Source organism: Lithobates pipiens, unplaced genomic scaffold (assembly GCF_037356315.1).
Source record: "Lithobates pipiens isolate NorthernLeopardFrog02 unplaced genomic scaffold, aLitPip1_a1.2 Scaffold_8, whole genome shotgun sequence".
Taxonomy (NCBI): domain Eukaryota; kingdom Metazoa; phylum Chordata; class Amphibia; order Anura; family Ranidae; genus Lithobates; species Lithobates pipiens.
This window is the reverse complement of record NW_027507903.1, coordinates 661687862-662841294: the sequence shown is the minus strand read 5'-3', so window position 1 is coordinate 662841294 and position 1153433 is coordinate 661687862. Positions and strand designations below refer to the sequence as shown.

The window sequence follows — 1153433 nt, the reverse complement described above, 5'->3', positions numbered from 1 at the left end:
GGATCTGTTTGTTTAAACACACAAATCCCCGTTCTGGCTCTGTCAGGTGCGATCGTGGGTGCCTGGCAGACATTGCGGCCGCCAGGTATGCACATCGGCTCCTCGGTGATACGGCAGGTGTGCGCACGCTCCCTGTATCCCTTAAAGCACCCGCCGTACAGCTATGGAGATTCGCGTATAATGACGGTGGACGGTCGGCAAGTGGTTAAGGGGAACCAGTTACCTAAAAAAACATCACATTGCCTCCATGTGATGAAAAAAAGTTTAGTAAAACAGTAATGTAAAAATATTACTATACCGACCAACATTATGAGATGGGAATGAGGGACACCTACCAGCAAATGTATGTAGGCATAGGACACGCCCCCTGCCACACCCCGTTAAAGGAGAAATAACCCAAAAAAAAGGTTAATTAAATACCCAAGGGCTTTTTTTTTACCACGACTCCTCCTTTATATTAGCTTTTAATATTTACAAATGTAGCAATTTAGAAATTTGATGAAAGTGGGAAACACTTTTGATAAATAAAAAGTGCATTTTATATACATCTATATAGATCAGACCAAAATGAGGGACAAATGAGCAGGAAAGAGGGACAGAGGGACTTTGCTCCAAATCAGGGACAATTGGGAGCGATGATATTACACATAAATTGCCCCTAAAGTCCCCCCTACCCCAACATTTTTGAGTGCCCCACCCCCCAATACACGTATGAATGTAAATGCATGTTTCAGGGACACCTACACACAAGGCCATTGCTTGCACTGCACATTACATATCACCACACACACCGGAGTGAGAGAAGAAATTCTCAGCCCAAAAGTGCTGTCTATGAAAATATAGTGCACCAAAAATTGTGGAAAATTTCAGGGGCACACACAATTTCAAGGTTTGCCATGTTGGGTATTTATTTACTCGGTACAACCTCATCTTATTTTGCAAAAAAATGTGGATAATCTATTGTGTCTTTGTGCCCTATAATTTATATTAGTGTCTGTAGGAGGGGCCGGGGGAGCTGGACAAAGAGTTTCCAGAGCTCTCCAAGGTAAGCTTGGTTCCACAAGCCCCCCGCCCAAAGTGACTCCCGTCACACTCAGCTTAACCACTTTCCATTTTGCTGGCTTAAGACCGGATCACTTTTTGCGATTCGGCACTGCGTCGCTTTAATTGACAATTGCGCGGTCGTGCGACGTGGCCCCCAAACAAAATTGACGTCCTTTTTTTCCCACAAATAGAGCTTTCTTTTGGTGGTATTTGATTGCCGCAGTTTTTATTTTTTGCGTTATAAACAAAAAAACAGTGACAATTTTGAAAAAATTTAATTAATTTTTACTTTTTGCTATAATAAATACCCCCCACATTATATAAAAAAAACACTTTTTTCCTCACTTTAGGCCGATACGTATTCTTCTACATATTTTTGGTAACAATAAGCGTTTATTGATTGGTTTGCGCAAAAGTTATAGCGTTTACAAAATAGGGGATAGTTTTATAGCATTTTTATTAACATTTTTTTTACTAGTAATGGCGGCGATCAGCCATTTTTATTGTGACTGCGACATTATGGCAGACACATCAGACATTTTTGACACATTTTTGGGACCATTGTCATTTATACAGCAATCAGTGCTATACAAATGCAGTGATTCCTGTGTAAATGACACTGGCAGTGAAGGGGTTAACCAGGGGGTGGTAGTGTAGGGGTTAAGTGTTCCTAGGGGCGTGTTACTAACTGTGGGGGGTGTGGCTGTGTGTTAGTGAACACTGATTTCTGCTCCAATCACAGGGACACTTGTTGCTAGGCAGAATGGGGAGATGCTGTTTACTTCTGCATCTCCCCGTTCAACCTTCCCGTGAGATGATCACGGGTATCCCTGCGGCGATCGAGTTCACAGGACCCGCAGCCGGACTCACGGGGGTTTCGACTGGCGCGTGCGTGCTGCTGGTGACGCGCACATGATGGCACAGCGGCATTCTTAAAGGGACGTACAGGTACGCCCTTATGCCTGTCTGTGCCATTCTGCAAACGTACATCGTTGTACGCCTGGCGGGAACCAGTTAATAAACTATTTAGCTAATATCGTGTGACATACAAAATTGGAACTAACACTATTTTATTCTCTAGGGCAGGGATATGCAATTAGCGGAGCTCCAGCTGTTGCAAAACTAAAAGTCCCATCATGCCTCTGCCTCTGGGCGCCATGCTTGCGGCTGTCAGAGTCTTGCTGTGCCTCATGGGACTTGTAGTTCTGCAACAGCTGGAGGTCCGCTAACAGCATATCCCTGCTCTAGGGCTTCTGCTGTCAGGAAATATATCTTATTTTGGGGTTTTATCTTCAAGCCTGAAATGATTTTTTTTTAAACATGTGTGCAAAAATGCTAAAACAGTTTCTGGAAGAGAAAGGGTTAAAGGGCCCCTGTCATGAGAGAATCATGGGGGCCGCCATTTCTACCATTACTCTCCTTGTGAGAATGCTAGTTCCCTGGCTGTCATGCTGATGCTTTGCCTTCATTACTGTCTCAGTCTGTGACCCGGAACAAGTATAGAGATAAGGAATTCTGACTCTTTTCTGATTCTTATTCCCCCCATGCTTGTTCCGGGTCGGAGACTTAAAGTGGTAATAAATCCCAAAAACAAAAAATGACAATTATTGGAGCTTACCAATCCTTAGATGTGGTGGCTGCATTCCTTTTCTGTTTTTACCTTTATTTTCCCCTGGTGATCCTGCCAGTAACACACTTCCTGTCTTAGGGTGGCTCCTCTATCTATGGAGGGGCGGTGGAGACCCCCTTGGACAGCAGCCTTGTCTGGAGAGGGGGGTGTTGGACGGACTAGTAGATTTAGATGGACTTTACATAAGTGACTAACAAATTAAAGGAGAACTCCAGATAACACTTTATAAGCCGTTACACCAACATTTGTGTCTCCTTTCGGGATAAAGGTTTTACATCAATGAATAAAAGCTGAACATTGTAAGCACCCCTGTCAGTGGTGAATGGTTTGTCCCAACCCTATAACTGCCACTTTTGCTGGACAGATTGGTCTGTTATAGGAAGTTGGGAAATAACAGCAGAACCAACAGGTAAAAGAACAAAATTCCAGGAGGACTCCGAAAAAACAAAGACTGCTGTGTTCATGTCAGTGACAGACGCCGTCATATCCGTCATTTTATATTTTGTCTTTACTACCACTTTATAAGTTCTTACATTACACACAACCAGGGAACTAGTATTTTCAGAAGGAGGCCCTCAGACTTCTCCCAGTAGCCACCACTTCCTCCAATCATTGGCTGATCAATGAACCAATCCCACCACCCGTCCACTGTGATGTCACCAGACTGTGGGCGGACTTCTCACATCTCCCGCCTCCCCCCACATATCTTTATATAACCTCCCCATACACGTATCCCAGCATGGAGGGGCTCAGTGAAGGTGGTGGTGAAGGTGTGGAGGTGTCGGATCGGGTCACACAGATCATAAAAGGAGATCCGCCCGGCCTCATAATCCAGATATATCCTGACTCTGTTACTGGAGGGATTGGTGGGTAAGAGGATCTTATTCCTGTCATGTCTCACATAATACTGATTATTATACCTGCACAATCCCCAGGACTTCTTATTCCTTCCAATCACTGACTCCTCCCCTCTCCTCTCTATACTGGGGTAACACATCCCGACTCTCCAGCTCTTTGACCCCCCGACATCCACTTCCCAGTAATGTCTCCCTGAGGAGAAACTCCGACTGCTCAACACCTGAGAATACTGGAATCTCTCTGGTGTTTCTGGGTGATTCTGGTTTCTATCTGACCAGGATACAGTTTTCCTGTCATCTGATATCTGTAGATATTTATTAGCTGTGTTTCCATCCAGTAATATGTCTGCAGCTCCCTGTATATAGAAGTATACATTTACCTCTGTTATTATATCAGATAAACCTGTGTGTAAGACCCCCGCCACATCCAGACCCCCTCCATCATGGAGGAGCTCCTCATGTCTCTCTCTGTCCTCATTATCTCCATCCTCAGTATCACACAAGTCACCTGTGTCTGATTCCTGTAAGACAGTCAGTGGATCCGTCACGTTACACAGCTCCTCAATGTGACGCAACTTCCTGGACAGCTCCTCCTTCTTTATTTCCAGATCCCGGATGGAGATGGAGATCCGCTCTGCCCTCCCGGAGATGTCCCTCAGGACTCCCTTCTCCAGGTCTTCCAGACGTCTCCTGAGATTACACATGTGCAAATCATTTAGTTCCAAATTAGTTTTTTTTTAACGAATTTTGACAAATTTGTCAATTCTGAAATTTTTGATTTTCTGAACTTTTGAATTTCTGAAGTTTAGAATTTCCAAGTTTCCGAATTTCCGAGTTTTGGATTTTCAAATTTTCCAAAATTTAAAATTTTCAGAAATATGGAATTCAGAAATTGGAAAATTCAAAATTGCAGAAATTCAAAATTTTGGAAAAGTGAGATCTCGGAAAATTTAGATTTCAAAATTTGAATTTGGAAATTCAAAATTTTGGAAAATTCAGAAATTCAAATTTTCGGAAAATTCCAAAATTCAAATTTTTGGAAAATTCAGAAATTCTAAAATTCTAAATTAAGAAATTTGAAAATGTTAAATTTGGAAATTCAAAAATTCTATATTTCATAAATTTGAAAATTCAAAAATTTGTAAATTTGAAAATTCAAAAATTTGTAAATTTGAAAATTCAAAAATTTGTAAATTTGAAAATTCAAAAATTTGTAAATTTGAAAATTTTTAATTTAGAAAATTCAAAAATAAGAATGAAAATTCAAAAATGTGTAAATTTGAAAATTCAAAAATAAAAATGAAAATCAGAAAATTAAAAAAATTTTAATCTGAAAATTCCAAAATTTGTAAATTTAAAAATGCCAAAATTTGTAAATTTGAAAATTCAAAAATTTGTAAATTTGAAAATTCAAAAATTTGTAAATTTGAAAATTCAAGAATAAAAATGAAAATCTGAAAATTCAAAAATGTGCAAATTTGAAAATTCAAAAATAAGGATGAAAATCTGAAAATTCCAAAATTTGTAAATTTGAAAATTCAAAAATAAGAATGAAAATCTGAAAATTCAAAAATTTGCAAATTTGAAAATTCAAAAATAAAAATGAAAATCAAAAAAATCTAAAATTTGTAAATGCTAAAATTCCAAAATTTGTAAATTCTAAAACTCCAAAATTTGTAAATTTGAAAATTCAAGAATAAGAATACTTACTCAGATTTTCATTCTTATTTTTGAATTTTCAGATATACACATTTTTGAATTTTCAGATTTCATTCTTATTCTTACTTAATGTGATTGTAGCCGTATTAGTGCAATTGTGACAAAGAAAATTGAGTACTGTCCATGATACTTTTTTTATTTGCACTAACATACAATTTTTCAGGACAAGCTTTCGGGGCATGTCCCCTTCTTCAAGGTCCAAGCAGTACTGATTTAAAATTTTTTAAGCAGAATGTAAAAACAAAGCAAAAAAAAAACACCTCTGAAGAAAAGAAGAGAAAAAAAAGGGAAAAAAAACAAAAAAACACATACAAATCAATGGCAATAAAGATAAGAGAAGAGTTAGTGAGATAAGACAGAGGGAGAGCTATGGAATGGAGGGAGGGGGGGTAGCTAGTCACAGAGGGGGTTGTAAAACTTTAGTATAATGAGTAAGGAAACCTATATCTAAATTCAGGCCAATATTTTTTGTGTCAAAAAGAATTATCATTCTTAGTTCAAAGGTTTTCCTTTCCTGGATAGTTCTGAAATTCCCTTTAAGAACTAAAACATTGAGGTCTTCTATAGTGTGGTCCGGTTGTGAGAAGTGATGTCCCCCAGGTGTCCATAAACTGTCTTCTTTATGTTCCTTGATGGTGTGTCGGTGTAAATTCATCCTCGTTTGCAACTTCTGTCCTGTCTCACCAACATAAGATCCTTTGCTGCACCTCTTGCATTGGATGGAGGTCCACCACATTGCTGGAGGTCCAGTTGTAAGATCCCATGATATTGAAGGTCCCGTTTGTGTGTGTGACACTTTTGGATAGATTGATCTGGTTGCATAGTTTGCAGCATTTTTTATTGCAGGGTTTGCTTCCATTATTTGTGACTTCATAATCAGAGTGAAGTTTCCTGCTGATTGGTTTAGGTCTGAGGTCAGGTGGTTGTCTGAAAGCCAGTAATGGGGGTTGTTGGAATATTCCTTTCAGAGTTTCATCCTCTGTTATAATGGGTTGTAAATCTTTGATTATCTTTTTGATCCCTTCTAGTGTTGGGTTGTATGTGGTGACTAGAGGTACTCGGTTATTTGTTTTTTATCTCTGTGTATTGGAGGAGATTTTCTCTTTGGGTTTTCAAGGCTGTGTCTGTGCCGTTGTTGATGGTTTTGTCTTTGTAACCTTTCTTCTAGAAGGGGTCTGCCAGTGTTCTGAGATGTTTATCTCTGTCTTCTGGGTCTGAACAAATTCGGTGGTATCTGATGGCCTGGCTGTGTATGATGGCCTGGCTGTGTATGATGGCCTGGCTGTGTATGATGGCCTGGCTGTGTATGATGGCCTGGCTGTGTACGGTGGCCTGGCTGTGTACGGTGGCCTGGCTGTGTATGATGGCCTGGCTGTGTATGATGGCCTGGCTGTGTATGATGGCCTGGCTGTGTATGGTGGCCTGGCTGTGTATGATGGCCTGGCTGTGTATGGTGGCCTGGCTGTGTATGGTGGTCTGGCTGTGTATGATGGCCTGGCTGTGTATGGTGGCCTGGCTGTGTATGATGGCCTGGCTGTGTATGATGGCCTGGCTGTGTATGATGGCCTGGCTGTGTATGATGGCCTGGCTGTGTACGGTGGCCTGGCTGTGTATGATGGGCCTGGCTGTGTATGATGGCCTGGTTGTGTATGATGGCCTGGCTGTGTATGATGGCCTGGCTGTGTATGATGGCCTGGCTGTGTATGATGGCCTGGCTGTGTACGGTGGCCTGGCTGTGTATGATGGGCCTGGCTGTGTATGATGGCCTGGTTGTGTATGATGGCCTGGCTGTGTATGATGGGCCTGGCTGTGTATGATGGCCTGGCTGTGTATGATGGGCCTGGCTGTGTATGATGGCCTGGCTGTGTACGGTGGCCTGGCTGTGTATGATGGCCTGGCTGTGTATGATGGCCTGGCTGTGTATGATGGCCTGGCTGTGTATGATGGCCTGGCTGTGTATGATGCCCGTTTAGTGTGTTGCGGGTGAAAACTGGAACTGTGAAGATAGCTGCATCGGTCAGTCGGTTTTCTGTATATCGACGTGTGAAGCTTGTGACCCCTGATGTATACTGTAGTGTCTAGGAAATTCACATGTGTGTTTGAATAATCCATTTTTAGTTTAATAGATGGGTGAAAAGTGTTGATCAATGAGAAGAATTGGTTGAGATTTTCTTCACCTTCAGTCCATGTCATGAAGATATCATCAATATAGCGATAATATCTGTATGGCTTTTGTTGTATGCTGTTCAGGAATTTGTCCTCCAGGTCAGCCATAAATAAGTTTGCATATTGGGGTGCCATCTTGCTACCCATAGCAGTACCCATACACTGGAGATAGATGTCATTATTGAAAGTGAAGTAGTTGTGTGTAAGAATGAATTCGATGAGCCGTGTCACATCCTCAGCAGTGTATTTCTGGTTTGGTGAGGATGATAAGAATCTGTGACATGCCGACAACCCATCCTTGTGAAGGATGTTACTGTACAGAGATTCTACATCCATGGTGACTAGAAGTGTATTTGGTGGTAATTGTTGTATATTGTTAAGCTTGTTCAGAAAATCAGTGGTGTCTTGTAGGAAACTCGCAGTGTTCATGACGAAAGGTTTTAACATGTTTTCTACAAGGCCTGAGATATGTTCGGTAAGTGTATTCATACCTGTTATAATGGGTCTGCCTGGATTTCCTGGCTTGTGAATCTTGGGCAGCATGTAGAAGTCTCCAATTTCTGGATTATCCGGAATTGCATTGATGAGTTCTGAATGTAGGTGGCTCGGTATTGTCACAATGAGATCTTTTAATTGCTTAGTAAAATCCTGGGTCGGATCATAATCCAGTTTTTTGTAGTAAGTAGTATTTGCCAGCTGCCTCTGGCCCTCTTGTATATATTTGTGTGTATCCATCACAACGACTGCTCCCCCTTTATCTGCTGGTGTTGATGGTTATGGCCTGATTATTGGGCAGATCGTGTACAGCTCTTCGCTCCAGTGGTGAAAGGTTGTATAATATTTTCTTTTGCTGGGTGGATAGCAGGGATGTAACTCGTAGCCTGAAGCTGTCAATATAGGTATCCAGTTTGGGGTTGCGTCCTTGTGGGGGTGTAAAATTGCTGTTCTTTTTGTCACTTTTGTCACATTGTCTTAGGATTCCTTTCATTACTGTGAAAATATTCTTTGAGCTTTACCAGATCAATCTATCCAAAAGTGTCACACACACAAACAGGACCTTCAATATCATGGGATCTTACAACTGGACCTCCAGTAATGTGGTGGACCTCCATCCAATGCAAAAGGTGCAGCAAAGGATCTTATGTTGGTGAAACAGGACAGAAGTTGCAAACGAGGATGAATTTACACAGACACACCATCAAGGAACATAAAGAAGACAGTTTATGGACACCTGTGGGACATCACTTCTCACAACCGGACCACACTATAGAAGACCTCAATGTTTTAGTTCTTAAAGGGAATTTCAGAACTACCCTGGAAAGGAAAACCTTTGAACTAAGAATGATAATTCTTTTTGACACAAAAAATAATGGCCTGAATTTAGATATAGGTTTCCTTACCCATTATACTAAAGTTTTACAACCCCCTCTGTGACCAGCACCCCCCCCCCCCCCCATTCCATAGCTCTCCCTCTGTCTTATCTCACTAACTCTTCTGTTATCTTTATTGCCATTGATTTGTATGTGTTTTTTTTTTCTCTTTTTTTTCTTTTCTTTTCCTCAGAGGTGTTTTTTTTTGCTTTGTTTTTACATTCTGCTTAAAAAAATGTAAATCAGTACTGCTTGGACCTTGAAGAAGGGGACATACCCCAAAAGCTTGTCCTGAAAAATTGTATGTTAGCGCAAATAAAAAAAGTATCACGGACAGTACTCAAGAATAAGAATGAAATCTGAAAATTCAAAAATGTGTAAATTTGAAAATTCAAGAATAAGAATGAAAATCTGAAAATTCAAAAATGTGTAAATTTGAAAATTCAAAAATAATAATGAAAATCTGAAAATTCTAAAGAATGAAAATCTGAAAGTTTGAAAACCCGTAAATCTGAAATAAAAATGAAACAATAATAAATATTAAATTATAGGTATTGGATTTTTTTTTTCAAATTTGGTTGTTAGTGAACGTAATGAATATGAATTAATCCAAAGTTACAAATTATCTCAAATAACGGATCTAAACAAAAGGAAAGTAATGATCTAAAAATAATAATTAACAATAATAATAATAACAAAACCTTTTTTATAATTAATTATGAATTTGATCAATTCCATTTGTTTAGATGCGGCATTCATTATTTTGGATAATTCATAACTTCAGATACATTTCTATTTGTTACATTTACTAACAGCCAAATTTGAAAAGAAATTTCAATACCTATGATTTAATGCTTCGTTATTATTTCAATTTTACAGATTTTTTTGTTTTTTTCATATTTTGAAATTTTTGAATTTTCTCATTTTTGAATTCCAAAAATTCGGAAACTGGAAAATTTGGAAATTGGACAACTCAAAATTCAGAAATTGGAAAATTCGGAAATTGGAAAATTCAGGTATTGGAATATTCGAATATTCGGAAATTTGAAATTCGGAGATTTCTGAATTTCCAAATTTTCTCATTTCTGAATTTCTAAAAAAAGCAAAACAAGAATGAAAAGAAAACAAATGATTTTTTTGTCAGTGCACATGTCTACCTGAGATCTCTAAACAGGGCAGTGACTCTCTCTGTGTCACCGGCTGCTTCTTCTTCTACTTTCCTCCGGTGTTCCTGCAGACTCTGGACTCTTTCCTCCGTCTTCTCTCTCTTTGTCAGAAGTTTCTGCAGAACATTCCTCAGTGTCTTCTTCTTCTTCACAGAAGCCTCATTCAGTGACTCCATCTTATGTCCTGTGTGTTCTCCAATCACATAACAAGACATACAGACACAGCTACCATCGTTAGTGCAGAAATACTTCAAAACCTCCTTATGGACGGAGCATTTCCTGCTCTCCATGGACAAGGTGGGGTCACATAAGACGTGTTCTGGGGACTTTTTGTGGACTTTCAGGTGTATATCACACAGAGAAACCTCACAGTGCAGACAGGATCTAACAGCAGGTACAGAAGAGTACACACAGTGAGTACAGAAGACCCCGGACTTCTCTTGATCTGGCTGAGGAGACAGGAAAGTCTCTGCTATGTTACGTAGTGTTATGTTCTTCTGCAGTTCAGGCCGATCCGGAAACTTCTCTCTGCATACAGGACAGGAATATCTTCCAGGCTCCTCCTGTGTATCCAGCGCACCATCAATACAGACCCGGCAGAAGTTGTGACCACATCTCAGCATTACAGGATCGGTATAAATGTTCAGACAGATGGAACATTCCAACTCAGCTCTCAGATCACCAGACGCCATCGCTGACAGCAGAAGAGAAACGAAACTAAAAGTCTCTGACACCGGAGAGGAATGTGGATGGGGGAGGGGTGACGTCCTCCTACACAGGGTGAGGCTGAGCTCAGCTCTCTGCTGACTTAGAAACCTTTCTATGTCAGATTAGGACACGCCCCATGACTGTGTACATTTACACTTATAAACATCTATTTAACCCCTTGAGAGCCACCATGACATACTTTTCTTCCAGCATTTGTATCCACAGACCACATCGGGGTGCTGCACCTAGGGGTGGGGCACATTTTTCTGGCAGCAAGCCTGTTATACACCCAGAGCTGAAGAGAAGACGGTGGAGTCTAATCAAGTCTTCATCCTCCTCCTCCTCTGTCTTCCAGGAACAGAATAGATTGAAGTCACCAGTAGCTGCTAAAGCTCCCTGTTCTTCCTCCTCATCCACAGATACTCCTGTCATTGCCCCACCAATTGGCATGGAGAAGTCATCTGAGATATTTCAGCACAGTGTCAGTCACTTGCTCCATGAGGATGCACAGCAATTAATGAACGGCGAGGTTGGGGAGGAGACCAATGGGAGCATAGAGGGGGGTGACATAAGGCAGGATCAACCAATTGGCACCAATGTTCCTGCAGCTGAGACCTACTGCCACGTTGGCTCCAGTTCTGAGTAACGGGGAAGTGATAATAAGGTCTAAGTAAGTGCAGAGCAGAAAAATTTTAAGTTACTAGTTTTATTTTGTTATTGGTTATTAGAATTTGTTCAGTTTAGTTTATTTTATTCATTTTCAAACAAATTGCACATTTTTGGAGCAATTCAATTTCAAATTGGTTGAAAATGTATCAAATTCTGTGTAAAGAATAGTTGTTAAGTAACGGGCCGGCAAGCTGGCCACGGCGTCCTTTACAACCAGAACTCATCTGCTGCCAGCTGGACACCGACCGCAGAATATAAACAAACAATTGCCGACATTAACCACTTCAGCCCCGGAGGATTTGGCTGCTCAATGACCGGAGCACTTTTTACAATTTGGCACTGTGCTGCTTTATCTGGTAATTGTGCGGTCATGCAATGTTCTACCCAAACAAAATTTGCATCCTTTTTTCCCACAAATAGAGCTTGCTTTTGATGCCATTTGTTTGCTTCTGCGTTTTATATTTTTTGTGATATAAATGGAAAAAGACTGAAAATTTTGCAAAAAAAAATTATATTTTCTACTTTTTGTTAGAATTTTTTTTTTTAATAAACTCAATTTTAGTCATACATTTAGGCCAAAATTTATTCAGCCACATGTCTTTGGTAAAAAAAAAAATGTCAATAATTGTATATTTATTGGTTTGCACAAAAGTTATAGCGTCTACAAACTAGGGAACATTTTCTGGAATTTACGCAGGTTTTATGTATGACTGCCTATCTCATTTCTTGAGGTGATAAAATAGCAGGGCAGTACAACCCCCCCAAATGACCCCATTTTGGAAAGTAGACACCCCAAGGAAATTGCTGAGAGGCATGTTGAGCCCATTGAATATTTTATTTTTTTTGTCACAAGATATTGAATAATGACAAAAAAATTACACAAAGTTGCCACTAAATGATATATTGTTCACTCATGCCATGGTTATATGTGGAATTAAACCCCAAAATATATTCTGTTGCTTCTCCTGAGTACAGGGATACCGCATGTGTGAGACTTTTTGGGAGCCTAGCCGCGTACAGGACACCAAAAACCAATCACTGCCTTCAGGATTTCTAAGGGTGTAAATTTGTGATTTCACTCCTCACTACCTATAACAGTTTGAAAGCCATAAAATACCAAGATAGCATAAAACCACCCCAAATGACCCCATTTTGGAAATTAGACACCCCAAGCTATTTTCTGAGAGGCATGTTGAGTCCCTGGAATATTTTTTCACAAGTTGCGGGAAAATTACATTTTTTTTGCACAAAATTTTCACTAAATGATATATTGCTAAAACATGCCATGGGCATATGTGAAATTACAACTGTCATAGGTAGTGAGGAGTAAAATCTGAATTTTACGCCTTTAGAAATCCTGAAGGCGGTGATTGGTTTTTTCAGATCCTGTACGCAGCTAGGCTCCCAAAAAGTCTCACACATGAGTTATCCTCGTACTCAGGAGAAGCAGAATGTATTTTTGGGTGTCATTCCACATATAACCATGGCATGTTTGAAAAATATATCATTTTGTGACAACTTTGTGTAAAAAAGAAACAAAAATTGTATTTTTTTCTGAAACTTATAAAAAAATATCAAATATTTCATGGACTCAACATACCTTTCAACAAAAAGCTTGAAGTGTCTTCTTTCCAAAATGGGGTCATTTGGGGGGGTTGTGCCATCTTGGCATTTCAGGGCCTTGATTGGTTTTTGGGGTCCTGTACGCGGGTAGGCTCCAAAAAGTCTCACACATGTGGTATCCCCATACTCAGGAGAAGCAGCAGAATTTATTTTTGGGTGTAATTTCACATATGCCCATGGCATGTTTGAACAATATATCATTTTATGACAACTTTGTGTAAAAAAGAAAAATTTATTTTTCCGAAACTTGTGGAAAAATATCAAATATTCCATGGACTCAACATGCCTCTCACCAAAAAGCTTGACATGTCTCCTTTCCAAAATGGGGTCATTTGGGGGGGGTTGTGCCATCTTGGCATTTCAGGGCCTCCAAAACTGTGATAGGTAGTGAGGAAGTGAAATCACCATTTTACCCCCTTAGAAAGCCTGAAGGTGGTGATTGGATTTTGGGGTCCTGTATGCGGCTAGGCTCCAAAAAAGTCTCACACATGTGGTATCCCCATACTCAGGAGAAGCAGCAGAATGTATTTTGGCGTCTCATTCCACATATGCCCATGACATGTTTGAGAAATAGATCATTTATTGACAACTTTGTGCAAAAAAAAAAGAAAAGAAAGTGTAATTTTCCCGAAAATTGTAACAAAATATAAAATATTCCATGGACTCAACATTCCTATCAGCAAATAGCTTGTGGTGTCTACTTTCCAAAAATGAGTCATGGGGGGGTTAAAATGTCATTTTATGAACAACATTTAGAAGATTATGTCACACATCACCCACTCTTCTAACCATTTGAAGACAAAGTTCTTTCTGACACTTTTTGTTTACATGAAAAAATATAATTTTTCCGCTAAGAAAATGATGGTTAACAATAAAACAAAGTAACTGCAAAGCAAATACAATAAAAATAAAACGATTTTTAACACAATCTGTGCCTAAAAAATATATGCCGAAGCATGGGAGCAATCCACCCCTAATGTTAGGAGCAAATCGCTCCTCCACTCCTGCCCCCATGCTTCGGCATATATGCTCTTTTTTTTTTAACTGCGGTGGTGAAATCACCTCCTACAGCGCTGGAGTCTTGGCTTTACATATCGTGGGAGCAAACGCTGTTGCTGTCAAGATAAATAAACACGTGCTGCAGCTAAATGACGTACCGAAAAACAAGAAAATGGTTAACAATAAAATACAGTAAACACTAAATTATGAAAGAATTAAATACCTGAAAAGCAAACATGATAAAACATAATAACAATAAAACATTGCATTGTAGAATACAGTATAAAAGAGAACAACAATAGAGAAAAAATAGAGAGAGGGAGAGAACAATAAAACGACAACTGTTTTTTTGTTTTTTTACTTTATATATATATATATATATATATATATATATATATATATATATATATATATATATATATATATATATATATATGTTTTTTTTTCACTTATTTATTTATTTATTACACTTTTTTTGTAACGGTTGTAAGGGTTCAGTTCCAGGTTCGGGTCTCCCAAAATGCGATGGCATCTTTGGAGACCCTGTGAATGTGTGTCCTAGCCTGTACAGTGCTGTACCCTATGATAATACTCCACTAGTGTGTGGTAGCGTTCAAAACATTCACCAATGCAAAGACCAGGATTGTCAGGACAGCAGGGACAATAATAACGGGTGTCCTGTCTATATCCGCGCTTTCTACAGATAGGACATCTTCTTTGGGGGGCTCGTTGGGTAGGGATACCAGGGAGGACATAAGGAAAATGCCTCTCATGCAGCCGGCTTACTGCATTTGGATTGGGAAGTTGGGCCGCAGCACCGTCTGGAAACATAAGGGCTGTGATGATCTCTTCCTGGAATTTAAGGAAGGATCCAGTTTGTCCTGAAGCTTTGTATAGCACATAAACATTCAGCAGAGGCAATTTGACTAAATATACAGACACTTTTTTATACCAGCGTCTGACCTTACGGCAATTAGGTACGGTGCTATCAACTGGTCATTGAGGTCCACCCCTCCCATATTAAGGTTATATTCGTGGACACAGAGGGGTTTCTCCACAACACCAGTCGCTGCAGGAATTTGGACCGTGAAGGGAGGACAGAACAAAAACTTTCTTATTATCCCTCCACTTCATAGCAAGCAAATTATTACACTTCAAGCAGGCTCTCTCCCTAGTCTAAGATGGGAATCTACAAGCCACTGGGGTAAGCCCCAGTGATTTGATCGCACGGTGCCACATATACGAATTCCATGATTAAACAAGCGACTAAAAAGTGGCACGCTCGTGTAAAAATTGTCCACATACAAATGGTACCCCTTTCCGAATAAGGGTGACACTAAGTCCCACACAATCTTGCCAGCGCTCCCTATGTAATCTGGGCAGTTCTCCGGCTCTACATGACTATCTCTTCCCTCGTAAATGATAAAACTACATGTATAGCCTGTGGCCGTGTCACAGAGCTTATACATCTTGACCCCATATCTGGTACGCTTGCTGGGAAGATACTTTTTGAAAGACAAGTGGCCAGAACACTTAATTAGGGACTCATCAATGTAGACAACTTGATTGGGAGTAAACAAGGCTTTAAACCGTTGGTTGAAGTGGTTTATAAGGGGCCAAATTTTGTAGAGCCAATCGAATCCAGGGTCACCCCGTGGACTACAGAGTTCATTATCATTAAAGTGTATGAACCGCAACATCTGGTAGTATCTAGCCCTGGTCATGGAGGCAGAGAACACGGGAATATGGTGCATTGGGTCAGTGGACCAATATGACTGCAACTCACTCCTTTTAGCTATGCCCATGAGGAGGAAAAGGGCCAGAAAGGTCTCAAATTCGGAAACCGTAATTGATTTTCATTCTCTGGTAAGGGTCAAATGGGGATTAGCGGCGATGAATTGACCAACATACAAATTGGTCCACTACAGATCTATAAAGATCTTCTGTGAAAAACAGAGAATAAAAATAAAGTGACATAAAATCAACTGTTTCCACCTAAATTCCAGGTTGGCCAGTGAATGGGGGAATTATGGGTGCTGCAGAAGTGGTGGACTCCCAATTCAGATTGGCAATTCAGCAGGAAGGGCACTATGGGCTCGAAGGGCCTGTGTTTGTTTTCTTCTTGGTGGCTGTGGGACATTACTTGTGCTAGCAACCTCACCAGCTTGAACTGCGCTTACGTGGTTCACCACGTCACCACGTGATACTGCAGTGCTGGATGTATGACCAGGTGATGTACGACCGCTGGTGCTTGCCAGTTCACCAGAAGGATGAGCGGCTCTAGTACTTCTCTGCTCCATACAAGGGACCTGCGGTTCTTGCACCTCAACAACAGCAGAAGAATGGGGTCGGGTACGCCTGACCTTGGCAGGGACCACAACTCCGTCATCAGAGCTATCTGTCAGGGTGCCGCTGCTGTCTACAGGATCATATTCTGAGCCTGAATCTGACAGATTAAAAGTACATACATAAAATGTGCATACATACATGTAAACACACACACACCCATAATACACATAATACACACACATATATTGTATATATACACACACCCACACACATATTAACCAATGACTGCTGGTGATAAAAAAATGTTGGGGGGTGCAAACAAACTGAAAAATTCTGAAAAATAACATAAATTGCAGCCTCACTGTGCCCATCAAACGCAGCCACTGTGCCCATCAAATGCAGTCACTGTGCCCATCAAATGCAGCAACTGTGGCCATCAAACGTAGCCACTGTGCCATCAAATGCAGCCACTGTGCCCAAACGCAGCCACTGATCTCATCAAACACTGCCACTGTGCCCATCAAACAAAGCCACTTTGCTCATCAAACGCAGCCACTGTGCCCATCAAATGCAGTCACTGTGCCCATCAAATGCAGCAACTGTGGCCATCAAACGTAGCCACTGTGCCATCAAATGCAGCCACTGTGCCCAAACGCAGCCACTGATCTCATCAAACGCTGCCACTGTGCCCATCAAACAAAGCCACTTTGCTCATCAAACGCAGCCACTGTGCCATCAAATGCTGCCAGTGTGCCTTCAAATGCTGCAACTGCTCCATTGAATGCTGCAACTGTGACCCCACTCGCCCGCTCGCAGTCTGCCTGGCACTTACTTAATCAGGTGGCAGGTAACAGACCCGAGTACCTAATTTGCAGAGAGGCGGTTCAGTGTTAGGAAAGCGAATATTCATTTGCTTTTCTAACACACCTGGGTGGTCTGTGAGTGCCAAGCATGGTGCTCGGAGTTCAGCTATTTTAAAGCCTATTAGAGTCTATGGCGCTAATTAGGTGCTTCAAAAATACCCCCCTGCCGCTGTAATTCAGGTACCCGGTGCCCAAAAAGGGGCCGGGCTCCTGAATAGGGGGTGGCAGAGGCAGCCATGGATAGATTCATGCAATGCATGAATATATCTATTAGTCATAGAGGGGGGTGGCTGGAGAGAGGGGGCAGCGCCCGTGTGCCCTTGTGGACGCACCGCCACTGATATAAACACATGCACATACACATACATACATATGCACATGTACACACTAGGGTTGCCACCTGTCCAGGATTCACCCGGACAGTTCAGGTTTTGAATCATGTGTTCGGGTTTCAGTCCACCTGAAACCCGGACAAATTATACAGACGAGGCTGTGGCTGAGTGATTGGCCACAGCCACTGTGTGCCAAGGCACACTCTGTGCATTACATTACTACTCACCTTGGGGCACCCAAATGTATCCCAGGTCTTTTATAATCCTATAGTGTTTACAGCAAAAAAAAAAAAAAATTCCCTGTGTTGTAAAAGTGTTCGGGTTTAACTTGAAGAAAAGGTGGCAACCCTAGTACACACACATGCACATATACATACATGCACATAGACACGCACACATATACATACATACATGCACACATACATGCACACACACACACACACACACACATAAATACACATACAGTAGATAGATAGTCTTATAAAAATCTTCAGTCCTTTACCTTACCTCTTCCTGCCATGTACTGCACTGTAGGGGGAGACAAAGAGCACGGCACACGCTGTGCTTTACTGGAATAAAGCCAAGTTGTGCTCCTAAGTAGAATGCAAAGAAGCAAACTCCCCCCTCCTCCGGGTGGTCAGTTTGAAACAGGAAACCAAGGGGACTGGCAGGATCACCAGATATTTCACATGATAGAAGTGATGTATATGGAATATGGAATTAGCGTACATGTTTTTTAATCCAAAGAAATGTGAGAAGCAGGAGAAGTTGTATGTCAGCCGGAAGTAATGAGACTGTTATTTATCACAGACTCTATTTTATAATGTTACTGATGTGCTGCACCGAATCACTTTTTTTTTTATATAAGAAAGAATATTCCTAATAACATCATTGCAATAAAATGACACCATTATTCATTTTTAGAGTATACAATGTAAACAAAATAAATAAACCTTGCATTCAGTGTAAATACTTACGAAAAGCAGCACTAAAAACATCTATAAAATAGTGACATACAGTATAAAGCAAAAGGGACTAATAAACTAATAGTGAATAATAAAAAAGATATATATTTGTGTTGGGAAGGGGAATATGGGGGGCTATTTGTGTTGGGGTGGCCTTTGGGGGGGGGGGGGGTATTTGTGCTAGAAGGGTGGATGTAGAGTGGGAATTAGATCTGGGAAGGAAATATGGACACTGGGATGGGATTTTTACTGCAGAAGAAATTTAGGTGGGGGTTAAAGATTTGTGTTGGGAGGTGGGTTTTGAGTGTTGGAGAGGGTTTGTGCTGGGAGGGGGGATTTGGGTGTTGCAGAGGGTTTGTGCTGGGAGGGGGGATTTGGGTGTTGCAGAGGGTTTGCGCTGGGAGGGGGGATTTGGGTGTTGGAGAAGATTTGTGCTGGGAGGGGGGATTTGGGTGTTGGAGAACATTTGTGCTGGGAGGGGGGATTTGGGTATTGGAGAGGGTTAGTGTTGGAAGGAGGGATTTGGGTGTTGGAGAACATTTGTGTTGGGAGGGGGGGATTTGGGTGTTGGAGAGGGTTTGTGCTGGGAGGATGGATTTTGGTGTTGGAGAGGGTTTGTGCTGGGAGGGGGGATTTGGGTGTTGCAGAGGGTCTGTGCTGGGAGGGGGGATTTGGGTGTTGGAGAAGATTTGTGCTGGGAGGGGGGATTTGGGTGTTGGAGAGTGTTTGTGCTGGGAGGGGGGATTTGGGTATTGGAGAGGGTTAGTGCTGGAAGGAGGGATTTGGGTGTTGGAGAAGGTTTGTGCTGGGAGGGGGGATTTGGGTGTTGGAGAGGGTTTGTGCTGGGAGGGGGGATTTGGGTGTTGGAGAGGGTTTGTGCTGGAAGGAGGGATTTGGGTGTTGGAGAGGGTTTGTGCTGGGAGGGGGGATTTGGGTCGGGGAGAGGATTTGTGGTAAGAGGGGGATTTTATGGTGAGGATTTGTGCTTTTTGGGGAGAGGGTTTGTGGTGGGAGGGGGGGTTTGAGGTAAGGTTTTGTGCTGGTAGGAGGGATTTGGAGAAAGATAATGTGTGCTGGGAGGGGATATGCTGAGGATTTGTGCTGGGAGGGGGGATATGGGGAAGGATTTGTGTTGGGAGGGATTTGGGGGAAGTACAAAGAGGTGGTATTTGGGGAGAGGATTTTCATGGAAGTGGGGATTTTGTGGGGAAAAATATGTGCTTGGAGGGGGATTTTGTTAGAGGATAAGGATTTGTGCTGGGATGGGTGAATTTGGTTAAGGAAAGGATATGTGCTGGTTGGGGGTACTTAGGGGAGAATGGATTTGTGCTGGGAGGAGAGATTTGGGTGAGCGACAAAGATTTTGCCTGGAAGGGGGGATTTGGGGGGTTGGACTTGTACTGAGAGAAGAGATTTGGGTGGGAGATAAAACTTGTTGCTGGGGGGGCATGGCCTGCATCAGAGCTGAATGGCAGCATAATTCCAGAGCTCCGTGGATACAACGGCTAAAAACGGCACAAAAATCACTCCATCTCGACCATCCCAGCTGCCGATCTGACCCGGGCACCTCTGGAGGCCATGACCAGCAAAAGAAAAGGGTCATCCAAACCACAACGGAAAACGGACTATTTCACATAGGCAAAATGGCGCCGGATCTTCATCCAACTTGGCCCACAAACACCAGCCCAAACCTTACACAATAATCTCATCACCTCGAAAGAGCCCCATAGCAGCCAACATTACCTTCCTCCCTCCTCGCCGTCAGGGAGCCCGGCCAAAGCCAAATTAAGGCTGGATGGCGCTGTATGCAGCCCACCAAGGAGTCCTGTAACAGACTCAGGGGATGACACCAGAGATTTACCTGACTCAATCACTACATTCCCTACTATGAACCAGCCTGTGATGGACACTGGCCTTAAGGACATGCTTGTGTCACTGAGAAGCAACTACAAACATATATGATGAACTGTATGCACAGATTCAGCGGGGAATTGAGTGCAGTGGAGACCAGGGTAGTACATATTATAAGCAATATGAGGGAGTATGCCTCCACCATAAATGAGTTGGTGGACGCTAATGAGGAGCAAGAAGAGGAATCAACATAGATAAAAAACAAGTTAGCGGACATTGAAGACAGGTCTAGAAGGAACAACCTAAAAATAAGGGGGATCCCGAAATTGGTGCAACCATCAGACCTGTGATCGTATGTGATCGATTTATTCATCTCCCTCCTACCTGACCTTTCTGACATGGAAGTCACCATTGATAGAATACACTGCTTACCTAAACCATTGTATCTCCCTGATAAAGTCCCCAGAGATGTGATTCTGCGCCTGCACTTTTTTCACGTGAATCCCATCCCAATATCAAAATCTGCAATTCTACGCTGATCTTTCTCAGCACACGCTGCAAAAAAGAAGAAATCTGAACACTATCACAAAAGTGCTCAGGAGCCATAGCATGCCCTACAGATGGGGTTATCCTACTAAAATCACCATCACTAAACAGGATCAAACATATCTTGTAGATTCTCTAGACAAGGGTATTTCCCTGCTGAAAGATTGGAAAATTCTTCCAGACCCCAGTGATGACAACAACGATACGACAAACAGACGAACACCCACCCCAGACCGGAAAACAGTTGCACACTGGAATGCCAAATCACATAATTAATACTCTTTAGTGAATAGGAGTTACTATGTGTCCATACAAGGTGACCTGGGATAGCCATTACGCTTGAACTTACCCCCCAATTCAATTGAGCAGCAGTTAGCTGCACACGGGAAAAACCCACCAGAACCATATGGAGGAGTTTCTCCATATGGGATAACTTTAAGGTTTATGAAAAGTTTAAATGTTACCTAACAGACCATCTTTTCTGTTTTTGGATTCTTCTTCTTGTTTTTCCTTTTTATTTCTGGAACTACACAGATCAGTGTCAAGTCTCAAGTACAGCATATCACAGATTCTACAAATCGCGGAAATCAGACCGAACCAAGATCTGGAGGAAACGATATATGTCCAGAGGTAATCCTAGAACCACAGTGAGTAATCTTAACACACGACTGGCAATGCCTTTCTCCCAAAGCCCACAAGAGGGAGCTCTTGCCCTATATATGTTCACACAAAGATCAATTCTAATGCCGCGTACACATGACCGGTTTTCCCATCGGAATAAACTCTGAAGGTTTTTCCGACGGAGTTCCACTGAAACTGTCTACACACGATCACACCGTCTAGAACGCAGTGACGTACAACATATACGACGGGACTAGAAAAATTAAGTTTAATAGGCAGTAGCCAATACTCTCGTCTCGTACTTGCTTCAGAGCATGCAGTATTTTTGGTCCGTCAGAACAGCTTACAAACGAGCAGTTTTCCCAATAGGAATTGGTTCCGTCGGAAATATTTAAAACATGTTCTATTTCTAGGTCCATCAGAATTAAAAAAAAAATGTCAGATGAGGCACACACATGATCGGAATATCCGATGAAAAGATTCCGTCGGAAAGTCCGACCGTGTACACGGCATAACACTTCTGCAACCACTATCACCATGGCTATCCAGTTCTTATCTATAAATACCGAAGGTCTTAACCACCCTATAAAAAGGAAATCCTTGTGGAAAGAAGCCCTGACAAATAGATGTCACATACTGTGTGTCCAGGAAACTCACTTTTGCAATGTGTCCACTCCGGTATGCAAATACAGGAACTTTCCATACACTTTCTTTATCAATGCAGATTCAAAGTCTAGAGGTGTGATGACTGAAATACAAGATACTGTAAAGTTTGTTTTGCATACAGAATATACAAATCCTCAAGGACGCTACCTAATCCTAGTATGTGACATCAACCTAGTAATGTACACAATTGTGAATGTGTTCGCTCCAAACAAGCACCAGATTCGCTTCTTTCACAAACTTATGAAAAAAATAAAAACTCACAAGAAAGTTTTTTTTTTTTGTGATCTGTGGAGACTTTAACATACTGTACTGCCAGACCCAACCATAGACACAACAACAGCGGTGAAACGTCCAACTGCATCCCTTCAAGAAACCCTTTATAAAGAGGGCCTATATGATGTGTGGCGGTGCTTGCATTCCGGAGAAAAAGACTTTACGTTCTTCCCCGCCCCACATTGTATATACACAAGAATTGACCTATTCCTGGTAGACCAACAGACTCTAATTAGAACTGTTTCTTCATCCATTAACAACATCACATGGTCTGATCACGCCTCTATAAGCCCATGTACACACAGTCGGAGAATCTGTCGGAATGAGTCAGATAATCCGACTGTGTGTGGTATGCATCGGACTGATTCCATCCGAATCTCCGTCCGACCCAATTTTCCAACATGTTGGAAAGATTTCCCGAACAACTGGGCCGGACGGACCTAATCCGATCATGTGTAGAGCATTTTCATCGGACCAAGTGCCACGCATGCTCACATTCAAATTCCAACACAGAAGCGCTCGTTCAGGTAAAACTACTGCTCGTAATCGATATAGCACATTCGTCATGCTGCAATGTTAAAAAATCATTCATCAAGCGCATTCTCTTGTTCTTTACAATGCTGCAAGAACCAACTTCTTTTGATGCTTCTAGTCACACACACTTCTCCCGAATGGATTTCATGACTCTTTTTTAACCATTTCAGTAATACAATTTTAGTTTGCGTCACATCTACACAATGTTTGATTTGTTTTTTTTTGTTTTTTTTGGATGTTTTTTGAGGGGGGGGATTCCCTAAAAATCTCCTTTAAAGACACTTTGCTCATTTATCCTTTTTTTTTTGTGTAAACTTACAACATTATTTGATTTTTGAGATTTTGTTTTTCTTTTTTAATCTACAGGAGGTTTAGTGTTAACACCCCTTGTTATTTATTTCACTTTATTTTTTGGAAATGTACCTGCCTGCTCACAAATAAACTGGCCTTTTGGGAGGAAAACACATACGCAAGTATTTCATCCAAACAAAAAAAACCTTTATTCCGGTGTCAGTAACAGATAAAGAGGGAAGCAGCAATGTTGAAACTGGGGAGATTTGTGAAGCCTTTGGCCCCCAGGTCACACATCAAATATTTCAAAGCAAAAATTGGTGGCCTGAGGAGTACATGTCTGAGGGAGAGAAGTCTGGTCCTGAAGTCCATGAAACCCGGAACAGCAGCAGATGACATCTATGTTCCCAGGCTGTGGTACTACAACAGGCTGCATCTTCTGTCAGACCAGACTGAACCCAGGTCATCACACTCTGGTCTTCCTTCCACGCTTCCTTCCAGGCTGTGGCCGTGGTGCTGGAGGTGTGGCAGAAGGAGGAGGAGGAGCAGGGGCATGGGCCAAATGACACAAGTGTGATTCTCATGTCATTTGGCCCAACAGACCCGTGTTGAGGGTTTGGAGAATAACCTGCTCACACCAGATCTGTTGCCCCTGCTCCATTTTCTCCAGCTTGCACACAATCAAGGCAGCCAAAGCCTCTTGGTGTGTTGGTTTTGCTTGTAGTGCCGCAGAAGCCTCACCAATCAGCCTCAGGGCCGACACCTCCACTAGGGAGGAGCTTCGTGTTCGAGTCGAACATACGTTCGACTCGAACATTGGCTGTTCGCCCGTTCGGCGAATTCCGAACGTTATGGGCCGTTCGCACCAAATTCGTGTGGCGCTCACGGACCACAATGCACTGCGTCATCGCAGTGCATTGCTGGCTCATGATTGGCCAAGCATGCACTGTGACCCCGCATGCTTGGCCAATCACAGCGCCAGCAGCGAGGGGAGCCATGATTGGCCACAGGCAGGATTCCTGTGGCCAATCATAGCTCAGGCTGTGTAGTACACGCCCCACACTATATAAGGCCACCAGCGCGGCGGCCTAGTGTAGTGTATTGGCGTCTGAAGCAGTTAGTGGGTGTTCTGTGTACCTTCAACACAGTACACACCGATCGTTTTCGGCCGATTTTCGATCTTGCTGTTGTGTAGTGGTTGTTGTCTCTGTGCCCTGACCGCAGTATACACCGCTATATTCACCTCACCTATATAGCTAGTGATCTATCTTTTATAATAGAGCTTGTAGTCAGTAGTGTTAGGAGCTTATGCGTGCTGTCTGCGTGCTCTGTACCCAATACACACCGCTATATCCACCTACATAGCTCTTCTCTATTTGAGCCCACTTGCCATCTGCAGGAGTTATTGGAAGTTGTGTGTGCCTCCAGCACAGCACAGTATACATCTGTATATACCCCTTTATCTCTGGTGTTCTATAAAAAAGGCATCTGCAGGAGTTAGTGGGTTTTTTGTGCCTCCAGCACAATATACACCTGTATCTACCCTTTATTGCTGTTCTCTAATAGAGGCATCTGCAGGGCTTAGTGGGTGTTGTGTGACTCAATTACAGTATACCCCTTTATCTCTGGTGTTCTATAATAAAGGCATCTGCAGGAGTTAGTGGGTGTTGTGTGACTCCAGCACAATATACACCTGTATCTACCGTTTATTGCTGTTCTCTAATAGAGCCATCTGCAGGGCTTAGTGGGTGTTGTGTGACTCCATTACACTGCTGTTTTACCCAACTCCCTTCAGGCCATTACCATGTCTTGAAGGCCAGCAAGGAGAGGCAGACAGGCGCGAGCCGATAAAAGAGGGCAAGCAGGCTCTGTGTCTAGAGACAACAGTGCTGGTCGTGGACACGGTGCATTGTCATCAGCACGTGGCCATGGGACACGCTTGTGCTTTTTTTTGGCAGCTGGACATGTTGAACCGCAACATGCCAACGACTTGGTAGAGTGGATGACCAAGCCCTCTTCATCCTCCTCATCCTCTCTCACCCAGTCTCAGGGTACTAGCAAAGCAGCTGCCAACGCATCATCTTCCCTCCTCTCAATGTCATCATCAGTGACCCCTTCCCAACACACACCACGTCCTCCTGAGGAGTCTCATGAACTCTTTGAGCACAGTGTTGGGTACATGCTCCAGGAGGATGCCCAGTGTTTTGTGGGCTCTGATGATGACACTCAGCTAGAGGAAGGCAGTAGCGTGAGCGCAGAAAGAGGGGATGCTCAAGAAGGACAGCAATCTGGCAGTCATGTTCCACAAGCTGCAGCATACTGCCAGGTTTGCTACAGCGATGAAGAGGGAGGGGATGATAAGGGGAAATAACTCCATGTGGGTGCCTGGTAGGAGAGAGGAGGAGGAGGAGGAGGAGGAGGCACATGTCCAACGAGGCAGGATGCCCTCCGGGGGCCAGTTTAGGGGCAGCACACCGACTGAATCACACCGCAGAGCTCCGCCTGTGCAGGGCGCTGCCTCTGAAGGTTATTATAAAAGTTCTTTGGTGTGGGCCTTTTTTGAGACGAGTGCATCAGATTGCACCGCTGCTATTTGCAACATATGTCTCAAGCGTATCTCGCGTGGCCAAAACATCAGCCGCTTGGGCACCACATGCTTGACCAGACATATGTTGACCTGCCATGCAGCTCGTTGGCAAGCATACCTCAACGACCCACACCAAAGAACAAAGCGGACCTCTCCTTGCTCGTCATCAGCTGGCATCTCTAAACCCCACTAGACCTTCAGTCCTCTCTGAAACCTGCTCTGAGAGGAATGAAGGTGTAAAATTAGGTGTGTCACAGCCAAGTGCTTCCGGGAACTCTGCTAGCGGTACACCCACATCCGATTATAGCAGGCAAATGTCCCTGCCCCAGCTGCTGGACCGGCGAAAGAAGTTCACTCCCAGCCATCCACATGCCCAGCGGTTGAATGCTAGCTTGGCTAAATTGCTAGCACTTCAACTGCTGCCTTTTCAGTTGGTAGACTCGGCCCCCTTCCGTGAGTTTGTACAATGTGCGGTTCCTCAGTGACAGGTCCCCAAACGCCACTTTTACTCACGGAAGGCGATTCCGGCTCTCTACCGGCATGTGGAAGGCAATGTCCTTGCCTTGCTGGGCAGGGCGGCCAGCGGTAAGGTGCATATTACCGCTGACTCATGGTCCAGCAGGCATGGACAGGGATGTTACCTGTCTTTCACGGCCCATTGGGTCACTCTTCTGGCAGCTGGGAAGGATGCAGGACAAGGTGCAGTAGTGTTGGAGGTTGTTCCGCCACCACGCCTACAAAATGCTACTATTGGCTGTGACACACCTCTCTCCTCCACCACCTCCTCTTTTTCTTCCTCCATGGCCTCTTCCAGTGCTCTGTCCTCAGAACCAGTGCTCCGTAGGCGTTCCAGGGGCTACGCAAGTACGCAGGCAAAACTATGCCATGCCGTGCTTGCGCTGGTTTGTTTGGGGGACAGGAGCCACACTGGGGCGGATGTTTTGTCAGCTCTGCAGGGGCAGGCCGAGAAGTGGTTGACGCCACACCAGCTTAAGCCAGGAATGGTGGTTTGTGACAATGGCACCAACCTCCTCTCCGCTCTCCGACAGGGACAACTGACCCATGTGCCCTGTGTAGCTCATGTCCTTAACCTGGTGGTGCAGCGGTTCTTGGGCAGGTACCCCGGCTTACAGGATGTACTGAAGCAGGCCAGGAAAGTCTGCGTGCATTTCCGCCGATCATTTAATGCCCGTGCTCGGCTGGCTGAGCTCCAAAAGGAGTTGAACCTGCCCAAGAACCGCCTTATATGTGACATGCCCACCAGGTGGAACTCAACGTTGGCCATGCTGCAGCGGCTGCACACGCAGCAGAGGGCCATCAATGAGTACCTGTGCGACTACTGCACCAGGACAGGGTCAGGGGAGCTCGTTTTTTCTCACCACAACAGTGGGGCATGATCAGGGATGCATGCACTGTCCTGTCACCGTTTGAGGAGGCCACAAGGATGGTGAGCAGTGACAGTGCATGCATCAGTGACACTGTACCTCTTGTCCACCTCTTGGAGCATACGCTGCATGGAATAATGGACAGGGCACTTGAGGCAGAACAGAGGCAGGAAGAGGAGGACTTCCTTGCCTCTCAAGGCCCCCTTTATCCAGACAGTGTTCCTGCTGTGCCACCCATCACACAGGAAGAGAATGAGGAGGAGGAAGAGGAGGAGGAGGATGATTGTGTCAGCATGGAGGTGGAGGCTGGCACTCAGCATCAGCAGCAGCAGCAGCAGCAGTCTTGTAGGGATGATTTACAGTCCCAAGAAACACGTGGACTTGTACGTGGCTGGGAGGAGGTAGCTGCAGATCATGTTGTCCTTAGTGACCCAGAGGACTCCGGACCGAATGCCTCAGCTAACCTACGCTGCATGGCCTCCCTGATCCTGCAAAGCCTGCGGAAGGATCCTCATATTCTTCGGATCAAGGAGAGGGACCATTACTGGCTGGCCACTCTCCTTGATCCACGGTACAACGGTAAGGTTGCCGACCTTATCTTGCCATCGCAGAGGGAGCAGAGGATGAGACATTTCCGGGAGGCCTTGCAGAAAGGTCTGTGCAATGCGTTCCCAGAGACTGGGAGGTTATAAACTCCTGGTCCTGGACAATGTGTTGCTGAGGCATCGGTCAGAAGGAGCGCCGAGGTGGCCGTCTGACTGATGCTTTCAGACAATTTTTCAGTCCGCAGCCCCAAGGTATGATCGGTTCCAGCAACCATCGCCAGCGTCTGATTTACATGGTGCAGGAATACCTAGGGGCAAGGTCAGACTTGGACACCTTTCCCACCGAAAATCCTCTGGCTTACTGGGTCTTGAGGATGGATCACTGGCCAGAGCTTGCACAATATGTAATTGAGCTACTGGCCTGTCCTGCATCCAGCGTTCTTTCGGAACGCACCTTCAGTGCTGCTGGTGGCTTTGTTACCGATCACAGGGTGTGCCTGTCCACTGAATCAGTTGATCGACTGACCTTCATCAAGATGAATCAGTCTTGGATCACCACCAGCTACCAAGCACCTGAAGCTGATGTAACCGAATAATGTTTTTTGAAATATCACATCCCTTCAAGACTGCCTATGCTGATGCTGAGTGACTGTCCTGTTATGTTGATTGTCTATCCTCTTCCTCCTCCGCTGATATGTTGGAAGAACATTTCTGGTTCTGGGTGATGCCATTAGCCCAATTTTTCTGCCCCTGTTTAACAGGGGCGTTTAAGTACAATTTTTGATGCAATGCTTTGCAGCAGGGCTAATTCCTGCAATAAAACTAGAGTATATGGGAGAGGTTGCAGTGTCGTGGCACCAGCACCAGTGCCTAAGGCCCAATTTTTCTGCCCCTGTTTAACAGGGACATGTAATTACAATTCTTGATATAATATTTCACAGGAGGGCCCCTTCCTGTGCCCACCCAGAGTAACTGTGAGGACTTATAGTGTTGTGGCACCAGCACCACAACCACCAAAGGTCAATTTTTCTACCACTGTTCAACAATGGCATGTAATTACAATTCTTGATATAATCGTTCACAGCAGGGCGCTCCAGCGCCCAGTAAGAGTCACTTTGAGGGCTTACAATGTTGTGGCAAAACCAACACCTTGTTCCGCCATTTCTGCAGAGCATATAGGGCAGGCCCCTACTTTCAAACATCCAACTTACAAACATCTCCTACTTGCAAATGGAAGGAGACAACAGGAAGTGAGATGAAAAAAGATGGACGACAAAACAAATTATACAGGGGTGATAACCCTTCCCTATGTTTTCCAAAAAGCTTAAAAATAGTTTTTTTGACTGGAGCTACACTTTAAAAATGTACCAGTTGAAAATTACAAACAGATTCAACTTAACACAACAAACCTAAACAGTCCCTGTCTTGTTTGCACCGCCTGTATACTGCTGTTCTGAGTATATAGGGCCTGGGGGCCATACGCATTTCCTTTTTTTAATATGGGTTCTCCTTGATATACGTACAAGACCCAAAGGGGCTGGTAATGGGCAGAGAGGGCTACCCATGCCATTTTTCTCAATGGTTTTCAACCATATTGCAGGAACCAGATATAACATTAAAACCGTAAGCAGTTTTCAATGATGTTATTTCTGTTTAATGTCATTTTGTGCAGGGACTGTTCTAAACACGGGAAACACGTGGCACTTCACAGGCATACTACAGACACCCCACAGGCACCATATTTAAAGGAATATTTCACTTTTTTTTTTTCACTTTAATCATCATTAAAATCAGTGCTCCCGCCAAAATGGCCATTTTTAAAAACATTTTAGGCATTGACCCATTGAGCCAGGTCCCCAAACCCTTTTTAGGACAGTATCTTGCATATTAGCCGTTAAAATTAGCACTTTTAATTTTGAACGTTCGAGTCCCATAGACGTCAATGGGGTTCTAAAGTTTGTACGAATTTGGGGTCCGTTCGAAAGTTCTGGTGCGAACCGAACCGGGGGGTGTTCGGATCATCCCTATCCTCCACATTCCCCCCCTTTCTCGCCCTTTTGCATGGAAGGCGGAGGGGAGGGACCTGGCATTCAGTGAGGCTCCTTTGGCTGCCCACCGCCTGGCTGCCACTTACCCCCGCCTCCTCCTGGCTGCCACTTTCCACAGCCACCTCCTGGCTGCTGCATTCCACACCCTCCTGGTCCTGGCTGAGTTCTTCCTGTGTATGAAAAAGGGACATCGTTTGAGTTTTTGGTTCATCAAACACACACAATTTTTACATCAACACTGTTGCAAATTGTTAACCAATAGAAAAGACTATCATTCTGAGCCCAGCATTTTTATTTATTGTCCCAAAGGTTTTGGCCACTACTGTCTATTGATATGTGAAACACTTTCAAAACTCACTAATTAGGGAGCAGAAATCAAGTTAACATCATTCATTTTGACTCCACAAATATGTACAACAATACTATACCTGGCTCAAGCTGGGCTCCTCCAGTTCATCCTGAGTGGAAGGCCCAGGTTGGGCGTCGGAAGACTCAGCGGGTGTGGAATGGAGCCTTAAATGCGTGGAAGGAAGAGTAGAGACTGATTGTCTGGCCTCAGCCTGGTCTGACAGAAAATTCATCCTGTCATAATACCACAGGGTGGGAACATAAACCTCAGCTGCTGAAGTTCCTGATTTCATGGACTTCAATCCTCTCCTTCAGATATGTACTCCTGAGGTTCCCCATTTTCTTTTTGATATATTTCTCATCTGCCCTGGGGACCACCGGCTTCACAAACTCAACCAGTTCCATTATTGCTGCCTGCCTCTTTGCTCTGCTACTGTAAAAAGGATGGGTGTTTTGCCACAGGACTGGCAGGTCTCGATATTTATCGATGAATAGAGGGAGGAAGCTGTAGTCATTAAAGCCGTCCATGTCTGCAAGACACAACACAAGACAAACCCTAATGTCAGGCTAAACTCCACTAATGCAGGCCTCAATCTAGAAGCAGTGTAGCCTAGTGATGTGCCAAGTTCAAAATTGTACCTTTGTTTGCGCGTTCGTTGCCTCAGCTTCTCCCTCTGTTCACAGATCGTACGGATGACACACGCGTGTTACATTTTATATACAGTGCGCATACGTGCAACTCCGCCCGCTCCTGACGTTCTTTCCAGACTATTCCCCGCCCCTTCGCTTCCGGCGCAGTGGGAAGAGCACACAGGTGCGCAATAATAATTACACTAAACGAGGAGGAGGGTGAGGAAAGGCCGGAGCTTGAAACTTCCCGATCCAGGAAGACAAGATTTAAGGCCGCAAATATGTCTTTTGGAGAGATGTTGGAGATGGTCGACATATTGAACAGGACCGACTATGATGGGAAATATGGACCTTACCCAAACCCAAATATCAGAAAGGCCAAGATCATGAATAAAGTTGTGAAGTGTCTACTGCGTAATTTTGGGGTACACCGATCCATGGATCAACTGAGAAAACGCTGGTCAGACCTGAAACTGAGGGAGCACGAGCAGTACATAAGAATCAAGCGTGTTCTGGACAAAAGTAAGTAGTTGTGTGTTCATATCATTATTCTTGCTTGCATACTGCTCCATGTGCTTTGAGTTCATGTTGTGCATTTTAAAATGGCCACTTTCAAGTTCATGGTTTCATTCGTTCGTAGGAAACATCGTTATGCAGATAAATATTCTAGCTGAACACAGTGTCCCCAATAATGTTATGACCTTGAAGCTCGGCCAAAATAAACAATTGAACAACACTTCCAAACAATGTTTCATATTGTTAATTATGCCCTCTGTGTGATAATTATTTAATTTTTACAAATCTCATAGGTGAGAGAAGATTCGGCAAGTATGAGGACACCAGGAACCCCACCCCTCACAAAGAAGGACAACTTCCAAAAGAACAAACAGAGGAGCAGGAGGAGGAGGAAGGAGAGATTGTGCAGGATGTGCAAATTGTCACCACAACAGGTGAGTGTCGGAGAACACAGCTTCCGGTAAGCTCATCAATGTATGTCACCATATTTAAATTACATGTTTTTTTCTTTTGTTTTATAGGTGATGTGGAAGAAGATTTCCGTTTTACCAGTCAAAGTGCCCAGATCAGGGAGATAATGGGGTGCAATGGGTATTGGGAACATATCCTGCAAAACATCAATGATGTTAATTTAAATTGGAAAAACATCATTGATGTTTTGGGGAGAGTGTGAAACACCCCAAACTAGATATGGTCTTATTTTATGAATTTTAAAACCAAAATGTTGTAGTTCTCCAAATTCGACATTTGGAAGATGCACAGAGTGTGGAAACATGCATTATCTCCCATCATGGGGGATCAATGTATGTGTTTTGTGTTTAGTGTCTGAGATGAAGGGGTTGCAGCCCCAAAGCATGTACATTGATCCCCCATGATGGGAGCTAGCACATTTTTCAGGGGTGACACTCCATGTGATGAAGGCAAGATCAGGCCAGTTTGTACATACTCATGTCTGATATTGTCTTCACTTTTCAAAGTGGAACTTTGTATGTTCCTGTGTTCTGTATTTTACAGTTAGATATATGCCTGTTTAAACCAAAACAATAATTAAACCAAATTTAAAAAAAAAACTCTTTTTTGAAAAAACACAATTTCTAGGTTGGTTGTACAAACCTTTTCAAAACGCACGTGAATGTGGTTGGATTAAACAGTTCAATTAGCAACAATGTGTGGCTTTTTTTTTCATGGCACCAAAAATGTATTTGGACTCAGAGTACAATTTAAGTTTGTGCTGAGAAGGAGTGTGATTTGCTAAAGGCAACTCCACTTTGCACTCCCAGGGCAGTTTCAGGTGTACTTTTGCAGTGCACTTGTAGTGCATAGTGGATGTGCCTTTACTAAAAAAACACCCACAGTGATGTGTAAATTTGGTCAATCATGCCATTTTCCTGCCATGGTGCTGAAAATTAGCACGATTTGGGTCACTAATGCACTACATACATTATTTAACAAAAAAGAAGGTGTGTGTGTAGCAGACCCACAACATAATAACATTATCTGAAGAAGAGACTGTCCCCTCATCTCACACAGAACTTTGGTTTGCACTGTTGGTGAAAAAGGCACAGCTTTATCAAACATAATTATACCTAGGAGACACATAAAACCAAGCCAAGCAGTAAATGAAGGAGTTTCATATAAAAATGTAATTAAATTAAAAATGAAATGCTGCTCAGACATTGTCTGGCATATCAATGGCCCCCCTACCCACAAAGTAGTCCATGTATTGGGTTCTAACCTCAAGGGCGCTTTGGGGGGGCAAGCAGGGATGAGCATGTTGAAGGCCCGTGAGGTTATCTGCATTGTCCATCAAGTCTGCTTCTTGTTGGCCAACTGAGACCGCATAGTTTGCAGAAACTTTTTTCAAATAATTGTGCAGAACACAACACGCCAGCACTATATGATTGAGTTTGTATTCCGCCATGTGAATAGTCGTAAGAAAAAAGCGGAACCGGCTGGCCAGTATACCAAAAGTGTTCTCCACCACTCTTCGGGCTCTGGACAGGCGGAAATTAAAAATCCTCTGGTCTGGGGTGAGGGTCCTCATGGGGAAAGGCCGCATCAGATGGTTTGCCAGGGCAAACGCCTCATCCGCGACGAAGACGAACGGGAGTCCTTCCTGATTCTCCTCTGGGGGTGGCAAGCCCAGACTGCCACTCTGGAGACGCCAGTAGAACTCCGTCCATGAGAACACTCCACCATTCGACATCTGTCCATTTTGCCCCACGTCCACATACAAAAACTCATATGTCGCAGACACCACCGCCAACATCACGATAATATGAAACCCCTTATAGTTAAAATAGTATGACCCCGAGTTGGGTGGTGGGATGATGCGGACATGCTTCCCATCTATTGCTCCTCCACAATTGGGAAAGTCCCAAGGACTGGCAAAGTGGGAGGCCACAGTCTGCCATTCCTGTGGCATGGGAGGACACTGTGCATTGAAACAAGAACAAAAATTATTAGTTTGACCAATCAACATTCCAAGCAGATTACACACAAACATTTTGGGACAAAATTTGTTAAACATTTTGTGAACTGAGTATTTAAAGCCTAAAGTCTAATGTCCCCTTATGAGAGTCATCACCCCCCCCCCCCCCCCATCTGATGGGCCCTTGCTAAAAAATGAGGGGGGGATGTTTAGGACAGGTAACCCTCTCCACTTGATTGAGAGCTGAATGGCTAAATAATGTGTGATACTTTGGGAAGCCCTCCTTAGTTACACTATTGGCAGCCCACCGGACAGGTAAGAAGTGTCAGAATACAAAAAATTTATCAAAATGTAAGCACTTTTTGACATTCTGCTATTACATATCCAGATAATTAATAGGTTAAAAGCCCAAAAAAAAAAAAAGGTTAAAGTATTAAGGCAGGCCCTTACACTACATGCTTAGGTGAATTCATCCATAAATGTGAGCATCAAAAAGGTAGGTATAGTGTGTATTGGGTTTGGTAAAGTCATCAGATAGAGGATTGCTATCAGCTGGCCTAGCAGTTGGGGGGAGGGGGTTCCTAATGAGTTTGGCACAACCCCCCTCCAAAAAAAGAAAAAAAAAAACACTCTGCATGAATTGAAGCACACACATCACATTTGTAGACATTTTAGGGGGTGTTTAGGGGAAAGCAATACTATGGAGCTGACAAAAGACATTGTTAAGTGATTAGACTATAGTTTTAGGGTCCAAGAAGAGCATGGTGGGGAAGTTAGTGAGGCAAATATGCCTGAGGACAAAGGGGCACAGCATATAAATTAGAGCATATTGCAATGATGGTAATTAGGGAATGAGGAAAGAAATTCAAGACATTAGCAATTATGAAATACATAGAATGTGATGTTAAAGGATAAAACTTACCTTCATATAGTCCTTCTGCAGGACCTGAATGATGGCAGAACAGGTCTCTGGAATAATGATCCCCAGAGCCTGGGGGGAGATGCCTGTAGAGAACTTGAGGTCCTGAAGGCTTCTCCCTGTAGCGCAACGTGGCGATGAGCCTCTGCTCCGGAGTGATGGCTTGCCGCATGCAGGTATCCTGCCTGGTGATATAAGGGGTCAGCAAAGCCAACAGATGGTGAAAAACGGGGTCCGTCATCCGGAGATAATTCCTGAAATCATCAGGATTATTCTCCTGGATCTCACGGAGCAAAGGCATGTGCGAGAACTGGTCACGCTGGCGCAACCAATTCTTGGTCCACAAACGCCTCCCCTCCCTGTTCATGGACCGGGCTTGTGTCAAAGTAACAACCCCAACACGAAGCCCCTGCACAGCAGAAACTCTACGACGAGTATGTAGAGGAAACATGGTTAGAAAACGGTCGGCTGGTCAGAGCGGACACCAGAAAGCACCAATAAACAGCGAAGCCTGAAAGAACGACCTGAATAGCAGAAGCAAGCAGACAATAAGAATTGTCTTTCAAAGCGTACTATACTAAGATATAGTCCACAATGATCAACAAATACTTACTGACTGCACGCACTGATTATCAGATACGCAAAGACAAGCACAAACTGAAGAGCAGTAGCGATCTGAATCACAAATCTGAAAAGCGCAAATCATCTCTCGCCAAACTTCTACTAACACGCGATGCACACGAGATCAGCAGAAGGAGCCCAAAGGGTGCTGGATGTGGAGCTGAACTTCCTTTTTCTAGTCCCGCCGTACATGGCTTACGTCACCGCGTTCTTGGCCACCTGCGAAATCAGACAACTTGGCCCGACCGTGTGTATGCAACAGTTTCGGACACAATCCGTCGGACTAAATTCAATGGGCAAAATCCGACGGATTTGGTTGCCAAAATCTCCGACCGTGTGTACGTGGGCTAACACTTTCTAGAACTGATGCCTCAACAGTCAGCTTAGTCCCATTGTGGAGAGTTAACTCATTTCTCATGCAACAACCAGAAACCAAACAAATTATTGAGGACCATCTAAAAGAATTTTTCTCTATAAACGAATCCTCTGTGCAAAACCAATTTACTTTATGGAATGCCCATAAGACATATGTTAGAGGGATTTTCATAAAACTAGAGGCCAGGGAGAAGAGGCAGCGGCAAAAAAATAATTACGAGACATTATAGACTAAATTTTTAAATTTGAATCCGAAAACAAAAAACAGTCATCCCCATTCACTATCCAACAGACTAAATCAGTTGAGATATGACCTCAGACTCCTTTTATTAGAGGCGTTTGAAAAAAACAAAACACAAAAAGACTTAAAATGACTCATTTTGCACATGGAAATAGGGCTGGGAAGCTATTGGCTCATCAGCTCAAGGGCCATAGAAGTAAGACCAAGATCCCCTAAATCTTACACCCTGTAAACAAAAACAAAATGCATCATCCACAAGATATAGCGGACGCATTCAGCCATTATTATGGAACCCTCTATAATCTTAAAGATGATAGAGAAACAACTCAACCCAATACTGAAATGATAACCAAACTCTTAAAGCAAATATCCCTACTGACGCTATCCCCACAACAAATAATGTCTCTAAACCTACCGTTCACTATAGAAGAAATCCACAAAGCAATAAAATCACTACTTGCTAACAAATCTCCTGGTCCAGATGGTTTTATAGGGGAAAACTATCAAAAATACAAACTCCTCTTATCGCATTATCTAGGCAAGCTATTTAATACAGCCACGCCTCTTCCTCCTTTCCACCAGAAAGGCTTAATGCTCTGAAAGTGATGTTACCCAAGCCAGGAAAAGAACCAAACACTCCAGCTAATTTCAGACCCATTTTACTATTAAATACCAATCTAAAATTGTACACTAAACTTATAGCAAATCGCTTGATAGATATTCTAACACATCTAATACATTTGGGCCAGACTGGGTTTACCAGGGAGCGTTAGACCTCCGACGCCACTAGAAGGCTGACAAACATCATTCACTTAGCCAAAATTCAGCGAAGGCCTTCTCTGCTGCTAGCACTGGACGAAGCGAAGACCTTTTTATAGAGTCCACTGGGAATACCGAGATCTGGTCCTAAAGAAATTTGGGTTCTCTGGAATCATCCTAACAGCAATAATGGCCCTTTACTCAGAACCCTCAGCCCGAGTATATACATCAGGGGTACTTTTCAAACCATTCAACATAACAAATGGAAGATGGTGATACTACCACAACTAATCTACATGTTCAGGGCACTTCCTATTCAAGTTCCCAATTCTTTTCATTTCAATAGATTTTTATTGTTTTATAAAGGATATACAAAGGCAAGTGGTACAGGACATGTTGACTTTTACAGTTGTAATGAACAGTCGATGCAATAGAGGGAGGGAAGAGGAGAGAGGGAAAGAAAAGGAGAGAAAGAAATGGATAATTAGGTGGTTACACAAACAGTAATGCAAGTACTGGTTACTACACAGAATATATCTTATCAGGATTACGATCTAGTTCACAGAATTCTTATATTTGTTGGTCCAAATTTTCCATTGCTTATCAAATAGATCGCATTTCAATGAATTTATAGCAAGAGCACGCTCTATAGTATGGTGTTGGTTTACTCTTCTAATTAGGTCAGAGATGTTTACCGTCATGGCAGTTTTCCAATGTTGTAATATCATGGATCTAGCAGAAAGAAGGATGTTGGAAATAACAATCCGCATATTATGTGGAAATTGTTCAATACCCATATGTAAAATCCCTAGGGATGGATTGGGGCGAGTGACAATACCCGTGAGCGATGTTATTAGTTGGAATACTTGGTTCCAGAAACTAACCAAATTGGGACACTCCCAAAACATGTGCAGTAGATGTCCTAGCTGTCCACAATTTCTCCAACATGTATTTTGGGCAGATGGAGAAAATGTTGCCAGTCTACACGGTGTGTATTGCCACCTGTTAATAATTCTAATGGTCATTGCCCAATGATTAATAGAACGGGAGGCTTTTTGGATTTCCCGAAATGTAGATGTCCACTGATCATCCGTAAATGTTTTCCCTAAATCCACCTCCCATTTATCAATCGATTTTGTTTTCACAAAGGATTGTTTATCATGTAGAAGGGAGTAGAAAAGCGAAATGCCTTTCCTGGTGGGGCGTTCACGAGTTAAGAAGTTCCATGCACTGGATGGCATCGTTATAGTAGGGGGAGGGTTACGTTTTAGAAAATGTGACACTTGGATACATGTAAACTGGTACTTGTTGGGGAGATCGTATTGAGCCATAATCTGTGTGCTGGAAAGAGCTGTACCATTAGACAATAGGTCTTGGATGGTATGGATACCGTGGTTGGGGAACTGTTTTAGGGACAGCATAGGGATTTTATGCTCGAGCAGGCTAAGCGGAAATTTGTAGTCCACAGCATTTTGAGATTTATGGGTATGATGTAGGAAGAACCTCCATGCTTGTAGGGAGGCTATAAGGGTGGGAGCCATGGAATGGAGAGCCCAGGGTTTCCAGACATCACTCACGAGCAATGCCACTAGATCTGGCATTGGGGCCATGTGCCTTTCCAGCTCAACCCAAGGTGGTGAATCTATAGTTTTGAACCAGTGTTGGAGTTGGTCCAGTCTAGATGCCCACAAATAATCAGAAACATCATTTAGTCCTACTCCACCTACTCGGTTATTCGGGATCAGGTTACTAGGAGAGCAACAAGCTTTTTTACCATTCCATATGAATTTCCACAGAGTAGTAGACAAGGTCTTAAGGAAATGGGTTGGGATAGGTATAGGTATGGATCTGAACATATACAACATGAGAGGAAGAACTAACATTTTACACGCTGCCAGTCTACCCATCCAGGAAAGTTCAGTCTTGGCTATGCATTTAAGCATTTCATCTATCTTTAGAAGCAGTGGCTTAATGTTGACAGAGACTAGAGTTTTCGTGGAATTGGTGATTTTTATACCTAAGTAGGGTATGCCATCCTCTTTCCATACATACGGAAGGGTGGTTTGAAGTTTGAGTTTGATACGTGTGTCAATTCCTAAATCTAGAATCAATGATTTAGCGAAATTAACTTTATAATACGAAATCTCACCAAAGTTTTTTAAAGTTTCATGGACTAAGGAGAGAGATCTGGACGGGTTTGTCAGCATCAGTACAACGTCATCGGCAAACAAGTTGATAACGTGGTTACGAGATCCTAACACGTGTCCAGTAATATCGGCCTGGGATCTGATGGCCTCCGCCAGAGGTTCTATCATAAGATTAAAAATGGTTGGGGATAGTGGACACCCCTGATGGGTGCCATTAGAAATAGGGAACGGTGTGGAAAGCATTCCAGCTGTTAAGACTTGGGCGGATGGGTTGGAATATAAAGCCAACATTGCGTTGAAGATGAGACCTTGAAAGCCAAATTTTTGGAGAACTTCTTTCATATAACACCACTCCACCCTATCAAACGCCTTCTCTGCGTCTATGGAGAGCAGCAGAGAAGGAGTTTTAGTTAAATTAGCATAATGAACAATGTTAATAATACGTCTTGTAGGATCAGAAGTTTGTCTCCCCCTGATGAAGCCCATCTGGTCGCTTTTAATTAAGGAAGGCATAAACTCTGACAGTCTAAGGGCGATAAGTTTGGCGTAGATCTTTATATCCGTGTTTAGGAGAGAAATAGGTCTAAAATTACTAGGGGTAGTGGGATCTTTTCCAGGTTTGGGTATGGTGGTCACGTATGCTTTTAACATTTCATTTGGAAAGGATGCTGAGTGCGCTGCCCGTGTGAACATCTTTTGGAGATATGGGGAAAGAATAGTGGAAAAGGTTTTAAAATATTCATTATTTAGTCCATCAGGACCTGGGGATTTCCCATGAGGAAGTGAAGTAATGACTGATGATATTTCATGGCTTGTGAACGGTGAATTCAACAATTCAAGCTGTGATTCGGAGAGTTTAGGGAGATCTAAATCTTTGAGGAAATGCTGTATTTTGGGAACAGTGGGTTGAGGAGTGTGGGGGTCGGTGCTAAGGTTGTAAAGCTCACTGTAATATAGTGCAAAGTGGTTTGCGATTTCTTGAGGATTGATGATTTTATGGAGGGATGTAGGGTGTATCAGGTGGGAAATCCTAGTTTTGGTGCGTATTGCTCTAATCCTATTGGCAAGATATTTACCCGCTCTATTTGCACAGGCATAGGTACGTAACCTCAAGCGTCTAAGGTGGAAATCATAGTTTTGGGCCAAGTGATCTCTCAATTTTTCTCTAAGAGAGGTTATTTGGGTAGTCCGCTGGTGAGAGGGAGATGCTTTATTGAGGGTTTCTAAGTTGTGGATATCAGAAGTAATGGAGTCTATGGTTGCAGTATACTTCTTTTTAGCTCTAACTCCTAGCTGGATAAGGATGCCTCTAATAAACGCTTTGTGGGCGTTCCAGAGTGTGAAAGGACTCTCAACTGAATGTTCATTTTGTTGGAAATATGTTTTAAGGTTTTGAGAAATCAGTTCTTTGGTACCGGGGTCTTGTAGTACTCTAACACTGCAGCGCCAGATGGGTGACGAGGGAGAGACACCCTTCTCATGAATAGAAAGTGATATGGCAGAATGGTCAGACCACGTAATATCATATATCTCAGAGGATGAAACATTTTGTAAGGTCCATTGATCTGATAAAAAGAAGTCTATTCTGGAATAAGACCCATGTACATGGGAGAAGAAGGTAAAGTCTTTCTCGTTGCCATGTGTGCATCTCCATACGTCGTACAGTTTTTCAGACTGCAGGACCGTATTTAGGCAGGTGTTGTTGTTACGTTTAACATTAGAAGTGTCAAGTCGTGGGTCGACAATGAGGTTAAAATCGCCACCAATAATGAGACTACCGTATTGGATAGGTTGGATTTTACGGATTAGTCTATTCAAAAACCTAATCTGTCTGGTGTTTGGGGCGTATAAGGATACAATGGTGTATGGTTTCGAATTAATATCACCCTGGAGAATAATATAGCGACCATTTTCGGCTGTGATGGATTTCTTGAGATGGAAGGAGACCGTGTCACGGATGGCAAGAAGGACACCTCCGCTTTTTTTATTCGGGTTATTTGCCAGGAATATATGTGGGTAGTTTTTATGTGTACATTTGGGATGGTTGTCCTGTTGAAAATGAGTTTCCTGTACACATAAAAAATCCGCCTTTAATTTCTGAGCTTCGGTCCACAGCGAGTAGCGTTTCACGGGGTGGTTGAGGCCTCTGGCATTAATGGAAACAAAAGTAATGGTCATATTTCAGGAAGGAAAAAAAAAATGTGTAAGTGTACTCACAGAATCCTTCGAGAATTATTAGAGTCATCTGATCTCCATGAGATTGACAGAAGAGATGCTGCCATGGTATTTAGAAATGTAGTAGAACAGGGGATGAAGGGTCCATCACGTGTAGGTCCAGTGCTAATGGAACAAGGGGTGTAACCACAAAAATAAACAATAACGTATAGAATAATAAAAATAGAATCATATAAGCGATCCATATGCAAACAAAGCTGAAAAAATGACAAACGTCAGGGGTAAGAACAAGGAGAGATGAAGAAATCCTTGTGCCCAGGGAGAGAACATATTTGTCAACGGTGTGTGATTATTTACTGCCATCAGTGACATTTTTGGGGGCTCGTCTGCGCGAAACTACTTGCCACTCATCCGGAATAGGGCGTAGTTGTGTTGCAGTTGGTTCCAGAGGGCTTTGTTGTGGAAGTATGCCCCATTGACGCAAGAGTGCGATACCTTCAGCTAAAGTGGTAACTGTGTGTGTGGTACCATCATGTGAGATGGACAATTTTGCTGGGTAACGCCATTTGTGTGGTATATTGTGGTTGCGCAGGGCCTTAGTGATAGTCGCTAAGTTTCGGCGCAATTGCAGAGTATGCCTTGATAGGTCAGGAAGGAGGATCAATTCAGCATATTGAGATAGGTTGTTGCCCCGAGTACGAAACGCAGTCATAATTTGTTCCTTGATATGATAGTAATGCATCTTGAGCAAAACATCCCGAGGGGTACCTTTAGGGAGAAATGCTGGCTTGGGGATTCTGTGAATCCTGTCAATGGTCAGTTCTTGGGGAGATAATGTAGGAATAATGGTGGAGAATAGCGTGTGTACATACTGCAGTAATTGGTTTGGAGGTATGGCTTCAGGAATACCTCTGATTTTAATATTGCACCTCCTAGAGCGGTCCTCGAGGTCTGCAACTTTACTCTTTAGCCAAGCTATCTCTTCATCATGGGACTTGTGGGCCTCTACTAAAGTATTGAAGGAAGTTGTGCATTCCCCCATGTTGCGCTCCACTTGATCCACTCTATTACCTAGGGCCAATACTTCCCTATGGCAGTTAGTGATTTCTACAGTGAGGTCAGCTTGTATGGAGGCTTTGAGTGACATCAGCATCTCTTTAAGGACTGTATCTGAGACCGGTCGATCGGATGTGGGGTAGGCCGCAATCAGGTCGGATGCCGGTGGATGTATAGCATGGCCTACAGGAGCAGATCCGCTTACCTCCATGTCACGGTCCGCTCGGTTTACTTCTGGAGAAGATATCCGTTGCCTTTGTTTGGCTGGGCTTCTAGTCGTTGGGCTATTCGTCCCCGAGGAGGAATCGCTGAGGGAAGTCATTCGGAGGTGAGATTGTTGCGAGGCCTGCTCTTGAGTTTCAGTCACGCATGAACCGGCGCCATTTTGTGTGATTCCGCGCGCTTTGAAAAGGTTCGGAAGTTTCCGCGGTGGTTGTTGATTCTTTCTATTTTTTGGCATCTTTGTTAGAAGCGAGGGTGTCTACACTGCGTTATAGATAGGTTTATGTGGAAATATGTCACCAATGGAGTTGCTATAGGGTCGTTCTCTCCGGTGGCCGAACGGAGCTCTCAGCTCAAGCGTCCATCTTAGCGCTCGGTCGCCACGCCCCCTCCAGTTCCCAATTCTTATTTCTACAAAGTTCAATACATAGTTGACAGGTTTCTATGGAAAGGGAAGAAAGCGCGATGGGCCTTCAAAAAATCAATAACATCAAGAAAGGTGGGAGGAATGGGAAATGTATTGATTAAATATTACTACATTGCCTCGATTCTTGCGCCATTGATAACATGGTTCCCCGTGTCATCTAGACCAAGATGACAAGAATTAGGCCGCGTACACACGGGCGGACTGTTCGCCCAACTTAGTTTGTCAAACAATCCGACAAACAGTCCGCTCAAAATTTGCATGAGCGGACTTGACCACACACGATGAACGAACAGTCCGCTGAAAGCGTGCGCGATGACGTGAATGGCACGTACGACGGGACTAGAAAAACGACGTCCTATACACTGCAATGCAACCTTCGGCGTGTAAATCCTTTCTGAGCATGCGCGGAACTTAGTTTGACGAACAAGCCTACACACGAGCGGACTGTCCGCTCAAACCAAGTTTCAGCGGACTGTCTTACGGGAATTCCGAAAAACTTTGTTCGTCAGACTGTCCGCTGAAACTGTCCGCTGAAGCCCACACACGAGCGGACTGTCCGCTGAAACACTGTTCAGCGGACAAAGTTGGGCGAACAGTCCGCCCGTGTGTACGCGGCCTTAGAGGAAAATCGAATTCCAAATAATAACCTCTATGACTACTTAATGGCATCACTTCTCTAGCTTCCTCGATGAAAGCTTCACTCCAGGCATGCAAAACACTGACAGAAACACAAAAAAACAAATTCCCCTACATCATCACTACCAATTCCTATCACCAGTCTATCTGGAATTATACCAGATCTCCACATAATACACCGGGTAGAAAAAGGAATCACACCCATTACAGACCTTATGATAGGACCCACCATGAAAACGTTCAGAGCAATACAAATTTAATTTAATTTGGAGTCTGAATATTACAGATACCTCCAGATCAACCCCTTCCTCCGAACCAGTCCTCCACTCTCCGTCCAACTACCTTGGAGAATAACACTACACCTTACCAAACACTCCACTAATATCAAAGGAATTTCTCTATTCTACAACACCCTAAACAACAAACTAACATTTACTAAGCTCTCCAACATGGAAGCCTGGGACAGGAGTTGGGAGCCTTCTACACCCCAGACCAATGGCAACATGCACTCCAAACAACATATTCCACCAATAATCGCCCCAATCTATGGGAACTAAAACAAAAAATATTATTGCGCTGATATCTAACCCCATATAGAATTTCTAGATTCGATATTCATGCTTCTCCGCTATGCTGGAGGGAATGTAACAATATAGGTACTTTATACCATATACTTTGGGGATGTCCAAATACACGTAAGCTTCAGGACAAAGTATTTGACATGATTGCACAAACATTGAAACTCCGTTTCCCCAAAACTCCAGGATTGGCTATTCTATCCTCAGGTATAAACTCGCTTCCAGAAGATACCAGAGCAATAACGAGCCGCATCTTACTAAGCACCAGACTAGTGATTACCAGACATTGCAAAGACCAGGAAGCACCTACAATGAAGGAAATAATAATAACGACTAACACACACGCCACATACACAATTATGTTCTCTTCATCCCGGGGCAAATTTCAATCATCACACAAACAATGGAAACCGGACTGACTGGTATCAGACAAAAAGTTCTGAATACTACTTATGACTTCCATACAATCAAAAGACACTTGAAGCTGTGTACACGCACGTTTTACTTCATTTCAGTTATTAATTTTCTCTTTTCTTTTCATTATTTGTTTATTGTACATTGTAATCTGTTTCAAACATTTTTTTTATTTTCTTGCTCAAAGCAATAACCAAAACCAACTAAGATGGGTAAATCAGTGAGCACTACAAATGTCTGATAGTAACACATGTGCATCAGGAGGGATAGAGAATCCCCCCTCCCAGGACACGGTGTGACCCCAGAAGGGGTGTCGGAGGGGGGGATTCACCCTCTTACAATAAAAAGACAGCGGACATTGTCTCAAATCCTTCTAATAAGAATCTCACCAATATATGCATTGTATAAGTGTCTACAAATTGCTCGGTTAAATATAAGAGCAGATGATACTTTTTTTTTATTATCTTGTTATTGTGTTATACTATATTCACGGTATAATTTGTACCTTATCTAAAAAAATTCAATAAAAACTTATTGGAATAAAAAAAAAATGTTGCTGGGAAGGGGGATATAGATGGGGGCAAAGATTTTTTTGGTGGGAGAGAATTTGTGATGGGAGGGGGATTTGTGGGAAGATTATTTGTGATGGGAGGGGAGATAAGGGAAGAAGATTTGTGCTGGGAGGGGTGATTTGAAGGATAGAGGATTTGTGTTGGGAGGTTATATTTGGGGGAAATATGATTTGTGCTGAGAGGGGCACGATGGAGGGGGAGGTTGTGTATAGAGGAGAGACTTTAGGTGGTATTGGGAGGGGGGATTTGCGCAAAAGAGAAAGATTTGTGTTGGAAAGAGGATTTGAGGAAAGGATTTGGACTGGGAAGGATAATTTACTTAGTGGACAATGATTTCCGTGGGGAGAAGGGATTTTGAGGGGGAAAAGATTTGTGTTGGCAGTTGGGATTTTGAGGGGTAGATTATTTGAGCTGATATGAGAGATTTGGGTGTGGGACAAAGATTTGTGCTGGGATGGGGAATTTCAGAGGGCGGTATTAATGCTTGGAGGGAGGAGAGGATTTGTGCTGAAGAAGGGATTTGGGGGATCGATGCTGGGAGGGGGGATTTGGGTGGGGTATAAATATTTGTGCTGGGAAGGAATATGGACAGAGGGTGAGGATGTTTTTGGGGGGGGGGGGGGTTTGGTTGGGGGAGAGAATTTCTGCTGGAAGGTGGGATTTGGTCAGAGGAAATAATTTGTGATTGGAGGGGAGGATTTGGGAAAGAAGGGATTGATGTTTTAAGGAGGGATTTGGATGGGGAAGAGAGGAGAATATTAGATGGAAAATATTGATGATGAGGAGTATTCATGTCTGTCAGACTCTTGCTGATGGCCCAGCAATTAAAGTATAACTTCTGAGTACCAGGAGACTCGGGTTTTATTTATGTCCTTGTATTCTCTCCCATTGGTTTCTCTACAACCACTAGTGGCTGTGTCACATTTTTAACCCCAGATCTTTTACATCTTTAACACCCCCGGATCCAGAGCATACAATGAAAAAAATGTAAGGAGCCCGCACTTCTCCGGTGTCACCTGCTGGGGGCGCTCTGCTCAGGGCTTGTTACCATTCACTCTTCACCAGAGGAAGTCTCACTGAAGCTCCAACTCCCCTCATTCTCCCCCTGCATTGCTTGTTTGCTGTGTATTGATTTGTCGCATTCCTCTCAGTATCTCATTAATCTTTCAGGGTGTGTCTGTCCTGTATGACCGGTTCTCCGTATCCTGAAGGCTTCTCACTTCTTTTTTCTGCAGGTACTTTTCTAAGTTTCTATGGAACAGGCAGCAGTGTGCTCTCCTCTAATGCCTCGTACACACGATCAAACAATCTGCCCGTGTGTGGGCTCCGGTGGACTTTTTTTACCCAAAAGTCCGGCGGACTAAAAAAGTATTTTTGCACTCCAATCTGTCCGCCAGACTCGCATTGCGGACAGTATGGCCATGTGTGTGCCAGTCCGCCGTACTTTCGAAATGAGTGGACTTTTCCCACCCGGAGAAAAGGGGTCTCCAGGTAGCCGGGGCCAGCGAAGGAGGCGTCGCTGGCCCCGTCACCTGGTATGGACTTAAAGGGGAATTCCTACGCCGAAAGATCAGCGTGGGGGCCCCCCCCAGGTCCATATCAGACCCTTATCCGAGCACGCGACCCGGCCGGTCAGGAAAGGGGGTGGGGACGAGCGAGCGCCCCCCTCCCCCTCCTGAGCTGTACCAGGCCACGTGCCCTCAACAAGGGGGATGCCTTGGGGAAGGGGGGGCCGCGCGGCCCCCCCACCTCAAAGCACCTTGTCCCCATGTTGATGAGGACAAGGGCTTCTTCCCGGCAACCCTGGCCGTTGGATGTCGGGGTCTGCGGGCGGGGGGCTTGTCGGAATCCATGAGCCCCCTTTAATAAGGGGGCCCCCGGATCCCGGCTCCCCACCCTATGTGAATGAGTATGGGGTACAATATACCCCTACCCATTCACCCACAAAGTAAAAAAAACACAACACACAAGGGTTAAAATAGTTTATTGCACAGCTCCGGGGGTTCTTCTTCCGTCTTCGGGGGTCTTCTCGCCGGATTCCTCCGCCATCTTCTGCTAGCTCTTTAACTAGCGGAGGAGTCTGGCTTACTTCTTCGCCACCGCCGCCCTCTTCTTCCGACTTTGGGGTGTCTTGTCCCCCTCTTCGGTTCTTCTTGCCGGGCCTCCGCGCCTTCTTCTAGCTCTTTTACAAGCGGTGGCCCGATCTTCTGTCGTCGCTGCCGCCGCCGCCGTCTTCTGTTCTTCTCTTCTGGAGATATTGCCTCGTTGCTGTCTCCGGTCACTATGACAGGACATGCGGTGTGCAGCGACTTATATAGGGACATCACCGGATGATGTCCCCGCCCATTATGATGTCACAGTCCCAGCATCCTCTGGCACTGGTCTGGTGACACTGGTACTGGTGTGGTGGTATATGGTAACACTGTTGAGGGCTACACTGGTTTGATGACACTGAGACTGGTGCGGTGGTATATGGTAATACTGTTGAAATAGTAATAAGAAGGCGCAAATATCAAACACCGTCCAAAAACCTCTATACTAACAGGGGGGGGGAGGGAGGGAAGGGGGAAAGACGGGGGGGGAGAGGGGGGAAAAGGGGGGGAAAGAAAATGGGATCAAGGGAAATAAAAAAAAATATATATATGTATATATATATATATATATGTAAGAAGGCCAGTATGGTGGCCTGAATTTATGGGAGGAGCCCGGGGGGTATTTAACCAGCCCGTTCGCCTGTGGTAGTTGTCGGTTTCCGGTGCGCAATACCACGTCACTAGGCCGACAGCTCGTGTTGATCACCATTTGATTACCGTTCAGACAAACGTCTCCCTTCTTGGAAGTCTCGTAGTTCTCGTGTTCCGTCCGGTTTTGTACAATCTCGCCGGCTCGACTGCCGCAGGTAGGGGTCTCGATTGACCTTCATTTCTATTTTGTTTGAGTGTCGTAAAACCCTAAAATGTCATATCGTTCGTGATGATACCGGGTTGTTATGACTCATGTCGCACATGCCCGCACACGCCCTTCATTTCACGGGCGTCGTTCGGTAGATTGTCTGTGATACCTTGTTAGCTGCTGGTTGCATAATCTTGTTCGTCGTGTTCTGCAGTCATATCGTTGCCAGTCGTATCTTACGGCACAATGACCCATGCCTCTGCCACAAGCTGGCTCACGTAGGCCATTTCTTCATTTCACCTGTCACTTACTACGCTCCGATTCGAATCCAGTTGCATCACCTAAATGCGCCGATTCGTCCCGGTGTGCCCCTAGGTACTCGGCCTCATTTCGGTACATGCTCCAGAGCCCGCTCGTTCCAACCGTCCGGGTCTCTGTCATGGGGTTCATTTCACGTCACCTACTACGTTCGAATCGATACCAGTCGTTTGCCAAAAAAAAAAAAAAAAAAAAAACGCACAGGTTCGATTAACGTGTCCCAAATAGCTTGGCCTCATTTCAGTACATGCTCCAGAGCCCGTTCGTTACCATTTCAACCCGGGCCCTGTCATGGGAATCATTTCACGTCACCTACTACATTCGAATCAATACCAGTCGTTTTTTTCGAAACACACAGATTTGATCGACGTGTCCCAGTTGTCGTTGGCCTCATTTCAGTACATGCGCTAGAGCCCGTTCATTGACGGTCGCGAAGTCGCGTCCTCTCCGAGTCGCAGCTCTACCATGGGAAACATTTTCATCCTCATCTAGTTCGCCCGGGTCGAATCCGGTCGCATTTCGTTTGCATCGATTCGTCCGGACGGTCCCACATTTTGTAGCTTTTTCGGCCTCATTTCAGTGCATGCTCCAGAAATCCGGGTTGGTTCCAGCCTCAGTTTGTGGCCGGCCATCCCAGGCCTCTGTCATGACAGTAGTCCTTCAATTCATTTCACTATCACATTCCGCGCTCCGGTTCGAATCCAGTCGCACGATCGTATGCACCGATTCGTTCCGGTTCGCCCCAGGTTATTTCCCACATTTCAGTACGTGCTCCAGAGTCCGTTCTGTTGTCAGTTGTACTAGCGACACGACCAGTTTGTGCCTCTGTCACGGCAATCGTGCTTCATTTCATGGTCACTTATAGCGCTCCGATCCGAATCCAGTAGCATCTATGATGCATCGATACGGTTCGGCGTGCCCCAGAGGGAACAGCCACATTTCATTCGTTTTTTCCACAGGTTGTCTGGCGTTGGGCCAAAAAAAAACAAAAAAAAAAAAAACGAGGGAGAAATACGGAAATCCCAAAAGGAAAACAGAAACAATGAGGGAATAGCGGCGTGATGATTTAGGAATCGTGGCGGAGAAATATCTACTCACCGGTGCACTTCAGTTGTGTTAGCCAGCTGCCTACGTCACATGCCAGTTTCCTTGTTAGGCTCCTTCAACAATTGTCATCTGTTGTTTCTCTCTCCAGGTCAGTCAAAGCTTAGTAGGTCCACCCTGCACCAACTTGGACGTCGTCTCCCAGGTAAAAAAAAAAAAAAAAAATAAGAAGGGCTAGGAGTGGAAAAGGCGACAGCGAGACGGACTGGTACACATATGTATGTAGGCGAAGGCACGTCAGTATATATGTGTATTCACGTTCGCTTCCGCCTTAGTACCCAAGCAACAGGTGGGCTCACTTGGGGAAATAGAGAAACAGTCTTGACTTTGTCATCCTCTATAGGTTCCGGTCGTCCATCTATCTTCCCCAAAGAGATAGGACATCACTCCCGGGGCACGATCCATCAGGAACCATGTCCCAGATCAGCAGTGAAGACCTTACTGCCCCCCTGTCACCTCGCCCGCCTTCAGTGGGCGACAGCGTACAGTCTTTCAGGGGCTGGACTATCCCTAGGCTGTCAGCGGAGCTCAGACGCAGGGGCATTCCCTTCCCAGCCACAGCCAGGAAGGCAGAGCTGTTTAGGCTCCTCTCTACCCCCCCAGCTACCGCCGGGCCTAGTACCCCGCCTCAGGCTACGCTGCAGTCCATCTCTACGGCTATAGGCCAACTGCATGCCATGGTGTCGTCTCTGTCCAGCTCGGTCACGGATGTTCAAACCAGAGTGACCCTCTTAGAAACACCTCCAGCTACAGCCACCCCTGTTCCGGACTCAGTCCCGTCTCCACTACCAACAGGTACCGAAGGCACATGTCCCGTGGTCTGTCCAGCACATCTGGTGCCGGCCAGCATTAGGAAGGACATCTTGGACGGCAAGGATGTTAACCTTGCCTCCTTGCTCATTTCGGTACACGACCTGGCAGAGAACAAGGCTTACACCTGGGGGGATGTATCCGTAGTTCTCAAAGCTAAGGACCCCAGGCTAAACCGGAAGCTATCCATCCCCAAGTTTACCCTAGCCTTTGGCATGCTGAGAGATGTCGTTTGCTCAGCCTCTCCTGCCAGGAGGGTTGAACTAGATTTGTATCTCCACACGGTGGTGGACCTGGGGTACAAATATGGTGGCTTTGCTTTCTACGACTACCATCGTTCCTTCTCAGTGAAAGCAGCCGCCAAACTGGCACAGTTCCAGTCTCTCACAGACTGGAGCCTTATGGATACGGAACTATTCTGCCGGCATTTTGCCGGCCTTCGTTCACCCCTGTGTGCCATCTGCCAGTCCTCCACCCATACCGCTCCCTGGTGCGCCAACATACCGGCCACTCGCCCGGTAGAGTTCCCCTCCACCTCTGCCGCAGCCTCAGGCCCATCAGGCTCGGCACCTAAAAACCAGGTGGACAAGTTTGGACGCACGGTCCGAACCGTTGGGGGTGCGGCCATCTGCAATAATTTTAACTACGGTTCTTGCAATTACAGCCAATGCCGTCTACTGCATATCTGCGTTATATGCCACAGGGCGCACCCCAGAAATTTGTGCGAGGTCAAAGCGCACAAAGGTTCATGACTGAGCCGTATAGACGTACTTTGCCTGGGCTTCTATCTCAACACGCACCCCACTCCTTCACTAGCCACCTTCCTCATAGGCGGCTTCACCTCAGGTTTCCACACCGGCCTCATCTCCCTACCTCACCAAACCCACGAGTGCAGAAACCTCCGCTCAGCAGCCTCTGACGAACAGGCCATCGACCTACTGCTGCAGAACGAGGTGGATCGAGGCTTCGTCATAGGCCCCTTCACTCAGCCCCCCTTCAATATGTGGAGAGTTAGCCCTATTGGGCTTGTCAAGGGCAAGTTTTCCAACAAAAATCGTTTAGTGTATGACCTGTCTGCGCCTCGTTCTTCTCACATTCCCAGCTTAAACTCATTGATCCCTTCTGAAGAGTTCTCCTTAAAATATTCCTCAGTGGACATGGCAATTCAGGCCATCCTTAAAGTAGGCACAGGCGCGTGGCTGGCCAAAGCGGACATATCCGACGCCTTTAAACTGTTGCCTATCCACCCGTCCCTCTGGTGCTGGCACGGGATTAAGTGGAAGGATCAATACTACTTCGCTACGAAGTTGACGTTCGGCTCCAAAAGCAGCCCGTGGCTGTTCGACATATTTGCCCAATCTCTCGAGTGGATTCTCTTACACAAGGTCGGCTGTCAGCAAATTATCCACTACCTAGATGACTTTTTGTTGATAGAACGGCCAGGCGCACCTCCTAGAGATCTCGACAAGTTAAGGACCGTTTTTGGGAACCTCAATGTTCCCATCGCTGAACATAAGGTGGACGGACCCGCACATTCAATCACCTTCCTTGGTGTTATTTTAGACGCCGGCTCCATGAAAGCCAGCCTGCCCCTTGACAAACTAACCCGCATCAGGGCGGCACTCCACGAGTTCACTCGGACTAGGGGATGTACAAGGAGACAGCTGCAGTCACTGTTGGGCATGCTCAACTATGCCATGCGCATTATCCCACAAGGCCGTTCCTTTGTCTCACGACTGTTGGTCTACCTGTCTCAGGCTCAAGACCCGGATCATATCCTCTGCCTAGATACCGCAGCCTTAGCAGACCTGGCAATGTGGGACGAGTTCCTGTCCAACTGGAATGGCATCTCCCTCTTCATCCCGTGCATCTCACCTCTCTCACCACAGGTAGTCACAGACGCCGCAGCCTCTACAGGGTTTGCAGCAATTTTTGGCCACCATTGGTTCGCCGGACCCTGGCCTTCTCAAATACTTAGCATCCCGGGGTTTAGTCAATCCTCTTCACTCTTCGAGCTCTACCCCATGGTTGCAGCCGCCCAGCTCTGGGGCCCTACCTGGTCCGGACAAACGGTAGGCTTCACCACCGACAATCAGGCCACAGCCGAAATTGTCAATAAAGGCAGGTCTAAATCTCCCTCCGTGATGTCCTTCCTACGCAGGCTGGTGCAGCTGTCACTACAGCACCAATTTAACGTCATCTGCATGTTTATCCCAGGGAAATATAACCGGGCAGCTGACGCCCTGTCCCGCTTTAATTTCCGGTCCTTCTTTTTACAGGTTCCCAGTGCAGATGCCGCATCAGCCCCTATCCCGCATTGGTCGCAGTTGACCCTGGACTAGAGCCGCATTTACTAGGAGCCATGCAGATTATCAACCGTTCGTTATCGGACAATACTCTCAAAGCCTACCAGGTAGCCTGGAAAGCCTTCAACACATTTCTGGTCACCTCCACAGTAGGCACCCCCACAGATGCTAGACACATACTAGCCTTCATCTCGTACTGCCACAACCAACTGGCCTTGTCTTTTAACACCATTCGCTTATACTTAGCTGGTGTTCAGCACTTCCTCTCAATCCAGGATCCTACCAAACCCTCTGTTTTCTCGTCCCACGCTGTCCGAGCCATACTACGCGGCATCCAAAAGCAACAGCCGCCAGTAAAAGTCAAACGGCTCCCCATCACCAGTGCCATCTTCAGGGACATGTCCACCATACTCAACAGCTACCCCTTTGGTGTTCTCCCCAGTCTGGTCATACAGGCAGCCATTTACCTAGCCTTCTATGGCTTCCTTCGGCCCGGTGAGTTCACTCACAACAGCCTACACGGCCCAGTCTTCCGCAGACGTCATCTGCTCCGTCACCAGGACCATTTCATCCTCCACCTCCCGGTAACCAAGACCCAGCAGACAGGCACCGGCGTAGATATCCACCTCTACAAAACCAACAATGCCTGGTGCCCGGTCGCGATGCTTACACAGTTTCTCGCTCGGCTACCCGAGCTCCCGGACTCTAGCCCGCTTTTTCCCTTCCCGGTCAAACCACTAACTAACCAACAATTTATTAAGCATGTCAGGATTCTCCTCCGCAACTTGCTCCTCAATCCCAGTGAGTATTCCGGCCACTCCTTCCGCATTGGAGCAGCTTCATCCGCATCCCGGCATGGGGTCCCGGACCACGTCATCAAAAGGTTGGGCAGGTGGAAGTCGGCCTGCTTCACTCGGTACATCCCTAACCCACAGGTGGAGATGTCTCGAGCATTCACTCAACTGGCTCAATAAAGATTAACCAGGAAACAATAAAACTCTCTTATCCCTACCTGACTGTTTTGCCCCCTTATTTTGGTATACCGTCCATTAGACCAGGGCACACTTTCAGGTCCATTTCATATAAGGTGTCTCATGATAAGCTTGTTTTGTTCAGATACGTATCGGCCATAGGGCTCCAGCCATAAGTAAGAAGGCCAGTATGGTGGCCTGAATTTATGGGAGGAGCCCGGGGGGTATTTAACCAGCCCGTTCGCCTGTGGTAGTTGTCGGTTTCCGGTGCGCAATACCCTCCCTCCCATCCCCTTTTTAGGGCATTTATCAAAAACATTTCTCTTCAATCATATTCATTCTAATTACTGGGTATGCCCCCTTATTTTGGTATACCGTCCATTAGACCAGGGCACACTTTCAGGTCCATTTCATATAAGGTGTCTCATGATAAGCTTGTTTTGTTCAGATACGTATCGGCCATAGGGCTCCAGCCATAAATATATATATATATATATATATATATATATATATATATATATATATATACACACATGCACATATATATATGTACACACATGCACATATATATATGTACACATGCAAAAAAAAAAAATAAAAAACACAGATAATGTCCACAGAGTTCCTTAACCACTTCAATACAGGGCACTTAAACACCTTCCTGCCCAGACCAATTTTGAGCTTTCAGCTCTGTCGCACTTTGAATGACAATTGTGCGGTCATGCTACACTGTACCCAAATGAAATTTTTATCATTTTTTTCCCACAAATAGAGCTTTCTTTTGGTGGTATTTGATCACCTCTACGGTTTTTATTTTTTGCGCTACAAATAAAAAAATACCGAAAATTTTGAAAAAAAAAAGTTTTTTGTTTCAGTTTCAAAACTTTGTAAATAAGTATGTTTTCTCCATCACTGATGGGGCTACACTGATGGGCACTGATAAGGCGGCACTGATAGGCACCAGTGAAGTGGCACTGATAAGGCGGCACTGATGGGCACCAATGAAGTGGCACTGATGAGGTGGCATTAATGGACACTGATAGGCGGCACTGATAGGCGGCACTGATAGGCGACACGGATGGACACTGATAGGTGGCACAAATTGGCACTGATAGCTGGCACGGATTGGCATGGATGGGCGGCAGAGATGGGCATGGATAGGCGGCACAGATGGGCATGGGTGGGCACTGATAGGCGGCACAGGTGGGCACTCATAGGCGGCACAGGTGGGCATTCATAGGCGGCACAGGTGGGCACTCATAGGCGGCATTGGTGTTATACTGTACTAATGGATGCCAATCAGTGCCAAACAATCAGTGCCAAACAATAATGCATGCCAATCAGTGATGCCCATTGTGGGCACTGATTGGCATCCATTATGGGCACTGATTGGCATCTATTGTGCTGACTGGCATCCCTGGTGGTCTAGGGAGGATTACCTTTTCCCTGGTGGTCTGGTGGCGTCCCTGGTGGTCCAGTGTGGGCATCCTCGGGGGGGCCGTGCTGATAATCGATCAGCACAGACCCCCCCCTGTCAGAGGAGCAGCCGATCGGCTCTCTTCTACTCGAGTCTGACAGACGCAAGTGAGGAAAAGCCGATCACCGGCTCGTCCCATTTACACTGTGATCAGCCGTGATTGGACACAGCTGATCACGTGGTAGAGACTCTTTACCGAGATCATAGTTGACGGGTGTCAGACTGACACCCCGCAACAACGATCGCCGCGATGCGCTCCCCCGGGGGCGCACGGCGGCTCATAATCCTGAGGACGTCATATGACATCCGAGAACCCGGAACCGGAAGTGCGTTCCAGCGTGGAACGCAAGCTCCGTATACCGGAAGTGGCGTGTCGGCCAATCAGAAGACGCGTTTCACAATATCCATTGTTTCCTCAGTTCTAAAGGCCAGAGCAGCAGGGGAAGCATTTATTTATTTATTTATTTATTTATTTATTTATTTATTTTGAGGCAATTGCATGCTCATATACTTTATTATATGTTTGTTTGTTTTTTTTGTTTTTTTGGAAAATCTATTTATTGAATAGATCATAACATACAGCAGAAACAGCAGATACATAGTATGTGTTACAAACAAGCCAATACAATCTCAGTAGAAATTCTAATAAAAGAACCATACAAATTATTAAGAAATTCTAGCATATTTCTTCTCTTTGGAGATACAAAGGTTTCCACATCTCACTCCGTTTTATCTGTGACCAGATCCAAGAAGGTAGCGACCGGAGTGTTCCATACAGTGTTATATGAATGCATTGGTAGAATACCCTAACTGTTCTACTAATTGGTTGCTGTACCTCTAGATTGCGCTACCGTAAGTGTCTGGAATGCTACGTCTAATATATGATGTCCAGCATCAAAATATAGGGGGAAGGAGGGGGGGGTGGAAAAGAAAAAGGGAGGGTAGGTGCACATTAGTATGCTAAGAATATTGCCTGAACCGATCATGACCTGTGGTGACCATGAAAGCGTCAAATGGGAACGACCTTCCGATTAATTCTTTAATCAGCCATATACCGTTTATAGTCATCTGTTGTTTGGAAGTATTTCCAACATGCCCAGGTGTTAGTGAACTTAGGTGATGTGTCAAGGATTCAAGGATTCGATGCGTGAGTTCTTCCATGTCCATTATTCTGTTTACTCTACGTAGCCAATCCTTGACACAGGGGGTCGTAGTTGATTTCCAATAGACTGGAATGCACATCCTGGCTGCATTGACTAAGTGTATTATAACTGACTTCCTGTAATGGCGCTGAGACAAGGTCGTATGATGAAGTAAGTATTGGGCCGGTGTGAAATCTAGTGTGAAAGTCGTTATGGTAAAGATAAATTGGTGGATCGTCTGCCAGTATAAACGAAGTGCTGAGCATTCCCACCAGATGTGCAGGAAGGTTCCATTAGCTGTACCACATCTCCAGCATGCTGAAGGAACCGAAGGGTAGAAGGAATGCAGGATATCAGGGGTCCTATACCATCGGGGATAGAGCTTAAAACCATTTTCCTGTACTGATACATTCCTAGAACCTTTGTGAACATTTATTAGTATCCGTTCCCAATCGTCGTGTGTTAGGTCTATACCCATGTCTGTCACCCATTTAGTGCGTAGTGATGTCACGGAGTCGTTCGTAGTAGGAAAGAAAGCAGTGTAGAGTTCAGAAACCAGATGTCTCTGTGGAGTTGTTTTAGTGCAAAGTTGTTCAAACGGGGTCAGGTCCCTGCACCACGTAGTGGCTGGAGACTTCTGGAGTAAAAAATGTCGTATTTGTAAGAAATTAAAGAAAGGTATCTTTCTGTCGGGGAATCTAGTCAGTAGAGATTGGAATGTAATCATTCTACCGTTGTCGAAGAAGGATCCTGCTCGAACGTAATCTCTGGTTATATCGTCAGTGGAAAATGGTGCTTGAAAACCAGGGGTGAAGTCCGGATTGTGCTCTAAGGAGGTGAGCGGGCCATGTGTGGGGGATATTTTGGTACTCCGTCAAACTGTTTTCCATGTATTAAGTGTGGTGCTAATCAAAGGGTGATCTGAGATCGCTGTCTGTATTGGGGCTGTGCCTGTCCAAGGAAGTAAATGTATCGGTGCTTGTACAAATGCCTCTTCGATCGTCACCCAAGCTTTGTTTCGTCTATGTATGTGCCAATCCACGATTCTGGTCAGTTGACATGCCCAGTGATATTTGCGTATGTCCGGGATTCCCAGACCCCCCGTAATTTGGAGAGAGTCAGGGTCTCCCATTTAATGCGAGCTTTTTTGTTAGCCCATACGAATTGGGAGCAGAGAGTTTTGAACGTCGCGAAAAAAGTGGGGGGAAGTGTGATTGGAATCGTTTGTAGAAGATATAAGAACCGTGGGAGAATGTTCATTTTAAGAATCGCTGCTCTCCCAAACCACGAAATAGTAGGTATTTTCCAATTTAGCAAATCAGTCCGAACGGAATTAAGTAGTGGTAAATAGTTGCGAGGATAAAGGTCTGTTAGTTTGGTCGGTAATTGAATTCCCAAATATGTGATAGCATGCTTTTCCCAGCTAAAGGGGAAGTTTGTCTGGCAGTGTGTCAGTACATCGTCGGGTAGAGTGATGTTGAGGGCCTTCGATTTATGGAAGTTAATTTGCAGGTTCGCTATTGTCTTAAATTGAGCAAAGTCCTTGAGTAAATTGGGTAAGGTGATAAGTGGGTCTGTGAGAAATAAAAGGATATCGTCCGTGTATGCAGCTATTTTATAAGTCTCATCCCGAATTCGGATTCCCTTAACATTGATGTTCGTGCGGAGTTTGTGGAGTAATGGTTCAATCGTTAAAATGAACAGAATCGGGGATAGTGGGCAACCCTGCCTCGTGCCGTTGGACAGGGAGAAGGCGTCCGACATATGCCCATTAACTTTAATTCTGGCTGTGGGGGAAGAGTACAGTGCCGTAATATATTGTAAGGTACGTTCTTTAAAACCCATTTTCCTAAGGGTGGACAGCATGTAATCCCAAGCCACTCGGTCGAACGCCTTCTCCGCGTCCAACGATAAAAAGAAGCCCGGACTGTGGGAAGCCGATAGCCATTTATGGACATTGATCGCTTTCAGCGTGTTGTCGCGCGCTTCACGGCCCGGAACGAAACCTACTTGGTCCAGGGAAACCAGGGAGGGCAAGAAGGGGAGAATACGATTCGCAATGACTTTCGCGTAGAGCTTCATGTCTACATTCATCAGCGAAATCGGTCTATAATTAGGGACTAAAGCGCCGTCTTTCCCTGGTTTCGGGATCATTGTAATGTGTGCCTCATGGAGATCTACATGAAGCGACGGGGAGTCAGGAAGTTTATTAAATAGTTCAGTAACGTGCGGTATAAGTAAGTCCGAAAAGGTTTTGTAATATACAGTGGGGAAGCCATCTGGGCCGGGGCTTTTGCCCGGTTTTAGTTGTTTAAGGGCGGTCAGTATTTCTGCGGGCGAAATTGGCTTCTCCAAGTCTGTGGCAAGATCGTCGGAGATATTCCCCGGGCAGTTCTCGGCTAGAAAGTCCGTTATCTGTTGAGTTCTGTCGTGTTGTGTGGCAGTCGAGGAATGACTAGGGAGATTGTAAAGATTTGAGTAGAATTTTTTAAATTGTTCCACTATGCCAGATGGGGAAGAAATCTTTAGACCTTGCGGATCTAGGATGTGATGAATCGTGGACATTTCTTTTCGTAGTTGGATTGCTCTGGCTAAAAATTTCCCTGATTTGTTGCCAAATTCGTAATAATTGCGTTGCATAAGGGTATACTTCCTCCTGATTGGAATGTTAAGTTCCTCCAGGAGATCTAGTCTGGCCTGTTGTAATGTGTGGAGCGTGTTTTCCGCTAGTGTTCGTTTGTGTGACAATTCTAACGAGTGGATGGTCTTCGACAATTTATCGAGTCTGGCTTCCCTATCCTTCCGTCTCTTAGCTGCAAGGGAGATCAGTTCTCCCCAAATCACGCATTTATGAGCTGCCCATCTTGTTATAGGATGGATTTCAGTGGAGGCGTTATCTGTAAAGTAGTTCGTTAGGCTAGTAGAGATAGAACGCACTACTTCCGAATCGCTGAGCAAAGAACCGTCCAACCGCCAAATATATGGTTTGACTGTTCCGATCGGGAAGGACAGGGTGATCGAGACTGGATTATGGTCAGAGAGCACCATAGGTTCGATGGAAGCAACAAGTAAACAGTCTAAGTCTGCCTGAGAGAGGAAAAAGTAGTCGATCCTCGAATATTTGTTATGAGGGGGTGAATAATAGGTGAAGTCCCTGGCGGTCGGATATAACGTTCGCCACGTATCGTGAAGTGTCAGTACGGTCAGTTGGGATTTTATAGCCCTCAGCGCACTGTATTTTCAAGGAGGAGGTACCGTTCGAGGAATCTAAGGTGGGGGTCAAGGCTGCATTGAAGTCTCCTCCGACCACCAGGGTGCCCTGATAAAAGGCGGTGAGTTGCAGCATCGTGGAGTTGAAGAACGGGACATGATGCTGGTTGGGGGCGTAAATGTTGGCTAAAGTAATAGTTTTGCAATATAATTCTCCTCTCAGAAAAACATAGCGTGCTTCCGTATCCAACAACGAGTCTTGCACCTGAAAGGGGCAATTCTTAGATATAAGAATCGATACTCCCTTAGATTTTGCTAATGGGTTAGTAGCATGAAACACTGTTGGATAAAGGGAGGACTGCAAGTTAGGTATTTTGTCAGATCTAAAATGGGTTTCCTGAAGAAACACTATATCCGCCTTAGTTTTACGTAAAAGTCGAAACAATTGCGATCTTTTTTCCGGCGTGTTAAGGCCTTTTACATTAAGCGAATACAGTTTAACCTGAGAATTTGGGATAAGAGATTGTTGTTTGTGCATGGTGCAAGGTCACCCTCGTGCCGTAGTGCAAATGGTCGTATAACAGGTCGTGCAAATTAGAAGTGTCCTAGAAGAAGGGAGGGAGAGGGGAGGGGAAGAGTGAGGTATGTAAATAGGGATAACGGGAAACAGGGATAAACCCTTAGGTGTTCGCCGTGAGGATAGAGGACCAGCCTCTCCCTCAGAGTGAAAACGTCCGGGAAGTGTACAGTGATCGCGCGGACAGTGTCCGGTATATAACAGGACACCTCCGTACAATCAGCCGCAGCGGGATTGTACCAAGTCTCTCGGTAAGGGTGGATACGTTAGATTTCAGATGTGACCGCGATCCGGTCCATTGATAAAAGACATACAAAGGCCCTATCAAAGGAAGCGGACTGGCGCAACCTCTTTTTCGTTCAAGCAAAGGCTGTCTAGTTTATATAGCCTATATCTCCCAGCTAGCTGAAAGGAAGTACCACATGCTTACAATGCAGGGAGGACAGACCTATTAGTTGTAGGCCATAGTCACTACATAAAGTGTATACAAAGGAATAGAGGTGGACAGGAGGATCCTATAATACTCATACACATCACTCGTATTAGCGCCCTGTTGTCAATAATTATCTAGTGCAAAGACCCCATCTTCGGATCTTAGTAAAGGAGAATCGGGCCCGCGCATGGTGTGGAGTAAAGAGTCCCTCGAGGTACACGAGAGGTACGAGCACATTTCAGCGTAGGCCCGTCCCGTCTCCCCGAGCGTGTCCCTCGATGGAGTTGGCAAGCACGGGGGGACGAGCAGGACAAGGCCACCCACGTCTGCAATCTAAAACCCTCATTGGTCCCTAAAATTGGGGTCAACATCAACTAGACGTACGGGCGTCTGTTCAACATTAGGATAACTACAAAGAATGTGACAGTGTGAGCGGCAACCCTCCCACCTTATATCATGCAATATAAACCTTGCAATCAGCATAAACACAACATTTCACGAATATAAGGTAGGGTTCAGCAGTTCAGTTCATCCAATTGTATCTTAACTGTGGGGAGGTAGTAAGTCTAACATCATCGTATTTCTAACTACATGTAAAAACATACGGTCTGAGGTGACTTTTCCGTGAACTCGTGGCTAACAAAGAAACCTGTCTATACTAAACTTTAAACCTATAGGCTACGGGGGCCATTTCCAGATCCGACGTTGGCTACCTTGGAAAGAGTCAGGCCGGTTCTGGATTGGTATAAACTAACTAGGCAGCCCGTAGAGGCATACAACCGAAGGCTTAAGTCTCCGAAGAGGGGGTATTTCACCCAACAGAACTGGACTTAGCTGAAGAGTCTCACTCCTGGGGAACGATCCCGGTGATGATCAGCCTCTCGCCTGGCGCGGCCAGATCGCGGGGAATCCATAGGACTGCGTTCGGGACGGGAGTCTCTTCTGGAGCGATAGGATCGACTTCTTGACTCCGATCTACGCCGTCGGTGCATACTGCGCTGAGTATCCATTGGTTCGGTGCGGTCCCTTTCCCTGCTGGGTTGTCGGTAAGTGCGAAAAGCGGCGTACCAGTTGGGGACATCAACCAAGGGAATCTCCAGGGCGTCGCAGAAAGAAGGAAGTTCCTCCGGGACTCGTAGCAGGGCAGTTCGGCCATGATAGGTGGCCGCTAGACCGAACAGGAACTTCCACTTGTATGGAATGCCTTTCGCCCGTAGTACATCGAGAAGTGGTCGCAGGTCCCTGCGGTGTTGTAGGGTAATGCCCGATAAGTCTTGATAGATGTGGATCGTAGCGCTCCCTAGAGAGATTTGAATCCTGTTTCTGGCCTTTCGTAGTATTTCTTCTTTCAGCCTATAATCTACCAGGCAACAGACAACATCCCGTGGGGGATCTGTATCTCGACCTTTGGGTCGTAGAGCTCTGTGAATTCTTTCGAAGGCCACCGGAGTACGAGCCGGTCTGTCCAAAAGATCGTTGAATAGATCCATGACTGTCGTCTCCAGTTGATCCGAGTCCACCGACTCGGGGAGGCCGCGTACCCGAATATTGTGCCTTCTCCCTCTATTGTCCAGATCTTCCTGGTGACGTTGGAGGTCTCTCAATTGTAGCGTGTGAGTGTCTATTTTGTGGGTGACTTTGCGAAGGACCGTTTCATGGTGTGTCGTGCGGTGCTCCACTTCCACTACTCTGTCAGCAATGGCGCGCAAATCCAGCCGGAGATCCGCTATAGCAGCAGTAAGGGTCTCCTTAATGTCCGTCGCCACCGATCTTAGATCCATGAGACTCGGGTGTTGTTGGAGGGCGTGTAGTGAGACCTCCTGGCCCGGAACGGCTTCACTGGGTGGCGCGGGTGGTTGTGCGGAGGCTGGGGCCTGCGATGAAGTGTGGCGGGAAGACGCCATATTGTCTCTCTGTGAGCGGAACAGCTCCGGAAGAGTTTGGCTAATGTTGCCACGCTGTCGCCTCGGGGATCGGGATCGGGAGGCAGATGATGTTCTCGAGGCGGTTCCCATAATCTTCGAGGTATTTAAGAGTATAGATAAGCTTCCTTAACGGCTATAGGACCGGATCGCGGCAGGAGCTCAGCTCTCAAGCGTCCATTCCGTCCCGAGGTTAGGCCACGCCCCCTAGGGGAAGCATTTATATAGAGAGCAGGATTGTTTCACACAGCAGATTGATAAATAGACATAATTGCATGGCAAATTAGCTGAATTAATAGCCAGAATACAGAATAGGGGGATTAGATAGAAAAAATTAAGAAAAGATGAATAGAAGGGGAAACAGATTCAATTGAAATGAACAAACAGGGAATAGGTAAAAAATATAGAATGTAAAAAAATAATGTAAAAAATAATAATAATGAGAAATGATAGAAATAATAATAATAATAAAGATAATAATAAAGAAGAAAAAATAATAATAATAAAAAATGAAAAGAGTATATATGAATAAAAAAGTAAAACAAGGGGAAATGTTTAGATGGATAAAAGATAATATAATATAATGATGATAGTGAATTATATATATGAAATGTATTGCTAAAAGAGACTGATAATTATGCGGGCCCATATTATTTGTTAGAAGAAATACATTGGAGATACCACAAGCACCATAAATTTTGAAAAAAATAAATTTGTATGTTATTAGTAAAAAAATCTAAAAAATCTGAATAATTGACTACTTTTGATGTATCAAATCAAAAAAGGAAAATTTAAATAAAAATAATAATAATGTATTTCAATGTATTTCTGGGGGACAGGGTATGGAGTCATACGAGTGTACATATATATATATATATATATATATATATATATATATATATATATATATATATATATATATATATATATATATATACACATACACACATACACACATATATATATATATATATATATATATATATATATATATATATATATATATATATATACACATATATACAGTACATATACACATACAAATAAGGAAAATGAGGAAAAAATAATGGTGATAAATTAATAGTAAGAACAGAAATATAGCAAATGAATAGTAATAATAATAATAGATACTAAACCACTGAAAAATAATAAATAGTATGAGTAATAATAAGCAATATATACACACATGCTGAACTCAAAAAATATATATATGAATCTATATGCACATGCGACAAGCCCATAATATGTAGAAAGAGTAAAACACTGAAAAAGATGAGAATATTATGAATATTATAACAATATAGAGGGGCTTTGGGGGGCTTTGGGGGTGTGCCAGCAGGTACACTCCGAATGGATCTATAGTTCATAGGGACGTGTATATATGGGAAATATGTGAAGGAAAAGTTATATAGATATCGATAGGAATCTACCATCTAAAAATACCTCAGAATCTAGATTACCGTATTAATTTCTATCTCTTCGTTTAGGCCATGGGGGGACATCGTATTCAAAGAATATATCCAATATGTCTCCTGTTGGCAAAGACGCTTAAACCTCTCAGCTGGGGTGAATTTGTCTGGAATTGATTCAATTATCCAGACATTGAGGTCGGTGATGTTCTTATGATGGTATGCAGCAAAGTGTCGGGCGACACTGTACTTAGGGTTACCTGTTTGAACGGCGCTGCGATGATCGCCGAACCTGGCCCTTAGGGCCCTGATGGTTCTGCCTACATACAGGAGGCCACACGGGCACGAAATGCAGTACACCACAAATGAAGTGGAACAATTAAAGAAGGAGCTTAAGGTGTAGGTTTTGCCATTAGTCGTGAATGATTTTTTACCATGGGAAACATGCGCACACGTAAGGCAGAGTGGTTTTCTACACTGAAACATGCCTAAGAGTGGAATTAATGTGAGCTGTTTCAGAATGCCATCTTTGTGAGAGATAAAAGGTTTAATTTTACTAGGCGCGATCTTGCTCTTAATGTTTGAGGCTCTGCGGTAGGCGAACTTGGGGTTATCAGATATGCACTGAGACAGGTGTGGGTCTTGTTTAAGAATAGACCAATGTTTTTTGAAGATTGACTCCATTTTTCTGTAGCTTGAATTGTATTGTGTAATGAATCTAGTGATAGGTGCTGTACTCTGTTTTTTGGGGGAAGATAAATTTTCATTTTTGTACATAGTACAGGCCTCATTTATAAGTTTGGGTGGGTAGCCCTTCTCCAGAAATTTTTTCTTGTAGTGTAGTACTTAGAGAAATATAATCGTCCAGTCTGGTGCAGTTGCATCTTAGTCTGTAAAATTGGCTTTTTGGCACATTGTTTATCCATCTCGGGTGGTGACAGCTAGAATAATGCAGGAATGAATTTCCTGCTGTCGGTTTTGTGTAATTTTTGGCTATGATGGTGTTGTCGGAATAAGATAATTCCAGGTCTAGGAAGGATAACGGGTTGGGATCCGTAACAGAGGTAAAAGATAAACCAAAATCATTATTATTGCAATAGGCCACGAACTTGTTAACCGAGCTTTCGGGGCCATCCCAAATGATGATAATATCATCAATATATCGGCCATAAAAGACCAGGTGTGCAGCAAAGGGGTTGTCCTTCCCTACAAACCTGGCCTCCCACAGCCCCATGGTCAAGTTGGCATAGCTAGGGGCAAAATTTGCCCCCATTGCTGTGCCTTGTTTTTGCAAGTAAAAAACACCATCGAATGTAAAATAATTATGCTCTAGACAGAAGCGGGTAGCCGAAAGGATAAATTCAATTTGTTGTGCATTAAGAGAGGGGTCCTTGTCTAGAAAATAGGCTACTGCCTGGAGGCCCACCGTATGGGGTATCGAGGTGTATAGGGAGCATACATCTAGAGACACCCACCTGTATGTCGGTTCCCAAGTGTATGGTTTTAATAAATCTATCAACTGGGTCCCATCTCGGATGAAGGATGGGAGGCCCTGAGCCAGGGGTTGAAGAAAATGGTCTATATAGAGAGAATAACTAGTAGTAATGCTATCCATGGAGGCTACTATAGGACGACCTGGCGGGTTATTGGTGTCTTTGTGTATTTTTGGTAGATGGTATAGATATGGTATTTGAAAAAAAGGTTTCTGAAAGAAGGCAGCCTCAGTTTTATTAAGTATGCCTTCGGCAAGGACGCGTGCAATTAGGATATTAGATTCCTCTATGAATCTAGGCAAGGGGTCTGATTTCAATTTTTCGTAGGTATTACTATCAGAGAGTAGGCGGAGTGCTTCCATCATATAGTCAGCCTTATTTTGTATTACTATACCACCGCCTTTATCCGCTGGTTTTATAATAATGTCTTGGTTATCACTCAGCGACCTTAGAGCTTGATATTCCAGAGGACTGAGATTATTACTGAAATGAGTGGGCCTGGATGATTCAGATTTACAGAGATTTTGAGATACTTGGTAAAAAGTAGATAAATACGGACCTTTTGATTGGGTGGGGTTAAAAATCAATTTGGGCTTGAAAGTGGTATGCATTATGGGAGGAGTAGGTTGGGAGTATTGAGACCATACGAGAAGTTATGTAATTTTTATAGTTTCCGAAGTTTGTCCGGGCGGGATGGGTCAGGATTTTTGTTTCCCCCTCTCCTTCCTCTTCTACGTGTTTTCTTTTTTATGTCATTGATGAGGGGCTGTATCATTGTGAAGACACAATGATATAAGGAAAACTAGGAAAATTCAGACGTGATATTGATGACTATACCAACAATAGAGTTTTTAAATGGAAGGGGAAAACCACTCATACTTCCCCTCCCCCCCTCATTCCCAACTTACAACACTGTAAGCCCACTAGAAATAATTACACTGATAATAACCCCCCTGAACTCAATTCTACTAAAACTCCTCCCCCCCTACAGCACCAGCACTGCCCTTATCCACTTCCCTCCCCAGGCTCCTAAAACCTGGGGGTCCTACCCACAAAGGGATCAAAAATGGTCCATCCTCTGGTGGGTGTCTCTAGATGTATGCTTCCTATACACCTCGATACCCCATACGGTGGGCCTCCAGGCAGTAGCTTATTTTCTAGACAAGGACCCCTCTCTTAATGCACAACAAATTGAATTTATCCTTTCGGCTACCCGCTTCTGTCTAGAGCATAATTATTTTACATTCGATGGTGTTTTTTACTTGCAAAAACAAGGCACAGCAATGGGGGCAAATTTTGCCCCTAGCTATGCCAACTTGACCATGGGGCTGTGGGAGGCCAGGTTTGTAGGGAAGGACAACCCCTTTGCTGCACACCTGGTCTTTTATGGCCGATATATTGATGACAATATCATGATTTGGGATGGCCCCGAAAGCTTGGTTAACGAGTTTGTGGCCTATTGCAATAATAATGATTTTGGTTTATCTTTTACCTCTGTTACGGATCCCAACTCGTTATCCTTCCTAGACCTGGAATTATCTTATTCCGACAACACCATCATAGCCAAAAATTACACAAAACCGACAGCAGGAAATTCATTCCTGCATTATTCTAGCTGTCACCACCCAAGATGGATAAACAATGTGCCAAAAAGCCAATTTTACAGACTAAGATGCAACTGCACCAGACTGGACGATTATATTTCTCTAAGTACTACACTACAAGAAAAATGTCTGGAGAAGGGCTACCCACCCAAACTTATAAATGAGGCCTGTACTATGTACAAAAATGAAAATTTATCTTCCCCCAAAAAACAGAGTACAGCACCTATCACTAGATTCATTACACAATACAATTCAAGCTACAGAAAAATGGAGTCAATCTTCAAAAAACATTGGTCTATTCTTAAACAAGACCCACACCTGTCTCAGTGCATATCTGATAACCCCAAGTTCGCCTACCGCAGAGCCCCAAACAATAAGAGCAAGATCGCACCTAGTAAAATTAAACCTTCTATCTCTCACAAAGATGGCATCCTGAAACAGCTCACATTAATTCCACTCTTAGGCATGTTTCAGTGTAGAAAACCACTCTGCCTTACGTGTGCGCATGTTACCCATGGTAAAAAATCGTTCACGACTAATGGCAAAACCTACACCTTAAGCTCCTTCTTTAATTGTTCCACTTCATTTGTGGTGTACTGTATTTCGTGCCCGTGTGGCCTCCTGTATGTAGGCAGAACCATCAGGGCCCTAAGGGCCAGGTTCGGCGATCATCGCCGCGCCGTTCAAACAGGTAACCCTAAGTACAGTGTCGCCCGACACTTTGCTACATACCATCATAAGAACATCACCGACCTCAATGTCTGGATAATTGAATCAATTCCGGACAAATTCACCCCAGCTGAGAGGTTTAAGCGTCTTTGCCAACAGGAGACATATTGGATATATTCTTTGAATACGATGTCCCCCCATGGCCTAAACGAAGAGATAGAAATTAATACGGTAATCTAGATTCTGAGGTACTTCTAGATGGTAGATTCCTATCGATATCTATATAACTTTTCCTTCACACATTTCCCATATATACACGTCCCTATGAACTATAGATACATTCGGAGTGTACCTGCTGGCACACCCCCAAAGCCCCTCTATATTGTTATAATATTCATAATATTCTCATCTTTTTTCAGTGTTTTACTCTTTCTACATATTATGGGCTTGTCGCATGTGCATATAGATTCATATATATATTTTTTGAGTTCAGCATGTGTGTATATATTGCTTATTATTACTCATACTATGTATTATTTTTCAATGGTTTGGTATCTATTATTATTATTACTATTCATTTGCTATATTTCTGTTCTTACTATTAATTTATCACTATTATTTTTTCCTCATTTTCCTTATTTGTATGTGTGTATGTGTATATGTGTGTATATGTGTATATGTATGTATATATGTGTATATATATATTTATATATATATATATATATATATATATATATATATATATATATATATATATATATATATATATATATATATATGTATGTGTGTGTGTATGTGTGTATATATATATATATATATATATATATATATATATATATATATATATATATATATGTACACTCGTATGACTCCATACCATGTCCCCCAGAAATATATTGAAATATGTTATTATTATTTTTATTTAAATTTTCCTTTTTTGATTTGATACATCAAAAGTAGTCAATTATCCAGATTTTTTAGATTTTTTTACTAATAACTTATAAATTTATTTTTTTCAAAATTTATGGTGCTTGTGGTATCTCCAATGTATTTCTTCTAACAAATAATATGGGCCCGCATAATTATCAGTCTCTTTTAGCAATACATTTCATATATATAATTCACTATCATCATTATATTATATTATCTTTTATCCATCTAAACATTTCCCCTTGTTTTACTTTTTTTTTTATATATGTATTTTTTTTTATATATATATATTTTTTCATATATACTCTTTTCATTCTATTTTTATTATTATTATTTTTTCTTCTTTATTATTATCTTTATTATTATTATTATTATTATTTCTATCATTTCTCATTATTATTATTTTTTACATTATTTTTTTACATTCTATATTTTTTACCTATTCCCTGTTTGTTCATTTCAATTGAATCTGTTTCCCCTTCTATTCATCTTTTCTTAATTTTTTCTATCCAATCCCTATTCTGTATTCTGGCTATTAATTCAGCTAATTTGCCATGCAATTATGTCTATTTATCAATCTGCTGTGTGAAACAATCCTGCTCTCTATATAAATGCTTCCCCTGCTGCTCTGGCCTTTAGAACTGAGGAAACAATGGATATTGTGAAACGCGTCTTCTGATTGGCCGACACGACACTTCCGGTATACGAAGCTTGCGTTCCACGCTGGAACGCACTTCCGATTCCGGGTTCTCTGACTCTCCGGACGTTAGAAGGCACTGATACTGCCTATTGCCATCATCTGGACATCCACGAGGCGGCGTTTTCTACAAAACCTAGGCTGCTACACTGCAGCCTCTGCTGCTGAACATCTTGAATGGCCGTTCCAGCTGTTTATCATCTCCGCTCCTCCAGATAGAAGTGGCTGTGATTACCCTCCCTCCTTAACATTTTATGCCTGACTACAATGTCCTTTTGTGAGTAGCCAATTGGCTGTGTGATTTTATCAGATTAAATGTAATCTACCTTATATACTACACTTAGTTTGGCGCACTTCTTGTCTTTTCTACATTATGGTAATACTGTTGATGGCTGCACTGGTCTGATGAAACTGGGACTGGTGTTATGGTGATCGGGAACACTGTTGACGGCTAAACTGGCCTGGTGACACTGGGACTGGTGTTATGGTGATTAGGGACACTGTTGATGGCTTCACTGGTCTGATGACACTGGGGCTGGTGTTATGGTGATCAGGGACACTGTTGATGGCTACACTGGTCTGATGACACTGGGACTGGTGTTATGGTGATCAGGGACACTGTTGATGGCTACACTGGTCTGATGACGCTGGGACTGGTGTTATGGTGATCAGGGACACTGTTGATAGCTGCACTGGTCTGATGACACTGGGACTGGTGTTATGGTGATCAGGGACACTGTTGATGGCTATACTGGCCTGGTGACACTGGGACTGGTGTTATGGTGATCAGAACCCCTGCTGACGGCTACACAGGTCTGATGACACTGGGACTGGTGTTATGGTGATCAGGGACACTGTTGATGGCTACACTGGTCTGATGACACCGGGACTGGTGTTATGGTGATCAGGGACACTGTTGATAGCTGCACTGGTCTGATGACACTAGGACAGGTTTTATGGTGATCAGGGACACTGTTGATGGCTTCACTGGTCTGATGACACTGGGGCTGGTGTTATGGTGATCAGGGACACTGTTGATGGCTTCACTGGTCTGATGACACTGGGACTGGTGTTATGGTGATCGGGGACACTGTTGACGGCTACACTGGTCTGGTGACACTGGGACTGGTGTTATGGTGATCAGGAACCCTGTTGACGGCTACACTGGTCTGATGACACCGGGACTGGTGTTATGGTGATCAGGGACACTGTTGATGGCTACACTGGTCTGATGACACTAGGACAGGTGTTATGGTGATCAGGGACACTGCTGATGGCTTCACTGGTCTGATGACACTGGGGCTGGTGTTATGGTGATCAGGGACACTGTTGATGGCTACACTGGTCTGATGACACTAGGACTGGTGTTATGGTGATCAGGGACACTGTTGATAGCTGCACTGGTCTGATGACACTGGGACTGGTGTTATAGTGATCAGGGACACTGTTGATGGCTATACTGGCCTGGTGACACTGGGACTGGTGTTATGGTGATCAGTACCCCTGTTGACGGCTACACAGGTCTGATGACACTGGGACTGGTGTTATGGTGATCAGGGACACTGTTGATGGCTACACTGGTCTGATGACACCGGGACTGGTGTTATGGTGATCAGGGACACTGTTGATGGCTTCACTGGTCTGATGACACTGGGACTGGTGTTATGGTGATCGGGGACACTGTTGACGGCTACACTGGCCTGGTGACACTGGGACTGGTGTTATGGTGATCAGGAACCCTGTTGACGGCTACACTGGTCTGATGACACCGGGACTGGTGTTATGGTGATCAGGGACACTGTTGATGGCTACACTGGTCTGATGACACTAGGACAGGTGTTATGGTGATCAGGGACACTGTTGATGGCTTCACTGGTCTGATGACACTGGGGCTGGTGTTATGGTGATCAGGGACACTGTTGATGGCTACACTGGTCTGATGACTGATGACACTGGGACTGGTGTTATGGTGATCAGGGACACTGTTGATGGCTACACTGGTCTGATGACTGATGACACTGGGACTGGTGTTATGGTGATCAGGGACACTGTTGATGGCTACACTGGTCTGATGACACTAGGACTGGTGTTATGGTGATCAGGGACACTGTTGATAGCTGCACTGGTCTGATGACACTGGGACTGGTGTTATAGTGATCAGGGACACTGTTGATGGCTATACTGGCCTGGTGACACTGGGACTGGTGTTATGGTGATCAGAACCCCTGTTGATGGCTACACAGGTCTGATGACACTGGGACTGGTGTTATGGTGATCAGGGACACTGTTGATGGCTACACTGGCATACAATGATATCTGGACAATATCTGGACAACCTGGCAAATTATTTGACATTTCTTGTGAAAAAATTGTAGGACTTTCACAACACCCTTGTGGTAATCTTGTGTATGTGTATTTTATTTATTTTTTTGTAGGTAAATGCGAACCAAAACTGGCTATCCTTATTCACAGGTATTTAAAAGAAAGCATTACTTATATCAATGACAGAAAATACCTTGTTTTCAGGCTGGAGGTCGTTCAGGAGGACATGGGGGGTCAGGCACTACTGGGGCCCGCGACACCACAGCTTTATTTATTGCTTGTAAATCCTGAACGAGTCTCCAGCCTCCTTGTGGCTTCTTAACAGGAAACAATGGTGTATTAGAGAGTGAATCTGGACATTCTATGATTATACCCTTATCCTGCAGTTCCCTGATTACAGGATCTATTCCAACCTCTGCATCTTATCTCAAAGGGTACTGATTTTGATGCGGTCTCATAGTACTTTTGGGGGTGATATGCACTTCACTTGCTGTTTTAATTAGTCCTACATCACCTTTTCCTTCTTGACCAAAGGTGGTCGGGGATGTCTTTAAGTGCATCCTCTTCCTTCCGGGTCAAGAGGACCAGTCATTCTTCGTCATAATGTCCCCCTGAAAGGTGCACCCCTGGTGTACTTTGTGTGACCCAATTGAAGCTACAGGACTGGATTCCCTTTGATTTTCGTTGTTCTGGTGTCATGTGTGCCCAATCATTTAACAAATCTCCCAACTCATACCATTCTACTGTAATGTTTCCAGTGATTGACACATGGGGTGGAAACTCTTTCTCTGTGTAGCTTGAATACCTCATCAGGAAGGAGACAGGTGGCCATTCTGTTTCCCTCCCAATCCCAATACAGGGTTTTCAAGGTGATTATGACCCCTTTTAATTTAGTTTCTTTTCATAATTCATATCAGGTCCTGAAGAACGTTTGAAATACATTGTACAATGTGAATGATGCTGGACCTTGCAGTTCCTCACTTTATCCTTTTCTTCCACCTTGCTCAGTAGGGGTTGCTGCATGCACCCAGGACCTGCATTACATAGATCCAGGCTATACCAGTAATAAGGCTCGCTTTGAGCCTCCACTACATGTGTTTTGCAAGTGCGGTGGGCTCTCAAGCCCCCTTCAGCTGGTATAACCGAAATATCAAGTGTATGAAACAAGTCCCTGCCCAGCAGGTTAACCGGACATTGTTTAGATATCACAATTTTACATTCAACTTGTTTGCCTGTTAGTGGGTCCTCTATAGGAAGATTTTCTGATATATCCTCCTCACACATTAACCCGTTTGCTGATTTTACAAAAATTGTACCTTTTTTCTTAACTCCTCCAGGCATGTCCTGGGGATGAATCAGGGTCCTGCATGCCCCTGTGTCTCACAAAAATGTGACTTCCCTTCCTTTTACAACAAGTGTTATTTCAGGTTTAATCTCACTCTGTAAATACATTTCCACATTACATATCTCCAAATCTTCAGACCCTTCTGAATTCCTTTCATTGTCCATACATTCTGTCTCATACATTTCTTCTCCCTCTAGTCATGCCTCCTCGTCCTTTTTCAACTTGCAATCCATGGCCAAGTGGCCTTTCCTGCCACACAAAAAACATTCATCCCTCTCTTTCCTTCCCTCGTAATCCTTAATGCCAGGTCTACGCTGGGAGTTTGACTTTTCTGTACCTCTTTCGGCAACATGAGTTTTCCATCTTCTACAGCAAACGCCTTTCCTTTTTTTCCTTTCTTTTATGATTGGAAATGTCTTTCAGCGTGGCCTGTATATGCAATAAAATCCTGGAGCCTGCAGGTTCTATGCTTTATTATGTGTTTAGTGAGCTGCAGAAGTCCCTGTGTAGGCGTGTCATCCTCCAGCCCCTCCCCCTATCAGCCTCTATACTGATCCCTATTGGTGGATGTGGGCGGGGCTTCTTCTGGCTCGGATCCCGCAGTGTGCAGTGGCGGCGCTCATCCTGAATATACACAGTAAGCCCGGTGTCACGGGTCTTTGGGGTTCTAGAACTTCTGATATCATAGTGAGCACAACCCAATCTGAGGAAATGCTTCATCTCCATTTATTATAAAGAAATCACTTCCAATACAATACGATTCCTGACAATCACTTCTAATTACTGGACATGATTGGGACATAAAAGATCCGAATAATGATTGACAGAACTGATCACATGACTCCGGTGATAGAAATAGAACATGACCAATAGAAACATGAACATTCCTGGGGGCGTGGCCACCGCGTGACTGAAATGGCTGCCTGAGCTCACAGCTCTCCACATCCACGGCGACTTACAGCGGCTACGAGCGGACCCCAGCCTTCTTAACCACTTCGTTCGGCAGTGCGAACACCCGCTGTACCCCGGGATCATGTCGTTGAAACGAAAGGAGACCAGGCTTCCCTGCAAACTGACGGCCTTTATGTATCAGCCGTCCGCGCGGCGAGGCCAAGATGGCGCCGCGGCGGGCGAACGTGTTACCTCGGCGGAACATCCCAGTCGTCTTCAAGGGAGAAATGACCGCTCTGACACAAACGACACGCGGGTAAGTCCCTGCGCATCAGGGAACGATTTACGTTCTCCTCCCGGGTCTCCTTCCTCACACAGCCCTGCTAAAAGTAAAATGAGGATGGATGCCTCAGAAACGAACCAGGAGGGAGTCAATAGAATAGGGCAGTCCTGTGGCCTACCATTACAGAGCCCTCAAACGGATGCCATTGCTTCCTTTCCCACAGTAGGCCAGGCTGTTATGGACACTACCCTCAAGGAAATGCTTATGTCCCTCCGCAGCTCCTTACAGTCAGACATAATGTCGGTCATGCAGGGTTTTGGCAATAATCTGGCAATATTGGATAACAGAGTCACCCATTTAGAATCTAATGCTGACGCCATGACTGCCACCATAAACGACATAATTGATTCACAAGAAGCACAGGCCCAGGAAACAAAATGGTTAACTGATAAACTGGCAAATTTGGAGGACAGAGCCCGCCGCAATAATTTTAAAATCCGTGGGGTCCCGGAATCAGTACAAAATACTGAACTTCCTGCCTTTGCGAAAGGCCTAATCAAATCGGTACTCCCAGAAGCTAAAAATATGGAACTGCTTGTGGACCGTATTCATAGATTACCAAAACCTGCTTTTTTGCCTGATATCACTCCCAGAGATGTCATTCTCAGAGTGCACTTTTTTCATATTAAGGAGCAATTTATGCAGAAAGTGAGGGCTATGCCAACGTTACCTGAACCCTATACTCACCTCCAAATCTTCGCCGACCTCTCCCAGCACACCCTGAGCAGACGTAGGCAACTGAACAATATTACTAAAACCTTACGGAACAACCAAATCCAATACCAATGGATTGCTCCTGCCAAAATATCCATCAATCATGCTGGATCAAAGCATGTGGTCTCCTCAGTCGAACAAGGGCTGCATATGTTGCTAGCGTGGGCCATTATCCCATCCAATACTGATCTGGTTTCAATGGATCAAAGCAACACGGGTTCCATAATAACCCATCCTCTTCCACAGAGAGGAAATAGGAGCGCACTGCCTCATTAATTGGCTGCGGTACCATATCTTATTAGGGCCGATTGGATGTGACTCCTGATCACACTCGGTCGTATTAGACTGTTACCCCCTTCCAGGGTCCTTTTTTTTTCCGGACACCGGAGTGTCGTTCCAGTACCCTGAGAACAGTTTTTTGTTCTGATCTCACTTTTTTATACCCCAAGTATCACTCTCTCCCTGTTGTTCTAATAACCAACCCCTGGGGAGCTCCTCAGTCTCGTTCCCTATTTTTTTTTTTTTTCTTTTTCTTTGTTTCTCTCTTTTTTGTTTGCTTTTCTTCTCCCTCATCCCCTACAGGTATTCAAGTTCCACTGCTGGTTTCTCATCTTAAGGACTACCTCTGCAACCCTACTCGGAACTGCACACGCAGATTGATAGACGATCTCCCCTCAACGACATATATTGACGAATTTCTTGCGCACGAAGCGGGCATCGTCCTCATCTCTGAAGTAAGCGACGATATTCCTACTCTCAGGTATAACAGCTATCCCTCAAGCTCACACCATGACAATAACCATTGTTACAATTAATGCTAAGGGTCTGAACCATCCTGCCAAAAGAGCCTCCTTATGGGCTCTAGCTAAACAAACCAAATGCGACATATTATGTGCACAAGAGACACACTTCCTAGCCAGTAACCCCCCCTCCTGCACCAACAGAAACTTTGCTACCATCTACACAGCCAACGCGGATCAAAAAAAAAAGGGAGTGCTCATAGCTATTAACAACTCCTTGACTTTCCGACAAGACCAATGTTTTCTTGACTCAGGAGGACGGTATATTATTCTGAAATGTTATATTAATGATGCCCCTTACACTATAGTCAATGTATATGTCCCCAATACACATCAATTTCGTTTCCTACGAAAGTTACATAAAAAAGTTAAAGAAATTCAACATGGCGCTATTGTATGGTGTGGTGACTTCAACTGCACCCCGGACCCTATCCTAGATGCATCATCTCACACCACAAGGAAATGTCCTGAACTAAACTCGCTTCTACATGAACTGGAACTCTATGATGCATGGCGATGTATCCACGCAGACGAAAAAGACTTCACATTTTTCTCTCCTTGTCACAATTCATATTCCCGTATAGACCTTTTTCTCACAGATCAATGGACTCTGCAGAAAATATCTGCTTCAAATATACATCTGACCACCTGGTCTGACCACTCCCCTGTAAGCTTGACCATTGAGGATACCACTAAATGTAATCCAACTTATTTATGGAAATTGAACACCAGGATACTGCAATCCCCACAACATGCACAGGTTCTACAAGATAATCTAATGTCATTCTTTGAAAACAACACTGGCTCAGTGACTGACCCTCATATTCTTTGGTTAGCGCATAAAGCATATATGCGCGGTCTTTTTATTCAACTAGGGGCTAGAGATAAGAGGCAAAGGAGGCAGCGAATGAACACCCTATTGACAGACATCCAAACTACTGATCTCCTTAACAAGCACACTCCCACACAAGCACTTAAGGCGAAACTCATTGCCCTCAGATTAGAACTCAGAGCCTTATTGATTGAAACTCATGACAAACACCAAAAAAGATTAAAAATGAGATTTTATGCGGAAAGTAATAAGCCAGGCAAATTGCTCTCCCATCAAATTAAGGGGTACTGTACTAAATCCCGTATTCCTTACGTCCATCACCCACATACTAATGTCAAATTAACTGATCCACAAGCCATCGCAAACGCCTTTAGTACCTACTATAGTGCTCTTTATAACTTGAAAGATAACCAAGATCAACCCCAACCAACATCCCTACAAATCAAAGCATTTTTAGATACAACTTGTTTGCCCAGCCTATCTCCCTCCCAACTAACTGAACTAAATGCACCCTTCACGATAGCAGAAATTACTCATGCCATCCAATCCTTACCTAACAACAAAGCACCCGGGCCCGATGGCTTTGTGGGTGAATACTTTAAACAATTTCACCATATTCTCACCAAACACATTACTCCAGTGTTTAATTCGGCTGCCTCCTCGGCCTCTCTTCCACATGAAATGTTGAAAGCTTTAATCATAACAATTCCGAAGCCAGGGAAGGAACCCACCTCCACGCAAAATTTTCGTCCTATATCCCTACTAAACCATGATGTAAAACTCTTTGCTAAAGTAATAGCTAATAGATTGAATGATATTATGCCACAACTGATACACCCTGACCAGTCAGGATTTATTAAAGGCCGCCAAACGTCTGACGCAACCCGTCGTATGATCAACATAATTCATCATGCGGTGGCCCATCGGATGCCTTCTCTGCTTCTATCCTTGGATGCGGAGAAGGCATTCGATTGGGTCCACTGGCAATACCTAAAACAAGCATTGGAAAAATTTGGCTTCCAGGGTCATATATTAATGGCTATTTTGGCCTTGTACTCTACACCATCAGCACAAGTTTATTGCTCATCCATGCTATCCACTGAGTTTAACATATCCAATGGCACCCGTCAAGGATGCCCCCTTTCACCACTAATCTTCGATTTGTTAATTGAACCCCTCGTGGCTAAAGTGCGATCCCACACACTTATATCGGGAGTTCCAATTGCCGATGAAGAACACAAGATTAGCCTATTTGCTGACGACGTGATCTTCACGTTGACTAATCCCTCCTCTTCCCTGGCTTCTGTACAAAGCTTATTAGATGATTTTAGTTGTGTATCGTACTATAAGGTGAACGTAACAAAATCTTTCATATTACCTTTAGCCTTGCCTCAACCAATCCAACAACACTTGCGCAACAAATATCAGTATGCATGGTCTTCCAACTCCCTCACTTATCTGGGTACTGCCCTTACGTCCAACCCTACTGCCTTGTATAAAGCAAATTTTGTTCCATTCTTAGCTAAACTTCCCGCAGACCTTGCCAACATTTCTAAGCTCTCCCTCTCACCCTCTCCGCATCAGGCAGACTCGCAGCATTTAAGATGCTCAAACTCCCCCAGCTACTCTATCTATTTCGGGCTCTACCCATACCTCTACCATCCTCCTTTTTCAAACAAATACAATCCTTGCTCCGTAAATATGTTTGGCAAGATAAAAAACCTCGCATAGCGCGACATCTTCTTACAAAACACAGAAGGATAGGGGGCATGGGTTACATAGATATTAAACACTACTACTACGCAGCAATTTTAGCTCAACTCAAAGCTTGGTTCATCTCTGACCCAAACAATCACTGGAGCAATATGGAAGCTTCTCAAATCCTGGGCAAACACTTAGGAAATTGGCTTCTATCCGCACCTAAAATTAAGAACACGGATCACCGTTTATCCCCAACCATTAAGGCATCCTTGGCAGCATTTAATTATCTATTCGATCACTTACCTTCCTCAGCCCCTACCTGTGAAATTCCTCTCCCTATAGAAACGCTACAATTACTGATAGCGGATTTACGGACCTCCACTTGGCGGGACAAAGGTATATCCCACATCTCTGACTTATACGACACTGATAACGGATATTTACTCCCATTCACCTTTTTACAAGAAAAATTCTCATTGCCAACCACGGACTATTTCAAATATGTCCAAATATCACTTTGCCTTCTAAATACTCCCTCTCTCCGACGTACCCTACTGACAGTGGCTTGGCACTACCTATCAAAAAAATCCACACCGACCAAAGGTATCTCTCTCTTTTATGCTCTTTTGGATGATAAAAATAGCTTTGAGAAATTACCCCTATGCTAAATTGGGAAAAAGATCTAAACTCCACATACTCTGCACAACAATGGCACAACGCTCTACGCGCTACCTTCGCAGCGACTAAATCAGCTAACCTTTGGGATCTCTCCCTCAAATGTAATCTTCGGTGGTACCTCACCCCTACACAAATTCACAGATTTAGTCCTTCCACCGATCCTAAATGTTGGAGACTATGCGGTTCCCTAGGTACCTTATATCACATCCTGTGGGAATGCCCTAAATTGACTCAATTCTGGACAAACACTTTCCACCTCATATCAGAAATCACACACATTGCCTCCCCCCCAACTCCTGACTTGGCACTCCTTAACTTAGGAATTGATAAATATCCACGTAACCTTCAAAACATAATCACTCATATATGCCTGGCAGCAAAACTGATCATTGTACGCAACTGGAAATCCCCTGAACATTTATCTCATACAGAAGTCATCAAACTAACGCATATACACGGCATGTATGAACGCATGTATGCATCGGCAGAAGGTTCCTTATCTAAACTGGCACACAGATGGTCAGTCTGGTTAGAATGGTATAACACAACCAAACCTTTACTTCACTGAGAGACTCATCTTACTCAGATCCTTGCTTACCTGTACATTCCCTCCCCCCCCCCCCCTCTCGTTTTTTTCTTTTTTTTTTTTTTTTTCTCTTCCCTTCTTCTCTCTTCTCTTTCTCTTCCTTTCCTCCCCGCTATGTAATCTATTCATTACTATTGATTACTGCCAACAGGTTACCTCGAGTTACTTCCTAAGTTATTATTACTGTTCTGGATATTCCTTGGTTGAATCTATTTTATACTTACAGTTAGTAAAGATTGCTGAAGCAACGTTCAAGGAAAATGTTTGTATTGCACATTGTCCGTTCACATCAAAACTTTGATCGAGGTAGCGGATCCTCGCTCTTGGTCACAGTGTGATCCCATATGGGGTGCCGGGAACGAGGGACCGTTCCCCCTATATTTCAGTCTTTGTGCTGTTATAGACCTACCCTTTCTCCACCAGTTTGTATTCCCTTTGTTATGTATGTATTCTGATTGTATCAATATTGTACTATCTATTGTCAACGACTCATTGTCAAGTATAATTCCTTACCTTGTATGCTACATACTTCTTGCTTAATAAAAATATATTGAAAGTAATTTTATTTTTTTTCATAATATTTCTATTACTTTCTCTTTCCCATCTCTCTACTACTGAGGCATATTTCTTAATTACAGTTGATTCCTCAAACAATTTCAAGTGTTATCTTACCTTCTTACTGCATTACTACATACTTACCTTATTGTGCCACTTATATTGCAATGGCCCTGGAACATAAACATTGTATTACGCCTCATAAACTTTGTATTCTGTCTTAAAAACTGTCAATAAAAACATATATAACACTAAAAAAAAAAAAAAAAAAAAAAAAAAAGAAACATGAACATTCCTAATCGGGTCCTCTGGTGGACGGCAGGATGACTATAACAGATGATAGATGTCTCTGGGGTTATTATAAGGGAAATCTGATGTGGATTATCAGCTCTTCTGCCAAGTACAATCCAGACCCTGATCTGCAGATCTATTTCTGGATTCTTTTCTATGAAATAAAGATTTCCCCGGGACCCCTTTAGACATGGACAATACTAGTTCTAGCAGCTCCTCAGTCCCGCCGTTCCCCTATAACACTAAGGCCCCATTCACACTTGTGCAACTTAAATATCATGTGATTTCCACTGTGACTTTACTGTGCGTCATAGTGGGACATAGTGGAACATTGATGTAATTTTAATGTGACTTTGGATGAGTGTGACTTGTGCAGAATGGAAAAAAATGTGTTAGGTTTATTTATTTTCTAACGAATTACAAATTTTCAGAAGGACTGGAATTCAAATTGGTCAAAAATTGATAGACTGATTTGAATTGTGTGTGAAGAATAGCTGGTTGTTAAGTAGCGGGCCTGTCACCCAAATTTCGGCGTTCTTAACAACCGATAACTCATCAGCTGTCAGCAGGTTTCCCCACTGACAGCTGAATGTGAAAAAAATAATGGCGGTAATAAAAAAAAATTAAAACAAAATTAAACGGCATGGGGTCTCCCTCAAAATCCACACCAGACTTTTATCTGAGCAGGCAGCCGGGCAGGTTAGGAACCATACCAGGCCTCATGCCCTCAACATGGGGGGGGTGCTTTGGGGCAGGGAGGGCACCAGTTTTTGACAATTTCTTTAATAAAAAAACAATGTCCCCCGAAGTAAATCCATCACGCAGCCTGCCGCATTGCCAACCCAAACAAAGAAGGAAAAAAAACCTCTGCCCCGATGAAGGCTCCCATCATCTGCCTGCTCCGCCATGTGACAGCTCTTAAATAACTAAAGGGCGGGGCCACCTGGTGACATCTCTGGGTGGCACCGCCCCTTATGACATTGTCAACCAAGGGCATTCTGGGTCAGTGAAGTCAAAAGGGGGACGTTCCATGCCCCTTAGGTATTTGTCACATAACAAAGCTGGCAGACGACAGGAGTGTTTGTCAGGGTTGGAGATTTTTTTTTCTTTTTTCAGATATGGGGGTGGCAGCGGGCGGCGTGATTAACAATGGATCTACACCCGGGGACATTGTTTTTTAATATTTAATAAAGGAATTGTCAAAATCTGGTGTAGTGTCTTTACTAAATTTTTACACTTTTTTGGTGTATGTGCGGGGGTATAATGTACCCCATACTGATTCACATGGGGGGGTTGGGATCTGGGGGTCCTCTTGTTCAAGGGTCCTTTAAGATTCCGATAAGCTCCCCGCCTGCAGACCCCCACAACCACCGCCCAGGGTTGTGGGAAAGAGGCCTTTGTCCCCATCAACATGGGGACAAGGTGCTTTGAGAAGCACCCCCCATGTTAATGGCATATGGCCTGGCATGGTTCAGCGAGGGCACTCGCTTGTCCCCCCGTTTCCTGACCTGCTGGGATACATGCTCAGATAAGGGTCTGGTATGGATTTTGGGGAGGACCCAATGCCATTTTATTTACATTTTTTGCATGGGGTTCCCTTTAAAATCCATACCAGACCCGAGAGACAAAGTATTCATTGGGGGGGACGCCAAGTCTTTTTTTTTTGCCGGCATTCTTTTTTTCTCATTCAGCTGTCAGTGGGAAAACCCGCTGACAGCTGATGAATCATCAGTTGCTAAGGACGCTGCGGCCGTCTTCCCAACCCACTCCTTAACAACCATCTATTCTTCACATAGAATTAGAATTGCGATCGATTTAAAAATGTGTAATTCATTAGAAAATAAAGAAACCTAACAAATCTTTCTGTTCTGCACTTATCACACTTATCCAGAGTCACATCAAAATGGATTCTATATTATGCAGGTGTGACTTTCATGCGACTTTTGAGGGTTTACATTGAGGTCTATACATGAAAGTCGGACCAAAGTAGTGCAGGAACTACTTTGAAGTTGCACAGATATGATCAGTACTCATAGGGGAATATGGGATGCGACTTGTGCGACTTTGGGGTCCAAAGTCACATGACAAGTCGCACAAGTGTGAATGGGGCCTAAATCCTCATCACTTCCTATTACTATATGATAAAAGAACATTTCTCTATATAAATGGAGACTTTGGGAAAAAAAAAAATCAGAGAAAAAATCTAACAAAATCTTAGGAAAGCAATGAGGAGGAGAATGTCGGGGTGTCTTCTCTAATGTAAAGCTGAACTCTGGGCAGATAGAAGAGAGAAATGAATGCGGCTCTGTATACATGAATACAGCCCGGAGTTCTGCTTTACCAGGGAGTGAGACAACCTCATTATTCCTCAAATATTGTTTGATGGGCACACTGGCAGTGTTGGGCAAAGTGGCAGTGTTTGGCACAGTAGCTGCATTTGATGGGTACAGTGGCAGTATTTGATGGCATAGTGGCAGCGTTTGATGGGCACAGTGGCTGTAATTGATGGACACAATGGTTGTGTTTGATGGGCACAGTGGCTGCAATTGATGGGCACTGTGGTTGTGTTTGATGGTCATATTGGCTGCAATTGATGGGCACAGTGGCTGCAATTGATGTTTTTTTTTTTTTTTTAAATTGCGCCGTCCCCCAAAAAAATTTGAGCACCAGCTGCCACTGATTTCCAGGACTGAAAGTTGCCAACATTGATAGAAACAGGAAAAGGAGGAATAAAATAACTGTAATTGTGAAAAAAATATATATAATCAGCGCAATAAACAATGTGATTGTGAAAATAAAATAAATGATTAAAACCTTTTGTCTATATAAGAATCAACCAATGCGGTTGCAGCTATTATGGATAGAATAAAAAAAAATGAATGATAACTGAAAAACGAAAAGAATAACAATCCAATTTTATTTATAGAGAAAAGAAACATTAGAATAATCAGATATCACCAAATATAACGTAGTGATGTTACACATACAGTGTTGCCAGTGGACAAAGATAATTAATACAAAAAGATATATTGTTACAATGAACATATAAATGCTATCAGTGTATTAAGGCAAATCCTAGGAGAGAAAAAAGAAAAGAGAAATAAGATAATACGGATACGTTCCACAGACAGATCTTACGTGACCATGCTTGTGGAGACCATGAGGCTAAGAGAGGCCCATCAATGGGAGCTTTGATTTTTATGTCCCCTCTCTACCCTCCCCCACCAATTACACAAATGGACTACTTTCATTGGTTCAGAGATGTATCAAATTCTGATTGGCTGTACCTGAAGCCTAGTCGGCCATCATGCTTCTCACATAAGCATTAGACTCTCTTCGGTGCCTCTCTGTCTACCATGTTTCTGGTTGTTGGGTAAGAAACCCTCTTTGATCCGAGTATAACCAGTTCCTCTGATATGTCCATCTCTATAAACAATCGGGGGACTTAGTTATCACCTGACTATTGAGGACATCAAACTGCTTGTGAGAAACATGAAGAAGTCTTGTGAGCCGGACCCAAATCTCATCATAATATCATAAAATATATTATGTACATCATCTTCCTGTAAAAATACACACATATATATATATATACCCATCTAACGGGGCATGGTCATTTAATTAGAAAGTCCTCACAATGGTTCCCTTGAAGCCTCTTGATATAAATATGAAGCTCAATATTTCCACATCATCGATAATAAACAAAATATATCAGACATTCCAGCGAGAGTCTGAAGTCACCGGATATCAATGAACTGTCACTGAAAGTTGCACTGCGGTGGAATTTTGTCAATATTTGGACTTGATTTATGAGTTTTTGGTTGCACTGCACTATATATTTTGTTTAATAAAATACCCGTCACCGTCCCCTTTTCCCCCACAAATAGAGCTTTCTATTGGTGGTATATGATCACCTCTGCATTTTTTTTATTTTTTGCTCTATAAACAAAAATGTATTTTTTTTAACTTTTTGCGATAATAAATATTTCATTTTTATTTTATTTTATATTTTTCCATCAGTTTAGACCGATATATATCTTCTCCATATTTTTGGTAACAAAAAATCGCAATAAGCGTATATTGATTGGTTTGTGCAAAACTTATCACATCTAGAAAATAGGGGATAGATTTATGGCATTTTTATTTTTTTCTACTAGTAATGGCGGTTATCAGCGATTTTTAGCGGGACTGCAACATTGCGGCGGACAGATTGGACACTTTTGACACTATTTTGGGACCACTAATATTTATACAGCGATCAGAGCTATAAAAATGCACTGATTACTTTATTATCGGGTGGCACAGTGGTGTAGTGGTTAGCACTCTCGTCTAGCATTAAAAAGGGTCGCTGGTTTGAATCCCAACCATGACACTACCTGCCTGGAGCTTGCATGTTCTCCCTGTGCCTGTGTGGGTTTCCTCCCACACACCAAAGACATGCTGGTAGGTTAATTGGCTTCTCTCCAAAATTGGCCCTAGTATATGAATGGGGGACTTGGATTGTGGGCTCATTGAGGGTAGGAATGGAAGTGAGTGTGTAATGTACAGGGATAGGGGCAATTGTAGACACTCACTCAGGTTTAATTGGATGGACGGGTGTCTTTATTCAACCTTACTAACTATGTATAAATGTCACTGGCAGGGAAAAGGGTTAAAATGTCACTGGCAGGCAAAGGGGTTTACACTAGGGGGCGATAAAGGGTTTAAATGTGTTCCCTAGGAGGTGTTTCTTGATGTGGGGGGATGGGACTGACTGTGGGAGGAGAGAGATCACTGCTCCTAAACATTAGGAATACAAGATCTGTCTCCTCACCCCTAACAGAACCGGGATCTGTTTGTTTACACACACAAATCCCCATTCTGGCTCTGTCAGGTGCGATCGTGGGTGCCTGGCAGATATTGCGGCTGCCGGGCATGCACATTGGCTCCTCGGTGATGTGGCAGGCGTGCCCACGCTCCCTTTACCCCTTAAAGCACCCGCCGTACAGCTATGGAGATTCGCGCAGGGGAGTCATTACCCAAAAAAGCATCACATTGTCTCCATGTGATGAAAAAAAAGTTTAGTAAAATAGAAATGTAAAAATATTACTATACCGACCAACATTATGAGATGGGAATGAGGGACACCTACCAGCAAATGTATGTAGGCATAGGACACGCCCCCTGCCACACCCCGTTAAAGGAGAAATAAGCAAAAAAAAGGTTAATTAAATCCACAAGGGCTTTTTTTTTACCACTACTCTTCCTTTATATTGGCTTTTAATATTTACAAATGTAGCAATTTAGAAAATTGGTTGAAAGTGGGAAACACTTTTGATAAATAAAAAGTGCATTTTATATACATCTATATAGATCAGACCAAAAATGAGGGACAAATGAGCAGGAAAGAGGGACAGAGGGACTTTGCTCCAAATCAGGGACAGTTGGGAGCGATGATATTACACATAAATTGCCCCTAAAGTCCCCCCCACCCCAACATTTTTGAGTGTCCCACCCCCCAATACACGTATGAATGTAAATGCATGTTTCAGGGACACCTACACACAAGGCCATTGCTTGCACTGCACATTACATATCACCACACACACCGGAGTGAGAGAAGAAATTCTCAGCCCAAAAGTGCTGTCTATGAAAATATAGTGCACCAAAAATTGTGGAAAATTTCAGGGGCACACACAATTTCAAGGTTTGCCATGCTGGGTATTTATTTACTCGGTACAACCTCATCTTATTTTGCAAAAAAATGTGGATAATCTATTGTGTCTTTGTGCCCTATAATTTATATTAGTGTCTGTAGGAGGGGCCGAGGGAGCTGGACAAAGAGTTTCCAGAGCTCTCCAAGGTAAGCTTGGTTCCACAAGCCCCCCGCCCAAAGTGACTCCCGTCACACTCAGCTTAACCACTTTCCATTTTGCTGGCTTAAGACCGGATCACTTTTTGCGATTCGGCACTGCGTCGCTTTAATTGACAATTGCGCGGTCGTGCGACGTGGCCCCCAAACAAAATTGACGTCCTTTTTTTCCCACAAATAGAGCTTTCTTTTGGTGGTATTTGATTGCCGCAGTTTTTATTTTTTGCGTTATAAACAAAAAAACAGTGACAATTTTGAAAAAAATTAATAAATTTTTACTTTTTGCTATAATACATACCCCACACATTATATAAAAAAACACTTTTTTCCTCACTTTAGGCCGATACGTATTCTTCTACATATTTTTGGTAATAATAAGCGTTTATTGATTGGTTTGCGCAAAAGTTATAGCGTTTACAAAATAGGGGATAATTTTATAGCATTTTTATTAACATTTTTTTACTAGTAATGGCGGCGATCAGCCATTTTTATTGTGACTGCGACATTATGGCAGACACATCGGACATTTTTGACACATTTTTGGGACCATTGTCATTTATACAGCAATCAGTGCTATACAAATGCAGTGATTCCTGTGTAAATGACACTGGCATTGAAGGGGTTAACCAGGGGGTAGGAGTGTAGGGTTTAAGTGTTCCTAGGGGCGTGTTACTAACTGTGGGGGGTGTGGCTGTGTGTTAGTGAACACTGATTTCTGCTCCAATCACAGGGACACTTGTTGCTAGGCAGAATGGGGAGATGCTGTTTACTTCTGCATCTCCCCGTTCAACCTTCCCGTGAGATGATCACAGGTATCCCCGCGGCGATCGAGTCCGCGGGACCCGCAGCCGGACTCACGGGGGTTTCGACTGGCGCGTGCGTGCTGCTGGTGACATGCACATGATGGCACAGCGGCATTCTTAAAGGGACGTACAGGTACGCCCTTATGCCTGTCTGTGCCATTCTGCAAATGTACATCGTTGTGTGCCTGACGGGAACCAGTTAATAAAGTATTTAGCTAATATCATGTGACATACAAAATTGGAACTAACACTATTTTATTCTCTAGGGCAGGGATATGCAATTAGCGGAGCTCCAGCTGTTGCAAAACTACAAGTCCCATCATGCCTCTGCCTCTGGGTGCCAGCTTATGGCTGTCAGAGTCTTGCTGTGCCTCATGGGACTTGTAGTTCTGCAACAGCTGGAGATCCGCTAATAGCATATCCCTGCTCTAGGGCTTCTGCTGTCAGGAAATAAATCTTATTTTGGGGTTTTATCTTCAAGCCTGAAATGATTGTTTTTAAACATGTGTGCAAAAATGCTAAAACGGTTGTGGAAGAGAAAGGGTTAAAGGGCCCCTGTCATGAGAGAATCATGGGGGCCGCCATTTCTACCATTACTCTCCTTGTGAGAATGCTAGTTCCCTGGCTGTCATGCTGATGCTTTGCCTTCATTACTGTCTCAGTCTGTGACCCGGAACAAGTATAGAGATAAGGAATTCTGACTCTTTTCTGATTCTTATTCCCCCCATGCTTGTTCCGGGTCGGAGACTTAAAGTGGTAATAAATCCCAAAAACAAAAATGACAATTATTGGAGCTTACCAATCCTTAGATGTGGTGGCTGCATTCCTTTTCTGTTTTTACCTTTATTTTCCCCTGGTGATCCTGCCAGTAACACACTTCCTGTCTTAGGACGGCTCCTCTATCTATGGAGGGGCAGTGGAGACCCCCTTGGACAGCAGCCTTGTCTGGAGGGGGGGGTGTTGGACGGACTAGTAGATTTAGATGGACTTTACATAAGTGACTAATAAATTAAAGGAGAACTCCAGGTGACACTTTATAAGCAGTTACACCAACATTTGTGTCTCCTTTTGGGATAAAAGTTTTACATCAATGAATAAAAGCTGACCATTGTAAGCACCCCTGTCAGTGGTGAATGGTTTGTCCCAATCCTCTAACTGCCACTTTTGCTGGACAGATTGGTCTGTTATAGGAAGTTGGGAAATAACAGCAGAACCAACAGGTAAAAGAACAAAATTCCAGGAGGACTCCGAAAAAACAAAGACCGCTGTGTTCATGTCAGTGACAGACGCCGTCATATCCGTCATTTTATATTTTGTCTTTACTACCACTTTATAAGTTCTTACATTACACACAGCCAGGGAACTAGTATTTTCAGAAGGAGGCCCTCAGACTTCTCCCAGGAGCCACCACTTCCTCCAATCATTGGCTGATCAATGAACCAATCCCACCACCCGTCCACTGTGATGTCACCAGACTGTGGGCGGAGTTCTCACATCTCCCGCCTCCCACCACATATCTTTATACAACCTCCATATACAGCTATCCCAGCATGGAGGGGCTCAGTGAAGGTGGTGGTGAAGGTGTGAAGGTGTCGGATCGGGTCACACAGATCATAAAAGGAGATCCGCCCGGCCTCATAATCCAGATATATCCTGACTCTGTTACTGGAGGGATTGGTGGGTAAGAGGATCTTATTCCTGTCATGTCTCACATAATACTGATTATTATACCTGACCAATCCCCAGGACTTCTTATTATTTCCAATCACTGACTCCCCCCCTCTCCTCTTTATACTGGGGTAACACATCCCGACTCTCCAGCTCTCTGACCCCCCGACATCCACTTCCCAGTAATGTCTCCCTGAGGAGAAACTCCGACTGCTCAACACCTGAGAATACTGGAATCTCTCTGGTGTTTCTGGGTGATTCTGGTTTCTATCTGACCTGGATACAGTTTTCCTGTCATCTGATATCTGTAGATAATTATTAGCTGTGTTTCTATCCAGTAATATGTCTGCAGCTCCCTGTATATAGAAGTATACATTTACCTCTGTTATTATGTCAGATAAACCTGTGTGTAAGACCCCCGCCACATCCAGACCCCCTCCATCATGGAGGAGCTCCTCATGTCTCTCTCTGTCCTCATTATCTCCATCCTCAGTATCACACAAGTCACCTGTGTCTGATTCCTGTAAGACAGTCAGTGGATCCGTGACGTTACACAGCTCCTCAATGTGACGCAACTTCCTGGACAGCTCCTCCTTCTTTATTTCCAGATCCCGGATGGAGATGGAGATCCGCTCTGCCCTCCCGGAGATGTCCCTCAGGACTCTCTTCTCCAGGTCTTCCAGACGTCTCCTGAGATTACACATGTGCAATTCATTTAGTTCCAAATTCGTTTTTTTAACAAATTTTGACAAATTTGTCAATTCTGAAATTTCCAATATTCTGAACTTTTAAATTTCTGAGTTTCTGAAATTTAGAATTTCCGAATTTCTGAGTTTTGAATTTCCAAATTTTCGGAAATTTTAAATTTTCGGAAATATGGAATTCAGAAATTGGAAAATTCAAAATTTCAGAAATTCTAAAATTTGGAAATGGGAGATTTGAAAATTTTCAATTTGGAAATTCAAAAATTCTATATTTCATATATTTGAAAATTCTAAAATTTTTGTTAGTGAATGTAATGAATATGAATTCATCCAAAGTTACAAATTATCTCAAATAACAGATCTAAACAAAAGGAATGTATTGATCTAATAATAATAAATAACAATAATAATAACAAAACCTTTTTATTATTATTTTTGTTTAGATGCGGCATTCATTATTTCGGATAATTCATAACTTCAGATACATTTGTATTTGTTACATTCACTGAATCACTAACAGCCAAATTTGAAAAGAAATTCCAATACCTATAATTTAATACTTAGTTATTATTTCAAATTTTACAGATTTTTTTGCTTTTTTTCATATTTTCAAATTTTTGGATTTTCTAATTTTTGAATTCCAAAAATTTGGAAATTGGAAAATTCAAAATTCGGAAATTGGAAAATTCGGAATTTGGAAATTTCGGAATTTGGAAAATTTGGAAATTAGAAAATTTGAATATTCAGAAATTTGAAATTCAAAATTCGGAAAGTTGAAAATTCAAAAATTTGAAAATCAGAATTTTCTCATTTCCAAATTTCCAAAAATAGCAAAAAAATGAATGAAAAGAAAACAAATAAATTTTTTGTCAGTACACATGTCTACCTGAGATCTGTAAACAGGGCAGTGACTCTCTCGGTGTCACCGGCTGCTTCTTCTTCTACTTTCCTCTGGTGTTCTTGCAGACTCTGGACTCTTTCCTCCGTCTCCTCTCTCTTAGTCAGAAGTTTCTGCAGAACATTCCTCAGTGTCTTCTTCTTCTCAGAAGCCTCATCCAGTGTCTCCACCTGGTGTCCCCGATGTTCTCCAGCCAAACTGCAGGACACACAGATACAGGTCTCATCCTCAGTGCAGTAATACTCCAGAATCTTCTTATGGACAGAGCATTTCCTGCTCTCCATGGACAAGGTGGGGTCACATAAGACGTGTTCTGGGGAATTTTTGTGGACTCTCAGGTGTTTATCACACAGAGAAACCTCACAGAGCAGGCAGGATCTAACAGCAGGTACAGGAGAGTCCACACAGTAAGTACAGAAGACCCCGGACTTCTCCTGATCTGGCTGAGTAGACAGGAAAGTCTCTGCTATGTTACGTAGTTTCATGTTCTTCTGCAGTGCAGGCCGATCCTGAAACTTCTCTCTACATTCAGGACAGGAATATCCTCCAGACCCCTCCTGTGTATCCAGCACACGATCAATACAGACCCGACAGAAGTTGTGACCACATCTCAGCATTACAGGATCGGTATAAATGTTCAGACAGACGGAACATTCCAACTCAGCTCTCAGATCACCAGACGCCATCGCTGACAGCAGAAGAGAAACGAAACTGAAACTCTCTGACACCGGAGAGGAATGTGGATGGGGGAGGGGTGACGTCCTCCTACACAGAGTGAGGCTGAGCTCAGCTCTCTGTTGACTTAGAAACCTTTCTATGTCAGATTAGGACACTCCCCATGACTGTGTACATTTACACTTATAAACATCTATTTAACCCCTTGAGGGCCACCATGACATACTTTTCTTCCAGCATTTGTACCCACAGACCACATCGGGGTGCAGCACCTGGGGGTGGGCACATTTTTCTGGCAGCAAGCCTGTTATACACCCAGAGCTGAAGAGAAGACCGTTGAGTCTAATCAAGTCTTCATCCTCCTCCTCCTCTGTCTTCCAGGATCAGGATAGCTTGAAGTCATCAGTAGCTGCTAAATCTCCCTGTTCTTCCTCCTCATCCACAGATACTCCTGTCATTGCCCCACCAATTGGCATGGAGAAGTCATCTGAGATATTTCAGCACAGTGTCAGTCACTTGCTCCATGAGGATGCACCGCAATTAATGAACGGCGAGGTTGGAAAGGAGACCAATGGGAGCATAGAGGGGGGTGACATAAGGCAGGATCAACCAATTGGCACCAATGTTCCTGCAGCTGAGACCTACTGCCACGTTGGCTCCAGTTCTGAGTAACGGGGAAGTGATAATAAAGGTCTAAGCAAGTGCAGAGCAGAAAAATGTTACGTTACTAGTTTTGTTTTGTTATTCGCTTTTGGAATTTGTTTAGTTTAATTTATAAATTTTCACACAAATTCCAAATTTTTGGATCGATTACTATTCAAATTGGTCGAAAATTGATCGACTGACCTGAATTCTTTGTAAAGCATAGATGGTTGTTAAGTAACGGGCCGACAAGCTGGCCACGGCGTCCTTTACAACCATAACTCATCTGCTGCCAACTGGACACTGACCGCAGAATATAAACAATTGCCGACATTAACCACTTCAGCCCCGGAGAGGATTTGGCTACACAATGACCGGAGCACTTTTTACAATTTGGCACTGCGCTGCTTTAACTGGAAATTGCTAGGGATGCACCAAAATTTCAGCCGCCGAAACATATCGGGTGAAAATGGCCCTTTTGGCAATTTGCCAAAAGAAAATTCTTGCCGATAATGGTGCCGAAAATGGGGGCAGGGCCCCGTCCCTAGTGCCGCCCATTACGGGGGTATCGTTTTGTGTTTAAATATTGTTTATTTCGTTTTCCACATTTACAAAAAGAACAGTACAAAATATTCCTTATACATACTTTTAAAAATCACTTTGGCTAACATTCATGTTATTTCAGTATTTTCAACATTCACATAAAAACAGACAGTAAAAAAAAGTACACATTGGGTGCCCGACTGGATCGATCTTAAAGATCCCAAGAGGGAAGAAGAAGAAGAAGAGAGAGAGAGGGAGAAAAAAAAAAAAAAAAAAAAACACACCCCCTCCCCCTCTCTTCATGTGTTTAAAATTATCCTTTTGTGATTTTATCTTACCCATATTTATTACCCCTCCCACGTGTCGCTTTTTCTTAATTCCAATTTGTGATTTGTGTAAGGTGGGGATTCCTCTCCTTCCATCCCCACTCCCTTCTACAAAAAAAAAAAAAAAAAAAAAAAAGGGGGGGAAAAAAAAAGGGGGGGGGGGAAAAAAAAAAAAGGAAAAGAGACAAAAAACACACCAAACCAACAAAAAAAAAACCCAGACAAACCCCCTAAACGGCCCCAGAACAAGGGGTCCCCCCATCTCCTCCCCCACACAAAAAAAAAAAAAACAAGGGGGGGAAAGGGATCCTTTCCCCTTCTCCTCCCTTCCTCCCTCCTCTCCTCCTCCCTCCTTTATAAAAAAAAATAAGAAATTTATAAGGGGTTATGAAGTATATGCATCCTACCTCCCTCCCCTAGACGCCCTCTCCATCCCCCATAATTCCAAGATATATTGAGGATTTTCTAAATTCCATCCAGTTCCTCCAAGTCGCCTGGAATCTAATTTCGGCTCCCCGTTGAAGGTATATTAGTTCTTCCATAATCCTCAATCTATCTATTTCCCTAAACCAATCTCTTATCCCTGGTGTTTCCTTTACTTTCCAGTATCTCGGGATCAGTACTTTCGCTGCGTTTAGCAAAAATGGAGTTAATGCTCTTCTATATTTTTCCCTAGGGCCCTCGGCCGCGTGAAACAAACATTTCCAGGGATCCAGTTCTATTTCCTTCCCGTCGATCTCTTTAATTAAACCCACCACCTTTTCCCAGTATAACTGGATTGCACTGCATTGCCACCATATATGGGCGTGGGTTCCCTCCCTCCCACACTCTCTCCAACAGAGGGGTGATAAGTCTTTGTTAATCTTATGCATTTTCGATGGAACATAATACCATCTAACCAATAATTTATAGTTCATTTCTTGGATCTTCGTATCTATTGAAGTGGAGTGGGTATAGTCTATAACTTTCCCTTTCAGTTTTTCTGGGATTGATTGATTCAATTCCCCTTCCCACCTCCCTAAAGCAGGTATCGCCTCATCCTCCATTAAAGATATTAAGGTCCTATATATCTTAGAGATCCCCTGTCTGCCCACTCCTCCTCGGTCAATCAATTTCTCCCAAGGGTTTAAATTGTCACCAGAGCGGAGAGGTTTTGGAAGGGACTCAACAAAATGTTGGAGTTGTCTGTATCTCCATCCATCCCATGGTGTTCTTCCGTATTTCTCTCGTATCTCCTCTAATGAGCATAAGCTATTTACTTTTAACACATCCCTTAACCTTAATATGTCCCTATGCGTCCACTTCTGGAACATTTTGTTTTCTTTCCCCGGAGGAAAATAGTTATTTCCTGACAGGGGCATTAGAGGGCTATTGTTATTTTGTCCTTCTGTACCTTTAAGTACCCCATCCCATGTTCTTAATGTTTCCATTGTAATCGGGGGTATTCTTCTAGAGAGACCCCTAAACTTCATTGGAATCCAAATGGTCTGACTCAGGGCAACATTACTCATATTATCTTCCAGTGATACCCACTTTTTATATGGAGCGTTGTAAACCCAATCCAAAATCCTCCTCATTACCGCTGCTGAATGATATTTTTGAAAATCTGGGAGAGATACCCCTCCCTTATCCTTAGGCCTATTCATTACCTTATAAGAAACGCGACTTCCTCTTTTGTTCCATATAAATTTCTGAATCAGGGATTTAATAATTTTAAAATAGGCCCCTGGGACATTTATCGGGAGACTCTGAAAGATATATAGAGCCTTTGGCAGAATCATCATTTTAATTACGTTTATCCTGCCAAACCATGACAGTCTGTGTGCAGGGTAACCTTTAAGATCTTGTTTAATTTTATTTAAAAGAGGGAGATAATTATCTTGATATAAATCTGTAACTGATGTCGATAAGTATATTCCTAAGTATTTCAGGCCCTTCTCTTTCCACACAAAGGGGAAAAGAGCTCTAAGTTCTCTTCTCTCCTCTGGGGGAGAATAGACATTTAATATCTCAGTTTTCTCTCTATTGATCTTAAAGTTCGAGACATTCCCGTATTCCTCCAGCTCCTGCAGAATCCTAGGAAGGGACTGTTTGGGATTCGTTATATAGAGCATAATATCATCTGCAAATGCAGATATCTTATGCTCATTCTCTGATACTTTTATTCCCTCAATACCTTGGTTCGCTCTTATAGAAACCAAAAGAGGTTCTAAGGAGAATACAAAAAGTAAGGGAGATAGTGGGCATCCCTGACGTGTACCATTATAAAGCCCAAAAGAGTTTGATAGGGTCCCATTCACCTGAATCTGAGCTGTAGGGTTAGAGTATAAGGCCTCTATCCACCGCAGCATTCTTGGGCCTAAACCAAATTTATATAATGTCTGCAGCATGTATTCCCATTCTAACCTATCAAATGCCTTTTCCGCATCAACCGATAGGAAAAGGGAAGACTGCTTCTTCTTCTTCTTAACTTCCTGCATTAAGAGGGTTGTCCTCAGTATATTGTCCCTCGCCTCCCTTCCAGGTACAAAACCTGCCTGATCTCCTTCTATACAATCTGGCATATGTTGTTTCAGCCTCTCGGCTAAAATCCTTGCATAAATTTTTACATCCTCATTAATCAGAGAAATAGGTCTAAAACTAGAGCACAATGTTGGATCTTTCCCTTCCTTTGCTAATATAGTTATAAAGGCCCCCAAAGCTTCCTTCCGTATTTCCCTTCCTTCCCCTATTGAGTTCATGTACTGATGAAAATAAGGTGTTAAAGGTCCCAAAAACTTTTTTTTTTTTTTTTCCAATATTTTTATTCAAATTTTCGGCAAGAGAAAATGACAAGTTCAGTATCTGACAATAAAGATACTTAAAAGTACAAGAAAACAATACGAAACAATTCAAGTAGAGAGACGGAAAAGGATAAACTGGCATTACATGTGTAAAGTTGCGAGGGCACTTCAAATAGTTACTGGCCCACCCCCTCCAGGTAATCGCCCTGGATCTTGCTTCATTTAGGGGTCAAGAGGCACACATCTGAGCGCTGATTATCCAACCCTCCCTTTTGACTTCAGTACTAAAATAAATCCTAAATGAATGATAATAAAAAGGTACTGGCGCATTTGTTTTCAGGTGTACTCCAATAAAGAAGGAAAAGAAGAAAAGTAACTCTAGTAAGATGGGATAAAGAAATAGAGGATAAAAAGCAAAGAAAGAGGAAAAGAAGAAGAAGGAGAAGAAGAGGAAGAAAAAGGGGGATGCACTCCAGATCCCGGGGACCACCCCCCAGCCACTCACCAGAAAAACCCCTCTTACCCAGTTACGAGATCTTTAATCCAAGGTTCCCACACTCTGTTGAACCAAGCCATTCTATCAGCAAGTATTGCCGATAAACGTTCATTCACCATTATCCAGGACAATTTTGTTTTAAGTAAATAAAACGGGACAATTGGTGATCTCCACGATTTGGCTATGGAAATCCTTGCTGCCACAAAGATAAAAGCTATAAGCTTGCTCATTGGCTTTGAAGCCCCTTCTACGGGGCGACCCAGAAGCGCATGCAGGGGCGATTTGCGGAGGTTCACACGGGTCAAAGAATATATAAAGTTGTACGTACGGATCCAAAACCGTCGCACCTTCGGGCACGACCACCATATATGATACATGGTACCATCCGCATTACAGCCCCTAAAACACCTCGGGGACGCCCCAGGGGCGAAGGTGGCCAATCGAGCTGGAACCATATACCACCTCATCAGTACCTTATAGTTTGCTTCAATCAAGGAAGTGTTAATAAAAGATTTAGAGGCACCTTGTATTATTTTGTTCCACTCTTCCATCTTCAAAGTGGTATGCATATCCCCTTCCCATTTCTCCATATAAGGCAATTTCTGAGAAGGAGGGAATAAAATATTGTATAGCAGAGATATGTGGCCCGTGAGGTTGTCGTGTGTCTTACAAATAGTTTCCATCGGGGTGTATGTAGTGAGTGCAGAAATGCGACTTAATGTCGCCAAAAAGTGCGCTATTTGAGTGTAGCGGTAGAGTTCCGACCTCGGGAGCTGATACCTTTCTTGTAGGGATGTTCGCGACAGAGCCCCCCTATGGTCACATAAGTCTGCTATACGTAGTAAACCTTTGTTGGTCCACCATGAAAAATCTTGGGGGCGGAGACCCGGGGCGAACATGGGATTGTTAAGCAAAGGGGCTAGTGGAACATGTCCGGATCTGAAGTTGTGGGTAGCAGCTAGCCTATCCCACAAATTTAGAGAGAGGGACAAAGTCGGGCACATCACCTTAGGCCTATCTTTTGCCCTCAACCACATTAAGTGACTAATTTCTTTTCCTGGAAATTGAGAGGATTCCAACAGCATCCAGAGCGGCCTGTCGCGATAGGTATGGAACCGAATTAATTGGGAAATTAGTGCCGCCTGGTGGTATTTAAGCAAATCCGGCATGCCCAGGCCACCCCTCGCCTTTGGAGTAAACATCGTCTGTCTATTCACCCTGGGTCTTCCGTGCTCCCATATATAGTCCAACAGTTTACTCTGGAACCTCTGGAGTTCTCGCCTATCAATAGAGATCGGTAGAGACCTGAATAGGTAGAGCACCTTAGGCAAGACTGTCATCTTGATTGAACACAACCTGCCAAACCATGACGGAGGGTTATTCGACCATCTTTTGAGATCTGCAGAGATTTTCTTAAACAGTGGGGGGAAATTATGTTTATACAATGATGTAAGAGTAGGGGTCAGTGTGATACCTAAGTATTGTAAGGCCTTGTCTTGCCATTGGAAGGGAAAAGAGCTCCGTAATGCTCGGACTATGTGTGGTTGTAGGGATACATTAAGTGCCTGGGATTTGGAATGGTTTACCTTTAACCCTGAGAATGTTGTAAAATGTTGCAATACCCCGTGCAAAGTAGGTAAAGAGGTGACTGGGGAGGAGAGGAGCAGTAAGATATCGTCTGCGAACAATGCGCATTTATGTTCCCGTCCGCCGCTTTGAATACCCAGTATATCTGGATGTTCACGAATTTTAATTGCCAATGGCTCCAAAGCTAGTATAAACAATAGGGGGGACAGGGGGCACCCTTGACGGGTCCCCCTGCGTATGTAGATGTTCGGTGATTGGTAACCTTTGATCATTAAATTCGCCGTGGGGGTGTCATAAATCATTTTAAGCGTGGCCAAGAAACTCGGTCCGAATCCATATTTACCCAAAATAAAGAATAAATAATTCCAGGACAAAGAATCGAACGCTTTATGTAGGTCGAGAGAGACCAGTAGTGCTCCTCTCTGTCCCCCGCCATCCCAGCCTGAATTTAATGCAGAGATAAGATCAATGACGCGTCTGGTCTGATCCGGGGCCTGTCTAGCAGGGACAAACCCCGACTGGTCCGGATGAATATAGTGTGCTAGGAACCCATTCAAACGCGTAGCCAATATCTTGGTCATTAATTTAAGGTCCACGTTGATTAGAGAAATGGGCCTATAGTTTGTGCAATCACCGTGGTCTTTGTTTGGCTTGGGAATTACGTGTATGTAAGCCCTGTTCTCGTGTGGAGGCAAAGGGCAGCCCCTGCGTAGCTCATTGTTCCCAAAAACTTTTTAAAGTATAATGACGTGTATCCATCGGGCCCTGGGCTCTTCCCATTCTTACTATCCTTGATTGCTCTCTCTATTTCCTCCTTAGAGATATCCCTATCGAGCATACCAGCATCCTCCTCTGCTATCCTCGGTAGATCTATCCTCCGGAGATATTGTTCAATTTTTTCCCTTCTCTTTTGTTTATCCTTGGGGTCCTGGTTACCATTTACCTTATACAGTAGTTGGTAGTATTCTGAGAAGGTGTTACTAATATCTCTTGTTTCCTTTTTCCATTCTCCCTTCTTATCTTTAATTTTTGCAATATAATTAAAATTTCTTCTAGGTTTAATTACCCCTGCCAGGATTCTCCCCGGTTTATTACCAAATTCATATTGTCTTTTAGCGGACTTTAAAAAGGCCTGCCTGGTTTCCTGTTCCAATATGTCTCTCAGTGCCTCCCTTTTTCCCATAAGTTCGTCCATTATTTTATGGTCATTTAACCCTTTATGTAACTGTTCCAACTCCTGGATTTCCTGTAAGATTAGTGATTTTTGCGTTGACCTTATTTTCCTCCTCTTAGCTGCTTCTGCTATCAATCTCCCTCTCATATATACCTTATGGGTCTCCCACAACACAGTTGGTGCAATATTTTCTACATTATTTTCTTTAAAAAATAAGTTCATATCTCTTTCCAAAGCTTCAAATATTTTATGGTCATGCAAGAGGGATTCATCCAACCTCCATACTCTTTGCCTAATCGGTATATCCTCCAGGTCCAAAACAGCCATAACTGGGGCATGGTCGGAGAGAGTTATTGATTTTACTTCTACTTTCTTTAACCCCTCCAAAAGCTGATGGTCCAAGAGGATATAATCGATTCTTGAGTAAGAGTGATGTACCTGGGAGTAATATGTAAAATCCTTTCCCCCCGGATGCGCAATTCTCCACACCTCCACTAGTTGCTGTCGATGTAATTTTTGTTTAATTATCTTTAGGTATTTACCTTCTGAGCGTAGGGATGGGGGTTGGGCATCCCGGGTTGGATCAAATACAAAGTTAAAATCCCCTGCCATAATCACCCCCCCTTCCTTAAAACATTCTAATTTATTCAACACTTTCCCCAAGAAGGGACAGGGGAGATAATTAGGGCAGTAGATACAAGCCAACGTATACATTTTATTAAAAATCAAGCCTTTGATAAATAGATATCTCCCTTCAGAATCCAATTCCATAGCCTTTAAAGTAAAGGGGGTATTTCTGTCAAACCCAATAGCAATTCCTCTTGCCCTTTTGCTAGAGGAATATCCGTGAAACCAAGTTGGATAATTTTTAGACTTCAGACCACTATTATGGGACCATTTAAAATGAGTTTCCTGTAGGAAAGCAATATTTGATGACCATTTTTTCAACTCCTGCAAAATCGGATATCTCTTATTGGGACTATTTAACCCTCTAACATTATATGTAACAATCTTCAACGGGGCCATCTTTCATGGAGATTGGTTATAGCCCACCATAAACATTCCATCATGAAGTCAAAAACAAAAATAAACGTATATTTTTTACCTAGATCGATCCAGTCGGTATACCCTTCATTGATAAATGTGAAACAACAACATATTCTCCCCCCCCAATATTTTCCTCCCTCCCTTCCCACCCCCCCACCCTTTACACATTGAATATCAATGTTATCGTCCTCCAGGCTAGTGCCTATTTACTAGACCCCAGCCCTGGTTGGACCTTCCTTGAGGGAGTATAAGTGCCCGCGTGAGCCCCCGAGCCTCACCCCTCCTTGGGGGTGGTCTCAGGGGGGCCCGCGGGCACCGCCCCGCCCCTGGCGCATACTTCCCCCCCATGCGAGCCTACTCAAAGTCATCCTTGCCTAGAACCTCTCTTTATTTTTTCCTTTTCTTTCCCTTTTCTTTCTCCTCTCTTTCCTTCTCTTCCCCCTCTCCCCTTCTTCCCCTCCCCTTTCCCCTCTCTTCCCCTTTTCTTCCCTTTTACTATTCTTCCCCTAATCCTTCCCATTAACCTGTTATTATTTATTTACCCCACTATTTGCCTCTTCCACCCCCCTCTCCTCTCCCCTAATCCAGCGGAGGAGAAAGGGAGAGGAAAAAGAGGAAGAGAGGCCCTACACTCTATTCCAGGGTTGTTCTCTTAATTTCGTCCAATCTAGGGGTTTTTTTCTCCCAGTTTTCTAGATTAACACATGGTATATTCAGTTTATTGCAAAATTCTTTCAGGTCCTCTGGGAATCTTAAAATGGCTGATATCCCTTGGTTTTTAGCTATCAGACATGCGGGGAAACCCCATCTGTAAGTGATCTTCTTCTCTTGTAGTTGATTTATTAGGGGTTTCAATGCCCTTCTCCGGCTCAGTGTCTCTTGTGAGAGGTCAGAAAAGAAAAGCAACGTAGCTCCCTCATATTTAATAGTATCAGAGCTTCTTGCATCTTGCTGAATTTGTTGTTTTGTTTCGTATTGAGTAAACCTCACAATCACATCTCTCTCTATCTCAGGTCTTGGCTTCTCTTTTGTTTGAATTCTATGTATTCTATCAAAAGCTATATGGGATGTTACTTCTTTTTTCATTATTTTATTAAAGACTTCTCGAAGCACAGTCTCCAACTCAGTGTTTTTCACGGATTCTGGTAGGCCACGAATTCTTAAGTTATTGCGCCTGTTTCTGTTTTCCTGGTCTTCTAATTTATATCTAATATTTCTCATTTCTATCCAGTCCATATCCGCTCTTTTTTGTAATTCCGAAATAGCTTTTTTATGCTCTTCTAATTGTATTTCCGATTCTTCTACCCTTTTTAATACGTTTTGAATATCTGCCCGGGTTGCCTTTAATTCTCCCTTGATCATCCCTTCCAGATGTGACATCATTTCTGCCATGTCCTGTTTAGTAGGGAGTGATTGGGGATTAATTCCTTCTTTTTCTGGTTCCCACATTTTTCCTGATTCTTTTTGTTGATGTCGTTCTTTCAAGCTTTTCTGTGGAGTTGTACCTTCCTCTGTATTAGGTTTTTTATTCATCTGTTTTTCACAGGAAGGTGATGTTCCTTCTCCCCTTTCAGCCTCCCTTTCTTCCCTCTGATCTACTCTGCCCTGGGCCATATAAGTTTTTATAGAGTTCCCTTTCCCGCTTTCTGTTTGTCCTGCTTTGGCTCCCCTCCTTACCATGATCCTTTCTTACCCCCTTCCCCTTCGGTTTAATCTTTCAAGTTTATGCAACTAAGCATTAATATTATTTAACTCTATTACCGGCCTAATCTTCCCCAGATTATAGCTCCTCCTGGGGAGCAGACACTCTTTCCTTGTTTATTCCCTTCTTCTTTTCCTTTTCCCCTTCCCTCTTCACTTCCCCCAATCTATTTGTGTACAAATCCGTCTTCAATTACAATACAATTACAATACATCCTCATTATTATGCAATTTTTATATAATTTTTCCAAAACTATATAATATATATATTATGTATCCAAAAAGGGGGATATAGAAGGGCTTTCCTTCCCCCTTTTCTTTTCTCCTTTTGAGTTAAATGCAAAAAGTGCATAAAGTGCAAAAAAAAAAAAAAAAAAAAAAAGAAAAGATGCACACAGTGCAAAAAGTGTTAAAGGTAGTGAAGTTTGCCAAAAAAGTGCAAAAAACGAAAAGTGTAGAGGTGCTAAAAAAAAAAAAAGAAAAGGAGAAAAAAAAAATTTTAATGAATAAATAAGTGCAATTAATGCAGCAGGTGCCAAAAAAAAAAAAAAAAGATAAAAAAAAAAGGGAGGAAAAGGGGGGGGGAGGGGGGAGTCCAACTGCAAAAAGTGCAAAAAAGTGCAAAATTGTCAGAAAGTGCATAGAGTGCCAAAATTACAAAGGAAGGGGAATGAAGGGGAAATGGAATACTCCCGAGAGCAGGGATGGGGGGGGGGAGGGGGGTACTTATTATTTCTTAGTTTGTCTATTTTTATTTTTTTTTCCAAGATATTTTTTAGTCCAAACCCTATATCCTTTTTATTTACCCTCCATCAAAAAAAAAAAAAAAAAAAAAAAAGGGGGGTTAGAAAAAAAAAGGGGGGGGTGCAAATAACAATGTGGGAGGGGGGAAAAGAGGCAAGTTGTTGTGTTAGGTATACTAAATGTATAAATGTATGCTCTAGTCCTAGTCTCTTAATCTTTGCACAGGAGGAGAAGTGATGTCCAGTAACTTTTGATTTCAGCTATATCAGAAGGAGAAAGGGAATTCCAGCACATATATCTTGATATCCATTCAACTTAATATCCAAAGTAAAATATCCAAAAAAAGACAAAAGAAAGAAAAAATGGGGGGGGGGGAAAGGGGGAATTACAAAATACAGTCCAATAACTCCTCCAGGGTCACACTTTCTCTATTTATGGTTAATTTGATGGTATTAATTTTTTTTTCAAATAGGGTCCATATTTCAGGTTCCCCCAAAACTCTATCGTGTTTTCTCAAGTATCATATCGTCCAAAACCTTCGTTCAGTCTATTGAGATAAATATTTTGTCTGGGGCAGTCCACTCCACTTCAACCATACGATCGGATTCTCCTCTCAGCCCCCGTGCATCAGCCAGATCATAGGTCTTTCATCCAGTTCGATATTTAAAGGGGCTAGTTATATAAACCTAGGCATAAACTGGTCTCTATATCCGTCAAAGACCCAAGGCAGTTCCTGAAGGGAAAATCCAATATAACAGTCCTCTCAAAGCAGCCCGCAAGACATGGGGGGACAGGGGGGAGAGAAATTTCAGTTTAACAGTCTATCACTCTGCATAGCCATGAGATTACAGCCGCTCTCTCTTTCTTACCCCCTCCAGAGCCCCCTCGCCGTCAGCCGCATCAGCGTCCTCTCGGTGTCTCGGGATCTCCACACTCCGCTCTCTCTCTAGGAGGAGGTCTCTGCAAACAATCGCCTCCGCAGTCAGTGAACCACGTCCTGGGTCTAAGGCTCCAGGAGCGGACTTCCGCTGATCTCCTTCACTCCTTCACTCCTTCTCCCCACTCGTCCGGGTCTAACAAGCTCCTTATCGTGAGGGGGTACGTAGATTTCTGTATCTGGCTCCACCGACGGCAGGATACTTGAGCTCCCCGCGATCGTTGCTTCAGTTACTCAATGGCTAAGCATATGTATAGGCTTAGGCATAGGCATAGGCATAGGTAGTATCGGTAGTTAAGACAGCATGCTTTTCAGCTCGCCGGGGAGGTGCGCCTTCGGCTGCGGCGTTCAGCTAGTAAGTGGCGCCATCTTCTGTAGCTCCACCTCCCTCCGCCACCGGGGGTATCGTTTTGGAGTGCTGCCGTGCTTTGTGGGGGAAACTGTGCAGAGAAGCTTTCCCTCCCAGCTCTGCCTCCTGACATCTCGCTCTGAGTTTCTCCTGCACAGTATGTTAAGTGCAGCCGGTATACAGATAGATCGGAGGCACATGCTGTGGAGCTTTCTCCCCCCCTCCCACTCAACACTGTGTGATATATGTCCCTCCATGTGGGAGGATTCTGACATCTGACCCCATCCCCGCTCCTGTTTTCTGTCCCTGTGCCGTGCCATGTGATCCTCTCCTGTCTTCTGTCCCTGTGCCGTGCCATGTGATCCTCTCCTGTCTTCTGTTCCTGTGCCGTGCCATGTGATCCTCTCCTGTCTTCTGTTCCTGTGCAGTGCCATGTGATCCTCTCCTGTCTTCTGTTCCTGTGCCGTGCCATGTGATCCTCTCCTGTCTTCTGTTCCTGTGCCGTGCCATGTGATCCTCTCCTGTCTGAGTTCCACTGCCCAGTGCCTCTGTATGACCGCAATGTGCTTTGTAAAAGGTAAATAAAGTACAGTTATCTTCCCAGCATCACTTTTCTTCTCTCTCCTTGCTTGTCCACCTCTCCCTACACTCGCAGCCCCCCTCTCCCCCTTCATCCTCAGCATTTCCCACAATCATTTCATCTCAAGGTCTTCTTAACCCCCTGTATGCTCTGCAACTGTCTCTGCCTCAGAATCCTGCCAGCTTTCCATTCATTCCTCATTGCTCCTTCATTCTGACACAACTTTTTTATTCTTTACTTCACTGCAGAGACTAGGGAGAAGCTTCATGTTTGAGTCGAACATACGTTCCAGGGGCTACGCAAGTACGCAGGCAAAACAATGCCATGCCGTGCTTGCGCTGGTTTGTTTGGGGGACAGGAGCCACACTGGGGCAGATATTTTGTCAGCTCTGCAGGGGCAGGCCGAGAGGTGGTTGACGCCATGCCAGCTTAAGCCAGGAATGGTGGTTTGCAACAATGGCACCAACCTCCTCTCCGCCCTCCGACAGGGACAACTGACCCATGTGCCCTGTGTGGCTCACGTCCTTAACCTGGTGGTGCAGCGGTTCTTGGGCAGGTACCCGGGCTTACAGGATGTCCTGAAGCAGGCCAGGAAAGTCTGTGTGCATTTCCACCGATCATTTAATGCCTGTGCTCGGCTGGCTGAGCTCCAAAAGGAGTTGAACCTGCCCAAGAACCGCCTTATATGTGACATGCCCACCAGATAGAACTCAACGTTGGCCATGCTGCAGCGGCTGCAAACGCAGCAGAGGGTCATCAATGGGTACCTGTGCGACTACGGCACCAGGACAGGGTCAGGGGAGCTCAGTTTTTTCTCACCACGCCAGTGGGGCATGATCAGGGATGCATGCACTGTCCTGTCACTGTTTGAGGAGGCCACAAGGATGGTGAGCAGTGACAGTGCATGCATCAGTGACACTGTACCTCTTGTCCACCTCTTGCAGCATACGCTGCATGGAATAATGGACAGGGCACTTGAGGCAGAACAGAGGTAGGAAGAGGAGGACTTCCTTGCCTCTCAAGGCCCCCTTTATCCAGACAGTGTTCCTACTGTGCCACCCATCACACAGGAAGAGGATGAGGAGGAGGAGGATGATTGTGTCAGCATGGAGGTGGAGGCTGGCACTCAGCATCAGCAGCAGCAGTCTTGTAGGGATGATTTACCGTCCCAAGAAACCCATGGACTTGTACGTGGCTGGGAGGAGGTAGCTGTGGATCATGTTGTCCTTAGTGACCCAGAGGACTCCGGACCGAATACCTCAGCTAACCTACGCTGCATGGCCTCCTTGATCCTGCAAAGCCTGCGGAAGGATCCTCGTATTCTTCGGATCAAGGAGAGGGACCATTACTGGCTGGCCACTCTCCTTGATCCACGATACAAGGGTAAGGTTGCTGACCTTATCTTGCCGTCGCAGAGGGAGCAGAGGATGAGACATCTCCGGAAGGCCTTGCAGAAAGGTCTGTGCAATGCGTTCCCAGAGACTGGGAGGTTACAAACTCCTGGTCCTGGACAACGTGTTGCTGAGGCATCGGTCAGAAGGAGCGGTGGAGAAGGTGGCCATCTGACCGATGCGTTCAGACAATTTTTAGTCCGCAGCCCCAAGGTATGATCGGTTCCAGCAACCATCACCAGCGTCTGATTTACATGGTACAGGAATACCTAGGGGCAAGGTCAGACTTGGACACCTTTCCCACTGAAAATCCTCTGGCTTACTGGGTCTTGAGGATGGATCACTGGCCAGAGCTTGCACAGTATGCAATTGAGCTATTGGCCTGTCCTGCATCCAGCGTTCTTTCGGAACGCACCTTCAGTGCTGCTGGTGGCTTTGTTACTGATCACCAGGGTGCGCCTGTCCACCGACTCAGTTGATCGGCTGACCTTCGTCAAGATGAATCAGTCTTGGATCACCCACAGCTACCAAGCACCTAAAGCTGAAGTAACCGAATAATTTTTTTTGAAATATCACATCCCTTCAAGACTGCCTATGCTGATGCTGAGTGACTGTCCTGTTATGTTGATTGTCTATCCTCTTCCTCCTCCGCTGATATGTTGGAAGAACATTTTTGGTTCTGGGTGATGCCACCAGCCCAATTTTTCAGCCCCTGTTTAACAGGGGCGTTTAATTACAGTTTTTGATGCAATGCTTTGCAGCAGGGCTCATTCCTGCACCACAAATAGAGTATATGGGAGAGGTTTCAGTGTCGTGGAACCAGCACCAGTGCCAGCAGCCCAATTTTTCAGCCCCTGTTTAACTGGGTTTTTAATTACAATTTTTTATGCAATGCTTTGCAGCAGGGCTCATTCCTGCACCACAACTAGAGTATATGGGAGAGGTTGCAGTGTCGTGGCACCAGCACCAGTACCTAAGGCCCAATTTTTCAGCCCCTTTTTAACAGGGGCGTTTAATTACAATTCTTGAAATAATAGTTCACAGGAGGGCCCGTTCCTGTGCCCACCCAGAGTAACTGTGAGGACTAATAGTGTTGTGGCACCAGCACCACAACCACCAAAGATCAATTTTTCTACCACTGTTCAACAATGGCATGTAATTACAATTCTTGATATAATCGTTCACAGCAAGGCGCTCCAGCGCCCACCAAGAGTCACTTTGAGGGCTTTCAATGTTATGGCAACAACAACACCTTGTTCCGCCATTTCTGCAGAGCATATAGGGCAGGCCCCTACTTTCAAACATCCAACTTACAAACGTCTCCTACTTGCAAACGGAAGGAGACAACAGCAAGTGAGATGAAAAAAGACGGACGGCAAAACAAATCATACAGGGGTGATAACCCTTCCCTATGTTTTCCAAAAAGCTTAAAAATAGATTTTTTGACTGGAGCTACACTTTAAAAATGTACCAGTTCAAAATTACAAACAGATTCAACGTAACACAACAAACCTACACAGTCCCTGTCTTGTTTGTACCGCCTGTATACTGCTGTTCTGAGTAGATAGGGCCTGGGGGCCACATGTATTTCCTTTTTTTAATATGGGTACGGGGTTCCCCTTAATATCCATACAAGACCCAAAGGGGCTGGTAATGGGCAGGGGGGCTACCCATGCCATTTTTCTCAATGATTTTCATCCATATTGCCGGAACCAGATATAACATTAAAACCGCAAGCAGTTTTAAATGACGTTATTTCCGTTAAATGTCATTTTGTGCAGGGACTGTTCTAAATACGGGAAACACGTGGCACTTCACAGGCATACTACAGACACCCCCCAGGCACCATATTTAAAGGAATATTTCACTTTTTTTTTTACTTTAATCGTCATTAAGATCAGTGCTCCCGCCAAAATAGGCATTTTTAAAAACATTTTAGGCATTGACCCATGTCCCCTGGGGCAGGAGCCAGGTCCCCAAACCCTTTTCAGGACAGTATCTTGCATATTAGCCATTAAAATTAGCACTTTTAATTTCGAACGTTCGAGTCCTATAGACTTCAATAGGGTTCCAAAGTTCGTACAAATTTTGGGTCCGTTCGAAAGTTCTAGTGCGAACCGAACCGGGGGGGTGTTCGGCTCATCCCTAGCAGAGACATAACTACAGCGGTCACCATTGCGATCCAGCCTGAGAGGAGGGGCAGCATACAGAGGAACCAATGCCTTCCATGTTTTTCCTGCAGGAGGGAGAGGAGGAAAAGTGGGCATTCCGCAGCTGCAGGAAGAACATGGAGGGCATTGGTTTCTCTGTATGCCGCCCCTCCTCTCCAGCTTTTTTCTGCTGCCTGTGGGCCCCTCAGGTCCCTCCTGGCCCTTCTGTGATCTTGCCCAATAACTTCTCTACCCCCCTACTGTTATCTGGCCCCTCCCCCTGTGCTCTTTTCCAGTCCCCCCTGTGCTCTTCGCTGATCCCCCCGTGCTCTTCTCCGATCCCCCCCTGTGCTCTTATCCGATCCCCCCTGTGCTCTTCTCCATTCCCCCCTGTGCTCTTCTCCGATCCCCCGTGTGCTCTTATTCGATCCCCCCTGTGCTCTTCTCCGTTCCCCCCCTGTGCTCTTCTCCGATCCCCCATGTGCTCTTCTCTTCTCTGATCCCCCCCTGTGCTCTGCTCTTCCCGACCCCCCCTTGCTCTACTCTTCTCTGATCCCCCCTGTGCTCTACTCTTCTCTGATCCCCCTTGCTCTTCTCTGGTCCCTGTGCTGTTCTTTACCCTGCCATTCTCCTGTTATCCTGTTACGCTATACTGTCTCCTGCCCACCCCCCAGCTCTGCCAGGTCCCCCCACCCCATCTCCCATGTCTTCTGTGGAGAATATGCCAGGATGGAGAGCAGGGAAGGCTTTCCTGCCTGAAATGAAACAGTAACTTATCTATACAAATCACTTACTCTGTCCATTCCTAACTGTAACATAATAAACTGTGTTTACGGACAACACAGTTTACTATGTTACCACCCACTTTTTGCCGTGGTGCACTACGCTTGTCATAGTTCAATCTCCCCTATAAATATCCCTCATTCTCACCTTCAAACGTTGGGAGGTATGCACTGGTAGGCTGATGGGCACTGGTGAGGCCCAGGCAGGCTGCAAATGATGGGCACTGGTAGGCTGCTGGGCACTGGCAGGCTGCATATGATGGGCACTGGTGAGACTTCATTGATCTCCTGTACCACCTCCCCAGTCTCTGACCATCTCCTGTACCACATCCCCAGTCTCTGACCATCTCCTGTACCACGTCCCCAGTCTCTGACCATCTCCTGTTCCACGTCCCCAGTCTCTGACCATCTCCTGTACCACGTCCCCAGTCTCTGACCATCTCCTGTACCACTTCTACAGTCTCTGACCATCTCCTGTACTACGTCCCCAGTCTCTGACCATCCCCTGTACCACTTCCACAGTCTCTGACCATCTCCTGTACTACGTCCCCAGTCTCTGACCATCTCCTGTACCACATCCCCAGTCTCTGACCATCTCCTGTACCACATCCCCAGTCTCTTACCATCTCCTGTACTATGTCCCCGGTCTCTGACCATCTCCTGTACCACGTCCACAGTCTCTGACCATCTCCTGTACCACTTCCCCAGTCTCTGACCATCTACTGTACCACGTCCCCAGTCTCTGACCATCTACTGTACCACTTCCCCAGTCTCTGACCATCTCCTGTACTACGTCCCCAGTCTCTGACCATCTCCTGTACCACTTCCCCAGTCTCTGACCATCACCTGTACCCCGTCCCCAGTTTCTGACCATCTCCTGTACCACGTCCCCAGTCTCTGACCATCTCCTGTACCACGTCCCCAGTCTCTGACCATCTCCCGTATAAAAATATTTTTTTAAAGTAGTCATTTTCGGTATCGGTCATTTTCGGTATTGGTTTCGGTTTTCGGCCTAGTATATTTTTAATTTTCGGTATCGGTTTCGGCACAAAAAAAAAACATTTGGTGCACCCCTAGAAATTGCACAGTCAAAGACTGGGAAAAGACCGAAAATTTGGAAAAAAAAATGATATTTTCTACTTTTTATTAGAAAAAAAAATTAATAAACTCAATTTTAGTCATACATTTAGGCCAAAATGTATTCAGCCACATGTCTTTGGTAAAAAAAAAAGTCAATAATCGTATATTTATTGGTTTGCACTAGGGATGAGCTTCGTGTTCAAATAAAACATACGTTCGACTCGAACATCGGCTGTTCGCCTGTTCGGCGAATTCCGAACGTTATGGGCCGTTCGCGCCAAATTCATGTGGCGCTCACGGCCCACAATGCACTGCGAAGGCGCAGTGCATTGCTGGCTCATGATTGGCCAAGCATGCACTGTGACCCCGCATGCTTGGCCAATCACAGTGCCGGCAGCGAGGAGAGCCATGATTGTCCACGGCAGGATGCCTGTGGCCAATCATAGCTCAGGCTGTGTAGTACACGCTCCACACTATATAAGGGGTGTGTTCGGCTCATTCCTAGTTTGCACAAATGTTATAGTGTCTACAAACTAGGGTACATTTTCTGGAATTTACACAGCTTTTAGTTTATGACTGCCTATCTCATTTCTTGAGGTGCTAAAATGTAGAGATGGACGAACTTCCGACGGGGCGCTTTGCAAACGCGAACACGGCCAAAAGTTTGCAAACCCGCAAAGTTTGCGGCGGGCTCCATTGACTATAGTGGCAGGTGAACCTTAAAAACCTACAGGTCATATTTTCAGCCACAAAATACTTACTAGCTGTGCACACATAGTCCCACCATATGGACACTGACATAACACATGTATGAAGTGAATCTGGGATCGACAACGACAAGCATTCTTTTTTATCTGTGAAATTTTGACAATTCAGGACTCAGGAGCGCATGAAGGCAATGGAGGAGAGGAAAGGTCAGGGTAGGCTATGAAGAGGGTGCAGGAGATGATCACTAGCACCATGAAAGCACTGACACCAGCACCGTGATAGAGGGCACTGACACCAGCACCGTGATAGAGAGCACTGACACCAGCACCGAGATAGAGAGCACTGACACCAGCACCGTGAGAGCACTGACACCAGAACCGTGACAGAGAGCACTGACACCAGCACCGTGATATAGAGCACTGACACCGGCACCGAGATAGAGAGCACTGATACCAGCACCATGATAGAGTGCACTGACACCAGCACCGTGATATAGAGCACTGGCACCAGCACTGTGATATAGAGCACTGACACCAGCACTGTGATAGAGAGCACTGACACCAGCACCATGATAAAGAGCACTGACACCAGCACCGTGAGAGCACTGACACCAGCACTGTGATAGAGAGCACTGAGACCACACCAGCACCGAGATAGAGAGCACTGACACCAGGACCAAGATAGAGAGCACTGACACCAGCACCGTGATAGAGTGCACTGACACCAGCATCGTGATAGAGAGCACTGACACCAGCACCGTGATAGAGTGCACTGACACCAGCATCGTGATAGAGAGCACTGACACCAGCATCGTGATAGTGTGCACTGACACCAGCAGTGATATACAGCACTGACACCAGCACCAACATAGAGAGCGCTGACACCAGCACCGTGATAGAGAGCACTGACACCAGCACCGAGATAGAGAACACTGACACCAGCACCGTGAGAGAGTGCACTGACACCAGCACCGTGATAGAGAGCACTGACACCAGCACCGTGATAGAGTGCACTGACACCAGCACCGTGATAGAGAGCACTGACACCAGCACCGTGATAGAGAGCACTGACACCAGAACCGTGATATAGAGCACTGACACCAGCACCGCGATAGAGAGCACTGACACCAGCACCGTGATAGAGTGCACTGACACCAGCACTGAGATAGAGAGCACTGACACCAGCACCGTGAGATAGAGCACTGACACCAGAACCAAGATAGAGAGCACTGACACCAGCACCGTGATATAGAGCACTGACAACAGCACCGAGATAGAGAGCACTGACACCAGCATCAAGATAGAGTGCACTGACACCAGCACCATGATATAGAGCACTGACACCAGCACCGTGATAGAGAGCACTGACACCAGCACCGTGATAGAGTGCACTGACACCAGCACCATGATATAGAGCACTGACACCAGCACCGTGATATAGAGCACTGACACCAGCACCGTGATAGAGTGCACTGACACCAGCACCTTGATAGAGAGCACTGACACCAGCACCTTGATAGAGAGCACTGACACCAGCACCGTGATAGAGTGCACTGACGCCAGCACCGTGATATAGAGCACTGACACCAGCACCGTGATATAGAGCACTGACACCAGCACCATGATATAGAACACTGACACCAGCACTGTGATAGAGTGCACTGACACCAGCACTGTGATATAGAGCACTGACACCAGCACCGTGATTGAGTGCACTGACACCAGCACCGTGATAGAGAGCACTGACTGTTGCTACCTCCTCTTCCTGATCCAATGCCAAGAGTGGCTGTGCATCGGAAATGTCTTGATATGGATCGGAAAATAATTCCTGTGACTCAATCGGAGGGTATATGGTGGTGGTGGTGGTGTTGGTGGTAGTGTCTTTGGGGGTGCACACAGCGTGAAGAGGGTGCAGATCGAGGGGATTAGGAGGGTGCAGAAGAGTAAGGCTGAGTGAGCCACTCAACCAAGTCTGGTGCTTCCTTTGACATAATCACACGCACCTTCTGCAATTTACCACTATGGCTCAAGCGTGTTTCTCCTGCCCTACCCCTACCACCCCTGCGGAAGGGCCTGCCTCTTCCTCTGCCTGTCATTTTCTTTAAATGACCCTGTGACAAAAGTCTCTAGAGAAGTGCAGTATGTATGTGGAAGAAGGTATATAACACCCCGCTTTAATCTATCGTTTTTGGGGGCCACTGGTCTATCACCCCAGTTATAATACTTTTTTTTTATTGCATTTGTCACTCTTTGTAGTATCGCTGCAGAGCCGCTCAGCAGTCACAATGCTGCACAGTGGAAATGCACTATACTATGCTTTCTGTATGTGCAAGTATTTTATACGTGTATTACACCCCTATATACTGCACACCAAATAGTACACCTATACCAGTCCTTAAAATGACATTTGTGGACCTAGTAGCTAGTGATTTGCAGACTGTCCCTCAGTCCCTACACTGATAAAAGACAGCTGCAGAAATGAGCATTAATCTGTAGCACAGCGGTGCACCACAACCCTATATATTGTACACCTATACCAGTCCTTAAAAGGACCTTTGTGGACCTAGTAGCTTGTGATTTGCAGACTGTCCCTCAGCCCCTACACTGATAAAAGACTGCTGCAGAAACGAGCAGTAATCTGCAGCACAGCAGTGCACCAGCACCCTATATACTGTACACCTATACCAGTCCTTAAAAGGACCTTTGTGGACATAGTAGCTAGTGATTTGCAGACTGTCTCTCAGTCCCTACACTGATAAAAGACTGCTGCAGAATAAGGCAGCAGTCCGCAGCAGTGCACCAGCACCCTATGTACTGTACACCTATACCAGTCCTTAAAAGGACCTTTGTGGACCTAGTAGTAATAGCTAGCTAGTGATTAAACTGACTGTCCCTGCTCCACACAGCGTCCTGTCCCTACACTAACAAAAGACAGCTGCAATCACCAGCACAGTAATGTACTGAACCCTATATACTGTACTACACCTATACCAGTCCTTAAAAGGACTTTTGTGGACCTAATAGCTAGTGATTTGTGTCACTACAGTCTCTCCCTGCTGCACACAGCAACCTCTCCCTACACTGACATAAGACAGAATGTAAAATGGCTGCCAGATCAGGTCTATTTATAAGGTAGGGGGTATGTACAATTGTCCAAGTGCTGAAATGTCTCAATTGGCTGTCCTGTACCCCATGATGGATGTGTCATCATGGGTCAAAGTTCTTTCACACTGTAAACACGCAAAATTCACCGCAAACCGACCGCCAAGCTAACCGTTCGGCCATCTCTACTAAAATGGCAGGGAAGTACAACCCCCTCTAATGACCCCATTTTGGAAAGTAGACAGCCCAAGGAAATTGCTGAGAGGCATGTTGAGCCCATTAAATATTTTATTTTTTTGTCACAAGTTATTGAATAATGACAAAAAAATTACACAAAGTTGCCAGGATTTACACGTCGGAAAGTTGCATTGCAGTGTATTGGACGTCAAATTTCTAGTCCCGTCGTACGTGTTGTACACGTCATCACGCAAGTTTTCAGCGGACAGTTCGTTCATCGTGTGTGGTCAAGTCCGTTCATTCAAAATTACGATGGACTGTCTGTCAGACTGTCTGACGAACTAAGTTGGGCGCACAATCCGCCCGTGTGTACGTGGCCTAAGGGTGTAAATTTGTGATTTCACTCCTCACTACCTATCACAGTTTTGAAGGCCATAAAATGCCAAAATAACACAAACCCCCCCTCCCCCATTTTGGAAATTAGACACCCCAAGCTATTTTCTGAGAGGCATGTTGAGTCCATGGAATATTTTTCCACAAGTTGCGGGAAAATTACATTTTTTTTTGCACAACGTTGTCACTAAATGATATATTGCTAAAACATGCCATGGGCATATGTGAAATTACACCCCAAAATACATTCTGCTTCTCCTGAGTACAGAGGTACCACATGTGTGAGATTGTTTGTGAGCCTAGCCGTGTACAGAACCCCAAAAACCAATCACCGCCTTCGTGCTTTCTAAGGGTGTACATTTTTGATTTCACTCCTCACTGCCTATCACAGTTTTGGATGCTATGAAATGCCCAGATAGCACAACCCCCACCCCCAAATTACCCAATTTTGGAAAGTAGACACCCCAAGCTATCTGTTGAGAGGAATATTGAGTATTTTGCAGATCTGGCTTTGTGTCACAAAGTTTTGAAAATTGAAAAAAATTAAAAAATAATAATTTTTTTCTTTACTTTCTTCATTTTCAAAAACAAATGAGATCTGCAAAATACTCACCATGCCTCTTAGCAAATACCTTGGGGTGTCTAGTTTCCAAAATGGGGTCATTTTTGGGGGGGTTGTGCTATCTGGACATTTCAGGACCTAACTGTGATAGGTAGTGAGGAATAAAATCTGAATTTTAAAACGCCTTTAGAAATCCTGAAGGCGGTGATTTTTTTTTTCAGATCCTGTACGCAGCTAGGCTCCCAAAAAGTCTCACACATGTGGTATCCCCGTACTCAGGAGAAGCAGAATTTATTTTGGGGTGTAATTCCACATAAACCCATGGCATGCTTGAACAATATAACATTTTGTGACAACTTTGTGTAAAAAAGAAAAAAAGAATTGTAATTTTTAACTGGTGCATAGGCGTGCGCACAGGGTTTGCCAGGTGTGTCTGGGCCCAGTGGCGTATCCAGGGTATGGCACATATGGAAAGTGCCATGGGAGCCATATGAAGGGGGCGCTCCTGAGCAGGGACTAGCATTACAGTATTTTACTTTAAAAAGTCCAGTTTTCTAAACTTCTCCCTACTCCTACTTGCTTTTTGGGGGGGTATAATTACATTTTCCTGGACCCCATCAGGTCAACATAGGGGCCTAGGAGTGGAGCGTAAAGAAGGAAATTCTTTTTAATTTTTGGGGCGCATGTACATGTGGCCGTCCTGCTACTCAGTTAGTCCCGGCTGGCGGAGTGATTCTCTGCCCTGCTCCTGTCCTCAGGTGCTGAGCTGTGAGGCGGAGTGCTTCTTACAAGGAACATCCGGAGGAGAGCTATACAGCTTAGCATTGGAGAGACTGTCAGTCTGCAGTCGTGTCCTGGCTCAGGGCTGCTCTGCAAAGTTGTGGTAACTGAGAGTGCAGGGAGGCTGGGATCGGAGGAAGGGGGGGTAATAAAGCCGGGGTCTGGTATCCTACCACAAATCATGGTGACAACACTCACTGCCCAGATACAGCTGTACAGCTTGGCATCCCCCGGGATCCCTGTAGACATGCCTGCTTATCACCCCCCTCCACGGCTGTGCATCTGTGAGAATCACAGTCCTGTGTGTACAGAGACAGATCCCCCCCCCACAGATATGACTGACCCAGGTATAGACCCGCTAGAGGTCCTGAACTGAGGGCAGAGAGGGATAGAGAGTCATGTAGGCAGTAATAGGGTCAGAGCAGGGGAGTAAAACTTCCATTCTACCTCCCAGTCACCATACACGCCTGTATAAATGCATCCCTGTTTTGTCACGATATTAACAGTATCATTTTCCAGAGAAGCCCCTTCCTCTCCGGCTGATGTCAGGTGGGAGACTCCGTTGCTTCAGTGGCAGAGAACCTTCCACCTACCTCGATGGAATTGATTCCTCTCTGAATACTACAGAATCGTCATCACTAGCGGTGGGCGTGATTCCAGAGGGACCAACTGACAGCCTTGTTGTGATCCTGGTGCTGGCAGTTAATTCTGACTGGCATAAAGGCGTGTGCACAAGGGGGGAGGACAGCGATGGGGAGCTCCAGTGAGGGCCCATGCTCACCGAGCAGCAATTGTTAGGCCCCTTTCACACTGAGGGTCGGCGGTAAAGTAAGGTAATTTATATCTATTGTACATCAGCAACATGTAATTGGTTCCCACCCAGCCTATGGTACAATGACAGGCGGGAGGGACGGCTCTTGTTCTTGGAAGATGTCATATGACGTCCTCCCATTCATGACGTGCAGCACGGCAATCGGTGGTGAGCTGTGTCCCTTGGAGACAGGGCATTATAGATCACGGTAAAGAGCCAATGACGAAGGTTCTTTACTATGTGATCAGCTGTGTCCAATCACATCTGATCACATGTAAACATATGTCGGGTATCGGCATTTCCTTTCCTCAGCGCTGTCACTGTCTGAGAAAAGGGAAGCCAAAAAGCGGCTTTTCTGTGATGGCTTTACGTTGATCAGTGCAGCCTCATCAGCATTTCTGTGTAAATCAGTGCAGAATATCAGTGCCCATCAATGCCATCTTATCAGTGCAGCCTCATCAGTGCAACCCATCAGTGTCACCTCATCAGTGCAGCCTCATTAGTGCAATTTCATCAATGCAGCCTCATCAGTGCCCATCAGTGCAGTTTCATCTGTTCCGTCTAATCAGTGCCCATTAGTCCAGCCTCATCAGTGCCCATCAGTGCAGTCCCATTACTGCAGCCTCATCAGTGAAGTCCATCAGTACCAATTAATGTAAATAAGTGCCCACCAGTGCAGACCATCAGTGTCCATATAAGCCACCTCATCAGTGCCCATCAGTGCAGCCCATCAGTGTCCATCAATTCAGCCTATCAGTGCCCATCAATGTGCTTCAGTGCCACCTCATTGGTGCCCACCAGCACAGCCTATCAGTGCCCATCAGTGCCACCTCTTAAGTGCCACCTCATCAGTGCCCACCAGTGCAGCCTCATCAGTGCCAACCAGTGCAGCCTATAAGTGCCCATCAGTGTCCATCAGTGCCCACCAGTGCAGCCTAGGCCCCTGTACACACGGTCGGACATCCCGACCACAAAATCCATCCGATTTTTTCCGAGGGATTTTGTCCGAAACTGGTGTTGCATACACACTGTCAGACAAAGTTGTCGGAAAATCTGATCATTCAGAACGTGATGACGTTTCTTTGTTACGACGGGACAACGTTCAGGCTGGTAGCCAATAGCTTTCGTCTTCTAATTTGATCTGAGCATGTGTGGTACTTTGTCTGATCGGAAATTCTCTAAAAAACGATCGGACTTTGTCCGATCGGATCATGTTGCTGGAAAATTTTATATCCAGCTCTCAAACTTTGTTGGTCCGACATTCCGATGGAAAAAGTCAGATGGAGCCCACACACGGTCGGATTATCTGACAACACGGTCCGATCGGACATTTTCCGTTGGAATGTCCAACCTTGTGTACAAGGGCTTACAGTGTTATTCAGTGCCACCTCATCAGTGCCCACTAGTGCAGCCTATAAGTGCCCATCAGTGCCACCTCATCAGTTCCCACCAGTGCAACCCCTCACTGACCATGTGCCACCTCATCAGTGTCCACCAGTGCAGCCTATCAGTGCCAATCAGTGTTCATCAGTTCCCACAAGTGCAGCCCATCAGTGTCCATCAGTTCCACCTCATCAGTGCCCACCAGTGCAACCTATCAGTCCCATTCAGTGTCCATCAGTGCCCCCTCATCAGTGCAGCCTATCAGTGTCCATCAGTACAGCCTATCAGTGTCCATCAGTGCCCAGAGTGGGGATCTCAGCGCTGTGGCTCCTTCTCCAAACTCGACCCGTCTCTTAGCTGCACCTGCAGCCTCAGCCTTCTCCCGACCACACATACTGCATCGAGACAGGGTCTGAGAGTCAGTAGTGCTCCCGTCCCGCCCCCTCCCCTGCTCTCTGCGGACTACTGCTGCCTCAAAGACAGTGGCATCGAGGGGTGTGGGGCAGCCCCTAATATTCAGGCAGTGTGGGCTCCAGGGGCATCTGTTTTGGGCCCGAAAACAGTGACTGGGCTTGGGGCAGTTTCCCCATTTGCCTCACGATAAAAACAGCCCGGTTGGTCTCAGTGATCACATGGTACAGGCTCAATGTTTCTGAAGGACACAGCATGCACTGCTGCCTGCATTAGAGGGTGTGAACAAGCAGCAAGAGCTCTCCCACCCCTAGGAGTGAACCATCTGGCCGTTTATAAAAAGTATCCGGGAGGAAGGTGGTTAATTAGGTAAGATGCAGTGGCCACCCCTTCAATTATATTGGAGAGGCTGGGAGGGTGGCAACTTCATTGCAATCTCTAAAGTATAAAATTGAGATCTGTGAACAAATTGTTGTCATATCTGAGGGGTCCTGTCTATGTTGGGGGTACGCACCACTGTGCCTTTAAGGAGGGGTGGGCTTCCTCCAGGCTCACCTGCCCTCTGCCTATTTATTATAATACATGTGCTCCCACAGTGGAGGCTCATCATTAGATGAGTTATGACTACAGAAAATATTGAGGTGCTTTGATGGAACTCTGTAGATTACTCATGTATTTGCAAATGTGTGTAAACTAAACCCCTCTCTTTCCATGACCCCTCTACTCCACTCTGCAGCCTGTATATAGTTTCATAGTTTCATAGTTAGTAAGGTTGAATAAATAAAACCAGTCCATCCAGTTCAACCTGAGTGAGTGTCTACCCCTATCCCTGTACATTGCACACTCACATTGGTCCCTATCCTCAAGGAGCCCACAATCTAAGGTCCCCATTCATATACTAGGGCCAATTTTGGACAAAAGCCAATTAACCTACCTGCATGTCTTTGGAGCGTGGGAGTAAACCGGAGTACCCGGAGGAAACCCACGCAGGCACAGGGAGAACGCGCAAACTCCAGGCAGATAGTGTTGTGGTTGGGATATGAACCTGATAAGGTTCTATCCTATATAACATACATGAATAGTCATCAAGCAATCAATGCCACAATCCCAAAGAAGTATTAAAACACAACACAGAATGTAGAGATCATCTTATATGATCTAAGAGGGGATTGAAGGGATATTTAGCGTAACCGCTTTCATTCTTTAACCACTTGAGACCCGTGCTATAGCCGAATGACGGCTACAGTGCGGATCTCCTTTGCCGGGACTACGTCTATCGACGTAGTCCCGTGCACGAGCGGCGCACTCTGTGATCGGCGAGTCTATGAGACTCGCCTGATCACCGATCCGAGCAAGAGGTCGATCCCGACCCCTTATCACGTGATCAGCTGTCAGCCAATGACAGCTGATCATGTGATATAACGGAGCCGGTAATCGGCTATTATTCCTCCTCGCGCTGTCAGCGCAAGGAGAAAAAAAAAGACCCAATCACCGGCGGCCGTGATCAGGACATCAGTCCCGATCACGGCCAGCCCTGCCAGTGCCACCTGCCCCCTCATCACTAAGCATAATAAAAAAAATAAGTGCCCCCGTCAGTGCCACCCAGCAGTGCCCACAGTGCCACCCAGCAGTGCCCACAGTGCCAATCAGCAGTGCCTCAACAAAGGTGCTGCACTCCAGTGCCACATATCCGTGCCCATCAGTGTCATCTACCAGTGCCCATCAGTGCCCAGCAGTGCCGCCCATCAGTGCCCAGCAGTGCCACCTATCAGAAGCACCTATCAGTGCCACCAATCAGTGCCCATCAGTTCCATCTATCAGTGGTACCTATCAGTGCCCCTTAGTGCCACCCATCCATGCCACCCATCTGTGCCACCCATCCATGCCATCTTATCTGTGCCCATCTTTGCCCATCAGTGCCGCCTTATCTGTGCCTATTAGTGCCACCTTAACTATGCCTATCAGTGCCCACCAGTGCAGCCTATCAGTGCCCACCAATGCAGCCTATTAGTGCCCACCAATGCAGCCTATCAGTGCCGCCTCATCAGCGCACTTCAATGAAGGAGAAAAATGACCTGTTTGCAAAATTTTATAACAAACTATTAAACATGATTTTTTTTTTTTTTTTGCATCTTTTTTTGTTTGTTTAGCAAAAAATAAAACTCCGAGCTGTACTTAAATACCATCAAAAGAAAGCTCTATTTGTGGGAAAAAAATGATAAAAATTTCATTTGGGTACAGTGTTGTATGGCCGCGCAATTGTCATTCAAAGTGCATCAGCGCTGAAAGCTGAAAATTGGTCTGGGCAGGAGGGGGGTTTAAGTGCCCAGTAAGCAAGTGGTTAAGAAATTTGGTTTCCATTTTGTGTCTCTCTAACATCCACTTCACAAATAGACATGCTCAAGTTTTGCTAATCTAGTTTCGTTTCTCATGTTGCTGGTATCTTCTTTCAGTTGTTTCATTTCTTGGAAAGCACATGATTTTGAGGAATCACTAGTTACACTTTTATTGTAGGCTGTACTTGTATATGATTGGATAATCTGTATGACACGTTCCAAGGGCGATACTTTCTGAAAGCCCCCTTTACCCCCCCAGCACATGTCTGCTCAGAGGTTGAGTGGCTATGAGGTGATCGTGCTGTCTAATTCAAAATTGCACATCAAATATGCTTCTCCCACTGCAGGACTAGCACCAATCTTAAATGCCCTTTAGGATTAAAATGAGACCAGGATGGGGTTGTGCCACAACATGATTGCATAAACCTCATTCACCAAGACACATCACCCAGGTCTGATTTATCTTTCACAGCACTGCAGAGCACACACAGGCCAACAAACAGATAGCCAAGGGAAATGCTCTGCCTGATTTAGCTGCTAAACAAGCTGCTATTTCACAAAATGCACAGATCCAAATGCCCATGCTAGCCCCAGAATTGCCCTTTTTGGATCAGGTTCTTTCAGATTTGCAGGGATGTGCAGACGAAGCTGCAAAGAGGGGAAGCCATGTATACCAGCAGCTAATGCATCACTTTTTATTTCCCAGTACCTTGGAATAGGTCACAGAGGCTGGAAGGCCACTTGTGAACTATTGGAGAAAGATTTTTATTTTCCAGAACTTTTCTGGAGGGTTAAAGATTATGTATCAAGATGCATCACATGTAGGGATGAGCCAAACACCCCCCGGTTCGAACTTTCGAACGGACCCCAAATTCGTATGAACGTTAGAACCCCATTGAAGTCTATGGGACTCGAACGTTCGAAATGAAAAGTGCTAATTTTAACGGCTAATATGCAAGATACTGTCCTAAAAAGGGTTTGGGGACCTGGCTCCTGCCCCAGGGGACATGGGTCAATGCCTAAAATGTTTTTAAAAATGTCCGTTTTGGCGAGAGCACTGATTTTAATGATGATTAAAGTGAAAGAAAAAGTGAAATATTCCTTTAAATATGGTGCCTGGGGGGTGTCTGTAGTATGCCTGTGAAGTGCCACGTGTTTCCCGTATTTAGAACAGTCCCTGCACAAAATGACATTAAACGGAAATAACGTCATTTAAAACTGCTTGCGGTTTTAATGTTATATCTGGTTCCTGCAATATGGTTGAAAATCATTGAGAAAAATGGCATGGGTAGCCCTCCCTGCCCATTACCAGCCCCTTTAGGTCTTGTACGCATATTAAGTGGAACCCCGTACCCATATTAAAAAAAGGAAATGCGTGTGGCCCCCAGGCCCTATATACTCAGAACAGCAGTATACAGGCGGTGCAAACAAGACAGGGACTGTGTAGGTTTGTTGTGTTAAGTTGAATCTGTTTGTAATTTTCAACTGGTACATTTTTAAAGTGTAGCTCCAGTCAAAAAAACAATTTTTAAGCTTTTTGGAAAACATAGGGAAGGGTTATCACCCCTGTATAATTTGTTTTGTCGTACATCTTTTTTCATCTCACTTGCTGTTGTCTCCTTTTGTTTGCAAGTAGGAGATGTTTGTAAATTGGATGTTTGAAAGTAGGGGCCTGCCCTATATGCTCTGCAGAAATGGCGGAACAAGGTGTTGGTTTTGCCACAACATTGTAAGCCCTCAAAGTGACTGTTGGTGGGCGCTGGAGCGCCCTGCTGTGAACGATTATATCAAGAATTTTAATTACATGCCATTGTTGAACAGTGGTAGAAAAATTGATCTTTGGTGGTTGTGGTGCTGGTGCCACAACACTATAAGTCCTCACTGTTACTCTGGGTGGGCACAGGAAGGGGCCCTCCTGTGAAATATTATATCAAGAATTGTAATTACATGTCCCTGTTAAACAGGGGCAGAAAAATTTGGCCTTAGGCACTGCTGCTGGTGCCACCACACTGCAACTTCTTCCATATACTCTAGTTTTATTGCAGGAATTAGCCCTGCTGCAAAGCATTGCATCAAAAATTGTACTTAAACGCCCCTGTTAAACAGGGGCAGACAAATTGGGCCTTAGGCACTGGTGCTGGTGCCACCACACTGCAACCTCTGCCATATACTCTAGTTTTATTGCAGGAATTAGCCCTGCTGCAAAGCATTGCATCAAAAATTGTACTTAAACGCCCCTGTTAAACAGGGGCAGACAAATTGGGCCTTAGGCACTGGTGCTGGTGCCACCACACTGCAACCTCTGCCATATACTCTAGTTTTATTGCAGGAATTAGCCCTGCTGCAAAGCATTGCATCAAAAATTGTACTTAAACGCCCCTGTTAAACAGGGGCAGAAAAATTGGGCCTTAGGCACTGGTGCTGGTGCCACCACACTGCGACCTCTGCCATATACTCTAGTTTTATTGCAGGAATTAGCCCTGCTGCAAAGCATTGCATCAAAAATTGTAATTAAACGCCCCTGTTAAACAGGGGCAGACAAATTGGGCCTTAGGCACTGTTGCTGGTGCCACCACACTGCAACCTCTCCCATATACTCTTGTTTGATTGCAGGAATTAGCCCTGCTGCAAAGCATTGCATCAAAAATTGTACTTAAACGCCAGTGTTAAACAGGGGCAGAAAAATTGGGCTGATGGCATCAACCAGAACCAGAAATGTTCTTCCAACATATCAGCGGAGGAGGAAGAGGATAGACAATCAACATAACAGGACAGTCACTCAGCATCAGCATAGGCAGTCTTGAAGGGATGTGATATTTCAAAAAAAAATATTCTGTTACATCAGCTTCAGGTGCTTGGTAGCTGTGGGTGATCCAAGACTGATTCATCTTGATGAAGGTCAGTCGATCAACTGATTCGGTGGACAGGCGCACCCTGTGATCGGTAACAAAGCCACCAGCAGCACTGAAGGTGCGTTCCGAAAGAATGCTGGATGCAGGACAGGCCAGTAGCTCAATTGCATACTGTGCAAGCTCTGGCCAGTGATCCATCCTCAAGACCCAGTAAGCCAGAGGATTTTCGGTGGGAAAGGTGTCCAAGTCTGACCTTGCCCCTAGGTATTCCTGCACCATGTAAATCAGACGCTGGCGATGGGTGCTGGAACCGATTATACCTTGGGGCTGCGGACTAAAAAATTGTCTGAAAGCATCAGTCAGACGGCCACCCTCTCCACCGCTCCTTCTGACCGATGCCTCAGCAACATGTTGTCCAGGACCAGGAGTTTGTAACCTCCCAGTCTCTGGGAACGCGTTGCACAGACCTTTCTGCAAGGCCTCCCGGAGATGTCTCATCCTCTGCTCCCTCTGCGATGGCAAGATAAGGTCGGCAACCTTACCCTTGTACCGTGGATCAAGGAGAGTGGCCAGCCAGTAATGGTCCCTCTCCTTGATCCGAAGAATACAAGGATCCTTTCGCAGGCTTTGCAGGATCAGGGAGGCCATGCAGCGTAGGTTAGCTGAGGCATTCGGTCCGGAGTCCTCTGGGTCACTAAGGACAACATGATCCGCAGCTACCTCCTCCCAGCCACGTACAAGTCCACGTGTTTCTTGGGACTGTAAATCATCCCTACAAGACTACTGCTGCTGCTGCTGATGCTGATGCTGAGTGCCAGCCTCCACCTCCATGCTGACACAATCATCCTCCTCCTCCTCTTCCTCCTCCTCATCCTCTTCCTGTGTGATGGGTGGCACAGCAGGAACACTGTCTGGATAAAGGGGGCCTTGAGAGGCAAGGAAGTCCTCCTCTTCCTGCCTCTGTTCTGCCTCAAGTGCCCTGTCCATTATTCCACGCAGCGTATGGTCCAAGAGGTGGACAAGAGGTACAATGTCACTGATGCATGCACTGTCACTGCTCACCATCCTTGTGGCCTCCTCAAACGGTGACAGGACAGTGCATGCATCCCTGATCATGCCCCACTGGCGTGGTGAGAAAAAACCGAGCTCCCCTGACCCTGTCCTGGTGCCGTAGTCGCACAGGTACTCATTGATGGCCCTCTGCTGCGTGTGCAGCCGCTGCAGCATGGCCAATGTTGAGTTCCATCTGGTGGGCATGTCACATATAAGGCGGTTCTTGGGCAGGTTCAACTCCTTTCGGAGCTCAGCCAGCCGAGCACAGGCATTAAATGGTCGGCGGAAATGCACACAGACTTTCCTGGCCTGCTTCAGGACATCCTGTAAGCCAGGGTACCTGCCCAAGAACCGCTGCACCACCAGGTTAAGGACGTGAGCTACACAGGGCACATGGGTCAGTTGTCCCTGTCGGAGGGCGGAGAGGAGGTTGGTGCCATTGTCGCAAACCACCATTCCTGGCTTAAGCTGGTGTGGCGTCAACCACCTCTCGGCCTGCCCCTTCAGAGCTGACAAAACATCCGCCCCAGTGTGGCTCCTGTCCCCCAAACAAACCAGCGCAAGCACGGCATGGCATCGTTTTGCCTGCGTACTCGCGTAGCCCCTGGAACGCCTACGGAGCACCGCTGGTTCTGAGGACAGAGCACTGGAAGAGGCCATGGAGGAAGAAGAAGAGGAGGGGGTGGAGGAGAGAGGTGTGTCACAACCAATAGTAGCATTTTGGAGGCGTGGTGGCGGAACAACCTCCAACACTACTGCACCTTGTCCTGCATCCTTCCCAGCTGCCAGAAGAGTGACCCAATGGGCCGTGAAAGACAGGTAACGTCCCTGTCCATGCCTGCTGGACCATGAGTCAGCGGTAATATGCACCTTACCGCTGACCACCCTGTCCAGCGAAGCAAGGACATTGCCTTCCACATGCCGGTAGAGAGCCGGAATCGCCTTCCGTGAGAAAAAGTGGCGTTTGGGGACCTGCCACTGAGGAACCGCACATTGTACAAACTCACGGAAGGGGGCCGAGTCTACCAACTGAAAAGGCAGCAGTTGAAGTGCTAGCAATTTAGCCAAGCTAGCATTCAACCGCTGGGCATGTGGATGGCTGGGAGTGAACTTCTTCCGCCGGTCCAGCAACTGGGGCAGGGACATTTGCCTGCTATAATCGGACGTGGGTGTACCGCTAGCAGAGTTTCCGGAAGCACTTGGCTGTGACACACCTAATTCTACACCTTCATTCCTCTCAGAGCAGGTTTCAGAGAGGACTGAAGGTCTAGTGGGGTTGGAGATGCCAGCTGATGAGCAGCAAGGAGAGGTCCACTTTGTTCTTTGGTGTGGGTCTTTGAGGTACGCTTGCCAACGAGCTGCATGGCAGGTCAACATATGTCTGGTCAAGCACGTGGTGCCCAAGCGGCTGATGTTTTGGCCACGTGAGATACGCTTGAGACATATGTTGCAAATAGCAGCGGTGCGATCTGATGCACTCATTTCAAAAAAGGCCCACACCAAAGAACTTTTAGAATAACGCGCAGAGGCAGCGCTCTGCACAGGCGGAGCTCTGCGGTGTGATTCAGTCGGTGTGCTGCCCCTAAGCTGGCCCCCGGAGGGCATCCTGCCTCGTTGGACATGTGCTTCCTCCTCCTCCTCCTCCTCTCTCCTTCCAGGCACCCACGTGGAGTCAGTGCCCTCATCATCCTCTCCCTCTTCATCGCTGTAGCAAACCTGGCAGTATGCTGCAGCTTGTGGAACATGACTGCCAGATTGCTGTCCTTCTTGAGCATCCCCTCTCTCTGCGCTCACGCTACTGCCTTCCTCTAGCTGAGTGTCATCATCAGAGCCCACAAAACACTGGGCATCCTCCTGGAGCATGTACCCAACACTGTGCTCAAAGAGTTCAGGAGACTCCTCAGGAGGACCTGGTGGGTCTAGGGAAGGAGTCACTGATGATGACATTGAGAGGAGGGAAGACGATGCGTTGGCAGCTGCTTTGCTAGTACCCTGAGACTGGGTGAGAGAGGATGAGGTAATCAGATAATAACCACTACACAACAGCAAGATCGAAAATCGGCCAAAAACGATCGGTGTGTATTGTGTTGAAGGTACACAGAACACCCACTGCTTCAGACGCCAACACACTACACGAGGCCGCCGCACTGGCGGCCTTATATAGTGTGGGGCGTGCACTACACAGCCTGAGCTATGATTGGCCACAGGCATCCTGCCTGTGGCCAATCATGGCTCTCCTCACTGCTGGCGCTGCGATTGGCCAAGCATGCAGGGTCACAGTGCATGCTTGGCCAATCATGAGCCAGCAATGCACTGCGCCATCGCAGTGCATTGTGGGCCATGAGTGCCACATGAATTTGACGCGAACGGACCAAAATGTTCGGACTTCGCCGAACGGACGAACAGCCAATGTTCGAGTCGAACGTACGTTCGACTCGAACACGAAGCTCATCCCTAATCACATGTATCAGGCCAAACACTCCTTTTACACATTTGCAGATTGACTTCACACACACACAGGCATGTACTGGCCATTGGGACTACCGGGAGTTTCCCGGTGGGCCGATGGCTAAGTGGGCCACTCTGATGTAAGGGGGCTGGTGAGGGGCAACTCTGATGAAAGGGGGTGCTGATGGGACACTCTGATGTAAGTGGGTGGTGATGGGACACTCTGATGTAATGGGGGCAGATGATGGGACACTCTGATGTAGAGGGGCTGGTGACGGGACACTCTGTTGTAAGGGGGCTGGTGATGGGACACTCTATTGTAAGGGGGCTGGTGATGGGACACTGTTGAAAGGGGGCTGGTCATGGGAAACTCTGATGTAAGGGGACTGGTGATGGGACACTCTGATGTAGAGGGGCTGGTTATGGGACACTCTGTTGTAAGGGGGCTGGTGATGGGACACTCTGTTGTAAGGGGGCTGGTGATGGGACACTCTGATGTAGAGGGGCTGGTGATGGGACACTATGTTGTAAGGGGGCTGGTGATGGGACACTCTGATGTAGAGGGGCTGGTGATGGGACACTGTTGTAAGGGGGCTGGTGATGGGACACTCTGATGTAAGGGGGCTGGTGATGGGACACTCTGATGTAAGGGGGCTGGTGATGGGACACTCTGTTGTAAGGGGGCTGGTGATGGGACACTCTGATGTAAGGGGGCTGGTGATGGGACACTCTGTTGTAAGGGGGCTGGTGATGGCACACTCTGTTGTAAGGGGGCTGCTGATGGGACATTCAAAATGTATCTGGGCCGGTCTGGATGAAGTCCAGGGCCAAATTTCGGTCCCAGTCCAGCCCTGCACACACATTCCCAAACTAGGCAAAAGACAGGAATATCTTTTGGTAATTGTGAACACGTTCTCAAGATGAGTTGAACTTTTTGTAAACACAAAAGAAGATGCACAAACAGTAGTGAGGATCCTCATTCAGGAAATCATTCCTCGATGGGGATGCCCACTTCAAATAAACTCAGACAATGGACCTACATTTGTATCAAGGGTCTGCCAGGACTTGGTAAAAACTCTCAAGATAGAATGGAAGTTTCAAATTCCCTCAGGGATAATAGAAAGAATAAACAGAACAATTAAAAGACAAAATAAGAAAGGCCACAGGAGGAACCTTTGCCAACTGGAAGAAGGTCCTCCCAGCAGTCCTGGCAGAAATAAGAATGACCCTTCCAAGACAACAGGGTATTCACCTTCTGAAGTCTTGATGGGTCGACCTTTCCCCACCCCATGGGCCAGGGCACCTTTAATGATAGAAAAGGAAGATTTAGACTTAATACAAGAAGAATATGTAAGGAAATTGGTTGAAACATTGGATACAGTTGAGAGAAATGTTGCTCGCACTTCTTCTATTTCTTCACAAGAAGCTACTCACCTCTTCAAGGTGGGAGACACCGAGGTGGTCCAATAGCTGAACAGAAGTAAGAAGCAAGAGTATCCCTTTGGACCTCCTACCACAGTGGTTGCAGTGACCAGAACATCCATCCTAGTGGAAAATTGCCAGTCCTGGATCCATGCCAACAGAGTGAAAAAGGTAAATCCATCACGCATCCCGCCGCATTGCCAACCCAAAAAAAGAAGAAAAAAGTCCCTCCGCCCCGATGAAGGCTCCCATCATCTGCCTGATCCGCCGTGTGTCAGTTCTTAAATAACTAAAGGGCGGGGCCACCTGGTGACATCTCTGGGTGGCACCGCCCCTTATGACGTTTTTAACCAAGGGCATGCTGGGTCAGTGAAGTCAAAAGGGGGCCGTTCCATGCCCTTTAGGTATTTGTCACATAACAAAGCTGGCAGACGGCAGGAGTGTTTGTCAGGGCCGGAGATTTTTTTTTCTTTTTTCAGATCCGGGGGTGGAGGCGGCGGGCGGCATGATTGACAATGGATCTACACCTGGGGACATTGTTTTTTAATTTTTAATAAATGAAATCTCAAAATCTGGTGTAGTGTCTTTACTCAATTTTTGCACTTTTTTGATGTATATGCAGGGCTATAATGTACCCCATACTGATTCACATGGGGGGGAGGGATCTGGGGGTCCTCTTGTTCAAGGGTCCTTTAAGATTCTGATAAGCTCCCCGCCTGCAGACCCCCACAATCACCACCCAGGGTTGTGGGAAAGAGGCCTTTGTCCCCATCAACATGGAGACAAGGTGCTTTGGGAAGCACCCCCCATGTTAATTGCATGTGGACTGGCATGGTTCAGGGGGGGCACTCGCTTGTCCCCCCTTTCCTGACCTGCTGGGCTGCATGCTCGGATAAGGGTCTGGTATGGATTGGGGGGGATCCAATGCCATTTTATCTACATTTTTTGCATGGGGTTCCCTTTCAAATCCATACCAGACACGAGAGACAAAGCATTCATTGGGGGGACTCCAAGCCTTTTTTTTTATTGCCAGCATTCTTTTTTTCTCATTCAGCTGCCAGTGGGGAATCCCGCTGACAGCTGATGAATTATCAGTTGCTAAGGACGCTGCAGCCGTCTTCCCGACCCACTCCTTAACAACCATCTATTCTTCACATAGAATTAGAATTGCAATCGATTTGAAAATTTGTAATTCATTAGAAAATAAAGAAACCTAACAAATCTTTCTGTTCTGCACTTATCACACTTATCCAGAGTCACATCAAAATGGATTCTATATTATGCAGGTGTGACTTTCATGCGACTTTTGAGGGTTTACATTGAGGTCTATACATGAAAGTTGGACCAAAGTAGTGCAGGAACTACTTTGAAGTCGCACAGATATGATCAGTACTCATAGGGAAACATGGGGAGCGACTTGTGCGACTTTGGGGTCCAAAGTCACATGACAAGTCACACAAGTGTGAACGAGGCCTAAATCCTCATCACTTCCTATCACTATATGATAAAAGAACATTTCTCTATATAAATGAAGACTTTAGGAAAAAACATTCAGAGAAAAAAATGTAACAAAATCTTAGGAAAGCAATGAGGAGGAGAATGTCGGGGTGTCTTCTCTAATGTAAAGCTGAACTCCGGGCAGATAGAAGAGAGAAATGAAGGCGGCTCTGTATACATGAATACAGCCCGGAGTTCTGCTTTACCAGGAAGTGAGACCACCTCATTATTCCTCAAATATTGTTTGATGGGCACACTGGCAGTGTTGGGCAAAGTGGCAGTGTTTGGCACAGTAGCTGCATTTGATCGGTACGGTGGCAGCGTTTGAAGACACAGTGGCAGCATTTGATGGGCTCAGTTGCAGCGTTTTATGGCCACAATGGCTGCAATTGATGTTTTTTTTTTTTTAATTGCACCCTCCCCAAAAATAATTTGAGCACCAGCTGCCACTGATTTCCAGGACTGAAAGTTGCCAACATGGATAGAAACAGGAAAAGGAGGAATAAAATAACTGTAATTGTGAAAAATATATATATAATCAGCGCAATAAACAATGTGATTGTGAAAATAAAATAAATGATTAAACCCTTTTGTCTATATAAGAATCAACCAATGCGGTTGCAGCTATTACTGATAGAATTAATAACGAATGATAACTGTGCGGAAAGAATAACAATCAATTTATTTATAGAGAAAAGAAACATTAGAATAATCAGATATCACCAAATATAACGTAGTGATGTTACACATACAATGTTGCTAGTGGACAAAGATAATTAATACAAAAAGGATATATTGTTACAATGAACATATAAATGCTATCAGTGTATTAAGGCAAATCCTAGGAGAGAAAAAAGAAAAGAGAAATAAGATAATACGGATACGTTCCACAGACAGATCTTACGTGACCATGCTTGTGGAGACCATGAGGCTAAGAGAGGCCCATCAATGGGAGCTTTGATTTTTATGTTCCCTCTCTACCCTCCCCCACCAATTACACAAATGGACTACTTTCATTGGTTCAGAGCTGCATCAAATTCTGATTGGCTGTACCTGAAGCCTAGTCGGCTATCATGCTTCTCACATAAGCATTAGACTCTCTTCGGTGCCTCTCTGTCTACCATGTTTCTGGTTGTTGGGTAAGAAACCCTCTTTGATCCGAGTATAACCAGTTCCTCTGATATGTCCATCTCTATAAACAATCGGGGGACTTAGTTATCACCCGACTATTGAAGACATCAAACGGCTTTTGAGAAACATGAAGAAGTCTTGTGAGCCGGACCCAAATCTCATCATATATATATATATATACCCATCTAACGGGGGATGGTCATTTAATTATAAAGTCCTCACAATGGTTCCCTTGAAGCCTCTTGATATAAATATGAAGCTCAATATTTCCACATCATCGATAATAAACAAAATATATCAGACATTCCAGCGAGAGTCTGAAGTCACCGGATATCAATGAACTGTCACTGAAAGTTGCACTGCGGTGGAATTTTGTCAATATTTGGACTTGATTTATGAGTTTTTGGTTGCACTGCACTATATATTTTGTTTAATAAAATCCCCGTCACCGATTTTTATTACCATGAAGGTGAACTGACTCTGTAATACAAATCATAATAGAGAAATTATATAAAAAATATTAAAATCTGCAACATTTCCAGGGACAAACCTCCAAATCCCGGGACTGTCCCTGGAATCCAGACACACCTGGCAGTTTATGAATGACATTTATTATATGTAATTATTTTCCCATTACCACCACCATACATAGTACAGCTGTCATATGGAAGCAATCAGGTGGTGGCACCACAATCACTTCCACCCACCCACAAAGTGCGGTCCTCCCTGGGTGTGCTCCCGCCCATTTCCTTGGCTCATCGGTGGTCCTGTGACCGGCATGGTGGGGCCACCAAGTAGGGGGAATGGAGATCAGTAAATGTCCATTCTCTGATCTCCTCTTCCGGCTAATGACCCGGAAGTGATGTATAAAATGTCACTTCTGGGTATTGCTGGCACTTTCACCAGCCGGTATGGCCGGGGACTGCGATCTGTGCTCCATTAGCTTCAATATGGAAGAGGTGGGACGTCAGGGGTCTTTTATACCTCTGATGTCTCATTAACCACTTCAGCCCCGGAAGGATTTACCCCCTTCCTGACCAGGCCATTTTTTTGCGATACGACACTGCAACACTTTAACTGACAATTGAGGGATACGTGTGACGTTGTACCCAAACAAAATGTATGTTCTTTTTTTCCCCCCACAAATAGAGCTTTCTATTGGTGGTATTTGATCACCTCTGCATTTTTTTTAAATTTTTTTGCGCTATAAACAAAAGAAGAACAACAATTTAGAAAAAAAAATTTTTTTTTTTTTTTGCTTTTCTATATTTTTTTATATATTTCCCCATCAGTTTAGGCCGATATATATCTTCTACATATTTTTGGTAAAAAAAAAAAATTATAAAAATCACAATAAGCATATATTGATCGGTTTGCACAAAAGTTATCACATCTACAAAATAGGGGATAGATTTATGGCATTTTTATTATTATTATTATTTTTTTACTAGTAATGGCGGTGATCAGCGATTTTTAGTGGAATGGCGAAATTGCGGCAAACAGATCGGACAATTTTGACACTATTTTAAGACCATTGACATTTATACAGCGATCAGTGCTATAAAAATGCACTGATTACTGTATTAATGTCACCAGCATGGAATGGGTTAACACTAAGGGGTAATCAAGGGGTTAAACATGTTCCCTGGGAGGTGTTTCTTACTGTGGGGGGGATCGGACTGACTGGGGAAGGAGAGAGATCGCTGTTCCTAAGCATTAGGAACACAAGATCTGTCTCCTCACCCCTTACAGAACACAGATATATGTATTTACACACACAAATCCCCGTCCTGGCTCTGTCAGGTGTGATCTCGGCTGGCCAGTGGACATTGCGGGCACCGAGCACATGCATCGGCTCCTAAGTGACGCGTCGGGTGTGCGCGTGCTCCCTGTACCCCTTAAAGCACCCGCCATACAGCTACATCGATTTACGCAGGGGAGTCATTCTGCCGCCGTATAATGACGGCAGACGGTCGGCAAGTGGTTAAGGAGAACCAGTTACCCAAAAAAGCATCACATTGTCTCCATGTGACGAAAAAAAAAGTTTAGTAAATTAGAAATGTAAAGATATTACTATACTGACCAACATTATAAGATGGGAATGAGGGACACCTACCAGCAAATGTATGTAGGCATAGGACACGCCCCCTGTCACACCCCGTTAAAGGAGAAATAACCCAAAAAAATGTTAATTAAATCCACAAGGGATTTCTTTACCACGACTCTTCCTTTATATTGGCTTTTAACATTTACAAATGTAGCAATTTAGAAATTGGATGAAAGTGGGAAACACTTTTTTGATAGATAAAAAGTGCATTTTATATACATCTATATAGATCAGACCAAAATGAGGGACAGATGAGGAGGAAAGAGGGACAGAGGGACTTTGCTCCAAATCAGGGACAGTTGAGAGCGATGATATTACACATAAATTGCCCCTAAAGTCCCCCCCACCCCAACATTTTTGAGTGCCCCACCCCCCAATACACGTATGAATGTAAATGCATGTTTCAGGGACACCTACACACAAGGCCATTGCTTGCACTGCACATTACATATCACCACACACACCGGAGTGAGAGAAGAAATTCTCAGCCCATTACTCACAGTTATCTCTAAACTGATGACCTGTAGGGGCTTGTAAAGTGTCATCTATGAAAATAAAGCGCACCAAAGATTGTTGTCATTTCAGGGGCGCACACAATTTTAACCACTTGCCGACCGGCTCACACCGATATATGTCGTCAAAGGGGCACGGGTGCGCAAAACGACGTAACCGTATGTCACTGCGTCACCGGCGGCAAGCGGGTGCGCGCATTTTTATAGCACTGATCACTGTATAAATGTCAATGGTCCCAAAATGGTGTCAAAAGTTTCCGATGTGTCCGCCGCAATGTCACAGTCATGATAAAAAAATCGCAGATTCACCGCCATTACTAATAAAAAACAAATTATAATCAGGGGCTCTTTACCAAGATTGGTGTGACGGTGTGCTAGACTGATACACCGCACCACCGATCACCGTGATGCGCACCCCAACGGGCGCATGAGATCGGTCATTCTGGGAGGCCATCATATGACGTCCACCCAGAACGAGAGCCACGCCGCCCCCAGCTGTCATATGACGGCCGACGGGCAGCAAGAGGTTAAACATGTGTACAAAATAATGCTAAAACGGTTGTGGAAGAGAAAGGGTTAAAGGGCCCCTGTCATGAGAGAATCATGGGGGCCGCCATTTCTACCGTTACTCTCCTTGTGAGAATGCTAGTTCCCTGGCTGTCATGCTGATGCTTTGCCTTCATTACTGTCTCAGTCTGTGACCCGGAACAAGTATAGAGATAAGGAATTCTGACTCTTTTCTGATTCTTATTCCCCCCATGCTTGTTCCGGGTCGGAGACTTAAAGGGGTAATAAATCCCAAAAACAGAAATGACAATTATTGGAGCTTACCAATCCTTAGATGTGGTGGCTGCATTCCTTTTCTGTTTTTACCTTTATTTTCCCCTGGTGATCCTGCCAGTAACACACTTCCTGTCTTAGGGCGGCTCCTCTATCTATGGAGGGGCAGTGGAGACCTCCTTGGACAGCAGCCTTGTCTGGAGAGAGGGGTGTTGGACGGACTAGTAGATTTAGATGGACTTTACATAAGTGACTAATAAATTAAAGGAGAACTCCAGATAACACTTTATAAGCCGTTACACCAACATTTGTGTCTCCATTTGGGATAAATGTTTTACATCAATGAATAAAAGCTGAACATTGTAAGCACCCCTGTCAGTGGTGAATGGTTTGTCCCAACCCTCTAACTGCCACTTTTGCTGGACAGATTGGTCTGTTATAGGAAGTTGGGAAATAACAGCAGAACCAACAGGTAAAAGAAGAAAATTCCAGGAGGACTCCGAAAAACAAAGACTGCTGTGTTCATGTCAGTGACAGACGCCGTCATATCCGTCATTTTATATTTTGTCTTTACTACCACTTTATAAGTTCTTACATTACACACAGCCAGGGAACTAGTATTTTCAGAAGGAGGCCCTCAGACTTCTCCCAGGAGCCACCACTTCCTCCAATCATTGGCTGATCAATGAACCAATCCCACCACCTGTCACTGTGATGTCACCAGACTGTGGGCGGAGTTCTCACACCTCCCGCCTCCCCCCACATATCTTTATACAACCTCTCACTACCCATATCACAGCATGGAGGGGCTCAGTGAAGGTGGTGGTGAAGGTGTGGAGGTGTCGGATCGGGTCACACAGATCATAAAAGGAGATCCGCCCGGCCTCATAATCCAGATATATCCTGACTCTGTTACTGGAGGGATTGGTGGGTAAGGGGATATCTTTACTGTCATGTCTCACCTTATACTGATTATTATTATACCTGACCAATCCCCAGGACTTATTATTATCTCCAATCACTGACTCCCCCCCTCTCCTCTCTATACTGGGGTAACACATCCCGACTCTCCATCCATCTGACCCCCCGACATCCACTTCCCAGTAATGTCTCCCTGAGGAGAAACTCCGACTGCTCAACACCTGATAATAATCCTGGAATCTCTCTGGTGTTTTTGGGCGATTCTGGTTTCTATCTGACCTGGATACAGTTTTCCTGTGACCTGTCATCTGATATCTGTAGAATATTATGAGCTGTGTTTCCATCCAGTAATATGTCTGCAGCCCCCTGTATAGGGAAGTATACATTTACCTCTGTTATTATATCAGATAAACCTGTGTGTAAGACCCCCGCCACATCCAGACCCCCTCCATCATGGAGGAGCTCCTCATGTCTCTCTCTGTCCTCATTATCTCCATCCTCAGTATCACACAAGTCACCTGTGTCTGATTCCTGTAAGACAGTCAGTGGATCCGTCACGTTACACAGCTCCTCAATGTGACGCAACTTCCTGGACAGCTCCTCCTTCTTTATTTCCAGATCCCGGATGGAGATGGAGATCCGCTCTGCCCTCCCGGAGATGTCCCTCAGGACTCTCTTCTCCAGGTCTTCCAGACGTCTCCTGAGATTACACATGTGCAATTCATTTAATTCTGAATTAGTTTTTTTAACGAATTTTGAAAAATTTGTAAATTCTGAAGTTTCCAATTTTCCAAAACTTTTGCATTTCTGAGTTTCTGAAATTTAGAATTTCCAAGTTTCCGAATTTCCGAGTTTTGAATTTCCAAATTTTTTAATTTTTTAATTTTTGGAAATTTGGAATTCAGAAATGGGAAAATTCAAAATTTCAGAAATTCAAAATTTTGGAAAAGTGAGATCTCGGAAAATTTCGATTTCAAAATTCGAATTTGGAAATTCAAAATTTAGCAAAATTCAGAAATTCGAATTTTCGGAAAATTCAGAAATTCAAAAATTCTAAATTAAGAAATTTGAAAATGTTAAATTTGGAAATTCAAAAATTCTATATTTCATAAATTTGAAAATTCAAAAATTAGTAAATTTGAAAATTCTAAAATTTGTAAATTTGAAAATTCTAAAATTTGTAAATTTGAAAATTCTAAAATTTGTAAATTTGAAAATTCAAGAATAAGAATGAAATCTGAAAATTGTGTAAATCTGAAAATTCAAAAATAAGAAAATCTGAAAAGTCAAAAATTTGTAAATTTGAATATTCAAAAATAAAAATTAAAATCAGAAAATTTGAAAATTTGTAAATTTGAAAATTCAAGAATAAGAAAGAAAATCTGAAAATTCAAAAATGTGTAAATTTGAAAATTCAAAAATAAGAATGAAAATCTGAAAATTCAAAAATGTGTAAATTTGAAAGTTTGAAAACCCGTAAATCTGAAATAAAAATGAAACAATAATAAATATTAAATTATAAGTATTGGAATTTTCTTTCAAATTTGGATATTAGTGAACGTAATGAATATGAATTTATCCAAAGTTACAAATTATCTGAAATAACGAATCTAAACAAAAGGAAAGTAATGATCTAATGATAATAAATAACAATAATAATAACAAAACCTTTTTATTATTAATTTGTTCCATTCCATTTGTTTTAAATTCGGATAATTCATAACTCCAGATACAATTGTATTTGTTACATTCACTAACAGCAAAATTTGAAAATAAATTCTAATACCTATAATTTAATGCTTAGTTATTATTTCGAATTTTACAGATTTTTTTGATTTTTTTCATATTTTCAAATTTTTGGATTTTCTAATTTTTGAATTCCAAAAATTTGGTAATTGGAAAACTCAAAATTCAGAAATTGGAAAATTTGGAAATTGGAAAATGCAGGTGTTGGAAAATTCGAATATTCGGAAATTTGAATTTCGAAATTTCGAAATTTGAATTTCGAAATTCAGAAATGTGAATTTCGAAATTTGGAAATTTGGAAATTTGAAAATCCAAATTTTCGGATTTCTGAATTTCCGGATTTTATAATTTCCTAATTTCCAAAAAAAGCAAAAAAGAATGAGAAGAAAACAAATTAATTTTTTGTCAGTGCACATGTCTACCTGAGATCTCTAAACAGGGCAGTGACTCTCTTGGTGTCACCAGCGGCTTCTTCTTCTACTTTCCTCCGGTGTTCCTGCAGACTCTGGACTTTTTCCTCCGTCTTCTCTCTCTTTGTCAGAAGTTTCTGCAGAACATTCCTCAGTGTCTTCTTCTTCTTCTCAGAAGCCTCATCCAGTGACTTCATCTCATGTCCTTTATGTCCTCCAATCACATAACAAGACATACAGACACAGCTACCATCCTCAGTGCAGAAATACTTCAAAACTTCCTTATGGACGGAGCATTTCCTGCTCTCCATGGACAAGGTGGGGTCACATAAGACGTGTTCTGGGGACTTTTTGTGGACTCTCAGGTGTTTATCACACAGAGAAACCTCACAGAGCAGACAGGATCTAACAGCAGGTACAGGAGAGTCCACACAGTAAGTACAGAAGACCCCGGACTCCTCTTGATCTTGATGAGTAGACAGGAAAGTCTCTGCTATGTTACGTAGTTTCATGTTCTTCTGCAGTGCAGGCCGATCCGGAAACTTCTCTCTACATTCAGGACAGGAATATCCTCCAGACCCCTCCTGTGTATCCAGCACACCATCAATACAGACCCGGCAGAAGTTGTGACCACATCTCAGGGTTACAGGATCCGTATAAATGTTCAGACAGACGGAACATTCCAACTCAGCTCTCAGATCACCAGACGCCATCGCTGACAGCAGAAGAGAAACTAAACTGAAAGTCTCTGACACCGGAGAGGAATGTGGATGGGGGAGGGGTGACATCCTCCTACACCGGGTGAGGCTGAGCTCAGCTCTCTGTTGACTTAGAAACCTTTCTATGTCAGATTAGGACACGCCCCATGAGCTGAAGAGAAGACCGTGGAGTCTAATCAAGTCTTCATCCTCCTCCTCCTCTGTCTTCCAGGAACAGAATAGATTGAAGTCATCAGTAGCTGCTAAAGCTCCCTGTTCTTCCTCCTCACCCACAGATACTCCTGTCATTGCCCCACCAATTGGCATGGAGAAGTCATCTGAGATATTTCAGCACAGTGTCAGTCACTTGCTCCATGAGGATGCACAGCAATTAATGAACATCGAGGTTGGGGAGGAGACCAATGGGAGCATAGAGGGGGGTGACATAAGGCAGGATCAACCAATTGGCACCAATGTTCCTGCAGATGAGACCTACTGCCACGTTGGCTCCAGTTCTGAGTATCGGGGAAGTGATAATAAGGTCTAAGCAAGTGCAGAGCAGAAAAATGGTACGTTACTGGTTTTGTTTTGCTATTCGCTTTTGGAATTTGATTAGTTTAATTTATAAATTTTCACACAAATTCCAAATTTTTGGATCGATTAGAATTCAAATTGGTCGAAAATTGATTGACTGCCCTGAATTCTGTGTAAAGAATAGATGGTTGTTAAGTAACGGGCCGGCAAGCTGACCACGGCGTCCTTTACAACCAGAACTCATATGCTGCCAGCTGGACACTGACCGCAGAATATAAACAAATAGTGATGGCCGAACGGTTCGCCCGGCCGTCGTTTTGCAGCGATTTTTTGGCTGTTCGCGGGCCGCCCGATCGGTGGACTATTGCCGCCGTTCGCCCGGCAGACTTCCGTGTTTTCTGTGTAAAAGAACTTTGACCTGATGACACATCCATCATGGGGTACAGGACAGCCAATTGAGACATTACAGCACAATCAGTAGCTGTTACTATATTAGGTCCACCAAGGTTCTTTTCAGGACTGGTATGGTAATAGGCTTGTACACGTATAATATTATTTCTTCCAAATATAGAAAGAATATTATACTTGACTGCTGCCCTTCTACTGCAGTCTGCTAATCACTCACACACAACCTAATTGTTCCACAAAGGTCCTTATAAGGATTGGTAATAACCTGGTGTAGGGTGCTATAGTACATAGGGTTGAGTGAGGTACAGTCTGCTATTCTATAAGGACTGGTATCGGTCCACAATACATAGAGTTGAGGTGCACTACTGCTGACCGCTGCCCTATACTGCAGCAGTCCTTCATCAGTATAGTGACTGACGTACAGTCTGCTAATCACTCACACACAACCTACTTGTTCCACAAAGGTCCTTATAAGGACTGGTAACCTGGTGTAGGGTGCTACAGTACATAGGGTTGAGTGAGGTACAGTCTGCTATTCTATAAGGACTGGTATAGGTCCACAATACATAGGGTTGAGGTGCACTACTGCTGACCGCTGCCTTATACTGCAGCAGTCCTTCATCAGTATAGGGACTAACGTACAGTCTGCTAATCAGTCACACTCAACCTATTAGTTCCACAAATGTCCTTATAAGGACTGGTAACCTGGTGTAGGGTGCTACAGTACATAGGGTTGAGTGAGGTACAGTCTGCTATTCTGTAAGGACTGGTATAGGTCCACAATACATAGGGTTGAGGTGCACTACTGCTGACCGCTGCCCTATACTGCAACAGTCCTTCATCAGTACAGGGACTGATGTACAGTCGGCTAATCAGTCACACACAACCTACTTGTTCCACAAAGGTCATAATAAGGACTGGTAAGGTATAGGGTACTACAGTACATAGGGTTGAGTGAGGTACAGTCTGCTATTCTATAAGGACTGGTATAGGTCCACAATACATAGGGTTGAGGTGCACTTCTGCTGACCGCTGCCCTATACTGCAGCAGTCCTTCATCAGTATAGGGACTGATGTACAGTCTGCTAATCAGTCACACACAACCTACTTGTTCCACAAAGGTCCTTATATGGACTGGTAACCTGGTGTAGGGTGCTACAGTACATAGGGTTGAGTGAGGTACAGTCTGCTATTCTATAAGGACTGGTATGGGTCCACAATACATAGGGTTGAGGTGCACTACTGCTGACCGCTGCCCTATACTGCAGCAGTCCTTCATTAGTATAGGGACTGACGTACAGTCTGCTAATCAGTCACACACAACCTACTTGTTCCACAAAGGTCCTTATAAGGACTGGTAACCTGGTGTAGGGTGCTACAGCACATAGGGTTGAGTGAGGTACAGTCTGCTATTCCTTAAGGACTGTTATAGGTCCACAATATATAGGGTTGAGGTTATCCTGGCTGACATTATCCTGGATGATGAGCAGGAGCCAGGCCACCACACCGCTTCCAGTTTAGTGCAAATGGGGGCCTTCATGCTCCAGTGTTTTAATAGGGACACCCGTATAAAAAGCATAAGGGTCAAGGACCAGTACTGGATGGCAGGATGGCAACGTACTTAGACCCCCGGTACAAACACAAAATAGCAGAAATGTTACCGCCGTCACAGAGGGCTGTCAGAATGGAGCACTTCCAGGCCTTGCTTCGAGAAATGCTGCATTCTGCTTTTGCGTGCGCTGGCAGAGGAGCAATTCCCATTCCCAGAGAAGGAGTTGCGGGTACCAATCCAACAGCGCCTGCAAGAAGAGGCCGGTTTGAAGATGTGTTGGTGACTTCGGATATGAGGTCATTCTTTCAGCTGACCCATCGACAGGTGTCATCCGGATCCAGCATCAGGGAACGCCTAGACCGCCAGGTGTCCGACTACATTGGGTTAACGGCCGATGTGGACGCTCTGAGGAGTGATGAACCCCTGGACTACTGGGTGGGCAGGCTTGACCTCTGGCCAGAGCTTGCCCAATTTGCAATCGAACTGTTGGCTTGCCCCTCGCCCAGTGTCCTGTCCGAAAGGACGTTCAGCGCAGCAGGGGGGATCGTGACCGATAAGCGTACTCGCCTAGCTCACGACAATGTTAACTACCTCACATTTCTAAAAATGAATGAGGCATGGATCTCTGAGGAATACAACATGTGACCAGTAGACCATGTATATGTCTATAAACAATTTTTTAAATCGAGCACACAGACCTTCTTTCTTCATTTGGCTCACTTCCTTGTCCAAAAAAAGCACACCGTACTATATGCCCGTACCCTCCTGTTTGAAGAGGTTGAGCGGTGTCATATTTCTACTGGGGCTGCTTATTATGAGGGGCTCCCACCATCCCTGTGCTGTGCTGACTTCCTCCTGGGGCTGCTTATTATGAGGGGCTCCCACCATCCCTGTGCTGTGCTGACTTCCTCCTGGGGCTGTACCTCTGCTGTGCATATTATGAGGGGCTCCCGCCATCCCTGTGCTATGCTTATTATGAGGGGCTCCCACCATCCCTGTACTGTGCTGACTTCCTCCTGGGGCTGCTTATTATGAGGGGCTCCCACCATCCTTGTGCTATGCTGACATCCTCCTGGGGCTGCTTATTATGAGGGGCTCCCACCATCCCTGTGCTATGCTGACATCCTCCTGGGGCTGCTTATTATGAGGGGCTCCCACCATCCCTGTGCTATGCTGACTTCCTCCTGGGGCTGTACCTCTGCTGTGCATATTATGAGGGGCTCCCACCATCCCTGTGCTATGCTCATTATGAGGGGCTCCCACCATCCCTGTGCTATGCTCATTATGAGGGGCTCCCACCATCCCTGTGCTATGCTCATTATGAGGGGCTCCCACCATCCCTGTGCTATGCTGACTTCCTCCTGGGGCTGCTTACGGTGCTGCTGTCAGTGCTGTATATCACGGTGCTGGTGTTAGTGCTTTATGTCACGCTGCTGATGTCAGTGCTCTCTATCACGGTGCTGGTGTCAGATGACTCTATCACAGTGCAGGTGTCATTGCTGTATGTCACGCTGCTGATGTCAGGGCTCTCTATCACGGTGCAGGTGTCATTGCTGTATGTCACGCTGCTGATGTCAGTACTCTCTATCACGGTGCTGCTGTCAGTGCTGTATATCACGGTGCTGGTGTTAGTGCTTTATGTCACGCTGCTGATGTCAGTGCTCTCTATCAGGGTGCAGTTGTCAGATGACTCTATCACGGTGCAGGTTTCATTGCTGTATGTCACGCTGCTGATGTCAGTGCTCTCTATCACGGTTCTGCTGTCAGTGCTGTATATCATGGTGCTGGTGTTAGTGCTTTATGTGACGCTGCTGATGTCAGTGCTCTCTATCAGGGTGCTGGTGTCAGATGACTCTATCACGGTGCAGGTGTCATTGCTGTATGTCACACTGCTGATGTCAGTGCTCTCTATCACGGTGCTGCTGTCAGTGATGTATATCATAGTGCTAGTGTTAGTGCTTTATGTCACGCTGCTGATGTCAGTGCTCTCTATCATGGTGCTGCTGTCAGATGACTCTATCACGGTGCAGGTGTCATTGCTGTATGTCACGCTGCTGGTGATCATCTCCTGCACCCTCTTCTTTGCCTACCCTGGTCCCTGACCTTCCCTCTCCTCCATTGCCTTCATGCGCTCCACAGTCCTGAATTGTCACAACAATTTCCCATATAAAAAAAGAATGCTTGTAGTTGTCGATCCCAAATTCACCTCATACATGTGTTATGTCATTGGCCATGTGGTGGGACTATGTTTGCACAGCTATTAATTATTTTGTGGCTGCAAATTTGACCTGTAGGTTTGCAAAGTTCGCCTCCCATTGAAGTCAATGGGGCCCGCCGCGAACGTTCCGGTTCGCAAACTATCGGCCACGTTCGCGGTCCGCGTTCGCGAAACGTCCCGTCAGAAGTTCGTCCATCACTATAAACAAACAATTGCCGACATTAACCACTTCAGCCCCGGAGGATTTGGATGCTCAATGACAGGAGCACTTTTTACAATTTGGTACTGCGCTGCTTTAACTGGTAATTGTGCGGTCATGCAATGTTCTACCCAAACAAAATTTGCATCCTTTTTTTCCCACAAATAGAGCCTTCATTTAAAGGTATTTTATTGCCTCCACGATTTTTATATTTTTGCAAAATAAATGGAAAAAGACCAAAAATTTTGAAAAGAAAATGATATTTTCTACCTTTTGTTAGAATTTTTTTTTAATAAACTCAATTTTAGTCATACATTGAGGCCAAAATGTATTCAGCCACGTGTCTTTGGTAAAAAAAAAAAAAAATGTCAATAATCGTATATTTATTGGTTTGCACAAAAGTTATAGCGTCTACAAACTAGGGAACATTTTCTGGAATTTATGTAGGTTTTATGTATGACTGCCTATCTCATTTCTTGAGGTGCTAAAATGGCAGGGCAGTACAACCCCCCCCCCCCCCCCCCCCAAATGACCCCATTTTGGAAAGTAGACACCCCAAGGAAATTGCTGAGGGGCATGTTGAGCCCATTGAATATTTTATTTTTTTGTCACAAGTTATTGAATAATGAAAAAAAAATACACCAAGTTGCCACTAAATTATATATTGTTCACACATGACATGGTTATATGTGGAATTATACCCCAAAATACATTCTGCTGCTTTTCCTGAGTATGGGGATACCTCATGTGTAGGACTTTTTGGGAGCCTAGCCGCGTACTGGACCCCAAAAACCAATCAGCGCCTTCAGGATTTCTAAGGGTGTAAATTTGTGATTTCACTCCTCACTACCTATCACAGTTTCGGATGCCATGAAATGCCGAGATAACACAACCCCCACCCCCAAATTACCAAATTTTGGAAAGTAGACACCCAAAGCTATCTGCTCAGGGGAATATTGAGTATTTTGAAGATCTTGATTTTTGTCACAAAGTTTTGAAAATTTAAAAAATAAAAAATAAAACATTTTCTTTTCTTTCATCATTTTCAAAAATAAATGAGATCTGCAAAATACTCACCATGCCTCTTAGGAAATATCTTGGGGTGTCTACTTTCCAAAATGGGGTATTTTATTGGAGTAGTTGTGCTATCTGGACATTTCAGGACCTAACTGTCATAGGTAGTGAGGAGTAAAATCTGAATTTTACACCTTTAGAAATCCTGAAGGCGGTGATTGGTTTTTTCAGATCCTGTACGCAGCTAGGCTCCCAAAAAGTCTCACACATGTGGTATCCCCGTACTCAGGAGAAGCAGCAGAATGTATTTTGGGGTGTAATTTCACATATAACTGTGGCATGTTTGAACAATATATCATTTTGTGACAACTTTGTGTAAAAAAGAAGAAACAATTGTAATTTTTTCCGAAACTTGTGGAAAAATATCAAATATTCCATGGACTCAACATGCCTCTTACCAAAAAGCTTGAAGTGTCTTCTTTCCAAAATGGGGTCATTTGGGGGGGTTGTGCCATCTTGACATTTCAGGGCCTCCAAAACTGTGATAGTCAGTGAGGAAGTGAAATCACAAATTTACACCCTTAGAAATCATGAAAGTGGTGATTGGATTTCGGGGTCCTGTATGTGGCTAGGCTCCAAAAAAGTCTCACACATGTGGTATCCCCGTACTCAGGAGAAGCAGCAGAATGTATTTTGGGGTGTCATTCCACATTTGCCCATGACATGTTTGAGCAATAGATCATTTAGTGACAACTTTGTGCAAAAAAAAAAATAAAGAAAGTGTAATTTTCCTGAAAACTGTGACAAAATATAAAATATTCCATGGACTCAACATTCCTATCAGTTTATAGCTTGTGGTGTCTACTTTCCAAAAATGAGTCATGGGGGCGGTTAAATTGTCATTTTATGCACAATATTTAGAAGATTATGTCACACATCACCCACTCTTCTAACCACTTGAAGACAAAGCTCTTTCTGACACTTTTTGTTTACATGAAAAAATATAATTTTTTTTGCAAGAAAATTACTTTGAACCCTCAAACATTATATATATATATTCTTAAAGCAAAGGTCCTACAGATTAAAATCATGGGTGTTGCAATTTTTTTTTTTTCACACAGTATTTACGCAGAAATTTTCCAAACACATTTTTTTGGAAAAAAACACAATTTTTTTTTTTAATTTGAATGCACTAAAACACAATATATTGCCCAAATGTTTGATGAAATAAAAAAGGTGATCTTATGCCGAGTACATGGATACCAAACACAACGCTTTTAAATTGTGCACAAACGTGCAGCGGCAACCAACTACATACATTTTTAAAAGCCTTCACAGGTTACCATTTTAGATTTACAGAGGAGGTCTATTGCTAAAGGACGGGGGGGAAAGGGTGATTTTTCTTTTTTTTGCTTTTTTATTATATTTTTAAACTGTTCCTTTCTTTTTTTATAATTTTTATTGTTATATCAGGGATTAAAAATATTCCCTATGATAGCAATAGGTAGTTGCAGGTACTCTTTTTTTTTAAATGGGGTCTATTAGACCCTAGATCTTTTCTCAGCCCTCAAAACATCTGACCACACCAAGATTGGTGTGATAAAATGCTTTGCCAATTTGCCAATGGCGCAGTTTATATCCGGCAAAACCTAATTCATTAAATGGTTGGGTCTTCCAGTTTCTTAGGCCATAGAGATGATTGGAGCTGTTCTGGTCTGTGATCAGCTCTACGGTCAGCTTGCAGAACCACCAGCTGAATTCTCGGGTTCCCTGTTGGGACAGAAGAGCCAGAGAAATCCATGAAAGATGGAGGGAGGGTTTAAGAGAACCAGTTGCTCCCGTCCATTGTGCACTTGCGTGCACGCGCGCATGTGCGAGGACGTCCGCACATGCCTGTGCGCATCAATGCACATGCGTGTGTGCGGCGGATTGCTTGCACACGCAGGCATGGCGCAAATTGGCCCAAGACAGCCTATTTAAAGGAGTGTTCTGACCTCTGATGGTTGCTGACTTAACTTCAGTTGTTCCTGTTACCCTGCACCAGCTATTATTCTGCCTGATACCACCTGATGAACCTTGGCTTGCTCTGATCCTGCTTCTGGATCCTGTTCTGGCTCTGATCCCTGGCTCCTGACCCTGGCTATTCTTGTGACCTCGCTTCTGCCTGCTGACCTGTACCACGTTGCCCGCCTTCTGCCGAACCTGGCTTCCTACAAGACCCTGCTTTCGCTGCTGTTTGTCCTGCCGTGCCTGCTACCTTGATCCAGCGACTTTCTGCTGTAAGCCTATCAAGGACCTAACCACACCGCATGTTCCAGTTCCACTGTTCCTGTGGAGTTCCCCTATAAGTGCAGCTGATCCTTGGTACCAGACAAACCATCCTGTCCTGACAGCTCACCTGCCTGCCCAAGTTCGCTTCCTATACTGCAAAGCTCCGGGTCCACAGTAGCAGGCACTCGTGTTCCTTATGGACCTCAGTTCCCTCTTAACCACTCCCAGTGGGTCCTGGGCAGAAGATACAAGAGAGGCCGACCTCGTCAATTCCGTCTCCTCCAAGGTACGTGACAGAGGGGGGATGTTCTCTCCCACTGCTTTATAAAAGCAGTCTAGAGGCTAATTAGCCGCTAGGATTGCTTTTACATGAAAGCCGACTGCTGTCTGAAAAGAATGATACCAAGATGATACCTATACCTGCAGGCATCATTCTGGTATAACCGCTCAAAGTCCAGCAACATACCAGTATGTTTCTGGTCCTTGGTGGCCATACATTTGTAAAAAGAGATTGATCGGTGGGTATGCCCGCCATTAGAATACCGCCCTTCATCCACCCACTTCTAATGATGGGCATACATTCACCATTTTTTTTTTAACTGTGGTGGTGAAATCACCTCCTACAGTGCTGGAGTCGCTGATTTACGTATTGTGGGAGGGAACACTGTTGCTGTCTAGATAAATAAATCAGTGCTGCAGCTGAATGGCATACCTGCTAAGAAAATGATGGTTAACAATAAAAGAAAGTAACTGCAAAGCAAATACAATAAAAATAAAACAATTTTTAATGTAATCTGTGCCTAAAAAAATATATGCCGAAGCATGGGGGCAATCTGCCCCTAAATTTAGGAGCAAATCTCTCCTCCACCCCTGCCCCCATGCTTCAGCATATATGCTCTTTTTTTTTAACTGTGGTGGTGAAATCACCTCCTACAGCGCTGGAGTCACATCTTTACATATCGTGGGAGCAAATGTTGTTGCTGTAAAGATAAATAAACCCGTGCTGCAGCTGAATGACGTACCTAAATACAAAAAATGGTTAACAATAAAACACAGTAAACACTAAATTAAGAAAGAATGACATACCTGAAAAGCAAACATGATAAAAAATAATAACAATAAAACATTGGATTGTAGAATACAGTAAAAAGGAGCAGAACAATAGAGAGAGAAGAGAGAGAGAGAGAGAGAGAGAGTGTGAGAGAGAGAACAATAAAACGACAACTACTTTTTGTTTTTTTATTTAATTTTTTTTGTGTTTTTTTACATTTTTATTTTTATTTTTTTACTTTTTTTACACTTTTTTTTGTAACTGTAATGGCTGTAAGGGTTCTGTACTAGGTTCAATGGCATCTTTGGAGACCCTGTGAATGTGTGTCCTAGTCTGTGCAGTGCTGTACCCTATGCTAAAACTCCAGTAGTGTGTGATAGCTTTCAAAACATTCACCAATGCAAAGACCAGGATGGTCAGGACAGGAGGGACAATAATAGCGGGTGTCACGTCTATATCCACACTTTCTACAGACACAACATTTTCTGTGGGGGGCTCGTTGGGTAGGGGTACCAGGGAGGACATAAGGAAAATGCCTCTCATGCAGCCGGCTTACAGCATATGGCTTGGGAAGCTGGGCCACAGCACCGTCTGGAAACAGAAGGGCTCTGATGATCTCTTCCTGGAATTTAAAGAAGGATCCAGTTCATCCTGAAGCTTTGTATAACACATAAGCATTCAGCAGAGGCAATTGGAATAAATATACAGGTACTTTCTTGTACCAGCGTCTGGCCTTATGGGCAATTAAGTATGGTGCTATCAACTGGTCGTTGAGGTCCACCATTGCCATATTAAGGTTATCTTTGTGGACACAGAGGGGTTTATCCACAACACCAGTCGCTGTAGGAATTTGGACCGCCCTGTCTGCGTGAAGGGAGGACAGAACGAAAACATTCTTAGCCCTTGTACACACGGTCGGACATTCCGACAACAAAATCCGTCAGATTTTTCAGACCGATTTTGTCCGAAACTGGTATTGCATACACATGGTCTGACAAAGTTGTCGGAAAATCCGATCGTTCGGAATGTGATGACGTTTTTTCGTTGTGACAGGACTATGTTGCGGCTAGTAGCCAATAGCTTTGGTCTCGTAATTTGATCTGAGCATGCGTGGCACTTTGTTCGACTGGAACTCTCTACAACTGATCGGACAAAGTCCGATCGGATCATGTTGTCGGAAAATTTTATATCCTGCTCTCAAACTTTGTTGGTCGGACATTCCGATGGAAAAAGTCCGATGTAGCCCACACATGATCGGATTATCCGACAACATGGTCCGATCGGACCTTTTCCATCTGAATTTCCGTGTGTACAGGGGCTTATTATCCTTCCACTTCACAGCAAGCAAATTATTATATCACAAGCAGGCTCTCTCTCCCAGCCTAAGATGGGAATCCACAAGCCGCTGGGGTAAGCCCTGGTGATTAGATCGCACAGTGCCACATGAGCCAATTCCATGATTAAACAAGTGACTAAAATGTGGCACGCTCGTGTAATAATTGTCCACATACAAATGGTACCCCTTTCCGAATAAGGGTGACATCAAGTCCCACACAATCTTGCCAGCGCTCCCTATGTAATCTGGGCAGTTCTCTGGCTCTACATGACTATATCTTCCCTCGTAAACCATAAAACTACATGTATAGCCTGTTGCCTTGTCACAGAGCTTATACATTTTGACCCCATATCTGCCACGCTTGCTGGGAAGATACTCTTTGAAAGACAATCGGCCAGGAAACTTAATTAGGGACTCATCAATGCAGACAACTTGATCGGGAGTAAACAAGGCTGCAAACCATTGGTTGAAGTGGTTTACGAGGGGCTACATTTTGTAGAGATGATCGTATCCAGGGTCACCCCGAGGACGACAGAGTTCATTATCATTAAAATGCATAAACCGAAATATCTGCTCGTATCGTGCCCTGGTCATGGAGGCAGAGAACACGGGAATATGGTGAATTGGGTCAGTGGACAATATGACCGCAACTCACTCTTTTTAGCTATGCCCATGAGGAGGGAAAGGCCTAGAAATGTCTCAAATTTGGAAACCGTAATTGATTTCCATTCTCTGGCAAGGGTCAAATGGGAATTAGCAGTGATGAATTGACCAACATACAAATTGGTCCACTACAGATGTATAGAGATCTTCTGTGAAAAACAGAGAATAAAAATAAAGTGACATAAAATCAACTATTTCCACCTGAATTCCGGGTTGGCCAGTGAATGGGGGAAGTACAGATGCTGTAAAAGTGGTGGACTCCCAATTCGGATTGGCAAATGGGCACTATGGGCTTGATGGACCTGTGTTTGTCTTCTTCTTGGTGGCTGCGGGACACTAATCATGCTTGACACCTCACCAGCTTGAATTTCACTTATGGGGCTCACCATGTCACCATGTGATACTGCAGTGCTGGATGTACGACCAGGGTGTACTAGACCGCTGGTGCTTGCCAGTTCACCAGAAGGATGAGCGGCACTAGTACTTCTCTGCTCCAAACGAGAGCCCTGCAGTTCTTGCACCTCAACAACAGCAGAAGAATGGGGTCGGGTACGCCTGACCTTGACAGGGACCACAACTCCGTCATCAGAGCTATCTGTCAGGGTGCTGCTGCTGTCTACAGGATTGTATTCTGAGCCTGAATCTGACAGATGGGGGACTTCCTCTTCACTCTCATTTGTCATGCTCAGAAACGTGTAGGCCTCTTCACTACTGTACCTTTGATGATGAGTTCCTCTATGTTGGTGTTTCCCAATATTTTTCCAGTCAGGGCACCCTTGAAGTATATACACACAATAACACTGCACAGTACCAAATGTATAGGAAAAAGCTGCCAACACGCTAAAACTAGGATTTTTTAGCCACAGAAATGTTAAATATAAAGTGTAAGCGCTAAATATATGATGCCACAATAATCAAATGAAAAGTGAAAACAGAGAAAATTCATAAATATAAAAAAGTGAACAACATATATGTTAAAAAGGGTGTAAGAAACCCTATACAGTGTATTCATATATCCATGAATATTTTGTGAAATGTAAACACAAATAGTAATTAAGTGGAGTCCATATCTTGTAATAATGGATGCATAATTATAAGTCCCAACAAAGTATGATAAAAAAAAGGAAATCCAAATCAGAAAAGGAATCCAAATCAGATGTGATCATAAAAATTCCCCGCGGTGCGAATCCCACCACCATAAAAAGCGCAGGCTTACCAGATGAAAATGACCTGATTAGACGTATATCTAAGGGGTCACAAATCGCTTATAATTTCAAATACTGAGGCACTGGTTCAGCGTTCTATGGTTGTATGGATCCCAAGAAGGATGGCTCTTTCATTGTATTGGACTATATATGGTAACAGCTTTTAAAGAGACAGCTCCGACATCAACCCAGACATGTAATGGAAGGATAAAGCCAGGATGGTGTAATAACGTTTTTAATTTTTTTTTTTTAATAAAAATAAAATATCAAACTCACATTCCAGTAGTTAATAGCAAACATGTCAGATAAAATAGGCAGTGGTAGAGTCTTCCCGACGTGTTTCGTTCTATGGGACATCATCTGGGGTGAACTACTACCACTGCTGCACTGCCTTATATAGGTTACATACCATAGTACAATGAGGTTCAATTGGAATCAACCCATCTGTGTCACAGGTGTCCACTTCCGGTTTGAAGGAAAATGGCGGCCGGGCGTGCGTTCCACACCTCTATTTCGTAAAGTAAGCTGCGTTCCACCTAGGACACTCATATGGTCGAACCTTGTATTTAACCTAAATAATGTATCTCAGATCGATATAGCGACCTAGAATATGACAAAAGAGTGATGTGTCCGAAATGTGCCAAACCGCAAGTATATATAATCTAATTTATGTATCAGGCCTCAAAATAGACCTGTGTAGTAATAACACTACGTCTTTTCCGGTGGGGCCGAAACCGGAAGTAAACAAACGTCACTTCCGGTACGGCGAAAACGAGGCATAGATGTCAAACATCGTCATGACATCGCCTCTAATACAGCCTAAACCGGAAGTAGAAAAGCTCCGAAGTGGTAAAAAGGAATCCTAGATACAAAAACATCTTCAGATCTATGGCGTGGAGAGGGCTAAAAATGCCACATCAATATTTAACGCCACGTAACTGAAGGGAATCAATATATGTGGGGATGGGCAAACGTCCATCACTCCCAAAACTCAAAATTTAAACATCCCGTTTCTACATGGTGATTATCCTATGCTGGCTAAACTATAAGAGGAAATGTCTATACTAGATAAAGGTCTCAAATTTGCACCTCCAAATAAGTTAGATAAATGTAATACTTTTATAGATGTGCAAAAATACATACGCAAAATCAAAATCCAAACATATTTAATATCTAATCCATATCGAACAGATTACCGTGCTACTACATCAGGTACTGTTCACTCAGGATTATCAAACCCCTCCCTTTTTTCCCCTCCAGTACCAACCGCACCTGCGGTAAAAATTTTCAAAGATTTGGTACTCAAAGATTTGGCTAATCTGTCGGTGAAGAAACACTGCCCCTCCTCTCTGCCAAAAATTGCGTAGCAGTCATTATGTGACCAAAAACAAGTCATCATACGTTCGGCAGACAAGGGAGGTGGCATTGTTATTCTCGACAGAGATAAGTATGAGGATGAAATGGCCAATATTCTTAGTGAACCCAGTACATATCGAAAATTGCCTAACAATCCCACCAACGTGTACAAGAAACAATTGAATGACCTTATAGATAAAGGCCATGAACAAAAAATTCTGATTAAAAAGGAAACAGCGTTTTTAGTTCCCATACCCCCACGAATACCCACCATTTATTATTTGCCCTCAGTTTACACAAAAATTTAGTTAACCCCCCTGGAAGGACCGATTGTTAGCGGCATTAATTCAGTGACATTGCACATAGGCCGCTATGTGGACTTCTATCTCCAGCCTTTAGTCAGAAAGACACCATCCTATCTCAAAGATACAGGTGACACTATTAGGAGACTAGAAGGGTTACAAGTCCATGGGCAGTGCATCATTGCTACTGCCGATGTTGCATCCTTGTACACATGCATACCACAAGAGAGGGGCATTGAAGCAGTGCGCCACTTCTTGGATCAGGAGCAGTCTCTTGTTTCCTGTCAACGTGATTATATTATTGAGTTGTGGGAATTTGCAACAAGTCACAGTTATTTTTGGTTTAACGGCCAATATTATCTACAGCAAAGGGGTGTGGCCATGGGGGCCAAGTTCGCCCCCAGTTTGGCCAACCTCTTTATGGCCAAATGGGAGGAGGATGTCGTCTATGCTCAACAGAGCCCATCATTGATTTTGTGGGTCCGGTACTTAGACGACATCCTCCTCCTATGGGGTGGTACCCCTGAAACACTCTCGGAATTCTTTTCTGGTTTGAATTCCAATGATAGGGGCATTTCATTGACCCATCAGATGAGTACCGAGAAAATACAGTTCCTAGATCTGGAGATAGGGATTGTGTCAGGTGGATTCAGTTTTAAGACGCATTTCAAGTCCACAGATCGCAACAGCTATATCTCTATGGATAGCTGTCATCACAAAACTTGGCTCTCCTCGGTTCCACGCAGATGGTATACCTTCTTGATGTTGAAATACCCGATTCTGATAATTAGAAGATGTTGACTCTCTGGGAGGGGGAATATTAGGGAGAGTTGGTATATTCCCTATGAGCCAAGGTATTGGTTTGATATGGATGGCCTCTTGAATTGTTATATACACTTGAGGGAGAACAGCAAAGGAATGTTGGGCAATATTCCCTTTTTTTACTTTTTTGGTCCATCTAAAATTTTAGTTATGACATAGTATAGATTTTTTAATTGAACCAAATTTTTTAATGAATGAGAAGGAAGTCTATAGTATTATAGTTTAGCCAGCATAGGATAATCACCATGTAGAAACGGGATGTTTAAATTTTGAGTTTTGGGAGTGATGGACATTTGCCCATCCCCACATATATTGATTCCCTTCAGTTACGTGGCGTTAAATATTGATGTGGCATTTTTAGCCCTCTCCACGCCATAGATCTGAAGATGTTTTTGTATCTAAGATTCCTTTTTACCACTTCGGAGCTTTTCTACTTCCGGTTTCGGCTGTATTAGAGGCGATGTCATGACGATGTTTATTTCCGGTTTTGACTATTTATGTCTCGTTTTCGCCGCACTGGAAGTGACGTTTGTTTACTTCCGGTTTCGGCCCCACCGGAAAAGACGTAGTGTTATTACTACACAGGTCTATTTTGAGGCCTGATACGTAAATTAGATTAGATATACTTGCAGTTTGGCACATTTCGGACGCATCACTCTTTTGTCATATTCTAGGTCGCTATATCGATCTGAGATACATTATTTAGGTTTGTAGTTTTAAATACAAGGTTCGACCATATGAGTGTCCTAGGTAGAACGCAGCTTACTTTACGAAATAGAGGTGTGGAACGCACGCCCGGCCGCCATTTTCCTTCAAACCGGAAGTGGACACCTGTGACACAGATGGGTTGATTCCAATTGAACCTCATTGTACTATGGTATGTAACCTATATAAGGCAGTGCAGCAGTGGTAGTAGTTCACCCCAGATGATGTCCCATAGGACGAAATGCGTCGGGAAGACTATACCACTGCCTATTTATCTGACATGTTCGCTATTAACTACTGGAATGTGAGTTTAATATTTTATTTTTATTAAAAAAAAAAAAAAAAATTAATGTTATTACACCATCCTGGCTTTATCCTTCCATTACATGTCTGGGTTGATGTCGGAGCTGTCTCTTTAAAATATATCAAACAGATGGTACAGCGCTCTAACTAAAATAAAATGATTACTAACATATTAAAATTAATAAAAAGTCCAAAGATAGCTTTTGAGTCAAAAAGTCCACGTGAGGAATCTTCAGTGGTATACAGTCAGTTCATGCATAAAGTGACTTAGTGCCAAGGGGGGGACCACCACCAATGGTAAAATTGGCTGCTCACCTCATCGTATGGACCCTTTAAATTACAGAGGGTCATATGCACTTAAATATCAACTCGTCCAATCACTGTTCTCCTCTCCGACAATATCCGACCAATTCACAAACGAAACACAGCTTTCTCCCATTCAGAGTCAAATGAACTGACACGTTCGTGGAATAGCCACACTGGATCGGTATATAGCAGTATTCACAATTCCTCAGACCATGTGGATAGAAAGACAGGCCATAGTGCTCTCCTTAGAAAAACGTTTTAATGATGAATATACATAAAAAACACACTTACAATAACGAAGCCTCATACGATCGTTAAAATGATCAATGACTGCGGGTGACGTCACGTGATCTCCGTCCGTACGTTACGTCCCTATGGGCAGGACTTCATCAGCGTACACGGCTCCAACTTCACTCCAGGCATGCAAAACACTGACAGAAACCCAAAAAAAAACTAATTCCCTACATCATCACTACCAATTCCTATGACCAGTCTATCTGGAATTATAACAGATCTCCACATAATACACCGGGTAGAAAAAGGAATCACACACATTACAGACCTTATGATAGGAAATACCATGAAAACGTTCAGAGCATTACAAATTGAATTTAATTTGGGGGAGTCTGAATATTACAGATACCTCCAGATCAACCCCTTCCTCCGAACCAGTCCTCCACTCTCCGTCCAACTACCTTGGAGAATAACACTACACCTTACCAAACACTCCACTAATATCAAAGGAATTTCTCTATTCTACAACACCCTAAACAACAAACTAACATTGACTAAGCTCTCCAACATGGAAGCCTGGGAGCAGGAGTTGGGAGCCTTCTACACCCCAGACCAATGGCAACATGCACTCCAAACAACATATTCCACCACTAAATGCATCAATCTATGGGAAATAACACAAAAAAATATTATTGCACTGGTATCTAACCCCATATAGAATTTCTAGATTCGATATTCATGCTTCTCCACTATGCTGGAGGGAATGTAACAATCTAGGTACTTCATACCATATATTTTGGGGATGTCCAAAAATACGTAAGCTTCGGGACAAAGTATTTGACATGATTGCACAAACATTGAAACTCCATTTCCCCAAAACTCCAGGATTGGCTATTCTATCCTCAGGTATAGACTGGCTTCCAAAAGATACCAGGGCAATAACGACCCGCATCTTACTAAGCACCAGACTAGTGATTACCAGACATTGCAAAGACCAGGAAGCATCTACAATGAAGGAAATAATAATAACGACTAATGCTGCGTACACACGTAGCGGACTAACTGGTGGACTTAGTCTGGCGAACTTCCCACCGGACTGTCTGCCGGACTTTCCGAACGGGCTACTTGCCCACACACAGCACTTTTTCAGCAGACTAATACTGCGTACTAAGTCCCCCGGACTATCCGCCGTACTTTTGAAATGAACGGACTCGCCCACACACGTGGAGGAAAGTCTGCTCATTTTGAGCACGTCTCCAGGTAGGCAGGGCCCGTGAACGATGCGTCGCTGGCCCCACCACCTGGTATGGACTTAAAGGGGAACCCCAACACTGAAAAAATCGGCGTGGGGGTCCCCCCCAGGTCCATATCAGACCCTTGTCCGAACACGCTACCCGGCCGGCCAGGAAAGGGGGGGACAAGCGAGCGCCCCCCCCTGGGCCATACCAGGCCGCGTGCCCTCAACATGGGGGGTGCCTTGGGGAAGGGGGGCCGTGCGGCCCCCCCACCCCAAAGCACCTTGTCCCCATGTTGATGAGGACAAGGGCCTCTTCCCGACAACCCTGGCCGTTGGTTGTCGGGGTCTGCAGGTGGGGGGCTTATAGGAATCCAGGAGCCTCCTTTAATAAGGGGGCCCCCGGATACTGGCCCCCCACCCTATGTGAATGAGTATGGGGTACAATGTATCCCTACCCATTCACCTGTAAAATAAAGTAAAAAAAAACACAACACACAAGGGTTAAAATAGTTTATTGCACAGCTCCGGAGGTCTTCCGTCTTCGGGGGTCTTCTCGCCGGACTCCTCCGCTATTTTCTGCTAGCTCTTTTACTAGCGGAGGAGCCCGGCTTTCTTCATCACCGCTGCCCTCTTCTTCCGACTTCGGGGGTCTTGTCCCGCTCTTCGGTTCTTCTGCTGGGCCACCGCGCCTTCTTCTAGCTCTTTTACAGGCAGTGGCCCGGTCTTCTGTCGCCGCCTTCTGTTCTTCTCTTTTTCTCTTCAGATATTGCCTCGTCGCTCTCTCTGCTCACAATGACGGGGACAAGGCACGCGCGACTTATATAGGGACATCACCGGATGATGTCCCCGCCTATTATGATGTCACAGTCCCAGCATCCTCTGGGACTGTGACACCATAATGGGCGGGGACATCATCCGGTGATGTCCCTATATAAGTCGCTGTGTGTCGCGTGCGTGCCATTGTGAGCGGAGGATGCGACGAGGCAACATCTGAAGAGAAGAAGAGAAGAACAGAAGAACAGCAGGTGGCGACAGAAGACCGGGCCACCGCCTGTAAAAGAGCTAGAAGAAGGCGCGGTGGCCCGGCAGAAGAACCGAAGAGGGGGACAAGACCCCTGAAGTCGGAAGAAGAGGGCGGCGGCGAGGAAGAAAGCCGGGCTCCTCCGCTAGTAAAAGAGCTAGCAGGAGATAGCGGAGGAGACCGGCGAGAAGACCCCCAAAGGCGAAAGACCCCCGTAGCTGGTGATCGGGGTCGCGGAACCAGCGGCGCCTGCCGCTTTGGTGGCAGGGGTGGCTGAACAGGGGATGGATAAGCCGTTCGCGGGGGGGAGACCACTGTGCCCGCAAAGAAACAGGATTTGGTTCGCTTAGCAGATGCAGAGAAGTGTGAAGTTTATGTCTGCTTCGAGGGGCCCCTGGGAGCCCATCTGAAGCCGGAAGTTAAGGAGAAGATATGGAAAGGCGAATACGTAGAGATTTTCGCCCTCCTACCATTGGAGAAGTTTAATCTAGATAGGGTGAGGCCAGAGGATCACAAGAAGGAGAACGAGGAGAAGAGGCGATACAGGCTCATTCCTCGGACATTTACGAATTTGTTACAGGCGTTCGCCATTTTGGCTAGCGTGATAGGGGAACGGAACCCGCAACACTGCTCGCGCTGTTTTGCTACCTTGACGCCGTGGGAGAGGCCTACAGAGTCTACGGGGGAACGTCATGGTTGCGTTATGACGAGCAATTTCATCAGCAGAGGGCCATTCGCCCGTCCTTGAGATGGGATCATAAGGACATCAGCTTGTGGATGCGCCTTATGACCTCGGCGAGGTCACCTAGCCAGTTTTTTCACAGGGGGGGCCGATGGGTCCACTAACCCCAGACAATCGGCCACAAGGAAAAAAAGGGTGTGCTGGCAGTTTAATGAGGGCTCCTGCAAGTTCGGAGGGTCATGCAAGTACAAGCATGAGTGCTCTGGATGTGGTGGGGTGGGGCACCCCTTGTCCCACTGCTTTAAGCAGGGAAAAGGCAAGCCCGGCGATGCTGTTGGAAAGGGGGACCACGTAGATGAGAGTGGCAAAGATGCTGCCTTTCCTCACTAGGTACCCAGATCGGGAAGCCGCACAGTTGCTGGCCCGGGGTTTTGAAGAGGGTTTTCGGATTCCGGTGCAGCTGGGTGCAGCGCCCCCCGTGGCATGCAATTTGCGGTCGGCATTGCAACATGCCGGGGTGGTATTGGAAAAGTTAAAAAAGGAGGGGTCTTTGGGGCGCATGGGGGGCCCCTTTTCCGTTGCTCCCATTCCGGATTTGGTGGTGTCGCCTTTGGGTGTGGTGCCCAAAAAGGAGCCTAACAAATTCAGGCTCATTCATCACTTGTCGTATCCGAAAGGGGGATAGGTGAACGACGCCATTGATCCAGCAATTTGCGCGGTGTCGTATACGTAGTTCGATGCTGCGGTTTTCTGGGTAAGGAAGTATGGGAAAGGGGCTCTAATGGCGAAGACTGATATCGAATCGGCTTTTCGCCTGCTTCCCGTGCATCCTGAAAGCTTCCGGCTATTAGGCTGTCAGTGGCAGGATGAATTCTATGTCGATCGCTGTTTGTCTATGGACTGTTCCATCTCTTGTGCGCTGTTCAAACAATTTAGTTCTTTCCTGGAGTGGGTGGTGTGGGATGTCGCCCGACTGAATTCAGTGATACATTACCTGGACAACTTCCTCTGTGTGGGCCCGCCTGCTTCGGAGGTCTGCGCGGTGCTGCTGGCTACGTTGGAACATGTTGAAGAGAAGTTCGGAGTTCCCCTGGCGCCGGACAAGACATACAGTGTTGAGTTTCTTGGGCATTATTTTGGATTCGGAGAAGATGGAATGTAGGCTGCCGGAGGACAAGTTGAGGGCGCTTCAGGCGGAGGTTTGTGGGATGTTGGGGTTGCGCAAGGTTCAGCTTTGACCATTGCAATCGCTGTTGGGTAAGTTGAATTTTGCGTGTCGCATCCTGCCAATGGGGAGGGTGTTTTGCCGACGGCTGTCGGCCAGCACCGCGGGGGCCACCTCGCCCAAGCACTATGTGCGTCTTGGGGAAGGCACATAGTGAGGATTTGGTGACATGGCACACGTTCCTGGCTAATTTCAGTGGCAGGGCGCTATGGATGTCGGGCCCAGTTAGTCATTTTGACCTGGAGTTGTACACGGATTCAGCAGGGGCGGCTGGCTTTGGTGCTTTTTTCCAAGGGCGCTGAAGTGCGGGGCCATGGCCTGAGTCGTGGAAGGCGGCAGGCCTGATTAAAAACATGTTACTACTGGAGCTGTTTCCAGTGGTTCTGGCGGTGGAACTGTGGGGTGAATCGGAATCGGAATCTGAAAGTTCGCTTTCATGGGGATAACTTGGGGGTGGTGCAGGTGATCAACAAGGTATCAGAGGTGTCTCCGCCGGTGATCAAGTTGCTCAGGCACCTCGTGTTGCGCTGTTTACAGTTAAACGTGTTTATTTATGCTGTACATCTTCCGGGGGTGGAGAACGTTATCGTTGATGCTTTGTCTCGCTTCCAGTGGAACAAGTTTCGGGAGTTGGCACCAGGGACGGAGGAACGCGGGGTTCCTTGTCCGGAATGGCTGTGGAGGATTGCTTTGGAAGAGTAGCCGGCTGGATCAGACGGTCAGTGAGTGAGGCTACGTGGTCAGCATATAGCAAAGTGTGGGCAGAGTGGGCCGACCTCGTACAGCAGGTTACGGCGGGGCAGGAGGATCAGGACTTACGTTTGCTGGTGATTTATTTTGTTTCCAGGAATTTTGAGTTAGGAGTGTCCGTGTCCGGCCTTAATCGAAAGTTGGCTGGGCTGGTGTTTTGGTTCAAGTTGAGGGGTTTACCTGATGGGACAAGGGATTTTTAGGTCAGACAGGCCATGAGGGGTTATAGTCGCTCTCATCCCAGTAGGGATACCAGGCGCCCGGTTTCGTTTGAACTTTTGGGGAAGTTGTTGGTGCAGTTCCCTGGTATTTGTTCTTCGCCCTATGAGGTGGCCTTGTTCAGGGCAGCGTTTGCGTTGGCATTTTTCGGGGTGTTGAGGGTTAGCGAATTGGTGAGCCCATCGCGGACGTGACAGGGGGGTCTGGGGATGGCTGAAGTGGTATGTGAGGGGGACCGGCTATCCACTGTGGTGAGCCGGTCAAAAACTGATCGGCAGGGGACAATCAGTGCAGGTGTTTGCGCTGCCCGGATCTCCCTTGTGCCCTATTGCGTTAGTGCGCAGCTTCCTGAGCGTGCGCCCGACAGTTGGTGGCTCTTTTTTGGTGCATCGGAATGGACTGTCCCTCTCGAAGTTTTTAATTTACGGCTGTTTTTAAGCGGTGCTTAGTAGCGTTGGGTTTGGGGATCAAAGATTTTCCTCACATTCCTTCCGCATAGGGGCGGCGACGGAGGCAGTCAGGTGGGGATTGGACGAGGCGGCGGTTAAGCGGATTGGGAGATGGGAATCCAAACGTTTTCTGTCGTACTTCCGCCCGCATTTATTGTTTGTGTAACTTCGTCAGGGTATGTACGGGTACTTCTGTTGTACTGTTTAAGTATTGACGTTTGGGTTGTGTTTTCTTCTCTTCCTTTCTCATAGGCGGACGACAGGGATTGGTGTGGATAGTTGGCCACTCGTATGTTTGTTGGGGGGCCAGAAGGGGTGATGCTCGCCCAGACGGCCGTCAACTCGGTTTTTCCCGCCAGGATGCAGTTATCCGGTGGTTAGGTGTGCCGGGCATGCTGTGGGGTCGGGCGGTGCCCGATGTACAAAGGTTTGCACGCTTAGACAGGCCACAGGATGTGCTGGTTTTGCACGTGGGGGGCAACGATTTGGGTGTGAAGACTATGCTGGATTTGGTAAAGGAAATAATACTTGATTTTTGGTAGCTCCGCTTTGTTTTTCCACACATGATCATTGTGTGGTCAGACATGGTGGGTAGGACGTCCTGGAGGTTCGCGAGGTCGGTGGACAAAATTAACAGGGCCAGGAAGAAAGTTTATAAGGAGGTCAGTGGCTTTGTGGTCAGGAATGGGGGGTTGGCGGTAAGGCACTTAGAATTGGAGGTGGATACGTGGCACTATCTCAAAAGGGATGGGGTGCACCTTAATGACGTGGGGATGGATTTATGGTTCCTTGGTATTCAGGATGGGATTCAGAGAGTGTTGAGGGTGTGGCTGGGCGCGCAAGGGTAAGGCTTTGCCCTAGCATGCTGTGGCATGGTGTTGGTCTGTGCAGATGAAATATTTACCCCAGTGATGGAAGAGTGCGGGACCTATCGGTGGTATAGTACCCGTCGGTGGTGATACAGCTAATAGTGGTTTTAGCTGAAGTTGGTATCGGGTGCACTGAGGTCAGGGTTTGACCTCTAAGCTAGTTTGTCAGCTTGAGGTCTATTAGAGTTGGGTACCGCAGTGCCGGAAGGTTTTATGATGGTGGTTGGTGGGTTTATCTTAGCACAGACCAACAGGGGGAGTTCAATGGAGGAAGTGCCTTAATACCTGAGTTTAGATTTGTTAATTATGTTATTTATGTTATTTATGGTAATTATTTTGAATAATTTTATAATAAAGATAATTGGCTGCTACGGCCATGTTTTACTCCAGATTGGTGTGGTCTCAGTTTCTGGGGTATATAAGCATAAGGGGGTGTAGCAGTGGAAAAAAAAACGTTAAAATGGAAGTAAGTCACAGTATGTTGTACCCTAGTCATGTACTCTTCACCCCGGGGCAAATTTCAATCATCACACAAACAATGGAAACCGGACTGACTGGTATCAGACAAAAAGTTCTGAATACTACTTATGACTTCCACACAATCAAAAGACACTTGAAGCTGTGTACACGCACCTTTTACTTCATTTCAGTTATTATTTTTCTCTTTTCTTTTCATTATTTGTTTATTGTACATTGTAATCTGTTTCAAACATTTTTTTTATTTTCTTGCTCAAAGCAATAACCAAAACCAACTAAGATGGGTAAATCAGTGATCACTACAAAAGTCTGATAGTAACACATGTGCATCAGGAGGGATAGAGAATCCCCCCTCCCAGGACACGGTGTGACCCCAGAAGGGGTGTCGGAGGGGGGGATTCACCCTCTTACAATAAAAAGACAGTGGACATTGTCTTGAATCCTTCTAATAAGTGCCTACAAATTGCTCGGTTAAATATAAGAGTAGATGATACTTTTTTTTTTATTATCTCGTTATTGTGTTATACTATATTCACGGTATACTTTGTACCTTTTCTGAAAAAATTCAATAAAAACTTATTGGAATTAAAAAAAATGTTGCTGGGAAGGGGGATATAGATGGGGGCAAAGATTTTGGTGGGAGAGAATTTGTGATGGGAGGGGGATTTGTGGGAAGATTATTTGTGATGGGAGGGGAGATAAGGGAAGAAGATTTGTGCTGGGAGGGGTGATTTGAAGGATAGAGGATTTGTGTTGAGAGGTGATATTTGGGGGAAATATGATTTGTGCTGAGAGGGGCACGATGGAGGGAGGGGTGTGTATAGAGGAGAGACTATAGGTGGTATTGGGAGGGGGGATTTGCGCAAAAGAGAAAGGTTTGTGCTGGAAAGAGGATTTGAGGAAAGGATTTGTACTGGGAAGGATCATTTAGTTAGTGGACAATGATTTCCACAGGGAGAAGGGATTTCGAGGGGGAAAAGATTTGTGCTAGGAGTTGGATTTTGAGGGGTAGATTATTTGTGCTGGCATGAGAGATTTGGGTGTGGGACAAAGTTTTTTGCTGGGATGGGGAATTTCAGAGGGCAGTATTAATGCTTGGAGGGAGGAGAGGATTTGTGCTGAAGAAGGGATTTGGGAGATCGATGCTGGGAGGGGGGATTTGGGTGGGGGATAAAGATTTGTGCTGGGAAGGAATATGGACAGAGGGTGAGGATGTTTTCTGTGGGGGGGGGGGTTGGTTGGGGGAGAGGATTTCTACTGGAAGGTGGGATTTGGTCAGAGGAAATAATTTGTGATTGGAGGGGAGGATTTGGGAAAGAGGGGATTGATGTTTTAAGGAGGGATTTGGATGGGGAAGAGAGGAGAATATTAGATAGAAAATATTGATGATGAGGAGTATTCATGTCTGTCAGACTCTTTCTGATGGCCCAGCAATTAAAGTATAACTTCTGAGTACCAGGAGACTCGGGTTTTATTTATGTCTCTGTATTCTCTCCCATTGGTTTGTCTACAACCACTAGTGGCTGTGTCACATTTTTAACCCCAGGTCTTTTAAATCTTTAACACCTCCGGATCCAGAGCATACAATGAGACAAATGTAAGGAGCCCACACTTCTCCAGTGTCACCTGCTGGGGGCGCTCTGCTCAGGGCTTGTTACCATTCACTCCTCACCAGAGGAAGTCTCGCTGAAGCTCCAACTCCCCTCATTCTCCCCCTGCATTGCTTGTTTGCTGTGTATTGATTTGTCGCATTCCTCTCAGTATCTCGTTAATCTTTCAGGGTGTGTCTGTCCTGTATGACCGCTTCTCCGTATCCTGAAGGCTTCTCACTTCTTTTTTCTGCAGGTACTTTTCTAAGTTTCTATAGAAAAACAGGCAGCAGTGTGCTCTCCTCTAATGCCTCGTACACACGATCAAACAATCTGCCCGTGTGTGGGTTCCGGTGGACTTTTTTTACCCAAAAGTCCGGCAGACTAAGAAAGTATTTTTGCACTCCAATCTCTTTGCCGGACTCGCATTTCGGCGGACAGTACAGCCGAGTGTGTGCCAGTCCGCCGTACTTTTGAAATGAGTGGACTTTTTCCCGTCCGGAGAAAAGTCCACTCATTTTGAGCACGTCTCCAGGTAGCCGGGGCCAGCGAAGGAGGCGTCGCTGGCCCCGTCACCTGGTATGGACTTAAAGGGGAATGCCTACGCTGAAAGATCAGCGTGGGGGTCCCCCCCAGGTCCATATCAGACCCTTATCCGAGCATGCTACCCGGCCGGCCAGGAAAGGGGGTGAGGACGAGCGAGCCCCCCCCTCCTGAGCCATAGCAGGCCACGTGCCCTCAACATGGGGGGTGCCTTGGGGAAGGGGGGCTGTGCGGCCCCCCACCTCAAAGCACCTTGTCCCCATGTGGATGAGGACAAGGGCCTCTTCCCGTCAACCCTGGCCGTTGGATGTCGGGGTCTGCGGGCGGGGGGGTTTTATCGGAATCCGTGAGCCCCCTTTAATAAAGGGGCCCCCGGATCCCGGCCCCCCACCCTATGTGAATGAGTATGGGGTACAATGTACCCCTACCCATTCACCCACAAAGTAAAAAAAAAACACAACACACGAGGGTTAAAAAAGTTTATTGCACAGCTTCTTCCATCTTCGGGGGTCTTCTCGCCGGACTCCTATCTTCTGCTAGCTCTTTTACTAGCGGAGGAGCCCGGCTTTCTTCTTCGCCACCGCCGCCCTCTTCTTCCGACTTCGAGGGTCTTGTCCCCCTCTTCGGGGGTCTTGCCCCCCTCTTCGGTTCTTCTTGCCGGGCCTCTGCGCCTTCTTCTAGCTCTTTTACAAGCGGTGGCCCGGTCTTCTGTCGCCGCTGCCGCCGCCGTCTTCTGTTCTTCTCTTCTCCTCTTCTGGAGATGTTGCCTCGTTGCTGTTTCCGGTCACTATGACAGGACATGCGGCGTGCGGCAACTTATATAGGGACATAACCGGATGATGTCCCCGCCCATTAAGATGTCACAGTCCCAGCATCCTCTGGCACTGGTCTGGTGACACTGGTACTGGTGTGGTGGTATATGGTAACACTGTTGAGGGCTACACTGATTTGATGACACTGAGACTGGTGCGGTGGTATATGGTAATACTGTTGATGGTCACACTGGTCTGATGACACTGGGACTGGTGTTATGGTGATCGGGAACACTGTTGATGGCTGCACTGGTCTGCTGAAACTGGGACTGGTGTTATGGTGATTAGGAACACTGTTTATGGCTATACTGGCCTGGTGACACTGGGACTGGTGTTGTGGTGATCAGGAACCCTGTTGACGGCTACACTGTTCTGATGACACCGGGACTGGTGTTATGGTGATCAGGGACACTGTTGATGGCTGCACTGGTCTGATGACACTAGGACTGGTGTTATGGTGATCAGGGACACTGTTGATGGCTGCACTGGTCTGATGACACTGGGACTGGTGTTATGGTGATCAGGGACACTGTTGATGGCTGCACTGGTCTGATGACACTGGGACTGGTGTTATGGTGATCGGGGACACTGTTGATGGCTGCACTGGTCTGATGACACTAGGACTGGTGTTATGGTGATCAGGGACACTGTTTATGGCCGCACTGGTCTGATGACACTGGGACTGGTGTTATGGTGATCAGGGACACTGTTGATGGCTGCACTGGTGTGGTGACATTGTACTGCTGTGGCGAGTGATTGGAGACACTGGCTGGCTGTACTGGCATACAATGATATCAAAGCAACCAGTCTGATATCTCTAGCCACAGCAGTACAATGTGTGAAGGAAATTCACCTTAGACCGCACTCAGGATCAAGTTAAGAAGTTTATTCTCGTACGAGGAGACAAGTTATAACAAAAAGACAGATATTTGCCTATTGGTTCTGACCTCTATGACCCGTGCGGTGGGGCAACATACATAAAGGTCAGCCTGATCGGCACATATCTGACTTGTCCTATTGACAATTGAAAAACTTGCAATAATATACCTTTACAAGCCTGACTAGGCACCTCCCCTAGATATGATTGGTTGACGTATATGTCTGGGCTTGACCTTTATTTTCATATCTTAGAAGTGTTGGTTATAGTAGATGTAGTTTATCCAATCGACATTCTTGTTAGGTTGAATCCACAAAAAGATGGAGGTGAATCCGGCGGATATCTGATCCTGTGCTTTGAATTCATTAGGGACACCTTGCGGTACTCCAATGGAATCAATGTAAATTCGATTGTCAAACGATCCTCACGGTGCATTCCTTTTCATTCGGAAATTTTGTTTCTTCAACTGTGGCAACTTTCTCTCATCACCTACAGGTATCATATAAAAGGGGAGAAGCAAATGGGTTAAAGCACAGCTCCCTTTCCATTTAGGAGGGAGATTGGTCCTAAGTTTCATATCCCCGCACATCCACCACACATCAGCTCATTTCTTTTTGGTTTTGAAACCAATTCTGCTGGTATGGTGGCTCACTAGTTGATATATTTTGTATGCAGTACATCGGGGGTAAGTCTCCTACCTGCTGCCCATTATCCTCAGTGCTGACAAAGCAGGTGACATTCCCTGGGACCGCTCTAACAGAAGGGGGTATACTCCTCATCTTGGTGGTTGAGTATAATTTCTGCTCTTTTGTAGATTCAGTATTTGTGACATTTTCCTTGAACATTTTTATTATAAATGTCAAGTTTGATTCATCAGTTAGGAAAGGAACAGTACCTAGTTGGGGTTGTGAGTTGGCACATGAGATACAATTCCCCAGCCCCTTGGTTTTGGTTGTCCATCTTACCCATTCTATCCACTCATTTTTATCTCCAAACCCCGTTTCTATATTTAACTGCTCTTTATTGGGGGAAGTCAGCTTTGAACAGGTCTGGACGTGGCTTTATTAGTGGCATGCTGGTGACTAGTGATGGACAAACTTCCGGCGGGATGTTTCGCGAACGCGGACCGCGAACGCGGCCGATAGTTCGCGAACCAGAACGTTCACGGCGGGCCCCATTGACTTCAATGGGAGGCGAACTTTGCAAACCTACAGGTCAAATTTGCAGCCACAAAATAATTAATAGCTGTGCAAACATAGTCCCACCACATGGCCAATGACATAACACATGTATGAGGTGAATCTGGGATCGACAACTACAAGCATTCTTTTTTATATGGGAAATTGTTGTGACAATTCAGGACTGTGGAGCGCATGAAGGCAATGGAGGAGAGGGAAGGTCAGGGACCAGGGTAGGCAAAGAAGAGGGTGCAGGAGATGATCACCAGCAGTGTGACATACAGCAATGACACCTGCACCGTGATAGAGTCATCTGACACCAGCACCGTGATAGAGAGCACTGACATCAGCAGCGTGACATAAAGCACTAACACCAGCACCGTGATATACAGCACTGACAGCAGCACCATGATAAAGAGAACTGACATCAGCAGCGTGACATACAGCAATGACACCTGCACCGTGATAGAGTCATCTGGCACCAGCACCGGGATAGAGAGCACTGACAGCAGCACCGTGATATACAGCACTGGCAGCAGCACCGTGATAGAGAGTACTGACATCAGCACTGTGATATACAGCACTGACACCTGCACCGTAAGCAGCCCCAGGAGGAAGTCAGCATAGCACAGGGATGGTGGGGGCCCCTCATAATGAGCATAGCACAGGGATGGTGGGAGTTCCTCATAATGAGCATAGCACAGGGATGGTGGGAGCCCCTCATAATGAGCATATCACAGGGATAGTGGGAGCCCCTCATAATATGCACAGCAGAGGTACAGCCCCAGGAGGAAGTTAGCATAGCACAGGGATGGTGGGAGCCCCTCGTAATAAGCAGCCCCAGGAGGAAGTCAGCACAGCACAGAGATGGTAGGAGCCCCTCATAATAAGCAGCCCCAGTAGAAATATGACACCGCTCAACCTCTTCAAACAGGAGGGTACGGGCATATAGTACGGTGTGCTTTTTTTGGACAAGGAAGGGAGCCAAATGAAGAAAGAAGGTCAGTGTGCTCGATTAAAAAAATAGTTTATAGACATATACATGGTCTACTGGTCACATGTGTTGAATTCCTCTGAGATCCATGCCTCATTCATTTTTAGAAATGTGAGGTAGTTAACACTGTCGTGAGCTAGGCAAGTACGCTTATCGGTCACGATCCCCCCCTGCTGTGCTGAACGTCCTTTCGGACAGGACACTGGACGAGGGGCAAGCCAACAGTTCGAGTGCAAATTGGGCAAGCTCTGGCCAGAGGTCAAGCCTGCCCACCCAGTAGTCCAGGGGTTCATCACTCCTCAGAGTGTCCACATCAGCCGTTAACCCGATGTAGTCGGACACCTGACGGTCTAGGCGTTCCCTGATGCTGGATCCGGATGACACCTGTCGATGGGTCAGCTGAAAGAATGACCTCATATCAGAAGTCACCAACACATCTTCAAACCAGCCTCTTCTTGCAGGCGCTGTTGGATTGGTACCCGCAACTCCTTCTCTGGGAGTGGGAATTGCTCCTCTGCCAGCGCACGCAAGAGCAGAATGCAGCATTTCTCGAAGCAAGGCCTGGAAGTGCTCCATTCTGACAGCCCTCTATGACGGCGGTAACATTTCCGCTATTTTGTGTTTGTACCGGGGGTCTAAGTACGTTGCCACCCAGTACTTGTCCTCGACCCTTATGCTTTTTATACGGGGGTCCCTATTAAAACACTGGAGCATGAAGGCCCCCATTTGCACTAAACTGGAAGCGGTGTGGTGGCCTGGCTCCTGCTCATCATCCAGGATAATGCCGTCCTCTTCATTCTCCTCTCCCCATCCACGCACAACAACAGGGATCCCAGAAATGTTTAAAGCATGCTCTTCTTGCTCCTCCTCATCCCCCGTCACCATCCTCCTCTGACTCCTCTTCAGACTCCTGTTGTGCACTTGTCAAAGATAGAGTAGCCCCCCCTGGGAATTCATCCAGCATTGCGACTTCCTCCCGCTCCTGCTCCTCCACAGCCTGATCAATGACACGACGCAATGCACGCTCCATAAAGAAGGCATAAGGTACCATGTCACTGATGGCGCCATGGCTGCGACTGACCAGTTTGGTGATCTCCTCAAATGGCCGCAGAAGTCTGCATGCGTCGCGCATGAGCAGCCACTGGCGCGGTGAAAAAACCCCCAGCTCCCCAGAAACTGTTCTGCCGCAGAGCTCATACAGGTAGACGTTAACTGCACGTTTCTGCTGGAGCAGCCTATCAAGCATATAGAAGGTTGAGTTCCATCGCGTCGGGCAATCGGAAATAAGACGTCTGACCAGCAGATTGTGTCGCTGCTGAATGTCAGCAAGGCAAGCTATGGCCGTGCAAGATCTTCTGAAATGGGCCAAGATTTTCCTTGCCTGCCGCAAGATGTCCTGGACCCCAGGGTATTTGACAACGAATCGCTGCACGACCAAGTTTAAGACATGTGCCATGCATGGCACGTGCGTGATTTTGCCCTGTTTCAATGCGCTAAGCAGATTGGCACTGTTGTCACACACCACTTTACCAACTGTCAAATTGAGCGGTGTTACCCACTGATCTGCCTGTGAATGCAAAGCTGAAAGGAGTGCCGGGCCAGTGTGGCTCTTGGCTTCCAGGCACAACAGACGCAGCATGGCATGGCAACGTCTCACCTGGCATGTCGAATAGGTTCTGGGGAGCTTGGGAGGCGGAGCAGAAGAGACGCTAGCAGCGGAAAAAGAGGAGTCAGCCAAGGAGGACAGGGAGGAGGATGGAGTAGGAGGAGGAGGAGAAGAAGAGCCAGGCCTGCATGCAATCCGTGGTGGTAAAACCAAATCTACACGGGTGCCACGGGTTACATGCTTGACGGCCGTCAGAAGTTTCACCCAGTGGGCACTAAAAGTGATATACCTTCCCTGCCCGTGTTTGCTAGACCACGTGTCTGTGGTCAGATGTATCTTGGCACCGACACTGTGTGCCAGAGATACATTCACTTGCCGCTGAACATGGCCATATAGCTCTGGGATGCCCTTCTCAGAAAAATACTTCCTTCCTGGGACCTTCCATTGTGGTGTTCCAATGGCCACAAATTTTCGAAAGGCCTCCGAGTCCACCAGTTTATATGGCAGTAGTTGGCGGGCTATGAGTTCTGACAAGCCAGCCTTCAACCGTTGGGCAAGAGGGTTATCCGGCGTCATCATTTTTTTACTCTCGAACATTAGGCCCATGGAAGCCTGCCTTTTTGCAGAAAAACGTGAGCTTGGCGTGATGGAATGTGGAGTGGAGGACAATTGTGAGGAGGAGGAGAAGGAGAAGTAGAAGACGAGGCTGGACGGTGAGAGCCTGGAGTGTGGCTTTGTGTGTTCCATTGCTCCCACTGGTCTCGGTGATGGCTGCCAATGTGCCTTCTTAAGGCGGTTGTCCCTAGGTGAGTGTTGGGCTTACCGCGACGAATGCGTTGACTGCAAAGATTGCAGATGGCAACACTATTGTCAGCAGCGGACACGTTAAAAAAAGCCCACACTGCGGAGCCATGTGCCGGCGTCCTGGGAGCGACAGATGTGACCGTACATGGTCGATGACTCGCTCCTGATACATTAGCAGTCTGCTTTGTCCCTCCTGTGCAAAGTAAGTTATTCCTGCTTCTCCTCCCTATCTGCTGGTCCATATCTCCCTCTGAACTCCCCTCCTCTTCCTCTCTTGTGAGCACCCATGTGACATCACTAGACATGTCATCATCGACGTCACCTTCCCCACCACTGTAAGTAGAGATCTCGGAGTAGGCAGCAACACTGGGGACCAACCTCCTCCTTGGGCTTATCTGGGTAATGTCGTCAGACTGCTGAGTGGCAGTTGTTGCTACCTCCTCTTCCTGATCCAATGCCCAGAGTGGCTGCTCATCACAAATGTCTTGATATGGATTGGAAAATAATTCCTGTGACTCAAGCGGGAGGTATGTGGTGGTGGTGGTGGTGTTGTTGGTGGTAGTGTCTTTGTGTCATAGCAGAGAGTGAAGAAGAGGGTGCAGATCGAGAGGATGAGGAGGGTGCAGAAGAGTAAGGCTGAGTGAGCCACTCAACCAATTCTGGTGCTTCCTTTGACGTAATCACACGCACCTTCTGCAATTTCCCACATTTGCTCCAGCCTGTTGCTCCTGCCCTACCCCTACCACCCCTGCGGAAGGGCCTGCCTCTTCCTCTGCCTGTCCTTTTTTAAATGACCCTGTGACAAAACTCTCAGTCCCTATACTGATAAAGGACTGCTGCAGAATTGGGCAGCAGTCAGCAGTAGGGCACCTCAATCCTATATATTGTGGACCTATACCAGTCCTTAAGGATTAGCAGACTGTACCTCACTCAACCCTATATACTCTAGTACGCTATACCTTACCAGTAGTTAGAAGGACCTTTGTGCAACTAGTAGGTTGTGATTAGCAGACTGTACCTCAGTCCCTATACTGATAAAGGACTGCTGCAGAATAGGGCAGCAGTCAGCAGTAGTACACTTCAACCCTATATATTGTGGACCTATACCAGTCCTTAAGGATTAGCAGACTGTACCTCACTCAACCCTATATACTCTAGTACGCTATACCTTACCAGTCCTTAGAAGGACCTTTGTGCAACTAGTAGGTTGTGATTAGCAGACTGTACCTCAGTCCCTATACTGATAAAGGACTGCTGCAGAATAGGGCAGCAGTCAGCAGTAGTGCCCCTCAACCCTATATATTGTGGACCTATACCAGTCCTTAAGGATTAGCAGACTGTACCTCACTCACCCCTACATACTCTAGTACGCTATACCTTACCAGTCCTTAGAAGGACCTTTGTGAAACTAGTAGGTTGTGATTAGCAGACTGTACCTCAGTCCCTATACTGATAAAGGACTGCTGCAGAATTGGGCAGCAGTCAGCAGTAGTGCAGCTCAACCCTATATATTGTGGACCTATACCAGTCCTTAAGGATTAGCAGACTGTACCTCACTCAACCCTATACTGTATACTCTAGTACGCTATACCTTTCCAGTCCTTAGAAGGACCTTTGTGCAACTAGTAGGTTGTGATAAGCAAACTGTACCTCAGTCCCTATACTGATAAAGGACTGCTGCAGAATAGGGCAGCAGTCAGCAGTAGTGCACCTCAACCCTATATATTGTTGACCTATACCAGTCCTTAAGGATTAGCAGGCTTCCTGCCTGTCCCTATTTAAACTGACAAAACACAGGCTGCTGCAACAATAACTTGAATAGCACTCAAAACTATATCCTGTACTACTTTACCATACCAGTCCTGAAAAGGACTTTTGTGGACCTAATAGTAACAGCTAATGATTAAACTGACTGTCCCTGCTGCACACAGCGTCCTGTCCCTCTCTACACTGACAAAAGACAGGCTGCTGCAACAATGACTTGAATAGCAGTGCCTCAAACCTATATCCTGAACTACACCTAACACCTATACCATACCAGTCCTTAAAAGAACTTTTGTGGACCTAATAGCTAGCGATTTGGGTCACTGCAGTCTCTCCCTGCTCCACACAGCAACCTCTCCCTATAGTGACATACGAAAGAATGTAAAATGGCCGCCGGATCGGGTCTATTTATAAGTTAGGGGGAATGTCCAAGTGTCCATGTGCTGTAATGTCTCAATTTGCTGTCCTGTACCACATGATGGATGTGTCATCATAGGTCAAGATTCTTTTACACAATAAACACGGAAGTCCGCCGGGTGAACAGCGGCAATAGTCCGCAGATCGGGCGGACCGCAAACAGCCGAAATTCACCGCGAACCGACCGCCGGGCGAAACGTTCGGCCATCCCTAGTGGTCAAAGGAAGAGGGGGCTGGGTCCAGTGGAGGGAGTCAGGTGGACGGGGAGTTTGACGCAGCATTCCAGGGATTAGGAGGACAAGACAGCTCCCCACCCTCCCACCCTGGGAATGGGGGTTAGTGCACTGTACAGGTGGGGGGAGGTATAGATGGACAAGTAGGGTTTGTTGATTTTGTATTGTTGATGTGTCTCGTTCAAAAAAAAAAAATATATATATATATGAAAAGAAAAAAAAAAAAATTATAAATAAATAAATGACTAAATAAATAAATTGCATAGCAAACGTGTTCGATTTGGGTATATTTGCTTGAATAATGTATGGTGTTCATTTGTCACAGCAGGTGGCGGTTTAAGGGGTCTTTGGGGGGTCAGTGAGGAATTACGTGGTTACAGGATTAGTGGGGCCCATCTAAGGTATGCCGCTTACACTTGGTTAGCGGTGGTTCTCCCAGGAGCTGGGTCCCCTGGGGGAAGGTAATATGGAATTATGGGTGACGTCAGAGAGTCCTCGAGCCGGTCAGGGCACAGCTGAGGACATAGACCATTACAGTTAAAATTTTGCCTTAGCCCTTGTACACACGGTCGGACATTCCAACGGTAAATGTCCGATCGGACTGCGTTGTCGGATAATCTGACTGTGTGTGGGCTCCATCGGACTGTTTGAGTCGGAATATCCGACGGACAAAGTTTTAGAGCTGGGCTATAAAACTTTCCGACAACATGATCCGATCGGACTTTGTCTGATTGTGTGAAGAGAATTCCGATCGGACAAAGTGCCACGCATGCTCAGATCAAATTCCTAGACCAAAGCTATTGGCTACTAGCCTGAACGTTGTCCCATCGTAACGAAATAACGTCATCACGTTGCATACGATTGGATTTTCCGACAACTTTGTCCGACCGTGTGTATGCAACACCAGTTTCGGACAAAATCCATCAGACAAAATCCGACGGATTTTGTTGTCAGAAAATTCGACCGTGTGTACAAGGGCTTAAAGACACCCAAAGACCTCTTGTTGTTACGGGTATTGTTTTACATGTTTTAAGTGATGTTATTTTATTCTTTGGTTAATAAAATTTGGCTGCTGTGGCCATTTAATACCCATGTCACGCAGTTTGTGTCTTTAATTTAATGGTAAGTCCCAAGGTTGACGAATCCTATAGTCATGCATTTCCTAGTGTAATCGGATCTGTACCTTTCTTGTGTGCTGTACATTTGCATATATCTGGCTTTTGTACACTGTCTAGCAAGGCTAAAATGAGATCTCTGTGTAGGATGGTTTTGCCTGTTGATGTGACCATGACTAGTGTAGTATGAATGTTCCCCTTATACTATATCTTACCTATTAGGAACGAGACCACACCATAGCTTGGAGTAAAACTGGCCACAACAGCCTTTATTAAACATAACTCAAAATTCACTCCAATAACTTATAAATATGAAAATATATAAATATATAAATATATATAAATATATAAGTATAAATAACTTTATTAACATTGAACCACATTAACATAACATTAACTGCCCATTCTGGTGATCTCTGACGGTGACCCCACTTAAGCCAATACCAAATCACTGCGGTACACCTGACCAACTTCCCAAAGGCCTCCACCTGTGACCGGTCGGAGACAACTTCCGCCAGTGAACATAACCGTATTCCCTCCAACGTTCAGGAATACCCAGAGGGGCCCATCGTTAGATGAGCCCCCCACACCCTCAGATCCCTTCTGAGTACCTGTCTACCGTCAGAAACCACCAGAAAACACACCGCCAACACGAAACAAAAACTTCCAGCTGCCGTGACAACCGAGGAAACCTGAAAAAGAAGAAGAAAAACAGCCAAAACACCAAAACACACAAACAATAGGGCGGGAGGGTGGGAAAAACTGCCTCCTCTGTATCACACTGAACACTGAATGATCCTTAAAGCCACGCCTCCCCTTTTTATATGACCCCTCCCCTACCCTGAGATTTGTTTCCTGAAAACTTCTTTCTCCACTCCACCCCCTGAAGCTTAACCCTCTGTGTCCCTCATCCACACTGTCATGTCCAGCACTCCTTATATCATTGCATTCTTAATCCGTGCTTCTCTTGACTAGTGTAGTATGAATGTTCCCCTTATACTATATCTTACCTATTAGGAACGAGACCACACCATAGCTTGGAGTAAAACTGGCCACAACAGCCTTTATTAAACATAACTCAAAATTCACTCCAATAACTTATAAATATGAAAATATATAAATATATAAATATATATAAATATATAAGTATAAATAACTTTATTAACATTGAACCACATTAACATAACATTAACTGCCCATTCTGGTGATCTCTGACGGTGACCCCACTTAAGCCAATACCAAATCACTGCGGTACACCTGACCAACTTCCCAAAGGCCTCCACCTGTGACCGGTCGGAGACAACTTCCGCCAGTGAACATAACCGTATTCCCTCCAACGTTCAGGAATACCCAGAGGGGCCGATCGTTAGATGAGCCCCCCACACCCTCAGATCCCTTCTGAGTACCTGTCTACCGTCAGAAACCACCAGAAAACACACCGCCACAGACCGAAAGGGAGACCCCCTCAACCTTGAGGGCCACCCCACACCCGAAGAGCTTTTTGAATACCCTCCTGCAAGCCAAAGGACCAGAGGTCAATCCCCACATCCGATAAGTGAACGCCATCCCGCCGAAGATAAAGCCCCACATTCACCTCCAATTCCCTATGTCTCACCACAATACCCCCGTTCTGCGCCACAAACCGCCCAACCACCTTATTAACCCTAATCCTGGTCTTTTCAAGGCTGACTAAAGACCTAGCCCCCCGCCAAACCGTCCTAGCCACAATGTCCGACCACACCAAAATGGTGCCCGGGAAAAGGACTCGCATGCGCAACACATCAGCCTTAATATCCGCCAAGATGTCCTTCACCTTCCGCACACCCAGGTCATTGCCCCCCGCATGAACAACCAGCACATCCGGGGGCCTATCCCTCAAAGCAAAGCGCTCCACCTCCCGCATGACACGCTCCCACCTCATGCCCGGGAAACCCAACCACATCACCCTTGCCACCCGCCTGGGGATACCCAATTGCCTGCCTGCTGGTAGAGAATCACCTCTCCGGGCCCCCCAGCAGACGTACGAATGCCCCAGGATCCAAACGAGGCGTTGAGAACCTCCATCTGGAACGAAAACAAGAAAATTACCAAAACAACCAAAAGGAATGTAACCAGCACAGTCCTCCCCCCATCACCCCAGCAAACATCACCTCCAGCCGCACATCTCACCCCAGTAGCAGCTGCGGCCGGACATAGGACCGGAACCTCCGGGACTCCCACCTACCAATCCGGCGAACCACCGCCTCCTCCAGCCCACAGCGAGCCGCTTCAGTAGCCGCCCCAATCCGAAAAGAGTGGGACGCGTATTCCCTCTCATCCAAACCCAACGCCCTCAGGCAGCGCCGAAAGACCGACACAAACTGAAACCGGGATAAAAAAGAACCCTCCGCGTGCACCAGGAAAGGGCCCGCCCCCGCAGGCCGCACCGCCCGGAAAGCCCGTACCGCCGCCACCGGGCACACCACTGAGCCCGGAAGGGCGAGCAGCGTAATAGCCACCCCCTTGCCCAATTGATCAGTCTTGGACCTACGCAACCGTATACTCACCCGATCCGAAACCACCTGCACATCCCGATCCAACAGACCACCAGCAACCCGCTTGGAGCGACACACCAACTCCCCTATACGAAACGCCCCATAAAACGCCAACGAAAACGCTGCCGTAAACAGAACGGTCTCGTAAGGAGACGAGCAAACGTCCACCAAACAAGAACAAATAGCCACCAAATTGTCAAAAGACACCGGCCGGCGCGCATCCCGACCCTTCCAACCCCTACGGTACCCCTTCAACGTTTGCCGTACCCAAAAATCCTTAGTCCCATCCGGATCCCCCCGCAGTTTGAACAAAAAAGCCAACCCCGCCAGCTTCCGCTCGATCGACGCGGGGGAAAGGCCCGTCTCAATGTACCTGGCCACCCAGTACAGTACCACCCAGCGCCGGTCGGGTCCCCGACCAGCCACACCAATCTCCCGCAGAAACGCCCACCATTCCGCCCACACTTTAGAATAAGCCGACCACGTAGCCTCACTCAATGACCTCTTTAACCAACCTGCGGCGATTCCAAGGGAAGCTCCCACATCCACCCGGGGCAGGGCGCCCCCGACTCCTCCGCTCCCGGCGCCAGCTGCCGGAACTTGTCCCACTGAAAACGAGAAAGCGAGTCAGCCAAAGAATTCTCCACCCCAGGTATATGTACAGCATAAATGTAAACATTGGGCCGCAGACAGCGAAAGACCAGCTGCCGCAGCAGCCGGATGACCGGGGGGGAGGAAGCAGTCATCCGATTGATAACCTGAACCACCCCCATGTTATCGCAATTGATGCGCAACTTCAAATTGCGAAACTCCACCCCCCACAGCTCCAATGCCAACACTATCGGGAACAATTCTAGTAAAACCAAATTGCCCAACAACCCTGCCACCTCCCAGGCGCGTGGCCAAGGTTCCGCACTCCACCGGCCCCGGAAAAAAGCCCCGTAACCCGTAGAGCCAGCCGCGTCAGTAACCAACTCGACATCGAAGTTGCTCACCGGCCCCGACATCCACATCGCCCGCCCATTGTACGACTCCAAAAATTCATGCCAAGCCCGCAGGTCCTCCCGGTGTTCCCTACGCAAACGCACAAAGTGGGTAGGGACGGTCACCCCGGCGGTGGCCCCCGACAGCCGTCGGCAGAACACACGGCCCATAGGGATGATCCGGCAAGCGAAATTCAGCTTGCCCAACAGCGACTGCAGGGATCGAAGCTGAACCTTCGGCCGGCCCTGCATACCCGCCAACTCCGCCTGCAGGTCCCGTAACTTATTCTCTGGCAAGCGACAATCCATAGCCAGAGAATCAATCACGATCCCCAAAAAACTCAACTCCGTAACCGGGCCTTCCGTCTTATCCTCCGCCAACGGCACCCCGAACCTGTCCGTAATGTGCTGCAACGTGGACAAAAGAATCGCACACACATTGGAGGCAGGCGGGCCCACGCACAGAAAATCATCCAAGTAGTGGATGACCGACTCCAGGCCCGAAACATCTCTCACCACCCACTCCAAAAACGAGCTAAAAGCCTCAAAATAGGCGCAGGAAATGGAACAACCCATGGGCAAGCACAAGTCAACGTAAAACTTGCCCCGCCAATGGCAGCCCAACAACCGGAAGCTGTCCGGGTGGACCGGCAGAAGACGAAACGCCGATTCCACATCCGCCTTGGCCATGAGGGCCCCACGCCCGTACCGCCTGACCCACCGCACCGCCGCGTCAAAAGACGTGTAGGAAACCGTACACGCCTCCGGGTCAATGAAATCATTGACCGACCCCCCTTTCGGAAAAGACAGGTGATGAATCAAGCGAAACTTCCCCGGTTCCTTCTTAGGAACCACACCCAACGGGGAGACCACCAGGTCCCCCCACGGCCGCATGTCGAAAGGCCCGCCCATCCGGCCCAGCGCCACCTCCTTACCCAATTTGTCATCCACAACCCCCGGGTGATCCAAGGCCGAGCGCAAATTCTTGGCCAACGGCGGCACCCCCACCAAAGAACAGGGAATCCTGAAACCGTCCCGAAAACCCAAAATCAACCCACGCGCCGCCTCCCCATCCGGATACCTATTTAGGAATGGAAGCATCCTTCCCAGGTTCACCGGAGTCATCCCTTTTGTGACCGGCAGCACCGGCGCGCTGACCCTTTTTGAAACATCGAGACAAGGGGTGGGTGCCGCCGCAACCGGAGCACTCATGCTTGAAACGGCACGCGCCCCCGAACTTACAAGCCCCTTCGTTAAAGGGCCAACAAACCCCCCACTTTTTTCCGGCCGGCAGCCCCGAGGAAGACGCACTCCCGGCCCCCCCCTGAAGAAACGGAGTGGGCGTCCGCGGAGCAGACATGAGCCTCATCCATAGGCTTATGTCCTTGTGATCCCAGCGCAGGTCAGCCCGCACCGCCTTACGCTGACGGAACTGCTCATCATAGCGCAGCCACGCCAGCCCTCCGTATACCCGATGAGCCTCACCAATCGCATCCAGGTAACAAAATAAGGCTGAGCAATGCTCGGGGTTCTTTTCCCCGATCACGCTAGCCAAGATAGCGAACGCCTGGAGCCAATTCGCAAAAGTGCGCGGGATCAGCCGATACCTACGCTTTTCCTCGTCGTCCTTCTTGGAACTGTCCGGCTTGACCCTGTCCAAATTAAATTTCTCCAGGGGGAGCAAAGAGAAAATCTCCACATACTCACCCTTGCAAATCTTGTCCCGCACCTCCTGCTTCAAATGCGCCCCCAACGGGCCCTCAAAGCAAACATAGACCTCGCACCGGGCCGCATCCGCAATCCTAACCAGGTCAGACCGCGCCCCCGGTTCCGCGGGCACTGGGGGGACCCCAGATCCCACAGCCGCCGAATCCAGGCCCCCCAACACCACAGCCGGTGGTGCATCCCGCGCAGGCACAGCCCCCGCCCCCCCGGTCCCCCCCCCCGGTACTCAACCAGGGGGCCACTTGAGGCGACCCCGAACCCCCAGCAAACTTACCGACAAGGGCCTGGAGCCCCACCAACAGCTCCTGCAAAGGACCGGACGGCCCCTCCGGGGCCCCTGGCCCCGCCCCCTGCGAAGAACTGGCCGCAACCCCCCCCAAACCATCCCGGGATCCCGTGGGCACTGAACCCCCCTGCGCCACCCCCATCAGATCCCGCAAAGCATCCGCCAGTAAAGCAGACTCCCGCAACTTACCCGGCCCCACAGGGGCCTCAGCGACCGGTACCGGTCCGGGTGCAGAAAAAGCCACTTCTTCCTCCTGGGACAGCTCGCTCTCCGAACCGACCTCACCTGCCTGCACCGGGAACGCAGCCATCCCCCTGTGCACCGAGCGATCCATCCGGTCCCTGCGATCCGGGACAGCAGGCAATGTCCTCCGCCCCCCACCGCCCCCGGCATGCCGGCGTCCGACACCAGCCCTGCCAGGCACCTTGGTGGCTCCCTGCGATCCCCCATCCCCCCCTCCAGCAGGTGACCCCCCCGGTGAGCCCCCCTCCCCCCCACCGCGTGGATGCCAGCCCCAGACCCAGCATGTAGCCCATGACCCACACCATGCACCCCCCCCTGGTCAGCAAACCCAGCTCCAACCGAACCCCCCCTCACCTCCACCGGGCCCTGAGCAGTCCCGGCGCCATTGCCACGCGGCCGCGAAGCCCCGCCCCCCTCCGGTCGGCGGCGCAACAACCGCCCGGACCGGGGGGAGCCGACGACCTGCCGTTTCGCCGGGGGGACCGATCGGTCCTCCCCCGGGCTCCGGGAGTCACGAGGCGGCCGAGGAGAAGGCCCAGGAGAAAAACGCGCCGGAGGCCGAGACCTCCGCGCGCGCAAAGGAGCCTCACCTGTCCCGCTGCCGTCCGCATCACCGTCCGCCAGGTCCCCCATCCGATCCCGCAGCCAGTCCGCTCCATGTACCTCCGCCGCCCGTCGCAGCCGCACGAAGAGGCCCTCGAGGTCCGCCATAGCAGAGGAGCAGCGAAAAACTGCCTCCTCTGTATCACACTGAACACTGAATGATCCTTAAAGCCACGCCTCCCCTTTTTATATGACCCCTCCCCTACCCTGAGATTTGTTTCCTGAAAACTTCTTTCTCCACTCCACCCCCTGAAGCTTAACCCTCTGTGTCCCTCATCCACACTGTCATGTCCAGCACTCCTTATATCATTGCATTCTTAATCCGTGCTTCTCTTTCATCTATTTTTCCATTGTTGTGCAAATACATGCACGGTGGAAAAGGCATATTGGCTATCCGTGTATATATTCACCTTGTTCCCTTTACTTAAGTCACATGCCTTTGTCAGAGATATGATTTCTGCCTGTTGGGCTGAGTAAGAATCAGGTAGTTTATCTGCCTCAATTACCTGGTCATGTGTTACAACAGCATATCCTGTCTTATTTGTATCTGTATCACTTTTTTTTGCATGATCCATCAACAAAATAAGTAATATCGGCATTATCAAATGGCACATCCGTGCGATCTTTTCTGGGAAGTATTCTTTCATCAATTTGATCTATACAGTGATGTGGGTCCCCTTCAGTGGGTGCGGACATGAGTGTGGAAGGATTTAGGGTAGTACACCTCTCCAATGGTTATGTGAGGTTGCCCTAAAAGAGTAGTCATGCATGACAGATGTCTTGCCGGGGACAAATAGGAGATTTTGTCCTGCAGCAAGATTACTGAAATGGCATGTGGGACCCTCAGGACAAGAGGGTGAAAGAGAACTATCATGGCTGAGGACTTAATGGCAATTGAAGCAGCTACAATGGCTTGAACACAATTGGGTAGACCGTGTTCTACTGAGTCCAATCTGGTGGAATAAAATGCAACTGGTTTGTGTTTGCTACCATATATCTGGTTGAGGACAGATGTCATGTACCCGTTCTTGCAATCTACCGTTTGATAAAAACTGATCCCACAATCAATTGCTTAACCCTCACAAAGGCCACCTCAGAATTAGATGCCCATTGTACTTTGTCTCTGGCTACCATGGGGGTGTCATAAATTAGTTCTGCTAGTGGAGCTGTTTCTGCTGCATAATTTGCTATCCAGGGCCGGTGTCCTGTCAAGAAATGTCCCCCATCGGATAGTGTCCGCCCTATACTGCTCTTGCGCAGTACGGATGACAAAGGAGACGAGATGAACAGCTGATTGCCAGCTCTATATGGCGCCTGCGCAATTAACACTACATTCTGCCCTGAGTCCAGGTTCTAGACCCACCATCCAAGTGGACATAGAGTTAGATTATAATTATGGCGAGCGAAGCAAAGGCCTTGCCCGAAGCGTGGCGAGTGAAGCGAGCCCGCGAGGGGCCCTGTTATCTGGAGCGGGTGACAGAATGCACTATTAAGTGTGCAGGCGGCGTATAGAGCTGATGATCACCTGTTCATCTTTGGAGACTTTCGCCGTCTCCTTTGTCCTCTGTACTGCGCAAGCGCTGTGCCTGCACAGTACAGGGTGGACACTATCCGATGGGGGGGGGGGGGGGGGCTTTCTCATCAGAACATCGTCAGAAATGAGCCATTCCGAGAAAAGACATCATTTATTTTTTTGTACGTGGTTTTGGGGCCCGAAGTATAGCTGTCTTATGGCCCTCATCCAAGTGTCTGCCTTCCTGTGACAGGGTATACCCCGGGTATTTTACCTGATCTTTCCATAGCTGTAGGTAAATGAGAATCAAAACTGGCTATCCTTATTCACAGGTATTGAAAAAAAAGCATTACTGGGGCGTGGCAGACAGGAGACAGAGATAGACGCTTAACAGCACAGCTCGTCAGACAGGGGATAGAATCCATCATGACCATCATGAACCCGTCTAGGAAGCGATTCACAATGCAATCGCCTAAAAAATTTACGGAGTTCACTTACAAGCCGGCGGGGAGAGACACAGGCCTTCAAGATGGCGCCGGCTGTCCGCACAGCGCGAGGCATACATGGACCTCCCGGACGATGATCCGGAGCCCCTGCATACTACAGGTACCTTAGATGGACCCCCCAGCCCCTGGGAGGATGACCCTCTCCTCGGCAGCCCAGCCAAAGCCAAAATGCGGCTAGATATGCCTCCGCAGCGGCCGCTGCACTCCCAAATTGAGGCCCAGGCTCTAAATCCCTTCCTCTCCAACCAGGCCTTACAATCTTCCATGGCATCCTTCCTCACCTTAGGCCAGCCAGTCATGGACACGACCCTGAAAGACCTGCTGCTCTCCCTCCAGACCTCCCTCATGACAGATCTCTCCTCACTATTCTCAAAAATCACCTCTGACATCCGCACAATAGATAACAGGGTAACACATACTGAGAAATGCCTGTCAGATTGTACCCACACAGTAAACTACCTCATTGACACCTGTGATGATATCAAAGAGGAACAAGTATGGATGAGGGCCAAGCTGGCCGATTTAGAGGACAGGTCTCGCAGGAACAATATCAAACTAAGGGGAGTCCCTGAAAGTGTACCCCCCGTGGACTTACCATGATAAGCTGCAGACCTGATCCGCCTAATTATTCCTGAAGCATCTCCAAGAGATGTTATCATTGACAGGATCCAGAGGATTGCTAAGCCACCACACCTAGCAACCTCAGTCCCCAGAGATGTTTTAATGAGGGTCCACTTCTACCACATCAAAGAAAAGCTCCCGATGGGGATGAAAGCCAATACACCCTTACCAGCTCCTTACACTGGGCTTCAACTCCTCCCATACCTATCCAAATACACCCTCCAACTGAGACGTCTACTGAATCCAAAAACAAAAGGCCTACAAAACCACAAAATGCCATATAAATTGAGGTACCCCGCCACTCTTCTCATCACTAAGAACGGGCAGACCCACACCATAGGAGACCTTGAGAAGGGCCTGAGACTACTCCACACCTGGGGAATCCTGATATTCCCCCACACCTCCGCTTCACCAAAAGGGTCCACATTCACCCCACAGAAGCCTGGACCGCACCAACGCCTAAAGGATGCAGAAATAAAATACTAACATGGCCGAACTGCAACCACAAGTTGCCCCAAGCTCCGATGCTCTGAGACCTTTGCTTACACTCTCCGGTATTACTGACTCTCTGTACCCTCCCCTGAGAGGCTATTGTGGTGCTCTGCACCCCTCTGCAAACTTTTAAGTTTTTTTCGTTTTGGTTTCTCCTTTTAACCTTTTTGTTGTGAACACGGCACTTCGCAGGGATACATCAAACCTTCCCAGCATCAGCCTGCTTGACTGACTCTCCTATCCCATCCCAATTTTCCCCTTGGCTCCCGTTCTTGATAGTTCCCCCTCTTTCCTCCCCCTCATCCTTTTCTACGCAAATAACCTGAGAATATAGTGTTGCTCTATCCGCAGCTTTGACTCCACCAGAACTCCAACACTTGGATTGCTGCACCTCTGCATCCCGTCGCCTGAAGACCCCGGAACCACCATCAACTAACTGTAAGTCTTGCTTTGCAACCCTACTGAACCTACACACTCGAGATGCCAATCAATATCCTTTCCTTAAACACCAACGGGCTGAATCACCCCGCCAAATACCACTCACTGTGGAGGACTGTCCAAGAGCTCCACAATGATGTCACCTGCATCCAGGAAACCCACCTACTGCCAGACAATACTCACCTTTGTAAAAACCGCCAATTCCCACACATTTTCCATGCGATCTACTCCACTAAGACCAGAGGGGTTATAATTGCAATCAAAGAGACAGCTACAAATCGTATCAGACCCTGAGGGCCGCTTTATAATTCTCATATGTAACATAAACCGAGCGACATACACCATCATCACCGTCTATGCCCCCAATTTCCACCAAATTAAATTTCTATGCAAGGTTCTTCGCACTGCTCACCCTATCCAGAAGGGCCATCTGATTATATGTGGCGACTTTAACCTAGCTCCCGACTTCAACCTAGACTCCACTTTCACTGCGAAACAACAATCTTCACACCTGAAAAGTTTTATCTCCTCTCAAGCTTTATATGATGTCTGGAGGTGCCACCATGGATCCGAACGAGACTTTACATTCTTCTCCTCCAGACACCGCACATATTCCAGAATAGATCTCTTCTTATCGGACAAATGTATCTTGCAGAGGAATTGAAGTAACCACAAAGCCTTCATGAGAGGGATGTTGATTAAATTAAGCTTGCATCATAAAAAGAAGAGGACACAGCGTCTAGACGAACTAACAGCTCAAATAGCACCCCTGGAACTCGATCACTAACAGACTCCCACAGACACGCAGACTGACCAGTTACTGACTTTAAGAAAAGAACTTAGAACCCTTCTACTAAATTCCTACAAATTCCTCCATAAGAAACTGAAAGCGACCACTTACTCCACCTCCAATAAAGCAGGGAGATATCTTGCACAACGCCTTAAAGGCAGAAGAGCTAAAACCAAGATTGCCCCACCTTCTCCACCCCCACATGAAAATACCCCTACAAAATCCGCAAGACATAGCGGACACTTTAACGCCTACTATGGGGACCTCTACAATCTGAGTAGAGACCCCCTCACCCCACAGCCCACACAGCACAACATTGACAAGTTCCTCCAAACTCTTAACCTACCCACATTGACTAAAGAACAACTCCAAGCCCTCAACACCCCATTCACAGAGCAGGAAATCAAGGGTACCATAGACTCCCTACCAAAAGGTAAAGCCCCAGGCCCAGATGGGCTTTCCAGAGAATACTATAAACAATATGCCTGCAACTGCTCCAAAACCTGACTGAACTCTTTAACGCTGCCTCGTCTTCTGGTTTCTCTACAGAATACTTAAAAGCTCTCGTAATAACCATACCAAAGCCAGGGAGGGAGTCCAATGCTCCCCAAAATTTACGCCCAATATCACTACTCAACCTGGACCTCAAAATTTATGCCAAAACTATTGCCACAAGATTACTACAAATCATGCCCACGATTATACATAGTGACCAGACGGGATTCACAAAGGGCAGACAGGCCTCTGACGCCACCAGAAGGATGGTAAACCTCATTCACCACGCTGAATCCACAGGAAATCCTTCTCTGCTTCTATCTTTAGACGCAGAGAAAGTGTTCGACAGAGTCCACTGGTCATACCGAAAAACTGTTCTCCAAAAATTTGGCTTTGAGGGCCATATTTTAAGTGCCATCATGGCATTATACTCTAGCCCTGAAGCCCAAGTCTTTACTGAAGGCATGCTCTCTCGCCCTTTCCCCATTACTAATGGCACGCACCAAGGCTGCCCCCTATCCCCCCTCATATTAAACTTGCTCGTGGAACCCTTGGCTGAGCACGTCCGCTCTAACCCTGCAATTTCTGGGATACAAGTTGGTCCAGTTTCCCATAAAATCAGTCTATTTGCTGATGACGTTATTCTAATTCTTACCGACCCGACTTCCTCCCTGGCAGAAATGCAAAAATTGTTAACCTGGTTCAGTTCTGTCTCGTACTATAAGGTAAACACCACCAAGTCATCCATTCTTGACATCCATATTGACGCTACCACAAGGAATCTTTTACAAATGCAATACCCATTTGCATGGGCAGACACGGACATTTCTTAATTAGGGGTCAAACTACCCAGGACGCTCCGACACTTGTACTCATGTAATTTCCCACCCCTCCTACATAACATCCAAATGACATCCCAAAAGATAACGAAACATGAACTTTCTTGGTCTGGTAGGCTAGCAGCCTTCAAAATGACTTGTCTCCCCCAAATCCTATACTTTGTCAGGACACTCCCCGCCCCACTCCCCTCCTCATTCTTCAGATCCCTTCAAACCATCTACAGTCATTACCTGTGTAATGGCAAGAGACCTAGATGTGCCCATCTAAAATTAAACAAGCATAAACTTGCAGCGGGTGTGGGTTCTATACTATTTGAAGACTACCACATGGCCGCTTTCCTAGTCCAACTACCTAGCTGGTTCCAACCATCCCCGTGCGCACCCTGTGCACAAATAGAAAGCTCCATGCTCCCTCGACCCAACCTAAAAGACTGGTTACCGAGCACACCTCTAAATACCCCAATTCCGGCCTCCATCTCCCCAACTATGAAAGCCTCTGCCTTTGCTTGGGGGAAAATGACTTCCCATGGATCCCAACTCCCAGCCTCCCCCCACTTCAATATCCCATTGGGAACCCTTTACTTTTTGACACCAGACCTACCAACCACAAACTGGTCCCTCAAAGGGATCCAATCCCTACAGGATCTTCTACACATAAACCATTTAAAATGGCTATAACATGCAGCCTTTGTTTACAAGTGTTATCGTTGTGATTGGTCACCAGGGCCGTCTTTAATATTGACTGGACCCTGGGCAAACATTTTCTCTGTACCCCCACCAAGGGGACATACAGAGTATGGCTCAGTCTCGCCCCCGCTCCCTCCTCACTGGCTGTGATTGACCGCAGTGACAGCCAATGGCAAAGGGAGAGACATGGGAGATCCAGGTAGCATGGGCTCCAGGGACAACTGTTTTTGGCCCGAAAAAGGTTACTGGGCCCGGGGCAGCTTCCCCATTTGCCTCATGATAAAGACAGCCCTGTTGGTCTCAGTGATCACATGGTACAGGCTCATTGTTTCTGAAGCACACACCATGCACTGCTGCCTGCCTTAGAGGGTGTGCACAAGCAGCAAAAGCTCTCCTGCCCCTAGGAGTGAACCATCTGGCCATTTATCCTGTCCTGTCTATGTTGGGGGTATGCACCCCTGTGCCTTTGAGGGGTGGGCTCCCTCCAGGCTCACCTGCCCTCTGCCTATTTATTATCATGCATGTGCTTCCACTGTGGAGGCTCTTAAATTAGATGAGTTATGACTACAGAAAATATTGCGGTGCCTTAATGGAACTCTGTAGATTACTCATGTATTTGCAAATGTGTGCAAAATAAACACCTCTCTTTCCATCACCCCTCTTCTCCACTCTGTATAAATCACCCTCCTTCCTGTCCTCTCCCCAATACTGCTCCAACCAACTCTTTCACTCCCTCATCCTTCTACTTCTCCTAACCTCTGGAGATATATCCCCAAACCCTGGGCCTCCATCATTTAACTGTGCCCAATGCTCCCATCACCCTACACCCTCTGGCAGCAGCCGCAATCCACACAACTTAGTTTCCATTCCTCTTCCTCCTAAAACCACCCTTCCCTTCTCCTGTGCCCTCTGAAATGCCCGCTCTGTCTGCAACAAACTCACCTCTGTTCATGACCTCTTTTATCAGAAATTCCTTTAACCTACTTGCAGGGGCGCACTGACCATTCGAGCACTCGGGCACTGACCAAGGGCCCCATGCCACTAGGGCCAGCCTCAGTAAAACGGTGTATTTTTACATCTGTCCCTGAAATGTCCGACACCGACATCATTTTTGTGTGAAAATCCTCAGATTATACCTACTCCGCCTCTGCACTGCCCCCTTGCAGTGTGGGAAGGGCTGCTGCCTGATAAGGTAAACTGGCTGAGCTTTACAAAAAGGATTCTGGTCAGTGGATTATCCTGGTGAGCAGAGAGGGGGAGGGGGGATGTGTTTTCCTCTAGCGGAGCTCCTCCTGTCTCTGAGGCTATTAGATTGCTTTTATGTGTGAGAAGTGCAATGCTCCTGGAGGAAGAACATGTCCTGAATGTCTCCCCCAATCTCTACTACACCTCCCTACTCATTAGCTGCCCACCACAACACAGGCACAGCCCCCTCCTCTCCTGTATTACCAACTAATGTGTCTGTGACCTGCTGGGGCACCACAAGTCCCAGCATGCAAGGAGATGGGGGCAGCAGTGTGTTCAATCAGGCCGATTTTTGGGTGAAATGTGGTGGTGTGTAATTGTGTGTATACTGTATGTATTCTGTACAGTGGCAGTTGGTGCTCACAATTTTTGGGGGGGCTCAAACAAACTGAAAAAAAAAAACATCAAATGCGGCCACTTTGCCCATCAAACGCAGCCACTGAACCAATAAATTGCCGCCACTGTGCTATCAAACACAGCCACTGTGCCCATCAATTGCTGCCACTGTGCCATCAAATGCAGCCACTGTTCCCATAAATTACCACCACTGTGCCATCAAACGCAGCCACTGTGCCATCAAATGCAGCCACTGTGCCCATCAAACGCAGCCACTGTGCCATCAAATGCAGCCACTGTGCCCATCAAACGCAGCCACTGTACCAATAAATTGCTGCTACTGTGCTCATCAATTTCCGCCACTGTGCTATCAAACACAGCCACTGTGCCCATCAATTGCTGCCACTGTGCCTATCAAACGCAGCCACTGTACCCATAAATTACCACCACTGTGCCATCAAACGCAGCCACTGTGCCATCAAATGCAGCCACTGTGCCCATCAAACGCAGCCACTGTGTCATCAAATGCAGCCACTGTGCCCATCAAACGCAGCCACTGTACCAATAAATTGCTGCTACTGTGCTCATCAATTTCCGCCACTGTGCCATCAAACAAAGCCACTGTGCCATCAAACACAGCCACTGTGCCTATCAATTGCTGCCACTGTGCCATCAAATGCAGCCACTGTGCCCATCAAACGCAGCCACTGTACCCATAAATTACTGCCACTGTGCCATCAAACGCAGCCACTGTGCCATCAAATTCAGCCCATGTGCCCATCGAACACAACAACTATGCCCATCAAATGCATCCACTGTGCCCATCAAACACAGCCACTGTACCAATAAATTGCTGCTACTGTGCTCATCAATTGCCGCCACTGTGCCATCAAGCACAGCCACTGTGCCCATCAATTGCCACCACTGTGCCATCAATTGCCGCCACTGTGCCATCAAACACAGCCACTGTGCCCATCAATTGCCACCACTGTGCCATCAAATGCAGCCACTGTGCCATCAAACGCAGCCACTGTGCCATCAAATGCAGCCCATGTGCCCATCAAACACTGCCACTATGTCCATCAAACGCAGCCACTGTGCCCATCAAACGCAGCCACTGAGCTATCAAACACAGCCACTGCACCATCAATTGCCACCACTGTGCCATCAAATGCAGCCACTGTGCCCATCAAACGCAGCCACTGTACCCATAAATTGCCACTACAGCGCCCATCAATTACCGCCACTGTGCCATCAAACGCAGCCACTGTGCCCATCAATTACCACCACGTGCCCATCCATTGCCGCCACTGTGCCATCAAATTCAGCCACTGTGCCATCAATTGCCACCATTGTGCCATCAAATGCAGCCACTGTGCCCATCAAAATGTAGCCACTGTGACCATAAATTGCCGCTACTGTGCCCTTTAATTGCTGACACTGTGCTCATCAATTTCTGCCAGTGTGCCCATCAATTGCCGCTACTGTGCCAATCAATTGCTACCAGTGTGCCCATCAATTGCCGCTACTGTGCCCACCAAATGCTGCCAGCATGCATCCCCCACCCGGAACTTACTTTGTCTTGGTGGGGCAGTGAGTCACGGCAGCAGGCGGCGAGCGGTGTCCGGTGTCCTCCACGCCCCTCGATATCTTCTCCTGTCGTCCCTTCCCGTCCTCTGAGATAGGCATCCAACCACAGTCATTTTAGCCAATCAGCTGACGGGTAACAGATCCGAGCACCTGATTGGCTGAGAGTCAGTTCAGTGTTAGGAAAGTGAATATTCATTCTCTTTGTTAACACAACGATTAGCGAACAGCGACGCCCAGCATGGTGTCAGCTGTTCACCTTTTTGGATGCCTGTTAGAGCCTATGGCTCTAATCAGATGCTTACAAAAAATACCCCACTGCTGTAATTCAGGTGCCTGGTGCCCAAAAACAGGCCGGGAGCCTGAACAGGGGGTGGCAGCAGCGACCATAGGTAGATTCATGCAATGCACTAATCTATCTACGGTGATAGAGAGGTGACAGGAGAGAGGGGGTGGTGCTCGTGTGCCCTTTATGGATGTACAGCCACTGATACTGTATGTGTGTATACTGTATGTATACTGTGTATGTGTACTGTATGTGTACTCTATGTGTGTGTATACTGTATGTGTGTATGTATACTGCATGTGTGTGAATACTGTATGTATACTGTATGTGTATACTGTATGAACGAGGTGTGCCCACTGCTGCTCAACAGAAGTTGATCTAACAATCCCATGTCTGTGAAAAATGCACTTGTTGCCATTTGGAGCCATCTGATTGGTGCACTGCAGAGCTCGGCCTCGGATCAGGCAGCGGGTCTGGGTACACACCTGTGCAGTGATATCATGGCACACATCAAGCATGGCCTTTATTCACATGCCCCACTGCCCGATCTGAGGCCAGCCACAGCAGTTCACTATTCAGCTGGCTCTACAACTCACTTGGGTAGTTCAGAGGCTGCAACAAGTGGATTTTTTCTAATTAAAAACCTTTTCCCGACAGCTGCCTGCCACAGCAAGCACTAAGGTGCAAACGTGTGTGTAAGGGGACACTGATGGAAGGTGACACTCTTGGGGGCTCTGCCATAGGGTTGCACACTGGGGGGCTCTGTCATAAGGTGGCACTCTGTGGACTGTGATATATAGGGAGAATGTTGGGACTCTGATGTAAGGGAGGACTCTGATGTGAGCGTGGCACTCATCCTGATGGCTGTACTCGATATGTTGTTTTGTTTGTTACTTACTCCTGGCGTGACATCCATCAGTAAGACCGTGGGCCCCATAATCTTCTATTGCCCCAGGGCCCCATGCCTACTTGCCGTTACCAAAACCTGGCTTCAAGAATCTGACACTGCTTCTCCTGCTTCCCTCTCCCATGGTGGCTTTATTGGGACTCACTCCCCCAGACCCAGTGGATGGAAGGGAGGCAGAGTGGGAATCCTTCTAGCCCAACACGGCACTTATCAGGTACTTCACCAACCTCCCTCTCTGACACTCCTCATTTGAGGCACATTGTATTTGTCCCGTTTCTCTAAGAATTGATGTGATCTACTGACCCCCTGGACCGGTATTAATCTTCCTTGATGACTTCTCAGCCTGGCTACATTACTTTCTTCTGAAATTCCCATAAACATTCTCGGGGACTTTAATATCCCGGTTAATGCTAATACTACTGCTCCTTCTAAACTGCTCAGTCTGACCTCCTCCTTTGACCTGAAGCAATGGATACAGGCAGGGCCGGACTGAGAATAAAAACCAGCCCTGGAAAAAAATTCATACCAGCCCCACAGCATAACGTCATTATTTTCTTGTTCATGAAAGGGAAAAACCATAAATTTTAGAGAGTATTATATATAGATATGAAATCACATAGGGATATATATATATATATATATATATATATATATATATATATATATATATATATATATATATATATATATATATATATATATATATATATATATATATATATATATATATACCTCACTGTGCCCACCATTGCAGCCTCACTGTGTCCATCAAATGCAGCTTTACTGTGCCGTGAATGCAGTCTCACTGTGCCCATCATTGCAGCCCCTCCTGTGCCCCATGTCCCAATCTGCAGTACCTGTCTGTGGGAAGATGTGTTGTTGATGCTCGGTACGGTACCTTACATGCCAGCAGGATATCCATTATGGCCAGCAGCAGGCAGGGTCTGTTCTCGTTTTGGTGCGGACGGTGCTCCTTCCAGAGGATCTGTTTGCTGTGAGATGGAGTGGTCCCTGGCCATCTGCACCTTCAGCCGTCCCCAAAGAGCAGGGGGGAGTGGAGATCACAGGGGTGGGGAGTGGAGAGCACTGGGGGGGAGAACAGGGGGGAGGGGAGAGCACTGGGAGGAGTGTAGAGCAATGGGGGAGAGCACTGGGGGGAACAGGGGGGGCACTGGGTGGGACAGGGGGGAACAGGGGGGAGAGCACGGGGGGAAGAGCACTGGGGAGAGCACTGGGGGGAGTGGAGAGCACTTGCGGGAGAACGAGGGGCACTGGCAGGGGGAACGGGGGAAGAGCACTGGGGGGAGTGAAGCGCACTGGGGGGGGGCAGGGGGAAGAGCACTGGGGGGGAGAACAGGGGGGAGATCATTGGGGGAGTGGAGAGCACTGGAGGGGAACAGGGGGGAGAGCACGGGGGGAGAACACTGGGGGGAGTGGAGAGCACTGGGGGGATGGGGGGAGAGCACTGGGGGGTGAACAGGGGGGGAGAGCACTGGGGGGAAAACAGGGGGGAGAGCACTGGGGGGGAGAACAGGAGGGAGAACACTGGGGGAGTGGAGATCACTGGGGGGGAGAACAGGGGGGAGTGCACTGGGGGAGGGGAGAGCACTGGGAGGAGTGTAGAGCAATGGGGGGATAGCACTGGGGGGAACAGGGGGGAGCACTGGGGGGGACAGGGGGGACCAATGGGGAGAGCACGGGAGGGAAGAGCACTGGGGAGAGCACTGGGGGGAGTGGAGAGCACTTGGGGGAGAACGGGGGGCACTGGCAGGGGAACGGGGGGAGAGCACTGGGGGGAGTGGAGGGCACTGGGGGGAAGAGCACTGGGGGGAAGAACAGGGGGGAGATCACTGGGGGAGTGGAGAGCACTGGGGGGGAACAGGGGGAGAGCACGGGGGGGAACACTGGGGGGAGTGGAGAGCACTGGGGGGATGGGGGAGAGCACTGGGGGTGAACAGGGGGAAGAGCACTGGGGGCAAAACAGGGGGGAGAGCACTGGGGGGGAGAACCGGAGGGAGAACACTGGGGGGAGTGGAGAGCACTGGGGGAGGAGATCACGGGGGGGAACAGGGGGAGAGCACGGGGGGGGAATAGCACTGGGGAGAGCACTGGGGGGAGTGGAGAGCACTTGGGGGAGAACGGGGGGGCACTGGCAGGGGGAACGGGGGGAGAGCACAGGGGGAGTGGAGAGCACTGGGGGGGGACAGGGGGAAGAGCACTGGGGGGAGAACAGGGGGGAGATCACTGCGGGAGTGGAGAGCACTGGGGGGGAACAGGAGGGAGAGCATGAGGGGAGAACACTGGGGGGAGTGGAGAGCACTGGGGGGATGGGGGAGAGCACTGGGGGGTGAACAGGGGGGAGAGCACTGGGGGGAAAACAGGGGGGAGATCACTGGGGGAGTGGAGAGCACTGGGGGGGAACAGGGGGGAGAGCACGGGGGGAGAACACTGGGGGGAGTGGAGAGCACTGGGGGGATGGGGGAGAGCACTGGGGGGTGAACAGGGGGGAGAGCACTGGGGGGGAAAACAGGGGGGAGAGCACTGGGGGGGGGAGAACAGGAGGGAGAACACTGGGGGGAGTGGAGAGCACTGGGGGGATGGGGGGAGAGCACTGGGGGGTGAACAGGGGGGGAGAGCACTGGGGGGAAAACAGGGGGGAGAGCACTGGGGGGGGAGAACAGGAGGGAGAACACTGGGGGGAGTGGAGAGCACTGGGGGGGAAACGGGGGGGAGTGCACTGGGGGAGGGGAGAGCACTGGGAGGAGTGTAGAGCACTGGGGGGGGGGCAGGGGGGGGGCAATAGAGGGACAGGGGGGAACGGGGGGAGAGCACGGGGGAAGAGCACTGGGGAGAGCACTGGCGGGAGTGGAGAGCACTTGCGGGAGAACGGGGGGCACTGGCAGGGGGAACGGGGGGAGAGCACTGGGGGGAGTGGAGAGCACTGGGGGGGGACAGGGGGAAGATCACTGGGGGGAGAACAGGGGGGAGATCACTGGGGGGAGTGGAGAGCACTGGGGGGGAACAGGGGGGAGAGCACGGGGGAAGAACACTGGGGGGAGTGGAGAGCACTGGGGGGATGGGGGAGAGCACTGGGGGGTGAACAGGGGGGGAGAGCACTGGGGGGAAAACAGGGGGGAGAGCACTGGGGGGAAAACAGGGGGGAGAGCACTGGGGGGGGGACAGGGGTGAACAGGGGGGAGAGCACGGGAGGGAAGAGCACTGGAGAGAGCACTGGGAGGAGTGGAGAGCACTTGGGGGAGAACAGGGGGCACTGGCAGGGGGAACGGGGGAAGAGCACTGGGGGGAGTGGAGAGCACTGGGGGGGGCAGGGGGAAGAGCACTGGGGGGGAGAACAGGGGGGAGATCACTGGGGGAGTGGAGAGCACTGGGGGGGAACAGGGGGAGAGCACGGGGGGAGAACACTGGGGGGAGTGGAGAGCACTGGGGGGATGGGGGGAGAGCACTGGGGTTTAACAGGGGGGGGGGGGCACTGGGGGGAAAACAGGGGGGAGAGCACTGGGGGGGAGAACAGGAGGGAGAACACTGGGGGGAGTGGAGAGCACTGGGGGGACAGGGGGGAGAGTACGGGGGGAACAGGGGGGGGGGAGCACTGGGGGAGTAGAGAGCACTGGGGGAGCTCACTGGGGGGGAGAACAGGGGGGAGAGCACTGGGAGGAGTGGAGAGCAATGGGGGGGAGAACAGCAGGGAGAGCACTGGGGGAAACAGGGGGGAGAGCACTGGCGAGGGACAGGGGGGGTACAGGGGGGAACAGGGGGGAGATCACTGGGGGGGACAGGGGGATAGCACTGGGGGGGGTGGACGGGGGGAGAGCACTGGGGGGACGGGGGAGAGCACTGGGGGGAACAGGGGGGAGAGCACGGGAGGGAAGAGCACTGGAGAGAGCACTGGGAGGAGTGGAGAGCACTTGGGGGAGAACAGGGGGCACTGGCAGGGGGAACGGGGGAAGAGCACTGGGGGGAGTGGAGAGCACTGGGGGGGGCAGGGGGAAGAGCACTGGGGGGGAGAACAGGGGGGAGATCACTGGGGGAGTGGAGAGCACTGGGGGGGAACAGGGGGAGAGCACGGGGGGAGAACACTGGGGGGAGTGGAGAGCACTGGGGGGATGGGGGGAGAGCACTGGGGTTTAACAGGGGGGGGGGGGGCACTGGGGGGAAAACAGGGGGGAGAGCACTGGGGGGGAGAACAGGAGGGAGAACACTGGGGGGAGTGGAGAGCACTGGGGGGACAGGGGGGAGAGTACGGGGGGAACAGGGGGGGGGAGCACTGGGGGAGTAGAGAGCACTGGGGGAGCTCACTGGGGGGGAGAACAGGGGGGAGAGCACTGGGAGGAGTGGAGAGCAATGGGGGGGAGAACAGCAGGGAGAGCACTGGGGGAAACAGGGGGGAGAGCACTGGCGAGGGACAGGGGGGGTACAGGGGGGAACAGGGGGGAGATCACTGGGGGGGACAGGGGGATAGCACTGGGGGGGGTGGACGGGGGGAGAGCACTGGGGGGACGGGGGAGAGCACTGGGGGGAACAGGGGGGAGAGCACTGGGGGGGAAGAGCTGTGGGGGGAGTGGAGAGCACGGGGAGAGCACGGGGGGAATGGAGAGCACTTGGGGGGAGAACAGGGGGAGAGCACTGGCAGAGGGAATGAAGGGGAGAGCACTGGGGGAGTGGAGAGTACTGGGGGGAGAACAGGGGGGAGATCACAGGGGGGAGAGCATGGGGGAGAGCATGGGGGAGAACAGGGGGATCACTGGGGGGCGAGCACTTGGGGTGGAGAACAGGAGGGAGAACAGGAGGGGGAGTGGAGAGCACTGAGGGGACAGGGGGGAAAGCATGGGGGAACAGGGGGGAGAGCACTGGGGGGAGTGGAGAGCACGGGGGGAGATCACTCGGGGGGAGAACAGGGGGGAGAGCATTGGGGGGTGGGGAGAGCACTGGGAGGAGTGGAGAGCAATGGGGGGAGAACAGGGGGGAGAGCACTGGGGAACAGAGGGGAGAGCACTGGGGGGCAGGTTGGACAGGAGGGGAGAGCACTGGGGGGGGAACATGGGGGAGAGCACGGGGGGAACAGGGGGAGATTACTGGGGGGGAGAACAGGGGGGAGAGCAGTTGGGGAGAACAGGAGGGAGAAAACTGGGGTAGTGGAGAGCACTGGGGGGGACAGGGGGGAGAGCACTGGGAGGAGTGGAGAAAACTGGGGGGAGATCACTGGGGGGGGCAGGGGGGAGAGCACTGGGGGGAGGGGAGAGCACTGGGAGGATGGAGAGCAATGGGGAGAACAGGGGGGAGAGCACGGAGGGAACAGGGGGAGATCACGGGGGGGAGAACAGGGGGATGGCACTGGGGGAGAACAGGAGGGAGAACACTGGGGGGAGTGGAGAGCACTGGGGGAGGAGATCACGGGGGGGAACAGGGGGGAGAGCACTGGGGGGGGGGGGGCGGGGGGAACAGGGGGGGAGCATGGGGGGGAAGAGCACGGGGGAGAGCACTGGAGGGAGTGGAGAGCACTTGGGGGAGAACGGGGGGAGCACTGGTAGGGGGAATGGGGGGAGAGCACTGGGTGGAGTGGAGAGCACTGGGGGGGCAGGGGGAAGAGCACTGGTGGGGGGAAACAGGGGGGAGATCACTGGGGGAGTGGAGCGCACTGGGGGGAACAGGGGGGAGAGCACGGGGGGAACACTGGCGGGAGTGGAGAGCACTGGGGGGATGGGGGGAGAGCACTGGGGGGTGAACAGGGGGGAGAGCACTGGGGGGTGAACAGGGGGGAGAGCACTTGGGGAGACGAGCACTGGGGGTGGAGAACAGGAGGGAGAACACTTGGGGGAGTGGAGAGCACTGGGGGGACAAGGGGGAGAGCATGGGGGGAACAGGGGGGAGAGCACTGGGGAGAGTGGAGAGCACGGCGGGGATCACTGGGGGGGAGAACAGGGGGGAGAGCACTGGGGGGGGGAGAACTGGAGGGATAACACTGGGGGGAGTGGAGAGCACTGGGGGACAGGGGAGAGTACAGGGGGACAGGGGGGAGAGCACTGGGGGAGTAGAGAGCACTGGGGGGGAGATCACGGGGGAGAACAGGGGGGAGAGCACTGGGAAGAGTGGAGAGCAATGGGGGGGAGAACAGGGGGAGAGCACTGGGGGGAACAGGGGGAGAGCACTGGGGTGGGACAGGGTTAGAGAGCACTGGGGGGAACAGGGGGGAGAGCACTGGGGGGGACGGGGGAGAGCAATGGGGGGGAACAGGGGGGAGAGCACTGGGGGGAGTGGATAGCACGGGGGAGAGCACTGGGGGGGAGTGGAGAGCACTTGGGGGAGAACAGGGGGGGGAGAGCACTGGCAGGGGGAACGGGGGGAGATCACTGGGGGAGTGGAGAGCACTTGGGGGAGAACAGGGGGAGAGCACTGGCAGGGGGAATGGGGGGAGAGCACTGGGGGGAGTGGAGAGCACTGGGGGGAGAACAGGGGGGAGAGCACTGGGGGAGTGGAGAGCACTGTGGGGGAACAGGAGGGAGAGCACGGGGAAGAACACTGGGGGGAGTGGAGAGCACTGGGGGGGACAGGGGGAGAGCAGTGAGGGGAGAACAGGGGGGGAGAGCATGGGGGAGAACAGGGGGGAGAGCACTTGGGGGGACGAGCACTGGGGGTGGAGAACACTCGGGGGAGTGGAGAGCACTGGGGGGGACAGGGGGGAGAGCATGGGGGGAACAGGTGGGAGAGCACTGGGGGGAGTGGAGAGCACGGGGGGAGATCACTGGGGGGAGAACAGGGGGAAGAGCATTGGGGGAGGGGAGAGCACTGGGAGGAGTGGAGAGCAATGGGGGGAGAACAGGGGGGAGAGCACTGGGGAACAGAGGGGAGAGCACTGGGGGGGCAGGTTGGACAGGAGGGGAGAGCACTGGGGGGGGGGCAGGGGGGAGAGCACTGGGGGAACAGGGGGGAGATCACTGGGGGAGAGAACAGGTGGGAGAGCACTGGGGGAGAACAGGAGGGAGAAAACTGGGGGAGTGTAGAGCACTGGGGGGGACAGGGGGGAGAGCACTGGGGGAGTGGAGAGAACTGGGGGGGGATCACTGAGGGGGCTGGGGGGAGAGCACTGGGGGGGCAGGGGGGAGAGCACTGGGGGGAGGGGAGAGCACTGGAAGGAGTGGAGAGCAATGGGTTGGATAACAAGGGGGAGATCACTGGGGGGGAACGGGGGGGAGAGCACTGGGGGGGAACAGGGGGAGAGCACGGGGGAACAGGGGAAGATCACTGGGGGGGACAGGAGGAGAGCAATGGGGGGAGTGGAGAGCACTGGGGGGAGTGGAGAGCACTGGGGGGAGATCACTGGGAGGGGCAGGAGGGAGAGCAAGGGGGGAACAGGGGGGAGATCACTGGGGGGGAGAACAGGGGGAGAGCACTGGGGGAGAACAGGAGGGAGAAAACTGGGGGAGTGTAGAGCACTGGGGGGACAGGGGGGAGAGCACTGGGGGGAGTGGAGAGAACTGGGGGGAGATCACTGGGGGGAGAACAGGGGAGGAGCACTGGGGGGAGGGGAGAGCACTGGGAGCAGTGGAGAGCAATGGGTTGGAGAACAGGGGGGAGATCACTGGGGGGGGAAGGGGGGAGAGCACTGGGGGGGCAGGGGGGAGAGCACTGGGGAGAACAGGGGGGAGATCACTGGGGGAACAGGGGGGATATCACTGGGGGGGACATGGGGAGAGCACAGGGGGGAGAGCACTGGGGGGAGTGGAGAGCACTGGGGGGGGGAGATCACTGGGGGAGAACAGGAGGGAGAGCACTGGGGGGAGGGGGGAGCACCGGGAGGAGTGGAGAGCAATGGGGGGAACAGGGGGGAGAGCACCAAGTGGGAACAGGGGGGAGAGCACTGGGGGGAGTGGAGAGCACGGCGGGGATCACTGGGGGGAGAACAGGGGGGAGAGCACTGGGGGGGAGAACAGGAGGGAGAGCACTGGGGGGAGGGGGGAGCACCGGGAGGAGTGGAGAGCAATGGGGGGAACAGGGGGGAGAGCACCAAGTGGGAACAGGGGGGAGAGCACTGGGGGGAGTGGAGAGCACTGGGGGGATGGGGGGAGAGCACTGGGGGGTGAACAGGGGGGAGAGCACTGGGGGGTGAACAGGGGGGAGAGCACTTGGGGAGACGAGCACTGGGGGTGGAGAACAGGAGGGAGAACACTTGGGGGAGTGGAGAGCACTGGGGGGACAAGGGGGAGAGCATGGGGGGAACAGGGGGGAGAGCACTGGGGAGAGTGGAGAGCACGGCGGGGATCACTGGGGGGGAGAACAGGGGGGAGAGCACTGGGGGGGGGAGAACTGGAGGGATAACACTGGGGGGAGTGGAGAGCACTGGGGGACAGGGGAGAGTACAGGGGGACAGGGGGGAGAGCACTGGGGGAGTAGAGAGCACTGGGGGGGAGATCACGGGGGAGAACAGGGGGGAGAGCACTGGGAAGAGTGGAGAGCAATGGGGGGGAGAACAGGGGGAGAGCACTGGGGGGAACAGGGGGAGAGCACTGGGGTGGGACAGGGTTAGAGAGCACTGGGGGGAACAGGGGGGAGAGCACTGGGGGGGACGGGGGAGAGCAATGGGGGGGAACAGGGGGGAGAGCACTGGGGGGAGTGGATAGCACGGGGGAGAGCACTGGGGGGGAGTGGAGAGCACTTGGGGGAGAACAGGGGGGGGAGAGCACTGGCAGGGGGAACGGGGGGAGATCACTGGGGGAGTGGAGAGCACTTGGGGGAGAACAGGGGGAGAGCACTGGCAGGGGGAATGGGGGGAGAGCACTGGGGGGAGTGGAGAGCACTGGGGGGAGAACAGGGGGGAGAGCACTGGGGGAGTGGAGAGCACTGTGGGGGAACAGGAGGGAGAGCACGGGGAAGAACACTGGGGGGAGTGGAGAGCACTGGGGGGGACAGGGGGAGAGCAGTGAGGGGAGAACAGGGGGGGAGAGCATGGGGGAGAACAGGGGGGAGAGCACTTGGGGGGGACGAGCACTGGGGGTGGAGAACACTCGGGGGAGTGGAGAGCACTGGGGGGGACAGGGGGGAGAGCATGGGGGGAACAGGTGGGAGAGCACTGGGGGGAGTGGAGAGCACGGGGGGGAGATCACTGGGGGGAGAACAGGGGGAAGAGCATTGGGGGAGGGGAGAGCACTGGGAGGAGTGGAGAGCAATGGGGGGAGAACAGGGGGGAGAGCACTGGGGAACAGAGGGGAGAGCACTGGGGGGGCAGGTTGGACAGGAGGGGAGAGCACTGGGGGGGGGGCAGGGGGGAGAGCACTGGGGGAACAGGGGGGAGATCACTGGGGGAGAGAACAGGTGGGAGAGCACTGGGGGAGAACAGGAGGGAGAAAACTGGGGGAGTGTAGAGCACTGGGGGGGACAGGGGGGAGAGCACTGGGGGAGTGGAGAGAACTGGGGGGGGATCACTGAGGGGGCTGGGGGGAGAGCACTGGGGGGGCAGGGGGGAGAGCACTGGGGGGAGGGGAGAGCACTGGAAGGAGTGGAGAGCAATGGGTTGGATAACAAGGGGGAGATCACTGGGGGGGAACGGGGGGGAGAGCACTGGGGGGGAACAGGGGGAGAGCACGGGGGAACAGGGGAAGATCACTGGGGGGGACAGGAGGAGAGCAATGGGGGGAGTGGAGAGCACTGGGGGGAGTGGAGAGCACTGGGGGGAGATCACTGGGAGGGGCAGGAGGGAGAGCAAGGGGGGAACAGGGGGGAGATCACTGGGGGGGAGAACAGGGGGAGAGCACTGGGGGAGAACAGGAGGGAGAAAACTGGGGGAGTGTAGAGCACTGGGGGGACAGGGGGGAGAGCACTGGGGGGAGTGGAGAGAACTGGGGGGAGATCACTGGGGGGAGAACAGGGGAGGAGCACTGGGGGGAGGGGAGAGCACTGGGAGCAGTGGAGAGCAATGGGTTGGAGAACAGGGGGGAGATCACTGGGGGGGGAAGGGGGGAGAGCACTGGGGGGGGCAGGGGGGAGAGCACTGGGGAGAACAGGGGGGAGATCACTGGGGGAACAGGGGGGATATCACTGGGGGGGACATGGGGAGAGCACAGGGGGGAGAGCACTGGGGGGAGTGGAGAGCACTGGGGGGGGGAGATCACTGGGGGAGAACAGGAGGGAGAGCACTGGGGGGAGGGGGGAGCACCGGGAGGAGTGGAGAGCAATGGGGGGAACAGGGGGGAGAGCACCAAGTGGGAACAGGGGGGAGAGCACTGGGGGGAGTGGAGAGCACGGCGGGGATCACTGGGGGGAGAACAGGGGGGAGAGCACTGGGGGGGAGAACAGGAGGGAGAGCACTGGGGGGAGGGGGGAGCACCGGGAGGAGTGGAGAGCAATGGGGGGAACAGGGGGGAGAGCACCAAGTGGGAACAGGGGGGAGAGCACTGGGGGGAGTGGAGAGCACGGCGGGGATCACTGGGGGGAGAACAGGGGGGAGAGCACTGGGGGGAGAACAGGAGGGATAACACTGGGGGGAATGGAGAGCACTGGGGGGACAGGGGAGAGTACAGGGGGACAGGGGGGAGAGCACTGGGGGAGTAGAGAGCACTGGGGGGGAGATCACGGGGGAGAACAGGGGGGAGAGCACTGGGAAGAGTGGAGAGCAATGGGGGGGAGAACAGGGGGAGAGCACTGGGGGGAACAGGGGGAGAGCACTGGGGTGGGACAGGGTTAGAGAGCACTGGGGGGAACAGGGGGGAGAGCACTGGGGGGGACGGGGGAGAGCAATGGGGGGGCGGGGGGAGAGCAATGGGGGGGAATAGGGGGGAGAGCACTGGGGGGAGTGGATAGCACGGGGGAGAGCACTGGGGGGAGTGGAGAGCACTTGGGGGAGAACAGGGGGGGAGAGCACTGGCAGGGGGAACGGGGGGAGAGCACTGGGGGAGTGGAGAGCACTTGGGGGAGAACAGGGGGAGAGCACTGGCAGGGGGAATGGGGGGGAGAGCACTGGGAGGAGTGGAGAGCACTGGGGGGAGAGCAGGGGGGAGAGCACTGGGGGAGAACAGGGGGGGTCACTGGGGGAGTGGAGAGCACTGTGGGGGAACAGGAGGGAGAGCACGGGGAAGAACACTGGGGGGAGTGGAGAGCACTGGGGGGGACAGGGGGAGAGCAGTGAGGGGAGAACAGGGGGGGAGAGCATGGGGGAGAACAGGGGGGAGAGCACTTGGGGGGACGAGCACTGGGGGTGGAGAACACTCGGGGGAGTGGAGAGCACTGGGGGGACAGGGGGGAGAGCATGGGGGGAACAGGTGGGAGAGCACTGGGGGGAGTGGAGAGCACGGGGGGGAGATCACTGGGGGGAGAACAGGGGGAAGAGCATTGGGGGAGGGGAGAGCACTGGGAGGAGTGGAGAGCAATTGGGGGAGAACAGGGGGGAGAGCACTGGGGAACAGAGGGGAGAGCACTGGGGGGGCAGGTTGGACAGGAGGGGAGAGCACTGGGGGGGGGGGACAGGGGGGAGAGCACTGGGGGAACAGGGGGGAGATCACTGGGGGAGAGAACAGGTGGGAGAGCACTGGGGGAGAACAGGAGGGAGAAAACTGGGGGAGTGGAGAGCACTGGGGGGGGCAGGGGGGAGAGCACTGGGGGAGTGGAGAGAACTGGGGGGAGATCACTGAGGGGGCAGGGGGGAGAGCACTGGGGGGGCAGGGGGGAGAGCACTGGGGGGAGGGGAGAGCACTGGAAGGAGTGGAGAGCACTGGAAGGAGTGGAGAGCAATGGGTTGGATAACAAGGGGGAGATCACTGGGGGGGAACGGGGGGGAGAGCACTGGGGGGGAACAGGGGGAGAGCATGGGAGAACAGGGGGAGATCACTGGGGGGGACAGGAGGAGAGCAATGGGGGGAGTGGAGAGCACTGGGGGGAGAACAGGGGGAGAGCACTGGGGGAGAACAGGAGGGAGAAAACTGGGGGAGTGTAGAGCACTTGGGGGGGACAGGGGGGAGAGCACTGGGGGGAGTGGAGAGAACTGGGGGGAGATCACTGGGGGGAGAACAGGGGAGGAGCACTGGGGGAGGGGAGAGCACTGGGAGCAGTGGAGAGCAATGGGTTGGAGAACAGGGGGGAGATCACTGGGGGGGGAAGGGGGGAGAGCACTGGGGGAGTGGAGAGAACTGGGGGGAGATCACTGAGGGGGCAGGGGGGAGAGCACTGGGGGGGCAGGGGGGAGAGCACTGGGGGGAGGGGAGAGCACTGGAAGGAGTGGAGAGCAATGGGTTGGATAACAAGGGGGAGATCACTGGGGGGGAACAGGGGGAGAGCACGGGGGAACAGGGGGAGATCACTGGGGGGACAGGAGGAGAGCAATGGGGGGAGTGGAGAGCACTGGGGGGGGGGACAGGGGGAGAGCACTGGGGGAGAACAGGAGGGAGAAAACTGGGGGAGTGTAGAGCACTGGGAAGGACAGGGGGGAGAGCACTGGGGGAGTGGAGAGAACTGGGGGGAGATCACTGGGGGGAGAACAGGGGAGGAGCACTGGGGGGAGGGGAGAGCACTGGGAACAGTGGAGAGCAATGGGTTGGAGAACAGGGGGGAGATCACTGGGGGGGGAAGGGGGGAGAGCACTGGGGGGGCAGGGGGGAGAGCACTGGGGAGAACAGGGGGGAGATCACTGGGGGGAACAGGGGGGATATCACTGGGGGGGACATGGGGAGAGCACAGGGGGGAGAGCACGGGGGGGAGTGGAGAGCACCGGGGGGGAGATCACTGGGGGGAGAACAGGAGGGAGAGCACTGGGGGGAGGGGGGAGCACCGGGAGGAGTGGAGAGCAATGGGGGGAACAGGGGGGAGAGCACCAAGTGGGAACAGGGGGGAGAGCACTGGGGGACAGGGAGTGTAGAGCACTGGGGGGAGTGGAGAGAACTGGGGGGAGATCACTGGGGGGGAGAACAGGGGGGGGAGCACTGGGGGGAGGGGAGAGCACTGGGAGCAGTGGAGAGCAATGGGTTGGAGAACAGGGGGGAGATAACTGGGAGGGAAAAGGGGGAGAGCACTGGGGGGGGGGCAGGGGGGAGAGCACTGGGGAGAACAGGGGGAAGATCACTGGGGGGGAACAGGGGAGATATCACTTGGGGGGACAGGGGGAAAGCACAGGGGGGGAGAGCACTGGGGGGAGTGGAGAGCACTGGGGGGGAGATCACTGGGGGGAGAACAGGAGGGAGAGCACTGGGGGGAGGGGGGAGCACTGGGAGGAGTGGAGAGCAATGGGGGGAACAGGGGGGAGAGCACCAAGGGGGAACAGGGGGAGAGCACTGGGGGACAGGGAGGGAGAGCACGGGGGGCAGGGGGAGAGCACGGGGGGAGAGCACTGGGGGGGAGAACAGGAGGGAGAACACTGGGGGGAGTGGAGAGCACTGGGGGGGACAGGGGGAGAGCACGGGGGGAACAGGGGAGGAGAGCACTGGAGGGAACAGGGGGAAGAGTACTGGGGGGAACAGGGGGGAGGGCACTGGGGGGAGTGGAGAGCACTGGGATGGTGGCTATAGAAGGATGGGAAAAGCTAGAGAGCAGGGGGCAGCAAGAACAGGGGAGGAGAGAACTATGGGGGGGGCAGGGAGCACAAGGTGAACTGGGGATAGTAAAATAAGTTGGATGGGAGAATCGGCAGCCCCCACCCCGCCAATCCTCCTATCCAGGCACTGTGGCACAGAGGGCGGGCTGTACCTGCAGCATCTCCTTTTGCGGATCACAGAGGGGGCAGGGGGGAGAGCACTGGGGGGGCAGGGGGAGAGCACTGGGGGGAGGGGAGAGCACTGGAAGGAGTGGAGAGCAATGGGTTGGATAACAAGGGGGAGATCACTGGGGGGGAACAGGGGGAGAGCACGGGGGAACAGGGGGAGATCACTGGGGGGACAGGAGGAGAGCAATGGGGGGAGTGGAGAGCACTGGGGGGGGGGACAGGAGGGAGAAAACTGGGGGAGTGTAGAGCACTGGGAAGGACAGGGGGGAGAGCACTGGGGGGAGTGGAGAGAACTGGGGGGAGATCACTGGGGGGAGAACAGGGGAGGAGCACTGGGGGGAGGGGAGAGCACTGGGAACAGTGGAGAGCAATGGGTTGGAGAACAGGGGGGAGATCACTGGGGGGGGAAGGGGGGAGAGCACTGGGGGGGCAGGGGGGAGAGCACTGGGGAGAACAGGGGGGAGATCACTGGGGGGAACAGGGGGGATATCACTGGGGGGGACATGGGGAGAGCACAGGGGGGAGAGCACGGGGGGGAGTGGAGAGCACCGGGGGGGGAGATCACTGGGGGGAGAACAGGAGGGAGAGCACTGGGGGGAGGGGGGAGCACTGGGAGGAGTGGAGAGCAATGGGGGGAACAGGGGGGAGAGCACCAAGTGGGAACAGGGGGGAGAGCACTGGGGGACAGGGAGTGTAGAGCACTGGGGGGAGTGGAGAGAACTGGGGGGAGATCACTGGGGGGGAGAACAGGGGGGGGAGCACTGGGGGGAGGGGAGAGCACTGGGAGCAGTGGAGAGCAATGGGTTGGAGAACAGGGGGGAGATCACTGGGAGGGAAAAGGGGGAGAGCACTGGGGGGGGGGGGGCAGGGGGGAGAGCACTGGGGAGAACAGGGGGAAGATCACTGGGGGGGAACAGGGGAGATATCACTTGGGGGGACAGGGGGAAAGCACAGGGGGGGAGAGCACTGGGGGGAGTGGAGAGCACTGGGGGGGAGATCACTGGGGGGAGAACAGGAGGGAGAGCACTGGGGGGAGGGGGGAGCACTGGGAGGAGTGGAGAGCAATGGGGGGAACAGGGGGGAGAGCACCAAGGGGGAACAGGGGGAGAGCACTGGGGGACAGGGAGGGAGAGCACGGGGGGGCAGGGGGAGAGCACGGGGGGAGAGCACTGGGGGGGAGAACAGGAGGGAGAACACTGGGGGGAGTGGAGAGCACTGGGGGGGACAGGGGGAGAGCACGGGGGGAACAGGGGAGGAGAGCACTGGAGGGAACAGGGGGAAGAGTACTGGGGGGAACAGGGGGGAGGGCACTGGGGGGAGTGGAGAGCACTGGGATGGTGGCTATAGAAGGATGGGAAAAGCTAGAGAGCAGGGGGCAGCAAGAACAGGGGAGGAGAGAACTATGGGGGGGGCAGGGAGCACAAGGTGAACTGGGGATAGTAAAATAAGTTGGATGGGAGAATCGGCAGCCCCCACCCCGCCAATCCTCCTATCCAGGCACTGTGGCACAGAGGGCGGGCTGTACCTGCAGCATCTCCTTTTGCGGATCACAGCGCTGGCTGGCTTTGTGTTCGGCGGCCGCTCTGTAACATGGCCCCGCCCCCCCAGACCTGCTCGTGTGATAGGCGGAAAGTTGATTCTATCTACTATCACACGAGCTGGTCTGGGGGGGCGGGGCCATGTTACAGAGCGGCCGCCGAACACAAAGCCAGCCAGCACTGTGATCCAGAGTAGAGAGGAGAGAAATGCAGCTGCAACTAAAAGCTGCCCCAGGGCAGGTGGCCTACCGGGAAATCTCCTGGTATCCCGGTAGGCCAGTCCGGCCCTGGATACAGGCAGGGCTGGACTGGGACAGAAATTTGGCCATGGACTTCATTTTCAGTGTCCCATCAGCACCCCTTACATCAGAGTGTCCCATCACCAGCCACCTTAAATCAGAGTGTCCCATGAGCAGCCCCCTTACATCAGAGTGTCCCATTACCAGCCCCCTTAAATCAGAGTGTCCCATGAGCAGCCCCCTTACATCAGAGTGTCACATCAGCACCCCCTTACATCAGAGTGTCCCAACAGCAGCCCCCTTACATCAGAGTGTCCCTTCAGGACCCCCTTACATCAGAGAGTCTCATCAGCAGCCGCTTTACATCAGAGTGTCCCATCAGCACCCCTTACATCCGAGTGTCCCATTACCAGCCCCCTTACATCAGAGTGTCTCATCAACAGCCTCCTCACATCAGAGTGTCCCATAAGCACTCCCCCTTACATCAGAGTGTCCCATCAGCAGCCCCCTTACATCAGAGTGTCCCATCATCAGCCCCTTACATCAGAGTGTCCCATCAGCACCCCCTTACATCAGAGTGTCCCATCAGCAGCCCCCTTACATCAGAGTGTCCCATCACCAGCCCCCTTACATCAGAGTGTCCCATCAAGAGCCCCTTACATCAGAGTGTCCCATCACCAGCCTCTTACATCAGAGTGTCCCATCACCAGCCCCCTTACATCAGAGTGTCCCATCACCAGCCCCCTTACATCAGAGTGTCCCATCAGCAGCCCCCTTACATCAGAGTGTCACATCAGCACCCCTTACATCAGAGTGTCCCATAAGTACCCCCCCCCCCCCCCCCTTACATCAGAGTGTCCCATCAGCATCCCCCTTACATCAGAGTGTCCCATCAGCAGCCCCTTACATCAGAGTGTCCCATCAGCAGTCTCCTTACATCAGAGTGTCCCATCAGCACCCCCTTACATCAGAGTGTCCCATCAACAGCCTCTTACATCAGAGTGTCCCATCAGCAGCCCCCTTACATCAGAGTGTCCCATTACCAGCCCCCTTACATCAGAGTGTCCCTTCAGGACCCCCTTACATCAGAGAGTCTCATCAGCAGCCGCTTTACATCAGAGTGTCCCATCAGCAGTCTCCTTACATCAGAGTGTCCCATCAGCACCCCCTTACATCAGAGTGTCCCATCAACAGCCTCTTACATCAGAGTGTCCCATCAGCAGCCCCCTTACATCAGAGTGTCCCATTACCAGCCCCCTTACATCAGAGTGTCCCTTCAGGACCCCCTTACATCAGAGAGTCTCATCAGCAGCCGCTTTACATCAGAGTGTCCCATCAGCACCCCTTACATCAGAGTGTCCCATTACCAGCCCCCTTACATCAGAGTGTCTCATCAGCAGCCTCCTCACATCAGAGTGTCCCATAAGCACTCCCCCTTACATCAGAGTGTCCCATCAGCAGCCCCCTTACATCAGAGTGTCCCATCATCAGCCCCTTACATCAGAGTGTCCCATCAGCACCCCCTTACATCAGAGTGTCCCATCAGCAGCCCCCTTACATCAGAGTGTCCCATCACCAGCCCCTTACATCAGAGTGTCCCATCACCAGCCTCTTACATCAGAGTGTCCCATCACCAGCCCCCTTACATCAGAGTGTCCCATTACCAGCCCCCTTACATCAGAGTGTCCCATCAGCAGCCCCCTTACATCAGAGTGTCACATCAGCACCCCTTACATCAGAGTGTCCCATAAGTACCCCCCCCCCTTACATCAGAGTGTCCCATCAGCATCCCCCTTACATCAGAGTGTCCCATCAGCAGCCCCTTACATCAGAGTGTCCCATCAGCAGTCTCCTTACATCAGAGTGTCCCATCAGCACCCCCCTACATCAGAGTGTCCCATCAACAGCCTCTTACATCAGAGTGTCCCATCAGCAGCCCCCTTACATCAGAGTGTCCCATTACCAGCCCCCTTACATCAGAGTGTCCCATCACCAGCCTCCTTACATCAGAGTGTCCCATCAGGAGCCCCTTACATCAGAGTGTCCCATCAGCAGCCCCTTACATCAGAGTGTCCCATCAGCACCCCCTTACATCAGAATGTCCCATTACCAGCCCCTTACATCAGAGTGTCCCATCAGCAGCCCCTTACATCAGAGTGTCCCATCAGCAGCCCCTTACATCAGAGTGTTCCATTACCAGCCCCCTTACATCAGAGTGTCCCATCAGCAGCCCCTTACATCAGAGTGTCCCATCAGCAGCCTCTTATATCAGAGTGTCCCATCAGCAGCCCCCTTACATCAGAGTGTCCCATCAGCAGCCCCTTACATCAGAGTGTCCCATTACCAGCCCCCTTACATCAGAGTGTCCCATCAGCAGCCCCTTACATCAGAGTGTCCCATCAGCAGCCTCTTATATCAGAGTGTCCCATCAGCAGCCCCCTTACATCAGAGTGTCCCATCAGCAGCCCCTTACATCAGAGTGTCCCATTACCAGCCCCCTTACATCAGAGTGTCCCATCAGCAGCCCCTTACATCAGAGTGTCCCATCAGCAGCCTCTTATATCAGAGTGTCCCATCAGCAGCCCCCTTACATCAGAGTGTCCCATCAGCAGCCCCCTTACGTCAGAGTGTCCCATCAGTAGCCCCCTTACATCAGAGTGTCACATCAGCACCCCTTACATCAGAGTGTCCCATCAGCACCCCCTTACATCAGAGTGTCCCATCAGCAGTCTCCTTACATCAGAGTGTCCCATCAGCACCCCCTTACATCAGAGTGTCCCATCAACAGCCTCTTACATCAGAGTGTCCCATCAGCAGCCCCCTTACATCAGAGTGTCCCATCAGCAGCCCCCTTACATCAGAGTGTCCCATCAGCAGCCCCCTTACATCACCAGCCCCCTTACATCAGAGTGGCACACTGAGTCATCGGCCCACCGGGAAACTCCCGGTAGTCCCAATGGCCAGAACATGCCCGGATACTGGCTTCTACTCACTCCAAGGGCAATACTCCCAACCTTGCGTTCTCCTATCTATGCACTCCGTGCAACCTCTCCACCAATCATCTCCCTCTCTCTGATCACCACCTTATTAGTTCTGCTCTCTCCCTGTCTTCTGTCTCCTCCCCCTCCAACCGCCTAACAGTTACCCGTAGAAACCTTCACCACATTAACCCTTTTCTTCTCTACTCTGCTACTGACCACCTCTATGACAAAATCTCATCCCTGTCCTGCCCCAAGATACTAACACTAACTTACAAAGCCATCCCCAACCTGGCCCCCAGCTACATCACTAAGCTAGTCTCAAAATACCAACCAAACCGTTCATTATGTTCCTTGCAAGACCTCCTGCTCTCTAGTTCCCTCATCACCTTCTCCAATGCTCACCCCCAGGACCTTTTCAGAGCCTCTCCCATCCTCTGGAACTCGCTACCCACATCGGTCTGACTTTCTCCTACTCTGTCAACTTTCAGGCGATCCCTGAAAACTCATCTCTTCAGAGAAGCCTATTCTGCCCCCACCTAATAACTGTACATTTATTTTCTCCATCAGCCCATCCCCCACAGTTATTACCTTTTGAATCTCTTAACTCTCCCTCTTAGATTGTAAGCGCTAAGGAGCAGGGCTCTCTGATTCCTCCTGTATTACACTCTAATTGTAATGTCTGTCTTCATGTTGTAAAGTGCTGTGTAAATTGTCAACTCTATATAAACCCAATATAATAATAATAATAATAATAATAATAATGATGATTTCACGAAGAATCTTTATTTCACAATAACATTTCATTTCCTAATTCTCCCCCATCACCAGGACACATCTAGTGATTATAATACACCATCACATGATACATTATATTAGGATCCATTATAAAAGTGATCCCATAGAATTCTATTGGTGATCCATTCTATGGGGACACATTATATTGGGGACACATTCCAGTTCTAGTAATCATACATTATTATAGTGATATCATTATATTAGTGATAAATTCCATTATTCCTTTCATTAGTAAATCTCGGGATCATTTCTTCATATATTTCCTCTTGAGATTTTTCCATCAATTTTCATCTCTTTCTATTTGTAGATCTATTATTCATTTCTATTTCTTCACACAATAAAATAATCAATAGAATAAACTCATTGTAAATGTATTAATAATAAGCAATGAGACCGTCTACACATTATAATCCTATAGATAGATAGATAGAGGAGTACTGGCCCTTTCAGAATAAACCTATCTGTCTTCTCCACATTGGGTCCCTTGTTAGCCATTTCCCTACTATGACATCACAGCTCGGCACTGCAAAAATGCTCAAAAGCAACATACATAGATGTGAATCGAGCCTAAAAAATTCCCCTGATACTTTTCAAAAATGCAGGAAGGCTGAAAAGCCCCCTGCATAGGTGTGAATGGAGCCCTAGGCTGGGATGAGACTTGTGGGATGCGGGAACCAGTGCGATTCCTGTGCGGGTTCCCTCATCACACCTCAATCACCGGATGGTCACACCGACATCTGAGAACCGCTGCGGGGGGGGGGTCAATGGAAAGTTAATGACACCCCCAGATCGCTTCGCAGATCGCAGTGCAAACGCTGCAATGGTGCAGGAATCGGATTGTATAGATGTGACACCCAATGTGATCCGGTGTCCAATGAGGACCAAAAAAAGGGTCCGGCACCATTCTGGTGTGAATGTGATTTCAGTCACACAGTTTGTACGGCTGAATTCACATCACACAGACATGACATGTGATCTGCACAGCAATGTGATCCCAGCCTTAGAGAGATTTCCTCTCACTTCCTGTCCTGGTGACACCAATACAAGGAGGGAGAGATATCTGTACAGGGACACAGACATATAAACATCTGACAGGGGCTCTAATCCTTCCCCTTTCTTATTATACTAAACATATCATTCCTATTTCAGTCTGTGTTCATGTTGGAGAGTTCCTCTCATTTCCTGTCTAGATAAATGTTGTCACAGGGACAGGAAGTGAGGGGAAATCTCTGTAATGGAGCCCCGGATAGAAGAAAAAAACCTCACAGGGGATCTAATCCTGACCCACTCTGCCTAAAAACAGTCGGGGCTGTCTGATCACATTTCTTCTTCCAGTAATAAATCTCTAGATGACGTTTTCATAGATTTCCTCTCAGATTGTTCCATTTATTTCCATCTCTTTGTAGAATAGATTGCATGGAGGGGGAGGGGCAGAGAGGAGAGGTGACCCCATCCTATCCCATCACAGTGACCCCACCCCCCTCTATGTCTGATCATGGCTGCCCCCCCCCCCCCCCCCACACACACACACAGAGGGTCCACATGTGGGCGAGGGGGAGCGGCATAGAGAGGAGGGGAGATGGCTTAAGTTGCACACTGTGAAATTTTCCACTTAAAAATGATAATGTATTATTTAGGATTATCGATAGATTATTGTTACTCCAATAATTGGACAGATATTCTACCCAATCACAGCAATCAGTAAGAAATCTCACATTTATTTATAGTAGAAAACCCTGCAGGAAGCCACACCCACTTCTATATACTATTGGATGAATATTAAATGAATTCCCCTCCTTCATCTGAAATCACCAGACTGTGGGCGGAGTTCTCACATCTCCAGATTCCCCCCACATATCTTTATACAACCTCCCACTACAGCTATCCCAGCATGGAGGAGCTCAGTGAAGGTGGTGGTGAAGGTGTGAAGGTGTCGGATCGGGTCACACATCTCATAAAAGGAGATCCGCCCGGCCTCATAATCCAGATATATCCTGACTCTGTTACTGGAGAGATTGGTGGGTAAGGGGGTCTTATTACAGTCATGTATCACAGAATGCTGATCCTCAGAACTGACCAATCCCCAGGACTTATTATTCCATCCAATCCCTGCCTCCTCCCATCCTATCCTCTCTATACTGTGGTAACAGATCCCGACTGTCCATTCACCTGACCCCCCGACATCCACTTCCCAGTAATGTCTCCCTGAAGAGAAACTCTCACTGCTCAACACCTGAGGACAATGAAATCTCTCTGGTGTTTCTGGGTAGTTCTGGTCTATATCCGACACGGATACAGTTTTCCTGTCATCTGATATCTGTAGATATTTACAAGCTGTGTTTCCATCCAGTGATATGTCTGAAGATTCCTGGATAGGGAAGTGTACATTTACCTCAGATAAACCTGTGTGTAATACCCCCGCCACATCCAGACCCCCTCCATCATGGAGGAGCTCCTCATGTCTCTCTCTGTCCTCATTATCACCTGTGTCTGATCCCTGTAAGACAGTTAGCGGATCCATCACGTTACACAGCTCCTCAATGTGACGCAACTTCCTGGACAGTTGCTCCTTTCTTATTTCCAGGTCCTGGACTGGATGGAGATGGAGATCCGCTCTTCCCTCCCAAAGATGTCCCTCAGGATCCTTAATGTCTTCCAGACGTCTCCTGAGATCTCTAAACAGGACAGTGACTCTCTTTGTGTCACCAGCTGCTTCTTCTACTTTTCCTGCAGACTCTGGACTCTTTCCTCTGTCTCCTCTCTCAGTGTCTCCTTCTTCTTCTCAGAAGCCTCTTCCAGTGTTTCTACCTGGTGTCCCCGATGTTCTCCAGCCAAACTGCAGGACACGCAGATACAGATGTTATCTTTGGTGCAAAAATACTTCAAAAGTTCCTTATGGAAGGAGGATGCTCTCCATGGACAAGGTGGGGTCACATAAGACGTGTCCTGAGCACTTTTTGTGGACTCTCAGGTGTTTATCACACAGAGAAACCTCACAATGTAGACAGAATCTAACAGCAGATACAGGAGAATCCACACAGTGAGTACAGAAGACCCCGGACTCCTCTTGATCTCGATGAGTAGACAGGAAAGTCTCTACTATGTTACGTAGTGTTATGTTCTTCTGCACTGCAGGACTATTCAGAAACTTCTCTCTGCACTCAGGACAGGAATATCTTCCAGACCTCTAGCGTGTATCCAGAACACGATCAATACAGACCCGGCAGAAGTTGTGACCACATCTCAGGATTACAGGATCCGTATAAATGTTTAGATAGACGGAACAATCCAGCTAAGCTCTCAGTTCAGCAGACGCCATCGCTGACAGCCGAAGAGAAATGAAATAAAAGTCTCTGACACTGGAGAAGAATGCAAATGGGGGAGGGGTGACGTCCTCCTACACAGGGTGAGGCTGGATGAATACTATAGGACACGGAGATCAGAATACAGAAGGGAGGAGATTAGTTTTGCAGTAGTAATGAGAATTATACCTCCCAACATTAGAAGAGAGAAAGAGGGAGATACGGATGTGGATAAGACATGTGGTGCACTAAGTGCATTGAGATGAAAAGTGGAGATGACTACATCATGATGAACAGAAAATTGGTTATATAATTACTTGACCTCCAGACCAGGCCATTTTTTTGCAATACTGCACTACATTACTTTAACTCACATTTGTGTGGTCATGCAACATTGTACATAAATTACATTTATATAATTTTTTCCACAAATAGAGCTTTCTCCTTTTGGTATTTCATCACCACTGCCTTTTTTGTGCTATAAAAAAATAAATAAACAACAATTTTGGGAAAAAAATGAAAATTTATTATCAAATACTTACCGTAATTTTCCTTTCCCGATGGACTCCATGGCAGCCTATGTGTGGGTTAACCCCGCCTCCTCTCCAATGTTATAGGACCCCATTCCCATAAACCTGAACTCACCGCTAGGGACTGTGTTCTGTAACTAGCCAACTCTTTGACTGAATGGGTGGGAGCTCCGTCTGCCATGGAGTCCATCAGGAAAGTAAAATTACGGTAAGTATTTGATAATACATTTTTCGTTTTCTTGACAGACTCAATGGCATGGAAATAACTACCCAGACCACAGGGAGTGGGTATGCTGAACAAAAAATATTTTTAATTTGCCCCGTCAACCGACAGGACTCTTAAACCAAAATTCACAGAAGATAGTGAAGCAGGCTCTATGCAATAATGTGACATAAAAGTATTAATAGAGGCCCAAGAGGCCGCTTTACAGATGATATCTGGAGCCACGTGCCGGGCTACTGCCCACAAAGCTGTCATACCCCTGGTGGAATGTGCTGTCACCACCTCAAGAGGAGCCAAGCCCTTAGCTCTATAAGCCTGCTGGATAGATTGGACGATCCATGCCGCAATCGTTCTGGTTGAGGCTCGCTTTCCTCTGTTACTCCCGGAGTACAGAATGAACTGGTAGTCGGAGTGTCTCAAGAAGGAAGTAGCTTGCAAGTATTCCTTCAGTATTTCACCTACATCTAGAGGATGAACTTTAGAAGACCCTTGATTCTTCAATTTAGGTAGGACAATTTCTTGATTCTCATGTAATACGGAAGTGACTTTAGGATTTTAGCCGAGCATAGGGATGAGGACCACCCGGTCCGGGAAGAAAGTGAGGAATGGTTCTTCATGACCTAAGGATCCAATCTCAGAAACCCTTTTGGCCAAAGTGATGGCGACTAGAAAGGGGACTTTTGCAGAAAGGTCTTTGATAGAAAACAGAGTAGACCCCATGTTACTGAGTCCAGACAATGAGTCGAGAATAAGAGCAAGATCCCATTTGGGGAATCTTGGTCTTCTTTGGGGCCTGAGTCTTGTCGCCCCCCCGGAAGAACTGCCGGATTAGCGGGTGAACAGCCCATGATTTTCCAGAGAAGGCCAATAAGGCTGAGACTTGGACTCTCAGAGAGCTGAAGGATAAAAACAGATCTAGGCCAGATTGAAGGAAGCTGAGGATATCCTGGATCTCTGGATCCCTGATTGATCTGCTGTAGAGGATGAGAATTTGACAAACTTGGCCAATATTCTCTTGTATACTTTATTCGTGCTCACCTTTCAAGAGGGTGAAAATCACTCTTGAAGCACACCCAAGAGATTCCAGCCTCTCCCTATCAAGAACCAGACCATCAGTCTCAGTAATGCCAGACAAGGAAGCAGGACTGCCCCCTGAGAAAGAAGGTCCCGTCTGAGAGGAAGAGGCATCAGGTCCCGCAAGCTGAGCTGGGTCAGGAGGGGAAACCATGGCCTGTTCGGCCAGTAAGGCGCTATCACCACCACCTCAACCGCTGACATTTTTAGTCTCTGTAAGAACTTGAGGATGATCGGGAGCGGAGAAAAGGTGTATGCCCTGTTGAAGCTCCACTGATCCATCAGAGCGTCTATTCTGAAGGCCTGGCTGCAACGGACCCGAGTGTAGTACTTTTTGATCTTGAAGTTGCAGGTGGATGCAAACAGATCCACTTCAAGATTGACTCCCAGGGACAGGATCCACACGAATGTCTACACATGAAGATACCACTCATTGTTGTCCAGCTGTGTGTGGGACAGGAAGTCTGCATGGAAGTTCTGGACTCCAGGGATAAAGACTGCTGATATATTGGCTAGGTTTTTCTGGGCCCAAGACACGATGGGCTTGACTTCTTGCAGCAGGGTAGTTCTCCGAGTGCCCCCTTGTCCCCTCACATAGGTGACCGATGTGATGTTGACCATCCTTAGTAACACTGATTCCACTTTCAGGAGCTGAGTGAAGGATTGAAGGGCACACCAGGCCGCTCGAAGTTCCAGGAACGTTTTAGCCCAGATTGGGCAAGTTCTGACCTGCAGAGGGCTCTCCATCCAGCACCATTGTGACAATGGATCGGGCAATGGAGTGGCAGGTGAGTAGATTTCTGCGCTGAAGCCACCAGAAGAGGCTGGTCCTCATCTCTAATGTTATGTGAATGGACTGATTGATATACACCAAATTCCATTGCTGAAGAAACCCTGACTGAAAGGGGCGTAAACTCCACAGACCCCACTTGACCATGGGGGTCATAGAGACCATTGTGCCAATAATTTTTAGGCACTGTGAGGCCCTCAGGAGTGAAAAATTCTCTCTCGGATAACTGGGATCTTCTCCAGAGGAAGAGAGACGGTACTTTTGACTGTGTCAAACCTGGCTCCCAAGTATATCAGGTGCTGGACTGGTTCTAAATGGCTTTTCTCCAGGTTAAGGAGCCCCTTGAAGTCGACCAATGTGGAGATAAACTGCTCCCTGTCTTGGGACAATAGGAGGTTGTCAAGGTAATGGTATAGACATATCCCTCTTGTTCTGATGAGGGCCACCACGGCCAGTAGAACTTTTGAAAAGACGGGATGAGGTTGTCAGCCCAAAAGGAAGACAGGTAAACTGTAAATGTTCTTGGCCGACTTGACCTTGTGTTGACCATTACGGGGGTTATCTCTCTATGCCCCAGGAGCCACTAGTTTAACAGTGGCTTGCATAAGCTTTTGAATTCAGGCCACAGTTCTTAGATGCATGTCCATATCAGCTGCACTGCCAGCACTTCTGGTCCTCCTCGGGTCTCTCTGCAATGGAGTCATGCCCTTCTAGGGATGGGGAAAGTCTAGTTTTAAGGAGAACAGTTCATGTTTCAAGGAGGCCACTTCTTGTGCAAGTTTCCTCAATGCCGTCTGTGTAGCTGACAGGGGGAATGGAGCTAGGGCCACATTTTTAAGTGCATTGGATCATACTTTTTTGTCACAGCCACAGTTTCTTCTGCATTTTCCTGTTCCCACCAAACCGTGTACACCACATGTACTGGAAAGAGCTGATGGGTTGCGTTCTTATTCGCTCTTGCCGGGCTCTCCTGACTGGTTTAAATTCCCACTATGAACTGGTCCTTTAGTAGATGATCCAATGTGGTAATACTGGCACAGCCACGTAGATCACTCTTTTCTGGAGCCAGTGGTGGCTGGTGTTCTTTTTGGGGTGGGGGTGGCAAACAACTAGAGATGGCCTTGCTGTTCGCCCGGCGGTCCGTTCACGGCAAACTTTGCTCGTGGACATACCCCCTACCTTTTAAATAGACATGATATGGTGGCCATTTTACATTCTGTCTTTTGTCAGTGTAGGGAAAGGACGCTGTGTGGAGCAGGGACAGTCAGTCTAATCACTAGCTATTACTATTAGGTCCACAAAAGTCCTTTTAAGGACTGGTATAGGTGTACAGTATATAGGGTTGTAATACACGTATAATATACTTTCTTTCAAATATAGAAAGCATATTATAGTGCACTGCATGCAGTGTTGCTGACTGATTCTGCAGCTGTCTTTTCTCAGTGTAGGGAGGGACAGTTTGGTGTTTGGAGCAGGGTCCACAAAGGTCCAGACAAGGAAAATCTCAGCCCATTTCAGAAGATCTTACACGGCCATGGCTCGCCTTGCTGACATTTAGCGGCGACACAATCTGCCGGTCTTATTTGTGATTGCCCGACGCGATCAAACGCAACCTTCTATATGCTTGATAGGCTGCTCCAGCAGAAACGTGCAGTTAACGACTACCTGTATGAACTCTGCGGCAGAACAGGTTCTGCGGAGCTTGGTTTTTTTCACCACGCCAGTGGCTGCTCATGCGCGACGCATGCAGACTTCTGCGCCCATTTGATGAGATTACCAAACTGGTCAGTCGCAGCCATGGCGCCATCAGTGACATGGTACCTTATGCTTTCTTTATGGAGTGTGCATTGCATTGTGTTATTGATCAAGCCGTGGAGGAGCAGGAGCAGGAAAATGAGGAAGTCGCAATGCTGGATGAATTTGAAGTCAACAACAGGAGTCTGAAGAGGAGTCAGAGGAGGATGGTGCCGGGGCGGATGAGGAGGAGCAAGAAGAGCATGCTTTAAACCTTTCTGGGATCCCTGTTGTTGTCTGTGGATGGGGAGAGGAGAACGAGGAGGACGACATTATCCTGGATGATGAACAAGAGCCAGGCCACCACACCGCTTCCAGTTTAGTGCAAATGGGGGCCTTCATGCTCCAGTGTTTTAACAGGGACCCCCGTACAAAAAGCATAAGGGTCAAGGACCAGTACTGGGTGGCAACGTACTTAGACTCCCGGTACAAACACAAAATGGCGGAAATGTTACTACCGTCACAGAGGGCTGTCAGAATGGAGCACTTCCAGGCCTTGCTTCGAGAAATGCTGCATTCTGCTTTTGCGTGCGCTGGCAGAGGAGGAATTCCCACTCCCAGAGAAATAGTTGGGGGTACCAATCCAACAGCGCCTGCAAGAAGAGGGCGGTTTGAAGATGTGTTGGTCACTTCTGATATGAGATCATTCTTTCAGCCGACCCATGGACAGGTGTCATCCGGATCCAGCATCAGGGAACGCCTAGACCGACAGGTGTCTGACTACATCGGGTTAACGGCCGATGTGGATTCTCTGAGAAGTGATGAACCCCTGGACTACTGGGTGGGCAGGCTTGACCTCTGGCCAGAGCTTGCCCAATTTGCCCAATTGTTGGCTTGCCCCTCGTCCAGTGTCCTGTCCGAAAGGACATTCAGCGCAGCAGGGGGATCGTGACCGATAAGCGTATTCGCCTAGCTCACGACAGTGTTGACTACCTCACATTTCTAAAAATGAATGAGGCATGGATCTCGGAGGAATTCAGCACATTTGACCAGTAGACCATGTATATGCATAACTCTATAAACAATTTATATAATCTAACACACTGACCTTTTTTCTACCTTTGGCTCACTTGTACAAAAAAAAGCACACCGTACTATATGCCCGTACCCTCCTGTTTGAAGAGCTTGAGCGGTGTCATATTTTTGGGTCCCGCAGCGAGTTGCTGGTATCAGTGCTGGTGTCAGTGCTCTCTATCACTGTGCTGGTGTGGTATCAGTGCTCTCTATCTCGGTGCTGGTGTCAGTGCTCTCTATCACGGTGCTGGTGTGGTGTCAGTGCTCTCTATCACGGTGCTGGTGTCAGTGCTCTCTATCTCGGTGCTAGTGTCAGTGCTCTCTATCACGGTGATGGTGCGGTGTCAGTGCTTTCTATCACGGTACTGGTGTGGTGCCAGTGCTCTCTATCTCGGTGCTGGTGTCAGTGCTCTCTATCACGGTGCCGGTGTCAGTGCTCTCTATCACGGTGCTGGTGTGGTGTCAGTGCTCTCTATCATGGTACGGGTGTGGTGTTAGTGCTCTCTATCACTGTGCTGGTGTAGTGTCAGTGCTCTCTATCTCAGTGCTGGTGTCAGTGCTCTCTATCACGGTGCTGGTGTCAGTGCTCTCTATCACGGTGCTGATGTCAGTGCTCTCTATCTCAGTGCTGGTGTGGTGTCAGTGCTCTCTGTCACGGATCTGGTGTTGTGTCAGTGCTCCCTATCTCGGTGCTGGTGTCAGTGCTCTCTATCATGGTGCTGGTGCTGGTGTCAGTGCTCAGTCTCTATTGCGGTGCTGGTTTCAGACAGTGAGGGAGATAGCAGCGGAGATGCCAATCAGCAGGCAGTGCCAGCACCATGGCTGAGGATCAGCACTGGACTGGCACCTCCGGACCACCGCAGTGGAGCCCTGCATAGGTGGGGGTAAGGGCCGGTCAGAGGGAGGGGCTCAAGCACAGGTTGGCACACTGGGACACTGGCACAGGACTGCGCTGCCCTGACTGTGGCACTCATCATCTCCTGCACCCCTTCATAGTTTGACCTGCCCTTGCCTCTCCTCCATGGCCTTCATGCGCTGCTGAATTGTCAAAATTTCAGAGATAAAAAAATAATGCTTCATCTTTGTCGATCCCAGATTCCATTAATATTTCTGGTATGTGAGTGTCCATGTTGTGGGACTATGTGTGCACAGCTAGTAAGTATTTTGTGCCTGAAAATATGACCTGGAGGTTTTTAAGGTTCGCCTGCCATTAAAGTGAATGGGGTCCGCATTTTTATCTCTTATTTTATTTGGGCACGTTTGCGATCGGGTTCACGAAACGTCCCATCGGAAGTTTGTCCATCACTACAAACACCCCCCCCCCCCCCCCCCGAGCGGCCGGCGGCACTTCCCCACCACTGTTTGCCGGTCGGAACGGCACTTAAACCATCTCCATCAGTGGCTCCCAGCATGCGGCGCCTCCTCTCCTCCTAGGCGTCCAATAGGATCACCTGTACTTTCGGCCAATCGGTGTGACGAATGTCAAAACCCACTTTCTGATTGCCTGGGAGGAAGATCTGTGTTACAATACTGAATATTCATTCGCTGTTTTAACACACCTGCGTGGGCTGTGAAAACATTCTCTGTGCCCCAAATTTTGAAGCCTACTAGAGTTTTTGGCTCTAATCAGTGCATCAAAAAACACCCTGCCCGCATTAGAATCAATGTGCCCGGTGTCCTGAAAGGGGTCAGATGCATGTATAGGGGGTGACGGTGATGGATAGGGGGGCAGCGCCTGTGAGCCCTTAATGGACGGGCAGCCCCTGTGTGGAGCGCTATCGCAAAGTGAGTGATGCTCTCATCGTCCTGCTGTCTTCGGACAAATAATCTCCATCTCAGCTCTGGGAATGTTACATTCTCTCCAAACAGGCCCTCCAAGTGTGCTTCAATTTGTTCTCGTCTGGCAGCAGCATCACCGTTCAGCGGGTGTCATCCTCTAAGACGTTAATAGCCAGCTCCGAAATCAGCTGGGCAGGAAGCTGGTATAGGTGTGCAGTAATCTCTAGTCTCTCCTCCTATTCAGCCAGAGGAAAGTTTGAACCATTTAACTTAGGCACTAAGGCTAGGACCGATAGTAATGGTTCAACGATGGACCCTGCTCCTCCTTCTGCACACATTCCAAGAAGGAACATATCCTGCTGACTGCCACCAAGTGTGAGTGGGTGCAGCATGGAGCGGTGGCAGTAAATATACAGAGTCCAGCTGAAACTAACAGAGCCTGTACAGTAGTCATGGCCCAAAGATACAAACAGCCCAGTGGGAGAAGACCCAACTGGGAACACTCACAGTTTTATACAGTAATGCAGAACGAAGCAGGTCCTCGTGTGCCAACAGTGTCTGTCTCTGAGGGTGTAATGGTGCCTAACCAGTCTAAACCCAATTGGTAGGTGTCCTGGAAAGGATGGCATGTCTCTATCCTGTTCCTACTCATCTGGAACCTTTCCCTACTATGGCTCACTTTCCCAGACCTAAGATGGCCACCAGAGTCACAAAGGATGGCAGCATCCGACCAAGTCACTTCCCCAGTGACCCAGGAAACCATAAAAGAACAGGTTCCTCCTGACTTCCTCTCCTTCTGCAATGCTGCTGCGGTTGAGTGCCATCTGCAGTGGAGGAGAGAGACTGCACCTGCCTACATGCCAATACCCCGACATGCAGAGAGAAATGATGATGGTATTCACATAAGAGTCTGGAGTGGGTCAAGGTGCCAATCCCCTGCTGTTTTTTGAGCCACTTATCAACACACATAGATACAGTGGTGTGAAAAAGTGTTTGCCCCCTTCCTCATTTCCTGTTCCTTTGCATGTTTGTCACACTTAAGTGTTTCGGAACATCAAACCAATTTAAACAATAGTCAAGGACAACACAAGGAAACACAAAATGCAATTTGTAAATGAAGGTGTTTATTATTAAAGGTGAAAAAAAATCCAAACCATCATGGCCCTGTGTGAAAAAGTGATTGCCCCCTAAACCTAATAACTGGTTGGGCCCACTTAGCAGCAACAACTGCAACCAAGCGTTTGCGATAACGTGCAATGAGGCTTTTACAGCGTCCTGGAGGAATTTTGGCCCAATCATCTTTGCAGAATTGTCCTAATTCAGTTACATTAGAGGGTTTTCGAGCATGAACGGCCTTTTTAAGGTCATACCACAACATCTCAATAGGATTCAGGTCAGGACTTTGGCTAGGCCACTCCAAAGTCTTCATTTTGTTTTTCTTCAGCCATTCGGTGGTGGACTTGCTGGTGTGTTTAGGATCATTGTCCTGCTGCAGAACCCAAGTTCGTTTCAGCTTGAGTACACGAACAGATGGTCGGACATTCTCCTTCAGGATCTCTTGGTAGACAGCAGAATTCATAGTTCCTTTTATCACGGCAAGTCTTCCAGGTCCTGAAGCAGCAAAACAGCCCCAGACCATCACACTACCACCACCATATTTTACTGTTGGTATAATGTTCTTTTTATGAAATGCAGTGTTCCTTCTACGCCAGATATACTTGGACACACACCTTCCAAAGAGTTCCACTTTTGTCTCATCGGTCCACAGAATGTTGTCCCAAAAGTCTTGGGGATCATCAAGATGTGTTGTGGAGAAATTGAGACGAGCTTTGATGTTCTTTTTGCTCAGCAGTGGTTTTCTCCTTGGAACTCTGCCATGCAGGCCATTTTTGGCCAGTCTTTTCCTGATGGTGGAGGCATGAACGCTGACCTTAACTGAGGCAAGTGAGGCCTGCAGTTCCTTGGACGTTGTTGTAGGGTCTTTTGTGACCTCTTGGATGAGTCGTCGCTGCGCTCTTGGGGTAATTTTGGGCAGCCGGCCACTCCTGGGAAGGTTCACCACTGTTCCATGTCTTCGCCATTTGTGGATAATGGCTCTCACTGTGGTTCGCTGGATTCCCAAAGCTTTGGAAATGGCTTTATAACCCTTTCCAGACTGATAGATCTCAATTACTTTCTTTCTCAATTGTTCCTGAATTTCTTTGGGTCTCGGCATGATGTGTAGCTTTTAAGGATCTTCTGGTGGACCTTACTGTGTCAAGCAGCTCCTATTTAAGTGATGCCTTGATTGTGAACAGGTGTGGCAATAATCATGCCTGGGTGTGGCTAGAGAAATTGAACTCAGGTGTGGACAACCACAGTTATAGTATGTTTTAACAAGGGGGCAATCACTTTTTCACACAGGGCCATGATGGTTTGGATTTTTTTTCACCTTTAATAATAAACACCTTCATTTACAAATTGCATTTTGTGTTTCCTTGTGTTGTCCTTGACTATTGTTTAAATTGGTTTGATGTTCCGAAACACTTAAGTGTGACAAACATGCAAAGGAACAGGAAATGAGGAAGGGGGCAAACACTTTTTCACACCACTGTATATTAATACATTGTTACAGATTGTGGCCGATTGTTACATGTGAGTCCAAAGCATTTCTATTTTTAAAGAATCTTCATCGAGGAAAGATGGGAGGTCAGTCTGCAATGGAAGTACAGATGTCAGGAAAAACATTCACAAATGTAAAACACAACAAGCCTTCAGCCTGCTCACTTCATGTCTCTTGTCTTGCTCTAGAATCCATGGGGCTGAAGGACTGGCTGTGTGCTCTGTGTTGTGTGAGACTGGGGTGCATCAATTATCCGAAAAACGAAAAGCAAACTTTAGTCATTTAATATTGAAGAAGCTGTTTGGAGTATCTCTGAGGAAAAGATGTTCAAAGAATTTGAGGAGACTAGAAAGACCAAAGAGACAGCGGTGATACCAGTCAGGAGTTTTAAAGACCACAATACCAGAGGCGTGATTAGACCCAAAGGGTCTTCACCTAAGATGAGCGGGCAATTCACCAGGAGTAGGGATGAGCCGAACACCCCCCGGTTCGGTTCGCACCAGAACTTTCAAATGGGCCCATTGAACAAAGAACTTTAGAACCCCATTGTAGTCTATGGGACTCGAACGTTCGAAATAAAAAGTGCTAATTTTAATGGCTAATATGCAAGATATTGTCCTAAAAAGGGTTTGGGGACCTGGCTCCTGCCCCAGGGGACATGGACCAACGCCAATTATTTTTAAAAAACTGACGTTTTTTCAGGAGCACTGATTTTAATGAGGATTAAAGTGAAAAAAAAAGTTAAATATTCCTTTAAATATCGTGCCTAGGGGGGGGGGGGGGGGTGTTCCCGTATTTAGAACAGTCCCTGCACAAAATGACATTTAATGGAAAAAAAAGTCATTTAAAACTGCTTGTGGTTTTAATGTAACATCTGGTTCCGGCAATATGGATGAAAATCATTGAGAAAAATGGCATGGGTAGCCCCCCTGCCCATTACCAGCCCCTTTGGGTCTTGTACGGATATTAAGGGGTACCCGTACCCAAATTTAAAAAAGGAAAGGTGTGGGGCCCCCAGGCCCTATATACTCAGAACAGCAGTATACAGGCAGCGCAAACAAGACAGGGACAGTGTAGGTTTGTTGTGTTAAGTAAAATCTGTTTGTAATTTTGAACTGGTACATTTTGAAAGTGTAGCTCCAGTCAAAAAATCTATTTTTAAGCTTTTTGGAAAACATGAGAAGGGTTATCACCCTTGTATAATTTTTATTTTTTTGCCATCCATCTTTTTTCTTCTCACTTCCTGTTGTCTCCTTCCGTTTGCAAGTAGGAGACGTTTGTAAGTTGGATGTTTGAAAGTAGGGGCCTGCCCTATATGCTATGCAGAAATGGGGGCCTAAGGTGTTGGTGTTGCCACAACACTGTAAGCCCTCAAAGTGACTCTTGGTGGGCGCTGGAGCGCCCTGCTGTGAACGATTATATCAAGAATTGTAATTACATGCCATTGTTGAACAGTGGTAGAAAAATTGGGCCTTTGGTGGTTGTGGTGGTGGTGCTGGTGCCACACATTATAAGTCCTCACAGTTACTCTCGGTGGGCGCAGGAACGGGCCCTGCTGCGAAATATTACATCAAGAATTGTAATTACATGCCCCTGTTAAACAGGGGCTGAAAAATTGGGCCTTAGGCACTGGTGCTGGTGCCACGACACTGCAACCTCTCCCATATACTCTAGTCGGAGTGCAGGAATGAGCCCTGCTGCAAAACATTGCATCAAAAATTGCATTACATGCCCCTGTTAAACAGGGGCTGAAAAATTGGGCCTCTACACTGCAACCTCTACCATATACTCTGGTTGAAGTGTAGGAATGAGCCCAGCTGCAAAGCATTGCATCAAAAATTGTATTACATGCCTCTGTTAAATAGAGGCTAAAAAAATTGGGCCTTAGGCACTGGTGCTGGTGCCACAACACTGCAACCTCTCTCATATACTCTAGTTGGAGTGCAGGAATGATCCCTGCTGCAAAGCATTCCTTTAAAAATTGTAATTACACGCTCCTGTTAAACAGGGGCTGAAAAATTGGGCTGGTGGCACTGGTGCTGGTGCCACAACACTGAAACCTCTCCCATATACTCTATTTGGAGTGCAGGAATGAGCCCTGTTGCAAAGCATTGCATCAAAAATTGTAATTACACGCCCCTGTTAAACAGGGGCTAAAAAATTGGGCTGGTGGCATCACCCAGAACCAAAAATGTTCTTCCAAGATATCAGCAGGATCATTGAGGAGGAAGAGGATAGGCAGTCAACATAACAGGACAGTCACTGAGCATCAGCATAGGCAGTCTTGAAGGGATGTGACATTTCAAAAAAATATTCGGTTACCTCGCACCCTGTGATCGGTAACAAAGTCACCAGCAGCACTGAAGGTGCGTTCCGAAAGAAGTAAGGCAGAGGATTTTCGGTGGGAAGGGTGTCCAAGTCTGACCTTGTCCCTAGGTATTCCTGCACCATGTAAATCAGACGCTGGTGATGGTTTCTGGAACCGATCATACCTTGGGGCTGTACACATCAGTCAGACGGCCAGCTTCTCCACCGCTCCTTCTGTGACTGACCGAAGCCTCAGCAACACGTTGTCGAGGACCAGGAGTTTGTAACCTCCCAGTCTCTGGGAACGCATTGCACAGACCTTTCTGCAAGGCCTCCCAGAGATGTATCATCCTGTGCTCCCTCTGCGACGGCAAGATAAGGTCCGCAACTTTACCCTTGTACCGTGGATCAATGAGAGTGGCCAGCCACTAATGGTCCCTCTCCTTGATCCGAAGAATACGAGGATCCTTCCGCAGGCTTTGCAGGATCAGGGAGGCCATGCAGCATAGGTTAGCAGAGGCATTCGGTCCGGAGTCCTCTGCGTCACTAAAGACAACATGATCCGCAGTTACCTCCTCCCAGCCACGTACAAGTCCACGGGTTTCTTGGGACTGTAAATCATCCCTACAAGACTGCTGCTGCTGCTGATGTTGAGTGCCAGGCTCCACCTCCATGCTGACACAATCCTCCTCCTCCTCCTCGTCCTCTTCCTGTGTGATGGGTGGGATGGCAGGAACACTGTCTGGATAAAGGGGGCCTTGAGAGGCAAGGAAAAGGGATGGCCAAACTGTTCGCCTGGCGGTCGTTTCACGGCAAATTTTGCGTGTTCCCGATTCGCCCGATAGGCGGACATATGTGTTTACAGTGTGAAAGAACTTTGACCCATGATGACACATCCATCATGGAGTACAGGACAGCCAATTGAGACATTTTAGCACATGGACAATTGGACATTCCCCCTACCTTATTATAGGGAGAGGTTGCTGTGTGGATCAGGGAGAGACTCTAGTGACACAAATCGCTAGCTATTAGGTCCACAAAAGTCAGTTTTAAGGACTGGTATGGTACAGGTGTAGTACAGTATATAGGATTCAGTGCACTGCTGTGCTGGTGATTGCAGCAACCTGTCTTTTGTCAGTGCAGGGAGTGACAGGACGCTGTGTGTAGCAGGGACAGTCAGTTTAATCACTAGCTATTACTATTAGGTCCACAAAGGTCCTTTCAAGGACTGGTATAGGTGTACAGTATATAGGGTTCAGTGCACTGCTGTGCTGGTGATTGCAGCAGCCTGTCTTTTGTCAGTGCAGGGAGGGACAGGACGCTGTGTGCAGCAGGGACAGTCAGTTTAATCACTAGCTTACTATTAGGTCCACAAAGGTACTTTTAAGGACTGGTATAGGTGTACAGTATATAGGGTTGTACACGTATAATATACTTTCTTCCAAAAAATAGAAATAATATTATACTTGACTGCTGCCCTATTCTGCAGCAGTCCTTTATCAGTGTAGGGACTGAGGCACAGTCTGCAAATCACTAGCTACTAGGTCCACAAAGGCCCTTGTAAGGACTGGTATAGGTGTACAATATATAGGGTGCTGGTGCAGGGCTGTGCTGCAGATTACTGCCATATTCTGCAGCAGTCCTTTATCAGTGTAGGGACTGAGGCACAGTCTGCAAATCACTAGCTGCTAGGTCCACAAAGGTCCTTGTAAGGACTGGTATAGGTGTACAATATATAGGGTGCTGGTGCATTGCTGCAGATTACTGCCCTATTCTGAAGAAGTCCTTTATCAGTGTAGGGACTGAGGTAAAGTCTGCAAATTACTAGCTACTAGGTCCACAAAGGTCCTTGTAAGGACTGGTATAGGTGTACTATTTGGTGTGCAGTATATAGGGGTGTAATACACGTATAAAATACTTGCACATATAGAAAGCATAGTGTAGTGCATTTTCACTGTGCAGCATTGTGACTGCTGAGTGGTTCTGCAGTGATACTACAAAGAGTGACAAACGCAATAAAAAAAAAAGTATTATAACTGGTGTGATAGACCAGTGGCCCCCAAAAACAACAGATTTAAGCGGGGTGTTATATACCTTCTTCCACATACATACTGCACTTCTCTAGAGACTTTTGTCACAGTGTCATTTAAAAAATGACAGGCAGAGGAAGAGGCAGGCCCTTCCGCAGGGGTGGTAGGGGTAGGGCAGGAGCAACAGACTTGAGCCAAAGTGGCAAATTGCAGAAGGTTCGTGCAATTACGTCAAAGGACGCACCAGACTTGGTTGAGTGGCTCACTTAGCCTTACTCTTCTGCACCCTCCTCATCCTCTCGATCTGCACCCTCTTCTTCACTCTCTGCTATGTGCACCCCCAAAGACACTACCACCAACACTGCCACCACCATATACCTTCCGCTTGAGTCACAGGAATTATTTTCTGATCCATATCAAGACATTTCCGATGTGCAGCCACTCTTGACATTGGATCAGGAAGAGGAGGTAGCAACAACCGACACTCAGCAGTCTGACAACAGTACCCAGATGAGCACAAGGAGGAGGTTTGTCTCCGCTTTTGCTGCCTACTCTGAGATCTCTAATTATAGCGGTGGGGAAGGTGACGTCGATGATGATGTGTCTAGTGATGCCACGTGGGTGCCCACAAGAGAGGAGGAGGAGGGGAGCTTTAGAGGGAGATATGGACCAGCAGATAGGGAGGAGAAGCAGGAAGAACTTAGATTGCACACGAGGGACAAAGCAGAATGCGAATGTATCAGGAGCAAGGCATCAACCATGTACGGTCACATCTGGCGCTCCCAGGACGCTGGCACATCGCTCCGCAGTGTGGGCTTTTTTTAACGTGTCCGCTGCTGACAATAGTGTTGCCATCTGCAATCTTTGCAGTCAACGCATAAGTCGCGGTAAGCCCAACACTCACCTAGGGACAACCGCCTTAAGAAGGCACATGAGCTGCCATCACCGAGCCCAGTGGGAGCAACGGAACACACAAAGCCACACTCCAGGCTCTCACCATCCAGCCTCGTCTTCTACTTCTCCTTCTCCTCTCTCTTCACAATTGTCCTCCACTCCACCTTCCATCATGCCAAGCTCATGTTTTTCTGCAAAAAGGCAGGCTTCCGTGGGCCAAATGTTCGAGCGTAAAAAAATGATGAGGCCGGATAACCCTCTTGCCCAACGGTTGACGGCTGGCTTGTCAGAACTGATAGCCCGCCAACTACTGCCATATAAACTGGTGGACTCTGAGGCCTTTCGAAAAGTTGAGGCCATTGGAACACCACAATGGAAGGTCCCAGGAAGGAAGTATTTCTCACAGAATCCCAGAGCTATATGGCCATGTTCAGCAGCAAGAGAATGTATCTCTGGCACACAGTGTCGGTGCCAAGATACATCTGACCACAGACATATAGTCTAGCAAACACGGGCAGAGAAGGTATATCACTTTTACTGCCCACTGGGTGAACCTTCTGACGACCGTCAAGCATGTAACCTGTGGCACCCGTGTAGATTTGGTTTTACCGCCACGGATTGCATGCAGGCCTGGCTCTTCTTTTCCTCCGCCTCCTACTCCATCCTCCTTCCTCTCCTCCTCAGCTGACTCCTCCTTTTCCGCTGCTAGCGTCTCTTCCGCTGCGCTACCCAAGCTCCCCAGAACCTATTCGACATGCCAGGTGAGACGTTGCCATGCCGTGCTGCATCTGTTATGCCTGGAAGTCAAGAGCCACACTGGCCCGGCCCAGCTTTGCGTTCACAGGCAGATCAGTGGCTTACACCACTCAATTTGACAGTTGGTAAAGTGGTGTGTGACGTGATGGAACTCAACCTTCTATATACTTGATAGGCTGCTCCAGCAGAAACATGCAGTTAACGTCTACCTGTATGAACTCTGCGGCAGAACAGGTTCTGGGAGCTGTTTTTTTTTCACCGTGCCAGTGGCTGCACATGCGCGACGCATGCAGACTTCTGCGGCCATTTGATGAGATCACCAAACTGGTCAGTCACAGCCATGGCGCCATCAGTGACATGGTACCTTATGCCTTCTTTATGGAGCATGCATTGCGTCGTGTCATTGATCAAGCCGTGGAGGAGCAGGAGCGGGAAGATGAGGAAGTCGCAATGCTGGATGAATTCCCGAGGGGGCTACTCTATCTGAGACAAGTCAACAACAGGAGTCTGAAGAGGATTCAGAGGAGGATGGTGCCGGGGCGGATGAGGAGGAGCAAGAAGAGCATGCTTTAAACCTTTCTGGGATCCCTGTTGTTGTGCATGGATGGGGAGAGGAGAACGAGGAGGATGACATTATCCTGGATGATGAGCAGGAGCCTGGCCACCACACCACTTCCAGTTTAGTGCAAATGGGGGCCTTCATGCTCCAGTGTTTTAATAGGGACCCTCGTATAAAAAGCATAAGGGTCAAGGACCAGTACTGGGTGGCAATGTACTTAGACCCCCGGTACAAACACAAATGGCGGAAATGTTACCACCGTCACAGAGGGCTGTCAGAATGGAGCACTTCCAGGCCTTGCTTCGAGAAATGCTGCATTCTGCTTTTGCGTGCGCTGGCAGAGGAGCAATTCCCACTCCCAGAGAAAGAGTTGCGGGTACCAATCCAACTGCGCCTACAAGAAGAGGGCAGTTTGAAGATGTGTTGGTGACTTCTGAAAAAAGAATGCTTGTAGTTGTTGATCCCAGATTCACTTCATACATGTGTTATGTCAGTGGCCATGTGGTGGGACTATGTGTGCACAGCTAGTAATTATTTTGTGGCTGGAAATATGACCTGTAGGTTTTTAAAGTTCGCCTGCCATTGAAGTTAATGGGGGCCCACCGCGAACTTTGCGGTTCGCAAACTTTCGGCCGTGTTCGCGGTTTGCGTTCGCGAAATGTCCCATCGGAAGTTCGTCCATCTCTAGCAAGTCCCCCTCTTCCTGCCTCTGTTCTGCCTCAAGTGCCCTGTCCATTATTCCACGCAGCGTATGCTCCAACAGGTGGACAAGAGGTACAGTGTCACTGATACATGCACTGTCACTGCTCACCATCCTTGTGGCCTCCTCAAACAGTGCATGCATTCCTGATCATGTCCCACTGGTGTGGTGAGAAAAACCAAACTTCCCTGACCCTGTCCTGGTGCTGTAGTCGCACAGATACTCATTGATGGCCCTCTACTGTGTGTGCAGCCGCTGCAGCATGGCCAACGTTGAGTTCCACCTGGTGGGCATGTCACATATAAGACGGTTCTTGGGCAGGTTCAACTCCTTTTGGAGCTCAGCCAGCCGAGCACTGGCAATAAATGATTGGCGGAAATGCACACAGACTTTCCTGGCCTGCCTCAGGACATTCTGTAAGCCCGGGTACCTGCCTAAGAAACGCTGCACCACCAGGTTAAGGACATGAGCCACACAGGGCACATGGGTCAGTTGTCCCTGTCGGAGGGCGGAGAGGAGGTTGGTGCCATTGTCACAAACCACCATTCCTGGCTTAAGATGGTGTGGCGTCAACCACCTCTCGGCCTGCCCCTGCAGAGCTAACAAAATATTGCAAGATAGGCATGGCATCTTTTTGCCTGCGTACTTGCGTATCCCCTTGAACGCCTATGGGGCACCACTGGCTCTGAGGACAGAGCACTGGAAGAGGCCATGGAGGAAGAAGAAGAGGAGGGAGTGGAGGAGAGAGGTGTGTCACAACCAATAGTAGCATTTTGGAGGCGTGGTGGCCGAACAACCTCCAACACTACTGCACCTTGTCCTGCATCCTTCCCGGCTACCAGAAGAGTGACCCAATGGGCCGTGAAAGACAGGTAACGTCCCTGTCCATGCCTGCTGGACCATGAGTCAGCGGTAATATGCACCTTACCACTGACCACCCTGTCCAGTGAGGCAAGGACATTGCCTTCCACATGCCCGTAGAGAGCCATAATCGCCTTCCATGAGAAAAAGTGGCATTTGGGGACCTGCCACTGAGGAAGCGAACATTGCACAAACTCACGGAAGGGGGCTGAGTATACCAACTGAAAAGGCAGCAGCTGAAGTGCTAGCAATTTAGCCAAGCTAGAATTCAACAGCTGGGCATGTGGATGGCTGGGAGTGAACTTCTTTTGACGGTCCAGCAGCTGGGGAAGGGAATTTTGCCTGCTACAATCGGACGTGGGTGTACTGCTAGCAGAGTGCCCGCAAGTACTTGGCTGTGACACACCTAATTCTAGACCTTCATTCCTCTCAGCGCAGGTTTCAGAGAGAACTGAAGGTCTAGTGGGGTTGGAGATCCCAGCTGATGAGGAGCAAGGAGAGGTCCGCTTTGTTCTTTGGTGTGGGTCTTTAAGGTACGCTTGCCAACGAGCTGCATGGCAGGTCAACATATGTCTGGTCAAGCATGTGGTGCTCAAGCGGCTGATGTTTTGACCACGCGAGATACGCTTGAGACATATGTTGCAAATAGCAGCGGTGCGATCTGATGCACTCGTCTCAAAAAAGGCCCACACCAAAGAACTTTTGGAATAACGCGCAGAGGCAGCGCCCTGCACAGGCGGAGCTCTGCGGTGTGAATCAGTCAGTGTGTTGCCCCTAAGCTGGCCCCCAGAGGACATCCTGCCTCGTTGGAGATGTGCCTCCTCCTCCTCTCTCCTATCAGGCACCCACGTGGAGTCAGTGACCTCATCATACCCTCCCTCTTCATCACTGGAGCAACCCTGTCAGTATGCTGCAGCTGGTGGAACATGACTGCCAGATTGCTGTCCTTCCTGAGCATCCTCTCTCTCTGTGCTCACGCTACTGCCTTCCTCTAGCTGGGTATCATCATCAGAGCCTTCAAAACACTTTGCATCCTCCTGGAGCATGTACCCAACACTGTGCTCAAACAGTTTGGGGGACTCCTCAGGAGGACATGGTGGGTCTAGGGAAGGAGTGACTGATGATGACATTGAGACGAGGGAAGAGGATGCGTTGACAGCTGCTTTGCCAGTACCCCGAGCCTGGGTGCGAGAGGATGAGGAGGATGAAGAGGGCTTGGTCATCCACTCTACCAAGTCTACGGCATGATGCGGATCAACACGTCCAGCTGCCGAAAATAAGGACAAGCGTGTCCCATGGCCATGTGCTGATGACGATGCACCGTGTCCACGACCAGCACTGTTGTCTCTAGACACAGAGCCTGCTTGCCCTCTTTTATTGGCTTGTGACTGTCTGCCTCTCCTTGTTGGCCTTCCAGACATAGTAATGGCCTGCAGGGAGATGGGAAAATCAGCAATTGTGTAGTGTATATTGTACTGCAGATGTCTGTATTAGAGAACAACAGCAATAAAGGGTAGATACAGGTGTATACTGCGCTGGAGGCACACAACACCCACTAACTCCTGAAGATGGCTGTATTAGAGAACAACAGCAATAAAGGGTAGATACAGGTGTATACTGCGCTGGAGGCACACAACACCCACTAACTCCTGCAGATGCCTGTATCATAGAACACCAGCAATAAAGGGTAGATACAGGTGTATACTGCGCTGGAGACACACAACACCCACATATCTTGCAGATGGTTGTATTAGAGAACAACAGCAATAAAGGGTAGATACAGGTGTATACTGTGCTGGAGGCACACAACACCCACTAACTCCTGCAGATGCCCGTATGAGAGAACACCAGCAATAAAGGGTAGATACAGGTGTATATTGTTGTCAGGAAAGGTTCCCTCCCCTGGTAATATCAATCATTTGGCATGCAGTACTGCGATCCACCAGCAGGTGTCTCCTGCTGGAATTATGTAATCTTTGGTCCGCAGTACTGGTGTCCACCAGCGGAGGGATCCTGGCAGTGTGGAGCAGGTATTGCCCTCTGCAGTCAGGCGTCACATGACTGACAGCAGCCATTATAAATACCCGGCAAGTTCATACACACCTCGCCTTGGTATTGTCCTTGAGCCCTGACCTGCAGCCTGTCTGATACCTGATACCTGATACCTGATACCTGATACCTGATACCTGATACCTGATACCTGATACCTGATCCCTGATCCCTGCCTCCTGTACCTGTTCCCTTTCTCCTTGTCCCCCCATCTGCTGACCTCCTATTTATGACCCCGGCCTGGCTTGACTACGATTCTGGTACTCCCTTTGTTACATATACTGGTTTAGTTGTTTATCTTCACTGTTTGGTTGTTTGGTTTGTTCACTCAGTTTGTATTGGTGGTGTGTTCACATTTATATGCGTTTGCTTTAATAAATTTACCTTCACTTATTTGTGTCTGATTCACTCTGTCCAGCCTGATGTCCCGGCCTTCCAGCCTGACGCCTTCCAGCCTGACGTCCCGGCCTTCCAGCCTGACGCCTTCCAGCCTGACGTCCCGGCCTTCCAGCCTGACGCCTTCCAGCCTGACGTCCCGGCCTTCCAGCCTGACGCCTTCCAGCCCGACGTCCCGGACTTCCAGCCTGACGCCTTCCAGCCCGACGTCCCGGCCTTCCAGCCTGACGCCTTCCAGCCCGACATCCCGGCCTTCCAGCCTGACGCCTTCCAGCCCGACGTCCCGGCCTTCCAGCCTGACGCCTTCCAGCCCAATGTCCCGGCCTTCCAGCCTGATGTCTTCCAGCCCAACGTCCCGGCCTTCCATTCAGTCTGACGTCTTGCAGTCTGACGTCCCGGCCTTTCAGTCTGACGTCTTGCAGTCTGACGTCCCGGCCTTTCAGTCTGACGTCTTGCAGTCTGATGTCCCGGCCTTTCAGTCTGACGTCTTGCAGTCTGACGTCCCGGCCTTTCAGTCTGACGTCTTGCAGTCTGACGTCCCGGCCTTTCAGTCTGACGTCTTGCAGTCTGACGTCCCGGCCTTTCAGTCTGACGTCTTGCAGTCTGACGTCCCGGCCTTTCAGTCTGACGTCTAGCAGTCTGACGTCCCGGCCTTCCAGCCTGACGCCTTCCAGCCTGACGTCCCGGCCTTCCAGCCTGATGCCTTCCAGCCTGACGTCCCGGACTTCCAGCCTGACGTCCCGGCCTTCCAGCCTGACGCCTTCCAGCCTGACGTCCCGGCCTTCCAGCCTGACGTCCCGGCCTTCCAGCCTGACGCCTTCCAGCCTGACGTCCCGGCCTTCCAGCCTGACGCCTTCCAGTCTGACGTCCCGGCCTTTCAGCCTGACGTCTTGCAGTCTGACGTCCCGGCCTTTCAGTCTGACGTCTTGCAGTCTGACGTCCCGGCCTTTCAGTCTGACGTCTTGCAGTCTGACGTCCCGGCCTTTCAGTCTGACGTCTTGCAGTCTGACGTCCCGGCCTTTCAGTCTGACGTCTTGCAGTCTGACGTCCCGGCCTTTCAGTCTGACGTCTTGCAGTCTGACGTCCCGGCCTTTCAGTCTGACGTCTTGCAGTCTGACGTCCCGGCCTTTCAGTCTGACGTCTTGCAGTCTGACGTCTCGGCCTTTCAGTCTGACGTCTTGCAGTCTGACGTCCCGGCCTTTCAGTCTGACGTCTTGCAGTCTGACGTCCCGGCCTTTCAGTCTGACGTCTTGCAGTCTGACATCCCGGCCTTTCAGTCTGACGTCTTGCAGTCTGACGTCCCGGCCTTTCAGTCTGACGTCTTGCAGTCTGACGTCCCGGCCTTTCAGTCTGACGTCTTGCAGTCTGACGTCCCGGCCTTTCAGTCTGACGTCTTGCAGTCTGACGCCCCGGCCTTTCAGTCCGACGTCTTGCAGTCTGATGTCCCGGCCTACCAGTCCGACGCCTTCCAGTCTGATGCCCCGGCCTTCCAGTCCGATGCCTTCCAGTCTGATGCCCCGGCCTTCCAGTCCGATGCCTTCCAGTCTGATGCCCCGGCCTTCCAGTCCGACGCCTTCCAGTCTGATGCCCCGGCCTTCCAGTCTGACGCCTTCCAGTCTGATGCCCCGGCCTTCCAGTCTGACGCCTTCCAGTTTGATGCCCCGGCCTTCCAGTCTGATGCCTTCCAGTCTGATGTCCCGGCCTTCCAGTCTGATGCCTTCCAGTCTGAGGCCTTCCAGTCTGATGTCCCGGCCTTCCAGTCTGATGTCCCGGCCTTCCAGTCTGATGCCTTCCAGTCTGATGTCCCGGCCTTGCAGTCTGATGCCTTGCAGTCTGATGTTCCGGCCTTGCAGCCTGATGCCTTGCAATTTGAGGTCCCGGCCTTGCAGTTTGATGTCCCGGCCTCGCAGTTTGATGTCCCGGCCTCGCAATCTGATGTCCCGGCCTCGCGGTCTGATGTCCCGGCCTCGCGGTCTGATGTCCCGGCCTCGCGGTCTGATGTCCCGGCCTCGCAGTCTGATGTCCCGGCCTCGCAGTCTGATGTCCCGGCCTCGCAGTCTGATGTCCCGGCCTCGCAGTCTGATGTCCTGGCCTCGCAGTCTGATGTCCCGGCCTTCCAGTCTGATGTCCCGGCCTTCCAGTCTGATGCCTTCCAGTCTGATGTCCCGGCCTTGCAGTCTGATGCCTTGCAGTCTGATGTTCCGGCCTTGCAGCCTGATGCCTTGCAGTTTGATGTCCCGGCCTTGCAGTTTGATGTCCCGGCCTCGCAGTTTGATGTCCCGGCCTCGCAATCTGATGTCCCGGCCTCGCAGTCTGATGTCCCGGCCTCGCAGTCTGATGTCCCGGCCTCGCGGTCTGATGTCCCGGCCTCGCGGTCTGATGTCCCGGCCTCGCGGTCTGATGTCCCGGCCTCGCAGTCTGATGTCCCGGCCTCGCAGTCTGATGTCCCGGCCTCGCAGTCTGATGTCCCGGCCTCGCAGTCTGATGTCCTGGCCTCGCAGAAAAAAAGGGGATGGGAGGGTGGGTATTGCGCACAGGAAACCGACAAAGACCACAGGCGAGTGGGCTGGTTAAATACCCCCCGGGCTCCTCCCATAAATTCAGGCCACCATACTGGCCTTCTTACATAACTTATCTTGGATTACAATAAGATCATATGGGATCGGTTGTGTACTATTGTGACAACGTTTGTGAATTCATGATACAGTGCGAGGGAGGCAGCTCAGGACATTGTTTGTTTCACTAATGACTCCGTAGAATCTAAAAAGCTGCTCCGATGCGGAAGGAGTGGCCGGAGTACTCGCCGGGATTGAGGAGCAAGTTGCGGAGGAGAATCCTAACATGTTTAATGAACTGGCAGTTCGTTAATGGTTTGACCGGGAAGGGCAAAAGAGGGCTAGAGTCCGGGAGCTCGGGTAGCAGAGAGAGTAACTGCGTAAGCACAGCGATCGGGCACCAGGCGTTGTTGGTTTTGTAGAGGTGGATATCTACGCCGGTGCCTGCCTGCTGGGTCTTGGTTACCGAGAGGTGGAGGATGAAGTGGTCCTGGTGACGGAGCAGATGACGTCTGCGAAGGACTGGACTGTGTGGGCTGTTATGAGTGAACTCGCTGGGCCGTAGGAAGCCATAGTAGGCCAGGTAAATGGCTGCCTGTATTACCAGACTGGGGAGAACACTGAAGGGGTAGCTGGTAAGCATGGTGGACATGTCCCTGAAGATGGAACTGGTGATGGGGAGCCGTTTGACTTTTATTGGCGGCTGTTGCTTCTGGATGCTGCGCAGGATGGCTCGGATTGCGTGGGACGAGAAGATGGATGGTTTGGTAGGATCCTGAAGTGAGAGGAAATGCTGTATGCCAGCTAAGTATAAACGGATGGTGTTGAAGGACAAGGCCAGTTGATTATGGAAGTATGAGGTGAAGGCTAGTATATGCCTGGCATCTGTGGGGGTGCCTACTGTGGAGGCAACCAGAAATGTATTGAACGCTTTCCAGGCTACCCGGTAGGCTCTCAGAGTATTGTCTGAGTGTGATCGGTTGATGAGCTGAGTGGCTCTATGTAGATGCGGCTCTAGTCCAGGGTCAACTGAGACCAATGCAGGATAAGAGCTGACGCCGTATCTGCTCCGGGAACCTGCTGAAAGAAGGACAGGAAATTAAAGCGGGACAGTGCGTCAGCTGCAAGGTTGTACTTTCCTGGGATAAACGTGCAGTATACATTAAACTGATGCTGCAGAGACAGCTGCACCAGCCTGCGTAGGAAGGACATCACGGAGAGAGACTTAGACCTGCCTTTGTTGACAATTTCGGCTGTGGCCTGGTTATCGGTGGTAAAACCTACGGTTTGTCCTGTCCAGGTATGACCCCAGAGCTGGGCGGCTGCTACAATGGGGTAGAGCTCGAAAAGGGATGAAGACTGACTAAACCCAGGGATCATGAGTATTTGAGAAGGCCAGGGTCCAGCGAACCAATGGTGGCCAAAAATTGCCGCAAACCCTGTGGAGGCTGCGGCATCTGTCACTACCTGTGGCGAGAGAGGTGAGATACACGGGATGAACAGGGAGATACCGTTCCAGGTGGACAGGAACTCGTCCCACATTGACAGGTCTGCTATGGCTGCGGTATCCAGGCTGAGAATTTGATCCAGGTCTTGTGCCTGAGAAAGGTAGACCAACAGGCGCGAGATAAAGGAGCGACCTTGTGGAATTATTCGCATGGCAAGGTTGAGCATGCCCAATAGCGACTGTAGCTGCCTCCTTGTACATCCCCTGGTGTGGGTGAATTCGCTGAGGACTGACCTGATGCGGGTCAGTTTGTCGAGGGGCAGGCTGGCCTGCATGGAGCTGGTGTCTAGATTGACTCAGAGGAAGGTGATCGATTGTACGGGCCCGTCCACCTTATGTTCAGCGATGGGAACGTTGAGGTTCCCAAAGACGGTCCTTAATTTGTCGAGGTCCCTTGGAGGTGTGCCCGGCTGTTCAATCAATAGGAAGTCATCCAGGTAGTGGATAACTTGCTGACAACAAACCTTGTGCAGGAGGATTCACGCAAGAGACTGAGCGAACGTGTCGAACAGCCAAGGGCTGCTTTTGGAGCCAAACGTTAACTTAGTGGCGAAATAATATTGATCTCTCCATTTAATGCCGTGCCAGCACGGGTGGATAGGCAACAGCTTGAAGGCGTCGGATATGTCGGCTTTGGACAGCAACGCACCTGTGCCTACTTTAAGGATGGCCTGAATCGCCATGTCCACAGAGGCGTATTTTAATGAGAACTCTTCGGAAGGAATCAAGGAGTTTAGGCTGGGAATGTGGGAAGAATGAGGAGCAGACAGGTCATACATCAAACGATTTTTATTGGAAAATGTGCCCTTGACAAGCCCAATAGGGCTAACTCTCCACGTATTGAAGGGGGGCTGTGTGAAGGGACCTATGACGAAGCCTCGTTCCACCTCGTTTTGCAGAAGTTGGTCAATGGCCTGCTCGTCAGAGGCTGCTGAGCGGAGGTTTCTGCACTCGTAGGTTGTGTGGGGCAGGGAGATGAAGCCACCGATGAGGAAGGTGGCTAGTGAAGGAGTGGGGTGCATGGTGAGGTAGAAGCCCAAGCATAGGACGTCTTTGCGGCTCAGTCATGAGCCCTTGTGAGCTTTGACCTCGCACAAATTTCTGGGGTGCGCTCTGTGACATATGACACAGACGTGCAGTAGGCGGCACTGGCTAAAATTGCATGAGCCATAGTTATAATTATTGCAGATGGTCGCTCCCCCTACGGTTCGAACTGAACGTCCAAACTTGTCCACTTGATTCTTTGGCGCAGGGCCTGATGGGCCTTGGGCTGCACCAGAGGTGGAGGGGAACTCTACCGGGCGGCTAACCGACATGTTGGCGCACCAGGAGGCGGTGTGGGTGGAGGACTGGCAGATGGCACACAGGGGTGAACGAAGGCCGGCAAAATGCCGGCAGAACAGTTCGGTGTCCATAAGGCTCCAGTCTGTGGGTGACTGGAACTGTGCCAGTTTAGCGGCTGCCTTGGCTGAGAACGAACAATGATAATCGTAAAAGGAGAAGCCTCCGTATTTGTACCCTAGGTCCACCACCGTGTGGAGGTACAAATCCAGCTTTTCCCTCCTGGCAGGGGATGCTGAGGAAATTACGTCTCTCAGCATCCCAAAGGCTAGGGCAAACTCTGAGATGGAAAGTTTACGACTCAGCCTGGGGTCCTTAGCTTTGAGGACTACGGAGACATCTCCCCAGGTGTAAGCCTTGTTCTCTGCAAGGTCATGGACCGAAATAAGCAGGGAGGCAAGGTTGACATCCTTGCCATCCAAGATGTCCTTCCTTATGCCGGCCGGCACCAGATGTGCTGGACAGACAACGGGACATGTCCCTTCGTTACCTGTCGGCAGTGGTGACGGGACTGGAACTGGAACAGGGGTGGTTGTGGCTGGGTGAGTTTCTAGGAGCGTCACTCTGGCCTGGATGTCCATGACCGTATTGGTTAAGGACGACACCATAGAATGCAGTTGGCCTATAGCCGCTGAGATGGACTGGAGAGTAGCCTGAGGCGGGGTACTGGGCCCAGCCGTAGCTGGCGGGGTAGAGAGGAGCCTGAAAAGCTCGGCCTTCTTAGCCGTAGCGGGGAAGGGAATGCCCCTGCGTCTCAGCTCTGCTGTCAGCCTGGGGATAGTCCAACCCCTGAAGGACTGTATGCTGTCGCTCACTGAAGGCGGGCGAGGAGACAAGGGGGCGGTAAGGTCTTCGCTGCCGACTTGGGACATGGCTCCAGGTGAATCGTGCCCTAGGAGTGATGTCCTATCTCTTTGGGGATGAAGGATGGACGACCGGAACCTATAGAGGGTGACATAAGTCAAGACTGTTTCTCTATTTTACCAAGCGAATCCACCTGTTGCTGAGTACTAAGGCGGGAGCAAACGTGTATACATATATATATATTGTCATGTGCCTTCACATACATATATATGTATGCCAGCATGGTTGCTGTCGCATCTTCCACGCCTTCCCCTCTCTCCTTTTTTTTTTTTTTTTACCTGGGAAGATAACGTCCAAGCTGGTGCAGGGTGGACCTACTGAACTTGACTGACCTGGAGGGAGAAACAACAGATGACAACTGGTGAGGAGCCTAACAAGTAAACTGAAGAGTGACGTAAACGGCTGGCTAATACGACCGAGGTGTAGACAGTTTTCGTCATAATTCTTTTATTATCACCGCCATTTATTCATCATCATTTTTTTTTTTTTGTATTTTGCTGTCCCAATCCAACGTATCATTTGCGTAAAGGATAAAGTGTGGGATGACCCGTGTCCAATGCGGGAGCGTGAATAAGTGCTGTAATTGTGACCGTACAATAAGGCAACCTGTGGAGAAAGTGAAATGTGGCCGTTCCATCTGGGGCACGCCGAACCAAATCGATGCATCACGGATGCTACTGGATTAGAGTCGGAGCACTGTAAGTGACAGTGAAATGAAGTATGATTGCCATGACAGAGGCACGAAATGGTCGTGTCGCAAGGGCGAATGACAACAAAGCGGACTCTGGAGCATGTACTGAAATGTGGGAAATAACCTGGGGCGAAACCAGAACGAATCGGTGCATGTGTAGGTGCGACTGGATTTGAACCGGAGCGCGGAGCGTGACAGTGAAATGAAACGAACAACTTCTGTCATGACAGAGGCCTAGATCGGCCGGCCGTGAACTGAGACTGGAACCGAACTGGTCTCTTGAGCATGCACTGAAATGAGGCTGAAAAAATACCTGGGGCCGTCCGGACGAATCGATGCACAGAAATGCAACCGGATTCAAACTGAACGCACTACATGACAATGAAATGTTTCCCATGATAGAGATGCGAATCGGAGAGGAGGCAGCCTGCGACCGTCAACGAGCGGGCTCTAGAGCATGTACTGAAATGAGGCCAATGCAACTGGGACACGTCGATCGAACCTGTGCTTTGAGAATGCGACTGGTTTCGATTTAGGACGTAATAGGTGACAGTGAAATGATTCCCATGACAGAGACCCGGATCGATTAGCAACGAGTGGGTTCTGGAGCATGTACCAAAATGAGGCCGAGCAACTAGGGGCACACCGGAACGAATCGGCGCATTTAGCGGATGCAACTGGATTCGAATCGGAGCGCAGTGTGTGACAGAAATGTGTGAAATGATGAAATGACCTACGTGAGCCAGCCGTGGCAGAGGCACGAATCGTTGTGCCATGTGATGCGACTGGCAACGATTTGTCTGTGGAACACGGTGATGAGGCAGACAACATAACAAGTTACGAAAATAGTGCAGTATTTTTGTTCAAGCAATTTCTACTGAAATGAGGCCCGTGAAATGAAGGGCGCTGCGAAAATGGTGCGTTTTGAGTGATTAACAACCCGGTTTCGTAACGAATGACTCGAGATTTCAGGGTTTAACGACACTCAAAAATAGAAATGTTTCTAGTAAAGGAAGGTCAATCGAGACCCTTACCTGCGGCAGTCGAGCCAGAGAGGTTGTACAAAACACGAACGGGAACGAAAACCACGAGACTTCTAGTAGAGAGAAGTTATCCGAATGGCAACGAAACTCGAGCAGTCGGCCTAGTGACGTAGTATTGCGCACAGGAAACCGACAAAGACCACAGGCGAGTGGGCTGGTTAAATACCCCCCGGGCTCCTCCCATAAATTCAGGCCACCATACTGGCCTTCTTACATAACTTATCTTGGATTACAATAAGATCATATGGGATCGGTTGTGTACTATTGTGACAACGTTTGTGAATTCATGATACAGTGCGAGGGAGGCAGCTCAGGACATTGTTTGTTTCACTAATGACACCGTAGAATCTAAAAATCAGATAATTTCTGTTTGTTCCTTATATCTTTACCTCCTCTGGACCACTGCTACAACCTCCGATACTTTCAACTACACGTCAATATCCCTTGTTGGTGCTCCATCATGTCCGGATTGCACAGACTTTCTGCAGGGCCGTCTTTTCGCATGGGCATGCTGGGCAGTTCCACTGGGGCCTCACTTGCCTGGGGGGCCCCACCTGCCCAGCAACCTCAGACTGGCCTACCAGGATACCAGGAAATTTCCCGGTAGGCCGCTTCCCTAGGGCCGCCATGAGTTGCGGCTGCAGTGCTCCTCTCTTTCCCTCTCTCCTCCTCCTCCTGTGTATCACGGAGCTGGCTGGGTCTGTGTTCGGCGGCCACTAGGGATGAGCTTCGAGTTCGAGTCGAACTCATGTTCGACTCGAACATTGCCTGTTCGCCTGTTCAGCGAACAGTGAACAATTTGGGCTGTTCGCAGCAAATTCGAAAAGCCGGAACACCCTATACAAGTCTATGGGAGAAATCTAAAGTGCTCATTTTAAAGGGTAATATGCAGGTTACTGTCCTAAAAAGGATTTAGGGACCCGGGTCCTGCCCCAGGGGACATGGATCAATGCAAAAAAAAGTTTTAAAAACGGCCGTTTTTTCAGGAGCAGTGATTTTAATAATGATTAAAGTGAAACAATAAAAGTGTAATATCCCTTTAAATTTCGTAGCTGGGGGGGATCTATAGTATGCCTGTGAAGGGGCGCATGTTTCTGGTGCTTAGAACTGTCCCTGCACAAAGTGTCATTTGTGCAGGAAAAAAAGTCTTTTAAAATCACTTGCGGCTAAATTGTCGGGTCTCCGTAATACAGAGAACACTCAATGAATGTTGAGGGTATGTGGCCTGGTACGGTTCAGGAGGGAGGGGGGGGCGCTCTCTCGTCCCCCCCTCTTTTCCTGCGGCCTGCCAGGTTGCGTGCTCGGATAAAGGGTCTGATATGGATTTTTAGGGGGACCCCCACGTCAATTTTTTTTAAAATTTGATGCGGGGTTCCCCTTAATATCCATATCAGACCTGAAGGGCCTGGTATGGATATTTAGGGGGACCCCCACGTCAATTTTTTTTTTTAAATTTGACACGGGGTTCCCCTTAATATCCATGTCAGACCTGAAGGGCCTAGTAATTGAATTTAGGGGAACCCCCACGCTTTTTTTAATTTTTATTTTTTTATCAATGAATGAATGAATTGTCGGCTAATACAGAGAACACTCATTGAGTGTTCTCTGTATTACGGGGAGCCGACAATTTAGCCGCAAGTGATTTTAAAAGACTTTTTTTCCTGCACAAATGACACTTTGTGCAGGGACAGTTCTAAGCACGGGAAACATGCGCCCCTTCACAGGCATACTATAGATACCCCCCAGCTACGAAATTTAAAGGAATATTACACTTTTATTGTTTCACTTTAATCATTATTAAAACCACTGCTCCTGAAAAAACAGCCGTTTTTAAAACTTCTTTTTGCATTGATCCATGTCCCCTGGGGCAGGACCCGGGTCCCCAAACACTTTTTAGGACAGTAACCTGCATATTACCCTTTAAAATTAGCACTTTAGATTGTGAATGTTCAAGTCCCATAGACTTTAATAGGGTTCTAAAGTTCACACGAAGTTTAGGTCTGTTCGTAGGTTCTGGTGCGAACCAAACAGGGGGGTGTTCGGCTCATCCCTAGCGGCCACGTTGTAACAAGAGACAAACAAGATATTTGGGGGGCACACCATAAAAAATGCATATAAATGGTGCTGCCATAAGACCATACAACATAACATACAGAATATTACAGCGCACACATGCAAAACTGACATTTACCCCCAGCAAGGCTTTTTTTTAAAACACCTAGACATTTTCAAAAAACATTGTCAAAAAATATGGGGATTTGGTCCCACCATATTGCTATATGGTGCTTAAGTTCACTTACTACTTTTGCATGTGTGTGCTGTAATATTTTTGTTCACGTTGTAACAAGGTCCCGCCCTTCCTAGACCTGCTTTTGTAACAGTAGATTGAATCAGTGTTCCGCCTATCACATGATATGATCTAGGGGGTGAGACCTTGTTACAGCGCGGTCACCGAACACAGACCCAGCCAGCTCTGTGATACACAGGAGGAGATGCCCGCTGTGTGTGTGTGTGTTACCAGGTGATGGTGTGTCTGTATTAATTGGCACAGTGATGCTGCATTCATGGGCAAAGTGAGGGTGCAATTGTGGGCACAGTAAGACTGCATTCATGGGCACAGTGAGGCTGTAGTGATGGGCACAGTGAGGCTGAAATGGTGGCCACAGTGAGGCTGCAATGGTGGGCACAGTGAAGCTGCATTCATGGGCACAGTGATGCTGCATTCACGGGCACAGTGAGGCTGCAATGGCAGGCACTGTGAGGCTGCATTCACGGGCACAGTGAGGCTGTAATGGTGGGCACAGTGAGGCTGCATTTATGGGCACAGTGAGGCTGCAATGGTGGCCACAGTGAGGCTGAAATGGTGGGCACAGCGAAGCTGCATTCATGGGCACAGTGAGGCTGCATTCACGGGCACAGTGAGGCTGCAATGGCAGGCACTGTGAGGCTGAATTCACGGGCACAGTGAGGCTGTAATGGTGGGCACAGTGAGGCTGAATTTATGGGCACAGTGAGGTTGTAATGGTGGGTACAGTGAGGCTGCATTCACAGGCACAGTGATGTCGTAATGGTGGGCACAGTGAGGTTGGATTCACGGGCACAGTGAGTATGCAATGATATGCACAGTGAGGCTGCATTCATGGACACAGTGAGGCTGCATTTGATGGGCACAGTGAGGCTGCATTCACAGGCACAGTGAGGCTGTATTCACAGGCACAGTAAAGCTGCATTTGATGGGCACAGTGAGGCTGCATTTGATGGGCACAGTGAGGCTGCATTCACGGGCACAGTGAGGCTGCATTCACAGGCACAGTAAAGCTGCATTTGATGGACAATCGTGCGTGATTGTGTAGACAGGGCCCCAGTGCACTGTATTGCCCGGGGGCCTATAATGCTCTTACGATGGCACTGACTTTCTGGAAATCCCCTTAATCCATTGTTCCATCATTTGCCAATAGAATTCCTGGAGTCTCACCCTTTTCTTTGCAGAAATCACCACTACAAACCTGGGTGCCATACATATATGTATACATGACCCACACCCTTTCCCTTTACAAGATCAGGGAGGGCGTGCTGAATTACTTTCCTTACAATTGTTGAATTATGTGGTTCAAGCTGCATGATCTGAGAGATGACCATGATTGTATGATGATTTCAATGTGTCAATTTCTATTACCTTCTTCCTAATAAATATTTTTGATAATTTTCTATATAGTGGGCTGTGGCATTTCTGGTTTATTGACGATGGCGGTTGAGCCTAATCAGGTTTTTTTTTTTTTTTGTTGGAGTTATATGAGTGTTCCGTATATGGTGCACATGTCAGAGGAATAAAAAAACTTTTAAAAACCTTGATACAATGAGAAAGGTGGAAATGGCGCTATTATACAAACAATGTGTTGAAGTCACTCCAGATGATCACAAATAAATGGATCACGATAAGAAGACTATGAAAACTATTTAAAAAAAAAACATTAAAAACATAATAGACACTGTAATCTTGATTTGAAAAGAAATAAAATGCAAAATGGGATTTTATATGAATTAAAAATATAGCAAAATGGAATTAAATAAACTAGTAGACCTCAGTTTCTTAATTTAACCCCATTGGAGACAACGTATTCAGGGTAAATATTCAGAATGTTTCCTGGTCGCATCCTCTTTTGAACGCTCTTCTGGAGAAGATGTATCAGGTGTGGATTCAATGACTCCCAGTCCCTCAGTGGCTGTGTTGTCTGGGGACACTATGTTCAGTGTTTTCCTGTTCAACGATCCTCCGGTGCTCACCACACCTGGCCCGAAGGGTTCTGATGGTCCCACGTATAAAAGACCGTAGGAGTCAAGCAATACACTACACATTAAGGAGAACAGCTTTGACATGGAAAAGGATTTCCCATTCCCAATAAAGAACTTCTGCCCATGAGTGATGAATTTGCATGTCGGACATTTTTTTTCTTTCTACACTGAAGAATATCTATCAACTTCCCAGACAGATATGAGGTGTAGTACCCACAATATGTTGGGTTTCCTATGATACGAGAATTTGGGTTTTGGAAAGAGCGTTGGACCCAAATGTGGATCCTGACACAAGATGGGCCAATGTTTGAATTGCTTTCATGTTACAGAATTTGTTACAATATTGGGTGTTGTGTTGTTATACCCTTCTTTACTGACATCCTTCTCTTGGCCCTTGTACACACGGTCGGAGAATACGTCGGAATGTGTCCTATCAGACCGCGTTGTCGGATAATCCGACTGTGTGTGGTCTGCATAGGACTGATTCCGTCGGAATATCCGTCGGACCCAATTTTCCAACTTGTTGGAAATATTTTCCGACCAACAGGTTCGATTCGGACATACTCCGATCATGTGTAGAGAATTTTGATCGGACCAAGTGCCACGCATGCTTAGATCAAATTCCTACATCAAAGCTATTGGCTACTAGCCTGAACGTAGTCCCATCGTAACGAAATTACGCCATCACGTTCTGAATGATCGGATTTTTCGACAACTTAGTCCGACCGTGTGTATGCAACAGTTTCGGACAAGATCCGACGGACAAAATCCGACGGATTTGGTTGTCGAAATCTCCGACCGTGTGTACAGGGGCTTTCACTGGTAGAACCAGATAATGAAATATAACTTTTCACCCACTTCATGGAAATAACCTTTTTTTTTTTTTTTAGACACAGAGTCTTCAATCTTTGGCTTTGTATGATAGAGGCTTTGTGTAAGAGGTAAAGTTGTTTCAAGTCTGTAAAACTGGCTCTTCGGAATGTTGCCGCTCCACCTAGGATGACGACAATTGACACAATGCAGGTATGAATGCCTTGCCGTGGGCTTGAAATGGCCTTTTGAGATGATGGTATGCCCATGGAAGGTTCCTTCTAGTATACAATCCTATTAGCTGTACTAAGTGTTCGATACCTATATTCAGCCGCTGTATTAAACCACCTATGGTGTCAAAAAAGTATAGTGAAAAAATACAGCGCTCTACACATAACACAACTATATTAGTGCAAATCTCAAGTCTTACATAGAAAAGTGTCCAGTGCTGCTTATAAAAAAACCTTCCAAGTGTTCTGTCCCAATTCACGTTTACTCTAGGTTCACACCTATGCGTTTTTAGTGTGTTTCGCAGAAGCACACTACAGTCCATTTAACATGGTTTCCTATGGTACACAATAGATCAAAAAGAAAAATAAATACCGCTCTAAACCTAAATCTACACTAGTACAACTGAAAAACGCTGCAGCTCAGTTTTACAAGATACACCTAAACACAATAAGATAACAAAAGGAAAAAGCCCTTACATACATAAATACTATAAATAAATTAAATATAAACACCTATGAGTGATTCATTAATTGTAGCAATAATAGTGAGAAAAGTTGATCTACCCTTCTAATAAATCAAACATAAAAAGAATTATAAATAACAAGCGTAAGTAATGAAATTCGAAAAAATCCAAGTGAAATTATAAAAAAGTCCAATAAATGAAAAATAGTCCAGTGAGAACTTAATAAATAACTAAATTGATAAAAAGTAAAAATTCATAAGAATTCATGAAAAAATAAAATATATTAAGTTAATAGTAGCAATAAAACCAAAAAAAAATAGAAAAAAAAATATTAGTGATAATAATAAATAAAATGGTGGTAATAATGAGTGTAATAATAATGTAAAAATAAAAATAAATAATAAATACAAAGTGTTCAATCTTCTGTGCAACCAAAAAACACCAAGGAATGTGACCACCACCACACAAAATATGCGGTCACCAAAAGGCAAGCGATTTTCATGCCCATAGTCAATCTCCACAGCACCTCCTCCGACCATGATCACAGTAGGGCTCCCTTATTAACCACTTGCTTACTTGGCACTTAAACACCCTTCCTGCCCAGACCAATTTTCAGCTTTCGGTGCTCTCACATTTTGAATGACAATTACTCAGTCATGCAACACTGTACACCAATGAATTTGTTGTCCTTTTTTTCCCACAAATAGAGCTTTCTTTTGGTGGTATTTGATCACCTCTGGGATTTTTATTTTTTGCGCTATAAATGAAAAAAGGTCTGAATGGCTTACACGCGTGGGAAGGATAGCCGAAATGGAAGAGTTGATCTACATAGCACGAGATTCACCATCCAAATTTGCTCAGACGTGGGCCTGTTGGACCCACTTCCGATCCATGGACAGATATTCCTCCTTGATGAACCCTAACAATCCTCCTTGTCCCAATAGCTGATTAAGTTGGTTTACCTAATCCCTCCTTGATAGACTAATCCAGCCATTATTATCGGATACCTTGAGAATACCCCTCACGGGGTCTCAGAGGGCGCTTCCGCAGGCCGGGGACCCCAAGAGAAACTCTCCCCCTCACCGCAGCGGTAGGGGGGGCCGAGAAGGCGATGACCCTGGATAACTCCCATCCTCCCTCACCCCCACCCTCTTACCGACCCTCCCCACTTGCCCCATACCCCCCCTTAGAAGACTGACTCCCCCTCCCCTCAGATTAACCCAACTTGACAGACTGATATCCTTCCTTGCCCCTTGAACCCATTGAGACAGTTAATAACACCTATCTTCTCAAGACTCCAGATATAACGATCCAGGCCACAGACACTGAAGGTCAAGCTCCATAGCATATATGTGATTGATACTCTTATTACCGTTAATCCCTTATCTTGCAAGATAGGGCCTGACATACTCACATATTCTGCTCGGTTATATACGCCCGCAATCATCGGAGCCACAGCCAACTGTTTGATTATTATTGTGACTTGTTTGTACCACATGTTCAATTAGATATTTTCTGTATTAGAGCGCGACTGCGCACGTTTTTGGTTCATTCAACTTACACTTTTCACTGCTATATCTGTTCTCTTTTTCTATTATTGCTAATAAAAATTTTAATGGAAAAAAAAAAAAAAAGAAAAAAGACCGAAAATTTTGAAAAAAAACGCATATTTCTTTGTTTCTGTGACAGAATTATGCAAATTATTAATTTTTCTTCATAAATTTTGGCCCCAATTTATACTGCTACATATCTTTGGTAAAAATAACCCAAATTAGTGGATATTATTTGGTCTTTGTGAAAGTTAGAGAGTCTACAAGCTGTGGTGCGAATCGCACAAAATTGATCACATCTGATGTACTGGTGGACTATCTCGCTTCTTGTGACCCGAACAAGTCAGGAAAGTACAAATACCCCCCAAATGACCCCTTTTTGGAAAGTAGACATTCCAAGGTATTTAGTAAGAGGCATGGTGAGCTTTTTGATGTTGTCATTTTTTTCCCACAATTCTTTGCAAAATTAAGATTTTTCATTTTTTTTTTCTCCACAAAATTGTCATTGTAATAGGTTATTTCTCTCACGTGGCATGTGTATACCACAAATGACACCCCCCAAAAAATTCTGCTACTCCTCCTGAGTATTACAATACCACTTGTGTGGGACTTTTTCACAGCCTGGCCACATAGAGAGGCCCAACATGCAGGTAGCGCCATCATGTGTTCTAGGAACATAAATTACACATCTAACTTGTTGACTATTTATTACACTTTTGAAGCACCAGGACAATGACACGTGACACTGATGACAGATGGCACTGATACGTGGCAATGATGACACTTATACGTGGCACTGATGACAGATGGCACTAATATGTGGCACTGATGACAGATGGCACTAATATGTGGCACTGATGACATGTGGCACTTATACGTGGCACTGATGACACGTGGCACTAATACGTGGCACTGAAGACACGTGGCACTAATACGTGGCACTGATGACAGATGACACTAATACGTGGCACTAATACGTGCCACCGATGACAGATGGCACTAATACATGGCACTGATGACGCGTGACACTGATGACAGATGGCACTGATAAGTGGCATTGATGAAACGTGACACTGACAACAGATGGCACGTGACACTGACAGGTGGCACTGATGAAAAATGGCACTGATACGTGGCACTGATGACAGATGGCACTATGTGGCACTGATGACACGTGGCACTGACAACAGGTGGCACTGGGGGCAGGTGGCACTGGGGGCAGGTAGCACTGGGGTGGATGGCACTGGGGGCAGGTAGCACTGGGGTGGATGGCACTGGGGGCAGGTAGCACTGGGGTGGATAGCACTGGGTGGATGGCACTGAGGCGGATGGCACTGGGGCAGATGGCACTGGGGCGGATGGCACTGCTGGGGGAGGATGGCACTGCTGGGGGAGGATGGCACTATTTATTTTATTTTTTTACTTTTTTTTTTTTTCACTACAGGCAGAACGGCTGCCGCTGCAGCCGTTCATCTCTCCCCTCTCACACTGTCTGTGCGAGGAGGGAGAGCGGCGCTGAGAGATGATCTCATATGTTTACATATGAGATCATCTCCCATTGGACACGCCGATTACGCTGTAAACGGCCTCTGTGATTGGCCGTTTACAGCGATCTGTGTTTGCCTGTCCCCGGGGGACACGGCGAACACAGAACTTCCGCGATGCACGCCCACGGCGGCGTGCATTGCGGAAGTAAACATCAGGACATCCAGGGACGACCGCCCGGACGAAAGCGCCTGCTCTACGGCCGTCATTCGGCCATAGGGCGGGCGCGAGGTGGTTAAATAAAACGGGCTGGGACCGTCAACAGCAGCATGTGAAGCAGAAAGGCAGTACTCGGGATCCCAGGGAAATGGAAAGAAGACTCACCATAACATAATTCCGTATAACAAATTTAATAAAAGTAAAGAAATACACTTACATAGAAAGCAGTAAAAACGCCCATAAAAAATGCCAGCCGGCATGCAATCGCCCGTCCAACCTACGCTGTATCGAGTTGACGTCAGCACGTCTGCCACCCGACGTACGTTTCGTCGTAAAAAGACTTATTTGTGGGGACCAGGGGTACACGTTCACATTGATACGTTTTTCAGCCATTGTGTTTATGGAAAGGGCCAGGGACTATTTTTTTCCCGCAGCAGATTGCGTTTTGCGTGTAATAGACTTCGATGGACCTCACCAAAAAATGCAAGCATTTTTTTTCTCTTTAACACACTGTGTATAGCTGGTTGTTAAGGTGGGGGGCGAGAAGCCGACCGCCGCATCCTTAACAACAGATGAGTCATCAGCTGTCAGAGGGCTTCCCCTAATCTGACCATGCAGCATGACAGGTCAGGAAAGGGGGGTACGAGCGAGTGCATACCAGGCCACATGCCCTCAACATGGGGGAGGGTGCTTTGGGGTGAGGGGGGTCTGCCCCCTCCCCACCCCAAACCACCTTGTTCCCATGATGGAGACAACCCTCTTCCCCACAACCCTGGCCGGTGGTTGTGGTATGTGGGCAGGCAGCTTATTGGAATCTGGAAGCCTCCTTTAACAAGGGGGCCACCAGACCCCTGCTCCCCCCATGTGAAAGAGTATACCCATTCACCAAAAAAATGTGTAAAAAGTGAATAAAGACACTAAAAGAGTTTTGTAGTTCATAAATAGGGATGAGCTTCGTGTTCGAGTCGAACGTACGTTCGACTCGAACATTGGCTGTTCGGCCGTTCGGCGAATTCCGAACGTTTTGGCCGTTCGCGTTAAAATTCGAGTGACGCGCGCACGGACCACAATGCACTGCGGTGGCGCAGTGCATTGCTGCCCCATGATTGGCCAAGCATGCACTGTGACCCCGCATGCTTGGCCAATCGCAGCGCCGGCAGCGAGGAGAGCCATGATTGGCCACAGGCATCCTGCCTGTGGCCAATCATAGCTCAGGCTGTGTAGTGCACGCCCCACACTATATAAGGCCGCCTTTGAGGCGGCCTCCTGTAGTGTGTTACTTAGCATCTGAAGCAGTGGGTGTTCTGTGTACCTTCAACACAGTACACACCAATCGTTTTTGGCTGATTTCCTATCTTGCTGCTGTGTAGTGGTTGTTGTCTGTGCCCTGACTGCAGTATACACCACTATATTCACCTCACCTATATAGCTAGTGATCTAGCTTTAACCACTTAACTGCCCATTGCCGATTAACGGCTTCAGGGCGGTTGTTTAACTCTGAGAGGCCGTTAATTAACGGCCTCCCAGAATTCTGCTCTCGCGTGCCCCGAGGTGCGCGCACTCGAGAGCATCCGTGACCGCCGCATCACGGATCACGGTAAACGGCCGCTCATAGCGGCCGTTTACCACGTGATTGCTCCGTCAAATGACGGAGTGATCACTTGGAAACAAACTGGCGTCATGTTATGACGCCGGTTCCTCCCTCCCCTCTCTGTACCGATCGGTACAGCGGAGGGGAAAGAGATCGGTGTCAGCAGCGATGTGGGCTGCATCTGCAGTGCCCACATCGCTACTCACCGAATTTAACCCCTCAATTCCCTGCCAATACTCTGCAATACCAGTGCATACTCTGCAGTACCCTGCCATTACTCTGCAGTACCCCGCCATTACTCTGCAGTGCAGTACCCTGCCATTACTCTGCAGTACCCTGCCATTACTCTGCAGTACCCCGCCATTACTCTGCAGTACCCCGCCATTACTCTGCAGTGCAGTACCCTGCCATTACTCTGCAGTACCCTGCCATTACTCTGCAGTACCCCCCATTACTCTGCAGTAACCCCCATTACTCTGCAGTACCCCCCAATACTCTGCAGTACCCGCCAATACTCTGCAGTACCCGCCATTACTCTGCAGTACCCCCAATACTCTGCAGTACCCTGCCATTACTCTGTAGTACCCCCCAATACTCTGCAGTACCCTGCTATTACTCTGTAGTACCCCGCCAATACTCTGTAATACCCTGCCATAAATTGCCATACCCAGCCATACTCAGAGATACCCAGCCATACTCGGTGATACCCTGAAATACCCAGCCATAGACGCCCCCCACCCCTCACCGCCCTCCGGTGCTTCTACCAACTCGCCAGTACGATCAAAGCCAGAATCTTTTTTTTATTTTTTATTTCAGGCTTCCCAGCCTAGAGGTGAGATGTGGGGTCATATTGACCCCCCAGATTTCACTGTAAAGAGGACCTGTCACCCCATATTCCTATTACAAGGGATGTTTACATTTCTTGTAATAGGAATAAAAGTGATCAAAAATATATTTTTGGGGAAAAAATTTCAAACTAAAATAAATAAAGTAAAATGAACAATAAAAAAATAAAATAAAAATTAAAGCGCCCATGTCCCCATGTGCTCGCATGTGCCACATATGTGAGGTATCGCCGAGAATGTTAGAGCGAGAGCAATAATTCTAGTTCTAGACCTCCTCTGCAACTCAAAACATGTAACCAGTAAAAAGAGCTTGCAGTCAGTAGTGTTAGGAGATAGTGCGTGCTGTCTGCGTGCTCTGTACCCAGTACATACCGCTATAATATAGGGCAGGCCCCTACTTTCAAACATCCAACTTACAAACATCTCCTACTTGCAAACGCAAGGAGACAGCAGCAAGTGAGATGAAAAAAGATGGACGACAAAACAAATTATACAGGGGTGATAACTCTTCCCTATGTTTTCCAAAAAGCTTAAAAATAGTTTTTTTGACTGGAGCTACACTTTAAAAATGTACCAGTTGAAAATTACAAACAGATTCAACTTAACACAACAAATCTACACAGTCCCTGTCTTGTTTGCACCGCCTGTATACTGCTGTTCTGAGTATATAGGGCCTGGGGGCCACACATATTTCATTTTTTTAATATGGGTACGGGGTTCCCCTTAATATCCGTACAAGACCCAAAGGGGCTGGTAATGGGCAGGGAGGGCTACCCATGCCATGTTTCTCAATGATTTTCAACCATATTGCAGGAACCAGATATAACATTAAAACCGCAAGCAGTTTTAAATGGTGTTATTTCCGTTTAATGTCATTTTGTGCAGGGACTGTTCTAAACACGGGAAACACGTGGCACTTCACAGGCATACTACAGACACCCCCCAGGCACCATATTTAAAGGAATATTTCACTTTTTTTTTTCACTTTAATCGTCATTAAAATCAGTGCTCCCGCCAAAACGGCAGTTTTTAAAACTTTTTTTTGCAGTGACCCATGTCCCCTGAGGCAGGAGGCAGGTCCCCAAACCCTTTTTAGGACACTATCTTGCATATTAGCCGTTAAAATTAGCACTTTCCATTTCGAACGTTCGAGTCCCATAGACTTCAATGGGGTTCTAACGTTCGTACCGAACGCGGGGGTCGTTCGCAAGTTCTGGTGCGAACCGAACCGGGGGGTGTTCGGCTCATCCCTATTCATAAACAGGTAAGGGGCTGGGCCACCCAGCAACGTCACCTGGTGGCACCACCCCCTATGAGGTCCAGGTGACATTTCCAAGTGGCCCTGCCCCTTACCTATTTAAAAACTGTAAGACCGAGGAGCAGGCAGACTGCAGGTGCCTTTGACGCTTTTTTTTAATGTTTTTTTTGGGGTCTGGTGGTACAGTCCATACCAGTATAAATCTTAACACATTATCCAGTCCATACCAGTATAGATCTTAACACATTATCCAGTTCATACCAGTATAGATCCTAACACATTATCCAGTCCATACCAGTATAGATCTTAACACATTATCCAGTCCATACCAGTATAGATCCTAACACATTACCCAGTGCATACCAGTATAAATTCTAACACATTACCCAGTCCATATTAGTATAGACCCTAACACATTTCCCAGTACATACCAGTATAGATCCTAACACATTACCCAGTCCATACCAGTATAGACCCTAACACATTTCCCAGTACATACCAGTATAGATCCTAACACATTACCCAGTCCATATTAGTATAGACCCTAACACATTACCCAGTCCATATTAGTATAGACCCTAACACATTTCCCAGTACATACCAGTATAGATCCTAACACATTACCCAGTCCATATTAGTATAGACCCTAACACATTACCCAGTCCATATTAGTATAGACCCTAACACATTTCCCAGTACATACCAGTATAGATCCTAACACATTACCCAGTCCATACCAGTATAGATCCTAACATATTAACCAATATATATATCCAGAATGAGACATTTTCCCATTGAGATCTGATGTGTTTTCAAAGTGTGCCTTTCATTTTTCTGAGTAGTATATACAGTGCTAGGGATGAGCCGAACACCCCCCGGTTCGGTTCGCACCAGAACTTGCGAACGACCCCCGCGTTCGGTACGAACGTTAGAACCCCATTGAAGTCTATGGGACTCGAACGTTCGAATTGGAAAGTGCTAATTTTAATGGCTAATATGCAAGATAGTGTCCTAAAAAGGGTTTGGCGACCTGCCTCCTGCCTCAGGGGACATGGGTCACTGCAAAAAAAAGTTTTAAAAACTACCGTTTTAGCGGGAGCACTGATTTTAATGACGATTAAAGTGAAAAAAAAAAGTGAAATATTCCTTTAAATATGGTGCCTGGGGGGTGTCTGTAGTATGCCTGTGAAGTGCCACGTGTTTCCCGTGTTTACAACAGTCCCTGCACAAAATGACATTAAGCGGAAATAACACCATTTAAAACTGCTTGCGGTTTTAATGTTATATCTGGTTCCTGCAATATGGTTGAAAATCATTCAGAAAAATGGCATGGGTAGCCCTCCCTGCCCATTACCAGCCTATTTGGGTCTTGTACGCATATTAAGGGGAACCCTGTACCCATATTAAAAAAAGGAAATACGTGTTGCCCCCAGGCCCTATATACTCAGAACAGCAGTATACAGGCGGTGCAAACAAGACAGGGACTGTGTAGGTTTGTTGTGTTAAGTTGAATCTGTTTGTAATTTTCAACTGGTACATTTTTAAAGTGTAGCTCCAGTCAAAAAAACTATTTTTAAGCTTTTTGGAAAACATAGGGAAGAGTTATCACCCCTGTATAATTTGTTTTGTCGTCCATCTTTTTTCATCTCACTTGCTGCTGTCTCCTTGCGTTTGCAAGTAGGAGATGTTTGTAAGTTGGATGTTTGAAAGTAGGGGCCTGCCCTATATTATAGCGGTATGTACTGGGTACAGAGCACGCAGACAGCACGCACTATCTCCTAACACTACTGACTGCAAGCTCTTTTTACTGGTTACATGTTTTGAGTTGCAGAGGAGGTCTAGAACTAGAATTATTGCTCTCGCTCTAACATTCTCGGCGATACCTCACATATGTGGCACATGCGAGCACATGGGGACATGGGCGCTTTAATTTTTATTTTATTTTTTTATTGTTCATTTTACTTTATTTATTTTAGTTTGAAATTTTTTCCCCAAAAATATATTTTTGATCACTTTTATTCCTATTACAAGAAATGTAAACATCCCTTGTAATAGGAATATGGGGTGACAGGTCCTCTTTACAGTGAAATCTGGGGGGTCAATATGACCCCACATCTCACCTCTAGGCTGGGAAGCCTGAAATAAAAAATAAAAAAAAGATTCTGGCTTTGATCGTACTGGCGAGTTGGTAGAAGCACCGGAGGGCGGTGAGGGGTGGAGGGCGTCTATGGCTGGGTATTTCAGGGTATCACCGAGTATGGCTGGGTATCTCTGAGTATGGCTGGGTATGGCAATTTATGGCAGGGTATTACAGAGTATTGGCGGGGTACTACAGAGTAATAGCAGGGTACTGCAGAGTATTGGGGGGTACTACAGAGTAATGGCAGGGTACTGCAGAGTATTGGGGGTACTGCAGAGTAATGGCGGGTACTGCAGAGTATTGGCGGGTACTGCAGAGTATTGGGGGGTACTGCAGAGTAATGGGGGTTACTGCAGAGTAATGGGGGGTACTGCAGAGTAATGGCAGGGTACTGCAGAGTAATGGCAGGGTACTGCACTGCAGAGTAATGGCGGGGTACTGCAGAGTAATGGCGGGGTACTGCAGAGTAATGGCAGGGTACTGCAGAGTAATGGCAGGGTACTGCACTGCAGAGTAATGGCGGGGTACTGCAGAGTAATGGCAGGGTACTGCAGAGTATGCACTGGTATTGCAGAGTATTGGCAGGGAATTGAGGGGTTAAATTCGGTGAGTAGCGATGTGGGCACTGCAGATGCAGCCCACATCGCTGCTGACACCGATCTCTTTCCCCTCCGCTGTACCGATCGGTACAGAGAGGGGAGGGAGGAACCGGCGTCATAACATGACGCCAGTTTGTTTCCAAGTGATCACTCCGTCATTTGACGGAGCAATCACGTGGTAAACGGCCGCTATGAGCGGCCGTTTACCGTGATCCGTGATGCGGCGGTCACGGATGCTCTCGAGTGCGCACCTCGGGGCACGCGAGAGCAGAATTCTGGGAGGCCGTTAATTAACGGCCTCTCAGAGTTAAACAACCGCCCTGAAGCCGTTAATCGGCAATGGGCAGTTAAGTGGTTAAAGCTAGATCACTAGCTATATAGGTGAGGTGAATATAGTGGTGTATACTGCAGTCAGGGCACAGACAACAACCACTACACAGCAGCAAGATAGGAAATCAGCCAAAAACGATTGGTGTGTACTGTGTTGAAGGTACACAGAACACCCACTGCTTCAGATGCTAAGTAACACACTACATACCAGTATAGACCCTAACACATTTCCCAGTACATACCAGTATAGATCCTAACACATTACCCAGTCCATATTAGTATAGACCCTAACACATTACCCAGTCCATATTAGTATAGACCCTAACACATTTCCCAGTACATACCAGTATAGATCCTAACACATTACCCAGTCCATATTAGTATAGACCCTAACACATTACCCAGTCCATATTAGTATAGACCCTAACACATTTCCCAGTACATACCAGTATAGATCCTAACACATTACCCAGTCCATACCAGTATAGATCCTAACATATTAACCAATATATATATCCAGAATGAGACATTTTCCCATTGAGATCTGATGTGTTTTCAAAGTGTGCCTTTCATTTTTCTGAGTAGTATATACAGTGCTAGGGATGAGCCGAACACCCCCCGGTTCGGTTCGCACCAGAACTTGCGAACGACCCCCGCGTTCGGTACGAACGTTAGAACCCCATTGAAGTCTATGGGACTCGAACGTTCGAATTGGAAAGTGCTAATTTTAATGGCTAATATGCAAGATAGTGTCCTAAAAAGGGTTTGGCGACCTGCCTCCTGCCTCAGGGGACATGGGTCACTGCAAAAAAAAGTTTTAAAAACTACCGTTTTAGCGGGAGCACTGATTTTAATGACGATTAAAGTGAAAAAAAAAAGTGAAATATTCCTTTAAATATGGTGCCTGGGGGGTGTCTGTAGTATGCCTGTGAAGTGCCACGTGTTTCCCGTGTTTACAACAGTCCCTGCACAAAATGACATTAAGCGGAAATAACACCATTTAAAACTGCTTGCGGTTTTAATGTTATATCTGGTTCCTGCAATATGGTTGAAAATCATTCAGAAAAATGGCATGGGTAGCCCTCCCTGCCCATTACCAGCCTATTTGGGTCTTGTACGCATATTAAGGGGAACCCTGTACCCATATTAAAAAAAGGAAATACGTGTTGCCCCCAGGCCCTATATACTCAGAACAGCAGTATACAGGCGGTGCAAACAAGACAGGGACTGTGTAGGTTTGTTGTGTTAAGTTGAATCTGTTTGTAATTTTCAACTGGTACATTTTTAAAGTGTAGCTCCAGTCAAAAAAACTATTTTTAAGCTTTTTGGAAAACATAGGGAAGGGTTATCACCCCTGTATAATTTGTTTTGTCGTCCATCTTTTTTCATCTCACTTGCTGTTGTCTCCTTCCGTTTGCAAGTAGGAGATGTTTGTAAATTGGATGTTTGAAAGTAGGGGCCTGCCCTATATGCTCTGCAGAAATGGCGGAACAAGGTGTTGGTTTTGCAACAACATTGTAAGCCCTCAAAGTGACTCTTGGTGGCCGCTGGAGCGCCCTGCTGTGAACGATTATATCAAGAATTGTAATTACATGCCATTGTTGAACAGTGGTAGAAAAATTGACCTTTGGTGGTTGTGGTGCTGGTGCCACAACACTATAAGTCCTCACAGTTACTCTGGGTGGGCACAGGAAGGGGCCCTCCTGTGAAATATTATATCAAGAATTGTAATTACATGTCCCTGTTAAACAGGGGCAGAAAAATTGGGCCTTAGGCACTGGTGCCATCACACTGCAACCTCTGCCATATACTCTAGTTTTTTTGCAGGAATTAGCCCTGCTGCAAAGCATTGCATCAAAAATTGTACTTAAACGCCCCTGTTAAACAGGGGCAGAAAAATTGGGCCTTAGGCACTGGTGCCATCACACTGCAACCTCTGCCATATACTCTATTTTTTTTGCAGGAATTAGCCCTGCTGCAAAGCATTGCATCAAAAATTTTACTTAAACGCCCCTGTTAAACAGGGGCAGAAAAATTGGGCCTTAGGCACTGGTGCCATCACACTGCAACCTCTGCCATATACTCTAGTTTTTTTGCAGGAATTAGCCCTGCTGCAAAGCATTGCATCAAAAATTGTACTTAAACGCCCCTGTTAAACAGGGGCAGAAAAATTGGGCCTTAGGCACTGGTGCCATCACACTGCAACCTCTGCCATATACTCTAGTTTTTTTGCAGGAATTAGCCCTGCTGCAAAGCATTGCATCAAAAATTGTACTTAAACACCCCTGTTAAACAGGGGCAGAAAAATTGGGCCTTAGGCACTGGTGCCATCACACTGCAACCTCTGCCATATACTCTAGTTTTTTGCAGGAATTAGCCCTGCTGCAAAGCATTGCATCAAAAATTTTACTTAAACGCCCCTGTTAAACAGGGGCAGAAAAATTGGGCCTTAGGCACTGGTGCCATCACACTGCAACCTCTGCCATATACTCTAGTTTTTTTGCAGGAATTAGCCCTGCTGCAAAGCATTGCATCAAAAATTGTACTTAAACGCCCCTGTTAAACAGGGGCAGAAAAATTGGGCCTTAGGCACTGGTGCCATCACACTGCAACCTCTGCCATATACTCTAGTTTTTTTGCAGGAATTAGCCCTGCTGCAAAGCATTGCATCAAAAATTGTACTTAAACACCCCTGTTAAACAGGGGCAGAAAAATTGGGCCTTAGGCACTGGTGCCATCACACTGCAACCTCTGCCATATACTCTAGTTTTTTTGCAGGAATTAGCCCTGCTGCAAAGCATTGCATCAAAAATTGTACTTAAACGCCCCTGTTAAACAGGGGCAGAAAAATTGGGCCTTAGGCACTGGTGCCATCACACTGCAACCTCTGCCATATACTCTAGTTTTTTTGCAGGAATTAGCCCTGCTGCAAAGCATTGCATCAAAAATTGTACTTAAACGCCCCTGTTACACAGGGGCAGAAAAATTGGGCCTTAGGCACTGGTGCCATCACACTGCAACCTCTGCCATATACTCTAGTTTTTTTGCAGGAATTAGCCCTGCTGCAAAGCATTGCATCAAAAATTGTACTTAAACGCCCCTGTTAAACAGGGGCAGAAAAATTGGGCCTTAGGCACTGGTGCCATCACACTGCAACCTCTGCCATACACTCTAGTTTTATTGCAGGAATTAGCCCTGCTGCAAAGCATTGCATCAAAAATTGTACTTAAACGCCCCTGTTAAACAGGGGCAGAAAAATTGGGCCTTAGGCACTGGTGCCATCACACTGCAACCTCTGCCATATACTCTAGTTTTTTTGCAGGAATTAGCCCTGCTGCAAAGCATTGCATCAAAAATTTTACTTAAACGCCCCTGTTAAACAGGGGCAGAAAAATTGGGCTGCTGGCATCACCCAGAACCAAAAATGTTCTTCCAACATATCAGCGGAGGAGGAAGAGGATAGACAATCAACATAACAGGACAGTCACTCAGCATCAGCATAGGCAGTCTTGAAGGGATGTGGTATTTCAAAAAAAATTATTCGGTTACATCAGCTTCAGGTGCTTGGTAGCTGTGGGTGATCCAAGACTGATTCATCTTGATGAAGGTCAGTCGATCAACTGAATCGGTGGACAGGCGCACCCTGTGATCGGTAACGAAGCCACCAGCAGCACTGAAGGTGCGTTCCGAAAGAACGCTGGATGCAGGACAGGCCAGTAGCTCAATTGCATACTGTGCAAGCTCTGGCCAGTGATCCATCCTCAAGACCCAGTAAGCCAGAGGATTTTCAGTGGGAAAGGTGTCCAAGTCTGACCTTGCCCCTAGGTATTCCTGCACCATGTAAATTAGACGCTGGCGATGGGTGCTGGAACCAATCATACCTTGGGGCTGCGGACTAAAAAATTGTCTGAAAGCATCAGTCAGACGGCCACCTTCTCCACCGCTCCTTCTGACTGATGCCTCAGCAACACGTTGTCCAGGACCAGGAGTTTGTGACCTCCCAGTCTCTGGGAACGCGTTGCACAGAGCTTTCTGCAAGGCCTCCCGGAGATGTCTCATCCTCTGCTCCCTCTGCGATGGCAAGATAAGGTCGGCAACCTTACCCTTGTACCGTGGATCAAGGAGAGTGGCCAGCCAGTAATGGTCCCTCTCCTTGATCCGAAGAATACGAGGATCCTTCCGCAGGCTTTGCAGGATCAGGGAGGCCATGCAGCGTAGGTTAGCTGAGGCATTCGGTCCGGAGTCCTCTGGGTCACTAAGGACAACATGATCCGCAGCTACCTCCTCCCAGCCACGTACAAGTCCACGTGTTTCTTGGGACTGTAAATCCTCCCTATAAGACTGCTGCTGCTGATGCTGAGTGCCAGCCTCCACCTCCATGCTGACACAATCATCCTCCTCCTCCTCTTCCTCCTCCTCACCCTCTTCCTGTGTGATGGGTGGCACAGCAGGAACACTGTCTGGATAAAGGGGGCCTTGAGAGGCAAGGAAGTCCTCCTCTTCCTGCCTCTGTTCTGCCTCAAGTGCCCTGTCCATTATTCCACGCAGCGTATGCTCCAAGAGGTGGACAAGAGGTATAGTGTCACTGATGCATGCACTGTCATTGCTCACCATCCTTGTGGCCTCCTCAAACGGTGACAGGACAGTGCATGCATCCCTGATCATGCCCCACTGGCGTGGTGAGAAAAAACCAAGCTCTCCTGACCCTGTCCTGGTGCCGTAGTCGCACAGGTACTCATTGATGGCCCTCTGCTGCGTGTGCAGCCGCTGCAGCATGGCCAATGTTGAGTTCCATCTGGTGGGCATGTCACATATAAGGCGGTTCTTGGGCAGGTTCAACTCCTTTTGGAGCTCAGCCAGCCGAGCACAGGCATTAAATGATCGGCGGAAATGCACACAGACTCTCCTGGCCTGTTTCAGGACATCCTGTAAGCCGGGGTACCTGCCCAAGAACCGCTGCACCACCAGGTTAAGGACGTGAGCTACACAGGGCACATGGGTCAGTTGTCCCTGTCGGAGGGCGGAGAGGAGGTTGGTGCCATTGTCGCAAACCACCATTCCTGGCTTAAGCTGGCGTGGCGTCAACCACCTCTCGGCCTGCCCCTGCAGAGCTGACAAAACATCCGCCCCAGTGTGGCTCCTGTCCCCCAAACAAACCAGCGCAAGCACGGCATGGCATCGTTTTGCCTGCGTACTTGCGTAGCCCCTGCAACGCCTACGGAGCACCGCTGGTTCTGAGGACAGAGCACTGGAAGAGGCCATGGAGGAAGAAGAAGAGGAGGGGGTGGAGGAGAGAGGTGTGTCACAACCAATAGTAGCATTTTGGAGGCGTGGTGGCGGAACAACCTCCAATACTACTGCACCTTGTCCTGCATCCTTCCCAGCAGCCAGAAGAGTGACCCAATGGGCCGTGAAAGACAGGTAACGTCCCTGTCCATGCCTGCTGGACCATGAGTCAGCGGTAATATGCACCTTACCGCTGACCGCCCTGTCCAGCGAGGCAAGGACATTGCCTTCCACATGCCGGTAGAGAGCCGGAATTGCCTTCCGTGAGAAAAAGTGGCGTTTGGGGACCTGCCACTGAGGAACCGCACATTGTACAAACTCACGGAAGGGGGCCGAGTCTACCAACTGAAAAGGCAGCAGTTGAAGTGCTAGCAATTTAGCCAAGCTAGCATTCAACCGCTGGGCATGTGGATGGGTGGGAGTAAATTTCTTCCGCCGGTCCAGCAGCTGGGGCAGGGACATTTGTCTGCTATAATCGGACGTGGATGTACCACTAGCAGAGTTCCCGGAAGCACTTGGCTGTGACACACCTAATTCTACACCTTCATTCCTCTCAGAGCAGGTTTCAGAGAGGACTGAAGGTCTAGTGGGGTTGGAGATGCCAGCTGATGAGGAGCAAGGAGAGGTCCGCTTTGTTCTTTGGTGTGGGTCTTTGAGGTATGCTTGCCAACGAGCTGCATGGCAGGTCAACATATGTCTGGTCAAGCATGTGGTGCCCAAGCGGCTGATGTTTTGGCCACGTGAGATACGCTTGAGACATATGTTGCAAATAGCAGCGGTGCGATCTGATGCACTCGTCTCAAAAAAGGCCCACACCAAAGAACTTTTAGAATAACGCGCAGAGGAAGCGCTCTGCGCAGAGGAAGCGCTCTGCGCAGGCGGAGCTCTGCGGTGTGATTCAGTCGGTGTGCTGCCCCTAAGCTGGCCCCCGGAGGGCATCCTGCCTCGTTGGACATGTGCCTCCTCCTCCTCCTCCTCCCTCCTTCCAGGCACCCACGTGGAGTCAGTGCCCTCATCATCCCCTCCCTCTTCATCGCTGTAGCAAACCTGGCAGTATGCTGCAGCTTGGGGAACATGACTGCCAGATTGCTGTCCTTCTTGAGCATCCCCTCTCTCTGTGCTCACGCTACTGCCTTCCTCTAGCTGAGTGTCATCATCAGAGCCCACCAAACACTGGGCATCCTCCTGGAGCATGTACCCAACACTGTGCTCAAAGAGTTCAGGAGACTCCTCAGGAGGACATGGTGGGTCTAGGGAAGGAGTCACTGATGATGACATTGAGAGGAGGGACGACGATGTGTTGGCAGCTGCTTTTCTACTACCCTGAGACTGGGTGAGAGAGGATGAGGAGGATGAAGAGGGCTTGGTCATCCACTCTACCAAGTCGTTGGCATGTTGCGGTTCAACATGTCCAGCTGCAGAAAAGAAGGACAAGCATGTCCCATGGCCACGTGCTGATGACAATGCACCGCGTCCACGACCAGCACTGTTGTCTCTAGACACAGAGCCTGCTTGCCCTCTTTTATCGGCTCGCGCCTGTCTGCCTCTCCTTGCTGGCCTTCCAGACATGGTAATGGCCTGAAGGGAGTTGGGTAAAACAGTAGTTGGGTAGTTTATATTGTGCTGGAGGCACACAACACCCACTAACTCCTGCAGATGCCTTTTTTATAGAACAGCAGAGTTAAAGGGGTATATACAGATGTATACTGTGCTGTGCTGGAAGCACACACAACTTCCAATAACTCCAGCAGATGTCAATCGGGCCCAAATAGAGAACAGCTATGTAGGTGGATAATAGCGGTATGTACTGGGTACAGAGCAGGCACACAGCACGCACTATCTCCTGAGTGACACTACTGACTGCAAGCTCTATTGTTAAAGATGGACCACTAGCTATATAGGTGAGGTGAATATCACGGTGTATACTGCGGTCAGGGCACGCAGACAATAACAAGAGAACAGCAGAGTTAAAGGGGTATATACAGATGTATACTGTGCTGTGCTGGAAGCACACACAACTTCCAATAACTCCAGCAGATGTCAATCGGGCCCAAATAGAGAACAGCTATGTAGGTGGATAATAGCGGTATGTACTGGGTACAGAGCAGGCACACAGCACGCACTATCTCCTGAGTGACACTACTGACTGCAAGCTCTATTGTTAAAGATGGACCACTAGCTATATAGGTGAGGTGAATATGACGGTGTATACTGCGGTCAGGGCACGCAGACAATAACAAGAAAACAGCAGAGTTAAAGGGGTATATACAGATGTATACTGTGCTGTGCTGGAGGCACACACAACTTCCAATAACTCCAGCAAATGACAATCGGGCTCAAATAGAGAACAGCTATGTAGGTGTATATAGTGGTATGTACTGGGTACAGAGCACGCAGACAGCACGCACTAACACTACTGACTGCAAGCTCTATTATTAAAGCTAGATCACTAGCTATATAGGTGAGGTGAATATAGTGGTGTATACTGCGGTCAGGGCACAGACAGTAACCACTACACAAGAGCAAAATAGTAAATCAGCCAAAAACGATTGGTGTGTAACTGTGTTGAAGGTACACAGAACACCCACTGCTTCAGATGCTAACAAACACTACACGAGGCCGCCTGAAAGGCAGCTTTATATAGTGGGGGGCGTGCACTACACAGTCTGAGCTATGATTGGCCACAGGCAGGATGCCTGTGGCCAACCATTGCTCTTCCCGCTACTGGCGCTGCGATTGGCCAAGCATGCGGGGTCACAGTGCATGCTTGGCCAATCGTGAGACAGCAATGCATTGCGCCATCGCAGTGCATTGTGGGCCACACGAATTTTGCCGCGAACGGCCCAAACGTTCGGAATTCGGCGAACGCACGAACGACCGATGTTCGAGTCGAACATGCGTTCGACTCGAACACGAAGCTCATCCCTATACAGTGCACATGGCAATGGAATACAAACATTAATAAAAAACATTATAAAAAACGTTGAAAAAATGTATTTAGAAATATATTCAGAAGATATGATGGCACTATCCCGGATAGCAAGGATAACTTGCCACAAATTTGTAGCAGTGTTGAATTGTAAGTCTGTTAAGTTGCTGCACATTTTCACTGGTAGGTCGCACACTTGCAAAACAAGTTCTAGGTGACCCTTTTCCAATTGGTGCAAATTTGCGAGGCAAGTATCTAGCAAGAGGAAAGTTGCAGCAAGAGCTCCGTAAGTCTACAGCATGAAAATTCAGCCACAGTGCCCCCCGTGGTGGGATGACTATCGCACAACATAACTGAACCAGAACATGCAGCAGACTTGCAGAATGTTCGTAAAAAAGTTGATCTGGAGTCGTGCAATACGGACTTGCTGCAATTGTGTAACAAACTTGTGAAGCCTGGCAAGTGTAACAATAGCTTAGCAAGTAATTTTCAAAATATAAAAGAGGTTCTAATAGTGAATTGGATATAAATAAAAACTAAAATAGAACTAAATATGAAATAAAAAATAAAGCAAAATAGAATTAAATAACCGCAGTGACCTCAATTTCTTCATTTAACCCCATTGAAGATAATGTATTCAGGATAAATATTTAGAACATTTTGCGGTCACATATTTTTTAGGTGTAAATGTATCCGGTGTGGACTCAATGACCAAAATTCTCATCTCTCGGTGGTTGTGTTGTCTGGGGACACTATGGTCAGTGTTACCCTGTTCAATGACCCTCCGGTGCTCACCGCATGTCCCTGCCAGGTTCTGATGTTCAGTCCAACATATAAAAGATTGTAGGGACAAGCCAAGCAATACACTACACATTCAGAAGAAGAGTTATAGAAAGATGACATGGAAAAGGATTTCTCATTCCCAATTAAGACCTTCTATAAGTGATGAATTTGTATGTCAGACATTTTTTCTTTCTACACTGAAGAACATCTATCCAGTGGCGTACTAAGTAGGGGGCAGGGGGGCGGGCCGCCTCGGGTGCCACACACTGGAGGGGTGTCAGGCCAGCACCCTCCCCCTCCGCAACTGAAGAGGAGACAGCGCCGCGGGTTAGGCTGACCACACAGAGAGAGCTGGCAGTGGACGGCATTGCAGGGGGAGGTACAAACAGCACCCGAGTGGAGTGACATCTGCGGCTCAGTGATCCGGGACCCGGCGCCATTCTGATCAGTCTCAGGCAGCGGCTGTCACTCACAGCCGAGCAGAGTGAAGCTGCCTCCCCCTCCTCCTGCATGCACAGCACTGTGTAGACATAAAGGAGGAGGGGGAGGCGGCTTCACTCTGCTCGGCTGTGAGTGACAGCCGCTGCCCGAGACTGATCAGAACGGCGCGATGCGACCACAGAGAGAAGGGGATTGTTGCACTGGGTCCCGGATCACTGCCGACAGGTGTCACTGGCTCGGTGTGTCCTCCCGGCACAGATCAATGCTGGTCATACAGGGAGAGACCGACAGTGGGGGGGGGGGGGGGGGATTCTCTGAAGCTCTTATTATGTAACCTCAAAATCCCAAACTGAAAGACGCAGCTGAGGAGGACTACAAGTCCCAACATACCGGGCTGTGTGGGCTTACAGTTCTCCTTTTTCTGAGCATAGCAGCTTTGTATGCTGGGACTTGTAGTCCTCCATAGTACAGCCTTGCATGCTGGGACTTGTAGGCCTCCTCTGTAGTACAGTGCAGCCTTGCATTCTGGGACTTGTAGTCCTCCTCTGTAGTGCAGTGCAGCCTTGCATGCTGGGACTTGTAGTCCTCTTCTGTAGTGCAGTGCAGCCTTGCATGCCGGGACTTGTAGTCCTCCTCTGTAGTGCAGTGCAGCATTGTATGCTGGGACTTGTAGTCCTCTTCTGTAGTGCAGTGCAGCATTGCATGCTGGGACTTGTAGTCTGCTTATCTAGTACAGTGCAGCCTTGCATGCTGGGACTTGTGATCCTCTATAGTGCAGAGTAGCCTTGAATGCTGGGACTTGTAGTCCTCCTCTGTAGTGCAGTGCAGTCTTGCATACTGCTACTTGTAGTCCTCTTCTGTAGTACAGTACAGCCTTACATGCTGGGAGGTGTGGTCCTCCTCAGTAGTACAGTGAATGCTGGGACTTGTAGTCCTCCTCTGTAATGCATTGTAGCCTTGCATGCTGGGACCTGTGGCCCTCTATAGTGCAGAGTAGCCTTGCATGCTGGGACCCGTGGTCCTCCTCTGTAATGCAGTGGAGGCCTTGCATACTGGGAGGTGTGATCCTCCTCAGTAGTACAGTGAATGCTGGGACTTGTAGTCCTCCTCTGTAATGCATTGCAGCCTTGCATGCTGGGACCTGTGGCCCTCTATAGTGCAGTGCAGCCTTGCATGCTGGGACCTGTGGTCCTCTATAGTGCAGAGTAGCCTTGCATGTGGTCCTCCTTGGTAATGCAGTGCGGCCTTGCATGCTGGGACATGTCCTCTATAGTGCAGTGCAGCCTTGCATGCTGGGACTTGTGGCCCTCCTCTGTAGTACAGTGCATGCTGGGACTTGTAGCCCTCCTCTGTAATGCATTGCAGCCTTGCATGCTGGGATATGTAGTCCTCTTCTTTAGTGGGGTCTACACTGAAGATGGAGGGTCTGTACGGTAGGGAGGGGGGTCTGCACTGTATTGGGTCTGTGTAAAATACAGTGGGTCCAGAGCTGTGAGCGGCTGTGTAATGTAAAGGGGTGCAGAGGTGCAGGGTGCTGTGTAATGTAAAGAGGTCCAGAGGTGCATTTGTGGAGGGGGGGGGTACACAGTAGTGACAAAAAGATAGTGAAGGATGCAGAGGTATGCAGGGGGAAAAGTGGGGTGTTTTTACATTTTAAGGTGGGGGGGGGGGGTGCCAGGTATAGCATCCGCCCCAGGTGCCAAATGCTCTAGGTACGCTCCTGCATCTATCAACTTCCCAAACATGTCACCCTGACTGATATGAGGTGTGGTACCCATAGTAATATTGCTGGCTGCTGCATAACCTTTAGTGTTGGCTGTCCTATGGTGGAAGAATTTGGATTTTGGAGGGACGATGGGTCCCAAATGTGGATCCCAAAACAAGATGGACCAATGCTTGGATAGAAATGTTTCCATGTATAAGGAATTTGGCACAAAATTGGGGTAAAACCTTGTGTTGTCATACCCGTCTTTACTGACATGCTTCTCCTTCACTGTTGGAATCGAGCAATTTAGATACGACTTTTCACCCATTTCAAAGGAGTGACCTTTTTAAGACACTGAGCCTTTAATACTCAGCTTTGTATGATAGAGTCTTCCTGCCAGGTGCAGTTATTTCTCAGCTTACAAAACTCTTGCCGATTCACCTAGGATGACAACAATTGACAGAATGCAGGTATAAATTTCTTGCCCTGGGCTTAAAATGGTCTTTTTGAGATGATGGTACGCCCTTTGAAGCTTCATTCTAGTATATAATCCTATTACCTGTGATACAGTTAGGGCCATATATATTTGGACACAATTTTCATACTTTTGGCTCTGTATGCCACCAGAATAAGAATTAAAACAAAACAATCCAAATGAATTTGGAGTGCAGACTTTCAGCTTTAATTCAAGGGATTGAAGAAAAATATATAGTACACATTATAGGAACTGCAACCATTGTTATATACAGTCCCCCCCATTTTCAGGGGCTCAAATGTAATTGGACAAATGAATATAATCATAAATAAAATGTTTATTTTTAATATTTTGTTGAGAATCCTTTACTGGCAATGACTGCCTGAAGTCTGGAACCCATGGACATTGCCAAAGCCTGTGTTTTCTCCGTTCTGATGCTTTGCCAGGCTCTAACTGCAGCTGTCTTCAGTTGTTCTCTGTTTGTCGGATTTTCTGCCTTTAGTTTTGCCTTCAGCAAGTGAAATGCATGCTTAATTGGGTTGAAATCAGGCGATTGACTCCGCCATTGCAGAATATTCCACTTATTTTCCTTCAAAAGATCCTGGTTTGCTTTTGCTTTGTGTTTTGGATCATTGTCCATCTGTACTGTGAAGCGTCGTCCAATCAACTTTGCTGCATTTGGCTGAACCTGAACTGATAATATATCTCTAAACACTACAGAATTCATCCAGCTGCTTCTGTCTACTGTCACATCATCAATAAAAACCAATGACACAATGCCACTGGAAACCATGCATGCCCATGCCATCACACTGCCTCCACCATGTATTACAGATGACATTGTGTGCTTTGGATCATGAGCTGTTCCAAGCCTTCTCCACACTTTTTTCTTCCCGTTATTCTGTTACAGAATAATCTTTGTTTCATCCATCCAAATAATGCTTTTCCAGAACTGGTCTGATTTTTTAGATGTTTTTTGGCAAAGTCTAATCTGGCTTTTCTATTGTTCAGTCATATAAATGATTTGCACCTTGTGGTGAACCCTCTGTATTTGCTCTTGTGAAGTCTTCTCTTGATTGTAGACTTTGACAATGATACGCCCACCTCCTGGAGAGTGTCCTTCACTTGCGTAGATGTTGTAAATGTTTTTTTTTTTTTTTACCATACAGAGGATCCTGGGATCATCCACCACTGTTGTCGTAGGTGCCCAGGCCTTTTTATGTTGCTGAGCTCACCAGTGCATTCTTCTTTCCTCAAAATGTTGCAAAATGTTGATATGGCTACTCCTAATGTCGCTGCTATCTCTCTGAGTGATTTGTTTAGTTTCTGAAGCCTTGCAATGGCCTGTTTCACTTGCATGGATATCTCCTTTGAACACATGATGTAGGTTCACAGCAATAGATTCCAAATGCAAATACCAAACTTAGAATCCACTCCAGACCTTTTACCTGCTTAATTGATGAAGAAATAATGAAGGAGTAGCCCACACCTGGCCATGAAACAGCTTTTGATTTAATTGTCCAACTACTTTTGGTCCATTGAAAAAGGGGGGTGGCTATTCTTAAGAGCTGTAATTCCTCAAACCCTTTCTCTGATTCGGATGTACATACCCTCAAAAGAAACCTGAGAGTGTGCACTTTTAACCCATCTTCATTATATAACTATAACTTGAATATGTTTTGGTAAATACCTTAAAAAATCTAAAATTGTGCCTGTGTCCAAATATATATGGACCTAACTGTAAGTGTCCAATACTCATTTAAATAATCAGCTGCTTTAATAAACTGCCTCTGGTGTCAAAAATTATAGTGAAAAAAACACAGCGCTCTATACTGTCAGTTAAATGATTACTTTAGTCTAGATGACAAAGATTTTTTGCATTGGGCAAATTAGCTCAGGAATATTTAACTAGTTAGCTTAATTATTATGATTATTATTATTATTTTTATTATTATTATTATTATACAGGATTTATATAGCGCCAACAGTTTTTGCAGCGCTTTACGAGAAGTCCTGGAGGTGAGCATGGAATGAGGTGACAAGGGAGCAAGAAAGCAGGAGGTCTTGGGAGGAGCGAAGAAAACAATTTGGTTGGTATTTTGAGACTAGGTTGGTGATGTAGCTGGAGGCCAGGTTGTGGATGGCTTTGTAAGTTACTGTTAGTATATTGAATTTAATTTGCTGGTTGAGTGGCAGTTGATGGAGGGATTGGCAGAGAGGAGTAGCAGACGCTGAGTGGTTTGTAAGGTGGATGAGCCTGGCAGCAGCGTTCATGATGGACTGAAGGTTGAGGCGGCAAGCTTTGGACATCGATTGGATGTTGGACCGAAAGGATAGTTCAGAGTCCAGGATTACACCTAGGACCTTGGCATGGGGGGGGTTGATAGTTGAGCTGTTGATTCTTACAGATAATTCAGGGGAAGTGGCATGTGGGGGTGTAAATATCATGCCATGACAAAGGCTTAGGCCGAAACACGTCAATAGGGATGGCTGAACTGTTCACCCGGCGGTCGGTTCGCGGTGAATTTGGCGTGTTCGTGATTCGCCCGATCGGCGGAAAATTGCCGCTGTTCACCTGGCGGACATATGTGTTTACAGTGTGAAAGAACTCTGACCCATGATGACACATCCATCATGGGGTACAGGACAGCCAATTGAGATATTTCAGCACATGGACAATTGGACATTCCCCCTACCTTATAAATAGACCTGATCTGGTGGCCATTTTACATTCTGTCTTATGTCAGTTTAGGGACAGGACGCAGTGTAGTGGACAGGACGCAGTGGAGCAGGGAGAGACTGTAGTGACACAAATTGCTAGCTATTAGGTCCACAAAAAGACTGGTATAGGTGTAGTACAGTATATAGGGTTCAGTGCACTGCTGTGCTGGTGATTGCAGCAGCCTGTCTTTTGTCAGTGTAGGGACAGGACGCTGTGTGCAGCAGGGACAGTCAGTCTAATCACTAGCTATTACTATTAGGTCCACAAAGGTCCTTTTAAGGACTGGTATAGGTGTACAGTATATAGGGTTCTGGTGCACTGCTGCTGACTGCTGTGCTGCCCGATTCTGCAGCAGTCTTTTATCAGTGTTGGGACCGAGGGACAGTCTGGAAATCACTAGCTACTAGGTCCACAAAGGTCCTTTTAAGGACTGGTATAGGTGTACAATATATAGGGTGCTGGTGCAGGGCTGTGCTGCAGATTACTGCCCTATTCTGCAGCAGTCCTTTATCAGTGTAGTGACTGAGTGACAGTCGGCAAATCACTAGCTACTAGGTCCACAAAGGTTCTTGTAAGGACTGGTATAGGTGTACAATATATAGGGTTGTGGTGCACTGCTGCTGACTGCTGCCCTATTCTGCAACAGTCTTTTATCAGTGTAGGAACTGAGGGACAGTCTGCAAATCACTAGCTACTAGGTCCACAAAGGTCCTTTTAAGGACTTGTATAGGTATACTATTTAGTGTGCAGTATATAAGTGTGTAATACACGTATAAAATATTTGCACATATAGAAAGCATAGTATAGTGCGTTTCCACTGTGCAGCATTGTGACTGCTGGGCGGTTCTGCAGCGATACTACAAAGAGTGACAAACGCAATAAAAAAAAAGTATTATAACTGGTGTGATAGACCAGTGGCCCCCAACAACGAGAGATTGAAGTGGGGTGTTATATACCTTCTTCCACATACATACTGCACTTCTCTAGAGACTTTTGTCACAGGGTCATTTAAAAAATGACAGGCAGAGGAAGAGGCAGGCCCTTCCGCAGGGGTGGTAGGGGTAGGGCAGGAGCAACAGGCTTAAGCCAAAGTGGCAAATTGCAGAAGGTGCGTGTGATTACGTCAAAGGAAGCACCAGACTTGGTTGAGTGGCTCACTCAGCCTTACTCTTCTGCACCCTCCTCATCCTCTCGATCTGCACCCTCTTCTTCACTCCCTGCTATGTGCACCCCCAAAGACACTACCACCAACAACACCACCACCACCACATACCTTCCGCTAGAGTCACAGGAATTATTTTCTGATCCATATCAAGACATTTATGATGTGCAGCCACTCTTGGTATTGGATCAGGAAGAGGAGGTAGCGACAACCGACACTCAGCAGTCTGACGACAGTACCAAGATCAGCCCAAGGAGGAGGTTGGTCCCCGCTGTTGCTGCCTACTCTGAGATCTCTAATTATAGTGGTGGGGAAGGTGACGTCGATGATGATGTGTCTAGTGATGTCACGTGGGTGCTCACAAGAGAGGAAGAGGAGGAGAGTTCAGAGGGAGATATGGACCAGCAGATAGGGAGGAGAAGCAGGAAGAACTTAGATTGCACAGGAGAGACAAAGAAGACTGCAAATGTATCAGGAGCGAGGCATCAACCATGTACGGTCACATCTGGCGTTCCCAGGATGCCGGCACATGGCTCTGCAGTGTGTTTTTTTTTTAATGTGTCCGCTGTTGACAATAGTGTTGCCATCTGCAATCTTTGCAGTGAACGCATAAGTCGCGGTAAGCCCAACATTCACCTAGGGACGACCATCTTAATAAGGCACATGAGCTGGTATCACCGAGCCCAGTGGGAGCAAGGGAACCCACAAAGCCACACTCCAGGCTCTCACCGTCCAGCCTCGTCTTCTACTTCTCCTTCTCCTCTCTCCTCACAATTGTCCTCCACTCCACCTTCCATCACGCCATCCTCACGTTTTTCTGCAAAAAGGCAGGCTTCCGTGGGCCAAATGTTTGAGCGTAAAAAAATGATGACGCCGGCTAACCCTCTTGTCCAACGGTTGACGGCTGGCTTGTCAGAACTGATAGCCCGCCAACTACTGCCATATAAACTGGTGGACTCGGAGGCCTTTCGAAAATTTGTGGCCATTGGAACACCACAATGGAAGGTCCCAGGAAGGAAGTATTTCTCACAGAAGGGCATCCCAGAGCTATATGGCCATGTTCAGCGGCAAGTGAATGTATCTCTGGCATACAGTGTCCATGCCAAGATACAGCTGACCACAGACACATGGTCTAGCAAACAAGGGCAGGGAAGGTATATCACTTTTACTGCCCACTGGGTGAACCTTCTGACGGCCGTCAAGCATGTAACCCGTGGCACCCATGTAGATTTGGTTTAACCGCCACGGATTGCATGCAGGCCTGCCTCTTCTTCTCCTCCTCCTACTCCATCCTCCTCGGCTGACTCCTCCTTTTCCACTACTAGCGTCTCTTCCGCTGTGCCGCCCAAGCTCCCCAGAACCTATTTGACATGCCAGGTGAGACGTTGCCATGCTGTGCTGCTTCTGCTGTGCCTGGAAGCCAAGAGCCACACTGGCCCTGCACTCCTTTCAGCTTTGCATTCACAGACAGATCAGTGGCTAACACCGCTCAATTTGACAGTTGGTAAAGTGGTGTGTGACAACGGTGCCAATCTGCTTCGCGCATTGAAACAGGGCAAAATGACGCATGTGCCATGCATGGCACACGTCTTAAACTTGGTCGTACAGCGATTCGTTGTCAAATACCCTGGCGTCCAGGACATCTTGCGGCAGGCAAGGAAAATCTCGGCCCATTTCAGAAGATCTTACACGGCCATGGCTCGCCTTGCTGACATTCATCGGTGACACAATCTGCCGGTCAGACGTCTTATTTGCGATTGCCCAACGCGATGGAACTCAACCTTCTATATGCTTGATAGGCTGCTCCAGCAGAAACGTGCAGTTAACGACTACAGTTGGTGCCGTCGATATTGTGTTTCCAGCGTGATCCTGTCGCGCTGGTTCCCGGCGACAGGCTTCTCTAACCAGCGCGATCCCGTTGCGCTGGTTCTCGCACTGGCTGCAATAGGAAAATTTTATTTTTCTATAGTAGCGAGCGAGAGAGATCGGCGATAATGTCGCCTCGCTAATGAAACCTGCATGCCTTCGGGGGCTTACCAGGCCCTTAGGGCGGGTAGGGATTTTAAGGGGAATCCCCTACGCCAAAAAAAACGGTGTGGGGTTCCCCCAAAATCCATACCAGACCCCTATCCGAGCGTGCGGCCCCCCACCCCAAAGCACCTTGTCCCCATGTTGATGAGGACAAGGGCCTCTTCCCGACAACTCTGGCCGTTGGTTGTTGGGGTCTGCGGGCAGGGGGCTTATCGGAATCCGGGCGCACCTTTTGAGAAGGGGGCCCCCGGATACCAGCCCCCTCACCTGGTGAAAAAAATAAAATAAAACACAACACAAGGTTTCAAAATAATTTATTGCACAGCTCCGGTGGTCTTCTGTCTTGGGGGGTCTTCTCGCTGCAGCCCGAGGGTCTTCTTCCGACTTTGGGGGTCTTGTCCCCCTCTTCAGTTCTTCTTGCCGGGCCACCGCTCCTTCTTCCAGATCTTTTACTAGCGGTGGCCCGGTCTTCTGAAAAATGTTTCCTTTCCCGATGCAAGCCGGCTTGGTGCTGGCTCCCGCGACGGGGCTCGCAGGGTGTCAATCTTGCCGATAAAAGCGGTGAGATTGACACAATATCACGGTCACCTACTGTACCTGTACGAACTCTGCGGCAGAACAGGTTCTGGGGAGCTTGGTTTTTTTTCACCGCGCCAGTGGCTGCTCATGCGCCATTTGGTGAGATCACCAAACTGGCCAGTCGTGGCCATGGTGCCATCAGTGACATCGTACCTTATGCCTTCTTTATGAAGCGTGCATTGCGTTTGTGTCATTGATCAAGCCATGGAGGAGCAGGAGCAGGAAGATGAGGAAGTCGCAATGCTGGATGAATTCTCAGGGGGGGCTACTATATCTGAGACAAGTCAACAACAGGAGTCTGAAGAGGAGTCAGAGGAGGATGGTGCCGGGGTGAATGAGGAGGAGCAAGAAGAGCATGCTTTAAACCTTTCTGGGTCCCTGTTGTTGTGCGTGGATGGGGAGAGGAGAACGAGGAGGACAACATTATCCTGGATGATGAGCAGAAGCCATGCCACCACACCGCTTCCAGTTTAGTGCAAATGGGGGCCTTCATGATCCAGTGTTTTAACAGGGACCCCGTATAAAAATCATAAGGGTCAAGGACCAGTACTGGGTGGCACTTCCCACTTACTGGGAGCACTTCCAGGCCTTGCTTCGAGAAATGCTGCATTCTGCTTTTGCGTGCGCTGGCAGAGGAGGAATTCCCACTCCCAGAGAAAGAGTTGCAGGTACCAATCCAACAGCGCCTGCAAGAAGAGGCCGGTTTGAAGATGTGTTGGTGACTTCTGATATGAGGTCATTCTTTCAGCCGACCCATTGACAGGTCTTATCCGGATCCAGCATCAGGGAACGCCTAGACCGACAGGTGTCCGACTACATCGGGTTAATGGCCGATGTGGACGCTCTGAGGAGTGATGAACCCCTGGACTACTGGGTGGGCAGGCTTGACCTCTGGCCAGAGCTTGTCCAATTTTCAATGGAACTGTTGGCTTGCCCCTCATCCAGTATCCTGTCCGAAAAACATCAGCTGCTTGGGCACCACATGCTTGACCAGACATATGTTGACCTCCCATGCAGCTCGTTGGCAAGCGTACCTTAAAGACCCAAACCAAAGAACAAAGTGGACCTCTCCTTGCTCCTCTTCAGCTGGGATCTCCAACCCCACTAAACCTTCAGTCCTCTCTGAAACCTGTGCTGGGAGGAATGAAAGTGTAGAATTAGGTGTGTCACAGCCAAGTGCTTAGGGGCACTCTGCTAGCAGTATACCCACGTCCGATTGTAGCAGGCAAATTTCCCTGCCCCAGCTGCTGAATCGTAGAAAGAAGTTCACTCCCAGCCATCCACATGCCCAGCGGTTGAATGCTAGCTTGGCTAAATTGCTAGCACTTCAACTGCTGCCTTTTCAGTTGGTAGACTTGGCCTCCTTCCGTGAGTTTGTGCAATGTGCGGTTCCTCAGGTCCCCAAACGCCATTTTTTCTTACGGAAGGCGATTCCGGCTCTGTACCGGCATGTGGAAGGCAATGTCCTTGCCTCACTGGACAGGGCGGTCAGCGGTAAGGTGCATATTACGCTGACTCATGGTCCAGCAGGCATGGACAGGGACGTTACTTGTCTTTCACTGCCCATTGGGTCACTCTTCTGGCAGCTGCGAAGGATGCAGGACAAGGTGCAGTAGTGTTGGAGGTTGTTCCGCCACCACGCCTGCAAAATGCGTTCAAGGGGCTATGCAAGTACGCAGGCAAAACGATGCCATGCCATGCTTGTGCTGGTTTGTTTGGGGGACAGGAGCCACACTGGGGCAGATATTTTGTCAGCTCTGCAGGGGCAGGCCGAGAGATGATTGACGCCACGCCAGCTTAAGCCAGGATTGGTGGTTTGCGACAATGGCACCAACCTCCTCTCCGACAGGGACAACTGACCCATGTGCCCTATGTGGCTCACGTCCTTTACTGGTGGTGCAGCGGTTCTTGGGCAGGTACCCGGGCTAACAGGATGTCCTGAAGCAAGCCAGGAAAGTCTGTGTGCACCGACTCGGTTGATCGACTGACCTTCATCAAGATGAATCAGTCTTGGATCACCACCAGCTACCAAGCACCTGAAGCTGATGTAACCCAGTAATTTTTTTTTTTAAAAATCACATCCCTTCAAGACTGCCTATGCTGATGCTGAGTGACTGTCCTGTTATGTTGACTGTCTATCCTCTTCCTCCTCCGCTGATATCTTGGAAGAACATTTTTGGTTCTGGGTGATGCCACCAGCCCAATTTTTTCAGCCCCTGTTTAACAAGGGTGTTTAATTACAATTGTTGATGCAATGCTGTGCAGCAGGGCTCATTCCTGCACTACAAATAAAATATATGGGAGAGGTTGCAGTGTCGTGGAACCAGTGCCACCAGCCCAATTTTTCAGCCCCTGTTTAACAGGGGCGTGTAATTACAATTTTTGATGCAATGTTTTGCAGCAGGGCTTATTCCTGCACTCCAACTAGAGTATATGGTAGAGGTTGCAGTCTATAGTCCCAATTTTTCAGCCCCTGTTTAACAGGGGCATGTAATACAATTTTTTGATGCAATGCTTTGCAGTAGGGCTCATTCTTGCACTCCAACTAGAGTATCTGGGAGAGGTTGCAGTGTCGTGGCACCAGCAAGCAGTGCCTAAGGCCCAATTTTTCAGCCCCTGTTTAACAGGGGCATGTAATTACAATTCTTGATATAATATTTCACAGCAGGGCCTGTCCCTGCGCCCACCGAGAGTAACTGTGAGGACTTACAGTGTTGTGGCACCAGCACCATAACCACCACCACAACCACCAAAGGCCCTATTTTTCTACCACTGTTCAACAATGGCATGTAATTACAATTCTTGATATAATTGTTCACTGCAGGGCTCTCCAGCGCCTACCAAGGGTCACTTTGAGGGCTTACAGTGTTGTGGCAACACCAACACCTTAGGCACAAATTTCTGCAGAGAATATAGGGCAGGCCCCTACTTTCAAAGATCCAACTTACAAACGTCTCCTACTTGCAAACGGTAGGAGACAACAGCAAGTGAGATTAAAAAAGACGGACAGCAAAACAAATTATACAGGGTTGATAACCCTTAGCTATGTTTTCCAAAAAGCTTAAAAATAGTTTTTTTGACTGGAGCTACACTTTAAAAATGCACCAGTTCAAAATTACAAACAGATTCTACTTAACACAACAAACCTACACAGTCCCTGTCTTGTTTGCACCACCTGTATACTCCTGTTCTGAGTATATAGGGTCTGGGGGCCCCACGCCTTTCCTTTTTTTTAATATAGGTACAGGGTTTCCCTTAATATTCGCACAAGACTCAAAGGGGCTGGTAATGGGCAGGGGGGCTACCTATGCCATTTTTCTCAATGATTTTCATCCATATTGCCGGAACCAGATATTACATTAAAACCGCAAGCAGTTTTAAACGACTTTTTTTCTGTTAAATGTCATTTTGTGCAGGGACTGTTCTAAATATGAGAAACACTTGGCACTTCACAGGCATACTATAGACATCCCCCAGGCATGATATTTAAAGGAATATTTCACTTTTTTTTCACTTTAATCGTCATTAAAATCAGTTCTCCTGAAAAAACGTCAATTTTTAAAAACATTTTAGGCATTGACCCATGTTCCCTGGGGCAGGAGTCAGGTCCCCAAACCCTTTTTAGGACAATATCTTGCATATTAGCCATTAAAATTAGAACTTTTTATTTCGAATGTTCGAGTCCCATAGACTTCAATGGGGTTCAAAAGGTCACACGAATTTTCGGTCCGTTAGAAAGTTCTGGTGCGAACCATACTGGAGGGTGTTCGGCTCATCCATAGTGCTCTCTATCTTGGTGCTGGTGTCAGTGCTCTCTCTCTATCTCGGTGCTGGTGTTAGTGCTCTCTATCATGGTGCTGCTGTCAGTGCTCTCTTTCTATCTCGGTGCTGGTGTCAGTGCTCTCTATCATGGTGCTGGTGTCAGTGCTCTCTCTCTATCTCGGTGCTGGTGTTAATGCTCTCTATCATGGTGCTGGTGTCAGTGCTCTCTCTCTATCTCGGTGTTGGTGTGGTGTCAGTGCTCTCTATCTCGGTGCTGGTGTGGTCTCAGTGTTCTCTATCATGGTGCTGGTGTCAGTGCTCTCTATCACGGTTCTGGTGTCAGTGCTCTCTATCACGGTGCAGGTGTGGTGTCAGTGCTCTCTATCTTGGTGCAGGTGTGGTGTCAGTGCTCTCTATCTCGGTGCTGGTGTGGTGTCAGTGCTCTCTATCACGGTGCTGGTGTCAGTGCTGTCTATCACGGTGCTAGTGTGGTGTCAGTGCTCTCTATCTTGGTGCAGGTGTAGTGTCAGTTCTCTCTATCTCGGTGCTGGTGTGGTGTCAGTGCTCTCTATCATGGTGCTGGTGTCAGTGCTCTCTATCACGGTGCTGGTATCAGTGCTCTCTATCACGGTGCTGGTGTGGTGTCAGTGCTCTCTATCTCAGTGCTGGTGTCAGTGCTCTTTATCACGGTGCTGGTGTCAGTGCTCTCTATCACGGTGCTGGTGTGGTGTCAGTGCTCTCTATCTCAGTGCTGGTGTCAGTGCTCTCTAACACAGTTCTGGTGTCGGTGCTCTCTATCACAGTGCTGGTGTCGGTGCTCTCTATCATGGTGCTGGTGTGGTGTCAGTGCTCTCTATCTCAGTGCTGGTGTCAGTGCTCTATATCTCGGTGCTGGTGTCAGTGCTCTCTATCACGGTGCTGGTGTCAGTGCTCTCTATCACGGTGCTGGTGTCAGTGCTCTCTATTATGGTGCTGGTGTCAGTGCTCTCTATCTTGGTACTGGTGTCAGTGCTCTCTATCTCGGTGCTGGTGTCAGTGCTCTCTAATACAGGGTGCTGGTGTCAATGCTCAGTCTCTATCACGGTGCTGGTTTCAGACAGTGAGGGAGATAGCAGCAGAGAAGCCAATCAGCAGGCAGTGCCAGCACCATGGCTGAGGATCAGCACTGGACTGGCACCTCCGGACCACGCAGTGGAGCCCTGCATAGGTTGGCGTAAGGGCCGGGCAGAGGGATGCTCTCAAGCACAGGTTGGCACACTGGGACACTGGCACAGGACTGTGTTGCCCTGAATGTGGCACTGATCATCTCCTGCACCCCCTTCATAGCCTGCCCTGACCTTGCCTCTCTTCCATGGACTTCATGCGCTCCTGAATTGTCAAAATTTCATAGATAAAAAAAAGAATGTTTGTAGTTGTTGATCCCACATTCACTTAATACTTTGTGCACAGCTAGTAAGTATTTTGTGGCTGAAAATATGGAGGTTTTTAAGGTTCACCTGCCATTAAAGTCAATGGGGTCCACCGTGAACCTTGCGGATCGCAAACTTTTGCCCGCGTTCGCGAAACGTCCCGTCGGAAGTTCGTCCATCACTAGCCTTTATACTTAGCTTTGTATGATAGAATCTTCCTGCAAGGTGCAGTTATTTCTCAACCTACAAAATTCTTCAGAATGTTGCCGATTCACCTAGGATGTAAACGATTGATGGAATGCAGGTATCATTTTTTTTGCCCTGGGCTTGAAATGGCCTTTTGAGATGATGGTATGCCCTTGGAGGCTTCATTCTAGTAAACAACCCTATTGCCTGTGATAAGTGTCCAATACTCATTTAAATATTAAGCTGCTGTAATAAACTGCCTATGGTATCAAAAATGATAGTGAAAAAAATACAGCACTCTATAATGTCAGGGGCGTTAAATTAATACTTTAGTCTAGATGACAAAGAATTTCAGGATTGGGCAAATTAGCTCAAAAATAATCAATTAGTACACTTTAATAAAGTAGGAGTCAGAGGGCATTGCTCTTTAGAGCTTACAATCTATTTTAGCCAATTTGCCCATGAATTGTAGTCACTGTGCCCATGAATTGTAGCCTCACTGTGCCCACGAATTGTAGCTTTACTGTGCCCATCAATTACAGCCTCACTATACCCATCCATTGTAGCCTCATTGTACCCATCAATTGTAGCTTCAATGTGCTCATCAATTACAGCCTCACTATACCCATCAATTGAAGCCTCACTGTTTCCATCAATTGCAGCCACACTGTGCCCATCAATTGCAGCCACTGTGCCATTAAATTGCAGCCACTGTGCCCATCAATTGCAGCCTCACTGTGCCCATCAATTGCAGCCACTGTGACCATCAATTGAGACTCACTGTGTCCATTAATTGCAGACTCACTGTGCCCATCAATTGTAGCCTCACTGTGCCCATCAATTTTAGCCTCATTGTGCCCACCAATTGCAGCCACTGTGCCCATGAATTGTAGCCTCACTATGCCCATAAATTGTAGCCTCACTGCACCCATTAATTGTGGCCTCACTGTGCCCATCAATTTTAGCCTCACTGTGCCCATCAATTGCAGTCACTGTGCCATTAAATTGCAGCCACTGTGCCCATCAATTGCAGCCACTGTGCCCATCAATTGCAGCCACTGTGCCCATTAATTGTGGCCTCACTGTGTCCATCAATTGCAGCCACTGTGCCCATCAACTGCAGCTGCACTGTGCCCATCAACTGCAGCTGCACTGTGCCCATCAATTGTAACCTCAATGTGCCCATCAATTGTAGCCTCACTGTGCCCATTAATTGCAGCCTCACTGTGCCCATTAAATGTAGCCTCACTGTGCCCATCAATTTCAGCCACTGTGCCCATAAATTGTAGCCTCACTGTGCCCATCAATTGTAGCCTCACTGTGCCTATAAGTTGTAGCCTCACTGTGCCCATCAGTTGCAGCCACTGTGTCCATAAATTGTAGCCTCACTGTGCCCATCAATTGCAGCCACTGTGCCCATCAATTGCAGCCACTGTGCCCATCAATTGCAGCCACTGTGCCCATCAATTGAGCCTCCCTGTGTCCATTAATTGTGGCCTCACTGTGTCCATCAATTGCAGCCACTGTGCCCATCAACTGCAGCTGCACTGTGCCCATCAACTGCAGCTGCACTGTGCCCATCAATTGTAGCCTCAATGTGCCCATCAATTGTAGCCTCACTGTGCCCATTAATTGCAGCCTCACTGTGCCCATCAAATGTAGCCTCACTGTGCCCAACAATTTCAGCCACTGTGCCCATAAATTGTAGCCTCACTGTGCCCATCAATTGTAGCCTCACCGTGCCTATAAGTTGTAGCCTCACTGTGCCCATCAGTTGCAGCCACTGTGTCCATAAATTGCAGCCTCACTGTGCCCATCAATTGCAGCCACTGTGCCCATCAATTACAGCCACTGTGCCCATCAATTGCACCCTCACTGTGTCCATCAATTGTAGCCTCTCTGTGCCCATCAATTGTAGCCTCACTGTACCCATCAATTGTAGCAAGTGTGCCCATCAATTGTAGCCTTACTGTGTTCATCAATTGTAGCCTCACTGCGCCCATCAATTGCAGCCACTGTGCCCATCAATTGCAGTCTCACTGTGCCCATCAATTGCAGTCTCACTGTGCCCATCAATTATAGCCTCACTGTGCCCATCAATTACAGCCTCACTGTGCCCATCAATTGCAGCCACTGTGCCCATCAATTGAGCCTCACTGTGTCCATTAATTGTGGCCTCACTGTGCCCATGAATTGTAGCCTTACTGTTCCCATCAACTGTAGCCTCACTGTGCCCGTCAATTGTAGCCACACCATGTCCCTCAATTGCAGCCACTGTATCCATCAATTGCAGCCTCACTGTGCCCATCAATTGCAGCCACTGTGCCCATAAATTTCAGCCTCACTGTGCCCATCAAATGTAGCCTCACTGTGCCCATCAACTGTAGCCTGACTGTGCCCATCAACTGTAGCCTGACTGTGCCCATCAACTGTAGCCTCACTGTGCCCATCAGTTACAGCCATAGTGTCCATAAATTGTAGCCTCACTGTGCCCATCAATTGCAGTCACTGTGCCCATAAATTGCAGCCAGTGTGCCCATCAATTGTAGCCTTACTGTGCCCATTAATTGCAGGCACTGTACCCATCAATTGTAGCCACTGTACCCATCAATTGTAGCCACTGTACCCATCAATTGTAGCCTCACTGTGCCCATAAATTGTAGCCTCAGTGTGTCCATCAATTGTAGCCTCACTGTGCCCATCAATTGTAGCCTCACTGTGCCCATCAATTGCAGCCACTGTGCCCATCAATTGAGCCTCACTGTGTCCATTAATTGCGGCCTCACTGTGCCCATCAATTGTAGCCTCACTGTGCCCATCAACTGTAGCCTCACAATGCCCGTCAATTGTAGCCTCACCGTGCCCATCAATTGCAGCTACTGTGCCCATCAATTGAGCCTCACTGTGTCCATTAATTGCGGCCTCACTGTGCCCATCAATTGTAGCCTCAATGTGCCCGTCAATTGTAGCCTCACTGTGCCCGTCAATTGTAGCCTCACCGTGCCCATTAATTGTAGCCAGTGTGCCCATCAATTGTAACCTCACTGTGCCCATCAATTGCAGCTACTGTGCCCATCAATTGAGCCTCACTGTGTCCATTAATTGCGGCCTCACTGTGCCCATCAATTGTAGCCTCAATGTGCCCGTCAATTGTAGCCTCACTGTGCCCGTCAATTGTAGCCTCACCGTGCCCATTAATTGTAGCCAGTGTGCCCATCAATTGTAGCCTCACTGTGCCCATCAATTGTAGCCTCACTGTGTCCATGAAAATTACAGCCTCAATGTGCCTATCAATTGCAGCCACTGTGCCCATAAATTGCAGCTACTGTGCCCATCAATTCAGCCACTGCACCCATCAATTGTAGCCTCACTGTGCCCATCAAATGTAGCCTCACTGCGCCCATTAATTGCAGCCTCACTGTGCCCATCAAATGTAGCCTCACTGTGCCCATCAACTGTAGCCTGACTGTGCCCATCAACTGTAGCCTGACTGTGCCCATCAACTGTAGCCTGACTGTGCCCATCAATTGTAGCCTCACTGTGCCCATAAGTTGTAGCCTCACTGTGCCCATCAGTTGCAGCCACAGTGTCCATAAATTGTAGCCTCACTGTGCCCATCAATTGCAGTCACTGTGCCCATAAATTGCAGCCACTGTGTCCATCAATTGTAGCCTCACTGTGCCCATAAATTTCAGCCACTGTACCCATCAATTGTAGCCAGTGTGCCCATCAATTGTAGCCTTACTGTGCCCATTAATTGCAGGCACTGTACCCATCAACTGTAGCCACTGTACCCATCAATTGTAGCCACTGTACCCATCAATTGTAGCCTCACTGTGTCCATCAATTGTAGCCTCACTGTGCCCATCAATTGCAGCCACTGTGCCCATCAATTGAGCCTCACTGTGTCCATTAATTGCGGCATCACTGTGCCCATCAATTGTAGCCTCACTGTGCCCATCAACTGTAGCCTCACTGTGCCCGTCAATTGTAGCCTCACCGTGCCCATCAATTGCAGCCACTGTGTCCATCAATTGCAGCCTCACTATACCCATTAATTGTAGCCTCACTGTGCCCATCAATTGCAGCCACTGTGCCCATCAATTGAGCCTCACTGTGTCCATTAATTGCGGCCTCACTGTGCCCATCAATTGTAGCCTCACTGTGCCCGTCAATTGTAGCCTCACTGTGCCCGTCAATTGTAGCCTCACCGTGCCCATCAATTGTAGCCAGTGTGCCCATCAATTGTAGCCTTACTGTGTTCATCAATTGTAGCCTCACTGTGCCCATTAACTGCAGGCACTGTACCCATCAATTGTAGCCACTGTGCCCATCAATTTCAGTCACTGTGCCCATAAATTGTAGCCTCACTGTGTCCATTAATTGTGGCCTCACTGTGCCCATCAATTGTAGCCTCACTGTGCCCATCAATTACAGCCTCACTATACCCATCAATTGTAGCCTCACTGTGCCCATCAATTGCAGCCACTGTGCCCATCAATTGAGCCTCACTGTGTCCATTAATTGCGGCCTCACTGTGCTCATCAATTGTAGCATCACTGTGCCCGTCAATTGTAGCCTCACTCTGCCCGTCAATTGTAGCCTCACCGTGCCCATCAATTGTAGCCAGTGTGCCCATCAATTGTAGCCTTACTGTGTTCATCAATTGTAGCCTCACTGTGCCCATTAACTGCAGGCACTGTACCCATCAATTGTAGCCACTGTGCCCATCAATTTCAGTCACTGTGCCCATAAATTGTAGCCTCACTGTGCCCATCAATTGTAGCCTCACTGTGCCCATCAATTGTAGCCTCACTGTGCCCATCAATTACAGCCTCACTATACCCATCAATTGTAGCCTCACTGTGCCCATCAATTGCAGCCACTGTGCCCATCAATTGAGCCTCAATGTGCCCATCAATTGCAGCCTCACTGTGCCCATCAATTGCAGCCACTGTGCCCATCAATTGCAGCCTCACCGTGTCCATCAATTGCAGCCACAATGCCCATTAATTGCAGCAACTGTGCCCATTAATTGCAGCCTCACTGTGTCCATCAATAGTAGCCTTACTGTGCCCATCAATTGCAGCCACTGTACCAATCAATTGTAGGCAATATGCCCATCGATTGCAGTCACTATGCCCATAAATTGTAGCCTCACTGTGCCCATCAATTGTAGCCTCACTGTGTCCATAAATTGCAGGTACTGTGCCCATCAATTCAGCCACTGCACCCATCAATTGTAGCCTCACTGTGTCCATTAATTGTGGCCTCATTGTGCCCATCAATTGAGGCCTCACTGTGCCCATCAATTGTAGCCTCACTGTGCCCATCAATTATAGCCTCATTGTGCCCATCAATTACAGCCTCACTATACTCAGCAATTGTAGACACTGTGCCCATCAATTGTAGCCTCCCTGTGCCCATCAATTGTAGCCTCACTGTGCCCATCAATTGTAGCCTCACTGTGCCCATAAGTTGTAGCCTCACTGTGCCCATCAGTTGCAGCCACGGTGTCCATAAATTGTAGCCTCACTGTGCCCATCAATTGCAGTCACTGTGCCCATAAATTGCAGCCACTGTGTCCATCAATTGTAGCCTCACTGTGCCCATAAATTTCAGCCACTGTACCCATCAATTGTAGCCAGTGTGCCCATCAATTGTAGCCTTACTGTGCCCATTAATTGCAGGCACTGTACCCATCAATTGTAGCCACTGTACCCATCAATTGTAGCCTCACTGTGTCCATAAATTGTAGCCTCACTGTGCCCATCAATTGCAGCCACTGTGCCCATCAATTGAGCCTCACTGTGTCCATTAATTGCGGTCTCACTGTGCCCATCAATTGTAGCCTCACTGTGCCCATCAACTGTAGCCTCACTGTGCCCGTCAATTGTAGCCTCACCGTGCCCATCAATTGCAGCCACTGTGTCCATCAATTGCAGCCTCACTATACCCATCAATTGTAGCCTCACTGTGCCCATCAATTGCAGCCACTGTGCCCATCAATTGAGCCTCACTGTGTCCATTAATTGCGGCCTCACTGTGCCCATCAATTGTAGCCTCACTGTGCCCATCAATTGTAGCCTCACTGTGCCCGTCAATTGTAGCCTCACCGTGCCCATCAATTGTAGCCAGTGTGCCCATCAATTTCAGTCACTGTGCCCATAAATTGTAGCCTCACTGTGCCCATCAATTGCAGCCTCACCGTGTCCATCAATTGCAGCCACAATGCCCATTAATTGCAGCAATTGTGCCCATTAATTGCAGCCTCACTGTGTCCATCAATAGTAGCCTTACTGTGCCCATAAATTGCAGCCACTGTACCAATCAATTGTAGGCAATATGCCCATCGATTGCAGTCACTATGCCCATAAATTGTAGCCTCACTGTGCCCATCAATTGTAGCCTCACTGTGTCCATAAATTGCAGGTACTGTGCCCATCAATTCAGCCACTGCACCCATCAATTGTAGCCTCACTGTGTCCATTAATTGTGGCCTCATTGTGCCCATCAATTGAGGCCTCACTGTGCCCATCAATTGTAGCCTCACTGTGCCCATCAATTGTAGCCTCATTGTGCCCATCAATTACAGCCTCACTATACTCAGCAATTGTAGACACTGTGCCCATCAATTGTAGCCTCCCTGTGCCCATCAATTGTAGCCTCACTGTGCCCATCAATTGTAGCCTCACTGTGCCCATCAATTGTAGCCTCACTGTGCCCATAAGTTGTAGCCTCACTGTGCCCATCAGTTGCAGCCACGGTGTCCATAAATTGTAGCCTCACTGTGCCCATCAATTGTAGCCTCACTGTGCCCATCAATTGTAGCCTCACTGTGCCCATCAATTGTAGCCTCACTGTGCCCATAAGTTGTAGCCTCACTGTGCCCATCAGTTGCAGCGACGGTGTCCATAAATTGTAGCCTCACTGTGCCCATCAATTGCAGTCACTGTGCCCATAAATTGCAGCCACTGTGTCCATCAATTGTAGCCTCACTGTGCCCATAAATTTCAGCCACTGTACCCATCAATTGTAGCCAGTGTGCCCATCAATTGTAGCCTTACTGTGCCCATTAATTGCAGGCACTGTACCCATCAATTGTAGCCACTGTACCCATCAATTGTAGCCACTGTACCCATCAATTGTAGCCTCACTGTGTCCATCAATTGTAGTCTCACTGTGCCCATCAATTGCAGCCACTGTGCCCATCAATTGAGCCTCACTGTGTCCATTAATTGCGGTCTCACTGTGCCCATCAATTGTAGCCTCACTGTGCCCATCAACTGTAGCCTCACTGTGCCCGTCAATTGTAGCCTCACCGTGCCCATCAATTGCAGCCACTGTGTCCATCAATTGCAGCCTCACTATACCCATCAATTGTAGCCTCACTGTGCCCATCAATTGCAGCCACTGTGCCCATCAATTGAGCCTCACTGTGTCCATTAATTGCGGCCTCATTGTGCTCATCAATTGTAGCCTCACTGTGCCCGTCAATTGTAGCCTCACTGTGCTCGTCAATTGTAGCCTCACCGTGCCCATCAATTGTAGCCAGTGTGCCCATCAATTGTAGCCTTACTGTGTTCATCAATTGTAGCCTCACTGTGCCCATTAACTGCAGGCACTGTACCCATCAATTGTAGCCACTGTGCCCATCAATTTCAGTCACTGTGCCCATAAATTGTAGCCTCACTGTGCCCATCAATTGTAGCCTCACTGTGCCCATCAATTGTAGCCTCACTGTGCCCATCAATTACAGCCTCACTATACCCATCAATTGTAGCCTCACTGTGCCCATCAATTGCAGCCACTGTGCCCATCAATTGAGCCTCAATGTGCCCATCAATTGCAGCCTCACTGTGCCCATCAATTGCAGCCACTGTGCCCATCAATTGCAGCCTCACCGTGTCCATCAATTGCAGCCACAATGCCCATTAATTGCAGCAACTGTGCCCATTAATTGCAGCCTCACTGTGTCCATCAATAGTAGCCTTACTGTGCCCATCAATTGCAGCCACTGTACCAATCAATTGTAGGCAATATGCCCATCGATTGCAGTCACTATGCCCATAAATTGTAGCCTCACTGTGCCCATCAATTGTAGCCTCACTGTGTCCATAAATTGCAGGTACTGTGCCCATCAATTCAGCCACTGCACCCATCAATTGTAGCCTCACTGCGTCCATTAATTGTGGCCTCATTGTGCCCATCAATTGAGGCCTCACTGTGCCCATCAATTGTAGCCTCACTGTGCCCATCAATTGTAGCCTCATTGTGCCCATCAATTACAGCCTCACTATACTCAGCAATTGTAGACACTGTGCCCATCAATTGTAGCCTCCCTGTGCCCATTAATTGTAGCCTCACTGTGCCCATCAATTGTAGCCTCACTGTGCCCATCAATTGTAGCCTCACTGTGCCCATAAGTTGTAGCCTCACTGTGCCCATCAGTTGTAGCCACGGTGTCCATAAATTGTAGCCTCACTGTGCCCATCAATTGCAGCCACTGTGCCCATCAATTGAGCCTCACTGTGCCCATCAATTGCAGCCTCACTGTGCCCATCAATTGCAGCCACTGTGCCCATCAATTGCAGCCTCACCGTGTCCATCAATTGCAGCCACAATGCCCATTAATTGCAGCAACTGTGCCCATTAATTGCAGCCTCACTGTGTCCATCAATAGTAGCCTTACTGTGCCCATCAATTGCAGCCACTGTACCAATCAATTGTAGGCAATATGCCCATCGATTGCAGTCACTATGCCCATAAATTGTAGCATCACTGTGCCCATCAATTGTAGCCTCACTGTGTCCATAAATTGCAGGTACTGTGCCCATCAATTCAGCCACTGCACCCATCAATTGTAGCCTCACTGTGTCCATTAATTGTGGCCTCATTGTGCCCATCAATTGAGGCCTCACTGTGCCCATCAATTGTAGCCTCACTGTGCCCATCAATTGTAGCCTCATTGTGCCCATCAATTACAGCCTCACTATTCTCAGCAATTGTAGACACTGTGCCCATCAATTGTAGCCTCCCTGTGCCCATCAATTGTAGCCTCACTGTGCCCATCAATTGTAGCCTCACTGTGCCCATCAATTGTAGCCTCACTGTGCCCAACAATTGTAGCCTCACTGTGCCCATCAATTGTAGCCTCACTGTGCCCATCAATTGTAGCCTCACTGTGTCCATCAATTGCAGCCACTGTGCCCATCAACTGTAGCCTCACTGTGCCAGTCAATTGCAGCCTCACTGTGCCCATCAATTGAGGCCTCACTGTGCCCATCAATTGTAGCATCACTGTGCCCATCAATTGTAACATCACTGTGCCCATAAATTGTAGCCTCACTGTGCTCATTAGTTGAAGCCTCACTGTGCCCATTAGTTGTAGCCTCACTGTGCCCATCAGTTACAGCCTCACTATACCCAGCAATTGTAGCCTCACTGTGTCCATTAATTATGGCCTCACTGTGCCCATCAATTGTAGCCTCACTGTGCCCATCAATTGCAGCCATTGTGCCCATCAATAGTAGCCTCACTGTGCCTGTGAATTGTAGCCTCACTGTGCCCATCAATTGCAGCCACTGTGTCCATCAATTGCAGCCTCACTGTGTCCATCAATTGCAGCCACAGTGCCCATTAATCACAGCAATGGTGCCCATTAATTGCAGCCTTACTGTGCCCATCAATAGTAGCCTCACTGTGCCCATCAATTGCAGCCACTGTACTAATCAATTGTAGATTATGTGCCCATCAATTGCAGTCACTGTTCCCATCAATTGTTGCCTCACTGTGTCCATGAAAATTACAGCCTCAATGTGCCCATAAATTGCAGCCACCGTGACCATAAATTGCAGCCACTGTGCCCATCAATTCAGCCACTGCACCCATCAATAGTAGGCTCACTGTGTCCATTAATTGCGGCCTCACTGTGCCCATCAATTGTAGCCTCACTGTGTCCATCAATTGTAGCCTCACTGTGCCCATCAATAGTAGCCTCACTGTGCCTGTGAATTGTAGCCTCACTGTGCCCATCAATTGCAGCCACTGTGTCCATCAATTGCAGCCTCACTGTGTCCATCAATTGCAGCCACAATGCCCATTAATTGCAGCAACTGTGCCCATTAATTGCAGCCTCACTGTGTCCATCAATAGTAGCCTTACTGTGCCCATCAATTGCAGCCACTGTACCAATCAATTGTAGGCAATATGCCCATCGATTGCAGTCACTATGCCCATAAATTGTAGCCTCACTGTGCCCATCAATTGTAGCCTCACTGTGTCCATAAATTGCAGGTACTGTGCCCATCAATTCAGCCACTGCACCCATCAATTGTAGCCTCACTGCGTCCATTAATTGTGGCCTCATTGTGCCCATCAATTGAGGCCTCACTGTGCCCATCAATTGTAGCCTCACTGTGCCCATCAATTGTAGCCTCATTGTGCCCATCAATTACAGCCTCACTATACTCAGCAATTGTAGACACTGTGCCCATCAATTGTAGCCTCCCTGTGCCCATCAATTGTAGCCTCACTGTGCCCATCAATTGTAGCCTCACTGTGCCCATCAATTGTAGCCTCACTGTGCCCATAAGTTGTAGCCTCACTGTGCCCATCAGTTGCAGCCACGGTGTCCATAAATTGTAGCCTCACTGTGCCCATCAATTGCAGCCACTGTGCCCATCAATTGAGCCTCACTGTGCCCATCAATTGCAGCCTCACTGTGCCCATCAATTGCAGCCACTGTGCCCATCAATTGCAGCCTCACCGTGTCCATCAATTGCAGCCACAATGCCCATTAATTGCAGCAACTGTGCCCATTAATTGCAGCCTCACTGTGTCCATCAATAGTAGCCTTACTGTGCCCATCAATTGCAGCCACTGTACCAATCAATTGTAGGCAATATGCCCATCGATTGCAGTCACTATGCCCATAAATTGTAGCATCACTGTGCCCATCAATTGTAGCCTCACTGTGTCCATAAATTGCAGGTACTGTGCCCATCAATTCAGCCACTGCACCCATCAATTGTAGCCTCACTGTGTCCATTAATTGTGGCCTCATTGTGCCCATCAATTGAGGCCTCACTGTGCCCATCAATTGTAGCCTCACTGTGCCCATCAATTGTAGCCTCATTGTGCCCATCAATTACAGCCTCACTATTCTCAGCAATTGTAGACACTGTGCCCATCAATTGTAGCCTCCCTGTGCCCATCAATTGTAGCCTCACTGTGCCCATCAATTGTAGCCTCACTGTGCCCATCAATTGTAGCCTCACTGTGCCCAACAATTGTAGCCTCACTGTGCCCATCAATTGTAGCCTCACTGTGCCCATCAATTGTAGCCTCACTGTGTCCATCAATTGCAGCCACTGTGCCCATCAACTGTAGCCTCACTGTGCCAGTCAATTGCAGCCTCACTGTGCCCATCAATTGAGGCCTCACTGTGCCCATCAATTGTAGCATCACTGTGCCCATCAATTGTAACATCACTGTGCCCATAAATTGTAGCCTCACTGTGCTCATTAGTTGTAGCCTCACTGTGCCCATTAGTTGTAGCCTCACTGTGCCCATCAATTACAGCCTCACTATACCCAGCAATTGTAGCCTCACTGTGTCCATTAATTATGGCCTCACTGTGCCCATCAATTGTAGCCTCACTGTGCCCATCAATTGCAGCCATTGTGCCCATCAATAGTAGCCCCACTGTGCCTGTGAATTGTAGCCTCACTGTGCCCATCAATTGCAGCCACTGTGTCCATCAATTGCAGCCTCACTGTGTCCATCAATTGCAGCCACAGTGCCCATTAATCACAGCAATGGTGCCCATTAATTGCAGCCTTACTGTGCCCATCAATAGTAGCCTCACTGTGCCCATCAATTGCAGCCACTGTACTAATCAATTGTAGATTATGTGCCCATCAATTGCAGTCACTGTTCCCATCAATTGTTGCCTCACTGTGTCCATGAAAATTACAGCCTCAATGTGCCCATAAATTGCAGCCACCGTGACCATAAATTGCAGCCACTGTGCCCATCAATTCAGCCACTGCACCCATCAATAGTAGGCTCACTGTGTCCATTAATTGCGGCCTCACTGTGCCCATCAATTGTAGCCTCACTGTGTCCATCAATTGTAGCCTCACTGTGCCCATCAATAGTAGCCTCACTGTGCCTGTGAATTGTAGCCTCACTGTGCCCATCAATTGCAGCCACTGTGTCCATCAATTGCAGCCTCACTGTGTCCATCAATTGCAGCCACAATGCCCATTAATTGCAGCAACTGTGCCCATTAATTGCAGCCTCACTGTGTCCATCAATAGTAGCCTTACTGTGCCCATCAATTGCAGCCACTGTACCAATCAATTGTAGGCAATATGCCCATCGATTGCAGTCACTATGCCCATAAATTGTAGCCTCACTGTGCCCATCAATTGTAGCCTCACTGTGTCCATAAATTGCAGGTACTGTGCCCATCAATTCAGCCACTGCACCCATCAATTGTAGCCTCACTGCGTCCATTAATTGTGGCCTCATTGTGCCCATCAATTGAGGCCTCACTGTGCCCATCAATTGTAGCCTCACTGTGCCCATCAATTGTAGCCTCATTGTGCCCATCAATTACAGCCTCACTATACTCAGCAATTGTAGACACTGTGCCCATCAATTGTAGCCTCCCTGTGCCCATCAATTGTAGCCTCACTGTGCCCATCAATTGTAGCCTCACTGTGCCCATCAATTGTAGCCTCACTGTGCCCATAAGTTGTAGCCTCACTGTGCCCATCAGTTGCAGCCACGGTGTCCATAAATTGTAGCCTCACTGTGCCCATCAATTGCAGCCACTGTGCCCATCAATTGAGCCTCACTGTGCCCATCAATTGCAGCCTCACTGTGCCCATCAATTGCAGCCACTGTGCCCATCAATTGCAGCCTCACCGTGTCCATCAATTGCAGCCACAATGCCCATTAATTGCAGCAACTGTGCCCATTAATTGCAGCCTCACTGTGTCCATCAATAGTAGCCTTACTGTGCCCATCAATTGCAGCCACTGTACCAATCAATTGTAGGCAATATGCCCATCGATTGCAGTCACTATGCCCATAAATTGTAGCATCACTGTGCCCATCAATTGTAGCCTCACTGTGTCCATAAATTGCAGGTACTGTGCCCATCAATTCAGCCACTGCACCCATCAATTGTAGCCTCACTGTGTCCATTAATTGTGGCCTCATTGTGCCCATCAATTGAGGCCTCACTGTGCCCATCAATTGTAGCCTCACTGTGCCCATCAATTGTAGCCTCATTGTGCCCATCAATTACAGCCTCACTATTCTCAGCAATTGTAGACACTGTGCCCATCAATTGTAGCCTCCCTGTGCCCATCAATTGTAGCCTCACTGTGCCCATCAATTGTAGCCTCACTGTGCCCATCAATTGTAGCCTCACTGTGCCCAACAATTGTAGCCTCACTGTGCCCATCAATTGTAGCCTCACTGTGCCCATCAATTGTAGCCTCACTGTGTCCATCAATTGCAGCCACTGTGCCCATCAACTGTAGCCTCACTGTGCCAGTCAATTGCAGCCTCACTGTGCCCATCAATTGAGGCCTCACTGTGCCCATCAATTGTAGCATCACTGTGCCCATCAATTGTAACATCACTGTGCCCATAAATTGTAGCCTCACTGTGCTCATTAGTTGTAGCCTCACTGTGCCCATTAGTTGTAGCCTCACTGTGCCCATCAATTACAGCCTCACTATACCCAGCAATTGTAGCCTCACTGTGTCCATTAATTATGGCCTCACTGTGCCCATCAATTGTAGCCTCACTGTGCCCATCAATTGCAGCCATTGTGCCCATCAATAGTAGCCCCACTGTGCCTGTGAATTGTAGCCTCACTGTGCCCATCAATTGCAGCCACTGTGTCCATCAATTGCAGCCTCACTGTGTCCATCAATTGCAGCCACAGTGCCCATTAATCACAGCAATGGTGCCCATTAATTGCAGCCTTACTGTGCCCATCAATAGTAGCCTCACTGTGCCCATCAATTGCAGCCACTGTACTAATCAATTGTAGACTATGTGCCCATCAATTGCAGTCACTGTGCCCATCAATTGTTGCCTCACTGTGTCCATGAAAATTACAGCCTCAATGTGCCCATAAATTGCAGCCACCGTGACCATAAATTGCAGCCACTGTGCCCATCAATTCAGCCACTGCACCCATCAATAGTAGGCTCACTGTGTCCATTAATTGCGGCCTCACTGTGCCCATCAATTGTAGCCTCACTGTGTCCATCAATTGTAGCCTCACTGTGCCCATCAATTGTAGTCACTGTGCCATTAAATTGCAGCTACTGTGCCCATCAATTGCAGCCACTGTGCCCATCAATTGCAGCCACTGTGCCCCTCAATTGCAGCCACTGTGCACATCAATTGTAGACACTGTGCCCATCAACTGTAGCCTCACTTTGCCCATCAATTGCAGCCTCACTGTGCCCATCAATTGCAGCCACTATGCACATAAATCGTAGCCTCACTGTGTCCGTCAATTGCAGCCACTGTGCCCATCAATTGCACCCTCACTGTGTCAATCAATTGCAGCCACTGTGCCCATCAATTGCCGCCTCACTGTGCCAATCATATGCACTCTCACTGTGCCCATAATATGCGTCTTCAGTGTGCCAATCATATGCGACCTCACTGTTCCCATCATATGCGGCCTCAATGTGCCCGTAATATGCAGCCTGTACAGTATGCATGGAAGTGTATATAAAGGAGGTGGATGGTATTATTATATATAAGAAGGAAGCTGGATATATACTGCAATATATACACCCACCTTCCTGTATATAGAGATCTTCCTCCATTATCACTGACTATAGGTATACATCATATGTTCTATATACAGATTGCTATATATACAGTATTTATTGCAATTCATACTTACACGTAACTGTTTTGTATTCAAAGAGTCCCACTACCTCCAGGTGCAGGGGGTAGCCATGGGCACTTGCTGTGCTCCGGCTTAAGCCAACCTGAACCTGGGGGGGGGTGGGAACATAACATATTTTATGATGATGCCTTGTCGATGTACACCAGCCATGCGTTATTGCGGCTGAGGTACATTGACAACGTCTTTATCATCTGGACTTGTACCCGCAACAAACTTGAGTTATTTGTTGCAAAATTGAATCACAACTCCTTTAACTTAAAATTTACAGTAGCTAGTCACGTGTCAGATATGACATTCCTTGATATTACCATTTTCAAAGATGATGCAGGATGTGTTGCTTCTACTCTCTATAGAAAAGAGACAGGAGGCAACACACTAGTGCATGCAGCAAGCGCACACCCTGATACGCTCCTACGTAGCATACCTTATGCACAGTATGTTAGTTGCGTCGTAATTGTACGCATAGTGAGGAATTCAAAATTCAAGCTAACCTACTACGTGACTGTTTGAAAGATAGGGGATATAGTAAATCTAGTTTACGTAAAGCATATAACAAAGCTCTGCGGCAATCACAAAATTCTCTTCTATACAAACAAAAGACAACTGAGCTGTCTTCAACTGTCAGATTTATAACTAGATACTCCAACCATCATGTTGATATACGTGAAATACTGGCCTCACATTGGTCCTTACTTCGCGAGGACCCAATTTTGACAAATATATAAACCCCTCCCCTAACATTACCTTTCGAAGATCAAAATCTTTACGAGATAAACTCACGTCTAGTCACTTTTCTACTATGTCTCAAGACCGCTCTCAATGTGGAATTTTCAGATGTGGAAAGTGTCCATTTGTCCCTTGATCCAGACAGGTCAATGTTTTATATTACCTAATAGGGGAAAAATTTGTCCCTAAGTTCTATGCTGACTGTGACACCCGTGGAGTGGTTTACTTTATGTCATGCAAATGTTCTGCGTTTTATGTGGGTAAAACTATCAGACATTTTTGTTCTCGCATTAAAGATCATGTATATTTCTCCACGGGTGGAAAAATGATTACGTCAATAAGTAGACACCTAGATCTCTATCATAAGTTTGATATTTCTGTTATATCATTTATTGCCTTGGCCGGGGTTCCTCCAAATGTACGAGGAGGTGATTGGGACAAACACATTTTGAGGAAAGAAACCTTATGGATCGAGCGACTTAATGCGACATTTGCCCCAGGTATAAATGAGACTCAGTCATATAAGCCGTTCCTTTAAGTACCCAGTCCTTTGATATTATTTTGTTTATTCAATTACTAATTACTTTTTTTTTTTCTTGCCCATTGATGTATTTAATTTTGAATATACATTTAAATATTTATACCTATCTAGTAGATCTAGTAACTGTTTAGAATTGAATTTTTTTTACAAGGGTTTTCTGGATTTTAACTGACTAAGTGATGTAGTGGGCTACATGACTTCAGCCTTGGGTACTGTGCGGCCGCCCAGCGTCACAGTTTCGGTGAGTGGCGCTGTTTCACTGCGCCCATCTGTCTGGTCCCCTCCAGCGCCGTAGCAACCGTCTTTCCCCCATTGCGTACAGCACATTTTTATTTCTATTGCACAGACGCAGGGTTTAGTGGTGGGCGCATGCACAGTTGGAGCTTCCCCCCGGTCTGAATGACGTCACGTCGGCTATACGCCGATTGGGCGTCATTGGGCGGGACATACGTATTTAAGGAGTGCCTTCATGTCGCTCCTTATACGTGACATCACCTGCTTTGTTCCACGAATGGTAGATGACCTGGCTAATGGAAAAGTACTATATGATGAAGGTAATTTCTGCTTAGATGTTATTTTTGTTTGCCCTGTTAGGCTTTAGTGATGGCTCGAACCTCCGACGGGACGTTTCGCGAACGCGGACCGCGAACGAGGCCGACCGTTTGCGAAACTGAACGGTCGCGGTGGGCCCCATTGACTTCAATGGGAGGCAAACGTTTCAAACCTTTAGGTCGAATTTGCAGCCACGAGGTAATTATTAGCAGGGGAAACATAGTCCCACCACATGGCCAATGACATAACACATGTATGAGGTGAATTTGGGATCGATAACTACAAGCATTCTTTTTTTATATGGGAAATTGTTGTGACAATTCAGGACTGTGGAAGGCAATGGAGGAGAGGGAAGGTCAGGGACCAGGGTAGGCAAAGAAGAGGGTGCAGGAGATGATCACCAGCAGCGTGACATACAGCAATGACACATGCACCGTGATAGAGGCATCTGACAACAGCACCGTGATAGAGGGCACTGACATCAGAAGCGTGACATACAGCAATGACACATGCACCGTGATAGAGGCATCTGACAACAGCACCGTGATAGAGGGCACTGACATCAGAAGCGTGACATACAGCACTGACATCAGCACCGTGATATACAGCACTGACAGCAGCACCGTGATAGAGGGCACTGACATCAGAAGCGTGACATACAGCACTGACATCAGCACAGTGATATACAGCACTGACAGCAGCACCGTGATAGAGAGTACTGACATCAGAAGCGTGACATTAAGCATTAACACCAGCACCGTGACATACAGCATTAACAGCAACACCGTGATAGAGAGTACTGACATCAGAAGCATGACATTAAGCACTGACATCAGCACCGTGATATACAGCACTGACAGCAGCACCGTAATAGAGGGCACTGACATCAGAAGCGTGACATACAGCACTGACATCAGCACAGTGATATACAGCACTGACAGCAGCACCGTGATAGAGAGTACTGACATCAGAAGCGTGACATTAAGCGCTGACATCAGCACCGTGACATACAGCACTGACAGCAGCACCGTGATAGAGGGCACTGACATCAGAAGCGTGACATACAGCACTGGCATCAGCACAGTGATATACAGCACTGACAGCAGCACCGTGATAGAGAGTACTGACATCAGAAGCGTGACATTAAGCACTGACATCAGCACCATGATATACAGCACTGACAGCAGCACCGTGACATTAAGCACTCACACCAGCACCGTGATATACAGCACTGACAGCAGCACCGTAAGCAGCCCCAGGAGGAAGTCAGCACAGCCCAGGGATGGTGTGATCCCCTCATAATAAGAACCCCCAGGAGGAAGTCAGCACAGCACAGGGATGGTGTGATCCCCTCATAGTAAGCAGGCCCAGGAAAAACTCAGCACAGCACAGGGATGGTGTGATCCCCTCATAATAAGAACCCCCAGGAGGAAGTCAGCACAGCACAGGGATATCATAAGCAGCCCCAGTAGAAATATGACACCGCTCAACCTCTTCAAAGTGGAGGGTAGGGGCATATAGTACGGTGTGCTTTTTTGGGACAAGGAAGTGAGCCAAATGAAGAAAGAAGGTCTGTGTGCTTGATTAAAAAAATAGTTTATAGACATATACATGGTCTACTGGTCACATGTGTTGAATTCCTCGGAGATCCATGGCTCATTCATTTTTATAAATGTGAGGTAGTTAACACTGTCGTGAGCAAGGCGAGTACGCTTATCGGTCACGATCCCCCCTGCTGCGCTGAACGTCCTTTCGGACAGGACACTGGATGAGGGGCAAGCCAACAGTTCGATTGCAAATTGGGCAAGCTCTGGCCAGAGGTCAAGCCTGCCCACCCAGTAGTCCAGGGGTTCATCACTCCTCAGAGCGTCCACATCAGCCGTTAACCCAATGTAGTCGGACACCTGACGGTCTAGGCGTTCCCTGATGCTGGATCCGGATGACACCTGTCGATGGGTCAACTGAAAGAATGACCTCATATCCGAAGTCACCAACACATCTTCAAACCGGCCTCTTCTTGCAGGCGCTGTTGGATTGGTACCCGCAAATCCTTCTCTGGGAGTGGGAATTGCTCCTCTGCCAGCGCACGCAAAAGCAGAATGCAGCATTTCTCGAAGCAAGGCCTGGAAGTGCTGCATTCTGACAGCCCTCTGCGACAGCGGTAACATTTCCGCCATTTTGTGATTGTACCGGGGGTCTAAGTACGTTGCCACCCAGTACTGGTCCTTGACCCTTATGCTTTTTATACGGGGGTCCCTATTAAAACACTGGAGCATGAAGGCCCCCATTTGCACTAAAGTGGAAGCGGTGTGGTGGCTTGGCTCCTGCTCATCATCCAGGATAATGTCGTCCTCTTCATTCTCCTCTCCCCATCCACGCACAACAGGGATCCCAGAAAGGTTTAAAGCACGCTCTTCTTGCTCCTCCTCATCCGCCCCGGCACCATCCTCCTCTGACTCCTCTTCAGACTCTTGTTGTTGACTTGTCTCAGATAGAGTAGTCCCCCCTGGGAATTCATCCAGCATTGCGACTTCCTCATCTTCCCGCTCCTGCTCCTCCACAGCCTGATCAATGACACGACGCAATGCACGCTCCATAAAGAAGGCATGAGGTACCATGTCACTGATGGTGCCATGGCTGCGACTGACCAGTTTGGTGATCTCCTCAAATGGCCGCAGAAGTCTGCATGCGTCGCGCATGAGCAGCCACTGGCGCGGTGAAAAAAACCCCAGCTCCCCAGAACCGTTTCTTTCGCAGAGTTCATACAGGTAGACGTTAACTGCACGTTTCTGCTGGAGCAGCCTATCAAGCATATAGAAGGTTGAGTTCCATCGCGTTGGGCAATCGCAAATAAGACGTCTGACCGGCAGATGGTGTCACTGCTGAATATCAGCAAGGCGAGCTATGGCCGTGTAAGATCTTCTGAAATGGGCCGAGATTTTCCTTGCCTGCCGCAAGATGTCCTGGACCCCAGGGTATTTGACAAGGAATCGCTGCACGACCAAGTTTAAGACGTGTGCCATGCATGGCACGTGCGTGATTTTGCCCTGTTTCAATGCGCTAAGCAGATTGGCACCGTTGTCACACACCACTTTACCAACTGTCAAATTGAGCGGTGTTAGCCACTGATCTGCCTGTGAACACAAAGCTGAAAGGAGTGCCAGGCCAGTGTGGCTCTTGGCTTCCAGACACAACAGACGCAGCACGGCATGGCAACGTCTCACCTGGCATGTGGAATAGGTTCTGGGGAGCTTGGGCGGTGCAGCGGAAGAGACGCTAGCAGCGGAAAAGGAGGAGGCAGCTGAGGAGGAGAGGGAGGAGGATGGAGTAGCAGGAGGAGGAGAAGAAGAGTCAGGCCTGCATGCAATCCGTGGCGGTAAAACCAAATCTACACGGGTGCCATGGGTTACATGCTTGACGGCCGTCAGAAGGTTCACCCAGTGGGCAGTAAAAGTGATATACCTTCCCTGCCCGTGTTTGCTAGACCACGTGTCTGTGGTCAGATGTATCTTGGCACCGACACTGTGTGCCAGAGATACATTCACTTGCCGCTGAACATGGCCATATAGCTCTGGGATGCCCTTCTCTGAGAAATACTTCCTTCCTGGGACCTTCCATTGTGGTGTTCCAATGGCCACAAATTTGCGAAAGGCCTCCGAGTCCACCAGTTTATATGGCAGTAGTTGGCGGGCTATCAGTTCTGACAAGCCAGCCGTCAACCGTTGGGCAAGAGGGTTATCCGGCGTCATCATTTTTTTACGCTCGAACATTAGGCCCACGGAAGCCTGCCTTTTTGAAGAAAAACGTGAGCTTGGCGTGATGGAAGGTGGAGTGGAGGACAATTGTGAGGAGAGAGGAGAAGGAGAAGTAGAAGACGAGGCTGGATGGTGAGAGCCTGCAGTGTGGCTTTGTGTGTTCCGTTGCTCCCACTGGGCTCGGTGATGGCTGCTCATGTGCCTTCTTAAGGCGGTCGTCCCTAGGTGAGTGTTGGGCTTACCGCGACTAATGCGTTGACTGCAAAGATTGCAGATGGCAATGCTATTGTCAGCAGCGGACACGTTAAAAAAAGCCCTCACTGCGGAGCCATGTGCCGGTGTCCTGGGAGCACCAGATGTGACTGTACATGGTCGATGACTCGCTCCTGATACATTTGCAGTCTGCTTTGTCCCTCCTGTGCAATGTAAGTTATTCCTGCTTCTCCTCCCTATCTGCTGGTCCATATCTCCCTCTGAACTCCCCTCCTCTTCCTCTCTTGTGGGCACCCACGTGACATCACTAGACACGTCATCATCAACGTCACCTTCCCCACCGCTATAAGTAGAGATCTCGGAGTAGGCAGCAACACCGGGGACCAACCTCCTCCTTGGGCTGATCTGGGTACTGTCGTCAGACTGCTGAGTAGCGGTTGTTGCTACCTCCTCTTCCTGATCCAATACCAAGAGTGGCTGCGCATCAGAAATGTCCTCTTAATTTGGGTCGGAAAATAATTCCTGTGACTCAAGCGGAAGGTATGTGGTGGTGTTGTTGGTGGTAGTGTCTTTGGGGGTGCACATAGCAGAGAGTGAAGAAGAGGGTGCAGATCAAGAGGATGAGGAGGGTGCAGAAGAGTAAGGCTGAGTCAGCCACTCAGCCAAGTCTGGTGCGTCCTTTAAAGTAATTGAACACACCTTCTGCAACTTCCCTCTTTGGCTCAAGGCTGTTGCTCCTGCCCTACCCCTACCACCCCTGCGGAAGGGCCTGCCTCTTCCTCTGCCTGTCATTTTTTAAATCACCCTGTGACAAAACTCTTAGTCCCTATACCGCTGAAGGACTGCTGCAGTATAGGGCAGCGGTCAGTAGTGGTGCACCTCAACCCTATCTATTGTGGACCGATAACAGTCCTTATAGAATAGTAGACTGTACCTCACTCAACCCTATGTACTGTAGCACCCTAGACCAAGTTACCAGTCCTTATAAGAACTTTTGTGGACCAAGCAGGTTGTGTGTTAGTGATTAGCAGACTGTACGTCAGTCCCTATACCAATGAAGGACTGCTGCAGTATAGGGCAGCAGTCAGCAGTGGTGCACCTCAACCCTATGTATTGTGGACCGATAACAGTCCTTATAGAATAGCAGACTGTACTTCACTCAACCCTATGTACTGTAGCACCCTAGACCAAGTTACCAGTCCTTATAGGAACTTTTGTGGACCAAGCAGGTTGTGTGTTAGTGATTAACAGACTGTTCTTCAGTCCCTATACCAATGAAGGACTGCTGCAGTTTAGGGCAGTGGTGCACCTCAACCCTATCTATTGTGGACTAATAGCGGTCCTTACAGAACAGCAGACTGTACCGCACTCAACCCTATGTACTGTAGCACCCTAGACCAAGTTACCAGTCCTTATAGGAACTTTTGTGGACCAAGCAGGTTGTGTGTTAGTGATTAGCAGACTGTACTTCAGTCCCTATACCAATGAAGGACTGCTGCAGTATAGGGCAGCGGTCAGCAGTGGTGCACCTAAACCCTATCTATTGTGGACCGATAGCGGTCCTTACAGAACAGCAGACTGTACCGCACTCAACCCTTTGTACTGTAGCACCCTAGACCAAGTTACCAGTCCTTATAACAACTTTTGTGTACCAAGCAGGTTGTGTGTTAGTGATTAGCAGACTGTACTTCAGTCCCTATACCAATGAAGGACTGCTGCAGTATAGGGCAGCGGTCAGCAGTGGTGCACCTAAACCCCCTATCTATTGTGGACCGATAGCGGTCCTTACAGAACAGCAGACTGTACCGCACTCAACCCTATGTACTGTAGCACCCTAGACCAAGTTACCAGTCCTTATAAGAACTTTTGTGGACCAAGCAGGTTGTGTGTTAGTGATTAGCAGACTGTACTTCAGTCCCTATACCAATGAAGGACTGCTGCAGTATAGGGCAGTGGTGCACCTCAACCCTATCTATTGTGGACTGATAGCGGTCCTTACAGAACAGCAGACTGTACCGCACTCAACCCTATGTACTGTAGCACCCTAGACCAAGTTACCAGTCCTTATAGGAACTTTTGTGGACCAAGCAGGTTGTGTGTTAGTGATTAGCAGACTGTACTTCAGTCCCTATACCAATGAAGGACTGCTGCAGTATAGGGCAGCGGTCAGCAGTGGTGCACCTCAACCCTATGTATTGTGGACCGATAGCGGTCCTTACAGAACAGCAGACTGTACCGCACTCAACCCTATGTACTGTAGCACCCTAGACCAAGTTACCAGTCCTTATAGGAACTTTTGTGGACCAAGCAGGTTGTGTGTTAGTGATTAGCAGACTGTACTTCAGTCCCTATACCAATGAAGGACTGCTGCAGTATAGGGCAGCGGTCAGCAGTGGTGCACCTCAACCCTATCTATTGTGGACCGATAGCGGTCCTTACAGAACAGCAGACTGTACCTCACTCAACCCTATGTACTGTAGCACCCTACACAGACCAAGTTACCAGTCCTGATAAAGAGCTTTGTGGAACAAGTGAGTTGTGAATGATTAGCAGACTGCAGCAGCAGGGCAGCAGTCAAGTATAATATTCTTTCTATATTTGGAAGAAAGAATATTATACGTTTACAAGCCTATTACCATACCACTGATACCAGTCCTGAAAAGAACCTTTGTGGAACTAATAGTAACAGCAAGTCTTTAAACTGACCCTCACTGCCTGACAACACTGCTTCCTTCCTGTCCCTATACAAAGTGGCAAAAAAGAGTAGACTGGAACAATTAATGGTTACTGGAATAGCTCTTTTGTGGACCTGATAGTAACAGCTAATGATGATGATGATGATGATGATGATGATGACGACTAATCTGGCTGTCCCTGTAGCACACACCGTCCTTTCCCTTTCTCTAAACTGACAAAAGACACTCAGGCTGCTGCAAGAATCAGTAGCACAGCAAACCTATATACACCTAACACCTATACCAGTCCTGAAAAGAACTTTTGTGTACCAAATAGCTAGCGATTTATCTGTCCCTACTCCACACAGCAACCTTTCCCTATAGTGACAGAAGAAAGAATTTAAAATGGCCACCAGATCGGGTGTATTTATAGGTTAGGGGGAATGTCCAAGTGTCCATGTGCTGTCATGTCTCAATTGGCTGTCCTGTACCCCATGATAGACGTGTCATCATAGGTCAAAGTTCTTTTACACATTAAACACGTAAGTCCGCCGGGGCGAACGACGGCAAAAGGCGAGCGAATGAGCGAACCGCGAACGACCGAAATTCGCCGCGAAACGACCGCCGGGCGAACCGTTTGGCCATCACTATTAGGCTTATTATTTTTTCCACCGCTCTTCTTAAAACATTGTTTATATGATTTCAGGGACTGCAGTCGTTTTACTGCTTTTAAAAAAAACTTTTTCTTACCCTGTCTGCCTCATTGATTTACTGGCATTAATACTCTTCTAATAACGACCTATTGGACGTGTTTGGAGTATAAGATGTTATCTTCTTATATAGGCCCTCTAGTGGTGAGTTTAATATTGGCACCTTGCTATAATATATATATTTATTGTAAAGTGTTTTGTGCACTATACGTCTGAAAAACTCCTGCTTTAAGTCCACTATTACTGTCCATTCATATAATTTTTCTTTATTTAGGAAATATTATACTTTAAAGTATCTGTTTCCAACTTGACATAAATATATATACGTACAGGGGTGCCCGTTATCCCCTCTAATATTTGCACTTCAGATTCTATCCACAGCTAGGCTCCTAATCGCATGTCACTGGAAAAACCCTACTTCTCCAAATGTCAGTGAGCTTATTAAAAAAATTGATGAAACTTTCAAATACGAACAGATTCTTGCTTCCACGGAAGGTAAATCCCATAGACTGTACTCTCTGTGGGCACCGTGGGTCAGCACCAGGAATATTGTATAAGTTGTGTTATTCTGACACTTGCATTTTTCTTTCAATCCTTTGGTTTCTCAACCTGATTTGATTAATATATGTACAAAAAAACTATCTATGAGAGGTCAGGCACTTTTATTTTGTAGTTCTTTTTGATGACTCAAATTATAACTAGTTTTCTTGTTGGATTTGCCACAAATTGAATACATTGTTCAGTGCATTTATACTTATTATGCATGTTTTGAACTGTATATTGTATTGCTTGTCTTCTCAATAAAAAATATAAAAAAAAAAAAAAAAAATATATATATATATATATATATATATATATATATATATATATATATATATATATATATATATATATATATATATATATATATATATATATGCAAATCCTTTCAGCTCGGGTGGAATAATTAAAACAAATTCGTGAGTCTTGGCACGTGGATATGTTTCCCTACCTCAGAAAAAGGGTAATTAGATAACTACTATAAACTTTTATGATATTTCGAGTGCTCCCACAGTGCCCTATATAGGTTGTAGTATACTGTGTGCCTCTGCATCAGACTTATATATGAAAAAAATTGTGACCCTGTAATAACAATTTCTATTGTATTTACAAATGAATAAAACATTTTTGTTCTTTTTTCTTGTTTTTATGAATTAGTCATAATTGGGCCCCGGAGGAAGCGTTTTAATTACGCAAAACATGTCGGGCATGAAGTCAGTATCAGCATCTTAACATCTTTGATGTTCTACCATCCTGTCACCTACAATATAAAACTGAGGTTATCTATTAATTGAAGATGTCATTCTGTCACGCGTCAGTCTTAATATTACCGAATGACAATAGAAATGATGGTAACATCTTCTGCTGATAAATGTTGGAATATATATATGACTTGTTCAATTCCTTTTCTTTTAATTATGTATCTATGTAATGCATGTTTTTTGTAAATAAAACGATATCTTTTTAACCAATTTAATCAGTCTTTTGTACCAGTGCCTATAAAGTCCAAGAGCCCTCCCTTTCTTTTTTGTATAATTGCAGCCTCACTATGCCCATCAATTGCAGCCACTGTGCCCATCAATTGCAGCCACTGTGCCCATAAATTGCAGCCACTGTGCCCATAAATTGCAGCCACTGTGCCCATCAATTCAGCCACTGTGCCCATCAATTCAGCCACTGTGCCCATAAATTGCAGCCACTGTGCCCGTCAATTCGGCCACTGTGCCCATCAATTCGGCCACTGTGCCCATCAATTGTAGCCACTGTGCCCATCAATTGTAGCCTCACTGTGCCCATCAATTGTGGCCTCACTGTGCCCATCAATTGTGGCCTCACTGTGCCCATCAATTGTGGCCTCACTGTGCCCATCAACTGTGGCCTCACTGTGCCCATCAACTGTAGCCTCACTGTGCCCATCAGTTGTAGCCTCACTGTGCCCATCAATTGTAGCCTCACTGTGCCCATCAATTGTGGCCTCACTGTGCCCATCGATTGCGGCCTCACTGTGCCCATCGATTGTGGCCTCACTGTGCCCATCAATTGCGGCCTCACTGTGCCCATCAACTGTAGCCTCACTGTGCCCATCAACTGTAGCCTCACTGTGCCCATCAACTGTAGCCTTACTGTGCCCATCAATTGTAGCCTCACTGTGCCCATCAATTGTAGCCTCACTGTGCACATCAATTGCAGCCACTGTGCACATCAATTGCAGCCACTGTGCCCATAAATTGCAGCCTCACTGTTCCAATCATATGCAACCTCACTGTGCCCATAATATGCAGCCTCACTGTGCCCATAATATGTGGCCTCACTATGCCAATCATATGCAACCTCACTGTGCCCATAATATGCGGCCTCACTATGCCAATCATATGCAACCTCATTGTGCCCATCATATGCGGCCTCACTGTGCCCGTAATATGCAGCCTGTACAGTATGGAGGAAACTGTATATAAAGGAGGTGGATGGTATTAGTATATACAGGAAGGAAGCTGGATATATACTGTGATATATACACCCACCTTCCTTCCTGTATATAGAGATCTTCCTCCATCATCACTGACTACAGGTATACATAATCTGTCCTATATACAGATTGCTATATATACAGTAACAGGACAGATATATATACATAGATATATATCTACAGTCACAGTGATGATGGAGGAAGGTCTATATACAGGAAGGAAGATGGTGGGTGTATATATAGCTGTATACACTACAGTCAGGCAAGATGATGTAGTAAGGTTTCAGTCTCTGCTCTCTCTCTCCTCTGGGCCAGCTCCCTGCACCCCCTATTGACCGTCAGCCACTGGGGCCGCCACTGCTGAAATGTAATTCCCTCTATTTTTCTTGAATCCTCCTTTTTTTTCCCTTTCCTTCTTTCTCCTCCTTCTGACGGAGAAGTCCTCCTGTCCCCACCCCTCAGAGTCTGTCAACACCGGGTCCTGGCGGGAAGCTCTGATGCTATCTGTATAAATGAAATCAATAGTTGCTGTTGTGCTCCCAGTAAACATTCAAATAAAATAAAGTGCAATAAATAAAGTGCAATAATTATGCAATAAATATGTTGCGATTCTTCTACCGTACATTAAAAAAAAATATGAAACATGATGTAAGGATTTCTTCTAAATCAAAACTAAAGTGCAAATGCAAGATGCAAAGGAAAGTGTGACAGTGATAGACAGGTGACTATCATGAATAAATTGAATACAGTGAAGACTGTCCAATAAATAAATAAAAATAATGTAAATCAACAAAAGTCCACAGAAATAAAGGTGCAAAGTAGTGCTTAATGAACCGCAGAAAAGTCCTTCTGGATCCAAAGTGCAAGATGTAAAGTTTTAGTGCTCTGCAAGTAAACAGTAGATGGCACTGTGACTTCAGTGGTTGTGGGTCCTCGGTGTAAGTGACACCCGTAGGTGTACTAACTTCTTACCTTACTGCCGTAAGGTAAGTATCATTCAAGAGAACAAAGGGGATTGGTCACTCAGGTGGGGGTATTTCCTGTGCGTTCCTTCCTTCCAAGGGGGCCTCGGTATGGGCAGAGCTAGGTGGGTGCTTCCTCTCATTCAAGTAATGTTAGTGGTAAGGACCTCTCAAATGCATCCGTAACCGGACATATAGGAAAGATTTGGGAGAGAATACAGAGCCTCTATGGTGTAGTATGCTGGCTCCGGGCTGACCGGACATCGGTGGGGGCAGAAGACACATGTCACATGGACGCACAAATAGGATCAGTAGTCAGCGGGTCCCACCATCTTCTCCACCTGCTACGTAGACTCATCCCGTTCATTCCAGCAGAGGGGAAAGCAGTAGTAGTTGGAACAATCATCGATTCCCGACTCGACTACGCAAACTTCCTCTATCTAGGACTACCGAAATACCAGATTTCATGCCTACAAGTCGTCCAAAACACGACAGCAAGTCTGATAACGGGAAAAAAAAAAAACCTTGGCAATCCATCTCCCCATCCTTGAGGACTCTACATTGGCTAACCGTAAAGGAACAGATCACATTCAAGACCCTCTGCCTCACCCACAAATGCACACAAGGAAATGCTCCTCAATACCTATGTGAGAAAATAAAACTCTAAAAAACCCAATCGCAGTCTCCGATCATCTAACCAAAACCTCCTCCTCATCCCCAAATCCCGCTACAAATCAAAGGGAGATCGAAGATTCACAGTCCACGGCTATGGAACGCTCTACCCACTAAGATCTGCATGGAAGAAAACCATCGGGCCTTCAGAAAAAAACTCAAGACCCACCTCTTCTAAGAAGCAAGACAACACAGGAAGGACCAATTTATAGATTTATACTGATTTTGTGGGTAGTGTTTGAACTTCACGGGAATATCTACCATACACTCTGATGCTATCTGCTCTTTATTGGCTATCATGGCTCCATTTAACATTTTGTCCCTTAGTGTTCAGGGGCTGAATTCACCCCAAAAACTTGTTTTTCACAATTTTGCCTCCCTAAAAGAAGAAATTGTTGCCTTGCAGGAGCGAGGCACACTTCGCAGTTTATAGCCAGGGCCTTTGGAACGGGTGGGCAGGAGGGGTGGCTGTATGTGGCTGCGTCGGAGACTCTTTACCAAGATTGTAGTTGCAGGGTGTCAGACTGACACCCCGCAACAACGATCGCCACGATGCGTGCCCCCGGGGGCGCACAGCGGTTCAAAATCCTGATCACGTCATATGACGTCCGGTCAGGATGAACACCGTTTTTGGTAAAGAGACAATCATTGGCTCTTTACCAAGTGATCGGCTGTGTACAATCACAGATGATCAGGGATGTAAACAGAAGCTGGTTATCCCTATTATTAACCATATACTGCCGGCAGCTAACAGGTCACGGCAAACCATTACCTTGCAACACGCGCGGTGCCGTCCCCTCTTGCTTTCACTTTTTTCCTCTCTCCTCCCTCTCTTTATTTCTTTCCTTACTCTTTCCAGGGGCGTACCAAGCAGGGGGCGGGGGGGGGGGGCGTTCCGCCCCAGGTGCCACACATTGAGGGGGTGTAAGTGGCTGGGTGCCATTGCTATGGGGTTCACTCTGCACTCAGACAGTCTGACATAATCCTGAAGGGAATCCCTGGCTCTGGCTGCTCTGTTTTTTGTGAGTTTTTCGTGAGCTGGAACACCCCCAGCACTGCAGCCGAAATAGTATGGTCTAGTTTCTGTTTTCCCCTGCTAGCTCCACCCACCACTGCTGAGCAGCCGAGCTGAGTGTGTCATCATTCAGCGCGGGGGTGGTTGCTGTTACACTCTGTCCACATCATCTTCCAGAGTCTAAACCTCCCTAGCTGAAGCTGAGAGCCGAGATGAGCTGGTGATAGGGGATGTGTGAGCTGTGAGAAGACGTTGGAGGAGTGTGTCTGTCCTGCCATCCTTGCTGTGCTGGCCTGTCATAGAAGGGGGGGGGTTGCTGTGTAGTAGGTATAGTGTAGCTGACCTGATGGGGGGGGGGGTGCAGAATCCAGGTGCGGGCTATGGACAGGTTGCAGAATGCAGGCGTGTGCTATGTACGGGTTGCAGAATGCAGGCGTGTGCTGTATACAGGTTGCAGAATGCAGGCATGTGCTGTATACAGGTTGCAGAATCCAGGCGTGTGCTGTATACAGGTTGCAGAATCCAGGCGTGTGCTGTATACAGGTTGCAGAATGCAGGCGTGTGCTGTATACAGGTTGCAGAATGCAGGCGTGTGCTGTATACAGGTTGCAGAATCCAGGCGTGTGCTGTATACAGGTTGCAGAATCCAGATTTGTGCTATATACAGGTAGCAGAATACAGGCGTGTGCTATGTACAGGTTGCAGAATGCAGGCGTGTGCTGTATACAGGTTGCAGAATCCAGGCGTGTGCTGTATACAGGTTGCAGAATCCAGATTTGTGCTATATACAGGTAGCAGAATACAGGCATGTGCTATGTACAGGTTGCAGAATGCAGGCGTGTGCTATGTACAGGTTGCATAATGCAGACGTGTGCTATGTACAGGTTGCAGAATGCAGGCGTGTGCTATGTACTGGTTGCAGAATGCAGGCGTGTGCTATGTACTGGTTGCAGAATGCAGGCGTGTGCTATGTACAGGTTGCAGAATGCAGGTGTGTGCTATGTACAGGTTGCAGAATGCAGGCGTGTGCTGTATACAGGTTGCAGAATGCAGGCGTGTGCTGTATACAGGTTGCAGAATGCAGGCGTGTGCTGTATACAGGTTGCAGAATGCAGGCATGTGCTGTATACAGGTTGCAGAATCCAGGCGTGTGCTGTATACAGGTTGCAGAATCCAGATTTGTGCTATATACAGGTAACAGAATACAGGCATGTGCTATGTACAGGTTGAGGAATGCAGGCGTGTGCTATGTACAGGTTGCAGAATCCAGGCGTGTGCTATGTACAGGTTGCAGAATGCAGGCATGTGCTATGTACAGGTTGCAGAATGCAGGCGTGTGCTATGTACAGGTTGCAGAATGCAGGCGTGTGCTGTATACAGGTTGCAGAATCCAGGCGTGTGCTGTATACAGGTTGCAGAATCCAGGCGTGTGCTGTATACAGGTTGCAGAATCCAGGCGTGTGCTGTATACAGGTTGCAGAATCCAGATTTGTGCTATATACAGGTAGCAGAATACAGGCGTGTGCTATGTACAGGTTGCAGAATGCAGGCGTGTGCTGTATACAGGTTGCAGAATCCAGGTGTGTGCTGTATACAGGTTGCAGAATCCAGATTTGTGCTATATACAGGTAGCAGAATACAGGCATGTGCTATGTACAGGTTGCAGAATGCAGGCGTGTGCTATGTACAGGTTGCAGAATGCAGGCGTGTGCTATGTACAGGTTGCAGAATGCAGGCGTGTGCTATGTACTGGTTGCAGAATGCAGGCGTGTGCTATGTACTGGTTGCAGATGCAGGCGTGTGCTATGTACAGGTTGCAGAATGCAGGCGTGTGCTATGTACAGGTTGCAGAATGCAGGCGTGTGCTGTATACAGGTTGCAGAATGCAGGCGTGTGCTGTATACAGGTTGCAGAATCCAGGCGTGTGCTGTGTACAGGTTGCAGAATCCAGATTTGTGCTATATACAGGTTGCAGAATGCAGCCGTGTGCTATGTACAGGTTGCAGAATCCAGGCGTGTGCTGTATACAGGTTGCAGAATGCATGTGTGTGCTGTATATTGCTGTGTGTCTACCACCCACCTATAGTAGCTGAGCTGTGATCTTACCTGGTAAGGGGGGGGGGGGGGTGGTGTTGCTGTGTTCACAAACCAGGTATAGAGTAGATGAGCTGGTCTGATAAAAGGGGGACTTACACCCACATCTTGCAGCCATCAGATCCATCCAGCAAGCAGCAGGTCACTGCAGCATCTTGCCATCTTCCCTGCGGCCATCAGATCCCATCCACGGTTCAGCAAGCAACACGCCTTGTCAGCAGGTCAGTTCCCAAATATGAATCAAATCATCAATGCCAATGCTGTCCCCAGGGACAGATCCGATCCAGAGATCGCCATACAGTGGGATATCTGGATCAGATCTGTCCCTGAGGACAGTAGACATGGGCCATACTTTGTATTGTCAGCTGTATCACTCTGATGTCTCCCTCATAGCAGCTCCAGTCCAGCTCTCCACTTTCTGGACCTTGGCACAATCTGTCCAAAAATGTGGCATCTGCTCACACCTGAGTGACTGACACCTCTTCTCCTGTCCCGTCTATTGTCACTGGCTACCATGGATGAACAGCATCGGCTGTTATTACAAGGCGCGGGAGGGGACGTCCCCATCCCCCCACAGCTCCGCCCAGGTCTCCCATCCCACCCGCAGACTTGAGCCACCAGCCAGCTGGCCAGAGACCCGAACAAAGCCGAATTTGCCTTTGATCAGGTCTCCGATGTAGAAAACTGGAAGCGACAGCACAGTGTCACTTCCGGTTTACTCGGTAGCCAACAGTGCCATTTAAAAAAGAAAGCAGAATTAAAAACACTGATCTTGGCAGAGGAGGGTGTTTTTTTGTGGGTGTTTTTACAGTTGGGGGGGGGTGCCAGATATAGGATGGGCCCTGGGTGCCAAATGCTCTAGGTACGCCCCTGACTCTTTCCCTTCTCTATACTCTCCTCCCTGCCTCTCTCTCTTCTATTCTCCTTCTTCTTTCTCTCTCTTCTTTCCTCCTCCTGCCTCACATTCTCTTCTCTTCCTCCTCCTCCCCCCTCTCTGCCACTTCTCTCCTCCTCTCTCTCTCTCACTTCTCTCCTCCTCTCTCTCTGTCTCTTTACCCCTTCTTTCGCCACACTTTCTCTTCTCTCCTCCTCCTCTCTCTCTCTATCTCTTATCTCCTCCTCCCTCCCTGTCTCTTCTCTCCTCCTCTCTCTGTCTCTTCTCTGCTCCTCTCTCTCTCTCTGTCTCTTCTCTCCTCCTCCTCTTTGTCCCTTCTCTCCTCTTTCTCTCTGTCTCATCTTTCCTCCTCCCTCCTCTTTCTCTTTCCCCTTCTTCCTCCACACTTTCTCTTCTCTCCTCCTCTCTATCTGTCTCTTTTCCCCTTCTTGCTCCATATTTTCTCTTCTCTGCTCCTCTCTCCCTATCTCATCTCTGCTCATCTCTCTCTGTCTCTTCTCTGCTCCTCTGTGTCTCTTCTCTGCTCCTCTGTCTTTGTCTTTGCACCACTCCTCTCTCTCTCTGTCTCTTCTCTCGTCTTCTCTCTGCTCTCCTCCTCCCCCCTCTCTCTCTTTTACCCTTCTTCCTCCACACTTCCCCATTTATCCTCCTTTCTCTCTGTCTCTTTCCCCTTCTTCCTCCACACTTTCTCTTTTCTCCTCCTCTCTATCTGTCTCTTTTCCCCTTCTTGCTCCACATTTTCTCTTCTCTGCTCCTCTTTCTCTGTCTCTTCTCTCCTCCTTCTTTCTCTCTCTATCTCTCTCTCTATCTCTTCTCTCCTCCCTCCCTCCCTGTCGCTTCTCTCTTCCTCTCTCTGTCTCTTCTCTGCTCCTCTCTCTCTGTCTCTTCTCTCCTCCTCCTCCTCTCTCTCTGTCCCTTCTCTCCTCTCTCTCTCTCTCTCTCTCTCTCTCTCTCTCTCTCTCTCTGTCTCTCTGTCTCTCTCTCTCTCTCTCTCTCTCTGTCTCTCTCTGTCTCTCTCTCTCTCTCTCTCTGTCTCATCTCTCCTCCTCCCTCCTCTTTCTCTTTCCCCCTTCTTCCTCCACAGTTCCCCATTTCTCCTCATCTCTCTGTCTCTTTCCCCTTCTTCCTCCACACTTTCTCTTCTCTCCTCCTCACTATCTGTCTCTTTTCCCCTTCTTGATCCACACTTCTTCTCTGCTCCTCTCTCCCTGTCTCTTCTCTGCTCCTCTGTGTCTCTTCTTTCTTCCTCTCTGTCTTTGCTCCACTCCTCTCTCTCTGTCTCTTCTTCTCTCTCTTCTTCTTTCTCTCTCTCTCTGCTCTCCTCCTCCCCCCTCTCTCTCTTTCCCCCTTCTTCTTCCACACTTCCCCATTTCTCCTCCTTTCTCTCTGTCTCTTTCTCCTTCTTCCTCCACACTTTCTCTTTTCTCCTCCTCTCCCTCTGTCTCTTCTCCTCCCTCCTCTCTCTCTCTCTCTTTTCCCCTTCTTCCTCCATATATTCTCTTCTCTCCTCCTTTCTCTCTGTCTCTTTTCCCTTTTTCCCTCCACACTTTCTCTTTTCTCCTCCTCTCTCTTGGTCTCTTCTCTCCTTCTCCCTCCTCTTTTGCTTCTCGCCTTCTTCCTCCACACTTTCTCTTCTCTTCTTCCCCCTCTGTCCCTTTTCTCCTCCTCCCTCCTCTCTCACTTCTTATCACCTTCCTCCTCTCTCTTTCTCTCATCTTCCCTCCTCTCTCTGTTCTTTGCTCATCTCTTGCTCTTTTTTTTAATCTCCTTCCTCTGCTCTCTGTCTGTTCTCTAGTCCTCCCCCCTCACTCTGTTTTCCCTCATCCTTCCTGATCTCTCCCTCTTCTTCTTTTATTTCCTCTTCTCTCCTCTTTCCTTCTCTCTTATTTCCCCCTTCCTCCCCTTACTCTCTTCTGCTCCTCCCTCTTCTTCTCTATCTTTGACCCTCCTTCTTCTTTATCTTCTCTCTCCCTCCTCTCTTTATCGTTCTCTCGTCTCCTCCTTCCTCCTCTCTCTCCTTTTCTCATCTTTCCTCTATCTCTTCTCTCCTCTTTCCTTATCTCACGCTTTTGCTTCCCCTCTCTCTCCCCCTTTTTCTTTTACCGCTTCCTCTTTCTCTTGTCTCCTTCTCCTCTCTTTTTTTCCTCTCCTCTCCCTCTACTCCATTGTCTTTTCTCCTCCCTATTTTTCTTCCCTTCTCTCCTTCCCTTCTATTTCTCTTCTGCCCTCATCCCTCATCTCTCTCTTCTCTCCTCCTCCATCCTCTCTCTCCTCCCATATTCTGTGATGTCATTTCCTCCTCCCTTAGTGTCATTTTCTGCCTTCTCTCCTACAAGACTCATCTTACTGAGGTGAGGAAGGAAACTTTTCACTTTCAAATGCTTAAAGCAGAACTACATGAAAAATAAACATTGATCTCCTAGTCAGGGCCATCTTTAATATAGATTGGACCCTGGGCAAAAATTTTCTTTGCCCCCCCCCCATGCAATTTCCCTCTCCACCTACTCTGAGACATACAATAAATAGCAGCTAGACCTAAAATCATTTTTCTGTATCAGATCAGGCAGCAATTGCGATTGGTTGCCAGCAGTTACAGCATATCATTGCTGCTTACTGACTTGTTGCTAGAGGTTACAGCACACATTATGGCTCACTGATTAGTTGCTAGAGGTTACAGCACACGTTACGGCTCACTGATTAGTTGCTAGAGGTTACAGCACATCACCTCCTCACAGCAGGGGAGCATGATATACATAGGAATGCCACCTTTATTTACATATCAATGCCGCCAGCCGCAGCTATTTACTTAGTATTGTCGCCGCTATTTACATATGAATGCTGGTTATTTATATGTAAACACAGGGTCTATAGGTGAGTCACTTGCACACAACAATAGGGCAGAGCTGGGCAGCATTAGTATCAGCACTTCACACAGATATTAGGACACAGCACAGGAATAAAACTTTAAGGGACAAGGGAATTTAAACCTGGATAGTTGGCAAGTATGAGGCAGCTGTTTTGGGCCCCACAACAATGGCAGGGCCCAGGGCAGCTGCCCCTTTTGCCCTGCCTTAAAGACGGTCCTGCTCCTAGTTATAGATAAAATAGGGACTAATATTTAAATATTCTCATCTTTCCATCTATGAATCACTTTCACAAACATCACCCTCATACAATACATGATCTCCATGGGTGACGAGTATTTTGGTGGGTTCATGTATCTGATGAAGATTGGTGGTAGTGCTCATCTCCGCTCCATCTAGGCCAGGCATAGAGGACTTAGGGAAGGGTACATACATAAATACATACATGATTGGATAGTCAGAATAAGAAATGACCACCATGGTCATCCTTCACTTCATACATAGTGTGGAGTCTCCTCATATATGGGTGTGATGGGATCATCAGGAGGAGATACAATAGAAAACTCAATTATAGTTCCCTCTTTTCAATAAACAAACTGACAACAAAAATAACCCTATTACATGGAAAGAGAACCCAACCCCACTTCTGATGGGTTTTACTTCCTCTGTTGCTCGCTACTTAGCCTGCAAATGAAAAGCATAATGGGCTAGAAGAAGTTTAGAAGAAATTTACACCGACACACCATCGAGGAACATGAAGAAGACAGTTTATGGACACCTGGGGGACATCACTTCTCACAACCGGACCACACTATAGAAGACCTCAATGTTTTAGTTCTTAAAGGGAATTTCAGAACTATCCAGGAAAGGAAAACCTTTGAACTAAGAATGATAATTCTTTTTGACACAAAAAATAATGGCCTTAATTAAGATATAGGTTTCCTAACCCATTATACTAAAGTTTTACAACCCCCTCTGTGACTAACAACCCCCCCCCCCCCCCCCCTCCATTCCATAGCTCTCCCTCTGTCTTATCTCACTAACTCTTCTGTTATCTTTATTGCCATTGATTTGTATGTGTTTTTTTTTGTTGTTGTTTTTTTCTCCTCTTTCCCTCAGAGGTGTTTTGTTTTTACATTCTGCTTACAAATTTGTAAATGAATGAATGAAATACTTGAATGAAATACTTGTATAGCGCACAATGCGAACTGAATCGCCTCTAGGCGCTGTGGCGAGCTTTGATCATCTGCTAAAAGAGGAAGGTCTTGAGTTTTTTCCTAAAAGCCAGGTGATTTTCTTCCAGGCGGATGTTGATTGGTAGAGCATTCCATAGCCGAGGCCCTTGGACAGCGAATCTCCGATCCCCCTTGGATTTATACCGGGCTTTGGGCAAATAAATCAGTACTGCTTGGACCTTGAAGAAGGGGACATACCCCGAAAGCTTGTCCTGAAAAATTGTATAACCCAAAAAAAAATTAAATACAGCGCTATTAAAAAAATATTAATGAATGAAATTAAGTGAAATACTATACCATGAGTGCAGCAGCAACTTTATATGTGAGATACCCACAAAAACAAATCCTAATTAATTTCCAAAAAGCTGCGCTAAAATTGATCCCAAAATTATTTGTGAAAAATAAAAATAAAAAATATCGAAACAATATTATAACAAAATCTAATACAAAGATAGTGTATATTCAAAGCTTAGTCCATATCACCATCTACACACAAAGAAATCCATTTCGTATGAAAAAATATATATTCTTTTTGATTGTAGTTTCCCCCGTGCAACACACTACACCGGTAAAGAAAAGGTGTCCTCAAAGATGCAGAGACAGATTTCCACCACCGATATTACTGCCGCTTACCAGCTAGACTGGTCCCATCACAGAGACCAGATATGGCCACAACAAGAAAAACACTCCTTCTGCACATGGACCACCGGGAGGATGAATCTCAGTTCGGATGTTTGGAAAGGTCCTACGGCCACGCCACTCATAACCCGTCACATACAGAAACAAGAAGGGTCGCCATAGTGTAGTAAATTCTCCTCTACGGCCTCTTCCAGCAATGTCTTCTCTCTACTTCTCTCTCAAGTAGAGAGAAGACATTGCTGGAAGAGGCCGTAGAGGAGAATTTACTACACTATGGCGACCCTTCTTGTTTCTGTATGTGACGGGTTATGAGTGGCGTGGCCGTAGGACCTTTCCAAACATCCGAACTGAGATTCATCCTCCCGGTGGTCCATGTGCAGAAGGAGTGTTTTTCTTGTTGTGGCCATATCTGGTCTCTGTGATGGGACCAGTCTAGCTGGTAAGCGGCAGTAATATCGGTGGTGGAAATCTGTCTCTGCATCTTTGAGGACACCTTGTCAGAAAAATTGTATGTTAGTGCAAATAAAAAAAGTATCACGGACAGTACTCAATTTTTTTTGTTTTACCAAATTTTCAGTCTTTTTTGATTATAACACAAAAAATAAAAAACCCAGCGGTGATTAAATACCACCAAAAGAAAGCTCTATTTGTGAGAAAAAAAGGACAAACATTTCATATGAGTACAGTGTTGCATGACTGAGTAATTGTCATTCAAAGTGTGAGAGCACCGAAAGCTAAAAATTGGTCTGGTTAGGAAGGGGGTATAAGTGCCCAGTGGTTCAGTGGTTAAGGATTCAGTAACAATCCTGTAAACAATCGCAGATCATCTACTGGACTAAATTTTTCACAAATCAAACTGATATAAATCATTCTTGAATCTTAAAATGTATCTGAAAGGAAGGTTTCTTTGCTGCCCTCACTAATCATATTCCACCTCTCATGTCCTAGTGCTGATTGGACAATGACCTGAGGATTCTGACAAAGATGGTGTGATCCTTTCTGCTGGAGCAGAGTACCTGCCCTGTAATACTCTCTCCGAGGATCATGGGAAATCACTTCAGACCAATCATAGCGTAAAGACTCCATTCCGATATCTAGATTTCTTTCCTGAAATAATAAAGACATGAGTAGACCTCCATCACTTCAGGTCATGTCCATCTGTGATCTTCAGAAGTCCTTGTGTAGGAGTGTCATCCCCCAGCCCCTCCCCCTATCAGCCTCTATACCGATCCCCATTGGTGGATGTGGGCGGGGCTTCTTGTGCAGTGGCAGGACTCATCCTGAATATACACAGTAACCCCCCGGTGTCACGGGTCTTTGGGGTTCTAGAACTTCTCATATCATAGGGAGCACAACCTAATCTGAGGAAATGCTTCATCTCCATTTATTATAAAGAAATCACTTCCAATATAATACGATTCCTGACAATCACTTCTAATTGTCGAATTTTCTCTGATTTAAAATGATAAAATATGAGATGTGCAGATAAAATTTCTTCTCGATGAGTTGGTCGGAATAACCTTCTGGTGAACCGGCCATCTCCACATGTGTACAAATTTGCAAACCAAAAGACTCTGAGAGCTGGCCACGAAAGGAAAGTTTGGTTGAGCTTCAAGGTAATCAAGGTTATGTCTCAAGAATTCTTCTGTAGCCCCAGTTCCGGGCATTGGTTCCTTGAAGACAAAACTGGTACCAAAATGAGAAGACTACACGCAAGAAACATTTAACGGGCAACAAGCATTCCGGAACTGTGCTACGAAGAAAGATAATCCAGGAAAAAGAAGTCAAGCTATACGTTTCACTATTTTCATAAGACGCAACCGTTTCTACTTTTGGGACACCATAAAAGGTTGAATCGCTTTTCAGTGCATGTACAGTGCCTTGAAAAAGTATTCATACCTCTTGATATTTTCCACATTTGGTCACGTTTCTACCAAAAACATAAATGTATTTTATTGGGATTTTGTATGGTAGACCAACACAAAGTGGCACATATTTGTGAAGTGGAAGGAAAATGATAAATGATACAAATAAATATGTGAAAAGTGTGGGGGGGAGGCATTTGTATGGCGCCCCCCGGAGTCATCACTTCGTAGAACCCCCTTTCTCTGCAATTACAGCTAACAAGTCTTTTTGGGGATGTCTCTACCAGCTTTGTACATCTAGAGAGGGACATTTTTTGCCCATTCTTCTCTGTAAAATATCTCAAGCTCTGTCAGATTGGATGGAGAGCATCAGTGAACAGCAATTTTCAAGTCTTGTCACAGATTCTCAATGTGATTTAAGTCTGGACTGTGACTGGGCCATTCTAACACATGAATATGCTTTGATCTAAACCATTCCATTGTAGCTCTGGCTGTATGTTTTGGGTCGTTGTCCTGCTGGAAGGTGAACCTCCGCCCCGGTCTCAAGTATTTTGCAGACTCTGATGCTGCGTACGCACGACTGGACTTTTTGACAGCAAAGGTCCGACGGAACGTGTCCATCGGACAATTTCGATCGTGTGGGAGCTCCATCGGACCATTGCTTGCCAAAAATCTGGCGGACTTTAGAAATAGAACATGTTTAAAATTTTTACAGCGGAACGATAAATCCGCTTGTGTGTATGCTGGTCCGATGGACAAAAACCAACGCTAGGGCAGCTATTGGCTACTGGCTATGAACTTCCTTATTCTAGTCCGGTCGTACGTCATCACGTTCAAATCCGTCAGACTTTGGTGTGATTGTGTGTGGTCAAGTTCGTTCATTCGGAAAGTCCGTCGGAACTCCGCCGAAAGTCCGTCTTAAAGACCGTCGGACCCAGTCCCTCAAAAAGTCCGGTCGTGTGTACGCGGCATAAGAGGTTTTCTTCTAAGATTGTCCTTTATTTGTCTCCATCCATCTTCCCATCAAGTCTGACCAGCTTCCCTGTCCCTGCCGAAGAAAAGCATCCCCACCACATGATGCTGCCACCACCATGTTTCACGGTGGGGATGGTGTGTTCAGGGTAGACATGTGCGATTAGTTTCATACGAATCAAAAATTTGTACGAATTTCCGGAAATTCGTACATTCGGGAGGATCCGAAATACGAATTGCTATGCTTCCAAATTTTTTACAAAATTTTGTTTACAGATTTTTGATTCAAATTCCATTACAGTGGAAACGTGACTGGTGTTTTGTTGACCAATCAGAGGTTTTCTTCTGCTGCTGAGTGAGGGTTGGGAAATTGGGAGGCTGGTACTGGTAGTCAATGAGAGATTCAGAATTGGACAAAATAAGAATGTTCGTTAATTACAATTATTCATTATGAAGTTAAAAACCCCAGGAAGTCAGCACAACACAGGGATGGTGGGAGCCCCTCATAATGATAAATTCATCATAACAAACGGTCGTAATAGTTACAAAAAGTTAACAAATCTAACGAAAATGAACGGCTAATACGAAACTGAATGGAACGAAACAAAACTAATTTATTGAAGGCGCACATGTCTAGTTCAGGGTGATGTGCGGTGTTAGTTTTCCGCCACACAAAGCGTTTTGATTTTAGGCCAAAAAGTAACATTTTTCTTATGACTTTCTTTCACCGATGTCTTTCTTCTGGTCACTCTTCCATAAAGGGCAGATTTGTGGAGAGACGACTGATAGTTGTCCTGTGGACAGATTCTCCCCCCTGAGCTGTGGATCTCTGTAGCTCCTCCAGAGTTACCATGGGCCTCTTGGCTCTTCTCTGATGAATGCTCTCCTTGCCCGGCCGGTCAGTTTAGGTGGACAGCCATGTCTTGGTAGGTTTGCAGTTGTGCCCATACTCTTTCAATTTTCGGATGATGGATTGAACAGAGCTCCATGAGATGGTCAAAGCTTGGGATATTTTTTTATAACCTAACCCTGCTTTAAACGTCTCTACAACTTTATCCCTCACCTGTCTGGTGGGTTCCTCGGCTTCATAATGCTGTTTGTTTGCTAAGGTTCTCTAACAAACCTCTGAGGGCTTCACAGAACACCTGTATTTATACTGAGATTAAATGACACACAGGTGGACTCTATTTTATAATTAGGTGACTTCTGAAGACAGTTGGTTCCACTAAATTTTAGTTAGGGGTATCAGACTAAAGGGGGCTGAATATAAATGCCCCCCCCCCACACTTTTCACATATTTATTTTTAAAACAAATGTTGAAAACCATTTATCATTTTCCTTCCACTTCACAATTATGTGCCACTTTGTGTTGGTCTATCGCATAAAATCCCAATAAAATACATATATGTTTTTGGTTGTAACATGACAAAATGTGGAAAATTTCAAGGGGTATGAATACTTTTTCAAGGCACTGTACATACAAGTCATCATACTATCTAAAAGGACTCAATCATGATAAAAAGAATATTACCATGTCTATGTTTTTATTGTAATCCTTATAATAAGAAGTAAGGTGGTTTCATAATCTATGTTTTCTGAAGTAAGATGGAGATGGTGCAAGATGTATCCAAAGATTTTGAAGAAGTAATAATTAATACCTTAAAGAGGAAGTAAAGCCTCAGAAATATTTTAAAAAAATAACCCCTGCGAGACAAAGGCATAATGAGCTAGTATGCATAGCATACTAGCTCATTATGAACTACTTACCTGAGATCGAAGCCCCCGAAGCGGTCCTTGTTCCCCTCCTCCGATGCCCCCATCTATCCCAGAGTGACTTCCGGGTATCGCGGCTCCGGCGCTGTGACTGGCCGGAGCCGCGATGACGTCACTCCCACGCATGCGCGTTGGTGCTGCCACTAACGGCATGATCGCTGTTAGCAACGGCACGCTCAGTGTGCCTGCGCGCCGTTGTCTACGTCGCATGTGCCGTAGACAGAGGTGCCGCTATTTATGCAAATATCTCCTAAACCTTTTAGGTTTGGGAGATATTTCTTGCACCTACAGGTAAGCCTTAATCTAGGCTTATCTGTAGGTTAAAGTGGTGTGTAATGGGTTTACAACCACTTTAACCTGGATCACTGGATAAAATAATACTTATTTAGCCAGTGTTACATGATTAAAATGACAATACACTAAAGATGAATATCACATATAATGCCACACACCCCAGTAATATAACCATATACCCTTAAATAAAATAACATTTCAATTAAGCTAGGGATAAAAAAAATATTTTATCTGCTATAAGATTAAATCAAACGAATCCAATTTTATTGCCAGAAGACCTAATATAGGGATTTCTAGTCTTAGAGTGCCATCTGGTGGACAAGTTAACCCACTGGCTGTGCAAACATTTAGTTAATCAGTAATATTACTCCCCAATCGGAGGTAAATATCCCAAACCATACCTTATGTGTGGATCCCTAATTAATAGGATTTTTGGGAATAAAGGGGAAAATTCAGAGCGAAAAGGGGGCTTCATATTAATCTTTATCACAACCACTCTAACCATCAGCATCATCCTCATTATCATCGTCATCATCGGTACTCTTATGTAGAGCTCACTCTCTCTGTCTTAGAGGCTCAATTGACCTTTTTGAAGGTCCTACCGGGGTGTGGCCCTTAACTTAGCTTCAATAACTTCCTGGGTATAATATGTTATCGTTATCTTACTTCTGAAAGAAACTCACATATATATATATATATATATATATATATATATATATATATATATATATATATATATATGTGCCCCGTGACGACGTCCTATTGATGACAAAACACGTAGTTGGGAGGAGCAACGTTCTGACGTAACCGCTATACACTTAGTCCCGGAAGCTATGGGCCGTGAGCGAGGACGGCCGGCTGGCATTGTGTTTTAGGCTGATTCCATCTACTGTTTTGTAAGGGTGCATTTGTCTTTTCATGAATAAATATGGAAAAAAGTGTTTTACGCTATGTGAGTTTATTTTATCTTTTGGGAATCCTGCCGTATATTTTGCCTATATGGATTAACCCCTGGGAGCTTGGATATCTTTTTCACTTACACGAGTACAAGTGTGGCTTTTCATCGCGGATTACCTAGTCAAGTTGTTGAGCTTTTCTATGGCATCATTACCATCCCTGGCTGTGGTTAAAGCCCAATACGCAGTGTGGCCACCTATAAAAAGGGACCACCTAGTTTCGGTAAGCTGCAGTGTGTTTACACGTGGTGGTGATGTTTCACAAATTTTTCTTCTGTGGAAATTTGGTTGTCACACCGGTGTTAAGAACTCACAGGATATTTATGGACTATTATTAAATATTATTATTTTATTGAGCTTATTTTATAATATTATTTATTGAGCTTATGTTATGCATTTTTAGATATATATGTTTTGGTTTATCATTTTTTAGGTATTTATATTCAATATAATTAATTCTAGTATCATATATATTTATTCACTCTTTACGTACATATCTAATTCAATTTATTTCCTCACTATTGATTATATTTTATTTATTCACTGTTTTTTTTTATTTATTTATTTATATATTTGGCACTTTAACATCACTATTTGCACTTTATTGTTTTTTTTTTTTTTTTTGAGTGCTGTCATTGGTTATTTATTTATTCATTTATATATTTGGCACTTTAACAACACTGTTTGCACTTTATTGAATTCTTGAGAGCTGTCATTGGTTAGCACAGCTCCTTTTTGTTTAATATTTTGTAGGTGTTGTATACGCAGTATTAGCGCAGTATTTCCTTTAAAAAAAAAAAAAAAAAAATATATATATATATATATATATATATATATATATATATATATATATCTATATATATATATATATCTATAGATATATATGTATATATATATATATATATATATATATATATATATAGATAGATAGATAGATAGATAGATATATATATATATATATATATATATATATATATATATATATATATTTATGGTGAAGAGCCCTCTGACCGATACGGATAAGGATGATAGACAAGGACAACATAAACTCGCTACTTGAAATGGACCTGAAAGTGTGCCCTGGTCTAACGTACGGTATACCAAAATAAGGGGGCATACCTTAAAATGAATGAATATGAAATGGGTGAAATGAGTACTCATATGAGGAGTATGCTAGAGTGAAGGCCTGACAAAGGGGACGGGTGGGCGGGTATCGCGCACCGGAACCGACGAGGAAGATGGGCGAACGGCTGGTTATATACACCACCGGGCTCCTCCCATAATTTCAGGCCACCATACTGGCCTTTCTATATATATATATATATATATATATATATATAGAGAGAGAGATAGATAGATAGATAGATAGATAGATAGATAGATAGATAGATAGATAGATAGATAGATAGATAGATAGATAGATAGATAGATAGATAGATAGATAGATATAGATATATAAAATCAAGTCAAGCTTTCATTTAATTTTGCTACACGCAAGGACACATCGTAGAACAAAATATCATATCTCACAGGACCATGGGGCTACATAGTAACTAAACATAATTGTAAATTTACAAAAATAAACAGTAAATGGAAAAAAAAATATATATATATATATATATATATATATATATATATATATATATATATATATATATATATATATATATATATAGATAGATAGATAGATATTATTTTTATTTTATTTTTATTTTTTTTCTTATTGGTGCGTGTACTAAATTTTAATATACTCAATTCATGACATGATAACACCTGGGGATTCAGTAATTAAATCTCAGCTGTATTAACACAACCTGTAGATAGACTCGACCCCTTTATTCTGCTGCAGGAGGAAGCAAAGGGGACGGTCTGATAAATGTGGACCTAGTTGTCTTCTAGGTTAGCTTGATTATTGGTACTCAGTTATGATACCTATGAGTGGACAGTGAATTATCTAATTCATCTAGTTTCCAAGCATATTTGTATTTTAGGCATGTAAGTTGAGGTATTTTGTTGTGGAAAATACATGTTGTGTGTTTACATCAGCCTTTCTCAACCTTTTCAACACAGAGAAACCCTTGGAATGACTTTCTGGCCTCGGGGAACTCTCTGCTAAAAATAGCTTTATCTAAAACTCATGATACATTAATGTGATGGTCATAGGGAAGAATGCTCCTTATAACTATGGTCATTGGGAAGAATTACCTCCTTGTAGATAGCCAAAAAGATCATTGGTGTTAGTGGGAACTTATCTGAGAGGCAGAAACTGCCCTTTGCTCAAGGAACCCCTACAACCTCTGGAGCAGTGATTCTCAGCCAGGGTTCCATGGAACCCTAGGGTTCCTCCAGAGGTTGCTAGGGGTTCCTTCAGCATTGGGCAATTTCTGCCTCTCAGATAAGTTCCCACTGACACCATTGATCTTTTTAGCTGTCTGTAAGGAGGTAATTCTTCCCAATGACCACAAGTGTAAGGTCCATTCTTCCCACTGACCACAAGTGTAAGGACCATTCTTCCCAATGACCACAAGTGTAAGGACCATTCTTCTCACTGACCACAAGTGTAAGGATCATTCTTCCCACTGACCACAAGTGTAAGGACCATTCTTCTCACTGACCACAAGTGTAAGGACCATTCTTCCCAATGACCACAAGTGTAAGGACCATTCTTCCCACTGACCACAAGTGTAAGGACCATTCTTCTCACTGACCACAAGTGTAAGGATCATTCTTCCCACTGACCACAAGTGTAAGGACCATTCTTCCCAATGACCACAAGTGTAAGGACCATTCTTCTCACTGACCACAAGTGTAAGGACCATTCTTCTCACTGACCACAAGTGTAAGGACCATTCTTCTCACTGACCACAAGTCTAAGGACCATTCTTCCCAATGACCACAAGTGTAAGGACCATTCTTCCCAATGACCACAAGTGTAAGGACCATTCTTCCCAATGACCACAAGTGTAAGGACCATTCTTCCCACTGACCATCACACTAATGTATCATGAGTTGTAGATTTCTAATTTTTAGCAGGGGGTTCCCCCGAGACCAGAGAACTATTTCAAGGGTTCCTCTGTGTTGAAAAGGTTGAGAAAGGATGCTCTGGAGGAACCCTGGTTGAGGAACCCTGGTCTACATCATACTATTAATTCTGCTGCTATACATGTTTGTTAGTGAATAAAAAATGTGTTAATATGTTTTTTTTCTCGCTCCATAGTCCATATTATCACACAATTTTATTTTGCTTAAAAATATCTGCATGGAGTAAGAATTTCAAGGAATAATAAACTTGGTCACTGTAGTTATATTTAATAATTTATTTTAAATTGGAAGTATTGTATAATAGTTGATTAAATAATCAATATTGCTGATTTAATAAATTGTTCCTGACACAATACAATATGATTCCCTATAAAAATGTATAATTACTATGATTGAGGCATAAAAAAATTTGAAAAATGATTGACAGAATTGATCATATAACTCCAGTGATAGAAATAGAACATGAGCAATAGAAACATGAACATTCCTAATTGGGTCCTCTGATGGAAGGCAGGATGATTATAACAGATGATAGATGTCTCTGGGGTTATCACAGGGGACATCTGATGTGGATTGTCAGTTCTTCTGCCAAGCATTGCATTCAAAAGCAAAGTCTAGAAACTAGTCTGTACATATCTCAATTGACTATTATTAATTATATGAATGATATGTATTTTCAGGACTGAAAACTGCTGACATTAAGAAAATCAAGAAAAATGAGGATTAAAATAACCGCCACCGATTGTTATTACCGTGAAGGTGAACTGACTCTGTAATACAAATAATAATAGGAACGATTGGAGAAATTATTATTCAAATCAGCAACATTTTCAGGGACACACCTCTAACTCTTGGGACTCTCCCTCAGAATCCAGACACACCTGGCATATATTATTGTGTCAGTTAATGAATTACATTTATCATATTTAAAGGGCATATGAAATGAGAGATACGTGGGGGGGATGCCATTGCTAAGCTCTCCTTTTGAGAATGCAAGTTCCCTGGCTGTGATGCAAATTTTTTGCCTTCAATAATTTATCAGTGTTTGACACGGTGTTCATGCCGAAAACTCCAACTCGCCAAAATCTCCAACCACGTCACTTCCGGTGACTCTCCAACATCGGTGACCTGGAGATTTGGACAAGGTGACTGTTTTAACAGAACACCGGCAGCGTATACACTACAGTACACCATATATTGAGTGGACATTGTTAGTCCATCCGCTAGTAACCAACAAAATGGCCGCCTCCAAGGTGGCGACGGCATTTTTACCTCCTTACCCGGCGTTCTGTCCTAACAGCCAACTCAACGTGTACTGTAGTGTTCTGTTAAAACAGGCAACTTGTCCAAATCTCCAATCATTGCTGCTGGAGAGTCACCGGAAATGACGGGGTTGGCGATTGTGGTGAGTTGGATCTTTTCAGAAGAACACCGGAACAAGTTTAGAGATAAGAAATTTGGTGAATTTTCTAACACACTTCCTGTCTTAGGGTGGCTCCTCTATCTATGGAGAGGCAGTGGAGACACCCTTGGACAGCATCATTGTCTGGAGAGAGGGGTGTTTGATGGATTAGTAGATTTATGCTGCGTACACACGACTGGATTTTTCGACAGACTAGGTCCGACGGTCTTCCCGACGGACTTTCTGAACGAGCGGACTTGGACACACACGACCGGACTAAGTCCGCTCAAAAGTCCGTTAGTTTTGAACGTGATGATGTAAACAAGGCTAAACAAGGAAGTTCAATAGCCAGTAGCCAATAGCTGCCCTTGCATCGTATTTGGCCCGTCGGACCAGCACACAGACGAACGGTTTTCTCAATTTTTAATCTGTCGGACAGATTTGAAACATGTTCTATTTCTAGGTCCGTAGGATTTTTAAAAGAAAAAAGTGGTTGGACTAGCCCACACACAATCGGATTGTCCGACGGACTGATCCAGTCGGACCTAATCCCGTCGGTCATTTGTACGCGGCATTAGATGGACTTTACATAAGTGACTACCTCATTAAAACGGAACTCCAGATAACACTTTATAAGCCGTTAGACATATTGTGTTTCCTTTTGGGATAAAGGATTTACAAGAATGGATAAAAGCTAACTATTGTAATCCCCCTTGTCACTGATAAATGGTTTGTCCCAACCCTCTAACTGCACTTTTGCTGGATAGATTGGTCTGTTATAGGACGGAAATAACTAATTTACAGGCGGACTCAGAAAAACAAAGACTGTGTTCATGTCAGTGACCGACGCCATCATAACTGTTATTTTATATTTTGTCTTTAGTACCACTTTATATGTTCTTACATTAGACACAGCCAGGGAACTAGTATTTTCAGAAGGAGGTCTGCAATGGCAGCCCTGATACTTCTCCCAAGAGTCACCGCCTCCAAGCATTGGCAGTTCAATTAACTAATCCCACCACCCATCCCTGTGATGTCACCAGACTGTGGGCGGAGTTCTTACATCTCCCGCCTCCCCCCACATATCTTTATACGTCCTCCCCATACACATAACACAGCATGGAGGGGCTCAGTGAAGGTGGTGGTGAAGGTGTGGAGGTGTCGGATCGGGTCACACAGATCATAAAAGGAGATCCGCCCTGCCTCATAATCCAGATAAATCCTGACTCTGTTACTGGAGAGATTGGTGGGTAAGAGGGACTTATTACTGTTATGTATCACCCAATAGTGATCATCATCATTATCCCTGTCCAAACCCCAGGACTTGTTATTCTTCCCAATCTCTGACGTATGTCCTCCCCTCTCTATACTGGGGTAACACATCCCAACTATACATTCATCCGACCTCCCAACATCCACTTCCCAGTAATGTCTCCCTGAGGAGAAACTCTGGAGGCTCAACACCTGAGGACACTGAAATCTCTCTGGTGTTTCTGGGCGCTTCTGGCATCTATATGACTTGCCTGCCATTTTCCTGTCATCTGAAATATATAGCTTATTACCAGCTGTGTTTACATCCAGTAATATGTCTGTAGCCTCCTGTCTATAGAAGTATACATTTACCTCTGTTATTATATCAGATAAACCTGTGTGTAAGACCCCCGCCACATCCAGACCCCCTCCATCATGGAGGAGCTCCTCATGTCTCTCTCTGTCCTCATTATCTCCATCCTCAGTATCACACAAGTCACCTGTGTCTGATTCCTGTAAGACAGTCAGTGGATCCGTCACGTTACACAGTTCCTCAATGTGACGCAACTTCCTGGACAGCTCCTCCTTCTTTATTTCCAGATCCCGAATGAAGATGGAGATCCGATTTGCCCTCCCGGATATCTCCCTCAGCACTCTCTTCTCCAGGTCTTCCAGACGTCTCCTGAGATCTCTAAACAGGGCAGTGACTCTCTCTGTGTCACCGGCTGCTTCTTCTTCTACTTTCCTCCTGTGTTCCTGCAGACTCTGGACTCTTTCCTCCGTCTCCTCTCTCTTTGTCAGAAGTTTCTGCAGAACATTCCTCAGTGTCTCCTTCTTCTTCTCAGAAGCCTCATACAGTGATATCATCTCATGTCCTTTATGTCCTCCATTCATAGAACAAGACACACAGACACAAGTATCATCCTCAGTGCAGTAATACTCCAGGATCTTCTTATGGACGGAGCATTTCCTGCTCTCCATGGACAAGGTGGGGTCACATAAGATGTGTTCTGGGGACTTTTTGTGGACTCTCAGGTGTTTATCACACAGAGAAACCTCACAGTGCAGACAGGATCTGACAGCAGGTACAGGAGAGTCCACACAGTGAGTACAGAAGACCCCGGACTCCTCCTGATTTGGCTGAGCAGACAGGAAAGTCTCTGCTATATTCCTCATGGTTATGCTTCCCTGCAGTACAGCAGAATCCTGAAACTTCTCTCTACATTCAAGGCAGGAATATCCTCCAGACCCCTCCTGTGTATCCAGCACTTGATCAATACAGTCCCAGCTGATATCGTGTCCACATTTCAGGGTTACAGGATCAGTATAAATGTTCACAGAGATGGAACATTCCAACTCAGCTCTCAGATCACCAGACGCCATCGCTGACAGCAGAAGAGAAATGAAATGAAAGTCTCTGGAACTAGAAATGCAGATGAACCGGTCACATTTTTTTCTGCACGGGGCGAGGCTGAGCTCAGCTTTCAGTTGATTTTTGAATAAACCTTGAATGCAAATGAACACAGGCCCCATAATTGTGTACATTTACACATATAAAAAAACGATTTAACCACTTGAGGATCAGCATGACATACTTTTCTTCCAGAATTTGTATCCACAGACCATGTCAGAGATGCCACATCTAGATGTAGGGCACATGCACCTTTCCTTTCTGGCAGCAAGCCTGTTATACACCCAGAGCTGAAGAGAAGAGTGGATAACCAAATCTTCACCCTCCTCCTCTGTCTCCCAAGAACAGAATAACTGGAAGTCTCCAGTAGCTGCTAAAGCTCCCTGTTCTTCATCCTCATCTACAGATACTTATCTTTGCATAGTGAATGAAGCACCATATCAGCCATTTGCTGGAAAGAGATGCACAGCAATAAGGCCGCGTACACACGGGCGGACTGTTCGCCCAACTTTGTCCGCTGAACAGTGTTTCAGCGGACAGTCCGCTCGTGTGTGGGCTTTCAGCGGACAGTTTCAGCGAACAGTCCGCTGAACAAGGTTTTTCGGAAATTCCGAAAAACTGTCCGCTGAAACTTTGTTTGAGCGGACAGTCCGCCCGTGTGTAGGCTTGTTCGTCAAACTAAGTTCCGCGCATGCTCAGAAAGAATTTACAGGGCGGAAGCGCTCGGTCTTGTAAAACTAGTGTTCGCATTGAAGCTAGCATATTCGCCATGCTGCTAATTTTGTGTTTTTTTAATATAGCCCGTTCTTTTCTTCTTCGAAATGCAAGAAAAGTGAAGTAGCATTGCTGCTTATATTCACACAGTTATACTACATGTTTTTATTCATCCTCATCCTATGATTAATCTTCCAATTATAGCAAAAATATATTCCCAATTTATATATAAAAAAAAAAAAATATATATATATATATATATATATATATATATATATATATATATATATATATATATATATATATATATATATATATATATATATATTTATTTATTTATTTATTTATTTCTAAAAAAAAAAAAAAAAACATTTAAAGAAAAAAAAAATTACACCAAAAAAAAAAATATATAAAAAAAAAAAGTGCATGCATTCATATAAAGGGGACATTCACATCATATTCCTGTCATGGATATTAAAAGTCATGATGAAATTAATACAAACATACAATGCAATATTAAAATATCAAACTTACCTTCATATATTCCTTCTGCAGGACCCGAATAATGGCAGAACAGGTCTCTGGAATAATGATCCCCAGAGCCTGGGGGGAGATGCCTGTCGAGAACTTGAGGTCCTGAAGGCTTCTCCCTGTCGCCAAGTAGCGCAACGTGGCGACGAGCCTCTGCTCCGGAGTGATGGCTTGCCGCATGCAGGTATCCTGCCTGCTGATATAAGGGGTCAGCAAAGCCAGCAGACGGTGAAAAACGGGGTCCGTCATCCTGAGATAATTCCTGAAATCATCAGGATTATTCTCACGGATCTCACGGAGTAAAGACATATGAGAGAATTGGTCACGCTGGCGCAACCAATTCTTTGTCCATGAACTCCACCTCACCCTGTTCACAGACTGGGCTCGGGTCAAAGTATTAACCCCAACACCAAGCCCCCATATAGCACAAACTCGTTCCCGAGTACGTCCACACTCCATGGCTTTGAAACGGTCGGCTGGACAGACAAGCTCAACTGAACGCACTGAAGAACAGCCAGACCTATGAAGAACGACCTGAAACCCAGAAACGAGCGGACCAGAAGCGCCTAATAACAGGTACAACTGATCCACGCGTACCGAAAGACAGATACAAACCTCACAGGTAGACTGCGCCGCAGTGAACGGACAAATTAAGCTGAAGTCTGAAAAGCGCGAATCGTCTCTAACCAAACTTCTACTAACGCAAAGTCAGCAGAAGGAGCCCAAAGGGTGCTTTGCTGTGTCTTGGACCTCCTATTTCTAGTCCCGTCGTACGTGACATACGTCATCGCGCACGGTTTCAGCAAACTGTTCGTACGTCGTGTGTGGCCATGTCCGTCCATGCTAATTTTGAGCGGACTGTTTGCCGAAACTGTTTGACGGACAAAGTTGGGCGAACAGTCCCCACATGTGTACGCGGCCTAAGGATGAGCCGAACGGACAGAAAATTTGTGCAAACGTTAGAACCCCATTGAAGTCTATGGGACTGAAACGTTCAAAATAAAAAGTGCTAATTTTAATGGCTAATCTGCAAGATATTATCCTGAAAAGGGTTTGGGGATCTGGCTCCTGCCCCAGGGGACATGGGTCAATGCCTAAAATGTTTTTAAAAATGGCCATTTTTTCGGGAGCACTGATTTTAATGACGATTAAAGTGAAAAAAAAGTGAAATATTCCTTTAAATATCATGCCTGTGAAGTGCCACGTGTTTCCCGTGTTTAGAACAGTCCCTGCACTAGGGATGAGCTTTGTGTTCGAGTCGAACGTACGTTCGACTCGAACATTGGCTGTTCGGCCGTTCGGCGAATTCCGAACGTTTGGGCCGTTCGCGTCAAAATTCGAGTGGCGCGCGCGGACCACAATGCACTGCGGTGGCGCAGTGCATTGCTGGCTCATGATTGGCCAAGCATGCAATGTGACCCCGCATGCTTGGCCAATCGTAGCGCCAGCAGCGAGGAGAGCCATGATTGGCCACAGGCATCCTGCCTGTGGCCAATCATAGCTCAGGCTGTGTAGTGCACGCCCCACACTATATAAGGCCGCCTTTGAGGCGGCCTCGTGTAGTGTGTTGGCATCTGAAGCAGTGGGTGTTCTGTGTACCTTCAACACAGTACACACCAATCGTTTTTGGCTGATTTCCTATCTTGCTGCTGTGTAGTGGTTGTTGTCTGTGCCCTGACTGCAGTATACACCACTATATTCACCTCACCTATATAGCTAGTGATCTAGCTTTAACCACTTAACAACTGCTCATTGCTGATTAACGGCTTCAGGGCGGTTGTTTAACTCTGAGAGGCCGTTAATTAACGGCCTCCCAGAATTCTGCTCTCGCGCGCCCCCTGGGGCGCGCACTCGAGAGCATCCGTGACCGCCGGGTCCACAGGACCCGGCGCATCACGGATCACGGTAAACGGCCGCTCGTCGCGGCCGTTTACCACGTGATTGCTCCTTCAAATGACGGAGTGATCACTTGTAAACAAACCGGCGTCATGTTATGACACCGGTTCCTCCCTCCCCTCTCTGTACCGATCGGTACAGCGGAGGGGAAAGAGATCGGTGTCAGCAGCGATGTGGGCTGCATCTGCAGTGCCCACATCGCTGCTCACCGAATTTAACCCCTCAATTCCCTGCCAATACTCTGCAATACCAGTGCATACTCTGCAGTACCCTGCCATTACTCTGCAGTACCCCGCCATTACTCTGCAGTACCCCGCCATTACTCTGCAGTACCCCGCCATTACTCTGCAGTGCAGTACCCTGCCATTACTCTGCAGAACCCTGCCATTACTCTGCAGTACCCCCCATTATTCTGCAGTACCCTGCCATTACTCTGCAGTACCCCCCAATACTCTGCAGTACCTCTGCAATACTCTGCAGTACCCCTGCCATTACTCTGCAGTACCCCGCCATTACTCTGCAGTGCAGTACCCTGCCATTACTCTGCAGTACCCTGCCATTACTCTGCAGTACCCTGCCATTACTCTGCAGTACCCCCCATTACTCTGCAGTAACCCCCATTACTCTGCAGTACCCTGCCATTACTCTGGAGTACCCCCCAATACTCTGCAGTACCCTGCTATTACTCTGTAGTACCCCGCCAATACCCCACCAATACTCTGCAATACCCTGCCATAAATTGCCATACCCAGCCATACTCGGAGATACCCAGCCATACTCGGAGATACCCAGCCATACTCGGTGATACCCTGAAATACCCAGCCATAGACGCCCCCCACCCCTCACCGCCCTCCGGTGCTTCTACCAACTCGCCAGTACGATCAAAGCCAGAATATTTTTTTTATTTTTTATTTCAGGCTTCCCAGCCTAGAGGTGAGATGTGGGGTCATATTGACCCCCAGATTTCACTGTAAAGAGGACCTGTCACCCCATATTCCTATTACAAGGGATGTTTACATTCCTTGTAATAGGAATAAAAGTGATCAAAAATATATTTTTGGGGAAAAAAATGTCAAACTAAAATAAATAAAGTAAAATGAACAATAAAAAAAAAAAAAAAATTTTTAAAGCGCCCATGTCCCCATGTGCTCGCATGCAGAAGCGAACGCATGCGTAAGCCCCGCCCACATATGAAAACGGTGTTCAAACCACACATGTGAGGTATCGCCGAGAACGTTAGAGCGAGAGCAATAATTCTAGTCCTAGACCTCCTCTGCAACTCAAAACATGTAACCAGTAAAAAAAAAATGTAAAGTGTCGCCTATGGGGATTTTTTAAGTAGCGACGTTTGGCGCCATTCCACGGGCATGTGCAATTTTGAAGAGTGACATGTTTGATATCTATTTACTCAGCATAACTTCATCTTTCACTTTATGCAAACATTGGGCTAACTTTACTGTTTTTTTTTGTTTGTTTTTTAAGCACAAAACTGTTTTTTCCCCAAAAAAAACGCGTTTGAAAAATTGCTGTGCAAATACCGTGTGAGATAAAAATTTGCAACGACCACCATTGTATTCTCCAGGGTCTTTGCTAAAAAAAAATATATATATAATGTTTTGGGGTTCTCTGTAATTTTCTAGCAAATAAATGATGATTTTTACATGTAGGAGAGAAATGTCAGAATTGGCCTGGGTGCTCCAGAACGCCTGATGGCGCTCCCTGCATGTTGGGCCTCTGTATGTGGCCACACTGTGTAAAAGTCTCACACATGTGGTATCGCCGTACTCGGGAGTAATAGCAGAATGTGTTTTGGGGTGTAATTTGTGGTATGCATATGCTGTGTGTGTGAAATAACCTGATAATATGACAATTTTGTGGAAAACAAAAAAAAAAAAAAGGAAATAGGCCGTCAGTACTTCAGGTGTGATCAATTTTCAGATATTGGCACCATAGCTTGTGGACTCTATAACTTTCACAAAGACCAAATAATATCCACCAATTTGTACTTATTTTTACCAAAGATATGTAGTAGTTAGTGATGGCCGAACGGTTCGCCCGGCGGTCGTTTCGCGGCGAATTTCCGACATTCGCGGTCCGCACGTTCGAACGCCTTTTTCCGTCGTTCGCCGCGGCGGACTTACGTGTTTAATGTATACAAGAACTTTAACCTTTGGTGACACGTTTATCATGTGATACAGGACAGCCAATTGAGACATGACAGCACATGGACACTTGTACATTCCCCCTAACCTATAAATACACCCGATCCGGTGGCCATTTTACATTCTTTCTTCTGTTAAGATAGGGACAGGTTCCTGTGTGGAGTAGGGAGAGATAAACCACTAGCTATTTGGTACACAAAAGTTCTTTTCAGGACTGGTATAGGTGTTAGGTGTTGATAGGTTTGCTGTGCTGCTGATTCTTGCAGCAGCCTGAGTGTCTTTTGTTAGTTTAGAGAAAGGGAAAGGACGGTGTATGCTACAGGGACAGCCAGATTAGTCTTTCATCATCATCATCATCATCATCATCATTAGCTGTTACTATCAAGGTCCACAAAAGAGCTGTTCCAGTAACCACTAATCGTTCTCTTTTTTTGCCAATTTGTATAGGGACAGGAAGGAAGCAGTGTTGTCAGGCAGTGAGGGTAATTTTAAAGACTTGCTGTTATTATTAGTTCCACAAAGGTTCTTTTCAGGACTGGTATCAGTGGTACAGTAATAGGCTTGTACATGTATAATATTCTTTCTTCCAAATATAGAAAGGATATTATACTTGACTGCTGCCCTTCTGCTGCAGTCTGCTAAACATTCACAACTCACTTGTTCCACAAAAGTTCTTATAAGGACTGGTAACTTGGTATAGGGTGCTACGGTACATAGGCTTGAGTGCGGTACAGTCTGCTGTTCTGTAAGGACCGCTATCGGTCCACAATAGATAGGGTTGACGTGCACCACTGCTGACCGCTGCCCTATACTGCAGCAGTCCTTCAGCGGTATAGGGACTGACGTACAGTCTGCTAATCACTAACACACAACCTGCTTGTTCCACAAAAGTTCTTATAAGGACTGGTAACTTGGTATAGGGTGCTACGGTACATAGGCTTGAGTGCGGTACAGTCTGCTGTTCTGTAAGGACCGCTATCGGTCCACAATAGATAGGGTTGACGTGCACCACTGCTGACCGCTGCCCTATACTGCAGCAGTCCTTCAGCGGTATAGGGACTGACGTACAGTCTGCTAAACACTAATACACAACCTGCTTGGTCCACAAAAGTTCTTATAAGGACTGGTAACTTGGTATAGGGTGCTACGGTACATAGGCTTGAGTGCGGTACAGTCTGCTGTTCTGTAAGGACCGCTATCGGTCCACAATAGATAGGGTTGACGTGCACCACTGCTGACCGCTGCCCTATACTGCAGCAGTCCTTCAGCGGTATAGGGACTGACGTACAGTCTGCTAAACACTAATACACAACCTGCTTGGTCCACAAAAGTTCTTATAAGGACTGGTAACTTGGTATAGGGTGCTACGGTACATAGGCTTGAGTGCGGTACAGTCTGCTGTTCTGTAAGGACCGCTATCGGTCCACAATAGATAGGGTTGACGTGCACCACTGCTGACCGCTCACCTATACTGCAGCAGTCCTTCAGCGGTATAGGGACTGACGTACAGTCTGCTAATCACTAACACACAACCTGCTTGTTCCACAAAAGTTCTTATAAGGACTGGTAACTTGGTATAGGGTGCTACGGTACATAGGCTTGAGTGCGGTACAGTCTGCTGTTCTGTAAGGACCGCTATCGGTCCACAATAGATAGGGTTGACGTGCACCACTGCTGACCGCTGCCCTATACTGCAGCAGTCCTTCAGCGGTATAGGGACTGACGTACAGTCTGCTAAACACTAACACACAACCTGCTTGGTCCACAAAAGTTCTTATAAGGACTGGTAACTTGGTATAGGGTGCTACGGTACATAGGCTTGAGTGCGGTACAGTCTGCTGTTCTGTAAGGACCGCTATCGGTCCACAATAGATAGGGTTGACGTGCACCACTGCTGACCGCTGCCCTATACTGCAGCAGTCCTTCAGCGGTATAGGGACTGACGTACAGTCTGCTAAACACTAATACACAACCTGCTTGGTCCACAAAAGTTCTTATAAGGACTGGTAACTTGGTATAGGGTGCTACGGTACATAGGCTTGAGTGCGGTACAGTCTGCTGTTCTGTAAGGACCGCTATCGGTCCACAATAGATAGGGTTGACGTGCACCACTGCTGACCGCTGCCCTATACTGCAGCAGTCCTTCAGCGGTATAGGGACTGACGTACAGTCTGCTAAACACTAATACACAACCTGCTTGGTCCACAAAAGTTCTTATAAGGACTGGTAACTTGGTATAGGGTGCTACGGTACATAGGCTTGAGTGCGGTACAGTCTGCTGTTCTGTAAGGACCGCTATAGGTCCACAATAGATAGGGTTGACGTGCACCACTGCTGACCGCTCACCTATACTGCAGCAGTCCTTCAGCGGTATAGGGACTGACGTACAGTCTGCTAATCACTAACACACAACCTGCTTGTTCCACAAAAGTTCTTATAAGGACTGGTAACTTGGTATAGGGTGCTACGGTACATAGGCTTGAGTGCGGTACAGTCTGCTGTTCTGTAAGGACCGCTATCGGTCCACAATAGATAGGGTTGACGTGCACCACTGCTGACCGCTGCCCTATACTGCAGCAGTCCTTCATCGGTATAGGGACTAAGAGTTTTGTCACAGGGTCATTTAAAAAATGACAGGCAGAGGAAGAGGCAGGCCCTTCCGCAGGGGTGGTAGGGGTAGGGCAGGAGCAACAGGCTTGAGCCAAAGTGGGAAGTTGCAGAAGGTGCGTTCAATTACTTTAAAGGATGCACCAGACTTGGTTGAGTGGCTCGCTCAGCCTTACTCTTCTGCACCCTCCTCATCCTCTCGATCTGCACCCTCTTCTTCACTCTCTGCTATGTGCACCCCCAAAGACACTACCACCAACAACACGACCACCACCACCACCACCACATACCTTCCGCTTGAGTCACTGGAATTATTTTCCGATCCATATCAAGAGGACATTTCTGATGCGCAGCCACTCTTGGTATTGGATCAGGAAGAGGAGGTAGCAACAAGCGCTACTCAGCAGTCTGACGCCAGTACCCAGATCAGCCCAAGGAGGAGGTTGGTCCCCGGTGTTGCTGCCTACTCCGAGATCTCTACTTATAGCGGTGGGGAAGGTGACGTTGATGATGACGTGTCTAGTGATGTCACGTGGGTGCCCACAAGAGAGGAAGAGGAGGGGAGTTCAGAGGGAGATATGGACCAGCAGATAGGGAGGAGAAGCAGCAATGACTTACATTGCACAGCAGGGACAAAGCAGACTGCAAATGTATCAGGAGCGAGTCATCGACCATGTACGGTCACATCTGGCGCTCCCAGGACACCGGCACATGGCTCCGCAGTGTGGGCTTTTTTTAACGTGTCCGCTGCTGACAATAGCGTTGCCATCTGCAATCTTTGCAGTCAACGCGTTAGTCGCGGTAAGCCCAATACTCACCTAGGGACGACCGCCTTAAGAAGGCACATGAGCAGCCATCACCGAGCCCAGTGGGAGCAACGGAACACACAAAGCCACACTGCAGGCTCTCACCGTCCAGCCTCGTCTTCTACTTCTCCTTCTCCTCTCTCCTCACAATTGTCCTCCACTCCACCTTCCATCACGCCAAGCTCACATTTTTCTGCAAAAAGGCAGGCTTCCGTGGGCCTAATGTTTGAGCGTAAAAAAATGATGACGCCGGATAACCCTCTTGCCCAACGGTTGGCGGCTGGCTTGTCAGAACTCATAGCCCGCCAACTACTGCCATATAAACTGGTGGACTCGGAGGCCTTTCGCAAATTTGTGGCCATTGGAACACCACAATGGAAGGTCCCAGGAAGGAAGTATTTCTCAGAGAAGGGCATCCCAGAGCTATATGGCCATGTTCAGCGGCAAGTGAATGTATCTCTGGCACACAGTGTCGGTGCCAAGATACATCTGACCACAGACACGTGGTCTAGCAAACACGGGCAGGGAAGGTATATCAGTTTTACTGCCCACTGGGTGAACCTTCTGACGGCCGTCAAGCATGTAACCCGTGGCACCCGTGTAGATTTGGTTTTACCGCCACGGATTGCATGCAGGCCTGACTCTTCTTCTCCTCCTCCTACTCCATCCTCCTCCCTCTCCTCCTCAGCTGCCTCCTCCTTTTCCGCTGCTAGCGTCTCTTCCACTGCACCGCCCAAGCTCCCCAGAACCTATTCCACATGCCAGGTGAGACGTTGCCATGCCGTGCTGCGTCTGTTGTGCCTGGAAGCAAAGAGCCACACTGGCCCGGCACTCCTTTCAGCTTTGCGTTCACAGGCAGATGAGTGGCTAACACCGCTCAATTTGACAGTTGGTAAAGTGGTGTGTGACAACGGTGCCAATCTGCTTAGCGCATTGAAACAGGGCAAAATCACGCACGTGCCGTGCATGGCACACGTCTTAAACTTGGTCGTGCAGCGATTCCTTGTCAAATACCCTGGGGTCCAGGACATCTTGCGGCAGGCAAGGAAAATCTCGGCCCATTTCAGAAGATCTTACACGGCCATGGCTCGCCTTGCTGACATTCAGCGGCGACACCATCTGCCGGTCAGACGTCTTATTTGCGATTGCCCGACGCGATGGAACTCAACCTTCTATATGCTTGATAGGCTGCTCCAGCAGAAACGTGCAGTTAACGTCTACCTGTATGAACTCTGCGAAAGAAACGGTTCTGGGGAGCTGGGTTTTTTTTCACCGCGCCAGTGGCTGCTCATGCGCGACACATGCAGACTTCTGCGGCCATTTGAGGAGATCACCAAACTGGTCAGTCGCAGCCATGGCGCCATCAGTGACATGGTACCTTATGCCTTCTTTCTGGAGCGTGCATTGCGTCGTGTCATTGATCAGGCTGTGGAGGAGCAGGAGCGGGAAGATGAGGAAGTCGCAATGCTGGATGAATTCCCAGGGGGGGCTACTCTATCTGAGACAAGTCAACAACAGGAGTCTGATGAGGAGTCAGAGGAGGATGGTGCCGGGGCGGATGAGCAGGAGCAAGAAGAGCATGCTTTAAACCTTTCTGGGATCCCTGTTGTGCGAGGATGGGGAGAGGAGAATGAAGAGGACGACATTATCCTGGATGATGAGCAGGAGCCAGGCCACCACACCGCTTCCACTTTAGTGCAAATGGGGGCCTTCATGCTCCAGTGTTTTAATAGGGACCCCCGTATAAAAAGCATGAGGGTCAAGGACCAGTACTGGGTGGCAACGTACTTAGACCCCCGGTACAAACACAAAATGGCGGAAATGTTACCGCCGTCGCAGAGGGCTGTCAGAATGCAGCACTTCCAGGCCTTGCTTCGAGAAATGCTGCATTCTGCTTTTGCGTGCGCTGGCAGAGGAGCAATTCCCACTCCCAGAGAAGGATTTGCGGGTACCAATCCAACAGCGCCTGCAAGAAGAGGCCGGTTTGAAGATGTGTTGGTGACTTCGGATATGAGGTCATTCTTTCAGCCGACCCATCGACAGGTGTCATCCGGATCCAGCATCAGGGAACGCCTAGACCGTCAGGTGTCCGACTACATTGGGTTAACGGCCGATGTGGACGCTCTGAGGAGTGATGAACCCCTAGACTACTGGGTGGGCAGGCTTGACCTCTGGCCAGAGCTTGCCCAATTTGCAATCGAACTGTTGGCTTGCCCCTCATCCAGTGTCCTGTCCGAAAGGACGTTCAGCGCAGCAGGGGGGATTGTGACCGATAAGCGTACTCGCCTAGCTCACCACAGTGTTAACTACCTCACATTTCTAAAAATGAATGAGGCATGGATCTCGGAGGAATTCAACACATGTGATCAGTAGACCATGTATATGTCTATAAACAATTTTTGGAATCAAGCACACAGACCTTCTTAATTCATTTGGCTCACTTCCCTGACCCAAAAAAGCACACCGTACTATATGCCCCTACCCTCCTCTTTGAAGAGGTTGAGCGGTGTCATATTTCTACTGGGGCTGCTTATTATGAGGGGTTCCCACCATCCCTGTGCTGTGCTGACTTCCTCCTGGGTGTTCTTATTATGAGGGGCTCCCACCATCCCTGTGCTGTGCTGACTTCCTCCTGGGGGTTCTTATTATGAGGGGATCACACCATCCCTGTGCTGTGCTGACTTCCTCCTGGGGCTGCTTACGGTGCTGCTGTCAGCGCTGTATGTCACGGAGCTGCTGTCAGCGCTGTATGTCACGGAGCTGCTGTCAGCGCTGTATGTCACGGAGCTGCTGTCAGCGCTGTATGTCACGGAGCTGCTGTCAGCGCTGTATGTCACGGAGCTGCTGTCAGCGCTGTATGTCACGGAGCTGCTGTCAGCGCTGTATGTCACGGAGCTGCTGTCAGCGCTGTATGTCACGGAGCTGCTGTCAGCGCTGTATGTCACGGAGCTGCTGTCAGCGCTGTATGTCACGGAGCTGCTGTCAGCGCTGTATGTCACGGTGCTGCTGTCAGCGCTGTATGTCACGGAGCTGCTGTCAGCGCTGTATGTCACGGAGCTGCTGTCAGTGCTGTATGTCACGGAGCTGCTGTCAGCGCTGTATGTCACGGAGCTGCTGTCAGCGCTGTATGTCACGGAGCTGCTGTCAGCGCTGTATGTCACGGTGCTGCTGTCAGCGCTGTATGTCACGGAGCTGCTGTCAGCGCTGTATGTCACGGAGCTGCTGTCAGCGCTGTATGTCACGGAGCTGCTGTCAGCGCTGTATGTCACGGAGCTGCTGTCAGCGCTGTATGTCACGGAGCTGCTGTCAGCGCTGTATGTCACGGTGCTGATGTCAGTGCTCTGTATTACGGTGCTGCTGTCAGTGCTCTGTATCTCCTGCACCCTCTTGTTTGCCTACCCTGGTCCCTGACCTTCCCTCTCCTCCATTGCCTTCATTAGCTCCATAGTCCTGAATTGTCAGAACAATTTCCCAAATAAAAAAAAATGCTTGTAGTTATCGATCCCAAATTCACCTCATACATGTATTATGCTATTGTCCAGGTGGTGGGACTACGTGCTACCCCCTAATAATTACCCCGTGGCCGCAAATTCGACCTAAAGGTTTGCGAAATTCGCCTCCCATTGAAGTCAATGGAGCCCGCGGCGAACGGTCGTTTTCGCGAACGTTTGTGTCCGTTCGCGTTTCGCGTTCGCGAAACGTCCCGTCGGAAGTTCGTCCATCACTAGTAGTAGTATGAATTTTGGCCAAAATTTATGAAGAAAAAATGACTAATCTGCTAAACTTTATAACAGAAACGAAGAAAAATTCATTTTTTCGCAGAATTTTCGGTCTTTTTTCTTTTATAGCACAAAAAATAAAAAACTGAGAGGTGATTAAATACCACCAAAAGAAAGCTCTATTTGTGTGAAAAAAAGGACAAACATTTCCTATAGGTCCAATGTTGCATGACTGAGTAATTGTCATTCAAAATGTGAGGGCACCGAAAGCTGAAAATTGGTCTGGTTATTAAGGGTGTTTAAGTGCCCAGTGGTCAAGTGGTTAATAATAGAGCTTGCAGTCAGTAGTGTTAGGAGATAGTGCGTGCTGTCTGTGTGCTCTGTACCCAGTACATACCGCTATAATATAGGGCAGGCCCCTACTTTCAAACATCCAACTTACAAACATCTCCTACTTGCAAACGGAAGGAGACAGCAGCAAGTGAGATGAAAAAAGATGGACGACAAAACAAATTATACAGGGGTGATAACCCTTCCCTATGTTTTCCAAAAAGCTTAAAAATAGTTTTTTTGACTGGAGCTACACTTTAAAAATGTACCGGTTGAAAATGACAAACAGATTCAACTTAACACAACAAACCTACACAGTCCCTGTCTTGTTTGCACCGCCTGTATACTGCTGTTCTGAGTATATAGGGCCTGGGGGCCACACGCATTTCCTTTTTTTAATATGGGTACGGGGTTCCCCTTAATATGCGTACAAGACCCAAATAGGCTGGTAATGGGCAGGGAGGGCTACCCATGCCATTTTTCTCAATGATTTTCAACCATATTGCAGGAACCAGATATAACATTAAAACCGCAAGCAGTTTTAAATGGTGTTATTTCCGTTTAATGTCATTTTGTGCAGGGACTGTTCTAAACACGGGAAACACGTGGCACTTCACAGGCATACTACAGACACCCCCCAGGCACCATATTTAAAGGAATATTTCACCTTTTTTTTTTCACTTTAATCGTCATTAAAATCAGTGCTCCCGCCAAAACGGCCGTTTTTAAAACTTTTTTTTGCAGTGACCCATGTCCCCTGAGGCAGGAGGCAGGTCCCCAAACCCTTTTTAGGACACTATCTTGCATATTAGCCGTTAAAATTAGCACTTTCCATTTCGAACGTTCGAGTCCCATAGACTTCAATGGGGTTCTAACGTTCGTAACGAACGCGGGGGTCGTTCGCAAGTTCTGGTGCGAACCGAACCGGGGGGTGTTCGGCTCATCCCTACCCTGCACAAAATGACATTTAACTGAAAAAAAGTCATTTAAAACTGCTTGCGGTTTTAATATAATATCTGGTTCCGGCAATATGGATGAAAATCATTCAGAAAAATGGCATGGGTAGCCCCCCTTTCCCATTGGGTCTTGTATGGATATTAAGGGGAACCCCACACCCATATTAAAAAAAGGAAAAGCGTGGGAGCCCCCAGGCCCTATATACTCAGAACAGCAGTATACAGGCGGTGCAAACAAGACAGGGACTGTGTAGGTTTGTTGTGTTAAGTAGAATCTATTTGTAATTTTGAACTGGTACATTTTTAAAATGCAGCTCCAGTTAAAAAAATCTATTTTTAAGCTTTTAGAAAAACATAGGGAAGGGTTATCACCCCTGTATAATTTTTTTTGCTGTCCGTCTTTTTTCATCTCACTTCCTGTTGTCTCCTTCCGTTTGCAAGTAGGAGACGTTTGTAAGTTGGATGTTTGAAAGTAGGGGCCTGCCCTATATGCTCTGGAGAAATGGGGGCCTAAGGTGTTTGGGTTGCCACAACACTGTAAGCCCTCAAAGTGACTCTTGATGGACACTGGAGCGCCCTGCTGTGAACAATTATATAAAGAATTGTAATTACATGCCAATGTTGAACAGTGATAGAAAAATTGGGCCTTTGGTGGTTGTGGTGGTGGTGCTGGTGCCACAACACAACACAACACAAGTCCTCACAGTTACTCTCGGTGAGCACAGGAGCGGGCCCTGCTGTGAAATATTATGTCAAGAATTGTAATTACATGCCCATGTTAAACAGGCTGAAAAATTGGGCCTTAGGCACTGGTGCCACAACACTGCAACCTCTCCCAGATACTCTAGTTGGAGTGCAGGAATGAGCCCTGCTGCAAAGCATTGCAATAAAATTGTATTACATGCCCCTGTTAAACAGGGGCTGAAAAATTGGGCCTATACACGGCAAACTCTACCATATACTCTAGTTGTTAAAGGGGCTGAAATATTATTATTATTATTATTATTCAGGATTATAAATATTGGGCCTTAGGCACTGGTGCTGGTGGACCGACACTGCAACCTCTCGAATATATACTCTATTTGGAGTGCAGGAATGGGCCCTGCTGCAAGGCATTGTGTCAAAAATTGTAAATGCACGCCCCTGTTAATCAGGGGCTGAAAAATTGGGCCTTAGGCACTGGTGCTGGTGCCATGACACTGCAACCTCTCCCATATACTCTATTTGGATTGCAGGAATGAGCCCTGCTGCAAAGCATTGCATCAAAAATTGTAATTACACACCCCTGTTAAACAGGGGCTGAAAAATTGGGCTGGTGGCATCACCCAGAACCAAAAATGTTCTTCCAAGATATCAGCGGAGGAGGAAGAGGACAGACAGTCAACATAACAGGACAGTCGCTCAGCATTAGCATAGGCAGTCTTGAAGGGATATGATATTTCAAAAAAAATTATTTGGTTACATCAGCTTCAGGTGCTTGGTAGCTGGTGGTGATCCAAGACTGATTCATCTTTATGAAGGTCAGTCAATCAACCGAGTCAGTGGACAGGCGTACCCTGTGATCGGTTACAAAGCCACCAGCAGCACTGAAGGTGCATTCCGAAAGAATTCTGGATGCAGGACAGGCCAGTAGCTCAATTGCATACAGTGAAAACTCTGGCCAGTGATCCATCCTCAAGACCCAGTAAGCCAGAGGATTTTCAGTGGGAAAGGTGTCCATGTCTGACCTTGCCCCTAGGTATTCCTGCACCATGTAAATCAGACGCTGGCGATGGTTGCTGGAACCGATCATACCTTGGGGCTGCGGACTAAAAAATTGTCTGAACACATCGCTCAGATGGCCACCTTCTCCACCGCTCCTTCTAACTGAACCCTCAGTAACACGTTGTCCAGGACCAGGAGTTTGTAACCTCCCAGTCTCTGGGAACGCGTTGCACAGACCTTTCTGCAAGGCCTCCCGGAGATGTCTCATCCTCCGCTCCCTCTGCGATGGCAAGATAAGGTCCACAACCTTACCCTTGTACATTGGATCAAGGAGAGTGGCCAGCCAGTAATGGTCCCTCTCCTTGAACAGAAGAATACGAGGATCCTTCCACAGGCTTTTCAGGATCAGGGAGGCCATGCAGCGTAGGTTAGTTGAGGCATTCGGTCTGGAGTCACTAAGGACAACATGATCCGCAGCCAACTCCTCCCAGCCACATACAAGTCCACGGGTTTCTTGGGACTGTAAATCATCCCTACAAGACTGCTGCTGCTGATGCTGAGTGCCAGGCTCCACCTCCATGCTGACACAATCATCCTCCTCCTCCTCCTCCTCCTCCTCATCCACTTCCTGTGTGATGGGTAGGACAGCAGGAACACTGTCTGGATAAAGGGGGCCTTGAGAGGCAAGGAAGTCCTCCTCTTCCTGCCTCTGTTCTGCCTCAAGTGCCCTGTTCATTATTCCACGAAGTGTATGCTCCAACAGGTGGACAAGAGGTACAGTGTCACTGATGCATGCACTGTCACTGCTCACCATCTTTGTGGCCTCCTCAAACGGTGGCTCTATTTGAGAACAGCAATACAGGGTAGATACAGGTGTATACTGCGCTGGAGGCACACAACACCCACTAACTCCTGCAGATGGCTGTATTAGAGAACACCAGCAATAAAGGGCAGATACAGGTGTATATTGTGCTGTGCTGGAGGCACACAACACCCACTAACTCCTGCAGATGCCTTTATTATAGAACACCAGCAATTAAAGGGAAGATACAGGTGTATACTGTGCTGTGCTGTGGGCACAAAACACCCACTAACTCCTGCAGATGCCTTTATTATAGAACACCAGCAATAAAGGGTAGATGCAGGTGTATACTGTGCTGTGCTGGAGGCACACAAAACCCACTAACTCCTGCAGATGACTCTATTAGAGAACCGTAATAAAGGGTAGATACAGGTGTATACTGTGCTGGAGGCACACAACACCAACTAACTCCTGCAGATGACTGTATTAGAGAACGCCAGCAATAAAGGGTAGATACAGGTGTATATTGTGCTGTGCTGGAGGCACACAACACCCATTAACTCCTGCAGATGCCTTTATTATAGAACACCAGCAATAAAGGGTAGATACAGGTGTATACTGTGCTGTGCTGGAGGCACACAACACCCACTAACTTCTGCAGATGGCTCAATTAGAGAACAGTAATAAAGGTAGATATGGGCGTATACTGCACTGGAAGCACACAACACCCACTAACTCCTGCAGATGGCTCTATTAGAGAACAGCAATAAAGGGTAGATATGGGTGTATACTAGGCTGAAGTCACACAACACCCATTAACTCCTATATATAAGAAGTAGTGTTGCGCAGTACTGGGTTGGGTGATATTATCCTGAGAGGTTAGTAAATTCTGTCCACATCACAATAATTAAAGTTAGATGTGTTATCGCCCAGACTAAAAGGGGATATATGGGCGGCTAAAATTGGCGAAATAATATGAAAAAAATGATGCTCAAGTGTGAACGAATATGAGTGGGTGACTTCTACGTCACAATGTGAATAGCAAAGTATATCCAATGGTAAGCAAAATAAATAGTGATTCTTAATGCGATTAACAAAATCGCATAAGAAGTGCCAGTGCTAGATAGTGAATAAATCTATAGAAATATCAACTACACCATAAATAAAAACCAATGTGCATAAAAAAGTCATTAAAAAACACAAGAATTATGTGAAACAGGTTTGCTAGTGGCTGGGAAATCGCATAAAGTGCCAGTGCCGAAAATTATTGTAAATAAATGCGTATAAATATCTTTATACCATGTGCTAAATTGTGTAAATACGGTGAACACGTAAAATCATGTGACATACACAAAATCGTGTCAAAGAAAACGACACATAAGAAAAGAAATGGATCTCTGTAAAAATATTCTCAGTAAGTGTGCACAGTGATTTAAAAAGCTATATCAACCAATAGATAAAAAGATTGCACAATCACATATATCAGGTTTGTGTCCATTCAAGATGTGCGATAACTGGTGGCGATTATATTCAAAATCGCATGCAACAAAAAACGCATGAAGTGCTGGTATCAGATTTTTTTGTGCACTGTAAAGTAACGTTGCAAACAGTGATGGTATTAGTGATGGTGACTATATCCCGCGTGGTCCTGTGTACTCAGGGTATGGATGTCCCCTTACCTTACAGCTGTAAGGTAACAGCGTTTGACATGTATATCCTCAGGCTTCCTGGTGGTCTTTTATCCCTCGAGGTCCTATCCTTATGGCCCCGGAAACTGGCGTCTCCTGCCTATTACACCGTGTTGGTCTCCTTAAGTGGACGTTCAGCGGTACTCAGCATAGGGGGGGGGGGGGGGTTGTTAGGTTGCCTCAGAAACATATAGAGATTTCTTTGCAATGTAAAAACGAGCCTCGAGCTCGATTACGTCACTTCCGGTAGCGTCCCGACGCGTGTTCGTCACGGTCACGTGACTTCATCAGGGGATACCCTGATGAAGTCACGTGACCGTGACGAACACGCGTCGGGACGCTACCGGAAGTGACGTAATCGAGCTCGAGGCTCGTTTTTACATTGCAAAGAAATCTCTATATGTTTCTGAGGCAACCTAACAACCCCCCCCCCCCCTATGCTGAGTACCGCTGAACGTCCACTTAAGGAGACCAACACGGTGTAATAGGCAGGAGACGCCAGTTTCCGGGGCCATAAGGATAGGACCTCGAGGGATAAAAGACCACCAGGAAGCCTGAGGATATACATGTCAAACGCTGTTACCTTACAGCTGTAAGGTAAGGGGACATCCATACCCTGAGTACACAGGACCACGCGGGATATAGTCACCATCACTAATACCATCACTGTTTGCAACGTTACTTTACAGTGCACAAAAAAATCTGATACCAGCACTTCATGCGTTTTTTGTTGCATGCGATTTTGAATATAATCGCCACCAGTTATCGCACATCTTGAATGGACACAAACCTGATATATGTGATTGTGCAATCTTTTTATCTATTGGTTGATATAGCTTTTTAAATCACTGTGCACACTTACTGAGAATATTTTTACAGAGATCCATTTCTTTTCTTATGTGTCGTTTTCTTTGACACGATTTTGTGTATGTCACATGATTTTACGTGTTCACCGTATTTACACAATTTAGCACATGGTATAAAGATATTTATACGCATTTATTTACAATAATTTTCGGCACTGGCACTTTATGCGATTTCCCAGCCACTAGCAAACCTGTTTCACATAATTCTTGTGTTTTTTAATGACTTTTTTATGCACATTGGTTTTTATTTATGGTGTAGTTGATATTTCTATAGATTTATTCACTATCTAGCACTGGCACTTCTTATGCGATTTTGTTAATCGCATTAAGAATCACTATTTATTTTGCTTACCATTGGATATACTTTGCTATTCACATTGTGACGTAGAAGTCACCCACTCATATTCGTTCACACTTGAGCATCATTTTTTTCATATTATTTCGCCAATTTTAGCCGCCCATATATCCCCTTTTAGTCTGGGCGATAACACATCTAACTTTAATTATTGTGATGTGGACAGAATTTACTAACCTCTCAGGATAATATCACCCAACCCAGTACTGCGCAACACTACTTCTTATATATTTTTCCTGTAAAAAGGGTTCAAGTACCCCACTTCCAGTGTATGCAGCAGTACAAAATTAGATCCTTGTTCTCTTCCCTGATTAGGCGCAGGAATAACCCCTTAATACTTACCCATTAACTCCTGCAGACGCCGGAACACTACACAAGGCCGCCGCGCTGGCGGCATTATATACATCCTGCCTTTGGCCAATTATGGCTCTCCTCGCTGCCGGCGCTGTGATTGGCCAAGCATGCGGGGTCACAGTGCATGCTTGGCCAATCATGAGCCAACAATGCACTGCGATGGCGCAGTGCATTGTGGGCTTCGAGCGCCACACGAATTTGGCTTGAACAGCCCACAGAGTTCTGGATTCGCCGAATAGGCGAACAGCCAGTGTTCGGGTCGAACATGTGTACGACTCGAACACCATGGGCTCCAAGGTCGAACAATAGTGCAATGGGCACTAAAGGGGTCCAATAAGGCAGAATTAACTAACTGGTACACATGTTCCTGCAGCTGAGGTCTACTGCCATGTTGGCTCCAGTATTGAGTAGTGGGGAAGTGACAACAAGGTCTTCGGCTGTACATGGGTTTCAGATATAGCAGATGAGGAAAGTTAGGGAGAGGCACAACAACAGTAAGACAGGATTTCATCTGGGAAAGGTCACAGAGGAGTGGGGGGGAGCAACCGGTTAATTCCACCAAATGGCAGGTGTGGACATTTATCAACACATTTGCTATAGACTGCACTGAAGTAATTTGCAGTCTCTGTCTAAAAAGTACCAAGAATGGCAATACCATCAGTCATTTGGGTACCAAGTGTATGAAGTGACACATGACTTCTCACCATGGGATGATTGGGAGATGCATCTCTATGCTAGCCTTCAACATGAATGGGGTCACACTCAGCCTTCTAGCTCCTAACTTTCCACCTACCTCTACCACCATTACACAAGATTCCCCATCAGCAGCCTTGAAAATCTTTCAATGGGTGTCAGCGGTTTACCTTTTCACTCTTCCGAAGGGGAAAAGGTGCCAAACAAAGTAGGGACATGTGAAGGGTTAAACTTTTCTTTAATTTTGACAACCCCGGCCTGCCATTTCAAGCTTTAGCATTTAATAGGCACGTTTCTATGCACCAGATTATAGAACAGAAGAAATACAATCCCAGCCATCCCTATGCCCAGTGGCTCAATGACAGCTAGGCAAAATTGTTGTCTTAAAGCTCCAGCCTTTCTAGCTGGTGGATTTGGCCCACTTTTGTGAATTTGTGGCATGTACTTAACTGCAGTGGATCATTCCCAGCCAACATGTTTTGCCCATAAGGCCATCCCTGCCCTCCACCATCATGTGGGAGATAATGTTTCCATAACGTTGGACCACTTGGTCAGCAGGAATGTCCACCGAACCACAGACTCGTAATCCAGCAAGTAGGGGCAGGAACTTTATATAGTGTTCACGGTTCACTGTGTAACTCTGCTGGTCACCAGAAAGAAAATGCATAATGGGGCACACCATTGTAGCTAGCTCTGCCACCCAGCTTCCTTACAGCTGATGATGGTAACAGTGTGGTCACATCCATCTCTTCCTCCTCAATGCCCTTCTTGGATAAGTTGTCCTCTGAAAAGCAATGCAAGAGTCTATGCAATGACTGCAAAAAAAAATATGTTATACAAAAGTTCAGCTGATATGCCTGGGACAGGAGCCACACTGGGCCTGAGATTATGTCGGCTCCTCAGGGGCAGACCCAGTGGTGGTTAGCTCCATCTTGTGGACAGGAAAGATTGTGTGTGACAAGGGCTCCAACCTGCTGTCTGCCTTATGGCAAGGGGAATTTGCACAGCTCTTGGAACTCCAAACTCAAATTTTGTCTTCTCTCCCCCCCTCCTCCTTCTCTCTTTGTTTTTCTTTCCTCATCCTATCGCTCTCTTCCATTTCCTCCCCTCTCATCCCATTCTCTCAGGATCAGGGTCAGTGCCATAACCAGAGAGACATCACCTTAAAGGGATCATATTCAATTGTAGCCCACTCCTAGGTAGGTGCTAGGTTAGTTAGGTAAGTGTTAGAGTGTGGTTTTGATAGGTGAATTTAGCTGCCACACTGTAGTCAGTGTGGCTGTAATTGTAAGTAAGGTAAAAGTACAGTTTGGCTCACTGGACCCAGTGAGCTGGGATTGCTTAGCTAGGTCTGTTCTGTGTGCTCTGCTGATGCCAGTCTGTCTGATAACTCCCTTTGTATCAAGGTAACTTGAGAAGTTTCTCAATTATAGGTGTGGAATTATGCAGATGGCAACATGTACAAGTTTGAGGTACTCATATATTAATGCAGCCCGGGCCAATCCCAGAGATGTAGGGTCTGATGGCATATATTCTGGGAGCACACAGAGCTCAGGGTCTTGTTCCAGAGCAGAGGAGTCCAGCCTGGGGGGGGGGCTCCTCCCAGGCAGAAAATGCTGTTGGTGAGGCCTCAGGTGGGTGACCTTTGGGAAAGAAAGCTGTGGTGCTAAGGAGCAGCTGACTTACGGGAGCTGTCTGCTAAAGATCTGTCTGGTATCACTGGAAGATGTTGCATGGAAGATTGGAAGGAGGCATCCATCTGTCCTTGGGACTCGTGAGACAGGGATTTATAGATCTTGGGGACCTTGTGCTCTAGCTACCCCTCTGGTGCCCCTTTAGTCAGCTGCGGCTCTGTTAAAGGGAACACCGGCTTGAGTCCTGAAGAGCTTTGTCCACCTAGTCCCCTACTTAAAGGGACTTTGCTCTTGTGGCTCTAACTACTTAAAATTGAAGTCTACTGTTTGTTTCAAGGACTTTACTATAGCTTACTCAGAAAGGAATATCAAGTCCTCAAGTTGTACATAGTTCTTATTTTTGGAGTATGCCACCACTTCCCTCATCCCTATCCAAGTTCTACAAATATAAAAACCACAAAAACAACATCCCCTAGACTGCTCCTTGAAGAAAAAGTGAATGATCATGTTGGGTGCCTGGGTGAAAAATTTTGGGAAGACCCAAGTAGTAATCCAGTGGCTTCTATGGGAGTAGCGCTACGCAATGGAGAAATGTCATTGCCTAAATGACCCAACAGAGCATACTTGCTGCTTATAATTTATACAGCCAGATGTTCTGGTGAGTTTGGTGTGCTGATGGTGATTAGCACAGTGGAATCTTTGGAGGTCACTATGGAGATCTGGACAGGATAAAAGGAGAAGCACTGCACTTTACTTTTATGAACTGATGTAATCACTATCTACTGTACTTATTCTCACGTTTGATCACTTATCAATTTTTGACGCATATTTATTGTGTTTTGTCCATTTATTACATGAATTTTGAGTTTCTATTTATTATTTATAAAAGTTTTTGAGAATTGTACCCATGTTTATTTTTTAACAAATCAGCTGAGAGCTGAGCTCAGCCTCGCCCTGTGCAAAAGAGTTGTAACAGAATCAACTGTATTTCTAGTTCCAGAGACTTTCAGTTTCACTTCCCTCTTCTGCTGTCAGCGATGGCGTCTGGTGATCTGAGAGCTGAGTTGGAATGTTCCGTCTGTCTGAACATTTATACCGATCCTGTAACCCTGAGATGTGGTCACAACTTCTGTCGGGTCTGTATTGATCGTGTGCTGGATACACAGGAGGGGTCTGGAGGATATTCCTGTCCTGAATGCAGAGAGAAGTTTCCCGATCGTCCTGCACTGCAGAGGAACATAACACTACGTAACATTATGGAGAGGTTCTTGTCTGCTCAGCCAGATCAAGAGGAGTCCGGGGTCTTCTGTACTCACTGTGTGGACACTCCTGTACCTGCTGTTAGATCCTGTCTGCTCTGTGAGGTTTCTCTGTGTGATAAACACCTGAGAGTCCACAAAAAGTCCCCAGAACACGTCTTAACTGACCCCACCTTGTCCATGGAGAGCAGGAAATGCCCCGTCCATAAGAAGATCTTGGAGTATTATTGCACTGAGGACGATATCTGTATCTGTATGGCTTGTTCTATGATTGGAGGACATAAAGGACATGAGATGATATCACTGGAGAAGGCTTCTGAGAAGAAGAAGGAGACACTGAGGAATGTTCTTCAGAAACTTCTGACAAAGAGAGAGGAGACGGAGGAAAGAGTCCAGAGTCTGCAGGAACACCGGAGGAAAGTAGAAGAAGAAGAAGCAGCTGGTGACACCGAGAGAGTCACTGCCCTGTTTAGAGATCTCAGGAGACGTCTGGAAGACCTGGAGATAAGAGTCCTGAGGGACATCTCCGGGAGGGCAGAGCGGATCTCCATCTCCATCCGGGATCTGGAAATAAAGAAGGAAGAGCTGTCCAGGAAGTTGCGTCACATTGAGGAGCTGTGTAACGTGACGGATCCACTGACTGTCTTACAGGAATCAGACACAGGTGACTTGTGTGATACTGAGGATGGAGATAATGAGGACAGAGAGAGACATGATGAGCTCCTCCATGATGGAGGGGGTCTGGATGTGGCGGGGGTCTTACACACAGGTTTATCTGATATAATAACAGAGGTAAATATACACTTCCCTACACAGGGAGCTGCAGACATATTACTGGATGGAAACACAGCTAACAATTATCTACAGATATCAGATGACAGGAAAACTGTATCCAGGTCAGATGTAGAGCAGAATCACCCAGAAACACCAGAGAGATTCCAGGATGATTATCAGGTGATGAGCAGTCGGAGTTTCTCCTCAGGGAGACATTACTGGGAAGTGGATGTTGGGGGGTCAAGGTGGTGGACAGTTGGGATGTGTTACCCCAGTATAGACAGGAGAGGGGGGCAGTCAGCGATTGGATATAATAACAAGTCCTGGGCATTGAACATGTCATGTGATGAGCATATATTGATACATGACAGTGATGAGACCTTCTTAGTTGATGACATCTTTAGTAAGAGAGTCAGGATATATCTGGATTATGAGGCCGGGCGGATCTCCTTTTATGATCTGTGTGACCCGATCCGACACCTCCACACCTTCACCACCACCTTCACTGAGCCCCTCCATGCTGGGATAGCTGTATGGGGAGGTTGTATAAAGATCTGTGATGGGAATCAAGAGATATGAGAACTCTGCCCAGAGTTTGAGGCCATCACAGGGATGGGCAATGGGATTGGTTCAGTGTTCAACCAATGCTTCGAGGAAGTGGTGGCTCCTGGAAGACGTATAAGGGCTGCTATTGCAGACCTTCTTCTGAAAATGCTAATTATCTGGCTGTGTGTAATATAGGAACCTTAATTTTTCTGAGTCCCCCCTGTAACTTAGTTATTTTACCTGTTGGTTCTGCTCCCTTTAGGAGACCAATCTCTCCAGAAAAAGTTAGAGGGTTGGGACAAACCATTTACCAATGACAGGGGGGCTTATAATGGTCAGCTTTTATTCAACACAATAAAATTGTAAAAACACAATAGCTCAGCTGGGGAGGGGGGGGAGGGGGTTGCTGCACTAACATCGCTTAGTTAATATGGTGACCTTTCAGTTTTTTTCTCCATTCAGCCCGCTGAATGATATACTTCAATTTCGGCTCTAACATCTGTTTAGCCCCTATGGACCAGACCATGTTTCACTTTCTGCTATGTGTCTGTTCATGAGTCTATAGCTTTGTAATTACTTATGATAAAGAATTGATATATATATTGTTTTGTTTTTGTTTGTTTGTTTTTTTGGGGGGGGGGGGGACAGACGGGGTCTCTCACGTCCTTTTTTTTCATTTATTTGCATTTTAAGGGGAAAAAAAGAGTAAAAATCAGAAAAAAAAATTTTCTTTTTTCGGGGTTGATCAGTAATATTTTGAACACAAGTACCATTAATGTGAGCAAAACGTTAATTTTATTCTGCTGCTTGTTCTATTTAATGCAACATTAAAATGACATTTTTGGTACAAAGCATGTTAACCACTTCAGCCCCGGAAGGATTTGCCCCCTTCCTGACCAGGCCATTTGTTGCGATTCGGCACTGCGTCAATTTAACTGACAATTGCGCGTTTGTTATGTCCTTTTTCTGCACAAATAGAGCTTTCTTTTGGTGGTATTTGATTACCTCTGCATTTTTTTTTTTTTATTATTATTTTTTTTTTTTTTGCGCTATAAACAAAAAAAGACCGATAATTTTGAAAAAAAAACAACAGTATTTTGTACTTTTTGCTATAATAAATATCCCCAATTTTATTTATTTTTTTAAACAAATTTCTTCATCATTTTAGGCTGATATGTATTCTTCTACATTTTTTTGATAAAATTAAAATGTCAATAAGCGTATATTGATTGGTTTGCACAAATTTTATAGCGTCTACAAAATAGGGGATAGATTTATGAAATTTTTATTATAATTTTTTTTTTTTTACTAGTAATGGTGGTGATTTGTGATTGTGATCAAGGGGTTAAATGTGTTCCCTCAGTGTGTTCTAACAGTGGGGGGAATGTGGCTTTTACTAGAGGAGGAGAGAGATCGTTGTTCCTACTTAGAAGGCACACATGATCTGTCTCCTCTCCCCTGACAGAACCCGGGATTTGTGTGTTTACACACACAGATCCCACTTTGTCACGAGCGATCGCGGGTGCCCGTCGGTCATCACACCCGCCGGGCACGGGCATCGCTCTGGGGCCTGCTACAGCCTCTTAAAGAGCCGACGTACAGCTACGACGGCTCGCGCAACAGTTTCAACCTGCCACAGTATAACTGCGGCAGCTGGTCAGGAAGGGGTTAAAGTTATTTACAAAGGAAATACAGGTTTTTTTTTTTGTTTCTTTTCTGCATACATTTCATTTTTCTCATAATGCATCAGTAATTTATAGTTCTTACTGATTTAAAATAAAACAGATATGCCCTAAACCACATATTTTTAACAGCATATCGTTAACCACTTGCCGCCCAGCCGCCGCAGTTTTTCTGCGGCCGAAACGACCTTATGTAACATCGATTCGCCCTGTGGCCCCTATTGGAGCGTGCACGCCCGCTACTCGCCCACAGAGCCGATGTGAGTGCCTGGCGTTCACGATCACCGCCGGGCTCCCGCGATCGCTCTTGGCACACTGAGAAATGGGATTTGTTTGTGTAAACACACAGTTTCCGGTTCTCTGAGGGGAGAAGAGACCGATTGTGTGTTTATACAGAGTATAAACAGCGATCTGTCATCTCCCCTACACAGTCCCCTCCCCATTCAGTTAGAACACACACTAGGGAACACAATTAACCCCTTGATCGCCCCCTAGTGTTAACCGTTTCACTGCCAATGACATTTTTACAGTAATCAGTGCATTTTTATAGCACTGATCACTGTATAAATGCCAGTGGTCCCAAAAATGTGTCAAAACTGTCCGATGTGTCCGCCATAATTTTGCAGTCCCGATAAAAACCGCAGATCGCTGCCATTACTAGTAAAAAAATTCATTAATAATAAAAATGCTATAAATCTATCCCCTATTTTCAGACGCTAAAACTTTTGCGCAAACCAATCAATATACGCTCATTGTGATTTTTTTACCAAAAATATGTAGAAGAATACATATCGGCCTAAACTGAGGAAAAAAATATTTTTTTATATATTTTCGGGGGATATTTATTATAGCAAAAAGTTTAAAATATTGCTATTTTTTCAAAATTATCGCTTTTTTTGTTTATAGCGCAAAAAATAAAAAACGCAGAGGTGATCAAATACCACCAAAAGGAAGCTCTATTTGTGGGGAGAAAAGTGACGTCAAATTTGTTTGGGTGCCATGTCGCATGACCGTGCAATTGTCAGTTAAAGCGACTCAGTGCCGAATCGCAAAAAAATGCTCTGGTCAGGAAGGGGGTAAAATCTTGCGAGGGTGAAACGGTTAAACAGCCGACGTACAGCTACAATGGCTCATGCAGCAGTGCCAACCTGCTGCAGTATAATTGGTCAGGAAGGGGTTAAAGTTATTTACAAAAGAAATACAGTTTTTTTTTTCTCCTGCATACATTTCATTTTTCTCATAATGCATCAGTAATTTCTAGTTCTTACTGATTTAAAAAAAAAAAAAAAAGATATTCCCTAAACCACGTATTTTTAACAGTATATCTTTAAAGATAACAACGTGAATATGTGCTTTATAAAAAAAAAAATTCCAGCAAATAATTTAACATAGAAACATGGAACAGCTGATGAAACTGTTAAATAGTGATTATGCAGGTTGAAATGAAAGGGTTAAGTAGTAAAAAAAAAAAAAAAGCATGTCCTGGTTAATTAAGAGTTAACTTCCTGTGCACTCAATAACAACTTTCCTCTGTCCGCTGCAGCTCTCTCACTGCGAATCTCTCTGACAGGGAATGCAGGAAATAAGATTGCTACTATGTTACTTGTTTTTTTTTTACTTAAAATGTTACAATACAATTTCCATGAAGATCATCTGTCAGAGAGATCATTCAGTGAGGAGGACTTCTCACTAGCTTCCAGTCATAGGATTTCAAGGGCTGTGCACAGGAGCTCAGTAGAAGGAGATAAGAAAAGATAAGATCCTGCAAGGTGTACAAGACACCCTGTGTACAGAGGAAGGGGGTTTTATGGAGGTCTGTAAGATGCCCAAGGTAGGAAACTGGCCAATACCGGACACTTTCACCCCCTTCCTGCCCAGGCCAATTTTCAGCGCTGTCACACTTTGAATGACAATTGCGCCATCATGCAACACCATATGGCATTTTTATTTTAAATTATATTTAAATTAAAATTTTACATTTTTTATTACTTCATGCAATTTGTTCTTTCTTTTGGTGGCATTTAATCCCCACTGGGTTTTTACTTTTTTTGCTAAATAATAATAAAAAAAATAAGACTGAAAATTTTGACAAAAATATGTGTTTTTCTTCATTTCTGTTATAAAATTTTGCAAATAAATAATCTTTCTTCATAAATTTAGGGCAAACTGTATTTTGCTATATTTCTTTGGTGAAAATAACCCAAATAAGTGTATATTATTTAGTCTGTAGGAAAGTTATAGCATCCAAAAACTATGGAATTTACAGTGGTGTGAAAAAGTGTTTGCCCCCTTCCTCATTTCCTGTTCCTTTGCATGTTTGTCACACTTAAGTGTTTCGGAACATCAAACCAATTTAAACAATAGTCAAGGATAACACAAGTAAACACAAAATGCAATTTGTAAATGAAGGTGTTTATTATTAAAGGTGAAAAAAAATCCAAACCATCATGGCCCTGTGTGAAAAAGTGATTGCCCCCCTTGTTAAAACATACTATAACTGTGGTTGTCCACACCTGAATTCAATTTCTCTAGCCACACCCAGGCCCGATTATTGCCACACCTGTTCACAATCAAGGCATCACTTAAATAGGAGCTGCTTGACATAGTAAGGTCCACCAGAAGATCCTTAAAAGCTACACATCATGCCGAGACCCAAAGAAATTCAGGAACAATTGAGAAAGAAAGTAATTGAGATCTATCAGTCTGGAAAGGGTTATAAAGCCATTTCCAAAGCTTTGGGAATCCAGCAAACCACAGTGAGAGCTATTATCCACAAATGGCGAAGACATGGAACAGTGGTGAACCTTCCCAGGAGTGGCCGGCAGCCCAAAATGACCCCAAGAGCGCAGCGACGACTCATCCAAGAGGTCACAAAAGACCCCACAACAACGTCCAAGGAACTGCAGGCCTCACTTGCCTCAGTTAAGGTCAGCGTTCATGCCTCCACCATCAGGAAAAGACTGGGCAAAAATGGCCTGCATGGCAGAGTTCCAAGGAGAAAACCACTGCTGAGCAAAAAGAACATCAAAGCTCGTCTCAATTTCTCCACAACACATCTTGATGATCCCCAAGACTTTTGGGACAACATTCTGTGGACCGATGAGACAAAAGTGGAACTCTTTGGAAGGTGTGTGTCCAAGTATATCTGGCGTAGAAGGAACACTGCATTTCATAAAAAGAACATTATACCAACAGTAAAATATGGTGGTGGTAGTGTGATGGTCTGGGGCTGTTTTGCTGCTTCAGGACCTGGAAGACTTGCCGTGATAAAAGGAACTATGAATTCTGCTGTCTACCAAGAGATCCTGAAGGAGAATGTCCGACCATCTGTTCGTGTACTCAAGCTGAAACGAACTTGGGTTCTGCAGCAGGACAATGATCCTAAACACACCAACAAGTCCACCACCGAATGGCTGAAGAAAAACAAAATGAAGACTTTGGAGTGGCCTAGCCAAAGTCCTGACCTGAATCCTATTGAGATGTTGTGGTATGACCTTAAAAAGGCCGTTCATGCTCGAAAACCCTCTAATGTAACTGAATTAGGACAATTCTGCAAAGATGAGTGGGCCAAAATTCCTCCAGGACGCTGTAAAAGCCTCATTGCACGTTATCGCAAACGCTTGGTTGCAGTTGTTGCTGCTAAGGGTGGCCCAACCAGTTATTAGGTTTAGGGGGCAATCACTTTTTCACACAGGGCCATGATGGTTTGGATTTTTTTTCACCTTTAATAATAAACACCTTCCTTTACAAAATGCATTTTGTGTTTACTTGTGTTGTCCTTGACTATTGTTTAAATTGGTTTGATGTTCCGAAACACTTAAGTGTGACAAACATGCAAAGGAACAGGAAATGAGGAAGGGGGCAAACACTTTTTCACACCACTGTATATCTTAAAAATTGATCAATCCTGATGTACTGACGGCGCCAATCTAATTTCTTGAGGCCTGAAAACCTACAAATACCTCCCAAATTACCCATTTTTTGCAAAATAGACAGTCCAAGGTATGTCGTTAGAGGCATGGCACATTTTTTGAAGTTGTAATTTTTTATCATCATTTTTTGGAAACTGAAGAAATAAAAAAAAAAAAAAATGTGATAAAGAATAATTGAAAACAAGTTATTATTATTATTATTTTTTTTTTTTTTTTTTTTTTTTTTTACATACTGTCACCGGTGCAGTACAGCATCATCTAATAGCGGGTGTGGCTGTGATCAGGGACATTGACTGGTGACAGTATGGAAAACAAAATGTAATAATTTGTTTTCAATTTTTTTATCACATTTGTTTTTCTTTTTTGTATTTTTGTTTTTTTTTGTATTTTTTTAACACACTGTGACCAGAGCAATATAATGTTCCCATAGTGACATTGTACTAAACTGATTACAGTTTTTTTTTTTTTTAACACATTATGATTGCTTATAGCAGTGCATTGCATTGCTATAAGCAAACATTTTACTAAATGAAATGGATTAATTCAGTTTGTTTTGTTGTTGTTAGCTGTGATTGGCCAGAGCTAATCACATGGTTCAGATGGGCTATGATTGGCCCTGTCTGTACCATGTGATCACACTGAGTGATCACAGCTAGCAACAGAATTGTACCCAATGGATGGCATAAATGGAAGCCATCCATTGTTTACAACTGTCATGTGATTTGCTGTGATTGGTCACAGAGGTCACATGGTACCAGCAACGAGCCGGTACACTGATCAGTCACTGTGTGTGTTGGACGTAGCTGGTGACAGATCACGTAGTTGCGCGGCCGCACGTGAGGCACGTTCTGGGAGGACGTCATATACAACGTCCACCCATATTGACGAGAGGCTCGCCCAGCGTTCATCTTGTTATAAGCTGGACAACAAGTGGTTAAGAAAATAAATAACTTCCTACGTGTACCCAGCTGAACCGCTTCTAGACAGCACGGCCAAGTTTGATCACGTGTAGCACTGACCCCCGAAGGAGCTGCTGGTTTTATTGGGATTACCGTTACCTCCTTGTTTGCTTCTCCGTCTAGGGTTTCCCGTGGTAGATGGCCCAAAGGAAAATGGAAACTGACACTGAATCTTCTTTTGGGTTATTTATTTGAAGTAGAAACAGAGTCTCTCAGTTTAAGGTAGAGGGTTAGGAGTGAATTCAGTTACTTTGGACTGCAAAAATGGGAAGTCTCTTATAAGAAAAATCCAGAGAATAAACGTTTCACAGCTGGATTCTACAACCTCCGGATAGACCTCCTCTCACTAAGCCTAGCAGCCTGTAGGGTGTTAAGTAAAGTAAAGTCTCTGCCACAGACTTGGATGTAGAATACTTGAGAAAAGTCTCTGCCACAGACTTGAGCGTAACTGAGGGACATAGACAAATTAAAAGAGCTATCCTACGGTACCAGTATCTCTCAGCCGGTCCGGCGATACCGTATGAGTGTAGATCCTTGAAGTGGCCTTCAACTGAGCCTCCATGCTCCTTCAGAGAAGCCAGCCTTGCGCGCGGCCTTCTCCATCTCACAAGAGACCACAGTACCCAGGGCAGCCCCTTGTCCCGACTAGGGATGAGCTGAGTGTTCGAGTCGAACCCAAGCGAAATCCGAACATTATGGGCCCTCGAGTTTGGCGCGCCACAGCCCATAATTCACTGTGGCATCGCAGTGCATTGCTGGCTGATGATTGGCCAAGCATGCACTATGACCCGCATGCTTGGCCAATCACAGCGCCGTCAGCGAAAAGAGCCATAATTGGCCACAGGCATCCTCAGGGGGCCTTATGGCTCAGGGGGTTTAGTACATGCCCCACACTACTTGCGTAGTGTGTTGCATAGTTAAGAGAGAGATAGACGGAGAGACAGTGTCTGAATTTCCTTTGAAGCTGTTGCAATTACAATGTGTATATTGTGCCATCATGGACAAAACAGTGCAGCGCTGATAAAAACCCCTATTTGTTATATATAAAGTCTCTTAAAATGAACAACAAGAAAAGGAAAACAATAAAAGGTTAATGTAGAGTCTCTGATAGTAATGCTCAACAGTACTTCATTCTTCTCAGTAGGTGAAAATGCGTACTGATATCCTTAGCAATCACCGAAAACAGGCGCTCCCACCACCAGACAGCCAAACCGCTCACCTTAAAAGATTGACCCCTGACTGAACAGATAGGTCAAATACAGCATTCACCACTGCCAGTGGTCATACACAAGAATTCAGGTGCATCAAATGGATGTAGCTCAGCTCCTTGGATATCAAGGTGTTGTCATCAATAATGGCTTAAACTCCCCACATGGACATCATAAAATAGAAAAATATATGTATAGTGCAGACCGTATGGATAAAAAACTAATTTATTGCATGGTTAAAAAATGTTCAACGAACAATGCAGTAAGGTGGTTGCAGTGACATTCCAGGGCCCTCCCGCACGCGTATTGTCCTGAATGGGACTTCATCAGCGGATAAAGAGGCCCTTGCAACCATTTACAAATTTATAGCCACCCACTAATTACCACCTGCTGAATTAAATCCTAATTAAAAACCTATAACCAATCAGGGGACAGATATTCAAGACCATATCCGTCCTCCCCATTAGAATAAAATGCAACTGCACAGTGCACACCTAAATCTACCCCAATTGCTGGGGTTCTGCTGGTCCTATATCACAGGTACCTGCTGTATCAGTTACAGTCGGTGTATTGTGCCACCTGCACAGTGTACACCTGAAGCTACCCCAATTGCTGGTGTTCTTCTGGTTCTATACCACAGACAGCTGTAGCAGTTACAGTCAGTGTGATGTGCCACCTGCAGTGTGTACACCTGAAGCGACCCCAATTGCTGGTGTTCTTCTGGTCCTATACCACAGGCAGCTGTATCAGTTACAGTGGGTGTATTGTGCCACCTGCACAGTGTACATCTGAAGCCACCCCAATTGCTGGTGTTGTTCTAGTCCTATACCACAAGCAGCTGTAGCAGTTACAGTCAGTGTATTGTGCCACCTGCACAGTGTACACCTGAAGCTACCCCAATTGCTGGTGTTTTGCTGGTCCTATACCACAGGCAGCTGTAGCAATTACAGTCAGTGTATTGTGCCACCTGCACAGTGTACAGCTAAAGCTACCCCAATTGCTGGTGTTCTGCTTATTCTATCTGCAGGCAGCTGCAGTAATTACAGTTGCTGTATTGTGTCATCTGCACAGTGTGCACCTAAATCTACCTCAATTGCTGGTGTTCTGCTGATCCTATACCACAGGCAGCTTTAGCAGTTACAGTCAGTGTATTGTGCCATCTGCAGTGTGTAAACCTGAAGCAACCCCAATTGCTGGTGTTCTTCTGGTCCTATACCACAGGCAGCTGTAGCAGTTACAGTCAGTGTATTGTGCCACCTGCACAGTGTACACCTGAAGCTACCCCAATTGCTGGTGTTTTGCTGGTTCTATGCCACAGGCAGCTGCTGCAGAAATTACAGTCGGTGTATTGTGCCACCTGCAATGTGTACACCTAAAGCTACCCCAATTGCTGGTGTTCTGCTGGTCCTATACCACAGGCAGCTGTAGCAATTACAGTCGGTGTATTGTGCCACCTGCAGAGTGTACAGCTAAAGCTACCCCAATTGCTGGTGTTCTTCTGATCCTATACAACAGGCAGCTGCTGCAGCAATTACAGCCGGTGTATTGTGTCATCTGCACAGTGTATGCCTAAAGCTATCCCCATTGCTGGTGTTCTGCTGATTCTATCTGCAGGCAGCTGTAGCATTTACAGTCGGTGTATTGTGCCACCTGCAGACTGTACAGCTAAAGCTACCCCAATTGCTGGTGTTCTTCTGATCCTATACCACAGGCAGCTGCTGCAGCAATTACAGTTGGTGTACTGTGTCATCTGCTCAGTGTACACCTAAAGCTACCCCTTGCTGGTGTTCTCATAGTAATAATACTACAGGCAGGCAGTTGATTTTGCTAGCTGCAGTACAATCAGTATATATGCCCCAGCTTTGTGCAGCTACATCTCCCTGCAGGTCATTAGTATGTCTGGAAGGCCAACAAGGAGAGGCAGACAGTCACGAGCCAATAAAAGAGGGCAAGCAGGCTTTGTGTCTAGAGGCAACAGTGCTGGTCGTGGACGCGTGCATCCTCATCAGCACATGGCCATGGGACACGCTTGTCCTTATTTTCAGCAGCTGGACGTGTTGAGCAGCAACATGCCGAAGACTTGGTAGAGTGGATGACCAAGCCCTCCTCATCCTCCTCATCCTCTCTCATCCAGGCTCAGGGTACTGGCAAACAGCTGCCAACGCGGCCTCTTCCCTCATCTCAATGGCATCAGTCACTCCTTTCCTAGCCCCACCATGTCCTCCTGTTTGAGCACAGTGTTGGGTACATGCTCTAGGAAGATGCCCAGCGTTTTGAAGGCTCGGATGATGATACCCAGCTAGAGGAAGGCAGTAACGTGAGCCCAGAGAGAGGGGATGCCCAAGAAGGACAGAAATTTGGCAGTCATGTTCCATTAGCTGCAGCATACTGCCAGGTTTGCTCCAGTGATGAGTGGGAGGGGATGAGGAGGTCACTGAATCCACGTGGGTGCCTGATAGGAGAGAGGAGGAGGAGGAAGAGGAGGAAGAGGAGGCACATCTCCAACGAGGCAGGGTGCCCTCCGGGGGCCAGCTTAGGGGCAGCACACCAACTGAATCACACTGCAGAGCTCCGCCTGTGCATGGCGCTGCCTCTGCGCGATATTCCAAAAGTTCTTTGGTGTGGGCCTTTTTTGAGACGAGTGCATCAGATCGCACCGCTGCTATTTGCAACATATGTCTCAAGCGTATCTCGCGTGGCCAAAACATCAGCCATGCAGTTCGTTGGCAGGTGTACCTAAAAGACCCACACCAAAGTACAAAGCAGACCTCTCCTAACTCATCATCAGCTGGGATCTCCAACCCCACTATAACTTCAGTCCTCTCTGAAACCTGGACTAAGAGGAATGAAGGTGTAGAATTAGGTGTGTCACAGCCTTGCGAGCACTCTGCTAGCGGTACACCGACATCCGATTGTACCAGGAAAATTTCCCTGCCCCAGCTGCTGGACCGTCAAAAGAAGTTCACTCCCAGCCATCCACATGGCCACCGGTTGAATGCTAGCTTGGCAAAATTGCTAGCACTTCAACTGCTGCCTTTTCAGCTGGTAGACTCCGCCCCCTTCCGTGAGTTTGTGCAATGTGCGGTTCCTCAGTGACAGGTTCCCAAAAGCCACTTTTTCTCAAGGAAGGCGATTCCAGCTCTCTACTGGCATGTGGAAGGCAATGTCCTTGCCTCCCTGGACAGGGAGGTCAGTGGCAAGGTGCATATTACCGCTGACTCATGGTCCAGCAGGCATGGACAGGGACGATACCTATCTTTCACTGCGCATTGAGGGACTCTTCTGGCAGCTGGGAAGGATGCAGGGCAAGGTACATTAATTGTGAAGGTTGTTCCGCCATCACACCTCCAAAATGCTACTACTGGTGATTGTGACACACCTCTCTCCTCCACCCCCTCCTCTTCTTCTTCCTCCATGGCCTCTTCCTGTGCTTTGTCCTCGGAACCAGCGGTGCTCCATAGGCATTCAAGAGGCTCCTGTCCCCCAAGCGGTGTGCTTGGGGGACAGGAGCACAAGCACAAGCATGGCATGGCATCTTTTTGCCTGCGTACTTGCGTAGCCCTTGAATGCCTATGGAGCACCGCTGGACAAAGCACAGGAAGAGGCCATGGAGAAAGAAGAAGAGGAGGGGGTGGAGGAGAGAGGTGTGTCACAATCACCAGTAGTAGCATTTTGGAGGTGTGATGGCGGAACAACCTCCAACATTAATGTACCTTGTCCTGCATCCTTCCCAGCTGCCAGAAAAGTCACTCAATGCGCAGTGAAAGATAGGTATCCTCCCTGTCCATGCCTGCTGGTCCATGAGTCAGCGGTAATATGCACCTTGCCACTGACCGCCCTGTCCAGCGAGGCAAGGATATGCTGCTGGAGGCTTTGTAACCGATCACAGGGTGCGCCTGTCCACCGACTCGGTTTTATCGACTGACCTTAATAAAGATGAATCAGTCTTGGATCACCACCAGCTACCAAGCACCTGAAGCTGATGTAACCGAATAATTTTTTTTGAAATGTCAGATCCCTTCAAGACTGCCTATGCTGATGCTGAGTGATTATCCTGTTATGCTGACTGACTATCCTCTTCCTCCTCAATGATCCTCCTGATAGCTTGGAAGAAATTTTTGTTTCTGGGCAAAAAGGCCCAATTTTTCAGCCCCTGTTTAACGGGGTCGTGTAATTAAAATATTTGATGCAATACTTTGCAGCAGGGCTCATTCCTGCGCTCCAACTAGAGTATCTGTGAGGGGTTGCAGTGTTGTGGCACCAGCACCAGTGGCTAAGGCCCAATTTTCAGCCCTTGTTTAACAGGGGCATGTAATTACCATTTTTGATGCAATACTTTGCAGCAGGGCTCATTCCTGCGCTACAAATAGAGTATCTGTGAGGGGTTGCAGTGTCGTGGCACCAGCACCAGTGCCTAAGGCTCACTTTTTCAGCCCTTGTTTAACAGGGGCACGTAATTACAATTTTTGATGCAATACTTTGCAGCAGGGCTCATTCCTACGCTCCAACTAGAGTATCGGTGAGGGGTTGCAGTGTCATGGCACCAGCACCAGTGCCTAAGGCCCAAATTTTCAGCCCCTGTTTAACAGTGGCGTTTAATTACAATTTTTGATGAAATACTTTGCAGCAGGGCTCATTCCTGCGTTCCAACTAGAGTATCTGTGAGTGGTTGTAGTGTTGTGGCACCAGTGGCTAAGGCACAATTTTTCAGCCACTGTTTAACAGGGGTGTGTTATTACAATTTTTGATGCAATACTTTGCAGCAGGGCTCATTCCTGTGCTCCAACTGGAGTATCTGTGAGGGGTTGCAGTGTCGTGGCACCAGCACCAGTGCCTAAGGCCTAATTTTTCAGCCCCTGTTTAACAGGGGCGCGTCATTACAATTTTTGATGAAATACTTTGCAGCAGGGCTCATTCCTGCACTCCAAATAGAGTATCTGTGAGGGATTGCAGTGTTGTGGCACCAGCACCAGTGCCTAAGGCCCAATTTTTCAGCCCTTGTTTAACAGGGGCATATAATTACAATTTTTGATGCAATACTTTGCAGCAGGGCTCATTCCTGTGCTCCAACTGGAGTATCTGTGAGGGGTTGCAGTGTCGTGGCAGCAGCACCAGTGCCTAAGGCCTAATTTTTCAGCTCCTGTTTAACAGGGGCGTGTCATTACAATTTTTGATCCAATACTTTGCAGCAGGGCTCATTTCTGCTCTCCAACTAGAGTTTCTGTGAGGTGTTGCAGTGTTGTGGCACCAGTGCCTAAGGCACAATTTTTCTGCCTCTGTTCAACAGGTGCATGTAATTACAATTCTTGATATAATATTTCACAGCAGGGCCCGTTCCTGTGCCCACCGAGAGAAACTGTGAGGACTTACAGTGTTATGGCACCAGCACCACCACCACCACCAGAAAAGGCCCAATTTTTCTACTACTGTTCAACAATGGCATGTAATTACAATTCTTGATATAATAGTTCACAGAAGGGCATTCCAGCGCCCACCAAGAGTCACTTTGAGGGCTTACAGTGTTGTGGCAAAACCAACACCTTAGGCCCAAATTTCTGCAGAGCATATAGGGCAGGCCCCTACTTTCAAACATCCAACTTACAAACGTCTCCTACTTGCAAACAGAAGGAGACAACAGGAAGTGAGATGAAATCTACCCCTAGGAAGGGAAATTCTCTCCTTTAACAGTTGATATGGGAAAAATGTGTCTCCTCTCCACTGATTCTTTATCCCAATCCTTCTTTTAACAAAAACTCAAAATTTTCAAAAAACATTGGTCATTGGGACAGAAAGTGAGGTGAAATCTTATGAAGAGGTGCACAGACAGCAAAAAAATATATACAGGGGTGATAACCCTTCCCTATGTTTTCCAAAAGGCTTAAAAATAGATTTTTTTGACTGGAGCTACACTTTAAAAATGTACCAGTTCAAAATTACAAACAGATTCTACTTAACAACAAACCTACACAGTCCCTGTCTTGTTTGCACCGCCTGTATACTGCTGTTCTGAGTATATAGGGCCTGGGGGCCCCACGCCTTTCCTTTTTTTTATTTGGGTACGGGGTCCCCCTTTATATCTGTATAAGACCCAAAGGGGCTGGTAATGGGCGGGGGGGGGGGGGGTCCCCATGCCATTTTTCTGAATGATTTTCATCCATATTGCCGGAACCAGATATAACATTAAAACCGCAGGCAGTTTTAAATTACCTTTTTTCTGTTAGAAATGTAATTTTGTGCAGGGACTGTTCTAAACACGGGAAACATGTGGCACTTCACAGGCATACTATAGACACCCCACAGGCATGATATTTAAAGGAACATTTCACTTTTTTTTTTTCTTCACTTTAAGCGTCATTAATATCACTGCTCCCGAAAAAACGGCCGTTTTTAAAACTTTTTTTTGCATTGACATAGGTCCCCTGGGGCAGGAGCCGGGTCCCCAAACAATTCAAAGAAGAACTCAGAGTGGTAGAATGGCCTAGAAAAGGCAAATAGGTAAGTTGTGCTTTGCAAGAAAATGTTCCTCAGAGCTTATTGAATGCCGTGTCATTTCACCTTGCAAAACATATTGAGCAAGGATGAATCTTTGGGTTTAGGAATGACAGGAAATTTCAATGTGTGGTTAAGCTCTGCAGGAAATTGCAGGTCAGCTACAATTGTGGCAAGAACGGCAGAAATGTAATATATATAGCTACAGTATATATACATTATATTACCAAAACTATTGGGACGCCTGCCTTTACACACACATGATCTTTAATGACAACCACCTGAATCTGACACAAATGTCAGTAAAATTACCGGAATGGGTGGTAAAGATTATTTAATTTGGCTCAGGTTATTTTAAATTTTATAGCACCAAAAAACTGTTCTTATTTCTTTATTGAATCCCTCCCCCCCTCCTCCAAATGTGGGGGATATACACTATACTACCAAAGGTATTGGGATACCCGCCTTTACACACACATGAATTTAATGGCATCCCAGTCTTAGTCCGTAGGGTACAATATTGAGTTGGTCCACCCTTTGCAGCTATAACAGCTTCAACTCTTCTGCAAAAGCCTGTCCACAAGGTTTAGGAGGGTGTCTATGGGAATGTTTGACCATTCTTCCAGAAGCACATTTGTGAGGTCAGGCACTGATGTTGGGCGAGAAGTCCTGTCTCTCAGTCTCTGCTCTAATTCATCCCAAAGGTGTTCTATCGGGTTGAGGTAAGGCCAGTCAAGTTCCTCCACCCCAAACTCGCTCATCCATGTCTTTATGGACCTTGCTTTTTTTGCACTGGTCCAAATCAGTTGGTGTAGGGGGGATTATGGTGTCAGGGGTTGTTTTACAGGGGTTTGGCTTGGCCTCTTAGTTCCAGTGAATAGAATACTTAAAGTGGTTGTACACCCTTTACAACCACGTTTACCTACAGGTAAGCCTATATTAAGGCTTACCTGTAGGTCCTGGAAATATCACCTAAACCTCCATGGTTTAGGAGATATTTTCAATAAACGAATGTGTCGATGTCTACTGCAAATGCACACTTTAGAAAGGGCAGATCGTGCCGTTTCTAAAGGGGTTCATGCCGTGACTGATGGCCCCGCGCGCATGCGGCCCCCATAAGGAAGAGGGGTAAAGATGGACGCTCGCTGCTAGTGGGCATAGGGGTGATCACAGGCTTCGGTTTCAGGTAAGTGACATATAATGGGCTACTATGCGATGCAATGCATAGTAGCCCATTATGTTTTACCTTTGCAGGGAAATAAAGAGGAAGTAATATCCATCAGGGTTTACTTCCTCTTTAAGGTGTTAGCATTCCAAGACATTGTGGACAATTTCATGCTCCCAACTTTGTGGGAACAGTTTGGGGATGACCCCTTCCTGTTCTAACATGACTGCCCACCAGTGCACAAAGCAAGGTCCATCAGATCCTGGCCCCCCCATGTGAATGAGTATCAGGTACACCGTACCCCTACCCATTCACCGAAAAGTGTAAGGATGGGTTAAATATGAGCCGCATGCAGCTCACAGCAGGGGTCACGTGTGTCCTCGTTCACCGTTTCAGGTCTGATTACAGCCTGAATTTTTGGCTGAATTTGGACCTGTAACAGACCAAAAGATGCACAGCGTTTTTGTGCAAGTTGCAGCGGAGATATGTGAACCAGCTCCATAGAGAGCCGCTCAAAATCTCCTGCATCCAATTTGCAATGCTGTGAACCCAGCCTGAAAAAGTAATAAACACAAGAGACAAGTTTTTGACAATTCCTTTATTAAAAAATAAACAGAAAGCGTTCCTCTATGTAATTCCATCGTCAATCACGACGCCCGCCAACCCAGAAAATATAAAGAAAAAAAAACTCTCCGCCTCCTGGGACGGCCTCTGCACTGTCGCATTTCTTATATGTGTAGCACTGACTCCCGACGGAGCGGCTGATTCGATTTGGGGCTGTACTCTAGTAACAACACCCCACAAACTTGGCTCTTTATCCCCATGACACAGCTGTGGTGCAATACAATACAGTACAATATAATACAATGCAAGGTACCTTTATTATAACCTCAGGATCCACTGGCTCTACCTGCTGGGATAAAACAGTACACCACACAACTGGATGCTTAAACAACAGTGTATTTTACTGCGAAAATATTCAAAGAGGTGATTACAACAACTGCACTGTCATCCCAACATAGGACGACAGTACAATGGAATTCAATATAAACATTTTCAAACAATATACATATAGATAAATACCCGGGAGCTCCCCTTACTTTTTAAGCTATGCGTGAGATCTCACTTAAAGTACTTGGTCTTTGGTCTTCTTCTCTTTGCTAGCTAAAATAATTCCTTGTGATTTGTAATTCACAGGTTAAAGTAAGTTAAGTTGAGGTAAAGGTGCTCCGGGCATAACTTCAGTACTTATAATACAAGGCTTGGGATGTCAGAGTAGGTAGGTCTCAAGTCTTCTCAGTGTCAGTTGCTCTGTTCCTCCTTCGTGGAACTATAAATCCCAGTGAGACCTGTGTATGAGTCTAACTGCATGTGAAAGTTAACAAACTGTGGGCCGTAACCCACTCACCAACTGGATTGGAGCTCTGTGTAGTAATTTGGTCCGGTGACTGCAGCTTGCTTCTCCGTTCCGCTCCGCTGGGTGAGCCTGGTCCTCCGAAGCTCAAACGAGTGTCTCTGGATCTTTACAATCCGGTCACTGTCTCTCTGGCACTGTCAGATCACTCGCACAAACAAGCGAGGTTTGCGCTCTGCAAAGGCTGTGGGCCCCTGTCTCCAGGAGAGCCTCCCCACAGATCCTCACAGGCCGGCCATGTGATTCCAAAATACCTAAAATGGCCGCTCCGGGTCCTTTTATGTCCTACCCAGCATGCACTGCTGTAGAAAGTGTTCATGGGTAGGTCATCAAGCCTCCTGGGTAAAAGGGTCAACCTTCTGATAAAAACAACAGTCATTTCCTGTATGTGTCTTCAAAACAATAAACATTCAAGTTCAGTACCAGTACTTGGTCGCTAGATGGCACCAAATACTAAACCAAAGAAATGTCCATAGGCTTATGTTTATAGCCTGCAAACACACATTAAGAAAGAGAGGATGTCAGCGCTACACACTCCCCCTACTTTGTCTCTTTGGTCCCCAAAGAGGTTCAAAATGTTAACTCTATCTTGCATTCTTGCCTCTATACGACCATACAATTCAGACAGCGGAGCTTCCCACCAACTATCATGTGATGGGGAGCTGTCCTGTGCACTCACAGCTGTTACTACCGGGTCTGGTACAGATGTGCCAAGGGGTGAGCTGGGGTTGTCCCTCACTGAATCAGAAGCAGAGGGACCAGGCAGTTCAGGGTTTCTTTTGCTGACAATATGAGATGCTTCAGAGCATTCGCTCAGTGTATTAAAAGTCAGTCTCTGTGGTGGGCGAATGTCTCTCTTTGTTCTTTGCACCTTCTGGGTATCCATTCCTTTTTGACAATTGTCTTCCTCCCTCCTCTCAGGAGCTAAGGATGGAGAGTAACCAGGAGTACTGGGCTCCTCTGTGTGATGAGTTGCTGGCACAAATTCTGAGGCCTCTGCTCTAAGAGTTCCGTTATTATCCTCTCCCACTTCTGAGGGGATATCAGCATCTGTCTTTGAAGTTTCCAGGGGCCACAGCCAACTCATCTCTGCTTCCTCATCTTCATTTTTAGAGGGTGCAGGCTAAGATCTGGTTACTGGCCTATGCACAACAGGGGATGTGGAGGGAAGTTCCTTCTTCGGACTTATCCTGACTGCCTCTGTGAGAGTTAAAATGTGATTCCGATGCCAAGTTTTCACTGGCCCAGTGTTCCCTTCTGGCTTGATTTCATACACTGGGAGCCCCGGAAGCTTCCTACTCACAACATAAGACTGTGATCTCCAGCGATCAGCCAATTTATGCTTGCCTAGAATGCCTAAATTCCTCAGTAAAACCCGGTCACCTGGTTGAAGATCCTGTACTTTTAGGTCATAGTTCCTCTTGTTTCTATTTTCTCTGGAGTTCGAGGCGGCTTGAGCCTGCTCGTAAGCTATCTTCAAGTCCTTCACAGTCTGTCCACATACCCTTGATGGGAGGTCTCCAATGTGTGGTCCAAGGAGGTACCAAAGGCTAAGTCCACTGGTAGTCGGGCTTCACGGCCGACCATCAATCTGTAAGGTGAATACCCATTGGCATCACTTTTGGTACTGTTGTAGGCATGAACCAGTGCAGTGATGTGTCTACTCAAGTGGGGTTTCTCACTTCCGGTTCCGGCGCTGTATGGAGTAGCTGTCCTCTCACACAGCTCCTGCAAGCCAGCCTCAAAAAGCTGCATTTAAACCAGCGATTTCGCCCGCAACACCACCGGCAGCCTTCCCCACAACACCGGTTTCGTGATGGACCGGTTTGTGGAAAAATCCGGGCCGCGATCGTACGTGGCCGCCACCGCACGGCAGGCCCAACCACAAATTGAGGCCCCGGCTTCGGCCTACACAGCTCCGGCCTGCGCGGCCCCTCCGGAGGAGACAGCGCCTGAAATGGAGGTAGACGAACACACAGCAGCCCAGACACCTTCAAGGGACACATCATTCCAGCAGTCCCCAGCCCCTCCACATCTGCTTGGCTCCACATCACCACTATTCATGCAGCAACCCCCGATACCCCTGCCATTGCAGGACCATCATACTGAACTCTTGGCACAGGCTGTGGTTGCTCTCCTCTCCCCTATGATTGCTGCCTCAGTGGAAAAAGCTGTCAGCACAGGCATGCAAAAGTTTCAAGCTCAATTAGGGGAACATACTTCTAGATTAAATGAGGCTGAAAACCGTATCTCTAATTTAGAGGAAGAACTCTATCAGACACAGTCTCTGGAACAAGCCCAGGACAGGACCAATAAATATATGCTGGAAAAGCTCGACGACCTCGGAAATAGGTCCAGGAGGAGCAACCTGTGATTTGTAGGAATCCCTGAATCGCTTCACCAGTCGAATCTGTGAGAACTTTGCACACGCCGCTTTCCTGAGGCACTGGGTCTAGGGGGACCCTTTACAGTGGAACGTGCACATCGTGTGGGAGCATTTAACTCAGAACGCAAATCTCCACGCCCGATAATCGCTAAATATCTGAACTACTCGGATAAAGCCTCCATTCTACAGCAATACCGACAATCCAGATCCCTTCAGATTGATAGAGTCAAAATTTTAATCTTTGCTGACTATTCAGTGGATGTCTCCAAGAAACAAAAGGCTTTTCAACACATCTGCATGGAACTCCACCAATGACAGCTAAAATTCACTCTGGTGTTTCAAAGCACCCAGCGGCGAACAACTCTCTTTCCAGGATCCAGAGGAGGCATCTCTCTTCCTGAAATCGTTACACCCGGCCCCTTATCTCAGCCCCCACACCCAAGGCGGCTCCAGTTAACCGAGCCCTGGACCAAAGGAGCCCATGGAAAGACTCTCCTAAGCGATTCAGGGCCTCGGGACCGGCTCAACATGGCCAAACCACACGTTGATGGGCTCCGGTGCCCTTCAACTTCTATCGCTTCTTTCCCCTGTTCAAGGCCCAGCAAATTACCCTCTCCTACCTGGACAAAGTGATCCGTTCTTGAACCCCCCCCCCCCCCCCTCCTGGGTCGTTCACACCTCTCAGGTAGTATCAGAAATGGGTAAAAGGGCCTATTGAGCTATTTTGGCATGTACATTATCATCCATAGTTCACAATGTTTCTCATTCTCAATGGTTTTTCTACTTGATTTGTTTATACATGTTTGCACATGTATTTCCCCTAGGGTTTTCTTCTGTGCAGACCATTTTGCATGCTCTAGACCACGCCTGGACTGATGGCATGCCCCGTACCCTTTTTTTAGGGTGGCAGTACCTGCATCAGGCATGAGGCTTGGTTATGGGAGCTGGTCTCCACAGTGACCCCCATGCAGAAAAAAGTGAAGTTGGTAAATGTTTATGTTTGCTTCCTTTGTATTTATATCTGGCACTCATACCCTTCCCTCCCCTACCTCCTCCACTTCCCTCCCTCCCCCAATACACCTGCTCTCGAGCTGTCTATAAACGCTGTCACCTTATCAAAGGCCCAACTGGCCCATTATAGTGTAACGCCCCTACTCCTGCCTTACTCAGGGCCTCTCAAGCAATTGGTATCAGTACATGTCACACACGTCCCCATCAACACTCCGCCATGCTGCGAATAGTCTCATGGAATGTGAAGGGGCTTTGTTCCCCCTCCAAGAGACTAAAGATACTTCGGGACCTCAAGAGGCTTAAAGCAGATATAGCATTACTGCAGGAAACCCATCTTTCTTCACCTGACTTTGACCGTATGAAGAAACTGTGGGTGGGTGCAGTGGTTGGCTCTGAGGCTGTTGGTCGCGAGGTGGGAGTACTAATCCTCATCGATAAGAACCTTCCCTGTAAATCTTATCAATGGATGCAGATCAACAGGGCAGACTTCTTTCTATTCATGTCCATATAGGGACTAAAGAGCTCGTAATCTCCAATGTTTACGCCCCTAATAACCCCACAAAGCAATTCTTCAGCACATTGACCAGCTGGCTCTTGCGTCTTCCACACCTTCCACAAATTGTAGGGGGCGATTTTGACTCCCTTCGCCTTCATGACATTAGGCGACTACACCACCCGACAGATCGCAAATTCTCCTTTTACTCCCACCCACACAATGTCTTTACTAGGATTGACTATATATTCTGCTCAAACGACCTAATTTACATGCTCCCGGGAGTGGAAATCCATGACATAGCTATTTCTGACCACGCACCCGTCTCTGTGACCCTAGAGACCCCCGACATTCAGCCCAATCCCAAAATATGGCGCTTCCCATCCTACCTTCAACATAATACAGACTTTCAATCATACATGGAAAAAGAGTGGCTAGTATACACACAAATGAATGCAATGCACACGGACAACCCAAACCCGTTTTGGGATGCTGGTAAAGCATTCCTCAGGGGGCGCATTATCTCCTATGCAGCTTCGTTTAAAAGAAACGCCCTACTCAATTACAAAGCTTCCAGTTCCAGACTCCACCTAGCTCAACGAGCACTTTATACCCACGATTCTCCCGAAAACCGGACGGCTTGGCAAATAGCCAAGCAGTCTTTCGACACATGGGCCGAAACCCTGGAAACCACCAAAAGGGCCTACCTTGATGCTACATTACACAAATTTGGCAACAAAGCGGGCAAACAGATTATGCAAGGGACCCTACCACCCGACTGTTATCCCATCCATACGCGACTCTGACAGCAGTGTGACGGCCACGCAGAAAGGCATAAATGCGGCTATGCTGCGCTACTACTCTGCCCTCTATGCGGCGGACCCCATTGACCAGCCCACGGCGCGCGACTTCCTAGAAAAAGCGGAATTGACCCGAATACTATCCTCCCAACTCGACTCTCTTAATGCCCCCATCTCCCTCACGGAAATAACTTCCACGATTCGGGACCTAGCCTCCTCAAAAGCCCCCGGCCCAGATGGACTAACGGGCGAATTCTACAAATCTTTAAGCCCACTACTAACACCGACTCTTAAAGATGTTTACCAACACATATGGTCCGGCGGCCCCTATATACCCTCAGGCAACCAAGCCATTGTTAAACTGCTAGAAAAAAAAGGGAAAGACCCACAAGAACCTGGGTCGTACAGGCCCATCTCGCTCCTAAATCTCGATGTCAAGATCCTTTCCAAAATAGTAGCCAATCGACTGGCCAACATCATCCCCTCCCTGATACATCCTGCCCAATCTGGTTTTTTCAAGGGCAGAACGGCAACCATTAATATCAGGAAGGTGATGATAGCGCTAGAACACGCTAGATGCAACCCTAACAGTGACCTAGCCATTATTACCCTCGATGCCGAAAAGGCTTTTGACAACGTTAATTTCGAGTGGCTGTCCATGGTTTTGAGCGAGATGGGCTTCTCCGGCCCTTTTCTTCACCTAATCAGCTCCAAGTACACCTCCCCAGCAGCAAGACTGGTTGCCGCCGGCCTCATCTCAGGCGAGTTTCGCCTGCATAAGGGAACCAGACAGGGCTGCCCCCTGTCTCCTCTTCTTTTTAACATTGCCCTTGAACCACTTTCTAGATATCTATCAAATGTGGCCCCGTTGCATGGGATAAAAATAGGGTCTCACGAATTGAGAACATCTCTCTTTGCGGATGATGTCCTCATCTTCTCCGCCAACCTGTCCGCAGACATGCCCACGATTAAATACACTTTTGACCAATTCAGAAAATGCTTGGAATTACGTATAAATTATTCCAAAAGCGAGATACTCCCCTTGGGTTCCCTTCCTCCTCCAGCGTGGACACGGAACTCCATTTTCATGATCGCTAAATCCCATATTACATATCTAGGAGTCAAAATAGGGAAACTCCCTTCCTCTCTATTCCACCTGAACTATCCCCCCCTCTTTGCCAAAATTATTCAGGAATTTGAAAACTGGATGGATCTGCCTCTTTCGCTTCTGGGAAGGTGCCATCTGGTCAAAATGGTCAGTTTCACACGCCTATTGTATCCCCTCCAGACGGTACCCTTACTCCTTAGACACAAGGATACCAAACTCCTAAATTCTGCGATTTCCAAGTTTATCTGGCGAAACAAAAGACCACGCATAGCCTTCTCAAAACTTCACCTTCCCAGAACCGAGGGAGGTATTAGCCTCCCCAATTTAAGAATGTATAACCTAGCTTGTCTTTTGAGGGTGGGCATGGACTGGATAACCCAAAAATCCCGCTGCTCCAATTACCAACTGGAGGCTGAAATGACTCACCCCTATTCCCTAACAGCCCTTCTCCACTGTAAGTGGAATCAACTACCACCGTCACTCTAACATAACCTTCTGCTGAGAGATACAGCTATCGCATGGAGGGAGGCAAGGAAAGGTCTCAAACTATCTCCTTTCATATCAAGATTCCTCCCGATACAGGGCCATCCAAATTTTACCCCGAGGCTGGACCACCAACCTTATGAAGCATGGCAACAAAAGGGCCTCACTACCTTCTCCTCCTTATGTGACCTGGATTCTGGACGAGCACTATCCTTCCGCTTTCTGGCCGACAAGTTCTCTTTACCAGACACATCTGCCTTCCACTATGGCCAATGTCTCAGTTTTCTACAGAAAACCTGCTGGGAGAAACGCACAAGGTTCAAATCTTCTTTCATTGAGGCACTCCTACATAAAGACTCCTACAAAATTTCTGACATCTACAAACCTTTACTTTTGAAAACAACACCTCCTCTGGAATCCTCCTCCATATCCAACTGGGCAAAAGACTTCCCAGACGATGACTTAGTGGAAAAGATCCTGCACGGCCTCAACTCAGTATACAACTTGGTTCCAAACGAATCCTGGAGGGAAACCCAGTTGAAAATTGCTCACTGAGCACACATCCCCTTTCTGCCATCAGCGCCACCACACCAATCTCCAGCTTCATTGTGCCCTCTTTGCCAACAACCTAAACCCTCCCTTACACACCGTTACTGGTCTTGCTGTGTTATCTCAACTTTCTGGGATCAAATCCTAGCCTACATCTTCGAGATCATGCTGCTGAAGCTCCCTAAAGATCCGCTACTCCTCATCTTTGGGCACTGGGATCCCAAACTACTCCCATGGTCAATCACTCCCACACCTTTGGGCAAGGAATGGGCCCTGATTTGCCTATTACTTGCTAGGAGAGCCATTCTAGCCAACTGGACAACCACTGCCAAACCCTCTGTCTCTCAAGTCAGCAGAGACCTCATGCACCTTCTTTTCCGGGACAAACTCGATACAAATCTGACCCACGCGAAAGCCAGACAGCGCTTCCACGAAAGATGGGACTTGTTCATAGCCTCTAAGCTCACTACCCGGGAACGAGCTCACCTTGAGGATCATTCTTTCATCCACAACGGACTCTTGTCAACAGCAAATTTTGCTACAACCTGATGCTTCAGACAACAAGACAGCGGATTTCAGACCCTCTCCCCCCTACACTGGGTTATACCCCCCTTCACCGGCAGTTCGGACTTATGCTGGATCCCCCCCCCATATACGAACAGTCATACCTGACCCAGACCCTTCCCCCCCCTCCCTCCCCGCCTTCCTACCTGTTTTTATTTTCATGTATGTTGTACATTATACTCTGGTTAGCATAGTGCCTTACTATTCTCAGATCCATCCAGTCAAAGCCTCCCCTTCTCCTTTTCTTCGAAGGGGAATGGTGGGTTTTCCATCCCTTGTAAAGTGTACTATGTTCATACTACATTATATGACATATCACTGTTCTTATCCAACCTGTACTCTAAAGCAAAAAATTATTTTGTCCTTGCGAAGTTGTATACTTTGTCGTGTACCCTCTTTTTCAATAAAATTTTACTTAAAAAAAAAAAAAAAAGTGGGGTTTCTGTTCTGCAGTTAACGTCCCCAACATGTTCAGGAGGGTTCTGTTGAATCTTTCCGGTTGAGGGTCTCCTTGTGGCTGGTAGGGAGTAGTCCTGGACTTTTGTATGCCTAACAGATTCAACAGTGTTTTTATCAGTCTGCTCTCAAAGTCTCCTTCCTTGGTCCAAATGTATCCGTAGCCATAATGGACGAATAACTTTTCTACGAGAGTCTTTTCTACTGTGGCTGCTTGCTGGTCTCTAGTAGGGAACGCCTGAGCATAGCGGGTGAAATGATCTGTAACCACCAAAATGTCCCCTTGCCCACTCAGGTCGGGTTCCAGGCACAGAAAATCTATGCAGACTAGATCCATTGGCCCTTGGCTCTCTAGGTGGCCCATTGGGGCAGCCCTCTGAGGGAGAGTCTTCCATTGTATGCACCTGAGGCAGGAATGTCAACAGCTCTCCACTTCGGTCCTCATATGAGGCCAGTAGAATCTGTCCCTTGAGTTGAAGAGTCCTCTCCACTCCCAGATAACCATGATGGTCATGCAGGGCCCCTCTCTCTCTGTGCTGTTCCGTCAAAAGCAGTTGCCACTTTTCTTCGGGATCTTCAGAGGGGCCCCTTTGGTAGATCACCCCTTGTTGTAACTGCAACCGATCCCACTCTTTCAATAGTAGCCGGGCTTCTTTCTGGGGGCTCTTGCGCAGCAGATCAGGCTGTTTGTTCTCCATTGCCTTCAGCACTAATCCACAGAGTGAATCTTCCTCCTGATCTCTTCTGAGATCCTTTTTTGATAGCTTGGGAAGGCCCTCTTGCATAATCTGAGAGACATAGCACCTGGGTACCCCCACTGAAGTCATTCCCACTTCTTCAGCTCTGGCCCCATCTTTCCTTTGCTGGCTTGTCCCTTCACAGAGAGCTCTTACTCCTTCAGGGGTAAGTTGAGTCCAGTCTTCTGAGGGGTTTTGGGAGCCATGGGGCCTTCTTGATAGTGCGTCCACATCTCGGTTACCAACTCCTGGTCTGTACTTCAAGCTGAAGGTAAACGCCAAGAGGGCAGCCAGCCACCTGTGGCCGGTGGCGTCCAGCTTTGCAGTTGTGAGCAAGTATGTGAGGGTGTTGTTGTCCATCTTGACTACGAACTCTGCCCCATAAAGATAATCCTTTAACGTGTCTACCACTGCTCACTTCAGAGCCAGAAATTCGAGCTTGTGAGTAGGATAGTTTCTTTCAGCAGGAAGAAGACTTTGGCTTACATAGGCAATGGGCCGCAGACGTCCGTCATATTCCTGATAGAGCACTCCTCCTAGCCTGTCTCGGCTGGCATCCACATGTAGCTCATACGGTTTGGCTGGGTCTGCATAGGCCAGGACCGGAGCAGTGGTAAGGCTCCACTTCAACTGCCTGAAGGCTTCCTCACATTCTGGAGTCCACTGATCCTGTATGGATTCTTTCTTCTTTCTGGGCCCTTCTTTTGCCTTCCCAGGCTGATCTGAGTCTGCACCAGCTTCTTCCTGGTTCTTCAGAAGCTCAGTGAGTGGGTGGGATATTTTGGCAAACCCTTCCACGAGCCTCCTGTAGTATGAGCAGAATCCTAGGAACGACCAGAGTTTGGTCACATTAGTAGGCCTGGACCAAGAAGTAACAGCTTCCAATTTCTCAGGATCTGTTGCTACTCCCTCTTCAGACATAATGGTAGTTCACTAATGGTTGGTAAAATTTGCATTTTTCCATGGAGAGCTTCAGGCCTTCGTCATGAAGCCTCAGGCGTTCTTCGTGCTCTTCTAATGTTCTCCCAAACACTATGATATCGTCCAGGTATACCAGCACTTCAATCAGGTTCATGTCGCCCACTGTCTTCTCTATTTGTCTCTGGAAGTTTGCTGGAGCTCCAGACAGGCCTTGTGGCATCCTATTGAATTTGAAGAAATCCACAGGAGTGATATAAGCGGCCTTCTCCCTATCTTCAGGACACATGGGGATCTGATAGTACCCGCTTTTTAGGTCCAGTACACTGAACCACTTGGCCCCCGACAGGCTCTGCAGGGCATCTTCTATCCGAGGTGTGGTGTACTGGTCAGGAATGGTCCTCCGGTTCAGGATCCTATAATCAATGCACAGCCGTAGGGACCCGTTTTTCTTCCTTATCACCACTATTGGAGAGGCGTAAAGACCCCCCGGGACTCTCTAATAATGCCCGTCCTTTTGAGTTCAGCCAGCGGTTCTCTCAAATCTTCAAGATCCCCCAGTGGGATTTGCCTGACTCTCTCCCAAAAGGGCTTGTCTTCTAGGCGAATCCGGTGAGTCACACTCTTTGCCAGCCCCACATCAAACTCATTTGTAGAGAAAGTTGACTTCCATCTCAGGAGTTGGGCTTTCTCCATCCAGGCAGGAGTAAGAGGTGCGTTCTTCAGGGAGAATTCTTCTTGGGGAGTCTCTATGGCCTGTTCTCCCATTGAGCCACACGGCAAGACTGGAGTTGCTGGGCTGGCCTGTCCCAACAGTCTTCTGGCTGGCACCCTCACTGGCACAGCTGCTGTGTTGTGGACACTGACTGAAATCTTGCCGTGATTCCTCTTCAATGCCTTGGTTGGCAATACTTCAGCGATAAGTTCTAACCCCCTGTTTGTTCCTGGTTTGAACAATGAAAGGACCCGGTCTCTTCCAGCTTAACTTGACGGAAGCTCTCAGGCAGACTACTTCACCTGGCTGAACCAGTCTCTCTTTCTTGTCTAGAAGCCAGACTTTTCCCACTACCTCTTCTGGGGCCTTCTCTTCATGTTTAAGGTCTCGGTACACCTGGGCTAACATTGGGTGCATTTTTGTGGACAGAGTCTTTTCCTGCTATAAAAGTGGTGCAAGTAGTCTTCTCACCAAGTCAGTGTTTGTTCCAATGATGAGGGAACTTCTGTCAGCTCCTGGCGGGCGAGGGCACACCACTGCCAAGGCATCAAAGGTTTCCGCCTTCCCTGCTTTACGTGGATCGAAAGTGAGCTTGACTGGCAGGTAACCATCATATGGGAACTTTTGTGTCCCTAATCCCCATATCTCCAGCTCCTCCAGCTTTTGTAAGGGCAGGTGCTTGAGATGCTTGTCATAGAAATCCCCGTAGAGCAATGTCACCTGTGCTCCAGTGTTCAGCAGGGCTTTGGTGCATATTCCCTCTATCTGGATGGGGACAATTAGAGAGGGCCCCACTAACTTGGGAGGAGGTCCACGGGAAGTGTCACTTTTGGTCTGCTTAGTGGCTTGTACCTTTGTAGTTGGCCCTTGTAGCCTCTCCTTCTTCCGTCTTGACTATTGCAGTGTCAGGGGTCTGGTGCGTATGGGTTGGATTGGAGTTTCCTTTGATGACTGGGCACCCAGTTGACTCCTTCTCTGGGGCCCTTTGAAGTTTAAAGCTGGCACTTGGGATTTTGTCCCCTTTCTTGGGCTTGGGCACACTCGCCTGAGATGTTCCACTCCTCCACAGTGGAGGCAGGTCATGGGTTCTTTTATCACTGCGGGACTGGTCAGTTCTTTAGGCATGGGAACCTTTATATGCGGAGGAATGTTGTATCTGGTAGTCAACAGAGTCATCGTTTCCAGTATTTCTTTCTGTCTCTGGAGCAGTTTTTCCAGTTCAAGCTGGCTTGTGGGTAAATGGTGAGTGGATGAAACCCACAGTCTCTGTTGAACACTTGCTGTTAGGACTCTGAGTTCTCTCGTGCTTTCTGGAACCTCTAACTGATGGACTTTGCCACTTGTGGTGCTGGGAGGTTGAAGCTTTCTCTGTTTCTGATCTCTCTCAGTCTCCATCTTGTCTGCCTCATTAACTTTCTCAATGAGTATCTCATCTGGTACTGCTTCAGCTGTAACTTGATGTAGTCACTCATCAGTCACGGACCTCCAGAATTTTTTCTGAACCAGTTCAGCTCCAAAGTGTTCTCCAGCGCCTTCCCCCTGTGATACAGACAACAGGCGGTCTTTAAGTTAAATGGCTTAGCATAAAAAGTTCTGGGGGGTTTCTTGACCACTCTGTGCCATATTTATTAGCTGGTGGAATAGTTCAGTGGCATCTTCCTCCTCATAATAACTCTTTAATATTCTCTTGAGCTGAGTCAGAATCAATACAATGGAATTCAATATAAACAATTTCAAACAATATACCTATAGATAAATACCCGGGAGCTCCCCTTACTTTTTAAGCGTGAGATCTCACTTAAAGTACTTGGTCTTTGGTCTTCTTGTCTTGTCGGGTATTTACTTGTATGCAAGACAAGTTGGAGCCAACACCCTTTGAACAAAAATCCACGGTTTAGTTGTCGGAAAGTCAGATCGTGTGTACAGGGAATTAGAATCAACACACAAAGCGGGGCTAAGGCACAAGTATGCACGAGGGCCCCCATAGCAAGCAGACTTTGGTGAATACGTCATGTAGTTGGGAAGTGACCCGGAAGAGCGAAAACATCTGAGGGGAGGTTGTGAAGAGGCCAAGTGGTGTGCCAGGTACACAGAGCAGACTTCACCCAGGAGCTGAATTTCATTGCACTGGACATAAGCAAAGAACGTCTCCTAAAATATGACTGATCTGTGATAATCTGACAACCACACACCAAATCCGTCTTTATCAGTACCTGTGGAAGTGATATGCAGCTCTGACCCTACCAGTGATTCGGATGACAGCTAATTGAGTATTTCAAGGCTTGAGATATACATATTTCTGGTGAGTGTGAAGCCCTTGGGGAGGGTGTCGCATGTGTTTTTGGATTTTGGTGTACAGTGCACGCTTTATTATTTACCACTAGGACCACCACCTGATTTCTGGACTTTCACCTCCAATTGTCCTTCATCTGTTTCTCATATGTTTTTAACCATATGAATGCCGGTCATACTATGGTCTGACAGGAGCGCTGCTATAGTATTGGATGGTGCATTATTATGGACTTCTGGACTGGATACTATTAGTTTATGAAGTACAACAAAATAGATTACACATTATGGAAGTCCCGTCAGATTGTGAAAAATATTGATCCCATTAATGGAGAACATGGAGGATATTTGATATAGAGATAGATTTTTGGTTTTCTTGTGAAATTCTCTGACCTTAGTTCACTTGCAGTGTTTATCCATAGATAGCTGAGCTGTTTACTCAAGGAACCAGAGAGAAGATTATCACCATAACGGTACACATTGCTTAACTTTTATTTGATGTCCTTGTGGTGAGCAATGAGGCTCTTTTTGTGTAGTTTTATTTTTGAGAAATAGTGATTTCGCAGATGGAGGTCGGAGGAGGAGTTATTAACTAGGACGAGACTTTATAACACCCCCCAATCCTCTCATCTCACCATTACCAGGAGGATTTCTGAGGGCTGAGACTGGACAAAGGGAGAAGGCTTCAGCCAGACCAACAACACCGTACACAGAAATCACAGGTAACACACAAAGCTGGGGAACTATGCTGAATATGTTTGATTGTCCTGGATAGGTAGAAGATGACAAAAATCTGAAATCCTGCAAATTCTTGATTCTGGTCAGTGACCAACAACATTAAAGCCATAGGATCAGTATGACAGCCAGGAACTCGACACCCTTATGCCCCGTACACACGATAGGATTTTCCAATGGAAAATGTTCGATGGGAACTTATTGACGAAAATTCCGACTGTGTGTTGGCTCTATTGGACATTTTCCATTGGAATTTCCATCACACAAAATTTGAGAGTTGGAGGGGGGTGCTCAATGTCTGCTTTGTCCAGGAAATAAGTTAGGACTAGGGATGAGCTGAACACTCCCCGGTTCGGTTCGCACCAGAACCTTCGAACAGACCAAAAATTCGTACGAACTTTAGAACCCTATTAAAATCTATGGGACTCGAACGTTAAAAATCAAAAGTGCTAATTTTAAAGGCTAATATGCAAGATATGCAACAGACAACACCAGCAATAAGGGGTATCTTCAGGTGTATACTGTGCTGGAGGCACACAACACTCACTAACTCCTGCAGATGCCTGTATTAGAGAACACCAGCAATAAAGGGTAGATACCGGTGTATACTGTGCTGTGCTGGAGGCACACAGCACCCACTAACTCCGGCAGATGGTTGTATTAGAGAACACCAGCAAAAAAGGGTAGATACAGGTGTATACTGTGCTGGAGGCACACAACACCCACTAACTCCTGCAGATGCCTTTATTATTGAACACCAGCAAAAAAGGGTAGATACAGGTGTATACTGTGCTGGAGGCAAACAACCCCCACTAACTCCTGCAGATGCCTGTATTAGAGAACACCAGCAATGTAAATCATCCCTACAAGACTGCTGCTGCTGATGCTGAGTGCCAGCCTCCACCTCCATGCTGACACAATCATCCTCCTCCTCCTCTTCCTCCTCCTCATCCTCTTCCTGTGTGATGGGTGGCATAGCAGGAACACTGTCTGGATAAAGGGGGCCTTGAGAGGCAAGGAAGTCCTCCTCTTCCTGCCTCTGTTCTGCCTCAAGTGCCCTGTCCATTATTCCACGCAGCGTATGCTCCAAGAGGTGGACAAGAGGTACAGTGTCACTGATGCATGCACTGTCACTGCTCACCGTCCTTGTGGCTTCCTCAAACGGTGACAGGACAGTGCATGCATCCCTGATCATGCCCCACTGGCGTGGTGAGAAAAAACCGAGCTCCCCTTTGGAGCTCAGCCAGCCGAGCACAGGCATTAAATGATCGGCGAAAATGCACACAGAATTTCCTGGCCTGCTTCAGGACATCCTGTAAGCCGAGGTACCTGCCCAAGAACCGCTGCACCACGAGGTTAAGGACGTGAGCTACACAGGGCACATGGGTCAGTTGTCCCTGTCGGAGGGCGGAGAGGAGGTTGGTGCCATTGTCGCAAACCACCATTCCTGCCTTAAGCTGGCGTGGGGTCAACCACCTCTCGGCCTGCCCCTGCAGAGCTGACAAAACATCTGCCCCAGTGTGGCTCCTGTCCCCCAAACAAACCAGCGCAAGCACGGCATGGCATCGTTTTGCCTGCGTACTTGCGTAGCCCCTGGAACGCCTACGGATCACCGCTGGTTCTGAGGACAGAGCACTGGAAGAGGCCATGGAGGAAGAAGAAGAGGAGGGGGTGGAGGAGAGAGGTGTGTCACAACCAATAGTAGCATTTTGGAGGCGTGGTGGCGGAACAACCTCCAACACTGCTGCACCTTGTCCTGCATCCTTCCCAGCTGCCAGAAGAGTGACCCAATGGGCCGTGAAAGACAGATAACGTCCCTGTCCATGCCTTCTGGACCATGAGTCAGCAGTAATATGCACCTTACCACTGACCGCCCTGTCCAGCGAGGCAAGGACATTGCCTTCCACATGCCGGTAGAGAGCCGGAATCGCCTTCCATGAGAAAAAGTGGCGTTTGGGGACCTGCCACTGAGGAACCGCACATTGTACAAACTCACGGAAGGGGGCCGAGTCTACCAACTGAAAAGACAGCAGTTGAAGTGCTAACAATTTAGCCAAGCTAGCATTCAACCGCTGGGCATGTGGATGGCTGGGAGTGAACTTCTTTCGCCGGTCCAGCAGCTGGGGCAGGGACATTTGCCTGCTATAATCGGACGTGGGTGTACTGCTAGCAGAGTGCCCGGAAGCACTTGGCTGTGACACACCTAATTCTACACCTTCATTCCTCTCAGACCAGGTTTCAGAGAGGACTGAAGGTCTAGTGGGGTTGGAGATGCCAGCTGATGAGGAGCAAGGAGAGGTCCACTTTGTTCTTTGGTGTGGGTCTTTGAGGTACGCTTGCCAACGAGCTGCATGGCAGGTCAACATATGTCTGGTCAAGCATGTGGTGCCCAAGCGGCTGATGTTTTGGCCACGCGAGATACGCTTGAGACATATGTTGCAAATAGCAGCGGTGTGATCTGATGCACTCGTCTCAAAAAAGGCCTACACCAAAGAACTTTTAGAATAACGCGCAGAGGCAGCGCCCTTCACAGGCGGAGCTCTGCAGTGTGATTCAGTCGGTGTGCTGCCCCCAAGCTGGCCCCCGGAGGGCATCCTGCCTCGTTGGACATGTGCCTCCTCCTCCTCCTCCTCCCCTCTCCTACCAGGCACCCACGTGGAGTCAGTGCCCTCATCATCCGCTCCCTCTTCATTGCTGTAGCAAACCTGGCAATATGCTGCAGCTTGTGGAACATGACTGCCAGATTGCTGTCCTTCTTGAGCATCCCCTCTCTCAGTACCCAACACTGTGCTCAAAGAGTTCAGGAGACTCCTCAGGAGGACGTGGTGGGTCTAGGGAAGGAGTCACTGATGATGACATTGAGACGAGGGAAGACGATGCGTTGGCAGCTGCTTTGCTAGTACCCTGAGACTGGGTGAGAGAGGATGAGGAGGATGAAGAGGGCTTGGTCATCCACTCTACCAAGTCATTGGCATGTTGCGGTTCAACATGTCCAGCTGCCGAAAAGAAGGACAAGCGTGTCCCATGGCCACGTGCTGATGACAATGCACCGCGTCCACGACCAGCACTGTTGTCTCTTGACACAGAGCCTGCTTGCCCTCTTTTATCGGCTCGCGCTTGTCTGCCTCTCCTTGCTGGCCTTCCAGACATGGTAATGGCTTGAAGGGAGTTGGGTAAAACAGCAGTTGGGTAGTGTATATTGTGCTGGAGTCACACAACACCCACTAACTCCTGCAGATGCCTTTATTATAGAACACCAGAGATAAAGGGGTATACTGTAATGGAGTCACACAACACCCACTAAGCCCTGCAGATGGCTCTATTAGAGAACAGCAATAAAGGGTAGATACAGGTGTATATTGTGCTGGAGGCACAAAACACCCACTAACTCCTGCAGATGCCTTTTTTATAGAACACCAGAGATAAAGGGATATATACAGATGTATACTGTGCTGTGCTGGAGGCACACACAACTTCCAATAACTCCTGCAGATGGCAAGTGGGCTCAAATAGAGAAGAGCTATGTAGGTGGATATAGCGGTGTGTACAGGGTACAGAGCATGCAGACAGCACGCACAAGCTCCTAACACTACTGACTGCAAGCTCTATTATAAAAGATAGATCACTAGCTATATAGGTGAGGTGAATATAGCGGTGTATACTGCGGTCAGAGCACACAGACAACAACCACTACAGAAGAGCAAGATCGAAAATCGTCCGATAATGATCGGTGTATACTGTGTTGAAGGTACACAGAACACCCACTAACTGCTTCAGACACCAACACACTACACTAGGCCGCCGCGCTGGTGGCCCTATATAGTGTGGGGCGTGTACTACACAGCCTGAGCTATGATTGGCCACAGGCATCCTGCCTGTGGCCAATCATGGCTCTCCTCGCTGCTGGCGCTGTGATTGGCCAAGCATGCGGGGTCACAGTGCATGCTTGGCCAATCATGAGCCAGCAATGCACTGCGATGATGCAGTGCATTGTGGGCCGTGAGCGCCACACGAATTTGGCGCGAACGGCCCATAATGTTTCGGAATTCGCCAAACGGGCGAACAGCCGATGTTCGAGTCGAACGTATGTTCGACTCGAACACGAAGCTCATCCCTAGTTGTATTAGAGAACACCAGCAAAAAAGGGTAGATACAGGTGTATACTGTGCTGGAGGCACACAACACCTACTTTAACTCCTGCAGATGCCTGAGAAAAGAACACTGTCTCTGCCTATCTTGCTCTTTCCCTGCACGCCGGAACACACTACACAAGGCCGCCGTGCTGGCGGCCTTATATAGTGTGGGGCGTGTACTAAACCCCCTGAGCTATAATTGGCCACAGGCATCCTGCCTGTGGCCAATTATGGCTCTCCTCGCTGCCGTCGCTGTGATTGGCCAAGCATGCGGGGTCACAGTGCATGCTTGGCCAATCATGAGCCAGCAATGCACTTCGATGGCGTAGTGCATTGTGGACCGTTCGTGTCATACAAATTTGGTGCAAACAGTCCACAAAGTTCTGGATATCGCCGAACAGACGAACGGCCGATCTTCGAGTCGAACAAGCGTTCAAGTCGAACACCGAGCTCATCCCTAGTCAGGACTTAGGAAAGCAAACATTGGGAGTATGTTATCCATGCTTCATGGGTGAAGAAAACTATTTCCTTCCACCCATTAAAGTTATCAAAATTGAACTGTTGCTGACCACTGCCCACCTCACTCCCTAATAACTGAGTTGTGCCAGCAGGGCAGGCATTTGAAGATCTCATTAGCCTCAGAGATGGTCTCCTGTAATGGTGCCAGTCAGTGGGCCCTTCACTACGATTATTTTACTGTGACTGTGACAAGTCATGTTTGTTGATGTAGAATGTACATTTGTCCAGGTATACATCTGAGTCTGCAATATTTGTGACTTTTATAGCCATTTCCACTAATTTAAGAGGATGCCCAGGTACCTTTGGCCATATAGTCCCATTCTTTGTCTAAACAAATGCTGAATTATTACTTAGCACTGATTACTATGTTACTATTACTATTTTACCAATATAACTATTTTTAATCATTTTATAGGTTAATCAGAGAGATGGAACTGGGTGTGCTGGTGTTGCTGTTGGTGGTCCCTGTGTCTCTTGCACAGGAAGGTAGGTGGCCGAGCCTACATACACTTGATGCTAGCAGAAACCAGTGATGTGTAATATTCCATGCTTTATGCTATTCAAATGCTCCTCTGCTTTTCCATTTATTTGTTATTTAAAGAGGTTCCACAGGGAAGAGCTGAGATGTTTCCACTTACGGTACTCAATCGATGCTTTGCTCATTGAATTACAGCCCTTAGATCACCGAGGTCCATAGGAGAGCCGGGGGGCCGGGTGAGGTGTGAGCCATGACCCAAATTCAGCCCTCCTGAGACAGATGGCTTGCTAAGGGTGGAACTGTCTCAGATGTCCATTTGGATCACTCAATACCTAGTCTACAGTAAGTGATGTGATGGGCTGATATTGAATACATTTGGATGCCAGGAGTCTGGCGCAGCATTTCTCTGCATGGACCTTTTGGGACAAGAAACGACTTAGGCTCCATGCACACTGAGGTTCATAGACGGCCGTCTTTTTTGGAGTTTGGGCGTTTTTTGTTTTTTAACAGCCAATCAACTCCATTCTGTTATCCTATGTGTCCATGCACACATGGAAGTTTCTGAACTTTTATCAGCAGTGGAGTTTATGGGTTAATTTTTGAACACCATAAAATCGCATTCAGGAGTCGTTTTTCAGACCACAAAAAAACGGCAAACGCTCATACGCCGATAAACGCTCAAAAACGTGGCTCACTTGCGTCTTTTTAAAGTTTTTGATCCATTGGAAAGAAAATTTAAAATTTCAACAAAAAAAATCGCGAAAAAACGCTAACCCTGAACAACGCTATTGCAAAAAACATTGAGAGACTCACTGCAAAGCTAGTGGCGTTTTCTCCAGGTGAAACGTTTTCCTATTTTTGGGTGGATTGTGGAAGGGTTAGACCCTATGTCATGTTTGTATTGCTGTCTGTATCCCCTCAGAATGAGCGAATGTCAGGGGGTCTTTAAAAAGTTTCCGCACTTTTTTTTTATATTTAACAGCGTAAAAATAAATGCAAAACCTTGTTGTTATTCTCACACTGTCCTGCGATACCAGTGACACCTACTGGCAACAGTGGGAAATGCACAACACAGTCAAGATTAGAACAGATCCAATAGACTATGGTCATTCAATCTGAGCTGGTTACAGCTCAGCCAAAACTAAATTTACCTTATAGCCCCATTTTTGGGAACAGTGGGCTACATATACTACACTGTTTCCCCGAAAATAAGACCTAGCGTGATTGTCGGTGATGGCTGCAATATAAGTCCTACCCCCCCCCCCCCCCAATAAGCCCTAGTTAAAGTCCTTGTAGTTCTTATTTTCAGGGTTGGGCTTATTTGGGGGGTAGGGCTTATATTGCAGCCATCACCGACAATCACGCTAGGTCTTATTTTCGGGGTAACAGGGTATGTGACAGTACGGATCCCTCTTCTAGCGATTGTCGCCCAGGATTCTCAAATAGGCAGGTTGAGAGGCTCCAGGAGGATTATTTAATTTGGGGGAAACAGTTTTTATCAGTTTCCTCTGTGGTTGGTAAAATCCAGTTGGGGACCTGGAGCCTAGAGATTTCATAGCTGTCTGGGTGGGATGGAGTCTCCAATCCTGGGACCGGGTTTTGGCTTGTTGATTGTGCAGGTGGGTCCTGGGCTTAGAGAAGAGCCAGGACCGGGGGTTCTAGGCTCCACCCTCCCGAGGAGTCCAGGCGTGCAAGGGAGTACAGTCTGACAGAGCAGACAGAGGCCCCAAGCCGGTGGGCTGTAGCAGCCAGGAAGCTGTAAGAGAGAGTGTCACCAGAGGTACAGAGTGGGTACCAAACAGGGACACAGTTACCGGGTCAAGAGGACCGAGATCAACGCCTGAACAGCAGTGCTGACCAGAGAGCCAGGTGGCTCGGTATTTTCCATTCGTTGTTTAATTATTGCTTTGAAGTTAAAACCCCTGTGTGGGAATCCTGGATGGACTGTTTTTTTTTTTTTTTGTTTTTTTTTACTTCAATAAACATGGGCCAAAAAAGCCCTCAAATTCCATGCCTGACATAGACTCAGCACACTGGTATCACAACGTCATTGAAATTTCCAAAATACAGAATAGGGGTTAAGAACAAAAATCTGTGGGGAATAACCCAAAGAATAGTGAATGAAAGCAACTTATTGTGAAAGGGAGGGATGGGGACGGAATGGGGGGGGGGGGGGGTTTGGTGGGGGAGGGATATAGGGTGGGAGGGGAGGGGGGTAGTGGGGAGGCATTTGGGGAAACCAAAGCTGGGATCTTACATAAGAGGAGCTATCATGAAGCTCAGGAGATATCAAGTACTTTTTCAAAAGGGAGGTAAAATTGTGAAATAGGTAGCACTTAGGTAGCACTTAACACCGGGTGGAGGGAGAGGTAATGAATATAAAAACCATCACTATAACTATATAAAAGAAGCAAGTTACATGAGGTACCAGTGTCCGACAACATTAGCAGTAAGAAGGTAGAATACAAAAGGAGAGGCGCCTCTGGGTGAAGATTTAAAAACAATTTTTTAATCACACAAAGTTAAACAACCGGCATTTCGAAGATTTAAAAGCGCAACGGATAGAACAATGCTGGAAGCGGGAATCATCAGATCAGCCTGCGCATCCTGCCGGCTGGGACACTGGCGGCTGTCATACCCAGAAAGCTGCTGTAGATAGAGGGCTGGTCATGGAGACAGAGCAGGTGGTGGAACACAGGCAGAGGATGATGACGTTACTGGCATGCTGCGGCCGGTTTCGTGAGCGTTCGGGCTGAGATGGCAAGTCAGCAGTGCTCCTTTGTCAAGCTGAGGGGGAAGATGTCAGGAGCGAATAGATAAAGAGCTGAAGGGGCGTGGCTAGAGTGGGGTAAGAGCAGGGGGGCGTGGCTAGAGCGGAAAAAAAGCTCCACAGACTGAGAGGAGGAGTGAGGGAACGAGTGAAGGCAGTGGGGGCGTGACTAGAGCGGGAGAAGAGCTAGGGAGGGGCATGGCTAAGACTGGAAAAAAACAAGGAGGGACATGGCTGAAACAAGACAGGGAGACTATACTGTGACAGACCTAGCCGGGACAGAGGCTGTTGGAGGGGACAGAATGCGAGCCTTTTGCCTTGCGATTATGGGCCCTGGCATTTGGGGGAACGGTGCTCTTGTGAGCTGTATGCCTGGGGACCCCAGAGGTGGTGTTACTTGGATTCAGATCCATGCCCCCCCCCCCCAAGACACAGACTCTGGATATGCATTTGCCATATTAGCAATGGACTGAATCACACTGTTGGGACACAAACTGTTAGATTCTAATGTCATCAACTCCAGCCACCTGTCTGTTGTGTAAATGAGTCTAGTCTGGCTTGTAAGAGTATTCCGCACATTGTTGTTTGTGCTAATTAACCCTGTGTTTATTTTTATGGTAATGTGTATTGAATAGTCAATCAGTGAGCTAGGAGACAAATTCTTACCCTGAAAAGTCCAATCTCTCAGACAACTAGTCTGGGTCAATGATTAGATAATTAGCTCATGCTAATTCGATTAGTTTTTAGTCTTCTACTGTATTATAAATACTTGTCATTTTGGTTCTAATAAATCAGTCCATGTTGAGCAGCTAAGCAAGTGTCGTCTTGTTTTGTGCTTGTGAGCGGTTGGAATATCTGATATCTATATTCAGGCTGGGAGGAAGTGGTATATGACGAAAGCACTCAATCGGAGTGTAGGGACGTTCCGTCACATATACTAAGAAAAGGAGTGAAGGGACAAGTTAAGGCTGGGGGGGGGGGTCGTGTCAAAGGCGGGAGGGAGAGAAACCATAGACAGTGAAAGTGGCTATGGGACGGAGAGAGGGAGAGAGATGACAGCTGTTGTCTAGAGGCTGATTAGCACAAATGAAGCTAGAATCTGATAAACTGTCTGGAGGCTGATGGGCACAAATGAATATGAATGGGACTACGAGAAGATATGTGATAATTGGATTGAATGTAGAGATAAATTAATACCGTATATACTCGAGTATAAGCCGAGATTTTCAGCCTCTTTTTTGAGGCTGAAAGTGCCCCCTCGGCTTATACTCGAGTCACCGCTGTCTGACTGCTCGATCAGCGTATCGAGCAGACAGACGGCGGACATTAAAATTCAAAAGCCGCGCCTCCTTCTCCGCCTCCGCCTGTGATAGGCGGAACACTGAATTTCCCAGCAGTCAGTGTTCCGCCTATCACGGACATCCGTTCATTCTCATACTACGGACGAGTATGAGAGGATGTCCGTGATAGGCGGAACACAGGCTGCTGGGAAATTGAGTGTTCCGCCTATCACAGGCGGAGGACGGAGGCGCGGCTTTTGAATTGTAGAATGGCCGCCGAGAAGAGCGGCGATCCATCGGCACGACACGGGACGGAGGAGGCACGGGACGGAGGAGGCACGGGACAGAGGAGGCACGGGACAGAGGAGGCACGGGACAGAGGAGGCACGGGACAGAGGAGGCTCGGGACGACGGCGGCTCGGGACGGAGGCTTGGGACACAGGTAGGCTGGACACACACACAAGGCTGCACGGACACACACACACACACACACACACACACACACACACACACACACACACAGGGATGGATGGATGGATGGATGGATACACACACACACACACACACACACACAGGGATGGATGGATGGATGGATGGATACACACACACACACACACACAGGGATGGATGGATGGATGAATACACACACACACACACACACACACACACACACACACAGGGATGGATGGATGGATGGATACACACACAGGGATGGATGGACGGACACACACACAGGGATGGATGGATGGATGGATGGACACACACACAGGGATGGATGGACGGACACACACACAGGGATGGACGGACACACAGGGATGGACAGCCATGTCTCACCCTCGGCTTATACACGAGTCAATAAGTTTTCCAGTTTTTTGGGGGTAAATTGGGGGCCTCGGCTTATATTCGGGTCGGCCTATACTCGAGTATATACGGTAAATGGAAATGAATAAAAATAAAAAATGCATAAAAAATAAAAGTGAAAATAGTAATAATAAAAATAATAAAGATAATAATAAATGAAAATGAGAAATAGGAAAAAGGAAAATTATATAAATATATAATATATATGGCAATGAAGATGAAAAAATATATAAATATAAAATAAATAAATAATAAAAAATAATAAATAAATAAATGGAATGTAAATATATACACACATATATGCACGTCTATACATATATACAGCCCGCATCACATCACACCAATATGCATTCATTGACGCAATATATGCCAGCAGATAATCAAAAACAAGTGTGCCTCTGGTAACGCACTTCACATTAATTTCATAGCACAACACGTCATGTACAATGAGAGATTAGAGGGCACACATGTATATAGATATACACACATATATACATATGCGCACACACATATATGCGTAGCATACTCCATGAGACACATGTAAATGTATACATGGATAAAAAAGGGGGGAAGTTCCCTACATGAAATATAGATAAATTCAAATTGTGTTGTACATGACCCAGAATAAGAAAGAGAAGGTTGGGAGGGAAAAAAAGGGACTGCAAGTTAAATAACAGTAGAGATTTCTATACTCTCATTTATACCCCCAGGAGAGAGTACATCTAAAACATATATCCAATATGTTTCCTTAGCGCAGAGTTTCTTGAATCTCGCTGCTGCGGTGAGGGTACTGGAGATCCGTTCGATCGCCCACACCTTCAGTCCTATGGCTTGATCTTGATGGCTTACTGTGGAGATATGATTCAAAAGCTGCATCGATTGGCCTTTGGGGATGTTCTTTATCCAATTGGGATGGTGGCAAGGCGACTACATGTGACAAAATCCAGCACATCAAAAATATTTTTAGAAAGATCAAGGTAAGTAGTCAGTGCATCCTGAAGAAGCGGGGGGGGGGGGGTTTCCCCTGTGAAACGCGTTGACGTCACAATCTCCCTTGAACGTCTGACTCTCCATCTGTGGATAGCCACTGGATACAATAGCCTGGATAGCCGTGTCCCGCACTCTCTTGCCAAAGTTTGCCCATGCCCTGAATCCCAGGCAGTGATGCAGCACGTACGATCTTTGACACGAGAGCGAGGGACTTGGCTATCCAGGCTATTGTATCCAGCAGCTATCCACACGCCTATTCAAGTTGTATGCAGTTATGTTATCACTCCCTATCCACCTGCGGGGGTTGGGATGCAGTGTATACCACGACTAATCCCACAGGTAATAGCAGGATAATAGAGTGATCTCTTGCTCAGCTGCCCGGACACCGTTTGATCTCTTCAGCCTAATGGATAACAGAAAATAAAAATGTGACAGATTAGAGTCACGTCCGCTGTCTGCAGAGCATTCACCCTCATACCCGGATAAGGTAGGTCACACTATAGGTACGGGCATTGCCAATTGTTCCCCCTGCTGGAATTTGGATTGACTCCATATCTGATTGATATGATGCTGTCAGGGCTGGGCTCAGCCCTTCCTTCTCTGAGCTGGGCTCAGCCCTTCCTTCTCTGAGCTGGGCTCAGCCTTTCCTTCTCTGAGCTGGGCTCAGCTCTTCCTTCTCTGAGCTGGGCTCAGCCTTTCCTTCTCTGAGCTGGGCTCAGCCCTTCCTTCTCTGAGCTGGACTCAGCCCTTCCTTCTCTGAGCTGGGCTCAGCCCTTCCTTCTCGGAGCTGGGCTCAGCCTTTCCTTCTCTGAGCTGGGCTCAGCCCTTCCTTCTCTGAGCTGTGCTCAGCCTTTCCTTCTCCGAGCTGGGCTCAGCCCTTCCTTCTCTGAGCTGGGCTCAGCCCTTACTTCTCTGCGCTGTGCTCAGCCCTTCCTTCTCTGAGCTGTGCTCAGCCTTTCCTTCTCCGAGCTGGGCTCAGCCCTTCCTTCTCTGAGCTGGGCTCAGCCCTTACTTCTCTGCGCTGTGCTCAGCCCTTCCTTCTCTGAGCTGGGCTCAGCCCTTACTTCTCTGCGCTGTGCTCAGCCCTTCCTTCTCTGAGCTGTGCTCAGCCTTTCCTTCTCCGAGCTGGGCTCAGCCCTTCCTTCTCTGAGCTGGGCTCAGCCCTTACTTCTCTGCGCTGTGCTCAGCCCTTCCTTCTCCGAGCTGGCTGTTCAGCTGTTGGCTGATTGCCAGCTCCCATCTCTCCACAGTTACTCAGCTGTTGATGATATCCTGCTCATCAGTCCTGCCTACCTAAGCTGTCCAGTCCAGAGGCTCTCTGCCTTCACCTTGGTCAACATCACAGAAACTATCTCCTGCGATCCTGTTCAAGACTTGCTTTGCCGATATCCCTTCTGGCTCCAGATCCTGCTTGCTGTTCCACTGCATTGATCCCTGACTTTCTAGCTTGGTTGACTATTCGTTCCGGTTACTGAACTTTGGTTATGTTTTGACTACGTTTGTTCTTTTTACTTTTATTATTAAACAAGCGTGATTTACCTATACTTCTGTTTCGGCCTGATTTCATGGTTTCAGACAGATGCCTGTTTATTTCCTGTTCTCCGGATCCACTCTGATCAGGATTTTTGAGGTGGAACTTTATCCAGCTTGTATCCAGCTCCTCATTTTCGTCCTGCTGTTTCTCCCAAAGAATTTTAGACTACTTACCTTGACCGTTGGATTTTTCAAAAAAATATATATTTTTTGATTTGTTTTGATTTTTGATGTGCTGGATTTTGTCAAGTGTAGTCACCTGCCTCTCCCTTGGGGAACAGTGGAGATTTTTCATGTTTTCATGGTCTTGCATATTTAGATATTTTATCCAGCATTTGTATTTGTATGCTGGAGTTGCATTTTTTAGACTCTATATTTCTATGGCTCTATATGTGGCATCTTTTTCTATGCTTGCTTTTGGTATAGATGTATATATTTTTCCATGTATCTTTGGCTGCTGAGCCCAACACTGTATTAGGGTGAGTAGATGAGTGCCAGCTGTTCATTTACAGAGGCCGGTTTCCATACCTTGTTGTTTATTTTTCCTCCTGAACCATACCAGACCACATGCCCCCAACTTGGGTTCTACCCCCATGAAATCATTTTCTGCAGCTATTACCTTTTGTACCACCACCCCCTCCCTTTAGAATGTAAGCTCTACGATCCAGGCCCTCCTGTACCTTTTTTATTGTACTATAATTGTGTTGTCCCCCCCTATACATTGTAAAGTGCTGCGTAAACTGTTGGCGCTATATTAATCGTGAATAATAATAATAATACCCCCACCCCATAGTACCTTGTCCCCATGTCTGGTATGGATATTAAGGGGAACCCCACGCCAAAATAAAAAAATATGGCATAGGGGCCCCCCTCAAAATCCATACCGGACCCTTATCTGAGCATGCAACCAGGCAGGCCGCAGGAAAAGAGGGGGGGATGAGAGAGCGCCCCCCCTCCCGAACCCAGGCCACATGCCCTCAACATTACTAGCTGCTGCCATAAAAAACAGTATTCCTCTTCAAAGTAGCGACGTAAAACCCTTAGTTAATTGTTCAAGTTTGAATCAACATGACTGCCATGATCTCTGGCTAGAGTTCTGTTCAGCCTTGAAGTACCCAGCTGCGAGTGGCTGCTCTCTGGGGGGAAATAGAGACTTTGCTAGACCTGCAGTTCAAGGTGCCTGAGTTCTTCACCTGTGCCCTCTATTCCCTAAGAGACTGTGTTATTTGAAGGTTCTTACTGCAAAATAAAACCTTTTTAAAGAGGACTTCATCTGTGTCAGTGTTCAAGTCGTTGGGTATCAACCTTGGGAACCCCTAGACGTGGAAGAGCAGGCCAAGAGAAGGTAACTGGTAAGCCCAATAAGTCAAGGCCACCCTGCAACGGGTTATGGCCGCTACAATAATAAAAAACGAAATTATTAAACGCGTCCCGTCCCGCCGAGCTCGTGTGCAGAAGCGAACGGATATGTGAGTAGCGCCCCGCATATGACAACGGTGTTCAAAACACGCATGTGAGGTATCACCGCGATCGTTAGAGCGAGAGCAATAATTCTAGCCCTAGACCTCCTCTGTAACTCAAAACATGCAACCTGTAGAATTTTTTAAATATAACCTATGGAGATTTTTAAGGGTAAAAATGTGTCGCCATTCCACGAGTTGGCACAATTTTGAAGCGTGACATGTTGGGTATCAATTTACCCGCCGTAATATTATCTTTCACAATATATTTAAAAAATTGGTCTAATTTTACTGTTTTTTTAAATCAAAAAAGTGTATTTTTTTTGCAAAAAAGTGCGCTTGTAAGACCGCTGCGCAAATACGGTGTGACAGAAAGTATTGCAACAACCGCCATTTTATTCTCTGGGGTGTTAGAAAAATATATATATAATGTTTGAGGGTTCTAAGTAATTTTCTAGCAAAAATAAAAACATTTTTAACTCGTAAACACCAAATCTCAGAAAGAGGCTCGGCCCTTAAGTGGTTAACAAAGGAATTGTCAAAAACTTGTGTTGTGTCTTTATTTACTTTTTTAAAAATTTTGGTGAATGGATAGGGGTACTATGTTCCCCTATACTCATTTACATAGTGGGGGGGTGGCTTGTTAAAGGGGGCGTCCAGAGTCTGATAAGCCCCCACCCGAAGACCCCCACAACCACCGCCCAGGGTTGTGGGGAAGGGGTCCTTGCCCCCATTAACAAGGCCCCATTTTGAGGGCATTGGGTCTGTTATAGTTCGGGGGGGGGGGGGCATTCGCTTTGCTCATCCCCCTATTTCCTGGCCTGCCAGGCTGCATGCCTAAAGGGCTTGGTATGGATTGGCAAGGGGGCCCCACGCTGTTTTTTTTACTGAATTTTCTATAGCCGACATTCTTTTGTTTACATTTCAGCTCTCAGCGGGGAAGCCTGTTGACAGCTGAAGAGTCATCGGTTGTTAAGGACATGGCATTCCAGCTTCCCAGCCCGCTCCTTAACAACCAGCTATCTTCACACAGAATTTGAATCGTAGGTCATTATTCGACCGGTCAAAATTCAAATCATTCCAAAAATGTGGAATTTGTTCGAAAACGAATAAAATAAACTAACTTCAAAAAAAAAATTCCCAAAATTTGTTACCATTTCATTTGGAGATTCGGACAAATCCGAATCTCCAAAATAACCAAAAATGTGTTTGCGTTCTGATACCTGATAGTGTTAGGGCTTCTATACTTCTACAACTGAAACCTTCAGTTGAAGGACCATTTGGAGATTAACATAATTATACCTTATATTGACTAACCGAGAAGATGGAAAATGTAAAAATATATATATATGTACATGATCTTCCTGATATACAGTATATGAGTATATACATTTTTCTTTTCTATCATCTATAAATAAATTCTGAGTTTATTGTCCACCATCTAAAGCTTTGATAAGTATCAGTAATGAGTTTTTTCTGTTTTCTTCCCTAGACATGGACGGTAAAATGTTCGTCTTCCCCAAAGAAACCAACACGGCTCATGTCATTCTAAGACCTACAATTACAGAGCCATTGCAGAAAGTCAGCGTCTGTCTACATACCTACAGTGAACTTTCACGTGGCTATTGTCTCTTGTCTGGTGCGACTTCAAAAACCACTGATGCTTTACTAATTATGTTCTACCCTCCAAGTAGCTATAATGTAAATGTGATTTATAGTGACCGAGGAGGCAATTTTATCACGGCAGACTCAGAGCTTCTGGACTGGAGGCACACCTGTGTGACTTGGGACTCCGACACTGGGTTGGTCCAACTTTGGGTCAATGGAAAGCTCTACCCCGGAGGAGTCTCCAGTAAAGGGTCTTCTATTGAAACTGCAATGAGCCTAATTCTGGGACAGAAACAAGGTTCTTACGGTGGAGGGTTTGATGCTTCTCAATCATTGGTTGGTGAAATAAGTGACGTCCACATGTGGGATTATGTCCTGACTCCAGAAGACATTCGGAAAGTCACCTCTGGTGATCTCCATGGAAATATTCTTAGTTGGCAGTCTCTACTCTATGAAATTAAAGGAGAAGTTCTTGTCAAGCCTAAAAATTTGCGTAAGTCTGTCATCTTATCTATTTACTCTTTGTTAAAGTAGCGAGGTCCCAGGCCTCCTTTAGTCCAATGAGAACCTCCAGAGCCAGGGATAGCTGACATCCTTCTGTATAGAGTGGGTTGCAAGGCATAGTGGGTGAAATGTAAGGTAGATTCATGGGCGGCAGATATTTCTTAAATGCAAAGAGATTTATTTTCTCTTGAACAAAGTGTTGGAGATAGGGTTAGGGCCAGGACACCCCCCCCCCCCCCCAGTAGTTGCAATGCCAATTGGCAGACTCCAAGACCTCTACAGGTAGACAGCCATGCAGGGAAAGGCATCCAGCGAGATACCCCATCTGCATGTGTAGGTTTGCTTTCTTCTATGACACTAGTCTTATAATACCATGTACACACGATCGGACTTTCCGACGGAAAAAGTGTGATTGGAGCTTGTTGTCGGAAATTACCGACCGTGTGTAGGCTCCATCTGACTTTTTCCATCGGAATTTCTGACACACAAAGTTTGAGAGCTGGATCTAAAATTTTCCGACAACAAAATCCGTTTGCGTAAATTCCAATCGTGTGTAGACAATTCCAACGCATAAAGTGCCACGCATGCTCAGAATCAAGCAGAAGAGCAGCACTGGCTATTGAACTTAATTTTTCTCAGCTCGTCATACTTTGTGTGACTGTGTGTATGCAAGACAAGTTTGAGCCAACATCCGTCGGAAAAAATCTGGTGGAGTTTGTTGTCGGAATGTCTGATATTCTGGGACAGGAACAAGATTCTTACGGTGGAGGGTTTGATGCTTCTCAGTCATTGGTTGGTGAAATAAGTGACGTCCACATGTGGGATTATGTCCTGACTCCAGAAGACATTCAGAGAGTCACCTCTGGTGATCTCCATGGAAATATTCTTAGTTGGCAGTCTCTACTCTGTGAAATGAAAGAAGTTCTTGTCAAGCCTAAAAATTTGCGTAAGTCTGTAAGAGCAGCACTGGCTATTTAACTTAAGTTTTCTTGGCTCGTCATACTTTGTTTGACTGTGTGTATGCAAGACAAGTTTGAGCCAACATCCGTCGGATGGCACACAAGACTGCTCTGCAAGCGTTACCTTCGCTGACTGAGTCCCTGGCTTGGCACCTGCTGAAGTTTCCCAATTCTTCACCGTCCCCGGTTGGTGAGAATAATGCTACTGTACTTGCTTCAGCTAGTCACTGTGGTCCCTGGTAGCAAGGTGGTTGGTCCCTTAGTGGCAACAGCTTCCCTTCTACCTCTGACCACGACAGGTCTTCCGGACGGCATATCCGGCACATCTGGTTGAACTGCAAGCCGCAGTCCCAACCCTATGCTGCTCTCTTGCTTCTGGATCGGGTGTTAGACAGCCTAGCAGCCATATGTAGCCAGGGTGGGCCCAAACTGTGGCTTATAAGCCCGGGCAGCACAACACACGTCCACCCAGATGGCCATCCAGGTGACGCAGAACCCCAACCACCTGACCTCACCCAAATAAATAGGCTCTCCCAGCAGGCCAAGGGACTCATGAAGATCCCTGCCCATTGGCTGAGATCAGTGGCGTTGTTAGGTGAGTGCTAGAGGGGTGACACCCGAGGGTAGTGGCGTAGCACCACCGCTAACAATACCCGCTGCACTGCCGCCGCTGTGTCTCTCAGCACGGAGCGGAATGAAGCCGCCTCCCCCTCCTCTCTGTTTACATCCACAGAGGAGGAGGAGCCGAGCTGTGTGTGTGTATGATTGTCTGCTGTTCTGAGGTATGTAAGGGGGGTTGTCTGCACTGGGGGGATCTGCACTGGAGGGGGTGTCTGTACTGGAGGGGGTGTCTGCACTGCAGGGTGTCTGCACGGAGGGGGGTGTCTATACTGAGGGGGGTCTGCACTGGGGGAGTCTGCACTGAGGTGGGTGTCTGTACTGAGGTGGGGGTGTATCTACCGATGGGGGGTCTTTACTGAGGTGGGGATGTCTTTACTTAGGTGGGGGTGTCTGTACCGATGGGGGGGGTCTGCTCTGAGGTGGGGGTGTCTGTACTGATGGAGGGGTCTGTACTGAAGGGGTGTCTGTACTGAGGGGGGAGGTTTATACTGAGGGAGGGGGTTCTATATTGATGGAGGGTGGTCTGTATTGAGGGAGGGGGATCTATACTGTGGGAGGAGGGTCTGTAGTTAGTGGAAGGGGGTCTGTACTGAGGGGGGACTATAGTTGGTGGGGGGTGACACCATTTTGTTTCGCACCGGGTGACACTAACCCTAGTGATGCCACTGGCTGAGACACCCTATTCATTCCTAATCTGTGCTTGCAATGCCTTTGTCTTATCTAATGTCACCAAATACCCGGCCATCTAGTGACCAGAAGAGGAAAGTGCAGCAATTCCAGACTTAGGATGAAATCAATTGATCCCTAACAATTGGCCAAGGCAGCTATACCTGGCAGGTAAATTTAGGAGCCACTCTGCCTAAACTTCAGGGTGCTACATTAATTATTGCATAACAGTTTGTTGTGTATAGGGCTGCATGGGGTGACCCATGTCCACAGCCAAAAGTGCCCACAATGGGCACGTGAACATCAGAACTAGACCACAGAGCAATGGAAGAAAGAGGCCTGGTCTGATGAATCCACAAATGGTTCGAGCATGATGATGATGACTTGGCCTCCAAATTCCACAGATTTCAATACAATCGAGCATTTGTGGAATGTACTGTAAAAGCAAGTCTGATTCGTGGAGGCCCCAACTCACAACATACAGGACTTTAAGAATCTGCTACTGATGATTTGGTGACAGATCCCACAGCATACCTTCAGAGGTTTAGTGGAGCCCACGCCTCAATGGATTATAGTGGGTGATCATAATGTTACAGCTGATTGGTGTATAATCTATATACAAACTCCATTCTTTCTGTGTCTGCTCCTTGTTCTAAAACTCCATTAGTGGTAGGAAAGTCCCTTGATTGGCCAATTGAAAAGATGACTAAAGGTACATTGGCACACTAGTTAGTGGATCTGAAAACCTATACACAAAACAAAAACGAATATACTGACCTTCCTGAGATATATGAGTGTATCCAAGTGTTTTGTAGATAGATTGTTATATGAACCAGTAATAATCTTTGTCTGTTTTCTTCTCTAGACTTGGAGAATAAAGTCTTCGTCTTCCCCAAAGGAACCAACACGGCTCATGTCATTCTAAGACCTACAATCACAAGACCATTGCAGAAAGTCAGCGTCTGTCTACGATCTTATACCGACCTTTCCCGCCCCTATACTCCCTTCTCTCTCGCTACTCCCGGGAAGGACAATGCCTTTCTCATCTACTTACAGCCTCCAAACACTTGTTCTGTATATATCAACCAGGAACTCACAAGTTTTAAGACAGACCCTGAGTCTTTGGAATGGAGACACATCTGTGTGACCTGGGACTCCAACACTGGAGTGGTCCAACTTTGGATCAATGGGAAACTCTACCCCAGAAGAGTCTCCATGAAAGGGTCTTCTATAGCGGCTGAAACCAGCATCGTTCTGGGACAGGAACAAGACTCTTTTGGTGGTGGGTTTGCAGCTTCTCAGTCATTGGTTGGTGAAATAAGTGACGTCCACATGTGGGATTATGCCCTGACACCAAGAGATGTAAAGAATGTAATATATGGTAGTCTCCATGGAAATGTTATTGATTTAAAGTCTGTAGTTTATGAAATCAAAGGGGAAGTTCTCATCCAACCCAAACCTTAATTCAACCGGTGTATAATGTTTGCAACCAGTTTATAATATTCATAAGTACAGAAGGTCATCTCTGGCGGTCTCCTTGGAAATGTCATTAACTAGAAGTTTCTAGTCTATGAAATCAAAGGGGAATTGCTTATCCAGTCCAAACCTTAATGTCAGTCTATCAGCTTATAATATAGACCTCAAGGTAGATTTACTAAATACAAATAGGCTGTTGACTTTGCAAGGGAATTTCCCTTAGTGTATGAGGTGCATCTCTGCTTACTTCCAACATTTGGTTTGGAGGCATATCTGTGTGGCTTGGAATTTCAACACTAGAGGGGACAAACTTTGGGTCAATGGGAAACTCAGAGGTGAAGATCTGCTGACTTCCATCATCCAATCATGTGCCAGTATAAAATACTCTTCTTTTTCTTGCATATAAATGGGTATTCTTTGCCAAGTGGATTGTCGTCACCTTGACTAAGCTAAGTGAAAATTATCTAGTAAACTGAAACACTTTTTTGCCTTTAGTAAACTAACCCTTCTATTATTTCTTTTTTTTTCTTTTAAATCAAAGAGGTTTTTATTGATCAAATACAATACCAGTTACAAAAATGGTAAGGAACAAGCAAAAAAAAACAAAGTTTTCCATTCCCGTACATCTGTAAACACATAAAGAGTTTGCAATGTCAGCATCCCTAGTGTGTTAGCATGTTGTATTTGCCTCTTACGAGGTTAGCCATGTCACCTTCCCTTAAAGCTGTTGCATACCCAAAATATGGACTACAGGTAAGCCTATAATAAGGCCTACCTGTAGGTAAAAAGAATATCTCCTAAACCTGTACGGTTTAGGAGATATTCACTTTGCACGCAGCCGCTGATGTCAGCGGCGCATGCGCTGTGAATGCCCGGCCTAAAGTGCAACTTCCGCTCATGGGAACCCTCCCCCCTCTGGTGTCACAGTTGGCACCTTTCAGGGGGGGGTGCAGATACCTGTCTAAGACAAACCAAAGACATGCTGGTAGGTTAATTGGCTTCTGTCCAAAATTGGCCCTAGTATATGAATGGGGACCTTGGATTGTGGGCTCCTTGAGGGTAGGGACCAATGTGAGTGTGCAATGTACAGGGATAGGGACAATTGTAGACACTCAGGTTGAACTGGATGGACTGGTGTCTTTATTCAACCTTACTAACTATGAAACTAACTAAGACAGGTATTTGCACCCACTTCTGGGCATAGACTCCCACGGGAGTCTACGCTTCTTCCTGTCCCGGCACGCTGTCTGCTGGGGCACACACGGGTCCCAGAGACAGCGTGGACCATTCCCATTGCAATGCACGACTCGCGCATGCGCTGTAGGGAACCGGGAAGTGAAGCCGCAGCGCTTCACTTCCTGATTCCCTCACCGAGAATGGCGACGGCAGCAGCCGAGAGCCGAGCGATGGATCGGTCTCGGCTGCCGACATCGATGGACCCTGGGACAGGTGAGTGTCCATTTATTAAAAGTCAGCAGCTGTAGTATTTATAGCTGCTGGTTTTTAATATTTTTTTTCCAGTGGACTCCCTCTTTAAGGTCCGGCAAATGCTGCTGGACCTTGCAGCTACAAAAACTCCTGTGCGCATGCACGGGAGTGACGTCATCGCGGCTCCGGCCACTCACAGCACTGGACCCGCGAACCCGGAAGACACGCCAAGTGCAAAATGTCAGCTCTCTCAGCGTGGATCGGGGTGAGATACCGGCGCCTCGTTCTAGTATTTCATAATGAGCTAGCATGCGCTGCATACTAGCTCATTATGCCTTTGCCTTATAGGTTATTTTTTTTTGCCATTTGTTTTTTCACCTGCGGGTATACAACCACTTCAATAACAGGCACTTTTAAACCTTCCTGCCCAGACCAGTTTTTACCTTTCAATGGTCTCACTTTTTGAATGACAATTGTGCCGTCATGTAACACTGTACCCAAACAGACAAAATTTTTATCATTTTTTCCCCCCACAAATAGAGCTTTCTTTTGATGGTATGTGCTAAAAATAAAAAAAGAACGAAAATGTTGAAAAAAAAAATAGTTTTTCTTTGTTTCTGTTACAAAACTTTGTAAATAAGTAATTTTTCTCCTTCCCTGATTTTTAGCGGGACTGTGACATTGCGGCAGACAGAGATTGAACACTTTTGACACTTTTTTGGGACCATTGACATTTATACAGCAATCAGTTGCTATAAAAATGCACTGATTACTGTATAAATGTCACTGGCAGGGAAAGGGTTAACACTAGGGGGCGATCAAGGGGTTAAATGTGTTCCCTGGGAGGTTTTTCTAACTGTGGGGGGAGGAGATCACTAGGAACAGAACATCTCTCTCTCCTCCCCTGACAAAATGGGGATCTGTTTGTTTACAAACACAGATCCCCGTTCTGGCTCTCTGTAGAGCATTCGCAATCATGCACATTTTCTCCCTCCCCGTGCAGGGGGCACACGCATGCTTGCTATAGCTGTTAAAGGAGCCGACGTACACCTACGGCGATTTGCAGGAACGAGGTGGCCTGCCGCCATATAATGACAACAGCTGGGTGGCAAGTGATAAAGGGGCTCCTGCTCATGCTCCAGTGCTAACTGATCTTTTAGCTGTTCCCTGTGTCCTGCTATTACTCTGCTTGTACCCCTGTTGCTGACTCAGCTTGCCTTTGACCTGAACTCGGATCCTGCTTCTGCTCCTGACCCTGGCTTCGTTCCTGACCATGTCTCTGTCCTATTTCTCGGCACCTTGCTGCCTGCCTGCTGTCGATCTCGGCTATTCCTGTGACCACGCCGCTGTTCCCGGCCTATCCGGTTTTCATCTATTTTAGCTCATCACAGCTAGTTCCTGTTTCAAGCCTGCGAGGAGCTCAGACAAGCTTTTCATCTGCACTAGGGTTGTCCCAATACCGATACTATTATTGGTATCGGTACCGAGCAAATGCTCCCAATTCTTGGTTCGATACTCGGGCAGTCAGAGGTGATCAGTGCCGCGGTGGGGAGGAGTTACAAGTACCAATCCCCCTGTATAGATTATAATATATCAGCTGACAGCCCCTTCTCTCCCCCCTCCCACGGCTTTCAGCTGCTATATTGAAATCTATACAGGGGGATCGGTGCCTGTAACTCCTCCCTACTGCTGCACCAATCACCACTGACTGTCTCCGCAGCCTCCTCCAGTCCTCCTCCGTGCTCCCCCGCTCCCCCCTCTGTGCTCCGCTCCCCCCTCTATGCTCCACTCCCCCCTCTTTGTTCCGCTCCCCCCTCCGTGCTCTGCTTCCCCCTTCCCCCTCCATTCTCCTGTCCGCCTTCGGTGCTCCGATCCCCCCTTTGTGCTCCTGTCCCCTCTCTGTGCTCGGCTCCCCCCTCCATTTTCTTGTCCCCCTCCGTTATCCTGTCCCCCCTCTGTTCTCCTGTCCACCCTCCATGCTCCTCCACTTCCCCCTCCATGCTTGGCTCCCCCTCTGTGCTCTGCTTCCTCCTCCGTTCTCCTGTCTCCCCTCCATGCTCCACTCCCCCCCTCTATTTTCCTATCCCCCCTCCGTGCTCCTGTCACCCCTCCGTGCTCCGCTCCCCCCTCTGTCCTGGATCTTTCAGGATGGAGAGTGGAGGAAGTAGCCGGTAAATCTGTCATTTACCGGCTCCTTCCTTTTCCGATTGAACACTGACTCTGTCAATTCATAACTAAGGCAGGCCATACTTGGTCAAATTTCAAAAGAATTTTCTTTTGAAAATCAGAAATTTTGTGTTGTGTTTCAATGTCACCTCATGTTGCTACAGAAATGAATTTTTGTGGCTGGGAATCTTTTTTATTTCTGGGAATTTTCTTTTCTCGCACATGCACATTTTTTTTTCCGATTACATTCCTCTTACAATTCTCCCACCATTCATTTGAAAATCGTTAGTTTTTGAAAAAAAATTCCAACAAGCCTGATTACTCAAATTCGATAGCTGCACGAAAATTGGCTGTTGCTGCAGCCTATTAATGGTGGGAAATTCAAATGAAAATTCTTAGAAAAGATTTTCGAAAGGAAACTCTTTCGAAATTTGACCCAAGTATGGCTTGCCTAAGCATTGTAAAACTGTGTTTATGATGCTTCAGTTTATGAATGGAGAGGAGCTTCTGTCTCCTCTCCATTCATCTCCAGTACAGCTGAGGCTACAAAGAACGAGACTGGGGAATCTCTGTCCTCAGTCCCTTTCCCTGTCTCAAAGGGGAGATGTCAGGAGTTAAGACCCCTGATAACTCACCAAAGCCCCCCCAACAGGGCTGAAAAAAATAAAATAAAAGAATTGTAATAAATATTTAAAACGTTAAATTGTCAAAAAAATAATAAAAACCACTGACACTATCCACTCCCTCCCCCCCCCCCCCCCCCCAAAAAAAAAACATTGTAAAAAATAAATAAAAATAAAGAAAGAAATAAGTTGTAAAAAAAATTGTAAAAAAAAAAAAAAAAAAACACTGCAATATTAGTGCCATGATCACATGACATTAAAAAAAAGTATCGTCTGCCGAGAAGCCCAGCCATCACTCTACTTAATGCTAACCTTCCCAAGGCATCGAAATATAACTGCAAACAAATACATTTAGTTTTCTTGGGAGTTAGGCTGACAATAGCCAAAGCATGGAAACTTCCCAGGGTTTCCTATAAAGCAGCTATAGGTAAAATTTCCTGGATAATGTCGCAAGAGAAACTCACCAGTATCCTACTGAACTCCACTACCCAGTTTGAAGCCACTTGGGAGCCTTGGGCCCATCACCTGGGCATTTCCCTCACACCCGGAGGGCGACCTTAACCGATTCCGCCCCTTCTCAGGGCAGTGCGCTCCTCGTCTGTTGACATGCTCCTCTAACTCTATTCCCCAACCCTTTCCCTTTTTCCCCATTTCCTCCCTTTTTTCAAGCCTTCCCAATCATCCCTCATGCCTTCCGGAGAAACTCTTCGGAACTTTAGCAAACTCACTCTTTGTTCAGAGGGCTAAGTAGCTGGAGATTGTTGAATGAGCATCAGAATCTTTTATCCACAGGTATCTAGGTCCTTCCCGCCTTGACGGGGGGAACAGGGGGCGAAGGGGGCTTCGCCTGGCACAGTATGTTCCCTATAGGGGTGCGGGTGTAGCCTCAATGGGCCCTGAAGGGAATTCCTGTCTCGGACAGGACTAGATAGCCGAGACGGAAGGAGTTTAGGCAGTTATGTAGAACGTAGCCATACAGTAATTTTTGACCTGATTGTTTTTTGTTTTTCTGGCTTTGTACTCTTCCTCCAACGCCTGCTATGCTTCTCTTGTATTTTGTAAACTCAATAAATTCTTTGAAAGAAAAAAAAGTCTCGTTATCGGCAAGAACTTGAAAAAAAAAGAATAGGTACTTGTACTCAGTTTAAAAAAAAGTGGTATTGGGACAACCCTAATCTGTACCCACAGCCTGTGTGGAGTGCTACAGAAAACACAAAAAAACAATCCTACTAGGTCCTAAATCATTTGATTGGTGGGAACTGAGCTCGGTAATGAGGGGAGCCCTCCACAAAATATCAAGCACAAAAAACAAAACAAAAGGAAAAATGGATATGGGCTCTACCTGTCACCGCCCATCCCCATAGTCAATGAGGTAATTTCCTAATAACGCACTCAAATATGCTATTTACTCAGTCCTACTCTAAATATAGGACAACTCCCGATTGTTTAAGAATATTTTATTTTATATAGGTAACAGATACTCCATAGAGCAGCCTTTCTCAACCTTTTCAACACAGAGGAACCCTTGAAATAGTTCTCCGGTCTTGGGGAACCCTCTGCTGAAAATTAGAAACCTACAACTCATGATACATTAATGTGATAATCAGTGGGAAGAATGGTCCTCACACTTGTGGTCATTGGGAAGAATGGTCCTTACACTTGTGGTCATTGGGAAGAATGGTCCTTACACTTGTGGTCATTGGGAAGAATGGTCCTTACACTTGTGGTCAGTGGGAAGAATGGTCCTTACACTTGTGGTCAGTGGGAAGAATGGTCCTTACACTTGTGGTCAGTGGGAAGAATGGTCCTTACACTTGTGGTCATTGGGAAGAATGGTCCTCACACTTGTGGTCAGTGGGAAGAATGGTCCTTACACTTGTGGTCAGTGGGAAGAATGGTCCTTACACTTGTGGTCATTGGGAAGAATGGTCCTTACACTTGGTCAGTGGGAAGAATGGTCCTTACACTTGTGGTCATTGGGAAGAATGGTCCTTACACTTGTGGTCAGTGGGAAGAATGGTCCTTACACTTGTGGTCAGTGGGAAGAATGGTCCTTACACTTGTGGTCAGTGGGAAGAATGGTCCTTACACTTGTGGTCAGTGGGAAGAATGGTCCTTACACTTGTGGTCATTGGGAAGAATGGTCCTTACACTTGTGGTCAGTGGGAAGAATGGCCCTTACACTTGTGGTCAGTGGGAAGAATGGTCCTTACACTTGTGGTCAGTGGGAAGAATGGTCCTTACACTTGTGGTCAGTGGGAAGAATGGTCCTTACACTTTTGGTCAGTGGGAAGAATGGTCCTTACACTTGTGGTCAGTGGGAAGAATGGTCCTTACACTTGTGGTCAGTGGGAAGAATGGTCCTTACACTTGTGGTCAGTGGGAAGAATGGTCCTTACACTTGTGGTCATTGGGAAGAATGGTCCTTACACTTGGTCAGTGGGAAGAATGGTCCTTACACTTCTGGTCATTGGGAAGAATGGTTCTTACACTTGTGGTCATTGGGAAGAATGGTCCTCACACTTGTGGTCAGTGGGAAGAATGGTCCTTACACTTGTGGTCATTGGGAAGAATTACCTCCTTATAGATAGCTAAAAAGATCAATGGTGTCTGTGGGAACTTATCTGAGAGGCAGAAATTGTCCAATGCTGAAGGAACCCCTAGCAACCTCTGGAGGAACCCTGGATGAGAATCACTGCCCTAGACAAACACATAGACATACATAGGTTAAAATCAACCTGCTGCTCTTACTCCACGCAGTTAACTATAGTAATTAGTTATTCAAATATGCATATTTGATATATCAAGAGGAATAGCTATAGATGGCCACCAAACTCATTGCTTCACACGATGAAGATTTAACCACCTACCTACCGGGCACCTTCACCCCCTTCCTGCCCAGGCCAGTTTTCAGCTTTCAGAGCTGTCACACTTTGAATGACAATTGCGCGGTCATGTAAAACTGTACACATATGACATTTTATATCATTTTTTTCCCAAAAATAAAATTTATAAAAAAAATTTAAAAAAATAAAATACTTGTTTAGCCTCATCCAGATGATTCCCCTGCTCTTGAACCCAATCACTTGGTGTATGAGAAGACACCGGCTCATGCGTCTCCAGAAGTTTTGTGCACTGTATAGTTGTAGGCACAAATCAGTTCACCTACTGTAAAGTTTGGGGTTGTACAGCTCAAATGTAGCGCCCCGCTGGTGAATAAAGTCCATACCAGAAATTGTCATTTAAGGGCTTTTTGGCCCAGCTTTATTCCAAAGAAAGTTCAATCAAAGTTCCAGAAAACAAAACCAAAGGGCTTTCCTCACAGGTGGCTTTAACCAGCAACACCAAATAACGGTAGATTCAGCCCCCTGGCTTACATGTGCAACATTGCCGCTATGGCCTTTCACTTTAGACCAGGGGTCTCCAAACTTTTCAAACAAAGGGCCACTTTATTGTCCTTCATACTTTAGGAGGGCCGGACTATGGCCAGCAGGGGCAGAAAGTGTCACGGGCCCAGCATCAGTGAGAATAAATATGGTGTCAGGGTTGGTGGTCAATAGGAGGAGCATTCCCCCTATTAGTAGGAGGAATAGTATTCCATCATTGGTATCGGTGGAAGATATAGTGCCCCATTGTTAGTGTCAGTGAGAGGAATAGTGCCTCATATCAGTGGAAATAGTTGTGCCCCAAGGGCCACATCTGGCCCTCGGGCCGCAGTTTGGAGACCCCTGCTTTAGACCCTTGTCTGTCTCCCACAGGCCATTTTCTCTCTAAAACTCTTTGCATAGCTAGCAGCCCCTTTGCTGCTCTGACCCTCAGGCTTGGGTCTCTGCCTTTTCCAGTGCAGACATGCACCCCTCTGGCTTCTCCCTCGTACACCTGGACTCCTCGGGAGGGTGGAGTCCAGAACCATGGACAGGTCACTACTAGTCCAGCACACACCTGACTAATCAATGTACTGGTAATTCACAAAATCTGGACCCAGGACTAGAGATTTCATCCCACCCAGATCACTAAGAAGTCTCCGGGGCTGCAGGTCCCAAAGCTGATTTTTCCAAACCATGAGGAAACTGAAAATCCTTGCCCCAGTGTCTGCAGCATACCAAGTGGTGGTGCATTCATAAAGGGCGCAGGAGCGCCCCCACCCCCACTCTCTCCTGTTACCTTTGTCTCACCATAGAGAGATTTATTTCATTGCATGAATCTATCTATCGTTGCCACTGCCAACACCTGTCCAGGTGTTCGGCCCCTTGTCGGGCGCTGGGCACCTGAATTACAGTGGCGTTTTTTTTTGGAAGCACCTCATTAGAGCTGTGGGCTCTAATAGGCATCCTCATTAGAGCCATAGGCTCTAATAGGCTTCCAAATTGGTAAACAGTGGGCGCAATGCTGTGCGTTTACTATTTACTCAGTGTTGTGTTAGGAAAGAGAATAAATCACTTTCCTAACACTGACCGGCCTCTCAGCCAATCAAGTGCTCGGGTCTGGTTACCTGTCACCTGATTGGCTGAAACAACAGGCGCTGTGATTGGACGCCTGACAGAGAGGACATCGGGGAGCGTGGACATGGAGGACGCCACCGTGACCCGCTGTGAGACAGGTAAGTCCTGACTCCCGGGCATTGCACAATGGCAGCATTAGATGGGGCACAGTAGCGGAAATTGATGGGGCACAGTAGTGGCAATTGATGGGGCGCAGTAGCGGCAATTAATGGGACACACTGACGGCAATTCATGGGCACACTGGCAGCAATTGATGGGCACACTGGCAAAAATTGATGGGGCAGGGTAGTGGCAATTCATGGGCACACTGGCAGCAATTGATGGGCACACTGGCAACAATTGATGAGGCAGGGTAGTGGCAATTGATGGGCACACTGGCAGCAATTGATGGGCACACTGGCAGCAATTGATGGGCACACTGGCAGCAATTGATGGGTACAGTAGCTGCGTTTGATGGCACAGTGGTGGCAATTTATGGGTACAGTGGCTGCGTTTGATGGCATAGTGGCTGCGTTTGATGGGCACAGTGGCTGTGTTTGATGGCACAGAGGCTGTGTTTGAGGGGCACAGTAGCTGCGTTTGATGGACACAGTGGCTGCAATTTATGGGTTTTGTTTTTTCAGTTTGCGCCCCCCCCCAAAAAATTTTGACCACCAGCCACCACTGATACCAAGCAGCATACAATTAAAACACTCAATTCAAAAAGATAGCAAGCACAAAATCTCCTGTGCTTGAGAGGGGGTCCCCAGAGATAACAGTTGACTATATTTCAATCCTTGGGTTTCTTGGATATATCTCACCTTGCTGCCCTCATAAGACTGGAGATGTCTGGAAACACTGAGACCAAAAAACAAAACAGCCATAAAACAAACCACCAGCCTAGTGAATTATCCTCAAAACATATCTTTATTTCATACAAAGCTGGAAAGTATTATCCTCAGCTAATGCCCCCTAGGCCAAAGTCAGTAATCAACCTGTTCTACAGGTCCTTTATGTAGGGCACAACAATCTTGACAAGCCCATTGAACCCAGGCGGGTTAACCCTGGGCTATAAAAGTATCATCAGGCATAGGCCTCTTTAAAGTCAGCACAGAAATGTCCAATTGTAGAAGACAAGGATTGACAAACAGCCAGGGCAGTTGATTGGGGAATTGGAGAATCATGACCTGGTCGATGTCTCATTGCTCAGTAAGAATATGAGTCCGCCGCAGTGTTGCCAACCGTCAGTATTTTTACTGGCAGCCAGTAAAAAACAGGCAATTTTCCCCTGCCAGTAAATGCCAGTAAAAGGAAAAAGTTGCCAGTAAAAAATATAGCTGTGATGTTCGGCTCATTCCAGAGTCGGCCGAGACCATCCGAGTCCTTGCTACAGTGTGTTCGGGCAGCTCTGGTGGAGGCGGGGCCTGAGCGTGTCGTGTGATGTCATGGTGGAAGGGAGCAAATCAGAGCGGCCAGAGCCTCATGTGCGGTTCTGCAGGACAGGAGCAGGGCAGGTCGGGAGTGGGACTGTCAATGCTATTTAGACCGGAGTGGACTGAAGGAATCAAAAGTCAACGTCATGTGTGTGTGTACTTACTATTCTAATTTCTTGCCCTCTTGAGTCCTTTTCCTGAGCTACTTACTTACGATATCGAAAATAAAATAAGAAATATGTTTTTTTGCCCTAATATCTACCTTAAATCACATTGCTAATTGCATATTGTACTTGTTTGTAGCCCAAATACTACAATTTTCACTTAAAACTGTAATTTTGGAACTTTTGGAAATGCCAGTAAAAACTTGGCTGTGCCAGGAAATTCTGGGTGTCGTGTCAGTAAATTTCAATTTGGTAGGTTGGCAACACTGGCCCGCCGGTACCTCCAGGCGTTCCTGTTGTTGAATCACCTGTTGCACCAAGGCTGAAAGCTGAATGCATTCTTGATAGGTGGGCTTCTTACTCCTGGAAAGGAATTGCCACATTCAGGACTTGTCAGAGCCCTTTTGTAAGTTTGCCCATTTTTTCAAAGCGTATATTTCAGCTACATGATGGGGTAGTTTCTTAGCCTGCATATCTGATATATTCCTACTCTCCACCTGTTGTACATGAGAGTGAAGGATTGGATTGCTGTTAACATTGACTATCATCCAGTGCTTCAGAGATCTCCTTCCCCCATTTGGATGGTGACTGTGACGATCCAGGAGAGGCGGCTAGGAACACCCTCTGATGTGCCTGTCAGATCTCCATCCCTTGTGAGTGCATTTGATTGAATTGAATAAAACTGTGTTACATTAGGGTAGATGCGCGCTCTGTTTTGCGTGTGTTTTTGGCTTAGATGGGTTCCTGCCACCTGGTGGAATTTCAGAGATCTGCAGTGGCCAGTGTTCCATGAGACTGTCAGATCTTTTTGAACTTTATAACAGACATCCCAACCTGCAAACACTCATTTCAGGGAGTGGATTGTGTCAGTAGTTTTAGTTAGACATGTGCGATTCGTTTCGTACGAATCTCAAATTCGTACAAATTTCCCAAAATTCGTACGTTTGGGAGGATCTGAAATACGAATTTCCGCGCGTCCGAATTCTGTACAGAATACGAACTGTATCAGTTGTCGTCGAATCGACGACGACTCAGTCCTTATGCTTATTATGAGGGGCTCCCACCATCCCTGTGCTATGCTGACTTCCTCCTGGGGCTGCTTATTATGAGGGGCTCCCACCATCCCATGTGCTATGCTGACTTCCTCCTGGGGCTGTACCTGTGCTGTGCATATTATGAGGGGCTCCCACCATCCCTGTGCTATGCTGACTTCCTCCTGGGGCTGCTTATTATGAGGGGCTCCCACCATCCCTGTGCTATGCTGACTTCCTCCTGGGGCTGTACCTCTGCTGTGCATATTATGAGGGGCTCCCACCATCCCTGTGCTATGCTGACTTCCTCCTGGGGCTGCTTATTATGAGGGGCTCCCACCATCCCTGTGCTGTGCTGACTTCCTCCTGGGGCTGCTTATTATGAGGGGCTCCCACCATCCCTGTACTATGCTGACTTCCTCCTGGGGCTGTACCTCTGCTGTGCTCAGTATGAGTGGTTTCCACCATTCCTGTTCTGTACTGACATACTGAGCACAGCAGAGGTACAGCCCCAGGAGGAAGTCAGCACAGCACAGGGATGGTGGGAGCCCCTCATAATAAGCAGCCCCAGGAGGAAGTCAGCATAGCACAGGGATGGTGGGAGCCCCTCATAATGAGCACAGCAGAGGTACAGCCCCAGGAGGAAGTCAGCATAGCACAGGGATGGTGGGAGCCCCTCATAATAAGCAGCCCCAGGAGGAAGTCAGCATAGCACAGGGATGGTGGGAGCCCCTCATAATAAGCAGCCCCAGGAGGAGCAGGCGCAAACTGGACCAGCGGTGCATGGCAGACAATCCGCTTCTCTCATCTAATGAAACTTCGTATTTCGGATAGGAAATACCAAACTTCCATCAGCATCGACTGTCATATTGAGGTATATTTTTGCCTTTAAATTCATTGTAAAGAACATTCGTACGCGTTAACGAACCTAACGACAATTCGTATTTCGTACGAAACAGAACGGAATTTCGGATACGAAATACAAAGTACAAATTAATTTTAATACGAATCGAAACGGAACAGAACAAAACAAATTTATTGATGGCGCCCATGTCTAGTTTTAGTTACTTATTGATTTTTTTTTTTACAATTGAATTTGTTTTTATTTTTTTTGTACAATTTATTTTTCTATATTTTTTACAATTCAATTTTTCTATATTTTTTGCATTTTTTTTTTATCAGCCTTGTTGGTGGGCTTTGGTGAGATATCAGAGGTCTAAACAGACCCCTGATATCTCCCCTTTGAGACAGAGAAAGGGACTGAGGACATTGGTTCCTCAGTCCCTTTCTCAGCATTGAAAATGAATGGACAGTAGACAGAGGTTCTTTCATAAACTGAAGCACAGGAAACACAGTTTACTCGGCTCAGTCTGTCCAATTCAGGAAAGGAAGGGGCCAGTAAACCAAGAGGAGAACATAGGAAGGGCAGAGAAGGACACGGAGGGTGGGGGGAGAAGGACAGGGGGCCAGAGGAGCAGCCGGAGGAGGAGGACACAAGGAACATCCGGGAATGATCGGTGCGGCGGGAGGGACAGCTGTGAACACTGATCCCCATGTATAGCTTTTTAGCCGACAGCCACGGGAGGGAGAGAAGGAGAAGCGACTGTCGGCTAAAAAGCTATACCTGGAGATCTGTGTTCTCAACTGTCCTTCCCGCTGCACCGATCATTCCCTGCTGTGAACCAAGGAACCATCTAGGATCGGCCCTGCAGCCGGGATATCGGGAGACGCTTGCAAGTGTCCAGGAGCTTCAGCAAAAGTGCGGGAGACTCCTGCACCTCACGGGAGACTTGGGATGTCTGTTATAACAAGCACTTGGGCTTTGTAGACCAGCACATCTGCTACCATTTTCTCTGTGTGTTCAATGTGTCACAAAGACAGCGATAGTTAAACGGTATGTTCGGGTTTGGCATATCGCGGATCGGATGGGCAAGTTGTTGGGTGGGGCTGGGGAGGACCCAGCTGTCATGGCACACGTTGGTACCATAGACAAAGTAAGAGGAAGGTGGACCATCCTAGAAAATTATTTCAGGGACTTAGGGGCTATATTGAAGAAAAGACCTTCCAAGGGGGTTTTCTCAATAAAACTGTCTCTACCTCGAGCCACACCAGAGAGGCAGCAGGAGCTTATAGAACTTATCAGGAGGTTGAGGAACCGGTGCAGGAAGGATGGTTTTGGGTTCCTAGAGAACTGGGCTGGCTTTTTAGTCAGATACAGGATCTATAGTAGAGATTGACTGCACCTTAATGTAGCTCTGTTGGGGGTGATGGACTGCACCTTAATGTAGCTCTGTTGGTGGAGATGGACTGCACCTTAATGTAGCTCTGTTGGGGGAGATGGACTGCACCTTAATGTAGCTCTGTTGGGGGAGATGGACTGCACCTTAGTGTAGCTCTGTTTGGGGGAGATGGACTGCACCTTAATGTAGCTCTGTTGGGGGAGATGGACTGCACCTTAGTGTAGCTCTGTTGGGGGAGATGGACTGCACCTTAGTGTAGCTCTGTTGGGGGAGATGGACTGCACCTTAATGTAGCTCTGTTGGTGGAGATGGACTGCACCTTAATGTAGCTCTGTTGGTGGAGATGGACTGCACCTTAATGTAGCTCTGTTGGGGGAGATGGACTTCACCTTAACCACTTCAGCCCCGGAAGGATAAACACCTTAAGGACCAGAGGTCTTTTTCCAATTTCGCACTGCGCTGCTTTAACTGGTAATTGCGCGGTCATGCAATATTGCACCCAAACAAAATTTGCGTCCTTTTCTTCCCACAAATAGAGCTTTCTTTTGATGGTATTTGATTGCCTCTGCGATTTTTATTTTTTGCGATATAAATGGAAAAAGAGCGAAAATTTTGAAAAAAAAAGATATTTTCTTCTTTTTGTTATAAGAAAAATCGAATAAACTAAATTTTAGTCATACATTGAGGGCAAAATTTATTCAGCCACATGTCTTTAGTAAAAAAAAATGTCAATAAGCGTATATTTTTTGGTTTGCGCAAAAGTTATAGCGTCTACAAACTAGAGTACATTTTCTGGAATTTACACAGCTTTTAATTTATGACTGCCTATCTCATTTCTTGAGGTGCTAAAATGGCAGGGCAGTACAAACCCCCCCCCAAATGACCCCATTTTGGAAAGTAGACACCCCAAGGAAATTGCTGATGGGTATGTTGAGCCCATTGAATATTTATTTTTTTTGTCCTAAGGGATTGAATAATGACAAAAAAAAAAAAAAAATTTACAAAAAGTTGTCACTAAATGATATATTGCTCACACATGCCATGGTTATATGTGGAATTGCACCCCAAAATATATTCCGCTACTTCTCCCGAGTACGGGGATACCACATGTGTGGGACTTTTTGGGAGTCTAGCCACGTACGGCACCCCGAAAACTAATCACCACCTTCAGGATTTCTAAGGGTGCAAATTTTTGATTTCACGCCTCACTACCTATCACAGTTTCGAAGGCCATAAAATGCCAAAATAGCACAAAACCCCCCAAAATGACCCCATTTTGGAAAGTAGACACCCCAAGCTATTTACTGAGAGGCATGTTGAGTCCATGAAATATTTTATATTTTGCCACAAGTTGCGGGAATATTACAAACTTTTTTTTTTTTGCACAAAGTTGTCACTAAATGATATATTGCGCACACATGCCATGGGCATATGTGAAATGACACCCCAAAATACATTCTGCTGCTTCTCCTGAGTACGGGGATACCACATGTGTGGGACTTTTTGAGAGCCTAGCCGCATACGGGACCCCGAAATCCAAGCACCGCCTTCAGGATTTCTAAGGGCATACATTTTTTATTTTACTCCTCACTACCTATCACAGTTTTGAAGGCCATAAAATGCCAAGATGGCACAACCCCCCCCAAATGACCCCATTTTGGAAAGTAGACACCCCAAGCTATTTGCTGAGGGCCATGTTGAGACCATTGAATATTTATTTTTTTTGTCCCAAGGGATTGAATAATGACAAAAAATAAAATCATTTTTTTTTTACAAAAAGTTGTCACTAAATGATATATTGCTCACACATGCCATAGTTATATGTGGAATTGCACCCCAAAATATATTCCGCTACTTCTCCTGAGTATGGGGATACCACATGTGTGGGACTTTTTGGGAGTCTAGTCGCGCACGGCACCCCGAAAACCAATCACCACCTTCAGGATTTCTAAGGGTGCAAATTTTTGATTTCACTCCTCACTACCTATGACAGTTTCGAAGGCCATAAAATGTCAAAATAGCACAAAACCCCCCCAAATGACCCCATTTTGGAAAGTAGACACCCCAAGCTATTTACTGAGAGGCATGTTGAGTCCATGGAATATTTTATATTTTGTCACAAGTTGCGGGAATATTACAAACTTTTTTTTTTTTGCACAAAGTTGTCACTAAATGATATATTGCTCACACATGCTATGGGCATAAGTCAAATTACAACCCAAAATAAATTCTGCTGCTTCTCCCGAGTATGGGGATACCACATGTGGGGGACTTTTTGGGAGTCTAGCCACGTACGGGACCCCGAAAACCAAGCACTGCCTTCCGGATTTAAATATAAAATGCTACCAAAAAAACTGTTAGCGATCGCAGGGATCAGGCCTGACTCTGCGATCGCTGCAGTTATGTGTTTAGTGTTTTGTAAAGTGACAGTGATCGATCGATACTGCACTTGGGTGGGCTGGGCGGGGGGCAAAACGCAGGTGCCAGCAGGTATCTGGGCTGATCCTGCTAACAATGCGTTTTTTTGGAACCCTAAACTGCTGGGGACGCTAGTATAGATCTGATCAGATCAGATATTGATCTGTTCAGATTCTATACCACTACGGGAGGTGTATGCTTTGCGTGTGGGTGTTAGCGGTACTGGCACTAACCTATCGCTGCCTGGGGCGACGCAGACCCTGACCCTAAAACCTAATTGATATCACCCGCCGGGTGATCAGGGGGTTAAATCTTTATTGGGTAATAAATGGTGGGTGCCCTGATGCGATAAAAAGCAAACTAACCAGAGTCACCCGTAACACTTATATGGTGATCACTGGTGAAAGGGTTAACTAGGGGCAATCAGGGGGTTCAAATTTTTATTAGGTAGTATATGGGGGTCCCTGGCGCTATATAAAAACCTGACGGGGAACCTAAATAACTAACTGGCTAACCAGCGTCACCAGTGACACTTATACTGTGATCGCTGGTGAAAGGGTTAACTAGGGGCAATCAGGAGGTTAAACCCATTATTGGGTAGTATATGGGGGTACCTAACGCTATACAAACCTGGCGGTGAACCTAAAAAAATAACTAGCTACCTAACGACACTAGCGACACTAATGCAGCGATCAGAAAAACGATCGCTTAGTGACACTGGAAAAAGGGGGTGAAGGGGTTAAAACCATTATTGGGTAGTATATCGGGGTACCTAGCGCTATAAAAACCTGGCGGTGAACCTAAAAAAAAAAAACTAGCTACCTAGCGACAATAGCGACACTAATGCAGCGATCAGAAAAATGATAGCTTAGTGACAGTGGCAAAAGGGGGTGAAAGGGTTAACTAGGGGCAATCAAGGGGTTAAAACCATTATTGGGTAGTATATCGGGGTACCTAGCGCTATAAAAACCTGGCGGTGAACCTAAAAAAATAACTAGCTACCTAGTGACAGTAGCGACACTAATGCAGCGATCCGAAAAATGATCGCTTAGTGACACTGGAAAAAGGGGGTGAAAGGGTTAACTAGGGGCAATCAAGGGGTTAAAACCATTATTGGGTAGTATATCGGGGTACCTAGCGCTATAAAAACCTGGCGGTGAACCTAAAAAAAAAAACTAGCTACCTAGCGACAATAGCGACACTAATGCAGCGATCAGAAAAATGATAGCTTAGTGACAGTGGCAAAAGGGGGTGAAAGGGTTAACTAGGGGCAATCAAGGGGTTAAAACCATTATTGGGTAGTATATTGGGGTACCTAGCGCTATAAAAACCTGGCGGTGAACCTAAAAAAATAACTAGCTACCTAGCGACAGTAGCGACACTGATGCAGCGATCAGAAAAATGATCGCTTAGTGATACTGGCAAAAGGGGGTGAAAGGGTTAACTAGGGGCAATCAGGGGTTAAAACCATTATTGGGTAGTATATCGGGGTACCTAGCGATATAAAAACCTGGCGGTGAACCTAAAAAAATAACTAGCTACCTAGCGACAGTAGCGACACTGATGCAGCGATCAGAAAAATGATCGCTTAGTGACACTGGCAAAAGGGGGTGAAAGGGTTAACTCTAGGGGCAATCAGGGGGTTAAATCTTTATTGGGGGTGATAGGGGGCTGCCCTGGACCTAACACTAACTGCCCTGACAGTTTTTACTTTTACAACTGACACTGAATGCAGTGATCAGTAAATATATGATCAATGCAATCAGTGACACTGTGACTGGGGGGGAGGGGGGGCGGGGGGGGGGATCGGGGGGTGTTTGTGTACCTATGTGTACCTATGTGTCAGTGTAGTGTTTTGGTGCACTTACTTTCACTGTTCTCCTCGTAGTCTGGTCAAAAAGACCGCCCCGAGGAGAATGACATCACTTCCTCCTTCCTGTGTAAACAATACACTGGGGAGGAAGTGATGTCATTGGCCAGGAGCGATCGAGAGGGGATGGCCAGAAACCAACGGCCATCCCCTCTTCCCCGATCGCTCCGGCACTGAAAGGGACCGCCGTATCCAGCGGGAGGGGGTCCGATCGGACCCCCCACCCGCTGGAAAGCAGGCACGTAGATCTACATGATTGTGCCTGCCTGTGCCATTCTGATCACGTATATTGGCAATACGGCGGTCCTTAAGTGGTTAATGTAGCTCTGTTGGGGGAGATGGACTTCACCTTAGTGTAGCTCTGTTGGGGGAGATGGACTGCACCTTAGTGTAGCTCTGTTGGGGGAGATGGACTGCACCTTAGTGCAGCTCTGTTGGAGGAGAAGATAGCCAAAAACTTAGAGGGACTTTTAAACTAGGTGGCGGGAGGGAGGGATCAAAGGAAGTGATAGTCAACAGTGAGAGAAGGCAAGATGGCGCTAAAGGAGGTATTGGCAGTAATATAACCATATTACCTAAACCCTGGGCGAGTGGGTTGGCAAAGCATAATTGCAGCCACAGAGTAACCAAGGAGGGTATAATATGCACATGTACAAAACAGAGAGGCATACACACAAAGCCTAGCTAACCCAATGGAAGAACTAGACCTGCTGATACATGAGGAGGATTTTGGCTTTGTGGGAATATCAGAAACTTGGTTTGACAGCTCACATGACTGGCTGACAATTACCCTGGGGTATTCCTTGTATAGGAGGGAAGGGGAGGATAGAAGATGGGGAGAGGTATGTCTTTACATCAAGATTGATTTGCTAGCGAACGTGAGGGGTGACATTACAAATGGGGAAAGGGAGAAGGTGGAGTCCCTGTGGGTGGAACTTCAAAAAGAAAAAACAAGTGGGAAAATAATAGTGGGGATATGCTACAGGCCCCCTAACCTGATGGAAGAGGAAGAGTTGGACCTCCTAATACAGTTAGAAATGGCAGCAAGGTGGGGGAAATTTCATCATAGTAGGGGACTTCAACTATCCAGGTATTGACTGGGCAGAAGGGAAACCTCACTCATTAAAGGCCCCTCATTTCTTAAATGTCTTACAGGTCAACTCCATGTGCCAATTGGTGGATTCCCCGACTAGAGTGAATGCATGGCTAGATCTACTAATTACAAATTACTGAAATCTTGCCGAGGATGTGGAACACGTTCTGTAGTGCAAATCTGCAAAATGCGTCTCGAACATCGAGTGTTCGCCCGTTCGATGAATTCCGAACATTATGGGGCATTCATGGCAAATTTGAGTGCCGCAGAATGCCCCATAATGCACTGCGGGATCGCAGTGCATTGATGTCTGATGATTGGCCAACAAGTGCACCTGATCTGCATGCTTTGACCAATCACAGCGCGTTCTACTGTGAGAGCCATGATTGGCCAAAGGCAGGGTGCCTTTAGCCAATCATGGCTCACAGGGCTAAGTCCACGCCCCACACTATATAAGGCTGCTTACACGGTGTCTGTATATAGTATATATGAATGAGAGAAGTTAGCTAGAGGCAGGTTAGTTAGTGCAGGCAGTATATTAATATATACATATACCCTATAGTATATATATATATATATATACTCTGCATTCAGTGTAGGCTATATATACAGTGCAGTCAGTGTACAGTATATAACACAGTGCATTGAAGTGTTTAAGGGGAACACTTTTCTTTTTAAAAATTGGCATGGGTTCCCCCACAAAATCCATACCAGACCCTTATCCAAGCAAGCAGCCTGGCAGGCCAGGAAAGGGGGGGGGGGAGCGAGCTCCTTAATCATACCAGGCCACTTCCCCTCAACATGGGGAGGATGCTTTGGCCCCCCCCCCCCAAAGAACCATTTCCCCATGTTGATGGGGACAAGGGTCTCATCGCCACAACCCTTGCCCAGTGGTTTTGGAGGTCTGCGGGCGGGGGGCTTATCTGAATCTGAAATCTCCCTTTAACAAGGGGACCCCCAGATCCCGGATGCCCCCCCATGTGAATGGGTAGGGGATACATTGTACCCCTACTCGTTCACCCAAAAAAGTGCCAAAAAGTAAAAAACACAATACACAGTTTTTGGCAATGCCATTATTAAAAAAGAAAGAAAAAAAAAGTATCCCGTGATGTCCATCCATCTTCAATCACGGCGCAGACGAACCCAAAAAATAGAAAAAAAACAAACAAAAATACTCCTCCTCCATGGGAGGCGTCCTGTTGAATGCTGTCTTTTTTGCAGTGACAGCTGTTATATAGGCAAGGGACGGGGCCACCCGATGAAGTAACCGAGTGACCCCACCCCTTCTGACATCATGTTCTGTCAGAGAGGGGTGGGGTCATCCAGTTACGTAAGTGGGGGGGGCCCCAAAGCACCTCCCCATGTTGAAGACAAGCGGCCTGGTATGGTTCGGGGGGGGGGGGGGAGGGGGCGCTCGCTCCTCCCCCCTTTCCTTGTTTTGCCAGGCGGCTTGCTCAGATAAGCGTCTGGTATGTATTTGGGGCTGTTTTTCAAAAAAAAAAACCTTTGGTGTGAAGTTCCCTTTAATATCCATACCATACCCGAAGGGCCTGGTATGGACTGGGGGGAGAACCCACACCAATTTTTTCCTCAATGTTTTTATCTATATTTCTGGGAGTCAGCAATACATTACAGCCGCTAGCAATTATAATGTTAATAGTATATAATATATTAATAAATTCCATTTTTTTCATTAGAAATGTCATTTTGTTTCGGCACAGTAAAACACATGAGAAAGATGCGCTACTTTACAGGCAGACTAAGGCGACCCCCCCAGGCACGATATTTAAAGGAATATTTCATTTGTATTGTTTTACTTTAAGCATTCTTAAAATCACTGCTCCTGAAAAAAACGGAAGTTTTAAAAACTTTTTTTGCATTGATATATGTCCCCTGGGGCAGGACCCGGATTCCCAACACTTTTTATGGCAATAACTTGCATATAAGCCTTTAAAATTAGCACTTTTGATTTTTTTTTTTATATTCGTGTCCAATAGATTTTAATAGGTTTTGCACAAATGTTTTGCCTGTTCCAGCGTGTTCACATGTTCTGGCGTGAACAGAACCCACGGCGGGTGTTCGGCTCCTCTCTACTGATTGGCTATCATGCACAGCTTCACCAGATTTGCACTCTCCAGGTTTAGTAAATCTCCCCCTACATTTCAAAAAGAGCCAACCTTTCTAAACTGCGATCCATGCTACGAGCTAATAAATGGGACCAAAATCCTAGAAATCCTAGAAGCATTGCACACTGAGGAGACATGGGAGTGCTTTAGGAACATATTAAATAAAGTTATTATGGGGGGGCGTGGCTAGCCGCGGAGCGAGATGGCCGCTTGAGACCTGAGCTCCGCTCCACGGCAGGCCTACACAGCGACTCACCAGCGACGGACCTTCTCTCTCTCGTTCGCCAGAGAGAGGGGGGTTGAGGGACACACAGCGGCATGCCCGGACGCCGCCATCCACCTCCGCAACCCCGCCGGGTGACCGAGTTCTTCGGCCGCATGGATCATCAATCCAGCCAAGATGGCGCCGATCGGGCTGGCAGTGACACAGGCCCTGCGCCTCACAGATCCACACGAGCCTCCCCGCAGCCTGCACCTCCTGTACACTCACCGCAAACCCGCAGCAACAGAGAGGACACAGAGGAGATGGACAGCCTCCCTCCATCAAGTCACACCGGGGATGTACCACAGGAGAGAGGTAAGAGACTGGCCTCCTCCCCATGCAACTCTCCCCACAAATCTCACATGGCTAAAAAACACCATGGCACTGACTCTGGTACTGCTCATGCTGCAACAACCCCATTGTCTACCCTGGCCACCATACCTGTGACTGATAATCCTGTGTCTGAGTGCATGCTCAAATCCATGTTACTCACCCTGCAGAAGGACCTCTACAGGGAACTACAGCTCTCCCTATCCCAAGTGCATGACCGACTGGAATGTCTGGAAGACAGAGCAGACATAACGGATGAGCACATTTCTGACATGAGTAAAGCTCACAACGAACTTCTTGATGCTCATGAACACCACACTGAGGAAATTCAAAAAATTAAATTAAAGCTTGCAGACCTCGAAGACAGGTCCAGACGTAACAACATAAAATTTAGGGGGATCCCTGAAGCTGTACTACCCACTGACTTGCCAAACTACCTCCAGCAACTTTTCCTTACTCTGCTCCCTAATCTCACACCCCAAGATCTGATTATTGACCGAGCACATAGGATTGCTAAACCTGACCATCTTCCAGCTGACGCACCCTGTGACGTCCTGGCCAGGATTCATTTTTACCAGATTAAAGAGCAGCTACTCCGCTCAGCCAGGAATCTGCGACCTCTACCAGCTCCCTACAGCAATCTGGCCCTTTTTGCGGATCTATCTCCCGCCACCATGGAGCTCCGCAGATCATTCTCACCGGTCACATCCCTTCTCCAGGAACACAATATTGCATATAAATGGGGCTACCCGACCAAATTACTAGTCACCTACCAACAAAAATTGGTACCGATTATGTCTCCCAAAGATGGCTATAAAAAGCTAACTAACTGGGGCCTACTCCCCATTCGCACGAAACCACAAGTGCAGGAGAAGCACTCTGCTGGATCGGCATATCCACCCCGACGACCTTCAAACGGACGGGATAAAGCCTGATGTCTCTTAAGGTTCAACAGTACCCTTTGCACGCGCAGGCCTGCCAGGGCGACCGTTAAGTTTCACACTCCCGACGATAGAAAGTGTGCTACGCACACTGCTGTATACTTCCTCTTTTTTTTTTGTTCATATTAATGCGCAAGTTCAGATATTTTAAATACAGCACTTCTGTTCTTATTTGTTCTTATTTTTTTTTATTCTTTTTATTTATCTATTTTTATCTGTTATTGTTAAATTGTTCGCAACTGCTTTATTGTTGACCCACTGGTATTTGTATCTTTGTGACGAATCACCTGGTCCCTGAGCCTAGTCTCTTTATTACATACCTCCAGCAGTAGACTATGCTGTGACCCTCGTCCTGTTCTGGTTTGCAGGCCGAGGTTCACAGTTGGTGACGTATATATGCTTAACTGAACAGTTGTCATATCTACACAGTATATTGTTTTGTTCTCTATCTCTTGTGGCCGCGCTCAACGTCTGTGCACAGCTCGAACTACTTTCCCATCATGCCACTCAAGATAGTTTCCCTCAATGTCAAAGGACTCAATTCCCCTTTTAAAAGAAACCTCCTTTGGAAAGAGGCTTGCAAACAGCAAGCTGATATACTTTGTGTACAAGAAACACACTTCCTAAAATCTAACCCTCCCAAATGCTCACACAATAATTATTCCCACTACTTCTTCTCTAATCATAGCCAGAAAAAAAGATGCGGAGTGATGATAGCCATCAAATCCACCTTGACCTTTGTCCAGCATCACGTTGAATCAGATGAGGATGGTAGATATATAATATTGACGGCTACCATAGACAGTCACCAAGTTACACTGGTGAATGTCTATGCACCCAATACCTCCCAGAAAAAATTCTATAAACAACTAAAGGTCAAATTACATCTGCTCAACCCTGACTCCCTTGTTATTTGCGGAGATTTCAATGCTGTTCCAGACCCATTACTAGACTCCTCCAACCCCGGTAGGAAAGAAACCTCTGCTCTTTCCGCGTTTATGGACTCTGAGAACCTATATGATCCATGGAAATGTGCACACGATATTGAGCGCGACTACACCTTTTATTCCCACCCTGGTAAATCTTACTCTCGGATTGATCTCTTCCTAACGAACAAAAGAGTACTATTGGCTTCCACAGACTCTCAGATTGGCACGATCACATGGTCAGACCATGCACCAATCTCATTGATCCTATTTCCTCAGGCTTGCCCCACTAATCACTCTATTTGGCGGATGAACTCATCTCTACTCACTAACCAATCATATGAACATGTCATAAAATCCGAGATTGAGAGTTACTTTGAACACAATTGTGCATCAGTAGCCAATCAGGCCATAGTTTGGTTGGCTCATAAAGCTTCTCTACGGGGGCTCTTTATAAAATTGGGAGCCCAAGAACGCAAGAAACGTTCTGCAGCAGTGGATAAACTCCTACAGCAGATCCAATCATTAGAAAGGACCCATAAAGCCAGTCCCACTAAAATAGTGTTAGACTCCCTATGTGAACGCAGAAGGGAACTTACTGAACTACTCAACCACAAATTTGACTATTATATCAAAAGATTAAAACTGAAAACGTATGCCTACAGTAATAGATCAGGAGCCTTCCTAGCAAAACAGGTCAAACAACAACAGCGTAAATCGAAAATCCCATACCTTCTAAGTTCCAAGGGGGTACGCATGACTAGCCCCTTGGACATAGCTAATACATTTGCATCCTTTTATTCTGATCTCTATAATCTTCAAAAGACGATGCCAAACCCTCCAATTGACCCTACCGCTATAGACTCCTTCTTGTCCTCCATACAACTGCCCTCCTTGACCCCGACTCAACTATTAGAACTGTCTGCCCCTTTCTCGATTCATGAGATCCAGACCGCTATCAAATCCCTCCCCTTGCACAAAGCACCAGGCCCCGACGGATTCGTAAATGAGTACTATAAGCATTTTTCTGACATCCTTGCCCCCCACCTATGCGCTACATTCAATCAGTACGCATCTTCGGGAACAATGCCGAAGGAATGTCTAGAAGCCCTCATTGTAACCTTACCCAAACCAGGTAAAACCGCAGATTCGCCAGGGAATTTCAGGCCCATATCGCTCTTGAACACAGACACTAAGGCCGCGTACACACACGCGGACTGTTCGCCCAACCTTGTTCGGCAAACAGTTTGTCAAACAGTCCGCTCAAAATTTGCATGAGCGGACTTGCCCACACACGAGCGGACTGTTTGACGAACAAGGTTGGGCAAACAGTTGGCTCAACTTTTGAAATGAACGGACTCGCCCACGTAAGGAGGAGGCAAATCCGCCCACTTCGAGCGCGTGTACAGGTAGGCGGGGCCCGCGAAGGATACGTCGCGGGCTCCGCCGCCTGGAATGGGCTTAAAGGGGAACCCCAACGCCGAAAAAAATCGGCGTGGGGGTTCCCCCCAAGTCCACACCAGAGCCTTGTCCGAGCACGCTACCCGGCCGGCCAGGAAAGGGGGGCGAGCGAGCGCGCCCCCCCTCCTGAGCCGTACCAGGCCGCGTGCCCTCAACATGGGGGGGTGCCTTGGGGAAGGGGGGGCCGCGCGGCCCCCCCACCCCAAAGCACCTTGTCCCCATGTTGATGAGGACAAGGGCCTCTTCCCGACAACCCTGGCCGTTGGTTGTCGGGGTCTGCGGGCGGGGGGCTTATCGGAATCCGGGAGCCCCCTTTAAGAAGGGGGCCCCCGGATACCGGCCCCCCACCCTATGTGAATGAGTATGGGGTACAATGTACCCCTACCCATTCACCTGTGAAATAAAGTACAAATAAAAACACAACACAGGGGAAAAAAAATATTTTATTGCACAGCCGGGGGTCTTCCGTCTTCGGGGGTCTTCTCGCCGGACTCCTCCGCTATGTGTGTGTAGCTCTTTTGCTAGCGGAGGAGTCCGGCTTTCTTCCTCCCCGCCGCCGGCCTCTTCTCCCGACTTCGGGGGTCTTGTCCCCCTCTTCGGTTCTTCTGCCGGGCCACCGCGCCTGGTCCGGTGGCCCGGTCTTCTGTCGCCGTCTTCCGTTCTTCTGTCGCCGCCTTCGGTTCTTCTGCCGGGCCACCGCGCCTTCTTGTAGCTCTTTTACAGGCGGTGGCCCGGTCTTCTGTCGCCGTCGCCGCCTTCCGTTCGTGTTCTTCTTCTTGTTCTTCTTCCAGGAGATGTTGACACGTCGCTCCCTCCGGCCGGAATGCCAGAGCCGCCCTGCGTTGCCACTTATATAGTGACAATGGGGCGGGGTCACATGGTATATGTCACATGGGTTGGTCACATGGGTTGATGTCACATTGTGACATCAACCCATGTGACCAACCCATGTGACATATACCATGTGACCCCGCCCCATTGTCACTATATAAGTGGCAACGCAGGGCGGCTCTGGCATTCCGGCCGGAGGGAGCGACGTGTCAACATCTCCTGGAAGAAGAACAAGAAGAAGAACACGAACGGAAGGCGGCGACGGCGACAGAAGACCGGGCCACCGCCTGTAAAAGAGCTACAAGAAGGCGCGGTGGCCCGGCAGAAGAACCGAAGGCGGCGACAGAAGAACGGAAGACGGCGACAGAAGACCGGGCCACCGGACCAGGCGCGGTGGCCCGGCAGAAGAACCGAAGAGGGGGACAAGACCCCCGAAGTCGGGAGAAGAGGCCGGCGGCGGGGAGGAAGAAAGCCGGACTCCTCCGCTAGCAAAAGAGCTACACACACATAGCGGAGGAGTCCGGCGAGAAGACCCCCGAAGACGGAAGACCCCCGGCTGTGCAATAAAATATTTTTTTTCCCCTGTGTTGTGTTTTTATTTGTACTTTATTTCACAGGTGAATGGGTAGGGGTACATTGTACCCCATACTCATTCACATAGGGTGGGGGGCCGGTATCCGGGGGCCCCCTTCTTAAAGGGGGCTCCCGGATTCCGATAAGCCCCCCGCCCGCAGACCCCGACAACCAACGGCCAGGGTTGTCGGGAAGAGGCCCTTGTCCTCATCAACATGGGGACAAGGTGCTTTGGGGTGGGGGGGCCGCGCGGCCCCCCCTTCCCCAAGGCACCCCCCCATGTTGAGGGCACGCGGCCTGGTACGGCTCAGGAGGGGGGGCGCGCTCGCTCGCCCCCCTTTCCTGGCCGGCCGGGTAGCGTGCTCGGACAAGGGTCTGGTGTGGACTTAGGGGGAACCCCCACGCCGATTTTTTTCGGCGTTGGGGTTCCCCTTTAAGCCCATTCCAGGCGGCGGAGCCCGCGACGTATTCTTCGCGGGCCCCGCCTACCTGTACACGCGCTCGAAGTGGGCGGACTTTCCGAGCGGGAACAGTCCGCTCATTTCGAAAGTACAGCGGACAGGCCCACACACGGGCGGACTGTTCGCTCAAACACAGTTTCAGCGGACAGTTTTTCGGAATTTCCGAAAGACTTTGTCCGTCCAACTGTCCGCTGAAACTGTCCGCTGAAAGCCCACACACGAGCGGACTGTCCGCCCAAACACTGTTCAGCGGACAAGGTTGGGCGAACAGTCCGCCCGTGTGTACGCGGCCTAAGATATACGCCAAACTAATAGCTATCCGTATATCTCCGGTGATGACCCAGCTGATCCACATTGATCAGGTGGGTTTCATCCCTGGAAGACAGACTTCAGATGGCACTCGCCGCTTTATAGATATTATCCAGTGGGCAGAACACTCCAGAACGCCTTCTCTGCTTCTTTCGCTAGACGCAGAGAAGGCGTTTGATAGGGTGCATTGGAAATATTTAGAAGCCGTTCTACAAAAATTTGGTATCTCTGGTACGCTTCTGAGCGCCATTTTATGTCTCTACACAAACCCTAGCGCAAGAGTATGGACGTCGGGAGTCCTATCGGACCCCTTTTATATTACCAACGGAACGCGTCAGGGGTGCCCTCTCTCACCCCTGATTTTCGCCATGGTTATGGAACCGTTAGCACAACACATCCGTTCTGACCCCGAAATCTCAGGTATCACTATAGGACCAACAGAACATAAAATAGGCTTATATGCAGACGACGTGATCATATCACTCTCCGACCCACAACGCTCACTGTCTGCTGTGACCCAAACTCTAGATCGGTTCAGTGCAATATCTTTATATAAAGTGAACCACAGCAAATCCTTAATGTTAGCAGTAGGCTTAGACAAACCAACTATCCAACGAATATCTGCCTCTTCTCCCTTTTCCTGGTCCAAAAACAACACTTTGACCTATTTAGGAATCCATCTGACAGCCTCTAGCAAACTTCATCTGCAAACTAATTTTTCAGCCCTCGTAGAGAAGCTCCGTAAACTATCACAAGAACTGAACCACCCATTTGTATCATGGGCTGGTAGAATTGCTCTGGTTAAAATGTTTTTGCTGCCACATGTTTTATATCTCTTTCGTACTCTACCAGTGCCATTCCTTTCAACACATCTGAAGTCTCTTCAATCCATTTTCCATGCTTTTATCTGGCAACACAAAAAGCCTAGGATCAAGAAACAACACCTGATGACCTCAACAAGTTTGGGAGGTCTTGGTACCCCAAACGTTGCCCTTTATTATAAAGCAGTACTTTTAGACCAACTCAAACTTTGGTGGGACAGATCTACCCCCTCTAACTGGGCCCAGATAGAAGCAACGATGCTTCCTGCCGAACCCAAATTAATTTTAGCTGCTTCACTTCTGACACCCGGAATACATCATTATCCTCTAAGCACTATTTCTGCCTCCCTGAGAGTCTGGACCTCTCTGCCTCAAATGTCAGGTGGTGTACCCCACTCTATGCTGCCGTTTATACCTACCCAATCGCTCCAGTTAGTCCTCCCTGATCTTCCTCTTCAACCGTGGATTGAGGCTGGTATCTCAGATCTCGGAAAATTTTTCTCGGGTCCACAACTGAAATCTTTCGCTACATTGCAAATCTCATACAACATCTCTGCCAAATCTTTTTATATGTACCTAAGGATCAGATCTCTATTCAACAAAATTGACTGGTCGGATCAGTCTGGAACTTTGCGCAATACGCTTGCATACTTCAATCTGAGGAACCATATCTGCAAGGGCATCTCGTATTTCTATAAGGAACTTTCTCGATCCTCAAAAAACACAATCCAACCGCTAATCCTCCGATGGACTGCACACGCTCCGTCAAACTCACCCCCAGAAGCATGGCTTCACGCTCTCCTGTTACCTGCTAAACTATCAAAGAGCGTAACTCACTGGGAATCACTACAAAAACTCTTTCATCATTGGTACTATACACCCGACAGACTGACCAAGATGTTCCCGAATACGTCACCTCTCTGTTGGAGGGGATGTGGATCCATAGGGTCCTGTTATCATATTTGGTGGGAATGTCCATCTCTCCGAGCTTTTTGGTCCCAACTCCAAAATGTTCTTCAATCACTTGTCTGTAACACTTTACCTATTTCTCCTTTGGATCTCCTTTTTGGACTATCAATTCCATCTTGGCCCAAGAAAGTCCACACAGTGTCCACGCATGTTCTCATTGCTACGAGATTGGCGATTGCTCGCAAATGGAAAAGCCCTGACCCACCGGTCCTCCAAGATGCACTGTCAATCTTGAATACCAACTTTATTATGGAACACAACTTCTCTAAAGCTCACCTTACCACGACTAGGTTTCTCAGGGACTGGGATCCGTGGATTAAAGATCCGCGGAGTACACAACTCATATGACCTGGACCTCAACACTACCCAGTGGTCGGTTCTGTCCTGTTTTCTGGTTTATATTGTACTTTTATTGTTTTACACCATAAGCTTCATTGACGAATGCAGTCATTTCTTAATGTTGTATGTTTGACAAACACAAAGCATTGTAAAATTCGCTATGATTGCTACCTATTCCGTCCAACGAATCTTACGTTGTTGCTATTCTAGCAAGTACTTCCTTGTGAAGAAGCATGTTACCAGTAGTAACGCAACATGGTATTGCTATTTAGATATTCTTTATTGACCTACGTGTATATCGCTATAATGGCGTGTATCTATTCTTTTTTTTTTTGTTTGTTTTGTTTGGTTTTTGTACTGACATATCTTGTACACTTTGTATCTCAAGAAGGAAAACCTTAATAAAACTTTAAGTGGAAAAAAAAAAAAAAAAAGTTATTATTCAGTGCATTTCAATGGGCAACACATACAAGAGCGAAGGTTAAACCTGGGTGGCTAAACTTTAACAAAAAAATAACATATTAATCCCTTCAATACCAGGCACTGTCACCCCCTTCCTGCCCAGGCAAACTTTCAGCTTTCAGCGCTCTCACACTTCGAATGATAATGGCGCGGTCATGTAACACTGTACCCAGATGAAATTTGTATGATTTTTTTCTTCACACAAATAGAGCTTTCTTTTTGGTGGCATGTATCATATTTATCAGTGTATAACACACACTTTTTCCCCCTGAAAATAGGGGGCAAATCCCGGGTGCATGTTATACGTCGACAGCGTACCTCGGAGTGGAAGGAGGGGGATGAGCGCTGCCGGAATTCACGAGCCACCATTTCCTCTCCACTCAGCTATCGCTCAGCTCTAACTCGGCTCTCACGTCACACATGCAGTCCCGCCTTAGCCACCGGCATTGGACCAGTGTTCTGTCTACCAGAGGAGCTGGTCCAATGCTGATGGCGGAGGCGGGACTGTGTATGTGACTGCCGTCTGAGAGCCGAGTAAATAGGAGATGACGGCTCCGTGATTTCCTGCATTGAGAGATGGTGAGGCTTAACCGCTTAAGATCCGCGCTATAGCCGAATGACGGCTACAGCGCAGACCTGCTTTGCCGGGACGATGTCTATTAACGTCGTCCCGTGCACGAGCGGCCTGCGTGCCCCCTGAGGGGCGCGTATGGCGCGCTCTGTGATCAGTGAGTCTCTGAGACTCGCCTGATCACAGATCGGAGCAAGGGATCGATCCCGACCCCTTACCACATGATCAGCTGTCAGCCAATGACAGCTGATCATGTGATCACAACAGAGCTGGTAATCGGCTATTTTTCCTCCTCGCGCTGACAGCGCAAGGAGAAAAAAAAAAGCCAATCACCGGCGGCCGTGAGAGGGACTTCAGTTCCCATCACGGCGAGCTGGGGCTAGCTCATCAGTGCCCATCTGCCCCCTTCCAGTGCCACCCAAGTATAGGAAAAAGTGCCACCCATCAGTGCCCATAGTGCCACCCATTAGTGCCAATACTGCCACCCATCAGTGCCCATAATGCCACCTATCAATGCCCACAATCTGCCTCAACAAACAATGCTGCACCTCAGTGCCCCATATCCGTGCCCATCAGTGTCATCTACCAGTGCCCATCAGTGCCCATCAGTGCCGCCCATCAGTGCCGCCCATCAGTGCCACCTATCAGAGCCACATATCAGTGCCCATCAGTCCCATCTATCAGTGGTACCTATCAGTGCCCATTAGTACCACCCATCCGTGCCACCCATCCGTGCCACCCATCAGTGCCATCTTATCTGTGCCCATCTTTGCCCATCAGTGCCGCCTTATCTGTGCCCATCAGTACTGCCTTATCTGTGCCTATCGGTGCCATCTTATCTGTGCCTATTGGTGCCACCTTAACTGTGCCTATTAATGCCCACCAGTGCAGCCTATCAGTGCCCACCAGTGCCGCCTCATCAGCGCATTTCAATGAAGGAGAAAAATGACCCGTTTGCAAAATTTTATAACAAACTATTAAACATGATTTTTTTTTTGCATATTTTTTTTGTTTGTTTAGCAAAAAATAAAACTCCCAGCTGTAATTAAATACCACCAAAAGAAAGCTCTATTTGTGGGGAAAAAATAGAAAAATGTCATTTGGGTACAGTGTTGTATGACCGCGCAATTGTCATTCAAAGTGCATCAGCGCTGAAAGCTGAAAATTGGTCTGGGCAGGAGGGGGGTTTATGTGCCCAGTAAGCAAGTGATTAATCAGGCAGCTGCATTGATGGGGGAGAGGGGAGAAGATCAGGCTGCAGATGGGTGAAGATCAGGCTGCAAATGGGCACAGATCAGGCTGCAGATGGGCACAGATCAGGCTGCACTGAAGCTGCAGATGGGCGCAGATCAGGCTGCAGATGGTCACAGATCAGACTGCACTGAAGCTGCAGATGGGCACAGATCAGGCTGCACTGAAGTTGCAGATGGGCACAGATCAGGCTGCAGATGGGCACAGATCAGGCTGCAGATGGGCACAGATCAGGCTGCACTGAATCTGCAGATGGGCACAGATCAGGCTGAAGATGGGCACACATCAGGCTGCACTGAAGCTGCAGATGGGCACAGATCAGGCTGCAGATGGGCACAGATCAGGCTGTACTGAAGCTGCAGATGGGCACAGATCAGGCTGCACTGAAGCTGCAGATGGGCACAGATCAGGCTGCACTGAATCTGCAGATGGGCACAGATCAGGCTGCAGATGGGCACAGATCAGGCTGCACTGAAGCTGCAGATGGGCACAGATCAGGCTGCAGATGGGCACAGATCAGGCTGCACTGAAGCTGCAGATGGGCACAGATCAGGCTGCAGATGGGCACAGATCCGGCTGCACTGAAGCTGCAGATGGGCACATATCAGGCTGCACTGAAGTTGCATATGGGCACAAATCAGGCTGCGATGGGCGCAGATCAGGCTACAGATGGGCACAGATCAGGCTGAACTGAAGCTGCAGATGAGCACAGATCAGGCTGCAGATGGGCACAGATCAGGCTGCACTGAAGCTGCAGATGGGCACAGATCAGGCTGCAGATGGGCACAGATCCGGCTGCACTGAAGCTGCAGATGGGCACATATCAGGCTGCACTGAAGTTGCATATGGGCACAAATCAGGCTGCGATGGGCGCAGATCAGGCTACAGATGGGCACAGATCAGGCTGAACTGAAGCTGCAGATGGGCACAGATCAGGCTGCAGATGGGCACAGATCAGGCTGCACTGAAGCTGCAGATGGGCACAGATCAGGCTGCACTGAAGTTGCAGATGGGCACAAGTCAGGCTGTGATGGGTGCAGATCAGGCTGCAGATGGGCACAGATCAGGCTGAACTGAAGCTGCAGATGGGCACAAATCAGGCTGCGACGGGCAAAGATCAGGCTGCACTGAAGTTGCAGATGGGCACAGATCAGGCTGAATTGATGCTCACTGACCATTATTTTGCATCAAAGTAGTTTATTCCATGGTTCCTGAAACTTCCCTCTTAAATTTGGGTTCGTGTTATACGCCTGTGCGTGTTATATGCCAATAAATATGGTAATCACCACTGGAGTTTTTATTTTTTGATAAAAAAATTAAAAAAGACCAAAAATTTTGAAAAAAAAAAGTTTTTCTTAGTTTCTGTTATAAAATTCTCTAAACACAGGCAGTCCCCGAGTCACGAACGTCCGACTTGCGAACGACTCCTACTTACGAATGGAGGTGGCGTGACGTCGCTGCCGGCAGCTTGCGCTCTACGCAGGTCCCGGTGTTCTATCGATATGCGACAGCTGGAGTGCCCTTCTGTTCTGCGTGTGCGCAGGCACTTTTTCGACGGCGGGAACATATCGACAGAACACTGGAAATCGCAGAGTAGCCATCTTGGCTACTGGAATTAGACTTAAAAAAGGTACCGTTCCGACTTACGAACAAATTCGACTTAAGAACAAACCTACAGTCCCTAGCCTGTTCGTAACTCGGGGACTGCCAGTAACAAATTTTTCTCCTTTAGTCCTGATTCACACATATGCTGTGCGGGAACTAGCGCGATTCCTGTGCAGGTCCCCGCATCGCACGTCACTGGCAGGCCGTTTACACTGCTAACTGCTGTGGGTATCCATAGAAAGTTAATGACACCTGCAGAACGTTGTACACATAGTACAGGAATTGGATTGCATGGGTGTGTAAAAAAAGGGTCCTGCACCATTTTTATGAAAATGCAATGCAAATTCAGCCATATAGTTTGTATGGCTAAATTTGTATCGCACAGACATTGCATGTGATCTGCACAGCAATGCGGTGTGTATCACAAGCAATGTCTGTGATTGCACAAGTGTGAACCCAGCCTCACTGATAGGCTGCACTGATGGGCACTGAGGCGGCACTGATGGCCACTTAGGAGGCAGCACTGATGAGGTTGCACTGATATTTGGCCCTGATGGGTGGTGATAGCCTGCACTGATAGGCACTGATTAGGCAACACTGATATGTGGCACTAAGGGGGGCTGCTAGGTGGCACTGATGGGAACTGATGAGGCAACACTGATGAGACTGCACTGATATGTGGCACTGATGGGCGCTGATAGGTGGCACTGATGAGGCAACACTGATGAGGTAGCACTGATATTTGGCACTGATGGGCACTGACATGTGGCACTAACAGGCATCACTGATGGCTACTGAGTAGCACAGATTGGCAGCACTGATGGAAACAGATTGGCAGCGCTGGTGGGCATGAATTGACACTGATTGGCATCGCTGATGGGCACAGATTGGCAGCACTGATGGAAATTTATTGGCAGCACTGATGGGCACAGATTGGCAGCACTGATGGGCACTCGGGTTGAGCGAACCCAAACTGTAAAGTTCGTGTTTGTACCGGACTTTTGGGCTTTTGGGTCCTGGACCCGAACCTGAACAATTTACTGTATGTTCGGGTTCGGTGTTCGGTAAAGTAATGGCGCTTTTTTAACAGCTGCAGGGCAGCCAATTAACATTAATTTAACTTGTATGCCCTTAGAAGCCATCACAGCCATGCCTACTAATGGCATGGCTGTGATTGGCCAGTGTAGCATGTGACCCAGCCTCTATATAAACTAGAGGCACACAGCACAGCACATCACTCCGCTTTAGATAGTGTAGGGGAAGGTTGCTGCTGCTGCTGCTGCTTTGAAGGAGAAAATTAGATAGGAGTCCTGTTTCAGAAATCTAATTACTCAGCAATCTGCCTTGATTTTGTTGTGTGGGTGCCGTGCACAATCTTTTTACCCTGCCCTGAGCCCAGTGCCTGAGAAAAGATAACTTTTATGCGTCTGTTAGTTAGGTTGGCGTCGGCGGGCATTTTATGCAAGCTCAGTGCACCAGCACTGCATATGTTACTGCGAGATACACCCTGTACATACTGTTGGTCTATTCTGCTATTCTAAAAACACCCATTTAGGGCAAAAAATATATATTTTACAGTGTTTCCTGCATATCTGTACGTGTGAGATACACACTTTAGATACTGTTCTTCTATTCTGCTATTCCCAAAAATAATAATTTAGGGCAAAAAAATAATATTTTTGGTGCGTTTTCTGCATATCTGGAAGCTAGACGATTTTTAAGTCGCTTTTGATGAGGGAGATGGGTATATAATTACTGACTTCTTCCAGGTTTTTATCTGGTTTCGGTATTACTGCAATGTAGGCTGTGTTTAGGTGAGGATCAAGTGGGGTTCCCGGTGTCTTTGCGTTAACATTTTTTGTGAGATTTGTGGAGTCAGGGTGGTGGTAAATGTTTTGTAATAGGGCTTAGGGAGACCATCGGGGCCTGGAGCAGAACCTGATTTGAGGTTCTGAATGACTTCCTGTACCTCTTCTTCTGAGAAGGGGGCCTCCAGCATATTATTTTTTATGTTATTTTAAGTTATTTCCCTATCCACATTTGTTTGCAGAGCACTTGCCATGCTCTTAACAACATTTTGCTGCCATTTGCAGCCCTCTAGCCCTTTCCATTACTTTTTTAGAGACATTTTAGTCCTCAAAATTTGGGTTCCCATTGACTTCAATAGGGTTCGGGTTCGGGGTCCCAAACCCGAACTTTTTTTGCGAAGTTAGGCCGATCCTGTCGAACCCGAACATCCAGGTGTCCGCTCAACTCTAATGGGCACTGATTATCACTGATTGTCAGCACTGATGGGCATGGATTGGCAGCACTGGTGGGCACTGTTGGGGGTGCACTGATAATCAGTGCCCTGATTATCAGTGTAGATGTCCTCTGTGTGGATTTGCCGGTTATCTGCTCTCCTCTCCTCACGATTATTATTCGAATTTTACGAGTGGCTACTGACACCTGACCTGCTACATAACGCAAAGGTACCGTTACTCGTCTCTGCTGTATCCCACCACATATCATGACTATAAAAATTGTCACTATTAACACCAAGGGATTGAATCATCCTGCAAAAAGAGCCTTCCTTTGGGCCTTGGCCAAGCAATCTAAATGTGACATAATTTGTGCTCAGGAGACGCACTTTTTATCCAACAATCCTCCTTCCTGCACAAATAGGAACTTTAGCAATGTATATACTGCTAACGCACCTCAAAAAAAGAAAGGAGTATTAATTGCTGTTTAGTGATGGACGAACTTCCGACGGGACGTTTCGCGAACGCGAAACGCGAACGGACACAAACGTTCGCGAAAACGACCGTTCGCCGCGGGCTCCATTGACTTCAATGGGAGGCGAATTTCGCAAACCTTTAGGTCGAATTTGCGGCCACGGGGTAATTATTAGGGGGTAGCACGTAGTCCCACCACCTGGACAATAGCATAATACATGTATGAGGTGAATTTGGGATCGATAACTACAAGCATTTTTTTTTTATTTGGGAAATTGTTCTGACAATTCAGGACTATGGAGCTAATGAAGGCAATGGAGGAGAGGGAAGGTCAGGGACCAGGGTAGGCAAACAAGAGGGTGCAGGAGATACAGAGCACTGACAGCAGCACCGTAATACAGAGCACTGACATCAGCACCGTGACATACAGCGCTGACAGCAGCTCCGTGACATACAGCGCTGACAGCAGCTCCGTGACATACAGCGCTGACAGCAGCTCCGTGACATACAGCGCTGACAGCAGCTCCGTGACATACAGCGCTGACAGCAGCTCCGTGACATACAGCGCTGACAGCAGCACCGTGACATACAGCGCTGACAGCAGCTCCGTGACATACAGCGCTGACAGCAGCTCCGTGACATACAGCGCTGACAGCAGCTCCGTGACATACAGCACTGACAGCAGCTCCGTGACATACAGCGCTGACAGCAGCTCCGTGACATACAGCGCTGACAGCAGCACCGTGACATACAGCGCTGACAGCAGCTCCGTGACATACAGCGCTGACAGCAGCTCCGTGACATACAGCGCTGACAGCAGCTCCGTGACATACAGCGCTGACAGCAGCTCCGTGACATACAGCGCTGACAGCAGCTCCGTGACATACAGCGCTGACAGCAGCTCCGTGACATACAGCGCTGACAGCAGCACCGTGACATACAGCGCTGACAGCAGCTCCGTGACATACAGCGCTGACAGCAGCTCCGTGACATACAGCGCTGACAGCAGCTCCGTGACATACAGCGCTGACAGCAGCTCCGTGACATACAGCGCTGACAGCAGCTCCGTGACATACAGCGCTGACAGCAGCTCCGTGACATACAGCGCTGACAGCAGCTCCGTGACATACAGCGCTGACAGCAGCTCCGTGACATACAGCGCTGACAGCAGCACCGTAAGCAGCCCCAGGAGGAAGTCAGCACAGCACAGGGATGGTGTGATCCCCTCATAATAAGAACCCCCAGGAGGAAGTCAGCACAGCACAGGGATGGTGGGAGCCCCTCATAATAAGAACACCCAGGAGGAAGTCAGCACAGCACAGGGATGGTGGGAACCCCTCATAATAAGCAGCCCCAGTAGAAATATGACACCGCTCAACCTCTTCAAAGAGGAGGGTAGGGGCATATAGTACGGTGTGCTTTTTTGGGTCAGGGAAGTGAGCCAAATGAATTAAGAAGGTCTGTGTGCTTGATTCCAAAAATTGTTTATAGACATATACATGGTCTACTGATCACATGTGTTGAATTCCTCCGAGATCCATGCCTCATTCATTTTTAGAAATGTGAGGTAGTTAACACTGTCGTGAGCTAGGCGAGTACGCTTATCGGTCACAATCCCCCCTGCTGCGCTGAACGTCCTTTCGGACAGGACACTGGATGAGGGGCAAGCCAACAGTTCGATTGCAAATTGGGCAAGCTCTGGCCAGAGGTCAAGCCTGCCCACCCAGTAGTCTAGGGGTTCATCACTCCTCAGAGCGTCCACATCGGCCGTTAACCCAATGTAGTCGGACACCTGACGGTCTAGGCGTTCCCTGATGCTGGATCCGGATGACACCTGTCGATGGGTCGGCTGAAAGAATGACCTCATATCCGAAGTCACCAACACATCTTCAAACCGGCCTCTTCTTGCAGGCGCTGTTGGATTGGTACCCGCAAATCCTTCTCTGGGAGTGGGAATTGCTCCTCTGCCAGCGCACGCAAAAGCAGAATGCAGCATTTCTCGAAGCAAGGCCTGGAAGTGCTGCATTCTGACAGCCCTCTGCGACGGCGGTAACATTTCCGCCATTTTGTGTTTGTACCGGGGATCTAAGTACGTTGCCACCCAGTACTGGTCCTTGACCCTTATGCTTTTTATACGGGGGTCCCTATTAAAACACTGGAGCATGAAGGCCCCCATTTGCACTCAAGCGGAAGGTATGTGGTGGTGGTGGTGTTGTTGGTGGTAGTGTCTTTGGGGGTGCACATAGCAGAGAGTGAAGAAGAGGGTGCAGATCGAGAGGATGAGGAGGGTGCAGAAGAATAAGGCTGAGTGAGCCACTCAACCAAGTCTGGTGCGTCCTTTAAAGTAATTGAACGCACCTTCTGCAACTTCCCACTTTGGCTCAAGGCTGTTGCTCCTGCCCTACCCCTACCACCCCTGCGGAAGGGCCTGCCTCTTCCTCTGCCTGTCATTTTTTAAATCACCCTGTGACAAAACTCTTAGTCCCTATACCGCTGAAGGACTGCTGCAGTATAGGGCAGCGGTCAGCAGTAGTGCACGTCAACCCTATGTATTGTGGACCGATAGCGGTCCTTACAGAACAGCAGACTGTACTGCACTCAGGCCTATGTACCGTAGCACCCTATACCAAGTTACCAGTCCTTATAAGAACTTTTGTGGACCAAGCAGGTTGTGTATTAGTGTTTAGCAGACTGTGCGTCAGTCCCTATACCGCTGAAGGACTGCTGCAGTATAGGGCAGCGGTCAGCAGTAGTGCACGGCAACCCTATGTATTGTGGACCGATAGCGGTCCTTACAGAACAGCAGACTGTACCGCACCCAAGCCTATGTACCGTAGCACCCTAGACAGACCAAGTTACCAGTCCTGATAAAGAGCTTTGTGGAACAAGTGAGTTGTGAATGATTAGCAGACTGCAGCAGAAGGGCAGCAGTCAAGTATAATATTCTTTCTATATTTGGAAGAAAGAATATTATACGTGTACAAGCCTATTACCGTACCACTGATACCAGTCCTGAAAAGAACCTTTGTGGAACTAATAGTAACAGCAAGTCTTTAAAATTATCCTCACTGCCTGACACACTGCTTCCTGCCTGTCCCTATACAAATTGGCAAAAAAGAGTAGGCTGGAACGATTAGCTGGAATAGCTCTTTTGTGGACCTGATAGTAACAGCTAATGATGATGATGATGATGATGATGAAGAAAGACTAATCTGGCTGAGCTGTCCCTAAAATAGCAGCATACAGCGCTCTGTCCCTTTATCTAAACTGACAAAAGAAACTCAGGCTGCTGACCTAACACCTATACCAGTCCTGAAAAGAACTTTTGTGTACCAAATAGCTAGCGTTTTCTCTGTCCCTACTCCACACAGGATCCTTTCCCTACAGTGACAGAAGAAAGAATGTAAAATGGCCACCGGATCGGGTGTATTTATAGGTTAGGGGGAATGTCCAAGTGTCCATGAGCTGTCATGTCTCAATTGGTTGTCCTGTAACACATGATAAACGTGTCACGAAAGGTTAAAGTTCTTGTATACATTAAACACGTAAGTCCGCCGGGGCGAACGACGGAAAAAGGCGTTCGAACCCGCGGACGGCGAAAGTCGGAAATTCGCCGCGAAACGACCGCCGGGCGAAACGTTCGTCCATCACTATTGCTGTTAACAAGTCTTTGACCTTTCAACAAGATCAATGTCTTTCTGACCCTGGAGGACGCTACTTAATCCTAAAATGCCATATCAATAACGCACCCTATACCATCGTAAATGTCTATATCCCAAATACCCACCAAATCCGTTTTCTTCGGAAACTACACAAAAAAGTTCACTCACTGCAACAAGGTGCAACTATTTGGTGTGGCGACTTCAACTGTACCCCTGATCCAGAATTAGACTCCACTTCTCACTCCAAAAGAGGACGTCCAGAATTGAACTCCCTTCTACATGACCTGGGCCTTTACGATGTATGGAGATGCACCCATGCAGATGAAAAGGTCTTCACTTTTTTTTCCCCCTGCCACAATTCGTATTCCCGAATTGACCTCTTCCTCACAGACCAATGGACTTTACAAAAAATCTCTAACTCTACTATACATCTGACATCTTGATCTGACCACTCTCCTGTAAGTATAACTGTAGAGGACACTGCCAGAAGTGCTCCGACTTACCTTTGGAGGTTGAACACCACGATTATGCAATCTCAACCATATATACCCAAACTCTAGTGGACAATCTAACATCTTTTTTCGAACTTAACGAAAACTCAGTTGATAATCCGGCTGTTTTATGGTCCGCGCCGTTTATGCGCGGACTCTTTATACAATTGGGTGCTCAAGATAGGAGGCAGAGGAGGCAGCGAATGAACAAATTGCTAGCAGACATACAATCCACTGATTTCCTTAACAAGCAAAATCCTACACCAACGCTTAAATCACGACTTATTGCTCTCAGACTGGACCTTAGATCCCTGCTCTTAGAAACTCATGACAAGTACCAAAGGCGGCTTAAAATTAGGTTCTATGCTGAGGGCAATAAGCCCGGTAGATTTCTCTCCCATCGCATCAAAGGGTATTCCATCAAAACCCATCTGCCCTTTATCTACCACCCTCATACTAACACTAAATTGACCAATCCACAAGCCATTGCCAATGCCTTTAGTGCATACTACAGCTCACTTTACAACTTTAAAGACGATCCGACTCAAACCCAACCCTCGTCAGCACAAATTAAAACATTTCTGGATTCAATTGATCTGCCTAGTTTAACCCCTCTTCAGTTAGAAGACCTGAATACACCTTTCACAGAAACAGAAATTAAAAGGGCTATCCAATCGCTACCCGCCAACAAAGCACCGGGCCCTGATGGTTTTGTGGGAGAGTATTACAAAAAATGTGATTATATTCTCACCAAATACATCACCCCAATGTTTAATTCTGCTGCCTCCTCGGCCTCTTTCCCCCAAGAAATGTTGAAAGCATTACTTGTCACAATACCCAAGCCAGGGAAGGAACCCACATCGACCCAAAATTCCAGACCTATCTCCTTGCTCAATCATGACGTAAAATTGTATGCAAAAGTAATAGCAAACAGGCTTAATGACTTAATGCCGCTACTGATACACCCTGATCAATCCGGATTTATTAAAGGGCGCCAAACGTCTGATGCGACCCGCCGAATGATCAATATCATCCACTACACGGTGACCCATCGAATGCCTTCTCTGCTTCTATCCGTGGATGCGGAGAAGGCATTCGATAGGGTTCACTGGCAATATCTCCAACAAACGCTGGAAAAATTTGGATTCCGAGGCCATATTCTCTTGGCAATCTTAGCCCTCTACTCCTCCCCATCTGCGCAAGTATACTGCTCTTCCATGTTATCTACCGAATTTAATATATCTAATGGTACTCGCCAAGGTTGCCCCCTCTCCCCATTGATCTTTGACTTACTAATTGAACCCCTTGCAACTAAAGTCAGATCCCATTCAAGCATCTCAGGTACTCCCATTGGAGATAATGAACATAAAATTAGTCTTTTTGCCGACGATGTGATCCTTTCGTTGTCCAACCCTTCTTCTTCCCTGGCTTCAGTACAAAATTTGTTAGATGAATTTAGTTGTGTATCTTACTATAAAATCAATGCATCCAAGTCCTATATACAGCCCTTAGCGATATCTCCTGAACAGCAACAACATCTGAGCGACCAATACCCCTATACATGGTCTACGAATTCAATCACGTATCTGGGCATTAACCTGACAAGCACTACCAAAGATTTATACAAAGCGAATTTCATTCCGTTTCTCACCACACTCTCTACTGACCTAGCGAATATCTCCAAACTTTCACTGTCCAACTCAGGCAGACTTGCGGCATTCAAAATGCTCAAGCTTCCCCAACTGATATACCTGTTCCGCACACTACCCATACCTATACCAACCTCCTTTTTCAGGCAGATTCAGGCAATAATTCACAAATTTATATGGCAAGGTAAGAAATCTAGAGTAGTGCAACGTATACTCATGAAACATAGGAAAGTAGGGGGTCTGGGATATATTATCGTTAGAGACTATTTGCAGCCATTCTGGCCCAACTCAAGGCCTGGTTTACTCCAGATCCTCACATCCACTGGAGTGCCATAGAAGCTTTTCAGGTGGTAGGAAATAATTTCCGTAACTGGCTAATCTCTAACCCCAAAATTAAATTATCTGACAACTCACTGTCACCAACCATAAAAGCATCGGTAGCGGCATTCTCTTACTTCGCAACGCACTTTCATACTACGGCTCCCACCTGCACAATTCCCCTCCCCATTGAAATTCTTAACCTTCTAACCCAAGACATACAGCTCTCTTCTTGGAAGAATAAGGGTATTTCACACATCACTGATCTATACGATGGCAACTTCATTTACTCTTTCACCTCCTTACAGAATAATTATTCACTCCCTGCTAAGGAATACTTTACTTATATTAGAATATCACACTGCCTAATTCAAACCCCCTCCCTACGTCGTACTTTACCTACAGTGGCGTGGGCATACTTTTCTAACGTTTCATCATCCACCAAAGGCATTTCCCTCTTCTATGCACTATTAAACGGTAAAGACACCTTCGAGAAATTACCTCCTCTGCTAAAGTGGGAAAAATAATTGGGTACCTAATTTTCCTCACAACAATGGCAGACTGCTTTGCGAGACACTTTCCTAGCAACAAAGTCGGCAAACCTATGGGACCTCACATACAAGATAAACCTTAGATAGTACATCACTCCAATGTAGATGCACAGATATAGTTCCACAACAGATCCTGCCTGCTGGAGACTATGTGGTCTCCCTGGAAACCTATATCACATTCTATGGTCTTGCCCGAAACTAACCCAGTTTTGGAAGGACCTATTTCTAATCATATCTGCTCTTACTCACATTGCCTCCCCACCTAATCCAGAACTGGCGCTCCTGAATATTGGAATTGAAAATTATCCACATCGTCTCCAATGCATTGTTACACACATATGTCTAGCAGCAAGGCTGACCATTGCACGCAATTGGAAATCCCCTGACCTCCCTTCACACACTGAAGCCATAAGAGCAACGCACTTACATGGCATGTATGAACGTATGTACGCCTCTGTGGAAGGACTATTGCCTAAATCAATCAATCGCTGGAAACCCTGGCTAGATTGGTACGAATCGACCATGCCTGTAATCCCTTAAACGTTCACACCGTTTAGTGAGAGAAGCATGTCACACGCGGCCTCATGTACCTTTCCCATTTTTTTTTTTTCTCTCTCTCGCCATTCTCCACCCCTCCCCCTCCCCCTTCCTCTTAAATATATATCCTGGGTATTACCGGTTCTTCACGTCCGGACATTTCTTCCCCACCATTAACCCTCAGGTTTTACTGTTAGGCCGCGTACACACGGGCGGACTGTTCGCCCAACTTTGTCCGCTGAACAGTGTTTGGGCGGACAGTCCGCTCGTGTGTGGGCTTTCAGCGGACAGTTTCAGCGGACAGTTTGACGAACAAGGTTTTACGGAATTTCCGAAAAACTGTCCGCTGAAACCTTGTTTCAGCGAACAGTCCGCTCGTGTGTAGGCTTGTTCGTCAAACTAAGTTCCGCGCATGCTCAGAAAGGATTTACACGCCGAAAGTTATAATGCAGTGTATAGGACGTCGTATTTTTCGTCCCGTCGTACGTGCCGTTCACGTCATCGCGCACGGTTTCAGCAAACTGTTCGTCCGTCGTGTGTGGCCATGTCCGTCCATGCTAATTTTGAGCGGACTGTTTGCCGAAACTGTTTGACGGACAAAGTTGGGCGAACAGTCCGCGCGTGTGTACGCGGCCTTACTATTTCATGTTTTATTTCCATAAAGCGATTTGCCTTTCCCATTGCACCTATTGAATATACTGGAGATGTTACTATGTTCGACATCATTGCTACCCTTTACAAGGGAGTATTCCCTTGCTCCTGTGTACAGTGAGTTCCCATTTGGGGTACACGGAGCAAGGTGTTGACCTCCCTTAATATCTCTGGTCTGTCATGTTGATCCTACGATTTTAATGACATCGTACTCTGTTTATTACATGTTTTATGGCAATTTGTAATTTTTGATACCATATGTTGTATTGTTACGGATACTCTGTGAATGTAACTTTCTTATACTGTAATTTGCATATTTCCGTCAAATAAAAATTATTGAAAATAAAAATAGGCTGAGAGGTCATTGTCAGTATTCCAATACTACAAGGAATGCAATAAGAAGTGTAAGAAGGTGATCAGGGTGGCTAAAATAGACCACTAAATACACAGTGGGGGAGAGTAAATCAGTATCAGTTGACTAGGGGTCACAGGAGAATATTAGTCATTGTATTCTTGGGACCCAAAAAATAAGTACAGCCATAAAAGGTTTAGACATAGTTCTCTCTTATCTCTTTCTCTCTTAGGGTAGACTGTTTCATGAGACAGAGTACTCCCCTTCGTCATTCAGGGTGTGTCCAATTCTTCAAGGTACAAGCAGTAATAATACACAAAGTTTTAGCAGAGTGATAAAAAATACAATCTCTGAGGATAAAAAACAAACAGAAACAAAGGTACACAGCAATGGTAATTAAACTTGGAGAGCTATAGATTGGGGGCGGGGGACAATCACAGAGAATAAGAAAACCCAGGTCTAAATTTAGGCCGTTATCTTTTGTAGGCGAAACAGGACAGGAATTGCGAGCAAGGATGAATTTGCACAGACACGCCATCAAGGAACATAAAGAAGATGAGTTGCACACCTGAGGGACATAATTTCTCACAACCGGATCACACTATGGAAGATCTCAATGTCTTAGTTCTTAATGGGAACTTCAAAACTACTCAGGAAAGGAAAACTTTCAATCTAAGAGTGATATTCCAGTGGTTTTGGGTGTGCAGGAGGTGACTTATCAGAATCTGGAAGACCCCTTTAACTGGGAGGCCCCCAGACTCCCCCCCTTCCCCATGGTAAGGAGTATGGGGTACATAGCACCAGTTCTAATTCACCAAAAAAATGGTCAAAGATCACCTGGACCGGTCGCATTGAGAGACACTTGCCAAATGACAGATAAACATGGGGACGGGGGACACCCGGTGACATCAGCTGGCCGCCAAACACGACTGGTCCCATTGAGAGACACTTGCCGAATGACACGTTAAGATGGGGTTGGGTCAACTGGTGACATTACCGTCAGGGTCAGGTAATATAAGAGGGGTGAGGGGAAGATCTAAATACTGGGTCATTTTTTACTCTACTAAAATAGCTTGCTCTGATTTCACTGCACACTGTGAGCTTCTCACATTGTGCATTAGAAGCTGTAACATGTCTCATTTCCTGGCTGGAGGACATCCAGTATCCTCTAGCTCTTTCCCCCCCCAGCCTGACTGTCTTTGGCTCTGCCCTTTTCATTCACTGGATTTCAGTTATCTCAGTTATGGAGGTTCAGCATCACATGTGAGTGTATGTATGCAAATAAAACCTGCCTAGGAACACCCACTCCTCTGGACTGACACCCACCTATCAAAGCATTGTGATATTTGCATAACTCCTCCCACTGTTTCCATCAGGACTGAGGGCTCTTGAGATGAGTACTGAGGCCGGGTGCTGTGATGTTTTCAGGAAGTCATGTACAGCCCCCTGATGGCCCCTCCCACCAGCCATGATCTGCCTGCATTGCATGGAGAAGCACAGAGGCCCCATACACTCCAAAATAAGCAACAAGAGAATAAAAAGTCATTGTTGAAAAAAAATAAAAATAATGTAATCTTTCACATCTGATCTGGTCAGGAAAGGCTTGGATTATCCATGGACACAGAAGGGTCAATGCTTACTGTACAACCATTTCTTATTATATACTGTAACCTTGTTGTTCTCGGACGGTCCTGTTGTTTTGACCCTTGTACTGTACAACGGTGATCTCACTAGGAGGGAGGAGGGGGAGGTCTGAGCAGATGTTACAAGACTCCTCCGTCTTCTCATCTCATCATTATTAGGAAGATCTTCTGAGGACCGAGAGGGGCTGAGGCCGTGAAAACACAGAAAGATTTAACTAGACCGACAAGGCAGAGATCGAAGGTAATGAATGATGGGGGTTATATTAAATGTGTATGGGGAGATTAAACCGCGGTGAGATTGCAGGTCAGAGAAGTCAGTATCATGGCCAGGAACCTAGGAGGAGGTGGTCACATATACAGAAATCTATTATCCCGATATTAGTACTCCTTGGAGGAGGGGTCACAATATACAGAAATGATCCTGATATCTGTACTCCTAGGAGGAGGGGTCACCATATACAGAAATCTATTATCTTGATATCTGTACTCCTAGGAGGAGGGGTCACCATATACAGTAATCTATTATCCTGATATCTGTACTCCTAGGAGGAGGGGTCACCATATACAGAAATCTATTATCCTGATATCTGTACTCCTAGGAGGAGGGGGTCACCATATACAGAAATCTATTGTCCCGATATCTGTACTCCTAGGAGGAGGGGTCACCAGATACATAAATCTATTATCTTGATATCTGTACTCCTAGAAGGAGGGGTCACCATATACAGAAATCTATTATCCCGATATCTGTACTCCTAGGGGGAGGGGTCACCATATACAGAAATCTATTATCTTGATATCTGTACTCCTAGGAGGAGGGGTCACCATATACAGAAATCTATTATACTGATATCTGCACTCCTAGGAGGAAGGGGTTACCATATACAGAAATCTATTATCCCGATATCTGTACTCCTAGGAGGAGGGGCCACCATATACAGAAATCTATTATTCTGATATCTGTACTCCTAGGAGGAGGGGGTCACCATATACAGAAATCTATTATCCTGATATCTGTACTCCTAGGAGTAATGGTCACCATATACAGAAATCTATTATCCTGATATCTGTACTCCTAGGAGTAATGGTCACCATATACAGAAATCTATTATCCTGATATCTGTACTCCTAGGAGGAGGGGTCACCATATACAGAAATCTATTATACTGATATCTGCACTCCTAGGAGGAAGGGGTTACCATATACAGAAATCTATTATCATGGTATCTGTACTCCTAGGAGGAGGGGTCACCATATACAGAAATCTATTATCCCGATATCTGTACTCCGAGGAGGAGGGGTCACCATATACAGAAATCTATTATCCTGATATCTGTACTCCTAGGAGGAGGGGGTCACCATATACAGAAAACTATTATCCTGATATCTGTACTCCTAGAAGTAATGGTCACCATATACAGAAATCTATTATCCTGATATCTGTACTCCTAGGAGGAGGGGGTCACCATATATAGAAATCTATTATCCTGATATCTGCACTCCTAGGAGGAGGGGGTCACCATATACAGAAATCTATTATCCCGATATCTGTACTCCTAGGAGGAGGGGTCACTATATACATACATCTATTATCCCGATATCTGTACTCATAGGAGGAGGGGTCACTATATACATAAATCTATTATCCCAATATCTGTACTCCTGGAAGGAGGGGTCACCATATACAGAAATCTATTATCCCAATATCTGTACTCCTAGGAGGAGGGGTCACCATAGAGAAATCTATTATCCCAATATCTGTACTCGTAGGAGGAGGGGTCACTGTGTACAGAAATCTATTATCCTGATATCTGTACTCCTAGGAGGAGGGGTCACATATACAGTGAGTAAATACTGCCTCTAAATTCAATAACATGGCTCTTCAGTTTGTATTTGCAGGGTTTGCCCTTCTAGTTTTAATCTTTCGAATAGACATACATTAGCTTTCCATTTCTTAACAAGCATTATTCTGCCTGCGAAAGTGTTGATGACCGCACCAGGCTCTTATCAGGCATGGCAGGCCAGGAAAGAGGGGATGAGTGTGCCTTTCCAAGGGGGACCCCACTGGAAAAGCCACTTGTCCCCATATTGTTGACGACAAGGGCCTCTTTGGTCAACACCTGGTTGGTTGTGAGGGTCTGTGGGCAGAGGGCTCATCAAAATCTGGAAACCCTCATTAATAAAAGGAGTCTGTCAGGACCTAGATCACCTGCTGGTGGCACTGTGGTTCCCTGAGCTGAAGGGTGCAATTCCAGTGGCCACCAGCAGATGTCTCCCAGCAGCCAGGCCCCAGTAATTAGGCTCCATCTGATGCTGGCTGCTGGGAAGGTATATAATCCCTTTCTTGACTTTTCCTCAGTGCTTCAGTGTTAGCGTAATACCTTCTTGCTGATTGCTTGCCCTGCCTTATCCTGTATCCTGTTACCCCATCTCTGCTCCCCTTGTTCCCAGTCCCAGTCTTGTTCATGCCCTGCTTATGTGAGCTCCTCCCTCATTATATATAGTGTATTATAGTTATGTTGTTGGTTTAGTTGTTCTTCACTGTCATGTTATTGTCGATACCTGGATCACCTGCTGGTGGCACTGCTGTTCCCAGAGCTGAAGGGCCCAGTTCTGGTGGCCACTAGCAGATGTCTTCCAGCAGCCAGCAGATCTCAGTAATTAGACTCCACCTGGTGCTGACTGCTGGGAAACACCAACTGGTGGCCACTGGACCTGTGCTCTTCATCTCTGACAATCACTGTGTTACCAGCAGGTGATCCATGTCCTGATGGAAGTGATAAAAGATTAGTTGGAGACGTGATAGGCTTCCCTGAAGAGATGAGTTTTCAGGGATCGACTAAAGGCAGCCAGAGTAGGAGATAGCCGGACCGATTGAGATAGAGCATTCCAGAGGATGGGGAAGGCTCTGGTGAAGTCCTGGAGATAAGCATGGGAGAAGAAGGGGACAAGGGAGTTTGAGAGCAGGAGGTCTTGAGAGAAGCAGAGAGGATGGTTTGGGTGATATTTGGAGACAAGATTGGCGAAGTAGCTTGGGGCAGAGTTGTAAACTTGATGGACTTGTGTATTTTTTCGACCTCACCTACTATGTAACTATGTGAATGGCTTTGTATGTTGTAGTTAGTATTCTGAATTTCATTCGCTGGACAATCAGACGCCAGTGTAGGGATTGACGGAGAGGGGTGGCGATCACTGAGCGGTTGGTAAGGTAGATGATTCTGGCAGCAGCCTTCATGATAGACTGAAGAGGGGATAGCCTATGGAGAGGTAGGCCTATCAGAAGGGAGTTGCAATTGTCAAGGCGAGCGATACCAAGGGAGGGAATGAGTAGCTTGGTGGTTTTGTTAGTTAAAAGGGGGGGAATTTTAGAGATGTTGCGGAGATGAAGTCTACAAGCTTTTGACACTGATTGGATTTGGGGCTGAAAGGACAGGTCAGAGTCTAGGGCAGTGATCCTGAACCTTGGCACCCCAGATGTTTTGGAACTACATTTTCCATGATGCTCACGCACTCTGCAGTGTAGTTGAGCATCATGGGAAATGTAGTTCCAAATCATCTGGGGTGTCAAGGTTCACCATCACTGGTCTAGGGCTACACCTAGTACCCTGGTGTGAGGGGAGGGATTGATGGTTGCATTATTGGTTTTGATGGAAAACTCACTGGCTGGGGGCATGGGCGTGGGGAATATTATCACCACGGTTTTAGAGAGATTTGGATAAAAGAAGTGGTGTGACATCCATCATGACATGTCAGTTAGTAAGTTAGTAATGCGAGGGAAGACTGAAGGAGTAAGGTGAGGAGTAGAGAGCTAGATTTAGGTGTCATCAGCATAGAGGTGGTATTGGAAGCCAGAGGAGGTTATCAAGTGACCAAGGGAGAAGGTTTAGATAGAGAAGAGAAGGGGTCCAAGAGCAGAGACTTGGGGGACCCCTACAGAAAGAGGAAGTGGAGAGTAGGAGACAGAGTTGTAGGTAACACTGAAGGGGCGCTGTAATAGGTAGTAATAGGTAGGAGGAGTTTAATGAGAACAAGTGGATGGTCAACAATATTAAAGGCCACAGAGAGGTCAAATAGTAGTACTATGGAGTAGTGGCTATTGGATTTAGCAGTTAGTAAACTGTTACTGCATTTTAGTGGGCATTTCAGAAGGCACATGAGATTGGGGGGGCTGGTTTTTGGAAGCAGAGGGATAGAAATTAATCGGAATGGATTGCGGCTGTTGCCAGAGGAGGAAGGGTGCTGGATATGGGGTTTGCAGTTAGAAAATGGAGGGCCACGGTTGGGAGGTGGGATGTTCCCAGAGATTAGGAGAAGAGGGAGGGCAAGGAAATATCTCACATATCTCAGTGTCTTGGTGTTTAGGTCAGCGTGTGGGTTCACTATTTGCAGGAGGTGATGGGTGCAGTAATAGGGAGAGCGTAGGAGTGAGGGTAATATGTGTAGGCTGTGGAGTAGAGAGGAGGGGTAGAGTAAGGACAATTTGAGGACAGAGAACACCAGTGCGAAAAATAAAAGCATGTTAGGGGATAAAGAGTGTGAATCAGGCTCCTAAAGAAATGAAATATGAAATGTTGGTTTTCATGCCGTCTTTGCAGAGTGGAGCAGAGTTCTTTACTATAATGCCGCGTACACACGACCGGAGTTTTTGACAGCAAAGGTCCGACGGATCGAGCCCGTCGGACAATTCGATCGTGTGTGGGGCTCCATCGGACCTTTGCTTGCCAAAATTCCGGCGGACTTTAGAAATAGAACATGTTTTAAATTTTTCCACCGGAACTCCGCCGTTCGTGTGTATGCTGGTCCGACGGACGAAAACCAACGCTAGGGCAGCTATTGGCTACTGGCTATGAACTTCCTTATTCTAGTCCAGTCGTACGTCATCACGTTCGAATCTGTCGGACTTTGGTGTGATTGTGTGGCCAAGTCCTTTCATTCGGAAAGTCCGTCGGAACTCTGCCGAAAGTCCATTGGAAAGACCGTCGGACCTAGTCCCTCGAAAAGTCCGGTCGTGTGTACACGGCATAACACTCGTAAAAGAGACACTCAGGAAACAGACATGCGGTCCGCGAATGGCCCCTGTCTGCGACTTCCCCATAATTTGGTTTAAACATTTTCCAGTTGATCAAATTAGGATCTCATTCCTAATTTGATATGGCAAGTCGTTGAATTAAAATATGGACTCCCATCAATCATAACTAGAGTTGGGAAAAAACTGACTGAACATTCAGCTCCTCTCTAGTTGTGACTTGATTGAATGAGGACAGTGTCCAGATACCTGTAGTTGTAAAATATACGTCTGCTTCTACTAACAAATGCTGAACAGAGATTAATTATTTCTCATTTGTGTTTGTATGTTCTCAGGGCGATGGAGCTGAGCGTGCTGGTGTTGCTGTTGGTGGTGCCCACTTCTCTTGCACAGGAAGGTAGGTGGTAGAAGCTGTGTACACTTACTGCTAGTGGAAATTAGTCATGTGTAATATTCCATCGTCTCTGCTATTCAAATGCTCCTCTGCGTTTCCATTTCTCCTTTATTTACCTACTTGCCGACCAGTGATGTACCGGTATGTCGCTAGACTTTAGGCAGAGGTTGGCTCTCCTGTAAAAGCAATCCCAGTGGCTAACTAGCCACTGGATTGATTTTACAAGCAGAGGGCAGATGCCCCGCCACCTTCTATGGCTTTATTGGGACCTTCTGTTCCAATGGGAGTCCCCATCAACCAGCTGGCACTTCCATCGGCTGATCACAGAGCCTAGCAAAGACCAGATTGACTTTGTTGGTCTCCATGATATAGTAACCAGGAAGTGATGATGTCACTTCTCACTTCTGGGTTACACGGATGTAAACAGCGTAATTTAAAAAAAAAATCTAAATCATTAGATCTCACTGATCTTGGTGTTTCTAATGCAGGGGTCTCAAACTGGTGGCCCTCCAGCTGTTGCAAAACTACAAGTCCCATCATGCCTCTGCCTGTGGGAGTCATGCTTGTAACCACCAGCCTTGCAATGCCTCATGGGACTTGTAGTTTTGCAACAGCTAGAGGGCTACCAGTTTGAGACCCCTGTTCTAATTCTTTTAAGTACAGAGGAGAGATTTGGGGCCGTATTGTTATTCTCTAGTGTGTCTTCTTTCAGGAAATGTATAATGTTTGGGGGTTTTGTGTAATCTTCAGGCCTAAAATGTTTTTTTTTTAAACGTGTGCAAAAAAAATGCAAAAGCAGCTCTGGCAGTGAAAGGGTGAAGGGTCCATTAAAGAGCTTTCCTTTGGAAAGACAGCAAGGGAAGGAGGGCAGTAGACATGTGCGCTGACCAAAAAAATTTGTTCGTTTTCGTTTTCATTTCATTCGTTTTTTTTGCTTTTTTTTCGGAAATTCAGACTTTCAAATTTCCACATTTCTGAATTTTTGAAATCTCAGATTTTCAGAATTAGAAAGTTTGGAAATTCAGGAATTCAAAAATTCGGAAAATCGAAAATCTGAAAAAAGGAAAGAAAATCAGTAAAATTTGAAATAATAACTAATAATAACTATTAAATTATAGGTATTGGAATTTACTTTCCAAGTTTTTGAATGTAAAGAATACAAATTTATCTGTTCAAAAGAATGAAAATCAGAAAATTCGAAAACCTAAAAATCTGAAATAATAACTAATAATACTAATAATAAATATAAAATTATAGGTATTGGAATTTCCTTTCAAATTTGGCTGTTAGTGAACGTAACGAGTACGAATTTATCCGAAGTTATGAATTATCTGAAATAACGAATGCCACATCCAAACAAATGGAATGGAATAAATTAATAATAAATAATAATAATAAAAAGGTTTTATTGTTATTATTATTATTATTATTATTATTATTGTTGTTATTTATTATTATTGTATTCTTACGTTCCATTTGTTTAGATACGCCATTTGTTATTTCAGATAGTTCGTAACTTCGGATAAATTCGTACTCATTACGTTCACTAACAGCCAAATTTGAAAGGAAATTCCAATACCTATAATTTAATATTTATTATTAGTATTATTAGTTATTATTTCAGATTTTCAGGTTTTCGAATTTTCATTTTTTTTATTCTTTTGAATGTTCAGATTTTCATTCTTATTTTTGGATTTTCAAATTTCCAATTTTTAAAATTTTCGAATGTTGGATTTTTGAATTTTCAAATCTTCAAAATTTTGAATTTACAAAATTTTGAATTTACAAAATTTTGAATTTCGAATTTACAAAATTTTGAATTTACAAATTTAGAATTTTCCCAATTTCGCATTTCTGAATTTCGAATTTACAACATTTTTAATTTTCCAATTTCTGAATTTATGAATTTCCGAAATTATGAATTTCCGAAATTTTGAATTTCTGAAATTCCGTAAATTTGAAAATTTGGAAATTCTAAATTCCAAAATTCAGAGATTTGAAAATTCAGAAATTCAGAAATTTGAAAATTAGGAAATTCGAAATTTTGGAAATCTAAAAATTTGTCAAAATTTGTTAAAAGACAAATTTGGAACTAAACTAATCGCACATGTCTAGAGGGCAACAGGACTTTCAGGATTACTCTCATCCCTTGGCTGAGATGTATTTTCTGCCTATTTCTTTGTTAGACTGACTTTTTATGTACCAAAGTCATCTCTTTCTCCCTCAATTGATTTTCTTGCTGCCTTCCCTTAATTTGGTTTATTTCCTGGATATTTTTATCAGCTGTATCATATTGACTCCACCATTACTCCAGCTCCACTTTGTATCCACTTTCATTGCTTCATCAAGAGCTCTGGTGAAAACTGTTTGGTCCTTCGACTCCTCACCTAAGGGTTTCCATATCTCCTGCTTACTTTGCCCTACCTGCAACTGGTGTAGTAGGTCCACAATTATCCAGTCATATGTGATATAGATGAAGCTGTTTTTTTTTTCCTGAAGTAGACAAAACCAACAAATATCGTTCAGTGGTTGTATATCATGTCAAAAGCTTGGTAAGATCGCAATGTAAAAAGGAGACTAAACAGATTTTATTTTGAAAAAGAAAGTAGAGTGTGTTATATATAAGAGACAATAGCCACAATTATTTTTCAGTAGATGGACCACATGTAAGCAGGTTGGTAAGTCTGCAATGTAAGACACAGAGACAAGGCAGGTTTCACTTTAATATAAACATAAAAGTGTAATATTTGAGAAACAATAATATTGTTCAGTGGTTGGACAGTATGTAAACTGCTTAGACAGCAATATATTTTATATTGCTGTCTAAGCAGTTTACATACAAGGCACATTTTATCTTGAAATGGATATTCTATTAGAGTATATTATTTGAGAGACAATAATCACAAATATTGTTCAGTGACTAGACAATATGTAAGAAGCTTTGGAAGATTGCAATGTAAGAGGGAAAGGTGAGCAAGGTGTTATTTTTAAATATTATTATTATTATACAGGATTTATATAGTGCCAACCATTCGTGCAGCGCTTTACAACGTTAGGGTAGACCGTACAGTCAAAATAAAATTTAATACAGGAGGAAACAGTTTTTAAATAAACATTAGAGTGTAATATTTGAGTTACAATACCCACAAATGTTGCTCAGTGGTTGGACAGCATGTAAGCAGCTTAGTAGGGTCTCAATATACGACTTAGAGATGAGGAAGATTACATTTTGAAATGTATATTAGAGTGTATTATCTCAGTGGCAATAGCCACAAATATTGCACAGTGGTTGGACAGTAAGTACACAGCTTGGTTAGGTTATAATTTAAAAGTATAGGGATAAGACCGGTTTTATCTTGAAATAAACAATAAAGTGCAATATGTGTGTAGCACTTACCCCAGAAGGAGCTGCTGGTATTTGATTGGGTTTACCGTTACTTCACCATTCCACCGTGTCCGCCATAGAGGTCCCATTAAAGAATTTCTCACAGATTTCGGCTCAGACACTTAGTCCTTTTTCTCAATGTTTTATTGACAGAAAATACATTCCAATAGAGGGATGGAGGGTAAAGGGGGAATTCAGGTACCTTATAATTGCGGGTCAGGGGTATTTCTTGATCTAGAGGACAAACAGCTCCACCACTGGATCCAACAACCACCGGATTGGTCTCTCTCACTGACCTAGCAGTCGATGCGATGCTCAGTCATAGTCTCTGCCACAGACTTGAAGAATTATTAGAACCATTGTGCAATCCTTTGACACAGGATTGTGTAACCAGTAACTTTTGCAATATCAAAGAACAGTCACACAGTACCAGTTGCTTTCAGCCTAGCCAGCAATACTCTGAGGTAGATGACCGGGATGCATCCTCCAACTGGGTCTCCAGGCTCTTCCAGAGGTACCAGTCTTGTTGCTCAGTCCTCTCTCTAAAAAGTCCTCCCCTGGATCCTCCAGTTGCTTGGCTTCTCCCCACAGGCAAGACAGCACAGGACCGCCCCTGGATCGGTAGGCCCCAGGATCTCAGGGCCTACCTTTCAGTAACAAAGCCTCGGGCAAGCCGGCCCGAGACAAGTTTAAGTGGCAGCAGCACACCTTAGGCCAGGAGGGTCATCAGGTCGGAACACACCCTATCACAGGGTCTATACCTTAGGTACCCTCTCCCAGAATGCACAGCGGGTAGACCACTCCCACTGACTGTTTCTGGGTAAAGAGGCACTCAATACCCCCTAGCTTGTTGCAATTTCCAACCTTGGCCAACAACGAGAGCGCCACCCCTCGGCTAAGGGGAAAACCACGCAACCCAGCTGAACTGGAACAGAACCAGAATTTTAACCTAATCAGTCTGAGCTAAACTACAGCTCAGGCAAAACTAAATTTCTACTTATAGCGTCTGCCCATCGGGAGCAGGGCGCTACATGTGACAATAGCCACAAATATTGTACAGTGGTTGGACAGTAGGTAAGCAGCTTGGTTAGGTCGTGATTTAAGATTATAGAGATGAGGCAGGTTTTTATCTTGAAATAAGCATTAAAGTGTATTATGGGAGCGTGGTCTCAGCATTGGCTGCGTGAAGACGTGCTTCTTAAGAGCTCCCGGCCCGCCACTCACCTGCAGCCTTTCTCATTACAGATACCCAGCATTATGAGCCTTATCTGGTACCCCAGTTTCATCAGGGTAGTGAGTGGTGTCCCCCGATTGCTTTTAAAGACATGGAAGACTTCCTGAGGCATCTACAACCAGCGATCTCCAAGCTGGACCCCACCAAAATGGTGCCGACCCACCCTGTGAGTCCCGCTGTGGATGCAGCTACAAACACCATGGCACGGACTACACTGCAAGAGGTCAGCCATCAGATGCCCCCGTTCACACCACTGAGCGATCTCTTCCCCTGCCTGCCAAGATCACTGACATTCACACCTGACAGGGAGAGCTGCACACGCAGCTGGGCTCTGTGTGACTCACAGGCTGCTTTTGTTTCTCCTGAAGACCTGCTCCTTAGCATTGCTTCTCTGTCCTCCCGTAGAGAATCAGAGCTGCCACCCCAGGGCACAGTGAGTACCTTGCTGCCTCCCATACTTGACACAGGGCCATGCGAGTCTCACTTACTGAACGGACATTATGGTCATTTCTCCAGCAAAAAAGACCTGATTTTGAGGTGCTGGCAAACAGAGTGGCGACCGCCTTGAGGGGGAAGGTGTCTGCACTTAATGCACAGCTTTCTGTTGTGGAACAGGAACATGGCAATACATCCAAATCTATCCAGACCCTATTATTATTACAGAAAGATCCCTCAGAGCAAGTCATTCACCTTCAATCGCTACTAGACGATTTGTAGAGCCGCAGCCGCCGACAAAATATCCAGCTCAGAGGGATACCAGAGTCAATTTCACAAGTGGAACTCCGATCTACTGTAACGACCATTTTCGACAGATACTTAGATCATTCACCTGACACAGGGATCGTTTTTGTACCCTTACAATAATTTTTTTCAAATGCATACTTACCTAGGTGGATGCAGCATTGGTCCGATGGATCGGTTCTCACAGCTCCCCAAGCAGAGAGCTGCTGCCTGTCAATCAGCAGCTCTCTGCTCCCTCCTCAGTCACTAGAGCACTAGGCTGTGGAGGGGCGGGGAGAGGCCATTTTAGCTTCTCAGCAGCTCTCTGAGAGGCTGAGATGGGTGTCACCTGACACCTGGTGGATCCAGACTCCCTTTGTCATGATGACGCAGTGCCTGGACTGATTCCAATGACATCAGTAGAGAGCGGAATTCAGTCCGCTTTCTATTCCAACCCCTCCACTACTGTACGTGTAAATGGGTTTGACTCAGGCACGATTATAATATCCAATGGCACTAGGCAGGGCTGCCTATTGTCACCCTTATGCCGCGTACACACGACCGGACTTTCTGGCAGAATAGGTCCGATTGTGTGTGGGATAATCCAATCATTTTTCTTCCAAAAGAAATAGAACATGTTTCAAATCTTTCAGATGGAATCAATTCCTATCGGAAAAAACCTTCGTCTGTATTGTGGTCCGACGGACCAAATACGACACAAAGTAAGTTATTGGTTACTGGCTATTGAACTTCCTTTTCTAGTTCTGTTGTACTCCATCACGTTCAAAATGAATAGACTTTGGTCCGTTCGTGTGTGGGCAAGTCCATTCGTTCAGAACTCCATCGGAACTCCTTCAGGAAGACCGTCTGACCTTTTCTGCCGGAAAGTCTGGTCGTGTGTACGCGGCATTACTCTTCATCCTCATTTTGGAACCTTTTCTTCAACATGTCAGACACAACAGTTCCATTGAGGCCGCGTACACACGCGGGGACTGTTCGCTCAACCTTGTCCGCTGAACAGTGTTTCAGCGGACAGTCCGCTCGTGTGTGGGCTTCAGCGGACAGTTTCAGCGGACAGTCTGCTGAACAAAGTTTTTCGGAATTTCCGAAAAACTGTCCGCTGAAACTTGGTTTCAGCGGACAGTCCCCTTGTGTGTAGGCTTGTTCGACAAACTAAGTTGCGCGCATGCTCAGAAAGGATTTACACGGCGAAGGTTGCATTGCAGTGTATAGGACGTCGAATTTCTCGTCCCGTCGTACGTGCTGTATACGTCATCGCGCTAGGTTTCAGCGGACTGTTCGTTCGTCGTGTGTGCGCAAGTCCGTTCATGCTAATTTTGAGTGGACTGTCCGCTGAAACTGTTTGACGAACAAAGTTGAACGAACAGTCCCCGCGTGTGTACGCGGCCTGGTGGTTATCACCATAAAGTGGCGGCTTATGCCAATACTCCCTCACTTCTCTATCCTCCTTACTCTTGGAGTTGAAATGGTATGGCTTGCTATCAAACTTCAAGGTCAACCTCAAAAAGTCAGAGGCTTTGAATGTATCCCACCTTGCCTATATTGTAGCACACTAAGTCAACATTTCCCTTTTAAATGGACCACACAATCTATACAATACTTGGGCAGAAAAATCCCTGTGAACGTGGTTTTCTCTCTGAAATTCCAACCTCTCCTGACCGCCTTATCTGCTGACCTCAAGAAATGGGAGGATTCCCTTGTCTTGTCATGGTTTGGCCGTTGCAAGGTACTGAAAATGAACATTATGCCCAGGTTGGTATATTTACTACAGCCATACCAGCCAAGCTGCCTCATGCTTTCTTTCACTCTGTGTGATCAGCTTTCATTAAATTTGTTTGGCATGGTGGAAATCAGTAGAAATATGTTACTTAGGCCCAAACTATAAAAATGGCTTCCTTGAGTAGTTTCCTCTCCCCTCTGATGCCAATAATAGGCCATCCAGGGTACTTACCTGGACTTACTGACATGTACTTATGTTCCTTGTCAGCTCAAGGCTTACAGCGTGCCTCTCATTTCTTGCATTCCAATGGCTGGCTTGTGACGGATGCTTTGCTCCCTCGCTCATCTAACCTCCCTCTGGATCCTTGGAGGGCTCTTCAGCTATCTCATTTCCTGCATTCCCTGTCCAAACATGTACTTTTTCATCGGACATTACATTTATTCAAAGAGTTATGTTTGGGAGAGAGCCCAATTAGTGGGACTGGTGTTAACCCTTATCTATGGTCCTGGGCATAACTAGAACCTTCAGGGCTCTTGGTGCAAGAAACTGTGAAGGGCTACCATGGACTCTGACCAGGGCCCTTCCCAGTGATCCTGGGGGCCCTTTACTCCCATGGTGGGACCTTTTATTAGGATCCCACAGCAGGGCACCTTCCTGCCGTTGAGGCGGAATGCTAGAGTCCAGTCGCAAATGCGACCTTTGTGACCCTGGTAGTTCCGCCACTGGTGTTTTTTATTGCTGTTGCTTTATTTTTTTTATGATTTTTTTTACCATTTTATTTTATTACTTTACAATTTTCTGTTCAAATTTTTTTATTGTGTAGAAACATAAGAGTAAAGGTTACAGTCAGACATATTCAAGACTGAAGATACAGCGCATGACATCAGTTTAACAGGGATATAAATCGAAAACATAAACAAAGAAGACATAACTTATTAGTCACAAAGCATACATAACAGAGGATATTACGTTAGCTCTCTTCAAGTTAGAACAAGGGGAATAACGAATACCTCTGAATAAGAACTGGTATTGGGGGGAAAATCCCCCACCAAATTGCACCATAAACAGCAAAACTACTATGTCAGGATATAAGAAAACATAAGAACAGTAAATTTGTCAGTACACAGGCCTTGTTCATGGGACAAGAAGCACAAATAAGTTGTATGTAGCCATGAGCTAAGGAAAAGAAAAAGAATAAGAAAAAGAAAATAGAAAAAGAGGGGGAGACAGAGTGGGAAGAAAAAAGATAGCATGTAGAGGGGGGGGCAGAGTGGAAGTGGGGGGGAAAAAAGGGGGGGGAGGGAGGTGGTCGGCGTCGGTAGGGGTGCCCGGGACCCCAGACAGCCATCAAATCAAATATTTAGAGTGTGAACTCAGTTCATGGTTCAAGAAGGGTTGAATCAAAGTCTTGGGGGAGAAAGTTATCCACCCATGGGGCCCAAATTCGCGAGTGGCGGGGGACACGGTCCAGCAACGTCGCTTCGATCTTACTATGGATCATGGCACGAGTCACTCTATGTTTAGTTTCAGTGATATGGAGGTTCGGGGTTTTCCAAGCTTTAGCTATAGTCTGTTTTGCAGCCGTAGTCAACTGGAGGAGAAGACGGCATTGCGATTTGTTATAATCTTCCGGGATATGATTTAGGAGCGCTATGACTGGGTCGGGGGCCAGGGTATCATGTAACAATGTTGATGCAATTTGGAAAACTGCCAGCCAGAAGCGCTGTACTACCGGACATGTCCACCATATATGAGCATGTGTACCCCTTTCCCCACAGCCTCGGAAACATACAGGAGAGTAATTTGGTAGGAATTTGGAGATCCTAGCTGGGACCAGATACCACCTCATGAGCACTTTGTAATTAGCTTCTAGGGCTATTATGTTTTGAGTAGATGATTTAGTCATAGCCCACACATGGGACCAATTTTCCATATCAAAGGTCAGGTGTAGGTCCTTGGACCACTGCGCAGCATAGGAGGGAAGGGTAGTAGAGGAGTTGTTTAGGTGGGCATAGATAGCTGAGATAGTACCCGGGGCGTGAGGGTCCGAGGAGCAAGTTTTCTCGAAAAAAGACATATTTGTGAGAGAGGTAGCGGATCCAATTATTGATTGAACGAAGTGGGCTATTTGGAGGTATCGGAAGGCTTCAGTGGGAGGTAAGCCATTTTGGGTCTGAAGGGCTGAGAAAGATCTAAGAGAGGTATTAGTAACAAGATCAAGTATCCTGTAGAGACCAGCTTGGGACCATAGAATAAATGACCCAGGCTCCGTCATAGCTGGGTAAAAGCGGGGGTGGCCAAAGAAGGAGAGTAAGGGGGTATGCCGAGAGGCCAGCCCAAAAGGGCCACGCAATCTGTCCCAAATTTTTAGAGAGTGCTTCGTGACAGGATTAGTTATAGGGCCACGTGCCGAAGGTGGGAGCCATAATATATTATGTATCAGTAAAGGAAATACCTCTATCGCTTCCAAACTGACCCATAGGGGGATTTCCGTAGTAGCATGAAACAGGGTCACCTGAGCCAACTGGGCAGCTTGATAATATCGAGCAAAGTTAGGTATACCAAGACCTCCTCTACTTCTATCCCGGAGAAGGACAGATCTCGAAACCCTGGGTTTGGTTGTGCCCCAAATGTACCTGAATACTCGAGACTGTATAATACGGTGGAAGTAGGACGGGACTGGGATGGGGAGAACCCTATAAAGGTAGAGAAGTTTAGGCAGTAGAGTCATCTTAACAGCCGCAATTCTACCTATCCAGGAGACACAGAGGGGTTTCCAGGTTTCTAACAAAGAGGTAAGATGCGATAACATGGGGATATAGTTAGCACGAAAAAGTGCGGAAGGATCTCCAGTCAATTTAATTCCCAAGTATGTGAGTGTAGTAGTGGACCAAGGAAAGGGGAAGTTACTTTGTACATGTGCCATTTCCGAGGGAGAGAGGGATACATTTAGAGCTTTAGATTTCTGTTGGTTTACTGCTAGGCCCGAGACAGTTGCAAATTTATCTAGAATAGAAATAAGATTCGGGAGGGTTGTACGGGGGGAGGTCACGAAAAGGAGAGCGTCATCGGCAAATAAACATATTTTGTGAGAAGTGGATGCTACTTCGAGTCCTTTTATATCAGGAGAGCTTCTGATTAGGGCAGCGAGAGGTTCAATAGTCAAAGCAAAAATAAGGGGGGAAAGGGGGCAGCCCTGTCTTGTTCCTCTTTCTATGGGAAAAGCATCTGAGCGGAAACCCGAATATTTAATATAGGCTTGTGGTTGATTGTAAAGAGCATTCACCCATTGGAGAAAATGAGGGCCGAACCCCCAACGTTTGAGAATATAGTCTAGGTAGGGCCAGGAGACCGTGTCAAATGCTTTTCTTATATCAAGAGATAACAGGTGCATCGGAATTTTACGGGTCTTAGCTAATTGTTGGAGTAAAATTACCCGTCTAACATTATCACTAGCCTGGCGTCGAGGCATAAAGCCTACCTGGTCCTTATTGACCAATTTACCGATTATCGGGTTAAGACGAAGGGCTAAGATTTTGGCTAGGATTTTAATGTCTAGGTTCAGCAAGGAAATAGGTCGAAAGTTAGACCATAGGGAGTGATCAGTGTTAGGTTTGGGAATCATGGCTATTATAGCTGTTAGGGTATCGCGACCAAACGTCCGATTCAGCAAAAGGGCATTAAAGGATCTACAAAGGAGAGGGGTCAAGATGGGGGCAAACTTTTTATAATATGTTGCAGAGAGCCCACCTGGGCAGGTCTCTTATGCGGTTTAAGGGTCTTGATAGCTGCGAGTATTTCTTCTGTTGTAATGGGCGCTTCCAGGGATTCCCTATCAGAGTCAGTCATAGATGGCAAGGAGAGATCTTGAAATAGTTGATCAGCCATCCGGTGGGAGAAATTAGATTTAGCTTTATACAGGGTTTCAAGGCGACCACGAAATTCCCGGAGTACTTTAACGGGGTTGCTCGTGTAAGTGTTCTTACCTATTTTAAGTCTAATGGGAGCATGGGCTCTATCAGGGCATCTAAGGCGCATAGCCAATAGTGTATCCGGCTTATTAGCTTTCACATAGAGAGTATGATTGGATCTACGGATAGCCTTGTCAGCCGACTCAGCCAGCAGCAGATCCAACTCAACTCTGGATTTTTCCATCATCAATCGGTTTTGATCCGTTGGGGGGGACTGGAACTGTAAAAAGTCTTGATGAAATTTCTGTTCCAACCCAGCCAGGCGGAGTGTTTTAGTTTTCTTAAGATGTGTGGATACTGAGATACAGGTGCCTCTAATTACTGGCTTATGTGCTTCCCAAAGTAAAGTAGGAGAAATTTCAGGGGTAGAATTATTTTTTATATAATCTCTAAGGGCAACTTGTATATCTAGAAGGAAAGACTGGTTGGTGAGATGAGCTTCGTTAATGCACCATGAGCGATCTCGGGATTGTGGGATCAGAGAGGATATAGAAGTTATTACTGCGCAGTGGTCCGACCACGATATAGGGTGAATAGAGGAATCAATCAGAATCGGGGATGAAGCAACTGACAGGAAGATATGGTCAATTCTGGAGAAGGAGTCATGGGGGTAGGAATAAAAAGTGTAAGTTTTCTTAGATGGGTGACATTCACGCCAAGTGTCAAGTAGGGAGGCTTGTTGTAGTAGTTTCCGAAACCGTAAGGACAGAGCGTACTGTTCAGGAGCATATGGGGATTTGTCCAGATGTGGTTGCAGAACTAAATTGGAATCCCCACACAGAAGCAGAGTGCCCTTACAGTGAGTCTGTAAGACCTGGAGCAGATGTGAAAAAAAGGGGATGGGGTTGTTATTGGGGGCATAATAGGAGACCAAAGTAGTTTCTATATCCTGAAGTAGGCCCACTAGAATAATGTATCGCCCCTCAGGGTCTTTAATTTCCGTGTGTACTGAAAAGGGGAGGGTATGATGGATAGCTATCAGTAAACCACACTGTTTCGTGGCTGCGGATGCGGTGAAAACCTGGGGATATCGGGAGTTAAAGTATTTTGGGGTTGCGTTAGAGGAAAAATGGGTTTCCTGAAGGGCTACTATGCCAGCCTTCAGGGACACAAAAGTCTTGAAGGCCTTGACCCGTTTGTTAGGGGAGTTTAATCCCTTAACATTTAGAGAAACAATGTTTATGGGGGACATCGGGAGGGTATTTAAAAGACATTAAAGGGCGTCTCGGAACCTGTCGTCCCACCGACACACGACCAAAGGGGAAGGAAGGGGAGGAGGGAAAAAGATCAGGGAAATAGAGATAGAGAAACAAGATTTGTAAGGCAAAGACACGGAAAACTCGTGGTGGGGAGAACAGAAATCTGTTGCCCGACCAAATAGTGTGCAGACTCCCCAGCCGGCCAGCCAACCGGAGGGTCTGCATACCTTACTAGGGGGAAGCAATGACAGTTCCCCGCCACAAACGGAATCTATTGAAAACAGATCCAAAAAGTCTTTAAACAGTAATGAAATATCACATTAGGAGAGCCATTGGTAATAAACTATGAACAATAGCGTGATTAGTTAAGCACTCCTACAGACAGATTTACTATGAGTGCAAAGGTAATCGCATGCAAAGTAAAGAAGCAGGTTATTTAGATCTCATAACAGTGCTCGTATAACAGAAACAGCACAAAATTTGGCTAACAGCAGCACACAAAAAAGTACATATAAAAGAAAAAAAGAAGGCAGTAATAATAAAAGAAAAGAAAAGTTCAGGAGTAACAGGGTTCGAGCCTGTGCGACCCTAGAGGATGATATGAGACTGCATGGACCCCCCCCCCCCAAAACAGACAAAGAAAAGGGGGAAAGCCCAACACAGGACAGTCTCCTTAAGCCCTGGTGGAGGAGTTAGGCAAAAAAAGAAAAAAAGATACGAATGTGTCCAGTCCTCACACCAGGGTACCTCCGGTAGCACTCAGTAGAAGAATAAACGACAGAATTCAGCGTGGTGAATACAGCGGACGGTCGGATGCAGTCTCACAAGGCGGACGAGCTGGGGTCCCTTTCCGTACAGAAGAAGGAGCTGGTGGAGGCCTTCGCGGAGTAGCAGCGTAGGGGTGATTCGAGAACCGGGCTGGGGTTCGAGGCAAGGCCACCTCAGAAGGCTGAGGAGGAGCAACCAAACGAAGGGATTCCAGGAGACTCTGGAGGGCTTCAGGAGAGGTGCAGTTGTGTTGCTGCCCTTGAAACAAGAACTGCAAAGCGAAGGGGAATCGCCACGTATATTTCACCTGATGCTGTTGCAGAATCTGTAGCTGAGGTTTCATCGAGCGGCGCTTTGCGATCGTTAGAGGGGCTAAATGGGAGAAGAGTTGATAAGTATGTTCTTGAAAGACAAGGTTGTCCTTCGTACGTGCAGCAGCCAGTAATTGTTCCTTCGTACGAAAGAAGTGGAGTTTAATGATGATGTCCCGTGGAGGGCCATCAGGCTGTCTCCAGGTGAGGGCCCTATGTATCCGATCGAATTCCAATCGTTCGATCGGTATAGAAGGCGACAGTTCTTGAAAGAGAGCAGTGACAAAAGATTGGACATCATCGATAGTTTCTGGTATACCTCGCAAGCGCAGGTTTGATCGACGGGATCTATTCTCCGCGTCTTCCAGGCGAGAGAGAAGGGTGGTATTTTCCTCTCGCAGGGCTGTTTGCTCCCGGACCTGCTCTTGTAACGTGAGTTCAATATCATCAACTCTGGTTTCTAGATCCGACGTATGTTGGCCCAGTTCTCTGATCTCTCTGGTCAGCTTATTGGTGATCTGGTCCGAGGTGGATTTAAGTGTCTTGTGAAGCATGGTCTCCATCAGGGATAAGAAGTCCGCCTGGGATAATCCAGAGGGTGGGATAGCGGGGGGGCCTTCAGCGTGGCCATCCTCCTCATCACTATCTGTGTGGCCTGTACCGTCAGGGGAAGTAGCACGTTGCAGGGCTAGGGCCTTCGCCGCCATCTTGGACGAGGCGCGGGCTAGGGCTTCTTTGATCGGCTTAGGCTTGTTCTTGCCTCGCTGACCTGTCAGGACCATACCGTAGCGGTCAGTGGGCTTTCCGAAGGCAATATGTCGAAAAAGCGGGGTTGCAGGGCGGCTCAAACCCGTTATAATAGTCCGATGTTGTGGCGGGGAGTGCGGAGCTCTAGTGGAACACATCCTCCATGCAGAGCCTCGCGCATGCGCCCTTATTACTTTACAATTTTAATTATTTTTTACATATATTTTTTAAGACCCCCATGGGGAGGGGGGGCTTTGGCAAGATATCAGGGATCTAAACAGACCCTTGATGTCTCACTTGTGAGACAGAGAAAAGAGACTGAGGACAGAGTCCTCAGTCCCTTTTCTCTGCAACCTCAGCTGTCTGTGTCTGTTTTTAATTTATTTTCATTTGGGTTTTTTTTTTGGGGGGGGGGGGTTCGGGTAAGTCGTTATGATCGCTTTATCTTGAATAAATTTGTAAATTCAGAAAAATTTAAATTTGTTATGCTCCATTCATTTATATACGGTATTCGTTATTTTGAAAATTCCAAAAAATCCCAAATTTGAAAATCGGGGGGGGGGGGGGGGGGTTAGGGGAGCATACAGGAGCCCGGGGGGGCAGGACAGAGATAGGGAGGTGGCGGGAGCGGCATGTGGAAGAACTGATCACCTCCATTTCCCTCCTTTCACTGCTGAAATTCTGGGAGACATGGCACCACCTTCTCTGCCCTCCTATCCAGGCAGACAGAGGGCCACATAGGTTCCCTGGAGCATGAGGCCGGGTCGTGGTGGAGTAAATATCTAAGATGATCAAGGGGTTAACTGTGTGCCTAACAATGTGTAATGTGTGCTGATTATTACTACAGATCTCTTTGTTTCTTATCCTTGCTTTGTGTCTTGATTGTCAGCAACATGAATCTTTGGCTGGGACCTGCTGACAGGCTCCTGCTGTGTACAGTCCTTGCGGGTGTTGGCTCAAATGTTTGCATACCCTGTCAGAAATTTTGGCATTTATATTGAAAATTTGACTGATCATGCCAAAAAAAAAATATTTTATTCAAGGATAGTGATCACATGAAGCCATTTATCATCACATTGTTTTTTGGATCCTTTTTAAATCATAATAATAACAGAAATCACTCAAATGGCACTAATAAATAGTTTACATACCCTGGATGTTGTGGCCTTGGTACAGACACAGAAGGTGGCACACACGGGTTAAAATGGCAATTAAAGGTTAATTTCCCACATTTGTGGTATTTTAAATCGCAATTTGTGTCTGTGTATAAATAGTCAATGATTTTGTTAGCTCTCACATGGATGCTCTAAGCAGGCTGGACACCGAGCCATGAGAAGGTAAAAAAGAACAGTCAAAAGACCTGCGTAACAAGGTAATAAAACTTTCTAAAGATGGAAAAGGATATAAAAAGATACCAAAGGCCTTGAATATGCCAGTCAGTACTGTTTAATGCCTTATTAAGAAGTGGAAAATTCGGTGGGCTCTTTTGAGACCAAGTCAAGGTCAGGTAGACCAAGAAAGATTGCAGCCACAACTGGCGAAAGATATGCTCAGGATACAAAGAAAAACCCCACAGGTAAAATCAGGAGAAATGCTGCTCACCAAAAAGATGGTTGTTTTTAACCACTTAAGGACCGCCGTATTGCCATTGTACGTCATCACAATGGCACAGGCAGGCACAAGCATGTAGATGTACGTGCCTGCCTTCCAGCGGGTGGGGGGTCCGATCGGACCCCCTCCCGCTGGATACGGCGGTCCGGTTCGCTCCAGGAGCGTTCCGTGATGAGGGGATGGCCATTGGTTTCTGGCCACCCCCTCTGGATCGCTCCTGGCCAATGACAAGCTTCCTCCCACTGTGTATTGTTTACACAGGAAGGAGGAAGTGATGTCATTCTCCTCGGGGCGGTCTTTTTGACCGGACTACAAGGAGAAGACTAAAAGTAAGTGCACCAAAACACTACACTGACACATAGGTACACATAGGTACACACCCCCCCCCCCCCGATCCCCCCGCCCCCCCCCCCCCCCAGTCACAGTGTCACTGATTGCATTGATAATTTCTTTACTGATCACTGCATTCAGTGTCAGTTGTAACAGTTAAAACTGTCAGGGCAGTTAGTGTTAGGTCCAGGATAGCCCCTATCACCCCCCAATAAAGATTTAACCCCCTGATTGCCCCTAGAGTTAACCCTTTCACACCCTTTTGCCAGTGTCACTAAGCAATCATTTTTCTGATCGCTGCATTAGTGTCGCTACTGTCGCCTAGGTAGCTAGTTATTTTTTTAGGTTCACCGCCAGGTTTTTATATCGCTAGGTGCCCCGATATACTACCCAATAATGGTTTTAACCCCCTGGTTGCCCCTAGTTAACCCTTTCACCCCCTTTTGCCAGTGTCACTAAGCAATCATTTTTCTGATCGCTGCATTAGTGTCGCTACTGTCGCCTAGGTAGCTAGTTATTTTTTTAGGTTCACCGCCAGGTTTTTATATCGCTAGGTGCCCCGATATACTACCCAATAATGGTTTTAACCCCCTGGTTGCCCCTAGTTAACCCTTTCACCCCCTTTTGCCAGTGTCACTAAGCGATCATTTTTCTGATCGCTGCATTAGTGTCGCTACTGTCGCTAGGTAGCTAGTTATTTTTTTAGGTTCACCGCCAGGTTTTTATAGCGCTAGGTACCCCGATATACTACCCAATAATGGTTTTAACCCCCTGATTGTCCCTAGTTAACCCTTTCACCCCCTTTTGCCAGTGTCACTAAGCGATCGTTTTTCTGATCGCTGCATTAGTGTCACTAGTGTCGTTAGGTAGCTAGTTATTTTTTTAGGTTCACTGCCAGGTTTTTATAGCGTTAGGTACCCCCATATACTACCCAATAATGGTTTTAACCCCCTGATTGCCCCTAGTTAACCCTTTCACCAGTGATCACAGTATAAGTGTCACTGGTGACGCTGGTTAGCCAGTTAGTTATTTAGGTTCCCCGTCAGGTTTTTATATAGCGCCAGGGACCCCCATATAGTACCTAATAAAAATTTGAACCCCCTGATTGCCCCTAGTTAACCCTTTCACCACTGATCACCGTATAAGTGTTACGGGTGACTCTGGTTAGTTTGCTTTTTATAGCATCAGGGCACCCACCATTCATTACCCAATAAAGGTTTAACCCCCTGATCACCCGGCGGGTGATATCAATTAGGTTTTAGGGTCAGGGTCTGCGTCACCCCAGGCTGCGCTAGGTTAGTGCCAGTACCGCTAACACCCACACGCAAAGCATAAACCTCCCGTAGTGGTATAGAATCTGAACAGATCAATATCTGATCTGATCAGATCTATACTAGCGTCCCCAGCAGTTCAGGGTTCCAAAAAAAGGCATTGTTAGCGGGATCAGCCCAGATACCTGCTAGCACCTGCGTTTTGCCCCTCTGCCCAGCCCACCCAAGTGCAGTATCGATCGATCACTATCACTTACAAAACACTAAACACATAACTGCAGCGATCGCAGAGTCAGGCCTGATCACTGCGATCGCTAACAGTTTTTTTGGTAGCATTTTATATTTAAATCCGGAAGGCAGTGCTTGGTTTCTGGGTCCCGTACGTGGCTAGGCTCCCAAAAAGTCCCCCACATGTGGTATCCCCATACTCGGGAGAAGCAGCAGAATTTATTTTGGGGTGTAATTTGACTTATGCCAAATAAATAAAAATAATTTGTCATTATTCAATCCCTTGGGACAAAAAAAAAAATATTCAATGGTCTGAACATGGCCCTCAGCAAATAGCTTGGGGTGTCTACTTTCCAAAATGGGGTCATTTGGGGGGGTTTTGTGCCATCTTGGCATTTTATGGCCTTCAAAACTGTGATAGGTAGTGATAGGTAGTGAGGAGTAAAATAAAAAATGTATGCCCTTAGAAATCCTGAAGGCGGTGCTTGGATTTCGGGGTCCCGTACGCGGCTAGGCTCCCAAAAAGTCCCACACATGTGGTATCCCTGTACTCAGGAGAAGCAGCAGAATGTATTTTGGGGTGTCATTTCACATATGCAAATAGCATGTGTGAGCAATATATCATTTAGTGACAACTTTGTGCAAAAAAAAAAAGGTTTGTAATATTCCCGCAACTTGTGGCAAAATATAAAATATTCCATGGACTCAACATGCCTCTCAGTAAATAGCTTGGGGTGTCTTCTTTCCAAAATGGGGTCATTTTGGGGTGTTTTGTGCTATTTTGGCATTTTATGGCCTTCGAAACTGTGATAGGTAGTGAGGAGTGAAATCAAAAATTTGCACCCTTAGAAATCCTGAAGGTGGTGATTGGTTTTCGGGGTGCCGTGCGCGACTAGACTCCCAAAAAGTCCCACACATGTGGTATCCCCATACTCGGGAGAAGTAGCGGAATAAATTTTGGGGTGCAATTCCACAAATAACCATGGCATGTGTGAGCAATATATCATTTAGTGACAACTTTTTGTAATTTTTTTTTTGTCATTATTCAATCCCTTAGGACAAAAAAAATAAATATTCAATGGGCTCAACATACCCATCAGCAATTTCCTTGGGGTGTCTACTTTCCAAAATGGGGTCATTGGGGGGGGGGGGTTGTACTGCCCTGCCATTTTAGCACCTCAAGAATTGAGATAGGCAGTCATAAATTAAAAGCTGTGTAAATTCCAGAAAATGTACTCTAGTTTGTAGACGCTATAACTTTTGCGCAAACCAAAAAATATACGCTTATTGACTTTTTTTTTACTAAAGACATGTGGCTGAATAAATTTTGCCCTCAATGTATGACTAAAATTTAGTTTATTCGATTTTTCTTATAACAAAAAGAAGAAAATATCTTTTTTTTTCAAAACTTTTTCCATTTATATTGCAAAAAATAAAAATTGCAGAGGCAATCAAATACCATCAAAAGAAAGCTATATTTGTGGGAAGAAAAGGACGCAAATTTTGTTTGGGTGCAATATTGCATGACCGCGCAATTACCAGTTAAAGCAGCGCAGTGCGCAGTGCGAAATTGGAAAAAGACCTCTGGTCCTTAAGGTGTTTATTGGTCCGGGGCTGTAGTGGTTAAGGAGCACAATATGATGATACTTGAACACTTGAAGCCTTGAGCCAATGAGGCGTGTCAAGGTGTTGTTGGGCATATTGTAACCAGGCCTTTTTGTGGAACTTGTGCAGTAAATGCTTCTTTATAGCAACTTGACCATGCAGCTCTTTTTTGTTTAAGTATCATCGTATTGTGCTCATTAACAACCACACCATCTTTTTTCCAGAGCAGCCTGTATTTCTCTTGAGGTTATCTGTGGGTTTTTCTTTGTATCCCGAAAAGTTCCTGTGGCAGTTGTGGCTGAAATCTTTCTTAATCTACCTGACCTTGGCTTGGTATCAAGAGATCCCCAAATTTTCCACTTCTTATTAAATGATTGAACAGTACTGACTGGCGTATTCAAGGCTTTGGATATATTTTTGTATCCTTTTCCATCTTTGTAAAGTTTCATTACCTTGTTATGCAGGTCTTTTGACTGTTCTTTTCTACCTCCTCATGGCTTAGTATCTAGCCTGCTTAGTGCGTTCATGTAAGAGCTAACAAACAATTTGACTATTTATACACAGACACTAATTGTGATTTAAAAAAGCCACAAATGTGGGAAATTGACCTTTCATTGACATTTTAACCTGTGTGTGCCACCTTCTGTGTCTGTGCCAAGGCCAAACATTCCAGGGATATGTAAACTTTTTAACAGGGCCATTTGGGCGATTTCTGTTATCATTATGATTTCAAAAGGAGCCAAAAAAAATATATGTGATAGTAAATGGCTTGTGATTGCTATCCTTAAATAAAAGACAGTTTTTTTTGGCATGATCACCAATGTCATAATTTCTGCCAGGGTATGCAAACTTTTGAACACAACTGTATGAGTGTATCTAATGAACTTATGTTGGATTCTGACATCTATAAATAAATGCAGAGCTTTTTTGTTCATCATCTAAAGCTTTGATAAGTACCAGTAATGAGTTTTGTCTGCTTTCTTCCCTAGACTTGGAGGGTAAAATGTTCGTCTTCTCCAAAGAAACCAACACCACTCATGTTATTCTAAAACCTACAATTACAAAGCCATTGAAGGAAGTCAGCGTCTGTCTTCGTACCTACAGTGAACTTTCCCGCCAGTATTCCCTCTTCTCTTTAGCTACTCCGAAATACAGAGATGCTTTTCTAATCAGGTTCCAGGCTCCAACCACCTACACTTTATACATAAACCAACAAAACTATGTCTTCAGGAGAGACAAGGAGCCTGTGGACTGGAGCCATACCTGTGTGACCTGGGACCCGAAAACTGGGGTGGTCAATCTTTGGGCCAATGGGAAGATCTCCACCAGAAGATTTAACTGGGGAGAGGGTTCTATTGCAGCGGAAACCAGCATTGTTCTGGGGCAGGAACAAGATTCTTTTGGTGGAGGGTTCGATACTTCTCGGGCAATGGTTGGTGAAATAAGTGACGTCCACATGTGGGATTATGTCCTGACTCAGGAAGACATCCAGAAGGCCCTCTCTGGTGATCTCCATGGAAATGTCATTAATTGGAAGGCTCTACTCTATGAAATGAAAGGGGACGTTCTTCTCCAACCTAAAAATTTGCGTAAGTCTGTCATCTTAAAGTGGATGTAAACCCACTCTCATCCTTTGTAAACTACTGCCATAGTGGTTACCAATAAGGAAATTCATGCCTCCTGCATGTATCCTTACCTGTCAAATGTCTCCCCTCTGTATGTTATGAGTCCCGAAAAAACTGCAGAATCTGTGGGTGGGTCTGTTGTCCGGAGCTCGGTGGGTGGAGTCATGATGCCATTAGACTCCCCGCCCACCTCTACACTCCCCTTGTCAAAATGCGTTTTCTTCTGTGTAGTTCTTACACTGAATTTCTGCTATGATCACTAAGATCCAGTCAAAACCCAGAAAAGTCACTACGTGATTTCAGCATGCCCAATCATGCTGAGGTGTGGAGTAGCCAATCTCGGGAGAGCTGGAGAAGAAAGGAGGAGGGGATGTGAAGTACACAGAATGTCTTTCTCTCAGGCTCGTGCATGAGATATGTAAATCACCTTTCAGTCACAGCAAGGGGGAGAAACTGACTCCTATTTCTCTGTGTCCGTTTTTATCTCACTGAAAAAAGATAAAAGGATTGCTCAGAGTTGGATTAACTCTTTGTGGCAAGACTGGGCACAGAGAACATGAAATTCTATACTGTACAAGGTGCAAGCCTTAATTTAAAAAAAAAAGGGGGTTTACATCCACTTTAATTATTAAGATCTTCCAATGTTCAATACAGAATAACTCGAAAAAAAAATGGTGATTTATTTGTCATCACATCAACAATGACAATGGCAATTATAAGTGAAAAAACACATAACAAGGAATCCATGTTCTCATGGAGCAGCTAGAACAATGTTCAAAGTTGTAAACATGATTCCTAATGATGAGAATTTTTTCTGAGGGCTAAAAGTACTTCTGATTTTATAATTTTGCTAAAATCCTTTTACCCAACTCAAAACAAAAACACTGTTAATAAAAGATACAACACAAGATACATATAATCTCTATACAAACTCCATAATTTCTGTGTCTGCTCCTTGGTTGGGCAGCTGATTTCTAAAAGATTAAATAAGTTACTATCAAATAGGGATGAGCCGAACACCCCCCGGTTCGGTTCGCACCAGAACTTGCGAACGGACCCCACGTTCGTTACGAACGTTAGAACCCCATTGAAGTCTATGGGACTCGAACGTTCGAAATGGAAAGTGCTAATTTTAATGGCTAATATGCAAGATAGTGTCCTAAAAAGGGTTTGGGAACCTGGCTCCTGCCTCAGGGGACATGGGTCAATGCAAAAAAAAGTTTTAAAAACGACCGTTTTGGCGGGAGCACTGATTTTAATGACGATTAAAGTGAAAAAAAAGTGAAATATTCTTTTAAATATGGTGCCTGGGGGGTGTCTGTAGTATGCCTGTGAAGTACCACATGTTTCCCGTGTTTAGAACAGTCCCTGCACAAAATGACATTAAACGGAAATAACACCATTTAAAACTGCTTGCGGGTTTAATGTTATATCTGGTTCCTGCAATATGGTTGAAAATCATTGAGAAAAATGGCATGGGTAGCCCCCCTGCCCATTACCAGCCTATTTGGGTCTTGTACGCATATTAAGGGGAACCCCGTACCCATATTAAAAAAAGGAAATGCGTGTGGCCCCCAGGCCCTATATACTCAGAACAGCAGTATACAGGCGGTGCAAACAAGACAGGGACTGTGTAGGTTTGTTGTGTTAAGTTGAATCTGTTTGTAATTTTCAACCGGTACATTTTTAAAGTGTAGCTCCAGTCAAAAAAACTATTTTTAAGCTTTTTGGAAAACATAGGGAAGGGTTATCACCCCTGTATAATTTGTTTTGTCATCCATCTTTTTTCATCTCACTTGCTGCTGTCTCCTTCTGTTTGCAAGTAGGAGATGTTTGTAAGTTGGATGTTTGAAAGTAGGGGCCTGCCCTATATTATAGCGGTATGTACTGGGTACAGAGCACGCAGACAGCACGCACTATCTCCTAACACTACTGACTGCAAGCTCTATTATTAAAGATGGACCACTAGCTATATAGGTGAGGTGAATATCGCGGTGTATACTGCGGTCAGGGCACGCAGACAATAACCAGAAAACAGCAGAGATAAAGGGGTATATACAGATGTATACTGTGCTGTGCTGGAGGCACACACAACTTCCAATAACTCCTGCAGATGGCAATTGGGCTCAAATAGAGAACAGCTATGTAGGTGGATTATAGCGGTATGTACTGGGTACAGAGCACGCAGACAGCACGCACTATCTCCTAACACACTTGACCACTGGGCACTTAAACACCCTTAATAACCAGACCAATTTTCAGCTTTTGGTGCTCTCACATTTTGAATGACAATTACTCAGTCATGCAACACTGGACCTATATGAAATGTTTGTCCTTTTTTTCACACAAATAGAGCTTTCTTTTGGTGGTATTTAATCACCTCTCAGTTTTTTATTTTTTGTGCTGTAGCGGGGTCTCTTTAAGAACTATAAAACTACTGTTCCCAGAACCCCGCTGGTTCCCAGGATGCTTTAAGTTATGCCCCAGAGACTTATGGGGGAGGAAATATAAGGAGGGGGAGAGGCCTAGTTCTTCCTCTTTGGACACCCCCCTCTCTCCTAGCAAGAGGAGGTCTGTGCTGGACTGCTGAAAGCACAGGGCCTGAAGCCTGGGCCTTGTGCTCTTTTCCAAAGAGCTCTCTGCCAGCTTAGTTGCACCTGAGAGACATTTTCTCATCTTTGCTGCAGTACACCAGAAGGATTGAAGACTGGGAGGTCAGTGGATTCCTGTTCCTAGACGAAAAGGCAGAGAAACCGGACTTGGACTTGTCCGGGTGGTGAGAGCTGTTTAAAGACAGATGCTTTATCTTTATTATTCGTTTGGATTACAAAGTTGTTCTTCAAGTGCACCACCGAAAGATTGCTAGTGAATATTGTTTTACTGGACCTCCATTTAGATCAGTCAGGCCTGACTGCATAGGTAGAGAATGCTGGGTGATAGTTTACCCATGTAGGGAAGTAGCTGAAAAAGGGCAGCGTTAGAGTTGCATAGCAATACTTTATTATGCTGATTACTCTGTTTATCTTTATTACTGGTTACTGCAGGGACCTGTTTATGTGTTGCAATCCAAATGTTTGATTCATGTTATTCCTTTTATAAAAACAATAAGTAAAGTCAGTTATATACTTTCAAGGATTGTCTATGAGCTTGAGTTATCCACCCACACACACACACATATTTAGAGTATAAGTGATTTAATGTGTATTGCTAGATACTAACTGTGCCAAAGTGAGTAGTGCAGATTGCCGGGGGGTTGGCGGAGCTGTGCTCAGGACCCAAACCAAACTTGCGGCCCTCTTAAGTGAGGGTATCGCTATACGTGGGGGCTCGTAAATCCGGCATTTCTGAGACAGCGGTGAACACGCCAGAGGTACCGGCATGGACCCACAGGGAGTCAGAGCGTGGTGTGAAGCGGCTAAGGCCGACCCAAGTCAGTCAGTGGTCATTAGCCTCCCAGGGGAGAAATGGTCGACAGAGACCGTAGAGGAGTTAATGAAGTCAGTGTCCCCAGACCATGAACCATGCGTGATGGAGATAAAATCAGACCCAGACATCTCATATCAGTATGCGCTAGTGGAATACTGGGATGGGATGCCGGAGGCTTGCAAGCGCATCCGTGTACGGACACAAGACAACAGATCCTTTAGGTTGGCGCACGCAATAAAGGAGGAGCCTTCGCCAACGGGATCACCGCAGGCTGCGGCCCGTACCTCACCCGAGAGTCTCAGATCAGCACCGGCCACCCTTAGTGCAGAACTGTGTGCTGTCCTGGGGGAGATTGTGGCCCAGTGCAAGAAGGATCCCACAGATTACCCGATGTCGGGGTACAGAAAACTCCGGATGTTTTCAGGGAGGAAACCTGTACCTTCGGAAGAAGAGGGATTTGAAGAGTGGTTAGATAGCGCAACTCAGGCACTAGAGGAACGGGAAGTTCCAGAGCGCATAAAGAAGCAGAGGATTGTGGAAAGTCTAAAGGGGCCAGCTCTAGAGGCCGTACTTAACCTGAAGATGAGCAGGACAGACTGTAATGCGCAGGAGTACTTAGATGTACTACAGATTGTGTTTGGTGGGACAGAGAAAATCTCTGAGCTTGCTTATCAGTTAGAGCATTGCTACCAGAAAAAGGGTGAAAAACTATCAGACTACATGGGACGTTTAGATAAAATCCTGCATAGGATGATCCTAAAGAAGGGGATCAGCCCAAGAAAAGTAGATGAGGCCCGTGCTCAACAGGTACTGAGGGGAGCTCAACCCATGGATCCTATTGCATGGACACTGCGTGCCCGACTGGATGGGAAGAATCTGGAGTACACTGACCTCATCCGAATGATCAGAGAGGAAGAGGCCCTACTGGAAGAGAAAAGGGAAGAACATCTCACCGAGCCCGTCAAACAACCGGTAGCAATAGTTACACCGGCCATGACTACCGCTAGAGATAAGGAGCTGGACACTTTGAAGTTACAGATGTCCCAGGTGATGGAGATGTTGACTGCTATGATGGCGAAAGGTCAAGGGGGAGCCGAGAAACCAAGTCCTAGGAAGGAGTTGTTTCCAGATACACCAACACCAAGCCCCACTCGAGACCGAGAAGAGACGCTATGCTACAACTGCGGGGGCAGTGGCCACTTCGCCAGTAGATGTTCCAGTCCCAAGAAGAAGAAGATAGATAACCGCCAGCCGGCGGGAAAACGTCAGAGGGCCCCGGTGAGGGAGTCAACCGGGTGCCCATGCCTTTCAGTGAACTCCAAACTGAATAGAGGGAAGAGGAAGAGAGAAAACCAGACCCCTCAGAAGGAATGTCTACAAATAAGAAACGATAACATCCCTCAGCGGGTTTGTACTCCCATTACTGTGGGGAGGGTCAATGCGTACCAGACTCGAAAGAGAATAAAGTCTAAAACCAACTGGATGAAGACGGGTCCCCAGAAGAGGGTGGCCTCAACCCGGCCCTACCCAGAAGAATTGGTCGGCCCATCCCCCACTGTCTCCATCCAGGTGGAAGGAGTCTACACAAAGGCCCTCCTGGACACTGGAGCTCAAGTGACTTTGTTGTACAGAGACTTCTATGATAGGCACTTGAGCCATTTGCCTATACAGAAGATAGAAGAGCTGGAGATATGGGGCCTGGGAACTCAGAGTTTCCCCTATGATGGTTACCTGCCCATAAAGCTGACCTTCGATCCATCTGTGGCAGGGAAAACGGAGGTGTTTGACACCCTGGCAGTTGTGTGTCCTAGACCGCCCGGGGCCAGCAAGATGTCCCTCATCATAGGGACCAATACGGATCTGGTGCGAAGACTTCTGACCCCTCTAGTGGAGATGAGTAACCATCAAGATCCCAATATCCATCCCATGCTGAAGACAGCCTACCAACGGTTGGTCCTAGAGCAGAAGACCCCAGGAGAGGGGATAGGGAAGGTGTGGAGACTTGGGAGAGAGGGAGTGGTGCTGCAGCCCGGAGAGGTAGCCTGCCTCAGGGCCACGGTGAAGCTTACCTGGGAGCAGCCTGGCCCCTTTGTCATGCTGGAATCCGATCCAAGGGAGGATCACTCCGGCCTGGAAGTGATACCGGAAGTGATTTCAATCAAGGCCCTGAAGAAGGCTCGAGGAAGAGTCCCAGTGAGTGTGAGAAACCCTACGGAGAGACCCATAGAGATCCCAGCCAGAATGCTGTTGGGGCAGGTGAGTCCTGCGGCCCCAGTCAGCTGGTCAGAAGTAAAAGGAACGGGTGCAGGAGGAGATGTTTGGGAAAAACTTTCCATGGAGAACCCGGACCTACCTGGAGCCTGGAAGGAGAGAGCCAAGGCCCAGCTGACTAGATGGGAGAGGATTTTCTCAAAGGATGAGTTTGATGTGGGATGTGCCAGGAGTGCCACCCACCGAATCTGCCTCCAAGAAGACAAACCCTTCAGGGAAAGGGTTAGGCGGGTCCCTCTAGCTGACCTGGAGGATCTGAGGGAGCAGCTTGCGGAGTTGAAGAAGACTGGTGTGATTCGGGAGTCTAGAAGTCCCTATGCCTCCCCCATAGTGGTGGTCAGAAAGAAGAATGGGTCGTTGAGGCTTTGTATCGACTACAGGACTCTCAACAGGAGGACCATCCCTGACCAGTATACCACACCGAGAATAGAGGATGCCCTACAGAGTTTGGCTGGTGCCAAGTGGTTCAGTGTAATGGACCTCAAGAGTGGGTACTACCAAATCCTCATGCACCAGGAAGACAGAGAGAAGACAGCTTTCATAACCCCAGTGGGATTCTTCGAATTCAACAGAATGCCTCAGGGCCTGTCTGGAGCCCCTGCTACCTTTCAACGCCTCATGGAGAAGACCGTTGGAGACATGAACCTCATAGAAGTCCTTGTGTACTTGGACGATGTCATTGTCTTCGGGAAAACTTTGGAAGAACATGAGGCCAGGTTGGAGAAGGTGTTGAGAAGACTCAGCGAAGAGGGACTCAAGCTTTCTCCCGAGAAGTGCCGGTTTTACCAATCCTCTGTGAACTATCTGGGACACATAGTGTCTGAAAAGGGAGTGGCTACAGACCCTGAGAAGTTGGAGGCAGTTACCTCTTGGCCAAGACCGACAACAGTCACAGAGCTCAGATCTTTCTTGGGGTTCTGCTCCTATTATAGAAGATTTGTGGATGGGTTTGCCCGGATTGCCAAGCCACTAAACGAATTGCTCAAGACTGAAGGAGAAGAGGATGGCTTGGGACCTAGGAGGGCCGGTGAGTCGGTTCAAGATCAGTGGAACCCAAGGTGTGAAGAGGCTTTCCGAACCTTGAAGAGGAGCCTTACCACGGCCCCAGTCCTGGCCTATGCCGACCCCACCAGACCATATGAGCTACATGTCGATGCCAGTCATGAGGGCCTAGGCGGAGTGCTCTATCAAGAGTATGAAGGGCAGCTGCGACCAGTGGCCTATGTGAGCCGGACCCTGACTCCCTCGGAGAAGAACTACCCCACTCATAAATTGGAGTTCTTGGCCCTCAAATGGGCAGTAGTAGACAAACTGAAGGACTATCTCTATGGGGCGGAGTTTACCGTAAAGACAGATAACAATCCTCTGACCTACCTCTTCACTACTGCAAAGTTAGATGCAACCGGACACAGATGGTTGGCTGCATTATCCGGATTCAACTTCAGTCTAAAGTACAGACCAGGGGCTGGAAATAGGGATGCAGATGCCCTGTCCCGAAGATCTCATGTCATGGTCAATGACTGGGAAGACTGGACCCAGGTAGCACCGGAAGGAGTGCGAGCACTCTGTCAGGGTGCTGAGTTTCAAGCAAGAGGGGGCCCCAGAGCAGAGGAGATAGGAGTCACCGCAGTGGGAGTCCCTCAACCCTACTGTGGGGTAACTCAACTAGCAGAGGAACTCCTGCCAAAGCTGTCCAGAAAGGAGCTGAGCTATGACCAATTGGAAGACCCCATGGGGAGATTGGTCCTTGAAGCTTTGGAGAACGAGAATCCAGAGGGACTTCGACATCACCCTTCCAAGGAGGCTCGCCTGCTGAGGAAAGAGTTGGATAAGCTACAAGTACATCAGGGAGTGGTCTACCGAAGGGGCCCCTCTGATAACTCAGAAGATAAGTGGCAGTTGTTTCTCCCAGAGAAGCACCGAGAGACGGTACTAATTGCCTTACATGACCAGCATGGCCATCTAGGGGCAGAGAGAACTTTCCAGCTTGTCAGAAGCCGGTTCTATTGGCCCTGTATGAGGGCAGAAGTGGAGGAATATTGCCGTTCTTGTGCACGATGCATCCAGAGGAAGACTCTACCCCATCAAGCTGCCCCAATGGGCCATCTACAGAGTCAGGGTCCAATGGATCTGGTGTGCATTGACTTTCTCTGCCTTGAACCCGATTTGAGTGGATTGGGAAATGTTCTGGTGGTAACCGATCATTTCACCCGTTATGCCCAGGCTTTCCCCACCAAAGACCAAAAGGCCTCCACTGTGGCCAAGGTGCTCATGGAAAAATACTTTGTCCACTATGGATTACCACAGAGAATCCACTCAGACCAAGGAAGGGACTTTGAGAGTCGTCTGATCCGGAACCTACTGGACTCATTGGGAGTAGAGAAGACCAGGACTACACCTTATCATCCACAAGGAGATGCCCAACCTGAGAGGTTTAATCGGACCTTACTAAACATGCTTGGAACTCTAGAGACAGAGAAGAAGCAACACTGGAGCCAACACATATCAGCTCTGGTGCACGCTTACAACTGCACCACAAGTGATGTGACGGGTTACTCCCCCTACCGGCTCATGTTTGGGAGAGAAGCAAGATTGCCGGTGGATCTGGCCTTTGGCATTTCCCTAGACCATGCCTCTGCTACCTCCCACAAGGGATATGTGGACCGACTTAGACACAATTTGAAAGTGGCCCATGAACGAGCTCAGGCGGCCTCAGACCAAAGGGGAGCCCGCAACAAGAGGAACTTCGATCTGAAGGTTCGAGTGCAAGACCTGCAGCCTGGGGACTGTGTACTGCTACGCAATCTGGGGATCCCTGGGAAGCACAAGCTTGCTGATAGATGGAGATCGGAGCCCTATGTCATTTGCAGAAAGCTACCTGGATTGCCTGTGTATAAGCTAAAACCAGAGGGGAAAGTGGGGCCCTTGAAGACTTGGCACAGGAATCATTTGCTCCCGCTTACTGAAGCAGTCAGAATACCTCCAGTGAGAAGTCCACCTGAATCTGTTTCCATTCTGGATACCCCGGGACCTAGCACTCGGTCTCAGACCTCCCGGGTTAGAGATGGACAAGATACCCAACGAGGTGAAGGTGGAAGAGGAGAGCTTGAGTGGCTGTGGCCTTCATCAACTCCAGGAAATTCTGCCATAGATCTCCCACCTACTGAGGATACACAGGATGGGACACTGAACCCAGAAGCTACAGAGTTCATTCCATCTAGTGGCATGCCTGAAGGCTGGGAAGATATCCCTAGCATTTACTCAGAAGAGGAAGGAACCGATGTTCCAGAACCAGTGATGCTGTCAGAATGTGTTCCTGAAGTAGAGCCTGTGGCACCAGAGCCTGAAGTCCCAAGAGAACAGAGAGCTCGCCGAGTTGTGAGACCCCCCAAGAAGCTAACCTACTCTCAAATGGGAGAGAGCTCTGAGGACTCTGTTGTGACTGCTAGAAGAAGTGCTGAACGCTCTAATCCTTCCACTGACCATTTGGTGGAGGGCAACCCCAGCTCACTCTCTGGCACAGTTAGGCAGGCCACTCATGTCAGTGTGACCTGTGGGACAGGGAATCCCACCTCTGAGTTCTGGTGGAAATTCCCTGTACCAACATCATACTCAGCACTTTCAAAATTGGTACAGGATATGTGTTAAAAGTTTATCTTTGGGGACCAAAGAGTTTAAGTGGGGGGAGTGTGTAGCGGGGTCTCTTTAAGAACTATAAAACTACTGTTCCCAGAACCCCGCTGGTTCCCAGGATGCTTTAAGTTATGCCCCAGAGACTTATGGGGGAGGAAATATAAGGAGGGGGAGAGGCCTAGTTCTTCCTCTTTGGACACCCCCCTCTCTCCTAGCAAGAGGAGGTCTGTGCTGGACTGCTGAAAGCACAGGGCCTGAAGCCTGGGCCTTGTGCTCTTTTCCAAAGAGCTCTCTGCCAGCTTAGTTGCACCTGAGAGACATTTTCTCATCTTTGCTGCAGTACACCAGAAGGATTGAAGACTGGGAGGTCGGTGGATTCCTGTTCCTAGACGAAAAGGCAGAGAAACCGGACTTGGACTTGTCCGAGTGGTGAGAGCTGTTTAAAGACAGATGCTTTATCTTTATTATACGTTTGGATTACAAAGTTGTTCTTCAAGTGCACCACCGAAAGATTGCTAGCGAATATTGTTTTACTGGACTTCCATTTAGATCAGTCAGGCCTGACTGCATAGGTAGAGAATGCTGGGTGTTAGTTTACCCATGTGGGGAAGTAGCTGAAAAAGGGCAGCGTTAGAGTTGCATAGCAATACTTTATTATGCTGATTACTCTGTTTATCTTTATCACTGGTTACTGCAGGGACCTGTTTATGTGTTGCAATCCAAATGTTTGATTCATGTTATTCCTTTTATAAAAACAATAAGTAAAGTCAGTTATATACTTTCAAGGATTGTCTATGAGCTTGAGTTATCCACCCACACACACACACATATTTAGAGTATAAGTGATTTAATGTGTATTGCTAGATACTAACTGTGCCAAAGTGAGTAGTGCAGATTGCCGGGGGGTTGGCGGAGCTGTGCTCAGGACCCAAACCAAACTTGCGGCCCTCTTAAGTGAGGGTATCGCTATAGTGCTATAAAAGAAAAAAGACAAAAAAAAGAATAATGAATTTTTCTCTGTTTCTGTTATAAAATTTAGCAGATTAGTAATTTTTTCTTCATAAATTTTGGCCAAAATTTATACTACTACATATCTTTGGTAAAAATAAGTACAAATTGGTGGATATTATTTGGTCTTTGTGAAAGTTATTGAGTCCACAAGCTATGGTGCCAATATCTGAAAATTGTACTGACGGCCTATTTCAATTCTTGAGACCCTAACATGCCAGAAAAGTACAAATACCCCCCAAATTACCCCTTTTTTGGAAAGAAGACATTCCAAGGTATTTAGTAAGAGGCATGATGAGTTTTTTGAAGTTGTCATTTTTTCCCACAATTCTTTGCAAAATCAAGATTTTTTTTCCTTTTTTTTTCCACAAAATTGTCATATTATCAGTTTATTTCTCACACACAGCATATGCATACCACAAATTACACCCCAAAACACATTCTGCTATTACTTCCGAGTACGGCGATACCACATGTGTGAGACTTTTACACAGCGTGGCCACATACAGAGGCCCAACATGCAGGGAGCACCATCAGGCGTTCTGGAGCACCCAGGACAATTCTGACATTTCTCTCCTACATGTAAAAATCATCATTTATTTGCTAGAAAATTACAGAGAACCCCAAAACATTATATATTTTTTTTAGCAAAGACCCTGGAGAATACAATGGTGGTCGTTGCAAATTTTTATCTCACACGATATTTGCGCAGCAATTTTTCAAACGCGTTTTTTTGGGGGAAAAAACAGTTTTGTGCTTAAAAAACAAACAAAAAAAACAGTAAAGTTAGCCCAATTTTTGCATAAAGTGAAAGATGAAGTTATGCTGAGTAAATAGATATCAAACATGTCACTCTTCAAAATTGCATATGCCCGTGGAATGGCGCCAAACGTCGCTACTTAAAAAATCCCCATAGGCGACGCTTTAAATTTTTTTTTACTGGTTACATGTTTTGAGTTGCAGAGGAGGTCTAGGACTAGAATTATTGCTCTCGCTCTAACGTTCCCGGCGATACCTCACATGTGTGGTTTGAACACCGTTTTCATATGTGGGCGGGGCTTACGCATGCGTTCGCTTCTGCATGCGAGCACATGGGGACATGGGCGCTTTAAATTTTTTTTTTTTTTTTATTGTTCATTTTACTTTATTTATTTTAGTTTGACATTTTTTTCCCCAAAAATATATTTTTGATCACTTTTATTCCTATTACAAGGAATGTAAACATCCCTTGTAATAGGAATATGGGGTGACAGGTCCTCTTTACAGTGAAATCTGGGGGTGAATATGACCCCACATCTCACCTCTAGGCTGGGAAGCCTGAAATAAAAAATAAAAAAAAGATTCTGGCTTTGATCGTACTGGCGAGTTGGTAGAAGCACCGGAGGGCGGTGAGGGGTGGGGGGCGTCTATGGCTGGGTATTTCAGGGTATCACCGAGTATGGCTGGGTATCTCTGAGTATGGCTGGGTATGGCAATTTATGGCAGGGTATTGCAGAGTATTGGCGGGGTATTGGCGGGGTACTGCAGAGTAATGGCAGGGTACTGCAGAGTATTGGGGAGTACTGCAGAGTAATGGCAGGGTACTGCAGAGTATTGGGGGGTACTACAGAGTAATAGCAGGGTACTGCAGAGTATTGGGGGGGTACTCCAGAGTATTGGGGGGTACTGCAGAGTAATGGCACGGTACTGCAGAGTAATGGCAGGGTACTGCACTGCAGAGTAATGGCGGGGTACTGCAGAGTAATGGCGGGGTACTGCAGAGTAATGGCGGGGTACTGCAGAGTATTGAGGGGTACTGCAGAGTAATGGCAGGGTACTGCAGAGTATTGGGGGGTACTACAGAGTAATGGCAGGGTACTGCAGACTATTGGGGGGTACTGCAGAGTAATGGCAGGGTACTGCAGAGTATTGGGGGGTACTACAGAGTAATGGCAGGGTACTGCAGAGTATTGGGGGGTACTCCAGAGTAATGGCAGGGTACTGCAGAGTAATGGCAGGGTACTGCACTGCAGAGTAATGGCAGGGTACTGCAGAGTATTGGGGGGTACTACAGAGTAATGGCAGGGTACTGCAGAGTATTGGGGGTACTCCAGAGTAATGGCAGGGTACTGCAGAGTAATGGCAGGGTACTGCACTGCAGAGTAATGGCAGGGTACTGCAGAGTAATGGGGGGTACTGCAGAGTAATGGCAGGGTACTGCAGAGTATGCACTGGTATTGCAGAGTATTGGCAGGGAATTGAGGGGTTAAATTCGGTGAGCAGCGATGTGGGCACTGCAGATGCAGCCCACATCGCTGCTGACATCGATCTCTTTCCCCTCCGCTGTACCGATCGGTACAGAGAGGGGAGGGAGGAACCGGCGTCATAACATGACGCCGGTTTGTTTACAAGTGATCACTCTGTCATCTGACGGAGCGATCACGTGGTAAACGGCCGCGACGAGCGCCAGTTAAAGGTGGGTCATATGCAGTGACAGTTCAATGTAGCTGTGGTATAGAATTGGTAGGTAGGGATGAGCTACTCGAACATCGGCCATTCATCTGTTCGGCAAATTCAGAACTTTGTGGACCGTTCGCACCAAATTTGTGTGGCACGAATGGCCCACAATGTACTACGGCATCGCAGTGCATTGCTGGCTCATGATTGGCCAAGCATGCACTGTGACCCCGCATGCTTGGCCAATCACAGCGCTGGCAGCGAGGAGAGCCATAATTGGCCACAGGCAGGATGCTTAGTACACGCCCTACACTATATAAGGCCGCCATCGTGGCAGCCTTGTGTAGTATGTTCAGGTGTTAGTCTTTCAGGGAAAGAGCTAGATAGGCAGTGACAGTGTGTTCTTTTCTCAGCCATCTGCAGGAGTTAGTGGGTGTTGTGTGCCTCCAGCGCAGTATACACCTGTATCTACCCTTTATTGCTGGTGTTCTCTAATACAGCCATCTGCAGGAGTTAGTGGGTGTTGTGTGCCTCCAGCACAGCACAATATACACCTGTATCTACCCTTTATTGCTGTTACTCTCTAATACAGCCATCTGCAGGAGTTAGTTGGTGTTGTGTGCCTCCAGCACAGTATACACCTGTATCTACCCTTTATTGCTGTTGCTCTCTAATACAGCCATCTGCAGGAGTTAGTGGGTGTTGTGTGCCTCCAGCGCAGTATACAATGTAGACTGGTATCTACCCTTTATTGCTGGTGTTCTCTAATAGAACCATCTGCAGGAGTTAGTGGGTGTTGTGTGCCTCCAGCACAGCACAGTATACATCTGTATCTACCCTTTATTGCTAGTGTTCTCTAATACAGACATCAGCAGGAGTTAGTGAGTGTTGTGTGCCTCCAGCACAGTATACACCTGTATCTACCCTTTATTGCTGGTGTTCTCTAATACAGGCATCTGCAGAAGTTAAAGTGGGTGTTGTGTGCCTCCAGCACAGTATACACCTGAAGATACCCCTTATAGCTTGTGTTGTCTGTTGCATAGCTTGCATATTAGCCTTTAAAATTAGCACTTTTGATTTCAAACGTTCGAGTCCCATAGACTTTAATAGGGTTCTAAAGTTCGTACGAATTTTCAGTCTGTTTGAATGTTTTGGTGCGAACCAAACCGGGGGGTCTTCGGCTCATCCCTATTGGTAGGGGGTGCACTGTAGGTCTGACAAATATGCGGTATGAGCTGGGTATACTTGGCGTCCTGTTCTCAGCGCATCATTTCTGTTAGCAGTGTCAGTAATGGGCTGAAGGCCCTCTCACCAGTCCAAAGGGTACAGCAGTAGGAGTCCGTGGTGGAAGGAGTCCCCTCAGTCCCTCCCCGAAGCCTCCAGCAAACAACAGTGTGAGCAGGTGGTGAACACTCTGATCTCCTTGTAACAGTGCCATGGGTGCTGCTCATGCAGCTGATGTTGCGCTTTAACAGGTGTCCCCAACTAACAGTGGCAGGATCAGGTTTCCCCCAGCCAGATCTCCAGTTAGGATGAGCAAGTAAGCAGAGGTCCTCTCTCCTCCAGACCCTGGGCACCAAAAAACCCTGAACTTTCCTGGGCAGAGCAGTAAAGATCTTCTCTGATTCCTACTTGTGTCATAGAGGTCTATTGGGATGTGTAGTTCCTGCAGCCATCCCTGTGCGATGTTGCAGATCCCCAAAAAATTAATGCAATGGCGGCTGGGTGAGCGGGTGCGGGGGGGGGCAGGGTGGCATCACAGCAGACTTTCAAGAATGTGAAAGTCGGTTTTTATGCCTTATAGTTTGAAGATTCTTATACTTCTATGACTGAGACCTTCACTTTTATTAAAATGTGAGGAGAATGCTTGGAGAGAAGCCACTTCCTTCAACTGGGAAGGTGGAAAATGTAAGCTGCCAATGCACATTCGTTTCTGGATCTTAACCAAATATTTAGAAACACAATGAAATGGAATCTACTGATCTTCCTGAGATATACTGTAGTTTTTTATTCTAAGTTATATTATCTATGAATAAATTCAGATTTTATTGTTCGGCATCTATAGCAGTAATGAACTTTGTCTGTCTTCTTCCCTAGACATGGAGGGCAAAGTCTTCGTCTTCCCCCGTGAAGCCAACACATCTCATGTCCTTCTAAAGTCTACAGTTACAAAGCCAATGCAGAAAGTCAGCGTCTGTCTACGCTCTTATTCGGATCTTTCACGCCCCTATACTCCCTTCTCTCTTAGTACTCCCGGGGCGGAAAAGGCCTTTCTAATCAACATGCAACCTCCAAACACTTGTTCTGTATATATCAACCAGGAAGTCGCTAGTTTTAGGACAGACTCTGAGTCTTTGAGACACACCTGTGTGACCTGGGACTCCGACACTGGAGTGGTCCAACTTTGGGTCAATGGAAAACTCTACCCTGAAGGAGTCTCCATGAAAGGGTCTTCTATCTCAGCTGAAACCAAAATTGTTTTGGGGCACAAACAAGACCCTTTTGATGCTTCTCAGTCATTGGTCGGTGAAATAGGTGATGTCCACATGTGGGATTATGTCCTGACTCCGGAAGACATCAAGAAGGTCATCTCTGGTGATCTCCATGGAAATGTCATTGACTGGCTATCTCTGCACTACGAAATCAAAGGAGAGGTTCTTGTCCAGTCTAAACACCAGAGTAAGTCTGTCATCTATCTATATACAGCTTTTTAATGAATAAGATTCTCCAACTGTCAGTATATAATTACATTGAAAACGATTATATATTTTTCATGCCCATGAATAGTGAGAGGTGACGATGACAATTATAAGTGATATATCACCCTACAAAGAACCAACATTCTCATGGAGTAACTAGAACAGCTGAAAATTGTGAAAAAGATTCCTAATTTTAAATACAATTTCTTGTGATTTCATGATCTGTTTACAATTTTTTTTTAGGGGAACACAGTATACTGAACTATAAATAGGGATGAGGTTCAGACTGATCAGATCAGACCAGTTACACCCAGCTTGTCTCAATGCAAATGCTCCAGTTATATGTATACCATCCATGTGCTCCGCGAAGACGTATGTGTGGACGAAACATGTAGGGCGGAGCTTTAGCGGTGACATCATCATGTTTGCCGGTTGTTCTGATCGGCGCGGCTCTTACATGCATGTTTTTAAATACACTTTTGAGTACTCTTTGCTTTATTTAATAAAGTAAATGTAAAAGATACTACACTATGAATGCCCTTTCTGACGCCGTCTGATGAGCGGGTTGATGGTTATATAACTGGAGACAAGCTGGGTGTAGCTGCCAGTCTGATCCAGTGGCTGCTTTAATTTTGGGGTCCGCCATTCTGGTAAAAGGCTTATTAAATAAAGGTGGTGGATCACTGAACACCGGAGGACAAGGATTTTGAGTGTTTATTTTGGACTCATATTGGGTCTTTACCTCCCGCCGGCCATATAGGGAAATGACGGTGGGTGGGATCTCCTCTCGTTCTGGGCGGCGTCATATGACTTCGCCCCAGTGTCACCGCTGTCACAATGATGCGGCTCTTTACCCATGTGATCGGCTGTGTCCAATCACAGCCGATCACATGTAAATGCAGAAGGGGCCGTTTATCTGCCCTCTATCCCTCACCCTGACAAATTGTGAGTCGAGGAGAGCCGATCAGCAGCATCGCCTCTCAGGGGAGGCTCTATAGGTAATCAGAGCACTGATCATCTGTGCCCTGATTACAGTGCAGCCTCAACAGTGCCCAGCAAGTGATGACAGTCTGTACCCATCAGTGACACCAATCTGTGTCCATAAGTGACACCAATCTGTACCCATTATTGGCACCTACCAGTGCCACTTATCATTGCCCATCAGCGCCATCTATCAGTGTCCATCTTCCCACCTATCAGTGCTCATCAGTGTTGCAAATCAGTGACCCCTATCAGTGCCCATCAATGCAGCATACTAGTGCCACCTCACCAGTACCACCTAATCAGTGCCGCCTCATCATTGCCCATCAGTGCCACCTATCAATGCCCATCAGTGCCACCTATCAGCCACAACAGTGCCCAGCAAGAGATGCCAGTCTGTGCCCATCAGTGACACCAATCAGGGTCCATCAGTCACAACAACTAGTGATGCTTTTCAGTGCCCATCAGTGCCACCTATCAGTGCCACCTATCAATGCCCATCAATGCCTCCTATCAATGCCCATCAGTGCCGCCTATCAGTGTTCATCAGTGCCGCAAATCAGTGCCACCTATCAGTGCAGCATACTAGTGCCTCCTCATCAGTGCCATCTATCAGTGCTCTTCAGTGTCGCCTCATCGGCGGCCCATCAATCCAGCCTCATCGGCGGCCCATCAATGCAGCCTCATCGGTGGCCCATCAATGCAGCCTTATCAGCGGACATCAGTGAAGGAGAAAAATAACTTATTTACAAAATTTTCTGACAGAAACTAAGAAAAACATTTTGTTTTTAAAATTCTCTGTCTTTTTTTGTTTTTTTAGCAAAAAAAAAAAAAAAAAAAACCCAGTGGTGATTACATAAAATAAAGGTCCATTTGTCTCAATGAAATGATTAGAGTTTCATTAGATGTGCTCGGTATTGAAGCAGGTAATCATTATGCTTAGCATATGGTTACTCTTTAAAAAAAATATTTTGTGCTTTATGACAAAAATTTTATTTTATTTATTTTTTCCACCTACGAAATTGAGTTTCTTTACACCTGTGGATTTGTTTTTGTATTCAATTGATTTGTTTTAACCACTTCGGACCAGGGACATTTTTTGCTATTCAGCACCACTTAAGGACCTGAGGGATTTGCCCCCTTAATGACCAGGCCATTTGTTTGCGATACGGCACGGCGTTACTTTAACTGACAATTGCGCAGTTGTGCGACGCTGTACCCAAACAAAATTGACGTCCTTTTTTCCCCACAAATAGAGCTTTCTTTTGGTGGTATTTGATCACCTCTGCAGTTTTTATTTTTTGCGATATAAACAAAAAAAGAGCGCAAATTTTGAAAAAAATATATATATATATTTTTTACTTTTTGCTATAATAAATATCCATGAAAAAAAAAAAATTCATCAGTTTAGGCCGATATATATTCTTCTACATATTTTTGGTAAAAAAAAAAAAAAAAAAATCTCAATAAGCGCATATTGATTGGTTTGCGCAAAATTATAACGTCTACAAAATAGGGGATAGATTTATGGCATTTTTTTTTTTTACTAGTAATGGCGGTGATCTGCGATTTTTAGTGGGACTGCAACATTGCGGTGGACATATCGGACACTTTTGACACTTTTTTGGGACCGTTATCATTTATAAAGCGATCGGTGCTAAAAATAGCCATTGATTACTGTATAAATGTCACTGGCAGGGAAGGGGTTAACACTGGGGGAGGGGGGGCGATCAAGGGGTTAAATGTGTGTCCTAGGGAGGTGCTTCTAACTGTGGGGGGATGGGACTGACTGGAGGAGGAGACATTTCACTGTTCATGATCAGTATAAACAGCAGATCTGTCTCCTCTCTCTCCTGCGCCCCCTAGTGGTCTTAAAGCAGCCGACGTACAGCTACGGCGATTCGCCCAGGGGAGGCAACCCGCCACAGTATAACTGTGGCGGCCAGTCCTTAAATGGTTAACCGATAATTGAGCGTGCATGCAACGCTGTACCCAAATGAAGTTTATATTTTTTTTTCTTACAAATAGAGCCTTTTTTGGTGGTATTTGATCACCACTGCATTGTTTGTTTGTTTTTTTTGTTTTTTTTTAATATATATAATTTTCTATTATTTTTCTGTTATAAAATTTTGCAAAAAAATTAAAAATCTTTCTTCCTAAATTTAGACCAAAGTGTATTCTGCTCCAAAAAATAACCCAAATCAGTGTATATTATTTAGTGTGTAGGTATAGTCTAGATCAGTGATGGTGAACCTTGGCACTCCAGATGTTTTGGAACTACAATTCCCAGGATACTCATCTATACTGCAGAGTGCATGAGCATCATGGGAAATGTAGTTCCAAAACATCTGGGGTGCCAAGGTTCGCCATCACTGGTCTAGATTGAACATTAATCAATCCCAATGTATTTAATTTCTTGAGGGCCTTAAACACCTGGACAGTACAAATACTAGACATGTGCAATTCGTTTCGCTCTGAATTAGTTTCTCAATCGAATTCGACAAATTTGTTAATTCGGAAATATTTAAATTAACGAAAACCCTGTTTAAAAAAAAAATCCGAAAATCCGAAAATAAGAATGAAAATCCGAAAATTCTAAAAGAACGAAAATCCGAAAATAAGAACGGAAATGCGAAAATTTGAAGACCCGAAAATTCTAAAATCAGAAAATAATAACCAACTAATAATAATAATAATAACTATTACTAACTATTAAATTATAGTTATTGCAATTTCGTTTGAAATTTGGCTCTTAGTGAACGTAACAAATACTAATTTATCCGAAGTTACGAATTATTTGAAATAACGAATGCTGCATCTAAACAAATGGAAGGTAACAAATTAATAATAATAATAAAAACTTTTTATTATTATTTATTATTATTAATTTGTTATGTTCCATTCGTTTAGATGCGGCATTCGTTATTTCGGATAATTCGTAAATTCAGATAAATTTGTATTTGTTATGTTCACTAAGAGCCAAATTTCAAACGAAATTACAATAACTATAATTTAATAGTTAGTAATAGTTATTATTATTATTATTATTATTAGTTGGTTATTATTTCGGATTTTCAGATTTTTGAACTTTCAGATTTTCAATATCCGAATTTTTGAATTTAGAATTTTTCAATTTTTGTATTTTTACCAATTATCTAAATAACGACTATCCTATCTAAATGTGATGGCACATAACAAATTAGAATTTTTCCAAAGTTACAAATTGATTCGAAATAACAAATTTTGATCTTAACGAATGACCGAAAAATGAAAAAAAAAAAAAAACAATGAAACAATTTTTTTTTCTTTAGCAGTGCACATGTCTATTGTTTACTATTGTTATGATGTGACTGGCCAGAGCTATCACATGGAGCAGGGTGCTGTGATTTGCCACAGCTATCACATGGTGCAGGTTGCTGTGATTGGCCACAGCTATCACATGATGATGTAAGTGCTGTGATTGGTCACAGTTATCACACGATGCAGGGTGCTATGATTGGCCACAGCTATCACATGGTGTGGGATTCTGTCACTGGCCACATGTATCACATGATACAGGGTGCTATGATTGGCCACAGCTATCACATGGTGCAGGGTGCTGTGATTGGCCACATGTATCACATGGTACGGGGTGCTGTGATTGGCCACAGCTTTCACATGGTACAGGTTGCTGTCTGTGATTGGCGACGGATATCACATGGTTCAGGTTGCTGTGATTGGCCACAGCTATCATGATGGTGCAGGGTGCTGTGATTGGTCACAGTTATCACATGGTACAGGGCGCTGTGATTGGACACAGCTATCACATGGTGCAGGGTGCTGTGTTTGGCCACATGTATCATATGATACAGGGTGCTATGACTGGCCACAGCTATCACATGGTGCAGGGTGCTATGATTGGCTACATGTATCACATGGTGCGGGGTGCTGTGATTGGCCACAGCTATCACATAGTGCAGGGTGCTGTGATTGGTCCAGGTAATGTGTTTACTAGTGACCAATCGCAGAATACACACAGTAGTAAGCAATGATGTCATGAATGGATTCATGTTTTACATATTTATACAAGAAACAAAAGGAAATATAATGATTTTTATGAGATTTTTTAAAGAAAAATAGATATAATTACCTTTCTAAGATTTATCAGTGTATCTTTTTTTTAGATTCTAGCTTTCGTTAATAAATTCTGACTTTTTTTGCAGTAATAAGTTTTGTCTGTTTTCTTCCCTAGACATGGAGGGTAAAGTCTTCGTCTTCCCCAAAGAAACCAACACGGCTCATGTCATTCTAAGACCTACAATTAGAAAGTCATTGCCGAAAGCCACCGTCTGTCTACGTTCCTACAGTGAGCTTTCCCGCCGCTATTCTTTGTTCTCTATAGCTACTCCAAGAAACCCAGATGCCTTTTATATCTACTTAGAGCCTCCGTACACCTATAAGGTGTTCATAAATAGCATAATAGCTGATTTTGCACCAAACTGGAAGCCTTTTTACTGGAGGCACATCTGTGTGACCTGGGAGCCCGGCTATGGAGGGACCCATCTTTGGCTCAATGGAAAGATCTTCTCCGAGAGGGGTTCAAGACAAAACTATGGTTTTCATATCGATGCTGAAAGCAGCATTGTTCTGGGACAGGACCAGGATTCTTTTGGTGGAGGGTTCGATGCTTCTCAGTCATTGGTTGGTGAAATAAGTGACGTCCACATGTGGGATTATATCCTGACTCAGGAAGACATCCAGAAGGTCCTCTCTGGTGATCTGCATGGAAATCTCATTAATTGGAAGTCTTTACGTTTTGAAATTAAAGGGGAAGTTCTCGACATGCCCGAACCTCATCGTAAGTCTATCATCTTACTATATAACCAATATTAATTGATAAGATCCTTCAGATCAAGTCATCCAACTCAAATTTCAATCATCTTTGCTCTCTCCTGGTGTGCCCCAGGGTTCCACCCAGGGGGCCTTTCTGTTTATAATCTGTCTTCTGCCTCTTGGTCTCATATTTTGTAAATTTAACATCCATTTCGATTACTATGCGGATGACACGCAACTCTACCCGTCCACTAAATAGAGAGGTTCGAGAGAAGCAAAAGTTTGGCCTGAACTTCGCGTGTTCGCCCCCTCCAGCAAGCATGCGGGTAGTGCCCCACAATGCATTGCACGCTTTAGGCCACGTACACACGCGGGGACTGTTCGCCCAACTTTGTTGGTCAAACAGTTTCAGCGGACAGTCCGCTCAAAATTAGCATGGACGGACTTGCCCACACACGACGAACGAACAGTCCGCTGAAACTTGCGCGATGACGTGAACGGCACGCACGACGGGACGAAAAATTCGACGTCCTATACACTGCAATGCAACCTTCGGCGTGTAAATCCTTTCTGAGCATGCGCGGAACTTAGTTTGACGAACAAGCCTACACACGAGGGGACTGTCCGCTGAAACCAAGTTTCAGCGGACAGTTTTTCGGAAATTCCGAAAAACTTTGTTCAGCAGACTGTTCGCTGAAACTGTCCGCTGAAGCCCCACACACGAGCGGACTGTCCGCTGAAACACTGTTCAGCGGACAAGGTTGAGCGAACAGTCCCCGCGTGTGTACGCGGCCTAACAGTGCATTCTAGGGCCCTAATTGGATGAACCAGCGGTCAGGTGGCACTGGCAATCATCACCGTCAGAGCCCCACACTATAAAAGGTAACTTCCCATCGAAATCTCTTGTAGTATGTTGGAGTGGAGATAGATAGAGCAGGGCTCAGTTTGCTACTAGCAGTTAGTGTGTCCCCTGCCTCCCACCCCCTTTTTTTTTCAATTGTCAGGCGCAGTTTTTCTGACTGTTATGCCGCTTACACACGACCGGACTTTTCGAGGGACTAGGTCCGGCGGTCTTTCCGACTGAGTTTTGGCGGAGTTCCGACGGACTTTCCGAATGAACGGACTTGGCCACACGCAATCACACCAAAGTGCGACGGATTCGAACGGGGTGACGTACGACCAGACTAGAATAAGGAAGTTCATAGCCAGTAGCCAATAGCTGCCCTAGCGTCGGTTTTTGTCCGTCGGACTAGCATACACACGAACGGATTTCTCGGTCCAGCGGAGTTCCGGTGGAAAAAGTTAAAACATGTTCTATTTCTAAAGTCTGCCGGATTTTTGGCAAGCAAAGGTCCGATGGAGCCCACACACGATCGAATTGTCCGACGGACTTCCGTCAGACCTTTGCTGTCAGAAAGTCTGGTCATGTGTACGAGGCATGACACTGCCGTTCCTCCATTTTTTTTATTGTTTTTACATTTCCGTCAGCATTGGTCCTCAATTTAAAGTTCCCCAAAGACCACTCTTCTATCAATAAAGTGCATTCAATCACACCTTTTTCCAGTGTCTATACAATTTGGGTAATAAGCCCCCCCATCCTGTCTGGGAGGACAACAAGGAGAAGCAGACGTTCCCATGTACTGTGGTGGGGCCAGCAGCTTGTGTGTCCACAAGCAAAGGTGGACGTGATCAGACCCCAGGCAGGGCACTTTTGTCTTTGTTTTGTGATTCACAGCATGCAGAGGAGGTGGTGGACTGGCTTAGTAAACACTTCCTCATCCTCCTCCTCATCCTCCTCATCCTCCTCATCCTACATCACCCAAGTAGAGACAAGCATGCAGTCTCCTGCAGATGCCAGAGTGGCTTATTCTGACTCCTTGTCCACAGCTACTCCTGCCATAGCACCAGCATCAGCCATGGAGGAGCAAAAGCATCAGCCGCTTGCTTCTTGAGGGTGAACGGCCATTACTTGATTCTGATGTTGCTTCTGAGGTTTAGGAAGGTACGAACATGAGCCTACAGAGAGGGGAGAACACTGATAAAACAACAAAATGGCAGTCGTGTTTCCCCAGCCTCAGCTCATTGCCAAATTGTCTCCAGTGATGATGAAGATGGAGATGATTATGATGTCACTGATGGGACTTGGGTGCCGGGTAGAGCAGAGGAGGAAAGTTAGGGTGAGAAACAACCCCAATGGAGCAGGATGTCACCCAGAGGCCATACTCACGGAAGACTAGAGTGCAGCCACCCTACAGGAGGGGCTTCTAGTCCTCTGCTGCCAGTCACATGTTTAAAAATAAATAATGAACTGTTTTAAATTGTCATACAAATATATATATTTGAAATCAAATCTTTATTATTTTGTGAAAATAACAAGGTGGGACAGGTATGGTAGTGGTGCTTTGGGGCATAGGGGGCTCTGTTGGTGGGGACAAAGGTCTCTTGCCGACAACCCTGGGCGATGGTTGTGGGGGTCTGTGAGTGGGGGGCTTATCGGAATCTGAGGTCCAACGGGCATCGTGATTGATGATGGATCTACATTAGGATTTTTTAATAAAAAAATTGTCAAAAACTGCCTCCCGTTTTTAATTATTTTTGACACTTTTTTTGTGAATGGGTAGGGGTACTATGTACCTCTACTCATTCACATGGGGGGGATCTGAGAGCCCATGTTAAAGGTGGCTTCCAGATTTCAATAAGCCCCCTACCCACAGACTACCACAGCCACCGCCTAGGGTTATGAGGAAGAGGCACTTATCACTATCAACACGAGGACAAGGTGCTTTGGGGTGGGTGGGGCAGAGGCCCTCTTGCCCCAACGCACTCCCTAATGTTGAGGGCATGTGGCCTGATTGTGTTCAGGAGGGAGGGGGTGCTTGCTCACCCCCCCCTTTCCTGTCCTGTTAAGCTGCACGCTTGGATAAGGGTCTGGTATTGATTTTGGGGGGACCTCATAGTGTTTTTTTATAAAATGTTGGCATGGGTTTCCCCTTAAAAAATATTACTGAACATTGGGGTACACCACGAATAACACTGAACCTTGGGATACACCATGAATGACACAGAACTGTGGGATACACCACTAATTACACTGAACCTTGGAGTACACCATGAATAACACTGAACTTTGGGATACACCACGAATAACACAGAACTAGGGATGAGCTTCGAGTTCGAGTCGAACTCATGTTCTACTCGAACATTGCCTGTTCGCCTGTTCAGCGAACAGTGAACAATTTGGGCTGTTCGCAGCAAATTCGAAAAGCCGGAACACCCTATACAAGTCTATGGGAGAAGTCTAAAGTGCTCATTTTAAAGGGTAATATGCAGATTACTGTTCCAAAAAGTGTTTGGGGACCCGGGTCCTGCCCCAGGGGACATGGATCAATGCAAAAAAAAGTTTTAAAAACTGCCGTTTTTTCAGGAGCAGTGATTTTAATAATGATTAAAGTGAAACAATAAAAGTGTAATATTCCTTTAAATTTCGTAGCTGGGGGGTATCTATAGTATGCCTGTGAAGGGGCGCATGTTTCTGGTGCTTAGAACTGTCGCTGCACAAAGTGTCATTTGTGCAGGAAAAAAAGTCCTTTAAAATCACTTGCGGCTAAATTGTCGGGTCTCCGTAATACAGAGAACATTCAATGAGTGTTCTCTGTATTAGCCAACAATTCATTCATTCATTGATTAAAAAAAAAAAAAAAAAAGCGTGGGGGTTCCCCTAAATTCAATTACCAGGCCCTTCAGGTCTGACATGGATATTAAGGGGAACCCCGTGTCAAATTTAAAAAAAAAATTGACGTGGGGGTCCCCCCAAATATCCATACCAGACCCTTCAGGTCTGATATGGATATTAAGGGGAACCCCGCATCAAATTTAAAAAAAAAATTGACGTGGGGGTCCCCCTAAAAATCCATATCAGACCCTTTATCCGAGCACGCAACCTGGCAGGCCGCAGGAAAAGAGGGGCGGACGAGAGAGCGGCCCCCCCTCCCTCCTGAACCGTACCAGGTCACATGCCCTCAACATTGGGAGGATGCTTTGGGGGTCTGTGACCCCTCAAAGCACCTTGTCCCCATGTTGATAAGGACAAGGGCCTCATCCTCACAACCCTGGCCATTGGTTGTAAGGGTCTGCAGGCGGGGGGCTTATCAGAATCTGGAAGCCCCCTTTAACAAGGGGACCCCCAGATCCCGGCCCCCCCCTGTTTGAAATGGTAAGGGGGTACAAAAGTACCCCTACCATTTCACAAAGAAAGTGTCAAAATGGTTAAATAAGACAAACACACTTTTGAAAAATTCCTTTATTAAAAAAGAAAAAAAAAAAAAAAAAAAAGATTCCAGCGGTGGTAATCCACTCTTGCTATCCAGCGACGGATCTCCGGGGTCCAGCGATGGATGATCATATCCAGCGACACTGCAGAGAGCACAGCGTTGACGTTTCTTATATTGGGAGGGCGGGGCCACCCGTCACCTGACCCCGCCCCTCTGACTCTGGAGAGGGAAGCCAGGGGTTCCCCAGTGACGTGTGGGTGACCCCGCCCCCTCTGATGTAACGGAAACCTGCGTTACATCAGAGGGGGCGGGGTCACCCACACGTCACTGGATATGATCATCCATCGCTGGACCCCGGAGATCCGTCGCTGGATAGCAAGAGTGGATTAGCACCGCTGGAATTTTTTTTTTTTTTTTTTTTTTTTTTTTAATAAAGGAATTTTTCAAAAGTGTGTTTGTCTTATTTAACCATTTTGACACTTTCTTTGTGCCCGCAGACCCTCACAACCAACAGCCAGGGTTGTGAGGATGAGGCCCTTGTCCTTATCAACATGGGGACAAGGTGCTTTGAGGGGTCACAGACCCCCAAAGCATCCTCCCAATGTTGAGGGTATGTGGCCTGGTACGGTTCAGGAGGGAGGGGGGGCCGCTCTCTCGTCCCCCCCTCTTTTCCTGCGGCCTGCCAGGTTGGCGGATAAAGGGTCTGATATGGATTTTTAGGGGGACCCCCACGTCAATTTTTTTTTTTAATTTGATGCGGGGTTCCCCTTAATATCCATATCAGACCTGAAGGGTCTGGTATGGATATTTGGGGGGACCCCCACGTCAATTTTTTTTTTAAATTTGACACGGGGTTCCCCTTAATATCCATGTCAGACCTGAAGGGCCTGGTAATTGAATTTAGGGGAACCCCCACGCTTTTTTTTTTTTTTTAATCAATGAATGAATGAATTGTCGGCTAATACAGAGAACACTCATTGAGTGTTCTCTGTATTAAGGAGACCCGACAATTTAGCCGCAAGTGATTTTAAAAGACTTTTTTTCCTGCACAAATGACACTTTGTGCAGCGACAGTTCTAAGCACCAGAAACATGCGCCCCTTCACAGGCATACTATAGATACCCCCCAGCTACGAAATTTAAAGGAATATTACACTTTTATTGTTTCACTTTAATCATTATTAAAATCACTGCTCCTGAAAAAACGGCCGTTTTTAAAACTTTTTTTTGCATTGATCCATGTCCCCTGGGGCAGGACCCGGGTCCCCAAACACTTTTTAGGACAGTAACTTGCATATTACCCTTTAAAATGAGCACTTTAGATTGTGAACGTTCGAGTCCCATAGACTTTAATAGGGTTCTAAAGTTCACACGAAGTTTAGGTCTGTTCGCAGGTTCTGGTGCGAACCGAACAGGGGGGTGTTCGGCTCATCCCTACACAGAACCTTGGGGTACACCCTTAATAACACTGAGCACTGGAGTACACCACTAATAACACTGAACCTTGGGATTCATTACAAATAAGACTGAACCTTGGGGTGCCCCACTAATGACACTATACCTTGGGGTAGCCCACTAATAACACTGAACCTTGGGGTACACCACTGATAAAACTGAACCTTGGGGTACACCACTAATAAGACTTAGCCTTAAAGTACTCCAATAATAGCACTGAACCTTGGGGTACATTACTAATAATACTGAACCTTGGGGTATCCCACTAATAACACTAATTCTTGGAGTACACCACTAATAATACTGAACCTTGGGGTAACCTACTAATAACACTGAACCTTGTAGTACACCACTAATAACACTGATCCTTGGGGTATACCCCTAATAACACTGAACCTTGGGGTACCACACTGATAATACTGAACCTTGGGGAACATTACTGACAAAACTGAAATGTGGGCTATTCCACTAATAATACTGAACCTCGGGCTACACCACTAACACTGATCCTCGGAGTACACCACCGATAACACTGACCCTTCGGGTATACTACTAATAAAACTGAACCATGGAGTACATTTCTAATAAAACTGAAACTTGGGTTACCCCACTGAACCTTGGAGTACACCGCTGATAATACTGACCCTTGGGGTACACCACTGATAACCTTAGACCATTCACAGTATGAATCATTAATCACTACTCTTCTGTCTTTTAGCCAGTTTTCGATCCATTTACAAATCACATTTTCTAAACCTGTAGACTATACCATACACATTGACTAATGCCGCATACACACGTAGCCGACTACCCGGTGGACTTAGTCCGGCGGACTTCCCGCCGGACTGTCCGCCGGACTTTCCAAACGGGCTACTTGCCCACACACAGCACTTTTTCAGTGGACTAATACGGCGAACTAAGTCCGCCGGACTATGCGCCGTACTTTTGAAATGAACGGACTCGCCCACACACGCGGAGGAAAGTCCGCTCATTTTGATCGCATCTCCAGGTAGGCGGGGCCCACAAAGGAGACGTCGCTGGCTCCGCCACCTGGTATGGACTTAAAGGGAAACCCCAACGCTGAAAAAATCGGAGTGGGGTTCCCCCCCAGGTCCACATCAGACCCTTGTCTGAGCACGCTAACCGGCCGGCTAGGAAAGGGGGGACGAGCGAGCGCCCCCCCCCTCCCGAGCCGTACCAGGCCGCATGCCCTCAACATGGGGGGTGCCTTGGGGAAGGGGGGCCGCGCGGCCCCCCCACCCCAAAGCACCTTGTCCCCATGTTGATGAGGACAAGGGCCTCTTCCCGGCAATCCTGGCCGTTGGTTGTCGGGGTCTGCGGGCGGGGGGCTTACCGGAATCCGGGAGCCCCCGAATACCGGCCCCCACCCTATGTGAATGAGTATGGGGTACAATGTACCCCTAGCCATTCACCTGTAAAAAAAAGTTAAAAAAAACAAAACACACAAGGGTTAAAATAGTTTATTGCACAGCTCCGGGGGTCTTCCGTCTTTGGGGGTCTTCTCGCCGGACTCCTCCGCTATCTTCTTCTAGCTCTTTTTCTAGCGGAGGAGCCCGGCTTTCTTCCTCGCCGCCGCCCTCTACTTCCGACTTCGGGGTCTTGTCCCCCTCTTCGGGGGTCTTGTCCCCCTCTTCGGTTCTTCTTGCCGGGCCACCGCGCCTTCTTCTAGCTCTTTTACAGGCGGTGGCCCGGTCTTCTGTCGCCGATTTCGCCGTCTTCTGTTCTTCTCTTCTTCTCTTCAGATGTTGCCTCGTCGCATCCTCCGCTCACAATGACGGGGACAAGGCGTGCAGTGACTTATATAGGGACATCACCGGATGATGTCCCCGCCCATTATGATGTCACAGTCCCAGAGGATGCTGGGACTATGACATCATAATAGGCGGGGACATCATCCGGTGATGTCCCTATATGAGTCGCCGTGCGCCTTGTCCCCGTCATTGTGAGCAGAGAGAGCGACGAGGCAACATCTGAAGAGAAGAAGAGAAGAACAGAAGACGGCGACAGCGGCGACAGAAGACCGGGCCTGTAAAAGAGCTAGAAGAAGGCGCGGTGGCCCGGCAAGAAATACCGAAGAGGGGGACAAGACCACCGAAGTCGTAAGAAGAGGGCGGCGGCGAAGAAGAAAGCCGGGCTCCTCCGCTAATAAAAGAGCTAGCAGAAGATAGCGGAGGAGTCCGGCGAGAAGACCCCCGAAGACGGAAGACCCCTGGAGCTGTGCAATAAACTGTTTTAACCCTTGTGTGTTGTGTTTTATTTTTACTTTTTTCCATAGGTGAATGGGTAGGGGTACATTGTACCCCATACTCATTCACATAGGGTGGGGGGCCGGTATCCGGGGCCCCCTTATTAAAGGGGGCTCCCGGGTTCCGATAAGCCCTCCGCCCGCAGACCCCGACAACCAACGGCCAGGGTTGTCAATCGCTCGTCCCCCCCTTTCCTGGCTAGCCGGGTAGCATGCTCGGACAAAGCTTCTGTCACTAAATAAAATGGTTAGCTTACAGTCCAAGGCTTTTGCCCTGCTTTGCTTTGGCTTTGCTTCCAAAATGATACTCCATGTAGCTTTAGGAGCTTCAAACCATCTTCAAAGCCTCCATAGAAGTCAATGGCAAAGCTCGGTTGAAGCCTCACCGAAGCCTCACCAAAGCCTCATTGAAGCCCTACAAAACCTCATCAAAGCCCCATCGAAACTCCACCGAAGCTTCATCAAAGCCTCATCGAAGTCTCATTGACGCACCAAGCAAAACCAAGGGGTAAACAGGACTGTAAGCTAACCATTTTATTTAGTGACAGGAGCTTTGACTGGTGTTCAGAGAGCTTTAATAAAAAGCGTGTCCTAAAGCCACGTACACACGTTCAAACAATCCGGTGGAAAAGTCCGGTGGACTCAAGTCCGCCGGACAATCCGCTCGTGTGTGGGCTCCGGCTGACTTTTTAATTTAATAATGTTTATTGAAGATTTGCATCAGAACAGAACAAAAAAAAGGAAAATACTCCTCAATACAATACAAGCTAAATCCACTCATACATAGGCTACGCAGAGCTAGACATATATGTCTCTAGATCAGAATATTGACAAATTAAACAATAAAGCCAACAGGAAGTGCATTGTAAAAACATTAGTATTATCTTGTACCCATACCAAGCAATTATGCCCCCGTGGGGTGTTATGTCTAATCAAAGCACACGAGCCACGGACCCCCTGGTGCCCCAAACGGGATCAAGCTGCAATCCAAGGGCTAGGCCCGCCCGCAAAGACCAGGACACCCCCCCACTCATCTCAACAAAGTTCAGAAACCTGGGATACCCAAAGAAATATCGGGCCAAGACCAGCCAACAACTTCACTGCCATCTCCCTTAGAACCCCAATTGGGGCCCATCCCAAAACACCAAGGGAGGTGAAGAAGAAGAGAAGAGAGAAAACGTGAGAAAAAGGGAGACAAAAACGGGGGGGGGGAAGAAAAAGAAAAAAAAAAAAAAAAAGGGGGGGAGAGGAGAAAGAAAGGCAGTGTAAAAAGCTGAATCAAATGTTACCTGTCCTAGAAGACAAAGCACCCGGCTGCACTCCTGGAATAAGAGAGATATTACACAATGTCGCCCAAGGTTCCCAGATCAACCGGAATCTTTCCGTTTTGTCATGCCACTTGGCCACTATTTGTTCTTGCACCATAATCCATGTTACCTTGGATCTGAACATCTTGTACGAAACTGTACGTTTCTTCCAGGCCTTAGCTAACGTAACTTTAGCCCCAAGGAAAACAAAAAACGCTAATTGCTGTAAATGTTTGGACAAAGCCGGGATGGAAAGATTAAGTAAGGCTAAACTGGGGTGTGGTAGTACAGCGGTCCCCGTAATTGAACTAACTGTACGAAACACTTTCCTCCAGAAGGAACGGATGCGTGGACAGGACCACCAGATATGAAACATATCTCCTCCCAGCTCACATCCTCTGAAACACCCTGGTGAGGAACCCGGAAAAATTCTTGCCAGCCTGGAAGGAACATAGTACCATCGAAACAGTACTTTGATACCTGCCTCTATTAGCGAAATATTAAGTATACCTTTGTGAGCTCTCATCGAGGCCCCGAACCACTGTTTCAAATCCCAGGAGCTGTCCAAATCAGCTTCCCACGCGAGAGCGTAGGGGGGTTTGTTGTCCTTCCCCATGAGAGCTGCGTAAATCAGGGAAATGCCCCCCCTCTGGTCCGTGACCTGCGCACACCATTGCTCATATTGCGTTATAAAAGGAGGAAGAGGTTTTGAAGTCCAAATGGAATTCAAAAAGTGTGAAATTTGTGTGAATCTGAACATTTCCGAATCAGGCATATCTAGTTTCTTTTTGCAATGTGATAAAGAAAGAGGGCCGGAAGGAGAAAAGAAGTGTCCGATTCTGTATAACCCCTTATCCGTCCACCATTTAAAAGCTTCTATATTTTCCCCCGGAGGAAAATCCCCATTATGAAAAATGTGAGTCAGAGGTTTCAGTGGAGAGATCAAAGAGCCCCGTTTGAATAGGTTGGAACAAAGCGCCAATGAATGCGAGAGAGTGGGAGCTAGAATCGCTGGTCTGCGTTTAGGACAACATCCCATCAGGAAATCTATTGTGTGGTGGGGAATAGATTGCCTTTCCATCAATAACCAGTCCGGTTTTACAGAAACCGAGAAAGCCATTGATATCTGGGCCAGTTGTGCCGCTTGATAATAACCCCATAAATTGGGAAGGCCCAACCCTCCTTGAGATTTCAATCGGTAGAGTGTGGCTGAGGAGCACCTATAGCCTTTCTTCCCCCAGACAAACCTCACTATATCCGTTTGCATTTTGTCAAGGAATGTTTTGGGGACTAGAATTGGGAGCGAGCGGAACAAGTACAATAGACGTGGTAGAAGTGTCATTTTCACCGCATTAATCCTACCCATCCAGGAGATGCCACAACCAGACCAACGTACTAAATCCTCTCTGCATTTTTGCGTCATGTAGGGATAATTAGCTTTGAATAGAGTGTGTATATCTGAAGTGAGTTTTATTCCCAAGTATGGGAGCTGGGATTGTGCCCAGGAGAAGGTAAAATTATTCGAAAGTTGTGCTAGCACATCGGTAGGTAGCGTAACATTCAGGGCTAAAGATTTCTCCATATTGACCCGGAGTCCCGAGATCTTACTAAAATCTAATAAAGTCCGATTAATGATGGGCATAGAGGTCAGGGGCGATGTAACAAAAAGAAGAAGGTCATCCGCATAGAGGGCGCATTTATGTTCGCCAGACCCACACCTGACCCCCCTAATGTCGGGGTTAGAACGTAAGGCAATGGCTAAAGTTTCTATGGCTATGGCAAAAAGAAGTGGAGATAATGGGCACCCCTGTCTTGTCCCCCTACCAATACCAAACTTGTTAGAATATCTGCCCAACAGACGCACCTGAGCCGAAGGATTAGAATACAGAGCCGATATGAGGTTAAGAAAGTATTTACCGCACCCCCACCTCTCCAAAATATCCGTAAGGTACCGCCAATCAATAGAATCAAAGGCCTTATGAAGGTCAATGGACAGCAGGAACCCCTGTTGCGGGGATCCCCCGTCCCATTGTGCCTTTAGGAGTGAAATAACACCTACTGCGCGTCTAATCTGGTCTGGTCCTTGTCTCCCAGGGATGAACCCCACCTGATCTTTGTGGATATACCGGGAGATAAAGCTTGAAAGCCTATTCGCCAGTATTTTCGTCATTATCTTAATATCATTATTGATAAGCGATATAGGCCTAAAATTGCCTACCACGCTGGCATCTTTACCAGGTTTTGGAATCACCGATATAAATGCCGAGTTCATGTCCAAAGGCATGGCAGTACCATCCCTGAGAGAGTTAAACATTTTCACCAGATAAGGAGCCAGAGAAGGGCCAAACTTCTTATAATAACCGTTGGAGAATCCGTCCGGACTCGGGGCAGAACCCACCGAAAGCATTTTAATAGTGTCAAGTACTTCCGCCTGAGTGAACGGATCCTCCATAAGGTCCCTGTGATCCTCCGAGAGCTTGGGCAGTGGGAGATCACTCAGGAGCCTCTCCCGAGCACCCTTGGAGGGACTAGTCCCCTGCTTGTATAAGTCCGAGTAGAACTGCAAAAAGGTGTCCATGACTTTAACAGGATTCTGAGAGAGGTCCCCTGAGTGAATCCTGATCTTAGGGAAGGATTGAGATCGTGGTTTGGGAGTCAGTTTTACTGCTAGGCGTGAGCCCACCCTGTCTTTTTGTGCATAAAATTTAGCCCCCGTCCAAGAAAGATGTTGAGCAGCCGCTGTAGTTAAGGACATATTCAGTCGGGCCTTGACCTCGTCTAGTTTGGCTAATGAATCCGCCGTAGGACGCTGTTTGTGTGTTTTAGCTAGGGAACGGAACTCCTCCGTGAGTTTAAGGGTGTCAGCCCGATGTTGCGCTTTGAGATTAGAGGATAACTGGATTAATTTGCCTCTCATTACAGTTTTATGTGCAGCCCACAAAGTAACTGGCGTCACCTCCCCGGTATCATTCAGCTCAAAGTATTCCCGAATAGCAGTCTCCAACACTGCGCTATGTGCAGGGTCACTCAAAATGGATTCCCGGAGACGCCAACATGGGCGGCTCCCAGAGCCCACAGGTCTCCTGGACACTACCACCACCATGGAGTGGTCCGATAAGGACGAGTCCAAAATCCTGGCAGTAACCAGCAGAGGAACCGTCTGGGATTTCGTAAATATGTGATCTATTCTGGCGTAGGTGCGGTGCGGCGCCGAAAAATGCGTATAGTCCTTCGCCCGAGGGTTCATCTCCCGCCAAGAGTCAATCAGACCATCCGCGTGGAGCATGCGAGCTATGCTATTGCTCTGTTTTGACGGACGCTTGGGTTTTGACCCCCCAGATCCCGATTTATCCAGAGAAAAGTCAAATGCTACATTTGAGTCACCTCCAATAAATACCGTGCCCTGAAGATGGATCTGAAGCTTCCTCAGCATGGATGCAAAAAAGGAGCTTTGGCCCTTATTGGGTGCATAGTAGGAAACAAATGTGTAGCGTTCTCCATCTATGTATCCCGAAACCAGAATATATCGCCCCTGTGGGTCCTGAACAATCTCAGGTTGAGAGAGGTTTATATGTTTGGAGAAACACACTGCCACACCTCTAGTCTTGTTTTCCGCGGAAGCCAAAAAGAACTGAGGATAGTGCTGATGTAAAAATGTGGGTTTGAAAGAGGAAGGGAAGTGCGTCTCCTGTAGCAACAAAATGTCTGCATGTATGGATCGGTAATGTTCTAGAATCTTCCTGCGTTTTAGTGGAGAGTTAAGGCCCTGAGTGTTATGCGAAACTAGTTTAAGGGTGGGCACTTTAGCAGGTGTGTCAGCCATGGACCAGAGGGGGGGAACCCACGCAACTGAAAAATAACTCACCGCTCACATGAGGAGAGCCACGCTGTGTGCGAAGCAAGAACCACCAAGAGATCCTATAGATGTCCAGGAGTGCAGGCCGGATGTCGTATGTGAAGTTGTCTTGTCTGCAATAAACATGAGGAGAAAGGAGAAAGAAAGAGATGAAAAAGAAAAAGAATAAACCATCATAGAGAGAGAGAACATCAGCATGAGGAGAACCATGTTGTAACATCTTTGCGTGGACAGAAAAATACATACAGGGGACCCCCGTCCCCTTTCTCCCCCCTGAGCGATCGGAACCCCTCCAACCAACTCTCCTTCGTAAATGAACGGGACAACCCCAGAAAAGGTTACCCCGAAAATGGCCCAGAAGCGTAAACATTACCTCTGAGCCAGGGGGAGCGCACTAAATCCACCACCGCCCCGCCACCTTAAATATATAAACTGTGGAGCTGTCACCAGCTCTTATCGAGAATTTAAACCGAGCGCCCCTCAAGAATTATGACCATGGAGTAACACTCCTGTACCTATGGCAAAGATAATGGCCCAATTCTCTATTCAGACCCACCTTCCCCCACCCCCCCACCCCCCAAATAGAGATGGTGGAGAAATGGCCATACCCTTATCATACCAGTATCTAATGGCCGTAGAGGACTCTTCAAAACAAGGATTGTGAAAATGAGCATATCCCCGAAAACATTCCCTGCTACCATATACAGTTAACCTAGTAACTTTCCCGATAATGCAAATACTGTACAGGCCCGTCTGATATGAGAAGAGTTCGTTGTACCGGTCATTCGAGTCCATAATAGCAAGGCCTGAAACCTCGACCTGAAACTAAAAAAAAGTTAACCTGGACCAAAGTTATTATGCAAAAAGAAATTTTATAACAAGAGTTATAAAAATACCAAAAATGTAAAAAATGCAAAAAGTGCCAAAGCCCTCCTCCATACAGATACATGGCGAAAGGAGAGCAGAACATCAGACAACTTAGGGAGGGGAAGAAGTCCCCCAAAAAGAACATTTCAGAACATGGGAAGACTTCCCAACCATAACCCTCTAGGTAGAGGAGGGGGCCAAGAGAGTCCCGTAAGACCCCCGAGTCCCGTGGCCCGGGCCTCAACCAGGGGAACCCCGAAAAAGTGTGAGTTCAGCCCCCATATGGGGAAACAAAAATAGTCTCAAGGTGGTAGATTTTCTTTGGATCGTTTGGAGCTTTGCGTCAGCCAGATCTGTTGCAGCGGGCTCGCTGGAGGAGGCCTCTTGGTTGAAGCTGGGGTGCCCCTGCTGGAAGTTTCCATTGCGGGTTCCAGTTGTATCAGACCTAGTCGAGTCAAAAGTTTTTCGCCTTCCTGGAACGAGGAGAATCCAAAGCTTTTGTTCTTGTAAGAAAAGTTCAGCCTCAAAGGGAACGACCATCTGTATGCGATTTCTTTGTCCAACAAAACTTGTAGCAAAGGTTTAAACGACCTTCTCCTCTGTATAGTGTATGGGGAGAGGTCAGCGAATAGCTGGATCTTGTGACCCTGGAACGAGAGATTTTCTGCATATCTGGATTTTCGCATGACCTCCTCCTTCACCGAGTAATAGTGCGGCTTGACTATAATGTCCCTGGGTAAACCGTCAGAGCGGGGGGCCTGGAGAGCCCTATGTGCTCTATCCAATTCTAGATGGCGATCCGGGATGTCAGGGATCAAATTCTTAATGAGAGATCTCACCACCTTGTGAACCTCTTTTTCAGATTCTGGTATCCCCCGTACCCTAAAATTGTATCTTCTTGACCTGTTTTCGAGGTCATCGATTTTTGCAAACGCAGTCTCTAGTTGGTCCTGAACCTCCTCCAATCTAGCCGAATTTTGATTGATCCGTAATACAGCCTGGTCAGTTTTCCGTTCTACAGTGTCCAGTCTCAGACCTATTTGCTGCAGATCTGCATGTATGGAGGTAGTGATCTGATTAGCCTGAATAGCAAGTCTTTTGGAAAGCATATGTGAGAAAGCTGTCATCATGGAAGGAAAGTCTGTGGGGGGAGGGAAATCTTCCTGTGCCTCACTGACTGCCAGCAGCATGCCTGTATGGGGATCCCTCATAGGTGTAGTGGGATATCCTGCACTCAATCCCCCTAGCAATGACTCAGTGGAAGAGGGAGAGTGAACTGAAGGTAGAGGGGCACAGTCTGTACCTTGAAAAGGCATCCGATCCTGGTCCTGGTCCGCTATGGAATCCTCCTGAGGAGCTGTGACTGGGAGGCCTCGTGTAGCCGCCGCCATCTTGGCGTAACTGACAGGGCCGGTTTCGGCCTTCATACGGCCTGACAAGTCCTTTCTGGCGCTCGGGGACGCCATCCGCGGGTTCCCTGAGTGTTCCCCCACCAGGATCTGCTGTCCGGTATGGCGTGGGGGCGCTCGGAAGGCTCCGGTGGATAGAACAGGACGGCGGTGGAGCGGAGCTCTAGATGCCGGCGGCCATCTTAGGAGACCCCGCGCATGCGCTCCTCCGGCGGACTTTTTTTACCCAAAAGTCCAGTAGACTTAGAAAGTAGTTTTGCACTCAAATATGTCTGCCGGACTCGCATTTCGGCGGACAATACGGCCATGTGTGTGCTAGTCCACCGTACTTTTGAAATGAACGGATTTTTTCCGCCCTGAGAAAAGTCCGCTCATTTTGAGCGCGGCTCCAGGTAGCCGGGACCAGCGAAGGAAGCATCGTTGGCCCTGTCACCTGGTTTGGACTTAAAGGGGAAGCCCTACGCCGAAAGAACGCCCAGGTCCATATCAGACCCTTCTCCGAGCACGCTACCCGGCCGGTCAGGAAAGGGGGTGGGTACGAGCGAGCACCCCTCCCCCCGAGCCGTACCAGGCCGCGTGCCCTCAACATGAGGGGATGCTTTGGGGAAGGGGGGCCGTGCAGCCCCCCCACCCAAAGCACTTTTTCCCCATGTTGATGAGGACAAGGGCCTCTTCCCGACAACCCTGGCCGTTGGTTGTCGGGGTCTGCAGGCGGGGGGCTTATTGGAATCCGGGAGCCCCCTTTAATAAGAGGGCCCCCCGGATCCCGGCCCCCCACCCTATGTGAATGAGTATGGGGTACAATGTACCCCTACCCATTCACCTGTAATAAAAATGTAAAAAAAAAACACAACACACAAGGGTTCAAATAGTTTATTGCACAGCTCCGGGGGTCTTCTTCCGTCTTCGGGGGTCTTCTCGGCGGACTCCTCCGCTATCTTCTGCTAGCTCTTTTACTAGCGGAGGAGCCCGGCTTTCTTCTTTGCCGCCTCCCGGGGGTCTTTTTCCGACTTCGGGGGTCTTGTCCCCCTCTTCGGGGGTCTTGTCCTCCTCTTCGGTTCTTCTTGCTGGGCACTGATTACTGTGTAAATGTCACTAGCAGGGTAGAGGTTAACACTAGGGGGCGATCAAGGGGTTAATTGTGTGTTCTAACTGTATGGGGATAGGACTGGCTAGGAGAGGAGACATATAATTTTTCCTACTTAGTGGGAACAAACGATATGGCTCCTCTTCCTTGACAGCACAGGGATTTGTGTGTTTACACACACAAATCCCCATGCTGGCGCACGTGCACGCGATTGCGCATAGCCAGCAGCGATTGTGCCTGCCGGCCACGCACATTGGGTCCCCCGCCATGCAGCATGCGTGCCCTCTGGTGGCCGCTAAAGAGAAGGATGTACCCATATGGGATTTCGCCCAGGGGAGCCATTCTGCTGCAGTATATTTGTGTGAGCTGGTCGGGAACAAAATTGCTGATTTCAAAATTTATGCAAAAAATGTATGCAAAAAATGAAAAAACTTGACCCAGTAGGCAGGTGGTTAATGTTATTTGGCAACCTTCAAAAGTGAACATACTAATAAAATGTACTTAAATGTATGTATACCATTTTTACTGATATATTAATAAATGCATGTCACACTTAACATAGGTGGTCAGACACTATAGCTGGCTTCTGTGTTCTTCACTTATAGCAGCCCCCTGTCCTATTGGTTAAGCAGGACTACCAGTAATCGTTCACCCCCAGGACTGGCTACCAAAACATCAGACTCTTTATTCAAACAAAGGTACAGAGATATAAACTCAGAGGACAATCCACCGGCTTTGCATAATGACACAGGGTGGAGTAAACTACATTTAGTAATAAGAGACACACAGGTGTATTCAACTTCTCATCAGTAGACTGTTCTTTCAGCAGGGAGGCTGTTGGAGGAATCCCCCTCCCCTCTCCACCCTACCCCCAATCTACATGCTAGAAACACATAACATCACATAATAGGTTGCTCCCAAGGCAGACAGAAACAATAGAACAATGGGATACAGCCACACCTCAAACGATCTAGTAAAAGGTCCACAACAGTCCATGAGAACAAGCTCATAAAACATATCAACAGTTGGAAAGGTGAAGTTATTTATCTTGATATATTTCTGGAGGGATATTGTTAAGAAATATCAATGCCTCAAGTGAAAGAGCCCCTTCATTCTTTCAACACAAACCACACACACAGAATCCAGGACAACAACATTAAAGGAAATGGTAAGTCCGGTGTGGTCGTACGGTGAGTCAGGTTAAGCAGACCTGACTGGGCTTCTCAGTCACCCTGTGCCCCTAATAGACACAGGGTAACTTACACATATGAGGGGCCGGGGGAGCTGGGCATGGAGCTTCCAGTGTTCTCCAAGGTAAGCTGGGTTCCCCAAGCCCCCCACCCACTAGTGACTCCCGTCACAAATACAGTACATATATATAAATATTTTTAAATCATAGCATCTATAAATGATTTATTAACCTGTTGTTCAGAATGTAAAGCTTTGATCTATATCATTAATGGGTTTTGTCTGTTTTATTCATCTAGACTTGGAGGATAAAGTCTTCGTCTTCCCCAAAGAAACCGACACAGATCATGTCATTCTAAGACCAACAATTACAAGGCCATTGCAGGAAGTCAGCGTCTGTCTACGTTCTTATACCGAACTTTCCCGCCCCTATACTCCCTTCTCTCTTGCTACTCCCGAGAAGGACAATGCCTTTGTGATCTACTTACAGCCTCCAAGCACTTGTTCCATATATATCAACCAGGAACTCACTAGCTTTAAGGCAGACTCTGAGTCTTTGGAATGGAGACACATCTGTGTGACCTGGGACTCCAACACTGGAGTGGTCCAACTTTGGGTCAATGGGAAACTCTACCCCAGAAGAGTCTCCATGAAAGGGTCTTCTATCGCAGCTGAGACCAGCATTGTTCTGGGACAGGAACAAGACTCTTTCGGTGGAAAGTTTGATGATAAGCAGTCACTGGTTGGTGAAATAAGTGACGTCCACATGTGGGATTATGTCCTGACTCCAGAAGACATCAAGAAAGTCATCTCTGGCAGACACAATGGAAATGTCATTAATTGGATATCTCTATACATAGAGATCAAAGGGGAAGTTCTTGTCCAGCCCAGATCTCAGTGAAAGGCAATGAGATCATTGTATACACTTTGCTTTTTAAGACGCTCCAACTGCTGGTTCTGAATTATAGTGATAATGATGATTTATTTGTCATCCCCGTCAATCATGAGGGTTGACAATGATAAGTGAAAATCAAGTAATCAAGCAATCAATGTTTTCATAGTGTAAAACACATGGAAATTGTAAACAGGATTCCAAATAATTATTCGTTTGTTTTTTCTTCAATGGTAACATAATAGTTCTGCTTGTTTTATAACCTTATAAACTTAATGCAATGGATATTAACATAAACCATCTAAAATAAAATATATAAACTGACAATGTACAAGCTGCATTCTTTTCTTTGCTATAAAATCTGAAATTTAATTGGTCAGTTTTAATCACCTTTCACTCTTCCTTCATCTTCAAGTATTTGTAGGAGATAATAAGGGTTAGAACCAAAGAGAAGATGCCTCAAACATTCCCAGCCTTGCACAGGGGGGCAATAAGTGTGGCAACTGTGATCTGGTAAGTCCAAGAACCATCACGGCACTGTAAATATCTGGCACCAACTGATAATATTCATCATAGTTATAATTAGTAATGAGCCAAAACTTACCTGATTTTGGTTTGGGGTACTTCAATCAAAATTTGGATGTCAAATCCAAACCCCATTGAAATCCATAGAAGTGTAGCCCCCTTGTCCTAAACAAGGGGTTACTATCTACAGTAGGTTACCACGATATTGTGTTAATCTTGCTGCTTTTATCGGCGAGATTGACACCCTGCAAGCCCCCAGTTGCGGGAGCCAGCACCGAGCTGGCTCACAACGGGAAAGGAAAAATTAGTTTTCTTCCTTTCTCAACGAGCGAAAAGCATTGCTAACATTGAGGCCGAGTTCACACTGGTGCGGGGATCCGACTGGGATCACCGCCCATACCAGCCACTGTATTTGGTATGAATCTTGAGGGAGAACTCCACACCAAATTTTAAATAAAAAAACGAAATGGGTTCCCCTCCAAGAGCACACCAGGCCCTTAGGTCTGGTATGGATTTTAAGGGGAATCCCCTACACCGAAAAAACGGCATGGGGTCCCCCCAAAATCCATACCAGACCCTTATCCGAGCACGCAGCCCGGCCGATCAGGAAAGGGGGTGGGGACGAGAGAGCGCCCCCCTCCTAAACGGTACCAGGCCGTATGCCCTCAACATGGAGGGGTGGGTGCTTTGGGGAAGGGGGGCGCCCTGCGGCCCCCCCACCCCAAAGCACCTTGTCCCCATGCTGATGAGGAAAAGGGCCTCTTCCTGACAACCCTGGCCGTTGGTTGTCAGGGTCTTCGGGCAGGGAGGTTTATCAGAATCTGGAAGCCGACTTTAATAAGGGGGCCCCCACTCTATGTGAATGAGTATGGGGTACCCCTACCCATTCACCTGGGGAAAAAAGTGTTAATAAAAAAACACACTAGACAGGTTTTTAAAGTTATTTATTAGGCATCTCCGGGGGTCTTCTTCCGACTTTAGGGTCTTCTTCCGACTCCTTCGCACTCTCTCCCACTGTAATACTGTGTATGAGATGAGCGACCACTTATATAGGCATGGGGCGTGGTCAAACGGTGACCCGGGCCCTTATGACGTCACAGTCCCAGCATGCCCCGGGACTTGACGTCATAAGGGGCGGCCCCATGCCTATATAAGTGGTCGTGCACCTCGCACCCGGTATTATAGAGGGAGAGAGTGTCGTGTCAACATTGGAAGAAGAGAAGAGGGAAGAAGGACGCAGAAGACCGGGCCACCACTAGTAAAAGAGCTGGAAGAAGATAGCGGAGGAGCCGGCAGAAGAACCGGAGAGTGAAAGAAGAGGCCGGAGAGTGTGGAGAAGAAGCGGAGAGCGCGAAAGAGTCGGAAGAAGACCTCCAAAGTCGGAAGAAGACCCCCGGAGCTGCCTAATAAATTACTTTAAAAACCTGTCCAGTGTGTTTTTTTATTGACACTTTTTTTCCCCAGGTGAATGTGTAGGGGGTATGATGTACCCCCATACTTATTCACATAGGGTGGGGGGCCGGGATCCAGGGGCCCCCCGCAGACCCTGACAACCAATGGCCAAGGTTGTCGGGAAGAGGCCCTTGTCCTCATCAACATGGGGGTGAATAGTGTCCCCAAAGCAAGCCTCTTTCTATGGGGGCACTCAAGCATACTCACTCCCGAGCCCCACTCCTGTGAATGGACATTGTCCATTCTCACACAGAGCGGGGCTCAGCCCTGTCCCTGCACTCTCCTCATTGGCTCCCTTGCTGGGATTCCCAGCAGTCAGAGCCAATGACTCCCGCTGCTGTGTGAACCAATGAGGAGAGAGAGGCCCCAGAGAACCACTGCTTTCATCCACATCGCTGGATCAAGATGGGGCTCAGATAAGTATAGGGGGGGCTGGGGGAGGAGTTGCACCCAGGTTTCTTACCTTAAAGTGGTTGTAAAGGCAGAATGTTTTTTAACTTAATGCATTCTATAGCAAAAATAAAGATAAATGGTGATCTTGCACAATGGTGTTTTAGCAAGGCTGACAATAAATGTGACAATAAATCATAAAGTCCACAAAATGGTCGAAAACTGTGGAAAAAGACCTAAAAAAACTCAATGGTTGAAAAACATAAATGGTAGAAGTCCATATGTAGATATAGGTTAGCCACTTCTCCAATATATCATATCATAAACTTCAATCCCATATGTGATGTGTATCGAGTAGAAAATGAGCTCACAGAACTCTCACCTTGAATCTGTGTATAACCATTATCCAAATTATATAGATAGCCTTTAACATTCCCCAAATTCTATTCCACCGTCCTCCACTAGGGCGTCTCCATCTGAATGTGTATCTCCAAGTATCATACCCCCAGCCAAGCCATTGGAGATCCTAAATGTCTTAGATAGGAGGCTGGAGGTGTAAACCTGGGCAGAGGGCTTGGAGTAAAGTGACAACATTTCTGATTGGATCAAGCCCTGAAAGCCAAATTTAGACAGGACCACTGACATGTACCCCAGTGTACCCTGTTGAACGCCTTCTCCATGTCAATAGAGAGAAGAAGAGAAGGCTTTCAACCAGATTCTGCGTGGTGTATGAAGTTTATTATTCATCTGGTGGTGTCGGGGGCTTGCCTACTTTTAGTAAAACCTAGTTGGTCTGGTTTAATCAGTGTGGGAAGGTTTGGTGTATGGGGATATGGGACGAAGGTTGGAAGGGGTACTCGTATCCTCGCTTGGTTTCCAGAGTATGACAATATGTGCTGCTAACATCTGCAGTGGGAAGGTTTCAGCAGACTCTGTTTACAAGTATGTATATGCACCCAACTCCCCTAACGTGACCTATTTTCAGGACATGACCAAATGGCTTCTAAAACACCCAACACCGCTAATATAGTGGGATGGGGGGAGGGGGGGATTTTAACACTGTAATGCAATGGGATGAAGATCGTAGATCCTGCAAGCACAATCTGCAGACACGGATAAATTCCCTTTCCCTTGAGAATCCCCACCATCATCCATTATGTCAGCACTGAATATGATAGATTCTTGGCACCTTATGCCGCGTACACACGACCGGACTTTGCGACCGAACTGGTCCGACGGAACGAATCAACTGGTCCGACGGAACTAATCCGTCTGACAATTTGACTGTGTGTAGGCTTCATCGGACCTTCAGCAGACCCTTTCTGTCAAAAATCAGACGGATTTAGAACATGTTTCAAATCTTTCTGACGGACCCGAGTCCGGTAGAAAATCCATTCGTCTGTATGCTAGTCCGACGGATGAAAACTGATGCTAAAGAAGCTATTGGCTACTGGCTATGAACTTCCTTATTCTAGTCCGGTCGTACGTCATCGCGGTCAAATCTGTCGGGCTTTGGTGTAATTGTGTGTAGACAAGTCCAAATCGGCGGAAGTCCGTCGAAAGTCCGTAGAAAAGTCAGACGGAATTCAGTCCGTCGAAAGGTCCGGTCGCGTGTGCACGGCATTAGCCATCCTACAGACAATGTATATACCTTCTATTCCCCTTCACACGACTCATTGGCTAGACTAGACTACCTTTTCTGCTTCTCCTCCTCACTACTCCTTACCATCCGGCAATCCTATATAAATGAGCAGGTTTTTTCAGACCACTCTCCTGTATCTTTAACACTAGATGCACTGCAGGTGCACACAACCCCCAAATTATGGAGGTTCCCCACATATTTGGCCCACAATGAAGACTTTTTACACCACCTCTGCGCAACCTGGACGGACTATGAAACACATAATCAGGAGCACACAAGTAACCCAATAATATTTTAGAAAGCAGACAAATCTTTCCCCTGGGGCAAGATAATTGCATACGCAACCTCCTTTAAAAAAGCCTCACTACACCATTACAAACAGGCCAGTTTTGGCAAGTTACAATGTATCTTGGCCAGCTCTGACTCGCTGGAGCACAGAGAAAGCCTGGCATGTAGCCTAACATCAATGTGACCTTTGGGCAGAACAACAAGAAAAGATATAACAATCATAATTGGAAGTTCAACTACATAGGCAAACTAGACTTAAACACCCACATACACTCACCGGCCACGTTATCAGGTATACCTCTTCAATTGCTTGGTGACACATAGTGCTAATCAAATGGCATCATCAAAATTGGGAACAAAGAGGATTTAAGTGACTTTGCACGTGGCGTGGTTGTTGGTGACAGACAGGCTGGTCTGAGTATTTAAAAGAGAAGTAGAGGCTTTTTTTTCTCCATCATACTTATCTAGGTGGATGCAACATTGGTCCGATGCTCCATCTGTCCCCCGCGCCTCTGCACTGAGAACTGAGCAATCAAACATCGCTGATCACTCAGTTTTCACAGCTCCGTGTGTAGAGAGCTGTAGACGGTCAGTCACAGCTTTCTGCTCTTCTTCCTCCTCGCTCATTGGAGGGCTGGGCTGTAGAGAAGGTGGAATGGCCGTCTCAGGCTCTCATTGGCTCGTTATGAGGCAGGGCGGGGTGTCAGTCCAGGCACTTGGCGGATCCAGGCTCCGTAGTTTGATTGGCTACAGCAGCAGAAGACCACATTGGGTGCCACTCCTGTCAGCTAAGATCAGGGAACTGAGGCTACAATTGGCACAGGATCACCAACATTGGTCTGGATTTCAGCTGTGACATTCAAATGGTATGGTCAGAATGTGGCCTTAACAACATGAAAATATGGACCCATCCTGCCTATTAACAGTTCAGGCTGGTGGTGGTGGTGTAATGGTGTGGAAGATATTTTCTTGGCACACTTTGGGCCCCTTAGTACCAATTGAGCATGGTTTAAACACCACGGCCTACCTGAGTATTATTGCTAACCATGTCCATCCCTTTATGACTACAGTGTCTCCATCTTCTGATGGCTCCTTCCAGCAGGATAATGCACCATGTCACAAAGCTCCAATCATCTCACCACTGGACAATGAGGTCACTGTACTCCAATGGCCTCCACACTCATTACATCTCATCCAAAAGAACACTTTTAGGGTGTGGTGGAAGGGAGATTGGCATCATGGATGTGCAGCCGACAAATCTGCAGCAACTGCGTAATGTTATCACATCACTATGGACCAAAATCTCTGAGGAACGTTTCCAACACCTTGTTGTATCTATGCCACCAAGAACTAAGGCAAAAGGGGGTCCAACCAGTACTAGAAAAGTGGATCTAATAAAGTGGCCAGTGAGTGTAACCCAACCCATATCTTGGCTCTCAGAGACAAAGCCGGTCAACTCACCCAATCCCCAATGGAGATTATGGAGATTGCGCATATCCTGGAAGCTTATCATATTAAACCCCCCAATCATTTTCTGGAAGACTTAACACTTCCCAATCACTCAATGTCACAACTTGACGATCTGAATGCATCGATCTCCACAGACAAAATACTGGACACAATTAGGGTTCTATAAGGCGACCAGTGAGACACTTATACATAGCCTCACAGCCTTGTACAATGCAATCTGGGAGGGGAATAAATACATGCCCATGGGATCCCAGGCGTATATCAAACTTCTCGTCAAGAAAGGAAAGTCCCCACCCTGCCAGGCTCATACCATCTGATCTCGCTGTTAAATATAGATGCCAAAATTCTCTCCAAAATCATAACATCAAGGCTAACACCTATCCTCCCCTCACTAATCCACCCCACACAGGCAGGCTTTGTCAATGTTAACTTTCATTGCCTCTTCCTAGTCCTGACAAAGCAAGACTTTACCGGCCGCATAGTGACATTTCTACTTTCCTATGTGTGCTGGCCCATTGGCACGCATTATCACCTCAACAGGTATGTCAGACCCCCATACCCCTAGATAAAGGCACCAGGCAGGGCTTTCCATTATCCCCTATGCTTTTTAACCTTGCTCTAGAACCCCTTTCAAGATTTCTGCTGACTTCATGCCCCCCTACATGGTATCCATATAGGCATAGAGGAACTTCCAACGGCACTGTTTGCAGACTACATGCTCATCTTCACATATAATCCCTCCTTGAATCTAGCCACCCTATGCTCCCTATTGGACAAATTCCACACCATGTCATTTATGACTAAAGCAAAGTACTACCTCTCACATTGGCTACCTCATAACCACTTCAGCCCCGGAAAGGATTTGTCCCTTAATGACCAGGCCATTTTTTGCGATATGGCACTGCGTCGCTTTAACGGGCAAATGCGTGGGCGTGTGACACTGTACCCAAACAAAATTTACGTCTTTTTTCTCCCACAAATAGAGCTTTCTGTTGGTGGTCTTTAATCACCTCTGTGTTTTTATTTTTTGCACTATAGACAAATAAAGAGTGAAAATTAAAAAAATATATATTTTTTTTTAACTTTGTGCTATAATACATATCCCAAAAAATATATAAACAAACAAATTCATTCATCAGTTTAGGCTGATATACATTCTTCTACATATTTTTGGTAAAAAAAAATCGCAATAGGGGTATATTGATTGGTTTGCACAAAAGTTATCGCATCTAGAAACTATGGGGATAGATTTAGGGACTTTTATTTTTTGTTATTGTTTTTACTGGTAATGGCGGCGATCTGCAATTTTTAGCAGGACTGCAACATTGCGGCAAACAAATCTGACCCCAAATGGCGCTTTTTGGGGACCAGTGACATTATTACATTGATCAGTGTATAAAAATTCACGGATTAATGTAAAATGACACTGGCAGGGAAGGGGTTAACACTAGGGGGCGATCAAGGGGTTAACTGTGTTCCCTGGGTGTGTTCTAACTGTAGGGGGAGTGGGCTGCCTGGGACATGGCAGAGATCACTGTTCCCGATGACTGGACACACTATCTCCACCGTAAAACATGGTGGTGGCAGCATCATGTGGTGGGGATGCTTTTCTTCAGAAGGGACAGGGAAGCTGGTCAGAGTTGATGGGAAGATGGATGGAGCCAAACACAGGACAATCTTAGAAGAAAACCTGTTAGAGTCTGCAAAAAACTTGAGACTGAAGCGGAGGTTCACCTTCCAGCAGGACAACAACCTGAAACATACAGCCAGAGCTACAATGGAATGGTTTTTGCATATCCATGTGTTAGAATGGCCCAGTCACAGTCCTGACCTAAATCCAATTGAGAATCTGCGGCAAGACTTGAAAATTGCTGTTCACAGATGCTCTCCATCCAATTTGACAGAACTTGAGATATTTTGCAAAGAAGAATGGGCAGAAATGTCCCTCTCTAGATGTGCAAAGCTCAGGACCGTTTTTAATGCAGGGCAAAAGGGGCAGCTGCCTTGAGCCCCATCATTGTAGTGGGGCCCAAAGCAGCTGCCTCATACTTGCCAACTATCCCAGTTTAAATTCCCTTATCCCTTGAAGTTTTAGTCCCATGCTGTGTCACGATATCTCAGTGTAAACTTCTGCTGCTGCTGCCCAGCTCTGCCCTATTGCCATGTACAGATGACTCACCTACAGACCCTGTGTTTACATGTAAATAACCTGCATTGATATGTAAATAGTGGAGGCAGTAATATGTAAATAGTCATGGGCTGCAGCATTGATATGTAAATAGAGGCGGCATTCATATGTATATAATGTCCCTCTGAGGTCACATCCACCATTACTTCTGCTGAATGCCGCCCACTGGGGAGGTAAAGGGGCATGCTTGAAAGTCCTGCCCACAACTGCGGTCATTAAGCTTAACATCAGCCTGTTCTGCAAAAGTAAGCAAATTGGAGGTGGAACCCCCTTTCTAAATAACACGGTGCCATAGCACCCTGAATTTTGGTGCTTGTGAATACGGAGGCAGGCAGTGAGGAGATGATGTGCTGCAACCTTTAGAAACCAATCAGTGAGCAGTAATGCTGTGCACTAACCTCTTGCAACCAATCAGTGAACAGTAATAATGTACAGTAACCTCTAACAACCAATTAGTGAGTGGTATAGGTGTTCAGTAACCTCTCGCAACCAATCAGTGAGCAGTATTGATGTACAGTAATCTCTAGCAACCAATAAACAAGCAGAAGTCATGTGCTGTAATCTCTAGAACGTAGCAGTGACCCATAATGTGTGCTGTACTCTCTAGCAGCCAGTCAGTGAGCTGTAATGATACACTGTAACCTCTGGCAACCAATCGCAATCACTGCCTGATCTGAATCAGTAAACTGATTTTGAGCCTAGCTGCTATTTATTGTGTGTCTCAAAGCATGTGGAGAGCGAAATTGTGTGGAAGGGGGGCCCAAGAAAATGTTTGCCCAGGGTCCAATCAATATTAAAGATGGCCCTGGCAAAGCTGGTAGAGACATCCCCAAAAGACTTGTAGAAAAAGGTGGTTCTACAAAGTATTGACTCCAGGGGGCACCATACAAATGCCCCCCACACTTTTCACATATTTATTTGTATCGTATATCATTTTCCTTCCACTTCACAATTATGTGCCACTTTGTGTTGGTCTATCACATAAAATCCCAATAAAATACAATTACGTTTCCGGTTGTAACATGGCAAAATGTGGTAAATTTCAAGGGGTATGAATACTTTTTCAGGGCGCTGTATAAGACTCTTACCGGAGCGAATGGACTCTTTATATGAAAAAAGTCACACAAGCTTTTGTATCATACCATCTGTAGGGGAACATGTGTCGCCTTCAGGCCTCTACATATGATCACCAAAACACCACACCTGAATAACGCAAGCTCTTCAGCCGTGATATACAAAGAGATTCAGGAAGGCCAACATAGTATGATGATGAAAACACGTAGGGAAGAGCTTTTGACGTCACAATGCATGCTGTAACCAGGAGGTGACTAGATCGAATCCTGGGACTGTGTATACTGATAAGCACTTTATTTTTTATTTTTTTATCAATGTGAATAGCTAGCATTTGTTCAATAAAAATTTGTATACTATGTTGGCCTTCCAGATTCCCTTTGTATGTCATGGCTGAAGACCTTGCGTTATTGGATGTGATGTTTTGGTGATCATATGTGGATAACTGGAGGCGATGGTATAATGATACACAAACTCAAGTGGTGGTGGTGGTGGTGGTGGTGGCCCACTTTGGTGTTGAGAGCATCCAGTCAATAGGATCCTTTTCATCACATTATTCACTTGTTTGGGACTAATATTCCTATTTTCAACATATTGGAGCTTACGGTATATGTTTGATTCACAATATTCACAAGTTTTTAGGGCGGCAATGTAGATTTTGATTTTGGCACACAATTTATCTAATTGTTTTTGCCAGCTGCTATTTATTGATCTGTCAGTACTACTTCTGTATTAAAATCTGTTCAGTTATGGGGTCCCTGAAATCAGGACCAATAGGAGAATTACATTTAGTTAAGGTGTTTGGAACAGTATAAGAAAATACATGACACGTTGTGAAAGCCTTGTCAGGAAAGTAAATTCGGTACGCACAGAGTAAATATGTAAGTGGATTATTTTAATATTTTATGACCTTCACTGTCAGTCCCTAGTTCTTTTGGGTGTTTATTATTAGATATCTGAGCTGTATAATTGAGGGACCAGAGATAAAAGTAGATTATATGTCACTATGATTACAAGACACATTGTGTACATTTTAATTTCTCTTTTTGTGGTGAACAATGAGGCTCTTCAGTTTTTGAGAAATGCTAATCCCGCTGCTGGAGGTCGGAGGAGGAGTTATTATTGAGGACGGAACTTTATAACACCCTTCCACCCTCTCATCTCACCATTACCAGGAGGAACTTCTGAGGACTGAGGCAGGACAAAGGGAGAAGGCTTCAACCAGACCAACCACACCGTACACAGAGATCGCAGGTAACAAACAAAGCCAGGGAACTAAGCTGAATAAGTTTGGTTGTCCCTGGAGTATGGATGAAGATGAGAAAAATTTGAATAATTCTTGATTCTGATCAGTGACCAACAACATTAAAGCCAGAAGTCAGGTCAGGACAGTCAGGAACACAACACCCTTAGAAGGAAGGTCACCACTGAGCTCAGACACTGCTGGGATAGGAGAGGAGAGAGAGCACTGTGCAAAGATGGCTTTTATATCAGGCAAGTGATGTTAAGGGGATGGGGGTGCTCAATGTTTGCTTTGTCCTGGACAAGGACATAGGATCGTAAACATTGGGAGCATTTCATGTGGGCTTCTCTGTTGGTGGAAAAGACCTACAGGTATGAAATTTGCATTACACAATGTATATACAAATGACACAGTGCTTTTTAAACCACCGGGGCCCCTTGTCTGCATGGACCAGTTTATGGAAAATGTAAATGTAGCCTTTATTGTAGAGAATAGATAGATCCAGTCTCATTAGTCCCTGTACTCCAGAGGGTGGTTACCAGTCCGGTACATATTAGAGTTGTAGGAGGAAACTAAGCAAGATTCCGATGCTGGATGCAGCATGAAAAGGCAAACATAAGAAACCACCAATTGAATAATAGACCCCAACCCCTCCCTCCCCTTCCCTGACTTCCCTGTTCAGACAGTAATAGAGATTCAATTAAAGAGAGACAGTCTGAAGGCAAGCACCTTCCTCTCTGTCTGTAGAAAACCCATAGGGATCCATCTATAAAGGTTTTTCGCACAGCGTTCTCCCAAGACTCACACATTGCTTTAATCGGATTTAAATTAAAAACTTAGCCTTTATTGTAGAGAATAGATATATCCAGTCTCACCAGTCCCTGTCCTCCAGAGCAGTGGTCATCAAGCCTGTCCTCAGGGCCCACTAACAGGCCAGGTTTGCAAGATAACTGAAATACATCACAGGTGATATCATTTGCTGCTCAGTGATTTCAGTATTCTAGTCTGCATCTCACCAAGGTAATACATAAAACCTGGCCTGTTAGTGGGTCCTGAGGACAGGCTTGATGACCACTGCTCCAGAGGATGGTTGCCATGCTGATATATATTGGAATTACATGAGGAAACCAAGCAAGATTCCGATGCTAGATGCAGTATGAGAAGGCAAACATATGAAACCACCAATTGAATAATAGATCCCAACCCCTCCCTCCCTGACTTTTGTCAGACAGTAATAGAGGTTCAATATCACGTACCTGGTCAAAGGCCGAAGTGCAGAAAGGGCTTCCCTTGTGGCTAAGTGCAATACACCCCTGAAAATGGTACAGAAGGTGTAGTGCGCAAAGAAGCACAGGTTGCCAGATGGGTACAGGAGAGTAGCACTTGTGGTCACCTGAAATATACCAGATAATGCAGGATACACAGCTGGGCCAAAGTCTCTAGGAATCCTCAGTAACACTTGGTAAGGGTGTGTGCAGGAGACGGTAGTGGAAGCCAAGCCAGAAGTCAAACACTGTTGATACAACAGGAGGAAGAGGCAGGTAGCAGGGACAGGGTCAAGCCAAGGTCAAATACAGATAGGCAGGCCAGGAACAGGAAGCAGTAGTAAATTCTGTTATGCAAGCCAGGATCAGACACTGGAGATAGCAGCAAAGTCGGTAAATTTAGCAAGCCAGGGGGTCAAACCAGTAGAGCAGATCAGACAGGTGAGGAGCAACCCGAGTCACAACAGGAAATCCAAGTAAAATATGCACAGAGGCTCAGGAACACAGGAAGGCTGACGAAAATCCAGCAATGTGATGTGAGGTGATGAGCAGCAGTCTTATATAGGCCAGTAAGTGACAGCACCTGTCACATTGCTCATACGTGTGTTTGCCAATTAGCACAGTCGTGCATGCGAGTTCACACATGACATGTGAAGGACCTAACCCACAGTCGGTTAAGCCACCCGTTAAACATAATATCCAAACCCCCTCACAAATGACATGACAAGATTTTTGGAGTAAATGGCCTTGACGGCCTTTTATTAACAATTACTTTAAACTTAAACAAATAACATTTTAAATAAATCTTAACCCAATTTATGTCCTCTTGGGGTATTCGAGGGTAACACACGTCACTGGTCACTTGCAGTGACCTACCTTTTACCCCTTCCAGGTTAACCACCCCATTAACTGGAAGGTACCTGATAACCCCATCCACAGATGGGTACCACCATGTTAATCCCATACCACAAATGGGTACCAACCATGTTAACCCCATACCACAGATGGGTACCAACCATGTTATATATGCATATAACATCCATATTCTCCTCCTCCAAAGACCCAACCACTGCCACAGGCTTTCCTTACCGCCCCTACTATAATGAACCATACTCGGGAGGGTGGGTGGGAATCTTCTCCACCGCCACTCACTGCTGATGTCACTCCCCTTCCTTCCTCCTAGCTTCCTAACCCAAGTGCCTCCCCTGCTCCAGCCACTGCCCTTTTCTTAAAGGGGACACATTTTTCTTTCCCAATAGCATGACTGTGCTGTCCACACCTGTCATGCCGTCCCTGCGCTAATTCTTTTCTCTCCTTCTGCTCCGGGACTCTCTTTACAACAATTGTGGACCTGCGTACGCTCGTTCGCACGTCTGGCACTAGTGTGCATGGCAATGCGGCATAAGCGTCCATTACCAGTACTGGCACTATTGCCAGTTCTCCTGTGGCCATTTCCCTGACATTCAATTAAAGAGAGACAGTCTGAAGGCAAGCACCTTCTTCTCTGTCTCTAGAAAACCCATAGGGGTCCATCTATAAAAGTTTTCCCACAGCTTCCTCCCAAGACAGACACATTTCTTTAATTAGATTTAAATTTAAAAAAATGTGAGACACCCGGGACAAAGTTGTATGAAGACAGAATTTATACTGGAAATAGACTCCCATAGTGCTCTGTGATTCCAGTCACTATGAGTACGTCTGTTATGAAATATGAATATGAATGCTTTATAGACATGTGCATGCCGTAAATTTTTGTTAGTTTCAGATGCATTTTTTAATTGAAGAATGTAATTTTGGATTATTTTGTTAATTGAACCGATTCTTTTTCATAATTAGTTTCGTATCTTCGGCATTTGTTTAATGTCACTTGGAATAGCTGGTTGTTAAGGAGCGGGTGGCTGCCAAATTCTTACCAACCATGACTCATCTGCTGTCAGAGAGATTCACTGCTGACAGAAGAATAAAAGAAGAAGAAGTGCAGCATTAAAAAATGAAGAAAGCATAAAACAGAGTGCCCCCCCAAATCCATACCAGGCCTGTCAGTTCTGGTTTGGATTTTGAGGTGAACTGACCACAAAATTTTTAAAAGAATAAAATAGGGCCCCCCAAAATCCAGTTATGCCAGGAAAGGGGGAACAAGCTAGTGCCCCCCTCCTGAACCATACCAGGCCATATGTCCTCAACATGGGGGGGCTTTGGGGAAGGGGGGCTCCCCCCCAAAGCATCTTGCCACCATGATGATGAGAACCAGGGTCTCTCCCATAACCCTGGCCTGGTAGTTGTAAGGGTGGGAGGGGGTTGAATTATTGGAATTTGGAAGCCCTCTTTAACAGGGGGGCCCCCAGATCCCATGTTAATGAGTATTGGGTACATAGTAAATTTAAAGAAGAGAGCAAAGTCCCCTGAAACGCGTCATGCACACCCCCTCTCCCGACATCCACCAGGCATTTTGACAGCTCTCATTCTTATGTGCAGCCTTGAACGCCACCGTTAATATCCATACTTTGAGTTGGCTAGTTTGAGATGCCTACAGCCTCACACTGATCGCAGCTGCTTGGTCTCAGGTGTTCCCCATCCATGGTGTTTCATGTTAACTTCAATGTAAGTGTGGTGCTTATTTTAATAAAGTGTTGTTTTTTTTATTTGATACTGACCTCATCGCCCTGCAATTCGTTTTCTTCTACATTGGGTACATAGTACCCCTACTCATTTGACAAAAAAATGGGCAAAAAAAAAAAAAAACCCACAGCCAGTTTTTGGCAAGTCCTTTATGAAAAAATTTATAAATGTCCCCTGAAGTAGATCCAACATCAATCTTGATGAATGCCAACCTGCAAACCCGCCGCCCACCAAAACCCGAATGACAGGTAAACAATGCTAACCCTACCCTGTTGGGTCTCCATCAGGGTCGGGTAAGTTAAGGTGGGGTGAGGGGGAGATCCAAATACTGGAAAAAAATGTAATCTTTACATTTCTTGATATTACCATAACTTACCACCAAAGAACAATCCAAAAATAAATGATCCTGCTCTTGACTATTGCAGTGATACCACATATGTGGAGGGATGTTAGTTGTTGTACAGTATGTTCTGTAGTACGGCCCAGAAACAATGGTGCGCATTATGAGCTTTTTTTAATCCTACCTCAAACACACTGATGTTAACCACTTGCCTACCGGGCACTTTCACCCCCTTCCTGCCCAGGTCAATTTTCTGCTGTCAGCGCTGTCACACTTTGAATGACAATTACACAGTCATGCAACACTGTACCCATATGACATTTTTATATATTTTTTTTACACAAATAGAGCTTGCTTTTGGTTGTTTTTAATCACCACTGTTTTTTTTTGCTAAAAATTTTGTAAATAAGTAATTTTTCTCCTTCACTGATGTGCGCTGATGAGGTCCCACTGAAGGGCACTGATTAGGTGGCACTGATGAGGAGGCACTAATATGCCAAACTGATGGACACTGATAGGCGGCACTGACTGGCATCACTAATGGACACTGATTGGTGTCACTGATGGACCGGGTTTGGCCTCTAAGTCTCATCTTTCAAATAGGTTAACCACAAGTCCCAATGCTTTTGAAATTTCTTGTGTTGACCCATTTAGTATGCTATATATATATATTTTTATGTATACAGTATATCAAGTCCACACGCCTCATCACTTCAGATATATTAGGTGCCACATTCGTTTTCCATGTCCTCACAAGCGTTGTTCTGCTGAAAAAGTGTTAATGGGTGTTTTTGTTTTTTTCTTATGGTGTGTGGGCGGTTGTCAGGCATTGTGATTGACATGAATCTACATTGCTGGACAATGTCACTAAAGGTGATCACTCCTTTTTGTTCCTCCCTGGTATGTATTTTATCGGAGAACCTCATGCAAACATAAAAATAAAAATAAAAACATGAGGTCCACACCAGACCCTTATCAGAGCATGGTAGGTTAAGAAAGAGGGGGTGAGGGTGCCTTGCCAAAGGGGACCTCACTGTTTTCACCTTGTGCCCATATTGTTAAAGACAAGGGCCTCTTTCCCACAACACTGGCCTGGTGGTTGTGGGGTCTGTGGGGAGAGAGCTTATTAGAATCTGGAAGCCCCCTTCCAGATCCGCCTGGAAGAAAATCACCTGGCTTTTAGAAAAAAGTCAAGACCTTCCTCTTTTAGCAGATGATCAAAGCTCGCCACAGCGCCTAGAGGCGATTCAGTTCGCATTGTGCGCTATACAAGTATTTCATTCATTCATTCATTCAAAAGAGGGGCTGTCAGGACCTGGATCACCTGCTGGTGGCACTATGGTTACCAGAGCTGAAAGGCACAGTTCCAGTTCCAGGCACAGTTCCGGTGACCACCAGTAGGTGTCTCCCAGCAGATCCCAGTAAGTAGGCTCCACTTGATGCTGGCTGCTGGGAAGGTACAGTATATAATCCCTTCCTTGACTTTTCAACAGTGCTAGATAAAGGAAGGCCCGTAGACGTGGTGTATCTGGATAAAGGAAGGCCCGTAAACGTGGTGTATCTGGATTTTGCAAATGCATTTGACACAGTTCCCCATAAACGTTTACTGTACAAAGTAAGGTCCGTTGGCATGGACCATAGGGTGAGTACATGGATTGAAAACTGGCTACAAGGGCGAGTTCAGAGGGTGGTGATAAATGGGGAGTACACTGAATGATCAGGGGTGGGTAGTGGGGTCCCCCAGGGTTCTGTGCTGGGATCAATCCTATTTATTTTGTTCATAAATGACCTGGAGGATGGGGATGGGGTAAGCAGTTCAATCTCTGTATCTGCTGACGATACTAAGCTAAGCAGGGCAATAATTTCTCTGCAGGATGTGGAAACCTTTCCAGAAGATCTGAACAAAAGAATGGGGTGGACAACTACATGGCAAACGAGGTTCAATGTAGAAAAATGTTAAATAATGCATTTGGGTGGCAAAAATATGAATGCAATCTATACACTGGGGGGGGGGGGGGGACCTCTGGGGTAGGGATGAGCTTCGAGTTCGAGTCAAACTCATGTTCGACTCGAACATTGCCTGTTCGCCTATTCAGCGAACAGTGAACAATTTGAGGTGTTCGTGGCAAATTCGAAAAGCCGGAACACCCTATACAAGTCTATGGGAGAAATCTAAAGTGCTAATTTTAAAGGCTAATATGAAAGTTACTGTCCTAAAAAGTGTTTGGGGACCTGGGTCCTGCCCCAGGGGACATGGATCAATGCAAAAAAAAGTTTTAAAACCGGAAGTTTTTTCAGGAGACGTGATTTTAATAATGATTAAAGTGAAACAATAAAAGTGTAATATTCCTTTAAATGTCGTACCTGGGGGGGTGTCTATAGTATGCCTGTGAAGGGGCGCATGTTTCCCGTGCTTAGAACTGTCCCTGCACAAAGTGTCATTTGTGCAGGAAAAAAAGTATTTTAAAATCACTTGTGGCTATAATGTCGGCTCCCGTAATACAGAGAACACTCAATGAGTGTTCTCTGTATTAGCCAAGAATTCATTCATTCATTCATAAAAATAAAAATAAAAAAGCGTGGGGATTCCCCTAAATTCAATTACCAGGCCCTTCAGGTCTGGTATGGATATTAAGGGGAACCCCGCATCAAATGAAAAAAAAAATTGATGTGGGGGTCCCCCTAAATATTCATACCAGACCCTTTATCCGAGCACGCAACCTGGCAGGCCGCAGGAAAAGAGGGGGGACCCCCTCTGATGTAACGGAAACCTGCGTTACAACAGAGGGGGGCGGGGTCACCCATACGTCACTGGGGAACCCCATAGCTTTCCTCACCAGCGTCAGAGGGGGCGGGGTCAGGTGACGGGTGGCCCCTCCCTCCTAATATAAGAAATGTCAGCGCTGGGATCCCTGCAGTGTCTCTGCAGTGGAGACAGAAGACGGATGTATGGACCGCGCTGGACTGAGAGATCCCCCGTCGCTGGATATGATCATCCATCGCTGGACCCCGGAGATCCGTCGCTGGATAGCAAGAGTGGATTAACACCGCTGGAATCTTTTTTTTATTTTGAATAAAGGAATTTTTCAAAAGTGTGTGTTGTCTTATTTAACCATTTTTACACTTTCTTTGTGAAATGGTAGGGGTACGTTTGTACCCCCTTACTATTTCAAACAGGGGGGTGGCCGGGATCTGGGGGTCCCCTTGTTAAAGGGGGCTTCCAGATTCTGATAAGCCCCCCGCCCGCAGACCCCCACAAGCACCGCTCAGGGTTGTGGGGATGAGGCCCTTCTCCACATCAACATGGGGACAAGGTGCTTTGAGGGGTCACCCAAAGCATCCTCCCAATGTTGAGGGCATGTGGCCTGGTATGGTTCAGGGGGAGGTGCTCTCTCGTCCCCCCCTCTTTTCCTGCGGCCTGTCAGATTGCGTGCTCGGATAAAGGGTCTGGTATGGATTTTTAGGGGGACCCCCACGTCAATTTTTATTTTTATTTTGATGCGGGGTTCCCATTAATATCCATACCAGACCTGAAGGGTCTGGTATGGATATTTAGGGGGGCCACCACATCAAATTTTTTTTTTTAATTTGACACGGGGTTCCCCTTAATATCCATACCAGACCTGAAGGGCCTGGTAATTAAATTTAGGGGAACCTCCGCGCTTTTTTTTTATTTTTTATTTTTTTTAATGAATGAATGAATTGTCGGCTAATACAGAGAACACTCATTGAGTGTTCTCTGTATTACGGGGAGCCGACAATTTAGCCGCAAGTGATTTTAAAATACTTTTTTTCCTGCACAAATGACACTTTGTGCAGGGACAGTTCTAAGCACGGGAAACATGCGCCCCTTCACAGGCATACTATAGATACCCCCCAGCTACGAAATTTAAAGGAATATTACACTTTTATTGTGTCACTTTAATCATTATTAAAATCACTGCTCCTGAAAAAAGGCAGTTTTTAAAACGTTTTTTTTAGCATTGATACATGTCCCCTGGGGCAGGACCCGGGTCCCCAAACACTTTTTAGGACAGTAACTTGCATATTAGCCTTTAAAATTAGCACTTTAGATTGTGAACGTTCGATTCCCATAGACTTTAATAGGGTTCTAAAGTTCACACGAAGTTTAGGTCTGTTCGCAGGTTCTGGTGCGAACCGAACAGGGGGGTGTTCGGCTCATCCCTACTCTGGGGGTATCCAGGATAGAAAAGGACCTGGGGGTCCTAGTAGATGATGGGCTCAGCAATGCCAAGCTGCTGCTAACAAAGCAAACAGAATATTGGCATTAAAAAGGGAATCAACTCCAGAGATAAAGCAATAATTCTTCCGCTCTACAAGACTCCGGTCCGGCCTCACCTGGAGTATGCTGTCCAGTTATGGGCCCCGGTCCTCAGGAAGGATGTACTGGAAATGGATCGAGTACAAAGAAGGGTAACTAAGCTAATAAAGGGTCTGGAGGATATTATGTTATGAGGAAAGGTTGCGAGCATTGAACTTATTCTCTGTGGAGAAGAGACGCTTGAGAGGGGATATGATTTCATTATATAAATACCGTGCTGGTGACCCCACAATAAACAAATACCGTACTGGTGACCCCACAATAGGGATACAACTTTTTTGCAGAAGGGAGTTTAACAAGACACGTGGCCACTCATTAAAATTAAAAGAAAAAAGGGTTTAACCTTAAACTACATAGAGGGTTCTTTACTGTAAGAGCGGCAAGGATGTGGAATTTCCTTCCACAGGTGGTGGTCTCAGCAGGGAGCATCAACAGTTTAAAAAAACTATTCGATAATCACCTGAATGACCACAACATACATTGATATACAATGTAATACTGATATATAATCACACACATATGTTGGACTTGATGGACTTGTGTCTTTTTTCAACCTCACATACTATGTAACTATGTAATTATAGTGTTAGCCTTATAACTGCTTGCTGATTATCTTGATCCATGCCTTATTATGTATCCTGTTACCCCATCTCCCCATCTCTGCTCCCCTTGTTCCCAGTCCCAGTCCTGCTCATGTCCTATTTATGGGAGCTCCCCTCCCCCCCATTATATATAGTGTATTATAGTTAAGTTGTTGATTTTTCTTCGTTTTGCTTCGCTGTCAAGTTTTTCTTCGCTGTCATGTTATTGTCAATACCTGGATCACCTGTTGGTGGCACTACGGTTCCCAGAGCTGAAGGGCACAGTTCTCCCAGCAGTCAGAAGAACGCAATAGTTAGACTCCATCTGATGCTGGCTGCTGGGAAACAGCCACTGGTGGCCACTGAAACCCTTCAGCTCTGGGAACCACAGTGCCACCACCAGGTGACCCAGGTCCTGACGAGGCCCCCAGATACTGCTCCCCCCATGTGAATAAGTTAGGAGTACATTGTACTTCTACTCTTTCACAAGCAAAATGTAAAGAGTATATAAAAGACATTGACTTTGGCAAGTCATTTAATTAATAGATAGATCCACATCAATCATAAAGTCCAACACCCACTGAACTGCAGAAAGAAAAAAAAAATGCTGTCCGCCGACACACATCTTGTTTGTCACATCCCTTGTGCTGAATGATGGGTCTGGAGGATGACATGGGTTGTAAACATAAGGGGCTGGGTTACCATGATGACATCATTGACCTAATTTGGACATTTTAATATATGGTCACTGATGTTACTGGTATCCTGAGATGGCAGTGAGCAAATATAGTTATGCCCATATATGGTCAATAACATAAACCAAGAGACCCAGTCGCTTTGTATATATCCCTTTCATCAGCCAGACCTGTCATTCAGAGTAAATAAGGTGGAGGGACACGAATGACGGGTCCAGAGGATGACAGGGGTTATAATCAAAGGGTCTGCATCTCCTCAAGAATGTCATTGACTATATTTGGGCATGACCATATATGGTCAATGATGTAACTGGGATCCCGTGACATCATTGATAAAATATTCTCATGCCCATATATGGTCAACGTTGTCACCCTGGAAGCCACACCCCTTGGTATAATATATCAGCTGTCATCAGCCAGACCTGTCATTCAGCATGAGAGAAGCGATGGAACAAGATGTTTTCAGACTTATGTTTGGACTGAACATTTAGCTCCTCTCTAGTTGTGATGTATGTGACCACTAATTGAAGACAGGGTCCAGATACATTTGGCCTTAAAACTTTTGTCTGTTTCTACCAACAAATGTTGAGCAGAGATGAATTATTTCTCTTTTGTGTTTGTATGTTCTCAGGGAGATGGAGCTGAGTGTGCTGGTGTTGCTGTTGGTGGTCCCCGTGTCTCTTGCACAGGAAGGTAGGTGGTAGAACCTACATACACTTACTGCTAGTGGAAATAAGTAGCTTGTAATATTCCATCTTCTCTGCTATTCAAACTCTCCTCTGCTTTTCCATTTCTCCTTTATTTAAAGAGGTTCCACAAGGAAGAGCTTCGCTCCCGCTCCACACCCACCCAGCTCTAGCTACTGAATTATGACCCTTAGATCTCTGTGTTCCATTGGAGAGCTGGGTGAGGTCATTTAGTGCCCAAGGCCATGCCTTGGGCCTGACGGTAGGACTTGCCGTCAAAAAGGAATTTATTGTTCTGTAACAAAAACTCCATTAATTCGGCAATAGACTTGTTGTGAGCTCTTTTGTCCAGTGATCTGCTGTCCAAGATTTTCTTAATGGTTTGTAAACCTTTTTCGTGGGGTATGGAGGAATAAAGGGCCTCAATGTCCAATGTAACTAAAAGGGTACCCTCTGGTAAAGTCAAATTATGTAATAGTGTAAGCAGGTGAGACGTGTCCTTGACATATGAGAAATGATTCCCCACAAAGGACTGTAAGATTCTATCGACATACTCACTAATTTTCTTGGTGAGTGAACTCACCCCCAAGATAATTGGACATCAAGAAGGATCGTCCAATGATTTGTGGATCTTTGGTAACACATAGAAAACTGGTACCTTAGGAAAATCAACTTTAAGATACTCCATTGTCTACTTGTCAATGAGCTTCCTCGCCAAGGCACAGTTCAAGATGTCAAATAATCTCCTTTTGTCTTTTTCCATAATAACTCCAGGGATTGGGGTATACCATTGCATATTGCCTAGTATACGTTGGCACATTTTAAGATACCCAGTACGATTCATCAAAACAATGTCCCCCCCTTTGTCCGCAACCTTGATCACCAGATTTGTATTTGAACATAGTGTTCAAAGTGCTGTCCACTCATCTGGGTTCCATTGGAGAGTGGGGGGCTGGGTGAGGTCTGAGTCATGACCTGAATTCTTTTGCAAGTTTAACGTCGTATATTTCATTACATTAATGCAAGTTTAACGCCATATATTTCATTGCATTACTGTAAGTAGGGATGAGCCGAACACCCCCCGGTTCGGTTCGCACCAGAACTTTCAAACGGACCCCAAATTCGTACGAACGTTAGAACCCCATTGAAGTCTATGGGACTCGAACGTTTGAAATTAAAAGTGTTAATTTTAACGGCTAATATGCAAGATACTGTCCTAAAAAGGGTTTGGGGACCTGGCTCCTGCCCCAGGGGACATGGGTCACTGCAAAAAAAACTTTTAAAAACGGCCGTTTTGGCGGGAGCACTGATTTTAATGACGATTAAAATGAAAAAAAAAAAGTGAAATATTCCTTTAAATATGGTGCCTGGGGGGTGTCTGTAGTATGCCTGTGAAGTGCCACGTGTTTCCGGTGTTTAGAACAGTCCCTGCACAAAATGACATTTAACGGATATAACGTCATTTAAAGCTGCTTGCGGTTTTAATGTTATATCTGGTTCCTGCAATATGGTTGAAAATCATTGAGAAAAATGGCATGGGTAGCCCTCCCTGCCCATTACCAGCCCCTTTGGGTCTTGTACGCATATTAAGGGGAATCCCCGTACCCATATTAAAAAAAGGAAATACGTGTGGCCCCCAGGCCCTATATACTCAGAACAGCAGTATACAGGCGGTGCAAACAAGACAGGGACTGTGTAGGTTTGTTGTGTTAAGTAGAATCTGTTTGTAATTTTCAACTGGTACATTTTTAAAGTGTAGCTCCAGTCAAAAAAACTATTTTTAAGCTTTTTGGAAAACATATGGAAGGGTTATCACCCCTGTATAATTTGTTGTGCCGTCCGTCTTTTTCAAAGCATGCAGACAGCACGCACAATCTCCTAAAACTGACTGAGAGCTCTATTTAAAGCGAGCAAGATATTTAGCTATATAGGTGGATATAGCGGTGTATACTGCGTTCAGAGCACGCAGACAGCATGCACAATCTCCTAACACTGACTGAGAGCTCTATTTAAAACGAGCAAGATATTTAGCTAGATAGGTGGATATAGCGGTGTATACTGCGTTCAGAGCACGCAGACAGCACGCACAATCTCCTAACACTGACTGACAGCTCTATTATAAAAGATAGATATATCGCTAGATATATAGGTGAATATAGCGGTGTATACTGCGGTCAGGGCACGCAGACAACAACCACTACAGAAGAGCAAGAACGAAAAATCGGCCGATAACGATCGGTGTATACTGTGTTGAAGGTACACAGAACACCCACTAACTGCTACAGATGCCAACACACTACACAAGGGCGCCGCGCTGGCGGCCTTATATAGTGTGGGGCGTGTACTACACAGTCTGAGCTATGATTGGCCACAGGCATCCTGCCTGTGGCCAATCATGGCTCTCCTCGCTGCCGGCGCTGTGATTGGCCAAGCATGCGGGGTCACAGTGCATGCTTGGCCAATCATGAGCCAGCAATGCACTGCGCCATCGCAGTGCATTGTGGGCCGTGAGCACCACACGAATTTGGTGCGAACGGCCCATAACGTTCGGAATTCGCCGAACGGGCGAACAGCCGATGTTCAAGTCGAACGTATGTTCGACTCGAACACGAAGCTCATCCCTAACTGCAAGTTAACGACTTATATTTCATTGCATTATTGCAAGTTTAACGCTGTATATGTCATTGCATTACTGCAAGTTTAATGCTGTATATTTCATTGCGTTACTGCAAGTTAACGACTTATATTTCATTGCATTATTGCAAGTTTAACGCCGTATATGTCATTGCATTACTGCAAGTTTAATGCTGTATATTTCATTGCGTTACTGCAAGTTTAATGCCATATATTTAATTGCGTTACTGCAAGCTTAATGACATATAATTCTGTCCATTACTGCAAGTTTAATGCCGTATATTTCTTGCATTACTGCAAGTTTAACACTGTATATTTCATTATGTTACTGCAAGATAAATGCCATATAGTTCTGTGCGTTACTGCAAGTTTAATGCTGTATATTTCATTGTGTTACTGCAAGTTTAAAGCCATATATTTCATTGTGTTAGTGCAAGTTTAACGCTGTATATTTCATTGCATTACTGTACATTTAACGCCATATAGTTCTGTGCATTACTGCAAGTTTAACACCATATATTTCATTGCGTCACTGCAAGTTTAATGTCATATATTTCATTGCATTACTGGAAGTTTAATTCCCTTATATTTCATTGCGTTACTGCAAGTTTAATGTCATATAGTTCTGTCCGTTACTGCAAGTTTAATGCTGTATATTTCACTGCGTTACTGCAAGTTTAACTCTGTATATTTCATTGCATTACTGCAAGTTTAACGCTATATAGTTCTGTACATTACTGCAAGTTTAATGCCATATATTTCATTGTGTTACTGCAAATTTAATGCTGTATATTTCATTGCATTACTGGAAGTTTAACTCCATATAGTTTTGTGCATTACTGCAAGTTTAGCGCCGTATATTTCATCGCATTACTGAAAGTTCAATGCCATATATTTCTGTGCATTACTGCAAGTTTAACGTCATCTATTTCTGTGTGTTATTGCAAGTTTATCCCCTCCTCCTCCATGCCCTCCTCTGCTGGATTGTCCTATGAACCTCAATTCCACCTGCCCATAAACCGCCTGATTTGTGACATGCCCATCAGGTGGAACTAGACTTTGGCAATGCTGCAGCAGCTGCCTATGCAGCAGAGAGTCGTCAATGAGTATCTGTGTGAGTATGGCACAACGACAGGCTCAGGCTGGCAAGGCTTTTTTTCCCCACGCCAATGGCTGCTCATAAAGAATGCATGCACTGTACTGTCACCATTTGAGGAGGCCACCAGGATGGTGAGCAGTGACAGTGCATGCATAAGTAACACAATCCCTGTTGTGTTCCTGCTAGAGCAGACTCTGCGTGGCATTATGGACAGGTCACTCGAGGCAGAATAGTGGGAGGAAGAGAAGGATTTCCTTTCTTCTCGAGGCCCACTTAATGCAGACACCATTGTTCCTATGCCACAGAACATACAAGAGGAGAGAGAGGAGGAGGAGGATTTGGGCAGTTTCTGAGGCATTGAAGCAGAGGAAGACATACGTCAAACAGTAAGAGATGATTTTCCATCCCCAGAACCCTTGGGAGTAGTACGTGGCTGGTAGGAGGCAGTTCCAGATACTGTAATCCTTAGTGACCCAGAGTAGTCTGCTTCTCGTGCCTCCACAAATTTGTGGTGCATGGGCTCCATCATGCTTCAAAGCCTGAGAAAGGATCCAAGAAAATGTGGTGTAAAGGAGAAGGATCACTATTGGTTGGCAACCCTGCTTGACCACCAGTATAAGGAGAAAGTTTCAGAACTCACCCCATCCCCACAGAGAGTTCAGAAGATGAAATCTCTTGAGGTCACCTTAAAGAGGAGTTTATCTAATGCTTTTCTGGTAGGTTACAGTATTGAGGAAAACATTGTTTTGAGGCTTCTGTCAGTCAAGAGAGGAGCGGCGGAGAAGGCGGGCGCCTATATGATGCATTTCTCAATTTTTTTAGTCCTTGCCGCCCAGGGCTCTCAGCTTCCACATCCCATCGGTAGCATCTGCATCACATGATGGACGGTTATCTAGGCAAAAAAACAGAGATGGAGAGCTTTCCAGTCAACGATCAACTGGCTTACTAGGTCATGAGAATAGACCACTGGCCAGGACTTGCCCAGTATGCAACTGAGCTGCTGGGCTGCCCTGCATCCACCGTGTTTTCCGAATGGGCATTTAGTGCTGCTGGAGGTTTTGTTACTTATCATAGAACGCGTCTGTCCACAGACACCTAATACACCTAAAAAAGGACAAAAACATATAAAAAATAAGGTTCTTATTGCTTGATTCACAGCTACAGGTTGCAACCAAAGGCGGGTGCGTTTGAGTGTGCCATGTGTAGGGCAGTCCATTAATTTCAATAGACTGCCTTATGCACAAGATATGCGGTAAAGAGATGCATGGACCATTAACAATCAATAGCACCACCACCTATCTGCTAAAGGGAGCATTTCTCCCTGTGTGCCAGGAAATCATGCGAAATTGCACGCGTTGCCGACACGCAGAGATGTGAACCTGACTTAAATGGTCTGTAAACGCCCATGCTCAGGTGTGGATGCCGCCTTCAAGTTTTTTTTGGAACTTACAAACGTTAACGTACTAAAGAAATGTACTCATATCATTATTACTAATAATTAAAGCCCAACCCCCACAAAAAAAATGTAATATTCGCTATGATACTGTATGTCTGCAGTTGGGCTTTAACCACTTGCTTACCGGGCACTTAAACCCCCTTTCTGCCCAGACCAATTTTCAGCTTTCAGCGCTCTCACACTTTGAATGACAATTGCGCGGTCATGCAACGCTGTACCCAAATTACATTTTTATATTTCTTTTCACACAAATAGAGCTTTCTTTTGGTGGCATTTAATCACTTCTGGGTTTTTTATTTTTTGCTAAAAAAAAAGAAAGAATAAACTGTTATACAATTTTGAAAACAGGTCCTTTTTCTCCTTCATTGAAGTGTGCTGATGAGGCTGCACTGATAGACGGCACCGATGGGCACTGATAGGTGGCACTGATGGGTGGCACTAATGGGCAGCACTAATGGGCAGCACTGAAGGGCCCTGATAGGTGGCACTGATAGGTGGCACTGATGGGCACTGATGCTCACTGATGGGTGGCACTGATGGGCACTGGTGTGGCACTGGTAGGTGAGACTGATAGGCAGTCACCGATGATGAGGCACTGATGGGCATTGATTCTCAGAACTGGTGGGCATTGATAGTTGGCACTGTTGGGAAAAGGTAGGTGGCTTTGTGGGCACTGGTAGGTGGGCACGCAGGCAGCTCATGCACGGAAAGACATCATACAATTAAGGCCCGCGCTGTAGCTGTTATTCGGCTATAGTGCGGGTGGGAGGAGGTTAATAATCAAGGCAAACAGTTTATATGCAGTGCCTGGTAGTGTTAGTACCTCTATACCTTACACCTTATCTAAATGGATTAAGTCACCTTTTATAACATGTTATACAGTGGTGTGAAAAAGTGTTTGCCCCCTTCCTCATTTCCTGTTCCTTTGCATGTTTGTCACACTTAAGTGTTTCGGAACATCAAACCAATTTAAACAATAGTCAAGGACAACACAAGTAAACACAAAATGCAATTTGTAAATGAAGGTGTTTATTATTAAAGGTGAAAAAAAATCCAAACCATCATGGCCCTGTGTGAAAAAGTGATTGCCCCCCTTGTTAAAACATACTATAACTGTGGTTGTCCACACCTGAGTTCAATTTCTCTAGCCACACCCAGGCCTGATTATTGCCACACCTGTTCACAATCAAGGCATCACTTAAATAGGAGCTGCTTGACACAGTAAGGTCCACCAGAAGATCCTTAAAAGCTACACATCATGCCGAGACCCAAAGAAATTCAGGAACAATTGAGAAAGAAAGTAATTGAGATCTATCAGTCTGGAAAGGGTTATAAAGCCATTTCCAAAGCTTTGGGAATCCAGCGAACCACAGTGAGAGCCATTATCCACAAATGGCGAAGACATGGAACAGTGGTGAACCTTCCCAGGAGTGGCCGGCCGCCCAAAATTACCCCAAGAGCGCAGCGACGACTCATCCAAGAGGTCACAAAAGACCCCACAACAACGTCCAAGGAACTGCAGGCCTCACTTGCCTCAGTTAAGGTCAGCGTTCATGCCTCCACCATCAGGAAAAGACTGGGCAAAAATGGCCTGCATGGCAGAGTTCCAAGGAGAAAACCACTGCTAAGCAAAAAGAACATCAAAGCTCGTCTCAATTTCTCCACAACACATCTTGATGATCCCCAAGAATTTTGGGACAACATTCTGTGGACCGATGAGACAAAAGTGGAACTCTTTGGAAGGTGTGTGTCCAAGTATATCTGGCGTAGAAGGAACACTGCATTTCATAAAAAGAACATTATACCAACAGTAAAATATGGTGGTGGTAGTGTGATGGTCTGGGGCTGTTTTGCTGCTTCAGGACCTGGAAGACTTGCCGTGATAAAAGGAACTATGAATTCTGCTGTCTACCAAGAGATCCTGAAGGAGAATGTCCGACCATCTGTTCGTGTACTCAAGCTGAAACGAACTTGGGTTCTGCAGCAGGACAATGATCCTAAACACACCAGCAAGTCCACCACCGAATGGCTGAAGAAAAACAAAATGAAGACTTTGGAGTGGCCTAGCCAAAGTCCTGACCTGAATCCTATTGAGATGTTGTGGTATGACCTTAAAAAGGCCGTTCATGCTCGAAAACCCTCTAATGTAACTGAATTAGGACAATTCTGCAAAGATGAGTGGGCCAAAATTCCTCCAGGACGCTGTAAAAGCCTCATTGCACGTTATCGCAAACGCTTGGTTGCAGTTGTTGCTGCTAAGGGTGGCCCAACCAGTTATTAGGTTTAGGGGGCAATCACTTTTTCACACAGGGCCATGATGGTTTGGATTTTTTTTCACCTTTAATAATAAACACCTTCATTTACAAATTGCATTTTGTGTTTACTTGTGTTGTCCTTGACTATTGTTTAAATTGGTTTGATGTTCCGAAACACTTAAGTGTGACAAACATGCAAAGGAACAGGAAATGAGGAAGGGGGCAAACACTTTTTCACACCACTGTATGTAACACTCATATTCAGGGTGTAGCATGTAACATGCTACTGATGCAGCAGCCCACATCCAACCCCCCCTCCCCCCCAGCCCCCTTTGTGACAGGGTTTTGGCCACCCAGCCGTGTCATTCATTCACAGAGTTCTGTAAATGGGAGAACTACAACTTCCAACTGCCTTCTCAATGAACTATCAGGGTGCTGGTGAGCTCTCTAGGTAGTTCATTGATCCTTCCCGTCATTCAACAAGTGCCTGCCTTTACAAAGTATGAGCAGACAGATACACTCACAGCCTGCAGGAGTCTGGCATTGCACCTGTGATCTGCCAATGACGGGTGCAATGCTTTACAGGCTTCTAATAAAAAAATAGCAAATGTACTTTTTTTTTTTTATATATCTGTAAAGGTGAACTTACCCTTTAAAATGTCAGGAAAACATTTGAAAGTAAAATTAATCCTCTTTATTAATGAACTGAGATGGTGGGAAATGTAAGCTTGTAAGAGACCTGCATTGCACAGCAGTTTCCGCCAAGCTGGTCCAGATAGGATACAGGAAAGTGCAGAAACATTGCTTAAATAGGAAATTCAAGGGAGGAGCGAAGAGTTTGCATACCAAGGCATAAGGGAACTCAAATGGGCAAAAGCGACAGGCATTACCTATAAAGAAGTTGTGGCAAATACATGGGAATCAAGGGACCAGCTTACCGCACCAAATATATTGCATCGCAGGACTGTTCAGTCATGAAGATGCACGGAAGATGGAGAGACTCGTGGGCTCTCATCCATCTCCGAGTCTTCACGCATTCTTGGCGGGGTGCCATCTGAAGTTTCGCAGCGCCTTTGTCTGCTTCTTTGCGACCTTGGGGTTTCAGCAGGTTGGGAAGGGATCCAGGGATTAGGTTGTAGAAATGCACCATATCAGTCAGGAACACTGATCGCCAGGATGTTGAGGGTGTCACAAAATTGCTGGAGATCTCCTGGTGTTCTCAGCAATGCTGTGCGATTTCCAGTAGTGGCTTGGAGACAAAAGGGAAACTTCCAGTGGTAAGGGATATGTCGTTCCCCCAGGACTTGAAGGAGAGGGCGCAGGTCTTGGAATATCTGGATGCGCACTCCTTCATTTTCCATATTAGCATGATTGTGGGCTAATCGCAGTATTTCCTCTTTCTTGATAAAGTTTACTAAGCAACATACAGCATCTCTTGGTGGGTCAGTGTCTCTGCCTCTAGGTCTAAACGTGCTGTGACACCTCTCCATCTCAACTGGGGCATCGGGCAGCCTGCCCAGGAGTGCGTTAAAGATTGCCCAAACTGCAGCTTGCAACTGGAGGCCCTCTAACGACTCTGGTATCCCTCTGATACGTAGGTTGCGTCTGCAGCCTCTGTTAACTAGGTCCTCCATGTGTCTATGCATATCTATGAGGTGTTGTGCTTGTACAGTGGAGGCACGTTATACTTGCTGGGTGGCCGCTCCGTGTGTCATGGCGACCGCTTCCACGTGCTCTAACTTAGATGCAACAGCTCTTATGTCACTTTTTAAGTCTGTTATCACTGCAAACAGGGAGCTTTTAATATCAATGGCCACCTGCTGGAGGTCGGCCAGGCACAGGAGAGGAGAGGGATGTGAAGCGCCCATACCTGGAGGAGAGGTGTCCAAAGGGTCGGTGGCAGCAGCGCGACTCACACTACGGCCCGCGGCTTGAGATGCGGCCTGTGAGTCAGTGTGCTGTGTGCGGAACATTGCCAGAATGTGTTTGCTCAGCTGGGTGGACGGCTCCAGTGGCAAACTGGCTTCTCCCAGCCATCTTCTCTGTTTGTTTCCCAAGGTCTTCCCACTGATTAAAGGCTATTCTGGATGGCGGAGCTCTCCTTCTATGCTGCCATCATGCTCTGGTGCCAGGCCACGCCCAAGGAGCAAAGAGTTAAAGGTTTGCCAGAAACAAGATACAAGACAATGTTGTCGAAAGAATCAGGCAGGCAGCTACCTAGTATCTCAAGTGGAACAGCAAGAAAGGCTACAGCCAGATACTGCAGAGCTCCCAGGTTTAGATGTGGACCCTGATACCCTCAGTCTCAGGCCCTGATACTTACAAAAACCAAGCTTTCCCCCTTCTCCATTGTGAGTCCAAAACTCAGGGGTGCCCAACCTTTTGAACAGAGAGGGCCACTTAAGCGACTTGGTAACCGGTCGCGGGCCGCAAATGAAAGAGCAGGCGGATGATAGGTCCATGCAGAGCGGGCATGGACACAGCCCACTCTACTCTATGGGTCCTCTGATCTGATCCACCCAGACAGAAGGGGATTGATCCCTTCTGTTTTTGTTTTTTTTACCGAATCAGATTGGAGGTAGGCGGTTTTAAATGGACACAAATCTGTTTACATCTGCCGTTTCATAGAGGTGAATGGAGGGTCCGATTGGGTCAGACCGATTGTGTGAAAGGAGCCTTTCACACTAATGCAGTGCAGTGTATCTGTGTCTTTCCTGCGGGTTAGCTACACTTTGCCATAGACTTCTATTATATCCTGCAGGTGTGATGCACTTTCTGAAAGCTCACCAAACCCACAGGTAATAACAGAAGTCTATGCCTCAGTGCAGGTAACCTGAAGGTGCACTGCATCTGCGGATCAGTTTGAAAGCAGCCCAGTAACCACTGCAAAGATATGCCCATATATACACTACAATTTTAGTAATAAATTGACCTTTAATAACAGTCTTCCATTCAGGTATTGCCTGCTGTTGCTGTCCATGGCAGCGTGCATTTGGTATCACTCCGCCTGTGGCAAGAGATGGCGCTATACAGGAAGCATCAGCTTATACAGCTCTGCTCCACAGCCGCTTGTTTTGCCGGCTTCATTAACAACACAGATGCTCTGGGATGGTGGGTCGGTAACCCATGATCTGGGCTTGCCAATCTGCCATCCCACAGAAGGAGGTCACGGGCCACATCAGAGGGCTCCGCGGGCCACTGGTTGGGCACCCCTGCCATAACTACTCCTCCAGTGAGGCCCGGAACGTAAAAGACAGAAAATAAAAAGTAGTGCAGGGCCCGGGCATGACCATGTGTTTAGGGGAGACAATGCATGGGTTAATATGAAGAGATAAGAGGAGAGGGGACAGTGAGTAAAGTCCAAGGGGGAGTGGTAATATATAAGGAGGAGGCGGCGCTGGGCTGGGGAACAGAAAGTTGTGGAGAAAGAAAGGAGGAGGCAGTTTTTCCCACCCGCCCTCCCTATATGTTGTCTGTGTTTGTTGGTTTATGTGTTTTCTTTCTTTCAGGAGCATGGCAGATGGTCGTCATGGCAGCTGTGGATTGGTGGTGTTTTGTTGGTCTTTGACGGTGGCAGTAAACATATGTGATGGAAAGGGGTGGGGGGCTCATCGGTAGTATGTGCCCCTCCGGTGTATTCCAGCGAAAGGTTAGCTGGAATACTGTAATGGTTGCACTGCGGGAAGGGGGTTGTCTCCGAGCTGATTATCCGCTGGAGGCCTATCGTGTGGAAAAAGGTCCCGCAGTGTATTGGTGGAATATGTGTTGGAGTTCGGGGGTGCCGTCAAAGACCAACAGACTGGAGTTAAACAAGTTGTTACGGAGGTGATATTTTGGTATATATTTGATATTGGAGTTATTTATATGGTGTGAATAATAAATAGGCTGCTATGGCCATTTATACTCCAAAATTAAGGTGTGGTCTCATCATTTTAGAAGGGTAAGAAATGGGAATGTTGGAGTACAAGTGGTACAGCAGTAAGAGGCAGGTTGGGTACCTCTGAACTACGCTGGTCATGGCAGTCCAGCCCTGCAGAGGGCTCTCTCTTCCACTCAGGTACACAGGCCACAAGCCTACATGGTGTTGGTCATCGGTGACCTGTTCTCATACCTGAGCTACCACATCCTACCCATAGCTGGTATTAAAAGAGCACCGACTCCACCTACCACAATACCAGAACAGAGGCAACAAATAAACACACGGTTCAGGATCTAAAAACTACATATTTATGCATAAAGAAAAATAGATATAATTATCTTTCTAAGATTTATCAGTGTATCTTTTATTTTAGATTCTGGCATTCATATATAAATTCTGACTTTTTTTGTTTTGGACCCAAAGATTTGATAAGTATCAGTAATAATTTTTTTCTGTTTTCTTCCCTAGACTTGGAGGGTAAAGTCTTCTTCTTCCCCAAAGAAACCAACACTTCTCATGTTATTCTAAGACCTACAATTACAGAAATTACATTGCAGAAAGTCAGCGTCTGTCTACGTTCCTACAGTGAACTTTCCCGTCCCCATTCTTTGTTCTCTATGGCTACTCCAAGATACGCAGATGCCTTTCATATCTTCTTCAAGCCTCCGTACAACTATCGGGTATTCATAAACAATGCAACGGCTGTTTTTACAGCGTTCTCAGAGGCTTTTTACTGGAGGCACATCTGTGTGACCTGGGACTCCAGCTATACAGGGGCCATCAATCTTTGGCTCAATGGAAAGCTTGCCTCCCAAAGGGAATACATGACGCAATCTTATTGTGATGCTTATTATATCAATTCTGAAAGCAGTATTGTTCTGGGACAGAACCGAGATTCTTATGGGGGAGGGTTTGATGCTTCTCAGTCATTGGTTGGTGAGATAAGTGACGTCCACATGTGGGATTACGCCCTGACTCCAGAAGACATCCAAAAGGTCCTCTCTGGTGAACTCCATGGAAATGCCATTAATTGGAATAGCTTGCACTATAAAATTAAAGGGAGGGTTCACGTCAAGCCGTCACCTCAACGTAAGTCTATCATCTTACTATATACACCTTATTAATTATTAAGATCCTCCAACTTTCAGTACAGAATTACAATGAAGAAGACTTTATGTACCATGCACATCAGCAGTGAGAGGTGACTGTGACAATTATATGTGAAAGTCTATTACCTTTTGTGTCTAACAGAATTATCATTTGCAGCTCATAACTTTTCCTTTTACTGAGTATTTTTAAATACTCTACACCTTACAAACCACTTTGACCTACAGGTAAGCCTAGATTAAGGCTTACCTGTAGGTCCAAGAAATATCTCCTAAACCTACACGGTTTAGGAGACATTTGACAAAAGACAGGCACCGCTGTCTACGGCGCACTGAGCGCGCCGCTGTTAACGGCGATATGCCACGAGTGGCGGCTCCTGTGCGCATGCGCGGGAGTGACGTCATCATGCCTCCGTCGAATGACAGCGTCGGAGCAGTGAGACCCACCAAGAAGATGGAGGCTCCGTACACAAGGGGACAGCGGTGACTTCGCTGGCTCCTGTGCCAGGTAAGTGACACATAATGGACTACTATGCGATGCGATGTGATGCACAGTAGTCCATTATGCTTTACCTTTGCAGGGAATTAAAGAGGAAGTAAACCCATCAGGGTTTACTTCCTCTTTAATGTGGATCTAAGGGCCAAAGGTTTTTTACCTTCATGCATTCATTTTTACCTTTAGTGTCCAGCTACCTGCCTCAACCCCTCCCTTATACTCATCTGAGCCTGATCCCGATACAGCAACATGCACAAGAGTAGAAGCTCATTGGCTGAGACACAGCAGCAGGATATATTGGTTGTAGTGGTCAATCACAGCCAATAAGGAGGGAGGGGGAAGCAGGGTGGAGACATGTTCTGTGTGTTTCAACCATACAGAGGTGGCTCAGGTGAGGGCTAGGGATGGGCCAAACACCCCCCTGTTCAGTTCACACTAGAACATGCAAAAAGGAAAAAGAATTGTGCAAACATGCAAACCCTATTAAAGAGGTTGTAAACCCACTACAAAAAAGAAAACGTGCAAGACAAAGGCATAATGAGCTAGTATGCATAGCATACTAGCTCATTATGAAATACTCACCTTAGATCAAAGTCCTCACACACTGCTCTGGCCGGCGACATTGCTCCCAGAGTTATTTCGGGGTATCATGGGCTGTGATTGGCCGGAGCCATGATGACGTCACTCCTGCGGTAACAGAACGTCAGTTGTAGCAGCGACACGAATGAGCTGTTGCTTCAGTGCGCATGTGCCGATGACCGTTTCAGGTTTAGGAGATATCCACAGTAGCTACAATTAAGCCTTATTATGTTCTTACCTGTAGTAAAAAGCTTGTAAGGGTTTACAACCACTTTAAAGTCTATGGGACACGAACATGAAAAATCAAAAGTGTTCATTTTAAAGGCTTATATAAGTTATTGCCATAAAACTTGTATGGGGACCTGGGTCCTGCCCCAGGGGACATGCTTTAATGCAAAAAAAAAAAAATTAAGTTTTGTAAGCTGTAATGTGTTAAAATAGATAAAAATCAAGGTCCCCCCCTCCCCAGGGATTTTAAGGAGAACTCCACGGCAAAATGAAAAAAAAATGGTGTGGGTTCCCCCCCAAAATCCATAACAAACCCTTATCCAAGCAAGCAGACTGGAGGACAGGATAGGGGGGTTAGCAAACGCCCCCCCCCCCGGACCATACCAGGTTGTATGTTCTCGACATGGGGAGGGTGCTTTATGGGTGACCCTCATAATTGCGATAAGCTTCCCCGATCGCATCCAGATAGCAAAAAAAAGCGGAGCAATTCTCCGGAGCCCTTTACCCATAATGCTAACTAGAATAGCAAACGCCTGAAGCAAATTAAGAAACGACTGAGGAATGAGCCTGCATCTCCTCTTCTCCTCCTCTTTCTTTCTGTCATCTAACTTACCTCTGTCCAGATAAAATGTTTCTAGCGGAAGGAGGGAAAATATTTCGACATACTCACCCCACCAAATATACTCCCGCACTTCCTGCTTGAGGTGTGCTCCCAGCGGCCCTTGAAACAAATGTACACCTCACATTTGGCCGAGTCCACCATGCATACCCGGTCCTCTTCCTTCTCTAGCGTCTTACCTTGTCTGCTGTTTGCCACACCATTCTCCCCTGCAACTGTTGCTTGTGCCACTTCCGCTCCCGAGGCAGGTGCACCCCTGTAGCTGCATCCGGCACACCAGACAATGTCCCAGTCCTCACTGTTAACGTGCTGCCAGAGGCCCCGTTACACCCGCTCTCGTCTTCCAGCTCCCCTTTGGACAGGGTAGCATCCTCACAATCGTTCATGCTGCCCCAGCCCATAACACCTGAATTCTGCTGGGTGCCAGTGCGGCCTGCTCTTGATGTCACTACTTGCCATCTTCCAGGAGGGCCCAGGCTATTCCCCATCATTGACCAGCTGGGCACTCACCCTGGCCGGGCAGGATGAAGCCACTCCTCTCGCCATCCAGCCCAGAGCACCACTAACTGCAGCGCTGCCATCAGGCCTCTGCTCCCCTACTGGCTTCATCATGGCAGGGACACTGGCCGCTCCAGGCACTGGCCCAGTTCTGGAGGACCTATCTCTCCCCCGCTGAGCCACCCGGGTGGCCAGATCCAGCCCTGGGTGCCGCATTTTGCATCTTACCACTCGATGAGGGATGTGCCACGACCTCCATCCCAGCCCCATCCCGTGAGTCCCGCCTAGGCCAAGGATTCCTCTCAGGCCGAACCGGCTCTGCGTGTGACTGGTGTTTTCGTGTGGGGACCAGGGGGTCCCTGGAGGCATTCTCCATGGGGCTCCTAGCCTGGGAAACACCTCCAGGCTGAGGCACTCCGGAGGACTGTACCTCTGAGCCTGAATTGCAGCGGGAGGTGCAGGGACACTACCCCTCTGCTCGGCTCCCACAAGCAAACTCTTGACCTGGGAGTGCAACCAGTCTGTACCGTGCACCGCCGCTGCAGCCCACATCTGCAGGGAAGGAAGTTCCTTAGCCTCTCTCCTCCTGGTAACTGTGCCCTCCCCTTCCTTTCTGTCGCACTTCCTCTCCAAGCCCCACCCCCTCCATGCAGAACCACCAGCCCTGCTACATGTACCCTCCCACTACACTCAACTCTCCATAACAAGCCCCATTAACCCCTGTCATGCTGGCCCTACGCTGAATTACCTTTGGTAATGCTCTGGGTCTCTCTTTTTTGCTGTGGTATTGTACTAAACATGTGCCACTATAGACACCCCCCAGGCATGATATTTAAAGGAATATTTCATTTTTATTGTTTCACTTTAAGCATTATTAAAATCCCTGGTCCTGAAAAAATAACCATTTTTAAAATAATTTTTTTGCATTGATACATGTCCCCTGGGGCAGGACCCGGGTCCCCAAACACTTTTTATGGCGATAACTTGCATATAAGCCTTTAAAATTAGCACTTTTTATTTTTCACGTTCGTGTCCCATAGACTTTAATAGTGTTTGCATGTTCGAACAAACTTTTTGCCTGTTCACATGTTCTGCTGTGAACCGACCCCGAGGTGTTCGACTCATCCCTAGAGAGCATCTGTGAATGTGTATGCTTTTATCTAAACCATTCTGTTATAGCTCTGGCTGTATGTTTAGGGCTGTTGTCTGGAAGGTGAACGTCCATCCAAGTCGCAGTCCAAGTCTCAAGTCTTCTGCAGTCAAACAAGTTTTCTTCTAATATTGCTCTGTATTTGTCTCCATCCTTATTCCCATCAACTCTGACCAGCTTCCCTGTCCCTGCTGAAGAAATACATCCCCAAAACATGATGCTGCCACCACCATGTTTCACAGTGGGGACGGTGTGTTCAGGGTGATGGGCAGTGTTAGTTTTCCGCCACACAGCATTTTGCTTTTATGCCAAAAAGTTTAATTTTGGTCTCATCAGACCAGATCACCTTCTTCCACGTTTGTTGTGTTTTCCACATGGCTTCTCGCACACTGCAAAGGAGACTTCTTATGGCTTTCTTTTAACAATGTCTTTCTTCTTACCACTCTTCCATAAAGTCCAGATTTGTGGAGAGCACGACTAATAGTTGTCCTGTGGACAGATTCTCCCACCTGAGCTGTGGATCTCTGCAGTTCCTTCAGAGTTACCATGGACCTCTTGGCTGCTTCTCTGATGAATGTTCTCCTTGCTCGGCCTGTCAGTTTAGGTGGACGGCCATGTCTTGGTTTGCAGTTGTGCCATACTCTTTCCATTTTCGGGTGATGGATTGAACAGAGCTCCGTGAGATGTTCAAAGTTTGGGATATTTTTTTATAACCTAACCCTGCGTTATACTTCTCCACACCTTTATCCCTGACCTGTCTGGTGTGTTCCTTGGCCTTCATGATTTTGTTTGTTCACTAAGGTTCTCTAATGCCACGTACACACGTAGCAGACTATCCGGCGGACTTAGTCTGGCGGACTTTCCGCCGGAATGTCCGTCGGACTTTCCGAACGAGCTACTTGCCCACACGCGGCACTTTTTCAGCGGACTAATAAGGCATACTAAGTCCGCCGGACTATCCGCTGTACTTTTGAAATGAACGGACTCGCCCACACAGGCGGAGCAAACCCCGCTCATTTTGAGCGTGTCTCCAGGTAGTCGGGGCCAGCGAAGGAGGCATCGCTGGCCCCGTCACCTGGTATGGACTTAAAGGGGAAACCCTACGCCGAAAAATCGGCGTGGGGGTCCCCCCTAGGTCCATATCAGACCCTTATCCGAGCACGCTACCCAGCCGGCCAGGAAAGGGGGTGGGGATGATCGAATGCCCCCCTCTCCTGAGCCATACCAGGCTGCGTGCCCTCAACATGGGGGGTTGCCTTGGGGAAGGGGGGGCCGCGAGGGCCTACTCCAAAGCACCTTGTCCCCATGTTGATGAGGACAAGGGCCTCTTCCCGACAACCCTGGCTGTTGGTTGTCGGGGTCTGCGGGCGGGGGGCTTATCGGAATCCGGGAGCCCCCTTTAATAAGGGGGCCCCCGGATACCGGCCCCTCACCCTATGTGAATGAGTAGGGGGTACAATGTACTCCTACCCATTCACCTGTGGAAAAAAGTAAAACACAACACGCAAGGGTTAAAATAGTTTATTGCACAGCTCCGGGGGTCTTCTGTCCGTCTTCGGGGGTCTTCTCGCCGGACTCCTCCGCTATCTTCTGCTAGCTCTTTTTCTAGCAGAGGAGCCCGGCTTTCTTCTTCGCCGCCGCCCTCTTCTTCCGACTTTGGAGGTCTTGTCCCCCTTTCTTCTTGCCAGGCCACCACGCCTTCTTCCAGCTCTTTTACAGGTGGTGGCCTGCCTCAAAAAGTAATAGGGAAGGAAAATCCCAAAAAAGGTAGCTTGGAAAGAAATTCTAAATAGAAAAACCTCAACAGAGTATATTGCCCCCTTATTGATCTACAGCATTCAAATAGTAAAACTCCCCTACAAAAGAGCGTGGGGTAGACCTACAAACCACAAGATCCCACAAAGTTCTCAAAAAGAGATGGTTTGTGGTTCGGAATAATAAATTACTGATATAGTTACATAGTAGGCGAGGTTGAAAAAAAGACACAAATCCAAGTTCAACCTATGTGTGTGATTATATGTCAGTATTTCATTGTATATCCCTGTGTGTTGTGGTCGTTCAGGTGCTTATCTAATATTTTTTTTTTTATTATCAATGCCCTCCGCTGAGACCACCGCCTGTGGAAGGGAATTCCACACCCTTGCCATACTTACAGTAATGATCCCTCTACGTAGTTTAAGGTTAAACCTCCTTTCTTCTCATTTTAATGAGTGGTCACATGTCTTATTAAACTCCCTTCCACGGAAAAGTTTTATCCCTATTGTGGGGTTAACAGTACGGTATTTGAACATTGAAAAATCATATCCCCTCTCAAGCGTCTCTTCTCCAGGGAGAATTAATTCAGTGCTCTGAACCTTTCCTCATAACTAATGTCCTCCAGACCCTTTATTCGTTTTGTTGCCCTTCTCTGGACTCTCTCCACTTCCAGTTCCTCCTTCCTGAGGACTGGTGCCCAGAACTCAATGGCATACTCCAGGTGCAGCTGGACCAGAGTTATGTAGAGCGGGAGAATTATTGTTTTATCTCTGGAGTTAATCCCCTTTTTAATGCCAATATTTTGTTGGCTTTGTTAGCAGGAGCTTGGCATTGCTGAGCCCATCATCTACTAGGACCTCCAGGTCCTTTTCCATCCTAGATTCCCACAGAGGTTTTCCTCCCAGTCTATAGATTGCATTCATATTTTTGCCACCCAAATGCATTATTTTACATTTTTCTACATTGAACCTCATTTGCCATGTAGATGCCCACCCTATTAATTTGTTCAGATCTTCTTGCAATGTTTCCACATCCTGCAGAGAAGTTATTGCCCTGCTTAGCTTGGTATCTTCCGCAAATACAGAGATTGAACTGTTTCCCCCATCCCCATCCTCCAGGTCATTTATGAATAAATTAAATAGACTTGGTCCCAGGACACAACCCTGGGGGACCCGACTATCCACCCCTGACCATTCCGAGTATTCCTCATTTATCACCACCCTCTGAACTCGCCCTTGTAGCCAGTTTTCAATCCATGTACTCACCCTATGGTCCATGCCAACGGACCTTGTTTTGTACAGTAAAGGTTTATGGGGAACTGTGTCAAATGCTTTTGCAAAATCCAGATACACCACGTCTACGGGCCTTCCTTTATCTAAATGGCAGCTCACCTCCTCATAGAAGGTTAATAGATTTGTTTGGCAAGAACGACTCTTCATGAATCCATGCTGATTACTGCTAATGATACCGTTCTCATTACTAAAATCTTGTATATAGTCCCTTATCATCCCCTCCAACAGCTTGCATACTATTGATGTTAGGCTAACTGGTCTGTAATTCCCAGGGATGTATTTTGACTCTTTTTTAACCACTTTCAGACCGGACCACTTTGCTGGCTTAAGACCGGAGCACTTTTTGCGATTCGGCACTGTGTCGCTTTAACTGACAATTGCGTGGTCATGGGAAGTGGCTCCCAAACAAAATTGATGTTCTTTTTTTCCCACAAATAGAGCTTTCTTTTGGTGGTATTTGATTGCCTCTGCGGTTTAAATTTTTTGCGCTATAAACAAAAACAGAGCGTCAATTTTGAAAAAAAAATTTTTTTTTACATTTTGCTATAATAAATATCCCCCAAAAATATAGAAATGTTTTATTTATTTTCCTCAGTTTAGGCCAATACGTATTCTTCTACATATTCTTGGTAAAAATTGATTGGTTTGGGCAAAAGTTATAGCGTTTACAAAATAGGGCTTTATAGTTTTACGGAATTGTCATGGTTATGCAGTGATCTTCCTGTGTTTGCTTACCTTCCCTCATGTCTTCAGACTAAGAAGCCAGCTACTTCCACCTGGTGGTTTTTATAACCTCTCCTCTAAGCATGGCTCCACCCCAGGCCCTATCAGGGAGCCCTATATAAACCTGTGCACTGCAGGGCTCAGTGCTGATAAACCATTGTGTAGTCTTTGTTTGTTAGCTTCCGCTTGCCTGCCGTGTGCTCTGCTACTGATTTCCGTTACCGACTTTGGCGTGTTTTGACTATCCCTGCTTGCCTGTGACCCTGACCTTTTGGCATGTACCCGACTATTCTGTTCTGCTTGTGACCCCGACCTTGTCTTCGTCCCTCATCTTTGTCCTCCTGTTGCCTACTGTGGGTGTGAGCTGGGGGACCCTGGGGGTCGCGACCTGGAGCCAGTTGCAGCCAAGTCCATCCTCACCTCTGGAGGCCCTGGTGAACACCTGCTGGCTCTTAGACTCCGCGCCCCAGGGAATCTCACGCTCTATCCCCAGTGGGATCTGTCCCCGTCTGCAGCAATCAACCGTAGGGTCCACAACCTTGCGGTGCACTCCGCATCCCTACGGTGTGCACCTGTCACCTCGCCTCAAGGTGACCTGACAGTTTGATCAGCCATGGACCCGGCTGACGTGCCGCTTCCTGCAGATGATCCATTGCAGAGCTTAGTTCGGCGACTTGAGACCCAAGAATCGCATCAGACCCAGGTGATGCAATTCCTTCAGGATTTGGCATCCCGTTTTGATCAGGTTCAGGCCTCATTAGGACCCCCGGTTCAACAACCTCAACCGCTATCTGCCGCTGCACCTATCGCATCAGTCGCAGCCACACATTCATTACAACTACCAGCTCCGGTCCGTTTCTCTGGGGACTCCAAGGCTTGCAGGGGGTTCCTTAGCCAGTGCACAATTCATTTTGAACTTCTGCCCCAAAACTTCCTGTCCGATCGGGCAAAAGTCGCATATATCATATCCCTCCTGTCCGGCGAGGCGTTAGCCTGGGCCGCTCCTCTGTGGGAACTGAATGATCCAGTGGTTTCTAACCTGTCTGATTTCTTGAAACTTTTTCGGAATATCTTCGAGGAACCGGGTCGTGTCTCCTCAGCGGCTAGCGCTCTTTTACGTCTCCGTCAAGAGTCCGCTTCTGTGGGACAGTATGCTCTTCAGTTCCGTATCCTCACAGCTGAATTGAGCTGGAATAATGAGGCCCTAGTTGCAACCTTTTTACATGGCCTCTCTGATAGAGTGAAGGATGAATTAGCAGGAAGATCCCGTCCTGCTGATCTGGACAGTGTCATCACCTTTTGTAACCAGATCGATATTCGCTTTCAGGAGAGGGCCCTGGAAAAAAGACGCCAGCACTCCCCATTCTTTAGGCAGCCTGAGTCCCCAGTCCCTTCTCCTCGATCCGAGGAGCACCCCCTGCCTACCGAGGAACCTATGCAGTTGGGCTGGACTAAGTTATCTCCCGAAGAACGCGCTAGGCGCAGAACTCTGGGCCTATGCCTCTATTGTGGGGCCAAAGGTCATTTCCGTGACACTTATTCTCTTCGTCCGGAAAAACGCTCAGGGCTAATACATCTGGAAGGTGGAGTATTAGACCCTGAAATTTCACCTTCACCTTCTCGTCTTCTCCTTTCTGTGTTGCTTCATGTCAGTGCTTCCTCTCGTTCGGTCTCGCCACATCTGGATTCTGGAGCCGCTGCCAATTTCATGGATTGGGAAACTGCATCCTCCATGAGACTTACCCTTTTGCCCCTTACAACACCATTGGTGGTCTTGGCGATTGATGGCACGGTCCTCCCAGAGGGCCCTATCCGCTTCCAGACTATTCCTGCTGTATATAGCGATCCCTGCGATACGTCCTGCAATAGTCGGACTGGTGCAGTCTCTGGGTCATGTGGTACTCTGGATGAGGAGCCCACCTATGAACCTGAGTCGATCATTCACTCCAGTTCACATAACCATTTACCTTTGCCTGTCCCTAATCTCCCTTGGACACACAGCCAGGTTAACTTGTCTGCAAGTTCCAGTGTCGCTATGCCTTGTGATGCGATGGTCGCTACATCTGACTATACTATTCAGTCGGCCTCTGCACCACTTATGCCAGTCCAGCCCATGCCCCATGAGCTTCCTGCTTCTTGTTCAGGACCTTCTGTGATCCAGCCTCACCCTACTGCTACTATGTCCGTTCAAACCCATTTAAGAGGCTCAATCCATCCTTTGAATAGAATACCTCATTCGGCCAGGAGGGGTTTTCAATCTTTTTCTCAGGGTTCTCTGCATTCTGTTTCTGTTTCAGCTACCCAGCTTGACTCTTGTGACATGTCACTTTTTCACCAACCTGACCTCAGGGATCCACTGACCTCTGCCCAGTCTGGTGGTCCGGTTATGGATGCCCAACTCATCTTTAAGGGTCTGGGGGACCCTGCCCAGACTCCTGATCTTCTCATGCCCCTACCCATTCCTAAAAAGCCTTTAGTCCTCAAGTCCCCTCGTCCTCTCCCTACCTCTGTTTCGGTCTCTGAGGATAATCTAAAATACGAGGTTAGTCAAGTTTTGGATTCCCGACTCCGTAAAGGCTTTCTTCAATACCTCGTACTTTGGAAAGGGTTGGGTCCTGAGGAGAGGTCTTGGATCACTGCATCTGAGGTCTTTGCTCCCTGTCTGTTAAGGAGGTTCCATCTGGAGTTTCCCTTTAAGCCTGGACCCAGGCAGGGAAGGGGGAGGCCTCGTAAGAGGGAGGGTACTGTCATGGTTATGCAGTGATCTTCCTGTGTTTGCTTACCTTCCCTCATGTCTTCAGACTAAGAAGCCAGCTACTTCCACCTGGTGGTTTTTATAACCTCTCCTCTAAGCATGGCTCCACCCCAGGCCCTATCAGGGAGCCCTATATAAACCTGTGCACTGCAGGGCTCAGTGCTGATCAACCATTGTGTAGTCTTTGTTTGTTAGCTTCCGCTTGCCTGCCGTGTGCTCTGCTACTGATTTCCGTTACCGGCTTTGGCGTGTTTTGACTGTCCCTGCTTGCCTGTGACCCTGACCTTTTGGCATGTACCCGACCATTCTGTTCTGCTTGTGACCCCGACCTTGTCTTCGTCCCTCATCCTTGTCCTCCTGTTGCCTACTGTGGGTGTGAGCTGGGGGACCCTGGGGGTCGCGACCTGGAGCCAGTTGCAGCCAAGTCCATCCTCACCTCTGGAGGCCCTGGTGAACACCTGCTGGCTCTTAGACTCCGCGCCCCAGGGAATCTCACGCTCTATCCCCAGTGGGATCTGTCCCCGTCTGCAGCAGTCAGCCGTAGGGTCCACAACCTTGCGGTGCACTCCGCATCCCTACGGTGTGCACCTGTCACCTCGCCTCAAGGTGACCTGACAGTAATTTTTATTAATATTTTTTTTTTACTAGTAATGGTGGTGATCAGTGATTTTTATCGTGACTGTGACATTATGGCGGACACATCGGACATTTTTGACACATTTTTGGGACCATTGCCATTTATACAGCAATCAGTCCTATAAAAATGCACTGATTCCTGTGTAAATGACACTGGCAGTGAAGGGGTTAACCACTAGTGGGCAGTGTAGGGGTTAAGTGAGCCCTGGGGAGTGTTTATAACTGTGGGGGCGGCGTGGCTTTGTATGACACGTCACTGACCTCTGCTCCGATCACTGGGAGCAGAGATCAGTGACACTGTCACTAGGCAGAACGGGGAGATGCTTGTTTGCATTAGCATCTCCCCGTTCTTCCTCCCCGTGAGATGATAGTAGGCATCCTCACGGCGATCGAGTCCACGGGACCCACGATTGGACTCACGGAGGTCCTGACCAGCGCGCACGCACACGCGATGGCGCGGCAGCAAATTTAAAGGGACATACCTGTACGCCCATTTGCCTGTCCGTGCCATTCTGCCGACGTACATCGGCGTGCACCGGTCGGCAAGTGGTTAAGGTTGAATCTGTCATTGAAGGCTTATGGTGTCTGTCTTTTTTAAGAAGATTCGACGGAGCAGCTAAACTGTACGACGCCGCAATCGTAAATTTCCGGTCGAATGTTCCGCCTACAAGCTACAGTAGAATTCTAATGTTGTATGACACGAGTAATAATTATATTTATTAATTATTATTACTAGTCAACCAACATTAGAATTCTTCTATAGCCTATGGGGTGGAGCATTTGACCATAAATGTCCACTCGCGCCGACTGCTTTATCGAATCTTCATGTGGAATCTTTTCTCTCTATGTCGAATAATCTTGGACTAATAGAGTTAGGTTAGGCACATTCGACCTTTTTTGCTATTTTCTCTATAATGTCAAATCTTTTCTCTCAATGTCAAATCTTTTCTCTCTATGTAGAATCTTTTCTCTCTATGTAGAATCTTTTCTCTCTGTGTCGAATAATCTTGGACTAAGCCCTTGTACACACGGTCGGACATTCCGACAACCAAATCCGTCGGATTTTGTCCAAACCGTTGTATACACACGGTCGGACGAAGTTGTTGGAAAATCCGATCGTTCAGAATGTGATGACGTTATTTCGTTACGATGGGACTACGTTCAGGCTAGTAGCCAATAGCTTTGATGTAGGAATTTGATCTGAGCATGCGTGGCACTTTGTCCAAAAGGAATTCTCTACACATGATCGGAGTATGTCCAATCGGAGCATTTTGTCTGAAAATTTTACCAACAAGTTGGAAAACTTGGTCCGTCAGATACTCCGAAGGAAACAGTCCGATGGAGGCCACACACAGTCGGAAAATCCGACAAAATGGTCCGATAGGACAAATTCCGTCGGAATCTCCGACTGTGTGACGTTATTTCGTTACAACGGGACTATGTTCAGGCTAGTAGCGAATAGCTTTGATGTAGGAATTTGATCTGAGCATGCGTGGCACTTTGTCCGATCGGAATTCTCTACACATGATCGGAGTATGTCCGATCGGAGCATTTTTTCGGAAAATTTTACCAACAAGTTGGAAAACTTGGTCCGTCAGATACTCCGAAGGAAACAGTCCGATGGAGACCACACACAGTCGGAAAATCCGACAAAATGGTCCGATAGGACAAATTCCGTCGGAATCTCCGACTGTGTGACGTTATTTCGTTACAACGGGACTATGTTCAGGCTAGTAGCCAATAGCTTTGATGTAGGAATTTGATCTGAGCATGCGTGGCACTTTGTCCGATCGGAATTCTCTACACATGATCGGAGTATGTCCGATCGGAGCATTTTTTCGGAAAATTTTACCAAGTTGGAAAACTTGGTCCGTCGGATACTCCAACGGAAACAGTCCGATGGAGACCACACACAGTCGGAATATCTGACAAAACGGTCCGATAGGACAAATTCCATCGAAATCTCCGACTGTGTGTACAAGGGCTTATAGAGCTAAGGTTAGGCACATTCGACCACAGGTTCGATGGACACAGACCGCTATTGCCACCGTCATGTCGAATCTCCTATCTATATCGAACTGTTGTCGCAACGAAAACAAAAATAAAGCATTTGTTTATGTCGGATCTTTCGGTTTTCAGATTCTGCACCTTCATTATCGTTTCTTAAACTAAAAATAACCGAAATTTGGATGAAAATGCATTCAGATGAAAACTAATGCACATGTCTAAGGAGCACTAGGCGCTCCTGACAATGTGGCAGCCAGTATGACACCTGATGGTGTTAGGGCTCCAATATTTCAACATCTGAGGCCTTCATTTTAATCAAAATATTAGCAGGACATTTGGAGATCAAAATGAAACCCTTGACTAGATAACGGAGACAATGAAAAAAGGTGCCAAAACTCTTTCATTACCGGATCTGAAAACCATGTATGCATTTTTTTTTTAATTACTGGAATCTATAAATAATTTATTCATATATTGTTCATCATCTAAATCTTTTATATGTAGCAGTAATGAGGTTTGTCTGTTTTCTTCCTTAGATTTGGAGGATAAAGTCTTCGTCTTCCCTAAGAAAACCGTCACAGATCATGTCATTCTAAGGCCTACAATTACAAGACCATTGCAGGAAGTCAGCGTCTGTCTACGTTCTTATACCGACCTTTCCCGCCCCTATACTCTCTTCTCTCTTGCTACTCCCGGGAAGGACAATGCCTTTGTGATCTACCTACAGCCTCCAAACACTTTTTCTGTTTATATAAACCAGCAAATCACTCGTTTTAAGACAGACTTGGAGTCTTTGAACTGGAGGCACATCTGTGTGACCTGGGACTCCGACACTGGACTGGTCCAACTTTGGGTCAATGGGAAACTCTACCCCAGAAGAGTCTCCATGAAAGGGTCTTCTATCGCAGCTGAGACCAGCATCGTTCTGGGACAGGAACAAGACTCTTTTGGTGGAAAGTTTGATGCTTTTCAGTCATTGGTTGGTGAAATAAGTGACGTCCACATGTGGGATTATGTCCTGACTCAAGAAGACATCCTTAAAGTCATATTAGGCAGACACAATGGAAATGTCATTAATTGGATATCCCTATACTGTGAGATCAAAGGGGAAGTTCTTGTCCAGCCCAAATTTCCGTGAAAGCCAATGAGCTCATTATACACACTTTGTTCTTCAGATACCCCAACTGCTGATTCTGAATTACAGTGATAATGATGATTTATTTGTCATCCCCATAAATAATGAGTGTTGACAATGACAACGATAAGTTTAAAATAATCAGTGAATCAATGATCTTATAGTGTAACGAAAACATATGAAAATTGTAAACAGGATTCTAAATAATTGGAGTTTTTATTTTGTCAATGGTGATGTAATAATCCTGATTGTTTTATAATCTTAGCACAATCAATATTGACATAAACTATCTGAAATAAAATCTATATAGAAGCAATATACATGTGTCATTCTTTCTGTTTTCACTTTGTTATAAAATTGGACATCGGATTGGTTAGTTTTAATCACCTTTCACCCCTTCCTTCTACTTCAAGTATTTGTAGGAGGTAATAAGGGTTAGAACCAAAGAGGACACACTCCCAGCCTAGCACAGGGGGACAATAAGTGTGGTAGCTGTGACCTGGTAAATCCAAGAGCAATAACCTCACTGCAAATATCTGCAGTATCTAGCAATGGCCAAAACGATTTCGGTTTGGGGTACTTCACCAAAACTTGGATCCCAAATCCAAACCCCATTGAAATCCATGGGAGTGTAGCCCCCTTGTTCTAAACAGGGGCTAATATCTAGATTTACTTTTTGGGTGGGCTGTAGTCAGCTCAGGATGATTTATAGTGTGTCATTTGGTTTTTCCCTAAGCTTAAGTTGGGTTGCGATTCCTTACTGCTGCCAGCAGGTGTTACTTGTGGCAAAAGAATGAGATTTCACAAACAGAACTGAGTTATGAATATTTAAACTTCCTTTAGCCAGCCCAGTAATAAGTTCAGGCCACTGGTGCATGCTAGGGGAGGATATACATATGTGAGACAGGACATGTGCTCGCTCTCTTCCCCTGGGCTGAGGCCTGGGGAGGTGCTGCTGGTTGGAGCTCTGCTGTTGCGCCCGGTAGCATAACGTGTGTTGAAGTGGTCCTGAATCTGTCCTTGCCTGGTGTGGAGGAGGCTGTGCCAAGGAGAAGATCCAGGGAAGGCCTCTTTCTGGAGAAAGCCTGGAGGAAGGTTGGTTTCTCGCAGAGCCTGGTTACTCACTTGAAGGACACACTGAATTTGGGAACATGCTTATAGTGTTGCCAGGTCAGCTTAAATGTTCTGACACTGTGAAGCTGGACCTGGATCTGGAGAGTCTGGAAGTGATTTGCATGGTATCTTGGACCCCTAAACCTCACCTCCATCACCATTAAAAAAAAAAGTAACTGGAACCCAATGTTCCTCTCGATCCCCCATTTTAGCCATGGACTCTGGGGTGACATGATGGCATTCCCCCTGCCTCTGGAGGTGTCATCATGCCTTTGGGGTGTCAGTAGGGTGCTACAGCTAGACCTTAGAAATCAGCAATGGCCATTTTCTAGGAATGACAAATTACCAAGAACAATTACCATATGTATTGGCGTATAACACGCACCGGCATATAACACACACCCCATGTTTAAGGAAAAAAACTTACATTTAAATGCCCATCAATGCAGCCTTATCAGTGTCCATCTGCAGCCTTGTCAGTGCCATTTGCAGCCTTGTCATTTCAGCCTTGTCAGTGTCATTTGCAGCCCTGTAAAGTGTCATTGCAGCCTTGTAAAGTTCCATTTGCAGCCTTATCCAGTGACATTGTAGCCTTGTCAGTGTTACCTCAGCTTAAATATGGCGCTGCCGAGATACCCAGAGCCGGTCCTGTGTATCTTGGCTCCTCTTGGCTCCTCTTGCAGTCCCGCCCAGTCCTGCCCTATGATGGACATAACACAGGTCCAATGGCAGGACTGAGTGTGACTGTGAGCGGAGCCGAGAGGAGCCGAGTGACGCAGATATACATACATAGCCGAGTGTACTCGTCTAGACTCGGCTCCACTCACAGTCATGCCCAGTCCCTGTGTTATGTCCATCATAGGGCGGGACTGGGCATGACTGTGAGCGGAGCCGAGTACACTTGGCTATGTATGTATGACGGCGCCACTCGCGCCTCTGCTCACAATCAGCGGAGGATTGGTGGTGATCAGCGTATAACACGCACCCATGATTTTCCCCTGATTTAAAGGGGAAAAAAGTGCACGTTATACGCCGATAAATACAGTATTTGGAACTTTTGAGAAATTCCAATGGTAGAACACATGTAAATAAATGCGATAATTATGTATACAAAGTTCCATTATAAACATATATGATAAAACCTATAGGCTGACAATACAGTGTTGTAAGTTACATCACCAAGGGGCGGCCTGACAACTCATGGGGCCCCCGGGCAATAGGAGATTATGGGCCCCCCAGGCAATCAGAGATTATGGGGCCACACAGTATACACACACAGTATACAATCACACAGTATACACATACATGTACACACAGTATACACAGACTTTTTTCTATACTGGAAAGTTGGGGCAGCTATAATCTCAGGATTTTTAGACCAAAAGGATGTCGGTAAGGGACATTTCAGAGACAGATGTAAAAAAAAATGATTTTTACATACTGTCCCTGGTTTTACTGAGGCTGGCAACCCTGATGGGGCCCCCTAGTGGCCCGAGGCCCTCGGGCAGTGCCCGAGTAGCCAAATGGTCAGTCCGTCCCTGACATCACCCAAAGTCACATTTCTATTATCCCAAATTTTAAACATAAAATAACACTTAATGTAGGTTCCCAGCATCATATAATATATGCGGGATACTGCTGATGTGTTTTAAATCCTTTTTTGGGGAGAGAGACTATTCATATACTGTAAATAGAGAGTGATCTTACATCCTCATATCAAGAACCCAGTGTACCCCCATCAGCAATCTTGTAGGTAAGTTTCAGGGTGATTGGTGTAGACACAGCCTCTGGGAGGAGACCAAACCTGCTTTAGGCCTGCCCCTCAGTGACATGCTTGTGATAGTGTTTGAAACACATGCTTCAAACTCCCTGTTCACCTGCCTTTGTTCTCATGCTTTGACCTTTACCTTCACCCAATTCCCACCCTGCCAGCTAGTTTGAATTTCCTTGCTATTGACCTCAGATTGGACTTTGGACTACTTTCTGAACTCTGCCTGCCCTTTTGACCACATATTTTACCCTGACTACTCTGTGAACATTGCCTGCCCTGAACCTGTACTGCCTGTCTGTCAACTGCGTACATGGGTTATGACCAGTAAGGGTGAAGAAAGTGGACAATTCCCAAATGTAAAATTATCAGCATTGGGTCTGGCCGTTTCCGAAAATCCTGAGATATCAGATATAATAGTGAAGATTTTCCTCCATAAGCTGGTGAGGTTCTTGCAGGTCCAAAAGATGTGGAGTAGGTTTACAACCTGTTTACAACCTCTCTAGCAAAGGGAGGAATTAGAGGCAGAGAATTTCGATAGTTGGTATAGGGTCAGGTACCATTGGGTAACAAGTTTTTGTAATAGCACCCAATGAGTGATACAGTGTTATAGGGAGTTGTTACAGCAAAGTGCCAAAGTCAATTGAGAAGGGCAATAGGAACTGTTGAGATCTGGTTCCCATTTTAGCATTGGGATCGTCTTAAATGAATTATTTATTTTTTTGTTGGAGAATGTTGTAGAATAAGTTTCCATTTTATGTACTATGGGGAGTAAGTAAAAAAATTACAGATGCCCCATGAAATTGGTATGTGGGGTGGGGGATACCTAGCCAGGAAGCTCAGTACTTGGGTATGGGTAAAGTAGGAAACAATAAACAAAAGAAAAATCTGGTGCTGCAAATCTAGTATCTAGTGCATTATTGCAGTCCTTATAAGTCCAGATAGCTTTTTTTTTTAAAGATTGAAAAAGGAGCGTGCAGTGTGTATCCTATCTACTGCGCATTCTCTGAAACGCATGACATCACAGGCGAGTGCTGCGTTGCAGCGTGCAGTCCACCCCTCATCCTGGCTATTCCCTTACTCCACCATACAGCCGTCTAGAATGGGCTCTACGAGCGGCGGTGACAGCCTCAACATGAGCCTACCTGAGCCCCAACGCCTCCGAACATCCCTTTCATAGCCCATTATGCAGTGTCTGTATTCTCCTTCCCTATGTGAGTTTTTTTTTTTTTAACTGGAATAAATGTTTTAACAGTCTGCACTCAAAGACGCCTGTTTTTTTCTTCGTTCTTTGGGTAAAGTAGGATAACTTGGGTATCCCGTATTCTGCCACTAGAGCCTTTGTGGACGTAGGGGTATCATTTTGGAAAAGGTCTCCTACCCATTGTATGGCCACCTCAACCCAATGCCTGACAGAGAGATCGGGGATAAGAATCTCCAAGGTCTTGATTGGGTAATGAATAGTATGTGTTCAAGGTCCCTGATCAGGGTTCTCCAAGCCAGTATGGAAGCCTATGTTGTCAATGGAAGAAGGTTCAAGTTCAATGGCTTCCATGTGTCTGCTAACAAAACAGGGTATAAACTAGACTAGGGGAATGGATGAGGGGCTCAATATCTACCAACAGTGTGTCGGTTAAAGTCTTAAACCAGTACCTGACCTGGGCCAATTGTGTTGTGGGAAAGAGCAATGTCTGGCAATCCTACTCCCGTGTCATGGTTATGCAATAGAGTTTATCTGCTTACCTGTCTCCATGTGTTCATTTCTAGAGACCAGCTGACCCTCACCTGTCTGCTTTTATAATCCATCCTCTGGCATGGCTCCACCCTAGTTCAGAGAGCTCTATATTAACCTGTGCACTGCAGTACAGCCCTGCTGATCAACCTTTGTGTGTTAGCTTCCTGTTTCCTGCCGTGTGCTCTGCTACTGTTTTCCATTACCGACTTTGGCGTGTCTTGACTATCCCTGTTTGTCTGTGATCCTGACCTTTTGGCGTGTCCCCGACTATTCTTGTCTGCTTGTGGCCCCGACCTTGGCTTTGTCCCTCACCATCCCTATTCTCCTGTTGCCTACTGTGGGTGTGAGCTGGGGGACCCTGGGGGTCGTGACCTGGAGCCAGTTGCAGCCAAGTCCATCCTCACCATTCGAGGCTCTGGTGAACACCTGCTGGCTCTTAGACTCCGCGCCCCAGGGAATCTTGCGCTCTAACCCCAGTGGGATCTGTTCCCCGTCTGCAGCAGTCAGCCGTAGGGTCCACAACCTTGCTTTGCACTCCCGATCCCTACGGTGTGCACCTGTCACCTCGCCTCAAGATGACCTGACATCCCGCTTGCCTCCTCTGTCTAATAAGGTGTTGGTAAGCCTGTTTGCTATGCCAAAGGAAGGATCACAATATAGACTTCAGGGCGAGAGATATGAGGAGTGAACCGGGATTGGTAACATACAAAATAGGTAAAGGATTTTAGATAGGACCAGAATTTTAAATGTTGCAGGTCTCCCCACCCAGGACAGTTCTATTTGGGATAGTCATTGCAGTTCCTGGCGTATAGCTGCTATAAAAAGCTTGTAGTTGGCTTCCACTAATTTGGCCATGGCAGGGGTCAGGGTTATGCTTATGTTAGGGATACTATGCTCTGCCCACAAGTAAGGTAGTTCTGTTGATAGGTGTTTACCAGTTTCGGTGTGTACACCCAGGTTGAAAATTAAAGATTTTGCAAAGTTAACCTAAAAGAGGTCAGGGTAAAAGGTTAGTGTGTTGGTCAGTAGGAAGATCACATAGTCCGTGAAGAGGCTGACCACGTGGGGTCTACGTTTTACCTGAAACCCAGATACATGAGGTTGGGTTTGAATAGTTTCTGTAAGGGGTTCAATCATAAGGCTTAAGTTTGAGGGAGAAAGAGGGCAACCATGGCAGATCCCATTGGAGATCCTAAATGTTTTAGATAGGAGGCTGGTGGTGTAAACCTGGGCAGAGGGCTTGGAGTAAAGTGCCAAAATTGCTGATTAGATCATGCCCTGAAAGTTGAATTTAGACAGCTGACATTTACCCCAGTCTACCCCGTTGAACGCTTTCTCCGCATCAATAGAGAGAAGAAGAGAAGGCCTTCGACCAGATTCTGCATGGTGTATGATGTTTATTATTTATCTGGTGGTGTCGGAGGTAGGGTTGCCACCTCATCCCTTTAAAACCGAACACATATGAATTACACAGGTTCTTTGGCCAATTAAGGTGGTAATTAAACTGACTTGGTGCCTTATCTGCATTCAATTAGCCTCAGAACCTGTGTAATTCACATGTGTTCGGGTTTAAAGGGATGAGGTGGCAACTCTAGTCTGAGGCTTGCCTACCTTTAGTAATGCCTAGTTGGTCTGGTTTAATCACTGTGGGAAGGATGTCTAGGAGTCGTCCAGTTAAAAGCTTGATGTATGGGGATATGGGAGGAAGGTTGGCAGGGGTACTCGGATCCTTGCTTGGTTTCCAGATTGTGACAACGTGGGCTGCTAACATCTGCAGTGGGAAGGATGCGGCAGACTCTGCTGCACTGAACATAGTTTCCAAGTATACACACCCAACTCCCCTAACGTGACCTATTTTCAGAACATGACCAAACCCAACACCGCTACAAATAGTGGGGGGGGGGGGGGATTTTAACACTTTAATGCACCCAGATGAAGATTGTAGATCCCGCAATGCAAGCACAAATCTGCCGACATGGATAAATTGCCTTTCCCTTGAGAATCCCCACCATCATCCATGATGTCAGCACTGAAGATTCTCGGCACCTTATCCATCCTACAGACAAGGTATATACCTTCTATTCCCCTTCACACGACTCATTGGCTAGACTAGACTACCTTTTCTGCTCCTCCTCACTACTCCTTACCATCTGGGAATCCGATATTCATGAGCAGGTTAATTTGGACCACTCTCCTGTATCTTTAACACTAGATGCACTGCAGGTGCACACAACCTCCAAATTATGGAGGTTCTCCACATATTTGGCCCACAATGAAGACTTTTTACACCACCTCTGCACAGCCTGGATAGACTATAAAACACACAATCAGGAGCACACAAGTAACCCAATACTATTTTAGGAAGAAGGCAATTCTGTCCTTCTGGGCAAGATAATTGCATACACAACCTCCTTTAAAAAAGCCTCACTAAACCATTACAAACAGGCCAGCAAACAGCTACGGCAAGCACAATGTAACTTGGCCAGCTCTGACTCTCTGGAGCACAAGAAAGCCTGATATGCAGCCAAACATCAATTTGAGCTTTGGGCAGAACAACAAGAAAAGATATAGCAATCATACTTGGAAGTTCAACTACATAGATTTGGTAACACACCAGGCAAACTGCTATCTAGACTTATTAAAAACCCACATACATTCACAGGCCACTTTATCAGATACACCTCTTCAATTGCTTGGTAGACATGTGCGATTCGTTTCGTACGAATCTCAAATTCGTCCGAATTTCCCAAAATTCGTACGTTCGGGAGGATCCGAAATACGAATTGCCGTGCGTCCGAATTCTGTACGGAATGCAAATTTTTGTTTACGGATTTCGGATCAGTTGTCGTCGAATCAACGACAACTCAGTCATTATGCTTATTATGAGGGGCTCCCACCATCCCTGTGCTATGCTGACTTCCTCCTGGGGCTGTACCTCTCTCATTATGAGGGGAGGAAGTCAGCATAGTACAGGGATGGTGGGAGCCCCTCATAATAAGCAGCCCCAGGAGGAAGTCAGCACAGCACAGGGATGGTGGGAGCCCCTCATAATAAGCAGCCCCAGGAGGAAGTCAACATAGCACAGGGATGGTGGGAGCCCCTCATAATAAGCAGCCCCAGGAGGAAGTAAGCACAGCACAGGGATGGTGGGAGCCCCTCATAATAAGCAGCCCCAGGAGGAAGTCAGCACAGCACAGGGATGGTGGGAGCCCCTCATAATATGCACAGCAGAGGTACAGCCCCAGGAGGAAGTCAGCACAGCACAAGGATGGTGGGAGTCCCTCATAATATGCACAGCAGAGGTACAGCCCCAGGAGGAAGTCAGCATAGTACAGGGATGCTGGGAGCCCCTCATAATAAGCAGCCCCAGGAGGAAGTCAGCACAGCACAGGGATGGTGGGAGCCCCTCATAATAAGCAGCCCCAGGAGGAGCAGGCGCAAACTGAACCAGCGGTGCATGGCAGACAATCCGCTTCTCTCTTTCTCATCTAATGAAACTTCGTATTTCGGATAGGAAATTCTTCAACGGAATTTCGTATTTCGTATTTCGGATAAAAACCAAACTTCCATCAGCATCGACTGTCATATTGAGGTATATTTTTGCCTTTAAATTCATCATAACGAACGTCGTTCATATAAATTAACGAACCTAACGGCAATTCGTATTTCGTACGAAACTAAACAGAATTTCGGACACGAAATACGAAGTACGAATTAATTTTAATACGAATCGTAACGGAACAGAACAAAACTAATTTATTGACGGCGCCCATGTCTATTGCTTGGTAACACAAATTACTAATCAGATGGCAGCATCAAAATCACCATCAAAGTCACTTTGCACATGGCGTGGTTGTTGATGACAAAGGCCTGGTCTGAGTATTTAAAAGAGAAGTAACGTTTTTTTTGTTTTGTTTTTTCCAAGTTGTGGAGAATTATAAAGCAGGGTTAGGTTGTAAAAAAATATCCAAAGCTTTGACCATCTCACGGAGCTCTGTTCAATCCATCACCTGAAAATGGAAAGAGTATGGCACAACTGCAAATCTACCAAGACATGGCCGTCCACCTAAACTGACCGGCCGGGCAAGGAGAGCATTCATCAGAGAAGAGCCAAGAGGTCCATGGTAACTCTGGAGGAGCTGCAGGAGATCCACAGCTCAGGTGGGAGAATCTGTCCACAGGACAACTATTATTCGTCTCTCCACAGATCTTCCCTTTATGAAAGAGTGACAAGAAGAAAGACATTGGTGAAAGAAAGTCATAAGAAGTCCCATTTGCAGTTTGCGAGAAGCCAAAAGGGGGCACAGCAAACATGTGCAAGAAGATGCTCTGGTCAGATGAGAATAAAATTTAACTTTTTGTCCTAAAAGCAAAACACTATGTGTGGCGGAAAACTAACAATGCACATCACCCTGAACACACCATCCCAACCATGAAACATGGTGGTGGCACTATCATGTGGTGGGGGTGCTTTTCTTCAGCAGGGACAGGGAAGCTGGTCAGAGTTGATGGGAAGATGGGTGGAGACAAACACAGGGCAATATTAGAAGAAAACCTGTTAGCCCTTGTACACACGGTCGGACATTCCGACAACCAAATCCGGTGGATTTTGTCCGACGGATTTTGTCCGACGGATTTTGTTCCGAAACTGTTACATACACACGGTCGGACAAAGTTGTCGGAAAATCCGATCGTTCAGAACATGATGACGTTATTTTGTTACGACGGGACTACGTTCAGGCTAGTAGCCAATAGCTTTTGTCTAGGAATTTGATCTGAGCATGCGTGGCACTTTGTCTGATGGGAATTCTCTACAAACGATAGGACAAAGTCCCATCGGACCATGTTGAAAATTTTATAGCCCAGCTGTAAAACTTTGTCGGACGGATATTCCGACGGAAACAGTTCGATGGAGCCCACACATGGTCGAATTATCCAACAACACGGTCTGATTGGACATTTTCCGTCGGAATGTCCGACCGTGTGTACAAGGGCTAAGAGTCTGCAAAAGACTTGAGACTGGGGTGGAGATTCACCTTCCATCAGGACAACGACCCGAAACATACAGCCAGAGCTACAATGGAATGGTTTAGATCAAAGCATATTCATGTGTTAGAATGGCCCAGTCACAGTCCAGGCCTAAATCCAATCTATGGGAATCTGTAGCAAGACTTGAAAATTGCTGTTTACAGACGCTCTCCATCCAATCTGACAGAGTTTGAGATATTTTGCAAAGAAGAATGGGCAGAAATGTCCTCTCTAGATGTGCAAAGCTGGTAGAGACACCCCCAAAAAGCAGCTGTAATTGCAGCGAAAGGTGGTTATACAAAGTTTTGACTCCGGGGGGCACCATACAAATGTCGGGACCAATAGTAAGATGTTTGGAACAGTATAACAAAATACATGACACATTATAAAAGCCTTGTCAGGAAAGTAAATTCGGCACGCACAGAGTAAATACGTAAGTGGATTATTTTAATATTTTAATATTTTATAACCTTCCTTGACATAATGGAGATCTCATTGATGGAGGACAAGGAGTAGATTTAATAGGGAGATATACTATATGTTGTTTGCATTCTTGGGAAATTCCCAGTCTGTAGTTCTATTGGGGTGTTTTTTTTTATAAGATATCTGAGCTGTGTAATTGAGGGACTAAAGATAAAAGTAGATTGTATGTCACTTTGATTACAGTACACATTGTGTAGGTTTTCGTTTCTCTTTTTGTGGTGAACAATGAGGTTCTTGTTGTATCATTTCAGTTTTTGAGAAATGCCGATCGCGCTGCTAGAGGTCGGAGGAGGAGTTATTATTGAGGACGGAACTTTATAACACCCTTCCACCCTCTCATCTCACCATTACCAGGAGGAACTTCTGAGGGCTGAGACTGGACAAAGGGAGAAGGCTTCAACCAGACCAACAACACCGTACACAGGGATTGCAGGTAACACACAAAGCTGGGGAACTAAGCTGAATATGTTTGATTGTCCTGGATAGGTATGAGGATGAGAAAAATAAGCAATCCTAATCATTCTTGGTTCTGGTCAGTGACCAACAACATTAAACCCAGAAGTCAGGCCACAATCCTAATCATTGTTGATTCTGGTCAGTGACCAACAACATTAAACACAGAAGTCAGGCCATGATCCTAATCATTCTTGGTTCTGGTCAGCGACCAACAACATTAAACACAGAAGTCAGGCCACAATCCTAATCATTCTTGATTCTGGTCAGTGACCAACAACATTAAACACAGAAGTCAGGCCATGATCCTAATCATTCTTGATTCTGGTCAGCGACCAACAACATTAAACCCAGAAGTCAGGCCACAATCCTAATCATTCTTGATTCTGGTCAGTGAAACCAAAAACATTAAACCCAGAAGTCAGGCCACGATCCTAATCATTCTTGATTCTGGTCAGCGACCAACAACATTAAACCCAGAAGTCAGGCCACAATCCTAATCATTTTTGATTCTGGTCAGTGACCAACAACATTAAACCCAGAAGTCAGGCCACAATCCTAATCATTTTTGGTTCTGGTCAGTGACCAACAACATTAAACCCAGAAGTCAGGCCACAATCCTAATCATTCTTGATTCTGGTCAGTGAAACCAAAAACATTAAACCCAGAAGTCAGGCCACGATCCTAATCATTCCTGATTCTGGTCAGTGACCAACAACATTAAACCCAGAAGTCAGGCCACGATCCTAATCATTCTTGATTCTGGTCAGCGACCAACAACATTAAACCCAGAAGTCAGGCCACAATCCTAATCATTCTTGATTCTGGTCAGTGACCAACAACATTAAACCCAGAAGTCAGGCCACAATCCTAATCATTCTTGATTCTGGTCAGTGAAACCAAAAACATTAAACCCAGAAGTCAGGCCACGATCCTAATCATTCTTGATTCTGGTCAGTGACCAACAACATCAAACCCAGAAGTCAGGCCACGATCATAATCATTCTTGATTCTGGTCAGTGACCAACAACATCAAACCCAGAAGTCAGGCCACGATCCTAATCATTCTTGGTTCTGGTCAGTGACCAACAACATTAAACCCAGAAGTCAGGCCACAATCCTAATCATTCTTGATTCTGGTCAGTGACCAACAACATCAAACCCAGAAGTCAGGCCACGATCATAATCATTCTTGATTCTGGTCAGTGACCAACAACATCAAACCCAGAAGTCAGGCCACGATCATAATCATTCTTGATTCTGGTCAGTGACCAACAACATTAAACCCAGAAGTCAGGCCACAATCCTAATCATTCTTGGTTCTGGTCAGCGACCAACAACATTAAACCCAGAAGTCAGGCCACAATCCTAATCATTCTTGGTTCTGGTCAGCGACCACCAACATTAAACCCAGAAGTCAGGCCACAATCCTAATCATTCTTGATTCTGGTCAGTGAAACCAAAAACATTAAACCCAGAAGTCAGGCCACGATCCTAATCATTCTTAATTCTGGTCAGTGACCAACAACATTAAACCCAGAAGTCAGGCCACAATCCTAATCATTCTTGATTCTGGTCAGCGACCAACAACATTAAACCCAGAAGTCAGGCCACGATCCTAATCATTCTTGATTCTGGTCAGTGACCAACAACATTAAACCCAGAAGTCAGGCCGCGATCCTAATCATTCTTGATTCTGGTCAGTGACCAACAACATTAAACCCAGAAGTCAGGCCAGAACAGTCAGGAACCCAACACCCTTAGAAGGAAGGTCACCACTGAGCTCAGCCACTGCTGGGATAGGAGAGGAGAGAGTGCACTGTGCAAGGATGGCTTTTATATCAGGCAAGTGATGTGAAGGGGATGGGGGGTGCTCAATGTCTGCTTTGTCCTGGAAATAAGACGGGACGTAGGGAAGGAAACATTGGGAGCATTTCATCTGGGCTTCTCTGTTGGTGGAAAAGACCTACAATTATGAAATTTGCATTACACAATATATTTACAAATGACACAGGGCTTTTTAAACCACTGTGGCCCCTTGTCTGCATGGACCGGTTTATGAAAAATGTAAACTCAGCCTTTATTGTAGAGAATAATTAGATCCAGTCTCACCAGTCCCTGTCCTCCAGAGGATGGTTACCATTCCGGTATATATTGGAATTGTGTGAGGAAACCAAGCAAGATTCCGATAGTGGATGCAGCATGAAAAGGCAAAACCACCAATTGAATAATAGACCCTTCCCTCCCCTTCCCTGCTTTCTCTGTTCAGACAGTAATAGAGGTTCAATTAAAGAGAGACAGTCTGAAGGCAAGCACCTTCTTCTCTGTCTCTAGAAAACCCATAGGGGTCCATCTATAAAGGTTTTTCTACACAGCGTTCTCCCAAGACTCACACATGGTTTTAATCGGATTTAAATGAAAAAAAAAAAGTGAGAATCCCAGGGGGAAGCTGTATGAAGACATTTATACTGGAAAAAGACCCCCATAGTGCTCTGTGATTCCAGTCTCATCAGTGCTTCCATTACGAAATATGAATATGAAGGTTTTAGAGACATGTGCACGCTGGAAATTTTGGTTTCGGTTCAGATGCATTTGTTAAATGAAGAATTCAATTTTGGATGCTTTCATTAATTGAACCAATGCTTTTTCAGAATTTGTTTCGTATCTTCGGCATTTGTTTTGTTTAATTTGGAATAGCTGGTTGTTAAAGAAGAGCAGGTGGCTGCCAAATCCTTACCAACCATGACTCATCTGCTGTCAGAAAGATTCACCGCTGACAGGAAAGAATAAAAACAAAAGAAGTGCAGCATTAAAAAATTAAGAAAACAAAAAAAACAGCGTGCCCCCCCCCCCCCCCAAATCCATACCAGACTTGTAAGTTCTGGTATGAATTTTGAGGGGAGCCCCACACCATAGTTACATAGTTAGTAAGGTTGAATAAAGACACCAGTCCATGCAGTTCAACCCGAGGGAGTGTCTACAATTGTCCCTATCCCTTTACATTGCACACTCACTTCCATTCCTACCCTCAAGGAGCCCACAATCCAAGGTCCCCATTCATATACTAGGGTGAATTTATTGGACAGAAGCCAATTAACCTACCTCCATGTCTTTGGAGTGTGGGAGGAAACCAGAGTACCCGGAGGAAACCCACGCAGGCACAGGGAGAACATGCAAACTCCAGGCAGGTAGTGGTGTGGTTGGGATTCAAACCAGCGACCCTTCTTACTGCTAGGTGAGAGTGCTAACCACTACACCACTGTGCTGCACGAATTGTTTTTAAAAAATGACATTCCCCCCCCCCCCCCAAAAAAAAAAAAAATCCATACCAGACAGTTATCTGAGAAAGCTCAGAAAAGGGGGGGCGAGATAGCGCCCCCTTTACTGAACCATACCAGGCTACATGCCCTTAACATGGGGGGGGGGCTTTGGGGGTGGAGATCTTCCCCACAGGATCTTGCCACCATGCTGATGAGAACCAGGGTCTTTTCCCCAAGACCCTGGACATGTAGTTGTAAGGGTGGAAGGGGGTTTACTTATTGGAATTTGGAAGCCCCCTTTAACAAGATCCCTCCCATGTTGGGTATATAGTGCATTTGATGAAGAGGGCAAAGTCTCCGGGAAACAAGTCATGCACACCCCCTTTCCCAATATCCACCAGGCATTTTGACAGCTGCCATCCTCGTGTGCAGCCTAGAACACCGCCGCTAATATCCATACTTTGAGTTGGCTGGCCTCGCTGTCATCTTTGGTCTCTGTTTGCTCAGTGAGGCCTACAGCCTCACACTGATCGCAGCTGCTTGGTCTCAGGCATTCCCCATCCATGCTGTTTCATGCTAACTTCAATGTGTTTTTTTTTCATTTGATACTGACCTCAGCGCCCTGCTATTGCCTTTCTTCTACATTGGGTACCTATTACCCCTACTCATTCAACAAAAAAATGGGAAAACAAAAGAAGAAAAACCCAGAGCCGGTTTTTGGCAAGTCCTTTATGAAAATTTTTTATAAATGTCCCCTGAAGTAGATCCAACATCAATCTTGATGAATGCCAAATTTTTTTTTCATTTGATACGGACCTCAGCACCCTGCTATTCGTTTTCTTCTACATTGGGTACATAGTACCCCTACTCACTCGACAAAAAATGGGCAAACGAAAAAAAACTAAAAACCCGTAGGCAGTTTTTGGCAAGTCCTTTATGAAAAAAACGTATAAATGTCCCCTGAAGTAGGTCCAACAACAATCTTGATGAATGCCAACCCGCAAACCCTCCGCCCACCAAACACGACCTGTCCTGTCAAGAGACACTTGCTGAATGACAGGTACATTTTGCTAACCTTACCCTGTTGTACCCCACCCAGGGCCGTCTTTAATACTGATTGGACCCTGGGCAAAACTTTTCTTGGGGCCCCCCCCATGCAGTTTTGCTCTCCACCTGCTCTGAGACATACAATAAATAGCAGCTAGACTCAAAATCAGTTTTCTGAATCAAATCAGGCAGCTATTGTGATTGTTTGCTTAGGTTACAGTGTATCATTACCGCTCACTGACTGGTTGCTAGAGGTTACAGCACACATTACAGCTCACTGATTAGTTACTAGAGGTTACAGCACATGGTTTCTGCTTGTTGATTGGTTGCTAGAGATTACTGTGGCTATACATATCAAGTCCGCCGGCCGCCGCTATTTACATATCAATGCCGCCGCTATATACATATGAATGCCTGTAATTTACATGTCAACACAGAGTCTGCAGGTGAGTCATCTGTACAAAAAATAGGGCAGAGCATTAGTAGCAGCACTTCACACTCAGATATTGGGACACAGCACAGGACCAAAACCTCAAGGGACGAGAGAATTTAAACCAGGATAGTTGGCAAGTATGAGGCAGCTGTTTTGGGCCCCACAACAATGACAGGGCCCAGGGCAGCTGCCCCTTTTTCCCTGCCTTAAAAACGGCCCTGACCCCACCTGGTGATGTTTCTATCAGGGTCAGGTAAGTTAAGATGGGGTGATGGTGGGATCCAAAAACTGGAGAAAAAAAATGGAATCTTCCACATCAGGTCTGGTCTGGAAGGCTTGGATTACCCATGGAGATGAAAGGGCCAGTGCTTACAGTACAACCATTTCCTATTATGTGACATTTTCTCTCTTGGTCTAAGAGGTTCCTGTTCTTTTGACTCTTGTTTTGTGCAATTGCGATCTCACGGGAGGGCGGGGTGGGGGGGGGGGGGGGGTCTGAGCAAGAAACAGATGGTATAAGACGCCTCTATCTTCTCATATCACCATTACCAGGAGGATCTTCTGAGCACTGAGAGGGCGGGGGTAGGAAAAAAGAAAAATGATTTAACCAGATCGACAACAAAGAGATCAAAGTTAAGACACAAATAATGAGAATGCAGATCAGAGAATTTAGAAGTCAGCATGATGGCCAGGAACCTAGAAGGAGGGATAAAGGAGAAGTCCAGCCTGAGCTCGTTTGGCTGGGCTTCTCCTAAGGGTCACAGGGGTGCAATTTGTTTTGCACTCCTGTGACCCGTTTTCAGCAGAGAGAGGTCTGAAGTCCGCTCTTTGCTGACGTCACTGGAATCAATCCAGGCACCGACAATGAAGTCTGAATCCGCCAGGTGCCTGGACTGATGCCTGTCTCAGGCTCTCAGCTAGCCGCCCCTCCACAGCTCAGCGCTCCAGTGAGCATGGAGGAGCAGAGAGGAGAGCTGCTGATTAACAGTCACCAGCTCTCCTCTCGGGGGAACTGTGAGAACCGAGCCATCAGTGATTTTCGATGGCTCGGTTCTCAGTGTAGAGATGCCAGGGGACAGATGCCGCATTGGTCCCATGCTGCATCCACCTAGGTAATTATATAAGGGGGAGGAAAAAAAAAAACATACTTCTCTTTTAATTCACTCCATATAGAGAAATCTATTATCCCGATATCTGTACTCCTAGGAGGAGGAGTCACCATATACAGAAATCTATTATCCCGATATCTGTACTCCTAGGAGGAGGAGTCACCATATACATAAATCTATTATCCCGATATCCGTACTCCTAGGAGGAGGAGTCACCATATACAGAAATCTATTATCCCGATATCTGTACTCCTAGGAGGAGGAGTCACCATATACATAAATCTATTATCCCGATATCCGTACTCCTAGGAGGAGGGGTCACCATATACAGTAATCTATTATCCCGATATCTGTACTCCTAGGAGGAGGGGTCACCATATACAGAAATCTATTATCCCGATATCTGTACTCCTAGGAGGAGGGGTCACTATATACAGAAATCTATTATCCCAATATCTGTACTCCTAGGAGAAGGGGTCACCATATACAGAAATCTATTATCCCGATATCTGTAATCCTAGGAGGAGGGGTCACCATACACAGAAATCTATTATCCTGATATCTGTACTGCTAGGAGGATGGGTCACCATATACAGAAATTTATTATCCTGATATCTGTACTCCTAGGAGGAGGGGTCACTATATACAGAAATCTATTATCCCAATATCTGTACTCCTAGGAGGAGGGGTCACCATATACAGAAATCTTTTATCCCGATATCTGTACTCCTAGGAGGAGGGGTCACCATATACAGAAATCTATTATCCTGATATCTGTACTCCTAGGAGGAGGGGTCACCATATACAGAAATGTATTATCCTGATATCTGTACTCCTAGGAGGAGGGGTCACCATATACAGAAATCTATTATCCCGATATCTGTACTCCTAGGAGGAGGGGTCACCATATACAGAAATCTATTATCCTGATATCTGTACTCCTAGGAGGAGAGGTCACCATATACAGAAATCTATTATCCCAATATCTGTACTCCTAGGAGGAGGGGTCACCATATACAGAAATCTTTTATCCCGATATCTGTACTCCTAGGAGGAGGGGGTCACCATATACAGAAATCTATTATCCTACTATCTGTACTCCTAGAATGAGGGGTCACCATATACAGAAATCTATTATCCTGATATCTGTACTCCTAGGAGGAGGGGTTACCATATACAGAAATCTATTATCCTGATATCTGTACTCCTAGGAGGAGGGGTCACCATATACAGAAATCTTTTATCCAGATATTTGTATTCTTCTGAAAATATCTGTCTGTCAGAACGTCCTTCCATCTCCGTCTTTGCATTCTGCTGCAGCTGATCTTTGTTAAAGGCCAGGGTCACCTTAAAAAAAATATAATTGTTGACTGGGCAAAAGATTATAGGCTACGTGACCAATCTTCACTCCATGGAGTCTACTTTATGCTGCTTTCCCACTGATCTGTCTTTCTTCCGCTTTTACATTAAAAAAAAAGCGGAAGAAAAACACAAGACCCTGAAATCTTACGAAACTTTTCACACCGATCAATTTTGTAAAATCAGCGTTTTGTAAAATCCTGCTTGCTGCAGTTTTGGTGCATGTTTGGTGCTTTAATAAAAAATAAAAAGCCCCTAAAAATACACCACCCTATTAAAATAAATGGAAAGCACATCAAAAATGCAACCGCGGTTGCGTTTTTGGTGCGGTTTTTGAGTCACACGCCCTTTTTTCACAGATGTATTATAAAGTACTGGAAACATGGCAAAAACGAAATACAAAATCAACAAAAACGCTGCAAATACACATATACATTTTTACCACTTTTTTGCAATGGTGCAGTGTGAAAGTTGCCCAATTGTTGTTAAATTCTTTGTGGGTTGTTTGAAAAGATACATTTGTTGTACACTGCAAAAACTAATACATTCACACATTTTTGCAGGAAAAGTTTGCATTTTTTTTATTAGTTTTGTCTATTTATTTATTTTGAAGAATACATTTTAATTGTGTTGTTAGAAAAGTTCCAGCAATACGAGACATCAACGTACAGCGTTAGATCTCCAGATCACATATCCCCGGGGAGACAAAGGCCAGTGGCAGATGTTTCTCTAGTTATCTATACACTTCTTGAAGATTTTGTTTATTGACAACGAGTAGTGATTAGGGATGAGCCGAACACCCCCCGGTTCGGTTCGCACCAGAACTTTCGAACGGACCCCGCGTTCGAAATGAACGTTAGAACCCCATTGAAGTCTATGGGACTCGAACGTTTGAAATGGAAAGTGCTAATTTTAATGGCTAATATGCAAGATAGTGTCCTAAAAAGGGTTTGGGGACCTGACTCCTGCCTCAGGGGACATGGGTCACTGCAAAAAAAGGTTTTAAAAACGGCCGTTTTGGCGGGAGCACTGATTTTAATGACGATTAAAGTGAAAAAAAAAGTGAAATATTCCTTTAAATATGGTGCCTGGGGGGTGTCTGTAGTATGCCTGTGAAGTGCCACGTGTTTCCCGTGTTTAGAACAGTCCCTGCACAAAATGACATTAAACGGAAATAACACCATTTAAAACTGCTTGCGGTTTTAATGTTATATCTGGTTCCTGCAATATGGTTGAAAATCATTGAGAAAAATGGCATGGGTAGCCCTCCCTGCCCATTACCAGCCTATTTGGGTCTTGTACGCATATTAAGGGGAACCCCGTACCCATATTAAAAAAAGGAAATGCGTGTGGCCCCCAGGCCCTATATACTCAGAACAGCAGTATACAGGCGGTGCAAACAAGACAGGGACTGTGTAGGTTTGTTGTGTTAAGTTGAATCTGTTTGTAATTTTCAACTGGTACATTTTTAAAGTGTAGCTCCAGTCAAAAAAACTATTTTTAAGCTTTTTGGAAAACATAGGGAAGGGTTATCACCCCTGTATAATTTGTTTTGTCGTCCATCTTTTTTCATCTCACTTGCTGCTGTCTGATGTTTGTAAGTTGGATGTTTGAAAGTAGGGGCCTGCCCTATATGCTCTGCAGAAATGGCGTAACAAGGTGTTGGTTTTGCCACAACATTGTAAGCCCTCAAAGTGACTCTTGGTGGGCGCTGGAGCGCCCTGCTGTGAACGATTATATCAAGAATTGTAATTACATGCCATTGTTGAACAGTGGTAGAAAAATTGACCTTTGGTGGTTGTGGTGCTGGTGCCACAACACTATAAGTCCTCACCGTTACTCTGGGTGGGCACAGGAAGGGGCCCTCCTGTGAAATATTATATCAAGAATTGTGTAGGAAATCACTCATATGTCACCTCCTCAATGCCGCTAAGGCGTGCATCCCCCTTCACTGGAAACTAAGCTCCCCCCCGACTGTGGCTCAATGGCTGCAGAAAATAGAGGATATACGGAAAATGGAGGACCTAATTCTTACTGCACAACACAAACAAGAAATATATAAAAAAACCTGGGACATCTGGTGTTTGTTCATATTCTCCACTGAAGGCCAATCGTTGCTGAAGCCCTGACTCTCCCCTGGCTCGCCTACTATGGAACTGTCGACCTGCACCACCGCCATGTCTGCCTCTCTGTCTATTGACTGTCCCTTCCCTTCTCTGTTTATCCCTGCCCTCTTTCCCCCTCCTTTCCCCCTTTCTTTTTTCCCCCCTTTTTGTTTTCCTTTTTTTCTTTCTCTCTCTATCTCTACCCCCGTTCTTCCTTGATGCTTCCCCTTATACACCTCCGGCGACTCTGGGCTTCCTCCCCTCGCTTAGGAGGAGGAGGCACAGAAACTGTACTCCGCTTCTGTACCCTTTCAATGAGCTCTCATCCCCACGGTTTTTCTTCCGGCTTACTACACGTGGAAGCAAGGACCCCTTATCTACCCATTTGCTTTACCGTGTCTTCTTTCATTGCACTACTCGGGTTGTTACTCTCTCTTATACCGGAATGCTTTCTGTATTTATGGCTCTAATTGTTCTTTCTGTTTGTATTGTGGGGTATGCCCCCAACCGGAGATAAATACAATAAATTTTATATTTGAAAAAAAAAAAAAAGAATTGTAATTACATGTCCCTGTTAAACAGGGGCAGAAAATGTGGGCCTTAGGCACTGGTGCTGGTGCCACCACAATGCAACCTCTGCCATATACTCTAGTTTTATTGCAGGAATTAGCCCTGCTGCAAAGCATTGCATCAAAAATTGTAATTAAACGCCCCTGTTAAACAGGGGCAGAAAAATTGGGCTGCTGGCATCACCCAGAACCAAAAAACTCCTGCAGATGCCTTTTTTATAGAACAGCAGAGATAAAGGGGTATATACAGATGTATACTGTGCTGTGCCGGAGGCACACACAACTTCCAATAACTCCCGCAGATGACAATTGGGCCCAAATAGAGAACAGCTATGTAGGTGGATTATAGCGGTATGTACTGGGTACAGAGCACGCAGACAGCACGCACTATCTCCTAACACTACTGACTGCAAGCTCTATTATTAAAGATAGATCACTAGCTATATAGGTGAGGTGAATATAGTGGTGTATACTGCGGTCAGGGCACAGACAATAACCACTACACAAGAGCAAGATAGGAAATCAGCCAAAAACGATTGGTGTGTACTGTGTTGAAGGTACACAGAACACCCACTGCTTCAGATGCCAACACACTACACGAGGCCGCCTCAAAGGCGGCCTTATATAGTGTGGGGCGTGCACTACACAGCCTGAGCTATGATTGGCCACAAGCAGGACGCCCGTGACCAATCATGGCTCTCCTCGCTGCTGGCGCTGCGATTGGCCAAGCATGCGGGGTCACAGTGCATGCTTGGCCAATCATGAGCCAGCAATGCACTGCGCCATCGCAGTGCATTGTGGGCCACACGAATTTTGCTGCGAACGGCCCAAACGTTCGGAATTCGGCGAATGCCCGAACGCCCGTTCGACTCGAACACGAAGCTCATCCCTAGTAGTGATGGATGAACTTCCGACGGGACGTTTCACGAACGCGGCCGATAGTTCGCGAACTGTAACGTTCGCGGCGGGCCCCATTGACTTCAATGGGAGGCGAACTTTGCAAACCTACAGGTCAAATTTGCAGCCACAAAATAATTACTAGCTGTGCAAACATAGTCCCACCACATGGCCAATGACATAACACATGTATGAGGTGAATCTGGGATCGACAACTACAAGCATTCTTTTTTTATATGTGAAATTGTTGTGACAGTTCAGGACTGTGGAGCGCATGAAGGCAATGGAGGAGAGGGAAGGTCAGGGTAGGCAAAGAAGAGGGTGCAGGGGATGATCACCAGCAGCGTGACATACAGCAATGGCACCTGCACCATGATAGATTGATCTGACACCAGCACCATGATAGAGAGCACTGACATCAGCACCATGATAGAGAGCACTGACATCAGCAGCGTGATATACAGCACTGACACCAGCACCGTGATATACAGCACTGACACCAGCACCGTGATATACAGCACTGACACCTGCACCGTAAGCAGCCCCAGGAGGAAGTCAGCACAGCACCGTGATAGAGTGATCTGACACCAGCACCATGATAGAGAGCACTGACATCAGCACCGTGATATACAGCACTGACACCAGCACCGTGATAGAGAGCACTGACATCAGCAGCGTGACATAAAGCACTGACACCAGCACCGTAATATACAGCACTGACATCTGCACCGTAAGCAGCTCCAGGAGGAAGTCATCACAGCACAGGGATGGTGGGAGCCCCTCATAATGAGCATAGCACAGGGGTGGTGGGAGCCCCTCATAATATGCACAGCAGAGGTACAGCCCCAGGAGGAAGTCAGTACAGCACAGGGATGGTGGGAGCCCCTCATAATAAGCAGCGCCAGGAGGATGTCAGCATAGCACAGGGATGGTGGGAGCCCCTCATAATAAGCAGCCCCAGGAGGAAGTCAGCACAGCACAGGGATGGTGGGAGCCCCTCATAATGAGCATAGCACAGGGATGGTGGGAGCCCCTCATAATGAGCATAGCACAGGGATGGTGGGAGCCCCTCATAATATGCACAGCAGAGGTACAGCCCCAGGAGGAAGTCAGCACAGCACAGGGATGGTGGGAGCCCCTCATAATAAGCAGCCCCAGGAGGAAGTCAGCACAGCACAGGGATGGTGGGAGCCCCTCATAATAAGCAGCCCCAGTAGAAATATGACACCGCTCAACCTCTTCAAACAGGAGTTAACCTAATCTGCCGTTAAACCGATGTAGTCGGACACCTGACGGTCCAGGCGTTCCCTGATGCTGGATCCGGATGACACCTGTCGATGGGTCGGCTGAAAGAATGACCTCATAACCAAAGTCACCAACACATCTTCAAACCGGCCTTTTCTTGCAGGCACTGTTGGATTAGTACCTGCAACTCCTTCTCTGGGAGTGGGAATTGCTCCTCTGCCAGCGCACGCAAAAGCAGAATGCAGCATTTCTCGAAGCAAGGCCTGGAAGTGCTCCATTCTGACAGCCCTCTGTGACGGCGGTAACATTTCCGCCATTTTGTGTTTGTACCGTGGGTCTAAGTACGTTGCCACTCAGTACTGCTCCTTGACCCTTATACTTTTTATATGGGGGTCCCTATTAAAACACTGGAGCATGAAGGCCCCCATTTGCACTAAACTGGAAGCGGTGTGGTGGCCTGGCTCCTGCTCATCATCCAGGATAATGTTGTCCTCTTCATTCTCCTCTCCCCATCCAGGCACAACAACAGGGATCCGAGAAAGGTTTAAAGCATGCTCTTCTTGCTCCTCCTCATCCGCCCCGGCACCATCCTCCTCTGACTCCTCTTCAGACTCCTGTTGTTGACTTGTCTCAGATAGAGTAGCCCCCCCTGGGAATTCATCCAGCATTGCGACTTCCTCATCTACCCGCTCCTGCTCCTCCACAGCTTGATCAATGACACGACGCAATGCACGCTCCATAAAGAAGGCATAAGGTACCATGTCACTGATGGCGCCATGGCTGCAACTGACCAGTTTGGTGATCTCCTCAAATGGCCGCAGAAGTCTGCATGCGTCGCGCATGAGCAGCCACTGGTGCGGTGAAAAAAAACCCAGCTACCCAGAACCTGTTCTGCCACAGAGTTCATACAGGTAGACGTTAACTGCACGTTTCTGCTGGAGCAGCCTATCAAGCATATAGAAGGTTGAGTTCCATTGCGTCGGGCAATCGCAAATAAGACGTCTGACCGGCAGATTGTGTTGCTGCTGATTGTCAGCAAGGCGAGCCATGGCCGTGTAAGATCTTCTGAAATGGGCCGAGATTTTCCTTGCCTGCCGCAAAATGTCCTGGACCCCAGGGTATTTGACAACGAATCGCTGCACGACCAAGTTTAAGACGTGTGCCATGCATGGCACGTGCGTGATTTTGCCCTGTTTCAATGCACTAAGCAGATTGGCACCGTTGTCACACACCACTTTACCAACTGTCAAATTGAGCGGTGTTAGCCACTGATCTGCCTGTGAACGCATAGCTGAAAGGAGTGCCGGGCCAGTGTGGCTCTTGGCTTCCAGGCACAACAGACACAGCACGGCATGGCAACGTCTCACCTGGCATGTCGAATAAGTTCTGGGGAGCTTGGGCGGCACAGCGGAAGAGACGCTAGCAGCGGAAAAGGAGGAGTCAGCCGAGGAGGAGAGGAAGGAGGATGGAGTAGGAGGAGGAGGAGAAGAAGAGCCAGGCCAGCATGCAATCCGTGGTGGTAAAACCAAATCTACACGGGTGCCACGGGTTACATGCTTGATGGCCGTCAGAAGGTTCACCCAGTGGGCAGTAAAAGTGATATACCTTCCCTGCCCGTGTTTGCTAGACCACGTGTCTGTGGTCAGATGTATCTTGGCACCGACACTGTGTGCCAGAGATACATTCACTTGCCGCTGAACATGGCCATATAGCTTTGGGATGCCCTTCTCTGAGAAATACTTCCTTCCTGGGACCTTCCATTGTTGTGTTCCAATGGCCACATATTTTCGAAAGGCCTCCGAGTCCACCAGTTTATATGGCAGTAGTTGGCGGGCTATCAGTTCTGACAAGCCAGCCTTCAACCGTTGGGCAAGAGGGTTATCCGGCGTCATCATTTTTTTACGCTCGAACATTAGGCCCACGGAAGCCTGCCTTTTTGCAGAAAAACGTGAGCTTGGCGTGATGGAAGGTGGAGTGGAGGAAAATTGTGAGGAGAGAGGAGAAGGAGAAGTAGAAGACGAGGCTGGACGGTGAGAGCCTGCAGTGTGGCTTTGTGTGTTCGTTGCTCCCACTGGGCTCGGTGATGGCTGCTCATGTGCCTTCTTAAGGCGGTCGTCCCTAGGTGAGTGTTGGGCTTACCGCGACTAATGCGTTGATTGCAAAGATTGCAGATGGCAACGTCATTGTCAGCAGCAGACACGTTAAAAAAAGCCCACACTGCGGAGCCATGTGCCGGTGTCCTGGGAGCACCAGATGTGACCGTACATGGTCGATGACTCGCTCCTGATACATTAGCAGTCTGCTTTGTCCCTCCTGTGCAATGTAAGTTATTCCTGCTTCTCCTCCCTATCTGCTGGTCCATATCTCCCTCTGAACTCCCCTCCTCTTCCTCTCTTGTGGGCACCCACGTGACATTTGGGGTGCACATAGCAGAGAGTGAAGAAGAGGGTGTAGATCGAGAGGATGAGGAGGGTGCAGAAGAGTAAGGCTGAGTGAGCCACTCAACCAAGTCTGGTGCGTCCTTTAAATGAATTGAACGCACCTTCTGCAACTTCCCACTTTGGCTCAAGCCTGTTGCTCCTGCCCTACCCCTACCACCCCTGCGGAAGGGCCTGCCTCTTCCTCTGCCTGTCATTTTTTTAAATGACCCTGTGACAAAACTCTCAGTCCCTATACTGATAAAGGACTGCTGCAGTATAGGGCAGCAGTCAGCAGTAGTGCACCTCAACCCTATGTATTGTGGACATATACCAGTCCTTAAGGAATAGCAGACTGTACCTCACTCAACCCTATGTACTGTAGTACCCTATACCTTACCAATCCTTATAAGGACCTTTGTGGAACAAGTAGGTTGTGAATGATTAGCAGACTGTACCTCAGTCCCTATACTGATAATGGACTGCTGCAGTATAGGGCAGCAGTCAGCAGTAGTGCACCTCAACCCTATGTATTGTGGACATATACCAGTCCTTAAGGAATAGCAGACTGTACCTCACTCAACCCTATGTACTGTAGTACCCTATACCTTACCAATCCTTATAAGGACCTTTGTGGAACAAGTAGGTTGTGAATGATTAGCAGACTGTACCTCAGTCCCTATACTGATAAAGGACTGCTGCAGTATAGGGCAGCAGTCAGCAGTAGTGCACCTCAACCCTATATATTGTGGACCTATACCAGTCCTTAAGGAATAGCAGACTGTACTTCACTCAACCCTTTGTACTGTAGTACCCTATACCTTACCAGTCCTTATAAGGACCTTTGTGGAACTAGTAGGTTGTGAATGATTAGCAGACTGTACCTCAGTCCCTATACTGATAATGGACTGCTGCAGTATAGGGCGGCAGTCAGCAGTAGTGCACCTCAACCCTATGTATTGTGGACCTATACCAGTCCTTAAGGAATAGCAGACTGTACCTCACTCAACCCTATGTACTGTAGTACCCTATACCTTACCAGTCCTTATAAGGACCTTTGTGGAACTAGTAGGTTGTGAATGATTAGCAGACTGTACCTCAGTCCCTATGCTGATAAAGGACTGCTGCATTATAGGGCAGCAGTCAGCAGTAGTGCACCTCAACCCTATGTATTGTGGACCTATACCAGTCCTTAAGGAATAGCAGACTGTACCTCACTCAACCCTATGTACTGTAGTACCCTATACCTTACCAGTCCTTATAAGGACCTTTGTGGAACAAGTAGGTTGTGAATGATTAGCAGACTGTACCTCAGTCCCTATACTGATAAAGGACTACTGCAGCAGAAGGGCAGCAGTCAAGTATAATATTATTTCTATATTTGGAAGAAAGAATATTATACGTGTACAAGCCTATTACCATACCAGTCCTGAAAAGAACCTTTGTGGACCTAATAGTAACAGCTACTGATTAAACAGACTGTCCCTCACTGCCTCACACACAGCTTCCTGCCTGTCCCTATTTAAACTGACAAAACAGAGGCTGCTGGAACAATAACTTGAATAGCACTTTTGTGGACCTAGTAGTAACAGCTAATGATTAAACTGACTGTCCCTGCAGCACACAGCGTCCTGTCCCTCTCTCTACACTGACAAGAGACAGGCTGCTGCAAAAATCAGTAGCACAGCAGTGCCTCAAACCTATATCCTGAACTACACCTAACACCTATACCAGTCCTGAAAAGAACTTTTGTGTATCAAATAGCTAGCGATTTGGGTCACTGCAATCTCTTCCTGCTCCACACAGCAACCTCTCCCTATAGTGACAGAAGAAAGAATGTAAAATGGCCGCCGTATCGGGTCTATTTATAAGTTAGGGGGAATGTCTAAGTGTCCATGTGCTGTAATGTCTCAATTGGCTGTCCTGTACCCCATGATGGATGTGTCATCATAGATCAAAGTTCTTTTACACAGTAAGTCCGCCGGGCGAACGGCGGCAATAGTCCGCCTATCGGGCGGATGGCGAACAGCCGAAATTCGCTGCGAAACAACCGCCGGGCGAACCGTTCGGCCATCCCTAATGGTGGTTGCACATTTTGGGCCTTTTATTTCCTGCCTGGTATGGATTTTATGGGAGAACCCCATGCAAAAATAAAAAAGCATGAGGTCCACACCAGACCCCTATCAGAACATGGCAGGCCAGGAAAGAGGCAGTGAGGGTGCCTTGCCAAGGAGAGACCCCACTGGAAAAGCAACTTGTGCCCATATTGTTGAGGATAAGGGCCTCTTTCCCACAACACTGGCCCGGTGGTTGTGGGGGTCTGTGGGCAGAGAGCTTATTAGAATCTGGAAGCACCCTTTAATAAAAGGGGGGCTGTCAGGACCTGGATCACCTGCTGGTGGCACTATGGTTACCAGAGCTGTAGGGAACAGTTTCAGTGGCCACAAGCAGGTGTCTCCCGGCAGCCAGCAGATCCCAGTAAGTAGACTTCACCTGATGCTGGCTACTGTGAATGTATATAATCCCTTCCTTGACTTTTCAACAGTGCTTCAGAGTTAGTCTTATGCCTGCTTGCTGAATATCTTGATCCCTGCGTTGTTCTGTATCTTGTTACCCCATCTGTGCTTCCCTTGTTCCCCCTTATTCCCAGTCCCAGTCTTGCTTCTGTCCTGTTTATGAGAGCTTCCTCCCATTATATATAGTGTATTATAGTTGGGTTGTTGGTTTGTTGTACTTCACTGTCATGTTATCGTCAATACCTGGATCACCTGCTGGTGGCACTGTGATATCCAGAGCTGAAGGGTGCAGTTCTGGAGGCCACCAGCGGGTGTCTCCCAGCAGACAGGAGAACACAATAATTAGACTCCACCTGATTCTGTCTGCTGGGAAACACCCACTGGTGGCCACTGGAACTGTGCCCTTCAGTTCTGGGAACCACAGTGCCACCAGCAGCTAAACCAGGTCCTGACAGGGGCCCCCAGATACTGTCCCCCCATGTGAATAAGTAATGAATACATAGCTATTCTACTCTTTCACAAAAAAATGTAAATAGTAAATAAAAACAAAGACATAGACTTTAACAAGTAATTTAAATAAAATATAGATCCATATCAATCATAAATTCCAACACCCACTGACCTGCCAAAAGAAAAAAAATGCCGTCTGCGACACACATCTTGTTTGTCACATCCCTTGTGCTGAATGGTGGCTCTGGAGGATGACAGGGGTTGGGTTACCCTGGTGATATCATTGACCATATGTGGACATGACCATATGATATTACTGGTGCCTTGTGATGTCATTGACCAGATATGGTCATCTCCATATCTGGGCAGTGACCTCACCCAGGAGGCCCAGCTGCTTTGTAAATATATCAGCTGTCATCTGCCAGACCTGTCATTCGGCATTATGGAAGCGATGGAACGAGACGTGTTCAGACTTATGTGTGGACTGAACATTCAGCTCCTCTTTAGTTGGGACTTATGTGGCCTCTCATTGAAGATGGTGTCCACATACCTTTGGCTGTAAAAAAAATTGTCCGTTTCTACTAACAAATGCTAAGCAGAGATTTATTATTTCTCTTTTGTGTTTCTGTGTTCTCAGGGAGATGGAGCTGAGTGTGCTGGTGTTGCTGTTGGTGGTCCCCGTGTCTCTTGCACAGGAAGGTAGGTGGTAGAACCTGTGTACACTTACTGCTAGTGGAAATCAGTGACTTGTAATATTCCATCTTCTCTGCTATTCAAACACTACTCTGCTTTTCCATTTCTCCTTTATTTAAAGAGGTTCCACTCGGGTAGAGCTTGTCTTCTCAAGAGCCCCCCACCCAACCCGACCAATAAAATGTTCTTCTCACTGAATTACAGCCCTTAAATCTCTGGGTTGAGCCAAGAGTAAAAGCAATTTCTCAGCTCCAGAAGGCAGGCGATGATGATCTAATGACGCACACTGTAAAGCATAGAGCAGAGAGCTGAGTGTTATCTGAGACCTGAGTGGAGGGAATGGACACACCCTCTTCAACATAGTCTCATAGGGAATATCGTACAGTTTAGGCTGTCAATCACCTGCTGTATATTGGAGGGGCCATTCCCAGTATCCCTTGGTGTATTACCTGTCAAAAGGGACTTATGCAGATAGCAGAGGAATGAGAGAGCAGACAGAAATCACAGGAGGTGCTTTGGATTGAGGCAAGTACACACTATAGAAGTATATGCTTTGTTCATTTCTTGTTTCAGAGGTTTACAACCACTTTAAAGCCCAACCCCCCTGGAGCCCCCCTGACATATTAAATAATACAAATTATGTAAACATTTTATCTGGTGACATCACAGGCCCTCATTATCTCCTTTGGTGGCAGTTGGAAGTTCTTACTCCTACAAATGATCCACACAGGATTCAGTAACAATGAGTTTGTGGGGGACAGCACCAAGAGGAGGTCAGTATTGCACCCAAAGATTTTTATTTTGTAGCACCCTCTAGTGTGTGCTACTAGAACTGTAGTGTAGGTAAAAGCATTTGTCTGTCCAGGAATAAACCTAAATCACTGTAGCGCTGGCTCCTGACGAGCAGGCGCTATGGTTCTTTCAAAAGTTAATTTGCCTGAAACCACAGTTGGGTTTCAGGACTATTTCTCTAAATTTATGGTTTCAGTACCAGTCCAGCTGGGTAGCAGTGGGTTTTCCTTGACCGCAGATGTCGCTGTCTCCCGCAAGAGTAGAAACGCAGTTTAGTTGGGTGCATTGAATGCCAACAGTTCTCTCGGGAACCAGCCCAGTGGGAGTGTTTCCCTGCTGTGAATTCTGGGAGGTGGTATTTAAGGTACGGACACCACGTGGCGGGGGAGCTTTTTATTTTCTATCTGTTTGGTTCTGGTGGTCCTCCTGACCCAGCCCCATGGCCCTCCTGGCATGGGGTGTGGAACCATGCATCCTGAGTCTTGGGCCCGCTGGCCTGAGGTGACGCAACTGCAGGGAGAGGCCTGACTGGATTTTGTGGCCTACTGATCCAAGGGTGGTCCGGTGCCATCTCATCTGAAGGGAGAGGCCCAGCAACTGAGAAACCCCAGGGGAGGACTCTTCAGGAGAAGGCCATGCACAAGGCTGGCTTCTCTGAAGGAGCCTGGAGGCTTAGTTGAAGGATGCAACCTGGAGGCTTAGTTGAAGGATGCAACCTGGATCAACACACATATGGTATTGCCGGATAGGCTGAGAGAACCTGGAACCGTATGTTAGCTCTTTAAATTTATCTACGTCCCTCAGTAACGCTCAAGTGTACATCACAAGTCTGTGGCAGAGACTTTGTTGAGCACCCTACTGGCTGCGAGGCCTAATGAGAGGAGGTCTATCCAGGGGTTGTTAACTCCAGCTGTGAAACGGTCTTTATTCTCTGGATTCCATTATTTTTGCAATCTAAGTACCCAAACTCATTCCTAACCCTCTACCCTTTATTGATAGACTCTGTTTCTGTTACAAATAAATAACCCAAAAGAAGATTCAGTGTCAGTTTCCACATTCTTTGGGCCATCTACCACGGGAAACCCCTAGATGGAGAAGTAAACAAGAAGGTAATGGTAAGCCCAACAAAACCAGCAGCTCCTTCGGGGGTCAGTGCTACATCACTGAATCTGGATCAGGGTTGCTAGAGGCCAGGGCTGGATGACTTATCCTGGCAGCTCTCTGGTGCCCCCCCCCCCCCTCCAGTATTTGGAACATTGGATGAATGGTGACCCAATAGAAATTAATCTAAGAAGGAGAGAGAAGAGGATGGATGAGTGTGAGTAATGGATGGTGATGAGAGGGTAGCGTGACTAGGTAGGAAATTAGACTTAAATGGAACACTAGCTAGGAATACCCCTATGATGTCATCTACCACCTAGATAGCACCCAAGAAAGGTACCACTGATAGATGGGACTGATGGGCACTGATAGGTGGCACTGATAGGTGGCTCTGATAGGCAAGGGAATGAGGGGAACAGGACATTCTGGATTACTTTCAACCCCTGGCTAGGGATTGTAGGGCTCTGAGACATTTCCTGGTAAAGGGATTGTGTCAGTGTGGGCTGCTGTTGGGCTCTTTGCTGTAAGGCCTATAGAGGGTATTTGGAAGCACAGTTGGAGAATACTGGTTAAGCAGGGCCAGGTGTCTCCAAAGAGTTGAGCTCACACAAATGGTTGAGCAATAGAGGCTTCCAGGATCTCTGGATATCCCATGGAGCCCAAGGTTCAGAGGATCTCAGTATGATCAGCATATCCACTCCCATGTCCAGGCATGAATGGGTTAAAGAGAACATGTGGCGGCCAAGCAGCCCAGCATGTTGAACCACATTGTTACACAATACAGAATCTCAAAGTTATAGGGAAGTTTATTTTTAAACAAAGTAAAGCTAAAGCCCTCAACTCCACAGAAATTGGTCAGTGGCAAAACAGTTTCATAGTTTATGAGTTTTGAGTTTATAGTTTTTGAGCCAACATTGCACAAACCTCTCCCATTTCCTGTCCAGAATTAATTTCAAATTATTTCAAATATAGACTTCAAGTATGTGTTTGGTAGGAAATTGCCTATCATCAGAAGAGTAGGTGAACAGGTTTAATCTTCTGATAAAAACTAGAGAATGTATTATCTGAGAGAGAGACAATATCCTCAAATATTGTTCAGTGGCTGGACAGTGCGTAAGCAGGTTTGTTTGACAGCAATATAAGAGGGGGAGAAGAGACAGGTTTTAACTTGAAATAGAAATTAGCCACAATTATTGTACAGTGGCTGGACAGCATGTTCTGTAAACAGATTGGTAAAGCCACAATGTAGGAGAGAAAGACAAGGAACAATTAGATTGTATTATTTCATGGACAATATGAAATATGAACCCGGTTGGGTTTGCGGCAGAGCTCTTGAACATCGCAAAAGTTCGTAAATGAACCACAAACTCTATTAAAGTCTACAAACTTGGAAAACCAGAAGTGCCCATTTTGGATGCTTAGATGCAAGCATCCAAGTAATAAAAAAATTTAGACTGCTTTCACACTATGGCGGGCGGGCGGTCGATCGGTCATTGACAGTAAAACGCTGTTAGTTTTAGCGGCACTTTACCGTCATTTTAGCGGCGCTATTTGACTGCTAGCAGGGCGCTTTTAACCCCCGCTAGCAGCTGAATAAAGGGTTAAATGCACCCGTGTAGCGCCACTGCCATGGCGCTTTGGCAGCTGTACACATTCATTTCAATGGGAAGGATCGGTGGAGGAGTGGTGTAAACACCGCTTCTTCACTGCCCCAAAGATGCTGCTTGCAGGACATTTTTTTTAAATGTCCTGCTAGCGCATTGCCCCAGTGTGAAAGCACTTGGGCTCTCACACTGGGACTCCAGGGGAGGTGTTTTTCAGGCGCTTTACAGGTGCTAGTTTTAGCCCAAATGCACCTAAAAAAATGCCCCAGTGTGAAAGGGCTCTTAGAGTTTAGAACTACTTTAAACACTTCAATACAGGGCACGTTCACCCCCTTCTGTCAGTAAATTTTGAAAATAAGTAATTTTTTTCCTTCACTGATGTTCGTTGATGAACCTGCACTGATAGGAGGCACTGACGGGCATTGATGGGCAACACCGTTGAGCAGGCACTGAAAAGCTGCATTGACTGGCATCACTAATGGGCAAGAAAGGAAGGGTAACCCCTGGGAGTCACACATCTATGATGTCCTACTGCAATAAAAGGAGTGGGAACTTCAGCCTGGACTCCGACCAGGCCATGCCCCCAACACGTTTCACTCCACCCCCAGAGCTTAATCATGGGGAACTAATCGACACTGATTGGTGTCACTGATGGGCACTGATTGATGTCACTGATGGACAGTGATTGGTGACACTAATGGGCAGTGATTGGTGACACTAATGGGCACTGCTGGGGCATTGCTTTAATCAGGGCACTGATGTTCAGTGCCCTGATTACCTGCCCTGGTCTCCCCTGCGAGGAGATGTTGCTGATCGGCACTCCTCCCCAATTAACGGCACTTCCGCATTTACATGTGACCGGCTGTGATTGGACGCAGCCGATCACATGGTTAAAGAGCCATGTCATCGGCTTTTTACAGAGATCAGGGTCACAGCATGTCCTAGGAACACGGCGCAGCCACGATCGCCATGCTGTGCCCTCAGGCATGCATGAGTGGCCATTCTGGGGCGCCTTCATATCACGTCCTCCCAGAACGAGAGCCACACCGATCCTCATTCGACGGTGGGCAGGCGGCAATTGGTTAATGAATGTAGAGCCAGTTTGTATATCTAACAGTGTTAACATTCCTATAATCTACAAATTGGGTCTTTAATTAAAATTTTAGATGAATGTTTGGAGATAACAATAATAATTATTATTATTATTATTGTTGTTATTTTGATTATTATTCTTATATTTATTATTAACCACTTGCTTACTGGGCACTTAAACCCCCCTCCTGCCCAGACCAATTTTCAGCTTTCAGCGCTGATGCACTTTGAATGACAATTGCGCGGGCATACAACACTGTACCCAAATGAAATTTTTATCATTTTTTTCCCACAAATAGAGCTTTCTTTTGGTGGTATTTAATTCCAGCTGGGGGTTTTATTTTTTGCTAAACAAACAAAAAAAAGATGCAAAATAAAATAAAAATAAAAAATCATGTTTAATAGTTTGTTATAAAATTTTGCAAACAGGTCATTTTTCTCCTTCATTGAAGTGCGCTGATGAGGCGGCACTGATAGGCTGCACTGGTGGGCACTGATAGGCTGCACTGGTGGGCACTGATAGGCACAGATAAGGTGGCACCAATAGGCACAGATAAGGTGGCACAGATGGGCACAGATAAGGTGGCACTGATGGGCACAGATGGGCACAGATAAGATGGCACGGATGTGTGGCACGGATGGGTGGCACTAAGGGGCACTGATAGGTACCACTGATAGATGGGACTGATGGGCACTGATAGGTGGCACTGATAGGTGGCTCTGATAGGTGGCACTGCTGGGTACTGATGGGCGGCACTGATGGGCACTGGTAGATGACACTGATGGGCAGGGATATGTGGCACTGGGGTGCAGCACCGTTGTTGAGGCAGATTGCGGGCACTGATGGGTGGCACTGTGGGCACTGCTGGGTGGCACTGTGGGCACTGCTGGGTGGCACTGACGGGGGGCACTTATTTATTGATGAGGTGGCACTGGCAGGGGGCAGATGGGCACTGGCAGGGCTGGCCGTGATCGGGACTGATGTCCCGATCACAGCCGCCGGTGATCGGCTCTTTTTTTTCTCCTCGCGCTGTCAGCGCGAGGAGGAATAATAGCCGATAACCGGCTCCGTTGCATCACATGATCAGCTGTCATTGGCTGACAGCTGATCACGTGATAAGGGGTTGGGATCGACCCCTTGCTCGGATCCGTGATCAGGTGAGTCTTATAGACTCGCCGATCACAGAGCGCGCCGCGCGCGTCCCTCAGGGGGCGCACAGGCCGCTCGTGCACGGAACGACGTCAATAGACGTCGTCCCGGCAAAGGAGGTCCGCGCTGTAGCCGTCATTTGGCTATAGCACGGATCTCAACTGGTTAATTATTATTAGTAGTAATATTATTAAATGAAAAGATGGAAAATGTAAGCTGTCAAAACACATTTTTCATACACCATACTGGATCTGAAAAACGACATGTCTATACACAAAATAAAAAGAAATATAATGATCTTCCTGAGATATGAGCGGCGGCGGACTGACCATTTGGCCACTCGGGCAGTGCCCGAAGGCCCCCGGGTCATTAGGGGGCCCCATCAGGGTTGCCAGCCTCAGTAAAACCAGGGACAGTATGTAAAAATCTGTTTTTTTTTTATTTTTTTTATTACATCTGCCTCTGAAATGTCCCTTACCGACATCCTTTTGGTCTAAAAATCCTGAGATTATAGCTGCCCCACCTCTCCAGTACCTTCTCAGCCAATAGAAACATGTCTGTGTGTACATGTATGTGTATACTGTGTGTACATGTATGTGTATACTGTGTGATTGTATAGTGTGTGTGTGTGTATACTTGTGGCCCCATAATCTCCTATTGCCCGGGGGGCCCCATAATCTCCTATTGCCCGGGGGCCCCATGAGTTGTCAGTCCACCCCTGGATATGAGTGTATCTAATTATATTTATTTTGGATTCTATCATTTATAAATAAATGTTGAGTTTATTGTTCTGCATCTAAGCTCTGATATCTATCAGTAATGAGTTTTGTCTGTTTTCTTCCCTAGACCTGGAAGGTAAAGTCTTCGTCTTCCCCAAAGAAACCAACACGGCTCATGTCATTCTAAGACCTACAATTACAAAACCATTGCGGGTACTCAGCGTCTGTCTACGTTCCTACAGCGAACTTTCCCGTCCCTATTCTTTGTTCTCTATAGCTGCTCCGGAACACCCAAATGCCTTTTATATCTACTTAGAGCCTCCGTACACCTATAAGGTGTTCATAAGATCTGCAATGTCTGCTTTTACACCAAACTGGAAGCCTTTTTACTGGAGGCACATCTGTGTGACCTTGGACTCCAGCTATCCAGGGGCCATCTATCTTTGGCTCAATGGAAAGCTCTCCTCCCAAAGGGGTTACGGGACACAATATTATCGCGATGCTAATTATATGGATGCTGAAAGCAGTATTGTTCTGGGACAAAACCGAGATGTTTATGGTGGAGGGTTCGATGCTTCTCAGTCATTCGTTGGTGAAATAAGTGACGTCCACATGTGGGATTACGTCCTGACTCAGGAAGACATCCAGAAGGTCCTCTCTGGTGATCTCTATGGAAATGTCATTAATTGGAAGTCCTTACGTTGTGAAATTAAAGGGGAAGTTCTCGTCAAACCCGAAACTCAACGTAAGTCTATCATCTTACTATATACACCTTTTATTAAGGTTATTAATGAATAAGATCCTTCAGCTTTCAGTACAGAATTACAATGAAGAAGACTTTATGTGCCATGCACATCAGCAATGAGAGGTGACACTGACAATTGTAAGTGAAAGATGATCATAATACTGTAGGATTGTGACTTTTCAGACAGAGGTCCACCTTGAGTCCATTATCTCTTGGGTCAAACAGAATTATCATTTGCAGGTCATAACTTTTCCTTTTCATTAGTATTTTTAAAGGTTCCCTTAACCACTTACAGACCAGACCATTTTGCTGGTCAAAGACCAGACCACTTTTTGCGATTCGGCACTGTGTCGCTTTAACTGACAATTGCGCGGTCGTGCGACGTGGCTCCAAAACAAAATTGACATCCTTTTTTTCCCCACAAATAGAGCTTTCTTTTGGTGGTATTTGATCACCTCTCTAATTTTTTGCGCTATAAACAAAAATAGCGCAACAATTTTGAAAAAAACACATTATTTTTTACTTTTTGCTATAATAAATATCCCCCAAAAATATTAAAAAAAACATTTTTTTCCCTCAGTTTAGGCCGATACGTATTCTTCTACATATTTTTGGTAAAAAAAATCACAATAAGCGATTATTGATTGGTTTCCGCAAAAGTTATAGCGTTTACAAAATAGGGATAGTTTTATGGCATTTTTATTGATAATTTTTTATTATTATTTTTTTTTACTAGTAATGACGGCGATCAGCGATTTTTATTGTCACTGCAACATTGCGGCGGACGCATCGGACATTTTTCACACTTTTTTGGGACCATTGTCATTTATACAATAATCACTGCTATATAAATGCAGTGATTCCTGTGTAAATGACACTGGCAGTGAAGGGGTTAACCAGTGGGTGGCAGTGTAGGGGTTAAGTGTTCCTAGGGGTGTGTTACTAACTGTGGGGGGGTTGGGCTTTCATTTAGTGAACACTGATCTCTGCTCCAATCACATGGAGCAGAGATCAGCGTCACTAGTTGCTAGGCAGAATGGAGAAATGCTTTTTACACAGCATTTCCTCCATTCAGCTGTCCCGTGAGACGATCGCGGGTATGCCCGCGGCGATCGAGTCCGCGAGACCCACGACCGGACTCACGGGGGTCCCGACCGGCAGGGCGGCATTGAAAATTGGACGTACCTGTACGCCAATATGTCTGCCCGTGCCATTCTGCCGACGTACATCGGCGTGCGCTGGTCGGGAACCGGTTAAAGTGGTTCTAAAAGCTGAAGGTTTTTTACCGTCATGCATTCATTTTTAAATTCAGTGCGTAGCTCCCCTCTCAGCCCAACCCCCCCCCCCCATACTCACCTGAGCCAGATCCCGATAAAGCAATGGGGGGGGGGGGCACGGAGCCGAGACATGGTCTGTTTGTCTCATAGACACATAGAAGTGGCTCGGGAAAGCAAGCTCAAGTGATCGCAGAGCAAGCAGCTTGCTATGGGGGCACTCAGCAAAGGGGGAGGTGTCAGGAGCACAGGCAGAAGCGGAAGATCGGGGCTGCTTTGTGCAAAACCATTACACAGAGCAGGTAAGTATAAGATGTTTGCTATTGAAAAAAAATCTGAACCTCAGTGGTGGCTGATGCTCAAAGTTTTTTTGTTTTTTTTGTTTTTTTTAGGTGGGGGGGCAAACAAAGTAATCAAGGTACAGTGCCTTGAAGAAGCATTCATACCCCTTGGCATTTTCCACATTTTGTCATGTTACAATCAAAAACGTAAATGTATTTTATTGGGATTTTATGTGATAGACCAACACAAAGTGGCACATGACTGTGAAGGTGGAAGGAAAATGATAAATGTTTTTCATTTTTTTTTTTACAAATATATATGTGAATGTGGTGTGCATTTGTAGTCAGTGACTAAATACAAATGCACACCACATTCACATATTTATTTGCAGTGGCGGCTGGTGTTTTTTTTGGTAGTGGAAAACAATGCACAGAATGCAGGGATCAGGAGTGTGTTACGCACAGAATGCAGGGATCAGGAGAGCGTTACGTTCAGAATGTAGGGATCAGGAGTGCATTACGCACAGAATGCAGGGATCAGGAGTGCGTTACGCACAGAATGCAGGGATCAGGAGTGCATTACGCACAGAATGCAGGGATCAGGAGAGAGTTACGTTCAGAATGTAGGGATCAGGAGTGCATTACGCACAGAATGCAGGGATCAGGAGTGCGTTACGCACAGAATGCAGGGATCAGGAGTGCATTACGCACAGAATGCAGGAATCAGGAGTGCATTACGCACAGAATGCAGGGATCAGGAGTGCGTTACGCACAGAATGCAGAGATCAGGAGTGCATTACGCACAGAATGCAGGAATCAGGAGTGCATTACGCACAGAATGCAGGGATCAGGAGTGCATTACGCACAGAATGCAGGGATCAGGAGAGAGTTACGTTCAGAATGTAGGGATCAGGAGTGCATTAGGCTCAGAATGCAGGAATCAGGAGTGCATTACGCACAGAATGCAGGGATCAGAAGTGCATTACGCACAGAATACAGGGATCAGGAGTGCGTTACGCTCAGAATGTAGGGATCTGTAGCATGTTACGCTCAGAATGCAGGGATCAGGAGTGTGTTACGCTCAGAATGCAGGGATCAGGAGTGTGTTAATCTCAGAATGCAGGGATCAGGAGTGCGTTACGCTAAGAATGCAGGGATCAGGAGTGTGTTACGCTCAGAATGCAGGGATCTGGAGCGTGTTAATCTCAGAATGCAGGGATCAGGAGTGCGTTACGCTCAGAATGCAGGGATCAAGAGCGTGTTACGCTCAGAATGCAGGGATCAAGAGCATGGTACGCTCAGAATGCAGTGATCAGGAGTGCATTACACACAGAATGCAGAGATCAGAAGTGTGTTACGCACAGAATGCAGGGATCAGGAGTGTGTTACGCTCAGAATGCAGGGATCAGGAGTGTGTTACGCTCAGAATGCAGGGATCAGGAGCGTGTTATGCTCAGAATGCAGGGATCCGGAGCGTGTTATGCTCAGAATGCAGGGATCAAGAGCATGTTACGCTCAGAATGCAGGGATCAGGAGTGCATTACGCACAGAATGCAGGGTTCAGAAGTGTGTTACTCACAGAATGCAGGGATCAAGAGCGTGTTACGCTCAGAATGCAGGGATCAGGAGTGCATTACGCACAGAATGCAGGGATCAGAAGTGTGTTACGCACAGAATGCAGGGATCAAGAGCGTGTTACGCTCAGAATGCAGGGATCAAGAGCGTGTTACGCTCAGAATGCAGGGATCAAGAGCGTGTTACGCTCAGAATGCAGGGATCAGGAGTGTGTTATGCTCAGAATGCAGGGATCAGGAGTGTGTTACGCTCAGAATGCAGGGATCAGGAGTGTGTTACGCTCAGAATGCAGGGATCAGGAGTGTGTTACGCTCAGAATGCAGGGATCAGGAGTGTGTTACGCTCAGAATGCAGGGATCAGGAGTGTGTTACGCTCAGAATGCAGGGATCCGGAGCGTGTTACGCTCAGAATGCAAGGATCAAGAGCATGTTACGCTCAGAATGCAGGGATCAGGAGTGCATTACGCACAGAATGCAGGGATCAGGAGTGCGTTACGCACAGAATGCAGGGATGCATTTTCTGATCACTGGTAAGGATGCATTTGCTGGGCATTGGGTATACCCAGCCATACATTCCATGATTATATGGTTACTGCACGATTGTTTGGGTATGTGGATGCATAACGGGGCCTAGATGTTTTAGTTTTAGACAACGTTGTCTTTTTAGATGGTTGTAGGTGGAGGAGCATCTTTTTGTATCTTGGGTAGGGGAAGCCAGTGAAGGGATCGGCAGAGAGGAGCAGCAGACACGGAACGATCAGTGCGTTGTATTAGTCTACCAGCAGCATTCATAATAGACTGAAGGGGGAGGAGCCTGTGTAAGGGTAGGCCATTAAGGAGAGAGTTGCCGTAGTCAAGGTGGTAAATAATCAAGGAGTGAACGAGTTGCTTTGTGGTGTCATTAGTCAGGAAGGGTCGAATTCTGGAGATGCGGAGGTGAAGGCGGTAGGATTTAGCCAGTGATTGGATATGGGGGCTGAAGGAGAGATCAGAGACAAGGATTATTACACCCAGCACCCTGGCATGTGTGGAGGGACCAATGGTTGTGTTGTTGATCTTAATGGTAAAGTCATGGGGGGGGGGACCGGGAAGGAGGAAATATAACCAAGCTCAGTTTTCAAAAGATTGAGTTTGAGGAAGTGGTGTGACATCCATACTGATATGTCACTCAGTAAGTTTGAGATCCGTGAGGAGATTGAGGGGGTGAGTTGAGGAGTGGAGAGATAGATCCGAGTGTCTTCGGCATAGAGGTGGTATTGGAAGCCATGGGAGGTTATCAACTGGCCCAGGGAAGAGGTATAGAGTGATTATAGGAGGGGCCCAAGGACGGAGATTTGGGGGAGTTGTAAGTGAAACTGATAGTGCGCTGAGATAGGTAGGAGGAGAACCAGGATAAAGCAGAATCACAGAGGACAAGGGAGTGTAGTTTGCTGAGGAGGAGCAGATGGTCAACTGTGTCGAAGGCAGCAGAGAGGTCCAAGAGTATGAGTATGGAGTACTGGCCATTGGTTTTAGCAGTTTATATATATATATATATATAAAGAAGGCCAGTATGATGGCCTGGAATTATGGGAGGAGCCCGGAGGGGTATTTAACCAGCCAGTTCGGCTGTCTTCCTTGTCGGTTCCTGTGCGCGATATCTGTTACGTCAGAGATCTAGGGCCGACTATTCGAGACCAAATGTAGTGAGTTGTGTTCCTGAGTTCCCGTGTTTGTTAGTCCCGATCGTGTCCATGTTGTCAGTCGTCTTGTCTTCCTAAGCGTTCGTGTGTTTTACTCAAAAAATTGCCGTTGTCGTACAACGCATCTGGGCCAGCTGTCGCAGGGAGGGCTTCGGCTCCCATTTTTTCATTTCATGTTTTGCTATGTCACTAAACACGATATCCTGAACTCACGAACCTCTCACATTACATTTCACAAACGTGTTTTAATAATGTCACCCGTACTCATTACCTCAAATGTCACTACTCCTTTTCTTTTCGAAGAGAAGTAGTTATCACCCGTTCGTGACACATCGGTCATGCCACATCAGGCACCTCATTTCGTAGACATTTCATTTTCAAGTCGAACGACTCCCTAATCATTTCTAAAATATTCGAATCGTTCGAATCATTTCTAAAAATCACAGCCGGCTGCTCGTCATGTCAAACGTCAAGCAGTCCGAGCCATTTCAAATTCATTTTGAATCGTTTCAAATCGTTACGAGTCATTTCAAATCATTTCAAATCATGTCGGATCATTTCAAATCATTTCGAATCATTTCAATTAATTTCATATCATTTCGAATCATTTCAAATCATTTCATGTCATTTCGAATCATTTCGAATCATTTCATTCATTTCTGTCACTTACCGCGATCCGATTCGAATCTTGTCGCATCCCCGATGCACCGATTCGCTTCGGTGTGCCCCAGTTTTTGGCCTCATTTCAGTACTTGCTCCAGAGACGGAGTCACTCGCAGGTTCAGGAACAGTCCCTGATTTTCGTCTTTGTCATGGCATATCATTTCTTGTCACGTATTACGCCCCGATACGAATCCAGTCGCATTTCATGTATGCACCGATTCACCTCGGTGCGCCCAGCTGTCGGCCTCATTTCTGTACATGCTCCAGAGACGGATTCTTTGTTAAAACCATCAGTCCAGTCGTTGATTCTTGTCTCCGTCATGGCATATCATTTCTGTCACTTATTACACTCCGATTAGAATCCTGTCGCATTCATTGATGCACCGATTCGTTCCGGTGTGCCCAGCTGTTTTCGCCTCATTTCAGTACATGCTCCAGAGACAGGATTCATTTTATCATTCATGGGCTCACCCTCTGATTTTTGTCTTTGTCATGGGTATCATTTCATCTCACCTATCACGCTCCGGTATGAATAGTCACACCTGTGTACCAAATTCGTCTCGGCGTGCCCCAGGACAGGCCTCATTTCAGTACATGCTCCAGAGTCCGTTTCGTGCTCGGTCGCAAGATTACGGCATGGCGATCCAGACCTCTGTCATGGCAGATTCACTCATTTCACTGTCACCTACTGCTCCCTGGTTCGAATCCAGTTGTTTCTTCAATGTTCCGATTCCTGCCGGGGGCCTTGCTCATCGGCCTCATTTCACTAAATTGCCTCATTTCAATACATGCTCCAGAGTCCGGTTCGCTGTGAGTTGCAGCTGCGACACGACCGAATCGCACCTCTGTCATGGCAGACGTTTTATTTAAAGGCAACGTTTCATTTGTTTGTTTGTCTCATTTCATTTCATTTCAAAATCTCACCACCCCATGAAGTCACTATTTAGCTAGCTATCTGTGTTCAGGTATAGAACTCTCAAACAAACTTCGCCTTCATATTCTCAGGTCAGTCGAGTTTCAGTAGGTCCACCCTGCACCTGTTCGGATGGTGCCTCCTTAGGTAAGAAAAAAAAAATGGAGAAAACGCACATGAGCGGGAGTGTCCTTCTCATTAAGTATGTATATCTTCAGGAGTCACCAACAAGTCTTGTAATCCATGTCACCCTTGTGTAGGTTCCGCTCAGAGAAAACCCAACCCCGAGGACAAGTAGGCTAGCCTAGGCCTGGACTATGCCACCATGTCCCTGGCCGGCAGTGAGGATCTCACAGCCCCATTATCTCCATCTCCAGTTTCAGAGAGTGGCAGCCTGCGGTCTCCCAGAGCATGGACCATTCCCAGACTGACAACTGAGCTGAGGAGCAGAGGTGTACCCTTTCCGGTGACAGACAGAAAGGCAGAGCTCTTCAAGCTCCTCTTTCCTCCTCCAGCTGCGGCAGGAGCTAGTGCCCAGCAGGCCTCCCTGGGTTCTATCGCCTCCTCAATTTCACAACTTCATACCCTGGTATCTTCCCTGGCGACCTCAATTTCAGAGGTCCAGAATCGGGTGGCCCTCCTCGAGACCCGCCCGTCCGTTTCTCCTCCAGTACCAGCAGCCCAGGCAGTGACTACCCCACTCACAGGTATCACCGGGTGTACTTCAGTTGTGTACCCTTCTCATCTAGTATCGGCCAACGTCAGGAAGGACATCTTAGAGGGCAAGGATGTCAATCTGGCCTCTCTACTCATCTCCATCCACGATCTTGCGGAGAACAAGGCGTACACATGGGGGGATGTGTCAGTGGTCCTCAAGGCCAAAGACCCCAGGCTGGACAGAAAGCTTTTGGTCACCAAATTTACGTTGGCCTTCGGCATGTTGAGGGATGTTATCTGCTCAGCCTTCCCCAGCAGGAGAGAGGAGCTGGATCGCTACCTCCATGCAATAGTAGATATGGGCTACAAATACGGCGGTTTTGCTTTTTATGACTACCACCGCTCCCTCACCGCTAAAGCGGCCGCCAGGCTCTTCCAATTCCAGACGCCTACTGACTGGAGCGTCATGGATACTGAGCTGTTCTGCCGTCACTTTGCGGGTCTACGGTCTCCCCTCTGCGCAATTTGCTAGTCGGCTACCCATACCGCCACCTGGTGCACTAATTCAGTGACAGCCCGGCCCTCAGACAATCCTTCTACTTCAGGTACTGCTCAGGGCCAACATGCGCCGGCATGCCTGCCGCAGATGGATAAGTTTGGGCGCCCGGTCAAGACTGTAGGAGGTGCAGCAATCTGCAACAACTACAATTACTGGTCATGTAATTTTAGTCAATGCCGGGTGCTCCACATATGCACTCTATGTCAAAGGGCCCATCCCAGGCTTATGTGCGAAGTCAAACAGCTTAAGAAGTCATGACTGAGCCGGGTTGACGTCTCATGGCTCAGCATCTACCTTGCGGCTCATCCCACTCCCTCACTGTCCGTCTACCTTGTTCAGGGCTTCACCCAAGGCTTTCACACTGGACTTATCTCTCTCCCTCACCTCACGTACGAGTGCCGGAACCTACGGTCAGCAGCCATTGATGAACGAGCCATTGATCAACTCCTACAGACAGAGTTAGACCGGGACTTTATCATAGGCCCTTTCACCCAGCCCCCCTTCAACACCTGGAGAGTCAGCTCTATTGGGCTTGTCAAGGGCAAGTTCTCAAATAAACTGAGATTGGTGTACGATTTGTCAGCGCCTCATTCCTCTTCTATCCCCAGTCTTAATTCCCTCATCCCCTCCGAGGAGTTCTCTCTTAAGTATGCCTCCGTAGACACGACCATCCAGGCCATTCTCAAAACAGGCACGGGCACCTGGCTCTCCAAGGCCGATATCTCGGATGCTTTCAAGCTCCTTCCCATCCATCCATCTCTCTGGTGCTGGCATGGCATCAAGTGGAGGGAGCTGTACTATTTTGCCACCAAACTGACCTTCGGGTCTAAAAGCAGCCCCTGGCTCTTTGACACTTTTGCGCAGTCACTCACGTGGATCTTGCTGCACGTAGCACGGTGTCAGGGAGTCATACACTATCTGGATGACTTCCTGCTGATCGAGCCACCCGGCTCACCGCCAGGAGACCTGGATAAATTAAGGGTGGTTTTCAGGAACCTCAACGTCCCCATTGCCGAGCACAAGGTGGATGGTCCAACGCAGTCCATCACCTTTCTCGGGGTTAACCTAGACAACAACACCATGCAGGCCAGCCTCCCCCCGGATAAACTGGCCCGCATCAGGGCGGTCCTAAGGGCCTTCACCTGCGCCAGAACTTGCACCAAGAGACAGCTGCAATCCCTTCTCGGCATGTTGAATTTCGCCATGCGCATCATCCCTCAGGGTCATTCCTTTGTGTCACGCCTATTGGTCTTACTGTCCCTCACACAGGACCCGGAGCAAGTCCTCAGCCTTGATCCCGCGGCAATAGCGGACCTCTCTATGTGGGAGGAATTCCTGTCATCTTGGAATGGCGTGTCCCTGTTCATTCCCTCCATATCTTCCCTTTCACCCCAGGTGGTGACCGATACGGCGGCCTCCACAGGCTTCGCAGTTTTTGGCCACCTCTGCCTCGCAGCTCCCTGGCCTCCCCAGATACTAGCGATACCTAGCTTATCCGAAACATCCTCCCTGTTCGAATTATACCCCATCGTAGCTGCAGCACACACTTGGGGCCGCAGTTGGTCGGGTCAAACTGTGGCCTTTTCAACAGATAATTTAGCCACTGCAGAGGTCATTAATAAAGGCAGGTCCAGGTCTCTAGTGATGATGTCCTTCCTATGTCGGCTGGTTCAGCTCTCGTTATTATTTCAGTTCAACATACACTGTTCCTTTATCCCCGGTAAGTTCAATCGGGCAGCGGACGCCCTCTCCCGCTTTAATTTTGTCTCATTTTTCGATCAGGTGCCCGAAGTCGAACCAACGTCAGCAGCTATCCCGGATTGGTCTCAGCTGACCCTGGACTAGCCCCACACCCCCTAGCGGAAACCCAGCTCATCGATCTCTCCCTCTCACGTAATACCCTCAAGGCCTACCAAACGGCCTGGAGGGCCTTTAACCGCTTCATGACACATCACAGCACAGAGACGTCCCGTGTCAAACAAGTCCTGGCCTTCATCTCCTATTGCCACTCGGAGCTTGCATTATCCTATAATACGATCCGGCTGTATCTGGCCGCTGTACAACATTTCACGTCCCTCCAGGACCCTGCTGAACCTTCTTTATTTTCTTACCACACCGTTCGAGCTGTCATACGCGGCGTCCAGAAGCGCCAGCCAGTGGCCAGCACCAGACGGCTGCCTATCACAGGAGATATTTTTAGAAACATGTCGGATATCCTGGCCACATCACCTTTCGGTCTTCATCCTAGTGTCATCTTTCAAGCAGCCATACATCTGGCCTTCTACGGCTTCTTACGGCCAGGCGAGTTTACCTGTTACAGCCCCGCAGAACGCATGCTTTGCAAACGCCACCTGGTCCGTTACGAAGACCATTTCATTTTACACTTAGCAGTCTCCAAAACGCAGCAGGTTGGCTCTGGCACAGACATCCATTTCTATAAGACCGACAAGCGCTGGTGCCCGGTCTTGTTGTGGAAAATTTGATTGTATAACATTTTATTCTAGGATGTGTGTTTTATAGATTGTCATCTGTCTCCCTGTGTCCAGTTTGATCGAGGAGCGCTCTAGCAGAGCGCACTTGGGTCAAATCCAGACCAGTGGTAAAAAGTCAGTATGAAAACCTTCTCATCAGATTTGAGACGTGTTCTCTGTGTCTGTGGATGTTTGTTGGTTTGTAGGTACCAAGCGCAATGCGCTGGGCTTCTTGCCTTTAAATGAATATGGGCATTAGAGAAGCGAAGTCTACATAACGAGATAGACATATTATTTTATCTCTGTGTGGCTACGTTATCCTTTTTGGATACATATCTGCCTTAATAAGAGGACATTGTTATCGGCCTTGTTAATATACTAGTACCGTATGTTGACAACACCAGTAGCAATGTCCCCGCAGATTGTCTCAAGCTTTTAAGAATTATAATGAGCTCACCCCATACTGTTTACTTTGAAAGCACTATGGTCTGTGCGCCATACTGACTAAAAGGGGGCGTGTGCATTTCCTCTTGTGAATGCCCTCCCCTTTAATGTATGTAATTTCCTGTGATGTCATTTTCTGTACAAAGGAAGTGCCTGCCTGTTGGGGGCAGGACTTCCTGTTTGTAATTCTTTGGGAGATAATAAAAGGCGATGTTGAGCCCCCAGGGGGGGGCATAAGCATGGAACTGAGAACGTAAGGATGGTTGAGTCTGTTCATTGGGATGAATGGGTTGGAAAAGGTAAGCCTAAACATTATATCAGTAAGACGGAAATGGGTGCTTATTGGAAGCAGAGCAGTAGATGGGGTTGTGTGGATAGCATACAGCCGAATTACCACGACAGTCTCCACTCTCACCCGCTTGTTGACCCTTCTGGCCGATCAACCAGACACGAGCCCGCTTCTGCCATTTCATACGAAACCTCTAAACGCTGCCCGGTTTATGGAACACGTCAGGATACTCCTATGTATCCTTCAGCTCAACCCTACTCACTACTCCGGACATTCGTTCCGTATCGGAGCAGTCTCAACAGCCTCCCGCCAAGGGGTCCCGGACCATGTCATCAAGAAGTTGGGCAGATGGAAGTCCACCTGTTTTGCCAATTACATGCCCAATCCACAAGTGGAGATGGCCCAAGCCTTCGTCAAGCTCACCCAGTAACTAAACTAAAATCAAATAAAGCACAATCCCTACCTGAATGTTTTTGCCCCCTTATTTTGGTATACCGTACGTTAGACCAGGGCACACTTTCAGGTCCATTTCAAGTAAGTGAGTTTATGTTAACCCTGTTTGTCATCCTTATCCGTACCGGTCAGAGGGCTCTGAACCATAAATATATATATATATATATATATATATATATATATATATATATATATATATATATATATATATATACACTGTATATATATATATATATATATATATATATATATATATATATATATATAGTGTGGGCATGAGATCCCTACAATCAAGTAAGAGAACCTGCAAGAGAAAGGTAACTAGCCTTAAAAAGACAGTGCTCCAATTTGTTCCGCTCAAAGCACCGCCCTACGCCCTACAGACCACCAATCACATACCACCACACAAAGCTGAATTTAACAGTGGGAGTGTTCGGGGCACATCGCTTTGGGCCCCCCGAGGACACTCTAAAGGGAGCCAGTAAAGCCATCAGCCGCATTAACGTGATGTCAAAAACATCATGCTTCCCATACACACCTGTGTGTCCAGCACTCCGCACACAATTAACTAATTAAGGACCAGAAGGTTTACCCCCTTAATGGCCAGGCCATTTTTTGTGATACAGCACTGTATTACTCATATTGATCCTCTACCAGCAACTAACTGTCAACCTAGATAATTCACTACCATCATATACTAATAAATGTGCACTAGATTTGGAGCGTACATTTGAGATCGCAGAATGGTCTAATATCTGGATGGCCACTAAATCCTCCTCGCCTAATATCTTAGCTTTAGAAACTAACTATAAGGTCCCCTCACATTGGTATCTTGTACCGGCTAGAATTGCAAAATTTGTCCCATCATACTCAGAATCATGTTTCCGAGGCTGCTCAGATCCAGGCACCCATCTACATGTGTGGTGACAATGTCTGACAATCAAGAGTTCTGGAAAGCCATTTTTGCTTTGGCCTCTAAGGCCTTAGAAACCAATCTCCAACCAGACCCTGCAACAGCTCTCCTAAACCTAAAACCAGCAGAGTTGACCCATTCGCAATTCCTATTATTTCTACAGCTGTCCACGGTGGCCAAACAAACGATAGCTAGAGCCTGGACATCAAAGACTTTGGTTGTGGCTGAGACTAAACATAGAATGAATAGGGCCCTTGTCTATGCTTAAAATGGCAGCCATTGAAAGTGACAAGATACATACAGTATATATATATATATATGTGTGTGCTTTTTAATTTTTAGCATCTATAAATAATTTATGAATTTATAGTTCAGCATGTACAGCTTTGACATGAACCAGTAATAATCTTTGTCTGTTTTCTTCCCTAGACTTGGAGGATAAAGTCTTCGTCTTCCCCAAAGAAACCGACACAGATTATGTCATTCTAAGACCTACAATTACAAGACCATTGAAGAAAGTCAGCGTCTGTCTACGTTCTTATACCGACCTTTCCCGCCCCTATACTCTCTTCTCTCTTGCTACTCCCGAGAAGGACAACGCCTTTGTGATCTACCTACAGCCTCCAAACACTTGTTCCGTATATATCAACCAGGAACTCACTCGTTTTAAGACAGACTTGGAGTCTTTGGACTGGAGGCACATCTGCGTGACCTGGAACTCCGACACTGGACTGGTCCAACTTTGGGTCAGTGGGAAACTCTACCCCAGAAGAGGCTCCATGAAAGGGTCTTCTATCGCAGCTGAGACCAGCATTGTTCTGGGACAGGACCAAGATTCCTTTGGTGGAAAGTTTGATGATAAGCAGTCATTGGTTGGTGAAATAAGTGACGTCCACATGTGGGATTATGTTCTGACTCCAGAAGACATCAAGAAAGTCATCTCTGGCAGACACAATGGAAATGTCATTAATTGGATATCTCTATTCTGTGAGATCAAAGGGGAAGTTCTTGTCCAGCCCAAATTTCCGTGAAAGCGAATGAGCTCATCGTATGCACTTCGTTCTCAAGATACCCCAACTGCTGTTTCTGAATTACAGTGATAATGATGATTTATTTGTCATCCCCATAAATAATGAGGGTTGACAATGATAAGTGAAGATCAAATAATCAATGAATCAATGATCTTATAGTGTAACTAAAACACACAAAAATTGTAAACAGGATTATAAATCATTGGAGTTTTTATTTTCTCAATGGTAACATAATAGTCCTATAATATAATCTTATAATCAATATAAACATAAACTATCTAAAATAAAATCTATATAGAAGCAACATACAAGTGGCATTCTTTCTGTTTTCACTTTGTTATACAATTTGACATCTAATTGGTTAGTTTTATTCACATTTCACCCCTTCCTTCTACTTCAAGTATTTATAGGAGGTACTAAGACTTAGAACCAAAGAGGAGATCCCTTGAACCCTTTCAGCCTAGCACAGGGGGCAATAAGTGTGGTAGCTGTGATCTGGTAAATCCAAGAACAATCACCGCACTGCAAATATCTGGTGTCCACTGATAATATTCATCATGAATATAATTAGCAATGAGCCAACATGTACCCAGTTTCAGTTTGGGGTACTTCACCGAAATGTGGATGTCAAATCCAAACCCTATTGAAATCCATGGAAGTGTAGCCTCCTTGTCCTAAACAGGGGTTACTATCTAAATGTACTCTTTGGGCGGGCTGTAGTTAGCTCTGATTGATGTATTGTTTTTCATTTGGTCTTTCCCTAAGCTTAAGTTGGGTTGCAATTCCTTACTTCTGCAGTGAAACCCATCTCCACCATCAGGAGCTTTAGTGAAGACAAGCTAGTGTTTAGATCGCATGCCTCGGATGAGACATCGTTATCCTTAGGAGGATTTGCCTGCATTTTCATCCAGCTGACTCCTATGAACACCTCTACAGCCACTGGCCTCCAAGCCTGATCCCAGATCATGACACACACACATACTCCATACTCTGAAATAAAAAATGTGGTAAAACTTCCACACTACTATGGGTGGTATGATGTGTAAATAAATAAACAAAACAAGTACTGCATACTCATGTGTGCTGCTTAAAACCGACTGTGCTCCCACATCGAATCAAATAAATGTGAAGCGTTACCTATGCTGCTAGAATAAATAATTACATATAATGCAAACACTTATTAAATATTACCACTTCCCGCCGCATATTCAAAATGATGGCCGCAGGGTAGTCGTGTTATCTTGACTGGGCGTCATATGACGTCAAGCAGGATAAGCCGCAGAGCGGCGATCGGTGGTGCTCTGTGTCACTCATCGGCATCTCCGATCTTAGTAAAGGAGCCTATGACGTAGGCTCTTTACCATGTGATCATCTGTGTCTAATCACAGCTGATCACATCATAACCAGGAAGTTTCCTCCATTCGTATCAGTGTAGACCAATCAAGGATGCCCACTAAAGCCCATCAGGGAACCCAACCTGTGCCCATCAGGGATGCCAACCCGTGCCGACCAGGGATGCCAATCATTGGCCATTAAGGATGCCAATCAGTGCCCATTAAGAAATGCCAATCAGTGGCTCCTCATCAGTGCTGCCCATCATTGTTACCCATCAGTGCCACCTATCAGTGCTGCCTATCAGTACCCATCAGTGGCGCTTATCAGTGCCACCTATAAGTGCTCTATGAGTGCCCATCAGTGCTGCATATGATTATTATTATAATTATTATTCATGATTTATATAGCGCCAACAGTTTACGCAGTGCTTTACAATGTATAGGGGGGGACAACACAATTACAGTACAAAACAAAAGGTACATGAGGGCCCGGCTTTTAGAGCTTACATTCTAAAGGGAGGGGGTGGTGGTATAAAAGATAATAGCTGCAGAGAATGATTTGATGTGGGTGGCTCGGGGACAGTTGTTAGGTGGGTGTAGGATAGGCTTCCCTTGAATAAGTGAGTTTTCAGGGATCTCCTAAAGGTGGACAGGGTAGGGGCTGATCGAACAGACTGGGGCAGGGAGTTCCAGAGGATGGGAGAGGCTCTGGAGAAGTCTTGAAGGCGAGCATGAGAGGAGGTATCACTACCACCTATCAGTGCCCATCAATGCTGCTTATTAGGGCCTCATCGTCAGTGCCCGTACGTGCTGCCTCATCAGTGCTCATGAGTGAAGGAGAAAACGTACTTATTTACAAAATTTTATAACCGAAATGAAGAAAAACTTTTATTTTTTTCAACATTTTCGGCCTTTTTTTAGCAAAAAAATAAAAACCCTAGTGGTGAATAAATACCACCCAAAGAAAGCTCTATTGAGGGGAAAAAATAAAAAAAATAATAACAATGTAGTTTGGGTACAGTGTAGCATGACGGCGCAATTCTCATTCAAAATGCGACAGCGGGAAAAGCTGAAAATTGGCCTGGGCAGAAATGAAGGGTGAAAGTGCCTGGTATTGAAGCGGTTAAACAAAAAAAACAAACAAAAAAAAAAACGAATGTGGCAATTAGGGATGAGCCGAACACCCCCGGTTCGGTTCGCACCAGAACTTGAGAACGACCCCCGCGTTCGGTACGAACGTTAGAACCCCATTGAAGTCTATGGGACTCGAACGTTCGAATTGGAAAGTGCTAATTTTAACGGCTAATATGCAAGATAGTGTCCTAAAAAGGGTTTGGGAAACTGCCTCCTGCCTCAGGGGACATGGGTCACTGCAAAAAAAAGTTTTAAAAACTGCCGTTTTGGCGGGAGCACTGATTTTAATGACGATTAAAGTGAAAAAAAAAAAGTGAAATATTCCTTTAAATATGGTGCCTGGGGGGTGTCTGTAGTATGCCTGTGAAGTGCCACGTGTTTCCCGTGTTTAGAACAGTCCCTGCACAAAATGAAATTAAACGGAAATAACATCATTTAAAACTGCTTGCGGTTTTAATGTTATATCTGGTTCCTGCAATATGGTTGAAAATCATTGAGAAACATGGCATGGGTAGCCCTCCCTGCCCATTACCAGCCTATTTGGGTCTTGTACGCATATTAAGGGGAACCCCGTACCCATATTAAAAAAAGGAAATGCGTGTGGCCCCCAGGCCCTATATACTCAGAACAGCAGTATACAGGCGGTGCAAACAAGACAGGGACTGTGTAGGTTTGTTGTGTTAAGTTGAATCTGTTTGTCATTTTCAACCGGTACATTTTTAAAGTGTAGCTCCAGTCAAAAAAACTTTTTGGAAAACATAGGGAAGGGTTATCACCCCTTTATATTTTTTTTTGTCGTCCATCTTTTTTCATCTCACTTGCTGCTGTCTCCTTGCATTTGCAAGTAGGAGATGTTTGTAAGTTGGATGTTTGAAAGTAGGGTCCTGCCCTATATTATAGCGGTATGTACTGGGTACAGAGCACGCAGACAGCACGCACTATCTCCTAACACTACTGGCTGCAAGCTCTATTATTAACCACTTGTTAGCCCAATGTTTGCATAAAGTGAAAGATGAAGTTATGCTGAGTAAATAGATATCAAACATGTCACTCTTCAAAATTGCACATGCCCGTGGAATGGCGCCAAACGTCGCTACTTAAAAAATCCCCATAGGCGACGCTTTAAATATTTTTTTACTGGTTACATGTTTTGAGTTGCAGAGGAGGTCTAGGACTAGAATTATTGCTCTCGCTCTAACATTCTCGGCGATACCTCACATGTGTGGCACATGCGAGCACATGGGGACATGGGCGCTTTAATTTTTATTTTATTTTTTTATCGTTCATATTACTTTATTTATTTTAGTTTGACATTTTTTTCCCCAAAAATATATTTTTGATCACTTTTATTCCTATTACAAGAAATGTAAACATCCCTTGTAATAGGAATATGGGGTGACAGGTCCTCTTTACAGTGAAATCTGGGGGTCAATATGACCCCACATCTCACCTCTAGGCTGGGAAGCCTGAAATAAAAAATAAAAAAAAGATTCTGGCTTTGATCGTACTGGCGAGTTGGTAGAAGCACCGGAGGGCGGTGAGGGGTGGGGGGCGTCTATGGCTGGGTATTTCAGGGTATCACCGAGTATGGCTGGGTATCTCTGAGTATGGCTGGGTATGGCAATTTATGGCAGGGTATTACAGAGTATTGGCGGGGTATTGGCGGGGTACTACAGAGTAATAGCAGGGTACTGCAGAGTATTGGGGGTACTACAGAGTAATGGCAGGGTACTGCAGAGTATTGGGGGTACTGCAGAGTAATGGCGGGTACTGCAGAGTAATGGCGGGTACTGCAGAGTATTGAGGGGGTACTTCAGAGTAATGGGGGTTACTGCAGAGTAATGGGGGGTACTGCAGAGTAATGGCAGGGTACTGCAGAGTAATGGCAGGGTACTGCACTGCAGAGTAATGGCGGGGTACTGCAGAATAATGGCGGGGTACTGCAGAGTAATGGCAGGGTACTGCAGAGTATGCACTGGTATTGCAGAGTATTGGCAGGGAATTGAGGGGTTAAATTCGGTGAGCAGCGATGTGGGCACTGCAGATGCAGCCCACATCGCTGCTGACACCGATCTCTTTCCCCTCCGCTGTACCGATCGGTACAGAAAGGGGAGGGAGGAACAGGCGTCATAACATGACGCCGGTTTGTTTCCAAGTGATCACTCCGTCATTTGACGGAGCAATCACGTGGTAAACGGCGGTCACGGATGCTCTCGAGTGCGCACACCTCGGGGTACGCGAGAGAAGAATTCTGGGAGGCCGTTAATTAACGGCCTCTCTGAGTTAAACAACCGCCCTGAAGCCGTTAATCGGCAATGGGCAGTTGTTAAGTGGTTAAAGCTAGATCACTAGCTATATAGGTGAGGTGAATATAGTGGTGTATACTGCAGTCAGGGCACAGACAACAACCACTACACAGCAGCAAGATAGGAAATCAGCCAAAAACGATTGGTGTGTACTGTGTTGAAGGTACACAGAACACCCACTGCTTCAGATGCTAAGTAACACACTACAGGAGGCCGCCTCAAAGGCGGCCTTATATAGTGTGGGGCGTGCACTACACAGCCTGAGCTATGATTGGCCACAGGCAGGATGCCTGTGGCCAATCATGGCTCTCCTCGCTGCCGACGCTGCGATTGGCCAAGCATGCGGGGTCACAGTGCATGCTTGGCCAATCATCGGGCAGCAATGCACTGCGCCAACGCAGTGCATTGTGGTCCGCGCGCGCGCCACTCGAATGTTGACGCGAACGGCCAAAACGTTCGGAATTCGCCGAACGGCCAATGTTCGAGTCGAACGTACGTTCGACTCGAACACGAAGCTCATCCCTAGTGGCAATAGTGGTGATGACCCCTCATAGCTCAAAAAAAATAAATAATAATAATTAAATAAAAAAAAAAAGAAAGAAAAAGGCAGCTATAGTTTATAATGACATATCACACTTGTGAACCAAATTGACGTATACTCAAAAGTAACCTGCAGGTGAAATAACCATAAAAGTTCAGCAATCTTAAATAGATACTGTAAATAGTCCTTATAGAAAATCATTAAAAAAAATCCAGTCCATTCACTTAGTGCCCATGCTCATACAGTCTCTGTGAATAATCAGAAATCCAGTAATAAACTTCAGTGCAAATCTTGTGTTTCTCTCTCTCGAAAAAAAAAAAAGAAGAAGAAAAGTGCCCTCCACCGGTAACACTATGTGCTCACCTCCAGGGGTCTAAAATAGTATTCCTCTTACGGGTATACAGTATATCAAATGGCTGGCTGCTTTCCTGGTGATTCTTGGACTCTTTTTTCCATTAGAGCATGTGCATCATACACATATGTCATAAGAGCAGGAAAAAAACGAATATAGGGGGTTAGTAAAGTCGCTGTAGATCCGAGGGGGACATGCAAGGAAAATAAAAACAGCATTTTAGCTTGCACATGATTGGATGATAAAATCAGCAGAGCTTCTCCTCATTTTCGCCAGCAAAATATTGAGAGCAGGTTCTCAATTTTTCAGACGGAAAAAGTTTCTATTGGAAATTCCGATCGTGTGTATGCAATTCCGACGCGCAAAAAATCATGCATGCTCAGATTCAACTACGAGACAGAAGCTATTGGCTACTGGCTATTGAACTTCCTTTTTCTAGTCCCGTCATACGTGTTGTACGTCACCGCGTTCTTGATGGTCGGAATTTGGCGTGACCGTGTATATGCAAGACAGCTTGAGCAAAATCTCGTCGGAATTCCGTTGGGAAAACCATCAGAGCTTTTTCCGACCAAAATTCTGATCGTGTGTACGCGGCATTTTGCTGGCGGAAATTTGGCCAGCAAAATTCCGACGGAGCATGCACACAGTCATTTTCCGACGAAAAGCTCTCATCGGTATTTTGCTGCCCGAAATTCCGAACGTGTGTATGCAGCATAAGAAAGCTGAGTTATCACTTCACCTAAGCATAGTTGGCAAAATTGTAAAAAAAAAAAAAATTCGGGACTTTTTTTGGCTGTAAGTGGAGACGTATTATAATTAGGGGATGGGACATGCCTTTGTAGGCGTGGCACAGTGAAAAATGGGTGTGGTTTACGTGAAATAGTAGGCGTGGCTTAAATTGCCTTAAATGAGCGTGGCTCAAAGGGGGTGTGGTTAGAGTCTGAGATGAATGAGGGATGGAGAGGGAAAGGGGGAATGGGGGAGAGAGGGATGGAGGGACAGCAGCCCCAGATCCTACACAACAATAGAAATATGTGTATTCCAGAAAGTTTAACAATCAGCAGATAAAGATACTCCAAACACCTGGTGTTAGCACTTCAATCATCCCGGCACCATGGTTGTTATGGTGTCAGGGTGATTGGAGTGCATTATTTCTATTATTACATTGTAATATAAAATTAAATCATTCCACTCACCATAATGCTGAATCAGTGGGAGCCCTGAGCGTCTCACCTGTCACGTTGCCTGCCACCAGCAGAGTCTGTCCTTGCATCAGGTATCCCCAGCAGAGTCCGTCCTTGCATCAGGTATCCCCAGCAGAGTCCGTCCTTGCATCAGGTATCCCCAGCAGAGTCCGTCCTTGCATCAGGTATCCCCAGCAGAGTCCGTCCTTGCATCAGGTATCCTCAGCAGAGTCTGTCCTTGCATCAGGTGCCCCCAGCAGAGTCCCTCCTAACCAGTGTTCCCAGCTTCAGTCCTTACATCAGTGTCCCAGGCAGAGCCATAGTTTCCCCCTGTACATAGTTACCCCCTCCCCCTGTACATAGTTACCCCTCTCGCCCTAGTTACCCCCCTGTACATAGTTACCCCCCTGTGCATAGTTACCCCCCTGTACATAGTATCCCACCCTGTGCATAATTACCCCCCATACATAGTAACCCCTCTGTACATAGTTAACCCCACTCCTGTACATAGTTAACTCCCCCTGTACATAGTAACCTAGTAACCCCTCCTCCTGTACATAGTTAACCTCCCCTCCTGTACATATTTAACCCCTCCCTCCTGTACATAGTTAACCCCTCCCTCCTGTAAATAGTTAACCCCCCTCCTGTACATTCATTACATCGCTGCCTGGGCTTTAAACTGAGAAGGAGGGACAAGAGAGAGCAGAAGAAACTCCAGGAGTGGCCGGCGCCATGTGTTCAGTGGAGAGGGTAGGGGCCGATCTGTGCAGCTAACCCCGGCTTCAGTATTGTAATTAGAGAAGCCAATTCACTGGCTGCACGGATTGAGCCCCCTTCCTCTCTCCACTGAACACAAGGGGAACGATCTAGCGGCGGCGCCGGCAGCCATTTTGTTGGAGCCAGCTGCTGCAAAAGTGGAAAAGCAAACATTCTCGATTTCCCTGGACAAAAAAGGCAAAATCCCGAATCGGGGCGGCCTTCCGATCAGGACGAGGGTCCCAAAATTGGAATTGTCCCGGGAAAATGGGGACTGTTGGCAACTATGCCAAAGCTGACTGCAGCTGAGCACACACTTAATATAAATAGACATGATTGATGACAACTGGTTGGCTGCACACAAATAGAAACTCTAAATAAAAAATTCCATATGCGCACCCTTTGAACTTGAAGCTTGGATGCCAAGAATTCAGGTACCATTGTATTATCTGTATTGTCTCTCTCCTAATCTTGAGTTTCTGTCTAAACATAAGGGCTACATTGTACAATGTATTGTGTTTTTTTTTTTTTTATGAACACTAGAGGGCAGACTGTTCATGTATCTTCTGTACGAGTATTGGGTATGTGTCCTCAGCACTGGAGGTCGTCCGCCATTTTTCTCCTTGCTCGTCTGTCTCTTGTTGATGACGTAGGAGGCTGTCGTGTGATTGGCTGAAGCACTAGATGAACCATTCCTGGCGGGAGAAGCTGAAGTATGGAATGTGGCAGTGTGTAAGTATGCATGGTAAATGTTTATTTATATATATGATACTAGAGCACAAACATAGTGTTCATAGGTGGTGGTTTGTGTAGGAAGTCATCTTCATTCTTGGTAAATAGAAATTCCCTGGTGCACATTGAACGACACTCTTCCAGGGAACTGATCTTGTGGTTGCAAAGTGAAAGACGTCTTCCAGAAAGTGTCGGGAAAAATATGAGCCAGGAAATGGATTAACAAGACAGGGAGAGAGGTCGGTATCAGGCTTAGGTTGCAGGGGAATGGAGGACGGGGATTGTTGATCTTGGTTGTGTGTCTACGTACGTAAAATCTTCAACAGAGCTGCTGCCCATTCCAGGCAGTGTAACCTCTTCCTATCCAATCCTCTGACTCCAATTGGCGTACAAAGCCCGGGATCGCCTCTGTTTACCCATACAATGTCTGGTCTATACAAACAATGAGAGACAAAGATCACCACTGGAATTCCTCTATGGTTATCCATTAAAGGCGAAGTGCACAGGTGAACTCTAACAGGCAGGAGAAAACTCATTAATATTCCTAGACCTATCTTCATGGGAAGATTGTTCTGAGAGAGATATGTAGGACGCCATTGACGTCTTCATTCTACAAGTTCCGGTGTCCTGTCTGTCAGGAGTCAGCCTGCAGCAGGGCTGGACTGGGACAAAAATTTGACCCTGGACTTAATCCCGACTGGCCCACTTTAATTTTGCAAACATGCACAAAAACAGTATACAAACTATAAGCAATTGCGCAAAAAAAAGCATCTGCCTTACATCAGAGTCCCTAGAGAGCCCCCCTTACATCAGGGTCCCCAGAGAGCCCCCCCTTACATCAAGGTCCCCAGAGAGCCCCCCTTACATCAGAGAGCGTCCACCTTACATCAGGTTCCCCAGAGAGCAACCCCCCCCTTATATCAGGGTCCCCAGAGAGCAACCCCCCCTTACATCAGGGTCCCCAGAGAGCCCCCCCCTTACATCAGAGAGCCTCCACCTTACATCAGGTTCCCCAGAGAGCAACCCTCCCTTACATCAGGGTCCCCAGAGAGCAACCCCCCCTTACATCAGAGAGCCTCCACCTTCCATAAGGTTCCCCAGAGAGCCCCCCTTACATCAGAGAGCCTCCACCTTACATCAGGTTCCCCAGAGAGCAACCCCCCCTTACATCAGGGTACCCAGAGAGCCTCCCCCTTACATTAGGGTCCCCAGAGAGCCTCCCTTACATCAGAGAGCCTCCCCCTTACATCAGGATCCCCACAGAGCCTCTCTTACATCAGAGAGCCTCCACCTTCCATCAGGTTCCCCAGAGAGCAACCCCACTTACATCAGGGTACCCAGAAAGCCCTCCCTTACTTTAGGGTCCCCAGAAAGCCCCCCCCTTACATCAGTATCCACTGAGAGCCCCCCCTTATATCCGGGTCCCCAGAGAGCCTCCTCCTTACAGCAGGGTCCACAGAGAGCCCCCCCCCCTTACCTCAGACAGCTTCTCCTTACATCAGGGTCACCAGAGAGAGGGTGGGCAGTGAGAGATAATGTAATCTCTCTGCTGCCCACGGCTGCACAGTGAGGGGGGAACAGCGGTAATGCAGGGAGGGCAGTGATAGATGATGTCATCTCTCTGCTCTCTCACCCACCCAGCTCTCCTGTGCTGCCTGCCTGCTCTCCAGATCTCCCAAGCTGCCTGCCACATGACTGCAGAGAGGCTCAGTAGTGGGCCGCGGCCCTGTGGTTGGGGACCCGTGAGACTTGGGGTCATGGGCTCCAGATTCAGGGCTATAGCCCCAAAAGCCACCCTCTAGAGATGCCACTGGCTGTCACTGAAACCGGCTCCCTGAGCCATCGGCCCACCGGGAAACTCCCGGTAGTCCTGATGGCTAGTACATGCCTGGCCTGCAGACAGGGAAATCAATGACTTCAGATCTTCAAACATATCTAAGCCCAAACTTTTTTTTTTCTATTTTGGATGGAGTAAGGAATGGTTGGTTTCTTCTTTTGACTCATTAGGGATCTTTTTTACTTCCTATCCTGTGAACACACCAACAAGTGAGAGGGAATCTCTACAAAGTAAGGGAAATGCTCTCTTAGACACATGTCATTAGTAAAGGTCCATATTGGTAGATTTCCCCTCTCTTCTTGTTCTGGTGACAACTGTAACATTTTGGATTTCCCTTCATTTTCAGTTTTTTTTTATCCCAATGATAACGGTCACCAGGACAAACAGAGAACGTGACTCAGGTAGCAAATAAATAAAAACCTGACAGAGGGTCTAGTTTTTCTATAGCAAAAAAGTTGTGGCTATAGCTACACTTTAAGGTGTCCGTCCATGCAACTTTTTGTGTTGGATAGCTTGGAGAAGGATTAGAAGCCCTGTCAATTTTGTATTGCTATCTGGGGCTCCAAGCGGGGACTCAAACAGAAACATGAATATTTTCACTGGAGTAGGAATAGATTGTAATCCCTAGTTATTGTTGTGTTCTTTTTGGAAATCATCCCTCCCACCTATCTGCAAGACCATCATTCAAATGATCATCTCTTTAATATTACTACAGGTCCCTCCCATATATCTGCAATCCTTTCCCATGAATCTGCATGCCCCCTCCCACCTGCCTGCAGCTGCTTCCCATGTATCTACAGATACCTCCCATCTGTCTGTAGGACCCTCCCACCTGTCATCAATTCTATTCAGTGTTACCTCCTGCATCTCCCACATGTCATCCTGCGCCTTCTGCATCCCCCTGTAGCTCCCTGCCCCTACATAGTTACATAGTAGGTGAGGTTGAAAAAAGTCCATCAAGTCCAACCTGTCCAATGTGTGTGATTATATGTCAGTATTACATTGTGTATGCCTGTATGTTGAGGTCATTCAGGTGCTTATATAATAGTTTCTTGAAGTTTTAACTATCAATGACCCCCACTGAGACCACCGCATGTGGAAGGGAATGCCACATGCTTGCTGCTCTTACAGTAAAGAACCCTCTATGTCAGGGATCCTCAAACTACGGCCCTCCAGCTGTTGCCAAACTACACATCCCATGAGGCATTGCAAAACTCTGACATTCACAGACATGACTGGGCATGATGGGAATTGTAGTTCCTGAACAACTGGAGGGCCGTAGTTTGAAGACCCCTGATCTATGTAGTTTAAGGTTAAAGCTATTTTCCTCAAACTTTAATGAGTGGCTGTGAGTCTTGTTAACCTCCTTTCCACAAAAAGTTTTCTCCCTATTGTGGGGTCACCAGTACGGTATTTGTGTATTGAAATCATATCCCCTCTCAAGCGCCTCTTCTCCAGACAGAATAAGTTCAACCTTTCCCCATAACTAATATCCTCCAGACCCTATTAGCTTTGTTGCCCTTCTTTGTAGTCGCTCCATTTCCAGCACATCCTCCCTGAGGACTGGTGCCCAGAACTGGACAGCATACTCCAGGTGCGGCCGGACCAGAGTCTTGTAGAGCGGGAGAATTATTGTTTTATCTCTGGAGTTGATCCCCTTTTTAATGCCAATATTCTGTTTGCTTTGTAATCAGCAGCTTGGCATTGCTGAGCCCATCATCTACTAGGACCCCCGGGTCCTTTTCTATCCAAGATTACCCCAGAGGTTCTCCCCCACAGTCTATAGATTGCATTCAGATTTTTGCCACCCAAATGTATTATTCAAAATTTTTCTACCTTGAACCTCATTTGCCAAGTAGTTGCCCACCCCATTCATTTGTTCAGATCTTTTTGCAAGGTTTCCACATCCTGGGGAGTAGAAGTTATTGCCCTGCTTAGCTTAGTATCATTCGCAAATACAGAGATTGAACTGTTTACTCCATCCCCGTCCTCCAGGTCGTGTATGAATCAATTATGAGCAAATTACCCCACTACCCACCCCTGACCATTCTGAGTACTCCCCATTTATCACCACCCTCTGAACTCGCCCTTGTAGCCAGTTTTCAATCCATGTACTCACCCTATGGTCCATGCCAATGGACCTTATTTTGTACAGTAAAGGTTTATGGGGAACTGTGTCAAATGCTTTTGAAAAATCCAGATACACCACGTCTATGGGCCTTCCTTTATCCAGATGGAAACTCATCTCCTCATAGAAGGTTAATAGATTGGTTTGGCAAGAACGATTCTTCCTGAATACATGCTGATTACTGCTAATGATACCGTTATCATTACTAAAATCTTGGATATAGTCCCTTATCATCCCCTCCAAGAGTTTACATACTATTGATGTTAGGCTAACTGGTCTGTAATTCCCAGGGATGTATTTTGGGCCCTTTTTAAATATTGGTGCTACATTGGCTTTTCTCCAATCAGCTGGTACCATTCCAGTCAGTAGAATGTCAGTAAAAATTAGGAACAATGGTCTGGCAATTACTTGACTGAGTTCACTAAGTACCCTCGGGTGCAAACCATCTGGTCCTGGCACCTGTCAGCTGGCCCCTCCTCATGTAGTTCACTGTCCTCCCCCCTACCTGTCTGCAGGCTCCTTCATCACATCAGGATCTCATTAATGTTTCTGCAGGACCCTCCCACCTGTCTAGTTATTTTTATTATTATTATTATTATTATTATTATTATTATTATTATTATTATTCAGGATTTATATAGCGCCAACAGTTTATGCAGCACTTTACAATATAAAAGGGAGACAGTACATTTGCAATACAATGAAATACATGAGAGTTAAGAGGGCCCTGCTCCCAATCTAAGAGGTTGGGGCAGATGGTATAGATGTTTACAACTATGGGGGATGAGCTGATGGAAGTGATAAACTATTAGTTGGAGGTGTGATAGGCTTCCCTGAAAAGATGAGTTTTCAGGGATCGCCTAAGGGCCGCCAGAGTAGGGGATAGCCAGACAGGTTGAGGTAGAGAGTTACAGAGAATGGGAGAGGCTCTGGAGATGAGCATGGGAGGAGGAAACGAGAGTAGGAAGTCTTGGGAGGAGCGGAGAGGACAGTTTGGGTGATATTTGGAGACAAGATTGGTGATGTAGCTTGGGGCAGAGTTGTGAATAGCTTAGTATGTTGCAGTTTAGTCATTTGAATTTAATTCACTGGGTGATCGGAAGCGAGTGGAGGGGTTGGCGAAGAGGGGTGGAGGAAAAAGAATGGAGGCCAGTGGATGGATTGGCAGAGAGGGGTTGAGGACACTGAGCAGTTGGTAAGGTAGAGGAGTCTGCCAGCATTTATGATAGACTGAAGAGGGGATAGCCTATGGAGAGGTAGGCCTAGGAGAAGAGAGTTCTCATGGTCGAGAGATAACAAGGGAGTGAATGAGTAGCTTGGCGGTCATTAGTTAAAAAGGGGCGAACTACCAACTATGTATCCAAAGACCCCTCCCACATATCATAATTTCTCTGCTGCCTGTCATTATATCAGTTCTCAATTCTTTCCATGTATCTGCAGGTCCCTTTCTCCTGTCTGCAGGACTCTCCCACCTACCATTGTAATTTCCTGTCCTTCCTACCAGTCAGCAGTCCCTTTCGTCCCATAGCTCCCTGCCCTTTCCACCTGTTTGCAGACCCCTTCATCACATCAAGATCTGGCTGGTGTTTCTGTAGGCCCCTCTCACCAGCCTGCTGTCACCATGTAAAAAAAAAAAAAGACCCCTCCCACATGTCATGTCATTTTCCTCCCACCTATCTGTAGACTCCTCCCACATGTCTCTTTGATATGTCTGCACTGTTCTCTGTTTTTCCCCAGCAGGATGCAGTATTCTGGGGGCACCATGGAAGGGTGGAGTGACCAATGACTGTGCTAGAGGAGGGGTGGGCATCACAATGACTACAGCTACCATTGTCCATATGAAACTCAACACTACAGAAAATCACTTTCATGTATTATGGCACCTAGCTTAAAGATTGTACGGTATTTGTTAGATCTTCCTCATTTTCTGTCCGAGGTTTTGCAGGATTGTATCTGATATTGATTAACCAGTTCAGCCCCAGAAGATTTGACTGCTCAAAGACCAGGCCATTTTTTGCGATACGGCACTGCGTCTCTTTAACTGACAATTGCACGGTCATGCGATACTGTACCCAAACAAAACTGACGTCCTTTTTTCTCCACAAATAGAGCTTTCTTTTAGTGGTATTTGATCACCTCTGCATTTTTTATTTTGAATAGCGACAATTTTGAAAAAAACACAATATTTTGTATTTTTTGCTATAATAAATATCCCCGATTTTCTTTTAAAAAAAGCTATTTTTTCGCTCAGTTTAGGCAAATATGTATTCTTCTACATATTTTTGTTTATAAAATAATAATAATAAGCGTATATTGATTGTTTTGTGCAAAAGTTATAGCGTCTGTAAAATAGGGGATAGACTTATGGTATTTTTATTATTTTATTTATTATTAGTAATGGCGTCGATCAGCAATTTTTATCGGGACTGTGACATTGCGGCAGACAGATCTGACACTTTTGACACATTTTTGGGACCATTGACAATTATACTGCGATCAGTGCTAGAAAAATGCACTGATTACTGTGTAAATGTCATTGGCAGGGAAGAGGTTAACACTAGGGGGGCGATCAAGTGGTTAAGTGTGTTCCCTCGTGTGTGTTCTAACTGTAGGGGGATGGGAGAGATTAGAGGAGATGACAGATCGCTGTTCCCAGTTAGTAGGAACACACGATCTGCCTCTCCTCTCCTCACAGAAAAAGGATATGTGTGTTAACAAACACACACTTCCCTGTTCTGGCTCTCGTGCCCGCCAGCCACACGCATCGGCAGTGCAGCGGGCATGCACACTCCTTCTATCCCGGTTAAAGGAGCCAACGTACAGTTACGATGGTTCGTGGGATCGTGCCGACCTGCCTCAGTGTAATGACGGCGGCTGGTGGGCAAGCGGTTAATAAATACATTCCTGATAGAATTATTAATAATGGTGTACTCAGTGTTTATTATCTGTTTATATTATATTTTATTTTTATTCAGTACTGTTTTTAGTTATTAGTAAGCCTACAAAGTGCATAAAAGGAAGATTACTAAATTTCATCAATACTCTACGTGTCTTTTATAATCATTTTCTATTTATTTGTTTTACTTCTAGGTGATTACAGGTCCACTCGTCTACAGGTGTCATGGCTGACTCATTCTCCTCAAAAGGTGTGATAATAATGATGATGATGATGATGATAACAACAATAATGAGGGATCATCTTGATGAGGACAAAGGCCTCTTCTCCACAACCCTGGCCGGGTGGTTGCAGGGGGGGTTTATTGGAATCTGAGAGCCTTTAACCACTTCTGCCCGGCCTATTGTAATTATACAACCAGGAGAGCACACTCTTATATCATACATGTCATATGACTAGGGATCGGCCCGGAACAAATGGGGTGCTCGCAGGATGTTCGCCCACTGGCGAAATCGTAGTGCATTGATGACTGCTGATTGGCCAAAGCATGCACCTGATTTGTATGCTTTGGCCAATCGCAGCGTGATGTACTGTCAGAGCCATGATTGGCCAAAGGTGGCTTTGGTCAATTATGGCTCAGAGGCTAGGTCCATGCCCCACACTATATAAGGTCGCTTCCAATGACGGCTGTATGTAGTATGTTATAGAGAGGTTAGGCCGGATAGTCAGTGAATTGAGCGTGCAGTAACTGTAGTGTATATAATACAGTGTAGTGCAGAATTTATAATGCAGTGCAGAGTATATAATACAGTGTGCTGAAGTGATTAAGGGGAACCCTATGACAGAATGAAGAAAAAAAAATGGTGTAGGGTCCCCCCTCCTAAACAATACCAGGCTGCTTTCCCTCAACATGGCAAGGGTGCTTTGGGGTGCCGGAGCTGCGGTCCAGATAGGACTGCCATTCGATCCATCATTTAGTGATGCCTGGTTTATAAGCTTGAATTACCCTGGATCTGCCCCTGTAGACCAGAGGAGAATGGTGCAGCAACATTAAAAACTCAGCAGAGGGACAGCAAGATAAATGTATTTCAGAGCAAGATCTTTGCCGCAAGCCATTGTGGTCTAGTGCTAGGGTAGAGAGACTGCTCAACACTCCACCCTCCAAAGGCCTACACCTAGGTTCTACAGACTGCTCAACACTACTTCCTCTAAGGGCCTACACCTAGGTTCTAGAGGTTGCTTAAAGCGGAGGTCCACCCTAAAGTGGACCTTCCGCTCATCGGAACCCTCCCCCCCTCCGGTGCCACAATCGGCACCTTTCAGGGGGGAGGGGGGTGCAGTTACCTGGATAATCCAGGTAACTGCACCAACTTCCGGGACAGCTCTCTGCGGAAAGGGGCGTAACTTACGCCCCTTTCCGCAAGTGCCCGCCCCTTCCCGCAAGTGCCCCGCTGCCTGCTGGGAAACACACAGTTCCCAGAGTCAGCGGGGAGCGTCCTTATTGCGCAGCGCAATTCGCGCATGCGCAGTAGGGAACCGGGAAATGAAGCCGAAAGGCTCCATTTCCTGATTCCCATACCCAAGATGGCGGCGGCAGGACCTGACAGACGACCTAGCGATCGGCTTCGGGTGCCGACATCGCGGGCGCGCTGGACAGGTAAGTGTCACTATTTTAAAAGTCAGCAGCTGCAGTATTTGTAGCTGCTGGCTTTTAAAAAAAAAAAAAAAAACGCGGAGTCCCGGTGGACTCCCGCTTTAACACTCCATCCTCCTAGCGCCTATGCTTAGGTTTTACAGATTGCTCAACACTCCATCATCCTAGGGCCTATGCCTGGGTTCTACAGATTGCTCAACACTCCATCCTCCTAGGGCCTAAGAGTAGCTTCTACAGAATGCTCAACACTTAGTACCCCTAGGGCCTATGCTTAGGTTCTACAAACTGCTGAACACTCCATCCTCCTAGGACCTATGACTAGTTCAGAAACATAGAAAAGCGATGGCAGAAAAAGACTGAGTAGTCTATCGAGTCGGCCCATTATTTTGTTTTTGTTTTTTTTTTTTTTGTTTTTTTTACTTTCCTCCAGATAGTTTAAGGTCATGTCCCTGTGTTCTTCATTTTGGTTTCATATTGAAAAGACTGCCTTCCTGAATCTTATTCACCCCCTTGATGTATTTAAAGGTTTCAATCATGTCCCCCCTTACCCTATTTCCTCCAGGCTGTACATATTAAGTTTCTGAAGTCACTCTCAATATGTTTTATCCCCCACACCTTTCACCATTTTTGTTACCCGTCTCTGAACTCGTTCTATCTTATCAATATATTTTTGTAAGTGGAGGTGTCCAGAACTGGACGCAGTATTCTAAATGAGGTCTCACTAAAGATCTATATAGGGGAATCGGGATCTCCTTCCTCCTGCTGGTGACCCCTCTAGTGATATAAAGATCTACTGTATGTAGAGGAATCAGGGCCTCCTTCTTCTCACTAGTGACCCCTCTGGTGATATAAAGATCTATATAGGGGAATCAGGTCCTCCACCCTCCTGCTGGTGACCCCTCTTGTGATATAAAGATCTATATAGAGGAAACAGGACCTCCTTCCTCCTCTAGTGATCCATCCTAGAATTCTATTTGCTTTTCCCACTGCCTGATCACACTGCTCATTTTTCAAACATCTGAAATAAGCACCCCCAAATCTTTTTCCTTTGTAGTGCTGGCTAACACTATACTCCCAATTTTGTACTCTCTCAGGGGATTATTTTGCCTAGGTGCCTTATTTTACATTTAGAAATATTGAACTGCAGTCTCCACTGGTTTGACCAATCTTCCAGCAATGTCAAATCATATTCCATGCTACAGACACCTCTAGGGATATCAACCCTATTACACACCTTTTTATCATCAAAGAGACTTACCTTGCCCAACAAGCCTTTAGTTGTATCACATAGAGAGTAAATAGAACAGGACTTGGTACAGAGCCTTGTGGTACCCCACTAGTGACTGGTCTCTGTTCTGAGTGAACCCCCATTCATAATGACACTCTGGGATCTATCCTTTAGCCAACTGCATATCCACTGAACCACCAAAGGGTTAAGTCTTAGGTTGTATAACTTTTGTATAAGATCATTATGTGGAACTGTATCAAATGCCTTGCTGAAAACAAGATATGCTAACATGTCCACAGCACCACCCTGGTCCAAAACACTGGTTCTACAGACTGTTCAACACTCCATCCTCCTAGGGTGTACACCAAGGTTCTACAGATTGCTCAACACTCCATCCTCCTAGGGTGTACACCAAGGTTCTATAGATTGCTCAACACTCCATCCTCCTAGGGTGTACACCAAGGTTCTACAGATTGCTCAACACTCCATCCTCCTAGGGTGTACACCAAGGTTCTACAGATTGCTCAACACTTCATCCTCCTAGGGTGTACACCAAGGTTCTACAGATTGCTCAACACTCCATCCTCCAAGGGCTTACGCCTATATTCAACAGACTGCTCAACACTCCATCTTCCTAGGGCCTACGCCTAGTTTCTGCAAACTGCTCAACACACTATCCTCCTATGAACTAAGACAAAGAGACCATGTTGCAGCAAATGCCCTAAACATTTAACAACTTCCCATATCACACCGTTAGGTCCAGAATCTGATTGAGCTGATAAACATTCATAATGGGGATTATTAAGCGTTAAACGTGCTCAACATTCATCTGGCAGAAGCATTAACAACACTTGGTTAGATGCACTCAGTATGTAGGAAACATCCTGTAGATCACATAAAAATGTAAAAGTAATTTGCGTAAAATGACGATATTCCTGCACAGCTATCAGACTATAAGAGTTGCAGAGAAGGGAAGAGAAAGTTTGAATTTGTTATACAAATTCAGATATTTATAAATATAATACATTTTAAAAATTAAAAAAATGTTTTAAAGCACTGTTATCCTGTTAATTTTTACCAGAGAAAATGTTGTTGGTTTTTACAACGTTGTCCCCCAAAGGAAAGTAGAACCGGAATCCTGCATAGACAATGTCTTTATTATTCTTCTTCTTGTTGGCGGTGGGATCTTCAAGACTTGATCTCTAGTAAATAAAACTTATTATTGATTCTTCCAAAACTCCTTTACTTATCTAAAAAAACTTACATAGCTAAAATTCAATCCTTAATAAACACATTTATTTGGAATAATAAAACTCCTAGATAAGGGAAAAAGATTCTATATCAATCACATAGATTGGGAGGTACACAAATATGGCACTATTAGCAGACTTATACAAACAGCTCAATGGCATATCCCCAGCTTTACAATACATTGGTTAATTTCTGAGAATTAATCAATCAAACCCTTCTACCTTCCAAGTCTGTAGTGGTCTAATACTATTCCCTTGTGCCATATTTCATCTTGCAACGCAATTGTCTTACAGTCTGACCCCAAAGTTATGGAATAAATGCAAAAAAGATTGGCCTTTGGTCACCAATCCCCCATTGGGAGCATTCTTCCTTGGTGATCCAAGATTTACCTTAGCATACTCCTCTGCAACTTCCTTTCAATGGTGGTCTGATAATGATGTCACCAAATTACTTGATTTTTATGACGGGGGCACATTTATCTCCTTTAACTCACTACAAAATACAAAAACTATCCCTACTAATGAACAGCAAAGCATTGAAAAGATAAAAGCATTCTATGAGACACATTACATTAATCCTCCTAGCTCTCAATTATCCTCATTTGAACATATATGTTTTAAAACCCAAGAGGGTGAAAAAACACAAGGATTTACAACCCCTTTAAGTTCTTATTATTTCCACACTCATGTATTATACAAATAATCTTGAACCAACATGAAGCTTTGATAATACACGTATGAAGAACATATTGTATATTATATCTATAACACATGTATGAAAGTCTATCCCTTTTCAATGATTTATATATATATATGTATATCATATGTGAATGACATCCTTTCATATGAGTCATGTTTGTTAACAATATCTTTTCAATATTATTGAAACTGCCCCCCACTTTTATTTACTACTTTTATTTCAAAATGCCATCATGTAACCATTCCAGTTTGCTTTGAAATTAAAGTCTACACAGACCATGGGCTAGGGGTCTTGTGGTTCCTTTGCCGCTTCCATGTGGTCAGGGACTGCATGTTCCAATGGGCACCACCCATGGGCAACAGCTCCAACATCATGACCTCAGCATTGTAGTCCTGAGGACTGCAGTGGAAATTGTCCTTGACAGGTTGGGGTGGAAGAGGCTGTATGATGATGAGAAGGATGCAGCTGGAAAAAAAGAGATGGCAGTTCTGAAAACTGAAACATTACAAGTGTAATCCTTTGACGGGTTGAGTCACATGAGATGACCATCTCCTGGAAGTATCTTTCTTACAGCCCCTGTGTAAACTAGGAATCCTGAGCCACCACTAAGTTGGCAGTAAGAGACTTTCCAAAAATTTTCTTTTACAATGCCTTCATGTAGAAGGGCCTGGAACTTGCAAGTTGGAATTCTGTCCATACTAATGCCCCGTGCACATAGTCGGATTTTGCGCCAGAAAATGTTCGATGGGAGCTTGTTGTTCAGAAATTCTGACCGTGTGTTGGCTCAATCAGACATTTTCCATCGGAATTTCCGTCACACAAAATTTGAGAGCTGGATCTCAAATTTTCCAACAACAAAATCTGTTGTCGTAAATTCCAATTATGTGTACACAATTCAAAATCACAAAGTTCCACTCATGCTCGGAATCAAGCAGAAGAGCTGCACCGGCTATTGAACTTAATTTTTCTCAGCTTGTCATACGTCACCGCGTTCCCGACGTTCGGAATTTCCGACAAGAATTGTGTGACCGTGTGTATGCAAGACAAGTTTGAACCAATATCCGATGGAAAAAATCCATGGATTTTGTTGTCATAATGTCAGATCGTGTGTACAGGGCATAAGACCACCTTGTCCTCAGGCACTGACTTCACATGGTTGAAGCATCCATTCCAGGTCCAGTCCTTGAATTAACTTTAAACATTTTATTGCAGAACTTAGATGAAGGAAAGGACAGGATAAGGTCTGATACAGAGATCCAGACAGTGTCTGGGTGGATCTCAGCATCCTGGAGCACACTGTTACCAACGGAGCAACTCTCTGAACTCTAGCATGGGACATTTTAGGGTACAGCCATCTTCTGCAGGCACAAAGCCTGTTACTTCCTGGGTACTCAGCCAGAACACACATGGAACCTCTTCCCTGCAGAATCTTTCCCTTCAAAGTGGGTGGGGGGTGGGGGTAAAGCACCTCCAAAAGGACCCTTCTAGAACAGAGTCTGGTCCATCTCTCTAATGACAAATTCAGCAGGGCTGGCCAGCTATCAGACTCCCTGCCTGAAACTCTAGAGCCTTCTTAATGGGGTCTGTCATAAAATGTCATTTAGAAAGTTCCTGAGCACAAGAGGCTGCAAAATACCAGAATAAAGCCCAACATAGCAAGACTTAAACTGGTCATAGATAGATTGTTTTTCTTTTTGATCAACCACCCAGCTGAAGTGCTGATCAAGGCATACTTTTCCATTAAGCCCATAAAAAAAACAGTTGGTACATAGAATGACTGCTCTTGAATGGAAATGACCATAGATGGACTGAAATTTAGCGGGATCCTGCTGAACCAGCCAAATTTTGATCCATCTATGGCCAGCTTTAGGGAACACTTATGCAAATTTTAACTACAGACAGGAAGGAGCTTTGTGGCACATGAGAAGGGACATTTCAGGACGATAAATCATCCAATACTGAAAATCGTTAAATAAAATAAAAACTGGAGTTCTTTTTTAAGCTTCAGTATTTGTACTCCAGGTTCTTGTACCCTTTTATATAACATAGGCTTGTGGTTTTCTGAAACATCAGCTTGTAGCACAGTCCTGTCTGGCATGCCACTTTAGAACCGTCCATTATGTCCACCTAAATATTCACAAATGTTGGGTTTCTTCTCTGTAGGGTTGACCACTGGTGACCCAGGAAAGAGGACATACACATCAAGGGATCTTATTTCGGAGTCTCTAGAAGATCTGGAAGAATACAATTTCAAGAAATTTAAGAACAAGCTCGCTGATTTACCTGAGGAAAAGAATGTTTCCAGAGGAGAACTAGAAAAAGCAGACAGGATAGACACAGAGAACATTCTCATAAAAACATATGGAGAGGAGAGAGCTCTACAAGTCGTGTGTGAAGTATTAGAGAGGATTAAGCTAACTGGACTTGCAAATAAACTTCGGGAAAGTATAGACCAACAAAATGGTGAGCTTCTGTTTATAATTGATGTATTCTTACGGTTCCCAATAATGACCTCTAATGCCCCGTACACACGACCGGACTTTTCAACATCCAAAGTCTGACGGAATGATTCCGGCAGACTATTCGATCGTGTGTGGGCTGCAACGGACTTTTGATTCGCAAAAGTCTAACAGACTTTAGAAATGGAACATGCTTCAAATTTTTCCGCCAGAACTCTGCCGGACCCAGTTCCTACCGAGAAATCCGCTCGTGTGTATGCTAGTCCGACGGACAAAAACCGACGCTAGGGCAGCTATTGGCTACTGGCTATGAACTTCCTTATTCGAGTCCAGTTGTACGTCATCACGTTCGAATCCGTTGGAGTTTGGTGTGATTGTGTGTGGCCAAGTCCGCTCATTCGGAAAGTCCGTCAGAACTCTGTCAGAACTCCATCAGAACTCCTTCGAAAGTCTGTCGGACATAAGTCTGGTCGTGTGTACGCGGCATTACGGGTTAGCCCCACATACCCCCCCCCCCCTCCCCCCTCCCCCCATATCAAAATTTTTGAAAAAATCTTATGCAGTTTGTTAGATCAGGTTAGATCAATCATTGTTTACGTTAGATCACAGAAGAAACAATAGTAACAGTTATTTGCTGGGGGGGGTGCCTAACCTGTCATCAGCCCCCCTTATCAGCTATTTATTAGATCCAGTAAGATCAATTGGTTTTAACATTAAATTTCAGAGATATTCCACATAAAAATAGAAATATTAGGTGGTACTTAAGGATGAGTTAGCCCCCCCTTATCAAATTTTCTGGCCAAAAATCATTCAGGCTAATAGATTTTCGTTAGATCTGGAAAGATCAAGTGGTTTTAACATTGGATCTCACATAATTTCAGAGATATTCCACATCAAAATAGAGGTATTAGGTGGTACATAAGGACAATGGCATGTACCTTGCAGGGTGGCCTCTTGCAAGGTTCCGGTCCCAAAACCCCTGGTAGTAGGGACAGGGAGTGCTGAGGCAACAAAAGGGTGCAGATGCCTGCAGGCTGAAGGCTGGAGCTTGGGGATACAGGATCCTCTCGGAGGAAGGCATGAAGACTAATCACCAGAACTGTTCAGCGGAAGTCAGGCTGGTAAGTATGTATTCAGGAACAACTGCAACGTCAGGAACAGGCAAAGGTTGGCAACAAGGTACATAAATGGAAGGCAAGTTCGTAGTCAAGGACAGGCAGAGGTTGGCAATGGGCTGGCAGCGAGGTACAGAATCAGGAAGTGGAGCTGTAGTAGGGAATCCAAGCCGAGGTCTGTATAATCAGTAGAGGTAGATAACAGGCAGGGGTGATCCAGGAGAATGGTCAAGTTTTGTCAGGAGCAAGGTAACAGGTCAAACAGCGATCAGGAACAAGCTGAAGACGATCCAGCACTGGTATCAGGCAGAAACTATGTTTATATATGGCGCCATGCACCAGGATTGGTGGACGTGAATGTGCGAGTGCGCACACACGTTCGCATGGGTACACGAGTGCGCACACATGTTCGTATGGGTGCGAGACTGCACGCGCACGTTCCGGAACTCGTTCGCCTCTGTCGGTGACACCGCGCATGCCCATTGGCATTAGCGGAATGGGAATTAGCCACTGCTGCATGGAGACAAACATTAGCACTGTGAATTCTCTGACAATGCCCATTGGTATTAGCGGAATGGGAATTAGCCACTGCTTCACGGAGACAGGCATTAGCACTGTGAGTTCTCTGACAGACAGGCTGGCCCCCCTTATCAAATTTTCTGGCCAAAAAATCACCCCGGCTAATTGATATTCATTAGATCTGGTAAGATCAAGTGATTTTAATGTTTGATTATCCATAATTACAGGGATATTATGGTTATTTGGTAGCGATGCACGGATATCCATACTAGAGTCTGTATCGGAGCCCATAATGAGCATTTTCAAGTGTACCAGTGAGGAGTGTCATTGAGCATACCGAGGTATGCTGAAATTATGTGGGACATTAATCGACAGGTTTGTCCAAGCCCAGTGAAGCCTGAAGCACAGTGCCAGAGGAAAACAAATATCTATTAGACTAAATTATTTTTGGCCAGAAAATTTGATAAGGAGTGGGGGGCAACCCGTCCATATGTACCTCCTAATATCTCTATTTTGATGTGGTATATCTCTGAATTTATGTGAGATCTAGCCTTAAAACCACTTGATCTTACCGGATCTAATGAATAGCTATTAGTCTAGATGATTTTTGGCCAGACAATTTGATATGGGGGGGCCCCCTCATTAACCACTCAATAAGTCTATAATTATGTGAAATCTAATGTTAAAACCACTTGATCTTACCGGATCTAACAAATATCTATTAGTCTAGATGATTGTTGGCCAGAAAAATTGATAAAGGGGGTCCAGCCACCCCTCATCAATCACTTAAGTCTCTAATTATGTGAGATCTAATGTTAAAACCACTTGATCTTACTGGATCTAACAAATAGCTTCCAAAATAGCTAACTCTTTGGTTAATTTTTTGATAAGGGGGGGGGGGGGCCGATGACAGGTTAGCCCCTCCCCCCCCCCCGCCCCAGCAAATAACTGTTAATGTTGCTTCTTCTGTGTGAGATCTAATGTAAACAAAGATTTAACAAACTGCATAAGATTCTCTCAAAATTTTTGATATGGGGGGGGCTAACCCGGCAGAGGTCAATAATGTAAAAGATACACAGAACTTTTGTAGCATTACATATGAGATGGTCAGTAGACTCAGCAAACCTAGGAAGTTCTAAGCAGCACAGAACATCCAATACGTTGCTCATTTGGTGACTTGGACCCTGTTATTTACATTCCCAGGTAAATAATAATTAGTATATATCCTTCTATAAGCTGACTTCATGCAACATGCATAGCTCATCTCTACTACAGGAAGCTCATGCTGTAAGGGAAAATGGCCTCTTGGCGGCCTCGAATCACCTACCTGGATACACTCTCAGGCAGCAGGGAGTTGTGGGCTGAGAATCCTTGTACCACTGCCCTTGTATGGAAGTAGTATACTTTCTTAGCATTATTTCAATGGTGACAACTTGAACTCACCAGCAATAGAATAGTTATAGAACAGGGGTTCTCCAAACTGCAGCTTGTGGGCCAAATTTGGCCCTCCGCAAGCTTTTTACGCGGCCCTCTGGTGTAAGAGGAGACTCCGACTGAGGCCTGATGTAAGAAGGGACACTGATGGGGACTTTGACGTAAAGGGGGACTCAAGTTTATTTGGAATTTCTTTGCTTTGTTTTACTGAAGTTTTTATTGTTCTAAATAATTTTATTACAAAAAACTCCAAATTTATTAATTCCTAGACATGTGCGGTTAGTTTAGTTATGAACTGAAATTCTGACAAATTTTGATGTATCCGGATTTCTGATTTAGAATAGCACCGAATTTGAACGAATCCGAAATAACGAGAAAAAATAATTCGGATGAAATTCAAATCCATTTTGAATTCGAAAACTTTTCAAATAGTTTTCCAATTTCCAAAGAGAATAAAATAGAATAGAAAATAAAGGAATATATAAAAAAAAAAAAAAAAAAGATTCTATTTCTTTTTATTTCTATTTTATTTTATTTCTTTTTGAAATTGGAAAACTTTTCGAATCGATTTGAAAATTAATAAACAAAACGAAATAACGAATCAAAATGAAACTACATTTTTTTTTGTTCTGCACATGTCTGTTCATTCCTTTAAACGCTTTATTGTATTTTTCAAATTTATTTTTTTGGCCTGCAAATATTTGTAAAATATACAATGTTCACCCCCACTGTAAAGTTTAGAGACCCCTGTTATAGAGGATAGAAGAATACTGAGTGAGTGAGGCGTCCCTCCCTTTTGGATGAGGGAGATTCTGTATTAGGGAGGGATGACATTGTATGAACTGGTAAGTATTTTCTCTGCTATCTTTAGCAAAGTTGGCCACCAGTGTCAGAATCGCAAAAGTTTGCCTTTATAAGGGTAACTTTTATAAAGGAAATATACTGCTCTCCCCATAACCCCTTTAAGCCTTAATGGGGTGCCCCCATTATATCTAGCTTGGCATCCAGAGGCCTCCAAGAGATGTCCTGCATGGGTGAACCTGAATGCTCTTTGCTGATGTTGCTGGTCAATATCAGTTGAGTAGACATGGGCGATTCATTTATTTTGGGAACTTGGCAAGTAAATGAAGATACAGGGGCTGTAGAAGGGGACATGGGCAAGATATGAGGGTACAGGGGCTGTGGAGGGGAACTTGGGGAGGATATGAGGGTACAGGGGCTGTGGAGGGAGATCTGGTGAATATATGAAGTTACAGGGGCTGTGGAGGGGGACTTGGGGAAGATATGAGGGTACAGGGGCTGTGGTGGGGGACTTGGGGAAGCTATGATTGTACGGGGGCTGCGGAGGGGGATTTGGTGAAGACATGAGGGTACAGGGCCTGTGGCGGGGCACTTGGGGAAGATATGAGGGTATAGGGGCTGTGGAGGGGGACTTGGGGAAGGTATGAGGGTACAGGGGCTGTGGAGGGGGATTTGGTGAAGATATGAGGGTACAGGGGCTGTGGAGGGGGACTTGGGGAAGACATGAGGGTACAGGGCCTGTGGAGGGTCCTTGGGGAAGATATGAGGGTACAGGGGCTGTGGAGGGGAACTTGGGGAAGATATGAGGGTACAGGGGCTGTGGAGGGGGACTTGGGGAAGATATGAGGGTACAGAGGGTGTGGAGGGGAATTGGGGAAGCTATGAAGGTACGGAGGCTGTGGAGGGGAATTTGGTGAAAACATGAGGGTACAGGGGCTGTGGAGAGGAACTCGGGGAAGATATAAGGGGAAAAGGGGCTGTGGAGGGAGACTTGGGGAAGATATGAGGGTACAGGGGCTGCAGAGGGGGACTTGGGGAAGATATGAGGGTACAGGGGCTGTGGAGGGAAATTTGGTGAAAACATGAGGGTACAGGGGCTGTGGAGAGGAACTCGGGTAAGATATGAGGGTACAGGGGCTGTGGAGGGGAACTCAGGGAGGATATGAGGGAACAGAGGCTGTGGAGGGAGATTTGGTGAATATATGAAGTTACGGGGCTGTGGAGGGGGACTTGGGGAAGATATGAGAGTACAGGGGCTGTTGAGGGGGACTTGGGGAAGATATGAGGGTACAGGGGCTGTGGAGGGGGATTTTGTGAAGATATGAGGGTACAGGGGCTGTTGAGGGGGACTTGGGGAAGATATGAGGGTACAGGGGCTGTGGAGGGGGATTTGGTGAAGATATGAGGGTACAGGGGTTGTGGAGGGGGACTTGGTGAAGATATGAGGGTACAGGGGCTGTGGAGGGGGATTTGGTGAAGACATGAGGGTACAGAGGCTGTGGAGGAGAACTTGGAGAAGATATGAGGGTACAGGGGCTGTGGAGGGGGACTTGGGGAAGATATGAGGGCACAGTGGCTGTGGAGGGGGACTTGGGGAAGATATGAGGGTACAGGGGCTGTTGAGGGGGACTTGGGGAAGATATGAGAGTACAGGGGCTGTTGAGGGGGACTTGGGGAAGATATGAGGGTACAGGGGCTGTGGAGGGGGATTTGGTGAAGATATGAGGGTACAGGGGCTGTGGAGGGGGACTTGGTGAAGATATGAGGGTACAGGGGCTGTGGAGGGGGACTTGGGGAAGACATGAGGGTACAGAGGCTGTGGAGGAGAACTTGGGGAAGATATGAGGGTACAGGGGCTGTGGAGGGGAATTTGGTGAAAACATGAGGGTACAGGGGCTGTGGAGAGGAACTCGGGAAGATATGAGGGTACAGGGGCTGTGGAGGGGAACTAAGGGAGGATATGAGGGAACAGAGGCTGTGGAGGGAGATTTGGTGAATATTTGAAGTTACAGCATCTTTGGATGGGGACTTGGGGAAGATATGAGGGTACAGGGGCTGTGGAGGGGGACTTGGGGAAGATATGAGGGTACAGGGGCTGTGGAGGGGGACTTGGGGAAGATATGAGGGTACAGGGGCTGCTGAGGGGGACTTGGGGAAGATATGAGGATACAGGGGCTGCGGAGGGAGATTTGGTGAAGACATGAGGGTACAGGGCCTGTAGAGGGGAACTCAAGGAGGATATGAGGGTACAGGGGCTGTGGAGGGGACTTGGGGAAGATATGAGGGTACAGGGGCTGTAGAGGGGGACTTGGGGAAGCTATGATGGTACGTGGGCTGCGGAGGGGGATTTGGTGAAGACATGAGGGTACAGGCCCTGTGGAGGGGCACTTGGGGAAGATATGAGGGTATAGGGGCTGTGGAGGTAAACTTGGGGAGGATATGAGGATACTGGGGCTGTGAAGGGACACTTGGGAAAAGATTAGGGTACAAGTGATCACATTCCCTCTTTTCTCATCTGCATGAGAGCCGGGGGAGGAGAAACAGCACCACACTGATCTTCCCAGTGACAGGCTGTGCAGTGGAGGCGTGACAGGACAGGTCTGATCATTGGAGTAGAGCAGCCTGAGTCCCCAGCATGGTTAGAGAACTGCTCTCCTGCTTAGTGTGGTCAGTTTTTAATAGGAAAGCAGAGGGACCGACAGGATCAGTAGGGATTTCACACAAAGGAAACAATACAAAGAGAACAGGAGACCTCAGCATACAAGCACATGGTACAGCAGCCACATATCAGGAATATGAAGTGTTGGGGTAACAAATGCTTTAAATGCTTCTCCTGTGCATACCTTACTTCTTGTATAGTAATCGTATGAATATTTTTTTCAGACAAACTGAAGAAGATAAAACGTGAAGACATATTGGACTTATTGCCAGGTTAGTAAACATGGACCTAAAAAAAAAAAAAAAACGCACCTCTTACCACACTAAAAAACTGCTGCCACAAACGAATAGAAAGCCCAAACGGTGCCTGCACATACATTATATTACCCAAAGTATTGGGATGCCTGCCTTTACACACACATGAATTTAATGGCATCCCAGGCTTAGTCCATAGGGTTCAATATTGAGTTGGCTCCGCCCTTTGCAGCTATAACAGCTTCAACTCTTCTGGGAAGGCCTTCCACAAGGTTTAGGAGTGTGTCTATGGGAATGTTTGACCGTTTGTGAGATCAGGCACTGATGTTGGATGAGAAGGCCTGGCTCGCAGTATCCGCTCTAATTTATCCCAAAGGTGTTCTATTGGGGTTGAGGCCAGTCAAGTTCCTCCACCCCAAACTCACTCATCCATGTCTTTATGGACCTTGCTTTGTGCACTGGTGAGCAGTCATGTTGGAACAGGAAGGGGCCATCCCCAAACTGTTCCCACAGAGTTGGGAGAATGAAATTGTCCAAAATGTCTTGGTACGCTGATGTCTTAAGAGTTCCCTTCACTGGAACTAAGGGGCCAAACCCAACCCCTGAAAACCAACCCCCCACACCATAATCCCCCCTCTACGAAATGATTTGGACCAATGCACAAAGCAAGGTCCATAAAGACACGGATGAGCAAGTTTGGGGTGGAGGAACTTGACTGGCCTGCACAGACTCCTGACCTCAAACCGATAGAACACCTTTGGGGTGAATTATAGCGGAGACTGCAAGCCTGGCATTCACATCCAACACCAGTGCCTGACCTCACAAATGCTCTTCTGGAAGAATGGTCAAACATTCCCATAGACACCCTCCTAAACCTTGTGGACGGCCTTCCCAGAAGAGGTGAAGCTGTTATAGCTGCAAAGGGCCAACTCAATACTGAACCCGACGGACTAAGACTGGGATGCCATTAAATTTCATGTGTGTGTAAAGGACTAGTATCAAATGAAGAGCTTTAGGGACACCGCCACTCCCTGGTTCTTCTTTTTAAGGACTTTGTCCATTTTTCTTAAAAGCAAGTTCAGCAAACAAAGATAGGATTCCCTCGCAGGGGTTCCAGCATTCCTTTGTCCATCTACATTCAGCCTTGTTGGCTCTCACTTGCAGCACTGCTGCTCTGGCCTTACACTCCAGCCCCTTGTCTGTCTCCTACAGACTGTTACACTGACCACCTTGGTGCACACAGCTAGCAGCCTCTTGCTGCACTGGCTCCCCCGTGGAGCCCTCCTGACTAAGGATGAGCTCAGGCGTGTTCGCATGCTCCACGTACAGAGCCCGCCAGGAAGTTGACATTGCGCTGCGCTAATCACAGGCAGTGAGACATTGCCCGATCTCTGCAGCCTCACATCGGGGGCAATGTCTCACTGGCTGTGATTAGCGCAGCGCAATGTCAACTTCCTGGCGGGCTCTGTATGTTGAGCATGCGAGCACACCTGAGCTCATCCGTACTCCGGACTCCTGGTACTCAGACTATCTATCTGCCGGGGTGGAGCCCAGAACCACGGTCAGGTCACTACTAAAAGCCCAATACACACACCTGACCAATCAGTATTCTTATGCCCCGTACACACGAGCGGACTTTTCGACATCCAAAGTCCGACGGACTGAGTCCGTCAGACTATCCGATCGTGTGTGGGCTGCAACGGACTTTAGCTTCGCTAAAGTCTGACGGACTTTAGAAATGAAGCATGCTTTAAATTTTCCCAACGGAACTCCGCCGGACCCGGTCCCCTTCGAAAAATTCGCTCGTGTGTGTGCTACTCCGACGGACTAATACCGACGCTAGGGCAGCTATTGGCTACTGTCTATGAACTTCCTACGTCGAATCCAGTCGTACGTCATCACGTTCGACTCCGTCGGAGTTTGGTGTGATGGTGTGTGGTCAAGTCCGTTCGGTCGAAAAGTCCGCCAGAACTCCGTCGGAACTCCGTCGGAACTCCGGCGGAACTCCTTTGGAGGTCTGTCAGACTTAATCCCTCTCGTGTGTACGGGGCATTACTGTTCTCAAAATCAGGACCCAGGACTAGGGATTGCATCCCACCCGGAACTCTGAGAAATCCCTGAGCTCCACGTCCCAAAGTGGACTTTTGTAAGAAAGGAGGAAACTGAAAAGCCAGTTTCCTCTTCATGTTACATGCTTCTTGGAGCCCCTCAACTCATCCGGTTGAGAATTCTGGGTTACATTCCCCTTTCTAGATCCTGGCAGGGCAACGTTCTGCCACAGTGTGTAAGTGCAGGTGTCCTAATACTTTGGTAACAAAGTGTATGTGTGCATATCCATGAGAATCCCAAACTCTAATGCCGCGTGCACACGATCGGACTATCCAGCGGACAAACCACTGGATTATGCAGCGGAGGTCCGCCGGACTTTTTCGAACGAGCGGACCTGCCCACACACGACCGGACTTTTCCGGCGGACCACCCGCCGGACTATGGCGGGAGTCCGCCGGACTTTTGAAATGAACGGACTTGCCCACACACGGAGAAAAGTCAGTTCATTTTGAACTCGGCTCCAGGTAGACGGGACTAGCGAAGGAAGTTAAATGTTGCCACCTCCATCGGTGAGATTGACACCTCGCTGTCCCCGTCACCTGGTATGGATTTAAAAGGGAACTCCTACGCCGAAAAAACGGCGTGGGGGTCCTCCCAAAGTCCATAGCAGACCCTTATTCAAGCAGGCAGCCCGGCCGGTCAGGAAAGGGGGTGGGGACGAGCGAGTGCCCCCCCTCCTGAGCCTTACTAGGCCGCGTGCCCTCAACATGGGGGGGGTGCTTTGGGGAAGGGGAGACCCTGTGGCGCCCCCAACCCAAAGCACCTTGTCCCCATATTAATTAGGACAAGGGCCTCTTCCCAACAACCCTGACCATTGGTTGTCTGGGTATGCATGCCGGGGGCTTATCGGAATCTGGGAGCCCCCTTTAATAAGGGGGCCCCCAGATACTGGCCCCCCACCCTATGTGAATGAGTATGGGGTACGAATGGGTAGGGGTATGTCGTACCCAGGGGTGGACTGACAACTCATGGGGCCCCCGGGCAATCCGAGATTATGGGGCCACACAATATACACACACACAGTATACACATACATGTACACACAGTATACACATACATGTTTCTATTGGCTGAGAAGGTACTGGAGAGGTGGGGCAGCTATAATCTTGGAATATTTAGACCAAAAGGATGTCGGTAAGGGACATTTCAGAGACAAATGTAAAAAAATAAATTAAAAAAAAACAGATTTTTACATACTGTCCCTGGTTTTACTGAGGATGGCAACCCTGATGGGGCCCCCTAGTGGCCTGGTGCCCGAGTGGCCCAATGGTCAGTCCGCCCCTGGTCGTACCCCATACTCATTCCCATGGGGTGGGGGGCCAGTATCTGGGGGCCCCCTTATTAAAGGGGGCTCCTGGATTCTGATAAGCCGCCGGCATGCATACCCAGACAACCAATGGTCAGGGTTGTTGGGAAGAGGCCCTTGTCCTCATCAACATGGGGACAAGGTGCTTTGGGGTGGGGGCCGCAGGGCCCCCTTCCTCTAAGCACCCCCCCATTTTGAGGGCACGCGGCCTGGTATGGCTCTGGAGGGGGGGGCGCTCACTCGTCCCCACCCCCTTCCCTGACCGGCCGGGGTGCGTGCTCGGATAAGGGTCTGCTATAGACTTTGGGGGGACCCCCGCGCCGTTTTTTCGGCATAGGAGTTCCCCTTTAAATCCATACCAGGTGACGGGGACAGTGAGGTGTCAATCTCGCCGATGGAGGCGGTGACATTGACTTCCTTCGCTACATCCTGTCTACCTGGAGCCACGTTCAAAATGAACTGACTTTTCTCCGTGTGCGGGCAAGTCCATTCATTTCATAAGTCCGGCGGACTAGGACACAGACGGGCGGATTGTCCGGCGGACCATTTTGAGTCAAAACTTCTTTCTAAGTCTGCCGGACTTTGGGAACAAAAAGTCAGCCAGAGCCCACACAAGGGCGGAGAGTCCGCCGGACCAAGTCCGCCAGATAGTCCGATCGTGTGTACGTGGCATAATATCCACCTCCCATGACTTTCCATGGTTCAGTGAGCTAGTCCATCATAATGATCATTCAGAACCTAAAGCTGGTATTTGTGTTTTGGAGTTCCACATGCTTTGGGGCTCCTGGATTCATCTACAAGGTACTGTTCTATAATGCAGGCACTAATGGGTACTAGAGATATACAGTACAATGTATTTATGTAGTATCCCCCGTCATAAGGGAGGGCTGACATTTCACCTCAGGGTGCTGGTTCTTAGGCATGCTGGGTGTGGACATTTTGTAGAACAAATGGGCGCCAGTCACTTTTAGAATGCAAAAGTGAGTTCATTGCTCACAACTGAAAAAAAAAAATGTAGGAGAGTGGAATAAGGCACAGGACACACCAGAACAAAATTGCAAAAGGCACAGCAGATTCCAAAAATAACTGCAGAGGTAGACAGCAATACAGAACAAGGGCCTTAGGCCCAGGGGCGGACTGACAACTCATGGGGCCCCCGGGCAATAGGAGATTATGGGGCCCCCAGGCAATCAGAGATTATGGGGCCACACAGTATACACACACACAGTATACACACACACAGTATACACATACATGTATACACAGTATACACAGACATGTTTCTATTGGCTGAGAAGGCATTGGAGAGGTGGGGCAGCTATAATCTCAGGATTTTTAGACCAAAAGGATGTCGGTAAGGGACATTTCAGAGACAGATGTAAAAAAAAAACACAGATTTTTACATACTGTCCCTGGTTTCAGTGAAGCTGGCAACTCTGATGGGGCCCCCTAGTGGCCCGGGGCCCTCGGACAGTGCCCGAGTGGCCAAATGGTCAGTCCGCCCCTGCTTAGGCCTGCATCCAACGTTCTGTACCTATGTAGCCACAGCTGTCTTCTATAGTAAGGATTTGCTCAGGCGTGTTCGCATACTCCATGTGCAGAGCCCGCCAGGAAGTCGGCGCAGGGCTGCGCTAATCACAAGAGACATTGCCCCGATATGAGGCTGCAGAGATCTGGCAATGTCTCACTGCCTGTGATTAGTGCAGCGCTGCGCCGACTTCCTGGCGGGCTCTGCACATGGAGCATGCAAACACGCCTGAGCTCATTCTTATTCTATAGCAACAAAATTCACAGCACTGTGTAGTTTCCTTGTATTAGTTACCCTTGATGTTTCTCCAGTAGGGATGAGCCCAATGTTCGACTCAAACATCGGGTGTTTGCCGAATAGTGAACAATTTGGGGTCTATAGGAGAAATCAAAAGTGCTAATTTTAAAGGCTTATATGCAAGTTATTGTCATAAAAAGTGTTTGGGGACCGGGTCCTGCCCCAGGGGACATGTATCAATGCAAAAAAAAGTTTTAAAAACTGACAAAGTTTTTTCGGGAGCAGTGATTTTAATAATGATTAAAGGGAAACAATAAAAGTGAAATATTCCTTTAAATTTCGTACCTGGGGGGTGTCTATAGTATGCCTGTAAAGTGGCACATTTTTCCTGTGTTTAGAACAGTACCACAGCAAAATGACATTTCTAAAGGAAAAAAAGTCATTTAAAACTAAACTACTCACGGCTATAATGAATTTTCGGGTCTCGGCAATACACATAAAAATTATAAAAAAAAACGGCATGGGATTCCCCCACAGTCCATTACCAGGCCCTTCAGGTCTGGTATGGATATTAAGGGGAACCCCAAACCAAAATAAAAAAAAATTGTGTGGGGGTCCCCCAAAAATTCCATACCAGGCCTTTCAGGTCTGGTATGGATACGAAGGGGAACCCCGCCCCACAATAAAAAAAATGACATAGGGTTTCCTCTCAAAATCCATACCAGACCTGAAGGGCCTGGTGTGGATTTTAAAGGGAACCCTGCCCCAAAATTTTAAAAAAAATGGCGTGGGGGTCCCCCCAAAAATCCATACCAGACCTTTATCCGCGCACACAACCTGGCAGGCCGCAGGAAAAGAGGGGGGGGACGAGAGAGTGCCCCCCTATGAGCTGTACCACTCCCCATGCCCTCAACATGGGGAGGGTGCTTTGAGGTAGCGCCCCCCCTCCAAAGCACCTTGTCCCCATGTTGATGGGGACAAGGGCCTTATCCCCACAACCCTTGCCCGGTGGTTGTGGGAGTCTGCGGACGGGGGGCTTATCAGAATCTGGAATCCCCCTTTAACAAGGGGAGCCCCAGATCCCACCCTCCCCCACTATGTGAGATGGTAACAATTGTACCCCTACCATTTCACAAAAAAAGGGTGAAAATGGTAAAAATGACAATACATGGCTAGGGACAAGTCCTTTATAAAAAAAATAAAATAAATAAAAGTGTCCCACGAAGTCCATTCCTCTTCTTCTCTCACTCTGACGGACCGAAAAAGAAAAAAAAAATCTGCACGCTGCCACCGATCTGCCTCCATCGGAGGCACCCGCCGTAATGACCGGCCTCTCGGGTGACAACTCTTTTATAACTGAGGGTGGGGCCACACGATGACGTCGCCGGGTGACCCACCCCTCTAACGCACAAAGCACATCCCTATGGCTTCCCCATAGTGTCGGGGGGGCATCCGGTGATGTAACCGAGTGGCCCCGCCCCCTGTGACGTTACTGGGAAGACATAGGAATGTCCCTGTGCGTCAGAGGAGGCAGGGTCACCTGGCAACGTCACCCTGTGGCCCCGCCATAAGTTATAAAAGAGCTGTCATCTGAGAGGCCGGTAATAATGGCGTGTGCCTCCCATGGAGGCAGATTGATGATAGCGTGAGGCTTTTGTTTTTGCTTTTTTCGGTCCGTCGGAGCAAGAGAAGAAGAAGATGAATGGACTTCGTGGGACATTTTTATTTTTTAATAAAGGACTTGTCCCAAGCTGTGTCTTGACATTTTTACCATTTTCACACTTTTTTTGTGAAATAGTAGTTTCATAGTTTCATAGTTAGTAAGGTTGAATAAAGACACCAGTCCATCCAGTTCAACCTGAGTGAGTGTCTACAATTGTCCCTATCCCTAAACATTGCACACTCACATCAGTCCCTACCCTCAAGGAGCCCACAATTCAAGGTCCCCATTTATATACTAGGGCCAATTTTGGACAGAAGCCAATTAACCTACCCGCATGTCTTTGGATTGTGGGAGGAAACCGGAGTACCCAGAGAAAACCCACGCAGGCATAGGGAGAACGTGCAAACTACAGGCAGGTAGTGTCGTGGTTGGGATGTGAACCAGCGACCCTTCTTACTGCTAGGTGAGAATGCTAACCACTACACAACTGTACCGCCTGTAAATGTCTACCCCGTTACCATTTCACACAGGGGGGAGGCCGGGATCTGGGGGTCCCCTTGTTAAAGGGGGCTTCCAGATTCCCATAAGCCCCCCACCCGCAGACCCCCATAACCACTGAGCAAGGGTTGTTGGGATGAGGTCCTTGTCCCCATCAACATGGGGATAAGGTGCTTTAGGGGGGCCGCTACCCCAAAGCACCCTCCCCATGTTGAAGGCATGTGGCCTGGTATGGTTAGGGGGTGCTCTCTTGTCCCCCCTCTTTTCCTGCGGCCTGCTAGGTTGCGTATTGGGTAAGGGTCTGGTATGGATTTTTGGGGGGACCCCCATGCCATTTTTAAAAAAATGTTGGCGCAGGGTTCCCATCAAAATCCATACCAGACCCTTCAGTATGGATTTTGAGGGGGACCCCCACGCCATTTTTTTATTGTAGCGCGGGGTTCCCCTTAATATCCATACCAGACCTAAAGGGCCTGGTAATGGACTGTGGGGGAATTCCATACCATTTTTTTCAATGACTTTTATGTGTATTGCGGACCGACAATTCATTGTAGCCGCGAGTACTTTTAAATTACTTTTTTCCTTTAGAAATGTAATTTTGCTCTCGGACTGTTCTAAACACGGGAAACATGTGTCCCTTTACAGGCATACTATAGACACCCCCCAGGTACAAAATTTAAAGGAATATTTCACTTTTATTGTTTCACTTTAAGCATTATTAAAATCACTGCTCCCGAAAAAAAACTGATGTTTTTAAAACTTTTTTTGCATTGATACATGTCCCCTGGGGCAAGACCCAGGTCCCCAAACACTTTTTTTGACAATACCTTGCATATAAGCCTTTAAAATGAGCACTTTTGATCATTCATGTTCATGTCCCATAGACTTTAACGGTGTTTGTGTGTTTGAACAAATTTTTTGCCTGTTCGCATGTTCAGCTGCGAACTGAAATGGGGGGTGTTCGGCTCATCCCTATTACCCAGCCTCTTCACAGTTCCTGGCTCATGAAGGTACTCCATCTGGTACTTCATCTAAGAATTCCATCTTTCTCTGCCTGCCCCCAGGCAACAAGAGGTTCTTACTGTCTGGCAGATCCTCTTCCATGAACCCAGTAGACATGGGCGCCGTCAATAAATTTGTTCCGTTCTGTTCCCTTACGGTTCGTATTAAAATTAATTCGTACTTCGTATTTCGTGTCCGAAATTCCATTTCAATTCGTACGAAATACGAATTGTCGTTAGGTTCATTAACTTGTACGAACGTTCGTTACGATGAATTTAAAGGCAAAAATATACCTCAATATGACAGTAGATGCTGATGGAAGTTTGGTTTTTATCCGAAATACGAAATTCCGTTGAAGAATTTCCTATCCGAAATACGAATTTTCATTAGATGAGGGGCTCCCACCATCCCTGTGCTGTGCTGACCTCCTCCTGGGGATTCGTAAACAAAAGTTCGTATTTCGTACAAAATTTGGACGCACGGCAATTTGTATTTTGGATCCTCCCGAACTTACGAATTTAGGGAAATTCCTACGAATTTGAGATTCGTATGAAACGAATCGCACATGTCTAGAATCCAGGTAGCAGACAGGCTCTCTCCGGCAGAGCCCCCGAGCACATTGCTAGGCCTCGGGCTTCAGGACTACTCAGCTGCAACTGTTCCTCACACACCCAACCCAGACCACAGTCTGAGTGGAAGGACCCAAATTACCTGACTTCCTCCAAATATGTACTCTCTCCCAGCATCCTCAGCGACCAAAGTAATTCCTACTGATTGGCTGAGAAAAGTATGCTTATTCATAACCTAGACTCACTGTAATTCATCATACTAATGCCAAAAGCAACAGTGCCACCTATTGACAAAATGGAGGAACCAAAGGTAGAACCAGGCTTGGGAGAAAACCCAAATAATCACAAGCAACAAACTACAAATCAGCCAGGCTAGTTACAACCCAGCAGCAGCTAAATTTACTATCAGCCCTGTTTAAGACATGGATGTTACATTTATATAAAGATTTTTTTTCCAAATGCTGTTTCTTATGTATCCAAGTAACATTTTTCTTTTATCTGTAAACAGAATGGAGGAAAGAATATATGGAATCTGTGAAGGAAAAGCGGTTTAGAGAATACAATTCCCGGTTAGGGGAGGCCACTAATCTACAGGATATCTATACTGATTTACTTATGATAAAGGGACCCCAGAATAAAATGGGAAAGAAGAATGACATAACATCTTCAGGCAGGGCACATCTAGAGAACATGAAGATAAAATCTTCTGAACGTTCATCAACCACAATCCAGGCTCTGTTTGATCCAGATGAATGCAATTTTGTCCCAAAAATTGTGGTGTTACAAGGACCAGCCGGCATCGGTAAGACAATGACCTCCAAGAGGATCATGCTGGCCTGGGCTTCTGAAAATCTCTATCAAGACAAGTTTATGTTCTATATGAGCTGTAGCAAAATCAACAAAGTCACTGGAAATGTAAGCCTCGCGGGACTTTTATCCAGAGTCTGCTGCCCACAATGTTCAGATGATTACCTGGAGCAGCTTCTGAAGGATCGCAGACATCACAGAAATCTTCTCTTTATAATTGATGGTTTTGATGAACTTAAGTTGACTGTAGAGCAGGAGTCTGAGATTTCGAAGGATCTTTCTAAAGAAACCAACAAGGAGACACTTCTTCAAAATCTACTCAGGAAAAACATCCTCAAAGAATCCCATTTGATCATCACCACAAGGCCGCTGGCCCTGGAGAAGCTGAACACATTTATCGAAGATTCACGCTGTGTGGAGATCCTCGGATTCACAGGGGAAAACCGCGTCCGTTTTCTCTACAGCTTCTTTAAAAATAAAGACGAAGCAGATAAAGTTCTCAGTGTGATAAAAAACAACGACATTCTGCTGACCATGTGTGCTGTCCCTATGATATGCTGGATTGTATGCACTGTAATGAAACAAGAAATAGAAAAGGACTGTGAATTAAATCCCTGCAAAACAGCCACTTCACTCTATCTCCTCTACCTGAAGAGTTTACTAAAGTATCATGGCCGGGGACTTCCCGTGCATACCTCCCTGAAGAAGCTGTGTGCTCTAGCTAAAGAAGGAGTCCTAAACCAACAAATCTTGTTTGAGGAAGAAGATCTGGAAAGACATGGACTTTCTGTATCCGAAGCTGAATCTGTATTTCTGAATGAGAACATCTTCCACCTAAATGTTGACAACCAGACCTGCTACAGCTTTGTCCACCTGAGTGTACAGGAGTTTTTTGCTGCTCTGTACTATGGGCTGGAGCGTGAGTCTGGAGATAACGAAGAAGACCCTTCTCTCCCTGAGATCTGTAAAGAGGACTCCTTCTCATCACTCTGCAAACATCACCCACACTTAACGGTGGCTGTGCAATTCCTGTTTGGACTCTTAAATCAACAGGTGGTTAAAGAGTTCTCAAAGTCAACGAAAATTAAATTGTCCTTCCCTTATAGACGTGCAATAAAAAAATGGTTTCAGGGACAGAGCTCGTACTTTAAAATTGCTGAGGCCATTCTCTGCCTGTATGAGACTCAGGATGAGGATTTCATAAAGGGAATTATGACCTATATTTCAGGTTTGGAATTAGGGGACTTGAATGACTACTCCGGTTCATACAGGAATTGTTTAGAAGAGCTGAGCTACTGCTTAAACACTTGTGACAGTTTTAAGTCTCTCATATTAACCTATCTTACAATGGGACCCAAGTATGCAGAGATGTTGTCCCCATCCCTACACAAATGTCAGAAACTTTGGTAAGTGACTATGACAATATCATATGTCATCCCTACACCAATGTCAGAAACTTTGGTAAGTGACCGTGACAACATCATAATAACCAAATGCCAAACAAAATCCAAAATAATGTTTTGTCGAAAATAGCCAAGCCTTTTATAGAGGTAAATTCTTTTATAGAGTGAAATTGGGAGTTTTGGCTTTGTCAACATCAGGACATTTTGAAAAAATGCTATCGTGTACCCGGTTAGAGGCTGAAGTGATGAGACAGCTCTAGTCCAAAAACCCTTGAAAATGGTAACAGGGAGTAAAGGGCACAAATAGGCATGGTGGCCAAGAGTCTAGTTTAACAGTTACTTCTAGTAGGTAACTTGGCAGAGAGGAGGCAACTTAGCCGAGGGGGGCTCTTGTGGACTGCAGAGGAGATTACTGAAGTGCCGGGTGAAGATACCACAGAGGAGCAAACTGGAACAACAGCTAGTGGGGCACAAGAACCTACAACTGGCAGGAGGAAAAGTTTGATGTGGCCAGTGGCTTACTACCAAGAAGGCATGTTTCAGGCAGGACAGAAGGCAGAGGCATGGTCAGTAGGGATGAGCTGAGTGTTCGGTCTGAACACAAATTTGAACCAAATGCTAGCTGTTAGGTTGCTCATCCAAAAGCAAAACATTTAGCCCTTGTACACACTAGGCTTCATTGATTTGAGCTTATGTGAGTGCAATGTTTGAAGCTGTTTTAATAGAATAAATGTTTTACAAAGAGCCGTCATGACCGGGTTAATGGGGCTTGGTTACAGGGAGCAAAGTGAAGGGGGAGGGTCTAAGAAGCAGGGTTGTTCAGTGTTTTATGGGGAACGGGTGGAGAAAGTGAGCCGGGGCAGTCACCACGAGGGTTAGCGCCGCCTTAGGTGCCCCATGGAGGCTGCCTCCAGGGACCCTCTGACCCCTGCACAGAAATGCTGGTCCCACGCGGTGTCAGTGCAGCCCGGGAGGAATACTCTGCCTGCACAGGACTCACAGGATGGGGCGGAGAGGGCCGGCATGGCCCATCCCTCAATGACTGGTCAGTTTCACAGTGCGATGACCGAAAAAGGCTACATGGCCACCCAGGCAGCTCGGTGGGGGACAGACAACCTCAGAAACTCAGAAAACTGGCCTGGTGCCTGGAGCAGCCGGTGTCACTGCCATGTCAGAGCCGGTGGGAGAGTGGGGGCCTGATGGCGGCACTGTAGCTGGTGGGGTCCGGGGTCGGACGGTGAATGGAGAGGGGACAGCGGCTTCATCCCACCTAGTAGGGGCGAGTGCCCGGCTGGTCAATGATGGGGAACAGCCTGAGCCCTCCTGGAAAATGGCTAGTGGTGATGTCACGGGTGGCTGCAGTGGTGGCCATCGGACTTCTGGTGCAACAGGCTGGGGCAGCATGGATGATCATAAGGATGTTACCCTATCTGAAGGGGAGCTGGAAGATATAGAGGAGCCAGTGGAGGTGTCAGCAGCGGTGGAGAGTGCAGTGATGGCTCATGGACGTTCAATTCTGTGGCAGCCTGGTAAGCGGCTGTTAGAACAACCCTCTTTGTCTTCCATGTGTGTGATTGTGGTTGGGGGTATGGTTTCTCGGGGGGTGTTGAATGGTGTTTCTGTGTCAGGGACTGGGGTGGCGGTGGATTCTGAGAGGTCAGGGTTTGGCACGCAGGATCTGGCGCAGCTATTGCCGGGTTTGAAAGACATTTTGTGGCAGCTGGCCAAGTTCTGGGTTACCCATGGCGGCCTGAGTTGACCATGGTGGCTTGGGTCCCCCATCCTGATGCGAGTACAAGTGTACCAGGGCCTCTGGTGGTGGCTGGCAGCACGTTAACAGCAGAGACCTGGACATTGTCCAATCCGCCACAAGCAGCTCCAGGGGCACCAACTGTCTTGGGAGCGGGGGTGGCGCAAGTGCCAGTAGGAGGATGGTACGGCGGATAAGGTAAGGTGCTAGATAAGGAGGTGGAACCGGGTTAGTTTGGCGGATTTGGCCAAATGTGAAGTGTACATTTGTTTCGAGGGGCCGCTGGGAGCACACCTCAAGCAGGAAGTGCAGGACAACTTTTGGAAGGGTGAGTACGTTGAAATTTTCCCTGATTCCGCTGGAAAAATGTTATCTGGATAGAGGTAAGTTAGATGACAGTAAGAAGGAGAAGGAGGAGAAGAGGAGATACAGGCTTATTCCTCAGTCGTTTACAAATTGGCTTCAGACATTTGCTATTTTAGCTAGTGTTATAGAGGAAAGGGTGCCATTTCTCCACTCTTTTGCTATTTGGATGTGATCGGGGAAGCTTATTGCGCTTATCGGGGTCCAGCCTGGCTCAGGTACGATGAGCAGCTCCGTCAACGCAAGGCCCTATGCCTGTCTTTGTGCTAGGACCACAAAGACATTGTTCTTTGGATGCGGCTCATGACCTCGGTGCGGGCTGGGACTTCATTTTTCAGTCAGGGGCCAGAGAATCTTCTTCCTCTGGACGGTCGGCAAACAAACATAAGGGGTGTTGTTGGGCGTTTAGTGAAGGGAATTTAAACACGAGTGCTCAAGCTGCGGGGGCTCCCATTCTCTCAATAGATGTACACAAAGAGACAAGGGCAGAACGGGGGAGCTTGCGGGAAAAAGGGAGGACTCTGGTGAGCGTAGTAAGGATGCATCTGTTTCTAGGTAGGTATCCACAGAGGGAGGCAACAGAACTGCTGGCTTTGGGATTCACCGAGGGTTGTCATATTCCGTGTAGGCTTACTCACCCCCCCCCCCAACCTTCAGACAATTTTAGGTTGGCATTGGCTAGCCCGGAAGTGGTGTCCGCAAAATTAGCAAAAGAGGTTGAGCTGGGCCGCATGGCGGGTCCTTCTGCCTCTTCACGGCTGGATAATTTATTGGTTTCTCTTTTGGGGGTGGTCCCCAAGAAGGAACCCAACAAGTTTAGATTGATCCATGATTTGTCCTATCCCTGGAGGTTTGATGAATGAGTCCATACACGTCTTTCGATACTTTCTTTCGACTTCAGTCACTGCTAGGAAAACTCAACTTTGCTTTTCGGGTAATGCCGATGGACAGGGTTTTTAACCGCTGGCTGGCGGCATCTACAGTGGGGGTTCAGGCTCCGGGGCATCACATTTGCCTGACACGGGAACATAGGGCAGATCTGTGAGTGTGGGAATCCTTTTTGGATTCTTATAATGGCAAGTCCGTGTGGATGTCTGAAACTATGTCCAGTTTTGATTTGGAGATATTTACTGATGCCGCGGGATCGGCGAGTTATGGTGCATATTTTGGGGGCAGTGGAGTGCGGGGCCATGGCCATTGGAATGGCGAGAGGCTGGGTTTACCAGGAATTTGCCACTTTTGGAACTGTTTCCGATTGTCCTTGCAGTGGAGCTTTGAGGTTCTCAGTTCTGCAACAAGAAGATCCATTTTAATTGCGATAATATGGCTGTCGTGCAGGCTATCAATAGCGCGTTAGCGTCATCACCATTGATTGTGCGTTTATTGAGGCATTTGGTGTTGGCTTGTTTGCGTTGCAATGCTTTTGTATATGCTTTTCATGTCCCGGGAGGCACTAATTCCTTGGCCAATGCTCTTTCCCGGTTTTAGTGGGACAAGTTTGATTGTTGGCTCCGGGAGCAGTGCAACTGGGAGTTCCTTGTCCGACACAGCTGTGGCAGATTGCCTTGAGTGACTGTGATGCTGATTCGGTGGTCGATGAGTGAGGCTACCTGGTCAGTGTATTCAAAAACCTGGGAGGAGTGGTTCGGTCTGGTCCATGGTTTGTGTGGGACAGTAGCTGAAGGTGATGAGGGGTTCTTGGTATTGTATCTCATAGGTCAGAAGGTGGAGATGGGAGTTTCGGTGTTGGCATTGAATAGTAAGCTGGCGAGGTTGGCCTTTTTGTTCAAGTTGTTGGGTCGCAGGGATGGCACTAAGGATTTTTTGGTGTGGCAAGCGGTAAAATATTACCGTAGGGGGCGTCGGCCAGTGGATGGTCGCCGTCTGGTGTCATTCAACTTGTTAGGTTCATTGTTCCAGAAGTGTGCTTGTCTGCATATGAAGCCCATATGAAATGGCTTTTTCCTCTGCATTTTTGGAGTGCTGCGTATCGGGAATCGGTTTCTTCTTCCAGAGGGGGGTCTGATGGTTTGCAGTCAGCTGACGTGCAATGCAGCAGTAATTCTGTGCTTTGTTTTTTTGGATACGAAGATCCCAGACTGATCAAGTTGGGCGGGGGGTTCGAGTGAAGTTGTTTGGCATTACCAGTTACCAGTTGTTTGGCTTGTCCGATGCAGGTTGTTTCGCATTTTTTGAAGTTGCCAACAGGCACGGTTGGACCCCTGCTATTGCATGCAGATGGTTCAGCTTTGTCTTGGTATCAATTCATGGCAGTGTTTAGGTGTTTAGGGGTGTTAGGTTTCTGTCAGTCAGATTTTTCTTCTCATTCCTTTCGCATTGGGACCACAACGGAAGGTGCGCGCTGGTGTCTGAGTGAGGGGGCATTGTGGTGAATTGGTAGGCATTATCGCCTGTATGTTCATCCTCAGTTGTTATGAGTAAGTTAATTTATGTGGGGTTTGTGACTGTATGCTGACCTGTCTGTCCCCCCTGTTTTCTTAGGGTGGAGGCTGGCTTGGTGTTCTTCCTTCTATGTGTGTGGTGTTGTTTTTTTCTTTACAGAGATGGGCTCCCGCTTGATCTGGATATTGGGCCACTCATATGTCCACTGGACAGCAAGTAGAGCTAATGTTCGGCCTGACAGACGTCAATTGGGCATTCCTAGGGAGGAGGCAGTGGTCTGCTAGATCGGGATGCCCGGTCTATTGTGGAGCAGAGTAGTTCCTGAGATTTAGCGCTATACTCACCTGGATAGAGCCCTTGATGTGTTAGTGGTGCATGCTGGGGGGAACTATTTAGGGCTGCAGTCCATGAGGGAGCTCATATGGGATGTTAAATTTGACTTCCTGCGGCTTCTAATAGATTACCCGGACTTGTTGATAGTATGGTCTGATATGGTAGCTCATACGGAATGGAGGTGGTCCAAGTCGGTTGCAGGCATTAACAAGGAAAGGGGTTAAGGTAAATCGGGAGGTGGCAAGGTTTCTGATGTGCAATGGAGGTTTGGTGGTGCGACACAACAAGTTGGAGGTTGAACCTTGGAGATATTTACGCGGGGACAGTGTTCATTTGAATGCCATTGGGATCAATATGTGGTTTCTTGGTTTGGAGGAGGGTATCCAGAGGGCCCTGAGGGTGTGGATGTCCGCTTAAACCTAAGGTGTCAGGTTTGAGTGGTGGTGGCGGGGTGCAAGGTCCTTTTAGATCAAATGGGGTCATCAAAAAGGTATGGTGTAGGGACCCGTCTGAGGTACGGCTCCCAGTTGGTATATGGGTACGTGCTAGTTGTCTTCGAGTCGGTGGTTTCACGACTGGAGTCCTGAGAAGTCACTAGCAGGTACAGTTCTGGTTTTATGCCTATTGGGACCTTGTGCTCCATTTTAGTGAATACATTGGATGTTATGTTTAACTAGTTGCCGACCGCTGGCCGTCAAATGACGGCCAGGCGGCGCAGCTATTGTGGCGGGAGGACGTCATATGACGGCCTCCCGTTTAAACAGGGAATGCGCGTGATCGTGCATGCGCATCCCTGTTTCTTCGGTGGTGGCGTGTCACGGAGACACCGCTCGCCACCGAAGGGGGTGAACAGCCATTCGTTATGGCTGTTTACCACGTGATCGGCCGTGATGAAGTCACGGCCGATCACAGATGGTCACACCCCGAACGTGCACGGCGCATGCGCGCGATCGCGAGCGCGCTGCGCGTGCACGTCGGTGGTGGCGTGTTCCCCAGGAACACTGCTCGCCACCGACGCTGGTAAACAGCCATTGGCCGGCTGGTTACCCACGTGATCGGCTGTGATCCTTTCACAGCCGATCACCAAAATGTAAACAAACCGCGGTAACGGGATGTTACCGGGTTCTCCTCCTCACACACCGATGGTGTGTGAGGAGGAGATTGCGGTAACATCCCGTTACCGCATACAGTGTACACCAATCATACTGATTGCCCCCCCCCTCAATTAAAGAGGACCTGTCACAACCCCTCATAGTACCTGTCAATCACAGTCCATCAGAGTACCTGTCACAGTCCATCAGAGTATTTGAGTACCTGTCACAGCCCATCAGAGTACCCGAGTACCTGTCCCAGCCCATCTGAGTACCCGAGTACCTGTCCCGGCACATCAGAGTACCCGAGTACCTGTCCCGGCACATCTGAGTACCTGAGTACCTGTCCTGGCACATCAGAGTACCTGAGTACCTGTCCCGGCACATCAGAGTACCCGAGTACCTGTCACGGCACATCAGAGTACCCGAGTACCTGTCACGGCACATCAGGGTACCCGAGTACCTGTCACGGCACATCAGGGTACCCGAGTACCTGTCACGGCACATCAGGGTACCCGAGTACCTGTCACGGCCCATCAGGGTACCCGAGTACCTGTCACGGCCCATCAGGGTACCCGAGTACCTGTCACGGCCCATCAGGGTACCCGAGTACCTGTCACGGCCCATCAGGGTACCCGAGTACCTGTCACGGCCCATCAGGGTACCCGAGTACCTGTCACAGTCCATCAGGGTACCTGAGTATCTGTCATAGCCCATTAGAGTACCGAGTACCTGTAACAGTCCATTAGAGTACCGAGTACCTGTCACAGTCCATTAGAGTACCGAGTACCTGTCACAGTCCATTAGAGTACCGAGTACCTGTCACAGTCCATTAGAGTACCGAGTACCTGTCACAGTCCATCAGGGTACCCGAGTACCTGTCACAGTCCATTAGAGTACCGAGTACCTGTCACAGTCCATCAGGGTACCCGAGTACCTGTCACAGCCCATCTGAGTACCCGAGTACCTGTCACAGTTCATCTGAGTACCCGAGTACCTGTCACAGTCCATATGAGTACCTGTCACCGCCCTTCAGAGTACCCAAATACCAGTCACCAAACCATCAGAGTACCTGTCACCAGGCCATCAGAGTACCTGAGTACTTGTCACCAGGCCATCAGAGTACCTGAGTACTTGTCACCAGACCATCAGAGTACCTGAGTACCTGTCACCAGACCATCAGAGTACCTGAGTACCTGTCACCAGGCCATCAGAGTACCCGAGTACCTGTCACCAGGCCATCAGAGTACCCGAGTACCTGTCACCAGGCCACCAGAGTACCCGAGTACCTGTCACCAGGCCACCAGAGTACCCGATTACCTGTCACCAGGCCACCAGAGTACCCGAGTACCTGTCACCAGGCCATCAGAGTACCCGAGTACCTATTCCAGTCCATCTGAGTACCCGAGTACCTGTCACCAGGCCATCAGAGTACCAGAGTACCTGTCTCAAGGCCATCAGAGTACCCGAGTACCTGTCACCAGGCCATCAGAGTACCCGAGTACCTGTCACCAGGCCACCAGAGTACCCGAGTACCTGTCACCAGGCCACCAGAGTACCCGAGTACCTGTCACCAGGCCACCAGAGTACCCGAGTACCTGTCACCAGGCCATCAGAGTACCCGAGTACCTATCTCCAGCCCATCAGAGTACCCGAGTACCTATTTGCAGCCCATGTCTCACAGAATATACGTTGGGGTGTTTGCTTTCCAAAATGGAGTCATTTTGTGGATAATTTCACTGTCCTGGTGGTCCAGGACCTTCAAAAGTGTGATGGGTAGGAATGAAATGAGATGTGTCATTTATGCTCCTAGAACGCCTGAACGTACTACTTCAATGTTCGGCCTCTCTATGTGGCCAGGCTGTGTAAAAGTCCTACACATGTGGTATCGCCATACTCGGGAGGAGTAGCAGAATGTATTTTGGGGTATAATTTTTGCTATATACATGCTATGTGTTAGAAATATCTTATAAATTGACAATTTTGTGTAAAAAAAAAAATGCGTTTAAATTTTTTTCCACATATTCCAAAAACTTTTGGAAAAAAATTAACCATTCAAAAGACTCATTATGCCTCACAGATTATACGTTGGGGTGTTTGCTTTCCAAAATGGGGTCATTTTATGGGAAATTACATTGTCCTGGTACTCCAGGGCCTTCAAAAGTGTAATAGGTGGTTGAGAAATGAGATGCGTAATTTTTGCTCATAGAACGTCTGAAGGTACTACATCAATGTTGGTGCTCTGTATGTGGCCAGGCTGTGTAAAAGTCTCACACATGTGGTATCGCCGTACTCGGGAAGAGTAGCAGAATGTATTTTGGGGTGTAATGTGTTGTATGCATATGCTGTGTGTGAGAAATAACCTGATAATATGACAATTTAGTAAAAAAAAAAATAAATAAAAATAAAAATCTTAATTTTGCAAAGAATTGTGGTAAAAAATGACAATTTAAAAAAACTCACCATGCTACTTACTTAATACCTTGGGATGTCTACTTTGTAAAAAGGGGTCATTTGGGGGGTATTTGTACTTTCCTGACTTGTTAGTGTCTCAAGAAATGAGGTACACCTGATGTACTGAAGGCCTGATCAGAAGTGATCAATTTTCAGTGATTGGCACCATAGTTTGTAGACTCTATAACTTTCACAAAGACCAAATAATATACACTAATGTGGGTTATTTTTACCAAAGATATGTAGCAGTATAAATTTTGGCCAAAATTTATGAAGAAAAGTTACTAATTAGCAAAAATTTATGACAGAAACGAAGAAAAAGGCATTTTTTTCACAAAATATACGTTTTATTTTATTTATAGCACAAAAAATAAAAAACCCACTAGTGATTAAATACCACTAAAAGAAAGCTCTATTTGTGTGGAAAAAAGGACGCAAGTTTCATATGGATACAGTGTTGGATGACTGAGTAATTGTCATTCAAACTGTAAGTGCGCTGAAAGCTGAAAATTGGTCTGGTCAGGAAGGGGTGTAACTGCACTGTATTGAGGTGGTTAAAAAGGTTATTATGTTAATTATTATGGTAATTTATTTTAGATTTATATTTGGTTAATAAAACGGCTGCTATGGCCAATTTACTCCATTTCAGTGTTGTGCGGTCATTAGAGGGAAGGGTAAAGTTATTGGGATAGTAGGTAACAAGCCATAGTTAATACCATAGTCATGCACCATTGGAGCACTTTGTTTCATTATATATGGAGAGTGCATGATATTGGGTGTCACGCCTGGATATTGGTGGATGTTTAACCCTGTAAGGGTTGATGCTGTTTAGCCAAGCATGAGAGTGCAAGGCATCGCCATTCGGTGAGTGTTTAACCAAAGGGGAGTGGAAACAATGAGCGCACACTTTGAAGATTTCACATCAGCATACATTCAGCTTTCCTTGTTTGAGACAATCCAGTCTCATGTATGCACTATTTTTGCAAAAACTTTATTATTAGTTGTTTATTTATGTATTCGTGTTGATCACTATCACTTGTCACTGGGTTTATTTATTTATACTGTTTAGCACTACTATTTACTTCAGTTTACACTGTAAATGCTTATTTATATTGAACTGTATACATTATCTAATAGTCTTGCGGTGCCAGGTATATCTCCCACTGTTGTAGATAATCGTTTTAGTCAGCTGTAATCTCCCCCCATTGTTAGGGACCCCTGCTGGAGTGTCCTGATACCCCCTCTAGAAGTCTAATGCCCTGTACACACGGTCGGACATTCCGACCACAAAATCTGTCAGATTTTTTCAGACGGATTTTGGCCGAAACTTGTGTTGCATACACATGGTCGGACAAAGTTGTCGGAAAATCTGATCATTCTGAACGCGGTGGCGGTCGTTGCGTACGACGGGACTATGTAGAGGCCAGTAGCCAATAGCTTTCGTCTCGTAATTTATTCTGAGCATGCGTGGCACTTTGCTTGTCAGAATTCTCTACAAGCGATCGGAAAAAGTCTGATTGGATTTTGTTGTCGGAAAATTTTAGGTCCTGCTCTCAAACTTTTTCCATCTGAATTTCCAACGGAAAAAGTCCGATAGAGCCCACACACGATCGGATTTTCCGACAACATTATCCGATCGGACCTTTTCCGTCGGAATTTCCGACTGTGTGTACAGGGCAATAGGCTCTAATGTTGGACTCCAGCTAGCAGTGAATTGAGATATCTGCATAGGAATCACTGCTTCATATTGCTGACTGGCTTCTCATATTAAAATCATCATAGGGGCCACCTATACCTTTTTAGCATGTACCCGCCTAAACAACGGGAGACTGAGACATCTCATAAAGCAGGGAAAGCAAAATGATGTACAGTTCGAGATACAGCAATGTTTTACAGACGAGGCTCAGGGAGCAAGATGGCGGACGCAGGACGCATGTGGCCAGACTATTGGGACTCTGTAATCCAAAAGAAACAAGCGAGCATCCACTAATTATTCACTAATTATCAAACAATGAACAAAAATAACCATAGACCACCTCGGTAGTATGTGTTACCGTGCGTAACTGTGTAAAAACAATAATTAATATGTTCAAGTGAACAAATATCTTCAAATAAGAAAAAGGCAACACAAAACGTCCATGTGAATAGTGATCACACCGTGGGGCCTCTTCAAAAGGCCTATATCAATTGTGCTATAAAACAAAAGTCCATATAAGTGATTATGTGAATATAACCAAACTTCTCAGCATTAAAGCATCAGCAAATAATTTTCAATTTGTACTTCATTTGTTTGAGGACTTTTTGAGGTAGTGGATGTTTTTTTGGCGACTTTTGTGATAATTTTGCCAAAAGGGTATCCAACTTATCGGACGACAATGGGAGGAAGATGGAAAAATGTTACTTCCGATGTCTCCCCTGCTTCCTGAGTATTTAAGCGTGATGTGCTGATATCGAATCATGTCTCTGTTCCCAGTTGATGCCTTCTATGGGAAAACGTGTCAGTTGAGTAATTGATTCTGACGTCATTATGTTGGTTTTTTTTCATTCAGCTATTTGGTTTGATCCTTGGCTGTTTCTGCATTTTTTAACAATTTTTTGTTCCTGTTTTTTTATGATTGCAATGCTTGCTGTGTATGCTTGCCGTGATTTTTTAGTGAAATAAACCCCTTATTTTGAAGCTTATCTGCACTATGAAGCCTTCCTCCTCTTTTTTCCCCTATCGAGTGGCAAACTTCCAGGACTATCTCTGTAAAAAGACCCTGGTTTGAGGCAGTTTACTCCTTGATCTTGGTATTCAAGATTGTGAGAAGAGAGCACTTACCTTTGGTCGTTGGGGCTGGATGAGAGAGCATTCCCTGAATGGAAGGACAGGGGAAAGGTTATGGTTGCTGGCAGGCTGATGCTTCAGGCTCTTATGATCTCTATAACTTGAGGTCCAACTGATCTGGTAAGCGGCATTAATGTCATGTTTTAGTTACAAGAACATCTATTTTTTTTCCGAATGCTGAGAAGTTTGGTTATATTCACATCATCACTTATATGGACTTTTCTTTTATAGCACAATTGATATAGGCCCTTTGAATAGGCCCCATAGACACATGGACGTTTTATGTTGCGTTTTTCTTATTTGCAGATATTTTATTCACTTGAATATATTAATTATTGTTTTTACACAGTTACACATGGTAACACATACTACCGAGGTGGTCTATGGTTATTTTTGTTCACATATGTAGCGGCCATAACCCTCGATGGGGCGGCCTTAACTTTTGGGCTTACCGGTTACCTCCTCTTGGCTTGTTCTTCCAGGTCTAGGGGTTCCCAGAGTTAGTACCAAACGACTTTGGACGCTGACACCATAGAAGTCCTTTAGAAAGGTTTTTATTTGCAGGGGTAACATCCAATAACACAGTATTGTATGGGAACAGAGGGCAAGGGTGAAGAAACTCAGGCACCTTGAACTGCTTACTATTAGGAAGTCTCAAATGCAAACCCAGAGAGTAGCCACTCGCAGGTGGGTGCTCCAAAGCTGAACAAATCTCTAGCCAGAGATTATGGCAGTCAGCACTTGAATTCAGAACTTGCAAATTCTCTGACCTTGAAGAAAAGTTGCAATCAAAGTGAACAGGAACCTTTCCTCAGTACCTGGAACGTTCTCTGTCTCCTTGGCAGTATTGGAAAAGCGTGAATTCGTTAGTGTCCTTGACAACCCAGCAACCAGGCACTTCTTGGGATGCCAGCTTGTTGGCCCTCCTCCGAAGAGTCCTCCCCCGGTTGCTTACACGAGCTACGGTGCCCCTCCAAGTTGAGAGCACACCCAGACGCCTTGAATCCTCCCTCTGTTACTGCGCCTCGGGCCAGCCGGTTCCGGGACTCGGGAACAGATGGATCCTTGCCCCAGACCAAGCGGGTCTGTGGGGCTAGTCAAACTGACCATGTTGCGGGTGGCACACGCTCCCATGACCGGAACTCCTCATGGGGCTAACCCGATCCAGACTCCAGAACAGGAAGTTATATCCGAACGAACCCTGAACACGTGACTCCAGCATCTTAAGTACCCTTACTCAGCGGGGCCAGACGCACCCTCTGATTGGCTCCGGGGAATGCCGATACCCAAAACGTCCAAGCAGGTCTGGTTCTGGGTCTGTCATGTGCACCTGACTGTACACATGACCAGGCAGAACCCTAACACAGCCCAGCCAAACTGATGCCAAAGTAAAAACCTACACAATTAACCCTCAGAACCCCTTTACTGTTCTGAGAGAAAAAAAAACAAAATTTACACATAGCGGACACCTTTTAAAAGTGTCGCCACTACACTTGCAACCTTTTTACAAGGCCTCTCAGACAGAGTGAATGATTTGGCAGGAGGAACCATTCCCTCAGGTCTGGATCATGGCATCTCCCTCTGCAATCAAATCGATATTTGCTTCCAGGGGAGGACCCTAGAGAAAAGGCGTCAGTTCTCCATGATCCTTAGCCAGCCCGAGCTCCCCTCTCCTTGATGCATGGAGCAGCCCGAGCCAGCTGTGGAACCTATGCAGCTGGGCTGGTCTAGGTTACCTCCTGTAGAGCGTGTTAGAACAGAAGAAGAACTCTGGGCTTGTGTGTCTACTGTGGGAGCAAAGGTCTTTTTTGGGATACCTGCTCTCTCCATCCGGGAAACATGAGTCTAATACATCTGCAAGGTGGCGTATTTGACCCAGGGAAATCACCTTCATCATCCCGTCTCCTTCTTTCTGTGCTCCTCCATGTCAATGCTTCCCCTCATTTGGTAACGGCCTACCTGGATTTCGGAGCCGCTGGCAATTTCATAGACTGGGGAACCATCTTCCATGAAAATTCCTCTTTCACCTCTCACCACTCCACTGGTGATTTTGGCGATTGATGGCACTGTTCTTCCTGGGAGGCCCATCCACTTCCAGACCTTCCCTGTTAAGATGTCGATAGGATATCCACTCCTTGTGGAGTACACCTTTCTCTTGCTACCTAAAGCCTCAACCCTCATTGTATTGGGCCTTGCTTGGTTACAGCTCCATTATCCATTGATTGGACTATTCAGTAGACATGTGCACACTGAAATATTTTGTTTCGGAATTTCGTTTTTGTCCGAAAAATAAATTTATTTAGTTACTCCCGAAATTCGTTTTTGTTTATTTTGTTTTTCGTTAAAAATTGCAAATCCAAAGGAATTAAGGTCAAATCTGTCATTGAAGGCTTATGGTGTCTGTCGAATGTTCAAAGAAGATTCGACGGAGCAGCTAAACTGTATGACTGTATAGTTTAGCTGCAATTCCACCCAATTCCAGCAGCAATCATTTCTTTCTATGTTGAATCTTTCCTCTCTACGTCAAATCTTTTCTCTCTATGTAGAATAATCTTGGACTAATAGAGTTAAGGTTAGGCACATTCGACCACAGGTTCAATGGACACAGATTGTTATTGTCAGCGTCGAATCTCCTATCTATATCGAACTGTTTTCACAACGAAAAAGAAAATAAAGCATTTGTTTATGTCGGATCTTTCGTTTTTCGGATTCTGCACTTTCGTTATCGTTTGTTAAAATGATAACGATAATACCTGAAATTCGGATGAAAATGAATTTGGACGAAAAAGAATGCACATGTCTACTATTCAGCAGATCTTGGCTTGAGGTCCCTCATGTTTTTCGTCCTGCCTACTCAAGGTTACCCCAAAGAATATAATTCCTGTGGTCACGACATCAGTATCTCCTGCTCTTCCTGCTGCATATAGCGAGTTCTGGGATGTATTCTGCAAAAAATTGGCTGAAGTACTTCCTCCCCACAGGCCTTTAGAGTGTGCCATTGACCTTGTTCCCGGTCAATACTGCTCAGGGGCCAGACCTATCCTTTGTACCATGTTTGAGTGTGTTGCGGAGAATCTAAAGAGAGGGATTTATTTGGAAATTCTCATTCCCGGTGGGAGCAGGGATCTTTTGTGTAGCCAAGAAGGAGAGGACCTTAAGACCCTGCATTGACTATCGAGGCTTAAATGCTCTGACGATCAACAACTGATACCCTTTACCTTTAATACCAGACCTGTTTAACAGATTGAAAGGTGGCTCCATTTTCACTAAGTTGGATCTCTGGGGTGCATACAATCTGATCCAGATACGGAGGGGTGATGAACATCATTTAACACTAGAGATGGGCATTATGAATACTTTGTTATGCCCTTTAGTGTGTATAATGCCCCAGCTGTGTTCTAAAACTTTGTCAACAAGATCTTCAGGGATCTGATTTATCAATTTGTTGTCATCTATCTGGGTGGCATTCTCATCTTTTCTAAAAATCTGCTTGTTCACAAAGACCATGTCCGGATTGTACTTCAGTGCCTTAGAGAAAATAATCTGTATGCAAAGCTGGAGAAATGTTCTTTTTGAATGTTCCAAGGTTCTGATTTGGGGATGCTTTGTTTTTAGCTTGGGTCTTCATATGGATCCTGGAAAGGTCTCAGTCATTACTAACTGGCCTCTTCCTGCAAGCTTTAAGGCCACACAGTGCTTTCTTGGGTTCACTAATTATTACAGGCAGTTCATTAGGAATTACTCCTCCATTGCTGCCCCTATTATCGCCTTGACCAAAAAGGGTGCAAATGTGAAGGAGTGGCCTCATGAAGCTGTCTCTGTGTTTCATGACTTGACACAGGCCTTTGTTTCTGGACCTTTGTTGAGGTGACCTAACCCTGGGGTTCCATTTTTTATAGTGGACGATTCCTTGATTGGGGTGGGAGATGTGCTTCTTCAATCCTTTGAGGAAAAATGTCAACCATGTGCGTTTTCTCCCAAAAAAATTCTCAGGCAGAGAACAATTACGATATTAGTGATTGGGAACTTCTTGCAATTAAATTGTCATTGGAGTGGCGTCATCTCTTGGAGGATTCCCCGCACTCCATAACAACTTTCACTGACCATAAAAATCTGCAGTACTTCAGATTGGGAAACAGCTTTCTTTAATATCCACAAAGGATCTGTAAACGTTTCCACTCAGGAAAACAGTTACAAAATACTAGCAAGATGGTATAGAACGCCAGACAGACTACACAAATGGGACCCTTCTGTCTCGGACGGTTGTTGGCGGTGTCACCAACATAGAGGTACATTTCTTCACGTCTGGTGGTCCTGCCCCCTGCTCCAACCCTTCTGGAGGTCTATCCATAAACTGATTCAGGACATTACAACCTACGAATTGCCTTACACTCCGGCCCAATTCCTATTACATCACACTACTCTGCCTCAAACGTCCTATCGTAAATCAATAATTATCCACTTGATTAATGCTGCTAAACAATGCATCCCAACCCTCTGGAAATCACAGACTGTCCTCTCTCTTAAAGACTGGTTCCACAGAATAAACAGAATTTCAGAAATGGAGGAACTGATCCACATAGCAAAAGACACCCCTGCCAAATATAACACGAGATGGGCGTGTTGGAAACACTTCAAAACTACACCGGGTTATAACCACACTCAAAGTCTCTTCGTTTAATTCGTCGATCCTTGTTCCACCCTCCTCTGTATATTCGGGCGCTGCCACTGTAGTCCATGCGCTTCTACTCCAACCTGTCTCTCTTGCCCAGATTGACTGCTTTTTGTATCTCTCCTCTATATCTTAATCGCCTATTTGGTCTGGCCCTGGGCCACAACAGACACTACATCTCGCATATCACTGTGAGTTTCTATAAGCCCAGTATGTGCCATGGAGAACATCGGTGAGCGGACTCCACTCCCCCCCACTCCCTCCCACCCTTACTACCCCTCTGTCTTACCACTTCCCACCCTCCCCATCCCCATCTTTCTTATGGGTACTACTTTATGTTCCAGGCATTGTACACGGGGGTTTCACCCCCCCCCCTTACCTCAACCTCGGCCCTTACATCTGAGTTCTCCCCGTTGAGAACCCTCACAAGTTGTCTCTTTTTGGTAGCTATTTCTTTTCCCGATTAGCCTTCCTTACACGACCTTGACTGTTTTCTCTCATCTATGTGTTGTTGCTCATGCATTAATATACTCCTTCTTGCATTGTTTTGTATCCCAAGTGATCTTTGTTATATATGGGCCATACGAATTTTCTTTGTATTTCCTTGCTTCTTACATGCCTTTATGTATGCTGTTGTTTTTGTACCCTCTTCTTGATTCAATAAAATATTTTGAAAAAAAAAAAAAAAAAATCTGCAGTACTTAAAGAATGCCAAATGACTGAATCCCAGACAGGTCAGGTGGAGTACTTTCTTTTCCCATTTAAATGTTTCTATTACATACAAATCTGGTTCCTGCAACAGTCGGGCTGATGCACTCTCTAGGTCTTTTCACATTCAGGATGAGGAGCCCACCTCCGAACCTGAATTGATCATTCCTACCTTATGTGTTCTTGCCCATTCTACCCTGGACTCAAAAATTCCTCCTGGCAAGACCTTCATTCTCACCAATGAAGATCCTTCATTGGGCTCATGATTCCAAGGTGGCAGGTCACGCCGGGGCCCTCCGATCTTTCTTCCTCATCAGTAATGTTGGCCTACTCTTCATTCTGATGTTAAAGACTATGTTAAGGCTTGTGATGTTTGTGCCCAGTCTAAATCCTCCACACAAGCTCCTGCTGGTCTTCTCATGCTTTTACCCATTCCTAAGGAGCCCTGGTCTCACATTAACATGGATTTCATCACCGATCTTCTGTCTTCTGAGAAGAATACGTGCATTTGGGTGGTGTTTGATTGATTCTCCAATATGGCCGAATTTGTTCCTTTTCTTGGTCTCCCTTCTGCTCCTGCCTTGGTTTACATTATTGTGCATGAGATTTTTCACCTTCATGGAGTTCCTTCCCATGTTTCAAGTAGGGGTGTTTAGTTTACTACTCGCTTTTGGAGAGCCTTTTGCAAATCCCTCAACATTACTTTGGATTTTACCTCTTCTTATCATCCTCGATACAATGGTCACACTGAAAGGGTTAATAAGAAGTTAGAGGTCTTTCTCTGTGCCTTGGTCTCGGCTCATCACAACAATTGGGCATAACCACTCCCGTGGCCAGAGTTTTCTCACAATAATCATGTTAACGTCAGTTCTCAGAAGACACCCTTTGTCACAGTTTATGGAAGACATCCTCAGCTCCCTCTTCCTATGACCTGTTCTCCCGATATTCCAACTTTGGCTACAGTTCAGGAAACATTCAATTTCATGTGGGTTGATGTTCATGATTCCCTCCAGACAGCTGGCAACAAATTCAAGGCTTTTGCTGACCTTCGCAGGCAGAAGCCTCCTCCTCCACAGCCAGGAGACAAAGTCTGGCTTTCCACCATAAACATCAGACTCCGGGTTCCTTCTCTGAAATTTGCCCCGAGATTCATTGATCTTTACAATATAATTTCTAAGCGGAATCCTGTTTGTTTTAAACAGGATCTCAAATTCCTTTCATGTATCCCTTCTGAAGCCTTTAGTTCTCAATAAGTTCTCCCATCCTCTCCCGACCTTGGCTCCAGTCTCTGAGGATGATCAAGAGTGCGGGGTTAGTCAAATTTTGGATTCTCGCTTCTGTAAAGGTGTTCTTCAATATCTCGTGGATTGGAAAGGTTTTGGTGCTGAGGAGAGGTCTTGGATTCCTGCATCTGAAATCGTTGCACCTCATCTTCTGAGGAAGTTCCATTTGAAGTTCCCCTTCAAGCCTGGTCCCAAGCAGGGGAAGGGGAGGCCTCATAAGAAGGGGGGGGGGGGGTACTGTTATGAATCTGCAGAAATACTTTCATGCCCTGTCTGTTTCTTACCTGGTCTGTGTATTAGCCTTAGGACCTGCAGTCTCACACCTGTATGGTTAAGTAATCTTCCCTTAGCGTGGCTCCACCCTAGCCTCTACAGGAACCACTATTTAACACTGTGCTCTCCAAGCCTGCGTTGCCGAGCAATATTGTGTGTTTGGTTTCCTGCCTCCTGCTTGCCTTGTGCTCTACGTCTGTTTCTGTTACCGATCTTGGCTTGTTTTTTGACTATCCCTGCCTGCTTGTTACCCTGACCTTTGGCGTGTTCTCTGTCTATCCTTGTCTGCTAGTTGCCCCAACATTTGGCTATCTCCTGACTATCCCTTGTTGTCCTGGGCTTCTGCTTCCTCTCTATCCTCCTGTAGCCTACCATAAGCATGAGCTAAGAGGGGGGGCGTGGCCAAGATGGCAACCAGCTAGGACGTGTTTGCAGAGAGCTCTGTACCTGGCAGGCTATTTATCCGGCATTTGGGGACATTTATCCATCCTCTTGGACCGGTGAAGCGGTGGTGAGGCTCGGGGATGCGCAGGGGCAGCTCCGGTTCCCACAGGAAGAAGCACACAGCACCGGGAGCCCCGCCGGGAACCCCGCTACAGACCCGCGCGGCACGCGGCCAGGCCTACATTAATATGGCGTCTCAAACGGACCACGCTGACACGCCACCGCTGGGTGCTGATCAATTCCAAGCTCTTATGCAAGCGATCACAGGCTGCCAGACTACCCTAACCACTAAGATAGAGCAGATACAGCTCGACATGGGGCTTATCCGACGAGATATGGATAAACACCGGGAGCCGCTTACCGAGGCGGAGCGGAGGGTTGGAGACGTGGAGGATGTTACCCGCGACCATGATGCCTCCCTCCGTACCCTGCAGGTGCGGGTGAAGGCGCTGGAATCCAGGGCTGAGGACCACGAGAACAGGAATAGGAGGAACAACCTGAGGTTGGTGGGCCTGCCGGAGAGGTCGGAGGGCCGTGACACCGAAGCCTTTACCGAACGTTTGTTACGTACACTTCTCCCGCTTGCTGAGTTCTCTCCTCACTTTGTCGTGGAACGAGCGCATAGAATGCCGTCGGTTCGTGGCCCGCCGGGAGCCCCGCCACGCACGTTTATTTTCCGCCTTCTGAACTTTCGAGACAGAGACCTGGTTCTTCGGGAGGCGAGGAAGGTGGGGGACCTGCGCTTTGAAAATGCTAAATTAATGCTCTTTCCTGATTATTCTGTGGAGACGCAGAGGCAACGCAGGACATTCGACCAAGTCAAGGCCCAGCTGCGCACCAAAGGTCTCAAGTACAACATGATGTTCCCCGCGAAACTCAGAGTGATTGATGGAGAATCCGTTCGTTTCTTTACCTCCCCGAGTGAGGCCTCCAGATAGATCGATTCCCTTCCCAGGCAGGGATAATCCTTGATGGTGATTACCTGATTGGGGTCCACAAGCATCACCAGCTTCGCCCGGAGGTACGCGGATCGGTTCCCCCCCCCCCCCCCCAGCTCTGTCCCTCCACCTCCGAACTTGGAACTCCGGTTGGAATGCCCCCCTCTTTTCCATTGGTGGTTTTGGGCAGGGGGCGGGAGGCCGACCTAATATTCTGTTGCTCCTTGGGGGGGTCCCTGGGTTCATGTTGCCATGTTACTGCCTTACGGGCCTTGGGGCCTTATCCCCCCCCTCCCCCTCGGCTTATGCCTGAGGGGGTCTGCATGATTACTTCTGGACGTGGACATCCCATACCGAGGATGCTGGACCCCGTTGCTCCGAAGTTGTCGTCCAAACTTTTGGGTTTTTTCTTTCTTCTTTTTGGTTTTTATCTCCCTTTTTGTTGGACGAGTTGTAACTAAGAATGGGCCCTTGGAACATTCCGAGAGAATTTTGCACTTCATTCTGAGGCGTCACCTATACTATTGTTTGTTCCCCTTTCACTTGTTTTTAAACTTTTTTTTTGCCTCCAGGAAGCGGTTGCGCTGGAGTCTGTCTACTCTGCGCAGGAGACTCTGCCCTAGGTGTGCTGGTTGACACGCACCGCCCCCCACGGGAGATTTCTCCTTTAAATGGGTTTAATTACGTTTGGTTTGGGTTCTCAAACACCCTGGGACTGTTTTTCTGGGGTGTGGGGTGGGAAGGGAGGGGAGTTATGTTTCTTTTTCTGTTTTTTTTTGTTATTGTTTTTTTTTGTTACATGCTTATATGATTTCTGTTGTGGACAACGCTACTATGACGAATGTACAGGGTATATCATTGCATTGTTTCAGATGGGCTTTATGGGCCTTGACCCCGGTCGGGCGGTCACATCCAATGGTCCCTCCTCTCCTTCCAGGTTATGGCTCCGTTGAAGATCCTCTCCTGGAACGTTAGGGGGCTTAACCAGAAGATTAAACGCTCTCTTGTTTTTGATTACGTGAAAAAATATGCTCCGCATATCTGTATTCTTCAGGAGACGCACCTGGTGGGGGGCAGGATTATGGGTTTGAAGAGGCCCTGGGTGGGATACCACTATCATGCCACCTATTCCGGCTATGCCCGGGGAGTTAGCGTCCTGATCCATAAGTCCCTTAATTTTGAGCCTCTTGATATTGTTACAGATAAGGACGGGAGATACGTGCTGGTGCACGCCACAATAGACATGATAGAGATGGTGCTGGTGGGCCTCTATATGCCTCCTCCCGCGGATCTGTCTTTACTACATAAATTGACTACCCTGATAGCCCAATTTCATACTGACAATGTGGTTATAGCAGGGGATTTTAACATTCCTCCTAATCCTTCCCTGGATAGGTTGACGCCTGACCGGGCCACTGACTCTCCAGTTTCTCGCTGGGCACAGGTGTTTGGGCTGGAGGATGTCTGGAGGTGGAAACACCCATCAGATCGCCGGTTTACGTGCCACTCCTCCTCCCACAACACGCTCTCCCGTATTGACCTTGTTTACGCTGGTGCCCCCATGCTTCCCAGGGTCCTTGGAATAGAGTTACTTCCTCGGGGCATCTCTGACCACTCCCCGCTGTTGTGTACATTGCAGACCTCTACCCCTCAGAGGGATAGACTATGGCGATTGTCAAGGTACTGGATTGAACACCCTACTATTGCCTTTGAGATGGGCGGTGAAATCCGAGGATTTTGGGCCTCAAACGTGGGCACGGCTTCTGGGGGGATGGTCTGGGATGCCTTCAAGGCCTATATGAGGGGGTGTTACCTCTCTTCCATTGGTCGGGAGCGTAGGAATGATAGGATCATGGTAGAAGTGGCAGAAGCCAGGGCCCAAGACCTGGAGACCCGATTCACCCTCACGGGTAATCCGCTCACGGCTCAGGATATGAAGGTAGCGTACCGAGAGGTGGTGCTACTTAGGGTGGCTAAGACAAGCAAACGACAACTGGCTCAGACGCAGAGGATTTTTGAACAGGGTGAAAAGACGGGGAGGTTGTTGGCCTGGATCTCTAGGGAGCAGGCCCCAATCTCCACTATCCCTCGAATACAGAATAGTGCTGGGACGGTGGTGACGGATCCCCTTGCCATTAACGCTTGCTTTGCAGAGTTTTACTCCACCCTTTACTCATCTAGGGTGCAGTACTCAGCGCAGGAGTTAAGTAATTTTTTAGAGGGGGTGTCACTCCCTGCCCTTACTTCTGAGGCCAGGGATGGCCTGGACTCCCCGATCACTCTGGCGGAGGTCCGACTTGCACTGGGGTCCATGCAGCCGGGGAAGACCCCTGGGGAGGATGGGATACCCCCGGAATTTTACAAGCACTACCTGGAGGAGGTGACAGTTAGAATGCATGATATGTTTACCGCGTCCCTCCGGGAGGGAGATCTTCCTCCGTCTATGGCACAAGCCATTATAGTGGTGATCCCTAAACCTGGGAAGGACCCCCAGCTGTGCTCGTCATACCGACCTATCTCCCTGCTCAACGAGGACGCGAAAGTGCTGACCAAAATCCTTGCCAGGCGACTGAACGAGGTTATACTTACCTTGATCCATGAGGATCAGTCTGGCTTTATGCCAGGGAAGGGGACAGATATTAATATTCGCAGGCTTTTTACTGTCTTGGCCTCGGGGAGTGCAGATGGTGGGGAGGAGGTTGTGGCCTCCCTAGACGCGGAAAAGGCCTTCGACTCCGTGGAGTGGGACTATTTGTGGGCAGTCCTCCGTAGATTTGGATTCGGTCCAGCCTTTATCTCGTGGGTCAGGGCGGTGTACAGGGCTCCCACGGCTAGAGTACACACGGGTGCGGTCCTCTCCCCAATCTTTCCCCTTCACAGGGGAACCAGGCAGGGGTGCCCCCTGTCCCCGGGGCTTTTTGCATTGGCAATTGAACCTATGGCGGCTCTCCTCCGCTCCTCTCCTGAGGTTCGGGGTATTGTCCGGGGTCCTTTGCAGGAAAAAGTTTCATTATATACTGATGATACCTTGTTGTATCTCAAGGACGATGGAGCCTCCCTACAAGCGGCATTGTCGCATATTGACCGGTTTGGACAATTCTCGGGTATACGCATAAATTGGGCGAAATCAATTTTATTCCCCCTGCATGATGGTGTGGGTGGCTCCCAGGTGGATGGGCAACTGCAGAGGGTTTCTCAATTTAAATATCTGGGAGTGGAAATACATAGAGATTTGAAACAATTTATTACCCTTAACCTGAGTCCGGTGGTCACCCAGTTGACCCAGAGGTGTACTGTGTGGCGGTCCTTGCCGCTTTCGCCAGTGGGTCGGGTCAATTTAATTAAAATGTCGGTTCTTCCTCGGTTTACCTATCTCTTCCGTCAGACCCCAGTCCACATCCCGATTAGATTCTTTAAGAAACTAGATGGCATTGTTTCATCCTTCGTTTGGAATGGTAGGCCCCCTAGAATAGCTAAAACAACCCTTCAGCGGCCCCTTGTGCGTGGCGGTCTGGCGCTGCCCTGTTTTCTGACATATTACTGGGCGGCAGTCCTAGTGACTGTCAGGTGGTGGCTCTCCGAGGGCCCAGTCAACCCTGCATCCACGTTGGAGGCGGCGTTGTTGGGCTCTTATGCGGAACTCAGGAACCTGATTTATAGGGGACCCCGATCTAACCCTGGGATAACTCTTCCGATGCGCACGACTCTTAAAATATGGGACCTGGTGAACAAGAGGTTGGTGGGCGTAGGGGTGTGGGCCCCGGGGACTCCCCTCTGGGGGAACCCCCGCTTGCCCCATTTTCACTCCATTCCTGATCCGATAGTTTGGGCCAGGCATGGAGTTACAACACTGGGGGACATAGTGTCTCAGGGGCAGCTACTCTCCTTCGATGCTCTTAAACAGGCCAGGGACCTTCCGAACCATATGTTTTTCAGATTTCTGCAGTTGCGACACGCCTTCCGATTTCAATTGCCATCTAGAGTGACTCTGGGGGTGTCGGCGGTGGAGGAGGCGCTTGGTCCTGCGGGGGGAGGGACGCGTACAATGTCCACGATGTATGCCGCGCTGACCATATTGGACGAGACTAGGATCTCCCATTTGTTTGAGCTCTGGCGCAGCGACATCCCGGAGCTTACTGAGGAGGACTGGGAGGAGGGTTTACAGCAATACCTGACCCTGGCGATTTCTGCAAGGGATAGGTTCAAGCATGAGCTAAGAGACCCTGGGGCCGCGACCTGGAGCCAGTTATAGCGCAGTCCTTCCTCACCACTAGAGTTTCTGGTGAACACCTGCTGGCTCTTAGACACTGCACCCTGGGGAATCTTATGCTCCAGCTCCCAATAGGATCTGTGTTGGTGCTCCATTGGACCTGCCTTCCTGAACCACTTAGAGTTCCATCCGCAGCAGTCAGCCGCAGGGTCCACTACCTTAGCAATGCACTCCTGACTCCGATGGTATGTATCTGTCACCTGGACATAGGTGACCTGACACATCTTCATGGGAACTCACTTTTGATGACGTCTAGACATGTGCAATTTGTTTCGGTCCAAATATAAATTCAGACACATTTAGTAACAAATTTTGTTTAAATTCGTTTCCTTTCACTTTGCATATTCATTTTCTAATGAATTACACATTTTCAGAGTGATTGGACGATCGACCGATTTGAATCCTGTATGAAGAATAGCTGGTTATTAAGGAGCGGGCCGCCACGTCCTTAACAACCGATGACTCATCAGCTGTCAGCAGGCTTCCCCACTGACACATGAATGTAAACAAAAAAATGCCAGCAATGGAAAATTCAGAAAACAAAACTATGTGGGGTCCCCACCCAGTCCATACCAGACCCAAATTTAAAGGAGAACCCCATACCAAATGTATTTTTTTAAATGGCGTGGGGTCCCCCACAAAATCCATACCAGACCCTTATCTGAGCATGAAGCCTGGTAGGCCAGGAAAGTGGTGGAATGGGCAAGTGCATCCCCTCCTAAATCATACCAACATGAAGATGGGGACAAGGGCCTCTTTCATACAACCCTGGATGGTGGTTGTGTGGGTCTGCAGGTAGGCGGCTTATAGTAATCTGGAAGCCCACTTTAACAAGGGGGCCCCCAGATCCCTGCTCCACTATGTGAATGAGTATGGCCTACCCGTTCACCAAAAAAGTGTAAAAAGTGAGTAAAGACACAACACAAGTTTTTGGCCAGTCCTTTATTAAAAAATAAAACATTTAAAAAAAAAAATGTCCCCCGTGCGGATCCATTGTCAATCACACTCCTTGCCATACCACTGGACCCCGAAAAAAGAGAACAAAAAAAATCTGCCCTCGTCGAAAGGCTCACGCTGACTGCCCACTCCGCCATCTTGCATTTCTTAAACAGCTAAGGGGTGCGGCCACCCTGCAATGTCACTAGGTGGCCCCCGGACACAGTGATGTCATCGACCAGGGTATGCTGGGTTGATGATGTCAAAAGGGACGTGGCGATCTAATTATGTAATTGGATGACTCCTTAGTTAAAGTATTAAAGAAATGTCAAACGGAGGAGCAAGCAGATAGCGGGAGCGTTCGATGAGGCCGGAGGTTTTTTTTTCCCAGTCCAGCAGTGGCGATGGGTGGCATGATTGATGATGGATCTACACTGGGGGATTTTTATTTCCATAAAGGAATTGTCAAAAACTTTTTATACTTATTTGGTGAAAGGGTAGGGTACCCCATACTCACACAAGGGAAGCTGGGATCTGGGGGCCCCCTGTTAAAGGGAGCTTGAGGATAAGCCCCCCCATCCATAGACCCCCACAACCACAGGCCAGGGTTGTGGGGAAGAGGCCCTTGTCCCCATCAACATGAAGTAGGGTGCCCCAAACCAACACCCCATGTTGAGAGCATGTAGCCTGGTAAGGTTCAGGAGTGGTAGCATTCACTCATCCCTGCATATTCCTGGCCTGCTGGGCTGCATGTATGAAAAAGGGTCTGGTATGGATTTTGCTGTTTTTTTGTTTTGTTTTTTGGCGTGAGGTTCCCCTTAAATCTAGAAGGCATACCTCCCAACTTTTTGAGATGGGGATGAGGGACACTTATTAGCAAAAGTATGTAGGCACAGGACACACTCCATTGCTAGGCCCCTTAACCATTTCCCTACCCGCCCATTGTTATATGACATCCACAGATGGCATCTCCCACCCTGGGCGGACATCATATGACGTCCTCGGATTCCTAGCGGTATAGGGGGCAAGCACGTGCCACCGGAGGCACTAGTGATTGCTTGTTACAGAGCAGGACTGTGAATCTGTGTGTTCCTAGTATATAGAAACACTGATTGGTCTCCTCCCCTAGTCAGTCCCCTCCCCCTACAGTTAGAATCACTCCCTAGGTAACACATTTAACCCCTTGATCGCCCCCTAGTGTTAACCCCTTCCCTGCCAGTGACATTTATACAGTAATCACTATACAATCTGTATACATGTGAATGGTCCCAAAATAGTGTCAAAAGTGTCTGATCTGTCTGCCGCAATGTCGCAGACATGATAAAAATCGCAGATTGCCGCTATTACTAGTAAAAAAAAAAGTAATAAAAATACCATAAATCTATCCCCTATTTTGTAGACGCTATAACCTTTGCGCAAACCAATCAATATACGCTTATTGCGATTTTATTTTATTTTTTTTACCAAAAATATGTCAAAGAATATATATTGGCCTAAACGTAGGATTTTATTATTTTTTTTAAATTGGGATATGTATTATAGCAAAAAGTCAAAAATATTGTGTTTTTTTCAAACTTGTTGCTCTTCTTTTGTTTATAGCGCAAAAAATAAAAACCGCAGAGATGATCAAATACCACCAGGCGGCTTCCTGGCCCCGTTGCTTAATAACCAGCTATTTTTCATACAGAATTTAAATCTGTCAGGGAATTTGTAATTTGTTAGAAAATTAATAACCAAAATGAAATGAAGTGAAACTAAACTAAACAAATTCCGAAACTGTTCATCAAAACGAATTTACTAACATAACGAATCTATCCAAAACTAAACAAAATTATCCATTTTGCACATATCTAAAGACTTCAACTTCAACTATAAACAGCAGACAAAATTCCTGCTGATCAAAGTGGAGTCCTACCCGTGGGAAAGTGGCCTAAGCCCTTGTACACACGGTCGGACATTCCGATAGAAAATGTCCAATCAGACTGTGTTGTCGGATAATCCGACCGTGTGTGGGCTCCATTGGACTTTTTCTGTCGGAATGTCCGACCAACAAAGTTTGAGAGCTGGATATAAAATTTTCCGTCAACATGATCGTCCGATCGTTTGTAGATAATTCGGATCGGACAAAGTGCCACGCATGCTCAGATCAAATTACGAGACCAAAGCTATTGGCTACTAGCCTGAACGTCGTCCTATAATAATTAATGAATGTCATCACATTCCGAAGGATCGGATTTTCCAATAACTTTGTCCGACCGTGTGTATGCAACAAGAAAAAATCTGACGGATTTTGTTGTCGGAATGTCCGGCCGTGTGTACAAGGGCTAAGACATAGACATATTTTACCTTAAAGCATTCCCTCCATTAAGGTAAAAAAATGCCCCAGCATTTGTATAGCCCCCTCGCCCCTCTTATACTTTGTCTTTTCTCGATCCAGTGCTGTGCCCGTCTGCAGTGATGTTGGTCTCTTTATCTCCACCCAGGACACAGAGGCGGCAACAGGAGCCATTGGCTTCTGCTGCTATCAATCAAATCCCGTTAGGAGAGGGCGGGGTCAAGGCATGCTGTGTGTGTCTATGGATGCACACAGCCTGGTTCGGGAGTGAGCCCACATGTGCACCACCAATGGCAAACGGCTTGCTATGGTGGTGCACATAGAAGAGGAGGAACCAAGAATGTGGAACACCAGAGATTGTGGATCGGGGCTACTCTGTCCATGTTTAATATTTTAGAAAAAAAAATAGACTTTATAACCAATTAAGGTTACATTAGGTTTTTGTCTTTTCAGCAAAGAAAATACACTCTCAATACTAATCTCTGTAATTTATTGTCTTCAGTTTTCAGTATTGTCGGTTTCCCCAAGTGAGCCAGTTTAAAAAAAAAGGTGGAGAAGACTGCCTGGAAAGGGAAAAAACGTTTGATGTTTCAATCCTCTGTGATCCTTGGGGGAAGGAGTCGGGAAACTTATCGTGGTTGGTCAAGTCACACAGCAAAATAGAAGAACTTATGTAAGAGGAATATTTGTATTGTTCTGTAGTGATCCTCAAAATAGCGTTCTGATTATGCCAGCTGCTTAGTGTTTCCTTGCAGTCTCCGTTGTCTTTCATCTGCACTGAAGGATCATCTTCTTCAGCCTTTCATTTTTTTTTCTTTGGACTTTTCACTCCTCTTTCTTACATTTCTTAAAGGAGAGGTTTGATGTATTTAAAAAAAAAAAAGCAAACATCTATAATGTCCCACATCGGCTCTAAGCCAGAGAACTGAGAGATCACATGACCACTGATCGCTTAGTTCTTGGTCAGCTCAGAATGGAGAGCGGTGACTGTCAGTCGCCGTTCTCCATTCTACCCCACCAGCTCTGATTGGAGCGCTGGGCTGGAGAGGGGTGACGGGAGCAGCTACCTTCAGCTCTCAGTCGCACAGTGAAAGTCGTAACCAGTTGTCAATCAGGCAGCTAGGTGGATCTTGACAATAAGGTCCGGATCCTTCTAGAGCCTGGAGAGACTCTGTGATGTCAGCTGACGGCAGGCAATAGTCTGTTATGAACTGACTCTGGGTCACAGGAAAGCAAAAAGTAAGTGCATCCTTGTAACCCACAAGCAGGGCCAGATTAAGAGCACCATGGGATTTTGGTGGGCCTTTTTATGGAAACAAAATTAAAATGCTAAAAAAAATTCACTAAAACAAATTAAATATACTCTCACCAGTAATACCAGCCCTGCAGCCTTTGAGCAGCAGCAATATCAGCAATACCACCTGCTATGCGGTCTCTCACCAGCAGCAACATAGGGAGACTGCATTTCCAAACTGCCAGTCAGGGACATCCCCCCTTCCCAAAAAAAGATGAGGGTGGGGGATGTGGTCTCGGGGTTGATGGGGAAATTGGCGGCGGAGGTGATTTTTCAGGCAAATGGCTGGTGTTAGCACTTAAAATCCTCCTGACACCATGCTTGATATGGTGTCACAATGATCAAACTCCATTATTTCTATTACTACATTGTAATATATAGTGAAATAGTTCAACTTGCCATCATGCAGAATCAGTGGGAACCTGAGCTTGTCACTTCCCACCAGATGCAACTCGTCACTTGCCACCCATAGCCTGCCACCAGACGTAGCTTATCAGTTTACGCAGCTGCCTGCCGCTAGATGCAGCATGTCACTTGCCACCAGCAGCCTGCCACCAGATACAGTGTGCCAATTGACACCCACAGCCTGCCACCAGATACAGCGTGCCACTTGCCACCAGCAGCCTGCCACCAGATACAGCGTGCCACTTGCCACCAGCAGCCTGCCACCAGATACAGTGTGCCACTTGCTACCAGCAGCCAGGGCCGTACCATGCTGTTGGCGAAACCGGCGCCCGCCGGGGGCGCAGGCCGAGGGGGGCACTGTCTCAGTCTCTTAACTCAGTCTCTGAACAGTCTCTGGTCAGGCTTCAGCACACAGCAGCGGTGGGCTGGCGATGCCGCCGCCAAGCACTGCTGCTTGTGCCTGGCACTGTGCACAGTGTGCAGAGACGCTGATAGGGAGCGGGGCACGGGGGAGTCTCGGTCTCCCTCTCCCTCCTGTGTCGGCTTCAGGGAGGAGAGAGATATACTTGTGGCAGCCCTTAAAATTTCAACTTGCCTGCTCGCATTTGGCGAGTGAAATTATGAGGAGTGCGAGTATGGTCAGGGCTGTGCTATCCGGGAATGTATAGCTAGTTAGCCAGTGCCTCTACGCACAGGCTCGCAGCGAAGAGCAATCGGCTTCCCTGGACCACCCCTCTCCACCTTCTTCCTGCCGCTCGTCCCCGCCCCTCACATAGGCTTGCAGAGATGAGCATTTCAGGTGGATCAGTCAGCCGCCCTGGACCGCCCATCTTCACCTCCCTCTTGCTGCACATCTAAAGAGTGGGGCGGTGCATGTCATCAAGTGGGCAGGCTCAAAACCTCTCAGTCCACCCTCTGTGTTTAGTCGATGTCTGACCACCTGGCTGCAGGAGAAAGGTAACAGTACAATATGTCAGCGTGCTGTGATTGAAAGCAGCACATGGAGGTGTTGAATTTGTAATTGAACAATATGTGTGCTGTAAGGAAGGGGGGGGGGGGCATATCCAATACCTCAAAATCCACTGCATTGAAGCTGAATTGCTGGCCACTGATAGGGCTGGCTTTCTGGGCACTGATAGGGCTGCATTGCTGGGCACCGATATGCTGCATTGCTGGGCACTGATAGGACTGCATTGATGGGCACTGATAGGACTGCATTGATGGGCACTGATCGGGCTGCCTTTCTGGGCACTGATAGGCTGCCTTTCTGGGCACTGATAGGCTGCCTTTCTGGGCACTGATAGGCTGCCTTTCTGGGCACTGATAGGGCTGCATTGCTGGGTCCTGATCAGGCTGCATTGCTGGGCCCTGATCGGGCTGCATTGCTGGGCCCTGATCGGGCTGCATTGCTGGGCCCTGATCTAGCTGCATGGATGGGCACTGATAGGCTGCATGGATGGGCACTGATTGGGCTGCATTGATGGGCACTGATATGGGTGCATTGATTGGCACATTAATGGATTACGTGTCGCATGCAGAGGTCAGAAAGACAGCCAGACTACGCCAAAACCTGGGTCGGTAATGAAGAAGCATACTCATGGCCACCTGCAGGAAGTGACTATCCGGGAAGGTTTCAGCATTGATGGCCAGATAGGAGAGAGAGGGCAGAAAGATAAACTGTCCTACACAAACCTCCTGCATCAAATTGAGTTGGGGACCCATTCAAGCAATGAACATTGTGGAAGACGGCTCAGGAGCAAATTGAGTTGGGGCTACAAAAAGGATATTCGTAGTCCGAAATTAGAGAGGCTGTAATCCATGCCATTAGCCCAGGTTTAAGTGTCAGGAACATGCTGGAGAGGAAAAGTGGATTGACTCTGACTCAGCTCAAGAGAATATTAAAGTGTTATTACGAGGAGGAAGATGCCACTGAACTATGGCACAGAGCAGTCAAGAAATTCCCCAGAACTTTTTATTCCGAGCTATTGAACTTAAAGACCGCCTGTTGTTTGAATCAAAGGGGGAAGGCACTGGAGAACACTTTGGAGCTGAACTGGTTCAGAAAAATTCCGGGGGTCCGTGACTACAGGACTGAGGAGTGACTACATCAAGCTACAGTTGAAGCAGTACCTGGGAGATCCCTCCACTCCAGATGAGATACTCATTGAGAAAGTTAATGAGGCAGACAAGATGGAGATTGAGAGATATCAGAAACAGAGAAAGCTTCAACCTCCCAGCACAACAAGCATCAAAGTCCATCAGTTAGAGGTTCCCGCAAGCACTTGAGAACTCAGTGTCCTAACAGCAAGTGCTGAACAGAGACCATGGGTTTCATCCACTCACCATCTACCCACAAGCCAGCTTGAACTGGAAAAACTGCTCCAGACACAGAAAGAAATACTGGAAATAATGGCTTAATGAACTGCCGGATACACCATTCCTCCGGATAGAGAGGTTCCCGTGCCTGAAGAACTGACCAGTCCCACGGTGATAAAAGAACCCATGACCTGTTTCAACTGTGGAGGAGTCGGACATCTCAGGCGAGTGTGCCCAAGCCCAAGGAAGGGGACAAAATCCCAAAAGCTGGCTTTAAACTTCAAAGGGCCCCAGTGAAAGAGTCAACTGCGTGCCCAGTTATCAAAGGAAACTCCAATATAACACGTACGCACCAGACTCCTGACACTGCAGTAAAGTCAAGACGGAAGAAGGAGAGGCTACAAGAGCCAACTGTAAAAGTACAAGCCACTAAGCAGACCAAAAGTGCCACTTCCCGTGGACCTCCTCCCAAGTTAGTGGGGCCCTCTCCAATTGTCCCCATCCAGATAGAAGGAATATACACCAAAGCCCTGCTGGACACTGGAGCACAGGTGACATTGCTCTACAGGGACTTCTACGACAAGCATCTCAAGCATCTGCATCTCAAGCACCTGCCCTTACAAAAGCTGGAGGAGTTGGAGATATGTGGATTAGAGACCCAGAACTTCCTATATGGTTACCTGCCGGTCAAGCTTACTTTTGACCCGAGTATAGCAGGGAAGACGGAAACCTTTGACGCCTTGGCAGTGGTGTGCCCTCGCCCTCCAGGAGCTGACAGAAGTTCCCTCATCATTGGAACAAACACTGACTTGGTGAGAAGACTACTTGTACCGCTTGTACAGCAGGAAAAGACTCTCCCCACAAAAATACACCCAATGTTAGCCCAGGTCTACCGAGACCTTAAACATGAAGAGAAGGCCCTAGAAGAGGGAGTGGGAAAAGTCTGGCTTCTAAACAAGAAAGAGAGACTGGTTCATCCAGGTGAAGTAGTCTGCCTGAGAGCTTCTGTCAAGTTAAGATGGAAGAGACCGGGGTCCTTGCATTGTTCTTGAGACTTCTAACCAGGAAGAACACAGGGGGTTGGAACTTATCCCTGAAGTATTGCCAACCAAGGCATTGAAGAGGAATCACGGCAAGATTTCAATCAGTGTCTGCAACACAGCAGCTGTGCTAGTGAGGGTGCCAGCCAGAAGACTGTTGGGATAGGCCAGTCCAGTAACTCCAGTCTCGCCGTGTGGCTCAATGGGAGAAGAGACCAGAGAGACTCCAAGAAGAATTCTCCCTGAAGAACACACCTCTTACTCCTGCCTGGATGGAGAGAGCCAAAGCCCAACTCCTGAGATGGAAGTCAACTTTTTCTACAATTGAATTTGATGTGGGGCTGGCGAAGAGTGCGACTCACCGGATTTGTCTGGAAGAAGACAAGCCCCTTCGGAAGAGAGTCAGGCGAAATCCACTGGGGGATCTTGAAGATTTGAGAGAACAGCTGGCTGAACTTAAAAGGACGGGCGTTATTAGAGAGTCCCGGAGTCCTTACACCTCTCCAATAGTGGTGGTAAGGAAGAAGAACGGGTCCCTACGGCTGTCCATTGATTTATAGGACCCTGAACCGGAGGTCCATTCCCGACCAGTACACCACACCTCAGATAGAAGATGCCCTGCAGAGCCTGTCGGGGCAGTTCAGTGTGCTGGACCTAAAAAGCGGGTACTATCAGATCCCCATGTGTCCTGAAGATAGGGAGAAGACCACTTTTATCACTCCTGTGAGTTTCTTCAAATTCAATAGGGTGCCACAAGGGCCGTCTGGAGCCCCAGCAAACTTCCAGAGACTAATGGAGAAGACAGTGGGCGACATGAACCTGATTGAAGTGCTGGTATACCTGGACGATATCATAGAGTTTGGGAGAACATTAGAAGAACACGAAGAACGCCTGGAGAAAGTCCTGAAGAGGCTTCATGACGAAGGCCTGAAGTTCTCCATGGAAAAATGCCAATTTTACCAACCTTCAGTGAACTACCTAGGACACATCGTGTCCGAAGAGGGAGTAGCAACAGATCCTATGAAATTGGAAGCAGTTACTTCTTGGCCCAGGCGTACAAATGTGACCGAGCTCAGGACGTTCCTAGGATTCTGCACGTACTACAGGAGGTTTGTGGAAGGGTTTGCCAGAATAGCTCACCCACCAACTGAGCTTCTGAAGAACCAGAAAGAAGCTGACGCAGACTCAGATCAGTCTGGGAAGCCAAAGGGGCCCAGGAAGAAGAAAGAATCCATACAGGATCAGTGGACTCCAGAATGTGAGGAAGCCTTCAGGCAGTTGAAGTGGAGCATTACCACTGCTCCGGTACTGGCCTATGCAGACCCGGTCAAACCGTATGAGGTACATGTGGATGCCAGCCGAGACGGGCTAGGAGGAGTGCTCTATCAGGAATATGATGGACGTCTGAGGCCCACTGCGAAGTCTTCTTCCTGCGGAAAGAAACTATCCTACTCACAAGCTCAAATTTCTGGCTCTGAAGTGGGCAGTGGTAGACAACTTGAAGGATTACCTTTACGAGGCAGAGTTCGTAGTCGAGATGGACAACAAGCCCCTCACATACTTGCTTACCACTGCAAAGTTGGATGCCACCGGCCACAGGTGGCTGTCTGCTCTCTCAGCGTTTACCTTTAGCTTGAACTACAGGCCAGGAGTTTGTAACCGAGATGCGGACGCACTATCAAGAAGGCCCCATGACTCCCAAAACCCCTCATAAGACTGGACTCAACTTACACCTGAAGGAGTAAGAGCTCTCTGTGAAGGGACAAGCCAGCAAGGGAAAGGTGGGGCCAGAGCTGAAGAAGTGGGAGTGACCTCAGTAGGGATACCCAGGTGTTATTGAAACATCTACCAGATTATGCAAGAGGGTCTTCCCAAGCTATAAAAAAGGATCTCAGGAGAGATCAGGAGGAGGATTCACTCTGTGGGTTAGTGCTGAAGGCAATGGAGAGCAAACAGCCAGATCTGCTGCAGAAGAGGCCCCAGAAAAAAGCTTGGCTACTACTGAAAGTGTGGGATTGGTTGCAGTTGCAACAGGGGGTGGTCTACCGAAGGGGTCCCTCTGAAGATCCCAAAGAGAAGTGGCTATTGCTTCTGCCGGGAAAGCACAGAGAGAGGGTGCTGATGGCCCTGCACGACCACCATGGTCATTTAGGAGCCGAGAGGACTCTTTAACTCATAAGGGACAGATTTTACTGGCCTCACATGAGGACCGAAGTGGAGAACTATTGTCATTCCTGCCTCAGGTGCATACAATGGAAGACTCTGCCTCAGAAGGCTGCCCCAATGGGCCACTTAGAGAGCCAAGGGCCAATGGATTTAGTCTGCATAGATTTTCTGTGCCTGGAACCCGACCTGAGTGGGCAAGGGGACATTTAAGTGGTTACAGATCATTTCACCTGCTATGCCCAGGCGTTCCTTAGCACTGACCCCCGAAGGAGTGGCTGATTTGATTTGGGCCTGCACTCTGGTAACAACACCCCACTAACGTGGCTCTCTTTCCCCTTGATACAGCTGTGATGCAATACAATACAGTACAATATAATACAATGCACGGTACCTGTATTGTAATCTCAGGATCCACTGGCTCCACCTGCTGGGAGAAAACAGTACGCCACACAACTGGAGGCTTAAACAACAGTCTTACTGCGAAAATATTCAAAGAGGTGATTACAGTAATTGCGCTGCCATCCCAGCATAGGATGACAGTACAATCAAATTCAACATAAACAATTTCAAACAATATATATATAGATAAATACCCGGGAGCTCCCCCTACTTTTTAAGCTATGCGTGAGATCTCACTTAAAGTACTTGGTCTTTGGTCTTATTGTCTTCGCTAGCTAAAGTATTTCCTTGTGATTTGTAATCCACAGGATAACGTAAGTTAAAGAGGAGCTGCACCTAAAAAAAAAATATTAAAAGCCAGCAGCTACTAATATTGCAGCTGCTGACTTTTAATAATATCACACTTACCTGTCCCAGGTTCCAGCGATGTCGGCGGCAGATGACGAGCGATCGCTCGTCTCGCTGCAGGCACCGTCGCCATCCTCTGTCAGGGAATCGGGAAGTGAAGCATGAGGGCTTCACTGCCCGGTTCCCTACTGCGCATGCGCGAGCCGCGCTGCGCTGGTTCCCCGCTGTGTCTCTGGGAACTGTGTGCTTCCCAGAACACAACGGGGGGGCGGAGCCATGCGGCGGTGGGCGGAGCCGTGCGGCGGTCTGTCCGGAAGTGGGTGCAGTTACCTGGATTATCCAGGTAACTGCACCCCCCTCCCCCCCGAAAGGTGCCGATTGTGGCACCGGAGGGGGGGAGGGATAATACTAGCGGAACTTCCCCTTTAGGGTGAAGAACCGCTTTAAGTTGAGGTAAAGGTGCTCCTGATATAACTTCAGTACTTATATTACAAGGCTTGGGATGTCAGAATAGGTAGGCCTCAAGCCTGCTCACTGTCAGTTGCTCTGCTCTGCTCCCCCTCCGTGGAGCTATAAATCCTGATGAGACCTGTTTATGAGTCTAAATGCGTGTGAAAGTTAAACTGTGGGCCGCAACCAGCTCACCAACTGAATCGGAGCTCCGTGTAGTAACTTTGATCCGGTGACTGCAGCTTGCTTCTCTGTCAGCTGGCCCCGTTGCTCCGTTCCACTTCACTGGGTGAGCCCGGTCCTCCAATGCTCAAACGAATGTCTCTGGATCTCTCCAATCCGGTCGCTGTTTCTCTGGCACCGTCAGATCACTCGCACAAACAAGCGAAGTTTGCGCTCTGCAAAGGCTGTGGGCAGCTATCTTTCTGGGAGGGCCTCCCCACAGATCCTCACAGGCAGGCCATGTGATTCCAAGAGAGCTGAAATGGCTGCTCTGGGTCCTTTTATGTCCTACTCAGCATGCACTGCTAGAGAAAGTGTTCATGGGTAGGTCATCAAGCCTCCTGAGTAAAAGGGTCAACCTTCTGATCAAACCAACAGTCACTTCCTGTATATGTCTTTTGTGCTTTCTACAAAGCAGAAAAAAACTTGCATTTAAATGCCCATCAGTGCAGCCTTATCAGTGTCATTGCAGCCTTGTATCATTGCAGCCTGGTGTCATTGCAGCCTGGTGTCATTGCAGCCTGGTGTCATTGCAGCCTTGTATCATTGCAGCCTTGTGTCATTGCAGCCTGGTGTCATTGCAGCCTTGTATCATTGCAGCCTGGTGTCATTGCAGCCTGGTGTCATTGCAGCCTGGTGTCATTGCAGCCTTGTATCATTGCAGCCTTGTGTCATTGCAGCCTGGTGTCATTGCAGCCTTGTATCATTGCAGCCTGGTGTCATTGAAGCCTTGTATCATTGCAGCCTGGTGTCATTGCAGCCTTGTATCAATGCAGCCTGGTGTCATTGCAGCCTGGTGTCATTGCAGCCTGGTGTCATTGCAGCCTTGTATCATTGAAGCCTTGTATCATTGCAGCCTGGTATCAATGCAGCCTGGTGTCATTGCAGCCTGGTATCATTGCAGCCTGTTGTCATTGCAGCCTTGTGTAGCACTGACCCCCTAAGGAGCGGCTGATTTTATTGGGCTTACCGTTACCTTCTTCACCTCGTGTGTGTCTAGGGGTTTCCCGAGGTAGATGCCCCAAGAACTGCAGAGACTGAAGCCAGATCCACTTAAAGGGATTTTTATTTGCAAAAAGTAGTTAACGGACACAGTCTCTCAACATAGGGTTAGAGGGTATAGGTAGTAAAGTCCAGGTACTCTTAATGCTAATTAAAATAGGAAAAGTCTCTCACATCAGGAAATCCAGAGAATAGTCATTCACAGCTGGATCCTCACCCATATCGGATAGCAAGCCCCGAGACCTGTAGTCGGGTGGATCCACACACCAGGCCATGAGAGTCCTGGGGGCCAGTCAGGAGGACCAGTACCATCAGCCAGAAAGCACCTCTGGACCGGAACCCCCAAAAAACGTGATGTAAGCACCTTAAGTACCCTCTCCCAGAATGCACAGCAAGAGTGACACTACCACTTAGCTGGTTCCGAGAGGCAGTAAACCCTTAATGCACCCAACTAGACTACGTTCTGGACCCCGCCAGGGATGACAGCACCACCCATGGTCAGGCAGAGCACCATGCAGTCCAGCCAGACTGGTACTGGGGTCAAAATTTAGAATAATTGAACCCAAAACCAAACTGCAGTTCCCGGAATTGTTAAATGACAAAACACATAGCTCATGCTCTTCAGGAGCTGCCGCTACATTTGTATCATTGCAGCCTGGTGTCATTGCAGCCTTGTATCGTTGCAGCCTTGTATCGTTGCAGCCTTGTGTCATTGCAGCCTTGTATCGTTGCAGCCTTGTGTCATTGCAGCCTGGTGTCATTGCAGCCTGGTGTCATTGCAGCCTTGTATCATTGCAGCCTTGTGCCATTGCAGCCTATTGTCATTGCAGCCTTGTATCATTGCAGCCTTGTGTCATTGCAGCCTTGTATCATTGCAGCCTTGTGTCATTGCAGCCTTGTATCATTGCAGCCTGGTGTCATTGCAGCCTTGTCTCATTACAGCCTTGTGTCATTGCAGCCTTGTGTCATTGCAGACTGGTATCATTGCAGCCTGGTGTCATTGCAGCCTTGTATCATTGCAGCCTGGTGTCATTGCAGCCTTGTATCATTGCAGCCTGGTGTCATTGCAGCCTTGTATCATTGCAGCCTGGTGTCATTGCAGCCTTATTATTTAAATTTGCCGCTGATTGCGAGTGGAGGAGCGAGCGCCACCGAGATACACATAGCTGAATGTACTCGGCTAGGCTTGGCTCCTCTCACAGTCCCGCTCTATGATGGACATAACACGGGTCCAATGGACTGGGGGGGACTGTGAGCGGAGCCGAGAGGAGCCGAACGCCCCGTCGATATACACATAGCCGAGTGTACTCGGCTATGTGTATATCGGTGGCGCTCGCTCCTCCACTCAGAATCAGCGGGGGATCGGCGTATAACACGCACTCTGACTTTAAGGGGAAAAAGTGCATGTCATACGCTGATAAATACAGTATATATGTATACACATACATATGACAGGGGAACATGGTTACTATAGTCGGGGGGTCTGAATGAGGTAGAAGGAAGTTAATAATCTTTCTTTTTCCTCCTCAGATCCCTGGGATTCTGTCTTCACTCCCTGATTCTCCACCTTTGAGCAGGTTAATCGGGGATGAGTGAATTCTGACACAGATCACCAGTGAAGCGATGAGATCGCAGCATCATAAACTGGCCGTTTCTGTGTCAATCATCTGGTTTATCTCTGGTTCATAAACCATTTATGGGCTGTGATCAGTGGCGGAATTATCAGGGTCGCAACAGTCGCAGTTGCGACTGGGCCCTGGAATTCCATCACTGTGGGGGGGCCCCGGCGTGGTTGCTATCCACAGGGCTGTGAGTGGAGAGCGTGTCTCATGTAAACAGCAGCACAGAGACACCGGGACTTGGGAGTGAAGTTTCGTCCGCTCTCGCAAAGCACACAGCTGATCCTGCTCCCCCTTCGCCCCCCCCCTCCCCTCCTCTCTCGTGTGTTCTCTGCTCTCTGCGGGCATTCAGGTGTGAAGCGAACAAGCTCACATTTCCCGCAGAGAACACAGGAGAGAGGAGAGGAGAGGAGGGGAGGGGGGGGGGGGGCCGAAGGGGGAGCAGGATCAGCTGTGTGCTTTGCGAGAGCGGACGAAACTTCACTCCCAAGTCCCGGTGTCTCTGTGCTGCTGTTTACATGAGACACGCTCTCCACTCACAGCCATGCTGACCCCTCTCCAGTGTGTGTGTGTAGACTCAGGAAGATCCCGCCGTCCATCAACATCATAGAGCTGCTGATCGCTGCCTCCCCCCAGGTGGGGGGGGGGGGGGTACAGAGATCTGCTGGGGGCCAAGGTGGACAGCAGAGTCCAGCAAGGTACAGAGAAACCTCTTTAAGGGGGGTGACTGTCTAGGGACCCTAAAGTAAGGGGGGGTATCTGGGGATCCTGATGTCCAGTACCACCGCCACCCCTCCTCCAGTACCACCACCCCCGTGCCACCCACCTCCAGGACCACCACCCCCGTGCCACCCACCTCCAGTACCACCGCCACCCCCTCTCCAGTACCACCACCATGCCACCCACCTCCAGTACCACCGCCACCCCTCTCCAGGACCACCATGCCTCTCTAGTACCACCACCCACCTCCAGAACCACCATGCCGCTCCAGTACCATTGCCACCCACCTCCAGTACCACCGCCACCCCTCTCCAGTACCGCCACCCCTCTCCAGGACCACCATGCCTCTCCAGTACCACCACCCACCTCCAGAACCACCATGCCGCTCCAGTACCATCGCCACCCACCTCCAGTACCACCGCCACCCCTCTCCAGGACCACCATGCCTCTCTAGTACCACCACCCACCTCCAGAACCACCATGCCGCTCCAGTACCATTGCCACCCACCTCCAGTACCACCGCCACCCCTCTCCAGTACCGCCACCCCTCTCCAGGACCACCATGCCTCTCCAGTACCACCACCCACCTCCAGAACCACCATGCCGCTCCAGTACCATCGCCACCCACCTCCAGTACCACCGCCACCCCTCTCCAGTACCGCCACCCCTCTCCAGTACCACCACCCCCCCTTCAGTACCACCACTGCCACCCACCTCCAGTCCCACCGCCACCCACCTCCAGTACCACCGCCACCCCTCTCCAGGACCACCATCCCCCTCCAGTACCACCACCACCCCTCTCCGGGACCACTACCACCCACCTCCAGTACCACCACCACCCCTCTCCAGGACCACCATCCCCCTCCAGTACCACCACCGCCACCCACCTCCAGTACCACCACCCCTCTCCACGGCCACCACTGCACTGGTGACACAAGTTCCACTCGGGACACAGGCTGCACAGAAATGTTTTACTTTGTTGTACAGTGGAAAAAAAATATAGTATCAAAATCATGCTTTTCGGGGGGGGGGGGCCCTTCCTGATTTCTTGCACCGGGGCCCTGAGGTTTCTAGTTACGCCTCTGGCTGTGATCAATCCTCTGGATCACCGCTGTTCACTGCTTCATAAACAGACACCAGAGAGAGGAGAGAGCAGGAAGGGGGAAGACAGAGCCATTTGTGTAAGGGGGGGGGGGGAACTGTACACTGTCACACTGTAATAACCACAGTGAGCCAAAACAGGTACAGCCAGACACCCCTACAGTTACACACAGCTTCTCCTGTCCCATAGACATTTATGGACAGGAGAAATGGGGCGTGTACCGCTGGCTGGGAGGGCTGATTTTAAGGCAGGGGTCTGGAGCTGCAACTCCTATAGCCCCTATGTTAATCTGGCCCTGCCCACAAGAGAAGAAAAGCTTTACCATACCTCTCTTTTATGGAAATATTCTATCTAATCTAGGAAGCTTCGGAGATTTCTTTCATTTTTTTATTGTGACCGGTTTTCCACAATAACTGCCTTTTCTCTTCTGTTTACAGACTTTTTCGTTGTGGTCTGAATGAATCTTCCTGTGGTTCTATCGGCTCATTTATGAGTAAAAACAAGTCACTCACTTGTCTTGATCTGAGCGAAAATTATATAGATGTGTCTGGTGTAAAAATTCTTTGTGATGTAATGAGACATCCAAGCTGCAAACTGCAGGAATTAAGGTAGGTATTTTATAATTATCTAGTGTAACATTAATACGTGTTGTGCTCTATATGCAGATACATCTCAAAAAGTTAATTTATTAATTGAATTCAAAAAGTGAACCCAAAATTCAGTATCTCAGAAAATTAGAATATTGAATAAGACCAATGAAAAAAAATAAAGATTTTTAATACAGAAATGTTGTCTTAGTGAAAAGTATGTCCATGTACAGTATAGTATACACTCAATACTTGGTCGGAGCTCCTTTTGCGTGAATTACTGCATCAATGCGGCGTGGCATTGAGGAGATCAGTCTGTGGCACTGCTGAGTTGTTATGGAAGCCCAGGTTGCTTTGTTAGCGGCCTTCAGCTCATCTACAGTATTGGGTCTGGTGTCTCTCATCTTCCTCTTGACAATACCTCACAGATTCTCTATGGGGTTAAGGTCAGACGATTTTGCTGGGCAATCAAGTACAGTGATTCCATGACCATGTGACCAGGCATTGGTAGTTTTGGCAGTGTGGGCTGGTGGCAAGTCCTGCTGGAAAATGAAATCAGCATCTCCATAAAGCTGGTCAGCAGAGGGAAGCATGAAGTGCTCTAGAATTTCCTGGTAGAAGACTGTGCTGACTTTGGACTTGATAAAACACCAGCAGATGACACGGCTCCCCAAATCATCACGGACTGTGGAAACTTCACACTAGCCCTCATGCAATTTGGATTCTGTGCCCCTCCGCTCTTCCTCGAGACTTTGATTTCCTACTGAAATGCAAAATGTATTTTCATCTGAAAAGTGGACTTTGGACCCCTAAGCAACAGTCCAGTCCTTTTTCTCCTTAGCCTAGGTAAGATGCTCTGACGTTGTTTCTGGTTCAGGAGTGGCTTGACACAAGGAATGGGACACTTGTAGCCCATGTCCTGGATATGTCTGTGTGTGGTGGCTCTTGAAGCACTGAAACCAGCCGTAGTCCACTTCTTGTGAATCTCCCCCCAGATTCTTGAACGGCTTTTGCTTCACAATCCTCTCAAGGCTGTGGTTATCCCTGTTGCTTGTGTATTTTTTTTTTCTACCACAATTTTTTCTTCCACTCAACTTTCCATTAATATGCTTAGATACAGCACTCTGTGAGCAGCCAGCTTCTTTAGCAATGACCTTTTGTGGCTTAGTAAAAATGTTGTGAGCTGCCACCTAGCTCCAAAACCTAACTTATGGCTGCTGCTATCACAGAATGTGTTCCTACATAAAGTGCAAAGAAAAAATGAACAATAAGTGATTGTACTGCCCAAATGATAAATACAAATATTATAATTGCCGTAATTTTCCAATCATTGTTAATAACTATCATATATTAGCAAAGTGACAAAAAGTATTACAAATCTGTGGAAATAATAAACATATAATATCTAAATCAAGTAAAAAAGAAGAAAGATCCAACAGGCCAAAGGAATGTGCTTCAACAGTGCTTTTTCGCAGGAAAAACAGTACGTTTTTTATTCCTTAACCACTTCCCACCCGGCCAATGTATATATACGGCCGGGTGGGAGCCGTCTACTCCTGATAGGATGTTCAGGAACGTCCTTCAGGAGTAGCGGGATCGCGCGCGCGCGCGCCCGCGCAGCGGCGCGATCCCGATGTGCTCGTGTCACCCGGACACGGCACATCTCAGATCGGCAGGAGGGCTCTGTGATTGGCCCTCCTGATCACATGACGGCCGTGTCCAATCACGGCCGTCATGTGATGTAAACAAACAGCCGGTTGCTAGGCAATCGGCTCTCCTCTCCTCACACGGAAGTCACCGCTGAGGAGAGGAGAGCAGAACGCTGCAGCCGGCTGATGATCAGTGAGTATGGGCTGCTTTTTACAGCTTTTTACTCACTGATCATCAGTGTAGTGTAAACACACAACACACCACACAGTACAAACACAGTCCCCACATATGTCCCCAAAACACACATGTCCCCAAAACATACATGTCCCCAAATAATAAAAACACATGTCCCTAATAATAAAAACATGTCCCCCACATATGTCCCACTAAAATCACATGTCCCAATGATTATCTGCACACATATGTACGTGATCACCTGCACACATATGTACATGATCATTTGCGTACATATGTCCGTGATCACACAAACCAATTATTATACACTTAACGGAATTTTTTTTACCAAAAACTTGTAGCAGAATACATTTTGGCTTAAATTTATGACAAAATTTGATTTTATTGGATTTCTTTTCAAATAGAAAAAAGAAAATATTGTTTTTTTCCCAAATTTCCGCTTTTTTTGCGCTTATATCGCCAAAAAAAAAAACAGAGTCGTGAATAAATAACACCAAAATAAAGCTCTATTTGTGCGAACAAAATGATAACAATTTCATTTGGGTACAGTGTAGCATGACCGCGCAATTGTCACTGAAAGCGCTAGAGCGATGAAAGCTGAAAATTGGGCTGGGAAGGAAGGGGGTGAAAGTGCCCGGTATTGAAGTGGTTAAATCCACTCTGTGCTCCAATACACCATACAGCAGTGCTCCGACATTTGGTGAAATACAGGCTCATCCATAATTCGAGACCCACAGATGGGTCTCAACTAGGGATGAGCTGAACACCCCCCGGTTCAGTTCGCATCAGAACTTTCGAACGGACCGCAAATTCGTACGAACTTTAGAACCCCATTGAAGTCTATGGGACTCGAACGTTTGAAATAAAAAGTGCTAATTTTAATGGCTAATATGCAAGATACTGTCCTATAAAGGGTTTGGGGACCTGGCTCCTGCCCCAGGGGACATGGGTCAATGCCTAAAATGTTTTTAAAAATGGCCGTTTTGGCGGGAGCACTGATTTTAATGACGATTAAAGTGAAAAAAAAAAAGTTCAATATTCCTTTAAATATGGTGCCTGGGGGGTGTCTATAGTATGCCTGTGAAGTGCCACGTGTTTCCCGTGTTTAGAACAGTCCCTGCACAAAATGACATTTAACAGAAAAAAAGTCATTTAAAACTGCTTGCGGTTTTAATGTAATATCTGGTTCCGGCAATATGGATGAAAATCATTGAGAAAAAATGGCATGGGTAGCCCCCCCCTGCCCATTACCAGCCCCTTTGGGTCTTGTCCGGATATAAAGGGGAACCCCGTACCCATATTAAAAAAAGGAAAGACGTGGGGCCCCCAGGCCCTATATACTCAGAACAGCAGTATACAGGCGGTGCAAACAAGACAGGGACTGTGTAGATTTGTTGTGTTAAATAGAATCTGTTTGTAATTTTGAACTGGTACATTTTTAAAGTGTAGCTTCAGTCAAAAAATCTATTTTTAAGCTTTTTGGAAAACATAGGGAAGGGTTATCACCCCTGTATAATTTGTTTTCCCGTCCGTCTTTTTTCATCTCACTTCCTGTTGTCTCCTTCCGTTTGCAAGTAGGAGACGTTTGTAGGTTGGATGTTTGAAAGTAGGGGCCTGCCCTATATGCTCTGCAGAAATGGCGGAACAAGGTGTTGGTTTTGCCACAACAATGTAAGCCCTCAAAGTGACTCTTGGTGGGCGCTGGAGCGCCCTGCTGTGAACGATTATATCAAGAATTGTAATTACATGCCATTGTTGAACAGTGGTAGAAAAATTGGGCCTTTGGTGGTTGTGGTGCTGGTGCCACAACACTAAAAGTCCTCACAGTTACTGGCGGTGGGCACAGGAACGGGCCCTGCTGTCAAATATTATATCAAGAATTGTAATTACATGCCCCTGTTAAACAGGGGCAGAAAAATTGGGCCTTAGACACTGGTGCTGGTACCACGACACTGCAACCTCTCCCATATACTCTAGTTGTAGTGCAGGAATGAGCCCTGCTGCAAAGCATTGCATCAAAAATTGTAATTAAATGCCCTCTGTTAAACAGGGGCTGAAAAATTGGGCTGGTGGCACTGATGCTGGTGCCACGACACTGCAACCTCTCCCATATACTCTAGTTGTGGTGCAGGAATGAGCCCTGCTGCAAAGCATTGCATCAAAAATTGTAATTAAATGCCCCTGTTAAACAGGGGCAGAAAAATTGGGCCTTAGGCACTGGTGCTGGTGCCACGACACTGCAACCTCTCCCATATACTCTAGTTGTAGTGCAGGAATGAGCCCTGCTGCAAAGCATTGCATCAAAAATTTTAATTAAACGCCCCTGTTAAACTGGGGCAGTAAAATTGGGCTGGTGGCATCACCCAGAACCAAAAATGTTCTTCCAACATATCAGCGGAGGAGGAAGAGGATAGACAATCAACATAACAGGACAGTCACTCAGCATCAGCATAGGCAGTCTTGAAGGGATGTGATATTTAAAAAAAAATGATTCGGTTACATCAGCTTCAGGTGCTTGGTAGCTGTGGGTGATCCAAGACTGATTCATCTTTATGAAGGTTAGTCAATCAACCGAGTCGGTGGACAGGCGCACCCTGTGATCAGTAACAAAGCCACCAGCAGCACTGAAGGTGCGTTCCGAAAGAACGCTGGATGCAGGACAGGCCAGTAGCTCAATTGCATACTGTGCCAGCTCTGGCCAGTGATCCATCCTCAGACCCTGTAAGCCAGAGGATTTTTGGTGGGAAAGGTGTCCAAGTCTGACCTTGCCCCTAGGTATTCCTGCACCATGTAAATCAGACGCTGGCGATAGTTGCTGGAACTGATTATACCTTGGGGCTGCGGACTAAAAAATTGTCTGAACGCATTGGTCAGACGGCCACCTTCTCCACCGCTCCTTCTGACCAATGCCTCAGCAACACGTTGTCCAGGACCAGGAGTTTGTAACCTCCCAGTCTCTGGGAACGCGTTGCACAGATCTTTCTGCAAGGCCTCCTGGAGATGTCTCATCCTCTACTCCCTCTGCAATGGCAAGATAAAGTCGGCAACCTTACCCTTGTACCATGGATCAAGGAGAGTGGCCAGCCAATAATGGCCCCTCTCCTGGATCCAAAGAATACGAGGATCCTTCCGCAGGCTTTGCAGGATCAGGGAGGCCATGCAGCGTAGGTTAGCTGAGGCATTCGGTCGGAGTCCTCTGGGTCACTAAGGACAACATGATCCACAGCTACCTCCTCCCAGCCACGTACAACTCCACGGGTTTCTTGGGACTGTAAATCCTCCCTACAAGACTGCTGCTGCTGCTGATGCTGAGTGCCAGCCTCCACCTCCATGCTGACACAATCATCCTCCTCCTCCTCCTCCTCGTCCTCTTCCTGTGTGATGGGTGGGACAGCAGGAACACTGTCTGGATAAAAGGGGCCTTGAGAGGCAAGGAAGTCCTCCTCTTCCTGCCTCTGTTCTGCCTCAAGTGCCCTGTCCATTATTCCACGCAGCGTATGCTCCAAGAGGTGGACAAGAGGTACAGTGTCACTGATGCATGCACTGTCACTGCTCACCATCCTTGTGGCCTCCTCAAACGGTGACAGGACAGTGCATGCATCCCTGATCATGCCCCACTGGCGTGGTGAGAAAAAAACAAGCTCCCCTGACCCTGTCCTGGTGCTGTAGTTGCACAGGTACTCATTGATGGCCCTCTGCTGCATGTGCAGCCGCTGCAGCATGGCCAACGTTGAGTTCCACCTGGTGGGCATGTCACATATAAGGCGGTTCTTGAGCAGGTTCAACTCCTTTTGGAGCTCACCCAGCCGAGCACAGGCATTAAATGATCAGCAGAAATGCACACAGACTTCCCTGGCCTGCTTCAGGACATCCTGTAAGCCGGGGTACCTGCCCAAGAACCGCTGCACCACCAGGTTAAGGACGTGAGCCACACAGGGCACATGGGTCAGTTGTCCCTGTCGGAGGGCAGAGAGGAGGTTGGTGCCATTGTCGCAAACCACCTGTGAGACGAGGGAAGAGGATGCGTTGGCAGCTGCTTTACTAGTACTGGATGAGGAGGATGAAGAGGGTTTGGTCATCCACTCTACCAAGTCTTCGGCATGATGCGGCTCAACACGTCCAGCTGCCGAAAATAAGGACAAGCGTGTCCCATGGCCATGTGCTGATGATGACGATGCACCGCGTTCACGACCAGCACTGTTGTCTCTAGACACAGAGCCTGCTTGCCCTCTTTTATCGGCTCGTGTCTGTCTGCCTCTCCTTGTTGGCCTTCCAGACATGGTAATGGCCTGAAGGGAGATGGGAAAACCAGCAATTGGGTAGTGTATATTGTGCTTGAGGCACACAACACCCACTAACTCCTGCAGATGCCTTTATTATAGAACAGGAATTAAAGGGTAGATACTGGTGTATACTGTGCTGTGCTGGAGCCACACAACACCAACTAACTCCTGCAGAAGAGCAATATAGCTAGCTATATAGGTGGATATAATGGTGTATAGTGGGGTCAGGGCACACAGACAACACCCACAATACCCTACAACTGACTGAAAGCTCTATTACAGAAGAGCAATATAGCTAGCTATTAGGGATGAGCCGAACACCCCCCGGTTCGGTTCGTACCAGAACTTTCGTACGGACCCCACGTTCGTTACGAACGTTAGAACCCCATTGAAGTCTATGGGACTCGAACTTTCGAAATGGAAAGTGCTAATTTTAACGGCTAATATGCAAGATACTGTCCTAAAAAGGGTTTGGGGACCTGGCTCCTGTCCCAGGGGACATGGGTCAATGCCTAAAATGTTTTTAAAAATGGCCATTTTGGCAGGAGCACTGATTTTACTGACGATTAAAGTGAAAAAAAAAAGTGAAATATTCCTTTAAATATGGTGCCTGGGGGGTGTCTGTAGTATGCCTGTGAAGTGCCACGTGTTTCCCGTGTTTAGAACAGTCCCTGCACAAAATGACATTAAACGGAAATAACACCATTTAAAACTGCTTGCGGTTTTAATGTTATATCTGGTTCCTGCAATATGGTTGAAAATCATTCAGAAAAATGGCATGGGTAGCCCTCCCTGCCCATTACCAGCCTATTTGGGTCTTGTACGCATATTAAGGGGAACCCTGTACCCATATTAAAAAAAGGAAATGCGTGTGGCCCCCAGGCCCTATATACTCAGAACAGCAGTATACAGGCGGTGCAAACAAGACAGGGACTGTGTAGGTTTGTTGTGTTAAGTTGAATCTGTTTGTAATTTTCAACTGGTGCATTTTTAAAGTGTAGCTCCAGTCAAAAAAACTATTTTTAAGCTTTTTGGAAAACATAGGGAAGGGTTATCACCCCTGCATAATTTGTTTTGTCGTCCATATTTTTTCATCTCACTTGCTGTTGTCTCCTTGCGTTTGCAAGTAGGAGATGTTTGTAAGTTGGATGTTTGAAAGTAGGGACCTGCCCTATATGCTCTGCAGAAATGGCGGAACAAGGTGTTGGTGTTGCCACAACATTGTAAGCCCTCAAAGTGACTCTTGGTGGGCGCTGGAGCGCCCTGCTGTGAACGATTATATCAAGAATTGTAATTACATGCCATTGTTGAACAGTGGTAGAAAAATTGACCTTTGGTGGTTGTGGTGCTGGTGCCACAACACTATAAGTCCTCACCGTTACTCTGGGTGGGCACAGGAAGGGGCCCTCCTGTGAAATATTATATCAAGAATTGTAATTACATGTCCCTGTTAAACAGGGGCAGAAAAATTTGGCCTTAGGCACTGCTGCTGGTGCCACCACACTGCAACCTCTTCCATATACTCTAGTTTTATTGCAGGAATTAGCCCTGCTGCAAAGCATTGCATCAAAAATTGTACTTAAACGCCCCTGTTAAACAGGGGCAGAAAAATTGGGCCTTAGGCACTGGTGCTGGTGCCACCACACTGCAACCTCTGCCATATACTCTAGTTTTATTGCAGGAATTAGCCCTGCTGCAAAGCATTGCATCAAAAATTGTAATTAAACGCCCCTGTTAAACAGGGGCAGAAAAATTGGGCTGCTGGCATCATCCAGAACCAAAAATGTTCTTCCAACATATCAGCGGAGGAGGAAGAGCATAGACAATCAACATAACAGGACAGTCACTCAGCATCAGCATAGGCAGTCTTGAAGGGATGTGGTATTTCAAAAAAAATTATTCGGTTACATCAGCTTCAGGTGCTTGGTAGCTGTGGGTGATCCAAGACTGATTCATCTTGATGAAGGTCAGTCGATCAACTGATTCGGTGGACAGGCGCACCCTGTGATCGGTAACAAAGCCACCAGCAGCACTGAAGGTGCGTTCCGAAAGAACGCTGGATGCAGGACAGGCCAGTAGCTCAATTGCATACTGTGCAAGCTCTGGCCAGTGATCCATCCTCAAGACCCAGTAAGCCAGAGGATTTTCGGTGGGAAAGGTGTCCAAGTCTGACCTTGCCCCTAGGTATTCCTGTACCATGTAAATCAGACGCTGGCGATGGGTGCTGGAACCAATCATACCTTGGGGCTGCGGACTAAAAAATTGTCTGAAAACATCAGTCAGGCGGCCACCTTCTCCACCGCTCCTTCTGACCGATGCCTCAGCAACACGTTGTCCAGGACCAGGCGTTTGTAACCTCCCAGTCTCTGGGAACGCGTTGCACAGACCTTTCTGCAAGGCCTCCTGGAGATGTCTCATCCTCTGGTCCCTCTGCGATGGCAAGATAAGGTCGGCAACCTTACCCTTGTACCGTGGATCAAGGAGAGTGGCCAGCCAGTAATGGTCCCTCTCCTTGATCCGAAGAATACGAGGATCCTTCCGCAGGCTTTGCAGGATCAGGGAGGCCATGCAGCGTAGGTTAGCTGAGGCATTCGGTCCGGAGTCCTCTGGGTCACTAAGGACAACATGATCCGCAGCTACCTCCTCCCAGCCACGTACAAGTCCACGTGTTTCTTGGGACTGTAAATCATCCCTATAAGACTGCTGCTGCTGCTGCTGCTGATGCTGATGCTGAGTGCCAGCCTCCACCTCCATGCTGACACAATCATCCTCCTCCTCCTCTTCCTCCTCCTCATCCTCTTCCTGTGTGATGGGTGGCACAGCAGGAACACTGTCTGGATAAAGGGGGCCTTGAGAGGCAAGGAAGTCCTCCCCTTCCTGCCTCTGTTCTGCCTCAAGTGCCCTGTCCATTATTCCACGCAGCGTATGCTCTAAGAGGTGGACAAGAGGTACAGTGTCACTGATGCATGCACTGTCACTGCTCACCATCCTTGTGGCCTCCTTAAACGGTGACAGGACAGTGCATGCATCCCTGATCATGCCCCACTGGCGTGGTGAGAAAAAACCAAGCTCCCCTGACCCTGTCCTGGTGCCGTAGTCGCACAGGTACTCATTGATGGCCCTCTGCTGCGTGTGCAGCCGCTGCAGCATGGCCAATGTTGAGTTCCATCTGGTGGGCATGTCACATATAAGGCGGTTCTTGGGCAGGTTCAACTCCTTTTGGAGCTCAGCCAGCCGAGCACAGGCATTAAATGATCGGCGGAAATGCACACAGACTTTCCTGGCCTGCTTCAGGACATCCTGTAACCCGGGGTACCTGCCCAAGAACCGCTGCACCACCAGGTTAAGGACGTGAGCTACACAGGGCACATGGGTCAGTTGTCCCTGTCGGAGGACGGAGAGGAAGTTGGTGCCATTGTCGCAAACCACCATTCCTGGCTTAAGCAGGCATGGTGTCAACCACCTCTCGGCCTGCCCCTGCAGAGCTGACAAAACATCCGCCCCAGTGTGGCTCCTGTCCCCCAAACAAACCAGCGCAAGCACGGCATGGCATCGTTTTGCCTGCGTACTTGCGTAGCCCCTGGAACGCCTACGGAGCACCGCTGGTTCTGAGGACAGAGCACTGGAAGAGGCCATGGAGGAAGAAGAAGAGGAGGGGGTGGAGGAGAGAGGTGTGTCACAACCAATAGTAGCATTTTGGAGGCGTGGTGGCGGAACAACCTCCAACACTACTGCACCTTGTCCTGCATCCTTCCCAGCAGCCAGAAGAGTGACCCAATGGGCCGTGAAAGACAGGTAACGTCCCTGTCCATGCCTGCTGGACCATGAGTCAGCGGTAATATGCACCTTACCGCTGACCGCCCTGTCCAGCGAGGCAAGGACATTGCCTTCCACATGCCGGTAGAGAGCCTTCCGTGAGAAAAAGTGGCGTTTGGGGACCTGGCACTGAGGAACCGCACATTGTACAAACTCACGGAAGGGGGCCGAGTCTACCAACTGAAAAGGCAGCAGTTGAAGTGCTAGCAATTTAGCCAAGCTAGCATTCAACCGCTGGGCATGTGGATGGCTGGGAGTAAACTTCTTCCACCGGTCCAGCAGCTGGGGCAGGGACATTTGCCTGCTATAATCGGACGTGGGTGTACCACTAGCAGAGTTCCCGGAAGCACTTGGCTGTGACACACCTAATTCTACACCTTCATTCCTCTCAGAGCAGGTTTCAGAGAGGACTGAAGGTCTAGTGGGGTTGGAGATGCCAGCTGATGAGGAGCAAGGAGAGGTCCGCTTTGTTCTTTGGTGTGGGTCTTTGAGGTACGCTTGCCAACAAGCTGCATGGCAGGTCAACATATGTCTGGTCAAGCATGTGGTGCCCAAGCGGCTGATGTTTTGGCCACATGAGATACGCTTGAGACATATGTTGCAAATAACAGCGGTGCGATCTGATGCACTCGTCTCAAAAAAGGCCCACACCAAAGAACTTTTAGAATAACGTGCAGAGGCAGCGCTCTGCACAGGCGGAGCTCTGCGGTGTGATTCAGTCGGTGTGCTGCCCCTAAGCTGGCCCCCGGAGGGCATCCTGCCTCGTTAGACATGTGCCTCCTCCTCCTCCTCCCTCCTTCCAGGCACCCACGTGGAGTCAGTGCCCTCATCATCCCCTCCCTCTTCATCGCTGTAGCAAACCTGGCAGTATGCTGCAGCTTGTAGAACATGACTGCCAGATTGCTGTCCTTCTTGAGCATCCCCTCTCTCTGCGCTCACGCTACTGCCTTCCTCTAGCTGAGTGTCATCATCAGAGCCCACCAAACACTGGGCATCCTCCTGGAGCATGTACCCAACACTGTGCTCAAAGAGTTCAGGAGACTCCTCAGGAGGACGTGGTGGGTCTAGGGAAGGAGTCACTGATGATGACATTGAGAGGAGGGAAGACGATGCGTTGGCAGCTGCTTTGTTACTACCCTGAGACTGGGTGAGAGAGGATGAGGAGGAGGAAGAGGGCTTGGTCATCCACTCTACCAAGTCATTGGCATGTTGCGGTTCAACATGTCTAGCTGCCGAAAAGAAGGACAAGCATGTCCCATGGCCACGTGCTGATGACAATGCACCGCGTCCACGACCAGCACTGTTGTCTCTAGACACAGAGCCTGCTTGCCCTCTTTTATCGGCTTGCGCCTGTCTGCCTCTCCTTGCTGGCCTTCCAGACATGGTAATGGCCTGAAGGGAGTTGGGTAAAACAGCAGTTGGGTAGTTTATATTGTGCTGGAGGCACACAACACCCACTAACTCCTGCACATGACTTTTTTATAGAACACCAGAGATAAAGGGGTATATACAGATGTATACTGTGCTGTGCTGGAGGCACACACAACTTCCAATAACTCCTGCAGATGGCAAGTGGGCTCAAATAGAGAACAGCTATGTAGGTGGATTATAGCGGTATGTACTGGGTACAGAGCACGTAGACAGCACGCACTATCTCCTAACACTACTGACTGCAAGCTCTATTATTAAAGATAGATCACTAGCTATATAGGTGAGGTGAATATCGCGGTGTATACTACGGTCAGGGCACGCAGACAATAACCAGAAAACAGCAGAGATAAAGGGGTATATACAGATGTATACTGTGCTGTGCTGGAGGCACACACAACTTCCAATAACTCCTGCAGATGGCAATTGGGCTCAAATAGAGAACAGCTATGTAGGTGGATTATAGCGGTATGTACTGGGTACAGAGCACGCAGACAGCACGCACTATCTCCTAACACTACTGACTGCAAGCTCTATTATTAAAGATAGATCACTAGCTATATAGGTGAGGTGAATATAGTGGTGTATACTGCGGTCAGGGCACAGACAATAACCACTACACAACAGCAAGATAGGAAATCAGCCAAAAACGATCGGTGTGTAACTGTGTTGAAGGTACACAGAACACCCACTGCTTCAGATGCCAACACACTACAAAAGTCCGCCTCAATGGCGGCCTTATATAGTGTGGGGCGTGCACTACACAGCCTGAGCTATGATTGGCCACAGGCATCCTGCCTGTTGCCAATCATGGCTCTCCTCGCTGCTGGTGCTGCGATTGGCCAAGCATGCGGGGTCACAGTGCATGCTTGCCCAATCATGAGCCAGCAATGCACTGCGCCATCGCAGTGCATTGTGGGCCGTGAGCGGCACACGAATTTTAACGCGAACGGACCAAGTGTTCAGATTTCGCCGAACGGACGAACAGCCAATGTTCGAGTCGAACGTGCGTTCGACTCGAACACGAAGCTCATCCCTATTATCCACCTGCATGGACTCATTTAAACATCTAGTTTCCATCTATGGACTTTTTGTTTATTATTTTTTTATTCATCACGTTTGTGGACTCATCAAGTTTATCACTTTTGTCCGTTCGTGCGTGGCCGAGTCCGTTCGTTCGGAAAGTCCGTTGGAACTCCGCCGAAAGTTTGTTGGATCTAGTCTGCCGGAAGGTCCGGTCGTGTGTACACGGCATTACTATCTGTTTGCGATTGTCTTTTGCTGTGCTGGCTGTTGTTTAGTATTCAGAGCGACAGCACGGTATTTTCCACTCTCACCATATATGTCCACTTGACCTCCGAAAGATTTACCCCCCCCCTCCCCCCTCTTCCTGACCAGACTATCTTTTGCGATACTGCACTGCATTACTTTAACTGACAATTGTGCGGTCATGCAACACTGTACCCAAAGGAAATTTATACAGTGGTGTGAAAAAGTGTTTGCCCCCTTCCTCATTTCCTGTTCCTTTGCATGTTTGTCACACTTAAGTGTTTCGGAACATCAAACCAATTTAAACAATAGTCAAGGACAACACAAGTAAACACAAAATGCAATTTGTAAATGAAGGTGTTTATTATTAAAGGTGAAAAAAAATCCAAACCATCATGGCCCTGTGTGAAAAAGTGATTGCCCCCCTTGTTAAAACATACTATAACTGTGGTTGTCCACACCTGAGTTCAATTTCTATAGCCACACCCAGGCCTGATTATTGCCACACCTGTTCACAATCAAGGCATCACTTAAATAGGAGCTGCTTGACACAGTAAGGTCCACCAGAAGATCCTTAAAAGCTACACATCATGCCGAGACCCAAAGAAATTCAGGAACAATTGAGAAAGAAAGTAATTGAGATCTATCAGTCTGGAAAGGGTTATAAAGCCATTTCCAAAGCTTTGGGAATCCAGCGAACCACAGTGAGAGCCATTATCCACAAATGGCGAAGACATGGAACAGTGGTGAACCTTCCCAGGAGTGGCCGGCCGCCCAAAATTACCCCAAGAGCGCAGCGACGACTCATCCAAGAGGTCACAAAAGACCCCACAACAACGTCCAAGGAACTGCAGGCCTCACTTGCCTCAGTTAAGGTCAGCGTTCATGCCTCCACCATCAGGAAAAGACTGGGCAAAAATGGCCTGCATGGCAGAGTTCCAAGGAGAAAACCACTGCTGAGCAAAAAGAACATCAAAGCTCATCTCAATTTCTCCACAACACATCTTGATGATCCCCAAGACTTTTGGGACAACATTCTGTGGACCGATGAGACAAAAGTGGAACTCTTTGGAAGGTGTGTGTCCAAGTATATCTATCGTAGAAGGAACACTGCATTTCATAAAAAGAACATTATACCAACAGTAAAATATGGTGGTGGTAGTGTGATGGTCTGGGGCTGTTTTGCTGCTTCAGGACCTGGAAGACTTGCCGTGATAAAAGGAACTATGAATTCTGCTGTCTACCAAGAGATCCTGAAGGAGAATGTCCGACCATCTGTTCGTGTACTCAAGCTGAAACGAACTTGGGTTCTGCAGCAGGACAATGATCCTAAACACACCAGCAAGTCCACCACCGAATGGCTGAAGAAAAACAAAATGAAGACTTTGGAGTGGCCTAGCCAAAGTCCTGACCTGAATCCTATTGCGATGTTGTGGTATGACCTTAAAAAGGCCGTTCATGCTCGAAAACCCTCTAATGTAACTGAATTAGGACAATTCTGCAAAGATGAGTGGGCCAAAATTCCTCCAGGACGCTGTAAAAGCCTCATTGCACGTTATCGCAAACGCTTGGTTGCAGTTGTTGCTGCTAAGGGTGGCCCAACCAGTTATTAGGTTTAGGGGGCAATCACTTTTTCACACAGGGCCATGATGGTTTGGATTTTTTTTCACCTTTAATAATAAACACCTTCATTTACAAATTGCATTTTGTGTTTACTTGTGTTGTCCTTGACTATTGTTTAAATTGGTTTGATGTTCCGAAACACTTAAGTGTGACAAACATGCAAAGGAACAGGAAATGAGGAAGGGGGCAAACACTTTTTCACACCACTGTAGCATTTTTTTTTCTCTTAACAACAGATGGCCCCAACCCCCACCTATAACTAGCTCTCACAGCAAGGAGCACATGGAAGGGTAATGCATGCAAGACAAAACCAGAGAAAATTCCCAGCTCAACTCACCAACCGGTCTGCTGACCAACCAAACTACCCTGTCCTGTCTTGCATGTGTTGCCCTTCCATGTGCTCCTTGCTGTGAAGGACAGACAGTTATAGGTGTAGGCAGGAGCCATCAGTTTGTTACTTGTTTCATTTGGTGAGGGGACACACTGGACATCTTTGCTGCCATTGTGCTATGTGCTGGGTGTCTAGTGCACCCCTGTGCCTTTAAGGAGGATTGGTCTACCTACAGGCTCACCTGTCCCCTATCTATCCATTAGAATGCATATGCTTCCACCAGGGCCAGGGCAATGGGGTGGGCATAAGGGCTGGCTGCCCTGAGCACTGTGAGGTGGGGGGGGGGGGGGGTGCAGCATAAGGAGAGGATTTCAGTTGAAAAGGGGGATTTTGGGGGTGGGAGGGGGTAAGTATTGCTCTGGGGGGGTGCTAAGAGGGATGATTTAGGGGGATTTGTGTTGGGAGGGGGGATTGGGGGGGGGGATTTTTGCACTAGGAGAGGGAATTTGTGCTGGGAGGTGGCATTTGAACTGGAGGGGAGATGTGTACTAAAAGGGGACATTTTCAGAGTACGGGAATTGTGCTAGGAGAGGTAAATTGTATTTTTTTTTTTTTTGGTGAGGGGGGTGTTAGAGCTGGGGGGATTGGGGGGATGGGGGGGGCAAAGATTTGTGCTGAGATGGGGGATTTCAGCAGGGGGTGGATTTGTACTGGGTAGAGGGGGAGTTATGCTTAGGGGGTAAGCATGCAGATTATGATACAGTGTTTTTTTTGGGGGGTTGGGGGGTATTTGCTGAAACATAATGCTCATACATCGGGGGGGGGGGAGCTTGGCATGTTTGCCCTGGGCTCTAAATTGCTTTGTCCCAGCACTGGCTTCCAAAGTGGAGACACTCATAAATTTAGAAGGTTAGAACTGCAGGTAATATGCTTGTTATTTTTTTTTTTTTTTAACATAGCCTTCACAATCACTTCAAGCAGAACTCTGGACTGAAACCTGTATGAGGAGGACATTCAGCTAATGCCCCGTACACACGGTTGGACTTGCCAACGGGATAACCTCCATCGGCATTTCCGGCGTAAAGATTTAGAACATGTTCTCTATCTAAGTCAGTCGGAAATGCAGACAGAAAAATTCCGATTGGGGCATACACACGGTCTGAATATCCAACCAAAAGCTCCCATCTGACATTTTCTGTCGGGAATTCGGACCGCGTGTATGCGGCATTAGGTTGGTATTATCAATCTGGAACAAAGTAACTATACGGAGGTACAAAGGTCATCCAGACCTATACACTTGCACAAATAATATGTCAAATAATTACAGGCTTCTGAAATTTAACCTCCATAAAAAGCAGCAGTGAAAATGTATATTATGACTTGTATGGTAAAATAAAGACATTATTTATAGTGACTTTGTCCATAGATATCTCTGTTGTATCTCTTTAGACTTATACGTTGCGGATTGTATTCTCGGATCTGTGAATATCTCCGCTCTGTTCTTATCACAAGTGGATCTCTCACCAGCCTGCATTTATGTGATCTTCTGGGGGACTCGGGGACAAAACTTCTGTGTGAGGGACTCGGGGATCCTCGCTGTATCCTGCAGGAGCTGAGGTAAGAATTACATTGTAAACTACATGAAAATATGCAACATGATAGGTGAAAACTTCTGTGGGAGCCAGGGGTGTTGTTTTGTACATGGAAATCATGGTGTACCCCACTATAAAGAGGAATTCTGCAGTAGAAGGTGGATGCTGAACAGTAGGCCATAGTAGGCCCAACCTCTAGACCGCATGTGTCAAACACAAGGCCCGCGGGATGAATCCCGTGTGCCAGGCCATTGTGTGTGGCTCTCCTGCAGCTGCGGCCCCTGCCTCGTCTCTGCCTCCACCTTGTCTCCACAGTCGGCAGCAGAGAGGAGGATGGAACTACTCACCAGATCCTGTGCTTTTCCATGCAGCCACAGGGAAGCTCATCTCTGCCCCCCACCTCATCGCAGACGTTGGCAGCAGAGAGGACAAAAATCCTCCAATAGATCCTGCACCTCTCTGTGCAGGTACAACATCCCTTCATCTTAATCTACCCTGTTCTCGTCATTCAGCAGACTCCAGCAGCTGACTCCAGCCCTCCTCTGGTCCTCCGCCAGACCCTGCATTTTCTGATTCCCAGCTCTGCCCCCAGCATCTTCCCAGCAGCAGCACAAGGTAAGCGGAGGCTCTTGACACCTGATGTATGGGGAGTGGGTTGTTCTGGAGATCTAGTCTTACAGATACATCTGGCCCTTTGAGGACAACCATAATGCTGATGCGGCCTGTGATGAAATTAAGTTTGACACTCCTGCTCTAGATAGCCACAATCTGATATTATCCTTCTGAGTCACATTCCCTATGTAATGAGAACTTTAAAGTGATTCTAAACACATTTTTTTTAATTTAAAATAAACCCAATCCTCCTCTTCCTGAGTCCCTTACCAGCACTCATGCTCCCACCCTTCTAAGTTCCTCCATATTAAGCCGCTTCCTATGGGGGCACATGTGAGGGCTCGTTCTGTGTGTCCATTGACATACAGGACATGACTCTGCCCCATGACTGTGATGGACAGCAGCAGGGGCCAATGGCTTCCAGTGCAGTCTCTGAGCCAATGAAGAGAGAGAGAGATAAGCTGATCTTGCTTGATAGAGATTGGGGTCAGGTATGTATAAAGGGGGGGGGGGGATGTATGCAGAAGGTTTTTTACCTTTGTAGCACCCTCCTAGTTAAGTTGCTATAGGGTTTTGGCAAATTTAGTTTTAGGCTCCTCTGTGGTTGATTGTTTTTGACTGTTCTGGGTTTTGCAGGCTGCGAGTTTGATTGTTCCTTTCTGCACTCCAGAACTCTTGGAGCTGTTCTGGGACATAGGTGTGGAGTAGGCAAATGGGTAGCCTGAATGTTTATACTGTCTCATCCAATCCCGGGTCAAGAGGGTGACCAGCATGGGGGCTGAGGGGTTCAGAAATAGCCTAGAACAGCTGGGTTCTTTGCCTGGTGAAAAGAAACCCAGCCGGGGGGGGCTGTCTGCCCCCCTGCACTATCCAGTTGGAGCCTGCAAGTGGTTCAACGGGGTCTCAGCTCAGGGAGAGCAGGGGACCAGTTCCAAAGGCTAGAGGAACAGTCTGGAGTAATGTCCACTGGGGATCTGGCTAGGAGGCTCACGGTACTATAAATAGTACAAATTGTTAGGATTTTAAATACCCCTCTAATAAGCACATATTACATAACTAACACATTGTATATAAAATACAAATGTTTATTTTAAACAGATAAAAACATCTTGAGTAGAAAGTACCTCATACTTCTGTGGCCAGTCCAGGGAGACAACCGTCCAGGTGAAAAAGACCTCCAGAAGAAAGAGCCTGTGTTCAGTGGTTGGATAGCGAGCAAAGCATGGAATAGTATGTAGTCATGAGAATAGAACTGGACCATGAACAGAATACCAAAATACAAGAGAACCAGTATGTAGTAACAGTAAAAGGCAGATTCCAATGGGTTGGCAGTAGAGCTGCACATAACTGAGGGGTCAGTTCATGGGTTAGAAGCTTCAAAGCGTCTTGAGAATCAAGTTGCTGAAGATTGATGCAGATATTGAGGTGATCATAGGTTACGCTTATTGTTGCAGTGTGTCACGTACCTGGTAGGCGAGCCCAGAATGCAGGGAGCGGCCTCTCGTAGCCTTTGGCTCGAAAACCCCTGAGGGTGGTAACATAAATTCAAAAGTTCAGAGGGCACAAGTGCCTGGCTGGTGTAAGGCAGATCCGGATCGACAGCAGCAAGCACAGGTAGCAGATAAGAACGGCTGATGTCAGTCAGCAGGTGACAGCAGGCACAGGCAGTCGGACTGGAACAGCAGAAGGTCGTCAGCAGGTGACAGCAGGCTCAGGCAGTCGGACTGGAACAGCAGATGGTAGACAGCTGGTGGCAACAGGTATTGGGTATCCGATCGGATCAGCAGGAGGTAAACAGCAGAGTCGGGTACAGGCCGGGTCGGTAACAGGCGGGCAACAACGGTACACGGGAAGAGACGGAGACATAGTCAGACAGGCAAGAGGTCGTGGCAGGCAGCAAACGAACGTAGTCAGGAACAGGCCGGGTAACAGGAATCAAGGCAACAGATAGCGGGTAACAGAATCACCGGACACGCTGTAGACTGGACAGCGCAAGGAGGAAACGGAGGCAGAGTCCTTAAGTAGCCTTTAGGGCGCCAAAGCGGTCACACGGCGAGTCTGCGTGCCCCCGCGAGTAACTGTGCGCCCGTTCGTGACTCCGCACACCCGCGTGCGTCCGATCGTACAAACGCGCACCCGCGTGCGTCCGTTCGCGTTAACGCGCACCAAAGGGTACCGACAAGTTCTCAGCAACGGGCCCCTGCGAGCAGATCTCCCATGTGCGATCGGATCACCAGGACAGTCATGACACAGTGCTTTTGAGATACCAGCTGCCAATCATTCCAGGTGTCAAGTGGGGAAGGAGAGGATTGGGATGAGGGTTCATGCTCAGGGATTATATCCCAGGAGGATTATCTTCACTCCTTCATACAGACACAAGATCACTGAGGATGTACCATAGTTATCTTGTTGGGGTAGCCCCAGCAATACACAATGCTATGGGAGATTTACGTTTTTGTGTGGTGTATTGGAGAGTAGTCCATGAAAATTTGAATGAATGCATATTTGGCTGGAGGGTGTGAATTCTTGTCAAATGCCAAGATGAATTCATCTTTGACAAGGTAGAAATGCACTTGCATCAATACGTCCCTAGGAACATTGACAGCTAAGAAAAAAAGGTTTAGGTAAGTGATGAATTCTGTCTATCAGTAGTTCGGTATCCAGAGTGAAAGGTAGAAAGTCTTTCATAAGTTCACAAGCATATTGTCGCAGGTGTGATAGATTTGGAGATGCCACAGATTTTCACATTGTTTCTCCGTGACCTATATTCTAAATCCACCACTTTAGCTTTAAGCCAGGCTACTTCATCTGATTGATCATTGTGTACATCAAAAATGGAATTATGGGATGTGGCAAACCCCCCCATTTTTTGCTCCACATGATTCATCAGTCCTTCTAATGCTCCTAATTTAGTTTTAAAGTTCTGTATACAGAACATCTTGTCTGTGTGAAGGGAGCTGCAGAGGGAGACCAGCATATCATTCATAGTTGTATCGAGGATTGGCTGATTATTAGTAGGGAAAGAGCTGATAGGGTCAATGAGCTCCCTTGTGTCATCTAAGGTGAGCTGTGTGCTGGCAGCCTCAATGGAGGAAGAATTTGCATTCATCTGAGGTTTGGAATTGGCAGGACTGCAAGAGGTAGTAGAGATGTTGGGTGAGCTCTGCCAGTAGTTAGGCTGTGATCTGTGCCCTTGCGAGGAGGCAGGGGATCCATTGGAAGCAGTCAACAAGCGGTCGCTGGCTCCATTTTGGGCCTTCTCCTAGTCTGCCGGCGTGAAGAAATTTGATAATTTCCTCTGGTGCGCAGTGTTATGCCATTTGTGGGTCATTGCAGTAGGTAGTGTGGAGTTGTAGAAGGCAGGTGGAGATAGTGAGGGGTCTCTATTTGTATATGTAGATCTATCTTGAATGTATTGTGAACTAAGTATATAATTTGGCTTTCAGAGTGTATTGATCCTTTCAGATCTATGTAAAAGACAGGAGGTCCTGAAGAAGTGGGAATTCTGTGAAACGCATCAATCCTTATTCTTTCCTGTCTCTGTTAAACCCTAATGATCTTATCTATTTGGTAGATGATTTTTGGAGAGCACTTATGTATGGCAAACACATGCTTTTACTCAAGATGCTTTTATCTGTTTAAAATAAAGATTTGTATTTTTTGTATATGAGTTATATAATATGTTCCTATTGGAGGGGTATTTAAAATCCTATTTCAACAATTTGTACTATTTATGGAGTCATGGATCAGACCCTCCACTAGCACATGTGTTTAAGTGATGGCCTTTCCCATACACATATCTTCCACTTTGCCTCTGATACTAGAGACCTACTTTAAAAAAGTTAGTTCTAATAGAGAATTAGGAAGGAGGGAGCACCCACAATGCCACATCCGTAATATATCAAGAGAAAACAAAGAAGATACCAAATAGATATCAACAAGTTGGACTTTTAAGGCATGGAAATAATAGGAAAGTAGAAAAAAATGTGTTTTATTGAAAAATACAATATCATAACAGTGTTCAAAACAATATAAAAATCATATAAAATTATATATTTTATACACTGAGCCCTTGTGCGTCTCGACTACGCGTTTCACCGTAAAGGCTTCCTCAGGACACGGAAAAGATGTAGCAAGAGAGAGCAACAATAAATCTCACTATCTGAAATGAGATATGTCAGAGTTAAAATTCAAACAACGCATATGTACATAGACTTTGCATTGTATGTCACATTTAAAAAGCATGTGCTCAACTATCCAGAATTCAAGGAGGCAAACATAATAAAAAATGATGGAGAAAGACAGAAGATGCGAAAGTACCCTGTCTTGGCTGCTACGGCATTTGTACTTGAGGTGCAGCCCATTTGAAGGTATTTTCACATCTTCTCTCTTTCGCCATTATTTTTGATGGAGAACGATTTAGACGCGACACACAAGGGCCATAGTGTCACCATAGTGGAGTTTGGAGTGTGACTGTTTGAGGTGGTGGACAGGTGTCTTTTATACTGATAACAAGTTCAAACAGGTGCCATTAATACAGGTAATGAGTGGAGGACAGAGAAGCCTCTTGTCAGGGCTGGCTTAGCCCTTCCTCCTCTGGGCTGGCCGCTCAGCTGTCGGCTAATTGTCAGCTCTCCTCTCTTTCTACAGTTACCAGCTGTTCCCGATGATGCTCGTCTGACCTGCCCATTTAAAGCCTTCCAGCTCACTTTTTCCTTTGCCTTCGCGTTGGTCACATCACAAGAACCATCTCCTGCTGTTTGTTACAACACTGGCTTGCTGACATCCCTCCTGGCTTCTTATCCTGCTTGCAGTTGCTCTCCTTGGATCCCTGACTTCTGGCCTGGCTGATTACCCAATCTGGTTAATGAACTTTGGACTGGCTGACTACCCGATCTGGCTACTGGACTCTGGCTATGCTTGACTATGCTTTTTTCTATTTACCTTTATTAATAAACAAATGTGATTTGATTGTACTTCTGTTTCATGGTTTCTGTCAGCCATGAATGCAGAAGATACAGTCAATCCACTTGTTGGTAATATTTTTTTCCAGATTGGATGAGCAAGATCACCACATGGATCAATTTTCCTTGGCGTTACAAATGCTCCTGAATCGCACGGCTCACCTGGAATCCCCCACGGTGGCTGCTCCGGTACAACCTGAGTCACAGGCTGTCCTTGCTGCTGCGCCAGTCTCTGTGCAGGCACCCGCCTCGAGTATTACCTCAATAACAGGTATGTCTAGTTCTGCTCCACTTGGGGGCAATCCAGTTCAATGCAGAGGGTTTCTCAATCAGGTTGAGATATGCTTCAAAATGCTGCCCCAGGCATTTCCCACGGACAGAAGCAAAGTAGGTTTCGTGATATCTTTGCTTTCTGAGAGAGCCTTGGCCTGGGCTAACCCTCTATGGGAGACGCAAAAACCTGTTGTCTTGAGTTACCCTCAGTTTGTTGTCTCCTTTAAAAGGGTTTTTGACGTTCCCGCACTCTCTGCTTCTGCTGCCAAGTGCCTCATGTCTATCAAACAGAGTACAAGAACTGTTGTCGACTACGCCATTGAATTCTGTACTCTGGTAGCAGAGGTTGCTTGGAACAATGAGGCCCTCGTGGCTGCTTTTTCTCATGGTCTCTCGGATTTCATCAAGGATGAGATAGCAGCCCGAGATATACCCACTGAGCTGGAGAGCTTGATCTCGTTTGCCATCCTCATTGGCTCCAGAATCAGAGAAAGACTTTCTCTTAAGGAGTGCTTGCGGAAGCCTCCTGTACGTTTGCCTCCAAGCTTTGTAGTCCCACCCATGCCTCCCTCACCTCCCATGCCTCCTGGTACCGAGTTGGTCAGTGAAGATGAACCTATGCACCTGGGCTTCACGCGTCTCTCTGTGGATGAGAGAGCCTTTAGGAGGAGGGAGAGATTGTGAATTTATTGCGGCCAGGCAGGTCACTTTTTGAAGCCTTGTCCTACCCGTCCAGGGAACGCCCGAACCTTGAAGTCCTGTCATGGACAGACCTTAGGTGGCGCTGTTTCGTCCCCAGTTATCCAGAAGGATAAGCCCCTGGTTTTGGTCACTCTTTCTTGGGCTGAGTCGTCTATCGAGATACAGGCTCTAATCGACTCTGGAGCTGCAGGCCTGTTCATTGATGCTGCATTTGTTTCGCAGCACTTGATTCCGCTGCAGCTGCGTGACACTCCACTTGCCATTGGGGTTCTTGACGGGAGACCTTTACAGCCTGCCCATGTGACTCATGAGACGGTTCCGTTGTCCATGGCCGTAGGGGCTCTTTACCATGAGATAATCCAATTCCAAGTTATTCCCTCACCCAGATTTCCGCTGGTTATTGGTTATCCTTGGTTACAGAAGCACAACCCCTCTTTTGATTGGCTCCTTGCTGAAATTCTCTCCTGGTCACCACAATGCAGTGAGACATGCTTCCTGAAGGTATCCAAGGTCCTGTGCACCGCTTCACTCCCCTTCCTGTCGGAGGAGTACCGTGATTTTGGCGAGGTCTTTGATAGAGGTCAAGCCGGTAGTTTGCCTCCACACCGGCCTTATGATTGCGCAATTGACCTTCAACCTGGTGCCATACCTCCTCGTGGCCGGGTTTACCCTTTGTCGGTCTTGGAAGATAAGGCCATGGAGGAGTATGTTGCAGATGTACTTTCTCGAGGTTTCATCCGCAAGTCCTCGTCTCCTGCTGGTGCTGATTTCTTCTTTGTGAAAAAGAAGAGTGGTGAACTGAGACCTTGTATAGATTATAGGGGTCTCAATCATGTCACGATTAAGAATGCCCACCCAATTCCATTGATTACAGAGTTATTTGACCGCCTCAAGGGAGCAACGGTTTTCACAAAGCTTGACCTGAGAGGGGCATACAATCTCGTACGCATTAAGGAGGGAGACGAGTGGAAGACTGCGTTTAATACCAGAACAGGCCATTATGAATACCTGGTAATGCCTTTTGGCCTTTTGTAACGCCACATCAGTTTTCCAGGAATTTATTAACGATGTCCTCCGAGATTTGTTGCAATTGTGTGTGGTGGTTTATCTCGATGATATCCTCATATTTTCCAAGTCCCTGGAGAGCCACCACACAGATGTCTATCGTGTACTTCAGAAACTAAGAGAGAACAATCTCTATTGTAAACTGGAGAAGTGCGAGTTCCATCGTGAACATGTCATTTCCACTTCTGGTTTTTCGATGGACCCAGAGAAACTGTCGGCAGTCCTACAGTGACCCGTGGGTTTACGTCCTCTGCAGCGTTTCCTGGGCTTTGCCAACTACTATCGGAAGTTTATTTGTAACTTCTTGTCTCTGGTCAAGCCTCTGACTGATATGACCAGAAAGGACGGTAACCCACAGAGTCTCAAGGCTGCCTTTGTTTCTGCTCCTGTGTTGGCACATCCTGATCTTACGTTGCCTTTTATCCTAGAAGTTGATGCTTCTGAGACTGGAGTTGGCGCCCTTCTGTCTCAACATCCTAACTGTAAGAGCGCTATGCATCCGTGTGGCTACTTTTCCAAGAAATTGTCACCTGCTGAGTGCAATTATGAGATTGGTGACAGAGAGCTGTTGGCGATCATTTTAGCCCTGAAAGAATGGAGACATCTCCTTGAAGGTACCACTGTGCCCGTTCTTATTCTTACTGACCATAAGAATTTTACATTCTTGTCTGAGGCTAAGCGACTCTCTCCCAGAAGGGCGTAATGGGCTCTTTTCTTGTCGAGCTTTAATTACATTGTATCATTCTTACCCGGTACTAAGAATGTAAGGACTGATGCCTTGTCACGACAATTTTCCTTCACTTCCAAGTCGGAGTCAGTTCCGGTTCCTATGATTCCTCCTGATCGTATCTTGGCTACGGTTCGCACCAGTCTTACTTCTCCTTTGGGTGACAAAATTCTTGCTGCTCAGGTCCATGCTCCTCCTGATAAACCTTGTGACCGCTGCTTTGTCCCAGAGAGTCTCCGTACTGCAGTGCTCCAGACTTACCATTCTCCCAAGGCAGCTAGCCATCCTGGGAAGAATCAACTCATTTGGGCCATCTCCCAGCAATTCTGGTGGCCTAGTCTACGGGCTGATGTTACTGCCTTCATAGCTGCCTGTCTCAGTGTGTGCTCAGAGTAAGACTCCACGACACCTTCCAGTGGGCCTCCTACAACCCATACCCAATGAAGAGAGGCCCTGGACTCACCTGTCTATGGATTTCATTGTGGAATTGCCCAACTCTGAAGGCAACACTGTTATCCTTATGGTGGTTGACCGGTTCTCAAAGATGTGTCATTGTATTCCACTTAAGAAGTTGCCCACCTCTAAGGAACTGGCTCCCATTTTTGCTCGGGAGATCTTTCGCTTACATGGGCTACCCAAGGTGATTGTCTCGGATAGGGGCAGTCAGTTTGTCACCCGGTTCTGGTGAGCCTTTTGTGCACAGTTGGGAATCCAGCTTGCGTTCTCTTCTGCGTATCACCCGCAGTCTATTGAGGCCGCAGAACGAGCCAAGCAGTCCTTGGAGCAATTCCTACGTTGCTATATTTCTGACTATCATAACAACTGGTCTGACCTATTACCTTGGGCAGAGTTTGCTCACAACAGTGCCTTGAATTCTGCCTCCCGATTGTCTCCATTTATGGCGAATTATGGTTTCCAACCTTCCATGTTGCCTGACTCGTTTGTCCGCAGAGTATTCCTGTGTTAGAGGAGCATCTCCGTGGTCTTCGTTCCACTTGGGTACAAGTCCAGGAGGCTTTGCGTCATGCTAATGATAGGTACAGACTCCATGCTGACCACAGACACCTGCCTGCGCCTTCCTACCAGGTTGGGGACAGGGTCTGGCTGTCATCTCGCAACCTCCGGCTTCTTGTTCCCTCACTGAAGTTTGCACCTCGGTTAATGGGGCCTTTCCGTATCCTTCGCAGGATTAACCCAGTAGCTTACGCGTTGGACCTTCCTACTTGTATGTGCATCTCAAATGTGTTTCATGTCTCCTTATTGAAACCGTTGGTCTGTAAGCGATTTACCACCTCTGTGCCATGTCCTCACCCTATTCAGGTTGAGAACCATGAGGAGTATGAGGTACAATCCATTGTTAATTCCCGTAGTTTCCGTGGGCGCATACAGTACCTGGTGCATTGGAAGGGGTACGGTCCGGAGGAACGCTCCTGGGTTTCATCCTCTGACGTACATGCCCCTGTCCTCCTCCGCGAGTTCCATAGATGGTTTCCCCTCAAGCCTGGTGGCCCTCCGAGGGAGAGGGGTCATTGGGGGGGTACTGTCAGGGCTGGCTTAGCCCTCCCTCCTCTGGGCTGGCCGCTCAGCTGTCGGCTAATTGCCAGCTGTCTTCTCTTTCTACAGTTACCAGCTGTTCCTGATGATGCTCGTCTGACCTGCCTATTTAAAGCTTCCAGCTCACTTTTTCCTTTGCCTTCATGTTGGTCACATCACAAGGAACCATCTCCTGCTGTTTGTTTCAAGACTGGCTTGCTGACATCCCTCCTGGCTTCTTATCCTGCTTGCAGTTGCTCTCCTTGGATCCCTGACTTCTGGCCTGGCTGATTACCCGATCTGGTTAATGAACTTTGGACTGGCTGACTACCCGATCTGGCTACTGGACTCTGGCTATGCTTGACTATGCTTTTTTCTATTTACCTTTTTATTTTTATTAATAAACAAGTGTGATTTGATTGTACTCCTGTCTCAGTCTGTTTCATGGTTTCTGACACCTCTTAAAGAAGAAGATACAGGTCTGTGAGAGACAGAAATCTTGCTTGTTTTAGGTGACCAAACACTTATTTTCCACCATAATTTGCAAATACATTCTTTCAAAAATCAGACAATGTAAATGTCTGGATTTGTTTCCACATTTTGTTTCTCATAGTTGAGGTATACCTATGATGACAATTACAGGCCTCTCTCATCTTTTAAGTGGGAGAACTTGCACAATTGGTGGCTGACTAAATACTTTTTTGCCCCACTGTATCCAATAAAAATAATAAAAAAATCGAATCATAAATTTTAGCCAAAATGTATTCTGCTACATGTCTGTAGCACCCTCTAGTGTGTGCTAGAAGTAGTTGTTAGCGTAGGTAAATTTTAGCTTGGCTAAGAGCCAGACTTGGGCTATTAATCTGGGTCAGGGTCAGTGACTCTGGGGCTGGATGACTCATCTGGCAGTTCTCTCTGGCACTTACCCCTGGTCTGGAAGTTGGTAGAAATTTCCAGAGCTGGAGAATGGAAGTAAGATGGGGCTTCCATGCATATTTATGAGGCCTCAGCCAATCCCCAGCTTTGGCCTGGCAAGGGGTAGAGCTTACCTCATGAATAGACATGGGCCATGCCAGCAGGGCAGTCGGGGTGGGAGATGGAGTGCTGAGGAGGCTGCCGTGGCCCTTCAGGGTGCCCCCTAGTCTGGAGGATGCTGGAAAACTCCCCCTTAAACACACAGAGGAAATCCTTCCTGGAGGCACGGGAGTGAGGAGAGAGGACAGCAGGAGCAGGTCAGCACATCTGGGAGATCTCCTGAGGAGTCAGCCAGGTGGGCAAGTGAGAGCTAGTCTAGAAAACTATGGAGAAGTAACAGGAGGGCTAGTGAAATGGGCAGCTGCAGCCAGGTGGGTTGGCCATGCCTGAAGAGGTAGTGCAAGCTGAACACTGAACTGAGTGATTGTCAGACATACGCAGTGTTCCAGCTGGGTTCTGCAAGTGTGTGCATGAGGAAGAAGAGGAGCTGTATTTGGAGACTGTATTTAGGAAGATGTCCCTGAAGTTTATTCTGAAGTCAAGTGGGCGTACCATAACCTCCCATCCCTATCCAAGTTATTATCCCTCAATAAACAAACCAAAAAGCAAGTCACGGATTGTTCTCTGATTCTGGAGTGCCTGTGGAAATTCGGCATGCCTGGCTGTGCAGGAGTGGGGGATCCCAGTTTACTTGCAGCTCCTTAGGGGGTGCAATACACTTGGGGGCTTCATCCGGGATATTGCCCACGGCAACCTGCACAGCCGTTTCTCCTAGCAACCAGGGATTCATCGAGCCAGGGGCTTGTGCTTTGCTTCATGACCATTGTGAGGGTTAAAAACAGGAAGATGGGATTTATGTGCTCTGCCCAGGGCTTTTTTTTCAGCTGGAACTTGGTGGAACTCAGTTCCACCACCTCTGGCTCAGGCTCTCTACTCCATGTTCACCACTTTTACATGTAAACACAGAAGTCCGGCTTCTGTGTTTACAAGTGACAGCTTGTCTCCCAATGGCCCCCACAGATCTGATGTCCTGAGTGGCCCCCACTGAATGCAGGATGGAGACAAGGGAGATTCAGGTGCCCGGGGTGAGGGGCGGATGCCGACACCCCCACTGGATAATCTCCACGCAAGTGATAGAGGTGGAGCCAACTGCAGTGTGTGGGGAGGTACTAAAGCCAACAGGGTGCTTCAGCCTAATACAGGAAACAAAAGTAAGACATGTGGAAGATTGTGGAGCTTTTAAAGAGGTGGGGAGAAGATGGGGGGCAGAGGAGCGAGGGGAGGGGGTTATTGCATGCAGAGGTCAGAGCTGAAAAGGGGTGAAAGTTAGATGTGGATGGGGGCTGCAGAGATAAGCAACCATGGAAGAACCATGGAAGAAGGCTGAACTCTGCACTCTGTATGCAGTGCACCCCCGAACACTGCATTTTGTAAACCCCCCCTTTCCAAACTCTGCACTTTGTATGTAATGCACTCCTTTAAGACCCTCCAACTGTTAGTGGCATTTGACCACACCCACTCTTTGGGTTTGGAGGGTGTGAGGGAGGGGTCTTTTGAGGGGGCCGTGTTAGAGTTCCTGTTACTATTTTCTGAGTAGAAAAGCCATGACTCTGCCTATTTGTGACTGTGTGCCTAAGTCAAGTGTCATCGTCCATAGCAACCAACGGGAACTGCTGTCAAGTTAATGCAGAACAGCATACCCAGTTGCCCCAACCATAGCTGGGACAGACACTTGTGGTAAAAAAAAAAAAAAAAAAAAACTGCTATTCAGAAAGAATTGTGCTATGTGCTGTCACCCATAGCAACCATGCCCATGAATTACAAAATGTCCAGAGGTCTGCTTAAAACTGGAAAAAGTGACTGTATGCTGCAGAACAGTAAAGAGTAAACATTAAAGAGTTCATCAAAATGTCTACTGTCGCCCATGGTGATTGGGGTAAGCCAGCGGGTATCTGCAGAAGGGGGTCTATCAGTTGCCCAACCACAGCTGATGTTAAGGGCTGTCCCAACCCTGATATTTACAGTGTGATGTGTGTTACAAACTTTGCTGTTGTTCCTGGCAACCACAGTAAATGCTTGCTACACCTGCTCCCAGTTGCTCGGGCACAGTCGGCGCCGGCGTGTCCTGACAAGTTCTGCAAGTGTCAGTATGTACATTGTAACCATCATTGTACTGCCGGTGCCTATAAGTTTAAGGCCAGTCAACAAGGGGTGACTGCAGAGCATGCTAGAACAAGCTGTGGGTGCTAGCCAGTCTGGAAGCTTGGGGGTGGAGCCACACCCCAGAGAAGATCCAGAATGCTCTGCTTGCGGAGAGAGATAGGGAGTAGCGGCCAAAAATCAGCCTTATTAAACACAGTGCTGCCCCCATCTGCTGGCATGCTGGGACTTTTAGTGCAGTTCACAGACCCATTAGGTGGTAATGCAGGAGAGGAGGGGACTGTGCCCGCGTACTGGTGGGCAGGTAATGAGTAGGCAAGGTAGCAGAGATTGGCGGGAGAAGTTCAGAACATGCATAGCTCCCAACTGTCCCTGATTTCGAGGGACTGTCCCTGATTTGGAGCAAAGTCCCTCTGTCCCTCTTTCCTCCTTATTTGTCCCTCATTTTGGTCTGATCTATATAGATGTATATAAAATGCACCTTTTATCTCTCAAAAAGTGTGTCCCAGCGCTAAACCTTTCATCTGATTTCTAAATTGCTGCATTTGTAAATTCCAAAAGCCGATATAAAGGGATAGTAGTGGTAAAAAAAGCACTTGTGGGTTTAACCAATCTTTTTCCATTCTCTTTTTTTTTTGTACAATTCTCCTTTAAGGGGGCGTGGCAAGGGGTGTGTCCTATGCCTGCATGCTTTTGCTGATAGGTGTCCCTCATTCCCATCTCAAAAAGTTGGGAGGTGTGGAACATTTCCTTCCTCCAGAACCAGTACAGTAAACTTCTCACACAGAAAATCCATCTAACAACTTCAGAGACAGGAGGAACCCTGCTAGAGCAAAAACACACCCTCCCCCTCCCTCTCTGCTCACCAGGGTAAGCACTGACAAAAATGCACTTAGTTCAGCTCAGCAAGCTTACCTTCCAGCAAACTGCAGCCCTTCCCACCACACCTCCAGCTGTCAGCATCCCCTGCTCTGAAATTAAATAAGCCACGGTGGGGAAGGGAGCGTGTACACTGTGTTCCCATTGGCTAAGGAGGCAGTGCAGAGGCGGGTCAGCTATAGCCTCGGGATTATCACAGCAAAATGATGTCGGTAAAGGGACATTTCAGGGACAGATGTAAAAATACACAGATTTTTACCTACTGTCCCTGGTTTTACTGAGGCTGGCCACCCTGATGGGGGCCCCCTAGTGGCCCCGGGCACTACCGAGTGCCCTAATGGTCAGTCTGCCCCTGGTGTGTTGTATACATCGGTTTTTTGACAAAAGGGGTTCAGGAGTTATTTTTTTTTACACTTTGATTTGTTGTTATAGTAGTGACCACTGTAAGACCCCTTTCACGCTGAAAGCGCTTTTCAGGCATTTTAGCACCTAAAAAGTGCCAAAAAATAGCGCCTGTAATGTGCCTCTCAAGCCTCCCCAGTGTCGGCGCCCTTGCAGGAAGGGAAAAAAAATTCCGGCAAGCAGCATCTTTGGGGCGGCGCGGGAGCAGTGTATACAACACTCCTCCACCACCCCTGCCATTGAAACCAATGGGCAGTGCTGCCAAAGAGCTTACAGAGCGATTTGGCAGTGGCACTTTTAACCCTTTATTAGGCCGCTAGCAGGGGGTTAAAAGCCCCCCCACTTACTACCAAAAAGCACCGATATAACAGCACTAAAACTAGCAGCGCTTTACCGCTAAAGCCCCCCGCCCCAGTGTGAAAGTAGCCTAATGCCGCGTACACACGATCGGAACTTCTCGTCGGAAAAAGATATGACAGCTTTTCCAACAGGATTCCGCTCAAGTTTGCCTTGCATACACACGGTCATGCAAAAGTTTGCTGAAATTACGACCATCAAGAACGCGGTGACGTACAACACTACGACAAGCTGAGAAAATGAAGTTCAATGCTTCCGAGCATGCTTGGGAATTTTGCATGTCGGAATTGCCACAGACGAGCGTATTTGCGGATAGGAACTTTTGCCGATGGAACCTACACACGGTCGCATTTTTCAACGAAATGCTCTCATCGGACTTTTGCGGGCCAAAATTCCGATCATGTGTACGGGGCATTACAGTAATTCCCTGTACACATGGTTGGACTTTCCACCGGAAAATGTACGATCGGTTGGTGTTGTCGGAAAATCCGATCGCGCGTGGGCTCCATCAGACTTTTTCCGTCGGAAATTTCCGACACACAAAGTTTGAGAGCTGGATCTAAAATGTTCCGACAACAAAATCCCTTTGTTTAAATTCCGATCGTGTGTAGACAATTCCGACGGACAAAGTGCCACGCGTGCTCAGAATAAATTACCAGACTAAAGCTATTGGCTACTGGCCCGTTTATAGTCCCGTCACCACGTTCAGAACGTTCGGATTTTCCAAAAACTTTGTGCGACCGTGTGTATGCAAGACAATTTTGGCACAAAATCCGTCAGAAAAAAAATTGACGGATTTTGTCGTCGGAAAGTCCGACCATGTGTACAGGGCATAATGTTTTGCAATGTTTTGTTATGAATGGGTTACATCCATGACAGCTGTAATTACTAGTGATCTGTGATTGGCTACAGCTAATCACATGGTGCTGCGATTGGCCCTGGTATCATGTGATAGCTGTGGGCCAATCACATCATCACTATAACAGGTTTGTGATCACATTATACTCTGGTGAAAGCGCCTGGGTACCAGGAGCCCCCGGGAGGGAGGCGGGGGCGGCGCACCAGTGCGCATATGCTTTGCAACGTATGGGTACGTCATTTAGCCTGTAGCTGCTGCCTGCTCATAGTATATGTACTGTTGGGTGGTCAGCAACTGGATAGTAACTTGGATAGACAAGAAAAGTAATCTAATGCCGCGTACACACAATCGGGCAATGCGGCGGACAATCCGACAGACTTTGCAGCTGAGGTCCGCCGGGCTTTCAAGCGAACGGGCTTGGTCACACACGGTCGCTCCAAAAGTCTGACGGATTCGAGCGTGATGACGTAGAATAAGGAAGTTCATAGCCAGTAGCCAATAGCTGCCCTAGCGCCGGTTTTAGTCCGCCAGGCTAGCACACAGGCGAACGGATTGTCGAGTCCGGCGGACAATTTTGAAGCCAGTCTTCTTTCTAAGTCCGCCGGACTTTTGGGAAGAAAAAGTCCGCTGGAGCCCACACACGATTTGAACTAAGTCCGCTGGATAGTCTGATCGTGTGTACGCGGCATTACTGATCAAAATTCTTGCAGGTCTTCGAAATAAAACTCCTATAACCCACAGCAGATGATTTGTAGTATGTAGTATCATTCATAAATGAGAGTAATTTTTGTAACAATCATACTGTTGTGTGTCTGTTTTGTCTTTGTAGTCTTGATGGGTGCGGTCTGACTTTTTTGTGCTGTGATGACCTCCGCTCTGTCCTCATCACAAACCGATCTCTCATCAAACTGGATTTATCACATAACGAGCTGTAGAACTCTGGAGTGGACCTCGTATGCGATGGACTCAAGGATCCCCGCTGTTCCCTTCAGGAGCTGAGGTGAGGCTTTTTTTTCTAATGCCTGGTACTGATTATTTGTTGTTTTTTTTTTTTTGTTTTGTTTTGTTTTTTCGTTCAACCCTGTGGGCTGAATTAAAATAAACTGGAGGAGCTCACTGTACTAACTATCCGATGTTACAAAACAAAAACGCAAAATAGAAAAGGACTTTAAATGTTGCCGCTTCTAACCCCCAAAATAAAGGAGTGGAGTACCGTGTTTTTTGTTTTTGTTTTTCTATAAAAATATACTAATTTTATTCACAATCAAAAGATTAAAAAATTAGTGTAAGAACATCAAACGCCTCTAGTGAATGTCAGTTCTATTCCCAATGAGATAGCAATGTGCTTAACCTATACAAATCCATCCAAAATGTATGTGACATGAGTGGCCAATATCCAAAAGGTTGTGCTGGGTAGACATGTGCGATTCGTTTCGTACGAATTTCAAATTCGTATGAATTTCCCTAAATTTGTACATTCGGGAGGATCCAAAATACGAATTGCCATGCGTCCGAATTTTTTGTACGAAATACGAACTTGTTTGTTTTACGAATCCCCAGAGGGAAGTCAGTACAGCACAGGGATGGTGGGAGCCCCTCATAATAAGCAGCCCTAAGAGGAAGTCAGCACAGCACAGCACAGGGATGGTGTGATCCCCTCATAATAAGAACCCCCAGGAGGAAGTCAGCACAGCACAGGGATGGTGTGATCCCCTCATAATAAGAACCCCCAGGAGGAAGTCAGCACAGCACAGGGATGGTGTGATCCCCTCATAATAAGAACCCCCAGGAGGAAGTCAGCATAGTACAGGGAAGGTGGGAGCCCCTCATAATAAGCAGCCCCAGGAGGAAGTCAGCACAGCACAGGGATGGTGGGAGCCCCTCATAATAAGCAGCCCCAGGAGGAAGTCAGCATAGCACAGGGATGGTGGGAGCCCCTCATAATAAGCAGCCCCAGGAGGAAGTCAGCACAGCACAGGGATGGTGTGAGCCCCTCATAATAAGCAGCCCCAGGAGGAAGTCAGCAGAGCACAGGGATGGTGGGAGCCCCTCATCTAACGAAAAAATTTGTATTTCGGATAGGAAATTCTTCAACGGAATTTCGTATTTCGGATAAAAACCAAACTTCCATCAGTATAGACTGTCATATTGAGGTATATTTTTGCCTTTAAATTCATCGGAACGAACATTCGTACAAGTTAACGAACCTAACGACAATTCGTATTTCGTACAAATTGAAATTGAATTTCGGACATGAAATACGAAGTACGAATTAATTTTAATAGGAACCGTAACGGAACAGAACGAAACAAATTTATTGACGGCGCCCATGTCTAGTGCTGGGCCAGATGGTATGGAAAATCCACATGCCAATCTTGATCGTGTCTCGTCAAAAATGGCTTCTTCAGGAGATCCTACGCCATATTGAAAAACGAAAATGAATTATTTCTATGTAGCACTTACCCCTGAATGAGCTGCTGGTTTTATTCGAGCTTACCATTACCTCACCTGCTCGCCTGTTCATCTTAGGGGGGTCCCGTGGAAAGTAGTCCAAATGATAATAAATCTGACGCTTAGCCCTTGTACACATTCCGATGTCCGATAGGACCGTGTTGTCGGATAATCCGACCATGTGTGGGCTCCATCGGACTGTTTCAGTCGGACCAAGTTTTCCAGCTGGGCTATAAAATTTTCCGACAACATGATCCGATCGGACTTTGTCCGATTGTGTGTAGAGAATTCCGATCGGACAAAGTGCCACGCATGATCAGATCAAATTCCTACACCAAAGCTATTGGCTACTAGCCTGAACGTAGTCCCGTCCTAACGAAATAACGTCACCACGTTACGAACAATCAGATTTTCCAACAACTTTGTCCAACCGTGTGTATGCAACAGTTTCGGACAAAATCCGACGGATTTGGTTGTCGGAATGTCCGACCGTGTGTACAAGGGCTTAGTCCTTTTTTGAAGATTTATTTAGGGATAACACCAAAGAAGACACAAGACACAGTCCTTCAATGGAGGGTCAGAGAATAAGGGGGAGTTCAGGCACCTAGTCATTGTGGGTTAGAGGTATTAGTCAGATCCTGAGGACAAACGGCTCCACAGACTGGATCCGGCAATCATCGGATAGGCCTCTCTCACTTGACCTAGCAGCCAGTGAAATGCTAAACAAAGTCTCTGCCATAGACTTGTCATTTGAACTTAGTGGTTTTGAGAGTTTTTAGGATGAACTACCATACAGTACCAGATTCTTTCAGCCGACCCGGCGATACTGTAAGGATATTGATCTGGGTTGCGTCCTTCAACTGAGTTTCCAGGCTCCTCCAGAGACACCAGCCTTGTGCTCGGTCCTCCACCTGAGAAGTCCTCCCCTGGATTCTCTAGTCGCTTGGCTTCTCCCCGCAGGCGAGACAGCACAGGACCACGCCTGGATCAGTAGGTCCCAAGACATTCCTGGGCCTACACCCTCAGTTGCGAGGCTCCGGGCCAGCCGGCCCCGAGGTGCAGATCCATGCGACACGGTTCCCAGGCCAGAAGGGCCATGGGATCATGATAGCGGACCCCAAGACGGGGACCCGGGAATAGCCAGGCAAGACAGACCCAGAAAAATGGTGTCGGTACCTTAAATACCCTCTCCCAGAACGCACAACGGGGGGAAACCACTCCCACTGAACCGTTTCCGAGCAAGAGGTGGCATTCAATGCATCCAGCCTGCTGCTGTTCCACACCCACCAACGGTGACATCGACACCTACGGTCAGGTGGGAATCAGTGCAACCCAGCCGGACTGGGACAGAAACCAGAACTTTTAGAGAAATTAGTCTGAGCCAAACTACAGCTTCAGATAATTAAATTTGAAAAAGAACAATAGCGTCTGCTCATCAGGAGCAGGGCGCTACATCTATAAGTTGGTTACAGTTCCTACCTCCAAATACAGTATCAGGTACTCGCATTTAAGTTACGACTGGTGGAGAGCCAATAGAAATCATCTTTGAAGATATTTTTCCTCTTTTTTTTTCCTCTGCAGGCTTGAGTGTTGTAATCTGTCTTCCGTGTGCTGTGCCGGATTCCTCTCTGTTCTTACAGCAAACCGATCTCTGACCAAACTAGATTTATCACAGAACAAGCTGGAGGATTCAGGGGTGAAGTGCCTGTGTGAGGGACTCCGGCTTCCAGGCTGTATCCTGCGGGAACTAAGGTCAGAATTATTCTATAAACTATAAAACAATCTCTAAAGCTTGGTATACACTGGCAATTATTTTAATTTTTTTAACCAGTGGGTTGAACGGGAAAAAAAAAAAAAACTCAGATTCCTCCATCCACAAACATGATATGGATGCAAGGACTATTGCATTCTGACATCAGGGCCCCCCCGCCCCAATCAGAATACATTGATCAGCGCTGCAGCAGCTGATCGAACGCTGGTTTTCCAGCAGGGCAGTTCAGCAGAAGCCTGTCTAACGATCAGTTTCTTTTGCTCAGAGCGGGGTAAATGCAGATCAAAATCGTCAGGAACTGGACACATTTGGATTCACCCAGCTTAAAGCCGAACTGTGGGAATATTTTGTATTTTTCCTAGGCAGTGAGTCTGTGCCCGCACTGCATGGGTCAGCTGCTCCTTTTGTCAGGGGGGTGATCAGAAAAGTTAAACTCTCGCCCATCCTTCGATCCTCCGGAATACAGCACTCCCCCACGGTCCAGTGGTGGACCGTTCCTGTATATTTAGTTCTGGACTGGCTAATGTACATGTAGTAGTTGCAGCTGCAGGCCTTAACCCGGTATTTATTCAAATCAACCGGCTATGCTCTTTTTGAGTCCCAGCGGAGAGCCTGGAACTAAAGCAGGCAGTTTTACTCGCTTGCCATAGAGGTGATCTGGGATTTAATCGTTCCCAATCATCTCTATGGTCTAGGACAGTGGTCTCCAAGCTGCATCCCGGAGGCTGTATGAGGCTTTTTGCCTGCCTCTAACTGGCCATTGGGGCACTATTCCTTCCACTGACACCAATGATGGGGCACTATTCCTCCCACTGATACCAAATTATGGGGCACTATTCCTCCCACTGATACCAATGATGGGGCACTATTCCTCCCACTGATACCAATAATGGGGCACTATTGATCTTTTATTAAAAAGAATCAAGCAACCAATTTTATACAAAAGTAAAATTAACAAAACCATATTATAAAACGTCAACAGAAAACAAAGGAATACACATCAACGTCCAGAATATATACAATATATACATAGTCCATTAGCAAAACATGTTTAGAAAACTATTTACATAAAGCAGCAGAGAGGGCCTAAGAGGCACAACCCATCACCTATGTACGCAGCCATTTATCAAAAATGAATCATAAATGAAAAAATCTAGGGTGATAAGAGACAGAAGCCACACCCGGGAAAGAGACTCCTGGCAGTCAGGGAGGCTTGAAACCCCTCCACGCCTTCAACCAAGCCCCCTGACTCCGCTTGTCCCTCTCAAGCCCCCGAATCTTCTCCACCTCATGCAGAATGTCATACACCACCACCTCCACAGGAAGGATTTTATGCCGAATGCTGACCTGACACCGTGCGTTCCCGGTGAAATAACGGACTACTAGGCTAACTAGAAAAAGTGTATCCAAACAAAACCCCCACCAGTATTGAATGCTCCGTACGCCCACTCAGCATAACCCAGCCTGGAGAGGAAAGGGACACCGAGGGCCCGCCCCACCTGTTTGTACACCTCTATGTTAAAGGGGCAATGAAGCAGAAAATGGTCCATAGTCTCCTCCTCACCTGCACACTCCTCCCGAGGACAGCTACGATCCACCCCACTGTGGGATTTCAAATTGCCCCGAACATAGAGCCTCCCATGGAAGCACAGCCAGGCCAGATCCCTAAATTTAGGGGGTACTCTATCCAAATTAATCAATCTTAACCCCACCCTCAAAACTGGGCCTGGGCAATCCCTTAAGGCCAGTGGGTCATGAAAGACTTCGCTCAAGACTCGACTCATAAGGACTTTCCTCGGAACCGATCTGAGATCTTCAGCCGACAATCGCCACTGCTGCAGTAACTTCAGGCACGGAGCAACATAGGCGGGTAGCTGACCACGATGACCCCTGAGATTCTTCACTTGGCCACCTTCTTCCCAAAGTCGCAGAAAAGGCCTAAACCAAGATCTAAATATGCCTACCCATCCAGGAGGTTCCACTGCAAGCATATTACCAATGTTAAATTTGAGAAATAGCAGTGAAAAGAAAAGAACTGGGTTGACCATACCTAAGCCACCCTCCCTCCTGGATGATGCCATGATTGCATATTATTCCTCCCACTGACACCAATGATGGGACACTACTCCTCCCACTGACACCAATGATGGGGCACTATTCCTCCAACTGATAGCAATGATGGGGCACTATTCCTCTCACTGACACCAATGATGGGCCACTATTCCTTCCACTGACACCAATGATGGGCCACTATTCCTTCCACTGACACCAATGATGGGGCACTATTCCTCCCACTGACACCAATGATGGGGCACTATTCCACCCACTGACACCAATGATGGGACACTATTCCTCCCACTGATACCAATGATGGGACACTACTCCTCCCACTGACACCAATGATGGGGCACTATTCCTCCCACTGACACCAATGATGGGGCGCTATTCCTTGCACTGACACCAATGATGGGGCACAATTCCTCCCACTGATACCAATGATGGGACACTATTCCTCTCACTGACACCAATGATGGGGCACTATTCCTCCCACTGACACCAATGATGGGCCACTATTCCTTCCACTGACACCAATGATGGGGCACTATTCCTCCCACTGACACCAATGATGGGGCACTATTCCTCCCACTGACACCAATGATGGGACACTATTCCTCCCACTGATACCAATGATGGGACACTATTCTTCCCACTGACACCAATGATGGGGCATGTATTCCTCCCACTGACACCAATGATGGGGCGCTATTCCTCCCACTGACACCAATGATGGGACACTATTCCTCCCACTGACACCAATGATGGGGTGCTATTCCTTGCACTGACACCAATGATGGGGCACAATTCCTCCCACTAATACCAATGATGGGGCACTATTCCTCCCACTGACACCAATGATGGGGCGCTATTCCTTGCACTGACACCAATGATGGGGCACAATTCCTCCCACTGATACCAATGATGGGACACTATTCCTCTCACTGACACCAATGATGGGGCACTATTCCTCCCACTGACACCAATGATGGGCCACTATTCCTTCCACTGACACCAATGATGGGGCACTATTCCTCCCACTGACACCAATGATGGGGCACTATTCCTCCCACTGACACCAATGATGGGACACTATTCCTCCCACTGACACCAATGATGGGACACTATTCCTCCCACTGATACCAATGATGGGACACTATTCCTCCCACTGATACCAATGATGGGACACTACTCCTCCCACTGACACCAATGATGGGGCACTATTCCTCCCACTGATACCAATGATGGGGCACTATTCCTCCCACTGATACCAATGATGGGACACTACTCCTCCCACTGACACCAATGATGGGACACTATTCCTCTCACTGACACCAATGATGGGGCACTATTCCTCCCACTGACACCAATGATGGGCCACTATTCCTTCCACTGACACCAATGATGGGGCACTATTCCTCCCACTGACACCAATGATGGGGCACTATTCCTCCCACTGACACCAATGATGGGGCACTATTCCTCCCACTGATACCAATGATGGGGCACTATTCCTCCCACTGATACCAATGATGGGACACTACTCCTCCCACTGACACCAATGATGGGACACTATTCCTCTCACTGACACCAATGATGGGGCACTATTCCTCCCACTGACACCAATGATGGGGCACTATTCCTTCCACTGACACCAATGATGGGGCACTATTCCTCCCACTGACACCAATGATGGGGCACTATTCCTCCCACTGACACCAATGATGGGACACTATTCCTCCCACTGACACCAATGATGGGGCACTATTCCTCCCACTGATACCAATGATGGGGCACTATTCCTCCCACTGATACCAATGATGGGACACTATTCCTCCCACTGATACCAATGATGGGACACTACTCCTCCCACTGACACCAATGATGGGGCACTATTCTTCCCATTAAAACCAATGATGGGGTATTACTTATTCCCACTGATGACAGGGTATTTCCTACTCTCACCAGCCACAGTCTGACCCCCCTAAAGCACAAAGGACAGAAAACTGGTCCTTTGTTTAGAACATTTAGAGACTCCCTGTCTAGAAGACCAGAAGCACTGAGCATTTTGTCAGTTCCGGTTAAGGCAAATGCAAACACAGTCATTTTGTTTTCTGCAAAGCATGCTTTCCAGGGTAGAGGAGAGATTTGAGGTCTTATAGACCCCAGATGTCTCCACAAAGAGGACCTGATTTCCCTTACAGTATTTCTATTTACATTTCTTGAGATAGGAAAACAAGTTTAAAAAAAAAAAAAAAAAAGAAGGGGACAGTGTAAAAATAAGAATGTTATTAAATAAAATAAATAATAATAAAAAAAAAATGCCCTCACGATCGAGTGCAGAGTCAAACGCATGTGTAGGTTGTGCACTTACAGCTGAGGCCAAAAGTTTTGAAAATGACACAAATAATGATTTTCTTAACGTCTGTTGCCTCAGTTTTTATGAAGTCAGTTTGCATATATCCCAGAATGTTATGAAGAGCGATCAGAAGAACTGCAATTCATTTGCAAAGTCCCTCTTTGCCATGAAAATGAACTTAATTCCATAAAAAAAAAAAAAACAACATTCCCACTGAATTTGTAAAGAAAGCTTCAGGGTCGCCCAAGAAAGTCCATCAAGCACCAGGACTGTTTCCTACAGTTGATTGAGCTGCAGAATCGGAGGGGGGCACCACCAGTGCGGAGCTTGCTCGGGAATGGCGGCAGGTGTGAGGACATTGGCACGCACAGCGAGGAGAAGACTTTTGGAGGATGGTCTGGTATCAAGAAAGGCAGCAAAGAAGCTACTTCTCTCCAGGAAAAACATCAGGGACAGACTGATATTCTGCAAAAGGTCCAGGGATTGGACTGCTGAGGACTGGGGGGGGGGGGGGAGTATTTTTCTCTGATGAATCCCCTTTCCGATTGTTTGGGGGCATCCAGAAAAAAATCTTGTCCAGAGAAGAAAAGGTGAACGTTACCATCAGTCCCGTGTCATGCCAACAGTAAAGCATCCTGAGACCATTGATGTGTGGGGTTGCTTCTCAGCCAAGGGAGCGGGCTCACTTATAATTTTGCCTAAGAACACCTCTATGAATAAAGAATGGTACAAAACCATCCTCCGAGAGCAACTTCTCCCAACCATCCAAGAAAATAAAAAAGAAAACACTGCGCTATCCAAACATAAAAAAAAAAAAAAGCTGCTAACACTACCGGAATGGATATTCTTAGGTAAAAAGTGTACAAGCTAAATAAACGTGTAGCGCTTAACCACTTGCCGACCAGCGCACGCCGATGTACGTCGGTAGAATGGCACGGGCAGGCAAATGGGCGTACCTGTACGCCCCTTTAAATTTGCCGCCCTGCCATCGGGAGCGCGCCACCGGCGGCGCGCTCCCACGCTGGTCAGGGCCCCCCGTGAGTCCGGTCGCGGGACCCGCGGACTCGATCGCAGCGGGCATACCCGCGATCGTCTCACAGGGCGGCCGAATGAAGAAATGCCGTTGTAAACAGCATTTCTCCATTCTGCCTAGCAACTAGTGACACTGATCTCTGCTCCATGTGATTGTAGCAGAGATCAGTGTTCACTAAATTAAAGCCCAACCCCCCCCTCACAGTTAGTAACACACCCCTAGGAACACTTAACCCCTACACTGCCACCCACTGGTTAACCCCTTCACTGCCAGTGTCATTTACACAGGAATCACTGCATTTATATAGCAGTGATTACTGTATAAATGACAATGGTCCCAAAAATGTGTCAAAAATGTCCGATGTGTCCGCCATAATGTCACAGTCACAATAAAAATCGCTGATCGCCGCCATTACTAGTAAAAAAAAAAATAATAAAAAATTATTAATAAAAATACCATAAAACTATCCCTATTTTGTAAACGCTATAACTTTTGTGCAAAGCAATCAATAATCGCTTATTGCGATTTTTTTTTAATTAAAAATATGTAGAAGAATACGTATCGGCCTAAACTGAGGGAAAAAATTTTTTTATATATATTTTTGGGGGATATTTATTATAACAAAAAGTAAAAAATAATGCGTTTTTTTCAAAATTGTCGCTTTATTTTTGTTTATAGCGCAAAAAATAAAAACCGCAGAGGTGATCAAATACCACCAAAAGAAAGCTCTATTTGTGGGAAAAAAAGGACGTCAAATTTGTTTGGGAGCCACGTCGCACAACTGCGCAATTGTCAGTTAAAGCGACGCAGTGCCGAATCGCAAAAAGTGGTCTGGTCTTTGACCAGCAAAATGGTCCGGTCTGTAAGTGGTTAAAAAAAAAAAAAAAAAAAAGAAGTAAAAAATGTGACAGAAAATTTATAAATAAATAAAGTGACCCCTGTGTACAACCACCAAGGGATATACCAATGTTCCTTAAAATAAGAACATTAGTAGCATCAAACTGGTGCTAATGAACCATTTACCTAAAAAAAAGGTTGTGCATTAAATGTGTCTATATGACATTTAAAACATATAATGTATTTGTACAAAAACGAAAAATAATCAATGAAACAAAACAATTTGTTGATATAAATATAGAGTCTTTTTGTATGGTGAAAATGATCAGATCCCGCTTGTGTAGTCAAATTGTCAGGAATTGTCAGGAATAGCATGCAAACACCACGTGACAGTCCCACCACCGCTGTGGATGCGGGCTTACCAAATATATCGGACCCAAAAGAAAATAGATATTACAAGGGTCATACGGGCTTTTTGTGATACCAGCAGAAATGCGAAACTCATGCCGATTGGATCTCCAGAGAAACATCAACCTGTCTCTCTGCCCATATAATTGATGATGATAGGTTTTCTCCGATTGTGTAAAAGTCCAGTTCAAAATATTGGACACATGAAATAAGAAGATGGGGCCATATAGTGTAATACCATTTAAAAAAAAGCAAAATTTAATAAAAAACAGTAACAAACTCACATTTAAGAAGTGAATCAAGCGCTTTTCAAATAAAAATCTGCTGCAGTGGAGTCCACCCCGACGCGTTTTGTCCTCATAGACATCGTTTGGGGTACTAATCCACTGCAGCCACACTTACTTTTATGTCAGAACTGTCCATTAGGCAAAATTTCGTCTGCCTGTGTCACCGCATATTATTTCCGGTTTCAGGAGCCAAAATGGCCGTCGGGCGTGCGTTCCACGCCTCTCTCTCATCATGGATCATGGTGTCCCTCACTTCCTTTCATATTGGTGTGCATCACCTTTTATAGCAGACATGCCCCATATATGGAGATGGCCCATCAAAAAAGACTTTCCTTTATGGTGTATTAATAGGGGCCTTAGATACCGCTATATTTTATGCCTTGGATCCAGCCACGTCGTGCGTTGGAACGCATCGTGACCGAGAAGTGACGCAATATATCATTGTCACTTCCGGGTGATCTGGTCCACAGTAGCTTAAGTTGTATTGTGCGCTGGAGCGCACATTGGCCTGGAAGTGTTACGATGCAAACCACGTCACCTCCAGCGCGCATGGTCCATCAGGTGCCTGGATTATAAGTAATTTGTGGTGTATCATGTCATCAGCGCCCCTGTCGGACAATTTATTTATCTATTCATTTTTTGTCACATTTTTTTACTTTTTTTTGTTTTTTTTTTAAGCACTACATGTTTATTTAGATTCCCAACCATCCAAGAACAGTTTGGTGAGGAACAATGTCCTTTTCCAGCATGATGGAGCACCTTGCCATGAGGCAAAAGTCATAACTGCCATATATACTCGAGTATAAGCTGAGTTTTTCAGCACATTTTTTTTGTGCTGAAAATGCCCCCCTCGGCTTATACACGAGTCAAGCACAGAAAATGACATTTTACGACCTGACTTTGGGGCCCCGTATATATTTGGGGTTCCTAGCACCAAGTGGCCCCGAGATACGGGGGCCCCAAAGTCGGGGTCAGAAAATGCCATTCTCTGTGGCAGAAAAGGGCTTAACATTTTCAGACCCCACTTTGGGGCCCCCGTATCTCGGGGCCACTTAGTGATAGGAACACGAAATTTGGATCTGTTGAAGTGCTAGTTCCACTGGGTTCCTAGCACCAAGGGACCCCGAGATACGGGGCCCCAAAGTCAGCCAACTGTGTCCATCTGCAGCAATGTCATTTCGGGACCCTTTGGGTCCAGAGTCCCCAATTTTTGACTGCAGCTAGGAGGCATCTAGGGACCCTTAACTACCAAGTTTTAAGGTCGGGGGACCTAGGGCTGCAAATGGGCACAGTGAGGCTGCAAATGGGCACAGTGAGGCAGAAAATGGGCATTGTTGACCCTCTTTTCCACTTACAGTAGCTGCATATTTCTCACCCTAGGCTTATACTCGAGTCAATACGTTTTCCCAGTTTTTTGTGGTAAAATTAGGTGCCTCGGCTTATATTTGGGTCAGCTTATACTCGAGTATATACGGTAAGTGGCTTGGGGAACAAAACATGGAAATTTTGGGTCCATGTCCAGGAAACTCCCCAGACTTTAATCCCATTGATAACTTGTGGTCATTCCTCAAGAGGCGAGTGAACTACAAACCCCCCAAAAATTCTGGCAAACTCCAAGCACTGACTATGCAAGAATGGGGGGCGGCCATCAGTCAGGATGTGGCCCAGAAGTTGAGGGACAGCATGCCGGGGAGAATTACAGAGGTCTTGAAAAAGAAGGGTCAACACTGCAAATATTGACTCTGCATAAACTTCATGTCATTGTCAATAAAAGCCTTTGGCACTTCTGGATTGCTTGTAATTTATAATTCAGTATCCCATAGTAACATCTGACAGAAAGATCTAAAAAAACACTGAAGAAGCAGACTTTGTGAAAATAATATTTGTGTCATTCTCAAATAATAATAATTATCCCCAAAAAATATCTAAAAAAACGAATTTCTTTCTCAGTTTAGGCCGATACACATTCTTCTACATATTTTTTATAATAATAATAATAATAATAATATTTTTGGTAAAAAAATAAATAAAATCACAATAAGCGATTATTGATTGGTTTGCACAAAAATTATCGCGTCTACAAAATAGGGGATAGATTTATGGACTTTTTATTTTTTTTATTTTTTTATTCGTGTAGCGCCAATAACCCCTGAGGGGCGGCTATGTTTTTCTGGGCTTACCGATTACCTCCTCCGCCTTGTAGCTCGTCGTTCTTGTCTAGGGGGTTCCCAGGGTTAGTACCCAGTAACTGCAGAGACCGACACTTGGATTGCTGTTCAGGATTTTTATTTGTATGGAACGTTGAACAGAACACAGTCTCTCAATTGGGAATAGAGGGTATGCGTAAAGGAGCTCAGGTACTTTGGAACTGCTGACACTTAAATAAATGTCTCTTTAGAAGATCCAGGGAGTAGCCACTCGCAACTGGATAACTTAACTGTTGGATAAATCCTTGCTTGTGGAGCTAGCAGCCAACCAGTGATTTAGCTTAGCGAAGTCTCTGCCACAGACTTGGTTGTGAATCTTTAGATGAACACACAAAAGTCTCTCTCAGAAATTTGTTGCAACTGAAGGATAGGTTAGGAATTTTTCTTAAAGTACCAGTATCTCTCAGCCGGTCCGGCGATACGTATCAATGCGGATTCAACTAGTGTCCATACAGCTCAGCTTCCAGGCTCTTACCGAGCAGCCAGCCTCGTGCTTGGCCCTCCTCCAAAGAGTCCTCCCCTGGTCGCATGTAGAGTTACTGGGCCTCTCCAATCCTGAGACAGCACTGGAACACTTCAGAATCCTCCTTCAATTACTGGGCCTCTCCAATCCTGAGACGGCACTGGAACACTTCAGAATCCTCCTTCAATTACTGGGCCTCTCCAATCCTGAGACGGCACTGGAACACTTCAGAATCCTCCTTCAATTACTGGGCCTCTCCAATCCTGAGATGGCACTGGAACACTTCAGAATCCTCCTTCAATTACTGGGCCTCTACAATCCTGAGACGGCACTGGATCACTTCAGAATCCTCCTTCAATTACTGGGCCTCTCCAATCCTGAGATGGCACTGGAACACTTCAGAATCCTCCTTCAATTACTGGGCCTCTCCAATCCTGAGCAGGCACTGGAACACTTCAGAATCCTCCTTCAATTACTGGGCCTCTCCAATCCTGAGACGGCACTGGATCACTTCAGAATCCTCCTTCAATTACTGGGCCTCTCCAATCCTGAGATGGCACTGGAACACTTCAGAATCCTCCTTCAATTACTGGGCCTCTCCAATCCTGAGACGGCACTGGAACACTTCAGAATCCTCCTTCAATTACTGGGCCTCTCCAATCCTGAGACGGCATTGGAACACTTCAGAATCCTCCTTCAATTACTGGGCCTCTCCAATCCTGAGCAGGCACTGGAACACTTCAGAATCCTCCTTCAATTACTGGGCCTCTCCAATCCTGAGATGGCACTGGAACACTTCAGAATCCTCCTTCAATTACTGGGCCTCTCCAATCCTGAGACGGCACTGGAACACTTCAGAATCCTCCTTCAATTACTGGGCCTCTCCAATCCTGAGACGGCATTGGAACACTTCAGAATCCTCCTTCAATTACTGGGCCTCTCCAATCCTGAGCAGGCACTGGAACACTTCAGAATCCTCCTTCAATTACTGGGCCTCTCCAATCCTGAGATGGCACTGGAACACTTCAGAATCCTCCTTCAATTACTGGGCCTCTCCAATCCTGAGACGGCACTGGAACACTTCAGAATCCTCCTTCAATTACTGGGCCTCTCCAATCCTGAGCAGGCACTGGAACACTTCAGAATCCTCCTTCAATTACTGGGCCTCTCCAATCCTGAGCAGGCACTGGAACACTTCAGAATCCTCCTTCAATTACTGGGCCTCTCCAATCCTGAGATGGCATTGGAACACTTCAGAATCCTCCTTCAATTACTGGGCCTCTCCAATCCTGAGCAGGCACTGGAACACTTCAGAATCCTCCTTCAATTACTGGGCCTCTCCAATCCTGAGATGGCACTGGAACACTTCAGAATCCTCCTTCAATTACTGGGCCTCTCCAATCCTGAGACGGCACTGGAACACTTCAGAATCCTCCTTCAATTACTGGGCCTCTCCAATCCTGAGCAGGCACTGGAACACTTCAGAATCCTCCTTCAATTACTGGGCCTCTCCAATCCTGAGCAGGCACTGGAACACTTCAGAATCCTCCTTCAATTACTGGGCCTCTCCAATCCTGAGACGGCACTGGATCACTTCAGAATCCTCCTTCAATTACTGGGCCTCTTCAATCCTGAGATGGCACTGGAACACTTCAGAATCCTCCTTCAATTACTGGGCCTCTCCAATCCTGAGACGGCACTGGAACACTTCAGAATCCTCCTTCAATTACTGGGCCTCTCCAATCCTGAGACGGCACTGGAACACTTCAGAATCCTCCTTCAATTACTGGGCCTCTCCAATCCTGAGATGGCACTGGAACACTTCAGAATCCTCCTTCAATTACTGGGCCTCTCCAATCCTGAGACGGCACTGGAACACTTCAGAATCCTCCTTCAATTACTGGGCCTCTCCAATCCTGAGACGGCACTGGAACACTTCAGAATCCTCCTTCAATTACTGGGCCTCTCCAATCCTGAGACGGCACTGGAACACTTCAGATTCCTCCTTCAATTACTGGGCCTCTCCAATCCTGAGACGGCACTGGAACACTTCAGATTCCTCCTTCAATTACTGGGCCTCTCCAATCCTGAGACGGCACTGGAACACTTCAGAATCCTCCTTCAATTACTGGGCCTCTCCAATCCTGAGACGGCACTGGAACACTTCAGAATCCTCCTTCAATTACTGGGCCTCTCCAATCCTGAGACGGCACTGGAACACTTCAGAATCCTCCTTCAATTACTGGGCCTCTCCAATCCTGAGACGGCACTGGATCACTTCAGAATCCTCCTTCAATTACTGGGCCTCTCCAATCCTGAGACGGCACTGGAACACTTCAAAATCCTCCTTCAATTACTGGGCCTCTCCAATCCTGAGACAACACTGGAACACTTCAGAATCCTCCTTCAATTACTGGGCCTCTCCAATCCTGAGACGGCACTGGAACACTTCAGAATCCTCCTTCAATTACTGGGCCTCTCCAATCCTGAGACGGCACTGGAACACTTCAGAATCCTCCTTCAATTACTGGGCCTCTCCAATCCTGAGACGGCACTGGATCACTTCAGAATCCTCCTTCAATTACTGGGCCTCTCCAATCCTGAGACGGCACTGGAACACTTCAGAATCCTCCTTCAATTACTGGGCCTCTCCAATCCTGAGACGGCACTGGAACACTTCAGAATCCTCCTTCAATTACTGGGCCTCTCCAATCCTGAGACGGCACTGGAACACTTCAGAATCCTCCTTCAATTACTGGGCCTCTCCAATCCTGAGACGGCACTGGAACACTTCAGAATCCTCCTTCAATTACTGGGCCTCTCCAATCCTGAGACGGCACTGGATCACTTCAGAATCCTCCTTCAATTACTGGGCCTCTCCAATCCTGAGACGGCACTGGATCACTTCAGAATCCTCCTTCAATTACTGGGCCTCTCCAATCCTGAGACGGCACTGGATCACTTCAGAATCCTCCTTCAATTACTGGGCCTCTCCAATCCTGAGCAGGCACTGGAACACTTCAGAATCCTCCTTCAATTACTGGGCCGCTCCAATCCTGAGCAGGCACTGGATCACTTCAGAATCCTCCTTCAATTACTGGGCCTCTCCAATCCTGAGATGGCATTGGAACACTTCAGAATCCTCCTTCAATTACTGGGCCTCTCCAATCCTGAGACGGCACTGGAACACTTCAGAATCCTCCTTCAATTACTGGGCCTCTCCAATCCTGAGCAGGCACTGGAACACTTCAGAATCCTCCTTCAATTACTGGGCCTCTCCAATCCTGAGACGGCACTGGAACACTTCAGAATCCTCCTTCAATTACTGGGCCTCTTCAATCCTGAGATGGCACTGGAACACTTCAGAATCCTCCTTCAATTACTGGGCCTCTCCAATCCTGAGACGGCACTGGAACACTTCAGAATCCTCCTTCAATTACTGGGCCTCTCCAATCCTGAGCAGGCACTGGAACACTTCAGAATCCTCCTTCAATTACTGGGCCTCTCCAATCCTGAGACGGCACTGGAACACTTCAGAATCCTCCTTCAATTACTGGGCCTCTCCAATCCTGAGACGGCACTGGATCACTTCAGAATCCTCCTTCAATTACTGGGCCTCTCCAATCCTGAGACGGCACTGGAACACTTCAGAATCCTCCTTCAATTACTGGGCCTCTTCAATCCTGAGATGGCACTGGAACACTTCAGAATCCTCCTTCAATTACTGGGCCTCTCCAATCCAGAGACGGCACTGGATCACTTCAGATTCCTCCTTCAATTACTGGGCCTCTCCAATCCTGAGACGGCACTGGAACACTTCAGAATCCTCCTTCAATTACTGGGCCTCTTCAATCCTGAGATGGCACTGGAACACTTCAGAATTCTCCTTCAATTACTGGGCCTCTCCAATCCTGAGACGGCACTGGATCACTTCAGAATCCTCCTTCAATTACTGGGCCTCTCCAATCCTGAGACGGCACTGGAACACTTCAGAATCCTCCTTCAATTACTGGGCCTCTCCAATCCTGAGACGGCACTGGAACACTTCAGAATCCTCCTTCAATTACTGGGCCTCTCCAATCCTGAGACGGCACTGGAACACTTCAGAATCCTCCTTCAATTACTGGGCCTCTCCAATCCTGAGCAGGCACTGGAACACTTCAGAATCCTCCTTCAATTACTGGGCCTCTCCAATCCTGAGACGGCACTGGATCACTTCAGAATCCTCCTTCAATTACTGGGCCTCTCCAATCCTGAGACGGCACTGGAACACTTCAGAATCCTCCTTCAATTACTGGGCCTCTCCAATCCTGAGACGGCACTGGAACACTTCAGAATCCTCCTTCAATTACTGGGCCTCTCCAATCCTGAGCAGGCACTGGAACACTTCAGAATCCTCCTTCAATTACTGGGCCTCTCCAATCCTGAGATGGCACTGGAACACTTCAGAATCCTCCTTCAATTACTGGGCCTCTCCAATCCTGAGACGGCACTGGATCACTTCAGAATCCTCCTTCAATTACTGGGCCTCTCCAATCCTGAGACGGCACTGGATCACTTCAGATTCCTCCTTCAATTACTGGGCCTCTCCAATCCTGAGACGGCACTGGAACACTTCAGAATCCTCCTTCAATTACTGGGCCTCTCCAATCCTGAGACGGCACTGGATCACTTCAGATTCCTCCTTCAATTACTGTGCCTCGAACTAGCCAGTTCCGAGGCTCGGAAACGGATGGATCCGCACCCCCAGACCATGAGGGCCTCTGGGGGCTGGTCAGGTGGACCAGGACCACGGAGTCAGCAGACATTCCTGGACCGGGACCCCTCACGGGGCTGGTCAGGACTGGAACAAGCCCTGAACCACGTGACTTCAGCACCTTAAGTACCCTCTCCCAGAATGCACAGCGAGACAAACGCGCCCACTGATTGGCTCCGGGATGAGATTGGTACCCAATGCGTCCAACCAGACTGCGTTCTAAGGCCTCTCACAGGTGCTCACCTCACTTATGACCAAGCAGAACTTTAATACAGCCCAGCCAAACTGATGCCAAAGCATAGCCTTGAACAATTAACCCCAAAACTCAACTACAGTTCTGGGTAAAAACAAAATTTACATGCATAGCGCGCACTTTGAAAAAGTGACGGCGCTACAATCATAATGGCGGCGATCAGTGATTTTTATCATGACTACGACATTGCGGCGGACACATCAGACACTTTTGACGCTATTTTTGGACCATTGTCATTTATACAGCGATCAGAGCTATAAAAATGCACTGATTACTGTATAAATGTCACTGTCAGGGAAGGGGTTAAACACTAGGGGGCAATAAAGGGGTTACATGTGTCCTAGAGAGTGATTCTGTGGGGGTGGAGGGGTGTGGGCTCACTACAACATGACAGAGATCATTGTTCCCGAAGACAGAGAGCAGTAGATCCCTGGCATGTCACAAGGCAGAACGGGGAAATGCCTTGTTTACATCATCCCGTTCTTTCTCTCCGTGACACGATCAGGCAGGGTTTTTTTTCAGGGGGAACACAGTTCCGGCACTTCCAGCAATGAATGTAAGTAATGGCAAGGAGTGCTGGAGGGTCTATTGATGCTGGCTACTGGGGAATCTATTATTGTATGGAGGTCTATTGTTGCTGGCTCTTGGAGGGTCTATTGATGCCGGCTGCTGGGGATCTATTGTTGCTGGGGTGGTATGTTGTTGCAGGGGGTCCATTGTTGCTGGGGGGGAGTCTATTGTGTGGGCAATCTATTGTTGCTGGGGTGGTATGTTGTTGCAGGGGGTCCATTGTTGCTGGGGGGGAGTGTATTGTGTGGGCATTCTATTGTTGCTGGGGTGAGATCTATCGTTGCTGCGGGGTCTGCTGTTGTTAGGGTGGGATCTATTGTTGCTTATTGCACTCTGTTTTACTGTTTTTATTGTCATCGTTAACAAATTCCATGCAAATCACTTAGTAGCACAAGATGATACTTGGTTCTGTATTCTCTAAGAGGGTTAGGCACTGGAAGGTAGGTAGGAGGTGGTACCAAGGGACAACACTCAGAGGTAGGTAGGGAGCAGAAATGAAGGGTAACTCAGAAGGGGGGAGTTCCTGCACCTATTCTCCGAGAAAAAAAAGCCCTGCGATCGGGGGACACCATTGAGTCCACGGGACCCGCGAGTACGGTCACGGAGTATGAGGTGGCACTGAATGTGGCATGGTCGTTGGTGGCAGACGGGCCGGTCTGAGTATTTCTGGGATTTTCATACACAACCATCTCTCGGGATTACAGAGAAAGGTGGGAAAAGGAGAAAATATCCAGTGAGCGGCAGGTTGTGTGGAGGAAAATGCCTTGTTCACGTTGGAGATCAGAGGAGAATGGGCAGACTGGTTCCAGATGATAGAAAGGCAACAGTAACTCAAATCACCACTCGTTACAACCAAGGTATGCAGAATACCATATTCTGAAAGCACAACACATCCAACGTTGAAGCAAATGGGCTACAGCAGCAGAAGGCAACACCGAATGCCACTCCTGTTAGCTAAGAACGGAAACTGAGGCTACAATTGGCACAGGATCACCAAAACTGGACAATAGAAGATTGTCTGGTCTGATGAGTCTGGATTTCAGCTGCGACATTCAGATGGTGGGGTCAGAATTTGGCACATGGATCCACCTGCCTTGTATCACCGGTTCAGGCTGGTGGTGGGGAATGTAATGGTATGGGGGATGGGGTATCACCGGTTCAGGCTGGTGGTGGGGTTGCAATGGTGTGGGGGATGGGATATCACCGGTTCAGGCTGGTGGTGGGGGTGCAATGGTGTGGGGGATGGGATATCACCGGTTCAGGCTGGTGGTGGGGGTGCAATGGTGTGGGGGATGGGATATCACCGGTTCAGGCTGGTGGTGGGGGTGCAATGGTGTGGGGGATGGGATATCACCGGTTCAGGCTGGTGGTGGGGGTGCAATGGTGTGGGGAATGGGATATCACCGGTTCAGGCTGGTGGTGGGGGTGTAATGGTGTGGGGGATGGGGCATGGGATATCACCGGTTCAGGCTGGTGGTGGGGGTGTAATTGTGTGGGGGATGGGATATCACCGGTTCAGGCTGGTGGTGGGGGTGTAATGGTGTGGGGGATGGGGGATGAGATATCACCGGTTCAGGCTGGTGGTGGGGGTGTAATTGTGTGGGGGATGGGATATCACCGGTTCAGGCTGGTGGTGGGGGTGTAATTGTGTGGGGGATCACCAGTTCAGGCTGGTGGTGGGGGTGTAATGGTGTGGGGGATCACCAGTTCAGGCTGGTGGTGGGGGTGTAATGGTGTGGGGAATGGGGTATCACCGGTTCAGGCTGGTGGTGGGGGTGTAAGGGGATGGGGTATCACCGATTCAGGCTGGTGGTGGGGGTGTAATGGTGTGGGGGGATATTTTCTTGGCACACTTTGGGCCCCTTAGTACCAATTAAACATGGTTTAATCACCACATCCTACCTGAGTATTGTTGCTGACCATGTCCATCCCTTTATGTCTACAATGTCCCCATCTTCTGATGGCTCCTTCCAGCAGGATAATGCACCATGTCACAAAGCTCCAATCATCTCACCACTGGACAATGAGGTCCCTGTCCTCCAATCATCTCACCACTGGACAATGAGGTCCCTGTCCTCCAATCATCTCACCACTGGACAATGAGGTCACTGTCCTCCAATCATCTCACCACTGGACAATGAGGTCACTGTCCTCCAATCATCTCACCACTGGACAATGAGGTCACTGTCCTCCAATCATCTCACCACTGGACAATGAGGTCACTGTCCTCCAATCATCTCACCACCGGACAATGAGGTCCCTGTCCTCCAATCATCTCACCACTGGACAATGAGGTCCCTGTCCTCCAATCATCTCACCACTGGACAATGAGGTCACTGTCCTCCAATCATCTCACCACTGGACAATGAGGTCACTGTCCTCCAATCATCTCACCACTGGACAATGAGGTCACTGTCCTCCAATCATCTCACCACTGGACAATGAGGTCACTGTCCTCCAATGTTCTCCACACTCACCACATCTGTGGGTGGAACAGGAGATTGACATCAAGGATGTGCAGCTGACAGATCTGCAGCAACTGCCTGCTGTTATCATGTCACCGTGGAGCAAAATCTCTGAGGAACGTTTCCAACAACTTCTATGCCACCAAGAATGAAGGCCAAAGAGGGTCCAACCCGCTACTACCCTGTTTCCCCCAAAAATAAGACCTAGCGTGATTGTCGGTGATGGCTGCAATATAAGCCCTACCCCTCAAATAAGCCCTAGTTAAAGACCTTGTAGGTCTTATTTTCTGGGTAGAGCTTATTTTCGGGGGAAACAGGGTAGGGCTTATTTTGGGGGGGGTAGGGCTTATATTGCAGCCAACACCAACAATCATGCTAGGTCTTATTTTCGGGGGAAACAGGATAGTAAGGGTGACCTACTAACGGGGGGTCCAACCCACTACTAGCAAAGTGGACCTAATAAAGTGGCCAGTGAGTGTGTATGCTGATAGGAGGAGAGAGAGGGCTCATTTCTTTGCTGCTTCTCCTTTCACCGTCCAGTTTCAGGCTGGTGGATAGACCAAATAAAAACTTACATAGAAGCTTAGCCTGTATGACTCTAAATGAAGGTCTCTGTATACTGCAGGAACTGAGGGGCCAATTCAATTGTAATGTGAGAAACAATGATAAGTCTGTCTGTGTAATCGCCATTGAGCATGTATTTATGTCTTCACTATAGCCTTTTGGGTTGTGGACTGACTCCCCTCTGCTGTGACGATCTTCGCTCCGTTCTCATCTCAAACAAATCTCTCGTCAAGCTGGATTTAACATTTAACCGGCTAGAGGATTCCGGAGTAAAATGTCTCTGTGAGGGACTCAGAAGTCCAGACTGCATGTTGCAGGAGCTGAGGTGAGAATTATTCAGTAAATTATAAAGCAATCTGTATGACTGTAGATAAGGTTTGTGTGATGGACTCCTCGATGTCTACGTTGCCCTCACCGTGGGAGCTCAGTTAAAAGTGTTACTAAACCCACAATAGCAGAATTAGTCTGTATATAATACAGAGCACTTTATTAAAAAAAAAATCACAGCAAGCTAGGGACCCTTCATGACGTCGGACGCACGCTGACGAAACGCGCGGGGTGGGACTTTACCAGGACACGGCATTATCCGCTTCTGAATTGCAGGTGGTGCGCAAATTGGCGTTCTACACTGTTCTGGTGATGAAAAATTGATTATTGGCAATTTTTATTACTTGCCAATTAACTTTGGAAGTACTACACCATGAGTGAATCTTTAACGTCTCCCCCTTGCAAATGAGGTTCATAAAGGATTGCTTAACCACTTCAGCCCAGGAAGGTCCCCCCCCCCCCCCCCTCCTGACCAGGCCATTTTTTGCAATATTATTATTATATTATTATTTATATACTGCGTTATTTTAACTGACAATTGTGCATTCGTGCGACGCTGTACCCAAATAAAATTGTTGCCCCTCCCCCCCCCCCCCCCCACAAATTGAGCTTTCTTTTGATCACCGTTTTTTATAAATTTTTTTGCGCTATAAACAATTTTAATACTTTTCTGCTATAATACATATCCAATACAAAATGTAAAAAAAAAAATCAAATGTCTTCATCAATTTAGAGCAATGTTTATTCCGCTACATATTTTTGGTAACAAAATAATCCCAATAAGTGTATATTGGTTGGTTTGTTATTGCGTCTACAAACTATGGAATACATTTATGGACTTTTTATTTTTATTTTTATTTTTTTTCACTAGTAATGGCAGCGATCGTGGTTTGTTTGTTTTTTGCGGGACTGCGACATTGCGGCAGACAAATCTGACACTTAGACCCCTTTCACACTGGAGGCGTTTTTCAGGCGCTTGTGGGCTAAAAATAGCACTTGTAAAGCGCCTGAAAAACGGCTCCCCTGCCGTCCCAGCGCGAGAGCCCGAGGGCTTCCACACTGGGGCGCTGTGCTGGCAGGACGTTAAAAAAAAGTCCTGCAGGCAGCATCTTTGGAGGGGTTTAGGAGTGCTGTATACCCTGCTCCTCCACCATCCCTTTGCCCATTGAAATGAATGGGCACCGCTGCTGAAGCGCCTGCAAAGCGCTTTGGCGGTGGCGCTACACGGGCGCATTCAACCCTTTATTCGGCCGCTAGTGGCGCCCTGCTAGTGGTTGATAGACATGTTTCGTTTCGGAATTTCGTTTTTGTCCGAAAAATAAATGTATTTAGTTACTCCCTAAATTATTTTTTATTTATTTTGCTGTGTTAAAAAATGCATTCTTCCGAAAATATGAAATAATTACGGTCGAATCTGTCATTGAAGGCTTATGGTGTCTGTCGAATGTTCTAAGAAGATTCGACGGAGCAGCTAAACTGTACGATGCCGCAATCGTACATTTCCGGTCGAATGTTCCGCCTACAAGCTATAGTAGAATTCTAATGTTGTATGACATGAGCAATTATTATATTTATTCATTATTATTAATAGTCAACCAACATTAGAATTCTTCTATAGCCTATGGGTGGAGCATTTGACCATAAATGTCGGCTCGCGCCGACTGCTTCATCGAATCTTCATGTCGAAACTTTTCTCTCTATGTCGAATAATCTTGGACTAATGCCCCATTCACACGGTCGAACATTCCGACCACAAAATCTGTCAGATTTTTTTCTGAAGGACTTTGGCCGAAACTAGTCTTGCATACACGCGGTCCAACAAAGTTATCGGAATATCCGATCGTTCGGAACAAGGTGACGTTCGTAACGTACGTCGGGGCTACGTAGAGGCTGGTAGCCAATAGCTTTCGTCTCCAAAAATTTTTCTGAGCATGCGTGGCGCTTTGTGCTTCGGAATTCTCTACACATGATCCGGAAAAAGTTTGATCAGATTTTGTTGTCATAAAATTTCAGATCCAGCTCTCAAACTTTTTCCGTCAGAAATTCAGACAGAAAAAGTCAGATAGAGCCCACACGCGATCGGATTTTCCGTCAACGTAATCCGATCAGACTTTTTCCGTCGGAATGTTCCGACCGTGTGTATGGGGCATAATAGAGTTAGGTTAGGCACATTCAACCTTTTTGCTATTGTCTCTATAATGTGGAATCTTTTCTCTCTATGTCAAATCTTTTCCCTTTATGTCGAATCTTTTCTCTCTATGTAGAATCTTTTCCCTTTATGTCGAATCTTTTCCCTTTATGTCGAATCTTTTCTCTCTATGTAGAATCTTTTCCCTTTATGTCGAATCTTTTCTTTCTATGTAGAATCTTTTCTCTATATGTAGAATCTTTTCTCTCTATGTCAAATCTTTTCTCTTTATGTAGAATATTTTCTTTCTATGTCGAATCTTTTCTTTCCATGTCGAATCTTTTCCCTCTATGTCAAATCTTTTCTCTCTATGTCGAATCTTTTCTTTCTATGTCGAATCTTTTCTTTCTATGTCGAATCTTTTCTTTCTATGTCAAATCTTTTCTTTCTATGTCGAATCTTTTCTCTCTATGTAGAATCTTTTCTCTCTATGTCAAATCTTTTCTCTCTATGTAGAATATTTTCTTTCTATGTCAAATATTTTCTCTCTATGTAGAATCTTTTCTCTCTATGTAGAATCATTTCTCTCTATGTCGAATCTTTTCTCTCTATGTCAAATCTTTTCCCTCTATGTCGAATCTTTTCTCTATATGTAGAATCTTTTCTCTCTATGTCGAATCTTTTCTCTCTATGTCAAATCTTTTCTTTCTATGTCGAATCTTTTCTCTCTATGTCAAATCTTTTCTCTTTATGTAGAATATTTTCTTTCTATGTCGAATCTTTTCTCTCTATGTCGAATCTTTTCTTTCTATGTCGAATCTTTTCTCTATATGTAGAATCTTTTCTCTCTATGTCGAATCTTTTCTCTCTATGTCAAATCTTTTCTCTCTATGTAGAATCTTTTCTCTCTATGTAGAATCTTTTCTCTCTATGTCAAATCTTTTCTCTCTATGTAGAATATTTTCTTTCTATGTCGAATCTTTTCTCTATATGTAGAATATTTTCTCTCTATATAGAATCCTTTCTCTCTATGTCGAATCTTTTCCCTCTATGTCGAATCTTTTCTCTCTATGTAGAATCTTTTCTCTCTATGTCAAATCTTTTCTCTCTATGTAGAATATTTTCTTTCTATGTCAAATCTTTTCTCTCTATGTCAAATCTTTTCTCTCTCTGTAGAATCTTTTCTATGTATAATCTTTTCTCTTTATGTCAAATCTTATCTCTCTATGTAGAATCTTTTCTCTATATATTGAATCTTTTCTCTCTATGTAGAATCTTTTCTCTCTATGTAGAATCTTTTTTCTCTGTCAAATCTTTTCTTTCTATGTTGAATCTTTTCTCTCTATGTTGGATCTTTTCTCTCTATGTTGAATCTTTTCTCTCTATGTAGAATCTTTTCTCTCTATGTAGAATCTTTTTTCTCTGTCAAATCTTTTCTTTCTATGTTGAATCTTTTCTCTCTATGTTGGATCTTTTCTCTCTATGTCGAATCTTTTCTCTCTATGTTGGATCTTTTCTCTCTATGTCAAATCTTTTCTCTCTGTCAAATCTTTTCTCTCTCTGTTGAATCTTTTCTCTCTATGTCAAATCTTTTCTCTCTGTCAAATCTTTTCTCTCTATGTTGAATCTTTTCTCTCTATGTCAAATCTTTTCTCTCTACGTCAAATCTTTTCTCTCTATGTAGAATCTTTTCTCTCTATGTGGAATCTTTTCTCTCTATGTAGAATAATCTTGAACTAATAGAGGTAAGGTTAGGCACATTCAACCACAGGTTTGATGGACACAGATCGCTATTGTCAGCGTCATGTTGACTCTCCTATCTATATTGAATTGTTGCAATGAAAATGAAGCATTTGTTTATGTTGGATCTTTCGTTTTCGGATTCTGCGCGTTCTGCGATAACGAAAATACCCATAATTCGGGGGCGAAAACGAATGCACATGTCTAGCGGTCGAATAGCGCAGCTAAAACGTCGGTAAAGCGTTGCCAAAACTAGCAGTGCTTTACTGTCAAGACCCGCCCCAGTGTGAAAGCAGCCTAACGCCCCATACACACGGTTCGACATTCCGATAGAAAAAGTCCAATCGGATCATGTTGTCGGAAAATCCAATCGTGTGTGTGGGTTGTATCGGACTTTTTCCGTCAGAATTTCAAACGGAAAACGTTTTGAGAGCTGGATCTAAAATTTTCCGACAACAAAATCCGACCGGACTTTCCAGTAGTGTGTAGAGAATTCCGACGCACAAAGCTCCACGCATGCTCAGAAAAAAATTGGAGACAAAAGCTATTGGCTACCAGCCTCTACGTAGTCCCGTCGTACTTTTTGGACGTCGCCTCGTTCCGAGCGATCGGATTTTCCAACAACTTTGTGTGACCGTGTGTATGCAAGTTGCGGCCAAAATCCATCGGGGAAAAATCTGACGGATTTTGCGGTCGGAATGTCCGACCGTATGTACAGGGCATATGTGACACTTTTTGGGGACCAGTGGCACAAATACGGTGCTAAGAAAAAATATGCACTGTCACTGTACTAATGGCACTGGCAGAGAAGGGGTTAAAGTCAGGGGAGATCAAAGGGTTAAATGTGTTCTCTGGGAGTGCTTGCCAACTGTGGGGGAGGTGCTTTGGCTGGGGGAAGAAAGAGACCCATGTTCCCACTTAGCAGAAACACAGGATCTCTATCTTCCTTACTAGCCTCTCTCGGAAACAATCGCTGGGTTCAATCCATGGGACCCTCTGATTGGCTCCCGCTGTGTCCAGTTACAGCGGGAGCGGGGCTTTGGTGGCGTGTGCCCCAGATCCAAATAAAATAAAAATAAAAAGGGCGTACAGATTTTGCGCTCAAGGGCCGCCCTGCCACAGTATATGTACATGGGGGCCATTCGGGAGATACGGGAACGTCTTTTAAGATGTGTTGACTTATATTAGTCCAGAAAAGAGCCCAGAACAACGATGGAGGATTAGCCCCACCATTATGTGGGGGTACACTTACCTAAAGCGGTTTTGACCTTCTTTGAGAAAAGGGGTCAAATATTTTGGGTAAGTGCGGAATGTTTGCAGTTGGGGGCACATTTTTTTTTTCCATTGGATTGGCACAGATAGTATTTTTGGAGCACATTATTAAGAATCACATCAAATGCCCCGTACACACGATAGGATTTTCCGACAACAAAATCCATTGGATTTTTTTTTCCGACAGATGTTGGCTCAATCTTGTCTGGCATACACGCGGTCACACAATGTTGGTCGGAGATTCAGACCATCAAGAACGCGGTGACGTACAACACGTACGATGAGCCGAGAAAAATGAAGTTCAATAGCCAGTGCGGCTCCTTTTGCTTTATTCCGTGGTGCGTGGCATTTTGTGCGTCGGAATTGTGTACACACGATCAGAATTTACGACAAAGAATTTTGTAGTCGGAAAATTTGAAAACCAGATCTCAAATTTTGTGTGACGGAAATTTCTGTGGAAAATGTCCAATAGTCGGAATTTCCGACAACAAGCTCCCATCGAACATTTTCCATCGGAAAATCCTATCGTGTATACGGAGCATAATGCCCCATACACACGGTCGGAAATTCCAAAGGAAAAAGTCCGATGGAGCCCACAGACGATCGGATTTTCCGACAAAAAGGTCCCATCACACATTTTCCATTGGAAAATCCCACCGTGTGTACGTGGCATAATGCCCCATACACGCGGTCGGAAATTCCGATGGAAAAAGTCCGATCGGATTATGTCGTCGGAAAAATGCGATCGCGTGTGGGCTCCATCTGACTTTTTCTGCCTGGATTTTGCCGACGCACAAAGTTTGAGAGCCGACAGCAAAATCCGATTGCATCAATTCCGATCGCGTGTAGACAATTCCGACGGGGACAAAGTTCCACACATGCTCTGATTAAACTAAGAGACGAAAGCTATTGGCTACTGGCCTTTTTGTAGTCCCGACGTACGTCTCCGCATTCTGAACGATCGGATTTTCCGACAACTGTGTGCGACCGTATGTATTGCGAGACAAGTTTCGGACAACATCTGCCAGACAAAATCCGATGGATTTTGTGGTCGGAATGAACTTATTTATGGAATTTGCACCAAGCAACTTTTTAGGATCACTATAGGCACTTTCATCTTGCTGTGGAGCGTTCTCTTGGAAGTGGGAACAGGTACCTGTCAAAAAAACAGGTACTTGCTCCTCCCCCCCCCCCCCCCCCATCACCGAAAGGTGCCAAACACTGAAGGGGGGAGGGGGCAGATAAGCAAAGCTTCCACTTTTTGGTGAAACTCTAATTTAATAAGAACCAGCTGTGACATCTTCATCGAGCTTGTAAACATTTTTGCAATGGCAGCTGCTGGGAAGTCCGTTCCTATTGACATAGACATGACCCCGGAACGGCATCTACCAAGAGCTCTTTCCCTCCCCACTGTATAGGGGCACGTGTGCATGTGGAGAGAATCCAAGCCGGGTAGGGAATAGATGGAGTTCTAGAGGCCAGCGGACAGAGCTGACAACCCCGCTTGGGATTTTCAGAGCGACACGGGTGATGCGTTGTCAGTCCATTCAGAAGGCCACCAGATATTTTTGTGTACTATGGACGAAACCTGGAGAAATGTGCAAGTGTTGGCCATTTTATATAGTTATTGCTCAGAAATACACTTTAATATGCTTAGCTCAGTTCAATACAACCCTATTATACTGATTATAATGATAAAAATGAAAAGGCACTACAAGTAATGCCGCGTACACACGATCAGATTGTCCGGCGTACTTAGTCCGCCGAAACGCATTTCAGCTGACAATTCGATAGTGTGTGGGCTTCAGCTGACTTTTCCAGCGTGAAGACCGGCGGACTAAGAAAGTATTTTTGCAGTCCAATCTTCCCGTCGGACTTGGGTTTCAGTATGCTATTACGGCGGACTAAGAATGATGCATGCTCAGAAGCAAGTACGAAAAAGGAAGCTATTGGCTACTGGCCATTGAACTTCCTTTTTCTAGTCCCGTCGTACGTGCTGTACGTCATCGCGCTAGCGAACGTCGGACTTTCTGTGTGTCCGTGTGTGGCCAAGTCCGTTCGGTAGAAAGTCCGCCAGACTATCCGCCGGATTGTATGTCGGACTAAGTACGCCGGACAATTCGCTCGTGTGTACGCGGCATAAAAGGCCTCATTGGCCCGTCTAATGTACAGAAACTGAACAATACAAAGAAGGCTGTGAGCAGAGATGCAAACAACGCAGGAAGGTCAGGTTAAGGTTGGTGGTCTGCCAGGCGTCACTGAGGAATCCTTCTGATGGGAAAAAGGTTGTATTGAACGTTTGGGTACAAACCAACAAATGTCTGCCCAGTGTGAAGGTAGAAATGTGGCATTCGGGAAACCTCCTCAGTTGGCCGTGGTTTCATGTTTTCTTTGTCTTGTTTCTCCAACCAGGATTTATAACTGTGAAGCAACATTTTTGTGTTCGGAGGATCTTCTCACCGTTCTCAGAACAAACCCAACTTTAACCAAATTAACAGCAACCTTGGATATCGACGAGGAGACGCCAAATCTTGAATTGCATCGCATTTGTAGACCCTTCTTATATCTGAACTGCTCTTATAAGTGGGAACGGTAAGATCTATTGTGTAGGGCAGCGGTCATCAACCCTGTCCTCAGGGTCCACTAACAGGCCAGGTTTTATGTATTACCTTGGGGGAGATGCAGACTAGAATACTGCAATCACTGAGCAGCAAATGATATCACCTGTGATGGATTTCAGTTATCTTGCAAACCTGGCCTGTTAGTGGGCATTGAGGACAGGGTTTATGACCACTGGTGTAGAGGGAAACAAGTATTTTCTAGTTCAAAATATGCTGGACACAAACAGGTTTTCTGTTGGAATATATAAAATAAGAGATGACAAATTAAAATGTAATTCCACTTTTGTTGTGTAGCACACCCCCTTAAGGGCCACAGTTAATTGGGTTGTCTCACCCTGCACAGCCAGGCACAACAGATTTTCACAGGCACATTTGAGGCACATTTCAATCCAAGACTTAAACGTTATTTATTGAGGGATAATTACTAGGGTTAGGGATAGGAGGACTTCAACAGCACCTTCAGGGACAACTTCTCCTATATACAGTCTTTGGTTTATTAACCAAAAATAAATAATTAACATAATAAACCTTTTTAATATATCTCCAGTTTTATCACAAAAATTAAGCGCAAGGTCCCCCATAGGCATAACCCATAACTGTACCTGCTAGTCACTTTTTGGCCTCCAGTCGTGGAATCCTCAACTCGGACACAACTAGCAGGTACCCATATACCAACTGGGAGCTGTCCCTCAGACGGGTCCCTACACAATGCCTTTTTGCTGTGCCCATCTGACCCAAAAAAGGACCTTGCGCTCCCACCAATTGCCGCAACCAACCACCTGTGTTGCTGCATACCCATACCCTCACCATATACACTCAATTGTAGGGCGGGAGGGAGGAAAAATCCTTACCCTCTCGCCTCGTGCTGAATGGTGCCTCCCCTTCCGTTCTGAAGATACACTTCCCGGCTCCTCCCCCTCTACTCTGCACTTCCATCCCCAGCCAACCGGACCATGCCCTATCCTCATCATACAAGCCCATTGACCCCTGTCATGCCGGCCCTGTACTGTTTTACCTTTCAGGTAATGCTCCGGGCCTTACTTTGCAGGCAGGAGCCCGAGGCCCCTTGATTGTGTAGTAGAATTTTCAGTGTTCAGCTTGCATCACTCCTGCGCCACCTCTTCAGACACTGCCAACCCACCTGGCTGCAGCTGCCCCTTTCACTAGCCCTCCAGGCTAACTTCCCCACACCGACTCTCACCAGCCCACCCGGCTGACTCTTAGGAGAGCTCCCAGACATGCTGACCTGCTCCCACTGTTCTCTCTCCTTGCTCCTGTGCCTCCAGAAAGGACTCCCTCTGTGTGTTTTGGTAGGATCCTTCCAGCACCCAAAGCCCCAGGCTCAAGGTCACCCCCCCAAACTAGGGGGCACCCTTGAGGGCAACCCACAGCCTCCTCTGCACTCCATCTCCATATTCCACCTGACTGCCCCTTCTGGTAGGATTGGCTGAGGTCCTCATAAATATTCCAAATATTCCCTCCCCACATACCAGCTCTAGAAGTTCCTACAACCTTCTAGACCAGGGGGGGGCACCAGAAGAGCTGAAAGTCACCAAGCCCTGAACTCCCACTGAACCCTGATCCAGATTTAGCAGCTCAGGACCAGCCCTGAGCTAAACAAATTTTCCTACACTTCTAAACTATACCAATCTAGCACACTAGAGGGTGCTACAGTTGAGAAGAAAAAAACAACCTCTGGGTGACCTATGTGCATTATAAGGATTTTAACATGCTTTGAAGCATATTCCTACCTTGTTTTGTTCTAAACGAAGAGCTGTTTGTCTCACTGTGTCCTTTCCAGACGGATTCCTAGGTTCTTATTCCTAAATGGGAGGTTCTTATTCCTAAATGGGAGGGTCTGATTCCTAAATGGGAGGGTCTGATTCCTAAATGGGAGGGTCTGATTCCTGAATGAGGGGAGGGTCTGATTATTGAATGGGATGGTCTCATTCCTGAATTGGAAGGCCTGATTGTATAATTGGAGGATCTGATTATTTAATGGGGGGGTCTTATTCTGGAAAGGAATTGTCTTATTCTAGAAAGGGAGGGTCTGATTCCTAAAAGGGAGGGTCTGATTCTATAATGGGAGGGTCTTATTCTATAATGGGAGGGTCTTATTCTATAATGGGAGGTTCTAGTCACTGGGAGGATGTTATTCTAATCAATGGGAGGATGTTATTTTTGAATAAGATGATCTGATTACTGAATGGAAGGTTCTAATTCTTGAATAGGATTGTCTGATTACTGAATAGGAGGGTCTTTTTTTGAATAGGGTGGTCTAATTACTGAATGGGAGGTTCTGATTCTTGAATAGGAGTGTCTGATTCAGTGGCCAACTCCCCCCCCCCCCCCCCCCCAAATCCATGCACCTGGCCCCTAATCTACATGCAGGGTGCCGGACATATGGATTCCAACGGAGCTGGCTAATGTGTTAGGATCTATACTGGTATGAACTGGGTAATGTGTTAGGATCTAAACTGGTATGGACTGGGTGATGTGTTATCATCTAAACTGGTATGGACTGGGTAATGTGTTAGGATCTAAACTGGTATGGACTGGGTGATGTGTTAGGATCTATACTGGTATGGACTGGGTAATGTGTTAGGATCTAAACTGGTATGGACTGGGTGATGTGTTAGGATCTATACTGGTATGGACTGGGTAATGTGTTAGGATCTATACTGGTATGGACTGGGTGATGTGTTAGGATCTATACTGGTATGGACTGGGTGATGTGTTGGGATCTATACTGGTATGGACGGGGTGATGTGTTAGGATCTATACTGGTATGGACTGGGTAATGTGTTTGGATCTATACTGGTATGGAAGGTATTAGGATCTATACTGGTATGGACTGGGTAATGTTAGATCTATACTGGTATGGACTGAGTAATGTTAGATCTATACTGGTATGGTATGGACTGGGTAATGTGTTAGAATCTATACTGATGTAGAACCCTGATGTTTAGGCAGGGTGGCTGTTAAATTTATCTGCCAAGTGATAGTTGGCCAATTTATAGGTCAATTAATTTCACCCTAATTCGGAAATTGCTTCACTTCTCTCTTCTGTCACTAGATGGCCGGGTATCTGGTGGCATTAGATAAGACAAGGGCTCTGGCAGTGCTTGACCTGTTCCTCCTTGCACAAAGTAATAGATGCCAATCCTGCTGATGTCTTAAGGACCTTCTACAGCTCTCATAGAGTAAGGCCGCGTACACACGCGCGGACTGTTCGCCCAACCTTGTTCGGCAAACAGTTTGTCAAACAGTCCGCTCAAAATTTGCATGAGCGGACTTGCCCACACACGAGCGGACTGTTTGACGAACAAGGTTGGGCAAACAGTTCGCTCAACTTTTGAAATGAACGGACTCGCCCACGTAAGGAGGAGGCAAATCCGCCCATTTCGAGCGCGTGTACAGGTAGGCGGGGCCCGCGAAGGAGACGTCGCGGGCTCCGCCGCCTGGAATGGGCTTAAAGGGGAACCCCAACGCCGAAAAAAATCGGCGTGGGGGTTCCCCCCAAGTCCACACCAGACCCTTGTCCGAGCACGCTACCCGGCCGGCCAGGAAAGGGGGGCAAGCGAGCGCGCCCCCCCCTCCTGAGCCGTACCAGGCCGCGTGCCCTCAACATGGGGGGGTGCCTTGGGGAAGGGGGGGCCGCGCGGCCCCCCCACCCCAAAGCACCTTGTCCCCATGTTGATGAGGACAAGGGCCTCTTCCCGACAACCCTGGCCGTTGGTTGTCGGGGTCTGCGGGCGGGGGGCTTATCGGAATCCGGGAGCCCCCTTTAAGAAGGGGGCCCCCGGATACCGGCCCCCCACCCTATGTGAATGAGTATGGGGTACAATGTACCCCTACCCATTCACCTGTGAAATAAAGTACAAATAAAAACACAACACAGGGGGAAAAAATATTTTATTGCACAGCCGGGGGTCTTCCGTCTTCGGGGGTCTTCTCGCCGGACTCCTCCGCTATGTGTGTGTAGCTCTTTTGCCAGCGGAGGAGTCCGGCTTTCTTCCTCCCCGCCGCCGGCCTCTTCTCCCGACTTCGGGGGTCTTGTCCCCCTCTTCGGTTCTTCTGCCGGGCCACCGCGCCTGGTCCGGTGGCCCGGTCTTCTGTCGCCGTCTTCCGTTCTTCTGTCGCCGTCTTCCGTTCTTCTGTCGCCGCCTTCGGTTCTTCTGCCGGGCCACCGCGCCTTCTTGTAGCTCTTTTACAGGCGGTGGCCCGGTCTTCTGTCGCCGTCGCCGCCTTCCGTTCGTGTTCTTCTTCTTGTTCTTCTTGTTCTTCTCCAGGCGATGTTGACACGTCGCTCCCTCCGGCCGGAATGCCAGAGCCGCCCTGCGCTGTGACTTATATAGTGACAATGGGGCGGGGTCACATGGTATATGTCACATGGGTTGATGTCACATGGTGACCCCGCCCCCTTACGATGTCATAGTCCCCATGTGACATCAACCCATGTGACCAACCCATGTGACATATACCATGTGACCCCGCCCCATTGTCACTATATAAGTGACCGCACAGCGCGTCCCCGGCATTCCGGCCGGAGAGCTCGTCGAGTCAACATCGCCTGGAGAAGAACAAGAAGAAGAACAAGAACGGAAGGCGGCGACGGCGACAGAAGACCGGGCCACCGCCTGTAAAAGAGCTACAAGAAGGCGCGGTGGCCCGGCAGAAGAACCGAAGGCGGCGACAGAAGAACGGAAGACGGCGACAGAAGACCGGGCCACCGGACCAGGCGCGGTGGCCCGGCAGAAGAACCGAAGAGGGGGACAAGACCCCCGAAGTCGGGAGAAGAGGCCGGCGGCGGGGAGGAAGAAAGCCGGACTCCTCCGCTGGCAAAAGAGCTACACACACATAGCGGAGGAGTCCGGCGAGAAGACCCCCGAAGACGGAAGACCCCCGGCTGTGCAATAAAATATTTTTTCCCCCTGTGTTGTGTTTTTATTTGTACTTTATTTCACAGGTGAATGGGTAGGGGTACATTGTACCCCATACTCATTCACATAGGGTGGGGGGCCGGTATCCGGGGGCCCCCTTCTTAAAGGGGGCTCCCGGATTCCGATAAGCCCCCCGCCCGCAGACCCCGACAACCAACGGCCAGGGTTGTCGGGAAGAGGCCCTTGTCCTCATCAACATGGGGACAAGGTGCTTTGGGGTGGGGGGGCCGCGCGGCCCCCCCCTTCCCCAAGGCACCCCCCATGTTGAGGGCACGCGGCCTGGTACGGCTCAGGAGGGGGGGGCGCGCTCGCTCGCCCCCCTTTCCTGGCCGGCCGGGTAGCGTGCTCGGACAAGGGTCTGGTGTGGACTTGGGAACCCCCACGCCGATTTTTTTCGGCGTTGGGGTTCCCCTTTAAGCCCATTCCAGGCGGCGGAGCCCGCGACGTCTCCTTCGCGGGCCCCGCCTACCTGTACACGCGCTCGAAATGGGCGGACTTTCCGAGCGGGAACAGTCCGCTCATTTCGAAAGTACAGCGGACAAGCCCACACACGGGCGGACTGTTCGCTCAAACACAGTTTCAGCGGACAGTTTTTCGGAATTTCCGAAAGACTTTGTCCGTCCAACTGTCCGCTGAAACTGTCCGCTGAAAGCCCACACACGAGCGGACTGTCCGCCCAAACACTGTTCAGCGGACAAGGTTGGGCGAACAGTCCGCCCGTGTGTACGCGGCCTAACTGCCTGTTTCCTGGAATCTCCTCCATGTTCTTGAGACTGTGCTGGGAGACACAGCAAACCTTCTGGCAATGGCACATATTGATGTGCCATCCTTGAGGAGTCGGACTGCCTGTGCAACCTTTATAGTGTCCAGGTACCACCTAATGCTACCAGTAGTGACACTGACCCTAGCCAAATGCAAAACTAGTCAAAAATACTCAGAAAAGATGAGTAGGGAAAAAAATGTCAGTGGCCTCCACCTGTAAAACCATTCCTGTTTTAGAGGTCGTCTCATTGTTGCCCACCTAGTGCATCTGTTGTTAATTTCATTAACACCAAAGCAGCTGAAACTGATTAACAACTCCCCCTCTACTACTTATCTGACCAGATCAATATCCCAGGAGTTTAATTGCCCTAATGCTATACTCTGATTAAAAAGTGTTCCTTTAATTTTTTTTGACCAGTGTATATACAGTATCTCACAAAAGTGAGTACACCCCTCACATTTCTCTATTTTGTTTCTTCTCTCTTTTTCATGTGACAACACTGAAGAAATGACACTTGTCTACAATGTAATGTAGTGAGTGTACAGCTTGTATAACAGTGTAAATTTGCCGTCCCCTCAAAATAACTCAACACACAGCCATTAATGTCTAAACCACTGGCAACAAAAGTCAGTACACCCCTGAAAATGTGAAAATGTCCAAATTGGGCCCAAAGTGTCAATATTTTGTGTGGCCACCATTATTTTCCAGCACTGCCTTAACCCTCTTGGGCATGGAGGTCACCAGAGCTTCACAGGTTGTCACTGGAGTCCTCTTCCCCTCCTCCATAATGACATCACAGAGCTGGTGGGTATTAGAGATCTTGCGTTCCTCCACCTTCCGTTTGAGGATGCCCCACAGATGATCAATAGGGTTTAGGTCTGGAGACATGATTGGCCAGGGAACTTCACAGGGTTGTTTGTCAGCTGTGGATTGTAATCCCTGCTGACCTCCCAGCAGCCATGTGTGTAAATGTCTGTACCCTGTAGTGCACCAGATTAGTGCACTTTTTAAGGGAGTGAGGTGATTTTTAATTCAAAGCGGAGTTCCAGTCAATTTTTTGTTTATTAAAAGTCAGCAGCTACAAAAAAAAAGTGTAACTTCTAATAAAAAGACACTCACCTGTCCCACAACCCAGCGACGTGGCCACCCAAACCCTCTATTCTCTCCCCCACCTGTCCACAGCGCTGGCAATACTACTGCGGGCAGCCGGGTGCTCATGTCTCACTGCTCTGTCCTGCACAGCTGGGTAATCTTTAGGGAACAGTGATGTGTGCCAGAAGATTGCAGCGTGGAAGGGCTGCCTAGGCTAGGGTGACCAGACATCAACCAGTTTCCGGGGACAGTCCCTGGATTGAGGACACTGTCCCCGGAGCCAGTTTATCCCCGGATTTGTCCCCAGATTGCAGTGGTATGGAGGGGGGGCATCTGTTACTCTTGCCCTGGGTGAAACATTTGGGGGGGGGAGCACAATCATTACTGTGCCCCCCAAGTGTGCTGTGTTGCCCCTCCTGCCCAGGGACTCCTGTAGTGTAGCCTGTCCCCCATGATCCCTCTGGTGACGGCGGCCCATGTGTGTGTGTGTGTGTGTGTGAGAACAGCGGAGGGGGGGTGCAGAGCATACGGCGGCTATTGGAGAAGCTCTTGGCAGGGGATACTGAGGAGCAGCTGGGTGTTGGGAACAGTAGCTGGTGCTGGGCAGAGCCCTTCACTGATAGATTATCATGGAGGCCAAGTGAGCAAAATGAACCAATCTACGCTGTTCATGTATGGGGGGAGGGGGGGTGTGAGTAGTGCAGGAATCAGGTAGGTTAGTGTAGAGGATAGTGTAGGAATCAGGTAGGTCAGTGTAGTAGTCAGTGTAGGAATCAGGTAGGTTAGTGTAGAGGATAGTGTAGGAATCAGGTAGGTTAGTGTAGAGGATAGTGTAGGAATCAGGTAGGTTAGTGTAGAGGATAGTGTAGGAATCAGATAGGTTAGTGTAGAGGATAGTGTAGGAATCAGGTAGGTTAGTGTAGAGGATAGTGTAGGAATCAGGTAGGTCAGTGCAGTAGTCAGTATAGGAATCGGGTAGGTTAGTGTAGAGGATAGTGTAGGAATCAGGTAGGTTAGTGTAGAGGATAGTGTAGGAATCAGGTAGGTTAGTGTAGAGGATAGCGTAGGAATCAGGTAGGTTAGTGTAGAGGATAGCGTAGGAATCAGGTAGGTTAGTGTAGAGGATAGCGTAGGAATCAGGTAGGTTAGTGTAGAGGATAGTGTAGGAATCAGGTAGGTTAGTGTAGAGGATAGTGTAGGAATCAGGTAGGTCAGTGTAGTAGTCAGTGTAGGAATCAGGTAGGTAGGAATCAGGTAGGTTAGTGTAGAGGATAGTGTAGGAATCAGGTAGGTCAGTGTAGTAGTCAGTATAGGAATCAGGTAGGTTAGTGTAGAGGATAATGTAGGAATCAGGTAGGTCAGTGTAGTAGTCAGTATAGGAATCAGGTAGGTTAGTGTGGAGGATAGTGTAGGAATCGGGTAGGTCAGTGTAGTAATCAGTATAGGAATCAGGTAGGTTAGTGTGGAGGATAGTGTAGGAATCGGGTAGGTCAGTGTAGTAGTCAGTATAGGAATCAGGTAGGTTAGTGTAGAGGATAATGTAGGAATCAGGTAGGTCAGTGTAGTAGTCAGTATAGGAATCAGGTAGGTTAGTGTGGAGGATAGTGTAGGAATCAGGTAGGTTAGTGTAGTGGTCAGTGTAGGAATCAGGTAGGTCAATGTAGGGATAAGGTAGGCCAGTGTCGTGGTCAGGTAGATCAGTGTAGTGGTCAGTGTAGGAATCAGGTAGGTCAATGTAGGGATAAGGTAGGTCAGTGTAGTAGTGAGTATAGGAATCAGGTAGGTTAGTGTAGAGGATAGTGTAGGAATCAGGTAGGTCAGTGTAGTAGTCAGTGTAGGAATCAGGTAGGTAGGAATCAGGTAGGTTAGTGTAGAGGATAGTGTAGGAATCAGGTAGGTCAGTGTAGTAGTCAGTATAGGAATCAGGTAGGTTAGTGTAGAGGATAATGTAGGAATCAGGTAGGTCAGTGTAGTAGTCAGTATAGGAATCAGGTAGGTTAGTGTGGAGGATAGTGTAGGAATCGGGTAGGTCAGTGTAGTAGTCAGTATAGGAATCAGGTAGGTCAATGTAGTAGTCAGTATAGGAATCAGGTAGGTTAGTGTGGAGGATAGTGTAGGAATCGGGTAGGTCAGTGTAGTAGTCAGTATAGGAATCAGGTAGGTTAGTGTGGAGGATAGTGTAGGAATCAGGTAGGTTATTATAGTGGTCAGTGTAGGAATCAGGTAGGTCAATGTAGGGATAAGGTAGGCCAGTGTAGTGGTCAGGTAGGTCAGTGTAGTGGTCAGTGTAGGAATCAGGTAGGTCAATGTAGGGATAAGGTAGGCCAGTGTAGTGGTCAGGTAGATCAGTGTAGTGGTCAGTGTAGGAATCAGGTAGGTCAATGTAGGGATAAGGTAGGCCAGTGTAGTGGTCAGGTAGGTCAGTGTAGTGGTCAGTGTAGGAATCAGGTAGGTCAATGTAGGGATAAGGTAGGCCAGTGTCGTGGTCAGGTAGATCAGTATAGTGGTCAGTGTAGGAATCGGGTAGGTCAATGTAGGGATAAGGTAGGTCAGTGTAGTAGTGAGTATAGGAATCAGGTAGGTTAGTGTAGAGGATAGTGTAGGAATCAGGTAGGTCAGTGTAGTAGTCAGTGTAGGAATCAGGTAGGTAGGAATCAGGTAGGTTAGTGTAGAGGATAGTGTAGGAATCAGGTAGGTCAGTGTAGTAGTCAGTATAGGAATCAGGTAGGTCAATGTAGGGATAAGGTAGGTCAGTGTAGTAGTGAGTATAGGAATCAGGTAGGTTAGTGTAGAGGATAGTGTAGGAATCAGGTAGGTCAGTGTAGTAGTCAGTGTAGGAATCAGGTAGGTAGGAATCAGGTAGGTTAGTGTAGAGGATAGTGTAGGAATCAGGTAGGTCAGTGTAGTAGTCAGTATAGGAATCAGGTAGGTTAGTGTAGAGGATAATGTAGGAATCAGGTAGGTTAGTGTAGTGGTCAGTGTAGGAATCAGGTAGGTAAATGTAGGGATAAGGTAGGCCAGTGTAGTGGTCAGGTAGGTCAGTGTAGTGGTCAGTGTAGGAATCAGGTAGGTCAATGTAGGGATAAGGTAGGCCAGTGTAGTGGTCAGGTAGGTCAGTGTAGTGGTCAGTGTAGGAATCAGGTAGGTCAATGTAGGGATAAGGTAGGCCAGTGTAGTGGTCAGGTAGGTCAGTGTAGTGGTCAGTGTAGGAATCAGGTAGGTCAATGTAGGGATAAGGTAGGCCAGTGTAGTGGTCAGGTAGGTCAGTGTAGTGGTCAGTGTAGGAATCAGGTAGGTCAATGTAGGGATAAGGTAGGCCAGTGTAGTGGTCAGGTAGGTCAGTGTAGTGGTCAGTGTAGGAATCAGGTAGGTCAATGTAGGGATAAGGTAGGCCAGTGTAGTGGTCACGTAGGTCAGTGTAGTGGTCAGGGTAGGAAACCAGGTAGGTCAATGTAGGGATAAGGTAGGCCAGTGTAGTGGTCAGGTAGATCAGTGTAGTGGTCAGGTAGATCAGTGTAGTGGTCAGGGTAGGAATCAGGTAGGTCAATGTAGGGATAAGGTAGGCCAGTGTAGTGGTCAGGTAGGTCAGTGTAGTGGTCAGTGTAGGAATCAGGTAGGTCAATGTAGGGATAAGGTAGGCCAGTGTCGTGGTCAGGTAGATCAGTATAGTGGTCAGTGTAGGAATCGGGTAGGTCAATGTAGGGATAAGGTAGGTCAGTGTAGTAGTGAGTATAGGAATCAGGTAGGTTAGTGTAGAGGATAGTGTAGGAATCAGGTAGGTCAGTGTAGTAGTCAGTGTAGGAATCAGGTAGGTAGGAATCAGGTAGGTTAGTGTAGAGGATAGTGTAGGAATCAGGTAGGTCAGTGTAGTAGTCAGTATAGGAATCAGGTAGGTCAATGTAGGGATAAGGTAGGTCAGTGTAGTAGTGAGTATAGGAATCAGGTAGGTTAGTGTAGAGGATAGTGTAGGAATCAGGTAGGTCAGTGTAGTAGTCAGTGTAGGAATCAGGTAGGTAGGAATCAGGTAGGTTAGTGTAGAGGATAGTGTAGGAATCAGGTAGGTCAGTGTAGTAGTCAGTATAGGAATCAGGTAGGTTAGTGTAGAGGATAATGTAGGAATCAGGTAGGTTAGTGTAGTGGTCAGTGTAGGAATCAGGTAGGTAAATGTAGGGATAAGGTAGGCCAGTGTAGTGGTCAGGTAGGTCAGTGTAGTGGTCAGTGTAGGAATCAGGTAGGTCAATGTAGGGATAAGGTAGGCCAGTGTAGTGGTCAGGTAGGTCAGTGTAGTGGTCAGTGTAGGAATCAGGTAGGTCAATGTAGGGATAAGGTAGGCCAGTGTAGTGGTCAGGTAGGTCAGTGTAGTGGTCAGTGTAGGAATCAGGTAGGTCAATGTAGGGATAAGGTAGGCCAGTGTAGTGGTCAGGTAGGTCAGTGTAGTGGTCAGTGTAGGAATCAGGTAGGTCAATGTAGGGATAAGGTAGGCCAGTGTAGTGGTCAGGTAGGTCAGTGTAGTGGTCAGTGTAGGAATCAGGTAGGTCAATGTAGGGATAAGGTAGGCCAGTGTAGTGGTCAGGTAGGTCAGTGTAGTGGTCAGTGTAGGAATCAGGTAGGTCAATGTAGGGATAAGGTAGGCCAGTGTAGTGGTCACGTAGGTCAGTGTAGTGGTCAGGGTAGGAAACCAGGTAGGTCAATGTAGGGATAAGGTAGGCCAGTGTAGTGGTCAGGTAGATCAGTGTAGTGGTCAGGTAGATCAGTGTAGTGGTCAGGGTAGGAAACCAGGTAGGTTAGTTCGGTGGGCAGGTAGGTTAGTGTAGGAATCAAGTTGGTCAGTCTGGCGGGGGTGCACATGTCTTGCCTTGTCCCGGGCGCTGACAACCCACGCTACACTGCATATATAATTTGAGGAAAATATGCGTATAAAATAGTTTATAATTTGCCAATTAACAAAAAAAAAAAAAAAATATGTCCCCGGATTTCATTTTAAAAATCTGGTTACCTTAGCCTAGGCGGGCCAAGCGGAACTGGGAGTTCGTCGGCATTGAGATGCATTGCGGAAACGAATTGAATCATTGACCAGATAATCCTAATCGAATCGTATTGTTGACCAGATAATCGTAATCGAATGGAATAGTGAGACCAGTGAAGATGCGCACCCCTAGTTTCTATGTGTATCATATAACAGGAAGCATGCAATTCAATGATTAGGGTCACCTGTTATACAACTAAGGGGGGCTTTATAAGGGGATCTATGCTGCTCTTCCTGTGTAATGATTAAAGGGGTTGTAAAGGTTCATTTTTTATTTTCTAAAAAGGTTCCTATAAGCTAGTGCATTGTTGGTTCACTTACCTTTTCCTTCGATTTACCTTCTAAATGTTTTTTTTCTTTGTTTTCGTTGTCTGAATTTCTCACTTCCTGTTCCTCCTCAGTAAGCTGTTCTGGCTGACTAACCACCAGCTCGGATGATGGTGAGAAGTTTACTGAGGAGAAACAGGAAGTGAGATATTCAGACAAAGAAAAAAAATATTTAGAAGGGAAATCGAAGGAAAAGGTAAGTGAACCAACAATGCACTAGCTTAGAGGAACCTATGTAGAAAATAAAAAACGAACCTTTACAACCCCTTTAAGTGTACTTGGAGTGCGTGAAACGCATCTGCTAGCTTTCCGTCAACACTTTGGGATGTTCTGAATAAAGGAATTTTGATAGATTAGAGTGCTCCCAGTTTTTCTTTTGCCTGGTTTACCAAACTGATTTGTTTTCTTTTGAAAGGTTTGAAAGAATTTGGATGAAAATTAAATACAGAAGACCGAATGTACCAAACTGGACAGGATTTTGCTGCTGTAATAAGTAATAAACTCTTATGTTTGCCTTTTTTATTATTATGAGCTCTGTGTCCATAATTAGAACTATTCCATATCTCACCACCTGCTGGAATCTCTCTATACTCATAACACCAGGCAGGCAATCCAATCCATCTAGGGGCCCGAGATATTCTTACATAAACAATAATGCCCCGTACACACGAGAGGGATTAAGTCTGACAGACCTCCAAAGGAGTTCCGCCGGAGTTCCGCCGGAGTTCCGACGGAGTTCTGGCGGACTTTTCGACCGAACGGACTTGACCACACACCATCACACCAAACTCCGACGGAGTCGAACGTGATGACGTACGACTGGATTCGACGTAGGAAGTTCCTAGACAGTAGCCAATAGCTGCCCTAGCGTCGGTTTTAGTCCGTCGGAGTAGCACACACACGAGCGGATTTTTCGAAGGGGACCGGGTCCGGCGGAGTTCCGTCGGGAAAATTTAAAGCATGCTTCATTTCTAAAGTCCGTCAGACTTTAGCTTCGCTAAAGTCCGTTGCAGCCCACACACGATCGGATAGTCTGACGGACTCAGCCCGTCGGACTTTGGATGTCGAAAAGTCCGCTCGTGTGTACGGGGCATAAGGGTTACCCATTCCTGAATGATCCTCAGGAGGCTCACAAGAGCTTAAGAGACCATCATGGGCTCTTTGTCCATATCAAATACTATATTTAAATGGGAATCAGAGAAAGGCGAGCAAACCAGTTCCCCTAGTCATAGGCTTTGGATGTGAATACCACTAAAATCTTATTAGAACCAGAAGTCTGAGTTTATCTCTCAATTGGTAGAACATAAAGTAACCTTGTCCTTTGAAATGGCCATATTGGTTTAGACAGTGGCGTCGCTAGGGGGTGGCTTTTGGGGCTATAGCCCAGAATCTGGAGCCCATAGCCCAAAGTGTCTGCAGGGGTCCCCAAGGGGAGGGGAGGCTCTCTGGGGCCCCTGATTTAAGTGGGGGGGGATCTCTGGGGACCCTAATGCAAGGGGAAGGCTCTGTGGGGACCCTGATTTAAGTGGGGGGGATCTCTGGGGACCCTAATGCAAGGGGAAGGCTCTCTGGGGACCCTGATGTAAGTAGGGGGCTCTCTGGGAACCCTGATGTAAGTAAGGGGCTCTCTGGGAACCCTGATGTAAGTGGGGGGCTCTCTGGGAACCCTGATGTAAGTGGGGGGCTCTCTGGGAACCCTGATGTAAGTGGGAGGCTCTCTGGGGACCCTGATGCAAGGGGAAGGCTCTCTGTGGACCCTGATTTAAGAGGAGGTCTCTCTGGGGACCCTAATGTAAGTGGGGGGCTCTCTGGGAACCCTGATGTAAGGGGGGTGCTCTCTGAGAACCCCGATGTAAGTGGGGGCTCTCTGGGAACCCCGATTTAAGTGGGAGGCTCTCTGGGGACCCTGATGCAAGTGGGAGGCTCTCTGGGGACCCTGATGCAAGTGGGAGGCTCTCTGGGGACCCTGATGCAAGGGGAAGGCTCTCTGGGGACCCTGATTTAAGAGGAGGTCTCTCTTGGGACCCTAATATAAGTGGGGGGCTCTCTGGGAACTCTGATGTAAGTGGGGGCTCTCTGGGAACCCTGATGTTAGTGGGGGGCTCTCTGGGAACCCTGATGTAAGTGGGGGTGCTCTCTGGGAACCCTGATGTAAGTGGGGGCTCTCTGGGAACCCTGATTTAAGTGGGGGGCTCTCTGGGGACCCTGATGCAAGGGGAGGCTCTCTGGGGACACTGATGCAAGGGGAGGCTCCCTGGGGACACTAATGAAAGGGGAGGCTCCCTGGGGACTCTGATGCAAGGGGGGTTCTCTGGGGACCCTGATGTAAGGGGGGTTCTCTGGGGACCCTGATGTAAGGGGGGTTCTCTGGGGACCCTGATGTAAGGGGGTTCTCTGGGGACCCTGATGTAAGGAGGAGGCTATCTGGGAACCCTGATGTAAGTGGGGGGCTCTCTGGGAACCCTGATGTAAGTGGGGGGCTCTCTGGGAAACCTGATATAAGTGGGGGCTCTCTGGGGACCCTGATGCAAGGGGAGGCTCTCTGGGGACACTGATGCAAGGGGAGGCTCTGTGGGGACTCTGATGCAAGGGGGGTTCTCTGGGGACCCTGATGTAAGGGGGGTTCTCTGGGGACCCTGATGAAAGGGGGTTCTCTGGGGACCCTGATGTAAGGAGGGGTTCTCTGGGGACCCTAATGTAAGTGGGGGGCTCTCTGGGGATATACACACACACACAAACATATATTGCTATATATACACATATTTATGCCCGCCCAATCATATGACTTTCTTTACTACACTGCTATGGGCTCTAGCCCCAGATCTTTTATAGACCTAGCAACGCCCCTGGGTTTAGACAAGGTCCGCATTTTGACAAGAACAATCATGCTGTACATACTGCTAGCAGCCAAAACAGACATGACTATAATGTGGAAGTTCACTTCTCCACTCATAGAAACATTGAAGAAAACAGAAAATCGAGTCACTCTGCCTTTCAGAGATGATCACAGACCATAACCTGTTGCTTACATATTGCCTATGTGTCCATGGATAACTGAGGATGGTGCTCCTGGGAGAGTGGCCAAGATGTTGTAGACATCTCTGCCTCTAGTATTGGGAGTCGTCAGGGCCAGGGCTTTGCAGGATGGGTTAACAACCAGTGTTTAAAAGGCCAAGTTCACCTTTAGGTGAAAATAATAAATTCCATGTTTTTGCAGGTCAAAAAAAAAATGTGCATTTAGTATTTGTTTACACAGGAGCCTGCAATCACTGGACCACGGGTGCAATGTCAGGCTCCGGCAGACACTGCCTCCAGCACTCTGTCCGTACCACCATACAGGCTTCCAGTTAGAGAGCTTGAGAGAATGAGGGACACCTATCAGCAAAAGTATGCAGGCATAGGACACACCCCCTGTCACGTCCCCTTAAAAGGAGAATTGTACAAAAAACTAATTTGGTTAAACCCACAAGGGCTTTTTTTTTTACCACTACTCTTCCTTTATATTGGCTTTTAACATTTACAAATGCAGCAATTTAGAAATCAAATGAAAGGTTTAGCAGTGGAAGACACTTTTTGATAGATAAAAAGTGCATTTTATACAGAACTATATGGATCAGACCAAAATTAGGGACAAATGAGGAGGAATGAGGGACAGAGGGACTTTGCTCCAAATCAGGGACAGTCCCTCAAAATCTGGGACAGTTGGGAGCTATGAGGAAGTGTGAATGGACTAGGAGTGTGCTGATCGGTGCGCTCATAGTCCATTGAGAACTACAAGTCTGTTGCCGTGGTGGATAGGACTTGTAGTTTATTCATTCAGATCTCTGTGAATGAATGATGTGATTGTGTAGGTGGAGCCCCGCACAGCTGTGCTTACTTTAAATGTGACAGAGGCTGTGGGGGTGAGGAACTTCCAACCATGGTCATTGGGAGGGGGGGCTCAGGGGTGAGGGTTGGGGTGCTTAGCAACATGGTACATGTCAGTGGCCCATAGCCCCGAGTCTCTGCAGGGGTCCCCAAGGGGAGGGTAGGCTCTCTGGGGACCCTGATGTAAGTGGGGGGGGCTCTCTGGGGACCCCAATGCAAGTGGGGGGCTCTCTGGGGACCCCAATGCAAGTGGGGGGCTCTCTGGGGACCCCAATGCAAGTGGGGGGGCTCTCTGGGGACCCCGATGCAAGTGGGGGGGCTCTCTGGGGACCCTGATGCAAGTGGGGGGGCTTTCTGGGGACCCTGATGTAAGTGGGGGGCTCTCTGATGACCCTGATGCAAGGCGGAGGCTCTCTGGGGGCCCTGATTTAAGGGGAGGCTCTCTTGGGACCCTAATGTAAGGGGGACTCTCTGAGAACCCTGAGGTAAATGGGAGCTCTCTGGGGACCCTGATGCAATCGGAGGGCTCTTTGGGGACCCTGATGCAAGTGGAGGGCTCTCTGGGGACCCTGATGCAAGTGGGGGGCTCTCTGGGGACCCTGATGCAAGTGGGGGGCTCTCTGGGGACCCTGATGCAAGTGGGGGGCTCTCTGGGGACCCTGATGCAAGTGGGGGGCTCTCTGGGGACCCTGATGCAAGTGGGGGGCTCTCTGGGAACCCTGATGCAAGCGGGGGGCTCTCTGGGAACCCTGATGCAAGCGGGGGGCTCTCTGGGAACCCTGATGCAAGTGGGGGGCACTCTGAGGACCCTGATGCAAGTGGAGGGCTCTCTGGGGACCCTGATTTTAAGAGGGAGGCTCTCTGGGGACCCTAATGTAAGGGGGGCTCTCTGAGAACCCTGATGTAAATGGGAACTCTCTGGGGACCCTGATGCAAAGGGCAGGCTCCCTGGGGACTCTGATGTAGGGGGGCTCTCTGGGCATATACACACGCACAGTATATTACTGTATATACATGTGTATGCCCACCCAAGCATATGACTTTCTTTACTATGTTGCTATGGGCTCTAGCCCCAGATCTTTTGTAGACCTAGCAACGCCCCTGGTACATGTTATGCCCCAAGTCCATGTTGGTAAAGGTGTATATAGCCTATAACCTCTTTCTGCTCACATAATGCATATGTATGATGGCAATTAGGGTAATACCCACATGCCACACATATATATGTCCATAGGCACCAAAGGTATGTGCTCCCAGGATAGTGACCACAACTGTCATGGACAGCTCCTGGCCTCCTAGTAATGATCAGGAGTTGGCAGGGCCAGCTCCTGATCATGTGACCACTGTGACAGCCAATCCCAATGGTTATGTGACTGAACAGTCCCCCCACCCGGGTGTAAAGAGACAGTTATAAGGATGCCAGAGCTTAGCAGAATGAGTTAACAGCCAGAGTTTAATGAAAACAGCTGTTCTAGTTAATTAATGTATGAATGGCATATATGGATGTTAGCATCTCCTAGACTGATTGCATCGTAGTTATCACACTGGTTATACACTCATCGGCCATTCTATTAGGTACACCTGTTCATATACTTGGTAAAACAAATTGCTAATCAGCATGGCAGCAACTCAATGCATTTAGACATCTAGACGTGGTGAAGACAACTTGCTGAAATTCAAACCAAGCATCAAAATGGGGGTAGAAAGGGGATTTCAGTGACTTTAAATGTGGCGTGGTTGTTGGTGGCAGACGGGCCGGTCTGAGTATTTCTGGGATTTTCACGCACAACCATCTCTCAGGATTACAGAGAATGGTGGGAAAAAGAGAAAATATCCAGGAAGCGGCAGGTTGTGTGGAGGAAAATGCCTTGTTGATGTCAGAGAAGAATGGGCAGACTGTTTCCAGATGATAGAAAGGCAACAGCAACTCAAAAAAACTCTTGTTACATCCAAGGTATACAGAATACGATCTCTGAACACACAACACATCCAACCTTGAAGCAGAAGAAGACCACACCGGGCGCCACTCCTGTCAGCTAAGAACAGGAAACTGAGGCTACAATTGGCACAGGATCACCAAAATTGGACAATAGAAGATTGGAAAAACGTTGCCTGGTCTGATGAGTCTGGATTTCAGCTGCAAAATTCAGATGGTGGGGTCAGAATTTGGCGCATGGATCCATCCTGCCTTGCATCGCCGGTTCAGGCTGGGGGTGGTGGTGTAATGGTGTGGGGGGTATTTTCTTGGCACAATTTGGACCTCCTTAGGACCAATTGAGCATGGTTTAAAGGCCACGGCCTACCTGATTATTGTTGCTGATCCTGTCAATCCCTTTATGACTACAGTGTCCCCATCTTCTGATGGCTCCTTCCAGCATGGATAATGCACCATGTCACAAAGCTCCAATCATCTCACCACTGGACAATGAGGTCCCTGTCCTCCAATCATCTCACCACTGGACAATGAGGTCACTGTCCTCCAATCATCTCACCACTGAACAATGAGGTCACTGTCCTCCAATCATCTCACCACTGGACAATGAGGTCCCTGTCCTCCAATCATCTCACCACTGGACAATGAGGTCACTGTCCTCCAATCATCTCACCACTGGACAATGAGGTCCCTGTCCTCCAATCATCTCACCACTGGACAATGAGGTCACTGTCCTCCAATCATCTCACCACTGAACAATGAGGTCACTGTCCTCCAATCATCTCACCACTGGACAACGAGGTCACTGTCCTCCAATCATCTCACCACTGGAAAATTAGGTCCCTGTCCTCCAATCATCTCACCACTGGACAATGAGGTCCCTGTCCTCCAATCATCTCACCACTGGACAATGAGGGCACTGTCCTCCAATCATCTCACCACTGGACAATGAGGTCCCTGTCCTCCAATCATCTCACCACTGGACAATGAGGTCCCTGTCCTCCAATCATCTCACCACTGGACAATGAGGTCACTGTCCTCCAATCATCTCACCACTGGACAATGAGGTACTGTCCTCCAATCATCTCACCACTGGACAATGAGGTCACTGTCCTCCAATCATCTCACCACTGGAAAATTAGGTCCCTGTCCTCCAATCATCTCACCACTGGACAATGAGGTCCCTGTCCTCCAATCATCTCACCACTGGACAATGAGGGCACTGTCCTCCAATCATCTCACCACTGGACAATGAGGTCCCTGTCCTCCAATCATCTCACCACTGGACAATGAGGTCCCTGTCCTCCAATCATCTCACCACTGGACAATGAGGTCACTGTCCTCCAATCATCTCACCACTGGACAATGAGGTCACTGTCCTCCAATCATCTCACCACTGGACAATAAGGTCACTGTCCTCCAATGGCCTCCACACTCACCACATCTCATCCAATAGAGAACCTTTGGGATGTGGTGGAAGGGAAGTTTGGCATCCATGGATGTGCAGCCAACAAATCTGCAGCAACTGTATGATGTTATCATGTCACTATGGAGCAAAATCTCTGAGGAACGTTTCCAACACCTTGTTAAGAATGAAGGCCAAAGGGGGTCCAACCCGCTACTAGCAAGGTGGACCTAATAAAGTGGTTGGTCAGCGTATAGGTAACCTTTTCTTATCCACCTCTCACCTTTTATCTCACCTTCTCAGGACTGCTACAGATATCTTATGTTGAACTTTAAGAATAGACCCGGTATATTTAAAAAGATATCTTTATAGAATCTGGAAACATTAGATGTATGAGAACATCTTCTGTATCACTTCTTAGGCCGCGTACACACGAGCGGACTGTATGGCGTACTTAGTCCGTCATACAATCCGACGGACAGTCCATCATACTTTCGACTGAACGGACTTGACCACACACGGATGCACAAACAGTCCGTTGAAAGCTTGCGCGATGACGTGTACAGCACGTACGACGGGACTAGAAATAGGAAGTCCAATACACAGCAATGCAACCTTTCGCCGTGTAAATCCTTTCTGGGCATGCGCCATTCTTAGTCCGTCCAACTAGCCTACTCACGAGCGGATTGTCCGCTGAAACCAAAGTACGACGGACAGAATTTTGAAAAATCCGAAATACTTAGTACGCCAGACTGCACGCTGAAAAAGTCAGCTGAAGCCCACACACGAGCGGACTGTCCGCTGAAATGTGTTTCGACGGACTAAGTAGGCCATACAGTCGTACGCGGCATTACTTCGGTAGATTGAGAGAACCATTATAAACAATGGAAATTAATAAAGGTATGGCTCCAAGCCACACAAATGAAGCTGATCTCTTCTTGATTCAATGTGAAAAAATTGCATATATAATGTATATAATGCTGTCCAAAGAACAGGGAAAGGGAAAAAAGTATTTGATCGGATGCTGATTTTGCGTGTTTGCCCACTGACTAAAAAAATGTTCGGTCTATAATTTTAATGGTAGGTTTATTATAACTAAGGATGAGCCGAACCCTTCCCCACCGCCCCCCTCCCCACCCCCGGTTTGGTTCGAAGCAGAACATGCAAAAAATTTGTGAGAGTCTATGGGACCCAAGCGTGAAAAATCAAAAGTGCCGGATCCTGGCAATATACATTAAAAAATCATTGAAAAAATGGCGTGTGTTCCCCCTCCTAGTCCATTACCAGGCCCTTGGGGTCTGGCATGGATATTAAGGGGAACCCAGCGTCAAAATAAAAAAAAATGGCATGGGGTTTTCGCTCAAAATCCATACCAGACCCTTATCCGAGCATGCAACCTGGCAGGCCGCAGGAAAAGAGGGGGGGGCGAGAGAGCGCCCCCCCTCCTGAAATGTACCAGGCCACATGCCCTCAACATGGGGACATGTTGATGGGGACAAGGGCTTCATCCCCACAACCCTTGACCGATGGTTGTGGGGGTCTGCGGGTGGGGGGCTTATTGGAACCCCCCGCCCCCCCATGTGAATCGGTATTGGGTACATTGTACCCCTACCCATTTACGAAAAAAAGTGGCAAAAAAGTAAAAATGACAGGAGAAAGGTTTGGACAATTCATCTATGAAAAATAAAAAAATAAAAAATAAAAAAAATGTCCCGTGATGTCCATCCATCTTCAATCACAGCATCTGATAATCCCGAAAAAAAAAAATGGAAAAACTCTGCCTCCTTGGAAGGCATCCCACTGTCTTTTTGCCTTGACAGCTCTTATATAGCCAAGGGCGGGGCCACTCGCTGATGTAACCGTATAGCCCCACCCTTGACTATATAAGAGCTGTCAAGGCAAAAAGATGGCAAGGCAAAAAGATGGCAAGGAGGCCGAGTATTTTTTTAAGCCCCCCGCCCACACACCCCCACAACCACACACAACCCAAAACCACCGTTAAGGGTTGTGGGGATGAGGCCCTTGTCCCCATCAACATGGGGACAAGGTGCTTTGGGGGGGACCCCAAAGCACCTTCCCTATGTTGAGGGCATGTGGCCTGGTATGGTCTTCCAGGTTGTGTGCTTGGATAAGGGTCTGGTATAAATTTTGGGGGGGGCCCCTATGCCTTTTTTTTTTTGTGCGGGTTCCCCTTAAAATCCATACCAGACCTGAAGGGCGCGGTATGGATTTTGGGGGGGGGGGGACCCTCATGCCATATTTTTTTTTTTACATTTTGGCTCAGGGTTCCCCTTAAAGGATCACTAAAGATATATATATATATATATATATATATATATATATATATATATATAATTTTTTTTTTTTTTAAATAACAAACATCATACTTACCTCCACTGTGCAGCTCATTTTGCACAGAATGGCCCCGAACCTGCTCTTCTGGGATGCCTCGGCGGCTGTCTCGGCTCCACCCCCTCGCAAGGACTTCCCACCTTCATGCAAGCTCCCTCGCATGGTGAGGAGTACTGCTCCCGTGATACAGCCGGTGACCATAGCCGATCACTGTATCACTCGGCCCCGCCCCCCCCCGGCGCGCCGCGTCATTAAATGGCTGCGCTGCTTTCGATCTATCCACGTTAACCAGGCTTAGCACCAAAGAGGATGTCAGGGGGTGAGCGCAGGACTTTCGAGGGGTCAGGTAAGTAGAACGGGGGGGGCTGGGGGGGGCGGTATTGTCAGATGTTTTTTCACCTTAATGCATAGAATTTCCCGTGAATGCCCCATAATGTTCAATTCCTTTTAGAAACAAACGAACACCCGATGTTCAAGTCGAACTTACGTTCGATCCGAACCGCGGGCTCATCCCTAATTATAACAGTGAGAGACACATTAACAACAAGTCGTGTCCCGTTCTGTACAATGAAACCGTTCTAATAGGAGCGACTCAAGTTGCTCCAACTTAGAAAAAGGTTCCTGTACTACTTTGGGGGCGACTTGAGGCGACTTGCATTCACTTCTATACTAAAGAGCGTGCTCCTAATTTCAGATTGTTAAAACAAGGGTGAACAGCGGCACTAGATATGGTGATAACATAAAATTATATAACAACTGGAATATAGGTATACATAAAATGTGTGTGAATAAGCACACATGATATTAAAACATTTGTTTAAAACATAATGTCCATAAATGATCCGAGATCTTGTATGATTAGCACCTGGAGGCAGCTCCCTTAGAGTGAAGCGATGAGCTCTGTGTAGAAATGGGAACAGAGGGGCGCCAGAAGGTTAAATTAGATGAGTTCAGTATGCAGTGAAAATCGCCAGTCCTGGAGTCTCATAAATGTCTTCCCTTTGCAGCCTGGGGCACTGGTGTGATCTTACAGGGATCCAGAAAATGCTGGGAACCAGGAGACAGGAAACAAGAAGCAGCTGGTCGTGACTTCACAGGAACAGGAAGTGTGATTATTCACAGTGGCAAGGAATGGTAATGCATTTCGAAGCTACAGCTTCTTCATCAGACCATGATTGGCTGGCAAACCTGGCAGCCAGGTTTGCCAGCCAATCATGGTCTGATGAAGAAGCTGTAGCTTCGAAATGCATTACCATTCCTTGCCACTGTGAATAATCACACTTCCTGTTCCTGTGAAGTCACGACCAGCTGCTTCTTGTTTCCTGCCTCCTGGTTCCCAGCATTCTCTGGATCCCTGTAAGATCACACCAGTGCCCCAGGCTGCAAAGGGAAGACATTTATGAGACTCCAGGACTGGCGATTTTCACTGCATACTGAACTCATCTAATTTAACCTTCTGGCGACCCCTCTGTTCCCATTTCTAATTTCAGATTGTTACCTGTGTAAAAGACACCTGTCCACAGAAGCAAATCAATCAGATTCCAATCTCTCCACCATGGCCAAGGATGTCGGGGACAAGATTGTGAACCTACAGAAGGTTGGAATGGGCTACAAGGCCTTCGCCAAGCAGCTTGGTGAGAGGGTAACAACAGTTGGTGCTATAACTTGCAAATGGAAGAATCACAAAATAACAGTTGATCTCCCTCGGTCTGGGGCTCCATACAAGATCTCACCTCATGGAGTTTGATGATCATGAGAACGGTGAGGAATCAGCCCAGAACTACACGAGAGAATCTTGTCAATGATCTCAAGGCAGCTGGGACCATAGTCACCAAGAATTGGTAACACACTACACATTAAGGTCTCCCTGCTCAAGAAGGCACATGTAAAGGCCCATCTGAAGTTTGCTAATGAACATCTGAATGAGAGGAGAACTGGGTGAAAGTGTTGTGGTCAGGCAAAACCAAAATCAAGCTCTTTGGCATCAACTCAACTCGCCGTGTTTGGAGGAGGAGGAGGAATGCTGCCTATGACCCCAAGAACACCATCCCCCACCGTCATACGTGGAGGTGGAAATATTATACTCTGGGGGTGTTTTTCTGCTAAGGGGACAGGACAACTTTACTGCATCAAAGGGACGATGGACGGGGCCATTTACTGTCAGATCTTGGGTGAGAACCTCCTTCCCTCAGTCAGGGCATTAAAAATGGTTCATAAATGCGTATTTCGGAGGCGCATGCGCAGCCGCTCGTCGGATGGCTGCATAGTCCGCGAGCTCGGCACCGCCCCGGCCTAATAACTCCTACAGCGCCGCTATAAGCTACGAGCCCCGGCAGCAAACAGCACGAGCGAACGGGGGAAACACCCGGGAATCCCGGGATGGCAGGAGGGACAGCCAGGAGAGACCTCTCCCGTGTTTTAAACACGGGACCGAAATCCGCGGCCCAATCCAAGATGGCGCCGGACACCGCCGCACGAGGGGACATACTGGAGGAGGAGGACTCCATAGCCGATCCACTGATTCGCTCGGTCGGGCTGCCAGGCCCCGCAGTGAGTACAAACTCCAACGCCTGCTTATCCCCCTCCTCCACAGAATCCTTACTAAGCAGAGTCATGGATGAAATGCCGCTCTCACCTATGGAGGACATTACAGCTAGCCCAGGAGGCAATGTGGCCTTTTCACCAGGCTCCCACCCCTCACCTCAGGATTTTTCATCTATGGTCACACTATTCGGCACCATGTTAGCCAGGGGTCTCTCACAAAACGCTACCCAAATCACCTCAGCCATTCAAGCTGAATTACAGCAATTGGGAAATAGAATAGAAACGATTGAACATAAAGCAGATCAAACAATAACTAGAGTGAATCAAAACACTGCACGAATACAGGACTTGCAGGACCAACTTGAAACTGCGTTCTCCAAAATTGACGACCTCAAGAATCGTTCGAGGAGATACAATTTCCGCATCAGAGGAGTCCCTGAATCTTTCCAGGACTCGGCCCTAGTTGTCCAAACATTTATTAAAGAACTTATTCCGGACATTCCTGACCACCGCCTTGAAATGGACCGTGCTCACAGGGCACTGCAACCCCCGCGCCAAGATGGGCTCCCGAGAGACATTATAGTCAAACCACACTTTTACAAAGTCAAGGAGGAGGTTATGCAACGGTCAAGGGGTGGAGGACCCCTTACGTTCCAGGGGCACCCCATACAAATTTTTGCTGACCTATCGCCCTACACCATTCAAAAGAGGAGGTCACTGAAACCGCTCCTACTGGCACTTTCTCAGAAAATCGATCGCTTACAGGTGGTCCTTCCCATTTCGCCTTTCATTCTCTTTTAATTCAAAGTCCTACGGCTTCTCATCGTTCCAAGAAGGTGAAAAACTCCTCCTCCACCTTGGTCTAATTTCAAGGGACTCATCTCTGACAAGCAAAACCCCTGTTGTGTCCTCCAAGAGACCACCACCATCGAGTCCCATCGCACCTGCATGGCAGAAGCGCTTGTCCAAGAAGTCTAGGGATTCCAAGCCGCCATAAAGACAGCATCCAGACTGGGGTCAGTATGGACCCGCATCACTCCCTTTGATCCAGTCGGATCCTTTGATGTACTTTTGGTTCTTTTGACTCAACTTATTTTTATTCCACCGTGCGGAACTTATAACTCCTGATGATTACTTCTGATTACACCCCCCCTTTTTTTTTTTGTTGTCCTGTTATCCACAAGGCTATCCTGGTTATTGTTTCCATGTTTTTTTTAAGGGTGCCCCACTATCGCTAGCTTGTCTTAAGGTTTGATACCTAATGTACAGAAGGGCCACCCCTAGGTTCTCTACAGGCTTACGGGGGAGTTACTTTTCCCCCTTTTCACCTCTCTTGGTCCCACTGCTAAGTTTACCACAGGGGGTTTTTCCCCGAACCCCCAGACCCCTGGATCTCCCTGGCCCGAACCGCTGTTGGGGGGGCTAGGGGGTTAGGGGGGGGGTTCACATCTTTTGGTCCATAAGGATTTTGTTTGGGGCTAAGCCCTTTAGCAACTGTTTAGGCCACAGGAGAAGGCCGGGGCGGCTGTCCTGCGCCTCCACATCTCCCTACCCGAGAGGGGGATCCCTTTGGTTCCTCCTATGGTTGGGAGACCTTGTGCTCCTTTTTATGGGAGGCGCACTCATTCGGTTCAGATTGGGGTTGGGTGGGATGGGGTGTGGGGACGGGTTCTCGCACTTCATCTGGGTACTTTTGCATATCTGTTTAATGTTAATGTTTGCTGATATCTCGTTTCTTTTATGTTTTCTCCTAGCAGATCCATCTCTCTACCTTTCAACTCCCACCCCTTCTTTCCTATCTCTCTACCGAAGGTCACCTAAACATGCACGCTTTCAAGACTTGGCGGCTCCAGTCCTCAATTCACCAGGTATGTCCCACTCTCTCCCAGATGGTACCTCCCATCTGATCCATGCCAGTACATAACACTACCTCTCCACCCTTTTCCATAGTTTCACATAATGTCCAAGGCCTTAATTCCCCTGTTAAAAGACGGAAATTGTTCAAACTGTACCAATCACAAAAATTTTCGGTCCTCCTGCTTCAGGAGACCCATTTCCCTAAATCTTTCCAGCCCTCATTCCTACACCAAAACTTTCCCCAATTTTATCTCTCCAATGCGGAAAACAAAACGAAGGGTGTTGCTGTCTGCTTCTCTAAACACTTACATTTTTCCATGTCACGCGTTATCACTGACCCCTTGGGCAGATATGTTCTTGTAAAAGGCACCATAGACGGGACGATTCACACTTTTGTCTCGTATTATGCGCCCAATAAAGGTCAAGACAAATTTTTCACCTCTCTGCTGACCACAATCTCCCCACACCTAGAGGGGGTTATTGTCCATGGTGGGGACTCAAACATCACATTTGACATTTCTCTAAACAAGTCTGGTTCTGGTCCCCCACGACCAAAGCGACCCTCCAAACAAAGTACCAGGATAGCCAAACTCCTCTTTGACTCAGGTCTAGTAGATGTTTGGAGAGAACTCAACCCCCTCACCAAGGACCATACCCACTACTCGGCCCCACAAAAATCTTACGCCAGGATAGATCATATTTTCCTTCACGGTACTAATGTTCCGTTAGCAATAAAGTCCAACATCAAAGACTCCCCTATTTCAGACCATTCTATGGTCACACTCTCTCTCCGCAATTCTTCTAACGCAAACAAGGAATTTAAGTGGCGTCTCAACGAGTTGCTGCTTAGTAACCCAGCTCACTGCTCCAAGTTAGAACAAGATTTGAAAGACTACTTCCTAACTAACAACACCGAGGATATTTCTCCTGCAACGTTGTGGGCAGCCCATAAGGCTGTGATAAGGGGCAAAATCATGCAATTTTCATCCCAATTAAAAAAGGAACATAGAGCTGAAATAACCAAACTCTCTAAATAATTTCAGGCGTCCTGTAAACGTAACAAGCGAGAACGTACGCAATCCTCCCGGGAAGATTTGGAATCTTCCAGAATCAAGCTTAACTTGGCCCTCACCACGGAGGCTGAAAAACACCTTCGCTGGTCCGGATCCAGGTTTTACATGCATAAAGATAAAATAGGCTCTAAATTGGCTACTAAATTGTCACCCAAGTCACGTCTCATGGCCTTCCCCAAGATACGGCTACCGTCAGGCATCCCGACACAAAACCCGCAGAGTATCCTAGAATGCTTCCATGATTTTTACGCTTCCCTATATAAGGATAACAAACCTAGCCCTCTCCCAAGTATTGAAAAGTTCCTGGATTCCCTACCCCTGCCCAAACTCACCAGGGATCATGTGGAGCTACTTGACCTACCCATTTCTGAGTCGGAGGTTCTGGAGACTATACATAAACTCAAATTAGGTTCCGCCCCTGGCCCAGACGGCTTTTCAGCCGGTTACTACAAAATTTTTTCCAATATTCTAGCGCCTTATTTAACTAGATTTTTCAATTCTCTTCGCTATGGTGCTCCCCTGGATAAAGCCTCAAACCTGGCATACATTTCGGTCATTCCGAAACCCGGAAAGGATCCGTCTTTAGTGAGCAATTATCGCCCGATCTCTTTGATCAATAATGATCTCAAACTTTTAACGAAAATAATGGCAAATCGTTTATCCTCATTCATAGCTCAGTATGTTCACCGGGACCAAGCAGGCTTTATCCCGGGGAGACAGGGCCCGGGCCAAATCAGAAGAGCTATAGATATAGTGTCCTTCCTTAACTCTCAATAGGATGGAGGACCCACGCAAGAAGGGTTCCTCCTTTCCGTTGACTTACAAAAAGCATTCGACACGGTCACCTGGCCCTATATCTTCACAGTCCTTGGGAAGTAGGGTATAGGTCCAAACTTTTTAGGCACCTTGAAATCGCTTTACTCTAATCCCAACGCCCAAGTAAGATTGCAAGGCAGGTACTCGGACACGTTCACAATCGAGAAAGGCACCAGACAGGGGTGTCCATTATCACCCCTGATTTTTGCCATAGCCATTGAGTCCCTGGCCATAGCCATACGTACAAACCCGGACATAAGAGGAGTATCATGTGGTGCTCAGGAACATAAATGTGCACTATTTGCTGACGATCTTCTCCTTTTCGTCACATCCCCCCTCATCTCTACTCCCAACATCCTTAAACTCTTAGAGCAATTTGGTGTTGCCTCTGGTCTCAGAGTCAACGTTGCAAAATCTGCCGCTCTGAACATATCTATCTCTCCGAACCTTCTCACAAGCCTTCAAACTCACTTCCCGTTTACCTGGAACTCGTCAGCTATTCCTTATTTAGGAATAAACTTAACCAGCAGTTATGATAAGTTATTCTCCAGTAACTTCCCCCCCATGTTCAAAAAACTTGAAGCCGATATGTCAATATGGTCCAAATATGATCTATCCTGGCTGGGCCGCGTAAATTCTATTAAAATGACCCTCTTACCCCGCCTGCTTTACCTTTTCCGCTCTCTACCAATCCCTATCAGAAAAGCCCAAATTATGCGATTCCAATCCTCCATCCTGAAATTTATTTGGGGATCCAAAGGCAGAAGATGTTCCAAAGAAATTCTCTATAGACTCAAAACCCAAGGTGGCCTTGCTTTGCCCAATATTTGGTGGTACTACCAAGCTGCGCAGATAGCCCAAATCTCAGTAGCACACTAGAAAAACCCCAAACCAGATTGGCTCCTAATAGAGAGGATGGCGACACCGAGACACACAATTGACTATTTACTCTGGTCTAAACCGCGACTACGTCCAGCGATACTGGCCCCTACCCTCTCTCACTCTATGTCGTTGTGGGACAGGCTCCAAACACACTCAGCCTTGGCCTCTCCCATGCGCCCACTTGCCCACCTCTTTAATAACCCAGATTTCCCGCCCGGACAAAATATTATAGCATTTAAGTGGTGGGTAGACAAGGGCTTATACAGGATCGGCCATTTTCTACACACCACAGGACCTCTCACACTTGGATACTGTGTGAGTAAATTAGAAATGCCCTACACTGAACGATACAGACTTTTACAAATTTCTCACTTTTTACGATCCAAATGGCCTCTCAACTCTACACCCCCTTCACCGACTCCTTACGAATTATGGTGTGGCAACATGCTGGATCAGAGGGGAGGTATCTCCATCATTTACAATTCTCTAGCCAAGATTGCCAACAAGCCGTTATATGCCCGACTTTGGGAACAAGACCTGGCAGTAGAGTGGGACCTGACCACATGGTATTCACAATTCCACAGATCATTCAAAGGCATTATGAATATTTCTCTAATGGAAGCTAGCATTAAACTCATGGTGCGCTGGTATCGTGTCCCGACCACACTGGCCAAGATTTTTCCGGATGCTTCCCTTTTATGTTTTAGGGGTTGCGGTCTCACCGGCTCCCTATTTCACATATGGTGGACCTGCCCTAGGATACGGAAATTTTGGAACAGTTTTTTCCACCTGTTGAGGAAAATTACGGGTATAGCTGTTCCACAGCTACCCGAGATAGCACTTCTCAATGCCAGTGTGGATGGGACCCCCAAACACACCCAATCCTTAATTTTTTATATGCTCTTAGGAGCTAGAATCACTATAGCTAAACATTGGAAAAGGCCCACGGTACCCCTGCAGGGCATGAAACGGAAAATATCATGGATCATGGCCCAAGAAAAGATTGTTTGTAAACTACTGGACAAAACCCACAAATTCCAATTGATCTGGGAACCATGGGCGAATTATATCGGAGTTCCCATAATCCCAGGGACTTAGATATCTAGGGCCGCTCCTCTCCCTTTAGATGACCTTCTCTTCTTATCCCCCCCTTAATTCCCCCCTTTGCCTATGGATCTGCTAGCTCTCTTACTCTTCTGACTTCCTTCTCATACTACTCCTGTTCCTCTTCCCTCTCTCTTAGGCCGCGTACACACGCGGGGACTGTTCGCCCAACTTTGTTCGTCAAACAGTTTCAGCGGACAGTCCGCTCAAAATTAGCATGGACGGACTTGGCCACACACGACGAACGAACAGTCCGCTGAAACTTGCGCGATGACGTGAACGGCACGTACGACGGGACTAGAAATACGATGTCCTATACACTGCAATGCAACCTTCACCGTGTAAATCCTTTCTGAGCATGCGCGGAACTTAGTTTGACGAACAAGCCTACACACGGGCGGACTGTCCGCTCAAACCAAGTTTCAGCGGACAGTTTTACGGAATTTCCAAAAAACTTTGTTCGTCAGACTGTCCGCTGAAACTGTCCGCTGAAAGCCCACACACGAGCGGACTGTCCGCCGAAACACTGTTCAGCGGACAAAGTTGAGCGAACAGTCCCCGCGTGTGTACGCGGCCTTAGGTATAGATGGATTCTTCCCAGTGTTTCAGTCTCTTATATCCAGATATGACAGAGGGTACAGGCCTTCTGGCTCAGCTGGGTATTCTCACAATCGCACTGGTTTTGCTCTGGAATCTCAGCTCAACACCCCCATTACAGGATTAGGTTCCCCTCAGACCACTACACACAGTGATTGATGAGTAGGCTTATTTATGTCTTATTTATGTGTTAATGCCGCGTACACACGAGCGGACTGTATGGCGTACTTAGTCCGTCGAAACACATTTCAGCGGACAGTCCGCTTGTGTGTGGGCTTCATCGGACTTTTTCAGCGTGCAGTCTGGCGTACTAAGTATTTCGGATTTTTCGAAATTCTGTCCGTCGTACTTTGGTTTCAGCGGACAATCCACTTGTCAGTATGCTAGTTCGACGGACTAAGAATGGCGCATGCTCAGAAAGGATTTACACGGCGGAAGGGTGCTTTGCTGTGTATTGGACTTCCTATTTCTAGTCCCGTCGTACGTGCTGTACACGTCATCGCGCAAGCTTTCAACGGACTGTTTGTGCATCCGTGTGTGGTCAAGTCCGTTCAGTCGAAAGTACGATGGACTGTCCGTCGGATTGTATGATGGACTAAGTACGCCATACAGTCCGCTCGTGTGTACGCGGCATTAGTTATATGAGATAAGCAGCCCCCTGGAAATTTTTTTGTGTGCCATTCAGAGATGGGGCTGGGGTACGTAGCCGTCTCCACAGTGTGCTCTCCTTGGGGTGGGGAACGGCTTCCCCCCAGCAGTCCATCTCCCCATCAGCTATTGGTGTATAGTCTGAGGACTTAGTAGTGCATATTTTTCACATCAGATTATTTGGATTACTGCACCTTTCCAAATGTAAAAGGGACTGCTTTCTGTTATCTGTAACGTTTGTCAAACACTGGATTTTCTTTAAGCACTCCCTGGCTTAAAAAGGGGAGTTATTCTTCTCTTCTTGTTTTGCTTTGTTTGAAATCTCAATAAAAATATTGAAAACGAAAAAAAAAAAAAAAAAAAAAAATTTAAAAAAATGCGTATTTCAGCATGACAATGAATCAAAACACACGGCCAAGGCAACAAAGGAGTGGCTCGAGAAGAAATCCTGGAGTGGCCTAGCCAGTCTTCAGACCTTAATCCTGTAAAAATTATGTGGAGGGGCTGAAGGGTTGTGTTACCAAACGTCCGCCTCAAAACCTAATGACTTGGAGAGGATCTGCAATCAGGAGTGGGACAAAATCCCTCCTGAGATGTGTGCAAACCTGGTGGCCAACTACAAGAAGCTTCTAATTTCTGTGATTGCCAACCAGGGTTTCTCCACCAAGTACCAAGTCATGTTTTGCAAATGGGTTCAAATACTTATTTCACTCATTAAAATGCAAATCAATTTATAACTTTTTTGAAATGCGTTTTTCTGGATATTTTTATTTACGTTATTGTTATTCTGTTACTCACTGTTATAATAAACCAACCATTAAAATTCTAGACTGATCATTTCTTTGTCCGTGGGCAAACATACAAAATCAGCAGCCGATCAAATCCTTTTTTCCCTCAGCGTAGCAGTGTTTGTTTCTCTAAAGTTATACAAATGTAAAACAGATATATACAGAATGTAAATTGTATATGTATATATATATATATATATATATATATATATATATATATATACATACAGTGCTTTGAAAAAGTATTCATACCCCTTGATATTTTCCAAATTTTTCTCATGTTACAACCAAAACTATAAATGTATTTTATTGGGATTTTATGTGATAGACCAACACAAAGTGGCACATAATTGGGAAGTGGAAAAAAAAAATGATACAAATAAATCTGTGAAAAGTGTGTGGGGGGGAGGGGCATTTGTATGGCGCCCCCCGGAGTCATCACTTTGTAGAACCCCCTTTCTCTGCAATTACAGCTGCAAGTCTTTTTGGGGATGTCTCTACCAGCTTTGCCCATCTAGAGAGGACATTTCTGCCCATTCTTCTTCTTTGTAAAATATCTCAAGCTCTGTCAGATTGGATGGAGAGCGTCTGTGAAACGCAATTTTCAAGTCTTGCCACAGATTCTCAATGGGATTTAGGTCTGGACTGTGACTGGGCCATTCTAACACATGAATATGATTTGATGTAAACCATTCCATTGTAGCTCTGGCTGGATGTTTTGGGTCATTTTCCTGCTGGAAGGTGAACCTCCGCCCCGGTCTCAAGTCTTTTGCCGACTCTAACAGGTTTTCTTCTAAAATTGTCCTGTATTTATCTCCATCCATCTTCCCATCAACTCTGACCAGCTTCCCTGTCCCCGCTGAAGAAAAGCATCCCCACCACATGATGCTGCCACCACCATGTCTCACGGTGGGGATGGTGTTTTCAGGGGGATGGGCAGTGTTAGTTTCCCCCACACATAGCGTTTTGCTTTTAGGCCATAAAGTTGAATTTTGGTCTCCTCTGACCAGATCACCTTCTTCCACATGTTTGCCGTGTCCTCCACATGGCTTCTCACAAACTGCAAACAGGACTTCTTATGACTTTCTTCCCCCAATGTCTTTCTTCTTGTCACTCTTCCATAAAGGGCAGATTTGTGGAGAGACGACTAATAGTTGTCCTGTGGACAGATTCTCCCCCCTGAGCTGTGGATCTCTGCAGCTCCTCCAGAGTTACCATGGACCTCTTGGCTCTTCTCTGATGAATGCTCTCCTTGCCCGGCCCGGTCAGTTTAGGTGGACGGCCATGTCTTGGTAGGTTTGCAGTTGTGCCATACTCTTTCCATTTTCCGATGATGGATTGAACAGAGCTCCATGAGATGTTCAAAGCTTGGGGGATTTTTTTTTATAACCTAACCCTGCTTTATACTTCTCCACAACTTTATCCCTGACCTGTCTGGTGTGTTCCTCGGCCTTCATGATGTTGTTTGTTCACCAAGGTTCTCTAACAAACCTGAGGGCTTCACAGACCAGCTGCATTTATACTGAGATTAAATTACACACAGGTGGACTCTATTTACTGATTAGGTGACTTCTGAAGGAAATTGGTTCCACTAGATTTTAGTTAGGGGTATCAGAGTACAGGGGGCTGAATACAAATGCCCCCCCCCCACACTTTCACATATTTATTTCTAAAATATTCTGAAAACCATTTATCATTTTCCTTCCACTTCACAATTATGTGCCACTTTTTTGTGTTGGTCTATCACATAAAATCCTACTAAAAATTTTTTTGGGTTGTAACATGGCAAAATGTGGAAAATGTCAAGGGGTATGAATACTTTTTCAAGGCACTGTGTGTGTGTGTGTATACACACACTCACTATATTACCAAAAGTATTGGGACACCCTCCTTTACACACATGAACTTTAATTGCATCCCAGTCTTAGTCCGTAGGGTTCAATATTGAGTTGGTCCACCCTTTGCAGCTATAACAGCTTCACCTCTTCTGGGAAGGCCGTCCACAAGGTTTAGGAGATGTGTCTATGGGGGATGTTTGACCATTCTTCCAGAAGAGCATTTGTGAGGTCAGGCACTGATGTTGGACAAGAAGGCCTGGCTCGCAGTCTCCTCTCTAATTCATCCCAAAGGTGTTCTATCAGGTTGAGGTCAGGACTCTGTGTAGGCCAGTCATCTTCCTCCACCCCAAACTCTCTCATCCATGTCTTTATGGACCTTGCTTTGTGCACTGGTCCAAATCATTTGGTGAAGTGGGGATTATGATGTGGGGTTGTTTTTCAGGGGTTGGGGTTGGCCGCTTAAATTCAGTGAAGGGAACTCTTAAGGCGTCACCATACCAAGATATTGTGGACAGTTTCATGATCCCAACTTTGTGGGAACAGTTTGAGGACGGCCCCTTCCTGTTCCAACATGACTGCACACCAGTGCACAAAGCAAGGTCCATAAAGACATGGATGAGCGAGTTTGGGATGGAGGAACTTGACTGTCCTGCACAGAGTCCTGACCTCAACCCCCATAGAACACATTTGGGGTGAATTAGAGTGCAGACTGTGAGCCAGGCCTTCTCACCCAATATCAGTGCCTGACCTCACAAATGCGCTTCTGGAAGAAAGGTCAAACATTCCCATAGACACCCTCCTAAACCTTGTGGACGGCCTTCCCAGAAGAGTTGAAGCTGTTATAGCTGCAAAGGGTGGGCCAATTCAATATTAAACCCTACGGACTAAAATTGGGATGCCATTAAAGTTCATGTGAGTGTAAAGGCAGGGTGTCCCGATACTTTAGACAAAAAATATACACACACACACACACACACACACTATATAATATGTAAACAAATATAAAAACATACAGTAGAATATGACATTAAAACATATTTTCATTTTTTTATGTCATTTTTGTAGTGCTGATATTTGTTTTCATGGGTTATTTTATCTTGTGGGTTTAGAAATAAAATTTCGAAATAAAAATAACAAAAAAAAAAAAAAAAAAAAAAAAAAAAAACTTGAAAATAATAAGATTTTCTTTTCTTTTTTAGATCCAACATAAAAAAACATGATGTCATCTTCTAGGACTTCACAATTATTCATATGTTTCATTTTACAGCCTCTTTCTCTACCAAGAAGAAACAAGTTTTATGATCTGATGAACTTCTTTAGTTTGATTCCAGCCATATCCCTGATTAAACATTTACAGTCTTATATTTGTTTTAATTACTGGAAAAAAAAAAAAAAAAAAAGTTGCACACGTTCAATTTGTCTTCAATCGTAAAACAATTTGCTTTTCAGATTACTTTTTCTTTTAATAATTAATAGGATAAGGATTTTCTTTTTTTTTTTTTTTTTTATAATTTTCTAATACCACATGTACTAGGCTTCATCTTATTTAGTTTGACTCCACCATTCCCAGTAAAAAAGGTGCAACGTTATATTGTATTATGTTTTTATTTTAATTATTAAATGACCCTTAGGTTATCTTGTTAAGGCCCCCCCCCCCCCCTTTATTTCGACCCAACAAATTATTATGAAGTCATCTTCTGATTGGTAATCCACAGTTATTACACTGATTCATTCCATTTAACAACCTTTTTCTCTACCAATAATATAAAAAATAAAATAAAAAAACAAGATTTTTGATCTGATGAATTTGATACTATAAACTTATACAATTTAAGCAAAATGTAAAGATATAAAAATGTAAACATAATAAAGATTTTTTAATTTGATAGTTTATTATATATTTTTTAATTACTTTTTAATTATTTTTAATTACTTTTTCATTTATTTTTTTTAATTACCGATAAAGAAAAAGTTGAATGCAATAAATTTTGTATTTGTTAATGTTTACAAAATTTTATTTTTTTCCAGATTACTTTCTTTTTTTTTTTCTTATAATTAATTAAACGCTAATGATTCTTTAGAGCAGGGGTAATGAATTAAAATTAAAGGAGGTCCGGTCGCCAAAATTTTCTTTGGGCCGAGGTCCGAATCTCAAGTCTGTGCTATGACTCAGAAATATTGTAGTAACTGTATATCTATCAAAAACATGAGAAATGTACAATTTCCTTAGCATTTCAACAATATTTATTGTCAAGTTACATCTGGTGTCCCCATCACAGTGCCCCTTTACTTTAGGTGTCCCCATCACAGTGCCCCTTTACATCAGGTGTCCCCATCACAGTGCCCCTTTAAATCAGGTGTCCCCATCACAGTGCCCCTTTAAATCAGGTGTCCCCATCACAGTGCCCCTTTAAATCAGGTGTCCCCATCACAGTGCCCCTTTAAATCAGGTGTCCCCATCACAGTGCCCCTTTAACCCATCACAGTGCCCCTTTAAATCAGGTGTCCCCATCACAGTGCCCCTTTAAATCAGGTGTCCCCATCACAGTGCCCCTTAACATAAAATGCGCACATCAAGATTTCCTTAACATAAAATAAGTGTCATGCTGATGGGCACATTTTATATTAAGGGGCACTCTGATGGACATAACAAGACATGCCCCTTAACTTAAAATTTGCCCATCAAAGTGCCCCTTTTAATATAAAATGTACCCATCAGTGTTGCTCTTAAAATAAAATCTGCCCATCAGCGTGCCCCTTAACATGAAATAAGGGTCACACTGATGGGCACCTATTATGTTAGGAGGCATTCTGATGGACAATTTTTATTTTAAGGGGCATGCTGATGAGTATATTTTTAATGTGCACATCGATGGGCATATTTTGTAGGGCACATTTTGTTGTACCCATCAGCGTGCCCCTTAACAAAATATGCCCATCGATATGCACATTAAAAATATACCCATCAGCGTGTCCCGTAAAATAAAATTTGTCCATCGGATTACCCCTTAACATAAAAGGTGCCCATCAGCGTGACCCTTATTTTATGTTAAGGGGCACATTGATGGGAAAATTTTATGTTAAAGGGCACTCTGATGGGCACATTTTATTTTAAGGGACACGCTGATGGGTATATTTTTAATGTGCACATCGATGGGCATATTTTGTTAAGGGGCACCTTAACAAAACATGCCCATCAGTGTGCACATAAAAAAATATATCCATCAGCGTGCCCCTTAAAATAAAATGTGCCCATCAGAGTGCCCTTTAACATAAAATTTTCCCATCAGCGTGCCCTTTACAAAAAAAAGCCCCTTAAAATATACCCAACAGTGTGCAGAACACTGATCACTAATAAATAACTAATGTGCCCACATACCTTAACTGCAGGAGTGTGGGCACAACTGAAGCTGCCTGAGATCCAGGACCCGGGAACAGCGGGCAGCAGGGGGGCGGGGCGCGCACGTGACGTCACACTGCCCGTGTCTCTTCAGCTCCGAGAGACGCGCCCAGGAGCAGGGGGCGGGCGCATGCGCGCAGCGTCACTGGTTGCTGGGGAAACCCGCGGTCCCAGCAAACCAGCGATTGCTGTCGCTTGCTAAACTGGCGGCATGGCGGTCCGGGCAGAAGTGCTGCTCGGTCCGGACTCGGACCGCGGGCCGCCATTTAGTGACGGCTGCTTTAGAGTATCTTAATAGTACGTATGATGACCTTATTTAGTTTGACTCCACCAGATTCCTCAATAGAAATTTTATAATCCTATATTATTTTTTATTTTAATTATTGAATAAAAGTTTTATGCATTTACGTTCGTCATTTTGGATGACTTTTTTTTTTTTTTTTTTTTTTTTAACCACTTCAGCTCCGGACCAATAAACACCTTAAGGACCAGAGGTCTTTTTGCAATTTGGCACTGCGCTGCTTTAACTGGTAATTGCGCGGTCATGCAATATTGCACCCAAACGAAATTTGCGTCCTTTTCTTCCCACAAATAGAGCTTTCTTTTGATGGTATTTGATTGCCTCTGCGATTTTTTTTTTTTGCGATATAAATGGAAAAAGAGCGAAAATTTTGAAAAAAAAAGATATTTTCTTCTTTTTGTTATAAGAAAAATCGAATAAACTAAATTTTAGTCATACATTGAGGGCAAAATTTATTCAGCCACATGTCTTTAGTAAAAAAAATGTCAATAAGCGTATATTTTTTGGTTTGCGCAAAAGTTATAGCGTCTACAAACTAGAGTACATTTTCTGGAATTTACACAGCTTTTAATTTATGACTGCCGATCTCATTTCTTGAGGTGCTAAAATGGCAGGGCAGTACAAATCCCCCCCAAATGACCCCATTTTGGAAAGTAGACACCCCAAGGAAATTGCTGATGGGTATGTTGAGCCCATTGAATATTTATTTTTTTTGTCCTAAGGGATTGAATAATGACAAAAAAAAAAAAAAAAAATTTTTTTTACAAAAAGTTGTCACTAAATGATATATTGCTCACACATGCCATGGTTATATGTGAAATGACACCCCAAAATACATTCTGCTGCTTCTCCCGAGTACGGGGATACCACATGTGTGGGACTTTTTGGGAGTCTAGTCGCGCACGGCACCCCGAAAACCAATCACCACCTTCAGGATTTCTAAGGGTGCAAATTTTTGATTTAACTCCTCACTACCTATCACAGTTTCGAAGGCCATAAAATGCCAAAATAGCACAAAACCCCCCCAAATGACCCCATTTTGGAAAGTAGACACCCCAAGCTATTTGCTGAGAGGCATGTTGAGTCCATGGAATATTTTATATTTTGCCAAAAGTTGCGGGAATATTACAAACTTTTTTTTTTTTGCACAAAGTTGTCACTAAATGATATATTGCTCACACATGCTATGGGCAGAAGTCAAATTACACCCCAAAATAAATTCTGCTGCTTCTCCCGAGTACGGGGATACCACATGTGGGGGACTTTTTGGGAGCCTAGTTAACTAGCTACCTAGCGACACTAGCGACACTGATGCAGCGTTCAGAAAAATTATCGCTTAGTGACACTGGCAAAAGGGGGTGAAAGGGTTAACTAGCGGAAATCAGGGGGTTAAAACCATTATTGGGTAGTATATCGGGGTACCTAGCGCTATAAAAACCTGGCGGTGAACCTAAAAAAATAACTAGCTACCTAGCGACTGTAGCGACACTAATGCAGCGATCAGAAAAACGATCGCTTAGTGACACTGGCAAAAGGGGGTGAAAGGGTTAACTAGCGGCAATCAGGGGGTTAAAAACATTATTGGGTAGTATATCGGGGTACCTAGTGATATAAAAACCTGGCGGTGAACCTAAAAAAATAACTAGCTACCTAGCGACACATGCAGCGATCAGAAAAATGATCGCTTAGTGACACTGGCAAAAGGGGGTGAAAGGGTTAACTAGCGGCAATCAGGGGGTTAAAAACATTATTGGGTAGTATATCGGGCTACCTAGCGCTATAAAAACCTGGCGGTGAACCTAAAAAAATAACTAGCTACCTAGCGACTGTAGCGACACTAATGCAGCGATCAGAAAAACGATCGCTTAGTGACACTGGCAAAAGGGGGTGAAAGGGTTAACTAGCGGCAATCAGGGGGTTAAAAACATTATTGGGTAGTATATCGGGGTACCTAGCGATATAAAAACCTGGCGGTGAACCTAAAAAAATAACTAGCTACCTAGCGACACTAGCGACACATGCAGCGATCAGAAAAATGATCGCTTAGTGACACTGGCAAAAGGGGGTGAAAGGGTTAACTCTAGGGGCAATCAGGGGGTTAAATCTTTATTGGGGGGTGATAGGGGGCTACCCTGGACCTAACACTAACTGTCCTGACAGTTTTTACTGTCACAACTGACACTGAATGCATTGATCAGTAAAGAAATGATCAATGCAATCAGTGACACTGTGACTGGGGGGGGAGGGGGGGCGGGGGGGGATCGGGGGGCGATCGGGGGGGGTTTGTGTGCCTGTGTGTACCTACATGTCAGTGTAGTGTTCGTGCAGACTTACTTTTACTCTTCTCCTCGTAGTCCGGTCAAAAAGACCGCCCCGAGGAGAATGACATCACTTCCTCCTTCCTGTGTAAACAATACACAGGGGAGGAAGCTTCTCATTGGCCAGGAGCGATCCAGAGGGGGTGGCCGAAAACGAACGGCCATCCCCTCATCACGGAGCGCTCCTGGACCGAATCGGACCGCCGTAACCAGCGGGAGGGGGTCCGATGGGACCCCCCACCCGCTGGAAGGCAATCACGTAGATGTACGTGATTATGCCTGCCTGTGCCATTGTGCTGACGTACAATGGCAATACGGCGGTCCTCAAGTGGTTAAATAATAGTTAAAATGATCCTTTTAGAATGTAATATCACATGTATTGGATTTGATGTTATTTACATAGTTACAGTGAGAGCCGGTTCACACAGCGGGCGATGCGAGGCGACACGACTCGCCTCGCCTCGCAAGTCGCCCCCGTTCTGTACAATGGAACCGTTCTGAGAGGAGCGACTCGAGTCGCTCCGACTCAGAAAAAAGGTTCCTGTACTACTTTTGGGCGACCTCGGGGCGACTTGCATTGACTTCTATACAGAAGTCATTTGCAAGTCGCCGCTGAGGCCGCGGCAGGTCGCGGCGAGGCAAGTCTGAGTCGCCTCGCCTCGCCTGCTGTGTGAACCGGCCCTTATTCTAAAGGTTTTTATTTATACTTAGCTGTTAGTGTAATGGTTTTGCACAGAGCAGCCCCGATCCTCTTCTCTTTTTGGGTCCCACACCGGTGGTTCTGGCTCCTCTCTCCTGCCGAGTGCCCTCCAATACCAAGCCTCTTGAGGAACCGAGAAATCCAATGGCTGCTCTGTCTTAAGGTTCAAAACACAAACCTTGCCATTTTGGGATTTTTTTTTTGGAAAAATCAGTCTGTAACTAGTAGCTGGCCTTTACGCCCAAAGATTTCGTAAGATATGTAATTGTGGTCGGATTTAGAGGCCTAGTTAGATCTACCTCCTGTTCACATAAACTGAGTTGTTTATGCTTCGGCTCCTCGTTAGTTGGCCATTATCCAAGGACTGGGACCCAAACGACTAATACCCATGCCTCCATTAAATTCAAATTGTCTTCATGACAGAGAGGCTCCATGGGGGGTAATTGTGAGAAAAGTTATATGGAACAAAAGCTCTAGGAACTATCTTGAATTGTAGTGAGCCAGTCAACAGTAAGTGTCTTCAAACAGATCTACAGTATAAAAGGTAAAACAACTAAACAAAGCAAACAAACAAAAAAAAACCTAAAACACATATTAACTAGGTAAGGACCAGGCCTATTTTTTACACTTGGTGTTTGCAAGTAGGGATGAGCCGAACATCCCCTGGTTCGCACCAGAACCTTCGAACGGACCGTAAGTTCGCACAAACTTTAGAACCCCATTAAAGTCTATGGGACTCAAACGTTCGAAATCAAAAGTGCTAATTTTAAAGGCCAATATGCACGTTATTGTCCTAAAAAGGGTTTGGGGACCCGGCTACTGCCCCAGGGGACATGGATCAGTGCAAATTTATATATTATTTATTTAAATACATACAGCCCACGGTAACTAGGTAAAAGGCTACCTGGGCTGTAAATCTGAACACGGGTGGCTTGACCGGGAATTTACCAAAGGATTGTCGAGGTGAAGCCATAGTCAGGGGATTCCAGAAGTCAGAGTTAACGAAGAACAGAGCCAGGGTTAGAAAGCCGGGGTCAGTCTTGGAACACTGAAACATGAAAGCAAGAACACAGGAAACCAGGAACCTTCAGCAATACAAGAGACAATGAACTGACCCAGCCCTCAGGGCGAGGCAGTGTTTTATACCCAGTTGATTTGATAAACTGCCTCAACTGAACCATGAGTGACAGGTGCCAATTGCAAAGCAAGATCTAGAGTATAGACCTCAGTGCTGCATGCAGGACAAGGCATAGTTGGAAACCAGACTGAATAATGAGCTGAGGTCAGACTCAAGTGACTTGATGTCTTGGCGGGGGAGTGGCCGGACGTGAAAGGTGTGCGGCATGTGAGTGTGGGAGGTGATGTGAGTAAGCCCCCCCCCCCACGTTGTCTCCCTCACGTCGGATGCGCTCACGGCTGCTGATTGGTGCTGAGTGAGCGGTGGAAGAGAACGCGGCGAGTGTAGAGACTACCGGTGGAGTCTCGGAGATTGCCGAGGAGCCGACGAGCGCTCTGGGAGCGCGCCGAGGTTGGCCGAGGCTGGCCGAGGTTGTCCGAGCCGGCTGAGGGTGGTGAAGGAGCCGAGACGCCGTCCTCGGAGTGGCGGAGAGCGGCGGAGCACTCCTGGAAGGTATCCTCTGTTGAGAGTTGAGGCTGGGAAGGACTTTTCCTGGGGGGAGCCTGGGGAAGAGCTGACAGTGCAGACAGTCAATGTGTGTACCTGGCGTTTGTGGCTCCCTGCATCGAGTGAATTCCTCCCATACCTGACAGAAACGAACCTGACTAATCTATCTAACCTGGACTAGAGGTATAGGAGATGGTCCGAACAAACAACAACTTACAGGTCAGCTCTTTCTTGCCTTATTAATTGTTGTTATAAACAATTTGACGACAAGGATATCAAGTTCTTAGCACATACTGAACTGAACTGTATATATCTTATTAAGCTGAGTGCAGCAGATACCTGGAACTTAATATCTGTATCAAGCAGCGCTTTCTTATTTGTTTTTTTCTGAAATAAGTGACAAAGATTTTTGCTGGATGAATAACTCAGCTAAAATGTCATAATTATATATACAGTCGTATATTTGTATTAATGCCGGCACTCAGCAGCCTGTTTAAAGGAAAAAATAAAAAATCAGCATTGAACTATTACCAATCCCGATAACCGTAGCGCTAAGGACTTTATTTTTTATTTTTTCTTTCTTTTCTTGGGAAATCTCTGCGTGCGATATTCTGTGTTTTTGTTTCTTTCCCATATACTCCTCTCCCCCCCCCCCCTGGAATTTGGAAGGACTTTATTAGATCCTCCTTTTTTTTTTCTTTCTTTGAGCTAATATGTCGAGGCGACGAGGAGAGGAACCGGTGCAACAGGAAAATGTGGGGTCACAACAACTGCGCTCTTCTAAAGAAAAAAATAATCAGACAGCAGCTTCCGCTGCGGCAAAATTAGAGTGTTATGTTCATACCCCTGGTCAAACCCCAATAAAGGGAGGACAAACGGTGCAAACAAAAATACTCCAGGGGGTTCCAGCTGATAGAAAAAGCCAAGGTCAACCATCTACAATGGCTCTGGTAGTTACTGGACATAAGAGTAAAAGCAATAAAAGTCAGGGGGATACCCAATGTGATCTGGAATCTACCTTGAGTACCAGTTCACCTGTGGAGGAGGCCCCAACATTGAAGGATGTCTTACAAGCGGTAAATGCATGTAAATTTTCATTGGGAGAAATGGCCGCCCAATTAACAGGAATGAAGGAGGAATTGTTATTGGTCCGACAAGATATTCAAAAAGTAGTTGAAAGAACTACGGTGTTGGAAACAAGGATTAGTCAGTTGGAAGATGATGTTCATCCAATACAATCGGAGGTTAAGAGTATGGGAAAACAGCTGGATAGTTACGCCTTTAAATTGGATGAAATAGAAAACAGATCCCGACGGGATAATATCAGGATGATGGGGTTACCTGAGAAAAGTGAAGGTCCTGATTCCATAAAATTCCTGGAAGCCTGGTTTATAGAACTTTTTGGAAAGGAAAGTTTTTCACCCTTTTTTTTCGATAGAACGGGCCCATCGGGTTCCTTTTAGAGCCCCGCCTCCTGGAGGCCGTCCTAGACCTATGCTGCTGAAGTTCTTTAATTATAAAGATAAAGTGACACTGATGCGTAAGGCGAGAGAGATGGGGGACATCTCCTATAAAGGCACGAAGATCTCACTTTATCCAGACTATTCTCTTGAACTGCAGAGACGCAGGGCAGAATTCCATGGGATTAAATCTACATTGCAGCTATATAGAGTAGCATATGCACTTTTATACCCAGCGAGACTGCGTGTGATGGCACTGGGTGGGACTCAGATCTTTGATTCCCCAACTGGGGCATTACTATGGTTGGAAGCTAATAAGGAGACCCTGCAGAGAAACCAGGGGGAAAGGGAGGGAACTTAGCAGGTGGGGGGTGGGAGGGGGAGGGGGGGAGTGGGAAGGGAGAAAGGAGAGAGAGTAAGGGAAGAAAGGGAAAAGAATGGGTACAAGAAAAAGGGGAGAGGGATAGTGGTTTGATTAAAATAGCGGGAAGTGGAAGGCAAATTGAGGAAGGATGGAAGGGAGATCTGGGGGAGGCACATGGGAGGTTGGGAAAAACAAGGTGTATGGATGGTAAGGTCATGTCAAATCCCCCTAGGGAGCACCTAGGTAGGTGGAGGGAGGGGAGGGAGGGGCGGGTTGGGGGGGTAGGGGGGCGGGGGGGAGGGGGGAAGGGAAAATTGTATATAAAATATCACGAGAAGGTAAAAATTGAATACTGCACGATAGATGATCAGGAGAATGAGATAACACTAGTATGCATCCCGATAAGGAAACACACATAATGGTTAAAGTTAATTTACAAGTAAATAGAACACTGAATAATCAAAAGGAGGTGAAATGTATTTGGGAGTACTTCGAATATGGTGATATCTGTAGGGTCTGTATATTATAGGTATTATATATATCTGCTCTATTTATTTGTCTTGCCCTCTTCTCCTTTGGTCCGTTTTTTCTTCTTCCTTTGACAAATGATACAGGCTAAAACACTTAACATTGGGTTGTGGAATGTGAGGGGCTTGGGTAGTACGATTAAAAAAGCGAAATTTTTTTCTATGTTGGAGAGGTTTGATGTTGGACTGGCCTGCCTTCAGGAGACACATTTAACAAAGATGTCTATATCACAATAAAAAAACAGGAAATATCAACAGCAGTATCATTCAGTATATACCTCCTATTCAAGAGGAGTGAGTGTGATAATAAAAGACGGGGTGGGTTTCTCCTGCAGGCAGGCCAGTATTGACGAAATGGGCCGATATGTTTTTCTGTATGGTGTATTGGAGGGTAGATGTTGTATCTTGGCAAATATATATATCCCTCCACCGTTTAAAATGGAGGTTGTGTATAGATTAATGGAATTCATTGGGGACAAGGAAGACGTCCCAATTATAGCGCTGGGTGACTTCAACGAAGTCCTTTATGAAGAGATTGACAGGTTTCCCCCCAGGGTACGATCCAGGAATATGGGTGTAACCAGGTTGAGTTGTTTTTTGAAGGAAATAGGATTAATAGACCTGTGGAGAGAGAGAAACCTGAAAGTTAAACAATATTCCTGTTTCTCAGGATCTTATCTTACCCTCTCTAGAATAGACCTGGCCCTAGGAAATGCAGAAATAGCACAAAATATAAGGAATATAGTATATATGCCCAGAGGAGTCTCAGACCACTCATTGTTAATGGTGACATTAAGCACGGGGGAAAAGAGAACACAAGGAGGATGGAAAATTAGCCCGTTTTGGTTTGAACTAATAAAGGATGTAGAGGAGGTCTCGTCAAAATTACAAAAGTTTATAAGGTTCAATACGGGTACCACCCCAACCAGTGTAACATGGGATGCCCTAAAGGCTTTCCTTAGGGGCATCCTGATTCAGCAGGTAGCAAGAATTAAGCGAAAATCCAGGATGTGGGAGGAGAGTATTAGGAAGGAACTGACAGAGGCCGAAAATAATTATGTAAAAGATCCAACCCCAGAAAAACAAAAAATGTGGTTAAATAAACAACAAGGGTATAAGATAGCAATAAAAAAAAAAAAGAAGAGAGTAAACGAACATTTCAGAAACAGCTCTACTTTGGGGAAGGGGAGGGGGTGGGCAGAATGCTGGCCCAGCTGGTAAAAACAAATTCCCCTCCGTCTGTCATCCCTAGAATTAGAACCTTGAATGGGGCACTATCCTTAAGTGTTAAGGAGATACCAGAAACCTTTGGAGCTTATTATAGAGAACTGTACTGATCGCAAGGGGTGGGGGAGGAAGGGGAAATGGATAGTTTTTTGGAGGGAGTGGAAATGGCGACTCTCACTCAGGAGGAGAGGGAAGAATTAGATGCCCCGATAACCCTTGGTGAATTACAACAAGCAGTGATCGGGATGGCTAATCAAAAGGCCCCAGGACCTGATGGGCTCCTAGGGGAGACATACAGTGGTGTGAAAAAGTGTTTGCCCCCTTCCTCATTTCCTGTTCCTTTGCATGTTTGTCACACTTAAGTGTTTCGGAACATCAAACCAATTTAAACAATAGTCAAGGACAACACAAGTAAACACAAAATGCAATTTGTAAATGAAGGTGTTTATTATTAAAGGTGAAAAAAAATCCAAACCATCATGGCCCTGTGTGAAAAAGTGATTGCCCCCTAAACCTAATAACTGGTTGGGCCACCCTTAGCAGCAACAACTGCAACCAAGCGTTTGTGATAACGTGCAATGAGGCTTTTACAGCGTCCTGGAGGAATTTTGGCCCACTCATCTTTGCAGAATTGTCCTAATTCAGTTACATTAGAGGGTTTTCGAGCATGAACGGCCTTTTTAAGGTCATACCACAACATCTCAATAGGATTCAGGTCAGGACTTTGGCTAGGCCACTCCAAAGTCTTCATTTTGTTTTTCTTCAGCCATTCGGTGGTGGACTTGCTGGTGTGTTTAGGATCATTGTCCTGCTGCAGAACCCAAGTTCGTTTCAGCTTGAGTACACGAACAGATGGTCGGACATTCTCCTTCAGGATCTCTTGGTAGACAGCAGAATTCATAGTTCCTTTTATCACGGCAAGTCTTCCAGGTCCTGAAGCAGCAAAACAGCCCCAGACCATCACACTACCACCACCATATTTTACTGTTGGTATAATGTTCTTTTTCTGAAATGCAGTGTTCCTTCTACGCCAGATATACTTGGACACACACCTTCCAAAGAATTCCACTTTTGTCTCATCGGTCCACAGAATGTTGTCCCAAAAGTCTTGGGGATCATCAAGATGTGTTGTGGAGAAATTGAGACGAGCTTTGATGTTCTTTTTGCTCAGCAGTGGTTTTCTCCTTGGAACTCTGCCATGCAGGCCATTTTTGCCCAGTCTTTCCCTGATGGTGGAGCCATGAACGCTGACCTTAACTGAGGCAAGTGAGGCCTGCAGTTCCTTGGACGTTGTTGTGGGGTCTTTTGTGACCTCTTGGATGAGTCGTCGCTGCGCTCTTGGGGTAATTTTGGGCGGCCGGCCACTCCTGGGAAGGTTCACCACTGTTCCATGTCTTCGCCATTTGTGGATAATGGCTCTCACTGTGGTTCGCTGGATTCCCAAAGCTTTGGAAATGGCTTTATAACCCTTTCCAGACTGATAGATCTCAATTACTTTCTTTCTCAATTGTTCCTGAATTTCTTTGGGTCTCGGCATGATGTGTAGCTTTTAAGGATCTTCTGGTGGACCTTACTGTGTCAAGCAGCTCCTATTTAAGTGATGCCTTGATTGTGAACAGGTGTGGCAATAATCAGGCCTGGGTGTGGCTAGAGAAATTGAACTCAGGTGTGGACAACCACAGTTATAGTATGTTTTAACAAGGGGGGCAATCACTTTTTCACACAGGGCCATGATGGTTTGGATTTTTTTTCACCTTTAATAATAAACACCTTCATTTACTAATTGCATTTTGTGTTTACTTGTGTTGTCCTTGACTATTGTTTAAATTGGTTTGATGTTCCGAAACACTTAAGTGTGACAAACATGCAAAGGAACAGGAAATGAGGAAGGGGGCAAACACTTTTTCACACCACTGTATAGATACTATGGAGGGACTCTGCTCCCAGAGCTGTACAAGACATTAAAGGGTGCAGCGGAGAAGGGAAAATTGCCCGTTTCGATGACAGAAGCCATTATTATTCCCAAACTAGAAAAGGATCCATTAGAGGTAGCTTCATATAGGCCGATCTCGCTACTGAATTTGGATTTTAAAATTTTAGCCAAGGTATTATCAAATAGGCTGAATCAATTTATTACAAAATTAGTTCATGCAGACCAAACGGGATTTATCCTGGGAAGAACTACTAGTATGAATATCAGAAGGGCATTTTTGAATATGCAGACACCGTCAGAGAATATGGGGGCAAGAGCGATAATGTCATTGGATGTAACTAAGGCTTTTGATAGCATAGAGTGGGAGTATTTGTGGCGTGTGTTGGAGAAAATTGGATTTGGACCCTCCTTTACTGGATGGATCAAAATGATGTACAATGCACCTAGTGCAAGGGTAAGGGTTAATAATAAGTTTTCTGAAAAGATTGAAATGAGCAGGGGGACAAGGCAAGGCTGCCCATTGTCTCCTCTGCTCTTTGCACTTGCTATGGAGCCATTGGCAATAGCTGTTAGGTCAGATCCGGGGATAAAAGGGTTCCAAAGGAAGGGAGAGAGACAGGAAAAGATTGCTTTATACGCGGATGATGTCCTCCTTTTCCTGGGGGATACCGACCAGTCTCTGGGGCAGGCAGTTAAATTAGGAGAAGGTTTTGGAAGGTTTACGGGGCTAGTTATAAACTGGGGGAAGTCAGAGTTGCTCCGAGTCAACCCCCTCGATGCTGTGGCTGCGCCGGGGGCTCCCCAGGTAAAGGTGGTGGATGCTATGAAGTACCTGGGTATATATTTTACAGCAAACCCTGATCAGTACATTTATAAAAATTGAATGCCACTACTAAATAAATTTAAGCGAAAGTGTGATGTCTGGAGCCGGCTCCCTTTATCGGTGATGGGCCGGTGTAGCCTGATTAAGATGATATGGATGCCTCAATTGCTATACGTCTTGCACAATTCTCCAGTATGGATATGTAAAAAATGGTTTAAGAAACTGGAAATCCTCTTTCGGGAGCTTATCTGGAAGAAGGGTACGGCTAGGATCCGGCTCCAGACGCTACAGCTTCCAATAGATAGAGGGGGCTTGGCGGTGCCACATCCCAGGAATTATTACTTGGCGGCGCAGCTGCAGCATCTGGCGGGTTGTGACTCGGGAACTGGAAGAAATTTAAAAGGAGGAATTATGATGACAGGAGCCCTACATGAAACCGTGGCCGAGGTATTAGAGGCAGACTCATTCCAGCATAGAAACTCTGTAACTATTATGGTGGGTAAAGTGTGGAAAACAGTAAAAATATTAATGGGGTATACAGGGTTGTCAGAATTTATGCCGTTATGGGATAATAAAAATCTCCCGGAACTACTTTCAATAGGAAAGATTAAAATATGGGAAAGACAGGGTATAACGAGGCTGATCCAACTCTATGATGGCAATGTCCTAAGGTAATTTTTGGACCTAAAGAAGGAATATGATATACCACAACAATCATTTTCTACAGTTGAGACATGCTTTAGCAGCCCAGTTCGGTGTACATATGCCAGTGTGGGATAAAATACCCCTACTTCGGAAGCTACTTACAATGGATAAGGCCAGCGGGTGTATATCGGTAATATATAAACAGTTATGTTTAAATTTCAATCAGGAAATGGATCACCCGAACCAAAAGAGGAGATGGGAAGAGGATTTGGGGGAAATATCGGATGAGCAATGGAGGAGAATAATGGAACTAGGGCCAATGACATCAGTTTCTCCTTCTCAAAAAATCTCGCATCTGATGCTGGTACACAGGGCTTACTATACACCTAAGAGACTATATTTGTTTGGTAGGAGAAATTATGACAGATGCCCTAGATGCCAGAGACACATAGGTGTGGCGATGTCCGAAGTTGTTTCGTTATTGGTGGGGAGTGGTGGAAACTATAAATAAAGTCTTCGAGGTAGAATTGGAAATGGACCCAATACTCTGCGTGCTGGGTTATAGGAAGGTGCTGGGAGAACAAAAATGCACTACGGTGGCAGTTGTCCGCTGCCTATTCCAAGCGTGTAGAATAATTGCACAAAGATGGCAGGCGGAGAGGGCCCCACTGGTGAGTGAATGGATCCAAGTCATCAGTGAATTAATATGGAAGGAGAAGACAATATATGTAAAAAGGGGGAATCTTAGAGAGTTCGAAAAAATATGGAGACCATGGGCAGATGAGATGGGGTATCCTATAGATTAGACACGAGTAGGAGAGATAAGATCAAAACTAAGAAAGGTAAGGTAGACTTTAACTTATGCCATGAGTAAATCCCCCAAAAATATATCACAAAGATAAGGTAATAAAGGAGAGAGAAAATGAGGAAAGGGTAAGGAGAAGCTAAGGAAAAGAAGGAAGAAGGAAGGAGGGAAAGGAAGGAAAGAAGGGAGGAAATAAAAAGAAAAAATAAGGAGTGTGAGAGAAAAGAGAAAACCGCAGTAGAATAGTAATGTTAAAGAGGAGGGGGGAGGAGGGAAGGGTTAACGATAAAAGGATGATAACTAAGGAAACACGGAATATAGAAGACAAGAATTATTGTAAATAGCATGAGAAATTATTTTTGTAATAGTGATATATTATTGTTTTTAAAATGTTGACGTGTACTAAGATGTATTATAAATGTGAAGGAAAATGGAATAAAGAGTATTAAAGAGAATAATGAGCTGAGGTGTGGCTCAAAGACAATACATCAGGATCAGTACACAGAAAGTCATGGGTTCAATACCTCCTTGAGCCACCTGGGGGGTGGCCATTTGCATGGCACGATAGGAATCGTGACAGTAACCCAGCATCCAGTCCAAAGGGTTCCTGGCTCAAGAGCCCCCCTCCTTTCTGCTCACAGATCCATTCCCTCAGCAGGGCAAAGACAATTGCTCCAGACTATTTAACAGCATCCCATCTGGGCACACCTCCCCAGGGATTGTTTAGGCCCTTCTCAATAATCAGGCTGGTCATTTGAATTTTCCCTCCCTAAACTTCAGAAACTTCTTCTAGTGACAGGGGAAAAAAATTCAACTCCCAGCCTGTGAAGCCCTGAACAGACCAGGCCGAACAACCACTGCTCCTCACAACCACTGCTCCTCTGATTACAGCAGAAGCCAAAAAAAAAATTGCGTAGAAGCCCAAATAGTAAGGTGCTACACATATTACAGGACTTATACAGCACCAACAGATTTCACAACGTTTAACAAAATGAAGGGAGACAGTGCAGTTACAAGAGGGTTACGTAGGCCCTGCCTATCGGTGCTTACTATCAGAAAGGGAGGGGCAAGTGTTTAAAAAGGTAATAACTGTGGGGAATGGGTTGATGGATAGGGTAGTTCGGTTTTGTAGGTGGTGCTAGCATACGCTGCCCTAAAGAGATGAGTTTTCAGAGATCACCTAAAGACGAACAGAGTAGGAGATAGTGAGACAGATTTGTGTAGAGTTCCAGAGAATGGGAGAGGCTCCAAAGAAGTGCTGGAGATGAGAAATGGAGGAGGTGACACGGGAGATAGAGAAAAGTTTGTCTTAGGATGAGTGGACTGCTTGGGTGACATTTTGAGATGAGATTGGTGATATAGCTGGGGGCAGAGCTGTGGATGGTTCTGTATGCGGTTGTTAGTATTTTATACGTTGAGTGAGTAGAAGCTGGTGATGGGATTGGTAGTGGAGGCGGTGGACACCAAATGGTTGGTAAGATTCTGTCAGGAGCATTCATGATGGACTGGAGGGGGGATAGCCTATGTAAAGGTAAGCCAAAGAGAGGGATTGCTTCAATAGTTAAGGTGATTTAACAAGCGAATGGAACTGTTTGTGGTGTTGTTGGTTAACCACTTCGATACCGGGGGGCACTTATACACCTTCCTGCCCAGACGAATTTTGAGCTTTCAGCACTGTCGCACTTTGAATGACAATTGCGCGGTCATGCTACACCGTACCCAAGCTAAATTTTTATCATTTTGTTCCCACAAATAGAGCTTTCTTTTGGTGGTATTTGATCACCTCTGGGATTTTTATTTTCTGCTAAACAAATAAAAAAAGGGTGAAAATTTTGAAAAAAAAATTTTTTTTGTTTCAGTTACAAAACTTTGTAAATAAGTATGTTTTCTCCTCCACTGACGGGGCCGCAGTGACTGGCACTGATAAGGCGGCACTGATGGGCAACAATGATGTGGCATCAATGAAGTGGCACTGATAGGCGGCACTGATATGTGACACAGATAGACACTGATAGGTGACACAAATAGGCACTGATAGGTGGCACGGATTGGCATTGATGGGTGGCATGGATAGGTGGCATGGATAGGCATGGATAGGCGGCACGGATGGGCATGGATGGGCACTGATAGGCGGCATGGATGGCACTGATAGGCGGCATGGATGGGCACTGATAGGTGGCACGGATGGGCATTGTAGTGTACAGTACTGTATAGGGATGGATGCCAATAAGTGCCAAACAATAATGCATGCCAATCAGTGATGCCCATTGTGGGAACTGATTTGTATCCATTATGGGCATTGATTGGCATCCATTGTGGGCACTGACTGGCATCCCTGGTGGTCTAGGGGGGCATACCTGTTGCTGGGCATCCCTGGTGGTCTGGTGGCGTCCCTGGTGGTCCAGTGAGGGCATCCTCGTCGGGGCTGTGCTGATAATCGATCAGCACAGACCCCCCCCTGTCAGAGGAGCAGCCGCGAGTGAGGAAAAGCCGATCACCGGCTCTTCCTATTTACACTGATCAGCCGTGATTGGACACGGCTGATCACATTGTAAAGAGTCTCCGTCGGAGACTCTTTACCGAGATTGTAGTTGCGGGGTGTCAGACTGACACCCCGCAACAACAATCGCCGCGATGCGCGCCCCCGGGGGCGCGCAGCGGCTTTATATCCTGATCATGTCATATGACGTCCGGTCAGGATATTACAACCACTTTGCCACCGTCATTTTGCTATATGGCGGGCGGCAAGTGGTTAAGAAGGGGCACATTTTGGAAATGGTTGAATTTTGTTTTTTATCCAGTGATTGGATATGGGGCCAGAAGGAGAGGTCAGAGTTTAGGATTACACCTAACACCCTTGCATGTATGGAGTAACTGATAGCTGTGCTATTGAACCCAATGGTAAAGTTGCGATAGGGGGAATCAGGAAAAGAAAACACTACAAGCTCAGTTTCTGACGGGTTACAAATTGGTGTGAGATTCATACTGATGTGTCAGTCTGTAAATTAGCGAAGCATATGGAGAGTGAAGGGGTGAGCCGAAGAGTAGAGAGATAGATTTGGGTGTAGAAATGGTTTTGGAAGCTGTAGGATGTTACCAACTGGTTCAGGAAAGAGATGTAGAGAGAAGATAACAGGGGCCTAGGGACAGATCCTTGGGAAACTCCAAGGGAAAGAGGAAGAAGAGGAGATAGAGTTGTAGGCGATGCTGAATGTATGCTGAGATAGGTAGGAGGTGAACTTGTCTTGGAGAACAAGGGAGTGGGATTTTTTTTAAAGGAGGAGCAGGAAGTCAACTGTATCAAAGGAAGCATAAAGACCCAATTGAGTAGTGGCCTCTGGCTTTGGCAATTAGTAAGTCGTTAATGAGTTTTAGTAGGGGGGATTCAGTAGAATGTAGGGGACTAAAGCCAGACTTTGAGGGGTTGAGAAGAGTATCAGTGAGGTATCAGCTCAGATACTCGTATACAAAGCATTCAAGAAGTTTGGAAGCAAATTGGAGCAGGGATATTGGTCTTACAGTAGGTTGTTCAAAGTGGTGGGATCTAGTGAGGGTTTTCTAAATATGGAGGTAAGCAATGCATGTTTGGAAGGAGGGTTAGGGAAAATAATTGTGGAGGGGGAAAGGCTAAAATTGTGAATTAAAGAACACATAATAAAGCAGGAGCATGATTGTTGGTATTGTGAGGGAGTAGGATCTAGGGGAGATTAGGTCAGCCTCAGGCCGCGTACACAGGGGCGGACTGTTCGCCCAACTTAGTTTGTCAAACAATCCGACAAACAGTCCGCTCAAAATTTGCATGAGCGGACTTGACCACACACGATGAACGAACAGTCCGCTGAAAGCGTGCGCGATGACGTGAACGGCACGTACGACGGGACGAGAAATTCGACGTCCAATACACTGCAATGCAACCTTCGCCGTGTAAATCCTTTTTGAGCATGCGCGAAACTTAGTTTGTCGAACAAGCCTACACACGAGCGGACTGTCCGCTCAAACCAAGTTTCAGCGGACTGTCTTACGGGAATTCCGAAAAACTTTGTTCGTCAGACTGTCCGCTGAAACTGTCCGCTGAAGCCCACACACGAGCGGACTGTCCGCTGAAACACTGTTCAGCGGACAAAGTTGGGCGAACAGTCCGCCCGTGTGTACGCGGCCTCAGAAAGATGAAGAAGAAGTATTTTTCTCAGCGGTAACAGGGTCAGGAGAGGAAAGTATTGTGTGTGGTGGTAGACATTGTATACTTTTGGGGGTGGATAAAGATATATAGCAGAGATCTCATCATGAATTATATTGAAGTTTTTTTTTTTAATAATTTGGAAATCTTTTGGGCAGTGAGTAGTGATGGACGAACTTCCGACGGGACGTTTCGCGAACGCGGACCGCGAACGCGGCCAATAGTTTGCGAACCGGAGCGTTCGCGGCGGGCCCCATTGACTTCAATGGGAGGCGAACTTCGCAAACCTATAGGTCAAATTTGCAGCCACAAAATAATTATTAGCTGTGCAAACATAGTCCCACCACATAGCTAATGACATAACACATGTATGAGGTGAATCTGGGATCGACAACTACAAGCATTCTTTTTTTATATGGGAAATTGTGACAATTCAGGACTGTGGAGCGCATGAAGGCAATGGAGGAGAGGGAAGGTCAGGGACCAGGGTAGGCAAAGAAGAGGGTGCAGGAGATGATCACCAGCAGCGTGACATACAGCAATGACACCTGCACCGTGATAGAGTCATCTGACAACAGCACCGTGATAGAGAGCACTGACATCAGCAGCGTGACATACAGCAATGACACCTGCACCGTGATAGAGAGTACTGACATCAGCACTGTGATATACATCACTGACACCTGCACCGTAAGCAGCCCCAGGAGGAAGTCAGCATAGCACAGGGATGGTGGGAGCCCCTCATAATGAGCCTAGCACAGGGATGGTGTGAGCCCCTCATAATAAGCAGCCCCAGGAGGAAGTCAGCACAGCACAGGGATGGTGTGAGCCCCTCATAATAAGTAGCCCCAGTAGAAATATGACCCACCCCTGTATACCACCCCTGCGGAAGGGCCTGCCTCTTCCTCTGCCTGTCATTTTTTAAATGACCCTGTGACAAAGCTCTCAGTCCCTATACCGATGAAGGACTGCTGCAGTATAGGGCAGCGGTCAGCAGTAGTGCACCTCAACCCTATGTATTGTGGACCGATACCAGTCCTTATAGAATAGCAGACTGTACCTTACTCAACCCTATGTACTGTAGCACCCTACACTAAGTTACCAGTCCTTATAAGGACCTTTGTGGACCAAGTAGGTTGTGTGTGACTGATTAGCAGACTGTACCTCAGTCCCTATACTGATGAAGGACTGCTGCAGTATAGGGCAGCGGTCAGCAGTAGTGCACCTCAACCCTATGTATTGTGGACCGATACCAGTCCTTATAGAATGGCAGACTGTACCTCACTCAACCCTATGTACTGTAGCACCCTAGACAGACCAAGTTACCAGTCCTGATAAAGAGCTTTGTGGAACAAGTGAGTTGTGACTGATTAGCAGACTGCAGCAGAAGGGCAGCAGTCAAGTATAATATTCTTTCTATATTTGGAAGAAAGAATATTATACGTGTACAAGCCTATTACCATACCACTGATACCAGTCCTGAAAAGAACCTTTGTGGAACTAATAGTAACAGCTACTGTTTAAACTGACCCTCACTGCCTGACACACTGCTTCCTGCCTGTACCTATATAAAATGGCAAAACAGAGGCTGCTGGAACAATAACTGGTTACTGGGATAGCACTTTTGTGGACCTGATAGTAACAGCTAATGATGATGATGGTTGATGATGATGACTAATCTGGCTGTCCCTACAACAGCAGCACACAGCGCTCTGTCCCTCTCTCTAAACTGACAAAAGACACTCAGGCTGCTGCAACAATCAGTAGCACAGCAAACCTATATACACCTAACACCTATACCAGTCCTGAAAAGAACTTTTGTGTACCAAATAGCTAGCGATTTATCTCCCCCTACTCCACACAGCAACCTCTCCCTATAGTGACAGAAGAAAGAATGTAAAATGGCCGCCGGATCGGGTGTATTTATAAGTTAGGGGGAATGTCCAAGTGTCCATGTGCTGTAATGTCTCCATTGGCTGTCCTGTACCCCATGATGGATGTGTCATCAGGTCAAAGTTCTTTTACACAGTAAAAACACGGAAGTCCGCCGGGCGAACAAGGCCAATAGTCCGCCGAACGGGCGGACCGCGAACAGGCGAAATTCGCCGCGAAACGACCGCCGGGCGAACTGTTCGGCCATCACTAGCAGTGAGTGAGTTAGTGGGTGGAGGCAGCGAGGGACAAAAATTAGAGTAGAAGGAGTACAGACAAAGCTCGTTTGGTTGTACTTGTCCTGTGGATCGCAAGAGTGCAGTTCATTCTGCACTCCTGTGGCCCATTTTCAGCAGACAGCGGGCTGAAGGCCGCTGCCGGCTGAGGTCACAGAGCCGGTCCAGGCTCGGGGAAATATTGCAATGATATGGTCGGGATCTGCCCACATGCCTGGACCGGCACCCGGCTCAGCCTGTCATCAAGCTACTGAGAGCCTGAGCCAGCCACTCCCGTCCCCTCCACAGCCAAGCACGGCAGTGAGCATGGAGGGGGCAGAGCAGAGAGCCGGTGACTGACAATCACCAGCTCTCTGCTCACAGAGCTTTTAAAAAATTGATCGGTGGTGATTGCTTGGTTCTCAGTCTTAGAGCCAGCGGGGGACAGATTCAGCATTGTAATGATGCTGTGTCTACCTAGATCAGTGATGGCGAACCTTGGCACTCCAGATGTTTTGGAACTACATTTCCCATGATGCTCAACAGCACTGTAGAGTGGATGAGCATCATGGGAAATGTAGTTCCAAAACATCTGGGGTGCCAAGGTTCGCCATCACTGACCTAGATAAATGTGATTTAAAAAAAAAAAAAAAAACATTCCCATACTTCTCTTTTAAGGGTAGAAAAGAGTTGATGATGACTGGATGGGAGGGTATTATTGAGGGTGTAGAAGTACAGTAGGTTTGTTTAGCAGCATGGAGACAGCAGTTGTATTTTAGGAGATTTGTGTTGGGTGAAGTCTTGCAAGGATTTATTTCCACTCCACACCCCTACAGCTTAATACACCCTACTACAGCTATATCTTCTGGTGTCTGTTTTTCAGGTTTGCAGCCATCAGGACCTGGTTCTGCACATAGAGAATTACATGTGTCACACACACTTAAAGAGGAAGTAAAGTTTCGTTATGATACAGTGTGAGCAGGATAGGAAGCCAGGATCAGAGACAGAAATGTGGTCACAGGAATAGCCAGGGTCATCAACAGGTGGGCAGAATCCAAGACCAGGTCAGGAGCAAGCTGGGTCAGCAACAAGGGAATCAGACAGGATAAATGCAAGGCACAGGGAACAGCTGAAGATCAGTCAGCACAGAACATGGGCATGAGCAACCTTTAGATAGCCCATCTGGCGCCAACAGGAATTGTGCATGTGCATATACGTGTGCGCACATCCACATTTTCCCACAGGCACTTAGTCCCCTTTTGTGGGAATTACCATGTACATATCTACACACCAGAGTTCTCACAGGGATTCCCTGACGAGCATAGAACAGTAATCGCCCATCACGCGACTCCTTCAGAACTTGCTGGAGTGCCAGGCTGAGGTATGGTCAGGTGGAGCTGAATCCATCTCTTTTCCACACCCTGAAAGGTGGAACGATTTGTCAGTCAAGCAGATAGGGGGGGATCCTGACAATATTACTGGTATCCTTCCTAAACTTGGCATGGGTCTGCCCTTTCAACTGATAGTGGCAAATAGCCCACTGGTTGTTGGTCATAGGAGAATGTTAGTCAATATATTCCTGTGAGCCAAAAGACAAGTACACCCATAAAAGGGACAGTCATGCTTCTCTTCTAACCTAAAGGGTTGACTGCTTCATGAGAAAATTTACATGCATGCCTTGAATGCATGCCATGCCCACCGTCAGTGATGCCCGTGATGCCAGTCTGATCCTCGTTCATCCAGGACTCTCGGAACACCTCCAGAAATTGTTGATGCTCACCGACACTGGCAAGGTCTTCAACCGGTCTTCCTCGAGGAGGAATGCCAGCCACGACAGGGACTTTCAATTCACTGAGGAGCATTACTGACTACAATCCTGTGAATTGGTTTACTTACTGTGCCATTAAAGTCTCATACCGCAAAACACATAGTTACACATAGTTGGCACTGCTCTTCCTCTTGTCTTCCCTGCAGAGTCACTTCTAGCTCCTCCACAGTGGCCGCCGCTCAGGTAGCACCTTGGCCTTTTTTCCTCATGTGACTGTCATTGTTTTATTGTTTCTATTTTATTAATTCAACCTAGCTGGTTTGGGTCAGATAGCTTCAAGTGTGCCAGATCTCTTCCCTCTTGCATTTGGGTCAGTACTCTGTGCGGGCCAGTTAAGTTCCTCCAAACTCGCTCATCCATGTCTTTATGGACCTCGCTTTGTGCACTGGTCCAAATCATTTGGTGGAGGGGGGATTATGGTGTGGGGGTTGATTTTCAGTGGTTGGGCTTGGCCTCTTAGTTTCAGTTATAGGGAGCTCTTGGGTCACAGGAATATATTGACTAACATTCTCCTATGACCCACAGCCAGTAGGCTATTTGCCACTATCAGTTGAAAGGGCAGACCCATGCCAAGTTTAGGAAGGATACCAGTAATATTGTCAGGATCCCCCCAATCTGCTTGACTGACAAGTTGTTCCACCTTTCAGGGTGTGGAAAAGAGATGGATTCAGCTCCACCTGACCATACCTCAGCCTGGCACTCCAGCAAGTTCTGAAGGAGCCGCTATCAGTTGAAAGAGCAGACCCATGCCAAGTTTAGGAAGAATACCAGTAATATTGTCAGGATCCCCCCAATCTGCTTGACTGACAAGTCGTTCCACCTTCAGGGTGTGGAAAAGAGATTGATTCAGCTCCACCTGACCATACCTCAGCCTGGCAATCCAGCGAGTTCTGAAGGAGCCGCTATCAGTTGAAAGAGCAGACCCATGCCAAGTTTAGGGAGGATACCAGTAATATTGTCAGGATCCCCCCCCATCTGCTTGATTGACAAGTCATCCTCATACCAATACATTTTGGACAATTTCATGCTCTCGACTTTGTGGGAACAGTTTGGGGATGGTCTCTTCTTGTTTCAACATGACTGCGCACCAGTGAACAAAGCAAGGTCCATAAAGACATGGAGGAACATGACTGGCCTGTGTAGAGTCCTGACCTTAACCCTATAGAACATCTTTGGAATGAATTAGAGTAGAGACTGCAAGCCTGACCTCACACACGCGCTTCAGAAAGAATGGTCAAACATTCCCATAGACACACTCCTAAACCTTATGGATAGCCTTCTCAGAAGAGTTGAGGCTTTTATAGCTGCAAAGGGTGGGCCAACTCAATATTGAATCCTACGGACTAAGACTGGGATATCATTAAAGTTCATGTAAAGGCAGGTGTCCCAATACTTTTGGTAGTATAGTGTATGTTGTTTGCGTTCTTGGGAAATTCTCAGTCCTTAGTTCTATTGGGGTGTTTGGTATTAGGTATCTGAGCTGTGTAATTGAGGGACCAGAGATACAGTAAATGTAGATTGCATATGTCGCTGTGGTTGCAGTACACATTGCGTAAATTTTCATTTCTCTTTTTGTGGTGAACAGTGAGGCTGTAATTTGTATAATTTTCGGTTTTTGAGGAATGCTGATCTTGCTGTTGGAGGTCGGAGGAGGGGGAGAGTTATTAATGAGGAAGGAACTATATAACACCCAACCCTTCCACTCATCTCACCATTACCAGGAGGACCTTCTGAGGGCTGAGACTGGACAAAGGAGACTGGACAAAGGGAGACTGGACAAAGGGAGAAGGCTTCAACCAGACCAACCACACCGTACACAGAGATCGCAGGTAACACACAAAGCCGGGGTACTAAGATAAATATGTCTTATTGTCTTGGAGTAAGGATAAAGATGATAAAAATCAGCAATCCTAATATTTATGGTGTCCAGAAGTCAGGTCAGGACAGTCAGGAACCCAACACCCTAATTCCGCGTACACACGAGCGGTCTTTCCGTCTGAAAATTCTTGGATGTTTTTTTCGGACGGAATTCCGCTCAAGCTTGGCTTGCATACACAGAGGTCACACAAAATCTCTCTGAACTTTTGACCGTCCAGAACGCGGTGACGTACACCGCGGTGACGTACGTAATATTGAGTTGGCCCACCCTTTGCAGCTATAAAAGCCTCAACTCTTCTGGGAAGGCTGTCCACAAGGTTTAGGAGTGTGTCTATGGGAATGTTTGACCATTCTTTCTGAAGCGCGTTTGTGAGGTCAGCCGAGAAAATGAAGTTTAATGCTTCCGAACGTGCGTCGAATTGTTTCCGAGCATCCATCGGAACGTTTGCGTGTCGGAATTGCTTGCACACGAACGGAATTTCCGAAACTTTTTCCCGTCTGAAAAATTGAGACCGTGCTCTCAAACTTTTGCTGGCGAAAATTCGGCCGATGGAGCATACACACGACCGCATTTTTTCCGACGAAAAGCTCTCATCGGTCTTTTTCTGGCCGAAATTCCGATCGCGTGTACGCGGCATTGGAAGGAAGGTCACCGCTGAGCTCAGCCACTGCTGGGATAGGAGAGGAGAGAGAGCACTGTGCAAGGATGGCTTTTATATCGGGCAAGCTCATCCATGTGATGCCAACGGGGGTGTGGGGGGGCGCTCAATGTGTGCTTTGTCCTGGAAATAAGTCGGGACGTAGGAAAGTAAACTTTGAGAGATTTTCATCTGGGCTTTTTTGTAGGTGGAAAAGACCTACAGGTATGACATTTGCATTACACAATATATTTACAAATGAAGCAGGGCTTTTTAAACCACTAAGGCCCTTTGTCTGCATGGACCAGTTTATGGAAAAGGTGAAGGTAGCCTTTATTGTAGAGAATAGATAGATCCAGTCTCATCAGTCCCTGTCCTCCAGAGGATGGTTACCATTACCGTATATATTGAAGTTGTGAGAGGAAACCAAGCAAGTTTCCATTGCTGGTTGCAGCATGATAAGGCACAAAACCACCAATCAAATAATTGACCTCAACCCCTTCCTCCCCCTCCCTGCCTTCTGTGTTCGCACAGTAAAAGAGGTTCAATTAAAGAGAGACAGTCTGAAGGCAAGCACCTTCTTCTTTGTCTCTAGAAAACCCATAGGGGTCTATCGATAAAGCAAAACGTTTTGTCTATGTTAATATGGGATGAGGGTACCCTCTTTATCTTTTTGTATTAATACTCATTGAGGCATTATCATTTCCAATAAAGCAAAAATAAAAATAAATACCGCGCTAAACCTAAATCTACACTAGTACAACTAGTAAAAATCGCTGCAGCTCAGTTTTACAAGATACACGTAAACACAATAAGATAACAAAAGGAAAAAGCCGTGCACATACATAAATACTATAAATAAATTAAATATAAACACCTATGAGTGATTAATTATATATATATGTGTATATATATATATATATATATATATATATATATATATATATATATATATATATTAATTAATTGATTGCAATAATAGTGAGAAAAATTGATCTACTCTTCTAATACATCAAACATAACATCATTTATAAAAAGAATTATAAATATTTAATTATAACTTATTTATAAATTATATAATTATAAATTATAATAATAATAATAAATAAATAAATAATAAATAATAAATAAATATAAGTGTTAATAATGAAGTTCGAAAAATCCCAGTGAAGTGATAAAAAAGTCCAATAAATTAAAAAAATTCCAGTGAGAACTTAATAAATACCTAAATTGATAAAAAGTAAAAATTCATAAGAATTCATGAAAAATAGAAGATATTAAGTTAATAGTAACAAAAAAAATATATATATATATATATATATATATATATATATATAGATATATAGATATATATATATGTATAGATATATACATGTGATAATAATAAAAAAAATAGTGGTAATAATGAGTGTAATAACAATGTAAAAATAAAAAATAATAAATAAAAAAAATGTTTAATCTTCTGTGCAACCGAAAAACACCAAGGATCGTGACCACCACACCACACAAAATATGCGCTTACCAAAATGCAAGCGATTTCATGCCCATAGTCAATCTCCACAGCACCTCCTCAGACCATGATCACAATAGGGCTCCCTTATTGAATAAAACAGGCCGGGGACCATCAACACCAGCACGTGAAGCAGAAAGGCAGTACTTGGGATCCCAGAGAGTGATAAAAAAGTCCAATAAATTAAAAAAATTCCAGTGGGAACTTAATAAATACCTAAATTGATAAAAAGTAAAAAAAAAGAATTCATGAAAAAATAGAAAATATATATAAAAAAAAAAAAAAATATATATATATATATATATATATATATATATATATATTAGTGATGTAAAAATAAAAAATAATAAATAAAAAAAGTGTTTAATCTTCTGTGCAACCGAAAAACACCAAGGATCGTGACAAGCAAGCGATTTTCATGCCCATAGTCAATCTCCACAGCACCTCCTCAGACCATGTTCACAGTAGGGCTCCCTTATTGAATAAAGTGGGTCGGGACCGTCAACAGCAGCACGTGAAGCAGAAAGGCCGTACTCGGGATCCCAGGGAAATGGAAAGAAAGACTCACTATAGCATAATTCCGTATAACAAATTTAATAAAAGTAAAGAAATACACTTACATAGAAAGCAGTAAAAACGCCCATAAAAAATGCCGGCCGGCATGCAATCGCCCTGTCCAACCTACGCTGTATCGCAATGACATCAGCATGTCTGCCACCCGACGTACGTTTCGTCGTAAAAAGACTTATTCGTGGGGACCCCACGAATACGTTTTTTTTTGTTTACGACGAAACATATGTCTGGTGGCAGACGTGCTGACGTCATCGCCATAATCACACATAGGTGTTTATATTTCATTTATTTATAGTATTTATATACGTGCACGGCTTTTTCCTTTGGTTATCTATCAATAAAGGTTTTCCCACAGCTTCCTCCCAAGACTCACACGTTGCTTTAATTGGATTTAAATGAAGAAATGTGAGAATTCCCGGAGAGAAAAGTTCTATGAAGACATTTACAGGGTATAATGGAAATAGACCCCCATAGTGCTCCGTGATTCCAGTCTCATGAGTTCTTCCGTTATGAATTATGAATATGAAAGTTTTATAGACACGTGCAAGCCGGAAATTTTTGTTCTGTTTTGGTAAAATAGTTGGAGCAACTGGTCGTTAAAGAGTGCACATTTGCGGAATCATTGACAACCTTGACTCACCTGCTGTCAATGAGATTCCCTGCTGACAACAGAATAAAAACAAAAGAAGTGCAGCATTAAAAATAATAAGAAAACAAAAAACACCATGCCCCCCCCCCTTTTTCCATACCAGGCCTTTCAGGTCTGGTATGGATTTTGAGGGGAACCGCATCCCCCCCCAAATCCATACTGGACCCTTATCTGAGAAGGCCAGGAGATGAGGGAACGAGCTAGTGCCCCCCGTCCCCCCTTAAACCATATCAGGACATGTGTCCTCAACATGGTGGGGCTTTGGGGAAGGGGGTCTCCCCCCCAAAGCCCCTTGCCACCATGCCGATGAAGACAAGTGCCTCTTCCCCACAACCCTGGCCTGGCAGTTGTAAGGGTGGGAGGGGGGTGACTTTTTGAAGTTTGGGGACCCCTTTATTAAGGGGCCCCCCGTCCCCCACCTCCTTGTTAATGAGTATTGGGTACATAGCACCCCTACTCAATTGACAGAAAAATGGGCAAACAAAATAAAAACATAGTTTTTGATAAGTCCTTTATGAAAAAATAAATAAATGTTCCCCGAAGTAGATCCTACATCAGTCTTGATGAACACTGACCCACAAAGCGCCACCCACCAAACACGACCGGTCCTGTCAAGAGACACTTGCCGAATGACAGGTAAACATTGGTGAATCTACCCTGCTGTACTCCTCCCAGTGACACCCCCATCAGGGTCAGTAAGTATAAGGGGGGTGAGGGGGGGGATCCAAATACTGTGAAAAAATGGAATCTTCCACCTCAGGTCTGGTCTGGTAGGCTTGGATTACCCATGGAGATGAAAGGGTCAATGGATATGGTACAACCATTTCCTATTATTTGACATTTCCTGTCTTGTATTCAGAGGTTCCTGTTCTTTTGACTGTTGCATTATGGCAACGGTGATCTCATCTCACCGTTACCAGGAGGATCTGTTGAGCACTGAGAGGGGCTGAGGCTGGAAAAATGGAGAAAGATTTAACCTGACCGACAATGCAGAGATCGAAGTTAACACACAAATGATGGGGAACTACATTGAGTGATTGACCCAGAGTGAGAATGCAGATCAGAGAAGTTAGAAGTCAACATGAAGGCCAGGAACCTAGGAGGAGGGGTCACCATATAGAGAAATCTATTATCCCGATATCTGAACTCCTAGGAGGAGGGGTCACCATATAGAGAAATCTATTATCCCGATATCTGAACTCCTAGGAGGAGGGGTCACCATATAGAGAAATCTATTATCCCGATATCTGAACTCCTAGGAGGAAGGGTCACCATATAGAGAAATCTATTATCCCGATATCTGAACTCCTAGGAGGAAGGGTCACCATATAGAGAAATCTGTTATCCCGATAACTGAACAACTAGGAGGAGGGGTCACCATATAGAGAAATCTATTATCCCAATATCTGTACTCCTAGGGGGCGGGGTCGCCATATACAGAAATCTATTATCCCGATATCTGTACTCCTAGGAGGAGGGGTCACCATATAGAGAAATCTATTATCCCGATATCTGAATTCCTAGGGGGGGGGGGGGGGGGTCACCATATAGAGAAATCTATTATCCCAATATCTGTACTCCTAGGGGGCGGGGTCGCCATATACAGAAATCTATTATCCCGATATCTGTACTCCTAGGAGGAGGGGTCACCATATAGAGAAATGTATTATCCCGATATCTGTACTCCTAGGAGGAGGGGTCACCATATAGAGAAATGTATTATCCCGATATCTGTACTCCTAGGAGGAGGGGTCACCATATACAGAAATCTATTATCCCGATATCTGTACTCCTAGGATGAGGGGTCACCATATACAGAAATCTATTATCCCTATATCTGTACTCCTAGGAGGAGGGGTCACCATATAGAGAAATCTATTATCCCGATATCTGTACTCCTAGGAGGAGGGGTCACCATATAGACAAATCTATTATCCCGATATCTGTACTCCTAGGAGGAGGGGTCACCATATAGAGAAATCTATTATCCCGATATCTGCACTCCTAGGAGGAGGGGTCACCATATACAGAAATCTATTATCCCTATATCTGTACTCCTAGGAGGAGGGGTCACCATATAGACAAATCTATTATCCCGATATCTGTACTCCTAGGAGGAGGGGTCACCATATACAGAAATCTATTATCCCCATATCTGTACTCCTAGGAGGAGGGGTCACCATATACAGAAATCTATTATCCCGATATCTGTACTCCCAGGAGGAGGGGTCACCATATAGAGAAATCTATTATCCCGATATCTGTACTCCTAGGAGGAGGGGTCACCATATACAGAAATCTATTATCCTGATATCTGCACTCCTAGGAGGAGGGGTCACCATATACAGAAATCTATTATCCTGATATCTGTACTCCTAGGAGGAGGGGTCACTATATACAGAAATCTATTATCCCCATATCTGTACTCCTAGGAGGAGGGGTCACCATATACAGAAATCTATTATCCCGATAACTGTACTCCCAGGAGGAGGGGTCGCCATATACAGAAATCTATTATCCCGATATCTGTACTCCTAGGAGGAGGGGGTCACCATAATACAGAAATCTATTATCCTGATATCTGCACTCCTAGGAGGAGGGGGTCACCATATACAGAAATCTATTATCCTGATATCTGCACTCCTAGGAGGAGGGGTCACCATATACAGAAATCTATTATCCTGATATCTGTACTCCTAGGAGGAGGGGTCACCATAATACAGAAATCTATTATCCTGATATCTGCACTCCTAGGAGGAGGGGTCACCATATACAGAAATCTATTATCCTGATATCTGCACTCCTAGGAGGAGGGGTCACCATATACAGAAATCTATCATCCTGATATCTGTACTCCTAGGAGGAGGGGTCACCATATAGAGAAATCTATTATCCCGATATCTGTACTCCTAGGAGGAGGGGTCACCATATAGAGAAATCTATTATCCCGATATCTGAATTCCTAGGGGGGGGGTCACCATATAGAGAAATCTATTATCCCGATATCTGAACTCCTAGGAGGAGGGGTCACCATATAGAGAAATCTATTATCCCGATATCTATACTCCTAGGGGAAGGGGTCACCATATACAGAAATCTATTATCCTGATATCTGTACTCCTAGGAGGAGGGGTCACCATATAGAGAAATCTATTATCCCGATATCTGTACTCCTCGGAGGAGGGGTCACCATATAGAGAAATCTATTATCCCGATATCTTTACTCCTAGGAGGAGGGGTCACCATATAGAGAAATCTATTATCCCAATATCTGTACTCCTAGGGGGCGGGGTCGCCATATACAGAAATCTATTATCCCGATATCTGTACTCCTAGGAGGAGGGGTCACCATATAGAGAAATGTACTATCCCGATATCTGTACTCCTAGGAGGAGGGGTCACCATATACAGAAATCTATTATGCCGATATCTGTACTCCTAGGAGGAGGGGTCACCATATACAGAAATCTATTATCCCGATATCTGTACTCCTAGGAGGAGGGGTCACCATATACAGAAATCTATTATCCCGATATCTGTACTCCTAGGATGAGGGGTCACCATATACAGAAATCTATTATCCCTATATCTGTACTCCTAGGAGGAGGGGTCACCATATAGAGAAATCTATTATCCCGATATCTGTACTCCTAGGAGGAGGGGTCACCATATAGACAAATCTATTATCCCGATATCTGTACTCCTAGGAGGAGGGGTCACCATATAGAGAAATCTATTATCCCGATATCTGCACTCCTAGGAGGAGGGGTCACCATATACAGAAATCTATTATCCCTATATCTGTACTCCTAGGAGGAGGGGTCACCATATAGACAAATCTATTATCCCGATATCTGTACTCCTAGGAGGAGGGGTCACCATATACAGAAATCTATTATCCCCATATCTGTACTCCTAGGAGGAGGGGTCACCATATACAGAAATCTATTATCCCGATATCTGTACTCCCAGGAGGAGGGGTCACCATATAGAGAAATCTATTATCCCGATATCTGTACTCCTAGGAGGAGGGGTCACCATATACAGAAATCTATTATCCTGATATCTGCACTCCTAGGAGGAGGGGTCACCATATACAGAAATCTATTATCCTGATATCTGTACTCCTAGGAGGAGGGGTCACTATATACAGAAATCTATTATCCCCATATCTGTACTCCTAGGAGGAGGGGTCACCATATACAGAAATCTATTATCCCGATAACTGTACTCCCAGGAGGAGGGGTCGCCATATACAGAAATCTATTATCCCGATATCTGTACTCCTAGGAGGAGGGGGTCACCATAATACAGAAATCTATTATCCTGATATCTGCACTCCTAGGAGGAGGGGGTCACCATATACAGAAATCTATTATCCTGATATCTGCACTCCTAGGAGGAGGGGTCACCATATACAGAAATCTATTATCCTGATATCTGTACTCCTAGGAGGAGGGGTCACCATAATACAGAAATCTATTATCCTGATATCTGCACTCCTAGGAGGAGGGGTCACCATATACAGAAATCTATTATCCTGATATCTGCACTCCTAGGAGGAGGGGTCACCATATACAGAAATCTATCATCCTGATATCTGTACTCCTAGGAGGAGGGGTCACCATATAGAGAAATCTATTATCCCGATATCTGTACTCCTAGGAGGAGGGGTCACCATATAGAGAAATCTATTATCCCGATATCTGAATTCCTAGGGGGGGGGTCACCATATAGAGAAATCTATTATCCCGATATCTGAACTCCTAGGAGGAGGGGTCACCATAATACAGAAATCTATTATCCTGATATCTGTACTCCTAGGAGGAGGGGTCACCATATACAGAAATCTATTATCCCGATATCTGTACTCCTAGGAGGAGGGGTCACCATAATACAGAAATCTATTATCCTGATATCTGTACTCCTAGGAGGAGGGGTCACCATATACAGAAATCTATTATCCTGATATCTGTACTCCTAGGAGGAGGGGTCACCATATAGAGTAATCTATTATCCCGATATCTGTACTCTTAGGAAATATCTGTTTGTCCTTCCATCTCCATCTTTCCATTCTGCAGCAGCTGATCTTTGTTAAAAGCCGGGGTCACCTTAAATAAAATATAATAATTGTAGACTGGACCATAGATTGTAGACTACGTGACCAATCTTCACTCCATGGAATCTACTTTATGCTGCCTTTACACTGATCTGTCTTTCTTCCGCTTTTGCCTTTAAAAAAAGGGGAAGAAAAACACAAGACCCTGAAATCCTGCGAAATCCTTTCACACCGATCAGTTGTTTTGTAACGTCGGCATTTTGTAAAATCCTGATTGCTGCATTTTTGGTGCAGTAAAAATAAAAGAAAAGTCTAAAAAAATACACCACCTGATTAAAATAAATTAAAAGCGCATCAAAAACGCAAACCGCGTTACACCTGCTTTATTCACTAGTGCATTAAGAGCCAGAATTGTGGCAAAAACAAGGAAGAAAAGCAGCAACAATACATATGCATTTTTACCACCTTTGTGCCCAATTGTTGTTACATTTTTTGTACATTGTATGAAAAGATACATTTGTTGTACACTGTAAAATTGAAAAAAAAAATTATACATTTACACATTTTTGCAGTAAAAATGTGCATTTATTATTATTTTTATTTATTTATTTTGAAGAATACATTTTAATTTAATTAATTACATTTAATTATTTTGTTAGAAAATTTCCAGCAACACGAGACATCAAAGTGCAGCGTTAGATCTCCAGATCACTTATCCCCGGGGATAAAAATGGCAGCGGCAGATGTTTCTCTAGTTATCTATACAACATACACTTCTTGAAGATTTTGTTTATTGACAATGAGGCTCAATAATCAGATTAGGAATCTGTTGAGTCTTTTTTTATTCACACAAGGACCCATCGAATCGCTCTTCCTAACCCCTTCATGACGAAGGGAAAGCCAATCATAACTTCTGAACACAGTTTTGCAACTTTGACTTGTGTTAGTAGATTTGTATAAATATCATCACAACTGCTTGGTGTATCCGGGTGGATTATACCGTGTGTTTTTGGACTTTAATTTGGTGGTAAATGGTAACGGATTTCTCCTGATTTATTCTTATTATTTTATTATTATCAAAGGAAACCTGACCCCAAAAAGTATATTTCTTGCTATTACCATAACTTACCACCAAAGAACAATCCAAAGTAAATTCTCCTGCTTCTGACAATTGCAGTGATACCACATATGTGGACGTTAGTGGTTGCATGTACCGTACTATGGACCAGAAACAATGGTGTGCATTTTGACCTTTTTTAACCTACCTAATTACACTGACCCTAACTCTGACACTGACCTAGATTAAACTGTCTTTAATATTAGTATTAGTAAGGTTACATAGTTAATATGGTTGAAAAAAGACATAAATCCACCCAGTTCAACCCACAAATTGCTATTATTATTATTATATTTATTTATGTTATTTTATTTCATTATATTATTATTATTATTATTATTATTATTATTATTATTATTATTATTATTATTATTACATAGTTAATCTGTTTCACAAATCCATCCAGTTCAACCAATATATTATTATTATATTTATTATTATTATATAATGATTATTATCATTATTATTATTATTATTATTATTATTATTATTATTATTATTATTATTATTATTACTATTATTATTATTATTATTATTAATAAGGTTACATAGTTAATGTGGTTGAAAAAAAACACAAATCCCCCCAGTTCAACCCACAAATTGTTATTATTATTATATTTATTTATGTTATTTTATTTCATATTATTATTATTATTATTATTATTATTATTATTATTACATAGTTAATCTGTTTCATAAATCCATCCAGTTCAACCAATATATTATTATTATCATTATTATTATTATTATTATTATTATTATTATTATTATTAATAAGGTTACATAGTTAATGTGGTTGAAAAAAGACACAAATCCATCCAGTTCAACCCACAAATTGTTATTATTATTATTATTATTATTATTATTATTATTATTATTATTATTATTATTATTATTATTATTATTATTTGTTATGTTATTTTATTTCACCTTCTTCTTCATCTTCTTCTTCTTCTTCTTCTTCTTCTTCTTCTTCTTCTTATTATTATTATTATTATTATTATTATTATTATTATAGTTAATCTGTTTCACAAATCCATCCAGTTCAACAAACATATTATTATAATAATAATAATAATAATTATTATTATTATTATTATTATTATTATTATTATTATTATTATTAAGTTGCATAATTAATGTGGTTGAAAAAAAGACACAAATCCATGCAGTTTATTATTATATTTATTTATTTTATTTAATATAATTATTATTATTATTATTATTATTAATGTTACATAGTTAATCTTGTTAAAAAAAAGACAAAAATCCATCCAGTTCTACCAACAGATTATTATTATTATTATTATTATTATTATTATTATTGTTACTTAGTTAATATGGTTGAGAAAAACACAAATCCATGCTGTTTAACAAACAGATTATCATTATTATTTTTATATTTATTTATTTTGAATAAAAATCAAAATTACAATTGTGCTACCAATATACTAAATGTAAAGTATAGCAGCCAGCATCAACAATGATTGAATTGTGAAAGTGAAGATATAAATTGAAAAATGCAGCGCTACCAGGATATGCCCCCCCCCCCCCCCCCCCCCCGAGGAAAAACCACAAGAGGGAATACCCCCGCAAAACGAAAATATAATAAATGTAAGTAAGATCATGTAAGATCATAAGACATGTGTTCCCTCTTGTGGGTTTTCTTCTGGGGGGCATATCCTGGTAGTGCTGAATTTTTTAATTTATATTTATTTATTTTATTTATTATTATTATTATTATTATTATTATTATTATTATTATTATTATTATAGTTCCATAGTTAATGCGGTTGAAAAAAGACACAAATCCATGCAGTTTAACAAACAGATTAGTATTATTATTAATATTTTTATTATTATCATTATATTTATTTATTTTATTTAATATTATTATTATTATTATTATTATTATTATTGCTACATAGTTAATCGGGTTGGAAAAAAGGCACAAATCCATCCAGTCCAGCCAACATATTTTTTATTATTATTATTATTATTAGCTCACACGCATATTAATTCTTTGTTGGACTGGAAGTTTTTTTATGGTGTTCACTTTTTCACATATAGGATTCATTATTTTTGGACATTCTCTAATGTATTATTAATGTTATTGTGTAGTTTTGCACTTTTGTTTATTTACTATATGTTGGTATATTGTAATAATATCATTCACATTATTAGAGCACTTTAGTTTTGAGGGTGCAACACTGGTTTATTCAGGTATTGGACCACCCCTCCCCATTTCAAGGAAGCGCCATTTACCCCATTTAATTCACTTACTGTTATTATTATATTATTTATTATTATTATTATTATTATTATTATTATTATTATTATTGTTACATGAGTAATCTGGTTGAGAAAAACACAAATCCATCCAGTTCAACCAGCAGATTATTATTATTATTATTATTATTATTGTTACATGGTTAATATGGTTGAGGAAAACACAAATCCATCCAGTTCAGCCAACAGATTATTATTATTATTATTATTATTGTTATTATTGTTACATGGTTAATCTGGTTGAGAAAAACACAAATATATCCAGTTCAACCAACAGATTATTATTATTATTATTATTATTATTATTATTATTATTTTATTTATTTATTAATTTTCTTTATTATTATTTTTATTTATTTATAATATTTATTTATGTATTTTTGTTATTTATTTTTACAGTTTCTCCTCTAGCATAGTATTATTTTCTCCATTCAAGAGGATAAAACACACATAGGGGCAGGCTGAACAGTGATTGATCACTGTGATATCCAATCAGAGTTGTGATCACACTGATCAGGTGATCGGGAACTTGGCCTTGCGGTTCCCGATTGTTAGTACAAGACCCTGGAGCGTTCAGGGAGAACTCGGTCTCTGTGCTTGGAGTGAAATACCAGCGCAAACACAGCAGCACATATGTGCGGCCCCACGGATAACGACCCACTTCCATGAGGGTGCATAAGTCCAAACGCCCCATCACTTCAGAAATATGAGGTGCAGCATTAGCTTTCCATGTCCTAACAAGCATTGCTCTGGCTGGAATAGTGTTGCTGTTTTTTTTTTATGGCATGTTAGTGGTTATCAGGCATCGTGATTGACATGGATCTACATTGCTGGACAACATGACTGATGGTGTTTGCACATCGTGGGCCTTTAGTTTCCTGCCTGGTATGGATTTTATGAGAGAACCCCATGCAAAAAAAAAGTAATAAAAAACATGAGGTTTACGCCAGACCCTCAGAGCATGGCAGACCAGGAAAGAGGAGGTGAGGGTGCCTTGCCAAGGGGGACCCCACCTTGTCCCTGTACTGTTGAAGACAAGGGCCTCTTCCCAAAACACTGGCCTGGAGGTTGTGGGAGGTCTGTGGGCAGAGGGCTTAATACAATCTGGAAGCCCCTTTAATAGAAGGGGGGCTACCAGGACCTGGATCACTTGCTGGTGGCACTACCTGAGCTGAAGGGCGCAGTTCCAATGGCCACCAGCAGGTGTCTCCCAGCAGCCAGCATATCCCAGTAAGTAGGCTCCACCTGATGCTGGCTGCCGGGAAGATATATAATCCCTTCCTTGACTTTTCAACAGTGCTTCGGTGTTAGCCTTATGCCTGCTTGTTGATTTTCTTGATCCCTGTCTTATCCTGTATCCTGTTACCCCATCTCCCCATCTCTGTTCCCAGTCCCAGTAATACTCCTGTCCTGTTTATGAGAGCTTCCCTTCCATTATATATAGTGTATTATAGTTAGGTTGTTGGTTTAGTTGTACTCCACTATCATGTTATTGGCAATACCTGGATCACCTGCTGGTGGCCCTGCGGTTCCCAGAGCTGAAGGGTGATCCCAGGAGCCTGGAGATCCCAGTAATTAGATTCCACCTGATTCTGGCTGCTGGGAAACACCCACTGGTGGCCAATGGAATGGTGCCCTTCAGCTCTGGGAACCACAGTGCCACCACCAGGTGACCCAGGTCCTGACAGGGGCCTACTGATACTGGCCTCCATTTGAATAAATGAGGAGTACATAGTACTTCTAATATTTCACAAATTGTAAAGAGTAAATAAAAACAAATACATAGACTTTAACGAGTCATTTGATTAAAATACAGATCTCCATCAATCATAAAGTCCACCACCCACTGAGCTGCCGAAGAAAAAAAATGCTGCCCGCCGACACACATCTTGCTTGTCACATCCCTTGTGCTGAATGGTGGCTCTGGAGGAGGACAGGGGTTGGGTTATACTGGTGATATCTTTGACCATATTTGTGCATGACCATATATGGTCAATGGTGTTACTGGTGCCCTGTGATGTCATTGACCAGATATGGTCAGTGACATCACCCAGGAGGCCCAGCTGCTTTTTATATATCAGTTATCATCAGCCAGACCTGTCATTCAGCGTGACTGAAGCAAATTCAAAGCCAACAAACAAATTGAATGGGTTATAAACAAAGGGTCTGCATCTCCCCAGGGGTGCCATTGACCATGACCATATATGGTCAATGATGTTACTGGTATACCATGACGTCATTGATCAAATATTCTCATGTCCATATATGGTCAATGATGTCACCCTGGAAGCCACACCCCTTTGTATATGTCAGGTGTCATCAGCCAGACCTGTCATTCGGCATGAGGGAAGCGTTGGAACGAGACATGTTCAGACTTAAATGTTTGGACTGAACATTCATCTCATCTCTAGTTGTGACTTTTGTGGCCTCTCAATGAAGATGCCTTTGGCCATAACATTTTTGTCTGTTTCTACTAACAAATGCTGAGCCAGAGATGAATTACTTCTCATTTGTGTTTGTATTTTCTCAGGGCGATGGAGCTGGGTGTGCTGGTGTTGCTGTTGATGGTCCCTGCATCTCTTGCACAGGAAGGTAGGTGGTAGACCCTGCATACACTTGCCGCTAGTGGAAATCAGTCATGTGTAATATTCCATCCTCTCTGCTTTTCAAACACTCCTCTGCTTTTCCATTTCTCCTTTATTTAAAGAGCTTCCACAGAGAAGAGCTTGGCTTCTTCCGAGCCCCCCACCCAACCCTGACCCCACCAATAGGATGCTATGCTCCAAGAATTACAGACCTTATATCTCTGGGTTCCATTGGAGAGATGGGGCTGGGTGAGGCCTAAGCCATGATCTGCAATTGCACAGAGACAGCAATAAAACCTGACAGGGCGTCTAATCCTGCTCTACTCTGTCCAAAAAAATAAAAAAACCTTTTGCCTTTAGTTATATTTTAGGGGTGGAGCTGTCATTGACACTCATTTGCAGTATGTAGTATGAGTGGAGTGATGGGCTGGTATTGGACAAGTTTTGGGGTCGGCCACTCAGTGCAGCAATTCTCTGCAAGGACCTTTTGGAACCAGAAACAAATGAAACAAATGAAAGTCATAAAGTTCCCCCAAAGTGTCCTCTCGGGTTTACTATCGTTATATCTCGCATTGAGGATACAACCTAGTCATCATTAAGCCAAAGTGACCTGTCCATGGTTAAGTCCACCGGAGCAATCCCTAACATCTAACCCCCGTGCCCATACCCTCTCGAATTTATGTGCATTACCCCTATTTTGATAGATACGCTTTTTCAATCGCAACAGCTCACCTATACTGTTAACCCATCCCCTCAGAGTAGGGAAATCTTTGACTTCCAAAGTATCATAATCAGCTTTCTTGCCTGGAACAAGACTCTAAGCACAGCCACTCTGGTGTGCACCTCCCAGTCGTACTCTTCCAATTTACCCCATAGGCAGGCCCTTGGGTCTAGGGGAAGGGTCACCTAAAACACTAAATTGACTCTATTCACCACCCCCGCCCAATAGGCATTCAGTTTCAGGCAGCGCCACCCAAGGTGCATCAAGTCCCCGTGATCTTGCTTACACCTCTTACAAGTAGATTTGGTTTGTAAACCCATTAGGCGTAAAATACACCCTCAGAAGAATATACAGTTGAGTCAGCCTTTTTGATACATTTAATAAACACATAACCACTGTCTGAAATGCCTCCTCCCATTGGTCTCCATCCATTTGGTCAACATCGCGTTCCCACCGTTCCATCACCCTCAGGGGGTGCCGCCCCATATAAGACTGGAGAAGCATGGCATAACTTTATGAGATAAAGCCTTTGGACGAGGCGGCATCCCTAATGAGACCGAACAAAACAGTGGGGGATAGGTGCCATTTCGAGGAGTTATTCTGTGCTCTAACTGCATGTTGTAGCTGCTCCCAAATTGTCCTTAAAGTGGAGTTCCACCCAAAAATTTAACTTCTGCTTTAAGAGATGATGACCCCCTGACATGCCACATTTGGCATGTCATTTTTGGGGGGGGGCGGATACCCTCTTTTTAGAGGAATCCAGCTCCCACTTCCTCCTGGGGCTCCACAGCCCTGGAAGGTTCACCTCTCCCTCCCTGAAATCTTCTGAGAGATGTCACAGGTCCCAGAAGATTGCCCGGCCAATCACAGTGCGCACAGTGCATGCCCGGCTGTGAAGCCAGGCACCCACATTAGTGAGAGAAGAGGGAGAGGAGCGGGGCTTCGTACACCCACATCGCTGGACTGTAGGACAGGTGAGTGTCCGATTATTAAAGTGGTTGTAAGCCCATTACAACCACTTTAACCTACAGGTAAGTCTAGATTAAGGCTTACCTGTAGGTGCAAGAAATATCTCCCTGTTTAGGAGATATTTGCAGAAATAGCAGCACCAATGTCTACTGTGCATGCGCCGTAGACATCGGGGGCAGGCGCACTGAGCATGCGGCCACTAACAGACGGGAGTGAAGTCATCACTGCTCCGGCCAGTCACAGCGCCGGAGATATAAGATATTTTGCAGCTCCAGAAGGCAGGTGAGGGCCAGAGATATAAGACATTTTGCAGCTCCAGAAGGCAGGTGAGGATCTGATGACACACACTACAAAGCATAAAGCAGAGAGCCGAATATAATCTGAGACCTGAGTGGAGGGAATGGGCACAGCCTCTTCGGCATATTATGTGAGAGACCGTAGCCACAAATATTGTTCAGTGGCTGGACTGTATGGCATTAGCTTAGCTAAGCTGTAATTTAAGAGTAGGGATGAGCCGAACACCCCCCGGTTCGGTTCGCACCAGAACTTGCGAACGACCCCCGCGTTCGGTACGAACGTTAGAACCCCATTGAAGTCTATGGGACTCGAACGTTCGAATTGGAAAGTGCTCATTTTAACGGCTAATATGCAAGATAGTGTCCTAAAAAGGGTTTGGCGACCTGCCTCCTGCCTCAGGGGACATGGGTCACTGCAAAAAAAAGTTTTAAAAACTACCGTTTTGGTGGGAGCACTGATTTTAATGACGATTAAAGTGAAAAAAAAAAAGTGAAATATTCCTTTAAATATGGTGCCTGGTGGGTGTCTGTAGTATGCCTGTGAAGTGCCACGTGTTTCCCGTGTTTAGAACAGTCCCTGCACAAAATGACATTAAGCGGAAATAACACCATTTAAAACTGCTTGCGGTTTTAATGTTATATCTGGTTCCTGCAATATGGTTGAAAATCATTGAGAAACATGGCATGGGTAGCCCTCCCTGCCCATTATCAGCCTATTTGGGTTTTGTACGCATATTAAGGGGAACCCTGTACCCATATTAAAAAAAGGAAATGCGTGTGGCCCCCAGGCCCTATATACTCAGAACAGAAGTATACAGGCGGTGCAAACAAGACAGGGACTGTGTAGGTTTGTTGTGTTAAGTTGAATCTGTTTGTAATTTTCAACTGGTACATTTTTAAAGTGTAGCTCCAGTCAAAAAAACTATTTTTAAGCTTTTTGGAAAACATAGGGAAGGGTTATCACCCCTGTATAATTTGTTTTGTCGTCCATCTTTTTTCATCTCACTTGCTGTTGTCTCCTTCCGTTTGCAAGTAGGAGATGTTTGTAAATTGGATGTTTGAAAGTAGGGGCCTGCCCTATATGCTCTGCAGAAATGGCAGAACAAGGTGTTGGTTTTGCAACAACATTGTAAGCCCTCAAAGTGACTCTTGGTGGGCGCTGGAGCGCCCTGCTGTGAACGATTATATCAAGAATTGTAATTACATGCCATTGTTGAACAGTGGTAGAAAAATTGACCTTTGGTGGTTGTGGTGCTGGTGCCACAACACTATAAGTCCTCACAGTTACTCTGGGTGGGCACGGGAAGGGGCCCTCCTGTGAAATATTATATCAAGAATTGTAATTACATGTCCCTGTTAAACAGGGGCAGAAAAATTGGGCCTTAGGCACTGGTGCCATCACACTGCAACCTCTGCCATACACTCTAGTTTTATTGCAGGAATTAGCCCTGCTGCAAAGCATTGCATCAAAAATTGTACTTAAACGCCCCTGTTAAACAGGGGCAGAAAAATTGGGCCTTAGGCACTGGTGCCATCACACTGCAACCTCTGCCATACACTCTAGTTTTATTGCAGGAATTAGCCCTGCTGCAAAGCATTGCATCAAAAATTGTACTTAAACGCCCCTGTTAAACAGGGGCAGAAAAATTGGGCCTTAGGCACTGGTGCCATCACACTGCAACCTCTGCCATACACTCTAGTTTTATTGCAGGAATTAGCCCTGCTGCAAAGCATTGCATCAAAAATTGTACTTAAACGCCCCTGTTAAACAGGGGCAGAAAAATTGGGCCTTAGGCACTGGTGCCATCACACTGCAACCTCTGCCATATACTCTAGTTTTATTGCAGGAATTAGCCCTGCTGCAAAGCATTGCATCACAAATTGTACTTAAACGCCCCTGTTAAACAGGGGCAGAAAAATTGGGCCTTAGGCACTGGTGCCATCACAGTGCAACCTCTGCCATACACTCTAGTTTTATTGCAGGAATTAGCCCTGCTGCAAAGCATTGCATCAAAAATTGTACTTAAACGCCCCTGTTAAACAGGGGCAGAAAAATTGGGCCTTAGGCACTGGTGCCATCACACTGCAACCTCTGCCATACACTCTAGTTTTATTGCAGGAATTAGCCCTGCTGCAAAGCATTGCATCAAAAATTGTACTTAAACGCCCCTGTTAAACAGGGGCAGAAAAATTGGGCCTTAGGCACTGGTGCCATCACACTGCAACCTCTGCCATATACTCTAGTTTTATTGCAGGAATTAGCCCTGCTGCAAAGCATTGCATCAAAAATTGTACTTAAACGCCCCTGTTAAACAGGGGCAGAAAAATTGGGCCTTAGGCACTGGTGCCATCACACTGCAACCTCTGCCATATACTCTAGTTTTATTGCAGGAATTAGCCCTGCTGCAAAGCATTGCATCAAAAATTGTACTTAAACGCCCCTGTTAAACAGGGGCAGAAAAATTGGGCCTTAGGCACTGGTGCCATCACACTGCAACCTCTGCCATACACTCTAGTTTTATTGCAGGAATTAGCCCTGCTGCAAAGCATTGCATCAAAAATTGTACTTAAACGCCCCTGTTAAACAGGGGCAGAAAAATTGGGCCTTAGGCACTGGTGCCATCACACTGCAACCTCTGCCATACACTCTAGTTTTATTGTAGGAATTAGCCCTGCTGCAAAGCATTGCATCAAAAATTGTACTTAAACGCCCCTGTTAAACAGGGGCAGAAAAATTGGGCCTTAGGCACTGGTGCCATCACACTGCAACCTCTGCCATATACTCTAGTTTTATTGCAGGAATTAGCCCTGCTGCAAAGCATTGCATCAAAAATTGTACTTAAACGCCCCTGTTAAACAGGGGCAGAAAAATTGGGCCTTAGGCACTGGTGCCATCACACTGCAACCTCTGCCATATACTCTAGTTTTATTGCAGGAATTAGCCCTGCTGCAAAGCATTGCATCAAAAATTGTACTTAAACGCCCCTGTTAAACAGGGGCAGAAAAATTGGGCTGCTGGCATCACCCAGAACCAAAAATGTTCTTCCAACATATCAGCGGAGGAGGAAGAGGATAGACAATCAACATAACAGGACAGTCACTCAGCATCAGCATAGGCAGTCTTGAAGGGATGTGGTATTTCAAAAAAAATTATTCGGTTACATCAGCTTCAGGTGCTTGGTAGCTGTGGGTGATCCAAGACTGATTCATCTTGATGAAGGTCAGTCGATCAACTGATTCGGTGGACAGGCGCACCCTGTGATCGGTAACGAAGCCACCAGCAGCACTGAAGGTGCGTTCCGAAAGAACGCTGGATGCAGGACAGGCCAGTAGCTCAATTGCATACTGTGCAAGCTCTGGCCAGTGATCCATCCTCAAGACCCAGTAAGCCAGAGGATTTTCAGTGGGAAAGGTGTCCAAGTCTGACCTTGCCCCTAGGTATTCCTGCACCATGTAAATTAGACGCTGGCGATGGGTGCTGGAACCAATCATACCTTGGGGCTGCGGACTAAAAAATTGTCTGAAAGCATCAGTCAGACGGCCACCTTCTCCACCGCTCCTTCTGACTGATGCCTCAGCAACACGTTGTCCAGGACCAGGAGTTTGTGACCTCCCAGTCTCTGGGAACGCGTTGCACAGAGCTTTCTGCAAGGCCTCCCAGAGATGTCTCATCCTCTGCTCCCTCTGCGATGGCAAGATAAGGTCGGCAACCTTACCCTTGTACCGTGGATCAAGGAGAGTGGCCAGCCAGTAATGGTCCCTCTCCTTGATCCGAAGAATACGAGGATCCTTCCGCAGGCTTTGCAGGATCAGGGAGGCCATGCAGCGTAGGTTAGCTGAGGCATTCGGTCCGGAGTCCTCTGGGTCACTAAGGACAACATGATCCGCAGCTACCTCCTCCCAGCCACGTACAAGTCCACGTGTTTCTTGGGACTGTAAATCATCCCTATAAGACTGCTGCTGCTGATGCTGAGTGCCAGCCTCCACCTCCATGCTGACACAATCATCCTCCTCCTCCTCTTCCTCCTCCTCACCCTCTTCCTGTGTGATGGGTGGCACAGCAGGAACACTGTCTGGATAAAGGGGGCCTTGAGAGGCAAGGAAGTCCTCCTCTTCCTGCCTCTGTTCTGCCTCAAGTGCCCTGTCCATTATTCCACGCAGCGTATGCTCCAAGAGGTGGACAAGAGGTATAGTGTCACTGATGCATGCACTGTCACTGCTCACCATCCTTGTGGCCTCCTCAAACGGTGACAGGACAGTGCATGCATCCCTGATCATGCCCCACTGGCGTGGTGAGAAAAAACCAAGCTCCCCTGACCCTGTCCTGGTGCCGTAGTCGCACAGGTACTCATTGATGGCCCTCTGCTGCGTGTGCAGCCGCTGCAGCATGGCCAATGTTGAGTTCCATCTGGTGGGCATGTCACATATAAGGCGGTTCTTGGGCAGGTTCAACTCCTTTTGGAGCTCAGCCAGCCGAGCACAGGCATTAAATGATCGGCGGAAATGCACACAGACTCTCCTGGCCTGTTTCAGGACATCCTGTAAGCCGGGGTACCTGCCCAAGAACCGCTGCACCACCAGGTTAAGGACGTGAGCTACACAGGGCACATGGGTCAGTTGTCCCTGTCGGAGGGCGGAGAGGAGGTTGGTGCCATTGTCGCAAACCACCATTCCTGGCTTAAGCTGGCGTGGCGTCAACCACCTCTCGGCCTGCCCCTGCAGAGGTGACAAAACATCCGCCCCAGTGTGGCTCCTGTCCCCCAAACAAGCCAGCGCAAGCACGGCATGGCATCGTTTTGCCTGCGTACTTGCGTAGCCCCTGCAACGCCTACGGAGCACCGCTGGTTCTGAGGACAGAGCACTGGAAGAGGCCATGGAGGAAGAAGAAGAGGAGGGGGTGGAGGAGAGAGGTGTGTCACAACCAATAGTAGCATTTTGGAGGCGTGGTGGCGGAACAACCTCCAACACTACTGCACCTTGTCCTGCATCCTTCCCAGCAGCCAGGAGAGTGACCCAATGGGCCATGAAAGACAGGTAACGTCCCTGTCCATGCCTGCTGGACCATGAGTCAGCGGTAATATGCACCTTACCACTGCCCGCCCTGTCCAGCGAGGCAAGGACATTGCCTTCCACATGCCGGTAGAGAGCCGGAATCGCCTTCCGTGAGAAAAAGTGGCGTTTGGGGACCTGCCACTGAGGAACCGCACATTGTACAAACTCACGGAAGGGGGCCGAGTCTACCAACTGAAAAGGCAGCAGTTGAAGTGCTAGCAATTTAGCCAAGCTAGCATTCAACCGCTGGGCATGTGGATGGCTGGGAGTAAATTTCTTCCGCCGGTCCAGCAGCTGGGGCAGGGACATTTGTCTGCTATAATCGGACGTGGATGTACCACTAGCAGAGTTCCCGGAAGCACTTGGCTGTGACACACCTAATTCTACACCTTCATTCCTCTCAGAGCAGGTTTCAGAGAGGACTGAAGGTCTAGTGGGGTTGGAGATGCCAGCTGATGAGGAGCAAGGAGAGGTCCGCTTTGTTCTTTGGTGTGGGTCTTTGAGGTATGCTTGCCAACGAGCTGCATGGCAGGTCAACATATGTCTGGTCAAGCATGTGGTGCCCAAGCGGCTGATGTTTTGGCCATGTGAGATACGCTTGAGACATATGTTGCAAATAGCAGCGGTGCGATCTGATGCACTCGTCTCAAAAAAGGCCCACACCAAAGAACTTTTAGAATAACGCGCAGAGGAAGCGCTCTGCGCAGAGGAAGCGCTCTGCGCAGAGGAAGCGCTCTGCGCAGAGGAAGCGCTCTGCGCAGGCGGAGCTCTGCGGTGTGATTCAGTCGGTGTGCTGCCCCTAAGCTGGCCCCCGGAGGGCATCCTGCCTCGTTGGACATGTGCCTCCTCCTCCTCCTCCTCCCTCCTTCCAGGCACCCACGTGGAGTCAGTGCCCTCATCATCCCCTCCCTCTTCATCGCTGTAGCAAACCTGGCAGTATGCTGCAGCTTGTGGAACATGACTGCCAGATTGCTGTCCTTCTTGAGCATCCCCTCTCTCTGTGCTCACACTACTGCCTTCCTCTAGCTGAGTGTCATCATCAGAGCCCACCAAACACTGGGCATCCTCCTGGAGCATGTACCCAACACTGTGCTCAAAGAGTTCAGGAGACTCCTCAGGAGGACGTGGTGGGTCTAGGGAAGGAGTCACTGATGATGACATTGAGAGGAGGGACGACGATGTGTTGGCAGCTGCTTTTCTACTACCCTGAGACTGGGTGAGAGAGGATGAGGAGGATGAAGAGGGCTTGGTCATCCACTCTACCAAGTCGTTGGCATGTTGCGGTTCAACATGTCCAGCTGCAGAAAAGAAGGACAAGCATGTCCCATGGCCACGTGCTGATGACAATGCACCGCGTCCACGACCAGCACTGTTGTCTCTAGACACAGAGCCTGCTTGCCCTCTTTTATCGTCTCGCGCCTGTCTGCCTCTCCTTGCTGGCCTTCCAGACATGGTAATGGCCTGAAGGGAGTTGGGTAAAACAGTAGTTGGGTAGTTTATATTGTGCTGGAGGCACACGACACCCACTAACTCCTGCAGATGCCTTTTTTATAGAACAGCAGAGTTAAAGGGGTATATACAGATGTATACTGTGCTGTGCTGGAAGCACACACAACTTCCAATAACTCCAGCAGATGTCAATCGGGCCCAAATAGAGAACAGCTATGTAGGTGGATAATAGCGGTATGTACTGGGTACAGAGCAGGCACACAGCACGCACTATCTCCTGAGTGACACTACTGACTGCAAGCTCTATTGTTAAAGATGGACCACTAGCTATATAGGTGAGGTGAATATCATGGTGTATACTGCGGTCAGGGCACGCAGACAATAACAAGAAAACAGCAGAGTTAAAGGGGTATATACAGATGTATACTGTGCTGTGCTGGAGGCACACACAACTTCCAATAACTCCCGCAGATGCCAATCGGGCCCAAATAGAGAACAGCTATGTAGGTGGATAATAGCGGTATGTACTGGGTACAGAGCAGGCACACAGCACGCACTATCTCCTGAGTGACACTACTGACTGCAAGCTCTATTGTTAAAGATGGACCACTAGCTATATAGGTGAGGTGAATATCACGGTGTATACTGCGGTCAGGGCACGCAGACAATAACCAGAAAACAGCAGAGTTAAAGGGGTATATACAGATGTATACTGTGCTGTGCTGGAGGCACACACAACTTCCAATAACTCCAGCAAATGACAATCGGGCTCAAATAGAGAACAGCTATGTAGGTGTATATAGTGGTATGTACTGGGTACAGAGCACGCAGACAGCACGCACTAACACTACTGACTGCAAGCTCTATTATTAAAGCTAGATCACTAGCTATATAGGTGAGGTGAATATAGTGGTGTATACTGCGGTCAGGGCACAGACAGTAACCACTACACAAGAGCAAAATAGTAAATCAGCCAAAAACGATTGGTGTGTACTGTGTTGAAGGTACACAGAACACCCACTGCTTCAGATGCTAACAAACACTACACGAGGCCGCCTGAAAGGCAGCTTTATATAGTGTGGGGCGTGCACTACACAGCCTGAGCTATGATTGGCCACAGGCAGGATGCCTGTGGCCAACCATTGCTCTCCTCGCTACTGGCGCTGCGATTGGCCAAGCATGCGGGGTCACAGTGCATGCTTGGCCAATCGTGAGACAGCAATGCATTGCGCCATCGCAATGCATTGTGGGCCACACGAATTTTGCCGCGAACGGCCCAAACGTTCGGAATTCGGCGAACGCACGAACGACCGATGTTCGAGTCGAACGTGCGTTCGACTCGAACACGAAGCTCATCCCTATTTAAGAGGGAGAGACGGTGCATGTTTTATATTCAAATAGGCAATATAGTGTATTATCTGAGATACAACAGCCACAAACAGAGGCACAACTAAAACCTTTAGGGCAATGGTGCAAGAAACCACAAAGGGCCTGCCTGATCTCACGGCCCTTCCCTTCAGACCCTGGGCCCTTCCCACTGATTCCAGGGCCCTTTACTCCCATCATGGGGCCATTTATTACGGTCCCACAGTGGGACCCTGTGACGGACCCCCGTACTCAACATGAGTCTGTCCGCTGTAAATGCTTCCTTTGTCTGGTACGTCTGGCACGATCCAAGATCCTTCAGAGCACCCAGTCATTAGCCCTAACTAAATGTAGTGTGAAAACAACAGTTTATTCAAACACATCTAACAACAGATATACGCTAAGGGGACAATCACCCCCCCCCCCCTTAGCATTCAGGGTGAGGTAAACAGTCCAATCAGCAAGGAGAACTGTTGGAGGAAGGCCCCCCTCCCAAGGCATAATGAAACAGGGTGTGTCGACACAGGTGGATTCAAACTTCTCATCAGTAGATCACATACATATACATCCCATAATAGGTTGCCTTAAAACAGACACAAACAATAGAACAATGGTATACAGGCACTTAGCAAACACATAACAAACCCCACCCCACCTCAAACTATCTAGCAATGGTCTGTGAAATACTTCTACAAGATTCTAGCAGTCTTAAAGGTGAGATAATTCATCTTGAAACATTTCTTGAAGGATATTGCTCACAACCATTAATGTCCCAAGTGAAAAGAGCCCCCTTCACTTCCTCACCACAAACCACGCATACAGAATCCAGAACAACAGTGTCAAGAGGAAATGCTGAATCTGGTGTGGTTGTACGCAAGTGCGTCCTTTGTGACCCTGGTAGTTCTGCCACTGTCACCTTTCCTGTCCATTGTTAATCAGTAGCTGCCTTAAGTAGTACATGGTAGAGGTATCTGGCAATTGAGGGGTCAATTGTTAGCCACCTGTTCATCTCCCTCCCCAGCAGCTATGGAGTTAAAGGGGTTGTAAAGGTTCTTTTTTTACTTTGTAAATAGGTTCCTTTAAGCTAGTGCATTGTTGGTTCACTTACCTTTTCCTTCGATTTCCTTTCTAAATGCTTTTTTTCTGTGTCTGAATTTCCCACTTCCTGTTTCTCCTCAGTAAACTTCACACCATCATCTGAGTGGTGTTTAGTCAGCCAGAACGGCTTACTGAGGAGGAACAGGAAGTGAGAAATTCAGACAAAGAAAACAAAGAAAAAAAAACATTTAGAAGGGAAATTGAAGGAAAAGTTAAGTGAACCAACAATGCACTAGCTTAAAGGAACCTATTTAGAAAATAAAAAGTCTGTGCAGCCATTCAGCTCCTGTTCTCTGCTCATACACAATGGATGTGTAGTCCTGGGTCACTTCCATGTGGCCCCGGGGATCAGCAATATTAATAGTGATACCTGATGTCTGTGTCCCCACTCGGTTGTCACAGTCTCTATGCTTCTAAATTCCTTCCAATAAAATCCTGCACCCCCTGCCTCTGTTGTTTCCCGGCATGTATGAAGGTAAATGCTTTCAGGGAACTCTTCAGCTCAAATTTAGCATTTAGAATAATTCCCAAAATGCTTCACTGTGTGATCTGAAGACAGGCAGCAGCACTTCTGGGGGCACCAGGGGAGCATACAGAGGAGCCTGGGCAACAAGAAGAACAGAGCGGCGGAGGCGGCATTTACTAAATCCAATCAGCTGTATTTTCCTACAGCGACTGAATACCAGTGGGAGGGAGAGGAGGAGAAGCTGTCTTTCAGCTGCTGCAGGAAAATACAGCTGATTGTTCCTCTTTCTGCCTAGTCCCCCTGGAGCATGAGAGGAGGTCGCAATTGTGACCCCTGCGACCCCTATTGCTATGCCCATGACCACAAATAATTTCTAGTGCCAGAGCATCAGAATAGGCTGCAAACCTTGATGTGCAACACAGGATTTTCCCTGCAGTAAACATTAGAAATTTAGGATGGTGGCATTTGCCAGACTGTGCTGTGTGATACTGACACATAGAAGAAGGGGGGACTGTTTGGCCTCCAAAATGCATTTTCTTTTCTTGTTGTTGTTACCATGCTTGTCATTTGTGGATTTTTTTAATTCCTACTAAGCCCTTGTACACACGGTCGGAGATTCCGTCGGAATGTTTTCTATCGGACTGTTTTGGCGGAAATTCCGACTGTGTGTGGTCTACATCGGACTGTTTCTGTCGGAGTATCCGACAGACCAAGTTTTCCAACTTGTTGGTAAAATTTTCCGCCAAAATGCTCCGATCGGACATACTCCGATCATGTGTAGAGAATTCCAATCGGACAAAGTGCCACTCATGCTCAGATCAAATTCCTACACCAAAGCTATTGGCTACTAGCCTGAACGTAGTCCCGTCGTAACGAAATAACGTTATCACATCGGATTTTCTAACAACTTTGTCCGACCGTCTGTATGCAACAGTTTCGGACAAAATCTGTCGGACAAAGTCCGACGGATTTGGTTGTCGGAATCTCTGACCGTGTGTACAAGGGCTAAGACTTTTAACATGTGTGTTTGGCTTTCCTTCTGGTTCAAATGCAACCAGACAACTGGCGCCAAATCTTGGAAACCACAGAACATTGCCCTATTAACACCACAGCCATAGAATCCAACTGTAAATTATTAATGTGGTGGTATATGGTCCCCCCAAAGATTGGCTAAATTCGTCCCCACATTGTCTGGGAAATGTTTCTTTGACTGCCAAATGCCTGGGACCCTCTTGCACATCTGGTGGGACTGCCTTAAAATTAAGCATTTCTGGAAGGGAGTCTACCTAATAGTATATACCTTGCTAGGCAAGGGTATGTTCAAGTCACCAAAGGAGACTTTACTGAACCTGAAAAATGACTGGACTGTACTACTAGACAGTCTTGCCTCTTCATAGTTTCATAGTTTCATAGTTAGTAAGGTTGAATAAAGACACCAGTCCATCCAGTTCAACCTGAGTGTCTACAATTGTCCCTATCCCTGTACATTGCACACTCACATTGGTCCCTACCCTCAAGGAGCCCACCATCCAAGGTCCCCATTCATATACTAGGGCCAATTTTGGACAGAAGCCAATTAACCTACCTGCATGTCTTTGGATTGTGGGAGGAAACCGGAGTACCCGGAGGAAACCCACACAGGCACAGGGAGAACATGCAAACTCCAGGCAGGTAGTGTTGTGGTTGGGACGTTTTTGTTTACGGCAACCAGGCAGACATTGGTGAAAGTGTGGTGGTCTCCCACACCAACAATCGCCTAGGTGAAACAGAAAATTATGTGGTACACGACCCAAGAAAAGCGACGGGACTCGAAAGTTGGAATATACTTGGTACCCATGGATAGAGTTCTACACTCCTACAGGCATTGATAGGTCCATGATATTCCTGAAGAGGAATGGTACTGTTGGCCTCATCTCACGGTTTTTGTGCTGGCATTTTGATATGTTAAAAAAAATAAAACCTTTATGCCCCGTACACACGAGCAGACTTAAGTCCGACAGACTTCCAAAGGAGTTCCGTCGGAGTTCTGCTGGAATTCCGACGGAGTTCTGACAGACTTTTCGGCCGAACGGACTTGGCCACACACAATCACACTAAACTCCGACGGATTCGAACGTGATGACGTACGACTCGGCTCGAATAAGGAAGTTCATAGCCAGTAGCCAATAGCTGCCCTAGCGTCGGTTTTAGTCCGTCAGAGTAGCATACACACGAGCGGAGTTTTCGAAGGGGACCGGGTCCGGCGGAGTTCCTTCGGGAAAATTTGAAGCATGTTCCATATTCTAAAGTCCGTCAGACTTTGGTGAATCAAAAGTCCGTTGCAGCCCACACACGATCGGATAGTCTGATGGACTCGGTCCTTCGGACTTTGGATGTTGAAAAGTCCGCTCGTGTGTACGCGGCATTAGAGTTTAAAACCACTTTGATGAATGTGGAGCCAGTTTATATTCCTGATAGTGTTAGCAATCCTATACTTCACAAATGAGGTCTAAAAATAATATTTTAGCTGAACTTTTGGAGATAATATTAATGATAATATAAATAATCATAATCACCATCTTAATAATAATAATATTTATATTATGATTATTTTTTAAATAATAATAATTATTTTAAATTATTAAATTATTATTTATTAAGTATTATTGATTATTATTAGTAAAAAAATATTAAATGATAGAAAATGTAAGCTGCCAAAACACATTTGTTTTCTTTTCCTACGCCATACTGGATCTGAAAACAACATCTCTATACAAAAAATAAAAATAAATATAATGATCTTCTGAGATATACAGTATGAGTGTATTTAATTATTTTTATGTTGGATTCTATCATCTATCAATAAATTATGAGTTTATAGCATCTAAGCTTTGATAAGTATCAGTAATGAGTTTTCTCCATTTCCTTCCCTAGACTTGGAGGGTAAAATGTTCGTCTTCCCCAAAGAAACCAACACCACTCATGTCATTCTAAGACCTACAATTACAGAGCCATTGCAGAAAGTCAGCGTCTGTCTACGCACCTACAGTGAACTTTCACGCCAGAATCCTCTCTTCTCTTTATCTACTCCAACATACAGAGATGCTTTTCTAATCAGGTTCCAGGCTCCAACCACCTACACTGTATACATAAACCATGGAAGCATTGTTTTCAAGAGGGATTCAGAGCCTCCAGACTGGAGCCATATCTGTGTGACCTGGGACTCGAGAACTGGGGAAGTCCAACTTTGGGTGAATGGGAAGAACTCCACCAAAGGATATAATAGGGGGCAGCCTTCTATCGCAGTTAAAAGCAGCATTATTCTGGGACACGATTCCTATGGTGGGGGTGTTAATGCTTCTCAGTCATTGGTTGGGGAAATTAGTGATGTCAACATGTGGGATTATGTCCTGACTCCAGAAGACATCCAAAAGGTCATATCTGGTGACCACCATGGAAATGTCATTAATTGGAAGTCTCTACTCTATGAAATGAAAGGGGGTGTTCTTCTCCAGCCTACAAATTTGCGTAAGTCTGTCATCTTATCTATATACACTTTAATTACTATTATTTATTATGATTTATTTGTTTTGCACATCAACAACGAGAGATTACAATGACCATTATAAGTGAAAATCACACAAGAAATCAACGTTCTCATGGAGTAACTAGAACATCCGAAAGTTGTAACCTAGATTCCTAATCGGTGAGAGTTTTTTTGAGGTCTAAAAACTGGATTTTTGTGTTACTCATCGTAAAATGCCTTTCACTGAGTTTATTGACGGAAACAGCTGTTTCTTCTTTATCTATGACCAAGCCTTCTGCTTGGTCATAGGATAAAGATGAAGGAGCTGTGTCCCTCCATGAACGTAAAAGAAATCAAACTTTCTTCTTGTGATTTTATCTATTTTGCTCAAATCTTTTTCTCCACTTGAAACAAAATACTGAGAAAGAAATAATACAATCACAAGATACACATAACCTCTATACCAACTTCATTCTTTCTGTGTTCTGCGTCACTCTATCAGTAGTAGAAAAATTTAATTTAAAAGATTAGTGGAGTAAGTATCAAAATGTCCAATTGTCATTTGATATTTTAGGGGAACCTGCAAGCATTAGCATACCAATGAAATTATATCATTATTAAAGCTGATTTCCAAAAATTTAGCCACTTTGTAAAAAGTGAAGGCTATAAGTTAAGTCCAATTAAGAGCATATCACCTCCTGAACTTACTGTATCTCCATTATTCATATATGACTGTGTTATGGCTCTGCCAGAGAATACACTGAGTATCCTAAGCCCCTGTACACACGGTCAGAGAATCCGTCAGAATGTGTCCTATTGGACCGTGTTGTTGGATAATCCGACTGTGTGTGGTATGCATCGGACTGATTCCGTCAGAATATCCTTTCGGACCCAATTTTCCAACTTGTTGGAAATATTTCCCGACCAACTGGTTCGATCGGACATACTCCGATCATGTGTAGAGAATTTTTATCGGACCAAGTGCCACGCATGCTCAGATCAAATTCCTACATCAAAGCTATTGGCTACTAGCCTGAACGTAGTCCCATCGTAACGAAATTACGTCATCACGTTCTGAATGATCGGATTTTTCGACAACTTAGTCCGACCGTGTGTATGCAACAGTTTCAGACAAGATCCGACGGACAAAATCCGACGGACAAAATCTGACGGATTTGGTTGTTGAAATCTCCGACCGTGTGTACAGGGGCTAAGACTGTGTGAGGGGTTAGCTCGGCAGCGGGTGTGTGTGACCCCCTGGATGGGTTCACAACACAAAGTCAGGCACAGCAGACAGCGGTGTAGGTTCAAAAAACAAAAGATCCGGTTTATTTAGGCTACATGCAGTGATACATATAACAGCCAAACAAAATAAAACAAGAAAATAAATCCTGGTCAGCTTGACCTCTAACTACACACGTAGACTCCCTGTCTAACAACTGAGAACAGCCTTGTGCTGCCCCAGTCCCTGTCCCTGTTGTAGAGATTTGCCACACAGGCGTTAACTCACCGCACAGAACAGGTGTCACACTCCCCAGTCTATACAACACAAAAACTGGTTCCAGGATGGAGCATCTCCCTATGCATGCTGGGGTTTTTTGTAGAGGTCTTAATGAGCCCACCTACTTCAGCTGGGCTCATTAACTCTTCCCCTCTAATTGTAAAAGTCTGCATAAAGCCTGAATCTAGGACACACATATTTACCATCCTGGATACAACCAGGTGACTTTACCTGCCTGCTGCCACAACTGTGAGAGGGGAGAGAAGCACACAGAGCAGCAAAGCCCCCTCCCTCCCTTCTGTGGCCCATTCAGAGAAGCCTTTGTATTTTCTGAATGAGTTTACATAATACAAAGGCTTCTGTGATTGGGCAGGAGGATTGGAGGGGCAGGCATAACAGCTGCAGGTGACTCTACTGTTGAAGATGCTGAGAGTTGAAGCATCAGTGTCAGGCTCCCAGAATTACAGTGATAGTTGTCTTTTCGGAAGTACCAAAAAGCTACCCAATGTAAATAATAGCAAAAAGTCCAGGAGATGTCATGCATCTTGTTGGACTAACTTACAGCGTGCATTCACTTTATACAAAGAAGCTGAATTTCTGGAGTTTAGCTTTAATAATACATTCATTAACGTGCCAGACAGATTTTATACCTGACAGTGTTAGGATTCCTTTGCCCCTACATGTGAAACCTCCACTTTTAATAAAACGTGAACAGAACATTTGGAGAGAAGTCATACCCTTCAATGGCTCTCTTGGAAAATGAACGGGCCAATGCACATTAGCTTCTGAATGTGAACCAAATATTTATAAACAAAATAAAATGGAATCTCCTGATCTCTCTGAGATATAAGAGTATTCAGCTGTTTTTTTATTTTTTTTTATTTTAGATGCTAAATGTATATATAAATACATTCTGAGTTTATTGCTAATCATCTAAAGCTTTGATGTGTAGCAAGCACTAATGATCTTTTTCTGTTTCCTTCCTTAGACATGGAGGGTAAAATATTCGTCTTCCCCCGTGAAGCCAAAACATCTCATGTCATTCTACGACCTACAATCACAAGGCCATTGCAGAAAGTCAGCGTCTGTCTACGTTCTTATTCAGATCTTTCACGCTCCTATACGGTCTTCTCTCTTGCTACTCCCGGGAAGGACAACGCCTTTACAATCAGCATACAACCTCCACGCACTTGTTCTGTACATATCAACCAGGAAGTCATTAGTTTTAAAACAGACTCAGAGTCTTTTAGACACACCTGCGTGACCTGGGACTCCGACACTGGAGTGGTCCAACTTTGGGTCAATGGGAAACTCTACCCAGAAGGAGTCTCCATGAAAGGATCTTCTATCGCAGCTGAAACCAGCATTGTTCTAGGGCAGGAACGAGACTCTTTTAATGTTTCTCAGTTATTGGTCAGTGAAATAGGTGACGTCCACATGTGGGATTATGTCCTGACTCAGGAAGACATCAAGATGGTCATCACTGGTGACCTCCATGGAAACGTCATTAACTGGCTAGCTCTAGACTATGAAATCAAAGGCAACGTTCTTGTCCAGCCTAAACACCAGCGTAAGTCTGTCAACTGAGTTGAGTTGAATCTTGATATAGAGTGGTCCTTTACCCTGCACGCTTACAAACACATACACATAGGTTACACATCTGTCTATACACAGATTTTTAATCAATAAGATTCTCCAACTGTCAGTATATAATTACATTGAAATAAGAGGTGGCAATTACAATTATAATATGCCCCAACAAAAAAAAACAATGTTCTCATGGAGTAACTAGAAAAAACTAAAAATTGTGAACAAGATTCCGAATTATAAAAACAAGTTTTTGTGATTTCATAATCCATTTACAATCTTTCTTGTAAAGTCAACACATTATACTGAACCATAAGTAGGGATGAGGTTCAGGATCGCTGCTGCCTTGAGTTTGCCAGAATCCAGGGCTGAACTGGGACAGAAATTTGGCCCTGGACTTCACCCAGACCGGCCCATTACATTTTGAGTGTCCCATCAGCACCCCTTACATCAGAGTGTCCCATCAGCACCCCTTACATCAGAGTGTCCCATCAGCACCCCTTACATCAGAGTGTCCCATCAGCACCCCTTATATCAGAGTGTCCCATCACCAGCCCCCTTACATCAGAGTGGCCCACTGAGCCATCGGCCCACCGGGAAACTCCCGGTAGTCCCAATGGCCAGTACATGCCTGCCAGAATCACAGCTTGAAACACAAAGCTCCAAAACGCTCAACAGCCGAAATTCTAAAGCGCCTGTGTATATATGATCCCTCAGGGGACTTCAGCTCCATGCTTGACACTCAGAAAGCTACATCTGAAGCAAAATGGAGAAATTTTAGCACCATAGACTTCAATGGGAGCATCTGAAAATGAGGGTTTTTCAAGCTTAACAACCATCTCCTCTCACTAACAAATAGCTTTCCCTTAGTTAAAACAAAAACATTCAAGCCTGAATAAATGCAGATCGTTTTACCTGCAAAGGCAGGGCCGGATTAAGAGCATCATGTGCTTGGTGCTGAGGATTTTGGTGGACCTTTTACTGGGCACCCTTCTGTGTTTAGAAGAGCCTTTGTTGGCATGCGCTCAAACTGCAAAGGGCGTATGCCAACTAGGGAAGGCTGCTGTAAGGGCTGTGCATTGGCATGCACTCTGTGCTGAAAGAGTGCAGCCGGATAGGCCTAACGCTATGGAAGCCCCAGAATTCTGCAAGAGCCCTGCACTGGCGTGCCTCAGGCTTCCGTTAGGACTGCTCATGCGGCACCCATCATCAATCTCACCACTCTGCCCAGGCGGTGCATGTGGAATACAGGGCCCATCAGGGGAGAACTCTGTTGGCCCATTGCTTTTCATGAGCACTGTGTTCTTTTTGGGTGGCTGGGCCTATATTAAGGTAGGGGCCTGGAGCTGCAGCTCCAATAGCCCCTATGTTAATCCAGCCCTGTGCAAAGGTGAACTTATCCTTTAAAATGTCAGGAAAACGTTTGAAAAATTGAACTCCTTTTATTGGTGAACTGAGATGATGGAAAATGTAAGCTTGTAAGAGACCTGGATTGGACAGCGGTTCCCACCAAACTGGTCCAGGTCCTGCTTCTTCCCCAGATAGGATACGCACATACCTATCTTTTTGGAGATACCCCCATTTTGTGTTACTAACTGTCCACACCCGAGGCTGGCTTTCTAACATATTCTTGGCCTGAGGTCTGTTAACCGGAATAAAGAATGTCCAAAGGCTTTTCAATGCTTTACTGCATCAAAATTGGCACACGCAAGATAACATCTTTCTCATGACACACACTATCAGTGCAGAACACTCAGTACCATAACACATTGCCATAGTCTCCCCCCATCTTCCCAGTCCTCTTTAGTGAGTCCTCCAAAGGTGTTTTCTCACACAAGGTGTCCCTCTATCACAGTCAGGGGCCAGGCTCAGAGACCAGTAGCTATAGCAATAGATAGGTTCACACCAACCAGCACTAACTGGTCCAAAGACTGGTCTTCATCAGAGCTCCTGATTATGGAGATAGATTTTGCTGTGTGTTAGCGCCAGGTCGTGGTCCTCAGTTTCTCACCACCAGGAGGTGAGCAATCTGGGGACCGTAAACAGATATAGAAAGTAGGGATCAAGCAGACGTGTAGTCAGTAAACAAGCCAAAGGTTGGTAACAATCTCTGGCAAACAGGAAGTGCAGAAACATGGTTTAAATAGGGAGTTCATGGGAGGAGCAAAGAGTTTGAGGTTCACCAGAAACAAGATACAAGGCAATGTTGTCCAAGGGATCAGACAGAGAGCTACCTTGCATCTCAGGTGGAACAGCAACAAGAGCTACAGCCAGACATTGCAGAGCTCCCAGGTTCAGATCTGGACCCTGAGGCCTACTAAAACCAAGCTACAGACCTGCTGGGCAAATGATGTGGTAGCAAAGATTCTTTTGCATTCTCCATTGTGAGCCTATAACTACTCCTCCTGGCAGTCCCTCCCTAAAGAGGGCTCTCTCCTCCACTCAAGTACACAGGCTGTCAGGAAAGACAAATATATAAATATACCCAGGTGCATAGTTATGCGCAGGCAGAGAATTCCTATTAGCCAAACCTATTGTCAAAGACTAAATGTGCACAGACACATAAATGTGCACGAACAGCAAATTCCTGTTAGCCAGAGCTTCACTCTTGCAAATGTGCACACGTGAATGCGTGTGCGCGCCAGCGCGCACACCCGCCACTATATTGGCACCAAGTGGGCTATTTAAACACCTCTGCTGCACTAGGACCTTCACTTATGGTCTACAATGTTCTGCTACCTGTTACCTGTTCCTATGTCTCGTGTTGCTGTTCTGCTATTCGGCTGACCACGCTTGAACCAACCCCTGGCTTGCTCTTTGGCCACGTTCCTGCCTGATCCTTCTGCCTATGCTTACCATTGCCAACTACAGCCTGAACCTGACTATTTTTCTACCTGCTGCTCTGTGCCTGGTGTGACTTCTAGTTACTGACCTGGTTTGCCTGACTCTTCTCTGTGTCCAGCCCATGGAGGCCCTCCCTACTCATGCAGCTACTCATGAAGCCTGGCAAGTACCTGCTGTCTGCCACCTGCCAGGCCTGCCGAGGGCTTGCCAAGTGCCTGCTGACTGTCTTCCAGCCTACTGTGCCTGCTGCCCTGCATCACAGTCCAGCCAAGTGCACAAAGACCTCTCATCTGCAACCACCATCACCAGAGCTTCCAGGCACTCATGCGACTCCAGGCTCTGTACCGCCTGTTACCTTATTAGGGGTACTGAGCCAGATGTGTAAAAGTTTGCCTTCCTCCCCACGTCAGGCTCCATCACCAGGTACATGACACAGGCCACAGGCCTACATGGTGTTGGTCAGTGAATATATACCTGAACTACCAAGCCCCACCCACATTACCAGAGGAGTGGCAACAAATAAACTCATGGTTCAGGATCTGCAAACTACATATTTATACACAAAGAAAAGTATATATAATTACCTTCCTAAGATTTATCATTGTGTCTTTTTTTTAAATGTAAGATTCTAGCATTTATAAATAAATTCTGGACCCAAAGCTTTGATATCTATCAGTAATGAGTTTTGTCTGTTTTCTTCCCCAGACCTGGAGGGTAAAGTCTTTGTCTTCCCCAAAGAAACCAACACGGCTCATGTCATTCTAAGACCTACAATTACAAGGCCATTGGAGAAAGTCAGCGTCTGTCTACGTTCCTACAGTGAACTTTCCCGTCCCTATTCTTTGTTCTCTATAGCTACTCCAGGATACGCAGATGCCTTTCACATCTACTTCCAGCCTCCGTACACCTATCAGGTATTCATAAATAATGCAGCGGGTGCTTTTGCACCAAACTGGAAGCCTTTTTACTGGAGGCACATCTGTGTGACCTTGGACTCCAGATATCCAGGGCCCCTCTATCTTTGGCTCAATGGAAAGCTCTCCTCTGACAGGTATCACATGGGACATTATTATTATTATGCTGCTAATTATATGGATGCTGAAAGCAGTATTGTTCTGGGACAGGACCAAGACTCTTTTGGTGGAGGGTTTGAAGCTTCTCAGTCATTGGTTGGTGAGATAAGTGACGTCCACATGTGGGATTACGTCCTGACTCAGGAAGACATCCAGAAGGTCCTCTCTGGTGATCTCCAAGGAAATGTCATTAATTGGAACTCCTTACGTTGTGAAATTAAAGGGGAAGTTCTCGTCAAGCCCGAACCTCAACGTGAGTCTGTCATCTTACTATATACACCTTATTAATTAATAAGATCCTTCAACTTTCACTACAGAATTACAATGAAGAAGACTTTATATGCCATGCACATCAGCAATGAGAGGTGACACTGACAATTATAAGTGAAAGATGGTCATAATACTGTAGGATTGTGGCTTCAAAGACTGAGGTCTACATTGAGTCCTCTTGTGTCAAACAGAATTATCATTTGCAGGTCATAATTTTTCTATTTCTTGAGTATTTTTAAAGGTTCCTTTTTAAGTGGTTCTAAAGGCTGAAGGTATTTTACCTTCATGCATTCATTTTTTACTTCAGTGTGCAGCCCCCCCCCCTCCTTATACTGAGCTGAGCCCGATCCCGATAAAGCAATGTGCACGAGAGTGGAAGCTCTCCCGGGTCTCTCCCTCTTCATTGACTGACATGTTGGCTTCTGCTGCAGTCAATCACATACAGTGAGGAGGGAGGGGGCCACACTTTGTTTATCTCATTGGCACAAAGAGGCGGCTCAGGAGCGAGTACGTATGAGTGCTCCCAGAGCAAGCAGCTTGCTTTGGGAGCACTCGGCAGGGGGAAGGTGTCAGGAGCACAGGTAGGGGGACCAGAGAAGTGGAAGATCGGGGCTGCTTTGTACAAAAGTGTAATTGCACAGAACAGGTAAGTATAACTAAATATTTATTATTGAAAACAAATCTGAACTTTTACAAGGGCTTTAACCCCTTCAATACTGCCCCCCTCCTGCCCAGGGCAATTTTCAGCTTTTGGCGCTGTTACACTTTGAATGACAATTGCGCAGTCATGTAACACTGTATCCAAATCAAATTTTTTACCATTTTGTTGACACAAATAGAGCTTTCTTTGGTGGTAATAACGACTGGGTTTTATACTTTTTTTTTCTAAATAAATGAAAAATAATTGAAAATTTTGAAAAAAATAACTGATTTTTCTTTTCTTTTTTCTTTTATGCAATTTTGCAAACAACCTTTCTTCATAAATTTAGGTCAAAATGTATTCTGCTCAATTGCTTTGGTGAAAATAACTCAAATCAGTGTATATTATTTAGTCTGTAGGAAAGCTATAGAGTCTCATTTCTTGAGTAGTGATGGACGAACTTCCGACGGGACGTTTCGCGAACGCGAAACGCGAACGGGCACAAACGTTCGCGAAAACGACCGTTCGCCGCGGGCTCCATTGACTTCAATGGGAGGCGAATTTCGCAAACCTTTAGGTCGAATTTGCGGCCACGGGGTAATTATTAGGGGGTAGCACGTAGTCCCACCACCTGGACAATAGCATAATACATGTATGAGGTGAATTTGGGATCGATAACTACAAGCATTTTTTTTTTATTTGGGAAATTGTTCTGACAATTCAGGACTATGGAGCTAATGAAGGCAATGGAGGAGAGGGAAGGTCAGGGACCAGGGTAGGCAAACAAGAGGGTGCAGGAGATACAGAGCACTGACAGCAGCACCGTAATACAGAGCACTGACATCAGCACCGTGACATACAGCGCTGACAGCAGCTCCGTGACATACAGCGCTGACAGCAGCTCCGTGACATACAGCGCTGACAGCAGCTCCGTGACATACAGCGCTGACAGCAGCTCCGTGACATACAGCGCTGACAGCAGCTCCGTGACATACAGCGCTGACAGCAGCACCGTGACATACAGCGCTGACAGCAGCTCCGTGACATACAGCGCTGACAGCAGCTCCGTGACATACAGCGCTGACAGCAGCTCCGTGACATACAGCACTGACAGCAGCTCCGTGACATACAGCGCTGACAGCAGCTCCGTGACATACAGCGCTGACAGCAGCACCGTGACATACAGCGCTGACAGCAGCTCCGTGACATACAGCGCTGACAGCAGCTCCGTGACATACAGCGCTGACAGCAGCTCCGTGACATACAGCACTGACAGCAGCTCCGTGACATACAGCGCTGACAGCAGCTCCGTGACATACAGCGCTGACAGCAGCACCGTGACATACAGCGCTGACAGCAGCTCCGTGACATACAGCGCTGACAGCAGCTCCGTGACATACAGCGCTGACAGCAGCTCCGTGACATACAGCGCTGACAGCAGCTCCGTGACATACAGCGCTGACAGCAGCTCCGTGACATACAGCGCTGACAGCAGCTCCGTGACATACAGCGCTGACAGCAGCTCCGTGACATACAGCGCTGACAGCAGCTCCGTGACATACAGCGCTGACAGCAGCACCGTAAGCAGCCCCAGGAGGAAGTCAGCACAGCACAGGGATGGTGTGATCCCCTCATAATAAGAACCCCCAGGAGGAAGTCAGCACAGCACAGGGATGGTGGGAGCCCCTCATAATAAGAACCCCCAGGAGGAAGTCAGCACAGCACAGGGATGGTGGGAGCCCCTCATAATAAGAACACCCAGGAGGAAGTCAGCACAGCACAGGGATGGTGGGAACCCCTCATAATAAGCAGCCCCAGTAGAAATATGACACCGCTCAACCTCTTCAAAGAGGAGGGTAGGGGCATATAGTACGGTGTGCTTTTTTGGGTCAGGGAAGTGAGCCAAATGAATTAAGAAGGTCTGTGTGCTTGATTCCAAAAATTGTTTATAGACATATACATGGTCTACTGATCACATGTGTTGAATTCCTCCGAGATCCATGCCTCATTCATTTTTAGAAATGTGAGGTAGTTAACACTGTCCTGAGCTAGGCGAGTACGCTTATCGGTCACAATCCCCCCTGCTGCGCTGAACGTCCTTTCGGACAGGACACTGGATGAGGGGCAAGCCAACAGTTCGATTGCAAATTGGGCAAGCTCTGGCCAGAGGTCAAGCCTGCCCACCCAGTAGTCTAGGGGTTCATCACTCCTCAGAGCGTCCACATCGGCCGTTAACCCAATGTAGTCGGACACCTGACGGTCTAGGCGTTCCCTGATGCTGGATCCGGATGACACCTGTCGATGGGTCGGCTGAAAGAATGACCTCATATCCGAAGTCACCAACACATCTTCAAACCGGCCTCTTCTTGCAGGCGCTGTTGGATTGGTACCCGCAAATCCTTCTCTGGGAGTGGGAATTGCTCCTCTGCCAGCGCACGCAAAAGCAGAATGCAGCATTTCTCGAAGCAAGGCCTGGAAGTGCTGCATTCTGACAGCCCTCTGCGACGGCGGTAACATTTCCGCCATTTTGTGTTTGTACCGGGGATCTAAGTACGTTGCCACCCAGTACTGGTCCTTGACCCTCATGCTTTTTATACGGGGGTCCCTATTAAAACACTGGAGCATGAAGGCCCCCATTTGCACTCAAGCGGAAGGTATGTGGTGGTGGTGGTGTTGTTGGTGGTAGTGTCTTTGGGGGTGCACATAGCAGAGAGTGAAGAAGAGGGTGCAGATCGAGAGGATGAGGAGGGTGCAGAAGAATAAGGCTGAGTGAGCCACTCAACCAAGTCTGGTGCGTCCTTTAAAGTAATTGAACGCACCTTCTGCAACTTCCCACTTTGGCTCAAGGCTGTTGCTCCTGCCCTACCCCTACCACCCCTGCGGAAGGGCCTGCCTCTTCCTCTGCCTGTCATTTTTTAAATCACCCTGTGACAAAACTCTTAGTCCCTATACCGCTGAAGGACTGCTGCAGTATAGGGCAGCGGTCAGCAGTAGTGCACGTCAACCCTATGTATTGTGGACCGATAGCGGTCCTTACAGAACAGCAGACTGTACTGCACTCAGGCCTATGTACCGTAGCACCCTATACCAAGTTACCAGTCCTTATAAAAACTTTTGTGGACCAAGCAGGTTGTGTGTTAGTGATTAGCAGACTGTACGTCAGTCCCTATACCAATGAAGGACTGCTGCAGTATAGGGCAGCGGTCAGCAGTAGTGCACGGCAACCCTATGTATTGTGGACCGATAGCGGTCCTTACAGAACAGCAGACTGTACTGCACTCAGGCCTATGTACCGTAGCACCCTATACCAAGTTACCAGTCCTTATAAGAACTTTTGTGGACCAAGCAGGTTGTGTGTTAGTGATTAGCAGACTGTACGTCAGTCCCTATACCAATGAAGGACTGCTGCAGTATAGGGCAGCGGTCAGCAGTAGTGCACGTCAACCCTATGTATTGTGGACCGATAGCGGTCCTTACAGAACAGCAGACTGTACTGCACTCAGGCCTATGTACCGTAGCACCCTATACCAAGTTACCAGTCCTTATAAGAACTTTTGTGGACCAAGCAGGTTGTGTGTTAGTGATTAGCAGACTGTACGTCAGTCCCTATACCAATGAAGGACTGCTGCAGTATAGGGCAGCGGTCAGCAGTAGTGCACGTCAACCCTATGTATTGTGGACCGATAGCGGTCCTTACAGAACAGCAGACTGTACTGCACTCAGGCCTATGTACCGTAGCACCCTATACCAAGTTACCAGTCCTTATAAAAACTTTTGTGGACCAAGCAGGTTGTGTGTTAGTGATTAGCAGACTGTACGTCAGTCCCTATACCAATGAAGGACTGCTGCAGTATAGGGCAGCGGTCAGCAGTAGTGCACGGCAACCCTATGTATTGTGGACCGATAGCGGTCCTTACAGAACAGCAGACTGTACTGCACTCAGGCCTATGTACCGTAGCACCCTATACCAAGTTACCAGTCCTTATAAGAACTTTTGTGGACCAAGCAGGTTGTGTGTTAGTGATTAGCAGACTGTACGTCAGTCCCTATACCAATGAAGGACTGCTGCAGTATAGGGCAGCGGTCAGCAGTAGTGCACGTCAACCCTATGTATTGTGGACCGATAGCGGTCCTTACAGAACAGCAGACTGTAACGCACTCAGGCCTATGTACCGTAGCACCCTATACCAAGTTACCAGTCCTTATAAGAACTTTTGTGGACCAAGCAGGTTGTGTGTTAGTGATTAGCAGACTGTACGTCAGTCCCTATACCAATGAAGGACTGCTGCAGTATAGGGCAGCGGTCAGCAGTAGTGCACGTCAACCCTATGTATTGTGGACCGATAGCGGTCCTTACAGAACAGCAGACTGTACTGCACTCAGGCCTATGTACCGTAGCACCCTATACCAAGTTACCAGTCCTTATAAGAACTTTTGTGGACCAAGCAGGTTGTGTGTTAGTGATTAGCAGACTGTACGTCAGTCCCTATACCAATGAAGGACTGCTGCAGTATAGGGCAGCGGTCAGCAGTAGTGCACGGCAACCCTATGTATTGTGGACCGATAGCGGTCCTTACAGAACAGCAGACTGTAACGCACTCAGGCCTATGTACCGTAGCACCCTATACCAAGTTACCAGTCCTTATAAGAACTTTTGTGGACCAAGCAGGTTGTGTGTTAGTGATTAGCAGACTGTACGTCAGTCCCTATACCAATGAAGGACTGCTGCAGTATAGGGCAGCGGTCAGCAGTAGTGCACGGCAACCCTATGTATTGTGGACCGATAGCGGTCCTTACAGAACAGCAGACTGTACTGCACTCAGGCCTATGTACCGTAGCACCCTATACCAAGTTACCAGTCCTTATAAGAACTTTTGTGGACCAAGCAGGTTGTGTGTTAGTGTTTAGCAGACTGTGCGTCAGTCCCTATACCGCTGAAGGACTGCTGCAGTATAGGGCAGCGGTCAGCAGTAGTGCACGGCAACCCTATGTATTGTGGACCGATAGCGGTCCTTACAGAACAGCAGACTGTACTGCACTCAGGCCTATGTACCGTAGCACCCTATACCAAGTTACCAGTCCTTATAAGAACTTTTGTGGACCAAGCAGGTTGTGTGTTAGTGATTAGCAGACTGTACGTCAGTCCCTATACCAATGAAGGACTGCTGCAGTATAGGGCAGCGGTCAGCAGTAGTGCACGGCAACCCTATGTATTGTGGACCGATAGCGGTCCTTACAGAACAGCAGACTGTAACGCACTCAGGCCTATGTACCGTAGCACCCTATACCAAGTTACCAGTCCTTATAAGAACTTTTGTGGACCAAGCAGGTTGTGTGTTAGTGATTAGCAGACTGTACGTCAGTCCCTATACCAATGAAGGACTGCTGCAGTATAGGGCAGCAGTCAGCAGTAGTGCACGGCAACCCTATGTATTGTGGACCGATAGCGGTCCTTACAGAACAGCAGACTGTACTGCACTCAGGCCTATGTACCGTAGCACCCTATACCAAGTTACCAGTCCTTATAAGAACTTTTGTGGACCAAGCAGGTTGTGTGTTAGTGTTTAGCAGACTGTGCGTCAGTCCCTATACCGCTGAAGGACTGCTGCAGTATAGGGCAGCGGTCAGCAGTAGTGCACGGCAACCCTATGTATTGTGGACCGATAGCGGTCCTTACAGAACAGCAGACTGTAACGCACTCAGGCCTATGTACCGTAGCACCCTATACCAAGTTACCAGTCCTTATAAGAACTTTTGTGGACCAAGCAGGTTGTGTGTTAGTGATTAGCAGACTGTACGTCAGTCCCTATACCAATGAAGGACTGCTGCAGTATAGGGCAGCGGTCAGCAGTAGTGCACGGCAACCCTATGTATTGTGGACCGATAGCGGTCCTTACAGAACAGCAGACTGTAACGCACTCAGGCCTATGTACCGTAGCACCCTATACCAAGTTACCAGTCCTTATAAGAACTTTTGTGGACCAAGCAGGTTGTGTATTAGTGTTTAGCAGACTGTGCGTCAGTCCCTATACCGCTGAAGGACTGCTGCAGTATAGGGCAGCGGTCAGCAGTAGTGCACGGCAACCCTATCTATTGTGGACCGATAGCGGTCCTTACAGAACAGCAGACTGTACCGCACCCAAGCCTATGTACCGTAGCACCCTAGACAGACCAAGTTACCAGTCCTTATAAGAACTTTTGTGGAACAAGTGAGTTGTGAATGATTAGCAGACTGCAGCAGAAGGGCAGCAGTCAAGTATAATATTCTTTCTATATTTGGAAGAAAGAATATTATACGTGTACAAGCCTATTACCGTACCACTGATACCAGTCCTGAAAAGAACCTTTGTGGAACTAATAGTAACAGCAAGTCTTTAAAATTATCCTCACTGCCTGACACACTGCTTCCTGCCTGTCCCTATACAAATTGGCAAAAAAGAGTAGGCTGGAACGATTAGCTGGAACAGCTCTTTTGTGGACCTGATAGTAACAGCTAATGATGATGATGATGATGATGATGAAGAAAGACTAATCTGGCTGAGCTGTCCCTAAAATAGCAGCATACAGCGCTCTGTCCCTTTATCTAAACTGACAAAAGAAACTCAGGCTGCTGACCTAACACCTATACCAGTCCTGAAAAGAACTTTTGTGTACCAAATAGCTAGCGTTTTCTCTGTCCCTACTCCACACAGGATCCTTTCCCTACAGTGACAGAAGAAAGAATGTAAAATGGCCACCGGATCGGGTGTATTTATAGGTTAGGGGGAATGTCCAAGTGTCCATGAGCTGTCATGTCTCAATTGGTTGTCCTGTAACACATGATAAACGTGTCACGAAAGGTTAAAGTTCTTGTATACATTAAACACGTAAGTCCGCCGGGGCGAACGACGGAAAAAGGCGTTCGAACCCGCGGACGGCGAAAGTCGGAAATTCGCCGCGAAACGACCGCCGGGCGAACCGTTCGGCCATCACTATTCTTGAGGTCCGAAAATGCCAGGACAGTACAAATATCCACCAAATGACCCCTTTTTTTGGAAAGTAGACAGTCCAAGGTATTTGATAAGAGGCATGGCGAGTTTTTTGAAGTTGTAATTTCTTTGTCATAATATTTCGAAAAATTAAGACATTAATAGGTCAAGGGTTCACCTATGTGATGTCACCCCACGGCCAAATATATATATATATATATATATATATATATATATATATATATATACACACACACATATCTATATGTATATGTATTTGAAAGACGATCTATGGTTAGCACGGCCTACACTTGTGTTATGGCGCCAAACTTCAGTACTTAAAAATTTCCATAGGCAATGCTTTGAAATTTTCTAGGTCTAGTGCTAGAATTATTGCTCTAGCTCTAACGTTCACGGTGATACCTTACATGTGTGGTTTGAACGTGGTTTACGTGTGCGTTGCGGGGATGGGGGGGGGGCCTTAATTTTGTTTTTTTTTTTTTTATTGTTTTTTTTGTTTTGTTTTTTTTACACAGTCCCTTTAAAAAAAAAAAAATTTGATCACTTTCATTCCTATTACAAGGAATGTAAACATCCCCTGTATTAGGAATGGTGCGTGACAGGTCCTCTTTATGGAGAGATGTGAGGTCTATAAGACCCCACATCTCTCCTCAAGGCTGGAAAGCATCAGATCAAAAAAAATTAAATTTACGATCTGATGCTTTCCTGCCGTGTCCTCGGCATTGTTTACTTACGCCGGCCCGGATGTGACGTCATAATGTTGCGCACAGGCCTCCAAGAGTCATAGAGATTGCCAGGGACCATCTGTCCCTCGGAAATCTCCATGGCTAACTTCCACCAGCGGCGGATTCTTTCTCTGGGTCGCCAATCATATGGGCAACCCAGGAGATGCACTGGAGGGCAGTGGGAGGGGGGGTGTCCCTTCCCACCGACTGTAAGGACGATCAAGTGGCTGAACAGCCACTATGATCGTTCTTAAGTTGAAGGGAAACGCCGGCGGATAAAACAATATCTGAAATTATGATGCCTGCAGCTGCTCCCATCATTCAGATATCCCCACTGAAAGACCAGGACGTCATATGACAGCCAGCTGTCGACAAGTGGTTAATAAGGTAGAATCACTTATGGGTGTTGGCCAGCAACATTCATAATTAAAGGAGAAGTCCAGCCTGAGCTCGTTTGGCTGGGCTTTTCCTAAGGGTCACAGGAGTGCAGTTGGTTTTGCACTCCTGTGACCTGTTTTCAGCAGAGAGCGGTCTGAAATCCACTCTCTGCTGACGTCAGACAGATCAGTCCAGGCACCATGTCATCGCGACCATGGGAGTCTGGATCCGCCTGGACTGATAGCCGTCTCAGCCTCTCAGCGAGCCGTCCCTCCACAGCTCAGAGCTCCCATGAGCATGGAGGAGCAGAGCAGGAGATCTGCTGATTGACAGGCAGCAGCTCTCCTCTCCGGGAGCTGAGAGAACCGAGCCATCGGCGGTGTTCGGTGACTCGGTTCTCAGTGAAGCGGCGCCGGTGGACAGATGCAGCATCCATGTAAAAATAGCTTAATATTGCCTAAGCTTTCAATTACGATTGTGAGACGAATTTCCTTAATTATTTCTGAGTCAGCTTAAATCAAAATGTGTGTTTTATTGTACACACCAAAGTAGAAAAATAATACTTACAAAAAACAGTACAATGATACAAAAGAATGTGTTGCTTCATATATGATTAAAGCTTCTAGTATTGTTCATTCCTTTCAAAGAGAGAAGAATTCTTAGCATTAGACCATGTGGTCTATTGTCTTGGCTTTTATCTTTTTTATTTAGGAATCTAAACCTTAAACTTTAAACAAAATATCAGTTACATAGGAAAAGGGTCTTTAACAGCATATATAAGATTTACGATATCCATCAAAATCCTGACAGATTCTAGATGTTTACTGATCCAGTTCATAATGTCACCATCTGGATATTATTAACTCAAAGTCGGTCATTCACACAATTTAAAATAGGGGAATAAACACTCTGTATATTAAAGCCAAATTCAATTTTAGACATTAAGAATATAACAATCCACCTAGGTAAGAATGATGGGGGGGGAGTTCAAACCCACACTTCTCTTTTCATTTGGTTCCTACATTATTGGATTGCGCAGATTGAATATTGGTATTGAATAATCACTTCACAGCATAAGATTGCAAAGTTTCGGAGCCACAGAGGACGCCTTCATCAGGCGTGTGACCTTACCTTGAAGTCTTTTCGGTTTCCAGCCGGAAGTCACTCACCCACTCACTCTTCAGCCACATTCAGGATTGGGAATATTACTTTGGCTTTATATAGTAAAGGAGTGTCAGGTCACCTGAGACCAGGTGACAGATGCACTCCGTAGGAGTCGGAAGTTCCCCCGCTAGGTAGTGGACCTTAGGACTGACTGCTGTGGATAGTACCCAGGGAGATTCAGGACACAGGTCTACAGGATCACTAACACAGATCCCAATGGGAGCTGGAGCATAGATTCCCCAGGGCGCGGAGTCTAAGAGCCAGCGGGTGTTCGCCAGAGCCTCCAGTGGTGAGGATGGACTTCGCTGCAGTCTTGCTCCAGGTCGCGGCCCCTAGGGTCTCACAGCTCATGCTCACAGTAGACTACAGGAGAAGGAAGCAGCAGGCTGGAACGACAAGGATAGTAAAGGGATATGGCAGAGGTGAGGGCAACTAGCAGACAGGAACAACAGAGTACACGCCAAAGGTTCAGGGTCACAGGCAGACAGGGATGGTCAGGGACATGCAAAAGGTCAAGGTCACAAGCAGACAGGAATTGTTGAGCACACGCCAAGGTCGGTAACAGAGTCAAACATAGAGCACATGGCAAGCAGGAACCAGGAAGCTAAACACACAATGGATACACAATGGTTGATCAGCACCGCTGGCTTGCAGTGCACAGGTTAATATAGGGTTCCCTGATAGGGCCTGGGGTGGAGCCATGCTTAAAGGAGAGGTTATAAAAACCACCAGGTGGAAGTGGCTGGCCTCTTAGTCAGAACACATGAGGGGAGGTAAGCAACCAGAGGAAGATCACTGCATAACCATGACAAGGAGGTTGCAACTGCTTCTTCTTAGAAGTCGTACCTTCATGAAATGTACCTCATGTCAATAAGAATGAGTTCCTGGAAACGTGCCAGATTAGTAATTACCAACAAATAATATAAACTGGGGAGGGTAATAAGGGAAGAAAGAAAGGCAGGGGCATCTCAGTATGTAGGTAGGAGGATGGGAAGGGGTAAGAAGGGGAAGGGGTAGCATAGAGCAAAACGGCTTTCTGGGGTGAGTTTTTGAGAAAGAAAAATCCATATTTATTCTACAAAGAAGCATCAAAGCAGGCCCAAGGGTCCCACATCCATTCAAAGGCAGTAGATCGGGTATTATTGGGCCGAGTGTCCACTTCCAATAAGAGGAGATCAAACAGTTGGCAGCAGGAGGTACATGCAAGAGTAGCTTTCTGGCCTCTTTAAACACCGTAGATGGGGGAAGACCCAGCAAGTACATGGATGGATCAAGCAGAATTTTGACTTGATTTTTCAAAGATTAGTAACTGATAGCTTGATCTTTGGACATGTCCAAAAAATGTGATAGAGTGTTCCCGGTTGGCTAAACCACCTCCAGCAGCGATCTGGTATATCCGGATAAATAGTGTGTAAGACGACAGGGGTATGGTACCAATAATATATGTAAACTGGTTGCTTTGACCTAACCAAGGATGTAAAAAGGTACCTCCTCCATAGCAAGTGAACAAAAAGTGTAGAATTGGAATGTTTATAGGTACCTAATATCCATAAAAATTTATTTAAAAAGATATATTTTTTTAAAACACAGTTTAAAATATGTTACCAAACTGGATGGACTGGCGTCTTTATTCAACCTTACTAACTATGTAACTATGTAAAACATTACAAACAAACACATCATGATTACAGCATTCACCATTAAGGTGTCTCTAATGTCAGTCTGAAAAACCTCAACGCGTTTCAACTCATAAAGAGCCTTCATCAGGAGTAAAACGAGTTCCCATCACAGTCCCCTCCCTTTCAAATCACAGCCCCCCTTTCACATCACAGCCCCCCTTTTCAAATATCAGGCCCCTTCCTTACATTAGAGTCCCTCCCTTTAACATCAGAGGCACCCCTCAACATAACAATCCCTCTTACAATCACAACCCTCCATTTCACAGCTCCCCCCTCCTCACATTGCAGCCCCCTTTTGCAATCACAGCCCTCCTCCTCACATTACAGCCCCCCCCCCCATATCACTATTATCCCCTTTCACATCAAAGCCCCCCATATCACAGCCCCCCCATATCAAAGCTCCCACCAAAGACAGGGTTCCTTTACAATTACAGTAACCGTTATAGTTTTTCTCCCTTCGCTGTCCTACCTTAAAGGGGTTGTAAACCCTTGTTTTTTTTCACCTTAATGCATCCTATGCATTAAGGTAAAAAAACAACTGCCAGTAACCCCCAGCCCCCACCGTTTTACCTACCTGAGCCCCTTCATCTCCTTGGTGGGGACGTTCTGTGCTTCTCTCCACGGGGTCCCGGCTCTTGATTGGATAGATTGATAGCAGCACAGACATTGGCTCCCGCTGCTGTCAATCAAAACCAATGAAGCGGGGGGTGGGGGCCGAGGCCGGCATCCGTGTCTGTGGATGCTGAATGCTGGACTGGCTGGCAGTGCACCCGCAAGGTAACCCCCTTGGGAGATCGCTTTTCCTAGGGGGTTATCTGATGCAGGGAGGAGCTACGAGAGCCGCCGGGGTACCCCAGAAGACGAGGTTTGGGACCACTCTGTGCAAAACGAGCTCCACGGTGGAGGCAAGTATGATACATTTGTTTTTTTTTAAAAAAAGGATCCTTTACAATCAATTTAAAGAGGAACCGCAGTCTACTCACACCACTTTGCATGTTATTTTACATATACTGCGATTCTGTACTTGCCAAATGTGCTGCAGAAATCTCCCTCCACTGAGTTTGGCTGCATCCATTTTAACTGTGGGCAGCTGAAGCTGCTGTCTGTTCACTTCCTGGATTTACACAGACACACAGAGGCACACCTCCAGCCCTGCAGCCCTGCAGCTCTGATTGGCCCTCTTATGACTCATCCCTCCTCTCTTCCTGGCAAACTCTCAGGAGAATGAGAGAGAGAGAGAGCTGTGTATGATGTCATACACCTAGGCTAATGACCAGACAAGAAACAGGAAGTGGGCTGTATAAGGGCTTTACTGGCAGAAAAAAAAAGTTTTACTATCCAAAGTTAAAACAATAGCAACAAGGGCAGAAGATTTAATAGATGGAAAGATGAAAAAATGACTGAAGTGCCGCTTTAATACAGCACGGCAGAGGGTGGGAGTCAGGGTGGATTCCTCTTCTGTAGATGTTGAACTCACGTGGGAAAGAGGACAGGAGATACAGAAGGTCTGCACTAAGGCCGGGAGCTGACAAATCTTCATCGTAACAAGCAAAAATTGGACAGCTTCCATTCCTTGTGTAGACCTGCCATATATGCTGCCCTCTTTCCTTCTCAGAGCTTAAAGTGGTTGTTATCCCCCCCCAAAAAAAAATCAAGCTCCTGTCCCTTTAAGGCACGAGCTATAGCTGTCCCTTTGTATCTCAACACAGCAGTGGTCCCCAAATTTTTTCACATTTTTTTGGCACCAGGGAACGCTTTTGGTGTAGCTACTTTTTTCAGGGCCTGGTGGGTGGAGTTGATGTTGTATGGGGAAGGCAGGTGGTTCACAGAGTCTCACAACCCCCCCCCCCCCCCCCGCACTGTAATATAAAAGGGACTACACAGTAAGCATTACAGTCCCCTTTATATCACACTGCCCCTTTGCAATCATTGCCCCCCATCACAGTCCTCCCTGCAGTCTTGGCCCCCCATCACAGTCTTCCCTTCAGTCATGCCCCTCCTCATCACAGTCCTCCCTGCAGTCATGCTCCCACCACAGTCCTACCTTCAGTTATGGTCCCTCATCACAGTCCTCCCTGCAGTCCTCCCTGCAGTCATGGCCCCCATCGCAGTCCTCCCTTCTGTCATGGACTCCCATCACAGTCCTCCCTTTAGTCATAGCCCCCCATCACAGTCATGCCTTCAGTCATGGACTCCCATCACAGTCCTTTCTTCAGTCATGGTCCCCCATCAAAGTCCTCCCTTCAGTCATGCCCCTCCCCATCACAGTCCTCCCTGCAATCATGGCCCCCCATCACAGTCCTCCCTTTTCTCATAGACCCACATTACAATCCTCCCTTCAGTCATGGACCCACATCACAGTCCTCCCTTCAGTCATGGACCCCCATCACAGTCCCCCCTGCATTCATGCCTCCCCATCACAGTACTCCCTGTAGTAATGGTCCTCCATCACAGTTCTCCCTTCAGTCATGGTCCCCATCACAGTCCTGCCTTCAGTCATGCCCCTCCCCATCACAGTCCTCCCTGCAGTCATGCCCTTCCCCATCACAGTCCTCCCTGCAGTCATGGCCCTCCATCACAGTCCTCCCTTCATTCATGGACCCACATCACAGTTCTCCCTTCAGATATGGACCCCCATCACAATCCTCCCTTCAGTCATGGACCTCCATCGCAGTCCTCTCTTCAGTCATGGCCCCCATCACAATCCTCCCTGCAGTCAGGCCCCCCATCACAATCCTCCCTGCAGTCAGGCCCCCCATCACAATCCTCCCTGCAGTCATGGCCCTCCATCACAGTCCTCCCTGCAGTCATGGCCCCCATCACAGTCCTCCCTGCAGTCATGCCCCTTATCACAATCCTCCCTGCAGTCATGCCCCCCATCACAGTCCTACCTTCAGTCATGGTCCCACATTACAATCCTTCCTGCAGTCATGCCCCATTACAATCCTCCCTGCAGGCATGACCCATTACAATCCTCCCTGCAGTCATGCCCCATCACAGTCCTCCCTGCAGTCATGGCTCCCATTACAGTCCCCCCTTCAGTCATGGCCCCCATCACAGTCCTCCCTTCAGTCATGGACTCCCATCACAGTCCTCCCTTCAGTCATGAACCCCCAACACAGTCCTGCCTTCAGTCATGCCCCTCCCCATCGCATTCCTCCCTGCAGTCAAGGCTCCCCATCACAGTCCTCCATTCATTCATGGACCCACATCACAGTCCTCCCTTCAGTCATGGACCCCCATCACATTCATGCCTCCCCATCACAGTACTCCCTCTAGTCATGGTCCTCCATCACAGTCCTCCCTTCAGTCATGGCCCCCCATCACAGTCCTCCCTTCAGTCATGGCCCCATTACAGTCCTCCCTTCAGTCATGGCCCCCCATAACAGTCCTCCCTTCAGTCATGTACCCCCCTTTCCCCCCTCCAATCACAGTCCTTCCTGCAGTCATGTACCCCCTTTCCCCCTGCCAATCACAGTCCTTCCTGCAGTCATGCACCCCCCTTCCCCCTCGCCCTCCAATCACAGTCCTCCCTGCAGTCATGCACCCCCTGCCCCCCTCCAATCACAGTCCTCCCTGCAGTCATGCACCCCCTTTCCCCCTGCCACTCACAGTCATCCCTGCAGTAAGGCACCCCCCTTTCCCCCTGACAATCACAGTCCTCCCTGCAGTCATGCACCCCCCCTTTCCCCCCTCCAATCACAGTCCTCCCTGCAGTCATGCACCCCCCTTTCTCCCTCCCCCTCCAATCATAGTCCTCCCAGGAGTTATGCACCCCCCTTTACCCCTCTCCCTCCAATCACAGTCTTCCCTGCAGTCATGCACCCCCCTTTCCCCCGCCCCCTCCAATCACTGTCATCCCTGCAGTTATGCAACCCTCTTCTCCCCTCCCCCTTCAATCACAGTCTTCCCTGAAGTTATGCACCCCCTTTCCTCCTCCCCCTCCAAATCACAGTACTCCCTGCACAGTGCCTATTTGAATCTCTGCCTCCCCTGCATCCTTTGTCTATTCTCTCATGCTTCAGTAGGAGGTGAGCCCTGTCATGGACCGTGGTATAGTTAGCAGCCTTTGTGTCCTGTGTGTATTCTGTCTTTTCTCCTGAGCGGCCGCCAATGTCAGTCTATTAGCAAGGCAGGGGGCGGGACGATCTTATCGACGGCCATTTTGGAGAAAAGACAGAATACACACTGGACACACAGGCTGCCAGCTATACTGCAGTCCCTGACAGGGCTCAGCTCCTGCTCTGATGGCAGCCCTCTCGACAACAGGCCACAGACCAGTACCGAAGGTTGACTACCCCTGTCCTACAGGACCTGGTTGATTCTGCCTGGTCCTGACTTCCCCTCTGTGAGCTGACCACATATATCATGGCTGCTGAGCCATGAGATCGTGGTCAGGATACGTGCCTCTGTCATCTAGCTTCTCTCCTGTGTGTATGTTTGTCTCTGCAACTCCCCCCTCCTCGCTCCCTGTCAGCACCATAGTGTAGAGTGTAGTGAGAACACAATCTCCTCCCCTTCCATCTCCTCTCCTCTTCTCACTGCCCCTCCCCTCTCCTCACAGCTCTTCCCATATCCTCTCCTCACAGCTCCTCCCCTATCCTCTCTTCACATTCCCTCCCCTCTCCTCCCTTCTTGTCTCCTCACAGCCCCTCTTATCTCCTCTCCTCATGGCCCCTCCCCTCTTATCTCCTCATAGCCCCTTTCCCTTCTCTTCACAGCCCCTCCCATCTCCTCCCCACCACTCCTCTCTCTTCTCCTCACAGCCCCTCCCCTTTCCTCCTCACCCATCCCTTATTGTCTCCTCACAGCCCCTCCCCTCTCCTCCCCACCCCACCCCTCCCTTCTTGTCTCCTCATAGCCCCTTCCCTTCTCCTCACAGCCCCTCCCATCTCCTCCCCACCACTCCCCTCCCCTCTCCTCTCCTCACAGCCCCTCCCCTCTCCTCCAGCCTTCATTCACTGACTATACTGTTTACCTAAAACAGAAAGGGGATTCTTGATCCCTCCCACTTGGCTCTCTTAGATTGGGATACAGAGCAGAAAGAGGAGGTGACCACAAATGAGCATAAAGAAAAAGATATTTAGTATTGAAAAAAAAAAAACACACTGCACTGTTTAATGAAAAAACACATGCAGACTAGATCAATTTTAGCCACTTTGACAGCAGTGGCAGTAGGCAGGTGAATACATATAAAGAAGGGGAATCCACCCTCCTGTGACTCCCGCCCCCTGCTGTGCTGTGATTCCTAACAGCAGCAGCGGCCGCAGGAGAGGAGTCCACTCAGGCTGCTAAGTGGTGCAGCCACGGTCTGGATAGGACTGTCGCTCGATCCGTGTCTGGACCGCGGTCTGCCATTTGGTGACACCTAATCTGTACCACTTCCCTACCGGGTCATAGTAAAATGACGTCCTCTACTTTGATCGTTCTTACAGGTGACGGGAGGGGACGCTCCCCCCCCCCTTCCCGCCGCCATCCGGTGCTTCTCCATGCTCTCCTGTGCCAACGGGGACCCAGTGAAAGAATCTCCCGCTGCCAGACGACGAACATAAAGATTTACAGTGACCAGATGGTCACTAGTCATCACTAATGACGTCATGCCCAGACCCCGCATTGTAAACAAAGCCACGATCGTGGCTGTCAGCATGAGATCAGAATTTTTTTTTTTTTCACGATCTCATGCTTTCCAGCCTGGAGGAGAGATGTGAGGTCTTATTGACTCCACATCTCTCCATAAAGAGGACCTGTCACGATAGATTCCTATTACAAGGGATGTTTATATTCCTTGCAAAATACTAATAAAAGTGATAAAAAAAATTGAATGTAAAAAAAGTGTAAAAAAAATAAGTAAATAAATAAATATATTTTTTTTAAAACACCCCTTTCCCCAGTATCTCACGCTCAGAAGCAAACACACACGTAAGCCCCGCCCACATATGTAATCTCCGTTCAAACGACACATGTGAGGTATCGCCACATGCATTAGAGGCGGAGCAATAATTCTAGCACTAGACTTCCTCTGTAACTCTAAACTGGTAGCCTGTAAAAAATTTCAAAACGTCGCCTATGGAGATTTTTAAGTATCGAAGTTTGGCGCCATTCCATGAGTGCGCGCAATTTTAAAGCACGACGTGTTATGTATCTATTTACTCGACGTAACATCATCTTTCACATTATACAAAAAAATTGGGTTACCTTAACAGTTTTTTTTTTGTTTTGTTTTTCATGAAACCGTTCTTTTCCCCCAAAAAAGGCGTTTGAAAAATTATTGTGCAAATACGTTGCGAGATAAAAAGTTGCAATGACCGCCATTTTATTCCCTAGGGCTATGATTCTCAACCAGGGTTCAGTGGAACCCTAGGGTTCCTCCAGAGGTTGCTAGGGGTTCCTTCAGGATTGGCAATTTCTGCCTTTCAGATAAGTTCCCACTGACACCATTGATCTTTTTAGCTATCTGTAAGGAGGTAATTCTTCCCAATGACCACAAGTGTGAGAACCATTCTTCCCAATGACCACAAGTGTAAGGACCATTCTTCCCAATGACCACAAGTGTGAGGACCATTCTTCCCACTGACCACAAGTGTAAGGACCATTCTTCCCAATGACCACAAGTGTAAGGACCATTCTTCCCAACGACCACAAGTGTAAGGACCATTCTTCCCACTGACCACAAGTGTGAGGACCATTCTTCCCACTGACCACAAGTGTAAGGACCATTCTTCCCACTGACCATCACACTAATGTATCATGAGTTGTAGATTTCTAATTTTTAGCAGCGCTTCCCCGAGACCGGCTGCCCTAGGGTGTCTGCTAAAAAAAAATATATATATATATATATATATATATATATATATATATATATATATAATATTTGGGGGTTCTGAGTAATTTTCTAGCAAAAAAAATTATGATTTTTATATGTAGGAGAGAAGTGCCAGAATAGGCCCGGTATGGAAGTGGTTCAGTAAAACCTACAAAAATGTATGTGGGAGACAGACAAACCACAAAGATCTCAAAAAGAGATGGTTTGGGGTTTGTAATGATAAATTACAGCTATATTAATGAATATGTGTCACGCTGGGGGTCAGACACTATAGCTGCCTTCTGTGTTCTTCACCTATAGCAGCCCCCATTCCCATAAGGTTAGCAGGCCTACCGGTAGTCAGTTGCCCCCAGGACTTATACACAATGCTATAGTCTCTGGCTACCATGCCAGGGCATTACTAAACTGAGCAAAGCAAACAGGTACTCACGGTTGGCAGACAGGCAAGGTTCGGAATAGTCAGGGTCAAAATCGGAAGTCAAAAGGCAGGCAGAGTTCAGAGAACAGTTGATATCCTATCCGAGGTCGTCAACGAGGTAATCTAATCTAGCAAAGCAGGGCATACAAACAGGTAGCTTGATCAGGTATTACACACACTATCGCAAGCATTACACTGCAGGCTAGGCTGGCTTAAATCAGGTTTGGTCTCCTCCCAGAGTCTGGTCACATCAATCACCTTGCAGGTGGACAGACAGGCATGGAGAAGGCCACAGCCAAAACCAGGATGCTGGAATGAGGAGCAGGAGTGCTAGATGCTCCTGATAACATGACAGACAGTTTATATACTCGGTGCTGTTAGGGCTCCTAGACCTCTACAACTGAGGTCTCAATTTTGATCAAAATTTGGAGGACATTTGGAGATCAAAATAACACCCTTGACTGGATAACTGAGAAAATGAAAAAAGGTGCCAAAACTCGTTCGCTACTGGATGTGAAAACCACGTAATTATTTTTAAAAATAGAAAATAAATGTGATGATTTTCCTGAGATATATGAGAGTATATATATATATATATATATATATTTATTTATTTATTTTTCTAGCATCTATAAATAATTAATCATTTATTGTTCGGCATCTAAAGCTTTGATAAGTAACAGTGTCTGTTTTCTTCCCTAGGCTTGGAGGATAAAGTCTTTGTCTTTCCCAAAGAAAGCAGCACAGATTATGTCATTCTAAGACCTACAATTACAAGGCCATTGCAGAAAATCAGCGTCTGTCTACGATCTTATACCGACCTTTCCCGCCCCTATACTCCCTTCTCTCTTGCTACTCCCGGGAAGGACAACGCCTTTGTGATCTACCTACAGCCTCCAAACACTTGCTCTGTATATATCAACCAGGAACTCACTAGTTTTAAGACAGACTTGGAGTCTTTGGACTGGAGGCACATCTGCGTGACCTGGGACTCCGACACTGGAGTGGTCCAACTTTGGGTCAATGGGAAACTCTACCCCAGAAGAGGCTCCATGAAAGGGTCTTCTATCGCAGCTGAGACCAGCATTGTTCTGGGACAGGACCAAGACTCTTTTGGTGGAAAGTTTGATGATAAGCAGTCATTGGTTGGTGAAATAAGTGACGTCCACATGTGGGATTATGTCCTGACTCCAGAAGACATCCACAAAGTCATCTTTGGCAGACACAAGGGAAATGTCTATAATTGGATATCTCTATTCTGTGAGATCAAAGGGGAAGTTCTTGTCCAGCCCAAATTTCCGTGAAAGCGAGAAGCTCATCATATACACTTCGTTGTCAAGATACCCCAACTGCTGTTTCTGAATTACAGTGATAATGATGATTTATTTGTCACCCCCATAAATAATGAGGGTTGACAATGATAAGTGAAGATCAAATAATCAATGAATCAATGATCTTATAGTGTAACTAAAACACATGAAAATTGTAAACAGGATTCTAAATCATTGGAGTCTTTATTTTCTCAATGGTAACTTAATAGTCCTGGTTGTATATTCTTATAATCAATATTAACATAAACTATCTAAAATAAAATATATATAGAAACAATATACAAATGGAATTCTTTCTGTTACTATCTAAATGTAGCTTTTGGCTGGGCTGTAGTGAACTCAGGTTGATTGTATAGTTTTTCATTTTGTATTAAGTTTAAAGTGGAGTTCCACCCAAAAATGGAACTTCCGCTTTAAGGACTTCAGACCCCCTGACATGCCACATTTGGAAAGTCATTTTTTTGTTTTGTTTTGTTTTGGGGGGGGGGGGGGGTGGGTAACTAGTTTTGACAGGTACCCAGCTCCCACTTCCGCCCATGGTGCAGAGCGGAAGTTCTCCTCTCCCCCCTCCCTTCCTGCAATCTTCTGGGACGCGTCACAGGTCCCAAAGTATTGCCCGGCCATGCAGAACACGCGACGTGACACCCGACTGTGAAGCCGCAAGCTGTCACAAGTTCTCATCTCTCCCTTCCTGCAATCTTCTGGGACACGTCACAGGTCCCAAAGGATTGCCCGGCCATGCAGAACACGCAGTGCGACACCCAGGCTGTGAAGACGCAAGCTGTCACAAGTTCTCATCTCTCCCCTCCCTTCCTGCAATCTTCTGGGACACGTCACAGGTCCCAAAGGATTGCCCAGCCATGCAGAACACGCAGCGTGAGGCCGCGTACACACGGGCGGACTGTTCGCCCAACTTTGTCCGCTGAACAGGGTTTGTGCGGACAGTCCGCTCGTGTGTGGGGCTTCAGCGGACAGTTTCAGCGGACAGTTGGACGAACAAGGTTTTTCGGAAATTCCGAAAAACTGTCCGCTGAAACCTTGTTTGAGCGAACAGTCCGCCCGTGTGTAGGCTTGTTCGACAAACTAAGTTCCGCGCATGCTCAGAACGGATTTACACGTCGGAAAGTTGCATTGAAGTGTATTGGACGTCGAAATTTTCGTCCCGTCGTACGTGTCGAAACGTCATCGCGCACGGTTTCAGCAAACTGTTCATTCGTCGTGTGTGGGCATGTCCGCCCATGCTAAGCTTGAGCGGACTGTCCGCCGAAACTGTTGGACGGACAAAGTTGGGCGAACAGTCCGCCCGTGTGTACGCGGCCTCACACCCGATTGTGAAGCCGCAAGCTGTCACAAGTTCTCATCTCTCCCTTCCCTTCCTGTAATCTTCTGGTACACGTCACAGGTCCCAAAGGATTGCTCAGCCATGCAGAACACGCAGCGCGACACCCAGGCTGTGAAGACGCAAGCTGTCATGAGTTCTCATCTCTCCCCTCCCTTTCTGCAATCTTCTGGGACGCGTCACAGGTCCCAAAGGATTGCCCGGCCATGCGGAACATGCAGCATGAAGCCGCAAGCTGTCACAGTCAGGTGCCCACACTTGCAACGCCGGCGCCGCGGAGAGGAGAAGGAGGGAAGCAAGGCTTCGGCCAGCTGGCCGCATCACTGGACCGTGGGGACAGGTGAGTGTCTTGTTTATTAAAAGTCAGCAGCTACACTTTTTGTAGCTGTTGACTTTTAATAAACACAGAAATGGGTGGAACTCCGCTTTAAGTTGGGTTGCGATTCCTTACTGCTGCCAGTGAGGTCACTGGTGCCCCTGGCAATAGAATGGGATTTCACAAAACAGAACTGAGTTATAAATATTTATATTTATTTTAGCCAGCCGAGTAAGGGGTTCAGGCCACTGGTGCATGATGAATGGGGGGGGGGGGTTTAAATATTTTGGACAGGCCATGTGCTCGCTCTCTTCCCCTGGGCTAAGGCCTGGGAAGGTGCTGCTGGATGGAGCTCTGCTATTAGGCCCAGTAGCAATATGTGTGGTGAGGTGGTCCTGAAGCTGCCCTACCTGGCGTGGAGGAAGTTGTGCCAAGGAGAAGATTCAGGAGAGGAACCTTGCTGGAGAGATCCAGGAAAAAAAGGGTTGGTTTCTCACAGAGCCTGGCGACTCACTTGAAGGACGCATTGAATTTGGCATCAGGCTTATAGTGTTGCCAGGTCAACCTAAAGGTTTCCGACACTGTGAAACTGGACATTGATCTGGATCTAGAGAGTCTGTAAGTGACCTACCTGGTATCTGGGACCCCTAACCCTCAACTCCATCACTGTTCTAAAATAAAAGCTTAAAAAAGGCAAAATTAATTGACAGTAACCCAATGTTCTTCTTAATACCCAGTTTTAGCCATGGACTCAGCCCTGGGGTAATGTGCTGGTCTGCCCCCCTTCTTCTAAAGGTGACATCATGCCTTTGGGGTGTCAGTGGGGTGCTACAGGAGACAGAACTTAGAAATCAGCAAGGGGCCATTTTCTAAGAACAACAAACTACGAAAAAGAATTACTTTGGAACATTTCAGACATTCCAATGATAGAACACATGCAAATAAAATGGATAATTATTTATAATTATATATATATATATATATATATATATATATACACATATATATATACAGTGTGGTCACAACTTCGTTACCCCACATTCTTTACCCCACATTTAAACATAATATAACACTTGCAGGTTTCCAGGATCATGCTAACCATTTATTAATGGAAGAAATCTGCCCAAGCCTGCTTGGCCGTATGTGAAAAAGTAATCCCCCCCCCCTTTTGCTAAATCACGAATGAACTGTGATTAAACATTTTTCTGAGTTAAATTTCACTTGCCACACCCAGTCCCGATTACTGCCAGACCTGTTGAATCAAGAAATCGGTTAAATTGAAGCTGTCCGACAAAGTGAAGTGTGCTAAAAGATCTCAAACAGCCACTCATCATGCCGATCTAACGAAATTCAAGAAAAACTGAGAAACAAAGAAATTGGCATGTATCAGTCTGGAAATGGTTACAAAGCCATTTCCAATGCCGCGTACACACGATCGGAATTCCGGCCAGAAAAAGACCAACGAGAGATTTTCATCGGAAAATGCGAGCGTGTGTATGCTCCATCGGAACTTAGCTGTCCGAATTCCCGCCAGCCAAAAATTGTTCTCAATTTTCCAGACGGAAAAACTTTCTATCGGTAATTCCGATCGCGTGTATGCAATTCTGACACGCCAAAAATCACGCATGCTTAGATTCAACTACGAGACAGAAGCTATTGGCTACTGGCTATTGAACTTCCTTTTTCTAATCACGTTGTACGTGCTGTACGTCACCGCGTTATAAACGATTGGAATTTGGTGTGACCATGTATAGGCAAGACAGCTTGATCCGAAAACCATCAGAGCTTTTTCCGACGAGAATTCCAATCATGTGTACGCGGCATAAGGCTTTGGGACTCCAGCGAACCACCTGACCACCATTATCCACAAATGGAGAAAACTTGTAACAGTGGTGAATCTTCCCAGGAGTGGCCGGCCCACCAAAATTACTTCAAGAGCACAAGGACGACTCATCCAGGAGGTCATAAAAAGAACCCAGAAGAACATCTAAATAATTCCAGGACTCATTCACACACTCTGCAGTACCCCCCAATACTCTGCAGTACCCGCCATTACTCTGCAGTACCCGCCATTACTCTGCAGTACCCCCAATACTCTGCAGTACCCCCAATACTCTGCAGTACCCCCCATTACTCTGCAGTACCCGCCATTACTCTGCAGTACCCCCAATACTCTGCAGTACCCCCAATACTCTGCAGTACCCTGCCATTACTCTGCAGTGCAGTACCCTGCCATTACTCTGCAGTACCCCCCATTACTCTGCAGTAACCCCCATTACTCTGCAGTACCCCCAATACTCTGCAGTACCCTGCCATTACTCTGTAGTACTCCCCAATACTCTGCAGTACCCTGCTATTACTCTGTAGTACCCCGCCAATACCCCGCCAATACTCTGTAATACCCTGCCATAAATTGCCATACCCAGCCATACTCAGAGATACCCAGCCATACTCGGTGATACCCTGAAATACCCAGCCATAGACGCCCCCCACCCCTCACCGCCCTCCGGTGCTTCTACCAACTCGCCAGTACGATCAAAGCCAGAATCTTTTTTTTATTTTTTATTTCAGGCTTCCCAGCCTAGAGGTGAGATGTGGGGTCATATTGACCCCCCAGATTTCACTGTAAAGAGGACCTGTCACCCCATATTCCTATTACAAGGGATGTTTACATTTCTTGTAATAGGAATAAAAGTGATCAAAAATATATTTTTGGGGGAAAAAATGTCAAACTAAAATAAATAAAGTAAAATGAACAATAAAAAAATAAAATAAAAATTAAAGCGCCCATGTCCCCATGTGCTCGCATGTGCCACACATGTGAGGTATCGCCGAGAATGTTAGAGCGAGAGCAATAATTCTAGTCCTAGACCTCCTCTGCAACTCAAAACATGTAACCAGTAAAAAAAAAATTAAAGCGTCGCCTATGGGGATTTTTTAAGTAGCGACGTTTGGCGCCATTCCACGGGCATGTGCAATTTTGAAGAGTGACATGTTTGATATCTATTTACTCAGCATAACTTCATCTTTCACTTTATGCAAACATTGGGCTAACAAGTGGTTAATAATAGAGCTTGCAGTCAGTAGTGTTAGGAGATAGTGCGTGCTGTCTGCGTGCTCTGTACCCAGTACATACCGCTATAATATAGGGCAGGCCCCTACTTTCAAACATCCAACTTACAAACATCTCCTACTTGCAAACACAAGGAGACAGCAGCAAGTGAGATGAAAAAAGATGGACGACAAAACAAATTATACAAGGGTGATAACCCTTCCCTATGTTTTCCAAAAAGCTTAAAGATAGTTTTTTTGACTGGAGCTACACTTTAAAAATGTACCAGTTGAAAATGACAAACAGATTCAACTTAACACAACAAACCTACACAGTCCCTGTCTTGTTTGCACCGCCTGTATACTGCTGTTCTGAGTATATAGGGCCTGGGGGCCACACGCATTTCCTTTTTTAATATGGGTACGGGGTTCCCCTTAATATGCGTACAAGACCCAAATAGGCTGGTAATGGGCAGGGAGGGCTACCCATGCCATTTTTCTCAATGATTTTCAATCATATTGCAGGAACCAGATATAACATTAAAACCGCAAGCAGTTTTAAATGGTGTTATTTCCGTTTAATGTCATTTTGTGCAGGGACTGTTCTAAACACAAGAAACACGTGACACTTCACAGGCATACTACAGACGCCCCCCAGGCACCATATTTAAAGGAATATTTCACTTTTTTTTTTTCTCTTTAATCGTCATTAAAATCAGTGCTCCTGCCAAAACGGCCGTTTTTAAAACTTTTTTTTGCAGTGCCCCATGTCCCCTGAGGCAGGAGGCAGGTCCCCAAACCCTTTTTAGGACACTATCTTGCATATTAGCCGTTAAAATTAGCACTTTCCAATTCGAACGTTCGAGTCCCATAGACTTCAATGGGGTTCTAACGTTCGTACCGAACGCGGGGGTCGTTCGCAAGTTCTGGTGCGAACCAAACCGGGGGGTGTTCGGCTCATCCCTAATGGTGTCACAGCCAGATTGCTGTGAATGCATTAACCCTGAGGGAAGCCAGACTGGCTTCTCCAGTACCACTTTATAGTTGAGCTGTCTTTCCTTTCGTCATTCACTGACGGTGTGGATTCTTGGTGGCCACCCCTGTTAGCTCCATACTCTGACTCTGTTGGGTTCAGTTGACTGCACGTTTACCATAGTTCCACATGGTTATGCATTATTTCTTTTGGGCATGCATACCTCTGAACCTTAGAGTGATGGCATTTGGAGCTCAGCAATTAAAGACAGTATCTGTGTTCCACCTTTGGTCGGTGTGTATGAGTGAATGTGGTGGGCCCTGCTGTTTGGCGCCTTTTGTGACAACGTTGTCCTGTGTTTAGTTTTAGATTGTGGGTATTTTTGTATGGGGGTCAGTTCCCTTTTTTGGATACACACTTTTCAATTTTGAGTCAATAATTTTTCTATTAAAGATATTTTCTATTTGTGGTACACTGTAGTTGGTCCTCCTTATACAACTCCTTATCTGAGATACCCTTTTAGTATCTTGTTTTTATTGCCTCCACTATATTATATAAGTAGTGGGGGCACCCCATCTGATGGACAAATTGGTGGCCCAATTGTCAGTTGACTCTCCTGGCGTCGGGTTGTAGGTCCTCTGGTTGCACTTTTATCCCTGCTCACCTATCTTGCTCCCGTGCCTTGACCTTTACCTTCACCCAATCCCCGCTCTGCTAGCTAGTTTGAATTTCCTTGCTATCAACATTAGATTAGACTTTGGACTACTCTCTGAACATTGCTTGCCCTGAACCTGTACTTCCTTGAGACCATTCTGCCTGTTTTCCTGGTTTGCTGTGGTTAGCTTGTGCCTGCCCTAGCATGGTAGCCAGGCACTATAGCATTGTGTATAAGCTATAAGGCCTGAGGGAAACCCAGTACTGGTAGGCCTGCATGCCTTATGGGAAAGGGGGCTGCTATAGGTGAAGAACACAGAGCCAGGTATAGTGCCTGACCACCCACCTATGCCAAGGGCATGACAGCAAGATAAACCACAAAGACCTTAATATACTGGAGGACCCCTCAAACTGAATAAAGGACTAAAACCAAGTAGTTGTCTTTGCAGCTCAGATGTGTCAGGTTCTTAGCCGCCAAGCCGTAAGTTGGACCAAGGTGGTATAGCATTAGCCCCACCGATCACAAGGTGAGATTACCATTTTCTAGGCTAATAGGCAAGTGATTATCAAACAAAGGGCATGGTGGAGATGAGCAGTGCCCTTGGTAGCATGTGCCAAAGCAATTTAATTTATTATGTCACAGTCAAGAGACAGAAATATTTCATGAACATGCTGCACACCATGTAGATGTTTTAACCAGTCTGCAATGGAAGATGGAGAGACAAGGCACGATTTATCATAAATAAAAATTACAGTGTACTTTTGCAGAGCCATAAGCTAGAAAAACTCAACTGGCTCATGTTAATGTGAACTAATTTTAACTACTTCTGGTCTGCCCCATAGAACTTTTACTGCTACAGGGTGGCATCTGTGCACTGGATCACGTACATACTACTCTTCTGGGTAGGGGGCACACATGTTTGCCACCAGCGGCTCACTCCCGCTGTGATCATACACAGCGAGAGCCCAGCGGTGGGTACCACTGGCACCCGCCGATGATCCAGCAGAGAGGCAGAACAGTGGTCTTCCCATGTAAACAAGGCAGATTCCCATTCTGACAGGAGGGAAGGCATGGATCCTGTGTTCCTGCAAAGCAGTAACATAACTTCCCCTAGTAAAAGCACCCCCCCCCAGTTTAGAAAAACACTGGCTAGGCACACAGTTAACCGTTTGATCGCCCCTGATGTCAACCCCTTCCCAGCCAGTGTCATTAGTACAGTATGTCAGTTAGTGTTCTGAATGTCGCCGCAATATCGCAGCCGTTTGTTTTTTTGCCACCATCATTAGTAAAAAAAAAATGAATAAAAATTTCTTATAGTTTGTAGATCAATATGCGCTTATCGGAATATTGTTTAATCAAAAAAATGTATGAAGAAATTCTATTTTTTTTTTTTATTGGATATGTTTTATAGCAGAAAGTAAAAAATATTGTTTTGTTTTTTTAAATACATTTTTGGGCTTTTTTGTTTCTAGCGCAAAAAATAATATATGCAGAGGTGATCAAATACCACCAAAAGAAAGCTCTATTTGTGGGGGAAAAATGTACATCAATTTTTTTTGGGCACATTGTCGCATGACTGCGCAGTTGTCGGTTAAACTAACGTAGTGCTATATTGCAAAAAATGGCCTGGATATGAAGGAAGGTAAATCTTCCAGAGTCAAGTGGTTAATTTATTATGTCACAGTCAAGAGCCAGAAATATTTCATAAACAAGCTGCACATTGTGTAAATGTTTTAACCAGTCTGCAATGAAAGAGGGAGAGATAAGTAATTTTTTTTCTTTCTTTTTAACCACTTTCCGCCATATACCAAAATGACAGGGGGCAAAGTGGTTCCGTTATCCTGATTGGACGACATATGATGTGATCAGGACAACTAGCTTGCGCGCAGAGCGACGATCGGTGGTCTGGAATGTCAGTCTGACACACCGCAACTACGATCTAGGTAAAGAGATTCTTTACCAGGTAATCAGCCGTGTCCAATCACGGCTGATCACAGTGTAAATAGGAAAAGCTGTGAATCGACTTTTCCTCACTCGTGTCTGTCAGATGCGAGTAGAGGAGAGCCGATCGGCTGCTCCTCTGACAGGGGGGTCTGTGCTGATTGATTATCAGTGCAGCCCACCTGAGGATGCCCGCACTGGTCCACCAGGGAGGCCAGCAGGACCTCCAGGGATGCCCACCACTTGTGACCACCAGGTATGCCATCCATGGCCAACAGGAATGGCAATCAGTGCCCACAATAGATGCCAATCAGTGCCCATGATTGATGCCAGTCAGTGCCAAACACTAATGCCTGCCAATTAGTGATGCCCATCAGTACCATCCATCAGTGTACATAAGGGCCCCCTATCGTGTTCATCAGTGCCCATCCATGGCCATCCGTGCCACCTATCAGTGCCGTGTATCAGTGCCCATCAGTGCCGCCTTTCAGTGCCACCTATGTGTGCCCATCAGTGCCACCTATGTGTGCCCATCAGTGCTGCATAGCAGTGCCACCTATCAGTGCCCATCAGTGTCCATCAGTACCACATATTAGTGCCCATCATCAGTGCCCATCAGTGCCACCTCATCAGTGCCACCTCATTGGTGCCCATCAGTGCCGCCTTATCAGTGCCCATCAGTGCAGCCCCATCAGTGCCCATCAGTGAAGGGGAAAGCTTACTTATTTACAAAGTTTTGTAACAGAAACAAAAAAAAAAACTTTACAAAAAAAAATCTGTCATTTTTTTATTTGTTTAGCAAAAAGTAAAAATCCCAGTGGTGATTAAATACTACCAAAAGAAAGCTCTATTTGCGGGAACAAAATGATAAAAATTTTGTTTGGGTACAGCGTAGCATGACGGCGCAATTGTCATTCAAAATGCGACAGCCCTGAAAGCTGAAAATTGGTCTGGGCAGGAAGGCGTGTAAGTGCCCCCCGGTATTGAAGTGTTTAAGAAATAAAAATTAAAGTATGATATGTCAAAGACAACAGCCATAAATATTGTATAGACCCACTGCACATGATGCAAGGATTTGTACTTGGCCATTATGTTAGAGGAAGACATAAAGACACTGGGCAGGAGGAGCATTCCTCCCAACCGCCCCGGATTTGCCAGGACCGTCCCAGAATTTGATCTAAGTCCTAGCATCCCAGCGAATCGAAGCGGTGAGCAGCATTCTCTAACCTGTATTGGTATGTGTCTTCCCTTTGTTGAGGACACCACCGGGCTCCAGGCGGGGGCAGGGACTAAGAGCAGTGAGGGTGGCCAAGACCGATTGCACTGGAGGGAGAAGATCTCCCAGGACCGATGGACAGACTGACCGGAGATTGAGGACGGGCGGGCAGGAGATGCAGGCAGCCAGGGACAGCAGCAAATAGATCCTCTGGATGGACTAGCTCCGTGACCTCCTTTTTTTCCCACATCTAGAACTTTCTATTGGTGGTATTTGATCACATCTGCGGCTTTTATTTTTTGTGCTATAAATAGAAAACCGACAATTTTGAAAAAAAAATTTTTTTACATTTTTTACATTTTGCTATAATAAATATCCCCCAAATAAAATATAAAAAAATAATTTCTTTATCAGTTTAGGCCAATATGTAGGCTACTGGGCCTAACAGCAGAGCTCCATCCAGAAGCACCTACCCAGGCCTCAGCCCAGGGGAAGAGAATGAGCACATGGCCTGTCCCAAATATGTATATCCTTTCCCAGCATGCACCAGTGACCTGAACCTCTTTTCTGGGGTGGCTAAAGGAAATATTTTTAATTCACAACACTATGTATTACAAAGAGAGTAGCATCACAGATTCAATTGCATTGACATAATTGACATAATTCACTTCTAAATACAACAATCATTACAATTAATTACATACACCTGCTACCTCTTTACATCCAATGAATGATTACCAATGATGCTTAAATACTCCCCACATGCATGAGTTCCCTGTCCCCATGTCTAAGCTCCGGGAGCAGAGTGTAACGCATTGACAGTGTGGCCTGGTTGGAGTCCAGGCTGAGGTTAGCACTCTGCTCACCACTCCAGGACACCTAGATGGCCACCCAATTGTTCTCTCAAGGAAATATACATTTCTATGACTCAGTTCGTTTGTTTGTGAAATCTCATTCTATTGCCACCAGTGACACCTACTAGCAGCAGTAAGGAATCACAACCCAACTTTAGCTTAGGGAAAGACCAAATGAAAAACTATAAATCAACCTGAGCAAACTATAGCCCAGCCAAAGAGTAAAATTTAGATCAGTGATTCTCAACCAGGGTTCCTCCTGAGGTTGCTAGGGGTTCCTTCAGCATTGGGCAATTTCTGCCTCTCAGATAAGTTCCCACTCACACTATTGATCTTTTTAGCTATCTGTAAGGAGGTAATTCTTCCCAATGACCACAAGTTTAAGGACCATTCTTCCCACTGACCATCACACTAATGTATCACGAGTTGTAGATTTCTAATTTTTAGCAGGGGGTTCCCCGAGACCAGAGAACTGTTTCAAGGGTTCCTCTGTGTTGAAAAGGTTGAGAAAGGCTGATTTAGATAGTACCCCCTGTTTAGGACAAGGGGGCTACATTCCAATGCATTTCAAAGGGGTTTGGATTCGACATCCACATTTTGGTGAAGTACCCCGAACCGAAACTGGGTACATTTTGGCTCATTGCTAATTATATCTATGATGAATATTATCAGTGGACACCAGATATTTGCAGTGCGGCGATTGTTCTTGGAATTACCAGATCACAGCTACCACACTTATTGCCCCCCTGTGCTAGAAAGTTAGTGTCCTCTTTGGTTCTAACCCTTATTACCCCCTAAAAATACTTGAAGTAGAAGGAAGGAGTTAAAGGTGAATAAAACTAACCAATCAGATGTCAAATTGTACAACAAAGTGAAAACAGAAAGAATGCCACTTGTCTATTGCTTCTATATATATTTTATTTTAGATAGTGTGTTAATATTGATTATAAGATTATAAGAATATACAACCAGGACTATTATGTTACCACTGAGAAAATAAAGACTCCAATGATTTATAATCCTGTTTACATTTTTCATGTGTTTTAGTTACACTATAAGATCATTGATTCATTGATTATTTGATCTTCACGTATCATTGTCAACCCTCATTATTTATGGGGGTGACAAATAAATCATCATCATCACTGTAATTCAGAAACAGCAGTTGGGGTATCTTGAGAACGAAGTGTATACGATGAGCTCATTTGCTTTCACGGAAATTTGGGCTGGACAAGAACTTCCCCTTTGATTTCATAGTATAGAGATAACCAGTTAATGACATTTCCATTGTGTCCGCCAGAGATGACTTTCTGGATGTCTTCTGGAGTCAGGACATAATCCCACATGTGGACGTCACTTATTTCACCAACCAATGACTGCATATAATCAAACCCTCCACCAAAAGGGTCTTTCTTCTGTCCCAGAACAATGCTGGTCTCAGCTGCGATAGAAGACCCTTTCATGGAGCCTCTTCTGGGGTAGAGTTTCCCATTAACCCAAAGTTGGACCACTCCAGTGTCGGAGTCCCAGGTCACGCAGATGTGCCTCCAGTCCAAAGACTCCAAGCCTATCCTAAAACGAGTGGCTTGCTGGTTGATAAATATTAAACAAGTGTTTGGAGGCTGTAGGTAGATCACAAAGGCGTTGTCCTTCCCGGGAGTAGCGAGAGAGAAGAGAGCATAGGGGCGGGAAAGGTCGGTATAAGAACGTAGACAGACGCTGACTTTCTTCAATGGTCTTGTAATTGTAGGTCTTAGAATGACATAATCTGTGCTGCTTTCTTTGGGGAAGACAAAGACTTTATCCTCCAAGTCTAGGGAAGAAAAAAGGCAAAACTCATTATAGAGACAGATCAAAGCTTTAGCTGCTGAATAATAAATTATAAATTATTAATAAATGCTAGAAATTAAAAAAAAAAAAAAAAAAAAAAAAGATTAATTAAAATTAAGAAATTAAAAAATTATATATATATATGTGTGGTTTTGGTTTTCAGATCCAGTAACGAATGAGTTTTTCACCTTTTTTCATTGTCTCAGTTATCCAGTCAAGGGTGTCATTTTGATCTTCAAATGTCCTACAAATTTTGATTAAAATGGAGACCTCAGTTGTAGAAGTATAGAAGCCCCAACAGCACCGAGTACATAGACTGGCTGTCTTAATTGTCAGAAGTAAATTTCCTTTAAAGTTCCTTTAAATTTCGTACCTGGGGGGTGAATATAGTATGCTTGTAAAGTGGCACATTTTTCCCGCGTTTAGAACGGTGTTTACGCAAACGGGTGGCAACGCCCCACCCTCTGACACCATGTAATGCATCATGAGCCCCTGAGGAAAAGGTTTAATACTTTTGAACAACCTTGAAACGCGTTGGGTCTTTGTTGGTTTCAGCATTGTTCTGTGATCGACAACGTGGGTGCCTTCATCCCCATTATACTGCTCTAGAAACACTGGAATTTGTTGTACTCTCTATTACTCATTGTGCATCCGCATATGTATATTGTTTTGTACTATGTAATAAAACATTTTTTTTTATCTTCTTTTTGCTAATAATTTTTGAGACTATTGCCTAAACTAAAGTCCCAACCGAGGAAAAAATTGGTTTTGAGTCTCTGACACCACGGGGAAGCCATTGGGAAGTCCCCGTGCGTCAGAGGGGGGCAGGGTCATGGGGAAGTCCCCGTGCGCCAGAGGGGGTGGGGTCACCCAGGTATGTCACAGTGTGGCCCCGCCCTCAGTTATAAAAGAGCTGTCATCCGCACCAAGCGTCATACGGTGGGTGCATCCCATGGAGGCGGATCGGTCTCAGGGTTTTTTTTTTTCATTTTTCCATCCTGGGTGCCTGAGAGAAGATCAATGGACTTTGTGGGACATTTTTATTTTTGAATTTTTTAATAAATGACCCCAAGCTGTGTCTTGTCGTTTTTAACATTTTGACACTTTTTTTTGTGAAATGGTAGGGGTACTTGTACCTTTTACCATTTCACACAAGAGGGAAGGCCGGGATCTGGGGGTCCCCTTGTTAAAGGGGGCTTCCAGATTCCGATAAGCCCCCCGCCCACAGACCCCCGCAACCACCGGGCAAGGATTGTGGGTATGAGGCCCTTGTCCCCATCAACATGGGGACATCCTCCCCATGTTGAGGGCATGTGGCCTGGTACGGTTCAGGAGAGGGGGGCGCTCTCTCATCCCCCACTTTTCCTGCAGCCTGCCAGGTTGCGGGCTCGGATAAGGGTCTGGTATGGATTTTTGGGGGGACCCCCAAGCCATTTTGTTTTTAATTTTGGCGCGGGGTTCCCCTTAAAATCCATACCAGACCTGAAGGGTCTGGTATGGATTTTGAGGGGGACCCCTACACCATTTAAAAAACAAAAAATTGGCGCAGAGTTCACCTTAATATCCATACCAGACCTAAAGGGCCTGGTATGGAATTTAGGGGGACCCCCACGCAATTTTTTTTTACATTTTGGTTCGGGGTTCCCCTTAATATTCATACCAGACCCAAAAGGGACTGGTAATGGACTGGGGGGATTCCATGCCATTTTTTTTAAATAACTTTTATCTGTATTGCCCAGACCCGACAATTCATTATAGCCGCGAGTAGTTTTAAATGACTTTTTTTCCTTTAGACATGTCATTTTGTGCAGGGACTGTTCTAAACAAGGGAAACATGCGCCCCTTCACAGGCATACTATAGACACCCCCAGATATTTCACTTTTATTGTTTCACTTTAATCATTGTTAAAATCACTGCTCCTGAAAAAAACGGACGTTTTTAAAACGTTTTCTTTGCATTGATCCATGTCCCCTGGGGCAGGACCAGGGTCCCCAAACACTTTTTTATGACGATAACTTGCATATTAACCTTTAAAATTAGCACTTTTGATTTCCCCCATAGACTTTTAAAGTGTTTCTCAGCTTTCAAATTTGCTGCGAACACCCCAAATGGTTCGCTGGGTGAACAGCCAATGTTAGAGTCAAACTCATGTTCGACCAAAACATAAAGCTCATCCCCAGTGAGGAACATCTAGCCCTCCTGCTTCTCATTCCAGCATCCTGGTTTGTCCTGTGGCATTCTCCTTGTCTGTCTCTCCACCTGCAAGGTGATTGATGTGGCCAGACTCTGGGTGGAGAGCAAACCTGATTTAAGCCAGCCAAGCCTGCAGTGTCATGCTTGTAATAGTGTGTGCAATACTTGATCAAGCTCCCGATTTGCCTGCCCTTTGGCTAGATTGGATTACCTCATTGATGACCTCAGATCGGATATCAACTGCTCTCTGAACTCTGCCTGCCTTTTGACTTTGAATTTTTACCCTGACTATTCATCCATGACTAAGGACAAACGTCCGAAACGCAAAGGCTGGGTTACAGCTTGTACATGCATTTAATTGTAGCACTGACCCCCGAAGGAGCTGCTGGTTTGATTGGGCTTACCGTTACCTTCTCTTCCTCGATCTGTGTCTAGGGGTTTCCCGTGGTAGATGGCCCAGTAAACTCAGAGACTGACGACAGATCCGCATAAAGGGATTTTTATTTGCAAAACGTAAACAACGAACAGTCTCTCAAAATAGGATCAGAGGGTTAGGAAGGAAGTTCAGGTACTCTTAGTGACAAAGTCAATAATGAAGGACTTGCTTACTTTGACTAAATCCAGAGAATAGCCATTCACAACTGGATGTTCACCCAAGTTGGACAGTCCCTCTCTCACAAGGCCTAGCAGCCAACAAGGTGCTTTACTCGGGAACAAGTCTCTGCCACAGACGTTGTTGTAGAACATACAGGAATACGTCCCTGCCACAGACGGTGTTGTAGACTTCAGGAAACTAACACTTATGGAACACTCGTGTGATACCTGGATCTTTCAGCCAGCTTGGCGATACCCACGAGACTGCATTCACTTAGGTACTTCAGCCCTTCCAGGCTCTTGCTAAGAAGCCAACCCCTTTGTAGCCTTCTTCTCAAGAGTCCTCCCCTGGATAGCTATGAAGTTCTTGGGCCTCTCCAACTACCGGAGACGGCATCGGACCACCTCGGAATCCTTCTCTAGTTTCCTTGCCTCAGGCTAGCCAGCTCCGAGACAATAAGTCGGGTGGATCCGCACCCCAGGCCATGGCCTCCCTGGGGGCTGATCAGGAGGACCAGGACCATGGAGTCAGAACATCCTTCTGGAGCGGAACCCCGAACCACGTGACATCCGCATCTTAAGTACCCTCTACCAGAAAGCGCAGCAAGAGTGACACTTCCACTGGGAGGACTCCGAAAGAGAGTAAACGTAAAGCACCCAACTAGACTGTGGTTCCATGCCTGCCAGAAGAGACAGTGCCCCTTGTGGCCAGGCTGAACATCCTATAGTCCAGTCAGACTGATGCTGAGGTCCAAATGTAGAACAATTGTACCTGAACCAAACTGCAGTTCAGGTGTAACCTTAACTTTAAAAAAAAAACACATAGCGCGTGCTCTTCAGGAGCCGGCGCTACATAATATAGAAATACTATTTTGGATGTCATCCTGAGTGTCGACCATCCCTTTCCTTTATTTTGGTACGTTGGAGGCGTCAGCAGCCTTAAGGTCTGAGCACTGTGTGGAGCTTTTAATGTGGGAAGGTTTGAGCGTCTGCCAACCACAAGTACCTGTTTTCTTTGCTCAGTTTACTAATGCCCTGGCATAATAGCCAGAGACTATATCATTGTGTATAAGTCCTGGGGGCAACTGAGTACCGGTAGGCCTGCTAGCCTTATGGAAAAGGGGGCTGCTATAGGTGAAAAACACAGAAGTCAGCTATAGTGTCTGACCTCCAGCGTTAGGGGTAAGTGTGACACATATTCATTAATATATCAGTCAATTATTATTACAATCCACAAACCATCTCTTTTTGAGATCTTTGCAGGCTCTTGTGGCTTGTCTGTCTCCCACATACATTTTTGTAGGTTTTACTGTTTAATGAATGCTACAGATTAGGTTCAAATGGCGGACCACGGTCCAGACACGGACCACGTGACAGTCCTGTGCGGACCGCGGCTCCACCACTTAGTATCCTGAGTGGACTCCTCACCTGTTGCTGCCGCTGCTGCTGTTATAATTTACATCAAGGCAGAGGGCGGAAGTCACAAGAGGGTGGATTCACCTTCTAAATATGTATTCACCTGCTGTTCGCCGCTGCTGTTAAAGTGGCTGAAATTGATCTAGCCTCCATGTGTTTGTTCATTAAGTAGTGTAGTGTGGTTTGTTTGTTTTTCAATCCTAAATACCTTTTTGGGGGTTATTTACTAAAGGCAACTCCACTTTGCACTACAAGTGCAAACTACAAGTGCAAAGAGCACTTGAAATTGCACTGAAAGTTCACTTGGAAGTGCAGTCGCTGTAGATCCGAGGGGGACATGCAAGGAAAATAAAAAACAGCATTTTATCTTGTACATGATTGGATGATAAAATCAGCAGAGCTTCCCCTCAGATTTTGCACCTCCAAGTGAACTTTCAGTGCAATTTCAAGTGCACATTGCACTCGTAGTTTGCACTCGTAGTGCAAAGTGGATTTGCCTTTCGTAAAAAAAACCCATTGTGCTCACCTTCTCTCTCTTCTCTGTATCCCGACCTAAGAGAGCCAAGTGGGAGGGGCCAAGATTCCCCTTTTTTTTAGGTAAAAAGTATAGTCAGTGAATGAAGGCTGGAGGAGATGGAAGGGGCTGTGAGGAGAAGAGAGGGGAGGGGTGGGGAGGAGAGGGGAGGGGCTGTGAGGAGAGGGGAGAGGTGGGGAGGAGATGGGAGGGGCTGTGAGGAGAGGGGAGGGGCAGTGAGAAGAGGAGAGGAGAAGATAGGGAAGGAGATCATGTTTTCACTAGACACTACACATTACGAAGCTGACAGGGAGAGAGGAAGGGGAGGAGGGGGGGGATCTGCAGGGACACACAGATGCACAGGAGAGAAGCTAGATGACAGAGGAACGTATCCAGACCATGAGCTCATGGCTCAGCAGCCATGATAAATGTGATCAACTGACAGAGGGGGAGGTCAGGACCATGCAGAATCAAGCAGGTACTGTAGAAGATACAAAGGGGCAATTGACTAGGCAAAAGCACTATGCCTTAAAGGGACAGGAGCATGATTTTTTTGGAGGGTAACAACTACTTTAAGCTCTCAGCAGGGTAGAGGGCGGGATATATGGCAGGTCTACAAAAGGAACGGGAGCTGTCAAACTTTTTGCTTGTTACGAAGAAGAGTTGGTCATCTTCCACCCGGAGTCCAGACCTTCTGTATTTCCTGCCTCTTTCCTGCTGTGAGTTTAACAGCAGCAGCAGGCTGGCAAATACATAAACAGAAGAGGAATCCACCCTGCTGTAACTTCCACCCTCTGCCAACCGTGTTAAGGTAGGACGGTGAAGGGGGAAGAGCTGTAACAGTTACTGTTATTGTAAGGGAGCACTGTCTTTGTTGGGAGCTTTGATATGAGGGGGGGCTCTGATATGGGGGGCTTTGATGTGAAAGGGGATAATAGTGATATGGGGGGGCTGTGATATAAGGAGGAGGGATGTGATTGCTAAAGGGGGCTGCGATGTGAGGAGGGGGAGCTGTGAAATTGATTGTTGTTATTGTAAGAGGGATTGTGATGTTTGGGGGGCTCTAAAGTTAAAGAGGGGACTGTGATGTCTGGGGGGGGCTGTGATGTGAGGAGGGGGGCTCTGATGTAGAAGGGGGATTGTGATGTTGGGGGGGTTCTGATGTTAAAGGGGGGACTGTGTTGTCGGGGGGGGCTGTGATGTGAGGAGGGGGGCTCTAATGTAGAAGGGGGCACTGTGATGTGAAAGGGAGGCTGTGATGTAAGGTAAGACTGTGGGGCTGAGATGTAAGCCCTTTTATTCCTTATGAAGATTCTTTATGAGTTGAAACGCGTTGAGGTTTTTCAGACTGACATTGGAGACACCTTATTAGTGGATGCTGTAATCATGATGTGTTTGTTTGTAATATGTCACATGTATGGTAACATATTTTAAACTGTGTTTTTAAAAAATATATATATTTTTAACCACTTAAGGACCGCCGTATTGCCATTATACGTCATCAGAATGGCACAGGCAGGCACAAGCACGTAGATGTACGTGCCTGCCTTCCAGCGGGTGGGGGGTCCGATCGGACCCCCTCCCGCTGAATACGGCGGTCCGTTTCCCTCCGGGAGCGATCCGTGATGAGGGGATGGCCGTTGGTTTCTGGCCACCCCCTCTGGATCGCTCCTGGCCAATGACAAACTTCCTGCCATTGTGTATTGTTTCCACAGGAAGGAGGAAGTGATGTCATTCTCCTCGGGGCGGTCTTTTTGACCGGACTACGAGGAGAAGACTAAAAGTAAGTGCACCAAAACACTACACTGACACATAGGTACACATAGGTACACAAACCCCCCCCGATCCCCCCCCCCCCGATCGCCCCCCCCCCCCCCCCCCCCAGTCACAGTGTCACTGATTGCATTGATCATTTCTTTACTGATCAATGCATTCAGTGTCAGTTGTAAAAGTAAAAACTGTCAGGGCAGTTAGTGTTAGGTCCAGGGTAGCCCCCTATCACCCCCCAATAAAGATTTAACCCCCTGATTGCCCCTAGAGTTAACCCTTTCACCCCCTTTTGCCAGTGTCACTAAGCGATAATTTTTCTGATCGCTGCATCAGTGTCGCTAGTGTCGCTAGGTAGCTAGTTATTTTTTTAGGTTCACCGCCAGGTTTTTATATCGCTAGGTACCCCGATATACTACCCAATAATGGTTTTAACATCCTGATTGCCCCTAGTTAACCCTTTCACCCCCTTTTGCCACTGTCACTAAGCGATCATTTTTCTGATCGCTGCATCCGTGTCGCTACTGTCGCTAGGTAGCTAGTTATTTTTTTAGGTTCACCGCCAGGTTTTTATAGCACTAGGTACCCCGATATACTACCCAATAATGGTTTTAACATCCTGATTGCCCCTAGTTAACCCTTTCACCCCCTTTTGCCACTGTCACTAAGCGATCATTTTTCTGATCGCTGCATCAGTGTCGCTACTGTCGCTAGGTAGCTAGTTATTTTTTTAGGTTCACCGCCAGGTTTTTATAGCGCTAGGTACCCCGATATACTACCCAATAATGGTTTTAACATCCTGATTGCCCCTAGTTAACCCTTTCACCCCCTTTTGCCAGTGTCACTAAGCGATCATTTTTCTGATCACTGCATTAGTGTCGCTACTGTCGCTAGGTAGCTAGTTATTTTTTTTAGGTTCACCGCCAGGTTTTTATAGCGCTAGGTACCCCGATATACTACCCAATAATGGTTTTAACCCCCTGATTGCCGCTAGTTAACCCTTTCACCAGCGATCACAGTATAAGTGTCACTGGTGACGCTGGTTAGTCAGTTAGTTATTTAGGTTCCCCGTCAGGTTTTTATATAGCGCCAGGGACCCCCATATACTACCTAATAAAAATATGAACCCCCTGATTGCCCCTAGTTAACCCTTTCACCACTGATATCACCGTATAAGTGTTACGGGTGACTCTGGTTAGTTTGCTTTTTATAGCATCAGGCCACCCACCATTTATTACCCAATAAAGGTTTAACCCCCTGATCACCCGGCGGGTGATATCAATTAGGTTTTAGGGTCAGGGTCTGCGTCGCCCCAGGCAGCGCTAGGTTAGTGCCAGTACCGCTAACACCCACGCGCAAAGCATACACCTCCTGTAGTGGTATAGAATCTGAACAGATCAATATCTGATCAGATCTATACTAGCGTCCCCAGCAGTTCAGGGTTCCAAAAAAACGCATTGTTAGCGGGATCAGCCCAGATACCTGCTAGCACCTGCGTTTTGCCCCTCTGCCCAGCCCACCCAAGTGCAGTATCGATCGATCACTGTCACTTACAAAACACTAAACACATAACTGCAGCGATCGCAGAGTCAGGCCTGATCCCTGCGATCGCTAACAGTTTTTTTGGTAGCATTTTATATTTAAATTCGGAAGGCAGTGCTTGGTTTTCGGGGGTCCCGTACATGGCTAGGCTTCGAAAAAAGTCCCCCACATGTGGTATCCCCGTACTCGGGAGAAGCAGCAGAATTTATTTTGGGATGTAATTTGACTTTTGCCCATAGCATGTGTGAGCAATATATCATTTAGTGACAACTTTGTGCAAAAAAAAAAAGTTTGTAATATTCCCGCAACTTGTGGCAAAATATAAAATATTCCATGGACTCAACATGCCTCTCAGTAAATAGCTTGGGGTGTCTACTTTCCAAAATGGGGTCATTTTGGGGGGTTTTGTGCTATTTTGGCATTTTATGGCCTTCGAAACTGTGATAGGTAGTGAGGAGTTAAATGAAAAATTTGCACCCTTAGAAATCCTGAAGGTGGTGATTGGTTTTCGGGGTGCCGTGCGCGACTAGACTCCCAAAAAGTCCCACACATGTGGTATCCCCATACTCGGGAGAAGTAACAGAATATATTTTGGGGTGCAATTCCACATATAATCATGGCATGTGTGAGCAATATATCATTTAGTGACAACTTTTTGTAAAAAAAAAAAATTTTATTTTTATTTTTTGTCATTATTCAATCCCTTGGGACAAAAAAAAAAAAATATTCAATGGTCTCAACATGGCCCTCAGCAAATAGCTTGGGGTGTCTACTTTCCAAAATGGGGTCATTTGGGGGGGGTTTTGTGCCATCTTGGCATTTTATGGCCTTCAAAACTGTGATAGGTAGTGATAGGTAGTGAGGAGTAAAATAAAAAATGTATGCCCTTAGAAATCCTGAAGGCGGTGCTTGGATTTCGGGGTCCCGTACGCGGCTAGGCTCCCAAAAAGTCCCACACATGTGGTATCCCCGTACTCAGGAGAAGCAGCAGAATTTATTTTGGGGTGTCATTTCACATATGCCCATAGCATGTGTGAGCAATATATCATTTAGTGACAACTTTGTGCAAAAAAAAAGGGGGGCTCTGATGTAGAAGGGGGATTGTGATGTTGGGGGGGTTCTGATGTTAAAGGGGGGGACTGTGTTGTCGGAGGTGCTGTGATGTGAGGAGGGGGGCTCTGATGTAGAAGGGGGATTGTGATGTTGGGGGGGTTCTGATGTTAAAGGGGGGACTGTGTTGTCGGGGGGGGCTGTGATGTGAGGAGGGGGGCTCTAATGTAGAAGGGGGCACTGTGATGTGAAAGGGAGGCTGTGATGTAAGGTAAGACTGTGGGGCTGAGATGTAAGCCCTTTTATTCCTTATGAAGATTCTTTATGAGTTGAAACGCGTTGAGGTTTTTCAGACTGACATTGGAGACACCTTATTAGTGGATGCTGTAATCATGATGTGTTTGTTTGTAATATGTCACATGTATGGTAACATATTTTAAACTGTGTTTTTAAAAAATATATATATTTTTAACCACTTAAGGACCGCCGTATTGCCATTATACGTCATCAGAATGGCACAGGCAGGCACAAGCACGTAGATGTACGTGCCTGCCTTCCAGCGGGTGGGGGGTCCGATCGGACCCCCTCCCGCTGAATACGGCGGTCCGTTTCCCTCCGGGAGCGATCCGTGATGAGGGGATGGCCGTTGGTTTCTGGCCACCCCCTCTGGATCGCTCCTGGCCAATGACGAACTTCCTCCCACTGTGTATTGTTTCCACAGGAAGGAGGAAGTGATGTCATTCTCCTCGGGGCGGTCTTTTTGACCGGACTACGAGGAGAAGACTAAAAGTAAGTGCACCAAAACACTACACTGACACATAGGTACACATAGGTACACAAACCCCCCCCGATCCCCCCCCCCGATCCCCCCCCCCCCCCCCCAGTCACAGTGTCACTGATTGCATTGATCATTTCTTTACTGATCAATGCATTCAGTGTCAGTTGTAAAAGTAAAAACTGTCAGGGCAGTTAGTGTTAGGTCCAGGGTAGCCCCCTATCACCCCCCAATAAAGATTTAACCCCCTGATTGCCCCTAGAGTTAACCCTTTCACCCCCTTTTGCCAGTGTCACTAAGCGATAATTTTTCTGATCGCTGCATCAGTGTCGCTAGTGTCGCTAGGTAGCTAGTTATTTTTTTAGGTTCACCGCCAGGTTTTTATATCGCTAGGTACCCCCATATACTAATAAGAAAAGATAAGATTGCGCTATGGACAAATTTACCTGTTCGCTAGACAAGTTTAAATAAGTTTAAATGTTAAAATGACTACAATAAAGTGAACTGTGAGGGGTTAAAGCTGCCTATGCTTGAAACCTATCCCTCAAGATGGGAATAGACTAGAAATCTGAAAAGTAAATTGAGCTTTGGCGCTAAAACCTAAATGGTGTATTAAAAATGCTAATACTCTGCAAATTACATGAAATGAAGCCCAATGTGGGAATTTCACAAATACACTATATACGTGATATTAAAAATATATGTGAATGAAAATGTGTATCCGTTATCTTACAAAACAACCATGCACAAGTGTGGTAAAAAATACAACTAATCTATCACAACTAAAAATATAAGTGCTTTGGTAAAAAGTGCTTATGCTCACATATATGAGCCAATACTTATACTCTAAAAAGTGACAATCAAAAAGGCATTGTGAAAATACCAAGTGAAAACATCAAAAAGATCATGTAATGTCCAATCCAAAATATATTATAATGTCCAACTAAAAATATTTGTTCAAAGTCGCATCATCTAGTTGCTGAAAAAACGCATAAGACTTTTATCAGATAGGAAGGTGAAGCAAGGTGACTGGTGTAAAAAAGGTTAAATTCCTCTCCGGTGCGCCACTCTGTGTTAGAGAAAAAATGTATATATGCGCTCACCAGACATTAAACCCTCAATGGGTTAACCAAGCAGTCACAGTATGAGCCACTGTGCAGCTCTCTCAGGGCTCTGCCACCGCTGTGCTGTGGGGATATTTTGCACTCTTCCTTCCGTGAATGGTCCGTTTAGCGTTTGTACATGAAGGGAAACAGAAGTACAACCATGGTGCAATATTGTTGTGTAAACGTACTATGTTTATTAAAATCAGTTTACTCACAAATTCCAAAAAGACAGATCGCTGTGAAATATGTTGCGCCGGCGTTACTGCTTGAATAGCAGTGTAAGGTGCACGTCCTAGGCCACGCCCTACGCGTTTCGTCAGAGCGACGTCATCTGGAGCGGCCATATTGGTGCACCTTCACGTTTATGTAGGGTGCAGTGCTCTTCTGCGCTTGCGCGATGTATTAGCGCCATTTTGATTGTGGGAATGCCCTATCCGAGCCGCTGTGTGTCTATACTGTATGCTCTCTTGTGACAGTACAAACGTGGGAAGACTCTTTACTTATTGTCAACCCAGGGTGTGCCGTCTTCTATTGTGTAACGGTCACAATAAAACCTTTGCCTTTATGTTTGTAATTGCGGACTCCGGGCATGGTAAAATATAATTATAAAGCACCGCAACCTACATAACTATTCCAGTATATTTATAAAAGGAATATCAACAATTATGCATGAATACAATTGGTATCTTCCAATATACTTATAAAAAAAGGTTAACAACTGTACATAAAAACAATTAGTAAAATTAATACAGTATATGTAAAAAATATATATAAAACATACAGAAAAGAAAGGAGAAAAAATTAAAATGTATAAGGACCAAATATATAAAATTTAATATAAAATTCAATATATTTAATAGTAATACCCTAACCAGCTGCATATTGCATGTGTTACCTGCAGGGCTCCCTGAATACAGGATTTTTATATGTTTATTTTCAATATAAATAGTAATAATAGTTAAAAACAAAAATACAAAAAACTATATGTCCACTATCATAGTGAATGGACATATTCCCCGGAAAAGGGGACAAGAGGAAAGAAAGAAACTAAAAGTGAAAAAATGTATATGTGTGCTACTATGCTCACACAAATTAGAAAAAAAAAAAAATTTTTTTACCAATAAGGTGAAATGAATGTAATGTGGGGAGATATTGATATCTGCTCATTTTAAAAAGCCTTATTTTAAAACATTTGTTAATAGGGCAAACTAGATAGAAAAAGTGCAATGAAAGGAAACTGGTAGTGAAGTTAAATGGGGAACTCAGTATATAGATATATACCTCATTTCAAGGCCTTGTATATGGCCTCACATGTTGCTAAACGTATCCTCCAGTAGGGGGCAGACTTTTTTCTGTGATGTCAAACAATTATTGGAAGGAAAACCTTCTAGGTTGTGGGTCGAATGTTATACTGTGATTTATTGGTTTTTTGGTCTATGTTAGTCCTGCCTTGAACCGGTAATGTATAGTTATGAGTTTAGACTGGGGGAGTTTTAAAAGTTCGTTAAGAAGCAATTCAAATCCAGCTCTACATTCATTCCCTGGGGTTGGAGGGTGTCTAAATTGTATATCCATTTGGTTTCATTTCTGGATATTTTGATGGTTTTGTCCTCACCTCTCCAGTGGGCCCTTACTTTGTCAATACCATAAAATGTCATCTGTCCTGGGTCACGATTATGGTAATCCCTAAAATGTCTGGAGACACTGTGATTGGGGTACCCTTTTTTGATATTCCTAATGTGTTCACCAATTCTAGTTTGGAGTTCTCTCGTAGTACGTCCCACATACTGTCTAGAACAGGGGCACTCTATAATGTAGGTGACATAAGTGCTTTTGCATGTAATGAGCTCATTTATTCTATATTCTTTTTTGTTTGAAGCTGACTGAAAAGTGGTTCTTTTCTTTTCAGTTTTTTTACTATTTTTACACGGGAGGCATTTACCGCACCTGAAAAAACCTTTCAGATTACCCCCTACTTTAATTTGTTTCGGGGGATCAATGGTGTTTTTAACAAGTTTGTTCCTCAATGTAGGTGCCCTTCTGTAAATAAATCGCGGTTTTTTTGGGAGGATATCTTTGAGTGTGTGATCTGCTTTCAAGATAGGCCAATGTTTCTTGATGATGGATTCCACCTCTTTATGTTGCCTATTGTATCCCGTGAGGAAAGCAACTGATAAGTTGTTAATTCTATCTCGTTTTTTATCTTCCAATAATTTGTTCCGTTCCATTTGTTTTATTTCGTTTTTGAGTTTGCGCAGGCCCCTTTCATCATATCCCTTATTTTTGAACCTTTCTATTATTATTTCCGCTTGTTGTTCATAGTCAGTGCTTCTGCTGCAGTTTCTGTAAAGTCGCATCAGTTGACCTTTTGGTATGTTCCCCAACCATTTAGCATGATGACAGCTATTTGTGGGAATGTAGCCGTTACGGTCGGTGGGTTTTTGAAGAAAGTGCGTGTGCCCAGTTTGTTTCCTTCCTTGTATATTTGTAGATCTAAGTAATCCACACTGTTGTTGTTGTAATTACCAGTAAATTTTATGTTGTAAATATTATTGTTGATCTCGTTGAAAAATTCTTGTAGTTGTTCTGCTGTGCCACCCCATATTATCACGATATCATCTATATACCGTCGGTACATTTTGAGGTTCTCCCTATGTACACCATATATTTGCTCTTCCTCCCATCTATTGAGAAATAAATTCGCTACACTGGGGGCATATTTAGCCCCCATGGCTACGCCTTTGATCTGATTATAGTATGTTCCCTTATACCAAAAATAATTGTGGTGCATTGCCATTTTAAGACCTTCCGTTAGGTATTGTATTTGCTCTTGTTTTAGGTCAGACATCTGTTGCAATGCCCACTCGACGCTACTGAGCCCATCCTCCTGTCTTATATTGGTGTATAACGATTCCACATCAATCGTGACCAATAGGTCTTTCTCTTGAATTGTCAGATTTTTCAGTTCTCCAATCAGTTGTTTGCTGTCACGTAAATAAGACTTTCCTTTAATTACCAACGGTTGCAGGAAGCCATCAATATAGGCCCCTAATCTGGAGAACAAGGAATCGATCCCACTCACAATTGGTCGCCCAGGTGGGTTGTTTTGATTCTTGTGTATTTTAGGGACGTGGTATATAATTGGAGTTTTAGGTGCCTTCTGTATCAGATATCTGGATTCCTTTTTGTTTAAAATGCCGAGGGTTTTCCCTTTTTCTACAAATTTTTTAAGTTTCCTTTCGTATTCAACTTTGGGATTTTTCTTCAGTTTCTTATAGGTGTTAGGGATGTTAAGTAAATTCTCCATTTCCCTCTCATAGTCCTGTTTGTTTAAAATTACCAGGCCCCCCCCTTTGTCCGCTGGTCTGATTACTATGCCTTTCTGTTTTTCTATCCGCTTAATGGTTTCCCATATGTTTTTTCCTTTAGTTCTTTTTACTTCCAAGTTCTTCAAATCGTTCTCCACCATCTTTTTGAAAACTTTTATATTCTCATCCTGCGTTACCTTAGGGTTGAATGTGGAGTTGTTCCTTAATTGGGAATGTTTGTATGGACCGTTGTCTTTGTCCCTAGTATTTGGCTTTGTTGGACCAAAAAACTTGGTGATATTAAGTTTCCTCACAAATTTTTGGAGATCTATGTAAGTTTCAAATTTATCCAGACCTTTATCAGGTGCAAATTTCAACCCCATATTTAAAACTCTAAGTTCCTCTTCTGTGAACACGACTTGGCTGAGATTGTAAATGCCATCTCCTATTGTTCTCTTCTTCTTTTTCTGGAGGCCTCCTCTCTTCCCCCTTGTGCGTTTTCTGTTTGCCAGTCTGATGGCCTGTGTGGTTCCGCCCTTCTCTGTTGCCAAGGGCGTTCGTGTTCTCCATGGTTTCTCCTTGGGTTGTCTTGTCTGGTCCATCTCGGGTTCCAACCTCCATTTCTGTAATGGCTTCTTTGCTGGTTTCTTCCCGGATACCGAAAGGGTCCTCCTTCTCTCCATGGGTTGTGATAAGTGTCCGGTATTCTGGGTGGTCTGCGCTCCTGCCCCCTGTGAAAAAAATCTCTATTGTATCCCCTATTCCTATAAGGGGTGTATTGGGGGTATTCCCTCAAGGGTGAATACCTATTGGGATGTCTGGGGATATTTGGCGTATAGGGAGTGCGGTTGTCCCAATATCTGTTCTGAGTTTGTTCCATAGGAGTTCTGCCTTCTGTTCTCCTATGCGCTGGGGTAGCAGGGGTGTTCTGTCCAACCGTGTTACTTTGTGTCTGTATGTCCCTTACCCAATGTTGTTCTTCTTCTTGTATATCATTTTCTCCTGATTCTTCCATCAGTGAAGTTTCATTTTCCACATCACTGTAGTTATTGTCTGTCTGCCATTTGTAGACCTGCTGGTTTTTATAGTCCAGTACGTCCCTTTTAAACTTTTTCTGTTTCTTCTGTTGCACTTCTTTGTCATACTTCTTTATGGTTTCTTGTAGTTCCCTTTCCTTGTTTATGTATTCTTCTGTTTCTTTAAATGGTGTTAATTGCTCTCTAAGTTGTGTGATCTCCATTTCTATGTTTCTTAATTTGTGTTGTCGTCTCACTACTATTTTTTGCAACAATTCGGTCTCACTTTGATTAAAGAACCTGTACCAATCATCCATCAACTGTTTATCATTAACTGCATCATTAGGAGAAACATCCCAGCGTAATCTTCTGGGTGTTATTTTCTCAGTTATGTACATCTCTAGTATGGCCACATCCCACCATACTCTCAATTGTTTTTCTAAGCAGTGTTTTAGGTGTTTGAATAGACTTTCCAGGTCCTGTCGGATGACCACATGTTCTTGATTGAACACCTCCATTAAGTTAACTTTCCTGCTATTAACATATTTAAAGATGTCCATTGCTGCAACTTAGAGTGAAACTAACTGTTTCACAGAAAATAGCAATAAGAAAAGATAAGATTGCGCTATGGACAAATTTACCTGTTCGCTAGACAAGTTTAAATAAGTTTAAATGTTAAAATGACTACAATAAAGTGAACTGTGAGGGGTTAAAGCTGCCTATGCTTGAAACCTATCCCTCAAGATGGGAATAGACTAGAAATCCCCAGACATCCCAATAGGTATTCACCCTTGAGGGAATACCCCCAATACACCCCTTATAGGAATAGGGGATACAATAGAGATTTTTTTTCACAGGGGGCAGGAGCGCAGACCACCCAGAATACCGGACACTTATCACAACCCATGGAGAGAAGGAGGACCCTTTCGGTATCCGGGAAGAAACCAGCAAAGAAGCCATTACAGAAATGGAGGTTGGAACCCGAGATGGACCAGACAAGACAACCCAAGGAGAAACCATGGAGAACACGAACGCCCTTGGCAACAGAGAAGGGCGGAACCACACAGGCCATCAGACTGGCAAACAGAAAACGCACAAGGGGGAAGAGAGGAGGCCTCCAGAAAAAGAAGAAGAGAACAATAGGAGATGGCATTTACAATCTCAGCCAAGTCGTGTTCACAGAAGAGGAACTTAGAGTTTTAAATATGGGGTTGAAATTTGCACCTGATAAAGGTCTGGATAAATTTGAAACTTACATAGATCTCCAAAAATTTGTGAGGAAACTTAATATCACCAAGTTTTTTGGTCCAACAAAGCCAAATACTAGGGACAAAGACAACGGTCCATACAAACATTCCCAATTAAGGAACAACTCCACATTCAACCCTAAGGTAACGCAGGATGAGAATATAAAAGTTTTCAAAAAGATGGTGGAGAACGATTTGAAGAACTTGGAAGTAAAAAGAACTAAAGGAAAAAACATATGGGAAACCATTAAGCGGATAGAAAAACAGAAAGGCATAGTAATCAGACCAGCGGACAAAGGGGGGGGCCTGGTAATTTTAAACAAACAGGACTATGAGAGGGAAATGGAGAATTTACTTAACATCCCTAACACCTATAAGAAACTGAAGAAAAATCCCAAAGTTGAATACGAAAGGAAACTTAAAAAATTTGTAGAAAAAGGGAAAACCCTCGGCATTTTAAACAAAAAGGAATCCAGATATCTGATACAGAAGGCACCTAAAACTCCAATTATATACCACGTCCCTAAAATACACAAGAATCAAAACAACCCACCTGGGCGACCAATTGTGAGTGGGATCGATTCCTTGTTCTCCAGATTAGGGGCCTATATTGATGGCTTCCTGCAACCGTTGGTAATTAAAGGAAAGTCTTATTTACGTGACAGCAAACAACTGATTGGAGAACTGAAAAATCTGACAATTCAAGAGAAAGACCTATTGGTCACGATTGATGTGGAATCGTTATACACCAATATAAGACAGGAGGATGGGCTCAGTAGCGTCGAGTGGGCATTGCAACAGATGTCTGACCTAAAACAAGAGCAAATACAATACCTAACGGAAGGTCTTAAAATGGCAATGCACCACAATTATTTTTGGTATAAGGGAACATACTATAATCAGATCAAAGGCGTAGCCATGGGGGCTAAATATGCCCCCAGTGTAGCGAATTTATTTCTCAATAGATGGGAGGAAGAGCAAATATATGGTGTACATAGGGAGAACCTCAAAATGTACCGACGGTATATAGATGATATCGTGATAATATGGGGTGGCACAGCAGAACAACTACAAGAATTTTTCAACGAGATCAACAATAATATTTACAACATAAAATTTACTGGTAATTACAACAACAACAGTGTGGATTACTTAGATCTACAAATATACAAGGAAGGAAACAAACTGGGCACACGCACTTTCTTCAAAAACCCACCGACCGTAACGGCTACATTCCCACAAATAGCTGTCATCATGCTAAATGGTTGGGGAACATACCAAAAGGTCAACTGATGCGACTTTACAGAAACTGCAGCAGAAGCACTGACTATGAACAACAAGCGGAAATAATAATAGAAAGGTTCAAAAATAAGGGATATGATGAAAGGGGCCTGCGCAAACTCAAAAACGAAATAAAACAAATGGAACGGAACAAATTATTGGAAGATAAAAAACGAGATAGAATTAACAACTTATCAGTTGCTTTCCTCACGGGATACAATAGGCAACATAAAGAGGTGGAATCCATCATCAAGAAACATTGGCCTATCTTGAAAGCAGATCACACACTCAAAGATATCCTCCCAAAAAAACCGCGATTTATTTACAGAAGGGCACCTACATTGAGGAACAAACTTGTTAAAAACACCATTGATCCCCCGAAACAAATTAAAGTAGGGGGTAATCTGAAAGGTTTTTTCAGGTGCGGTAAATGCCTCCCGTGTAAAAATAGTAAAAAAACTGAAAAGAAAAGAACCACTTTTCAGTCAGCTTCAAACAAAAAAGAATATAGAATAAATGAGCTCATTACATGCAAAAGCACTTATGTCACCTACATTATAGAGTGCCCCTGTTCTAGACAGTATGTGGGACGTACTACGAGAGAACTCCAAACTAGAATTGGTGAACACATTAGGAATATCAAAAAAGGGTACCCCAATCACAGTGTCTCCAGACATTTTAGGGATTACCATAATCGTGACCCAGGACAGATGACATTTTATGGTATTGACAAAGTAAGGGCCCACTGGAGAGGTGAGGACAAAACCATCAAAATATCCAGAAATGAAACCAAATGGATATACAATTTAGACACCCTCCAACCCCAGGGAATGAATGTAGAGCTGGATTTGAATTGCTTCTTAACGAACTTTTAAAACTCCCCCAGTCTAAACTCATAACTATACATTACCGGTTCAAGGCAGGACTAACATAGACCAAAAAACCAATAAATCACAGTATAACATTCGACCCACAACCTAGAAGGTTTTCCTTCCAATAATTGTTTGACATCACAGAAAAAAGTCTGCCCCCTACTGGAGGATACGTTTAGCAACATGTGAGGCCATATACAAGGCCTTGAAATGAGGTATATATCTATATACTGAGTTCCCCATTTAACTTCACTACCAGTTTCCTTTCATTGCACTTTTTCTATCTAGTTTGCCCTATTAACAAATGTTTTAAAATAAGGCTTTTTAAAATGAGCAGATATCAATATCTCCCCACATTACATTCATTTCACCTTATTGGTAAAAAAATTTTTTTTTTTTTCTAATTTGTGTGAGCATAGTAGCACACATATACATTTTTTCACTTTTAGTTTCTTTCTTTCCTCTTGTCCCCTTTTCCGGGGAATATGTCCATTCACTATGATAGTGGACATATAGTTTTTTGTATTTTTGTTTTTAACTATTATTACTATTTATATTGAAAATAAACATATAAAAATCCTGTATTCAGGGAGCCCTGCAGGTAACACATGCAATATGCAGCTGGTTAGGGTATTACTATTAAATATATTGAATTTTATATTAAATTTTATATATTTGGTCCTTATACATTTTAATTTTTTCTCCTTTCTTTTCTGTATGTTTTATATATATTTTTTACATATACTGTATTAATTTTACTAATTGTTTTTATGTACAGTTGTTAACCTTTTTTTATAAGTATATTGGAAGATACCAATTGTATTCATGCATAATTGTTGATATTCCTTTTATAAATATACTGGAATAGTTATGTAGGTTGCGGTGCTTTATAATTATATTTTACCATGCCCGGAGTCCGCAATTACAAACATAAAGGCAAAGGTTTTATTGTGACCGTTACACAATAGAAGACGGCACACCCTGGGTTGACAATAAGTAAAGAGTCTTCCCACGTTTGTACTGTCACAAGAGAGCATACAGTATAGACACACAGCGGCTCGGATAGGGCATTCCCACAATCAAAATGGCGCTAATACATCGCGCAAGCGCAGAAGAGCACTGCACCCTACATAAACGTGAAGGTGCACCAATATGGCCGCTCCAGATGACGTCGCTCTGACGAAACGCGTAGGGCGTGGCCTAGGACGTGCACCTTACACTGCTATTCAAGCAGTAACGCCGGCGCAACATATTTCACAGCGATCTGTCTTTTTGGAATTTGTGAGTAAACTGATTTTAATAAACATAGTACGTTTACACAACAATATTGCACCATGGTTGTACTTCTGTTTCCCTTCATGTACAAACGCTAAACGGACCATTCACGGAAGGAAGAGTGCAAAATATCCCCACAGCACAGCGGTGGCAGAGCCCTGAGAGAGCTGCACAGTGGCTCATACTGTGACTGCTTGGTTAACCCATTGAGGGTTTAATGTCTGGTGAGCGCATATATACATTTTTTCTCTAACACAGAGTGGCGCACCGGAGAGGAATTTAACCTTTTTTACACCAGTCACCTTGCTTCACCTTCCTATCTGATAAAAGTCTTATGCGTTTTTTCAGCAACTAGATGATGCGACTTTGAACAAATATTTTTAGTTGGACATTATAATATATTTTGGATTGGACATTACATGATCTTTTTGATGTTTTCACTTGGTATTTTCACAATGCCTTTTTGATTGTCACTTTTTAGAGTATAAGTATTGGCTCATATATGTGAGCATAAGCACTTTTTACCAAAGCACTTATATTTTTAGTTGTGATAGATTAGTTGTATTTTTTACCACACTTGTGCATGGTTGTTTTGTAAGATAACGGATACACATTTTCATTCACATATATTTTTAATATCACGTATATAGTGTATTTGTGAAATTCCCACATTGGGCTTCATTTCATGTAATTTGCAGAGTATTAGCATTTTTAATACACCATTTAGGTTTTAGCGCCAAAGCTCAATTTACTTTTCAGACCCCGATATACTACCCAATAATGGTTTTAACATCCTGATTGCCCCTAGTTAACCCTTTCACCCCCTTTTGCCACTGTCACTAAGCGATCATTTTTCTGATCGCTACATCCGTGTCGCTACTGTCGCTAGGTAGCTAGTTATTTTTTTAGGTTCACCGCCAGGTTTTTATAGCACTAGGTACCCCGATATACTACCCAATAATGGTTTTAACATCCTGATTGCCCCTAGTTAACCCTTTCACCCCCTTTTGCCACTGTCACTAAGCGATCATTTTTCTGATCGCTGCATCAGTGTCGCTACTGTCGCTAGGTAGCTAGTTATTTTTTTAGGTTCACCGCCAGGTTTTTATAGCGCTAGGTACCCCGATATACTACCCAATAATGGTTTTAACATCCTGATTGCCCCTAGTTAACCCTTTAACCCACTTTTGCCAGTGTCACTAAGCGATCATTTTTCTGATCACTGCATTAGTGTCGCTACTGTCGCTAGGTAGCTAGTTATTTTTTTAGGTTCACCGCCAGGTTTTTATAGCGCTAGGTACCCCGATATACTACCCAATAATGGTTTTAACATCCTGATTGCCCCTAGTTAACCCTTTCACCCCCTTTTGCCAGTGTCACTAAGCGATCATTTTTCTGATCGCTGCATCAGTGTCGCTACTGTCGCTAGGTAGCTAGTTATTTTTTTAGGTTCACCGCCAGGTTTTTATAGCGCTAGGTACCCCGATATACTACCCAATAATGGTTTTAACCCCCTGATTGCCGCTAGTTAACCCTTTCACCAGCGATCACAGTATAAGTGTCACTGGTGACGCTGGTTAGCCAGTTAGTTATTTAGGTTCCCCGTCAGGTTTTTATATAGCGCCAGGGACCCCCATATACTACCTAATAAAAATATGAACCCCCTGATTGCCCCTAGTTAACCCTTTCACCACTGATATCACCGTATAAGTGTTACGGGTGACTCTGGTTAGTTTGCTTTTTATAGCATCAGGGCACCCACCATTTATTACCCAATAAAGGTTTAACCCCCTGATCACCGGCGGGTGATATCAATTAGGTTTTAGGGTCAGGGTCTGCGTCGCCCCAGGCAGCGCTAGGTTAGTGCCAGTACCGCTAACACCCACGCGCAAAGCATACACCTCCTGTAGTGGTATAGAATCTGAACAGATCAATATCTGATCAGATCTATACGAGCGTCCCCAGCAGTTCAGGGTTCCAAAAAAACGCATTGTTAGCGGGATCAGCCCAGATACCTGCTAGCACCTGCGTTTTGCCCCTCTGCCCAGCCCACCCAAGTGCAGTATCGATCGATCACTGTCACTTACAAAACACTAAACACATAACTGCAGCGATCGCAGAGTCAGGCCTGATCCCTGCGATCGCTAACAGTTTTTTTGGTAGCATTTTATATTTAAATTCGGAAGGCAGTGCTTGGTTTTCGGGGTCCCGTACATGGCTAGGCTTCGAAAAAAGTCCCCCACATGTGGTATCCCCGTACTCGGGAGAAGCAGCAGAATTTATTTTGGGATGTAATTTGACTTTTGCCCATAGCATGTGTGAGCAATATATCATTTAGTGACAACTTTGTGCAAAAAAAAAAAGTTTGTAATATTCCCGCAACTTTTGGCAAAATATAAAATATTCCATGGACTCAACATGCCTCTCAGTAAATAGCTTGGGGTGTCTACTTTCCAAAATGGGGTCATTTTGGGGGGTTTTGTGCTATTTTGGCATTTTATGACCTTCGAAACTGTGATAGGTAGTGAGGAGTTAAATCAAAAATTTGCACCCTTAGAAATCCTGAAGGTGGTGATTGGTTTTCGGGGTGCCGTGCGCGACTAGACTCCCAAAAAGTCCCACACATGTGGTATCCCCATACTCGGGAGAAGTAACAGAATATATTTTGGGGTGCAATTCCACATATAATCATGGCATGTGTGAGCAATATATCATTTAGTGACAACTTTTTGTAAAAAAAAAAAATTTATTTTTATTTTTTGTCATTATTCAATCCCTTGGGACAAAAAAAAAAAAATATTCAATGGTCTCAACATGGCCCTCAGCAAATAGCTTGGGGTGTCTACTTTCCAAAATGGGGTCATTTGGGGGGGGTTTTGTGCCATCTTGGCATTTTATGGCCTTCAAAACTGTGATAGGTAGTGATAGGTAGTGAGGAGTAAAATAAAAAATGTATGCCCTTAGAAATCCTGAAGGCGGTGCTTGGATTTCGGGGTCCCGTACGCGGCTAGGCTCCCAAAAAGTCCCACACATGTGGTATCCCCGTACTCAGGAGAAGCAGCAGAATTTATTTTGGGGTGTCATTTCACATATGCCCATAGCATGTGTGAGCAATATATCATTTAGTGACAACTTTGTGCAAAAAAAAAAAAGTTTGTAATATTCCCGCAACTTGTGGCAAAATATAAAATATTCCATGGACTCAACATGCCTCTCAGTAAATAGCTTGGGGTGTCTTCTTTCCAAAATGGGGTCATTTTGGGGGGTTTTGTGCTATTTTGGCATTTTATGGCCTTCGAAACTGTGATAGGTAGTGAGGAGTGAAATCAAAAATTTGCACCCTTAGAAATCCTGAAGGTGGTGATTGGTTTTCGGGGTGCCGTGCGCGACTAGACTCCCAAAAAGTCCCACACATGTGGTATCCCCATACTCGGGAGAAGTAGCGGAAAATATTTTGGGGTGCAATTCCACATATAACCATGGCATGTGTGAGCAATATATCATTTTTTTTTTTTTGTCATTATTCAATCCCTTAGGACAAAAAAAAAAAATATTCAATGGGCTCAACATACCCATCAGCAATTTCCTTGGGGTGTCTACTTTCCAAAATGGGGTCATTTGGGGGGGGGGGGGTTGTACTGCCCTGCCATTTTAGCACCTCAAGAAATTAGATAGGCAGTCATAAATTAAAAGCTGTGTAAATTCCAGAAAATGTACTCTAGTTTGTAGACGCTATAACTTTTGCGCAAACCAAAAAATATACGCTTATTGCCATTTTTTTTTACTAAAGACATGTGGCTGAATAAATTTTGCCCTCAATGTATGACTAAAATTTAGTTTATTCGATTTTTCTTATAACAAAAAGAAGAAAATATCTTTTTTTTTCAAAATTTTCGCTCTTTTTCCATTTATATCGCAAAAAAAAAAAATCGCAGAGGCAATCAAATACCATCAAAATAAAGCTCTATTTGTGGGAAGAAAAGGACGCAAATTTCGTTTGGGTGCAATATTGCATGACCGCGCAATTACCAGTTAAAGCAGCGCAGTGCGAAATTGGAAAAAGACCTCTGGTCCTTAAGGTGTTTATTGGTCCGGAGCTGAAGCGGTTAAATACATTTTTTATGGTTATTATTTGGTACCTATAAAAAGTCCACTTCCACACGTTTTGTTCACTTGTTACTAGGGATGAGGTACCTTTTTATAACCTTGAGTAGGTGTAAGCAACCAGTTTACGTATATTCTATACAGGGGCAGATCCAGAGTCTAGTCTCGGGAGGGGCACTGCCAGAAAATAAGGTGTTGCTTATGGAACTGAATTGTAATGTATAATACCATGTAATACAGTGTACAGAGGTAAGTAGTATGTAAGTTAGTGTACAGAGGTCAGTAGTATGTAGGGCAGTGTGCAGGGAACAGTAGGGCACATGCTGGGGAGGGGGGGTCGCGAGGGCATACACTAGGGGGAGGATTGGGAGGGCATACACTAGGGGGGGATTGGGAGGGCATACACTGGGCGGGGATCAGGAGGGCATACACTGGGGGGATCAGGAGGGCATACACTGGGGGGGATCAGGAGGGCATACACTGGGGGGGGATCAGGAGGGCATGCACTGGGGGGGATCAGGAGGGCATACACTGGGGGGGGGATCAGGAGGGCATACACTGGGGGGGATCAGGAGGGCATACACTGATACACTGGGGGGGTCAGGAGGGCATACACTGATACACGGGGGGATCAGGAGGGCATACACTGATACACTGGGGGGGATCAGGAGGGCATACACTGATACACAGGGGGATCAGGAGGGCATACACTGATACACGGGGGGATCAGGAGGGCATACACTGATACACGGGGGATCAGGAGGGCATACACTGATACACGGGGGATCAGGAGGGCATACACTGATACACGGGGGGATCAGGAGGGCATACACTGATACATGGGGGGATCAGGAGGGCATACACTGATACACGGGGGGATCAGGAGGGCATACACTGACACACTGGGAGGGATCAGGAGGGCATACACTGATACACTGGGAGGGATCAGGAGGGCATACACTGATACACTGGAGGGGCATCAGGAGGGCATACACTGATACACTGGGGGGATCAGGAGGGCATACACTGATACACAGGGGGGGATCAGGAGGGCATACACTGATACACGGGGGGGATCAGGAGGGCATACACTGAATAATAATGGGGAAGTCCCCCCATTATACTCAGCTGAGCCCGATCCCGATAAAGCAATGTGCACGAGAGTAGAAGTTCTCGCGGGTCGCTGCCTCTTCATTGGCCGAGACACAGCAGCAGGAGCCTTTGGCTGAAGGTAAAAATGAATGCATGAAGGTAAAATACCTTCAGCCTTTAGAACCACTAAAGGAACCTTTAACCACTTAAGGACCGCCGCATGGCAATGTACGTCAGCACAATGGCACCGACAGGCACAAGCACGTACATGTACGTGCTTGCCTTCCAGCGGGTGGGGGGTCCGTTCGGACCCCCTCCCGCTGGCTGTGGCGGTCCGTTTTGCGTCAGGAGCGATTCGGGATGAGGGGATGGCCGTTGGTTTCTGGCCATCCCCTCCCGATCGCTCCTGGCGAATGAGAAGCTTCCCCCGCCTGTGTAGTGTAAACACAGGCAGGGAGGAAGTGATGTCATTCTCCCCGGGGTGGTCTTTTTGACCGGACTGCGAGGAGAACACAATAGTAAGTGCATCAACACTACACTGACATGTAGGTACACATAGGCACACAAATCCCCCCCGATCACACCCCCCCCGATAGGTACCCCCATATACTACCCAATAATGGTTTTAACCCCCTGATTGCCCCTAGAGTTAACCCTTTCATCCCCTTTTGCCAGTGTCACTAAGCGATCGTTTTTTCTGATCGCTGCATTAGTGTCACTAGTGTCGCTAGGTAGATAGTTATTTTTTTAGGTTCACCCCATGTTTTTTTAGCGCTAGGTACCCCCATATACTACCCAATAATGGTTTTAACCCCCTGATTGCCCTAGTTAACCCTTTCACCAGCGATCACAGTATAAGTGCCACTGGTGACGCTGGTTAGCCAGTTAGTTATTTAGGTTCCCCGTCAGGTTTTTATATAGCACCAGGGACCCCCATATACTACCTAATAAAGATTTTAAACCCCTGATTGCCCTTAGTTAACCCTTTCACCAGTGATCACCGTGTAAGTGTTACGGGTGACTCTGGTTAGTTAGTTTGCTTTTTATAGCATCAGGCCACCCACCATTTATTACCCAATAAAGGTTTAACCCCCTGATCACCCGGCGGGTGATATCAATTAGGTTTTAGGGTCAGGGTCTGCGTCGCCCCAGGCAGCGCTAGGTTAGTGCCAGTACCGCTAACACCCACACGCAAAGCATAAACCTCCCGTAGTGGTATAGAATCTGAACAGATCAATATCTGATCTGATCAGATCTATACTAGCGTCCCCAGCAGTTTAGGGTTCCAAAAAAACGCATTGTTAGCGGGATCAGCCCAGATACCTGCTGGCACCTGCGTTTTGCTCCTCCGCCCAGCCCACCCAAGTGCAGTATCGATCGATCACTGTCACTTACAAAACACTAAACACATAACTGCAGCGATCGCAGAGTCAGGCCTGATCCCTGCGATCGCTAACAGTTTTTTTGGTAGCATTTTATATTTAAATCCGGAAGGCAGTGATTGGTTTTCGGGCTGCCGTACGCGGCTAAGCTCCCAAAAAGTCCCACATATGTGGTATCCCCGTACTCGGGAGAAGCAGCAGAATATATTTTGGGGTGCAATTCCACATATAACTATGGCATGTGTCAGCAATATATCATTTAGTGACAACTTTTTGTAAACTTTATTTATTTATTTTTTGTGTCATTATTCAATCACTTGGAACAAAAAAAAAAATATATTCAATGGGCTCAACATGCCCCTCAGCAATTTCCTTGGGGTGTCTACTTTCCAAAATGTGGTCATTTGGGGGATGGGGGTTTGTACTGCCTTGCCATTTTAGCACCTCAAGAAATGAGATAGGCAGTCATAAATTAAAAGCTGTGTAAATTCCAGAAAATGTACTCTAGTTTGTAGACGCTATAACTTTTGCGCAAACCAATAAATATACGATTATTGAAATTTTTTTTTTACTAAAGACATGTGGCTGAATACATTTTGGCCTAAATGTATGACTAAAATTTAGTTCATTCGATTTTTCTTATAACAAAATGTAGAAAATATCTTCTATTTTTTTTTAATTTTCAGTCTTTTTCCTTTTATAGCGTAAAAAATAAAAATTTTGCAGAGGCAATCAAATACCATCAAAAGAAAGCTCTATTTGTGGGAAGAAAAGGACGCAAATTTCGTTTGGGTTCAACATTGCATGACCGCGCAATTACCAGTTAAACAGTGCAGTGCGAAATTGTAAAAAGACCTCTGGTCCTTAGGCTGACAATTGGTCCGGGGCTGAAGTGGTTAAAATTACTCAGAAATTAGAAAAATGATGACCTGCAAATAATAATTCTGTTTGAGACAAGAGATAATGGACTCAAGGTGGACCTCAGTCTTCGAAGTCACAATCCTACAGTATTATGACCATCTTTCACTTATAATTGTCAGTGTCACCTCTCATTGCTGGTGTGCATGGCACATCAAGTCTTCTTCATTGTAATTCTGTACTGAAAGTTGAAGGATCTTATTAATTAACAAGGTATATATAGTAAGATGACAGACTTACGATGAGGTTCGGGCTTGACGAGAACTTCCCCTTTAATGTCACAACGTAAGGACTTCCAATTAATGACATTTCCATGGAGATCACCGGAGAGGACCTTCTGGATGTCTTCCTGAGTCAGGACGTAATCCCACATGTGGACGTCACTTATCTCACCAACCAATGAATGCTTAGCATGAAACTCTCCACTAAAAGAGTCTTGGTCCTGTCCCAGAACAATGCTGCTTTCAGCATCAATATAATAACCAATATAATAATAATTTCTCATGTAGGGCCTTTCAGAGGAGAGCTTTCCATTGAGCCAAAGATAGAGGCCAGCTTCATTGCTGTTGTCCCAGGTCACACAGATGTGCCTCCAGTAAAAAGGTTTCCAGATTGGTGTAAAAGCACCTGATATATCATTTATTAATACCTGATAGTTGTACGGAGGCTCAAAGTAGATATAAAAGGCATCTGCGTATCTTGGAGTAGCCATAGAGAACAAAGAATAGGGACGGGAAAGCTCGCTGTAGGAACGTAGACAGACGCTGACTTTCTCCAATGGCTCTGTAATTGTAGGTCTTAGAATGACATGAGAAGTGTTGGATTCTTTGGGGAAGACGAAGACTTTACCCTTCATGTCTAGGGAAGAAAACAGACAAAACTGAATACTGATAGATATCAAAGCTTTGGGTCCAAAACAAAAAAGTCAGAATTTATTTATGAATGCTAGAATCCAAAATTAACAAAAAGATACACTGATAAATCTTAAGAAGGTAATTATATTTATTCTTCTTTGTGTATAAATATGTAGTTTGCAGATCCTGACCCGTGTGTTTATTTGTTGCCACTCCTCTGGTGATGTAGTGGGTGGAGTCAGTGCCCTTTTAATACCAGCTATGGGTGGGGCCTGGTAGTTCAGGTAGGGGAACGGGTCACCGCTGACCAACACCATGTAGGCCTGTGGCCTGTGTCATGTACCTGGTGATGGAGCCTGAAGTGGGGAGGAAGGCAAACTTTTACACATCTGGCTCAGTACCCCTGATAAGGTAACAGGAGGTACAGAGCCTGGAGTCGCACGAGTGCCTGGTTCTGGTGATGGCGGTTGCAGATGAGAGGTCTGTGCGCACAGCGATGCCGGCTGGATTGTGGCGCAGGGCAGCAGGTGCAGTAGGCTATAAGACAGTCAGTAGGCACTTGACTGCTGAGGCGCAATTGGCTTAGATCCCACTCAACGTAACACCATGGGATCAAAACCCCCACCACCCTTGCCCTTTACCCCATTAAATACGACACTTACAGCCATTAGGTTGGAAAGGGCAAGGCCACAGCTTTATTAACTCTTTCATGACTAAGCCTATTTTTGGCATTTGGTGTTTACAAGTTAAAATCCATATTTTTTGCTAGAAAATTACTTGGAACCCCCAAACATTATATATATTTTTTAAGCAGAGACTCTAGAGAATAAAACGGCGATTGTTGCAATATTTTATGTCACACGATATTTGCGCAGCGGTGTTTTAAACGCAACTTTTTTGGAAAAGGGACACTTTCATGACTTAAAAAAAAAACGAAACAGTAAAATTAGCCCAATTTTTTTGCATAATGTGAAAGATAATGTTACGCCGAGTAAATAGATACCAAACATGTCACACTTTATAATTGCATGCACTCGTGGATTGACGACAAAGTATGGTACCTAAAAATCTCAATAGGCGACGCTTTAAATTTTTTTTTTGTACGGTTATCAGGTTTGCGTTACAGTGGAGGTCTAGTGCTAGAATTATTGCTCTCACTCTGACGATCACGGCGATACCTCACATGTGTGATTTGAACACCGTTTACATATGCGGGCGCGACTTCCGTATGCATTTTCTTTGCTTCGCGAGCTTGCGGGGATGGCGGGGCACTTTAAAATTTTATTTTTATTTTTTTATTTTTTTTATTTATATTAAAATGACTAAATTGTTTTAAAAAAAAAAAAATAATTTGATCACTTTTATTGCTGTCACAAGGAATGTAAACATCCCTTGTGACAGTAATAGGTGGTGACAGGTACTCTTTATAGAGGGATCGGGGGTCTAAAAGACCCCCCACCCCGCCTTTACACTTCAATGTATTCAGATCGCCGAAAACGGCAATTCTGAATACCGTATATTATTTTAAAACCGGCGCCATTGGCAGCCGAGTAAACGTATACGTCGCTTCCGTGTTTACGATTAGGATACTGGAACGAAGCCGATTGCGGCTTCGTTCCAGTTCCTCCCCAACAGCCGGAGGCGTCGGATTTTGAATCGGTGCTCCCGATCGAGCGGGAGCACCGGTAACAGCGGCGAGAGGTGGTGGGAGGGGGGGGCGTCCCCTCCCGCTCCTCCGGCACAACAGCCGAACGGCTTTCAGCCGTTTCAGTACCAGTCCAACTAGGTTGCACTGGGTTCTCCTTGACCGCAGGTGTTGCTGTCACCGCTGGCAAGGTTAGAAACACAGTCTAGCTGGGTGTATTGAATGCCACTGATTCCCTCGGAACCAGCCCAGTGGGAGTGTTCTCCTGTTGTGCATTCTGTTGGGTGGTATTTAAGGTGCCTATGCTTTGGGGTTCCAGAGATTATTTTCTGTCTGTTCAGTTCTGGTGGTCCTCCTGACCCATCCCTATGGCCCTCCTGGCCTGGGGTGCAGAACCATGCATTCCGAGTCTCAGGGCTGGCTGGCTGGCCCAAGGCAACGCAACTGCAGGGACAGGCCTGAATGGATTTCAGGGCCTATTGATTCAAAGGTGGTCTGGTGCATCTCATCTGAAGGGAGAGGCCCAGCAACTGGAAAACCCCAGGGGAGGACTCTTCAGGAGAAGGCCGTGTGCAAGGATGGCTTCTCTGAAGGAGCCTGGAGGCTTCGTTGAAGGACGCAACCTGGATCAACACTCATACGGTATCACCGGATCGGCTGAGAGATACTGGTACCGTATGATAGCTCTTTAAATGTGTCCCACAGTAACGCTCAAGTGTACATCATAAGTCTGTGGCAGAGACGTTACCAAGCACCCTACTGGCTGCTAGGCCTAGTGAGAGGAGGTCTATCCGGGGGTTGTAAAATCCAGCTGTGAAACGGTTGCTATTCCCTGGATTTTCCTATAAGAGACTTCCGTTTTTTGCAATACAAGTACCTGAACTCATTCCTAACCTTCTACCCTTATCGAAAGACTCTGTTTCTGTTCTAAATAAATAACACAAAAAAAGATTCAGTGTCAGTTTCCACATTTCTTTGGGCCATCTACCACGGGAACCCCTAGTCGGAGAAGCAAACAAGGAGGTAACGGTAAGCCCAAATCAAACCAGCAGCTCCTTCGGGGGTCAGTGCTACAAGCGCAATGATATTGTTTTATGCTGTATGTATCAGCTGACCGGCTTGGCAATTGTTTGTTGTTCATATATGTATGACAACGTTTAATAAACTTTGATACTGTATTTTCTTGTGTCTTGTGACTGGCTAATCACATGCACCTCATTTAAAGTCCCAGGGCGACTTTTTGGGTTTAATGACTCCATCAGAACATGGATTCCTTGTTGTGTTATTTTTCACTGTTGATGTGCAAAACAAATAAATCATACTTTTCAGTGTAATTCTGTACTTAAAATGGGGGATGTTAATAATTAAAGTGTATATAGATACGATGACAGACTTACGTAAATTTGTAGGCTGGAGAAGAACACCCCCTTCCATTTCGTAGAGTAGAGACTTCCAATTAATGACATTTCCATGGTGGTCGCCAGATATGACCGTCTGGATGTCTTCTGCAGTCAGGACATAATCCCACACATGGACGTCACTTATTTCACCAACCAATGACTGAGAAGCATTAAAACCTGCACCAAAAAAATCTTGTTCCTGTCCCAGAATAATGCTGGCTTTAACTGCGATAGAAGACTTTCCCGAAATGTATCCTTTGGTGGAGATTTTCCCATTCACCCAAAGTTGGACTTCCCCAGTTTTCGAGTCCCAGGTCACACAGGTATGGCTCCAGTCTGGAGGCTTTGAATCCCTCTTGAAAACAATGCTTCCACGGTTTATGTATACCGTATAGGTGGTTGGAGCCTGGAACCTGATTAGAAAAGCATCTTTGTATGTTGGAGTAGATAAAGAGAAGAGAGAATACTGGCGTGAAAGTTCACTGTAGGAACGTAGACAGACGCTGACTTCCTTCAATGGTCTTGTAATTGTAGGTCTTAGAATGACATGAGTGGTGTTGGTTTCTTTGGGGAAGACGAACATTTTACCCTCCAAGTCTAGGGAAGGAAATGGAGAAAACTCATCAAAGCTTAGATGCTATAAACTCAGAATTTATTGATAGATGATAGAACCCAACAAAAAAATAATTAGATACACTCATACTGTATATATCAGAAGATCATTATATAAATTTTTATTTTGTGTATAGACATGTTGTTTTAAGATCCAGTATGGTGTAGGAAAAGAAAACAAATGTGTTTTGGCAGCTTACATTTTCCATCTTCTCATTTAATAATATTACTAATATTACTAATAAATAATAATGAATAATAATTTAATAATATTAAATAATCATTATTATTTTTAAAATAATAATAATAATAATAATATAAGTAATATTATTAACCACTTCCCGACCGGCGCACGCCGATGTACGTCGGCAGAAAGGCACCGGGCAGGCAACTGGGCGTACCTGTACGTCCCTTTAAATTTGCCGCCCTGCCATCGTGTCGGTCGGGACCCCTGTGAGTCTGGTCGCGGGTCCCGCGGACTCGATCGCCGGGGCGGCTAAAACTGGGAGATGCTGAGAGATGCCGTTGTAAACAGCATCTGCCCGTTCTGCCTTAAGCCAGCAAAATGGTCCGGTCTGAAAGTGGTTAAGATGATGATTATGATTATTTAGATTATTATTATCTCCAAAAATTAAGCTAAAATATTAATTATAGACCTAATTTGTAAAGTATAGGATTGCTAACACTATCAGGAATATAAACTGGCTCCACATTCATCAAAAGTGGTTTTAAACTCTAAGCCCTTGTACACACGGTCGGAGAATCCATCAGAATGTGTCCTATCGGACCGTGTCGTCGGATAATCCCACTGTGTGTGGTATGCATCGGACTGATTCAGTCGGAATATCCGTCGGACCCAATTTTCCAACATGTTGGAAATATTTCCCGACCAACTGGTTCGATCGGACATACTCAGATCATGTGTAGAGAATTTTGATCGGACCAAGTGCCACGCATGCTCAGATCAAATTCCTACATCAAAGCTATTGGCTACTAGCCTGAACGTAGTCCCATCGTAACGAAATTACGTCATCATATTCTGAATGATCGGATTTTTCGACAACTTAGTCCGACCGTGTGTATGCAACAGTTTCGGACAAGATCCGACGGATTTGGTTGTCGAAATCGTCGACCGTGTGTACAGGGGCTAAAGGTTTTTTTTTTTTAAGATATCAAAATACCAAGGAAGAGGTCCAGCATGAAGACCATGAGGCGAGACCAACAGTACCATTTCTCTTCTGTAATATCATGGACCTATCAATGCCTGTAGGAGGGTAAAACTCTATCCATGGGGACCAAGCCTATTCAAACTTTCAAGTCCCGTCGTTCAGTACCTCAGCCATTTTTTCTTGGGTCGTGTACCACATAATTTTCTGTCTCATCTGGGCGATTGTTGATGTGGTAGACCACCACACTTTTACCAATGTCTGTCTGGCTGCAGTAAACTAAAACGTCAAGAGGCAAGACTATCTAGTAGTACAGTCCAGTCATTTTAGGTTAATTAAAGCCTCATTTGGTGACTTGAGCATACCCTTGCCTAGCACGGTATATACTATTAGGGTAGACTCCCTTCCAGAAAGTCTTAATTTTTAGGCAGCCCCACCACATATGCATGAAGAGGGTCCCAGGCATTTGGCAGTCAAAGAAACATTTCCCAGACAGTGTGGGGGCAAATTTAGCCAATCTTTGGGGGGACCATATACCAACACATTTATCATTTATAGTTGGATTCTATGGCTGTGGTGTTAATAGGGCAACGTGCTGTGGTTTTCCAGATTTGGCGCCAGTTGTCTGGTTGCATTTGAACACATGTTAAGAGTCCTAGTAGGAATTTAATAATCCATGAATGACAAGCATGTAAAGACAAGAAAAGGAAATGTGTCAGTATTACGTAGCACAATCTTGCAGCAAAGATCATTGATACAAAGATACAATGGTAAAATGCCACCATCCTACAAAGAGCTCTGTAAGATTGCAGCACAATATTTCTACAGCTGGACCTCAGCTGCCACATTTCTGCGTTAACCGCAAGATACATTTAGCTTTGTGTCTTAACACGGAGCTCCACCCGAATTACCACTCCTATGCCTTTAGGATTGTATTGTGGTCTAATTGCAGGCTATCCCCCTTACCTTGCTGCTAGCAACTTCTGTCTTTTTTTCTTTTTCAATTTCCTGGTCCTGGAGTCTCCGGATAGGGGCGGTGCGGCTGCGGATATGGGCGGGGCTTCAGAGGCAGGTCTGCGCTTCCTGTTGGCCGCACTGTCTCCTGGGATCGTTTTTTCAATTTCCCAGGAGTCTGTGCGGCGCCCAGGCGCGAGTTCTCGCAGGACTTCCTAAGACGCCGCCCGTTGTGATGGCAACCTGAGTTGCTGTCAGCGCTCGATTTGATTCATCTGCGCATGCGTGAGATCAGCGATTGAACGGGCGCTGCATGCTGGGACATCAGCAGCACAGTGTCCCGGGAAGAGAATGCCTGTGGGCTTCACATGCCCACAAGCAAGATGGAAAACGTCAGGAGACGTTTTTATAAAGTATTTTCAATCCGGAAAAACGGCAGCAGGAGACTTAGAAAGAAGAAAAAGTAAGTTAAACTATTATAAAACGTACTCCTTAGCATTTCCGCCAAGAAAAAATAAATAAAACGGCGGTGGAGCCCCGCTTTAAAGGTTGCACCCTTTGTCCAGTGCTCTGGCCTTAAAAAGGTGGCACACAATGTTTCCACAGCTCCACCTCCACTGCTAAATTTTTATACCCACCCATCACTCCACTCACACTACATACTGCAAAAGAGAGTCCCGGAGCAAAAAACAAAAGGAATGGGCGCAGGGACGGCATGACAATGCTGGACTGCACAGTCGCCACCTTAAGAGATTGAAAGTTAGCCCTTTAAAGAGGGAGTCCGCCGGGAGTACGCCGGGAGTGCGCCGTTTTGTTTTTTTTTAAAAGCCAGCAGCTACAAATACTGCAGCTGCTGACTTTTAAAATAGTGACACTTACCTGTCCAGCGCGCCCGCGATGTCGGCACCCGAAGCCGATCTCTCGATCGTCTCTCGGGTGCTGCCGGCGCCATCTTGGGTATGGGAATCAGGAAGTGGAGCCTTTCGGCTTCAATTCCCGGTTCCCTACTGAGCATGCGCGAGTTGCGCTGCGCAATAAGGATGGTCCCCGCTGTCTCTGGGATCCGTGTGTTTCCCAGCAGGCAGCGGGGGACTTTTGGAAAGGGGCGTGGATTCTGCGGAAAGAGGCGTACGTTCTGCAGAATCTACGCCGGAAGTGGGTGCAGATACCTGTACTGTACAGGTACCTGCACCCCCCTCCCCCCTGAAAGGTGCCAATTGTGGCGCCGGAGGGGGGGAGGATTCCAATGAGCGGAAGGTCCACTTTAGGGTGGACCTCTGCTTTAAGAAAAGTGTGAGGAGCTGAGGGGCTGGACGGCGCTCAGGCAAAAAGTATAGTGAGAGAAGGGGGAAGTGACGTCAGTCACAGAGCGGAGGAGGAAGCGTTTCCCACCCACCCGCCCTGAGTGGAGAGGATAAAGGGGGTAAGGAATTGGTCCTCAAGTTAGGCAGTTTTTGGGGTTGCTGGAAGAGGAGATGAGAGAGGTACATGTATGGAACATGCGGTACCCATACATGGGATGGGGTGGTTTATGGTACTTCCAGGTTACGAGGGGTTAACCTGGAAGGGTTAAAAGGTCACTGTTAAGGTTTGGTACCGCCTCCGAGTCAGGGGTTATGGACTGGAGGCCTAAAGTTTAAAGTTCAAAAGAAGTTGTTAGCAGTGACCAGTGGTTTGTTGTTTCCCCCACCCATGACCCATTTGAAATAAGTTTGAAGTTAATTTTTAAATATGTTATTTATTTAAATTTATATTTTATTAATGAAAGGCCGGCTGGCCATTTACTCCAAAACCTAGTCCAGTCGTTTGTTAAGGGGTTTGGAGAGGAGGGGGGGGGGGTCATGGTAAAAGGGATCAGGTTACTGGGCGGGGTTGTAAAGGTTTGTTTTTTATTTTCTAAATAGGTTCCTTTAAGCTAGTGCATTGTTGGTTCACTTACTTTTTCCTTCGATTTCCCTTCCAAATGTTTTTTTTCTTTGTCTGAATTTCTCACTTCCTTTTTCTCCTCAGTAAACTTCACACCATCATCTGAGCGGTGTTTAGTCAGCCAGAACAGCTTACTGAGGAGGAACAGGAAGTGAGAAATTCAGACAAAGAAAACAAAGAAAAAAAACATTTAGAAGGGAAATCGAAGGAAAAGATAAGTGAACCAACAATGCACTAGCTTAAAGGAACCTATTTAGAAAATAAATAACAAACCTTTACAACCCCTTTAAGTCCTACAAATGTCATGGGTGTCAATGACAGCTCCACCCTTAAAGTAAAACTAAAGGCAAAACTTCTTTTTTTTTTTTTTTTTTTTGGACAGAGTGCAGAAGGATTAGACCCCCTGCCAGGTTTTATTGCGGTCTCAGAAAATTCAGTTAATGGCTCAGACCTTACCCAGCCCCAGCTCTCCAATGGAACCCAGAGATTTAAGAGGTGTAATTCAGTGAGCAGAACATCCTATAGGTGGGGTTGGGGTTGGGTGGGGGGATGGGGAGAAGTCAAGCTCTTCTCTGTGGAAAATCTATAAATAAAGGAGAAATGGAAAAGCAGAGGAGTTTTCGAAATAGCAGAGTAGATGGAATATTACATATGACTGATTTCCACTATCAGTAAGTGTACACAGGTTCTACCACCTACCTTCTTGTGCAAAAGATGCAGGGACCACCAACAGCAACACCAGCACACTCAGCTCCATCTCCCTGAGAAAATAGAAACAAGAATGAGAAATAATAACTCAACACACAGCCATTAATGTCTAAACCACTGGCAACAAAAGTGAGTACACCCCATATGTGAAAATGTCCAAATTGGGCCCAATTAGCCATTTTCCCTCCTCGGAATCATGTGAAGCGTTAGTGTTACAAGGTCTCAGGTGTGAATGGGGAGCAGGTGTGTTAAATTTGGTATTATTGCTCTCACTCTCTCATACTGGTCACTGGAAGTTCAACATGGCAACTCCCGGCAAAGAACTCTCTGAGGATCTGAAAAAAAAAAGAATGTATTGCTCTACATAAAGATGGCCTAGGCTATAAGAAGATTGCCAAGACCCTGGAACAGTTCTCAGACCATATGCAATCAAATTGGTCTGCATGCTTGTTGTTCCAGAAGGAAAATTCTTCTAAAGATGATGCACAAGAAAGCCGGCAAACAGTTTGCCAACAGTGGGCAGTTCCCAGAGCCCTTCAGCTCTGGGAACCACAGTGCCACCATCAGGTGATCCATTTTTTGAAAATAACTTGACAGTGAAGTGCAACTAAACCAACAACCTAACTATAATACACTATATATAATGGGCTGAAGCTCTCATAAACAGGGCATGAGTAGGACTGAGAACAAGGGAAGCAGAGATGGGGTAACAGGATATAGGATAAGGCAGGGATCAAGATAATCAGAAGGGAGGTATAAGGCTAACACTGAAGCACTGTAGAAAAGTCAAGGAAGAGATTATTTACCTTCACAGCAGCCAGCATCAGATGGAGCCTACTTACTGGGATCTGCTGGGGGACACCTGTTGTTGGCCACTGGAACTGTGCCCTTTAGCTCTGGTAACCACCGTGTCACCAGCAGGTGACCCAGGTCCTGATAGCCCCCCTTTTATTAAAGGGGGCTTCCAGATTCTAATAAGCCCTCTGCCCACAGACCCCCAAAACCACCGGCCAGTATTGTGGGAAAGAGGCCCTTGTCCTCAACAATATTGGCACAAGGTGCTTTTCCAGTGGGGTCCCCCTTGGCAAGGCACCCTCACCCCCCCCTTTCCTGGCCTGCCATTCTCTGATAAGGGACTGGTGTGGACCTCATGCTTTTTTTTTTTTTTTTTTTTTTGCATGAGGTTCTCCTATAAAATCCATACCAGCCTGGGAAAAAAAGGCCCACATTGTGCAACCACCATCAGTCATGTTGCCCAGCATTGTAGATCCATTTCAGTCATGATGCCTGACAACCACCAACATGCCTTATCAGGATAATAGAGATCTCTATATGATGACCCCTCCTTTTAGGAGTACAGATATCAGGATTAGGGTTGGGCCAAACACCTCCCCCCTGTTCGGTTCACACCAGAACACCTCGAACAGGCAAAAATTTCTAGTGAACATGCAAACCCTGTTAAAGTCTATGGGGCACGAACATGAAAAATCAAAAGTCCTAATGTTAAAGGCTTATATGCAAGTTATTGTCATAAAAAAGTATATGGGGACCCGGGTACTGCCCCAGGGGACATGTATGAGTTGAAAAAAAAGTTTTTAAAACTATAGTTTTTTTCAAGAGTGGTGATTTTAATAATGCTTAAAGTGAAACAATAAAAATAAAATATTTCTTTAAATATCATGCCTGGGAGTCCCCTTAGTCTGTCTGTAAAGTGGCGCATATGTGCTATGTATAGAACATGCTGCAGCAATAATGACATTTCTAATAGAAAAAAAAAATTAATTTACACTTGCTCTTGGCTGTAATGTATTGCTAGGTCTCGGCAATATAGATGAAAAAAGTGGCATGGGGTCCCCCCCAGTCCATACTAGGCCCTTTGGGTCTGGTACAGATTTTAAGGGGAACTCCATGCCAAAATTGAAATAAAAATTGGCCTGGGGTCCCCTCCAAAATCCATAACAGACCCTTATCCGAGCATGCATCCTGGCAGGTTAGAATAGGGAGGGTGAGCAAGTGCCCTCCCCGTCCTGAACCATACCAGTTTGCTCGCCCTCAACATGGGGGTTGAGTGCTTTGGGGCAGGGCGGCTTTGCACCCCCACTCCAAAGCACCTTGTCCCTATGTTAATGGGGACAGGGGCCTCTTCCCGACCACCCTGGCCGGTGGTTGTCGGGGTCTGCGGGCACAGAGCTTATCAGAATCTGGAAGCCCCCTTATGTGATTGGGTATCGGGTACATTGTACACCCACCCATTCACCAAAAAAGTGTCAAAAAGTAAAAACCACAGAAGACAGTACCTTTATAAAAAAAGAAAAATGTGCCCCACAATGTAAATCCATCATCAATCATGCTGCCTTTTGGACCCGAAAAATTGAGAAAACAAAAAAACTCCATGGGATGCCTCCCGGCGACTGCTGTCTTTTTGCTTAGCTGTTAGATAAGCAAGGGGCGAGGCCACCCGCTGATATAACTGGATAACCTCGCCCCCTCATCATGAGATGTCACATGATGTCTCATGATGTCAGAAGGGGCAGGGTCACTCGGTTACGTTACCGGGTGGCCCTCCCCTTGCCTATATAACAGCTGTCAAAGCCAAAAGACAGCAGTCGCTGGGAGGCCTCCCATAGAGGCAGAGCTTTTCATTTTGTTTCTATTTTTTGGGTCCGTCGGGTGGCGTGATTGAAGATGGATGGACATCACGGGGCATTTTTATTTTTTTTTTTGATATAGGAATTGTCAAAAACTGTCTTTTGTGGTTTTTACTTTTTGACAAAAAAAGTTGTCAAAAGTTGTCATTTTTTGGTGAATGGGTAGGGGTACGATGTACCCAATACCCATTCACATAGGGGGGCGGGATCTGGGGGCTCCGATAAGCCCCCTTCCAACAGACCCCAACAACCACTGGCCAGGGTTGTCGGAAAGAGGCCTTTGTCCCAATCAACATGAGGATGGGGATAGATGATCCGTGCAACCCCCCTACCACAGATATCACCTCTTCTCAGGGGGTTTTAACCCCTGACATTCTGGATGCAAAATTGGACAGTTTCAGCTGCTTCTCCAGCAAATCACTCAGAGCATCGTGGCAGAGGTGAACAAAATTTCTACAGAACTTCAGGGGGAAATTAATCAAATTAGGGAACGTACTGATGCCCTGGAGCATAAATTTGATGAAATGTTCAACTATGTGCAGGCCATAGAGGAGGAAAACTATAATCTCAAACTCTCTGCCACCCAGTTACAATTGCAACAAGAGGACTTGGAAAACAGAGAGAGACGTCAAAACCTCAGGTTCCATGGTATCCCCGAAACAGTGGGTGACTCCTCTTTACGCAGTGAGGCTGCAATTGATGTTTTCTTTTTCAAGCATTTTTCAGAATTTTTCAGTTTGTTTGCGCCCCCCCCAAAAAAAATTTGGAGCACCAGCCACAACTGCCGGAGGAGGAGCTAGTACCAGGGTCAGCATCCTAAATGCTAACTAGCATCGGTCAAAAGGAAAACCTTAATTTTTTTAATGCTGCACTTATTTTGTTTTATTCTGCTGTCAGAGGGGGATCTCGCTGACAGCAGATGAGTCAAGGTTGTTAAGGATTTGGCGGCTGCCCGCTCCTTAACAACCAGCTAATCCAAATGAAACAAAAACAAATGCCAAAGGTGCGAAACGAATTCCGAAAAAAGAATCGATTAGATTAATGACAGCATCTGAAATGAAATTCTTCATTTAAAAAAATGCATCGGAAACAAAAACAGAAATTTCCAGAGTGCACATCCCTACAAAACTTTCATATTCATATTTCATAACGGGAGCAATGATGAGACTGGAATCACAGAGGACTATGGGGGTCTATTTCCAGTATTTTTTTTATTTAACCACTTCAGCCCAAAAAGGATTTACCCCTTTCATGAACAAGTCGTTTTTGGCTATACGGCACTGCGTTAATTTAACTGACAATTGAGCGGTCATGCGACGCTGAACTGAAATTAGATTTATGTCCTTTTTTCCCCACGAAGAGCTTTATTTTGGTGGTATTTGATGCAGTTTTTATATTTTGCGCTATAAACACACAAAAAAAAAACGACAGTTTTGAAAAAAAATTAAAATATTTTTTACCTTCTGCTATAAAACATATCCAAAAAAAAATGTAAAAAAACAAATTTATTCATCTGCTTAAAAAAAAATATTGTAATAAGCGTATATTGATTGGTTTGCACAAAGTTGTAGTGTCTACAAAATAGGGGATAGAGTTATGGACTTAATTATTTTTTTATTGTTTTTACTAGTAATGGCGGCAATCAGCGGTTTTTAGCGGAACTGCGACATTGCGACGTACAAATCTGACCCCCAAGTGACACTTTTTGGCGACCAATGACACTGGCAGGGAAGGGGTTAACATCGGTATCAGAATCAAGAATTATTAGGATTGCTGATTTTTCTCGTCTTTATCCTTATCCAGAACAATCACACATATTCATCTTAAAGCGGGAGTCCGCCGGGACTCCGTGTTTTTTTTTTTTTAAAAGCCAGCAGCTACAAATACTGCAGCTGCTGACTTTTAAAATAGTGACACTTACCTGTCCAGCGCGCCCGCGATGTCGGCACCCGAAGCCGATCTCTAGATCGGTACTCGGGTGCTGCCGCCGCCATCTTGGGTATGGGAATCAGGAAATGGAGCCTTTCGGCTTCATTTCCCGGTTCCCTACTGCGCATGCGCGAGTAGCGCTGCGCAATAAGGACGGTCCCCGCTGCCTCTGGGATCTGTGTGTTTCCCAGCAGGCAGCGGGGCACTTGCGGAAGGGGGCGGGCACTTGCGGAAAGGGGCGTAATCTACGCCCCTTTCCGCAGAGAGCTATCCCGGAAGTGGGTGCAGTTACCTGGATTATCCAGGTGACTGCACCCCCCTCCCCCCTGAAAGGTGCCAATTGTGGCGCCGGAGGGGGGAGGATTCCGATGAGCGGAAGGTCCATTTTAGGGTGGACCTCCGCTTTAAGTAGAAAAGATGTAGCTGGATAGCCGCACTCCGAATTATTCAACTTTGTTTCAAAAATATAATTAAAATCATAGCATCTAGGTTGGTAAACAGACTAACTGCACAGCCGCTGACATGTTTCACACCGAACACGTTGCTTAGTCATAGTCATAGCTATGACTAAGCACTGTGTTCGGTGTGAAACATGTCAGCGGCTGTGCAGTTAGTCTGTTTACCAGCCTAGATGCTATGATTTTAATTATATTTTTGAAATAAAGTTGAATAATTCGGAGTGCGGCTATCCAGCTACATCTTTTCTACTTCAGTTTCTGTTGCAAACAGAGCCAGCACCCTGTGGGATTGTGGAGACAGCTGTTTTGGGAGAAGTCATTACCTTAGAGCGGTAATTCTTTGTATACATATTCATCTTAGTTCCCCAGCTTTGTGTGTTACCCCGCGATCTCTGTGTAATAAAATCCGCAGAGGTGATCAAATACCACCAAAAGAAAGCTCTATTTGTGGGGAAAAAAAGGACGTAAATTTTACTTGGGTACAGTGTCTCACGACCGCGCAATTTTCAGTTAAATCGCCGCCATGCTTTATCGCAAAAAAATGGCCTGGTCAGAAAGTGGGTAAATCCTTCCGGAGCTGAAGTGGTTAAAAAATTTAAAATGTGTGTTTTTTTGCCCAAAAAAAAATTGCCTTTGAAAAACTGCTGCACAAATACAGTGCGACATAAAAAATTGCAGAACCCACCTTTTTAGTCTCTAGGGCCTCTGCTTTAAATATATACTGTAGTTGATAGTTATAGTTATCATGAACTGTCCACCCTCTTTTGTCATTCAGTTCAACAAAGTAATAACAACGTTGTTGGACTTTTCTCTCACATATGTCTGTAATGTCACCTCTCTGGTATCGCTAGATCTAGAATGAGGCTTCCAAGGGCATAACGTCATCTCAAAAGGACCATTTCAAGCCCGCCACAAGAAATTCATACCTGCATTCCACCAATTGTCATCTTCCTAGGTGGATCGGAAACATTCCGAAGATCTAGTTTTGCAGGCTTAGAAATAACTGAACCTTGCAGGAAGACTCTATCATATTAAGTCAGGAATTAAGTGTCTCGAAAAAGGTGGGTGAAAAGTCATATCTAACATACCTGGTTCCAGCAGTGAAAGAGAAGCATGTCAGTAAAGACAGGACAAGGATTTAACCCGATTTCATGACAAATTCCGTAATATGGATAAAATGCTATCCAAACGTTGGTCAATGTTGTGTCAGGATCCAAATTTGGGACCTATCCTCCCTTCAAATCCCACATTTGCTTACCGTGGGCACCCAAAATTAAAAGTAGCACCCAGTAAAATTACTAAGGGTACTAAACCTTGTATCAGTCGGTGGGGGACATGTTTGGGAACTCAATAGATGTTCTTCAGTGTGGAGAGAAAAAATGTCATCACTCATGGGTAGAAGGTCTTTCTTGGTTATGGTAAATCATTTTCCATGTCATCTTTCTATAGCTGTTCTTCTGAATGTGTAGTGTATTGCTTGACTTGTTCCTTGACTTGTCTTTTATATGTGGGACTTACCATCAGAACCCTATGGGCCAGGTTGGGTGAGCGCCAGAGGTTCATTGAACAGAGTAAAACTGGCATAGCCATCGAGGGACAAGAGTTTGGGTCATTGAATCCATACCAAATACACTTATGCCAGAAGTAAATGTAAATGTAGCGCTGGCTCCTGACGAGCAGGCGCTATTGTTTTTGTAAAGATAAGTTGCCTGAAGCCACAGTTGGGCTTCGGGATTATTTCTCTAAATTTCTGGTTTCAGTGCCAGTCCAGCTGGGTTGCACTGGGTTCTCCTTGACCGCAGGTGTCGCTGTCAACGCCGTAGAAACGCAGTCTAGCTGGATGCATTGAATGCCACTTATTTCTCTGAACCAGCCCAGTGGGAGTGTTTTCCTGCTGTACATTCTGGGGGGTGGTATTTAAGGTACCGACGCCATGTTGGCGGGGAATTTACTTTCTGTCTGTTTGGTTCTGGTGGTCCTTCTGACCCAGTCCCATGGCCCACCTGGCCTGGGGTGCGGAACTATGCATCCTGTGTCTCGGGGCTGGCTGACCCAAGGCGACACAACTGAAGGGATAGGCCCGAGTGAATTTCTGGGCCTACTGCTCCAGGGATGGTCTGGTGCCGTCTCATCAGAAGGGAGAGGCCCAGCAACTGACTCTTTAGGGAGAAGACCGTGCGCAAGGCTGGTTTCTCTGAAGGAACCTGGAGGCTTAGTTGAAGGACGCAACCTGGATCAACACTCATACGGTATCGCCGGATCGGCTGAGAGAAACTGGTACCGTATATATCAGTTCTTTAAATTTATCCACATCCCTCAGTAACGCTCACAAGTCTGTGGCAGAGACTTTACCGAGCATCCCACCGGCTGCTAGGCCTAGTGAGAGAGGTCTATCCGGGGGTTGTTGAACCCAGTTATGGAGCAGTTTTATTCTCTGGATTCTCTTAATACTTTCACCTTGCAATTTAAGTGCCTGAACTCACTCCTAACCCTCTACCCTCCATTAAGAGACATTGTTTTTTTCTAAATAAATAACCCAAAAGAGGATTCAGTGTCAGTTTCAACATTCTTTGGGCCATTTACCACGGGATCCCCAAGACGGAGAAGCAAGCAGGTGAGGTAACGGTAAGCCCAAATCAAACCAGCAGCTCCTTTGGCGTTTAGTGCTACATAAATATAATCACTTTTTTTTATTTTTATTTTTTATTGTGGGGCTTATTTTTCACAAAAGAAATTAAAAGAACATTGCACTACTAATTTCACATGTAAGAACATAATGGATATTTACCCTGAATACATTATCTCCAGGGGGATTAAATGAAAAAACTGAGGTCAGCACGTTCAATTTAATTAAATGTTGCTTTAATCCTCTTTGTGGTTTTTATTTATTTTTCTTTTTTTATACATTTTTTCTTTTTTTTTCTTCCATACATAATTGTTGGCTTTTGCTGCAATCAATTTTATCAGCTGTTTAATCACTTGCCGACCACAATTCATATACTGTATATATACAGTGCAAGTGGTTTACCATAATTATGGCTGAAGATATCAGCCATAACCTTTGGTATTGTTTTTTGAAGCTGTTGGCTGGCTTTCTCTTGAAAGCATTCCAAGCGGCTCATGAGCTTTCAGAAGTGTCAGGAAGGGGACACCCCCCCCGCCTCCCACCGCACATTGTTGTTTCTGGGGGCTTAACGTTTCCACGACTCGCCCAAGAAACGATCCAACGGTGCGGCCCGATGGTCACAGAGGCGATAAAAGACAAGATTGTCTTAGATCACCTCCTATGGGCTTGGAGGACCGGAACAACGTCACAAGGTCAATTTTGGTTCAGGGTGGAAGTAAACTTTTTTTTTTTTTTAATGCAAAAGATAATTTTTTTGGTTTTTGGACCTTTTGCTTTTAAAGGTAAAGGAGATATTTGGGGTCTTTTTGACTCCAGATTTCTCTGTCAAGAGGACCTGTCATCCCTTTTTTGTTGTTGCTTTAAATGTCACAGTTGCTGTAGTACATCCTACAGCAACAATGAAACAAAATTGAGATTCCCATAAATATTTGATACTAGACCCTTAATCTGAACATGTAGCCTATCTGGCCAGAAAAGGGGGGGGGAATAATCATGTACCCCCCTCCTCCTGACCTCCTCCTTCTCCATACCAGGCCACATGTTCTCAACATGGGGCAGGTGCCTTGCCAATGGGAACCCTACCTGAAAAAGCACCATGTATTCATGTTGATGATTACAAGGAACTTTTCCTCACAATCCTGACCAGCAGTTGTGGCGGTCTGCAGGCAGGGGGCTTATAGGAATCTGGAAACCCCCATTAATAATAAAGGGGTCCCCAAATACCCCCCTACATAAATTATTATGGGGGACATAGTATCCTTACTCATTTACAAAAAATTTTGTACCCTAGAAATAAAGACACCCAAACTCCTTTATTAAAAAACAAAACGAAGGGGTTAACATCAGGGGCAACCAAAGGGTTAAACATGTTTCCTACTAGCGTGTTCTAACTGTGTGGGGAATTGGCTGACAGGAAGAAGATAGAGATCGCTGTACCCGATTACAAGGAACAGACAATCTCAGTGTCCTCCCCTGTCACAATGGGGATCTGCTTTGTTTACATAGGCAGATCCCCGTTCTGCCTCTCTGTGGACTGATCGTGGGTGGGGGATCTCATTGGCTCCCCCACCATGCAGTGAGCGCCCACAGTAGCTTGTGCACAAAACAATGTACAGGCACTTTGTTTTTCGTGCAATAGAGCCGCTCTGACGCCGTATACGTGCGGTGGGCGGTCTCTAAGTGGTTAAATCCAATCAAAACAATGTGTGAGTCCTTGGAAAACGCTGTGGGAAAACCTTTATGGATGGACCCTTATGAGTTTTCTAGAGAGAGAAGGTGCTTGCCTTCAGACTGTCTCTCTTTAATTGAACCTCTATTACTGTCTGAACATAGAAGGCAGGGATGGGGAGGGAGTGGTTGGGGTCTATTATCTGATTGGTGGTTTCTTATGTTTTCCTTATCATACTGCAACCAGCATCGGAATCTTGCTTGGTTTCCTCCCACAACTCTATATACACAAATGGTAAGGACAGGGACTGGTGAGACTGGATCTATCTATTCTCTACAATAAAGGCTATATTTAAATTTTCCATAAACTGGTCCATGCAGACAAGGGGCCCCCGGGGGTTTAAAAAGCCCTGCGTCATTTGTAAATATATTGTGTAATGCAAATGTCATACCTGCAGGTCTTTTCCACCGCCAAAGAAGCCTGGATGAAATACTCCCAATGTTTCCTTCCCTACGTCCCGTCTTATTTCCAGGACAAAGCAGACATTGAGCACCCCTCCCCCCCCCCCCCAGCATCACATGGATGAGCTTGCCTGATATAAAATCCGTCTTTACACGGTTTCCTCTCCTCTCCTATCCCAGCAGTGGCTGAGCTCAGTGGTGACCTTCCTTCTAAGCGTTTTGGATTCCTGACTGCCCTGGCCTGACTTCTGGCTTTAATGTTGCTGGGCACTGACCAGAATCAAGAATTATTAGAATTGCTGATTATTCTCACCTTCATCCGTACTCCAAGGACAACCAAACTTATTCAGCTTAGTTCCCCAGCTTTGTGTTTTACCTGCGATCTCTGTGTACGGTGTGGTTGGTCTGGTTGAAGCCTTCTCCCTTTGTCCAGTCTCCCTTTGTCCAGTCTCAGCCCTCAGAAGGTCCTCCTGGTAATGGTGAGATGAGAGGATGGAAGGGTGTTATAAAGTTCCTTCCTCATTAATAACCCCCCCCCCCCCCCCTCCTTTGACCTCCATCAGCGTGATCACCATTTCTCGAAAACAAAAATTATACAACAAGGGCCTCATTGTTCACCATAAAAAGAGAAATTAAAACTTACACAATGTGTACTGTAATTGTAGTAACAAATAGACTACTTTTATCTCTGGTCTCTCAATTACACAGCTCACCACAAGTATTGGGACGCCTGCCTTTACACGCACATGAACTTTAATGGTATCTCAGTCTTAGTCCGTAGGGTTCGATATTGAGTTGGCCCAGTCACACAGATCTTGGTATTTTGAATGCTTTTAAGGGCAGAGGAGACTAGGTCCGACGGTCTTTCCGACGGACTTTTGGCAGAGTTCCGACGGACTTTCTGAATGAACGGACTTGGCCACACACAATCACACCAAAGTCCGATGGAATTCGAACGTGATGACGTACGACCAGACTAGGATAAGGAAGTTCATAGCCAGTAGGCAATAGCTGCCCTAGCATCGTTTTTTGTCCGTCGGACTAGCATACACACGAATGGATTTCTCGGTCCGGCGGAGTTCCGGTGGAAAAATTTAAAACATGTTCTATTTCTAAAGTCCCCCGGATTTTTGGCAAGCAAAGGTCCGATGGAGCCCACACACACGATCGAATTGTCCGACGGACTCGTTCCGTCGGACCTTTGCTGTCAAAAAGTCCGGTCATGTGTACGAGGCATTAGACCCCAGATCTCTCCATAAAGAGTACCAGTCACTGCCTAGTACCATCACAAGGGTTTTTACATTCCTTGTAACAGCAATACAAGTGATGAAAAAAATATTTAAAGCAACAGTATGAAAAAAAAGTATAATAAAAGAAAAAAAAAATGTATAATAAAAAAAATGAAAGGGGTAGTAAACCCTCAAGGTTTTTCAGCTCAATGCATTCTATGCATTAAGCTGAAAAAACCTCCTGTAATGCTGCAGCCCCCCTGAGCCCCCATTTTACTTACCTGTACCCCCTCTATCTCGCCCGGGGGAACAAGCACACCAGCAAAAACCGGTGTCTTGGTTCCTGATTGGATGGATTGATAGCAGCGCAGCCATTGGCTCCTGTTGCTGTCAATCAAATCCAATGACACTGGCGCCAGGGGGGTGGGGGCGAGTCCAGCATTCGTGTCTATGGACGCAAATGCTGGACTCGGGAATGCACCCGCAAGGTATCCCCCTTGGGAAAGCGCTTCTCCGAGGGGATTATCTGATGAGGGGAGGAGCCGCAAGAGCCGCCGTGGGACCCCAGAAGAGGAGGGTCGGGGGCCACTCTGTGCAAAACAAGCTGCACAGTGGAGGTAAGTATGACATTATTTAAAAAAAAAAAAAAAAACGAACCTTTAGTCTCACTTTAAGTGCTCCAGTTCCCCCTTGCGCATGCACAAAGGCAAATAGGCACATCGGTCCCGCATTGCAACTAAACAGAGATCGTCCCACACATGTGAGGTATCACCTCGAACGCAAGATCATGGGCAGTAATTATAGCACTAGACCACCTCTGCATTACATAAAGTGGTAACCTGTGAAGGCTTTTAAAATGTTGCCTATGGATATTTAATAAAATTACGTTGCTTGTCACAGTTGCACGAGCGTGCGCAATTTTAAAGCATGACATGTTTGGTATCTATTTACTCGTGTAACATCATCTTTTTTATATTTTGCAAAAAAAAAACATGTTATGTATTTAGTTTTTTTTGCATTAAATGCTTGCAGGTTGGCAGCTGCACGAATCACTGTAGCTGTACATCGGCCGCTTTAAGAGCTCTGGGGGGGGGGGGGGGGGGTTGCGAGCGAAGCTGGAGCCGATGCGTGTGGCTGGTGGCCACAACGTCTGCTGGCCACCAGAATGGGGATCTGTCATAGTAAACAAAGAGATACCTGTTCTGTCAGGAAGTAGAGAGAGATCTGCTGTTCCCAGTGATCAGGAACAGCGATCTCTCTGTACTCCCAGTCAGTTCCCTCCTCCCATAGTTAAAAACACCTCCCTAGGACACACTTAACTCCTTGATCACCACTAACTTGTTAACCCCTTCCCTGCCAGTGTCATTTATACAGTAATCGGTGGCTATTTTTAACTCTGATCGCTGTATAAATGTCACCACCAAAAGAAAGCTCTATTTGTGGGAAAAAAATTATAAAAATTTCATTTGGGTACAGTGTAGCATGACCGCGCAATTGCCATTCAAAGTGCGACAGCGCTGAAAGCTCAAAATTGGTCTGGGCAGGAAGGTGTTTAAGTGCCTGGTATTGAGGTGGTTAACCACTTTCAGACCGGGACTATTTTGCTGGCTTAAGACCAGGCCACTTTTTGCGATTCGGCACTGCGTCGCTTTAACTTACAATTGCGCGGTCGTGCGACGTGGCTCCCATACAAAATTGATGTCCTTTTTTCCCCACAAATAGAGCTTTCTTTTGGTGGTATTTGATCACCACTGCGGTTTTTATTTTTTGCGCTATAAACAAAAATAGAGCGACAATTTTGAAAAAAACGAATTATTTTTTACTTTTTGTTATAATAAATATCCCCCAAAAATATATAAAAAAACCTTTTTTTTCCCTCAGTTTAGGCTGATACGTATTCTTCTACATATTTTTGGTAAAAAAATCGCAATAAGCAATTATTGATTGGTTTGCGCAAAAGTTATAGCGTTTACAAAATAGGGGATAGTTTTATGGCATTTTTATTAATATTTTTTTTTTACTAGTAATGGCGGCAATCAACGATTTTTTTTATTGTGACTGCGACATTATGGCGGACACATCAGACATTTTTGACACATTTTTGGGACCATTGTCATTTATACAGCAATCAGTGCTATACAAATGCAGTGATTCCTGTGTAAATGACACTGGCAGTGAAGGGGTTAACCAGGGGGTGGCAGTGTAGGGGTTAAGTGTGTCCTAGGGGCGTGTTACTAACTATGGGGGACTGGGCTTTGTTAGTGAACACTGATCTCTGCTCCAATCACATGGAGCAGAGATCAGCGTCACTTGTTGCTAGGCAGAACGGGGAGATGCTGTTTACAACGGCATCTCCCCATTCAGCCGCCCCGTGAGACGATCGTGGGTATCTCCACTGCGATCGAGTCAGCGATCGAGTCAGCGGGACCCGGGACGGGTCCCGACTGGCATGCGAGTGCGCTGCTAGCGGCGCGCACGGGATGGCAGGGGGGCATATAAAAATGGACGTACTTGTACGCCAATATGTCTGCCCGTGCCATTCTGCCGACGTACATCTGGTTAAATAACTGCTGCACAAATTGCAGAACCCACCTTTTTTGTATCTAGGGCCTCTGCTATATACTGTAGATGATATAGTTATGATGGACTGTCCACCCTCTTTTGTAATTCAGTTCAACAAAGTAATAACAATGTTGTTGGACTTTTCTCTCACATATGTCAGTAATGTCACCTCTCTTGTATCGCTAGATCTAGCATGAAGCTTCAAAGGGCATACCGTCATCTCAAAAGGACCATTTCAAGCCCGCCACAAGAAATTCATACCTGCATTCCACCGATTGTCATCTTCTTAGGTTGATCGGAAACATTCCGAAGATCTTGTTTTTCAGGCTTAGAAATAACTCAACCTTGCAGGAAGACTCTATCATACAAAGCCAGGAATTAAAGACTAAAGTGTCTCGAAAAAGGTTACTCCCCTGAAGTGGGTGAAAAGTCATATCTAACATACCTGGTTCCAGCAGTGAAAGAGAAGGATGTCAGTAAAGACAGGACAAGGATTTAACCCAATTTCATCACAAATTCCATAATATGGATAAAATGCTATCCAAACGTTGGTCCATGTTCTGTCAGGATCCATATTTGGGACCTATCCGCCCTTCAAAACCCACATTTGCTTACCGTAGGCACCCAACATTAAAAGTAGCACCTAGCAAAATTACTAAGGGTACTAAACCTTGTATCAGTCGGTGGGGGACATGTTTGGGAACTCAATAGATGTTCTTCAGCGTAGAAAGAAAAAATGTCATCACTCATGGGTAGAAGGTCTTTCTTGGTTATGGTACATCATTTTCCATGTCCTCTTTCTATAGCTGTTCTTCTGAATGTGTAGTGTGTTGCTTGACTTGTTCCTTGACTTGTCTTTTATATGTGGGACTTACCATCAGAACCCCATGGGCCAGGTTGGGTGAGCGCCAGAGGTTCTTTGAACAGAGTAAAACTGACATAGGCATCGAGGGACAAGAGTTTGGGTCATTGAATCCATACCAAATACATTTATACCAGAAGAACCTTTCAAAATATTGTGTAAATATAATGCACTTTTTTTTATTTTTTATTGCAGGGCTTATTTTTCACAAAAGAAATTAAAAGAACATTGCACCACTAATTTCACATATAGGAACAAAATGGATATTTACCCTGAATACATTATCTCCAGGGGGGTTAAATGAGAAATCTGAGGTCGACGCGGTCAATTTAATTTAATTTTGCTTTAGACCTCTTTGTGTTTTTTATTTATTTTAATTTTTTTTCATGCATTTTTTTTTCTTTTTTTTTCTTCCATACATAATTGTTGGCTTTTGCTGCAATCAATTTTATCAGCTGTTTAATCACTTGCCGACCACAATTCATATACTGTATATATACAGTGCAAGTGGTTTACCATAATTATGGCTGAAGATATCAGCCATAACCTTGGTGTTGTTTTTTGAAGCTGGCAGCTGGCTTTCTCTTGAAAGCATTCCAAGCGGCTCATGAGCATTCAGAAGTGTCAGGAAGGGGACATAACCCTCCCCCCGCCTCCCGCCGCACATTGTTGTTTCTGGGGGCTTAACGTTTCCCCCGACTCGCCCAAGAAACGATCCAACGGTGCGGCCCGATGGTCGCAGAGGTGATAAAAGACTAGATTGTCTTTGATCACCTTATATGGCCTTGGTGGACCGGAAAAACGTCACAAGGTCAATTTTGGTTCAGGGTGGAAGTAAACTTTTTTATTTTTTAATGCAAAAGAAATTTTTTTTGTTTTTTTGACCTTTTGCTTTTACAGGTAAAGGAGATATTTGGGGTCTTTTTGACTCCAGATCTCTCTGTCAAGAGGACCTGTCATCCCTTTTTTGTTGTTGTTGTAAATATCACAGTTGCTGTAGTACATCCTACAGCAACAATGAAACAAAATTGAGATTCCCATAAATATTTGATACTAGACCCTTAATCTGAACATGTAGCCAGAAAAGGGGGGGAAAGAATCATGTTCCCCCCTCCTCCTGACCTCCTCCTTCTCCATACCAGGCCACATGTTGTCAACATGGGGCGGGTGCCTTGCCAATGGGAACCCTACCTGAAAAAGCACCATGTATTCATGTTGATGATTACAAGGAACTTTTCCTCACAACCCTGACCAGCAGTTGTGGGGGTCTGCAGGCAGGGGGCTTATAGGAATCTGGAAACCCCCTTTAATAATAAAGGGGTCCCCAAATACCCCCCCTACATAAATGATTATGGGGGACATAGTATCCCTACTCATTTACAAAAAAATTTTGTACCCTAGAAATAAAGACACCCAAACTCCTTTATTAAAAAACAAAACTAAGGGGTTAACATCAGGGGCAACCAAAGGGTTAAACGTGTTTCCTACTAGCGTGTTCTAACTGTGTGGGGAATGGGCTGACAGGAAGAACATAGAGATCGCTGTACCCGATTACTAGGAACAGACAATCTCAGTGTCCTCCCCTGTTAGAATGGGGATCTGCTTTGTTTACATAGGCAGATCCCCGTTCTGCCTCTCTGTGGAGTGATCGCGGGTGGGGGAGCTCATCGGCAAATGTCATACCTGCAGGTCTTTTCCACCGCCAAAGAAGCCTGGATGAAATACTTCCAATGTTTCCTTCCCTACGTCCCGTCTTATTTCCAGGACAAAGCAGACATTGAGCACCCCCCCCCCCCCCCAGCATCACATGGATGAGCTTGCCTGATATAAAATCCGTCTTTACACGGTTTCCTCTCCTTTCCTATCCCAGCAGTGGCTGAGCTCAGTGGTGACCTTCCTTCTAAGCATTTTGGATCCCTGACTGCCCTGGCCTGATTGCTGGCTTTAATGTTGTTGGGCACTGACCAGAATCAAGAATTATTAGGATTGCTGATTATTCTCACCTTCATCCATACTCCAAGGACAACCAAACTTATTCAGCTTAGTTCCCCAGCTTTGTGTGTTACCTGCGATCTCTGTGTACGGTGTGGTTGGTCTGGTTGAAGCCTTCTCCCTTTGTCCAGTCTCCCTTTGTCCAGTCTCAGCCCTCAGAAGGTCCTCCTGGTAATGGTGAGATGAGAGGAAGGGTTGGTTGTAATAAAGTTCCTTCTTCATTAATAACCCCCCCCCTCCTCCTTTGACCTCCATCAGCGTGATCACCATTTCTCGAAAACAAAAATTATACAACAAGGGCCTCATTGTTCACCATAAAAAGAGAAATTAAAACTTACACAATGTGTAATGTAATCGTAGTAACAAATAGACTACTTTTATCTCTGGCCTCACAGCTCACCACAAGTATTGGGATGCCTGCCTTTACACGCACATGAACTTTAATGGTACCTAAGTCTTAGTCCGTAGGGTTCGATATTGAGTTGGCCCAGTCACACAGATCTTGGTATTTTGAATGCTTTTAAGGGCAGAGGAGAGATTTGTGGTCTCTACACACGACCGGACTTTTCGAGGGACTAGGTCCGACGGTCTTTCCGACTGACTTTCGGTAGAGTTCCGACTGACTTTCCGAATGAACGGACTTGGCCACACACAATCACACCAAAGTCCAACGCAATTCGAACGTGATGACGTACGACCGGACTGGAATAAGGAAGTTCATAGCCAGTAGCCAATAGCTGCCCTAGCGTCGGTTTTTGTCCGTCGGACTAGCATACACACAATCGGATTTCTCGCTCCAGCGGAGTTCCGGTGGAAAAATGTAAAACATGTTCTATTTCTAAAGTCCACCGGATTTTTGGCAAGCAAAGGTCCGATGGAGCCCACACACGATCGAATTGTCCGAGGGACTCGTTCCGTCGGACCTTTCTGTCAAAAAGTCTGGTCGTGTGTACGCGGCATTAGACCCCAGATCTCTCCATAAAGAGTACCAGTCACTGCCTAGTACCATCACAAGGGTTTTTACATTCCTTGTAACAGCAATACAAGTGATGAAAAAAATATTTAAAGCAACAGTATGAAAAAAAAAAGGTATAATAAAAGAAAAGAAAAAAAATGTATAATAAAAGAAAAGAAAAAAAAATGTATAATAAAAGAAAAGAAAAAAATATATAATAAAAGAAAAGAAAAAAAATGTATAATAAAAGAAAAGAAAAAAAATGTATAATAAAAAAAAAAATGAAAGGGGTAGTACACACTCAAGGTTTTTCAGCTCAATGCATTCTATGCATTAAGCTGAAAAAACCTCCTGTAATGCTGCAGCCCCCCTGAGCCCCCATTTTATTTACCTGTACCCCCTCTATCTCGCCCGGGGGAACAAGCACACCAGCAAAAACCGGTGTCTTGGTTCCTGATTGGATGGATTGATAGCAGCGCAGCCATTGGCTCCTGTTGCTGTCAATCAAATCCAATGGCACTGGCGCCAGGGGGGTGGGGGTGGGGGCGAGTGCAGCATTCATGTCTATGGACGCAAAGGAGGGTCACTCTGTGCAAAACAAGCTGCACAGTGGAGGTAAGTATGACATTATTTTTTTAAACAAATAAAAAACGAACCTTTAGTCTCACTTTAAGTGCTCCCGTTCCCCCTTGCGCGTGCGCAAAGGCAAATAGGCGCAATAGTCCGGCATTGCAACTAAACAGAGATCGTCCCAAACATGTGAGGTATCACCTCGAACGCAAGATCATGGGCAGTAATTATAGCACTAGACCACCTCTGCATTACATAAAGTGGTAACCTGTGAAGGCTTTTAAAATGTTGCCTATGGATATTTAATAAAATTACGTTGCTTGTCACGGTTGCACGCGCGTGCGCAATTTTAAAGCATGACATGTTTGGTATCTATTTACTCGTGTAACATCATCTTTTTTTATATTTTGCAAAAAAAAACATGTTATGTATTTACTTTTTTTTGCATTAAATGCTTGCAGGTTGGCACAGCTGTGCGAATCACGGTAGCTGTACATCGGCCGCTTTAAAAGCTCGGGGGGGGGGGGGGGGTTGAGAGCGAAGCTGGAGCCGATGCGTGTGGTTGGCAGCCACAACGTCTGTTGGCCACCGGAATGGGGATCTGTCATAGTAAATAAAGAGATACCTGTTCTGTCAGGAAAGTAGAGAGAGATCTGCTGTTCCCAGTGATCAGGAACAGCGATCTCTCTGTACTCCCAGTCAGTCCCCTCCTCCCATAGTTAAAAACACCTCCCTAGGACACACTTAACTCCTTGATCACCACTTACTTGTTAACCCCTTCCCTGCCAGTGTCATTTATACAGTAATCGTTGGCTATTTTTAACTCTGATCTCTGTATAAATGTCACCACCAAAAGAAAGCTCTATTTGTGGGAAAAAAATGATAAAAATTTCAATTGGGTACAGTGTAGCATGACCGCGCAATTGCCATTCAAAGTGCGACAGCGCTGAAAGCTCAAAATTGGTCTGGGCAGGAAGGTGTTTAAGTGTCGGGTATTGAGGTGGTTAACCACTTGCAGACCGGGACCATTTTGCTGGCTTAAGACCAGGCCACTTTTTGCGATTTGGCACTGCGTCGCTTTAACTGACGATTGCGCGGTCGTGCGACGTGGCTCCCATACAAAATTGACGTCCTTTTTTTCCCACAAATAGAGCTATCTTTTGATGGTATTTGATCACCCCTGCGGTTTTTATTTTTTGCGCTATAAACAAAAATAGAGCGACAATTTTGAAAAAAACGCATTATTTTTTACTTTTTGTTATAATAAATATCCCCCAAAAATATATTTAACATTTTTTTTTTTCCCTCAGTTTAGGCTGATACGTATTCTTCTACATATTTTTGGTAAAAAAATTGCAATAAGCGATTATTGATTGGTTTGCGCAAAAGTTATAGCGTTTACAAAATAGGGGATAGTTTAATGGCATTTTTATTAATATTTTTTTTTTTTACTAGTAATGGCGGCAATAAGCGATTTTTTTTTATTGTGACTGCGACATTGTGGCGGACACATCGGACATTTTTGACACATTTTTGGGACCATTGTCATTTATACAGCAATCAGTGCTATACAAATGCAGTGATTCCTGTGTAAATGGCACTGGCAATGAAGGGGTTAACCAGGGAGTGGCAGTGCAGGGGTTAAGTGTTCCTAGGGGCGTGTTACTAACTTTGGGTGGCTGGGCTTTGTTAGTGAACACTGATCTCTGCTCCAATCACATGGAGCAGAGATCAGCGTCACTTGCTGCTAGACAGAACGGGGAGATGCTGTTTACAATGGCATTTCCCCATTCAGCTGCCCCGTGAGACGATCGTGGGTAGCCCCGTGGTGATCGAGTCTGCGGGACCCGCGACTGGACTCATGGGGGTCCCGACCGGCATGCGAGTGCGCCGCTGGCGGCGTGCACGCGATGGCAGGGGGGCATATAAAAATGGACGTACCTGTATGCCAATATGCCTGCCCGTGCCATTCTGCTGACGTACATCGGCGTGTGCCGGTCGGGAACTGGTTAAAAAACTGCTGCACAAATACAGGGTGACATAAAAAATTGCAGAACCCACCTTTTTTGTATCTAGGGCCTCTGCTTTAAATATCTACTGCCCACCCTCTTTTGTCATTCAGTTCAACAAAGTAATAACAATGTTGTTGGACTTTTCTCTCACATATGTCTGTAATGTCAACTTTCTTGTATCGCTAGATCTAACATGAAGCTTCAAAGGGCATACCGTCATCTCAAAAGGACCATTTCAAGCCCGACACAAGAAATTCATACCCGCATTCCACCAATTGTCATCTTCCAAGGTGGATCAGAAACATTCTTAAGATCTAGTTTTGCAGGCTTAGAAATAACCCAACCTTGCAGGAAGACTCTATCATACAAAGCCAGGAATTAAAGACTAAAGTGTCTCGAAAAAGGTTACTCCCCTGAAGTGGGTGAAAAGTCATATCTAACATACCTGGTTCCAGCAGTGAAAGAGAAGGATGTCAGTAAAGACAGGACAAGGATTTAACCCAATTTCATCACAAATTCCATAATATGGATAAAATGCTATCCAAACGTTGGTCCAAGTTCTGTCAGGATCCATATTTGGGACTAGGGATGAGCTTCGTCTCGACTCGAACATCGGCTGTTCGCCCGTTCGGCAAATTCCAAACTTTATGGGCTGTTCACGCCAAATTCGTGTGGCGCTCACGGCTCACAATGCACTGCGATGGCGCAGTGCATTGCTGGCTCATGATTGGCCAAGCATGCACTGTGACCCCGCATGCTTGGCCAATCACAGCGCCAGCAGCGAGGAGAGCCATGATTGGTCACAGGCAGGATGCCTGTGGCCAATCATAGCTCAGGCTGTGTAGTACACGCCCCAGCGTGGCGGCCTTGTGTAGTGTGTTGGCGTCTGAAGCAGTTAGTGGGTGTTCTGTGTACCTTCAACACAGTATACACCGATCGTTATCGGCCGATTTTTCGATCTTGCTCTTCTGTAGTGGTTGTTGTCTGCGTGCCCTGACCGCAGTATACACCGCTATATTCACCTCACCTATATAGCTAGCGATATATCTATCTTTTATAATAGAGCTTGCAGTCAGTGTTAGGAGCTTGTGCGTGCTGTCTGCGTGCTCTGTACCCAGTACATACCGCTATATCCACCTACATAGCTCTTCTCTATTTGAGCCATCTGCCATCTGCAGGAGTTATTGGAAGTTGTGTGTGCCTCCAGCACAGCACAGTATACATCTGTATTTACCCTTTATTGCTGGTGTTCTATAATAAAGGCATCTGCAGGAGTTAGTGGGTGTTGTGTGCCTCCAGCACAATATACACCTGTATCTACCCTTTATTGCTGTTCTCTAATAGAGCCATCTGCAGGGCTTAGTGGGTGTTGTGTGACTCCATTACAGTATACCCCTTTATCTCTGGTGTTCTATAATAAAGGCATCTGCAGGAGTTAGTGGGTGTTGTGTGCCTCCAGCACAATATACACTACCCAACTGCTGTTTTACTCAACTCCCTTCAGGCCATTACCATGTCTGGAAGGCTAGCAAGGAGAGGCAGACAGGCGCGAGTCGATAAAAGAGGGCAAGCAGGCTCTGTGTCTAGAGACAACAGTGCTGGTCATGGACGCGGTGCATTGTCATCAGCACGTGTCCATGGGACACGCTTGTCCTTCTTTTCGGCAGCTGGACATGTTGAGCCGCAACATGCCAATGACTTGGTAGAGTGGATGACCAAGCCCTCTTCATCCTGCTCATCCTCTCTCACCCAGTCTCAGGGTACTAGCAAAGCAGCTGCCAACGCATCGTCTTCCCTCCTCTCAATGTCATCATCAGTGACTCCTTCCCTAGACCCACCACGTCCTCCTGAGGAGTCTCCTGAACTCTTTGAGCACAGTGTTGGGTACATGCTCCAGGAGGATGCCCAGTGTTTTGTAGGCTCTGATGATGACACTCAGCTAGAGGAAGGCAGTAGCGTGAATGCAGAGAGAGGGGATGCTCAAGAAGGACAGCAATCTGGCAGTCATGTTCCACAAGCTGCAGCATACTGCCAGGTTTGCTACAGCGATGAAGAGGGAGGGGATGATGAGGGCACTGACTCCACGTGGGTGCCTGGTAGGAGAGAGGAGGAGGAGGAGGAGGCACATGTCCAACGAGGCAGGATGCCCTCCGGGGGCCAGCTTAGGGGCAGCATACCGACTAAATCACACCGCAGAGCTCCACCTGTGCAGGGCGCTGCCTCTGCGCGTTATTATAAAAGTTCTTTGGTGTGGGCCTTTTTAGAGACGAGTGCATCAGATCGCACCACTGCTATTTGCAACATATGTCTCAAGTGTATCTTACGTGGCCAAAACATCAGCCGCTTGGGCACCACATGCTTGACCAGACATATGTTGACCTGCCATGCAGCTCGTTGGCAAGCGTACCGCAAAGACCCACACCAAAGAACAAAGCGGACCTCTCCTTGCTCCTCATCAGCTGGCATCATCAACCCCACTAGACCTTCAGTACTCTCTGAAACCTGCTCTGAGAGGAATGAAGGTGTAGAATTAGGTGTGTCACAGCCAAGTGCTTCCGGGCACTCTGCTAGCAGTACACCCACGTCCGATTATAGCAGGCAAATGTCCCTGCCCCAGCTGCTGGACCGGCAAAAGAAGTTCACTCCCAGCCATCCACATGCCCAGCGGTTGAATGCTAGCTTGGCTAAATTGCTAGCACTTCAACTGCTGCCTTTTCAGTTGGTAGACTCGGCCCCCTTCCCTGAGTTTGTACAATGTGGGATTCCTCAGTGGCAGGTCCCAAACGCCACTTTTTCTCACGGAAGGCGATTCCGGCTCTCTACCGGCATGTGGAAGGCAATGTCCTTGCCTCGCTGGACAGAGCGGTCAGCGGTAAGGTGCATATTACCGCTGACTCATGGTCCAGCAGGCATGGACAGGGACGTTACCTGTCCTTCACGGCCCATTGGGTCACTCTTCTGGCAGCTGGGAAGGATGCAGGACAAGGTGCAGTAGTGTTGGAGGTTGTTCCGCCACCACGCCTCCAAAATGCTACTATTGGTTGTGACACAACTCTCTCCTCCACCCCCTCCTCTTCTTCTTCCTCCATGGCCTCTTCCAGTGCTCTGTCCTCAGAACCAGCGGTGCTCCGTAGGCGTTCCAGGGGCTACGCAAGTACGCAGGCAAAACGATGCCATGCCGTGCTTGCGCTGGTTTGTTTGGGGGACAGAAGCCACACTGGGGCGGATGTTTTGTCAGCTCTGCAGGGGCAGGCCGAGAGGTGGTTGACGCCACGCCATCTTAAGCCAGGAATGGTGGTTTGCGACAATGGCACAACCTCCTCTCCGCCCTCCGACAGGGACAACTGACCCATGTGCCCTGTGTAGCTCACGTCCTTAACCTGGTGGTGCAGAGGTTCTTGGGCAGGTACCCGGGCTTACAGGATGTCCTGAAGCAGGCCAGGAAAGTCTGTGTGCATTTCCGCCGATCATTTAATGCCTGTGCTCGGCTGGCTGAGCTCCAAAAGGAGTTGAACCTGCCCAAGAACCGCCTTATATGTGACATGCCCACCAGGTGGAACTCAACGTTGGCCATGCTGCAGCGGCTGCACACACAGCAGAGGGCCATCAATGAATACCTGTGCGACTACTGCACCAGGACAGGGTCAGGGGAGCTTGGTTTTTTCTCACCACGCCAGTGGGGCATGATCAGGGATGCATGCACTGTCCTGTCACCGTTTGAGGAGGCCACAAGGATGGTGAGCAGTGACAGTGCATGCATCAGTGACACTGTACCTCTTGTCCACCTCTTGGAGCATACGCTGTGTGGAATAATGGACAGGGCACTTGAGGCAGAACAGAGGCAGGAAGAGGAGGACTTCCTTGCCTCTCAAGGCCCCCTTTATCCAGACAGTGTTCCTGCTGTGCCACCCATCACACAGGAAGAGGATGAGGAGGAGGAAGAGGAGGAGGAGGATGATTGTGTCAGCATGGAGGTGGAGGCTGGCACTCAGCATCAGCAGCAGTCTTGTAGGGATGATTTACAGTCCCAAGAAACCCGTGGACTTGTACGTGGCTGGGAGGAGGTAGCTGCGGATCATGTTGTCCTTAGTGACCCAGAGGATTCCGGACCGAATGCCTCAGCTAACCTACGCTGCATGGCCTCCCTGATCCTGCAAAGCCTGCGGAAGGATCCTCGTATTCTTCGGATCAAGGAGAGGGACCATTACTGGCTGGCCACTCTCCTTGATCCACGGTACAAGGGTAAGATTGCCGACCTTATCTTGCCATCGCAGAGGGAGCAGAGGATGAGACATCTCCGGGAGGCCTTGCAGAAAGGTCTGTGCAATGCGTTCCCAGAGACTGGGAGGTTACAAACTCCTGGTCCTGGACAACGTGTTGCTGAGGCATCGGTCAAAAGGAGCAGTGGAGAAGGTGGCCGTCTGACTGATGCTTTCAGACAATTTTTTAGTCCGCAGCCCCAAGGTATGTTCCAGCAACCATCGCCAGCGTCTGATTTACGTGGTGCAGGAATACCTAGGGGCAAGGTCAGACTTGGACACCTTTCCCACCGAAAATCCTCTGGCTTACTGGGTCTTGAGGATGGATCACTGGCCAGAGCTTGCACAGTATGCAATTGAGCTACTGGCCTGTCCTGCATCCAGCGTTCTTTTCAGAACACACCTTCAGTGCTGGTGGTGGCTTTGTTACCGATCACAGGGTGCGCCTGTCCACTGAATCAGTTGATCGACTGACCTTCATCAAGATGAATCAGTCTTGGATCACCCACAGCTACCAAGCACCTGAAGCTGATGTAACCGATTAATTTTTTTTGAAATATCACATCCCTTCAAGACTGCCTATGCTGATGCTGAGTGACTGTCCTGTTATGTTGATTGTCTATCCTCTTCCTCCTCCGCTGATATGTTGGAAGAATATTTCTGGTTCTGGGTGATGCCATCAGCCCAATTTTTCTGCCCCTGTTTAACAGGGGCGTTTAATTACAATTGTTGATGCAATGCTTTGCAGCAGGGCTAATTCCTGCACTACAACTAGAGTATATGGAAGAGGTTGCAGTGTGGTGGCACCAGCACCAGTGCCTAAGGCCCAATTTTTCTGCCCCTGTTTAACAGGGGCGTTTAATTACAATTTTTGATGCAATGCTTTGCAGCAGGGCTAATTCCTGCACTACAACTAGAGTATATGGAAGAGGTTGCAGTGTGGTGGCACCAGCACCAGTGCCTAAGGCCCAATTTTTCTGCCCCTGTTTAACAGGGACATGTAATTACAATTCTTGATATAATATTTCACAGGTGGGCCCATTCCTGTGCCCACCCAGAGTAACTGTGAGGACTTATAGTGTTGTGGCACCAGCACCACAACCACCAAAGGTCAATTTTTCTACCACTGTTCAACAATGGCATGTAATTACAATTCTTGATATAATCATTCACAGCAGGGCGCTCCAGCGCCCACCAAGAGTCACTTTGAGGGCTTACAATGTTGTGGCAAAACCAACACCTTGTTCCGCCATTTCTGCAGAGCATATAGGGCAGGCCCCTACTTTCAAACATCCAACTTACAAACATCTGCTACTTGCAAACGGAAGGAGACAACAGCAAGTGAGATGAAAAAAGATGGACGACAAAACAAATTATACAGGGGTGATAACCCTTCCCTATGTTTTCCAAAAAGCTTAAAAATAGTTTTTTTTGACTGGAGCTACACTTTAAAAATGTACCAGTTGAAAATTACAAACAGATTCAACTTAACACAACAAACCTACACAGTCCCTGTCTTGTTTGCACCGCCTGTATACTGCTGTTCTGAGTATATAGGGCCTGGGGGCCACACGTATTTCCTTTTTTTAATATGGGTACGGGGTTCCCCTTAATATGCGCACAAGACCCAAAGGGACTGGTAATGGGCAGGGAGGGCTACCCATGCCATTTTTCTCAATGATTTTCAACCATATTGCAGGAACCAGATATAACATTAAAACCGCAAGCAGTTTTAAATGACGTTATTTCCGTTTAATGTCATTTTGTGCAGGGACCGTTCTAAACACGGGAAACACGTGGCACTTCACAGGCATACTACAGACACCCCCAGGCACGATATTTAAAGGAATTTTTCACTTTTTTTTCACTTTAATCGTCATTAAAATCAGTGCTCCCGCCAAAACGGCCATTTTTAAAACTTTTTTTTTACATTGACCCATGTCCCCTGGGGCATGAGCCAGGTCCCCAAACCCTTTTTAGGACAGTCTCTTGCATATTAGCAGTTAAAATTAGCACTTTTAATTTTGAACGTTCGAGTCCCATAGACTTCAATGGGGTTCTAACGTTCGTACGAATTTGGGGTCCGTTCGAAAGTTCTGATGCGAACCGAACGGGGGGGGGGGGTGTTCGGCTCATCTCTAATTGGGAGGCATACTATCGCCTTCCTCAATACTTGATCCAAAGTGGCGGTAGGCCTCAGCTACAGGAACATGTTCTCCTCCTCAAGCTCAGATACAATGAATTGCTGTGCATCCTCTTGAAGTTGCTGATTAGAGATGGCCTTGCGGTTGGCAGCGAACTTTGCTCGTTCGCGATTCGCCAAACCGGCGCACTTCTGGTGCTGTTCGCGGCGGACATATTCGTTTACATTGTGAAGAATTTTGACCCATGACATCCATCATGGGGTACAGGACAGCCAATTGAGACATTTCAGCACATGGACATACCCCCTACCTTATAAATAGACTTGATCTGGTGGCCATTTTACATTCTGTCTTTTGTCAGTGTAGGGAAAGGACTCTGTGTGGAGCAGGGACAGTCAGTCTGTAATCACTAGCTATTACTATTAGGTCCACAAAAGTCCTTTTATGGACTGGTATAGGTGTACAGTATATAGGGTTGTTATACACATATAATATACTTTCTTTTAAATATAGAAAGCATATTATAGTGCACTGCTGTGCTGCTGACGGATTTTGCAGCTGTCTTTTCTCAGTGTAGGGATATAGTTTGCTGTTTGGAGCAGGGACAGTCTGTAATTCACTAGCTAGCTACTATTAGGTCCACAAAGGTCCTATTAAGGACTGGTATAGGTGTACTATTTGGTGTGCAGTGTATAGGGGTGTAATACACGTTTAAAATACTTTCAAATATAGAAAGCATAGTATAGTGCATTTCCACTGTGCAGCATTGTGACTGCTGAGTGGTTCAGCAGCGATACTACAAAGAGTGACAAACGCAATTAGAAAAAAATATTATAACTGGTGTGATAGACCAGTGGCCCCCCAAAACGACAGATTGAAGCATGGTGTTATATACCTTCTTCCACATACATACTGCACTTCTCTAGAGACTTTTGTCACAGGGTCATTTAAAAAAATGACAGGCAGAGGAAGAGGCGGCCCCTTCCGCAGGGGTGGTAGGGGTAGGGCAGGAGCAACAGGCTTGAGCCAAAGTAGCAAATTGCAGAAGGTGTGTGCGATTATGTCAAAGGATGCACCAGACTTGGTTAAGTGGCTCACTCAGCCTTACTCTTCTGCACCCTCCTCATCCTCTCGATCTGCACCCTCTTCTTCACTCCCTGCTGTGTGCACCCCCAAAGACACTACTACCAACACCACCACCACATACCTTCCGCTTGAGTCACAGGAATTATTTTCCGATCCATCACAAGACATTTCCGATGCGCAGCCACTCTTGGCATTGGATCAGGAAGAGGAGGTAGCAACAACCGCCACTCAGCAGTCTGACGACAGTACCCAGATCAGCCCAAGGAGGAGGTTGGTCTCCGCTGTTGCTGCCTACTCCGAGATCTCTAATTATATTGATGGGGAAGGTGACGTTGATGATGACGTGTCTAGTGATGTCACGTGGGTGCCCACAAGAGAGGAAGAGGAGGGGAGTTCAGAGGGGGATATGGACCAGCAGATAGGGAGGAGAAGCAGGCGGAACTTAGATTGCACAGGAGGGACAAAGCAGACTGCTAATGTATCAGGACCGAGGCATCAACCATGTACGGTCACATCTGGTGCTCCCAGGACGCCAGCACATGGCTCCGCAGTGTGGGCTTTTTTTAACGTGTCCCCTGCTGACAATAGTGTTGCCATCTGCAGCCTTTGCAGTCAACGCATAATTCGCGGTAAGCCCAACACTCACTTAGGGACGACTGCCTTAAGAAGGCACATGAGCTGCCATCACGAGCCCAGTGGGAGCAACGGAACCCACAAAGCCGCACTCCAGGCTCTTACCGTCCAGCCTCTTCTACTTCTCCCTCTCCTCTCTCAGAATTGTCCTCCACTCCACCTTCCATCATGCCATCCTCACGTTTTTCTGCAAAAAGGCAGGCTTCCATGGGCCAAATGTTCGAGCATAAAAAAAATGATGACGCCGGATAACTCTCTTGCCCAACGGTTGACGGCTGGCTTGTCAGAACTGATAGCCCGCCAACTACTGCCATATAAACTGGTGGACTCGGAGGCCTTTTGAAAATTTGTGGCCATTGGAACACCACAATGGAAGGTCCCAGAAAGGAAGTATTTCTCACAGAAGGGCATCCCAGAGCTATAGGGCCATGTTCAGCGGGAAGTGAGTGTATCTCTGGCACACAGTGTCAGTGTCAGAGATACATCTGACCACAGACATGTGGTCTAGCAAACACGGGCAGGGAAGGTATATAACTTTTACTGCCTACCAGGTGAACCTTCTGACGGCCGTCAAGCATGTAACCCGTGGCACCCGTGTAGATTTGGTTTTACCGCCACGGATTGCATGCAGGCCTGCCTCTTCTTCTCCTCCTCCTACTCCATCCTCCCTCTCCTCCTCGACTGATTCCTCCTTTTCCGCTGCTAGCATCTCTTCCGCTGCGCTGCCCAAGATTTCCAGAACCTATTCGACATGCCAGATGAGACGTTGCCATGCTGTGCTGAGTCTGTTGTGCCTGGAAGCCAAGAGCCACACTGGCCCTGCACTCCTTTCAGGTTTGCGTTCACAGGCAGATCAGTGGCTAACACCACTCAGTTTGACAGTTGGTAAAGTGGTGTGTGACAACGGTGCCAATCTGCTTAGCACATTGAAACAGGGCAAAATTACACACATGCCATGCATGGCACACGTCTTAAACTTGGTCGTGCAGCAATTCATTGTCAAATACCCTGGGGTCCAGGACATCTTGCGGCAGGCAAGGAAAATCTTGGCCCATTTCAGAAGATCTTACACGGCCATGGCTCGCCTTGCTGACATTCAGTGGCGACACAATCTGTCATATGTCTTATTTTGTGATTGCCCGACCTGATGGAACTCAACCTTCTATATGCTTGATAGGCTGCTCCAGCAGCAACGTGCAGTTAACGTCTAACTGTACGAACTCTGCGGCAGAACGGGTTCTGGGAGCTTGTTTTTTTTTCACTGCGCCAGTGGCTGCTCATGCGCGACGCATGCAGACTTCTGCGGCCATTTGATGAGATCACCAAACTGGTCAGTCACAGCCATGGCGCCATCAGTGACATGGTACCTTCTGCCTTCTTTATGGAGCGTGCATTGCGTCGTGTCATTGATCAAGCCGGGGAGGAGCAGGAGCAGGAAGATGAGGAAGTCGCAATGCTGGATGAATTCCCAGGGGGGCTACTCTATCTGAGACAAGTCAACAACAGTAGTCTGAAGAGGAGTCAGAGGAGGATGGTGCTGGGGTGGATGAGGAGGAGCAAGAAGAGCATGCTTTAAACCTTTCTGGGATCCCTGTTGTTGTCCGTGGATGGGGGGAGGAGAACGAGGAGGATGACATTATCCTGGATGATGAGCAGGAGCCAGGCCACCACACCGCTTCCAGTTTAGTGCAAATGGGGGCCTTCATGCTCCAGTGTTTTAACAGGGACCCTCGTATAAAAAGCATAAGGGTCAAGGACCAGTACTGGGTGGCAACGTACTTAGACCCCCGGTACAAACACAAAATGGTGGAAATGTTACCACCATCACAGAGGGCTGTCAGAATGGAGCACTTCCAGGCCTTGCTTAGAGAAATGCTGCATTCTGCTTTTGCGTGCGCTGGCAGAGGAATTCCCACTCCCAGAGAAAGAGTTGCGGGTACCAATCCAACAGCGCCTGCAAGAAGAGGGCGGTTTGAAGATGTGTTGGTCACTTCTAATATGAGATCATTCTTTCAGCCGACCCATCGACAGATTCAGCATCAGGGAACGCATAGACTGACAGGTGTCCGACTACATCGGGTTAACGGCCGATGTGGATGCTTTGAGAAGTGATGAACCCCTGGACTACTGGGTGGCCAGGCTTGACCTCTGGCCAGAGCTTGCACAATTTGCAATGGAACTGTTGGCTTGCCCCTCATCCAGTGTCCTGTCCGAAAGGACGTTCAGCGCAGCAGGGGGGGATCATGACTAGTGATGGACGAACTTCCGACGGGACGTTTCGCGAAAGCGAAATGCGAACGGACCCAAACGTTCGCGAAACCGAACGTTCGCCGCGGGCCCCATTGACTTCAATGGGAGGCGAACTTTGCAAACCTTCATGTCGAATTTGCGGCCACGTGGTAATTATTAGGGGGTAAAACGTAGTCCCACCATCTGGACAATGACATAATACATGTATGAGGTGAATTTGGGATCGATAACTACAAGCATTTTTATTTTATTTGGGAAATTGTTCTAACAATTCAGGACTATGGAGCTAATGAAGGCAATGGAGGAGAGGGAAGGTCAGGGACCAGGGTAGGCAAAGAAGAGGGTGCAGGAGATGATCACCAGCAGCGTGACATACCGGAATGACACATGCACCGTGATAGAGGCATCTGACAGCAGCACCGTAATACAGAGCACTGACAGCAGCACCGTGACATACAGCGCTGACAGCAGCACCGTGACATACAGCGCTGACAGCAGCACCGTGACATACAGCGCTGACAGCAGCACCGTGACATACAGCGCTGACAGCAGCACCGTGACATACAGCGCTGACAGCAGCACCGTGACATACAGCGCTGACAGCAGCACCGTGACATACAGCGCTGACAGCAGCACCGTGACATACAGCACTGACAGCAGCACCGTAAGCAGCCCCAGGAGGAAGTCAGCACAGCACAGGGATGGTGTGATCCCCTCATAATAAGAACCCCCAGGAGGAAGTCAGCACAGCACAGGGATAGTGTGATCCCTTCATAATAAGAACCCCCAGGAGGAAGTCAGCACAGCACAGGGATATCATAAGCAGCCCCAGTAGAAATATGACACCGCTCAACCTCTTCAAAGAGGAGGGTAGGGGCATATAGTACGGTGTGCTTTTTTGGGTCAAGGAAGTGAGCAGACTGTACGTCAGTCCCTATACCGCTGAAGGACTGCTGCAGTATAGGGCAGCGGTCAGCAGTGGTGCACGTCAACCCTATCTATTGTGGACCTATAGCGGTCCTTACAGAACAGCAGACTGTACCGCACTCAAGCCTATGTACCGTAGCACCCTATACCAAGTTACCAGTCCTTATAAGAACTTTTGTGGACCAAGCAGGTTGTGTATTAGTGTTTAGCAGACTGTACGTCAGTCCCTATACCGCTGAAGGACTGCTGCAGTATAGGGCAGCGGTCAGCAGTGGTGCACGTCAACCCTATCTATTGTGGACCGATAGCGGTCCTTACAGAACAGCAGACTGTACCGCACTCAAGCCTATGTACCGTAGCACCCTATACCAAGTTACCAGTCCTTATAAGAACTTTTGTGGACCAAGCAGGTTGTGTATTAGTGTTTAGCAGACTGTACGTCAGTCCCTATACCGCTGAAGGACTGCTGCAGTATAGGGCAGCGGTCAGCAGTGGTGCACGTCAACCCTATCTATTGTGGACCGATAGCGGTCCTTACAGAACAGCAGACTGTACCGCACTCAAGCCTATGTACCGTAGCACCCTATACCAAGTTACCAGTCCTTATAAGAACTTTTGTGGAACAAGCAGGTTGTGTGTTAGTGATTAGCAGACTGTACGTCAGTCCCTATACCGCTGAAGGACTGCTGCAGTATAGGGCAGCGGTCAGCAGTGGTGCACGTCAACCCTATCTATTGTGGACCGATAGCGGTCCTTACAGAACAGCAGACTGTACCGCACTCAAGCCTATGTACCGTAGCACCCTATACCAAGTTACCAGTCCTTATAAGAACTTTTGTGGAACAAGTGAGTTGTGAATGTTTAGCAGACTGCAGCAGAAGGGCAGCAGTCAAGTATAATATCCTTTCTATATTTGGAAGAAAGAATATTATACATGTACAAGCCTATTACTGTACCACTGATACCAGTCCTGAAAAGAACCTTTGTGGAACTAATAATAACAGCAAGTCTTTAAAATTACCCTCACTGCCTGACAACACTGCTTCCTTCCTGTCCCTATACAAATTGGCAAAAAAAGAGAACGATTAGTGGTTACTGGAACAGCTCTTTTGTGGACCTTGATAGTAACAGCTAATGATGATGATGATGATGATGATGATGAAAGACTAATCTGGCTGTCCCTGTAGCATACACCGTCCTTTCCCTTTCTCTAAACTAACAAAAGACACTCAGGCTGCTGCAAGAATCAGCAGCACAGCAAACCTATCAACACCTAACACCTATACCAGTCCTGAAAAGAACTTTTGTGTACCAAATAGCTAGTGGTTTATCTCTCCCTACTCCACACAGGAACCTGTCCCTATCGTAACAGAAGAAAGAATGTAAAATGGCCACCGGATCGGGTGTATTTATAGGTTAGGGGGAATGTCCAAGTGTCCATGTGCTGTCATGTCTCAATTGGCTGTCCTGTATCACATGATAAACGTGTCACCAAAGGTTAAAGTTCTTGTATACATTAAACACGTAAGTCCGCCGCGGCGAACGACGGAAAAAGGCGTTCGAACGTGCGGACCGCGAATGTCGGAAATTCGCCGCGAAACGACCGCCGGGCGAAACGTTCGTCCATCACTAATCATGACCGATAAGCGTACTCGCCTAGCTCACGACAGTGTTGACTACCTCACATTTATAAAAATGAATGAGGCATGGATCTCGAGGAATTCAACACATGTGACCAGTAGACCATGTATATGCATAACTCTATAAACGATTTATATAATCAAGCACACGGACCTTTTTTCTACCTTTGGCTCACTTGTACAAAAAAATCACACTGTACTATATGCCCGTACCCTCCTGTTTGAAGAGGTTGAGCGGTGTCATATTTTTTATGTCCTGCAGCGAGTTGCTGGTGTCAGTGCTCTCTATCTCGGTGCTGGTGTCGGTGCTCTCTATCACGGTGCTGGTGTCAGTGCTCTCTATCTCGGTACTGGTATCAGTGCTTAGTTACTATCTTGGTGCTGGTGTCAGTGCTCTGTCTCTATCGCGGTGCTGGTGTCAGTGTTCTATCTCAGTGCTGGTGTCAGTGAGGGAGATAGCAGTGGAGAAGCCAATTAGCAGGCAGTGCCAGCACCATGGCTGAGGATCAGCACTGGACTGGCACCTCCGGACTACCGCAGTGGAGCCCTGCATAGGTGGGGGTAAGGGCCGGGCAGAGGGAGGGGTCAGGGGCTCTAGCACAGGTTGGCACACTGGGACACTAGCACAGGACTGCGCTGCCCTGACTGTGGCACTGATCATCTCTTGCGCCCCTTTATAGCCTAGCCTGACCTTGCCTCTCCACCATGGCCTTCATGCACTCCTGAATTGACAAAATTTCACAGATAAAAAAAGAATGCTTGTCGTTGTCGATCCCAGATTCACTTAATACTTTTTTAATGTCAGTGTCCATGTTGTAGGACTATGTGTGCACAGCTAGTAAGTATTTTGTGGCTGAAAATATGACCTGTAGGTTTTTAAGGTTCGCCTGCCATTAAAGTCAATGGGGTTCGTGAACATTTGGGCACGTTCGCGGATCGCATTTGCGAAAGGTCCCTTCGGAAGTTCGTCCATCACTAGTGCAGAGTCCTGTCTTTCCAATCTTGTCGGATGAGGAAAAGAAAGAGAATGAAGTGGGGTGCCTCTCCTTCAAATTTATAGCTAACCAATCCTGTCAGGTTGTGGGGGCGGAGTCACAACCCAGTGTGTGCTGCCATGATGCGTCAGGAAACAAATTTGCGGTGTGGTATGGCACAGACAAACTGCCAACCAGATGATCATCTGTCATCCATGTTCCAGAAACCTTTCCAATCTCGCTCCACCAGGATTCTGGAAGTGAAAAACAAGAGCAGAATCCAATTCTTATCCACAATATCTGCTCGGTTATCATGTTTACTTATAGTTCCCTCCTGGATGGCCGGAGCCGCGATATTGTCACTCCCGCGCATGCGCGCTGGAGATTTCTTTCTGGCAGGGTCTGGCATCTGCCGGACTTTCAGCCAAGAATCCCCTGTGCGCATGCGCCGCTGCAGTCAGCGGCGCATTGCGAGGGGAATATCTTCTAAACCGTATAGGTTTAAGAGATTTTTTTTTTTTTACCTACGGGTAAGCCTTATTATAGGCTTTCCTGTAGGTAAAAGTTCTAAAAATGACTATTCAACCCCTTTAATGGGAAGAGCAAAATGCAACACAACACTTGTAACTTCCATTAATGTCTGACTATTGTTTAATTTTTTTTCGCATTGTTTGCAAACAATTACTAATTAACCACTTGCTTACTGGCACTTAAACACCCTTCCTGCCCAGACCAATTTTCAGCTTTCGGTGCTCTCACAATTTGAATGACAATTACTCAGTCATGCAACACTGTACCCAAATGAATTTTTTGTCCTTTTTTTCCCACAAATAGAGCTTTCTTTTGGTGGTATTTGATCACCTCTGGGGTTTTTATCTTTTGCGCTATAAATGAAAAAAGACCGAAAATTTTGAAAAAAAACACATATTTCTTTGTTTCTGTGACAGAATTATGCAAATTATTAATTTTTCTTCATAAATTTTGGCCACAATTTATACTGCTACATATCTTTGGTAAAAATAACCCAAATTAGTGGATATTATTTGGTCTTTGTGAAAGTTAGAGAGTCTACAAGCTGTGGTGCGAATTGCACAAAATTGATCACATCTGATGTACTGGTGGCCTATCTCGCTTCTTGTGACCTGAACAAGTCAGGAAAGTACAAATACCCCCAAATGACCCCTTTTTGGAAAGTAGACATTCCAAGGTATTTACTAAGAGGCATGGTGAGCTTTTTGGTGTTGTCATTTTTTTCCCACAATTCTTTGCAAAATTAAGATTTTTCATTTTTTTTTCTCCACAAAATTGTCATTGTAATAGGTTATTTCTCTCACGTGGCATGTGTATACCACAAATGACACCCCCCAAAAAATTCTGCTACTCCTCCTGAGTATTACAATACCACATGTGTGTGACTTTTTCACAGCCTGGCCACATAGAGAGGCCCAACATGCAGGTAGCGCCATCATGTGTTCTAGGAACATAAATTACACATCTAACTTGTTGACTATTTATTACACTTTTGAAGCACCAGGACAATGACACGTGACACTGATGACAGATGGCACTGATACGTGGCAATGATGACACTTATACGTGGCACTGATGACAGGTGGCACTGATGACAGATGGCACTAATATGTGGCACTGATGACAGATGGCACTAATATGTGGCACTGACAGATGGCACTTATACGTGGCACTGATGACACGTGGCACTAATACGTGGCACTGAAGACACGTGGCACTAATACGTGGCACTGATGACAGATGGCACTAATACGTGGCACTAATACGTGCCACCGATGACAGATGGCACTAATACATGGCACCGATGATGCGTGACACTGATGACAGATGGCACTGATAAGTGGCATTGATGACACGTGACACTGACAACAGATGGCACGTGACACTGACAGGTGGCACTGATGACAAATGGCACTGATACATGGCACTGATGACAGATGGCACTATGTGGCACTGATGACACGTGGCACTGATGACAGGTGGCACTGACGACAGGTGGCACTGACAACAGGTGGCACTGGGGGCAGGTAGCACTGGGGTGGATGGCACTGGGGGCAGGTAGCACTGGGGTGGATGGCACTGGGGTGGATGGCACTGGGGTGGATGGCACTGGGGAGGATGGCACTGGGGAGGATGGCACTGGGGCAGATGGCACTGCTGGGGGAGGATGGCACTTTTTATTTTATTTTTTTTTACTTTTTTTTTTTTTTACTACAGGCAGAACGGCTGTCGCTGCAGCCGTTCATCTCTCCCCTCTCACACTGTCTGTGCGAAGAGGGAGAGCGGCGCTGAGAGATGATCTCATATGTTTACATATGAGATCATTTCCAATTGGACACGCCGATCGCACTGTAAACGGCCGCTGTGATTGGCTGTTTACAGCGATCTGTGTTTGCCTGTCCCCGGGGGACACGGCGAACACAGAACTTCCGCGATGCGCGCCCGCGGCGGCGCGCATTGCGGAAGTAAACATCAGGACGTCCAGGGACGACCACCCGGATGAACGCGCCTGCTCTACGGCCGTCATTCGGCCATAGGGCGGGCGCGAGGTGGTTAATGAGCTCATGGTACCATGTGATAATCGATTATGCATTTACAATAACCTAGCCCCCATGTTGTTCTCACTTTGAAGGACCTGCAAACAAAAACACAAATATTAGTATCCAAACCCGTTTAACTTCTTCCCTGGTCTCTGGAAAAGGAACAGAAAAGCCCCGTACACACGAGAGGACTTATGTCCGACAGACTTCCGAAGGAGTTCCGTCGGAGTTCTGCCGGAGTTCCGACGGAGTTCTGACGGACTTTTCGGCTGAGCGGACTTGGCCACACACAATCACACCAAACTCCGACGGATTCGAACGTGATGACGTACGACTGGATTCGAATAAGGAAGTTCATAGCCAGTAGCCAATAGCTGCCCTAGCGTCAGTTTTAGTCCGTCGGAATAGCATACACACGAGCAAATTTTTCGAAGGGACCGGGTCCGGCGGAGTTCCTTCGGAAAAATTTGAAGCATGTTCCATATTCTAAAGTCCTTCGGACTTTGGCGAGTCAAAAGTCCGTTGCAGCCCACACACGATCGAATAGTCTGATGGAATCAGTCCGTCGGATTTTGGATGTTGAAAAGTCCGCTCGTGTGTACGGGGCTAAAGACAGTGATTACACACAATTATCATGACAACTGACCTTTTAGGTCCCCCAAGCCTTTTCCCATTAATTGTACAGCTAGGGGAACAAGTACAAGCCAGAATGGTAGAATAAACAACTAAAAGAAAAAGAAAATTTAACTAAAAACATTAAAAATTTAAATAATAAATAAAAAACTAATACAAATTAAAAATAAAATAAAATTAATAAAATATTAAAAATTTTAAAAAAATTACAAAAATAATTAAAAATAAGAGGGGAAAAAAACAATAATCATAACAGAGTTATTCAATTCAGAGGCTTATCCTTGAAAATAATAAAAAAAAACTATATATCAAGGTCCTCTATCATATTCCAAACCTGAAACTCACATCAAACGTTATTTATAGCAAGGAAACTTTGATCAGAATATTCTTACCATACCTGCAGCTCAATAAGTGCTGCTAACATTGTTTCCCCCTGTGCTATATTTGAATAACCATGCGGCTACCTCCATTTTGACTTTACGCAACTGTCCTACATGTTGCTTTTCCGTTTGTAGACTCCGCATTTGGGTCTTAACCGGGAAATGGGTTTGATTTACTATGGGCTCCATGCTTTGGATTGCTACTCCCACCTGGCCGAATAACATTCATAATGCCCTGGGGTCGTTTTCGGGTATGATCTTCTTTCGATATCGTTATTCGCCCAACAATATTTTGCGATGTGACACCCCCCCCCCCCCCCTTTTACACAAAAAAAAACATTTTAGCTCTGGTTTCCCTGTATAGGCCCTTCTTTGAGCATATGGCGCTGGAAACTCAGATTGCTGGATAATATTACTACGGGGTTGGAATGAACAGACTTTACACTTTCATCGTCTGAGGAGTCATCAGAAGTTTCCACTGTTTCAATTCCTGAATCAATTTTCAAGCGCAGTTATCGCGTTTTTATTTAACTCTCCAACATTGACTCCCATCACAGTAATATCATTTGCAGCAACAATAGCATACAGGTTTTCTTCTATCTTTTTCGTACACTGAGCATGTGCGGAGGGTACCTCCACCATTGCACATTCGGAGGATACCTCCATTATGGCTGCCTCTGCACCCTGTAATTCCTCCCTTTTTTTAATTCCTAATCCTTGCCCAGTCCTGTCTGATGTAGGATTAAGGAGAGGAGAACTTTGATTTAGGGGTTCTTCAGGATTGTCAGCCAAATATATTGGTTGTTGTTCGATCAGCATCCTATCTCCCTGCTCCAGTGAGTCCCGCAGCTAGCATCCACAAGGGGGAGGTAGGCGCAGGGACGGCATGACATGTGCTGGACTGCACAGTCGCTGTCTTAAGGGGAGTGTATGGCCGCTTTAAGGGTTTAGGGGTGGGCGGAGCCACGGCGTCCATTACGTGCTAGCAGGGACAATGCCAGCAGTTGGAGAGCGGAGGAGGAAGCAATCCCCACCCACCCTCCCTGGTTTGGTACGGGGCTTCGGTCTTGGGTGATAGTGTGTTTCATTGGGCGGTTCTGGGGGCTTTAGATGAGGAAGTGAGGTAGAGGTAAAAGGCCTGTTGTACCCATCCATGGGATGGGGGTGGTTATGTACTTCCAGGTTACGAGGGTTTAACCTGGAAGGGTTTAAAACGGGTAGGTCACTACTACAGTTGGTTATAGCCTCCGAGACAGGGGTTGCCGTCTGGAGGTCAAGAGGTTACAGTTGAAGTTGTTGGCAGTGACCATTTTATGTTGTGATGCTACGTACCCATGACCCCTTGGAAAGGCTGGGAAAGTTTTTACCGTATTTAAATGTTGGTATTTATTAAAGATTATATTTTGGTTAATAAAAAGTTTAGGCCTGATGGCCATTTACTCCAAAATCTGTCCAGTCGTTTGTTAAGAGGGACAAGGTTTGGGAGGGGGCGGGTAAGCTGGGTTATGAAGGTTCCAGGTAATGTAAAACATAACACTGGGTTGAGTCCTACAGATGTCATGTGTCACAAGGGGATGTGTATCCTTGTTAGCACAACAGTGGCTGTGTACTTACTCCATTACCTGTGTTTCCAAAGATAAAATGGTACAATCTTTTTGGGCTAGTTGAGTTTTACATTCTTGTAATTGTCTCTCAAGTATGTCTATCGCAGCAGTTTCATTCCCAGCCTCTTCCTTTTCTAAAGATGCAATACACTGTTCCTTCAACATACATGTTTTCTCCAACTCATCTACTCTCTGTTCCAATACACATTTTTCAGTCACTAATTGTTCAATCTGATTACGAGCATCTGCATCGGCCTTTTCAACCATAATTAATATATTTTTCGTTATATTTTGTACCTGTTCCATGAATTGTTTTCTTTCAGCGAGCCATTCTAATTCTTTTTGTTCCGCAATTTCTTTCATTCTCGGCAACATGCATACCGAATTGGCTATTCTCTGTTTCTTGCCTTTTTTTTTTATTTATGAGATTGTTATGTGTATTACATTGACTCAAAAGCTCACTAAATTGTTGTATTAAATCTCTCTCTTGTGTAGATTGAAATCTAGCACCACCATGTTTGTTAATGAAACCTTCAATGGCTTCCATTGATATGCTAATTAGCAAGCTATTTACATTGAAGCTCATGTAACCTGTTTTTGCAACAGTTGGTTACAATGCGACAGATGAAAAACAAGCTCTGGACTGCCGCACTCTTCAGAAGACCACTTTCTTTTATTGGAAAATCACATCACAGCTCAGCAAACACAGCGAACAAAGGAAAAATTGCTGACGTTTCGCACTAGCAAGCACTACAGCTAGTGCGAAACGTCAGCAATTTTTCCTTGTTCCGCTGTGTTTGTTGAGATGTGATGTGATTTTCCAATAAAAGAAAGTGGTCTTCGGAAGAGTGCGGCAGTCCAGAGCTTGTTTTTCATCTGTTGGTAGTGGTAATAGCCAGCACCTGTGGCTTCCCATCCGAAGAGACAGTTTACAGCCTGCATGTGTGCTCCTGGAGCGGTGAGATCCCTTCTCCTTCTGGTTACAATGCAACACAGAGGCACAGATAAAGCTTGTTCAAAAGCTAGCTTTCACAACCAAAACAAAAAACAGATACAAACCATTTAAAACCTCACAGTGACTTGTAGTTATAAAGCCTACAAGACACAAGGCACATTCTAAGACACAAAGCAGACTCTTAATCAATGCCTTCCTGTTAGGTTGCAGGCCACATTGAACTTCTATTGGAACAGAGAGCTATTTCACTCTCACCTGGGTAGAAATAAAAATAAAATAAAAAAATATATATATATATTTTTAAAGAACAATATTTCTGTCACTTTTCCCTCAAAGTTACATAGTTACATAGTTACATAGTTAGTCAGGTTGAAAAAAGACACAAGTCCATCCAGTTCAACCAAAAAAAAAAAATATATATATATATATAATAAATATACCAGCCCATATACCCAATTCTATACCCACAGTTGATCCAGAGGAAGGCAAAAAACCCCAGCAGAGCATGATCCAATTTACTAAAGCAGGGGAAAAAATTCCTTCCTGATCCCCCGAGAGGCAATCGGATTTTCCCCGGATCAACTTTACCTATAAAATTTTAGTACCCAGTTATATTACGTACACTTAGGAAATAATCCAGGCCTTTCTTAAAGCAATCTACTGAGCTGGCCATAACCACCTCTGAAGGGAGTCTATTCCACATTTTCACAGCTCTTACTGTGAAGAAACCTTTCCGTATTTGGAGATGAAATCTCTTCTCCTCTAGACGTAAAGAGTGCCCCCTTGTCCTCATTGTTGACTGTAAAGTGAATAACTCGACACCAAGTTCACTATATGTTGTATGTTAATTCCTGTCAATCCCTAACCAAGTGTGATCAGCCCTTACTCACCAGTCTTCTTGACCAGCTACACAGTATTCTAACACTTTGCATTAGCAATACAATAAACATTTAACATGAATATATATATATATATATCTATATATAAGAGGGCCAGTATGGTGGCCCGTAATTATGGGAGGAGCCCGGAGGGTATTTAATCAGACCACCCACAACGGTCTGTGTCGGTTCCAGTGCAAGGTACCCACCCACCCATTTCCCTTCTCAGAGTACTTCTCTTAAAACACGTTTCTCTACAGAAACATCCATTTACTTTCTTAAGGTATGCGGCCTTCTCTTGGCATATCAGCCAGCAGACCAGGGCTCACCGCCCAGCTCACCAGGGCTTACCTTGCAGCAGACCAAGGGCACAATTCAGGTCTATTTTATGCTGTTAGTCTTGTGACGTGTTTATGTGTTCTTTCATATCTCTTAGAGAGGAGGGCTCCGACCATAAATATATATATATATATATATATATATATATATATATATATATATATAATAAAAAAAAAAAGATCTCACCAGATTTGACGCACATCCACTGACTGATGAAATATTTCACAGAATTTTCATGATCATCCAAGCATGGTTTCAGAATTCACGAGCCAGCGCCGATCTTGTCCACACTAGAGACAATTTTCAGTTCTGGGCTTCTTTTCAGGATTTGTGCTTACAGGGACTCAGAAACAAAAATACATTAGGTTTTTGTGGATTCTGTGTAAAAATACCTTCTACGCGCCTTTCTGGGGTGCCAATTGTAGAAACCGGTATATAATAATTACTATTATTATATCATCTGTATTAATTTGCCTAGTCCCTATAGATTAGTTAGTCTATTAAAACTCTGAGCGGATGCTGATATAAAGTTACTTATCAAAACACACACCCTGTTGCTAGTAAAACACTATCTTATTTATTTCCCAAGAAATTAGGAACGCTAACATAAAGTATTAAAAAGACATTACAATATCACAAAGCTTACCATCAGAACACATAATACAAGAATATGAAAGATACTTTTCACACGGTCCTCCATGAGGCTTTGTAGCATCGGCTAGGCTCAGATGACCAAGAGAGGGCCATCGCTATGATGCAAAGGGGAAGGCCTAAAGATGGCCGCCGAGCCATGAGGCTTGCACAGACCACCATCAGCTGAGAGAGAAAATGGGCAGAGAGAGACAATTGCCTGAGCGTGTGCTCTTTTCATTCAAACATACACGCCTACTCGTAGCTACCCCCATTTGCCTTCCATCCAATAGATATCCATAGACATCTTGGCAGCAGTGGTCTCTTTGAAGCTTGAATTCGCACACATCACAGCAGGTGGGCTTGAGCCAAGCCATTGTTATCTTGATACGCTACAAAGCTTTGATGTGTTTTCCAACCTGGTTGTTTCAGTCAAGAAGTGAAATACCCAAAGTATGATACTAAACCATATTTCGTATCCAACAGGGATGATCTTGATAAATACATCCAGAAGTTATCTGAAGGAAAGAGTTCCCCACTTCCTGTGAAAAAGGCTAGCTACATGGCCCTCTTTTAAGGTGCCACGGGCTACTTCCTCAGGTTTCTTAGGCCCTAGGCAGTTCCGACGGCATCAGGGATGGTAAGTACCGTATTTATCAGCGTATAACACGCGCCGGCGTATAACACGCACCCCAAGTTTAGGAGGGAATTTTAAGGAAAAGAACGTACATTTAAATGCCCATCAATGCAGCCTTATCAGTGTCCATCTGAAGCCTCGTCAGTGTCATTTGCAGCCTTGTCATGCAGCCTGTCCTCATTGCAGCCTTGTCATGCAGCATGTCCTTATTGCAGCATTGTCATGCAGCATGTCCTCATTGCAGCCTTGTCCTCATTGCAGCCTGTCCTCATGGCAGCCTTGCCTTTTATTTTTAAAAATGGCGCCGCCGAGATGTCCTGTGTATCTCGGCGGTGCCCGGTAGTTCAAAGCCACCTTCGGCCATCCTCTGCGGCTTTTAGCCGCCTTCGGCCATCCTCGGCAGCTTTCGGCTGCCTTCGGCCATACTCGGCGGCTTTTGGGTGCTCTCGGCCCTTCTCGGTCTGCTTTCGGCCGCTCTCGGCCCTTCTCGGCGGTTTTCGGCCGAAGGCGGCCGAAAGCTGCAGAGAAAAGCCGAAGGCGGCCGAAAGCCACCGAGAAGGGCCGAAGGCGGCCGAAAGCCACCCAGAGCCCAGAAATTGCGGAGGATCGGCGTATAACACGCACTCGCGATTTTCCCCTGATTTTAAGGGGGAAAAGTGCGTGTTATACGCCGATAAATACAGTATCTGTGTTTCACTTCAAACTTTTCCCATATGGCTTTAATAGTACTATATCCAATAAGATTGCTGTTAATAAAGATGTGAATAGGATATAGATGTCTGCATACAGTGCTCATAGAGTGTAAAGACTGACTTCAGTGGCACCACAAGTACCAGAAAGCTGGATTAAGTAGATGATGTCTATATGCAGTTTTCTAATGATTCTATATGGACAAATGCCCGCTCACCACACTGGAGACATAATTCACTGGCAGCGATGCAGGAGATGGTGATGAAGGCTCTTTCAGGAACTCCCTCTGATTCCTGGCTCTGGGAATGGTATTTGACTCTGTCACAACACGCCGCGGCCTACTCGGATCTGGAGTGCAGACGTTGTTGGAAGACCTGGAACCTTCTCCGGTCCGCTGTAGCGAAGAAGCAATGCTGTCCACAAAGATCCCCCTGGATGCAGCTGTATGACTCCCCACTGTGCAGGCCACAAATCAGCAGCAGCTCACACTTAGCCCCCGTACACACGGTCGGACATTTCGATAACCAAATCCGTCGGATTTTGTCCGTCGGATTTTGTCCGTCGGATCTTGTCCAAAACTGTTGCATACACACGGTCAGACAAAGTTGTCGAAAAATCCGATCTTTCAGAACGTGATGACGTAATTTCGTTACGATGGGACTACGTTCAGGCTAGTAGCCAATAGCTTTGATGTAGGAATTTGATCTGAGCATGTGTGGCACTTTGTCCGATCGGAATTCTCTACACATGATCGGAGTATGTCCGATCGGACCAGTTTGTCGGAAAATATTTCCAGCAAGTTTGAAAATTTGGTCCGACGGATATTCCGACGGAAACAGTCCGATGCATACCACACACAGTCGGATTATCCGACAACACGGTCTGATAGGACACATTCCGACGGATTCTCCGACCGTGTGTACGGGAGCTAACACAGAGCTCCTGCTGGCAGAATCCAAGCCGGCGTCCCTCTCCCAGCAGTCTGCTTGTTCTTCTCAGCATTCTGGTAGAGGTAGTTCAGGCCTGTTGTGCTGGAATTGAAACCTCAGCATTCTGAACTACACATCCCATTATGCTTTGCTCCGCTCTAAGTTTAGTCTGAAAGGAAGTGGCACATAGAGTCCAAGCCAACACTAGAGGGAGACAACCCCACATTACAGTGGCGTAACTAGAACCTTCAGTGCCCCGATGCAAGAAACCCTGAAGGGCCCCCCTGAACCCCGGCCATGGCCCTTCCCTCCGAGTCCGGCGGTGGAACTCCAGGGCGTGGTCACAGGTATGACCTTTGTGAGCCCTGTAGTTCCACCACTGGTATCAGTAGTTTTTTTTTAGTTTTTTTTACATTTTTAGGTGCCCCATTGGGGGACTGTCCCTAGGCAGGATGGGGCCCCTGTCCCCAGAAGAGATGAGGTCCTTTTCTCCAGGGCAGATGAAGTTACTGCCCCCAGGTGAGAAGGGGTCCCTGTCCCCAGGGAAGGTGGGTGTCCCTGTCCCCACGTGAGAAGGGGTCCCTGTCCCCAGGGGGAGATGGAGGGGGCATGTAATAATGTGTAGGGGATGGGGTCCTCTCACTCACCATGACCAAGCTGCAGGCCGCACACTCATCCACGTTGGCCTGGGCTCCATCCAGTGTGCTGGACGGGCGATCAGCATATCTCCCAGAAAGACCTTTCATCATCTGTGTATGATGGGGAGGAGGGGGGCTGGCAGACAAGCCTGCAGTGTCCTCCAGGGGGCTCTCATAGGGCTGCACTGCATCTGTGTGCTGAAAGTTTGTTTACACGGGAGAAGTACGCAGTGCAGTGTGGGCCGGACTCGGGGGGGGGGGGGGGGACTCTGGCTGGGGAGAACAGATATCGGACTGAGTGGCAATGCATGGACCAGAAGAGGGGTACTCTGAGGAGCCGGCTGAGGACACAGGTCATGTGGGGAATGCACAACTAAAGAGCAGCCAGTGCGATAGTCGAGCATGGAGCTCTGCTAGTTACCCTCCACCTCCAGCCACCCGTGTGCATGGTGCACTGGTACCCCTAGCTGCCTATGCTGCTGCTGGCCATATGTAGAGGGGGCTGTATGGGCCCCCTGCATCACAGGGCCCAGTTGCGGTCGCGACTGCTGCACCCCCTATAGTTACGCCCCTGCCACATTAATTAACACTATACACTGTCCGTTGAAGGCACAATAGCAACCTACAAAAAACAGAGGAAACACGTGACCGAGGAAGGGGTTAATCCCTGAAACATGCAGTCCCTGTGCTGTTCAAGGCCCAGCAACTTCTTCTGATTATTTCTTCCCCTTGTCCCTGGATCACATAACCCATTGGTGTCTGCTGGAGCCCATCTGTGTACGGTGCTATTGATGCGGCCGGTCAGGTGTTCACAGCCTTGGAGATCCAGAAGGCATCCACCACTTCCCCTGGTCGTCTCCATCAGTACCAGTGCTACAGCAACTCTCTCCCCCCGGATCCCTGGAGAATGCAACCAGCCCCATCCGTTTTCTCCCTGGGCGTCCTGTGCTGAGAGCTTTTGGGCTGGTGGACAGTCCTTTGATTCTGGCATTTGGTTCCACTCTTTACGTCCCTGAGCACCTACAGGTCATCCTGGTATCTGGCACACTCGTCCCAGCATAGGAGGTGTGACGGACCTTTTTTCCATCTATATTGGCTCCTGTGTGTGTTTTGCAGCCACTGCAAGGTTTATTATACAGGGCATTCTTCAACAACATTATAAACCTTATTTTTGCTTTGGATATGTATGCATTCCCGGGCAGCTTTATATACTTTTTGCTTACCTGCTAAAAAATCATCTATTCTCTATATGGATTTTTCTTTATTGACTATCAACCATCCTTTGGAACAGCACTCCTCTGTTGTCCTCCATTGTTTTTATATGTTTCTTCTCTTGTGGTCTGCTGAGTTTGGGAGCAGCGACCTCAGGTTGGGATTAATCTTTCAATAAGGTTTCCTTGGTCATCTACGTTGGGGCCTGGCTTCTGTTGAATTCAGGTGTCTCTTCATACACATGGTACTCAAATGACTGATAGCATCACTAAGCTTGATACTCTTTAGTCAGTTACTGCAAAGTACTATGATGCTGTCGACAGAACGTTTTGAAAATGGTCCACACCACTGAGCTCTGGGCAACAGACTGGAGTATAACAGCACCCGTCACCCATGGAGCTCTTCCATCTGGTGAAATAGGATGGCTGCCTCCTCCACTTTTCTGAGACCTGCCCTGGATGACATCCTTCCTCACTGATGTTGTGCCTCTCCCTCACTCTCCTCCTTTGCTACAGTATATCTGGCACTCAAGTATGGTCAGATAACTATTCACCATGGCCAGATCTAGGGGGTTGCTGAGGTAGGCTGGGCCCCCCCAGAATTTCAGTTGTACTCCCCAGGCCGGCCACCCCATGGACATTCTGGGGAGAGAAGAGCATTCTGCTGCAAATAACAAAGTGAAAAAGTCTGCTGAGAAGTCACAGCGGCAGACAGGAGAGCCGGGAGGAGGTGCGGGTTGTGCTGTGTCCTCCCCCTCCTTCATGCAGCAGGTGACACAGGATCGCTAGATCACACTGTACACAATTTTATTACTCACCCCCTACCACATGTCCTGCTACTGGGAGATAAGCAGGCCTTGGAGGAGATAGTAGGGTATTCAAACCCTACGTGAACAGCCCGATGTAAGAGTGATCCTGTGTCATCTGCAGCATAGAGGAGCGCTGCTATTACAGAAGCACAACACAGCCCGCACCTCCTCTGTAGCAATTGGGGGTGTGCAGTTGAGGGGGTAAAAATTATATGTGCTTGGGATGAAAGTTTTTTTGGAGGAGGGGGGTGCTATTTGTGCTGGGAAGGGTAATTGGTGGGGGGATTGGCGTTAGGAAGAGGAATGCTAGTGGGGATATGTGCTAGATGGGGGTATTGGGAGATTTGACCCCCTGTACCCTGCCCTGCCTTTGTCCGGCTAATTCCCTGTCTTCCACCTGCTGATCCCTGTCCTCCACCCTGCAGACCTCTGTCCTGCTGACCCCTGTCCTCCACCCTGCAGACCTCTGTCCTGCTGACCCCTGTCCTCCACCCTGTAGACCTCTGTCCTGCTGACCCCTGTCCTCCACCCTGCAGACCTCTGTCCTGCTGACCCCTGTCCTCCACCCTGCAGACCTCTGTCCTGCTGACCCCTGTCCTCCACCCTGCAGACCTCTGTCCTGCTGACCCCTGTCCTCCATCCTGCTGAACCCTGTCCTCTGCCCATCTGACCCCTGTCTTCTGCCCTGATAGACCCTGTATCAGGGAAGTAACTTAGATCAATCTCACCATCTCCCTGCGTGCAGGCACACACGAATTCGCCATGGAATGGTGCTCCGGCGCACGCACATTCGCGGCCCTACTCAGCGGCGCGTGCGCACAAGTGTGCACATAACGTGCATACCCTAACCAGCCTATAAAAGGAGCCTTGGCAGAAAGACAAGTTGCTGGTTTGCCTCAGCTCACCTGTGTTCCTCTACTTCCTGTTCCTGTTTACCATTTCCTGTTCCTGTTTGGCATTTCCTGTTGTGACTCGGATTGTTTGAAGACTACGCTGATTCTCTCCTGACCTGACCCCTGGCTTGTTTTACGGACTTCCTGCTCTCTTCTGTGTTTAACCTCAGCCTGCCTCTGGATTATCTTCTGCCTTCAGCACTTAGCCTTGGTGGCTCCCGGACTGATTACCAGTGTTTGACCCTCAGCCTGTTTCTAGACTTTCCTTACCTGTTTTACAGACCTGCTTGCTACTTACCTTCTGGTCCGGTCCATCCTGCACGAGCCCTCTTACAGACCTTCACACAAGTCAGGTGTCCCACTGGAGGCTTGTGCCTCTTGGTGCAACCCACTCCCTGTATCACCTCCAGCAGTTGTGTTTGCGCTGAGTCGCAAAAGCCACCACTCTCTGCATCTTGGCCTCGGTGAGCACCTCTTTGCTAGGGGATGCCCTGCTCCACATACAGCTGAACCCTGTCCTCTGCCCCGCTGACTTCCTGTCCGGGGTCCTGCTGACCCCCTGCACACTGCCCTACTGACTCCTTGTCCTCTGTCCTGCTGTCCTGTGTATACTGCTCTGCTAACCCCTCTACACTTCCCTGATAACCCACTGTACACTGCCCTACAAACGAATGGCCTCTGTACACTGCCCTACAAACTTTCAGCCTCTGTACACAGCCCTACAAATTATCAGCCTCTGTACACTGCCCTACAAACTATCAGCCTCTGTACACAGCCCTACAAACTATCAGCCTCTGTACACTGCCCTACAAACTATCAGCCTCTGTACACTGCCCTACAAACTATCAGCCTCTGTACACAGCCCTACAAACTAATGGCCTCTGTACACAGCCCTACAAACTATCAGCCTCTGTACACAGCCCTACAAACTATCAGCCTCTGTACACTTCCCTACAAACTATCAGCCTCTGTACACTACCCTACCAACTATCAGCCTCTGTACACTGCCCTACCAACTATCAGCCTCTGTACACAGCCCTACAAACTATCAGCCTCTGTACACAGCCCTACAAACTATCAGCCTCTGTACACAGCCCTACAAACTAATGGCCTCTGTACACAGCCCTACAAACTATTAGTCTCTGTACACAGCCCTACAAACTATCAGCCTCTGTACACTGTCCTACAAACTATCAGTCTCTGTACACTGCCTTACAAACTAATGGCCTCTGTACACTGCCCTGCAAACTAATGGCCTCTGTACACTGCCCTACAAACTAATGGTCTCTGTACACAGCCCTACAAACTATCAGCCTCTGTACACTGCCCTGCAAACGAATGGCCTCTGTACACAGCCCTACAAACTATCAGCCTCTGTACACTGCCCTACAAACTAATGGCCTCTGTACACTGTCCTACAAACTATCATGACATGTGAAGGACTTATCCCCCCAGGCTCTTCCATCCCCCTAATAAAATCTCCAATCCCTCCCCACAAAAAACGTAACAAGGTATTGGAGTAAATGGCCTTGCCGGCCTTTTATTAACAAAATTAACATAAACATAAATAAATAACATTTTAAAATAAACTTTATAATAACCTTCTCTGTACTTTTTATGGGTCCTAGAGGGGGAACACACACCACTGGTCACTGCGACAAACTTTGTATCAACTTTTAGGTCTCCAGTCGCAAACCCCTGACTGTAAGACGGTACCCAACCTTCGCAGTGACCTACCTTTTCCACCCCTTCCTGGTTAACCCCTTGTAACCGGAAGGTACCTGATACCCCAGCTGGGTAACAACCATGTTATATCTCCATATAACATACATCTCCTCCTCCTCCTCACAGACCCAAACCACTGCCCCTACTGCCCCTATTAAATACACTCTACATAAGGGAGGGTGGGTGGGAATCTCTCTCCCCGCCGCTCACGACTGACGTCACTTCCTCCCCTTGCCTCCTTCCTCTCCCGGCAAACAGATACCTCCTGCTGAGGCACCTCCCCTTTTTCTTAAAGGGAACATGCCTCAGCCTCCCCCCTGACAGCGTGACTGTGCAGTCCGCACATGTCATGCTGTCCCTACGCTAATGCTCTGCTCCGGGACTCCCTTGACATGTGAAGGACTTATCCCCCCAGTCTCTTTCATCCCCCTAATAAAATCTCCAATCCCTCCCCACAAAAAACGTAACAAGGTATTGGAGTAAATGGCCTTGCCGGCCTTTTATTAACAAAATTAAAATAAACATAAATAAATAACATTTTAAAATAAACTTTATAATAACCTTCTCTGTACTATGGGTCCTAGAGGGGGAACACACACCACTGGTCACTGCGACAAACTTTGTATCAACTTTTAGGTCTCCAGTCGCAAACCCCTGACTGTAAGACGGTACCCAACCTTTGCAGTGACCTACCTTTTCCACCCCTTCCTGGTTAACCCCTTGTAACCGGAAGGTACCTGATACCCCAGCTGGGTAACAACCATGTTATATCTCCATATAACATACATCTCCTCCTCCTCCTCACAGACCCAAACCACTGCCACAGCACGCAAGGAGTAAGACCTTACTATTGCGAGCACCTCCACACCCTCAAAGCGCGTTGTACACCCTCCTGCAAGCCAAGAGCCCAAAGATCGGTTCCAACTTCATTAAGGTGTACCCCGTCACTTCTGAGGTACCTCCACGTGTCCACCTCCAATTCTCTATGCCGTATGGTCACCCCCCCATTCCGAACAATGAACCTGCTAACCTCCTTGTTAACTTTAACTCTGGCCCTATCAACCTTTTTAGCAGACCAAGCCCATCGCCAGGACGTCCTGCCCACCATATACAACCATACGATGACCATGCCCGGGAATGCTGCCTGTAGCCGTAAATAATCACATTTGATGTCCCTTATCAACTGCCTCATGGACCTAGCTCCCATGTCATTCCCCCCCACATGTAGCACCAAAACATCCGGTGCCCTATCCAAGCAGGCAAACCTGTTGACCTCTGACTTCACCCTACTCCAAAGCATGCCCGGAACCCCGATCCATCTGACCTGAGCCTCGTGTCTGGGGATACCCAACTGCCTACCATTCGGCCGAACATCAGCTCGCCTGGCACCCCAGTAAATGAAGGAATGGCCCAAGATCCAAACCAGGCCCACTGCCATACCTGTGAATAAAAGATGACAAACACAAAATAATGAGTTACCCCCCCCCCAAAAAACCATACGAATACCAAAACTAACGCTTAACAAGTCTGTAACAAATGCGGCCGAATGTAAAGTTTGAACCTGTCCGAATCCCACCTCCTGATACGCTTCACCACCTCTTGGCTAAGCCCAGCCCTAGCTGCCTCCGTCGCTGCGCCTATGCAGAAAGAATGGGATGCATAGTTCGTAGGATCGTAACCATCCGCGGCCAAACCTCGTTTTAACACTGCAATGAATTGAAACTTCGACAAGGCTGACCCATCCGCATGCATCAAAAACGAACCTTTAAACCCCGGCCGCAAGTCCCTGTAATATTGCACCGCGCTCACCGGACAAATGTGGGACCCAGGAAGACGAAAAATTTCTATCTGCACGCCCCTACCCGCCTGGTCCGTCTTTGACCGGGTTATACGGATTCTGATCGAATCGGGTAAGTACTCCAAGTCCCCTGCCTGTAGCCCCCCCTGTGCCCGTTTTGAATGGCTGACTAACTCCCCCACCCGTAACGCCCCAAAAAACGCCAATTCAAAGGCCGCTTGGAATAAGGCACTCTCAAACCCCCGAACTGCAAAGGGTGGGGAGCTGCTGAAACAGACCATGCAGTGCTCCAAATGACACAGGGCGCCGCCCGTCCCTTTTCCTATGTGCCCTCCGGTAACCCTTAACCGTCTGCCTCACCCAAAATTCTTTTGTATAGTCCCGTTGCCCCTGCAACTTGAAAAGAAAGGCCAAACCTGCCAGTTTCTTGTCGATGGCAGCTGCCGAGATGTCCCGCTCAAAACCCATGTTGAGAAAATAGAGAACTGCGTGGACCAACTCCTGGCCCTGTGGAGAGATCTCCAAACTGCGCAAACATGCATACCATTCCCGCCATACCTTGGAATAGGCGTCCCACGTGGCCTTACTGCTTAGTGCTGAATCCACCTAGCTGCGTCCCCAAGGCAACGTTCCACATCCAGACGGGGCAGGCGACCCCCTGCTGCTCCACGTCCGGTGCCAACTCCCGAAACCTGGTCTACTGGAAACGAGACAAAGCGTCAGCTACAGTGTTCTCCACCCCCGGTAAATGTACAGCGTAAATGAAAACATTCAACTTCAAACACTGCAGTACCAGGTGTCTCAGCAACCTGACCACCGGCACCGACTGGGCTGACAACCGATTGATCACTTGCACAACCCCCATGTTATCACAGTTGAGCCGCACTTTCAGATTACGGAACGATTCCCCCCATATTTCCATTGCCACCACAATAGGAAACAGTTCCAGGAGGACTAGGTTCTTCAAGAACCCAGCTTCCCCCCAAGACGCGGGCCACCTGGCCGCGCTCCAATGCCGTTGAAAGACGGCCCCATAGCCCGTGGATCCCGCAGTGTCCGTAAACAATTCAAGATCCCAATTGCTGATGGGGCTGACATCCACAAGGCGCGCCCGTTAAAAGATTCCAGGAAATCGTGCCACACCCGCAAATCCTCCCTATGCTCACAGGTCAGACTCACAAAATGAGTGGGGGCTTTGACCCCTGCTGTTGCCGCCTACAAAACACCCTGCCCATGGGAATTATTCGGCAAGCAAAATTTAGCTTCCCCAACAACGATTGTAAGTGTCTCAGCTGCACCTTCCGCCGCCCGATGGTCCCACGTACTGCCTCCTTGAGATTCTCCAGTTTGTCCAACGGCAATCGGCACTCCATACCCATGGAATCCACTTCAATTCCGAGGAAAACTATGTTGGACGTTGGGCCTTCCGTCTTACCCGGGGCTAACGGGACCCCAAACCGATCCGTTATGTGCTGCAACGTCCCCAAAAGGACGGCACAAACGTTGGAACCCGGCGGGCCGACACATAAAAAGTCGTCCAAATAGTGGATAACCGAGTTAATGCCAGAGACGTCCCGCACCACCCATTCCAAGAAGGAGCTGAATGTTTCAAAGAAAGCACATGAGATCGAGCATCCCATCGGGAGGCAACGGTCCACATAGTATGCCCCATTCCATGTGCAACCCAGCCACCGAAAGCTTTCAGGATGAACCGGTAAAAGCCTGAAGGCGGATTCAATATCAGCCTTAGCCATAAGGGACCCCTGGCCGTATCGACGTACCCATGATATCGCCGCATCGAATGAAGTGTATGTTACCGCACACTCTTCCGGTGCAATCGAATCATTGACAGATCCACCTTTTGGGAATGACAGGTGGTGAATCAGTCTAAATTTATTCGGCTCCTTCTTGGGAACTACACCCAAGGGGGATACCACCAGGCCCGACAGAGGAACTGAAGCAAACGGGCCAGCCATGCGCCCCAGTTTCACTTCCTTGTCAATTTTTACTGTGACCACCGCCGGATGCAGCAGGGCCGACCTTAAATTATTCACTATGGGAGGGGTTACCGCCAGATGGCAAGGTATTTTAAACCCCTGCGCAAAACCCGACTCCAATAGCTGGGCCGCTTGTCGGTCGGGGTACCTACTGAGGAAAGGACGCATCCTTTCCACCCGCACCGGCGTCGTCCCTTTTATTCGCAGGCTCTCCGCCACGTCCCTTCCCTCTCCTGAAGCACTTGGCGAGGGCGTGTGATCCCCCGCAGCCGGAACACGTGTGCTTAAATCGACAGTTGGCGCCGAACCTGCAGGTGCCCTCGTTGAACTGCCAACAGAAGCCCCATTTCTTGTCGGTCGGCTGTCCTGGAGCTGCGGTACCTCCGACCCCCACCTGAAAAAACTGGTTAGGAGCCCTCGACGCCGTCATCAGCTTCATCCACAGGCTAATATCCTTGTGGTCCCATCGAAGTGACGGTCGGACGGCCATCCGCTGACGAAATTGTTCATCATAACGCAGCCATGCCACGCCGCCATACGTCCCTGTGTCGCGTTGGTCTCCCCCATCACCGCGCTCTGGCCTCTGCACTGAGCCGTCCTGCTGTCCCCCCTCCTGGATCCCTGGGGTTGGTGGTCTCTGGGGGGTGCTTGGCCATTACCTCCCCTCCGCTGCGTGTGCGTGCTCCGCTCACCCTGCACCGCATCCGGGCTGTAGCGTTCTGGCGGCCGGGAACGCCGCGCACGTGGAGCCTCCGCGACCCCCCCTCTCGGAGCCGATCCTGTGTCCTGGATTATGGCTGCGACCTGGGCGTGCAGCCAGTCCGCCCCTTGCACTGCCGCCGCCTCCCGCAATTGCACTACGAGCGCCGTTAGCGCCACCGGAGCCGCCATTATCACTGGGAAGGAGGACAGAGCGGTGGGAGCGTGTTAATCTCTCTCCCCGCCGCTCACGACTGACGTCACTTCCTCCCCTTGCCTCCTTCCTCTCCCGGCAAACAGATACCTCCTGCTGAGGCACCTCCCCTTTTTATTAAAGGGAACATGCCTCAGCCTCCCCCCTGACAGTGTGACTGTGCAGTCCGCACATGTCATGCTGTCCCTATGCTAATGCTCTGCTCCAGGACTCCCTGTCTCTGTACACTGCCCTACAAACTATCAGCCTCTGTACACTGCCCTACAAACTAATGGCCTCTGTACACTGCCCTACAAACTAATGGCCTCTGTACACAGCCCTACAAACTAATGGCCTCTGTACACTGCCCTACAAAGTAATGGCCCCTGTACACTGCCCTACAAACTACCAGCCTCTGTACACAGCCCTACAAACTGTCAGCCTCTGTACACAGCCCTACAAACTATCAGCCTCTGTACACTTCCCTACAAACTAATGGCCTCTGTACACAGCCCTACAAACTATCGGCCTCTGTACACAGTAGAGCTACCACGACGCGTCGACGTAATCGACTACGTTGACTAAGAAAATACGTTGACGTGCATGCTGGGCGTCGATGCGTCACAGTGGTGGCAGTGCTTAGTATCTACCGCTGCCCTCTGTGCCGCCGTACCCCTCTCTTCTCCCCCGCCGTACCCCTCTCTTCTCCCCCTCCGTGCCGCCATCCTTAGGGGTGCAACGGATCGTCACCAATCCGTGATCCGAGCGCACATGCCGCGATCCGCAGAGCGCTCCGCGGTCTCGGCCTTAGGAGAGGCCGCGGCTTCGGCCTAGCTCCGAAGCGGCGGCCATCTTTCTACACCCAGGCGTTTACAATGTGATCGCTCCAACGGAGTGATCACTTGTAAACAAACCGGCGTCATGACATGACGCCGGTTTCTCTCTCCCCTCTCTGTACTGATTTGTGCAGAGGAGGGGAGAGGTCGGATGGAAGCAGCCATCCCTCCATACCCAGCCAATACTCTGCCAGCCCGATACTCTGCCAGCCAATGCAATGCAATACTCTGCAATGCAATACTCTGCAATGCAATACTCTGCTGCAATGCAATACTCTGCTGCAAAAAAATACTCTGCTGCAATACAATACTCTGCCCGCCAATACTCTGCCAGCCAATACAGTACTATCTATACTCTGCCCGCCAATACTCTGCAATGCAATACTCTGCAATGCAATGCAATACAATGCAATGCAATACAATACTCTGCAATACAATACTCTGCAATACAATACTCTAAAAGTTATCCAAAGGATTAATTAGCTAATCAAAATAAAACCACTAGATTCATTAAAAAATAAAAATAAAAAAAATACTTGGATAGTCGTTGACTAATTGAAAAAATAATCGATAGATTAGTCGACATACAAATTAATCGTTAGTTGCAGCTCTAGTACACAGCCCTACAAACTATCAGCCTCTGTACACAGCCCTACAAACTAATGGCCTCTGTACACTACCCTACAAACTAATGGCCTCTGTACACAGCCCTACAAACTATCAGCCTCCGTACACAGCCCTACAAACTAATGGCCTCTGTACACTACCCTACAAACTAATGGCCTCTGTACACAGCCCTACAAACTATCAGCCTCCGTACACAGCCCTACAAACTAATGGCCTCTGTACACTACCCTAAAAACTAATGGCCTCTGTACACAGCCCTACAAACTAATGGCCTCTGTACACAGCCCTACAAACTATCAGCCTCTCTACACAGCCCTACAAACTAATGGCCTCTGTACACTACCCTACAAACTAATGGCCTCTGTACACAGCCCTACAAACTAATGGCCTCTGTACACTGCCCTACAAACTAATGGCCTCTGTACACAGCCCTACAAACTAATGGCCTCTGTACACTGCCCTACAAACTATCAGCCTCTGTACACTGCCCTACAAACTATCAGCCTCTGTACACAGCCCTACAAACTAATGGCCTCTGTACACTACCCTACAAACTAATGGCCTCTGTACACAGCCCTACAAACTAATGGCCTCTGTACACTGCCCTACAAACTAATGGCCTCTGTACACTGCCCTACAAACTAATGGCCTCTGTACACTGCCCTACAAACTAATGGCCTCTGTACACAGCCCTACAAACTAATGGCCTCTGTACACTGCCCTACAAACTAATGGCCTCTGTACACTACCCTACAAACTCTCAGTCTCTGTACACAGCCCTACAAACTAATGGCCTCTGTACACTACCCTACAAACTAATGGCCTCTGTACACAGCCCTACAAACTAATGGCCTCTGTACACAGCCCTACAAACTATCAGCCTCTCTACACAGCCCTACAAACTAATGGCCTCTGTACACTACCCTACAAACTAATGGCCTCTGTACACAGCCCTACAAACTAATGGCCTCTGTACACTGCCCTACAAACTAATGGCCTCTGTACACAGCCCTACAAACTAATGGCCTCTGTACACTGCCCTACAAACTAATGGCCTCTGTACACTACCCTACAAACTATCAGTCTCTGTACACTGCCCTACAAACTAATGGCCTCTGTACACAGCCCTACAAACTAATGGCCTCTGTACACTGCCCTACAAACTATCAGCCTCTGTACACTGCCCTACAAACTATCAGCCTCTGTACACTGCCCTACAAACTATCAGCCTCTGTACACGGCCCTACAAACTAATGGCCTCTGTACACTACCCTACAAACTAATGGCCTCTGTACACAGCCCTACAAACTAATGGCCTCTGTACACTGCCCTACAAACTAATGGCCTCTGTACACTGCCCTACAAACTAATGGCCTCTGTACACTGCCCTACAAACTAATGGCCTCTGTACACAGCCCTACAAACTAATGGCCTCTGTACACTGCCCTACAAACTAATGGCCTCTGTACACTACCCTACAAACTATCAGTCTCTGTACACAGCCCTACAAACTAATGGCCTCTGTACACAGCCCTACAAACTAATGGCCTCTGTACACAGCCCTACAAACTAATGGCCTCTGTACACAGCCCTACAAACTAATGGCCTCTGTACAGTGCCCTACAAACTAATGGCCTCTGTACACTGTCCTACAAACTAATGCCCTCTGTACACTGCCCTACAAACTATCAGCCTATGTACACAGCCCTAAAAACTATCAGCCTCTGTACACAGCCCTACAAACTATCAGCCTCTGTACACTGCCCTACAAACTATTAGCCTCCGTACACAGCCCTACAAACTATCAGCCTCTGTACACTGCCCTACAAACTATCAGCCTCTGTACACAGCCCTACAAACTATCAGCCTCTGTACACTGCCCTACAAACTATCAGCCTCTGTACACTGCCCTACAAACTATCAGCCTCTGTACACTGCCCGACAAACTATTAGCCTCTGTACACAGCCCTACAAACTAATGGCCTCTGTACACAGCCCTACAAACTATCAGCCTCTGTACACTGCCTGACAAACTATCGGCCTCTGTACACTGCCCTACAAACTATCAGCCTCTGTACACTGCCCTACAAACTATCAGCCTCTGTACACTGCCCTACAAACTACCAGCCTCTGTACACTGCCCTACAAACTGCTGACCCAATCCTCTGCCCTGCTGATCTCCTGTACACTGCCCTACTGACCTTGCTTCCTCTGCCCCCCTGACATTTTTTAGTACAGTCCCACATCAGGCAGGCTAGACCTGGCCCTGATTATCACAATCCCCCTCCTCAATACTTGAGCCAATGTGGCAGTAGGCTTCAGTTGTAAGGACACGTGTTCCTTCTCAACCTCCTGATACAAACTAATGGCCTCTGTACACTGCCCTACAAACTAATGGCCTCTGTACACTGCCCTACAAACTAATGGCCTCTGTACACAGCCCTACAAACTATCAGCCTCTGTACACAGCCCTACAAACTATCATCCTCTGTACACATCCCTACAAACTATCAGCCTCTGTACACAGCCCTACAAACTATTAGCCTCTGTACACAGCCCTACAAACTATCAGCCTCTGTACACAGCCCTACAAACTACCAGCCTCTGTACACAGCCCTACAAACTACCAGCCTCTGTACACTGCCCGACAAACTATCGGCCTCTGTACACTGCCCTACAAACTACCAGCCTCTGTACACTGCCCGACAAACTATTAGCCTCTGTACACAGCCCTACAAACTATTAGCCTCTGTACACTGCCCTACAAACTAATGGCCTCTGTACACTGCCCTACAAACTAATGGCCTCTGTACACAGCCCTACAAACTATCAGCCTCTGTACACAGCCCTACAAACTATCAGCCTCTGTACACAGCCCGACAAACTATTAGCCTCTGTACACTGCCCTACAAACTATCAGCCTCTGTACATAGCCCTACAAACTATTAGCCTCTGTACACTGCCCTACAAACTATTAGCCTCTGTACACTGCCCTACAAACTAATGGCCTCTGTACACAGCCCTACAAACTATCAGCCTCTGTACACTGCCCTACAAACTAATGGCCTCTGTACACTGCCCTACAAACTATCAGCCTCTGTACACAGCCCTACAAACTATCAGCCTCTGTACACAGCCCTACAAACTATCAGCCTCTGTACACTGCCCGACAAACTATTAGCCTCTGTACACTGCCCTACAAACTATCAGCCTCTGTACACTGCCCGACAAACTATTAGCCTCTGTACACAGCCCTACAAACTAATGGCCTCTGTACACAGCCCTACAAACTATCAGCCTCTGTACACTGCCTGACAAACTATCAGCCTCTGTACACTGCCCTACAAACTATCAGCCTCTGTACACTGCCCTACAAACTAATGGCCTCTGTACACAACCCTACAAACTATCAGCCTCTGTACACTGCCCTACAAACTATCAGCCTCTGTACACAGCCCTACAAACTATTAGCCTCTGTACACTGCCCTACAAACTATCAGCCTCTGTACACTGCCCGACAAACTATTAGCCTCTGTACACAGCCCTACAAACTAATGGCCTCTGTACACAGCCCTACAAACTATCAGCCTCTGTACACTGCCTGACAAACTATCAGCCTCTGTACACTGCCCTACAAACTAATGGCCTCTGTACACAACCCTACAAACTATCAGCCTCTGTACACTGCCCTACAAACTATCAGCCTCTGTACACAGCCCTACAAACTATTAGCCTCTGTACACTGCCCTACAAACTATTAGCCTCTGTACACTGCCCTACAAACTAATGGCCTCTGTACACAGCCCTACAAACTATCAGCCTCTGTACACTGCCCTACAAACTAATGGCCTCTGTACACAGCCCTACAAACTATCAGCCTCTGTACACTGCCCTACAAACTAATGGCCTCTGTACACTGCCCTACAAACTATCAGCCTCTGTACACTGCCCTACAAACTAATGGCCTCTGTACACAGCCCTACAAACTATCAGCCTCTGTACACTGCCCTACAAACTAATGGCCTCTGTACACTGCCCTACAAACTATCAGCCTCTGTACACAGCCCTACAAACTATCAGCCTCTGTACACAGCCCTACAAACTATCAGCCTCTGTACACTGCCCGACAAACTATTAGCCTCTGTACACTGCCCTACAAACTATCAGCCTCTGTACACTGCCCGACAAACTATTAGCCTCTGTACACAGCCCTACAAACTAATGGCCTCTGTACACAGCCCTACAAACTATCAGCCTCTGTACACTGCCCTACAAACTAATGGCCTCTGTACACTGCCCTACAAACTATCAGCCTCTGTACACAGCCCTACAAACTATCAGCCTCTGTACACAGCCCTACAAACTATCAGCCTCTGTACACTGCCCGACAAACTATTAGCCTCTGTACACTGCCCTACAAACTATCAGCCTCTGTACACTGCCCGACAAACTATTAGCCTCTGTACACAGCCCTACAAACTAATGGCCTCTGTACACTGCCCTACAAACTATCAGCCTCTGTACACTGCCCTACAAACTAATGGCCTCTGTACACAACCCTACAAACTATCAGCCTCTGTACACTGCCCTACAAACTATCAGCCTCTGTACACTGCCCTACAAACTATCAGCCTCTGTACACTGCCCTACAAACTATCAGCCTCTGTACACTGCCCTACAAACTATCAGCCTCTGTACACTGCCCTACAAACTATCAGCCTCTGTACACTGCCCTACAAACTGCTGACCCAATCCTCTGCCCTGCTGATCTCCTGTACACTGCCCTACTGACCTTGCTTCCTCTGCCCCCCTGACATTTTTTAGTACAGTCCCACATCAGGCAGGCTAGACCTGGCCCTGATTATCACAATCCCCCTCCTCAATACTTGAGCCAATGTGGCAGTAGGCTTCAGTTGTAAGGACACGTGTTCCTTCTCAACTTCAGATACAATGAATTGCTGTGCATCTTCTTGCAGCAAGTTGCTGATACTGCGATTCATTTACTCAACTGACTCCCGTATCTGTGGGTGAGGAGGAAGAACAGGGAGCTTTAGCAGCTACTGATGACTTCAATCTATTCTGTTCCTGGAAGACAGAGGAGGATGATGAAGACTTTGTTAGACACTCCACCACCTTCTCTTCATCTTCATCTGAAAGACCCTCTATATATTGCACCACAACCCCCGATTTGGGCTGGGAATATGAATGCTGATCAAGTTAGTGTTAAAAATTATTGTAAAAATACATTTTTATAAGTGTACATGTACACAATCATGGGGCTTGTCCTAATCTTACATAGACAGGTTTATTAACAAATCAACAGAAAGATCAGCTCAGCCTCGCCCTGTGCAGACGAGTTGTAACAAGTACAATTGTATTTCCAGCTCCAGAAACTTTCAGTTTCGTTTCTCTTCTGCTGTCAGTGATGGCGTCTGCTGATGTGAAAGCTGAACTGCAATGTTCCAACTGTCGGGACTTTTCTACAGATCCTGGAACCCTGAAATGTGGTCACATCTTCTGCCGGGTCTGTATTGATCATGTGTTGGATACACAGGAGGGGTCTGGAGGATATTTCTGTCCTGTATGCGAAAAGAAGTTTCCGGATCGGCCTGCACTGCAGAAGAAAATTAAATCTTGTAATGTAGTGGAGACTTTCCTGTCTCCTCAGCCAGATCAAGAGGAGTCCGGGGTCTTCTGTACTTACTGTGTGGACTCTTCTGTACCTGCTGTTAGATCCTGTCTGCACTGTGAGGTTTCTCTGTGTGATAAACATCTGAGAGTCCACAAAACGTCCCCAGAACACGTCTTATGTGACCCCACCTTGTCCATGGAGAGCAGGAAATGCTCCGTCCATAAGGAAGTTTTGAAGTATTTCTGCACTCAGGATAAGATCTGTGTCTGTATGTCTTGTTATGTGATTGGAGGACATAAAGGACATGAGATGGAGTCACTGGATGAGGCTTCTGAGAAGAAGAAGAAGACACTGAGGAATGTTCTGCAGAAACTTCTGACAAAGAGAGAGGAGACAGAGGAAAGAGTCCAGAGTCTGCAGGAACACCGGAGGAAAGTAGAAGAAGAAGCCGCCGGTGACACCGAGAGAGTCACTGCCCTGTTTAGAGATCTTAGGAGACGTCTGGAAGACCTGGAGAAGAGAGTCCTGAGGGACATCTCCGGGAGGGCAGAGCGGATCTCCATCTCCATCCGGGATCTGGAAATAAAGAAGGAGGAGCTGTCCAGGAAGTTGCGTCACATTGAGGAGCTGTGTAACGTGACGGATCCACTGACTGTCTTACAGGAATCAGACACAGGTGACTTGTGTGATACTGAGGATGGAGATAATGAGGACAGAGAGAGACATGAGGAGCTCCTCCATGATGGAGGGGGTCTGGGTGTGGCGGGGGTCTTACACACAGGTTTATCTGATATAATAACAGAGGTAAATGTATACTTCCCTGTACGGGAATCTTCAGACATATTAATGGATGGAAACACAGCTGGTAATGATCTACAGATATCAGATGACAGGAAAACTGTATCCAGGTCAGATAGGAACCAGAAGAGTCCACAAGCACCAGAGAGATTCCAGGATTGTCCTCAGGTGATGAGCAGTCAGAGTTTCTCCTCAGGGAGACATTACCAGGATGTAGATGTTGGGGGGTCAGAGAGCTGTAGAGTTGGGATGTGTTACCCTGAAGAAATATTACTGGATGAAAACACAGCTAGTAATAATCTACATATATCAGATGATGGGAAAACTGTATCCAGGTCAGATAGGAACCAGAAGCGTCCACAAGCACCAACAAGATTTCAGTGGCATCCTCAGGTGATGAGCAGTCGGAGTTTCTCCTCAGGGAGACATTACTGGGAAGTGGATGTCGGGGGGTCAGAGAACTGGAGAGTCGGGATGTGTTACCCCAGTATAGTCAGGAGCGCACTTAAGTCAGAGATTGGATATAATAAGAAGTCCTGGGGATTGGACAGGGAAGATGATGAGTATTGTGTGATACATGACAGTAAACAGATCCTCTTACTCCCCAATCCCTCCAGTAACAGAGTCAGGATATATCTGGATTATGAGGCCGGGCGGATCTCCTTTTATGATCTGTGTGATCCGATCCGACACCTCCACACCTTCACCACCACCTTCACTGAGCCCCTCCATGCTGTGTTTAATATACTGAAAGGTTGTATAACGATATGTGGGGGGAGATGTGAGAACTCCGCCCCGGAGTCTGGTGACATCACAGGGATGGGTGGTGGGACTGGATTGTTGATCAGCCAATGAATGCTTGGAGGAAGTGGTGACTCCATAGATAGAGGAGGCACCCTAACACAGGAATTGTGTTACTGGCAGGATCACCAGGGGAAATTAAAGGGGGGGTGGGGGGAAAGTCTAAGATTGATAAGCTTCAATATATATAATTTTAGTTTTTGGCTTTATTACCACTTTAAGTCTTTGCCCCGGAATAAGCATGCTGTAAATAAGAATCAGAAAAACATCTGAATTCCTTATCTCTATACTTGTTCCGGGCCAAAGACTGAGACAGCATTGAAGCCAAAGAATCAACATGACAGCCAGGGAACCAACATTGTCAAAAGGAGTTTAGCAATGGCAGCCCCCCATGCTTCTATCGTGACAGATGCCCTTTAAATATAAAATATAATTCATTAACTGGTGTGTCTTTTAGAGGTTTGTCCCTGGAAATGTTTCAGATTTTAATCATATTTTTGTATATATATATATATATATATATATATATATATATATATATATATATATATATATTTTTTTTTTTTTTTTTTTTTTTTCTATTATGATTTGTATTACAGAGTCAGTTCTCCTTCGTGGTAATAATAATCAGTGACGGTTATTTTATTTGTATAAAATTTAATTTGGGCTATGCATTGGTACCTCATCCATAATTTACACTTAAAGAATATGTATATAACCTTGCATAGTTTACTGGTACCAGAGAAGGGCAGTGACACAGAAATTCATTAAAAAAATTATATATTTATTACAAAGTTAAAATATGTTAGCATTATATTCATAAAATCATATGGTCACTGCTCATTTTGGATGATGCAGGCCATATAATTACACTTCAAACAATATTCCTTTGCTAATATGTCAAGAGCTCAACGCATTTCACCAACATTGCTTCCTCAGGACCTCAGACTGCAAAGAAAATGTGGCCTATCCAATGGAAAAAAAAAAAGTACAAAAATGAATTTTAGTAAATCACATGCAATATGATCTATAGATAAACATGCTGTGTCCCACTAGACCAGTGGTCATCAACCCGGTCCTCAGGGCCCACTAACAGGCCAGGTTTTATGTATTACCTTAGGGAGATGCAGACTAGAATACTGCAATCAGTGAGCAGCAAATGATATCACCTGTGATGTATTTCAGTTATCTTGCAAACCTGGCCTGTTAGTGGGTCCTGAGGACAGGGTTGATGACCACTGCTCTAGACTACTTACATGCACCAATCAGAGCCAGGCGAAAGCCAATGATGTGCCTGTATGCCGTAAGGCTGTGATAAGCCGTGTGGTGCAGTAGAACCATGCATAAAAATACCATTAATTTGTCCTATATAAAAGGAGCACAACTGGTTGGGAAGCTAGCCTCATCACTAGGCAGGACTTATGTTCAAACAAAATGTCCAAGAGTGTCACACTCACTCATTAAATAGATCCCAGAGGAGAAAATCAGCACTGAAACAGGATCACAATATCAGAATGTGTAATCCAATACAGATTAACGTGATCTAGGATATCCAATACATACAAACCATATATTTATGAATATATGAATATTGAGGTCCTGAGGAAGCAATGTTGGTGAAACATGTTGACATATTAGCAAATTAATATTGTTGAAGTGTAATTACAATAGATGGTCTGCATCATCCAAAATGAGCGTTGACCTTATGATTTTATGAATATAATGCTAACATATTTAAACTTTTTGTAATAAATATTATTTTATTTTTTTTCAGAATTTCTGTGTCACTGTCCTTCTCTGGTACCAGTAAAGTTCGCAAGGTTCTACATATATTCTTTAAAGGTTATTTTATTCCTCATTTTTTTCTGTTTCTATCAATGTCGGCAGTTTTCAGTCCTGGAAATACACCTCTCCCTCATACAGGACAGAAAACTCTGGAAGATATTTGAGGAATACTAAGTTTGTCTCACTTCTTGTTAAAGCAGAACTCCGGGCTGTATTCATGTACAGTATCTCACAAAAGTGAGTACACCCCTCACATTTTTGTAAATATTTTATTATATCTTTTCATGTGAAGAGATGACACTTGTCTGCAATGTAAAGTAGTGAGTGTACAGCTTGTATAACAGTGTCAATTGTCTGTCCCCTCAAAATAACTCAACACACAGCCATTAATGTCTAAACCGCTGGCAACAAAAGTCAGTACACCCCTAAGTGAAAATGTGCAAATTGGGCCCAAAGTGTCAATATTTTGTGTGGCCGCCATTATTTTCCAGCACTACCTTAACCCTCTTGGGCATGGAGTTCACCAGAGCTTCACAGGTTGCCACTGGAGTCCTCTTCCCATCCTCCATGATGACATCACAGAGCTGGGGGATGTTGGAGACCTTGCGTTCCTCCGCCTCCTGTTTGAGGATGTCCCACAGATGCTCAATAGGGTTTAGGTCTGGAGACATTCTTGGCCAGTCCATCACCTTTACCTTCAGCTTCTTTAGCAAGGCAGTGGTGGTCTTGGAGGTGTGTTTTGGGTCATTATCATGTTGGAATACTGCCCTGCGGCCCAGTCTCTGAAGGGAGGGGATCATGATCTGCTTCAGTATGTCACAGTACATGTTGGCATTCATAGTTCCCTCAATGATCTGTAGCTCCCCAGTGCCGGCAGCACTCATGCAGCCCCAGACCATGACACCCCCACCACCATGCCTGACTGTAGACAAGACACACTTGTCTTTGTCCTCCTCACCTGGTTGCCCCCACACACGCTTGTCACCATCTGACACCAAATACGTTTATCTTGGTCTCATCAGACCACAGGACATGGTTCCAGTAATCCATGTCCTTAGTCTGCTTGTCTTCAGCAAACTGTTTGTGGTCTTTCTTGTGCATCATCTTTAGAAGAGGCTTCCTTCTGGGACAACAGTCATGCAGACCAATTTGATGCAGTGTGCGGCGTATGGTCTGAGCACTGACAGGCTGACCCCCCCCACCCCTACAACCTCTGCAGCAATGCTGGCAGCACTCATGCGTCTATTTCCCAAAGACAACCTCTGGATATGACGCTGAGCACGTGACCTCAACTTCTTTGGTGGACCATGGTGAGGTTTGTTCTGAGGGGAACCCGTCCTGTTATACCGCTGTATGGTCTTGGCCATTGTGCTGCAGCTCAGTTTCAGGGTCTTGCCAACCTTCTTATAGCCTAGGCCATCTTTATGTAGAGCAACAATTCTTTTTTTCAGATCCTCAGAGAGTTCTTTGCCACGAGGTGCCATGTTGTTGTACTTCCAGTGACCAGTATGAGAGAGTGAGAGCGATTAACACCAAATTTAACACACCTGCTCCCCATTCACACCTGAGACCTTGTAATACTAATGAGTCACATGACACCGGGGGGGGGGGGAATGGCTAATTGGGTCCAATTTGGACATTTTCACTTAGGGGTGTACTCACCTTTGTTGCCAGCGGTTTAGACATTAATGGCTGTGTGTTGAGTTATTTTGAGGGGACAGAAAATGTACACTGTTATACAAGCTGTACACTCACTACACACTTTGTGTGTCATTGTTCTTCTCAGGTACCAGTAAAGTCCACAAGGTTCTATACATATTCTTTAGTGTAAATTATGGATGGGGTACCAATGCATAGCCCAAATTTAATTTTACACTCACTACATTAAATTGTAGCAAAGTGTCATTTCTTCAGTGTTGAACATAGAAAGAAAAACCCCTAAATGGACTTTAAAGGCACTGACACAGTACATTGTTTAATAAATGATATACATGTTTCAACAATTTACTACGTCAGTGCCTTTAAAGTCCATTTCTTTCTGTGTTAACTAGTTTGGATGTTGGCACTCTATAGGAATACGATCGCCGATGCAATTTATTTCTTCGGTGTTGTCACATGAAAAGATAGAATAAAATATTTACAAAAAATATGAGGGGTGCACTTACTTTTGTGAGATACTGTATACAGAGCCGCATTCGTTTCTCTCTTTTATCTGCTTTACATTAGAGAAGACACCCCAACATTCTCCTCCTCATTGCTTTCCTAAGATTTTGTTAGATTATTTTCTCTGAATGTTTTTTTTTTTCTCCATTTATATAGAGAAATTTTCTTTTATCATGTAGTGATAGGAAGTGATGAGGATTTAGTGTTATAGGGGGGACGGCTGGACTGAGGAGATGCTAGAACTAGTATTGTCCATGTCTAAAGGGGTCCCGGGAAATCTTTATTTCCTAGAAAAGAATCCAGAAATAGATCTGCAGATCGGGGTCTGGATTGTACTTGGCAGAAGAGCTGACAATCCACATCAGATTTCCCCTATGATAACCCCAGAGACATCTATCATCTGTTATGGTCATCCTGCCGTCCACCAGAGGACCCGATTAGGAATGTTCATGTTTCTATTGGTCATGTTCTATTTCTATCACCGGAGTCATGTGATCAGTTCTGCACTTCAGACCCAGGCCAATTCTGACATTTCTCTCCTACATGTAAAATTCCTAATTTTTTTGCTAGAAAATTACACAGAACCCCCAAACATTATATATGTTTTTTTTAGCAAAGACCCTAGAGAATACAATGGCGGTCATTGCAACTTTTTATCTCGCACGGTATTTGCGCAGCAATTTTTCGAACGCGTTTTTTTCAGAAAAAAAACAGTTTCATGCTTAAAAAAAAAAACAAAAAACAGTAAAGTTAGCCCAATTTTTTTGCATAATGTGAAAGATGAAGATATGCCGAGTAAATAGATACCCAACATGTCACACTTCAAAATTGCACGCGCTCGTGGAATGGCGCCAAACTTTGGTATTTAAAAATCCCCATAGGCGACGCTTTAAATTTTTTTACTGGTTACATATTTTGGGTTACAGAGGAGGTCTAGGGCTAGAATTATTGCTCTCGCTCTAACGTTCGCGGCGATACCTCACATGTGTGGTTTGAACACCGTTTTCATATGTGGGCCGGACTTACGTATGCATTCCCTTCTGTGTGCGAGCTCACGGGGACAGGGGCGCTTTCATTTTTTTTATTTTTTTTTATTGTTAATTTTATTTTTAATTTTTTCGTTTTAGGCCGCGTACACACGGGCGGATTGTCTGCCCAACTAAGTTCGTCAGACAATCCGACAGACAGTCCGTCCAACTTTTGAATGAACGGACTTGACCACACACGACGAACAGACAGTCCGCTGAAAACTTGCGCGATGACGTGTACAGCACGTACGACGGGACTAGAAATACGACGTCCAATACACTGCAATGCAACCTTTCGCCGTGTAAATCCTTTCTGAGCATGCGCCATACTTAGTCCGTCCAACTTGCCTACACACGAGCGGACTGTCCGCTGAAACCAAGTTTGGATGGACAAAATTACGGAAATTCCGAAAGACTTAGTCCGTCAGACTGTCCGCTGAAAAAGTCCGCTGAAGCCCACACACGAGCGGATTGTCTGCTGAAACACAGTTCAGCGGACTAAGTTGGACGGACAATCCTCTCGTGTGTACGCGGCCTTACACTTAAAAAAAAAATGAAAAAAAATGTATGACTTTTATTCCTATTATAAGGAATGTAAACATCCCTTGTAATAGGAATATGGCATGATCGGACCTATTTACAGTGAAATATGGGGTCAATAAGACCCCATATCTCACCTCTAGGCTGTGAAGAATAAAAAAAAACTAAAAAAAAAAAAACTATCATGGCTTCCTAGCCAGATCGGCGCCGTTAATTTGAATACCGAGGCCGGGCGTGACGTCATAACATCGCGCCCAGCCTCCGAACGATCATAGAGACTCCGGGGACAATCTAGTCTGCCGGAAATCTCTATGATCACTTGCTGGGGCCGGCGGATCCTGTGACCGACTCACCGATGGAAACGGCGAGTCGGTAGAAGCACCGGAGGGCGGCGGGAGGGGGGGGGGCATCCCCTCCCGCCGCCCGTAAGAACGATCAAGCGGCGGAACAGCGTAGGGTAGGGAATCGCCGGCTGAAAACGGCAATATCTGAATGATGTCTGTGGCCTCAGGCATCATTTAGATATAACCAGCGAAACCCCATGATGTCAATAAACGTATTGCGGGTCTCAAGTGGTTAATCATTTTTCGGATCTTTTATGTCCCAATCATGTCCAGTAATTAGAAGTGATTGTCAGGAATCGTATTGTATTGGAAGTGATTTCTTTATAATAAATGGAGATGAAGCATTTCCTCAGATTGGGTTGTGCTCACTATGATATGAGAAGTTCTTGAACCCCAAAGACCCGTGACACCGGGGTTACTGTGTATGTTCAGGATGAGCCCCACCACTGCACACTGTGGGATCCGAGCCAGAAGAAGCCCCGCCCACATCCACCAATAGGGGATCAGTATAAAGGCTGATAGGGGGAGGGGCTGGAGGAGGACATGCCTACGGGAGTGTAGTACATTTGAAAGCAATAATCAACTTCCCTGTAGAATCAATAACCTCGTAAAAAATGACAATATGACAGAACGTCTGTTTTTCACAAATTGAACCGTCACTATACTGCAGGTAAGTAAGTGGTTAACAACGTGAAATAAAATTAGACGTCTGTTATGTCAATAAAGTGGAAACTATGCGAATGAAAAATATTGAAAATTGAATCTTTAGAGAAACATCTACAAGTCGGTTACTGATTCAAGAGAAATAATTATCAGCTGTATAATACTCAATAAATCAATATTTAAGGGAACACAAATGAATATAAGGTCAAAATCAACACGTCATAATTACCCGTTTCCAAAATGACGACTGGTCTGAATTGCTGGTTACCAGAGGTTTTAGAATGGCTTGCGTGGCTTTCTTTTTAATATATTTTTTTTTGAGATTTTCAGTACAAACATAAAATTAATTATACAGATAAAGTACCCTCCTGCAGGCCAACATATCCTGACAAGAGTGTTAGCCCCTGTACACACGGTCGGAGATTTTGCCAACCAAATCCGTCGGATTTTGCCCGTCGGATTTAGTCCGACGGATTGTGTCCGAAACTGTTGCATACACACGGTCGGGCCAAGTTGGCGAAAAATCCGATCTTTCAGAACGTGATGACGTAATTTCATTACGATGGGACTACATTCAGGCTAGTAGCCAATAGCTTTGATGTAGGAATTTGATCTGAGCATGGGTGGCACTTGGTCCGATGAAAATGCTCTACACATGATCGGATTAGGTCCGTCCGGCCCAGTTGGTCGGGAAATATTTCCAACATGTCGGAAAATTGGGTCGGACGGAGATTCAGACGGAATCAGTCCGATGCATACCACACACAGTCGGATTATCTGACGACACAGTCCGATAAGACTCATTCCGACAGATTCTCCGACCGTGTGTACAAGGGCTTAGACATGTAAGGGTCAAATATCCAACATTAAGTGTTTGGCATATAACTTTGTATGGATCTCTATACATAGTACAGTAGCAAATATGAGCTATCAATATGATGTTTATCATCTCAGTTTCAATATTTTCTAATGGAAACATCGAAAAATAGTAAGCCCTTGTACACACGGTCGGAGATTCCGATGGAATGTGTCCTATCGGACCGTTTTGTCTGATATTCCGACTGTGTGTGGTATGCATCGGAGTGTTTCTGTCGGAATATCCGACGGACCAAGTTTTCCAACTTGCCGGTAAAATTTTCCGACAAAATGCTCCTATCGGACATACTCCGATCATGTGTAGCCTACTCCGATGGACAAAGTGCCACGCATGCTCAGATCAAATTCCTAGACCAAAGCTATTGGCTACTAGCCTGAACATAGTCCCGTCGTAACGAAATAACGTCATCACGTTATGTACAATCGCATTTTCCGACAACTTAGTCCGACCGTGTATATGCAACATCACTTCCGGACCTCTTCCGCAATTAATCTGTCGGATTTGGTTGTCGGAATCTCTGACTGTGTGTACAAGGGCTAATGCCCTGTACACACGAGCGGACTTTTCAACATCAAAGCTCCGACGGAACGATTCCGGCGGACTATTCGATCGTGTGTGGGCTGCAGCGGACTTTTGATTTGCAAAAATCCGACAGACTTTAGAAATGGAACATGTTTCAAATTTTTCCGAGGAAAAATTGGTTTAGACATTATATGTAGCTCTTCTGTCCTTAGGGTTGTCAATTATCTAAGTATAGTGCGTTTATCCAGACCTTTATAACCACTGCGTATGAAGGTGGGCTGATTGATCACATACACTGTGGGGCATGATCTCAATGTCTCATGATTGGTTAGGGTCTCACCGCGTTGAGGCCTCCAGGGTAATCACCCCACCCCTATGGGTGCACACTTTAGAGTGACAGAGTCTGTGGTCCCAGCCCGATGATGTACCCTGCCCGTCACCTCTCTCCCCACCCAGGGGATGCCTCGGCAGTCTCCCGGGTCACAAAAGTCCCCCGGTTAGGGAGAAGGGGGTTGTTCACTTAGGGACAGGTCAATCACAATCAAGAGCATAGTTATCTATCCGCTGCTCGTGACAATCTAGTTCGAGTGGTATATTGCACTGCAAAGAGCTAAAAAAAATCTGTAAATCTGCACCATGCTGGTAACAAGTCCGGTGGTATGTACCATGAGAGAGAGTTAAGAGTGAAAGTTGGGGAGATTAGGAGGAATGTGAAGAGCTGGGGTAGAGGGAAAGGGTATGTGGTCTCTCTGGAAATTCCTTCATGTGTGTAGGTGATTCGGGTAAAGCGGGATCTTGATATAGGTGGCCCATGGTTCCCAGACCTGTTATTGAAATCTGACCACACTCACTATTTGATATGGTTTGGAGGGTTTGTGCGGGGTGGGGGAGTTTTTTTTTTTTTTTTTGAGAAGTCGTGGTTGAGTTCCTGCACCTATTTTCTGAGAAAAAAAGCCCTGCTTCTTGCGACCTCCGAAGTTTCAAAGCATAAGGTGTCCAGGAATCTTCATGCATGTAGAAGTGTGAATTGACGAATGGAGTGTGTGTCTGTGTAGGTGATTGATTGTCCTTTCATGGTATCTATCCGGCTCCTAAATACCATGTTTGACAATAGGATCATAAAAATTATAATAAGCTCAGCCCAAAAGGTATGACTTTTTTTCCATTGGCTGAAACAAATCTAACGATTACCGGATTAGCTGAGGCACCTAATTTTACCACGAAAAACTGGGAAAAACTTATTGACTCGAGTATAAGCCTAGGGTGAGAAATGCGCAGCTACTGAATGTGGAAAAGAGGGTCAACAATGCCCATTTGCATGCCTCACTGTTACAGTTTGCGGCCATATTTCCCCCAAACATCAAACTCAGTAGCTAAAGGTTCCTAGATGCCCCCTAGCTGCAGACAAAATTTGGAGTCTCTGGACCCAAAGGGTCCCGAAATGACATTGCTGCAGATGGACACAGTTGACCGACTTTGGGGCCCTGTATCTCGGGGCCATTTGGTGCTAGGAACCCCAAATGGTTTGCAAACCCAGCAAAACTAGCACTACAACATATCCAAAGATGGGGTTCCTAGCACCAAGTGGCCCCCGAGATACGGGGCCCCAAACTCGGTTTGGAAAATGTCAAGCACTTTTCTGCAGCAGAGAATGGCATTTTCCAAACCGACTTTGGGGCCCCATATCTTGTGGCCACTTTGTGCTAGGAACCGCAAAAAAATGTGCTGAAGAACTCGGCTTATACTTGAGTAAATATGGTAACTTTTGTGAATTCAGGTAATATCACCTTCAACCACCAGGCATGTCTGAGGACAGAAAATGTGTACTAAACTATCTGTTAAATAATATGTTCTATTTTCATAATGTGTATCTGTCTGTTTATTGGTGCTGATGAATAAATAAATAAATAAATAAATAAATATATATATATATATATATATATATATATATATATATATATATATATATATATATATATATATATATATATATATATATTATTCAGAGACTGTGGTAACCGGTACAATATATAATACACTCAGTATAATTTTGATTAATCAATATCACATAAAATGATTATCTATATGGATAAAGGTATAATTCTTGCATATCCTGGGGAATACTTATTTACCGGTATTATCTAGGAAAAAACACATGCTATATGTATATTTTTATGCTGACATAGTCACGATGTATATGTCTTTCATAACACTGTTTGGTATCTTAAAACAATTCTTACTTCTAATTTGTTCTACATCAAAATATAATATTTTTACCTTATGGCAGAATTATCATTGGGTCAGTAGACACTAAAATCATAATTGTATTTATGACCTGGAATATAATATATAATTTGAATAACTTATAATTAGGGATGAGCCGAACACCCCCCGGTTCGGTTCACACCAGAACTTTCGAACGGACCAAAAATTTGTGCGAACTTTAGAACCCCATTGAAGTCTATGGGACTCGAACGTTCGAAATAAACAGTGCTAATTTTAATGGCTAATATGCAAGATATTGTGCAAAAAAGGGTTTGGGGACCTGGCTCCTGCCCCGGGAGACATGGGACAATGCCTAAAATGTTTTCAAAAATGGCAGTTTTTCCGGGAGAACTGATTTTAATGACGATTAAAGTGAAAAAAAAAGTGAAATATTCCTTTAAATATCGTGCCTGGGGGGTGTCTATAATATGCCTGTGAAGTGCCACGTGTTTCCCGTGTTTAGAACAGTCCCTGCACAAAATGACATTTTAATGTAATATCTGGTTCCGGCAATATGGATGAAAATCATTGAGAAAATGGCACAGGTAGCCAAGCCCCCCCCCCCCCCCCCGCCCATTACCAGCCCCTTTGGGTCTTGTACGAATATTAAGGGGAACCCAGTACCCATATTAAAAAAAGGAAATGCGTGTGGCCCCCAGGCCCTATATACTCAGAACAGGAGTATATAGGCGGTGCAAACAAGACAGGGACTGTGTAGGTGTGTTGTGTTAAGTAGAATCTGTTTGTAATTTTGAACTGGTACATTTTTAAAGTGTAGCTCCAGTCAAAAAATCTATTTTTAAGCTTTTTGGAAAACATAGGGAAGGGTTATCACCCCTGTATAATTTGTTTTGCCGTCCGTCTTTTTTCATCTCACTTCCTGTTGTCTCCTTCCGTTTGCAAGTAGGAGGCATTTGTAAGTTGGATGTTAGAAAGTAGGGGCCTGCCCTATATGCTCTGCAGAAATGGCGGAACAAGGTATTGGTGTTGCCACAACACTGTAAGCCCTCAAAGTGACTCTTGGTGGACGCTGGAGCGCCCTGCTGTGAATGATTATATCAAGAATTTTAATTACATGTCATTGTTGAACAGTGGTAGAAAAATTGGGCCTTTGGTGGTTGTGGTGATGGTGCTGGTGCCACAACACTATAAGTCCTCACAGTTACTCTCGGTGGGCACAGGAACAGGCCTTGCTGTGAAATATTATATCAAGAATTGTAATTACAAAATTGGGCCTTAGGCACTGCTTGCTGGTGCCACAACACTGCAACCTCTCCCAGATACTCTAATTGGAGTGCAGGAATGAGCCCTGCTGCAAAGAATTGCATCAAAAATTTTATTACATGCCCTTGTTAAACAGGGGCTGAAAAATTGGGCCTATACACTGCAACCTCTACCATATTCTCTAGTTGGAGTGCAGGAATGAGCCCTGCTGCAAAGCATTGCATCAAAAATTGTAATTACACGCCCCTGTTAAACAGGGGCTGAAAAATTGGGCCTTAGGCACTGGTGCTGGTGCCACAACACTGCAACCTCTCCCATATACTCTATTTGGAGTGCAGGAATGAGCCCTGCTGAAAAGCATTGCATCAAAAATTGTAATTACAGGGGCTGAAAAATTGGGCTGGTGGCATCACCCAGAACCAAAAATTTTGTTCTAAGATATCGGCGGAGGAGGAAGAGAATAGATAGTCAACATAACAGGACAGTCACTCAGCACCAGCATAGGCAGTCTTGAAGGGATGTGATATTTAAAAAAAAATTATTCGGTTACATCAGCTTCAGGTGCTTGGTAGCTGGTGGTGATCCAAGACTGATTCATCTTTATGAAGGTCAGTCGATCAACCGAGTCGGTGGACAAGCACACCCTGTGATCGGTTACAAAGCCACCAGCAGCACTGAAGGTGCGTTCCGAAAGAACGCTTGATGCAGGACAGGCCAGTAGCTCAATTGCATACTGTGCAAGCTTTGGCCAGTGATCCATCCTCAAGACCCAGTAAGCCAGAGGATTTTCAGTGGGAAAGGTGTCCAAGTCTGACCTTGCCCCTAGGTTTTCCTGCACCATGTAAATAAGACACTGGCGATGGTTGCTGGAACTGATCATACCTTGGGGCTGCGGACTAAAAAATTGTCTGAACGCATCGGTCAGACGGCCACCTTCTCCACTGCTCCTTCTGACCGATGTCTCAGCAGCACATTGTCCAGGACCAGGAGTCATCCTCTGGGTCACTAAGGACAACATGATCCGCAGCTACCTCCTCCCAGCCACATACAAGTCCACGGGTTTCTTGGGACTGTAAATCATCCCTACAAGATTGCTGCTGCTGATGCTGAGTGCTAGGCTCCACCCCCATGCTGACACAATCATCCTCCTCCTCCTCCTATTCCATGCAGTGTATGCTCCAACAGGTGGACAAGAGGTACAGTGTCACTGATGCATGCACTGTCACTGCTCGCCGTCCTTGTGGATGACTTTTATTGGCTCATGCCTGTCTGCCTCTCCTTGTTTGCTTTCCAGACATGGTAATGGCCTGCAGGGAGATGGGAAAAACAGCAGTTGGGTAGTGTATATTGTGCTGGAGGCACAAAACACCCACTAAGCCCTGCAGATGCCTTTATTATAGAACACCAGCAATAAAGGGTAGATATAGGTGTATACTGTGCTGTGCTGGAGGCACACAACACCTACTAACTCCTGCAGATGCCTTTATTATAGAACACCAGCAATAAAGGGTAGATATAGGTGTTTACTGTGCTGTGCTGGAGGCACACAACACCAACTGTCAGGAAAAGGGAAGCCCGGAGCGTGGTGACACGCAGGGGAAACTTAGTGCAGGGCTGGGCATGACGAGGTGCCCAGTTACGCCCAGGGGAGAAGTTCCGGGAGGAGCTCGGGGGGAGTGGCCATATAATAGAGGGGACGGAGCCTGAGGAAAGCCAGTCGGCAGGACAGTGTGCGAGGAGGCGGTTTTTCCCACCCACCCTCCCTTGTGTTGGATTGTTTAACCTTTGTTTTGTTTTGTTCTTGCAGGTACAGGTACGGAAGGTCGTCATGACAGCTGGGGGGGAGCTTTGGCGGTGTTTTTGTTTGTTGGTCAGTGACGGGAGCGGTAACGGAGTTGACAAAATGGGGGTGGGGGGCTCATCGGTAGTATGGCCCCTCCGGTGTATTCATCAAATGGTTGGTGAATACCGGTGGTTGCACTGCGGGAAAAGGGGGTGTCTCCGAGCGGCACAGCTGGAGGCCTATGATGGTTGATAAAGGTCCCGCAGTGTACTGGTGTGATTTATAGGGATATATATATATATATATCCGGTGAAAGAAGAGATAGCTATGTCACTGACCAATAAACGGGGGTTGAAACATGTTGTTTCTCATGGTTGTTATTACTTTGTTTTATAAAGTTATTTTGGAGTTTTATGTTATTTGGTTAATAAAAGGCTGTTATGGCCATTTATACTCCATAAGAACGGTGTGGTCTCTTATTCTAAGAAGGTAAAAGGGGTATGATGGGTCTGTAACAGTTAGATGGAAGTTTATCTGGGTTATACTAGTCATGTTCCATCCGCTGATAATATTTGTCTTTTGGAGCGCAGTACTAAGGTCCACCAGCAGGTGTCTTCTGGCAGTTTCGAACTGTCAGGAGAGCTTTTCCCTGCTGATGTTGTCATCTTTGGGCTGCAGTACTGGCGTCCACCAGTGGATGGATCCTGGCTGTGTGGAGCAGACATAACCTCCTGCAATCAGGTGTCACTTGAGGCCAATCACAGGCCTATAAATAGCTGGCAAGCATTCACATGTTAGCCTTGGTATTGTCCTTGTGCCCTGACCTGCTGCTCCTGCTCCTGCTCCTGCTCCTGCTCCTGCTCTTGCTCCTGCTCCTGCTCCTGCTCCTGATTCTGTACCTGTACCTATTCCTGTCCCTGTGCCCTGAACCTGTTTACCTGTCCTGGTCCCTACCCTGTCCCACCTGTTACCATTATCCCTGTTCTGCAGTCTTATCCGTCCTTCCTCTTCCTGTCCTGTGTTCCTTACCCCATCTGCTGATCTCCCCGTGTATGACCTTGGCCTGGCTTGTGTCTCTGATTCTGGACTGCCCTGTGTTTATCTACTGATCCTCTGTGCATGACCCTGGCCTGCCTATCGTTTACGATCCTGGTATTTCCCATTTATTGTACATATCTGTCTGTTGTTATTTGGGAGTCTCTGTTGGCTGATTTATTGCACTGTGTGGTTGTATTTATAATATTCACTTTCCTTAATAAATCATATTTCACTTATACACGTTTGGGTTTCCTCTGTTGCAGTCCACACAGTTCTGGTCTTATCTGATACATGACAGAATACCAGGGCCATCCCTGACCAGAAGTGGCTACACAGAGGAACCATCTTGGTTCAGGTTGCTTACTGAAATGAATTTAGAGGTGATTCGTTATTATGCTTTGCTGGTGTCTGAGAGTGGTGACTATCTCCGCCAGACACTGAAAGGGTGGACCAGTGATCAGCTGTTGGAAACCATTCCTTTAGCTCACTCCTGGGTTGATCAGGGCTGTATGCTGTTTGGGGATGTTCAGCTGTTAATTCAAATCTGCACAGAGCTGGCCCTGCCCTGCATCCCGGGGGGCCATGATGATTTTTCTCCCCCTTTCAGTATTAATTAAGTCACATCACTGGTCTGGCTTCTGGAAGATGATCCCCCTTACTTTTTTGAGCATTACACAGCCTGTTCCCAACAGATGATAATAGAATGTGTTGATTCTGTACAATCCCTTGTTAGACAGGCAGTATGTAACCCGCAGTTTGTACAACCACTACTTTTAGCTTGGTCTGGTATTTTGCAATCAGCCACAGCCAGCCCACAACAAACCATCTCTGCTACCAAACACCTGCCTGCCCAAGAGTCTCTTCCTCCATCACCTATGGCAACCTCAGGTTCAGCCCAATATACTCTACTCCCCACCAAATATCAATACCCTGTTTCTTCCTGCTGTACATACCCTGCCTTTAATCCACCTGCCTCTTTTACGTTGCCTACTATCCCTCAAGAACTTCCCCCAGCCACTGTTACCTCTTCCCTGCCATATTCCAACCCTTCTCTCCAGTCTGCTTCATCCCCTACCTATAGATCTGAAGCTACCTACAGGACTTCAGTAGCTAAATCTAAAAAGAGGCGGAAGTTCTTTCCTACCCATTTGATCCTGCCAGTAACGCAACCTGCCTCCTCACCAACCAACCTGCTTCAGTCTGCCTGCATGCCAGCTGAACCTGATCACCCACCTGATTCTGCCAAACATCTGCCTGCTATCCAGCCAGTGTCTCCGCCTGAAGTTCCTGTGCCCCAGTCTGATGTGCCTGACTTTCCAGTGCCTGCTGTCCAGCCTGACGTCCCAGTGCCTGCTGTCCAGCCTGACGTCCCAGCCTTCCAGTCTGATGTCCCGGCCTTCCAGTCTGATGCCTTCCAGTCTGATGATCAGGCCTTCTAGTCTGATGTCCTGCTGCCGGCCTTCCAGTCTGATGCCTTCCAGTCTGCTGTCCCGGCCTTCCAGTCTGATGCCTTCCAGTCTGATGTCCCGGCCTTCCAGTCTGATGCCTTCCAGTCTGATGTCCCGGCCTTCCAGCCTGATGCCTTCCAGTCTGATGTCCCGGCCCTCCAGTCTTATGCCCTGGCCTTCCAGTCTGAGGCCTTCCAGCCTGACGTCCTAGTGCCTGCTGTCCAGTGTGCCGCTGCTGGCCTTCCAGCCTGACGTGCCGCTGCCTGCCTTCCAGCCTGACGTCCTGGTGCTGGCCTGACGTGCCGCTGTCTGCCTTCCAGCCTGACGTGCTGCTGCCTGCCTTCCAGCCTGACATGCCAGCTTCCTGGTCCGATGTGCTCCTGTCTGCTGCCCAGCCTGAGGCTCCTATGCCCACTGCCCAGCTTGAAGTGCCCATGCCCGCTGTCCAGCTTGAAGTGCCTGCTGTCCAGCTTGAAGCATCTGTGCCCGCTGCCCAGCTTTCGGTGCCCTCTGCCCAGCTTGATGTACCCGCTGCCCCACTTGATGTGCCTGTTTCCCAGTTCAAGGTGAATGCTACCCAGTCCGACAACCCGGACCCTGCCAATGACCCGAAGCCTGCCGCCCAGTTCGATGTTCCTGCTGCTAAGCCTGTTATGTCATCACCTGCTGTCCAGCTTGTGATGCCCATCGCCTGGTTTAATATTTTAGACTGTCTTCATATCCAGCTTAATGTGACTCCGCCTGCTGCCCAGCTTGATGCCATGGACTTGTTCCAGCAGCAGCTAGTTGGAACATCCGGAGGCCGCTCCTTTGAGGGGGGTGGGGGGGGTACTGTCAGGAAATGTTCCATCCACTGATAATATCTGTCTTTTGGCGTGCAGTACTGAGGTCCACCAGCAGGTGTCTCCTGGCAGTTTCGAACTGTCAGGAGAGCTTTTCCCTGCTGATGTTATGTCATCTTTGGGCTGCAGTACTGGCGTCCACCAGCAGATGGATCCTGGCAGTGTGGAGCAGACAGCACCTCCTGCAATCAGGTGTCACTTGAGGCCAATCACAGGCCTATAAATAGCTGGCAAGCATTCACATGTTTGCCTTGGTATTGTCCTTGTGCCCTGACCTGCTGCTTGTGATCCTGAGCCTGATTCCCTACCTGTTCCTGTGCCCTGAACCTGTTTCCCTGTTCTGGTCCCTACCCTGCCCCACCTGTTACCATCATCCCTGCCCTGTGTTCCTTACCCCATCTGCTGATCTCCCCGTGTATGACCTTGGCCTGGCTTGTGTCTCTGATTCTGGACTGCCCTGTGTTTATCTACTGATCCTCTGTGCATTACCCTGGCCTGCCTATCGTTTACGATCCTGGTATTTCCCATTTATTGTACATATCTGTCTGTTGTTCTTTTGGGGGTCTCTGTTGGTTGATTTATTGCACTGTGTGGTTGTATTTATATTATTCACTTTCCTTAATAAATCATTAGATTTCACTTATACACGTTTTGGGTTTCCTCTGTTTGCAGTCCACACAGTTCTGGTCTTATCTGATACGTGACACCAACTAACTCCAGCAGATGGCAGATGGCTCAATTAGAGAACACTCAGAACAGCAATGGGTAGAAAAAGGGTAGATACAGATGTATTGTGCGGTGAAGGCACACGCACAACATCCACTAACTCCTGCAGACGCCGGAACACTACACAAGGCCGCCGCGCTGGCGGCCTTATATAGTGTGGGGCGTGTACTACACAGCCTGAGCTATAATAGGAGGATGCCTGTGGCCAATCATGACTCTCCTCGCAGCCGGCGCTGTGATTGGGCAAGCATTTGCAGTAATCTGGAGTAGCAGGGATATTATCACTGCTGCTACTACTACTGGGCTGTGTGTGTACTCTGGTTGAGCTCTGCCCACCATCCGGTATCACAGAGGAAGAGGATGTGGACCGAATTGCTTCTGGGAGGAAATGGGGCTGATGGGAGATGTAGTCTCCACACTGTGGCACACCCCTGTGGAAGGAGAAGCAGGAACTACATTTACCAGGGTGCCTAGAGAGAGGAGGCAGAGCAAGGAGGAGGACAAAGAGAACTGGGAGGTGGGGTGCAGAGAGACACATGTGGGGGTATAGAGGCCGTAGGCACAGGATGTGGACTGTGCTGGAGACTGAGGAAGGTAGCAGAAGAGGATCCTTGGTTGCCTGGCTGCTGCTGCAGAGAAATGTCACTGAACCCAGTTATAAGACTCCAGATTCACACCTACCTGTATGAACTGGACTGCTACAGGGAGACCAGCTTTCCAACCCATCTATTGTGTGCTGCTACAGGACCCAGAGGCAGGAAAATGCTGAGTACTGAGATCTGTGTTCCCCCCCATTCTGTGGTTTGGCCTGGCGTGAGGACTGAGGAGTAGTGATGGACGAACTTCCGACGGGACGTTTCGCGAACGCGGACTGCGAACAAGGCCGATAGTTCGCGAAACGGAAAGTTTGCGGCGGGCCCCATTGACTTCAATGGGAGGCGAACTTCGCAAACCTTTAGGTCAAATTTGCAGCCACAAAATGATTATTAGCTGGGCAAACATAGTCCCACCACATGGCCAATGACATAATACATGTATGAGGTGAATTTGGGATCGATAACTACAAGCATTCTTTTTTTATATGGGAAATTGTTCTGACAATTCAGGACTGTGGAGTGCATGAAGGCAATGGAGGAGACGGAAGGTCAGGGACCAGAGTAGGCAAAGAAGAGGGTGCAGGAGATGATCACCAGCAGCGTGACATACAGCAATGACACCTGCACCGTGATAGAGTCATCTGACAGCAGCACCTTGATACAGAGCACTGACATCAGCAGCGTGACATACAGCAATGACACCTGCACCGTGATAGAGTCATCTGACAACAGCACCGTGATAGAGAGCACTGACATCAGCAGCGTGACATAATGCACTGACATCAGCACCGTGATATACAGCACTGACAGCAGCACCGTGATAGAGAGCACTGACATCAGAAGCGTGACATTAAGCACTGGCATCAGCACCGTGATGTACAGCACTGACAGCAGCAGCGTGATAGAGAGCACTGACATCAGAAGCGTGACATTAAGCACTGACATCAGCACCGTGATATACAGCACTGACAGCAGCAGCGTGACATTAAGCACTCACACCAGCACCGTGATATACAGCACTGACAGCAGCACCGTAAGCAGCCCCAGGAGTAAGTCAGCACAGCACAGGGATGGTGTGATCCCCTCATAATAAGCAGGCCCAGGAGAAACTCAGCACAGCACAGGGATGGTGTGATCCCCTCATAATAAGAACCCCCAGGAGTAAGTCAGCACAGCACAGGGATGGTGTGATCCCCTCATAATAAGCAGGCCCAGGAGAAACTCAGCACAGCACAGGGATGGTGTGATCCCCTCATAATAAGAACCCCCAGAAGTAAGTCAGCACAGCACAGGGATGGTGTGATCCCCTCATAATAAGCAGGCCCAGGAGAAACTCAGCACAGCACAGGGATGGTGTGATCCCCTCATAATAAGAACCCCCAGGAGGAAGTCAGCACAGCACAGGGATGGTGTGATCCCCTCATAATAAGAACCCCCAGGAGGAAGTCAGCACAGCACAGGGATGGTGTGATCCCCTCATAAGCAGCCCCAGTAGAAATATGACACCGCTCAACCTCTTCAAAGAGGAGGGTAGGGGCATATAGTACGGTGTGCTTTTTTGGGACAAGGAAGTGAGCCAAATGAAGAAAGAAGGTCTGTGTGCTTGATTAAAAAAATAGTTTATAGACATATACATGGTCTACTGGTCACATGTGTTGAATTCCTCCGAGATCCATGCCTCATTCATTTTTAGAAATGTGAGGTAGTTAACACTGTCGTGAGCTAGGCGAGTACGCTTATCGGTCACGATCCCCCCTGCTGCGCTGAACGTCCTTTCGGACAGGACACTGGATGAGGGGCAAGCCAACAGTTCGATTGCAAATTGGGCAAGCTCTGGCCAGAGGTCAAGCCTGCCCACCCAGTAGTCCAGGGGTTCATCACTCCTCAGAGCATCCACATCGGCCGTTAACCCAATGTAGTCGGACACCTGACGGTCTAGGCATTCCCTGATGCTGGATCCGGATGACACCTGTCGATGGGTCGGCTGAAAGAATGACCTCATATCCGAAGTCACCAACACATCTTCAAACCGGCCTCTTCTTGCAGGCGCTGTTGGATTGGTACCCGCAAATCCTTCTCTGGGAGTGGGAATTGCTCCTCTGCCAGCGCACGCAAAAGCAGAATGCAGCATTTCTCGAAGCAAGGCCTGGAAGTGCTGTATTCTGACAGCCCTCTGCGACGGCGGTAACATTTCCGCCATTTTGTGTTTGTACCGGGGGTCTAAGTACGTTACCAGCCAGTACTGGTCCTTGACCCTTATGCTTTTTATACGGGGGTCCCTATTAAAACACTGGAGCATGAAGGCCCCCATTTGCACTAAAGTGGAAGCGGTGTGGTGGCCTGGCTCCTGCTCATCATCCAGGATAATGTCGTCCTCTTCATTCTCCTCTCCCCATCCACGCACAACAGGGATCCCAGAAAGGTTTAAAGCATGCTCTTCTTGCTCCTCCTCATCCGCCCCGGCACCATCCTCCTCTGACTCCTCTTCAGACTCCTGTTGTTGACTTGTCTCAGATAGAGTAGCCCCCCCTGGGAATTCATCCAGCATTGCGACTTCCTCATCTTCCCGCTCCTGCTCCTCCACAGCCTGATCAATGACACGACGCAATGCATGCTCCATAAAGAAGGCATAAGGTACCATGTCACTGATGGCGCCATGGCTGCGACTGACCAGTTTGGTGATCTCCTCAAATGGCCGCAGAAGTCTGCATGCGTCGGGCATGAGCAGCCACTGGCACGGTGAAAAAAAACCCAGCTCCCCAGAACCGTTTCTGCCGCAGAGTTCATACAGGTAGACGTTAACTGCACGTTTCTGCTGGAGCAGCATATCAAGCATATAGAAGGTTGAGTTCCATCGCGTCGGGCAATCACAAATAAGACGTCTGACCGACAGATTGTGTCGCCGCTGAATGTCAGCAAGGCGAGCCATGTCCGTGTAAGATCTTCTGAAATGGGCCGAGATTTTCCTTGCCTGCCGCAAGATGTCCTGGACCCCAGGGAATTTGACAAGGAATCGCTGCACGACCAAGTTTAAGACGTGTGCCATGCATGGCACGTGCGTGATTTTGCCCTGTTTCAATGCGCTAAGCAGATTGGCACCGTTGTCACACACCACTTTACCAACTGTCAAATTGAGCGGTGTTAGCCACTGATCTGCCTGTGAACGCAAAGCTGAAAGGAGTGCCGGGCCAGTGTGGCTCTTGGCTTCCAGGCACAACAGACGCAGCACGGCATGGCAACGTCTCACCTGGCATGTGGAATAGGTTCTGGGGAGCTTGGGCGGTGCAGCGGAAGAGACGCTAGCAGCAGAAAAGGAGGAGGCAGCTGAGGAGGAGAGGGAGGAGGATGGAGTAGGAGGAGGAGGAGAAGAAGAGTCAGGCCTGCATGCAATCCGTGGCGGTAAAACCAAAACTACACGGGTGCCACGGGTTACATGCTTGACGGAAGGTTCACCCAGTGGGCAGTAAAAGTGATATACCTTCCCTGCCCGTGTTTGCTAGACCACGTGTCTGTGGTCAGATGTATCTTGGCACCGACACTGTGTGCCAGAGATACATTCACTTGCCGCTGAACATGGCCATGTAGCTCTGGGATGCCCTTCTCAGAGAAATACTTCCTTCCTGGGACCTTCCATTGTGGTGTTCCAATGGCCACAAATTTGCGAAAGGCCTCCGAGTCCACCAGTTTATATGGCAGTAGTTGGCGGGCTATGAGTTCTGACAAGCCAGCCGTCAATCGTTGGGCAAGAGGGTTATCCGGCGTCATAATTTTTTTACGCTCGAACATTAGGCCCACGGAAGCCTGCCTTTTTGCAGAAAAATGTGAGCTTGGCGTGATGGAAGGTGGAGTGGAGGACAATTGTGAGGAGAGAGGAGAAGGAGAAGTAGAAGACGAGGCTGGACGGTGAGAGCCTGCAGTGTGGCTTTGTGTGTTCCGTTGCTCCCACTCGGCTCGTTGATGGCTGCCCATGTGCCTTCTTAAGGCGGTCATCCCAAGGTGAGTGTTGGGCTTACCACGACTAATGCGTTGACTGCAAAGATTGCAGATGGCAACGCTATTGTCAGCAGCGGACACATTAAAAAAAGCCCACACTGCGGAGCCATGTGCCGGTGTCCTGGGAGCGCGAGATGTGACCGTACATGGTCGATGACTCGCTCCTGATACATTTGCAGTCTGCTTTGTCCCTCCTGTGCAATGTAAGTTATTCCTGCTTCTCCTCCCTATCTGCTGGTCCATATCTCCCTCTGAACTCCCCTCCTCTTCCTCTCTTGTGGGCACCCACGTGACATCACTAGACACGTCATCATCAACGTCACCTTCCCCACCGCTATAAGTAGAGATCTCGGAGTAGGCAGCAACACCGGGGACCAACCTCCTCCTTGGGCTGATCTGGGTACTCTCGTCAGACTGCTGAGTGGTGGTTGTTGCTACCTCCTCTTCCTGATCCAATACCAAGAGTGGCTGCGCATCAGAAATGTCCTCTTGATATGGATCGGAAAATAATTCCTGTGACTCAAGCGGAAGGTATGTGGTGGTGGTGGTGGTGGTGTTGTTGGTGGTAGTGTATTTGGGGGTGCACATAGCAGAGAGTGAAGAAGAGGGTGCAGATCGAGAGGATGAGGAGGGTGCAGAAGAGTAAGGCTGAGTGAGCCACTCAACCAAGTCTGGTGCGTCCTTTAAAGTAATTGAACGCACCTTCTGCAATTTCCCACTTTGGCTCAAGGCTGGTGCTCCTGCCCTACCCCTACCACCCCTGCGGAAGGGCCTGCCTCTTCCTCTGCCTGTCATTTTTTAAATCACCCTGTGACAAAACTCTTAGTCCCTATACCGCTGAAGGACTGCTGCAGTATAGGGCAGCGGTCAGCAGTGGTGCACCTCAACCCTATCTATTGTGGACCGATAGCGGTCCTTACAGAACAGCAGACTGTACCGCACTCAACCCTATGTACTGTAGCACCCTTCACCAAGTTACCAGTCCTTTTAAGGACCTTTGTGGACCAAGTAGGTTGTGTGTGACTGATTAGCAGACTGTACGTCAGTCCCTATACTGCTGAAGGACTGCTGCAGTATAGGGCAGCGGTCAGCAGTGGTGCACCTCAACCCTATCTATTGTGGACCGATAGCGGTCCTTACAGAACAGCAGACTGTACCGCACTCAACCCTATGTACTGTAGCACCCTTCACCAAGTTACCAGTCCTCATAAGGACCTTTGTGGACCAAGTAGGTTGTGTGTGACTGATTAGCAGACTGTACATCAGTCCCTATACTGCTGAAGGACTGCTGCAGTATAGGGCAGCGGTCAGCAGTGGTGCACCTCAACCCTATCTATTGTGGACCGATAGCGGTCCTTACAGAACAGCAGACTGTACCGCACTCAACCCTATGTACTGTAGCACCCTTCACCAAGTTACCAGTCCTTATAAGGACCTTTGTGGACCAAGTAGGTTGTGTGTGACTGATTAGCAGACTGTACGTCAGTCCCTATACTGCTGAAGGACTGCTGCAGTATAGGGCAGCGGTCAGCAGTGGTGCACCTCAACCCTATCTATTGTGGACCGATAGCGGTCCTTACAGAACAGCAGACTGTACCGCACTCAACCCTATGTACTGTAGCACCCTACACAGACCAAGTTACCAGTCCTGATAAAGAGCTTTGTGGAACAAGTGAGTTGTGAATGATTAGCAGACTGCAGCAGAAGGGCAGCAGTCAAGTATAATATTCTTTCTATATTTGGAAGAAAGAACATTATACGTGTACAAGCCTATTACCATCAGGGGCGGATCCAGGGGGGGGGCAACAGGACAATTGCCCCCCCCGAAAATATCACACTGTCACCGACTGACTTGCAGGCTGCAGCGCTGCTATGCCCAAGTCTCTCTCTCTGTCTCATCAGCGATCAGCGGCGCAGAGAGAGAGAGAGACTCTGGTGTATTACACGGCGGCACTGGACCAGGAGGAGCTAGGAGGTGGGTGGAGCTGAGCCGTTGGCTTGGCAACCCTGCACTCGTTGCTAGCGCCTGCCCGCCTGGCGTCTAGCAACGAGTGATGTCATTGAGACAGTCACGTGACTCACGTCAGACTCGGAGTCTCAGACTCAGAGCCGACGTCACGTGACAGGAGCTGCCTGGAGGAGCGGTGTAGTGTCATATTTTGCTCCCCATCATAGAATGCTCCCGAAGTGGCGTTGCGGCCAGAAATTTAGCACTGCGCATGCGCGATGCGTTCCAAATGCTTACACATGCGTTTCAGAGGGTTTCCGACAATGTAGGTCAGTGAAACCGTCGGATAATGTCACGGAAGTGAGGGGAGGTAATCGTGACATTAACTTTAGACAGAGCGGCGGAGAGAGAGCAGGTAACTGTGGCTCAGGGAGGGGATTACCTCCCCTCACTTCTCTGACATTATCGGACTGTTTCACTGGTCTGCATTGTTGCAAATCATTTGAAACGCATGGTGCAAGTGTTTGGAACGCATCGTGCATGCGCAGTGCTAAATTTCTGGCTGCAACATCACTTCCGGAGCATTCTGTGATGGGGAGCAAAATATGACACTATAGGGGCACTGTGTGACAGAGGCAGAGCGCCAGCAATCTTCCCTTTATGCGTCCGCCCCTGAGTGTGTTGAGTGTGCTGGCCCCTCCTACCTGCATCACCTCATCCCTCCATCTTGTCCATACTCATCACAATCACTCCCTCCGCCCCGACAGCAGGAAAGTGACGTGGCAAGTGACAATTGGCAACAAATGACAGGTGACATGGCAAGTGGCAATCTGTATCTGGTGGCAGGTGACGTGGCAAGTGACAATCCGCAACGTGTAGCAGGTGACGTGGCAATCTGCAACATGTGGCAGGTAACGTGGCAAGTGACAGTCCGCAACGTGTGGCAGGTGATGTGGAAATCCGTATCTGGTGGCAGATGACGTGGAAAGTGACAATCTGCAACATGTGGCAGATGATGTGGCAAGTGGCAGTCTGCAATGTGTGGCAGGTGACATGGCAAGTGGCAATCCGTATCTGGTGGCAGATGACGTGGCAAGTGACAATCTGCAAAGTGTGGCAGGTGACATGGCAAGTGACAATCTGCAACATGTGGCAGGTGACGTGGCAAGTGACAGTCCGCAACATGTGGCAGGTGATGTGGAAATCTGTATCTGGTGGCAGATGGTGTGGCAAGTGACAATCTGCAACGTGTGGCAGGTGACGTGCCAAGTGACAATCTGCAACGTGTGACAGGTAACGTGGCAAGTGACAGTCCGCAATGTGTGGCAGGTGACGTGGAAATCCGTATCTGGTGGCAAGTGACAATCTGCAACGTGTGGCAGGTGACGTGGCAAGTGACAATCGGCATCTGGTGGCAGGTGGCGTGGCAAGTGACAGTCCACAACGTGTGGCATGGCAAGTGACGATCTGCAACTGGTGACGGGTGACACACTCTGGGCTCTCACTGATTCTGCATTATGGTGAGTTGAACCATTTCATTTTATATAACATTCTATATAACAATGTAATAATAGAAATAATGCGCTTCCAACATCCTGACACCATATTAACCATGGTGCCGTCATGATTGAAACGCTAGCACCAGCCATGTCCCCGATAAATTGCCCGCAAAAAAAAACTTATTTTCTGGCAGTGCCCCTCCCGAGACTAGACTCTGGATCCGCCCCTGATTACCATACCACTGATACCAGTCCTGAAAAGAACCTTTGTGGAACTAATAGTAACAGCAACTGTTTAAACTGACCCTCACTGCCTGACACACTGCTTCCTTCCTGTCCCTATACAAACTGGCAAAAAAGAGGAGCCTGGAACAATTACTGGTTACTCGAATAGCTCTTTTGTGGACCTGATAGTAACAGCTAATGATGATGATGATGATGATGATGACTAATCTGGCTGTCCCTAAAATAGCAGCACACAGCGCTCTGTCCCTTTCTCTAAACTGACAAAAGACACTCAGGCTGCTGCAACAATCAGTAGCACAGCAAACCTATATCCACCTAACACCTATACCAGTCCTGAAAAGAACTTTTGTGTACTAAATAGCTAGTGGTTTATCTGTCCCTGCTCCAAACAGCAACCTTTCCCTATAGTGACAGAAGAAAGAATGTAAAATGGCCGCCGGATCGGGTCTATTTATAAGTTAGGGGGAATGTCCAAGTGTCCATGTGCTGTCATGTCTCAATTGGCTGTCCTGTACCCCATGATGGATGTGTCATAAGGTCAAAGTTCCTTTACACAGTAAAAACACGGAAGTCCGCCGGGCGAACAACGCCAATAGTCCGCTGAACTGGCGGACCGCGAACAGCCGAAATTCGCCGCGAAACGACCGCCGGGCGAACTGTTCGGCCATCAGTACTGAGGAGCTGCCATTATTCTATGGGAGTGCTGACCACCAGAAGTTCAGAAAGACTGCTGTATTTTTTCGCTATCGTTTTTCGACACCATAGGTGGTTTACTACAAAAGCAGAATACATAAATGAGTATTGGACACCTTAGTGCAGGTAGTAGGGTTGTATACTAGAATGAAGCCTCCAAAGGGCGTACCACCGTCTCAAAAGGTCATTTCAAGCCCAGGGCAAGAAATCATACCTGCATTCCACCAGTTGTCATCTTTCTAGGTGGGTCGGCAACATTTTCGAAGAGCCAGTTTTTCAGGAAGACTATCATACAAAGCTAAGAATTAAGGACTACGTTTCTCGGAAAAAGGTTCCTCCTCTGAAGTGGGTGAAAAGTCATATCTAACATACCTGGTTCCAGCAGTGAAAGAGAAGGTTGTCAGTAAAGACGAGTATGCCAACACAAGATTCCAACCCAATTTCGTAACAAATTCTGTAAAATGGAATAAAATTCTATCCAAACCCTGGTCCATCTTCTGTCAGGATCCACATTTGGGATCTACCCTCCCACCAAAACCCAAATTCTCCAACCATAGGTCACCCAACATTATATGTAGACTCCCAGCAATATTACTATGGGTACCACACCTCATATCAGTCGGGGTGACGTGTTTGGGAAGTTGATAAATGTTCTTCATCGTCCGACATACAAATTCATCACTCATAGGAGGTCTTTCTTGGGAATGGCAAATCCTTTTCCATCTTTCTAGAACTCTTCTTTGGAATGTGTAGTGGATCGCTTGACTTGTCCCTACAATCTTTTAGATGTGGGACCATCAGAACCCTGCGGGGGGAGGTTCGGTGAGCACCGAAGGGTAACACTGAACATAGTGTCCCCAACACAACCACCGAGGGACGAGAGTTTGGGGCATTGAATCCACACCTGATACGTTTACACCAGAAGAACGTTTCCGTTAATATCTGGAGCGACTCACACAGATTGGTTGTAAAATAGCGCCATTTGAATATGTTTTTTTTTTTTTACTTTTAGTTTTTTCAAGGATTTTCATGTTTATATTCCATTGCCATGTGCATTATATACACTATATCACCAAAAGTATTGGGACACCTGCCTTTACACGCACGTGACCTTTAATGGCATCCCAGTCTTAGTCCGGAGGGTTCAATATTGAGTTGGCCCTTTGCAGCTATAACAGCTTCAACTCTTCTGGGAAGGCCATTCACAAGGTTTAGGAGTGTGTCTATGGGAATGTTTGACCATTCTTCCAGAAGCACATTTGTGAGATCAGGCACTGATGTTGGACGAGAAGGCCTGGCTCACAGTCTCCTCTCTAATTCATCCTAAAGGTGTTCTATCGGCTTGAGGTCAGGACAGTCAAGTTCCTCCAGGGTTCAGGAGTGTGTAATGTACAGGATGCAGGGGTGAGGAGTATATAATGTACAGGGTGTAGGGGTCAGGGGTGTGTAACGTGCAGGGGTCAGGCATATGTAATGTACAGGGTGCAGGGGCCAGGAGTATGTAATGTACAGGGTGCAGGGGTCAGTCATATGTAATGTGCAGGGTGCAGCGGTCAAGAGTGTGTAATGTACAGGGGTTAGGAGTGTAATGTACAGGGAGCAGGGGTCAGGAGTGTGTAATGTGCAGGGATCAGGAGTTTGTAATGGACAGGGTTCAGGGGTTGGGAATATGTACTGTACAGGGTGCAGGGGTCAGGAGTGTGTAATGTACAGGGGTCAGGGTTCAGGAGTGTGTAATGTGCAGGGAACAGGAGTTTGTAATGGACAGAGTTCAGGGATCGGGAGTATGTAATGTACAGGGTGCAGGGGTCAGGGCTGCGTAATGTACAGGGTGCAGGGGACATAAGTGTGTAATGTACAGGGGTCAGGAGTGTAATGTACAGGGTGCAGGGGTCAGGAGTGTGTAATGTGCAGGGATCAGGAGTTTGTAATGGACAGGGTTCAGGGATCGGGAGTATGTAATGTACAGGGTGCAGGGGTCAGGAGTGTGTAATGTACAGGGTGCAGGGGTCATGAGTATGTAATTTACAGGATTCAGGGGTCAGGGCAGCTTAATGTACAGGGTGCAGGGGTTAGGAGTGTGTAATGTGCAGGGATCAGGAGTTTGTAATGGACAGGGTTCAGGGGTCGGGAATATGTAATGTACAGGGTGCAGGGGTCAGAAGTGTTTAATGTACAGGGGTCAGGAGTGTAATATACAGGGTGCAGGGGTCAGGATTGTGTAATGTGCAGGGATCAGGAGTTTGTAATGGACAGGGTTCAGGGGTCAGGAGAATGTAATGTATAGGGTGCAGGGGTCGGGCATATGTAATGTACAGAGTGCAGGAGTCAGGAGTGTGTAATGTACAGGGTGCAGGGGTCAGAAGAGTGTAATGTACAGGGTGCAGGGGTCAGGAGTGTGTAATGTACAGGGGTCAGGAGTGTAATGGACAGGGTTCAGGGGTCAGGAGAATGTAATGTATAGGGTGCAGGGGTCGGGAATATGTAATGTACAGGGTGCAGGGGTCAGGAATGTGTAATGTACAGGGTGCAGGGGTCAGAAGTGTGTAATGCGCAGGGGTCAAGAGTGTAATGTACAGGGTGCAGGGGTCAGGAGTGTGTAATGTGCATGGTGCAGGGGTCAGAAGTGTGTAATGTACAGGGGTCAGGAGTGTAATGCACAGGGTGCAGGGGTCAGGAGTGTGTAATGTGCAGGGATCAGGAGTTTGTAATGGACAGGGTTCAGGGGTGAGGAGTGTGTAATGTACAGGGGTGAGAGTTATGGTACAAGGAGGGGGTCCCATGAGGACCAGAGTGAATGAAGATATTCCCTATACACTCTATTAGAAAGAGGCCCCCTCCAGGTCCCATTATACTCCTTTGTAGTCTCTAGGGACCCTTTCTAACAGAGTCTTTGTTGTACTTTGTGTGGAATGTGGGGCTATGCCAAGGGGTGGGTCATTGACAGGGCCAGAGTGGGTCATGGGTGGGGCCAGACAGGGGGCTCTTGATTTATTTGGTCCAGGGGCCCCGCTGATGTCTTATCTTTTGTAATGCATTCGGCGGCATCCCGACCCCGTTCCTTAACCACCAGCTTACACTACGCCCTGATTGGGCAAAGTTTTGAGAACAGAATGCACTGTGCATTGCGGGGTGTTCGCTGGGGTGAAGACCCTGCAAATTTGAATGTTCAGCGAACGGCCAAACAGGCAAATGTTCGGCCCAAACTCATCCTCAGGCCGAACTGTTTGCCCATCCCTACTGCTGACCTCTGTCCATTGCCCTGTTGACACCTATTCTCTGTCCTGCCAATCCCTGTCCTCCACCCTGCCTACCACTGCCCTCTACCCTGCTGACTCCTGTCCTCTGTCTCGCTGATGCCTGCACAGTGCCCTTCTGACCACTGTACACTGCCCTTCTGACCCCCTTTCCTCTGCCCTACAGACCCTTCTCCTCTGCTTTGCTGATCCCTGTCCTATACCCTGATGACTCTTGTCCTTCTCCAAGCTGACCCTGATATCCCCTACTCTTCACTAGTGATGGACGAATTTCCGACGGGACGTTTCGCAAACGCGAACTGCGAACGCGACCAAAAGTTCGCGAACCACAAAGTTTGCGGTGGGCCCCATTGACTTTAATGGCAGGCGAACCTTAAAAACCTACAGGTCATATTTTCAGCCACAAAATACTTACTAGCTGTGCACACATAGTCCCACAACATGGACACTGACATAACACATGTATGAAGTGAATCTGGGATCGACAACGACAAGCATTCTTTTTTATATGTGACATTTTGACAATTCAGGACTCAGAAGCTCATGAAGGCCATGGAGGAGAGACAAGGTCAGGGTAGGCCAGGGGTTCCCCAGTGACTTGAGTTTGACCCCGCCCCCTCTGATGTAACAGAAACCTGCGTTACATCAGAGGGGGCGGGGTCAAACACACGTCACTGGGGAACCCCTGGCTTCCCTCTCCAGCGTCAGAGGGGCGGGGTCAGGTGACGCGTGGCCCCGCCTTCCTAATATAAGAAACGTAATCGCTGGGCTCTCTGCAGTGTCTCCGGAGTGGAGACAGAAGACGGATGTATGGACAGCGCTGGACTGAGAGATCCCCCGTCGCTGGATATGATCATCCATCGCTGGACCCCGGAGATCCGTCGCTGGATAGCAAGAGTGGATTAGCACCGCTGGAATATTTTTTTTATTTTTTTTATTTTTAATAAAGGAATTTTTCAAAAGTGTGTTTGTCTTATTTAACCATTTTGACACTTTCTTTGTGAAATGGTAGGGGTACTTTTGTACCACCTTACCATTTCAAACAGGGGGGGCGGGATCTGGGGGTCCCCTTGTTAAAGGGGGCTTCCAGATTCTGATAAGCCCCCCGCCCGCAGACCCTCACAACCAACGGCCAGGGTTGTGAGGATGAGGCCCTTGTCTTCATCAACATGGGGACAAGGTGCTTTGAGGGGGTCACAGACCCCCAAAGCATCCTCCCAATGTTGAGGGTATGTGGCCTGGTACGGTTCAGGAGGGAGGGGGGGACGCTCTCTCGTCCCCCCTCTTTTCCTGCGGCCTGCCAGGTTGCGTGCTTGGATAAAGGGTCTGATATGGATTTTTAGGGGGATCCCCACGTCAATTTTTTTTTTAATTTGACACGGGGTTCCCCTTAATATCCATGTCAGACCTGAAGGGCCTGGTAATTGAATTTAGGGGAACCCCCACGCTTTTTTTTTTTTTAATCAATGAATGAATGAATTGTCGGCTAATGCAGAGAACACTCATTGAGTGTTCTCTGTATTACGGGACCCGACAATAGCCGCAAGTGATTTTAAAAGACTTTTTTTCCAGCACAAATGACACTTTGTGCAGGGACAGTTCTAAGCACCAGAAACATGCGCCCCTTCACAGGCATACTATAGATACCCCCCAGCTACGAAATTTAAAGGAATATTACACTTTTATTGTTTCACTTTAATCATTATTAAAATCACTGCTCCTGAAAAAACAAGGTTTCAGCGGACAGTTTTTCGGAAATTCCGAAAAACCTTGTTCAGCGGACTGTTCGCTGAAACTGTCCGCTGAACGCCCACACACGGGCGGACTGTCCGCCGAAACACTGTTCAGCGGACAAAGTTGGCCGAACAGTCCCCGCGTGTGTACGCGGCCTTTCTCTTGGAGTGGGAATTCCTCCTCTGCCAGCGCACGCAAAAGCAGAATGCAGCAGTTGTCGAAGCAAGGTCTGTAAGTGCTCCATTCTGACAGCCCTCTGTGACGGTGGTAACATTTCCGCCATTTTGTGTTTGTACCGGGTTCTAAGTACGTTGTCACCCAGTACTAGTCCTTGACCCTTATGCTTTTTATATGGGGGTCCCTGTTAAAACACTGGAGCATGAAGGCCCCCATTTGCACTAAACTGGAAGCGGTGTGGTGGCCTGGCTCCTGCTCATCATCCAGGATAATGTCGTCCTCCTCATTCTCCTCTCCCCATCCACGCACAACAACAAGGATCCCAGAAAGGTTTAAAGCATGCTCTTCTTGCTCCTCCTCATCCACCCCGTCACCATCCTCCTCTGACTCCTCTTCAGACTCCTGTTGTTGACTTGTCTCAGATAGAGTAGCCCCCCTGGGAATTCATCCAGCATTGCAACTTCCTCATCTTCCTGCTCCTCCATGGCTTGATCAATGACACAACACAATGCATGCTCCATAAAGAAGGCATAAGGTACCATGTCACTGATGGCGCCATGGCTGCGACTGACCAGTTTGGTGATCTCATCAAATGGGCACAGAAGTCTGCATGTGTCACACATGAGCAGCCACTGGCGCGGTGAAAAAAACCCCAGCTCCCCAGAACCTTTTCTGCTGCAGAGTTCATACAGGTAGACGTTAACTGCACGTTTCTGCTGGAGCAGCCTATCAAGCATATAGAAGGTTGAGTTCCATCGCGTCGGGCAATCGCAAATAAGATGTCTGACCGGCAGATTGTGTCACCGCTGAATGTCAGCAAGGCGAGCCATGGCCGTGTAAGATCTTCTGAAATGGGCCGAGATTTTCTGTGCCTGCCGCAAGATGTCCTGGACCCCAGGGTATTGGACAACGAATCGCTGCACAACCAAGTTTAAGATGTGTGCCATGCATGGCACGTGTGTGATTTTGCCCTGTCTCAATGCGCTAAGCAGATTGGCACCATTGACACACACCACTTTACCAACTGTCAAATTGAGCGGTGTTAGCCACTGATCTGCCTGTGAACGCAAAGCTGAAAGGAGTGCCAGGCTAGTGTGGCTCTTGGCTTCCAGGCGCAACAGATGCAGCACAGCATGGCAATGTCTCACCTGGCATGTCGAAAAGGTTCTGGGGAGCTTGGGCGGCGCAGCGGAAGAGACGCTAGCAGTGGAAAAGGAGGAGTCAGCCGAGGAGGAGAGGGAGGAGGATGGAGTAGGAGGAGGAGAAGAAGAGCCAGGCCTGCATGCAATCCGAGGCGGCAAAACCAAATCTACACGGGTGCCATGGGTTACATGCTTGACGGCCGTCAGAAGGTTCACCCAGTGGGCAGTAAAAGTGATATACATTCCCTGCTCATGTTTGCTAGACCACGTGTCTGTGGTCAGATGTATCTTGGCACCGACACTGTGTGCCAGAGATACATTCATTTGCCGCTGAACATGGCCATATAGCTCTGGGATGCCCTTCTGTGAGAAATACTTCCTTCCTGGGATCTTCTATTGTGGTGTTCCAATGGCCACAAATTTTCGAAAAGGCCTCTGAGTCCACCAGTTTATATGGCAGTAGTTGGCGGGCTATCAGTTCTGACAAGCCAGCCGTCAACCATTGGGCAAGAGGGTTATCCGGCGTCATCATTTTTTTACGCTCAAAAAGTTGGCCCACAGAAGCCTGCCTTTTTCCAGAAAAACACGAGGATGGCATGATGGAAGGTGGAGTGGAGGAGTGGAGGACAATTGTGAGGAGAGAGGAGAAGGAGAAGTAGAAGATGAGGCTGGACGGTGAGAGCCTGGAGTGTGGCTTTGTGGGTTCCGTTGCTCCCACTGGGCTCGGTGATGGCAGCTCGTCCCTAGGTGAGTGTTGGGCTTACCGCGACTAATGCGTTGACTGCAAAGATTGCAGATGGCAACACTATTGTCAGCAGCGTACACGTTAAAAAAATCCCACACTGCGGAGCCATGTGCCGGTGTCCTGGGAGCACCAGATGTGACCGTACATGGTTGATGCCTCACTCCTGATACATTAGCAGTCGGCTTTGTCCCTCCTGTGCAATCTAAGTTCCGCCTGCTTCTCCTCCCTATCTGCTGGTCCATATCTCCCTCTGAACTCCCCTCCTCTTCCTCTCTTGTGGGCACCCACGTGACATCACTAGACACGTCATCATCGACGTCACTTTCCCCACCACTATAATTAGAGATCTCGGAGTAGGCAGCAGCAGCGGGGACCAACCTCCTCCTTGGGCTGATCTGGGTACTGTCTTGAGACTGCTGAGTGGCGGTTGTTGCTACCTCCTCTTCCAGATCCAATACCAAGAGTGGCTGCGCATCAGAAATGTCCTCTTGATATGGATCAGAAAATAATTCCTGTGACTCAAGCAGAGGGTATATGGTGGTGGTGGTGGTGTTGGTGGTAGTGTCTTTGGGGGTGCACACAGCAGGGAGTGAAGAAGAGGGTGCAGATCGAGAGGATGAGGAGGGTGCAGAAGAGTAAGGCTGAGTGAGCCACTCAACCAAGTCTGGTGTGTCCTTTGACATAATCGCACGCACTTTCTGCAATTCGCCACTTTGGCTCAAGCCTGTTGCTCCTGCCCTACCCCTACCACCTCTGCGGAAGGGCCTGCCTCTTCCTCTGCCTGTCATTTTTTAAATGACCCTGTGACAAAAGTCTCTAGAGAAGTGCAGTATGTATGTGGAAGAAGGTATATAACACCCCGCTTCAATCTGTCGTTTTTGGGGGCCACTGGTCTATCACACCACTTATAATATTTTTTTTTTTATTGCGTTTGTCACTCTTTGTAGAGTGTCCCTCAGAACCACAGGAATCCCGGCAGCCTGACAGGTCTTAGCTGAGGAGGACAAGGGCAATCCCATCACCTGACTCCGCCCCCCACTGACGCAAGGGGAAACCCGGGCTTCCCCAGTGACCCCACCCCTTCTGATGTAATGCAGGTTTCTGTTACATCAGAGGGGGCGGGGTCACCCACACGTCACTGCGGAAGCCCGGGTTTCCCCTTGCCTCAGAGGGGGCGGGGTCAAGTGACGGGTGGCCCTGTCCTCCTCAGCTAAGACGTGTCAGGCTCCCGGGATTCCCGCAGTGTCTCCAGTGGAGACAGGATGCGCTGCGCTGGACCATCGGGAGAGATCACCCATCACTGGACCCCGGAGAACAGATCAGGCATCGCTGGACCCCAGAGAAGAGAAGAGATCACCCATCGCTGGATACCAAGAGTGGATTACCACAGCTGGAATCTTTTTTTATTTTTAATAAAGGACTTATCCCAACAGTGTGTGTCTTTTTTAACAATTTTTTACACTTTCTTTGTGAAATGGTAGGGGTACAATGTACCCGTTACCATTTCAAACAGGGGAGGCGGGATCTGGGGATCCCCTTGTTAAAAGGGGCTTCCAGATTTTGATAAGCCCCCCGCCCGCAGGCCCCCACAACCACCGGCCAGGGTTGTGGGGATGAGGCCCTTGTCCCCATCAACACATGGTGCTTTGAGGGTTCACAGACCGCCAAAGCATCCTCCCAATGTTGACAGCACGTGGCCTGGTACGGTTCAGGAGATGGGTGCTCTCTTATCCCCCCCTCTTTTCCTGTGGCCTGCCAGGTTGCGTGCTCGGATAAAGGGTCTGGTATGGATTTTTGGGGGGAACCCCACGTCATTTTTTTTTTAAATATGAAGCGGGGTTCCCCTTAATATCCATACCAGACCTGAAGGGCCTGGTAATTGAATTTGGGGGAACCCCACGGTTTTTTTTTTTTTTATCAGTGACTTTCAATGACTGTTCTCTGTATTACGGGGAGCCGACAATTCATTATAGCCACGAGTGCTTTTAAATGACTTTTTTTCCTGCAGAAATGACACTTTGTGCAGGGACAGTTCTAAGCATGGGAAACATGCGCCCCTTCACAGGCATACTATACACACCCCCCAGGTATGAAATTTAAAGGAATATTACACATTATTGTTTCACTTTAAGCATTATTAAAATCACTACTCCTGAAAAAATGTCCGTTTTAAAAAAAAAATTGCATTGATACATGTCCCCTGGGGCAGGACCCAGGTCCCCAAACACTTTTTAGGACAATATCTTGCATATAAGCCTTTAAAATGAGCACTTTTGATTTTGAACGTTTGAGTCCCATAGACTTTAATAGGGTTCTAAAGTTCACGTGAATTTTAGGTCTGTTCGCAAGGTTCTGGTGCGGACCGAAACCCGGGGGGTGTTCGGCTCATCCTTAATGCTGATCACGTTAATGTTAAAAATGTATTTTTATAAGTGTAAATGTACACAATCATGGGGCTTGTCCTAATCTGACATCGATAGGTTTCTTAACAAATGAAATGAGAGTGGAGCTCAGCCTCGCCCTGTGCAGGAAATCTGTAACCAGTTCAACTGCATTTCTAGTTCTAGACTTTTATTTCATTTCTCTTCTCCTGTCAGCGATGGCGTCTGGTGATCTGAGAGCTGAGCTTGATTGTTCCATCTGTCTGAACATATATACAGATCCTGTAACCCTGATATGTGGACACAACTTCTGCCGGGTCTGTATTGATCGTGTGCTGGATACACAGGAGGGGTCTGGAGGATATTCCTGTCCTGAATGTAGAGAGAAGTTTCCGGATCGTCCTGCACTGCAGAAGAACATGAAACTTTGTAACATGGAGGAGAAGTGCCTGTCTGTTCCGCCAGATCAGCAGGGGGTCTTCTGTACTCACTGTGTGGACTCTCCTGTACCTGCTGTTAGATCCTGTCTGCTATGTGAGGTTTCTCTGTGTGATAAACACCTGAGAGTCCACAAAAAGTCCCAAGAACACGTCTTATGTGACCCCACCTTGTCCATGGAGAGCAAGAAATGCTCCGTCCATAAGAAGAGCCTGGAGTATTACTGCACTGAAGATAATACCTGTATCTGTGTGTATTGTATGATTGGAGGACATAAAGGACATGAGATGAAGTCACTGGATGAGGCTTCTGAGAAGAAGAAGGAGACACTGAGGAATGTTCTGCAGAAACTTTTAACAAAGAGAGAGGAGACGGAGGAAAGAGTCCAGAGTCTGCAGGAACACCGGAGGAAAGTAGAAGAAGAAGAAGCCGGTGACACAGAGAGAGTCACTGGCCTGTTTGAAGATATCAGGAGACGTCTGGAAGACCTGGAGAAGAGAGCTCTAAGGGACATCTCCGGGAGGGCAGAGCGGATCTCCATCTCCATCCGGGATCTGGAAATAAAGAAGGAGGAGCTGTCCAGGAAGTTGCGTCACATTGAGGAGCTGTGTAACGTGACGGATCCACTGACTGTCTTACAGGAATCAGACACAGGTGACTTGTGTGATACTGAGGATGGAGATAATGAGGACAGAGAGAGACATGAGGAGCTCCTCCATGATGGAGGGGGTCTGGATGTGGCGGGGGTCTTACACACAGGTTTATCTGATATAATAACAGAGGTAAATGTATACTTCCCCAAACTGGGATATGCAGACATATTACTGGATGGAAACACAGCTGGTAATAATCTACAGATATCAGATGACAGGAAAACTGTATCCTGGTCAGATATAGACCAGAATCGCCCAGAAACACAAGAAGGATCTCAGGATGATCCTCAGGTGATGAGCAGTCAGAGTTTCTCCTCAGGGCTAAATTACCGGGATGTGGATGTCGGGGGGTCAGGGAGCTGGAGAGTTGGGATGTGTTACTCTGAAGAAATATTACTGGATGGAAACACAGCTCATAATAATCTACATATATCAGATGATGGGAAAACTGTATCCAGGTCAGATAGGAACCAGAAGCGCCCACAAGCACCAGAGAGATTTCAGTGGCATCCTCAGGTAATAAGTAGACAGAGTTTCTCCTCAGGGAGACATTACTGGGATGTGGATGTCGGGGGATCACATGAATGGGTAGTCGGGATGTGTTACCCCAGTATAGATAGGAAAGGACATAATTCAGAGATTGGAGAGAATAAAAAGTCCTGGGGATTGGACAGGTCTGGTCATCAGTATTTTGTGATGCATGACGGTAATGAGATCCCCTTACCTGACAATCTCACCAGTAACAGAGTCAGGATAGATCTGGATTATGAGGCCGGGTGGATCTCGTTTTATGATCTGTGTGACCCGATCCGACACCTCCACACCTTCACCACCACCTTCACTGAACCCCTCCATGCTGTGTTTAATGTACTGAAAGGTTGTATAACGATATGTGGGGGGAGATGTGAGAACTCCACCCCGGAGTCTGGTGACATCATAGGGATGGGTGGTGCGACTGGATCATTGATCAGCAAAGGCTTGGAGGAAGTGGTGACTCCATAGATAAGATCCACCCTAAGACAGGATGTGTGTTACTGGCAGGATCACCAGGGGAATTAAATGGAAAAAAAGCCTAAGATTGATAAGCTTCAATATATATAATTTTTGTTTTTGGGTTTATTACCACTTTAAGTCTTTGCCCTGGAGCAAGAATGCTGGGGATAAGAATCAGAAAAGTTTCAGAATTCATTATCTCTATACTTGTTCCGGGTCAGAGACTGAGACAGGAATGAAGCCAAAGCATAGTTACATAGTAGGTGAGGTTGAAAAAAGACACACGTCCATCAAGCCAAATCTATATGTGTGATTATATGTCAGTATTACATTGTATATCCCTGTATGTTGTGGTCATTCAGGTGCTTATCTACTAGTTTCTTGAGACCACCGCCTGTGGAGGGGAATTCCACACCCTTGCCGCTCTTACAGTAAAGAACCCTCTACTTAGTTTAAGGTTAAACCTTGTTTCTTCTCATTTTAATGAGTGGTCACATGTCTTATTAAACTCCCTTCCGCGGAAAAGTTTTCTCCCTATTGTGGGGTCACCAGTATGGTATTTATATATTGTAGGGTCACCAGTCTGGTATTTGTATAATGAAATCATATCCGCTCTCAAGCGTCTCTTCTCCAGAGAGAATAAGTTCAGTGCTCACAACCTTTCCTCATAACTAATATCCTCCAGACCCTTTATTAGCTTAGTTGCCTTTCTTTGTAGTCGCTCCATTTCCAGTGCATCCTTCCTGAGGACTGGTGCCCAGAACTGGACAGCACACTCCAGAGTCTTGTAGAGCGGGAGAATTATTGTTTTATCTCTGGAGTTGATCCCCTTTTTATTACATGCCGATATTCTGTTTGCTTTGTTAGCAGCAGCTTGACATTGCATGCCATGGCTGAGCCTATCATCTACTAGGACCCCCAGCTCCTTTTCCATCTAAATTCCCCCAGAGGTTCTCCCCCTAGTGTATAGATTATATTCCTATTTTTGCCACCCAAATGCATTATTTTAATTTTTTCTACATTGAACCTCATTTGCCATGTAGTTGCCCCTCCCCCCATTCATTTGTTCAGATTTTCTGGCAAGGTTTCCACATCCTGCAGAGAAGTTATTCCCCTGCTTAGCTTAGTATTGTCCGCAAATATAGAGATTGAACTGTTTATCCCACCCCCATCCTCCAGGTCATTTATGAACAAAATAAATAGGATTGGTCCCAGAACCCTGGGGGACCCCACTACCCACCCCTGACCATTCCGAGTACTCCCCATTTATCACCACCCTCTGAACTCGCCCTTGTGGCCAGTTTTCAATCCATGTACTCACCCTATGGTCCATGCCAACGGACCTTATTTTGTACAGTAAACGTTTATGGGGAACTGTGTCAAATGCTTTTGCAAAATCCAGATACACCACGTCTACGGGCCTTCCTTTATCTAGATATACCACGTCTATGGGCTTTCCTTTATCCAGATATACCACGTCTACGGGCCTTCCTTTATCTAGATGGAAACTCATCTCCTCATAGAAGGTTATTAGATTGGTCTGGCAAGAACGATTCTTCATGAATCCATGCTAATGATAACGTTCTCATTACTAAAATCTTGTATATAGTCCCTTATCATCCCTTCCAAGAGTTTACATACTATTGATGTTAGGCTAACTGGTCTGTAATTTCCAGGGACGCATTTGGGGCCCTTTTTTAAATATTGGTGCTACACTGGCTTCTCTCCAATCAGCTGGTACCATTCTAATCAGTAGACTGTCAGTAGTGGCCCCCGGTGATTTATTAATGTTAAGTTTCCCATGTCTAATTTTGATTCTGTCCTCTGTTATCCATGGAGGTGCTTCCTGTGATGTGTCATGAGGATAAACACTGCAGTTTTGGTTACTGAAGCCCCCCGATTCCCTCATGAAGACTGAGGAGAAGAATAAATTCAATACTAGGGATGGGCTTTATGTTCGAGTCAAACATGAGTTTGACTCGAACATTGGCTGTTTGCCCGTTCACTGAATAGCGAACCATTTGGATTGTTTGTGGCAAATTCGAAAGCCACGGAACACACTTTAAAAGTCTATGGGAGAAATCTAAAGTGCTAATTTTAAAGGCTAATATGCAAGTTATTGTCATAAAAAGTGTTTGGGGACCTGGGTCCTACCCCTGGGGACATGTATCAATGCAAAAAAAGTTTTAAAAACGGCTGTTTTTTCAGGAGCAGTGATTTTAATAATGCTTAAAGTGAAACAATAAAAGTCTAATATTCCTTTAAATTTCATACCTGGGGGGTGTCTATAGTATACCTGTAAAGGGGCGCATGTTTCTCTTGTTTACAACAGTTTGATTGCAAAATAAAATTTCTAAAGGAAATAAAGTAATTTAAAAATACTCGCGGCTACAATGAATTGTCGGTCCCGGCAATACACATAAAAGTTCATTGATAAAAACGGCATGGGATTTCCCCACAGGGGAACCCCAAACCAAAATGTGAAAAAAAAATGCGTGGGGGTCCCCCCCAAATTCCATACCAGGCCCTGCAGGTCTGGTATGGATTTTAAGGGGAACCCCACGCTGAAATAAAAAAATTGCGTGGGGTCCCCCTCAAAATCCATACCAGACCTTTATCCGAGCACGCAACCTGGCAGGCCGTAGGAAAAGAGGGGGTACGAGAGAGCCCGCCAAAGCACCTTGTCCCCATGTTGATGAGGAGAAGGGCCTCATCCCCATAACCCTTGCCCGGTGGTTGTGGGGGTCTGCGGTTGGGGGGCTTATCGGAATCTGGAAGCCCTCTTTAACAAAGGGACCCCCAGATCTCGGCCCCCCTGTGTGACTAGGTAATGAGGTACAAATGTACCCCTACCATTTCACAAAAAAGTGTCAAAAAAGACAAGAGACGGTTTTTGACAATTCCTTTATTAATTTCTTCTTCTTTCCCTGCTTCTTCTTCCATCTTCTTTCTTCTGGTCTTCAATCGGTGTTCTTCTTCTTCCTCCACTTCTTCTTCTATCTTCCTCCGGTCTTCTTGTCTGGCATCTTCCTCTGGCTTCTTCTCCGCTTCTTCCTCCGCACGATCCGCCTCAGTGGAAGTCTTCCACTGTGTGATGCTTCTGTTCAGGTCACAGTTCTTATAAAACGGAGGGCTGGGCCACCCGGTGGCCCCACCCCCCTCTGACGCATGGAGACTTCCCTATGGCTTTCCCTGTGTTGTAAATGGATGACCCCGCCCCCCTCTGATGACACAGGGAAAGCCATAGGGAAGTCCCCGTGCATCAGAGGGAGACGGGGTCACCGGGTGGCCCCATCATCCGTTATATAAGAACTGTCACCTGAACAGAAGCGTCACACAGCGGAAGACTCCAACTGAGGTGGATCGTGTGGAGGATGAAGCAGAGAAGAAGAAGCCACAGGAAGATACCAGACAAGAAGACTGGAAAAAGAAGCGGAGGAAGAAGAAGAACACCGAACGAAGACCAGAAGAAAGAAGATGGAAGAAGAAGTGGAGGAAAGACCAATAAATTAATAAAGGACTTGTCAAAAACCCAAAAAACATCTTTTTTAACATTTTTGACACTTTTTTTCACGGGGGGTGGGATCTGGGGGTCCCCTTGTTAAAGAGGGCTTCTAGATTCCAATAAGCCCCCCGCCCACAGACCCCCACAACCACTGGGCAAGAGTTGTGGGGATGAGGCCCTTCTCCCCATCAACATGGTGAAAAGGTGATTTGGGGGGCTACCCCAATCAGGCTACCCTCCCAATGTTGAGGGCATGTGGCCTGATACGGTTCAAGAGGGGGGGGCACTCTCTCATCCCCCCCTCTTTTCCTGTGGCCTGCCAGGTTGAGTGCTTGGATAAGAGTCTGGTATGGATTTTTTGGGGGGTCCCCATGCCATTTTTTTTTATTTTGGCGTGGGGTTCCGCTTAAACTCCATACCAGACATAAAGGGCCCGGTATGGAATTTTTTTAAATTTTGGTTCAGGGTTCGCCTGTGGGGAAATCCTCATGCCGGTTTTATCAATGAACTTTTATGTGTATTGCCGGACCAACAATTCATTACAGCCGCAGTTTTAAATGACTTTTTTTCCTTTAGAAATGTAATTTTGCACTCCAACTGTTCTAAGTACGGGAAACATGCGCCCCTTCACAGGCATACTATAGACACCCTCCAGGTACAAAATTTAAAGTAATATTTCACTTTTATTGTTTCACTTTAAGCATTATTAAAATCACTGCTCCCGAAAAAACGTCCGTTTAAAAAAAAAAAAAATTGCATTAATATATGTCCCCTGGGGCAGGACCCAGGTCCCCAAACACTTTTTATGACAATAACTTGCATATAAGCCTTTAAAATTACCACTTTTGATTTTTCATGTTTGTGTCCCATAGACTTTAATGGTGTTCGAATGAATTTTTTGCCTGTTCGCATGTTCTGGTGCAAACCGAATAGAGGGGGTGTTCGGCTCATCCCTATTCAATACCCTCACCATCTCCCCACCCTTTGTAATCAGGTGTCCTTCCTCATTCTTTATGGGGCCAATACGGTTTGTCCTCCCTTTTTTACTGTTTATACACTTTTTTTTTGCTCTCCTCCGCTATGTGTCATTCATGTTCTATCTTAGCCGTCCTTATTGCACCTTTACATTCCTTGTTGCATTCTATGTAAAGTTGGAATGCTAATGATGGTCCCTCAGCCTTGTATTTTTTGAAGGTCTACTCCTTTGCTTTTATATGCATTTTTAGGTTGGAGATAAATCACCCAGGACTTTTATTAGCTCTTTTAAATTTACTGTATTTCCCATAGGGATGCATTGGCTAATGCCCTTATTTAATATTCTCCTAAAGCAAACCCATCTCTCCTCCGTTATATTTTTTCCTACGATTTTATCCCAATTTATGCTTTCTAGTAAGGTTTGTAGTTTAGGGAAGTTGGCTCTTGATGATTTGTTTACTCTGTATTTCTCTCGATTTATGATAACACATTGTGTACCACTATCTGTACTTAATAAAAAGTTTGTAAACAAATAAAGGGAAGTTGGCTCTTTTGAAATTCAGTGTCCTGTTTGTGTGATTTATACTGATTTATACTGCAGCTAATTGTCCCGTATTCTCCACATCTGTGTTCAGGTCTATATTGTTGGTAATCGGTAGCCCCCCCCCCCCCCCCCTGTGTATGTGGGTCCGCCCTTTTCTTAAGCAGCCCAATCATTGGCTGGTGTTTGATAGCTGATAGAAAGGGGACGGAGCCACATACATGGAGCAGCCCGTCCAGTCCTTATCGCGTTGGCTGGTGTATGATAGCTGTTTGGTCCCGCCCAACCCCTGACCTCACCGCTGAGTTTTGACAGCTGGTCTCTGCAAGCAATGACATGACAGTTTAACACACTTAGTGGCTCCTACAAGCCTAGCGATCTGCTCAATGTGAAACTCCCCCTCTCCTCTATCATTGCCAATCAATGCGACCTGTCAGTGCCAGTCAATGCCAACCAATTCCATCTATCAGTGCCAATCAGTGCCACCTGTCAGTACCAATCAATGCTAACCAATGCCACCTATCAGTGCCAATAAGTGCCAATAAGTTCCACCTGTCAGTGCCAATCAGTGCCAGTGCCACCGATTAGTGCAACCATTAGTGCCAGCGACAACCAATGCCACCTATCAGTGCCACCTGTCAGTGCCAATCAGTGACAACCAATGCCACCTATCAGTGCCAATCAATGCCACCTGTCAGTGCCAATCAATGCCACCAATCAGTACCACCTGTCAGTGTCAATCAGTGCCAACCAATGCAGCTAATCACTGTCACCTGTCAGTGCCAATCAATGCCATCTGTCAGTGCCACCTATCAGTGCCAACCAGTGCCACCTAGCAGTGCCAATCAGTGCCAACCAATGCCACCTGTCAGTGCCAATCAGGGCCAACCAATGCCACCTATCAGTGCCAATCAGTGGCATCTATCAATGCCACCTGTCAGTGCCAGCCAAAGCCACCTATCAGTGCCACCTCTCACTGCCAATCGGTGCCAACCAATGCACCCAATTACTGCCACCTGTCACTGCCAATTAGGGCCAACCAATGATGCCTATTAGTGCTAATCAGTGCCACTTGCCAGTACCAATCAGTGCCAACCAACGCCACCTATCAGTGCCACCTGTAAGTGCCAACCAATGCCACTTAGTACCAATTAGTGCCACCTGTCAGTGCCAATCAATGCCACCTGTCAGTACCAATCAGTGCTACCTTTCAGTGCCAACCAATGTAATCTATCAGTGTCAATCAGTGCTGCCTATCAGTGTCACCAGTGTTGCCTATCAGTGCCTATCAGTGGCACATATCAGTGCTAACCAATGCCACCAATCAGTGCACCCATCAGTGCTGCCAATCAGTGCTGCCAATCAGTGCCCATGATTGCTGCCTATCCATGCTGCCAATTAGTGCATGAAGTGCAGGTATGGGGAAATGAACTCAGCAGCCGGGCACATTGTTCATGGGGCGCTGGCCTGGTGGGGCACTGGTCAACTGAAATCTGTTGATGTTTATTAATGCCGATATTTAGTATAATAAGTAATCACCACACTACTATTTACAATAAACTACTGGAGGGAAAAAAAAAAAGTGTCAGTAAAAGAACGGCCACGGAACACTGTTATGTCTTCCCACACCACAGAAGAAAAAAAAAAAGTGCATCGCTAACTTACCAATCAATCACTTAATAATGGTGGAATCCTCTAATGTATGGAGCTCTCAATATACTTCAATATCACCACAATAGCGTCTCTGTGATATGTGACATCACATACAATACACACCAGCAGGGATGGTGGAAACCCCTCTACAGATAATTGCATACAAATGGACTTCACATGCAACAACTTCTTCGTTGGGAGGTTCCCACCATTACAGCACTTTGGAATTTTATTTTTTTACATTGTTACACTTCATTTTATATGTTTTAGTTATTATTATAATGTGAATTTTTGCACTTAAAGTAAATTTTCCACCACCCTTGCCAAGTCCATGTCTTCATGGACCTTGCTTTGTGCTCTGGTGGGCAGTCATGTGGAACAGGAAGGGGCCATCACCAAACTGGTCCCACAAAGTTGGGAGAATGAAATTGTCCAAAATGTCCTGGTATTCTGACGCCTTTCACTGGAGCTAAGGGGCCAAGCCCAACCCCTGAAAAACAACCCCACACCATAATACCCCCCCTCCACCAAATGATTTGGACCAGTGCACAAAGCAAGGTCCATAAAGACATAGAGGAGATTGGGGTAGAGGAACTTGACTGGCCTTCATATTATAATGGAGACTGCGAGCCAGGCCTTCTCATCCAACATCAGCACCTGGACAGCCTTCCCAGAAGAGTTGAAGCTGTGATAGCTGCAAAGGGTGCGGCTGCACTACTGCTGCTCTCCTGAGCTCCAGCGGGGGGCCTACTCATCCAAGGAGCTTGATTAATTCCAATACCCAGAGTGGATGCAGGAATCCATGTATGTCAGTTTACGCGTTTCAGCTTATAAGGCCTTAGTCATAACTATGGTCATAACCATGGTTATGACTAAGGCCTTATAGGCTGAAACACGTCAACTGACTAAATCTGCGTTTGTGCACTGTGGCTATTCAATACAATTAAAATATTTTAAGAGCGTCAACCGGAGTGCGGAATTATCTCCGGATGACAGACCCCTGCTTTCACCAACTCTTGGCATTGGTGACCCCCCCATATTAAGAAGCAGGACACATGCATGAGGCTTTTATTTTATTTTTTTGGTTGAATAATAATGATTTGATTTGGTAAATTGGTAGATTTTTGGATGCATAGAATTTACTTTTTTTTAATGCACAATAAAAAAATGGTGGAGAACAATACAATTGTCCGATGGAGCGCACGCACGGTCGGATTTTCCGCCAACAGCCCAACATTTGCAAGCGGAAAATCCGATCGTGTGTACGCGGCTTTAGAGTGCAATACGATCACATAATGTGAGGTTACAATATGATCACACGTGACTTTCATATGTATAGGTAGTGGTGCCCCCCGCGGGGGTTGCTACGTGTTGCAGAATCCGCACATTTCATCCCGCTGGTCAGACATCCATTAGACACACTTCTCAGCCAATGAACAGCCTCTGGCTTGTTTTTGTTGTTTTTGCTGTTTTTATTAGGGGATTGAACTTGGTTGGGGGAAAAGGGACATGGGACACCCCAAAGAATAAATTGTACTTTGTAGAATAAAAGCAACAAGAACAAGATGGCTGACCTTAACCACCGCAATACCGGGCACTTACCACCCTCCCCTCCCCCCCTTCCTGCCCAGGCCATTTTTCACCTTTCAGCGCTCTCACACTTTGAATGACAATTACGCGGTCATGCTACATTGTAACCATGTGAAATTGTTATAATTTTCTTCACACAAAGAGAGATTTATTTTGGTGGTATTTATCACTGCTGGGATTTTTATTTTTTCCTAAAAAATAAAAATAAAAGGCCAAACATTTAAAAAAAAAAAAAAATTCTTAGTTTCTGTCAGTAAGTAATTTTTCTCTTTCACTGACAGGCGCTGATGAGGCGGCACTGATGGGCACCAATGAGGTGGCACTTGATGAAGAGGCACGAATATGCTGCACTTATGGGCACTGATAGGAGGGACTGATGAGCACTGAGAGGCGGCACTGATGGGTGCCACTGGTGGGCACTGGGCACAGATAGATGGCACTGATGGGCACAGATAGGTAGCACGGAGAGGCAGAACTGATGTGCATGGATAGTTGCCATTGATGGACAGCAGTGGTGGGCATTGATGGGCAGGATTGATGGGCAGCAGTGATAGCCATCACTGACTGGCATCACTGATGGCCACTGATTGCTGTCACATTTGGGCACTGATTGCTGTCACTTTTGGGCACTGATTGCTGTCACTTGTGGGCACTGATTGTTGTCACTTTTGGGCACTGATTGCTGTCACTTTTGGGCACTGATTGCTGGCACTGCTGGGCACAGATTGCTGGCAATTGTGGGCACAGGTTGGCACTGATTGCTGGCAGTGGTGGGCAATCAATGCTGGTGCTGGTAGGCACTTAACTGTAATCAGGGCACTGATGATCAGTGCCCCGATTACATCCCTAGATGTCCTCTGTGAGGAGATGCTTCTGATCGGCTCTCCTCTCCTCACACTCTGTCAGTGAGAGGCGAGGAGTGCCGATTACCGTCATCTCCGTGTTTACATGTGACCGGCTGTGATTGGACACAGCCGATCACATGGTTAAAGAAATGTGGCCATGGCTCTTTACACAGATCGGGGGCACGTCGGGGGCGTGCGAGAGCAGTTGTCCTGGGAGGCCATCATAAGATGTCCACCCAGAACGAGAGCCGCACCGCCCAGCCGTCATTTGATGGTGGGCGGGCGGTAAGTAGTTATACCTCAGTTTTACCTCAGAACACTTCCTTCAGCACTCTACTTCACTGTCCAACTGTTGTAGTCCTTCTCTCACACCATCAGCACATGACTAGGCCTCACTCCGAATAAGTCCCGGTGTCTTTACTTGATAGCCCTTTGTAGGCCGGGGCCTGCATTACCCCATTGTGGCAGCAACTGGTTTACTTGAGAAGAATAAATGTAGATGGGCTACTAATCCCAGCAAGTCCGACTTGCAAATCCTGCCCGTCCTCCTGGCATAGTTGGCAACATTGAAAAAAAAAATGTACGGGACGCTTTTTTTGGTTGTAGGCGGAGCCGTATTATAATTAAGGGGCAGGGCATGCGTTTGTAGGCGTGGCCTAGTAAAAAAAAAAGGAAATGTGTGCCACATCAAAATGGGCGTGGTTTATGTGAAATTGTGAGTGTGTCTTAAATGGGCATGGCTCAAAGTGGGTGTGCTTACAGTCTGAGATGAATGAGGGATGGAGAGGGAAAGGGGGAGAGGGGGATGGAGGGACAGCAGCCCCCCGATCCTACACAACAATAGAAATATGTGCATTCCAGAACGTTTAACTATCAGCAGATAAAGATACTCCAAACACCTGGTGTTAGCGCTTCAATTATCCCAGCACCATGATTGTTATGGTGTCAGGATGATTGAAGAGCATTATTTATATTATTACATTGTAATATAAAATGAAATCATTCCACTCACCATAATGCCGAATCAGTGGGATCCCTGAGCGTGTCACCTGCCACCAGCAGAGTCTGTCCTTGCATCAAGTGCCCCCAGCAGAGTCTGTCCTTGCATCAAGTGCCCCCAGCAGAGTCTGTCCTTGCATCAAGTGCCCCCAGCAGAGTCTGTCCTTGCAACAAGTGCCCCCAGCAGAGTCTGTCCTTGCATCAAATGCCCCCAGCAGAGTCTGTCCTTGCATCAGGTGCCACCAGCAGAGCCTGTCCTTGCATCAGGTGCCCCCAGCAGAGACCCTCCTTGCATCAGGGGCCCCCAACAGAGTCCCTCCTTGCATCAGGTGCCCCCAGCAGAGTCCCTCCTTGCATCAGGTGCCCCCAGCAGAGTCCCTCCTTGCACCAAGTGCCCCCAGCAGCGTCCCCCCTTGCATCAGGTGCCCCCAGCAGAGCCCCTCCTTGCATCAGGTGCCCCCAGCAGAGTCAGTCCTTACACCAGTGTTCCCAGCCTCAGTCCTTACATCAGTGTCTGGGGCAGAGCCATAATTACCCCCTACCCCTGTACATAGTATCTCCTCCTGTACATAGATTCCCCCCCTGTACATAGTAACCTCTCCTGTACATAGTTAACCCCCTCCTGTATATAGTTAACCCCCCTCCTGTAAATAGGTAACCCCCCTCCTGTAAATAGTTAGCCCCCCTCTTGTACATAGTTAGCTCTCCCCCCTCCTGTATATAGTTAACCCCCCTCCTCCTGTATATAGTTAACCCCCCTCCTCCTGTATATAATTAACCACCCTCCTGTATATAGTTAACCCCCCTCCTCCTGTATATAGTTAACCCCCTCCTGCCTGTACATTAAAGTTAAATTGTGACTATGACAAGAGCAGAAGGAACATGGCATGAGCGGCCGATGCCGTGTGTTCAGTGGAGAGGGGAGGGGCCGATCCGTGCAGCTAACCCCCGGCTTCAGTATTGTGAGAGGAGAAGCCGATTCATTGGCTGCACAGATCGAGCCCCCTTCCTCTCTCCACTGAACACAAGGGGGAACGATCTAAAGGCGGTGGCAGCCATTTTGTTGAAGCCAGCTGCTCCAAAAATTGAAAAAGCAAACATTCCCGATTTCCCTGGGCAAAATCCCAAATCAGTTCAGCCTCCAATCGGGATGAGGGTCCCAAATTCGGGATTGTCCCGGGAAAATCTGGACTGTTGACAACTATGCCTCCTGCCTGCAGCGACTTCACACAAAACTTCCACAGTCTCTCCCGCTGGCTCTACATCCAGCTCCCCCTGGCATGTCTCTTCCAGATCTCTCCACTGTTCTTTCTACTCCCCGACACCTGCCCTGGATCCTTCCTGAATTACTTTACTCCGGACGTGAGGACCAACTGTCTCCCCCAGCTCCTGTTCCAGGACTCCTCTGCATGACCGTGTAAGGAGAGGGTCCCTCCCAGCTCCTGAGCTCCTCCACCTGAGGTACATCCCCCTCTCCCAAGAAAGGGGGTTCCCTCCGACCACCAACACTCCATCATCCAGTTCATCCAGCCGACAACTCCTCCCCCAGAAGGCTGACCATGGGTATATGTAGGAGAATCCTAGTTGGGGATTGGTTAGAGCTCCTCACATGCACCTCCAGCTCTCTGCCCTGTCCCTTTTCCAGAACCTTCTCCCTGGAAACAAGGGAGGCGCCCAAGAGCTGAAGTACATGTCAGTCACCTACAGCTACACTAAAACCACTTCCATCCCCCGATCAAAACAGGACTAGCGGGGGGTGGAGCTAGCCGGAGTCCAAGATGGACGCGCAGTAGAGGAGCTCCTGACTCAGCAGGGAAGAAGCGGCTAACAGCACCCATCCCGATCGCTCTTTTGGGCACCCACGGTGGCGATCCAGACCCCCGAAAGTCAGAGAACACTCCGCTGGCATGCCGGGGAAGAAACGCAGGCCGGGAGGGCCGGCAAGGCTCACGGAATACTTCGCCTATGAAGGGAAGCAAGATGGCGCCGGCCATACCTCCACGCCGTCCATCGCGGCCTCCAGACGCGGAACGCAGCATGGGAAGCACAAAAGGAGCAGCCCTCCGGGTGATCCGAAGTCCCCGCCTGCCACACCATCCTCAGGGAGCCTGGAGAAGGCACGATTCAAGCCGGATGACACGGATGGCAACCATGAGGTGAGCTCCCTCTTAGACTCAGGGGATGACACTAGGGAGTTGCCAGACTCCATAGACACATTCCCCACTATCGGTCCACCTGTTATGGACACTGTGTTAAAGGAGATGCTAGTATCCTTGAGGGGCTCACTGAATTCAGATATGGTGGCATGCATGCATCAATTTGGGAAAGATCTACAGTCTGTAACTGCTAAAGTGACCCATATTGAACATAGAATGGGGGGATATGCAACAACTATTAATGAGCTAGTCGACGCCAATGAAGCGAAGGATGATGAGATAGAAGACATCAGAGCTAAAATGGCGGAAATTGAAGATAGGTCAAGGAGGAATAACGTGAAGATAAGAGGGGTCCCCGAGTCGGTGCAACAGCAGGAGTTGAGGGGATATGCAACACAGCTTTTTATGGCCATTCTGCCGGACCTGAAGGAGATTGACTTCACAGTGGACAGAATCCATAGACTCCCGAAACCCAGCTACCTATCTGACAACATCCCCAGAGACATTATTCTCCGCCTGCATTTTTTCCACACGAAGGAAAAACTCATGCTAGCCACTAGGCAGAAGGACCAAATTCCTCAAGAGTACTCTCATCTGCAATTCAATGCGGATCTCTCTCACTACACGCTGCAAAAACGCAGAAACATGGTTACTTTGACGAAAGCACTCCAAAATCATAAGATCAGCTACAGATGGGGTTTCCCCACAAAACTGATAGTCACGAAAGATGGTAAGGAATACGTGATGGACTCCATCCCCAAGGGCATGGCCCTGTTGAGTTCATGGGGGATCATTGCAGACACTCAGAAACTTCCCCGACAGGGTAGCCCCGGTGATGAGCAGGATACAGAATGGCGCACTGTTAATCACAAAAACGCCCGCAAACACACCTGATCGGGAATAGGGATCCTTTACTCCTCACCCGCTCAGGAGGCATTGTTTCACTCCGTAAAGTTGGATACAACTTCTCCCCCGAGTTATTACTACTTGAGTGGCATCATGTCACACTTTTTCATGTTTCTGTTCTGTTTGACTTTTCTACTACTTCTGATTCTTTTCCCTTTACATGGTTGGTGGCACGTATCCACCCAGTTTAATGTTGACTCTCACCTTAATTCTCTCTTTGAATGGTCAGTCGTCTCTTCCCTCCCAGATGCGAGGCAAGCTTACATCCAATGTCCTCCGAAGTCATTAGAACACCGGCCTGAGAGGCTCTTGCGAAACCTACGTTGGTGCGGTGTAACAGCCGTGCGGGTGAGTCGGTCTCACTTGGTAAGCACCTTCTTTAAAATCATCTGCCATGGCGGTTAAATTCTTATCAATCAACGCCAAGGGACTTAATCACCCCGCTAAACGCAGGTCTCTATGGAAAGAGGCCCTCCAAAGGAACTGTGACATTTTGTGCGTGCAAGAGACTCACTTTCAGAGCACTGCACCTCCAAAATGCACCCATCCCAAATTTCCCCATGCCTTCTTTGCCAGTGCGGACCAAAAGAAAAGAGGGGTGATGGTGGCGGTCAGAGACACTGTTACATTTAAACTACATAAAATTGTGGAGGACTCTCAGGGCAGATTTTTAATTATGATATGTGAAATTAACTCTTCACTTTATACACTGGCGAACATATATGCCCCTAATGCAGGTCAATCCAAATTTTTGAACAAACTTATGAAGAAGACTCATCATGTACTTCAAGGCTCCTTGCTGATCTGCGGGGACTTTAATATGGCTCCAGATCACAAGCTGGACTCTACATCACATCCAAAAAGGCCTCAACCTTCACTTCTCCCATTTTTGCGAAAGCACTCCCTTTTTGATGCGTGGAGATGTTTGAATGCCAACGCCAGGGACTTTTCATTCTTTTCTCATAGCCACAAAACATATAGCAGGATTGATTTGTTTTTGGTTGACAAGCAATTACTGTTTCAATGTAAATCTGCGCAGATCCATGACATAACTTGGTCGGACCATGCTCCGGTGGAGTTGCAAGTGGGGAATCCTATGAACAGGAAAAACGCTTTTATTTGGAGAGCAAACCCCCGACTCCTCCGCCATGGTCCGACCAAAGAATATGTTCAGAAAAAATTATCTGAATTCTTTGATACTAATTTAGGCTCAGTATCAGATCCTTTTATTCTCTGGAATGCCCACAAGGCGTTCGCCAGGGGAGTACTGATCCAGCAGGGGGCGAGGGCTAAAAGGGAGAGGCAGCAGCGAACCTTGGATATTATTGAAACATTGAAGTCTCTAGAGTCCCAAAACATGAGAAACACGACTCAAACCTTGACAGACCAGCTCACGCTGCTAAGAACAGAATTGAGAATGAGCCTTCTGGAGGACTCCAGGAAAATGAAATTGACTTACTACACTAGTGGTAATAGAGCGGGGAAACTGCTAGCGCAAAAATTAAAGGGGTATAGACACAGGACCCATATTCAATATGTACTACACCATAAGACAAGGACTAAACTACAGCACCCGCAAGACATAGCTGATGCGTTCAGTAGCTATTATGGCTCCTTATACAACCTTAAAGACGACCCTACTATAACACAACCGTCCACTACCGCTATAGATGACTTTCTCCACACGCTTAACCTCCCCAAGCTTACGGAGGATCATTTACACGTGCTAAATAGTCCAATCACAGGCGTGGAAATTGGCCAGATAATAAAGGGATTACCCTTAAACAAATCCCCGGGCCCAGATGGTTTCCCTGGGGAATACTATCAATCCTTTCAAGATATATTAATTCCCCATATGGTGGAGGTGTTTGGGTCTGCTGCTGCCTCCTCCTCGTTCCCTCAGGAAATGTTGAAAGCCACTATAGTTGCATTGCCGAAACCGGGTAAAAGTCCGGACTCACTGCAGAATTTTCGCCCGATATCATTGCTGAATAATGATGTTAAAATTTATGCTAAGCTGGGGGCGCATGCGCGAGGCTCGACATGGCAGACGCTCTCCCTTAGAGCTCCGCGCTCCTCGCTGCAAGATCGGATCAATATCACTCATCTGAACCCGCATTTTACCACGATATCACCCGGATCACCTTCGAGACAACACTGGCGTCTCCCGGGATGGTACTCACGGGACCGAAAGGCAAGAATAAGCCGAAACCCATCAAAGAAGCCCTGGCCCGGGCTTCTTCCAAAATGGCGGCGAAGGCCTTAGCTAAACACCACGCTGCCTCTTCTGCGGCCTCCGACCAAGCGGACAGTGGCGATGATGACGAATCAGACTCTAACCTTGGTGGGTCTCCACCTCTACCATCTTCAGGTATGTCTCAAACTGCCTTTTTAAAACACATGGAGACTATGCTCCAAAAGGCTCTCAAGACTACATCGGAACAAATAACGGACAGGCTATCACGGGAAATCCGTGAAATAGGTCAGCGTACGGCTGACCTTGAGACAAGAGTTGATGATATGGAGCTTACCCTCCAAGAACACTCTCAAAACTTTTCTGTGTTAAGGGAGGAGAATGCCACCCTACTCTCCCATTTGGAGGATGCCGAAAATCGCTCCCGCAGGTCCAACCTGCGCTTACGCGGCATCCCGGAATCTGTGGAGGATGTACAATCTTTTACGACCGCACTGTTCCAGGAACTCTCACCCTCCATTCCAATAGAGCGGCTTGAATTTGACAGGATTCATCGTGCCCTCACACGCCGCCAAACGGACGGTCCCCCTCGGGACATTATTGTAAAACTACATTTCTTTCGCACGAAAGAACAGTTGCTGAATGATGCCCGTAAGAAAGAAGAATTGCTCTTCCAAACGCATAAATATCAACTTTTCTCCGACCTGGCTCCGCTGACTATAGCTAAACGTCGTGCCATGAAGCCTCAACTTCAAGTCTTAATGCAGCACCAGCTTAAGTACACTTGGAGGTTCCCCTTCGCCCTGCAATTTACGCACCAGGGCCAGCAGCATTCGTGCTCAACCCCGGAATCCTTACAACATCTGCTGGAATCCCTTCGTCTGACCTTGCCGGTTCAAGTCTCGGAGACTGCGCTACCCCGCACCCCGGCGCGATCCACGGCTCATCCATATTCGGCCACACCGAAGCGCAATCCGCTCGATCCGGCATCTATTCGTAAGGGGACCCCTTCGCGTCGTCCGGAAGATGCCTTCCTCAGCCCGAAGTCCCGCACGCCTCGCTGATATACCTGAGGGTGCTCCCTCTTTTTTCCTCAGTACTCTCGGAGTACCTCCTTGTGGTCCCGACCTCTGGACCTATATTGTAACCCTACTGTTGCAGCACTTCCACTAACGTTACTTTTTTGTCCCCTCGTGTTTGGTATATTTTTGCCCCCCCCTTTTTTTTTTTTTTTTTTCTTTTCCTTTCTCGTTCCCCACCTTTTCATTTTTATTTTTCATTTTCATTCTTGTCTTCTCCTCTTGTACTTATTTGATAACGTGCTGCCACCTGGGGGACAGTAGCTGGGTGTGCTTGCGAGTTGCGACGCCCTTACTTGGGTGTCCCATGGGGTCTCTATGTCCCCCAGTGGGGATATAGCAATGGTTCAGTTATTTCTATTTTTGATATGTATACTGTTATATACTTCGCTGACTTCATCTGTACGCGTATCATTCCAACGCATGTTTTTTTTTTTCCTCTTTTTATTTACGTTTGTCTCTTTTTAGGTTGGTCTGATGGGGGGGGCAGGGGGGGGGGGGGGGTTGGGCGGGGGGTGGGGACATGACTTGCTCGTCTCCCCTCCTCTCGTCCCTGCGTCCCTCCCCCTCCCTTTTTTATTGGATGTCTCCTTCCGCGCCTCCTCCGGCACTATATTCAATAAACGGTGATATATGTTTTTTTTAGCCTGCTCCTATTTATGCAACTCGGGGGCTGACTATTTCTCTCCCCCATTCCCCCTCCTTTTACCCTCCCCCTTTTCCCCCCCTGCTCCCCCATGTTTTTCCTCTCCTCCTATTTCCCTCCCCCCCCTCCTTTTTTCCTCCTCCCCTTACCTTTCCCTTGTATTCCCCCCACCCGCCCATTCCCCCTGCCTTCCTTCCCTCTGATCCTTTCTTTATCCCCACCTCCGACCTGGGATAGTTACAAATCCCTTCTATTTAGAAGGCTAAGGATACTGCCGTTTGCCTCTTGTTTAGTTTATGTTACTTTTACTCAAGATGTTGTCCTAACTTTAATTATATGGTTTTCACTGTTAGATCCGCTTGCAGTGGGGAGTTGTCACTGCTCCCCCACCTTCGGTGCTCTCTCTCTTCGGTCGGTCTTCTCTGGCTGTAGAGCTAGCGCACTATTTGGTTGGGCACTACAGATACTCTGTTCAGTTTTTTCTCAATTAATGTGATGCCCTGCGTCTTGTACACCACTTCCTCTCTCTTTTTCTCCCCCCGCTGTCCCTTTTCTCCTTTGTGCTTCCTTCTTGCTTTTTTTTCTTCCTTTTTCTCTCCCTTACTGGCCGGGTGGCTCACCCTCCTCTCTTCACCCCACCTTTTTTTTTTATATATACTTACCCTTCCCCGCTCACATAGATGGCCCCTTTAAATATAATTTCCCTTAATGTTAAGGGACTTAACTCCCCTCATAAGAGAACTAAGGCCTTTCGCACCTTTGTTTCCCTGGGGGCCGACATTGTTGCCCTTCAGGAAACTCATTTCACTGCCCGTAACACCCCCAAATATTTCAGCTCCCGTTACCCCTTAGTGTATACCGCCTCTGCAGATACTAAACACAGAGGGGTTTTACTTGCTTTCCACCACTCCCTGCCCTTCACATTACAAACAGAGATCAAGGACCCCTCAGGCCGCTATATTATATTGGTGGGCCTTTTACAGGAAGTGGAAACTACTTTTGTCTCCTATTATGCCCCAAATGTCAACCCGATCCCCTTTTTCACCCACCTCCTACAGGTAGTTAGGGCACACTCCAAAGGCACGTTATTTATGTGCGGCGATTCAAATTTGGTACTTCATCCGCATCTGGATAAGTCTCCCTACTCCTCAGATCATTATTCCCCTGCCTCACAACTTCGCAGATTATTGCAACAACACTCCCTTTTGGATTCCTGGAGAGAGTGTAACCCATTGAAGAAAAATAATACCTACTATTCCCCCCCGCACAATTCGTTCTCTAGAATAGACCATATCCTTGTACCAATCGCATCCTCCCCAATCTTGCTAAAATCCTCTATACAACCCATCACGTGGTCAGATCACTGCGCTGTTGTAACTACGGTCTCGTCATTAATACCCCGCCCTGACAACAAATCCTGGTGTATGAATGAGGCCCTCCTTACTAACCAGTCTTATTGTCTTGATATTCAAACTGCCCTTAATGACTATCTTCAATTTAATGCTAGTCCTGACATTTCGCCAACCCTCCTCTGGGAAGCCCACAAACCGGTGATCAGAGGTACCTGCATCTCAGTTGCCACTCATCTGAAGCGTGACAAAAAACTCAAATTACAACGGTTGGAGGCTGACTTCCAACGCCAGTTTCTACAATTCCAAGCGACCCCTTCCAATGATAACAAGAAACAGCTTGAAGTAACCAAGTTGGAGCTGGATTTGCTCTTGGCTGAATCTGCGGAGAAAGCTCTCCGCCGGTCCGGCCACAAGATCTACACTAAGGCCAACAAGCCAGACACCTTACTAGCGCTGAGCCTCCGGCGACCAGACCGTATACATAAACCTATTAGACTCCGGCTGGCTAATGGCACTCATACTAGCAACCCTGTTAAGGTACTTTCTGAATTCCGTAAGCGTCTTGCTAACCTATATGAATCAAAAGGGTCTCTTCCCTCTTCTGAGGCGGAGGTGCTCTTCCAAGATTTATCTATACCTACGTTGCCTGATGCCAGCCGGGAGTCTATAGATAAACTTATCTCGGTGGAGGAGGTCCTTGGCGCCATTAAATCACTTAAGCCTCATAAACGCCCTGGCCCGGATGGTCTTCCTGCCATATATTACAAGAAGTTTGCATCTACTCTTGCCCCACTTCTTTCTAAATCTTTCAATGCCCTGCTACGGCAACAATCCCTTGGCCGAGACTCGCTGACTGCCATTATCGCCATGATCCCTAAACCCAATACAGACCACGCCCTCTGGTCCAACTATAGGCCCATATCCCTTTTAAATGTAGATGTGAAACTACTAGCCAAAATCCTTGCCCTAAGACTCAACCCGATCATTGGAGGCTTGATACATAAGGATCAAGTAGGATTCATTCCTCGCCGCCAGGCTGCCGACAACATACGTCGGGTGGTCCTCCTACAGCACATAGCGATGTCTCGTAAGATTCCCATGCACCTTTTATCCCTTGATATTAGGAAAGCTTTTGATACGGTCTCATGGCCCTATCTTCATTACATTTTGGGACGTTGGGGTTTTGGCCCCAACTTCTTGCAATGGGTAAGTGCTCTATATACTCATCCGCAGGCATTTGTTAAGTACTCGGGCTTCAGTTCGGAGTGTTTCCCAATTAGTAGAGGAACAAGGCAGGGTTGCCCCTTGTCCCCGTTAATATTTGCCTTAGTAATTGAACCCCTTGCTGCCTTAATTAGATCTGATCCCAATATTCAGGGTATAGAGGTCGCTTCCACATCTCACAAAATATGCCTTTTCGCTGATGACGCCCTGCTATTCGTTACATCCCCACATGTCTCCCTGCCCAACCTTCTACAACTCCTGTCCAAATTTGCAAGCATATCTGGGTTAGAGGTCAACCAAGAGAAATCTAAAGCCCTTAACGTGTCGCTCCCTCCAGAGGTCCTCGACCTTATAAAAAGTAATTTCCCCTTTCAATGGTCCTCCTCCTCAATTTCTTATTTAGGTATCAAACTAACCAGTGACCCAGCCCACCTATTTCGTTCCAATTATCTCCCAATGTTTAAACACTTGTCCTCCATGCTTGACACCTGGCTGCCTTTACACGTTTCATGGCTGGGGCGGATCGCGGCTGTGAAGATGTCCTTGCTGCCGAAGTTGTTGTATCTGTATAGAGTCCTCCCGGTCGCGATTCCACCTTATTTCCACAGGGCGATCCAGAGTCGGGTATACAAATATATTTGGGGCACCGGGTCCCCCCGAATTTCACGTTCAACTTTGCTCCGCAGTAAGCTCAATGGGGGTCTCGGTGTTCCCAATTTTCTCCGTTATTTTCAGGCTGCACAACTTGCTCAGTTGGCCCTTTACCACGCGAAAACGGAGATCCCTCTCTGGGTGGCTCTGGAGGCAATAGATCTTCATCCTATTCATATCACCAATCTTTTGTGGCTCCACGCTAATGTCCGGGGTCCTATTTCTAATCCTATAACCTCACATTCGATGAAAATCTGGGACAAATTACGCAGACCCTTTAAATTGACCTCCCCGCACTTACCCCTGCTATCTCTTCTTGGCCACCCACTATTCCCTCCCGCATTTTCTCAGCCTGCCTCTTTCCTGGCCTGGTCTCGTGCCGGACTGGAACGTGTGAGGGACTTCATCTCGAACGGTGTCCTGAAGCCCTTTCCATCCATACAAGCCCATTCGCACCTCCCCTCCCGTGAGTGCTTCAGGTACCTCCAAATTTCCCACTTTATCCAAACCCTCTTGGGCTCCCAGAGGGTGATGAACAAATTGTCTATCTTCGAGGATATATGTGACTCAGACCCTCATGCCCCGGGCATAATCTCTAGTCTCTACGCATATCTCACGTCTCCCTCATCCTTGCCTCCCTCGTATGTTTCTGCTTGGTCCAAGGACCTCTCCTTGGACCTGGATGATAGCGATTGGTCAATGATATGGGCAACTACTAAGCTTTCCTCACAGAATGTTGTTGCACTAGAAGCCAGCTACAAAGTCCAAATGAGATGGTATCTGGTCCCGACCAGAATTGCTAGATATCTACCATCATACTCCCCTAATTGCTTTCGTGGTTGTGACACTGGTGGCACTCACTTGCATATTTGGTGGACATGTCCTGTGGTGCAGCGCTTCTGGGCAATAATATTCCACATGGTTTCAACTTTATTTAACGTGACCCTATCTCCCGACCCATCTCTGGCCCTACTTAATCTTCCACCGCGAGACTTTACTAAATCACAACTGCGTCTCTTTTTGCAACTCACTACAGCTGGCAAGAAGACAATAGCGAAGGCATGGAAGTCCCCATTTCTGCATATTGCGGAAGTTAGGATTAGGGTCACCCAGGCTATGATACACAGCAAAATAGAGGCCACAATAGTGGATAGGATCCCACAACATCTTAGGGTCTGGCGCCCTTGGTTGGACCATTTTCTTCCCCCTGGATTTGATAGACAACTGCTGAAACCCTAAGCTCTGCTTATAAGGTGCCGGGGAAACTCATACCCATTTGTGACACCCTTGAGCCACCTGGTCAGTGCCGCCCCCCCTCCCAACCCCTCTCTTCCCTTAGTTCCTTTCCTTCCTCTGTGATCTGTCTCTAGCTCTGGCTCTTCCTCTTATTTCCTCCCTTATCTCTTGTTCTGTCTTGCCTTTCTCCATTTCCCGATATGCTCTTTTGATAATGATGCTCAACCTACATGTTACGTGTATGTTCACTGTTGCCGCAGTAATCTGGGCAGAGCCCCGCCCTCCTATTTTTTCCAGTGTTTACTGGACTCTGCCCTTGCGATACTACTAGTGCTGTGAGTTGTAGGCCCAAGTTCTAATTCGCGCTCTAGCGTGTAGTTCATTTCGTATATCTGAATGTAGCCTGACTCCTTATTTATGTTTGAAACTTTGATGCAATGTGTTTTCTCTTTGGAAATCTGTTTGCAACAGTGACTTTTTGTTCTCTAAGCTTGTTATCAATAAACTATTTGAAAGTAAAAATTTATGCTAAGCTTATGGCCACAAGGTTAATGCACATCCTGCCCGAGTTGATCAATGTGGATCAATCGGGATTTACTAAGGGGAGGCAGTCCTCCGATGCTACTAGGCGCCTGATTAATGTGATCCATACAGTTAATAAGAGTGGAACGCCTTCTCTGCTCCTTGCACTGGATGCAGAGAAGGCGTTCGATAGAATACATTGGCAGTTTCTTTCTCGAGTGCTGCGGGGGTTTGGTTTTGTCGGTGCAATTTATTCAGCCATAATGGCCTTATACTCCAAGCCGTCGGCTCAGGTACTTGTGGCAGGGGCTCTCTCTAGGCCGTTTCTGATTATGAATGGGACGAGGCAGGGGTGCCCTCTATTACCCCTGATCTTCAACCTACTGATGGAACCTCTCGCTATCTATTTGAGATCACATCCACATGTACATGGTGTAAACATTGGGGGGAGGGAGCACGTCATCAGCTTGTTTGCAGATGATATTATTCTGATGCTCACAGATGTTGAGGACTCTTTAGAAGCGGTGCATCAAGCCCTAAAAGATGTTAACGACATATCTTACTACAAAATAAATGCTAGTAAATCTTACATTCTTAACTTAGGAGTCCCAAAACACTCCAAGAACAACTTGGAACAGAGGTTCCCGTATATTTGGAGCCAGGAAGGGATTAAGTACTTAGGCATAACTCTCACTTCCAAGACGGATGGGCTGGTAGCAGCTAACTATATTCCAATGCTAAATAAGCTTGAGGGGAAGTTTAAAGCCATTTCCAGGACAGAATTGTCTTGGTTGGGTAAATTGGCGGCATTTAAAATGCAGATTCTGCCTCAAATATTGTACGTCTTTCGTACGCTTCCTATACCACTACCAAACTCATATTTCCAAGCTATGCAGTCTGTACTGAACAGGTTCGTATGGCAGGGGAAAAAGGCTAGGTGTGCCTTCGGTAAGATGATCAAGCATAAGAGAGCGGGCGGGGTGGGACACGTACATATCCAGGATTACTATTTTGCAGTAATTCTGACCCAAATCAGACACTGGCTTATCCCCAATTCCGATCAGAGGAAACTGTGGTCGGAAATTGAAGAGACGCACCTCCCGTCAGGTACGTTGAAAGATTTCTTACTTACCGCACACTCACATTCTTTTCTAAATACCCAATTGTCGCCTACCATATTAGCCACCCTGAGGGCTTGGCTGTATTTCAAGAAACATTGTAGAGGAGTGGGCACCCTTTCTCCCCTGAAATTACCCATGTCAGCGATCAGATATCTGATACCGGACATTAATTTGAAGTTATGGGAAGACCGAGGCATCCAATATTTAGAAGACATCATGCTAGATTCAAGTATTAGGCCATTTCCTTCTCTTTCCCGGGAATTTGACCTGCCGGAACGGGAGTACTACAGATACTTACAGCTATCACAGCTCCTCAAGAAGGACACTAACGTAAAATTTTCGCTTCCCTCTAATCTGTACAGCTTTTATACGGATACACTAAACAACTCGAGGGGGATTTCCATAATATACATGGGACTTCAGGGGAAAAATCTGTGTGAGAAATCGCACAATATGGAGGCATGGGAGAAGGAATTGGGAAAGGTTTTTCTGATAGAACAATGGGAGAGGGCTTTCAAACTGACACACAGATCCACAAAAAGCACCAATCTGCGAGAAATGCAACAGAAAATCACACTTAGATGGTACTTAACCCCAAGCCGCCTTTCGAAAATTTATCGCACAACATCGTCCGAGTGTTGGAGGAGCTGCGGGGGATATGGATCTTTGAGCCATGTCCTCTGGCAGTGTCCTAAGCTAGGCCCACTTTGGAAACAAATTGAGCGAGCTATCTCTAACATCACAGGCACGCAAGCGAAACTGGATCCAGAGACGGCGATACTCTCGCTTGACCTGGACAAATTTCCTGGCACATATCATACAGTGGTTTCACACGTGCTGTTGGCTACCAGATTAATTATCCTTAGGCACTGGCGTGACACCATAGCCCCATCCCTCTTGGAAGTTATGACTACTGTGCACACCCACAGCCAATACGAAATTCTGCATTCTTCCACTCTGGGGAAGTATGAGGAAACATGTGAGACATGGGCTCCATGGCACAAGTGGTACTTGACGTACAGCAATAAGGGTCAACCCGCCTTCGCTGGGAGTAAATAAGGGAATAGACAACGCTACTCTTATCAAGACTGACTTTAAGGTTTCAAGTTTTAAGTTTTGAGTTGTTATTAAAATTATTACTCGATTTACAAACCATTTGATTAATGATAAATTGCAGTCGAATATTATGATTTCAGTTATTTTCCAAGTGCACTTTGCTACCACAAGTTCTTCCGCTTTACCTTATACCTGACAGTCTGATTCACAGTGGGGGTATACCCGCTCGGGGGAGGCCATCTCCCAGAGGGGCTTGTTCGGGTTCGTCCGAGCTGGTGGGCCCTATTTAACGCCTAAGACCTTTCGTGTATATGTTTAGTGCACGGGGGAGATCATTATTTTGTTATAGTACTGCTACATGTAGGTTGCGGTCCTGTATATCCAAGTGTAACTGAATATTGAATCTTATACTGACTGCGATTTGTATGCTTTTGTATGTTTTTCTACAAAACTTTAATAAAAACTATTTGAAGTTAAAAAACTAAAAAAAACAAAAAAAAAAAAAACAAACAGGACTAGCTCACAGCATAGACCTGCCTAAATTTACATGCGCTGGCATCTTACACAAAAACCTTACACTTATCACCTACCTGCCTAAGGTAGAGGGCGCTACACTTACAATAAAGACATTTCTATGGAGAGATCCCATATTCTAATCCCACAGCAAGTACATAACAGTGCAATCCCAATACACCATAAACTTTAACAAACAATTAATAGACTTACAAGGATATGTGTATCAGAGGCAGAAATAGGAGAGCGTCACCATATCTCCCAGATGTCCCAGATTTGAAGGGACTGCCCTGGAGTTCAAAAGGAACTGTCCTTGATTGAGAACAATGTCCCTCTGTCCCTCTTTTCTCCTCATTTGTCCCTCATTTTGGTCTGATCTATAAAGTTGCATATAAAATACCCTTTTTATCTATCAAAAAGTGTTTTCCAACGCTAAACCTTTCATCCAATTTCTAATTGCTGTATTTGTAAATTTCAAAAGCCAAAACACTGGGGGGGGGGGGGAGAACCTCTGGGGGGATCTAGGATGGAAAATGACCTGGGGGGTCCTAGTAGATGATAGGCTCAGCAATGCCAAGCTGCTGCTAACAAAGCAAAAAGAATATTGGCATTAAAAAGGGGATCAACTCCAGAGATAAAATGATAATTCTCACCGCTCTACAAGACTCTGGTCCGGCCGCACCTGGAGTATACTGTCACCAGTTCTGGGCACCAGTCCTCAGGAAGGATGTACTGGAAATGGAGCGACTACAAAGAAGGGCAACAAAGCTAATAAAGGGTCTGGAGGATATTAGTTATGAGGAAAGGTTGTGAGCACTGAACTTATTCTCTCTGGAGAAGAGACGCCTGAGAGGGGATATGATTTCATTATATAAATACCAGACTGGTGACCCCACAATATATAAATACCGTACTGGTGACCCCACAATAGGGAGAAAACTTTTTTGCGGAAGGGAATTTAACAAGACTCGTGGCCACTCATTAAAATGAGAAGAAAAGAGGTTTAACCTTAAACTATGTAGAGGGTTCTTTACTGTAAGAGCGGCAAGGATGTGGAATTCCCTTCCACAGGCGGTGGTCTCAGCGGGGGGCATCAATCGTTTCAAGAAACTATTAGATAAGCACCTGAACGACAGCAACATACAGGGATATATAATGTAATACTGACATATAATCACACACATGGGTTGGGCTTGATGGACTTGTGTCTTTTTTCAACCTCTCCTACTATGTAACTATATGTAGCACCGGGCTCCTGAGGAGCTCGCATTATGTTTTTGTTAATTTAAATGTTCCTAAGACCATAGTTGGGTTTTAGGGTTAATTGCAGTAAATGATGGTCTCGGTATCAGTTTGGCTGGACTGTATTATGTTCTGCCTGGTCATAGGTGTAGGTATCATCTGACAGGCATTGGAACTCAGTCTGGTTGGGCGCATTGGGTACCAATCTCTCTCCCGGAGCCAATCAGTGGGTGCGTTGCCTCGCTGTGTATTCCGGGAGAGGTTACTTAAGGTGCAGAGGTCACGTGATTCGAGGTTTCCGGTCCGGAAGTACGTTCTGACTCCATGGTCCCGGTCCTCCTGACCAGCCCCCAGAGGCCCTCATGGCTTGGGGTTGCGGATCCATCCATTTCCGAGTCTCAGGCCTGGCTACCCCGAGACACAGTAACTGGATGGAGGGTTCCAAGGTGGTCCGGTGCCGTCTCGGGTTTGGAGAGGCCCAGCAACTGAAAATGCAACCAGGGAAGCACTCTTCAGAAGAGGGCCACGGACGAGGCTGGGTAGGAGCCTGGAAGTTAAGCTGAAAAGGACACCAAGTGAATCCACATTCTTACGGTATCGCCGGACCAGCTGCAAGATACTGGTACCGTACGAGAGTTCCTCATTTCATCCTTCAGTTACAACTAAGTTCCTGTGAGAGACTTTCTGTTCTATTCTAAAGTTCTACAACCAAGTCTGTGGCGGAGAGTTTGCTAAGCTTAAATCACCTGTCGGTTACTAAATTCGCTAAAAGAGATTTATCCGATAGTGGAAATATCCAGTTGCGAGTGGCTATTCCCTCGATCACCTAGAGAGAGACCTTTTCGAGTGTCAGCAGTTCTAAAGCCGCGTACACACGGGCGGACTGTATGGCCTACTTAGTCCGCCGAAACACATTTCAGCGGACAGTCCGCTCGTGTGTGGGCTTCAGCGGACTATTTTAGCCTGCAGTCTGGCGTACTAAGTATTTCGGAATTTCCGTAATACTGTCTGTCATACTTTGGTTTCAGCGGACAATCCGCTCGTGAGTAGGCTAGTTCGACGGACTAAGAATGGCGCATGCTCAGAAAGGATTTACACGGCGGAAGGTTGCATTGCTGTGTATTGGACTTCCTATTTCTAGTCCCGTCGTACGTGCTGTACACGTCATCGCGCAAGCTTTCGACGGACTGTTTGTGCATCCGTGTGTGGTCAAGTCCGTTCATTCGAAAGTAGGACGGACTGTCCATCGGATTGTATGACGGACTAAGTAGGCCATACAATCCGCCCGTGTGTATGCGGCTTAAGAGTACCTGAGCTTTCCTACCAGTACCCTCTATACCCTACTGAGAAACTGAGTTCTGTTCAACGTTTTGCAAATAAAAATTCCTAAAGTGGATTGAAGTGTCGGTCTCTACAGTTTATCGGGCCATCAACCGCGGGACCCCCCTAGATGCATACGAGGTGGAGAAGGTAACGGTAAGCCCAGCAAATGCAGACGCTCCTTCAGGGGTCAGTGCTACATATGTAACTATGTATATAAAGGAATAATGATGGCTAAAAAATAAAAAAAAGCACTTGTGGATTTAACAAATCTTTTTTTAATATAATTCTCCTTTAATGGGGCGTGGCGGGGGGGGGGGGGGGGGCGTCCTATGCCTATGTACTTTTGATAATAGGTGTCCCTCATTCCCATCTTAAAATGTTGGGCGGTGTGGGTCACTGGTGGGCTTCCAGAAGATGGCTCTGCAAATGATGAGAGTGAAACAACTTTATTTACAAATACAAAACACTTCCTGACCCCCTCCCTGAAAAGAATTAGCCTGCAATTGCAGCAAACAACCAATCGAGGGCTCCCTAAGCGATACAATAATAATTGTAATAATAATGTAATAGACAGTACACACAATAGTATAAATCAGCACAGGAAGCCGGGCGTTGTCACTTTCCATTGATGGAGGTCCCAGCAGTGCCCCAGGACCTTTACACGGGTACAAACATTTTCCCTCATCTAATAGAGTCTCCCATAGAGTCACAGCATACAGTAAATATCATCTCCAGACATCTCTATCAAATGGTTCAACTGCAAATTACCTGATAGCCTGTCAATAAATCACCATGTCCCGTGTATGTCAGTCAGTGGAACTGTCCGTCCATGGACAGTAAGGTTGGGTGGCTTCCCATGGGTGGCTGAGGATGTGCACCACAACTGGGACATGTTTTGTCCCTGGTAAATGTGGCTTTCTCAAGCAGAGAGCAGAACATCTATTCTTGAAATTTCTCCATGGGGAAAAAGCAACTTTCTTATCTTCTTGTGTACACACGACCGGACTTTCCGGCAGACTAGGCCCAACGGTCTTCCCAATGGACTTTTGACGGACTTCAGGTGGACTTTCCAAACGAACGGACTTGGCCACATACAATCGCACCAAAGTCCGACGGATTTCGACCGTGATGGCGTACGACCGGACTAGAATAAGGAAGTTCATAGCCAGTAGCCAATAGCTGCCCTAGCGTCAGGTTTCATCCATCGGACCAGCATATAGACCAACGGATTTTTCGACTGGACTCGAGTCCATAGGAAAAATTTGAAACATGTTCTAAATCTAAAGTCCGTCTGATTGTTTTCAACAGCAAAGGTCCGATGGAGCCCACACACGATGATCGAATTGTCCGACGGATTTGTTCCGTCGGACCTTTGCTGTCGAGAAGTCCGGCCATGTGTACGCGGCATAAGGCTTAAGGTTTTTTATTTTTTATTGATTAGATTATTGCATCCTCTGCATTAAGGTAAAAAAAAAAAAAATTCTGTAATCAGGATCCTCCACCCAGCCCCCTAATCCATTTTCTACATTAACCACTTGCCTACTAGGCACTTTTACCACCTTCCTGCCCAGGCCAAATTTCAGCTTTACAGCGCTGTCACACTTTAAATGACAATTGCATGGTCATGTAACGCTGTACCCAAATTAACTTTTTTTAAATAATTATTTTCACACAATCAGAGCTTTCATTTGGTGGTATTTAATCACCGCCGGGGTCTTTATTTTCTGCTAAATAAACAAATGAAAACCAACTGATGATCTGATGGCACTGATGATCACTGATACGTGGCACTGCTGATCACTGGTAGGTGGCACTGATGATCACTGATAGGTGGCACTGATGATCACTGATAGGTGGCACTGATAATCACTGATAGGTGGCACTGATGATCACTGATAGGTGGCACTGATGATCACTGATAGGTGGCACTGATGATCGCTGGTAGGTGGCACTGATAATCACTGATAGAAGGCACTGATGATCACTGCTAGGTGGCACTGATGATCACTGCTAGGTGGCACTGATGATCACTGGTAGGTGGCACTGATGATCACTGCTAGGTGGCACTGATGATCACTGCTAGGTGGCACTGGTATGCACTGATAGGCAGCATTGTTGGGACTGTCCTGATTATCTGTGTGCATGTCCCTTTAACAGAAGCCGGTTATCATCTCTCTTTTCCTCTCCAATCAGTGCACATCATTTGGCTGTAGTGTGGTCGGCAAGTGGTTAAAGCGTAACTCCAATGGCTTTGGTCTAGGTATTTGATCTGAGCATGCGTGGCACTTTGTCCGAACGGAATTCTCTACAAATGATCGGACAAAGTCCGATCAGATTTTTTTGTCGGAAAGTTTTATAGCCCAGCTCTCAAACTTTGTCGGTCGGATATTCCGATGGAAACAGTCCGATGGAGCCCACACGCGGTCGGATTATCCGACAACACGGTCCGATCTGACTTTTTCCGTCGGAATGTCCGAACGTGTGTACAAGAGCTAAGATGTGCTCCTATTGAAAGTATCTCTCCAAAAATGACATTTGTGTTGCAGGGGATGCCTGAAATCTGATTTGTATCTTTGTGTAGACTTCTGTGGAAATTGGTGAGCCAATCACACAAGCAGGAAATGATGTTTCGGGGGGTGTGGTCAGTACATATTCTGTGTACACAGCGCTTCCAGGTAGCCATATTTCATCCTCAGAAAATTACAGCGGCTGCAGATTGGAAAGGGAAGCCCGGAAACGCAGGCTAGACGTAGGTGCAGGGCTGGCATGACAAATGCTAGGTAGCCCCTATAGGGTTAAACTGGAAGAGTAGGAAGAGGGAGGGGTGGAGCGGCAGGAGAGAGAGAGGAGAGGGCGGAGCGCCATATAAGGAGGGGGAGGAGCTGCAACAGGAAGCGTGGGTCACAAGAGTGGAAGTTGCCTTGCTAGCAGGACGCACAGGTACAGCGCGGGCTACACGGCGGCATTGCGGGCAGGACGGGTGGGTTTTTTGGCTACCGGGGGCTCCGGGAGGACATTGCCTACGATGGGGGACATTGAGGAACTTTTTGAGCGGCTCCGTGCGGCGGCGGGAGCGCGAGGGACGGACTGGCTGCAGGAGCAGGTGGCGGCCATTACACATGCGGCGGCGGGGGGGCCTGTAGAGGGGGGGGATGCCACACCACGCGCTCGGCGGTCCAGGCCACCGGAGCGCTTCTCTCCTGGCCCCTCCACCAGAGTCCAGCGCCCTACCAGGAGCCCGATAGCGGACCCGCCGGCCCCCCCCCGCGAAACGGTCATCTGCGGGGGCTAGGGGGGGGTCCGGGCGGAATCCTCTTCATGGGCGGGGCTCGGGGAGTGGGGGATTGGAGCCTGCGGTCACCCCCTCCCCACCGGCGCGGTCAGATAACGGAGGGAGCACGGTTCCCCTTGTGGCCGCGGTGCTGCCGCCGCAAGGGGAGACACGGCGGAGGAGTTCCAGAGACACACCTGCGCGTCCGCTACCAGACGCGGCGGGCAGGTCGGAGAGGAGTGGAAGCGGAGCCGTGAGGGTGGACGGGAACAGGCCTACGGGGCCCGCACGGGTGCGCGGTGCGGGTGCCTTGCTCGGCAGGAAGGTTGGTCGGGCCTATTGCAACGACGGAGCGTCTACCAGCAACGCTGCTACACCCCCGGGCTGCCCAGCGGCCGGAGGGTCTGCGACGCCTATGCCATCCGCGGCAGATGTGCGTTCCGAGGGGGAGCTGTCGGGTTCCGAAGAGGAGGTCCCTGGTCGAGTGGAGGCGGCTGGAGGTTCCGGAGGGTCGGCTGACGGGAGGGGACCCACGCAGCCAGGTAAGGGGCTTCACTTTCATGCTAATGTCTTGCCTGATGATGTGGGGTGTCTGTCAGGGGGAGTGGTTGGGAGCGGGGCGTGGGGCCGCGCGGGGGTGGTGCCGCGGGAGGCGGGCGGGTTGCCTGCCTCCGGCGGGACCCAGGAATCGTTGCAGGCGTTGTTGGGGGGTTTAAAGGATCTGCTGCAGAGGTTTGCTGACGGGGCTTCTGGGGGCCACCCGCAGGTGGCGCCTTGGGTGGGTGGTCTGGGGTCGGGGTCCAGTTCGGGTTCACTTCTGGGGGGTGGGGTGCCCCAGGGAGGGGGTGCCTTACTAGGGCCAGGGGATGGGGCATTCGGGTCGCTGGATTTGGGCTCGCCCTCAGGGTTGCAGGCGCCGGTGGCCGGGACTGTGGAGGTAAGTTCGCGACAGGAGACGCCGGTGGCGGGAGCATCCTCGGTAAGTACGGGGGATGAGGTGGCAGCGAAAGAGGCCGCGGCTCGGGTTGATTTGGTTCGGCTTGCCGACGCGGCTAAGTGTGAGGTTTATGTCTGTTATGAAGGGCCGTTGGGGGCGCATCTCAAGCAGGAGGTAAGGGACAAGATCAAGAAGGGTGAGTATGTGGAGATCTTTTCGTTGCTTCCCCTGGAGAAGTTCAATTTGGACAGGGTCAAGCCTGATAGCTCTAAGAAGGACGATGAGGAGAAGAGGCGGTATCGGCTGATACCGCGGACCTTCCCTAATTGGCTGCAGGCGTTTGCCATTTTGGCCAGCGTGATTGGCGAGACGGCGCCGGAGCATTGCTCGGCTCTGTTTTGTTACATGGACGCTATCGGGGAAGCGCATAGGGTGTATGGGGGTACGGCTTGGCTGCGGTACGACGAGCAGTTTAGGCAACGGCGGGCGGTGCGGCCTGATATTCGGTGGGACCACAAGGATATCAGCCTTTGGATGCGGTTGATGGCGTCGGCACGGACGCCTTCGCAGTTTTTTCAGGGGGGGGCCGGGGGTACCCCCGCCTCTGGACTTCCGGCCGGGAAAAAGATGGGCGTGTGCTGGCAATTTAACGAAGGGGCCTGCAAGTTCGGGGGGTCCTGTCGATTTAAACATGAGTGTTCCGGTTGCGGAGGCACTCACTCCCTCTCCCGCTGTTTTAAGAGGGGCAAGCGTACTGGGGACCCTGCGTTCAAGGGGAGCAACCCCGGTGAGGGTGGAAAGGATGCGTCCTTTTCTGAATAGGTATCCGGACAAGGGGGCTGCGCGGGTGCTGGGGGAGGGGTTTGCGGTGGGGTTTCGGATTCCGTGTTCGCTGGAAGTAGCTCCCCGGTGGCTAGGAACTTGAGGTCCGCCTTGCGGCATCCGGGGGTGGTCAGCGACAAATTGGCTAAGGAGGTTTCCTTGGGAAGGATGTGTGGACCGTTCGTGGAGCAGCCGTTGCCGGTCTTGGTGGTGTCGCCGTTGGGGGTGGTGCCTAAGAAGGAACCCAACAAGTTCCGGCTTATCCATCATCTGTCCTTCCCAAAAGGGGGTTCGGTGAACGATGCCATCGATCCCGAGGCCTGCACGGTTTCTTACACGTCGTTCGACGCGGCGGTAGGCTGGGTGCGGCGGTACGGTAAGGGGGCCCTTATGGCGAAGTCTGCCATTGAGGCGGCGTTTCGGCTGTTGCCCGTGCACCCGGAGAGCTTTTGGCTCTTGGGGTGTTATTGGCAGGAACGGTTTTACGTGGACAAGTGCTTGCCCATGGGCTGTTCCGTGTCCTGTGCCTTGTTTGAACTGTTTAGTTCATTCTTGGAATGGGTGGTACGCGATGTGTCGGGCTGGGCGTCGGTGATTCATTACCTCGATGACTTTCTTGTCGTGGGCCCCCCGTCCTCCAATGTGTGTGCGATCCTTTTGGCCACGTTGCAACACATTGCGGATCGCTTTGGGGTGCCGTTGGCGGCCGATAAAACGGAGGGGCCGGCCACGGTCTTGAGTTTTTTGGGCATTGAAATAGACACGGAGGTTATGGAGTGCCGCTTGCCGGAAGACAAAGTCGAGGGACTGAAGCAGGAGCTGCGGGAGTTGGTCGGCGTGCGGAAAGTGCAACTGCGGAAATTGCAGTCGGTCCTGGGTAAGTTACATTTTGCTTGCCGGATCATTCCGATGGGGCGGATATTTTGCCGCCGGCTGTCGGGGGCTACGGCGGGTGTTCTGGTTCCAACCCACTTCATTCGGTTGACAAGGGATCTTAGGGAGGACTTGCGGATTTGGCAGACCTTTTTGGAAGACTTCAATGGACGGTCGGTGTGGATGAAGGGGCCGGTGAGTAATTTTGACGTGGAGTTGGTGACGGATGCGGCGGGGTCCGCGGGCTATGGGGCCTTTTTTCGGGGACAGTGGAGCGCGGAGGCTTGGCCCAGGTCGTGGGTGGAGGCGGGGTATGCGAAGAACCTGGTGCTGCTGGAATTGTTTCCGGTGGTGCTGGCGATGGAGCTTTGGGGGGGGTCGTGCCGGGATCTGAAGATCAGGTTGCACTGTGACAACATGGGGGTGGTGCAGGTGATCAATCGGATGTCGGCTTCCTCGCAGCCGGTGATCCGGCTGCTGCGCCACCTGGTGCTGCGGTGTTTGCAGGCGAACATATTTTTGTATGCCGTTCATGTGCCAGGGGTGGACAATAACGTGGCTGATGCCTTATCTCGATTCCAGTGGGAGAGGTTTCGGGCGTTGGCTCCGGAGGCGGCGAGAGATGGGATCCCCTGCCCGGGGTGGCTCTGGGAGGTTGCGTTGGACTCGCCACGGACTGGATCAGGAGGTCGGTGAGCAATGCGACATGGGCGGCGTACAGTAAAGTATGGAAGGAATGGCTGGATTTTGCACGGCTAGCGGACGCTGAGCTGGGTGGGAGTGGTGAGCAGGGGCTTTTGGTGTTGTGCTTTGTGGCTAGGGTGATGGAACGCGCGGGGTCGGTGTCCTTGATTGAGCGCAAGCTTGCGGCACTGGCGTTTTGGTTTAAATTGCGTGGGGAAGTTGATCACACAAAAGGTTTTTGGGTCAAGCAGGCGGTTAAGGGGTACAGGAAGGGCAATCCGCGGAGGGATATGCGGAGGCCGGTGACCTTCCAGGTTCTGCAGGTTATCTGCGGGCGATTGGGGGAACAGTGCACTTCGGGTTATGAGGTGCGGTTGTTCCGAGCGGCTTTTTCGTTGGCCTTCTTTGGGGCTTTTCGGGTTGGGGAGTTGGTCAGTCCTGCAAAGACTGTTGGGGGGGGTTTGTTGGGTCAGGATGTGACCTTGGGGGCTGATAGGGTGCGTTTGCGGCTGCGTAGGTCCAAGACAGATCAGACTGGAACTGGGGTGGATGTATGGTTGTTCGCGCTGCCGGGGTCGGGGTTATGCCCAGTGAGGGTGGTTTCGGAGTTCCTGGGGGTTCGGCCGCAAGGGGCGGGCCCGTTGCTGGTGCATCAAGACGGCACCTTTTTATCCCGTTTTCAGTTTGTGGCGGTGTTTCGGAGGTGTCTGCGGGCTGGGGGTTTGGATTGCACTCAGTTCGCCTCCCACTCCTTCCGCATCGGGGCAGCCACTGAGGCGGCCAGGTGCGGGTTGGACGAGGCGGTGGTCAAGAGGATTGGGCGCTGGGAATCACGGCGTTTTAGGTCGTACGTGCGACCACATCTGACGTAAGAGGTGTTCGGGGTTTGGGTTCATGTTTTGCAGCAGGCGGGGGGGGGTGGATGTTTTTGTGGGGTCGTGGTTGGGATTGGTATAGTTGCTTTAGTGTTTTTGTTTTTCCTTTCAGATGGAGGTCGCGAACGCCTCGTCTGGATATTGGGGCACTCCTATGTTTTTTGGGGTGCCAGGAGAGCAGATGTCAGGCCGGAGGGAAGGCAGCTGGGGATTTCCCGGGGGGAGGCGAGTGTACGTTGGTTGGGGATTCCTGGGCTTAAATGGAACAGGGTGGTGCCGGAATTTCTTCGGTACGCCAGGCTTGATAGGCCCCCGGATGTGTTGGTGCTGCATGTGGGGGGTAACGATTTGGGGGCCCGGTCTACCAGGGACATTGTTTCGGATGTAAAACGGGATTTTCTCATGCTTCGGAGAGATTTTCCGAGCATGGTGGTGATCTGGTCGGACATCGTTGCACGGACCGCGTGGCGTATGGCTCGCTCTGTGGTTCGAATTAATAAGGCTAGAATTAAGGTTAATAAGGCCCTGGGGAGGTTTGTGTCCCGGAATGGGGGGTTGGTGATACGGCACACGGAGTTGGAGGTAAATGTGGGCATGTACCTCAGGGGGGATGGTGTGCATCTCACGGCGGTGGGTACTGACCTGTGGACTCTGGGGGTGCAGGAGGGGATTGAGCGGGCTCTTCGGGTGTGGAGGGGCCCTTAAGGCTAAGGGGTCATCCTTGCGGGCTGTGGCGGTGTCTTTGGTCTTTGACGGGGTAAAACAAATTAGGTGATGGAACGGTGTGGGGGGCTCATAGGTCGTATGTGCCCCTTTTGGTGTATCCCAGCGGAAGGGTAGGCTGGGATACGGGTTTGGTTACACTGCGGGAAGGTGGGGTTGTCTCCGGGCTGTTAAACGACCGGAGGCCTTGTATGGTACAAATTTGGTCCCGCAGTGGGTTTTTGGTTTTGGAAAATGGTAACGTTAAATAGAACCGAGGTACCGTCAAAGACCAAACGACTGGGAGTTGTAATTGCTGTTGCAATATGTATATAAGTATGTTTCTATTATAACATTAAAGTTATTTATTTTATTTTGGTTAAAGTTCTGGTTAAATAAAAGGCTGCTATGGCCAATTTATACTCCAAACTCCGGTGTGGTCTATTTATTGGGAATGGGAAAGGTAAAATGGTATTGATACAGGTATGGGTAGGAAAAACTTACGGAAGGGGTAATTACCGAATGCATAGGTCAAGGGAAGCCCGGAAACGCAGGCTAGACGTAGGTGCAGGGCTGGCATGACAAATGCTAGGTAGCCCCTATAGGGTTAAACTGGAAGAGTAGGAAGAGGGAGGGGTGGAGCGGCAGGAGAGAGAGAGGAGAGGGCGGAGCGCCATATAAGGAGGGGGAGGAGCTGCAACAGGAAGCGTGGGTCACAAGAGTGGAAGTTGCCCACCCACCCGCCCCTTTAGTTTAAGTTGTTGTGCTGTTGTTTTCCGATTGCTGTCGGGTTTCTCATTTTTCTTGCAGGTTCGGTGGTGGAGGTCGTCATAGCAGTGGAAGGCGGTGTCTTTGGTCTTTGACGGGGTAAAACAAATTAGGTGATGGAACGGTGTGGGGGGCTCATAGGTGGTATGTGCCCCTTTTGGTGTATCCCAGCGGAAGGGTAGGCTGGGATACGGGTTTGGTTACACTGCGGGAAGGTGGGGTTGTCTCCGGGCTGTTAAACGACCGGAGGCCTTGTATGGTACAAATTTGGTCCCGCAGTGGGTTTTTGGTTTTGGAAAATGGTAACGTTAAATAGAACCGAGGTACCGTCAAAGACCAAACGACTGGGAGTTGTAATTGCTGTTGCAATATGTATATAAGTATGTTTCTATTATAACATTAAAGTTATTTATTTTATTTTGGTTAAAGTTCTGGTTAAATAAAAGGCTGCTATGGCCAATTTATACTCCAAACTCCGGTGTGGTCTATTTATTGGGAATGGGAAAGGTAAAATGGTATTGATACAGGTATGGGTAGGAAAAACTTACGGAAGGGGTAATTACCGAATGCATAGGTCAAGGAAAGGTCTTTCTTAATAACATTCAACTACAATATCACTTGTGTTGCAATTATATGCGCACATTTTATTTTTTCTTTATTTGCTATTTTTTTTCCCACTAAAGGGGAGTTACCGTTTAAGGTGAAAAACCTTCTTTAATCAGGACCCCCCAGCCCCACAAAATTTTATTTCTTTTTTTAAAAAGCCTGTGACGTATGAAACACACCCAAAAACTTCACCCGTTGCCCAAAAAAGTGTGCATACATAAAGAGGTGACACAAAACGTGCAACGGGTGTTACACTGATCCTGCCTAGGAAGGACCTTACCTTGATCCCCCACGGCGTTAGGCTCCAGACGGGGACTGAGGTACTTCACTTGGGTCCATCTGGCCAAAACCAGATGGACCCCCTTTCTCTGGAAGGTCTGCAGAAACAGACCCACCCAAGTACTCGTGGGACTCCCTCGAAGGTAGACCCCATGAGAGAGGGCGAACCAGCCCCACTAAATGTTTACATGAGCCCGATCTCAGTCCAGCGCTGAGCCCGAGAGCTGCATCTCTATCCGCTCTCTCTCTCATCTTCCCCATTGCACTCAGTGAGAAACTTTGGCTCCTGCTTCTGTCAATCCAATCCTGTGATGAAGGAGTGGGGCCGAGCAACGCGGTATGTGTCTATGGATGCAGGCAATGCAGCTTGGGATTTATTTAAGCCCCCATAGGAAACCAATTCCTTTGGGGACAATCACTGAAGAGGAGGATCCAAGAGAGCTGTCAGGGGACACCAGAAGAGGAGGATACAAGAGAGCTGGTAGAGGACCTAAGAAGAGGAGGATCCAAGAAAGCTAGCAGGGGATCCAAGAAGAGGAGGGGCCAAGAGAGCTGGCAGGAGACCTAAGAAGAGGAGGATCGAAGAAAGCTAGCAGGGGACCCCAGAAGAGGAGGGGCCAAGAGAGCTGGCAGGGGACCTAAGAATAGGAGGATCCAAAAGAGCTGGCAGGGGAAACCAGAAGAGGAGGATCCAAGAGAGCTGGCAAGGGACCCCAGAAGAGGAGGATCCAAGAGAGTTGGCAGGGGACCCCAGAAGGGGAGGATCCAAGAGAGCTGGCAGGGGACCCCAGAAGGGGAGGATCCAAGAGAGCTGGCAGGGGACCCCAGAAGAGGAGGATCCAAGAGAGTTGGCAGAGGACCCTAACTATCCATTGCATCTCCATTTGGGGCACCTTCTTTGACATGTCTGTACCTCTCCAATGCTGGCGAACCCTATCAATACCCTAAAATCAGAGAAGGGAGGGGTCTTTATTGTGTACCAAAAGTGGTTGGACACACCATGGTACTTATAGTCACAGTCCTGGTGGTTCTGCCCACATACTGGAAATTACAGGGGCACATCAAGTGGTAGTTGACATATCTTGTGTCACAGGGGATGAACTGACGAATATTATATTCACCCCGTGACCACCGATGGAAAACTGGTGGCGTTCCTAGTTTTATCCCTAGTGGTCCTGCATACTTTACATCTCCTGCACTTAAAGAATCCTGTGGAAGGGGCACCATGGTGCCCCCTCCCCACACCTACCTTCCTTTCCTTTTAGGTGGGATCCTCGCGGGATGCCCCGATTCCCGCAGCTTGGGCCCCATGGAGGTTCCACTGACTCTAGACCCAAGGAGCAACAAATTCTTTGGTGTGAAATATTATATTGGTTTATGTTGCCCGCTTCCTGGGTCTTTCTCCTCCTTCCATGTCCCCCCTCCCCTCCTTGGTCTACACAGCTGATATCTTATGCCTCTGCGGAACAACTGCCTGGTTAGAACTGGGGTGTTCCCCCTTGGAAATAATGAAGGCCGGAAGGCGGAAGTGACATTTTATGTCCCAGCCGTCATCCAATGATATGGAGTCGAGTGGGGGCCATCATTCCCTCACTCGACTTCCTGCCTATTAAGGGGAAAGGATAGGATTGTCTCTGCCACAACCGACGGATCCAGTAAGTGGCGGAGATGACCGGGATACGACGGGAGGGGAGTGGGCACCTCTCCCGCCGCTGATAAAAGTGATCTTGTGCTGAATCCGCCATAGAGACCACTTTTATCTTAAATCAGACCACCCGTTGTTAAAAAAAAATAACGGGGGTTATGGCAGCTATCTGATTGTCTAGTGGTGAGATGATTGGAGCTTTGTGACATGGTACATTATCCTGCTGGAAGGAGCCATCAGAAGATGGGGACACTGTAGTCATAAAAGGATGGACATGGTCAGCAACAATACTCAGGTAGGCCGTGGCGTTTAAACCATGCTCAATTGGTACTAAGTGGCCCAAAGTGTGCCCATCCCTCACACCATTACACCACCACCACCAGCCTGAATCGGTGATATAAGGCAGGTTGAATCTATGCTTTCATTTTGTTTACACCACATTCTGACCCCACCATCTGCATGTTGCAGCTGAATTCGAGACTTATCAGACCAGGTACCATTTTTCCAATCTTCTATTGTCCAATTTTGGTGATCCTGTGCCAATTGTAGCCTCAAATTCCTGTTCTTAGCTGACAGAAGTGACACCCGGTGTTGTCCTCTGCTGCTGAAGAGATGGTATTCTGCATACCTTGGGTGTATGGAGTGGTTATTTGAGTTATTGTTTCCTTTGTATCATCTGGAACCAGTCTGCCCATTCTCCTCTGACATCAACAAGTCATTTTCCTCCTCACAACTGCCGCTCACTGGATAGTTTCTCTTTTTCCCACCATTCTCTGTAATCCCGGGAAATGGTTGTGTGTGAAAATACCAGAAATACTCAGACCAGCCCGTGTGGCACCTACAACCATGCCACGTTCAAAGTCACTTCAATTCCATTTACTCCCCATGCTAGGTTTGAACTTCAACAAGTCATCTTCACTACGTCTAGATGCCTAAATGCATTGAGTTGCTGCCATGTGATTGGCTGATTAGCAATTTGTGTTACCAAATAATTAAACAGGTTATCACATACCAGGTGCTGGAGGCCAATGGAGAAAGGGCTTCCTTTGCAACTTAAGTTCCAGACTCCCTTGAAGGAAGATAGGAGGGGTCGGGCACAAAGTAACACAGGTCACCTGTGAAGTTGCTTGCAGAAAGCTTAGGAATGCTGCTGTTGTGATGAACAGAGTCTGCAGGCAGGTGGCACCTGTGAGGTAAGACAGGTCTGTAAAGTCACTGAGATAATAGAGTAGTCAACACAAGCCGAGATCAGAACCAGGCTTAAAGCAGAGCAGACGAAGTCAGGTGGAAGCCGGGGTCAAACACGAGAAGCAGGCAGAGGGTATCCGTGAGACAAGCCGGGGTCAGGAACTGGAGATAGGCAGACAGCTCGGGAACAAGCGGAGTCAGAAACTAGGGAACACAGGAGCAAAGAATCACAGGAAACAAGCTGAGATCAGTCAGCAACATCAAGCACTGATACACTTCCTTATAAAGGCCCATGTGATGTGCTGCTGGGGACGCTGGGTCCTAGAGCCCTTCTCCTATTGTTTTGGTGCCCTGACAGTTCCTAAAAACCTTCTCCTGCTGTCAGTGCCCTGACACAGGTGTACCTAATAAAGTGGCCGATACGTGTAACGTCCTAATGACATATGGTGGCCTGTCTTCATATGGGGCTGGGTCTATTTTACACGCTTTTAATTGGCGCCATGTTGTAGACCGGCTTTCCAACTTGTTTACTGTGTGCTGCTACAGGACCTAGTAGGGGGGGCGTAAGTACTGAGACCTGTGTTCCCCCTTTCTGTGGTTTGGCTTGGTGTGAGGACTGAGGAGCTTCCATTATTCTATGGGAGTGCTGACCACCAGAAGTTCAGGAAGACTGCTGTATTTTTTCACTTTAATTTATGCAGGTAATAGGGTTGTATACTAGAATTGAGCTTCCAAGGGCGTGCCACCATCTCAAAAGGTCATTTCAAGCCCGCAGCAAGAAATTCATACCTCCATTCTACCAGTTGTCATCATCCTAGGTGGATCATCAACATTCCAAAGAGCCAGTTTTGCAGGACGACTCTATCTTACAAATCTAAGTATTAAAGACTACGTTTCTCGGAAAAGGCCATGAAGTGGGTGAAAAGTCATATCTAACATACCTGGTTCCAATACTGAAAGAGATGGATGTCAGTAAAGAAGGGTATACCAACGCAAGGTTACTCTTTCAAGATTGAGATTTTTGCAATAAGGTTACAGAAGATGGTATTACAAACAATAGCTCATAACAAGGGCCAACATGGCCCTAACAGAAAGGATAAAGGCATACACAATGTATCATTTACAGTACATTAAAAAAAAAAAAAACTGCGATCGGACGGTAATACTCGTAGGTGTAGATGCATCAGGAGTCATTCCATAAGGATTAGGCGTCCAACCTAATTAAATTTGGATGTAAAGGAAAATTATTGTTCTGAGGACTCAGATTAAGGTCGATGAGGGATGGTACTGTAGGAACCATTATCAAAGGGCTTTGAAGGTCACCCCCTTGGGATCATACTGTGACCTGCTCAGCTCATGTTTGACCAAATGGGCGTCTCAATACCTACCTCTTTTTTTTTCTATATAAAAGGGTAACATGACCCTGTACTCTCATGAGGTTTGTTATCCCTTTATCGAGTTGATTGAGCATCCTGGGGGTATCGTCAATCAACTCTCAAAGTGTCCCTTATTGTCAGGAGCAAGTGGTGTAGCCAGGGGCGGACTGACAACTCATGGGGCCCCCGGGCAATAGGAGATTATGGGGCCCCCAGGCAATCAGACATTAAGGGCCACACAGTATACACAAACACACACACACACACACACACACACACACACACAGTATACAATCACACAGTATACACAGACATGTTTCTATTGGCTGAGAAGGTACTGGAGAGGTGGGGCAGCTATAATCTCAGGATTTTTAGACCAAAAGGATGTCGTTAAGGGACATTTCAGAGAGAGATGTAAAAAAATACAGATTTTTACATACTTTCCCTGGTTTTACTGAGGCTGGCAACCCTGATGGGGCCCCCTAATGGCAAGGGGCCCTCGGGCAGTGGTCAGTCCGCCCCTGGGTGTAGCAGATAGAGAGGAGAGAAGAAAGGATGTAGCGAAGAAGAGTGAAAAGGTAAGTAAGGGGAGACAGAAGTGGTAACATCCAGTGAGGTAGCTGTTCAGGGTGAGACATGACCTGGATAAAGTGGGACCTTGGTGTACAGCGCCCAAGGCTTCCAAATGGTTTTGAAGTTCCAAGGTCCTATCCAAAAGTGTTACTGTCATGTGTTCTTGGGTCATTATCCAGGAGATTTTGTGTTTTGTCACCTGGATAGAGACCCTGGGTTTCTTCCAGGCCCTAGCAAGAGATATTTTGGCTCCAAGAAACATAAAGAAGATCAGAGCTTGTGTGTGTTTGGGAGTATTGTTGATTCTGTGATTCAGAAGCGCTATTTTATGGTCTTGGGAGATTGCTATCCCAGTGACTCTCCTCACAAGAGCAAAAAGGTGATTCCAGAAGCCGCGGATGCGTGGACCCATCCACCAAATATGGTGACTAGAGCCTATGTGACCGCAACCACTAAAACATAGAAGAGACACATCTGGGTATATCCTCGCTAATCAGGTGGGGACATAATACCATCTAGTGAGTAACTTAACATTCGCTTCAATTAATCCTGTGTTCGTTATACCTTTATATGAATGTCTGAAGGAGAGAAACCAACCGCACGGCCCCCCTTCCCCAAAGCACCCCCCATGTTGAGGGCACGCGGCCTGGTACAGCTCAGGAGGGGGGGGCGCTCGCTCGTCCCCACCCCCTTTTCCTGACCGGCCGGGTAGGAAAGGGGGGGCGCTCGCTCGTCCCACCCCTTTTCCTGACTGGCCGGGTAGCGTGCTCGGATTAGGGTCTGATATGGACCTAGGGGGGACCCCCACGCCGTTTTATTCGGCGTAGGGCTTCCCCTTTAACTCCATACCAGGTGACGGGGCCAGCGACGCTTCCTTCGCTAGTCCTGGCTACCTGGTGCTGCGTTCAAAATGAGCGGACTTTCCTCCGTGTGTGTGGGCAAGTCCATTCATTTCTAAAGTATGGCGTATATAACTAGTCCGCCGCAAAAGTACCGTGTGTGGGCAGGTACGCTTGTTCGGAAAGTCCGGCGGACAGTCCGGCGGTTTGTCCGCCAGACTAAGTCCGCCGGATAGTCTGATCGTGTTTACGCTGCATTAGAGTGGACTGCTGATATCTGAGTTAGTTGCGCCTCTTGATAATACTACCAAACATTTGGAAGGCTTAGACCGTCCTGATTTTTAAGCCTGAAAAGGATATCCCTAGAGAGACAGTGTCCTTTCTTCCCCCAAAAAACACAATTTTAGATTAAAATGTATCTCCTTTTTGGGAATAGAAATTGGGAGGGACCGAAATAGGTAGAGAATCTGGGGCATCAGAGTAATTCTAACAGCATTGATCCTACCAAGCCAGGATAGATCACATCTCGTCCTAAGGTCCTCATCCAGTTTTCGGAACATCTCGCTATGGATTTCTTAAAGCTGGATTTATCCAGGAAAGGATCAAAGGACAAGTTCGAGTCTCCGACCAGAACCACTGTTCCTTTAAAAAGTGGACGTCATTATAATAGCATATCCTCAAAAAAATGTATGGCCCTAGTTGGGGGCATCGTATGAAATAAAAGTGTAGGATCCCCATCTATTGTGCCTGTGGTTAAAAGGTATGGGCCAAGTTATCCGGAAAAGACGAATATTTGCTGGCGTGGTGCTATAAAAGAAAAGAGACTGAAAATTCTGTAAAAAAAAATGAATTTTTCGTTGTTTCTGTTATAAAAATTAGCAGATTAGTAATTTTTCTTCATAAATCGTGGCCAAAATTTATACTGCTACCTATCTTTGGTAAAAATAAATACTAATCGGTATATATTACTTGGTCTGTGTGAAAGTTATAGAGTCCACAAACTATGGTGCCAATATCTGAAAATTGATCACACCTGAAGTACTGACGACCTCATTTCTTGAGACCCTAATATGCCAGAAAAGTACAAATACCCCCCAAACGACCCTTTTTTGGAAAGAAGACATTCCAAGGTATTTAGTAAGAGGCATGGTGAGTTTTTTGACGTTGTCATTTTTTCCCACATTTCTTTGCAATATTAAGATTTTTTATTTGTAATTTTTTTTTCACAAAATTGTTATATTAGCAGCATATGCATACCACAAATTACACCCCAAAACACATTCTGCTATTACTCCCGAGTACGGCTATACCACATGTGTGAGACTTTTACACAGCGTGGCCACATACAGAGGCCCAACATACAGGGAGCACCTTTAGGCGTTCTGGAGCACCCAGGACAATTCTGACATTTCTCTTCTACATGTAAAAATCATAATTCATTTGCTAGAAAATTACATAGAACCCCAAAACAATATATATGTTTTTTTTAGCAAAGACCCTAGAGAATACTATGGCGGTTGTAGCAAATTTTTATCTCGCACAGTATTTGCACAGCAATTCTTTAAACACGTTTTTTTTGGAAAAAAAAAACAGTTTTGTGCTTAAAAACAAAACAAAACAGTGAGGTTAGCCCAGTGTCACCCTTCAAAATTGCACACACTCGTGGCATGGCGTCAAACTTCACTACTTAAAAATCCCCATAGGCGACGCTTTAAAATGTTTTACTGGTTACATGTTTTGAACTACAGAGGCGGTCTAGGGTCAAAATGATTGCTCTCACTCTATCGTTCGCAGTGATACCTCACATGTGTGGTTTGAACACTGTTTTCATATGTGGGCGGGACTTACGTATGCGTTTGTTTCTGCATGCGAGCACATGGGGACAGGGGCGCTTTAAATGTATTTTTTTTATTGTTCATTTTACTTTATTTATTTTAGTGTGACACGTTTTTTCCCAAAAATTTACTTTTTGATCACTTCTATTCCTAGATTTGATTGTAGCTGTGAGTCGGTAGAAGCACCGGGGGGGGGGGGGCAGCGGGGGGGGGGAGTCCCCTCTCGCAAGAACAATCAAACAGCGGAAGAACCGCTATAATTATTCTTATGGTGTAGGAAATCACCGGCTGAAAAAGCTGATATCTGAATGATGCCTGTAGCTGCTGTATGGCAGAGTATTGCAGGATATGGCAGGGTATTGCAGATTATGGAGGGATGGCTGAGCATGGATGGATGGATGTGACTGCAATTGTCACAGAACAGCGCTGTGGGCACTACAGATCCAGCCCACAGCGCTGCTGCAACTGATCTCTCCCCCTTTCCTCTCACAGTGTACCGATCGGTACACAGAGGGGAGAGAGGAACCGGCATCATAACATGACATTGGTTTGTTTATGAGTGATTGTCCGTCATTTGACAGAGCAGTGATTACGTGGTAAACGGCCACTAGTCATTTACAGTAGTCATTTACTGTGATCCGTGATGCGCCGGGTCCAGAGGACAGCTGAGTATTGCAGAGTATGGTTGGGTATTGCAGAGTATGGAAGGGTATGGCAGGGTATTGCAGGATATGGCAGGGTATTGCAGAGTATGGAAGGGTATGGCAGGGTATTGCAGGATATGGCAGGGTATGGCAGGGTATTGCAGCGTATGGCAGAGTATGGCAGGGTATTGCAGAGTATGGCTGGGTATTGCAGAGTATAGCAGGGTATTGCAGGATATGGCAGGGTATGGCAGAGTATTGCAGAGTATGACAGAGTATGGCTGGGTATTGCAGAGTATGGCTGGGCATTGCAGGATATGGCAGGGTATGGCAGAGTATTGCAGAGTATGACAGAGTATGGCAGGTTATTGCAGAGTATGGCAGGGTATTGCAGAGTATGGCAGAGTATGGCAGAGTATGGCAGGGTATTGCAGAGTATGGCAGAGTTTGGCAGGGTATTGCAGAGTATGGCAGGGTATTGCAGAGTATTGCAGAGTATGGCAGAGTATGGCAGGGTATTACAGAGTATGGCAGGGTATTGCAGAGTATGGCAGAGTATGACAGAGTATGGCAGGGTATTGCAGAGTATGGCAGGGTATTGCAGAGTATGGCAGAGTATGGCAGGGTATTGCAGAGTATGGCAGGGTATTGCAGAGTATGGCAGAGTATGGCAGGGTATTGCAGAGTATGGCAGGGTATTGCAGAGTATTGCAGAGTCAGAGGGGGGCGGGGCCACTCATTCAGAGCAAGAGAAGAAGAAGACTTTGTGGGACATTTTTATTTTTTATTAAAGGACTTTTCCCAAGCCGTGTCTTGTCATTTTTACCATTTTGACACATTTTTGGTGAAATGGCAGGGATACATTTGTACCCCGTTACCATTTCACACAGGGGGGAGGCTGGGATCTGGTGGTCCCCTTGTTAAAAGGGGCTTCCAGATTCCGATAAGCCCCCCACCCTCAGACCCCCACAACCACCGGGCAAGGGCTGCGGGCATGAGGCCCTTGTCCCCATCAACAGGCTACCCCAAAGCACCCTCCCCATGTTGAGGGCATGTGGCCTGGTATGGTTCAGAAGGGGGGGGCGCTCTCTCCTCCCCCGTCTTTTCCTGTGGCCTGCCAGGTTGCTTACTCGGATAAGGGTCTGTTGTTTCTGCCATACAGGTGTTAGAGGGCTAGGAGGGGAAGGTCTGCTGGTGGTCTGAGGTGGCATCTCCTGAGAAAAAAGGCCTAGGTGGGTGAGCAGGCGCTCACCTTCAGTGAACTCCAGCTTTTGCTCCGGAATATCTGGGAGAAGTTTTCTGAGGAGAGAATGGATGCCGGGTGAACTTCTTTTACAGATTATGGGAGACCTCGGATCCTAAAATGATATCGGCGGGATATATTCTTGAGGTTGTCGATTTAAAAAAGGGCCACTTCAAGTTGATCCTGAATATCCTGGATTCTGGCTGTGTTTTGGTTGATTCTGGCAGCAGACTGATCCGTTTTCTGCTCAATATTTTCAATTCTCAGACCTAAGTGCTGGAGATCAGTCTGTATGGCAGTGGTAATTTGTGCAGCCGTTTGAGCGAGACCTCTGGCTAACATGGTAGAGAAAGCCTCCATCAAAGCTGGCAGATCTGTAGGTGAGTAGGGCTCTCAGTGCCAGAGTTGTCAGGGGTTCTCAGTAAGTCCTTCATGGGGGTTAGGTGAAAGTCTCCCATGAATCTGCCTATTAGGAATTCCTTGGAGGCAGGTGATAGAGTGGACAAGAGGGATCCACTCACTGTGGTCTTCCCCTGTATAGGGATAGGAGCTGGGCCCTCATCCTGGTCCTGGTCCGCTATGGACTCTTCTTCCTCCTGGTTTGAGCCTGGTGTGCATACAGCCACCAACCAGGGGCGGACTGACCAATTTGCCACTCGGGCACTGCCCGAGGGCCCCCGGGCTACTAGGGGGCCCCATCAGGTTTGCCAGCCTCAGTAAAACCAGGGACAGTATATAAAAATCTGTGGGTTTTTTTTTTTATCTGTCTCTGAAATGTCCCTTACCGACATCCTTTTGGTCTAAAAATCCTGAGATTATAGCTGCCTCACCTCTCCGGTACCTTCTCAGCCAATAGAAACATGTCTGTGTATACATGTATGTGTATACTGTTTGATTGTATACTGTGTGTGTGTATACTTTGTGGCCCCATAATCTCTGATTGCCTGGGGGGCCCATAATCTCCTATTGCCCGGGGGCTCCATGAGTTGTCAGTCCACCCCTGCCACCAACTTGCACTGGCCTGGCTGCTGTAATGACGCTTCCAGCTGCTTCGATAGATCTCTCCTGGCGGGACACCCGGTCTTCAGGGTATGCCCGAGGGTGTCCCCGAATGTGTGGGAGTGAAACTGGCCCAATCCGAGGGCACTGTCTGCTGAGGTGGGGTTCAGGGGACCGGAACGCTGTGGAGATCTGTGGCTAAGCGGCCACCTTAGGAGACTCCGCGCATGCGCCACCAACGCAAAGTTTCAACCCAATATCGTAACAAATTCTGTAATAAGGAAAAAAATTCTATCCAAACATTGGTCCATCTTCTGTCAGGATCCACATTTGGGACCTACCCTCCCACCAAAACCCAAATTCTCCTACCACATGGGCAGACTGACAACTCATGGGGCCCCCGGGCAATAGGAGATTATGGGGCCCCCAGGCAATCAGAGATTATGGGGCCACACAGTATACACACACACAGTATACAATCACACAGTATACACATACATGTACACACAGTATACACAGACATGTTTCCATTGGCTGAGACGGTACTAGAGAGGTGGGGCAGCTATAATCTCTGGATTTTTAGACCAAAAGGATGTCGGTAAGGAACATTTCAGAAACAGATGTAAAAAAACACAGATTTTTACATACTGTCCCTGGTTTTCCTTAGGCTGGAAACCCTGATGGGGCCCCCTAGTGGCCCCGGGCCCTCAGGCAGTGTCCGAGTGGTCGAATGGTCAGTCCGCCCCTGTCCTACCATAAGGTACCCAACATTAAATGTAGCTCCCAGCAAAATGACTACAGGTACCACACCTCATATCAGTCGGGTGACATGTTTGGGAAGTTGATAGATGTTCTTCAGTGTAGAAAGCATGTTTGATATGCAAATTCATTACTCATGATCAGAAGATCTTTATTGGGAATGGCAAATCCTTTTCCATGTCACCTTTATCTATAATTCTTCTTCTGAATGTGTAATGTATTGTTTGACTTGTCCCTAGAATCTTTCATATGTGGGACCATCAGAACCCTACGGGGGGAGGTTCGGTGAGCACCGGGGGGTCACTGAACAGGGTAACACTAAACATAGTGTCCCCAGACAACACAACCACGAGGGACGAGAGTTTGGGTCATTGAATCCATATCTGATACATTTACACCAGAAAAACATTTCCAAAGATTACTTATTATCATCTGCAGTGACTCACACAAATTGGTTATATAATAGCGCCATTTGGAGGAGAACAGCCCATAACTCCTCTGTAGCAACTTTCCATCTGCAAGGAGGGGGTGTGAGGGGAGGGAGGGTGGTTCAGGGGGTAAAAATGATATGTGCTTGGGATGAGCGGTTACAAAAACACAAGTCTATCAACTCCAACCTATGTGTGTGATTATATGTCAGTATTACATTGTATATCTCTGTATATGCTGACCCCAGTGCTGTCAATCAGTGCTGACCCCACCCCTCGGCACCCCAATTTGGGCTCTTACTGTGCCATGGGGAGGGAGCCAGCCCCATCCACCGTCAGATGTCAAAACTTAAATAGTTTGCACAACCAGTGATAGCATGGGAACGCTTAACCAACAGGTAACAATCAAAAGAAAAACTTGGGGTCTGCCCTGCTACATATATCCACTATAGTGACAAGACTTCAGTGAGATAGTGTCAGGCAGGCTGTTGCCTATGCGGTGTGGTGTGTAAAGTTGAGGGGCGCAAACGGCTTGTATACGCTAGGTTTGAGGGTATGCTGTAGTTACCTGCCTTGTGGTACAGCTGGTTCAGTTCTAATGGGATAATGTACTTTATAATGGTGTACTTCTTGGGTCTGTGATCCAGGTTTTCCAGTTGCGGAGGAACGATGTGATGGTTAGGTTGGCTTTTGCGAAGGGGAACTCCATTTGGAAATGCATGTTCAGCAGAACAATAAGATCTAACCTGGTGGGAGAGTGTGGTGATTTCCACTTTTTCGCCAGTGCCAAACGGGCAGCAATTAGTATGTGGGTCGCCAATACTCTGATATACTTTGGCCAATTGGGAACATTGAGACCCAGGAGAAGATCCAGTGCCCTGAGGGTAAGGGGATCTCGCAAACCGTAGAGATTAAGGTAGAGACTTCCTGCCAGTATCCTTGAATGATAGGACATTCCCACCATATGTGTTGCAGTGTTTCTCCAGAATAGCAGCAAAGTAGAAGGGTAGATCTTGGCCAGTCTAGCTGGGGTAAAGTACCACTTGTGGAACAGTTTTTGTGCCGACTCCCAGTGGGAAATACATTGTGATGCTCGAAGAGGGAGAGTCAGGCCGCGTACACACGCAGGGACTGTTCGCCCAACTTTGTCCGTCAAACAGTTTCGGCAAACAGTCCGCTCAAAATTAGCATGGACGGACATGGCCACACACGACGGACGAACAGTTTGCTGAAACCGTGTGCGATGACGTGAACGGCACGTACGACGGGACGAAAAATACGACGTTCTATACACTGCATTATAACTTTCGGCGTGAAAATCCTTTCTGAGCATGCGCGCAACTTTGTTTGACGAACAAGCCTACACACGCGGGGACTGTCCGCTGAAACAAGGTTTCAGCGGACAGTTTTTCGGAATTTCCGAAAAACCTTGTTCAGCGGACTGTTCGCTGAAACTGTCCGCTGAAAGCCCACACACGAGCGGACTGTCCGCTGAAACTTGGTTTCAGCGGACAGTTTCAGCGAACAGTCCCCGCGTGTGTACGCGGCCTCATGGCTTTGTGCCATATTGAGGGTTGTGGTGGGGAGACTGTGAAGGATGACCAGAAGACAATAGATGATGACGGTTCATCTGCTGGCCGAGTTATCAAAGTCTGGCAATTAGCTGGCAATTAGCCAACAGCTGAGTGGCCAGCCCAGAGGAGGAAGGGCTAAGCCAGCCTTGACAGTATGGAACAAATACAAAATATGAGGAAGCAGATACATTTTTGCCTGAGCTATTCTACCGGTCCAAGAAACAGTGACATTGCTCATATCTTTGGCTATGTGCATAAGCTTATATTGGAGTGCGGTATAGTTTACTTTCATCAATGATTTACTCGGGTACGTTAGCTGAATCCCTAGATATGGGAGTGACGAGTTCTTGGACCATGTGAAGGGTGTTTCTTTTGTTATCATTTGTGCGGTTTGATGGTCTATCCCTAATTTTAGCATCGTGGATTTACTGTGATTTATTGTATAAAGAGAAACTGAACTGAATACCTCTAGGGTTTTTTGAAGACTTGACAATGAGGATTTGGGATTTGTTAAGGTGATGATTACATCGTCCGTGTAAAGGCCTATTTTGTGTCCGACGTTGCTTATTTTTATGCCCGATATTGCAGTTGTGGACCTGATGGATTTTGCAAGTGGTTCCATCACCATGGCAAAAATCAAGGGTGAAAGCGGGCACCCTTGCCTTGTGCCATTTGTGATTTCGAACGGTTTTGAGGTTATCCCCGATGTCCAGACTTTAGCACTCGGGGCGGAGTATAAATTTAGTATAGCTGTAAGAATGTTCCCTGACAGTCCAAATTTGTAAAGTACTTTTTCCATGTATTTTCAGTGTACTCTATCAAATGCCTTCTCTGCATCCAGTGACAGGAAGATAGAAGATGTCTGGTTGTGTTCTACCGATTGGATTAAGTCGATGAGGCGTCTAGTTCCATCTGAGGCTTGTCTGTTGGGTACAAAGCCAACTTAGTCCAGATGTATTAGATGGGGGATGATCCTAGATAGGCGTTGAGCTAGGAGTTTCGCATATAATTTGGTGTCTGTATTTAAGAGTGAGATTGGACGGTAATTGGCTGGGTTGTCAGTGGATTTGCCTGGTTTGGGTAAGGTGACTATCACGGCCTCTAGGGATTCTTTAGAGAGTTTGCCTGTGGTGGTATAATGGTTGAAGGTGTTGCTTAGATGTGGAGTGAGCAAGTCAGAGAAATGTTTATAATATTCGTTTGGAAATCCATCAGGGCCTGGGGCTTTGTGAAGGGGCAGTGTCTGTATAGCTTTAAGGATTTCCGTGGAAGAGAAGGGTGAGGAGATGCTTTCCAGTTGTGTGGCGGATGTAGAAGGGAGTTCAATAGACAAGAGGAATGCTTCTATGTCCTCATTGTTAGGCTGAGCTGCTGGCTCTGAATCCTTAAGATTATAGAGTTTGGCGTAGAATGCTCTAAACTAATTGGCTATGTCTAATGAGTTATTTAATCTTCTACCATGGGAGTCAGTCAGGAACTGTATTTTGCTATTGGCACATTGTTTTTTCAGTTGTTTGGCTGGAAATGCCCCGGGTTTGTTGGCTGATGCATAGTATTGGCGTCTAAGCCCTTGTACACACGGTTGGACATTCCGACAACAAAATCCGTCGGATTTTGTCCGACGGATTTTGTCCGAAACTGGTGTTGCATACACATGGTCGGACAAAGTTGTCGGAAAATCCGATCGTACGTAACGTGATGACGTTATTTAGTTACGATGGGACTACGTTCAGGCTAGTAGCCAATAGCTTTGGTCTAGGAATTTGATCTGAGCATGCGTGGCACTTTGTTCAATCGGATTTCTCTACACACAATCGCACAAAGTCTGATCGGATCATGTTGTCGGAAAGTTTTATAGCCCAGTTCTAAAACTTTGTCGGTCGGATATTCCGACGGAAACAGTCCGATGGCGCCCACACGCGGTCGGATTATCCGACAACACGGTCCGACCGGGCATTTTCCGCCGGAATGTCCGGCCGTGTGTACAAGGGCTAAGACGTTTTATGTAATAATCAAATTTTTTTATGTAAGTGTTCACTTAATTGGTACCTTAGGGTTTGTAGGTCAGAGGAAGTTTGTTTAGTGGGGGTTTGTTTATTGACGTGTTCTAGAGAACAAATTTGTGTTAACAATTTCTCAGTGGTAGCTGCGTGTTGCTTTTTAGCTTGTGCCCCGCATTTTATGAGAAGACCGCGTAAGAAAGCTTTGTGCGCATGCCGAGTAATAGAATGATCATCCACAGAGTATTGGTTATTCTCGAAATAGCTCTTAAACTCGGATCAAATTTCCCCTTCAAATGCAGAGTTTGTGAGTAGGGACATGTTTAGTCTCCAAATAGAGTGATTCGCAGGTTTGGTGCTGTTGAATATTGTGATAGATATCGGCGCATGGTCAGACCAGGTAATGCGCGCTTCAGAGATTTGATTGTAAGAGGAATTTATCTGTCAGGAACATGCCAATCCAAGAGTAAGATTGTTGGGGGTTGGAGTAGAAAGTGTAATCTCGCTCCGTGCCGTGTGTGCATCTCCGGGGATCATTGAGGTCCTCAGTGTGTAGGAAAGAGGACAGCGCAGATGACCTTCGTTTGATAGGATTAGATGTGTCTAAGCCCTTGTACACACGGTCGGGGATTCCAACAACCAAATCCGTCGGATTTTGTCCGTCGGATTTTGTCTGACGGATCTTGTCTGAAACTGTTGCATACACATGGTCGGACAAAGTTTCAGAACGTGATGACGTAATTTCGTTACGATGGGACTACGTTCAGGCTAGTAGCCAATAGCTTTGATGTAGGAATTTGATCTGAGCATGCGTAGCACTTTGTCCGATCGGAAATCTCTACACATGATCGGAGTATGTCCGATCGGAGCATTTTGACAGAAAATATTTCAGGCAAGTTGGAAAATTTGGTCCGACGGATATTCCGACGGAAACAGTCCGATGGAGACCACACACAGTTGGAATATCCGACAAAACGCTCCGATCGGACACATTCCGTTGGAATCTCCGATCATCTGTACAAGGGCTAAGGAGTTGTCAATGATTTCCTTGAAATCTCCACAAAGTATTACTGGGTTGGATCTGTAGGGGGTCATTTTTGATATTAGGTCATTATAAAATCTCTTTTGGCCAATGTTTGGTGCATAAAGATTTACTAAAGTGAGGCGTTGGTTGTCTACTGTTGCAGATAAAATCAAGTATCTACCATCCTCATCCGCCTCCCAATGGTGTAAATGAAAAGAGATGGATGAGCTGATTGCTATCATCACCCCTCTTTTTTTTAGTAGGGTCACTGGCAAAGAAGCAGTGCGAATATCTTTTGTGTGTACATTTTGGGGGATTATCTTTGGTGAAGTGCGTTTCCTGTGCGCAGAATATGTCTGCACGTTGGGAATATCGCTTTTTTCCAGAGAAGACTGTGCTTAAAGGGGGAGTTCGGGCCTATGACATTTTTTTTTTTGTTTAATTACTTTTTATTGAAAAAGTTTTTTTTTTTTACATAAGGCTTGATTTCCCAAACAAAGGGGGGAAACATATATCACCTCAAGAAATACAAATCCTTTCATCAGCTATTTACCTAACAATGCAGGCGAAATCATACGCAGCATACTAGTTGTCCATAACCCGCCTGCGAGACACCCCCCCCCACCCAAACACCCATACTACGAACACGTGCTGCTAACGCCGGCAAACCCTATTCTGGTTAGCGGCAGGGAGATGGCAGGGAACATCAGGGGCTGAAATAAGGGATATCAAGGAGGGAACTCCCAGCCCTCACCAAGCCCAGTCCGAGTGAGTGAGCGTTAAGTCTAGTCCTCCGCTATCCCATCCAGGGGGTAACCAATGTCCTTCAACCATGGATTCCATAACTCCTTAAATTTTTTTAAGTTATTTTGTCTGATAAACATCACTCGTTCACACCAGATTGTAGAGTTTATGGCATTTACCCATGCTTGTGGGCCTTTGACATTGAGTGAGGCGATGTTGATGGCCATTGTATTAACGAGTGACCTGAGATGGGAACGACAGGAGCGAGATCACACCCTCAATGAGAACAACCCTTGCTCTTGCGAGGGAAAGAAAGGAGTAAACCATTAAATGTGTCTGTTATAGGTGGACTACCACTGGGTATACTGTGTGGAGCTGCACTATTCTAACACAGATATCACAGTGATATAGCAGGCAAAGCAATCAAGAGGGAAACAACTAAGTAAAAAAAACAAACAGAAAAAGGACATAAAAGTAACAGCAAGAACAATTCTCTCAGTGTGCGTGCCACACTATAACCTGAGGGATGAAGTCCTTGTCCACTTAGGATCTTATGAACGCTTGGGACCATAGGCCTTGGGGTTGTGGAAGTTCTCGCCTTGCTCATGCAGCCAGTTTCGGGAGGGAGGGGAGTATGGGTAGTGCGATCGATCGTGGCAGGAGGAAGGGGAAGAAAACCCCAGTTGGTCAGTTTTTTTGTATCCTTCCTTGGGAGTAAAGATTGGAATTACTTGTTGTTGGTACGGTACCAATAGTTTGGTTGGGAAACCCCACTTGTATGCGATTTTTTTTTGTCTTGTAGTATGGTTGTGATGGGGGGAATGCTCTTCTCCTTTCCATGGTGGCTTTGGAGAGGTGACTGAACAAAAGGATATCCATGTACGGTGCTGGTAGAGGTTTAGTGGACCTAGCCACCTGTAGTATTTGTTCCTTAATGTGGAAATAATGCACTCTTGCCAGAATATCTCTCGGAATGTCAGGGGAGAGGTGTGCCGGCTTGGCAATTCTGTGCGCCCTGTCAATTGTGATGTCTTGTGCATTCAAATTAGGGAGTAGACATGAGAATAGTTGTTGTATATAAGGAGTGATTTCAGTAGGTTTGACAGACTCTGGGACACCCCTAAATTTTATATTGTTCCTCCTGGAACGGTCTTCCAAATCCGCCAATTTTAGTTTTATGTTGTGTATTTCAGACACATGGTGTTTATGTGCGTCTAGCATTTCATTGTGGGCTCTTAGATGATCGTGCATTTTTTCCTCCATCAAAGTGGCCCTTTCCTCCAGACGGTCTACCCTTTCATGCATTTGGGAAACAGAGAATTGTAATTCCCTGTGCAGGTCTTGTTGTAGTGTAAGAAGCATGGCTTTAAGCATTGATTCTGTCACAGGGTTATCTGATGCAGGGATAGCCGTAAGAGCAGGTGTGTGTGTGGAGGATCTGTTTCCCTGTCAGCCCACTGGAGCTTCTTGGGCTGGGGTTCCTTGCTGGGGAAGAGGGCTGGGGAAGAAGCCAGCCTCTTACCTCTATCCATGTTGTTGTGGAAGGTTGGGGTATCCAGCGAAGGCAGGGTGTCCATCTCCTCCCTGATGCTATTATCCCTGGACGGTGCACCTGGGTAATCTTCCTGTGGGGGAGCCGAATGGAGCACCTCAGCTGCCTTTGTACGGGATGCCGCTGAGGCAGTGTTCCCAAAGCCAGCACCATTTTGGGCCTCGTTCATGGCCACTTTAGCGTAGAAATCCATGAGGCGGCGAGGTGCGGGCGGCTTATACCACCATCTGGACATGCCTGGTTCGGTCTCCCGTCCTTTCCCCAGCTGTATAGCCGGATCGGGGGTCGGATCATTGCCTGTGGTCGCAATAGATCCTTGCCATGGAGCGGAGCAGTGGATTCAGGCGTCCATTACTCTCTGCGGCAGGCCACGCCACCCTTCTCTTTTCTTCTAATTTTAATGAGTGGCCACGAGTCTTGTTAAACTTCCTTCCGCAAAAAAGTTTTATCCCTATTGTGGGGTCACCAGTCCGGTATCTATATAATGAAATCATATCCCCTCTCAAGCGTCTCTTCTCCAGAGAGAATAAGTTGAGTGCTCACAACCTTTCCTCATAACTAATATCCTCCAGACCCTTTATTAGCTTTGTTGCCCTTCTTTGTAGTCGCTTCATTTCCAGTACATCCTTCCTGAGGACTGGTGCCGAGAACTGGACAGCATACTCCAGGTATGACTGGACCAGAGTCTTGTAGAACGGGAGAATTATCGTTTTATCTCTGGAGTTGATCCTCTTTTTAATGCCAATATTCTGTTTGCTTTGTTAGCAGCAGCTTGGCATTGCATGCCATTGCTGAGCCTATCATCTACTAGGACCCCCAGGTCCTTTTCCATCCTAGATCCCCTCAGAGGTTCTCCCCCCAGTCTATAGATTGCATTCATATTTTTTGCCACCCAAATACATTATTTTACATTTTGTGAAGGAGGGGGTGCTATTTGTGCTGGGAAGGGCAATTAGGGGGATTTGTGCTAGGAAGAGGAGTGGGGGGATATATGCTAGAAGGGGGGATTTGTGCTAGGAGGAGGTATGGAATTTTGGCTTAGAGCGAGAATGGGGGATTTGATCCCCTGTTCGCTGTCCTGTTGACCCTTGTCCATTGTCCCGTTGACACCTACTCTCTGTCCTGCCAATCCCTGTTCTCTGTTCTGCCAACCCCTGTCCTCCACCCTGCCGACCCATGTCCCCCACCCTGCCGACCCATGTCCCTGAATATGAATGCTGGAATGCTGATCAAGGTAAAGTTAAAAATTAATGTAAAAATTAATTTTTATAAGTGTGTAGCGCTGGCTCCTGACCAGCAGGCGTTATGGTTTTATGGTTAACTTTCCTGAAACCACAGTTTGGTTTTGGGGCTAATTTACTAAATTCATGGTTTCAGTACCAGTCCAGCTGGGTTGCACTGGGTTTCTCCTTGGCCACAGGTTTCAATGTCACCGCCGGCAAGGGTAAGAATGCAGTCTAGCTGGTTGAATTGAATGCCACGTTTCTTTCGGAACCAGCCCAGTGGGAGTGTCTCCTGCTGTGCATTCTGGGAGGTGGTATTTAAGGTACCGACATCACGTGCTCGAGGTTCCTGTTCCGGAGAATATTTGCTATCTGCTTGGTCCTGATCCTCCTGACCAGCCCCATGGCCCTCCTGGCCTGGGGTGCGGAACCATGCATTTACAAGTCTCGGCGCTGGCTAGCCCGAGGCAACGTAACTGCAGGGACAGGCCTGAATGGATCTCGGGGCTTATTGATTCAAAGGTGGCCCGGTGCCGTCTCATGTAGTGGAGAGGCCCAGCAACTGGAGAAACCCTAGGGGAGGAATCTTCAGGAGACGGCGTACGCAAGGCTGGCTTCTCCGAAGGAGCCCGGAGGCTCAGTTGAAGGACACTACATGGATCTACACTCATACGGTATCACCGGATCGGCTGAGAGATACTGGTACCATATGATAGCTCTTTAAATTTGTCTATGTCCCTCAGTTACTCAAGTATTCTACGCTCAAGTCTGTGGCAGAGACTTTCTTTAGCACCCTGCCGGTTGCTAGGCTTAATGAGAGGAGGTCTATCCGGGGGTTGTAAAATCCAGCTGTGAAATGGTTGCTATTCTCTGGATTTTTTCTTTAAGAGACTTTCTGTTTTTTGCAGTCCAAAGTACCTGAACTTACTCCTAACCCTCTACCCTAACCTGAGAGACTCTGTTTCTGCTTCAAATAAATAACCCAAAAGAAGATTCAGTGTCAGTTTCCACAGTTCTTTGGGCCATCTACCACGGGAAACCCTAGACGGAGAAGCACTCAAGAAGGTAACGGTAAGCCCAATAAAACCAGCAGCTCCTTCGGGGGTCAGTGCTACAAGTGAAAATGTACACAATCATGATCTGACGTCAAAAAGTTTCTTAACAAATCAACTCAGAGCTGAGCTCAGCCTCGCCCTATGCAGAAAAAATGTGACCAGTTCAACTACATTTCTAGTTCCAGAGACTTCCATTTCATTTCTCTTCTGCTGTCCGTGATGGCGTCTGCTGATCTGAAAGCTGAACTGGAATGTTCCGTCTGTTTGGACTTTTATATAGATGCTTTAACCCTGACATGTGGACACAACCTCTGCCGGGTCTGTTTTGATCATGTGCGGGATACACAGGGGGGGTCTGGAGGATATTCCTGTCCTGAATGCAGAGAGAGGTTTCTTGATCATTCTGCACTGCAGGGAAATGAAACAGTAAGGAACATAGCAGAGACTTTCCTGTATGGTCAGCCAAATCAGGAGGAGTCTGGGGTCTTCTGTACTCACTGTGTGGACTTTCCTGTACCTGCTGTTAGATCCTGTCTGCACTGTGAGGTTTCTCTGTGTGATAAACACCTGAGAGTCCACAAAAAGTCCCCAGAACACGTCTTATGTGACCCCACCTTGTCCATGGAGAGCAGGAAATGCTCCGTCCATAAGAAGATCCTGGAGTATTACTGCACTGAGGATGAGACCTGTATCTGTATTTCTTGTTGTATGATTGGAGAACATAAAGGACATAAGATGGAGTCACTGTATGCAGCTTCTGAGAAGAAGAAGGAGCCACTGAGGAATGTGCTGCAGAAACTTCTGACAAACAGAGAGGAGACGGAGGAAAGAGTCCAGAGTCTGCAGGAACACCGGAGGAAAGTAGAAGAAGAAGCCGCTGGTGACACCGAGAGAGTCACTGCCCTGTTTAGAGATCTCAGAAGACGTCTGGAAGACCTGGAGAAAAGAGCCCTGAGGGAAATCTCCAGACGGGCAGAGAGGGTCTCCATCTCCATCCGGGAACTGGAAATAAAGAAGGAGGAGCTGTCCAGGAAGTTGCGTCACATTGAGGAGCTGTGTAACGTGACGGATCCACTGACTGTCTTACAGGAATCAGACACAGGTGACTTGTGTGATACTGAGGATGGAGATAATGAGGACAGAGAGAGACATGAGGAGCTCCTCCATGATGGAGGGGGTCTGGGTGTGGCGGGGGTCTTACACAAAGGTTTATCTGATATAATAACAGAGGTAAATGTATACTTCCCTTTACAGGGAGCTGCAGACATATTACTGGATGTAAACACAGCTCATAATAATCTACAGATATCAGATGATGGGAAAACTGTATCCAGGTCAGTTAGAAACCAGAGGCGTCCACAAGCACCAGAGAGATTCCAGTATTGTCCTCAGGTGTTGAGCAGTCGGAGTTTCTCCTCAGGGAGACATTACTGGGAAGTGGATGTCGGGGGATCAGATGACTGGGTAGTTGGGATGTGTTACCCCAGTATAGATAGGAAAGGATATAAGTCAGAGATTGGAAATAATAACAAGTCCTGGGGATTGGACAGGTCTGGTGATAAGTATTTTGTAATACATGACAGTAAAGAGACCCTCTTACCCACCAATATCTCCAGTAACAGAGTCAGGATAGATCTGGATTATGAGGCCGGGCGGATCTCCTTTTATGATCTGTGTGACCCCATCCGACACCTCCACACCTTCACCACCACCTTCACTGAGCCCTTCGCCACCTTCACTGAGCCCTTGACCACCACCTTCACTGAGCCCTTGACCACCACCTTCACTGAGCCCCTCTACGCTGGGTTTAATGTATTGAAAGGTTATATAAAGATATGTGGTAGGGGAGATGTGAGAATCCTGCCCAGGGTCCACTGACATCACAGGGATCGGTGGTGGGATTGCATCAGCCAATGCTTGGAGGAAGTGGTGGCTCCATAGATAGAGGAGCCACCCTTAGATAGAAAGAGTGTTACTGGCAAGATCACCAGGGATAAATAAATAATAATAAAAAAAAAGATTGGTAAGCTTCAATATACTGTATATCATTTTTGTTTTTGGGTTTATTACCACTTTAAGTTTTCGCCCCAAAACAAACATGCTGGAAATAAGAATCAGAAAAAAAGTCAGAATTCCTTATCTCTTTACTTGTTCCGGGTCAAAGACTGAGGCAGCGTTGAAGGCAAAGCAGCAGCATGACAGCCAGGGAACTAGCATTCTCAAAAGGTGTTAAGCAATGGCAGTCCTCATGATTCTCTCAATACAGGTGCCCTCTAAATCTAAAATGTAAAATGTAGTTCATTAACTGAAATGACGATAACTGCAGGTGTGTCTGGATTCCAAGGACAGTCCCGAAATTTAGAGGTTTGTCCCTGGAAATGTTGCTGATTTTAATATTTTTTTTTTCTATTAAGATTTGTATTACAGAGTCAGTTTCCCTTCATGGTAATAATAATCGGTGACGGGTATTTTATTCCTTATTTTCTTGCTTCTATGAATGTCTCTATCTGCCCGGCTTTCCACTTTAAATTGGAGAAGCCACCACGACATTCTCCTCTTCGTTGCTTTGTTGAGATTCTTGAAAAATGTTTTCTCTGAATGTTTTCAGACTCCATTTATATAGAGCAGCCTTTCTCAACCTTCTCTACAAATCTACAACTCATGATACATTAGTGCGGTGATTCTCAAGCAGGGTTCCGTGGAGCCCTAGGGTTCCTCCAGAGGTTGCTAGGGGTTCCTTCAGCATTGAGCAATTTCTGCCTCTCAGATAACCTCCCACTGACACCATTGATCTTTTTAGCTCTCTGTAAGGAGGTAATTCTTCCCAATGACCACAAGTGTGAGGACCATTCTTCCCACTGACCACAAGTGTAAGGACCATTCTTCCCAATGACCACAAGTGTGAGGATCATTCTTCCCAATGACCACAAGTGTAAGGACCATTCTTTCCACTGACCACAAGTGTGAGGACCATTCTTCCCAATGACCACAAGTGTAAGGACCATTCTTCCCAATGACCACAAATGTGAGCAACATTCTTCCCACTGACCACAAGTGTGAGGACCATTCTTCCCACTGACCACAAGTGTGAGGACCATTCTTCCCAATGACCACAAGTGTAAGGACCATTCTTCCCAATGACCACAAATGTGAGGAACATTCTTCCCACTGACCACAAGTGTAAGGACCATTCTTCCCACTGACTACAAGTGTGAGGACCATTCTTCCCAATGACCGCAAGTGTAAGGACCATTCTTCCCAATGACCACAAGTGTGAGGACCATGCTTCCCACTGACCACAAGTGTAAGGACCATTCTTCCCACTGACCACAAGTGTAAGGACCATTCTTCCCAATGACCACAAGTGTAAGGACCTTTCTTCCCACTGACCACAAGTGTAATGACCATTCTTCCCAATGACCACAAGTGTAAGGACCATTCTTCCCACTGACCACAAGTGTGAGGACCATTCTTCCCACTGACCACAAGTGTGAGGACCATTCTTCCCAATGACCACAAGTGTAAGGACCATTCTTCCCAATGACCACAAATGTGAGGAACATTCTTCCCACTGACCACAAGTGTAAGGACCATTCTTCCCACTGACTACAAGTGTGAGGACCATTCTTCCCAATGACCGCAAGTGTAAGGACCATTCTTCCCAATGACCACAAGTGTCAGGGCCATGCTTCCCACTGACCACAAGTGTAAGGACCATTCTTCCCACTGACCACAAGTGTAAGGACCTTTCTTCCCACTGACCACAAGTGTAATGACCATTCTTCCCAATGACCACAAGTGTAAGGACCATTCTTCCCACTGACCACAAGTGTGAGGACCATTCTTCCCACTGACCACAAGTGTAAGGACCATTCTTCCCAATGACCACAAGTGTAAGGACCATTCTTCCCAATGACCACAAGTGTACGGACCATTCTTCCCAATGACCACAAGTGTAAGCCCTTGTACACACGGTCGGAGAATCTGTCGGAATGAGTCTTATCGGACCGTGTCGTCAGATAATCCGACTGTGTGTGTTGTATGCATCGGACTGATTCCGTCCGAATCTCCGTCCGACCCAATTTTCCAACATGTTGGAAATATTTCCCGACCAACTGGGCCGGGCGGACCTAATCCGATCATGTGTAGAGCATTTTGATCAGACCAAGTGCCACGCATGCTCAGATCAAATTCCTACATCAAAGCTATTGGCTACTAGCCTGAATGTAGTCCCATCGTAACGAAATTACGTCATCACGTTCTGAAAGATCGGATTTTTCGCCAACTTGGCCCGACCGTGTGTATCCAACAGTTTCGGACACAATCCGTCGGACTAAATCCGACGGGCAAAATCCGACGGATTTGGTTGGCAAAATCTCCGACCGTGTGTATGTGGGCTAAGGACCATTCTTCCCACTGACCATCACACTAATGTATCATGAGTTGTAGATTAAAATTTTTTAGCAGGGGTCCCCCCCAAGACCGGAAAACTATTTCAAGGGTTCCTCTGTGTTGAAAAGGTTGAGAAAGGCTGCATTAATGTGATGGTCAGTGGGAAGTGTTATAGGGGAACGGCTGGACTGAGGAGCTGCTAGAACTAGTATTGTCCATGTCTAAAGGGGTCCCGGGAAATCTTTATTTCATATAAAAGAATCCAGAAATAGATCTGCAGATCAGGGTCTGGATTGTACTTGGCAGAAGAGCTGACAATCCACATCAGATTTCCCCCATGATAACCCCAGAGACATCTATCATCTGTTATAGTCATCCTGCCGTCCACCAGAGGACCCAATTAGGAATGTTCATGTTTCTATTGGTCATGTTCTATTTCTATCACCGGAGTCATGTGATCAGTTCTGTCAATCATTATTCGGATCTTATATGTCCCAATCATGTCCAGTAATTAGAAGTGATTGTCAGGAATCGTATTGTATTGGAAGTGATTTCTTTATAATAAATGGAGATGAAGCATTTCCTCAGATTGGGTTGTGCTCACTATGATATGAGAAGTTCTAGAACCCCAAAGACCCGTGACACCGGGGTTACTGTGTATATTCAGGATGAGCCCCGCCACTGCACACTGCATGATCTGAGCCAGAAGAAGCCCCACCCACATCCACCAATAGGGGATCAGTATAGAGGCTGATAGGGGGAGGGGCTGGAGGATGACATGCCTACACAGGGACTTCTGAAGCTCACAGATGGACATGACCTGGAATGATGGAGGTCTCCTGATGTCTTTATCATTTCAGGAAAGAATCTTGAGGTTATTGAAGCCGTATTAGGGCAATTGTGACAGAGAAAATAGAGTACTGTCCGTGATACTTTTTTTATTTGCACTAACATATCATTTTTCATGGACGAGCTTTCGAGGGCGTGGCCCCTTCTTCAAGGTCCAAGCAGTACTCATGACAGAAGGAAAGAAGCTGAAAAACAAAGAAATCTAGATATTGGAAGGGAGTCATTCTACTATGATGGGGCTGAAGTCATTTCCCATGATCCTCGGAGAGGGTATTACAGGGGATAGGTCAGGTACTCCGCTCCAGAAGAAATGATTACACCGTATTGGTCAGAATCCCCCCGGTCATTGTCCGACCAGCACTAGGACATAAGAGCTGGAATATTATTGGTTACTAAGGGCAACACAGACACATTTTAACTGCTTCTCATCCACACCACTGTAAAATGACGGCTGGGGGGATCCCTCATTTTCTGGGTGGACGTCATACGATGTCCTCCCCAGAACACAGACCAGGCCGCGTTTTGGTGTGATCTGTCACCCACTATGTCCATTGGAAGCAGCGGATGAATGATCAGTGTACCGACCCACTGCCCGTAACATGTGATCACTGTGACCAATCACAGCAGATAACATGAGAGTTGTACACAATAGATGGCTTTCTTTCATGCCATTCATTGTGTACAATTGTGTTGCTCGCTGTGATCGGTCACAGTGATCACATGGTACAGACAGGGCCAATCACAGCTCATTTGTGCCATGTGATTAGCTGTGGTAAATCACAGCTCATCTGTGCCATGTGATTAGCTGTGGTCAATCACAGCTCATCTGTGCCATGTGATTAGCTGTGGTCAATCACAGCTCACCTGTGCCATGTGATTAGCTGTGGTCAATCACAGCTCACCTGTGCCATGTGATTAGCTGTGTGATTAGCTGTGGTCAAATCACAGCTCATCTGTGCCATTTGATTAGCTGTGGTCAAATCACAGCTCATCTGTGCCATGTGATTAGCTGTGGTCAATCACAGCTCACCTGTGCCATGTGATTAGCTGTGGTCAAATCACAGCTCACCTGTGCCATGTGATTAGCTGTGGTCAATCACAGCTCATCTGTGCCATGTGATTAGCTGTGGTCAAATCACAGCTCACCTGTGCCATGTGATTAGCTGTGGTCACATCACAGCTCACCTGTGCCATGTGATTAGCTGTGGTCAAATCACAGCTCACCTGTGCCATGTGATTAGCTGTGGTCAAATCACAGCTCACCTGTGCCATGTGATTAGCTGTGGTCAAATCACAGCTCACCTGTGCCATGTGATTAGCTGTGGTCAAATCACAGCTCACCTGTGCCATGTGATTAGCTGTGGTCAAATCACAGCTCACCTGTGCCATGTGATTAGCTGTGGTCAATCACAGCTAATCACAACAATACACACTTTCATTCTGTAAAAAAAAAAAAAAAAGGTTTTATTATAGCAGTGAAATTCACTGCTATAAGCAACCATGGTGTGTAAAAAAAAAAAAAAAAAATCCTGATAATTTCCCCAGAGTGGTACAGTGTTACTATGGTAAAAAAAAAAAAAAATGAAAGAAAATAAAAAATATATATTTTAAGGAGAGAAGAGACATACACCTACACAGGTTTAACTGAATGGACAGTTGACTTTATTCAACCTTACCAACTATATAACTAAGAAAGAAGAGGAAAGAGAATCCCAGAATATGAGAGGAGAGATGGGATAGAATAGGATAGAATGGAGGAGAGAGGGGACGAGAAGAGAGAGAGGAGGCAGGAGCAGAGAAGAGAGAGAGAGAGAGAGGGGGGAGAGGAGAGAAACTGTGAGGAAACAGAGAGAGGAGGGAGAAGAGGAGAGAAAGTGGGATGAAACAGAGAGAGGAGGGAGAAGGAGAGAAGAAAGAGCGAAAGAGAGGAGGGGAGGGAAAACAAGAGAGAGAGAGAAGAGGGAGGAGCAGAGAAGAGAGAGAGGAAGGAGGAGAGAAAGTGGGAGAAAACAGAGAGAGGAGGGAGAAGGAGAGAAGAAACAGCGAAAGAGAAGATGGAAGAGAAAACAAGAGAGAGGAGAGGAGAATAGGGAGAGAGAAGGGAGGAAGTGGGAAAACAGAGAGTGGAGGAAGGGGGAGAGAAGAGAGAGAGGGCAGAGGGAGAAGAAAATATATATAGAAAGAGAAGACAAAGGAAAGAGAGAAGAAATGGGAGAGAAGAGGAAGGGATCAGGAACAGGTGAGAAAAGAGGAAGGAGGAGAGAAGAGAGAGAGAGAGAGAGAAAGAGAGTAGGGGAGGAGGAAAGAAGAGAGACAGGAGGAAGGAGAAGAGAGAGAGAGAAGGAGAGGAGGGGAGGAGGAGAAGAAGAGAGAGAGAGAGAGAAGGAGAGGAGGGGAGGAGGAGAAAAGAGAGACAGAGAAAGAAGAAGAGAGAGAAAGAGAGAGGAGGGGAGGAGGAGAGAAGAGAGACAAAGGAGGAAGGAGAAGAGAGAGAGAGAGGAGAGAAGAAACAGCGAAAGAGTGGAGGGAAGAGAAAACAAGAGAAAGAGGAGGGGAGAATAGGGAGAGAGAATGGAGGGAGGGAGAAAACAGAGTGGAGGAAGGGGGAGAGAAGAGAGAGAGGGCAGAGGGAGAAGAAAATATATATATAGAGAGAGAAGACAAAGGAAAGAGAGAAGAAATGGGAGAGAGGAGGGAGGAGAGGAGAGAAGAGGGAGGGATCAGGAACAGGTGAGATAAGAGGAAGGAGGAGAGAGTAGGGGAGGAGGAAAGGAGAGAGACAGAGGAGGAAGGAGAAGAGAGAGAGGAGGAGAAATGGGGGGGGGGGGGGTATGTGAGAAAAGTAAGGAGGGGAGGGAGACAGCAGGAAGGAGGAGAGAAGACAGAGAGAGGTGGAAGGAGAGAAGTGCAGTGGCGTAGCGTGGATTATCAGCGCCCGGGGCAAGGCAAGTAATTTGCACCCCTCTAACCTGCAGACTTTTCGCACTGCCTGAGTCCCTTCCCTTCCTACAATAGTACTGACCTACCTGACCACTAATCTACCTGATTCCTATACTGACCACTACACTGACCTCTACTCTGACCATCATGATTCCTATAGGGACCACTACACACTGACCACTACACACTAACCTACCTGATTCCTATACTGACCACTACACTGACCTCTACTCTGACCAACATGATTCCTATACCGACCACTACATACTGACCTACATGATTCCTATACCGACCACTACATACTGACCTACATGATTCCTATACCGACCACTACATACTGACCTACATGATTCCTATACCGACCACTACACACTGATCCCTACACACTAACCTACCTGATTCCTATACTGACCACTACACTATATTACTACACTATACAATACACTGACCTATCTCATTCCTATACTGACCCTTACACTGACCTACCTGATTCCTACATTGACCACTACACTACTCACTGACCACTACACTATACAATCCACTACACAATCCACTATACACTGACCACTACACTACACACCACACCACACAAACCTACCTGATTCCTATACTGACCACTACACTATACTACAATACACTATCCACTGACCACTACACTACACACCACACAAACCTACCTGATTCCTATACTGACCACTACACTATACTACAATACACTATCCACTGACCACTACACTACACACCACACCGACCACTACACATCACACCAAACTAACCTACGCGATTCCTATACTGACCACTACACACCACACACCACTAACCACTACACTACACACTGACCACACTATACTACACACTGACCACTACACACTGACCACTACACACGCCACACTGACCTACCTGATTGCTATATTGACCACTACACAATACACTGACTGCTACACAATACTCTACCCACAGACCAATACACTATACACTACCCACAACACTATACATTACACTATACACTAACTTTCTGGCTGCTCCCTCTCCCAGACCATATCTATTCCCCCCGGGCCGAGAAAGTCTCTTACCTTTTTTTCTTCCATCTGATCTGCTTCTGCACCGCCGCCTGTCACACTGCCAGGCTGCTTGCCCCAATGGGGACATGATTGGTGGCCCAGGCTGAAGAGGAGGAGAAGACGTGTCACCACGGCCACAGACTGCCTGCCCTGATGGGGACATAATCGGTGACCCGGGCTGGAGAGGAGGTGCAGGAGAAGACAGCATCCACAGCGAAGGCCAGTCCTGCTCCCCCGTGGTTGAGGACAGGCCCAGCCCCACCTGCCGCACATGACCCCTTTTGCCCAATCACAGGGTGCCAGGGACCAGCCTGAGAATTAACATATTAACATGGCGGCCGGAGCGCGGGGTCACAGAAAATAGAATTTAGATGTATGGAGCGAGGGTGACACATACTGGCGCCCCTCAAATGTTGCGCCCGGGGCCTAGGCCCCCCTCGCACCCCCCACGCTACACCACTGGAGAAGTGGGAGAGAAGAGGAAAGATGAGAGGGAAAAAAAAGGAAAGAGAGGGGAGGGAACATCATAGAGGAGAAAGAGGGGGAAAGAAGGAGAGTAGAAAGAGAGGAGGAAGGAGGAGAGATGGGGAAGAGGACAGTGAGAGGAGTAAGGAGGAAAGAAGAGGCAGAGGGGAGGAGATAAAAGAGAGAGCGGAGGAAGGAGGAAAGAAGAGACAGGAGGGAAAAGGATAGAAGAGAAAGAGAAGATGAGAGAGAGAGGAGGGAGGAGGAGAAAGAGGAATAAGAGAAAGGGAGCAGAGAAGAAAGAGGGATTAGAGAGGTGGAGAGAAGAGAAAGAAGGGATCAATAAGAAGAAGAGAGAGAAGAGAAAGGAAAGGGAGGAGGAGAAACGATAGAGAGGAGTGAGGAGAAAAGAAAAGAGAGGGATCAGGAACAGGCGAAAAAACAGAGTAAGGAGGAAGGAGGTGAGAATAGGGAGGGGGAGGAGGGAGAAGGAGAGTAAAGAGAGAGAGGGGAGAGAGAAGAACAGAATAGAAGAGATCAAAAAGGAGGAGAGAAGGGGAGGTAGAGAGGAGTAAGGGGGGAGGAGGGGAATATAGAAGGGGGGAGAAGAGAGGAGGAGAGAAGAGACAGAAGAGGACTCAGGATAGTAGAGAGAGAGAGCAGAGGAAGGAGGAGAGAAGAGAGAGAGATGAAGGAGGAGGAGAACAGAGAGAGAGAAGAGAAGAGATAAAGGGGAGGGTGTTGGAGGAAAAGGGAGTGAGGGGAGGGAGAAGGAGACTAGAGAGAGAGGGAGAGAGGAGGAAGGAGGAGACGAGAGGGGGGGGGGGGTAGAACAGAGTAAGGGGGGAATAAGGAGAAAAGACGGAGAGAGGAGGAGGCGAAAAGAGATAGAGATAGAGGAGTGTAAAGAAGGAAAGGAGGAAGGAGAAGAGAAAAAGGGATGAGGAGAAAAGAGAAAGAGAGAAGAAAGAAGGAGAGTGATAGAGGAGGGGAGAAGAGAGAAAGAGGAGGGAGGAGAAGAGAAAGAGAGAATGGAGAGAAGTGAGAGAGATCAGAAAAGAGGAGAGAAAACAGAGTGAGGAAGAGAGAATAGAGAAAAGAAGAATGGAGAGAAGTGAGAGAGATCAGAAAAGAGGAGAGAAAACAGAGTGAGGAGGAGAGAATAGAGAAAAGAGAGCAAGGAAAAGAAAAGAGAAAGAAAGGAGGGTGAAAGAGGGAGAAGAGTGAGAGAGAGAGAAGAAGGGGAGAAGTGAAGGAAAGAAGGAAGGAGGAGAGAGGAGAGAAGCGTGGAGGAGAGGGGAAAGAGTAAGAGGAGAGGAGAGAACAAAAAAAAGGGAGGAAGGAAGAGAGAACAAAAAAAGGGCAGTGGGAGGAGAAAATAAGAGAAAAAAGGAAGAAGAAGGAAAGAAGATAGAGGAGGGAGACAGGAAAAGGGAAAGAGAGGAGGGAGGAAGAGAGATGATTTGAGAGATCAGGAGCAGAGGAAGGAGGGAAGAGGGGAGAGAAAACAGAGTGAGGAGGAAAGAATATAGAAGGAAGAGAAGAGGAGAGGAGAGAAACACAGGAGGATGGAGAAGGGAAGAGAGAGGGGGAGAGATTGGGAGGGGGATGTGAGAGAAGTAAGGAGGGGATGGAGACAGGAGGGAAGAGGAGAGAGAAAACAGGGTGAGGAGGAAAGAGTATAGAAGGAAGAGGAGAGGAGAGAAGAGAAACACAGTAGGATGGAGAAGGGAAGAGAGAGAGAGAGAGGAGGAGAGATTTGGAGGGGGATGTGAGAGAAGTAAGGAGGGGATGGAGACAGGAGGGAAGAGGAGAGAAAAAGAAAGGGGAGGGGACGTCATATAAGAGAAAGAGAGGAAAAGGAGTATAGGAGAAAGGGAAAGAGATGGGGAGAAGAGGAGCGTGAGAGGAGGAAGGAGGAAAGAGGAGACAGGAGGGAACAGGATAGAAGAGAAAGAGGAAAGAGAAGCAAAAAAGGGAAAGAAAAGAGGGTAGAAGAGAGAGAGAGATTTGAGGGGTGGAGAGAAGAGAAAGAGAGGAACAATAAGGAGAGCAGAGAGAAGGTGAGGAAAGAAGAGGGGAAAAAGGAAGAAGAATGCAAGAAAACAGAGAAAGGATTAAGGAGGAGAGAATAGAGAGAAAAAAATTAGAAAGGTATAGAGAAGTTAGAAAGAGAGAATGGAGGAGGAGAGTAGAGAGGCAGAGGATGGGGGGAGAGAGAGGCTGGAGGAGGAGAGTAGAGAGGCAGAGGATGGGGGGAGAGAGAGGCTGGAGGAGGAGAGTAGAGAGGGAGAGGATGGGGTGAGAGAGAGGACGGAGGAGGAGAGTAGAGAGGAAGAGGATGGGGGAAGAGAGAGGCTGGAGGAGGAGAGTAGAGAGGGAGAGGATGGGGAGAGAGAGAGGACGGAGGAGGAGAGTAGAGAGGAGGAGGATGGGGGGAGAGAGAGAGAGGATGGAGGAGGAGAGTAGAGAGGGAGAGGATGGGGAGAGAGAGAGGACGAAGGAGGAGAGTAGAGAGGAAGAGGATGGAGGAGAGAGAGAGAGGACGGAGGAGGAGAGTAGAGAGGAAGAGAATGGGGGAGAGAGAGAGAGAGGACGGAGGAGGAGAGTAGAGAGGAAGAGGATGGGGGAGAGAGAGAGGATGGAGGAGGAGAGTAGAGAGGGAGAGGATGGGGGAGAGAGAGGATGGAGGGGGAGAGTAGAGAGGGAGAGGATGGGGGGAGAGAGGATGGAGGAGGAGAGTAGAGAGGGATAGGATGGGGGAGAGAGAGAGAGGATGGAGGGGGAGAGAGAGAGGATGGAGGAGGAGAGTAGAGAGGAAGAGAATGGGGGAGAGAGAGAGAGGATGGAGGAGGAGCGTAGAGAGGGAGAGAATGGGAGGAGAGAGGATGTAGGAGGAGAGTAGAGAGGAAGAGGATGTGGGAGAGAGGACGGAGGGGGAGAGTAGAGAGGCAGAGGATGGGGGGAGAGAGAGAGAGGAAGGAGGAGGAGAGTAGAGAGGGAGAGGATGGGGAGAGAGAGAGAGGACGTAGGAGGAGAGTAGAGAGGATGGGGGGAGAGAGGGAGAGGATGGAGGAGGAGAGTAGAGAGGAAGAGGATGGGAGGAGAGAGGATGGAGGAGGAGAATAGAGAGGAAGAGGATGGGGAGAGAGGATGGAGGAGGAGAGTAGAGAGGATGGAGGAGGAGAGTAGAGAGGAAGAGGATGGGGGGAGAGAGGATGGAGGAGGAGAGTTAGAGAGGGAGAGGATGGGGGGAGAGAGAGAGAGGATGCAGAAGGAGAGTAGAGAGGAGGGGGAGAGAGAGAGGATGGAGGAGGAGAGTAGAGAGGAAGAGGATGGGGAGAGAGAGAGAGGATGGAGGAGGAGAGTAGAGAGGGAGAGGATGGGGGAGAGAGGATGGAGGAGGAGAGTAGAGAGGCAGAGGATGGGGGGGAGAGAGGACGGAGGAGGAGAGTAGAGAGGGAGAGGATGGGGGGAGAGAGAGAGGATGGAGGAGGAGAGTAGAGAAGAAGAGGATGGGGGAGAGAGAGAGAGGATGGAGGGGGGGAGTAGAGAGGGAGAGGATGGGGGGAGAGAGGATGGAGGAGGAGAGTAGAGAGGCAGAGGATGGGGGGGAGAGAGGACGGAGGAGGAGAGTAGAGAGGGAGAGGATGGGGGGAGAGAGAGAGGATGGAGGAGGAGAGTAGAGAGGAAGAGGATGGGGGAGAGAGAGAGAGGATGGAGGAGGAAAGTAGAGAGGAAGAGGATGGGGGAGAGAGAGAGAGGATGGAGGGGGGGAGTAGAGAGGGAGAGGATGGGGGGAGAGAGGATGGAGGAGGAGAGTAGAGAAGCAGAGGATGGGGGGAGAGAGGACGGAGGAGAAATTATTTTTGGGGTTCCTCTTGAGTTAAAAGGCTGAGAAAGCCTGAGATGTACCACCCAACTCTGCAACGTATGGCAACCCTGAACTCTGCACTCTGTGTGTAGCCCCCCTCTGAACTCTGCCCTCGGTAAGTATTGCACTCCTGGTATGTAATGTTCTTTAAGACCCGACAATTGTGAAATTTGACCACGCCCACTAATTGTGGGGGAGAAGGGGATTTCCGGGGAGTTCCTGCACCTATTTTCAGAGAAAAAAAGGCCTGGCTGCAGACATTAAAAAAACTCAGCAGCCATCACTGTCACATGATTGACATGAACAGACAGATCGAAGACCTGGATAATAGGGGGAGAAGACATAACATCAGAGTGAGAGCAATCCCTGAAACGGTCACCCCTGATCAAATCAAACCTGCACTTTCCTCCATCCACTTTAAAACCAATTCCCGCCCACCGGCATATAGGTGGGATCACACCACTTATAGCAAACCTATGGCCAAACCCTCTACTGTTACTGCACCTAAAACTAATAATGACTTACCTAATGTATCTTCTGCTTCGTTTTCTTCCAGAACTTAAACCACTTACCAGGATCTTTCTCAAGACAGAATCCCCAAAAAAAGAAAGGGAGAGTTACCCACTACTTCCACAGGGTCTCATGCATAATATTTGGGGGTTCTATGTAATTTTCTAACAAAAAAAAAAGATGATTTGTACATGTAGGAGAGAAATGTCGGAATTGGCCTGGGTGGCAAGTGGTTTAACAGCCTCATAGAGAAACCTGAGGCTTCACCAATACAATAAGACAAAGCCCACAGAGCCCTCAGACCCAGATAATAACACGTAGCACTAACCCCCGAAGGAGCTGCTGGTTTGATTGGGCTTACCGTTATCTTCTTCTCCTCGATTTGTGTCTAGGGGTTTCCCGTGGTAGATGGCCCAGTAACTTTAGAGACTGACGACAGATCCGCATAAAGGGATTTTTATTTGCAAAAACGTAGACAACGAACAGTCTCTTAAAATAGGATCAGAGGGTTAGGAAGGAAGTTCAGGTACTCTAAGCCCTTGTACACACGGTCGCACATTCCGACAACCAAATCCATCGGATTTTGTCCGTCGGATTTTGTCCGAAACTGTTGCATACACAGGGTCGGACAAAGTTGTCGGAATGTCCGATCATTCAGAATGTGATGACGTTATTTCGTTACGACGGGACTACGTTCAGGCTAGTAGCCAATAGCTTTGATGTAGGAATTTGATCTGAGCATGCGTGGCACTTTGTCTGATCGGAGTTCTCTACACATGATCGGAGTATGTCCGATCGGAGCATTTTGCCTGAAAATTTTACCAACAAGTTGGAAAACTTGGTCCGTCGGATACTCCGATGGAAACAGTCCGATCGAGACCACACACAGTCGGAATATCCGACAAAACGGTCCGATCGGACACATTCCGTCGGAATCTCCGACCGTGTGTACAAGGGCTTAGTGTCAAAGTCAATAATGAAGGACTTGCTTACTTTGACTAAATCCAGAGAATAGTTATTCACAACTGGATATTCACTCAAGTTGGACAGTCCCTCTCTCACAAGGCCTAGCAGCCAACAAGGTGCTTTACTCAGGAACAAGTCTCTGACACAGACATTGTTGTAGAACATACAGGAAACTAAAACTTGTAGAACACTCGTGTGATACTTGGGATCTTTCAGCCAATTTGGCGATACCCATGAGAATGGATTCGCTTAGGTACTTCAGCCCCACCAGGCTCTTGCTAAGAAACCAACCCATATGTGGCCTTCTTCTGAAGAGTCCTCCCCTGAATAGCGATGAAGTTACTGGGCCTCTCCAACTACTGGAGACGGCACCGGACCACCTCGGAATCCTTCTTTATTTTCCTTGCCTCGGGCTAGCCAATAAGTCGGGTGAATATACACCCCAGGCCATAGCCTTCCTGGGGGCTGGTCAGCAGGACCAGGACCATGGAGTCAGAACATACTTCTGGACCGGAACACCGAACCACATGACATCCGCATCTTAAGTACCCTCTCCCAGAAAGCACAGCAAGAGAGACACTCCCACTGAGTGGGAGAGAGTAAACTTAAAGCACCCAACCAGACTGCGGCTCCATGCCTGCCAGAAGACACAGCGCCACTTGTGGCCAGGCTGAACATCCTATAGTCCAGTCAGACCGATGCTGAAGTCCAAATTTAGAACAATTATACCCAAACCAAACTGCAGTTCAGGTGTAACCTTAACTTTAAAAAAACATAGTGTGCTCTTCAGGAGCCGGCGCTACAAAGATAATGAGAGATATTATCTGCTGGCTCCCAAACTTCTGCCTTAAAGACGAAATACTCCAAAAAGCAAGAGCAAACGAGTTGGTCACATTTAATGGAGCAGATGTACAGCTCTTCCAAGGTCTTTCACGATAACATTAAAACATAGAAGGGCTCTGAGACCACTATTGGAAGTCCTGAAGGAAAAGGGGGATTGCCTACAGATTGAAATTCCCCTTCGCTCTGCAGGCCACCTACAATGGCAAACAATACATACTAAAGAGTTCCAGATGACATATTTTGTTTCTGTGAAAATATACATGTAGCGCCCCCCCTGGGTCTACTGGAGGCAAAAAGGTACCTCCAGAGGCGGGGAGCGAGCTTACATTCACCCCAGGGCTAAGTCCATGGCTATAATGGGAAGTGAGAACAGAATTTGGGCGCCAGTCACTTTAAGTATTTTTCAACGCTTTAATGAGAACTTGAGGAAGTAGTAGGAGAGAGGGTTAGGAGAAGTTTCAGATACACTTTTTAGCAGATCACTTACAGACTCCTTGAATTGAAGGACAAACCAGCTTTTAGAAGATCTTGAATACCTGGATAATCCTCTCACACAGACTTAGCGGCCAGTAGAACTCCTGGATAAGTCCATCTCACAGCCTTAGCAACCAGGAGCTAGTTACCATGTTTAGAATGTAGAACAGCTTGACAGAACCAGAACCTTTAAGCCGACCCGGCGATACTGTAAGGGTAGGTTAGATGTAGGTGTGTCCTCCAAACGAGTCACCAGGCCCTCCTGAGAGACCAGCCTTCATCCTGGCTCTCTCCAGCAAGGGTCCTCCCCTGGATCTCCTCAGCTTGGCTCGACTTTTTTCCACACAGGCAAGACAGCCTAAGGACCACTTCAGGATTAGTAGGCCCCAAACAGGCGTCTGGGCCTACTTGCAGCAGCACATCCTGGGGCCAGGAGGGCCTGAGGTAACAAATGACTCAAGCACATGGCACCTGTCCAATAAATACCCTTTCCCAGAATGCACAGCAGCCAGGTACCTCCTACAGGGCTGTTTCCTGAAAAAGAATATTCATTACAGCTCAACCTAGTTGTAATTCTTGTACTGTCCTGTGGTACCAGTGACACCTACTGGCAACAGTGAGAAATGCACCACTCAGTCAAGTTTCCAACAGAACCGAATATACAATCAAATCTGAGCTGTTTACTGCTAAGCCAAAAACGGAATTTACACTATAGCCCCATTTTTAGGAACAGGGGGCTACACGCAGATTGCTGCAGTAGAGCTGCCGGATTGGTATGCAGAGTTCTGCTTACCTCCAGCCATTAACAACCTGCCCTCATTGTCTAGGGTTTCCACCCATCCAGGATTCACCCGGACAGTCCAGGCTTTGAATTGTGTGTCCAGGTTTCAGACCACCTGAAACCCAGACCCAATATTCAGAATGGATTTTGGTTCCTCAAATAATCATGTACCACAACCGCAGAGTGCATAGGTGTGCATATGGGCCCCACCCCCATACACGGACAGGAGAGAGGGCTTGATCTGCCCCTTCTCCTCCCACCCCTATCCCCTCTGTCCGCCCACCCACACTCCAATCCCTGGCTTTTCTATGTTGCAGCTTAAGCGTTCGGGTTTGGCTTGAAGAAAAGGTGGCGACCCTACCCATGTCAGGCCCCTCTCCTGAGGAATCCCCTTTCCAATTGGGAAAGCAATGCAAGAATGCAAACAGATCCAACTACAACTCCCTGGCGGCTGAAAACCCCAGAACAAGGGATCAAAGATCAAATCTGCAAAAGCTATATACCCTCTGGATCAGGGATACGGAATTAGAGGACCTCCAGCTGTTGCAAAACTACAACTCCCATCATGCCTCTGATAGAGTTGCCACTTTTTCTTCAAGCCAGCCCTGGACACTTTTTTTAATATACACTATAGTGTTGTAACAGACCTGGGACACCTTTGGGTGCTCCAAAGAGAATACATAGTGCCCTCTCACTCTCCTATCAGGCCCCGTTCTGGGCCACGTTCCTGTCTGAATATTGTGTCCGGGTTTTAGACGGACTGAAACCCGGACGCATGATTCAAAACCCAAACTGTCCGGGTGAATCCTGGACAGGTGCCAACGCCAGCTTCTGCCTCTGAGTGTCATGCTTGTGGCTGTCAGAGTCTTGCTATGCCTCATGGGACTTGTAGTTCTGCAACAACTGGAGGTCCACTAATTGCATATCCCTGCACTAGGGATTCACTCACCCGCGGAGAAAAGTTGTCAGTGCTTTATTCGTTCGATATGGTTTGCTGAGCACATATTTAACTCACCATATTTTCTTGCACTCGATAGAAAGAAGTTATTTAAATGTTTGCCCACTAGGTGGCAGCCTTTACCTTGCAATGTTACAACTACCGGATTCATAGACTTTTCAAACACAAAATCTAACAAGCAGAAACCTGAGTCTTAACCACTTAAGAACCGAGCCTCTTTTTTAGATGTGTTGTTTACAAGTTAAAAACATTTCTTTTTTGCTAGAAAATTACTTAGAACCCTCAAACATTATACATTTTTTTATTAACACCCTAGAGAATAAAATGGCGGTAGTTGCAATACTTTCTGCCGTATTTGCGCAGCGGTCTTACAAGCACAGTTTTTTTGGGAAAAAATACACTTTTTTAAAAATAAAAAAAAATAAGACATCAGTAAAGTTAGCCCAATTTTTTTTTATATTGTGAAAGATAATGTTACACCGAGTAAATTGATACCCAACATGTCATGCTTCAAAATTGCGCACCGTATAGTAAATCCAGGTAAGTAGTAAGCAGGGGTAATCAAAGAGAATAGTTGAGCAAGTCGGGTAATCAGGAACAAGGTAACAGGTTGAACAGCGGTCAGGTATCTCAGGAACAAGCTGAAGACGATCCAGCACTGGTATCAGGTAAGGACCCTGTTTATATATGGTGTCATGTGCCAGGATTGGTGGACGTGATTGTGCGCGCGTGAGTGCGTACACACGTTCGGATTCGCGCGCGAGTGCGTCCACGTGTTCATATTGGTGCGTGCGTGCGCCCTATTCGTTCCGGAGCTCATTCGCCTCTGACGGGGACACCGTGCATGGTCATTAGCCCTAACGGAACGAAAATAAGCTGTTGCTACACGGGGACGAGCATTCACACGGTGAGTTCTCTGACAAATACAGATACGGCGGCGGAGGTGGGGGGATCCAAGATGGCGCAGACTCACAAAACAACAGGAAAGGAGGATATGGAGGACGACGAGATCTGCCTGCCTGCATCTGAGGACTCTGCCAGAGGTAAAGCGATCACTGACCACCCTCTAACGTTTGCTGGCATGACTGAAATCGCTGCAGACAGGGCTTTTTTTCCGCTGGAACTTGGTGGAAGTTCCACCTCCTCTGCTCTCTGCTCACCACCATCACTTGTAAACACAGAAGTCCGGCTTCTGTGTTTACAAATGACAGCTTGTCTCCCAAAGGCTCCCACAGATCTCATCTCCTGAGAAGTTTCCACTGAGTGCAGGATGGGGAAAAGGGAGGTGCAGGTATTTAGGGTGCAGTGCGGATGCCGACACCCCAACTGGATGATCACCCTGCAAGTGAGAAAGACGAGCGAACTACAGTGTGAGGGAAGGTTCTAGAGCCGGCTGGGTGCTTCAGCTTAACACAGCAGCAAAAGTTGGACATGTGGAAGATGGTGGAGCTTTTAAGCAGGGGGGAGAATAAGGGGGTGGTGGGAAGATTGCATGCAGAGGTCAGCGCTGAAGAGGGGTGAACGTGAGATGTGGATGGGGGGTGCAGAGGTAAGCAGCTGTGGAAGAAGGCTGAGCTCTGCACTCGGTGTAAGTCACCCCTGAACTTTGCACTATGTAGGTCAGCCATTCTCAACCAGGGTTCCTCAAGAGGTTCCTAGGGGTTCCTTGAGCTGTGGCTGGTGAACCACCTTTTTGATGGGCACCATCAAAAAGGTGGTTCACCAGCCACAGCTCAACAGGGTTGAGGGTTCATTGTTCAGCACCACTTAGCAAAGCCAGCAGCATGAAACCAAATATCTTTTTAGCTGTCTTTAAAGGATATCTAACGGTTCGTGGTTTGTTTAAAAAAAAAAAAAAAATTTATACTTACCTCCTCTGTGCAGTTGGTTTTGCAAAGAGTGGCCCGATCCTCCTCTTCTGGGGTCCCTCAGCGGTGCTCCTGGCTCCTTCTCTTCTTGATTGCCCTGTTGAAGAACCACTCTCCCACAGGGCTATCGTGCGGGTGCACTCCCATGTCCTGCTGCTACGTCCATTGACACAGACAGCAGGACTCGGCCCCCCTGCTCCAACTGTCATTGGATTTGATTGACAGCACTGGGAGCCAATGACTGCACTGCTATCAATCTATCCAATCAGAACTGGAGACACCGGCTGGAGCTGGTGTGCTTGTCCCCGTTTCTGGAAAGACTTCAGGGAGTTCAGGTAGGTAATATGGGGGGGCTCTGGGGGGCAGCTGCATCACAGGTTTTTTTTTTAACCTTAATGCATAGAATGCATTCAAGTGAGAAACCCTGAGGGTTTACAACCCATTTAAGGGGGACATTCTTCCTATTGACCACCAGTATACAAGGCATTGTTCCTATTGAACCCAGATGAATTGGTTTTAGTTCTTCAAGATCTGGAAATTATTTTTGGGGTTCCTCTGGGGTTAAAAGGTTGAGAAAGCCTGATGTAGGTAGTGTACCACCCAACTCTGCAACGTATGGCAACCCTGAACTCTGCACTCTGTGTGTGTAGCCCCCCTCTGAACTCTGCCCTCGGTAAGTATTGCACTCCTGGTATTTAATGTTCTTTAACCACTTGCCGACCGCCGCACGCCGATGTACGTCGGCAGAATGGCACGGGCAGGCATAAGCACGTACATGTACGTGATTTGCCTCCCGCGGGTCGGGGGCCCGATCGGGCCCCCGCCCGGTGCCTGCGGCGGTCGGTTTTCGTTCGGGAGCGATCCCGGACGAGGGGACGGCCATTCATTCATGGCCACCCCCTCGCGATCGCTCCCGACGAATGGAAATCCCCGGTGACATCACTTCCTCTCCTGTAATGTAAACACAGGAGAGGAAGTGATGTATTCTCTCCTCCGTGTCGGTATTTTTCGTTCCGACACGGAGGAGAGCGGATCAGTGAGTTGCACCAACACATCCCACACACAGTAGAACATGCCAGGCACACTCACACCCCCCCTTTACCCCCCGATCACCCCCCCAATTACCCCTGCCCCCCAGTCACAGTGACACCAATGTCATTTTTTTTTTTTTTTTTTTTGCATTGGTGTCATTTGTGACTGTAATAACTGTTAGGGCAGTTAGGGTTAGCCCCCTTTAGTTCTAATGTACCCCCCTAACCCCCCCAATAAAGGTTTAACCCCGTGATCACCCCCCGTCGCCAGTGTCACTAAGGCTGGGTTCACATTGCAGCGGTTTATGAGAACGAATGTGATTCGCACCGCACTGCAGTGCAAATCACATCCGATCTCTGTGCGATTCGAGTTCAGCCATTCGCCGCACCCGCCGCACCCGCCACACCCGCCGCACCCGCCGCAAATTCGCACGGGACCCTTTTTTTTGCCCGCAGCAGAATCGGATCGCATGGGTGTTCACACCATGCGATCCGAGTTTGCAGATCGCACTGCGATATGCGAACTGATCTGGGGGTGTCAGTAACATTTCACTGACACTCCCAGCAGTTCGCATAGGGCAGTGTGAACTGCCGCCGGGAGGCATGCGATGCGGGAACCCGCCGCGGATTCGCGGCGTTTCCGCATCGCTCCAGTGTGAACCCAGCCTAATAAGCGATCATTTTTCTGATCGCCGTATTAGTGTCACAGGTGACGCTAGTTAGGCAGGTAGGTATTTAGGTTCGCCGCAGCTTTTTATAGCGCTAGGGACCCCCATATACTACCGCATAAAGCCCCCTGATTGCCCCCTAGTTAACCCTTTCACCAGTGATCACCATATAACTGTTACAGGTGACGCTGGTTGGTTAGTTATTTTTTTATAGTTTCAGGGCACCCGCCATTTATTACCTAATAAAGGTTTAACCCCCTGATCACCCGGCAGGTGTCATTTGTGACTAATAACTGTTAGGGCAGTTAGGGTTAGCCCCCTTTAGTTCTAAGGTACCCCCCTAACCCCCCCAATAAAGGTTTAACCCCGTGATCACCCCCCGTCGCCAGTGTCACTAAGGCTGGGTTCACATTGCAGCGGTTTATGAGAACGGATGTGATTCGCACCGCACTGCAGTGCAAATCACATCCGATCTCTGTGCGATTCGAGTTCAGCTATACAGATAGTATGGCTGAATTCGTGTCGCACCCGCCGCACCCGCCGCAAACTCGCACGGGACCCTTTTTTTGGTCCGCAGCAGAATCGGATCGCATGGGTGTTCACACCATGCGATCCAAGTTTGCAGATCGCACTGCGATATGCGAACTGATCTGGGGGTGTCATTAACATTTCACTGACACTCCCAGCAGTTCGCATAGGGCAGTGTGAACTGCCGCCGGGAGGCATGCGATGCGGGAACCCGCCGCGCATTCGTGGCGTTCCCGCATCGCTCCAGTGTGAACCCAGCCTAATAAGCGATCGTTTTTCTGATCGCTGTATTAGTGTCACAGGTGACGCTAGTTAGGCAGGTAGGTATTTAGGTTCGCCGCAGCTTTTTATAGCGCCAGGGACCCCCATATACTACCGCATAAAGCCCCCTGATTGCCCCCTAGTTAACCCTTTCACCAGTGATCACCATATAACTGTTACAGGTGACGCTGGTTGGTTAGTTATTTTTTTATAGTTTCAGGGCACCCGCCATTTATTACCTAGTCTCACTAGTGTACCCCTAAATTTAGGGGTGTCTACTTTCTAAAATGGGGTCATTTGGGGGGGGGGGTTTGTGCCATCTTGGCATTTTATGGCCTTCAAAACTGTAACGCCCTTAGAAAGCCTGAAGGCGGTGCTTGGTTTTTGGGGCCCCGTACGCGGCTAGGCTCCCAAAAAGTCCCACATATGTGGTATCCCCGTACTCAGGAGAAGCAGCAGAATTTATTTTGGGGTGTCATTTCACATATGCCCATGGCATGCGTGAGCAATATATCATTTAGTGACAACTTTGTGAAAAAAAAAAAAAGTTTGTAATTTTCCCGCAACTTGTGGCAAAATATAAAATATTCCATGGACTCAACATGCCTCTCAGCAAATAGCTTGGGGTGTCTACTTTCTAAAATGGGGTCATTTGTGGGGGTTTTGTGCCATCTTGGCATTTTATGGCCTTCAAAACTGTAATAGGTAGTGAGAAGTGAACTCAAAAAATTACGCCCTTAGAAAGCCTGAAGGCGGTGCTTGGTTTTCGGGGCCCCGTACGCGGCTAGGCTCCCAAAAAGTCCCACATATGTGGTATCCCCGTACTCAGGAGAAGCAGCAGAATTTATTTTGGGGTGTCATTTCACATATGCCCATGGCATGCATGAGCAATATATCATTTAGTGACAACTTTGTGAAAAAAAAAAAAAAAAAAAAAAAGTTTGTAATTTTCCCGCAACTTGTGGCAAAATATAAAATATTCCATGGACTCAACATGCCTCTCAGCAAATAGCTTGGGGTGTCTACTTTCTAAAATGGGGTCATTTGTGGGGGTTTTGTGCCATCTTGGCATTTTATGGCCTTCAAAACTGTAATAGGTAGTGAGGCGTGAAATCAAAAATTTACGCCCTTAGAAAGCCTGAAGGCGGTGCTTGGTTTTCGGGGCCCTGTACGCGGCTAGGCTCCCAAAAAGTCCCACATATGTGGTATCCCCGTACTCAGGAGAAGCAGCAGAATTTATTTTGGGGTGTCATTTCACATACGCCCATAGCATGTGTGAGCAATATATCATTTAGTGACAACTTTGTGTAAAAAAAAAAATAAAATTTTTTTTTTGTCATTATTCAATCGCTTGAGGCAAAAAAATAAAATATTCAATGGGCTCAACATGCCTCTTATCAATTTCCTTAGGGGGTCTACTTTCCAAAATGGGGTCATTTGGGGGGGTTTTGTACTGCCCTGTCATTTTAGCACCTCAAGAAATGAGATAGGCAGTCGTAAACTAAAAGCTGCGTAAATTCCAGAAAACGTACCTTAGTTTGTAGATGTGACAACTTTTGCGCAAACCAATAAATATACAATTATTGACTTTTTTTTTACCAAAGACATGTGGCTGAATACATTTTGTCCTAAATGTATGACTAAAATTGAGTTTATTGGATTTTTCTAATAACAAAAAGTAGAAAATATCATTTTTTTTCAAAATTTGCGGTCTTTTTACGTTTATATCGCAAAAAATAAAAATCGCAGAGGCAATCAAATACCATCAAAAGAAAGCTCTATTTGTGGGAAGAAAAGGACGCAAATTTTGTTTGGGTACAACATTGCATGACCGCGCAATTACCAGTTAAAGCAGCGCAGTGCCAAAGTGTAAAAAGACCTCTGGTCATTTACCAGCAAAATGGTCCGGTCTGAAAGTGGTTAAGACCCGACAATTGTGAAATTTGACCACACCCACTATTTGTGGGGGAGAAGGGGATTTCCGGGGAGTTCCTGCACCTATTTTCAGAGAAAAAAAGGCCTGGCTGCAGACATTAAAAACTCAGAAGCCATCACTGTCACATAATTGACATGAACAGACAGATCGAAGACCTGGATAATAGGGAGAGAAGACAACATCAGAGTGAGAGCAATCCCTGAAACGGTCACCCCTGATCAAATCAAACCTGCACTTTCCTCCATCTTTAAAACCAATTCCTGCCCACCGGCATATAGGTGGGATCACACCACTTATAGCAAACCCATGGCCAAACCCTCTACTGTTACTGCACCTAAAACTAATAATGACTTACCTAATGTATCTTCTGCTTCATTTTCTTCCAGCACTTCAACCACTTACCAGGATCTTTCTCAGGCCGGGTTCACACTGCTGCGGGGGGAGATCCGGATGTGATTCGCACCGCACTGCAGTGCAAATCACATCCGATATCCGTAGCGATGCGAGTTCAGCCATACAGATAGTATGGCTGAATTCGCATCGCTCCCGCAGCAAACTCGCACGGGACCCTTTTTTTGGTCCGCAGCAGAATCGGATCGCATGGGTGTTCACACCATGCGATCCGATTCCTGTGCGAGTCTGCAGATCGCACTGCGATATGCGGACGGATCTGGGGGTGTCATTAACATTTCATTGACACTCCCAGCCGTTCGCATAGGGCAGTGTGAACTGCCGGCGGGAGTCATGCGATGCGGGAAAACGCCGCGGATTCGCGGCGTTCCCGCATCGCTGTGGTGTGAACCCAGCCTCAAGACAGAATCCCCAAAAAAAGAAAGGGAGAGTTACCTACTACTTCCACAGGGTCTCATGCATAATGTTTGGGGGTTCTATGTAATTTTCTAACAAAAAAAAAAAAAAGATGATTTGTACATGTAAGAGAGAAATGTCGGAATTGGCCTGGGTGGCAAGTGGTTTAACAGCCTCATAGAGAAACCTGAGGCTTCACCAATACAATAAGACAAAGCCCACAGAGCCCTCAGACCCAGATAATAACACGTAGCACTAACCCCCGAAGGAGCTGCTGGTTTGATTGGGCTTACCGTTATCTTCTTCTCCTCGATTTGTGTCTAGGGGTTTCCCGTGGTAGATGGCCCAGTAACTTTAGAGACTGACGACAGATCCGCATAAAGGGATTTTTATTTGCAAAAACGTAGACAACGAACAGTATCTTAAAATAGGATCAGAGGGTTAGGAAGGAAGTTCAGGTACTCTAAGCCCTTGTACACACGGTCGCACATTCCGACAACCAAATCCATCGGATTTTGTCCGTCGGATTTTGTCCGAAACTGTTGCATACACACGGTCGGACAAAGTTGTCGGAATGTCCGATCATTCAGAACGTGATGACGTTATTTCGTTACGACGGGACTACGTTCAGGCTAGTAGCCGATAGCTTAGATGTAGGAATTTGATCTGAGCATGCGTGGCACTTTGTCCGATCGGAATTCTCTACACATGATCGGAGTATGTCCGATCGGAGCATTTTGTTTGAAAATTTTACCAACAAGTAGGAAAACTTGGTCTGTCGGATATTCCGACGGAAACAGTCCGATCGAGACCACACACAGTCCGAATATCCGACAAAACTGTCCGATCGGATACATTCCGTCGGAATCTCCGACCGTGTGTACAAGGGCTTAGTGTCAAAGTCAATAATGAAGGACTTGCTTACTTTGACTAAATCCAGAGAATAGCCATTCACAACTGGATATTCACTCAAGTTGGATAGTCCCTCTCTCACAAGGCCTAGCAGCCAACAAGGTGCTTTACTTTGGAACAAGTCTCTGCCACAGACGTTGTTGTAGAACATACAGGAAACGAAAACTTGTAGAACACTCGTGTGATACCTGGATCTTTCAGCCAGTTTGGCGATACCCATGAGAATGGATTAGCTTAGGTACTTAAGCCCCACCAGGCTCTTTCTAAAAAACCAACCCATATATGGTCTTCCTCTGAAGAGTCCTCCCCTGGATAGCTACGAAGTTACTGGGCCTCTTCAACTACCGGAGACGGCACCGGACCACCTCGGAATCCTTCTTTATTTTCCTTGCCTCGGGCTAGCCAATAAGTCGGGTGAATATACACCCCAGGCCATAGCCTTCCTGGGGGCTGGTCAGGAGGACCAGGACCATGGAGTCAGAACATACTTCTGGACCGGAACACCGAACCACGTGACATCCGCATCTTAAGTACCCTCTCCCAGAAAGCACAGCAAGAGAGACACTCCCACTGAGTGGGAGAGAGTAAACTTAAAGCACCCAACCAGACTGTGGCTCCATGCCTGCCAGAAGACACAGCGCCACTTGTGGCCAGGCTGAACATCCTATAGTCCAGTCAGACCGATGCTGAGGTCCAAATTTAGAACAATTATACCCAAACCAAACTGCAGTTCAGATGTAACCTTAACTTTAAAAAAACATAGTGTGCTCTTCAGGAGCCGGCGCTACAAAGATAATGAGAGATATTATCTGCTGGCTCCCAAACTTCTGCCTTAAAGACGAAATACTCCAAAAAGCAAGAGCAAACGAGTTGGTCACATTTAATGGAGCAGATGTACAGCTCTTCCAAGGTCTTTCACGATAACACTAAAACATAGAAGGGCTCTGAGACCACTATTGGAAGTCCTGAAGTAAAAGGGGATCGCCTACAGATGGAAATTCCCCTTCGCTTTGCAGGCCACCTACAATGGCAAACAATACATGCTAAAGAGTCCCGGATGACATATTTTGTTTCTGTGAATACCTACATGTAGCGCCCCCCCCCCCCCCCCCCCGGGTCTACTGGGAGCAAAAAGGTACCTCCAGAGGCGGGGAGCGAGCTTACATCCACCCCAGGGCTGAGTCCATATGGCTATAATGGGAAGTGAGAACAGAATTTGGGCGCCAGTCACTTTAAGTATTTTTCAACACTTTAATGAGAACTTGAGAAAGTAGTAGAAGACAGGGTTAGGGGAGGTTTCAGATACACTTTTTAGCAGATCACTTACAGACTCCTTGAATTGAAGGACAAACCAGCTTTTAGAAGATCTTGAATACCTGGATAGGCCTCTCACACAAACCTAACGGCCGGTAGAACTCCTGGATAAGTCCCTCTCACAGACTTAGCAACCAGGAGCTAGTTACCATGTTTAGAATGTAGAACAGCTTGACAGAACCAGAACCTTTAAGCCTACCTAGGTGTGTCCTCCAAACGAGTCACCAGGCCCTCCTGAGAGACCAGCCTTCATCCTGGCTCTCTCCAGCAAGGGTCCTCCTCTGGATCTCCTCAGCTTGGCTCGGCTTTTTTCCACACAGGCAAGACAGCCTAAGGACCACTTCAGGATTAGTAGGCCCCAGACAGGCATCTGGGCCTACTTGCAGCAGCACATCCTGTGGCCTGAGGTAACAAATGACTCAAGCACATGGCACCTGTCCAATAAATACCCTTTCCCAGAATGCACAGCAGCCAGGAACCTCCTACAGGGCTGGTTCCGGAAAAATAATATTCATTACAGCTCAACCTATTTGTAATTCTTGTACTTTCCTGTGGTACCGGTGACACCTACTGGCAACAGTGAGAAATGCACCACTCAGTCAAGTTTCCAACAGAACCAAATATACAATCAAATCTGAGCTGTTTACTGCTCAGCCAAAAACGGAATTTACACTATAGCCCCATTTTTAGGAACTGTCAGATTGGTATGCAGAGTTCTGCTTACCTCCAGCCATTAACAACCTGCCCTCATTGTCTAGGGTTTCCACCCATCCAGGATTCACCCGGACAGTCCAGGCTTTGAATTGTGTGTCCAGGTTTCAGACCACCTGAAGCCCAGACCCAATATTCAGAATGGATATTGGCTTCTCAAGTAACCAAGTACCACAACCGCAGAGTGCATAGGTGTGCATATGGGCCCCACCCCCATACACGGACAGGAGAGGAGAGAGGGCTAGATCTGCTCCTTCTCCTCCCACCCCTATCCCCTCTGTCCGCCCGTTCACACTCCAATCCCTGGCTTTTCTATGTTGCGGCTTAAGCCTTCGGGTTTGGCTTGAAGAAAAGGTGGCGACCCTACCCATGTCAGGCCCCTCTCCTGAGGAATCCCCTTTCCAATTGGGAAAGCAACGCAGGAATGCAAATAGATCCAACTACAACTCCCCGGAGGCTGAAAACCCCAGAACAAGGGATCAAATCTGCAAAAGTGATATACCCTCTAGAGCAGGGATACGCAATTAGCGGACCTCCAGCTGTTGCAAAACTACAACTCCCATCATACCTCTGCTAGAGTTGCCACTTTTTCTTCAAGCCAACCCCGGACACTTTTTTTTAATATACACTATAGTGTTGTAACAGACCTGGGACACCTTTGGGTGCTCCAAAGAGAATACATAGTGCCTTCTCACTCTCCTATCAGGCCCCGTTCTGGGCCACGTTCCTGTCTGAATATTGTGTCCGAGTTTCAGAAGGACTGAAACCCGGACACATGATTCAAAACCCAAACTGTCCGGGTGAATCCTGGACAGGTGCCAACCCTAGCTTCTGCCTCTGAGTGTCATGCTTGTGGCTGTCAGAGTCTTGCTATGCCTCATGGGACTTGTAGTTCTGCAACAGCTGGCGGTCCTCTAATTGCATATCCCTGCTCTAGGGATTCACTCACCCGCGGAGAAAAGTTGTCAGTGCTTTATTCGTTCGATACGGTTTGCTGAGCACATATTTAACTCACCATTTTTTCTTGCACTTGTTAGAAAGAAGTTATTTAAATGTTCGCCCACTAGGTGGCAGCCTTTACCTTGCAATGTTACAACTACCGGATTCATAGACTTTTCAAACACAAAATCTAACAAGCAGAAACCTGAGTCTTAACCACTTAAGAACCGAGCCTCTTTTTTAGATGTGTTGTTTACAAGTTAAAAACATTTTTTTTGCTATAAAATTACTTAGAAATTATACTTTTTTTTTTCTAAAACCCTAGAGAATAAAATGGTGGTCGTTGCAGTACTTTCTGACGCACCGTATTTGCGCAGCGGTCTTACAAGCGCAGTTTTTTTTGGAAAAAATACACTTTTTTAACCACTTGCAGACCGGACCAATTTGCTGGTCAAAGACCAGACCCCTTTTTGCGATTCGGCACTACGTCGCTTTAACTGACAATTGCGCGGTCGTGCGACGTGGCTCCCAAACAAAATTGACGTCCTTTTTTTCCCACAAATAAAGCTTTCTTTTGGTGGTATTTGATCACCTCTGCGGTTTTTATTTTTTGCGCTATAACCAAAAATAGAGCGACAATTTTGAAAAAAACGCATTATTTTTTACTTTTTGTTATAATAAATATCCCCCAAAAATATATAAAAAAACATTTTTTTTCCCTCAGTTTAGGCCGATACGTATTCTTCTACATATTTTTGGTAAAAAAAATCGCAATAAGCGATTATTGATTGGTTTGCGCAAAAGTTATAGCGTTTACAAAATAGGGATAGTTTTATAGCATTTTTATTAATAATTTTTTATAATTTTTTTTTTTTACTAGTAATGGCGGCGATCAGCGATTTTTATTGTGACTGCGACATTGTGGGGGACCCATCGGACATTTTTGACACATTTTTGGGACCATTGTCATTTATACAGTAATCATAAATGCAGTGATTCCTGTGTAAATGACACTGGCAGTGAAGGGGTTAACCAGTGGGTGGCAGTGAAGGGGTTAAGTGTTCCTAGGGGTGTGTTACTAACTGTGGGGGGGGTTGGGCTTTCATTTAGTGAACACTGATCTCTGCTCCAATCACATGGAGCAGAGATCAGCGTCACTAGTTGCTAGGCAGAATGGAGAAATGTTGTTTACACAGCATTTCCTCCATTCGGCCGCTCCGTGAGACGATCGCGGGGATGCCCGCGGCGATCGAGTCCGCGGGTCTCGCGACCGGACTCACGGGGGTCCCGACCAGCACGGGAGCACGCCGCCGGCGGCGCGCTCCCGATGGCAGGGCGGCATTGAATATTGGACGTACCTGTACGCCAATATGCCTGCCCGTGCCATTCTGTCGACGTACATCGTCGTGCGCTGGTCGGGAAGTGGTTAAATAAAAATATAAGACATTAGTAAAGTTAGCCCCCTTTTTTTTATATATATTGTGAAAGATAATGTTACACCGAGTAAATTGATACCCAATACGTCACGCTTTAAAATTGCGCTCCACTCGTGGAATGGTGACAAACTTTTACCCTTAAAAATCTCCATAGGCGACATTTAAAAAATTCTACAGGTTGAATGTTTTAAGTAACAGAGGAGGTCTAGGGCTAGAATTATTGCTCTCGCTCTATCGATCGCGGCGATACCTCACATGTGTGGTTTGAACACCGTTTTCATATGCGGGGCGCTACTCACGTATGCGTTCGCTTCTGCACGTGAGCTCGGCGAGACGGGGTGCGTTTAATTATTTTTTTATTATTTATTTTACCTTTTACTTTTTATTTTTATACTGTTTAAAAAAAAATGTGTCACTTTTATTCCTATTACAAGGAATGTAAACATCCCTAATAGAAAAAAAGCATGACAGGACTTCCTAAATATGAGATCCGGCGTCAAAAAGACCTCAGATCTCATATTTACACTAAAATGCAATAAAAATAAAAAATTCATTGTCATTTAAAAAATTATTTAAAAAAAAATAGCCCTTTATGAGCTGTGGGTAGAAGTGATGTTTTAACGTCGCTTCCGCCCTGCAGTGTCATTGTGAGGGGTGGGTGGCCATCTTCACCTCACTCGTCTCAATGCACAGCCACAGGAAGGATCCGATCGCCTCCGCCGTTGCCGACGGCTCCGGTAAGTGGCCGAGGGCACTGGAGTGCGGCGGGAGGGGCCGCCGATAAAAGTGATCTTGTGGCGAATCCGCCGCAGAGACCACTTTTATCTTGTAGCCGACTGCCAGCCGATCAGGGGGATACCGGGGTTATGGAGGCTATCTGCTGCCAAAGCAATGATATCCATCCTCAAGGTGAGGACGTATATCAGCGGCCGGAGGATCGGCAAGAGGTTAAGCCTGGTGCACACGATCTGATTTTTTCCCAACAGAGTGTCAGACTTTTGTCCGAAGGACATGTGCCAGGAACCATACAAACGGTAGACAATTGTCGGCCAACAAACACGAAAAAAGTGACCTACTATGTGGAATTACTGCTCTTGAGCGCCACCCTTTGGGCCCCCCCTGCTAATGTTGTGTTTGGTGAGCATTGATTCCGAGCATGCGTGCTTGTACTTTGGACTTTTGTGTGACGGACTTGTGTACAGACGAGACGAAATTCTGACAACAGACCGCTGTCCGTCGAAAATTTACTAGCCTGCCACCCGACACTTGGCAGAAAGTTGGACAACAATTGTCAAAAGGAGCGTACCAACGGTCAGATTTTAGGCCAACAGTCTGTCATCACACAATACCCTGCCGAAAATCCAATTGTGTGTACGAGGCTCAAAGCCTCGTACACAGGATCAGATTGTTGGCAGGCGATTGTCTGTTGACAGACTGTTGTCCTAAAATCTGACCGTTAGTACACTCCTTTTGACAATTCTCCAACGTTCTGCCAACAAATGTTGGATGACAGGCTAGTAAATTTTCGCCAGACAACAGTCTGTTGAATTGTTTCCTCTATGGCTCTCACCAATTCCACTCTTACTACCCACTCCTTCATATCCGGCGTGTCGTGCAAATTTATAGATGGGCAAGTCCTATCCTCATATTGATTAGTGGTACCAAATTAATAACAACTACTGCAGTAGGGAACAGACACAAAAGATACGCTCCGCATCTTTCCAAATAACTGTTCTGCCTTATTATGACCCAATTAAAAGGTTTTTATACACATGATTATGTAGGTATCACATTAATATTACAATTATACGCTTATGGCAACAAGGGGCGTAACATAGGCAGGCTAATTCTAATCAGGACTGGAAAGAATGCAAACATGTAATTGAAAACAAGTACCAGATTTTAAGGCAGGCAAAAGGGGGCAGCTGCCCTGGGCCCCATCATTGTTGTAGGGCCCAAAGAGCCTGGCTCATGCTTGCCAACTATCCCAGTTTAAATTTCCTTGTCCCTTGAAGTTTAAGTCCCATCCTGTGTCCCGATATCTCGGTGTGAAGAGCTGCTACTAATGCTTTCCAGCTCTGCCCTATTGTTGTGTACAGACGACTCACCTGCAGATACTGTGTTTACATGTAAATAACCTACATTCATATGTAAATAGACATGGACAGACGGCATTGATATGTAAATGAAGGGGCATTCATATGTATGTCATTCCTCCCTGAGGTCATATCTGCTGTCCTCCGGGGAGGTAAAGGGGCACGCGTAAAAGTCCTGCCTGCGACTGTGGTCATTAAGCCTAACATCAGCCTGTTCTGCAAAGGTAAGCAAATTGGTGGGGGGTTAACATCTAGCAACCAATAAGTAAGCAATAATGATATGCCTTAACCTCTGGCAACCAATCAGTAAGCGATAATGATATGCTTTAACCTCTGGCAACCAATAAGTAAGCGATAATGATATGCTTTAACCTCTGGCAACCAATCAGTAAACAATAATGACATGCTTTAACCTCTGGCAACCAATCGCAATTTCTTCCTGATCTGATTCAGTAAACTGATTTGGAGTCTAACTGCTATTTATTGTATGTCTCAGAGCAGGTGGAGAGCGAAATTGCATGGGGGCGGGGCGCAAGAAAATGTTTGCCCAGGGCCCAATCGATATTAAAGATGGACCTGACTGAATATCTTTTGTCCGGACTCACCTCTTAACCACTTAAGGACCGCCTCACGCCAAAATACGTGGGCAGAATGGCACGGCTGGGCACAATCATGTACCTGTACGTGGCTATTTAAGTGCCCCCGACCCGGTCCTGAGCTCCGTGACCGTGGCCGCGGGACCAGCGGACCCGATCGCCGCTGGTGTCCCACGTTCAGGTCACAGAGCTGAAGAACGAGGAGAGGTATGTGTAAACAAATCTCTCCCCGTGGTTCCTAGTGTGGCTGTCACCGATCGTCTCTTCCCTTTTATAGGGAAAGATGTTCAGTGATGTCACATGCCAGGCCACACCCCCCTACAATAAAAAAAAACACATAATGTCACACATAACCCCTCCTCGTCCTATAGTGGTTAACTCCTTCACTGCCAGTGTCATTTACACAGGAATCAGTGCATTTAAATAGCACTGATTGCTGTATAAATGACAATGGTCCCAAAAATGTGTCAAAAATGTCCGATGTGTCCGCCATAATGTTGCAGTCACAATAAAAATCACTAGTAAAAAAAAATATTAATAAAAATGTTATAAAACTATCCCCTATTTTGTAAACGCTATAACTTTTGTGCAAACCAATCAATAATCGCTAATTGCGATTTTGTTTACCAAAAATATGTAGAAGAATACGTATCGGCCTAAACTGAGGGAAAAAATGTTTTTTTTTTATATATTTTTGGGGGATATTTATTATAGCAAAAAGTAAATAATAATGAGTTTTTTTTTTCAAAACTGTCGCTCTATTTTTGTTTATAGCGCAAAAAATAAAAACCGCAGAGGTGATCAAATACCACCAAAAGAAAGCTCTATGTGTGGGAAAAAAAGGACGCCAATTTTTTTTTTGGGAGCCGCGTCGCACGACCGCGCAATTGTCACTTAAAGCGACGCAGTGCCGAATTGCAAAAAGGGGCTTGGTCCTTTAGCTGCAAATTGGTCCGGGGCTTAAGTGGTTAAAGAAGTGTCTTAATGGGAACAGGAAGTTGAAGCCATTGAGCAGGAACAATGGGAAGAAACTTTACAATCTGTCACCCAGTGCTCACTAAATGTGGCTCAAAGCCTTTCACAATTATATATAGTCTTGAGGGCACTTTACACATCGGCCAGATTATCTCACATGGGAGTGCGATCAGATCCCACCTTTCACTAGATGTTGTAGAGTTCATGGGGATTTGATACATCTCCTATGGAGGTGCCCAACATTGCATTCACACTGGAAGAAGGTCATGGACCAGTGATGCCGAACCTTGGTACTGCAGATGTTTTGGAACTACATTTCCCATGATGCTCATGCACTCTGCAGTGTAGTTGAGTATCGTGGGAAATGTAGTTCCAAAACATCTGGGGTGCCAAGATTCACCATAACTGTCATAGACACTCTCAACCAGGTCTTTTAGGTTCAGATTCCAGAGGAGCCTAAACATTGCCTGCTGGGTATAGTAGATAATCTTCTGGTTGAGGACACTCCTAGACGTGGCCATTGCTAGAGCCCCTTTTTTTCAGGCCAGTAAATACATTTTAAGGCACTGGAAGTCTACAGATCCTCCCACAGTGAAGGTAGGAATGGATTACCCAAATGGGTGATACCATCCGACTGGAGAAGTTAATTTTCCAACACAAAGGCAGCAGGGGGAAATTTGATAAATGATGGTCCTCATGGCTTGATGTTCCGGTTTTAGCTCCCGCAGACCTAGTTATGGACCGATTACTTTAATAGATTTGAAGACATTCAACTCTAAACCAGGTGGTTCTATGACAATGGTTTAACAACGATACCTTATTGTAATTCTTGTGAGATTGTTTGACTGTATAGATTGTTGCATATAAAGTGATGTCTACGGTTTTAACCGGTTCCCGACCAGCGCACCCCGATGTACGTCAGCAGAATGGCACGGGCAGGCAAATGGGCGTGCCCGTACGTCCCTTTAAATTTGCCTCCGTGCCGCCGGCGGTGCGCTCGCGTGCTGGTCGGGACCCCCGTGAGTCCGGTCGCGGGTCCCCGCGGACTCGATCGCCGTGGGCATACATGCGAGCGTCTCGCGGGGCGGCTGAATGGAGAGATGCCATTGTAAACAGCATCTCTCCGTTCTGCCTAGCAACTAGTGACGCTGATCTCTGCTCCATTTGATTGGAGCAGAGATCAGCGTTCACTAAATTAAAGCCCAGCCCCCAACAGTTAGTAACACACCCCTAGGAACACTTAATCCCTACACTGCCACCTACTGGTTAACCCCTTCACTGCCAGTGTCATTTACACAGGAATCACTGCATTTACATAGCACTGATTGCTGTATAAATGACAATGGTCCCAAAACTAGTAATTACTAGTAAACAAAAAAATAAAAATATTAATAAGAATGCCATAAAACTATCCCCTATTTTGTAAACGCTATAACTTTTGCGCAAACCAATCAATAATCGCTTATTGCGATTTTTTTTTACCAAAAACATGTAGAAGAATACGTATCGGCCTAAACTGAGGGAAAAAAAATGTTTTTTTATATATTTTTGGGGGATATTTATTATAACAAAAGGAAAAAATAATGAGTTTTGTTTTCAAAATTGTCGCTCTATTTTTGTTTATAGCGCAAAAAATAAAAACCGCAGAGGTGATCAAATACCACCAAAAGAAATCTCTATTTGTGAGGAAAAAAAAAGAACGCCAATTTTGTTTGGGAGCCACGTCGCATGACCGCGCAATTGTCAGTTAAATTGACGCAGTGCGGAATCGCAAAAAGTGGTCTGGTCTTTGGCTAGCAAAATGGTCCGGGGCTGAAGTGGTTAAACACCTGAATGTTTCTATTGATAGTCTGTTTTGTGTTCTGTTTTCTTGTATGCCTTACTTCGTGTGCTCAATACGAACCTTTATTTAGATAAAAAAAATTATAATAATAATAATGGAAAAATGTATTTTTATACATGTAAAAATGCCATAAGGCTTGTCCCAATCTGACATCCCAAGGTTTATTACCAAATCAACTGAGAGCCGAGCTCAGCCTCGCCCTGTGCAGACGAGTTGTAACAAGTTCAATTGTATTTCTAGCTCCAGATACTTTCAGTTTCATTTCTCTTCTGCTGTCGGCGATGGCGTCTGCTGATGTGAGAGCTGAACTGGAATGTTCCGTCCAAACTTTTATGCCGATTCTGTAACCCTGAAATGCGGGCACAACTTCTGCCGAGTCTGTATTGATCGTGTGCTGGATACACAGGAGGGGTCTGGAGATTGTTCCTTTTCTGTATGCAGAGAGAAGTTTCCTGATCGGCCTGCACTGCAAAAGAAAATTAAACCTTGAAACATGGCGGAGAATTTCCTGCCTGCTCAGCGAGATCAGGAGGCGTCTGTGGTCTTCTGTACTTACTGTGTGGACTTTCCTCCTGTACCTGCTGTTAGATCCTGTCTGCACTGTGAGGTTTCTCTGTGTGATAAACACCTGAGAGTCCACAAAACGTCCCCAGAACACGTCTTATGTGACCCCACCTTGTCCATGGAGAGCAGGAAATGCTCCGTCCATAAGAAGATCCTGGAGTATTACTGCACTGAGGATAATACCTGTATCTGCGTGTCCTGCAGTTTGGCTGGAGAACATCGAGGACACAAGATGGAGATGTTGGAAGATGCTTTTGGGAAGAAGAAGGAGACTCTGAGGAATGTTCTGCAGAAACTTCTGAAAAAGAGAGAGGAGACGGAGGAAAGAGTCCAGAGTCTGCAGGAACACAGGTGGAAATTAGAAGAAGAAGCAGCCGGTGACACCGAGAGGGTCAATACCCTGTTTAGAGATCTCAGGAGACGTCTGGAAGACCTGGAAAGGAGAGTCCTGAGAGACATCTCCGGGCAGGCAGAGCGGGTCTCTAGCTCCATATTGAATTTCATCCGGGATCTGGAAATACAGAAGGAGGAGCTGTCCAGGAAGTTGCGTCACATTGAGGAGCTGTGTAACGTGACGGATCCACTGACTGTCTTACAGGAATCAGACACAGGTGACTTGTGTGATACTGAGGATGGAGATAATGAGGACAGAGAGAGACATGAGGAGCTCCTCCATGATGGAGGGGGTCTGGATGTGGCGGGGGTCTTACACACAGGTTTATCTGCTATAATAACAGAGGTAAATGTATACTTCCCTATACAGGAAGCTGCAGACATATTACTGGATGGAAATACAGCTGGTAATAATCTACAGATACCAAATGACAGGAAAACTGCTTCCCGGTCAGATATAGACCACAATCACCCAGAGACACCAGAGAGATCTCAGGGTGATCCTCAGGTGATGAGCAGTCGGAGTTTCTCCTCAGAGAGTCATTACGGGGATGTGGATGTTGGGGGGTCAGAGAGTTGGAGAGTTGATATATGTTACCCTGCAGACATATTACTGGATGTAAACACAGCTCATAATAATCTACATATATCAGATGACGGGAAAACTGTATCCAGGTCAGATAGGAACCAGAAGCGCCCACAAGCATCAGAGAGATTTCAGTGGCATCCTCAGGTAATAAGTAGACAGAGTTTCTCCTCAGGGAGACATTACTGGGATGTGGATGTCGGGGGATCACATGAATGGATAGTCGGGATGTGTTACCCCAGTATAGATAGGAAAGGACGTAAGTCAGAGATTGGAAAGAATAACAAGTCCTGGGGATTGGACAGGTCTGGTCATCAGTATTTTGTGATACATGACAGTAAAGAGATTCTCTTACACACCAATATCTCCAGTAACAGAGTCAGGATAGATCTGGATTATGAGGCCGGGCGGATCTCCTTTTATGATCTGTGTGACCCGATCCGACACCTCCACACCTTCACCACCACCTTCACTGAGCCCCTCCATGCTGGGTTTAATGTGTTGAAAGGTTATATAACGATATGTGGGGGGAGATGTGAGAACTCCGCCCAGAGTCTGATGACATCACAGGAATGGGTGATGGGATAGGATCACTGAGACGCCAATGCTTGGAGGAAGTTGTGGCTCCATAGATAAAGGAGCCACCCTAAGACAAAAATTGTTTTACTGGCAGGATCACCAATAATGGGAACAAAAAGGCCTAAGATTGGTAAGCTTCAATATGTATCATGTTTTGTTTTGGGGTTTATTGCCACTTTATCTATTTGCCCTGGAGCAAGAATGCTGTAAATAAGAATCAGAAAAATGTTAGAATTCCTTATCTCTATACTTGTTCCGGGTCAAAGACTGAGACAGTATTGAAGCCAAAGCATTAACATGACAGCCAGTTTCACCAACATTGCTTCCTCAGGACCTCAATACTTTCACCGCACAGAAAATGTGGCCTATCAAAAAGGAAAAAGCATAACAATGAATTTTTAGTAAATAAAATGCAACATGATCTATAGTAAACATGCTGGGTCCTTCTAGACCACTTACATGCCTAGAGCCTTGTGAAAGCCAATGATGTGCCGAATGCCATAAGGCTGTGATAAGCCGTTTGGCACAGTAGAAGCATGCATAGAAATGCCATTAATTTGTCCTATAGAAAGGAGCAAAACTGGTTAGGAATCTAGCTTCATCACTAGGCAGGACTTACGTTCAAACAAAATGTCCAAGAGTGTCACACTCACTCATTAAATAGATTCCAAAGAAACTGCATCTTCATACCTTGTCACGTATATTGAGTGCCAGATTGTTTGTTCTTTTTGAGTTGTGTTTATGTAAACCGTTTATATAAATAAATAAACACCTTTTAAAAATAAAAAATAAATAGATCCCAGACTAGAAAATCAGCACTGAAACCGGATCACAATATCAGAATGTTTTGATTGTATAGAATTCTATTGTATTGAATATTGAGGTCCTGAGGAAGCAATGTTGGTGAAACATGTCGGCATATTAGCAAAGGAATATTGTTGAAGTGTAATTATATGGCCTGCATCATCCAAAATGAGCAGTGACCTTTTGGTTTTAAGAATGTAATGCTAACATATTTTAACTTTTTCTTATGAATATATAATTTTTTTAATGAATTTCTGTCATTGTCCTTCTCTGGTACCAGTGAAGTCCGCAAGATTCTATGTATATTCTTTAAAGGTTATTTTATTCCTCATTTTCCTGTTTCTATCAATGTCGGCAGTTTTCAGTCCTGGAGATACACGTCTCCTTTATACAGGAGAGAATTCTGGGAAATCTCTGGAAGATATATGAGGAATAATGAGGTTGTCTCACTTCCTGTTAAAGCAGAACTCCGGGCTGTATTCATGTATACAGAGCCGCCTTCATTTCTCTCTTCTATCTGCCCAATATTCAGATTTAAATTAGAGACATTCTCCTCCTCTTTGCTTTCCTAAGATTTTGTTAGATTTTTTCTCTGAATGTTTTTTCCTAAAGTCACCATTTATATAGAGAAATGTTCTTTTATCATATAGTGATAGGAAGTGATGAGGATTTAGTGTTTTAGGGGAACGGCTGGACTGAGGAGCTGCTAGAACGAGTATTGTCCGTGTCTAAAGGGGTCCCGAGAACCTTTATTTCATAAAAAAGAATCCAGAAATAGATCTGCAGATCGGGATCTGGATTTTTCTTGGCAGAAGAGCTGACAATCCACATCAGATTTCCCCATGACAACCCCAAAGTCATCTATCATCTGTTATAGTCATCCTGCTGTCCACCAGAGGACCCGATTAGGAATGTTCATGTTTCTATTGGTCATGTTCTATTTCTATCACCGGAGTCATGTGATCAGTTCTGTTAATCATATTTCGGATCTTTTATGTCCCAATCATGTCCAGTAATTAGAAGTGATTGTCAGGAATCGTATTGTATTGGAAGTGATTTCTTTATAATAAATGGAGATGAAGCATTTCCTCAGATTGGGTTGTGCTCACTATGATATGAGAAGTTCTAGAACCCCAAAGACCCGTGACACCGGGGTTACTGTGTATATTCAGGATGAGCCCTGCCACTGCACACTGCGGGATCTGAGCCAGAAGAAGAAGAGAGAGGACCTGTGATGGAATGTCCAACACCCAGTTTGGGTGCTTCCATCAAGATGCAGCTTCCTGCAGTCTGGACCCAGGTATTATAGCTAATTATTTTGCACCCAAGATACTAGACGACACTAGCTTAGATGCAAACTGGAACTGGAACTCTTTTATTGTAAATTCACACAAAATATATAACACACAATATCCTGTAGGGCCTGATCACATTACCCTAACAATACAAACTGTAAACAGGAATATAATTAACATAGCTAAGGAATAGCCAACATAAACATAGTGCTAATCCACATCTAGCAACTAATAATTAATAACTGGTCTCCTAAACAAGCCTAGGTGCCCAGACCGTCTGGCAACAAGCCCACAATCCTGAATACACAAAGTACATTACATATTATCATAAGCATCAACATCCTACAATGGTTTGATAACAAGGGAAAGTGGACACAATATTAATCACATCCCCAAGAGATTAACAGACAAACAGAATCAATTGGTGACTCAATAAACAATGGGGATGCGCACCTAACAGGCACAAAATAAGAGAGACGTACTTAACAATAAACACATATCACCTTAATAAAAAGACTATAGCAGGAGACCCCAGCATCAGGTTGCTTTCAGCTGATTATATTAACATCTGCTCTGAGTCTCACAGTCAAAAGAAGTCAGTCTTGGTTTGGGCATAAAGGCCCCAAATATGTATCTGGGTCCTCTAGTTCCCAGAGTCTGTGTGTTTTGGGGAGACATAGACTTGAATCTGAAGCAAGACCACTCTAAGGGTCCCCCAGGCATACACCTCCCAAGAATACAGGCCCCTCAAAAGTCAGGGCCCATAGTCAGTAGGCAAGAGGCTACCCTTCAGTCCTCTCCAAAAGCCCCTGTCCTGGTTTCTCCCCCATCCAAAGTAGACTAACCAGGTCCCAGACCTCCACCTGGTCTGGACATACATTAGTCAAGCAGAGTAAACCCCCATAGTCAGTCTACATGATCTCCATTCTTGGCCGCAGGGAATAGTTGCCATCAGTACATGTGGGACATCTCTGTCCAGCTACTAGCGCTTCAGCTGGGTGGTCTTTACCATGCCGGTCCTAAGTATGCTGCTGGGGAGGTGGGCTGACTCCCTCAGCTCCCTGAAGTTGTGGAGACAATGTGGGTGCTAGGCAGAGGCCAGTGGCACTCTGCCCTGTTGCCTGCGCTTCAGCTCGGAGTAGGAGCTTCACTCCATCAGCTTGTCCCTGTGGAGAGGGGCCACAAGCCCTGACTCCCTGGAACTCAGGCGTTGTTGTCAGTGCTGAACAGAGGTTGCTAGCACTCTGCCCTTATGCCAGCGCTTCTACTGGGGACCCCACATCATCCACTTTGGCTAACTGTTGGGGAGGGAGGCAGGCTTCCTCCACTGCCAGACTGTGGATCTGCCATTGGAGAAGTAGGATGACCCCCTCCTCTCCTGGACTGTGGATCTGCCATTGGAGAGGGAGGATGACCACCTCCTCTCCTGGACTGTGGATCTGCCACTGGGGAGGGAGGACAACCACCTCCTGTACCTGATCCTTGGCCTGCTGCTGGGGAAGAGAAATGGCTTCCCCTCTCCCTTCATCTGGGACTGGCACTGGGGAGTAAGGACGACTCCGTCCTCTCCTCACCTGTAGATCTGCTTCTGGGAAGTGAGAATGGCTTCCTCTCCTCCCTGGTCCTTTAACTACCGCTGGGAGATGAGCCAGCTGATCCATCTTTCATACTCTCTTCCAGTTGCTAGGAAGACATTCCTCTGGTACTGGTACCCAGGTGCACGGATCCTTGCTGGGGAGGGAAGACCGTTTCCTTCGCTCTGGCTGACTGTTGGGGAGGGAGGACGAGCACCTCCTCTCCTGAACTGTGGATCTGCCACTGGGGAATAATAACCAATACACATCTCACCCTGGGCCCCCGGAACTGACACGAGTGTGGGACAGAGGTCTGCAGCACTCTGCCTTGATGCCAGCTACTCTGCACAAGGTTCACTGGGTAGTTCCTCCTTAGCAGAAAAGTCTATTAAATCTCTGGAGCTGGTGGCTGGGGATAGAGGTTCACTATCTTCTCTCCCAGGTCCTTGACCTGCCACTGGGGAAATGAGCCAGCTGATCCACCTCCTGTACCCTCATCTGGCTGCTGGACAGATGGATTTCTCCATCCAAGCTTGTACTGTGCAGAACAAGGTCAAGGTGAGTGAACACTTGCTGCATCCACGATAAGAGCTCTGCTTCCATAACTGTAGGTGGGCAAAGTACACTTACTCTGCCCCACTGCCGACACTTCAGCTGGGATTTCAGAGCTGTCGGCTGCTACTTCTCACCGTCCGAGGCAAAGGGAGCCAAGCCTTGCTGCTGAGCAGTGCCTAGCAGCCATCTGTTGGCAATCTCCTGCACTCTTTCCCGAATGGCTAGAATCTCCAAATCTTCCTGTGCCCAGCGGACTTCTGAGATGGTCAACATCTGGTCTCTGTAATCCATGATTTCCTTCAAATGTCACTCTAGATTGCTCCCAAAGTCAGGGTCCTGTGACAGCCTCCAATACATTCCGCATTCCGTCGAGCTGCCATCTGCTGTCCAAGAGCACAGTTGGGCTACATGCCACCATAGGGCTCTGTAGCTCTCGTCCAGCTGCATCTCTGCTCAGACCAGCCTTCTTAAAGAGGAAGTAAACCCTGATGGGTTTACTTCTTCTTTGTCTCCCTGCAAAGGTAAAACATAATGGGCTACTATGCATCGCATATATGTGTCACTTACCTGACATAGGAGCCAGTGATGTCACCACTGTCCCCTGTAGTACGGAGCGTCCATCTTCTTCTGGGTGTCGCTGTTCCGGGAACTCACAGTCCCGGAGCAGTGATGACGTCACTCCCGCGCATGTGCATGGGAGCCGCCACTAACAGCATATCGCCATTAGCAGCGGCATGCTGGATATGAATTGGAATCTGCAAAAAAGACCACTCCAAGTGTACCCCAGTCACACACCTCCCAAAAATACAGCCCCCACAAGAGCCAGGGACCCATAGTCATGAGACAAGAGGCTACCTTGAAGTCCACTTAAAAGCCCCTGTCCTTGTTAGGTCTACCACAGGGGGGAGAGAAGGGAAGAAGGAAGAAGAGATTGAAATTGTTTAGCAGAAAATAAAAATCTCAGAGGTCAAATACCACCAAATGAAAGCTCTATTTGTGGGAACAAAATGATAAAAATGTCATTTGGGTACAGTGTAGCATGACCGCGCTATTGTCATTCAAAGTGTGACTGCCCTGAAAGCTGAAAATTGGTCTGGGCAGGAAGGCGTATAAGTGCCCCCCTGGTATTGAAGTGGTTAACAAATACAAAACACTTCCTGACTCCTCCCTGAAAAAAAATAATATCCTGCAATTGCAGCAACCAACCAATAGGGGTCAAGCTAAGCAACACAATAATAATGTAATAGACAGCACATACAATGATGTAAATCAGCACAGGAAGCCGGGCGTTGTCCTATTCCATAGATAGAGGTCCCAGCAGTGCCCCTGGGACTATTACACAGGTACAAACATCTCCCCCCATCTAATAGACTTCTTAGGAGGTCTCCCGAGTCTCCCATAGTGTCACAGCATACAGCGAATATCATGTCCGGACATCCGTATCAAATGTTCCAACTATAAATCACCCGAATACCTCTCCATACCATACTGAACTGCCTGTCTGCCAATCAGGTGCACGGGTCTGGTACCCATCACCTGGTTGGCTGAAAGGACAGGTGGTATGACTGGATGCGAGGAGGGGAGGAGACTCATGGAGGACATGGGAGCCGGTGTCTGACCCGCTGCAAGGTCCCACTGCTCGCCGCCGTCACACGCTGCCTGACCCGCCACCGAGACAGGGTAAGTGCCAGGCAGACGGTGTGTGGGCAGGGTCACATTAGCAACTTTTGATGGGCACATTGGCAGCATTTGATGGGGCACAGTGGCACTATTTGATAGGCACAGTGGTAGCATTTGATGGGCACAGTGGCTGCGTTTGATAGGGCACAGTGGCTGCGTTTGATAGGGCACAGTGGCTGACACATTGGCAACTTTTGATGGGCACAGTGGCTGCGTTTGATGGGCACAGTGGCTGCGTTTGAAAGAGCACAATGGCTGAGTTTGGCACAGTGACTGCATTTGATGGGCACATTGGCTGTGTATGATGGCACAGTGGCTGCGTTTTATAGGCAAAGTGGCTGCATTTGATGGAGCACAGTGGCTGCGTTTGATGGGCACAGTGGCTGTGTTTAATGGGCACTGTGGCCGCGTTTGAAAGAGCACAATGGCTGAGCTTGGCACAGTGACTGCATTTGATGGGCACATTGGCTGCGTATGATGGCACAGTGGCTGCGTTTTATAGGCACAGTGGCTGCATTTGATGGAGCACAGTGGCTGCGTTTGATGGGCACAGTGGCTGCGTTTGATGGTACAGTGGTACTATTTGATGGGCACAGTGGCAGCATTTGATGGGCGCAGTGGCTGTGTTTGATGGGCGCAGTGGCTGCATTTGATGGGCGCACTTTGGCTGTGTTTGATGGGCGCAGTGGCTGCATTTGATGGCCACAGTGGCTGCGTTTGATGGCCACAGTGGCTGCATTTGATGGGCACAGTGACTGCGTTTGATGGGCACAGTGGCTGCATTTGATGGGCGCACTTTGGCTGCGTTTGATGGGCGCAGTGGCTGCATTTGATGGCCACAGTGGCTGCGTTTGATGGGCGCAGTGGCTGCGTTTGATGGGGAACAGTGGCTGGGTTTGATGGGCACAGTGGCTGCGTTTGATGGGCGCAGTGGCTGCGTTTGATGGGGAACAGTGGCTGCATTTGATGGGCACAGTGGCTGCATTTGATAGGCGCAGTGGCTGCATTTGATGGGCACAGTGGCTGCGTTTGATGGGCCCAGTGAGGCACCAGCTGCCACTGCTCCATACATCACCATGTCCAGTGTAGGTCAGTCAGTGGAATTGCCCTCCATGGACAGTAAGGTTGGGTCCTCCATGGACAGTAAGGTTGGGTCCTCCATGGACAGTAAGGTTGGGTCCTCCATGGACGGATGTGCCCCACAAATGGGACACGATTTCTCAGTAGCAAAACTGACCTTCTCAAGCAGAGAACGGAACATCTATTCTTGGTATAAAAAAATAAAGTAGTTCCAGAGGCTTAAGGGTTTTTATCTTCATGCATTCTCTACATTAAGGTAAAAAACCTTCTGTAAGCAGGACCCCCCCCCCCCCATCCATTTCTTAATACTTACCTGAGATAATGCTATCCAATGCTGTGCCTGAAAGCAACATCTCTCTTCTGAGTCATTGCTTCCTGCTGCTACCAATCAAATCCTGTGATGAGGAAGTGAGGGGTGGGGACATGCCGTGTTGTCTGTGTCTATGGATGCAGACAGCATGGCTCAGGATTGAAGCAGCTTCCTATGGGGTCATTCATCGAAGAGGAGGAGCACCGGCCATGGATCCCAGAAGAGGAGGATCTGGCTGCTGTGTGAAAAACCATTACATACAGCAGGTACGTTTTTTTTATTATAGAAAAAAAAAAGAAGGTTTAGAATCACTTTAACAGCCCTGGAAGATTTACCCCCTTTCCTGATCAGGCCATTTTTTGCGATACATCTCTTCGTTATTTTAACTGACAATTGCGCAGGTCGTGCAATGCTGTACCTAAATAAAATTGATCTGTCATCCACATTTGTCATGTATAGGGAAGAGCATGTTATTTGAGTCGAACATCGGGCGTTCGCCTGCCCGCCGAATTTAGTACATTATTGGGGCGTTCGTGGGAAATTTGAGCGCTCATGTAACGCCCCTTAATGCACTGGGAAATCGCAGTGCATTGACAGCTGCTAATTGGTCAAAGCATGCACCTGACCTGCATGCTTTGGCCAATCACAGCGCGCTCTGCTGTGAAAGCTACAATTGGCCAAAGGCAATGTGACCTTGGCCAATCATGGCTCAGGGACTAAGTCCACACCCCACACCATATACAGCTGCTTATATAGCGGAGGTATATTGTATAATGAATGAGAGCAGCAAAATTACATTTCTAAAGGAAAAAATGGGGAAGGAAGGGAATGAGTGGGTTGTTTTTTTTTCTCTACTTTTTTTTTTGTGTATATATTTGTAGCACTAACCCCCGAAGGAGCTGCTGGTTAGATTTGGGCTTACCGTTACCTTCTTTTCTCCTCACTTCACGTCTAGGGGTGTCCCGTGGTAGATGGCTCAGTAACTCGAGAGACTGACAATAGATCCACTTGAATGGATTTTATTTGCAAAAACATAGACAACGAACAGTCTCTTAAATTGGGATCAGAGGGTTGGAAAGGAAGTTCAGGTGCTCTTATACCCCGTACACACTGATTGGACTATCTGCCCGTGTGTGGGCTCTGGTGGACATTTTTTTCCCAAAAGTCCAGCAGACTTAGAAAGAAGTTTTGACTCAAAATTGTCCGCCGGACTCGGCAGTCCGGCAGACAATCCTCCCATCTGTGTGCTGGTCTACCGGACTTTTGAAATGAACGGACTTGCCCACACATGGAGAAAAGTCAGTTCATTTTGAATGCGCCTCCAAGTAGACGGAACTAGCCCCGTCACCTGGTATGGACTTAAAGGGGAATCCCTACGCCGAAAAAATTGAGTTGGGGTCCCCCCAGAGTCCATATCAGACCCTTATCCGAGCATGCAGCCCGGCCGGTCAGGAAAGGGGGTAGGGACGAGCGAGCGCGCCCCCCCCCCCCCCCCCGAGCCGTACCATGCCACGTGCCCTCAACATTGGGGGGTGCTTTGAGGAAGGGGGGCCCCTGATGAGGACAAGGGCCTCTTCCCGACAACCCTGGCCGTTGGTTGTCGGGGTCTGCAGGCTAGGGGCTTATCGAAATCTGGGAGCCCCCTTTAATAAGATACCGGCCCCCCACCCTATGTGAATGAGTATGGGGACAATGTACCCCTACCCATAAACCTGGGGAAAAAAGTGTAAATAAAAAAAACACAACACAAGTTTTTAAATTAATTTATTGGACAGCTCCGGTGGTCTTCTCTTCTTCCGTCTTGGGGGGTCTTCTCGCCGGACTCCTCTGCTATCTTCTGCTCTTTTACTAGTTCTTTTCCTAGCAGAGGAGCCTGGCTTTCTTCTTCATTGTCACCGCCGTCCAGGGGTCTTCTTCCGACTTTGGGGTCTTGTCCCCCCTTCGGTTCTTCTTGGCGGGCCTCCGCTTTCTTCTTCCAGCTCTTTTACTAGCGTTGGTCCAGTCTTCTGTCACCGCTGCCTTCTCTTCTGCTTCCTTGAGATGTTGATTTAGCGCTCTCTCTGGCCGCAATGGCAGGGACGCGTTATGCGGCGACTTATATAGGGACAAGGGGCGGGGTCACCGGGTGATATCACGTGGTGGCCCTGGCCCCTTATGATGTCACAGTCCCTGCATCCTCTGGGACTGTGACAGCAAGGACTTTGGGGGCCCCCCACGCTGGTTTTTTAGGCGTAGGGTTTCCCCTTTAAATGCATACCAGGTGACAGGGCCAGCGAGGTGTCAATCTCGCCGATGGAGGCGGCGATATTCACTTCCTTCGCTAGTCCCGGCTACCTGGAGCCACGTTCAAAATGAACGGACTTTACTCCGTGTGTGGGCAAGTCCATTCATTTCAAAAGTCCGGTCGTGTGTGGGCAGGTCCGTTCGTTGGGAAAGTCCGGCTGACCTCCGCTGCAAAGTCTGGCGGGTTGTCCGCTGGACTAAGTCCACCGGATAGTCCGATCGTGTGTACGCGGCATCAGTGCCCATCACTGCTGCATATCAGTGCTGGCTATCAGTGCCCATCAGTGCTGCATATCAGTGCCACCTATCAGTGCCCATCAGTGCTGCATATTAATGCCTTCTCATTAGTGCCCATCAGTGCCACCTCATCAGTGCCACCTCATCAGTGCCACCTCATCAGTGCCACCTCATTAGTGCCACCTCATCAATGAACATCAGTGCCACTTCATCAGTACCACCTCATCAGTGCCTGTCAATGTCACCTCATCAGTGCCCATCAGTGAAGGAGAAAACAACATTTTATAACAGAAACAAAGAAAAAAAAAATTTTTTTTTCAAAAATGTTGGTATTTTTTCATTTGTTTAGCAAAAAAAAAAAAAAAAAAAACAAGTGGTGATTAAATACCACCAAAATAATTCTCTGTTTGTGGGAAGTAATTTATAAAAATTTAGTTTGGGTACAGTGTAGCATGACAGCGCAATTGTCATTCAAAGTGTGGCAGCGCTGAAAGCTGAAAATTGGCCTGGGCGGGAAGGGGGTGAAAGTGTCCGGTATTGAAGTGGTTAAGGATAAACCTAAGGAAGATGGAGAGCTTGGTAGTGTCTTTATCACAGATTTTATTAAACAATATAAAACATTTGAACAGATGGTATATTATTATCACTGATCCATTTTTTTAGAGGGAGTGTTTTACCTAAAATATCCCACTTTGTATATCAGAGGGCACCAAATTTGAGGGACAAGATGGTTCACAATGTGCAAAATCCCCCCAAAAAACTGGGCACGTTTGTAGATCAAAAAGAGGATTTACTCCTGTGACATCCTTTTAGGATGGTAACTAACAGACACGGGAGAATTTCAAATTGTAATGTCGCTCAAACATCTTACCGGATAAAAAAACTCATCACTTGTCAGAGCACTCATGTTACATATTTACTTTTATGTCCATGTGGACAACAATATGTTGGTTGCCCTACACACAAGCTAGCCACCAGGTTAGGGGAGCATCTAAACAATATAAAAAAAAAAAAAGAAGTCTAGGGAACACAGTCTCTCCAACTATTTCAGATTATACCATAATAAAGACCCTGGCCTTTTAACTTTTTGTGGCATAGATAAATCAGAATGACATTGGAGGAATACGGATATGAGTAAAGCAATGTCAAAAAATGAAACACGCTGGGTATGTGAATTACCATATTTTTCGCTCCATAAGACGCACTTTTTTTTCCCTCAAAAAAAGGAGGGGAAAGGCCTGTGCATCTTATGAAGCGAATACTGACCAGCCGCCGCCGTGTTACAATATCTCTACTTGGCCTTATCCCTTGCCCATTTTTTCTCCATTAATTTGGGATGTGGCTTGGGTTCTCGATTGATAGACCTTAGGTTGCTTATCGCTATTTTCTTCGATGTTACAAAATCGGGCCCATCCCCTGTCCTTTCCCCGCTATGCCTTCTGGGTCCTGTAGGCTGCCTGGGGTTCATGTCATTGGCGCACGCGCAGTGATGATTTTTTATCCCTGCTCGGTGATGTCAGACGCCGATCGAGCGGGGGGGAATACAAGAAGCCGGCATCTCCAGCGTGTCGTCTGCTGGAGTGTCCATGCGCTGTGTGTGTACAAACTATAGCATATTAATTGGGGATGTGGGCATCCTCTCCTGTGCTCCAAAAAAATCAGCAGCATTTGGTTCAGAATATATTTTTTCTTCTTTTCCTCTTCTAAAACCTAGGTGCGTCTTATGGAGCAGAAAATACAGTATGCATTTTAAATCCGGAAGATTTGAATATTGATATGGATATAAACTGCTTCATACCAACATGTTTAAGGATTGTTTAATTATTTATAAATTTATGACAATTATGTAGCTATAATAATTATTTATAACTATCTTTTTTTAATTGCAAATTCATTTTTAAATATTTTCATTAATGTTAGCATTTTTGTCTTTTCTTATTTTTTTTTTTTTTTACTGATTTTGAACAGAATTTTTTTTCTAGTTTTGCATCTAAATTTTTTGCCCACAAGATGGCAGCACATTCAGCATTTGCAGCATTTGCAGCATTTGCAGCCCCTTATGGACGTTGCTTATAATGTATTGTATTTAGAACAAAGTTTTTTTTTTATAAGTATTGCTGTACATGTGTTGCAATGGATAAGCATTACTCCTTAATTGTCCTTTTTCTGCAAAACTTGTCATTGTAAATTGATTTTATGTTATTGATCTCAGGGATCTCAAACTTACTGAATGACGGTATGGATGTCACACCACTTTCTCAAACTCAATCTTTCTAAAACTGAGCTTGTAATATTTCCTTCTTCCCGATCCCCCCCTCCCCCCCATGACTTTACCATTAAGATTGACAGCACAACCATTGGTCCTTCAACACATGCCAGGGTCCTGGGTGTAATCCTTGACTCTGACCTCTCCTTCAGCCCCCAAATCCAATCACTGGCTAAATCCTGCCGCCGTCACCTCTGCAACATCTCCAGAATTCAAACCTTCCTGACTAATGACACCGCAAAGCAACTTATTCACTCCTTGATTATTTTCCGCCTTGATTACTGCAACTCTCTCCTTAATGGCCGACCCTTATGCAAGATATCCCCCCTTCAGTCTATTATGAATGCTGCTGCTGGACTAATACACCTCACTAATCGATCCGTGACTGCTGCCCCTCTCTGCCAATCCCTTCACTGGCTTCCCCTAACCCAAAGTATAAAACTCAAAATGCTAACCACAACATACAAGGCCATCCACAACATCGCCCTCAGCTACATCACCAACCTCATCTACAGATATCGCCCAAATCTTCCCCTCCGCTCCTCTCAGGACCTCCTGCTCTCTAGCTCCCTTGTTACCTCCTCTCATGCTCACCTTCAGGACTTCCCCAGAGCCTCTCCCATCCTCTGTAACTCCCTGCCCTGGTATATCCGATCAGCCCCTAACCTGTCCACCTTTAGGAGATTCCTGAAAACTCACTTATTCGGGGAAGCCTATCCCACACCCACCCAACAACTGTCCCCGAGTCACCCCCCATCAAATCATTCCCCGCATCTATTAACTTTTGTACCACCACCCCCTCCCTTTAGAATGTAAGCTCTATGAGCCGGGCCCTCCTGTCCCTTCTGTATTGAACTGTACTGTAATTGTGCTGTCCCCCTCTACATTGTAAAGCACTGCATAAACTGTTGGCGCTATATACATCGTGTACAATAATAATTGTAAATGTCTGGGTGCAGTGGGGTTTCCTGGACTGTATATTGTATTTAAGATGGAGGCACGACTGTGACTTCCTGCTTCTAAGGACGTCACGTGAGGACGCAACGCGATGGTGGAACTCTTAGTGCATCATTTCTGATCTTGGTGGGACGCACACAAACTGCCCGGTGGCTTCCCAACTGACCTAACATTTTGGGCACACACTGTGTCATAATAAGTGCGGCCTCTCTGCATGAAATCACGTTCCTGTATGTCAGGGATCTGCAATTAGCGGTCCTCCAGCTGTTGCCAAACTACAAGTCCCATCATGCCTCTGCCACTGGGTGTCATGCTTGTGGCTGTTAGAGTCTTGCTATGCCTCATGGGACTTGTAGTTCTGCAACAGCTGGAGGTCCGCTAATTGCATATCCCTGCTGTATGTGATTTTCGCTCTTCCTGGTCTAGGGCGACCAGCTCCCGGTGTGATTGGACACAGCAGGAGCCAATCAGCGAGTCAGACAGAAGGGCGGCACAGCTAGCTCCAATGGTGTGCCCCATCTTGCATTCTTTCCAGCTGCCAACAGAGTTGCCCAGTGAACTGTGTGATATGTAGAGCAGGGATCCTCAAACTATGGCCCTCCAGCTGTTGAGAAACTACACATCCCATGAGGCATTGTAAAACTCATACATTCACAGACATGACTGAGCATGATGGGAATTGTAGTTTCTGAACAACTGGAGGGCCATAGTTTGAAGACCCATGATGTAGAGTCTGTCTATATTTTTTGGATTACGTGTCTTTGGTCAGGTGGATCTTCCTGCTGACCATGCGGTCCGGCGACATGGAAACACTGCCTTCCACAGGATGGTAGAGGGCAGGGATGACCTTACGGGAGAAAAAAATGTCACCTGGGAATGTTCTATTGCAATAAAGCAGGGGAAGGCTAAATCGGCACTCCAGCTGTGGTGAAACTACAAATTTCAACATGCCTCTGCCTCTAGGAGTCATGCCTGTGATTGTCAGGGTCTTGCAAAGTCTCATGGGACTTGTAATTTCAAAACAGCTGGAGGGCTGAGGTTGCCTAGCCCTGCAGTAAAGCATATGCTGCAAATTTACCAAAGTGGGCCAAATCCACCAGCTAGACAGGAAGGAGCTGTAAAAGCCAACAATTTTTCCAAGCTGTCATTGAGTCACTTTGCATAGGGATGGCTGGGATTGTATTTCATCTTCCATTCCATAAGCTGAGGCCTGATGAGTGCTAAAGCTTGAGATGACAGGGTGGGGTTGGCAAAATCAGAGCAAGGGTTAAGCCTCTCTGTGTGGCACTATGCTGACCTTCTTCCCCATTGGAAGAACCATAAGCTAAACCTTTGACACCCCCTGAAGAAATCATCCCTATCGCTGGGGGCTGTTGATGGAGGCTCTCGTATAGTGGGGATAAAGGTGGAAAGGTAGGAGTTAGACCAGGAGGAGTGTGGCCTTTTTTTTTTGCTGAAGGCTAGCATAGAGGTGCTGCTCCCTATGATCTGTGTGGCGATAAGTCATGTGTCTCTTCATACACGTGGTACCCAAATGACTGATGGCAACGCTAAGCTTGATACTCTTTAGTCAGCGACTGCAAATTACTATGGTGCAGTCGACAGCACATATTTTGAAAATGGTCCACACCACTGATCTCTGGGGAACAGACGGGAGTATAACGGTACCCGGCACCCATGGAGCTCTTCCATATGGTGGAATATGATGGCTGCTCCCTCGACTTCTCTGAGACCTCCCCCAAATGACATCCTTTCTCACTGATGTTGTGCCTCTCCCTCACTTTCCTCCTTTGCTATATCTGGCACTCAAGTACAGTCAGAGATGTCATCATCACCATGGCCGGATCTACGTGGGTTGTTGGGGTAGGCTGCGCCCCCTGAATTTCAGTTGTACCTCCCAGATCGGCCACCCCACAGACATTCTGGGGAGAGGAGGGCATTAAGTTGCAGGGAACTAAAGTGAAAAAGTCTGCTGAGAAGTGACAGCGGCAGACAGTAGAGCCGGGAGGAGGTGCGGGTTGTGCTGTGTTCTCCCCCTCCTCCATTCAGCAGGTGACACAGGATTGCTAGTTCGGACTGTACACAATTTCATTACCCACCCCCTACCACATGTCCTGCTGCTGGGAGATAAGCAGGCCTTGGAGGAGATAGCGGCGGGTAATCAATCCGTTTGTGAACAGCCCGATGTAAGAGTGATCCTGTGTCATCTGCAGCATGGAGGAGCACTGCTAATACAGGAGCACAGCACAGCCCGCACCTCCTCTGTAGCAATTTCCTGCCTGTAAGGAGAGGGTGTGAGAGAGGGTGGTTAAGGGTGTAAAAATGATATGTGCTTGGGATGAGTGGTTTGGGAAGGAAGGGGGGCTCTTTGTGCTGGAAAGGGTAATTGGGGCCGTTGGGGATTTGTGTTAGGAAGAGGAATGGGGGGATTTGTGCTAGGAGGGGGTGGGGGTATTTTGGCTAAGAGGGGGAATGGGGGGATTTGACCCCCTGTACCCTGCCAACTCCATGTCCTCTGCTCTGCTAATTCCCTGTCCTCCATCCTGCTGACCCTTCTCCTCTATCTTGCTGACCGCTGTTCCATGCCTTGCTGACCCCTGTCAATTGCCCTGTTGACACCTATTCCCCTTGTTCTCGGTTCTGCTGACCCCTATCCTCCATCCTGCCGACCTCTGTCTTGCTGACTCCTGTCCTCCATCCTGCTGATCCCTGCACACTGTCCTTCTGACCACTGCACACTGCCCTTCTGACCCCCTTTCCTCTGCTCTTCTGATTCCTGTCCTCCACCCTGCTGACCCCTGTACACTGTCCTGCAGACCCTTCTCCTCTGCTTTGCTGACCCCTGTCCCCTGACCTTATAAACTCTGTCCTCCTTCCTACTGACCTCTGTATACTGCCCTGCTGACCCTGGTCCTTTGCCCTACTGACCCTTGTCATCTGCCCTGATAACCTCCACTCTCCACCTAGCTGACCCCTGTCCTCTGCCCTGCTGATGCCTTGTACACTGCCCTGCTGACACCCTATCCTTTGTCCTGCTGATCCCCTGTACACTGCCCTACTGACTTCTCATTCTCTGCTCTGCTAACCCCTTGCACACTGCCCTACTTACACCTTGTCCTCTGCCCTGTTGCCCACTGTATACTGCTCTGCTAACCACTCTACACTTCCCTGATAACCCACTGTACATTGCCCTACAAACTAATAGTCTCTGTACACGTACCTACAAATGAATAGTCTCTGTGCACAGCCCTACAAACTGCTGACCCAAACATCTGCCCTGTTGATCCCCTGTACACTGCCCTACCTACTCCTGTATACTGCACTGCTGATTTGCATCCTCTGCCCTCCTGTCTTCTTTTAGACCCCTTTCACACTGGAGGCATTTTTACAGGCGCTAAAGGGCTAAAAATAGCACCTGTAAAAGGCCTTAAAAATGCCTCTTCTGCGGGGCTCTTGCAGGACGTTAGAAAAAGTTCTGCAAGCAGCATCTTTGGAGTGGTTTAGGAGCAGTGTATATACTGCTCCTCCACCGCCCCTGCCCATTGAAATCAATGGGCACCGCTGCCGAAGCGCCTGCAAAGCGATTTGGAAGTGGCGCTTTTCGGGAACATTTAGCCCTTTCTTTGGCCACTAGCTGGGGGATAAAAGCGCCTCGCAAGCAGTTGAATTGCGCTGCTAAAGGGACAGTAAAGTGCCGCTAAAACGAATGCGCCCACGCTGTGAGTGTGAAAGGGGTCTCACATCAGAGTCCCACATCAGTAGTGCAGTCCCACATCAGACAGGCTAGATCTGACCCTGATTATTACTACCCCCATAGATTCCAATTGTTTCCTGACTTTGAGGAACCGTCCCTCATTCCTCCTCGTTTGGGTCTCATATATATAGTTGTATATAAAATGCACTATTTATATATGAAAAAAAATGTTAGTGCTAAATCTTTCATCCAACTTCTAAAGTGCTGCATTTGTAAATTCCAAAAGTCAATATGAATGAATGAATGAATGAGTAACTTGTACTGTATATCGCTACATATGCAAACTAAATCGGGTGCTTTTGCCACCAGTGTCCATCTGAGCCTTTAGAAGAGATGGGTCTTGAGATTCTTCCTGAAGGCCAGATGGTTTTCTTCCGAGCGAATGATCGCGGGTAGAGCGTTCCATAGCCGAGGTCCTTGAACTGCTTTGTTCGCCTTATGATTTATAAAGGATCTTGGGGATGTGAAGGTTAGTTGACTGGAGGGAGCGACCTGGGTTGTAGTGCTTTATTTTGTTGCAAGGGTATTCCTTGTGTACATTTATGAGTGAGGCAGAGGGTCTTGAATGTAACCCGGTCCTTCACAGCTAGCCAATGGAGGGTCCTCAGGGATGGGGTGATTGATTCCAAAGGTTTTTTTTCCAGTTACCAGTATGGCTGCTGTGTTCTGGATGACTTGTAGATGTGAAATTTGATATTTAGGAAGTCCTAGGTAGAGGGAATTTGCGTAGTCGAGTCGAGAATTAATGATTGTTCCAACTACTGCCGCTGTATCTCCTTCCAGGATGAAGGGGATGAGTCTACGCAATAAGCGAAGAAGGTAGTGGGATCTGCTGACTACTGATCCTATTTGTGCATCCATTGTCATGTCTGAGTCAAAGAAGACTCAGAGACTTTTGGATTTAATGCTAGGGGTGGTGGGTTGTCCAAGGATGGTGAGTGGTGTGGACGTCGTGCCAGGGTTTTTGTTTTTGTTTGCCTGGAAGAAAAGGAGTTCTGTTTTGGATCCATTGCGTTTGAGAGAACTCTCTATCATCCAATCGTCGATTAATGAGAGACAGTTTTCCAGTGCATGGTATTCGTCTTTTTTGTTGGTGATGCATAGGTAGAGTTGGATATCATCAGCGTAGGAGTGATAAAGCAAGTCCTGATTGCTGATGATTTTGAGGAATGGACGGAGATAGCACGGGCGACAGGGGTGACCTTTGAGGGACTCCGCTTGTAATTTTACGTGCTTCCGAAGTGAACGCTCCAGGTTTCACTTTCTGGGATCGGTTCTCTAGGAAGGATGTGAATCAGGGTAGGTCTGAGTCTGCAACTCCGGCTACGTCTGTAAGACGAGTAAGCTGACTTTTTTGGTCTACTTTGTCGAAGATCCAGCTGCACCAGGAGACACTATTCTCCTTCATCTGCTGCTTCAAGGGTGTCGTCCCAGATATTAAGGAGTGCAGATTCTGCCCCGTGGCCAGGGCGGAAACCAGATTGTAGTGGATCCAAGAGTTTGTGAGCGTCCAGATGAAGTTGTAACTGTTGTACTGCTGCTTTCTCAATAATCTTGGAGATGGTATTGAGGCTTGTGACAGGTCTGCGGTAGTTTGGGTCTTTGGGATCAAGGCTTCTTTAACCACTTGCCGACCGCCGCACGACGATATACGTCGGCAGAATGGCACGGGCAGGCATATGGGCGTATATATAAGTCCCTGCCTGCCCGCGGGTGGGGGGCCCGATCGGGCCCCCCCCCCGGTGCCTGCGGCGGTCGGCATTCCTTCGAGAGCGATCCGGGATGAGGGGGCGGCCATTCATTCATGGCCACCCCCTCGCGATCGCTCTCGACGAATGGAAATCCTCCGTGACATCACTTCCTCTCCTGTAATGTAAACACAGGAGAGGAAGTGATGTATTCTCTCCTCCGTGTCGGTATTTTTCGTTCCGGCACCGAGGAGAGAGGTTCGGTGAGTTGCACCAACACACCACACATACAGTAGAACATGCCAGGCACACTCACACCCCCCCTTTACCCCCCGATCACCCCCCCAATTACCCCTGCCCCCCCAGTCACAGTGACACCAATTGCATTTTTTTTTTTTTTTGCATTGGTGTCATTTGTGACTGTAATAACTGTTAGGGCAGTTAGGGTTAGCCCCCTTTAGTTCTAATGTACCCCCCTAACCCCCCCAATAAAGGTTTAACCCCGTGATCACCCCCCGTCGCCAGTGTCACTAAGGCTGGGTTCACATTGCAGCGGTTTATGAGAACGGATGTGATTCGCACCGCACTGCAGTGCAAATCACATCCGATCTCTGTGTGATTCGAGTTCAGCCATACAGATAGTATGGCTGAATTCGTGTCGCACCCACCGCACCCGCCGCAAACTCGCACGGGACCCTTTTTTTGGCCCGCAGCAGAATCGGATCGCATGGGTGTTCACACCATGCGATCCGAGTTTGCAGATCGCACTGCGATATGCGAACTGATCTGGGGGTGTCAGTAACATTTCACTGACACTCCCAGCAGTCCGCATAGGGCAGTGTGAACTGCCGCCGGGAGGCATGCGATGCGGGAACCCGCCGCGGATTCGCGGCGTTTCCGCATCGCTCCAGTGTGAACCCAGCCTAATAAGCGATCATTTTTCTGATCGCCGTATTAGTGTCACAGGTGACGCTAGTTAGGCAGGTAGGTATTTAGGTTCGCCGCAGCTTTTTATAGCGCCAGGGACCCCCATATACTACCGCATAAAGCCCCCTGATTGCCCCCTAGTTAACCCTTTCACCAGTGATCACCATATAACTGTTACAGGTGACGCTGGTTGGTTAGTTATTTTTTTATAGTTTCAGGGCACCCGCCATTTATTACCTAGTCTCACTAGTGTACCCCTAAATTTAGGGGTGTCTACTTTCCAAAATGGGGTCATTTGGGGGGGGTTTGTGCCATCTTGGCATTTTATGGCCTTCAAAACTGTAACGCCCTTAGAAAGCCTGAAGGCGGTGCTTGGTTTTCGGGGCCCCGTACGCGGCTAGGCTCCCAAAAAGTCCCACATATGTGGTATCCCCGTACTCAGGAGAAGCAGCAGAATTTATTTTGGGGTGTCATTTCACATATGCCCATGGCATGCGTGAGCAATATATCATTTAGTGACAACTTTGTGAAAAAAAAAAAAAAAAAGTTTGTAATTTCCCGCAACTTGTGGCAAAATATAAAATATTCCATGGACTCAACATGCCTCTCAGCAAATAGCTTGGGGTGTCTACTTTATAAAATGGGGTCATTTGTGGGGGTTTTGTGCCATCTTGGCATTTTATGGCCTTCAAAACTGTAATAGGTAGTGAGAAGTGAACTCAAAAATTTACGCCCTTAGAAAGCCTGAAGGCGTTGCTTGGTTTTCGGGGCCCCGTACGCGGCTAGGCTCCCAAAAAGTCCCACATATGTGGTATCCCCGTACTCAGGAGAAGCAGCAGAATTTATTTTGGGGTGTCATTTCACATATGCCCATAGCATGTGTGAGCAATATATCATTTAGTGACAACTTTGTGTAAAAAAAAAATAATAATTTTTTTTTTGTCATTATTCAATCGCTTGAGGCAAAAAAATTAAATATTCAATGGGCTCAACATGCCTCTTATCAATTTCCTTAGGGGGTCTACTTTCCAAAATGGGGTCATTTGGGGGGGTTTTGTACTGCCCTGCCATTTTAGCACCTCAAGAAATGAGATAGGCAGTCGTAAACTAAAAGCTGCGTAAATTCCAGAAAACGTACCTTAGTTTGTAGATGTGACAACTTTTGCGCAAACCAATAAATATACAATTATTGACTTTTTTTTTACCAAAGACATGTGGCTGAATACATTTTGGCCTAAATGTATGACTAAAATTGAGTTTATTGGATTTTTCTAATAACAAAAAGTAGAAAATACTGCCTGTCACGGCGTTATCTAAACACGCCAAGAAATTGACAGCCTATATTCTTCTAGCTGCTAAGAGAACGATTCCCACTCTTTGGTTATCCACCTCCCCTCCGTCCCAATCGCAGCTAATCTCGGCTATTGCATATATACGCAGAATGGAACATATGACTGCGTTGGTGCAAGATACTCTACCCAAGTTTTCTAAAATATGGGACAGGTGGGATATTTCCATGGTTAACCCTGAGACTGTACCTTAACTCTTTTGACCATTTACTCTAGGGAATGGTTTTCTCAGGTTTGGCCCTGGGACTTCTACTCCACAACCCCTTCCACAATGATATATATATCTTTTGGTTTTTCTATGTGTTCTTACTGGTAGACTCGTGGTGTGTCCTTTTTCTTTTTCTTTTTTGATGTGCTGTATTGAAATGTTCACAGTCCATTTCCCGCCTGCGGCGGTTTTCTTTGGTGATGTTACATTATCAATAAGTGACTATTTGTATCGCTGTGTACGAATTCACCTGTTGTATGGAAAAATTTTTCTTCAATAAAAACATATTTAAAAAAAAAAAAAAAGTAGAAAATATCATTTTTTTTCAAAATTTGCGGTCTTTTTACGTTTATATCGCAAAAAATAAAAATCGCAGAGGCAATCAAATACCATCAAAAGAAAGCTCTATTTGTGGGAAGAAAAGGACGCAAATTTTGTTTGGGTACAACATTGCATGACCGCGCAATTACCAGTTAAAGCAGCCAGTGCCAAATTGTAAAAAGACCTCTGGTCATTTACCAGCAAAATGGTCCGGTCTGAAAGTGGTTAATATAAAGGAATATTAGTGGTAAAAAAAAACACTTGTGGGTTTAACTAATCATTTTGTTGTACAATTCTCCTTTAAGGGGGCGTGTTCTATGCCTACATTCTTTTTTTTTATAGGTTTCCCTAATTCCACACCGCAACTCCTGATTTGGTTTGTGAATATGAATTATGATAAAGTTTACGTTAAAAATTTATGGAAACATTTATTTTTATAAGTGTTAATGTGCACAATCATGGGGCTTGTCCTAATCTGACATCGAAATAGTTGAGCTCAGCCTCGCCCTGTGTAGACACAGTTCAATTGTATTTCTAGCTCCAGGGACTTTCAGTTTCGTTTCTCTTCTGCTGTCAGCGATGGCGTCTATGGATGTGAAAGCTGAGCTGGAATGTTCCGTCTGCCTGAACTTTTCTACAGATTCCGTAACCCTGAAATGTGGACACAACCTCTGCCGGGACTGTATTGATCATGGGCTGGATACACAGGAGGGGTCTGGAGGATATTCCTGTCCTGAATGCAGAAAGAAGTTTCCGGGTTGTCCTGCACTGCAGGGAAGCATAACTAAGAGGAACATAGCACGGCCAGGTCAGGAGTCCAGAGTCTTCTGTACTTACTGTGTGGACTCTCCTGTACCTGCTGTTAGATCCTGTCTGCACTGTGAGGTTTCTCTGTGTGAGAAACACCTGAGAGTCCACAAAAAGTCCCCAGAACACGTCTTATGTGACCCCACCTTGTCCATGGAGAGCAGGAAATGCTCCGTCCATAAGAAGATCCTGGAGTATTACTGCACTGAGGATGATACATGTATATGTGTGTCTTGCTGTCTGATTGGAGGACACACAGGACATAAGATGGAGTCACTAGACAAGGCTTCTGAGAAGAAGAAGGAGACACTGTGGAACGTTGTGCAGAAACTTCTGACAAAGAGAGAGGAGACGGAGGAAAGAGTCCAGAGTCTGCAGGAACACCAGAGGAAAGTAGAAGAAGAAGCAGCCGGTGACACCGAGAGAGTCACTGCCCTGTTTAGAGATCTCAGGAGACGTCTGGAAGACCTGGAGAAGAGAGTCCTGAGGGACATCTCCGGGAGGGCAGAGCGGATCTCCATCTCCATTCGGGATCTGGAAATAAAGAAGGAGGAGCTGTCCAGGAAGTTGCGTCACATTGAGGAGCTGTGTAACGTGACGGATCCACTGACTGTCTTACAGGAATCAGACACAGGTGACTTGTGGGATACTGAGGATGGAGATAATGAGGACAGAGAGAGACATGAGGAACTCCTCCATGATGGAGGGGGTCTGGGTGTGGCGGGGGTCTTACAGAAAGGTTTATCTGATATAATAACAGAGGTAAATGTATACTTCTATATACAGGGAGCTGCAGACATATTACTGGATGGAAACGCAGCTAGTAACAATATACAGATATCAGATGACAGGAAATCAACTTCCAGGTCAGATATAGAGCAGAATCACCCAGAAACACCAGAGAGATTCCAGGATTATCCTCAGGTGTTGAGCAGTCGGAGTTCCTCCTCAGGGAGACATTACCGGGATGTGGATGTTGGGGGGTCAGAGAGCTGGAGAGTTGAAATGTGTTACCCTGCAGACATATTAATGGATGTAAATGCAGTTAGTAATAATCTACCAATATCAGATGATGGGAAAACCACTTCCAGATCAGATATAGAGCAGAATCACCCAGAGACACCAGAGAGATTCCAGTATTGTCCTCAGGTGATGAGCAGTCGGAGTTCCTCCTTGGGGCAACATTACCGGGATGTGGATGTTGGGGGGTCAGAGAGCTGGAGAGTTGAAATGTGTTACCCTTCAGACATATTACTGGATGTAAACACAGCTCATAATAAGCTACATATATCAGATGATGGGAAAACTGTATCCAGGTCAGATAGGAACCAGAAGCGCCCACAAACATCAGAGAGATTCCAGGATTATCCTCAGGTGATGAGCAGTCGGAGTTTCTCCTCAGGGAGACATTACTGGGATGTGGATGTTGGGAGGTCACATCAATGGATAGTCGGGATGTGTTACCCCAGTATAGACACGAAAAGACGTAAGTCAGAGATTGGAGATAATAACAAGTCCTGGGGATTGGACAGGTCTGGTAATCAGTATTGGGTGGTACATGACAGTAAAGATATCCCCTTACCCACCAATCTCTCCAGTAACAGAGTCAGGATATATCTGGATTATGAGGCCGGGCGGATCTCCTTTTATGATCTGTGTGACCCGATCCGACACCTCCACACCTTCACCACCACCTTCACTGAGCCCCTCCATGCTGTGTTTAATGTATTGAAAGGTTATATAAAGATATGTGGGGGGAGATGTGAGAATTCTGCCCAAAGTCTGCTGACATCACAGGAATGGGTGGTGGGATTGGATCATTGATTAGCCAATGAATGCTTGGAGGAAGTGGTGACTCCATAGAGAGAGGAACCACCCTAAGATAGAAAGTGTGTTACTGGCAGCATCACCAGGGAAAATAAAGGAAAAAAGCCCAAGATTGGTAAGCTTCAATATACTGTATATCATTTTTGTTTTTGGATTTATTACCACTTTAAGTCTCTGAACCGGAGCAAGCATGCTGTAGATAAGAATCAGAAAGGTCCAAATTCCTTATCTCTATACTTGTTCCGGGTCATAGACTGAGACAGTATTGAAGCCAAATCATCAGCATGACAGCCAGGGACCCAACATTCTCAAAAGGAGAGTTTATCAATGGCAGTCCCCATGATTCCCTTAATGACAGATGCCCTTTGAATATAATAAATGTAATTCATTAACTGACACAATGATAATTTCCAGGTGTGTCTGGATTCCGGGGAAAGTCCCGGGATTTAGAGGAAATTTTGCTGATTTTAATATATTTTTTTCTATTATGATTTGTATTACAGAGTCAGTTCACCTTCATGGTAATAATAATCGGTGACGGGTATTTTATTCCCCATTTCCCTGTTTCTATCAATGTCTTTATCTAACCGGGGTTCAGCTTTAAATTAGAGAAGACACTACGACCTTCTCCTTCTCATTGCTTTCCTAAGATTTTGTTAGAATTTTTCTCTGAATGTTTTTCTCCTAAAGTCACCATTTATATAGAGAAATGTTCTTTTATCATATAGTGATAGGAAGTGATGAGGATTTAGTGTTATAGGGGAACGGCTGGTCTGAGGAGCTGCTAGTACTAGTATTGTCCATGTCTTAAGGGGTCCCAGAGAATCTTTATTTCATAAAAAAGAATCCATAAATAGATCTGCAGATCAGGGTCTGGGTTGTACTTGGTAGAAGAGCTGACAATCCACATCAGATTTCCCCAGAGACATCTATCATCTGTTATAGTCATCCTGCCGTCCCCCAGAAGACCCAATTAGGAATGTTCATGTTTTTATTGGTCATGTTCTATTTCTATCACCGGAGTCATGTGATCAGTTCTGTCAATCATTTTTCGGATCTTTTATGTCCCAATCATGTCCAGTAATTAGAAGTGATTGTCAGGAATCGTATTGTATTGGAAGTGATTTCTTTATAATAAATGGAGATGAAGCATTTCCTCAGATTGGGTTGTGCTCACTATGATATGAGAAGTTCTAGAACCCCAAAGACCCGTGACACCGGGGTTACTGTGTATATTCAGGATGAGCCCCGCCACTGCACACTGCGGGATCCGAGCCAGAAGAAGCCCCGCCTACATCCACCAATAGGGATCAGTATAGAGGCTGATAGGGGGAGGGGCTGGAGGATGACATGCCTACGCAGGGACTTCTGCAGCCCACAGATGGACATGACCTGAAATGATGGAGGTCTCCTGATGTCTCTATTAGTGATGGACGAACTTCCGACGGGACGTTTCGCAAACGCGGCCGATAGTTTGCGAACTGTAATGTTCGCGGCGGGTCCCATTGACTTCAATGGGAGGCGAACTTTGCAAACCTACAGGTCAAATTTGCAGCAACAAAATAATTACTAGCTGTACAAACATAGTCCCACCACATGGCCAATGACATAACACATGTATGAGGTGAATCTGGGATCGACAACTACAAGCATTCTTTTTTTATATGTGAAATTGTGACAATTCAGGACTGTGGAACGCATGAAGGCAATGCAGGAGAGGGAAGGTCAGGGTAGGCAAAGAAGAGGGTGCAGGAGATGATCACCAGCAGCGTGACATACAGCAATGACACCTGCACAGTGATAGAGTGATCTGACACCAGCACCGTGATAGAGAGCACTGACATCAGCAGCGTGACATAAAGCACTGACACCAGCACCGTGATATACAGCACTGACACCAGCACCGTGATAGGGAGCACTGACATCAGCAGCGTGACATAAAGCACTGACACCAGCACCGTGATATACAGCACTGACACCAGTACCGTGATAGAGAGCACTGACATCAGCAGCGTGACATACAGCAATGACACCTGCACCGTGATAGAGTGATTTGACACCAGCACCATGATAGAGAGCACTGACATCAGCAGTGTGACATAAAGCACTGACACCAGCACCGTGATATACAGCACTGACACCAGCACCGTGATATACTGTACAGCACTGACACCTGCATAGCACAGGGATGGTGGGAGCCCCTCATAATGAGCATAGCACAGGGATGGTGGGAGCCCCTCATAATATGCACAGCAGAGGTACAGCCCCAGGAGGAAGTCAGCACAGCACAGGGATGGTGGGAGCCCCTCATAATAAGCAGCCCCAGGAGGATGTCAGCATAGCACAGGGATGGTGGGAGCCCCTCATAATAAGCAGCCCCAGGAGGAAGTCAGCACAGCACAGGGATGGTGGGAGCCCCTCATAATGAGCATAGCACAGGGATGGTGGGAGCCCCTCATAATATGCACAGCAGAGGTACAGCCCCAGGAGGAAGTCAGCACAGCACAGGGATGGTGGGAGCCCCTCATAATAAGCAGCCCCAGGAGGATGTAAGCACAGCACAGGGATGGTGGGAGCCCCTCATAATGAGCATAGCACAGGGATGGTGGGAGCCCCTCATAATATGCACAGCAGAGGTACAGCCCCAGGAGGAAGTCAGCACAGCACAGGGATGGTGGGAGCCCCTCATAATAAGCAGCCCCAGGAGGATGTAAGCACAGCACAGGGATGGTGGGAGCCCCTCATAATAAGCAGCCCCAGGAGGAAGTCAGCACAGCACAGGGATGGTGGGAGCCCCTCATAATGAGCATAGCACAGGGATGGTGGGAGCCCCTCATAATATGCACAGCAGAGGTACAGCCCCAGGAGGAAGTCAGTACAGCACAGGGATGGTGGGAGCCCCTCATAATAAGCAGCCCCAGGAGGAAGTCAGCACAGCACAGGGATGGTGGGAGCCCCTCATATTAAGCAGCCCCAGTAGAAATATGACACTGCTCAACCTCTTCAAACAGGAGGGTACAGGCATATAGTACGGTGTGCTTTTTTTGGACAAGGAAGTGAGCCAAATGAAGAAAGAAGGTCTGTGTGCTCAATTAAAAAAATAGTTTATAGACATATACATGGTCTACTGGTCACATGTGTTGAATTCCTCCGAGATCCATGCCTCATTCATTTTTAGAAATGTGAGGTAGTTAACACTGTCGTGAGCTAGGCGAGTACGCTTATCGGTCACGATCCCCACTGCTGCGCTGAACGTCCTTTCGGACAGGACACTGGACGAGGGGCAAGCCAACAGTTCGATTGCAAATTGGGCAAGCTCTGGCCAGAGGTCAAGCCTGCCCACCCAATAGTCCAGGGGTTCATCACTCCTCAGAGCATCCACATCGGCCGTTATCCCGATGTAGTCAGACACCTGACGGTCTAGGAGTTCCCTGATGCTGGATCCGGATGACACCTGTCGATGGGTCGGCTGAAAGAATGACCTCATATCAGAAGTCACCAACACATCTTCAAACCGCCCTCTTCTTGCAGGCGCTGTTGGATTGGTACCCGCAACTCCTTCTCTGGGAGTGGGAATTGCTCCTCTGCCAGCGCACGCAAAAGCAGAATGCAGCATTTCTCCAAGCAAGGCCTGGAAGTGCTCCATTCTGACAGTCCTCTGTGACGGCCGTAACATTTCTGCCATTTTGTGTTTGTACCGGGGGTCTAAGTACGTTGCCACCCAGTACTGGTCCTTGACCCTTATGCTTTTTATATGGGGTCCCTATTAAAACACTGGAGCATGAAGGCCCCCATTTGCACTAAACTGGAAGCCGTGTGGTGGCCTGGCTCCTGCTCATCATCCAGGATAATGTCGTCCTCTTTATTCTCCTCTCCCCATCCACGCACAACAACAGGGGTCCCAGAAAGGTTTAAAGCATGCTCTTCTTGCTCCTCCTCATCCGCCCCGGCACCATCATCCTCTGACTCCTCTTCAGACTCCTGTTGTTGACTTGTCTCAGATAGAGTAGCCCCCCCGGGAATTCATCTAGCATTGCGACTTCCTCATCTTCCCGCTCCTGCTCCTCCACAGCTTGATCAATGACACGCCACAATGCACGCTCCATAAAGAAGGCATAAGGTACCATGTCACTGATGCCGCCATGGCTACGACTGACCAGTTTGGTGATCTCCTCAAATGGGCGCAGAAGTCTGCATGCGTCGTGCATGAGCAGCCACTGGCGCGGTGAAAAAAAAAACAGCTCCCCAGAACCTGTTCTGCCGCAGAGTTCATACAGGTATACGTTAACTGCACGTTTCTGCTGGAGCAGCCTATCAGGCATATAGAAGGTTGAGTTCCATCGCGTCGGGCAATCGCAAATAAGACTTCTGACCGGCAGATTTTGTCGCCGCTGAATGTCAGCAAGGCGAGCCGTGGCCGTGTAAGATCTTCTGAAATGGGCCGAGATTTTCCTCGCCTGCCGCAAGATGTCCTGGGCCCCAGGGTATTTGACAACGAATCTCTGCACACCCAAGTTTAAGACGTGTGCCATGCATGGCACGTGCATAATTTTGCCCTGTATCAATGCGCTAAGCAGATTGGCACCGTTGTCACACACCACTTTACCAACTGTCAAATTGAGCGGTGTTAGCCACTGATCTGCCTGTGAACGCAAAGCTGAAAAGAGTGCCGGGCCAGTGTGGCTCTTGGCTTCCAGGCACAACAGACGCAGCACGGCATGGCAACGTCTCACCTGGCATGTCGAATAGGTTCTGGGGAGCTTGGGCGGCGCAGCAGAAGAGACGCTAGCAGCGGAAAAGGAGGAGTCAGCCGAGGAGGAGAGGGGCGAGGATGGAGTAGGAGGAGGAGGAGAAGAAGAGCCAGGCCTGCATGCAATCCGTGGCGGTAAAACCAAATCTACACGGGTGCCACGGGTTACATGCTTAACGGCCGTCAGAAGGTTCACCCAGTGGGCAGTAAAAGTGATATACCTTCCCTGCCCGTGTTTGCTAGACCACGTGTCTGTGGTCAGATGTATCTTGGCACCGACACTGTGCCAGAGATACATTCACTTGCCGCTGAACATGGCCATATAGCTCTGGGATGCCCTTCTGTGAGAAATACTTCCTTCCTGGGACCTTCCATTGTGGTGTTCCAATGGCCACAAATTTTCGAAAGGCCTCTGAGTCCACCAGTTTATATGGCAGTAATTGGCGGGCTATCAGTTCTAACAAGCCAGCCGTCAACCGTTGGGCAAGAGGGTTATCCGGCATCATCATTTTTTTACGCTCGAACATTAGGCCCACGGAAGCCTGCCTTTTTGCAGAAAAACTTGATCTTGGCGTGATGGAAGGTGGAGTGAAGGACAATTGTGAGGAGAGAGGAGAAGGAGAAGTAGAAGACGAGGCTGGACGGTGAGAGCCTGGAGTGTGGCTTTGTGGGTTCCGTTGCTCCCACTGGGCTCGGTGATGGCTGCTCATGTGCCTTCTTAAGGCGGTCGTCCCTAGGTGAGTGTTGAGCTTACCGTGACTAATGCATTGACTGCAAAGATTTCAGATGGCAACACTATTGTCAGCAGCGGATACGTTAAAAAAAGCCCACACTTCGGTGCCATGTGCCGGCGTCCTGGGAGCGCCAGATGTGACCGTTCATGGTCGATGACTCGCTCCTCATACATTAGCAGTCTGCTTTGTCCCTCCTGTGCAATGTAAGTTATTCCTGCTTCTCCTCCCTATCTGCTGGTCCATATCTCCCTCTGAACTCCCCTCCTCTTCCTCTCTTGTGGGCACCCACGTGACATCACTAGACACGTCATCATCTACGTCACCTTCCCCACCGCTATAAGTAGAGATCTTGGAGTAGGCAGCAACACCGGAGACCAACCTCCTCCTTGGGCTGATCTGGGTACTGTCGTCAGACTGCTGAGTGGCGGTTGTTGCTACCTCCTCTTCCTGATCCAATGCCAAGAGTGGCTGCGCATCAGAAATGTCTAGATATGGATCGGAAAATAATTCCTGTGACTCAAGCGGAAGGTATGTGGTGGTGGTGGTGGTGGTGATGGTGTTGGTGGTAGTGTTGGTGGTGGTGTTGGTGGTAGTGTTGGTGGTAGTGTCTTTGGGGGTGCACATAGCAGAGAGTGAATAAGAGGGTGCAGATCGAGAGGATGAGGAGGGTGCAGAAGACTAAGGCTGAGTGAGCCACTCAACCAAGTCTGATGCGTCCTTTAAAGTATTTGAACGCACCTTCTGCAACTTCCCACTTTGGCTCAAGCCTGTTGCTTCTGCCCTACCCCTACCACCCCTGCGGAAGGGTCTGCCTCTTCCGCTGCCTGTCATTTTTTAAATGACCCTGTGACAAAACTCTCTGTCCCTATACCGATAAAGGACTGCTGCAGTATAGGGCAGCAGTCAGCAGTAGTGCACCTCAGCCCTATATATTGTGGACCTATACCAGTCCTTAAGGAATAGCAGACTGTACCTCACCCAACCCTATGTACTGTAGTACACTATACCTTACCAGTCCTTATAAGGACCTTTGTGGAACTAGTAGGTTGTGATTAGCAGACTGTACCTCAGTCCCTATACTGATAAAGGACTGCTGCAGTATAGGGCAGCATTCAGCAGTAGTGCACCTCAACCCTATATATTGTGGACCTATACCAGTCCTTAAGGAATAGCAGACTGTACCTCACCCAACCCTATGTACTGTAGTACACTATACCTTACCAGTTCTTATAAGGACCTTTGTAGAACTAGTAGGTTGTGAATGATTAGCAGACTGTACCTCAGTCCCTATACTGATAAAGGACTGCTGCAGTATAGGGCAGCAGTCAGCATTAGTGCACCTCAACCCTATATATTGTGGACCTATACCAGTCCTTAAGGAATAGCAGACTGTACCTCACTCAACCCTATGTACTGTAGTACACTATACCTTACCAGTCCTTATAAGGACCTTTGTGGAACTAGTAGGTTGTGAATGACTAGCAGACTGTACCTCAGTCCCTATACTGATAAAGGACTGCTGCAGAATAGGGCAGCAGTCAGCAGTAGTGCACCTCAACCCTATATTTTGTGGACCTATACCAGACCTTAAGGAATAGCAGACTGTACCTCACTCAACCCTATGTGCTGTAGTACGCTATACCTTACCAGTCCTTATAAGGACCTTTGTGGAACTAGTAGGTTGTGATTAGCAGACTGTACCTCAGTCCCTATACTGATAAAGGACTACTGCAGCAGAAGGGCAGCAGTCAAGTATAATATTCTTTCTATATTTGGAAGAAAGAATATTATACATGTACAAGCCTATTACCATACCAGTCCTGAAAAGAACCTTTGTGGACCTAATAGTAACAGCTACTGATTAAACTGACTGTCCCTCACTGCCACACACAGCTTCCTGCCTGTCCCTATTTAAACTGACAAAACACAGGCTGCTGGAACAATAACTTGAATAGCACTCAAAACTATATCCTGTACTACTTTACCATACCAGTCCTGAAAAAGACTTTTGTGGACCTAATAGTAACAGCTAATGATTAAACTGACTGTCCCTGCTGCACACAGCACCCTGTCCCTCTCTCTACACTGACAAAAGACAGGCTGATGCAACAATCACTAGCACAGCAGTGCCTCAAACCTATATCCTGAACTACACCTAACACCTATACCATACCAATCCTTAAAAGAACTTTTGTGGACCTAATAGCTAGCGATTTGGGTCACTGCAGTCTCTCCCTGCTCCACACAGTAACCTTTCCCTATAGTGACAGAAGAAAGAATGTAAAATGGCTGCCGGATCGGGTCTATTTATAAGTTAGGGGGAATGTCCAAGTGTCCATGTGCTGTAATGTCTCAATTGGCTGTCCTGTACCCCATGATGGATGTGTCATCATAGGTCAAAGTTCTTTTACACAGTAAACACGGAAGTCCACTGGGCGAACAGCGGCAATAGTCCGCCGATCGGGCAGACCGCGAACAGCCGAAATTCACCGGGAAACGACCGCCGGGCGAACCGTTCGGCCATCCCTAGTCTCTATTATTTCAAGAAAGAAGCAAAGAAATCTAGATATTGGAAGGGAGTCATTCTACTATGATGGGGCTGAAGTCATTTCCCATGATCTTCGGAGAGAGTATTACAGGAGATAGGTCAGGTACTCCGCTCCAGAAGAAATGATTCCATCATATTGGTCAGAACCTCCCGGTCATTGTCCAACTAATCAAAGACATGCGAGCTGGAATATGATTGGTTACTAGGAGCAACATAGACACTTTCCTCTCAGATACATTTTAGGGTTTGGGAACAATTTATATCAGTTTGATTTGTGAAATATGAAGTTCAGTAGATGATCTACAAATGTTTAGAGCAGCCTTTCTCAACCTTTTCAACACAGAGGAACCCTTGAAATAGTTCTCTGGTCTCGGGGAACCCCTTCTAAAAATTTGAAATCTACAACTCATGATACATTAGTGTTATGGTCAGCGGGAAATATGGTCCTTACGCTTGTAGTCATTGAGAAGAATTAACTCCTTACAGATAGCTAAAAAGATCAATGGTGTGAGTGGGAACTTATCTTAGGCAGTAATTGGCCAATGCTGAAGGAACTCCTAGCAACCTCTGGAGGAACCCTGGTTGAGAATCACTGGTTTAGAGGATTGGTATTGAATCCTTAATTGTCTGAGTGTTGGACTCCGAGGCCTGAACTGTGACTGAATGGAGTGGGGTTGTGTTCTCTGTCCATGTGATGCACAATTTCTTATTCTTATTGTCAATTCATTTATTGAAACTAGAGAAATATAATTCAGTTTCCTATTGTATCTCCTCCTGATGATTCCATTACACATGTATATGAACAAAAAAAATAAAAGTTGCACTATTTGAATATAAACAAAAGTCCAATGTGATATAAATGATCCAAAGTCCATCAGCAATGGGTGATAAAATTCATAATAGATGGTATGCAGTGATATCCTCCACCAAGTGACATCACCAATGTTTGGTCAAGGTGTGCCCTTACCAGCATGGTGGACCTTCTAATTATGGAAAGTCAAACACGCTCATGATAAGTCTGCTGATAAGGTGCCCAAAGGATAAATGGTGTAGGCAGTCCACATCTCTCCAGCCATTTTTTCCACACTAGGAATAAACCGTCATGGCAACCCGACAGTACCCAAAAATAAAAACAAAGGGCCTCCAATAGTGTAAAACCTTAATGGTATTTATTGGCACATCAACAGATGAAGTGCATAAGATACAAATGCAGTAAAATTTGTAGCTAAAAAGCTCACAAAGAGTGAAAAATTGCAGTGGAATAGGTTGGTATCTCCTTGCCGACCGGTTTTGTCACCATAGGACTTTTTCTGCCCCGGGAAAAAGTCCTATTGTGACGAAACCGGTCAGACAAGGAGACACCAACCTATTCCACCACAATTTTTTACTCTTTGTGAGCATTTTAGCTGCAAATTTTGCTGCAGCATTTTTATCTTATGCACTTCAGAGTTCCTCTGTTGATGTGCCAATAAATACCATTAAGGTTTTACACTATCGAAGGCCTTTTTTTTTTTTTGGGGGGTATTGCCGGGTTGCCATGCTTGCACCATTTATCCTTCAGATGCCTTACCAGCAGTCATATCATGAGCACGTTTGACCTTCCATAATTAGAGGGTCCATCATGCAGGTAAGGGCACACCTTGACCAAACGTTGGTGACGTCACTTGGTGGAGAAGATCACTGGATAGTGGATACCATCTATTATGAATTTTATCACCCATTGCTAATTGATTTTGCATCATTTACATTATATCACATTGTACTTTTGTTTATATTCAAATAGCGCAACTTTTTCTTTTGTCCATTGTTTTATTGTGTTAAAATCTCACATTTCACCACTGCAGCTTTTCCTTTCTGTAGGTTTCCTCCCCCGGGACTTCTTATGTCCCTGGGGTTGACCCTGAGGTTTACCTCTTAAACTTGACGGTGGAGGCTGATGCCCCTGGCACTGGAGAAGGAGATTGTTTAAATTAAATACATTTACTCCTTTTCCTAACTGGCAAAAGGGTACTTTTCCCACTAGAATTTTTTTGGATGTATTTATCCAAATCATCCCCAAACAGTCATTCACTGCGGAAAGGAAATGTAGCCAGGAGCTTTTTGCAAGGCGCTTCGGCTGACCAGTTTTTCAACCATAGTATTCTACACATATGTACCAGCCCAAGCGTAAGTCGTGAGGCCTGAAGAATAGAATCTCTTATAGTATCTATTGCAAAACATAAGGCACCTGGTAGCTCGGCTAAATCCTGGGCCTGCTGATCAGGGATAACCTTGAGCACCTGTTTAAACTGGTCTTTCAAGGATTAACATACACCAATTGCTGCCACCGCAGGTTGAGTCACTGAACCTGCCAGAGAAAATGCTTTTTTTAACAAGAATTCAAATTTTTTGATCCTTTGGATCCCTAAACATTTGAGCATTGTCTACTGGACAAGCCAAACTTTTATTCACAGGGGATATAGCAGCATCAATTGCTGGTATCTCCCACTTTTTAGTGAATTTTCCCTTCATATGATAAAGTGTTGAAAACTTTTTGGGAGGAAAAAAAATGCTTATCTGGGTGATCCCACTCAGAATACATAAGCTGTTCCAGCAATGAATGGACAAGAAGTGGGCTTATCAACCGACTCAGTTAAGGGTAGCATAAAAGTGGAGAGGACCAACTCAGTAAGAGATTGCACCATCAATCTTTCAGATTGTGAAGCTGAAGGAGGTCCTTCCACATTTGACCCCCCAGAAGAGGAGTTATTGGCCTCTTCATGGTCCCCTGAGGGAAATTAGTCTTCTCCCGCCCCCAGTACCTCTGTTTGAGGGTCCCGGGTAGTGGAAGGGGACCTGACGCATTTTGTCCCACTCTGAGAAGATCCAATTAAAGCTGCTAACCTTTCCTCCAATCCTATCATAGATGAGGAAAAAACCTCTTCAGTAATATTGGCACGGGCTGCAGTGTTGGAAACAGTTGCAACATTTGAAGGCCCCGATGGCTCACTTTGTCCAACCACCTCAGATCTATCAGGGGAGGATGCCATTGTAGAGATGTGTCTAAGCTTCTTAGAGCTTAAGGGAGACACTTTTGAGCCTTTTTTTGGGGTGTTTCTATCTCCTCTTCTGACCATAGCCCGATGCACAAATACAGAGGTACTACCAGAAAAATTGCACCCACTGCTTGAGTAAATAGTCCAGCAAATGCTCAGCCTGATGCTTCAGTAAATATACCAAGGGAATGCCTGTGTCACCACTTACATGCTCCCATTTGCTTTTGTGTCCCTCCGTCAGCTGCAGTCAGCAAAATTGAGCCTTTCAAATGCATTCCCATGCTGTGCGTTGATGCACAGTGATGCCGCACCAAGCCACGCCCCTCCGTATTCCTACTGTGCCCTCTCCTCTCTTTTAAAAAGAGCAATTTCCCACGTGAGCATGGACCTCCGACGGGATCGGCGTGTGTATGGGGGGGGGGGGGGGGGCGAGGAGGAGAGCTAGTGACAAATCGCCTTTCAGAAGTGGTGGAGAACGGAGTGGCATTTGCAGATAATTCTGGCTTCCCCCTACCTATCCAGGGAGAGGGGGAGAGTTTCTGCCCAGGTGAGGGGTGTTTTTAGAAAAAAATCCCTCCCAACATCTTACCGGAGGCCTGGGAGACTGCTAGCCGGAGGGAAGTCTGCAATTTCTGCTGACACAGAGCGCTCTAAGGAAAGCATGAACAAGGTATGTGCTCTATACAGCCCCCAGTGGTGATTTTAGGCATGACAACATTTACTTTTAAAGGAGACAATCGATAAGAAAATGTAAAATTCCTTAGGAATCTCCACTTACCTTATCCCGCCGCAGGGATTCTGTGGTAAAACCAACTGACCCAATCTTTACCCCTCACAGTGGGCTCCATTAAAAAACCTTCAGGG

General features: G+C 46.6%; 12 protein-coding genes across 15 annotated transcripts in view; 8 read left to right on the top strand and 4 right to left on the bottom strand.

The window, feature by feature from the left end:
- Positions 1-10819, bottom strand: part of LOC143961845 (E3 ubiquitin/ISG15 ligase TRIM25-like) — an 11880-nt gene extending 1061 nt beyond the window's left edge. Inside the window, exons 1-2 of the mRNA XM_077471179.1 lie at positions 9944-10819; positions 1-4221 (exon numbers count right to left, since the gene is read on the bottom strand). The exon at positions 1-4221 is cut by the window's left edge and continues 453 nt beyond it. Coding sequence (XP_077327305.1) covers positions 3354-4221; positions 9944-10644 — 1569 coding nt within the window. The 5' untranslated portion in view covers positions 10645-10819 and the 3' untranslated portion in view covers positions 1-3353. The remainder of the gene's footprint in view (positions 4222-9943) is intronic.
- Positions 10820-82733: 71914 nt separating this feature from the next.
- Positions 82734-137096, bottom strand: LOC143962500 (E3 ubiquitin/ISG15 ligase TRIM25-like). The gene is given in 7 exon segments (XM_077471780.1): positions 82734-88848; positions 89749-90500; positions 90503-90554; positions 97756-97832; positions 130275-130292; positions 134442-134832; positions 136301-137096. Coding segments are annotated over 7 exon segments (2934 nt in total). The 5' UTR covers positions 137077-137096; the 3' UTR covers positions 82734-87980.
- Positions 137097-352444: 215348 nt separating this feature from the next.
- Positions 352445-354392, top strand: LOC143961844 (E3 ubiquitin-protein ligase Midline-1-like). The gene has a single exon (XM_077471178.1). It carries the CDS (start codon positions 352470-352472, stop codon positions 354042-354044), a length of 1575 nt encoding a protein of 524 aa, XP_077327304.1. The 5' UTR covers positions 352445-352469; the 3' UTR covers positions 354045-354392.
- Positions 354393-383953: 29561 nt separating this feature from the next.
- LOC143961842 (serum amyloid P-component-like) lies at positions 383954-409270 on the top strand. Its single transcript, XM_077471177.1, has 4 exons — positions 383954-384091; positions 389172-389242; positions 399621-400229; positions 403352-409270. Exons 2-4 carry the CDS (start codon positions 389185-389187, stop codon positions 403948-403950), a joined length of 1266 nt encoding a protein of 421 aa, XP_077327303.1. The 5' UTR covers positions 383954-384091; positions 389172-389184; the 3' UTR covers positions 403951-409270.
- A 40534-nt stretch (positions 409271-449804) lies between these two features.
- On the top strand, positions 449805-516071 carry LOC143961841 (uncharacterized). Its single transcript, XM_077471176.1, has 6 exons — positions 449805-449956; positions 455077-455138; positions 475246-475845; positions 490753-491334; positions 496567-497172; positions 515152-516071. The coding sequence occupies exons 2-6, from the start codon at positions 455081-455083 to the stop codon at positions 515751-515753; spliced, it is 2448 nt and encodes an 815-aa protein (XP_077327302.1). The 5' UTR covers positions 449805-449956; positions 455077-455080; the 3' UTR covers positions 515754-516071.
- Positions 516072-525856: 9785 nt separating this feature from the next.
- On the top strand, positions 525857-612048 carry LOC143961840 (uncharacterized). 2 transcript variants are annotated; one of them, XM_077471175.1, is made up of 4 exons: positions 525857-526024; positions 536487-536548; positions 548373-548993; positions 611370-612048. In XM_077471175.1, the coding sequence occupies exons 2-4, from the start codon at positions 536491-536493 to the stop codon at positions 611969-611971; spliced, it is 1281 nt and encodes a 426-aa protein (XP_077327301.1). In that variant the 5' UTR covers positions 525857-526024; positions 536487-536490; the 3' UTR covers positions 611972-612048. The 2 variants fall into 2 exon arrangements, with proteins under 2 accessions (XP_077327301.1, XP_077327300.1); XM_077471174.1 differs by lacking the exon at positions 611370-612048 and adding an exon at positions 562285-563199.
- LOC143961839 (uncharacterized) lies at positions 573278-872430 on the top strand. Of its 3 annotated transcripts, none has more exons than XM_077471171.1 (6): positions 573278-573443; positions 591508-591569; positions 844140-844733; positions 847221-847802; positions 851369-851989; positions 871525-872430. In XM_077471171.1, the coding sequence occupies exons 2-6, from the start codon at positions 591512-591514 to the stop codon at positions 872124-872126; spliced, it is 2457 nt and encodes an 818-aa protein (XP_077327297.1). In that variant the 5' UTR covers positions 573278-573443; positions 591508-591511; the 3' UTR covers positions 872127-872430. The 3 variants fall into 3 exon arrangements, with proteins under 3 accessions (XP_077327297.1, XP_077327299.1, XP_077327298.1); XM_077471173.1 differs by lacking the exons at positions 573278-573443; positions 591508-591569 and adding exons at positions 815224-815341; positions 829756-829817; XM_077471172.1 differs by lacking the exons at positions 573278-573443; positions 591508-591569 and adding an exon at positions 829682-829817.
- Positions 630977-684513, top strand: LOC143964380 (NACHT, LRR and PYD domains-containing protein 10-like). Its single transcript, XM_077474096.1, has 6 exons — positions 630977-631034; positions 634167-634466; positions 641215-641262; positions 650665-652369; positions 670170-670361; positions 683673-684513. Exons 1-6 carry the CDS (start codon positions 630977-630979, stop codon positions 684511-684513), a joined length of 3144 nt encoding a protein of 1047 aa, XP_077330222.1.
- Positions 872431-883411: 10981 nt separating the features above from the next.
- On the bottom strand, positions 883412-912660 carry LOC143961836 (serum amyloid P-component-like). The gene is made up of 2 exons (XM_077471169.1): positions 912022-912660; positions 883412-884311 (listed from the first exon to the last, which is right to left on the bottom strand). Exons 1-2 carry the CDS (start codon positions 912635-912637, stop codon positions 883710-883712), a joined length of 1218 nt encoding a protein of 405 aa, XP_077327295.1. The 5' UTR covers positions 912638-912660; the 3' UTR covers positions 883412-883709.
- A 2835-nt stretch (positions 912661-915495) lies between these two features.
- LOC143962499 (C-reactive protein-like) lies at positions 915496-937656 on the bottom strand. Its single transcript, XM_077471779.1, has 4 exons — positions 937557-937656; positions 931214-931307; positions 921038-921099; positions 915496-916277 (listed from the first exon to the last, which is right to left on the bottom strand). The coding sequence occupies exons 3-4, from the start codon at positions 921093-921095 to the stop codon at positions 915496-915498; spliced, it is 840 nt and encodes a 279-aa protein (XP_077327905.1). The 5' UTR covers positions 921096-921099; positions 931214-931307; positions 937557-937656.
- An 81965-nt stretch (positions 937657-1019621) lies between these two features.
- LOC143961832 (E3 ubiquitin/ISG15 ligase TRIM25-like) lies at positions 1019622-1023760 on the top strand. Its single transcript, XM_077471165.1, has one exon. It carries the CDS (start codon positions 1019712-1019714, stop codon positions 1021584-1021586), a length of 1875 nt encoding a protein of 624 aa, XP_077327291.1. The 5' UTR covers positions 1019622-1019711; the 3' UTR covers positions 1021587-1023760.
- Positions 1023761-1079602: 55842 nt separating this feature from the next.
- On the top strand, positions 1079603-1081458 carry LOC143961831 (E3 ubiquitin-protein ligase TRIM11-like). The gene has a single exon (XM_077471164.1). It carries the CDS (start codon positions 1079644-1079646, stop codon positions 1081300-1081302), a length of 1659 nt encoding a protein of 552 aa, XP_077327290.1. The 5' UTR covers positions 1079603-1079643; the 3' UTR covers positions 1081303-1081458.
- The last annotated feature ends 71975 nt before the right edge of the window (positions 1081459-1153433 follow it).

Bases quoted from the DNA above. Each gene is read 5' to 3' on its own strand.
- LOC143961839 (XM_077471171.1), top strand. From the start codon at position 591,512: ATGGAGCTGAGTGTGCTGGTGTTGCTGTTGGTGGTCCCCGTGTCTCTT. The intron at 847,803-851,368 runs GTAAGTCTGTCA...TTTCTTCCCCAG, and splicing joins TGTCCAGCCTAAACACCAGC to ACCTGGAGGGTAAAGTCTTT. The intron at 851,990-871,524 runs GTGAGTCTGTCA...TTTCTTCCCTAG, and splicing joins CGTCAAGCCCGAACCTCAAC to GCTTGGAGGATAAAGTCTTT.
- LOC143964380 (XM_077474096.1), top strand. From the start codon at position 630,977: ATGACGATATTCCTGCACAGCTATCAGACTATAAGAGTTGCAGAGAAG. The intron at 631,035-634,166 runs GTTTGAATTTGT...TCTTCTCTGTAG, and splicing joins TGCAGAGAAGGGAAGAGAAA to GGTTGACCACTGGTGACCCA. The intron at 670,362-683,672 runs GTCTTGGATTCC...ACTGTGGAGGAG, and splicing joins GGTTTTGGTGCTGAGGAGAG to TCGGACATCTCAGGCGAGTG.
- LOC143961844 (XM_077471178.1), top strand. From the start codon at position 352,470: ATGGCGTCTGGTGATCTGAGAGCTGAGTTGGAATGTTCCGTCTGTCTG.
- LOC143961831 (XM_077471164.1), top strand. From the start codon at position 1,079,644: ATGGCGTCTGCTGATCTGAAAGCTGAACTGGAATGTTCCGTCTGTTTG.
- LOC143961842 (XM_077471177.1), top strand. From the start codon at position 389,185: ATGGAACTGGGTGTGCTGGTGTTGCTGTTGGTGGTCCCTGTGTCTCTT. The intron at 389,243-399,620 runs GTAGGTGGCCGA...TTTCTTCCCTAG, and splicing joins TGTGTCTCTTGCACAGGAAG to ACATGGACGGTAAAATGTTC. The intron at 400,230-403,351 runs GTAAGTCTGTCA...TTTCTTCTCTAG, and splicing joins TGTCAAGCCTAAAAATTTGC to ACTTGGAGAATAAAGTCTTC.
- LOC143961836 (XM_077471169.1), bottom strand. From the start codon at position 912,637: ATGAAGGGTAAAGTCTTCGTCTTCCCCAAAGAATCCAACACTTCTCAT. The intron at 884,312-912,021 runs GTAAGTCTGTCA...TTTCTTCCCTAG, and splicing joins CGTCAAGCCCGAACCTCATC to ACTTGGAGGATAAAGTCTTT.
- LOC143961840 (XM_077471175.1), top strand. From the start codon at position 536,491: ATGGAGCTGAGTGTGCTGGTGTTGCTGTTGGTGGTCCCCGTGTCTCTT. The intron at 536,549-548,372 runs GTAGGTGGTAGA...TTTCTTCCCTAG, and splicing joins CGTGTCTCTTGCACAGGAAG to ACTTGGAGGGTAAAGTCTTC. The intron at 548,994-611,369 runs GTAAGTCTATCA...TTTCTTCCCTAG, and splicing joins CGTCAAGCCGTCACCTCAAC to ACTTGGAGGATAAAGTCTTC.
- LOC143961841 (XM_077471176.1), top strand. From the start codon at position 455,081: ATGGAGCTGAGCGTGCTGGTGTTGCTGTTGGTGGTGCCCACTTCTCTT. The intron at 455,139-475,245 runs GTAGGTGGTAGA...TTTCTTCCCTAG, and splicing joins CACTTCTCTTGCACAGGAAG to ACTTGGAGGGTAAAATGTTC. The intron at 491,335-496,566 runs GTAAGTCTGTCA...TTTCTTCCCTAG, and splicing joins TGTCCAGTCTAAACACCAGA to ACATGGAGGGTAAAGTCTTC.
- LOC143961832 (XM_077471165.1), top strand. From the start codon at position 1,019,712: ATGGCGTCTGGTGATCTGAGAGCTGAGCTTGATTGTTCCATCTGTCTG.
- LOC143962499 (XM_077471779.1), bottom strand. From the start codon at position 921,095: ATGGAGCTGAGTGTGCTGGTGTTGCTGTTGGTGGTCCCTGCATCTTTT. The intron at 916,278-921,037 runs GTAGGTGGTAGA...TTCCTTCCCTAG, and splicing joins TGCATCTTTTGCACAAGAAG to ACTTGGAGGGTAAAATGTTC.